The following is a 1,153,433-nucleotide window of genomic DNA, read 5'->3' on the forward strand; positions in this document are numbered from 1 at the left end:
CTCGACTCACAGCCAGCTTTCCGACTGCCATGCAGAAATTGCCAGTCTACGTGGATGGTGGAGAATTGGTGGTGTGTCGAGGAGTGGTGCTGTAACCTTGCGGAAGAAACGAACTAGTAAGTAGTTGAATTAGAGTGTGTGCTATGCACATAAAAACCCCTCCCCGAAGTAATGCCGTAAGGTAGTGCCGGGGAGGAATCAGGTTCTGGGCAAGAGCAGTGGTTTTTAGCGGGTCGGGTGATGGCAGCCCAAAACCCGTTCCCTGACACATTGGGGTTTTGTACATTTTCCCCGTCTCAGGGTTTTCTTGAAATTTTTTTACTGCTTTAAAAAAAAACATACGCACACACGCACAGAAATTTGCCAAATTCGATGAACTGAGTCGAATGGTATATGACAGACGGCCGTCCGGGCAACTGTTTGCGCTGGCTTGGGTAGCGGCAGAGTGCACACTGGTATTGTGACTGATGCCTTTGGTGGTTGAGAATAGACTGTGTTATGTGCGATCTGGAACGATGCGTACCATGAACGTTGCTGAGGTCTAACGAAGGAAATGGTTAATTGGGTCTCAAAAAATGTTAATCTTTGCTGCGATCTTTTTTTGGCTAGTCATGTGGCGTGGCGAATGTCAGTTCGTTAGACATTAAATTGGATGAGAAGATCGAACAGCCCGTCTTCATTTTTGATTTGTCACAAGTATTCGAAAAAAATCATCGTTGTACAGATAAACATCACATTAAAGAACGGAATCGATATCAACGATCATCTTTAGAGTAAACTGGTCTGCTTGGAAACCAAGTAACTAAATTAGTTATTTGCTTGCCCAAGAATACAAGTTATCTCTCATTTTTTTGGAGCTAGCGTTAATCATGAGCTAGTGTCTAATACGGATGAGATGAAGTCGAAATGCAATTCCATCCTTAGTAACAATTGAGGTTTTATGGTAGTTTCATAGTCACTGACAACACTTAGATTGCACTTGTAGTGTGCTATAAAACTTCAATTGTTACTAAACTAAATCGGGGATAACTAAAACGGAAGATTTGAAAAGTTGTTATACTGGAAATATTTAATTAGTTTGAATCAACTTAACGGTGATAGGAAAATTTATTCAGGATTTGTTGGAAAGTCCCCGAGTAAACGGAATATCATGACGAATAACGCTAAAACAATACTTATTGAAAAGGATGATGATGCAAATATAGAGATTTTCGATAAATATCAAGTAAAGTAAGATAAAATGATAATGTACGCGAATTTTTTATGTAAGTTAATGGAATAAGTAAAAATACCCAGAAATGTCAAACGAAACGTAAGGTTTTCCTGGTCGTTGTAAATAAACCAATTGAGAACAGTATTGCAGAATTAATTGATACCAAACATGCACAAAATTAGTAACCTTGTAAACGGTGAAGAAAAATATCCTGTAGAGTGAACAGCAGGAGATATCATTAAATTGGCATTTTACCGACATCTGCTTAACAGAAATTGAACGTACTGGGGATGAGTGATCGACATACTTTAAATACCTTCATTGACTTATTGAAAAGTCACAAAGAGGGCATTCTGATTCGAAATATGATAGTTATTGCTGATAAATGCAATGCCTAATTTATTCTGATAAGAAGGCTTCTGGATGATCTGTTTGACGTATTTAACAGGTTGCTTCAAGCGTAGAGAAATCGGTCACAAGAGTGTGGGTTGTGCGAATTAATAGACAAGTTTCAGATATAATGGAGCACATAGAACATCTGAATGCTCTTAGCATATTTATAAGCATTATAATAATTCTACCGTTAAGTTTCAAGCATCGGACCATATCGCTAAATTCCTGCTAACCACCCTTAAGTTATCCCACAGAGCTACAGTCACTCGTCACCCATAGAACATACATCGCGTGAACACTAGCGGAGAGCTTAGAGAGAGCGTGAGTTCTGCGCACAGCATCGCATCCGTGCTTCCCCTGCTTGAGCTTTCCGAGAAAAAAGTATGTTCACTTGCTTTGTCTCTCCCATCTAGCTTCAATTATGTTCGTTTCCGGAAGGGTACATTCACTTGCCAGGAACCTCCGACCGGTCCAGCAGAGCGTTCTGGAGCGTTGAAGCGTGCGGTTGCATCAGTTCCAGATTTTCCCAGCTCACTATCGCAGCTGATAGCGGTAAAACCAGATGCTGGGGGAGGCTGCACACATATACGAGAGCAATCGGTTTTTTACTTTACCCCCGAAGCTTTTCGGTCTACCGTTATCAACAGCTGAGAGTGTCTGGCAGGCAGTGTCGTGTTCGGAAATGGAGAAACATACATCCCTCGTGAAGTGCTCGCGCGGTGGTTTGTACCAGCTGGGACATTCAGCGTGGGAGAGATGTGCCAAAAGTGAGTGAGTGAGTCAGAGAGCGCGACATTGCATTGTGGCCACGGATTTCGTTTCAAAACTGTGCCAGAATGGGTTCGGCAGCAACACATTTGTCCGGGACGTTTTCGCTAGAGGGCGTCCGGGTAGCTGCTGCTTTGCGGAGGCGAGACCGAGTCCAGAAGTTGATTATAAATTTAGTCATCGGCCAGGTCTCGCCAGGACTGGACGCTTTATTGTGAACAGTCTGAGCTGCTCGGATCCCGGCGTTTGGTTGGTTGGTTGGTTAGTTGGCCAGAAGGATTGACCCCAAGTGTTGCATCAGTGCATCCTAGTGCTGCTGGCGCTTGATGATCCGGAAGTATTGAGCTTCGAACAAAAGTGTCGGGGGTACGAAAAAAAAACTATTAAACAATGTGATGTGAAGTGTTGTCTGCACATACACACACACCTGAGGTGAGGAGTGTGTCGGTAAAAAATAGTGTCGCACAGTGCTAGTGAAAATGTTCCTGATGATCTCGATGATTAGTACAACGGTAATCCCGGACATGAGCGTTTATCGTTGGAACCGAAAATTTATGGCCCACCGCGAGCCTCCCTAGCCAGTTCAGATCTCGATGGTCCCTGGGCATGAAAGGAGACCTGCTCTCTCGATGCCTCTCACGTTTTTTGTACACTAAACGGAATCGTTCCGCACTTGGACCGGGAAGGACATCACTGGCTCAAACTAACCGACAGAACAAGTGAGTGGGACGCATTTTCATTGAATTTCTTTCGAGAGAATTTACTACTTATTTCATTAGACCGTTGAAAGAATTTTTCGCTTAAACTTGGTATTCATTTCGATGCCACGCTTCGCCTGGGAAAAAGGAAAGAACCGAGTAAAGAACATGTATTAAGTTTCAACTTTTAATGGGCAGCCGCCGTACGCTAGTGGAATGGAAAAGTCACGCAAAAGTTTCCGCGGCAAGACATTCCACGTTCGTTTTACACTCTACTGAAAAACCGCGACAAAGTTCTGTCTTCGCGGTATGCCGAAGAGTGGGTAGTGGAAAATACTACCAGTTATGATAATGTTCACCTTCCCCCTTTTCCTGCACAGTCTAGTCTATTCCGTTGTTGGTTTGGATGAGTTGGCACATTTATATGGTGGGGGTAATGTGCACGGAAAGCGGATGGGGGCGTTTATTTGTGAGCTCCGGTCGGTGAGTAGTTGTGTCGGCGGGTTTTAATTGTGTTTTTGATCCGTTTTCGCTAAACTGGTTGATTAGAAAGCTGGGCATGAGAAGTGGGTGTCAGGAAATGATGTTAGGTTGTGTAAGTTTGTTGTTTTGAATCTAAAATTTCATAATATTATTGCTTTTTCTGCAAGATTAATAAAATGATATGTATATAAGTTTAGCATTCTTTTAGGTTAGGAAATTTGTAGAATTACTAATATCGTGACAACTTTCTGATATGAAAAGATTTAGCACAAGTTATTGATGTATTACCATTTTTTGTTTTATTGTTGTTTAGAGGAAAAATCCGTGGGAGTGGATTTTAGAATACTCCTTCTCTCGTAAGCACAAAACCTCTATCTTTTAGGTATCAACAGTTAACAAACAAATCACACGATACAATGATTAACAGTAACTGAAACAACTAAAACACCTAGTTTAAAATATGACGTGAGCATAGACATACACAATCTGATTTAACTCATCAAATAAATTGTAACAAGTAATGTTGTTTTAGTACGAGTTGAAATTTAAAACCCAGATGGCGATCAAGTCCCTAATTTGGCACAGCCCCAAAAGCAAGTGGTATTTCAATTGATTGTTTTATTAATTGAATTCAACCAGTTATAACGCTAATGTAATTGATAACCTAAAAATGCATTTGTTCTCTAGAAATAAAAAGGCAAAATTATAATTAAATAAGCGAACGTTATTGTTCCAAGTATATAGGAAAGCCCATATAACATGAGACATAGCGGTATATAGCGGCATTATACAGTAGACCTCTCCACATTTTGCAAAAGTTTTGAAATATACATGGGTCAGCTCAAATTTTTGTTTTAGGTGTGAATTTAAGAACTTTCGCCAAAAATGGCTTCATTTGGACTTGATTTAGAGGTGTCTCTAATCAAAAATCGTATTTTTGCAATGTTTCCATAGGAAAATCACATACAATCTGATTTAATAGGTCCTACACGCCCACATATCATCAAAGGTTGTTCCTTAGGCATATCTTAATATGTTTTAACAGGTGAACATAGCTCTAATCGTAATAGAAAATTTGTTAATTGGATTTTCATATGGAAAAGTTGATCAAAACTAAGGAAAATTAGAAGTATTTTTTCTTGGTTTAGGCATTCTTTTCTAAATCAAAATCCAGTTAACAAATTTTCTATTACGATTAGAGCTATATTCACCTGTTAAAACATGTTAAGATATGTCTAAGGAACAACCTTTGATGATATGTGGGCGTGTAGGACCTATTAAATCAGATTGTAAGTGATTTTCCTATGGAAACATTGCAAAAATACGATTTTTGATTAGAGACACCTCTAAATCAAGTCCAAATGAAGCCATTTTTGGCGAAAGTTCTTAAATTCACACCTAAAACAAAAATTTGAGCTGACCCATGTATATTTCAAAACTTTTTCAAAATGTGGAGAGGTCTATTATACAGGGTATTTGGTACATACTGAAGAATCTCTCAAAGGATCATATTTTGAGGAACAAATCGTTCTACACATTGGGGAATGTGGTCTGTTACCGGCGTTGGTCCGTTGTTGGCACCCCCACGTAGTTTTTGACAGAAAGCAGCCATGGTCATTCTGACAAATGTTATACGTATGTTATATTATTACGTTCTCTTTGCGCAGTTTGCCGCAGCAAACAGACTCCTATTTTCTGTTCTATAAGCAACATATTTTTTGAACAAGTGATAACCCACTCCAATGTTTTTTGATCATTTGTTTAGTGTTTTAAAGTAAAGTAAATCGATCAAAAATGAGTGCGGATTGAATATTTAAGAAGTTTATTGATTCTATTTTGTGATTCAATATTGAATGCCACCGAAATATTCGCAACAATTTATTTTTCTTCGGTTTACAAAAAGGTTATTAAAATCGGTTGTCAGCACCCCATTTCTCAGTAGAAAATGCTGAATTCAATATGGATCTTTCAGCAACGGGCTTAACGAGTGGATACCAGAGATCGACTTTGACACTATTTTGAAATCCAAGAAGGCGACATCCGGCTTAGCAAAAAATCGATATCTGACGCCATGTTGCAATCGAAAATGGCGATAACTCATCTATTTTAAAGTATCAACATTGGATGCTTTCAGATTTATCTTTTCATTGTTGATTAACGATGACAATCGATAAAATCAAAGTAGCTTTTTGGAGAGCTTAATGGTAAGTGTTCCATCAAATTTGTTCTATTATCACATCAATTTGTTTGAACACGATACACAAAATTGTCGCCGAGATACACGCTTGTTTAGAATTGGATAAACCAAGAAAACACTAGAAATTCGATTTGATGAGTTTATTGCAGAAATAGCAAGAGCTTCGATAAAGATTGATAAACAAAAAATGTATTTTTTCGATTCATAAGAAAAAAAATTAAAGCGTTTCCATTATACCGGCTTGAACCTTCGTTCGAACCGGTCACAAATCTTGATAGATTCTGGTTTACCCAGAGTTTTTCAACAGCAACAGTCTTTATCAGGGCTACCAATATTTTCGCTCGATCAGTCTTTCTCAAGACTACCTATATTTTTTCAATAATTAGTTTTTCTCAAAACTACCTGCTTTTTCTACTCAATAAGCCTTTTTCAAGACTAAAACATTTTTCAAGAACAGTTCAGCCTAAAGAAATATTTAATTCTTCCAACATGCCTGGGTCCTCCCAGAAAGGCCATGTGCCAAAAATTAAAGCTAAACTGAAAAGGGTATCTACTCCACCCGAAAATTCAATTGACTGCAGCAACTCATTCGATGTTTTATCCGAATGTGGAGCTGATGAAATTTCTAAATTTCCTCGCATTGCGCATAATGCCAATGAGAAGAAAACGCAATCACCTCCGCTTATAACAGTGATGATCTCCGACTTCAAAGCCTTTCGAACTGAGCTTTCGACGTTCCTTCCGGACGTAAAAGTCTCTTTTCAGATTGACCGAAGAGGAGAATGTCGAGTTACAGCGGAGGAATTGATTGGCCACCAACGACTACTCCAGCACCTTACGGAGAAGTTATATAAATTTTATTCATATGATTTCAAGACAGCTAGACCATTCAAGGCTGTCTTGAAAGGGCTACCGCAAGGTCAAAGTTTGGATGAAATATCCAACGAATTGAAAAATTTACTTGGATTTTGTCCTTGGCTTGGAATTCAAAATCTGACCCAGTGTCGTAGATGCCAAGGCTTTGGGCACGCTACAAAAAATTGTCATTTGGATTTCAAATGTATGATCTGTGGTGACAAATCGCACACGAAAGATACTTGTCCGGAGAAAAAAACCACAAAAAGTTTCAAATTCGCTAATTGTAGCAAAAATCAAAAATCGAATTTTTGGGGGTTGTCCTGTTCGAGAAAAAATTATAAATTCTCGTTCTAGACAAAAAAATCAACAAATTTAAAATGTACCTACTTCTTTAGGTACACTTCAAGAAAACACGTCCAAACGTGTTAATCCGATTCAAAATAGATTAACAACTTCTTCTACCTCCATCACACCATCCTACAATAGTGTGTCATCTTATGCTTCAGTGGCAGGTAACAAAGCCAAATTAACGGCTACCGTTACCACGGCTATAAACTCGTTTGCACCCAACGCTTCCTTTAGTCCAATGGATCTAGGTAGCGTAACGGAAGAAAAATTAAAATACCTGCAAGACTCTATGCTACCTATGATGATTGCTATGTTAAATTCTACCTCAATGTTTGAAGCTTTTCAAGCGGGGTGGGAATTTGCTAACAAAATAGTAATGAAATTAAAGTTTAACAATGACTTTAAATACTCACCTTAATTTATTAAATTGGAATGCTCATTTATTAAAAACGTGCGAAGACGAATTTTTTAACTTCTTGAGGATACATAATGTGCATATGGCCGTTGTGACTGAAACTTTTTTAAAACCAAATATTAAATTGAAGAGTAACTCTAATTTTGTTATTCATCGATTTGATCGAATTGTTGGATTCAGCGGAGGAATCACAATAGCGGTTAATCGCAGGATCAAACATTCCGTTACGCCGTCTCTTGACACCAAGGTGATCGAGAGTTTGGGTATCGAAGTTGAAACTGATCTTGGTATCATTTTTATTGCAGCCTATTTGACTTTTCAGTGCACTGGCAAGCAAATTAATTACTTGAAAGGAGACTTACAAAAACTTACAAGAAATTGGTCGAAATTCTTCAAAGTCGGTGATTTTAACGCGGAAATGCTAAAAGCAATTCCAACGGTAACCTACTTTTTAATGATTGCTCTGCTGGTTATTATTCAATTTTGTTCCCGAATGGTCCTACATGCTATTCGTCTGTAAGGAATCCATCAACAATTGATTTGGTTTTGACAGATCAAAGTCACCTTTGTAGCGAATTGATTACACATGCTGACTTTGATTCTGATCATCTTCCAGTAACTTTTTCACTTTCTCAAGAAGCTGTTTCCAATCCCATTAGGTCAGTGTTCAATTATCACAAAGCGAATTAGGAAAGGTACAAAATCTATATTGAGAATAATTTTAATCTTGACCTTGATTTACAAAATAAAGCTGACATTGATACGGCATTACAAAATTTAAGTATATCTATAGTTGATGCTAGAAATTTATCAGTACCAACAACACAGAAAAAAATTAATACCCCTATTATTGACGACGATCTTCAACTTCTGATTCGCTTGAAGAATGTTCGAAGACGTCAATATCAACGTTCTCGTGATCCTGCTATGAAATGTATCTATCAAGATCTACAAAAAGAAATTAAACATAGATTCACACTCTTAACAAATGAAAATTTCGCGAAGGAGGTTCAACAAATCAAGCCAAATTCTAAACCTTTCTGGAAACTTTCTAAGGTTCTTAAGAAACCTCAGAAACCAATTCCAGCTTTGAAGGAGGGTGTCCACATACTTCTTACATACGAAGAAAAAGCTCAAAAACTTGCACAGCAGTTTGAAAGCGTCCATAATTTTAATCTCAACGTTGTGAGTCCTATTGAAACCGAAGTCTTACAAAAATATGAAAACGTTTCAAATCAAGTATTGTCTCTAGACGATATTGTTGAAACAAACTATGAAGAGATCAAATCCATCATGAAAAAGTTAAAAAATATGAAACCTCCAGGTTACGATGGAATTTTCAACACTCTTCTTAAAAACCTTCCCGAAATCACCATGAGATACTTGGTCAAAATATTCAACAAATGTTTTGAATTAGCATACTTCCCTGAAAGAAAAATGCCAAGATTATTCCTATTTTGAAAAATGCCAAGATTATTCCTATTTTGAAGCCAGATAAAAACCCAGCAGAAGCATCTAGCTATCGACCAATTAGCTTACTCTCTTCTATTATTAAATTATTTGAAAAAATCATCCTAACTAGAATGATGTCACGTATCAATGAGAATTCTATTTTGCTTCCTGAGCAGTTTGGATTTCGTATTGGCCATTCAACTACTCATCAACTTGTGAGAGTACTTAACATCATAAAGGCAAATATCTCAGAGGGCTATTCCACTGGAGTTGCTCTTCTAGACATCGAAAAAGCTTTTGGCAGTGTTTGGCACAAAGGATTAATCCTTGCCAAAATGTGGGATTTCGATTTTCCAATTTACATAATAAAGATAATTAAAAATTATCTTACTAACCGTACCCTACAGGTTTCTTATCAGAATTGTAAATCTAATAAGCTACCCGTTAAAGCAGGCGTCCCTCAAGGATCAAGCGTCGCACCAATACTATATAATATTTTTACCTCTGACCATCCAAATCTACCTACAGGCTGTAAAAAGTCACTTTTCTGTGATGATACTAGCACAGACAAACAGACATAACACATTGAACAAAAATCCGATATTTCTATCGATCACATTTTTTAAACCATTCTTACTTGTCACTAGCGCTATCTATCGTGATTCCTGCTCAACTTCTTTGCTCACCTCATCGAAGATAGCGATGCTGGTTTCGTCACATTTGGCTGGTAAAAGCTTCTCGACGAAAGTTTGTTTGTCTAAAAGCTACGTACAGCTTTACTTCCGAAAATAAACTTAACGGTTGCTACACCAACGAATCGAAGGTTCAATTTAAATGTCCTCTTAGTTGAAGTTTTTTATTATCGCGTTGCATTCTCATCTGAAGCCAGCATTGTATGTGCAGGGGGAATCTCATTTTTATGCCCAATCTACCTAGAGCAAGATATTGCAGTTTTTATCCGCTTCGCATAGCTCAGAACTTACATTCCCGAAAAGCATAATTTCGCCTACAATATGAATTGTTCGAAATGATCAGGGGGTTATCCGAAACATTCTCAGTCTCTACTTAACCCTCCGGAGGTTGCGCAAATGGCTCACTGAACGAGCAGAGGTGTCCTAAGACGATTTCGCTGGATTTTCAGAGTGACGTGCACTCAGTGCACAAGCACGAGTGCCGAAAGGTTAACCAACATCTATTTGTAAAGTACCACAATCCGAAAGTAAACTTCAAACAAGGACTAATCAGCAAATAAGCAATAACACATGTGACTTTTTCTCTGTTTTTAGGGTAGGTTCCTGCAACATATACACATATATTTGACGGTAAACGTATTTGACAATATGACTATGCTATGATATAGGTTGGTTAGATAAATACAAATGCATGTTTATATAAATATAAATAGGTCTTTATTTATGTTTAAATTAAGTTATACAATAATAACCGAGGGAATACTAAATGTTAAACGTCTAATCCATCTTTATTCGGGCAAATTGATACGAATAGCTTTACGGTTTCTCTTTCTTGTCGTTAAAGTTCGTTTCGATCGTATTTTTTGTTTCAATTCAGTTTTGGCTTCCCTTAAAAAGCATTGTATTAGCGTGTTGAAAATTTTATCAACCAAGACATCGTAACATTGCTGACAGACGTACGCTTCATACTGATCGAAACTAAGATACTGCTTTAACCGTGTTTTCACATTCTGCCGATTTTGGTATAGGAACTTTTTAAACTTTTGCTTAAACACGGTGAATGCTTGGAATCTTATATTGTATAGTACGGTGCTCGGAAGCGTTGTTGCATTTTTTATCCTGCAGAAAATATACAGTGAGCTGTTCTTATCTACCTCGCTGGGTTTAATAGAGATGTGTTTGCGACATTTTTTGTGCTGAATCTTTGCAGCAGCAGCACCGATGATGTACATCAATCCGTTAAGTTCTCTTGGAGAATATTTCTTTGCGTTTGAATCCAATGGCTTGAACTTGTAATCAAAATGTTGTTGGACTGTTGACTCTAAATCATTTTCTTCAAGCAGTATATTCGAGTCGTCCTTTTCACAATTTGTCCCAGAAGTGTTGTCGGAAGATAGATCTTCGTTTGCAGAAATAGCTGCGTACTTGAAAGCGGCAGCGAACTGATAGGCATTAGGAGCATCATTTCGTCCGCATCGTCTTCTTATTTCAGAAAACAAATTTTCTACCACATCCTGACACAAAAAGTTAGTGCACAAGTACTCGAACCCGAACTCATGTTTCAGCTTGTTCCATAATCAACGAATAGCATGTTTCCGATGAAACCGTCGATTAAATTTGGTTTGCGTTGCTTCACAGTTAACGACTTGGCTTCTTTAGAGGCCTAAAATTCCATTATTTGATGAATCAGCCATGAAATTTTTATATGTAACATACCTGTTTAAGGTTGAAACATGAACTTTTGGTATAGTACATATCTTTCAGAACCTTCTCAGCATAGTCTAAGAAAGCCCAGTGACATGTTTCATCGGATATTGCAGCACGATAAGGCTGTAAATGAAATTGTTATTTTTTGCTGAACTATGCTTAAATATTTTTATTTTACCTTGGAGTTTTGGCCAATAGTTTTAGAGTTGAAAATATCGAATAGCATATCATGGAAGCTTGCAAATGATGCTGTTACAAGAGCCGATTTCGGAAGATTTCCCATTTGCGCATAAAACTCTATCCCTTTTGCTACAGATTCGCTCAAGGTTCTTGTTGCTTGAGCAACGTTCATTGCCGTAAAAGGCGTGAGTTTTATATATCTTTCCACAAGTTTTGGAACCATCCTCGGTGTAGAAACTCGATCTATTTCATACAATTTCGCTATATTGGTGAAAGATGCAATTTTGCCTTCGAAAACTGCGTTGTGTTTAAGAAGCATGTTTTTTGAATTTTTAATTAAATGTGGTGAGTCGAACATAACTGCTATATTGTATCCATTTACGTTCATTATTGGCTTCGTTCGTGTTACTCCTGCTTCCTTAGCCATCTTTACGTTTGTACTGCACTGATCCATGACCACTACTAATGGGTGTAGACCGTGAATATTGAGCGATTTTACGATCTTCTCAACAACAAGAAGCTGTCTGTCACTGCCCAGAGTATTATGCGCCAACAAAAAACCAATACCCTGTAACTTTAGACATTATTGCAAAAATGTATAATTTTTAACAAACCATTTACCTGCTTGAACCGTTTGCCTCGCTCTTTTCCGATTCTTGTTGTTGACCAACGGTTAGGCTCCAAAGTGCTAATCCCAGATATCATTATAGCTATGGCCTCAGTTGCAAGAATCAATGGATTGTTTTTTTCAATATTTTTCTTGACCCTGTCGCAGGGAAAACCAACAAATGTGTCAGTTTTGGCGTTGTACACCAATTCTGGCTTGATAGCCATGCCATCAAAAGAAACAACAGTTGCCTTTTCTTTTTTTGAGCATTTTTCTAATTTTGTCGCAATCCGACGCAAGATTTGCATGTTCAATCCAGGTTCTAGAGGAATGCTCGAGTTCCAACGATTGACGGTCATTTTGCAAGGTAGCTTCAATACTTCCGACCGTTGAATGTACCTAAATGCAGCAGGTCCTGCCAAATATGCTCCAATGGCAAATTTTTTGGTCTCCTGGTTATAACGGCGCCCTTTTGACTTCTTAGAAGTATTTTGAAGACTATTGTGCAGTACCTTATTCCTTTGAAGATGATCCAACAGTTTCGCATCTTTCCCTGTTTTCTTTTTCAAAAGAGTAACTTCCGTCTTCAACGCGTTAAGTTTCTTTTGTCTCGAACGCATGGACCTTAGACGCCACGCACATTTGCGTTTAGCTTCACGTACTTCTCTGTTCAGATGTTTTACTTTTGAACGTAATTTCGAACATTTGTTCTTTTCGGAAATGAAAAGCGACTTATAATATTCTGCAGTCACCTCTGCTGTTATGTCATCATAATGTCAAATTTCGCAATTAGTGTCGCATACCATAATGTATTTTGTGACTCACCTGTAACATATGCCTCTGTATTGAAATTATGCTCAGTTTCGACTAGGCGATAAACTTCTGCTGCAGATTGATCATCATTTGTTATAAAATCGATCTGGCTATCTGCCTCCGTGTTTAGCTCCACGTTATTGAACACATTAGCATCGTGTGGTTCATCTGCAGAAATTTCTGCGATCTCATCTAAACGCTCCATCTCATCCACGAAACAATATTTTGCAGTCGTTTTCTGCCCATGCATTGGAACTTCCAATGGATCGCCCTTAGAACCATCCTCCACGCTTCGTTCTAAATCCAAAACTTTCAAATAAATTTCGCTGCATATGGGCGAAGTAAAGATATTCGGAAGCACACCATCCCGTAATCTAAAATAGCAGGAGTTGATCACTGTTAATTTAATCTAACGAATCTAGCTTACCCTTGTCGAGGATGTGAAGGATTTTTGTACGCTAGCGACTGGAAGTGATCGGAACATAATAAACGATTTTTTACATATTCAATTGCTTCGAGATTGAACTGTTCCAACAGATCTTCCGAGCAACAAAGTTGCACCCAAAGCGCACAGCTGAAAACAAGTCTATTGTATTTTGGACCATTAGAAAAACTAAATATAAATTACATACATTTGTGGATTGCGTGGAAACCGGAAAAACGATTTTCCAATTGTTGCACCTTCTCTGTTTTGACACATCACAAACTCGCACCGGCGACCCATTTTTACAAAGTTATTTACCCGACTACTACGTGAAAGCTTATAAGAATGCGCCGTAGCGCCACCACACTAAGTGTGGCGTTCCTGCACACTAACATATTTTAAAAATTACTGTTTTCAACATGGGCGATGGTGAATTCTAGAGTGTTATGTCTGTTTGTCTGTGATACTAGCATCTCAGCCACTGGTAAGAGTCTTCGTATTATCTGAAGTCGACTGCAACGAAGCTTAAATATTTTCAATGATTACCTGAAAAAATGGAAAATTTCCACTAATGCGGCATAAACACAATTGATTGTGTTTCCGCAAAACCAAGAGCTTCTTCTCTTAAACCAAATAATAACCATATTATTAAATTTAATGGTTTGAATTTAACGTGGTCAGATCAAGTTAAATACTTGGGTTTGATTTACGATACAAAACTCACTTTTAAGGATCACATTGAAGGAATCCAAACAAAATGCAACAAATATATAAAATGTTTATACCCTCTTATAAACAGGAATTCTAGGCTCTGCCTAAAGAACAAACTATTAATTTATAAACAAATATTTAGATCGGCAATGCTATATGCAGTGCCAATCTGGGCAAGTTGTTGTGGTACTAGGAAGAAAACGCTTCAAAGGATTCAGAATAAAATTCTGAAAATGATTTTGAAGCGTCCTCCCTGGTTTAGCACAAACTCGCACAGACTCGCAAACATAGAAACATTAGAAATTATGACGAACAGTATTATAAGCAACTTCCGACAAAAATCGTTGCAATCTTCAATTGTAACGATTAGCTCTCTTTATAGTTTATAAGTTAGGTTATAAGATTTGTTTAACTCCTTATTCAGAAGACAAGTAGGTTTAAAACACCCTTTTGAAAAAAAAATACTTAACTGCGAAAGCATATTATAACTTAATAATAATTAACTGAATCATATAAACAATAGGGATGAAAGTCACCACTTGTGGCTGAACACCCAATATACTAAATTAGGAATGTAATGCAAACAAAACAATATAATCAAATAGAAAATAATATATATCGTCAAAAGTCGTTTCATTGTAGTATATTTACGATACTATATTTAAATGATTTCTTAGTCCCTCCAACGCGCTTCACTTATCAAATACTGGTTTCTGGGCTGCATACAGATAAATGCAGATTTTTTGATTAGCTCAATTCAGATTTTCGACAAAATAATCTGGCAGCACTACCATTGAGTGTCGGTTTTACCTGTAACTCCCCAGAAAATGATAAAAACGTGGCATCAATCATTATCTTTCGTTTTAGAGTGACGGTGTTTTCAGAAATTCAGAAACATTTTCACGAACACATCCCAACATTAAAACTTTCACCCGGTACCATTTATCATTTATTCCCGAAAACACCCGACGCGCGGGCGCCCGGAATAATGTAATACGGGAAAATCTGTCACACGTACCGCCAATTAATAATGAACGGAATTAATTTCGGAATTCGTGCAATCGGAAATTGATTTCATGAACTACTGCCCTTTTGCTGTTAAATTTCTCGCCTCGTTTTTATAGAGCAGCTCATTTCTAGCATTGTTGTCGTATGTCAACCTCCACCGCCAAGCACCCACCGCGAACTTCCAACAATGCCATTGCTGCCGATGGTTTTTTTTTTTATTTTTCTGCCAGGCGCCAGCAATAAATGCGGGTCCATCTTTTTTATTTCATAACTTTTGATACAGGTCGCGAGTTGGCCCGACTGACTGGAGTTGTCTCCGTTTTTTTTGTGTGCTTAAATTAATTTGTAATTTCGACATTTATGCCAAACTCAGTGCTCAATCCACACACATACACACATATACACACACAAAGCAGCGCAGTCCATTTAACCGAGCTCCAGCAGCTCCGATCCGATGTTGGCAGGGATTCGATCAACCGTAAGTCGAAACAGGAGGCATTATTTATGTTTGCTTTATCGGTGTATTGGACCGATTGGACTGTGGGTTTGGGGAGCGGGGTACGTGGGTAAGCGAGTCAACCGTAACTCAAATTGTTCACTCGAATATGTAAATTTTATTCCCAATATTGAATGGCGCACAAATTCGAATAGCAACAAAAAAAGAAGACGATAGATTCAGAAATGATGTTTTACCGTTCGTGATGAGCGGAAATTGTGACTCAGTAATGTTGCGTAAGTACATGATACATCATAAGGATTATGTCAGATTTCTGTAATAGTCAAGAAACAACGACGTTGATATTCTGATGGAACAGCTACGCAAAGATAGTCGGTTGCTTCGAAACAGGTAAATGCAGAATCAACGAAAACGTTCGATTTCTTCCTATGATTTGCTATTGTAAATACCCGAACAGCTTCTATCCGCCCAGCCAGTGGAATTGTAGTAATGCCATTCCATGATAAAGAAGATGTTTTGGCGTACTACAGTTTTATTATTCTGGTGTAGCCAATTCGAACTTCTGATAATCTTAATATGCCTCCTTGGGGTCAAAAGTTTAGTATTTGTCATTGGCGCGGGCTACAATGAGGGCCTTTGATTACATTGCCATGGTCACTGATGAATAGAACAAACATCAAAGGGTCTCTATGGCATCCCTGCAATATGTTGACTGAAAGATTATATTTTCCGAAAACGAAGACAAAGATAAACCGTCATTATCATCACAGTATCGCGATCGAACATTCGGGGTACGACAGGATTTGCCTGAACATTCAAATGGTTAGGAAGAAATATTTTTTGAAAAATCCCATAGATTAGTAACAAATTTAAATTGGTTTGAGCTGGAATTAGAACTAAGTCAAAATACTGTAAATTTTGTGCTTTTCAGATTTTTATAACCATACACTATTTTATGGTTATGTTTTTCTATAGAAAAGAATAAACTCTAAAACTTTTAATTTCAAAATCATTCAAAAAATTTCATTTCGTGGGCCATCACTAGAATTTTTCTTGCCGTAGTGCATTTACTAGTCATCCAAAGATCCGGTGTAACCAATAGCTGCCTGAGGCTAAACTTCTCTTCTTATAAGTATTGCTCTGTCGCATATAAAACTTCATGAAATAACAATTCATGTTCGTTCGATACAGTTTGATAAAACCTGGAAGATCATTTTGGTCAATTTAGTACGTCGCCAACGTCCCACAGTGGGACGGAATAAAAAAAGCCGGACATTAATATTTGCGACGAACCTATTAGTTATAGCAGTGCTTGTTAAAGATCGAAATCGATTGACTACTAAATCTAGTATTTATAATTTCTTGATAATTACGTTAATATTGTTTTTTTTTTGCGAAAACCCGTGATTTTTTAGTTAGCGTGTAAATTTTTTTATTTCGATTATAGAAGTTTTAAACTTGGGGAAATTTGCCCCTTTCTTCGGGCTAGAAATATCTCTTTAGAATTTTTTTTATTCCTATCTGGGGTTGGGAATCGAACCCAGGAGAGCTACGCACAAGGAAATTGATTTACCAACTACGCTATATCTTCTCCTCTGATGTGGGGCACCATTTTTTTTACTTTGACTGTTATAACAAAAAACGAAACGCACCAGGGTTTCCAAATTTCGAGAAACATTGTTGATTAAGCTTTCAATCAAACTCTGTAAATTTGGTTCAAATTGTTTGATAGAAAAAACATATTCTGAAAAAAATAGCATGAGAGTATAAATGTGGGACACACAATAATGCAAAAAGTTAAGCTACGTCATTCGACGTTTTTCTAAGTATCCCTTCAGACCGCCCTATGTATTATATATGTATCGAAATGGCATATTTTGTCGAACAAAAGTATAATCAGTTTATCGGCTACTACCTGCTACTCTGCAAACTGTAGCTCCTTAAATTTAGAGTAAAAAAAATCCAAAGAACGGTCAAAAACCTTAAAACGAAGAGATTGCGAGTTACAATGTTCCGCCGCAATTTTTTTTAAAGCATCTACAACTTTTGTGAACATTAGAAAACTGCAAAAAAAAGTTATAGCAAAAAACTATTTTAAGGGGGTATGTCGACATGTACATCTGTTTTACTTAATAACTTTTTTCACTTAAGAGATAAACATTTAGGATCTTCAACAAATTTTCTCAAAAAAGTTCCTCTACAAACATTTCATAGTCACCTTACTAATTAAATAGGAAATCAAAAAATTCAAATTAAGTCATATTTTTTCTGTTTCGGATTTTCCTATCAGTAGCTAACAGCTGGCTGGGCCGCTAGCTAGACACTACATCCAAAAAATGACACATCACTTATGTGTCATCACCTAATCATTAAGACCGTGGCACAAAATCGTGCGATCTATTAATTACGCCTAAATCGTTAGATTTGGGTCAATTATGTCTTCGGAGGAAATTGTGAACATTACAAGCCTTTTCTTATGGTGTTGTTATTTTGATGATTAATTTCCCTAAAAGTTAAATATGTATACAAACTTTCTTGCAAAATATGCACATTAAAATTATGTCTTGTAGAGCAAGCAACTTTGCTGAAGAGCAGCAAGCAACTTTGCTGAAGACACAAAGTCTTAATCTTTAAATTTTCAAATTCATTGCTAGTTGTTTGTAAATGAACCCTTTAAAACAAATTCACTACTATTACTTTTAAATATAATTCTGACAAGTTCGGTATGTTCTGTAAAAAGGTTTGAATTACCAAAATGGACAACTTTATATATTACAACAATGGCTTATCTCGTGTATGTTCTAAATTATTTTGCATTTTTTTGAAAAATAAGTTGTTTCAAATGGTGATTGGTTGTAAGCGCGGAAGCAGCTGAGTTTACGTTAATAGTGTTTTCGGACTACTCATTAAAAATTTCTAGAGCTGTCATTTGCAGCTAATGTTTTTGTGATTAATCCTCCTACAAGTGCTATTTTTTCAACATGTAAAAAATGAGCTAACGTCTTTGGAAGAGTTGTGGAGATTCATTAATATTTTTTTCTGAATACATGAAGTCTCTTCTTGTAATGCTTAAGAAGTTATAGCTCGTTATATTTGGATGGACCCCAGAAAATATTTTTTTTAAATATCTTTTCAATTATCATTCCTACGGGTTTCATGTATTCTACGAATTATTTAAATCGTCAAAATACACAATTTTTATTAACGCATAATTTTTCATATCTCGAGTACTTTCGAAGACATTGGACATTTTCTAAAAAAACAATAGTTTTTTCAAATCATTTATAACTTCACTGAAGTGAAAGACAAGTGAACGCTTTTGAGTTTTATAGTGTTGATGTAACATTTCTAATTGCAACTAGAGTTGGCTGCTCGTTTAAAAGTTATTTTTTTTAAAGCTTTCGCAAATTTTACCAAAAAATACCCAATAATTTCTAAGACGCAAGAGTCAAACCGATTATCGCTTCTAGAAAGATATGTATCTTGATAGGACGAATAACTTTCTCGAACATCCTGAAGCTTTATCTACGATATTTTAGGAGTTATACGTGAGGGATTCCATGAGAAACCGACCGACCGCAAAATATGACCATCGTCGATTCGAACGGTGTGGTTCGCTGTATGAATCTCCATGATATTCTCTGGCAATTGGAATATTTTGATACAAGAGTAACTTTTCAAAAGGGCGTAAACGTTTCTACGTGCATGAATTTCAAATTTTTTTTGTTCGATTACTGTATTTTATACAGCAGAACTATCTGAGAACAAGTTACAGGGAATGAATACTTCTGTCCGAAAAAAATATACACTGAAAAAAAAGTTGTGTCATTTTTCAAAAAAACTAAAATTTATGATAAAAATTTGAATTGCGAAAAAACCAAAATATATTTCAACCATAGGGTCTGTTGATTAAACTATATAGCTGAATCATATGTTGGTTGTTTTCATGTAACTTTAAAATGTTTTACAATATCGCCTTGATGTCAAAGAGAAAGTTGCAGGAAAGTTTACGGGCCTTTTGAAAAACCTATTATTGTTTATGGAGAAACGCGACTAACTTATGAAAAGGTCGTAATAAAGCAAAATAATTGTGTTGTTAAAACAAAAGTTAAAATATCTCGAGAACTACTACATTTTGGAAAATTTTTGTTAAGAGCATTTCGATTAAAATGGCGTTTAGAATCATATTCAAAAAGAAAATTGTATTTTTGACTGCAAATAGTAAGAATTATAAAAAAATGTCAAAAGTTGTTGTTAGGAAAACTTTTTTATTGAAAGCTTCTCCAGGATCCAAATACACTAAAAAAGTTGCTGTTACGTCTTTAAAACGATAAACATTAAATTTTTGACATTTTTTGATGCGGTAACGCGTATAACTTTTAAAAAGAGCATAATTACACGAATTAATTGTTTTTGAAGGAGCAAAATTTCAAATATCTCGAAAACTATCGCATTTTAAAAGATTTTTGTTAAATGCATTTTGATTTTAAATGGTGCTTAGAATTATATTCTGTAATAGAATTACAATTTTGTATGTCTATTAGTATGAAATTTAAAAACATGTACGAAGTTATTGTTAGGAAAACTTTTTTACCGATTTTTTGTCCATCATGCAATCACATTCAAAATGTTTCTTTTCTCTTTAGGTTTTTGGTAACAAAATTCAAAAAATTTAAAAAAATGGGTTTTTTCGCAATTTAAATTTTTATTATAAATTTTTGTTTTTTTGAAAAATGACACATTTTTTTAAGTGTATATTTTTTCAGACAGAAGTATTCATTCCCTGTAACTCGTTCTCAGATAGTTTTGCTGTATAAAATACAGTAATCGAACAAAAAAAAATTGAAATTCATGCACGTAGAAACGTTTACGCCCTTTTTAAAAGTTTGTCTTGAGTCAAAATAATCTTATTACCTGTGGAAAATATTTAGTCTTGCATGACGGTGAAACGTGTAAAGCTTCATTGGAATCTAAGATGGTCGGTCACGATTTTAAAGATTTTCGGACGGATCTTCATGGAATTCCTCATGTTGAAAAACAGTTTTTAAGGGGTCATTCACAAACAACGGTCAATAACTTTGTGTGTACTATAAATAAAGTTTTTTGGTCTTAAGTAAAGATATTCGCAAACACAAGTTCTTTAACATTTTTGAAGACTTCATCCTATTTTTCATAGATTGAGAAAATTTGCGGCAAATCTCACTTCAAGGGGAATTAATCATTATAACCATGTGGTGAAAATTAAGGTCTTGGATCTGCATAAAGCATCCTAGAAGACATCGTTGCTATAAGCTTTACTGTTTTTGCGTGAATAATTTTTCGAACGTTTTTTGCGAAAAAACACTGTGCGTGGGGGTTAATTAGGTCCCTTCGATTTGTCAGAAAATTGTAAGACTTTCTGGCTGTCGTACATATTTGTGGAACATTTATTCTAAAATCTTAATTTTGACAACTGAATCTACTTCTATGGTTTTTTTTAGAAAGGATATACGACGTGTTTCATTTTTTGCTATCCTCAAAACAAAAATTATTATTGGTAAAACCGTGATTAAAGTAACAAAGAAAAGTGAAAAAATAACAGTTAAGTACTTTGCAAAGCTCGAGGCTCCTATTTTATGGAATGATTTTGCTTAGGTGACAACAATATATTTCCGAGACGCTCACCACTTTTGTGCAAAGTACGCCCCCCTAATCCATCAACCACCATTCAGCGGCTTGCGGTTACGCACACGATTGCACACCACAGCAAAGAAAATACACGATGCACCATTCGACAGCTGTAACTAACCAGATTAACTTCTTGTAACGCAATTTTTTTGCTTCTTAGGGAGTTTTTCCAGTAAAAAAACATAATTCCATTGCAAAAAAAAAATAAAAAATTACGGTCTGAATAACTCTGTAGGGAGGTCCGAATTACCACATTGGAAAAACGAAGAGTTTTGTAAATAGTCGCCTAGCGTTGCCATGAAGTGGTGCAAATGATCTTTTATGGCACTCAAATATAGCTGAGGAATGAAACTAACATTTATGACCTTTAACCGATATATTCTTTCACATTCATCTACCTAAAAGGGCGATTTGCGTAGGTAGGTCCGAATAGCCTGGGGTTTCCCTATATGTTTTACTAACCAATAGAATAGGATTTTTTAATTTGTCGAGTTTTTCGAATTTTGGAGAAACCATGTGTCAGATGACAGCCAAGGGATACGAATTTTTTAATTTTCTGTTTCAGATGAAGTGCAAACGTTTGACCGTACATTTTTGAGAGGGGTGCATTCAAGGTCAAACAGAAGTCAAATAACATCGTATTCATGTTAAAAATTCAACAATAATCGATTGGAACCCAAAATCCCATCTTGTTCGCACTAATAGTTCTCCAGCAATCTATGTTCAAGAAATGTATAAAATAGTTATTTATTGAGGAGCTCCTTAAAAAACCGCGCTATGCGTACTCGTGGGGCAAGTTCTTACGTCCAAGTAGTGTGATCAGACATGAACGACCTATAGAGGACTGGAGTATGCATCTCAGACGACTGCTCGCTCATCTACGTGAAATCAATCCAAAGAGTTAATTGAACCACAAACTGTTACCAAATTTGCGGTAGGTAAAGGGCGAAAACGAAATTATTGCGATACCGAAAATGTCATGCCAATGTTCTTATGTTTTGAATGTTTTGAAGACTTCATCCTATTTTTCATAGATTGAGAAAATTTGCGGCAAATCTCACTTCAAGGGGAATTAATCATTATAACCATGTGGTGAAAATTAAGGTCTTGGATCTGCATAAAGCATCCTAGAAGACATCGTTGCTATAAGCTTTACTGTTTTTGCGTGAATAATTTTTCGAACGTTTTTTGCGAAAAAACACTGTGCGTGGGGGTTAATTAGGTCCCTTCGATTTGTCAGAAAATTGTAAGACTTTCTGGCTGTCGTACATATTTGTGGAACATTTATTCTAAAATCTTAATTTTGACAACTGAATCTACTTCTATGGTTTTTTTTAGAAAGGATATACGACGTGTTTCATTTTTTGCTATCCTCAAAACAAAAATTATTATTGGTAAAACCGTGATTAAAGTAACAAAGAAAAGTGAAAAAATAACAGTTAAGTACTTTGCAAAGCTCGAGGCTCCTATTTTATGGAATGATTTTGCTTAGGTGACAACAATATATTTCCGAGACGCTCACCACTTTTGTGCAAAGTACGCCCCCCTAATCCATCAACCACCATTCAGCGGCTTGCGGTTACGCACACGATTGCACACCACAGCAAAGAAAATACACGATGCACCATTCGACAGCTGTAACTAACCAGATTAACTTCTTGTAACGCAATTTTTTTGCTTCTTAGGGAGTTTTTCCAGTAAAAAAACATAATTCCATTGCAAAAAAAAAATAAAAAATTACGGTCTGAATAACTCTGTAGGGAGGTCCGAATTACCACATTGGAAAAACGAAGAGTTTTGTAAATAGTCGCCTAGCGTTGCCATGAAGTGGTGCAAATGATCTTTTATGGCACTCAAATATAGCTGAGGAATGAAACTAACATTTATGACCTTTAACCGATATATTCTTTCACATTCATCTACCTAAAAGGGCGATTTGCGTAGGTAGGTCCGAATAGCCTGGGGTTTCCCTATATGTTTTACTAACCAATAGAATAGGATTTTTTAATTTGTCGAGTTTTTCGAATTTTGGAGAAACCATGTGTCAGATGACAGCCAAGGGATACGAATTTTTTAATTTTCTGTTTCAGATGAAGTGCAAACGTTTGACCGTACATTTTTGAGAGGGGTGCATTCAAGGTCAAACAGAAGTCAAATAACATCGTATTCATGTTAAAAATTCAACAATAATCGATTGGAACCCAAAATCCCATCTTGTTCGCACTAATAGTTCTCCAGCAATCTATGTTCAAGAAATGTATAAAATAGTTATTTATTGAGGAGCTCCTTAAAAAACCGCGCTATGCGTACTCGTGGGGCAAGTTCTTACGTCCAAGTAGTGTGATCAGACATGAACGACCTATAGAGGACTGGAGTATGCATCTCAGACGACTGCTCGCTCATCTACGTGAAATCAATCCAAAGAGTTAATTGAACCACAAACTGTTACCAAATTTGCGGTAGGTAAAGGGCGAAAACGAAATTATTGCGATACCGAAAATGTCATGCCAATGTTCTTATAATGTTTAAAATCAAACCAAAATTTTAGGGTAGTTTTATACATATATTTACTTCAAAAATCAAAAGAAAAGATAATCGATGGAGCCTTGAGTGTAAAATTGAACGTATTTACGCTTGATTCCCTCCATCAAAGTCTTTACAGTGTCATCCGGTACCAGTTTCTCAGTTTTTTTTTTTCCATTTTCTCAACATGTCCTTCTCGTCTTTGACTGTCTTCTTGCTCTTCCGAAGTTCCCGCTTCATCATTGTCCAGTACTGCTCCACCGGGCGCAGCTCCGGACAGTTTGGCGGATTCATGTCCTTTGGAATAAAATGGACAGAATTGACCTCATACCACTCCAGGACACTTTTAGAATAGTGGCATGATGCCAAATCTGGCCAAAATAGCGGAGCTTCGTCGTGCTGCTGCAAGAACGGCAAAAGGCGCTTCTCGAGGCACTCAGATTTGTAGATCTCGCCATTTACTGTGTCCTTTGTCACGAAAGGCTCACTCCTCAGTCCGCAAGAGCAGATGGCCAGCCAAATGAGATATTTGGAGGCGAACTTCGACATTTTCTTTTTCTTAAATTTGTCGTCTACATAGATCTTGCTCTTGCCGGTGACAAACTCCAACCCCGGTATTTGCTTAAAATCGGCTTTTATATACGTTTCGTCGTCCATCACACAGCAGCCATATTTTGTCAACATCTTCTCGTAGAGCTTCCGTGCCCGAGTTTTGGCCGTCGATTGTTGCCGCTCATCGCGGTTTGGGAAGTTCTGTACCTTGTATGTATGTAGTCCAGCTCTCTTCTTTGCATTCTGGACGTAGCTCTGCGACATGCCGATCTTTTTAGCCAAATCACGGCTTGAAACGTTGGGATTTGCTTTAATCATCCGCTTCACCTTTCCCTCCGTCTTTTTGTTCTCCGGTCCCGGTTTTCTTCCAGCTCCTTTGCCGCGGTCCAACGTCAACCGCTTTTGGAACCGCTTCAACACTCTGGAGACGGTTGAATGTTCAACATTTTTCCCAAATGCCGGTGCGACAGGTCAGGAAATTTCAGGTGTTTGGAAAGAATATGTTCTCTCGACTCGCGTTGGTTCACCTCCATTTTGGTTGAATCGAAAAACACGACTTCGAGTTTGACAGCATGTAAACAATACACATTAATGAGAAAGTGTGCAAAATTTGGTTGATTTTTACCCAATGGTAAAAAAGTTATGCCCTGTTGAATGTGTCGCAATAATTTCGTGTTCGCCCTTTATTAAGAGCATGGTAACAACTGCTAAACCGCACCTACTACCTCAAAATCAACTTGTTCCCTATAGCTCATAGCCTTAATAAAATAAACAGTTCAGTGTTCAAGTTTTCTTACCCCTGAACAACTGAACTGAAACATTAGCGTAATTTCATTAAAAGAATCCTGAGTTAATCATAATCTTCAACAGAGATCCATCTTCAGGAGGATTATACCAGAACCTTGAAAAATCTTTCTTTAGAGTTGCGCTAAGGTTACCACCAAAATCGATAGCGTGGAAAGAACCCCTTCAGTCTGCTAGAAATATTATAGCAGAATTTTGAAAAAGATTCCACAAAAAACTTGAGATAGGTATCACCAAAATCCAGAGCAGAACTTTGAGTGGATTTACGCAGAAAATCAGATAAGTATTTCAATAGAATGTTGAAACAGATTCCGTTGCAATGCATAGAAGCATTCTATCAGAACCAGGGCCGTCGAGAGCCGCGCCGGGCCCCGGGGTTTGAAGTACTGACGGGCCCTACCATATATGACTTCTTATTTCAATATCGATTAGAGAAACTATACGGATGCAACCGTTTCAATTAAACTATTTGTTATGAAAACTGTTTATTTGACACGATTCAACGCGTTAGCTTAACAGAGTCGTCAGTATTTTAAACATGTAATAGATGGAAAAAATAAAAATTAATAAAGGAATATTTGTGTCTGGCCATTACAATGACTTGCGTCCGATTTACCATTCCAATTGGAAACCTTTTTTGTGGCATTGCCATACAGTCCATATCGGCATTGTTCATGCTCCATTGACGCACAATAATGCTGCCTAGAATCAGAGCTTAGAAAAATTGACATCCCTTCGTGAGCTTGAAAGAGAAACAAAATTCAATTCATGCCCGCCGCGATGAATCGAATGTTTGGTTTGTTTCCCTCGTCCTTTGCTTTTCGGTACAACGCATTCATGTTCGCATATGTTCGGTTTCAGGAGCAAACTGAATCTTGTTCCTATGCTAGCTCGTCGCTGTTGTGCTATCAAGCACCATTTAGCACATTTCGAGAAAAACGATTTTTAAAGTTTGAGATTGAATATCTTGAAACTTAGAAATTGCACAAACAATTCAAAGAAGGCAATTGATGCTTCTATCTATTCTGTATTAATCTCTCAAATATTACGAAGATCGGTTGACTATGTTGCGAGTTTTCACTATAAATGTGAACAAAAGTCACACTTACACGTGCCATAGGCGTGTATTGATGACAAAATTTGTAGGGTGTCATAATCGTGCATGGAAAATTTTCCATGGAAAAAAATCAGCAATTATTAACTTTTATTCATATCTTTGGCTTCATTTGGTCTATGAACAATCGATGAGATGCATTTTGAAGGAAATGAGTGAGGGAATCTAGGTTAGCTATTTTTGGTTACAGTGTTGCCAAATATGCTACATTTCCAGTTTAAAACTTAACTTGCATTTTTCTCACAATTCGTGCATTTTTGTTTTGAAAATGAGTATGCCATTGTATTTCTCAGATAGTTTTACATATAAAAACATCTTTTACATCAAGATAATTTGAGCCAATCCCTAGACACAGTCAATTGAAGTAAAAAATGAAAAATTTCTCAGCACGTGTCTCGCTATATCTCAGTAACCAAGCAGGTTGTCAAAATTCTGTAAACGCCACTTTGCACACTGCAGTGGCTCAAAACAGCGTTTTGAGGTACTTAATTCACTGGAGCCAAAACTGTCCATATTAGTGATTTCACATATCCTACTATGTTTGTGTGTGTAAAAAGCGCCATCTTTTGGTGATATTATCTTCTTAAAAAAATGATCATAGTAGGCTATAGAAAATTTAACTTTTGAACCGAAAGAGATAGCGCTTGGCTGTCTTCGACAAAGTTGTAGAGGAAAGTATTTTTATAAATTTTGCAGAAGACATGTTGTCTCTGTCATTCATAGTAATCGAGTTATGAGAAGTTCTCTATGGTGAACTCCTTCATTTCCTATTTTTACTCATAACTTTTTTATTTCTAATTTTTCGCATTAACAATGTTCTAAGGTATTTTTTATCATCATAAAACACATAACTTTTCCGAAGAGACCAGATAGCTGTGAATGCTGTGTAAAGACTTATAACTGATTTTGATTTAATTTTGGCCTGTTTTTGAACCCGTGTGACTTCACTATCGGCAAAAATTGTAATTATACTATCAATTATTCTAATAGGACTAGGTTTCACCTACAAAACAAAGGTAAAATTGTTTGTCCATAAGCACCCGTTCAAAAGATATACACTTTATGTCTGGCCTTCCTTTATGTCTGGCCTTCCTGAAGTCGCGTGCATGGCTCACTGAACGAGTAGGCGCTGGTGTTCAAAGACGCTTTCGCTTGATTTCCTGAGTGACGCGCACTCTGTGTACTAGTGCGTCTACCGGAAGGTTAACACTGATATTGAATGATTTTCCAATGGGTGCATTAACCGGCTGGATATTTTCAAATATTTCAGACTGTGGTGAAGGCAGCAATTTTATGCATAATCTTTTTTGCCCTGAAGCTAACTTTCATACGATAATCTGGACTGAGATGAAATTGTATGTCACCCATTGGAAATCGGTTTTGGAATCAGTTGTTACATTTGCGCTGACATTCAGAGAGAAAACATTCCGAATGCGATGACTGGGATCCAACAGCGAAATCTGCTGTTAAAAGACTGAGACAGAGAGTTGTGAGAGAAAGAATTTCAACTTTTGGTGGAAACTAATGGGTAGAATAAGTATCTAGTTAAATTCCCATATTTTCTGCATCAAATGTGTACACTGCAACTTCCATTTACGAACCAAGCCAAGGGTTCGTAAATTAAATTAGTTCGTTTTTTGGGATTTAGATCGTAAAAAAGTTCGCTTCACATTCTTATTAAAATTCGTTGGTTGACCAATATTATCGATAACCCTAACAATATGGGTATTTCCGGAACGGGCTTGACAAGTACATGATGAAAATGGATATTTGGTACCTTTTTGAAATCCAGGATGGAGACTTCCGATTGAACAATAATCTCGATAACCCTAACAATTTGGGAATTTTTGAAAAGGGCTTGACGAGTAGATGATAGAAACGGTAGCTTGGAGCTATTTCGAACAATATCTGTATAAACTATGAGGGTATTTTTAAGCGGATTTGATGAGTAGATGAGCGATGCCCTTTTGAAGGCCAATATAGCGTCTTCTGGTTGAGAAAAGTTTTCTATAATCATATCATTCGCATCACAAATCACTATACCTATATCGATTATATGATTATCTTATTTCGAAAACGTCAATATTTTAGGTTATAATGATGTCTTAACTGGAATTCGCCATCTTGATTTTCAAAATACATTGATTTTCGTCATCTACTCATCAATCCTATTCCGAGAATATCCAACTTTTATTAGTGACAGTTAGCTAGGAATATGATAAATTGTATACTACTTCATACTGCACACTTTGAAAAACACTTGCGATAAATGAAACCAGAATGGTTCAATTGCACTGTTAAATGAATCTGATTGGGTTACGTTCACCTACTTCAGAAAACCATTGGAACGTATTTGATTGTAATATATTTGCAGTGTCAACAGAAACAATAAACTTCAACAATTAAATTAAAATAAATTTAATTCGGTTAAAAATGCGGGCCCCCAAAACAGACCCGGGCCCCAGGGTAGTTGCCCCCCCTGACCCCCCCTCTTGTCGGTCCTGATCAGAACCGTGGGCAGAAGAAGAAAAATTCCATCAGAATACTGAGAAAGACTAAAAGAGAATCACGAGAAGCATTTTATTCGAAAAAAGAATATCATCGCATTCCTGAGTAGGATAATAATACTGTGTTGAATGTTATGGATATCCCAAGAGGGTACTTGACAGTGAAATCTGATAATGTATAGGTCGAATCAACTCGCAGTGTTATATTTTAATAAATTTTCTTGTTGGAGGGTCAGGGTATTGGGAAGTTGGAGGGAATTCGTTGCTCTATGTACTGGTTCATTCATTTTAAAAAAAAATTCTTTATTTTGTAAAGCCATAGCTTCTCCACTTCCTTTTAAGTGTAGTAAAACGTTTTTGAATCCCCGAAATAATACTTTAAGAGAAAAAAATAGAATAGACGCATCTGAGGATACTTAAAGTCCCTTCCCCCTAAAGAGTCTCCCCTACAATATGTAAAAATATAAATAAACATCAAATAAAATTTAACATCTGTCGGATTCCGTGCACGCAACTTGCTATTGAGTATGGAGACCTTCTTTCGCGACGGGGAAACACTTGTTTGCTCGCCCACTGCATTTCTTTCTTGTTGTCGTTGACGTCAATGTCCTCATATTGGTACTCACTATCAGATGTACTTCTTTGCCTCTTGTTGTGCATGTAAACCAGTTGTAATTTGGTAAAAGCTTCCACGCTGATGGATCTGGCTGTCGATTTTGGGATGCTGAACGCAAGTGTCATTATGGCTGTGTGTTTGATTAGTTTGCCCTTTGATGAATGAGTAAGCGATTCTTCTCAGCACCTTCCGCGCAATATTTTCCATGATGTGTCGTCTGCTTACAGTATTGGCATGTAAGAATCTGTCATTAATGGGTCCATGGCGTAGTTTATGTCGTTTTAACTCAGTGGATTTTGAATCGCAGTCATGTAGGAAAGAATAGGTATTTCAAAGTTGTCTCCTGTCCACCTTCCGGCCCCTTTATAAAATTATGACAGAAACTACAGTTAGCTCAAATAATAATTTTCACATCTCTTGAAAAATTGTTACCTTTCGCCCCCTTCGATTCAAATTTTTTCATTACCACTGTGAGCAAACAATTCATGAAATGTTGTAGCTTTATTAATTTCCAAAAGGCGCTACCAAAAATACACTTACCTTTCATGGAAGAAAAATCGATAAATTCAAACCGTAATAGTCCATGGTAAATTGGAAAAATACGTATTTTGAGATATTTTTCCAATTTCTGACCTACGCTGTGATTGGCACATTTTTGCAGCTTTTCTTATATATAAATCTCAGAAATCAAATGGGAGGTTTATGATGCATGTCAGCATACGCGAAATTGTTTGGGCATTTTCTTATCGATGTAATATTATAATTTGATCTCTCTATTCTGCAAAAATGTTGTGAATTCTAGCAGCTGTGCCAATCCTCGGGAACTAAACAGAAGTAGCTTAAATGACAAAACACAGAAAATATTGACAATGACAGTGCATTTGCGAAAACACATGCACATTCGACACCAGAAGCTTATCACAAGCTACCAACTGCTTTCGATGCCAGCCCCGAAAATCTCGCTCAACGGGTGCGATTAGATAAATTGGTTCCCAGATAAACACTCCACTCTTTCCCTCCATTGCAGTTCCCAGCTAGATAGTCAGTAAAAAATCAAAGTAAAAGCGTTTTACATTTGTATCGAATAAATTTGCGCCTTCGGGCTCCTGGGGCCTGAATGTGCCATTAATCTTCCCGACCCGGTTTGCAACTCGCTAGCTTTTATCCTCCCGATCTGCTCTCCAATTTGAGTATTTTTTTTGTTGCGAAACCGCAAAGCGAAAACGAAACAAGGAAAACTCCTCTCGAACACGTCCACCATGCTCACGATAAATTTTCTCCTACCGCTAACCCCTAACATCCCTAGCCGGAACGCCACAAGTGCTGAACCATTTTTCAAAATACGCACTTTATCAACATTATCTGCCACTTGTACCCCCACGCACCCCGTGTCAGACGAGTGATCCGGTCATTGTCCTTATAGTCCGTGAAAATATATTCACTGCTAGATTTGCCTGCTTTCCGCTCGTCACGCACGAACTTACTCTCCAACCGCCCATTTCACCGATCCGACGGAACCCTCGCCTAATCGCAATTTGTTTTATTGCCCGCCAACCAGCCAGGTTTTACCGGTGGTGGTTCGCGCGGATCCCCGAAGCTTTGACCGCCTTCTCGAAGCACAATTCTGCCTGGTCACGCTGGTGGCGGGCATAACATGAATAAAGCAATTCAGCCTCCTTTCAATCATGGTGCTGACATTCCCTCTCTATCTCTCTTGGGAAACTGCCAACCTAAAACGTTACTGGTGGTCGAGGGTAGAATAATTTCGTGAATTGAATTCCGACCACTCACTAGAAGACACGGGAGCGAAGGCGTTATCTACCGCTACCGATGAAGTGGAGGTTTATCTGAATCTAGCTAATGATTTGTGAACTTCTTGAAAGAAGCGATGCCGTCGGTTGCGGGGTATAGTGATCGATGAGATTAAGGAGCGTCGGGGTTTTTTTTCTCTTAGGTCGAATGGTCCAACCGACCGGAGGCGATGATTGTTTGGTTCGATTGTTGGTATAGGTTTGACAGTGTTAGGTGATTCATCAAACCTCCTGAGACAGTCGGTTTTAGCTTGATTGAACATCCTTTTCGGGTGCTTTTGGGTGCGGCCTAGTAGATTCATGTACTGATTTTATAATCACGTAGATACCGGAAACGAGCTTTGTTCGGTTTAAATCTTTGAACTTTTGGTCGAAATAATCAAAGCGGAATTGTGATGGATTCGAATTCATTGTCCTGTTCTGGCACTGTTGAACCACAATTTATTTAATTCATGGCAAACACCAAAATGGGACCCATTTCACAGCACTGGAGGTTATAATTTCTCTCAAAAGCTGGATGCCATCACAAGCACTTCCTGCCACATGATTGCGATAAAAGTTTACATTGTTTCCCAATTGTAGAAATATTAATATTGTTCTGCGAGGCTTGTATCGTTATCAAGTGCCAAAAATGTCCCTACTTTGTATCAGTGTGGGTGTGCTTTTGTAGTTTGTTATTATCGCACATTTCCCTCAATTGAAAATCATATGCAGCAGCGGACGGTGGACTGCACCCGAGTTACTTCCCGTGAATTGATAATAATTATCATTATCTGTTTAACAACGCCACTCATAATCATCACCGGGCACATTAAAACCATATACTGTAGCGTAGAGAAACTGACCGGACTCCCGAGCCATTGTTCGCTCACACTGTTTATAAATTTAATTAAAACAATTTCCAATTATTTATAGCATTCGGTGTTTGTTTTATTGTTTTTCGTCGCCGTGCACCCACCACCTCCTGGTGTTAGGGTAGAGGTGAGGTATTCATCGGAGCAATCAACTTTATCATTCAACCAATGAACAAAAAAGCCATAATCGGGCACGGCGGAGAGTGGAACTATGCTAGCACTACTCCGGGTCAGGTGAAGAGCTTATCAATTTGTTCCAGTTGTAGTGTTTTATTTTGGCAGGTGTTTTGGGTTGATGCAGTTAGAGCAAATTGTGGGTGGTCGTCGTCGCCAGGGTCGGCGTGAAAATATATGTATTGGGCCGGTAACTTTTTTGAATATTTTTCGGAACACTGCTTAATCAGGTGGTAATTTGCTCTACAAACCATATGCCAAATATGAGCTTTTTCCTATAGTTCTAATACACTCACAAGGGTTTAAAAGATTCTTTGGTGAAATATATGAAAAATCGAAAATAAAAAATCAAAATTCAATAAAAATTTCCACAGTTACTCTGCATACCTCAAAACTTCAAGAAGTGTAGCTTCTTTAATAATGAACAACTTTGTTGAAAGTTACATAATGATTTGAGGTTACCGGACAAAGTTATTTAACTTCGAAGATCAAAACATTTTTTTGTAAATGTCCTATTTTTAGTATGTGTGATAAAAAGAGGTAGCATACAACATTATATTAAAATATCATTTTATCACAAAGTCTGATCAATTTGCAGTTTTCTGCAATATTTATCCTTTAATCTTCAGATATTTTCATCTGTGGATTTTAGGATACATAAGATGATGCTGGCATTTTTTATTTAATTTATTGTTTCCATTGCCAAAATATTTCATATATTTTTACATAAAAACTAAACAAATCAGAAACATCCGAACAATTTGATATTTGAAATAGGGCTTCTGGAGCCAATTACCATTTGATTGAGTGGTCCGAAAATAGTCAAATTTTATGCCGGTCTAATATGTATGTTATTGTGATTTCGCATCATTGCAATATCTCTTCTTCCTTTACGCGAGTTCAACAGCAGAAAAAAATGAAATGGTTGTGTATAAGACAGGAAAATTCAACTAATTTTACAAGTGAGCAATACATTTCGCGAATAAATGTATGTGTCTATCAGAACTATCGACCAATTTCAGGACTTGACTCGTGAAATCATGGTTGTGTCTTATACACACTTTAATTTTTTAATTTTTTAACTGCTCAAATATACACGAAGTATTCCGAAAATATTATTGTTATAGATCTTTCTTTAGAAATTATTCCAGACATATTTGGTCGGAATGATGTTCAAGCTATATCGCGGAAAAAAATTGTTCCCAAAATCGTGAATAAAGTGACATGAATTCTGGAACAATCACGTTTTTACGTTACGAAAACTGGACCATGAATAAAAATCATGGCTTTTATAATTATGTTCAATTTCCCTTCAGTAACGTCCGCATAACGCTTTCATTAGTGGAAATATTTGCTTTTGTTTTGTGAACTTCAGTCATGGTTATTTCAAATTCGAACGCGAACTAGTTCACAACTTTATGAACATTATTCATAAATCCAAAAGTTGACTCATGATTTTTTTCATAGGTATAGGAACATTAGTTCACAAAATCAAAATATTCTGCCTATTTTTTCGAGAACTATTTCACGAAATTCGAAATTTTATTCAAGATTCCATTCAACTCTCGTGAACTAATTCATGATCCCTAATATATTATATCCGTGCTCGTGAAATGGTTCACAAAATCATCAAATATTATTCATGTATTCGTGAACAGGTTCATAATTCCTAATATATTAGTTACGATCCTATATCCGTGATCGTGAAATACTTCACGAAATCATGAAATATTCATATCTTCGTGAACCAGTTCATGACACCTAGTATAGTAGTCACAACTTACCATTCGTTTTCGTGAAATAGTTCACGGAATCATGAAATATTATTCAGGTATTCGTGAACTGGTTCATGAAAAAAGTTACTGGTCAAAAGTCCTGATTGTTAGTTTGAAAGCTCAGCTGCATTTTGGTGCCAAAAAAGGTTCATTTGCACCACTCAATGGCAGCGCTAGGCGACGATTTGCAAACCTCTACGTTTTTCAATCCTTTTACAATGTAGAGGTAATTCGGACCTCCCTACGGGGCAATTCAGACTGTCATTTTTCTTCAATTTTTTTACAATGGAATTATGCTTACCTAAAAAATATTAAAAGAGACAGTCCTTAAGAAGCAAAATAAAATAAATTGCTATACAAAAACTTAATCTGGTATGTCGCAGCTGTCGATTGGCGGCCCATGTATGTTCTTTGCAGTAGCGTGTGCAATGGTGTGCGCTGTTGCAAGCCGCTGAACGGTGGTTGACGAAATAGGGGGTACGCTCATATCGCACAACAGTGGTGAGCGTATCGAAAATATCTTCACCCAAACAAAAATCATTCCCTAAAACAGGAACCTCAAGCTTTCCAAAACAATTACCTTTTATTTTTTCACTTTCATTTGTTTCTTTAGTCACGGGTTTTCCATTATAATGATTTGTGTTTTGAGAATGGCAAAACAACGAAACACGTTTTATCTCCTTTCTACAAAGAACAAAGAATCAAATTCAGCTTTCAAAATTAATGTTTCAGAATAGCGGTCCAGGAATATGTACCATAGTCAAAAAGTCTTGCTATTTTCTGAGAAATCGAGGGTGTCCACCGTCTTAATAGCCCCAGGTCCCCCTATCCATTTGCGTGCTTGTGATATTTAGAAGATATCCCTAATCATTTACAATTTCATCCAACATTGTAACGAAATTTTTACGTGAGCTCTTTCATAAAATTTGTAGTATTATTCGTGGAATCATTTTTGTACCATGCACTTTTTCATGAAATACCCAGCTGCTAGCGACCAGTAATAGGTACGAGCTGTATATATAAAAAAAACTATTAGGACCTCAAACATCGTTATCCATTTGATAAGGTTCAGTGTGATGTCCGGACAGAAAACGAAAACTGAACCCCAAATAGTGTGCGTGATATAGTTCACAGAACCAGATATCGCGAATGAGTGTTATTTTAATGATCCAGTTCATATTGTAACGTTATTCCGAGTTCAAAAACCGTTAGTAGCCAAAAAATAATAGATCACGATCAGGTGAAGAGAATTTACGAATACCATGATCAAACTGCTGATATCATGAACATTAGTTACATTACTCTTTGAAAGTAAGCTCTAAAATAAAATATCATGATAACATGAACAGAAATTACGAAAACCGTGACTAAGATTCTGAAATCATGCAGATGAATTGCTCTATTTATGACTAAAATATCACGATAACATGAACAGAAGTTACAAAAATAGCGATTAAAATCCTGAAATCATGAACACAAATCACCCAATTCGTGACAAAAAGATTTAAAATCGTGACAAAGATCCTGAAATCATGAACACTCAAATTACGAGCATCGTGACTAACTTCAATCCCGCTTACGTAACAATAATTCACAAGAATCCCGAATAAACTCTTGAAATCATGATCAATGTTTGACTGTCGACTGTCAAATCACGAACAAGAATCACAACAAAAACTAAACATGTCCAGAGAACAACAACAGTAACCCAACCCAACATTCTAATGTAACGCCATGTATATATTCGGGGTGAACTGGTTTTTAGAAAACACAAATAGTTTCATGAATACGAGGTTTATTATTCATAATTTTAGGAACTTGGTCACGGTTTTCGTAAATCGTTCAGTTCACGAAATCGTGACCTTTTGTCAATGAATTTATGAACGGACTTTTTTCCGTGTACGCCCAAAAAACGATTTTGTGTCAGTGCTTTTTTGAGCTGTTATATTTGGTGGCTTCTCAAGTGAAATTTTTTTAACCTTTGTAAGTAATCTCATCTGCCTATAATTTTTATGAGCAGTAACTGAATTTCCCACATGGGAACCACCAGAGTCGCAGGAGTTAGTCTTTAATATTTTTGCGCAAGTCTTTAAACGGATTTCACCCTTATGATTCTTTACACACTTGCTGCACCGGGTCTTATTGCTGCAATGATCAATCCACACCCAGGTTTTTTAACGCGGTTTTTTTTGCGCGGTTTTTTACGAGATTTTTTTACGCGGATTTTTCAATTACCGCGATTTTTTTACGCGGATTTTCCAATTAACACGGTTTTTTTTACGCGGATTTTCCAAATAACGCGGTTTTTGCAAAAATATTCTAAGTCCTTTTGAATGCAAAAGACATGGACTTTTTTCTGAAAAAATTTTTCTAAGTCCTTTTAAATGCAAAGAACTTAGAAGAATTTTGGCAGTTTTTATTTTGCGCGGATTTCGCCATTAACACGGTTTGTGCAAAAAAATATTCTTTTGAATGCAAAAGACTTAGAAGATTTTCGGAAAGATGGAAGAGACGGGTCTGGAATATTCCTTATGGCCCGCACCCCAACAATATGGGTATTTTCGGAATGGTCTTGAAGAGTAGATTCCAGAAATTGATTTTTGACGCCATTTTGAAATCAAAGATGGCGACTTCCGGTTTTAGAGAAATTCGTTATAACCCAATCAATATGGGTATTTTCGGAATGGTCTTGAGAAGTAGATTCCAGAAATTGATTTTTGACGCCATTTTGGAAATCAAAGATAGCGACTTCCGGTTTAGCGAAATTTGCTATAACTCAATCAATATGGGTATTTTCGGAATGGTCTTGAAGAGTAGGTGCCAGAAATTGATTTTTGACGTAAATTTGAAATCAAAGATGGCGACTTCCGGTTTAGCGAAATTCGCTATAACCCAATCAATATGGGTATTTTCGGAATGGTCTTGAAGAGTAGATTCCAGAAATTGATTTTTGACGCCATTTTGAAATCAAAGATGGCGACTTCCAGTTTTAGCGAAATTCGCTATAACCCAATCAATATGGGTATTTTTGGAATGGAAGTCCTTTTGAATGCAAAAGACTTAGATTTTCGGAAAGATGGAATTTCGCTAAACCGGAAGTCGCCACCTTGGATTTCAAAATGGCGCCAAGCACAAATTTCTGGCACCATTCCAAAAATACCCATATTGATTGAGTTATAGCAAATTTCGCTAAACCGGAAGTCGCCATCTTAGATTTCAAAATGGCGTCAAAAATCAATTTCTGGAACCTACTCTTCAAGACCATTCCGAAAATACCCATATTGTTGGGGTGCGGGCCATAAGGAATCTTCCAGACCCGTCTTTTCCATCTTTCCGAAAATCTTCTAAGTCTTTTGCATTCAAGAGGACTTAAAATATTTTTTGCAAAAACCTTGTTAATAGCGAAATCCGCGCAAAAAAAAACTTCCAAAAATATTCTAAGTCTTTTGCTGAGTTTTTTTGCGCGGATTTTCGAATTAACGCGGTTTTTTTTACGCGGATTTTCCAATTAACGCGGTTTTTTTACGCGGATTTTCCAATTAACGCGGTTTTTTTACGCGGTTTTTTTACGTGGTACGTATCCCCCGCGTAAAAAAAAACCTGGGTGTACTTGTGTCCTTGTCCCTTATCGAAGTCGACCTCTCGGCCTTCCCGTTAAACGTTACACGACATAAGTTTTAAAGGACGTACAATTTTGTCCCGTCCTGTGCGATTGCTATTCAAATCTCTTTCGAGAAAGGGGTTAATTACCCCTTTACACCACGCATGATAAACTCGAATCGGTGACCACACCGTCGATTTCAACTGTTTAAACGGACATGTAAACGTGGTTATCCTTTATAAAAGACTAGACTTTCGAGATATGTGTAACGGCTGAATATTTCTGCGTCAGTTGTTTTGGAAATCTTTAGAATACGTAGCTAATTATCTTTAATCCGAAAGTGGATCCGATCAAGTTCAATGACAGAAAAGTTGGAGTTGTCGAAAATCTATGTTTTTGATATTTATTGCACCATAAGCTGGATATTTTCCAGAAAAAATTTATGCGCGATCCTTGAGCCGGGTGACAGTGAAAACTAATAGAATACGAAGAACATAAATTACGGGAGATATAAGAAGTTGAAAGCCGAGTTAGGAGATAGTAGAGCAAAAATGTGGTTGCCTATTATTACTTGATGTATGGCTGGATGCTACCGATTTTCTTTGTATTTGGATCAAAGATGTGAAAAACCCTTTATCAGCAACTGATTATTAACAGCATCAGTAAACGATCTATACATACAGTCTCCTGGAAAAATTCGCAGTTCGTCGCCTTCGTGAACTGATTTCATAAAGCCTTCCCCAAAAGGGATATTACAGACTTTTTTTTAGTAAATGTAAACTTTTTTTTAGAAAATGTAAATGTATATACGAATGGTTTTTTCGGCTTTGCCTTCTATGGTAGTCAGGGCCGCCGAGAGGGAGGGGGGAGATGTTTCCTCCGGCCCGGAGTTTTGAAGGGGACCGGGATTTTTAACAGAAACTAAAATTTTGGCCAATACTTTTCATCAAAAAAATCAATATCTTGTGTATGATGTAACTAGAATAGCAAAAATTATAAACTACTGCATATTTGATATCAAATATATATTTGTACCCACTCAGAAGATCAGAACAGGGCGGGCATAGCGTAGTTGGTCACCTGGGTTCGATTCCTAACTCCGCATATTGGAATGGAGAATTTTTTAAAGAAAATTTGCTAATCTGAATGAAGAAGCGAATGGCCCTAAGGTTAAAATATCTATTATCGAAAAAATAAGATTAAATATTAAACCGATTTTTTTCGATTTATTGAATTTCCCGTCTTCGCAACTGCTGAATTATTATTGCGCACTTCCCACCAACCTGGACTCCGCACTTTCAAAGTGCGAGTGATCAAACTGCTACTGAAAACTGCGAGCTGTCAAAACACATGTATTTTATGTAATAGAGATGGTACTTTCATAGACAGACCAGTCGATCTAACCAGTCTATGAGAAGAATTAAATAGAAGAATAGTAAGTGCGCAGTTCGGTTAGAATCCAGTTTTTAGTGCCACAATTATTAGAAAGAAAAATAATAAAATTCTCAACCTTTTATTTAGGATTGTCACACAGGTTTTTGAAGGTGAACTCCTGGTCTTTATTCAGGTAATTCGGATTTCGCCTGGAATAATCCAGTGGATTATTTTGCAATTTCTTCTTCATCAGGAACTCGTAATCGGATGAAAAATGAATTTTTAACATGTCGTTGAAGCATGTGATGTCGAGGATTTCTGTTCAATTCAATTCATTAGAATTGCTAGTACCTTAGAATTTCGATATCTCAAGAACTGCACTGCCGATTGGACCAATTTCAGGTTCATTGGAAAGAAATATGAATATGCTAAACTATAGATGTGAGAATTTTGTACAAAGCTTATTTACGTTTGTTCTGCATCAAAAAAACCCAATTGAAAAATTTAATATCATATCAGTAATTTATTCTTATACGTCTTCCAATTTTTGAGATGGTCTCCCATGGGTCACTTAACATGAATCTGACTCAAAATTTAGTGTGTGTGTGTGTGTGTGTGTGTGTGTGTGTGTGTGTTAACCATCCTAACTCCCACTAGCTGGTAGTGATTTACAGAAAAAAGATGTTTGCATGTATTTTAACATATCCATGCAAATAACTTGGTTCAAGGATTTCGGTAGGTGTTAGCTCAATTGACTTTCCGATGACCCATTTCGTGTACAGTGCCAGACATGTTCCGAGGCCATCGTTCCATCAACCAGCCCCGCCTTACTGTAATGTTTGTATCAAATGGATTATAACATTACAATAATACTTTCGATTCCTTACATGAGGTAAGAAATCGACGCGTATTTAGTGTATTTATTTGATTTTTGTATATATAAATTAGAATGTCTGTAGAAAAATATACCAGTTTTTCTATTTCCTTCCTCATCTCCTACTTACGCGAGTGACTGATACTTGCTTATCCATTTTTCGTCCCATTCCAAACCTCCAGATATCCTCAAAATCTCCAGCTTCTTTCTCACGCATCAAACAGCCCGAGCAATCCTTTCTCTTTCTCACGTTTGCAAGTACAGCGCAATTTATCAACAACAGTATGCATGCAGCAGATACAGAAGACTCCACTGGCCACGCACGCGGTCCTGAGGTTTGGAAAATGTCGGAAGAAAAAGAAAAACTGACCTGCAGGTTTCCGAATGTGGAACTAAGAAATTGGTGCGACACCTATCGGTCGATAGCTACGGGTGACGCGCTGATAATTTGGAATCGCCACTTTTTTCACCAAGTGACGCCGAAAAATTTTCACTTTTTGAGAAAGATTTATCACTGGGAAAAAAACACTTTTTTTGAGTTTTTGATCTCCACTATTATTATTTACGTTGTTAAAACACTTTTTTCTTCCCCGCATCGGGAATAGACGGCCCGTATTGTGGGGAGAGCACTTTTGACACTAATGCTGTGTGTCTTTGAATCACTTTACGTCGGGATGAAACTCCAAAAAAATCACTGAATTCCACTTCCGATTTACGAAAACTGTTCATCGAGTCATTCTTCGTATTTAAAAACACTTTTGTTTGATAATCCGTACCGAAAAACTACGATTTTGGACCGACTAACGAGGAGCTCCAAAACAGTCGACCGATCGCGGCTAAGGTCTTATTTTTCATTCTGAATCTGACTCAAAATTTAGTGTAGTTTTAAGCTCCACAGGGCTCATCTTGCGCATTTTTGCGCCAAAGTTGGTATTTCTATGCTTTTGAAAATACCCATACGGAGACACCCTGTAGCTCATAAATCTCCTTACAAATTGGTTGCCTAAACAACATCATATTACTGAAAAATAAGTGGTTTTTTACTAGTTTTGTCAACCATTTCTGCTATCCGATGTGATTGACTACTATGATTAACGTCTATATTAACCCGTAAACGACCAACGCCTTCAAACGGGTTTACATAAAAGTAGTCGAAAAAATGAAATATGGAAATTCAATACTGATAGTAGAAATGGATTCAGTGACCTGAAATTAGTTAAAACCCCAAGTTTTAGCCACATAAACCAATTTTTATAATTTTGTCGCAACTTTGTATGAACAGGTGCTACAGTGATTCATCACAAACATCATCCTCGGGTTGCAGACCCTAATCGATAAGCAGGGCCCCTCTCGGTGTTGGCCAATATATTTAAAAAGCGTCACCACAATTTGGGTTAAGATTTACTTTATTCCACAGGATCTTCATTTCAATGGATCAACGGATTACATGCTTCTCACAAAGATTCTCAAAATGCACTGAAGTGTGATGTTACGCCCCGTATTTGTTTACTGTAAAGCAGAACAATTATTCGCTCGGGTTATCCTTCACAGGGAAAGTGGCTGGTGTTTTTCGATTTTTTTGTGGATATTCAAGGATGTGAAGTAGTATCCCACTAAATCAACAAAAAACTCTTCACAAATGCGAAAAAATACACCTAAACAGCATTACACTCTGCGGTGAATGTGAAGAATATACAGGGTGCTTGGTTCATGATTGAGAATCTCTCGAGGGGTGATTTACTGCCATATTTGGCAAAAAAAAACGTTTTACGCATACCATAAAATCTTAACCGTTACAGAGTTATTGACCTTTTTGTGTAAAAAAAACTTATTTATCTTACAATACCTATAACTCGAAAGGTATACCTCGTATTTCAAATCTTTTAGTTCCATTGGAAAGGTGAGAAAATTTCTATTCAATGGTGTTCTCATGTCTTTCAGTTAATTAGATTTATTTTCCTTTTTTGCCTTTCTCAATAGAAAGGTATTGCAATTGCTCTGAAAACCGACTTTTTAACGGAGGCCCGGAGGGCCGAGTGACATATACCATTCGATTCAGTTCGCCGAGTTCGGCAAATGTCTGTGTGTGTATGTATGTGTGTGTGTATGTATGTGTGTGTGTATGTGCGTCTGTGTGTGTGTACGCGAACACAATCTCACTCACTTTTCTCAGAGATGGATGAACCGATTTTTACAAACTTAGTCCCAAATGAAAGGTGCAACGTTCCCATAGGCTGCTATTGAATTTCTAATGGATCCGACTTCCGGTTCCGGAATTACAGGGTGATGAGTACGATCACGCAGAAAACGTCGATTTTAAGAAATTCTGCAATGAATGTATAATGGTGAAAAATTTTCCAAAATGTGACCACAACTGCTTCGATTTGTAGTACTAGGTCATTAACAGCCATTCAAAGTCTCTTTGGTCACATTGGCCACCATCATCGGTTCCGGAAGCCCCGGCGGAAGTATCCAAATTCAGACTAACAGTCACATCGGTTTCTCGGAGGTGGCTAGACCGAATCAACCAAACTTAGTCTCAAATGAAAGATGTTGCGTCCCCGTAAATGGCTATTAAATTTTATCCCCAACCGACTTCCGGTTCCGGAGTTACGGGTTGTGGCGTGCGATCACATAGCAAATTGTGATTCAAACCGATACTCCGATGGAAGCAAAAAAGGTAAAAATTTCGCTAAAATGTCTCTCAAATAACTTAACTTTGCAGTTCTAGGTCACCGACGGCCAAACAAACTTTCGTTGACTACATTGACCACCATAGACGGTTCCGGAAGTGCCCGGGAAAAGCGGCCATCTTTCATAACTAGCAAACTCATATCAGTTTCACGAAAATGGTTGGGCCGATTTTCACAAACTTAGTCCCAAATGATAGCTATATTATCTCCACAGATGTCTGTAAAATTTCGCACGGATCACTTGTATGGTTCCGGAATTATAGACTGAACGGTCCGGTCACACATGAAATTCCCATATAAGCCGGAACTCAAAATTTTTTTCAAAGGGGGGACCCCATGAAATTTCAGAAATCGAATTCGTATTTTTGATGCCAAACATCTTTAAAATGCATGAAACGTCGAGATTTTATGTTATCTCGAAAAATTTTTTTTATAAAAATCGACTTTTTGGGACTTTGCCGATTTCGCACCTTTTTTCAGTTCAATATTACCGTGGCTGTTTTTTCTTTTTCAAAATTTTAAAACTCGAATAATGATTTATTTTCCTGTATATAGTTGTCATGTGATGTATGATAATAAAATGTAATATATGCATTTAAAAGTTTTTAATGAGTATAAACAACGCACACATTCTCGTGATTCATGATTGAGAAAGGCACAATTGCACCGCTAGGTGGATTAAAATAGGTTTTTGTTTGGTGTTTTTGTTAGTTTTCTCAAAATAATGAATTATGATTATCAGACTTCCCATGAACATGGAAAATTTTGCACCTGTGTACAAAATTTCGTGCACGCGTTCAACTTCAAACATGCTACATCTCGATGTACAAGTTCGCCTCGAACATCGAACTCAAGCGAACGATGTGCAAACTCTAGTTTAAACATCCGTGTACGTACACTGGGTGCGTACACGAGAACGATTCGCACATGGCAAAAAAAAATTCAGCGCTAGTGACGAGTGAGAAAGAGAAAACTGGTGCCACGAACAGATGTGTACGCACACCGTGTGCGTACATGGGGTTCAGTTGTGCAGGCGATCATGCGCACGTGTTTAGGTACGAAATAGTACGTTTGAGTTTGAGTACACGAAGTGTGGGTTTAATATGAGCACAGAACCAGGGCGAATATAGTATTCGATGTGCATATGGGAAGACTGATGATTATAGCGATAACTATTATCGATAAGTTAGGTGTGAGGACGATTCATAATTTGTTCTTCAACATAATATTCCTAACTCTTCCCGTTTCGTTGTAATTTCACTTCTAAACTTTTTCTGTAATCGACTTGCAAGTTTTTAAAAGACTCTAATCTACAAAATATACTTTACATCACTATTACCAGGGATTCACCGGAAAGTTGAGAAAATTTCCTTTCGATGTATGTACAGATATCTTTTAGTTAAGTGTACTTAATGACTTTTTACTCGTAACCCGAAATTAGCGTTTTTTGTAATTATACTAATTATTAATCAACTAAATTAATCGTCACTATTGTTCATTTGGTGCCCCTTAATATTCTCTACAACTTGTTATTTGACACACAGCATGACCTCCGCTAGCGAATGACGGATCTCAATAGTAGCATGTCTGTAATAATATACATACATGAAACTATTGAGAACCAGAGCTACAGGTCCAAAGCCCTGGTAAAGGAGGATGGTTGTGATGATCTGGGCCGCGGTCACCATGTAAAGCAAGATAGGTCATAACCCCAATTCCAAGGCGTGAAGCGACCCGTGCCGAGGGATGAGTGATCGAGGGGGTGAAAAAGATGCTCGATCGTTAACGGAGTCTGTGGGGTACCTGGGCAACCCCCACAGTAAGCGTTCTTTACCACGTTAATGCGGAGCTCTGGCGTGGCGGACATTTATTCTCGCGCTACTCGTGGGATCAAACATGGAGTCAACTAAAAACAAAAAACAAACAAACGGAGGTACCAAACCCCTTTGCTAGAGGTGGTTTGGCGAGGTCTCCCCCCCCCCCCCCCCTCGTGGGGAGAGTAGTGGAGCGACGAGTGCTGCTTCTGATAGCACCAGTGACCCCCCAGTAGTGGTAGGAAATAGCCCTACCAACGCGCTGGACGGGCCACTATCCGCGATGCGGAAAGTGGTGGAGCAGCTCGATTTAATAATCGAGTTCACTAGCGCAAAGCGAAACATAAGCAAGGAGTTAAAGCAGAGTCTCCTGGAGCTCCGGAAAACTGTTCGTGTCGCAAGACAGAAACAGCAGGCTTATGCCAAGAGGGTGGAATGTCGGGAGAAGTCCGACAGAGAAACCCAGACAGTGGCCTCCAAGAGGGAGGGAAGAGAGAAGGTCGATACAGGCACTCAGACAGTGGCCTTCACCTTCTATGGAGCAGCCACGTCGCTCAAAGCGGCGGCCGAGTTCCCCTCGAACGCGAAGCGCCCTAGGAAGTCGCCAGGCGAGGGTGCAAAAACCGACACCACACGGCGTGCAACCGTTAAGGCCAAACGCCGTCTGGCCGAGGTAAGCGAGGGCGAGAGTGACCTCGCTGAGCAGAGCGTTGGTACCAGCAACCCGACGCGACCGAGGTAGGGGGGCCCAAACCCCTGGACGATGGTCACCAGGAAGAAGCCGGCACCGACAACGGCGGTACCGCGGCCCGCGAAGAAGGCCAAGGACAGAGGCGAGTCCTTGTGGTTAAAAACCGACAAGGACAAATACGCCAACGTCCTAAAGTCGATGAAGGCGGACGAAAGCCTTTCGGCCCTTGGGCAAGATGTGCGTAGCGTGAGACGCACCAACACGGGAGAAATGCTTCTGGTGCTGAAGCGAGGCGCACAATCTAGTGCGGTATACAAGGCCTTGGCCCAAGAGGTCCTTGGTGAAGGCGCCCAAGTCAGGTCGCTAGGGGCGGAAATGACTCTCCAGTGCAAGCATCTGGACGAGTTCACGACCGCAGAAGATGTCGTCGCAGCCGTTAAGGAACAATGCGACGTCACAATCGAGCGGGCCTCAGTGCGATTTAGAGATGGACCCTCTGGCACCCAAGTAGCCTACCTCAGGCTATTGAAGACGGATGCCAAAAAGGTAACCGAGAAAGGGAAGCTGAAGATCGGCTGGTCGGTATGCCCTATTAGCATACCCCAGCCGCCTTCAGTGGATAGGTGCTATCGGTGCCTTGAGTCCGGCCACAAAGCCTACGAGTGCAAGAACATAGACAGGAGCAAACTTTGTCGTCGCTGCGGCGAGGAGGGGCATAAGGAGCGGGGCTGCACTAAGGCGTACAAGTGCCTTATCTGCACCGCTAAGAACCAAGCCCATAAACATGCTATGGGCGGACCTTCGTGTCCCTTCGGTGAGACAAATAAGAAGAAGCCGTGAACGTCACACAGCTAAATCTTAACCATTGTGCAGCAGCTGCTGTGGCAGTCGGTCTCGGAGTCGAGGACAGATGTCGCCCTCTTATCAGACCCGTACCGCATCTCTGCCGGCAACGGCAATTGGGTGTCGGACAGGTCTGGAATGGTGGCAATCTGTACAACGGGACGGTTCCCGGTTCAAGAGGTAATACACTCCTCCGCCGAGGGTGTTGCGATTGCCAAGATCAATGGTGTGTTCTATTGCAGCTGCTACGCTCCACCAAGGTGGCCAATAGAACAGTTCAACCAGATGATCGACAGGCTCTCGTCGGACCTAGTGGGCCGGAAACCAGTAGTCATAGCGGGAGACTTTAACGCTTGGGCAGTGAAGTGGGGTAGCCGCTGTACAAATAGCAGGGGTCAAGCGCTAATGGAGGCGCTTGCGAAACTCGATACTGTGCTAGCTAATAATGGCTCCGCTAGTACATTGCGTAGAAACGGGGTGGAGGCGTGGATTGACGTAACATTTGCCAGCCCGAGTCTGGCTCCAGGCATGGAATGGAGGGTAGATGAAGGTTACACCCATAGCGATCATTTAGCAATCCGCTTTAGGATCAATTATGGTGTGCAGCATCCGAGGGCGGGAGTTCCCTGTCAGGTACGCGGGTGGAAGTCCAATCACTTCGACAGCGAAGCTTTCACCGCAGCCCTTGGACTGGAGGCTAACACCGACAGTCTAAGCGGGGATGCGCTGGTAGCTGTTCTACCACGCGTGTGCGATGCCACTATGCCGAGAAAAACCCTGGCAAGAAACGGCAGATGCCCGGTATACTGGTGGAGTGCCGAGATTGCAGCTCTACGATCAGCCAAAAGACCAAAGGGGGCTCTTCACCCCCAGAACGGTCTCCGGACCGGTTGGCGACGATTATCGAAGTACTCTTCCCGTCTCGAGCCACAAGCCCTTGGCCACCTGCACTACGAGACAGTGCGGGCACGGCCGAAATGGTGGCTCCAGTGACGAATGAAGAACTACTCGCAGTGGCTAAATCCCTAGCAATGAACAAAGCTCCAGGGCCGGATGGAGTTCCAAACAACGCTCTCAAGGCAGCGATCATAGCGAACCCGCACATGTTCAGGCTAGCTATGCAGAGATGCCTTGACGAGTGCCGTTTCCCCGATAGATGGAAAAGGCAGAAATTGGTGCTGTTGCCGAAGCCCGGGAAGCCGCCAGGCGACCCATCGGCGTACAGACCAATCTATATATTGATAATTGGCGGAGTTATGGTTTTCCCCCGAAACCTTTTCTTTAGTTCAGGAGACTTGCGGTGATCACGATGGAAGTCCAACAGATCAACTAAAATCTCAAAACTCAAAAAAATCATCAGTGTTGGCATATTCCTCATACCTTAACGATTCGTTGAATAAATAAAATTAATGCAGAAAATCGGTTGAGTAGTTTTTCGGCAATTGTGATAACGGAAAAGTCATTTCTGAAAAAAAACAACATTTCGAGATAATCGAATACAAAATGTCAAGTCACCACTGCTCTTGGTAGACGAAGTGCGCTTCTAAGTGCTGTAACTTTCGATTTATTTCTCGGATCTCTATGGAAATTTGGGAAAACATTCTCAAGGAGTTGTACTTTCCGATAAAGTAATAAATAACTTTTCGATTTTCTTGAAAAATGAAAAGGTATGTAACCCCTTAACTACGTAAATAACTTTTCGATTTTCTTGAAAAATGAAAAGGTATGTAACCCCTTAACTACGAACTCACTATGATATGCTTGGTCACACAGATATTTGGAATGTTTGATAAAATTTTTCAGTGATTGCATGGGCTACAATAGAAAGGTACACTAAACCTGCAAAACAGTTTTATTATTCAATTCATCATTACAATTCGCTCCGATTCTTCCAAACAATGTATGTAATTTGGCAACAAATTACGTGCAGATTGGAAGATTTGAAACCAAAACATTTCCAACCAACTTCTGCAAATCGAAGCTACCATTTACCTCATCCAGGCACTCACCCAAATTGCCTGCTCTGGTTAGTCTGAATAATTCCAGCAGTGTATGATATGACATGCATTTGACGTTTGACCTGGGTTTAATCACGTTTGAGGTTTGCCCTACTCCACCGCATGCGACCTCTGCATACCTGAGTACCGGTTCGACGTATAATTGCTAATGCGGTTGTTGTGCATTTTTCCCTCGAAGGTACGGTAGCGTCCGGAGGGATAATTGATGTGGCTTTTGGGGGATGAAAATCAATTACCTCAAACCGTACACATCCTCCCCCGCCTGGCTAGTCCTTCTGTCATCACTCGGTCGGCGGGGTCAATCGACGAAGGTACGACGCGAATGACCGACCGGTTTCAATTTTGTCATTTTGGCTGGCTCGCTAACTAAAGCAAAGTTCTCACTAGCGTTACCCTGCCTCGCTGAGGGGGTAAATTCGAAGAAATCGAATTAAAAATTGAACTAGACAGCAGCAGCAGGCAACCCGCCAGCCAGCCAAAGTAATTAGAGACAAGAAGCCAGGCGTGCCTGCCAGCCAGCATCTCGTGTTGACTGGTAACAAAAAGGGTTGACAGTGAAAAAGGGGGAGAAAACGGTCGCAAAGTGGATCGTGCCGTGGCGAGACGATAGGAACCGCTACCTAAAAACCTACACCGTGCCGGCGAACCGAAACTCGGAATGAAAGATGAGAAAACTTTTCCTCACCAGTTGGGGTGGTTTGTGTTTCGGTAGACAAGGGAATGAGCGGGAGCGTAGGTAAGTTGAGCTGCAGTGGATAAAGTTAAAGTTGTCGACCAAAGTTTTGCGAGTGTTGCATTGGAGATGTTCTTTTGAATTGAATTTTCGAACTGCAGGTATCATTATTTACTTTTTCACATAGAAAGAGCAACACAAATTTGATTTACTTGACTGTTGCCGGCAACATGTCTTGGAGCATTCATGTTGTTATAAAGTTGAAACGACAAAGCGATCAGAGTAGGCACTAGCGTGACTGTGGATGGTGTCATGTTTCATTGCATTGGAAATAGAGCTCTTGAGAAGCGTGGGAGCTCTTATCTTTCGAGAGTCATGAATTATCCTGTCTGATTATGCATGCGATGCAATGACCATTGCATGCATCAATCTTTTAATCTCAGCCTTACTCAATCTTGAGAGAATTATTTAAGTCACCGACAGTCTGTCGGAGGTTACCTAATCTCCACTAAATCTCAGCTAGATTTTATGTCTCCGTATTTCACCCATTTCAACATCGGTATACGTTGGCTGAAATTCCACTACCCTCACGACATGGGGAAGACCAACCCACCGCTCGAGTTATTCCGTAGAACTCGTTATCCTCGCCGATGTCTTGGGGTAGCGCGATGACAAACGACACGCACATTGCCGGTACTGGTTCCACCCTTGAGCTAGCACCTAATGGAAGATCCGTGGCGAAACACGTTTTCGTAGTCAGTACCGTCCGCCACACCGGCGGCAGAACCGTACTTAGCTCATGAATTGTGCCACGCAAATGTCAAATCGGCAAGAAAGAGGAGGAGTACTAATCCACCAAGCGACAGGACGAAGGAAACATTTCGAGCATAAATATTGGAGAAACATGATCTAATTTTTCATTTACCTTTTTCCGGCACACTTCTCATCCGCCGAGTGCTGGCGAACAGCGCGTAACTCTGCATAGATAAAGGTTCTCTAGTGAGAGTTGCAGGGGTGGAAAATTACCGTTGGAGACTGTCGCTTTTGAACCAGGTATTAATTTGGAGGAATGCAAGAGGGGATGATGTTTCTGCCGGGAGCAAATCACAGCATCCGATGGGCGCGGGTGAGGAGCAATGTATGAAGTTCAGTATAGCGATGGTTTCTTGATGAACAGGAACCAAAAGAAAAAAGAAAAACAAACCTTGACAAAGATAAGGAAAAGTAAATTATGTTTGAAATTTATGTAAATTGTAATTTTCTTCTCTACCCGTATTTGAGAGGGTCCTTGCCAGGTTTTGAGAATAAAATCTCTGTTGGACCGGTGGAAATCAGATAAACGAGGGGTAATGATGTGCTTTGTTTACCCGGGGAGAACTTGTTTGTTGGCAGTAAATTTTGCTGGAAATAAGATGTATCCGATGTGTTTTTTTACTGCCTTGATATAAACCCTAATGTGAAAGTATGATCAAAACAAACTTACTCTTATTTTCACCTTCTGATCTCTGTCCCCTCCTTTTGAAGAGCTGTTGAAAAATCGATTTAAAATTCTTTAAAACTTGATTTAATATTTGTCACCTAATGCATCACCTTCTTACAATACTCGCTTCGCTTTCAGTCTCTGGCAATTACATGCGTGAATGGTACTAGGTTCTTTACTGACACAGTTAACCCCACTTTTCTTTGGCAGTTCACTAGTACTGCTTACGGGGACTTAAAAAAATTTCTTGGGTGACTAGATTCGCTCGAAGCAATAAGCAAAGAATTTTTCTAAATCGATGTAAACAGTACAAGCAAACTGTCAAAAATGAACACCCGAGTTCATTTGTAATGAAAAATAAGACCTTAGCCGCGATCGGTCGACTGTTTTGGAGCTCCTCGTTAGTCGGTCCAAAATCGTAGTTTTTCGGTACGGATTATCAAACAAAAGTGTTTTTAAATACGAAGAATGACTCGATGAACAGTTTTCGTAAATCGGAAGTGGAATTCAGTGATTTTTTTGGAGTTTCATCCCGACGTAAAGTGATTCAAAGACACACAGCATTAGTGTCAAAAGTGCTCTCCCCACAATACGGGCCGTCTATTCCCGATGCGGGGAAGAAAAAAGTGTTTTAACAACGTAAATAATAATAGTGGAGATCAAAAACTCAAAAAAAGTGTTTTTTTCCCAGTGATAAATCTTTCTCAAAAAGTGAAAATTTTTCGGCGTCACTTGGTGAAAAAAGTGGCGATTCCAAATTATCAGCGCGTCACCCGTAGCTATCGACCGATAGGTGTCGCACCAATTTCTTAGTTCCACATTCGGAAACCTGCAGGTCAGTTTTTCTTTTTCTTCCGACATTTTCCAAACCTCAGGACCGCGTGCGTGGCCAGTGGAGTCTTCTGTATCTGCTGCATGCATACTGTTGTTGATAAATTGCGCTGTACTTGCAAACGTGAGAAAGAGAAAGGATTGCTCGGGCTGTTTGATGCGTGAGAAAGAAGCTGGAGATTTTGAGGATATTTGGAGGTTTGGAATGGGACGAAAAATGGATAAGCAAGTATCAGTCACTCGCGTAAGTAGGAGATGAGGAAGGAAATAGAAAAACTGGTATATTTTTCTACAGACATTCTAATTTATATATACAAAAATCAAATAAATACACTAAATACGCGTCGATTTCTTACCTCATGTAAGGAATCGAAAGTATTATTGTAATGTTATAATCCATTTGATACAAACATTACAGTAAGGCGGGGCTGGTTGATGGAACGATGACCTCGGAACATGTCTGGCACTGTACACGAAATGGGTCATCGGAAAGTCAATTGAGCTAACACCTACCGAAATCCTTGAACCAAGTTATTTGCATGGATATGTTAAAATACATGCAAACATCTTTTTTCTGTAAATCACTACCAGCTAGTGGGAGTTAGGATGGTTAACACACACACACACACACACACCCGAGTTCATTTGTAACGTCAGCGTGAAGTATTCTATTAGGTTTTACACCAACGGACATAACACCGCAAAATGAGCTGGATGAATTTCGTTTGACAATTCTCGGTGGTTTGTTTATTATGTGAGTTCGAATGTAACAGATGAGCACTCTTTGCACTCGTACTCACGCAACTGACGAGGTAAATAAACCACCGAGTCAAACATGAATTCCATTCATCAAGAGTTCATTCGTGTCGTCATCTTGTAGAACTCAATAGTAAAAACAAAGAACAGTTATTTTGATTGAAGTAAGCGCGTGAACACTAGAGTCACTAGCTTATAAAACTATAAACCTGTATTGAAGGGCCCATATTATTGGCTCGAATCAAAACTCGTCGAAATGTCAATTGACGTTAGGTTCATCCGGAGTGTTCATTTGTGTTTACATTTTGCTAGCGCTGCCAATTTTATTTTGCTTCCACCACCCAATATGGCTGCGCCACATCGCTTTTGCACATGCTGTCCTTAAACTAGGAATAGCCCCTATGTTTGAGTAAACCGGGCAAACGAGTGGATCACAGGTTCGCTTGCTTCCGACGGCGGGTCGGTGGGAAATAAAAAAAATCTAACAACGCTCCAGCACCCCGTTGAAGCCTAACGATTTCGCCACCTGGGCGCCAGTTTGACGCTATGGAATGAACTTTGTTTATTTTCGACAAGTTTTGATTCGAACCAACAACATCCAGCCCTTCACATGGCCTTAGATTAATTCATTGTAATTTGCTTCGAGAGGATCAAGTCTTCCATAATTCAATAACCTAAATAAATTCTTTATTGCCACAGTTAACCCCACTTTTCTTGACAGTTCACTAGTACTGTTTATAAGGACTTAGAAAAAGTTTTGTGGGCGACTAGATTCACTCGAAGCAACTCGCAAAGAATTTGATAAGCTCCTGTAAACAGTACAAGCGAACTGACATAAATGAACCCTCAAGTTTATTTGTGACGTCGGCATATTAAATCTATTTTTTATATTGATTATAGAGGTTTTAACCATAGGGTCATTCGTCTCTTTGTCGGGTTAGAGAAATCTCTTTAGAAAAATCTCTAACCCTATATGCGGGGCTGGGAATCGAGCCCTGGTGAGCTCCATCCATCAAATCTAATTGCATTTCTATTCCATGATCATCCGAGTTTTTATTGTTAGAATAATAAATTATCCAAGTCTTTTAAATAAATATTCAAATTTCCACGCAGATAGCTCCCTCCCTTAGGTTAGTGAGTTTGACGGTACTGCAAACATTATCAAGCATGTTGAGTACATCAGTGCTAAAGTACCTCTGACAGATAATTGCTTTAACGCGGTTATTGCATGATGCTTCGATAGTGGTGCATCGACGAGAACGAGAGGGCTTATGGGCCTTTTTTATATTGTTATGTATGTGTTCGTCTGAGTATTTGCTGGGTCCGAAAATGGACGCAGAACTGGCATATATGATAGAATAGTGGGTAAATCCGGTGTTCAATTTGTATATTCGATTCTATCCATTCGGGAAGATCGGATTGGATAAATTAAGGTACAATTAATTTACCGGCGTACGTGAATCATCCATTCCCGATCAGCATATCATGATCGAATTCTAACAGAATTCAATTGTTTTTAAACATCGGTAAACATTATTTTCTGGAATTTGAACGAGTTATAGTAGTTTGATTGTATGCTACATATGTTCTTTTCTTTAACTCTATTGGTCTGTTTCTGTTTTAGCACCCAAATATGCTTTTCCACTGCTCATGTATACCAAAAATTATATCGGTCAGTTTATACACTTCTAGTTGATCTTTTCGGATTTGTTCTGTATTCGACATGTTATTATTCATTTTATCACTATATCTTAAATTAGAGTCACACCAATACTCACTAATGCAATTGATTGCATATTCTCTCATATACATTCACAACCTCTTCCATTCCAAACGTGCAAACGCTTGTGGCCTTCACGATAACACAAACTTGGTCACAAAAACGAACATGCAATTGCAATCATCTACACATACTCACGCCCGCGATCTCGCCAACATTTAAACTCCCCGATTATTAGGTGAACGTTGTAGCACCTATCAGTGCTGCGAAAATTCAAAATCAGCAAAACCTATTTCTGCTTGTATTTACCGAAACCAACATTCAGATTCACCGCCTCCCTCATTCATTAACTTTCCAACTGACTGAAATTTCATGCAGAATTGAATGCTTGAGTGCAGAGGGAACATAAATTCCTTCATCAACCAAATTCATTTGTTATTATGTGGACAGTTTGAAGGCAGAAGTTTGCATCTTCTTCATTTTAGAGCATAAGTTAACTGTGTAATCTATATCTGGTGCACTTTTGCTCAATAATCCCTCTCAGAGCTAGCATAGAAACTAAATTCTGTGTGGTTCTGAAACCGAACATATCCAAACCTGAATGCGCTGTGTTGGGAGAACGAATGATGAAAGAAACGAACCAAACATTTCATTCATCGCGCCGGAAATTGAATTTCGTTTTCTTTCAAGTTCATGCAGGGATGTCAATTTTTTGAGCACCTATAAATTCACAATCGCAATCCCAAGCTTTAACCCGCCGCTCGCACGACCATAAATCCGTCACGTCCGGTCATACCCGAGGGTCCGGTCATACCCTCGGTTATAGCAGCCCAAATCCATGCCTTCAGTTGAACCAATCAAAAAATGACGCTCATATTCGCTAGACGACACTTTCCATGCCGACATGACCGAAAAATAAGCATTAGATTTATGCATACGAAGAAACATACACGCTAGCGCAAGCGACAAAAACGTTAACATACAAACGCTCGAGCCCTTCGCGATCACCCACGTACAGCTTCACCCGCGAACTCGTAAACATAAAAACATCCCGGTGACTAAGTGAACAGTTTAGCCCTTATAAATTTACAAACGCGATCTCAAGAGTGAACCTACAAATGCCCGTGTTCGCGCGATCATGAATCATTTACGTCCGGAAATCCCGGCTCGGCCCCAGCAGCCTGGGTTCATGCATCCAGTTCGATCAATAAAAAATGACGCGCATCCACTAGGTAACACGTTTTATGCTGACATAATCGGGAACGTTAATGCTATAGAAGAACTAACTCTCTTCTTGCATTTGAGCAGTACACCGAAAATTAAATATCAGATTCATGGCCCGCGCGCGATCATCCGAGAGCACACGCGAATATGTGAATGGACCCACGGTTATAAAATTTAATTTATACATGCGAATTTACATACACGCTAGCCCACGCGATCGAACACGTTAACGCACAAACGCTCGAGCCCCTTGCGATGAAACACGCGATCGTGAAGTTCCTATGCCCGCTCATATCTGAACCGTACATTGAATATCACATTCAGAATCACGGTCTGCTACAATTGGCCTTAAGCAGTGTTTTAGTGAGTGACATTTCCCGTCTCGTCTGCTATTATTGTGAGTGATTTTGGCGGGGTACCCTTCAGAGACCCTAGTTATACAGCTTCAGTAGGACAACTCTCGAAAAAAAATATCCACACACTAATGCACCTCTGGAATCGAACGCTAAAACTCACACTTTTCACGCACACACCACCATAGTAGGACTTACGATTAGACTATTTATAAGTTGTACAATTGTCACATACAATAATTACAGGTATTTGTCTGGCAACCGGGGAAAGTACATCTCAAACGCAGAACATATCATTTCAATGATGGCATTGGATCTGCGTTGCCTGTATTCAAGGCACCATAGCATCGTCCCTCGCTAGCCCCCACCCTCAACCCTGACTGCTCAAAAAGAGATAAAAAAGAACAAAATCTGCCCAAATAGCTAGAAATAGATTTTCTGTTTCAGTTCGTGCTCTCAGAGCATGTCTTCTAACTAGGCTTCGTCGCGGTTGCGGTAACTACCGCAACCGCGCGGTATTTACCGCACCCGCACCGCAAAATCTGCGGTGCGGTGAGACACTTTTCCTCGCGGATGCGGTGCGGGAAATGAGCTTTTACCGCGCGGTATTACCGCAACTGCACTTAAAAAAAGTAATTGATAAAATATGCGGCTGCAAGTGAAATAAAACTTTTACTTTTACCATTTAAGAACGACGCAACTTATTACCTTACAATAGGGAAACATAATAAACATTTAATTGCTTTAATTTCCATGGACTTCACAATGATTTGAAAAGAAATCAGAATATAATCTGTATTCGACCTATCGCTACTTGATTTTTTAAAATCTATAAGCTGTGTCCACTATAATTTGGCATCATTATTTTTACCACATATTTTGAAAACTTTGAAATTGAGAAATGTAGAAATTTCCAAGCGAAGCTTTTCTAATACATAAAATGCACAATCCAATCATTGAAAAACAATTGAATTGTACTGTCAAATCCAATTTAAAAATGCAGCATTTTTCCCGTTTACTCTTGGCAATCGTGGAATTATGAATCGTTCGCGATGACATTTTCTCAACTGTGAATTTAAGACTTAAAAACAACCCAAATAATGTAATTATCATCATCAAACCAAATGAATTTGGAGGAACCAACAGTAAGGGAGACAAATGTTTGAAAAGCAAGGGGTCCAAATTAGGCTGAAAACCTTATCATTCGTTCTTCAACATCGATATTTCTATCTTTTTTCGTTTCTATGTAAATTCGCAATGAGTTTTTCTGCAGTCCGTTTTAAGACTCCTTCTGCATAACTTTTTCTTCGCATACGTCAATTGTTCGTCCATCTGTGAATATTTTCTACCAAATTAACAACTAATATTTTTCAGTTAGGAGTATTTTGTAATTTCATGAAATTAAAGCTTTCGAAGTTAGTGTAGGGTATTTCGATTTTTTTGTGTTTCTTAAAGCCTCCCTTCATATTGTGACAATTTTAAGGGAGCAATCTTAGTATTTGAATAAGAATACATCCATTTCTTGAAAAATACCAAGTAAGTGTTTTGAGGTATTTTATTCCTAAAATCCCCTATTTGTAATAACATTTCTGCTGTATGCTGTAAATCATACATCTTTTGCAGTTTTTCAAATGTCCTTCAACAACTCTGTACCGGTTGAGATGGGATGTATTCCTGTTATGTTATGTGTAGAACGATTTCTGATTATTAAATTAAAAGTTTTCCTATTAATTGCTGCGGAAGAACGTTTTTGTATGTATAATGATAAAATACAGCTACATTTCATAGGACTTCAGTGATATGCTAATATTTACCTGGTTTCGAAAGTATTTATCTCAAAATGTATGGCATTTTAATATTAAAACTTGTAAAGTTGACATTTTTAATAAATGTTACATTCTGAGGAGTCCGTCAAAGTTAATGTTCGTGTAAATAAGAATAATATTTTATTATAGATGGTTATACAACAAATGAATAATTTTTCAACACGCTTTTCAAAAATACCGAATTTTACCGCATTTACCGCATTACCGTGCGGTGCGGTGCGGTAAATGCAGTGCGGTTGCGGTAAGCGGAGCGGTTGCATTTTTTTTTGCGGTTGCGGTGCGGACTATCCATTTACCGCCCACATCCGCACCGCGAGGAACCCTACTTCTAACTCTAGATAGCTTCCTTATTCCACCAATGAACTGGGAACCGCCTTTACTTTGGCTCCAGTTTACTCCTATTTCTCCGCAGCATTCGGCCAAATTACCCTTCAAATAACTGTCGCAAAGTTGAATAGGATCGGATTAAGTGGTTCTTTTTTGAATTGGTTTTAGGTCACTAAACGAAAGTAAAATTTGGAGTCTACAGTATATTGTGATTGTCGTGTCCGGACGAACGGCTACCAAACTATCATGTTCAAAGTCAATCACACAACTGACGAACTTTTTCTTACTCCTTTGATTTTATCCTTCTCTCCAATACATTCTCTCCGCTCCGCCAATTTTATTTCATTATTCCTCTCTCTCTCCATCTCAGTCCCTACATCCTTCACTACCTCTACTCTATCACTGAATATTTCGCGCACGTGTATATGAATCAGAACAGAAATATATGAACAGAAATACATATATATAAGAAAATATTTGGTGCACTTGTATATATGTATGAATTAGGACCACCAGATTTTTTTTAATAAATAATGGCAACCCTGAATATAAACGAAAATTCCTCTCCACCAAATACACAGCAACTAAACAAGCACTCTAAAGAAATAAAAAGGGCGATGGCGACATCATATCATCTGCGTCGCTCGCACTGCTTTCGAAACAAACGAAACCATATCGACAAATATTCATTCTCGCAACACGACATATTTATGTCGGTGCAAAACCAAGCATCTTTGCGAAAAGAAAAGTCTATGGAGATTCTATTCTCTTGCTTCGTTCATATACCACGTCGCGTAAACAAACCATGCGAACGAACCTACACTCTCGCAACAAGGAGAGGCAACAGCGAATTCAACTCGCAGTTTCCTTCTAGAGCACGCATACATACAGTCGGTGCGAAACCCAGCAAACATCTTTGCAAAAAGGCGATAAAGATTATATTCTCTTGCATCAATCACATACGACGTCTGATAAACAAACCATGCCAACGAACCTACACTCTCGCAACCAGGAGAGGCAACATCGAATTCAACTCGCTGTTTCCACGCATACATACAGCCGGTGCGAAGCCCAGCAAACATCTTTGCCAAAAAGCGATAGAGATTCTATTCTCTTGCATCCCTCACATACCACGTCTGATAAGCAAACCATGCCAACGAACCTACACTCTCGCAACCAGGAGAGGCAACAGCGAGTTCAACTCGCAGTTTCCACGCATACATACAGCCGGTGCGAAACCCAGCAAACATCTTTGCCGAGAGAGGCGAGAGATTCTATTCTCTTGCTTCGTTCATATACCACGTCGCGTAAACAAACCATGCGAACGAACCTACACTCTCGCAACAAGGAGAGGCAACATCGAATTCAACTCGCAGTTTCCACGCATACATACAGCCGGTGCGAAGCCCAGCAAACATCTTTGCCAAAAAGCGATAGAGATTCTATTCTCTTGCATCCCTCACATACCACGTCTGATAAGCAAACCATGTCAACGAATCTACACTCTCGCAACAAGGAGAGGCAACAGCAAATTCAACTTGCAGTTTCAACGCATACATACAGCCGGTGCGAAACCCAGCAAACATCTTTGCCGAGAGAGGCGAGAGATTCTATTCTCTTGCTTCGTTCATATACCACGTCTCGTAAACAAACCATGCCAACGAACCTACACTCTCGCAACAAGAAGAGGCAGGCTTGTCTTCTAGGAAAAAATTCCACACGATGTACCCTCAATCTCGCATGAACACAACTGCACGTGGATTAGTTCATTTGTACCGTGCAAGCGCTTTTCCACTTTAACAACGCTTTAATTCCTACAGACTCTGTAAAAGGTTGAATAATATGTCGATCTGATGGGTAATTTATTCTAGTAATATACTAGTTTAACATTCCTTAACCCTCTTTGGGGTATTACACTTACATTTCTTGACCCTCTCGGGGGAACATTACTGATTGCCCTCTCGGAGGCATTAGTCTTAGAAAAGCCCTCTCGGGGGCAGTACTTCGAACACCCTCTCAGGGGAATGACGCAATAATTACCTTCTCGGAGGTTAAACTTTCAATGCCCTCTCGGAGGCCTATACTTGAGATACCCTCTCGGGGCAGTACTTCGGACGCCCTCTCAGGGGAATTACACAATAAATACCTTCTCGGAGGATAAACTTTTAATGCCCTCTCAAAGGCTTACACTTTGGGTATCCTCTTAGAAGGATTTTTCTATTCATAAACAGTTTAAGTAAGTTACTTACTTGTTTACCGAACTGCGCCATTGTCGTGTCCGGACGAACGGCTACCAAACTATCATGTTCAAAGTCAATCACACAACTGACGAACTTTTTCTTACTCCTTTGATTTTATCCTTCTCTCCAATACATTCTCTCCGCTCCGCCAATTTTATTTCATTATTCCTCTCTCTCTCCATCTCAGTCCCTACAGTGGACAACTCGAGGGATGGAAGCAACGAATTGCAAATTTATACCACGATTTTCAGTCTAATCGGTTGCAAATTGAATCGGCACTGGATGAGACCGGTGAATCAAAGACAGATGAAAAGGGGAGCAAGATTTCAGAGGAAGCTAATAGGGCGATTCGGCGAGCGTTTGAACAAGATTATGTTATGGTTTACAGTTTTCTCACCAATATGCTGTGTAAGTCTGAAGCGAAAGTACAGATGATGCTGCCATCCCCTTCTAGAGATAGCGTTAACGTCCCAGATCACTCCCTCTCTCGTATAAAACTACCAGAAGTTAGGCTTCCAACCTTTGATGGATCCATTTCAGAGTGGATAACATTTCGTGATACATTTAAATCTCTCATAGACTCTGTCGTGTCCGGACGAACGGCTACCAAACTAACATGTTCAAAGTCAATCACACAACTGACGAACTTTTTCTTACTCCTTTGATTTTATCCTTCTCTCCAATACATTCTCTCCGCTCCGCCAATTTTATTTCATTATTCCTCTCTCTCTCCATCTCAGTCCCTACAGTGATGAGTACAGGTATCAAGCAAAGCGGAATCAGCATAATGCAATCGATCCAAAGTTCGCAGAACTGTCGATCGTTTGTTTATGATGAGCGCAGCAAAAAATATCACGTGGGAACAACAGAGTATCGGCACGAGACCACTGTGAAGCAATGAAAATGAAAAAAGAATCACTTTTAGTATAATCATATCAATATGTACCTATATCAATAACAATGATACGTGCAATATAGTCGCACTAACATCGAACGGATAGCTTCCGTATTTCGTTCATGATGTGCATCTACTTACTACTTGCTAGATTACCTAAATCTTGCATTCCGCTAGAAACTTATCGCAGCACATCTTCCGATAACAGCAACATATCGGGGACACTAAAGCACAAGATAAAATAGCATTCCACTCGCACTGCGAATGAAAGATGGAAAAGGGTTTTTTCATACCAACGTAAATTTCAACGCTGATTTATTGCATCGCCAGATGCATTTTCTACAAATTTCACTTAAATTTTCTTCAGCAAAAAGTTCCGCTCGATAAATTTTGGCATCTTTCACAGCCGACGCCTACTCGGATTTCCAATTTATTTTTTACTGTTATTAGAGTTGTGAAAATGCAATTTCGTCGTGAGAAAAAGGCAAAGCTGGTAGATATTAAGTGAGAGAAGTAAGACACTAATCGCACAGCCGCTGAAAGTTCGGAAACTCCGTAATGCTCAATTCCAAAACCAAAAATTTTTCATTCTCATGTTCTTCATGTGTGCGTATCCCGCGCCCCGGTAGGTACGTAGGTGGTAGAAAGGTAAACTCCGACCTGTCCGCCTGATTAATGTATCAGGTTATGAGCCTGACAGTTGCTGGCATGGCGTGAAAAACAAAATTAACGAAAGCATGATGTTGTTCAATTAAAATGTAAATTGTCCAATTAATATTTTCATTTGATATATTAAAAATCACTTATCTGTTTGTAAATGCAAATTGATCACATGTGGTTCGTGTTTGTTGAGCAACCCCGGATGCGTGATGTATCCCCTTTTCAGCACAATGTCCTCCCCCGCTGGGGGGAAAGGAGGAGAATTGAAAATTTTATTCCACTTTCGAAAACTTTTAATTAAATCTTTTACAGCAAAACTTCGTAATTAATATGCGACGGTAGGGTCCGGGTATCAAAGTTTACCGCACTCGAACTGCAAATAGACCCCTCAATGCTGTAGAATATCGTGCTTTGTTTTTGCAATTTTTCCATAACACATCGAATTTATGAACCGGCTATGATTAAATAATCCTTTCATCGAAATATGCATCCAAAACAGTACCAATTAGGCGCAGAAATTGGTCCTCAAAACTCTCCCGCTTGTGGATGAGACACCGACTACAAACGGTACCATTCGAAAACAGAATACATTTAATTAACCGTTTCGTGAGCACCTCCTAGCCCCGGCCGGTACTCGTGACCCACTTGCTCGCGAACTGTTTTGTCCTGTGGTGGAGTGATCCCACTTTGAATGCACCCCCAATTATCACCGATGCAAAATTTATTAATTCATTCAATTCATAAAATTAGGCTGAACCTTCTCCCTCATTCTGTCACGCGAACGGTGCGCAGCAATGGGATGTCTCATTTTTTGGCCATCCGTCTGTCAGGCTGCAATTGCGATGTTGAGTAGGTTAAACGTGATTCAGCACGGACAGGGGTGGAGTTGATGTGGTACCACGTAAATTGAGTGATGCTTTCTGATGAGGTTTTGCCGATTTACATCTGTGGATGGCTGCCAAAACTGTGTGGCTTTTCTGCACCGGCGCTGATTTGTGCCAAATTTATTTAACCAAATGATATTGTTTGTTGTTTCGAGTCTGACTACTGACACAGTGGCCAAGACTGAACTGTGTATAAATTAATTTTGATTAGAGCTACCTGAAGTGGAGGACTATCGTAAAAACTTTGAATGTTTGTTTAGAAACCGGTAATTACAGCCGCTGATTACTATAATTAGTACTGATTATTATTGGCTTTAGTTTTGCTCGATGTTAATTAGATGATCGAGTTACAGTTGAATTGGATTCCTTTTGCTAAGGTAGACTGAATTAAATAACATATGTGTTTGAACAATGTTAATATTGACACATACGACGAAGTTGTTATTGAATGACCCAAGTCTTTTATTCCCTGGTTCCGTAATCAAGTTGTCGTATATTCGAGCTCCAACAAGAAAATTGAAGCACTATATCCTGCATAAGAAAAGCTTCTTCGTGTATTCTACCTTAAGCAGCTAAACGAAGTTCATCTTGTGAGTGGCTTTATTGTGCCACCGACGCCGGTAAAACATGATGATGAGTTATTTTCTACCATAGACCATGCGGTAGACGGGTGCAACGCCCAACTCCTACTTAGCAGAAGGCAAAGAATTCTTCACATTTCCTTTCGATCATGTCCATATCCTAGTTTTCCGTTCTAAGTTTATACCTGATTCGCTCTAGAATACCTATCCATCTTTCAATTTTATTGCTTTCGTTTCTCTTAGTCTCAAATTTGCCGAAAATAACCAACAAAATCGATACAGTAGAACCTTGCGCCAATTAAAACATAGTAACATATGATCTTTACCACAACGTTGTACTGAGTTGCCCACACATAAAAAATAATGTCAACATTCGGTTGGTATGAGAAAACGCACTGCACACAAAAAGACAACCTAAGGGAATTTACCTCAGTTCCACGATCTAGTTTTGGTACTCCGAAACCATACGAACTCATTTTTCAACCTAATTAAGCCGGCACGAAAAAAATTTTTTTTTTAGTGCTACTAATTAAGGAATCTTACACTGTTTAAAAAACTACCTTAAGTTTTATACCGCGCAACAACTAAGGGACCGTTCATATACCACGTAGACAAAAATTTCTCGGATTTTGACCCCCTCCGTGGACAAGTGTGGACAGTCTTTGTACCCCTACCCCCCTACCCATGATGTCCACGTGAACTTTTCTTCACTTTTTATCCGGTAATTGAATAAAAGAATTGAATTAAATTTCAGGAAATTATGGATTTTTCCCAATGTATTGGACTACTTTGATGCTGAAACATATATTTCATTTAAACTTTGTCCACAGAATTTAAGATTTTTTTTCATTTTTAGTCAACTACAACAATTCTGAACTTAAATATATGCCAATATATCGCACAAAACCAATTTAATTCAAACTAATCAATATATTTTTTCATTTTTTTACAGGTGAGTGAATTTCAAACCGACAATCGAAAAATAAGGTAGTGTACAACACACGGCCATAATAACATCAAAATTGCTAATGCTGTTTCTCTCTCTAAGGATCAATTATGATTAGATCAGATTTTTGCTTATCCAACTTTTACACTTTAATCATTTTAATCATTTAAATAATCTTCATCGTGTGCTACTGTTATCTACGTTTTAGTTATATAAGCTATTTTAGTTCTATCGTTTTCTTGTTTTTGGTTATGTATATTTTATATTTTATTTTTTATTGACTTCAACAACTTAGCGACGTATTTTTCTGTCCGATAATAGGGTTTTACATGCTATAATATGTAAAACTATATATTGTGACTCTTTTGATGTAAAACTCAGTTTAAATGACCTAGGAAAAGCCGAATAACTCACATTTTTGTATGTAAATTTATGTGAATTGGGCCGCTCCTTTCATGTACATCTAGAAAAACGTAAAGTTACAACCTCGCATTCAACTGCCGTGGAAGTAACACGTTGCCCATTATTTTCCTATTATTTTTGCGGTTCAGTATTAGTAAAAGTCGCCCTCCTACTACGAAACCATTATTTGTGTACAATTCTAGCTATAGTACCTGACTTGAGAAATGAGTAAATTGTACAAGAATATATGTTATATAGTATTTGGCATTCTATTAGGACGATCCTTGGGAAAAATTAACGACTGATAGAAATTACAAGAATTCGCCGCCCGATAGAAAATAAAACGGTATCGATTTATTAAAATTTAAGCAATGCTGCTCATAGTTGGCTAACTCATGTTGCTTATTTCGCCAATCATATTAATACAACAAGGAATAAATTTCCCAGATTCTCGGCGGCCGGCTGCCGAGAGCCGTTTTATATGACAATGCTGTCACCTCGGTTGGTTTATTATCATCAACGCAATTCGTCGAGTCAACAAAGATGGCATGTTACAAATTCGTTTATGGAATTTGGGTGACATTCAGTAATGTGATTGCTCGGAAACTAGTGGCAGCTATCCCGCTTAACACCCTTTTATAGATGGGACATTTTACTCCCTCCCTTCAATCCTCTGGTAAAAGCTCCTCCTTTCAGATCATCAAAATCGCCCAGTGGAGTGCTCTAGCCTATATCTTTCCTCCGTGCTTGAGTATCTCATTGCCTGTTGCTTTATTATTCTTCAACCGTCCTATCGTCTTATGATGATGATGATATAGGAACCCACCATCAATGCATGGAATACTCCGGTGGCTGAAGATATTTTTAACAGTAAGGTTAAAATTATGTTAACAACCGACCTTCACATTAACGCTGTAAGAAGGGCCAAAATGGAGCGGATCCATAAATAGAGTCATTTATGCGGAATCCGAAGGGACAGAGAATCTCCTTCCAACGAAAAAATCCAGACAGTTCCAACTCAATTTTCAATACTTGTTAAGGCACTACCTGATGGTTTGTGTGAGAAGGTCGCGTCAATCTTGTTACCACTTGTCAGATAAGCACTTTAATAGCAACAACACTTCATATTTTGTGACTAGAAGCTGGCGACCCACGACATCTAGTCCAAGTTGCAACTTGAATGATACCCTGATGCTCCCTCCCCACCCAATGTTATTTAATTTGTATATGAAATGTAATGCATGAAATTCTGCATATAATGCATATAATGAATGTTATGAATGTTATGAATGTAACAACCAAATTAGAATCCTATAATGATGAATGATGTATGTATGAATGAATGTAGGTAGCCATCATCCAACTTGAGTTTTGCTCTGGTTGCGGCTTCATGTATATACTTTAATTAATAAAAATTGGGAATTTGGCATAAAAATAATGTAACATAATATAATATAATATAATATAATATAATATAATATAATATAATATAATATAATATAATATAATATAATATAATATAATATAATATAATATAATATAATATAATATAATATAATATAATATAATATAATATAATATAATATAATATAATATAATATAATATAATATAATATAATATAATATAATATAATATAATATAATATAATATAATATAATATAATATAATATAATATAATATAATATAATATAATATAATATAATATAATATAATATAATATAATATAATATAATATGGTATAATATAATACAATATCGTCATAATACACGTATTGATCACCTCAAAATCGGCCGTGAGAAGGTCTCCGTAAGCGTTTCCGCACATGTCGGCTTGTAACCCATCGTTTTCATGAGCAATTCAACTTCCTGTAGAATTTTTGGAACTCGGTACAGATGCTCCATCACCTCGTTATCCCGATCTTTCTGTAAGCGATTTTGATTAACTTTCTTTAATTCAGGTGGATGTAACTGTTTGCATTTTTAAAACAAGTACTGCTACCCATAAATTGAAAACGTCCAAATTATTTGGTAATTTATTTCGTTTTGCTATAAAAATAAAATAAAGTTGTTGTAAATTTTTATTCGTTGTGTTCGGGGTAACTTTGATCAGTAAAATATTTGTGTCGAAATGAGAAATAACGCTCCAAATGTTGTGTAAATTGCATACCTGCAGGTGATTTCATGACCCGATATTGTGACACCTCGAGAGAGAACAAAATTGCCTAGAATGACACAGTTCACTTTCATCGAACTTTTTACGGAAAATAGTCGAAATTAAATATTGCCTGTTTTCGTCAATAGATAGACTTTCGTGTACATTTTGAAAGCTGAACAATAAATATTCACTCGTCAATCTCGATTATCTTTTGCACAATCCTACAGAGGGCGTTAAATATTGTTTTTGTTAGCCACTACAAGAACCAAACTATGGTAGATACGGTGTGAGCATATTTTCGTGTGACAAAATTATTCTGCTGTGAGTCTATTTGGGATGTAAAATTAGCAATAACAAGTTAGCAATAAACATTTCGGATTTTTTAAATAAATTTGGACAAAAATATTTACAGTTTCTAAAAAAGTGATCGGTTTAGTTGAAGTTGATTGATTTCATTAATATACAAGGAATTGTTTGAACAGATTGAAAGATGCATGAAAGTTGTATTATTTTGAAGTTGAATTTGTGTTCATAAAAAGTACATTATATGACGAAATAATAATTGCCGAGAAATGCTGAATATGTTCAGAATATGGGAATCATCTTATCGTACGTTGCTGAAAAAAGTCTCATTTGATCAAACTTACCCCGGTGATCAAAGATACCCCGTTTTACGGTACCAAATTTTGTCTATTTCCTCGTTCGTTCTCGCACGGTGCATACTCGCTCTTGCTTCATTCTTCTCTTCTACTAACTGTTGGCACACGCCGTCAAACCAGTCATTTCTTCCATTCGAAGATCTCGCCGCAGTCAATGCTACCTATAGCGGTTCGTATGTCGTTCAAGCCATTCCCAACAGTGGCCGCGCCTAGCTACTCTTCTGTTTGTAGTGCTGTGTTTAGCTTCTGCCAGGGGAGCCAACCTTCCAGATTTATTTAGATTCTTCAGTTGTACATACTTTTAGTACTCTTTCTTCATATACACTTCTCTAGCAACACTGTATGTTTCAATCTCGTATAGAACTGAGAACAGACATACAAGGTAGAACAAACTTTCCTGATAAACCTTCGTAAGCATTTAATTTGAAATACATTGAAATTCACCATCGCATACAGGTTCGCATGGATGGATCACCATTGTATCCAAGTTTGCACGCAACGCCGTTATAGCGTTTGCTGGCCGATCGTAGCGCTTGTTAGTGGCAAGCTGCTACTTCCTAGTGCCATTTCTAAACGACAGTTTTATTTCTTACATAGGGTGATGAGCCTATTTTCACCATACTAAGCAAGGTGCCTCACTAATTCGATAATTTCTTGCCTTACAATCAATAGAATGCGTAAAAATTGACATCAACCGCTTTGCTTCATTGTTAAGAACCAATATAATAACACAAATGCGTTGAAAACAGTAAAATTCTCGTGTTTGAGCACAATGAAAACTCGAATCGAGTGCCCCTATTGTTGCGCTACCATTTGACTCAATGCGTTGAACAAAGATGGCAGACACTGCCCTAACCAACGGCTTCAAATGGGTAGGGTGATAATAGAAACATGGCGCAAATAGGCTCATCACCCTATGTTAAAATCTTTACTTGTATGTCAGTTCTCATTGCTTATAGTCGCCATAACACGAAATAATGGTAGATTATTCAAAATATAAGAGATGAGTACTAGAGTGACAGGAAAAAATGACCCCCATCGGACCACCCCTGAGTCGATTCCTAGTCCCACCAGGAGTGTCTGCTCCAAATTTGAGCCAAATCGAACAAGTCTAGCTACCGGACCAACGTGCTTGAAGTTTGTATGGGATTTTTCGACAATTTACATGGAGAAAACCCTCTTGCTCACATTTTCGCCGCTAGGTGGCACTGTATACTTCAGATTATCACCAAAAGTGAAACTTAAGAAGATAATTTTATTATCTACAACTTTGTTGAAGACTGCAAAGCAATCCGACTCCTATAGGAAAAGTTATTAAACTTTTAACGAAGTGATGTCTGAGTCAGTTTTGCATGGGGCCGAGCAGTGCATGGTAATGTATCAGTACTAGGTTCTAACAAACTAAACATTTTTATGGAATAATGGTTAGATCTAGTTGAATAGTATGTTCGGAAGAATTGTAGTACATAATACGAGTTATGTTTTGGTTAGAAAATTGTAGTTCCACATCTGACCGCATAGATGGCGCCAACACTAACTTTTCAACGGAGAGAGAGAGACTTCGTTAAGAGTTTAATAACTTTTCCTATTGGAGTCGGATCGCTTTGCAGTCTTCAACAAAGTTGTAGACAATAGAATTATCTTCTTAAGTTTCACTTTTGGTGATAATCTGAAGTATACAGTGCCATCTAGCGGCGAAAATGTGAGCAAGAGGGTTTTCTCCATGTAAATTGTCGAAAAATCCCATACAAACTTCAAGCACGTTGGTCCGGTAGCTAGACTTATTCGATTTGCTTCAAATTTGGAGTAAGTACTCCTGGTGGGACTAGGAATCGACTCAGGGGTGGGCCGATTGTGTTTTCAAAAATTCATTATTTTTCTGGGTAGTCTAATGAGTACCGTAACCAATAAAACCACACTATAGTAAAACCAGAAAAGGACCGAAATAATCCGCCCCCATGTAGGTGAACTGGTGGGTGAAAGCGGCTAAACGAGAATGTTGAAGATCAGCCATCGCTGGAAGTTGCGGATTTGCTCGATCGTTTTTGCACCACTTGTACTCTCTCCGGATCGCATGGTAGGTGGCTTTCAAATGGGGAATACGGTAGCGTTGTAGAAATCTTTGATGATTGTGGAATTGTTTTGGTGATCGAAACGTTCGTGAATGTCGGCAATGATCAGCTGTTTGATGCGAAGGATACTAGAGAAAATAACGGGATCAACAAAATGGCTTTCGGCAAACGTACAGACTTTTGTTCGACCTCGGACACGAGCAACTCCATTCTCGTCTAAAAAGGCGCAATGGAACAGTGGATTCTTTTTAATCATTTTCGTTCAATCATCTCTCGCAGAGTGATTTGCGGCTAGCACGGTGATCTCATCGATATAGATTTCCGACTGTGGAACAAGTAGTCCTCCGCTTTAGCTAGCTCTTGTTGCAACAGCGGTCCAAAGACATGATGTTCTTGTCTCGTAGAGTGCTGCAGGTTGCCGACGTACCGGAAAACGAAAACCGTACTTCTCAGAAGAGTGGTCTATCTAGAGTATTCTTGCGGTTTTATAACAGGATCCATAATTCTGGAATGAAAAGGTAGATGTGGACTTGTCGGTTTCTCGAAGCTAGGAATCGGAAGCCATGCATGTTCGTTTTGTCCAGAACCAGCGACTGTCCGGCGATAGATTGGGAATACGTGTCCACTACGTCCCTTCAGCGGCAACGTTCTGCTTGGTCGGAATTCAACGCTACTCGCCAGCTTACGTCGACTTTAAAATCTCACTGACGAGAAACGGAACGAACGGGTTATATCGCCGGTGGTTGGATCACAGTCAGCATAGTACGTCCTTGGAATCTGTCCAGCAGTACCGCCTGCTAGCCGTGATGGACAGTGATGCCATTATCCTATCCGCCAATCGGACACTGAGTAAGGCCCCTTGCCGCCCGGACTTTGCAATGAACAGGAATATCAATGGCGCTACTCTCGCTTTAGCTCACGAAACCGAAGATAGACGACCGTCGCGATACCGTCTCACTCGTATCCACAAATGTGTACATTTCCACCTCTTAACGGTCGTTGACGTTCGGACATCTCGTTACTTACACAGATCGTACCTTCCGAAAAACGGTGAGCTACGTCAACCATTTCTCCAGCTGCTTGTCTTCTATAGGAGCATTCCAGCCCACTGATGTTCTCCATATTAAGAACCTTCAAAAACATCAACGGGTGCGTAATCAAACCCAATGGATCGTACACCATCATCAACGTGCGGAGAACTTCGTTTTTGGTCGGCCGCGACTGCCGGAGAGCAGATTTTCATCGTAACGGGAAGATATTTTGAGAGGGAATCGGTCTCTCGTCGCATTTCACCATATTTCGAGCACCTTTTTTGTAGTAGCTTCGTCATCGATGTTTAGGTTCTTCTCTTCAAGCGTTGTCTGTTTCAAGCTTCCATGACCGTAGCGGAGTTTGATCTATTGATTTTTGATTTCCTGTGTGAGCTTCACTGAGTTTTTCTCTGTATCAGTGCTAACGAGAATATCATCAACGTAGTGTTGCTTGATGATTGCATCGACCGCCTCTCTATAGTCCTGCTCGAATCATCTTGCGTTTAGGTTCTTAACGTGCTGTGCACTGCTCGGTGAATAGCATGCGCCGAATGTTATCACCTGAACTATATAAATACTGGGCTACGACTCGTTGGCACCTTTTTAGAAGAAGCGATGGCAATGTTTTCTTCGTCTCTCATCCGCACTTGGTGAAACATCTCCCTGATGTCCCTGCATACTGCCACTCGGAACTCACTGAAACGGATTAGCGCCGAAAACATTGATGTTAGTTGATCTGGAACTTTCAGGAGGACTGAGTGTAAAGAAACACCATAGATGGTTGCAACTGCGTTCCACACTAGGCGAAACTTCCTCGGTTTATTTGGGTTTACCACAACAAATATAGGTAGGGACCAAATACGCGCACGTTTTTCTCGAAGTTCTTCCGAAGTCAGATTTCTCACGTAACCCTTCTTGACATGTTCTCGGATCTTCTGCTTAAGAGCCTCGGCTAGTACTGAATCCTTGCTCAAACAGTTTTAGAGACATTTCCATCGATTGAAAGCCAGCACTTCACTGTTCGGAAGTCGAACGTGATCGTGGCTTCAGAGCAAACAAGATTCCAAATGGTTAAGTAGTAGACGGGATAGGGATTCTAAAAATGACATTGCCTATTCATCGTCCTAAGAGAGAGAGAAGCAGCTTGTTTGGTTTGATGGCTCCCATGCTATCCAGCGTGAAGTAAGATTTCATCGCTTTGTGAAGATCCTAATCATTCTTCAGCCTACACTAACATCTTCCCACACTGTGAAAGTTTACGTATTCGCCGGCCTCTCCGTTACCGGTACAATCGCAGTAATCGTCTATCCCAAGCGGCTATTGACGGCGATCGGTTTGTTTCGCCTACCTTCACGACTTTTGATTCCGTGTCCGAGATTGGCGTAAGCCAGGCCAATTAATCTTGGACTGATATCGCGGTAATCTTTGAGTGGTGATCCTTCCAGGTTAGTATACTTCTCCTGCAAACTGAAGACCAGTAACGTCTGCGGTCGTATCTGCAACGAAGAGACAATACCTCTAAGGACTACTAGTATCCGTTTTATTTATTTTTTGTGGGAGACGAACTTGTGCGACCAGTATTTAGATCTATTGTGGTAATTCGTTTTATTCGTCAATGGAATTGATTCATTAAGCTACGATGTACACGACCTTAACACATTTTAATGATTCACAAAAGAATTATTCACTAGAGATTTACATGCATTTCTACTAAATTTCCGGTGCCTCCCTCTGGAGCCACCAGTGGCCACTGCTATTGGTCATTATCACTAAAAGATATCTTCTGGCGTAGAGCGTAAATATATGAAAACTACCACGGCACTGAAACCCCACTGTCTTTCCTGTCTAATTTCGAAATATTAGATAACATTGAAAGTGAAGTTTCAAATGAAAATATTGAACGGTTCCCTTGACGGTTCCTGTTTAATTGTAAATTGTAATAAGGGTATGATTTTCAAACGCAAACTGTTCATCAACCCTCATTGTTTCGAACAAAGTTTAGTTCAAATTACACCGACGCATCGATATATGTTGAAATACATTTAAACTACCAAATGTAGCGCCACAGTTACAACAATGTCATTATAGTTTGCCTTCAAATTACAACTTGCAAAAAACAACTTTTTCTTATCCGCTCGACTACCGACGGCAACCGACTCGCCACGACGACGGCCCGGTGCGGTTTCCTCCAGTTAGCAGCGAGAATCTATTCACAAAGTAACAAATTATCGCCTCGGTGCAGCTTTTCCACTACAGGCACTCGTCTTTTTTCTCTCCTTAAATAGCCCACTTTTCCACCAGCTCGTACTTCATTCGACTGTTGGGTCTGATTCTAAATCGTTTCGCCCGAACCTGCCGGTTAGCTTCCGGACACAATGTGCCTTTAGGTTGGTGCGAAACGGCGAAGGAAACACGAACACTTGGGTTAAACATTGGTACGGACGAGTGAGCAAAAAGTGAAACTATCTCGCTAATTAGATTTATGCCACCAGAGCTTAATTACGACGAACTGGCGAAATGCAGCGACCGACCAAAGACCAGAGGGAAATCTCCTTTGTTTGCAGCTACCCCTTTTGCCGCCAGCTGAGTGAAGGTTGTTGCTAACTTTTTTAAGAATACCGAAGTTCTTGTATTTTCCCGCGCTGACTTTGTCCGTGAAAATATAATTCGACCGTTTTGTTTTTCTTCGCATCCGGATAGTTATAAGGACTTGAACGGAAAAAAAAACATTATGAGATATGGAATGATGGAATGCGCATTTTTTCCAAGGACCTCGAACGAAATCAGCGCCATAAACATCCGGGATACATGAACAGCTACACTGAATTGCATTCTCAGCATGTGTGTGGTTATAAATTCTCAAAATACTGGTTAATAAATAACCAGTGTCAGATATCCGGAAAATAACAACCCACGGTGAAGGTGTCAAACAACTACAAATAAATTAAAAAAAAACAACCTGAAATAAAACGCTAAATAATTTGACAAACTTTCCCTGTATGTATAATCAACCTCCCGTTTCCACCCGCTGTTGGTATATGTCCCGATCGAATGCTCACACAGCCTACCACGATTTGCACCGATTTCCCATCCCCCAGTTAGTAGTACTCAACTAACATGGAACATCGATTTCCGGTACCTCGTCGATGAATGGGAAAGGGAAAAAAAGTCTGCTCCCATCGTGTTTTTCACGTACATACCTGCCCATCCTCACCCTTCCCTACCGGACATTACCAAGTGGCAATCGGCCAATTTGCTCTATTTTGTTTCAATTTTCACCCCGTTCGCACCCGCGGCCGGCATTGAAAACATAGCTAGTCCGAATGCGAATTCGAATCAGTGCTACTAACTAACCTCTCGCTTCGGAGCGACCCACGTAGTTTGCGGGAAGAATATTTCATTTCCTTCTCTACTTTGCTTCATTTCCTTTCAGCATATTTTGTACCCCTACGCTTCCTTGTGTTTTTTTTTTCAACCGGATCTCTGTCTTATCCCGATGTGATTTACTGCGGTCAGTATTGGAGTTGGAAACTCACTTGCTTTTTTCATCTCACGCACTTTAATTGAAGCTTGGGTGGACCAAGAAGGGTGGACTTTCTCGAATTTCTGGTAACTTAAGCGGGGCTTCAAGTTTTTCAATATCGGCAGTACCACGAATTCTGATAAAATGGGGACCGAAATTATAGAAAAGGTTATTTTATTTCAGAGAAAAACTGGTGAGGGTATAATTTTATTTTGTTTGTTTATTGTACAGACTACATTTAGTATTACGGCTAAAAAACTGTTAACATAAATTAGTGTCATAAATACGCTCAAGAACTGAGAGCTTATTCTATCGGTTTCAATTTGTGTTCCATTCTGGAACACTCTAATCTGGGCAAAACCTCTAGAACGCAACTTTTACACTAACTAACTAACCGTAAAAATGCTGACACGAGACTTTACTAGTTGTTAGCACTGGTCTCGTCGGGTGAAAGCCAAGTCGAAACTTTTCCGAACAGCATCTGGCTTGGCTGGCGGCATACTTAAAAGAGTCCGATTCTGCACCAGTAGAGATTTTTAATTAAGCAGAGTGTTCTGTCAGCCGAAACTTTCTAGAAATCGAGATGGTAATCGATACGTCTACGATTGTTCATTCGCAGTTCTGCAGAATTTATGGAATTTCAACTTTGTAAGGTGGATTTCGTCAGCGTGAAATTGTTTTTTTCATCTTAACATTATTTTCACGAGCTCCGGTGTTTTAAATAACTTGCGTATCACGATTTTTGAACTCGTAACACAACAAACAGAATAATTTACATGTAATAATTGAAAACGGTTTCGGTTGTTTGTTGAACCAATAATCTCAACGATTTCCGTTTAGTGTAAAATAAGGTCGCTGCTTGTCCCTTTAAATACTCATGATTTATGCTGCCTTGCTGGGTATAAAAATAATTATTAGTGCAGTTGCCGGTAGTATTTTAACTATTTTTATTAGTCTTAATTTGAAATTTGGCTTATACATTTTACGTATTGCTACCATTAGATGTGGCAGCTGTAAAACCAGAACTAGTACAACTTAGTTTGCAGCCGATTGTAGTATACTCGATGAGTGGACGGGTCGATAAGAACGAAAATAACAGTTACCGAGACCAACTGTTCTTCATTCATTTCGCTAAGATAACCACTAGCATCGTCGCCTTAAAAGGTATTCGGGACTTGTTTAGCGTTATTATCTCATGGGAATCGTATCGACCCCAATATTGTGAAGTGACCTAGTGCATGAGTTGCCTGGGATACGGACATGGCACGAAAAACTGGCATATGAATGCGCGGTGTGACAAATGCGCCGAGAGTCATGCTGCCGAATTTTGTGGTCTAGGCGATAACGTTGAATTGACATGTGCCAACTGCGGTGAAAACCACCGTGCATCCATCAAATGAGCGGATTTTATCATTATTCGGAAAAAAGCGACGATGACCAGTCGCGCAGTCGTCGAAACGCTCCAATCTTTAACGCATTTCCCAGCAGACAACCCTGACGAGTAGTCCCGAACTTGGAACTGCTCCCTCTCAATAACCAACAAGTCACCAAGACACAGATCCGTTCTTCAGCGCAGCCCCGCCTCACCGCTGTAGCTGCCTCCTGTCGTTTGCCAGTACGGTGTCTGGTAACCATGAAAACGAATCTCCGTACACAGCGGAAGAGCTCGTCACGCTGGTGTCCCAGGTCATTACCATTCTACGTAAATGTAGAACAAGGAATGAACAGATACTAACTGCCGTTTTCTTTATAAATAAATATGGGCCTTGAATACATAAACATCATCAATTGGGACGCTTGTTCACTGAGAAACAAGCACTTTGAACTTGTGGATTTTCTCAATGCCAAGGACATCGACATAGTGCATATCACTGAAAAGCATCTAAGGACAGCAGTAAACTTTTAGGACTTGACAAAAGCAATTCTTGAGTAGGAGGTGTGGCTGTTGCTGCGAGGCGCCACATCACATGCCATATGTTGCCAAACATGCAACCTAAGGTCATCGCAGCAATCGGAGCCGACAGTTGACCTACTGTCCCAAATAAACTAGCATCCAGGGCGTGCATCGATACATCGGTTCTATTACAAAACGACTAGGCTAGGCTAACACGACGTCACGCAAAATCCGTCATCACTTGACAACCTCTATACTCGGCTCGAGATGTAGGTCTATCGTTGAAGATTTCGAGACCGGTCAATACAATATCCTCGGCCCAAAATACCTTACAAGAAAAACGAGAGCCATAGAGAATTCTCTGGACGTTGTTGCTCGAGACAGGGTGGTTCCCGTCCTGCAAAATAAATCCAAATTTATAACACCACGAAAAAACTTATCCGTCTCCGGAATATTTATCGGATACAATATTGCGACCTGGATAAATTTTTAAAGTACAGCTCTCTATCTATGGTTATCCAGGCGAGAATTCTGGACCTTCATAACAGGGAAATCGGACTTCTGTGCCTCCGATGGTCTCGTCTAGCGATGCAGAAGATTGGTCTCTTCTGATAATACCTGCCAACAAAGCTAATGCGCTGGGGAAACAGTTGGCGTGCTCTCATTATTTGGAGCTTGCTATAACTTTATTTTTTTTTGTTTGGCGAAACTTTGCCACTGCGACCACTATTCCGGTTCCGGTTACCTTTTGTGGGTGCCCCTGTTTGCTCTACATGTTACAAATAGCCCTAATCCAAAGTAGATGAAAGCGAATTGTTTGTTTGTCCACAAGTGTCGTCCCAATCGAGTAGTACATTATTAATGTAGCTGAGGATGCGTTTGGGACAGGTATGCCATACCTCGTGAGGCGTTGTCATAAGATGCATTCCGAAGTATCGCTCCATTCGAAGAAATAGTACTGCATAATGACAGAGAATATGTTTCGAGCTCTCGGGCTCGTAGTTCAAGAATCTACAAATGTTATCTTGAATGTAAGTCTTTTCTTAGATCCGTTAGTTTTTGGGCTCTCGTGTCTGCACATGAATGTATGAATGTCTTAGCTTGTCGGGCGCCTTCTACGTTTTGCCAGTCGTTTAGTATTTGGTCTCTTGCCCAAGCCGAAAGTCCTAGTTTGATGGCACAGGTTGATATGACTAGAAAGGGCTCTGGTCCAACAAACATGTTTGATGAAACACGCCTGGCTAATTCATCGGCCACTTCGTTACCATCGATTTCTCGGTGGCCAGGTACCCAGAATATCATGATTTTATTCCGAGTTGCTAGTTGCTGTAAAGATGTGATGCACTCCCAAACTAGTTTGGACTCACATTTCGACGACCTTAATACCAACAGTATTGCTTGGCTGTCCGAGAAGATTGCGATTTTCGCATGTCTGCAGTTTCGTTTCCTACAGGTGTATGTATATTGCATATATCTCTACCAGGAAAACTGTAGGCCCCTCTTTCCCACCAATATCGCTTCTTTAATTCTTGGTCCGTAAACTCCCGAGCCAGTCAGCTCACCCATTTTGGAACCATTCGATCTGTATCTGACGATCCACTATGTGGACTTCATATAAGATATCGAAGTTCGGTTTAGCCTCCATTTTATCTTGAACTGTAGTCAAGACAGGGTTTAGTTTAAGTTCCTTTATTATACTCAGCTGACCATTTAAATCCCCATCAAATAGTGGTTTACCCTTTAGCACTCTCAGAGAGCCAAGTCTCGCCTCCCTCATAACATGTTTGTGCAATGAAGGTAGATGAAGCATGGCTTCCATAGCTGTAGTGGGTGTTGATTTCATAGCGCATGTGATTGAGAGGCAGGTTAGCCTCTGAACTTTAAACTCTGAACTCTGAACGCCCGAACTAAAGGCGGTCTTTTGCTTAGCTTTGGGCCACCACGCAATGGAGGAATAAGGTTATCGTGGTCCAGCGATGATCGTGTAGGACCAGTAAGCCAACCTCGATTTGAGCCCCCAAGTTTTGCGAGTTCCAATTCAGTTTTTTGTCTAAGATAACACCTAGGTGTTTCGCTAATTGTAATTCCATTAAGAGTTGGGGGAACCAACTTCAGTTTATTCCTATTGGACAACGGTACAATGACCGATTTGCAGGGTTCCCGTGGACCCCCTCTTTGAAACACCATGTCATGATGAAGTTCTGGGCTAAATGAATCCGATCGCTTACTACAGGTTTATGTTTTCCCCTAACAATTAGAACAATGTCATCTGCACATCCAGCAATCTCGAAACCCATTTCACTCCGATCGTTGAGAAGATCGTCCACCAGAGCAGGGCTGATAGCACACCTTTCTGGGGACAACCTCTATTGGCTGTTATAGTTGCTTTCGTGTCTCCTAACGTTGCTGTGATCTCTCGACTCTTGAGCATTGTTAAAATCCAGTCCCCTATGGACTACTATTCTATTTGCCAGGGCCATGTGTATTGATATGTAGGACGTAAAATGAATAGCACCCGCGACGTCAAGAAAAGCGCAAATTACTATTTCCTTGAAAACGGGGGTTTTCTTAATAAGTGTCATTAGGGTATGTAAAGCTGTTTCCGTAGATTTGTCCTTTTGGTATGCAAACTGGTACTTGTTACGCGGAACTTTCGATAAGTGCTCCGTTCGAATATAGTGATCCAGCAGTTCTTGTATCAGTTTCAGAAGTGTTGATGTCAAACCAATAGGTCTGAAGGCTTTGGGTGGTGTCAAGTATTTTTTACTTGTTTTTGGAATAAATATTGCCCTAATTTCTCTGCAGCTTATAGGTGGGAGCTCAACCATAAGACTGGATCTCAAGCTGTTTAGTTGTTCCGGAAAAATTATGTAGAATTATTGAAAGAATGTTATCAGCGTCGGGTCACTTGTAGGGTTCGAAGTTGTTGATAGCCCATTTAATTAGAGATGGTGTGAAAATCTGGCAGGCTAGTTTCTGTGATGCCTCACAAGTCCTCTTAGGATAGACTCCATCCTAACCTGTATAATTCTCGTCTTCCACAACCGACCCAGGAAAGTGGATGTTCATTAGAACATCCAATGTTTCTCTATTACCAATTGTGAGAGAATCATCGTCTTTTTCACGTGCCCTAGGCCATTTGTGTGATAAGGCTTTTTAAAGGCGAACTGTCTCTGGAAAGTTTCCGCTGTTTTCACAAAACTCGCGCATAGTTTTTTTGTCTTTCTCAACTCAGCGTTGTATTTGGTAAGAGCGGTCCTGTAGCTTGACCAGTTACCAGTACCAGTTACCAGTACTTTATTGAACAGGCGCCCAGCTTCCTTCCTAAGTGTTGCTAGATTTTCGTTCCACCAAGGAACATCACGACATGCAGACCTCGTTACAAGAGGGCAACTGGCATTGTAAGTGGTTATGATGTTTTGTAGGTCGTTTGCTGCATTATCCAGATCTGCCGGAGATTGGATCCTACACTCCATTCTTTTCGACTGTTCCAGGTGTGAGCGGAATACATACCAATTATTTGTCCTTATTTCCCTGTGAGGTTATTGGCTTCTATGGCGAACATTACAGGTCTGTGATCCGACAGACTAATTTCGTCAGAAACGTATCAATTCTTTATCTTTTCTGTTGTTCAACCTTCCGGCAGTTTCGGCTAGTGCGCTGAGTGCACGCTGCTCTAAAAATCTAGCGAAATCGTCTTAGGGTACTGCTCGTTCAGTAAGCCATAAGCGCGATTTCCGGAGGGTTAATACTTCACTGCTAACTGCGTTCATGATTGGGTCATTAAGCTATATATATAGTTTTCCGTTCCATTCGATAAATTTTAGGTCCAATATACAAAATATAACATCATTTCAAAAAAAAATCGTTGTAATACGTAAAAACGATTTTTTTGTTTTTTAAAATAAATCTTATGTAAACTTGGTAACCATACATAGGAAAACTGTGGTTGTTTACATCTGGACTATTAAGACAACACCCGAAATGAAAAAAAACTATATGCATTGGATGGTGTTTATGTCAAATAAAAATAACCCTGCGGGAAAACCGGAAAGCATGTAAATTTCTTCTGACAGGGCATCATTTGTCATGAAATTCGATATGTCAAATGCTTCTGATAGTGTCAAATCCAGACTGTCAACATATTAATTTATTTTAAATTTTTATATTATTTTCACGTTTCCGGAGTTGGAAAAAAACATTGTTGCAATCACAAAAATCGATGTATGTAACAAGAACAGATTTTTTTCTCATTTAATGACCCAATTGTAGCACTGGTAACTGACATACAAGTCAATGTGTGTAAGAAAAATAACTGTCATTTTCAAATAACAACAGCAAGCAGCAACTTGTCGCTTGTCGGCGCTACGATCGTCCAGTAGACATCCAGTAAATAGTATACGGGCCTTGCATACAAAGTTGGATACAATTGATGTTCACTATGCGAAGTTGTGTGCGATGGTGATTTGTAAAGTATTTTCATTCGAATGTTTACACAGCTTTTCCGGGAAAATTTGTTCTAGCTTATATCTTGAGCGTTTTTTCAAAACGTCATATCTGCAATGAGTTACTCTCTTTGTTTACTTTCTCATCTGTTAATAATTCGGTCATTTTAACATTTATCCCTCAACTCTTTGCATAATATGCTAGTTAAAACCACCGTCTTTCGATCTGTACTGTAAAATAAGTGAAAAGTGTTATAGTGACGCCGTAAAAATCCAAAGAGAGAGTAAACAAAGAGAGTAACTCATTGCAGATATGACGTTTTGAAAAAACGCTCAAGATATGTCTGTTCTCTGTAATTGTTACATACATTGACATCATTTGATGAAAGCTATTCTAGGTAGTTACTCATCTGTGGTACTTATATCCATGCTACCCCATATTGTGTGATGTGCATTGGCAACACATCCAATGATAAAGGGCTTGTTTATGCTTCTGCAGTACTTTATGGGCGCATCGACTTCAGAAGGTGGCACTACGCCAGGGAAGTAGGTATATGCGATCACAATCTCCTGCTTTTCCCTAGCCGTTGGTGCCACCACTGTTATTGCAACGATGTCTCGTTGAATGAATTCTGCCATTGGAGAGAATTTTATTGCTCTGTTTATCAAAACTTCAGCTCTTGGAGTTGGCTGATCGTTACAGTATACTATCTTGTGAGCTGAGGAATTTAGGCTAAACTTTTGTGCTTTGCCCACGGCTCCTGTAGAAGAGCGATGTCTAGTCGCTCTTTGGTGATCCTCCGGGCAAGGACGCTTGTGGCACCTTTTCCATGGTGAGGGTTCATTTCACTGCAGTAAATGCTGGTCATTTTTGTGGCGTTTCTTTACCATCGATTTTTGGACCAATACTTCGTCCTCTTTATTGTACTGACGACTAGTTACAGGCTGTGTGTTGCGCGACGTTCCAGTGGCCTTTTTTGGCCCAGTATTTGATTCGGCTCTTGCCGTTTGCGCATCTTTGCCTATAGGGGTTTTTTGATCTTCTTCTTGCGTATCAGTTCGCGAGCCGCATACGGTAGGGTGATTTTGCGAATTGAGTTCTACAAGATGACGACACGAATGAACTCATGGTGAATAAAGTTCATGTTTGACAATTCTCGGTGGTTTGTTTACCTGGCCAGTTGCGTGAGTGCGAGTGCAACGGGTGCTCATGTATTACATTCGAACTCACGTAACTTTCATGTAAACAAACCACCGAGAATTGTCAATCAAAGTTCATCCGGCTCATTTTGTGGGGTTACGTCGGTTGGTGTAAAACCAAATAGCTCGTGAGGCTGCCATCGATGCACTCGTTACCGTTGCTGCAGGCTTGCTATGATCAGAAGTCCGTCGTGAGATATTCTGCGTTGCGTCACCCACAAGAGCTTTTACAGTCCATGCTTGCCTAGAACTTCCACGTTCGGCGAAGACCGAGCACTCTTCAACTGGTGTATTTTAGCCTTTCCGAATACGTAGTTCAGCTGGGTGTGTTGGGAGATTATCAGTTTCACTGAAGCCTCATCTACCGCCAACAGGAGCTCTACCATTTTGAAGATTGCACTTCTCTTCGCCACCCTCCAGCGTTCTGTGCAGAAATTGTCGTATAGGCTTCCATCGCAGCTGTGGCATCCTGCAGCCACTTAGCTGTGTCTTTGTCTACACACTCTGGATGCTGCACAGTTTTTAGTGTCTGATTAGGATCCCGCCCTTGATCTTTTTCGGTAGCGGTTCCTTCCTGTACCTACTGTTGTTCGGCCACTCCGTGTCCGTCGAACGCTACTATCGCTTGGATGGTGCCTTCTCTATTAGGATTTTTTTCAACTCTAGTGCTTCAGCGGGTTTGTGGCCGTGTCTCAGCAGCTACCCATAGTGTTTCTTCGCCGCCTCGTTTAATTGACGAATCCCTCCTGTTCCTCTTGTTTTATTCTTGGAGCCCTTCGACCCACCGGTTGCTCCGTCGGACTGGTCTGTGTCCCCCTTAGTCACTATCCGATCCTCGTCTCTATCTGGAAAGATAAGAATTGACGAAGTGTATGGCACAACCTCCAATCCTTCTCCTCCTCCATCTCCATCGCCGCAATCTCCGCCAAACTCATGTTTACAGTAATCTTAGTGATTTCCGTTTTGTTCCCATGAATAGCTAGGGAAAGAAAATCAACTCTGTCAGAGCCCCGCTTGACAGGATAAGCGCAAAAATACTGTGAGGTGCGCCCTGGTAACCCACAAGCTCCGTGCGCGGCTTGGTATTTGCCAACACTTCGGATCTCAGTCTCAGTTTTACGTAGGGTTGGAGTTCGATGTGTTGATGCCCCTCCGCCAGTCTTCCTTTGGCACGGGTCGCGTCACACCCTGAATCGGAGTATAAATTTTACGGTTCGGGTTTTGAGGCCTGTCCGTTGGCACCCTCTTTTTTCGATGCTACAGCAGAACGCTGATAGCACCCAACCGACACCGGTGAGATAGGAAATCTCACCATTTAACGGCACAGCTGTTGTTAGTCTTACGACATGGGGAACAGAAACCCAGTGGGTCAATTCTTTGCTAAAATACTGCGAGAGATTTCAGCCACCTTCGCATATCACACGGCTGAAAAGTGCCATTTTTGAGGTGTGGCTGCGATTGATCAATCTGACAGTTGGGTTCCAGACGAGTCGAAAGTTAATGCAGATGAACTGACTACTTTTGTCAAATCATCCCGAAACATGAAGGCCCACCGTTTCGACAAAACTTTTAACATCGAACTAAAGTATTTGAGCCCCAGCTGATTTGCTTTCATAGCTAAAATATTCATCCTGTGCTGGGATCTTTACTTCTCTTCATTGTGGAAGTTAGCAAAAGTTCTCCTAGTCAATGTGAAAGCAGAGAAAGATCCTTCTGTTTCCAAAAGCTACCGACGCATCAGCTCGCTCTCTAGCCTCTCCAAGCTGTTTGAGATATTAATCCAAAGTCGAATACTTTCTTTCGCTAGTGGACATGATGTTTTTCTCGAGAAACAGGAAGATCAACCATCCATCAACTCACTTGAGTTACCAACATTACCCAGCGGAACAAGTCGATATCCAAGACGACAGCAATGAAGATCTTGGATATCGAAAAAGCTTTCGACAATGTGTGGCATGACGACTTGGTGTTTAACCCTTTCATGCCCAACTTTTGTCTAGTACATGTAGGATTTCAAAACTATTTTTTCTTGAAAACGGTGGGGTCAAGAAACACGAAAATCCAAGATAGGTGCTTCCCTCGCAGTTCTAGAAGATGCTCAATTTTTACCTTCCAATGCTCAATACAATTCTCCTAGAATATATACAATAGTCCAATTACGTGGAAAACGTAGCCAAAGACACTCTAAATTAATAAGTTTTTTCAGTTTTCAATAATATTGCAACATAACGAAGATATACGAAAAATTCATTTTTCGTCGTCAACGTAAACTGTCCCTGGCAGCACTGCTTCATTGGAATCCAATCAGACTATCTGCATTAACTTCAGTTCAAGAGCTGATTCTTGTAACTGTTAGTACTCAAATGAAAGTCAATAGTCACATTTATTAGCCTTACTTATTTTTGTGAACAAATCTTGCCTCAAGCAAAAGTTATAGCTGTTTAAAAACGTTGTTGTCCACAAACAATATGGGCATGAATGGGTTAAGCTGCACAGATGAAATTTCCCGATGTATCTGATCAAGATCATCAGAAATTATCATTCAGATAGGACTGTACCGCATATTTCACGGACTGGAAAATTGTTATAAATGCGGCAAAAACTCATTGGAAGACAAAATCTCACAGCTATTTGAAATAGAATTATAACAACAGTTTGGAACATTCCTAGTCAATCAAGTTGCTACCATACCGTTCTACTACTTTAAAAATCTAAACATAAAGTCAATCGATTCGGAATCGTTCCGCACCCATCTAAATCGCTGCCCCCGGGCCGACCAATCGATTGCGTTCCGCCCAGTCAATCCTCCGCCGAACATTCGCAAACTGACAAATTGCCCGTAATTTATTCATCCACTGAATTGGAATGAATAATAAAGAATACTGTTTTCAGCTCCCAGTGAAGAAAATTCACTTTCGAACCGTGCGCCTGTTGCCGGCACCACGCCGCATCGCAACGCGTTTCGGCTGCCAGCCAAACGGCTCCATCGAGTACCTATTCCCCTCTCAGGGCGCCCAAGACGGTGCACGAAAATGAATAGCAAAGCGACTCGCTCGCTGCCTTTGTTCTACAGTCTACATATCGCTTTCCAACGGCTGATCAATTTCCAAATCAGCAGTGGCGGTAAAGAAAGAGGAAAAGCAAATTTTGGGTTGGCAATTTAAGTGAAAGAAGCAAAAAAAAAAAAAACTTACAACAATAAAACCAAGCCTCCCTCCGAAAATTTCACATTCAGAAAGGAACATTCTAAAGCGCTTCGATGGAGTCGGGTTTCTTTTGTTTTTTTTTCGTTATTTGAGGTTATGCTATCAAGCTGGCAAAGGCAAAACCCTAGCAGAGTTGAATCACAATGCGGGCTCGATGAGAAGGTTTGTTATCCGTTATGGGTACTAACCGTAGTTCGGGGAACGGGTAAAATGGGAAATTCTCCTGGATCGGATTTCCAATGGTTTCCAGCAGCGTAGTGATGAAGTGAGGCCAGATTTTCCGGAGCTCATTCCGGGGCAAACGTAGTAGAAGTAGAGCAACTTTTTGATGAATGTGTTTAAATATTTAGCAGGGTTGGTGCTTTGCTGTGCCACACGAATGGAAAATAAATAATACATTGCCGGGGGAATGGGAGCCATTTTGGGATGATATATTTCGAACCAATTGAGGAAAGATTTGGAAGTAATTTCGCACAGAAGTTTGCAGTGTCGTAAGAAAACAACAATATAATTGAAGGAACAGGAGTTTTCTACGAGTTCGAATGCTGGGTTTTATTACTTTGTTTATGGGTTTTGTACTGCGTCCGATTGGTGAGCCTAAATTTCGATAGTAGGAATGGGTTGTAAAAATAGTGTTATATCAGCAAACTTACAAACAAGAGAATTTTGCAACGATTTCGTAGGGCGGAGCACCGCAGAACCAGACTATTTTCAATTGTATTAAAATGAATCTCTTGAATCCTTTAATGCTGATTCAAATCCGAACAATGTACAGTTTTCGTAATATTCTAAAAAGATTGTTCACAACTATAGTTAATATCATACGAATCAGTCGATTTTCTTTTTATTGAGCCTGAGGATTACATGGTCTCGTTAGTTGTCGTGTCCGTCCATACTGTCATCGGTGCTGCTGTCGATGAGATCACGTTTAATTGTTTTTGTTTGCTTCTTCGGTTTTCGGGCTACGATCGTGGAACCAGCAGGATGGCCTACTTTCTCGTTGACGATACTGATTGACGGTAGAAATGCACTGAGTATAGTTGAGCAACAGTTTGTGTTGTATCTGAAGATGTTTAGATCTGTCGCGCTTAGTTTTACATAATAAGAATTTTTGAATAAAAAAGGAAACGTTAAGGTACTAGAAAGGTAATTACGAGCAATTGGAAAAAAACAAAGAAAATCGGTTGAGTAGTTTTTCTACAACCGTGATCACGAAAAAAAACAATTTTGGAAAAACATCCTTTCGAGATAATCGAGTTTAAAATTTCCAGTTACCACTGTTCTTGGTAGACGAGACAGGCTTCGAAGCACTGTGACACTCGATCTACTGCTCGGATCTCTATGAAAATTTGAGAAATAAGGAATTGTACTTTCAGATAAAAGATTCTTTTCGATTTTTTTTTAAATTTTAAAATCGTAAACTATTTTTTACAAGTGTTTTATTTACCATTTAACTATTCAAGTAACTAAAGGTACCTTAGTAGGTTTTAGAATGACTTTCACATCATTATTCTACTAATTTTATGTTGGGCCAGCAGAACAAATGATTTCCTTGAAAAAAAATTGCAAACTATGCAAAACTTCTCAGACGAAAATTTTTTTTGGTTGAGACCAACATTTTTTTTGTACATAAGGACACAATACCTAACTTAAAAGTTTGGTTTTGCGGATTCTCTTCGTCAGTTATTAACACCAACTTAATGCTAGTTAGATAAAGGTTTTTTAATTCAATTCGTTTATTTGATAAGGCACGTTTGCGTTAGCTTAAAGGTGCCATTTTTCCATCGTTTTACATTTTGAATTTCTTAACACCATTTATTTATTTATTTATTAACAGATTAAGGCCGAAAAGGCCTGTGTCGTATACAAAAGATTCCTCCATTCCACTCGGTCCATGGCCGCGCGTCGCCAGCCACGCAGTCTGCGAAGGGTCCGCAAATCGTCTTCCACCTGGTCGATCCATCGTGCTCGCTGCGCGCCACGTGTTCTTGTACCGGTCGGATTGCAATTGAGAACCGTTTTCACCGGGCTATTGTCCGACATTCTGGCTACATGCCCGGCCCACCGTAGTCGTCCGATTTTCGCGGTATGACAGATGGGCGGCTCCCCCAACAGCTGATGCAACTCATGGTTCATTCGCCGTCTCCATGTGCCGTCTTCCATCTGCACTCCACCGTAGATGGTACGCAGAACTTTCCGTTCGAAGACACCAAGTGCGCGTTGGTCCTCCACGAGCATGGTCCAGGTCTCGTGCCCGAAGAGAACTACCGGTCTAATCAGCGTCTTGTAGATGGTCAACTTCGTACGACGGCGAACTCTGTTCGACCGAAGTGTCTTGCGGAGGCCAAAGTAAGCACGATTTCCTGCCACGATGCGTCTACGAATCTCTCTGCTGGTATCATTGTCGGCGGTCACCAGTGAGCCCAAGTACACGAACTCTTCAACCACCTCGATTTCGTCGCCACCGATGCAAACTCGAAGCGGGCGGTTCTCATTCTCTTCTCGTGAACCTCTTTCTATCATGTACTTTGTCTTCGACGTGTTGATGGTAAGTCCGACGCGCTTGGCTTCTCTTTTCAGTCTGATGTAGGCTTCCTCCATCTTCTCAAAGTTTCGTGCAATAATATCAACGTCATCGGCGAAGCCAAGTAGCTGAACGGACTTTGTGAAAATCGTACCACTCGTGTCGATCCCTGCTCTTCTTATTACACCTTCCAGCGCGATGTTGAATAACAGACACGAGAGACCATCACCTTGCCGTAACCCTCTGCGTGATTCGAAGGGACTCGAGAGCGTCCCTGAGACACGTACTACGCACATCACCCGATCCATCGTCGCCTTCACTAATCGCGTCAGTTTGTCCGGGAATCCGTACTCGTGCATAATCTGCCATAGCTGATCTCGATCGATAGTGTCGTATGCGGCTTTTAAGTCGATGAACAAATGATGTGTGGGCACATTGTACTCGCGGCATTTCTGCAGTACTTGACGAAGAGCGAACACCTGGTCCGTGGTAGATCGTTCGCTCATGAAACCCGCCTGGTACTGCCCCACGAACTCTCTTGCAATTGGTGATAGTCGACGGCATAGTATTTGGGAGAGTACCTTGTAGGCGACGTTCATCAGGGTGATTGCTCGGTAATTACAGCAATCCAGCTTGTCGCCCTTTTTGTAGATAGGACACACGACACCTTCCATCCACTCCTCCGGTAAAATCTCCTCCTCCCAAATCTTGGTAATCACCCAGTGCAGCGCTTTAGCCACTAGAAGGTTACATATTTCAATATTAATTTATTTCTATATAATGAAACTAAAACAAAACTTTACAGCTACATATTAGGGTGGCACGAGGATGTATGAAAAAAATTGAATACCGCAGAATCAAGTTAGAAAAATTCGTAATTCCTCAACGAACTCCTACGCCAAATCTGAATCAAATCTGTTGGAGCATGTTTTAGCACAAATGATTCTAAGTTTGTATGGAGTTTACTATGAGAAAATAATACATTTTCATTAAATTCATAAATATGCCGCCTGGGGCCCCTGAAAAATATATTGTATGCTACATTCTATAGATTTAGACAAGTAGAACAACTTCTTCTAAAGACAGTTCATAGCTATGACAACTGGTTCATGAGTTATTGCAAAATTAAACTTTTGATGCCCTGAAAGTTATGAAAATAGTGCTGCCTCTGGCTACCCGGCGAGCTGAACCTTCAATCAAGTGAACCTTGACGTATTTGTTGTAGTCACCAGTTATACCGTTGGTGTTAAGCAGAAATATAGTCCAGATGGTATCATCCGAAACATGTGATCTAAAGGACTTGGGATCGAATTGTATCAGAATTATTTTGATGTATTTTTTTGCGTACAATAATATACGTTGAGCAAATTAAAATTAAAACGAGACTGAAGCGGGAAAGGTTCCCGTTAGTTTGAAGCTCAAGTGATGTTCACCACATCCCTGGGGTGCTGAAAATGGAACTGCTATAGAGTTCTCCCGTAAATTGAAGGTAGGTTAATTGAGTAAACCGAGCAGTATCTGTCACTATACGCCAGCAAGAGTGTCTCCGGCCATGAAGCACTATTTGATTTTAACCAAAACTTTTGAACGAATCATCCAGGGGTTAAGATTGGAGTAGCACCGTGAATATAACGTTAGAACATAAGTTTACTAAAATAAAATAACACGTCAGAAATAATGGTTACGATCTCCCTTGTTACTTTATTTGAAAATAATAATTCTACATAATAACGTTCCCGCTTCACAGGCAGCAAAAAAAATTAAAACATTAAGAACCGAACTCATGTCCTTCAGATTGTCTATTTATGACGCTCGCATCTGAACTATAAAACCACCTATGTTGATAGCTGCCTAATTCTGTTTATGGCTACCAGATCACGGTTAACTTGATTGAAGTATCAGCCAGAGTATCAAGATAAATTCAATTTCCACCAATGATGTAGACACTTACGCATTGTATAAAGAATAACATTTGAACCAGAACTCGCAGCCTATTACACTCTTCGGGGAAGTTGCACATGGTACTCGTATCTAGCGGAATTAACATAGCATATATTTTTAGAATACATAGGAATGTGCCTACGAAGTATTAAATAATGTGGATCGTTTATCCATGTTAAATCACATACAAACTTTAAACCATTTGTGCTAAAATATAGTGCAACCTATCAAATCAACATTTTGCATGGTTGAATGAGGTCGTATAGCGAATAGTTTTAGATCGGTTCTACTGAATTCTAAAATTTGTGCCACCCTACTACATATACAAGAGGGGATAATATAATATTCGTAAGATTAGGGGGACGGGTCATTTTGTGTGTCCTTTTTTTTATTTCGATTATAGAGGTTTTAACCTTAAGGTCATTCGCCTCTTCGGGTTAGAAAAATCTCTTATGAAAATTTCTAACCCTATGTGCGGGGTCGAGGTTCGAACCCAGGTGCGCTGCGTACAAGACGATTTACCAACTACGCTACGCCTACCCCCTTTGTGTGTTCTTTGTATAGCAATGCACTTCATGATTTTTAGAAGGGAGATTGTTGGAGCAATTAACTATTAACTAAGCAGAACATTTTCAAGCATATTGACTGGAAATAGTTAGAGGAAGTGGTTCAATTTTATTAAGATTAGGGGGGATTAATTAGGGCTATTTTTAAGTATTGGTACTGTTAGGCATTTCTTAACGAGAATCATCAACTCAACTAAATCTAGAAGATAGGGGGCACATAAGTTTTGGGAAGATATTCAATAATAGGAGGGGGGAGTGAAGTCCTACATCTGTGTATCAGAGACATAGGAGAGAGGGTGGACAAGGCTGGCAGAGAGGGGGGGGGGGTTAGATATAAACTTTCAGTTTCCGGCATCCGGAATCAACGACAAGGTTTACAGATGCGGATGGATGCATCAAGTATTGGGATGCCGGGCGGTCTTCCTCGAGCCGGCAGGGGTTCCTCCAGACGACTTCGTAGTACGGCTCAGATACGGATCGGCAACACACCGCGTTGCGCGTGTGATGTTGTACTGTAGGCCTCGTGTTGTTAGGTCATTCGACAGATGTTTTGTCTCGTCTTGGAGTCGCATAAAACCATCGTTGGAGTACGGTAGGCGGAAGAGGGCACTTCTGGGAATGATACAAATGAGATATTACGGGGGCAGTTAAATCTGGATACTGATGGTTTTTACAAAGGTGTATAAAAGGGACATATAGACGAGATCGCGGCTTGCCAGTACATCTCGAAGTATGCCAGTTATGGAAATAACAGTCAAATTCATTCGAAAAGGTGGCCGCGTCACTTATGAGGAGGCAAAGAGCTTAAGACCGATCAGTCTGACCTCCTTCCTTCTCAAATCAGTGGAACGTTTAATCGACCACTACATTCGGGATGGTAGCTTGGGCGAGCACCCGCTGCATGCAATGCAACATGCATATCAGCGGGGGAAGTCTATTACCACCCTGTTACACAATGTTGTCTACAACGTTGATAAAGCTTTTTCACAAAAGCAATCAAGTTTAGGAGTTTTTCTCGATATTGAAGGTGCTTTTGACAACGTGTCTTTCGAATCCATTTTGGAAGCAGCACGAGATCATGGAGTACCTCCATATATCACGAATTGGACACACGCAACGCTTAGCAACCGACATCTGTGCTCATCGTTAAGACAAGTAGAGATGAGGAAACTGAGTGTCTGCGGATGTCCTCAAGGTGGTGTAACTAGCCACACAAGACTGTGGCCCCAAATGGTTACTTGGGATGAATATACACTTGCTCCCAGTGACCTTACACTCACATGTAGTTTTCCTTTTAAAACTTTCAATGTGAGAATTCCTCTTCGTGAGGAATGGCGGTCTGGCTGGATGGAGCGACAACTTGAATAATACGTAGTTTGTTATACGGACGGTTCTTTGTTGGGGAGCCGAGCCGGTGCTGGTGTCTATTGTCATGGGATGAGATTAAACCAATCTTATTCGCTTGGTAGATACTGTACCGTATTCCAAGCAGAAATCTTTGCGATTCTGTGTGGCGTACAATCCGCACTTCAACAGGGAATTTGCGGTAAAAGAATCTATTTTTGCTCTGACAGTCAGGCTGCCCTGAAAGCACTTAGTTCGGCAGATTCGAGTTCGAAATTAGTAATCGCATGTCGAACTCAAATCGAAGAACTTAGCATTTCAAATGCTATCTACCTTCTATTGGTACCCGGTCATTCCGGTTTTTACTGGAAATGAATGGGCGGACGAATTAGCTAGAGCTAGCTCTGCGACTGATTTCGTTGGTCCAGAACCAGTTCTAACACCGTCAATAAGTTAGATAAAGCACAAGATTCGCTCTTGGGCTGCATTCGAACATGCCAAACATTGGCGTAGCTTGCAAACTTGCGTTCAAACAAAGGCTTTTCTGCCGGATGTGAGTCCGAAAATGTCAAGAAATTTGTTGCATTTTTCCAAGCACAACTGCAGTATTTTGGTCAGGGCACTGACTGGACATTGCAAACTCAATTATCACATGGCTACTATTCAGCGCGCTGAGTATTATTCATGTGATTTTTGTGAATCCGATTACGGAACATCATATCATTTGATATGCAATTGCCCTGTATTAATGCAATTGCGCATCCGGTTTTTTGGTTCTCCATACATAGATGAACCTATGTACAGAGAGCTGAAATTTAAGGATATGCTTTTGTTCCTAACCCAGTGTGGTAAAGAGCTATAGTTTTTTAAGCCGTATTTGAATGACAATATCTCTTCGGGGGTGTTGTCGTTCTGTTATCTCAATATCCCCTCGGGGGTGTTGATATATCCGCTCACTGTTTGGGTAGAGGTTCTAAATCCCTCCGGGGGTTGGAAGTTTTATTCCTGCTGTTGTAACACCTGCAGATCGTTCAGCATCACTCCGGGGGTGCAGAATGCTCTGTTTTAATTGTTCTGTGTCGTTGTTTTCCTTACCCCTAACCTTACCACTTCCCCAATCCTTCCCATCAGGAAAATGATGAAAATACGATTCTTGGCAAGGCACAAATCTCCGATCAATATGGGGAACGTGCCATTTGAGCCAGACGCTACTGATTCCTGATTCCTCCAGACGACTTCGTAGTACGGCTCAGATACGGATCGGCAACACACCGCGTTGCGCGTGTGATGTTGTACTGTAGGCCTCGTGTTGTTAGGTCATTCGACAGATGTTTTGTCTCGTTCTTGGAGTCGCATAAAACCATCGTTGGAGTACGGTAGGCAGTAGAGGGCACTTCTGGAAATGATACAAATGAGATATTACGGGGGCAGTTAGATCTGGATACTGATGGTTTTTAAAAAGGTGTATAAAAGGGACATATAGACGAGATCGCGGCTTGCCAGTACATCTCGAACCGGAAAATTGGATGATCTTCCTCGGGCCCGAAGGAAATCGAATAGTTGTGATCTGGCAGAACAGTACTCAGCGCATGCCCAGACAATATGTTCGATCTCGTGATAACCGTTGCCACAAGCGCAGATACCGCTATCCGCGAGCCCAATACGTCGGAGATGAGCATCCAGTGTGTAGTGAAAGTGATTAGATATGAGCCGAGACATCACGCGAATGAAATCCATCCCCCTGAACCAAGATTTCGTCAATACCTTAGGGATTATCGAATGTAGCCACCTTCCCAGTTCACCATTGCTCCATAAAGTTTGCCAACTTTCGATGGTTCTCTGATAAGTAATACTGAAAAATTCGCTGAGGCTAATTGGTCTTTCATATATGTCACCTTGTAAAGCGCCCGCCTTAGCTAAAGAGTCCGCTTCTTCATTACCTGGAATGGAGCAATGTGAGGGAACCCAAACTATGGTAATCTTGTACGATCTTACAGACAAAGCACGTAGGCACTCCCAGATTTTCCCCAGAAAATATGGAATGTGCTTTCTAGGTTTCATTGAACGGAGAGCCTCGATTAAGCTGAGGCTATCCGAGACAATAAAGTAATGATCGGTGGGCAAAGTATCAATGAGCCCAAGGGTATACTGAATAGCAGCAAGTTCTGCGACGTAAACTGAAGCAGGATCATTGAGTTTGAATAAAGGTGAGGTTTTGATTGAATATACCGAAGCCAGTGGAGCCGTCGAGGCTTGACGCGTCGGTGTAAAACATCTTGTTGCAGTCGAATTCTCGAAATTTACTATGAAAGATGCTTGCGGATGTATGTGATCCGGGATTCCACGAATCTTGTCCTTCATGGAAGTGTCGAAGAATACAGTTGAATCAGAAGCATGGGGGAGATTGACATAATATGAAGAAGGATTGATATTTTGTGCCATGTAATCGAAGTACAAGGACATAAATCGGGTTTGAGAATTGAGCTCGACAAGCCTTTCGAGATTTGCAATTACTAACGGGTTCAAGATATCGCATCGGATGAGCAATCGATATGAGAGGTCCCAAAATCGATTTTTCAGCGGAAGGACGCCCGCCAGCACTTCTAAACTCATCGTATGTGTCGAGTGCATGCAACCCAAAGCAATACGCAAATAACAATATTGGATTCGCTCTAGTTTGATGAAATGTATGTTCGCAGCGGAGCGGAAACAGAAACTCCCGTACTCCATCACCGACAATATTGTTGTTTGGTACAGCCTGATCAGGTCTCCTGGGTGGGCACCCCACCATGTTCCGGTTATTGTACGGAGAAAGTTGATCCTTTGTTGGCACTTCTGTTTCAGATACCTAATGTGACATCCCCAGGTACCTTTAGAGTCGAACCAGACCCCGAGATATTTGAAAGTTGAAACCTGAGCAATAGTTTGACTCATTAATTGAAGCTGTAGTTGCGCTGGTTCACGCTTCCTTGAAAATACGACTAGCTCAGTTTTCTCCGTGGAGAACTCGATACCCAGCTGGAGGGCTCAAACAGACAAATTGTCCAAGGTATCTTGCAATGGTCCTTGCAGATCGACGGCTTTGGGATCTGTAATAGAGACCACATCGTCATCTGCAAGCTGCCTTAGCGTGCAGGAATTGACAAGACATTCATCAATGTCATTCACGTAAAAGTTATAGAGAAGGGGGCTTAGCTTAGACCTGGGGAAGACCCATGTAGCTAATTCGTGATGTCGATAAATCACCATGCGAAAAATTTATATGATTTTAAGACAGAAAGTTTAGCAAAAAGTTGTTTAGAGTCGGTGAAAGACCATGCTGGTGCAGCTTCTCAGAAAGAATTTTGATAGAAACTGAATCAAAAGCCCGCTTTATATCTAGGAAAACTGATGCCATCTGCTCTTTGCTAGCATAAGCCAGTTTGAGTGTGGTCGGAGGCTGGTTTTCCTGGTTTTTGAATGGCAATGACCTTCACTTGCCTCCAACCATGAGGGACAATATTACCCTCAAGAAACCTATTAAATAAATTCAACAAGCGTCTCTTGGCAGAGTCTGGCAGATTCTTTAACAAGTTAAATTTGACTCTGTCTGGCCCTGGGGCTTTGTTGTTACATGACAAGAGAGCAAGTGAGAACTCCACCATCGATAACGGTGTTTCGTTCGCATTATCGTGAGGGGACGCGGCGCGGTAGATCCTCTGTGCCGGGGCGGAATCCGGACAAACCTTCTTGGCAAAATCGAGTATCGAACGGTTTGAATATTCCACGCTCTCGTTAGTACTGTTTCGGTTTCGTAAGCGCCGGGCCGTACTCCAAAGAGTGCTCATCGATGTTTCTCTCGTTAGTCCGTCGACAAACCGGCGCCAGTAGCTACGTTTTTTGGCTTTCATCAAATTCTTCGTGCGCGTTTCCGCCATCGCATACTGTCGGTAGCTAGCTGGCAGCCCGTCGTCCCGGAAGGTTTTATACGTAGCGGCCTTCTCCGCGTACACGTCTGAGCACTCTTTGTCCCACCATGGATTGGGAGGACGCCCGCGTGAGTTCGCGTCTGGTACGCGTTTAGTCTGAGCTTGAATCGCGGTATCGAGAACCAAGCCAGCCAGGAACCCGTACTCTTCCTCCGGAGGAAGCTCTTGAGTACACTCGATTTTGTCGGATATCGCGGACGCGTAGCTCTTCCAATCAATATTTCGTGTGAGGTCATACGAAACATTGATTGTATTCGGTGACCCTGAACCGTTAGCAATATTAATTACGATTGGCAGATGGTCGCTGCCGTGGGGATCAGAGACTACCTTCCATATGCAATCTAACCGCAGCGATGTCGAGCAGAGGGACAGATCTAAGGCGCTCGGTCGCGCTGGAGGGGCAGGAAGCCGTGTCATTTCACTCGTATTCAAAATAGTCATATTGAAGTTGTCGCAAAGCTCATGAAGTAGGGTAGAGCGATTATCGTTATGATGGCAACCCCATGCCGTACCGTGGGAGTTGAAGTCACCTAAAACTAGCCTCGGTACGGGGAGAAGTTCCGCAATATCGCAAAGCCGTCGGTGGCTAACTGAGGCTCTAGGGGAGATGTAGGTGGAAGCAATGCAAAGGTCTTTGCCTTTAATTCTGGTTTGGCAAGCGACAACTTCAATACTTGGTGTCGAGGGGAGGTCAATTCGATTGAAAGAATAGCACTTTTTGATCCCCAAGAGTACTCCTCCGTAAGTCTTCTCGATCCAAGTGAATGATATTAAAATCGTGGAAGTGTAGATTTATTTCTGAAGTGAGCCATGCCTCGCATAGGGCAAATGCATCGCATTTCAAATTATTTAGTAAAATTTTAAACGAATGGATTTTCGGGATAATGCTTCTGCAATTCCACTGTAGAACAGTGATTAAATCCTTGACCTCGTTCGATGAATTAGGCATCGAAGGATACAATCGCTGAAAGGAGGGGCCATTTCGCAGTGAACTGCATCAAAAATGTTTTTACTGCGGGGAGAAAGCTTATCAAGATGCTTTTAAGGGGTCGGAAATATTTAACGCTGTAAGAATACGGTCCACAATGTCAAAGAAATATATTAAGCCAGCGCTGTTTTCTTTCTCTGGCTGAGATATGGGAACACTTGGGGTTTTTGATGTTCCTGGAAGTGCTGGGAACTCCTTTTCTGAGCTCAGGTTACTGAGACCGGGAGCGACTTGCTTCGGTTTTGTACCAGTACTTTCTTGAGTAGTTATTTTAGGGGGGCCCATGAAGAGACACCTTCTGGCCTTTACGACGAAGCTTGGGGGAGGAAATGTTCCTCCTTTTTCTATTACTTCTAGGCACAGCAGAATATGTTCCCTCCTGGAGTTCATCACAGTCGCCTTCGTCAGTAGACAAGTTGGCAAAGATGTTCGTAGAGACAGGTGGCGTAGCTATCTTAAGCATTTCTACAAAAGATCGCTTAGAGCGTCCCTGAAGGGAACGCTTAAGATTCTCCTCGCGCTGTTTGTACACAGGACATGAAGAAAGATCATGTGGGTTTCCCCCACAGTAGAGACACTTTTCGACATCTCTTCCACAGGAATCATCCGCATGATTCCCACCGCATTTCCCACAACGGGCTTTATTGCTACAATGGGAGGCTGTGTGTCCCAATTGTTTGCAATTAGTACAGTTCATGACCCGCGGCACAAAGAGGCGAACAGGTAGACGAACCTTGTCAAAAAGGAGGTAATTAGGCAGGGCAGAGCCGGCGAAGGTCACCCGATAAGAGTCTGAGTTGACGTATGTTTTCTTCCCGTCAGCTGCGACTGATGCTGAATGCAAACGTTTGCATTCCAGTATCTTCACTGGCTTAAGCATGGGGTCTTTGAAATAGCCAGTCCCATATTTTAGCAGGTCCTCGCAATTCAGACTCGAATCGGAAACGACCCCACTGACTTCAACCCTGCTAGCTGGAATATACACCCTGTACTCCCTCGTAAAGGGCTCGTATCCAGCAATATCGTTTGCCTGAGTTGAACTGTTAACCACCACCCGAAGCTTATCAGGCCGAATTTTCGATATTTCTGTCACGGCCGAATACCTATCCGTCAGAACTCGAGAAATCTGCAACAGATTCAAACACTTTTTTTCTTTGGTCCGAAAGAAGATCACAAATGGCCCGGTGGCCGAGCTCGGATATACCTTGAGCCGGGAAGCCGATTTTTTTCGACGTCCATCTCACCTTGAGATGAACCGCCGTCAGGGGAAGTCATTTTTGCACGGGCCTATTGCCCAGTGCACGTTATTAAGACAACCAAGAAGGGGAAACGAAAACTAATATTTAACTTGCGTATGTAACGGTATCCAGACGGCTTATTAGCACTGAGAACTGACATACAAGTAAAGTTTTCAACTTGTGTAAGGAATAAAACTCTCGCTTTGAAATGACAACAGCAAGTAGCAACTTGCCACTAGCCGGCGCTTCGATCGGCCAGCAATCGCTATACGGGTCTTGTGTGCAAACTTGGATACAATGGTGACTCACGCATGCGAACCTGTATGCGATAGTGATTTTTAACGTATTTTCATTTAAATGTTTACACAGGTTTTTCGGGAAAGTTTGTTCCAGCTTACATGTCTGTTCTCTGTGTTATTAGCAGAACACTGCCTCACTTGTCACTGACCGGCTAACGATACTCAGAAACAGAAACACAAAAGAAGGGAAAAAATACTCGACTAGGCGTAGAGTGTGCGAAATAACCTTGAATGCGGATTAGCACTATTTGTCGCTATAGAGTGTACGGACCGACAACAAAAGACTTCTATCTCGACTGAGTGCTCGATAACGAATGAGCATTTTGGTTTTGTTGGAATTTTGTCGGCTGATGAATATTCGGCAAAATTTGGTTGGCTTTCGGTAAAGCAACTTTAATATGCTTTGTTTCCAGTCATTGTCAAGTGGTTGTTATAGAATTAACGAAGCATTTTTGTAACTTATTTTGTTATTTGTCATATTGTCTGGATATGTCTGGACAAATTCTCTGAAATCTGGATCAGACAAAAATAAATCTGTATGTCTGGACGACACAAAAAAACTGGAAGAATGCAGATAAATCTGGACGGTTGGCACTCCTGGTCGTGACAGCAAAAGGAAAACAAACCCCAATCAGGGATGCCACACGTTTTGGTGAAAGGTCTATAGCAGATAATTTGAAATATATAAAAATCTGTAAATGGTTAAACAAATCCAAGCGCAATTCTGAAGGAATGGCGATAACAATTTATACTTATTGTTTCAAGTAATTTTCACATGCAGTACTCCTTGATTTTGCCCGATCTCTTCGTGAACCACTTTTTCAACATAAAAAACACTAATGGTTTGAACTTTAGAGTACTAGTTTTTATACTTTTCAACGTGACCATTAGCGAGAAAACACTGGCAAACTATAATTTGAATGTCTTCGTCTAAATCAGGATCATTTTGTCAGCTGCCTATTTTCTGCAAACTTTTCAAAAGAATCTCCGCGAAACCAGATATTCATAAAAATAGTCATTTGTCAATCAATGTTTTCGATCACATCCTATAATCGGAATTTTGAATTGTCTGTATTGTAAGTGAATGAGCAAAAATGGTTTTACCCAGCTTTCTCCTTCCATGGAAGCAATATAGCACAGGGCGTCTAATTGGTTCGTTATTCGAACCTTGATCCTATTTCGCTATGTTTTCTCAGAAAGTCGTAACATCTGTGCTCTCTGCACCATATTCGTGACATTTTGTTCGCTTTGTGAACACAAGTAGTGATACTTTTTTGGATTAGTCACCTAGCTGGTTGTCAGGTTGCTATCGAAGAGAGTGATGAGACGAAATCGAAACGTAATTGATGATTTACTGAATTATAGGTTCAAAAATTATTTTAACCCAACGTGCTCCCTAGGGACAAACTTATTGTGCTTCTTGAACAACGCTACTAATTGGTATTTCCTACGATAAGGGCAAAAACTTACACTTAACTTCGAATAGAAAATGTATTCAATTGACCTACTTTAGAAATTTTGGCTTCACTAACCACAACGCTTCTATATTTGTCTCCGGATGTATTGTGTGCCCTGTATTTACAGGACAATTCATAAATTATGAAAGTTTCCTCATTCTACAGCTGCACAGTTATTTGACTTATTACTTAATCAGCTCCGCCTAGAAGTATCATAACCAGTCCATTAAATATGCATTTTGTCCGAACAAAACCGATCTATCAACCAGATCAGTTCCATAATAATTAAGTGCGGTGATGCATTCATAAATAATTTCAGCTACGAGCTACTCTACTCGGCACTATATGTACAGACACCGAAAGTTTCTTCGCTATACAACTGTTAGTTTTTCGGCTAGCTGTATCCACTGAATTCCATCAGAACGGAGCAGACAGAACCGACGTTCGAATGCCGAATATCAGTCAGTGTCAACGGCTGACACAGGCAGCCGAAAATTCTGCAATAAACTCAAAACCGGCAGCGTGAATAATTCATGAGAAGCTCCGGCTCGGTACCCGGTAGGGTATAGTTGAAAACGGATGCACTACACTAAACATAGTACAAGCTCCTTCCCACTTGCTTGATTGTCCCTATTTCTTGCAAAATAGTCACTCAGCAGCTATCATTTCTCACCTTGACTTCCTTTTGTCGGGGAATGTATTCGGATTGTGACTTATGTACTTAACGGAATATCAACGAAATAGTATACCTAAGTCAGCTTTTGTTGGAAGTTAAGAAACATTAAACCGACCAATAAAACCGTATGCCACTTTTAATGCACCAGCAGATGAACGCATCGCAATTGAGCTTTAAAAGTAATCGTTAACGTCAGCCCTAAAATAACTAATAGCAAAACGTCAAAATCGATTGGCCATAGCGGATAGGCCACGGACCGGTGCCAGCGCGATGCCAGAAAGTGGAATAACGGCTCCGAGGCATCGTTAATCTCGCTGCCAGCAGACATTACCCTCAGCAGAAGCAGGAGCAGGCACCGGCACTAGTCGGAAGTGTCGAGATTATAATTGAATTAACATAATCGAAAAGCTGTCGAAAGCACTAAAAACGGCTGTTTGCTATCGTTTGGTAGAAAACGTTTCCTGGCAGGGCAGTTAAAAATTGAATATCGACGGGATTCACCGAAAAGGCCCATGGCCGCCGAATTTGATTGACAGGAAGGTAGCACCGGGTGGGTGGTGTGGGGGCAATCGAGAGGTAGACAGCGGATTATATCCGATGGACGCAGAAAGGGGCGTTCAAATATACGTGCATTGCGACTGATAAGCGGACTTTCAGGCTGCTGGTGAATAGGAAATCAAACAAAAGCAATCGGGAGTAGGCTGGCTGTTGATGGAGACGAGTAGCTAAATGTTCCGTTGGTTGGACTAAAATTGCACTAGTGTTCGAATCCATCGACAGTTTACAGGATTTGTGTCATCCGATGAGGAGATCAGCATGGCTCGTCAGCCGGCAATCCGCGGATTATTGATTGCCTCAATTTTTTTTGATCAAAAATCAACAAAAACATTTTCTCTCATTTCACATGAATGATTACATTTGAATAAACGAATCGCAGAAGTTTAAACTTTGTTACATACACCATTTGCGCTCAATACTGTTTGGTCAAATCGAATTATAAAAGGGTGGTTATGAACCATTCGTATCGCTCAGTCGTATCAAGCCAGAAACTATTTAGTTTTGTTTGGTATTATTAAAAAATAAATGTCAATTTTGGTTAAATAACAGAACACCAATCATTCAACACGTCATGTTTTTAGTATGATATCTTTTGCAATGCTCGAACTCGTCAAAAATTGGACCATTCCAATCAATCAAACGCTGCTACACTGATAATATAAATTCTTAAACATAATGAAATCGATCATAAAATGCACGAATTAATTCGTCGTTTTCTGCAACGAAGTATTTTCGTGCATTCTAAATAGTAGGTTTCGTTCATTTCATGAACACGAATGGCCGCTTGGTGAACGAAATCATTCTTAAATTTTACACCTTTAATGTATACTGCACGAATGTTATCGTTGATAACGACATTATTTTTCGTGAATGAAACGAAATGTTTTGTTTATTTTAATAAACGTGTGTGTATATTACGAACGATTTCGTTGGTCGCACGAATTAATTTCGTTTATCTTAGAGAAGTGTTCGTATTTATTATCCTCTTATTGTTTTCAGTTGATCTTTTGGGATCGATGCTTGACAACATAGATTTTTTTTATTTAAAATAATCGATGTGGCCAAATCGATTTTATTGTGGTACGAAGACATGGCCGCATGATGAGCAAAAGTTTTCGTAAATTTTACTTATTTAGTTTACATTGCACGAATGTAATCGTTGATAACGACATTATTTTTCGAGAACGAAACGAAATGTTTCGTGTATTTCAATAAATGTTTATGTATATGATGAACGATTTCGTTGGTCGCACGATTTCATTTCGTTCATCTTAGGAAAGTTTTCGTATTCATTAGCATATTATTTTTTCAATCGATATTTTAGGGTCGATGTTTGACAACAACGATTTTTCAACTAACTAAAAGGATCGATCTGGCAAAATCGATTTTAATTCAACTTGCTTGCTTCTATTGATGACTAAAAGATTGTGGTGTGAAGTAATGGTCGCTTGATGAACGAAAGTTTTCGTAAATATTACATATTTAGTGTACATTACATGAATGTTATTGTTTAAAAAGGCAATATTATTCGGGAATGAAAGGAAATGTTACGTTTATTTTAATAAACGGTTGTGTAAATTACAAACGATTTTGTTGGTTGCACGAATTCTTTTTGTACATCTTAGAAAAGTTTTCGTATTATTAGCCTCTTATTGTTTTCAGTCGATCATTTGGGATCGATGTTTGACTACATCGACTTTTTTTATTAAAAAAATAGATGTGACCAAATCGATTTTACTGTGGTACGAAGAAATGGCCGCTTGATGAACGAAAATTTTGGTGAATTTTACTTATTTAGTTTACATTACACGAATGTAATCGTTGATAACGGCATTATTTTTCGTGAACGAAACGAAATGTTTCGTGTATTTTAATAATCGTTTATGTATATTACAAAAGGTTTCGTTTGTCGCATTCGATCTTTTAGGATCAATGTTTGACAGCACCGATTTTTTATTAATTAATGAGATCCATCTGGCAAATTCGATTCTATTTTAACTTGCTCGGCACGAATGTTATCGTTGATCACGACATTATTTTTCGTGAATGAAATGAAATCATTCGTTTATTTCAATAAATGTTTATGTATATTACGAACGACTTCGTTGGTCGCACGAATTCATTTCGTTCATCTTAGAAAAAATTTCGTATTTATTATCTTCTTATTTTTTCATTCGATCTTTGGGATCGATGTTTGACAACACTGATTTTTTTTAGTTAAAAAAACAGATCTGGCAAAACCGATTTTATTGTGATATGAAGAAATGGTCGCTTAATGAACGAAAGTTTTCGTGAATTTTACTTATTTAGTGTACAATGCACGAATGTTGTCGTTGAAAACGACATTAATTTTCGTGAATGAAACGAAATGTTTTGTTTATTTTAATAAACGTCTATGTATATTACGAACAATCTCGTTGGTCGCACAAATTCATTTCGTTCATCTAAGAGAAGTTTTCGTATTTAATAGCATATTCTTTTAATTTGCTCCGGCAGAGAAAAACTCAAAATTATTCATGCAAAACCATCGAGCGATGGCTCAACTGAATCCGTACTGCTCCGAATTCTGGATCTACTAGAAGTGGAAAAGGTTTTGAAAATCTTCCTGAAACCGGCGGACACGGATACGGCTACTAAATAGTCAGACCGAGACCGTCGTGAACATCAACAATTATCTGACGTATAGCAACAATGACTCCATATTGAAGCTCTGTTGACGTTGATGGTTCGACGAATGGTGCTCGTAAATATTATAAAGATATTCGTATATAGCAGCGAACAATTCGTTTGCCGAACGAATCTGTTTCGTAATAAGCCAACGAAAGTCGTTTCGTGGTTTTCACGAAAAACTCGTAATAAAAAATAAATGTGTTTCAATAGAACTACGAACGATTCATGATATGTACGAAAAATTCGAATATTTTATGAAAATTATCTGTACGAAACTAATGCATAGCGATTTACGAATATATTCTACCAGTGTATGGTCAACATTTTAAGGGGTGCGTCTGGTGCCAAGTGCTCAAACCGACAGTAATTTTGTTTTGCGATTTAAAAGGCAAGGATGGCAATGGATCTTTTCTGTAATGTTAAGATCTATTTATACATTAATTGTGTACGAAAAAACCCGTTTTAATCCTTCTAGTGGTGCAATTGTGCCTTTCTCATTCATCCAAACTACGATTCCATGGCTGGTTATGTTTAATATAATGGTGGAAATGTCTATTAAATATTCAGTGCGATTTACACATACGTACAATGAATCGACAGCTACGAACTTGAGTCGCTATATGTCGACGCTGAAACACTTGAAACCAGCGGCGAATCCAGGAGGCGGGATCGGGGATTTGGACCCCGCCAAAAAATTTCAACTTGTTAAGAAATTTTAAATTAGTTTCTCAACTCAAAATCATTTCAAACCAAATTTTGCCCTAATTTTTCAGACCAACTAGGAAAATTTATTCCAGAGGAATTAGAAGATTTTATTCGCGTAGAGGGGTACTTGATGAGGGAAGGGCGGTTCAGGGAAGGGTGGTGAGTGATGCGGGGGGCCACACCTATCCCCCTAACTACGACCCTGTTAAAATACAGAAAACCTATGTAAGCCAAAAAAAATTAATTAGTAAGCCGGGATTAAGTTGACGATGTTCAGAGTGATTGCATAACCTTTCTATAGGAGAAAGGCAAAAAATATGTTCAGTCACGCAGAGCCACACATGCGAGCGTTCCATGAATAGATGTCCAACCATTTTCACGCCGAGGAGCTCCGCGGCGAACACGATAACTCTTGATAAAATTATCTGACACAGGAAATTCAATCGGATTTGTAAATCTTAGACTTGCAGTTCCTCGATGAACTAAAAAAAATAGAGAAAAGTTTGAGTTTCGGAAAATTGCGTCATGAAGACCGAAAAATCTCATATTTTACTGTAAAATTCGCTCACTTTCCTTCAAAATAATGGGGAGAAATTTTTTTTTTCAGTTCACCGGCAGGCTACACATATCGATTCTCATAAAAAAATCAAGTCAATTCTTTGATTAGTTTTTGAGTAATCGTGTTCGCCAATTTGAAAAACGCTGTTTCGAGAAAAACGCTATTAGAGGGTGTCAAATTGCCTAACGGAAAAACGCTGCAAAAAATAACCCATTGGGTATTTTCCCGTGAAAATTTGGGTAGAAGTAGTTTAGAGTGTATTGTTTACACTGCACAGTGGTCCAGATCGCTAATTTAGGAGGAATTTTTACTTTCTGACAAACCTGTATAATTTAGCCGTATCATGTCTTAGGATGAATTTGTGTACTTTAGAAGATGCTTCTTTTTATTGGAATAGTTATTAGGGTGGTTCTAATTTATCTAAAATACGAAAATAAACTTTTTACTGATGAAAGATAGAGCTCCACAGTCTTCCACAAAGTTGTAAAGTAACTTATTTTGAATAAATTTGTTGAACATATTAAAGCTCTATCTCTTTTAGTTTTTGTTATACAAGAAATTTAAAAAAAAAGATTAGGGTGTTCCTGAAAAAACGTTTTTTTAGTATAACTTTCGTATCTTTTACTTTTTGTTAACACAACCTTTGAACAGCTTATTGAAAACTTCAAGCCGAGTATTTTTCTCCAAGACACCGAAGGTCTAACTTTTTTCTTTAAAAAGTTATGGACACTTTTCGTTAAAAAAATAGCCTATTTCAAGGCTCAATATCGCTGATGCGGGCACCTAAAATTGAATTCTGTTTCCACCACATGAAAGACCATACTTATTAGTATATTTGAGCAAAAATTGGCGAATACGATATTTTTTTAAAATTTGCAATTTAGATTTAAAGTTTGTAGTTTTGCAGGTTCAACGCATTAAAGCATTTACACACATATCGTTGTATTATAAAAAAGCCACTTTCAAATATCATTCTCTCATCGCAGCAAGCTTTGCATAAGTGAAACGACTGTCAAAAAAGGTTTCTGATTTTATTCGTTTTAAATAAAACTAGTAAATATGGATATTAGTCGAAGAGAGTTGGCGAATTTGCTTATTGCTGGTAAAAAGACAGATGAACTGCTTAAGTTCATTACAAGTAGTAATCCAAATGTAAAATTGAGACTTGTTAATGTTCGAAAGAAATTTTATATTTTGTTAAAACAACCTTTGAACAGCTTTTAGAAAACTTCAATCCACGTTTTTTCATAACTCTGAAAGTCTAACTTTATACTTTTAAAAGTTATGGAAACTTTTCGCTCATAAATAGCCCTTTTTCAAATGTCATTATCTCTGATTGGGGCAAATAAAAGTAAGTTCGGATTGAACCATAGAAAAGAACATACTTTTAAGTATATTTGAGCAAAAATTGGAAAATATTATTTTTTTAAGCATGTAATTTTAAATTTACTAACCAAAGTTTTAAATTTTATCGCATAGCGACATAAAAGAAATTGCCTAAAGCCTTTGTATTTCCTTTTCTGTTTTGCTTACATATCAACAATACAGAATGTGTTCATTAAAAATAATTTGGCTATGACAACAATTTATGATTCATATAAGGAGAATTTATTCAATGCCAATTAATTCAAAAGTAGATGCATTGCATTTTCAGGTATATCCAGCGGTGCTCGTTGAATTCGACGTTTACATTTAAGAGAAATTATAGGATCTGATGAAACAAGAAGTCTCTTGAAAACGTCATCAAGATTGACGAGTCGATCGAATTTGCGTGCGTGGAATTCTCGGAATCTGCGAATACTTTTATTCCTGGTTTCTTGAACTTCTTCACTGCACATACCTACTGGCAGCATGTTATGTTGAATAATGCTTCCTCCATGGACCAGGAGTTTATGCACGGTTGGTGAGAGAGCGTACCAACCATACAGGCGTACATAAAGCAATCGTGTATCTTCGGCGTAACTCCGGTAAGCATCCGCGTTAATTCCCAATTTGCTGTTGATGATTGTTAATAGCACATACATACGTTCTAGCAACATTTCGTCCAACCCGGTTTCTTCTGCAACGACATCTCGGTTTCTGAAAAATTTTCGAGCTGTGTTACCATCGTTAGAATTTCCGCCACCTGGCAAAGGTTCGCTAATACGAAGACCTAAACGGTCACGTAACGCTTGTCGAATTTTTATTTGTCGTTCCTTAAGCTCGCTGGTATTTTTGCCTACGCGCCAACGCGGTTTTGCTAGAGCTAAACGGTAAGCAATATTCAATAGTAACTCCATTGCTCGTATTAATGCATGTAAAGGTGAAAAAACATATAAACTATCCGGTGGATCGCTGGCTTCCAGTAAAGGATCATTCAATCGCTTTCCGGAGCGTTTGCATATATAACACGCTTGAGACGGTGTGCCTGTTACGTCATTCACTACCTTCGTATCAACCATGGAAAATATGAAGCTTGAACTAATCGGAATCTTGCGCATATTAACATTTACTATAGTCGGGACTAATTCATCGATTTGCTTGTTCATCGCGGCAACTTCATCCTTTGTTAGTTCAGGATTTTCCTTCTTGAAAATTAATTTTACTGGTCGGCACAGGGATACTGAAGATGGAAAATCATTATTCCAAAGAATGCAATCTCTTGACTCATCTTTCCGGCGACTAACTACACGTAAAGGTACTATAGATAGAGCAAATATATGCGAATCGTTATACTCGAATAGTTCTCCATTTTCATCTTCGTCAACGCACATTTGCTTGTATCTATGTTCAAGTGGAAAAGAGACTGTCAGTCAAAGTTTAGAAGAAAAATAATGTTGCCTACCGGGAATGGTTGCTGCTTCCATCGCAGCCCCACTTAAAGATAACAAACGTATTATCCTCAGGATGCAGTGGTAGAACTCCAATATTCAGAAACGAGATGAGTCGTTCCACGGTATGGTTAACAAGAGCTTGAAGGGGAACATACGCACAAGAAGGCTGAACAGAAATTCCTGAAAAAAATTGTTGATTCAGGGACGAATCTTTGAGAATAGTACATACCGATCGGATAGCATAGTTTCTTTTCTTCTACTATTTTATTATACGCGGGATAAATGTCCAAACCCTTCTGCATAACTGAGCTGCGTATGTTTTGGTACTGCGCCTTAGAAAAATCATTTTCACAAATAAATCTAAGTGCCTCCTCCGCAGTAAACGCTTCTGCAATCGGGACAGCCATAGATCCTAAATTCTCTACGGTAGATCTGACGGGACTTTTCGACAATCGTTCGATTTGTCTGCCAACTAAACGGAAACCAGTAGAATTAGCGTTGACGGCTGACGCTAAACCAAGTTCTTCCGTGGAATACTTATCGCGCAACTTTCCTAATCTTTTTATTTTGGCTCTGCGACATATTTCGGAAAATGGTTTCCTCTTTCGGCCTTTACCTTTACCTTCGACTTCGAATCTTAGCTTTCCTTCAAGCCACACAAAATTTTCCAGCTCAAACCGAATTTGCGTGCGCTTACTCCGAATCCACAACCTTCTAAATTCCAACATGAAGATTTTTATTTTCTTCCGAACACTAACAAGTCTCAATTTTACATTTGGATTACTACTTGTAATGAACTTAAGCAGTTCATCTGTCTTTTTACCAGCAATAAGCAAATTCGCCAACTCTCTTCGACTAATATCCATATTTACTAGTTTTATTTAAAACGAATAAAATCAGAAACCTTTTTTGACAGTCGTTTCACTTATGCAAAGCTTGCTGCGATGAGAGAATGATATTTGAAAGTGGCTTTTTTCATAATACAACGATATGTGTGTAAATGCTTTAATGCGTTGAACCTGCAAAACTACAAACTTTAAATCTAAATTGCAAATTTTAAAAAAATATCGTATTCGCCAATTTTTGCTCAAATATACTAATAAGTATGGTCTTTCATGTGGTGGAAACAGAATTCAATTTTAGGTGCCCGCATCAGCGATATTGAGCCTTGAAATAGGCTATTTTTTTAACGAAAAGTGTCCATAACTTTTTAAAGAAAAAAGTTAGACCTTCGGTGTCTTGGAGAAAAATACTCGGCTTGAAGTTTTCAATAAGCTGTTCAAAGGTTGTGTTAACAAAAAGTAAAAGATACGAAAGTTATACTAAAAAAACGTTTTTTTCAGGAACACCCTAATCTTTTTTTTTAAATTTCTTGTATAACAAAAACTAAAAGAGATAGAGCTTTAATATGTTCAACAAATTTATTCAAAATAAGTTACTTTACAACTTTGTGGAAGACTGTGGAGCTCTATCTTTCATCAGTAAAAAGTTTATTTTCGTATTTTAGATAAATTAGAACCACCCTAATAACTATTCCAATAAAAAGAAGCATCTTCTAAAGTACACAAATTCATCCTAAGACATGATACGGCTAAATTATACAGGTTTGTCAGAAAGTAAAAATTCCTCCTAAATTAGCGATCTGGACCACTGTGCACTGTATTTTTATTGCTGTCAGTTTTTCGAAAACTTTAGCCGATAGATTGAAATCTGCGTATATTATAGCAAATACGCGCCAGGAATGCATAGTTGTTTAAAACAAAAGAAGTTAAGTGTGGACATCGAAATTGCGGGAGACTAGAGGCTCAATTCTAACAATTAAGCGGGTAAAAAAGAAGACGATTCTTTTTGCCCACTGCACCAGACGTCCTCCCTCAATAGGAATTGTTTTCAAAAAATCTAGCATCTATCTAGCACATTCTGCCGAGTAATAGTAAAGATTTCGCGGTGCAATTCATTTTTTTTTAAATTTTTTCTGGTTTCGAAAAACGCCACGATGAATAATCCTGCTCAAAATGAGACGTCTTCTTATATCAGTTTTTCGGACTTTGGCAACATACCCTGCTTATTTTATGGCCACATGCAAATATATGTACGATTGTTCACAACCATGCATTTTTGACAGACAGAAATAACAAAATTGTAATAGTATGTCATTTTTGTAGCAAATCGTGTACTAAATGAAGTCTCGTTAGTACTTGAATTACTAAAAAAAATAATAACAATTATCAGCCGGGGATAAGGGTTTGACGGGATTTTAATATACTCATCCGATCTAGTAACGCCAAAAACGAACATGAGGAGCACATTGTATTGGGATTGAGGCAAAGTCCCAAGCTGGTTTTTTATGCTGGACTGTAGTTTTAGTGATTTACTCTGAAGGGGATGCTTCTAAAGCCATGCTAACGAGAAACATCTTTCCTGGCGCTGTTCATGCATATGATTTGCGAATAATTAGACAAATCACATCATCCATTCAAAAAATAGCTATTGTTCAGCAAGTTCATTTCGACAGTGAATCCTTTTCACCGAATTACTACGTATTGAACACTTTTGTTACGTTCTCATCAATTCGGTTGTTGCAAAATATCGAACTAATGCACAAATAGTAACTTGACATTTGATGCTACACCAGTCAACGCCGCTAGATATATACTAGTTATATGCCTTAAACCATCAGTTGAAACTAGTTTACACGAAACAACACCCAGCGACATAATACCTTGAAGAAGTAAACAGTTATGCTCCAATTTTACTTCTTTTCGGGACCAAATCTGTAGTTGCTGTAAACTGAAAAGAAACGTGAAGTCTAGTCGATAAATTTAATTTAAGATTGTTCAACTGCTCTTAAATAGGTCTTCATCAATTTTCACTGCAAAAGGCGCATATTTCTCGTTTGATTTGATGGCACATAAGTGCAGTTTGATGCAAAATTAAGGACATTTGAGATGACACACCGAGGTTACATCAGTTTTAGTGCTTTGCAAAAAAAATCGTAAATGAAGAATTTAGAAAACGTCACGCGATCAAGGTCGTAACAAAGGTTAGAATTGCATAAACATTTCCATCCCATGTTTTAAAATTTCTAATTAGTTTCGGGAAATAGAGAAAGTGATACAAAATTAATATTATTCAGTATATCCATAATACTATTTACAAACAACTTTTTTCATTGACTCTGGTACCATACGAAAAATCTTACTTGAAATGCTTCTCCTCCACTCAAGGAAGTCACTTAGGAGAACTGATCTTCGGTTCATCTACCAAAGTTTTCTGTCGGACGTGCTTACCGATGGTCCGTCCTAGTTTGTTAAAATGAAATGAGATAAATATAAGATGATTTGTTTCCGAGTCACCCATCTGCAAAGATTGAGAAGTATCTTTTGAGAATTTCATGATCCAGAACAGAGTTTATTCTTGACTTATGAGTACTTTTGTACAAAACAAGATTTTAATGTTATAGCAGAAAATTTGTTTTAACACTATTAATTTCATACTGAATCGAAGTTGAGTTGGTATTATGAGATTTTCTAATAACACTGTTATTTGTATGAGCTCTTCCCGATCAGAAGGGCATAACTGAATTATAACACCTGGAGTTATTTAATTAAAAAATATTTTGAAGCAGAGCCTGTTATAAATCCGGCTGGTTAGTTGTTAAAATAACAAAAAATAAAGCAAAAACCTGGCTAGTAATAACAAAATTGTAACAAAATTGATATGATTTTATCAAAGTTAAAACTAAATGAGATATTTTTTTCCAAAAGTATATACGTCCTCTGTAAGAGAACTGTATTAGATATAGTTATCTAATGACAGTGGCTTAGTAACAAACGATCAATTCAAAAATTGATGGTCTCACAATAGATTATGTTATAATATTGATAGTATAGAAAACTGTCTGCAATCCACTTTCAATTCAGTTATCTGAATAAAACTCCAGTTGTTATAAATATCAACCATAGTTATAATAGTGTTATTGTTTTATTATGCTCTTCTAATCGGGTTATTGCTGGGTACACATCTGTTTTTTTTCTTACTTTATAGATTGTGTTGCATCTAATAACTAAATGGCACAAAGGATTCAATCTTCAAAATTATATGTTCAATCTGCTATAGCTCGATTGCTATAATTATTCAAAGCAAAAGAATTGTAAGTTGTTTTACATTTTTTTTTGCTTTCATCCAGTGCGTAGGAAAAGAACTTTGGCTCTTATTCCTGCTTTAGAAAGTATATGTATGGTGTATAGTCCAATCACAAAATGCAATATAATAAAGAACCGTTCTTTATATTCCTACTGCAAGGCACGCGAGAATCACGAATTAGTAAACCTCAAGGGAATTTCCAAGCTCAGAAGACTCGATTATCTGTTAGCAAAGTGGAAGATAAATTGATAGAAAAAGTTTGGTGTATTCTGAAATAGGATATGGACTGTGTATAGTTTTATCTCAAAACAGAATGTTATAAAAACTGCTCACATTATACAAGTTAAGAATAACACTAAACCGACCAATGTATCACATATTACTGTAAGTCTCGTCAACAATAAAATCCAATTTGTGAATATATTAATAACGACTTAAAAATGTGTAGATCCAAATATTACCTGCAGAAATTCTATTGAAGGTCATAAATCTTTTTCAAAAAAAGAAAACACGTTTCCCCGAATCGCGGGATGTATTAAAAGTAATTTCCCGAGATTTGTGTATCCCAGAAAAATCAGAAATTCCGAGATTCCCAGGGAATAAATTTCCGGGTTGGAAGGTCTACTATACACTAAGAATCATTTGCGAAGTCTGTCAAAACAGAAGGTCAAATTCCACAATGAAATATAGTACTAAAACGTGGTAAACTGTGGAAAATATTCACCCCAAAATAGTTAATGTATCATTCTGCTCTTCCTAGCTTGTTTCGTTGTTCTTTCTACATTTTCTTTCTACATTTTGAACAAAGCCTGGACAAAAGACAAGTTGAAACGGTGCAAACTAAAGTGATTCCAGTAAATTTTTTTAGAACCGAATTCATTTTTGTTATTAAAAAGTCTTCAAAACCTACCTTAGTATTCTAAATTAGTATTAGTGTTAGTTATTCGATGCAACATATATTTTTTTCAAAGGAAAAAAATTGGATGAACCAATATGCACAACGCCTAACATAGCAAAGTTGAATTTGAATGTTTCGTGTTCTACTCGTTAGCAACTGACACCAACTTACATAACGTTTCATGCTAAATGACATACAAAACTGTAATTTTATTACAGAATATGTGTAGTTTTCAATCAAAATGCATTTAACAAAAATCTTGCAAAATGCTATAATTGTCGAGATATTTTGAATTTTGCTCCAATAAAAACAATTAATTCGTGTAATTATCCTCTTTTTATAAGTTATTCGCGTTTCGCCATCATAAAGTGCCGTTAACCTAATGTTTATCGTTTTAAAAAACGTAAAAGAATCCTTTTAAGCGTATTTAGATTATGGAGAAGCTTTCAATTAAAAAGTTTTCCTGACAACTACTTTTGACATATTTTTATAATTCATACTATTTGCAGTTCAAAATACAATTTACTGAATAGGATTTGAAAACGCCATTTCAAATCAAAATGCTCTTAAAAAAAATCTGAAATGTTGCAGTTCTCGAGATATTTTAAATTTTGCTGCTCGACCGGCCTATCGCGACAGCTGTGTATTTTCTGCTCTTCGTTTTCGCTGAATTATATACAAGAAGTGTACTGATTCCGTGGAAATAAAGTGATTAGATATAGTTGCCGCCTAAATCTAAAGCTGTGTTATACCAAAGTGCAAATTGAACAGTGGTTTTGCGATTAGTTTACGAATTATTTCGATAAATTTCAAGTGCCGAGGTGCCATTGTTCATTGGATACAGCGTCTAATTGTTATTACTCTGAGCAGTGAAGGATGATGTGCAAAAAATGTGATACGGTGATCGACTGCAAAATGGATCTATTCACTATGTGCGAAGGAAGCTGCAGTGGACGGTTTCACGCCAAATGCGTAGGATTAAACGAAACCAATATCAAAACTCTAATTGCTTCACTTTTGGGTCCAACGGAGTCGGAATCACCATCGTCATGCATGGAAAAGGACATATTGTACATGAAAACCAAAATCGATGAAATTCAGAATAGCATATCTCAACTAAACCCTCTGGCGAAAGTCTGCGATCGTCACTCAACTCCAGTTTCTTCTGTTAAAAGTCAAAACAAATCGAGCGATACTAGTCGAATTATTCCAACTATTATGCCGCGTAGTTTGGAGACAGATGTCGAGTTCTCTTTATACCTGTCTAATATTGAACCACATGTAAGCGAAGCAGAAGTTAGCACTTTAGTATCGAAATGCCTTAGACTTAGTACGAGCGACGCAATGGAGGTGAGGAAACTTGTGCCTGCTTCGAAATCATGCGACACCATTGAATATGCTTCGTTCAGAGTATGTCTTAATAGTAAATGGAAACCTCTTGCACTGCAAACAACTACTTGGCCACATAACATCCGATATCGTGAATTTACAAAGAAGTATAATACAACATGGAGACCTGGACGTTAGAACTCACAATGTAGCTGAATTTAGTATGTGTGTTTAGAATGTGAATAATGTTAAATACCCGAGCAAAGTCCAACATCAAAATTACAGCAAGTAGACAACATATTTTGATATCAAGCATCAAATTGAAATCTTATTTTGATATCAGTTTAAACTTTTTCAGATATGACATCATATTTTGATCTTATTTTGATGTGCTTACATTTTTAGAAAAAATGTTTCTATTTCTTTGACAAACATCAAATTGATTACATATTTTGTTATCAATGAAATATTTCACCATCTCAATGAGTTTTCAATTTGCTTTCACTGATAGCATGAATAGTTTTCTGTTTGATGTCATAGTGTAATTTTCTGCTTTCGATTTTGATCTTTTAACCGTTAAAACGACCAAAATGTTTAGTTCTCAATTTGTTATCAGACTCTGCTCGGGTAGGTCTGTCGATATTGTAATGTCTATTTATCATTCGTTTGTCATGCTATGTAAAGATTGTAAATTTCTGTTTTATTTAAACTGTAAAGGTCTGTTGAATGTAAATAAATTAATTGATGTAACTAGTGTTTAAGAAACCACCATTGGGGCCTAGAAGCCTGTTAGTGTAAATACATACAAAAATATTGTTTAACAACACTCTTATTTTGTTTCATTATGACGTGGTAATATGACAGAGACTTAGTTAGTGTTGGGTAATCTTTGCGTGACATAATTTATGAATGTTCCACAATACCACTTTTAAACTCATTGTTTGCGGTCTACTTTACATTGTCGACAACACTCCCGACAGCCGGCTGTTCGGAGTTCAAGTTGTTTTCGATGAAACAATATTCGATAGACGATTACCCAGAGTTTAAACGCCTAGAACATTTACGTATCCTTCAGTCAATAAACTATTCAAACATCTTATGCACGAAAGTATATTCTCAGTCGCATCGCTTGCTTGAAGCGAATCCTGACTAACAACCCACCCACTACCCAATCCGTGGTACTTATGGGAGTGTCACTGAGTCGGGGCCTTCCGTTAAGTAAGTACCACATCAACACTTCCTTTCTCATCCCAAGTTACGGTAAAGATGGTCGTGGCCCGCAATGGTGGCTCTCAGGCGAAATTCTCGCTTGGACTGGATCAATTGTTATTCCCAAACAATGCTCCTCAAGCAGTCTGGCTGGAAATGAGAGTCATCAGTCTGCAATCTACGAAGTATACCGTGCTTACGCAACGCAACGCAACGCAACGCAACTCTTATTTTGTTTCATTATGACCTTTTCATAAGTTATTCGCGTTGCTCTATCAACCACGGTGTGTTTGGTAGAACAAGTTTACCCGAAAAAATCGGCATCTCAAAAACTGCTGTATGTGATAGAATGGATTTTACTCTTTCATTTTCAATTAAAAGTGTCGGGGGATGCAAAACAACTTTTTATTTTGATGTTTGAAAAGTTATGTTTTGCAATGAAACTGTTTCACATTTCTGCCAATGGGTATTGCTATATTCAAATATTACTAAAAGTGAGAACTTCAGAGTATTTTTAACTATGTAAAAAAACTGTAAATCGATCTAAAATCTCCAGGGGAAAGTTATTGAAATTTTGTCAAAGTTTTAGATTTGCACGGGGCTTACTGGTTAATAATCCGGTTTCAAAAATATTTTCATTTGTGGAAAATGGTTTGCTTTAATTGAAATGTGTGTTCAGAGGAATCTGAGTGCCGGCAAAGTCCAACCTTAAAGCGGAAAAAATATAATATCAGATTCCACCCGTTCTTGCGCACCAATGATATCTTATGACCAAGGAGGTATATAGAAGCGTAGATAAAATTTGTATGAAATTGGTACTCGTTTCAAAGATAATGTGTACTGTAGTGAAATGAACAGTATTTTCTGTCAAATATAAATTTGTTCCTTCTTTTTCATTTCTTCCCTCGTTCTGGAGGATGGCTGACATAAACTTGAAACAACCTCCTTTTCCATTAACATCTTGTAAAATACATTTGGCTCAAATTTAAACCACTATATTTGAACAAACTCGATTGGGTATTTAGTCATTTGGGAAACCTGACTGACCGTTTCAAAATAAATATAAAAATGGGTAATGGATGGATTAAAATATAATAAATAAATATAAAATATAATGTAAGTTTTGGAAAAATTTAAGGATTTTTGTTCAACGAACGATATACCTACAAGGCTTTTCTTGTACTCCAATCACACTTTGGCTTTAAAAGGAAGAAATATCACATAACCTAGAAGAAAGGTGTCAAAGCCTACTGTCATGATTCTCTTTGAGAACAAATTCCGGAATCGCTATACGCTTAACAGAAATCGCAATAATCAATGAAAAATAAAACTTTGTTGCTGTTACGGTCTCCAGGTTCTGGACAGAGATTCTAGTGGAGGGTAAGGGCAGTCGTAAGGAGACCCAGCTTACTTCCTGCTCGAAAATACCTGGCAGATTTTATTCAAGCTTTGATAGTAGAAAAAATTTGCGTTCAATTTCTGCAACTAGTTGAAACCAACCAAAAAATATTTTTTTTGAGTTCTCAAAGACCCCCTCTCTTATATTGTGACAAATGTCAAAGTAAGCTCAGATGCCAAATTTCACATCATTTGGACAATTCTGGACCCCCGCCCACTTCGCTTGAAATTTTTGAAATTGGTGCTATGGGAAAATGTGGAGGAAAAATATATTAAATGCTATAACTTTTGAAGTAGCAATCAGAAAATTACAATTTATACCTCTTTTTAAAGAAAATAACCTTAGCATTAGAATGAAAATATTTCTGTTCCTAGAAAAATACGGGATTGTGGGGTAATGGGTCATTTTGGCCCCAAAATCTCCCATTTTTTAAATTTTTCTGCTCCGTTGTGCAAACCATACACATTTTACCGTTTTTCTAATGTGAAAAAATCTCAGAAATCGAATGAAACCTTTTAGACCTTTGTCCGAATACGATAAGTTGGGGATATAGGGCCTTTTGTCATTTATATTAAATTTTATCATTTTCTCGTGCATATATCTCTATTATTCTACATTCAATTTTAATAAATTGTACCTTGTTGAACGTGGAAAATTCTTAGAAATACAACAAAAATAGATTCGTTTGCGTTAAAATTCAGAAACAACAAGTTTTTTGACATTAACTCTACAAACCACATTTTATTCGTTAAATGTCCTAATACCTCAACTTCACCTATTTTTCCAGGTATCAAACTTTTCTCATGTGATTCCTAAGCGCATTTTTCACTAGAAATAGTAAATTAAATAAGAATTTTTTTGTTAAATGGAGTTAATATGTGCAATTTTATGATAAAAATGTGAAATCGAGACTATATGTTAGATAATTTGATGTTTCTGAACTTTACCGGTAACGAATCTATTTTTATTTTATTCCTAAAGATTTTACACGTTGAACAAGGTACAATTTATGAAAATTGAATGAAGAATAATAGAGATATATGCACGAGAAAATGATAAAATTTAATATAAATGACTAAAGGCCCTATAACCCCAACTTCTCGTTATCGGACAAAGGTTTAAAAGGTTCCGTTCGATTTCTGATTTTTTCACATTAGAAAAACTGCAAAATATGTATGGTTTGCACAATGGAGCAGAAAAATTAAAAAAATAGAGGAGGTCGGGGTCAAAATGACCCAGTACCCCACTTTTCCGTATTTTTATAGAAACAGGAATATCTTCATTCCAATACTACGGTTATTTCCTTTAAAAAGAGGTATAAATTGTAATTTTCTGATTGCTACTTCAAAAGTTATAGCATTTAATATATTTTTCCTCCACATTTTCCCATAGCACCAATTTCAAAAATTTCAAGCAAAGTGGGCGGTGGTCTAGAATTGTCCAAATGATGTGAAATTTGGCATCTGAGCTTACTTTGACATTTGTCACAATATGAGAGGGGGGGCCTTTGAGAATTCAAAAAAAATTTCTTTTTTTAAGATATAAGGTTTTATGGTCACCGCAACATATTTATTTCGTGGCTTTCCGGTATCCGGGTGTTGGTCATTGATTAAAAATTTCTGCATTTTGAATGTTACATCATGGTTCCATTTATCAAAAGCGGCAGATTGGTTGTTAGTTGAGAAGATTCCTTACTCGTTATTATGTAGGATATTGTAGTTTAAAACAGAAAGTAAGTCGCTGTCAAAAGTCCAGGCGTAAAACCATGGTGAGCATCACCAAGGTCCCAGTCACCAAATTTTCTGGCAGAGACTGCTCTGCTAGATTTCTGTAAATCTTGGTTTGGCAGCCCTGTCAGATTTCTGCGCGAATTCTGTCGGGTTAGTTGAACTAGGGCGAACTCGGTTTCGCTGGCGTTTTCTGGCAAATTTTAACAGGAACCGAGTAAAACTTTGGCATAACTTGAAAATAAACCGTGCAAAGATCCTGGCAATTCCTACCTGGAAGAATTTAGCATGAATCGAGCAAAAAATCTGACAAAGATGTGACAGGAAGCGTACAGAAATCTTGGCCGTACATTTCTGGCTGGATTCTGGATAAAAGTGAGCAGCATCGGTTGATTTAACCGCTTCTGTCAGAAACGGTTGTTGCATTTGAGCGAACTCTTTGCCAGAATTCTTGCAAAAATCGTGCAAATTGCTGACAGAAACTGCCAGAATCAATTTCGCTTTGCTCAACTTTTGCTAACTTTCTGCTTGCCACGGTGAATGGGATATTGCTGTCAGTGAGCCTTACAAGATTCTATAATGACCAGCTTGAAAAACTTCGAGACAGCGAAGAAGTAATTCAATAGTTCTTGACGTCTCGCATAATGCTCTTTTTATGGACTGGAAACATGTTCGCGGATTTCTACTGGACTGGAACCATGTTCTCTTACGATAGAAATATGTTACTGGCAAGAAATGCTTATACCCGGTAAAGTTCAGCCCGAAATGAACTGGAATTCTGGCTGGTTTCAGTTCGTATTCCGGCTCCAGTGACACAACCGATTCTAACTAGAATCGGTTGTGTCACTGGAGCCGGTGTACGCACTGGAACCAGCCAGAATTCCAGTTCATTTCCGGTTGAGCTTAACTGGGTAAGATGGGAATAAGCGGTGTCACCAAACCGTCAATGTGATGTTTTGAAAGTTGTAAACGAAAGCCGCCGAGTTGGAAGGCGATTTAAACCAAGAAGAAGCTCAGGTAGTTATCGTTTCATCAACATCGATAGCGCTCAAAGTTTGGCCCATGACCCGGACCGTCTTGATTTGTTTACGTAGCGAACAGAATGAATTTAGTGAAGTTTTTTTGCCTTGGAAGAGAAAAGCCAGGACAAATCAAGCATTTCCCTTGATATCTCAGGACACCAGGACAGTCTGTTAAAAACCAGGACATGTCCTGGGAAACCAGAACGTCCGGTCACCCTAGGTAGGCACTATGTTGCAAGCTAGCTTTATGTTTCGACTTATCCACTACTTTGTAACAATTTTAGTCTGATACTCGTTCATGAAAGTATTTTTGAGATCTGGAAAATGGCTATGAGGTTTTTCATGTAGAACCTTTTAATGTCAACAGCTCTGGAATGTCCCAATTCGTTTAGCATCTCGTCGATATGGCGCGACACTGTATACCTGCTACTTTCGTCGTGACAAACGAGTTATCTGGCAGCGCTATTCACAAAATTCCTGTCCGTTACTGAACGAACGGTTTTCTATACTCTGTTCTAGCTCCCAACACTTTTAGAGCAAAACAATGGCCACATTATAATGCACAACCACTGATTCTGTATATTTACAGCTTATGGTGTAACTACCCGTAACAACCCAACCCAGCCATAAATTATAAAGTGCTGGAAGATTTTCTCCAATATCATACGATCCTGCTGCTAGCATTTTCCAGAATAGACCGAAACCAAACTGCCAATCAATTCCATCTAGAGTGTTATACTGTCGAAGCTGGATGTAATGCACCAAGTTGATGTTCGTCAATGGATGCGAGCCAGTCATCTTGTCAAATATTAAGTATCAATGTAGCAAAGTATATCGCATGTTGAAGAATTTAAATCAAAATAATACGGTATACGGTCTGTTATTGAAAACTAGTTTGCTTAAAGCATATTTTTCCAATTCGTCAAGTTCGTCGATTGGTAATATATGGATCATATAGCCTTTGACAATATTCCTGAAATTGGAGCGACTTTTCTACTTTTCTTGTTCGTAAGAAAAAAGAGAAATCTGTTCAACTGTAACGAAAGCATAAACAAATCCTACCTTAAACGAATACATTTCGATGCCTACGAGTGTACCTTCCAATTGATGTGCGAAATACTGCGTGTAACGACCTCCAATTATTCTTCGAAATATTAAACGTTGACTCTACGTAATTGTGGTCTTCTACAAAGTACACAGTAATTTCGCCTCCTGATCTATTTAGATATCAGATAAAATCAGCCATCATAATGCCCCTACTTTTTCATCCTCTACTGGCAAGCAGAACAAAATGTAGAACGACTCACAGAATGCCGAAATAATAACTCTAGCTCGGAAAATCCTGCCCATTGCGGAAAATGAGAAACGACTAAACATCCCACGCATTAATCAAAATAAACGTGTTCCAGTTTTCTTATTTTGCCTTCACTCACTGGCCCACCTACTCCCGCTCATACCCACAAACTGAACTCGTGAAACCATGATTCTTGATCTAGTAACTCCAGGCCCGAAATTTTCCCCTTACAACTGACTGTACTGGACGAGGATGGTCAGAACAAGATAAACGAAAGCAAACATTTGCCGCACCACGCCCCTCCACACAACGCAAATTACGGCGGCCACGCGCGCCGCCGACCATCTTCGGAAACATTTTCATATTTCGCCTCCCATAATGGGCAGCAATTCATTAAAAACTTTTGCTCGTCGTTTGCATAAGTTCTGAAAATTTCACCATTTCACTCATCGTGTTGTACTTTTCTAATTTCTCTTTGCAGGTAAGAGAATGAGAGCGAGGAGGAAAAAAATCTGATCGCTTAATTTGCGCTCGTGCGCTTCGCCCGGTCCGATAAGCATACGAGTCACGTTTCGGTGTCGGAGACGAGTTCCGCGAACTAGAAAAAAAAACTTTGTCGATGGGAATGGGATGGATTTTTTTTGTCGGTGAAATTTGCCTCGCTCTCGCGCTGGATTGTCGTTAAAATTCAAAAATAAAGGTAAGTACCCAGGATGAGCGTGATGGGAATTGTACTCCGTGTTGGCTATTTAGGATTTCTAGATTGGACTACGATTTATCACTTGATGTTTATAGTTGTAACCGGCCTAGTTGGGAGGCTTGTGAATTACGATGGAGATGCGGCTCAGTGATTAGCTACTGCCAGGCAATCCTTCTGAGTGCTCCGGTAGGATATCTAATTAGATGCTCGGAATGGGTTGTCGGTTGCTTTTCTATAGTACACCGGTCGGAACAGAACCATTTTTCATTGTATCTGTTATCGCTGCTGCCTCAATCTTCAACAACCAACTGAATGTTTAATATTGTGTAATCTTATCTGCGTGAGTAATGAAAGTTACTGCAAGGAATAGTAAGTAGGGTGGAAAGATACTACACAATAATCATTGAATCCTTAATGGGACGATAACAAAATTACGTTCTCACTGAGTGGTGCTGAAAAGCATGAGCAGATAATTACTACAATCATATGACTATGAGATAAACGCATTATCTCAATTCAATCTAGTGCTTTTTCTGTCATATATCGCTGGATAACTACAATATTTAGTTTTAGATGTTACCGTATGCGTGATACGGTTTGAACCATTGGGCAGTGAAAAAATTAAAAAGTAAATCATATCTTTCCGAGTATGAGTCAATGTTTTTCTGAGGTTTGCAGTACTTGGGCCTTCATGACGCGCCATTCTTAATATTCCGGTGCTGGATGGTGGACAAATATTCTTCATATATAACGGCAGGATGTTCCCGCAATTAATTTTACGGTGTTGCACAGAGCCCCATCATATTGAAATATCACATTCGGCTTTCACATTGATATTTAATCCACGGGAGGACACATTTACTTAAACTGCATAGCCACCAAACAAAACACCATAACACTAGCGGGAAGCTTAGTCAAGTACACATTTTCGTCCTTGTTGGTCGGTTTTTTACCGGAAGAGAACTAACGTAACGGTCGGATCAGGGCACGAGATCAACTGTAAACATGCTCTCGGTGGGTCACATTCGTAGCTACCGGATGCACGTTTTTTCCGTGCCTTCAACTAAACCCCGCAATCACTGTTTGAAAGCTTCCATACCATAGTCTCTGATCCCATGTTCCTGCGCCGTTTTTCTCGTGGAACGCACTGGATTAGCCTAAATCTCTCTTTTGATGGCAACGATAACTCTCCAAACCCGAGCTGACCTCGGACGACCTGTGGACACCTTCGCGGAGGACAAATTTCTTTTCTCGTTGTAAAATTTTTCTTACGATTCACCGGAACACTTTTTGTGACATTTGCCAGCGGCGCAAATCACGAAAACACCCAGGTTTTTTTTACCCGGGGATACGTACCGCGTAAAAACGAGTAGGTGCCAGAAATAAATAAATCTGCACCTTCCCCGCAAGGTTTTCCATGAAAATTGATTTTTGGCGCCTTTTTCAAATCCCAAATGGCGGCTTCCGGTTTCGCGAGATTCTCTACAACTCAATCAACATGAGTATTTTCGGAATGGTTTTGACGAGTAGCAGACAAACGTCGATGTTTGCCGTCATTTTAAAATTCTAGATGGCGACTTCCGGTTTACCGAAATTCTCGCATGAAAAAATTGGGCAATCATCTAAATCACCCTCAAATATAAGATCTAATCATAAACCAGCAAAATGCAAATTTTTTTATGTGTTCATCCAGGAAAGTGCGGTGAGAATGGAAGACAGAGAAGAAAGAGACGCATGTGGTGTGAGTTGGGGGTTTGAATTTATTCAAATTAAACATATTGCTTAAATTTAAGTAAATTCAACTGTTTCATTAAAACTATTTGTACTACAACTTCAACTTCCAAAAATACCAATATTGATTGGGTTATAGCGAATTTCGCGAAAACGGAAATCGCCATCTTGGATTTAAAAATGGCGTCAAAAATCAATTTTTGGAATCTACTCGTTAAGATCATTACAAAAGCACTCATATTGACTGGGTTATAGTGAATGTGGCTAACTCGGAAGTCGCCATGTTGGAATTCACAATGGCGTCAAACATCGATCTTTGTCTACTACTCGTCAAGACCATTCCGAAAATTCCCATATTGATTGGGTTATAGCGAATTTCGCTAAACCCGAAGTCGGCACCGTGGATTTCAAAATGGCGCCAAGCATAAATTTCTGGCACTAATCTTCAAGACCATTCCGACAATACCCATATTGCATGGGTCGTAGGAAATTTCCGCTAAACCGGATGTCGCCATCTTGAATTTCAAAATGGCGTCAAACATAAATTTCTAGCACCTACTTGTCAATACCATTCCGAAAATACCCATATTGATTGGGTTATAGCGAATTTCGCTAAACCGGAAGTCGCCATTTTTTATTTCAAAATGGCGTCAAAAATCAATTTCTAGTACCTACTCTTCAAGACCATTCCGAAAATACCCACATTGATTGGGTTATAGCGAATTTCGCTAAACCGGAAGTCGCCATCTTTGATTTGAAAATGGCGTCAAAAATCAATTTCTGGCACCTACTCTTCAAAACCATTCCGAAAATACCCATATTGATTGGGTTGTAGCGAATTTCACTAAACCGTAAGTAGCCATCTTTGATCTCGAAATGGCGTCAAAAATCAATTTCTGGAACCAACTCTTCAAGACCATTCCGAAAATACCCATATTGTTGGGGTGCGGGCCATAAGCAATCTTCCAGACCCATCCCTTCCATCTTTTCGAAAATTTTCTAAGTCTTTTGCATTCAAAAGGACTTAGAATATTTTTTGCAAAAACCGTGTTAATTGCGAAATCCGCGCAAAATAAAAACTGCCAAAATTCTTCTTAGTTCTTTGCATTTAAAAGGACTTAGAAATTTTTTCAGAAAAAAGTTTTGCATTCAAAAGGACTTGCATATTGCAATATTTTTGCAAAAACCGCGTTAATTGGAAAATCCGCGTAAAAAACCGCGTTAATTGGAAAATCCGTGTAAAAAAAACCTCGTAAAAACACCGCGTAAAAACCGCGTAAAAAACCTGAATGTACCGTCACCGGGGGCTACTTTACGTCAAAATTTGAGAAGGATATTTGCGCTTGTCGTTAAAATGTTCCAAGACGAAAATTAGGCAGTAATTAAAGTTCAGCTTTTGTTGGAAAACAACAAAATTTGAACCTCAAGCTCAAATATCGTACTCCAATTCTGTCGTGAAGTAGCCCCAGTGGTATAAAGCAGCCTCCAATAACGGTATGCTGTCTCTGCATCAAGACCCAACTGCCAAGCTAAGAAAATTGTTTTCTTTTGTTCATAGCCTTTGTATCTTAAAAATATTATTTTTTTTTAAATTTGGAGCTGTCAGACCCCCTTAAGAGGAACTTAAAGTAAATAATCAGAAAAAAGTTGTGAGGCTGTATCTAAGGACCAAAAAAGAATATTTTAAGTTTATTAAAAAGACAGAAAAATATATGTCTCGATTTTATCAATGTCCCTGTTTTATCAGCTCAAAATTCGCCAAGGGGCTGATAAAAAGGGTTTTCACTGCATAAAAATTTTAGATTACCGATATCATGAATTTTAAAGAAATTTGACATCGTAATAACAAATTTAGTTAGTTAGTCATTTTTGATCTAGGCTGGCAAATCCAAGAAATTTTTAGTAAGTTTTGCATCATTTTGATATCATGGTGGTACCAGTTTTCATGAAAAAATTTCTGTGTTGCCGCACTCTTCAACCCGTAACTCCGGAACCGGAACTCCGATCGACAAAAAATTAATAGCATCCGATGGGAAGATTGTGCCTTTCAATTGAGACTGAGTTTGTGCAAATCGGTCAAGCTATCTCTCAGGAACAGTGGTGAAATTTTTGCCACCTACACCAATACATACACATACACACACAACACACGCACACTTGCGCCGTGGCAACGATAGATGTGAAGAACGGTTTCAACAGTACTAGGCGGGGGGAGGGGACCATCGCTGTAGCGCTGCACAGAATGCGCGTTCCGGGCTATCTATGTGAGGTTCTGAATAGTTACTTCCAGAACCGAGTACTGGTCTACGAAACGAACACGGGACAGAAGTCGATTAGGGTCACGATGGGAGCACCTCAGGGCTCCATACTCGGCCCAACGCTCTGGAATATAATGTACAACGGAGTGTTAACACTGGAACTGCCCAGGGGAGTTGAGATCGTCGGCTTTGCAGATGATGTTGTCCTGACGATAACTGGCGAGACTCTTGAGGAGGTGGAGATGTTGACGGCAGAGACAATAGCCATCGTAGAAACCTGGTCGGCTGACGTCAAGTTGCAGCTGGCTGACCACAAGACCGAGGTAGTGCTGGTCAGCAACTGTAAAAAAAATCCAGCATATCGAGATCCGTGTCGGGGGACAATCCATCACATCGATGCGTGCGCTGAAGCACCTGGGTGTGACGGTCGACGATCGGTTAAATTACAACAGCTATGTCGACTATGTATGTGAGAAGGCTGCGAGGATAACTAACGCATTGGCAAGGACCATGCCGAATCACGGGGGAGCAAGAGGCAGCACGAGACGTCTGCTGGCGGGTGTCTCATCCTCAATACTGAGGTATGGCGTTCCGGCCTGGGCTGCTGCACTGAACTCAAAACGGAACAACACTGAACACTGCTGTGGAAGCGGCGAAGGGATCAACAAAGTAGTGCCATTGGCTAGAACGCCGCCGGAAAATCACAAATCGGTCCATCACCGGGGACCAGTTGAGTAGTATGCAATGTAGCACCGGATTCGGGTCGTCAGGCTTCACCGGAATCGCCAGACGGACCTCGACACCTACCGGGTAGCTCGTGAGTAGGTTAGATCTACCGCCGAGGAGTAGACTGAGTAGACCGCGTCGAATAGCTAGAAGTGGGTCGTTGGGGCGCCAGTGAACCGGATGCTACACTCCACCCGGAATTGCTGGACGGACCTCAGCATCTACTGGCTGGCACGTTGAGTAGGCTAGGGCCACCGCTGGGGGCTAGACCGAGTAGACGAAGCAGGGAGCTCAATGGCTCACAGAAACGTACATCGGTATCGGGAGCAATCTACCGCCGGCAAATTCACGGTAGAGTAGATTCGCCGCCGTGGGCTACCCAATAGAATCGGGACAAAAAGGGGAGCTAATTGGCTTACGAAACAAAAACCGGTAACGAAAGAAATTCCGTTGTCGGAAAAGTCTCAGTCGGAGTAGGATAATATCTGAGTTGATCTCGAGCTAAAGGAAATCAGTACCTAACCGGCTCACGGGAACGAGAGCTAATGCCGACGTAATAGATGGAGACAAGAAGTAAGAGAAGAATCAAGAGTTAAATCAAAGCTCATAGGTTGAGCCATTCCATGAACCAAGTGAGGCTCCGAGATAGAGCAGAAGAAAGAGGTGCGACGAAAGCGCAACGATCCCCCCCACGAAGTAATACCTTGACGGAGTTCCGTGGTGGAAGAAGGGCGTGAAAAGTAAGGCTTGTTTTTAGTGGTTGGGCACGAACGTAAATCGTGAATTCAACACAGTTCCAATACACTACAGGCCAGACTTTTGAAGCTTTTTAAACCTTACATCGGAGCACCATCAAACTGAAATCACCAAACTGACCTCGGCACCTGGCTGATTGGGTTAGTTTCAGGATAACTTCTCTCGCTGTGGAATTCTTCGTCGGAGTAAGCTAGGTCCATCGTCGGGGACTAGACCGAGTAGTTCGCGAACAAGTCGGGAGCTGAATGGCTCATCGATGAAGTGACAGGAATGGAAACCAAAGGCTTTAAAGGAGTTTCGGTGCTAAATGGCACCGGATAACGTGCCAACGGGTTCAAGAAGTTGGGGCACTGAATGACACAATGGAGCCTAAAGGTTCAGTAAACTAGACAATCTGGAGTTTGCCGCCCAGATTGTCCGCGTAGGAGAAGAGTACTAATTCGCGACCCACAGCTAGCTTTCACAAATTGCTTCTTAGTGTGGATGGTCGAAAGCTGGTAGTGTGTCAAGGAGTGATTCTCTAACCCTACTGATGGACTAACTATTAAGTAGTTAGATTAGATTGGGTATCCAACCGGTGGGATCTTTGGTCATATGATAACGGAAAAGGGGGAATCGGGTGAACGTAGCTTCCTACATCGAGGGGCGGCTTATCACTACAACCAAACTATGGACCTAGGAACAATAAAAATTCTGGTCATGCGATTGCCCAATGAGGGCACCCCAACTACTGTTGCTCTTAGTTTGGGGCACAATGCGAACGACCAGAGACTGAAGGTGAGACAACGGTCTTCCAGGAGGAACGAGTCCCAAGAGCTAGCGCTACGAATAGACGGAGAGAGCAGCTATGGACAACACACAGTAAGAAGCGCTGTACATGTGATGAATGCTGCGATTAGCAAACGCCAACCGCTCACACTCGCGGGAACACAGAGGTGTAGAATCATGTGGACGACGGATATGAACAAATTCGTGATCCACGCCTACCATCTTTGCACAGCGCGGACGACATCAAATGCTAGAGATGGACAATGAGGTGTACCCAGAGTTCGCCGGACGACGAATCAGAACGCGATAAACGCAAAGCTTAGAGTAATCATCAGCAACAATATGCTCGCCCCAGCGGAAATCGATCTAATTCAGAAGGAATTGTAGAGAGAGCTGAGTAGAAGGAACAATAGAGAGAGAGAGAGAGAGAGATGTCGAAGCGAATCGCAGTAAGTTTGAGCGCGAACCTGTAGCGCTAGTGAAGGCATCTACAAGTGAAGTCAGTAGCGTAGCCAGGGGGGATTTTGGGGGTTAAACCAAACCAAACCAAAATTAAAAGGATTGAAAAAAATTTATTGGAGGTGACCAGTTTAATTTAAAAAAAATTAATGTTTAATATTTAAACAATTATATCCGAAGTTCATTATCTGATCATTGCATTGAGAACTTAATATTTTAAACACCATGGGGACCTTTGCTAAATTGTGGGATTGGAAACTTGTAACTGATCTCTTAGTGAGGATCTTATAGTTGACATATCATGTCAATATCAAATAAAATAGTCTCGAAAAACTTGGTGTCTTCAGTAAAGCTTTATTAAGAGGTTTATTACAAATAACATGTCTAAAGACACGAATGCTCCATATATTTAGGGTATCGAGGTATATTAGGCTATTTGCGAAAGTGAACCTTCAATACAAGTTATTCTGATATTACTGTATATCGTGTATATTATCTACTGTACAATTTATTCTGCTGTTAATAAACTGTAAAATAAACATTTTGTCCAAGCCATGTGTTTCTGAACCTTACAGTAATATTGAAGAAAACTGGATTTAAGAATAATGTCGTAAATATTGTTTTATATCTCGAAATTGAGTTTTCATAAATTCAATAAAAATGTTTTTAATGAAAAAAATACAACTTTGCTGAAGACATCAAGTCTCTTACTACTTTTTTGAAGACTTGATGATTCGACTCCTCAGGTCTCCTTCGTCTTGATCGACCTATCCTCTATGTAGCTGTCGGATTAGTTTCTAGAACAATTTTTACCGAGTTGTTCACCATTCTGACGACATGCCCATCCCACCGTAGCCGCTTAAATTTCGCTGAGCTAACAATGGGTGGTTCTTCAAACTACTCTTGCAATTCGTTATCCATACGCCGTCTCCACATTCCGTCTTTCATTTCATCGTAGATTGTTCTCAACACGTTCCAATCGAAAACACTAGGAGCGCGTTGGTTGACCGTAGAGGACAACCGGTCCAATGAGTGATTTGTAGAAGGTTAACGTCATGTGGTGTCGTACATTCTTCGATTGAAGGGTTTTTCAAAGCCCAAAGTAACAACGTTCACCTGCTACAATAATTTTCCAAATTACTCTGTTTGTGTTATTATTGACGGTTATTAGTGGGCCCAGATACATGAACTCATCAACCAGCTCTATTTTCTTAACAAACCTGCTTGGTAACGGTGATTAGCGGCGATAAAGAATTTGGGAGAACACCTTCAGCAATGTGATTGCTCGGTAACTAGTTGCCGCAATCCTGCTTAACATCTTTTTTATAGATGGGACATACTAGTTCCTCATTACATCCTCCGGTAAAATCTGTTTCTCCCAGATCTTCATAACTACCCAGTGGAGTGCTCTAACCAACGCCTCTCTTCCGTGTTTCAGCAGATCACATGGCTGTTGATCATTGCCAGCGGCTTTATCAGTCCTCAACTGTCCGATCTCCTCAAGAATCTTAAGTAGATCCGGTGCTGGGAATCTGTCGTCGGCTGTGCATGTCCCTAGGCTGATTCTTGCGATACTTTCGTCGTCTACTGCTATTTCGATGTTCGTCATAATATACTTATCGATCAGCTCACACTCGGTCGCGAGAAGGTCTCCATAAGTATCTCTTCATATATTGGCCTGTGGCACATAGCCTTTGCTCGAGCAATTAATCTATTCGTAGAATTTTCGTAACTCTGTACAGATGCTCCATCTTCCTGTAGGCGATTCCGAATCTATATTCGCACTGTGGAAGGTGCGAACATTTGTGATGTTGGAGAAGAAATTTCCGTTCATTAGAACGTGGATTTGGTTCTCGGTTTGTTAATCAGATAATCTCAAGGATGTCGCTGATGAGGAGCTTCACATTCCGCCGTGGACTCGACATGCGCGTAAAATGCATCTTTCTCGTTCTTGGGTCTCGCTTCGTGAGGGCAGTGTACGTTTAGGATGCTGTAGTTGCAGAAATGATCTTTGATCCACACATCCTTTGGCTGATGGTCTGCTATATTATTACGCGTTGGCGCATCTTGCCCAGAACTGCAAAGCTGAATCCCAACTCGTTTGTTGTGCCGTAGAATATAATCGCTCGATACCCACTTTTCCACAAATTCTGTGCCGCCAAGCAAAGTTTCTATAATGCTACGGCTTTGAAGTTGCAAGTTTCCAGCTAATCGTGTAAAATTCGTTTGAACCCAGAGAAGCAAAGTGGCTTGCAGTTCGATGTGCCAAGCTTCCAATCGTAGTCCATTTTTTGTTACGTGGGCTTTGACCGCTTGTTCTGATCCGCTTATTCTTCCGATTTCTTCGTAAGGTGAATTTTTCTGGCCGGCTTGTTGGTTTTGACCCAACCTCCTGTCTCGTCTAAGAACAGCCATGGTGGATGTCATATACAGTTCTGTCTTTGGTAAGGTTATAGCGCCCATGCCTACACGTACCTTCTCACTCGCTTCTACAGTAGACGACGGTAGTACCCAGTCGATGCCAGCCTACAGATTAAATGTCATCAATAGACGCACAAGGAAGCGTGAGATAGGAGCTTGTGAACCCTAAGAAACATTCATCATTTGACGACAGACCTTCGAAGTGTATGGTTTCGAAATGATGTGAAGTTGACCGTAACAAAAGTTATGGAACACATATTCCACTTTGAAAGTGTGTATTGTTTGATTTTATAACATTTTATAAAAGAAAGTTATCTATACAGGTCGGACTCGATTATCCGGGGATTTGAAAAAAATCTCACCCCGGATAATCGAATCACCCGGATAATCGAATCAAACTTTTTTTTGCGTAATTTCATGAATTTAAGCTTCATTCGTGGAGAAATTGGAAATAAAATGACCAGGGCAAATTTTCCTATTATGGTAAATATAAATGTACCTACTTTGGCCCTAGTCGATTTTTCAGACTTTCAGGGTGTGATTTGTATTTTCAGTTGGTTTTCATTTATTATTCATATTGGTAACGAGTTAACGATATGTATCAGTTGTTTATAGCTATTTGTACAAGAATTCTAAGATAAACTTTTTAATAAGGTGTGTCTTTTGCAATACAAGTCAAACTCGATTACCCAGGGCTTAGATTTTCCGAGGTAACTGATTCGATTACTCGAATACCAGAAAAAATAAAGTTAGTAAGTAAACTGGAGGTCGTCTGTTTCTTGGCTCCAGTTTAATTTACGTGGAGTGTCACATATCATAGCTAACATGTCTAGTCATTCTAATTAGAAGAGTGCGTGTTGCGCACCCACAAAGAGATCCTTGTCCTTGTCCTTGTAGCATCATTTAGTTGACCAATACTGGATTGTCAGGTAATAACTACGCATGTAGTCTTCGCAAACTGTCCCACTAATACTTGTCACTAGCGAAGGACTACCAGATTCCTGGGCGCCTCAGCGAGAAATACTGCTGGCGCCCTCTTTACTTAGCGTATCATCTTTGTTTGAGCTACCCAAGAATTGAAATCACCTCCAGTGACGGCCGGGTCTCTTTTCAGAATCTCGTTAACCATTTCTTGACCAACTTTTTTCTACCGCGTATAGGATCCCAAAACTATTTTTCCTTAAAACTGTTGGCGTCAAGAAACACGAAAAACCTGGTTTAAGAATGATAGGTGCTTCTTTTGCAGCTGCTCAATATTTACCTTCCGATCTAGTCCAATTGCATGAAAAAGGTTATTGAGGGCAATCTAAATTAGAAAGTTTTAGCAGTTTTCAATAATATTCCCAGGCTAAGAAAATATTCCAAAATTTCATTTTCGCCATTAACAAAAACTATCCCTAACAGCACTGCTTCAGCGGAACCCAATCAGATTAATTGAAATAACTTCTGTTCTAATGCTGATATTTATAACATTTAGTGCTCAAATGAAAGATCTTAGTTGCCGTTATTAGCCTTACTTGACGTTGTGTAAACCAAAAGTTATAGTCATATAGAAACATGGTTGTTCATCAACCAGAAGGGCACGAACGGGTAATAGATGCTATTGGAATTCTGAGCAGGAATCACTTATTGAAGGGGATAATGGGATAAGAGCAATATTGTTTGTGTCAAAGTCCACTGGAACTCAAAGCAGGATATTCATCAGAACATTACACCGGATTCCAATGATAATAGGACCATAATTCTGTCAGTATTTGGAATAAAGCATAATCTTCAGCAGAGTTCTATCTTGAGAAATATTCCACTAGACATTTAAGAAGCTTTTCTCTAGAATCCTGCATCAAAATTCAGAGAAAAAACCGTAGAAATACGGATAAATATTGAATCGAAGTTCTGAAATAGATTCCATTGGGATGCTAAGAAAACTTCGATCAGAATTTTCAAAAGTATCCAAACAGAATCCTGAAAAGCATGTCATCATTATCCCAAGAGATAGCCAGAAACCGACCGAGCAATGTAGGTATAATGACGTTTTATGTGGCCTACAGTAACCGGTGTATTACGAGAAAAATGTACTTTTAGTGTAAAATTAAAAAGTTGCATATTTGGCAATATTGGCATTAAAAACTTCATTTTTTTGGAATTCCTAAACAAATCTTTAAAAAAAATATCTCGCTAATTGATTCTAGTGCAAACAGTACCAGAGACATAATCCAAAGAAAAACATTTTTTAAACAATTTGTTAAAATTAACTGTTATGTGTCCAACAAAAAACACCTATAACAGGCCAACGAGGGTACCCGGGTACCCACAAATTAAAATGCTCATAACTATGGCTTCCTTTAACCGATTTTGACACTTTTATATGTTTTGGATTCAGGAACTCGTCCACTTTTGTAACATTGAACCGGACGAATGGATCTGGTTCTTGGTAATCCGGATTTTCCGGAGTAATGTTCCAGTACTAGGGTATGACTTGTAAATTTAAATAGTGCCCAAGCAAAATGAGTATCAAAACTCTTCAAATTGTTTCGGAAATCTATTATTTATTGTTACGGGACCCTATGGTAGTTTGAAAAATTGAATTGGAATGGAATGGCCATTCACGGCCCTACGGGAGCCTGCTCAGAAATGTTCGTTCCGTAGTGAAATCACCAAATGGTTCCAATACCACGAGATACAGCCTATTGATGCTATGCCAAGAATTTTGATACCCATATTGCTAGTATTCCATTGAAATTCAGAAATAGTATCCAAGCACTAGAACATGCTTCCGGAAATCCGGATTCCCGAGAACCGGTTGAAATAACCCGATTCATTTTTACCAAGTCTAAAAGTGGATGAGTTCTTGAATCCAAAACACCCAAAATCATCAAAATCGGTTGGAAATTACCTTAGTTATTGGCATTTCAGTTTTGGGGGTACCCGGGTATCAACGACGGCCTGTGACATAGTAAAAAATTCAGGAGCCCCTCCTCACTCCCTTCTTACTACATCAAAAACATTATTACCCCAAAAGCTTAACTTAGTGAAGTTCTAAGATGCCACAAAATTTCAATTTCCAGCTACGGATAAAACATCGGAATTTCCATATTTGTAACCTTAAAAGGTATCCGGGTACCGCGTCGGACACATAACGGTTAAGAGTGTTCCCATGGATTTAGGGGCTTTTTAAACGACACAACAATTTAGGTTATTATATATTGGCTCTAAATGAACAATTTCTTCAAAACTGGTTCCAATCCATGAAGGTCGATTCCAAGTTTTGTTTTTTTAGGTCCCTTTGCTATAAGCTATTTTTGAGGTAGGTTAAAATTTGAGAGGAGGTTAACCCTAGACCCCCAAATTGCCCGAAAAAATGTTCTATTGACTGCAATGATCGAATTAGTACTATAATAAGACATTATAGTTGAAATTTAATTTTTTTCAAAACACCCGGATAATCGAATCATTTTCCCCGGATAATCGAATCACGGTTAATCGAATCCCCGGATAATCGAATCCCCGGATAATCGAGTCCGACCTGTAAAGATATGGAAGGCATTCTTCATTGTTTTTTTCTCATTTGTAGAATGGAATGGTAACTGCTCAACTGTTTTTGTTTTTGAACTTTAAATATGTTATCCAATTTTCAGTATATTGAAGCAATTTCGATAATCAATCGAGTCTCGTCAAACCCGCCCCCCCCCCCACCACCAAACCAAATTTCTGGCTACACTACTGAGTGAAATCCCATATTTGCCAGAAGACCTACCTCTTGATCGGCAGCTACTACGTGATTTGGTCTTCAATATGGACGAAGCGGTTGCGAAGTATCGCGACATGGACCCAATGTCACGTCCCCGGATCCCGAAATTGCAGTATTCTTTTAAGTTGATCTGCGCACTTCAGGTAATGAACGTCCTTCCAATGCACCTAGATGTGTGCAGAACCTGGAAGTATTCTGTACTGCAGTGGAGTCCGTTTGATGTTTAGGATATCGACTTACACCTAGAGGCGACCCACTCCAACTTCACAGGGAAAGGCAGTGCAGATTAGAGAGGCGGATCACGAACAAATGTGCCGCCATTCGAAGGCTGATCGCCTACAGAGACGGCAATCACCTGCGATCACCTACTGAGCTTCGCATGCTCGGAGGTCACCAGTCTACGGAAAAACTCGACACGCTAGTACAACAATTGAGTGTCTTATCAAAAAGACTAAGGCCAATACCCTGACTCTGCGAAGCGACAGCAACACATTTGGATGTTCCGTGATAACGAGCGAGCAGTCTATGGAATCAGAGAACAGTAGCGTCAGGTTCAAATGACATGTTCCCCATGTTGAAAAGAGATTTGTGCCGTGCCGTGATTTGTCTTTTCATCATTTCCTGGTGGAAAGGACTGGGGAAGTGATAAGGTTAGGGATAAGGAAAGTAACGACACAGAGAACATAAACAATACGGAGGTATTCTTCACTTCCAAGGGAATAAAAAACCCTTCTCGATAAGCCGATTTATAAACACCTCGAGATCATATTAAGATAATAGAACGACAACACCCCCGAAGAGACCTTGTCAATTGTATAAGGCTTAAACTATAGCTCTTTACCAAATTGGGTTAGGAACAATAACATATCCTTGAGTTTCAGCTTTCTCAACATAGGTTCATCTACATATGGAGAACCAAAAATTCGGAATCGCAATTTTATTAAAGCAGGGATATGAAGTTCCGTAAACGGATTCACAAAGATCACACGAATAATACTCAGCATGCTGAGTAGTAGTCATGCGATAATTGAATTTGCAATGTCCAGTCAGAAGTGGAAAATTGCAGCAATTTTTTTGACATTTTCGGACTCATATCCGGCATAAAAGTTTCTGTTTGAACGCAAGTTTGCAAGCTACGCCGCTACAAGCTGGCTTGTTCAGATGCAGCCCAAGAGCGAATCTTGTTCTTTATTCATCTTATCGACAGTGCTAGAACTGGTTCTGAACCAATGAAGTCAGTCGCAGCCCCTCTCTAGACAATTCGTCCGGCCATTCATTTCTAGTAATACCGGAATGACCGGGTACCCATAGAAGGTAAGTAGAAGTTCTTTCAGTGCAGTCTGACTGTCAGAGCAAAATCTTTCACCGCTAATTCCCTGTTGAAGTGCCGATTGGAAATATTTCAGTTAGTTTAGCCCGAATCTGTTTAAGTGTATAATACAACTCCTCCCTCCCACACACTCAACCGTACACCCATTGCATCAGCTATTTGTATCTGTGAGATTGGGTTAATGCTTTTGTATCTTTTATCTGAACATACCAATTGAGTAAAACAAGAAACTACGAAGTTATTTCAATTTGAAATCTGACTACCAAAGGTATACCGGCAGTGTTGTTAAAAGAAGTAATTTTTGCAACTTAATTCGAACCATCGAACTTTGAACAGTTATAACTGAGCTCAGAGACATTCTAGCACCATACTTACTTTGGAAAATTTCCAAATCCTGAATTATACTTCTGTTTAATGTGTTGTTTATTGGAATAAAAACTGTAGGTTCTAGAATGTTTAAAAATCAGTTTTCCCATGCAAATTCCCATGCAAATTTTAAAAGCAATGCGCTACCCCGGGTTAGAACCAATCCATCCCAAATTTTGCAGTTATTTAGGACCCTAAAAAACCAAAAATAATTGTGCTGAAAAAGCGGTATTTTTACCCCACCCTAAATTCTCTATTCCTATACATCTACTACATAATTTATTTTCCCAATCCGGAAATACTCATATTGCTGAGGTTATAAAGAATTTATCTAAACATGGTGACATCCCATGTTGGTTTCCAAAATGGCTTCCGACCTCGATTTTCGTCATGTACAGATCCACCCCATTCCGAAAATACTCAACTTTTATCAATAGTAATTAGCTAAGAATATGTTAAGTTGTGTACAACTTCAAATGGTACTGCACTCCCGTTCTACGCCCAGTTGTTCCAAAATTGATAATTGAAAATTATAGTTTCATAAATTGAAAAACTTAAGCATTTTCTTATATTTCCATTCCAATATTGTTGAAAGATTTGTGACATGTAATGGTTTGTAAACTTATATGCGTTTTGATGCTTCAATTGAGTGCATTGATTTTCAATTAAATTTTCGATTCAGGCCAGGTATAATTACATTTGTGTTGATTTACAGGTCGTTTAAATTTTATAATATTTTTTGGTGAATTACCATGAGCATAATGAGAATAAGGCGTTACAAGAAAATAGTATTTATTTTGAAGATAATGGGATGCTCCCATCGAAAAGTTGATTAGTCATGCAAAACAAACATATTGTGATTGAAGTTCGAATCAAAAAGCCATCTATAAATCCACAAACAAAGTAGTCATACTCGTTCCCGCTAAATAATTAATTGGATGTGATATAAACGATTCCTGACTAATAGGTGTGTTACATATTAACATGAGTAATTATTTAGCATTCAGCAACAGGAGCCCCTAACGTTTATTCGAACATAGGCATTAAATATTCAGTGGAATAAAAGTAAATTGTTTTTGATAACAAAAAAGTTAAAAAGTGCTACGCGTACAAATTCCATTAGGTGCGTTGATACAATATTTATTAATGGATAGGATTGTCATAGATCATTGACAACAAAAAATTAAAATACCGAAATTGCATATCGCTTAATACCTCGGCGCGGTAAAACACTCTTTGGAAATCATTTAGGTTGGAGGAAATTTTATTCGCACATTAAAGAAAACGGTGCTCACAAACGAACCGACACATTAATTGCACTCCGGCTACGCAATCGAAAACAGCCAGTTTTCCGAGACGCCAAGTAACCGAACAGGCTGCAAGCACAATCAGCCAAAGACGGAATGAAAATTTGAAAAATAATTGCCAAATAATGAATGAAAAATGATATCCTACTATTAGCGAGAATACCGCCCACCACTCCTCATTCAAGAGATCTTAGCGTAAGCGCTATCAGTTGAATAACATTTTCCCACATTTCATCCAACCCAAACAAAAACTCCGATGTATCTATTTATAACAAAACCTCGGCTGATGTCTCACTCCACCGCCACCGAAGGAAAAACCATTGCACCCACAAGTCAGCAGACAATTTCACCACTCGACGTTTCACATCGAAAGCTTTCTGCCTCCTTCAGTTGGTGCGTTGATTGTTTGGCTCGAATTTCGTTGGCTGCCCGTGAAGAGACACCCTTCCCTCCATCCATCTATCCACCCATCCCTCCATCCATTCCTGCTCGGTCCGATCCGGCTGGTAGCTATAATAGCTTTCTGAGACAAATGAGAAAATGAGCGGCACCCATTTTCGGCCGGAACATTCGGAAAACCGCCACCCCTGGAAAGCAATTCTTTTAATAAAATTAGTAATGCGATATTAAAAACCTGTAATTTAATATTCGTTCCGTTCGTCTTGGGCGGAATGAATTGCTCTTCTCCATTCGGTCGGATGTCAGGGTGGAGGTAGTGACGCAATTACTGGGTTTTTTTTTCATATCAGTTACCGAAATCTCTGGCTGAAGGTTGAATGAAGGGTTTTGGTGTTTTTTTACGGAGGCGGTGTTTTTTGCACTCAGATTCACCGCAAGTAATTCCATTCCCAGGAAAGGAGGGTTATTTTTTATTTTTAGAAAATTCAATTGAGTTTGATTTCAGCTGGGTTTGAAGTGGAAAATGAGTTCATTATAAACGGAGCAAATAATTGGGAAACATTATGATGTTGAGTCACCAGAGAACGGAATTCTAAATCTACTCATGCTGGTTCAGGTTTGATTGGAACATCAACAAAAAACCATGCGTATACTTTATTTAAAAAAAACAAGCTGCTGCGGCCAAATGAGTTTAAGCTAAAACTCTTTTATTTCTAGTTCAGTTTAACACTCAACCTCATCAAGATAGGTTGATTTTATAGTTACAAATTTCCAAGAATTTCACTGTAACGATGGATATCCTGGATCGACCTCAAAATGCGAAATCCTCTAATGATAGTGAACCCAACCAATTATAAACCACTCATTAGCGGTGGATGGTGCGGTAGATCTGCATCAATTGTCGATTAACCATCAGACATGTGACAAGATGAAACTCAGCATCCTTATTTCATCCTAAGAACGCCTGTCATTCACAATGTTGCAATAAATTTCCTGCTAATAGTTGCAACATCCTATCCTCCCAACGGTTAATCACCAAAGCAAACCAGCTTTAGAGCCGCTATTAGAATTAATCATTCAATCCGCAAAGTCCGAAGGCGTTGTCTTAATTAACTAAAAACAATTTATCGCTTCCTTATTACCATACAGATTGAGCTGAAAACCAAACCACGAGCTGCACTGCGGCGAATCAACGCTCAGCGAACTCTCAACGTTCTTGGAATGCGGGCGTAGTTTCAAATCGCTGCCAACCTACTCTAGGATGCAGCTGTACAATTGTAATTAAAACAACATTCATCAATTTGATAAATACCATCACTTTGCACAGTGCACAATTCCGAAAACCGCAGAGAGAAACAGTGCGCCTCTCCGTTCCCGTGCGGGGTTCCGTTTTCCTTAATGAGCAGGATAGCCAATGTTGCAACCAATTTTACCCGATCAGCTCCCCCTCCCTTCCACACGTCTCGCGGGCTACCGAACTACGAACAATAACGGCAAACAATACGGAACCAATTAAAGCAATTTCAATCAGCTAAATTAGTCGTAAACTTTGTATTTAATTACTTTATTCCCTAACCGGATGATGCGAAGCTGTGGGTGTTTGTGTGTGTGTTTGTGTATACGAAGGGGAAGAATACGAAGGATACTTCGACTGCGGGTCATTGCTGACCAAACCACCAGAACAAACTATCCGATGAAACAACTCGGGTCATTGAAGGAGAGCTCATCCTTTTTCAATCCCGATCGATCGGCTATAAATTATATCGCCCCAAAATTGAATTGATCACCCACCCAGCCCATCGTCTCGTCGATTATTCACGTGAAAAAGTGCCGTTCTCTTTCTCTCACAGCAGATATGTATAAACACTTTTCCTCAAATATTCAACCCGTAAGCGGGCGGATCAATAAATTTCGGATCATTATTCCCCGGGACACTGCTGTCATCCTTCCACCAGATATCGTAAAATGCTATGAAATTGACCAGAACATCCCCCATCGATAGTCCCAGCGTCCGACCCCAACCCCAACCCCGGACGGGTAGATCCCTCCGGCAGTGCTCTAATACAATTAAAATCAATCAAAATCCATTCGTGGTCGTAAATTTATTATTAGCTCTTCCGATCCGGCTCTATCCGGATCGGGGTCGATTTCTCTGGACCGATAACCTCAGTGGAGCCAGGCCAGCCGACATCCACTAACAATGTGTTGTTTACCGATGGACGGTAAGTGGCGCCGAAGAGAACTGGACACAGGATAAAGAGTACACTTTTAATTAGCAGCCAATATGTTGCCCGCGACGGAAGAGAGATAATAAAATATGCCCCAATTATGGCAGTTTAATATTTTTAGAACCGTGATTGCTTGAAGCCCGAATGAATGGTGACGAATTTTTTTTAACAAATATGATGATATATTCACGCGCGATACCGGACCGTGCTGAAATTAAAACTGAAGAAAAAACCTATTTTAATTCACCTAGTGGTGCAATTGTGCCTTTCTCATTTATCCAAACGATGATCTGGTTACGTTCAATATAACATACTGGAAATGGCTATTGCATTCTCTTATTACACTTGGTAAGTATATATAAGTGCACGTCTTCCACGAACCTGATGAGCATCATGTCAACGCTGACACACTTGAAACGAACACAAATATGAAATTTAATTAGCTAAATCAGCGTGAGTACACAGAGTGCGCGCCACTCAGAAAATCGAGCAAAAACGTATTTGAACACCAGCGCCTACTCGTTCAGTGAGCCATTCACGCGACTTCAGGAGGGCCACACAAAATGTTTTTAACAATGTATAACCTCTGAACGGGTACTTATGCACAAACAATTTTACCTTCGATTTGTAGGTGATATGCAGTCCTATCAGAATAATTGATAGTACAATTACAATTTTAACGATAGGGAAGTTACACGGGTTCAAAAAAAGTTGTGTGTTTTGTAATGATAAAAAATACCTTTGAACATAGTCGCGAAAAATCAAAAACAAAACAGTTATAAGTAAAAATAAGAATTGAAGGAGTGAGTGACAGAGACAACTTGTCTTTTGCAAAATTTATAAAAATACTCTCCTCAAAGATGGCCAAGCACTATCTCTTTCGGTTCAAAAGTTAAAGTTTCTGTAGCCTACTACGATCAATTTAAAAATGATGGGTGGGAAATGTCTACGACATAACTGAAGTGAAGTAGAATATACTTACACTGTTAATTCGAATGCTGCAATTTTTACTATCTTCTGCATTGTTGCAAATCAGTTATTTCGGTATTTCTTGTAGAAATCCAAATATAATGGTACCCGTACATTATTACTGGAAATATATCGCATGTTTGCATTACATTCACATAAATCAGTTGCGATGCGTGGCTAATTTCAATCGTTAGGCTTGCTACAAAGTTTCAACCCGCTAAGTTATTTTAGAGTGGTTAGTACTATCTATACTATAATTATCACGTATGATAATAACCGACAGCAAATGTAGTACCGTAAACCGGGGTGGCATTGATCACTTTTCGAAGTAATCATTGCATATTTTTAGACGCAACACATTTTTTTCAAGTTTAATATTTTTAAACCATGTATAGACGAATCGAGAACAAGATTGGATGGTTTTACCTAAAATTGTCCGCTTACAGTTATTTTCCAAAAATGATTTCAAGTTTAAGTCCGTTTTCGTATTCCGGGGTGACTTTGATAATCTGCATGTTCACCCACATTAAGTTATTGATGTCAATGTTTTTCTTTCAAATGTTTGCTTAAACTAATTCTGGAAAGATACTCATTGTTCAATAGATGTTCATTGGTATTATACAAAGTATTTCAATGTACTGTAAACTTCGAGTAACCAAAATTCGTATAATTTGTGTCCAACTAGAATAAAAGATTCTGAAAACCTTTAAAACTACTAAAATTGTTTTGTTTCAGTGTTTTATCAATGTACAAAAAGTTTTATCCATTTTGACACGTTTGAATATTGAACAAGAACAAAATGTTGCGAATTTTAGCTTAAAATAATTTGAAATAATTGCCAACTAGTTTCACAAAAAATGTATTAAAAATAAACAAACTCCTAAAACTATATTTAGCAAATCCCTATCTAAAGGAAAATAAAAACTCGTTTGTAATTTATTACTCTTGCTCAAATCTAAGATTTATTTGTTTTATAAAAAAAAGATACGTTACGAAGCTTCGTAAAAATCAGGTAAAGTCTTTCGAGTGATCAAAGTCACCCCGATGATCAAAGTTACCCCGGTTTACGGTACCAGGGCATTACTTTCAATAAAGCATTTAACTTTGAGTCGCAAAATTCACAAACATAATAAAAAGAACATTGAGTCATTAAGCCAAACATAAAATAAACCCGTCTTAACGTGGATGCACAAATCCCGTCATACATGCATCTATTATACAATTAATCTGGTTTTACGGATCGTTAGAAAACTATGTTTATACTATCATATACAATGATACGTCAAACAATTCGTATCGTTTCATAAGCAGAAGCTTATTTTTTTTTTATATTTCGTTTATTTGTCACGGCTCATAGCGGTAGCTTAACGGAGCCGTGGATCTTTTATATGTTTACAAATGTAAAAATAAAAATATAAACAAATATTATCATAATACTGGATCTCGTGCGCGCAACTTTTTATTGCGAGCGGAGACCTTCTTTCGCGGGGTTTGCTGGCAATCTGCATCTGGGGGGTCATTTAATTCTTTTTTGTTTCCAACGTCCAGGTCGAAACCGGCTTGGTGTCCGCGATCAGATGTTTTTCCCTGTTTCTTGCACTTATTGCTGACCAGCGTGAATCCGTCACTGTTAACAATATCAATCCTTGCCAATGTTGCTTACAGTTGATTTTGCGGTACTGGATGCTTCTTTTGTGGTTGTCATTATGGTCTGTGCAACTGCTGCCACAAATTTGGCCACCGTTTGTGGTTCAGGCATTGGTATTGAAAACTCTGTTTTGGGTTGGTTTGCCGTACATGAGTTGGCAATCGGTTGAGATGCGTCTTCCTCTGCATCTTCCGCGCAAGGTTGTCCATGATGAGCTGTCTGATTACAACACTTGCACGTAGGAGTTTGCCCCTCATGGGTGCGTAGCGTAGTTTACATAATTGTAGTTTCGTGAGTTTTGAGTTTTATTGTCAAGTAGGAGGGTATAGGCCTTTCAACCCGCATCCTCACTACAAAAATTCTGTTAGGAGTACCCGGGAAGAAGTTTCTCCAAGTATCAGGTGTAACGGATTCTACTTCTCTGTATTGCGACATGCATTTTGCAATTGGCTCAGGAGGGGTACGAGGCGATAGGTCATATAACCTTACATCTATATAATCATTCTAAATATATACGGGTATCTTAATTCCATCGTTGTCACTTTCAACCACGTGTTTTAAGTTGTTCTTCCAAACGAAGCGCTCGGCTTGTGCTAACGTGTTGAATGATATTAACACTGCACTGCGAAGATGATGATACTGAAGGTACAACACTTCCGTAAGTCTAAGTTGCATTTTTACCTTCAAAAGGTATTCCACTTCACTAAAACTCAGTCGTTTTAAACAAAATTTTAAGTCAACGACCGCAGCGTTGGGTCGGAGTAGAGCTTTTTCGTCAACTTTACTCATGATGACAAGAATAGTCCGATGTTTCCTTTGTTCTCGAGACAATGCACACTAGATCGAGAGGCCTGTTGTTCACTTGGCTCGATTGTACGTCTGACTGCGGCAGAAGTAGAAAGTAGACTGAGAAGCTTATAATATCAGCATCCAATAACCCAGCATCATTTCCTTCACACAACCTAGGAAGTCGATGCGATTTTTTCAAAATCGATCTTTTTGTCTCGACAAATCGATTTTTTGCATCCGATCTTCTCTGCCCGTTTGTTAATCTGCCACAACTATTTGTACCACATTGAATCAAATCGTCAATCGCACCCGCACTATAGGGCCCCTTACACGAGGCGCTAGTAATGTCACTACTGAGCAATAATGTCACTTTTAATGATCGTGTAAGATGAGTAATGACGGATTTCCCATACAATTTCAGTAATGCCATTACTATAAGTTATTATAGTAATGACGCTTTTATTGGTCGTGTAAGGGCCCCTTATCGCTTGCAGGCGAAAAACGAACCAAAAAGCGTACTCCGATTTATACTCCACTGTTTTGATATATCTTTTAAAATGCGCACACTGAGATGTCGTATTTATATACTACTGCCCTCCCCTCAGTCCCAGAAGCGATTTGTTTGCCTCCCAATTCGCCGGGTGAAAGGTTCGTTTGCCTTCCAATCTTATCGTCAAAGCGGCACAATACCCACCCATCTGGATAAACTACGATTCACACGATACATCAGACTTCCGTCACCGGTACGGAACGTCAAGATTAGTTACATGCAGTTAAAATTCTTCACATTCTAATTTGTTTTCTTCACGAAATAATTCGGCACGGTTTCATTTTTAACGGGAGTAGAAAGGTCAATGCATGAAACTGGCGCGTCTGTGCATCGTTGGAATGATTACTGGCGGCAGTCATGGGATACGCATACGAGTTTGATCTAACATACAACGTTTGCTTACTACGAGTACGAGGTCAGAAAGCAAACTGACGATTTTTTCATGCGTACTGCTTTTATATGTGTGTCACGTTTCATTGGATGACACAGTGGCAGTCCTAGCAACGCTCGCTGCTTGGTAGAATTGTACGGGCCAATCATGAAGTAGATAACTATGGCTTTCACAAAATCCATTATTTCCATTATTTCTAGTAATTTACATACTACGGAATTAGACACAAAATTGTTGCATATATTTCCAATGAGATAGCTCAAAAATCTTATTTTTTCATTCAGTGCAACGGCAGCTATTCACGTTCAAAAACTCGGGTAAAATTCCGGCCGACATATTTGAATCGGGGCCCCTATAGTGAAACGCTCATATTCAAAAGAAGGAAAAATTTCTTCGAAGTAATTATTGAAGTAATAGTAGTAAGTATTAAGTACAATGTTATTAAATGCTCAGCTCTTCGTTCTTATCGCATCTCTTATAATCTGAATAGTACCCAGTTGGCCATCTGTAAGAATATTTGCAAATCCAGAGCTAGGATTCTGCCACTAAGAATTTTTCCTGGTTAGCGCTCGAACAGGCACTGAAGTGGAACAGTTTCAGTTGTCTTCCTAGTTTTGCTGTGACCGTGAACATGAGCCGAATTAACATATTCGGCTAAATGACTCACTCGAATAATTGGTTTTCGGTAAAATAATCTGAGAAATGAGAAAGTGCAACTAAAACGGCGATACTTCCAAAAATCTTTATAATACAGTTAACTCTCTCTATGTCGATATTGAAGGGAGAGATCGAGATATAGAACAGAATGGTATTTTTGCCTTTCTCAATAGAAAGGTATTGCAATTGCTCTGAAAACCGACTTTTTAACGGAGGGCCGGGTGACGTATACCATTCGATTCAGTTCGGCAAATGTCTGTGTGTGTATGTGCGTCTGTGTATGTACGCGAACACAATCTCACTCACTTTTCTCAGAGATGGCTAAACCGATTTTCACAAACTTAGTCCCAAATTAAAGGTGCAACGTTCCCATAGGCTGCTATTGAATTTCTAATGGATCCGACTTCCGGCTTCGGAATTACAGAGTGATGAGTACGATCACGTAGAAAATATCGATTTTAATAAATTCTGCAATGAATGTATAATGGTGAAAATTTTTCCAAAATGTGACCACAACTGCTTCGATTTGTAGTACTAGGTCACTAACAGCCATTCAAAGTCTTTTTTGCAACATTGGCCACCATCATTGGTTCCGGAAGCCCCGGCGGAAGTATCTAAATTCAGAATAACAGTCACCTCGGTTTCTTGGAGATGGCTAGACCGAATCAACCAAACTTAGTCTCAAATGAAAGACGTTGCTTCCCCGTAAATGGCTATTAAATTTTATCCCGAACCGACTTCCGGTTCCGGAGTTACGGGTTGTGGCGAGCGATCACATAGCGAATTGTGATTCAAACCGATACTCCGATGAAAGCAAAAAAGGTAAAAATTTCGCTAAAATGTCCCTCAAACAACTTAAATTTGCAGTTCTAGGTCACCGACGGCCAAACAAAATTTCGTTGACTACATTGACCACCATGGACGGTTCCGGAAGTGCCCGGGAAAAGCGGCCATCTTTCAAAACTAGCAAACTCATATCAGTTTCTCGGAAATGGTTTGGCCGATTTTCACAAACTTAGTCCCAAATGATAGCAATTTTATCCCCACAGATGTCTGTAAAATTTCGCATGGATCGCTTATATGGTTCCGGAAATATAGACTGAACCGTCCGGTCACATATGAAATTCCCATATAAGCCGGAACTCAAAATTTTTTTTCAAATGAAATTTCAGAAATCGAATTTGTATTTTTGATGCCAAACATCTTTAAAATGCATGAAACGTCGAGATTTTATTTTTTTATTTATTTATTTTTTATAAAAATCGATTTTTTGAGACTTTGCCGATTTCGCACCAAGGTTATGCAATCGCTCCAAACATCGACTTTTTAACCGAGGCCCTGAGGGCCGATTCACATATAGCATTCGACTCAGTTCGTCGAGATCGGAAAATGTCTGTGTGTGTATGTGTGTATGTGGAAAAAAATGTCACCTCTGTTTCTCAGAGATGGCTGAACCGATTTGCACAAAAATAGTCTCAAATGAAAGGTACAACCTTCCCATCGGCTCCTATTGAATTTTTTGTTGATCGAAATTCCGATTCCGGAGTTTCGGGTTGAAGAGTGTGGTCACACAGCAAATTCCCATATAAACTGGTACCACCATGATATCCAAATGATGCAATACATATTAATATATATGCAACATTACTTGTATTTGCGGGTCTCGATTAATAATGACCAATTGTGGTAGTTTTGACCACATTGGCCATCTATGATGGTTCTTGATGCCCTCGGGGAACTTGCCAAATTCCTAAGTTAATATCCCGTCTATTTCTCAACGAATTCTGGATCCATTTGAACAAACTTGATTTCAAATGAAAGAAATGACACTGCCATTATCTGCTATTGAATTTTATTCCGATCTGACTATAGGTTCCGGAGCTATAGGTTGATTAATGCGGTCACACAGGAATTTCCCATATAAACCGTTACAATCGTAATATCTGAGAGATTCAAAATCTACTGAAATGGACAAAAAATAACTCTGATTTATAGATCTAGATCACTGATGGCCAATTAAAGATTCTTTGACGTTATTGTCCACTATCGACAATTCCGGAAGTCCCGGGTCTCGGGTGTATTCCAGAATTAAAATCATATCGGTTATTCGGTGATGACTGAACCTATTTTCACAAACCAAGTATCAAATGGAAGGTATATAATGCGGCTGGTTACACCTCCGATAAACCCTTCCCCCCACCATTCTTTCAAAGTCTTGTTGGCCACATTGCCCACCGTAAAATGTTCCAAATGTATCGGGAAAAATGTCCATCGTTCAAAATTACCAAACTCAAATTAGTTTCTCGGAAATGGTCGGGCCGATTTTTAACGAAATTAGTCTCAAATGAAAGGGATATTATCCCCATAGATTGTCATGAAATTTCCTAGGAATCGGGTTTATGGTTCCAGAAATATAGACTGAATCGTTCGGTCACGTATGAAATTCCCAAATAAGCCGGAACAATTTTTGCCTTTCTCCTATAGAAAGGTTATGCAATCACTCTAAACATCGTCACCTTAATCCCAGCCCGGAGGACCGTCTGTCATATACCGTTCGACTCATTCGACTGTGTGTGTATGTATGTATGTATGTATGTATGTATGTATGTATGTATGTATGTATGTATGTATGTATGTGACCAAAATGCACATCGGTTTCTCGGAGATGACTGAACCGATTTCATCAAACTTAGTTTCAAATGAAAGGTACAACGTTCCTATAGGCTGCTGTTGAATTTCATTAAATTCTGAGTTCCGGTTCCGGAGTTACGGGTTTAAGAGTACGGACACACAGAAAATTCACATTTTTGTTTTTCTCCTATAGAAAGGTCATGCAATCACTCTGAACATCGTCAACTTAATCCCGGCCAATTTTTTTTTTGACTTGCATAGGTTTTCTGTATTTTAACAGGGTCGTAGTTAGGGGGATACGGAGAGGCCTTCCCCCCCACATCACTCACCACCCTTCCCTAAACCGCCCTTCCCTCATCAAGTACCCCTCCACGCGAATAAAATGTTCTAATTCATCTAGAATAAATTTTCCTAGTGGGTCTGAAAAACCAGTGCAAAATTTGGTTTGAAATGATTTTGAGTTGAGAAACTAATTTAGAATTTCTTAACCTTTCAGCGTCGACATATAGCGACTCAAGTTCGTAGCTGTCGATTCATTGTACGTATGTGTAAATCGCACTTAATATTTAATAGACATTTCCACCATTATATTAAACATAACCAGCCATGGAATCGTAATTTGGAAAAATGAGAAAGCCACAATTGCACCGCTAGGTGGATTAACACAGGTTTTTCAGGACATCTTTACCTTCAGGACATCATACTGCATGCCGGGAAATAAGGATAGAAGCTCTTCTTAGGGGGTAATAATAGAAGACGGCGTAAAATGTGGTTCTGAAAGAAACATTTGTCCTGCATTTTTATGCATACGCTGGCACAGCCAATAAATGTGCAACATTGGAGTCGAAATGGTTTTGGCCATGAAAATTCCATTTTAGTACTGTAGTGTCGGAATTGATTATATATTTTCAATTTCAATTCCCCTGAATGTGAGAAGTAACCTGTGGTTTGCTTATTTTTGTATGCAGATGCAATTTTTTTGACAATATTGGGTAGAAAAAAGATTTTTTGCTGAAGACACTTGACGATTTGATTGTTCCCGAAATATTTCAAAAAGGGATTCATCCTAATCTCGAAAAATAAATATAGTTGCATATTTTGTTAAACTCGTTTACGCGGATGATGGAAATGTTAGTTTTGGGAGCTGTACGCAAAAATGATCTTAAAGAATCATTCCCATAATGTATGAAAATTCGTGGACATCTCAGAGTGCTTTGTATAAGTTTGGTAATATTTTCACTAAATGAACGAAGCTTTCATTTCAGCACAAAATATTTTCTATTTCGTAGTTATTAGGGTGAAGATCTAATTTTAGTCCTATTATGAAGGGGAGGGGATGCAAAATTTCAATAATTACATTATTGATTGCATTAGAGCGGGTTTAACCTTTAAGTTCTATTGAGGGGGGTCCAGCTGATGCAGCATAACTAGGAATCATTCACTGCCTAAGCTCGATCCCCATCAACAGAAGACAAAAGTTAAGCCCGTAAGGTATTCAACCTGTTCTAATGGCTCTGCCACTTCTAGTTTTTCGATCTTTATACTTTACATTCTTGCTCTCACTTGAGTACTATGGCTCTAAATTTTCACAATTTTCCCTACCCAGTAATATCTAGCTAAAATGTAAAAAAGAAAATGTGACTACATATAGTCGAAATAAAAAAAAGAAAAAAGAAAAAAAGGTAACAAGAGAGTTAAAGGGGTCGTGCCAATATTTCAGTGTTTTCCAAAACCAATTGCAATTGTAAGTGTTAAAAATTATCAAAAGTTTTGTTAGCTCCAGGCCATTACAGAGTTTCATTTTTCTCAACAATAGTTAAGTTATTAATAAAGGATTAAAAAAAATCCGTTTGCATTTGCTATGATCGTTACGTTTGAGGTTCAGGTTCAGCTATGCACTCTTAATCTTCTACTGGCGTCAAAACAATATGAATTAAAACGCTTCGAGCTTAACGTTTCTCGCGATTAATGAACAATGATAATTACTAATAAATAAATTATGTTGAGCAGCATATGCCGCCCCCAAATTTTGCAGCTTGGGGCAACTGCCCCCTTCTCCTCTCCCTTAGTGCCGCCACTGACTCTACCTCTACTAATCATATATCAATACACAATTGGCAGATGATTAACGGACTAAACGACCCAATCATAAATTTTCATTCTATTATATATCTACTTTGTGATGTCCCTACAGAAAAAAAGATCACATCGACATTGAAAGAGAAAATTGCAGGCAAATCTCAAGCTAGGTACATCGAGATCGGGAGATATTGAGATAGAGAAAATATCGAGATACGGAGGATTTTTCTCAAGCACTCTGAAGGGTTTTTTCGGCATTTAATTAGCAAGGGACTGGAAGGTGAAGTATATTTTTCAATATTTAGAGCCATAGTACTCAAGGGAGAGCAAGGTGTTGAAAGGAGAAAGTTTAGAAAAGCGTGGAAGGATCATATATGCAAGCTTAGAGCTCACCGGCGACTTAACCCTTTGTCTGCTACCGTAGTGGTCAGGGTCTTTTGGCATTAGAAATGCGAATCACCTGAGTCTACGGCATGTCCGAACAAGCGTAAAGTAACTTGTTACTTCATGCTGTCGGAACCGACAAAAAGTTAAGTCACGGTAAACTTCCACACTAAGCATTTGCGACGTTGAAACTCATTGAATGAGCCAGTTTTGTTTGTTCCCTCACCAATTGCCTGCCTGAGTGATTTTATTTTATCGACTATTGTGACTGTCTCAGCGTGTGTGACAATATGGTCACATGTGTTGCTGATTTGCACGGTGTCGGCAGCTTTCACCCAACGCTGCAACGATGAATCCCCATCACGGTAAGTTCTATTTTTACCATTTTTTTTTGTTAACCATTTTTGTTAACGACCTATTGAGTTAATTTGTCAACAGTTTTTTCGGCATTTAATTAGCAAGGGACTGGAAGGTGAAGTATATTTTTCAATATTTAGAGCCATAGTACTCAAGGGAGAGCAAGGTGTTGAAAGGAGAAAGTTTAGAAAAGCGTGGAAGGATCATATATGCAAGCTTAGAGCTCACCGGCGTGGTGGTGATTCGCATTTCTAATGCCAAAAGACCCTGACCACTACGGTAGCAGACAAAGGGTTAAGTCGCCGGTGAGCTCTAAGCTTGCATATATGATCCTTCCACGCTTTTCTAAACTTTCTCCTTTCAACACCTTGCTCTCCCTTGAGTACTATGGCTCTAAATATTGAAAAATATACTTCACCTTCCAGTCCCTTGCTAATTAAATGCCGAAAAAACTGTTCACTCTGAAGGGACTTCGAAATAATCGAGATAGAGAATATCGAAATAGAGAAAGTTAACTGTAGTTAAGGTTTTAGCTGCTTGTAATGAATATCTCAGAAAATTTGACAAGCTAAATATTTTGACGTAGGACTACGTCTTTGTTTTTGATATGGGGGTGCACTTTGCAAATTCTACAAAAATGGTATGTAACGAAAAGTGGTCCAATTTTAAACGCATATAATTCAGCCACCTTACGATAAATTTTCAATTTCTTTTGCAACGAAATACTTCCAAGAATAGATTCCATTAGATAAACCCAAAGATTTTTTATATCATGACATTAAAACTTTCAATAATGCGCAACCTAGTCAAAATATCGCACATTTACACACAGAAGATAGCGCTTCCCAAGTCCGGCACGACAGATTTGTGTACCTAGCGCGCTACGCTTCTACGAATGACGTCATCATCGACTATTTAAAGAACGGATTTGGCCGGACAAGCTCAGCTGCCTGTTGAACGGCAGGCGGAGTAGATCGCTGCAATGGGTGATTTCACAGCCAGTGTGGTTGAGTTAGAAGTCCGTTACGCTAGCTGTGGAGGAACGCTACCCAGCTCCGTTTAACACGCGACTGAGCTTGTCCGTTCATACACTATGCTTTCTTTTAGGTTGTGCTCGTTTCCAGCATACATTTATGTACAATCTCGAACACAATTATTCGTACATTCGCACTCCGTTTACCAACACGGTTAACATGGTGTCGTGGTAAATGTTGTCTCTTTCTCTCTACCCATCATCATCAGCGTTGACTCATTTTGCTTTGTGCGCTTGGGTTCAACGTTAGCAGTGTTACCATATTCATAGATTTTTCTGTAACGTCACAGATTTTTTTCACAATTTTTGATCACAGATGGCAGATTTTTAGCATTTTGATGAAAATTGAACGGAACCTTGAATTGTTTAGAAGCTGATCGAATGCTGGTTCCATCTTGAACATATACAATTGTGTTCTTTATGTCCTCTTTACTTCGTTTTGGCGTTTTGGCATGAAATTACTCACCATTTCCATGTCTAATTTACATTATAGTAGTGAGTCACAATGCCCCCCATCGGGCCTATCGTGCCCCCAAGCGCATATTTCATGTTGATTTTTTCAACAAGAAAATATCGAAAAACAAACATGAAACTTGTATTCAGCATTAATGTTTACATAAGTTTTTTCATTTGACATTTTTTACATCTGTACTGAGGACAAAAGATAACGAGTTTTCGCAGAAAAACACACGAAAACATAAACGACGCCGTAACTAATACAGCTGATCCACAGTAATAGCCGGAATGACAGTTGTTGATGATTTGCTCTACCGTGTATCTAATTCACGCAACATGAGTGACATCTGCATTAACATTGCAAAGATAATGCCCTATACCTATTGTACCCCATACCTATTTCACCCTATTCTACTCTACCTACACAACCTTTTAAAAAAGACCAAGAAGATTCTTTAAACAATAGCGAGAAATTTTTTATTGGTGTGCAATTTTTGCATTACAAAACAGCGACTGTTTAAAAGCAAAACCAGATCAGTTCAATCTCCTCTAATTACAGTACACACTCAAATACACATCGATAATTACCGGCGCCTAATGAACAAATGAGAGTGGACGATAATTACGCGAGAGGTGATATTTTTATCACTAATGAAGTTAGTGCAACACCAACCAATACAAATGGGAAAAAATGGCGCCTGATAAGTGTTCAGCTCCACTTCACTGATCATATCTCTGGGAAAAAAATGGAGTGGTTTAATTCAAGGCGCCCGCGGGAAGCAAATAAAAAGCAATAATTAAGGTACACGTACCGTCGATTAATTTCGTTCACTGCAAAACGCGGATCGACATTACTTTTTAACGATGCAGGAAAATTATTTAAATTTAATGATGTGTAGTTCCAAGCGATAACTTTTTTTCAACCCGTTGAACAAAAAAGTCAACCCCCTGTTGGACTAGAGAGTTTGCTTACTCCTAGTTTTGTTTATCGATTTCATGTAAATTCATTTAATCGCTACATGTGGGGCACCCCTTGGGAATCGTCCGCTTTTCATGCTCATCCACACATTCGACAGTGTGAATGGAATGAACAGCAAAGCGCTTTAACCTTACTTTTACGATGTGTTACATCGACGCTGCTTCGATGGGGGGGGGGGATGGTACAAACAAAGACCAACAGCGCCGGCCACTCGGTCTGTCGGTCGGTTGGTCGGTCGGTCGGTTAGTCGATATCGATTCCAGCAGCAACACGCGTTTTCCCCCCTTCTCGCCATTTGCTTGCTCGAACGACATCGCCGATTGTCCTTTTCCGCTGACGGTAGTATTGAAAGATATTTTTTATCTACTTTTATGGCTCTTTGTTCCGATGCTGGGTGCGTAGGGACGAACTTTACGACTTTATGACTTGCGGCAAAGAAGTGCCGATCGTCCCTGGGGGGTCATGCTTGTCGCGCATCGTGGTAGTGGAACCCCACCGCTGCCGTTCTTAGGAGGGACAAAGAACTCGGAGGTATTTTTTCCTCGTGGTACTGGAAAACGACTTGCCTTCATCTGATAAACCGAAATGGCAAACTTATCAATTTGATAGCAACTTTGCACATAAATCAAACTTCATTGAAAGGGTGCCCGTGAAACGCCAAATCTCATCATATCGGTGCGGTGAGAGAGGGAACCTTCTTCAATTACCGCTATTTTACGAAACACAACACTTCACAAACCCGAAACAGGACACCAGTAATGAGTCGTTTCGTGTCCCAAGAGTAGGATTTTTTGTCATGTCATCATCAGAGGGTGAACTGTCGAGATTACAAAGCAATACGCCGGCTCGAAAGTGCTTAGACATGAAGCATCCCTCCGATTTCGAGGTGTTCCGTCATGGTTCAATTCCGCGGTTCGTTCTCCGCAGACAGTAGCGATGGTAATTGATTGTGTCAGGTTTTTACCCGTGGCAGAGTTTTTCTTTTTTTTTTTTGTTTAATGATGACGTCCGGGGGATGGAGCCGTCGATGTAATTTGAGACAGCTTTCCATTAAATCTAAATAATTTCCAATTTGATGGGAAAAGACACAATATTGGTATAGCCACAAAGTTTGCATCGGATAATGGGAGAGATGGGTTTTTGTTTGTTGTACGAGGTGAGCTTTAATTTATTAATTGATTAGGAATTATAAGATATATGTATTGTTGCGAAAACCATTGTAGATAGTTTTTAGGACTAGTGATATAGTTTAGTAGTTTCTTTTTTAATAGTTTATATATAAATAGTCAATTAAAGCTAGGAAAACACTGAAATGACACAAATAGAGATCATCAACGTCAGTTACAGTCTCGGTCTGCCAAAACATTAAGACTTTTTACCCCAGTAGCATGATTCGAACCTGCAACCTTTGGGACTCCGGCCCAATGCACAAACCCTTACCTCTGGGTCAGGCATTGCATTTATCGCTCATATGAGTAAATGCGCCCGGATAGTTTGCTACTGCGACAATAAAAACTCACATTTTCACACGAAAAATTATTGGCACTCGCACAACTTCTCCGGATGAATACAACGTGTTATTTCTCCGGATAAATAAAACAGCCGGAGAATCAGTGAATGAGTTTATCACGGTATCCTTTTTGCGTTCCCTACTTTGCTGTCGTTATTCCAAAACACGATAAAACAAGTCTATCATACTTCTTTGCCGCTTTTCTTTGTAATTAAGTGTATTTTTTGAAGTTTTTATTGATTTCCACGAAATTAAAAGTTTATCACCTTTCTCCGGTGAGAAGGAAAAAGTCAAATAAATTTTATCCGGAAAATCATTCTAACGCTATTTGTTGAGATGGAGAATTTTGCGACTCATCTTATCTCGGAAAAGTTGGACATCGGATAAGCTACTTCTCGCGTGAGTGAGAGAGAACTACAATCCCTGTTCTGGGTTATGACCACGTCCCAGGAAGAACACATGATTGTTGCATTGGCGGCAGTGATCGTACCTTGCCTCTAAAGTAAGATCACACACAACCATAGCTGCCACCAGGACCGCCGATAGGGGAGGGAAGACGGGGTGTTTCCCCATGAGCCCAGAGTTGTGGGGGGAGGAGAAGGGCGGACTTTGAACAGAAGGAATGATGCTGACATATATCTTTCAATAACAATTTATTTGAAAATTCAATTAGAGTTCCAATGTTGGTACAATTTAATTTCATCCAATTTCTATGAAAAAGTTAATCGTACATTACATTATAAAGGTTATACAGCATGAAAGACTAATCAAAAGAAAACTTTGAAACTTAGAACTCAAAAACGATTTTAACACACAGTGGGAGAAAAGACTAGATCTTTTTTTGCAAATTGTGTGTTAAAAAACTGGAATTTGTTTTCTATTTCATACTTTACAACAATTATCTCAAGAATTTTGACCAACTATTTAAAAAAATAAGTTAGTTAAAGTCGAAAGTTCTAGTCTCTCGAAATTGATATTGATTCGTATTTTACTAATTAATTCGAAAACAAAAGAATCCATTAGAAAGAAGAAGAAAACTCAGCAACCTACTTTAAGAATGGTCGATTGATCAAATACGATTTGTGAAACTAATTCTGATTTACTCCATAAATCATGAAAGCACATAAAAATCCACGAAGAAAACGATCCACAGTAATTTTTCGTATTCACTTGAATTTTTTTATTTAAATACGAGAATCCGAAAGTTTTTGCCATCTTTAAGAATCTTTCTCAATTTAAATGAATTTTTCAACTCTTTTCTCTTATTTTATATTTACTTATTTGTTTCTTTTTCCATTTCATCCAGTTTTTGTATTCTTGTATATCGCGCCCCATATTTTTCTTTTTGTATTTTTACCATTTTTTGTCTTTTTTTTTAAATTTGTTCTATTTTTTGAATTTGTCCCATTTTTTCAATTCTTTTCATCTTTTCACTTTTTTTTCCGTTTTTGCATTTTATCTATCGCTTTATACGTTTCTTTTGTATTCGTTTGTTTAATTGATTTCATTAAATTTAATTAATTTAACTAAACTTTTATTTTCTATTATTTCTTTGTATTTTTTCATTTCTTCCAATAAACTTATTATAGTATTTCTGTATTCTTGTTTTTTCCATATTTTCATTTTAGGTTTTTCTCATCTGCTTTATTTTTTTCTATTTCTTTGGTTTTAATTTTTTTTCGCGTTGTGAAATTTTCTGTTCTCCATTCATCAGTTTTGAAATGTATGCTTTTCTTTTGCAGGGATTTTTTCAGTATTCACCCATTCTTGTTTATTGGTATGTTCCATTACCTTTAGTATTTTATTATTTTACCCATTTAAGAAATTTTGAATTCCATGTTTTCTATTTTGTTAAATTTTTCATGTGAATATTTTTTCTATTATTTTATTTTGATTTGTTTTGCGTTTTTTGCATGTTTTCGGTTTTCCTTTTAATCATTTTTTTCCGATTTTCCTTTATAAAGATTTATTTATATTTCAAACCATTTATTATTTAAATTTTCTTTTGTCCTTCTTCATGATAATATTCCTGTTTTTTCATTTCTTCTAGGATTTTTATTTTTACTCATTTAAACCATTTTGATTTTACATGTTTTCTATGATTTCACTATTGTCTGTTTTTGGACTATTTCCACTTGTCTCTGTTTTCTATTTTTTCTTCAATCTATTCCCATTTATTTTCATTTTTAATGCTCCTATTTTTTTTGTTTTTCATAGTTTTTTCATTCTATTCTTGAACTACATTTCTTCTGTTTTGAAACATTTTTAACATTTTCTTATTTTCTTGCTTTCTATTAATTTAAGGTGGTACTAATTTTTATCTTTCAAACATTTTGTATAATTGTTATTTTTACCATTTCGTTTATGTTTATATTTATTTATTATTGTCTTGGTTTCATATTTTTGCTGCATTATTTTTCTTACTTTTTCCATTTTTAATGTTTTCCATGTTAATGATGTTTTAGTTTTAATTTCATTATTTACCCGTTTTGCACTATTTTATCAATTTTGAAATACTTTTCTACTTCTTCGATGTTTATCTAATTTTCTTTTTCATTTCTTTTGTTCAATTTGATTGTTTTAATTATACAATCGGTTTTATTTTGCTATTTCTACATGCAATTTTTTTATTTTTCCGTTGTCTTAATATTGTTCTTTCTCTGTTGTTTCTCCGATTTTGATCGTTTTTTTTTCTTTTTTTATATTGGCAGGTTTTGACTAATTGGATATTTTTATTCTTTTTGCATAGTAATTGTTATTATTTATTGGGGTTTTAACCTGGCAGTCATTCACCCGTTTTTTTCCATTATTTTAATGTCATTTTGTAGCCTTCTTTCCTTTGTCTCATTTTATCTATTTATTCGTTTTTCCTCGTTTGCTTCTTTATGTTATTTGTCTCTCTTTAAATTCCATTGCATGTTCTTTTTGTTTTTATTTAAATTTATAACATTTTCATTTTTCTACTATTTTTGCAATTTGAGCAAAGTTTTAATAATGAGTTCTTCAAGAGTATTGTACCAAATTATGAAGGAAGAACTCGCGAAAATCACCTGAATCAGTTTTCCCTGAAACCAAAAAAGTCAGTAACACTACCGAGCCAACGAGAAGTTGTATTTTCAAAGACTGGTAATGTTGTAGTGCACCGATTTAGCCGATGTGTTATTTTTTTAACAAATTCTAGCTGGAACCAGACAAAGATTCGAAAAAATCCATGTAAGAGTGACTTCTGGATAAATATGAAAATATTGATAAATCGACTACTTTCAAAGCCACTCAAAATTTCGTAGAGATATTTAAAAGGTTTTACGATCTAAATTTGGCCGGCTTAAACTTAACGCATTTCTTTGCACGATAATTAACAAATTCGAAAAGCTCTCATTAGCATTCGTGCAGAAAGATGATTTTTTTTTATTTGACATTTGCTCTTGGACAGTTTCGTCCAAGTAAGAAAAGGAACACCGGAAATTTTGCTCGCATATTGCCTGAATTCGAGTTACTTGCACGCCAAGTTAGTGTAACTCTTAAAAGTGACCAAATCAACTATCACCAGCGTAATTGCAATCGGGAGGAACAGTGGCTGATATATTCAAGCATATGAAACTGTCGAAGTTCACACAGAAATATCTGCTTCGGCAGGCTTTCTGTACCTGTGGTTTGAAATGCGACAATCTCATTGCGACCGAGCCCGTCAACAAGTAAATTTATGTGAAAAAGTGCTTGAAAAAACGTCTGCTACCTTTCATGAAGCAACACAATTATTCCACGCTATTTTGGCCGGATAATGAATACTGCCATTACGAAAAAAGGTCATATAGTGGTACAACACCTTCAAGGTTCTGGTGGCGCCCAAAGACAAGAAGCCTCTCAACACACTAGAACACGGCCCTATCGAGGAATAGTGTTCGAGACGGGAAGAGTACTTCGATAATCGTCGCCAGCCGGTCCGGAGACCGTTCTGGGGGTGAAGGGTGGTCTTGGGCATCACGATCCTGTAGGCGTCACTCCACGAATTGGCGTTGGCACTCTCACACAGGTTGTCGAAACACGAAGGTCCGCCCATAGCATGATTACGGGCTTGTTTCTTAGCGATGCAGATAAGGCACTTGTGCGTCTTAGTGTAACCCCGCTCCTTATGCCCCTCCTCGAAGCAGCGACGACATAGTTTGCTCCTGTCTATGCCCTTACATTCGTAGGATTTATGGCCGGACTCAAGGCACCGATAGCACCTATCCACTGAAGGCGGCTGGGATATGCTAATTGGGCATACCGACCAACCGATCTTCAGTTTACCTTTCACGGTACCTTTCACCTTCAGTAGCCTGAGGTAGGCTGCTTGGGTGCCGGAGGATCCCCCTCATTTCCGCTCCTAACGACCTGACCTGGGCGCCTTCACCCAGGACCTCTTGGGCCAAGGCCTTATACACCGCACTAGATTGTGCGCCTCGCTTCAGCACCAGAAGCATTTCTTCTGTGTTGGTGCGTCTTACGCTGCGCACGTCTTGGCCGAGGGCCGAGAGGCTTTCGGCCGCCCTCATCGACTTTAGGACGTCGGCGTATTTGTCCTTGTCGGTTTTTGACCACAAGGCCTCACCTCTGTCCTTGGCCTTCTTCGCGGGCCGCGGTACATCCGGTGTCGGTGCCGGCTTCCTCTTGGTAACCAGCGTCCAGGGGTTTACACCCCCTGCCCCGGTTGCACCGAGTTGCTGGTACCTTCTCTCTGCCCAGCGGGGGCATTCTCGCCCCGGTTTACCTCGACCAAACGGCGTTTGGCCGTGACGGTTACACGCCGTGTGGTGTTGGTTTTTTCACCCTCGCCTGGTGACCTCCTAGGGCGCTTAGCGTTCGACGCCGTCTTGCGCTTGCCCTTGCCTTTGCCCTTCGAGGAGAACTCAGCCGCCGCTTCGAGCGATATGGCTGCTCCATAGAAGGGGAAGGGGAGGGCCCCTGTCTGGGTACCTATATCACCCTTCTCTCTTCCCTCCCTCTTGGAGGCCACTGTCTGGGTTCCTCTGTCGGACTTCTCCCGACATTCCACCCTCTTGGCGTAAGCCAAGCATTAGCAGGTTCTGTTTCAGCTCCTTGCTAATATTTTGTTTCGCGCTAGTGAACTCGATTATTGCTTCGAGCTGCTCCACCACTTTGCGCATCGCGGATAGTGGCCCGTCCAGCGCGTTGGTAGGGCTATTTTCTACCACTGCTGGGTGGTCACTGGTGCTATCGGATGCAACACTCGTCGCTCCACTACTCTCCCCACGAGGGGGGGGGGGAGACCTCGCCAAACCACCTCTAGCAAAGGGGTTCGGCACCTCCGTTTGTTTATTGTTTTTATTTTTATTCACTTCATTCATGTTGATACCCACGAGTTGCGTGAGAAAGAAAGGTCCGCCACGCCAGAGCTCCGCAGTAACGTGGTAAGGGACGCTTACTGTGGGGGTTGCCCAGGTACCCCACAGGCTCCGTTAACGATCGAGCATCTTTTTCACCCCCTCGATCACTCATCCCTCGGCACGGGTCGCTTCACGCCTTGGAATTAGGGTTATGACCTATCTTGCTTTACGTGGTGACCGCAGCCCCGATCATCACAACCATCCTCCTTCACCAGAGCTTTGGACCTGTAGCTCTGGTTCTCAATAGTTCCAGGTACGTATATTATTACAGACATGCTACTATTGATATCCGTCTTTCGCTAGCGTGAGTAAACTGTGTGTGGTGAACAAAATGGACGAGGTGGCTATACAGAGTTTGATGGCAGTAATTAATAGACGCTCAACCGAAAGCAAATATTTTGTTTTTATGCAATATTTTTCTGTATTTTTTGCTATTTGAGCTTATGAAAAAAAAATTATCATTGTTGTTTGACAAAATTTTGGTCATAGACGACGCCGGTGGTAGAGGGGTAAGCGTGACCGCCGCTCAGTTCAGTGAGTCTTACTTCAATCCCAACCGAAGTCGTTGGGATGTTCTGAGGTGAAAACTCTTTGTCACGTCTTTATTTACAAGGGAAGTAGAGTCGTTGATCCCGGTGTAGATGAACCGATATCTGGTTTTTGGTCTCTGGTGTCGGTGATAGGCACACAGTGCGGACAGAGACCGACGGAACATAAACGAAAAAAAAATTGACCGTACCACCCTTTGAAATGAAAAAAGTCATTAAAATTAACAGCACTAAATGTATTCTCCATGAAATACATAATAGCTGATAATTATTTTGTCCAACAGATTTCAAGCTTAATAGTTTCTGTGTTCTAAAAATCTACAATGATGGAGGAGGCCCTTATGCTGGACCCCCCGTGTCCGTAATTTCTCTCTACAGCCCTGGCCGCCACCCAATACATATTTAATTTCTCCGCTAGATACCAAGGCGTTCGCCTTTTTGTGCATTTAAGCGAGGTTAAAATGAGGAAACTACTTACACCTCGTTTTAGGACGTAAGAAATGTGGTACTGAAGACTGCCAAGTATTAATCCGAAATGGATAACACAGTCTATAGGAAGGATAGTTGACCCTCGGAACTGATATTTAGATTTCGTGTTTTTCTTTGTTCATTAACAAAGGTTTTCTGAAAAGCAATTACATAACTTGGACTCTAGTTGTGGTTTTTTAAACATATTAAACTTAAATTATTAGCTTAAATTTTCTTCTTCCCTTGTAGAAAATCTGCACCTTTTGAGACACTCAATTTGAAGTGGTCGATATGTTTGAAGAGAACAGATCCGGTGAATCAATTTATTTCAATACAATCACTGTAAACTCGTTTGGGAAGACCAATTATTTCAGTTCACACGTAGGGAGCTGGAACTGTTTTCTTTCGATTATAATCCGTTTGGTTGAGGCCCAACCATACCATGCCATAAACGCAACCCTCCTTAAATATGCAGATGAAACCATCTTTGCCACACTTTCAGCAATATTTTATGCTGGGGCCTGTTGAATATTTACTCACCACCACAGAACACAGAGACTCCAGGCACTGTGGCGGAGAAAGAATCTATTGCTAGCAAACACGCACTGTGTGTTGTGGACTTGGGACAAAACATGCGTGTCTGGGTGGCAACGAGAGTAAACACAGTTTTCCTGGCACCGAGCAACAACTTGAAAACCTGCATTCCGAACGACGGAACTTGGTAGTTTATGCTACTACTGCTGCTGCTACTGGTGGTGGTTGTTGTTGAGCTGGGATTGCACCAGCAAATTTATAGCCGAATGTAATTGATTTTATTTTCCTGTGGGGGTTGCTCCTAGTGGCAAGAAAGGATAATTTCCGGTTGGTTTGTATACGGAGTTATGGCACTCGGCCTTTTGTTTTGTCTTGGCATCAGGCTAAGCAATGTGTTCCGGTGACCTGATATAGCAGAAGGGGGAAAATTAAACCAAGCCATTGTTTTAAAGTTTTACGAAATGTGTCTAAAAATGATTTCTCACTTTCTCTATTTGCAGGTACGTACGAAGAGTTCAGATTGTTTCGCATGCCTGTTCAAGTAAGTGTTGACGGTTGATACTAATTGCAATGATAAAAATTCCAAACATGTACTGAATATGTGCCATGAATCATGCTAGAAGGAATCCATTTCACTCGAGCGAGATATAACGCACGTCCTTTGCACAATCTTTTTTTATTGCCGCTAGGAAGCAGGAAAAATGAGTGTTGATATTAGAAAGCACACACGCGCCAACAACACTCTTGTGATGCCCCGAAAAAGTTCCTTCCCTAATTCGCAATAAGCGGAACAGCTATCTATAAATTATATTACACTCCACACTGCGGCACCTCATTTTGCCCTTCGAGGAGCAAATCCCTGCTTTATTATAATGAAACGTTTATCGCTCATTTCCGAGATCCTCGACGTTTGAGCATGGTGGTAATATTATGTTTAGCACCCGCTTCCCTTCTCATCCTGTCTCGCCGTCGTCACTCGACGACCATGGACAACTGTATTAACAAGAGGAAGAAGAGACCGCTTTCCTTCCAGCCATATGAAGCGGCCGAACTAGCGAACCGTTTGTCATCTCACTCAAGCACGCACCCACCCGAATTACATTAACAAGGGCTCAAGGGGGAAAATCAGAGAGGCCGGAATTAATTATTATCTCCGGCTGTTTTCGGGACTAAATTCGAGTAATCCGGCGGTGCCAGACACACACTCACACCTTGGCTTGGATACATGACGTTTGACTTAACGTGCCTCGTGCGGATTTAGAGTGGAGTTATCTCTTCGTTAAGTTTTATTTATACATGGGCACTGTCCGAAGCACAGAATTGAAATTTTGGATATATTGATGGACAACGAAATTACTCTAAATGTAACTTTTTTTTTTCAATTTTCAATTACAATTAACTAAATTAAGTAAGCATGTATAGGAAACTGAATACGAAATTCCGAGAATTCATTGTATAGCCAGGTTTTGCTATCCCTTCCCCAAAGTTGAAGAATGCTATAAATAATTACTATGATTACGAAATGTCGGATTGCATAAATATATTTCAGATGTAATTTATCTTGAATCCTTTGTAAAATAGTTTACATCAGAATTTTGTTCTCCGTGATGTTTGATTCATGCACATCGTAAGCATTTATAATGTTTAGTATTCAGTCATGGGATATCACATCTCTTCCCAACTAACAAATTTGCTTCGTTAGCTGGATTGAAAATTTTCAAAAACTAGACGAAGGAGAAAAGCCTTCGGATCGGTTGAACGGCCTGTAAGAAGTGTAATAACTATTGAGGCATAACAATTCTCAATCCCGCTAGTAAGGTATTCCCTCCTGTTTAGCAGACACCCGTTGGCTGAATCCTTTGTCGGCAAATACCAAAGCAGATTTCGATGTTTATCCTACGGAAAATTTCGGATGAATTCTGGAAAAAAAATCTTACGAACTCACCATCTGCTTGTAGATTTCAAGGCAGAGTACGATTCAGTGATGCGAAACGAACGGTGGTACATAATGATTGAATTTTTTACGCCAAAACAGAATAAGCTGATTTGTATGACGCAGGATACGTCGAAATCAAGTGTCCAAATAGTCGAAGAGACATCCGACTCGTTTGTGACATTAGATGGATTGATGCAGCGCAATGCACTCTTATCAATCGCTCGAAGAAGCTTTACGAAGATCTGATGTGCACCACCATCACGAAAAAGTCATGAGGATTATAAAGGAGCCTTCTTTGGAACACAGCCAGAATGCGGAATCGTAACGTTACTAATGAAAGCGAAGAATACTTGAAACGTTGAATTTTTAATTATACCCGGAAAGTTTGTTCAGCTTCCGCCCCCACGCAGAAAGCTATTCGCAAATCTCTCACAATTAACGATCAAATCGATTCTTTTTTGGCAATGATGGAATTTTCAACTGCACTCCACTCGTGCAACAATAATTAATTAAATTCAACTTAGTGACGATACTACCTTACCTTGCAAAAATACGCTTGTTGAATTTAGGTTTCGTGAGCAGATTATTGTCCCGCGTAACTGGAGACAAGTGAAAGTTAACGCCATTCCCAAATTTCTGGAGGAACAAACAGCCGCCGATCATAATTCGTATCGCCCGATTACAATGCTATCCTGCATCAGGTAATCAGGTTGGAGGAAATTATCTTACGACGTTTCGACAATGGGATTGAGACAAACTATTTTGCTATCAGATACCCAGTTTGGTTTTTCGATAAGTAAGGGAACCACTGCCACCAATATTTAAATCGGAGTGCAAGAATACACTCCCATACTAACACTCACACTGTCGGCTAGTACTCCATGGGGACACTAACGTTTATTCCTGGTCTTGTAATACCAGATCATATCAAATAGTTTATTTTTGGTGCATCTGTGTACAAAATCACTGAGTCTGGACAGAAAATATAGCAACCGTGTTCCCAGGTTGACCGTTCAGTGTCAGCAATTTTATAAGTAGTTCCAAAGTACGGCATCGCATGCATTCTAAGTTGACGAAATCATTGAGTGTGGCCCAATCAACTGTCACCAACGTAATAAAGTATTCGAAAACTATTTATCGATAGCCAGGAAAACTGGAACAAGTGGAAATCGAAAGCCGAAAGCAACAAAAATGCAAAAAGTGCGGCCAGCTGCTTCGAGTGGAAACCCAACCTATCCGTTCGAGATATCGCAAGCAAGCCGGAAGTGTCGTCTACAAATATGCATCGAGCAGGACTGTCGCTTTTAAAGAGGCTGGTGACTCCAAATCGTAACGATGAGCCAAACAAGTCGACCAGAGAACGAACGCGGAAGCTGTACATTTAGACAACTGACGACGTTTAATTGCGTGGGACACGTTAGCGAAACCTACGTCAAGGGTAGACGTTAACAGTTTCCTGTACAATAATTTTATACGTGGACTGGAAGAAAAAAACTGGCAGAGATTTTCAACCACATAAAGTTGTCGAAGTTCGCAAAGAAATATCTCGTGTGGCAAGTGATATGTTCCTGCGGCTTGAAGAGCGACAGTTACATCGCAACCGGAACCAGCTACCAGGAAATGTATTTGCAGGAGGGCCTGGAAAAACGTCCGTTTCCCTTCCTCAAACAACACAATTGTTGTTTCATGTCTTTTTGCCGGAGTTGGGATCTTGCTAATACCGAGAAAAGGCCACGGAGTGGTATGCCACAAACAATGCTCAGATGGTTCCTAAGCACATGAACCCTCCCAGCATGCAAGGGCTCCGCTCAATGGAACAGTGTTAAGCAAACATCAAACGAAACCTCAAGAAGATTTGATGCTCACGCAAAAAAAATTTCTCACGAGGATTACAACATCATCTGCAAATCCAATCACTTCGTACCATTCATTTTAGTTAATGCATTCAATAGTTCGTCTACAGCCAATGACCATAGTAAGGGTGATAGAACTCCGCCTTGAGGGCATCCCTTATTGCACATTGATAAGCACTGATATGATTCAATTCATAGTGTAAATAACAAACCCAGTATTTCAATCACAAATTACAAAACTATAATGAATATACATGTTCTTCCAAAGTAGGACACATCCCCTTACAGAAGATGCCTATCATTTTTCTGCTGCTGTTCCGCCAGAAGATTACCAGCCAGGACCACTGTAAATTTATTATCAGAACGTGAGAGGACTACGGACAACAATTAAAAACAGCTGTCAGTCACTGTGGCAGATGTTAATCATGATTTTATTAGCTGAATGATCTAATCAACTACTTTAACTATTTGGTACAAGATACACGGTTTGCCGCAATGATTGCGATCCGGCTAATGCTGAAAAAACAGGGCGGTGGTGTACTCATCGCCGTCTCGAATCAACTGTCGTCTAAAAATGTAACAGATATAAGCCGCAGACTCAAACAACTTTGGATACATATCCTTTCTAACAACATACATATCTGTGTGGGTGTGGTGTATATTCCGCCTAATTGCGCTGATGTCATAGATATAATCCAGAAGCACATAGAAGCATGTAACTCATGGAATTGCAAAATTTATTGATCCTAACATGGTGTATCTACTATTTAGAGATTATCACTAAAATGGGCTTCTTTGGAAGATCGCCAATTTCAGCCATGATCCTTCTGACTCAAGCTTATCGAGATCGAGTATTGCTTTACTGAGCGGCATGGCGTTACGGAACATGCAAAACAAATGTACACGGTAACTAACTCTCGAAACCGCCCCTTAGACTTTCTGTTCGTGAGTTAGAAAGCTTCAATAAATTGCACTAAATCTGAAGCGCTCGAGCCACTAACTACAATGTTATGTGTTTCGACTATGCAGTCTGCGGTTTGGAACGGACCGAAACGTCGGATAAAGACAAAATAGTGTTTTTGTAAACCGCAGACTGCATAGCCGAATCACATAACCTTATAGTTATTAGAGTCGACCCCCATCCAAAACCACTAACTACAACCGACTCATGCCATCCACCTCTTCTAGTAATACAATTTTGTAATCAGTTTGGTGGCGCCTATATATAAAAAGATCAACATTGTTTTTTCTCTGGTAGATCAACAACTACCAACTTAACCTAAGTCACTTCGCATTGCATCAAAAATATTGACGAAGGATCATAGATAGACACTGTACATACGGACCTTAAGCCAGCATTCGACCGGTTAGATCAGTAGATCTTTACTACTGCCAAAGATTCAACGATTGGGCGCATTGCTTTCTTTCACAAGATGGCTTACGTTATATCATGTAGATCGGTATCTGGGAAACAACGAATAAAGTTTTAAGAGTGCTCATCGCTGTTTCTCTCGTTAACCCGTCAACGAACCGGCGCTAATAACTGCGTTTTTTGGCTTTCATTAAACTCTTCATTCGCCTTTCTAGCGATGCGTACTGCTGATAGCTAGCGGGTAACCCGTCTTCCCGGAAGGCTTTATGTGCATCAAGGAAGCAACGTAGAAGCTTTTCGCTGTTTTTTTACAATGGAGAAAGCATTTACGCACTGACCCAGTACACGAGCTTAGTAGTTGCCAAGCTACAGTACACGGAAGTGTACTGGAGTGTCGGGCTCGACCAGGACTAAACTACCTGACAGGTAATACCGACTAAACTCCATTGGGCTCCGTTATCTGATGGCAGTACTTAATGTACTCACCCACTCTCGCTCACGCACGCACACATCCAGTGTGAGGCTTACTTGGTTGCTCGCTCTGTCACACCCTGACGCTCGCTCTGACACTCCATGTGAAGCTTACTTGGGTTCTCACCTTTTACATACCGTGTGAGGCTGCCTTGTGTGCTCACCTCTAACATGCCACGTGAGACTGACTTGGACGCTCATCTTACACTCCTCTGCCACGCTACGATGTATCAATAGCGATAGGTACCAACATTCTACGCTACAACCCTCCCATCTCGGCATGGGCCTTGTGTCCTTACACACGTCTCTTCAATCATTCTTCTGCCATGCTTCGGTGTGACTACCGCGATTGCCTCCCGCAGCGCCACACTTGCCTCAGCATGAGCAGACCAGTCGAGACCGCGTTTCACTTCTCCACCGCTTGACACATCCTCTGGATAAGGGTATCAGGGGTTGTGTCCCGGCCGCAGACGTATAACATTGCTCTTCTTTCGACGTCGAAACGAGGACATACGAACAGTATGTGCTCCGCAGTTTCGTCAACACCTGGGCAGTCAGGGCAGACGGGGGCCTCCGCGTGCCAAAACCTGTGGAGGTATTGTCGCAAGCAGCCATGGCCTGACCGGAATTGTGTCAGATGGAAGTGAATTTTCCCACGGGGTCTACCCACCCAACACGATATGTTAGGTATCAGCCGGTGGGTCCACCTACCTTTCGAGGAGTTATCCCACTCGCGGTGGCATCTGGCGACCGAAGCCACCCTGGTACGCTCGCGGACTCCTTTAGTGCCACGCAGCTCAAAACACTCCTCGTCTTCCCGGATGACCAGCCCGATTGGCATCATGCTCGCTATCAAGCAGGATGCATTGTGTGATACCGTGCGGTAGGCAGATATCGCTCTGAGACACATCAAGCGGAAGGTGCTCTCCAGTTTCCGAAGGTAATTGGTTGCTCTCGCCCAGGACAGGCTGCCGTACCTGAGGATAGATACGGAAACGCCTGCCAGTAGCCTGCGTCTACTGGCGCACACCTTAGAGCTGTGGGGCATCATCCTCGATAATGCCGTAACAGCCGTCGAAGCCCTCTTGCACGTATAGTCGACATGGCTGCCGAAGGCCAGCTTGTCATCTATGATGACCCCAAGAAACTTCAGACTCCGCTTTGAAGTGATCACGACTACTCCCACTAGAATAGCTGCATGTTGTACCGACTTGCGGTTGTTGACGATAACCACCTCCGTCTTATGTTGAGCGAGCTCCAGGCGCCTTGCACTCATCCATTCCGCTACAGTGCTGATCGCGTGTGTTGTAGTCCTGATCGCGTGTGTTGAAGTCAGTTCTACCTCGAGAATTGACTCCCCGTAGACCTCTAAGGTTACATCATCGGCGAAGCCGAAGATCTTGACACCAGGAACGAACTTTAGTCTCAGAACGTACATCCTGATTCCTGATTCCGTCATACATAAGGTTCCATAATACCGGGCCCAGAATTGAGCCTTGCGGGACTCCTGCGTTAATAGGAATGCTTCTCTGACCGGCATCGGTCTCGTATAGTAGTATACGGTTCTGGAAGTAGCTTTGCAAGATCCGATACAGACCCACTGGCAGGCTAAGCCGGCGTAACGAGAGCGCGATGGCATCCCAGCTTGCGCTGTTGAATGCGTTCTTCACATCAAGTGTCACAGTATAGAATACCTCGCCTTTTCCGTTGGATCGCTATCTCGGCGGTCTTTACCACTGAGTTGACAGCGTCCACCGTGGACTTACCCTTTCGTAAACCAAACTGATTGCTTGACAGGCCGTCCGTACCTTCTGAGTACGTTAGCCTGTAGAGGATGATTCAAGCAGTTTGCCCGTCGTGTCGATCAGGCAAATTGGTCTGCACGCCGATGAGTCGCCCGGCTCGGCCTTCGGCAACGGTACCAACTTCTGCCTTTTGCATCTATCGGGAAAACGGCACTCGCCAAGGCATCTCTGCATAGCAAGCCTGAACATGATTGCTGCCTTGAGAGCGCTGTTTGGAACTCCATCAGGCCCTGGAGCTTTATTCGTTGCTAGGGAATTAGCCACGGCGAGTAACTCTTCATTCGTCACCGGAGCCACCATTTCGGATGCACTTACAATGCCTTGCGGCGGAGGATGCCAGGGACTTGTGGCTCGAGACGGGAAGAGTACTTCGATAATCCTCGCCAACCGGTCCGGTGGCCGTTCGGGGGGTGAAGAGCCCCCTTTGGTCTTAGCCATCATGATCCTGTAGGCGTACCCCACGGATGCTCGTTGGCACCCTCGCACCGGTTGTCTAAACACGCTCTCTTGCTGTTCTTAATGGCCTTATTGAGGGCCAATTTCGCAATTCGAAACACTTCACGGTGGTCCGCTCTTACCTCCGGGCGGGTTCGTTGCGTTCTACGTCTAGCTTTGAGGGAGGCTGATCGTCCACCAATATACCATTTCTTGGCAGCGTTTTCGTCGACATGGTGGCGTCGCTTACACTGTCGGTGTTGGCCTCCAGTTCCAGGGCCGCGGTGAAAACTTCGCTGTCGACGTGATTGGTCTTCCACCCACGTACCTGGCAGGGATCACCCGCCCTCGGATGCTGCACACCATAGTTGATCCTAAAGCGTATTGCTGGGTGATCACTATGAGTGTAGCCCTCGTCTACCCTCTAGTCCATGTCTATAACCAGACCCGGGCTGACAAACGTTACGCTATTCGCTGTTCTTCAATGACGTTTGCTATGTGATCTCGCCTTGTCTTTTACTTATATATGCCGACCGACGACCTGTTTCTCATTGTACGGTCCACAGCAGTATCTGTTGATCTGCAGCGACCCCTACATAATTTCTGTAATTTATTTTACACGCTGAAAAATTCCAATAGCCTGGAGCTACACTGTTTCTGGGGATTCGGTCGAGAGAGTGTCATTCGTCAAGGTCTCTGACGTTCTTCTAGACTCTCATTTGTTCACTACTCTCATATGATATCAAAGGCGAATAGAAGCCTCGGCTTCATTATGACACTAGCTAAGAGTTCACTGTTCCATATTATTTGCGAGCTCTATATTTTTCACTTATTCGGTCTATCCTTGAGCCTTCAGAATCTATACGGTGTAATTAAACGAGCATTTGGACTGACAGAATTGAAGCAGTGTAAGTAAGATTCCTTTCCTTTGCCTATAAGCTGTTATCCGTGACGCAACCCGATTGATCTGCTATCAGACATTGATCGTTGCCGTCTGCTGGATATGGAAGCTCTGGCCAAAAGATGACATACGACGTTTTGGAAGGAAAACTACTGACAGGCCAAATAGATACCCCAGATTTTTTCTCACAAATTATTATTAACATTCCCCTTAGGAGCCTAGGCACATTTTGAGACACGATTTCCAGCGTACCGAATATAGACAGAACCCAGAAGTGCGATTTATAATATTTTTAATAACTTTTATGATTTTTTTGACTTCTCTGTATCGGGTGATTTTTTCAAAAATAGAAGATTGACCTAGTTTATAATATTTAAATTTTAATATGTTCTGTAATGTTGTAATGTTGTGCAATGTGATATTTAAGACTGCTGAAACATTATTTTATGTATAACTAAGATTATTGTGTACACAGCAAAAAAATATGAAAATTAACTTCAGCGTATTTTCTGATATCGCAGAAAAACTATTCGTGTAATAATGTTTCACGAATAAATTTCCGCTATATATCATGCACATAAAATGACCCTTGAAAATCATACAAATCTGTATGTTCCTATGGAAATTTACATTATTCTGCTCAAGACCTGCGCGCTATTCATACAACTTTCAGGTAAAATATCTTATTTTTACACGATTTTATACGAAACGGTGTTGAGCAGAGAGATAAACTAACTGCGTCATACACATACATGCACGAGCCGCAATTCAATGCGCTTGGATCGTCCACGCTCAAGCGAAGCTTATTTACGCCACTTTGCAGTCATGTTGTTATGTGTCGCTTTAGGCTAGTCCATAAGGGGGTGTCTCTGGTGAGTCAAAGATTGTCGGTTCAAGTCTTGGTATTATTTAACGGATTTTTTTTGATGTCGGTATTGTCACCAATACATACGTAAGTTATTTATAGTACGATTTGTGGCCAATGTAAACCTAATCACTCGCATAATTTTACACTATTGGTCGCGTTCCCTTTATGTGCAGTAAGTTAGCATAATTTTACGTGAATTTTTTTATCTGTGTAGTTCTAAATTTGTAAACGTTTGTGAAGCTGGTTTGAAAAAATGGTTGGGTTTTTACGCACATTTGACGTATTCTGTAAAAGTCCATCTTCAAATGGGCTTTGTCCCTCCAAATAACACCAGACCGATTCACGTCACATGAAAAAAATCAAATAAATAAACTTCGGGCTCGCAGAGGGTAATAATTGTGCTTGAGATGAGGGATACCACGATATTGAGTATGTTATTTGGTCGTGCACAAGTCCAAGAAACACTAGTCGTGCAGCTTGTAACCAAGGGCGGCGAAGCACTTTACGCCCGAGTGGGTAGAAAGCATAGGGTGAGGGGTCCATTAGTAAGGAATTTTTCCCATTTCGCAATGCACACGCTTACATTACATTCACATTAAATCTCGTTCGTTTATGCAAATGGAACTGTGGTACATCGATGTTTTCAAATCTGTGTAGTGCGAGATATATGCGTTGCACATCTAATTTTTTTGAAATGGTTTAAAGTTTCGAGTGGGTAATTACCCACTCGGCTATTTTCGAGTGAGTAGTACTACCCATACTACCCACGCTTTCCGCCGGCCCTGCTTGTAACTGAACTAACGGTGTTGTATCTGCCAACATTTAATTATGTTCATCTTCTCATCCTAGACTAATCATAGACCGAAAAGGTTTTTCTAAAATTTCAGTTTTTTTTTTTTTTAAATTCAGTCAACAGCAGAAAAGAATGCATTGAAAAAAAGAAACTGTCGTAAAAAGTTTTTGAAAATTCCGTGTCATATAAACGTATGCAAAAAAAACTTTGTCAAAGACCTTTAGTAGCTTAAAAAGCTACTAATTTGGTTTTTCACAGATTACATCTGCGGTCCAATGTGCAGTAGCTTCCCGTATACAGGTTAAATATTCTTTCTGACAGCGGTAAGTATTTCATTCATGTAGCAAGTATCATATTCTAAACAACTTTTCTTTTCATCGGCTGCAAATAAGGGTTTAATTAAAACGTTTTTAGGAAATTGAACAGAGGAAATCTGGTCTGGTGTAGTATATACTGCAAACTGGCCACTAAGTTTTTAGTTATAAATGCGTTCTATAGAGTATACCTCTGGCCAAAAGATGACATACGACGTTTTGGAAGGAAAACTACTGACAGGCCAAATAGATACCCCAGATTTTTTCTCACAAATTATTATTAACATTCCCCTTAGGAGCCTAGGCACATTTTGAGACACGATTTCCAGCGTACCGAATATAGACAGAACCCAGAAGTGCGATTTATAATATTTTTAATAACTTTTATGATTTTTTTGACTTCTCTGTATCGGGTGATTTTTTCAAAAATAGAAGATTGACCTAGTTTATAATATTTAAATTTTAATATGTTCTGTAATGTTGTAATGTTGTGCAATGTGATATTTAAGACTGCTGAAACATTATTTTATGTGTAACTAAGATTATTGTGTACACAGCAAAAAAATATGAAAATTAACTTCAGCGTATTTTCTGATATCGCAGAAAAACTATTCGTGTAATAATGTTTCACGAATAAATTTCCGCTATATATCATGCACATAAAATGACCCTTGAAAATCATACAAATCTGTATGTTCCTATGGAAATTTACATTATTCTGCTCAAGACCTGCGCGCTATTCATACAACTTTCAGGTAAAATATCTTATTTTTACACGATTTTATACGAAACGGTGTTGAGCAGAGAGATAAACTAACTGCGTCATACACATACATGCACGAGCCGCAATTCAATGCGCTTGGATCGTCCACGCTCAAGCGAAGCTTATTTACGCCACTTTGCAGTCATGTTGTTATGTGTCGCTTTAGGCTAGTCCATAAGGGGGTGTCTCTGGTGAGTCAAAGATTGTCGGTTCAAGTCTTGGTATTATTTAACGGATTTTTTTTGATGTCGGTATTGTCACCAATACATACGTAAGTTATTTATAGTACGATTTGTGGCCAATGTAAACCTAATCACTCGCATAATTTTACACTATTGGTCGCGTTCCCTTTATGTGCAGTAAGTTAGCATAATTTTACGTGAATTTTTTTATCTGTGTAGTTCTGAATTTGTAAACGTTTGTGAAGCTGGTTTGAAAAAATGGTTGGGTTTTTACGCACATTTGACGTATTCTGTAAAAGTCCATCTTCAAATGGGCTTTGTCCCTCCAAATAACACCAGACCGATTCACGTCACATGAAAAAAATCAAATAAATAAACTTCGGGCTCGCAGAGGGTAATAATTGTGCTTGAGATGAGGGATACCACGATATTGAGTATGTTATTTGGTCGTGCACAAGTCCAAGAAACACTAGTCGTGCAGCTTGTAACCAAGGGCGGCGAAGCACTTTACGCCCGAGTGGGTAGAAAGCATAGGGTGAGGGGTCCATTAGTAAGGAATTTTTCCCATTTCGCAATGCACACGCTTACATTACATTCACATTAAATCTCGTTCGTTTATGCAAATGGAACTGTGGTACATCGATGTTTTCAAATCTGTGTAGTGCGAGATATATGCGTTGCACATCTAATTTTTTTGAAATGGTTTAAAGTTTCGAGTGGGTAATTACCCACTCGGCTATTTTCGAGTGAGTAGTACTACCCATACTACCCACGCTTTCCGCCGGCCCTGCTTGTAACTGAACTAACGGTGTTGTATCTGCCAACATTTAATTATGTTCATCTTCTCATCCTAGACTAATCATAGACCGAAAAGGTTTTTCTAAAATTTCAGTTTTTTTTTTTTTTAAATTCAGTCAACAGCAGAAAAGAATGCATTGAAAAAAAGAAACTGTCGTAAAAAGTTTTTGAAAATTCCGTGTCATATAAACGTATGCAAAAAAAACTTTGTCAAAGACCTTTAGTAGCTTAAAAAGCTACTAATTTGGTTTTTCACAGATTACATCTGCGGTCCAATGTGCAGTAGCTTCCCGTATACAGGTTAAATATTCTTTCTGACAGCGGTAAGTATTTCATTCATGTAGCAAGTATCATATTCTAAACAACTTTTCTTTTCATCGGCTGCAAATAAGGGTTTAATTAAAACGTTTTTAGGAAATTGAACAGAGGAAATCTGGTCTGGTGTAGTATATACTGCAAACTGGCCACTAAGTTTTTAGTTATAAATGCGTTCTATAGAGTATACCTAGCGGTTCGAACTCCTTAGCTAAAGTTGGTGAATAAACACAGAAACAGGCAGCAAACTGCTGAAAGTGATGATGTAGCTCTCGTTTATTCTCCACCGGAATGAAGCCGAATTGGAAAAGTAAATCTCAGAGAATCCAACTGGTTTGCATTCTTTTTGCCACTGTTGAATATTTGTATTAGGCTGTAGAAACTGTGACGTACTCTATCGATCTGGGGGGTTAAGAGTAGCTTTAAATAATAGTGAACTTTCAATTCTGAGGTATAAATATTGTCGTTTCTTTTAGCAAATAAAATCCAAAACAATGAGGCTTTTGTGTATGGAAGTCTGTTTTGTAAATTAATATTACAGATTTATAATTCGATTCGAGAAATTCCCGCAAAAACTTAAATGAATCTTTTACGTTGTTTTTGAGAATCAACTAATCAACGTTTTCGATCTTCAACATTTTGCTTTTCTTTCTCGAATCCCATTATGCACAGATACTAACGTCGATGAGGGCCTCAATTGCCAAGACGGCTCGAAACCGCTACTTAAATTGCTTTTAACCTAATCAAATCTAGCATCGTCCAACAACATGTTTCGGTTCTAGTTTTCCGTACACTTTGAAGTGGAAAGCGCTCCTAGACGAAACACGTTCCCAAGTTTTCGAAAGCCAACTAAAAGTGTCAATTAGTGACACCACCGAGGGAGCCCAACATTCGGCAGCAGCACAAAGAACACGAACTTCCGTCGTCGGCCCTGGCGAAGCATTCAAGCGATACAGGCGCAGTAGTGACACCTCTCTAAATGAAGATAAATAACACAATTATAGTTGGGTCGTGTTTTTCAGTGCCTGGCCGCTGCCGCCACCGAGTTAGTCGGGCTTGTTTGGGTTTGGAGTGCCACTTCTTCTGGAATAACTATGGAACAAGAAACCCGGAGAGTAAAGGAAACATCCTGTTCGTGTTTACACGCGACTATAATGAGCTCATGGTCTATTCTGTCCTGCTGCCACCATCAAAATCCTCGCTTCCTTGGCTCTCTGTTAGTCCATAAAGGGCCACAGTGTTTCTTCATCCATCTTCCAGTGCCTTTGAGTTTGTTGCGATGATGGGGTTTTTCAACCTCCACCACGGAGCCGGAGTTGGTTGAGAGTAAAATATTCTTGGCACAGCGCGCACGTACACCGTTCGCCCTTTTTCGGGACTCGGATAACATATACCAGCAGCAGTTTTCTTCGACTCCTTGGCTCTATCTGGTAGCTACGTAGGTAGGGCATAGGGCATCCAACTGATGCCGGAAGCCTCAAGATCAAGAGCAGATGAAAGAAAAGTCTTGACAACGGTGAAGTATGTGCTTTGCCGAAACATTTATGACCCGAGTGAACGAGAGCTAATATGGGAAAACTTATGAAAAAGGTAGAACTTTTCAAGTATTTGGAAAGTGAACTGTCCAAATTTCCCATTTATAGGTGTACGGGATGTGAAGTTTTCGGCCGATTTGAAATTGATAAACTTCGCTTTCGTCACATAACTACAAATCATTTTCAGAAACTGATTTAATAACAATTCTCAAAATCCTTAAATCAAATGACCTTTTCACTTCATGTATGGGACGCCGGCATTTTTACCAACAAGTCGATGAGAGGTAACACAAAAACGAACAAGATTTTTATTGGTTGCAAGATACTGTTCTAAACTTTCCCACCAATGTTACCGCGTGCAGCTTCTTTGGAAAATACATGGATTTATAGATACTTATAGATCTATTGTTAATAAATAAGGAACATTTTATGTACAACTCCAGCTAACATGTAAATGGAAGGGGGCGGTTGACATTTTTTCCTACAAAATGTATCTTATTCACGATTTAAGATTTGAATCTAGAATCATTTTTAAAGATGCAAATAATGGGGTGCCCTGTAAAAATATCTGAAGCTAAAAAGGTATGAGATTTTAAACGGGCATAGAAGATTGCTTTTCCCTTAAAAAAATTGTTTTAATCTACCTAGTGGTGCAATTGTGCCTTTCTTGTTTCTCCAAACTGTGATTCCATGGCTGGTTATGTTCAATATAATTGTGGAAATGTCTATTTCATTCTTAGTACGCTTTGCACTTATAGGTACACAATGACTCGCCAGACACGAACTTGATGAGGCACGTACATAACAACATGCCGCCGAAAAAAGATCCGCCATTTATAACTAATTTATTCCATGCCGAACGGATTCTCAACAACGGATGAAAGCGTAAACAACTTGCATACACGCGACCCCGCATGGATCAACATGTCTGTTGCAGATTTTGTCTGATTATCAAACGATAATGACTGGAAGCGCGCAAGCAAGCGTGGTAAAAATGTGTTTAGCTTACACTTTGGATTCAGAGCGATGGAATATACATATTTTTTATTTATTTATATTTTTCTTGAAGTATACAGTTTATGGAAGAAATTCAATGAAATTTGAAAAAAAATTAAGGAATACGAAGAAATTGATATTTTTTGCACATTCAGCCAATATCTATGAACTCAATGCAATGGCATATTTTCAAAAACTTAAAAAAATTCTCCGTGAATTGTAGCCTGCATTAGTTTGATTTGAATTCAAAGTTATAGGCTGAATAAATGTTTACCATGCTTACTTATCGTTTAATGATGCGATAAAATCTGCAACAGACATGTTGGTACTAGCGGAGTCGCGGATACGCAAGCTTTTTACGTCTTCAATCGGTTGTTCAAAATTCGTGCGCGGCGATGTTCGGCATGAAATAACTTAGTTACAAAGGGCGTGCGGCATGTTGTTAGAAACTAATAGTAGTATATGGGTCATTCCGCGCGAAGTGATCATGCAGCGTATATCGAACTTCACAGATTTGAACCAGTTTCGGAGGAATTGTTCATCTAAGGCCAACATATAAAGCGCACAACGACAAAATACCAACTAAGTTCACATATATTTTATTGTGAAGTAGAGTAGAGTGGGGTCAAGTAGGTGAGTTTTTTTGGCAAGCTCGTGCGATGGTAGTTTTGCACTGATTTTAACAAAGAAGCATTCGTTGGAAAGGTCCAGCAACGTTTTGGCAATAATGATTTTATGCCAGGCTAAATATTTTTCAAGCTAAATTCAATAAGGCAAAGGTACTATTCTTTCGATGTTTTTGAAATGTAAGGGTACGATACACAGAAAAAAATATTTTGTGATTTAAAGTTTATTTTCATGCACATATTTGGAGCATGAATATAAATGTAAAATTAAGTTCCACCACAAACACACACGACTTGTCGTGCTTTCTTCAACGAATTTTATTATAATTTTACACGTGGATTGAAAATTACAGTTTCTTTAAACGGAAAACCAATGCGCTTCTTATGTATTTTTACTCGAAAACTGCTGTAAAATGAATGACATGTAATATTACACGAATGAAAGTGTAAAATTGTATGCTGTTTGGTGCTCCAATTGATTTTAACGTAATTTTCAATGAAATTTTCGATTCAATCGTTGTATGTTTACATTCGTATTGATTTACATGTCGTTTAAATTTAATTATTTTTTGGTGTGTAGGTCACGACGTTAAATAAAACAATGTACACGCCTAGAAATTAATAACACAAATAATACATGTAACCCAAAGATAATACCCTGTACCTATTGTATCCCCATACACATTTGACTCCATTCTACTCTAAATGGGAAATGATGAAAAACTAGGTTTTCAGTTTACCTCTAGCAGATTGGGGTCGGTTTTTACGATCATTTCAAGATTTTCGCATATTGGCTTTGTTAAAACTTAGTTTGTAACAAAATAACCGAAATTTGCATCAAATTAGAGAAATTGTGCATTGTTTTCCATTGTTTACTGCTACTGCTGTTTGTTGATGACATTTCAAGCGATTTTGACGTTGTCAAAGTGACCCCCATTGCTCGGTGGTGAAACGATGTTGCCTGTTAAGATTTTTGACAGCTCATTTACAACCACAGATGCAAACTCAGGTCAAAGAAAATTGGTTTGTTTTCATCACGAAATACCTAACCATGACAGTCTACTTTCTACTTCTGCCGCAGTCAGACGTACAATCGAGTCAAGTGAACAACAGGTCTCTCGATCTAGTGTGCATTGTCTCGAGAACAAAGGAAACATCGGATTATTCTTGTCATCATGAGTAAAGTTGACGAAAAAGCTACTCTACTCCGACCCAACGCTGCGGTCGTTGACTTTAAATTTTGTTTAAAGCGACCGAGTTTTAGTGAAGTGGAATACCTTCTGAAGGAAAAAATGCAACTTAGACTTACGGAAGTGTTGTACCTTCAGTATCATCATCTTCGCAGTGCAGTGTTAATATCATTCAACACGTTAGCACAAGCCGAGCGTTTCGTTTTGAAGAACAACTTAAAACACGTGGTTGAAAGTGACAACGTTGGAATTAAGATTCCCGTATATATTGAGAATGATTATATAGATGTAAGGTTATATGACCTATCACCTCGTACCCCTCCTGAGACAATTGCAAAATGCATGACGCAATACGGAGAAGTAGAATCCGTTACACCTGATACTTGGAGAAACTTCTTCCCGGGTACTCCTAACGGCGTTTTTGTAGTGAGGATGCGGGTTGAAAGGCCTATACCCTCCTACTTAACAATAAAACTCAAAACTCACGGAACTACAATTATGCAAACTACGCTATGCACCCATGAGGGGCAAACTCCTACGTGCAAGTATTGTAATCAGACAGCTCATCATGGACAACCTTGCGCGGAAGATGCAGAGGAAGACGCATCTCAACCGACTGCCAACTAATCTATGGCAAACCAACCCAAAACAGAGTTTTCAATACCAATACCTGAACCACAAATGGTGGCTAAATTTGTGGCAGCAGTTGCACAGACCATAATGACAACCACAAAAGATGCATCCAGCACCCCAAAAGCAACTGTAAGCAACATCGGCAACGAATATAGTAACAATGACGACGGATTTACACTGATCAACAATAAGTGCAAGAAGCAGGGGAGAACATTTGATCCCGGACACCAAGCCAGCTTTGACCGGGACGTGAAAAACAAGAGAGAATTTAATGACCCCCTGACGCTGTTTGCCAACAGACCTCGCGAAAGAAGGTCTCCGCTCGCAATAAAAAGTTGCGCACGCGAGATCCAATAATACTACAATAATTCTAGTTTGGATTTTTATTTTACATGTATTGTAAACATATAAAAGATCCACGGTTCCGTTAAGCTACCGCTATGAGCCGTGTCAAATAAACGAAGTAAAAAAAAATACCTAACCTCAACCGATTTTTGCAGTGCAAAATATTTTGTTTTCATCACGAAACACTTCAGCGCCTTTTCTTTTTCAACGGGAATTGAAAGGTCAATTGTCAAACTCTGTATGTAAAGAAAGAGACGCCAGTTGCCTAATCTAATCTGTTAGCAGGGTTACCATATTCACAGATTTTTTTTCACAATTTTTGATCACAGATTTTTTTTACAGATGGCAGATTTTTGGCATTTTGATGAAAATTTCACTGATTTTTGGAAATATTGTGATTTTTCATAGATTTTTCAGAAATTTATCACAGATTTTCACAGATTTTTTTCCTGTTTCAGTTATTACAGATGGTAAAAAGATATTTTTGACCGGAACACAGATTTCAATGTGGCATCCCTGGTTGTTAGCGGTTGCATGCGTAACCTGCATGATAGCAATCTGTGCTTTCGTTGCGCAAAGATGAAAACTTTCTTAGCAACAAATTTACGCGGATCGATGGAAATCACAATGAAAGTTTATTATTTACGTTCGATCAATTCATTGATTCGTTTCCACTTCACGTGATTCAGTTCCACTCAGTCTATCCTATTTTGATTCTGCTAATAGGTACATACTTCAAAGCCTATTGATGAATGAATACACTGCCACTCGAGAAACCGTTGCAAAAACGCATCTAAGTCCATATATACAATTGTTTTTGACGTTTCTTGTCTATTTATAGTTTCGAGATATGATTAAGACCATTGCATATGCTACATTTGTATGCGTACTTTAGGAAAGTTACAATAATGTCAAAATATAACTAGAAAGCTTGGTCTATACATGAAATGTGATTATATTGTCTAAAATTTGATATTTCTTCACCGGTCCGGGTTTTTTACCACAAATAAACAAAACGCGTTTACAATTTTTAAAAGCTGGTCTTGTGCTATAAAGATTTAGTTCTAGATATTAGTTCGGTCACGGTTTTCTGTCTCCTGTCTTCAGATCTTCTCAAATAAGTTTAATCGGATTCGATCACCTACTATAAATGAAATGATCTGATAACCAAGAAGGTTTGGTTCAATATGTAACACTCGATGTTGACTGGTTGTGCTTAAACTATACGTAAGAAATATATATGATTTATTATTGCTCTAAATGTATTGAGAAAATAAATATTTTACATTAAGTAGTATAGCCCTACATCTACAGTTCGTGCAACCCCATAGCACAGTGGGACGAGCCCGGACTTAAGTCCATATATGAATGTTAAGCGATATTCTCGCTAGTATTTTTCTCCTATCAGCTGAGCTATCAGAGATATTTTTGAGAGATTTTAAGTGATTTGAACGTAAAATGAATTTTCGAAAGTTTTTTAGGGGAAGAATTCAAGTGTTTTTTGCATAATTTGATCATAGGAACTACATCCGGTTATTTTCGTTTTTCAAAGAAATGGTTGATTTTATGCATTGCATTACTTCATTAAAATTATCCGTGTGATAGAATTACATCGTAAAATCGCCAAAAATAAGTCACTAGTTGGTTTAGTTAGTGTTTAGATAACTGTTTGTCTTGATTTTTTATTGAATTCGAACTTATAATGCGATAACAACAACGACGCCCGTGAATGCCCGCGATCACACTATTCTCATTCGAAAGCTTCCAATTTTATCTTTAAAATGAGTATATTCTAGTTTTGCGAAAACTTGCGATAAGCAGTCAAAATTTAAAAAAACTGTGAATGGAGACGCATGGTTATTACTGATATTAAATTTGAATAATCACTTTATAGCTAGATTAATTAAACGAATACATGCACAACTTTCAAACAGCATTGAGAGCATGATCTACAAGGGTTTTACTAGTGATCAAAACTAAGGAGACGAGTGGGAAGTATGTTTTTATATGGTAGAGGTATTAAGAATGTTTGCAAATCAGTAAATATTTTCAACCATCTGAAATAGGTTATAAAATGTTTCTGGAACTCTATCTTGCTAACTTGCGCAATTAGAGTGAACACAGTTGAGTTCTAGTCATTTGGCTATTTTAATCCGAATTTGCATAGCACTGATATATTTAAAGGGTATGCGATATTATCCAAATAAAATAAGCCACTCTAATAAGTAGTAAAGTTAATTTCTATTTTTATAATCAAAATAGAAATTTTTAAACCTTCACAACAAAATATTTGTTTCGAGCCACCCTCACGTATAATGATTTTTTTACATGTGTTAATATCAAAAACGAATTAGGACACGAAAATTAATATACACAAATTTCAAGAACGATTTGGAAAAAAATATTTTTTAAGGCACCCTAATGAATAGTAAACGCTTGTTTTAGAAACGTTTTAATATCAAAAACGAATTCAGCGTACCAAAATTACATAGAAACGTCCTATTTGAACCAATACGGCAAAGTTTGGACTTTAGTCCACCTTTTGTTCTAAGTCGTGCCACTGTACATAGGGCTGCCCCTTGCAGTTTTTAACCCTCCGGCACTCGCGCGAATGGCTCCCCGAATGAGCAGCCGCTGGTGCTAAAAGAAGACTTCGCTAGATTTTGTGAAAGCGAGTGCCGAAGGGTTAATTGAAAAATCGAATAGTTGGCAGCACTGCCGCTGAAAACTAAGATTTTGTCTAGATTCCTTGAACAATTACCTTCAAAAAACATCCTGCAGTTTGATTCTAGAGTAAATAGAACCGAAAATATAATCAACAGAAAGTCAAGGGTTTTGGTAATTTGTCAAAACGGTGGGCCCGAGGGGAAGTTAAATTGACACAAAAGTTTGGCTTTTTGGCTTCTTGGAACACATTTATACTTATTCTAAAGATTTTGATGCACTGCAATTTCTGTATTGCTCACTGTACTGTACGAGTAAAACCGATGTGAGGACTTTCGTGCGATTTGCTCTGAGAAATCTACCGTGGATCAACAGTATCCGTTTGCAGCCGTATAATAATAGATGCATGCTGAGATGCTTGATTTACCAACGCTGGAGTTTTGTTGTACTTTCATGCAAATATTGTTGGGCTTTCTTATCTGGTCCTAAGTTCATTATAAAAGATTCCTAACACTTTATTACTAAGTTGACAAATTATCTACCGAAAATGGTATCAAAATAAATATATTTAATATGGTTCAATAAAGTTCGCAAAAAGATTTTTTTATTTAGGAGTTCTCAAGGATTATTTTTAAACAGAATACCCTTCGTCTCCATCGAAAGATGTGTTTTTTAACGTTAATTATGCAATTCTTTGTCGCAAAGACGTGCATAAAAATCTCATATACAAATGGGTATTGTACTCTAAAATTGTACAATCCCACCCATCCTTACATTATTTTACTATTTATAGTATTGTTGAGAAAGAGATCGTATTACACCCACCGCTACGATCCCCGAGTTTGAACGCACCCGAATGAAGTAGGTATCCCATTTCATTCAGCAGAACTCGCTGCCACGTATTTAATTTATACTAATCTTAATTGACTTGCGTAATTCAGCTTCCATCATCCCTGTCCGTACGTGTCGGAACGGGGAAATGTAATCGAGTAGCGGTGTAAGTGGGGAACGCTGCGATCTAATTATGACTGTGTGCCAGAGTGCTGCCAAGTAAGTGCTTACGAAGTGAAATTACTGGAGCTACACTGAATTTTATATGCCCTTCGTGCGTTGCCAGTTGGTTCGGTTTTTGTTCCTAGCACAGCAGCACCACCAGCAGGATGAGTTGCCTTGATCCGCTCATCGTTTCTCCGTTCCGGCTGTATTCTTCTTGGAATGACCGCCCGGCCGGAAGACCGTCTCCCGCCGCACCAAGAAGAGCAGATGTTTATGTGGTCAAAGGCAAGGGCGCGGTAAAATAATGTGGTGAATAATTTAGGCATAGCTCTTTCATGGAAAATTTATTCCTATTCGTACCATAGGAACAGTTCGTTGGGTTCGCGTAATCCCGGTCAATGTTTGGAAACAACAACAAATATGCCTTATACTGAAAGTAATGGAGACGAATGGTATTCTACTCCAACTCGAAAGTTAGAAAAGAACAACAATGAGGTCGGCAAAAGAAATCCTCGATGAGGGAAATTTTCGAGGGCTCGAATGTTTATTAAAGCTATTATAACAGAAGTCGGAAGCGAATTTTCAATTGGATTCCAAATAATCCGTGCTATTTTTCGTCGACTAAATGGAATTGGCAAATGGGAGTAATGGTTTCATCATTTGCAAACGTAGAGAAATTATAAATTAATAGAATGTTTTCACACGGCTGGTAGGAATTTCGGTCCGCTTCAATTAAAGTGCTCACTGGAGCGCTTTATGAAATTAAATTGGAAAATGTTACTTTGTCAGCAGTACCAGTGGTTGTTGCTGTTGGCTGGGTGGAATGTGAATAGCAAATGGCAACTTTTTGGCGATGAAGCCGGCTTGAATCGAGCTTTCTACACCGGAATAGACAGAGAAATGGCAAACAACTCATCTGATGGGAAAGTGATAAACAGTGGATAGGGAATGATTAATGAGTTCTATTTCTTTCGTCATCTAATGATGAAAGAGGCACAATTCTAGGAATGTTTTGGTATGATTGCTGATGGCTTAATTCATCATTTTAACCGGTTAACTGGTCCCAGAACTATCAGTTTTTACATGTCCCAAGACGAATTAACACAGGGTGTGTCTTTGGAATGGCTTGTTTGTCTAGTGTTCGAAACCATTTCAAGAGTTCAAGTCTCAAATAGTAATTTCCTTATACTGGCAGAAGACAAAGTCACTTGTACACTTGAATTATGTTGCGTTTCCACTACCGACCCCCATTAAAATCAGAAAAACAGGAATGTTTTGAAAAGCTTCCGTAAACGTTAGAGAATATGAGCGATTGAATGTCGTTGTTAGCAATGCATAGGGGGGTTAGTCTGATTCTTATCTTCTTACATATATCGGCCTTCACTAACATGGAACATGCACATTTGTTCAATATTAATCTATAATAATTATTAATTATTAATAATTGTACTATTATTATGGAATTGCTGTCCGATGCACATGTTTCTCAAAGAACGAAAAATAGTATTTTTTTTAAATTATAGAAAATATGTCGATTCTACGACGAAATCCTTGGAGTGAAAATTGACAACAAGTTTGGATGCAAATTGTAGTAACTAAAAATGAATATGACAAAAATACGAAAACAAGTGAAATTCACTAAAATTCATAGTTTTATTTAAATTGTTGGACCGAGGATTTGTCCAAAGTCCATTATTATGATGAATTATTTTGATTACGAGTCTATTTAAATGCATGCGTTATACTTGCTCAGAACATGCTCGCACTGCTTCCTGATATAGTTTTGAGCAACCACGTTTTGTTGTCATGATTGCTTACATTTTACGACTGACAACCTTCTCAAAAAACCATATTCGCCAAGCTGGAGTGTACGCCAAAGTGAGATTTTTAGCCAAATCACGGCCGGAGATTCCAGTATTCTTTTGCACTACTCTACTGATTTCCGCTCGTAGAATCCAGTCATATATTCCACCTCTAGATTAGTTTTGCTTTGCATGATCAAACGTTTTAGTTTCCCGGTAACGTAACGATGGTAACCATGGTATTCGTAATCGAAATTTGGAACCTTTGGCGATCACTTCTGTTGACCTCGTTGGTTTTCAATATGAACGACCTAAATTATTTACGTCTTTTGCGTTCCACTTTTGATAAATTTTGAAAATGTTTATGCATCTCGATGAAATTTTCACCACTAAATACACAATTCTTCCTGTTCAAAACGCAGTATTGTGCGACTCGCTACGACAACCGGAAGTGCAGCAGTAATTAAAAGTACGAGTCTAAATTTCAAACTGAAAATCTTATAATCCGTCTTCATCTCCACTTAAACAAAGATTACTCAAAAACGGCAAGAATTCTATAATGTTCCAAATGGAGAATCGTTCAAGGAACACAAATTGCCTTGAAACATAGTGGACATACGTGGACAAAAAAAGTATTTCAATAGTGTAGCAAAAATGTGTGCTGAAACCGTCTGCTACAAAATCGTGAAAGTTATTGACATTTTCTATAAACAAACAAAATAATATCTTTTGACATCGATAGATATAATTAGTATGTGCTTTAATTATATTCAGCATAAATTCCCATGATTCCATATTCAAAACCGGCAATTTTATCAATATCCAGCTTCATTTTAATAATACTGATATTTCGAGCCCTCGATAAAAAATATGAGCAAAATGCGATGGTTTAAACTGTTTGGATATGTCAACACTTCAAATATGGAAATTTTGAAGCGTTGCACATAAAATAGCATTCGGCAGCACCATCTGAAGGACAATATATGTACTAGAACCCAAAATACCACCATGCAATTTTCGACTTTTGGCCAGGTTTTTAGGCAAATCCGCCACTGTGCGCCGTGATGCAACATAGTCCTCACACATTTCGCAGCAAGAGAGGAATTGTAACTTATCTAACCCTATGTTATTTATTCACAAACATGCAATAAAATTTATTTAATCTATCGGCATTAAGGGCAACATTCATAAATAACAAAAAGAATAAAATTTACACGAAAACATGACCCAGCGCACAGTGTTTTAAAATGTCGTTTTTGTGCTTGAAATTAATAGTCTCTAAACCGTTAACTTTAGGAGTATAGTTTATTCGGAGAAATTCTTGCCTTTATGATTGCGCATCTACAAGAATATTTTATTCAGTGATTAATTCACCTATATGCGATATACGAAATTTATTTCCTGAACTAATATAGAAACATTGTCTTCGGTAAAGTTGTAAAAAACATGACAACAACAAAAAAATTCTGGAGGCACCATATATCTAATTTTAACAGTTTTTAACAGAATTATAGAACATGTTATATGGAAGATCCTTAAAATTGGCCTTTTCATGACAACTTTTTTAGCCATTCTTCTACGTTCTTGGAATCTTCCACAAAGTTGTTTGCAGTGTTCAATCACATATTTTTTCGGACCAAAGTAACTTCCTATCTGTTGTATTTGAAGACATATTTCAAATTTTGTGATATTTTTAGGGTAACTTCCACCATAAACAACCCGTTAAGAAGCAAAAAGGAGCAAACAACATCATACGTTGCTGAAAGTACTTCTACTTTACTTTCATATATTGGTTGACTTGTTTGTCTACCCGATTCTCCCACAAGTGTTATGTTCAAAATAAAATGCCATGAATTTTGTTTTTCCGCGGAAGCCAACAACCGGCACATACCATCATCAGTCACGGCTAACTGATTCCATCAATTCTTCTTCCGATCAATGTCGCTGGTGGCTGTCCTCTTCAGTAGGGCATTGCCAAAAAAATACTCATTTTTGAATTCTCAAAGTCCTCTCAATTCATATTGTGACAAATGTCAAAGTAAGCTCAGAGGATCAATTTGGACCCCCACCTACTTAACATTGTACTATGGGAAAATATGGAGGAAAAATATGTTAAATTCTACTTTTGAGAAGCACTCGCAAAATTACATTTCATATCTTTTTGTAAAGGAAATATCATAGTATTTGCATAGTGAAATTTTCGTTTCTCGTAAAATGCCTGAAGGTGAGGTAATGGGTCATTTTGTCTCAAGTCCCCTATTTCTGTTTTTTTTCTACTCTGTGCTGCACATCATACATGTTTTGCACTTTTCCTAATATGAAAAAATCATAAAAATCAAACGGAACCTTTGCAACTTTCGTCCGGATACCAGAAGTTGGGGTTATAGGGCATTTTAACATTCGTGTTCAATTTGATCATTTTCTCGTGCATATATCTCTATTATTTTCTAATCAATTTCTATAAAATTTACCTTGTTACACGTGTAAAATTTTCCGGAACAAAATCAAAATATATTCGCTACCGGTAAAATTTAGAAATATCAGATTTTTTGGCATTCAGTCTTGAAACCACATTTTGACCTTGAGCTTGAGCTTGTGCGAGCACCCCTGGCTGCTACTCCGTTATCGATCGGGACTAGCTGAAGTTGCAAAGGGAATCAATCAGTAGATAATTGTGCTTGGGAGTAGCGAAACATCTTTCAATGTGCTACTCCTGGTAATCCTAAAGTGTTTTTGATCAATACTGGCGTCGGCCGGGCCTGAACGTAGATCGCGGAAGGAAAGGGAAGGAATGGTTAGTCCGATACTTGCGCACTCCACACTCCACAAGTATCAGAGGAGGAGGATATTTTTGTTAGTAAGAGTATAGAAGTTGGATCTACTTCTTCTTTATCGACGTCAGAGAGGCGATTCCACTACCGGGACTAGATATCGATCCACCAATTTCATGGACCGGGGACCAACGGCTTTACTTCCCTTCCAAAGGAAGACGTGACCACAGATTTTTTCACCTCAGAAAAATCTCAACGACCTCGGCTGGAATTGAACCCAGGCCAACTGGAATGAGTGGCGGTCATGCTTACCATTCAGCCACCGGCGCCGTCATTCAGTCTTAAAACAACATTTTTTTTATTAAATGCCTCAGTATCCCAACTTCTCGCATTTTTCCCAGAAATGAACCTGTTCTCATGTGATTCCACATTAAAAGTAGCAAATTAAATAACAATTTATTGTTACATGGAGTTAAAATGTGCAATTTAATGATAAATATTTGAAATCAAATGTTTCTAAATTTTACAGGTAAATTTCACAAAAGTGTGCCAATAAATAGCTTAAAATTATGCAATTAGTAGGTTTTCAGAACGATTTTTCTGTTTTCGATTAAAAAACCAGAAAAATCAAAGAAGGGGGCATTTTGCCCTCGATGGAGGAGAGATATCAATTTAGCAAAAAGTGAATTATTTAGTAGATTTGTCATATATAGTGCGACAGAATAACAAACCACGGTAAAAATAGAACGGAAATGCACTGATATAATAATAAAACAGCATTTATAAAAACTGAAAATCCTTCTTGCACGAACCACAATAATTACATGAGAAGAGCACGTTATTGTTTTTTTTTGTTTATTTCACGAGCTGCCATTGACGTACATTTATTAAACTTTGACAGTGTATGTTTACGGACTTCCGACTGGTGTTCCTCTTTCTAGAAATTTTCAGCAGTTTTTGATATAAACAAGAGGTGCATTTTGCCCCATCTTCCTCTATTTGTTTCCCACGACGCACTTTGCGAATAAAAGGCCGAGGAATGCGGCCTAACGGTTAACACACGCACAAAAGAAGATAAAAGTCCAAAACCTCGAAGAGGCAGAGAATGCGCAAGATAACCTTGAACGCGGAGCACTATTCTTTGTCGCACGGACTGGAAACAAAACACTTGTATCACTCGAAAACGAATGGTAGCGACCTTGTGGAAATAGGCCTACTGTGACCAGGCAAACATCGTTTTCTGACAGTTCGCCCTAGAAATGATAAAGTTACCAACGACACCCCTGAATCGATTCCTAGTCCCACAAGGAGTAATTGCTCCAAAGTTGAAGCAAATCGGACAAGTCTAGCTACCGGACCAACGTGCCTGATGTTTGTAGAAAACCCACCAGCTCGCATTTTCGCGGCTATGTAGCACTGTATGCATTGTATTATCACTGTAAGTGAAAATAAGAAAAATAATTTAATTGTCTACAGCTTTGTCGAAGACTACTAGTCAATCCGGCTTTGCTAGAAGAAGTTATTAAACTTTTAGCGAAGTGATGTCTGAGTCAATTTTGCATGGGGCCTAGCAGTGTATGGTTGTATATCAGGACTCAATTCCCACGAACTACACATTTTTGTAAAATAATGGTTAGATTTAGCTCAATAGTTTGTTGAGAAGAATTGTAGTACATAATACGAGTTATGTTTTGGTTAGAAAATTTTAGTTCCACCTGCGATTGCAAAGATGGCGTCAACACTAACTTTTCCACGGAGAGAGATAGAAATTAGGTGTCTTCCACAAAGTTGTAGAACAGGCATTTTGCAATAATTCTTCCAAACATCTCTTCTATGTGAAGTTATTGCTGGCGCCCTCTATGCGGCCACAGATGGAACTAAAATTTTCTAACGCTACTCTGAGTACGGCCATAAAGCTGACACATTCACGAAATCCCCATGCTGTCCAATTTTCACCGAAGAACACAAGCGTGCACAATGTTTTTGAAACTTCCGAAAGGGCATTAACAGGCATAATGCCAATGCTGCGAGAACTCATGCTGATCAAATGCAAGTAGATCATACTTCATGGAGCTCTTGACCACAGCACCAAGCAACTAACACGACACCGTGAAACCAGTTTCGCGGTTCGTCCAATAGGACCTTTGATCAAACGTCAAATCAACCACAGAAATCATGAAATTGTATCCCCGACGATCCTTCCTGGTACCAGATCCGGAGATGGCAGAGACGTCATCGGAGAATGAAACTCGGTTAGAACAACAAGGTAGCGACGATGGTGAGCTCATCTGTTCAGGTAAATATCCCTAGTAACAATTGTGGTTTTATGATAGTTTTATAGCCACTGATAAAACTTAGATTGCACTTGTAGCGTACTATAAAACTTCAATTGTTACTTGGGATGTGCCCTCCCGAAGCTACTCAAGGTACTGCGCACCTTAAACTACCGAAGCTTGAATGTTGACAACGAAATCTGAAAGTAGTGACTACGATCGGTTCCAGCCAGACAAAAGTAGTCTAAAACAATTAGAGTAACGTTGTTGTTTAGACAGGTAAATACAATGAAAGTATATGTTCTTCCGAAGTAGGACATATGGATGCTGTCCTCGCTGAAAACCCGTCGGTGGACAGCCCAACCATCGCCGCTCGTCGTTCCATCGCATAACCATTAGGACATCACTTGCAGGAACATATCTACTATCAGAACGTGAGAGGACTGTGTACAAAAATTGACAAGTTGTTCATTGTTCTGACCGAAACGTAGTTAAATGATCAAATCAATTCACTCCAGTTATTCGGCTCACGGTACAGGCCCGTAGCCAGAATTTTGTTTAGGGAGGGGCTTAAAACTTGTTGCATAAATGTGTTAATTCTGGTGACTTCAGATAGTCACTTGAAACTGAATGTAATTTTGAAAATTTCTTAGTGAAAACAGTTCCAAAACTAAGGCAATAGACAATATGTTGTCTGATACAAGAAATGGTATAGCACATCGACGAATTCTTGCTTTTGAATTTGGTTTTTATTATTAATTTATAAGCTACCATTTTCACCGTTGGAATTTGCAAACGTGGTCTGGTGGTTGCCCCAATCATACAACTTGAAGCCAACGAAGTGAGGCTGTCCAGCGCAGATTCATACGATATGCGTTACGTTAATTGCCTTGGAACGATCCGCTGAAACTGAACCATGTGAAGATCGTTGTCGATTATTAGGACTACACATTTTAGAAGAACGTAGACCCGCGTCGTAAACTACCTTCGTTTCTAAGCTTCTTATTGCTGAATATGATGTTCCCGATCTTCTATCACAAATTAACCTCTACTCACCAACCCGTGTCCCCACTGCTGCACTCTGAAATGCCAACACTAACTACGCTGTCAACAACTGATATTAGAAATGACCCGTCGCTTCAACGATTATAACGACATCTTCGACTTCGTCAATAGTTTAGCGCATGCCACTTTAGGTGATTTTTTCGATTTGTAGTATAGTTCAGTTAGACTAAATTATTTAAATATAAATACAAATACAAGAGAATGTTGAAATTCGCTCCAAATCTTCTGATTAGGCAGGCGATTTGTAGATGCGCAGAAACGGTTCAACTTCTATTCAACTTAAATTTATAATAATTTATATCATTAGACAGGCTTATTTTTCTAGGCAATTCTTCTACTAGATCCTTGAAACTATGGCAAAATACAGACCAGTAATTTTATTTGTTGACATGTAAAGGGTGTACAAAAAATACTATTGATTTCTCTACAAAGCATAAAAAGAACTACTTTTACAAAGCATAAAAAGAACTAATTTACTTAGATTAAGCGAATATTATATTTGAGCACACGAAGCTTACAGGATTCATTTCGGAATTCATGGATTTTTGGACAATACAAAAGAGATGTTTCAATGAATTAATTAACTAAACTAGCCGGAATTTTATCTACTATAGTACTGTTCACTAATCGAAAGGAAATACCCTGATTACTGTTATCTTGCAATTTACGTAAATTTTGTTAAATGTAACCAGAGTTTAAAAAAATTGACATTTCTGCGTGAACTTGAAAGAGAACCGAAATTCAATTCCAGCCCGCCTCGAAGAATGAAATGTTTGGTTCGTTTCCCTCGTCATTCATTCTCCCGACATAGCACATTCGGGTTTGCATATGTTCGGTTTCAGAAGCAAACTGAATTTTGTTTCTATGCGAGCTCTGAAAGGATTATTGAACGAAAATGCACTAGATATAAATTACGCAGCTCACTAATGCTCGAACTTTCCACATAATAACAAACAGTTGGTGAAGGAATTTATATTTCCTCTGCACTCAAACATTCGATTCTGCTAGACATTTCAGTCAGTTGGAAAGTTAATGAATGACCGAGGCGTTGAATCTGAATGTCAGTTTCGATAAGCAGATATAGTTAACTGATTTTAAAATTTCGAAGCGCTGAATGTAATATTGATGACACCACTAGAATTACTCGAAACTATAAACATGGGTGAGCTAAATAATTTTAGCATCACACTTGCCTGCGACAAATCAAAGAAAACACATCGCACTTGCTTCTCCTGTGCCGAAGCGACTTTGTTTCAGTTTTATATGTTTTTAAATTATTGTAATTTATCCCATTTCTGTAAATCTTTTGCAAAATTTTTTGTCAGCGGCAGTTTTCGTGATGCGAAGATGCTTGCAGTTACACTTTCAAAGTCAATTCAAACAATAATTGGTTCGTTTTTAATTGGCTCAAGTTTTTTTACAATCATCATCAAGATTGTTTTACCAAAATTTAGGAAACAATTTCAATCAACGTTGTTCCACCTAACGTTGAATGTTGTGCGGATAACGAACACGTAATGTGTTTTCGAAAATGCCGTTTTATTCAAACCGAATTGAGAGGATCAGAGCGAAATTCCGAAAGCACACGTTCTGAGTGCCTAGAAAAGATAGAAGAGGTGCTCTTGAGGCTTCTTAGATTAGCTGATTCTTTTTTCATCCTCCGTGATTTTTGATCATCTCCCATTTTAGTCCAAAATGAATAAAAAACAGATCGTGAGACTGCTATATACTGAAGACATAAAATCGAAATTATTGAACTAATACATTCAACCAGTCACAACATTTTAGTCGCAACAGTGTTGCGAACTCGCATGAACGGAACGAATTCCTCGCATGAAAGTGAAATTAAGTGCCAATGAAAATTATGATGCGATAAAATGACGCGAAAGCAAAAACTGTCGCCTCGGCTATATCGTTCTCAGTAAATTGAAATATTGCCTAGTACGCTTGAATGTGATGTCTTGTATTTATACTAAGAGTACTGAGTGCACAGACCTAATACAGTAATTCAAATTGGGTACAATTCAAAAACCTGTCATTTAAATTTAAAATAGAGTTCCCAATATCGAGTATTACATCTGAATTTTGTTAAACGGGACAATCATTTGCGATGATGCGTTCACTTTAAGAGAGTTTTAGTACTCAGTCGTCTATTAAACTTCTTCTACTATTTTTTAAATAATTCATAAGTGAACTCGGTTCAATGCTTTAGCCAATCGAAACAGTGGTTCTGTTATCTAGTAATATCTATTTCCAACAATAAAAATAATAAAATGAGTTTTACTGGTTCTCCAACAGATCTCACGCAAGCTCTTAACCATTGCAAGTAGAAACCTATTTACGAAGCAGGGAAATATTTTTTCCTCACCAGCAGCGTATAGGGGGTCGTTCATATCTATCTCGTTATTGAACACTTCCGTGTCATAATCGTGGTTGCTGCCTTTATGTTCGCAAACATGCTTGCTTGTTGCCTTTATGATTGTGAATTTCCTCAATGATTGTGCTGGCTGTAGATGTTGAGATATTGACGCAACTTTTGCCGTTGTCAATATTACCTAAACATGTGCCACATATTTGGTAATTGTTTGTGATCAGCGGTAAATAAATTTTAATGTGGCGTTTTTTCACAGAGCTAGAACGTACCTAGTTTGCCTTTGATATGTGCAAAGAATACTATGTGTAATTATACTATCGCATTATGTTTTGTACTGCATTTCTCCCATATGTGATATGCAAGTAAGTGGTATCCGATCTTGTAACCGAACATTGATTCTCTCACCGTCCATTTATATGAAGATCTTAATTACTGCATTGTCACATACAACCATTAAAATTTAATGGCTTTAAATCATTCAAAATCAATGATTTCGCCTAATCCAATTTGTTGAACGCTATGAGCGCAAAATACTCAATAAAGGTGGCTATCGTAAGTATAGCATCCATTTTCACCTTCAGAAAATGTTCCTCATCATAAATACTCGGTCTTATGCGAATCACCACTAATCACAGTATTTGTCCGGTGCACCACTTCTTGCTTCTGCGACTCACTCATTTCGATAGATTACTAGGGCATAGTATAGTAGAAGTTGCCTTTGTTCTTCAGACAAGGAACACAATATAAAAGTAACTTTATTTGTCGTTCGCTTCACACCAGCTGGGACAGAAGCATAAACCACACTGAATTTCGTGACCATTGATTTTGGTTGTTGGAAACAGCAATCTTCTAACTTTGTCTCAAACCAAACGAGCTAAAGCCGCTGATAATAATATTTTTGAAATTTATTTTCAAAACATTGGGGGGGGGGGGGCTTTAGCCCTCTAGCTCCCCTCTAGCTACGTGAATGTCATGGTACATGGTTTACCGTAACCATCGCGATCCAGACAATGCAGGGAGTAAACGTGCTGGTGGTTTGCTTATCACAGTGTCCAACCAGCTCTGGTGCAAATATTAAACTGGATTTACAGGATAGTTTAATCATAGCTTCATCCGTAGATGTTTTGGGCCAAGATAGCGGAGCTTGAGCTTTGCACGTCAAACCTATTTTCAATTTTCAAATAACCGTTAAGCAGTGTAGTAGTGGCCCAAGATAGATCGATATACCACACACCGTACTGTCGGATAGTGACATTTTGACGATAAACAATAGACTTTAGTAAGTTCACGATGTAAACCCAATCTGTCCTTATGTTGTCTTCATGTTTTTAGGTATTTATGTTAATGTTCCTCTCCAATAAAATTGTAATTTCCCTTGAAAAAGGCCACCACCAAAGGCCGAAACGTCGGGTAGTAAGAAACCCTTGTTTTGATTATCCAGACTGAGACAGCCGACTTCGTTCTTCCAGCACCATATACCAGTCGTAATCTACATAACCTTTAATCATTTATTTATTAATTAATTAAAATTAATTATTTAATTTATTTTTTTATTTATTTATTTATTTATTTATTTATTTATTTATTTATTTATTTATTTATTTATTTATTTATTTATTTATTTATTTATTTATTTATTTATTTATTTATTCATTTATTTATTTATTTATTTATTTATTGGATCAGGGAAAAGCCCATTTGAGCTGAACACACATTAGCTTTTTCTCGAGTTGACGCAAAACCTCCTCATCTTTTCATACCAATAGATCTAACTTAATCCAAATGATACATACTATTTCTTAAAGCTACACAAATAACACGCTTAAAATTGACGATCTGACTACATTAAACAATATTAAGGTACATTTATGAGGTTATGGGTCAAGTTTTAAAAATATCACTGCACAGTGGTCCGAATCCACAATTTAGGAAGACAAAAATGTTTGTAACAATACCTTAAATTTTAGAGCTACGATGTCTTCAGCGCTAATAATCAGTATGTAGATGGTATCAGGGTGGCTCTTATTGTTAGGGTGTTTCAAAAATTATTTTCTGAATGTGGGGAGATAGACTATTACAGTCTTCAGCATTATTGTAGAGAAACTTATGCCAAGCAACTTTGCCGAAGACGTCATAGTTTTGAGATACACTCAAAAGGTTTTCATTTTATAGCTATTGTAATTGAGCAACTTAGGGTGTACCTAACAAAAACTGTTTTTTTTGTCGTAACGTTTTTATTTTTTATTTCTCGTAAACGGTGTCTTCAGACAACTTTTAAAGCTGATTAAGACAATTTTTTTCGCAATAGAAGCTTTCAGATATCGCTTCCAGAACCGAAGTTATGAGCTGTATTAAATAAAATATGGGTCCTTTAAAAATATTTATATCTAAAATTGGGGCAAACGAAAAAAAAAATTCTTCTTGCATTTTAAAGAGAATAATTTCAGGCATGTTTAGAAAAAAAATGGCAAAGGTGATATTTCTAAAAAAAATTAAATTGAGTTTGAAAATTATAATTTTACTACTGAAAATGCCCCGTGTAGAGTCAAAATTTCTCAAACAGGCCACCCGAATTAGGTGATATCGCAATTTCGATAGAGGATCCAATTTTTTTGTAGTAAGTGGCATTGTAAAACCAAATCTAGATGGCTACTGCAAAAAAAATTGTTGGCCATAATATCACAGACTAACAGACATAACACTATGAGGAAATTCCTTACAAAAAGTTTCGATCCGCGAATTTTACTAGAACACTAGCGCCACGGTCTGAACCACTCATTTGCAAAAGGGTTATCCCTCAGTAGTGGTCTATCCCCCGTATACTTGCGCATATATCAGTGGTGCCATAACTTCAAATGCGGCCACAGTCCCAAGTAAAAATATATTTAAAATGACCGTTAAAGCGGTCGTGCTATTTTATTCATGAGTTTGCTATTGGATTTTTCTGTCGGGATTTACGTTCATGATTTCAGGATCATTGTCGCACATTTCGTAATTTCTATTCACGTTATCGTAATATTTTAGTCATGAGTAGAGCGATTCATGTTCATGATCTCAGGATCCTACTCACGATTTTTGATATTTTTATCACGAGTAATGCGATTTATGATCATGATTTCAGAAACTTTGCCATGATTTTCGCGATTTCTATTTACGTTGTCGTGAAATTTTAGTCACGAGTAGAGATTTATGTTTATTTATGTTCTTGATTTCAGGATCTTAGTTACGATTTTTGACGTTTTTGTCACGAATAGTGTGGTTTACGTTCATGATTTCAAGATCTTAGTCACGATTTTTGTAATTTCTTTTCACGTTATCCTGATATTTTATTATAGAGCTTACTTTTCAATTTGATAGGTGACAAGACATCACACTGAACCTTATCAAATGAATAACGTTGTTCGAGGCCCTAATAGTTTTCTTATATCTACTGCTCGTATCTACTACTGGCCGCTAGAAGCTGATCATTTCATGAAAAAGTGCATGGAACAAAAATGATTCCACGAATATAACCCCAAATTTCATTACCATTCATTTCATTACCATGTTGCATGAAATTGAAAAGGATAAGGAATATATTTTAAATATTACAAGCACACCAAATATATCGTAAATCATATACTATGAATCATGAACTAGTTCACGAATCCATGAATAATATTTCATAATTTTGTGAACTGTTTGACAAGCACGAATTGTCAAACGTATACTAGAAATCATGAACCAATTCACGAATACATGAACAATATTTCATGATTTTGTAAACTATTTCACAAGCATCAATGGATAATGGATCGTGACTAGTACATTAGGAATCATGAATTAGTTCACGAATACATGATCAATATTTGTTGATTTTGTGAACTATTTCACGAGCATGAATGGAAAGTCGTGACTTTTGTACTAGGATCCATGAACCAGTACCTGAAAAATATTTCATAATTTTGTGAACTATTTCACGAGTACGGATATTGGATCGTGACTAGTATATTAGGAATCATGAATTAGTTCACGAGGATTGAAGGGATTCATGAATAAAATTCCGAGTTTCGTGAACTAGTTCACGAGAAAATATCCAGAATGTTTTGGTTTTGTGAACTAATGTTCCTAAATCTATGAACAACATCATGAGTTAACTTTTGGTTTTATGAATAATATTCATAAAGTTGTGAACTAGTTCGCGTACGGAAAATCGATTTGGTAGTGACATGGCGACAACCGTGACTGAAGTTCACAAAACAGAAACAAATGTGTCCACTAATAAAAGCGTTATGCGGGCGTTACTGAAGGGAAATTGAACATAATTATAAAACACATGATTTTTGTTCATGGCCCTGTTTTCGTAACGTAAAAATGTGATTGTTCCAGAATTCATGGCACTTTATTCACGATTTTGGGAAGATTTTTTTCCGTGTAGGACAGTCAATATTGTCCAAAAGCAAGTCGGTTATAAATATAGCTTTTGAAACATTTCGCCGAGCACTAAGCAGTTCAAGACCAATTAGGTTACAACGGTGCTCGTAACTAAGTAGATTTATATATTATATTAATTAATCAGAAAGGGTTAAGAGACTATGTCAAGATACTATAGAAGAATATTCGAACAGCTTTTGTATAAAAAAAGAAAAAAAAATATCCCCATTTTGTCAGCCAAAAATTCACCAAGGGGCTAATAAAAACGGGTCTTTACTGTATAACAACTTAAAACCAGCGTTCCTACTATTTTTGAGGCTTGAATCTCCGCGTAATTTTATTGGGATTGGCCCCAGGAGTGCTAAATAGTCCTGCTTTAATAAGTTCATAATATGATACGCATATACATACACAAAGAATTTTTTTTGTTTACTATCACAAATCATAACTTTTGCCAAGTAGCAGAAATAACAACCCAAAGTTATCGAGAATCGTAGAGAAGACCTCAGCCGTATTGTTCTGATTTGAAAACCTTTCAATTATAATCATTTAGCAAAATAAAGAGACAACTTGACTCGTCTGCCAGTAGACACTGCTCTGCCTGGAATTGGGTGAAGATCAATTTAATCAATCAATGCGGAGAATAGCTAAACAAATGGCCGGTCTTCCAATACCGAACTGTTTGGCTCTGACACATACACCACTCTTCCTCCTCCATATAACAAACCGATATTGAACATCACGTCAGTCACGTCGGACCGAAACCGAACAGTTATGTGCCCAACGCGAACCCCCATTCATCATTGATCATTGGCAATATAGCAATCCTTCTGCTTTCATTTTGTCTCGACATACATAGATTTTCCCTCATTGCAATGGCCAGGTTATCATCGGAGACAAGCAGCCCAGTCTGACTCGGTGTCGTTTTGCGAAAAACGAGAGATAACAGTAATCAATTAGACCCGAATGAATGATGGAAAGTTATTCGATATCTCAATTTCTGACTGTCCACCGTGTAGATTTTTGAGATTTTTTTTACTAACTAACCAAACGACCCAGCTGAGCTTACATCTAGCTGCGATAGAAGAAAACTGATCATCAACAATTAAGCCGATTTTTCACTTCTTTGACTTGGCTTTAATCCGAAGCCCGCTGCACGTAAATCAGGACTTGCCACTGACCCGGTGCGCCCCGGATGAGATGCAAAAAAAAGAAAAAGCAATCCAAATTTATGACGGAAAAAGAGCGATCGGTTTGACGGTGTGTCAAACCAGGGATCTGTTCGAAAAAATAAGCTTCTCGCTTCAAGTTTCCACACTCTTGGACCGAAGAAACACATCGCTGAACGGATTGAAGGTTGATTGAGTGCAAGTATTGTTTACTCGCAGGCAAGTCACAAATCGTCTGTCCCCCATCCCATTCCTAGCATGTTGTATGAAAATGATGCGACGTGGCAAATCGGGAACAGCAGCAAGAGGCAAAGGCCGTGAAGTTGACTTAGATGGACGAGCAGAGTAAAGTCAAACAAACCCTTTGCATTGGTGGGAACTCGCTCGTTAGGGGGCAAGGGGTTGGTTTCGGGCGATTGATGGTTGGAGTTTTTTTTCGCACCCGTGATAGTATCTCAAACAAGGTTTACTCTATCCCGGGGCTTTTGATGATTTAGAAAGACGGGTTACGATTGGAAGCACATATATGAGCGAAGCGTTGGGAAGGAACGCTATTACGATGCGCGTATGTACTCTAATCTGCTTCGAACGAAGGCCTGAGTAAATAATTACCCAGTCGCGGCGGCTGTTTTTCGGTATGGGATTTCATATTAGGACAGCTCAGTGGAATAAGAAAAAATGAATATGTGGTTTTTTGTACAGCAATAACGGTTCTATTTTACCAGAGCTCATGACTGAAATGCATCGTATAATTCAAAATAAATTTTTGATTGCGTCTCAATATTTAGAAAGCAAATCTTTCTCTTTTTCGCAAAATGCTGAGAGTAAAGCCATGTCAAGTGATCCTCGAAATTTTCGCAAAATCACCGATCTTCATGAGGTATAATTTATTGTATAGGGATTATGGTGATTAGCTTTTGGTATAAATATTTCGTTACAATTCCTTTTTTTCTTTAAGATATTAACCCTTAAACTTTATTGCATGATAAAATTGAAAATTTTGTATCTCAAAAACTACTGAAGATAATTCAATGAATTTTTGCACACTTATGGAATGATATTTGCACTATCTTATAAAAATGTTTTTGGTTTATAATTGTGTAAATAACGGCACTTTGCATCTATTTAAAGTTTTCAGTTGTATTTCTTCTTGTGTTCTTCACGCTAAAAATTTTTAGAACTTATGTCAAATTATGCGAAAATCTTTTACCTTCAATAATCTGTATTTATAATTTTTCATTTTTGTTCCTATCGAGAGTTATAGAGGATTTTGTAACTGTGCGCTGTTTCAACGCATGGCTCATTTTGAAGCAACCCGCAAGAACGTACCTATTGGCAATGCCGCACGTCGCAAAGTCCTAATGCGCATCGCTTTGAAGGAGCGTATCTCATGTTCAAAAATGGCATCTCTGAGATTAAAGCAAAAAGACAAGCTTTTCTTTATGGATAATTGAAAGTGAATTTTTTCTGAGTAATTTGCATGCTCTTTAGCGTTATTATATTGTTCAAGAGTTATTTAATTTTCTGTCACTCAATACCTCGGACAAGTGCGCTCGGTTATTGCCAGCCGATGAGCAAAGTTGAGCAGTGGGCATGTTTTAATCTGCGTTAGCATATTTTTCACAAATTGACATACTTCACCACGTTTTATTTTCACTTGGTTCTGTCTAAGAGGTAGATTGTGAATCTTTTCTTAAATCCACATAGCGCCTTTTCAGTCATGCGTCATCGGGTCGTGCGTTAAATTACGCGCTCATTTAATTTGCATCAGTGCGAGTGAGAAAACGTTTTGACGTTTGTTTTTGTTTCGATCGCACTTGGGTGTTTCCCATATAGAGAGAACTAGACGAAATGCTATATTATCTCAAGATATACAATATTTGCTCAAAAAAACATTCGATTGATTTATGTTATAAATATGCGTCGATCACACGAATGATGTATTCCGTTAAAAAAAATTCATAAATATGTTCGTCGTATCTTGTTTTTATGGCATCCATGTGGAGTGATAAATTTAAAAATTATATTGGTCAACACATGTGTAGCATATGTCGTAATGGGCGCAAAAAATGCAACGAAAATAAATATGGACATGAACAAAACACAATTTTCCTTAAATTTTCGATTTTACATCCAATGTTTATAGTAATGGGTTCCTCTATAACGCGTTTAAAATATAGGAAAATTTACGCGTTTAATTTTTCTTCTTATAGTGTTTGCCAAAGTAATGGAACTGGAATATTCGATGACTCAACAGGTACATGCGGAAAACTGTAACGAGGATTTTGAAATAAATATCGTTGATGAATAATTGAAATTCGACAAAAATAAATAATATCGTACCAGAACTTGGAGAACCACCAATCAACAGAATTAACAGAAGCAATAGTGATAAAAAATCCCAACATCGATGCGATTGAACAACAGATTTTACGTAAACTTTTTTCAAAAGACACATCGTTGTTCACTCGGTGAAAATAAAAACGTGAAATAAAATGCTGTTGGCATAAGATTTTCCACTTTCATATAGTAATGTTGTAGACTAAAAAAGAATTTGGATATAACGTAGATGTATTTTGACTAACAAAAGTGTTTTTAAAGATGTTAATCGTTAGTAGCGTTAAATTATAATAATAAAAAATATATTTAACAACTATAATTTTCGTTGCACTTCAGTCAAAAAAATTTAACGCATCTCAAAATATCCGGAAAAAAATTACCTTAGATAATTCGTATTGAAAAGTTTGCCCTTTTGCGCTAATCGCGAGGTATTGTTTTCTTTTAGTCATGCGATGCGCACTTCCTACACGATGCGCTTTCTGACGTAGTGACGTGCGACGTTGCCAATATGAACGTTCTCGCGGGCTGCATCAAAGTGGGCCGTGCGTTGAAACAGCGCACTGTTACAAAATCCTCCATAACTCTCGATAGGAACAAAAATGAAAAATTATAAATACAGATTATTGAAGGTGAAAGATTGCCGCATAACTTAACATACGTTTTGAAAATTTTTAGCGTGAAGAACACAAGAAAAAATACAATTGAAAATTTTAAATAGATGCAAAGTACCGTTATTCACGCAATTATAAAGTAAAAATATTTTTATAAGATAGTGCAAATATCATGCCATAAGTGTGCAAAAATTCATTAAATTATCTTCAGTAGTTTTTGAGATATAAAATTTTCAATTTTATCATGCAATAAAGTTTAAGGGTTAATATCTTAAAGAAAAAACCTGTTTTAATCCACCTAGAGGTGCAATTGTGCCTTTCTTATTTCTCCAAACTATGATTTAATAGCTGGTTCGTACAATATAACATTATGGAAATGTCTTTCATTCTTATTACACTTGGTAAGTATATATAAGAGCACCTTTTTGCATTCATCGCGGTATCGGTTTGAATCGGAGTTTTCTATGTGATCGCACTCCACAACCCGTAACTCCGGAGCCGGAAGACGGATGGAGATGGAATTAAATATCAGTTTCCAGGGACGCAACACCTTTCATTTGAGACTAAGTTGACCAAATCGGTCTAGCCATTTTCGAGAAACCAATATAACCGTTATTCTGAATTTGGATGCTTCCGGATCCGTCGATGATGGCCAGTGTGGCCAAAGAGACTTTGAATGACTGTTGGTGACCTAGATCTACAAATTCAACAGTTGTGTTAACATTTTGGAAAAAAATTCACCTTCTTACATTCATCGCAGAATTAGTTAAAATAGGGATTTGCTGCGTGATCGTACGTATCACCCTGTAATTCAGGAACCAGAACTCGGATCCACACAAAATTCAACATACTCTTCAACTCGTAATCCGGAACAAGATGTCGGTTGAAAATGAAATTCAATAGCAAACTATGGGAATATTATACCTTTCATTTGAATCTTAGTTTGAAAAAATCGGTTCCACCATCTCCGAGTAACCGATGTGGACATTTTGTTAACAAATCCGCACATACACACACATACATACATACATACATACATACATACATACATACATACATACATACATACATACATACATACATACATACATACATACATACATACATATATCGGATAGAAAGTCGGTTTTTGGAGCAATTGCATAATCTTTCTACATGAGAAAGACAAAAGAATAATATTTAATTAGCTTAATCAGCATGAGTTCAATGTTATCTTCATGTGATTATATTTTGAAATGTTGGTGGAATTGGTTTGAAAGTGGAGGGAATGGGGGGTTAATAGAGTGGGAGTGGAGGATGCGTCAGAAATCCTTCATCTTATTTCGGTATACGGGGTGGATGAAGGAAATGCGGCGTGAGGGTGGTCCAAGGGGAGGGGAGTGATGAAGGAAGGAGGTGTAAGGGCGAGGCGGTGGGGGGAGGCGGTGCGGCGACGGAATACTCAACTGCATATTTTGCCTTCCATTTGAGACTTGGTTTGAGAAAATCGGTTCAGTCATCACCGATGAACCGATGTGACTTTAATTGTGGAATATGCCCGGAATTCCGGACTTCCGGAATCGTCGATAGTGGACAATATATTCAAAGAATGTTTGATTGGCAATCAGTGATCTAGATCTACGATTAGAAGTAATTTGGTGACCATTTCAATAGTTTTTAGCCTCTGAGGTATTACGATTGTACCGATTTATATGGGAAATTCCAGTGTATCCTTACTAACACCCCTGTAACTCCGGAAGCAAGAGTCAGAACCGAATGAAATTCAGCAGCAGTCAATGGCATTACTGTATCTTTCATTTGAAATTAAGTTCGTAAAAATCGGTAGAGAATTCGTTGTGGAATGGGTGTGATATTAGCTTAGGAACTTGGCGGGTTCCCCGAGGGCGTCATGAACCGTCATAGGTGGCCAATGTGGTCAAAGCTGCTTTGATTGAACATAAGTGATCCAGACCCGCAAACTAGAGTAATGTTACATCAATTTTAATATGTTTTACATCATTTGAACATTATGGTGGTACCAGTTTATATGGGAATTTGCTGTGTGACAGCACTCTTCAACCCGTAACTCCGGAACCGGAAGTCGGATCAACCAAAAATTCAATAGCAGCTTATGGGAGCGTTATACCTTTCAGATGAAACTAAGTATGCGAAAATCGGTTCAGCCATCTCTGAGAAAATTGTGTGAGTTTAAATGACACACACATACACACACACATACATACACACACAGACATTTGCCGATCTCGACGAACTGAATCGAATCGTGTATGATACTCGGCCCTCCGGGCCTCGGTTAAAAAGTCGATTTTTACAGTGATTGCATAGCCTTTCTTTGTATGAGAAAGGCAAAAAGGAATTGTAACGAAATATTAATACCAAAAGCTATTCACCATAATCCCTATACAATAAAATATACCTTAAGAAGATCGGTGATTTTGTGAAAAAATCGAGGATCACTTGACATGGCTTTACTCTGAACTAATTTGCAGAACAGAATTTACCATTTATAATTGGTTTCGAACATTTTGAAGCATTTCTAGAGATACAATTTTATATAAATTATTTCGCTGCTTACCATAGTCCTGTTCATTCTTGAACAAGATTTGCGAAGAGTTAAAAAGTCGACATAAGACGAATTTAAACTATTAGTAACTGAATTGAATGAACTGAAACACAAATTCCTTTGACTTATACAGTGTTGCATCATTATTCACTCGGAAAATCATTATCTTTGAATTCAACAATGCATGACTTTATCCGATGACAATTTACATGATCACACATCTCGTGTTCGCCAAAGAAAAAAACCGCACGGTCTCCGGTCTCCCATCAGTGCCCCAAATTGTGATCCATCGCTGGATGCTTCCATCGTAAATCATTTCGATAATACTATCTGCATCAGGAACTTCCTCCTATTTCCCAGCACAGGAATGTAGCACATGCCGACTCCAGATAGAAGCCATCGTAGATTTACCACGCTCCTGTTACAACTAGATAGTGAAAGCGGCTAAAAAGCTCACCAAGGAAGTCACCCATGGAAGCTCGAATTACATCACATTCACGCCTCCAGTGAGTGTTGCCTGCTGGCACCCTGGTACAGAAAGTTGCAATGTTATGCGGCGGTTCCTGGTAAGATGGACCGAAAAAGTGAAACAAAAGACACCCAGGAAACAAGGGAAAAGCACCAAACACACACAGAATGAATATGTAAACAAGAGCAATTATTCACAAGTGTTTCGCGTCGGCCTCGTTGACGACTACGTCGTCGTCGTCGTCGTCGTAGCAGCCATCGTGCCGAAGTGAGTTGGAAAGCAGAACGATGTTGGAGACACTTGGTCCCATCCACCATTCAACTCCTTGTTGGTCTTTGCTGCTCTGTTACACTTTCCCACCTTTTCCTCACACCAGCCAGCACAGCATCCAAACATCTTTCACCGCTCGTGCCCTTGTTAATATCTTACTTTTATCGTGATTTTCATTGTTCCATTTGGTTGCTTTGTGTGACTGCTTGCATTGTAGGCTTCGTCGGTACCTACTTACGCTCTGCTACGTTACTTTGTAGGAAGTGATGGATGGTTTGATAGTGGTGGTGCTGGTACTGGTGCTGGTGCTGGTGGTGGTACAAGTACAAGAGAATGGAGACTAATTCTTTCTGTCGCAACCACCGCACAAAGTTAGTCATTGATGTTTTTCGAGTGAAAAACTTTTCAAAGAACGTGACCACACAATGGCTGGTGGGATAATTTTGACTGTTTGGTCGGAACACGGTTTGTTACGGTTAATTGGGCTCATTTTGTGGTTTATTAATTGTTACTAAACGCCCGACGTCTTCTAAAAAGAAGTTTGTTTTTATAATATCTAACACATTGCTGAACATATTTTTAAATTTAAATAAATTCAAACATTGATTTAAGGGGTTGCTCGAAAAAAATAAGGCTCAATCTGTATATCAGAGATGCTTTTAAACACCAACTTTTTTGAAGACATCAACAGGACCCAATGCACTATGCTATCTTTCTCTCTAAGAAGAATAGTCCACATCACCTCATTTTCTTGCGGGCTTCGCATTTGACTAAGTGTTTGCTCATGAATGCTCTTTTATGTATCCGTAATGTGAGCTACCATCAATCCGGCGCTAGCTTAATGCTGACACTAAGTTAGTGTCGGATTCTGATGAGATGAAGTCATAGTGCGGATTCCGTAACTAATTAAGAACATTATGGTTTTCTCGTAAAAAATAAAAATACGAATTTTCACATTATAACCATTGCACAGTGATCCAGAATGTAAATTGAGAAAGAATAAAGCATACTGTCGCACATGCATCAGCTGTCTATAAATTGGCTGAATGATAGTTCGGAGCTGAGACGAGATCTGGACTCTATACTCTGGTCTTACTATTTTGGGTTAGGGGCTCTGAACTGGGGGCTCTGGGCTCTGGATTATGTGCTGAGGATTTTAGATTCAGTATTTTGGGATAAGAACTCTAGACTCTGGTTTCTGGTCTCTGGGCTCTAGACTCTAGGTTTTGGACTTTGGGCTCTGGCATCTGAGCTCTGAACTCTGGGCTCTGAACTCTGCGATCTGGACTCTGAAATCTGCACTCGGAACTCTGGATTCTGGACTCTGAGCTCTGTCTTTGGAACTCTGTGTTCTGATCGCTGCTCTATGGAGTCTGGACTCTGCATTCTCGGCACTGAACTCTGGATTCTGGACTCTAGACTCGTCTCAGTATTTTGGGTTAAGGACTCGCGACTCTGGATTCTGGTCTCTCTTTTCGGGGCTATGGACTCTGGGCTATGAAATCTGGAGTCTGGGTTTTCTCCTCAGGATTCTGGGTTCTGGTCTCTGGGCTATGGACCCTGAATAAAAATACACTGAAAAAAATCAGTTTGGACAAGGAAAAGTTTTTGTCCGTGAAAGTGCCCAACTTGAACTTTTGACGGTAGGTAGGGAAATTTCATCCAAATCAAAGATGGGTTTTTTTGTAAACCGACTTTAAATTTTTAAAATCTTTTTCCTTTTTCAAAAGTAAATTAACAATTCGGGGAGACTTGACCAAGAGAATTTTAAAATATCAGAACAAAAAATAATGGCATTATCATTTTTCCCATATTGATATTGTTGAGGTCCTTAATACTAGTTTAAAAATATAAAACGATTGTATTTCATGAGCTTTAAGTTTTTTACTGCATTTCATTTTTGGGATTAACTGTACTGATTACATTACAGATGCACGTGTCACGAAATCAGCCATATAACTGATACTTTGTTGACTATACTTAAAAGACGTATAGTGGTATTTAAGGTGGGATTTTTTTTGTGACGTTATTAACATTCACAGCAGATACCAAAGAATAGTAAATATCATAAATTTTGAAACTATTTTCGGCTTATTGCCACTTGATCAGGTCTCCCCATAAAATCTTGGTCAAGTCTCCCCAACATTAGTTCTTGCGTTCAATGTCGTGCTAATTTTATAAATAACTATTCCAATATTCCGATGTAGAATAATTTCACTACTTCATATGGATTAACATGGTGTATGAGTTACTTAAAAAAATAATTACTAGATATGTCCATTAGACTGGCCACGAGTTGTTAGACAAAAATTCAATATAGCCATATCAACGAGCGCCGGGCTGAAAAAGTTTCCTTTTAACCTAACAAGAACACCTGTAAAATTTGAGACCGATCCATGTAAGGGGCCATGTATAAATGGCGTAGCATATTGGGGGGGGGGGGGGGGGGGGGGTAGGAAGGGTATACCAAATTTGTGACGAAATGTGACGAGGGGGAGGGTAGCAGTTGTACGACGTAGCATTAAGTTTAAAACCCATTGTTAAAAGAAAACAATTTAATGATCCTCCATCTCCAAGTGAAACAAATTTAAATTCAAACAAGTTACTTTTGATGCGGTTTTTTCATGAGTTAAGTTTTACGATGCGCGGAATTACAAGTTCGCGAAAATATAAAAAGATTTTGTATGCGGATTTAACTTGCTACATTAGTTAGCTAATGTTGCTAACTAGTAGACATAGTTTGCAAGCTGAGTTAATTTTTCACGTCGGATTCAATCAAACAAAATTCAGTAATTTAGATGAACGTATGCTTCTTAGAATCATTGGAAGATGCAGGATTGTGAACTGAGAGAACTTCTCTTCATGCTCCCCTTGACATATAAAATTCAAAACAAAACTATCAACACTATAGTTGTCATGAAATGGGCTTATTTTGCAAGCAATTTGCTGTTATAATGAAAATGTTGATAAAAGTCGTCAAACGTATTGAAAGGACATGCATTTAAAATAATTGAAAAACATATGTAATTTTTTTCCGCTTTGAATGGGACGTTGGGGAGGGGGTAGGTAAATCTTACGTTATTTACGAGGGGAAGGTTTGAATTTTTTGACGAAATGCTACGAGGGTAAAGGGAGGAGTCAAAAAACGCCGAAAACAAGCCACTTTTTTATATATTTCTATTATAGAGGGTTTAACCATAAGGTCTTTCGCCTCTTCGGGTTAGAAAAAACTCTTATGAAAAATTTCTAACCTTATGTGCGGGGTTGGAACTCGTACCCAGGTGCGCTGCGTACAAGGCAATCGATTTACCAACTACGCTACGCTCACCCCTAAAAGCTACGTCATTTGTGTACGGCCCTTAAAATTAATGGACCCGAAAATGAATTGAGGTGAACCAAAGGCAATTTTATTGAAATTGTGCATTTTTCGCTCTTTTCCTTAAATAAATTATTTTAAAACCGTTAATATTAATATCAAATTGCATATATAATGCTTTTATTGATGCGAGAAACAAATTATAAAATTTCAATTTCGCTAGGAGTCGATCATTTCTAACCAGGGGGTGGCAATCCTATGTTGATGTACAGACGTGGACAGTAGTCAACATATGGTGGGCTCAGCCGCTTCTAGGCCCATGCCCCCCATGCTCTTGCATTGGGTTGTTTTAATTTTAAACAAAGGGAGATGTAGGCTTGAATCGAGGACGAATGACCGACCAGGTTGAATCCCCAATAAATATATAATACAATGTTGGCTTAAAAAAATGGCCACCTAGCAGAAGGCTGTTCCTAACTTAATTGCGTGAAGTGGGTTACAAAGATTGGAAACAGGCACGTAGCCAGAGGGGGGGCTAGGGGGCTAAAGCCCCCCCCGAAATTTTTCAAAAATAAATTTAAAAAACCGGTGACTTTTAACAAAACTTGTTGCTTATTTGGTTTGAACAAATTATTGAGAAAAAGTTAAAGAAGGCTATTTCTAACCACCGAAGGCAATGGTCACGAAATTCAGTGTGCTTTATGCTTTTGCTCGAGCCAGTGCGAAGCGAACAACAAAAAAGTAACTTTTATATTGTGTGCCTTGTCTGAAGAATACAAGAGACTGTTACTTTAATTGTAGCTGTAATAATCTGTCGAGATTAGTGATTAGCAGAAGCAAGAATTGGTGCTCCAGCCAAATGCGGTGATTATAAAATTATTGATCATTCGCATCCTGAAGGTGTAAATAGAGATTAGACTTTCGGAAACCGGCTCTATCCAGTTCTACCATGGCAGGCATTTAGCGCTCAACAAATTAGTGCAGACGAAACCATTCATTTCGCACAACTTAAAGCACAAGGTTGTGTGTGACAATGCTATAATTAAGATCCTTCTGTATATGGACTATGAGAAAATGAATGTTCCGCTACAAGATCGGATACCGCTTACTCGCAGATTAATGTCACATTTGGGAGAAATGGAATCTATTTGGAAGGGCAATTATTGAGGGCGAAAAGCAAGGAAGATATTCGCGAACATAAAGGCAGCAACTACGATGATGACACGGAAATGTACAATAGCGAGATAGAAATGAACTACTCCCCCCCAAGACATAGTTGGTGAGGAAAAAAATATTTCCTTGCCTCGTAAACAGGTTTCCACGTGCAATGGCTAAGCGTTTGCGCGAGATCTGTAGGACAACCACATAAACTCGTTATATTATTTTTATTGTTTACATAAGGAAATATATAAAAGACCCACGACCCAGTTTGTTATTTTTAAATGATAAGTTTTTGAATTGCACACAATTTTGAATTTCTGTATTAGGTCAGTGCACACTATACACTCTGTTCTCTGTACACTACTCTGCGCTACACAAAAAGTATTTCAATTTATCTGAGAACGATTGAGCCGAGAATAGAATTTTCATTTCGCGTCATTTTAACGCAATACCATTTTTATTAACGCTTCATTTCATTGTTACGAGTAATTCGTTCCGTACTAATACACTGTTAATCCGTAAATCCGTGATATCTTCGACAAACGTGCAAAAAAAATTCTTTTAAAAGTGGACCGGGCAAAAAGTGGTAAAATAATAGGCAATCACGAAGAGGGACTAAAATGTTGGGACTGATTGAATCTATAAGTCAATAAGTTGGGATAACAGTTTCGATTTCATGTCTTAAGTATGTGACAGTCTTTCGTTCCGTTTTTGCTCGTCATGGAATAAAATGAGAGAGATAATCTTAAATAAGAGAGCAAAGAGAGGAAAAAATCAACCAATCTAAATCGACTCAAGAGCACTCTTCTATCTTTACTATACACTCAACACGAGTTCTTTCCGAATTGCGCTCTGATCTTCTCATTTCGTCTTCGTTGCGTTAGGTGCAACAACTTTAATTGAAACTTTTTCCCAAATAGTGATAAAACAAACATGTAATCAGACAAACATTACAACTTTCTTCAAGAAATCATACATCTCTTCCAATCTTGATGATGATTGAAAAAAATCAAGAGCTAATTATTTTTATTCACAAACAAACCTATTACTAAACAGATTAGTGTTCATATTTGTTTAATGAATTGGCAAAGAGTTTTGCAAAAGTTTTACAGGAAACGGATGATTTGCTGTAATTTAAAACAGTCAACTCTAAAAGAAAGCCTCGGCAAATTAGGTGCAAGTGCGATGTGTTCTCTTCCATGTGTCGGAAGCAAGTGATGCTGAAATTATTATCTATGTTTATAGTCTCTAGTTATTTTGGTGGTGTCATCAATGTTATATTTACCAAATTTTATGTAAATTAGAAGCATTGAGTAATCAGTGCTAAGTAATTTTCTTTCGATTTGTGAATAGATTCTGAGCAGTTTCGCTCAGTAGATTAAATTCTGGGTAGTTTCCATTAGTAGATTAAATCATTGAAATATATATTTGACATTGTCCAAAACCCCACGAATTCCGAAATAAAACCTTCAAATAAATAAATAAAACCAAAATGTTCAAATATAATATTTACTTAATCTAGGTAATGTTCTCAAGTTACAACGGTTTTGCAAGATTGTCAAAAGTCAATAGAGCTAAGGCATTCTTGCTTTGTAGTGAAATCAGTAGTTTTTGCACTCACTTTACATTTTGATTTTTACTATAGTTTTAGGGATCTAGGAAAATCAGTCTACGATATTTTTAATTCATAAGTACAATGATATAAAAAGTACCTAAAAAGAATCAACTTAAATAGATAAAAAGATAGTTATTCTGAGTTGCCTGATAATGTTGTCGAAGATAGTCTTTAACCCATTACCTATGAGAGTCAAATGAAAAAAACATGTGTGTTTTTTCAGGATTGTTTTGATTACGACATGATCAGTATCATTTAAATTGAAAATTTCATAAAGTCGAGTTAACGCAAACTTCGGATGAAGTCAAAGAGCTAGTAATAGTAGAAAGAAACCTGATCATGAAAATAGGAGTTGAACCTATTTTCTGCATCTACAAATCGCCTGCCTTATCAGAAGATTTGAAGCAAATTTCGACATTCACTTTGTTCGGACATTCTTTGCAACGGTAAACTTTGATTTCACACTGATATATTCCTATTCATGGGGACAACCTTGACGTTGGTTTCGTTCTTCTGATTAGCAAATGCGTGTAAAGTTTCATGAGACGGGTTTTTGGATATTTTTCTACTCATTCCAATTTAGCGTCTTCTACAAATTGTAAAGGTGTATCGAATGTGTAGCATTTTCAAGCAGCGTAGCATGCAGCGTAGCATTTTCAAGCAGCCCTTAATACTTTGAGCTCTTGACTATTCATTTTTGTAACTAGAGAAATTTCTAACTTGTAAATCAAAAATAATCAAATTTAATTCGTCGATGCACTATAGCCTTTCTTGTAACAGGCAACATATTATTAGAGTTTTTAGTGTCTATTGTCTTATTTTTGGAATTGTTTTCACTAAGAACTTTTCATAATTACGTTCAGTTTCCAGTGATTGTTTCAAGTCATCAGAATTAATACATTTATGCAATAATTTTTAAGCCCCTCCCGAAACAAAATCCTGGCTACGGGCCTGATTGGAAATCCTTTAAACTCCTTCTCTAGGACGAACTATCAACTGAATTTGATATATCGATATACATCCTATTCTTGCAGCAAATTCCAAGCTGAAAGCATATAGTTCCCCGGGCCTCGATGGCGTTCCCTCGGAAACAAATCGAACATTGAAAATTATCGGGGAATCTCGTGTTTAAGTTCCGTATCAAAACACTTCGAGCTGGTTGTTTTAGACCCTATTTTCCTTCACTGGAAACACTACATCGCAGACGAACAACACGGTTTTATGCCTAAACGATCGACAACGACCAACTTATTCTCGTTCACATCATATGCACTCGATGGATTCGCTAACGGATTGCAAACCGATTGCATGGATCTATTTGCGGCCTTCGACAAAATCAAACCATGGTTTTAAGCCCGAATAACTCGGTATTCACGGACGACTCCTGTGCTGGTTTCGTTCCTACCTCGAAGGAAGGCACCTCCAAGTCATCATTAAGGACTGTCTATCTGCACCATTTTTCGCTGCATCTGGCATCCCACAAGGAAGCCATCTCTGTCCAGTAATATTCCTACTCTACTTTAATGACGTCAATATCACATTACAAGGACCCCGCCTTTCTTTCGCCGATGACATTAAAATATTTCGACAAATACGGGATAAAACCGATGCCGAGTTTCTTCAGGGTGAATTGGAGAGCTTTAGTACGTGGTGTGATCTAAACAGAATGGTTTTAAGCCCGAATAAATGCTCCATCGCTACGTTTACGCGGAAACGCCATCCGACTCAGTTTAACTACAATTTCTTCGACTCAAGCATTCCAAGACACTCTCATGTCAAGGATCTTGGAGTCATTATGGATTCGGCACTAAAGTTCAAACGTTATACTTCGTACATCGTAGATAAGGCATTAAGACAATTCGGGTTCATCTTCCGGAAAGCGAAAAATTTTAGAGACGTATACTGTTTAAAATCACTTTTTTTCCTATTTTATTAACGACTTGGAGTGAGTCAATTCTCCTTTTCCTCTATTGCGCGTTGGATCGCTCAACACTAGAATATTGTTCTGTTGATTGGAATCCGCACTACCAGAAGGGCGGTAACAGAATCGAAGCCTTCCAACGCCGGTTCATACGCTTTGTACTCCAACATCTTCCTCGGCAAAACAGATTTCAGCCACCGACCTCCGAAAGCCGGTTAATACAACTCGATACGCTAGGTATCCGGAGGGTTAGCTCTCGATCCCTGTTCGTCTGGGGCTTACTGTCTCCCAGGGCGGGTTGCCCTACAATCCTCGGCCGCCTGGTTCTTCAAGCTCGCGTTCGATCTCTACGTAATCACTTTCCTTCTGTGGTTACCAGAGCGCTGTCACCGGACTCCAGCGTTTTTGACAGTGTGGCGACGGTCTTTGACTTCAACCGGATGAGGAATTCAATTGCAGCTAAAATATTATCTATTCTGGAATGCAATTAGTTTAAGCAACCACCATTAGGGCCAAGGGTTGGCGAAGATACAAAAAATAAAAATAGATAACAATAAACATATCCCTTTGTTGAAATTAAAACAATCCAAGGCAAGACCATTCCTAGTAACAATTAAGGCTTTATGGTAGTTTTATACTCCTGATAAAACTTAGATTACACTTGTAGCGTGCTACTTCAATTGTTACTTGGGATGGGCATAGAAGTGGCTGAGCGACTACTCGTCGCTGTTGTGCTATCTTATGACAAACGCCATTTTGGGGTAAACTGAGTTAGATATGCCACATTACTAGTCTAACGAATCTCTACAAGATGGCGTTTCCAGAACTTTGAAATTTTTCTTGGTTACTGAAATATAGCGAGAAAAGTGATTATAAATTGTGAGTTTTTTGCTTCACATCATTATATCTTGGGATTGGCTCAAGTTATAATAAAATTTTAGTTGCTTTTATGTGTAAAAATGTCGTAGGAGCACAATGGCATAATAATGTTCAAAAGAAAATGTACATGTATTGGGAGAAAAACGCAGTTTTAGCTTTAAACTGGAAATATTGCCTATTTCGCAACACTGAAACTAAAAATAACTATTTTTTCTAGATTCCCTGACTCATTTCCTTCAAAATGCATCTAACCGATTGTTTATAGACCAAATGAAGCCAAAGATATGAATAAAAGTTTATAATTGGTGATTTTTTTCTTTGGAAAATTTTGCATGCACGATTATGACACGTCATACAAATTTTTTCATCAATACTACCTATGACACATGTGAGAGCGACTTTTGTTTATATTTTTAGTGAAAACTCGCAACATATTCAACCGATCTTCGTAATATTTGAGAGATTAGTACAGAATAGATAGAAGCATCAATTGTCTTCTCTGAATTGTTTCTACCATTTATAAGTTTCATGATATTCAATCTCAAACTTTAAAAATCGTTTTTCTCGAAATGTACAAAATGGCGCTTATCATAAGATAGCACAACAGCGACGTACTGTCAACCTCTGTACATCAATATAGGGATGCCATGTTAAATGATCGAACCCGCGCGAAATTTAAATTTCGTAATTTTTTTCTCGCATCAATAAAAATATGATATATGCAATTTCATATTAATTTTAGTAGTTTTAGAATAGTGTATATAAGGAAAAAAGCGAAATTTCAAAAAATTACCTATCCATCCATGATACTATCTATTTTCGGGTCTATTAATTTTTCTTGGATCGGCTTCAAATTTTACGGGTAGTTTTTATAGGTTAAAAGGAAACTTTTTCAGCCCAGCGCTCTTCGAGATCAAGAGTTTTTGCAAAATTGGACAGGCTAATGTCCATATAAAGTTTGATAAAAAATTACATCATTTAACACAAATTCATGAATTACGGAATATTTTCTATGAGGAAAGGATTTTTCGCTCCGAACTTTAAAAATTAGCTGATGGGATCGAAACAAATATAAAAATATAAAAATATTAAAAAAAAAATTAAGGACCAACATGCCAGAACCATAATAACCAAAAATCAGCAAATTCGAATAAATAAATGGCTTATAATATTTGATTCCCATACTCACTGGACTTCCCAGGAAAAAAACGAATTTTCGAAAAATAAATCGCCTCATGCTTGATTCGATTCGTAGCTCCACCAGGAGTTTCTGCTCCAAATTTGAAGCAAATCGAACATATCTAGCTACTGGACCAACGTGTCTAAAGTTTGTGTTTACTTGAAGAAACCCCACTAGCTCGCATTTTCACCGCTAGGTGTCATTGTATACATCAGTTTATCACTAGTGTAAAAACATAAAAGATAATTTTATTGCCTACAAAATCTAGTTTGGAAAGCAATTTAAGGATGAGGCAAAAAAGTGTATCTTTCAACACCTCTGGCACTATTATAGGCAAATCTATAAATAAGGAGCGACTCATGCCTTTTTCGATATCCCATCAAAATTTTCGTTTGATTTGATAGAATCCCACTATGCTTAATTTACGCACTTAAAAATATTTACATCTCGCAAGATGTAACATAAAAGAAGCGTCACAATTAACTTGAACTTACGTTCAAGAACAAGTAAAAATATGTGTGGCTCACAATGTTCCAGTTTCTTCAGCAGAGTTTTATATCAAAAGAAACACAATTTTTTTACATGCCGAAGCATGTAAAGTTCTATTAGGAAATATACAAAAACGTCGAAATACTATTAATTTAATATGTAATTTTCAGTTTTCCTAAGTATGTTTGGCCTGTACGAGGCTAATAGGTTTTCTTTCGTACGAAAAGAAGTAAATCCTTCAAATTCCACGTGCACTAGCGATTTGTGAGAACCAAAAGAATATTTCCAACTAAACTTGAACTAAAGAAAATATGCTTCAATCGGGATAAACAGGTAGGGATGATTTGATGGGCAGGATCAAGAAGACTGTTGCGACGACTGACATTGCAAAAGAATTATTGAAATTTTAACTCTCGATATTATTTTCTTACAATTTTTGTGTGATTAATTTATTTCGAATTCAAGTTTCATTAGTCAGCACGCAAAAATTTGCTTCTAATATCATTTTAAAAAAAACGGGTATATTTTTCCCTATTTGTGTAAAAGTGAGTGAGAACAACGATGTTTGAGATAGTTTTTTTGTGAAAAAGTTTATAGTCTACATGTAAACGAAAATTAAGAGTTTTGCTCTACTTTTTTTAAAAACATTGAACAAACAGTTATAGAAATAACTTGATTATTTTTCTATATTTACAGGTAAGAAGAACATCATGCACAATATATTTCGACAATTGGTAAGCAATTTGTCTTTTGATTATTTTTAAGTAAAAGTTGTAATGAACACCATTTGTTTTCTACCAATCGTACAAATTACATCGTGACTCAAACCAAGCCTAGAGACGCCAACTGACATTCGCATAGAAAATTAAACGCAATTTCAATCAATTTCCGCCAATAATCGCGATTAATTCCTCGAACGGAAATGTGACACATTCGATCGGACGGACGGATGAACGGGGCTGCGCTCGAACAACCATTTCACTACTGTGCTGGTGGACTTTCCGGTGAACCATCAGCCATTGATGAGCCGGGACAGCGATTCATTATTATCAGGCACCGGGTAAAGTCTCATTATGCAATCGATGTCTCCCCCAAACCCCGCCTTACCAGCCCCAAAACGGCTAATAGTGATCGAATATTAATATGACAATAAATGTCTGATCGCATCGTAAACCGCTCCGAAAACCATCACACCGCACACTCGGAGGAACGGAAAAGTGCCAGACCGTGGAACGGCAATCAAATTCCGCGGTTCCGCCCGGTTTGGTTGCTCAGATGTGGCTTTCCGTACCTACCTACCAACCTACCTGTATCTACGAAAAATTGAAAACCAATCATCAAGGATTACCGCTCATATGAGCAGTGATGCAAACAGAAAACAATGCCAGAGGCTCATTCAGCAGCAGCTCTGCCGGGGGGGTGGAAGCAATCCTGATGTTAATATCCATCCATCAGTAAATTGGACGATAAAATATTTATGAACAATACGGTTGAATTTGGACGCATGTACCGTGCACGTGAATGTTGAAATATCAAGTTCATTTGGCTACCGGATGCAATTGTTTCATTTGTGTCATAGGATTTGTTGGCGTTATCAGCGGAGGGAAAAAACAACTTTTATGAGTTGATTTGACTCAAAAACAGTTTGTTTTTGTGGTTCAGCAGCAACGCAGCTGTTCGCGGTAGACCTTCGGAATTCGATAAAATATTCAGCAGGAATATGCTCAGAGTGAATATATCCAGATTGGCTCAATCAGCGTGATCGGCGGCGACTAAGTATATTATAGTAAATATACCACGTGTATTTCCTAACATACAGTGAATACCAACTATGATTATGGATAGAGAGCAGTGTTTTTATTTAGTTTGTTGCGGGTTATTTCTGTAAACTATTCGTCACTAGAAAATTAATCATTCTATGGAAAATGCACATACTGTAAAATTTCTCCTTTGTGGCTTATCTTTACCGAAACTAATAGCGTTTTCGATTTTAGTTTTAACTAAATCGGTTAAAGCAAAAAAGAGATAAACTGATTTGACCCAAGTTTCAATGTGTTTAAAACAGACTACACTGGTGCAGTGGATTGTCACAAACGGAAAAACACATCTCGTCGCTGTTGTGCTATCTTATGACAAGCACCATTTAGCTCATTTCGAGAAAAACGATTTTTAAAGTTTGAGATTGAATATCTTGAATCTTATAAATGGAATAAACAATCCAAAGAAGACAATTGTTGCTTTTATCTATTCTGTATTTGTCGGGGACCAGCCTAGCCTTCTTCAATAGCTCAAATGGTGTTGCTAGGCTCCCGACATCGATTAGGGTTGAAAAGATCCAAACGGGCAGAATGGCATGTGTTTTGCGACGACCTTATGTTGTTCCATATTATCGGAATCGACGTTTGGAGGTAAAAGGCCTCCAGTAAAACAAACACACGTGATATACACAATATATAACGGAATACACTATATATTTTAACTTTAACTATATTTTAACTTAACTAAACTACATACAAATAAGAAAAGACATATTAAAACTGAGATGCGCATGCAAGCATCTTGACCGTCCTCCTTTGTGATCTGGACCGGACTGGCTAGTCGCTTTAGCCTCTCGGGGTAGTACACCGACAAAAATTCTCGCTATCAGCGTGGTACCGATCGGAAAGAGAGCAATGATCGATACACTCTTATCACTGACCGACGCCAAACGATCGTGTTTCCCGCCAAATGGGATCGTTGATACCAACACAAGGGGGTTGGTTACTCGACGTGTGAGTGCGGTTCCAGGGATGTAGTCCTACTCCCAAACAGTATTAATATCTCAAATATTTCGAAGATCGGTTGACTATGTTGTGAGTTTTTACTATGAATGTAAACAAAAGTCGCACTCACACGTGTCATAGGTGTGTATTGATGACAAAATTTGTATGTCATAATCATGGAATGCATGGAAAATTTTCCATAGAAAATAAACAACAATTATTAACTTTTATTCATATCATTGGCTTCATTTGGTCTACAAACAAACAGTGAGATGCATTTTGAAGGAAATGAGTCAGGGAATCTAGAAAAAATATTTATTTTTGGTTACAGTGTTGCCAAATATGCCATATTTCCAGTTTAAAACTAAAATTGCATTTTTCTCACGATTCGAGCATTTTTGTTTTGAAAATGATTATGTCATTGTTTTTCTCAGATAGTTTTACATATAAAAACATCTTATACATCAAGATAATTTTAGCCAATCCTCAGACACAGTCATTTGAAGCAAAAGATTAAAAATTTCTCAGAACGTTTCTCGTTATATCACAGTAACCAAGCAGAATGTCAAAATTCTGTAAACGCCACTTTGTAGAGATTTTTTAGACAAGTAATGTGGAATATCTAACTCAATTTACCCCAAAATGGCGTTTGTCATAAGATAGCACAACAGCGACGATATGTTCAGATATCAGATCCGAGTTAAACCACCAGACGCCTCCATCAAATACATAATAGACGTGGACGCAGGGTGGATCACTCCTAACCGAAGCACACTTCCAAACTGGCTACGTCCCAACGATCATAAATTATCTATGAACGAGAACAATTGCTTTATGCGCGTCGACTGAGTGCTCATCGACCGAAATCACATTTTTAACTGAAAGAGGCACCGGAACAGAGCTTGACGACTATGGAGGAACGGGGGTGGATTTACAGTGTACGTTGCTAACACAATTGTACACACAAAAACAACTAGTCTCAAATGTGCTCAGGGCGCGCAGAGGGTGGAACAACGATACATAGATTTCTAGGCACCTTCGTCGTGGTTGGGAAATATGTTTATGGTACCCGCAAGCGTGGGTAGAACCGGCTTGTTGTGCGGAGTTGTAGTTGTTGATTTTTCTATGGAGAATTCTTATCAATATAGAGAATTCAAAATTTAGAAATAGATGTGTGAGTTTCTGAGCGTTTTTAACATCTGTTTTACTAAATGAAATGCCGTATCGATTTTGTTGGCTATTTTCGGCAAATTTGAGAGTAAGAGAAACGAAAGCAATGACATTGAAAGACGGATAGGTATTCTAGAGCGAATCAGTTATAAACTTAGAACGGAAAACTAGGACTAGGCAGGCTCATATGGACATGGTCGAAAGGAAATGTGAAGAATTCTTTGCCTTCTGCTAAGTAGGAGTTGGGCGTTGCACCCAAGTCTATCGCATGGTCTATGGTAGAACATAACTCATCATCATGTTTTACCGCCGACGCCTTTCGATCATGTCCATATGAGCCTGCCTAGTCCTAGTTTTCCGTTCTTAGTTTATAACTGATTCGCTCTAGAATACCTATCCGTATTTCAACGTCATTGCTTTCGTTTCTCTTACTCTCAAATTTTCCGAAAATAGCCAACAAAATCGATACAGTAGAACCTTGCAGCAGTTAAAACATAGTAACATATAAATGGAATGCCTTATGTTATACACTATTTAGTAGAAAACAGTTAAAACGACTCGTTGGTAACGAAGTGCTCACGGCATTCGCACGGCATTCACATCATTATCTACATTTAGGGGACTACCTAAAACTTTTAGATTATTAAATCTGAACTTCAGAACGTTGAGAACTCAGTACACTGCATGGTTTTCGAAGAGTTAAGAAAGAAGCAATGACCTTCTTAAATTCTTTTTGAAAGATAATATCAGGAATTGGAATATGTTATTTGAAAATTTGTGCCAGAAGCAGCACTATACAATATAGAATTAATTGCGCCTTTACATGACCCATTAGACTAGTTCAAGGTTGTATGGAAAAAAGTTTGTACAAAATTAGTATGGCAAAACGTACTTTTTTTCATCTCCACTCGTACAAATTGCCATATCACTCAAATTGAACTCAAATTAACAACTTTGCCGAAAACTGTAACTTGCTAGGATATTTTATAAATCTATCTTTGTATATATAAAAGTCACTGTTTGTATGTATATGATTTATGGACTCCCAAACGGCTTAACCGATTGCCGTCATAATTTATTCATAGTAGGCATTTGTTCTGGAGCGTGTTTATGTGCTATTGGTTGGAAATTATCTGCCCGCCAGATGGCGCTTCGGAACAAATTGTGTTTTCCTCCTATATCGTTGAAAGTCGCAGCAACGCGCGATGGGTGTTAGCTAGTATTTTATAAAATAACAACTTTAAGATAAAAGGGTCAAATTAATCGCAAACATTGAAAAATTCTGTACCATCAACACCTACGTTTCAATACTTACTATCTATGAACCTGTCGTTCCAAAAACTAGTAAAAAGCTCATTCAAGAGCTTCAACGTCGCAAAAGTGTGGAAGTTTTCCGTGACTCAACTCCGATAGCATGAAGTACAAAGTTACCTTGCGCTCATCCGGACATGTCGCAGATTCTGGTGATTCGCATTTCAAATGCCAAAATATCCTGACTCCTGTGATCTTCCTTCAACCACTTTCTTCCTTCAACCACTTGCTCTCTTTCTAAACTTTCTTCCTTCAACCCTTGCTCTCTCTTGAGTACAATGGCTCTTAATATTAAAAAATATACTTCACTTTCCAGTTCCTGCTAATTAAATGCCGTCACTAAATTTAAAAATTGACCCAGGGAGTCATTATTGAAAATGGGAAAAAAGAAACCTGTTCTTCGCGCAATCTTACTCTTCGGAATAATTTTCTGAATTCCATAAAGATAGTAGAGAAATTAAAAAACCGATTTAATTCACCCAACAGTGAGATCGTGCTATTCCGATACTACACACCTAGAAAAAATCATTTAAATTTACGTCTCCTGACCATGACATATACGAGCATCAAAAATGACTGAGTTTTACATTTGATTTTAATTTTACATGACGTTGAATTACGTAAATCGCGTAATTTTACTCCACATATAGCGTTTATCCTGAATGGCAGGAAGTGTAATTTTATGTCATTGGGAATGTAAAGTATATTTTTCATGTAAAATTCAACGGAACACGGTAATGTTCCCTCAATTCGTGAATTACGGTTTGTTAAATTGTGTCATGATTGCAATTACGTCAACGATAAAATTCATATTTTTTGGTGTGTATGTTATTGCACTTACTCAATCAATTGTAAAGGTCTGGTTTTACAAGTCTCATAAATAAGCTGTTTATTTATCGAAAACTAATTGGAAAACATTCCTAGTATGAGTAGAAGCATTGTATTAACCATGGAATGCATAATGGTCCGTTTGGAATCAAAGTGGAAGTGAAAATGCGACAATGTTGCCATTAAAATAATCTTCCAAATAAATTTAAAAAAAAAACCTGTGGTCATCCACCTAGTGGAGTAATTGTGCCTTTATCATTTATCTACACCATGATTCTATGGCTGGTTATGTTCAATTGTGAAATGCCTATTACATTCGAAAACCTATATACAATGGCTCGCCATCCACAAACTTGATGAGCTGTCGACACTGAAACACTTGAAACAATTAGTGAATTTAGGGTGGGTGTGTGGGAGAGATGATAAACCCACAATCCAGAGCCGCCAACCCCAGCTTTTTGTGGAATGTCTAATTGGTGAAGGCGATGAGAATTAGAGAGTTATGGGTCTATAGAAGGAGGGGCGGGGTGGTAGTCTGAGGATAATGTGCCACACACCCCCGTTAAGATCCAGAATTCCTATTTAAGTCAAAAATATTCGCTTGGATTAGGTTTTCAGGGTTGTGTGGTACAGGCTGAGATACAGTGTAACGTATGATGGATACGAAATGACAACTCTGTACGCGTGCACTCATCCAGGAATGCGAGCTCAACACGCTCATCGTTGCAACCGCCAATACAACATCCTCTTTCGGCTTCCATCCTTCAAACAGATAAGACGTGTGAATGCATAGTTTGCTAGGTGGTCCATTTTCCGGTTCCGATTGGAGAATGCACAAGAGTAATAGCAAACCTTTCTATATAAGAGGCAAAAAGTAAATATTGTGATGGTACAGATATATGGGAAATTTTTATGTGACCGCACTAACCAACCTGTAACTCCGGAACCGGAAGTTAGATCGGGATAAAATTCAATAGCAGCCAATTGAAGCGTTGCTTCAATCATTTCAAGTTGGTGGAACCCAGTCTGTTCTGAGGAATAGGAGTGAAATTAATTCTGAACATTGGCAAGTTCTGCGGGTCATCAAGACTGTCCTAGATGGCCAATGTGATCAAAGCGAATACGAGCCTGCAAAACTATGTAATTTACCACCCATTTTATAAAGCTCTGCATCATCTAGACATCATGGCGGTACCAGTTTTTATGAGGATTTACTGTACGGCCGCACTTCTCAACTCCAGAACCGGATGGCGGATCAGAATTAAATTCAATAGCAACCTCCTTTCATTTGAGACTAAGTTTGAAACAATCGGTTCGGTCATCTCCGAGTAACCATATTTGCTAAACTCGACGAAGTGAGTCAAATGGTATAATAGTTTCAGCCCTCCAGGCCTCTGTTAAATGGTCGATTTTTAGAGTGTTTGTGTCTAACCATTCTATAGGAGAAAGGCAAAAACGGTTTAAATGGGAATTTCACTTGCGATCGGATATTTTTACTTATAACTCCGGACCCAATGATTCATTCAAATGAATTTGTATAGCAATCAATGTAAATACTACACCCTTTATTTGAATTTTGTAAGGGTATGTAGCTATATTTTTATAAAATACTTGTTGTACGTCTAGCGTAGTATAATGTCCAATTTGCAAAATCCACTTGAGAACATAAAAAATAACGCAAAACGCGTTTTTTTTCAAAGAGGTTTGCTGTGACTACGATTCCAGTCCAACAGCTCAACTGAAAGCATAAAACCAAAAAAAATTATAAGTATATGTACCTGTAGTGTCCTTGCACGATTGATTAAAAAAATCCTTCTTTTTGGAAACGGGGACGACTTTTCCAAAAAAAACACTATTTTCACCTGAAAAAAATTATTTAAAAATCATAACAATATTATGAAAATTTTGACGACAAAATGGAATCGTTCAAGGACACGGCAGTTAAATTACGAACAAGCTAAAACAAAAAAGTTTTGAGATCGGTTGAAAACTGTTTTGGCAATCGTAGTCACCGCAAAGACGTTTTCAGGAAAACACGATTTCGAGATAATCGCGTTTAAAGTTTCAAGTATAAGCCACGCCTCCGTAAGGGAGTAAGATGAAAAACGCTATAACTTTGCGTCTACTGCTCCGATCTGAAAATTTGAGATAAGATTCTTGAGAACCTGAACTTTGCGACAGAAGAATAAAAAAAACAATTTTTTGGCCAACCTCAACATATGTAACCCCTTAAGGTTGTGGGAATCGAGTCAGCAATAGATGAGAAACACGTGGGAATCTAATTTCGAGATTTGCTCATTTCCTCGGATCTTCTGGAATCAGTTCTCAATATGGTCAAGGAGACTTTGATTTACAATTAGTGGTCAATCAATTCAGAACTCATTTCAATTAGTTTTGCATCATTTAGATTTAATTATTAAATCGGTTTGTATGGGAATTTCGCATGTGACTGGAACCCGTAACACAGGAACCAGAGCTCCTATTCCAATAAAAATTTTATAGCAGTCAATAGGGATGCTGCAGCTTTCATTTTCAACTAAGGTTGAGAAAATCGAGTCAAACTTGTATAAGATAGAGATGTGAATTCAATTCAGGAACTTAGCCACTTTCCCGAAGCTTCCCGTTTCGCCCAAGGTGTCCAAAGTGGTAAATGCGGGTTTGACTGAACATCAGTGAGCTGAAACTGTAAATCCAAGCAAGTTAGAATACATTTTATGAAGTTTTGCCACTTTTTAGATACCTTGCTGATCCCGATTTATATGGGAATTTCATGCTAAAGGTCGACCGCATGGGTGTATGGCGAGGTGAACTTCTTTTTTGTCCGGATACGGATGCTTCTGGAATTACCTGCATTGGTTTGGACATGCATCATCGCCCCTTTTCCCGGAGTGCGTGTTCCGGAGCAAGAGACACCGGGACACGTGGTCTTCGAATGCCCTAGGTTCGAAGAAGTTTGAAGGGGTATGTCTGGTGTGACAGTTGACAATATCGTCGAAAAGATGTGCCACGACAAGCATATCTGGGATGCTGTCAACAGAGTGGTTACGAGTATACTCGCCGAGCTGCAGAGAACGTGGGAAAGGAATCAACAAAGTAGCGCCATTGGCTAGAAATCCGCCGTGAAACCACAAATCGGGTTTCGGGAGAAATTGCACCGCCGGGGACCAGTTGAGTAGTACGCGACGCATCACTGGGTTTGGATCGCCAGGGCGCCAGTGAACCAGACATCAGGGTTCACCGGAGTCACCAGATCGACCTTGAATCCCTATCGGGTAGCTCGTCAGTAGACTAGATCCACAATGGGGGATTAGAGCAAGTAAACCGCGTCGAATAGCTAGCAATGGGTCGCTGGGATGCCAGTGAACCGGAAGTTATGCTCCAGCCGGAATCGGTGGACAGACCTCAGCACCTAATGACTGGCCCGTTGAGTAGGCTAGGTCCACCGCCGGGGACTAGACCGAGTAGATCGGGACGAAGCGAGGAGCTACATGGCTCACAGAAACGAACATCTGTATAGGGAAAAATCTACCGCCAGGGAATTCACAGTAGGGTAGATTTACCGTCGTGGACTATCCGACTATATCGCATCGAAAATGGGAGCTAATTGGCTCACGTAACAGACATCGGCATCGAGAGAAATTCCTCTATCATGGAACTCTCAGTCGGAGTAGGGTAGTTCGCCGCCGGATAATTTTCGAGTAGATCTCGATAAAGCTGGTAGCTAAATAGATCAAGGAAGTGGGCATCGGTATCGGGAGAAATTCTTCCGTGGGGAGTCTCAGTCGGAGCCGAGTAAGAATACTCTCGGGAACTATCTGAATGGATCGTGATAAGACTGGTTGCTGAATTATTCGCGGAAACAGCAACTAAATGGCTCATGGAATCAGTATCTAAACGGCTCTCTGGGACGAGAGCTAAATGGCGACGTAATAGAGACAAGAAGGAATAGAAGAGTCGAGAGTTAAATCAGTGCTCAAAAGTAGAGCCACTTCATGGAACCCACTCCACTTCATGGAGACTCCCTCCGAGATAGAGCAGGAGAAAGAGGTGCGACGAAAGCACAACCAGGCCCTCTTCCTCCACGAAGTAATACTTTGATGTCGTTCCGTGCGGAAGAAGGGCGAAATAAATAAGAAGTGTTTGTAGTGGTTGGACACGAAAGTGAGTCATGAGTCCCACACAGTTCCAATAACTATACTACAGACCAGGCTTTCGAATTTTTAAAACCGTTCTGTTAAAAAAATAACACACACAGATATTAGCAGATTTCGACGATCTCAGTCGAATGGTATAAGAGACTCAGCCCTGCGGGCCCCGGTTAATAATCGATTTTCAGGGTGATTGCATAGCCTTTCTATAGGAGAAAGGCAAAACAATGCACAGACCAATCATTCTAACGTAAACTTTAAATACTTATGCTAATACAAGAAATCATTTCTGATCGAGATTCGAACAAGTGACGTTCTATTTACACATCTCGTATCTATCATCAGCCAATGGCAATTGATTGGGCTAATGCAATAAAACAGTAATGAATGATATCAGCATGTTTCAATCTCACTGTTAGGTGAATTCCATCGTTTTCTGACTTCCCAACTAAGTTCATGTGATTCCGAAAATCATTTTGTAAACCTCTTTCAAAGACAACAAATCTTTGCGATAAACACATTCTGAGATATTTGGGATTTAAATGTAGGAGTTGGCCGACGGCTATGTACAGTGTTGACAGAATTATTATTTTCGGCAATAAATTTTATCCATGCATCGCAAAATTGTAATAACAATTTTATTAAAAATCCTAGCTAGTTTCATTTTTTGGTAAAGTTGTTGACCACATTCTGGAAAACCTTTTTATAAGGTTGATTCTTCAAATCGAGTGTAAAAAGGTACATTTTCCTATACAAATTTCCATACAAACTTTAAACGCATTTCGCACATCCGTCCACGACCACAAAAATGAACTCAAAAGGTTTGTGCTTGAAAATAACATATGTCGAGCCACTCCAATGACCCATCTAGTAGCGAATCCGTACAAAGCAAACATGAACGCGTCGTACCAACCGATGCTAAGCTAAAATCGTAGATTCCAAGTTAGTTAAGTAAGCGACGAACTCTAATAGATATTTGTTATGTTACTATGTTTTAATTGCCGCAAGGTTCTACTGTATCGATTTTGTTGGCTATTTTTGGCAAATTTGAGACTAAGAGAAACGAAAGCAATGAAATTGAAAGACGGATAGGTATTCTAGAGCTGAATAGATATTGAAAATTTTCCTCGTGGGCATTGATGAATTCAAGTTCCTATTGCTAACAAGCCCGTGCATCAGGTTATCAATATATCGTATTTCCCTTCAATGGTCGGGTCCATAGAACCCATCAAAACTCTTTGTTTCAGCATAGTGGATTCTAAATCGAAAACAACTCTCTTGACACGACTCAAGAAACATACATGAACCAACTGAATCAATTACCTCACTCTTCGAGGAGTGAAAACAAAAATTCGTTCTAAATGAATAAAATAGTTCCGCCTGTCAAGAAGTGACTTCTTACCTTCCGGTCGCGTTTTTTTTCGTCAACTCGACGTTCTCCGATGCAGCGTAGTGAAATACTAATGAACCTTCCGCGAGAGGCACGTTCGCGACTTGCAGAGCTGATTCGCTGCACCGGGTTACCACCATGTTCGCAGACAATCCTCATCGGCTCGCGCAAGAAACTGTCATCTCACCAAAATGTCCCGGAGCGGTCGGACGGATTGGCAAATTAAAATTTAATCAATTCCCAAAGCTAGACGGCGCCCTGCCGTACGGTTCATCCTAACCGGTATAAGGTGTTGAAGGACCGATCCTCTTGCGGGTTTGCCAGACAGTGCTAAGTGGGAAAATTTGTAACCTTGACTAGTTAATGAAAAATGAACGTTAATTAATTAGCATTTACACGGAAAAGTGCATGTACCTTCTGCCCTACGACTGCTAATAGTTCGTCTGAAAATTATCTTCTCCTCCCTTCAGTCGCTAGTCCTTGTCAGATGGAAAAACTAATGCATCCTTTAGCAGCATGAAACCGTATGCCTCCTGTACTGCGTCGCCTTAATCATTTAGCATGAGCAGTAGTTTTTTCCTTTCTGTCTCTCTTTCTCGAAAGCCTGTCATTCTTGGCATCTTGTCAGCCCGAAGTCTCGGCTGCTGAAGTGAGTGCAAAGCGACATCATTAAAGCTTCCCGTTGAAGTGGGTCCCGGGCCGCACTTGTCTAACCGGCAATTCCCCCCAGGGCGGTGCGGGACGTGACAAGATTGGTGCGGGAGAAAAAAAAATCTGAAGATGAAGACAAGGACAGGCACTTATCGTCATGTTCAATTATAAATTTAATTTTAAGAGACTCTCGAGCTACGACTTTTTAGCTCGGGTGTTATTCATTTTCCGAGCGAATTGGTCTTTGGCGGATGGTGTTTTTTTGCTGTTGAGTGCAGCGATGCGAAACAATTATTATGTTATGAATTCGGGAATTGTTGCCAATTTTTGGTATCTCTGTATGTCTCTTAACAGTAATGCGCCCTCTTGAAGGGCGCGGCTGCGAGATAGTGGTGCAAAAATTTTTAACGATCGGAACCAGAAAACTTCTAATACCCACTATCATCTAGACATGGAATGCCGAATGGTCGAAAGAGTCAACTATTTGAATGGGTCATTAGACCGTATCACAGTGGCACGACGAGTGACAAAACCCCAAAAATCAATGTCTTGAAATTCTTTTGTAAATATTTATTTTATTTTTCTATCTTTTATTAGTATGAATAAAGGTATCTCCAAAGTTTACTATGATCGGATGAAAAATGAATTTTTAACATGTCGTTGAAGCAAGTGATGTCGAGGATTTCTGTTCAATTCAATTCATTAGAATTTTTAGTACCTTAGAGTTTCAAATGGCGATATCTCAAGAACTACACAGCCGACTGGAGCAATTTTAAGTTCATTGAAAAGAAGAATGAATATGCTAAACTATAGATGGGAGATTTTAGTGCAAAACTGATTTACGTTTGCTCTGCATCAAAAAAATCCAATTAAAAAGTTTCATATCGTATCAGTAATTTATCTTAATACGTCTTCCAATTTTTGAGATGGTCTCCCATGGGTCACTTATCATGAATCTGACTCAAAATTTTGGTGTAGTTTCAAAATATATAGGCCTCATCTTGCGCATTTTTGCGCCGAAGTTGGTATATCTATGTTTTTGAAAATACCCACATGAAGACGCCCTGTAGCTCATAAATCTCCTTACAAGTTAATTACCTAAACATCATTATATAACTGAAAAAATAGTGATTTTTACTAGTTTTGTCAACCATTTCTGCTATCCGATGAGATTGGCTACTATGATTAATGTTTATATTAACCCTTTAACGACCAACGCATTCAAATGGGTTTATATGAAAGTAGTCGAAAAAATTAAATACGGAATATCAAAACTGATAGCAGAAATGGATTCAGCGACCCAAACCCCAAGTTTTAGCCTCATAGACCAATTTTTATAATTTTGTAACAACTTTGTATGAACAGGTGCCACTGTGCGTATGCGCTTCAGCCGCAAAGGTCATTTAGCCGAATGTCATTTCAGCGAAGCTCAAATGTCAAAATGGAATTTGGCTGAATATGACATTTACAATAAAACATGCACGACATGAACTAAGTATCTGAAATTTCTAGTATGATATGCTTAAATTTATTTCGTCTGCTGAGTTTATAATGCTTGCTTCTCGGTAGATTTTTATTTGTTGGACCATTGCGACCAGTATTTAGATCTATTGTGGAGATTCTTGGTAGAAACCCATTGACATATTCAACAGGGCCTCGGCGGGCCCAAATAATAAACAATGGCTTTTAAAATAATATTCTCGGCAAGAAGCAACTCCGAAAGTCGGGTGCTCGGCGATCTACGGAAGCTGTTATTCAATGTCAGTTTCTTTCTCCGAACCGCCTAGATAAACCGTGTAGTGTCGGCAGTGGTTGTTGCAATCGGTTAAGAATAACACTACTATTACTACCGGAACAGGTAGTCGTCGGACCACCTGTTCCGGTAGTAATAACCCATCAAACAGGAAATTTATTCCTAAAGGCGAACACTCGAGCTATGAAAAAGCCAAGAGTTTTAGGCCAATCAGCTTAAGTTCTTTTCTTCTAAAAGCTTTGGAACGAATAATCGATCATCACATTAGGAACGTTAGCGTTAGTTAAGTGAATATCCACTGCACAAAATGCAACATTCATATCAGTGTATGAAATCCACGGTCACTCTCTTTTACGATGTTGTCTACATTGAAAAGAGCTTCTCGCTCAAGGAATCTAGCTTAGGTGTATTCCTAGATATTGAGAGTACTTTTGACAATATGTCCTTCCAGTTTATTCTGGAAGCGACGCGCGGTTATAATGTATCTGCATGTATCTCGGGTTGGATAAACGCAATACTTAGTAAGCGCATTCTTTGCTCATCACCGGGACAGGCAGAGATAAGAAAATTGAGTATTTACGGCTGTCTGTCGGGTTTGCTATGGAACCTGGTGACTGACGGTTTGTTGAGGAAGCTCAATTATCAAATATTAATCTGAATCTTGCATCGGAACAATCTTTAACTTAATGTAACAGGTATTAATAGATGTCGAATAGTTGTGTCAACAAGTAAAATTATCAGTAAATCCATAGCAAAATTACTGGTTCTTTTCAAGAAGAAGCTAATAACAATCGCGGTACTCCTTTTGCAGTTCTTTGATTCTGAGCTACTGTGTGCGGATTATGTCAAGTACGTTGGAGTTATGTTCGATTCCAACATAAACTTAATTGCTCACATTGAGTTCAGGATCCAAAGAGCGTACATGTCCTTCGGGCAGTGTGACGAGCTTTTGGAAAGGCCTTCAAACCTAAATACATCTATTGGATTTACGACAATTTTACGTCCAATACTGTCATGCGGATTGTGTGGTGGCACAGAGAAGAGGTGATAACGGTCCAAGCAACACTAAACCAAAGAAAGGCGCTCATGGCGTTGATTACTGCCCTTTTAAATATTAAACCATTACACATACAGTTCAAATATTATGTGCAATGCACATTGTACATACAGGCTGCAGGTTATTGGTTTTTAGAACAGTAAACCATGTTGATCTTGCTACCAGTCATACACGACTGTGGTCACAAATGGTTACATGGGGTGAAGAATTTCTTGCTCCCAGCGATATTATACTAACATGAAGTTACAGGACGGAGTGAAGATTCCCTCTCGAGAGAAGTGGTTGTCTGGCTATATGGAAAGACACAAAAAACGCCAGTGGCCTGCTACACTAACGGTTCTTTAATGGAGGGACGTGCTGGTGCGGGTGTCTACTGTCTTGAAATGAGATTGGAACAGTCTCACTCGATAGGTAGATACTGTACTGTATTCAAAGCATAATTCTTCGTGATTATGTGCGGGGTACAATCGATCCTTCAACAGAGTTTGTCCGGCAAAGCAATAAACTTCTGCTTCGGTAGTCAGGCTGCAATTAAGGCCCTTACCTTAGACAAATTACGGCCCAAGCTAATGTTTGCGTGCCAATCTCAAATAGAAGAACTGAGCATTGACAATAAGATCAACCTAGTTTGGGTTCCCGGAAATTCTGATATCACTAGTAATGATTGGTCCGATGAATTGGGTAGAGTAGGTGCAGATATTGACTTTGTTGGTGTTGAGCCTGCTGTGCCAATATCAACAAGTTGGGAAAAAGAAATGATCCGGTCTTGGGCTTCAACTGATATCGATTTCGTGTTTTCCGCTATCCTTACATAGACAAAGCTTGTTTGGGCGACTGAAACTTAGTAACATACTAGAGTTTTTAATCCAGTGATAATTTCAAAAGCAGAATTTAATTCGCAACTATCTGTTCCTCTGCAAAAAGGTCCTCCAAAATATTTACAATGTATACGATCATCGGTACATAACGTACAGATTAAGTATAAATAACGTATTTATAGAGTGATGAAAGTTTATAATGACTAACTTTTCCCTAGATTTAGTAGTACGATACTCAAAAAGTTCTAAAATTTCGTTAAATTTGCTGCAACACCTGTCTACCGGAATATTCTGGCAGTATACTCTATGGTGCCTAGGTATGTACAGAAGCGGACGGTGCGTTATAATAAGAGAAGAAATAAACAAATTAGTCTCTAAATGTATACGGGACAGTCAAGTTTGCTCGACAACATATCGAAAATGAACGTTATTTGCAAAAAAATACGACAAGACTCAAATGTTGGTAAATTTTGCAGCGAACATTTAAAGACGTTGATCTGCATTCCATTCAGCGAGCACCACTTCTCAAAATTGACTATATCATCATGGAGCTTAGCTGAATCGAGTCCCGAAGAAATTGAACAAAAGATTCATCAGGGTAGAGTAAGTTGCCAGACTTGATGCGGATGCAGAGATCGTTGATGAATAAGAAAACGATAAGTGGCCCTAGGGGACTTCCTTGACGGACAGCGGTTCGCGTTTCAAATACGCTTGAGCGTGTGGTGCTAATTCCAACAAAAGCGGAAGAAAGGTGGGATGTAGCCCTCTGATTTCCCACGGAGGAAATCCTACTCGCTGCAGTTTCATGACAACAATGTTGTTCGGCACCTTGTCGAAGAAATTAGCGAAATTTGACCTGACCTTGCTGACACTTCTCGACAGATGAAACTAGAAAACGTCATCAAGTTTGAAGCGGTTGTCCAGAACTTTGGGCAGACAATTCTGAAGCAAGATCTCTCTGTAGTTTTCAACACTATGAGCATTTCCGTCCTTATGGATAAGCATTATAGCACCTTCTTCTCATACACTTAGGAAAGCATTTTCCGAGATCAAACGTTGGAAAATGATATTAAACGCTGAACAAAGCTCAAAACATTGCAATCGGGGGCTAATATTATAAGTAGGCGATGTTTCAAGGTAGTCATTAGACCCGCAACATTTTTGAACTTTTTTCGGAACACTGCTATATCAAGCTTTAATTAGCTCTACAAACCATGTGCCAAATATGAGCTTTATTCTTTAGCATTAGTTCACTTACAAGAGTTTAAAAGTTTCTATGCAGCCAACTTTATCAAACGAGTCACACAAATCTCAACCAACACTCCTATGAATCAACAAAAACACATTATTTTCCAGCACCTGCACCAAAACAACTACCCGAGCAAACGTAAAGTCCATAATACCCCCATGCTCATGGGGCTTGACATGGGTGTTTGAAATGGGTTCAACCCATTAAAATACCATCACCATGGTCCGGCAGATCCCATATAAAATACCATATGTTGGTGTATTTATGGGTTATTGAGACCATTTTATGGTGTCTTGATGGTTGTTAATTTTGGCACGGACCATGTTTAAGGTCTTTTCAAGGGGCTATGTGGTGTTTGAACCCATGAGTATTTGCTCGGGTATCCATCGGCTCTCATAAACCGTCTACTAAACCGCACAGCCAAACCAAAACAATCCACCAGCACAATCGCTTGCCATGATTCACAGCACGAAAATCCTGATATGCACTTAAACACAACCGGGCAACAAAGCACACCCACCAGATCCAACATAGCACAACCCAGCATCGTTTACCGATCCATACCATACATCACGCAACTCAGTCCAGCAATAGCGAGGATCCTCAAAGAAGATTACCCATTTGTAAAAATAGCCCCGAAATCAGTTCTAACAACAAAAAGCTTGCTTCCATCGACCAAAGATTCCGTTCCTCCCCTGCAGCAGTCCCGTGTCATATACAGCATCCCATGCACCGCATGTCCAATGGTGTATATTGGTATGACTAGAAATCAACTGAAAATCCGACTGAATGGACACAAGTCAAATATAACTAAACACTCAAAAATCCCAACAGCAACCACAAATACATACTAACATTGGAAAGCCTCGGGAAACAACAGCTCTCATCGATCTTATCGTATAGTACCAACACAGCTTTGATTTAACCAAAACCACAATCTTAGATCGGAGCTACCGCACCAGTGCTCTACCTATACTGGAGATGTGCCATATAAACAACACTGCAAACACAGTAAATCATCGCACAGATGTAATTCAAAAACCTCGAGAGCGGAGAGAAAACAACATCTGTCATCTCACAACTCCCCATCAAATGTACTCACCCAATCAAGTTCACTTAGCTCACAATATTTTGTCTCACAATCATCCAACATTTACCCACCATCTTGCAAAGAATAGTTGAGTAGTCCACAGTGGTGCAAAAGTGTGATGTACAAGCTAAATTTTGTTACCCACCAGTAAGTTTGAATTTCAAATTGATAAATCCCCTTTTATCCCACTGATACTTACACCGTTACTTAGCACCTATGTATATGAAGAACAGAACATAGACCATCCGATCGTTGATAAACGACACATTGACGAAGAACGATATACTATAGTGAGTTTAGCATAAAATATTATACATAACAGTACACAAATATACCAATTACAGTTATCCTTGAAAAAGGCCAAAACCGTGGCCGAAACGTTGGGCAGTACAAAACAGCCGTTCTTATATTATAGACCGAAAAAGCCGAACATCCGTAAAAATATTTAACATTATATTACAAAGTCGGATTAATTTGCAGTCTTCTGCAATGTTGATCATTTCATCTTCAGCTATTCATCTGAGGATTTTAAGATATATAAGAAGATGCTGGCATTTTTTACCGGATTTATTGTTTCCCTTACCGATATTTTATATATTTTTACATACAAAAACTAATACTAATAATAAACATAACAAAACAAAAATTCTTGGATGTTCAGGTGTACAGGTGTATTCCTAATAATACTGAACAAGTGACAATGTCGTCGATCAATGAAACTGATCAAAACATTTTATAATAATGTCGAAAGAATATGTAAAAACCAATTTAAAATGATATTGATACTTCGACTCGTGTATTGACTCTGGGGACTGCGAGAAAATATTCCGGAAAATCCGTAAAACTGGTTAATTCATGAACCCAGTCCAGGAACACCGAAGCTTTTCCGAAAACATTTGTTGAAGCGGCATTAGCATAAATAACACATAATAACCTTTCGAAAGATCTCCGGATTCCGCTGAACTGTTCAATTCATAAAGATGGTCCAAGAATTCGGTGCTTGTTTCGAAAGTATTTCTTGAGTTCTCATTTGAATAAATTCTTGCTTCTGACCCCGACATAGATTTTTGGGTTCAGAGTGACCTGCTGGAAGATCTTGAACATCCGCGGTCAATTCATAAGCCTTGTTTGTTGCATAAAAACTTTCTGGAACATCACCCAATTGGCAAATTCAGCGAATGTTCTAGATCCTTCGGAAGGCTTTTCAACCACCAATAGTGTCTACATGCCGGTAGTAACCATGAATTTATGCCAATGCTGCTTTTTTACGCAAAAAACTTCTAGGGTTTGGTTGGCGAATTGATCATTACTACGGATGTTACGGATATTCCAGAAGATTTTCACGCAGCCCCCAGAGTCAATATTTAAGCCAAAAGGGTACGAATAACATTTAAGATGGGATTATATATATGCTTTAAACATTACAGTAATGTTTCGATTATATCACGGTCGGTCTGTATTTTAGCGTGATGTATTTGAAGCGTGATGTATTCAAAACAAAACAAAAAATTACATTCAAGCATTAACCCATGTATTTCTATAAACAAAAGTAATAAAAAGGTAAAGTTAGTCAAAAAGAATAAATCATAGTAGAGTAATGAGCCTATTTTTGCCATGGTTCTATTATCACACTACCCATTTGAAGCCGTTGGTTAGAGCAGCGTCTGCCATCTTTGTTCAACGCGTTGGGTCAAACGATACGGCATAAGCGGATAATTTTTCCTCATACAGCTTCACTTTACCGTTTCATAAAGTTGTTGAGCCTCCCAAAGCTAAACTTGAACGAATCTGGCACGTTAAGGTTTTGGACAAATATCATGACTATGAAAATCAGTGCGACTACGATTCAGTTGTTTCAACATCCATAGAAATAGTCCCATTTCCAATTGGGTCATTAAGCTATATATAGTTTTCCGTTTCATTCGATAAATTTTAGGTCCAATTTTCATAAAATAACACTATTTCAAAAAAAAATTCGTTGTGGTACGTAAAAACGATTTTTTTGTTTTTTAAAATAAATCTTATGTAAACATAGACAACCATACATAGGAAAACTTCGGTTGATTACATCTGGCCTATCAAGACAACACCCAAAATTAAAAAACCATATACATTGAGTGGAGTTTATGTCAAATTGATGTAACCCTGCGGGAAAATCGGAAAAACATGTATTCATTTTTTCTGACAGGGCACTTGTCGTGAAATTCGATATGTCTAATGCTTCTGATAGTGTCAAATCAAGACTGTCAACATATTTCTATATTTAAATTTAAATATTATTTTCACGTTTCCTGAGTTGGAAAAAAATATTGTGGTATTCACGAAAATCAGCTTTATCGGTGTAGTAATAAAAAAAAGATTTTTTTCTCATTTAATGACCCAATTGTTGATGTTGTCCTTTCAAAAGAAAAGGCATATCTCGGAATACCTACCACATCGTGCGTATTTTGGTTTTCTCATTATTTTGGTAGATTTTCCTGCGGATAACTAACAATCAACCGAATAAAAAAGAAGTCGATTTGTTTACCCAATACACCAGACGGCCCCTCAAGGACACGGCAAATAGGAATTTAAAATTTGGAATTTGGTAAAACATGATTTCAAGCTATTTTACGTTTAAAGTTTCGCGCCACGCCCTCAGTTCATGTAAAGGGACAAGATGAACAGCGCTATAACTCTACTGCTTAGACCTTAGACCTTAGAAAAATTCAGATACTTTCTTAAGAATCTATACTTTAAGATAAAAAAATAAAAAGCTCGACTTTTGGACCGACCCCATCGTATATAAACAGTATTGATATAAACTCATAGTGATATAATCGAAACATTACTGTATTATAAAATGTCGATCAATTTAATTCATTGACCACAATGTCTCTTGTTCAGTATCATTAAAAATACTATTGAACCCCGGAATCGGCTTCAGAACTGTATGCCTGAATATCCAAGAATGGTTGCGCCATGTGCAAAAGTCTATAAATCCTCTCGTTTCTGTTTTGTTTGTGTTTATAATTAGTAATGGATCTATTATTAATGATGACGGATTTGCGTATATCTCTGAGAGCCAAAAAATGATCCGATTCACCTCTGGTTGTCGTTACCCATCCGGATCAAAATCGATCACATTCACCAGAAACTGAAAATTGAAACGCTAACAAACAATTTGGTTACAGATACATGCAGATTTTGTTTTAAAAAAATTCCTTTAAAAGTTGGTTTTGAAATCCTGGTCAATAAGATCCGTTAACAAACTTTTCGTTACAAAAAGTTAACACCCAAGGAAGGTTCAATCATTTGCCTGGAAACAATTAATTCTCATGCTAAAATTTACAAAATTTCGTCTGCTTCAAAATTGGGTAAATTCCGCTGCCCGCCGAATTCAAATTCAACTGAACTGCACCAGCACCACCGGCGGGTTTATTCTGCTCCATACGCCGCGGCACCACAAATCGAAATAGGTACATAGACCCCGAAAACACATACCTACCTCTCCAACGATTCAATGATTTCGCTGTTATTGAATATTTTATGTTCCCGTTCCCGGTAATCCCGGCCAAGGCAGCGCGCGCTCGGGTAGAATATTTTAGCGGGCAACAACCGAAAGCCGAAGCCGTAAAGCGAAGAAATAATAATAGGACAGCCAGCATTGCCCCATGAATAATGCGGTTCCAAGGGCTCCCTCGTTGTTCAGTCCGTGTGAGTGTGCCAATGCAAAACCGCACCAGTCAGCAGCAAAACCGGAGCGCACCTGCTCGAATCTCCAGCCAGGATCAAGAGCGAGGAGCCAATAATGATGGTCTCACACAACAGAAACCGGGTAGCTTTTATCATTTGTGTAGTAACTAGATGGTTGAGGGGGCGGGGGGATATCAGGGAGGTAGGGAGGCAGGCAACCAATGCTATTCGAAGCCATTCAAAACTAACCTGGTATTGTTCTGGGCGAATTGGATTCAAAAGGTAAGAGCGTCGGGGAAAATCACAATGAATGTGTTTGACTTCGAGCGCTCCATTCATTGCACAGTAGGAAAAAAGTAAACAAAACGAAATATATTCGATAAATGACAGTGGCTGAGTAGGCTGTGGGAAAATGCAGTTACTCTACTCTCAAAGGACAAATCTATTGAAAACGCGGGATTTCACAGTCTATTTGAGGATCATTATCAGCGAACATAATTTATGATAAGAACAATTATAGCTCGTCTAAACTCCCTCATAAGCCCAGAAGTCTTTTATTTTTCATTTTATTACATTTAATAATAGGTGTATTTTAAATCCCATGTGAAAATTATTTATTTACCACCAAACTTCAGCGTCAAATCATGTCAATACCTAAATTCATAAAACTATTCTACTCTTGAATTTTCGCTTTTGGATTTCCAGTGAAGGTATGTATAATTTTTGTCAAACATTTTTTTTCCATTTTTCACGAAGGATCTCTCGTTTTAAGCCTTGTTAATCCCAGTTCTGTATCCACTTTACCCACAGTGCACTTGGTAGATGGCTTGAAATATGGCATTTTAGCTAGTATTCGTACCCTGAAACGGAGAGACAATCAGCTTTTGTCATTATCGTCAAAAAGTTACTCACAGCTATAATGGGAAATCATGATGTTGTGCCTGTTTGATTCGTACGTCAGCGGTTTCGTCATCGAAATAGGTAAAGCTTGCTTCAGTTAAAATCCACACAAACTAATCATTTCGAAGCCTCTAGTGATTGATTCTGGAGCAGTTTGACAGCAGTTGCTTTGGCAAGAATTCGTCAGTTCTGTGACCTTTTCACGATACACGCAGTTCAAAAAAAATGAATTTGGATCCACCGCTGAAAATCATGAATGGGCATATTCAAAAGTCGTGAGATAGTTGAAATTTGCAAAATCAGGAGGCGAGCATAGCGTAGTTGGCAAATCGATTGCTCTGTATGCAGCTCACCTGGGTTCGATCCCCAACCCCGCACATAGGATTAGAGATTTTTCTAACTTGAAAAAAGAGGCGAGGTTAAAGTCTTCATAATCAAAAAGAGTTCTTTGAACGTCAGCGGCTGCTCATTTCACGCGAGTGCCGGGCCGGAGCGTTATGGACTACAAGGCACTTGAAAACATATTTCGGACAGTTTCAGGGATCAAACGTTTATCTAGTAAACGGCTAAAGACGATGTTTCCGGTAAGTCCCAGTTATTGTACGATGATAAATTTAGAATATTAATCTTAATCTGGCAAGGAATTTGCAGGTTCATGCAAAAAACTCAGATTTTTATTGCAAACGTGACTGTAGATACGATAATGTATTTCTTCTATCAAGTCACATGAGAAATCTATGAAGTTCTGATCAAATTTGATTAGCTGACACTAGTACAGGCAGCACTGCAGGGGTTCCACGATGAGTGGATTTTGTAGAAAAAATATTAATCCACCGAGTTGCCCTCAATTCCGCCCAATCCAAAAAGTATTTTCAAGAGGAAGCGTGGGGATTTAGAAGGAAGGTGAGATATTTCATCAATCACCCACCAATTTTTTATACATTTTACAATTATTGCCCTCATCAAATACCTTTTTTAAGCTTTATGTCTTCATATCTGGCATAAGCAATACCATAATGAAAAGACTGCTTACGAATATTGTTTAGTCTGTTAGAAAATCCACTTATATTTCCCGTATGTCTAGAACCCAAATAAAAAATCAAACAATGACCTCAACCTATAAATTTAAGATACGAACGGATGCCATATTAAACTTATATACCACGATTCTCTTCCAGTTTCAATCACATTAAACTTTGCTCAAGTATGTCAGCTATTAAAGTACATCTAACTTCAAACTTTAACCCCTTAACCATCGCTGAACCCTTTTCATACCAGTCAAATGGCCAGCAGCAATAACCTTCCTCATCATCCATTCCCCGTCGCACATGATGCACTCCGTTTCGAAAAGTACAGTTACTTTTTAAAGCCACAAAGCGCTCTCATCTGGAGTAGTTTTCACCACGATCCTTTCATTTTTCCGAGTTATCTATATTTCTATGTGTTTTTTTTTCTGCTGACGCTTTATTGCCTGGCTTATTCGTAGAATCAAGTCAGCACCGTTCGCCACCCGCTGCTGCACTACAGCTACCCGGGCGTTCTATTCTACGAGGCAACCAACGTCAGCATCACACGGTAGGTGAACGGGGGGCGGGTTCTGCTGCACCACAGCAGGATAGCAATGGAGGCATGCGATTTGTTTGCTTTTGGCAAACCGTCGTCGGCGTCAGCGTCGGCGTCGTGGTCGTTCCATCATTCACCGCTCTCCAGCCATGCTCGCACTGGCAGTCTGTGGCAGCTTCAGTGGCTGGCTTTCGGCCTGGGCTGCTGGGTCGGATCGGGACGTGGGAGAGCTTATCGCACAGCACCATTTACTACTACGCCGCACTGTCTCGAGTGAGTGTGAATGAGTGAGGCAGACTCATTTGCGGCTGCTGCAGTCAGCCGGTTCGGGTTATTCACACATTTCTATAGTACGTACAGAAAAAAAGTGAGACCCGCCACAGCCTTGAGCTAAATACACTCGGTCAATATTTGTGCAAATTCTCATATCGTCAGCTGGTTGCTTCAGAGGAAGAAGGAGGAAGCTTCAGAAACTGAAATTATTTTTCCGATCATTCACCTCAATAACCGGCAATAATATGCGGGTCGTGTTTGGCTGAAAGCGGCTCTGTTGCATACATATTTCTACTGATAGGGGGATCAATCGTTGGGCAGAATAGCTTTATCAAATCGTTTTGATTGAAAATGAATCTCAATATATACAGTCAATATTCGATATAGAACATTTCCTGGGAGGAAATGCCATGTCCCCGAGAATTTTGCCACAGTGCCGATGCTCATGAAATATGAGTGAATGGGAGTAGGCTAAACAATCGGACGCGAAAATATCTTTTCGAATGACTTAAATTTTCAAAAACGCTCAAATTTTGTATTCTCATCGCGCAGAGCTGGCCAAAGTGGAAGAAAATGCTCCGATAGTCAGGCTGCAATCAAGGCCCTTTGCTCAGACAAATCACGGTCCAAGCTAGTGATCGCGTGCCGAACCCAAATCGAAGAACTAAGCATTGTCAACAGTGCGGTAAAAAATCAATTTCAAATGAAAATTAATAATGAAAATGAGAAACCGATTTCTTTACAATCAATGTGCCCCAGAAAAGTCATTTGACTTTTGCCTTCGTCTTCAACTGAACTGCTTGGAGTTCATTGTCGATTGAGAAACAGTTTCATGTAGTTTGCATTCATTCATCTGCTTGGTATCAATTGAAAACAAGCCTGTCACCAGTGAACCATGCACCACGGTCAAATCGACATAGATTTTTCATTAGGGCTTAAATCGCAAATGTAAACAAACTGCGTTTTCGCTATTACGACATTATGCAACAAAAATACTACAAGATTGAGGTGAAAATTAGTTAAAATGGTTTTTAGTTCGATGTATAATTAAAGAAAACAAAACGGCGAAACATGCATTTTCTTCGAGATTTCGACTTAGGCCCTTCTTCTCATATGGAATATAAAGGCCAAACTTACATTTTTAGACAAGCGGGCGTACGGTTATTATTCACAAATAAAAGAATAAACGGCGATTCTGTTATATAAATGATAAGCAATATCTACTATGATCATGTCTACTCGATAGTTGTTGCACATAAACATTCGAATATTTCGATATTTTCATGAAATTTGAAGAAAAGATTCACGCGCCCTTTCTTTTACATTGGGTTTCTATGTGCCCATTTGCTGAGCCCTATTAAAAGGTATACTGTCAAGCTCGCCCATGTACCCAGCCCTACCCAGCAAGACAGAGTCAGTTTAGCCCATTTACCGCGCCCTTCTGAAAATTATGTACACGGTTTAGCCCTTCCGCAAATGGTGGTTGCTGAAGGGCGAAATCACGACTGGGATGCAAATTGGGCGTAAGCATTTTTTTAGTTTCTACCCACTAAAAGCACATAGGAATTAAATTCTTTGTTATATTGTCATAAGGTTTAACGAAAAATGCTTCCGGAAAAACACGGTCATAAAGTAATTTATACCTACAATAAAAACTACATTTAGAAAACCTTCGCCGAATATTGAAACTGATTTTTCTCCATTTGAGTACATTGCGACTTAGGCCCTAATGAAAGATCTGTGTCGAAATGAGCATAAATGAATACATTCAAACATGGCCACCAGCAGGGATGCCACATTGAAATATTTGTTTCAGTGATAAATCGGTTTACCTGTTGTGATTCCCAGTTGCGATGCCCAGAACAGAAAAAAATCAAAAATCGCTGTGGAATATTCAACACTGCTATGAAATATCGGAATATTTATAAAAATCTGTAAAATTGTGTACAATTTTAATGAAAATGCCAGAAAAATTTCATTTGTGACATAGAAGCTGTGATTAAAAATGATAAAATAAATCTTTGATGTTATAGCAATATCTGTAAAAGTGGCAACCCTGGCGTGAAGGTTATGAAATGTAAATATAAACAAACGTCAAAAACATTCGCAGCATAAAATAATTTTCTTTCGTCGGCCTTGTTAGTTGAACTGGTATGTACTTACGATAAATTCATACTAAACGAATCAAAAACATTTACGATCGTTTTTACATTTCTTATAAAAGAAATGTATAGAATTCGCTCAAACTTTCAAGATTTTTTCCGAGGCCCGGAGGGCCGAGTCTTATATACCAATCGACTCAGCTCGACGATTTGGGACAATGTCTGTGTGTGTGTGTGTGTCTGTGTGTGTGTGTGTATGTAACGGACAAATTCTCATTCGTGTTTCTCAGCAATGGCTGAACCGATCTTAACCAAACCAATTTTAAATGAAAGAACTAAAAAACAGTATGAACGCTATTAATTTGTTTTTGATTCTGATGTTTAGTTTTCAAGATATGAATGTTTGAATGCGTAAAAATGGCGTTTTTTGCAGTTTTTTTGAATTATCTCCCGAAATTGACAATATAGATTAACAATTCATATGTTTTTAGACAGCTTTAACGAATATCTTTCGAACAAGCTATAGATTGTTGAAATCGGACTATTATCAAAAGAGATATTTAACATTAAATTCGGACGAAAGATTTTTATCATTTCCCATTGCCAGAAATATGACCAAAAACATGTAATCTATTATTAACGCCAAAACGGCTTATTTTAGGTCAATAGTATCTTCGGAGAATTCAATGGAGGCAATATGACCTTTCTTTTGGTATTGTGCTTTTGCTGATTAATCCCCCTATGAGTGAGATATTTTCACAAATTTTCTTGGAAGTGATTATATCGAAATGATGCCTTCAGCAAATTTGTAGCTCTTACTTTTGCGAATAACTTTACTGAAGACTTCAAATATCTATTTTGAATACTTTAAAAGTTATGGCTTGTTGTTTGTGGATTACTCTTTGTCGCCTATTTATTGTTCAATATAGTAATAATCCATTGAAATAAGCCAAACATTATTATTTTTCTATCTACAACCGCTAGAAATAATCACCAAACACTTCCAAGTTGTCTGGAAGGAACTTGATAACTTATCAGTACAAAAATGTTCATTTGTGCGAACCTTCTGACTGCATTTTTTCTAACTTATAACCATCGGATCGATCTGAAACATATCGGAAAATGAAAAGCGAAATAAATAACTCCAAGCAACGGCGTAGCCAAGAGAAGGTTTTGGGGTTTAACACCATACAACCACCACCCCCCCACCAGACCCAAAAAAAATATTGGATTGAAGTTGAAAATTTATTGATGCAGACTGATTTAATTCAATATTACAATAACAATTATTTGATCCGTACATTGATAACCTGTTGTTGTAAACATCATGAGGACTTTTGATAAATTGTCGGAATGGGGTCCTGATATGTAACTGATCTATTGGTCTTGATTTCACAGTTGTCTAATTGCATCAATATCAAAATCCTGCCTGGAAACATTCCAATAGAAAATTCCAGAGTTCTGTAATCAATCATAATCCTCAGATTTATTTTCAAATTGAGCTCGTTTTTGTAGAAATGTACTGTAATAAGGGTCTTTAGTTAATAGGAAGCGAAGTTAAAATTGATTTAATGTCTATGAAACATAGAACTGCTCACAAAAAAATGCATAACTTTCAACATTTGCTAAAAATGTTTTTGCTTTTCTCATTCACTCTAAAATTCGACAGTCTAATCCCGACCCGGAGGGCCGAGTGTCATACGCCAATCGACTGAGTTCGTCGAGATCGGAAAATGTCTGTGTGTATGTATGTGTGTGTATGTGTATATGTGGAAAAAAATGTAACCTTTGTTAATCAGAGATGGCTGGATCGATTTGCACAAATGAAATGAAAAATTTCAAAATCAAATTTGTATTTTTGATGCCAAATGACTTTAAAATGCATGAAACATTGAGATGTTTGACAAAAATTGACTTTTTTGGACTTTGGTACATTTTTGCCTTTCTAATATAGAAAGGTTATGCAATCACTCTAAAAATCCTCAATCATACCGGCCCGGAGGGAGTATGCAGTGAGGGGTTGCTACTTTAAAATTAAAACTAGTTTAAAATTTCTTAACATGTTGAAAATTTTCGGCAGGACCTGGACCTCCCGGATCTTTCTCCATGATCCGCCGCTGGTTTCAAGCGATGTTTCAGTATCACATAGTATCACATAGTATCTCAAGATCGTGGCTGTCGATCCATTGTATGTATGTGCAAATCGTACTAAACATGTAATATTCATTTCCACCATTGTATTGAACATAACCAGCCATGGAATCGTAGTCTGGACAAATGAGACAAGCACAATTGCACCACTAGGTGGATTAAAACAGGTTTTTATTTTGGGAATGCGTCGAGTTGAGACGAAAACGTAATATGATTAATAACGAGGATAACACTTTCCGAATGTAGAGAGAAATTTATGAAAAACGACGATTTCCATTCGACTCTAGCAGGTTCTGATCGATTTTGATGAGCATTTGATTTTTATTGTATGACCAATTATATGTATAGGTCAAATGTCTAAAAACAGTAATTTAAGGTCAAGATAGCATCATTTTGAAACCGCCAATTTCGGAGGTTTAGTATCTTCAATGAGTTTTACAAACGTTAAACAGCGCATCATTTGATAAAATAATTTTGACGGTATATCGTCCAAGAAGTATTTATGGTGAATTTTCTCAAGTTAATATTCATGATTATAATAAAGTCTCAACAAATTCGCTAAAGACAACACGAACTCTGTTACTATTTTCTGAAAAATTAATTCTGCATAATTTTAAAACTTCAAAAATTACGGTTTCGGAATTATGCGGTTTGGACAGTATGATCGATTTTCACCAAACCGAATTTCCGGCAAGCAAGTAGAAACAAAGTCGTTCTACACTCGTTCACAAGAAACTTCTTCGAATGCTGAATATCTATTATAATACATTGAAACCCCGATTTTATCAGCCAAATATGAACATATGTTTGATGGGCTCTAGCAGACGAACAAGACTGAATTCGAGTAAATCCTTTCTTGCGCATGTTTTCCTTATCATGAAGATGGAAATATGTAAAAATAAAAAGTTCATCATAATCAGAAATAGTTATCAGACTACATCAAGGGACGGGAAGAATATTTTAACAGCTTCAGTTTATTAAAAAGAAAAAAAATTGCCCGATTTAGTCAATGTCCCCATTTTGTCCGCCTAAAATACACCATGAGATAGATAAAAATGGGTCTTTATTGTATGTATTATTCTTTATTGTATGTATTATTTCACATTAATAGGTACATTTCATTTTTGGGGATTTTTTTATTGCATCGAACTACAACAATTTTTAGGTAGCTTTCAAGGGGTTATTAGTTACTTCTTCCAAAATTTGGCGAACTTATTCCAATTCGTATACCATTTAATTGGTATACTTAAGGGTTTATATGTTGCAGATAGAGAAAATACTGAAACTTTCAGCTTTTTTCCTACACAATATTACGTAAGCTTATTAAACAATTTTTCCTAATAAGTTTGTGAAAATTAAAAACTATTTGAAATTTTTTAATAGTTTAATTTTTTATTTAACCGTGATTTTTTAATAAATAATGACCATCGCTTCACAACGTAGTCTATTTTTCATGGCTTGCGGTGAGCACGATCTCTCGAATTGCTGAACTGAAAATTATGGAAGAGAAATTAATTTTTAGTATTCTTTACAGATTTAACTCGCCGCACAGATAGCTCTGATTTAGACCCGCTGGTGCCCTAAGACGATTTCGCTAGGTTTTCAGAGCACTGTGCACCCAGTGCATTAACGCAAGTGACGGAAGGTTATCGAAAAGTTTCGTGAAAATGAAAATTCCAGTAATGATGATGATTTTCCCAAACGGTTCGTTTTCGAGAGGTTTTTATTTGTTCTTTGGCATTAGGATTAGCGATAATAATTCAAATCAAGGATACTACTGGGAAGTCACCTTTAGAAAAAGTCGAACTCGAAGTAAAATTTGGAACTATGCACGCATGCACTTCAGAGATAGCGTGATATCAGGATCTGCGATTCCATTTCAACGCTTTTTTGTGAAAAGGGCGATACTTACAAATATAAACATAAGGCTTTTTTTCATACATGCGAATGAGGGCTTTGAAACGCAACAAATTAACCTAAAAATTTGGATTCTACGATTTTGCTTTCTTAAACTACAGCAAAAAATACAACGGGCGAAACTGTATTTTTGTTTGTTTATTTAAAGTTTCGCCCTCCACGCTCCATGCAAACAATCAGGGCGATACTTTTTTTGCTAGCAGTTTAGAGGCGAAACTGTTTTTTCGTATTTTTTAGGATTATCAAGCTGATACCAGCTGTAAATAGTAACAATGATTGCCATTGAAAAAACCCGGACGAAATCGGTGGTGTAAAACTGTAGTTATTGTAAAAAACGTAAGGGCGATACTTCAATGCTGATAGGTGGGACCGAAAAAGTAAACAATCGCCAAAGGGGCGATACTATAATTTTGTCAATTTCAATAGCAAAAACCCATTTTAATTTAATAATTTCAAATACTTTATGAAGTTTTGGGTTTCGATCACTGAATCATGCAATCTAGAATATAAAACACAATAGTTCTTAAATAGGAAATAAAACCTAGTCTGGAAATATTCACTGTTGATTTTCTTTGAATGGTGTCACTGCTAGTAGTTTTCAAGAAAAAGCGTTGATTTCTTAGTTCTCAGTCGCGTTGGAAATTTGAGTAAAGTATAAACTTCAAATCGATTAAAAAAAAATCGATTTTTTTGGCTCAGTACAATATATAACCCCTTTAGGAAAATTCAGTTTTCCCACAACAATTTAGATATTTTATTAACAGAGCATTAACAATAGTTCGTTGGTATGTCTATTTAATGGGCCATTTTTCGCTTTCCCATTTATTTGGTTTGAGATTTCTAGCACTGATGTTGTCCTATGCTGATTTGAGCGATTCTCTGAGTCCTGCCACTATCCCATGTAGTATGTGTTATCAAAAACATCGCGAAGCATTAAGTTCTAAATGTTCTCAAACGATATAATATCCGAAGAGAGTGATAAGAGTTATAAGAAATGTCTCATCACACTGTTAGGTGGATTAAAAGCGTTTTTATTTTGTTTTGTATAGCGTCTAGAGAATGGACTCTTCTCGTCGTAGCCATTTACTGCGGGAAAAACAGTCAGTTCAACTTATATTCTGAACTCGAGTGGCGATTTCAGAATGACTTTTTCCTCTGCTACGAGCGCATTAGAAGATGCGTGGAGCACCTACCTGCATCGTCAATGGCCAGTTAATTAAGATATCAGGTATGTATTCATCGTACCGTAGTGAGAGCGGAGCCATAAACTCGGTGAGAAAAACACCTTCGATCAGTTGGTTAGCATTGTGCCTATCGAAAAGAATATTGTTATTCTCTGCGAAACGTTGTTTTTGGTGCGCCGCACTTTTGTAATCTCAAGTGAAACAACATCGGATTCATTTTAGTTTTTTTTTAGTTGGTTATTTCCTGCTCAATAAAAACGAGTCATTTGTTGCATTGGTGGTGTGATGACGGATTTATATTTTCGCTCTACGTTCAGCGCTCGCTCGTTCAGAACAATAACATTGAAGAGATGTTGTTGGTGGCTCTGAAGATCTTTCCACGTGATGTCAAAATTTTAATTGTAGAAGCAGTGGAAAATATATATTTAAATTTGGTTGATTGCTATTTGATTTATGAATTGCAGATCTCCTTCTTAAGTACAAAACAATCACCCACGAAGTCTATTTTTATTATGATGGCTAAATGAATTATCTGCTACAGAATGTTGATGGAGCTTGACCTGCGAATCTTTTTCTGAGTGCAGAATACTACGGTGTAACCAATGTCGTTTGGCTATAATCACAAGCATAATCATGTAGGGTAGACGAACCCATATTTATCTCATTAGTCAGAATGTCACACTATTTCGAATGTAACTCGGCTTACAGTGATTGGATTGCGTTTAAATAGGTATCAGCATGCTTGCTTCGTTCTTAAGAAGCAGTAACATAAAAATTCTGGTTTTGAAAATGTAAAATACTCGCGTTTGAGCGAAGTGAAAAGTCAAGTACAACGCACCCCCATTCATCCTACCATTTGACCTAATGCGTTGAATAGAGAGAGAGCAGACAATGCTCCAACTAATGTATTCAAATGGGTGGGATGAAAATAGGAGCTAACATGAATTAGGGCACAGTAACCCTACTTGTGCAAATGTAATATGTGAAATGAAAGACTAACCTTTTCTAAGTAGCAAACCAATTGAGCACTAGATGACGAGAAATCAGGTCTTTGCAACTATTGTTTGAAAATAGAAACTTGAATTGAAGTGTGGTTTAAAAATAAATTTACAAAATTAGCGTTGGGTTATTATTTATTATCACATTACATATAAAGTACATTCTTACCAAATTTAGAGCAGAAGCAAAATTTTTAGTTAACGAATGATGTGCTTGATAGTTCAGGAAGTGCATCGTTCCAGTTATACAACTTAGGCATAACTTGTTCATAAACATCCCTGTTTAGTTTAATCAGGAGAATATTTTCCAGGGTATCATCACCTAGTGTAAATCGATGGGGCGAAAGAACGAGTGCTAATGCACTGAATGCTCTTTCAACCATTGACTGGGTAGCTGGCACAGACATTACCACAGCGGCAACAGCAGACAGTTCAAAGTGACTAGTCTTACGTTTAACCCAGTGGTCCCAAACGTTGTATGACGTAGGTTGGCGTTCTTCTAATTCGACTGTTTTGACCTGCTGTTGAAATGTGGAATTCGAACTGCTTGGAGCACCCAGAGTACCACCAAACATTTCAGTGATGAAATCATCTTTTTCGTCAATTTTATCACTCGTGTTGGACAGAACAGTAGATTCATTGTTGTTCTCTGCATTCAATTGTTTTATTCGTTCCCATGTTCGAACAATGAATCGCTGTAAATTACAAAATTTAACAATCAACACTGACGTCAGATCAGTTACATCATATAGTGTTTAGTATGTATGTACAATACCTACCTGTATCTGTTCCTTTTCTTCGGCGGCGAATAATGTTGAGTTTATGTACGAAAACCGAGGATCCATATATAAAGCCATTTTAAAGGCCATTGAACATTTAAGATTCGTGAGTCGTCTTGTTAATGAGGTTACCAGATCTAGGGTATACGGATTGTTTTCCACCTTCCGCACCTCGCGTATGGTCATCAACCACTCCATGTAGAAATCGTTGAGAGACATGTGAGCGTCTTGTAGGTTTTTAGTGCATATGAATACCGGTTTGAAAGCTTCAGTATATTGGTTGATGAACTTCCAACTGGATGAAATATCTGTATGAAAACATGAATCTTCTACAGAAATAAAATAGGTACTGTTTATGTTACCGGTGTAAAAAATCATTTGTTTATTACAGCGCGCGGAAAATTTCTGAAGCGTATTATTGTAATATTTCATAATTAATCTCACGTGATAGTATCATTCCGGCATGATTTTAAAGCAATTATAAATTATAGCATTATCAAATTAAACTTACCGAGCTCGGGGAACTCCTGCTCCAACTGAATGAAGAAATTTTTTTGTTCATTAAAACTTGTTAGCATTTTAAAAATTCCGCCCCAACGAGTTTGACACCATACGGGAGGGTATGTTGCTTTGTGGTAATCAAAGTTTGTTTTGTATTTTACATTTTTACATCGTTTGGCAATCTACGTTACTTGTTTTACCATAGGATGACTTTTATCAATGACATCGAGAATCGCCAGCTGTAATGTGTGAACAGCGCATCTGATAAGATTCAAATTATCACGTTCCTGATCGTGAAACTCATTTGAAATTTTGTCGGCCGCGTCCTCGGCAATTTTGTTAGTGAATTCTTCGTCATCTTCAGGCAACATCGTTATCATTGACTTTTCAAACTCATCTTTCAGATGTCTTACGCAGGCGAGCATGTTCGCACCATTGTCGACGGTGACGGCAAATATCTGGTTCAATTTGATGCAGTATCGAGTCAATAGCTCAAGTACTTTTGATTTTAGGAAGCTAGCAGTTTGACGATCTTTAATTTCAATCATGCCTTCAAAAAACTTCGCTACAATCACCGAGAAATAATGTTAATTTAGTGAAACTCACCTAAAGTCCTTGTAACGATCTTGTCTCCAATAGCAAATTGCACTCCAATCCCGAGGACATGATGATTCAACCGAGATGCGGAATCGATCATTAGACTTAGCAATTTTGTTTTCATTTCGATGGACATGGCTGGTCGCATTTGAGCGGCTGCTTTCTCCACATGCCCCGTAACATTACGCCGATTCAATGTTATCCCAACAGCTGCGGACAACGTGTCTAACAACTGCCTCAAACCTTCCCATTGGAAACAAGACAGTGGGAGATGATGGTAAGCAACGAGTTTTACTGCCGAGTCAACTAATAGCTGTTTATCGATCGCCACGGATTTCTTTGCAATATTCCGAGGTTTTTTCGTTTGAGTTGATTTATCACTCATCAAACCATGTTCTACCGCTAGATTTGAGTGCCTTGATCGAAAATGCCGAATGAAGTTTCCGACATCCAACTTAGACTGATTGTACGTACAGTCATTTCCATCAATCCGACAAAAAGCCCGTTCACCATCTTTTCGGATAAATTGAATTGCTTTTTCGGAAAAAATTTTAGCATCCACATTTTTCCTTTTTCCACTGTTCATTTTTAAACGAAAATTTCGATTGAGTCGTTTACCTGATCAAACGGGAAACTGATATTCTCAATTGACAATGTCAAATTGCGAAGTGCGCGTTAATAGCATATCAAATGAAACCTAATTCATTCCAATGAATGACACTGTGAGAGCGAAGCATAACACAAATGAATGAAATATTTCAATCTGCCAAATCAGCTAAGAGGCCGATAAATGTTGAATGAATACTGTGGTTGCCATGGCAAATTGAATTATTTTGTTTGCTCAATTTCAAACGAATGAATTGAAAATTTACTGCACTGATTGTCAACACTATCTACCTTGTCTGGGTGCCCGGACATTCCGATATTACTGGATATGAATAAGCTGACGAATTGGCCAGGGCAGGTTCAGCGATTAACTTCGTTGGTCCTGAGCCAGTGCTGCCAATTTCAACAAGTTGGATAAGGGAAAAAATACGGTGCTGAGCTTCGTCCGAGCAGCGCAATTATTGGAGAAATCTACAAACGTGTCGCCAAACTAAGGCGTTTCTAGAACAACCGTGCCCAGTGATTCCGAAAAATCTCCTACATTTTTCGAAGCTCCACAGCGGCATGCTGACCAGGGCTTTAACCGGCCACTGCAATCTTAATTATCACATGGCAATTATTCAGCGCGCTAAGTCTTTTTCATGTGATCTTTGTGAATCCGACTACGGAACCTCATATCATCTGATATGCAACTGTCCAGCGGTAGCGCAATTGCGATTTCGAGTTTTCGGCCGTCTTTATATAGACGAAACCATGTTTGGACGACTGAAGCTCAGAGACATACTAAAGTTTCTTATCCAATGTGGTAAAGAGCTTTAGGCTTACTCGCAGGCAAGTTGAACTACTTGTGAGTTTAACTTACCTATTGTTTATTTTTGGTTTTGTGCTGTTATTTTCCCACCCTTCCAATTCTACTACCCTCTCCTTGTCCTTTCCTTCCGCTCAGGAAATTATGAAAACACACGGCAAGGCACAAAACCCCGACTACATGCGGTGAACGTGCCATTTAAGCCAATATATTCTTATTCCTGAATAAAAGTACTCAATTTATTTTGTTCTATTGGGCTCTATTTCTATTGATGTACTATATAGAACCTAAATATATTTTGTAACCATATATTTTTGAGCATTCAATCCAGTTATATTGTGCTCACTACAAAACATCTAAAGAAGCATACTAACAAGTATTCACTAAGTTAGTTCAAATTTCAAAACTGTAATTTTATTACAGAATATAATTCAAAGTATCGTTTTTAATCAAAATGCATTTCACAAAAAAAACTTAAGTTAACTCGTGTGATTATGCCCTTTTTAAAAGTTATTTGTGCTACCCCATCATAAAATGTCAAAAATCTAATGTTTATCGTTTCATTTACAGTATATTTGGATAATGGAGAAGCCTTCAATAAAAATTGTTTTTGTATAGCTTTCAAATGATTAACAATATCGCCTTGATGTAAAAGAGAAAGTTACAGGAAATGTTATGGGCCTGTTGAAAAGCCTATTGTTTTTGATAGAGAAATGCGAATAACTTCTAAAATTGTCGTAATATAATAAAAGAATTGTGTTGTTAATACAAAATTTTAAATATCTCGAGAAATACTACATTTTAGAAAGATTTTGTTATTAGTATTTTGATTTAAAATTACGTTTAGAATCATACTCACAAATAAAATTGTATTTTTAACTGTAAATAGTATGAATTATAAAAATATGTCAAGAGCTTGTAAGTTGCGGTTAGCAGGGGTTTGTCCACTACTTGGGTTCTGATTGCCCGGCGAACCCTTCTTTTCAGGGCGGCCTAGGTACTCCTACCGAAATTTCGGATTTTCGTATAATACCAAACAAAAAAGAGACAAAACCAAATAAACTAAATTTACCGATTTTTATTCTCCTCTCCTCTGTGCTTCACTCTGCCGACAAAACTAATCAGCTACTTTTGGCGATGGCGGAAGGCAAAGGTTTATCCGACCGGCCGGGACTCTGACGGCCATGTTCTCCTTCTGGTACCCTTGGCTGCTGTCGCAGCGGTCCTTTATAATTAGCCAGGGAGGTGAGCAAGGCTCTTTTGTTGGAATCTCCCTAGCGATTGATCACCGGGTCCACTCACTCCCCGTTAATGGCCCAGGTAGATACCGCAATAATCTACCTCAGGTGGATCCGTTCTCCTACCTGCTTCGCCCTCCTTTGCGATTAACTGTGGAGGAGAGCTATGCTCGGTCGGCTGATCCTCCACAGTGAGGGCGTCGTGGTGTCACTGGGTCCTTTGTAATTAGCCGGGGAAGCGAGTTGCTCCTTTGCGTTTAGCTTCTGATATCCGGCGACCCAAGACCACAAACAAACGAGCACCCGAACCACGGGCCGGCACTTTCGACGGAAATCTACCGTCGCACACGCGCACGGAACGTTGGTTAAATTTCTGGACGTTCTTTCGTTGCCGTGGTCCATGACTTTCTCCCCTTTTTACGGTGATCGCCTTCTGCACGACCAAAACAAAACGACACACTGCCTCAATGCATAGCTGTCGTCTCCCTTGCAGCATAACCAGCAACCAATTCAACAGCAAGAGGAGAGCGGTGACCTGTCTAAGCCCTATGTTATTTATACAGATATATGAAACAAAACTTTTTTATTGAAAGCTTCTCCACGATACAAATATACTGAAAAAGTTTCTTTTACGTCTTATTTAAACATTACATTTTTGACATTTTATGATGGGGTAACGCGAATTAATTAAATTAAAATTATTAAAAAGGGCATAATCACACGAATTAACTGTTTTTGCTGGAACAAAACTCCAAATATCTCGAAAACTATCACATTTTGGAAGATTTTTATTAAATGCATTTTGATTTAAAATGATACTTAGAATTATATTCTGTAATTAAATTACAGATTTGTATGTCAATTAGTATGAAATATTAAAACTTGCTAGAAAAACTTTTTTACCGATAAGTTCTACATCATACAATCACATTCAAAATGTTTCTTTTCTCTTTAGATTTTTGTTGACAACATATAAAAAAATAGAAAAAATGGGTTTTTTGCAATTTAAATTTTTAACGCATTTTTTTTGTTTTTATGAAAAATGACACAACATTTTTTCCAGTGTATATTTTTTTCGTACAGAAATAGTCATTCCGTGTCACTCTTTCTCAGCAATTTTTGCTGTATAAAATACACTAATCGAACAAAAAAGTTTGAAATTAATGCACGTAGAAATATCTACGCCCTTTTAAAAATTGCTCTTTTATCAAAACATTGCAATTGTTAGAGAAAATCAAGGAGATTCATAAATCGAACTCAAGTTCAAAGTTTCGTTCGAATCGACGATGGTCATATTTTGTGGTCGGCCGATTTCGATTCCTGTGTCCCAAATAGCTGTTTGGTAACTTCATAAGAGTCGCGAGGTATGAAATGAGGCTTTCTTTGTACACAATAAGAGAAAGTTAAAATTTATGTTCATACATAATTCGACCATTAGCAGCAGTGATCCTATGAAGATCTTTGCTCAATAACTTTTTTTCGCAGGCTTAGAGACTTTGTTCCTCCCTATAAAAGTCGCAAAAATATAGTTTCACCGATCGAGCTTAGAATTTACACAGTAGTTTTAGGACCCAAATAGAATGATCGGAGCATTTTTTTCCATATAAACATGTCCCACTCTAATGGCCAATTTGCAAGTAAGTGTGCCAGACCATGTAGCCGAACTTCGATTTTCTCATTGAAAATATTTACATCTCGTAAGATGCACATAAAAGGAGCGTTAGAATTCACATGAATTTACATTCAAGAACATGTAAAAATGTGCTTTGTTCACAATTCTCAATCTCCATGCAACCGAGTTCTGCATCAAAAGAGACACAATATTTTATTTCACATGTCAAAATATGTAAAATTCCATTATTAAACAGCAAAATACGTCGCAATGTTGTTTACGTCAAATGTAATTTTCATTTTTTCACACGTCAAAAAAATCTGAAATTTATCGTTAACGTCATTCCAAACTTGCCAAAATCTAAAAAAACCTTAATTGACGAAATTACGAAATATAACCGTGTTGTGTTTAGTTTTACATAAAATATGTACTTTTCATGCGCAGTGCCATAAAATTACGCCCTTCAATATTTTAAACAAACGCCATATGTGGAGCAAAATTACGCGACTCGCAAAATTCAACACCATGTAAAACTAATATCAAACGTAAAACTATGTTATTTTTGATGGTCATATGTGTCGGGAGACGTAAATTTACACCATTTTTTCTATGTATATATATATATATATATATATATATATATATATATATATATATATATATATATATATATATATATATATATATATATATATATATATATATATATATATATATATATATATATATATATATATATATATATATATATATATATATATATATATATATATATATGGAAAATTTGATTTTAGCGTTGTCACACACAGCGTTTTTTCGCCTGGCCGCAATTAATGAAGGCAACTTTAGAAAGCCTTAGTTTCATTTCTAAGGGACCATTCATAAATTACGTTACGCTTTTGGGGGGGGAGGAGGGGGTTCGACAAGTTGTTACATATTGGACATAGGGGGAAGGGGGAGTAAGCTAGATCGTTACGCAATAAGTTTTCACCGAAGAAAAAAAATTTTTTCAAGGAATTTGTTACGTAATAGGGGAGGAGGGGATGAAGAAATTTGTGACAATTTGTTACATGGGGGAAGGGGGGTGTCAATTTTGAGCAATTTTTGCGTTACGTAATTTATGAATGGTCCCTAACTTCAGCAAGTGTTCCACATCACAAATGCTCGGTATTATGCAGAACGACCGGAAGTCAATAGCTACAGTGTTTAGCTGAAGTACCACTTTCTTTCCTTTGTATTTCAGACAATGCACACAAGAGGTTGAAAGTAGACTGTTTACCAAGAACATCGACAAGTTTGCACCTGTGTACAAAATTTTGTGCACGCGTTCAACCTCAAACTTTCTTTGCCTTTGTGTAAAGGTTCGCCTCGAACAGCGAACCCAAGCGAACGATGTGCAAACTTAGGTTTAAACACCGTGTACGTACACCGTGTGCGTACACAAGAACGGCACACACAAAACAGAATGAGTCAACACTAGTGATGATGAGTGATAGAAAGAGAAAATTAGTTTCAAGAACCTGTGTGTACGAACACCGCGTACGTACATGGGGTTCGGTTGTGCAGACGAACATGTGTACATTCTTTGTTACGCATTAGCGCGTTCGAGTTTGCACACAAAGTGTGGGTTTAAGATGAGCACAGAAATAGAGAGAACATGGTGTTCGATGTTCATTTGGGAAGTCTGCTGTTTATAACTTTAGCTGAAACTGCCAATCGGTCACATTTCATTTGGAAAAGTTATCAAACTTCTAACGAAATGATTTTTGAGCCAGTTTTGCACGGAGTCTATCAATGCATGGTGATGTATCGGTACCCGCCTCTCACGAACTGTTTATTTTTGCGAATTAAAAGTTGGTTAGGTGAGCAGTAATTTTGTCAGTTATTTTCCATTTGCCCATAAACAAAATTATATGAATAAATTCTATATAAATAATCTAAGGGATGGATGGGGGAGTGCCGCACCCAACTGCATATTATACTTTCCATTTGTGCGTGAGTTAGTAAAAATGGGTTCAGTCATTACCGAAGTGACATTAGCTCTGGAATATGCCCGGAGCCCGGGACTTCCGGAATTACCGATAGTGGACAATAGAGTGACAGAAAAAAAATGACCACCATCGGCCCACCCCTGAGTCGATTCTTAGTCCCACCAGGAGTGTCTGCTCCAAATTTGAGCCAAATCGAACAAGTCTAGCTACCGGACCAACGTGCTTGAAGTTTGTATGGGATTTTTCGACAATTTACATGGAGAAAACCCTCTTGCTCACATTTTCGCCGCTAGGTGGCACTGTATACATCAGATTATCACCAAAAGTGAAACTTAAGAAGATAATTTTATCATCTACAACTTTGTTGAAGCCTGCAAAGCGATCCGACTCCAATAGGAAAAGTTATTAAACTTTTAACGAAGTGATGTCTGAGTCAGTTTTGCATGGGGCCTGGCAGTGCATGGTAGTGTATCAGTACTAGGTTCTAACAGACAAAACATTTTTATGGAATAATTGTTAGATTTAGCTGAATAGTATGTTCGGAAGAATTGTAGTACATAATACGAGTTATGTTTTGGTTAGAAAATTGTAGTTCCACATCTGACCGCATAGATGGCGCCAACACTAACTTTTTAACGAAGAGAGATAGAAATTAGGTGTCTTCTACAAAGTTGTAGAACAAGAATATTGCAGTAATTCTTCCAAACATCTCGATATTCTATCTCTCTTCGTTAAAAAGTTAGTGTTGGCGCCATCTATGCGGTCACAGATTGAACTAAAATTTTCTAACCAAAACATAACTCGTATTATGTACTGCAATTCTTCCGAACATACTATTCAGCTAAATCTAACCATTAATCCACAAAAATGTTTAGTTTGTTAGAACCTAGTACTGATACACTATCATGCACTGCTGGGCCCCATGCAAAACTGACTCAGACATCACTTCGTTAAAAGTTTAATAACTTTTCCTATTGGAGTCGGATCGCTTTGTAGTCTTCAACAAAGTTGTAGATAATAAAATTATCTTCTCAAATTTTACTTTTGGTGATAATCTGATGTATACAGTGCCACCTAGCGGCGAAAATATGAGCAAGAGGGTTTTCTCCATGTAAATTGTCGAAAAATCCCATACAAACTTGCGGCACGTTGGTCCAGTAGCTAGACTTGTCCGATTTGCTTCAAATTTGGAGCAAGTACTCCTGGTGGGACTAGGAATCGACTGAGGGGTGGGCCGATTGAGTTTTCAAAAATTCATTATTTTTCTGGGCAGTCTAGTGGACAATATATTTCAAGAATCTTTGATTCGCCATTAGTGATCTAGACCTGCGAATCGAAATAATTTGATGTTCAATTCAATAGAGTTTTAACCCATGAGGTAATACGATGGTCCCGGTTAAAATGAGAAATTCGTATGTGACTGCATAAACCAACTTGTAACTCCGGAACCAAAACTCAGAACTAGATGAAGTTCAATAGCCGTCAATGGGAGTGTGAAATCGTTCATTTGAAATCAAGTTTTTAAAAATCGGTTGAGAGTTTGCTGGGAAGTAGGTATGACATTAGCTCAGGAACTTGACGAGTTCCCTAGAACATCAAGAACCTTTATAGGAGATCAATGTGGTCAAAGCTACTTTGATTGGTCATAAGTGATCTACACGCGCAAATCCAAGTAATATTGAACCCATTTGAGTATGTATTACATCATTCGCACAACATAGTGTTACCAGTTTATATGACAGTGTGTGTGACCACATTCTTCAACCCGTAGCCCCTGACCCGGAGGTCAGATCAACTAAAAATACAATAGCAGCTTATGGAAGAGTTATATCGTTCATTTCAAGTTTGTGCAAGTCGGTTAGGCCATCCCTGAGAAGATTGAGTGACACACATATACATACACAAACATTTTGCAATCTTTGAGCTTAATCGAATGGTAGATGACATTCGGTCCTTCGGGTCTTTGTTGGAAAGTAGAGTTTTGGAGTGATTGCATAACTTTTCTTTATATGAGAAAAGCAAGAAGGGGCGATGAGTCCTACAATTTAAATTTTTTCAAACATTTCAACATTTTAGATATCACGAAATCTCGATGTTTCATGCATTTTAAAGACATTTGGCATCAAAAATACGATTTCGATTTTTGAAGTTTCATGGGACCCCAGCTTCGAAAAAAAAATTTGTTTAGTTCCGGCTAATATGGGAATTATGTATTTGTTTCCGGAACTATATAACAGATCCTTACGAAATTTTACAGCACTCTGTGGGGAGACCTTTATACCTTTCATTTACACTAAGCTTGTGAAAATCTGCCAAACCATTTTCGAGAAACTGAGATGTAAAATCGGTAAAGAATTCGTTGAGAAATAGATGGGACATCAACTTAGGAGTTTGGCAAGCTCTCCTGGGGCATCAAAACCCGTCATATGCGGCCAATGTGGTCAAAGCTACTTCGAGGGGTCATAAGTGAGGTAGACCCGGTACCAGATTATATGGGAACTTTCTGTGTGACTGCACTCTTCAACCCGTAACTCCGGAGCCGGAAGTCCTATCAATAAAAAAATCAATGGCAATCGATGGGAAGATTGTACATTCATTTGAGACAAAGTTTGCGAAATCGGTCCATCTCTGAGAAACAGAGGGGACATTTTTTGCCACCTACACACATACGCACACACATGCATACATACACCCAGACATTTTCCGTTCACTTCAAACTAAGATAAATGGTATATGAGACTCGTCCCACTGGGCCTCGGTTAAACAGTCGGTGTTCGCAGCGATTGTTTAACCTTAACCCTTAAAGTTAAAAGTCTAGAAATTCAAAAATATGATAAAATTAATGAAACAAATGCACCTGATAAAATTAATGTAATTTCCTTAATAAATAAAAAACATAAAACGATTAAAATTAATGATATTAAGAAAATAAATAAAATGAACTAAATAAACAGAGCGAGGAAAATCAATGAAATGGCTGAAAAGACTAAAACGAATATATTTTTTAATCTAATTTGAGCAACTTAGCGGAATATGATAAAGTTTACATTGAGCAAACCCAAGTAACAAATTTAGTTTTATGGTAGAGTGCACCATATTATCAAAATTAGCTCCATAAAACCGAACATAAAACCGAACATAAAACCGAACACAAAACCGAACATAAAACCAATTACTCTACAACACTGCTTCAAGACAATCATAAACCCCTTTTAAGACGAAAAAGGCCCATTCTTAAGGTGGTTCTCAAGAGTATTTTCCAAGGTTTTCTTAAAACTATTAGGTCTTATCAATACATTCTTATAGTGGTGTTCAAGAGCTGCTTAAAACTAAAGACTACCATAAATCTTGATAGTTTTATGATATTCATCAAGAACACTTCTAGTGCGCTATGAAACTGCTTCATTAGATAGAGAGGTTGGTGTATAGATGAAAAGAATAAGCTTGGGAAATAATATATCCATATGATATTCCATTACCAAAATGGATACAAAAAAATTTATAGTATAAGTGGCCAGCTTTTTAAGCTCAGTTTTTGCCAGTTTTCCGATAATATGCAGTATAAAAGTGCGAAAAATTCAACGCGCCGTCAAACAATCTCTAAAACATTGATTTTTATAGGAAATATTAAATCGATTCGAAAATTCAATAGTATGTGTAATTGTTCATAATTGTCATATTTTGGATTAAACGCGTGCATAAACATTTTTCTAGTTCAGAAATGCATTTCAATCAGTGAGAATCAGTTCAGTATATGAAACAAAAGTTTATTTTGATTATTTTGATTCTTATGCAAATGGCTACCATTTCGAAGCGTTCAAAAATATTCTCGACCCCATTACTTGTCATTGCATTTAACTGAAACCGCCATAAGATCTTATTAAAACTAATTATTCTTGCTCAAGAGTTATAGGAGTTTTTAAAGATCGTGATAAATTCATTTTTATTTATGATACACTTGAAGAAGAGCTGTTGGACTTGAATAAAACTAATAGGAATTTTTCAAGACAGAAAGGTTAGATGGAAGATCGCCATAAATCCAGTCTATTTAACATTGAAAATGTCAAGATTGAAATTAAAATGCCTATGATTAATTATTATGGTAATTACAATTCCATCTAAAAGTTGTTGATTTATTTCAACAACGCATGTTAAATAGAGCTATATGAACAACTAACAACATCTCGCTATATGTGCAGTACCTACAGATTTGCAAAGTTAAATGAATAATTAAAGAGTTTGCTGTTTATACATGATTGAGGTACATGTCACGTGTTCTCCGTTGGGATACGTCACATATCCCGTCAGTCGTTACAGTTTGTTTGTTATAGAACGCTCTTATGCAAGAGTATTTCCACTTCGTTTAAAGATTTAAGGAGGTTTTATAGTAGCATTCTTAAGATACATTATGCTTCAACAAGAATGCCATGAAGCTATATATTGGTTTTAAGGAGGTTGGAAAGCGATGTCTTAAGAAGGGGCTCAAGATTCTCTTAAAACTGCTCATAAGACTAATTACTCTTACGAAAAATGTAGTTTTATGGATATTTCTTCAAGAGTTCTTGAAGCACTCTTAAACCCCGTGAAGCATATAAAACTAAATGCCCTTTCCAAAAGCAATGTTAAAACTAGATTCACTATTTAATGCCTTGATAAAACTACCATAAAAGCTAATTAAAATCAATTAGCATTTGGATTGCTACTTGGGAACCGACGGAATACTAGAAACTCGTTTCCTAGAGCATATCGCAGAAATCACAAAAATTCGAATGAGTCTATACTATATCATTTCAAATCTAAGATAGCACAACACGCTTTTGTCTTCAGAAGACCACATACTGCTGATGAAATCTAAATTAAACGTTGCAATTTCCTGACGAGGGGAGATTCCTGCGATTCCTTCTCTTTTCTAGACTTTTGATCTGACTGACTGGAAACTTTTGAAAAAAATTTAAATATATTACACTGTCCAATAAAAAATATTTAAGAAAATCGATTTTAAATTTGTAAAATTTTGTATACCAATGATGGTTTCAAATCCTTAAATGATTTCCTGGTCTTCATTATAAATCTGAAAATTGCTCAGGTCAGTAGAAACATTTTGCTCTGGATTTTTAGTTGTTTTTATTAGCGAACACCATGGTAAACTTACAAGTTGTATCGTTGTAACGATTTCCACGGTAGAAAACATACCACAGCATGATTTCCAACAATAAAATATAATAACACACCACAAGCCTGTTTATTTTTTTTCACATTGACTGACAGGCTATGACATAATCAGTGATTTTCCAACTCGGCCGGTTACTTGTAATCCATCACACTTTGGAAGCTCGTTATTTGCCCAACAATGATGTATGGCCATTGTTCAAATCCTCATATATTTCTGTCTCAGCTCTAGAGTTGATTACTTCTCTACCTGGCGAACCGAGAGATCCTTTTGCGCCCGTCAGTCTCCATACGGTATTAAATTAAATTTTCAGGCTATCCCATTTCCCCTTCCTTCCGCAAACATTCTCATATTTGACGAATTGCTGCCACTTTGCGCGTCCTTCCGTCATTATTTTCCAACCGTCCGTTCCATACGCCCCAACCTGCATCACCCCTACGGAAAAAAGAAACTATGACAGCGAATGCGAGCCCAACCGGACCGACCAACCGACCGAACCATGGATGGGAATAGTCTTCCTTTGTTATTGTATCCATTATAATTCCTGTGGTGACCGAAAACTGCCTGTGGAACAAGGAAAAACCGCAACTCTTGCTGAGGCTACCACATTCAGTCCGAGCGGCGAAATGTTTGTGTAACCGGGAAGGGAAGGCATAGTCGTCCTCGTCGTTTTCATCATCATCATCATCGTCATCCCGGTGCGCGAAACTAGTCAGCGCGGAAATAGCAAAGCAAGGGTAGTAGAGGCCACTTGAACCAATTTCCTGTATATTTTGCGGGCGATCGGTCTTCCCCCTGCGCAGTGGGGTTGGCACTCGACAAACTCTTGGCTTCTTGGAACGTCTTGTTAGACACATATATACAATGGTGTTTTTCCTGAGAAAGAAGAACTCTTCAGAAAATATGAAACCGAAAAAAAGGAATCCCATCACGCGCTGGACAAATGGGAAAGGACAATCTTTTCAAGTGCTGTTTCAGTGGAGCAAAGTTTTTGGTGGCGAGAAAGAGCGGATGGGGGTCGCGGTGTTTGTGGATATCCAACTTGAACCGCATATGCGGAACATTCTCGTCGGTTATAGTTGGCCTTCGGTTTCATATGTGTATCCTTATGGATTTCTTGAATGTCACTCATGTGTTGTGCCGAGTTGGGGAAAAAAAGGAATATTAAGGCCAAAGAAGGAATGAATTATGTACACATAGAAACAACCAAGCAACCCTTCGTTTGTAAGCCCAGATGTTTGCTTTGGAGCGGACGATGAAACACATGGATCAACCACAACTACGCTGATGGCCAAGATACCGACTAGCTGCTATATAAATATAGGACCGTTCGGGTGGGTGAGTTGGCCCGTTCTCTAGTGTCATTCGCCTTTGCAACCATAAGTGTAGTGAAACAAGGACATCTGCGAATAACGATGGATGGCTGTAGAGAGAACGCAGGCAGCAATGGAAGTTTGGTCTTCGGTTCGGAATCCTCTCGTTATTCCCGTTCGTTCCTGTAATAATAAACTTCTTCTTTTCGCCGAGTCCATTTGTGGTGAAGCTTTTGCATCGTCCCTTTTCTGGCTGTGGTCTCGTTTGCTGGTTTTACCATAACATGTTGGTTTCCACTCTCGGTGGCTATGTGAGGTTTCCTGTGTGTCTTGTGCCACGGTTGCAGGAAAAGGAGTGATGCAAAAAAAGAACCTCACCCAGTCAACGCTGGACCGGAAACCAACTGTGTTTGTCTCGTGTTCGGAACGAATGAGCTTGTGAACAACGCCGTGAAGTGACATGTCGAAAGTGGGCTAGAACCCCGGTGCAGATAAAGCAAAACCTATTGGACCAACTAGGTATGCATACAAATACTGCACATTGATCTAATTTTCGGTTCGGTCACTTTGACCGTGCTCCGTGGAAAGTTGGTGAGGGGAGTCGAATTGCAACTGAGGCAATGTGGTTAAGCGTGTGTTTATTGGTTGATGGTTGACTGTTGATTGCGTTCTGGTTGTTTGGACGGTGTACGGAAATAGGAACTTGCAAGAAATTTGATGTTTTTTTTATTAGACATATAAAATGATAATTACGATTTAATCTTGCATGCAGGATAGAACAAATTGTTTGGCTCAATTTTGTTTGCTTGAAAACATTTCACTCTCTCTTTTTGCACAACAACTGATTCGCAGGAAAAATCACAATTTATCGATGGTTTCGATAAAAAAAGCTTTTATCCCTCCTAATAGTGTGATGAGATATTTATTATAACTTATCACTCTCTTCGGCTACTACATCGAGTGAGAACGTTTAGAACATGATGTGGGCAGTGTCTTATATAGCAATCGATTCAGCTCGACGATTTGGGACAATGTCCCAGAACACGGACAGCAGTAAGATCATACTACCGATTTTGTCCATCGATGTCAGAGTGAGGGACTCGGAACAGAGAAGATAGCTCTGAACCCTACTCCTCTAACCGCCATCAAAAGTGCCACATTTACTAGATTTCCCGGATTCCATTTGAAATGACTATTTCGTGAGGAGGAGCGCTTCGCTTGAGTTCAAGTCACCGCCATAATAGTACTACTGTTGCGCACTCCTATGCTTCGGTATGATATTGTACATGCGCTTCTCTCTGCGTTAACCAGTTGCTTGCCGTGGTCGATACAGCGATACCGGTTGGAGGGTGGCTTCCGGTTCACTCGTACTCCAACGACCCTATAATGGTGGTTTGTCGAGTTCGGTGCTACTCAGCGTAGTCTCCGATGGTGGAGCTGGTCTACCTCGGCGGAGAGTTCCGTCAAATGGTGGGATAACAAAATTCTCACAAGTTTCCTATCTCATGCCTTCACGCGAGTCTAAGTCTATTGATGACATTTGGCCCTTAGACCGGCGACGACTAGGTGCTATCAGCCTTCTGCCGATAGTATTTAGCAGAATGAGAGGGTGCGAACAGATCTAATCGAGAAAACATTGCCGTAAAAATGATGTTGAACGGAAATTAGCCCCAATACGACTTATCTACCTAGTATCGATGATCACGGGTCAGTACGTATTGAAAATTCGCCGCGTCTGTTTTTATGAACCTAATTTCAAGCTCCGTTATTGCTAACAAGCCCGTGCATCAGGTTAACCATCCTATATATTTCCTTCAGTGTTCGTTATTATCGCTCGTATACTTGTATTCCAAAAACAATCCGATATGGAAAATAAGAAATACTTTCCATGATTTATAACATCTCGCACTATCTTTGCCTGTATAATGTGTTATCACTCGGTAATTTTCAAGCCAATAAATATATCGTAGAGAAGAAGTAACAAATTCCGTCTAAATAGGGGAGACCGGGGCAAGTTTGCGGTGTTTTCAGTTTTCAATTTTTACCGCTATGATGTAGGTAGATCTTGCAAAATAGAACACACGGCATAGTCTCCATTTTTAGAAATAAAAATATGTGACGCGGAAAACCCGCCAACTTACCCCAGCCCGGGGTAAGTTGGCGGTATGTGATGATACGCCAAAAACTAACCAATCAAATGGAGATTCAATTACTTCAAGGGTCCTTTTGGAAAATGCTGAATGTCTTTTCGAGAAAACTGTATATTAACCGACATTTGCTATTATATTTCAGTTTCAATACCCCGGCATTTTGACTTTGACGTGTACTCCCGATTCAAAAGCAAATTTTCGAAGTTATTCATGCAATTGGCCAGAATAAATGTCTCCTACATTGGCGAGATACACAAGAAAAAGGTTTTCTAACTTTGGAGTGAATTCCAGAAATAAAAATTTTTGATGACTTTTTTGCACTGTAAATAGTACCGCCAACTTGCCCCGCATGCAGCACCGCCAACTTACCCCAACCGCATATTTTATTAAAAACTATTTAAAAAATAACTTTTGTTTGTGGATAGAAGTAATATCTATACGGATACTGAAAGCTCTTTTCATGCGCTATCGAAAAATATAATCATTCAGGAAATGAATTGAAAATCACCCTAAATAACGCAAAGTATTTAAAATTTAGAAAATTTACTTGGTATGCTCGAAAACATAATATCACCCACAACTTCCACCAAACAAATCGTTTTGCAACAAAAACACATTGGATAACGGGTTTCGCATAACTTGAGGTACACAAGAAGATGCAGCGCTATATGTCTAATACAAACAGAGAAAAAGGGATTCCGCCAACTTACCCCAACCGCCAACTAGCCCCGGGCTCCCCTACTGTTTCCATAAATAGGGATCCGGCCCATTACCCAGATAAGATTAGCTTACCTAGGCAATTCTCCCACGGTCGGCTGTGTGGAGTTCAAATTGCTTTTGTTTAGGGACCATAGGATACTCTCGGTAGCCGGCTGCCCAGAGTTTAAAAAGAACCAAAAACTAAACAAGACCTTTTTTTCGAGTCATCGTGCACTCGAAGACTAACTAAACAACTACCAAATAAAATATGCTTTTCAGGTCGCATCGCTTGCTTGGAGCGAATCCTAGGCCTGATACCCTTCCAAACTTCCAACTCCGCGACACCTATGGAAGAGTCCGATGAATCGTCGTCCTTCCGTTAAGTGAGTTGAGCATCAACACTTCCTGTCTACCTTATCCTTTATCCTTCCCCGTGAACGATGAAGATGGGGCGACCGCCAATGATGGCTATCATGCTGATGAGGTTTTAATGTGGGTCGGATTGATATGAATTCCTACTTACCATTTCCTAAGCAACTTTTATTAGATAATCAGCAGTCAACCATGATGAAGTCAGTGTGCAATCCGCCAAAATCATCGTCACAACGCAACGCAACGAAAAAAAATCGGTCCGAAAAGTAAAAAAAAATACGGCAATAAGAAAAATTGGCATATTCAAATAATTGGCGTTTCATCGGCCACTAGCGACTACCAGGTGTCGCCCCAAAATTCTTCGCCCGAAAAATAGGTGGCAAACCAGCCGGTCGGTGCTCAGCTATTTTCTTCCGCGTCCTTTGTCACCTATTTTAATTGGGTGTTTCATCGACTGTGCTATCTTTGAAAATGAGCCGCCTTGGATATTCAACTTTTTTTTACTTTCTTATTTTGTTGCAAATGAGTAGAGGTTTTGATTCTTTTATATTCGGGATTGCAGATATTTTGTCGCATGTAAATCTTGGGTGTTCGTTGGTGTTATGGCACTGTAAGGGAACACGTATCCGTCGGTCGGCCAACTTTTCTTTGGACTGAGCAAACTAATTTCTATGTTTGTTTAGGGTTTGTTTTACCAACGGGGGAAGTGATCCACAGAGCATTCAATGTGCATAGGGAAAACACATGGCCTTATTTGAGTGGAATCATGACTTCAATCATGTATAAGATTTGAGAATTTACAATTCGCGAGAGGGATCGGGGACCGGTTGGCAACTACCTTCAGTTATGTCAGCACGAAGAATGAGTGTTTTGCTGTCATGTTCATTGGTTAGCTTTCAATTCTATGTCATGCCTCCACGCGAGTCTAGGTCTATTGATGACATTTGGTCCTCAGACCGGCGACGACTGGGTGCTGTCGGCTTTCTGCCGATAGTGGCAGAATAAGATGGTGCGAACGGATCTAGCCGAGAAGACAATACCGTAAAAATGAATAGTTGTTCGGAGGTTGGTTCCAATGGGACTTTGATTTGACTGGTATCGATGAACGCGGGTCAATACGTACTGAAAATTCGCCGCGTCTGTTTTAATGCATCAGGCTAACGAGCCTTTGTATTTCCCTTCAATGTTCGATATAATCGTTCGTGTACGTGTATTTCACAAACAATCCGATATGGAAAATGGGAAATACTTTCGTTGATTTATAACATCTCGAGCTATCATAACTCTTTGTCTGTATAACGTGTTATCACTCGGTAGTATGCAAAATATATCATAGAGAAGGAGTGGCGAAATTAATCTAAATAATGTCGCAATAAATAGTGATCCGGCCCATTGCGTAGATAATGTTAGCTTTTCTAGACAATACTCCCAAGGTCGACTGTGTGGAGTTGAAATTGCTTTTGTTTAGAAAACATAGGACACTCTCGGTAGCTGGCTCCCCAGAATTTAAAAAGAACCAAAAACTAAACAAGGTCCTTATCGAGTGATCTTATCCTCGAAACATAATGAAGTCAGTGTGCATTCGCCAAAATCATCTTCACAACGCAACGCAACAACGGAAATCAGTTTGCATTCCTGTTTTCACACTTCTTAATAAAGTTTAATATTAATAAAAGCCCCTCTTACTACGAAACCATACATGTGCAATTCCAGCTATCTACAAGAATAGTCCCAGCCAACATTTTGATTCACTTTAATACGTTGCAATTTGATTAACTGTACTCTTCAACGATATGAATTGATTGTATAAAATGCACAGATCTCTTCTATGTGAACAAAAGTGGAGGCCATATACGTACAAAAAATCGGTATAGTAGAACTATGTGATTTACGACGAATTATGATCTCATCAGAAGCATTATACAATCATCTAGCTTATCATTTTGAGTTTATATATGATCAACTTTACAATCTCACATGAAGGTTTATGCAGCTTAAGGTCCCCAATGTGGCAACAAGAAGTATTTTTTTTAAATAATATGAAAATAAAAAATCAGGATGAAATTTCCGTAATTCTGTTATAAAACACAATTACGCTCACACTGGTAGATATGTTTTTCATGGGTGAGGTTGGAGTTACTGGAACATCGATTATTAAAATTACCTGCTACGATTTACTTCCAGTTTCGAACCTGAGATCTTCGTATTTACAGCATCGCCGCTATGTAGTCGTCTATTTATACACTGTCAAGCACGATTATATTTGGTTATTTTTATCGCTTTGTGATTACGATCTAAAATACCATAATCCAACCTAAATATGGCACTCCAATGATACCTTCTATACCTGTCAAATCATAACCTACATTCTATACTCAAACCATTTTTATTGCTCAAATATTGAACTAGTCTGGCAGAGAATTTGCGCAGTGCTATAAGGAGGTGACTATTTACTTGAACGATTTTGCAGTTTAATCCAATTGCAAATTAATTTCTATACAATGTTTCAAAATTGTCTTTATTATTCCGCATGTACGATTTTGTTTTAAGTTGTAGTGGACTAATAAATGACTTCAAGTTAACATTGTATTTCGATCACAGATTTGCATTTTATGTGAACTTTTTACAACAAAACATAATTTTTGCTTGCACTATTTGTAATTTTGATTTAGTCTGTCATTATTTGTAATTTATTGTAAACTTTTATATACGATTGCTGGTTTGCTGGGGTACTCGACACAAGAAAAAATAAAGACGACAGGCAAATACCTTCTGTATAAGATTCCGCATTTTATTCAAGCGATTGCTGGGTAAAATCAGCACCAATACGATAGAAACCACGAAAAAATTCGTCGTGTGATTGAATATTTAAAAAAAATATAAGCAGTGCTCCTTATAACCGGCTATCCGGACTTCAAGTTGCTTATTTTGCTAATCGTATTAATACAATAAATGATAAATTTCCCAAATTCTCGGCAGCCAGCTGCCCAGAGCAATTATTATATGATAACGCTATTGGCATACTTACTAACAACTCTCCCCTCTCCCGTGATACATGTGGAGATGCAAAGGATTCCTCGGTTTCTAATAGCAACATATATATGACTAACATTCCTCCTTTTCCCAAAAGATCTGCATTTGAACGTGGCCGGCGTCGGTATTGATCAGCATGCAGGGATCAATATAGATTGTACAATGTGGCTCATCACGTTATTCCCAAGCATGTTGTTCCAATGAACATTTTTCAACCTAATTTGATTCTGGTCAATAACGGAGTAGCAACTACGGGCAATATCTTATGCTCACCCGTAGTGGGAAAAAATATACAAGACCAAAAACTCAGGGAACGGATTTTGGCAGTCAACCGTGTAACAGTTGTACATTCCTAGTATATTAAGATTGTAAATATTTTGAATTGAATATATAATAACTTATACATTCAATTCATTAACAAGCCTATAATTTACACCCACACAATCCGACAAATAAAGCACCAAGTATCAGACATAGAATCCACATTTCAATTACTTCAATCAAAGCTAATTCTTTCATCCGCCAAAATTTAGGCAATGTGTCCTATCTTCGATAAGTCCAACCGTTTCTGTATCCGAAGATCACACTCGTTTCTTTCAACCCCGAGTGAGATTGCGAGAATACTAATTCCAAGAAGAATCCTTGCACCAGAAGTTGAGGGAAAGGGAAAGCTAGACCGCTTGCTTACGCCAGAGCAAACTAGATGGTTGAATGATCTGAGATCCCGAGTAATCCCGAAGAATTCTCAGAAAATGACGTACTTCCGGGTACTTTGAGACTCCCTTTCTTAATCTGAGGAAATCAGGCTCTAATCACTTTGTCCCAAACCGTTCAGCAGAGTGGAAGTGCCGCGATTAGTTTCCCGCGTGTATACCCTAGTTAGGTAAAGCCCGTGACGTGGCTGGTATTTCAGTGAGTTATAAATTTCTATTTCTCTTACTAGCTAGGAAGTGTGCGTTGTCCGTTGAAAGCGAAATAGTGCGAACCGATTCTGTGTGCGAATCGATAGAAGGTAAAATGTGCTTAAAATTCTGACCACACACGTGGCTAATAACCCTTTCGACCGCCAGGCTTCTTTTACTTCAAACAGGATCATTCGGTTCAGATCGCACGCCAATACGTTCATCGCCCGCTTGCCGTATTTCGCATCACTCTGCAACCGTCAGGACAAATTTACCCGGCGCACGTTTTTGTCGGAAGGGAGCCGATACGCCAACACATCGCTCCATCGGAAGTTCCCAAATCTTCCGGTGATCATCTGAAGTGCCGGTTCGAATCATCCCTTTTCGGCCGGTAATCGAAGCAATCGTCAACCAGTAACAGCTGGTCAGATTCGGCCGAGACGATAGCAGTTCATCTGATCGTCTCGTTGCCCCCGCGCACAACAGCAGCAGGATCATCATCATCGTCTTCATTCAACAGTAGCTGATTCGGTGAGTCCGTTCGAATTATCACTAGTCGTGAAGTGGCGTCCAGAGAAGACGACCCTTAGAGAATTTTGAGACCGTCCTCCGGTCAGTTTTCTGAGCCCCCGCTTTCAGACGGGCCACGCTCATGACGTGATCAAAGATCCATGTGCACATGTGACGGCGTTCTCGATAGCACCCCCGAGACGCACATGTTATAAAAAACACCCGGGTGTACAAGCAATAGCCGCATCTCGCTTGCCGCTCCGGACCCCTTAGCCTGTTGGGTCGAAATTAAAAAAAGCACACAGAACAGATAGAGAGAAGAAAAACGCACACAATAGAGAGTTAGGCCTGTAGATAGACAATGTACAATTAGAATAAAGCATGCTTACCGTAACCACATAAAAACCAAACTAGAATTGATAATACATCGTCCCGAAAATTGAATTATGTTTGTTTTTGAATAAATGTTTCGTGTTAGTGTAATTGAAACAGAATTTTTAGTTTGCTGAAATGTTTCCCACGTCACCCCGATTATGTTTCGTTCGCTTTTTCTCTGCCGCGTGGTAGATTTGAATTAGGTAGATTCTCTTCCACGTTGATAGCGCGATCTGGTGGCAAACATTAACCCTGCCAGTGATGATAAGCTTTTTGGCTACGGGGAGTTTCGACTGTGGGTTTTAGAATGTGAGCTTTGGTTCTTGGAGAGTTTAGCCGTCTAGGGTATTTGGACCTGTTCTGGGGTTTAGCTTGTGTGCCTAGCTGAACCGATCTGGATTCTTTCAAAGAAAGGATTCTTTTCTTGACTAGCATTCTTGCAGTCTCATCCGGGCATCTCAACTTGGCGGTAGTCTCCGAAAGGAGTGGCGCTAAAACTACGCGCTTCCAAAAGATCGGTCAGCGACGGCTACATTTTGGCGCCCAACTACAAGTACGAACCTAGATTTTTTAGGAATATGTGAACTATTTTTGGACAAACTCTCGATCACATACTTAATTAATTTCTTTTGGCCAGACCATAGATGAACACAAAATTTCAGGATTTCAGTTTGGCAGACCCTTTTAGCGCCCTGCGTTTTTCAAATTATTTAAGTGCTATTCTCAATTATGGTTCTATTTCGGCCAACAAATGTTGTTCGGTATTTCTGATATAACGCAATTCAGCATTCTAGTGTAAAACTTCAAACACGAACAACAATAATGTGGACTCTTCAGCTATGAGGTCTTGTTTGGATAGTTAATTATAGGTGTTTTCGGATATTTTTACTGTAGGAAGTACTGCGTTTCAACTTGGAAAGTTGAACCCATGCTTATTTAGAATAACAAATTTTTCTGGAGGAAATTTTTCGGATATTGTTGGTGAAATTGCGAATGTTTTTGTGGAAATATATATATTATTCTTTTGAATCAACTAGATTCATAATATTACAGAGTTTTCAATATTACGAAAATTCATATTAAAATAAAAAAAATCACTTATTTATTTATTGTCTTTATTTATTTATTTATTTATTACAATAATCTGCTATCATATATTCATTTGATCGTGTCGCTTATCTTCTATAAGTTATATTATTAAAATTTTCAAAACTCTGTGAAAATGAGTTCGAGATTCCCATACGCGTCGCACTTACTAAACGATGAAGTAGATTATGAGCTTAGATTAAGGAACTACGTCGAGGATCTGGGAAATGATCTAGATTCAAAGCAACGATTACTACGGAGACTATTTCATAAGGATGCCAAGGAAAACCGTAATTATCGCTCAATGTATTCTATTGAGCAGGAGTTTGATTTGATTTCGTCACGAGTGAACGCTATTGCGGGAGCTCTCGGGAAAGACCCGGATGCAAGGCTCGTTTCGCGGCTCAAGCACTATTACTTGAGAGTGGAACGGAGCGTAGGAACGGATGATAGGGCATCACAGATGAGAGCATCTTTACTACAAGCTATAGGGGGTTTACTAAGTTCGCATTTACCCGAGGGTCCTTTATCAACAGCAGATCAGATAGAAGGACTAGAGTCCTCCGAGAAAAGCGAATCAGAAGTAACAACTCCTGTTATACCCACAAAGAAGACGCCACAAATTCAACAAACGACAGAAATGAACCAAACGGGGGTGGGAACACCACCCACAAACGAAACGCCGCTCCGTAAAATCATTAGCGAAGGTCTGGGTGCGATCCAGAAAGCATTGGACAAAGAAGTTCAAAAAAGCGTAGATGAGGGTCTAACTAAGGAAGAACTTAAACGACGTGTTAAAGAATTAGAACAGCAGGTACTGGAAATGAGAACTATGTTTGAACGGCTAACAGAAACGAACTCAAATGTGCAACGCCAAGGCCGTGCGGAACCATTGGGAGTTAGTTATTTAGGGGAAGTGAAGGCAAACGATCAGTATCAGAATCGACAACCAACCGATACTCAGCAACAACTGTTTCAGGCTCCCCGTTGGAATGGTGCGAACCATCAGAATCAGTTTACGCATGCCCAGCAAAGTCAGCAACAAGAGGCTGCCGCTTTTCCACTATCATGCGATGTTCCCAGTTGGAAAAACCAACGAGGGCCTGCAAATTTTGGAGGACCAATGGGATTGCTAACAGCACCACCAACAGGAAGTGGCACAGTTTGGAATCCGCAACGAAACTTCAATAGTCGACTGCGTAGACAGCCTACTGAGTCTGTTCAACCAAGTGAGGAGAGCAGCGTTGACGAGGACCACTCCAGTTTTAGACAACCTCCGGTTCGGGATCGCCGTCGGCGAGATGATCGGATCCAATATGACCGACGAATCGAGAAATGGAACATTTTCTTTTCAGGTGATTCGAGATCCACGACGCTGGAAGACTTTATGTACAAGGTCAAAGTTCTTGCCAGTATGAATGGAATACCACAGGACAACCTACTAAGCCATATTCATCTCCTTTTGCGAGGTGAAGCTGCGAATTGGTTTTTCACCTATTATGAGGCTGATTGGAATTGGGTGCTGTTTGAAACCAGCATTCGTTACCGATTTGGAAATCCGAACCAGGATCAAGGTAACCGCCAAAGGATCTATGAGCGTAAACAACAGAAAGGAGAAACCTTTATTGCTTTCGTTACGGAAGTGGAAAGGCTGAACAAGCTCTTAACGAAACCTTTATCCAACCGTAGGAAATTCGAAATTGTCTGGGAGAACATGCGACAGCATTACCGCTCAAAGCTAGCTTGCTTCACGATTTCGAACCTCGAGGAGTTGACACAGGTGAATTACAGGATTGATGCAAGCGATCCCTCGTTACACCCGATCGGACCGAGACAATCGGTGAACCAAATTGAGATTGAATCACAGGGAGAAGAATCGGAAGAAGAAGTGAACGCTCTGGGTAGAAGACAGGTCCGGGATCAACGACCACCGAGGAATCACGACACAGCGATTCAAGGAACTCGGACTGAGGTTCATCAGGAAACAGTAAGACTTCCACTATGCTGGAACTGTCGAAACCATGGACACTTTTGGAGAGAGTGTAAGGAATCGAAGACAACATTTTGCTACGTGTGCGGTAATCCTGGAAAAATATCGTCGAATTGCGACAGTCACCCTAGAAAACCTACAACCTCCAACTCGGGAAACTGAGTTCAGGGTGCAGAGATGGGAAGCCCAGCACTCGCGATGAACCAAAAATTCCCAATCAACCATTTGTAGATCCTTTCCAAAACCTACTAGAAATTAGAATACAGACCAACCATTGCCCACATGTTAAAGTTGCTATTTTCGACACAGTCGTTGAAGCTCTGTTGGACTCCGGGGCAAGCGTCAGCGTAATAAATTCTAGCCAGCTGATTGAACGTTACGGACTGAAAATACTTGCCTCTCCAGTGCGCATTTGTACCGCCGACCATACTCAGTACTCGTGTGTTGGTTATGCGAACATTCCCATGACATTTCGTAACGTCACAAAAGTTATTTCTGTCGTTATAGTTCCAGAAATTACCAGAAATCTAATTTTAGGGATTGATTTCTGGAAGGCCTTTGGCATAAAACCAATGGTACAAGGAGCAGCAGGATTGGAGGAAGTAGCAGAAATCTCCTTGCAGCCGCAGTGTAATGCACATCAAGACATTTTCCATTTCTTCGTTAAACCGATTGATTCGCTTCCGTTAATCGAGCAGGCGAACCCAGACGACACGTTAGATATTCCTGGTTTGGAATTGCCTGAACCATCTAAAGCAACGCCTGAAACCATAGAAACAGAACACGAGCTCACGAGTGAAGAGAGACAGAAACTAACTGAAGTAATTCGTACGTTCCCCTGCACCACTGATAACCATTTGGGAAGAACTACATTGATTCAGCACGAAATAATTCTCCGTGAAGATGCGAAACCAAGACGACAGCCAGTTTATCGGTGTTCACCATCAATTCAAGCAGAGATGGACCGTGAGATAGAGCGCTACAAGAAAATCGACGCAATTGAGGAATGCTCAAGCGAATGGGCCAACCCTCTAGTTCCAGTTCGCAAGTCGAACGGAAAACTTAGAGTGTGTTTGGATTCTCGTCGAATAAACGCTCTGACAAAGAAGGATTCCTATCCAATGAGAGACATGAAGGGAATCTTTCATCGCCTTGAAAGTGCTAAATACTTTTCGGTGATCGACCTGAAGGATGCATACTTCCAAATTCCTCTGAAGGAGGAATGTCGTGACTTCACTGCCTTCAGGACATCTAAGGGACTATTTAGATTCAAGGTGTGTCCTTTTGGTCTCACTAACGCTCCGTTCACAATGTGCAGGCTCATGGATAAAGTAATTGGTTTCGACTTGGAGCCCAACGTGTTTGTCTATTTAGACGACATTGTGGTGGCAACAAAAACCTTGGCAGAACATTTTAGGCTTTTACGAATCGTGGCTGAACGGTTGAGGAATGCTAATTTGACTATCTCGCTAGACAAGTCGCGTTTCTGTAGAAAGCAGGTTAGCTATCTAGGTTATCTTCTAACCAACGAAGGGGTAGCAATTGATAACACGCGAATCGAGCCGATTTTGAACTACTGTAGGCCAAAATGCGTGAAAGATGTTCGACGCTTACTCGGTTTGGCAGGCTTCTACCAGAGGTTTATTGGAAATTACAGCAGAATAGTTGCGCCAATCTCGGACCTTCTAAAAAAAGGACAGAAAAAGTTCCAGTGGACCGAGGCAGCCGAAGAAGGGTTTCAAGAGCTTAAAGCCGCACTGGTGTCAGCCCCAATACTTGCCAATCCCAACTTCGACCTCCCCTTTTGCATTGAATCAGACGCATCAGATAACGCAGTAGGAGCTGCCTTGATCCAGAAAATCGATGGAGAACCACGTATAATCGCATATTTTAGTCGAAAGCTCAGCAGCACGCAAAGAAGGTACGCCAGTGTTGAAAAGGAGTGCCTCGGTGTATTATTGGCCATCGAGCATTTTCGCCACTTTGTTGAAGGGACCAAATTCAAGGTGGTTACAGACGCGCGAAGTCTACTTTGGCTTTTCACAATAGGAGTCGACTCTGGTAATTCGAAACTTTTGAGGTGGGCATTGAAAATACAGTCGTATGACATAGAGCTCGAATATCGCAAAGGGAAACAGAACACAACAGCAGACTGCCTTTCGCGTTCAATCGAAGCCATCACGGCGGCGCCAATTGACCCAGAGTACCAGGATTTGATCCAGCAAGTTAACAGCGACCCTCAGAGCTACACAGACTTCAGAGTGGTAGACGGTCAGGTCTACAAATTGGTAAAGAAACAGGATAAGATCGAAGACGCCAGGTTTTGTTGGAAACGTTACCCAGCAAGAGGAGAAAGAGAAAACATTATTAGGTTGGTTCATGACAAAGCACATTTAGGGTTCGAGAAGACACTGACAGCAGTGAGGGAACGATTCTTTTGGCCTCTAATGAGTTCGGAAATCAAACGATTCTGCCAAAAATGCATTGTTTGTCAGACAAGCAAAGCGACGAATGTTAACACTACGGCTCCTCTGAAGGTTCAAAAGAAGATTGCTGAATATCCTTGGCAATTCCTCACAATGGATTATGTTGGTCCATTGCCGGTATCAGGAAAAGGTCGGAATACGTGCTTACTCGTCATTACGGACGTTTTCAGCAAATTTGTGTTGATCCAACCTTTCAGACAAGCCACAGCAGATTCCCTCGTACCATTCGTTGAAAATATGGTGTTTCAACTGTTTGGTGTACCCGAAATCGTCCTCACAGACAACGGAACCCAATTTGTCTCAAAGCTGTTCCAGGACCTGCTAGCAAAATTCAACGTTACACACTGGAAAACCCCCAGTTACCACCCCCAGATAAACGATTCGGAACGCGTGAATCGAGTGTTGACCACTGCCATTCGCGCAACGATCAAGAAAGACCATAAAGAATGGGCAAATAACATTCAGACCATCGCTAATGCTATTCGGAATTCGGTACATGAAGCCACGAAACATACGCCCTATTTCGTAATGTTTGGTAGAAATATGGTGTCGGATGGACGCGAGTATCGTTATCTGCGTGATACGGAAGCAGGAGACGGGAATTTGAACATTGGGGACAGGGACAAGTTGTACTCTGAAATTCGCCATAATCTGAAAAAAGCATTCGAAAAGCACTCTAAATACTACAACTTGCGGTCAAATGCGAACACCCCCAGATATGCGGTAGGGGAAAGGGTTCTAAAGCGAAACACTGAGTTGTCGGACAGGGGAAAAGGCTACTGTGCGAAACTTGCCCCTAAATACGTTCCTGTATTGGTAAAGCGTGTCATAGGAGATCATTGTTACGAAGTTGAGGATGAAAAAGGAAAGCGACTTGGGGTTTTCAATTGTAAATACCTCAAGAAACTTCGTCCGTGACTTCCAGCAATGAAAGAAAAAAAAATTCGAGCTATGTAACTTCTTAGTAAGGAACCAAACATCTAAGGATGCACAAAAACCAACTTTGGTTGTGGACATTTCTCCTCGCACATCGAGTCGAGTGCTTCGGAATCCAGCTATGAATACTCTTTGAGTGGACAACGCAGCATAGCTGCACACAAATCTATCCAGCCATTCTTAAGGTGCTCCTCAGCACGCTGAGTTGAGCCGTCCCACAATAACAATTAATACTACTGGTGACGTGCCTTAAGAATGTGTTTTGGTGTAGCATTACATGAGTCCGAACGTTAAGAACGTAAGACAAATTTATGTATGCTAATCTCCGTTTGACAGCTATGAACCTCAAGCTCATGTTGAGTGACCATGGATTGAAATTTCTTCGAAATCCTGACGAGGTAACGACCTTAGATAAGACGACGAACTGTAGACGTAGTGTACAATTAGGTTAAGATACCCTACCTAATCTTAATTGATTCGAATGTTAGTTACATGCTTATTTTAGGTTAATAGTAATACTTCTGTGCAATCTTCCATGCAAGCATTGCTGACGTCATAGATTTTTCTTATGCTTCCAATCCAGTTTTCATTTCGTCGCGTTAATCCTCTAATAACTTCAGTTCATCCTTTCTAGCAACTTTTAGGTCAAATTTCAGCATCAATTTTTATTTCGTCGCATTTTTCCTCCGTACAATAGCTTCAGTTCATCTTTTCCAATAATTTTAGGTCAAATTTCAGCATCAATTTTGGGTAGTATTTAGTAGTTCCAGTAATCAGTAGTTGCTTTTCTTAATTTGTCCGACAGCTCAGTAAATTCAATCATGCTCTCAGTCTGTAAATTACAATAGGTATTCCACATCCAATTGTTTTGTCTATGCAACTTTTCTGCACCTGATATCCAAATCCCACGACGCAGCTTCTGAAAAGAAAAACACAAAGCACTCAATCGTTTGGGGAGAATTTCAATAAAAAAAATACTCCCCCCGTAAATCTGCATCTGGTATCACCGTTTAGCACCAAACGACAGGAAATCCTCCGAAGAAACAGCATTTTCGCGACCGACAAAACTTTACGGACACGTTGACCACTCGTTTCCGATTTTCGTTTGACAGCTCAACCCACTGCGATTGCACAGGCGGCGGTTTGACTCTTTCGGCAAGTTTAGTGTGAAGTTTTCAAAGCTTGGGTTTAGTTAGAAATATTTCGGAAATATTTCGGTTGCTTGTTGAATTTCTAGTGATCATTGTGAAAATGGTGTAGAAATTCATTAAAGCCTTTTTATGTTTTTTTAAATACATTTTGTGAAAGAGATGGACGATTTTCCTAGAGTATAGCTCTGGGGTGAGCCAAATCTTCGCAAAATAGATCGTTGCGGTAAATTCAGAGGAGAATTCTGTGCTCAACGGAATGATTGAGGTTGTTTTCAAATCTGAATGAGCCTGTTTTTGGGAAAGTAATATAGAAGTTTCGGTTGTATTTTCATCGAATTCGAAAGGAATTCGAGAGAAAGTATATTTTATTCGGGAATGTTGGGAAAGTTTAGTAGTTGGGAAAGAGTCACGCAAATCTGTCAAACGACAAGGTGGGTTGAACTGTTCAAACTTCCGAAATTCATCTGTAATTTTAAAAAACAAATATCCGTTATATTTTTGTTAAGGGTTTTCGAATAATTTAATAGAAGTATTGGAACGTTTGTTGAAGACCAGAGTCTCACGACGTTGAAGGTCAGTAACAGACATTCTCTGTAATGGAACGTGATCTGAAAATAGAGGTGGAGTTAACTCTCGAAGTTGACGATGAACACATATGACTCCAAATAGTTCAATACACTTAATTAAGTTATATTTATTATCCTTAAGTTTCTAGAAATATTTGTCCATAATTTATTTTCGTAATATTTTTTCCCTTACGAAAATTTAGTTGAATCAATCCAACTAAATTTTCGTAACTTGAGCATGGAGTGATGTAACAGTTGTACATTCCTAGTATATTAAGATTGTAAATATTTTGAATTGAATATATAATAACTTATACATTCAATTCATTAACAAGCCTATAATTTACACCCACACAATCCGACAAATAAAGCACCAAGTATCAGACATAGAATCCACATTTCAATTACTTCAATCAAAGCTAATTCTTTCATCCGCCAAAATTTAGGCAATGTGTCCTATCTTCGATAAGTCCAACCGTTTCTGTATCCGAAGATCACACTCGTTTCTTTCAACCCCGAGTGAGATTGCGAGAATACTAATTCCAAGAAGAATCCTTGCACCAGAAGTTGAGGGAAAGGGAAAGCTAGACCGCTTGCTTACGCCAGAGCAAACTAGATGGTTGAATGATCTGAGATCCCGAGTAATCCCGAAGAATTCTCAGAAAATGACGTACTTCCGGGTACTTCGAGACTCCCTTTCTTAATCTGAGGAAATCAGGCTCTAATCACTTTGTCCCAAACCGTTCAGCAGAGTGGAAGTGCCGCGATTAGTTTCCCGCGTGTATACCCTAGTTAGGTAAAGCCCGTGACGTGGCTGGTATTTCAGTGAGTTATAAATTTCTATTTCTCTTACTAGCTAGGAAGTGTGCGTTGTCCGTTGAAAGCGAAATAGTGCGAACCGATTCTGTGTGCGAATCGATAGAAGGTAAAATGTGCTTAAAATTCTGACCACACACGTGGCTAATAACCCTTTCGACCGCCAGGCTTCTTTTACTTCAAACAGGATCATTCGGTTCAGATCGCACGCCAATACGTTCATCGCCCGCTTGCCGTATTTCGCATCACTCTGCAACCGTCAGGACAAATTTACCCGGCGCACGTTTTTGTCGGAAGGGAGCCGATACGCCAACACATCGCTCCATCGGAAGTTCCCAAATCTTCCGGTGATCATCTGAAGTGCCGGTTCGAATCATCCCTTTTCGGCCGGTAATCGAAGCAATCGTCAACCAGTAACAGCTGGTCAGATTCGGCCGAGACGATAGCAGTTCATCTGATCGTCTCGTTGCCCCCGCGCACAACAGCAGCAGGATCATCATCATCGTCTTCATTCAACAGTAGCTGATTCGGTGAGTCCGTTCGAATTATCACTAGTCGTGAAGTGGCGTCCAGAGAAGACGACCCTTAGAGAATTTTGAGACCGTCCTCCGGTCAGTTTTCTGAGCCCCCGCTTTCAGACGGGCCACGCTCATGACGTGATCAAAGATCCATGTGCACATGTGACGGCGTTCTCGATAGCACCCCCGAGACGCACATGTTATAAAAAACACCCGGGTGTACAAGCAATAGCCGCATCTCGCTTGCCGCTCCGGACCCCTTAGCCTGTTGGGTCGAAATTAAAAAAAGCACACAGAACAGATAGAGAGAAGAAAAACGCACACAATAGAGAGTTAGGCCTGTAGATAGACAATGTACAATTAGAATAAAGCATGCTTACCGTAACCACATAAAAACCAAACTAGAATTGATAATACATCGTCCCGAAAATTGAATTATGTTTGTTTTTGAATAAATGTTTCGTGTTAGTGTAATTGAAACAGAATTTTTAGTTTGCTGAAATGTTTCCCACGTCACCCCGATTATGTTTCGTTCGCTTTTTCTCTGCCGCGTGGTAGATTTGAATTAGGTAGATTCTCTTCCACGTTGATAGCGCGATCTGGTGGCAAACATTAACCCTGCCAGTGATGATAAGCTTTTTGGCTACGGGGAGTTTCGACTGTGGGTTTTAGAATGTGAGCTTTGGTTCTTGGAGAGTTTAGCCGTCTAGGGTATTTGGACCTGTTCTGGGGTTTAGCTTGTGTGCCTAGCTGAACCGATCTGGATTCTTTCAAAGAAAGGATTCTTTTCTTGACTAGCATTCTTGCAGTCTCATCCGGGCATCTCAACTTGGCGGTAGTCTCCGAAAGGAGTGGCGCTAAAACTACGCGCTTCCAAAAGATCGGTCAGCGACGGCTACAACCGACCTGCTAAAACAGCTACTTTTGCACGGAATCTGATTCCTCCTCGGCACTGGCTTACGGCATTACTTTGAAAAGGGGTTTTTGGGTGCATAGCACACACTTTTATCCAACTACTTAGTAGTTAGTCCTTTCAGTAAGGTCACAGCATCCCTCCTCGACCCACTATCACTATTCTATTGACCCACGTCGATAGGTTTGGGATGAGCCAGTAGGTCCACCTTCCTTTTTCTGTACTGTACCATTCCTGCTACCACCTCACCATCGAATCGATTCTCGCCATCTTTCTTGCGTTTCTGGTGTTTCCCCGATTGTAGTACTTGATACCCTCCGCCAGGATCAAGCAAATGGGGATCATTTCTACGATAACCAACACTACCTCCAACGATATTGTTCTGTGCGGACTAGCGACACGTACGGCCATCAGTCGGAGCGTCCCATTCAGCTTTTCGTGGTTCTGCTTGTTTTTCATTGCCGCACACTATCAGGAATCAAGAATCAGAATATATTGGCTTAAATGGCACGTTCCCCGTATGAAGTCGGGGATTTGTGCCTTGCTGTGTGTTTTCATCATTTCCTGAGCGGAAGAAAAGGACAAGGAGGTGTGGGGAAGTAGAATTGGACGCGTGGGAAAAATAACAGCACAAAAACAAAAATAAACAACAGGTAAGTTAAACTCACAAGTAGTTCAACATGCCTGCGAATAAGCCTAAAGCTCTTTACCACATTGGATGAGAAACTTTAGTATGTCCGTGAGTTTCAGTCATTCAAACATGGTTTCGTCTATATAAGGACGGCTGAAACCTCGAAATCGCAATTGCGGACAGTTGCATATCAGATGATATGAGGTTCCGTAGTCGGATTCACAAAGATCACATGAAAAAGACTCAGCTCGCTAAATAGTTGCCATGTGATAATTGAGTTTGCAGTGGCCGGTGGCAGCCCTGGTCAGCATGCCGCAGTAGAGCTTCGAAAAATGTAGGAGATTTTTCGAAATCACTGGGCACGGTTGTTCTAGAAACGCCTTTGTTTGGAAACACGTTTGCGGTGCTTGGACAAACCCCAGCACCGTATTTTTTCCCTTATCCAACTTGTCGAAATTGGCAGCGCGGATTCAGGACCAACGAAGTCAATCGCTGAACCTGCCCTGGCCAATTTGTCAGCCCATTCATTTCCAGTAATATCAGTATGTCTGGGCACCCAGACAAGGTAGATAGTGTTGACAATGCTTAGTTCTTCGATTTGGGTTCGGCACGCGATCACTAGCTTGGACCGGGATTTGTCTGAGCTAAGGGCTTTGATTGCAGCCTGACTATCGGAGCAGAAGTTAATGCATGCATGAACCCCATACCGCAGTATCGATGACGAAACACTAGATAGCAGACGTCTCGTGCTACTTCTCGAACCGCCGACGTTTGATATTGCGTTCATTGCCTTCGCCGACTTTTCCCGGTCGTCGATTTTCACTCCCAATTCCTTCAGTGCATGCTTAGAAGCAATCGCGTGCCCTCTAACGTCAATTTGCATCCGCTGAACTGCTGCTGACCAACAACACATCCGTCTTGTAGTGAGCTATCTGCATCTTGACCCTGTTCATCCTGCTCTCGATCGCGTCTATCGCCTCCGTCGCCGACACCATCACTTCTTCAAGTGTCTCACCCATACCATTACTACGTCGTTACGTTACGTCGTCTGCGAAACTCACGATTTTAAATTTTCTGGCAGCCGCAATGTGTCAGCACCCCATTATATATCCCGTTTCACTGAATTGGACCGAGAATGGAGCCGTGACGAACGCCCGCTGTGATTTGCATTGACTCCTGTCCTTCGTTCGTCTCGTTTAGCAGCACCATGCTCTGGAAATACATCTTCAGGATCTCGTGTAGATAGTCGGAGAAACTCATTCTGTGTAGCGCTGCGGCGATGGCTTTCCAGCTGGTGCTGTTAAATCCATTCTTCACATCTACCGTGACCACAGCGCAGTATCGATCTCTTCTTCACTTCTGTCTAGATGCCTTCTTGGCACTCTCGAGCACCGTCCGAATAGCCTTCACTTGCGGAATCCGAATGCATCTTGAACAATCCGCACTCGCCCTCTGTGCATTTCGTCAGCCTGTTTAGAATGATGGAGTTTTTCGAATGTATCCAGCAAACACATAGGCCTATACGAGGCCGAAACGGCCGCTGGCTTCCCTAGCTTTGGCAGCAACACCATCTTTTGTACCTTTCACGTGTCCTGAACATATCCGGTTACGTCAGGATCGCAGATTTCAGCACCACGTTTGGTATTCCATTCGGACCGGGGGCTTTCTTTGATTTTCAGGAATCAGGAATCAGAATATATTGGCTCAAATGGCACGTTCCCCGTACATAGTCGGGGATTTGTGCCTTGCCGTGTGTTTTCATCATTTCCTGAGCGGAAGGAAAGGACAAGGAGGTGTGGGGAAGTAGACTTGGAAGGGTGGGAAAAACAGCACAAAACAAAAAATAAACAACAGGTAAATTAAACTCACAAGTAGTTCAACTTGCCTGCGAATAAGCCTAAAGCTCTTTACCACATTGGATAAGAAACTTTAGTATGTCTCTGAGTTTCAGTCGACCAAACATGGTTTCGTCTATATAAGGACGGCTGAAGACTCGTAATCGCAATTGCGCTAGCGCTGGGCAGTTGCATATCAGATGATATGAAGTTCCGTAGTCGGATTCACAAAGATCACATGAAAAAGACTCAGCGCGCTGAATAGTTGCCATGTGATAATTGAGTTTGCAGTGGCCGGTTAAAGCCCTGGTCAGCATGCCGCAGTGGAGCTTCGAAAAATGTAAGAGATTTTTCGAAACCACTGGGCATGGTTGTTCTAGAAACGCCTTTGTTTGGCGACACGTTTGTAGATTTCTCCAATAATTGCGGTGCTCGGACGAAGCCCAGGACCGTATTTTTTCCCTTATCCAACTTGTCGAAATTGGCAGCGCGGGCTCAGGACCAATGAAGTCAATCGCTGAACCTGCCCTGGCCAATTCGTCAGCCCATTCATTTCCAGTAATACCGCAATGTCCGGGCACCCAGACAAGGTAAATAGTGTTGACAATGCTTAGTTCTTCGATTTGGGTTCGGCACGCGATCACTAGCTTGGACCGGGATTTGTCTGAGCTAAGGGCCTTGATTGCAGCCTGACTATCGGAGCAGAAGTTTATAACTCTGCCGGACAAACTCAGTTGAAGGGCCGATTGCACCCCGCACATAATCGCAAAGATTTCTGCTTGGAATACAGTACAGTATCTACCTAGTGAGTGAGATTGTTCCAGTCTCATTTCACGACAGTAGACACCAGCACCAGCACGTCCCTCCATCAGAGAACCGTCAGTGTAACAAACCACTTGCGTTTGTTGTTGTCTTTCCATAAAGCCAGACAACCACTCCTCTCGAGAGGGAATCTTAACATGGAATGTCCTGTAAGGAAAACTACAAGTGAGTGTAATATCGCTGGGAGCAAGAATATCTTCACCCCATGTAACCATTTGTGACCACAATCGTGTATGACTGGTAGCAAGATCAACATGATTACTGTTCCAAAGCCCAGTAACCTGCAGTCTGTATGCACATGATAGTGCTTCTTGTTTTAAGTGTATGTGTAATGGTTTGATATTTAGAAGTGCCTCAAGAGCAGCAGTCGGAGTCGTGGTGAAAGCACCAGTCAACGCCATGAGCGCCATTCTTTGCAGATGGTTTAGCTTTGACTGGACTGTCACCACCTCTCCCCTCTGCCACCACACAAGGCATCCGTATGACAGTATTGGACGTACAATTGTCGTGTAAATCCAATAGATGTATTTAGGTTTGAGACCCCAGGTCTTTCCAAAAGTTCGTCTGCACTGCCCGAAGGCCATGCACGCTTTCTTGACTCTGAACTCAATGTGAGCAGACCAATTCAGTTTGGAATCCAATATGACTCCAACGTATTTGACTTGATCTGCACACAGCAGCTCAGAATCAAAGAACTGCAAGGGACGAACCCCGGTTGTTATTCGCTTCTTCGTGAAAAGAACCATTGAAGTTTTGCTTGGGTTAACTGATAGTTTAACTTGTCGACACCACTGTTCGACAGCTCTTAATGCCTGTTGCATCAAGTCAAAGATTGTTCCGATGCAAAATCCAGTAATTAGTATTTGGTAATCGTCAGCAAACCCGTAGGTTGGAAATCCAAGCTCATTGAGTTTCTTCAACAAGCCGTCAGCTACTAAGTTCCATAACAAAGGTGACAGAACGCCGCCCTGAGGACAACCGCAAATACTCAACTTCCGTATCTCAGCCTGTCGCAGTGACGAGCAAAGTATGCGGTTACTAAGCATTGCGTTTATCCAACCTGAGATACATGCAGGTATCCCATGACCGCGCGTCGCTTCCAGAATAGACTGGAAGGACACATTGTCAAAAGCACCCTCAATATCTAGGAATACACCCAAGCTAGATTGCTTGAGCGAGAAGGCTTTCTCAATGTTGTAAACAACATCGTGAAGCAGAGTGATCGTGGATTTCCCACACTGATATGCATGTTGCATTTTGTGCAGAGGATATTCAACTAAACTAACGTTCCTGATGTGATGATCGATTATCCGTTCCAAAGCTTTCAGAAGAAAAGAACTTAAGCTGATAGGCCTAAAACTCTTGGCTTCTTCATAGCTTGAGCGCCCCCCTTTGGGAATAAATCTAACAGTTATTTCTCGCCATGCTTTCGGGATATACCCGGTAGCAAGACTGGAAAGCAAAATCTTTTTCAAGACATGTTTAAGAATATCAAATCCCTTTTGCAGTAGCACGGGAAGTATCCCATCTTTTCCGGGTGATTTGTATGGAGCAAAGCTGTCAACTGCCCACTTGACCGATTCAGTGGAAACCAATGTGCGTGCTAGCGCCCACGAGTCCGAATCACCAGAATGAGATCTGTGAACATTGATCAACTCCGGATCGATACAACCTGGAAAGTGTGTGTCGAAGAGACAATTAAGAACATCTTTTTCGTCTGTCACATAAACACCATCTCTGGTTTTCAAGGAGTTCATCTGAAAATCATTCGATTTGGAGAGAATTTTATTTAATCTGCTAGCCTCGTTCAGACTAGAGACATTAGTGCATAGGCTTTGCCAGCCAGCCCGTTCTGCAGATCTAAGACATTTCTTATATGCACTACGAGCTGACCTGAAAGCCCTGGAGTCATCACGCTGACGCCGGTTCCAAGCTCTTCTCATAACTTTCTTCATTCTATCAAGCTCAGCCCTCCACCAAGGGGTTCCCCTAGTCGATTTAACAGTACGAAGTGGACAAGCTTCTTCGTAGGATGCTAATATGAATGAGTTTGTCGTATCCACGACGTCATCTAAGTCGTCTAGTTGACTAATTTTCGGAAAATATCCATGAAATTTAGTCGCTAAGTTTTCCAAAAAGAGGTCCCAGTTTGTAGACTTAGGATTACGATATGTCACCACATTGAAGGTGACATCAAAATGCTCGAAAAATATATATTTATGATCGGATAGAGACGGTTCAGTTTCATTTGGAACCTGCCAATTTCCCAGTTCATGCAAAATTCTATCAGAGCAAAGTGTTATGTCTAACACCTCCTCCCTCCCAGACCTCGCAAAAGTTGGTCGGTTTCCCACATTCAGAATATGGAGATTTGTACTACTTATGTACTCCATCAGTTCAGAGCCTCTCAGATTGATGTCTGAGCTGCCCCAAATGATGTGATGAGCATTCGCATCACTGCCGATAATGAGCGGAAGCCCATTTCTGCTACAATATGATACAACGCTTTTGAAATCATCAGAAGGAGATGATTCGTTATGCGGTAGGTATGCTGAACAGTATATATATTTCTTGTCTACGTTTCCGACAGTCAATGTAACTGTGACAACACAGATATCGCGAGTTGTGAGCTCCGATATGAGACACGCGTCAATAGCCTTTTTTGCAAGAATGCAAGCACGAGGCATTTCACGTGGGTTAGTCATGCCTGTCTTGTTGTAAGCAATGAAGGCAGTGTTAAGTAACTTTCCAAAATAGAAGTTTCCTTTATGGAAATACGGTTCTTGAACCAATGCTATGGAAGCTTTACCTTCCTGCATGAGTCGAGATAAATTCATAGTTGCTGTACGTTTATGTTGGAGATTGACTTGTGCTATTCTAACCATTGTTGATTAGAGAACTGTACATTTCATCTCCAACACAAATTGCACAACAACTAGAGGACACCAAGCGAGTTGGGATGTTAACGCATTTAGCGAGCCATATCAGGTTTAAATGGGACATGATCATTTGATTCCCACGATTTGCGAAGAAAATAATGGTCCACTGTGTCAGAGATTCGCATAACACAGCAAGGGCAAAACCCAAAATGCTCCGTGCGCGACTGGCATATTTTAGACCCTCCAATCATTAAGTCCTCGGCACGGAACTACACCTTGACTTAGGGTCTCCTACTTTCAGTCGCCTCCTACGACATGGCAGCAGGACTCCAGTGGCTCAATTCTAGGCCGGATACCACACGGCCTCTGGGCAGGTTCATCTGTACACATCGAAATTTGATAATCGAGACTCAACAAAACTTCACCGAACTACCATCAGCCGAGAGTCTCTGCAAACCCCCAGCCAACAAAAATTCGGCAAAATTAAGTGGATCATCGGTGAAAAAAATCGGAGTGTAGAGTGAACGTTCCGCTGCGTAATGCAGCGTACTGGGGAGTTCGCCCGAATAGCCTTCACTTGCGGAATCCGAATGCATCTTGAACAATCCGCACTCGCCCTCTGTGCATTTCGTCAGCCTGTTTAGAATGATGGAGTTTTTCGAATGTATCCAGCAAACACATAGGCCTATACGAGGCCGAAACGGCCGCTGGCTTCCCTAGCTTTGGCAGCAACACCATCTTTTGTACCTTTCACGTGTCCTGAACATATCCGGTTACGTCAGGATCGCAGATTTCAGCACCACGTTTGGTATTCCATTCGGACCGGGGGCTTTCTTTGATTTTAGTCACTTCGATAATTCTGCGAGCATTTAGTCACTTTTCGATCGTCCGCGTTTGCCCCGTCTTCTTCGCCGTATGGTATCGGTGAAGAGGTAGTCGACTCGCGCTTCGGTAAGAGACCCTTAATGATTAGATTCAGCTTAGCCGGGCACATTTCGGTTGGTGTCGACGGTTTCTTCATTTTCGCCATCACGACTCGGTACGCGTCCTCCAAAACAATGTCAAATATAGTTTCTGTCGTAGACTGCCGAGGGATTCCATGAGAAACCGGCCGACCGCAAAATATGACCATCGTCGATTCGAACGAAACTTTGCAGGTGTGTTCGCTGTATGAATCTCCATGATATTCTCTGGCAATTGGAATATTTTGATACAAGTGTAATTTTTCAAAAGGGCGTAAACGTTTCTACGTGTATGAATTTCAAATTTTTTTTGTTCGATTACTGTATTTTATACAGCAAAACTATCTGAGAGCAAGTTACAAAGAAGCAACCAAAATATATTTCAACCATAGGGTCTGTTGATTAAACTATATAGCTGAATCATATGTTGGTTGTTTTCATGTAACTTTAAAATGTTTCACAATATCGCCTTGATGTCTGAGAGAAAGTTGCAGGAAAGTTTACGGGCCTTTTGAAAAACTTATTATTGTTGATGGAGAAATGCGACTAACTTATGAAAAGGTCGTAATAAAACAAAATAATTGCGTTGTTAAAACAAAAGTTAAAATATCTCGAGAACTACTACATTTTAGAAAATTTTTGTTAAGAGCATTTCAATTTAAAATGGCGTTTAGAATCATATTCAAAAAGAAAATTGAATTTTTGACTGCAAATAGTAAGAATTATAAAAAATGCGAAAAGTTGTTGTAAGGAAAACTTTTTTATTGAAAGCTTCTCCAGGATCCAAATACACTAAAAAAGTTGCTTTTACGTCTTTAAAACGATAAACATTAAATTTTTGACATTTTTGATGGGGTAACGCGAATAACTTTTAAAAAGAGCATAATTACAGTAATTAATTGTTTTTGAAGGAGCAAAATTTCAAATATCTCGAAAACTATCGCATTTTGAAATATTTTTGTTAAATGCATTTTGATTTTAAATGGTGCTTAGAATTATATTCTGTAATAGAATCACAATTTTGTATGTCTATTAGTATGAAATTTAAAAACATGTACGAAGTTATTGTTAGAAAAACTTTTTTACCGATTTTTTCTCTATCATGCAAAAAATTTAAAAAAATGGGTTTTTTCGCAATTTAAATTTTTATCATAAATTTTTGTTTTTTTGAAAAATGACATTTTTTTCAGTGTATATTTTTTCAGACAGAAGTATTCATTCCCTGTAACTCGTTCTCAGATAGTTTTGCTGTATAAAATACAGTAATGGAACAAAAAAAATTTGAAATTCATACACGTAGAAACGTTTACGCCCTTTTGAAAAGTTGCTCTTGAGTCAAAATAATCTTATTACCTGTGGAAAATATTTAGTCTTGCATGACGGTGAAACGTGTAAAGTTTCATTGGAATCTAAGATTGGAAGATAAAGATTTTCGGACGGATTTTCGTGGAATTCCTCTGCCACAACAGTTGCTGTGCGGTGTCACAGTGATTCAGATTTATTTGGATTATCTCCATTACTGCTGGCCTGCAGTCGCCTTCTTGTAGGCAGGACACTTGAAGCAAACCGTCTGATGATCATTTCCGTCCTCTGGAGTGCAAAGCATGCAATTCGGCTTCTACGTGCAGTCTCTCGCAAGATGACCCGCCTCCCCGCATTTCTAGTACATCCTGCATCTATCAGGGCCTTTGCATGCCCCTGCCAAATGTCCAATAGCCAAACACATGAATCATTTCTTCGCTTGTTTATTCACTCGTGGGGCAGTTCTCAATGGGCGTCTCTACCATCCGACCGTAACTTTTCCTAACTCTAGCGGCTTGGCGGCAGCGGTTACCGGTAGACGAATCATCGCTGTCTGAATTTTTCCGTATCCCTTCTTTAACCGGATCGTCATGTGCACCTCGCCCACTTTGCACTGTAACTTTAGCTCTGGAAATTCTCAGCTCGTCTACAGTCGTGCTTAAGGCTTTAACTTCTGCCTCTTCACCCAGTAATTTGGTCATAATTACCTACATAGTCGAGTTGTTAATCGTGGGATTCTCCTTCAACTCGAAGAACCTTTTTAAGTATGCCTGATTCTCACCAAGTCGTCACCCAAAGTCCTCAGTTCTGGATCCTCTCTGGACTGCTTGAGAAGCGCTGCATACTGTTATCTTAAGAGAAAAAAGGCTCGCTAACCCACTAACAAAAGCGAACAGTGCCTGAGGTAAGATGAGAAATGTGCAGACTTACCGCTCAGCCGCCGTGGTTCTTCATCCGTCCCTTGGGTGCAGAAGTTCAGGCGTTCGACCAGGGCACAAGATTATCCGCCACCTCCCGCACGTGGCAATTTTGCTGATTTTTCTGCTTGTCACACTCGAGCCGAGAGCAATTCTTGGGAGGCAGCCCAGACGTTGTCTCGTTCCACAGCAGCACAGACCACCAAAATTTTCTGATGACTTCTCCGATGTCGTCCCGTTGAACTCGTCTCTCGATTACACCATAAAACGGAGCGGTCACCTTGAAATTGGGTAAACAAAAACTGGTTTCTCCCGAGATTCGCTCCCCTTCGCCTTTTCTGGCACTAATTTCACACAAACACAATATCGTTATTTTAATTAAACCATGGAGAACACAGCACCGTCCTCGCGCACACGCTCCTCTTCGATACACCGACACTGGCGACTAGCTTCACGTGGTGTGCCGTCCGCACTCCACCGGTTCAGAAAATTTATGAACATGCGGTTTTCTTTTCTGACAGCTCCAGTGCTGCCGTTATCCCGACAACCAGGGTGGCCAGATAGAATTCCTTAATATCGGTAGGGTCACTAAAAGTTTATCGGTAGTTATCGGTAGGCCGGGTTGTTGTAGTAGTAGGTTGTCAAAACGTAGTGTTGACATAGAATTGTAAAATACTGAAAACACAGATCTCAGACCAAACCCAACTCAAAAATGAATGTTGAGTAGGATGTTTCAAAAATCAATAAAAATCGGTAGTTTTCGGTAGGTATAAGAAAATATCGGTAGTTTTTCCTTGGCCGTCTGTGAATCGGTAGTGAAGACCAAAATCGGTAGGACTACCGATAAATCGATAAGTCTGGTCACCCTGCCGACAACCCATCGCGTGTGGGGTGCATTCACGCGCGTGCTACACACTCCCGTCTAACACCTGATTATTGCACTTATAATTACCCTTTACCCACTTTAAACGTAACAATACATTTTCGCGTCATTAGCTTTGACTAGCACGGCTTCTCCATTTTATCGCATTCTGGGGAGCACGAGAGGTTTCTCTTTCCGTTATCAAGCCAATGTAAGATGCAGTATGCTATATTTCTCCTTAGTGAAGAACAATTTAGGAAAATTATTTTTCTCCATTCAGGGTTTCTTTCCGTTATGCTTTTCTCACTCCACTTTATTCTGCTCACGAGTTTTCCGCAGTGCTCTCGGAGCCTTATTTGATCCATGATAAGGCTCGACCTTTGAGCCATTTAGTTCTTCTCTTGCTTTACGTCTCCATCTGTTACGTCACCATTTAGCTCTTGTCACAGTGAGCCATTTAGCTGCTGCTTTCATGACCCATTTAGCTCCTGTTTCCGTGAATCATTCAACTCCCAGTCTTATCACGATCTATTCGAAAAGTCTCCGGCGATGACCACCCCGCAGATACAAGTGGAACTTCAGAGCAGTGGCGGATCCACGGGGCGAGTTGAGAAATTTTATATTAGTTTCAAACCCAAAATCATTCCAAACCAAACTTGACCAAAAAACCTGAAATAAACTTATTACGAATTACGAATTATACAATGTTCATTTTAAAATCGAAATTTCAGACCCCTCCCGAATTTTTTTTCTGGATCCACCCCTATTTCAGAAGTTGTGGAGAAGATGTATACAAACTCGATCACTAGATTAAAGCTAACAGTTAGAATAAGCGGAACCCGCTGATCTTCTCGTGGAGTAGGCTAGATCCGCCGCCAGGGACTAGCTTCAATAGCCCGCCTCGATGCACCAGTCGCGGCTCGTCGTGGCACCAATCCACCGGGTCGTCACCAGGAGTAACCGAATCGACCTGGGTACCATACCGGGAAGCCAGTGAGTAGGGCAGATCCACCGCCGGGTACTAGATCGAGTAGCTCGCGTGTGTCGATAGCGGATACTGGCCGCTCTGGGAAGTACTGTATCAGGAGAAATTCTGCCACTGGAGAACTCTCAGTCTAAGTAAGGTATATGTACCTCCACTCGGAACTGACTGACTAAGTACGCTGAGGATCAAAAAGGCCTAATTTATGAAGATAATGATTGACTACCATAGGAAAATCTGGAGTAAACTTGCTCCTATCTTGAACGTTTTGATGTATCTAGCGAAGTTCCGAGATATCTGTGGAAAATTGATGAGCAAAAGAAAGAGTGACGAAAAAGCTTTACCAGCCTCGCTACTTTGATACAGTGCTACGAGGAAAATTCAAAAACAAGAAGTGTTGAACAAGAGGTGTTTTAGTTGTTGTGCACGAAGGTGAGTTCCACGCCGTCCTTCGATAAGATAGACATGAACACAGCACAGTTAACTCGTATGCACTTATCCAATAAGTCACGAAGCAATTGCTTTTGAAGTTGCCATTAATACTTGAACAGTTGTCACAAACTCGGCTACTCAGCAGGCACGTAGCCAGAGGGGGGGCTAGGGGGCTAAAGCCCCCCCCGAAATTTTTCAAAAATAAATTTAAAAAACCGGTGACTTTTAACAAAACTTGTTGCTTATTTGGTTTGAACAAATTATTGAGAAAAAGTTAAAGAAGGCTATTTCTAACCACCGAAGGCAATGGTCACGAAATTCAGTGTGCTTTATGCTTTTGCTCGAGCCAAGCGAACAACAAAAAAGTAACTTTTATATTGTGTGCCTTGTCTGAAGAATACAAGAGACTGTTACTTTAATTGTAGCTGTAATAATCTGTCGAGATTAGTGATTAGCAGAAGCAAGAATTGGTGCTCCAGCCAAATGCGGTGATTATAAAATTATTGATCATTCGCATCCTGAAGGTGTAAATAGAGATTAGACTTTCGGAAACCGGCTCTATCCAGTTCTACCATGGCAGGCATTTAGCGCTCAACAAATTAGTGCAGACGAAACCATTCATTTCGCACAACTTAAAGCACAAGGTTGTGTGTGACAATGCTATAATTAAGATCCTTCTGTATATGGACTATGAGAAAGTGAATGTTCCGCTACAAGATCGGATACCGCTTACTCGCAGATTAATGTCACATTTGGGAGAAATGGAATCTATTTGGAAGGGCAATTATTGAGGGCGAAAAGCAAGGAAGATATTCGCGAACATAAAGGCAGCAACTACGATGATGACACGGAAATGTACAATAGCGAGATAGAAATGAACTACTCCCCCCAAGACATAGTTGGTGAGGAAAAAAATATTTCCTCGCCTCGTAAACAGGTTTTCACGTGCAATGGCTAAGCGCTTGCGCGAGATCTGTAGGATAACCACATAAACTCGTTATATTATTTTTATTGTTTACATAAGGAAATATATAAAAGACCCACGACCCAGTTTGTTATTTTTAAATGATAAGTTTTTGAATTGCACACAATTTTGAATTTCTGTATTAGGTCAGTGCACACTGTACACTCTGTTCTCTGTACACTACTCTGCGCTACACAAAAAGTATTTCAATTTATCTGAGAACGATTGAGCCGAGAATAAAATTTTCATTTCGCGTCATTTTAACGCAATACCATTTTTATTAACGCTTCATTTCATTGTTACGAGTAATTCGTTCCGTACTAATACACTGTTAATCCGTAAATCCGTGATATCTTCGACAAACGTGCAAAAAAAATACTTTTAAAAGTGGACCGGGCAAAAAGTGGTAAAATAATAGGCAATCACGAAGAGGGTCTAAAATGTTGGGACTGATTGAATCTATAAGTCAATAAGTTGGGATAACAGTTTCGATTTCATGTCTTAAGTATGTGACAGTCTTTCGTTCCGTTTTTGCTCGTCATGGAATAAAATGAGAGAGATAATCTTAAATAAGAGAGCAAAGAGAGGAAAAAATCAACCAATCTAAATCGACTCAAGATCACTCTTCTATCTTTACTATACACTCAACACGAGTTCTTTCCGAATTGCGCTCTGATCTTCTCATTTCGTCTTCGTTGCGTTAGGTGCAACAACTTTAATTGAAACTTTTTCCCAAATAGTGATAAAACAAACATGTAATCAGACAAACATTACAACTTTCTTCAAGAAATCATACATCTCTTCCAATCTTGATGATGATTGAAAAAAATCAAGAGCTAATTATTTTTATTCACAAACAAACCTATTACTAAACAGATTAGTGTTCATATTTGTTTAATGAATTGGCAAAGAGTTTTGCAAAAGTTTTACAGGAAACGGATAATTTGCTGTAATTTAAAACAGACAACTCTAAAAGAAAGCCTCGGCAAATTAGGTGCAAGTGCGATGTGTTCTCTTCCATGTGTCGGAAGCAAGTGATGCTGAAATTATTATCTATGTTTATAGTCTCTAGTTATTTTGGTGGTGTCATCAATGTTATATTTACCAAATTTTATGTAAATTAGAAGCATTGAGTAATCAGTGCTAAGTAATTTTCTTTCGATTTGTGAATAGATTCTGAGCAGTTTCGCTCAGTAGATTAAATTCTGGGTAGTTTCCATTAGTAGATTAAATCATTGAAATATATATTTGACATTGTCCAAAACCCCACGAATTCCGAAATAAAACCTTCAAATAAATAAATAAAACCAAAATGTTCAAATATAATATTTACTTAATCTAGGTAATCTTCTCAAGTTACAACGGTTTTGCAAGATTGTCAAAAGTCAATAGAGCTAAGGCATTCTTGCTTTGTAGTGAAATCAGTAGTTTTTGCACTCACTTTACATTTTGACTTTTACTATAGTTTTAGGGATCTAGGAAAATCAGTCTACGATATTTTTAATTCATAAGTACAATGATATAAAAAGTACCTAAAAAGAATCAACTTAAATAGATAAAAAGATAGTTATTCTGAGTTGCCTGATAATGTTGTTGAAGATAGTCTTTAACCCATTACCTATGAGAGTCAAATGAAAAAAACATGTGTTTTTTCAGGATTGTTTTGATTACGACATGATCAGTATCATTTAAATTGAAAATTTCATAAAGTCGAGTTAACGCAAACTTCGGATGAAGTCAAAGAGCTAGTAATAGTAGAAAGAAACCTGATCATGAAAATAGGAGTTGAACCTATTTTCTGCATCTACAAATCGCCTGCCTTATCAGAAGATTTGAAGCAAATTTCGACATTCACTTTGTTCGAACATTCTTTGCAACGGTAAACTTTGATTTCACACTGATATATTCCTATTCATGGGGACAACCTTGACGTTGGTTTCGTTCTTCTGATTAGCAAATGCGTGTAAAGTTTCATGAGACGGGTTTTTGGATATTTTTCTACTCATTCCAATTTAGCGTCTTCTACAAATTGTAAAGGTGTATCGAATGTGTAGCATTTTCAAGCAGCGTAGCATGCAGCGTAGCATTTTCAAGCAGCCCTTAATACTTTGAGCTCTTGACTATTCATTTTTGTAACTAGAGAAATTTCTAACTTGTAAATCAAAAATAATCAAATTTAATTCGTCGATGCACTATAGCCTTTCTTGTAACAGGCAACATATTATTAGAGTTTTTAGTGTCTATTGTCTTATTTTTGGAATTGTTTTCACTAAGAACTTTTCATAATTACGTTCAGTTTCCAGTGATTGTTTCAAGTCATCAGAATTAATACATTTATGCAATAATTTTTAAGCCCCTCCCGAAACAAAATCCTGGCTACGGGCCTGCTACTCAGCTAGCGTTCTCAGATCAAAACACTATTTTAATTAGCTGGAAAGTAATTCCTCATCAATTCATTCCACTTCCTCTGGCAACTTTGCAAGTTAGTGATGCTAGATCCACCCTAGATTTCCAATCGTCCATATAAATGAAGAACACGATTTCAGCGCTGTCACCAACATAATTACGTGTTCTAAGTTGTAATGAAAAATGAATCTTTCCGCCTAAGCCGATTTATTGAACGTTATCAGCCCTGAATGTATGACATTGTCGAACTGGATAAAAGTGAAATTCGTAAACAAAAGTCCTTTTCCAGCTTCAGCAAATTGTCCACAATACGAATGTTCGGTCCATGCATAAAGCCTGGAAGTCAATAGCTACTGTATTTAGCCGGAGTACCAGTTCTGACGTACACGACTCACTCATTTTGTTAGATCACCACGGCAAGAATAAAAGTAATGGGTTTCGTTGATCTTCAGACAATGCACACAAAATAAATATTTTGCTTTTGTTGCAAATTCTGGTTTAGTAGAAGACGATGGATGTTATTTGTTTTCATCTCGATAAGAAAATCATGAAAAGTTACTTGTTTTGCGCAGTTCATTAGCGTTGCTTATGCGTAAGGAGTGCCTTGACAAGAGTTACAAAAGATGAGATAGGACAAATTTAACAAAATACTTCCCATGCGATATCCGTTGTTCTAACTATATCAGTTTCAAGTTGAAATGCCAAGTACATTTACGTTGAAGTGCAACGAATAGTACTCAGGGCTGAATTGTACAACAACACCTTTGTTGTCCTTCTGCAAAGGATAAAATTGCACCGACCGTACCTGTATGTGTGGTGTGTTGAAAAACTACCAGTTCCACATCAGAAAAGCTTATATGCTACCGTCAGATCCGATCCCAAGTGAAAGCACTCATTTCCTGAAGGATTCCGGGTTGCAATCGCACCCATAATCTCCGGGCCATTTCTCAAGCAGCTTTCAGCATTTTCCTCTTCATAAATTGGTCTGCTCTTGGACCACGCTCACACAAGCACCCAAACACACAAATCTGCGGCAGAATTTGTGTGAGATCAAAACCCCCAGCCCCCTGCCCGTTTCCCGAGAACACTCGCATAATCTGACACAGATGTATTCGAATTTAATCCACGTAAAATGACTTCCGCATTCGCACACACACACAGTCCTAAGCATTCGGTCGGTTGGTGGATCTTCGTAGTGAGAAGATTCTTTTTGCTCGACCAAGCAGCACCCAAGGAATAAAGCATGTGCCATGTAGCTCGTTTTAAGAAAATTGGATTCGGTCAACGAGCTTCCCAATAATGGGATGCCAACAGAATGAAACGGAATGCACCCACGGTAGGCGAGCTTGGTCCGAAGGGTGGAATAAAGTTCATCTGTCCTGGAACCATTTACCCGCTTGCGACCCAGATAAATTCCTCTCGTGCGCGTGAGGTACTCGCTCTGGATTCTGGTTCGGTCTGATTGCAGCTTTAGATTGTTTGTGCTGAATGAGTGGATTTTAAGCCCCTTCAGGAAACGTATCATATACTGCTTTCAGTTACCCAAACTCAGCTAATTTAAATAACAGTTTTATTTAATTCGCCAGCCGTGATGGACTCATTTGAATAAAAAATGCTAATAATTCATCGTCTGGCTGCGTTGGAAAATATGCTGCAGTCTGTGATACATCTGTCTGCGTTGGTGGTTTCCACTCCCAACTATCTGCTTTCATTTGTTCGGATTCACGTAATTTCATGACTGAATGCCAATCGCATCAATTGATTGATTGTTTATAATTGTTGTTTGTGATGGACTTATGCAATCAGTGTGATTGCTACAATCGATCTTCTTCCCTCACCTAAACAGCTACCTCCAATTTCTCGGATTAAAAATATTCCAATCATCATAATCGAAATTCAATCGACAATTACTAGTGTTGTGTTATGTTGAGCTATAATAAATAAATGAGAATAATTTATCTTAATTCCGAGCGTATTTTGTTCCGATTTAGCACTCTGTATGTTGAATATGCCTACCAGCACACACGCCTAGGTTAAACGAAAACCGATTTCAATCTCAATCCATCCTGGACGGTATCATTTTCGGTCCGGATGAGGAAACAGAACCAATGTCCACTTTGGAAAGTTCTTTTACCATCGTTACGAACGGCAGTATCCGGGTCGATGTCCAAACGGATCGAGATGATGGTTCTCTTTTTCTTCTCATTGATATCCAGTCATGCATAAATTCATAACCAGTCCGTTATTATCATTGTTTGCTACATCCGGATATCTTTCCGTTCGCCTCGAGGAGAAGCGATTGACAAACCCGATTGAATTTTCGGTTATTTCAGATAGTGGCGTTTACAGCCAGAATGCCCCGAATTTCTGGGTCGCTTCTTTTCCAGTAAGGTTTAGGTTGCCTGTCGGTGAGAAGTTTGTCAAGATAGCACCTATTATTTTGTTTGAAAAGTGTACGCAAACCAAACAACGTGGGGTTACCAGCTAAGATCAAAAGGTGGTATTATCGCTTTATTACATCAGTAAAAATGAATGAAAACTTTTAAGATATGGCTTATCAATAGCAGCAACCCTGGGTGCTACACAGGGTGGTGCACTTGGTCCACTTGTGTTTCTGCTGTACACAAACGGTAATGCACAGATGTTATTTACGTAGAGCAGAAGTAATCTGGTTGTGATAAGAACGAAATGAATGGTATGTGGTAGAGGTTTACAGATAAGTCAATGCAGAGTGAGACGACATCTACATAGAAACATCGAACTATTCAAACATCTCTTTTGTGCCACTAAGATTTAAAAGAATGTTCAGTTGAATAAAAAAAGATATATTAATCTAAATTTTTATATTAATTTCAGCCTATATTTTCCAAATACAATATAAAATTTGGATCTAATTTACCTGTCTTTACGAGAATGTAAAATTAAAAAACTTATTTTGTTATCAACATTTTTTTTACATCCTGCTCTGACAGTAGGAACAGTTTTCTGTATAATTTCAAAGAATTTGTTCTTATAACCGTTAAAATGTCTAAAATGGTAACAACCTGAGTAATCATTACCTGTAACATCACAACATCAAATTTAGTTTACAATTTGATATCAGCCTTTGCTCGGGAAGCCTCTACTCTGACACCGGTCAACATTTTGGTCGGCTTCGGATGACTACGAACTATGAACAGCGTGACACTTTTCTTGTGTGCTTATGATTTGAACCAACCCCGGGTGGGATTCCGGTCAAACCCATAGCCTCAGCAGCCATTTGACGTTCGAATGATTGATTGTCGTCATCGTCGTCGGATTCTTGCTGGGCCATAGTTAATCAGCCTTTGCATCTGCATTGGATTCTGTTCCAAATTTCCCAAACGCATCCAAACGACTGCAATCTGGTACGGGGTACGCCGTTTTGATTTGATAGCTCTTTGTCCGGGACTAACGTCAATGAACGTCCCCGAGAATCGGCTGCTTGCAAGAAACTGCATCCAAATGAAATTGATTGAAACTCAATTCTCCCGTCGACGTCGGTGGTGGTCGCATTTCGTCACTTTCTGATTCCGATAGCATCATGATTGATGTTACCAACTGCAACCAGAACCCTGCAGCCGTCGTTGAATCGACTGTGCGCCAAATCGAATGGAATCGATTCGTAGGTGAGGCGACGAAAACTTACCGTAAGTCCACAGAGTTTTCACAGCCCAATCATCACACGGCTATCGGTTGGAAGCGGTTCGCATATTTGTGCGTGGGGTCACCCGGAACGCGTCTGCAACCGTCAATTGCAGCATCTACCGAGTGGGGGATATTTGCGGTTGCAATGTACGTTAGAGGATATGAAATTTTGGAATAATCAAACATTCGATGGTGAGGTCGTTCTTAGTGGTTGATCACAGTGCACAGTGGTCCAGAATGTAAATTTATCAGGAATTCTGACTTTTTCTTAAAAAACTTAACCTTACAATATATTTGGGGAAGTTTATGTAGTTTGCAAGGCTCTTCTTTTTGCTTGAATAGAAGTTAGGGATGTTCTAATTTTAACAAGATCTTTAATTGATCTTTATAACGGTTCAAGATAGAGCTTTACTGTCTTCAATGAAGTTGTAGAACAATATATTTTAGTCAAACTTGAGGAATTCCACGAAGATCCGTCCGAATATCTCTAAAATTGTGATCGACCATCTTAGATTCCGATCACACTTTGCAGGTTTAACCGGCATGGAAGACTAAACATTTTCCACAATCAATAAGATTATTTTGACTCAAGCGTAATTTTTTAAAAGGGCGTAGTCGTTTCTACGTGCAATAATTTCGATTACGCCATTTTATACAGTAAAACTTTCTGAGAACGAGTTACAGGTAATGAACACTTCTGCATGAAAAAAATATACACTGAAAAATTTTTTGTGTCATTTCTCACAAAAACAAAGATTTATGCTAAAAATTCAAATCGCAAAAAAACATTTTTTCTATTTTTTTATATTCTGTCAACAGAAATCTAAAGAGAAAAGAAACATTTTAAATGTGATTTCATGATGGAGAAATTATCAGCAAAAAACCTTTCCTAACAATAACTTTATACATGTTTTTAAACTTCATACTAATTGACATACAAAACTGCACTTTTTTTTACAGAATATAATTCTAAGTATCATTTTAAATCAAAATGAATTAAACAAATATCTTCCAAAATGCGATAGTTTTCGAGATATTTGGATTTTGCTCCAACAAAAAAAATAATTCATGTAATTACATCCTTTTTAAAAGTTATTCGCGTTATCCCATCATAAATTGTCAAAAATCCAATGTTTATCGTTTTAAAGGCATAAAAGAAACTTTTTCAGTGCATTTGTATCATGGTGAAGCTTTTAATAAAACAGTTTTCCTAACAACAACTTTTAATATTTTTTTATAATTCATACTATTTGCAGTCAAAAGTAGAATTTTATTTTTGAATATGATTCTAAACGCCATTTTAAATCAAAATGCTCATAACAAAAATTTTCTGAAATGTGGTAGTTCTCAGGATATTTAAAATTTTGTTTTAACGACACAATTATTTTGTTTTATTACGACCATTTCAGAAGTTATTTGCGTTTCTCCATCAACAACAATTAGTTTTTCGTAAGGCCCATAATATTTCCTATAACTTTCCCATTGACATCAAGACGATATTGTAGGCCATTTGAAAGCTACATGAAAACGACCAAAATATAATTCAACTATATAGTTTATATCATAAGGTTGAATAATATTTTGATTGTTCCTGTATAGCTTTTAAACGGTTTACAATATCGCTTTAATATCAATGGGAAAGTCACAGGAGATATTATGAGCCTTACGAAAAACGAATTGTTGTTGATCAAGAAACACGAATAACATCTGAAAAGATCGTATTAAAACAAAATAATTGTATTCTTAAAACTAAATTTAAAATATCTCGAGAATTACTACATTTCAGAAAATTTTTGTTATGAGCATTTTGATTTAAAATGGCGTTTAGAATCATATTCAAAAATAAATTTATACTTTTGACTGCAATTAGTATGAATTAAAAAAAAATTGTAAAAGGTAATTGGGAAAACTTTTTTATTAAAAGCTTCTCCATGATCCAAATACAGTTTTGAATGTCAATTAGTATGAAATTTAAAAATATGTATAAGGTTATTGTTAGAAAATCGTTTTGCTGATAATTTCTCCATCATGAGATTACATTCAAAATATTTCTTTTCTCTTTAGGTTTTTGTTGACAAAATATAAAAAATTGGAAAAAATGGGTTTTTTGCAATTTGAATTTTTAGCATAAAGTTTTGTTTTTAAGAAAAATGACACAACAGTTTTTTCAGTGCATATTTTTTTCGTGCAGAAGTATTCACTTCCTGTAAATCGTTCTCAGATAGTTTTACTGTATAAAATAGTGTAATCGAACAAAAGAAATTGAAATTATTGCACGTAGAAACGTATACGCCCTTTTGAAGAATTGCCCTTGTATCAGAATATTGCAATTGCCAGAGAAAATCATGGAGATTCATAAACCGAACACAAATGTAAAGTTTCGTTCGAATCGACGATGGTCATATTTTGTGGTCGGCCGGTTTCTCATGGACTCCCTCACTTGGTGAAAACACTCAAGCTTAATCTTTAAAACTTTCCTTTGCACAAGAAATCCAAATATAAGCTTTAGGGTGTTTCTTAAAAACGGGTTTATTTATATAACTTTTGTAGTTTCTATTTTACGCTACAGTTACTTATGGATAACTTTAAGATTATTTTAATGCACAATATTTGTACACAAACTATTTTCACTTCAAAGTTAAAGGAACTACATAAATTTTTTCAAATGTTTTTTTTTATCTTAGCTTAAGGCACTTATAAATATTCAAATGTTATTATCTTTGTTTAAGGCAACAGTAAATCCAAAGGATCAAAGAAGTGACATTAACCTTCTAAGCCGAGTCAATCCCAACGATTTATCATATCCCCTTTAAACTGAAACGGTCGGTACGGTTGTCCTCGTTTCTTCCTCCTTCGAGATTCAAAAAGATTCGCTAGTTTGATTATTCATTAAATGAATAATTTAATTACTGTATAATTTTGAATCATCTTTAAAACAAACTCTGCACAGTAGGCCTGGCCGTTTTAATATTTGCGACATATTACATATAATATGCTTCATATGTTAATATTGACAATAAAAACGCTAAAGTGTAACTGCAGTGTTTTCCAGGATGCTTTTCAATACTGGCTGTGTAAGGGTTAGAATAGAATAGAATAGAATAGAATAGAATAGAATAGAACAGTAAATATTGTTTCTGTCCTATAAAACATCATACTTTGTAGTTAGCATCATAAAAAATGGTAAATGCGATTTATTTTATATCTTGCAATAATTACTCAAAAAAAGTATATTTTTAGTAGAAAGTGTATATAACTTTCTAACGAAAGAAGCTAAAGGTTCGACATATTGTGACAAACTGGTCTCCATCAAAACATTTGAAATTATTTCCAGACTCGACAAAAAAAACATATATTCCTTATTTTGACGTGAGTCTTGTTTTTACCTTTTTTTTCAAGGTTTTTTGGAACGTGTCCAATAGAGAATAGATAGAAAGAATGAACTGGAAACGGTGACAATTCACCTTTTATTGGACACAGTGGGAAAAGATATGTGCTCAAGTAGGAATCTCCCAGTCTCTAGTTGGGTGCGTTAACAACTCCGCCATTGAGGAAGAGTGATCATGTATCACAGATTCCCAACAGTAATCGTGATCCCCGCCACAGTCTCAATACCTACAGTGGACCGTTCTACCCCCAATGTCTCTCATAAGCGAATCGTCAGCTCCTCGATGGCGGAGTGGTTAACGCACCCAACTAGAGACTGGGAGATCGCAGATTCGATTCCTGCTTGAGTACATATCTATTCCCACTGTGTACAATAAAAGGTGAATTGTCACCGTTTCCGGTTCATTCTTGCTGTCTATTCCGCGTTGGACACGTTACGAAAAATCTTGAAAAAAGGTAAAAACAAGACTCACGTCAAAACAAGGAATATATGTTTTATTTTTTGTTTTGTCGAGTCTGGAAATAATTTCAAATGTTTTGAAGGAGACCAGTTTGTCTCAATATAACCTTGAAAAATAAAAACTGCAGTAGTTATATAAATAAAACCATTTTTTAAGAGACACCCTAACTTTCTTGGTAAATGCCTTGTATAATGATAAGTACAAGATTTACAGTTCCAGAGTCTTCAACAAAAATTTTCTAACGTTTCGATACTGAGGTTTAAAAAAAAATGCTGAGACATTTTCCCAGTATTTAAATGCGAATAGCTTCCGTTGTACTGAACGAAACCGCGATATTTTTACACAATACGGAAATACATGCACGTGTTTTGTATTCGATTTCACAATATGATAAAGAAGCATAAACGGATTTTTAGAAAACGAACAGAAAAATCCAAAATTTGCAAGCCTGTTTTAGGAAGAGCTGTCAAAAGGATTCATCTAAGCATTCCATTACATACGGGAAGGTTATTTATACAGGTCCCGCGCGTTCGTTTTATATCAGCCGTCGCTCTCATGCCAAACGATCAACACGTTGACTTTATTGTCCGGACGGTAAAATGAGTTGGTAGATAGATTTTCGGCAACGTTGGTATTTGAACACATTCACGCACCTAAACGACTCAATTAATACGGCTAGTTTACAAATAGAGGTGATGCGTGTCCGTTTCAACCATTCGTTGCTCGCATGTTAAACGAGTATCATCTTGGCTATATCATATGGACGGTACAATCGTTCGTGTACATGCTATGTTTCAAATCGCATGATCAATTGTACACACAACAAGGAAACAGTTTTTGCAAGTTTTACACGATCTAACTGTGTGCGAGTTAATGCCACCACTACCGAAAAATCATAGCGTTTACTATATAAAATCTTTAAGGTGCATGATACGTGGAGATTTGATGCAAACTCGAATAAAAATTGGCGAAAATTCACTTTTTGGATTTTTGCCTTTCTTATATAGAAAGGTTATACAATCACTCTAAAAAGCGTCTACCTAATCCCGGCCAAATTTTTTTTGACTGTCATAAGATTGTTGGATTTTAACAGGGGAGTAGTTGAGCGTATACGGAGAGGGGTTACCCCTCCACCGTCTACTGTTCACACCCCTCACTTTAAAATCCCCATATATCACTCCTAAGACCACCACTCTATCCAGCCCTCATACCTCCTCCACTCTCATCCTTATCGTCTTTAAACCACCAGGGGCGGCGAAACACTTTACGCCCGAGTTGGTAGAAAGCATAGGGTGAGGGGTCCATTTATAAGGATTTTTTCTCTTTTCGCAATGCATACGCTTACATTACATTCACATTAAATCACGTTCGTTTATGCAAGTGGAATTGTGGTACATCGATGTTTTCAAATGTGTGTAGCGCGAGATACATGCGTTGCACATCTAAATTTTTTGAAATGGTCTAAAATTTCGAGTGGGTAATTACCCACTCGGTTATTTTCGAGTGGGTAGTACTACCCATACTACCCACGCTTTCCGCCGGCCCTGTAAACCACCACTGTACCACAAAGCATTCCAAATTAAGCTGCGGAGTCGTTCGTTCGTGGGATTTTGGCCCTCCTCACACACCCGCCCCCGCATGACAAAATTAGTTAGCAAGCAGATAATATTGAACTAATGGTGATTAGGCTAATTAAGTTTTTTTTGTTTCAAGTGTTTCACCGTCGACACGTAGCTCATCAAGTTCGTGGTTCGCAAGCCATTGTATATAAGTGCTAAGTGTACTAAGAATGTAATGGACATTTCCACAATTATGTTGAACATAACCAGCCACCGAGCCATAGTTTAGAGACATGAGTAAGGCACAATTGCACCGCTAGGTGGTTTAATTCAGGTTATAACATAAAAGTTTGGAATAAAATATTTAAAAAACTTTTATTTTGACTTTTTTTAAAGTTGATGCAATGCACAGCAACATTACTATTTTCATATAGTTTAAGGCTGAAGTCATACAAATAGTTGCGCTCAACTACGTTTGTCATAATATTGTCCTATTTAATATAGTCATCATCACTAGAAAGCGATATTCCTGGATATATAATGAAAATGATTGCAAAGCACCTTAAAATATCACCAGTTCGCATCCATGCAAAAATTCTTTAACAATTTTTGACATACTCCTAATTCTGCCACATTATGTAGTAAGCTTATAGGTATGTTTAAAAAAAAATATAGCAAAATAAAAAATCGAAGAAAAAAAGATGGGTGGGTAATGTCAGAGACATAACCGGAGTGAAGTAGAATACATTTTAGTTTGTTAATACGAATGCTACAATTTTGACTATCTTCTTATAGATTGTATTAAAACCAGCTATTTCATTATTTCTAATGGAAATACCGAAATATGGTACACGTACATCGAAACCTAAAATATTCGAACATATTTATCCTCATATGGTAACCCTGAAAAGAGCATTTAATGAGAGTGAAACAATTCATTTGGCAACAGCAGAGAATCGGATATACTTGTACCGTTATTTCGCTATTTCCATTAGAAACACCGAAATAACTTATTTTAATAAAACCTTTCTGAAATTAGTAAAAATTGCAGCATTCGTATTAATAGCATTACATTTTAATGTATGCTACTTCATTTCGGTAATGTCGTTGATATTATTTTCCCATCTTTTTGTAAGGAAACGACGATATAATCACAACAAACGGTCCTTATTAGGACCACAAAATCGTTCTCAGAAGAATTACAAATGAAATTTCCATTTCGTGCTTTGGAAAATAACTTCCCTTTTATCGGGTTAGTTATTTTCTATAATATATAAACTGACCAATTGGAAGGAAGCAATAAAATACCTACAAAAATTTGAACCAGAAAAAAAACATTGACGGAAAAACGCTTCGATCGTTTCTAAGTGTTTGGCAATTTAAGTTGCCGATTTGTTTACCAACGTCAATTATATGACAAGTGGACTTGCTGAAACCGACTTAAATTCTTCCTGACTATATTTGCGGCTTGGTTCATGAAATTAGCGGTAATTAATCAGGAACGAGCATTAGTCAGATGATTTGAAATCGGTTTTTTTCGTGTGTGTGTGTGTGTGTGTGTGTGTGTGTGTGTGTATGCTATCTTACATCCATCAGAAAATAAAATGATGGCTTCTGCTAGTAGCACGTTTCAACACAATCTGATTCATCCACCAGTCGTGTACAGCTCACAAATATTTCTCGGTATTGTACAGCCATCCGTTCGCGCCAAGCAACCAAATACGAATGTTGATAGAAACAAATCTGTAGCGGACCTATATTTAAAACTTTTCATCATTTAAGTGTTCGGTTGGTGCACCATATTGACGGCTTACCGCTTGAGCAAATAGTAGATCGTTAATCCTCATTCCTTATCGGTTTATCAGTCCTTGTTAGGTAACTTCTACCGGTTGCGTCTCCGGCGAATCGTCATTTAGAGGTAAGCTCCCACACGTGAAGTACCGGCCACTTAAAACTTTCCGCTGCACTAACCTTGCTTCACTTGGCAAAAAACTGCCTCTTCTGCGGTCTGCCTTTGTTTGTCTAAAACCGTTGCTACTTGCTCACGTCAAATCGGATTTTCTTCAACCACGGGTGGTGTGAGTATGTGTGGCGATGACAGCTGCTGCTATCTGATTGATGCAGGGTTGCTTCGTTGTTGGCATCGTGGCGACATCTGCCTCTCATTTTGCGAGTATTTCATTTGTTTCATTACTGTATCTTGGGGCTTATTTTTTATTACGTTACTAAACAATTGCGTACAATGTAGTAACAATTGTCAAAACTTTAACTTATTCTCCCCAGGCAGCAGCTTGAATGGGTGTTCTTTATAGTTTAAAACAGTGCTGTGCAATCTCACGATGGTCTTTGAATTGTGACGGTAAATATGAAGTGACCGTATCACCACAAAAATGACCGTTATTTCATTTCCATTTTCCTCGGATAGTGTTTCAGTTAACTATCTCTCACAGAACCCGTGAGAGAGAACGCTTTGAAATGATAGACAGCTTGAGTACCATTTATTTTGTATTGGTATAGTAAACGAAATATTGTCAGTGTATTGTATTCAGGCCAGTGGCGTAGCCAAGGGGGGGTTTTGGGGGTAAAAACCCCCTCCAAACCAAAATATTTGAATTGAAGACAAAAAAAGTTTGATGCTGACTAGTTTATTTAAATATTCAAAAAATTATTTTGGAAGTTTATTATCTGTTCATTATATTGAGAACCTAATGTTTTAAACGTTATGGGGACTTTTTGTAAATTGTGAGAATGGGATCTTATAACTAATATTTTAGTGAGGATCCTATAAATATCATGTAAATATCAAGCAAAATAGCTTAACGAAAACGCCTACATAGAAACTGATGAAAAATGGCGTTTTACGCTTGTCTCTAACAGGTCAGAATCGGTTTTTATATGCATTTGATTTTTTTGGGTTATCACTTATATAAAGTGCCAGTAGCTTAGATTCGCTATTTATGGTGTACATTTGGATATCGAATTGAATGGCGCCAAGATTCCATAATTTGGAAACCATAAGCTTTCGGTGGTGTAGTATTTAGTAGCACAATTTTGTGATTAATTTTTCCAGTTGGATTCATTACTAACTCCAATCAAACTTATTTCGAGACAAAGTGTCTTCAGCAAAGTTTTCAAGAATATTATTGCAAATAGCTTGGTTGAAGATATGAATGCAACCAGTATTTGTGCATTATAGGCCATATTGCACTACGAATTCCCCTACTAACGGTTATAGGCGGTAACAAAGAATTTGGGAGAACACCTTGTAGATGACGTTTACTATCCTGGTATGCAAAAGTGGCTTCAATGCAACTTTGGTCAAATTTAACTTTTTCATATTTTTAAGTTCACTACGAAAATTCGCATCTTTTAGTGCAAACGACTTCAAATAAAAATAAAAAATAACCTGTTGAAATGCGAAAAACAAAGTGGCCAAAGCATGCTTTTACCCGCACCATGCAAGATTTGAAAATTGATTTCCTGAAAAATATACTCGATGGCATTTACGTCACCTTTGCATACAACGGCAGTTCAGGAATGTGATTAACCGGTAATTAGACGCAAAAATCCCGCTTAACACCATTTTTATAGATGGGACATACTACTCCCTACATCCTATACTTTGGTAAAATCTCCTCCTTCCAGATCTTCTAAAGCACCCAGTAGAATGCTCTAGTCAATTCCTCTACTCTGTGTTTGAGTAGCTCACATGACAGTTGATCATTGCCAGCGGTTCAACCGTCCTATTTTTCATGAATCTTAGGTAGATCCGGAATCTGTTGTCGACTGTGCGCGTCTCCAAGCTGATTCTTGCAATATTCTTGTTGTCTACGGCTTCGCTACTTAGGTGTTCGTCATAATATACTTATCAATCGTGATAATTTGTGCACATTATTTATAAGGTGTACCCACTATCCTGTGCGATAACCGGTTTTTACAATGCCCCCGGCCTATCAGGATGTTTATGTCACCGATGACGAGCTTAACATTCCGCCATAAAATGCACCTTTCTTGGCTTCGTGAGGTCAGTGCACATTGATAATGCTCTAGTTGAAGAAATGGCCTTTGATCCACACTACACACATCCTTTCGCTAATCACGCGTTGGTGCATTTTGCTCAGCTCTTGTGACGTCGCTCGATCCCCGCATGTCCACACCTTCTGCCCCGTCTAGCAAAGCTCCTCCACTGCTACGGTTTCGAAGTTGCGAGTTTTCAGCTCATCCTTTTCTCCTTGATTGTTAGTAAAGTGGTGTTTTTGGGCCACTCGTTGAACTTGACCTAACCTGTCTCGTAGTCCGCCACCCAACATAACCGACACCTGCGACAGGACAGGTGTTTAGTTCTTCCTACGGTAGGGTTATGGCGCCCATGCCCGCTCACACCATCCCATTTCGCTATTACTGCAGAACACGATAGTACCCAGTCGATCGCGGCCTACAGATTAAATGTCATCAATAGACCCGCCAACATTTTTGAAAAATCTATGATTTTTGTCAAAACCCCCTCCAAACCAAATTTCTGGCTACGCCACTGATTCAGGCAGCATGCGGTGCTTTGTTGATTTTTTCTCCACCCTTCTGTTTCTTTTATGTATAGCTATTTATATGAAACCGCCTGTTTGTTAATTCTAGCTCGTTGTTTATAATAAGATGACCGACATAACCGTATTTATATTGTTAATAAAATGAAGGTCAGCATCCCTTCCTCTCAATAATAATTCCAATGAGAGAGAGTTTCAGAAGAGAACCGTCTAACTGTTGCCAATTCATTGGAATGAGAACCGTAACTCAATAAGCATCGCTTACTGTTTTAACTGCTAACCGTTTCATTCTCTTTTGTCTAGCAGGTTTGCCATGAGTACCGTGATGCAGCTCAGCACTGAGTTTAAAACTCATGCCACGTCATGTCTTAAGCGTTACGTGTTGTACTTGGTTTTAGTATTTTGCTACATAGCATATTGTAACAAATGAGAACAGAAGAGTAAGCTGTAACGTGACTATCATATTTTTACTGAATACTATATAGTCTTCTTTACTGAAAGAAGTCGATAGTTTTGAATTCATTCGCGAATTATATTGCGAGCTCTTGAAGAAGCTACATTTTTAATGTCACCTTGGTCGTGTCCTGTACACAACCCGCTAATTTTTGATAAATTGTCAATCAAAATTTGATTAAAATAGTTTAGCTCATCTTTGGGTTTCTAATATTTGGCCGACCTTAACCCTTCTTTGGTAGAGGTCAACCATACATTAGGATGGATGTACTTTTTGCGCCGTTCCATTAACTATTACTTTTATTTTAGCACAAAATTTTACCAAAAGAATAATGCAAGTATTTCTCTAACTAATTTGATGAACTAGTGCATAAACAATAAAGCATACAAATAATAACATACTTGTGAACAATTTTGCCAAAAACATTGTAAAAATACTGATTTTGCGACGAGCGTGGATAAACTTGTTTTACATGTAAAACTTAATTACAAAATATGATGTATTTATGTACAATACTTGCGATAAGTAAACATAGAAAAAATCAACCAAAATTGTAGATATCTTCCCTGAAAGCAAAGCAGAGGAGAATTTTAGACTACCGCCTATGTAAGGGTTAAACCACAAAATACTCTCACTACTAAACTTTCACACTATGCCGCCAACCGGTGAACATCACCACTGCAGTGCACTGAAATGTTAGAAACGGCATTTAAAACAAAATGCTCCCAACTGCTGGACCGTTCTCGACAACATTGTTGTCCTAAGCATCTTCAACCTTTATACATACACACCTTCACAATATCTTCATGCATACATGCACCTGGTGATGCGACTATCAAAAGGGAGTCACTTATTCCGACCGTCACAGCAGCAAAGCACCACGGATGGGCAACCCGGAACGGTGTTAAATGACGTTGGCGTGCCAGTCGCGTCGTAGAAATTCACCGAAGAGTCGACAGCTCTTCTCCAACTCTCGCTCGCTCTCTCTTGGGCCAGCAGCTTTGACTTTCAGTAGAAGAGCCGTTCGTACCTACAAGTGTAGGCTCCCCAGTTGGATGGTCCTCGAGGCGAACTGCTGATTGCGGAGGCCAAGAACTGCCTCCAGCCCCCTAGCATCGTCGTCCTTGTCGTTGGCGTGGGAGTGGGATTCATGCACTCGTATTTTGTCACAACTCTGCTATAGCGAATATAAATTTTAAATCTGAAATTAATTGAAGTGGCTGCTGCTGCTGGTGCTTTCGAGGTCCTCTACGAACAAGGGCCCAAAATGCGACAGGATGTGCCAGCTGACGATGACGACGACGACTACTGGGGCGACAGTGTCTTTCGACGTTCCAAATTCTCATTGGAGCTGTTGGAGGGTTCAGAATCCTCCAAATGGGAAGACAAAAGCGGCAGCTGTTGAGGCATGCCGAACATGTGGTACACAGCTGAAATGAAAATCAATCAATTTTGCTTATGCTTTTGAATGGGAGGCGTACGTTTATTTTGCTCGGTTTTCGACAACTTTAGCAAATTTATAGCGTTAAGAAAGTTTGCAATATGTTCTGTTAATAATTTTTTGAATAAAGCTACGTTGTTTTACACAGTCTAAATGGTTATTTTTGTTTCTACTCTCTTCCAGGTAAGATCCGCATTGATTACTCTATGAACGTATTCAAATATATGCACATAACGAGACGGGATATCGGCAGAGGTACAGAACAGTAGAAGGTAATTTCCAGTCTTTTTCCATCCAAAGAGCCGCTGATTCTCGCATCAAATCCAGTTGGTGTTTTTAATACTTGCATACATACAAACATATATACATTCCTTTGCAAATAGATACACCACACGGGTATGTAGTCCTGTACTTTCGTGATATGTTCTCACTTTTGCATACCGCATTATACCGGTATATGCTAATGTTACATGATTGGACTGATCCCGACGAGAGCACCCGAAATATTGCATGTACTTTGATCTGCCACCAAATGCGTTTGTGATTTGAAAAGCTTTTCGTCGTTCCGTTTCCGGCGTGGCTCCTTGTACGCCTTCTCATTCCCGACGGATTCCATTCCCTTTGGATGGCGGATTTGGAAAATCCGGTGTTTTGTGTCGATATACCCAGTCCCCGGATAATAGGAACACGTTGATATTAGAAAACATAAGAAAGGTAAAAGGGAATGAACGACAATTACATGAGTGGATACGTGTTCCTCTGCCTGATTGTTGTCGTAACGTGAAATGGTGTCTTTTGTCGGCGAAATAACCTTTTATATTCAAAATGTTTATTGTTGAATCAATATGTTGAAATACGTGTTATAAAAGTTAATAAACAAATCACAAAAAGTTGCATTACAAAAAACTAAACTATTTAAACTTTTGTGGATATTTTTTTGGAAAGTTCACTGACAATAATATTACCACTGACACGGGGTATCATCAACAAATATTTGGGTAATCGCGATTTTAGCGTGTATCTGAGAAACTACGCAACTTTTCAAATAAGACCGGACAGAAAATACACCAAGGTATTCATTGTTTTATTTCAGTTCGCTGTTTCTCTCAATACTTTATTGCAATTTACAAAATTCAAAACAACTAGTTATGAGAAAATCGTGTAATAATTATGTGTGTTATGACATCGTTCTAGAAAAACAAACCACATGATTTATAATAGATTTTTGCAGTCCAACTCGATGGAAAGGAAAGTAGGAAGCAACAAGCAGCGATCATTGACGGAAAACGAGAATCAAGCAATGCTTCTGCACAAAGCTTGCAGCTCAATCTGACTTCTCGAACTATTCGGGGTCGTCGTTGAGAAGTAAAATCCAGTGCTTGTCAACCAGCAAAGAAATGACTAATATCCTCAAAATAACGGAAAACTCGTTTGGATTTTGCCAGATGATTCAAATGTGGGATAAATTCTGGCTTTTATTAAACTATATTTTAAATACAATGATAGATTGTTATGGAAGCTAAATATAGCCTTGGTGCATTTTTTATGTCCGATGCTACACACATCCTACGCCGCACATACAACCATGCGACTCCAGTAAGTTGCTGGCAATACACACGCTTGGTTGTTTGTGTACGAATAAGAAACCAGAACAGGCATTTGAATGCGAAATTTGTGTAGTTACAATAACTAACATTTTGCTACAAATTTAGCCGACTAGTAATGTTGCTCCATCATGAGCAGATTGTTAAACTGCCTTCCAAATTTGCGATCGACGACGCATATCAAATCTTTTGTTCTGGTACGTAGCCAAGGAAAAAGGGAGCTCCCTCCGTCCGAAAAATTTCAGAAAAAAGTACTAAAACATGTATCTCGGTGACTCATAACATACTTGTGTTTCGTAAAGTTTATATAAATTCTAGTCTAGTCTAGTTTACATATACACAGCCAATACATGTAGGGATCCTGGAACATTCCAGACGTTCGCCATTTCTTGATATTATTAATGTTTGTGGTACATATGGTATGTGACACAATTATTAAAGCGGCCAGGCCAACTGAGCAGCGTACAAAATGAAGATGATTCAAAATTGCACGGTGATTAAATTATTCATGTAATGTAGAATTTAATCAACGAACCATTTTGAACCTTGAATAAGGAAGAAACGTGGACAACTGTACCGACCGTTTCAATTTGATGGGGGTTTGATAAATCGTTGGAAGTGACTTGGCTAAGAGGGCTAATGTCACTCCTTTGGTTCCTGGGATGGGACAGAGGTATTTAGCCCTTCCCTGGCTAATGAACCTAGATTGTAGCTCCTCTACTCGCTTGTTTCGTAAAGTTTATACAAAATGATGAAAAACTGTCGAAGAAGAAATTTAACAGTAAAACTGTTCAAAAGTGAACATAGACGAAATGTGTCGCTATAGCCAGGGTTGCCAAAATTAAATCTGTATTTTTGTCCTAAAAAATCTTTTCATCTACACACCTAGAAAAAATAGTGTAAATTTACGTCTCCTGACCATGACATATACGAGCATCAAAAATGACTTAGTTTTACGATTGATTTTAATTTTACATGACGTTTAATTTCGTAAATCATGTAATTTTACTCCACATACAGCGTTTGTTCTGAATGGTAGGAAGTGTAATTTTATGTCATTGCGCATGTAAAGTATATGTTTCATGTAAAATTAAATGGAACACGATAATGTTCTGTCATTTCGTAAATTACGGTTTGTTGAATTGTGTCATGTTTGCAATTACGTCAACGATAAAATTCAGATTTTTTTTGGTGTGTATATTTACTCTTCGAAAAATCTGTGTCGATATCTGTATCGAATCAGTTGAGTCGTTTAACCTTTTGCTGGATTATCTATCGAAGATATTAATTCCTGTGGTTTAAATCAGTCAAGAAAGGACCTGTTTACATTTTCATTAAAAAAAACACTACAAGTAGTTCTGATATTTTACATCCAGAAACTTGAACTTTATCGATGTGCACAATGGAAAAAAAATCTTCTTCATTTAATGACTTCTGTTGATATATAATGTTATAAACATTAAGTCGACCAATGTAGCAGTCGAATTCTCCGAAGTCAACAAAGTCACAGAGCATTACAATTAACGTTTCTGGAAGTGGACTTCAGCCAGGCGTTTACTGAGTGCTAACCTGAGTGTATTACAAACCTTTACCTTTAAGAGTGCGCGACCAATCTCAAAAGTGACGATTTATTTTAATATATAGTGCTAAGCTTAGAGAGACAGAGAGGAAGTATTAATGAAACTGAAAAAAATATTTCTAAAAATAGTTTTTGTAACATCATTTCTCAAAAATGTGTATATCTGTACGTACATACACGGAAAAATCTGTATATCTGTACATACAAATTCTTGGTCTAAAAATGGCTGAAAAATCTGTATAAATACAGATTATTCTGTATTTTTGGTAACTCTGATAGAGACAGTGGAATGATGACTGTCGACCTTACGATAATAATGTGTTCTTCTTGGGACAATATCATAGCGCAGGAATAGCATAAGGGTTTGTGGATTGGACCGGAGTCACAGGGATTGCATGTTCGAATCCTGCCTCTGATTTTTTTCACATAATTGCATTCGTTTAACTCCATATTTCGATATGTTTTTCCCGTTGGATATCATCAAAAAGTGAATGTGTCGTTACATACCTTTTCACGAGAAAAATGTCAAGAAAGATTGAATTTACGTAAAGGCATAAAGCAATGATTGAATTACATCAAAGTTATAGTATTTTGGTAGCACATTTGTCAGTGAAAAAAACAAATATTAGTCTATAAAAATATATTGATGGTTGGCGGAGTCATGACTTTTTCCCCAAAACCCTTTTTTATTTAGAAGGCTTGCGGTGATCACGATCGAAGACCAATAGATCAACTAAAATCGCAAAACTCGAAGAATTCCATTCGCTTAGGAGTATTTCTCGTACTTTAGCGATTAGTTGAATAAATAATATTTTTTTCCTGCATTCCGTTTTTCTTAAAAAAATGCTACTTTAAGCTCAAAAAATTGTATTAAAAAATTCTTATCAATAAAACAAAAATTTATGCATGAAAAAGGAATCGTTAAGGAACGAGAAAAGTTAATTACGATCAATCGAAAAAAAATGAAAAAAATCGGTTGAGTGCTTTTTCGGCAATCGTGATCACAGACAAACTAAAATTGTGACTTCAAGAAGCATCGCACAGTGGGAAAAAATGGACCCAAAACGCGACTTTTTTGAAAAGGCTGGATGTCGTTTACCAAGGAAGGTTTTTCTTATCTAAAAAGGTCTGAAAAATTGATTGCTACCGCACGGTACGCTATCATGCCCGTTTTGCCCCAATTCCCCTTTTCGTTTGAGTTTATGTTCAAAACTAAATATATAACTCGGAATAAAGTTGAAAATGGCTGACAAAAATTAGTATCTATTATGTAAAAAAGTTCAGAGAATCGATTGAAGATAATTAGAATTATCTCACGAAACGTATACACCCATTTTACCCCAATTCTCCGCAAAACTAAAGTTTTAAGTGAATCCTGGCTTTATATTTCGGTAAAAGGCTGCGGCTGATCAAAAGTGATGATTCTTATGTATAAAAATCCAGGTTATCGTTTGAATATAGTTAGACTGGTCGCCCGAAACGTATGTACCGTTTTACCCCAATTCCTGCCATAACTCAAGTATAATGTTAAACTTGGCTCTACATTTCAGAAAGAGGCTGAATGCGGTTGATCAAAAGTAGTATTTCTTATGCGAAAAATTCTGGGGAATCGCTCGAAACATGTGTACCCGTTTTACCCCAAATCTTCCCATATCTCAAATGGAAAGTTAAACCTGGCTGTGCTTCTCGAAAAGAGGCTGAAGGTGGCTGATGAAAAATAGTAATTCTTATGTAGAAAAATCTGGGGAATCGGTTGAAGATAGTTGGAATGACCGCACGAAACGTTTGTATCCGTTTTACCCCAATTATTCACATAACACAAGTGCGGTGATACACCTTACTCAATATTTCAGAAAGAAGCAGAAAGCGGTTAATCAAAAGTAATTTTTTTATGCCAAATAATCCAAGAAATCGATTGAAGATAGTTCGAATGACCGGACAAAACACGTGCATCCGTTTTACCCCAAATTCTTCCCATTACTCAAGTGTGAAGTTAAACCAGGCTGTACTTCTCGGAAAGAGGTTGAATGCGGCTGATGAAAAGTAGTAATTCTTATGTACAAAATTCAGGGGAATCGATTGGTGATAGTTAGAATAACCGCACGAAACGTGTATATCCGTTTTACCCCAATTCTTCCCATTACTCAAGCGTGCACTTAAACGTAGGTGTGCTTCTCCGAATGAAGCTGAGTGCAGCTGATAAAACGTAGCAATTCCTAAGTAAAAACTTCCGGGAAATCGACTGAAGATAGTTATAATGACCGTGCGAACCGTGTATACCCGTTTTACCCCAATTCTGCACATAATGTATTGTGAAGTTACACCTTACTTATCATTTAAGCAAGAGGCTGAAAGTGGCTCACCAAAGTAGTTTCTCTTATGTAAAACAGTTCAGGGAATCTATTGAAAATACTTGAAATGACTACACGAAACGTGTTTACCCGTTTTACCCTAATTCTTTCCCTTATACAAGTGTTAAATTATACTTACCCAATATTTCAGAAAGAGGCTGAAAGCGGCTGATAAAAAGTAATTTTTTTATGTTTTATGGGAACAATTGAATGTAGCTAGAATGTCCGCACGAAACATGTGTACCCGTTTTACCCTAAGTTCCTCTCATAAGGCCAGGTACAGCCAGGATTAACTTCACATTTGAGCTATGGGAGAACTTTGGGGTAAAACGGGTACATATATTTTGTCCAGTCATTCGAACTATCTTTAATCGATTCCCTGAACTATATAACATAAAAAGTTACTTTTAATCAGCCGCTTTCAGCCTGTTTCTGAAATGATCAGTACGACATGACTTCACACATACATTATGTGAATAATTGGGGTAAAACCAGCCCCCTGTCAAGGACGACGTCTCTGTAAAGCCAGCATCACTGCCATGAAAATCAAAACATTAATTTTGAATTGAATGATTATAAGCTGTAATTAGTTACTAAATGTTGTTTTTCCGAATAATATGGTGTTAAATCATCCCACAAGATGCAAAACGTCGTGTGGAATGCTTGAATATTGTGTATAGTGCCGAACAAAATTCTTTGTTTGGGGCTTTATAGCTATAACGCCCCATATATGTAGGTCGCTGTCAAACTCCATATGATAGTATAGGGTTGACAGGGGGCTGGGTAAAACAGATACAAACGTTTCGTGCGATCAATCCGGATTTGGCTACATTAGAATTACTACTTTTCATCAGCCGTATTCAACCTCCTTCCGAGAAGTACAGACAGGTTTAACTTCACACTTAAGTTGTGGGAAGAATTTGGGGTAAAACAGATACACGTGTTGTGTCCGGTCATTCGAACTATCTTCAATATATTTCCTGGATTATTTGGCATAAAAAAATTACTTTTGATAACCCACTTTCTGCTTGTTTCTGAAATATTGAGTAAGGTGTATCACCACATTTGTGTTATGTGAATAATTGTGGTAAAACGGACACAAATGTATTCTGCGGTCATTCCAACTATCTTCAATCGATTCTCCAGAATTTTTTGCATAAGAAATACTACTGTTGATCAACCGCATTCAGCCTTTTTCTGAAATGTAGAGCCAGGTTTAACTTTATACTTAAGTTATGGGAGGAATTGGGGTAAAACGGGTACATACGTTTCAGGTGATAAGTCTAACTATATTCGAACGATAACCTGGATTTTTTTTACATAATAATCATTACTTTTGATCAGCCGTATATAGCCTTTTACCGAAATAGAAAACCATGATTAACTCCAAACTTTAGTTTTGCGGAGAATTGGGGTAAAATGGGTGTATACGTTTCGTGAGATTATTCTAGTTATCTTCAATCGAATCTCTGGACTTTTTTACATAAGAAATATTATTTTTGTCAGCCGTTTTTAACTTTCTTCTGAGTTATATATTCAGTTTTGAACATAAACTCAAACGAAAAGGGGAATTGGGGCGAAACGGGCATGATAGCGCACTTTACGGTCATTTTAAACACGTGCAATAGATTCCCCAGGCATTTTCACATAAGAAGTATGCATTTTTAATAACGACACTTAGCCTTCTATCAAGCTATTGAGTAAAGTCGCGTTTTCGATAAATTTTTTCCCACTGTGCATCGCTCGTAAGACCAAATGAAATCAAAAACTCTCGATCATTTGTATTTTAAATTGCAAGTCCATTGAAACTAGAGAACTGTAACTAGCCGGGCCTCTGAGACCCCTTGCCTTCTGGAGGGTTGAAATTTCAAGTTACCACTGCTCTTGGTAGATGTAGCGCGCTTCGAAGCGCTGTCTATTTCTTGGCTCTTCATAAAAATTTGGAAAAATACTCTCAAGGAGTTGTACTTTCAGATAAAGTAATAAAAATTTCAATTTTTTTGAAAAATAAAAAGTTATGTAACCCCTTAAACCGATTGCTGTTAAATCACATATTAGGTATCTATCAAATTTTGATTCCAATTTTAACTTGTAGGTGTTGCTTATTGCGAATGGAAGTGTTCCTAACGTTGAATTGATGTTCATGGAAATGTACACACAACACGATGAAACAATAGAGAGACATCAAAAGGCAGTTCAGGAGTGCGACTAAAATGTTGCTGCTGATTGCATCTTTAACCCAGTTAATTCTGGTTCGCAAGCAATTGCGTTCAGGAAAAAATCAAGGAGTATATGAAAATAACTTACTCTCCATCAGCCTCAATTCGAACCATTCCCCGAATCTGTTCTTCCAAACTTTTATCTTTTGGACGGGGCTAGCCTATCTGTTCTTCTTTCTGTGCCGCAAGGCATGAACGGCCGTCGTTGCACACAATTGGGCCTACAGCGACTTATTGAAACATGTCATGCTAAGGAAAATGCGGAGATAATCATGAAAAGTTGTCCTACTGTGGAGAGACTCCGCATGATCTCTCGACATATCCTGCATATAAATAATGTGGGGACAAAATGAAACATTATTTTAAAGAACGCTCCAATAAGAAATGCAAAAAAACGCTACGCCACCGACAACGACTAATTTCTACGTTTCCTTGTACACTAATGAGCGAGAGTCTGACCATCCCATTGTGGGAACATCTTCTACTGTGTCTATAAATTTCCGAAAGAGGCAAATCAGTTTTCTCTTCTAAGCTTCCTCGTATAGGCCTGAGAGTGTCTCTTAAAGGGTGTTGTTACAAAACTGAAGGTAGTGGTTCCTTCTCTCGGTAATCTTACACTCAGCCAAAAAATACAGTGAATTTCATAAGTATTTCGTATATTTTTTAGCCACAAGCAGGACGTATGTAAATCATAAGACTATCTTATGAAGCAGCATTTATTTCGTCAAATCGGTTTACTATGATTTAATTTTCCATAACGCATCTTCGATTTTTTATAAGACAAAATTATATATGTCTCTTATTTTTATGTAAATCATAAGATGCTCGTATGAAACTCAAGCGAGTAACGTATGCAATACCCAATAAAGTCTTATTTTTTCATAATCATCTTATGAAAACATAGTTTTGTTATCTTTCTATACATCATAAGATAATTCTTATGAATTTCGCTGTATGATTTGGCTGGGTGTAGAAATCAGCAGGAATTTCCACATGGGACATCAAAAACCCCAAGTGTCCCTATATTTCAGTTCCTGCATTTTCCCCCAGGTTTTAAACAATGCATTTTCACTACGATTAAAGGTCAGACAAAACGAGTACCTGAAGCGAACAATCGTGAACAGTCTCCTACTTCGTGGTGGACAGAGATTGCTTAGAATTGTACGCGAAAGGGACTTTTGAACGTCGAATCGCCTGATTTTTTCCCAATATACGCATCGATACAAATGCAAATGAAAAACTTGACGATAGCTGAAAAACGCAATTATTGGCATCAGTTCGTCGACGGATTAACGGACGGATCATCAGAGAAACAATGTTTCGCTTGGTGGTTAGGGCCTACGTTTTGTATTCGATTCATTCTGTGATTGGAATACACGAAACGTTCGTCATATGATGACAGCTATGTTTCGCTTTTATGCTAATTATTATGACAGTAGTGGTGAGTGCAATCATAAAAGATGCTGTGCTGCCAACATTCTACCCACGAAACTGATGGTTTTATATTTCCTATCAACGACCATGCTCACATCGTTACAGTTACGGGAGGCCTTTCGTTTGATAGAGCATGGAAATCGCTCTTTGTATTTCCTGGAGTAAACATGGGGGTTTTTGAGTACAGCGGACGCTCAAAAATTGGCAAATTTCGTGGAGCGATGGTAGTTCAGGAATCCCAAAGGTTACAACAAACCTTGGTCCAAGAGAATGGCTGAGTGTCATGATTTAATTCGGGTGATATCTCGGGTCATGTACAATCATTATACGTAGAATGCCTATCTCTGGCGTAATGGGGTCGTGGAGAGCGGTCTCTGCACTTGTGGTTCTAGTACCAGATCTCCGTCAAACGAATCCCTTCGGCCTCGTTCCAGTCCATTCCGAGATGCTATTCCGAATTATTTATTGATACTTTTTGCATGTACATACCAGGCAACTAGCAGTTGGGAAATTGGATTCTGAGATGATTATGACTTTCACTGGTTTAGTTTTCGATAAAAATACACTGAAAAATTCAGCTTGGACAAGGAAAAGTTTGTTTCAGATAACTTTTTTTTTTGAAAGTGCCCAACTTGAATTTTTGACGGTAGGTAGGGAACATAATTACCGATCTTGGAACAAAATTTTATCCAAATCGAAGATGGGGTTTTTTGTAAATCGACTTTAAATTTTTAAATTCATTTTTTTTTTCAGTGTAGGAGTCGATGAAGATTTTTTTCAGTATTTTTATTAATAAAGTTGACTAATTTTGTGAAAATCATTTTTTCGAAGGATTTATCATTTTTAGACAATAGCCATTTGAAAAAAATATAAAGTAAAATAAAGGTTAAAAAATTGTTGTGTCTTTTCAAAACACAGTGTAGATCATTTTTGGAAAAACAAAACATGAAAAGTGGCATTTAGTGACAAAGTTCTCATGTACAGAAAGTTTCAGTGAAATCTGAGTGGGTGCTGCCAACTCTGAATACGATTTAGCGCGAAATTCGTCAATAGTGCCAATACAACAGATAAGACCAAAGCGGAATAGAACTGCTTCACTACATCCTCAAATCGTCTGCCCGACCATATTTTTTTGACATTCTCTTCCTTCGAACCTACTTTGGGTTGTTAAACTTGACCCAACGCTGAAATATTTTTGTCTTGAGGGTTGGAGGAACGATGCAACATGATTTAATGAGCAACAGCGGGTGGAGTTCTCTGAAGCAGGTTTTTGCTATGACATTTTTATATGCTTATTCCGATATGGTGTCTTCTATACCTTGAAAATATTTATTCAGGGATTATTATATTCGGTTGATCTTCGAGTTTTTTTGAAATCTTGAATGTTAATTGTTTTAACTCTTCCAGTATCGATTATATTTGTTTTGAAAGAGTTTACACCTTTCAAACTTTTCTTCATATTTCAGTGACTATCTCAAGTCAACAGAATTAGTTTGTTTATTCAATTTTCAAACCCCTCCCGAAACAAAATCCTGGCTACGGGAGTTTCTGTCAGTAAAACATTTCTGCACTATTGGTCCTTGACGGATCTCCTGGAAGGCTTAACGAAGCGCCATCGTTTGCTACGAAAGTCACGTGCAGTGCCACAAACTTCGGCAATCCTGTATACATGGGATGACGAATCAGAGCGTGTACCTTCGCGTTGTTAGGGTGTCTCTTCTATTCCAGCTTCTCATAGTTGTACCGGAATGTCCTATAAGAGCCACCGATTCGCTAATGGCGAATACCAAAGACAGCCAGCTCGAATATATCGTGCGAGACGATATTGGCTTATCATGCTTGTAAATCGGTACCCGAAACAATGTTTTTGCTACAAAAATATTTTCCCTCCGTGGTACCCGGGACGGGACTGATTCATTCGTCGATGCTTATCGCCGCCGCAGCTGACAACGTTCACGAAACCGACGCAAAGCTCCCTCTTCCCACACTTTCTCTGCCAGAGGGTTTCAGGAAACTTGACTCGGTTCCGGTGATATGAAAGCCAAGTCACTGGATGTTGGCAGTGGAATTTCTGGTATTTTAAGAAGCGGCGTGCACGGAACATGTCGGTGAGTGGAATTCGGCGAGAATGTGAATTGTTGAGCCAACTGTCTATCTAGTCGGAGCTCGTGGCATCATTTGCCGGGCGGAAGAGGAAAGCACTGTCGCACGTGATGCCACCTGGATGAGGCACAAAAGATAAAATCACCTTCCAGCTTGGTACGACACAGAATTACTTATTCATAGATAATCTTTTCGCAGAATTTTACGAATATGTATGAAGCGGGTTCAATAACGACGGAAAATGGGTCACGTGTCAGTTAAGCGTGTATGCGAGAGTTTCTACACGTGCGGTGGGTTTGGTTAACGGAGGTGTATACAAGACATTCAGTGTGACAATTGGTGTAAAGATAACAGATATAGTTGTTTAGTATAGAAATTTGATTTTTCATTCGCAACAACAGTCAGAATTGACTTCCAGCGAAAAATATAGCAGTGAATTTTGATCATATTTTAGGGCAATGGAAAACAGCTACTGTAAAACTCTATCGCATAGCTGCTACATTGTTACCAGATTCCACCCGAACACCACCAACCCGGACTAGTAAAAAAGTTTTCTGCGGTCATTCGCATTTGAGGACGTTTTCCCACCTGGTAGGCATCGCCGGGAAATGCACAATGTTCCCTTGTCCTAGCTATGCCATGCTGTAGCCGCCAGTGCTTTTCATTTAGAATGCACCCGAAATAACCACTTTCAGTCCGTGATGCGCGGTTTCACATTTCAATACCTGGTCGCCGTTTTGTTTATTTTGTTTGGTTCCGGATGTGCGCCCACACATATGTACCAACGTACAAACACACAAACGCACATATCTGCTTGAAATATCCAGTGGGTGTGATGCAACATCACTAGTTAGCGGTCCGCGGTTAGAGCAAATCGAACCGCGAGGATCGGCATCAACGTGCATAATCGTCGATTTTGGCATTCCGTAACACAGGCGTCCTCGCAACGCGCATCCCGTGACATAGACAACTTCAACTAAATGTATGCTGGCAGGAAATGGCGCCGGTGCATCCGGAATTTGCTTGCTAACTAGATCAATGAAGTCGGAATTTCCACATAAAAACACACATACACACATATTAACATACTTTTTAGGCATGCTCCAGTAATGTGACATTATTGCGCTGGCTGGTGATCCAAAATTTTCCGCGCAGATTCCATCGCGATGAGCACTACCGCATCTGTGCCGGTAAACGTGCACTGCTTTTTGAATATTGCCCAGGCGATTATTGCACCGTTTATCGAGTAATTATTAAGGATTATCACGGAACAATTCGCACTGTGAAGACTACACTCCCTTTGTCGACAGGCTGTTGCTGTCGGTCGACTGAATGGGTTGTGGTAGGGCCAAGTGTACCATAATACTTCGACGTTTAATCCACTCTCGTGTGAAATACATTTTCACAATATCAATTTCAAATAACACGTAGCTACCCAGGGAACACATGTAGCTACACGTGATTAGCGTATCCGATGCGATTGAGCCTGCTTTGATTTATGGGTAATTTCATATTGCTGCAAATTTTAGTGATTGAGGAAATTGTGGAATATGAAGTTGGACTTTAGATAGGTACCGATTAGAGTGAAGACCCGTTTTTATCAGCCCCTTAATGATAAACCCCTTAATGACGAAATCGGGACATGTATTTTCCTTTCTTTTTAAGAAACGGTAGCTCTTAAAATATACTTCTTTAGCCCCTAGATATAGCCTCGTAACACTTTCTGATTATCTAGTTTAAATTTCCCTTAAGTCTAACAGCGCAAAATTAATTCGCATATTTCGAATCTCTAAAATAAGAAAAATATGCTCAAAAAAGGATTTACTCGAATTCAGCTTGGTTTGTCTGTTAGAGCCCATAGAACTACCAACTATCAATTTCAATATGAGGTTGACAAAATAAGGTCAAACAGCTGATAAAATCGAGGGTAGACAAAATCGGGTCTTCGACTTTGGTAGTTTACTGGGAAAAATCGACATAAAGGGTGAACACGAATTAATTACAATACAGTAAATGTTTTACCAAATGCCTTGAATTTATTAATTTAAAAAAACAAAACTTATAATGCTTTTTTACATGTAGTAGAAACATGTCATTCTTTACGTTTTCCTTTTTTTTCTGATTCTCAATTCATTATGACACAAAAGATGTTGATTGGAGTTTAGGGCAATTCAGTGGGTTCATGTTATTGGGTGGAAACAAAACACATTTACCTAGCCTCACATGACTCCAACACGCTTTTGAAGAAAAGCTAATAAACTAAATCCGATGGCGTGGAGCAAAATTTACTTCGTTTTCCACAAGTTCAGATTTTTTGCCAACATAAGATATTTCGATACGAATTATGACAGCACTTCGAAATTTCTCTTTCGGTGTAAAAACTCCTATTCTGGTATTTGTTGGAAGTCACACAGAGCTGTAGAGAGACAGCACGGGTCCGGAGAGAATGGCTCCAGTATAAGGGCCCCTCCATCATTGTAGATTTTTCGAACGCAGACACAGTTAAGCTCGAAATCTATTGGAGAAAATAGTTCTCTGCTATTATGTATATGGAATAGAAACTTTTGTGGAGAACAAGAATACACTTGGTGCTGTGATTTCAAATATTTCTTTACATTTCATTCATTTGGTGCTTCGCTCAAATTTTTTTTCGTTTATTTTCCGTCAGTTTCTGTCCGCACTGAGTGCCTATCACTGATGCCAGAAAGTCGGATCTACTTCCTTTGCGAAGGAAGAGGTGAAGGAAGAGGTGAGCAACAGTTTTTACCTCAGAAAATCTCAACGGCCTCGGCTGGGATTGAATCCAAACGCACTGGGCTGAGTGTTGTTCACGCTTACCACTCAACCACCGGCACCGCATGGTCAAAATTTGGTAAAATGAGTATGATTATTTTTTTTAAAGCCAATTTTATCATTAGTTCCAGGCATTGTAATTCTCTCTCACTCACGCGAGAAGAGGCTTATCCGATGTCCAACTTTTCCGAGATAAGATGAGTCGCAAAATTCTCCGTTTCCACAAATAGCGTGAGAATACATTTTCCGGATAAAGATTATTTGATTTTTTCCTTCTCGCCGAAGAAGGTGATAATATTTTAATTTCGTGGAAATCAATGAAAGCCTCAAAACATACACTTAATTTCAAAGAAAAGCGGCAAAGAAGTACGACAGACTTGTTTTTTCGTGTTTTGGAATAGCGACAGCAAGGCAGTGACCGCAAAAAGGATACCATGATAAACTTATTCGCTCATTCTCCGGTGGTTTTATTTATCCGGAGAAATAACGCGTTGTATTTATCCGGAGAAGTTGTGTGAGTGCCAATAACTTTTCGTGTGAAAATGTGAGTTTTTATTGTCGCAATAGCAAATTTTCCGGACACATTTATGTACTCATATGAGCGATAAATACAATGCCTGTTAGTTCAATTAGTATAAAATAGAAAAAAATATTCAGCTAAGCTTTCAGTTGAGCATCTTTAAACTACTGTCATCAAATTGTTCGTCACAGCCAGTTTACTCGAATCAGTTCTTCTTCAGGTTCCGCTTGACGATGGACCAACATACCTCGATTGGGCCGTGCTCCAGTGTGTTGGGAGGGTTTTTATTCTTGGGCGCCATCTGAACGTAGTTGGCGTCATACCACTACATATCCTTTCTCCGTAATGGCAGGATTCAAAATCTGGCCAAAATAGCATTGAACAATCGTGAATCAACAAGTTAGCAGATGTTTTTCATGCACTCTTTTGTGTAAATTTTTCAATTGATGGTCTCAGTCGCAATAAAAATGTCATTTTTCAAACCACAGGTATAGAAAGCCTGCCAAACTAGATATTTTTCGCGCGAACATCAACAGCTCCATATTTTTGAAAATATCGATCGGTTTCACCTTGAATTCGTCACATTCGGCCAAGTCTGTGCGCTACAACATTGCCGGCCTCTGAAAATACAACATCTCATTTGTTCGATAGTGTAGCAGACTTTTTTCAGGGAAAACTGACTCAGGTAATTTTTGCATGGCCTTCATTTATATATTTGGTACAATATTATTAAAAACTCATAATTAAAACCTGTAGAGGGTGGCCTACATCTAATGGCTCCCACGGAGAACTCTGTAGAAGATAGAAATTCTCTCTTGAAAACTTGAGTAGCTGTAGTTTAGAGTGTATTGTTTATCGCTGTCAATTTTTCGAAAATTGAAAAAATGGCATCATCGGAAAAGCAAAGTTTGCGCAAGCACCTAGAAAATCCTCAAATCTCTCATCGGGATATCGTAAAACAACTCGGAATCGTGCAGTCAACGGTGAGTCGTATGATTAAACGTTAATATTAAACTCTGAGCATCGAACTGAAGAAGAAATGTGGTCGGAATGGATGTTCTATTAGTGATCAGGACAACAAACGTCTAGTGAAAGCGTTTATGCGAAATCCCAATACTTCGATCACGGATGATTCGCCAAAAAGTGAATCTGTCCAAGTCTTTCGTTCAGAGACCCCAGGACCGGGAGAGACGTCATACGTATAAAGTTCAGAAGGCTCCGAATCGCGAAGAACGGTAAAATACGGTGGGAAAGTGACGAGCTCGAAAACTGTACACTCAGATGCAGACGAAACCTCACTGTCTCGTAATGGATGATGAGACTTACGTCAAGACATCCAGCACAAGTTTGATGTCCCGGAGGAAGTAAGGAAACAGAAACTTTCAGATTTTGCCAATAAATACTTGATTTGGCAAACGATCTGCTCATGTAGCTAACGGAGCGCGCCGTTCGTGACTACCGGGATTGCAAGCGGAGAGATCTACCTCAATGAGTGTCTACAGAAGCGACTGCTTCCTCTGTTGAAGCAACACGGGAGCCCTACGATCTTCTTACCGTATCTAGCTATGTGCCACTATTCAAATGTAGTCCTGGAGTGGTACAAAGCCAACAGGGTCACTTTCGTACCCAATGACATGAACTAAGGCCCATCGAAAAATACTGAGCAATTATGAAGCAGGCACTACGAATCCCTAGGAGGTCAAATAGGAGGAAGACATGAAGAAAAGATGGGTTTCCGTGCAGAAGAAGCTGCAGCCAGAAGTTGTACAGAACCAAATGAGTGGAGTTAAGTGTAAGGTGTTGAATTTGAATGAAACAAACATGCCAAAAGCTTACTAATGGATTTTATTTTATTGTGTGAAAGTTTGAAAGAAATCGGTCAACTAGGTAATTTTCTACAGCGTTTATTTTTTCAATGATGCAATTTGATGTGGGAACCCCTTACAAATTTTGAAAATAGTAGCAAAATGCAAATGTAGCAAATTTAAAAAAAAAACAGAAAGAACATGCAATAGAGGTATAATTTAAAGTGAGAAAATAAAAATAAGGCATAAACGAGGAAAATCTAAAATATAGCTAAAATTGAATAAAATGAGAGAGCTGAAAAAATTACATTTAAAATAATGGAAAAAGATCAATAAGATGCAAATAGTCAAAAACCTACTAATATTAAAAAATTCAAGGCGGAGAGACAGCAGAAAATCGCCAAAATTAAGAAGATGGAAAAATTAAAAATTGAAGGCATGAAAAATTTTGAAGAAATATTAAACAATCAAATTAAACGAAGAAAATGAAAAAGGACATTATTCAAAAATTGAAGAAATAGAGAAGTATTGCAAAAAACGGGTAATGAAAAGTCGGGTAAAGGCGAAAACGAAAAATAAAATATCATAAACATGGAAACAGGAATAATGGCTAAAGGAAGAAAATTAATTCAACAAAAGAAATTTAAAACAAAGCTATAAAAAGTAAACAGATGCCGAAATGAACAAAATGTATACACTGAGTTATACGTAGACATAACAATACATACAAAATTGGAAACAAAATAAAAAAGAAACTTATGAAACCAGGAAAAATATTTAAAATAGTAGAAACGAAAAACAAGAATAAAAATAAAATTACTAGGGAAAATGAAAAACTGGCAAATTATTTGTCTAACTAGCTAATTTAGAATTGAATAAGTTCAATGGAATAATAGAAATATAAATAAATGGGAACAATTAGAGAGGATAGATTGGAGAGAAAAGATATAGAAAACAGGATCAAGTGGAAAAGACCCAAGAGCAGACAAAAGTGAAATCATAGCAAATATATCAAATCAAACTGGTTTAGAAGAAATTGAAACAATAGAAATGTTATAATAAATAAAAATAGGAGAAATTTAAAAAGCGTCATGGGGTTCAATAATAAATAAATCTATTTAAAGTAAAAGTGGAAGAAAGTTAAAATTTGATGAGAAGAAAAACAGAAAACATGTACACACTGCGGGATCAAAATAAAATAATGGGAAAAATGTTCGAATGAAAAAATGAACAAAATAGAAAACATTAAAATCGAGATTATTTAAATGTGTAAAAAGAAAATGCTTAAGTTAATGGAACACTAAAGTAGAGATAAATATGGGAATATAGAAAATATCCATGCAAAAGAAAAACATAAATTTTTAAAGCTAATAAATAAAGAACATAAAAATTCACAACACAAAAAAATATGACGAAAGAAGAAGAAAAAACCTGTTTTAATCCACCTATCGGTGCAATTGTGCCTTTCTCAATCATGAACACGAGAATTTTTTAGTTGCTTATATTTATTAAAAGCTTTCAAATGTATACATTACAATTTTATTATACATGACTTGACAACTAAAAAGAAAAACCAGCCACGGTAATATTGAATTTAAAAAAAGGAGCGAAGTCCCAAAAAGTCTCTTTTCATAAAAAAATTTTTTTCGTGGTGACATAAAATCTCGACGCTTCATGCATTTTAAAGATGTTTGGCATCAAAAATATGAATTCGATTTCTGAAATTTCATGGGGTCCCTCCCCCTTTGAAAAAAAAAATTAGAGACCCGGCTTACATGGGAATTTCATATGTGACCGAACGGTTTAGTCTATATTTCCGGAAACATATAAGCGATCCGTACGAAATTTTATAGACATCTATGGAGATATTATAGCTATCACTTGGGACTAAGTTTGTGAAAATCGGCCCAACCATTTCCGGGAAACTGATGTGAGTTCGTTAATTTTGAAAGATGGCGGTTTTTCCCGGGCACTTCCGGAATCATCTATGGTGGTCAATGTAATCAACGTTTGATTGGCAGTCGGTGACCTAGAACAGCAAATTTAAGTTGTTTGAGAGACATTTTAGCTAAATTTTTACCTTTTTTGCTTTCATCAGAGTATCAGTTTGAATCGCAATTTGCTATGTGATCGCACGCCACAACCGGTAACTCCAGAACCGAAAGTCGGATCGGGATGAAATTAAATAGCCATTTACGGGGGCGCAACACCTTTCACTTGAGACTAAATTTGGTTGAATCGGTCTAGCCATCTCCGAGAAACCGATGTGACTGTTATTCTGAAATTGAATACTTCCGCCGGGGCTTCCAGAACCGATGATGGTGGCCAATGTGACCAAAGAAACTTTGAATGGATATTAGTGACCTAATACTACAAATAGAAGCAGTTGTGGTCATATTTTGGAAAAATTTTCACCTTTATAATTCATTGCAGAATTTATTAAAATCGACATTTTCTGCGTGTTCGTACTCATCACCCTGTAATTCCGGAACCGGAGATCGGATCTATTAGAAATTCAATAGCAGCCTATCGGAACGTTGCACCTTTCATTTGAGACTAAGTTTGTCAAAATCGATTCAGACATCTCTGAGAAAAATGAGTGACATTTTTGGTCACATACACACACAGACGCACATACACACATACATACATACACACATACATACCCACGCACAGACATTTGCCGAATTCGACGAACTGAATCAAATGGTATATGTCACTCCGCCCTCGGGCCTCCGTTAAAATATCGGTATTCAGAACAATTGCAATAACTATTGAGAAAGGCAAAAATGTTTTTGAAAGAAACTGAGGGAAGCTTAAAATGAAAAATATGGAAAAAAGGCGGCTAGAGAAAGTATTAAAATATGTTAGTTGAACAATATGAAAAAATATAAAAAATAATAGAAAATAGTTTAGTGAAATAAATTTAAAGAAATCAATTCAACAAACAGATGAAAAAGAAACAAATAAAACGATAGATAAAATTAAAAAAATTAAAAAATAGAAGATGAAACAAATTGAAAAAAATGGGAAAGACATAAAAAATCAGAGAAATTAAAAAAAAGAAGCGAAATCTAAAAAAAAGCAACGGAACATATTGAGCAAAATATATAAAAATGTAAAATAAGAATAAATGGAGAAAATAGAAAGGATAAAATAACCTGTATGCAATAGAAAAAGAAACAAAATAATCCAATATGAAACAAAAGAAAAATAGCAAAAACATTGGAAACAATACATACCCCAGATTATATGAAGAACTAGTGTCAACCTGTCGCGCGTTGCTGCGACTTTCAAAGAAATAAGAGTAAAACGCAATTTGTTTCGAAGCGCCATCTGGCGGGCAGATAATCCACAACCAATAGCATAGAAACACGCTCCAGAATAAATGTCTACTACGTATAATTTTTTACGGCAATCGGTTAAGCCGTTTGGAAGTCCGTAAATCATATACATACAAATATTGACTTTTATACATATAAGATAGATAGGCAGATATAGAGTATCTCCGACGAAATTGCAAAAAATGGAAACATTTATTTTAATTGAGAAAGTTAGATAAAGATGAAAAAACATTCCGGCTCTCATATTTAAATAATATTTTCCCAGAGAGCACTTTCTTCGTGGATTTTCATGTTCTTTCTTGATTTGTGGATTTATTCAGAATTCGTTTCTCGAGTCCTATTTGACCAATTGCACCTTCTAAAGAAAGGTTGCTGAGATATCTTCTTCCTTCCAACAGATTTTTTGTGATTCATTTAGCGGTTACGACATATTAAAATAAGTAGAAATAGAAATAATATCGTCCTGAAAAGAAAAGTAATTGTAATTGGACTCTTTTTGAACCGTATAGCTAAAGCAAAAAATAAACTACTGTTTTTAGAAACCCTTTCACAGGTTGCATTGCTTCGAATTAGTTAGTAAAATACAAATTAAAATCAATTTTTCGAGGACCTGACACTCAATAACACTTAGGAAGTTTTTAAATATTCGGTCAAAATCCGTGCAAAAGAAAATCAATTTCAGTCTTTCAATACACAATTTACAATAAAAAATGATGTTATGTATTTTTGCCCACTGTACGTTAAAATCGTTTTGGAGTTGGAAGTTTCATTTTTTTTCTTTTAATAACTCTTTCCTGCAATATAAGCTTTATTATATTAAATTATTACGATATAAATTGGACCATTGGTAAACTGGTTGTACTGGTCTTTGCCTTTAAGACACCAGGCGCGATTGTAGTTAATTAAATATTTGTTCCTATCAGGTCCATATGTATTGGTTTTGTAGCCATTTGTGGTGTGGCATAAGATAACGGTGTGCTGTTTATGGTTATAGTAGGTGGATGTATCTTGGCTGCAAGGTTTTCCGTGGCGCAACGCCTTTTTGCAGAATTTGCACATAGGAATCTGCCCTGGGTGTATGACCTGTGTTGTCTGATTAAGCGTCCCATTTTCGGTTGATCTGCAAAAAGCAGTTACGTATGAAAACATTTGTTTGTTCGGATGCATTCTCACCAGACGAACAATGCTAGGAGCACCCAAAAAAATGTTCCTTGCAGTTTTAATGGTTATTAAATTTAATTTTCCGGATCTTGACATAATTTATTAAAGCACATGCACGGAGATAAATCATGTAAGCGCTCCTCTCTAGAGCAGTTGTCCATATATAACCGGGGATGCTGTACAAAAAGTAGCCACATTTGTTGGTGTGCTGTATGTTGTTTCGCAAAATCAAGGGCGGATCCAGATATTCTTTTCGAACTGGTCTGAAATTTCAATTTTGAAACGAGCATTGTACAAATGTCATTCAAAATGGGTGCGCGACGTTTGGCATAAATACGTTACGTTAGGCATACATATGTTAGGCATAAGTATATTAGGAAAAATGGACGTTATGCATAATGGACGTTAGGCATAAAGGACGATTGGCATAATATACGTTAGGCATGATAGACGCTTGGCATAATTCACAAAAGTAAAAAAAATAATCGCAAGGCTTTCGCTTTTATAGAGATTTCAACCTTACGCTTGGTTTTTCGGGTTAGAAAAAAGAGACTCCAAACTCAAAAATAGCACACGAGATATTTATTCCTAGCAAGTGTAGAGTTTTACTCTATTTTTTCCGTGAACGAAATGAAAAAAGTATTCATTCATTTAAGTGAACAGATTTGGTACAAGCACATTTCAAGCTTCTTAGATGTATTACCAATACAGTTGACACCAAATATTTAAAAAAGCAAAATAATGAACAAACATAAAGTTTTGGCACCAATGGAAACTTGCAGTGTTATGTACAGCATCAGCATTAGGGTACTGATTTTATGTTTGTGATGAATGGCGTACATTTTTCGTTTCGGTTACTCGTCACAGTACACGAAAAAACTTTCCCTTGTAGCAGACAGTTTCCGTAGTTCTATTCTTGATGGCCTCGAGAATATAATCATTGACCTTCATAATATGAGAAATAATCAATATAGAAGCAGCAATATTCGTATATTCGTTGAATGAATAATAAAATGCATCATTCTTTCGTTCATGAGCTGTTCTTCAAGGTTATATATTTTCTTCTTGGACAATTACACCATGCATGCATTTAGGATCTAATCTAAATTAACCCTTTTATTCCAAAATTGTTTCTAGCGTTCATGGGTTTAAAAAAAAGGAAAAACCCGTTTTGAAAACTCGTGCTCAATATTTATCTTCCGATGCTCAATACAATTCTTCTAAAAAAATTTCAATAGTGAGAGTTTTTTGTGTACTGTGACGAATTACCGAAACAAAATAGGCTACGGAAAGATAGTCGAAGACGGTCCAAATTGATGCGTTTTAGCAGTTTTCAATAACAATGAGGAATAACGAAGATATATCAAAATTCCATTTATCAAAGCTAACTGAAAATATCTCTTGTAGCACTGCTCTAGCTTAGTTCTATCAAGCTAATAGTAATAACTTCAGTTCTAGAGGCTTTTAGTGCTGAAATGAAAGGTAATTGTCCCAGTCTTACACAGAAAAAAATATTTTGTGATTTTAAATTTATTATCATGCACATATTTGGAGCAAGAATATAGTTGTAAAATTAAGTTCCACCAAAAATCCATACGACTTGTTGTGCTTTCTCCAACGAATTTTATTATAATTCTATACGTGGATTGAAAATTACAGCTTCTTCAAACGGAAAACCAATGCACTTCAATGTATTTTTTACACGATTATTTCTGTAAAATGAATGACATGTAATACGAATGAAAGTGTAAAATTGTATGCTTTTTGATGCTCCTATTGAGTGCATTGATTTTAACGTAATTTTCAATCAAAGTTTTGATTCAATCTTTGTATGTTTACATTTGTTTTGATTTACATGTCGTTTAAATTTCATTATTTTTTTGTGTGTACTTATTTTTGTGAGTAAATTCTGCCTAAATCAAAAGTTATAGCTGTTTAAAAACGTTGTTGTTTATAAACAACATGGGCATGAATGGGTTAATGTGCGTCATTTATACCCTAATATAGATGAAACTGTTTTTAAACAAGATTATTTAGCTTATTTTAGTCGTGTGCAATTTTTCGATTGTTCGCCAAGACATTAGCGAAAACTGAGCCTCCGCATGCCAAGCATTCGTTATGCATCTATTAGTGAATATTTCTTGAAGTATATACAATAGAATAAAATGTTGATCGAATTTGATCAGCCTCCAGAGTAATTCTACCACATCAAAAATTTCAAACATTTGTGCTATTACGACCCGAAATCAACGCCAAAAGTGATTTCTTTACAATTATACTTCAATATCATAATTTATGCCTAACGTCCATTATGCCTAACGTATATTATGCCTAATGTCCATTATGCTTAACGTCTTTATGCCTAACATACGTATGCCTAACGTATTTATGCCTAATGGGGTACACCTATTCAAAAGAACCTGTATTAAGGAGTTATATATGTTGAGATGCGGGAAAAAAGGGAAAAGTTTGAATTTTTATAAAGGTATGTAGCCAGATTTTCAAGAAATACTTGTTATACGTTTAGCGTTGTACAATTTCCAATTTGCAAAATCTACTTAAGAAAATAAAAAATATTAATAATTGTCGAAGCTATAGCAATTTACGCAAAACGCGTTTTTTTAAAGAGGTTTGCCGTGACTACGATTCCAGTCCAACAGCTTAACAGAAACCATCAAACTAAAAATAATTCATTAGTATATGTACCTGTGGTATCCTTGAACGATCGATTAAAAAAATTCTTCTTCTTTTTGGAAACGGGTACGATTTTTCCAAAAAAACAACTATTTGCACCTGAAAAAAATTATTAAAAAATACATAACAATAATATGAAAATTTGACGAAAAAATGAAATCGTTCAAGGAAACAGCAGTTAAATTACGAACAAGTAAAAAAAAAGTTTTGAGATCGGTTGAAAACTTTTCCGGCAATCGTAGTCACCGCAAATACGCTTTTGGGAAACATGATTTCGAGATAATCGCGTTTAAAGTTTCAAGTATAAGCAAACACCTCCATAAGGGAGCAAGATGAAAAACGCTATAACTTTGCGTCCACTGCTCCGATCTCTATAAAAATTTGAGGTAACATTCTTAAGAACCTGAGCTTTAGAAGAATAAAGAAATTCCGATGTTTTGGTCGACCTCAACATATATAACCTCTTAATAAAAATCAGTAAAAATTTTGGTGTGAACTGATTTTGAGGTTGAAACTATTTAAAAATTGAAACTAATTTAAAATTTCCCATTAAATTGAAAAAAATTCGGGAATGTCCGGACCCCCAGGAACCTCCCCCTGAATCCGTATCAGCGCGAAACGAATGGTTATGCTAGGTTAGTTTTCGATATGGTGCATCTGTAGGGTGTTGACTGCTGCCAGGTTGAGCACAATCTTCACTTCACTAGTTTTTAGTTTTTTGTCGTATATCTATAGCAGAACGATGTTTAGCTTCTACTTTTAGTGAGATGAGAAGGTAGACTGGCTTCAATTAACCGTTAATTAAAATGAATACTTTTTGTCTTTTTGTATTTGTTTCGCACGCAAAAGTATTTTTTCCGCTATAATGCAGTTTTGAGATAAAACGGTGATTGTCAAAGTTGCTTGTGATATCTATAAGAACCCAATTGTTATGTGCGAAATAAGCTAAATTCAGTCACCAGTGCCAACAATCTATTGCCCTCTTTACTCGCAGTTGTTTTATTTGCATCTGATTCTTTATTACTGCGTTCAGGAATGCCATTATGCCATATTTATCTGACACAGCCAGAGTTTTTCGCAGCTTTCAGACAAAAAGACAAACCTCTCATTCTGCCAGACTTTTGAATTATAGAAGTATTTGCACACACACTATGGAAATTTGGGGCACATTTTACCAAAATTAACAAAAATCGATTGATAATATTCGATGACTTTGAGATCGCTGTGAAGCGACAGATTTTGCCAGACATTTTTAGTTGATCTGTCAGATATTTTTTTTAAAAATAGTGGCAACCCTGACTGCGTTCTGTGTCTGTATTGTTGTCAGTTCGTACACATACTCACGGCGTAACAAAACCGACACCTACGTTTGATGTATCAAATTGTATTTCCAAAAAAAAACCTGCATAAAATCCACGATAAAAAATTTTTCTCGGTTTTTCTTGAGTTCAATATGAATTAAGCTGTCAGCCAGAGACAAATAGAGAGGATGAACTTGCGAGTTTCCCATGACGCAAGAGGTACTAAATCATATTATATAAGAGAGTGCCTCGAAATGTCAAACGCGTTGGTAATTAAGAAAGTTTCGCCTTTCCTTTACGTTTGTTGTTTCAACGTAAGACTTACATCTTTCTTTACTATACTGCAGTGGTTTTCAATCTTTTTCGCTCCATGTACCCCTTTCCGAATATTGATCCTTATCATGGGCCCCTTTGGTGAAAATTACTAACCACCCTGTCAGAAAAGAAACAAATATTTTCAATTGAATGAACGCCACAGTATTTCAATTTGAACTCTGTTCCTGTACTCTCTCAGGCAGCATTTTTATTCTTGACTCACTGAACCAATATGTAAAGGTTTCCTACAGGAATGTTGAAATAACGAGTTAAAATGTACCCCGCATAATTCACCTCCTACAGTAGTCTAATTCACCCCTGGGGTTGAATTCAGCCCCGGTTGAAAACCACTGCCATACTAGGTATCAGTTCTATATTTTTAAATCAGAAGCGTTACATTACATATATGGTTCATCTCGTCGAGACAAAGGTTCTATTCTTTCCATGAGCAAATAAGATTTAAATTTAAAAAGTTCCGACCCCCTACCGTAGCACAAATATTTACTGTTATTCACCCTACGATATCCCTAACCGGCTTTGTACTATCTGCCTTAGTAAATTCTTCGAAAGGAAAAGGAACAATAATTTTATTTGGAAGCAGTTAAAAGTTCTATTGGATACTTTAAGACCATTTGAGAAGTAAAACTGTCGGTTATATCCGGCGAGATAAAAATATTAATGAGTTGCATATCAGCATATTTATGTTTTTATGATATTAGATCCATTATTTAAATCACTTCGGACAGACTAGTTGGGAAACTTGTTCAAGTGAAACTTCTACAGAACACTTTGTTTTTTTTTAGCTGAGACGTGATTCTATCTCTCAGAACTGTAAGTAATTTCAGAAGCAGGCCAAGTGGCAACAAATGAACCTTCCATCCACATTATCAAACCGAAGCCAGACTCCCTCGGGTCGATGATTTCCTCATTCGACGGCATGTTACCTGCATATTAACATCGAAAAGCCATACAACAGAAGTAGTATCTGCTTGGGAGAAGCAGCAGCAGCAGCAGGACCAAATAGAAACTAATACCGGCACCTTGCTGTTGGAAGTTATCTGGTCTTTCCGCCAGCAGCAGCCTTCGCAATTATTATAATAACAATAGTAATCATAATCATTAGGACCGAACCAGCAGGGGGTTCCATTTCATCTTGGTGCGCCTGGGCTGGTTTCGACGTGTACGGCGACCCAGTCGTTGGTGGAGCGACGCCAGTTACGAGATCAGGTAGCGTAGCCGCGACCGAACTTTGGGAAGTACCTACCCACTGTTGTTGGCGAAATGTGGTTTCTACGTTAACGATGCCCCGCCACCCATACGAGCTGGAGGAGGTGGTGGTAAAGGTTAGACTAATAAATGAATGTAACTTTGTAATGCTTGTACCACTGATAGCACGGTATTGTGAGTCGAAATGGCACAAAGGATCCGGTGGTACAAATGGGGATTTGGAACAGTCGGTCGCTGCAAATTTTGATTTTGATTGCGTCGAATGGAAATGAACAAAGTGAGAGGAGTTGCTTTCAGAGGATATGGAGTTGCTATAAACGTTTCGATTATATGTCGTTGTGTTGCTATTAAGTAGCTATTGTGTTCGTGTATTAGATTTGAGATTTTACTCAGAAAAAAACAAACAAGCAGTCTTTCGGAGGGAATTTGTGATGGGTTTCCCAATTCGAATAACAGATTAACTCCAAAAATTTAAGCTGGGGGCTTCAAATTGCGCCATTTATTGAAATCATAGCTCACCGGCTGCACTAGAGTGACAAGAAAAAAATGACCCCTATCGGCCCACCCCTGAGTCGATTCCTAGTCCGACCAGGAGTATTTGCTCCAAATTTTAAGTCAATCGGACAAGTCTAGCTACCAGACCAACGTGCCTGAAGTTTTGATGGGATTTTTCGACAATTTACATGGAGAAAACCCACTAGCTCGCATTTTCGCCGCTAGGTGGCACTATATGCATCGTATTATCACTGTAAGTGAAAATAAGAAAGATAATTTAATTGTTTACAACTTTGTCGAAGACTGCTAATCAATCCGGCTTTGCTGAAAGAAGTTATTAAACTGTTAACGAAGTGATGTCTGAGTCAGTTTTGTATGGGGCCTAGCAATGCATGGTTATGTATCAGTACTCGATTCTCACAAACTGAACGATTTCGTGAAATAATGGTTGGGGTTAGCTCAATAGCATGCTCAAAAGAGTTATAGTAAATATTACAAGTGATGTTTTGGTTAGAACATTTTAGTTCCAGATGTTACCTCATAGAGGGCGCCAACACTAACTTTTCAACGGAAAGAGATAGAAATTAGGTGTCTTCAACAAAGTTGTAGAATAGGCTTTTGCAGTAATTCTTCCGAACATCTCAATATTTAATCTTTTTTCTATCAATAGTTAGTGTTGGCGCCCTCTACGCGGTCACAGGTGGAACTAAAATGTTCTAATTAAAAGATAACTTGTATCATGTATTACAATTCCTCTGAACATACTATTCAGCTAAATCTAACCATTATTTCACAAAAATGTATAGTTCGTGGAAATCGAGTACTAATACGACATCATGCACTGCTACGCCCTATGCAAAACTGACTCACACATGAAGGCACAAATCCCCGACTATGTACGGGGAACGTGCCATTTGAGCCAATATATTCTGATTCCTGATTCACTTCGTTAAAAGTTTATTAACTTCTTTCAACAAAACCGGATTGACTGGCAGTCTTCGACAAAGTTGTAGACAATTAAATTATTTTTCTTATTTTCACTTACAGTGATAATACGATGCATTTAGTGCCACCTAGCAGCGAAAATGTGAGCTAGTGGGTTTTCTCCATGTAAATTGTCGAAAAATCCCATACAAACTCCAGGAACGTTGGTCCGGTAGCTAGACTTGTCCGATTGACTTCAAATTTGGAGCAAATACTCCTGGTGGGACTAGGAATCGACTCAGGGGTGGGCCGATTGAGTTTTCCAAAATTCATTATTTTTCTGGGCAGTCTAGGCTGCACGCATTCTATTCATAATAATAGCAGCAGGTGATCAATAATTCAACCGAAGAGGTTTCTTGTTATGAACGATAGAGTTGATCGAGTTCAATTTTTTTCACGCCCGACCGCGACCTGATCTTGATTTAGTTTAAAATCAGATCTCGGAAATTTTTAAATTGAAAATCTTGAAGCAGGGAGCTTCAAAATTAGGGAACCTGAACTTGAACCAAACCTGAAAATTCACAAAACTCGACCCGAATTTTTTTGATATGGTGAAGCCGTAAAATTTCTTTTATCCAATTCTGTCCTTAGGGAGTGTAGGATATCGCATTCACCATTTGTTTCTGTTATGACATTGAAATATGAAGAAGAAACATTCCAAACTATGCAGTTCTATGATTCTAACTGCTACCTCGGTTATAAATATTTCACAACTAATCAGGAGATGAACTTAATTCATTCCATTCATTTCCTCGCTACTAGTTCAGCTGATGTCAATCATCTTCATCAATCTGAGAGAATTTTGCTTGTTTTCCACCAGTTTTGCATTAATGTAAAACACCATTAGATGAGCGAACTTTTCCATGTGATGCACTCAACAGATGGCCCATAAAATACGCTCCATTCGAAATAGGATTAGACGATGAGCGGGCCAACGGATGGACGGATAGACGGGGAACTTAACGAACAAACGAGCGAACGAACAAAAGCAATAACCTATACCATATTCCATCCTAGTACATCCTTGATGTCCCAGCTCAGCTCAAGTCAAAGCAAAAGTGCGAGTGGTGTCCTCCGTTCGCTGATGTTGGAAGGTATAATAATTTATGCAGTTTAACTCTGCCGGAAACTAATGCTAGTCATTGCTGTTGGATGTCGCGTGTAGTTACTCCAAAGCCACCAACGAATGCGTTGTGCTGAGCGATGGAAGATGGCCCCTGGGATCGGGGAATAATATTGTTGCCGTAATAACAATTTTCCCGGCGATAGCATCGGTTTTCAGTTTAAACTTGTTGCATTACGATGCTTGAAATGTTTGAATCACAGATGTGGATACTGTTATGAACATTCCTAATAAATTAAATCAAAACAAAAAAAAACTATAACTGAGCATCACATATCCAGGCTTCGAAGTCAATGTTTCGAAGGCAATTATGCAATTACACGCGACACATATGTTAACCATTAATTGCTTCAGCCTTTTTCCACCCAGCCTCCTCCCTTGGAGATTCAGCACCATACCCTGAACAACACATGTATTAGCACTATTATATCGTACCAAAATTAGTAATAAAACCGACCCTGCATAAAAGAAGGAAACGTTTACGTTCTTTGATCGAATCAGATGGTTTGCAAAGTTTCAAAGTAGTGTTTTAGAATCCTGTTGACTCTGTAGAGTTACGGTTGAAAGCTAGCGTTTCCAGTACCGACTTTTTCTGGCTAGAATCGGTACCTCAGTACTGAATCTCTTAGTATGGGTAATTCTATTTTTTAAAGCATCCTTATGCTTCCTTGGTATAAGTCGACCATACTTTTTGAACTTTCCTAGAACTTTTGCTATATTATCCTTTCGAAGTACAGACGACTCGACCATTTCGTTACGATTTTATTCCATTTTGACGACGGTCAATTTTGTAATTTCCATTACTCAAAAAGTAGACATTATTTGTAATTTCGAGCAAAAATCTGAGCCAAAAAATAGTCTCTAGGCTACGGTGATGAGCTTTAGGGCGCATATTCTCGATTGGCGGAGTAGAGTGGCAGACCCGAGCGAGTACTGATTCTTCGATCTTTGAATTTCATGATATTAATGGATATTAACATACCAGTTTCGAACGAGAGAGTGACATATTAGCTCAGCTGATCGGAGATTCATTTGATCTTGGACACGGTGTTCTATTCATGAGGTCAGCAGATCAATGGACTGACATCTATAGAAAATAATCAGACTTTAGATGGGTGTTTTTGCTTTTCTCATATAGAAAGGATATATAATCGCTCTGAAAACTGACTTTTCAACCGACCATTCGACGCAGTTTTTTGAAATTGCAAAATGTCTGTGTGTGTCCTTTTTACGCGGTGGCAAATCCTTCAGTAATTAGACTATACTACCGATTTCGTCCATCGTGGGCCAGAGTGAGAGACTCTGAACAGAAAAGATAACTCTGAACCCAACCCCTACCCTAACCTGCACCAAGAAGTCCGACATTTGCCTGATCTCCCGGAATCGATTTGAAATGACTATTTCGGGAGGAGGCTGTGCTCATGCACTTCGCTTAATTCCAGGTCTAGCAGATCGTGCTAGTTCGCTGGTCTCATAACCGCCATATCAGTCCTGCACGACATATTTTACATGCGCTCCTCTCTGCGTTCATCAGGTGGATTCCGCAGTCGATCCAGCGATTCCGGTTGGAGGGTGGCTTCCGGTTCACTGGTGCTCACGACCCTATACTGGTGGTTTGTCGCGTTTGGTGCTACTCGGTTTTGTCCCCGACAGTGGAGCTAGCCTACCTCGGCGGAGAGTTCCCCGACGAAAACCGTTGACGGACGCGATATTCTTGCTTCGATGCAATCCGGCAGAGTACCGAGGTCTGTCCAGCGATTCCGGGGGGAGTATTACATCCGGTTTACTGATACTCCGACGATTCAAGCCGGCGTTTCTTTACGGACTACTCGAAATAGTACCTGACAATCTTTCCTACTAGCTTTTACCCGACAATGTATATTGCAGACAATTATGTCCCACCGGTGTTTGTACGAACTTTTATCATCACACACAGTGACGCTGTTTTGTCTGCAAACAACGCGATCTCATACATGCTATGCCCTGGTACACATTTAACCTGTTCGCGAGCATGTGCGTGAATTTCGCATCGAGCTTATCCCACAGCAAATGATTGACAAGAGCAGCTCAGACTCTGTTGCCTGAAGTGACCAAGATTAGGCAAAAAATCGAAGAGCTCTACGAATTCGTAAAAAGCAGGGGCTACGTGCATCATATCAGGAATCTAGTGATTAGTATCAAATCCGCCGTAGCAGCAACCTAATGCGAACAGATTGCTTTACTGGAGAGAGCTGAAAATGCCGAAAAGCCACCGAAAACCACGGATATAGCGAAAGCAGAAACCTATAAGACGCCGAAGGATGACCGGTATTCCCGTTATGTGATTAGAGTAAGTTAAACACCAGGAGAGGAGGATGAACCGAAGAAGCCCAAGAAGGTCAGGGAAGGACAGCGAAACAGCCGAAAGATGGGAAGTGGATGGCAAACCGTAGTTGAGAAGAGGAAAAAACAGAAAGAAAAGGATAAAAAGAAGAAAAACAAGACCTTTGGCTGCGCCAGGAGAGGCATGGGGGGATGCTCTACTCGTCAAAGCAAACATATGCTGCGATCATCAAAAATGTGAGAGAGAGAGAAAATTTTAACAAGCCTCGGAACCTAACCGACCACCATCAAGATAACGGTTTCGAGAGCTTTCGACGTCGGGAAATTCTCGATCCAAGTAGGCTAGGCCCACCGCCGGGGACTAATTCTAGTAGATCGCGAAGTAGCACCAGCGAATGGTCGCAGGGGCGCCTGTGACCGCAAGACCGATCTCGGCATCTGTCCGGATAGTACCGGTTTCCGAAGATCTTCCACTGACTATGATACTATTCCGAGTATTCCGTACCGAAACGCCGTCTTGAATTGTTGGAGCATCCGGAGGCAATCCTCCACTCGGAATCGCTGAACAGACCTCGGTACTCTGCCGGATTGCATAGAAGCATAGCAAGAAAACCGCGTTAGTCAACGCCGTGTAGCATCGAACGTGACAAACCGGAATCGCTGGATCGACCACTACATCCAGCTGGTCAACGCAGAAAGGAGCATATGGTCAAGGCTCCGAAAATGGCAACCACAGGCGAAATTATTTTTTATCAAATTTTGTGTCAAACTGTTTGTTTTCCGTATGTATATAACCTCTAATATTAAAAATATGAATGGTGATCCCAGAAAAAAAATTCATGTCTGTTATTTATGAAAGTTTGTTGATGCTACTTGCATGACCTGAAAATGACTAAAAGACCGTAAGGAGATAAAAAGGTAAACAATATTCATATTTTCAACTTTTTGCTTGCAACCACATTTTTCCATCATAGTCTAATTTAAGTTTGATGATATTGCTTGAAAAATTTTGATGAATGTGGATTATCGCTTATTTTCAGTTGTGAAGTAATGGAAACCTAATAACTTGTAACGTGACAGATCAAAAATTCAAAAAAGTATTGTGGACCACACCAACAGCATGCATACAATGTCTATCCTGCATTTTTTCTTATTACTTTGAGTCTACTTTTTGAAATTGTATTGTGAAAACGTTAAAGTTTTATTCATTTCTGAGAAAAAAACAGTTGATCTTATGTAACGTGACAGATTTTTTTTCCGCTGTAAAGCAATTCTATCAAGTTTGATTCAATTGCATCAATATTGGTAACCATCTTTGATTCTGATGAAACCTTTTACGTTTCATGTATAAAAGGAGACTAAGCATTTTTCAATATTAAACAAAAAAAATTATTCAAGAGTAATATTCAAAAAGGGCGTATGAGATCTTGAATGCGCTACTTTCAATATATATTTTTCGAAAATCGCCATTTGTGCAGCAAAACTATGTGATAGCGAGTTCTAGGGAATTAATTGTTCTGTGTGAATATTTTTGGTAAATTTTTTTAAAAAAACGCTTTTAATCCACCTAACAGTGTGATGAGACATTTCTTATAACTCTTATCACTCTCTTCGGATATTTTATCGTTTGAGAACATTTAGAACATGATGTTTCGCGATGTTTTTGATAACACATACTACATGGGATAGTGGCAGGACTCAGAGAATCGCTCAAATCAGCATAGGACAACATCAGTGCTAGAAATCTCAAACCAAATCCTGATGGGAAAGCGAAAAAATGGCCCATAAAATAGACATACCAACGAATTATTGTTAATGCTCTGTTAATAAAATATCTAAATTGTGGTGGGAAAACTGAATTTTCCTAAAGGACACCATTCAAAGAAAATCAACAGTGAATATTTCCAGACTTTTATTTCCTATTTAAAAACTATTGTGTTTTTTATATCCTAGATTGCATGATTCAGTGATCGAAACCCAAAACTTCATAAAGTATTTGAAATTATTAAATTAAAATTTGTTTTTGCTATTGAAATTTACAAAATGATAGTATCGCCCCTTTGGCGATTGTTTACCTTTTCGGTCCCACCTATCAGCATTGAAGTATCGTTCTTACGTTTTTTACAATAACTACCGTTCTACACCACCGATTTCGCCCGGGTTTTTTTCAATAGCGATCATTGTTACTATTTACAGCTGGTATCAGCTTGATAATTCTAAAAAATACGAAAATGACAGTTTCGCTTCTAAACTGCTAGCAAAAAAGTATCGCCCTGTTTGTTTGCATGAAGCGTGGAGGGCGAAACTTTAAATAAACAAACAAAAATACAGTTTCGCCCGTTGTATTTTTTGCTGTAGTTTAAGAAAGCAATATCGTAGAATCCAAATTTTTAGGTTAATTGGTTGCGTTTCAAAGCCCTCATTCGCATGTATGAAAAAAGCCTTATGTTTACATTTGTAAGTATCGCCCTTTTCACAAAAAAAGGGTTGAAATGAAATCGCAGCTCCGGATATCACGCTATCTTTGAAGTGCATGCGTGCATAGTTCCAAATTTTACTTCGACATCGACTTTTTCTAAAGGTGACTTTCCAGTAGTATCCTTGATTTGAATTATTATCGCTAATCCTAATGCCAAAGAACAAATAAAAACAAACAAATGTTGTAGCTCGATTCAATAAGAAATCCCCAAAAATGAAATGTACCTATTAATGTGAAACACAGTGAATAATACATACAATAAAGATCCATTTTTATCAGTCTCATGGTGTATTTTAGGCTGACAAAATGGGGACATTGACTAAATCGGGCAATTTTTTTTTTCTTTATAATAAACTGAAGCTGTTAAAATACTGTTGAAATATTCTTGATGTAGTCTGATAACTATTTCTGATTATGATGAACTTTTTATTTTTGCATATTTCCATCTTCATGATGAAAACATGCTCAAGAAAGGATTTACTCGAATTCAGTCTTGTTCGTCTGCTAGAGCCCATCAAACATATGTTCATATTTGGCTGATAAAATCAGGGTTTCAATGTATTATAATAGATATTCAGCATTCGAAGAAGTTTCTTGTGAACGAGTGTAGAACGACTTTGTTTCTACTTACTTGAAGTCAGCAGCGTAGCCAGAAATTCGGTTTGGTGGGGGTTTGGTGAAAATCGATCATACTGTCCAAACGGCATAATTCCGAAACCGTAATTCTTGAACTTTTAAAATTATGCAGAATTAATTTTTCAGAAATAGTAACAGAGTTCGTGTCTAGCGAATTTGTTGAGACTTTATTGTAGTCATGAATATTAACCTGAGAAAAATCACCATAAATACTTCTTGGACGATATACCGTCAAAATTATTTTATCAAATGATGCGCTGTTTAACGTTTGTAAAACTCATCGAAGATACTAAACCTCCGAAGTTGGCGGTTTCAAAATGATGCTATCTTGACCTTAAATTACTGATTTTAAACATTTGACCTATACATATAATTGGTCATACAACAAAAATCAAATACTCATCAAAATCGATCAGAACCTGCTAGTATCGAATGGAAATCGTCATTTTTCATAAATTTCTCTCTACATTCGTAAAGTGTTATCCTCGTTATTAATCATATTACGTTTTCGTCTCAACTCGACGCATTCCCAAAAAAAATCTGTCTTAGTCCACCTAGTGGTGCAATTGTGCTTGTCTCATTTGTCCAGACTACGATTCCATGGCTGGTTATGTTCAGTACAATGGTGGAAATGAATATTACATGTTCAGTACGATTTGCACATACATACAATGGATCGACAACCACGATCTTGAGATAATATGTGATACTGAAACATCGCTTGAAACCAGCGGCGGATCATGGAGAAAGATCCGGGAGGTCCAGGTCCTGCCGAAAATTTTCAACTTGTTAAGAAATTTTAAACTAGTTTTAATTTTAAAGTAGCAACCCCTCACTGCATACTCCCTCCGGGCCGGTATGATTGACGATTTTTAGAGTGATTGCATAACCTTTCTATATGAGAAAGACAAAAATGTACCAAAGTCCAAAAAAGTCAATTTTTGTCAAACATCTCAATGTTTCATGCATTTTAAAGTCATTTGGTATCAAAAATACAAATTTGATTTTGAAAATTTTTCATTTCAGTTTATATGGGAATTTGCTGTGTGATTGCACTTTTCAACTCGTAACTCCGGAACCGGAAGTCCAATCAATAAATCAATAGCAGCCGATGGGAAGGTTGTACCTTTCATTTGAGACTAACTTTGTGCAAATCGGTCCAGCCATCTCTGAGAAACAGAGGTCACATTTTTTCCACATACACACATACATACACACACAGACATTTTCCGATCTCGACGAACTCAGTCGATTGGCATATGACACTCGGCCCTCCGGGTCGGGATTGGATTGACGAATTTTAGAGTGAATGAGAAAGGCAAGAACATTTTTAGCAAATGTTGAAAGTTATGCATTTTTTTGGTGAGCAGTTCTATGTTTCATAGACATTAAATCAATTTTAACTTCTCTTCCAATTAAATAAAGACCGTTATTGCATTACATCTCTACAAAAACGAGATCAATTTGAAAATAAATCTGAGGACTATGATTGATTACAGAACTCTGTAATTTTCTATTGGAATGTTTTCAGGCAGGAATTTGATATTGATGCTATTAGACAACTGTGAAATCAAGACCAATAGATCAGTTACATATCAGGACCCCATTCCGACAATTTATCAAAAGTCCTCATGATGTTTACAACAACAGGTTATCAATCTACGGATCAGATAATTGTTATTGTAATATTGAATTAAATCAGTCTGCATCAATAAATTTTCAACTTCAATCCAATTTTTTTTTGGGTGTGGTGGGGGGGGGGGGGTGGGGTTGGTGGCGTTGTATGGTGTTAAACCCCAAAAACTTCTCTTGGCTACGCCGTTGCTTGGAGTTATTTATTTCGCTTTTCATTTTCCGATATGTTTCAGATCGATCCGATGGTCATTAGAAAAATTGCAGTCAGAAGGTTCGCACAAATGAACATTTTTGCACTGATAAGTTATCAAGTTCCTTCCAGACAACTTGGAAGTGTTCGGTGATTATTCCTAGCGGTTGTAGATAGAAAAATGAAATACAAAATTCGATTTGTCGAAATAATGTTTGGCTTATTTCAATGGATTATTTCTATATTGAACAATAAATAGGCGACAAAGAGTAATCAACAAACAACAAGCCATAACTTTTAAAGTATTCAAAATAGATATTTGAAGTCTTCAGTAAAGTTATTTGCAAAAGTAAGAGCTACAAATTTGTAGAAGGCATCATTTCGATATAATCACTTCCAAGAAAATTTGTAAAAATATCTCACTCATAGGGGGATTAATCAGCAAAAGCACAATACCAAAAGAAAGGGCATATTTCCTCCATTAAATTCTCCGAAGATACTATTGACCTAAAATAAGCCGTTTTGGCGTTAATAATAGATTACATGTTTTTGGTCATATTTCTGGCAATGGGAAATGATAAAAATCTTTCGTCCGCATTTAATGTTAAATATCTCTTTTGATAATAGTCCGATTTCAACAATCTATAGCTTGTTCGAAAGGTATTCGTTAAAGCTGTCTAAAAACATATAAATTGTTAATCTATATTGTCAATTTCGGCAGATAATTCAAAAAAACTGCAAAAAACGCCATTTTTACGCATTCAAACATTCATATCTTGGAAACTAAACATCAGAATCAAAAACAAATTAATAGCGTTCATACTATTTTTTAGTTCTTTCATTTAAAATTGGTTTGGATAAGATCGGTTCAGCCATTGCTGAGAAACACGAATGAGAATTTGTCCGTTACATACACACACACACAGACACACACACACACACACACACACACACACACAGACATTGTCCCAAATCGTCGAGCTGAGTCGATTGGTATATAAGACTCGGCCCTCCGGGTCTCGGAAAAAATCTTGAAAGTTTGAGCGAATTCTATACATTTCTTTTATAAGAAATGTAAAAAAGCAAAAAAATGTTAAAAATACATATATATATATATATATATATATATATATATATATATATATATATATATATATATATATATATATATATATATATATATATATATATATATATATATATATATATATATATATATATATATATATATATATATATATATATATATATATATATATATATATATATATATATATGTATATATATATATATATATATATATATATATATATATATATATATATATATATATATATATATATATATATATATATATATATATATATATATATATATATATATATATATATATATACATATATATATATTGTTAAAAAAATGAAACTATAATTGCACTATTAGGAAGTTATTAGTAAGAAAACATTTTTAACTTCACGTATTCTTCAAAATTTCTTAGTATTTGCCAGTCATAAATATAATTTTCTTATGCAATATTAATACTAAATATTGGGTGGGCGTAGCGTAGTTGCTAAATCGATTGCCTTGTACGCAGCGCACCTGGGTTCGAGTCCCGACCCCGCATATAGGGTTAGAAATTTTTCATAAGAGATTTTTCTAACCCGAAGAGGCGAATAACCTTAAGGTTAAAACCTCTATAATCGAAATAAAAAAAAAACTAAATATAATTTAGAAGCAAAATGCTCTTAGGAAATTTTTTTTCAGCAAAAATATCTAGTAGTGAAAATATGCCCTTTTAATAAATTACTCACAAATACCAAACGCAAAAAACAAAACACATTTAAAATTTAATTGCAAATAAAAAACTTTAAAATATAATTGCATCGTAGAGAAAATAACAATAAAAAGTTTTAACATATTTCAATATTTCTTTTAATTTTGAATTTTTATTTAATTTTTTTCTTTAAATAATTTAGTTATAGAATGTATTTCAAAATGGGTTTTCAATTCAAAATGCTCACGAAAAATTATCCTTCAAAATGCAGATGTTTTCAAGTTATTTTGGATTTTTTTCGATATAATATGTTACTGTGTGAAATTACGACCTTTTCAAAAGTTTTTCACGTTTGTTCATCAAAACCAATATGTTTTTTCAAAATAAACATGAAATTTCTCGTTAATACTCAGTTCCTAGATTAAGGATGATTTGTGTACGATTATCTTGATATCCTTGCTTCAATGAAAATGCAGAACTGTAACGTGACAGATTCTGGTTGTAACGTGACAGATCATTGAGAATACTCCATAAAATCGAAAACAAAGTTTTTCTTCAGGAAATCTATATTTCAAACTCTTCCTTGCTTTCTAAGCTTCAACTTAAAACTGTTTCAATGCAAATTTGGGGGCCAACGGAACAGGCTTTTTCTATTTAGTCGAGCAACCTCCAAACTAACTGCGAATATTGTGTAACGTGACAGACGTATCAAAATGACAATAAAGCGAAAACGGTTCAGAAGAAAACTTTCTGTAGAAAAAATGTGCGGTTTAGTGACCTTAATAATGTGCAGTTGTGATAGAATATGGTTTTATTGTTTTTGCTGACTTATCTTCTGAAATATGCGCAAAAATGTAACGTGACAAACAGAAGCCTTGACCAGATGAGAACAGGAAAAAAAAGAAAGAAAAGGAAAAAAGAAGACCTTCAGCCGCGCCAGGAGTGGCATAGGAGAGCTTCTCTAGTCGTCAAAGTAAACATACGGTGCGATCCTCAAAAGGGTGAGAGAGAATCCCAAGCTGAAAGAGATAGGAGAGAACGTGGTAAGAAGCAAGTTCACTAAGAAAGGTAAGATGCTGTTCGAGCTGAAGAAGGATCCATTGTTCAAGGGCTGGACCTATCGGGAGCTCGTGGTAGAAGCGAACGTGAGTGCTTTACTTCAAGACGTGGTGGTCGAGTACAAGAATCTGGACGAGATAACAACGGAAAACAAAGTGAGGAGCGCACTAACAGAACAATGTAACCTGGAGAAAGAGTAGATGTCAATCAGGTTGAGGAAGACGTATAGTGGCAATTCAACGCATAGAGCCAATCAGTTTATGACGACCGGTAAGATCAAAGTCGGATGGTCGGTGTACTTGATACGATTGGTCTTTAGAGCCACCAAACAAACGGAGAGGTGTTTCAGATGTCTGGGTTTCAGTCATTAGGCTAGAAACGGTAGAAGCCCGGACAGATCTGATCTGAGCAGAAAATGTGAGGAGAAGAGACACATTGCAAGAGACTGCACAAAGCAACAGGAGTGCATACTCTGCACATAGAAGGGCGGAAAGGACCACATGACGGTCAGCATCTGAGGCTGTTAGAGAAGAGTGTAGGGTAACATTCAGGGCGGCCAGGGCCGCTTTTAAACGCAAGGTAGTGCTTAGTAAGTTCACCTGGTTTAAGAAACTGTGCAAAGATGTAGAAGCTAACCCCTGGGACAATGCTTACCATGTCGTGATGACCAAGATCAATTGTCCAACGACATCAGCTGAAATGTGCGCTGACAAACTGAAAATTATCGTTGGGGACTTTTCCCGAAGTACGACCCAACCGCATGACTGCCTTCGCCGTACGTTGATGCAGACGGTGGAAATGCTGGTGACAATAGATGTTTCAGACCGGATGGTATCTCCAACGTGGCACTGAAGATTGCGATCCTGGCCTTTTCGACATGTTCAGGATTTTACAGAAATATCTGAACGAAGGCTACTTCCCGGATAGTGGAAGATCCAGAAGTTGGTGTTGCTGTCAACATCAAGGTAGCCACCAGGAGATCCAGCATCATATCGGCCTATATGCCAGCTGGTTGCTCTTGGTAAACTTCTGGAAAGGGCCATCCTCAACAGGCTGAAGAACTACGCTGAAATGGATAACGGACTATCGCAGGGGCAGTTCGGATTCCGGAAAGTGAACTCGACAGTAAACGCCATTCGCACAGTCATCGCGAGCGCAGAGAAAGCATCGAAGCAAAAGACTGGCGTGGTTACGCCCGACATGAAGAACGCGTTCAACAGCGCTGGCTGGGTGGCTTTAGCCGTAGTGCTACACAGAATGCGGGTTCATAACTATTTGTGCAAGGTTCTGAAAAGTTAATTTTAGAACCGAGTATTGATCTACGAGACGAATATGGGACAGAGGTCGATTAGGGTTACGGCAGAAGTACCTCAGGGCTCGGCCTACCGCTATGAAATAGAATGTACGACGGAGTGTTAATACTGCAGCGGCGAGACCTTCGAAGAAGTGGAGATATTGACGACAGATACAACAGGCAACGCGGAAACCTGGATGGCGGATGTCAAGATACAGCTGGGTCACCACAAGACGGAAGTAGTGCTGGTCAGTAACCGAAAAAATATCCTGCGTATCGTGATGAGCGTCGGCTGACACTCAATTCCATCGATGTGTGCGCTGAAGCACCTGCGTGTGATGGTCGAAGATCGGTTAAATTACAACAACCAAGTCGACTTTGTATGCTAGATGGCTGCGAGGACATCTAACGTATTGGTAAAGATCATGCCGAAGTTAGGTATGGCGTACCGGCTGCTGCGCTGAACTCACAGCGGAACCGGACGACGGTGACAAGCATGTTTCGCCTCATGACTGTTCGTGTCGCGAGTGCGTACAGAACGATTTCATCTGAGGAGGTATGCGTAATTGCCGGAATTGTCCCTATCTGCATCATTCTGACTGAGGCAGGGCCGGCGGATAGCGTGGGTAGTATGGGTAGTACTACCCACTCGAAAATAATCGAGATGGGAAATACCCACTCGAAAGTTTGGAACAAACTAAAACCTGAAAATAACCGCATATTTGCGCATAAATTGCATGCGTCTGAAATTCTCGATGCACAATAATTTCAATTTTTTATTGAGATATAAATGTCTTTTGGCTTACAATTTAAACTTCTTGAAAATAGGAAATAATTAGGATTTAAAATTTAAACTTTTTAGTAATACTAAGGGAAATATATTTTAACACACAATATGTTATTTTTTAGCACGAACTATAATTGAAACAACAAGAAACTCTATAAGGCTTATTATATGGAAGACAAAAGATATACACAAGAGGAATTGATTTCAACATCAGAGTAGAAGAGACTGTATCAGGGAAGTGAATGGAGCCCGGACATCAATGTTAGGGAGAAGAAGAAATTAAACTTGCAGATTTTTTGGCAAGCGCAAGAATACTACAGGACATCATGAACCGGATCGCCAACTGCCCTCCTTGGATCCACTGGGAGCTCTGTAGCTGATAGCTTATCAACTAAATAAGAAGAGATAACTAAATTTGGCTATCTATCGCGTTAAAAAATCTGTATATTGAAGACATATACGTAGATCGAGGATAGCTATCACATCTTGGACTGGAAAGAGGCCGAAGGAATTTGTTTAACGGAGATCTGGCGCTAGGGCACTAGGCGCACGACCAGACAACATGTTTAATGTTGCGATACTCGTCATCATAAGCGCACACACCACTCTCCGCGACTCCACTACACAGGAGATGCTCATCCAATGCATAATGATTGGACATGACCCGAGATATCATCCGAATGAAGTCACGAGCCTTATCCATCTCCTTGAACCAAGACTTGTTTGTGTCTTTAGAATTCCTAACCGTTAATTGTTCCACGAAATTTCGAGCGTCCTCTGACATAACTGACTGACAAACTCGTTGAAGCTACGTGATCTCTCATGAATATCAACTTCTAATGCTTAACTGTACGTCTTTTCTCATTACCATTCTAGTCTAAGTGTCCGCCTTCTCATCATTATTTATCAGATAAATAACTAAGAAATACCCATGTTTCCCCATAAAATGCAAGGAGTGCATTCCATGCTCCATCGAATGTACAGCATCCTTGGAACTCTAACAAAGTGGACATGGTTGTTGATGGATAAATATAAAACCGTCAGTTTTGTGGGGAGAATATATGCAGCAGAGCCTCTTTTATGATCACCCTCACCACTACTGTCATAATAATTTGCATAGAAGCGATGCATAGCTGTCATCATCTAACGAACGCTACACTGCTTAGCGCGAGCATCTTTGCTGTCAGATAAATTTGTGTGTTCAAAGAGCATTACGTTCAAATAAAATATTATCCTTTAATCGCAAAACATCAATTGTTTGAGTGTAGATCTATATGGAATGCTGTTGTCGCCGAAAAAGGATTCTTGGTTTCGTGCATTCCGATCAACGGTTGAATAGAATACACAACGTAGGACCTTGCCACCAGATGAAACACTATTTCTCTTGTTAATCCTTTGACAAACCGGTGTCAATAACCGCGTTTTCAGCATTCATTAAGTTTTTCATTTGCGTTTCTAACGTTGCGTATATTCGGAAAAAATCAGACGATCCGACATTCAAAAAGTCCTTATAAGACCTTTTCACGTACAATTCTGAGCGCGAAGTGAGAGACCGTCTACTGCTGTTAGCACCGGATCTCGTTTCGTCTGACCTTTAATCTCAGTGTCGATAATCAAGCCAGTTAAAACCTTGTATGCTTCCACTGGAGGATTTTTTTTGTTTTTATTCGATTGTTTGTTAGTGGACGCGTTGCTGTTCCAATCACTAATTGAGGTCGAATGCAATGATAAATTTAAGTAGTCATGATCATATTGAAATTATCGCGAATATCTTGCAGTAAGATAGATCGGCCATCAACGTGAAGACAACCTATGACATACCGTGGGAGTTGAAGCCGTCTTGAACCAACTGAGGTGAACAATGTCTGCTTTTGATTCGGACTTGGCAACCGACAACTTCAATATCTGGTAACTCAGCCCTGGCAAATAATGGTAAAATTGTGGAAGATCTACGTCAGAAGTTAACCAAATGTTTCGTGTTAATCCTAGGAAAATCATGGGAGTGAAATATAGGGGCAATTGGGTTTTTTGATGTCCCATGAAGAAATTCCTGTTAGTTTCTAAGATTTCCGAGACGAGGAGCCACTTACTTTGGTACTAGCACCCATCAAAGGACATTCTCAGGCCTGTATGCGGCAGCTTAGGAGAGCAAATGATTTTTCTTTTTTTGAAAATTTATAGGCACATTAGAACATGTTCCTTCAGTGGGATTGTCAGACTCTCGCTCTGTAGGGGAGAAGGGAGCGTATAAATTAGTCGTGGTTTTTATGTTCCTACATTGGGTAACTGTACGGACCAATTGTTCATAATGACGGCATACCCTGAGGCACAACAAGGTAGACAGGTAGACGAGCCCCGTTCAAAAGAACAAAGTTTAAAAGAGTAGATCCGGCAAAAGTACTTGACATGAGACTGATTGAAAATATGTTCTTATACTTCTCGATTTATGCTGAACGCATTTACTTGCAAACCAGAATTTTCACTGACTGAAGCAAAGGGTTCTGGAAGGTTGCAACGCCATATTTCACAATTAAGACCCCTAGCGGAGAGTTCACCATCAATCTCTACTTCGCACGTGGGTACGTAGACAAGATACTTGTTCGTATACGGTCGAGAGTTGATTGGTTAGTTTACACGATATATCGATGATGTTAAATGGGCTATATTCGGTCTGGAAGTAGACCTTTAGGGTCCTGTTGTATTAGATGAATATAATTTATATCGAAAAGGAGATTTATCCACATTATTTTGCCATCGGATAAATATTCAAAACGACCACCATTGAACCAGAGAAGTTGTCTCTTGTTGGAAATACCTTCCTATTAGTCAACACTAACATGCGGCTTTCAGTACCCGCGAAAGAAGGTTTTGTTGGAGGAAATAGAAAATTAATGCAACGGAATTCAAAAGAATACAGTAATTGGGACTTAGCTGTGGAACATTTGTAGTTTTAATAATCAACAAACACCTTTTCACTCAGCCGTCGGTCACACAGCCCGTAAACAAAGAATAGTACCAAATAGCCACCAGGTATTATTCGGAAATGTTTACTTTTACTAACATACACCATGTCTGAACTTTCGTCACTACGAGCAGGAATCACTCCAAATATTATTACCCACTCGGGAAAAAAGTGTTTCACCGGCCCTGGACTGAGGACGTGGAATTCTACCAGATGAGCAGCTAGAAAGCCGCGGTGAAACCCCAAAATGGGGTTTCGGGAGAAATTCCATCGCCGGGGAACTCTTCGCTGGTGTAAGTTAGGTCCGTCGGGGATCAGTTGAGTAGTAGCGCACCAGATTCGGGTCGTCGGTGCGCCAGCAAACCGGAAGCTACGCTCAATCCAGAACCGCTGGAAAGACCTCAGTTGGCCCGTTGAGCAGGGCGAGGACTAGATCGAGTAGATCGAATGAAGCGGGACGAACTCTTTTAATGTACTAACCTCGTTGAGAGTTGAGACATTTGTGGAAAGGTTTTTTCCGTCACTTCACTCAGAGGATCTAAGTGCATTTCAGTAAGTTTTGTGAGCCGGCTTAAATGTCTCCAATTTGCGGCCGCGATTCCAATCTCTTCTGCAAACCTTTTTAAGTCTAGTAAGTTTGACATTCCACCAAGGGGTTCCTCGAGAAGTACACATAACTCGAAGCTGTTAAACTTCTTGGTATGCTGCTGCTATGACTGAGTTTGTTTTGTCCACGATCTCATCTAAGTCACTTGGACATTCAATCGTTGGAAAATTCCCATGAAACCAAGTCGCTAAGCTCTCTTCGTAGAGCCAGTTTATCAACTCATGTGTAATACTGTCAGTACAGATGGTTAAATCTAACATCTCTTTCCAGCCTGACCGTGTAAATGTTGGACGAGTCCTACATTTAGATTACACAGATTTGTATTGCTTAAGTATTCCATCAATTCAGTGGCTCTCATATTGATATCTAACCTGCTCCACGGGCCTCTATGCCAGAGATTCTCTTGACTCAGCAAGGCTAAGACTGTTAATAATCCGTGTGCGAGCAAACATAGCAAGCATATTTGCAAACAAAAAATAATTAAAATAAATATAATTTAATTAATTAAATTAAGTCTATAAGATTTGCTCAAATATTTTTTGACCTATATTTCCGACTGATTTCCAATGATAAAAAAAGAATTAGATTTTGAAAGTCTGACCAAGTTCGTACCCGAACCTGTTTGCTCCGATTCTCCAATCATCGCACTACTACACTGTCTTTCCTGATGCACCAACAACGCTAGCTCCCAGAACAGGCGTCACAACGTTCAGCACTAATTTGAAAACGTCATTTGAAACATTATGACACTTTATGCCTGCATCTAAACTTACCCGAACACTATCCATAAAGGCGAACGAGGCCAACTAGACAGGTGACGCCGGCTGTTTGGATGTGTTGGGCTCCAATATACCGCCCCCCCAACAATGGTCCGAGGCACTTTCTGTTCTGGCCTATACCCATAAATGAATGGGATATTAATACGACAATCAAACTAGGATTTAATATGTGAAATGGATGCCACACCGCACACCAATGGTGCCGCACATTCATAGCCTACTCTGATGGTGCCAGGCCAGACAGACAGTTCCATTTATCCCCAACTAGTAGCAGAGTGCGGAGCGGTGTACGACAATGATGGTGAAAATGTGACAACTAAAATGTTGGGACGAACCCATCCACTCCCTTTCCATGTGAAAGGGATAATAGCAATAGTTGAAACAGAACCACCGCCTTCTCGTTGCTCGTCGTAAGCCTTTAAAGAGCTCCGTTCAAACTCGGAATCGGTTCCACGTACCGGAACAGGGTTGTACCTAGCTGAAGGGGCAATCGTATTCAACACCTGCTTCTATCTGGGCCCAGCACTGGCTGGCGCAGTTTAACACTGAGCCTTGGGAAACAATTTGTCATTCGATGCTTAGGGGGCACATTTCACACGCACAGTCCCAGCGGGAATTATCTCCCTTTGATTCTCCGCTTGACGGCGGATGAAGCACCACTGGGAAAAGTAACCCCACTTGCTGGCAACATCGGAACAGAACAGGAAAACAAAACTTTCTCAATTATTTGACTCGGAACAGGATAACGCTGCACAGTGGTGCACCCAGGAGGGCGTTGGAGTTTGGCGCTATTCGATAATCCCCACATGAGATGATTTTGGCATTGATGAATAAAAGTTATTGACGATGGTAGGAGCTTTCCTCAAGGCCCCCACTTTTTAATGACTTTGACTATGCCAATGCCCGGGGATGTTGTTACATCCAAATGGCACGCGAACGATCCGTCCCTGTGAGGTGGGGTTGTTTGCAGATAAATTAATCAACCTAATTTGTATACCTGGCTCTGCGAAGGGATTGTCGGGGAGGGAGAAGGTGACTGAGCATATGTACAGCGGAGATATTTATTCGCAACGACTTAATGGAAACTGAATGGTGAATATGGCGTTTACATTCCAAGTAAGTGAGACACTGTAAATACATCGTAATGAAGCGTGACGTGACTGGATTGCGACACGAGTTTCCAGGTAATATATGAGTGCTATCATCCTCCAACCGGATCGGATCGGTTGAACTAGGTCGAGCAGGGGATAAGGGGCTTTAGTTTGGAGCTCAATATCCAGAAAGATCTTCAATCGCGGATAAACGTTGAACATAATCAACTGGATTGAGTTTTCTGGTAGCAATTTTTCTTCTGGTTGCTGTCGTGATCAAGTGCAATGCTAGGGGGTTAGTCGGCAAAATTGTGTTGCACCAGTTGAACCTAAACTGATCTTAGGACGGCGAATAGAACCGAATCGAAAATGTGCTGCTTTTTATTTTATTTCCAGTTAGCGTGGAGAAAATAGCAGCGAGCCAGACAGACAGGACGATTCTTTCTTCCATGGCTTATGTGCCGGGTTGCCGGGACACATATAAATCGAAATTTATGCTGATTTATATATAATTTTAGCATTTTCTTGATTGCGTTAGACATCCATTTGTCGCTTCGGGTTGGGTGAGGGTGAAATGCGAGCTTTTCTCACGGAGAAAGATCCTTTTGATCTTGTTTGCTGCAGAAATTGACACCGTACAAGGCAAACTCCACTTGCGAACATGTCCTGGCTTTTGACTCTAGCACGGTAATGCTTTTGTCGCTTTGCTGCTGTGACTTTTTGCCAACCATCAAGTGATAGGGGACGGTCCAAGCGGCCACGTGGACTCTTGATTCTAGCTACATGGGATGGGTTACAAAATTGAACGATGGCAGCTACGTGACCGGGATGTTTTACAAGCAATTTTCATTTGTATGAGATGCTGGTGCCGCGGAGAAAATTTCGGAAAGTTTTTAGGATTTCACGACTGCATTATTCGGTATGGTAATTTGCGCTCAACTTATGTTTAAGTACGGTAAAAATAAAATAACCCTGTTAATTGCTGGAATATTTTGTTATTCTGATATACAAAAACAACACGCCTTTCCTGAAAGCTAGTGAAAATATATTAATAACCATCTATCACAGATTGTCGAAATTCATTTACTCAGTTCGGTATCTTTTTTTGTGCTAAAGCTTGAATACTAATATATGATTTGCTTTCGCAGTCAAGTGATTGGAGCATTAGTGATTGGTATTCAGAGCAGACAGAGAACGACAGACAAGAAATCAAAAAAGAAAATAGTAGGTAGACGAAAACGTCAATCGGAGATGTTCAATCTGCTTTCTATTTCTGCCAGAGTCAGAGCTACAACTGAGTAAAGTAATCGACAAACAACAATCGCTCGATATAGTGTGCGTTGACTGCAGAAAAAGGGAACCGTTACCGTTCATTTTTTGCAGTGATGAATGATGTCTAGCAAAAAGATGGGTGGACAATGTCCGAGATATCACCGAAATGGAGTACAAAACATGTTGGATTGCTAATTTTACTGAAGCATTTTAGTGTGCTTCTGATTGGTTAGTATTTTTTGATATTAATGCTTAATGCTTGTTTTGCCAAAAGTGCCTTTGCCGTGATCGCGATTACGAAAAATCTATTCTTATATTCCTTATTTTTCAAAACGGTTGTATTTAATTCACCTAGTATGTTTAATTTTGTAGTGAGTTAGAAACAATCGTTTTACAGCACTACTTGAAGGTTAAAATCGAAAACATTGGAGCAACGATTCAATAGACAGCACATGCTAACGAATGGCTGATTATAGCCGTAATTAGTTCTGGCGCGAGGGATTCTTAAAAATGAGTAAAAACTAAGAATACGAAGATGTATGTCAAAATCCACATGTTCTGGAATCGATTCTTGAATGACGCAGATCAGCAATGAAAACTGTCATAGCAACATATCGACGAACAGACAGTAAGTCAAGGTCGATAAGTTGACAACGGCTTGGTAACACGGTAGGTTTAGCGGGTTCTTCCATGGTAGATTACGAAAAGCAAAGTGAGCAAACTTGCGGCGACCAAGCCACTACTGCATATTAGCTTTTTATCGGGAATCAAACCCAAGTATTTAATTTGATCTGGCCACGTTTAATTCAAACCCTTTTTGCCTTTCTCATTTAGAAAGGTTATGCAATTGCTCCAAAAACCGACTTTCTAACCGAGGCCCTGAGGGCAGAATGTCATATACCATTCGACTCAATTCGTCGAGATCGGAAAATATCTGCGTGTGCATGTATGTGTGTATGTATGTGTGTGTATGTGCAGACATGTCAACAAAATGTTCACATCAGTTTCTCGGAGATGGCTGAACAGATTTTCACAGTCCTAGCCGCAAATGAAAAGAACAACGTTCCCATCGCCTGCTATTGAATTTTTTTTTGATCCGACATTTGGTTCCGGAGATACGAGTTGAAGAGTACGGTTACATAGAAAATCGTGTTATAATTTGTCCATATCAGTTTCTCGGCATTTTCTGAACCAATTATCACAAACTTAGTCTTAAATGAAAGGTACGACGTTTTCATCGGCTGCTATTGAATTTTGTGTGGGTTTGACTTCTAGTTCCGGAATTACAGGATGATAAGTACGATCACGCAGAAAATCCCGATTTCAACGGATACTGCGATGAATGTATAAAGGTGATTTTTTTTCAAAAATGCTACCACAACTGCCTAGATTTATAGTTCTAGGTCACTAACAGTCATTCAATGTCTCTTTGGCCACATTGGTCACCATCGCCGGGTCCGGCGGCCCAAGCGAAGGTATTCAAACTCAGAATAATAATTACATCGGTTTCTCGGAGATGGCTAGACCGTTTCGACCAAACAAATGAAAGATTTTACTACCCCGTAAACTGCTATTAAATTTAATTCTGCTCCGACTTACGGTTCCGGTGTTGCGGGTTGTGGCAAGCGGTCACATAGAAAATTCCGATTCAAAATGATACCTCGATGAAGGCAAAAAGGTAAAAGTTTCGCCAAAATGAATATATCTTTGTGTCAAACAACTTGCATTAGAGGTTCTAGGTCACTGACGGCCAACCGAAGTCTCGTCGACTGCATTGACCATCATAGACAGTTCCCGAAGTGCCCCGGGAGAATCGCTACCTATGAAAATTAACAAACTTACATCAGTTTATCGGGGATGGTTGGGACGATCTTCACAAACTTAATCCCAAATGAAAGGTATATAATCGCCATAGATGTCTGTAAAATTTCATACGGTTCGGTTATATGGTTCCGGAAATATAGACAGAACCTTCCGGTCACATATGAAATTCCCACATAAGCCGGAACATTTTTTTCCTTTAGGGGACCACATGAAATTTCAGAAATCGAATTTGTACTTTCGATGCCAAATATCTCCAAAATGCATGAAACGGCTAGATTTTATGTTAAGTCGAAAAAATTTACGGCTGCTATTGAATTTTATTTTGATCTGAATCCGTTTCCGGAGTTACGGCTTTAACCCTCAAAAAGGCAAGGGATCTCAGAGGCCCGGCTAGTTACTGTTCTCTAGTTTCAATGAACTTGTAATTTGAAATACAAATGATCGAATGTTTTCGGGGCTGCGATTCTCTCACTGATAAAAGGACAAAAAAGAGGCTTACGATTTCGTTGGGTCTTAGGAGTGATGCTTCTTGAAGTCACAATTATAAGTGTGCGACCATACATATGAACTGGTACCACTATAACAGTCTAAATCACTAATGACACCCCAAAGTCGCTTTGACATTGGCCACACACCGAGAATTAATCGTGTAAATTTACATCTCCTGACCCTGACATATACAAGCTTCAAGAATGACTTACTTTTAAGTTTGAGTTTTATTTTACATGACGTTGAATTTCGAAAATCACGAAATTTCACTCCATATATTGCGTTTGATCTGAATGGCAGTAAGCGTAATTTTATGTAATTGCGCATGTAATGTATATGTTTTATGTAAAATTAAAAGAAGCACAGTTATATGTCATCATTTCGTGAATTACGGCTTGTTAAATTCTATCATGCTTGTAATTACGTCAACGAAAAAAATTATATTTTTTGGTGTGCACCTACGACGGTTCTTGAGTTCATAGAAGGAGCTGAATAGGAAAATTTAAAAATCAAATTAATATTTTTGATGCCAAATGTCTTTAAAATGCATGAAATGTCGAAATTTGATGAAATCTCGAAGAAAAAATTGACAAAGATTGACTTTTTTGTATTTTGGCAAATTTTTGCCTTTGCCTTTCTCATATAGAAAGATTATGCAATCACTCTGAAAATCGTCAACCCAATTTTCTTTCGACTGACCTAGGATTTATGGATTTTACAGGAGCATAGCTAGGGAAGTAAGGAGGACATCACGTCCGTAGCTGGCGAGCGTATGTAGGAGCAAAGTGTATTAAGAATGTAATAGACATTTCCACAATTATATTGAACATAATCGGTCATGGAGTTATAGTTTGAGGAAATGAGAAAGGCACAGTTACACCGCTAGGTGGATTAAAACAGGTTTCTTCGAATAATATGGGTATTATTTGGTTTAAGAGTAGAAGCTCTCGGCTTATGGGGAAACACAATCAATAGCATCTTTACTGCGTTAGTGGAAATTTTCCATTTATTTAGGTAATCCTAGAAATTATACAAGCTTCGTTGCAGTCAATTGCAAATAAGTTTCAGGCTATTACCTAAAGCAGAGATGCTGCTATCATCACAGATGAGTGACTTTTTACAAACTTTTTTATTATATCGGATTAGAGCGACGCTAGACCTTTGAGGTTCGTGATGCTTTAACCCTTTATAAGGCCCAGAGTTTGGGGTTAATAGTGAATGTTACATTAATAGAAATACGGTTCTTGCACCTAGTTTAGAATATATTTACATCTATTTGACAATAAAAGCTGTTTTGAAAATATACTACTACCGCCCGCTAGAAAACGTTAGTCTTCGTAATGTTTGGTGTATTTCCATCGAAATTGGCGCAAATATAAAGACAAATCGAGCTGGATCAGCAATTCAGAAAAAAGTAAGGTGGGTTACTGGTTATTACCTGATTAACAGTAAATAACCCCTACATTCTGAGGATAAGTTGAAAAATGAGGCCACAGATTATATACGTTCATTCATTCATTTTTTTTCTTTGCATTTTCACCACTCATAAACCAATTTTTTCGGATTAAAAACAGTTGTTTTAACAAATTTACATCACCAATTTATATGGTCTAGAATATTTTTTCGAGCTAATTTTATTGTCCAGAAGGATATCGCCATATTTTTTTCAAAAAATCTGACCTTTTCACTGTATCTCAATAAAAAGTGATAAAAATGGTTGCCAGACTCCTAACAAGTAGATTTCATAAGAATGGATCACTTCTCACTTCATATTCCTGCGTTATGAACGAAACAAAAAGGGTGCAATATAGTCGTCCGGCCAGAAGACGTACTTCCCATCCGCATGATGCTTCTTTAAGAACGACAGAAGAATTTCCTCAAGACTCTCCCCTTGGTAGATTTTATTCTTTATTTATTTATTTATTTATTTTCCAACTGACTTTGTAGTCTTATTGAAATTTCCTTATAACTAATTGGTAACATAACCTTGAACATTATACAACGATTATAACGTATTAGCATGTACAATACACATTTAAACAATAGATAGCTTCAATCATAACAAGAATTCACTTGTTGATTGATGGACAGGCCGCTCGGCTTTAACTTATATTTTACATCGGAGGGTGTGGCTAACTTATCGTCGGAATAGTAGCTGTCATTTTCTGGAATGTGGGTCTTCGATAGCAGAAAGTAACTTTCCTCGTCCAACCTTTCGTTTTCGTTCCGAAAATGGTCTACCGTAAACTTTTTTCCACGATGACCATGCGTTTCGTAAAACCATTAAACACGCTCGCGGAGTGCTTGCTGTTTCGACGCCATCTTCTATTGAACTGACAGCACCCGAGTGAAAAGAAACGCTCTTTACTTTAATTACAGAGAGGTATTGAAATCATTCTCATTTTTATTGAACACCCGTTATACTGCTACAGATGCAAATACCTTTAGCAGGAAAAATAATCTCAAAAGCGCCTTATTTCGGAAGCACAATAAATATATGAACACGAGTAGCGTCCGTCGCTGGCGGAACAAACTATCACATTGCCCGAATACATGATATCGTACACTGTACACTAGAGTGACAAGAAAAAAATGCCCCCTATCGGCCCACCCCTGGCTCGATTTCTCTTTCCACCAGGAGTACTTGCTCCAAATTTGAAGGAAATCGACAAGTCTAGCTAACGGACCAACGTTCCTGAAGTTTGTATGGGATTTTGCGACAATTTACATGGAGAAAAACCACTAGTTCACATTTTCACCGCCAAGCGGCACTGTATGCATCGTATCATCACTGTAAGTGAAAGTAAAAAAGATAATTTAATTGTCTATAACTTTGTCGAAGACTGCTAGTCAATCCGGCTTTGTTAAAAGAAGTTATTAAACTTTTAACGAAGTGATGTCTGAGTCAGTTTTGCATGGGGCCTAATAGTGCATGATTGTGTATTAGTACCTACTCGATTCCCGCGAACTAAATATTTTTGTGAAATAACGGTTAAATTTAGCTCAATAGTATGTTCAGAAGAATTATAGTAAATAATACGAGTCATGTTTCGGTTAGAACATTTTAGTTCCACATGTTACCGCACAGAGGGCGCCGACAGTAACTTTTCAACGGAGAGAGATAGAAATTAGGTGTCTACCACAAAGTTGTAGAATGGGTATTTTGCAGTAATTCTTCCGAATATGACGATGTTCTATCTCTCTTCTATGAAACATTAGTGCTGGCGCCCTCTATGCGGTCACAGATTGAACTAAAATTTTCCAACCAAACAGTGATTCGTATTATTTACTATAATTCTTCTAAACATACTATTGAGCTAAACCTATCCGTTATTTCAGAAAAAAATTTGGTTCGTAGGAATAGAGTACTGATACAAAACCATGCACTGCTAGGCCCCATGCAAAACTGACTCAGACATCACTTCGTTAAAAGTTCAATAACTTATTTTAACAAAGCCGGATTGACTAGCAGTCTTCGGCAAAGTTATAGACAATGAAATTATCCACATGCAACACAGCGGTGAAAATGCAGTGAAAAAAAATTTCCATGTAAATTGTCGAAGAATCCCATACAAACTTTGGGAGTGTTGGTCCGGTACCTGGACTTGTCCGATTTGCTTTAAATTTAAAGAAAGTACTCCTGGTGGGACTAGAAATTGACTTAGGGGTGGGCCGATTGAGTTTTTAAAAATTCATTTTGTTCTGGGCAGTCGACTGTACACGGTGCAATCAATTTTACTTATATATTGATAGCCCGTATATGACATTTTTTCCACGAGAAGCATTTTCACGTCAAAATCAGGCAAGGCTTACTCTTCATCTCTCCGGTCCACAATTTTCATTTGGCTAATTTTTCTCATCATTTGATTTGTCTTTATTCCATTTACTTTACTGTTTCACATTCATCATCATATTCTACATTTTTTCATTTGTCTATTCGATCCATTTATTCCAATTGTTTCTATTGATCTTTTCCATGCATACAAGTTTTCTTATTTTTTTTATAATTCATCTCAATTTTGTCTCCTTATTGCACTCTGTCGTAATTTTTAATAATTGATTTCTGAATTTTTCTTTTCCATTTTTCCGTCTTTTTGCTTATTTACTTTTATTTTATTTCATTTATTTTTTCAATTACTCTGCTATTTTTTTCAAAATATTTTCTATTTCTTCATTTCTTCCATTCAACCTCCATTGGAATTTTTTTTACGTTCGTCATTTTCTATGTTTTTCGTTTCGCTTTTTTTAGTTTGTTTTTCTTGTCATATTCTTTTAAAATATTCTGTTATTTTAATGTTCAAATTTCTAAAGGTTCTTTTGTTTTTTCCAATTTTTGTTTCAGTCTCTTAACTTATTTTGCTTTCTATTTCAAAAGTTTTTAACATATTTGAATTATTCAACTATTCTCCCATTTTGGTTACTATTTTTCCATTTTCTTCTTTTCAGTTTTTTTGAACTATACTATTTCGAATTTTCTCCACTTTTTTCATGTTTTACATTTGTTTACTTGATTCTTTTTTATTTTGTTCATTCGCAAACATCCAAATTTCTCCACATTTTCATTATAGATCTCTCTAGAAAAATCTCTGACTTTATGCGTAGAGTTGAAATCTAACCCAGGCGAGCTGCGTACAATGTAATCGATTTACAAACTACATTATGATCGCTCCTGAACGTTTTATTATTCTCGATTTATTGAAATTACATCCTTTGGTTTAATATCAATCTTTATATTTTTTGTGTTTTTCCTTCATGTTTATTTATTTATTTATTTATTTATTTAAATTATTCAATGAACTTAAGACCTATGCCTTTTATGTTCTAGTTATAAATGATAGGAAGAAGCGTTTCTAAAAATATTATTAATAACCAAAAATTTAAATTAAATGAAAAATTAACATTTACACACAATTTAGACACAATTTAGATGCTCCATATATTCCCTTTTGAACCTTTGAAAAGTTTTTATTCTGTAATGCACTAGGTAACAAATTCCAAAACGTTTATTGTTCTGTTAATTTAATTTTCATTTTTTATATTTTTAAATTGTTTAATATTGTTCTGTTCTACTTTTACATCCCTCAATCATTTAATGCTTAATAGCGGATGAATACTGATCGTTTACGTATCCAATGTACACTATTGCTTCATTAAAAGTAATGTTGCATTTGCTGAACTTGATCACGAATTTTAAGCCGGGATTTCTGAATACGAAACATTCTCATTTTCAAAAAATCACTTGTCCGCAAAAATCATCAACAATGTAGAAACAAAACAGGTCTGTCATTAAATGTTACCAAAAGTTTCAGCTTCCCTCTTGGGGAAAAATTGAATTCTGTCCACTTTTTCGCTTTTGAATCTATACTTCTTTGCACTACCCGGCTTCCAATTATTATACTTGTGATTTAAAGCCAGTATCCAAATGTCATGCGTCATGCGTAAAATTGCCCAAGTCGAGGACTAAATACACCTCAAACATCATGACGACTAGGAAAATCGCACTATTACTGCTTTCACTGATTTCTGTTGAAAATTCATAATTTCATGAAAGGCAAAGAATTATTCCAAATTCCCAATGCAAACACGTGCGTTGATTTTTTTCCACTGAGAATGGCGAGGTTAGATGACGTTGCATAACTTTTTTTCCGAACAATAAGTCAGTAATGGATAATGCATAGGAAAAAACCTGTTTTAATCCATCTAGTGGTGCAATTGCGCCTTTCTCATTTGTCCAAACTACGATTCCATAGCTGGTTATGTTCAGTACAATGGTGGAAATGTATATTACATATTCAGTACGATTTGTACATAGTACATACAATGGATCGACTGCCACGATTTTGAGAGACTATGTGTCGACACTGAAACATCGCTTGAAACCAACGGCGAAACTCCTACCTAAGCCAATACAAGCCAAAAAAATTAGGTTGACGATTTTTAGAGCGATTGCATAACCTTTCTATATGAAAAAGGCAAAAATGTGCCAAAGTCAAAAAAGTCAATTTTCGTCAAAAAAATTTTTTTCGAGATTACATCAAATCTCAACGCTTCATGCATTTTAAAGTCATTTGGCATCAAAAATACAAATTCGATTTTGAAATTTTCCCTTATTCCCCCTTGATAATTTTTCATTTCAGTTTATATGGGAATTTGCTGTGTGGTCGCACTCTTCAACCCATAATTCCGGAACCAGAAGTCCAATCAACAAAAAATTTAATAGCAGCCGATGTGATGAGGTTGCATCTTTTATTTGAGACTAAGTTTGTGCAAATCGGTCCAGCCGTCTCTGAGAAACAGAGATATCATTTTTTCCACATACACACATACGCACACACATACATACACACACAGACATTTTACGATCTCGACGAACTGAGTCGAATGGCATATGATATTCGGCCCTCCGGGCCGGGATTAGGTTAACGATTTTTAGAGCGATTGCATAACCTTTCTATATGAGAAAGGCAAAAACAAAATTCAGTTAAAAATATTCCAGGTTTCAGCAAATTATTTGTAAAACTACCGAAAGTCACTGAAAAATGAAAACTTTATCTCAATTATTTTAAGCAATTGCTGATATCCGTAAAAAATATAATTTCACTGTGTTACTATGTTTTAATTGCCGCAAGGTTCTACTGTATCGATTTTGTTGGCTATTTTCGGCAAATTTGAGACTAAGAGAAACGAAAGCAATGAAATTGAAAGACGGATAGGTATTCTAGAGCGAATTAGTTATAAACTTAGAACGGAAAACTAGAACTAGGCAGGCTCATATGGGCATGATCGAAAGGAAAATGTGAAGAATTTTTTGCCTTCTGCATAGTAGGAGTTGGGCGTTCCACCCAAGTCTACCGCATGGTCTATGGTAGAACATAACTCATCATCATGTTTTACCGCCGACGCCAATACAAATACAAATATACATTATTTCTACGGTTTAGTTCAGATTTGATTTGTTTTCTAGACATGGAAAGGTCAATTATTACACAATTTTCATTAGAATGACGCATCATTCTATTGATGGGGCTATTTTTAGCATAGTTTGTCCTAAAAGATTGTTCTTGGAATAAATTGCGAGTTCTTAGTTGTCGGCAAGGTACATAAAATTTTATTTGCGAAAGTAATGATGCGGATTGTACACGTTGAGAAATAATGTCGTTGATAAAGTAAAGCATGGCAAATTCGCGGCGTTCTTTGAGTGTTTGTATGTTAATGAGCATGCAACGTGCTTTATACGATGGAAGAGGAAATGTCGTCCAGTTTAGTTTACGAAGCGCGTACAAAATAAATTGTTTTTGGACTGATTCGATGCGTTCTTCGTACAGGACAGTGTATGGGTTTCATACTATGCTGCAATATTCCAAAATTGGCCTGACATATGTATTGTATAATGATTTTATTGTGTAAGGGTCTTCAAAATTGTAGGTGAAACGTTTAATAAAGCCCAGCATACTATTTGCTTTATTTATTATTGTATTATAATGTTCAACAAATGTGAGCTTGGAGTCTAAGATTACGCCTAAATCTCGTACAATTTTGCATTTTTCTACAAGTTGGTTGCCTAAGTGTATGTCTATGGGAACATTTGAAATTTTTCTGCTGAAGGTTATTAAGTTGCATTTCTTTACATTAAGTTGGAGTAGACTTTTGCTACACCACGTGTGGAATATATTTATTTCGTTTTGGAATATTTCTGTGTCTTTGACATTTCTTATTTCCATGAAAAGTTTTATGTCATCTGCATATATAAGCACTTTAAGATGTTTGAGTAATGTCATTAACGTACAAAATAAAAAGAAGAGGACCTAAGTGGGAACCCTGGGGTACGCCAGAGGTGACAGAAATTGGTTCCGAGAGTATATTCTGAAAGCGAACCGTTTGTTGACGTTTCGTTAAATATGATTCGAGTCATTTCAATAGTTTATTTTCTATGCCATATTTTTGTAGTTTGAAGAGTAATAAAGGTATGTCAATACGGTCGAATGCTTTACTAAAGTCTGTGTAGAATGTTTCCACATGGTTGCCATTGTCCATTGCATTTACAGTAAATGTTACAAATTCTAAAAGGTTTGATGTTGTTGAGCGGCCTTTATAAAAGCCATGCTGCTTGCTTGTTATTTGATTTTTGATTTGCTGAAATATTTTGTCATTTACTATTTTTTCGAATAATTTTGGAATGCGTGATATAATGGCAATCCCACGATGGTTTCGGATGTCCGATTTAGCGCCTGATTTCAAAATTGGCACTAAAAAGGATGATTTCCATATTTCTGGGAATGTTCCATTTTTCAGTGACATGTTGAAAATATGTAGTAGTGGTAGAGTGAATTCTTCTGCTAGATTTTTTAAAAATATTGGTGCTATTCCGTCCGATCCAGGTCCTTTTGATGCGTCCAAGTTTTTTAGTGCAGTGTCATTTGAAAATTCAGGTATAAATGAAAAGTAGTCACGGTCGCGGTCTGTATCGGAATATGAAGTATAGACTTCTTGAAAGAATTTTCCAAATAAATTGCAAATTTCAGTATTGTTATTTCCTACATGTCCGTCAAAATGCATTTGGGATGGAAAGTTGCTACTTTTCAATTTCATTTTCACGTAATTGATGAAATTCTTTGGATTGGTCTTGATTTCAGTCTCGATTTTACGATTATATTCTTCATGTGCAGTGTTAATGGCTATGTCTAGTTGGGAGCAAATATCCAGATAGTTTTGCCGATTTGTAATGCTATGTTCTTTCTTGTAAATTTTATGTGCCTTTTGCTTTCTATTTTTTAAATTTGTCAGATGTTGGTTGAACCATACAGGCTGCTGGCCGCCATGAGTTCTTCTTCTTCTTTTTACTGGTACTGTTCCAGAGATTAAATTCGTTACAATTAAATAGAATTTAGTCACTGCTTCGTTGACATTTCCTTCTATACTCAATACAGTTTGCCAATTTATTCTACATAGTCTACGTTTGACTTCTTCGAAGTCAGTTTTATGGTATTCCGGCACTTCCTCATAATCCAAGTCGTTCGGTGAAGAGTTTTGATGAATAAAAATTGAATATTCGATTGCTGTGTGAAATACTTCATTTTTCCATAATGGAGTTAAAGATGCATTAACACAGTCTTCAGTGCAGTTCGTGAATAAGAGGTCTAAATATGAATTTTGTTTATTTTTTACATGGTTGATTTGGTGCAGGCCAAATTCATGTTTCATTTTCGCCTACGACAGGGAGTAAGATAGATTCGTTTTCAATGTCTACGATGAAGTTGGTGTTGCGTTGATTAAAGTCGCCATAAATATGCAGTTTTACTTCAGGTTCCATGTTTGACATGATAGATTCTACAGTTTGAAAAAATAGTTCAAATGATTTTTTGTGAGCATTTTCAGGTGGAAAGTACACAGAGGAGAATATGTGCACTTCTCCTGATATTACTGCTTTTGCCCATATATGTTCAAATTCTATATGTTTAATGGTTTCTATTTCTTCTGAAGGAAAGTCTGCGTTTATGGCTATAATGAATCCCCCTCCAGACTTTTTATTTCAAAGAGACAAATTACGGTCATGCCGAAATACATTAAATTGATTTCCAAAAATTTCTTCGCTTCTTACGCTTTCATCCCAGCTACTTTCTGTTCCAAGAATTATATTAAAAGAAGATGAAATTAGTTTTTGTTGGATTTCTTTCATTTTGGCTGGGCTTTTCATTCGATTAAAATTTTGGCAATAGACCAAAATTTCAGTCGAATTCTGTTGTGGATGCGAAGAAGTTTTTGGAATATTTAAATTACTTACAGTTATATTTTCTTCCTCTATAGAGGGCGTCGTTACTTCCGAAAATTCGACGTTCCAAATTTATGCGTAGCTTCGCGGAGTTGTTGAAGGCGCCTGGTTCTTTCGCTTGATAAAAATTTTCCATAAGAGTCAAGGTCTGCTGCTGCTTCGTCTGGGTTTAGCCCATATTCCTGATAGACTTCGATGAAAATGCGCAGGAGATGGTCAGGAGTGGTCGGTAGTCCTTCGGATGCGAGCGTCATTTTGATGCTGGTCGGCGTCACAAATAGATGGGTGTTGGTCCTTCATATATGCCAGGTATAGGCGTACAATGTTCATTATTTTTGATTCGCGAAGTCTGGCCTTTAAAAAGCGACCGTCGCCATTCGTTGATTGTGACGTGAGGCGTACGATTGGAGGGTGCAAGGGGTCCAGTTCAAATTGGCTGTCTGTGTTCGAATGTTGAGATGTGGTTGCCAATGTGTTTAAACTATTTTCGCCGCTGGTAGGTGTCACTTGCAACTGCAGAAAAAATGCCAACACCCAAGCTCTAATATCATCCAACATATTTACGATAGTTGTAAGCTTATAAAACCACCGAAATCCAGTAGATTCCAACAACTCGAGAGATATCCAAAAGATTCGACCGAAGCTGGTTCCTGTTTGAATTTTCATTTTTCATTTTTCAGCCTAAAGCTGTATATTTGTAAAATCAATTCACGTTTGAATGTAATGAATGGAGCATCTGTACAAGAGTCTGTAGGGGAGACCGGGGCTGGTTGGCGGTGTTTTCAGTTTTCAATTTTTACCGCTTTGATGTAGGTAGATCTTGCAAAATAGAACACGCGGCATGAAAGAGCAGACTGTTGGCAACATCTCTGATTTTTTTTAAAAGTGTTTGATGCATTGTCTCCTTTTTTAGAGACAAAAATATGTGACGCGGAAAACCTTCCAACTTACCCCGGCCCCGGGGTAAGTTGGCGGTATGTGAGGATATGCCAAAAACTAAGCAATCAAATGAAGATTCAATTACCTCAAGGGTCCTTTTGGAATTATATTTCAGTTTCAATACCCCGGCATTTTGACTTTGACGCTTACTCCCTATTCAATAGCAAATTTTCGAAATTTTGCGTACAATTGGCCGGAATAAATGTCTCCTACATTGGCAAGATACACAAGAAAAAGATTTTCTTACTTTGGAGTGAATTCCAGAAATAAAATTTTTTGATGACTTTTTTGCACTGTAAATAGTACCGCCAACTTGCCCCAACCGCATATTATATTAAAAACTATTTAAAAAATAACTTTTGTTTGTGGATAGATGTAATATCTATACGGATATTGAAAGCTCTTTTCACGCGCTATCGAAAAATATAATCATTCGGGAAATAGATTGAAAATAACCCTAAATACCGCAAAGTATTTAAAATTTAGAAAATTTACTTGGTATGCTCGAAAACACAATATCGCCCACAATTTCAACAAAACAAAATGTTTTGCAACAAAAACACATCGGATAATATGTTTCACATTACTTGAGGTACACAACGAGAGGCAACGCTTTATGTTTAGTAGAAACGGAGAAAAGGGGCTTCCGCCAACTTACTCCAACCGCCAACTAGCCCCGGGCTCCCCTACATCAAGACCAGTATACAAAGAAAGCAATTTCTTAGAGCTGTGAACTAGTTGGTGGATTGTTGATTGCGGAACCAATCATTAGATTTGAATTCCCAGTCTAATTGCCGTCACAATATTACCTGCTCATCTTATTGCGCGTTCGATTGAAACCAGAGTTGTTAATGAGATGAATTCAACGTGGTTCTAAAGATAACGATAGAATTGACGCAGAAATATTCAACCGTGATGATATCCCGAAAGTTCGCCAAAATTGGGTCAGAATTGAGTTCACCTGTCTAAAGCAAGCAAAGGACATCATTGGCGACAAGTCTTTTATAAAGGGCTACCCCACGATTACATATCCGTTCACATTGTCGAGATCGACGGTGTGGTTACCGATTAAATGTGGTCTTACGTGGGGTTAAGGGGTTAGTTGTTCTATGGTTTCCAGTGAGTGAAGATTCCGAATGAAAATCGCACATGTTGGACAAAATTGTATGCCTCCTCAAACTTGGCTAGACCCTTGTTGGGATTTCTGTGTATAATTAAGTATTCTTCGAAAAAGTTCGTCTGCCTGTTCATACCGCGCGTCATGTTTTGCACTAAATAAATCATAAGGATGAATTTCTTTGAAAGGCGCTCTAAGCACTCTTACAGAAATATCGATATCAGACTGAAGTGATATCACCCGAAAAACCTTGAAATCTTTAGCATACGTCAGTTTAGAAGACTTAAGTAGCTTGCAACGGTCGTTGATCAATAACACGAGTCTATATGGGCCCAAATGATTATCTTGTGGCACACACGAGGATATGTCGAAAGATGTGGATATCATATCTCCAAGCCAAACAAAAGTACTTCAACCTGTCAGGTAACCCAAGATCCACGGCATCAGCCAGTCCGGCAGCCCGATACGTTTTAATTTTTCGGCAGCGAGGCAATGAGGAAGTTTGTCAAAGACTTTCGATTATTCATCTTAAATAGCTTCCGTCTGTAGAAGCTTATCGATCTTCTCAACTAAAGTTGGAATGTAGCACAAACGTAGTTGGAACGCTGTTAAACATGTTGTTTCTCTGCAATAATATGGTGTACCACATTATAAATAGTTTCATGCAATATGCTTTCGAATATTTTTGGTAAATAGCTCAGGATCGATATTCCTCCGTCAATTAACATCGTGAATATTACCGTTTTCTTGGGTCAGAGTTGTTACAGCGATTTTCCAGGCTCTCAGAGAGACGAAAGAAAATGAGAGGTAAGCCGCACAATTTTTCATGAAAAACGGGGAAAGTCGGGCCGGTTCTGCGCCTTTCGTAATATCGATGGCCGATTCTTTCTCATTTACGTGTTCCAGGCTGAAAACTAAGCGAAGTATGTTAAGATTATAGTGCAGCAATCCGTCCAAGTATGGTTCTGACAAAGGTAAAACGCTTCGAAAGAATAACTAGATCACTTCGAGAGTGTTTGTGGCAGATTCCCCTCTAAAACGGATATTCTGCGGAATACCTTTGATGTTTTTACAACTATTGATGAAATTCAAATGTTTGGGCGTCATTTTTTATGTTGTCTTCGATGCGTCGTACATAATCGCAGAAACACGCACATGCAAAAAGTTGTATTGGCACTCTAAGTCATGAGCTTCTGCTTTGTTAAAGAGTCAAAAAATCTTTTCCTTGTTTTCTTTAGACGGCTTCGCATATCTTTCGGTTCAAAATTCCACCAAGGATGATTTAATTTGAATCCCCAGCTACGCTTTTTAACATGAACAATGCGTTGCATGTGCGTGGGGAATACGCATTGTCTTGTCTGAGTGAAATGATATCTGTTGAATAAGGACAAGCATTAAAACTAGTTAATGTTTTCGTGCAAATTGAGAATGGATAGCCACTCCTAGGTCCCATTTGTCGATTCTCTGCATAATTTCGCGTATTCTGGTCAATTACCGAGTAGCAACTACAAATTGTACGATCATCATTTTTAAGAGAGTTACGCAATTCACCACGACAAATTGCTATGCTCTCTTGGCTCAGGAAGAATGTGACTCTGACGATCTCCATATGGAGACATCTTCCCATATTTCCAAATCTATAGGCAAATGAAGTTCCTTGTGAAGGCTAATTTTTTTCTCTTGGGAGGCTACCGAATATAACAAATCGAGGAAGCGCTGACATAAAGCCGAAGCAAACAGTTTCTGGTATTGGAAATTTAAGGTAAAACAAGCTTCCTGTGTTTCTGTGCTTCCAGGAAGACCAGAAATCCGCTATTTTTGGTAACGAATCAATCAAGCCAATTTACACGATTGCGATTAATGGCTTGACATCCTACCTACTGACATCAAAAATTAAAACCTAAATGCAGTAACATCGATTGACAGTTTCGTGAGAGTATCTATGCACAATTTAAAACGCATCCCGGCAGAATCCGCCTAATGTACTTTCGTTGTTAAAATCCCACCAGTCAATTACTGCACACCACCCTCGCAGATGCAGTGGAAAATACCGGTGGAATCACTTACTTAGCTCAGAATCGTGCTAGCGAATCCTCGCATGTCAACTAATTCAAGCAATCGAGAATCGTGTGAAAGAGAGAAACACTGTCAATAAGTAATGCGTTTGAGTTACGTGCAATTTATCAGACAGAAATCTTCGCATCAGATGGCTAATTATAATAAATTGTCAGTCAAATTAGATTGAAGCGAATCGTTGGAAATATGTTTTTGTCACCCGACTAAACATCCTCAGGTCTGCTGATCAAAGCTTAAAACTCAATTTCGCTGAACGGTAATATGATTGATGATGTTAATGTATAATAATTAAATTATATTGCCAAGCTGAAATCGCGCACCACCGACTTTAATTACGTTCGCCGGTAATTTTTCGCCAGCGGCCAGGGTGCTGACAGCGCCAGACAAAGCGCCTCCCTGTAAGACCGTTTTATGTGCTATTATATCAAGGGGGCTGAGTAGAAGGCACATTTAAAGGATTTAAAAGTAGTACTGAATTCGGAAGTTCACTGTTAGGTAAATTTTATTGCAGCTATTTGTGGCCTTGGAGAACTTAACCACTACGACCATTTATGATCTACTGTGGTAAACGACCGTTGATGACTCTGAACGGGTACTGTCAAATATTTGATCTGAATAAATTGCATCTGCTAGAGACTGTTCGTTTGAAATTTTTCCCAAAATAATCGTTTCTTCTTTTGTTCCCACTCGATTTCTCAAACATTCAGATCCATTTGAGCGCCAACCACCCGAAAGACCGTCCGGAAAACCAGTGCTGTGAGAGATCTGGAAAAAGTCATTAAGATAACCACGAGCTGAGCGTTTTTAGTGAATTTTAGCAGACGATCCTTACGAATTAAAATAGAACCTAAACTAGATAAATTACAAACAAAAATCATCCTACAAAAGCTACCATGCGCGTCCATTGAACATTTTGAGTACAAGAGCCAGAACACCCAACCACAACATAATTCCAACTGAGCTGCTCTTTTTGTCTCATCCCGAAAGCCACAACAATGAACTACATACTGCAAACGTCAATGGTCATACTTCCCCCGCAGTGAGATTTAGTTTAGCAATTTTGTCACGTGTGCCACTGCCACTGAGGGAGTGATTGCGGATTGAATGAGTTCGGCCCGGATACTATGTATGTATGCATGTGTCACCAGCAGCTTAACTAGGAAACCTAGAACAGAGAGAATCAACTAGAATAGAAGTAATCATGCTGCTCCATGTCACCAATTCGCCAGTTCCCCCTCCCCCAGTTCGGTTCGACGGGATTGGAAAATGATTGCATACGTGATCGAGTGCAAAATCGTATGCAAATTCGGTGGAAAGTTGATTTGGGAAGCGATTGATGTGAGGATGGAATGAACTCTCTGGATGAGGGAACCGACCGACTCGAATGTTAGTTTGTAGGGTAATTCGATCCATTCCATGCAAACTTTGTCTGTTTTTTGAGTTTCGTCGGTCATGGAGCCACTGGGAAGGCGACGTTTGGCAATCAAGGTTGGCTATGTTTTCGATGTGGGTTATAACAATATAATCGTTTATGGAATTGTGTAGTGAAGGGTCCCAGTGAGTTTACGACAGGAAAGGCTCAAATCCAAGATTTCTCAAGCTAAAAATATCGGAATATAGAGCGAGAGATGCTGCCCGGATAGAAATCAGCTAATCAGCCCGAATGCTAATCAGCAATAATTCTACAAGTTCTGTCACAAAACAGTTGATGGAATGGTTATTTGGACAGTAGATTCACGAAAAAAAAATTCAATTAATTTCATTACACACAAAAAATGGCACAAAAATTAACATTAAATATAACTGTTTCTAATAACAAATGCATTTTTTTTTATTTTTAATTATGGAGGTTTTAACCTTAGTCATTCGCCTCTTTTATGGGTTAAAGAAATCTCATTAAAAAAATCTCTAACCCTATGTGCGGGATTGCGAATTGAGCCCAGTTGAAAACAAGACAATCGTTTTACCAACTACGCTATGTCCGCCCGAATAGAAATGTGCAGTAACAAAACTATTATTTTTACTGTGACAGTACAATAATTTTACAATAATTTACAGTAAATTCTAATCCTATACTACAACACAAAAACAATAAACTTTAACGTTTCTACAGTAAATTTCAATGTAAAATGGAATTTTACAGTGAAAGAGCTGGGTGGTTATGTATCTTAACATTAAAAAGGGGACAGGTGTAGCGTAGTTGGTCTTGTACGCAACTCATCTGGGTTCGATTCCCAATCCCGCAAGTAGGGTTTGAGATTTTCACAAAAAGAAATTTCTCTAACCCGAAAAGAGGCGAATGACCTTTAAAACCTCTATAATAAAAAAAACCTTAAAAAATCGATTATTTTCCATACATTTTTTTTCTCTGAAACAGTAAAATGTAATGTGATACACATTACATTTTACTGTTTCAGAGAAAAAAAATGTATGGAAAATAATCGATTTTTTAAGGTTTTTTCCTGAACAGTGAAATTTATTGTTACAAGACATATTTTTGTAAATCTATTGCGAAAACTTTGCGTCGAACAATGCTGAACAAGTAATAACTCTACCATCTATTGTTTTATGGATGTCTATAGGGTAAATGCTATTATAAAATTCCATCCAAGCGTCCCCTGCAACAAATGTAAGAAAAACACCATAACCATAACCATATTTTGTACAGTAAAAATCCTCCTAGTCACAATAATTTAGTTACTAAAAATTTCTATTCGCACATCCTCTTTGGACAGTTTTTAATTGCACCATTGTTTTGTTGGACCATTATTCAACTAAAAATCATCTGAATATCAAAATCTTATGTCAAATTCACTTTGACATACAAACTGACAACAGATGAACATTACAAAGCATTTACACTACTAACATTTCTTTTGGGAAGTTTTTGACAACTTTCATTCGTTCCAAATAGTAAATCAAATTGGTTAGTTGGACAGAGGAAGAGGCGAATCCAGAAATAAATCGGAGGGGGTCTGAAATTTCGTTTTTGAAATAAAAAATGCGTGATTGCCGCATTTAAAGAAAATCGGTTAACAATTTAGTTTGAAATAATTTGGAGTTTGAAACGAATTTAAAATTGAAACTAATTTAAAATTTCTCAACATGTTGAAAATTTCCTGGGAGGATGAACCCCCAGAACCCTCTCCCTGAAACCGCCTCTGGACAGAGGTCGTGGTTCAACTAGCGACTCATGACCGTAGATACTGCAAGCAAATCCTACCGACTACCTTCATTAGCTACAACTAAATCACAAACAACCGTGACTGTTGACTAAAATAGAGTACCCGAACAAACAATTTTCTTCGAAATATTTTTAGCGGATACTTGTCTTCGGCAAAGTTGTAGAATATTATGTTTTGAATAACTTTACCGAAGATAGCACAAACATCAGATCAAATTTTCGTGGCGAAATTGTTGTGTTTTTAAATATGACCTAGAACAGTTTTAAATATAACCTCAAAGTCAGTTTCTAACCTTCGAGCCTTAATTGATTAAATTAATATGTTCTGCAAACTTGCAAGCATTACAAAAATACAACTTTTTGTTAAAGGAACCAATACTGTAAAATCCATGTTTGGACTTCTAAAACTATCTTCCATATAAATTTGCACTATTTTCATCAAAGATTTCTGTTTTAAGAGGTACTTTTTGGCAGCCAAACATTCTAAGGCTCAGCTATTCTGATACGCTATTATTCCAAGAATAAATTAAATATTACATAGAAACAGTGTATAGTGGGACTTTGGGTTATTGTTTGGGTGATAATTCGTTTAATACATTAAATGTTTTTATATTATTTTTAGTTTACATACATTATTAGCTATTAACAACATGTTATATTTTACGAGAATCTACCAGTATGTAGAACATATTGAATTGCTCAATTACGGTTACGATATAAAAAAAGGTAAAAATTGATAGATTTTGAATTTAAACTGCCAAAGAATACGATTTCTTCTCTGAAAAATCTCCGGTATGTACATGGTATTTTTCAACAAAAGTGTTCGAAATTTTATATTCTAAAACTTTGCTAAAGACCTCAATTATCTAAAAAATAGAAATTGTAGAAATATATTGTGAATTCTTTTTCAAGGACACCTAAGTTCTATGACGTTATCTAAGGCCTCAAATTGTCCCACTTTTATGAACTTGTAAATCTAACCTTATTGGTTTAACTAAAGTAGAACCAGTGCACCAAAAAAGTCAAACTTAGTTTAAATTTTTGAAGTCTTCAACAAAGTTATCAATTATTGTATTTTGAACAATTTTGTTGAAAATACCGTATACACACTGTAGTTTTATTTCTTTAGCCGAAATCGTTGTTCTTTGATAGTTCAACCTCAAAATTGGTATTTTTAAATGTTTTATGTTATAAATTATTGTACATAAATGGTCGCCCCTCCCCAATATTGAGTGGTTTGACGGTATTGCAAACATCATCAAGCATATTTCGGCATCAGTGCTACAGTGATCAGTGCATCAGTGCTACAAACCTCAAACAAACAATTGCTTTAAGTTGGTTATTGCATTACGCCTCGATAGTGGTGCATCGAGGAAACCGAGAGGGATTATGCGCCATTTTTAAGTTTTATATTTTTTCATGCACCTGCGCACACTAACGCTCAACCACTAGTCTATGCGCGGTTGCGTGGCTGACTGGCGCGTCAACGTGGATTAACTTTTCCTGAATGCTGTGTTTGCAAATATTGTTCCACAGTTTGATGGCAGTATTCGTGGACGGGGCTCACAGTGGGGCCATTGTGTGTCTAATTGGTCGACTTTGTCATCGTGAATAGGCTAATTAAATTAAGTTAATAATAAAATAATTTAATAAATGCATAAGTAAAAACCTATTAGTTGTCATTTTGTAATAAATGAAGTTTTTAGAACTAGTGTTCAATTTTGTGCTAGTCGTGTATGTATTCGTCTGAATATTTGTGATAGTTGGGTCAGATAATGGATGCAGAACTGGCGTATATGATAGAATATAAGCAAATACTTCCGGTGTTCAATTTGTGCATTCGATTCTATTCATTCGGGAAGGTCGGATTGGATAAATTAAGATATAATGAATTTACCGACGCACGTGAATAATCCATTCCCGACCAACATAGCATGATGAAAGTGTAACACAATGCAATTGTCGTTTATGGTAAATAAACAATATTGGCTGCATTTAGACGAGTTTGTAGTTTGATTGCATGTTACATATGCTACTCCATTAGTCTGTTTCTTTAGTACATCTATTAGTTTGCTTCTCCATTACTCATGTATACCAGAATAGTACCGGTCAATTTATACAGTTCTACTCAAGCTCTTCGCCTTTTTTTTCTTTATTCGGCATTTTATGATTCCTTTATTAGTATATCTCTGCTACACTCTATCTATAATCATATAGATATGAACGTACAAACGCTGGAGGCCTTCGCGATAACACAAATCTGGTCACAAACGCGACCATGCAATTGTAATCATCTACGCATACTTACGCCCACGATTTCGCCAATATAAAAACACCCCGGTAGTTAAGCAAACGTAGCACCTCTAAACTTCCAAACGCGGTCTGAAGCATTAATCCACCACTCGCGTGATCATGAAACGGTCACGTCCGGAAGTCTAACCCCGGTCCTAGCAGTATAGACTAATGCCTTCAGTTGACCCATTAAAAAAAGTGACGGTCATATTCACTAGACAACACGTTCTATGGTGACATGACCTGGAACTTTAGTGGTATGGGGAAACCGACTCTCTTCTACCATCTGTACCTTACACTAAAAATCAAGCATCAGATTCACGGTCCGCGCGCGATGAATATGCGATACATGATTATAAATTCGAAATTATACACGCGTAATCACATACAAGTTAACATACAAATGCTAGATCCTACGCGACCATCCACGGCACCTACACTCGTGATCTCGCAAACATAACATCGACCCGGTGATAAGATGAACGTCTCAGCGCTTATAAATTTTCAAACGCGGTCTCAAGCGTGGACCTAAAAACTCCCGAACTCGCACGACTATGACTTCCGGAAGTTTCTATCCTTGGTATCAGCAGACTAGGTCCATGCTTTCAATTGAACCAACTAAAAAAAGAAAGCATTCATATCCACTGGACAACACGTTCCATAGCGACATGACCGGGACCTCTAGTGGTATGGGGTAACTCACTCCCTGTCAACATGTGAATTGTACTACACCGAAAACTTAATATAAGAATGAAGGTCCACGTAACCATCCAAGAACGCACACAAATATATGAATGGCCACACGGTTACAAAATCCAGTTTTGTACACGCGAAGTCACATGCACACGAGCACACGTGACAAACAGGTTAACATACGAACGCTTAAGCCCTTCGCGATCAACAACGCACATCTAAGTACACGCATAAGACAACGCACAACAACGTACATCTAATCTAGTATCTAAGTTGGACATAAATGGTCGCCTAAATGATGGGTTTCATAATGTCCTAATTTAATGTAATATTTAATTCATTTTTTTGGAATCATAGAGAATTGGAATAGCCAAAGTTTGGCTGTCAAAAAGTGTCTATACAAACAGAAATCTTTGATGAAAATAGTGCAAATTTATGTGGAAAATAGTGTTAGAAGCCAAAACATTGATTTTACAGTATTGGATCCTTCAACAAAAAGTTGTATTCGAGTGATACCTGCAAGTTTGTTGAAGATATTAAATTAATCAATTAAGGTTTAAACATGCAAAAAAAAATTAGGTTATATTTACAAAAAACAACAATGTCACCTCAGAAAATTATGCCTGATGTCTGTGGAATCTTCAACAAAGTTACTCAAAACAACTCTACAACTTTGCCGAAGACATGTACTTTCTAAAAAAATTCTGAAACTATTTTAGTCTAAGCGAAAATGTTTTAATTACAAAGTTGCATAATAATATGGTGATACTAGTTGCATAATAATATGAATATTCTACGAAAAAAATGTTGGCTCTAAAATGATATCCATGGCCTCAAATGAGTTTGGCACCATCTTTTTGCCTTTCTCAATAGAAAGGTATTGCAATTGCTCTGAAAACCGACTTTTTAACAGAGGCCCGGAGGGCCGTGTGACATATACCATTCGATTCAGTTCGTCGAGTTCGGCAAATGTCAGTGTGTGTATGTATGTGTGTGTGTATGTATGTGTGTGTGTATGTGCGTCTGTGTGTGTGTACGCGAACACAATCTCACTCACTTTTCTCAGAGATGGATGAACTGATTTTTACAAACTTAGTCCCAAATGAAAGGTGCAACGTTCCCATAGGCTGCTATTGAATTTCTAATGGATCCGACTTCCGGTTCCGGAATTACAGGGTGATGAGTACGATCACGCAGAAAACGTCGATTTTAAGAAATTCTGCAATGAATGTATAATGGTGAAAATTTTTCCAAAATGTGACCACAACTGCTTCGATTTGTAGTACTAGGTCATTAACAGCCATTCAAAGTCTCTTTGGTCACATTGGCCACCATCATCGGTTCCGGAAGCCCCGGCGGAAGTATCCAAATTCAGAGTAACAGTCACATCGGTTTCTCGGAGATGGCTAGACCGATTCGACTAAACTTGACCTCAAATGAAAGGTATTGCGTCCCCGTAAGTGGCTATTAAATTGTATCCCCAACCGACTTCCGGTTCCGGAGTTACGGGTTGTGGCGTGCGATCACATAGCAAATTGTGATTCAAACCGATACCCCGATGGAAGCAAAAAAGGTAAAAATTTCGCTCAAATGTCTCTCAAATAACTTAACTTTGCAGTTCTAGGTCACCGACGGCCAAACAAACTTTCGTTGACTACATTGACCACCATAGACGGTTCCAGAAGTGCCCGGGAAAAGCGGCCATCTTTCATAACTAGCAAACTCATATCAGTTTCTCGAAAATGGTTGGGCCGATTTTCACAAACTTAGTCCCAAATGATAGCTATATTATCCCCACAGATGTCTGTAAAATTTCGTACGGATCGCTTGTATGGTTCCGGAAATATAGACTGAACGGTCCGGTCACACATGAAATTCCCATATAAGCCGGAACTCAAAATTTTTTTTCAAAGGGGGGACCCCATGAAATTTCAGAAATCGAATTCGTATTTTTGATGCCAAACATCTTTAAAATGCATGAAACGTCGAGATTTTATGTTATCTCGAAAAATTTTTTTTTTATAAAAATCGACTTTTTGGGACTGCGGATTTCGCACCTTTTTGCCTTTCTCAATAGAAAGGTATTGCAATTGCTCTGAAAACCGACTTTTTAACGGAGGCCCGGAGGGCCGTGTGACATATACCATTCGATTCAGTTCGTCGAGTTCGGCAAATGTCTGTGTGTGTATGTATGTGTGTGTGTGTATGTATGTGTGTGTGTATGTGCGTCTGTGTGTGTGTGTACGCGAACACAATCTCACTCACTTTTCTCAGAGATGGATGAACCGATTTTTACAAACTTAGTCCCAAATGAAAGGTGCAACGTTCCCATAGGCTGCTATTGAATTTCTAATGGATCCGACTTCCGGTTCCGGAATTACAGGGTGATGAGTACGATCACGCAGAAAACGTCGATTTTAAGAAATTCTGCAATGAATGTATAATGGTGAAAATTTTTCCAAAATGTGACCACAACTGCTTCGATTTGTAGTACTAGGTCATTAACAGCCATTCAAAGTCTCTTTGGTCACATTGGCCACCATCATCGGTTCCGGAAGCCCCGGCGGAAGTATCCAAATTCAGACTAACAATCACATCGGTTTCTCGGAGATGGCTAGACCGAATCAACCAAACTTAGTTTCAAATGAAAGATGTTGCGTCCCCGTAAATGGCTATTAAATTTTATCCCCAACCGACTTCCGGTTCCGGAGTTACGGGTTGTGGCGTGCGATCACATAGCAAATTGTGATTCAAACCGATACTCCGATGGAAGCAAAAAAGGTAAAAATTTCGCTAAAATGTCTCTCAAATAACTTAACTTTGCAGTTCTAGGTCACCGACGGCCAAACAAACTTTCGTTGACTACATTGACCACCATAGACGGTTCCGGAAGTGCCCGGGAAAAGCGGCCATCTTTCAAAATTTACGAACTCACATCAGTTTCCCGAAATGGTTGGGCCGATTTTCACAAACTTAGTCCCAAATGATAGCTATAACATCCCCATAGATGTATATAAAATTTCGCACGGATCGCTTATATGGGTCCGGAAATATAGACTAAATCGTTCGGTCACATATGAAATTCCCATATAAGTCGGAACTCTAATTTTTTTCAAAAAATTTCAGAAATCGAATTCGTATTTTTGATGCCAAACATCTTTAAAATGCATGAAACGTCGAGAGTTTATGTTATCTCGAAAAAAATTTATTTATGAAAATCGACTTTTTGGGACTTTGCCGATTTCGCACCTTTTTGCCTTTCTCAATAGAAAGGTATTGCAATTGCTCTGAAAACCGACTTTTTAACGGAGGCCCGGAGGGCCGAGTGACATATACCATTCGATTCAGTTCGTCGAGTTCGGCAAATGTCTGTGTGTGTGTATGTATGTGTGTATGTATGTATGTGTGTGTGTATGTGTGTGTATGTGACCAAAAATGTCACTCATTTTTCTCAGAGATGGCTGAACCGATTTTGACAAACTTAGTCTCAAATGAAAGGTGCAACGTTCCCATAGGCTGCTATTGAATTTCTAATGGATCCGACTTCCGGTTCCGGAATTACAGGGTGATAAGTACGAACACGCAGAAAATGTCGATTTTAATAAATTCTGCAATGAATGTATAAAGGTGAAAATTTTTCCAAAATATGACCACAACTGCTTCGATTTGTAGTATTAGGTCACTAACATCCATTCAAAGTCTATTTGGCCACATTGGCCACCATCCTCGGTTCCGGAAGCCCCGGCGGAAGTATCTAAATTCAGAATAACAGTCACATCGGTTTCTCGGAGATGGCTAGACCGATTCGACTAAACTTGGCCTCAAATGAAAGGTATTGCGTCCCCGTAAATGGCTATTCAATTTCATCCCGATCCGACTTCCGGTTCCGGAGTTACAGGTTGTGGCGTGCGATCACATAGCAAATTGTGATTCAAACCGATACTCCGATGAAAGCAAAAAAGGTAAAAATTTCGCTAAAATGTCTCTCAAACAACTTAAATTTGCTGTTCTAGGTCACCGACGGCCAACCAAACTTTCGTTGACTACATTGACCACCATAGACGGTTCCGGAAGTGCCCGGGAAAAGCGGCCATCTTTCAAAATTTACGAACTCACATCAGTTTCCCGGAAATGGTTGGACCGATTTTCACAAACTTAGTCCCAAATGATAGCTATATTATCCCCACAGATGTATGTAAAATTTCGCACGGATCGCTTGTATGGTTCCGGAAATATAGACTAAATCGTCCGGTCACATATGAAATTCCCATATAAGCCGGAACTCAAAAATTTTTTTCAAGGGGGGGACCCCATGAAATTTCAGAAATCGAATTCGTATTTTTGATGCCAAACATCTTTAAAATGCATGAAACGTCGAGATTTTATGTTATCTCGAAAATTTTTTTTTTTATAAAAATCGACTTTTTGGGACTTTGCCGATTTTGCACCTTTTTTCAGATCAATATTACCGTGGCTGTTTTTTCTTTTTCAAAATTTTAGAACTCGAATAATGATTTATTTTCCTGTATATAGTTGTCATGTGATGTATAATAATAAAATGTAATATATGCATTTAAAAGTTTTTAATGAATATAAACAACGCACACATTCTCGTGATTCATGATTGAGAAAGGCACAATTGCACCGCTAGGTGGATTAAAATAGGTTTTTTGGATTGGTCCCACTGTGCGTCCGAGTTCTGCAATTATTTGAGGAAACTACAAACATGTCACCAAACAAAGGCGTTTTGTAGAACAACCGTACCGTGTGGTTTCGAAAAATCTACTACATTTTTGGATTCTCCACTACGGCATGCTGGCTTTAACCGCCCACTATAAACTCAATTATCACATGCCAACTATTAAGCGCGCTGAGTCATTTTTATGTGATCTTTGTGAACAAAAGTACGGAACCAGTTTACAAAAATCGTGACAAAGCTCTTAAAACCATGAATGATGAATATTTGCATTCATGAAATTATTTGTCAATCCACAAAACTTGTTTACTCAAAAAAAAATACATGACGTTTTATCGAATGTTGTAATTTTTTCCTATATATGTTTAGTTATTTTACGGTCATAGTTAATAATTAGGGATACAAAGTAAAGTAAATACACTCTCGAGAAGATATTGGGATAACAGAACCACAACACCCCCGAAAAGATATTGTTATGGAAATACGGCTTAAACTATAGCTCTTTAGTACACTGAAATAGGAACTATAGCATTTCCTCGAGTTTCAGCTTTCTGTAGATAGGATCATATACGACGGCGCCGGTAGTTGAGTGCTAAGCCTGACCGCCATCCAACCCAGTTGGTCTGGATTCAATCCCAGCCCAGCTAAGGTCGTTGAGATTTTCCTGAGGTGAAAAAACTTGTGGTCAATTTCTTCTTTCGGAAGGGAAGTAAAGCTGTTGGTTGTCCGGGTCCATGAGTTGATGGGTCGATATATAGTTACTAACAAATATCCACCTCCTGTGATACTTATGGAGTGCGCAGTAGTACATATACGGCTTCTAGCAACAGCAAGTATCGGACTAACATTTCATCCCTTTACTTCTACGTTCGGGCCTACCGGCGCCGGTATTGATCAGTAAACACTTTAGGATTACCAGGAGTTGCACATTGATAGATGTTTCGCTACTCCCAAGCATAATTATCTACTGATTCCTTGTGCAACTTAAGCTGGTCCAGATCGCTAACGGAGTAGCAGCCAGCTCAAGCTCTGTGCATAGGATCATCTTTGAATGGAGGACCGAAAATCTGGATACGCAATTGCTGCCAGGCAATTACATATCAAATGATATGAAGTTCCGAAATCGGATTCACAAAGATCACACGAATAATACTCAGCACGCTAAATAGTAACCATGTAATAATTGAATTTGCAATGTCCAGTCAGTGCCATGACTAGAATACTGCAAATTTTGGTTGGAAAAATGCAGCAAAGTCTTTGACATTTCCTGGCTCACATCCGACAGAAAAGTCTTCATTTGAATGCACGTTTGCAAGCTACGCCAATGGTTGGCATGTTCGGATGCAACTTCGACTTGAGTTCAACATGCGATTACTAATTTCGATATCGAATTTGCCGAACTAAGTTCTTTCAGGGCAACCTAACAATCAGAGCAAAACTCGATTCTTCCACCGTCCCTGTTGATGTGCCATACAGAGACGCGAATATTTCTGCTTGGAATACAGCACAGTATCTAACAAGCGAATGAGATTAATTTAATCTCATTTCACGACAATAGCACCGGCTCGGCTCTCCAACAAAGAACCGTCAGTATAACAAACTACGTTTTCTTCATGTTGTCGCTCCTTCCAGCCAGACAGCCATTTATTGCGAGGGGGAATCCTCACATTGAATGTTTTAAATGGAAATGTGAGTGTAATTCACAAGGAGCAAATGTATACTCATCCCAAGTAACCATTTGGGGCCACAGTATTGTGTGGGTAGTTGCATGATCTATTGAGTTAGTGTTCCAGAGCCCAGCATCCTTAAGACGAAATGCACAAGAAAGTGTGTCTTGTGGAAGACATATAGCGACTTTATGTTCAAGAGTGTCTCTAGAGTAGCAATACCAGTCACCACTATCAAGACCATCCTGTGAAGATGATTTAACTTTGATTGGATTGGCATGACTTCTCCCTTTTATCACCAAACAAGGCACCCATACGCCAGTATTGGTCTAACAATTGTTGTGTAGATCCACTGAATGTACTTGAGTTTGAGTTGCCAAGATTGGCCGAAGGCCATGTGCAAGATTTCTGATTCTGAAATCGACGTGAGCTGTTCAATTAAGTGTGAGTCATGAATAACCCCAACGTACTTAGCTTGATCTGTGACAAAAATTTCATAGTCCAAGAACTGCAACGGACGAGCTCTGTTTGTAATCTTTCGTTGCATGAAAAGAACCATTGTTACTTACTTTGGATTAACTGATTGTGCAACATTAAGACACCATTGCTCAATAACACCTAACTATTGTTGCATCAAATCAAAACGTGTTAATACAAGTACGGGTGATCATTATACGTTGATTAACGGCATAATAATTTGTCGGAAATCTAAGCTCGGTAAGATTCTTCAACAAGCCATCAGCCACAAAGTTCCACCGCATTGGTAACAGTACACCACCCTGAGGGCATCCGCAGACACTCAGTTTCCTTATCTCTATTTGTTTTAACAATGTCGGTTGCTAAGCATTGCGTGTATCCAATTCGTGATATGTGAAGATACTAAGTGGCCTCGTGCTGCTTCCACAATTGATTCGAAAAACACGTTGTCAAATGTACCTTTAATATCAAAAAAACTAAACTTGATCGCTTTTGCGAAAAAGCTTTTTCAATGTTGTAGACATCAATGTGTAAAAGGGTAGACTTGCATGCAGTGGATGCTCGCCCAAGCTAACATCCCGAATGTAGTGGTCGTTTAAATGTTCCACTGATTGAAGAAGGAAGGCGGTCAGACTGATAGGTCTGATGCTCTTTACCGTAAGTGACGCGGCCACCTTTTGAGAATGAATTTTACAGTTGTTTTCCGCCACGCTAATGGAATGTAACCTGTTGCAAGACTACAAATAAAAACTTCTTTCAAAATATGCCTGAAGTGTTCATATCATCTTTGAAGTAGAGCTGGAATGATTCCATATTTTTCCGGAGATTTATGCGAAACAAAACTATCAATCGCCCATTTGATCGATTCGGTTGTCACAATTCTACGATTAAATGCCCAAGAAACACCTTAAAACGACTCAGAAGCAGTCGTCAGTGATGGATCCGTACAGCTTGGAAGGTGTATGTGTCAAAAATATAGCTGAGTACTACATCTTCGTCAGATGGGTATACCATTAGCAGTTCCAATCAAACTGACATGAAATTCTTTTGATTTCGAAAGTAACTTATTTAATCTACTAATCTCGTTAAGACTTGAGACATTTGGGAAGAGGCTTTTCCAACCACTTCGCTCAGAGGAAGGGCATTTCTGTATTCTCTGCGAGCCCACTTAAATGCCTCCGACCCGTCCCTACGCTTGCGATACCAAGCTCTTCGTCATAACTTTTTAAACCAAACAAGTTCAGTATTCCACCAAAAGGTTCCTCTAGAAGCACACTTAACTCCAAGTGGACAAGCTTCTTAGTATGCTGCTACTCTGAATGAGTTTGACTTATCCACGACCTCAGTCACTTCAATCGTCCCAAAATTCCCCAGAAACCTAATCATCAAGCCCTCTTTCCAGAGGTCCAACTTCGTAGATTTGTGATTATGATATACGACGATATCTAGCGAGACGATTAAATGATCAAAGACGATGTAGTTATGATCAGATAATGACGGTTCGAGTTCGTTGGATAGCCAGTTTGTCAACTCGTGCGTAACACCGTCAGAGCGGAGAGTTACATCTAACACCTCTTCTCTGCCAGCAAATGTTGAGCGATTCCCTACATTAAGCATATGTCAATTTATGTTACTTAAGTATTCCATTAATTTGGTACCTCTCAAGTTGACATTTGAACTGCTCCAAATTATGTAGTAGGCGTTTGGTTATGTGAAGAAATCCATTTCTGCCACAGTATGATACAATCCTTTTGAAATCGTCAGAAGGTGGATGCTTTTTATAACGAATATAACGAACGATAGACGTATTTCCGTTATATTGGCACAAATTTCGCGAGATGTGAGGTCGGATATAAGTCATGCGTCAAAAGCACTATTTGTAAGTATACATGCACGAGGCACTTCACGTGGATCTGCTATGCCATTTTTGTTGAAAGCTACGAAGACGGGGTTAAGTAGCTCACCAACATAAAAGTTTCTTTTATACAAATACGGTTTTGAACCAAAGGTAGGGAAGCTTTTCGCTCCTTCATACGGCGGGATGGATTCATAGTTGCTGTATGTTTATGCTGAAGAATATTTTGTGCAAATCTAACCATACTCTATCACACCACTACATATTTCAGCATCGGAACTTGTTGTACAGCAACTAGAGAGTTATTAGAAACATGACCATCATTTGAATCCCACGATTTGCGAAGAAACAAACGTCCACTGTGGCAGAGATGCGCGTAACACAGCAAGGGTAAGACCCACGACACTCCGTCTACGACTGGCATATTTTAGTCTTGCCAGACATTCAGTCCTCGGCTGTGAAACTTTGACTTGAGGACTCCTACGACATGGGAGCGGGAACCCAGTGGATCAATTCTTGGCTGAGATACTTCAACCCGCAGGATATCACATAACCTGCAGGCTGGTTTTGTGAGGAGAAAGATAATAGACTGTTATCAACCTCCTAGTGGACTATAGCCACACAAATTGCTTTTCGACTTCGTCTCGTCAGAATCCGACACCAACTTAGTTCTCAGAATAATCTAGCGACGGATTCTCCTTAGTGGAGCAAAATTGGTTTTATATAAGAAATATAAGTTAATGATTCTTGTAATTTCTTTTACCGTTAGTGGTATATGTTACTTTAAGGCTAATTCTAGTATCTTTACCCGAAGTAACATGACAATATGAACTGGATCATGAAAATGTCACCGAGTAGCGGTGTCTCATGGTTTTGGGAACTATTTTATTAAAATGAATTATGACTCTGTGATGCATTTTAGCGCTCGATTTAGGATTTGTTTTTTTTTCGGATATTATCTTGAACCTTATCAAATGAATAGCGACGCTCGAGATCCGAAGAAGTTTCTTATATCTGGTGCTCGAGCCTGATCGCTAACAGTGGAGCATTGCTATATTATATTTGATGGACCAGTTCACGGAATAGAAATGGGATTCTTCTATTGATAGACAGAAGACACCTTAACTATTTCAATACATCACAAACTGTGAATTTGGGAAACTTTTTACTCTTACGGGTAGCTAGTTCGGAATACTAATTAGCCAGAATTCGTGAAACAGATGTCGTTATAAAATTTATTCGTTTTATAAACTCCGCCTTGTCAATCTATAAGCTTTAAATGTTATCGAATGAATCTTTTCTCTTTAAAAATTTATAAAGTCTTCTCTATATCCAATATATCAAAGAAATTAAGTACGTTATGGAAACCCTAGATGACTGATATCAATGGTGCCCTTCCAACAGAGACTCCATCACTGCTATGATCCCATTCACGCCCAAACACTTATACTTCTACGCAAAAACTCGTTTAATTCTTCTGGCATCCTCCTTCGGGAGAAAATAATGACTCGGAAAAGGTGCAAATAACACAAACAGCAAACAACAAAGTATAAACTTTCAACTCACCATTCCTCCCACGCAATCTTGCCGGTAGTATCTACCTACCTAAAAAGCAAAGCTCCACGCCAAACCCTGCACCACAATTGGCATTTGCATCGCAAATGCACGAGCAACGAACCGGCAAAGGACTCTTCTAGACTAGACGGTACATTCGATTCAACTCTCGAATTTAATTATTCAGCTCTGTCCGAGATCATCACTCAACACCCACACTCACCGCTCGCCTAGCATCGAACTGGCGAACCTTGCTTCCCGTCAGGACCTTTGCACACTTTCTGAAAGTGAAGAGATTCGAAGTTTTGCATATGAAAAAAAAGAACTTGGCTAGGACGGAGAAAAGAGTGCCGATGGTTTTAGAGTGGAAGATACGCGCAAAATAGTTTTATTCATTCCGTTCAGAATTTTCATTGTGAAATAGCCTTAGTGGGAAAAAAGCGTCATTCAACGATTTATCTTTCTGTGACCGACTGAACTTTGATTCGATACTTTTTTCAACCTTACTTTAGTTTTGTGCGGATTGCATATTTCAATTCGTTTGGATGTGTCTGTTGAGCTTGGTGATTGCGCAATTAAAATGGTGAATTGGAATCACTTTAGTAATCCAAAGCACACATACAGTTACTCGTGTAAAACAAGAATGGGCCTGCAATACTTGTAATACTTTTTCGTTGACAACTTCGCTATGAACATCCCAAAATTTCAACCTAATCGGCAAAGCCAACCTCACGTACCATGCAAATAATTACTTCCTGCCGTCGCTCTTGTAGGGAGCATTTTCCAACAGTTCTCCCAAAAGCCGACCATGATTTTATAATAAATCCCAGCTAATTTACCCACCCCTCCACAAGAGTGAATTTAATCAACCCACACATTCACACACGCACACAACAGCTCGCTAATCAGCATGTTTCATGCTTGTTTGGATGCCAATTAGCTTTCCGCGGGAGCCCAAGGCTGTCAATACTCATCACCACTTGTCGGTTTCCCGGTGGAAGTAAGGGGCTGCTGCGATTACAGTCAGTCCGTTCATCCGGTTCGTAGTGCGGCGCTAGATATATTTTATTTGACAGCATTATTGCTTTCCGATCCTCTCTAAGCCAGATCATCACTGTTGTAATCCACTACTCGGTGCACAGATTATTCAAAGTGCACTACCGGATCGCCTGTGCGTTCCAATTAGTTTGAAACACGCATTTTGATTGAAATTACATTCGCTAGTAGCGGGCTTGTGTGTGTGTGCCGGCGTACAAATGAGGGAGTAGTTTAATTTGAATATGTTACCAATCGGTCTAGATAAAAACAAAAACAAGTGAGGAGAAATGTGATTTGGTATTTTGATACGAGATTGAGTATATGTGTGGGTAGAATAGAAATTAGTTCTATTTCCTGGACAAAAAATAGAATAATTTAGATGAAAGGCTGCAACAATTAAAATCCAAGCACTATAAAGCAGGTCTTGTGTGACATTTTCACAGCAATTTAAGACATTGTATCATACTAATCCGGACTACCAAATAACGGATTACCACGAAAAAATCATAATTCTAGTTCCTAACGGTTCAAGGTCACTGAATACAATTAATGTTTCGTATGAACTCATACGCAATATTGATTGGAATTGGATTCATGCTTAAACCACACGCGTATCAGACGCGAACACTCACGGACGGTCTCCAACCCCGTGGAGAGGCAAAGAGTACTCAAACTCGCATGCGGAGAAGGCCTGTGCACACGAAGATTAAATAATTCCTGAAGGTTGGAACAGCTTCAAGAAGTACGCGACGTTAGAAAAGACAATGAATAGCTTGGTGAAAGTAAAATAACGCGGTTGTTGGCGCCAGTTCGTCAATAAGTTATTGAGAGAAATATCGGTCAGCAATCTTTGGGCACGTAATAATCTTTGGATATTTTATTTCGTCAAGCAAGACTGCCCAGAACCCGGTTTTAATTTAATACTTTTTGTCCTTTTTGCCCAAAACTTGTCGAAAAAGCGCATGCATTTTTCGCACGGTGACCCAACAACATCAAGATTTAGCTACATGGGTCTTCCTCACGGCTCATGTCTATGTCCTTTCCAATACTATTTTTACGTTAATGGCATAGATGAATGTCTTTTCAGTCTGTTAATCGGTCAAGTTATATCTCAGGCTTTGATGTTTAAATATCTCGGACTCTAGTTCGACTCTTAAGGTACTTTCTCCGTCAGGCATTGCATTTATCGCTCATATGAGCAAATGCGTCCGGATAAATTGCTACTGCGACAATAAAAACTCACATTTTCACATGAAAAGGTATTGGCACAACTTCTCTGGATAAATACAACGTGTTATTTCTCCAGATAAATAAAACCGCCAGAGAATGAGCGAATGAGTTTATCACGGTATCCTTTTTGTGCTCGCTGCCTTGCTGTCGCTATTCCAAAACCCCAAAAAAAACAAGTCTGTCGTACTTCTTTGCCGCTTTTCTTTGAAATTAAGTGTATATTTTGACGCTTTCATTGATTTCCACTAAATTAAAATATTATCACCTTCTCGACTCATCTCGGAAAAGTTGGACATCGGATAGTAGGTGCGTGCCCACGCAGAAGACCTGATCATGTTGTCCCAAACTACGATATTGTCGGTGATGTAGTACGAGTGTTTGTGCTTTCGCTCTGCTGGGAATATACAATTCGAGAAAATTTATTACCGTTGTTTACGTATTGCCCTGGGTTGCATACAGTAGATCCGTACAATGGATCTTGAAGTGCTGGCGATCGTTCTTCCGCTATGAAATCCATCATATCGATTGCTCACTCGATGCTAGCTTAATTCTCAGACCCGATTTATGTTTTTGTACTTCGACTACATGACACATAACATCAATTATTCTTAGTAAAACCTTGGATGCTTTTGATTCAGTTGTATTCTTGAAAAATAATACCAGTTTAGCTTAGTTTGGGTACCTTCGTATTGCTCCAATCCGGGAAACGACATCAACAAAAAACGATTTTTTTCTTTATTTCTCATGAGAGGAATTGGCAAACTTCTTAGAGCAGCGGTTCTCAACCTTTTTTGTCCCGCGGACCCCTTTGTAAACACCCACAGTTGTTGCGGACCCCCACGGCTTAACATCCATTTTGTGTACTATCAAAATATTATTTTCAGTCTGTTACAAAAAAGCTCCTTCCGGGATAAATAATCATCTTCGCGGACCCATGGCAACTACTTCAGAACCCCCTCCCCCCGCGGGCAACAGATTGAAGATCGCTTTGTTTAAGCAATGGGGAACTTTAATTCTAGCTATGCTCCACTATTCGAAACCTTGGTTTAGGAGGATGGATTGATATTCACTATACGTTGGAAGCGCTTCTTCGGTGGATTGGTCGTGCGGAGAGTGATCTCTGCGTTTGTGGTAATAGTTATCACGACTTCGAGACTATTGTCTGGGCGTGCCAGTAATGCATCCCAGTAAGATTACCCAAAGTACCGGTTTGGGATTTAATGGAAAGCCGCGATCTCCCCTATGCATCCGTCATATACGCCATTTTTAAAATCGATCAACATTTTAACTTGCCTCAATAAAGTAGGCTTGCTCTCGTTTTAGAAACCCCTGTGCACACCAGAGTGTTACTACGTGTTTGATTAGATCCTCGCCACTAAGCCGAAGTAACAAAATTTACTGTAGGGTAAATTGGGGACATATGCCGCACATTTCTAAAAATCGATCCTGCATAAAAGTAAACCATTCAATATTCTAAAATACTGTGAAATGGTTTTTGTCATGAAAAAAAATTCATCAATTTTTCACGAACATTTCAAAAAAATGGTCATTGCGGAAGAGACGCCGCACCGTGGTCACAAACTGAAAAATGACGAATAAAAGTATTTTTTAGTTCTGGTTGATCTTTTTGTGATTAGATGTCCGGCTGAGTTTCTTGAAGTTTGATTATATCTAAAAATTGGCTAGCACCTACACTTTTCTTAAGGGGGTACTACCATTTCTAGAAACATTTTTTTATTCGACATTTCAAAAATATTTCTTTCTTCGCAACCTTGTGTAACGCTTAAGTTTGAGTAACTTAATTAAGGGTACTATTTATCTATATGTTTGTCCGAGCGATATATATCTATGTGTTAGTAGGGTTTCTTAAAAGAAGTTTTTGTCTGTTTCTCTCAGCAATAAATTTATATAAATTAGGTTAGTTCTTGAAAGATTCATTTTGAAAAAAAAACATTAATTCCTTGAAATTTTCGTTTTTATCCCAATATTGACATTACCACAAACCAATGCATTCACGAAAATCAGTGCCTGAAACTTTAAAGAATAAACCGAAGTAACTAATGCTTAGATAAATATCGCCCGTTTAAATATATAGATAAATAGACTCATAATTACTGTGTTAGGTCCGTTAGTTTGTGGATATACCTTATTAAGAACCTGTACCTAACGCAAATGTTCATTTAATGACATTCCGATGTAAAAAAAATACTTTTAGCTATGGTTCCTTCGTCATCATATGCGGCATGTCACCCGCAATTTTGATGCCGTATCTATCCCAATTGTAGGGGAGAGATGCCACACGACGACATTTCCCTCTGAAATTATGGATGACTGTACTCATGATCAGAATGCCTGCTAAAAGAGCCCAGCTATTCAACCGATACATGATTTACCAAAAAAAATCGAGAAATTTAAAAAGAAAACGGAATTTTAATGAGATGCTGAAAGAATGACTGGAACGCTGAGAATGAAGATACGGTGAAAATTCACGTTTTTATTGGATACACTAAAAAAAGATATACCCTCAAGCAGGAATCGAACCTGCGATCTCCTAGTCTCTAGTTGGGTTTGTTAACCACTCCGCCATCGAGAAACTGTGATGACATCATCACAAATTCACAACAGTACCAATACCTACGAATGGATCCATTGACCCCCAATGTCTCCTATAGGCAAATCGTCTCCCCCCCCCCCTCTCCTCGATCGACCAAATCTCTCTCGTTATCTATTTTAGGATCCAGTGGATCGCGTTCAGTACTTAGATATTATTATCACTGTTTGCGTCCCATTAGCTAGCTCAGACACCGTCAGATGGATAAAGCTAAGGTTAAATAACAAATTCGACTCATCCACGGATGCTTTGCTCGCAAATTGCAATAAACCGTGATTTGAGATCATGTTGCATCAATATATGAACTTATACTAATAAAATTTCAAACAGAAAAATGGTTAAAATGGTTTTGAAAAAGAGGCCCAAAATCATCATTTCAAAAGTGGTATGGGAAAGATGGACACCTGGGGTGGGTAAGATGAACATGCAGCGTAGGTAAAGAATAAGGGCAGAGTGAGACGCTTCTCGACCAATAAATTTTGTTTTCTGTCAGTACATCACAATGTTGTGACATCAAAAAAATAGCCCAAGGGTATGCAATTTGACGGTATTCTGCTTTGTATTGGCGTAAGAAATATGTCCATCTTTCCCTACCCTACTGTGTCCGCCATACCCAACATGACACAAATTTAAAAAAAGTTCTGCATTCGGATTGATTATGTAAAGTATCTGTATTTTCGCCAATCAATTGTTAAATACCCAGTACCTCATGTCCACTTAGAAATATTTACCGAGATCAACGATTTTCAGGTTATAATCGTTAATTTCTACTATAAAAAAATGTTTATTACCACACTGTCGAAAAAAAAATTGTTTTGCTCGTATATCTTATATTTCTCATACTTGATTATTGCAGTATCTTTCAGAAGCATTTAAAACCTCCTGGAAATGTTACCGTATCATTACATTTTTATTTAATTTTGCAGTTTGTGAGAAACACAAAGTGTCCATCTTACCCACCGTGTCCGTGTTAGCCGACATTCCCCTATTGAAATTGGTAGATGGTAGCGGCAATATATGTAATTTACATATATTCTTTGTTTTTGACATAAGTCCTTTTTGTCATGTTATATTTTAGAAATGTGTCCACTGGTAAAGGGAGGGATCGGTGACGATTTGCTTATAGGAGACACTGGGGGTCGATGGGTCTATTAGTATGTATTGGGGCTGCAGCGGTGATCATGATACTGATTGAAATTTGTGATGACGTCATCACAGTTCCTCAATGGAGGAGTGGTGAACGAATCAAAGTAGAGGCTGGGAGATCGCAGGTTCGATTCCTGCTAGAGGACATATCTTTTTCAGTGTGTCCAATAAAAAGGTGAATTTTCATCGTATCTTCATTCTCATCGTATTCTTTCCGTTGGACACCGTTGGACACGTATATTTGGAACGCCTGAAAACTCTGGAGCGCACAAAACATATCACCTTACAGTTCTTGAAGTGAATCTGCATGTCATTCTGCAAATACTACGCTTCAATATTGACTATATGGTCGGTGTTAAGTCAGACCGAACTAAGTGACATTGTACTGATTTCGACAAAAACGAGTTCAAAGTTTGAATCGCAGGACCCTTATCGTTATAATTCGAAATTTAATAAATTTAAATTGAGTCCTGAAGCAATCGAACGAAAGATTTTCAGACAATCAGCATAGCGTAGTATCCAGACTTCGTGAAAGTTTAGTAGTTCCAGGTGGCTTCCTTGAGGAACGTTAGCGTTATAAATATGTTTTAACGTGTGGTGCTAATTCTAACAAGAATGAAACTCTTACTTTACCGTATAGTAAGACTGCAGCAATCTGTTTACCCAAGGAGGAAAGCATCATCGTTGCAGTATCATAACAGCAATGTTTTGGGGCACCTTATCGAATGCTTTCGCAAAATAAAAATATATTACCTTTACTCAGTCGAAAGCAAGCATAAATCGGCATTCACGAAATGTCACTGTTTAGGGGCATAATTCCATGAAATACAGTTTATCGTGAACTTAGAATTGTTTATCATAAACATCGATGTAAGTTCAGCTTTAGCACTATAAACGTCATTTCCAGAAAAAATATAAATAAAGACCTTTAGTCCTCTTATATAATTGTGCAAAAAGTACCTAATGTTTGATAATTTTTTTTGAAGCAGTAAAATGACTTGGATATGTGCGCTATTCTGCAAAATGTTTACCAAGGTTTCATCCATAAAAGAAAAATTTTCGAGCGTAAGGTGTCAAAAATGGCGGCTCCAGCAAAACGTGTTTTGAAAACCGACCTCATCGGCGGGCACGATACAGGTCGCCATTCGTCGTCTAAAAGCAGCAAACCAAAATGATCTTGAATATTACAATCCGTAGAGGCGCCCAACCTAAAAAACTTGAAAAAATATATAGAAACAAAATGGCGGCCACTTGAAAATAAAGTATCGTTTTTTCGCATGATTTTTCCACTTTGGCCGGCTATAAAAAATCGTGAATGATCAAAATATTGTGATTTTGTAAGTTACAGCGCCCCAGAATGTTGTCTTCTTTTGAGCGGGCAAACCCCGAAGTTGATTGGTTGAATGGTTCAAATTCGAGGATTCCCGCAGATTCGAAAAATCTTGTTCCGAAAAAGCCGCCATTTTGGACGCCATTTTTGACACCTTGCACTCGAAAATTTTTATTTTATATATGAAACCTTAATAAACATTTTGCGGAATAGCGCACATGTCCAAGTCATTTTACTGCTACAAAAAAAAATTATTAAACGTTACGTACTTTTAGCCACAACTATTTAAGAGGATCCCCTTAAACAAAAATCCGCGTGAACTATAGGTGGAAACAAAGGCTAGAATCTTTGTATAAAAATTTTCATATATAATTCGGTATAACCATAAAATAAATCACAAACAATGGTCTTCATTGGAACGGCTACTACACAAATCATCTTATTTGAATTACCTATATGTTGTACTCTAGGAAGTATCTTAGGATAACTGATCTTTGGTTTATGACCCCGGAAACACCAAAAAATATAATTGAAAATTAGAATTGAAAAAAATCTCTTCGCGATTGCATTATTGAGAATAGAATTTATTCTTGTTTTATGATTATTTTTCAAAACGAAAGATTAGATTTCAGTGTCATAGTAGAGAACTTTTTTGCATCACTAATTTCACAATGTTTTATAGTTGAGTGGGTATTAAATTATTTTGTTTTATTTATATAATTTAAAAAAAGTCTGATGAAATCTGAGTTATGACTTGGACCATTTTTCAACCACTGATGACTCGGAAACTCTTAGTTGTACGAAAAAATTTATTAATAATAAAAAGTACGTTTTCGAATGAGCTCATTAATAAAAATCTGATATAGTTTTTTTGTTATTTATGTTATGAATTCTGCAAATGTTAGAAACATATTGAAAAAACAAGCTTGGACTAATAAGTTTTTTATTCTATAAAACATTTATAATTATATTGAGACCCTCATTACTTTACGAAATATTTCAATTAAAGCTGGCCCATAACACAGCATTTAATGCAAAATTGCCCTTTTTAATGTTATAATTGTAATATCTCGCAAAACATTTTGAGATCCACTGCAAAATATTTACACAATATTTTTAACATGATTTTTATTATTTGAAGAAAAAATAAGCAAAAAAATTGATCCAACTTTTAAAAACCATTCTCAATTTTTGCTCATGCGAAAATGCAACTTTTTAAATTTAATATTTTTCCATGCATCAAATACTTTCCGAGCTACCAGCGATTGAAAATGTTCAATTTTTCTAACTTCAAAAGTTGAAAGCTCGTACCTTGAAGTATATATTATATTCAGCCATAACAAAAATACCCGTCAAATATTTTTAGCTAAAGAATGTAAGAAAATTTTTTGGAATGAGCTAAAATTTTATTTGTAAATCTGACGTCGATTGGCCCATACGGTGCATAAAAGATGTCTAAACTATTTTTCGTGAATAAAACGAAATGATGCGTTTTTTTATCAATTGTTTTATATAGTATAAATATTTTTGGAAAGGCTATATTTATTTTTCGTACATAAAAGGAAAAAAAAATCGTAGGAAGTGGCAGCACTGGCAAATCGCCCGGACGTGTTGTTAACGTTCAATGTTTTTCAAAGTTTTGCAATGATAAAACGATATTCAGCAGGAAAATGGATTCAATCGTTTAATAGGTAGTTTTTTACTGTTGAGTTACGTGTTAGTGGGTTGAAATATCGCGAGAAAAATATGATTTTGCATAGAAATTTGTCGTCACAACTTTGCTATTGAAGTATGTGAAGAAAAATGCGAAAAAAACGCTCGTTAGTTCTGCTTAGCGCCTGCAGCGCCGCTTGGACCTGAGTAGCTGATGCAACAATTTCACGGATGGAGGGGAATTCTTCATGAATTTATTTATTCAGTGCTGAGGAGATCGTTTCATGTCATTTTTCAATGCTTGTCTATCTTCATAAATATTTTCCGTTTTTGTAAATACGTGCCAGAATCAAAAATATTTTTCATCCTGGAAGTGCGAATATATTGCAAATATCCAATTGGTCGGTGTTAAGTCAGACCGGACTAAGTCGCAAAACATAAAAAATGAGAAAATGATAGCACTGGATAAAGCATTTCGTCAGCTACATCCGACTTTTGTCAGATTTTAAATATGTAACAATAAACAAGAATTATGGTGAAAAAATATTTCCAATTATAATGTAAAGGATGCAGCGATTCAAACTTTAAACTCGATTTTCTCGAAATCAAGATTTTGTCACTTAGTCCGGTCTGACTTAATACCGACCAATTGATACATGGATGTATTCGCGCGGGACTTATTGTATATGAAGACGGCCTCAGAATGTACGTGTAGGAACAGGCATTCTTGAAATGGGTCGTTGGATGTACAGTAGAGCTATCGCCTTTCATTTCCAGCGCTAAACTTGTGTGTATCTATCGGTAAAAACAAATATATCATTACGTAGATGCAGAGAAGTTTCTTACATAAAAGGAAAAAAATCGTATTTCTATATTACATCGGATCTTTTTGGATCGATGCTTGACAACATCGATTTTATTTCAAAGTGCTGACCCCTATTGTGTACTAGAAAAAAATGTTATATACGCGAAACTTATCCATATATATTTCGATAACAATCAACTAAAAACTAAATATATTAAAACAATTCCTATATTTTAACAAAGTTGGTTTTATGAAACTTATTTGTAGCAGAATTAAAAATATTTTTTCTAAGTGTATGCTCTCATTTGACAGTTTGCGCTCGAACAGGTAGTCGAAATCTAGTACCGCAATCTAACAAACTTGAACGTTTTTTTACTTTATTTTTATTTACGTGACTTTATAACAAGCTCGAACGCTTGGTCGAATGCGATGCGTAATGCCGCAATTCAATCGAAACGACTTCAAAACGTTTCGAATCGAGATGCGGAATGCCACCCCTGGTGTAGTGGGCAATAAATCCATTTAATTCGCCTTATTGGTAGTATAAAACCTCTAGAAAAGTATCGCGTAATCTCGGTCGCCATGCTGACATCCTTTTGCTTTAAACAGCCATGTGTTCCTCGGGCGTACTTCGTTGGTTGGAAGCGGGTTGATGAAAATCGTTGATTATTCGAAAATGCTTAAGTTTCATGTATGTTTGATAAATTATACAAAGTCCAGAAACAAAATTAGTCTAATAGATGCATTTTATAATTTCTTTTAAAATATAGAGGAACCGGGGCTATTCGGACCTACTTAAGCAAATCGCCCTTTTAGGTTGATAGATGTGAAAAAAATTAGCGGTCAAAGGTCCTAATTGTTAGTTTAAAACCTCAGCTAAGGTTACCAATAAATGACAGCGCTAGGCGACGATTTTCAAACGTCTGCGATTTTCCATCCTTTTACAATGTAACGGTAATTCGGACCTCCCTACGGGGCAATTCAAACCGTCATTTTTTAAAAAGAAATTACAATGGAATTATGTTTACCTTTGAAATATTTATAAGAGACTCCTTAAGAAGCAAAAAAAAAATTAATTACTTTACAAAAACTTGATCTGGTAAGACACAGCTGCCGATTGGTATTTTCTTTGCTGTGGCGTCTGCAATGGTGTGCGCAGCCGCAAGCCGCTGAACGTTAGTTGACGGAATGGGGGGTCCGAATAGCCCTGTGCACTCATTTCGTACAAAAATGGTGAGCGTCTCGAAAATATCTGTGTTTTCACCCAAACAAAAATCATTCCATAAAATAGGAACCTCAAACTTTCTAAAACACTTACTTTTAATTTTTTCACTTTTGCTTTAATCACGGTTTTACCAAAATAATGATTTTTGTTTTGAGGATGGCAAAAAAATGAAACACATTGTATTTACTTTCTACAAAGAACAAAGAATCAAATTCAACCCTCAAAATTAATGTTTCAGAATAGCGGTTCCACGAATATATACGATAGTCGGAAAGTCTTGCTATTTTCTGAGAAATCGAAGGGGTCCGAATTACCCCCACTGTCTTACTAGCCCCGGGTCCCCCTATCAATTTAATCAAAGTATGAAAATACAAAGTGCACTTTTAAAGTGGAATAAAAGTTCAAAAACTTATCTCTACGGTAACGTTTCGCTGCAATTCCGTCACAATAGGATACTAGAATACCAGAAGGTCCGCGCTATCTTGAATTAACTTTGGAATATTTCCTTGTCACTGTCTCTGTTGACAAACCAACTAAAACAAATCGGTTGGATTTTTCTAACTAAACGGATTCCACCATTAAACTAACGAGCCAAAACCTTCTGTAAAAGCTCCGATTTCATAACAACCCACGGTCGGTTCCCGCTACATGCTTGTGTAATGCGAGAGCTTTTCTGTTCTATTATTCCAGCTCCGATGCGAACGAATTCAACGAACTACATATCCACACAGCCATGCATGGAAGCCTTTCTTCACGGTCTCATCCCAGCACACAGCTTCTCCGCTTGTCTGTCTGAGGGTGGTGGTAAAAAGCATTTGCATTTCTATGTTATCCAATTTGACTCTGATATATCTGGTTCTCGCTTAGCGAACTAACACATTTGGACCCTTGCTCCATCGCGCCGCTTCCCATTTTCCTGGAACATATTACCGTGTGTAGTGTGGGGGTCAAACAAACATGCAACACAACACATCTCCTTCGCTAGACACACACTCTTGGTTAGGTACACGAAAAACCACTGATAAATGAAGCCGTTGGCAGACGAGGAATGAGATTGTATCATGTCCTGAAGTACGGAACGATGAAAGATTTTTTTTGCTTTGCATAAACATAATTGAAACGATTTGGCTTCCGTTCCCTTAGTTAAGGGCCAGCGTGGGGGCTATGTTTTTTTTCGTGAAATACTGTACTGAACGCGGCGATAATCTGTCACCATGAATTATAAATATTAATGCTATTAGTGACAAGCGGGAAATTAAAACAATTGCGACATCAAATGATTTTACTGCTTTTAATGATTTGGAGTCTAGGTCGGAATGTTTTCGAGGGTTTAACAAATTGTAGTTTCTCTGTAATTTCTTTTGCGACGTAGACCGGTTAGGAAGAGTGTGACAAATTATAAACTTGACCGTGTAATGCGAATCGGTTATTTGAGTTGCCTAAAATCTGAAGATTACACAAAAATACGCAACAGGTTTTTGTTTTCCCCTCCAAAATCTTTTATTCAGATTCTTATAAGGAGACAACCAACCAATGTCTGATTAAATTCTTTGTCGATTATTCCATTTTTCCCTATCAGTCCCCAGTTGCGTAGCGGAATAGCTTCAATTTCATTGTTTTACAATTCTTACTGAACCTCCTTATTGCAATAGGAAGATAGTACATAATTTAAGCATAATGCAGTCGGTGAGATACTAACCAATTTTCTTCTTCTATTTCTTTCCACTTACAGGTAAGGCAATCAATACAATCGGTTCTCAGTAGCAAGCCTAACGGACCGTCCTGAAAGCACGGAACGACACTGCAATCGTGATTTGCTTCAGGCTGTGAAATGAACTTTTTTTTCTTGGTAAGCACCACACGCTTTCAGTACACAAATCGATCCCGCAGGAATCGAAACCGCCAGGAAAAACAATCAGACCGGAACGGGCCACTCTACGGAAGGGCGCGAGGCGGAAAAACAACCACAGACCACTGCTGAGCTGGCTGATGCTAGCCGTCAGTCGATGGCTTTCGTTTTGCCCGAAACGGAAATCAATACCTCGGGTGCACTTGAGTGGATCTATCGGGAGGGGTACTTTGCCGTGCAGAAGCATTTCGGATTGGTTGGGAAATTGGAAATTTTGTACCGTTTTGGTTCGCATTTCGGGCGCGTGAGAAAGTATTGTTTAATATGAGTTAAAAATAAGTAAACGAGTATTGTTTATTTTTAACAATCAGGTTAATTTACTATTTTTCTGTCAATTTTATTCGCAATCAAAAAATGTGCCGCTTTTTGCAAATGGTAATTTACAGATTCTAATTAAAAAAATTATTGTCTTGGTGACATGAATTCCGGACGAATTTAAAGGTACAATATTGAGACACTGACCAAATCAATTTTTTTTCTTTCTTCATAACGAAAATCAAAAGATGTTAAAATATTCTTCTATACTAACCTAATCCAAAATATGATTCGTATTTTTTTTCTAGAGGCCGTCCAGCGCAAACATTAAAATTATTCAAATTTTAAATTCGCACATTGTTCATCTATCAGATGAGAAAAACGATTTCAAACAGAAATTCACACGAATTTATCTAAATTTATCATTTATAGGCAATCTAGCGAGCCTCTACTATGTTATTTGTATTGAGTTGCTAGTGTAGTGGAATTAGTTGTACAAATTACAGACAAAGGGAAATTGAGTTCTTTTCACTCAACTGTAGCGTTTCGTCGAATAAAGGGCGAACACGAAATTATTGCGACACATTCAACAGGGCATAACTTTTTTACCATTGGGTAAAAATCAACCAAATTTTGCACACTTTCTCATTGATGTGTATTGTTTACATGCTGTTAAACTCGAAGTCGTGTTTTTCGATTCAACGAAAATGGAGGTGAACCAACGCGAGTCGAGAGAACAAATTCTTTCCAAACACCTGGAATTTCCTGACCTGTCGCACCGGCATTTGGGAAAAATGTTGAACATTCACCATTCAACCGTCTCCAGAGTGTTGAAGCAGTTCCAGGAGCGGTTGACGTTGGACCACGGCAAAGGAGCTGGAAGAAAACCGGGACCAGAAAACAAAAAGACGGAGGGAAAGGTGAAGCGGATGATTAAAGCAAATCCCAACGTCTCAAGCCGTGATTTGGCTAAAAAGATCGGCATGTCGCAGAGCAGAATGCAAAGAAGAGAGATGGACTACATACATACAAGGAACAGAACTTCCCAAACCGCGATGAGCGGCAACAATCGACGGCCAGAACTCGGGCACGGAAGCTCTACGAGAAGATGCTGACAAAATATGGCTGCTGTGTGATGGACGACGAAACGTATATAAAAGCCGATTTTAAGTAAATTCCGGGGTTGGAGTTTTTCACCGGCAAGAGCAAGTTCTATGTGGACGACAAATTTAAGAAGAAGAAAATGTCGAAGTTCGCCACCAAATATCTCATTTGGCAGGCCATCTGCTCTTGCGGACAGAGGAGTGAGCCTTTCGTGACAAAGGGCGCAGTAAATGGCGAGATCTACAAATCTGAGTGCCTCGAGAAGCGCCTTTTGCCGTGCTTGCAGCAGCAGGACGAAGCTCCGCTATTTTGGCCAGATTTAGCATCATGCCACTATTCTAAAAGTTTCCTGGAGTGGTATGAGGCCAATTCGGTCCATTTTGTTCCAAAGGACATGAATCCGTCATACTGTCGGAGCCGCGCCCGGTGGAGCAGTACTGGGCAATGATGAAGCGGGAACTTCGGAAGAGCAAGAAGACAGTCAAAGACGAGAAGGACATGTTAAGAAAAACTGAGAAACAGGTACCGGATGACACTGTAAAGACTTTGATGGAGGGCATCAAGCGAAAATGCGTTCAATTTTACACTCAAGGCTCCATCGATTAACTTTTCTTTTGATTTTTGAAGTAAATATATGTATAAAACTACCCTAAAATTTTGGTTTGATTTTAAACATTATAAGAAAATTGGCATGACATTTTCGGTGTCGCAATAATTTCGTGATCGCCCTTTAGGGTAAATTTAAGAAAATTTCATTGAACCCACATGATCTCCCGGCATGTCCCGCGAACAAATAACGCGAGGAGAATCTTAAGCGTTCCCTTCGTTACGTTCTAAGCGATCTTTTGCAGAAATGCTTAAGATGGCTACGCCACCGGCCTCTACGAACAACTTGTCTACTTGTCTACTGACGAAGGCGACTGTGATGAACCCCTGGATTAATCATCTTCTGCTGTGCCTAGAAGCAATAGAAAAAGGGGGAACATTTCCTCTCCCAAGCTTTGTCGTAAACGCCAGAAGGTGTCTCGTCGTGCCCCCCCCCCTAAAATAACTACTCAAGAAAGTACTGGTGCAAAACCGAAGCAAATCGCTCCCGGTCTCAGAAACCTGAGCTCAGAAAAGGAGTTCCCAGCACTTCTAAGAACATCAAAACCCCCAAGTGTTCCCATATCTCCACAAGAGAAATAAACCAGCGCTGGGTTAATAAATTTCACTGACCCTATTTTTACAGTACTAAATATTTCTGACCCCTCTAAAAGCATCTTGATAAGCTTTCTCTCCGCAGTAAAAACATTCTTGATGCAGTTCACTGCGAAATGGCCCCTCCTTTTAGCGTTTGTATCCTTCGATGGCTAATTCATCGAACGAGTTCACGGATTTAATCATTGTTCTACAGTGGAGTTGCAGAAGCATTATTCCGAAAATCGATTCCTTTAAAATCTTACTGAATAACTTGAAATGCGAGAAATGGCTTACTCCGGAAATAGACCTACACTTCCACGATTTTAATATTATTCGCTTGGATCGAGAAGACTCTTACGGAGGAGTATTTTTGGGGATCAAAAAGTGCTATTCTTTCATCGAATCGAATCGACCTCCCCTTGACACCAGGCATTGAAATTGTCACTTGCTAAACCAGAATTACAGGTAAAGACCTTTGCATTTCTTCCACCTATATCCCCCTAGAGCCTCAGTTCGCCACCACTGGCTTGGCGATATTGCGGTACTCCTCCCCGCACCGAGGCTAGTTTTAGGCGACTTCAACTCCAACGGTACGGCATGGCATGCATTCATGACGATAACAGATCTACCTTACTCCACGAGTTTTGCGACAATTTCCATTTTGAATACGGTGCCCCTCCAACGCGTTCGAACGCTTTAGTCCTGTCCCTCTGCTCGACATCGCTGCAGTTAGATTGCATGTGAAAGGTAGTCTCTGATTCCCACGGCAACGATCATCTGCCAATCGTAATTAATATTGCTAACGGTTCAGGGCCACCGAATACAATCAATGTTTCGTATGACCTCACACGAAATATTGATTGGAAGAGCTACGCGTCCGCGATATCCGACAAAATCGGGTCCACTCAAGAGCTTCCTTCGGAGGAAGAGTACGGGTTCCTGGCTGGCGTGATTCTCGATACCGTGATTCAAGCTTAGACTAAACGTATAAGACCTTCCGGGACCATGGGCTGCCAGTTAGCTACCGACAGTACACGATGGCGTAAACGCGAATGAAGAGTTTGATAAAAGCCAAAAAACTGGCTACTGGCGCCGGTTCGTCGACGGATAAACGAGAAAAACATCGATGAGCACTCTTTGGAGTACGGCCCGGCGCTTACGAAACCGAAACAATACTAACTGAGGCGTGGAATATTCAAACCGTTGGATATTCAATTTTGTCAAGAAGGTTTGTCCGGATTCCGGCCCGACACAGGAGATCTAATGCGCCGCGTACCCTCACGATAACGTGAACGAAACACCGTTTTCGATGGTGTAGTTCTCACTTGCTCTCTTGTCATGTAACAATAAAGCCACTGAACCGGACAGAATCAAATTTAACTTGTTAAAAAATCTGTCAGACTCTGCCAAGAGACGCTTGTTGAATTTATTGAATATGTTTCTTGAGGGTAATATTGTTCCTCATGGCTGGAGGCAAGCGCAGCTCATCGTCATCTAAAAAAACAGGAAAACCAGCCTCCGACCACAACTCGTATCGACCGATTGCAATGCTGTCCTGTATCCGAAAGTTGTTCAAGAAAATGATTTAGTTTAACCTCGACGATTGGGTTGAAGGCACAAACGACTGTCTTGCGTTGCTCTCAACAGAAATTCAAATAGCTTATGTTAGCAAAGAGCAGATGGCATAGGTTTTTCTAGATATAAAGGTGGTTTTTGATTCAGTTTCTATCAAAATTCTTTCTGAGAAGCTGCACCAGCATAGTCTTTTACCGACTCTAAACAACTTTTTGATAAACTTGCTGTCTGAAAAACACATGCATTTTTCGCATGGTGGTTTATCGACATCACGAATTTGCTGCATGGGTCTTCCCCAGGGGTCATATCTAAGCCTTTTTCTTTATAACTTTTACATGAATGACATTAACGAATGTCTTGTCAGTTCCTACACGCTAAGCCAGCTTTCAGGTAACGGTGTGGTCTCTATTACAGGACCCAAAGCCGACGACCTGCAAGGACCATTGCAAGATACCTTGGACAATTTGTCTGCTTGGGTTCTCCAGATGGGTATCGCGTTCTCCACGGAGAAAACTGAGCTAGTCGAATTATCCCAACCGTGTCAATCTGTCCTTGCTTCTGATTCTACTGTATTCTTCGACACTTCCATGAGGGACAAGATTCGTGGAATCCCGGATCTTTGTCTGTAAGATCGTATAAGATTAACTTAGTTTGGGTTCCCTCGCATTGCTCCATTCCAGGTAATGAAGAAGCGGACTCTTAAGCTAAGGCGGGCGCTTTAGAAGGTGACCAATTTGCTTCAGCAAATTTTTGAGTATTACTCATCAGAGAACCCTCGAAAGTTGGCAAGCTTCATGGAGCAATTGTGAACTAGGAAAGTGGCTGCATTCGATAATCCCTAAGGCATCGACGAAACCTTGGTTCAAGGGGATGGATGTGGGTCGGGATTTCATTCGTGTGATGTCTCGGCTCATGTTCAATTACTTCACGTTGGACGCTCATCTCCAATGTATTGAGCTCGTGGATAGCGGTATCTACACTTGTGGCAACGGTTATCATGATATCGAACGTATTGTCTGTGCATGCGTCGAGTACTGTTCTGGCAGATCTGAACTGTTTGATTTCCTTCGGGCCCGAGGAAGATCACTCAATGTTCCGGGTCGAGATGTACTGGCATGCCGCGATCTCTTCTCTATGTGCCTCGTATACACCTTCCTAAAATCAATCAATACTCAGATTTAACTGAAGCTATTATTTTTCTCATCGTTCTCAGAAGTGCCCTCTTTCGTCTACCGTACCCCAGCGATGGTTTGATGCGACTCTGTACGATCATTTCACTATTTCATAAGGAATAACATTGTACATGGATGCTATAAAGAAAATATTTACTTTAGGATATATGTCCATACAAAATGAAAAAATACATCATTCAACGCGTTTCATGAATTACGGAATATTTTCTATGGGCCTGTCCTCATTTGTTTCACTCCAAACTTTTAAAATTACCTGATAAACCAAGTATAAAAATATTAACTATAAAAAAGTATAAAAATATTACCTTACAAAACAAGTATTTAAAAGGTCCGCTGCAAACCAATGATGGCACCGTTAACTCCATAGCTGGTCCGGCGAAGAGGTAATCGGAGGAATAAATTATTGCGAAGGGCGCGAGGGCGAACGTTCATATTTATCGCACTAAGAAGCTCGAGTCAGTCAATTCGATCTTGCAAAATATACGAAATCGTCATAGCACGGATTAGATCCCGCCGCACTTGCAATGTATCGAATCCAATAAGCAAACCCCGGCTTTCGTAACTTGGCAGCTGGTGAGGGTGGCTCCAAGGCAATCGACGAAGGACAAACCGAACAAATCTGCGCTGTACTGTCTCAATTCGGTGGACACCGTTGAGATAATGAGGGTTCCACACAACTGAACAATATTCCAGAGTTGATCGAACGAGTGAGCAGTAGAGAGATTTCAAGCAGTAAATATCTGAAAAGTGCTTAGATATTCTCATTTTGAACCCCAAACAGCGTGATGCTTTTACGACAATATAGCTGATATGTTGTTTAAGCGTCAGTTGTTCATCGAGAAAAACTCCAAGATCTTTGACACAATTCGCTCTGTCAATCGTGGATTCAGCTAGACAGTATTCGAATCGAATTGACGTTTTTTCCTCGAGAACGTAAAGACCGTACATTTCTTAGGGTTTAGGGTCATTCGGTTGATCTCGCACCATTCCGCAAAGGTTACCAGTTGGCGTTGAAGGAACGCTGCATCATCAGTATTCCGGATTCTATGGTATAACTTGAGGTCGTCGGCGAAAGACAACCGTGGTTCTTCTAAACAAAAGTTGACGTCGTTGAAATACAGAAGAAAAATCAATGGACCGAGATGGCTGCCTTGCGGAATACCAGATGAAGCGAAGAACTCTTCGGATAATCACTTTTTTTTATAATTATTAAATTTATTTAGGCCCAAATGCGGTAGCTCAACGAGGCCGATTGTTCGTTTTTTACAATAAATAAAAAAACTATGTTAAGTTTTTTGTCTCGTTCATACGCAGCTTTCTGCTGCGTGTTGAGATCCTTTTTCTAGGGTGCGAAATATTGCCAGTGTTGTCCACTGCCATTTGAGGTTCGATCCGTTTGTCTTCTTTTGCGTTGTCGTTCATGTCCATGTCCTCATCCGTACTACTTTCCTGCTGCTCGCGGTCAGATGTTCCAGTTTGTGTCTTACTCTTATCGGTCGTCATTGTATGTTCGTATTTTTCGGCATTCGTTTCGTTGTTGTTGTTGCTGGTTGTTGGTGCTTGATCCGAAGATGTTGGTTTTGCAGCTGTTAGTGGTTTAGCGTAAGATGGTTCTGGGCTGATTTCAGTTGGATTGGTTAATTTTTCCTTAATAGTTTCTACGCAAGGTTTTCCGAGGTGCAGCTTCTTCGTGCAGAACTGGCACGTAGGAATTTGCCCTGGGTACGTGACTAGTGATGTTTGATAAATGAGAACATCGTCACTTCCTAACGCTGTGACGGTTATGTATGAGGGAATTGGCTTTGTCACACGCATTCTCACCGCACGAACACCGTTAGGGATGCCTGGGAAAAAATTCCTCCATGTATCGTGTGTAACGGAGTCTACTTCTCCGTATTTTTGCAAGCATTTTTTAATCACGCTGTCAGGGGTACGCGTAGCTAAATCATGGACACGAACTTCTACAGCGCCGTTCTCGATGTATACGGGAATGCTATATTTAACATTGCCGCATTCGGCGGTGTGCTGCATGTTGTTTCGCGAGGCGAATGACTCAGCTTGGTTAATGTTGTTGAACGAAATCAGCACGCAATGTTTGATATGATGCATTTGTAGGGTTTTCACTTCAGCCAGATTGAGTTTCATCTGCACTTTTAATAACTGTTCCACTTCCCGAATGGCTGGTCTTACGGGGTATTTCGAAAAATCAACAGCAACACAGTTCGGCCGTATCTGGGTTGCTTTTTGCTGGGCACCGTCACTCATCACTAAATCGCACAGTAGGTATAGGCCATTGTTATATGGACTGCTTGTGTGATAGGCACCGATTGATTTTTAGGTAGAATTGACCGTTTCACTTGCGCGGGACGATTTTTTGCTTCTGCTCAGGGCGAGATGTGAAGACAAATTGAGATAATCACTTATCTTGACTGCTAGACGACAATCACTGAGATACGATTGCATCCAACGAAGAATATTAGTACCGAAGCCAAGTCTATCCAACTTTGCCACTGCAATAGCGCGATTGATCTTGTCGGAAGCAGCTGAAAGGTCCGTGTAGATAACGTCAGTTTGAAGGCTGTCCGACATGGGATCTGTCACATATGCTGTGAACGACAGAAAATTCGTAGATGTTTAACGCTTCGGCATAAATCTATGCTGAGTCTCGGAGATATACTGTTTGCAGTGGCTGGAGATGGGTTCCAACACAACCATTTCAAACAGCTTAGGAACTGCGCTTAGCGTTGTAATACCACGGTAGTTGTCAACTACCTTTTTATCACCTTTTTTGTGAACTGCAAACATGAAGGAGGATTTCCAGAGTTCTAGAAATATTCCGGTTGTTAGCGACAATTGAAACAGATGACAAAGAGGTTCAATTAGACCTGCAGAGCATTTTTTTAGAATAATAGTTGGTATACCATCTGGGCCTGCCGAGGTTGATGCTTACGTTTTGCCAATCGCCAGTTGTACCATATTATTGTCGATATTGATAGAGTTCAAAGACTGGTATGATTGAGGTACATTGAGAGCCGCGCGTGAAACCTGGGTCGGTGTCAGTTTCTCGTTGGAGAAAAAACTCGCGAACTTTGCAGAGAATAGTTGGCAAATCTCCAGTAATCTAGAGCTTATACGTCCTCCATAGTTCATCGTTGAAGGCAACGCGGATTCCTTCATTTGTTCGTTTACATGCTTCCAGAATGTTTTAGGTTCGGACTTCAACTTACGTTGCACGTTTCGCAAGTAATCGCATGGCAACGCTTCGATGTCTTTTTATAGACTTGGTTAACATGAACGTAGTGTTGTCGCAGCACGTAGCCCCCAAACTTGGAGTACTTCTCCAGGCTCTTTTAATCGCTTTTAACCGTTTCAGCTCGGCAGTGTGCCACGCTGGTTGCTTAGATTGAAGGCCACTTCTTTTGGGTACATAGCGGTCGATAGCATAGCTCATAACATTGGAGAAGGTCTGCACTGCAACGTTGACATCATTATTGTCGAGAATTTCAGTCCAGTGGATATTCGACAGGAAGTCAATAATCCTATTATAGTCGGCTTTTCGAAAATTATAGCTGACGGTGTCAGAAGCATTGCGGTCATGCTTCACTCGAATCGCTTCAAGCACTATATGCAGGGGAGGGTGGTGTCTAACAATCTTTACCAAGGGGAACGGTGCTGCGGTCATTTTTGGCGCGTAGTCAGATTTGCACGAAAAACAGAGATCAAGGATTCTGTTGTTCTCGTTCACCACATTATTCGTTTGGCGCAGCAGATTTAGACTGTAGCAGTCAAGCAAACTGGTGATACCAGCATGAAAAGATGACAGTTCGGGATCAGCGAACATAAATCCGTCAGAAGCAGAGCGCCATTTTAATCCGGAGAAATTGAAATCACCAACAATCAGGATCTCATCAACCGGGCTTGCTTGAGCGGAAATCCGTTCCAGTGACTCAGTATGTGAATCAATCAATGTCGAATCGCGAGTGCGGTCCGGTGGAAGATAAACCACGCAAAGAAAAAGTGCGTAGCCAGCCAGTTTGATTCGCAACCACACCTGCTCGACACAGAACCCCAAAGTATCCTCAATCAGCTGCGCTTTCAATCGACGATGGATAGACACAAGTACCCCGCCGCCGGTAGCCTTGAAACTGTTGCGTGAGCTGCGATCAGTACGGAAAACGTCGTAGTTGGCACCAAATGCTTGCACTGACAGAATGCTATCGCTAAGCCACGTCTCTGTGAGGGCGACTATGTCGAAGCATTCATCCGAACTTGCTACCAAATAATCGTCGATTCCTGAATTCATACCGCCGGCATTCAGGTAATATATTTGCAGGTTTGAATGCCGCGGTTGACTGGAAGCGAGGAGCTGATCAATGCTTGCATTAACAAAATCAGGTTCGTACTTGCCGTTGGTATCGATTTGGAAGACCCCTTCACCACTCCTGCACACAGGACCGGGACGTCTGGCGAACACTGGCTGCAATGGCTCGACTGTGGCAGGGGGATCAAGGGCTTCCATGGTGCTAGCTGCAGTGCGTCTCAGGGTGCGATAAGTCATACCAGTATAGCATAGAGTGCTTAGTCCTTCTGAAGTCAAGAAGTTGGACAGACGAGTTTATCCGGGATAGCTTGGCGCTACTGTCCACTACCAGATGGATTCTTTTCCGTAGCAATCCTGATGATTGGTCGTCGAATTTTTGAATTGGTGGCAAATTCACGAAAGTAGATGTTCTCCGGCCAAATGTCTTTGGACAGAGCCTTATCCCTGTATGATTGCTAACGCCAACTTTGAAAGTAATGAAGCTCAGAGATGAGAGATCTTTGTCCTTCGGTATGCTCGATTGTAGATTCTCCCCCAGACAATCTTTCATAAGGGTAGAAATTTCATCATCGAATGCTGACAAGTATACTCATAACCACTCCTCAGGTGGTGAAATTGTTTTTATTGTTTCAAACGCAGCTTTGGATCCACGAACATTAGGAATTTTTGTTTTGAGCGAATCATCTTCGCGTTTGCGCTTAGGCGTGTTTGAAACTGGATTATATTTAGCAATTCGTGTCCAAGGCGTTATAGTTGGGGATAGCGGTTTTGAGTGAACTTTAACCGAGAGCTTTGACGACATCTTTCAAATCAGCTATGTCATTCTTTATAGATTTCAGGGAACTGTCCTCAGGCACTATGTCGCAACAACGGGAAGCCATTCTACGGAAATTATCATTTGAGAATAAGTCAGCACAGCCGTTGCACATCCAGAATAGATTCCGTGGGTGGGTTCCCAGGACGTCACGAACATAATAATCCATCTTGACGCATATCATGTGGAACGAATTTCCGCAGTATCCACGACATGTGGTTCGATCAGAATCATTAACCACTTTCGAGCAGTTGTTGCAAGCCATGCTTTTGATGTAGAAATAACGCCTAGCGGGTATGCAATATGCACAGGAAAACGCTAACGGGTAACGTGCGTTAATGGAAGCGAACTTGCACGCAACGTGCGACAACTCAACTACCCACCAGCAGATGTCGCTTTTGGCAAAAAAAATCAGCGTAACGTCTGCGCAGTGATAATGTCAAGTGAAAACAAAAATCACAAACAAAAACTATCATTTTCACGAATCAACACAACCAGATATAATCGTGCCTGACGGCGCCGATGGTTGGGTGGTAAGCGTGACAGCCACCCACCCCAGTTGGTCTGGGTTCAATCCCAGTCGAGGTCGTTGAGATTTTTCAGAGGTGAGAAAAATCTGAGGTCACGCCTTCCTTCGGAAGGGAAGTAAAGCCGTTGGTCCCCGGTCCATGAGTTGATGGGTCGACATCCAATCCAGACAGTGGGAGTTGTCACCTCTCTGGCGTGTCGGTGTTTGGCCTCGTAGCGGAAATAGGCCGACGGAAAATAAACAGAATTGGAAGAAGAAGAAGAAGAATATAATCGTGCCTGAAGTCACGAAATTTCAATGCACTCGTACGACCGAATAACGCGATAAACAGATAAAACAAGAATAAAAAGAATCGCGAGTGTAAAACACTAAAAATTTCAAAAGAAAACTATCAGCTCTACTGACTACAGGAATGTAGCAAACAGTGATGCCAAATGTTCCCCTACTCTAAGAAAAAGCGACAAATAACAGATCCGCTATTACATTCTACTGTGTTCCTGATCATGTGGGCATCACCGGAAACGCAGGAGTCAACGCTGAAGAAAAATTGCAATGAATTTAATATAAGTTGAAAAATGCGTACAATACACGAAAAGTTTTATACAATACCCACAGCTGAAGCTATCTCTTAGCAAAATATGATTCAAATACAGGTCCAATACATGACTCAGAAAAGTGGTGACAATTCAAAATATCTATTTTACTTTCTTCAATTGAAAATCTCATTCTATATAACACACCTGGCACTGTTCTGCTCAGACATAGCAATGGATAATTGTCAGTAACATGGTAAACGGTCTTGGGTGCAATGAAAATGTCACAATTTTGAAGCCACAGGTACAGCTAGCCTGCCAAACCAGATATTTCTAAGCGAGCGGTGACAGTTACTCTGACTTGAAAATATCTGCTGCCTTTCCCATTCTGTTTGCCGTATACAACTCCTGTCCAGGAAACTGTAAGGAATCTTACCTTGACCTAAGTTTCGATATCCATAACAGCGAGTATGCACGTATACACTTACACAATCAGGGTTGTAATAACAAAGGTGTTTTCATTCAATCCTGCTAAAGATTACTGGGAAGCTCTGATATCAAAGTATGAAATATCGACGACCGTTCAATGAAACTCCTACAAAACAAACGCAAAATTTTGATAAGTGCTTAAACTAAAAGCATTTAAACTGAATGTAAAATCCTATATCCTTCGTTTATCTTATTTTTCCTTGTGTAATCATATTGGTAAAATTGAAGAACAATAATCTCTTGGGGTGAATATATTTTCCCTTCTTAATTCAAAAGGATGCATAAAGTCTATCTTAAATATATTTTTTTTAAAGGCTATGTTTCAACTGATGATACCTGGAGTTGTTTGTATATCGGAATGTGTCCCTTTTCACCTAAACCTCGTTCCACAGCACCCGGCTATGTTGCGCACTCAGCATGATTAAACCCCAATCCGGCTACCATCAGCCATCCAGCCATAATGGGAATCAATTCCCAACTGTCACATCACTGCCACTTTCCATCACGAATATATGACACCCGGAGACAGTTAATTTGTCAAGCTGGCCTCGACACTGTCGACTAATGGTCACAAACTAAATTGATACTGTCACTGTACCCACAACGGTTTCATCCCAATCATTCTTCGAAGGGCAAATGCGAGATGAAAACAACAACAACAATGACAAACATTCCTTTGCTCTTTAATATGGCCTACTCCACATCAAAAAACCGCTGCTGGAATTTGTAAGACCACAGCTAGCTAGCACAACATTTCTCTAATAGAGTCGAAAATCATGACCGACAGCCTCGTCAGCGTCGTCATCGCAGTTAGCATTGCTTTGGACAAAGCTGTCAACCCCACCCCAACTGCCTTCCAGAAGCCAACATACACACTCGGTAGTCAACCACCCACTATCGCCGCCTCGATAAGATCAAAACCGCCTACTTCTGCAAGACAGGACGAATCAATGCCTACCGTACGGAAGAGTGGGCAACCAACGACCGTATCGTAAACTAAGGCGTATCGATAAAGCTCCACTCGTTCTTCCAGACCACCATTCGTGCCGCGTGTGTGTGTGTGTGTGTTTGTGTAGTACATATTTAGCAAATCTTGTCGACGTTGCGTTCGCCCCAAAGGTCCTATGATCGTTTATAGGTCGATGACTAGACGATAGGTAGATACTAAATGATTCTCACCGTCATACCGCTTCAGGATCATGGCAGGATAAATGGAAAGCACAAACCCAACATCGACACCATCGGCGACGACGGCGGCGACCTTCACACAGGGATAGAGAAACCCAGCGAAGCGAGGAAAATTTGGTGCGCTAAATTTGAATAATCTGCTAATGCTGGGAAAATCGCAGGAAATTGAAGACGGCGAGTGAGCAGTCGTGGCGCGGTCTGAGCTTTTATGTATGTGCTGGTTAATAGGACCGGATGATGGGTTGCTGGGGGGTGACGATATTTTCCTCAATATACATCCGGATGAAGCAAAACCATTTCGTCTCTCGGTTTGCTTGGTTGTTCGGTGGTTTATTTTTAGATTTCTTTCGAAGCCGAGCAACGCGCAGCGGTTGTCAGTTTTCATTAGGACAAACTGCCACCAGGACAGGTGGATTTTTATCGCGTTTGAGACTGGTGACGGATATTACGACAACGGAATGGTGAAAGTGGGGTTGTGTTTTGCGAAAATTGATTTTGATGGATCTATTTTCGATACAAAACTTTTCGAGAGATCCAGAAAAATCAGATGCTTTTGGTATTCGATTATAATCTTTACTAAAATAAGTATCAGTCAATCTTAAAGAGAAATGGAAACTTTGGGGATAAAGTTGCTTTTTATTGATAAAAGATTTCAAACTTATACTGATAGGTACATCAGCTAGAACAGTAAATTAATCAATTATTTTAACCCACGAGCGTATCTCTAAAGATGCAAAATTCGAGCGTGATTTTTTAAATAACAGCGGTTCTCAACCTTGTTTGCTCCGCGGACCCCTGCGAAATCACCTTGGGTCATCGCCGACCCTTCGAAATTATCCTGGGCAGTCGCGGACTCCTTCAAAGTTACCCCGGGCCGTTGCGGACCCCCACAGCTTAACATCGATTTATATGCTGTCAATATATTATTTTCAGTCTGATACGATAAAAAACTTGTAGTTTCAATATCCGTCCGGAAAAGATTTTTCTCTTCGCGGACCCCCAGCAACAACTTCACGGCCCCGTAGGGGTCCGCGGAACCCAGGTTGAGAATCGCTGTTCTAGAAGATACGGACTGGATTTAAGAAAACTTTCTGTCTTATCTTGAAACGTCTAGCAAAGTTGCTAACCCCCAAAAATACTCAAAAATAATTATGAAATCATTAACCATCTAAATTTGCTATTGGAATTGTATTTTAGAATATGGAAAACTTTGGTACAGTTATTATTATGCCAAAAAATATATTTTACAAAAACACTGTTTAGAACTTTCTAGATTGCATTATATGTTATAATGGTTTACAAATATTTTGCTAAAATTCCGCAACACCAATATCCCAATCACTTAACCGTACAAATTTATTAATCTGGGAGCCAATTATTATTAAAATCGTTAACATAGATTTTGTTGCCTTTATTCCGTACAAAAGAATCGAACTAATCAACGTTAAACGGGCACTTTACTCTGAATTAAATGAGTTAATTCCCCAATCTCCCCAAACTCAGCACAATAACGCCCCGAAGCAGTGAATCGATTTCCTTCTGCGGACCTAGTTCAAATAGGTGCAGAAAATTGTTATATTTCCTTCTAGTTCTATTATTTAGACGTCAACCGTTTACAGCTTCATTGGCAGTAAACCAGGCTCTACGGGCGCGTATCGACAAGAGCCGAGCAAAATTAAAAACTCCCACAGCAGCGCCAGCTAGGCTTTCCACTACCCCCCACACGCACACACCCTCGATAACGGCGATTCCCTGCGGTAGACCACAGTGAGCCGATTACGATAAAACCAATTCCGTGTAATGCCGATGATAATGACGACTACAATGTGCCAATACGTTCGGAATTGCTATACTCTGTGCTCGCTCGTCCCTCCGTCCGCTCGACTTCGATGTTCATTCGAGTGCGGGTCTGGCTGCTGCTGCTGCTGAGAGATTAGCTACATTTCTCCGGAAAACTGCTGCCTTTGTTATACGGCGTCGTTATAGAACGAGGAACGTCCGTCGGTGCCTGATGAAGAATCCGATTGTAGTCCGAAGGGAGTCTCGGAGTGGAGAAATGTCTAATTAAAATGAAACTTTCCTGTGGTCCGATGCGATGGGTGGGTGAACGGACGGTTCGATGGTAGATGGTCGGGATCGATACGGGCAGATTAGAGGCAGTCTTGGACGTTTTATATGATGATCGGATCCGATCTGGGTAGCGTTTAATTATTATTCCGAGGGGAGGTGGAGTTTTTTGTATCTTATTATCTTTGAAATAGGGTTCCAGTATCGTGGGAATTTCCATGATAAGGCTTGATAATGAAGGTTTTCTTGGTAAAGGCTTTAGCCTAATTCAATTAGTAAATTTTGTTTGAATTTAACAAGGTTATAACGGTGCGCGACGGCATAAGTGCGTTGCACAGTGGCGGATTTCCCCAAAAACCTGAACAAAAGTCGAAAATGGTTTTGATTGATCTGCAAAGGTGCATTCCACGGTTTTTTGGGGCGCAGATTACGATTTTGATGACAGATTTTTAAAATTCAAAATGGCGCATGCAAAATGGCCGACATTTGAATTTAAATATAAGTAAATTTTCACGAATGAAGATTTAATGGTTCCAGTGTATGCCAATAACGTTTATAATGTATCGAATTTTAAATAGTGTGTAGCTAAATAATAGAATTTGTTGATTTGCACGCATTAAGAGGTTTGGTTGTCTAGATAATGTAGCTATTATGAGAATTGATGATATTAGTCATTTTAAACTATGTATTTTGAAATATTATGCAACATAGTTACAAAACTTATAAACCCTCTGTACTATTATTTTTCAACTGCTGATGCACATATTTCTCAAAGAACTAAAAATAGTATTTTTCTAATATACAGAAAATAAGCCGATTCTGCGACGAAATGCATGGAGTGAAAATTGACAACAAGTTAGCAAGCAAATTGCAGTAACTAAAAATAAATATGAAAAAAATACGAAAATAGGTGAAATTCACTAAGATTGGTAGTTTTATTTAAATTAAATTTGACCGAGGATTTGCCCAAAGTACATTATTATACGATGAAACGTCCATTTAAATTCATTCGTTATACTTGGTCAGAGCATGCTAGCACTGCTTCCTGTTTTAGTTTTGAGCAACCACGTTTTGTTGTCATGCTTGCTGACATGCTACGACTGTCAACCTTCTCACAAACAAATTCGACAAACTGGAGTGTACGCCAAAGTGAGCTCTTTGGCCAAATCACGACCGGAGATCCCAGTATTCTTTTGCACTACTCTACTTTTTTCGATTGTAGTATCCAATCATATATTCCACCTCTAGATTGATTTTGTTTTGCATGATCAAAGGTCATAGTTCCCAGATAACGTTTAATCATGGTATTTATAATCGATTTTTGATATTTGGAACCTTTGGCGATTACTTCTGTTGACCTCGTTGGATTTCAATACGAACGACCAAAATTATTTACGTCTTTTGCGTTCTACTTTTGTTAACTTTTGAACATGTTTATGAATCTCGATGAAATTTTCACCACTAAATACACAACACTTCCTGTTCAAAATTCAGTATTGTTCGACTCGATATGACGACCGGAGGGGCAGCAGTAATTAAAAGTACGAGTCCAAATTTTAAACTGAAAATCTTATAATTCATCTCCCTCTCCACTTAATCATAAACGGGCAAATTCGGGCAAGAATTCTATTATGTTCCAAATAGAGAATCATTCAAGGAACACAAGTTGTCTTGAAAAATAGTGGACATACGTGGACAATAAAAAGTATTTCAATAATTTAGCAAAAATTTCTGTTGAAACCGTCTGCTACAAACGCGTGAAAGTTATTGACATTTTCTATAGACAAACAAAATAATATGTTTTGGAATTAATACCTATAAATAAAGTACATACCGTCAGCATAAATTTCCATTATTACACATTTGAAACCGACACTTTTATCAAAATCTAGCTACACTTGAATAATACTGATATTTCGGGCGCTCGATGAAAAATATGAGCAAAACGCGATGGTTTAAATTGTTTGGATGTGTCAACACCTCAAATATGGAATTTTTGGAGTGTTTCCCTTAAAACAGCACGCGGCTGCACCATCTGAAGGACAATATATGTACTAGACCCTAAAGTACTACCATGCAATTTGCGACTTTTGGCCAGGTTTTTAGCCAAATCCGCCACTGTGCGTTGTGCATAATATATTAAACATAATGGACGATAAGCATTACGTACGTTAGGCATAATGGACGATATGCATAATCTTCAAAAAATAAACATATTAGTATAACTTTTTTCGTTGTGAAATGTTTAACCTGAGACTTGTTTTTTTGGTTGGGACCAGGGATGCGAACGGTACCTGTAAACTACATTTTTCCGGTATATTCACATTTGCACAAGCCGTACAGCCCGCTACAGCGACGCATCACTACTGCTCTTGCCAGAACGGTAGCCAAACCGAGTTTACATTTTTCCGTACAGCAGTAAAATACATTTTTGTTTTGCTGCTGTACTCCGAATGCTCGGTGAGAGTGTGGCGTAGTAAAGTTTTTTCTCTCGCATTGTACACTTTTCTCTGCATAGTTAAAGGGAGAACCCGCACACGAAATCGTTGATGCCGGACGTGGTGTAAATGAACCACATTCATTGTCGTCGTTTGGGATTAAAAATATTGAATAAATTAAAAATATTAAAAAGTGTATAATAAGGAAAGAGAAGCTGTACCGCTTGCGTCTGGCGACTGTACTGAGGGCAGTTTTTTTGTCATGTTACTGCTTTGCTTACAGGCGCCGTACAGCGCTGGGCGTCCTGCATTAGCGAGCGACAGCAGCGTCGTATGAGAAAAGAGAATGTAGATAGAAAAATTACAGCCATAGAAATGGTAGGCATTTTGCATCCTTGATTAGGACAATCTATGCTATTATGATGCATCATCCTCTCGTAAAGTCTTAACGAGAGACTACAAAATAAAAAAAAAACTATGATAGTTATTTAATGCTTGCATGCTTAGTTTTTTTTATTTCACCCTCTTATGGCACAGGTAGTAAGGTTGTCGTACCGGTATTACCGATACCGAAAATCCCGAAAATACCAATCCATTTTTATTACCGAAATAGTGGTATTGAATAACGATTAGTACCGGTATTTACGGTACCATGCAAAAGTTTTGATGCAAAACACTAGCCTTTTTCTGTAGTAACGGGTGTTCAATAAAAATGAAAATGATTTCAATACCTTTTTGTAATTAAAGAGCGTAAATTTTTTTCTCTCCAAGAGAATTGCTCTCTAGACTCCTTAGAAATGGGTGAAAAGTTTCTTTTCGCTCGCGTGCTGTCAGTTCAATCGAAGATGGCGTCGAAACAGCAAGCACTCCGCGTATGGTTTTACGAAACGCATGGTCATCATGGAAAAAAGTTCACTAATAAAGTCATGGGTGCGTTTCGACTTCGTCTCGTCAGAAACAGACACTAACTTATTGTCGGAATAGATTAGCGCCGGCTTGACGCTAAATCCCTAAAACTAAAACACACTTTGTATATCAAACGAACGATTGGTCAAACGTGATGTCCCGTCCGAGCAGAAGTTCTGTTTATGCCGATAAGACACAGTGAAGCCGAAACTTGTCTTAGCACTATGATATATTTAAAAAAATTCTTCATTTTGGATACGGGAAAAAAATCATTATTTTCACCTGAAAATAAAAATTATTAAAAAAAATCATAACAATAACTTGAAAATTTTGTCAAAAAAATGGAATCGTTCAAGGAAGTTACATTACGAAAGTTTGGAGATCGGTTGAAAACTTTTCCGGCAATCGTCGTCACGGCAAAGGCGCTCTTGGGAAACATGATTTCGAGATAATGGCGTTTAAAGTTTCAAGTATAAGCAACACCTCCATAAGGGAGCAAGACGAAAAACGCTATAACTTTGCGTCCACTGTTCCGATCTCTATAAAAATTTGAGGTAACATTCTTAAGCTTTTCGAAAGAAGAATAATTTTTATTTCGATTTTTTGGCAGACCTCAACATATATAACCCCTTAATAACCATTCTGATCTATGCTTCAAATCATACATTTTTTGCAGATTTTCTAATGTGAAAAAATCTCAGAAATCAAACGTTTGTCAGAATACGAGAAGTTCTAGGGCATTTTGTCATTCATATCAAATTTAATCATTCTGTATTATTCTTCAATCAAATTTTATTAAAAGTACCTTATTGAACGTAGAAAATTCTCGAGAACGAAATGTAATGAGATTCGTTACCGGTAAAGTTCAGAAGCATTAGATTTTTTGACATTAAGTTAGAAACCAATTTTTATTATTCAAATGTCTCAATACCCCAACTTTCCGTATTTTTCCTGAAATGAAGTGTTTACCATGTGATTCCTGAACATTTTTCACACTTAAAATAGTAAAATAAATAAAAAATTATCGCGAAACGGGACCGTTTTGTACTATGTAAATATTAAAGATGGAATCGAGACTAAATGACAAAAAAAAAATCAAATGTTTTCTGAATTTTACCGGCAACAAATCTATTTTCAGTTTTTTCCTGAGAATTTGCCGTTCGTGACGATTTGAAGCCTTATGCACTTTGTACGTATGTAGTCTCTCCCGATCCTTGGCTCGCTGAACGAAAGACTCGTACAGATTCAACTTTTTGGCTCCATCCCTGACCGAAGCATTGGGATTCCACTCAAACGCTTTCACTACACGCTTGTTATCCTGAACACTAATAGAACATCCATTCTGACCGCATTTCTCCTTCCATTCGATGCTCAGAGTTTGATAGTGACGTTTAATCACACGACTCACCGTTGACTGCACGATTCCGAGTTGTTTTCCGACGTCGGTAAAAATACAGTGTAAACAATACACTCTTAACTTTCAAGAGAAAATACCCAATGGGTTATTTTCTACGGCCTTTTTTCCGTGATACAGTTTGATGTGGAACACCCTTTACCTGGGAACTAATTTCTCAGCGAATTCTCTGAATTCCGCACAATTAATTCGAATTATGACATGAATCCTTTAATGGCCACTTTGCAAGTGTAAGTGCTGCCAGATTTTTTTTCCATTGTCATTATACATGGGATTCTTGATTTTACCATTGCCACACGCAACCACGTGTTTTAAGCTATGTTAAGAATTGCTCTAAAGAGAACTTACTCCTCAAATACATTTTTAAATTCATAGAACATATTCTCAGATGATGAATCAAGGTTTAAGAATGCAGTCCTGTTCGTTGTCGGTTGGTTAACCGAAATACCTGTAGTGATCGCTTAGTCACATACATTTCTTTCTCTCGGTAATTGTGAATATATTTCTCATATTAAATTTAATTTAGACCTAGCGTAATTTTTGTACACCCATGAATATCTATTTTATAGTTTTAACGCATATGATAATGAATTTCAAAGATGAATTTTTTTCCATTTGTTGCTGTTAGAGACCTACCACATGTAGTAGTAGAAACAATGACAATTCACCCGATACATAACTCCTCGCCCTTCCGAACTTAATCCGAGCGGTTTTTCTTGTAGTTGACACATGGTAACCTGGTTCTCATAAATACAAAATGTAGGGTGAGCAGTAGGAGTACCATGAACCAGAATAACGAAGAAAGGGATAGAGCAGACCAATCGGACTTGCACCACGCTAACTGCTTCAAATATACCTGGAAATGGTTCCTCTATGTTTCAATTGTAACGAAATTTTATCTCCAAGAGTATAATAATTTGGCAACTGTTTAAATTTGATTGTGTCATCCCCTATATAAGAGAAGATTCGAGATTCATTTGAACGGTTTTGAGATCAATGTTGCGTTTTTCCAAATGGTTCGATGAATGACGATCACTGCGTTATCTAGCGTTCTGAATAAGATTAGTACCATCAAATGGGGTATGAGACTTTATAGTGTAAGTACGATGTTACTTTACATGTTGGAAGTGCGGTCAACTTTCAAATGTTTACAGAGTGTAGCATATAAACGGACATTTCAAACACATCTGGTCGGTATTAAGTCAGACCGGACTAAGTCGCAAAACATCAAAAAATGAGATAATAATAACACTGGATAAAGAATTTCTTCAACTACATTCGACGTTTGCCAGATTTTAAATATGTAACCATAAACAAGAATTATGGCAAAAAATAATTTCCAATTATAACGTAAAGGATGCTGCGATTCAAACTTTAAACCCGTTTTTCTCGAAATCAATATTTTGTCATTTAGTTCGGTCTGACTAAACACCGATCATATAGGGTTGTGATTGAGCGAATAAGGTCAAGCATTTAGCTATTTTGACATTAGTGGATAATAATGATAAGGAAAGAAGAAGGCTGTTGAAAATCAATAGCTTTGAACGTGTTAAAGACTATGTATATTGCGCAAAAGGCCCATTTTTTATGTCAAAGATCGATTTTTTAGACCCAAATTGAGATGTAATTGATTCAAAATAGTCAAACTTTTCTTTTATCAATCAACAGTTTTGAAAATTTTCAATACATGAAAATAAGTCTGATGGTCGAAATAGGGTATTTGAAAACAAGCTTATTCAGATACAAAGTGGAAAGAAAGATAGTAGTATTGACCTCCCAATGGACTCCAGAAACATTCTAAATTATCTGTTTCAGAATTATTTCTGTTGTCTAGATTTTGTCGATAAAGTGAGCCAATATAGTTACTTATCATTCAATATTGACGTTTTCTTTAGATAATATATCAATCTTAATAATATCCTCTTCGATCTACATTGATTGCTACATACTCGCAACAATATCCTTATGAAGGAACCATCTAGCTATCCACTTCAATGATCAAACCATGTAACAGAAAAACCCAACACTTTACTCTTTAAGACATCAAATAGCTCATTAGATCCCGACAAATTGATTTGCAGCCACTTGGTGCGACAAATGATGCCCTCGAGCACTTCTTCCTCCTTTCATTCGTATATAGAGTACAGCTGCATGACCGAAACTGCCGCCGGCCAATTGCTTATCCCATTTACCTACAATCCAATATGTAGGTCTAGGCAACAAATGCATCCTTCCTAGCGTGTGGGTGAGACAACGTGTGGCGCGTGACTTCGAACCTAAACGATGAGCAACCGAACGTTCATTATTCATCCTGCACTACCGGATTGGTTTGATCCTACCGTCAGCGTCACCGCCGTCCACCGAACGGCTCAATGGAAATTGGTTGCCTATATTGCCGACTGTCAGAGCTATTCAATGCAATGACCCAAGTGGAACCGGTATGCATAATCACACACTGTCCTCCGGTTGCTGGAGAATATGTTCCAAACGGGGAACCTAGCATCCTCTTACGCCGTCCCATTTCGTCACGATGGACCATGATAATATTCAGTAGGATGTTGTGTCGGCGTAAGTGCAACGACTGAAATCGGGTTGAACACATTATCCCATATACCTACTGACTGAGGCGTGCAAAGCAATCCACTTTCATGCTCGTTCGTGTCCGATGCTAATGCTTATATTATAATTTATCTCTAGATTTCAATTTGTACCATTCGTTGATCCTTTCAACGTACATATGTGCGACACTTTTGTTTCCTCTGTTGTAAGAGGTTGGAGGTTATTGGGTAGAATGCGCTATTGTTGCGAATTTCAAAAAAATATTTGCGAAAATACCGTACAGTGTCCCATTTTTATATTTTTATATTTAATAGACTTCAGAAATTATAGATAAAGCAATATATGGAAGTAGTACGTAATACATTAATGCAATATAATTTTCCAGTGCGGATCTTTTCTTATTTCATGAAATGATCATTTTTGTACGCAATTAAAGTTTTTGTATTTGGGCTTTGCAGTTCGATTGTAATAATTATCTATATGTGGCAAGCTAAGATTGCTTAACACGCTTGACATTTGTAAAGTTTATATGTGAAAATTATACTTTTCTGCAAACATGCTACTAACTATACTATGCTCTTTATGCACCAAATTGAAACTCCAGTGGCGAACATATTTTCCCAAAGGAAAGTGGATAAACCAATTTGCACATGAGGACACAAGATCTAACTTAGAAAACACCAACACCAACTTGCTGCCAGTTGGACACTAAATCCAAACCGTTCACACAACACGTGTGAACGCTTAAAGCAACTTGCTGGTACCGAGTGACATCTTGGTTATCTAAGCACATAAGCTCTGGGTATTGACGAATTGTCTTTTAGTATGAGAGTTGGTGTCAGTTACTGACGAGTGAAATACGAAACATTCAAATCCAACTTTTCTAAGTTAGATCTTGTGCCCTCATGCGCAAATTGGTCGGAAAGTCGATAAATATCTGAAATCTTATTGTCTTGATTGATTTGTATGATTATATGTTACCCATTATACAGTAAAATAAAAGAAAGGAGCAGGTTGAGCTTTAACTAGTCTATCCATCTCTGATTTGATAACTTCTACGACTATACCATATTCACCCTACAAGATCCAGCAAATCGAGCCCCAAGCTATGAATAAATATTGGATAACATTTACCATTTTCGGAATAATGCCATAATGGTTTGAGTTGGGCCATAACAAGCATTTCAAAATTTCTATTGATTAAACAATTCCACGATAGCAAGTATGTTAGAATTAAAACGATTCACCATGTGACAAGTGCCATCCATTCTCGGGTTAGCATCCGTAATCAGACCGGATCTAGATCTAAAACGACGAATTGTTTCCAAATAAACATTCTCTCTAGGTCGAAACAATCCTTTCCCAAACATCTACGGATGGAACGAGCGGAATGTTTCCTTCACACATTGTACCTCCACCGATGGACGGGTAGGGTAGCAAGCGTAAAGCTCCGCTCAGCTCCAGTCCCGTCCGATCCGTGCCCATTCGGTTGGTGTGGATTTTTGTGGAAGACAACGTACGATTTAGATTGCTATCGGAGATTTGTAACTGTTTGTTTCTGCTCAGCTGTTCGTTCCCCATTGCCACCGGGAATGTGGGTGGGGTGATTCCGAAATGAAATTCTTTTCCCCCATAGTGCTTTGGTTTTGGGTTGCCGCAATCGTTTTTCGAGCGGTGATTCGTATTTTGCAATTAAGTTTGTATTTTTACGTTGTCCTATTCCTCAACAAATAACCAAGCATCTCCATTGGAAATCCTTGCAACTCCTTGCCTAGCGTCTCCATCGAAACTGCAACCAGTAGAACGTCAAGATTCCGATCATCGCAGAAAGATTTCCTTCCATTCCACAAACCGAACTGCAACCTATTATACCTTCGGGAGGATAAGTTTTTCCCTGCTCACTTATGCTGCAAACGTGACAAGTGTTATTCGATGTAACTTTCGCCGCTTCCGGTTAGAGTATTTCAATTACATCCGATGCAAACGTCGTCATCACCAATCACGTCCGCACGTTCACCGGTCTCCAAACATGGGAAAACACTTTCCATCCTTCCCCGCTTCTGCCTCACCTTTAGGAAGTATATATGACTTTCTCTACACTCTTCGGTGGCTGCTTCTTCTTTTCCGATTTATTCGCCGATCCACCCCACAGCTCTTTGTCACGGTTGGAATTTTTTTAAGCACCGTATTTTCCCATGCCTCCGGGACAAAAATCTTCCGCTTTGCTCTGCTGAAAGTTAAATAGAAAGCAAAGTTTTTCACCGGTGTCGTCTTCGGGAGCCGGTGTTCGATGCCTTGTTTGTTTGGATGTTTCGTTCGGTTTTTCCCCCGCCGAACAAGAGGCCAACTTTTTTTGCCCTCTCCAAATTTCGGACAAACTAGTTTCGAGTACTGCCGGCGGAGAAACATCCTTTTGCTCTGTGCTGCGAAGAAAAAGTGCCCGGAGTGACACCGGAATGAAATGTCGGCACTTCCGGGTGATCGCGGGAGCGGAAATGTTGTTTACTGCTGAACCGTAAATGGGAATTCGTTTCGCCGCAATCTACAAATGTGAGTGGGCTGAACAGATGAAGTGATTAAAGGGATGGAACGGCGCGCCGGCAGCTGATTGTCGAGGAAAGATATAAATGCTATTGCGAGATTGTCATTGTCATTTTGGCTAGTGTTTTCTTTTTATTTCTCAAAATGATTGATAAGTGTTTGGAAAAGAAATGATAGCAATCACATTCACAAAAATCAATTATCATCGAATGGCTCCAATCTCACCTTTCGGAAGTTGACCTTGGACCATTTTATTTTTCTATGTAACGAATGAAAACAGTAACTGTAATCCATAGACGGCATATTATAGTTTCGAGAACTATTTCACGAACTCTGTAATGTGTTTTTTGCGTTTCGACTTCGTCTCATCAGTATCCGACACTAACTTAGTGACTGGACTAAACAAGCGCCGGATTGACGTTAGCTCCCAAAAAACGAAAACAGTATTTGAGCACACCCCTAGTCCTGCGTGATGTCCCACAAGAAAGAGAGTTCTGAGTAAGCTGATGAGAATTAATGAAATCGGAACTTGGAAACATCACGCAGGCCTAGAGGTTTGCGCAAAAACACAAATAGTGTTTTCGTTTTTTTGGAGCTAATGTCAATCCGGCGCAAGTTTAATCCGGTCACCAAGTTAGTGTCGGATTCTGATGAGACGAAATCTAAACGCTAATTTCACAACTAAATTAGTTATAGGTTTTGCGCTCTTCAAACGATTTTCTCCTTAATGAAAAAAAAAGATTTTTTACCTCATTTTTTCTACAGTAAGAAGCGATATAGCACAGAAACTTTTATGTAGTTTCGCATCTTTTAGATAACATGCTTATTTCGATTTATATGGAAAGTAATAGAAATTAAACAGCAGCCTATGGGTACGTTGCACAGTGTTTCAAAACGCCGCTCACGATCAAGATTCAATAACTCCTGAGCCATTGTTTTTGGAGATTGAAACTTTCTAGATATAATGAGGTGCATCTCTTGATATAATGAATTTAGTGATTAAAATTCCTCTAAAAGTGAGATAAAAAACTTTTTTCCACATACAATTTAAATAGAAGCTCGCGGTCTTCTGCAAACTTCTAGAAAATATTGTTATGAAGAACTTTGACGAAGATACTAAATCTCTACATAGCAACGGTAACAAAATGTGTAGGGTCACTTGCGATAGACCCCTTAAAAAGTCTTTCTAATATAACTTTTTACGATTATTTTTTATATTAAAAGGTGTTCTACAAATTTGTTAAGACATTCTACATACATTTTTGATAAAGATAATGAATCTGTAGCTCTTTAAACAAAACAGCTATTGTCAATTTTCGAATATTTTAGGTGAAGTTACAGCTTAAGGGGTTATATACAAAGTTGTGCTGAAAAGTGAGCTAAGGTCGTGATTTGTTTAAAGCGCTTTATGCATTTTTTTTGAAAAAGAAAAAGACAGCTTGTTGGTAGTGCTATCGAAGTTCGAAAAAACAAGTTGAATTAAAAAAAATATTGAAGGTTGGCGGAATTATGGCCCATCCTCCATAGCCAGTTTTTTGGCAGAGGTTTGCGGTGAAAGCTCTCCAGCCCGAACCCCTCAACTGAAATCAAAAAAGTAAAAAGATTATTGAAGAAAAATGTATTGTGGTGTACTTGTTTCCCAATACAATTTTTTTTTTCCTGCAAAAAAAACATGTTAACCAAAAAATTGAGTTTTGTGGTGTTCAAAATTTTAAACAAAAATTCCTGGCTCAACATTTTTTGGATGAAAAAGGACCCGTTCAAGTACACGAGAATGTAAATACAAACAATTCAAAAAAAAATATGAAAATCGGATGAATAGTTTTTGCGATATCACGTTCACCGCAACGGTACTTTTCAAACAACTTAGTTCCGAGATAATTGCGTTTAAAGTTAAACTTCATTATCGGAAGAACCAGCGCGCTGCGAACGGCTGTAGTTTGAAATCTAGTGGTCCGATCTGGATGAAATTTCGGACAGATATTTACGAAAGTGTGTGAATATTTAATAAATTTTTTTTGGACTTTTGACTTTCTTAATCACAATAATTCGCAGTCAGCGATGTGCAATTGCTGCTCACATACATGTACGCACACACAGGCATTTACTGAACTTGACGAACCGAGTCGACTAGTATAAGAGACTCAGCCCTCCAGGACTCAGTTAAAAGAGACGATTTCTAAAGTGATTGCCAGAGTTACAAGTAGCATATTTCCCAGAAGAATTTTTTTTCGAGATTGCATCAAATCTCGACATTTTATGCATTTCAAAGACATAAAAATTAGGAATTCTAATTCTGAAGCTTTATGTGGTCCAACCTTTGAAAACAAATTTTTGTTCATATTTATGTGAGAATTTAATATGTAACCGGACGATTCAGTCTATATTTCTGGAACCATATAACCGATTCGTACGAAATTTTATGGCAATCTAAGGGTATAATATTCCTTTCATTTGAGACTGATTTTGTGAAAATTGCCTAAACCATCTCCGATAAACTGCTGTGAGGTCGGGCATTTTGAAAAAATGGCTATATTTTCCCAGGGCTACCGGAACCTTTTATGATGGTCAATAAAACTTCCAATTGTGGTGGAGATGGGGTTCCGAGGAGGTACAACCAACAGTATTTTATACCTTCCAGATAATTAGTTTGTGAAAATCGGTTCAGTCAACACCGAATAACCGATGTAATTTTAATTCTGGAATACACCAGAGGCCCGGGATATCAGAATTTGTCGATACAATAACTTCAAAGAATCTTTCTTGGCCATCAGTTATCTAGATCTGCTAATCGAAGTAATTTGACATCAATTTCAAAAGATTTCTAACCTCTGAGGTATTACGATTGTAACGGTAAATATGGGAAATTCCAGTGTGACCGTACTAACCAACCTATAACTCCGGAACCAAATGTCATATTTAACCAAAATTCAATAACAGCTAACGGAAGTGAAACGAAGTTTAAAAAAATCGGTAAAGAATTTGCTGAGAAATCGATGGGACATAAACTTAGAAATTTGGCATGTTCCCCGAGGACATCAAGAACTGTCATAAGCGGCCAATGTGGTCAAAGCAACTTGGAGTGGACATTAGTGATCTAGACCCGCAAATCGATGTAATGTGGCATACATTTTAATATCTATTGCATCATTTGGCCATCATGCTTGTACCAGTTTCTATAGAAATTTGCTGTTTGACCGCAATCTTGAATTCGTAACTCCGGAACCGGAAATCCGATCAATAAAAAAAATCGATAACAGCAGATGGGAAGGTACATTTCCTTTGAAAGTTTGTGTAAATCTGTCCAACCATCTCTGAGAAACAGCGGTGATATTATTTGCTACATACACACACAAGCTTTTTTAGGGGCAGCAAGGACAGGAGTTCAGGGGCTTAAAGACCCCCCCCACACCTACTGCGAGTTGGGAAGTCTTGCTAGGATATGGTGGGGTAGGGCAATGTTGGGCTCTGCTAAACATCTATAGAAAGGCATATAAATCCGTCGAAGCGAATCGCTACCGTTTTCACTAAGATTTTATTCAAGACTTTAACATAAAGCACCCTCACCCAACTGGAGTACCATTAAGATCAATACTAGTAAGATCCTAGTTACGGCATACTGGCGGCAGAACACGGATGCCAATAAAGATTTCATCGAAATGTATCCACGGACCGACAGTCACGCCATTCCACAACCCTAGTAAGGATGGGTGGCACTTCCCCGAAACGGCGAGTGGGCTAATGGTACTGGCTACCCTCCGTCTCAATAAAACTTTGGTAGATGTCCAAGTATGTTCGAAACCCGGCACCTTAGCCGGTGGAAGTAGGGCCAGTTGAAGGTTCTTGAGTAGAGCCGATCTGGCTCTGAATGCGGTGTACCATGAAGGACCGCGCCAACCCTCGCATGCGACCTGCTCGCAAAGGTTACTATGGGAGGCGGCTCTTTAATACGAGCGTAGATAGCCGCTTGGAGTTTGGTCCCAAAAAGCATGGAAGAAGACAAAAACAACAAAAACCAATGTAGCAAGTGTGGTGAACCCGTTCGGCAAAGATGGGCTTGCGAGGTCGCCAACTTAACAAAACGACCAAGTCAACAGTACATACAGCCGGAACAACAGCAGAGCGAGGTCAAAAAAGGAAGCCACGCCAGAGAACGAGCCGCGAAAAATAATAGGGCACCAAGGAAAGCTAGGGTTTCAGGTGCGCACGCCGAAATCAAGCATCACCCAAGAATATCAGCAGTCTGGGTTGCTTAAAGGGACGAAGCGGAGGCAAAAACTCGAAGAGCACTGCAAATTTGTAAAAAGCAAAGGCAACGTGCACGGACAGATCAGGGATCTAGTGAATAGCATCAAATCTACCATAACAGTAGCCGAATGCGAACAGATGGCATTACTTGAGAGAACTGAAAGCGCCCAAAAGACACTGAAGACCACGGAGGTAGCGAAAGATGAAGCCTATGAGATGCCGAAGGGTAACCAGTATTCTCATTCTGTGAAAAGAGTAAGGGAAACACCATGAGAGGAAGAGGAACTGAACAATCTCAAGAAGATCGGCGAAGGACAGTGATCCATCAATTAGATAGTGGATGGCGATCCGTAGAAAACGTAGAAGATAGGAGGAAAAACAGGAAGCAAAGGACGAAAAGAAGAATAAAGACCTTCGGCCGCGCCAGGAGAGGCATAAGGGAGAAGCAAACGACGGCGTGACGTACGCAGCGATCCTCAAAAGGGTGAGAGAGAATTCCAAGCTGAAAGAGCTAGGGGAAAATGTAGTAAGAACCAGGCACACTCAGAACGGTGAGATGCTGTTCGAGCTGAGGAAGGATCCATTGATCGCGAACTCGACCTATCGGAAACTCCTGGTAGAAGCGGTAGGAGGAGAAGCGAATGATTCAAGAAGCTGTGTTCGAGTGCAACAATCTGGACGAATGTGGACAGATGTCAATCAGGTTAAGAAATACTGTACTATAATGGCAGACCGACAGCAGCGATGCGCTTGTCGCCTTCAGCAACCAACCCGCTCATGTCGACCGGTGAGATCAAAGTCGTATGGTCGGTTTGCTCGTTACGATTTATCCCTATAATCACTAAACAAACGGAGAAGTGTTTCGGGTGCCTGGGTTTCTGTAGAAGCCCGAACAGATCTGATCTGTGCAGAAAATGTGAGGAAAAGAGTAACTTTACTAGAAACTGCACAAAGCAATTGAAGTGCATGCTCTGCATGAAGGAGGGCGGAAAGGACCACATGACGGGAAGCTTCTTATGCCCAGAGTACAAAAAGGCGAAGGCAGGCCAATGATGATGGATATAACCTAGCTTAAACTCAATCATTGCTACATTACACAGCAACTGTTGTAGCAGTCAACTACAGAAACGAAGTGCAAAGTTGCAATTATTGCAGATCCGTATCGTGTTCGATAACGGTAACTGAGTGGTGGATAGTGCAGGGATGGATGCAATCCAAGTGATGGGCAGTTTCCCTATCCAAGTGGCGGTGGATAACACACACAACCGGGATCAACGGCGTATACGTCTGTAACTGTTATGCTTCCCTACGATGGACACCAGAGCTGAACAATCGAATGTTTGACGAACTAACCGACTTGTTAGTCGGACGTACGTCAGTTGCTTTAACGCTTGGAGAACATGCCGTAACGTGGAGTGGGGTAGCAATCTAATCAACGCAAGAGGTTACAGCCTGTTGAAAGCCCTGGCGAAGCTGGATGTAAGGCTGTGAAAAGAGAGTTCGACTAGTACATTCCGTAAGGACAGCCGGGAATCCATCATCGACGTAACATTCTGCAGTGCGTCGTTGATGGGTAACATCAAATGGCGACCATCAAGGACCTTTTCGTGGAAGCACTTCGTGCTGACAGCCTTCCTCCAATTTCGAATGCCGATAAGCTTTCGAAAATGGAGCCGAGGAACTGCTGGCGTCCGGCGTACTGATGGAACGAAAGGCTCAGCATCTTCCGTGCTGTCTGCCTAAAAACCAAAAGACGCGTTCAGAGAGCAAGATCTGACGCAGTCAGAGAAGAGTGTAAGTTGACATGCCGACAGGCTAGGGCCGCTTTTAAACGCGAGATAGTGCTTAGAAGGTCCACCTGCCACAAAGAACTATGCAGAGAAGGTGACGGTAGTCCCTGGTACAACACTTACCGTGTCGTGATGGCCGAGATCAAGGGTCCAACGACGCTATCTCAGATGTGCACTGATAAACTGTAAATTATCGTGGAGGTACTTTTCCCGAAACATGACCCAACCGCATGGCCGCCTACGCCCTACGCTGGAAATGCTGGTGACAGTAGAGTCCCTAACGACGAGCTGCTTATATTGACGAAAGGACTGAATGCGAAGAAATCTCCCGCGCCGGACGGTATTCTCAACGTGGCACTGAATACCGTGATTTTGGCGTTCCCGGACATGTTCACAATAGTTCTACAGCGATGCCTGGACGAAGGCTACTTCCTGGATAGATGGAAGATCCAGAAGCTATTGTTGCTGCCAAAACTAGGGAAGCAACCAGGAGATCGTATCGGCCTATATACCTGTTGGATTCTCTTGGTAAACTTCTGGAAAGGGTTATTCTCAACAGATGAATTGGGTTAAAAGTCAGAATGGACTATCGCAGAGGCAGCTCGGATTTCGGAACGGGATCTCGACGGTGGACGCCATCCGCACAGTCACCGCGAGCGCGTAGTGCGCATCGAAGCAAAAGAAAAGGTGTAATCGCTACTGCGCCATGGTGCCGATCGATATGAAGAACGTGTTCAACAGCGCCAGATGAATGGCAATCGCTTTAGCGCAAACAGAATACGAGTCGCGGACTATTTGTGCAAGGTTCTGAAAAGTTACTTCCAAAACTGAGGGCTGGTCTACGAAACAAACATGGGGAAGAGTTCGATTAAGCTCACGGCGGGAGTACCACAGGGCTCCATACTCGACCCATCGCTCTGGAGTATAATGTACAACGGAGTGTTAACACCGGAACTGTTCAACGGTGTCGAGATCGTCGGCTTGCAGATCATGTTTTCCTGACGATAACTGGTGAGACCCATGAGGAGGTGGAGATATTGATGGAAGAGACGAAACCGGAAACCTGGATGGATGATGCCAAGTTGCAGTTGGCTCACCACAAGACGGAGTGCTAGTCAGTAACCGTAGAAAAATCCAGCGTGTCGTGATCAGCGTCGGCGGATACTCAATTCCATTGATGCGAGCTCTGAAGCACAATAGTCGACGATCGGTTAAATTACAACAGCCATATTGAATATGTATGTGAGAAGGACACGAGGACAATCAACGCATTGGTAAGGATTATGCCGAACATTGGAGGAGAAAGATGCAGCATGAGACGTCTCCTGGCAAGTGTTTCACCCTCAATACTGAGATATGGCGCACCGGCCTGGGCTGCTGCGCAGATCGCAACGCGGAACCGGACGAGGTTGACAAGCACGTTTCGCCCAATGGCTGTTCGTGTCGCGAGTTCGTACAGAACGATATCGTCGCATGCAGCATGCGTAGTTGCTGGGATGCTCCCCATCTGCATCACTCTGGCTGAGGATGTGGGATGCTACCAGCAGAGAAAGAAATACACGAAATGCAAGGAGACTGGTCAGAGCAGACTCGTTGGTTAAGTGGCAGCAAGAACGTGACAACGAAGAGAAAGGAAGGCGGACCTACCGACTCTTTCCAGATGTGTCGGCTTCGATGCATAGGAAACGTGGAGATGTCCATTTGAAGCAGTTTTTGTCCGGGCACGGATGCTTCCAGAAGTAACTGCATCGGTTTGGATATGGTTCGTCACCATTTTTCCGGAGTGTATGAACGTGCAAGATACACCGGAACGTGTGGTCTTCGAATGCGATGGGTTCGAAGGGGTATGACTAGTGATGTATCCCGACGAGCATTTGTGGGATGCTGTCAACAGAGTAGAGACGAGTAAACTCTCCGAGCTGGAAGCTGCCCTTAAAACATAAATCGGATCTCTGGAGAAATTCCACCGCCGGGGACCCGTTGAGTAGTGCGCGTGGCACAGGGTTCGGGGGAGGCGGGGCACCAGCGAACCGGACGTCAAGCTTCACTGGAATCGTGATGCACCACCGGTAGAGTAGATCGCGTCCTATAGCTGTCGTTGGTAGTAGGGGTGCCTATGAACCTGAAGCTATGCTCCACCCGGAATCACTGGACAGACCTCAGCACCTGCTGGCTGGCGCGTTGAGTAGGCTAGATCCGCCCCTAGAACTAGATTGAGTAGATCGTGACGAAGCGGGAAGCTAAATGGTTTACGGAAACGAACATTGAATCCTTGAAAAAGGAAAAAAAGACTCACGTCCAAAGAAGGAATATATAAATTCCTGGATTTGTCGTTAGCATCTGCCGATAGACTTTGAGGGCAGACATCAACATGCCCCTCCAAAGCTCTATTCACTGCCAAAGTTTGGCGGCGACTGACTTAGCTAAGGGGGCAAACAGTGATAATTAATATCTCAAGCCTGAGCGCAGTCCACTGGACCTAAAAATAGACAACGAGAGAGATTTGGCCCGATCAATGAGAGAGAGAGGTGACATTGGGGGTCGTTGGGTCAATTAGGAGGAATTGGAGGCTGAGGCGGTGATCACGATGCTGTTGGGAATATGTGATGGCATCATCCCAGTTCCTCGATGGCGGAGTGGTTGACGCACCCAACTAGAGACTAGGAGATCGCAGGTTCGATTCCTGCTTGGGGACATATCTTTTCTCGGTGTTTCCAATAAAGGTTAATTTTCGCCGTTTCTTCATTCTCACCGTTCCGGTTTTTTCTATTTCTGCCTGTTTTCCAGTGGACACGTTCATAAAAAACATTAATGAAGTTTCGTGGGGAAGAAGAGCGAAATAAGAGTAAGTAGTGTTTTTAGTGGTTAGGCGCGAAAGTGAGTCGTGAGTCCCACAGGGTCTCGGTTAAATGCTTGAAGCGAAACCTTTCTATATCAAAAAGTTAAAACAATTGCGACTTACTAACACTCGAACATCTTCATCCTGGCAGCTATTTTAAACCGTTTTTATTTCCGATTGGCTAGAACTTAAAACAAGTTTTAAATACTACCCCTTTCCTTGACTCCCAGAGTCTCCGGGCGACCGGAACTCTTTTGATGGATACTATTGCAAACAGGCGAGCCTGTGTGTACCAATAATGTTACCCGTACAGCCTACATCAGTCATTTCGGCAACATTAACAGACCCAATGAGGCGGCAAGTGGGCGAAAAATGCGCAAAAAAAACTTTAGCAGTAACTTCAAGCACAGTGTATCGTTGCGTCAATTCGTTGAAAATTTTTTTTTCGCATCCCCGCCGTCAACAGTGTCGGAGGAACATTGCAGCGGGGACTGTTCAACAAAGCGACGCTTGTACCAACAGATCCTTGTAAACAAAGCTCAGCGAAAATTGAAAAACTTTCTCCAGTATATTTTCACGTTGCTGCAGCTTCCTTTTCACGGGTCACGGCAAAACCAAAAAAGTATTTTGAAGATGTTTCCCTTCGCATTCGTGGTTCAGAACCAGATGGCCAGAATCATCTTTTATATGCTTCCCTGCGGTAGACAGGAAACGATGGCCGAGACTGGATAATAATGCTGATGATGATGAGACACAATTTCCGTCCTTTATAGTGTCTCTCCATCCCATATTTTTCCTTTGGCCAAGGTTTGGGGGTGCATTTTGTCACTTTGGTTTCAAGACAAGACCAGTGAAAATAGTGGAAAGTTGCAAAAAATCGCCGCAGCGAATCTCCTAGAAAGATTGGTCCTCCCTGTTACTTGGCCTGTACAACAAACCTCTTCACACTACGGCCATTAGACATGCATAGGGGATCCTTTGAGCCAATGTGAACAAGCGGAGAAAGAGCTTTCTTACGTGTAGCATACGTTGCATATCTTGCAGGCGTGTGTATCTCTAGCTAGTTGTCAGCCAGAGGCAGCAACAGAACATATCCCGCGTGCACGGTATGCATTATGCACTTTCATCCAACCCCGTTTCTCGTGACAACTCAATTTCCCTCCTCGACCCCAGTCCAAGCACGGTGAATGAACATTTTTTTCCACCGTAACTGTCGCAGAATGTCGTCGTTGTCATCGTCGTCTTCAGTGTTGTCGTCCTCGCCGGGAAGGAAAAGGAGCTTGAAACCGCACCGACACATGCTGTATCCAACTTTAAAGTGACACCTCCTTCGCTCTCGTGTACAGATACCGCTTGAAAATGTGTCCAAGTGATAGTTGCCGCCCTATGCCATGCTTCACAATTCCCGCAGCAGTAATGCTCCCCCTTTTAGGTTAGGGCACTGAAGCGAAAGCAAAATCTCATCTCCGGATAACCCCAGCTGATGCTGGTACTGCTGCTGCCGTTGATGAGGGGGAATATCTTAGCCTATTTCACAAAATGGGATGCAATCCTTTTTCGCCAAGTTGACAGTAAGTTCCTGGCCGCTTGTGATTATGGTGATACAGCTATGAAAATGCAATGAGCGCGAGGGAGAAAAGATAAATGTTTTGCATTTGATTGCAGCGAAAAAGGTGATTCTGATGTTGTTACAAGCAGATCATTATTTAGCGAGCGAAAATAAAGGGCAGACTATGCTTCGTAAAACTCCTTTAATTAGAATAGAATGTTAAAGTTGGCTGTAAACTTCAAGCGTAAAATACGGAGTCAATTAAAAAACTCATCAACATAACAACCGGACCAAAAGATAAGCGGTTTCATGAAAAGTATTTTAGCCGACTTTTAATGTTGAATGTTACGTTATACGAATTTTCCTGAGAATGAATTACTTGTTTTTAACTGATTTTTACCTTGTTTATTCTAGTCATTTTCAGCCCTTTTAAGCGACTTTCACGTCTAACGTCCTCAGTCTGTTTTGATGTTCTAATATAATTGAAAGGGTATTACGAAGCATCATTTGCCATTTCGACATTTATTTTCTCTCAATTTTAATCTTGATTGAAGGAAGAAACCGTGTTAACCTTTGGAAAACTCTTTTATGTCACGATTTTGTTTAAATGGAATGCTGAGATCAACCTCATCACAGTTTCAATTCTCTTAAACACTAACTCCAGCGCAATTCTCCATTCGTATCACACAAATAAACGCACATTCGTATGCTTCTAATGAAGTCCCCAATGTAGCGTTTTCCAAACAAGCACCTACACCGGGAAGCATAATCGAAATGGGACGCTGATAGTGGCAGCTACAATGCCAAAAATGCAATTCCGCAAATCTGGATCAGCGAGAAATTACAACGACGTGAATGAACTTCCAAGAAGCTTTCTTTTTTTTCACAGTCCGAGAAACGGAGGAAAATGTCACATAATGGAGAGCTAAGAAAAATCGTACCAGCTGAGAAGACAGAAACAGAAGTGTCGCAGCAAGGCTTCCACTGTGCTAAGCTACAAAAATATGTCCAAAACGTACGGTATCGGATTACCGACAAATGTCATACCGTCGTTCGTCCTTCGTCCGATGTTCGGTTGTTATTTTTGGCAGCTGATGGAAGATATGAATATGTGCATTTATTTACCCGGCAGCGTTGGGGGATTTGGTTTTATGATAACTTTTATGCTGCATTGGAGCGTTTCCGGTTCGAGAAAGAGAAAGAGATAGAGTGAAAGAGAGAAATGATTGTAAGTTCATAATGCATACTGTGCACGCGGGATATTTTCTGTAGCTCCATCTGACTGTCAAATAACTACAAAAATAATATGCATTTTAATGAACTAACTGGAAGAAATTGGAATCATTGATCATTGGAAGACGTTTTGGCTTTATCAAAAATGAGAATTATTTCAAAGAGTAACAGAAAATAAAATTGTTCTCATCGCGAGATAGACGTACCACTACATTAGTTATAGAATTTGCGTTTCGACATCGTCTCATCAGAATCCAACACTAACTTAGTGACAGGACTAAGCTAGCGCCGGATTGGCACTGCAATACATGTTTAGATTAGAATGGTCCAAACAAAAGTTGCCTCAATCAAATTTTGAGAATATTAGCAAAAACAAGAAATTAAAGCTGTTCATCAGCCTAAAATTCACCAATGGGCTGATAAAAACGGTTTTTCACCGTACATCTGGCAACGTTTTGGCAGTAATGATTAAATATTTTTTAAGCTAAATCCAGTAAGGAGAATATACTTTTTTCGATGCTTTTAAAATTTGGGGGTACAATAGGTCACCATATTCGAGGTTAACGGATGTTCAATAAAAATGAGAATTTTTTCAGTCATGTAATTACAAAACAAACAAAAATCAGCGGATTCAATATTTTTTATTAAAAACATAATGTTTATTCTTCAAAAAACGTCAATGAATATTGGAGAAGGGGCCCTGGTCATCCGTACGGTGCAACTTAGTCGCGATGCTCTCACAAGAGCGCTGGACGGCACTGACCGGATACGATTCCGGATCCTGGTGGTCGACTGCTTCATATCCTTGGCCCGCCAATTATTTTTGAGCACTAGGGCACTGAGGGAGCTGAAAAAAATCGTCCCATTTAGGCACTGGGGCAAGTTGGTCAGGTTCCTTTCTTTCAACACGTACGGTATTTTTTTCTGCTCAAGATACTCCCGCGTCTTTTCGGCGAAATGGGAAGACGACTTATCCGGCCAGAAGACGTACTTCTCAAGACATTTTTTCACACACTTGTTGATTGATGGCCAGACCGCTCGGCTTGAACAACGGCTTTGAAATCCCTCTGTCAGATATGGTGATGTACAGCATAAACTTTTTTTATGGTATTGAAATCATTTTTTATTGAACACTCGTTAAATAAAACATGAACATTTAAAACTGCATACGAAGAAACATGTGCAACGCTGAAAATAACAAAATGAAGACTACTGCGCTCATTTGCTTCCGACAAGAACGATCGAGGATGGACCAGATATTTGAGCAACGATCCGTTATTTATCAACGAAGGAGGCTGATCACCAACACGTGTATTCCTACAACGCGTACGATTCCGTGAAACAAAACAAATCACGGTAGATAGCTAGAAAGGGAGTATTTGTTATCTATTTCCACAATTGAATTGTGATGATGAGCTTTACGCTGTATTTTCCACATTATTGCAATATTTTTTACTGATCTGCATCTACTCATTTTTGTAATTTTGCGGAATCATTAATTATTCGATAGTTTTATATTAGGTGCAAAGCTATTGTTCGCAATAAATAGAGCGAACGAGAGAGCAATCTATAACATTCTCGATGCAATTCATCCCGTGGCATTTTGTTAAATACACGCGCTCACACAGATATGCGCGCTTACGAGCAAGGTACGCGCTAGAACATTCTCGATGCTATTCGTTCCTTAGCATTTCATTGTATACGCACACACACACACTTTCATTACCCTCTGGCTAGCAACGACAAGCTTTCCGATATTACGCAATTATAAAAGTAGCTGCGCCAGCAGCAAATTGTCAAACAAACAAATTCCGTTACATCCGGTAAATTATTACCAAATTTATACTGCAAACGAGAAACACAAAAACAAGAAGATATGTACAATATGGATACGGACAAGAAGCTGAAGAGAAAACTTTATACCACTTACCACAAATTACACGAACTACAAGAAAACTTGATCAATTGGTTACACAATTGGATCTCCTCGTACCTTACCAACCGCAGTCCATTTGTGAGACTTGGAACAATACTTTCAGACCCTTTCGACATCACATCGGGTGTACCTCAAGGCAGTCACCTTGGACCTCTCCTCTTCGTGCTCTTTGTGAATGACATTTGCAACGAATTGACATCGTGTAATGTGATGTACGCAGACGATCTGGAAATTCATCGAATCATAACAACTCTGGTAAATTGTTGTGCACTTCAGATTGACATCGATAGGATCATGGCATGGTGTGATAGAAACGGAATGACTATAATTATTCAGAAATGTAACTACATAATCACATTCACACGAATACTCACACCAATTACGTTTGAGTATGCAGTGAGGGCTGCTCCAGTAGAACGAATTTCTTCAAGGACCTTGGTGTTATACCTGACCGTAAGCTACGTTTCATCGAACATTTCAACGCAGTAACTGCTAACGCCCTTGCAGTACTAGGGCCCATCAAACGAAACACCCGAGATTTCAACGACGTCTATTGTCTGAAGGCACTGGTCATCAGTCTAGTATGCAGTGTTCTAGAATATGGAGCTATCCTTTGATCCCCGTATCACACTGTGCACATTAATCGTATAGAACGTGTGTAAAAGAGCTATGCACTTCGACGGCTTCCCTTGCGTAATCGATTTGAACTACTATCATATGAACATCTCTGTGTTCTCATCAACCTGCCCAAGCTACGAAACAGGAGAGTTTTTCTGCAGCGACTTTTTATTTTCGATCTTCTCGCAGACAACATTAACTGCCCCGTGCTTCTTGCAAAGCTGAACTTCAACGTTCCTGGCAGATCGTTGCGAAGAATATATTTCTTTCGGCGCTCTTCTCATCGAACGCAGTGCGGCCAGAATAACCCATCGGATGTTTGCTGCCAGCTCTTCAATAGCGTTTTTCACCTTTATGACTTAAATATAAGTTGAGAAATGTTTAAATTCAAAATAGGTTTAAGTTAGCATAGTAGTTTAGTCTGTACGAAAATTGTTGATTTGAAGACAATGTATATAATAATAAAAACAAATTTAAAGAAATAAAGTAAAATTTATTGGTAAAAGAAAATTCGTCAGTCGTGTTTTAAACCTTGGGAAATGAGCAACAAAGGCAGCGAAAGCACCAATCCTACGACCCATCAGTCTTCCATCACCGGCAAACCACATCAACGGTACATCATAATTTGTTACATGTACATAGTTTCAATAGTGATGTTGTCCTACAACAACAATGACAGGAAATGTCTTGTCGTACGGAAAGTGTGAATGTGCGCAGGAGAGATGCATTCAATTTATCTTGAAGAAACATTGACGTAATGTTGACGCTCCGTTCCGTTTACGAAAGCTAACGTATCGTGTGAACCGAGTTGAATGGAACATTGCATGATAGCGTCATATAAAAGGGATACCAAATTAGCCTCTGGTACTGCGATGGAATCAAATTACATAAACATGTTTATGTAATGCTTCAATGTTCTGTCAGATGACTATTAGTGTTCGTCAGACTAATCTCCGAAAACCAACATCATATAACAAAATCTTGTATACAACTCCGTTCCGGTATCCCTGACAATTCCAATAAGAACTGCAAGCTTGACGGCAAATACATGCAACAAACTTTCTGATATAGTGTGTCCGCTCATGTATCACTCTTCCACTTTACCACCTTCACATCACCAGACGATCGGAACTCACACAGACAATTCGATCGTATTGTATATCGCAGAGACAAAACACATCGGTTCCACACCTTCTAGAGTGTTAGCAGAACATAGTTATTGATGTGCACCGGGGCAGTTCTACTTACTGGCTCTGCACTCATGAGCAGACATGCAAATAAAAACTATCTTGTTCCATTGCAACTTCCGCTCAAATGTAAAGAACCAGTGCACCACTGCGCCGGCGCATGGCCATCGAAAATTGCATTAGTTTTCTGTACTTCTGCTAAAAAGAATATAATATGTTTTCAGACATAGTTTGGAACTTTCTCACCTGAGTATTCCTGTTGATTGTGTGGTGTAATCAACGATGCTGTTCACATCCTACCCTGCAATACACTGTCTGCTTCGTTGTTGTGCAAATTAGGGAAAATTCTTTCGTTTAGGAATGTTTCACTCTTGTTTGTTATTACACTTATAATGTACGTTCAACCACGAAACAACATTATTATTCACTTTCAACATGCTCTTAACAATTCTTCGGTCACACCACTGAACAGCGCCATATGATCTGTAGGTAAAGCACACGCGCTGCACCAATCATACAACAGTTTCATTCCGCTTCCCGACACAAAATATTTTACACGCTGTTCGTCGCCATCTTGGCACGCCGTTTGCCAAAATGTTAATTCGTCCTTTGTCCTCTTATTTCACTACACGGTTACTGCACTTCACCGTAATCCCATCCGCGAACACTTGCACCATCGGGAGAACTCAGTATCAATTCACAACTTTTTATAATACGCGGAAATAAAATCAATTTTCGGAACTGCCACACGTCTATTTTCTCCCCACTTGATAATCTCCAGCTAATTTCATATGGCAATGTCACTCTGCCATTTTTCAACCGATTTTGACGATAGATACGTCGTTAGATGCGAAATGCTTTCTCTAGATTCCATATTTCTATTGAAATAGGTATAGTATACCTGGTATACTTCCTAAAAAGAATGTTATTTAATTATTAAAATTTTCATGAAAAAATCGCAAAATAATAGTTGTTTTCATATTGTTGCCCAAAAACTGCATAGAATTTTCAACAAAGGAAAATAACATAGCATACCGTTAGAAAGGCCATTTCCTCTCCTTTCAAAATCGGCTGAAAAAAGACAGCGTAGAAAATTTTTTAGTGTTAAAAGTCCCGATAAATAGTTTTTTTGCGATAAATCATTTGGAGGGTATACTTCAAATCAATTGACTTCATTCAGGTAATAAAATGAGGAAGTAGCAAATGATGTAAAAACTCATGAAACCACAGAAGGAAATGCTGAAAAAAAAAATTTCAAACCTGCCTCTGGCTTTGTACTAGCGTATGACTTCTTCGGTGTCATCGTCGTCGCCAGAGTGTGGAATTGAAGTTGTGCATTCCGGCTTACGTGGTTTCTTAGCTGTGCGACAATCACGTTTGCCTTTCGGCGCATTTCCTTTGGATTCCTTCCAACTTCAACAACACCTTAAATTATTATATTGTTAACTTACGCGAAATATCTGACGCGTTTTTATTCGTGACAAGAGCTTCCTTTTCACACGAACACGTAATGTTTTGAACGGAAGCTTGAATTACTACAGACTGATCGAATACTGGCGTCATCTTGAACAGATGCAATTGTGTTCTTCGTGTCCTCTTCACTTCGTTTTGGCGTATTTCGCATGAAATTACGCACAATTTTCCTGTCAAAAAAATTCAAATTTCCTTTATAGTGGTGACCTATAGTGTCCCTAAGCATATGTTTCAAAATAAAATAAAAATTTGGAAATTCAAAATAAAACAAAATTGGAAAACCCAATAGAAAACTTATGTTCAGCATTAATTTTCACATAGGAAAACCTCATTTGACATTTTTTGACGTTGATTAAATGTACTGTACTGAGGACGAAAGCCACTGCATTTTCGCAGAATAACACGCGAAAACATACACAACACCGATAGTCATCAACGATAGATAATGCCCTATCAGTGTTACCACAAGTACAAAAGTATAGATTTTTCGATTTTTATTGGTACAGATTCTGGACGGTACAGATTACAGAATTTTATGAAAAAGTACAGAATGGTACAGATTTCCGAAGCTAAAACTGTAAAACGATATGTACTTTGAAATTTTTGTATCACAAACAGTTAAGTAATGTTGAGAAAGTGTGCACAGAATTTACAAAAGAGCTCAGTGCCTCAGCTTAGTTAGCATAAACGAAGAAATACAAGAAAAGAATATACTTTAGGCAACTAGTTAAACTTTTTTGTTGGTACAGACTTCGGTTCAGATTTTCTCAAAAAATAGTACGGATGGAAAGGATTTTTTCACTCAGGGTACAGAATAAAATGTGGCAACACTGTGCCCTATACCTATTTTACCCTCATACTTTTTTGACCCCATTCTACTCGAACCAACGAACGCTGATGCGCGTCACTATACACCACGTCTCTGCAGCGCGCACGAGAAACATACGGAAAGATCCGTACAATGCATAAAGCTAACATCTCTTTGGGGCTAGGAAGAAATTCAAAAATACAAATTTTATTATAACGAGGTGGTCTTAAGATAAACTCCGTAGAAGAGATAGGAGTATTAATTTGAACTAGTTTGATTTTATAATGTCCTTGTGCGGAAATATTAAGAGACGGAATATCAAAACATATTCCTTCTCGTCGTGCCGAGATTGGCGCGATAATATATAAATGTTATGCCCTTAGCATCACCATGCGCCAACATCAGATTGAGCTATCTTTTACTATCGTACTACCTTGAATTAATTTTGCCCACTGGCGCTACCGTGCGTCCGAATTTTGCATTTTTCAAATAAGAAAAGGAAGTATTTTTTGGTATTCTTCAATTTGGTAGAACATCAAACTGCTCTATTGCTTACCGTTGGATAAATAAGAGTATACCCTACGAATTACCTGACTCACTACCGCCATCATGCAAGGACATCCTGAAACTTTCAAATGAAAGCAAAAAGTCCATTTATTCCTCTACAACTTTGTGAAACATCATAACATTCTATATTTTGTCGTTTCAGAGATGTACGAATTTTTCTAATTTTACCCTACCCTTACTCGTTACAGTTTTAAATGATAATACCGTAAACCGGAGTGACTTTGATCATCGGGGTGACTTTGATCACTCGACACTTTTTTCGTAGATAGCTTATTAAACCAGAATAGTCTACCGAATCATTTTAATTTGAAATGATTTTTACTCTAAACTTATAAAATACTGATTTGTTATACTTTTTGAGTATATTGTTCGGATTTTGTGTACAAAAACTACAAAAAACCGAAATTTGATTTTACCTGGTTTTGTGAAGCTTCGTAAAGTGTCTATTTTTTATAAAACAAATAAATCTCAGATTTGAGCAAGAGTAATAAATTACAAGCGAATTTTTATTTTCCTATAGATTGGGATATGTTAAATTTAGTTTTAAGAGTTTGTTTATTTTTAATACATTTTTTGTGAAACTAGTTGGCAATTATTTCAAACTATTTTAAGTTAAAATTCGCAACATTTTTTTTATTGTTCAATATTCCAACGTGTTGAAATAGATGAAACTTTTTGTACATTGAAAAAACACTGAAACAAAACAATTTTAGTAGTTTTAAAAGTTTTCAGAATCTTTTATTCTAGTTGGACACAAATTATACGAATTTTTATTACTCGAATTTTACAGTACATTGAAATACTTTGTATAATACTAATTAACATCTATTTAACAATGAGTATCCTTCCAGAATTAGTTTAAACAAAGATTTGAATGAAAAATATTGACATCAATAACTTAATGTGGGTGATTCAGGTTATCAAAGTCACCCCGGAACACGAAAACGGACTTCAACTTGAAATCATTTTTGAAAAAATAGCTGTAAACGGACAATTTAAGGTAAAACCATCCAATCTTGTTCTCCATACATTAGTACATGGTTTAAAAATATTAAACTTGAAAAAAATGTGTTGCGTCTGAAAATATGTAATGAATACTTCGAAAAATGATCAATGTCACCCCGGTTTACGGTACTTCTTTAACGGTTGATTGGATTGTCTTGCAGTCTTCGACAAACTTGTTCAGTATATCTTCAAAAGCCTTCCTAGGTCCTAGGTAACGGATGTATATAGTGTCAATTTTTTTTGAACTGTGAGTGTTTCCCCATACAGTTTGGCCAAAAATCTCATGGAAATATTAAACTCTTTGGGAGAGGGGTTAGAGTTAACCGGGGATATAACAGGAGAGATTTTTTTATATAAATCATTGTCATCGCACGAGCAATTCAACTGTTTAAATTTGCCAAATCACAGAAAGCCATTATTCGTCCAACAATTCAGTTCAAAGAATTCTCGACGCTTCAAGCATTTTAAAGACATTGGCCATCAAAAATACAAATCCAATTTCTGAAAATTCATTAAACTCGCACCAAATTGAGTGGACATTATTTAACACAAACTGTATCTAATGGTGTATGACAATTGGTCCTTCGCATCTCAATTGAAATGATGAGTTTAAGAACGATTGCAAAGTCACCGCTCATAAGGTAGAAAAATGATGTCACAAACACGTTGTCGTTGTGCTTCTTTTCCTACATTGTATTCCATTTATTGGGCATAATGTTCCTGTGCATCGTATTGTAGCGATATTTTAAACAATTACTCAAAAATGTGACCTTTTCGGATGCTACTACAACACAGCGAACACCCGTGGCTATCCGCTGTTGCAAACTCATCCATCCAGGATTCAACTGATTTCTGTCCCCAGCTGACTGCCACATCACTGCCGCACATCTGGTCATGTCCCAAAATGTAGCGAAAGAAACGAAAAAAAAACTATCCATAACTTTCGGTCCAATCAAAAACAAAATAAAAACTCGTCCTCAATGCGTCACCGGAGTGTGCTGTGTGTTTTTGTTATGGAGTGGAGAAAAAAAATAAAATTTAATTTTCCACCTCGTTAAGTCAGCAGTAGAAATTCATTTTCCATCAGTACACAATAGAACATAGCGTGGCAGCTTCGTACTCTATCCCGAACCAAACAAAAATATCGCTCGAAAGGAAATCCAGAACAAAACATACTACATCCTGGCCTTTCCCTGTGCCAAAAAATTCCCGCTATGAACGCAGCAGCAACGAGCAGGAAAAATATGGGGAGCGAACATACTTGCAATTACAGCTCCCCGCCATCGCACCTTCGCGTCGCCGAGCCCACCCCCAGCCACAAAATGCAGCCCAAGAAGCGAAGGACCCGCTTAGCCATGCATCGAATATGTTTATGCTCGTACAAACACACACACCCGAACCCATCGGAATAAAAATAAAAACTTAAAACTCGCGAAAAACGAAAATACACGCCGTTGGGCAAAAGGATTTTTTTTTAACAATTTGCTCATGCGGGTGGCGCGATATGGGGAAGAATTTCAATTCTGTTTTGTCTCACTGCGCGCGCCACTCCCACCGCATCGACTGCAACGATGACGATATGACATCCGGACCGTGCACTGCACTGCCCTGCAGGTGAGGTGAGGGAGGGAAATTCAAAACATTTTTCACACCATTGACAAGTTTACACTGCTGCTGTTTTGGCGTGACATGCGACGGGATGAAGTGGAATAAATTGGAAAGTTTGCGACGTTTGTGATGACAAACAATGGACCTGTTTGGGTTTGCTGGTATTATTGTTGGTGTGCATATGCAGCATTGAAAATAACATTTTCAGCGGGAAGTTTGCGCAACGCTAATTGCCGAGGGGTTGAAGGTTAATTTACGCTTATAAGTAAGAGTCAGACGCTTTTCCGAATTTGAAAGCAAAAAAATAGTTTGAACTCGGGATGCGTTTGAAATTACATTAAATTAATTAGTTCTGAACATTCAAGCACATACACTACCGAACCCATTGTTTTGTTTGGAGTTTTCTATAACTACAAATTTCCTACCCGATCGTTTGTTTTATTTGATTTGTTCATTTGACACGGCTGCGTTAGCTTCACGGAATTGCAGATCTTTTATACAGGGTGTTTGGTTCATGGTTAAGAATCTCTCGGGGGGTGATAGACTGCCATATTTGGAGAAAAAAATTGTTCTACACACACCATCAAATCTCAACCGTTACAGAGTTATTGAACTTTTTGTGTAAAAAACTTATTTGTCTTGAAATACCTCTAACTTTAAAAGTATACTTTGTATTTTAAATGTTTCAGTTCCATTCGAAAGGTGAGAAAATTTCCTATTGAATGGTGTTCTCATATCTTTTAGTTAATTAGTTTTAATTACCTTTTAGCTGTAATGTAGTTAAAAATTAGTGTTTTTGAGGAGGTTTTCGCTAAATTTCTCGAAATAATGAAGTATGATTATAGCAATATCCATTATCCAAAAGTTGGGTTTTAGGACGATTCATAATTTATTCTTGGACGTCATATTTCTATCTCTTCTCATTTATTTGTAATTTCATTACTATACTTTTCCTGTAACCGACTTGCAAGTGCTTAAAAGACTGATCTAAAAAATATGCTTTATATCGTTATTTACAAGATTTCATTGGAAAGCTGAGAAAATGTCCTATCAGTGTATGCACAAATATCTTTTAGTTAGGTGTACCAAATGATTTTTTACTAACGAAATAACTCAAAATTTGTGTTCTTTGGAGAGTTTTTTAGTTATTCTAATTATTAATCAACAAAATTTATCGTTACTATTGTTCATTTGATGCCCCTTAATGTTCTCTATAACTTTTTATTAGACACTTTGTCTATATCTCTTTTCATTTTGTTGCTATTTAATAGTTAACACAGCATTAAATGTAGTGGGTTCGAAATCGTTATTTTTGCATATGAAACGATGTGATAAAAACGATTTTGCGTCGAAACAAAAAGAAATAATTGAATGGAGTCAAAGAAAGAACTGTAGAACTTGCTGAGATGCATTATTTCCATGATAATAATGGTGATGTTTATTATTTACTATTTAAAAAAAATTAACGAAAATGCTAATAATAGCACTAACTTTAAACTAATTTACTTTTAAAAGAATACTAAATTCACTTAACTGAAAGGTATTAATACATTTTTCACTGTAAAATTTTCCTGGCTTTCGAATAAAAAGAAGAAAAAAAAAGTACAATAAGTGCCATAATTTTTCAATTAAAGCTGGTACTAGTGAAAAAGGGATAAAAATATCCAAGTTGAATAACCCAAAATCATGAAAATAAGAAAAGGTAAGTGTATCATGTCAAAGAACGAACTAAGCAGCTCATCAAGACTAACAATTTGAATTATTAAAATGATGAGGTTAACTATTAGAATTTTCAAGAAATGAACGAAAAATCGTTTAAAATTGTTTAATTTTCAATAAATTACTTTGAAAAGGCTACTTAAACTCATTAGCTGAAACATGTGAGGGAATCACTCAATGCGAAATTTTCTCACCTTTCGAATGGAACTAAAACATTTAAAATACAAAGTATACTTTTAAAGTTAGAGGTATTTTAAGGCAAATAAGTTTTTTACACAAAAAGTTCAATAACTCTGTAACGGTTGGGATTTGATGATATGTGTAGATATCTTTTTCTCCAAATACGGCAGTCTATCACCCCCCGAGAGATTCTTTACCATGAACCAAACACCCTGTATATTTACAATAGGAAAAAAGAAACGATTAATAGGCTTTTCGATCCCGTAAGCCATTTAGTAGGAAATTTTCTCTTAAATACATCCATGTCATCAGCGATGTAACAAAACCGAATGTTTTCGTTTGCTTTTAGTAATTGTGCACTATCATTGTATATTTGTTTTCTTAGTCATATGCTTTTCAGCTGGTGATGCTGGCTGTTGGTTTGGAGGTACCAGACACAATATTCGCTCAAAGTGCACTGAGAAAAATCGGAAAATCGTTTCAAAATTCAATAACTCGTAGAACAAATTCGATAAAATGATGTAATAAATATTGGAATGTTATTACAGTGGAATCTTCATGTACCAACCAAACGTTATTTGAGGTTTAGTACAAAAAAATGAAAACTTCACATTCTTATTTCAATTCGTTTCGTCAAAGAAGGGCAAAACATTTTTGGAACGGGTTTGGAAGGTAGATAATAGAAATGGATGTTTAGTGCCATTTTGATCTCAAGGATGGTGACTTCCGGTAGAACAATATTTTCGATAACAATAACTATATGGGTATTTTTGGAATGAGCTTGACTAGTAGATTATGACAATGGATATTTGGAATCCTTTTAATAGCCAAAATGTCGGCTTCTGGTTGAGCAATATTCTTGATAACCATAGCAATATAAATACTTTTGGAACGGGCTTGATGAGTAGATCATGGAAAACGATTTACCCATTTGGAAACCAAGACGGCGACTTCCGGTCTAGCGAAATTCTCTATAACCGCAACCATAATGGTATTTTTGAAATTGACTTGACAAGTAGATGATGTAAGTCGATGGGCGACGTCATTTTGAAGGCCCATATAACGACATCCGGTTGGGCAAAATTTTCTATAACCATAGCATCACTATGCCTATCCTTATACTTTTACCATATGATTTTCCCATTCCGGAAATACTCATACTGTTGAAGTTAAAAAGGATTTATCTCAATCGATGCTTCCGGCATCGATTTCCGTCATCTACTTGTTAATCCTAATCTGAAAATACGGCCATTATTGAGGTTGCAGAGATTTTATCTAGACCGGAAGTCGCTATTATGGTTTTTCGAAATTGCTCCCGACATCGATTTCCATCATCTACTCGTAAACCCTATTTCGAAAAAAAAACCATATTGATAATGTTATAGAGAATTAATCTAAACCGGAAGTCACCAACTTGGAATCCAAAATGGCTTCTGTAATATACTCATCAACCCCATTCCGAAAATAATCAACTTTTGTTAGTAATAATTAGCTAAGAATATGTAAAATTGCACACAACTTCATACGGTACTCAAACTTTGTTTATGTACCTGGTTCGTACAACAAGAGTTCGTTATTTCGAATTCAGGTCGTAAAAAAATTACGTAGATTTAATAATAGGTAAAAGGGGGGTTTCAATGTACTTTAATTATTAATTCATTACTTTATTATGTGAGTTCGGTGTAATCTTTCGTACAATAGCGGTTAGGGTAATGGGGTATGGGGATCTGATAAAAGTGAATAAAAAACGCTGTAAAAAATTATGTATTCATTTGTAATAAGCCAAACAAACAAATTGTCACTATCATCTATATCAATAATATATAAAAAATTAAAATTTTATTCAGCGAACGACAGTTTCTCAAAACATCCAATTGGGATCGTTACTACCAGATAACTATCTTTATACTATTCTATTTAATAGTAATAAAGACTTTAAATACTTCTTAATTTTAAAACTGAATACAATGAATAAAATTCTTATTTGAACTGTCCATCAAAGCATCGACCTCAACGCAAACTTTGTTTAATTCCAGATAGTTGAACAATATGAATCAGATCTCATTGGATTCATCAGACTTTTGCTAATAAATATCCATTTTATTCGGTTCGATTTCTTCGGTGATCATTGGAATTGTTAGATTTAATTTATTTTATTTATTTATTTAGGCTTTAACTTTGGGGGCCATACGTCTGTTTGTAAAAGAAAATACATTTCATAAATTTTTACAATTCATGAGATATCAAAAAAAAGTACGCGATACCGGTACGCGAAGGCGAATATCCGTAAGCTCATTATCCATATACACGAGGATCTTGGTTCTGACGTTTTCGTATTCGATGCCATGTTGCATGTTGTTCTTTGCTAGTACTGCATGCCTCGTATGATGTAGCTGTATGTGTATACTTTCGGTAAGCACAAGTTCCAAACAATAACACAAATTTTCTGTTTACGAAAGCAGCATGTCGCACGACCCAACCACAAACCTTTTCGAAATTTGGCTAGTGTTTCAGTTTATTTGCTCTCTAATTTTTAATTTGGTCTAATTCTCCCATTTTTGTGTGTCTGTTTACTACGTTGTTTTCCACATTTTTTTATGCACCATCCATTTTTCTGTTTTACCTTTCATACCTATACTTCTATTATTAACATAATTTTTTTAATTTTATTCTTTCGTTCACTTTTACATTATTAGCCGAAATTTCCCTTCCTTTTCACAAATTTCATTTGGTCGTCTCAATACATTATCCCATTATTCTGTATTTTTGACAGTGGCACATTTTTCTATTCACCATTATGTATATTTTTTGTTTTTCTTATGTTTTTATTTCGATGTTCTTATCATATTCTTTAAAAATATTCAGTCATTTTATTTTTTCCATTTTTTATGTTTCATTTCCATTTTTTCTTTTGTTTTGTTATTTCTTTCATTCGTCTATGAACTTATTTTACTTTCCATTTGACAAGTTTTTTTTATATTTCTTACTTATTTAGTAATTATTAATCCATTTTTTTCAATTCTCTTCCATTTTTGCTACTTTTTTTTCTCTATTTCCTTCTTTTCTTTTTTTCCGAACTATACTATTTTGAAATTTCTCTACTTTTTCACGTTTTCCATTTATCTATTTAATCAATTATCATGTATTATTTTAATCCAAATTTCTCCATATTTCGTCTCTCTTTTACTGCAATTTGCCATATTTTTCTATTTTCGTTCGCCTTAGTTTTGCATTTTCCCTCACGCATTCCATTTTTTTTAATTTGTCATATTGTTTAGTTTTTTAATCTTTCATATTGTTCTTTATTTTCATTGATTTTTATCTATATCTCTAACTTCATACATTTCTAATCTATCTCACTATATACAATTGTTTGTTCCAGTTTCTTCTTTTTTACCATTTTTGGTTTTGTTTCGATAAGAGAGGTGTTATTTTTAGAGTAATTCGTCTCTCGGTTCGGGTTGGGAAGATCTCTTTACAAAAATTACTAACCCTATGTACAGAGTTGCAATCTTACTCAGATGAGCTGCGAATAAGGTAATCAATTTACAATTTACGTTTTGCTCACTACAAATCATTTTTATTATCCTTTAATTAAAGTTTTTATTGATAATCATTGCTTTCATATCAATCTATGTCTACTTTTATGTGTTTTGTCTTTCTTTTTTATTGTTTTTTTCTAACGTTTGCCGTTATTTGTTATTTTTAAATTGTTCATTTCAAATAGTTTTTTCTAATTTCATATTTTTTTTTATTTTTTTATTGTTATGGTTTTCTCTATTAGTTATTTTAGTATATCATGTTTTGCCGGTTTTTCTATTGTATTATTTTGTTGTTGTTTTTCCCTTTTTTAATTCGAACCATTCGCTTCTTTTTTAGGATTAGAACAATCTCTTTGGAAAAATTTCAAACCTTAAGTGCGGGTTTGGAAATCGAGCCTAGGAGAACTGCGTACAAAGTAATCGATTTACCAACTACGCTATACCCGCCCCTATTCAATTGTTTCAATGTTTCCGATCTTCCATTGTTTCAAGCTTAGATAAGGCTTTCTACCATGTTTTTGGCTGATTTTTTTTACTTTTTTCACTTTAATTAATATTTTTTCCATTTTTTCACTCACTTTTATTTTTTCAAACTCTGCCCTCCAAAGTTTTGATTTTGCTCAAAGAAGCTATTGTAGATTGCTTTTGTAAAAAGAAAACCGAGAAACAACTAGGCACTTCACGAAAATTACCAATTTAGCTCACAAAAATTCTCAACACCACCGTTTTTTTACTTACTACTTACTTAATTTAATTGATACGGCTCTTAGCGGCAGCTTAACGGAGCTGTTGATTTTTCATGTGTTTACAATATGTGAAAAATAAAATCAAATATTATTGATTATCCGTTGGATCTCGTGCGCGAAACTTTTTATTGCGAGTGGAAACTGGAAACCTTCTTTCGCGGCTCGCCTGCTGCGTCATGGAGACCATTTAATTCCCTTCTATTCTTCACATCAAGGTCATCATCGTTAAAAGTGTCTTGGAGCTAGCAATCAGTTGTTCTTTCCTGCTTAACTTTTTAATCATTCTAGTTATAGAGCTATACAACTTTCAGCGAAGTTGTAGAACGACAAATTCTGGAAAAGTTTGCTGAAGACATGTAAGCTCTATCCGTCATATTATTTTACATAAAATATAAAATCGAAAGTTTGGGTGTTTCTTAGTGATTCTTAGAAAAAAACGGTTTTATTCAAATAACTTTTGCGGTATTGATTTAAACTGAAATAGTCTTCTGACAACTTTAAGATTGCTTTGGCGAATAATTCCTTTCATGGCACCACACATGTGGCTATTTTCGTTGAAAAGTTTTAAGCACTTTTTCGCCAAAAATGGGACTTTTTAGCATAAAAATAACACTCATTGGGCCAAACAAAAGATAACTCTTCTTCAACTATAAAAATGGTTATGATTGGATCTATTATTGAGCGAAATATATCGAATACGATAGTTTTTAAAATTTCATAAAATTATTTTAAAAAAAATCTTTTTTTGATATATTAAGTGCTTGTCTTTTGAACGATAGAAGCTAGAGTTTTGGTGTGTTAGAAGAAAATGTTCGTCTTCAAAAACTCTGAAAAACATCTGAAGAATAGATTGGAAAAAAATGAAAACTGAAAAAGTTATATTAAAAATTTGGTTTTTCATGATTTGACCCTTTGTAATATGTTTAAATTACTTTCACTGCGGGCAATATAACAAATATAGTTTTCGTTTTCATGATAAAATATTACACTTTACAAGGCTTCTCTATTATTTTGAATAGTGGGTAGAGTGGTTCCAAATTTTTTTTTTTTTTTTGGATAAGAAAATTAACTTTTTAATGGTTCAAGATACAGTTTCGCTGTCTTCCAGAAAATTGAAGAAATTTATTTTTAAAAACTTTGTCAAAGACACTGAAATTCTATGTAGTGTACTTTTCATTTTGTAAGAAATTTACTAAAAAAATCATAGTGTTTCTTAAAAAATGGTTTTCTTTGTATAACTTTAGCAGTTTTGATTTTTCATTTAGGTCGCTTTAGAATCACTTTCAGACATTTTGAAGGAGAACAGTTTGTCTTAATATACCGAACCTCTAGCTTCTCTCGCTAGAAAGTTATGTATACCTTTTACTAAAAATTAACTAAGCATTGGAAGGTATAAAAATATCGTATTTGTCATTTTTGGTGGTTCATACTACAAAGCATTCTATTTCATATGACATCAACGGTATTCAATGTTAAGTGCCCTAATCGAAGATGATGCTATTTGAAAAAGTTATATTTTTAAAATAAAAATTCTCATAACATTGAAAGGAAAAAATGTTTGGTAGTTGTTGTTTTAAGGCAAATTATGCGCCCAAAATAATCTTTAAGTTGTCCAAAGGTACTTCAGTTTAAAATAAAAACTATAAAAATTATAGGTATACAACCGTTTTTAAGTAACACCCTAAAGCATACATTTGGATTTCTCGTGCAATGGAAAGTATAAAAGCTAGAGCTTACATGTCTGCAACAAATTTATCTAAAATGTGCTGCTCTATAACTTCATCGAAGACAGTAAAGCTCTATCTCGAGTCGTAAAAAGTTCAATTTTAGAAAAACCCTAGTATCTGTTTAAACAAAAAGAAGGGCCTTGCAAAGTACAACAACTTTGCCAAACATATTGTAAGGCTAAGTCATTTAATTTTAGCAAAAAGTTAAAATTCTGGCTAAATTCACATTCTGGATCACTGTGCAACGTTGTCACTTTGACCCACGTGTTCTAAGTTGTTCTGCAAAACGAACGTTCGGCTTTGTTTAACGTGTTGAATCATATCAACACTGAATTGCGGAGATGAAGATACTGAACACAAGCGACTTCCGTAAGGCCAAGCTCCATTTTCCCCTTACTTTACAAAAACTCGATCGAATAAGACAAATATTAACGTTGACAATATTTCCTTTATTCTCCTTGGTATTCACTTCTCTCGATTGTTCATTTTTGGCCACAAAACGCACCTTTTAATAGAAAGACGCTGAAAATTTAATGCAAACCGACACAAAATTGTAAAATTATAAAATAAAAAATAAAATTCTACGTCGCTGGAGAAAACAATTTTTAATATAGTGGAAAAGTTTAGAACGACCAAAAATCATTCGCTCGAGTTCCATCTCCGGTCAACTCAAAAAGTGGTTTCGAGAAAAATGCGGTTAAAGTTTTCAGTTCACTCAGGGTATACATTGGAGGCGTTGCGGCAGATTTTAAAATTTTTAGACTTGTATCCCTAAAGCACATTTTAGGTTGATAAAAACATTTCGATTTTGTTCAGTCTACGGTGGTATAACGCCTTAAATTCGATTCAAAAATAATTGCATGACTGCATCGCATCGAACGAATCTGTCAGGTGTTAATATTCAGCAACTCTGACCCTGGTGAAATTTTAAACCACTGAATAAAGAATTCATCGCGTAAAAATACTGTTTCTCGATAGGGGCTGCCACAGTAATTAAAAAGATGCGGCAAAATTCTGAAGAGAGCAGACCTTTAGACACTGCTTCGTGGTTTTTGACCTAGAGGCATTATACCGGATCAGGCAAGGACAAAGAATTATTATCCTAGCTTTCAATAAAGACTGAAATTGCTTATGCAGGCTTTCCATCTGGTTGATGCACTTATTCCCTACGCCTGTGGTGATAAAAGTCCGGCTTCACCTGCACAAAGTACTTTTTAAACTAACTTGGCCAGAACTGTTCAGCTGTGGTATTCCTGGCAACTGCGGATACAATCATATTTCTTTTATACAATTTAAAAGCAAACTTGTACAGACTAATGCTATAAGCAATTTTCATGATAACACAACATTATAGAAGAGACATTTTATCAAATAACCACATTTCAGTGTTTGCTTTTTGCCGTCAAAATGTGTTCAAAACTATTCACTTTGCAAGACTTCGGTCTTAAACATTATTCTTTTCACTTTGCACTTTGCAAGACTTCGGTCTTAAACATTATTCTTTTAGTTTTAGACACATCCTGATAACATTGCTATTTTCCGAGCTATTGTTCGAGATTCCTCTCGAATAGCACGATTCGCAAATCTATTAATAAAGCTAAAATTAATTGGATATTCAGGATAAATTTTCGCACGTCTAAATTTCTGCATCAAAAAACGCAGGAGATTTAAATGAAAACTCTTCGAATCACAGCTAATAACCTACCGATCGAAGTGCACCAACAACCCCATGCCCATGCCTCCGACAACGCACCTTCATATATTTGCATGATATTCCCAGCATCAGTTTATTGGATCCTGCTGCTTGAATAGTCTGCGAACTGAAGCGATAACCAATCTAGCAGTAAATCCATTCAGCTGCACTGTATAAACTCGACGGAATGGAATGGATGAGTGACTGGCAGCCAAGGGTAAATCGATTCTACATTCGCAGCATCGTTCACTATACGTGTTTTAACACTTAATCCGTACCACATTGGAATACGCTACACACACACACAAATTCAAATAATTTTAAACGAACCCTGCTTTCATACCCGCCATGGAGTGGGAAAACCAGTGAAAGTGATCTGACAAGGGCATAAATCTCCGAATCACATTGAAGACTTACCGAATGAGCCAATTACTTTTGATGACAGTAATATCTACCAGCTATGCATACCATTTACCTATTATTTTAAGAGTATTTTAATCTTCAGAAAAGCAGTTGGATAATTCTCGTGCTATTTGGTTATTTCATCTCGGGATAATCTTGGTACTCTTCCAATATTTGAATTGATCTAAACAGGACATATGACACAAGTGTCATATGTCCTGTTTAGATCAATTCCATCGTACCAAGCACAATTCAACCAACTTGAGAACGGGTCTAAAAGTTCAAAACAATATTTTCAATATAACTGGTTTGTTGTTCAAACTTTCTAACCTAATTAAATCGAACAGAATATTGTTCCTGGCGTGAAGCCTTCCGCAAAGCATCAACTTTCAACCTGCGTAAATGTAGGGCCGGCGGATGTTAGCGTTTAAAATTGCATTACCCTAGCAAAACTCGAATCGGTTCAGGGCTTCCCCGCCCTTTTTGGAGCCTCTCGCTCCATCTTTCTCTCTCTCGCTGTGACAATTTAACCCTTCCTGTCGATATCTATCGACCGTGCGAGAAGCTTCAAAAGGCTGTAAAATATAATTTTCTTTCCGGACCGGGTCGCACTCGTCCCATGGTTGGCCGAAAATTGAACTCAAATTAGGCGGGTATCCATTTGCCGATTATAGGGGTTTTCTACCGGATCGCAAATATCGGATTTGGTTCGCACTCACATGCTGGGTTGAAATTCGATCCGTGAGATAAATGGTGCTTTAACATGCACCAGCTCTCAAATGTTGGTGTCGGTTTTCCGATAATGTCAACCTTTTAGTGAAAATTCGTCGGTAAAAAATCTACTCGAACTGCGTATGATGCACATATTTTGTCCTACACGAAAAAGGATTGGGGAGGTGAAGGGTCAGCTAACCTAATTGGACCCTTTTCGATGGGGATGAAAAACGGCTTACAGCTCAAATAAAACCAGTTTGTTTGGAAGCGACCCTTCCATATAGGCTGCTAGTTGCCCGAATCGAAATGCTGTTTCACCCATAGGAATGATGGATCAGTTTTTGGTAGCGTCGGCGGCAGCTAATCGCACGAGTGCAGATGAGTTCACTCGATTCCGAATTGTAGCGTATAAAGCTGAAAATTGTGTACCGAAGCTTTACGAACCTAATCGAAGCGTGCCGGTGCACTTTAAAGGGCAAACCTTGTGAGAGATTTCAATGCTTAGTCCTATGTCCAAATATAATAAAGTAACTGTATCGAATGGCAGAAATTCTTGAAAATAATATAATAGCACAAATCTTGTACATGTATGTACGTTTTGGGTCTTGGACGATTATTATCAGAATTAGAATGCAGAATTGTAATTCTTCATTCTGAAATTTTGAAATAGGGAATCATTACTCAGAGAATTTACTGCCCAAAAAGTATAATACTATGTTTACACTACAGAATTATAACACGTTATAATAATTAGCGACAAGAAAAATGTCATCAAGATAGCGTTAAAACACGTTTTAACTCGTAGTGTGAACGTAGTATAAGAGTCCAATATTGAAAAACAGCAAGCCGAGAAACTCTATTTATGGGGCAACCATGTTTTGGTATGTTTTTGATAGTTTACAGTTGGACGCTTGCAGTAACTTTTATTTTGGCCTATCATAACATTAAGCCTACATAACCTTTGATGATGTTAGCGAATAAAGATACTCATTAATAAATCTATCATTTATCTTCAATGAATTTGGGCATAGCACATGATGCTGCAATTTCGTGAAAACCAAGAGTTTACAGTTACAGTGATGGATGGTATATTTTTCGAAAAGCTATGATTACGTAAAATCAAACTAAATTAGAAAGTAACATAATACAGTAAAGCAATAACAAATTTGCTCAAAATGCAAGTATCTTTGGAGCAATAACAATGTTTGCCAACAGGAGTATTAAAAAAAATTTAACTTGAGAACTATTGCCTAGTTTAGTTTGACTATACCTACACCTACTTCAAAATTTGGAAGCATAAAATTGAGAATGATTTTAATACCTTTCTTTAATTAAAGTAAAGAGCGTAATTTTTGTCTCTCCTAGAGACTTGTTCTCTGGACTCCCTAGAAATGGGTGGCATGTTTCTTTTCGCTCCGGTGCTGTCAGTTCGATCGAAGATGGCTTCGAAACAGCAAGCACTTTGCGAGCGTGTTGTACGGTTTTACGAAACGCATGGTCATCGTGGAAAAAAGTTTACGGTAACTTCCATCCGCGAGCGGTGGGTGGCAAGTCTAGTTTACACTTGTATAACGATGGAGCTATTCAAACAAGGTTGCTATGATTAATAATAAAATCCACTTGCTTAGTAGTCATGCTGCTTCTTTAGTTAATAACTTTTCTCGACGAATTTTCATAAACTTACTATGTTCCCTGTATGTGTTCAGTAGGAGAATACCTTTGGAAATAAATAGAGTTCTGATTAATTGATTGGTGAGGTGATTTTTTAAGAATTTATTTTCAATGTTAACCGATTTTCCATACAAACTTCCATATAAACTTTGAAATTTTTGGAGGGTCCGTAGACACAACCGACCAGTACCAAAATTTGCACAATTACTAAGGACCATAAAAGGAATCAGTAGAGCCTGGTGGAGCTAAAAATCAAAAATTATAGAAGATTCCTGATTATTTTTCTGACTGATTGGCTCAAGCATTGTGTATTTCGGTTATGTACAATGAAAGTTTCAAAACGCGACCTTCGTTTTTTTCCGAAATTTTGAAATGGGGCTTCTATTTTTTTCTATTCTTTTCTATTCGGTATAGTACAGCCATCCGTTTGCGCCAAGCAACCAAATACGAATGTTGATAAAAAACAAATCTGTAGCGGGCCTATATTTAAAACTTTTCATCATTTAAGCGTTCGGTTGGTGCACCGTATTGACGGCTCTAGCCGAGATGAGCTGAAAATTTTCACCATTTTCGGTAGTTTTTGAAAGATTTTTTAAAACACAGTCTTTTCGGTAATAATGCATGTTATACATACTCCAAATTGTAATTCTATATTGCGGAACATATTTTCGATAAAATTGCTTTAAACCTCAAATCATTCTATTAATTAGGATGGAAGTTATTAACGTTCGAAATCTGACGCGACTGTCAAAGCCGATATTTTGAAACGGGCCCCCATATTGAAACGTTAGAAGTATTCTACTTCAAAAGTATAAATGAAATCGTTTTTGAGGGGGCAGTCTAGAGCTTAATTTTTATTTTCTTGTGGAATGGAAAAATAGACGGACGGTCTATCCGGTTTGCATGTCTCCAGCAAATCTGTCCAAGATACGATGTTCTACAACTTCATTGAAAGCAGTCAAGCTCTATTTCGAGGCCTTGCACAGCACAACAAATTTTCTGAGCATTATATGTAAGTTATTTAGTTTTAATAAAACTTTAAAATTCCTGCTGTCTACATCCCAGCTCGTAACGTGGAAGTAAATGGCATGATATCCAAGGCGGGTCTTACTTGTGCAGATTTGCTAAAAGTTGACTAGGTCGATTAAACAAACCCTCAAGTGCAGGCACGAAAGTACTTTATTGCAAGTAATTGAACTCGTAACATAATAAAGGACGTCAGAAAAATAATACGTCAAGTAGAACTCACCTGCAGGCAGATGGGTCATACGGCCAACCAATGTAGCATTCAACCGTAGTGTGAAAAAGTATTTACTGTGGGAAGAGTCTTCATGAACTAACATCATGTCCTGCGTGCAAACAACTATCTTGAGTGTGCTGGGACCACATATTACTCTTCGGAAAGTAGAAGGAAAATGAGTGAAAATTCCGGGGTTTTCCGTTTTTATTTAGAAAGACAGAATAGGTTTCTATGCATAAAAATATTGAATTATCAATTACTGAAATAGCAATCCCGTGGGATTAAAAATGAAGCAAAATAAAGAAAGTAATAAGTGGCTATTTATAGAATACATTTGAGTATTGAATTCAATGGTGTAATGAGATTTTAGGAAAAAATCGCTTTCTCAAACCAGTCTTCCCAAATGAACATCGAACACCATGTTCGCTCTAGTTCTGTGCTCATCCTACACCATCATTTCGTGTGCAAACTCGAACGCGCTAATGCGTACCAAAACACGAGCACATGTTCGTCTGCACAAGCGAACCTTATGTACGTACGCGGTGTTCGTACACACAGGGTTCTTGATACTAGTTTTCTCTTTCTCTCATCCATCATCACAAGCATTGATTCATTCTGTTTTGTGTGTGTGTGCGTTTCTCATGTACGCACACGGTGTACATACACGGTGTTTAAACCTAAGTTTGCACATCGTTCGCTTGGGTTCAGTGTTCGATGCGAACCTGTAAACAAAGGCAAAGCATGTTTGAGGTTGAACGCGTGCACGAAATTTTGTACACGGGTGCAAATTTGTCGATGTTCATGGGAAGACTATCTCAAACTTTTTGCGTCAAAAATACTGAAGTCCAAAAAAGTTTTTTACGGTCGAAATCAAATAATTTTGAACCCGTCAACTTTGAAACTTTAGCATCTCAGAAAAAGATTTTTAAAACATAATGTAACGCATATTTTAAAACAATAATAATGGTGATTAATCCACCTAATACTTTGCAATTGTAGATCAGAATTTATCTTTCCAAAAACATTATTTAGAGACTTTATGTCTTCAGAAAAGTTGTCGAAAATGTATCCTCCGGAGGAAGATTATAAATATTTGACTGGCTTGGTGGGCGTAGTTGGTAAATCGATTGCCTTGTACGCAGCGCACCTGGGTTCGAGTCCCGACCCCGCACATAAGGTTAGAAATTTTTCATAAGAGATTTTTATAACCCGCCTTGGAGAATGACCTTAAGGCTAAAACCTCTATAATCGAAATAAAAAAAAGAAAAAAAAACCTACGAACTATCTCCTACCTCATGGTGCCGAAAAGTTTAAACAAACAATCATCGCACATAGGGATGGAGGGATACCAGACAACGGTGCTGACTGCAAATACCCGTCAATAGAATCGAAAATGAAGAGCTTGATAAAAACCAAAAAAAGCGATTATTTAAGGAGCACAGTGACTTCAAACCCATAAAAGACGGTCATTAGTATTTACTGACTTTCGATTAGGTTTTCGTGCTTAGATGTCTTCAGCATAGTTTCATGCAACTTGATATATCGGTTATCCTCTTTTATATGAATTAAAGAAGTAATTTCATTTTAGGAAATCTTTTTCTTTATTCAACAATGAAAAATATTTTTTTCTTCTGCCTTGTATAAAAGTTAACTTGGAGTAACTTTGCCGAATATATACCTATGTATTTTTACGACCTATACTGCCGCTATACGCACAACTTTCCTTTGTGCTATGGGATTCCCTATACAAATGCGACAATTATGCGTAGAGTGGCAGTCCATACAACTATGTGTTGGTAGAGGCACATCAAAACCAGCTTTTTATCGTTTTATTCTTTCGAAATGCTATCACTGCGCGTCGATCCATTGACGTGTTAACAGATGGGTTGAATATTCAAACCCAAAATTATTTGATTTCGCCAAAAAGGTTTGTCCGAATTCTACTTCGAGTTCTCACTTGCTCTATTATCATGTAACAATAATGCCTCAGGATCAGACAGAATCAAATTCAACATATTGAAAAATCTGCCAGACTCTTCCAACAGACGCTTTTTGAATTTGTTTTTAAGTTACTTGAGAGTAATATTATGCCACACTTTTGGAAAAAAATGAATAATCACAATCCAAAAACCACGAAAACCAACCTCCGATCACAACTCGTATCGAACGATGCTGTAACAAATAACGACGTTGTCGATGATGAAGTATGGGTGTTTTTGCTTTCGATGAGCTGTAGGATCGTGATTTCCGGCGGTTTAAACTTTTCGGACTCGCACAAGGGCAACTCGTGGAGGCACAATAAAAAACGGGACGTTCAATTAGGAAAAATTAATTTTATTTGTGTAATAACTACTACTTAACCTACGATGTGATATTCAAACGGATTGTAGTACTAGAGCCGTCAGTGCTGTCTGCTTTTGGACTAACTTCAACCAACGAAAACAATGAGAACTGTCACATACATTTCATCAAATTCAAGAGAATTTAATATCATTGTTTTCTTATTGCCCTGGGTTGCATCCAGCCGACTCATGCGATGAGTCTAGAAGTGCTGGCACTAAAAAATCGCTTTTGGGATATCTCATTTCGATTGCCCTTCCGATATGATATCTTGAACCAGTTAGCAATTGGTAATTACGTGAGGCTTATCGAGCTTAATTTTCTAATTTATGTTTTTGTACTTCGACCACATGCTTCGTATAATTCCAACCATATCTATTTCCTTGATAGTTCTGATACAGCTATATTCTTCGACACATTCCAAACCAACAACAATCAGGCACGTAGCCAGAGGGGGGGCTAGGGGGCTAAAGCCCCCCCCGAAAATTTTCAAAAATAAATTTAAGAAACAACATGTTTTTCGGTGACTCTTAAAAAAATTGTATCTTGTTTGGTTTCAACAAATTAATGCGAGAATTGTGAGGAAGATTGCTATTTCGAACCACCGAAGACAGCGGTCAGGATATCTACTCAGTATGCTGAGTGTGATAAAACAGTTCCCTTCATATTGTGTGACTCGTCGGAAGACAAACGAAACTGTTACTTTAATTCTTGCTGTGGGGATCTGTCGAATGATTGAGTCGCAGAAGCAAGAAGTAGTGCTCCAGCCAAATACGATCTTATGCGAAAAGACCTGAAGTCAATAGCCTCCGTATTTGGCTGGAGCAACATTAATGATGTGAAATATTTGCTGAAGGTGATTATGGTGGTTATGCTTACGAACATCGCCTTTAACGAGTTTAACCATGTCAGGCGTTCAGTGCTGATGCCATTTAACAAATTAGCCCAGGCGAAACCAGTCATTTTGCATAACAATTTGTAACATGTGGTTGATCCTCATATATATGGACGATGAGAAAATCAATGCTCGGCTACAAGATCTGATACCACTTACTTGCACCGTGGCTATTAAAAGATTCCTGTCACATTTGGAAAAAATGGTATTCATTATAAAGGACACATCTAGGAAGTATATTAAATGGTGTTTTTGTGGTGAAAATCTAGGTGAACAGACATATTTCCATATGACATATGAATGCGATAGTATTATTTTACACATTATATCTTTGCATATACATAGTCTCCAAAACCATTTCCTGAAAAACAAACATTTGCCAAATTTTGGCTGCTGTTCGGATAATATTGACGGCAAAAACTGCGTCTAGTATCTCAAAATCAACGGTCGGCACCATCATTGAGGAAGTCGACACTCGTGACCCGTCAGAAATTCGCGAACATGGACATGGCAGTAACCACTATGATGATAAGGAAGTGTACGAGATAGAAATGAACACCACCGCGACACTGTTGGTTAGGAAAAATATTTCTCAGCCTAGTAAATAGTTCTCCACATGCAATCGCTAGTTGTTCGCACGAGATCTGTAGGACAACCATTTACGTTTTATCACTTTCATTGTTCACATCATGGAAATATATTGAAGACACAAGGCTTCATTTAGCTAATGCATTGAACCGAATAAAATAAACAAAATATATAATAAAATTGCAGAAGTTTTATAGAAAAGTGAGCTCAAAAACTGTCCCAAAATGAGAACTTTATCGCTAGTGGTTGTGTCTAACAAAACTCAGATATTATGTTATATATTAGCCAGAATAAAGTTAGTTAAAGCATAAGCAGATTGAATTTCTGTAATAGGTTAGTGCACTGTACGCTTAGTAGAAACATCAGGCATCTCACTCAAGCGTGCTAGACAAAAACATTTCCGTTAGTTGATGACAATATAGTCGAGAAGACAGTTTTTGTTTTCGCGTCATTTTAATGCAATAGTATTTCTGTTGACACTCAATTTCATGTTATGCGGAGAATGCGGTCCGTATTTAAACATTATTAGTCCGCAAAGTAGTGATATTTTAAACAATCGAACAATAAGCAAGAAAAATGCCAAAAAATAAACAAGCCAAAAAGTGGTAAAACAGCGGTTTTTCTGAGGTGTTCATCAACCCAAGAATTGTATATCGTCGTATATTACTAATGTTGTTCACATACAGAAACGTACATAGTAGCGGTAGGACTATCTGTTGTGATTTTATCCTTACTTTTCAACGGATGTCAATAGATGCTAAACCACATATTAGTCAATCAATCATAATAAACTTAATGTTGTAAGCAGCAGCATTTCTGTCTCTTTCGATGGTTTCCAATTAATGTCCATGTAAGTCTAAAAACGACGTGACGATACAGTGAACAAACATCAGTAGCCTATCACGGAGAGCGACTAAAATGTTGTAACTAGTTGAGTCTACAGTCAATAAATTGGGATTAATGTTTCGATTTCATGTTTTCGTTTTATTTGTGTTCGTTATGGAATAAAATGAGAGAGATGAGCAGAGATCACGAAGAAAAAGAGAGAAAAAATAATAAATAAATTGAAATCGACCCAAGAGCAGCTGTTCTATATTTTCTGGGCACTCAACTACAGAACAACAGAAATCATCAAAGAAAGTTGGCCTTACACCTACGTTACTCTTCGACAGAGGTGAAGTAAGTGCGATGTATACCCGTCCATATGTCGGAATAAAGAGATGCTGAAATTATTGAGCTTGTTCATATTTATAATATTTCTTTTTTTTTCAATCTAAAATTTTATTTGAAACGGCTCAATGCGTTAGCACAACTGATCCGTGGGTCTTTTAATTTTTTTTACAATAAGTAAAAATAAAAAAATTCTAAGAATGTCGGTCTGCCAGATCTTGTTGACGCAGTTTGCTGCTGCGTGTTGAGATCTTTTTCCTTGGCGGTGAGGCCGCTTGGTGGTCATTCAGTCTGCCTTCTCTCGCGTTATCGTTCCCGTCCATGTCGTCGTCGGTACTGCTTTCTTCCTGTTCACGATCAGAGGTTCTTATTTGTTTCTTGTTCTTATGGGTCGCTGTTGTATATCCGTCTTCATCGGTATTTGCTTCTTTACTGGCGATGCTAGTTGTTGGTTTGGGAGCGGTTGTCGTGGTCGTTGTACCTGCATTATTGGGTAATTGGATCGTTGTTTTAGGTTTATCTGAAGGTATCGGTGGCTGCTTGTTAGAGTTGGCTGTAGTAGATGAGTTTTGACTAGTTGCTTCGGCGCATGTTTTTCCGTAGTAGGCTGTATAGTTACAGAATTGGCATGTTGGGGTCTGCCCGGGATATGTAATTAGCGTTGTTTGCTTATAGGTCACGCCATCCTTCGGTGATTTGCATTCGATAGTCATGTAAGAAGGTATTGGTTTAGTCACTCGCATTCTCACAATACGAACGCCATTGGGAATGCCGGAGAAAAAATTTCTCCAGGTGTCATTCGTAATAGATTCTACTTCTCCATATTGCGACATGATTTGTTTGATGAAATCCTCCTTCGTGCGCGGGGCCAAATCATGGATACGCACGTCCACCATGTCGTTTTCTATATGCACGGGGATCTTGATTCTGGTGTTATTAAATTCGACCTCGTGTTGCATGTTGTTCTTTGCAATAAAGTTTTCGGCCTGTGCTAAGCTTCTAAACGTGATCAAAACACAGTTGTTACGTGATGTAGCTGAATGTAGGTAACTTCAGCGAGATTAAGCTCCATTTTCACTTTAACTAATTGTTCCACTTCCTTAACTGTTCGTGTTATCCCGTAGCACAGGCACTTTTGCGTCATTTGGCAAACTCATTTTACTCCGCAGCCGGGGGCAACGATACAATTTGTATGTGCACTGATATAGAACAATAGCTAGCTTGATTCACTGGTGCCTGTAGCCTGCTATAGCGTAGCAATTTTTTTTGCTTCTGCTTTTTGCGACATCAGAAGGTAGACCTTCTAGTTCTTTTGGTAATACATTTAACAAATTTCACGTACCGTCAAGTCCCCAGTTACCGTGCGTTTAGGTGGATTTGACGTGACTTCAAATCCTGTTTTTTCATCAAAATGAAAACCGCCCTCATAGTCACCGTAAAAATACCTATCTAAATACGTCACAATTTAGAAATAATATAAAACTATTACCAACAAAACGAGAATAAGTAGTTGAGGACATTTGTTTGGCACCAGTGCACGTTATATGATCAACTTACGGTGTATTTAAAATTTTGATTCAACTTTAGTTGGAATGTTTCAATAAAACGATGAAACGAAAGGATTTGGGATCTGGATCTCTCCGATGGATTTAGGGAGCTAGTTCTTTAAATTTCGTGATTTTGAAACTGCACGGTGAACGACACATGCACGGCGACTGGCGATTTGAAGGAAAATTAGAAGATATTAGTAATCAGTGTTTTCATTCGATTTGTAGACAATTTTCTTTAATCAATTAAAATGTGGGCAGTTTCCTTCAGTTGATTTAATCATTTAAATTTATATTTTGATCCTATTGATTACCAAAAATCCTTCCTAACTGGGGTTCTAATCTACCCGACCAAGGCTAGTCTTGAAAATAGTTTCATTTAAATAGAATATATCAAAAAATTGTGTTAGCATGATGCCTTGGAACTGGTAATACTCGCAGAACACCAGACAAAGAAAATAGAAGTTGAACCGTCTCTGCGCATCTACAAATCGCTTGCTAAATCAGAAGATTTTGTACGAATTTCGACATTCTCTTCGTTCGAACATTTTATGGATATTTTTCTACTCATTTCGGTTTAGCATCTTCTACGCCTTTTAAAGGTGTAGCTTGGAACACCTAGTGTTTTCCAGTACCGTCAAGCATTGTCATATTCGGTTAGCGCATAAATACTGTGAACTCTAGAATATACTTTGTTGTAACGAGAGTAAGTACTATAACCTTTCTTGTGACAACATATTTTTAGGATTGTCTTTGATTTGGAATTGATTTCATTATGAACTTTTCAAAATTTAATTTAGTTTCTAGTGACTATATCAATTTGTCAGAATTAAAAGCTTTATGCAAATTTTTTTAAGCCCCTCCCGAAACAAAATCCTGGCTACGGGCCTGACAACAATTATTAATCATACTAATAAAACCATTTTATTTTATTTTACTTTCAGGTAAGGAGCTAAAAACCTATTATGATTACTGGCTTGCATCATGATAGTAAGTAAGATTGTTGACCCTACTTTGCCTTAGCATTCACGAGACGCATAACTGGAGCTGACAATGGTATGCAGGATAAGGGAAAACAATCCACTGCAAATCAAAGCGAACATCTCAGTATACATCCCTAAAAAAAATTTAATTTACGCGCAATTTAGATCCCTGACATATTCTTAGGCCAAAGGACATAAATACTTTTATTTTAGAGTAGCGTCGAATTTTACAAAACAGAAGCTTTACTCCATTTCTTATACTTTGCGCACGCCTGCATACGCCAGAGGATCAATATTATTCCGCATCGCACTGAAGGAATAAGCTTGACTTAGATTTGGATCATTAAACGAAATTCACTACTCCTAGACCACATAAACTCAACAAACACCGAGAATCCCCTTGAGCAACGCACCAATAAAATATTACGCATCTCATTAGCATCAATTTTGATTCATTATTGATATTACGATTACGATTTTTTTTCAAATCTCCTGCCCCGATGATTGCCAAATACAACGTATTCCCCTCGGTACAAACCACAAATGCTCCCCGCGCCTGTTTTTATATCTGCGATCTTGTCAGAGAAACGCGTCCCATTCTCAAACATGGAAAAGCTGAACCGAGCATAGAGCTTCATTAAAAGCGGTCTTAGGTACCATTTCGTTCGAAATTTATTTCAACCTTAGCAAATCGTCCTCCCCCATAAGAACTCAATTGAACGTTTCAAATGTTTGCGAGCCTCCCACCCTTCGAATCGACAAGGAACATTTATTTCGGGAAACGTTCGATTTTTTTTTAATACGTGTTGATAGCTCGTGGGTGTGCTATATAGGGCAGTGAGCCTATTTTCATTCTATCCCTCAAACTCCAGTATTTCATAAATTTCAGACAATTTTAGTGATTATACTATTTTTTGGGAACGAAAAATTGATGGTGATACTAATGAATACTTTTCATCGAATAAAGGTCGAGTATTTAACGAACCCTCCCTAATGCGTCAAAAATAGGCTCACTACCTCGTGCGTCAGGAAAGATTTTCAATAAATAAATTAAAATAAATTGAGTTCACACGTTACGGAGGAAATGTAGGTATGAAAAGTGTAATATATTCAGTATCTACTAGGTATGCCGGTACGGTGTGTAATATGATGTGAAAGAAAAAGGATGTTACCGACGACGAACAGATTTAAAGTTAACGATTTCAGCTAGGGGACTGAAGAGTGAACGATGCGGCACATAAATCTAGGGGATGCGTTGGTGTGGAATCTCATGCTGTACGCATCATAACGAGGGAAACCGAGAAGTAAATTCGCTTACCTGATTACGTTGGTTGGTTGCGAGGAAACTGGTAGAGATGCCTGCATTATAGTTGATTGGAATGTGAACTTATTATCGTTGCTGAATTTGTGCTTGGAATTTGATAGTAAATTATGTTATCAGGTGTGTAACAAAACTCCATCATGTGGCTAAGCAGCTATTTTAAAACTAGTTAACATGGCATAAAATCGTGAATGGGAACGAAAATGCTCAACAATTCATAAAAAATATATTTAGTTGGCCTTTTGAATTACAGAACATAGCGGTGGTGCCACCAGTATGTAATTATTCTAACAACCATACCGCTTAATATTACAACAGCCCCTCGCCAAAAGTTAACGTTACTAAAAGGGATGAATTCATAACGTTGTATGTGAAAACTGTATATTATGTATCTCGAGTACCTTATTATTAAGTTGTTCAAAAAACCAAAGTATCCGGAAGGAAAATGCTTGGTTCAAAATTGAAATATGATGCTAGAGTGCATCTGATGTTGAGCATTCTTGAATTGTTTTACTTTGTGTCGTCAGTAAAGAGTCAGTCGTCAGCGTACCTTGCGGGTAGAACCGCAAGCAACGAATACACATGGAAAAATAATTGCTCCCAAATTCGCGAAAAATGTTCCACAAAATCTGGAAAAAATCGCATAAAAACGCCGTTACGAAAAAAGTGCAGATAACAAAAATTATGTTTTACACTGTTCTTCCGTTTTATTTCCGTAACGCCTGCATAAATCTTTTATTTGTGGAAATATCTGTTTTTGTGAACGTCAATCACGATTTCCGCTATGTGGTTGCCAAATCGATTTCTGTTCGTGAACTCGTGATTTTAGCAATAAATTTAAAAATATTGTTCACGATTCGACTATACGACACGGTTCATGATTTACTACATCTTGATCATGATCTGGTAGTCGTGGTTGCGAATTTGTTCACAAAATCAAAGTAGTCCTGATATTTTCTCGTGAACTATTGCACGAAACTCGGACTATTATTCTTGGATAAATTCAAGTCTCGTGAACTAGTTCATGATTATTAGTATATTAGTCATCATTCGTGTGCGTGGAATAGTTCACAAAATCATGAAATACCTTTCCATTTTCATTATTTAGTTAATTAAATGTGCGATTTTATATATGATTTTAATATGATCACGTGAACAATTTCATGGAACAAGAGTATTATGCATAGCTTCGTGAACCGATTTCATGATTTTTAGTAAATTGGCAACAACTCATCATTCTTGCTTTTGAAATAATTTACAAATTTCAAACTGGTTCTTATTTCATAGTATATTATTCGCGATCTATCTTAAATGCTTGTGAAATTCAGATAAATATCGTTATTCATTTGATAAGGTCTAATGTGATACCTGGAAAATGACGAAAGCTTCACTGAGCTACAACTACATAAAAGATTTTCATTACGGTCATAAATTTTGTTCGTAAAATGAATCGCAAAATGATTAGATGCCGTCGATAGATTTCACTTTTACGATCCAGTTCATATCGTCACATTACTCCGCCTCAAACCTCCGATAGTAAGCAAGAGCATCATATGTCACAATAATGTGAAGAGAAATAACGAAAACATGATAGCACCGTTGATATGCTTTATTTATTTGAACATTTATTTATTAGTTTATTTATTAATTTATTTATTAATTAATCAAGAAATCAATACAGGGGAACCTGGGGCTATTCGGACCTACCTAAGCCCGCCCTTTTAGGTTGCTAGATGTGAAAAAATTTACCGGTCAAAGGTCCTAATTGTGAATTTGAAACCTCAGCTACATTTTGGTGCCTTCATCCGCACAACTCCATGGCAGTGCTGGGCGACGATTTGCAAAACTCTACGTTTGTCCATCCCTCAATTACTTTTAACAATGGAACTATGTTTACCTATGAAATATTTATTACAGAAACTCCGTAGCAAGCAAAAAATAAATAAATTACATTACAAAAACTACAACTGCTGTGGCGTGTGCAATGGTGTGCACAGCCGCAAGCCGCTGAACGGTATTTGATGGAATAGGGGGTCCGAAAAGCCCCATGCGCTCTTTTCGCACAAAAGTGGTGAGCATCCTAAAAATATCTGTTTTCACACAAACAAAAATCTTTCCTTTAAATAGCCTCAAGCTTTCCACTTACCAATACTTACCTTTGATTTTATTTGTTGCTTTAATCTCGGTTTTGCCCTTATGATTTTTGTTTTGAGGATGGCAAAAAAATTAAACACGTTGTATCTCCTTTCTACAAAAACAAAGAATTAAATTCAGCTCTCAAAATGAATGTATAATGTATCATTGTATAGCGGGTCCACGAATATGTACGACAGCCAGAAAGTCTTGCGATTTTCTGAGAAATTAAGGGGGTTCGAATTACCCTCATTGTTCTATTTTTGCCAATTTTTTTAACCATTTTTGTTAACAACCCATTGAGTCAATTTGTCAACTGTTGTTACGGCATTTAATTAGCAAGGGACTGGAAGGTGAAGTATATTTTTCAGGTGATTCGCATTTCTAATGCCAAAAGATCTTGACTCCTACGGTAGCAGACAAAAGGTTAAGTCGCCGGTAAACTCTAAGCTTTCACATATGACCCTTCCACGGTTTTCTAAAACTGTCTCCCTTCAACTCATTGCTCTCCTTTCAGTACTATGGTTTAATATTGAAAAATATACTTCAACTTCCAGTCCCTTGCTAATTAAATGCCGTAACAAACGATGACCCATTGTCCTAAGTCAAGCAGGTGCGTCATCATCCCCCACTACATCTTGTATTCGCTGGTAACTTAGGAGTGAATTTTGAAGACGTCTCAAGCTCTATCGTCTACGATTTTAAAAACGCTGACTACGACAGCATCGTTAGCACGCTGTTTTATATAAACTGGGACGAAAATATTAACAATGACGACGCGAACGAAGCAGCGATGACGTTTTCTAGTATTCTTAACTACCTTATCGACCGCCATGTACCAAAACGAACAATTAGTACCGATGCACACCCTCCCTGGCAATCAACCGTCCTAAGACGTTTAAAATCTGCCAAACGAGCTGCATTTAAAAAATTCTCGAAGCATAAGACACTTGCATTACGAAATCACTACTTTCAACTCAACCACGAATACAAACAACAAAGCAGACGCGCCTTTTTTAGACACCAGCGAAACGTCGAGCGTCAACTGAAATCCAAGCCCAAGTCGTTCTGCAAGTATGTTAACGAGCAGCGAAAGGAATCCGGTTTGCCATCTTGTATGTCGTTTAATGGAGTTTTAGGCACCGACACTAAGGAAATTTGCCAACTGTTCTCCGACAAATTTTCAAGCGTTTTTTCCAACGAGCGCTTGCCACCACAACAAGTCGCTGCCGCCGCTAATTTAACTCCTTCTCTAGGACGAACCATCAACCGAATTTGTGTCGATAATGCTGCCATTCTTGCAGCAAATTCCAAACTGAAAGCATCTTGTTCCCCAGGTCCAGATGGTGTTCCCTCGATTTTTGTCAAAAAGTGCATCAGCGGGCTTCTTGAACCACTTCGGCGAGTCTTCGAGCTATCACTCACTACTGGTACATTCCCTTCCTGCTGGAAAGCAGCGCACATGTTTCCAGTTCATAAAAAAGGAAACAAATCGAACATTGACAATTATCGGGGAATCTCGTGCTTAAGTGCTGTATCAAAACTGTTCGAGCTGGTTGTGTTAGATCCTATTTTCTTTCACTGCAAACACTACATTGCAGATGACCAACACGGTTTCATGCCTAAACGATCGACAACGACAAACCTGCTCTCGTTCACAACATATGTAATGGATGGATTCGCTGACGGATTGCAAACCGATGCTATTTATATGGATCTATCTGCGGCCTTCGACAAAATCAACCATGATATCGCAATAGCGAAGCTGGACAAACTCGGCATTCATGGACAACTTCTGCGCTGGTTTCGTTCCTACCTCTATGGAAGGCAACTCCAAATCAGCATTAAGGACTGTCTATCTACACCATTCTTCGCTACATCCGACATACCACAAGGAAGCCATCTCGGTCCAGTAATATTCCTCCTCTACTTTAATGACGTCAATTTCACATTACAAGGACCCCGCCTTTCTTTCGCCGACGACATGAAAATTTTTCAACAAATACGGGATAAAACCGATGCCGAGCTTCTTCAGAGGGATCTGGACAGCTTTAGCACGTGGTGTGATCAAAACAGAATGGTTTTAAACCCGAGCAAATGCTCAATCGTTACGTTCACGCGGAAACGCCAACCGACTCAGTTTAACTACCATTTCTTCGGCTCGAGCATTCCAAGACACTCTCACATCAAAGATCTCGGAGTCATCATGGATTCGGCATTAACATTCAAACCACATACGTCATACATCGTGGATAAGGCATCACGACAGCTTGGGTTCATCTTCCGAATAGCGAAAAACTTCAGGGACGTATATTGTCTTAAATCGCTTTACTGCGCGTTGGTCCGCTCAACGTTAGAATATTGTTCAGCTGTTTGGAATCCGTACTACCAGAACGGGATTGACAGAATCGAGGCTGTCCAACGCAGGTTCATACGCTTCGCCCTTCGTCATCTCCCATGGCGCAACAGATTTCAGCTGCCGAGCTATGAAAACCGTTGCCAGCTTATACACCTCGATACACTCAGCATTCGGAGGGACTGCTCTCGAGCCCTGTTCGTCTCGGACTTACTCTCTGCTAGAGTGGATTGCCCTACAATCCTCGGACGTCTGGATCTTCAAGCCCGCGTTCGAGCTCTACGTAATAACTCCCTTCTGCGAGTTCCGTTCAGGAGAACCAACTATGGTTGCCAGAGCGCTGTAACCGGACTCCAACGAATTTTTAACAGTGTGGCGACGGCCTTTGACTTCAACCGGACGCGGAATGCTATAAAAGCGAAAATGTTGTCAATTTTAAAATGTAATTAGTTTAAGCAACCACCATTGGGGCCAAGGGGCTTGTTGGTGAAGGTAATAAACATAAACATAATAGCCCCGGGTCCCCCTATGCTGCCGTTCTACGCATACCTGTCCCATTTACATAGGGAATCCTATAGAACATGGGACAACTAAGCTTATAATGACGGTATATATTTATGAATTAGTTTAATTATTTATTTATTTATTTATTTATTTATTTATTTATTTATTTATTTATTTATTTATTTATTTATTTATTTATTTATTTATTTATTTATTTATTTATTTATTTATTTATTTATTTATTTATTTATTTATTTATTTATTTATTTATTTATTTATTTATTTATTTATTTATTTATTTATTTATTTATTTATTCATTTATTCATTTATTTATTTTCCGTTGATTGCCGTAGTATATTCTCAGGATGGTTCTAGTGGTGTAGTAAAATGAATCATCGACACTGTTGTGTTTTATATCGAGCATATTTCCGGAAAAAGTACCGTTATTAGCTTTAAAACTATGTGAAGAAGACTCAAAAAATCTGCCCAAAATACAATCGAAAAACAGTTCAAATTTTGGCTTCCATATTTTGACAACTGAGGGATTCCATCAGAAACCGGCCGACGCGCAAAATATGACCGTCATCGATTCGAACGAAACTTTGCAGTTGTGTTCGAGTTATGAATCTCCATGATTTTCTCCGCCAATTTCAATATTTTGGCACAAGAGCAATTTTTCCAAAGGGCTTAACGTTTCTACGTATATTAATTTCATTTTTTTTTGTTCTACTGCTGTATTTTAATCAGTAAAACTATCTGAGAACGAGCTACAGGGAATGAATCCTACTCATTTTTCACAAAAACAAAAATTTATGTTAAAAGTTTAAATTGCAAGAAAATCATTATTTTTTCATTTTTTTTAATTTTGTCAACCAAAACCTAAAGAGAAAAGGAACATTTTGAATGTGATTGCATGATGGAAAACTTATCGGTAAAAAAGTTTTCTAACCATAACTTTATATTTTTGTTTAATTTCATGCTAATTGGCATACAAAACAGTAAGTTTATTGCAGATTTTTGTTCTTAGTATCATTTGAAATCAAAATGCGTATAATAGAAATCTTCCAAAAATGCGATACTTGTCGAGATATTTGGAATTTTACTCCAACAAAAACAGTTTACTCGTGTGATTATGCCCTTTTTAGTATTATTTACGTTATCCCATTATAAAATGTCCACAATCAAATGACTGGCTGGCGTGCAAAAGGGGTTAACCCACATTTTGCATGTTTACAGGTAATGGAAAAAAATCCGCATATCCAAATTAGCATTACTTTTATTGTAAATATACACGTTTTTATTAGTAGTTCATTGACTCATGTTGTCTAGATAAAATAAGATCATTACATGTACTACTTTTCAATTCACGAGCATTTTCGTAATTCGAGTAGGTAACCCAGAGGGTACCTAGCGTCCAAAGGGCAATGTCGTATATACAGGTATGGCGAAGAGGGCACTTTGGTATTCGTAAGATGAATCTTAAATGAGTGGTGTGAGTGATCATAGAATAAATCGACTTGCTTTCGTCATACCGTTCGTTCCGCTGCTTTTGAATCGTGTGAACGCTATTGAATACTTTACGGTGACGTCACAAATGAACTGAGTGTTCATTTTTGACAGTTCGCTTGTTAATATACGTCGATGATTCATTCCTTTGTACTGTTTACATGGACTTAGAAAAATTCTTTACGATATGCTTCGAGCAAATCTAGTCGCCCACAATTTTTTCTAAGTCCATGTAAACAGTACAAGCGAACTGTCAAGAAAAGTGAGGTAAACTGTTTCCGTAAAGAACCGAATGAGGTGGCCCCGATGTGCTTCTGGATTGTTTACATATTTTTGGTTGCAAATACTAGCAAACCGTGTGTTCTGCCACACCTATATATACCTCATTGTCCAAAAGGGGCTAACCTACAATTCACACGTACTTTCCTTATCTTTCGTTTTAGAGTTATGGGGCCCTATTCTCACAGTCACGTCACCTAGTGACTAGAGCAAAATTTTCTTCTAGTCACTAAGTGACGTGACTGTGAGAATAGGGCCCATGGGGTCTTTGGCAAAGTTGTTGTGTGATATCTTTATTTGATCATTTCATATTAGTTCGGAATTAAGTCACTAAGACGGCGCTGTTACCAACTTTTTAAAGGAACGAGATAGAAAGATAAGATGGTGTCTACGGTAAAGTTGTATGTCAAGTAACTGTCAATATATCTTCTGAAGATACCAACTTTGTAGGTCCTATAAGTTTTTAAATATGGCGCATTTTTGAAAACACAATTTGTAAGTAAATGTTTTAACTAAAACCTTCTCTATCTTGAAACACACAAGACCTACAAAGTTTACATCTTCAGAAGATATGTTTAAAATGATAGAACCTACAACTTTCTTAAAGATACCACATTTCTATCTAGCTTTATTAAAACATAACAGCGCCGTCCTAGCGACTGAATTCCGAACTAAAATGAAATGATCAAATAAAGCGCCAAGTGCCATACTGCTGTACATTCTCGAAGACACCCAACTCTTTAACGAAAGATAGTAATTGATTCCACGTTTTCTAACTTTCCGACCACACGGTAGTTTTTCGAAAAAATACATTTGTGCATGCATATTAAATAGAAAATAACCATACGTAGCAAGTCTGTGAGCGGCCCTCACCTTCAAGAACGACTGTGTAGGCCGAAATGTCAAAGTACAATGCAATCCAACTAAAACAGTATTATATCTAGTTCACCGATATGTGAGCTACAACATAAAATTTACTGATTGCGACTCGATAGACTACTTTTTCCTTAAACCTCAGAAAACGAACGAGAAAACTCGAATTGCCATAAGACTCAATGTGGGGTTAGCCCCTTTTCGACGCCAGCTAATACTGGGGTTACCTCTATGGTCAACTTTGACTGCTAATAGCAAAAAAATCTAAAAATTATTTTCAAATTTCTTAAATGGCAGTACACGTGGATTATCAAAAAAATGCAAAGGTGTCGATTTCGAAAAAATATGGGTTAGCCCCTTTTGGACGCCAGCCATTCAAGTGTATATCATTTTAAAGACGTAAAAAACGTTTGCAGTGCATTTGGATCAGACTTCCCATGAACATCGACAAGTTCGTACCCGTGTGAAACATTTCTTGCGCGCGTTCAACCTCAAACATGCTTCATCTCAATGAACAGGTTCGCCCCGAACATCGAGCCCAAACGAACGATGTACAAACGCTAGCTCAAACATCCGTGCACGTACACCGGGTGCATACACGAGAACGATTCACACAGGGCAGAAAGAGTCAACACTAGTGATGATTAGAGTGAGAAAGAGAAGACCGTGCCACGAACTTATGCGTACGCACACCGTGTACGTACATGGGGTTCGGTTGTTCACATGTTTTGGTACGAAATAGCGTGTTTGAGTTCGTACCCGAATTGTAGGGTTAATATGAACATAGAACCGGAGCGAACATTGTGTTCATTTGGAAAGTATGATTCACACGATTTGCCAAACGCCATTTTAAATCAAAATAATCATAACAAAAATTTTCTGAAATGCGGTAGTTCTCGAGATATTTTAAATTTCGTTTTAACAACACAATTGTTTTGTTTTATTGTGCCCTTTTCATAAGTTATTCTCATTTCTCCATCAACAACAATAGGTAATACTTGAATAATATTCTGATTGTTTGATGCTTTGAATTGTTTTCTGTAATAAAATTACAGTTTTTATGTCAATTAGTATGGAATTTAAAAACATGTATAAAGTTATTGTTAGAAAAAAAATTCTACTCTGCCTGTCGATTTTTAAACGATAAACAAAAAAAATATTACGATAACGCAGAGAGCTATTACGATAATCGTGACTAAGCGCTTGAAATCATGGATTACATTACTTCTCGCGAAAGTCCAAGAGTGAATTCATAAATAAAATATTTCTGTAACACGTAGAGAAATTAGGAAAATCGTGACTTAGGTCCCGAAATCATGAACATGGATCACATTACTCGGTCAGAAAAATCCGGTAGTATAATCTTGAATGAAATAACACGATAACGTACAGAAAAATAGCGAAAATTGTTAATAACCTTCTGAAACCACGCATATCGCATAATTCTAGGCTCTTTTGATCGATATAGTTAATAAAAACATTTTTTTTAGCGTGAACTAGCTCTGTGGAAATACTGATAATTTCATGAATATGAATATTAGGTTCGGGAGCTTGATCATGGTTTTAGTGAACGGTTGATTTACAAAAACATGATTTTTTTAATGAGCTTTATTTTTCGTGCAGAAAGAATATTCCTCACTTATTTTTATGACTTCACAAAATTTTAATGAAGTCTTTCATGTCTTTCATATTAAGAGTTCTCTCAGAGAAAAGTAGCATCGGACTTTTTACTTTTAAAGTGAACATTCTAATATGTTATTGTTTTTAGGGTCATTTTTTATCTGTTTTGAAACTTTTGTTATATGAGCTCAGAATGTTTTAAATGCGATATAACCAGTGGCGGATCCACGGTTAGGTTCCTGGGGGCCCGAAACTTTTCCGTAAATATGCAACTTGTTGATTTTAAATTAGTTTAAATTTTATATTAGTTTCGAACTCAAAATCTTTTCAAACCAAATTGGATACTGATTTTTATTAAATGATGTATTTACGTATTACATATTGTACAGTGTTCATTTAAAAATCTAAATTTCGAATCCCTCCCGATTTTTTTTCTGGATCCGCCCCTGGATATAACTATAAATGTTAAGACTGAAGAGTGCTTATTGAAGTGTTGGCGGTTGACGCAAGAGCTGCCAGCTTGGCCCGAACTGTGAAACAACGGTAGCTTGGTATTTCACTCAATAATTCGCAATAAATCCTCACAAGACAAACTACACACTCACAAGGTTGGAAAGCGTACTAACTGGCATCGCCAGGCAGGCTATTCCAGGGAGGTTATGATGAAACGCACGTCTCAATTTCAGCTCGTAGAGAGAAACAGAGGAAAACCATCATTAGCATCATGATGAAATTCGCCGACGAGTCAACAGAATAACAAGCAGGTTCTCGGCTCTATCGTTTTGCACCCGGCATTAGTCCGACAGGCTAAGTGTATCCATCTATCCCATCTATGTGCAGTGCATTAAGCCGTTCTTGTAGTTCTCTATAGAAAGCACTTCCACTTCCTCCGACAGGAACTCACAATCTGGTTAGATCGGGACAACAAATAGGCATCACACTCGGCTTAGTGAGTGTGATGTATTAGTAAGTGTTACAAGTTGTTGTCTTGACTATATATATACACTTCCCATTCCTTCATGCGAAGAGAATTCATTGGTAAACCGAGAAAATCGCGTACGGAGTTTCCAGTTCGTTTACATACATATTAAACTATCTTAGCTAGTTTATTACTGTAATCTGATGCTTGTTTCAATCTACCTCGGCATCCATCAGTAACATGACTATCATCTCAATGTTCGATCCATCATCCTGCGGTACGTGTCACCATTAAAGAAACATCCCTACGAGAGAAAAATAAATTCTCCCTCACCCAGCCAACTCATTCATCGTTCCCAAGCACGGACGCGTGATAAATTCACATAAACTTATGAACTAATTCTTCAATAAACATTAGTGTATTTATCTATTTATTGTGCACCTTCCATTCGGCAGGCTGCCAGCAACCGTGTACGCGTACACAAGGGGAACCGAACGAATGCTACCAAACGAACTAAATAGTTCGGCTGCGTTTGCCAATTCAGCGGAGGCTCTTCTCTACAAACAGCAATATAAATCATTTCGGCACAACACGTCCCACTTTTTCCGCTTTCATTTATCCTCCTTCCGGATCCGCCACTCGATCCTACCATGCTGCCCAACCATACGGGTCGTCTAGACGTGGCCCAGCCGTGGCAGTCACAGGCACGACACAGGTAGGTACGAACCAGCCGGTTGATGAAGTTGATTTTCCCTTAGTAGCGTTTGCATTGCAGCCCGATACAGGGCTAAGCTTCGGAGGTGCGATGCAAAACACTCCTTTCTTTCATCTATAATTGCATGTTTTGTTTGCTCATCGTCGACAAGTTGTTTGTGGATACAAACAGGTTGCTTGGCCATTCCACGATATCCTGATCCGTACCAAATGGGGTAGGACCTGTCATGTCCCCACACCCCATATACCGGGTCGAGGCTCTGCGCAAAAAGCCACTGTTAATTGCCCAACTTGTCTTCTTCGGGTGCGTTCTGATCCAGGTCGCCGTCGGTGTAGTGCTAACGCCGGTATTACGGAATGTCCTCGGGCTCTGATGCTCGAATAAACACGAGGGACATTACCGTGCTCAACAGGTTATACGACGGGGTTCGCCTGCAAAGGCTTTCATGTTGTGAAATGAAGGCATACTTACCTACTGGTAGAGTTGAGCTTTTTTGTGTGTTCGTCCGGATTAGTGAAGGATGCAGGTACAGAAGGGCTTTGCTCGAGAAAATGAGAACCGAATGGGTGTTTCATGTTTCGTTTGTGGATGTACCGAGCGTAGAAGAGTCAATACTTAATTACATTTGAATAAGATCTCTTTTGGTTACATTCAATGATAATCCAGCACTCAATATGTTTGCAACCATTATGTATATACAGAAGCATTCCTGAAACGAATGGCTAACATCGTGTTCAGTATATTCGGATACACTTCCTTGGACTTTTGCTACAGGTGCACTTGGCGTATGTCTTTATATGTGGTAATAACAGTTTCACCACAGAGACCAGACGTGCATCTCGCTACTGTCGCCATTTTGTTTAGTGCATGAGTTTAACTAAATTGACAGCTGACCATAGGGATTGCAAAAAACTCAACATAAAAATAGCTCTAGTTGGGATAGGCCGAGGTGGTGGCGCTGGTGTTAAACGGGTGTAACCCATTAGGCATAAATACGTTAGGCATAATGAACGTTAGGCATAAAATACGTCATGGCACGTGTCGAAAATTGGGAGTCTTCTATAATGACGCAAACTACACGGTGCCACAAAATAAAAAAAATTGAATGTACGTTTAAATTGGTCAGTCAAAGTTGTAGATCTGGTCAAATACAACACTAAATCACGATTGATCAATTTAATATACCCTCAAAATCTCGATTTATAGCAAAAAAAAAACATTTTCAGGATTTTCAGGGCGAACAAATTTTATCCTCAGTCATTTTCAACCGATTTTGAATTCCCTAAGTGTTTTAGAAAGAAGAAGAAATGATCTTTTCAACAGTATGCTATGTTAAGTTCTTTTGTTAAAAGTACTAGGCGGTTTTGGGACAACAATATGAAAGTAACCATTATTTTATTATGTTTTCGTTAAAAATATGAAAATTTCTCAGCAGTTTCATTAAGAAGCTTCTTTGTTTAAATAAATTAGGGATATTAAATTCCGCATCTAACGACATATTTATGATCAAAATCGGTTGAAAAATGACAGAGTTATTAATATTTTTCCAAATTAGAAACTTGCTCGCATGAACTTATAAGGAGACGGTCTCATGTAACATTTTCAAAAAATAATTTTTTTTTTGCTCCGATTACGTATACATTCAAAAGTATGTGTTTTGGTGTTTTTTGAGCTTGTAATTGGAAAAAATAACGGATGATATAATTATCGAAACCTATAGTGCGAGACAATACCTTACCAACACTTTAAAAGTTCATGCGTTCAAATTACTAATTTAGAAAAAGAAACTCTGCTATTTTTCAACAGATTTTGATGACAAATAGATCGTTGGATGCGAAAATGTTCTCTGTAAATTTTTATTAAAACAAAGACGCTTCTTTAGAAGAATGTTGAGCTATTTTCATAAATTTCATTAAAAATTGCAAAATTATGGTAGGTTTCAGGGTATACAAAAATTTTCAAACATTGTTTTTGTAGTAAGTACAAAACCACTGTAGCACCGTGTTATCAGTTCTTCTAGAATGTTTGAAAATGTTTGTTAGTGATAAATTAAACGAATATGAAGAAAATAGTACAAACACGCGAACTCTAGTGAAATTTTATAAAAATCACTATAGCTTTGTTACTCACCTACAGAGAGTGAACAGATAGAAATCAAGGTGAATCCAGATTTGTGTACTCTCTACCCCATTCTTTTAACTAAAACTTCTTCCCTTGATAAACGTGGAAATACAGAGATATACACAGTCTCCATAATAGCGTTTATTACACTAACATTCCTTTCCTTCCCCCATGACTGTAAGGATCTGGCCGGCGCCGTTATTGGTATTTCAAATTATAGAACTGTCGAAACATACACATTGAGAATGGATGAGTACTCCCAGGCCCCATTCATTGATTCTCTGTGCAATTTCGATTGTTCGGTTCAATCACGGAGTAGCAACTACGAATTGTGCGGTCATTATGCTCGTATTTTAAAACTAGTTCTATTACTAACTATTAACTATTATTAAAAAGACGATTTACACCGTTTTAGGAGCACTGACAAATTGTCCAAAAAGCCGTGGATGTTCCTGAAAAAAAATCGATTGGTGTACCATAATCTTTATTGGAAATACGGTACGGTATCAACAACGCGCATTGAGGAATTAAATACAGTGTTTTTTGGTATTTTTCGCGATATTCGATATAAAAAACCGTCAAAAGTTTTGAATAAATAAAAAAAATACTTGCGATTTGGTGGTGTATAGAACAGTGCGTATCAACAATTTTCTAGTCTAGTACCAGTGCCGTTTTGGAACATAATGGTGTAGTTTGTGCGACAGCGGTTGGCACTGTTGGGCTGGACCTTCCTCAGGTCAGTTCTAAAAGCGTTAATCATCTCGCAGATACTGCTGTCCTTAACATTTTTACAGGTTTGACTGGTAACGTAAATCATATCCATGCTTCGCCTCCTTCTCTGACTTCATCCGGAGAAGGTACACCGAGAGACCTGTATCGAGACGGTACAATCACCACCACATCTTCAGCTAATAAACAACAAACAACGAGAACTACGCAGTCTCCCCAGTTCCAGTCGCTGTCGGTAGTTATGGAAATTATCGTGTAGTAAAAAACCAAAACGAACCGAGATTGATAGCGTTACAAGAAACAAAGCTGGTGTACCTTTCGAGCGTCTGGAGATCGGTGGCCATATTCAAGCAATCGCTGTTCGAATACAACTATGTCTCTCCCAATACTCAACAATGCCAAGAGCCGCTGACTGACTTCTTTGACCAGCTCCCATGTCCGTTGAGAATGATGGATATATCGTTCACGTATAAAATAAACAATAGAGGCCCTGAATGAGAGCCTTGTGGAACTCCAGAGGTGACTTCAATTGGATTAGATTGCTTTCCTTTTATTTTTATTTAATTATATGCTGACGGTCGGAGAGATATGATTCTAACCATGTAAGTAGCCCAGGCTCAATTCCGATCTTTATCAATTTATAAAGTAACGTTGGGATGTCAATGCGATCAAATGCTTAACTAAAGCCTGTATAAAATACCTCCACGTAGTTTCCATTATCCATTGCAATCAGTGAATAGTTAATAAATTCTAGTAAGTTTGTTGAGGTAGAACGACCTTTGAAGCAGACATGCTGGAGGTTACTTATTCTGTTTTTAATTTGAAAAAATATTTTTTCGATAATGATTGATTCGAAATGTTTCGCAATACATGAGATCATGGTTATCCCACGATAATTACGTACGTCAGATTTTTTGCCAGATTTATATACCTTTTGATGCATCTAAATGGTTTAGAGCATTGAAAATGTCTTCCACTATGACATGATTGGCACTAATATCCATAGGAAAATCTGGAAGTAAAGCGAAATAATCACGATCGCGGTCTTGTTTAGAAAAAGTCGTATATATTTCTTGGAAAAATGTTGCAAATTTCTTCAGAGCTATCAAGTACGTTGTCATCCAAGTACATTGTTGATGGGAAATTGTCTGATTTTAATTTAGTTTTGACGTAGTTGAAAAAAATATTTGGACATGAATTTGATCTGTTCCGTTTTTTTTAGGCTAGTAGCAATAGTGATTTATAATTTATAATTAATTAATTAATATCAACAGACACAGTGTGGGCCTAATGATAATTTCTTAATCTATTTAAAAAGTCAAATTGTAATCTGCTACGTGGAATGTGAAGATCGAACTCGGATGACACTCTGTTGAAGGTCCGCTGCAAACCAATAATGGCACCGTTTACTCCATAGTTAGTCCGGCGAAGAGGTAATCGGAGGAATAAATTATTGCGAAGGGCGCGAGGGCGAACGTTCATGTTTATCGCACTGAGAAGCTCGGGGCAGTCAATTCGATCTTGCAAAATATGCGAAATCGTCATAGCACGGAATAGATCCCGCCGCACTTGCAATGTAACGAGTCCAATAAGCAAACCCCGGATTTCATAACTTGGCAGCTGGTGAGGGTTGCTCCAATTCAATCGACGAAGGGCAAACCGAACAAATCTGGATGGACACCGTTGAGATAATGAGGGTTCCACACAACTGAACAATATTCCAGAGTTGATCGAACGAGTGAGCAGTAGAGAGATTTCAAGCAGTAAATATCTGAAAAGTGCTTAGATATTCTCATTATGAACCCCAAACAGCGTGATGCCTTTGCGACAATTTTTGAGTTATAATCCGCAAGTGCAGAATCTATGGCCATATTTAGTTTATCGCAAATTACGAAATATTTTTCCAAGTGCGCATTATTTTGGTTTTTCTTATATAGCTTATGGGCTTTTTGCTTCCTATTTTTCAAGCTCTTAATTTGTCTATTATACCAAACGGGATGCTTCGAGTTGCCGTGTTGTCTATTTTCCTTAATAGGCACCTCTTCATGAATTATCTTGAAAATAATTTTGTAAAATACGTCCAGGGCGGTTACAATATTTCCTTCATTCCGAGGCTATTTTGCCAGACGACATTACTTAGAATCCGACTTATATTGTCATAGTTTGCTTTATGGTATTCAAGGACTTCCTCAAAGTCATAATCGCTGTTTTTTTGAATTTCATGGATGAACAAGGAAAATTCAATAGCAGTATGAAATGCTTAATTTTTCCACAAAAGAGGCAAAGATTCAGATACACAGAAGTCTTCCTGAATGTTTATAAATAAAAGGTTAAGATAGCAATTCTGTCTTTTTTACGTGATTTATCGAAATCGAAAATGTACCGCAATATTTCATTTTCCCCCACGTTCTTCCGATAACTTAAGTGGGCTTCCGTTTTACCCCAGTTACTATTACTTAAGGTTGAAGTTAAGCTTTACTCTACATTTTGGGAAAAAGCTGAGTGCGGCTTATCTAAAGTAATATTTGTTATCTACGAAAAACTGAGAAATGTGCACAAAGTGGTGAAACCCGTTTTACCCCAATACGTCCCATATTTGGTGTGTTCAGTTAAAAGAAAGAAAAGGCTGTACGCGGCTGATCAAAAATAATGTATTTTACGTAAAAAATCAAATAATCGATTACAGATAGCTAGACTGGTTGTTCGGAAGTGGGAAAGCGTTTTACCCTCATTCTCCTCATAACTGGCGGTTGCAGTTGAACAAACTCATGTAACTCATTGAAAATAGTATTTATTGTGTACAAAAGTTCAAGGAATAAATTACCGATAGTTGGAATGACTCCACGAAACAAGCATTCACATTTAATCTCAAATCCAAGCCTAGTAGCTTGTGCAATGGAAAGAATGACAGTAAAATTTGTTCACATAATTCGTGCGATCAAAGTGGTTTTATGCAATCGATATGAATTTTTTTTACATAAGCAATATTACTTCTAATCTGTCGCATTCAGCCTCTTTCCGAAAAGTACAGCCAGGCTTAACTTCATACTTGAGTTATGAGTAGACTTAGGTTAAAACGTGTTTCGTGCGGTCACTACAAATATCTTCCATTGATTCCCATGACTATTTAACAGAAAAAAATTCTTTTGATCCGGCACCTCCAGCTCTTTGCCTAAAATGGTGAGTAATGTAAAATACCACACTTTTATTATGGCAACAATGACAAAAATGGGAACACACGCAGTCATTCTACGTTCGTTCAGACGATTCCCTGGACTATTTCACGTAAGAGCAGTTTTTTGATAAACCGCTTTCAGCCTCTCTTGAAATATTCAATCTGCACAACTTCACACATTTATTATGGGAAGAATTGGGGTCAAACGGGCACATACGTTTCGTGCGATCCTTCTAACTATATTAAAACTTTTAATAGGCCGCTTTTATTTTTTTACCGAACTATAGAGCCAGAATTACCTTCAAACTTATGTTGTGCAAAGAATTGTGGTAAAATGAATATACACATTTCGTGAGATTAATATTACTACCTTCGATCGTTTCTTTGGACATTTTTACATAAAAATACTAACTTTGATCCACCGTATTCAACTTTCTTCCGAGTTATATATTCAGTCTTTCTTATAAACTCAAACAGAAAGGGGAATTGAGGCAAAGCGAGTATGATACCGTAAATGTCAGTAATAAATTTTTCAGACCGACCTACAAAAAACACCATTTTTCGGTGAACTTTATCCAGCCTATTCATAAAAGTCGCGTTATCACAAAATTATGAACAAGAATTATAAAAAAAAAACTAAACATGTCCAAGGAAGAAACACTGTAAGCTACACATTCAAATGTAACCCCAGGTATATTTTTGATGTAATATATTTTTGAAAACGAAAATGGGTTCATGAATACGAGTATTTTTATTTCCAATTTAAGGAACTTGGTCACAATTTTCGTAAACGGTTCAGTTCACGAAATCGTTATTTTTTCAAGAATGTTTGTCCATGTAAATGAGAAAGAAAAGATCCCTGGGTGCGGCAGCTTTGATCACAGATGAGAGCGGGGATATGTTGATAAATCGTACAGGAGGGACTGACAGGTGGAAGGAGTATTATAAGTTGTTATTGTACGGACAAACGAGCGAAATAGACTCAAATAAAATAAGAATTGAAGATGATGGATAAGCTATTAACCTATCCACGCTAGATAAAGTGGGAAAAGCTCTACAAGAACTGAAAAATTGAATGTCCGTTTGGAAGAATGGAATTTGACCAACAACGTATTAGAGATTTCTGTCTCTTTTCTAAGTAGAAAACAAACGTTTAAAAAATCATTCACAATTTCTTTCCTTCCTAAAAAGCAATGAATCGACCTATTGTTATCGTAATACGGGTTTGACAATATATTTTAAACGAATTTCATGGTCCAGATGGTATCTATTCAAATTCCCTTAAACCAGAAAAATTTAACCAATCTAGCCAACCCTTTCAAAAATTTACCAAGGTTCATCTCACTACATACAATCCCATTACGAAGATAAACTTTCAACGAAAATTCCGTGGGAGCAGAGCTGAAAAACAAAAAGAAATTTAATACGGAGCAGCAAAAAAACAAAAGAAAAATCCAATTAAAGGTCTTACTTTACCCTTTCTGCTCCCCATCATCAGAATTCCGCATCGCAACGCACGTGAACTTAACGAGTTCCATCACGTGCAGCATTCAGCCACTTCACCACCATCGTATCGTTCATCGTAATCCAGTGGCTCCGTACTATCGAACCACTACCTTACCTGCTCTCGGTACTGCCCGAGGCTCTACAACTTCCTGAAAGTTTCAATCCTGTTCCCTTTCGCTCTGATTTATTGCATATCGTTTCGCTCACTTTGTCCGTCTCGATTCCGATCCCCCTTCCCCTCCCTCTGCCAGAACATGTCTGTCTATCTGGTTGAACTTTCCGGTCGAAGGCAAGCAACAGCCAGTGATACGCTCATCACTGAATCATGTTCTAAAACATGAGCTCATCTCTCCTCGAAGCCATGGCCACCTTGAACCGGTTCACCTGAAGCCGCACCACGGCATCGGCATCCGATGGCAACTGGTTCTAGACCGGATATTGCGAGAAGACAAAGTTTTTCAGCCTTGAGGTCAAACGAATTTCAAGTGGCGTGTGATGTTCGAGGGAAGGTGGTCGAGTAACGAGCTCAATCTAGCAGTGTACCGATCCAATAGAACTGGAAAAGGCGGGACACGGTCGAAAAAAATTGATACTGTGGCAAATATTATTGTACATTTCATAATTGCCAAACGGGTTTGTCTAGTTAGCTTAGTTTTGGTTAACCACGCGTCCCCATTAATTTTCGGATTCAACGGAACCGCATGGCCTCGCATGATTCAGTGGTGCTCCCCTTCAGGACTAACAAAGAGCTTCGAATAAAATTGTCGAACAATGCACCGAGACATAACATTCATACGATGCAACGAAACATTAGAAAACTAATGAAAACATTTAAAACAGTTGCCATTTCGGTCCAGCAGGGCGCTCCAGCCCGAGATCGCGATGTGCTACCACTAGTTCCGGAGATTACCACTCGCAGGGGTCAGTCGAAATTGACTTTTGAGTAACACCGACTGTCTAAACTGTCTCTGTCCGTGCTCGACCACTGCACTGTTCGATGCTAGCTGAGCACGAGATAACACTAAACAATATCACGTCCCTCTTGGCACTTTCTGTGCCTCACTCAGACCAGCAAAGCGAAGCGAGAAGCTGTTGGCTGGTCGGACGGACAGTGGCACCCGGTGTTTGGCAAAATTTCTGCTGTTGAACGTCACTTAATTGAATTGAGTTATGAAGTGAAGTTCACAGGCACAGACACAGCACCTAGGCACTGCTTGCTCTGACACCCGATGCGATGTTTTGTCGGAGGAAATATTAAATTTCGAAAATTAACAGGACATGCCGGGATCACTGGAAAACATAGGCAAATGTGTGCATGTGGAGCTGACGCGTGCTGGTAATTAGTTCACATGACCGGAGAGTGAGGCAGAGAGAGAGAGAGAAAGAGTCTGCTCGGTCGTTTGCCAGCACACGGAAAGATGCTGTCACAATTTGTGACACATGGAACGTGTAGGAGGGAGAGGCCAAAAGTAACTTTATATCAATATTAAAAAATAATAACCAACGAGTACAAAATGGAAATCGTAGCATGGTGTAACCATTTTTAAAGAACAATTGCGCCATTCAGAAAAATTGATCTGTTAAGCGTGAACCTATACTAAAATCACTTGCTTTCATGAAAAGTGAAAGTGCATTCTACTTCACTACGGTTATGTCTCTGATATTACCAATCCATCTTTTTAACTTACTTATCTTCATCCAGCAGAAAAATAAGACAATATATTGCTTTTAATTTTTACTGCAGATATATTTACTTTAACATAATGTTTACATACACTTTCCTCGACTAACATTCTGTTTTTTTTCTCTTTGCAGGTAAGATCAATAGTCCTTTACGTGCTAGTCTACAGTATGCTTATAAATGCTGCCACAAATGCGAAGACCCGAAACGAAAAGACATTCATGGCCAATTGGGTAATTTTCAACTTCACCATTGCCCTTAACAATCTCAGCACAAAATATCGCGTGCACATATCGAAACAACGCCGCGACGAACGGAAAATAAACACAACTAATAGCATCATCATGTTTCGTACTCAGGAAGCAGCAACGCCACCGTCATCGTGTTATCAAGGGCGATGAAAATAAATTGCCGGGAATATTTCTTATTCCCTACTTCAAGCGGAATGCTTTGGTTTCTATAGCAGCGGCGAAGTCACTGCATCTGTATTCTGTGTAAAAAAAATACGTATACAAAATATCGATAAGTCTCCTCTGCTGAAAGACACAAAGGTTTTCAGTTTCGAAAACCTTTCTTCCTCCACACCAGTGCGGAGGGCAAATCTTTTCAACGTGTCGAGAATTTTGTCTTTAACGAGCGTATTTTACGGCCTGTGTGTGCCGTAACATATTTCCAATAAGGCATAAAAACCACTTAGTATCCACGGTGCTTCTACAATAAAAGCTCCACTAATGCTGTCGGCGGGGGATTCAAGGAGAACTGCTAGCTTCCTGCCGGTGGTGGGGCGAGGCCTGCCGCTGAGATATTTTCCGTGATATAATTTGGTGGCAAAAATCATTATTAGATGACTCGTTCGCTGAAAGTGTCTTTCTGTTTGGTTTGGTAGCACCGGTTACACCGTTACCGGAAATCGGTAAAACCCCCCAAATAACCAATACCGAAATAACGGTTTTAAAAGCATATATGTAAGCCGATATTTGCTGTATTTTATTTAAATAAGAAATGTTTTATTGTTTTACTTGCTAATGTTTTAAAATTAGGTCCCATTTACAGTAAGCTCGCCTGTTTTGGAAAACTTTGGAGTTGATAAAAGCAATGGAATACAGCTCGATATAACTATCCAAAAAGTCTTCATGTGACATATTCCTGAAATAAGTAAATCTGCAAGACAAAATCTACCAATCCCATATTCCCAAATACTTCATTTTGTATTCATTCTTTTCCACTCTACTATGCAAATCTATACAGCTATCATAGAGCTCCGCCAATAGTTTCTTCAGGTTGAATCAAGAAAATCGCTGTAATAAATATAAATATTTGCAAAGTCCTGTCAGTGCCCTGACTAGAATACTGCAGTTGTGCTTGGAAAAATACTACAAATTCTTGGACATTTTCCGACTCACATCCACAGAAAAGTCTTTGTTTGAACGCAAGTTTACAAGCTACGCCAATGGTTGGCATGTTCGGATGCAACCCAAGAGCGAATTTTGTGCTTTGTTCAACTTATCGACAGTGGTAGAACTGGTTCTGGACCAACGAAGTCAGTTGCAGCACCAACTCTAGCTAATTCGTCCGCTCATTCATTTCCAGTAATACATTGAAAACCCGTTTTTATCAGCCCCCAATTTTGTCAGCTTTTCGACCCGATTTCGTTAGCCAGTCAGGATTATGAGGCTATGTCCACGGATTGGTGTTATATATTTGAACAGCTTCGGTTTAGTAGAGAAAATCACTGAAATTGTTTTGTCATTGTTCAAATTTTGTCAACCAAAAATACACCAAAGAGGCTGATAAAAACGGGTCTTCGCTGTACTGGAATAACCAGGTACCCGTAGAAGGTAGATAACATTTGAAAGGCTAAAGGTCTTCGATTTGAGTTCGACATGCGATTACTAATTTCGATCTCGAATCTGCCGATCTAAGTGCTTTCAGGGCAGCCTGACTGTCAGAGCAAAAATAAATTCTTTTACCGCCAATTCCCTGTTCAAGTACTGATTTAAAAAAAAATCTGCTTGGAATGCGGTACAGTATCTACCAAGGGAATGAAATTGGTTTAATCTCATTTCAATACAATAGACATCAGCACCGGCTCGGCCCTCCAACAAAGAATCGTCAGTATAACAAACTACGTATTCTTCAAGTTGTCGCTCCATCCATCCAGAAGCCATTCCTCGCAAAGGGGAATTCTCACATTGAAAGTACACTACATGTGAGTGTAAGGTCACTGGGAGCAAGTGTATATTCATCCCAAGTAACTATTTGGGGCCACAGTCTTGTGTGGCTAGTTGAACGATCTATTGGATTACTGTTCCAGAAAAGGCGCAATATATGTCGCCGAAACGTCGGATATAAAGTACATAAACCGTGTTTGACATTTTCTCCAGACTGAAAGCCGATATATAACCTCAAACTCTACCAACAGTCGAAAATCTTCCAAAAGATACCAGTAACCTTAAGACGGTATGCGCAAAAAAGTGCTTCCGGGTTCAGAAACACATATAGTGGTTTTATGTTCAAGAGTGCATCTAGAGCACCAGTAGGTGTTGTCGAAAACGCACAAGTAATCGCCATCAAGACCATCCTCTGAAGATGGTTTAACTTTCATTGGCTAGTTATGACTTTTTTCTTCAGCCACCAAACAAGGCACCCGTATTCTAGTATTGGTCTAACAATCGTTGTGTAGTTACCCTGAATATACTTGCGTTTGAGTCCCCAAGTCCAATTAAGTTTTGAGTGAAAAATAACCCAAACGTACTAAACTTCCAAAGAAGGTCTACGGTCTGCATCTGGCCTGGCACGTTACACGAAACGATCGCTGAAGGAGATGGAGTATTTCAAGATCCCAATCATCACTGACAATGTAAGCGCGCTATCCGATATTACCAACGAGGACGAGGAATATTCAAACCGCTGGATAATTAATTTCACAAAAATGGTCTGCCCAGAGTTTGCTCCGTAATAGAAAACCTATAGACTCACGCCCTCCCGCAATACTGCGATCGAAAAATCGATTTCGTTGGTAGAGTTTTTACTTGCCCAATAACGCCCACGGCCAGACAGAATCAAATCCAACTTACCTGACTCAACGGAAAAATGTCCACAGCTAGTGGCAAGTGAGGGTTATCCCCATTTCAAAACCAAGACAGCCTGCCTCTAATCACAATAATTCATATCGGCCGATTGAATGCTGTGCTGTATCTGGAAGTTGTTCGAGGAAAAGATATTACACTGTCACGACAATTTCTAACCACTCCTCCCTAGATGTTACGCACAAACTGGGAGTGTCGTCTAAATCGTGCATCAAGCTAATAAAAATAAGACGGGTTGTCGATTTATAAGAGGGCAGGAACTCTAAATACCGGCAATTAAAAAGGCCCAATACAATCCCGTATGCTGTTTACTACGATGTTGATGAAGTTTGATTGTTCAGTAATGGACGATGAAACCTACAGCAAGGCAAACTTCGAAGGGCTTTCTAGACAGGGATTAGTAGGCGGAGTTCTAAATTTTAATTTTTGATCTTTTTGATTTAGGGAGGGTGTTAGTAAATTGAACATGATGCGTATTTGGTTAGCATTTCGGAATTTTATCAAAGTGTTTGATAAATTATCTAGAAGTTTATAGATATAAATATGGACGACCAAGAGTAAAAAATACAAGGCCAGAACATGACTCGTAAAATCCGTATATCCGTATTCAAGATTGTAAGTCGGTTAAAAATATGTTTTCTTCCGATTTTCATACTGAAGGTTTTTTTTAAACAACTGTTATATCGAAGAGCTCCAGTCCGATTTCTAAGCTTGAAGTTTATATACAATTTTACATTACAAAATTTTTGAAGTGAATTTTACGAAATATGTTCTGTTTTCGCGACCGCGAAAACCGCCAAATTATACCGGCTCCGGACAAGTCTGTAGTGGGTATGCGATAAGTTTGGCAGTGCGATAATGAAGCATGAAATACAAATAAAATTGCTACCGGAAAATATCCTTTTATAACGTGTTGGATCTCTGTTACATAAACGTGCAAAACAATTATCCCTAGGCTTTTTTCCCGACAGAATACTTCAGCAATATGACTTCGACGCGTATTCCATTCAAAACTCTTTAGGAGTAAGTTCCAAGTAAATGCCCTTAATGGACAATGGAGTATTGACCAGATACTGAAAAAAGACTATCTTACTTTGGATTCAATTTCAGAAATAAAAATAAATGTTGTCTATTTTTGCACAGTGATAATAATTTTTGAAAAACCCACTTTAGTTTGAGGTATGGATAATGAAAGCTCTTTATCGAAAAATTATTGACATGGATAATGAAAGCTCTTTATCGAAAAATATAGCCTTTGATGAAATAAATAATGTTTGAAATTAAGAAAGTTCACTTATTATAATTGAAAACCCAATATCACTTCAATGACTTCTATAAAACATAATGTAATGCAACATAAACGCATTGGAGAGTGTGTTTCAAGTTACTTGAACTACACCACGAGAAACTCCGCCATATGTCTAATACATACGAAGAAAAAAGGATTTCGTCAACTTACCTATAATGTCAATTAGACTTGGGCTTTTATAAACTGTTTGGTTAGTTTAATATAACAAATACGAAATAAGCCTCTTTAAAATAAATGTAGAAAGGGAAATAACCTTGCCCTCAGCTCCGATAAATTTTATTCATGGGTAAAGTAAAATTTATTCGATTGAATACATATTTTGCAATACCGTCGAGATGGTAAGCTGCAGCTTCTTTTATTTTTTTGTTAAACGTGCACACACACGATATACATACACATTACACACCGCACAAAGATCGACGGAGGCAAAGTTCTCCATCGAGTGAATAATGGCTCCACGCGCTGCTCGTTCCGCCTTAAGCTGATTCCTGCGAAAATGGCGTAGCGTAACTACTACGTACACCAAATACTGGTGAGTCGCAGCAATCGACAGGAAGTCCCTATCCCTTGGTGCTGCAACACTGACTGCTTTCGGATCGTCACAACGATATGATCCTTTCCCTCTCGACCGTGGCTTTCGGGAACCGAAAATGTTCCACTTACAAACGTTGCTCTTTTTTTGTTCAATATGTTTTCACGTACGCTGGTTTTTTTTTTGTTCAGCCTAACCGTTCGCAAAGATAGCAAAGCGCTGACTTCTTCCGAGACGATGTCAACGGCGACGACGATGCACAATAGAACTGAGCAACGCAAATATTGTTGAATTTTCTACCTCTTTCGGAGTTGCCCCAGTCCCGAACGGAAGAATCGTTCATCTTCTCGAAACCCACACATTCGGAGAGGCACTTGTTGTTGCAAACAGAGAAACGATATTGAAAGTGGGATGGTTTTTTGTGCAGTGCTGTTGTTAAAGAATAAAGACGATATTCTGAGGACTGCAGCTACGTTTAATATGTCTTCCATCATCGCAGTATAGCTGAAATGATAGAAACCTGTTGAAAGCCATCTAGCTTCAACCGGACGAGATGAATTATTCAAGAGGCATAAAGTTAACAACGATTTCATTACACTTGCATCCAACAGTCGAGATCATCAACAAATAGAACTCATTCAAAATCATAAACCAAACTCTTCAGCTGACTAGCAGCGGCCATGAAACGACGTCGTAAAAGTGGTTCCCATAACATTGGACGTTCGAAAAATTAATTCACCCTCCAGAGGGCGCCAATTGCTGGTACTGGTAGGGACTAAGAAAACGGGGACATCATCAGAGAGAAGCACATAAAAAGTCCCATAAAAACAAGATGATTTCGAAACAATCAAAACTTTTGGGCCGAATCGCGCCGAACTTATTATTGTCGCTCGTTACTGTCAAGCACCTTTTTTTCTCTTTCACTGAGGCTGCTGCCACAATGAAAATCCGAATCAGACACACACCCACTCTATTTAGTAGCGATGTCCTATCTATTTCCCTTATCACAGGTGGTAGCTCATTTAGTGTTGTGACGAACAATACGGAATTGAAGCATCGCTATAACAGATAACGAGGCATTGTTGTGAGTTTAAACCGAAGCTGTGTCGAATCGGAAAATAGCACCCTCCTGATTAAAGTGAGAGGTTGGTATAAATGGAAAGCCCAGCATAAACATGGGTTATTAGCAATGTTGGGCAAATCTATACATGTAACATAGCAGGTCTATTCAAATATTGCAAACTAAGTAACAAACGCTTTTTTGTCTAAATTTGCTAACAATTTAGATCGTGATTTTGTGCTGCCTTTATTGAGAATTTAATGATAGGCTTCCCGTAATGCGTAGCATTTTTTAAGGGGGTCCTCTACTCTCATGGCCTGAAATTGAGCTGTTTTATGGGTGCAAAGTATCTACTGAATAGATTTTGGGTTTTAATGTTTTGTTTTGAAGTTTTGACTTTTAAATTTTAATTTTGAAGACCAGAAAAAACATTGGCGAAACATCATTGATTATATTAAGTTCTCCATGTGATCGATATTTGAAAAGTGATTTTAAAACATTCAGTGGAGTGCGCTAACTTTTACAACAACTGTAGAGTAGAGTGGGGTCAAGTAGGTCAGTTTTCTTTGGCGAGCTCGTGCAATGGTAATTTTGTGCTGATTCTGACAAACATGCACTCATTAGGACGGTTATAGATCTGGCAACGTTTTGGCAATAATGATTTTATGCCTGGCCAAACATTTTTCAAGCTAAATCTAATAAGGCAAAGGTACCTTTTTCGATGTTTCTAAAATTTGGGGGTACGATAGGTCACTATATTCGAGGTTTAATAAAACAATTTAACCCTGTGCGACGCGTTTTTGCCTTTCTCATATAAAGAAAGGCTATGCAATCACTGTAAAAATCGACTTTTTAACCGAGGCCCGGAGGGCCGAGTATCATACACCATTCGATTCAGTTCGTCGAGGTCGGCAAATGTCTGTGTGTGTATGTATGTGTGTATGTGTGTGTGTCATTTTAACTCACACAATTTTCTCAGAGATGGCTGAACCGATTTTCGCAAATTTAGTTTCATCTGAAAGGTATAACGCTCCCATAAGCTGCTATTGTATTTTTAGTTGATCCGACTTCCGGTTCCGGAGTTACGGGTTGAAGAGTGCGGTCACACAGCAAATTCCCATATAAACTGGTACCACCATGATGTTAAAATTATGTAAAACATATTAAAATTGATGTAACATTACTCTAATTTGCGGGTCTGGATCACCAATGATCAATTAAAGCAGCTTTGACCACATTGGCCACCTATGACGGTTCATGACGCCCCCGGGGAACCCGCCAAGTTCCTAAGCTAATATCACACCCATTCCCCAACGAATTCTCTACCGATTTTTACAAACTTGATTTCAAATGAAAGATACAGTAATATCATTGACTGCTGCTGAATTTCATTCGGTTCTGACTCTTGCTTCCGGAGTTACAGGGGTGTTAGTAAGGATACACTGGAATTTCCCAAATAAATCGGTACAATCGTAATATCTCAGAGGCTAAAAACTATTGAAATGGTCACCAAATTACTTCTAATCGCAGATCTAGATCATTGATTGCCAATCAAACATTCTTTGCATATATTGTCCACTATCGACGATTCCGGAAGTCCGGAATTCCGGGCATATTCCCCAATTAAAGTCACATCGGTTCTTCGGTGATGACTGAACCGATTTTCTCAAACCAAATCTCAAATGGAAGGCAAAATATGCAGTTGAGTATTGCGTCGCCGCCCCTTACCACCCCCCCCCCCGCCTTGCCCTTACACCTCCCGCCTTCATCACTCCCCTTCCCTTGGGCCACCCTCACGCCCGCATTTCCTTCATCCACCCCGTATACCGAAATAAGATGAAGGATTTCTGACGCATCCTCCACTCCCACTCTACTAACCCTCCATTCCCTCCACTTTCAAACCCATTCCACCAACATTTCAAAATATAATTACATGAAGATAACATTGAACTCATGCTGATTAAGCTAATTAAATATTATTCTTTTGCCTTTCTCATATAGAAAGGTTATGCAATTGCTCCAAAAACCGACTTTCTAACCGAGGCCCGGATGGCCGACTCATATAACATTCGACTCAGTTCGCCGAGATCGCAAAATATCTGTGTGTATGTATGTATGTATGTATGTATGTATGTATGTATGTATGTATGTATGTATGTATGTATGTATGTATGTATGTATGTATGTATGTATGTATGTATGTATGTGTGTGTATGTGCGGATTTGGTAAGAAAATGTCCACGTCGGTTTCTCGGAGATGGCTGAATCGATTTTTACAACCTAAGATTCAAATGAAAGATATAATATTCCCATAGGTTGCTATTGAATTTCATTTTCAACCAACATCTTGTTCCGGATTGCGAGTTGAAGAGTATGGTTACAAAACAAAATTTGTTGATTTGTCCACATCGGTTTCTCGGAATTTTCTGAACCGATTTTGACAAACTTGATTTTAAATGAAAGGTCCATCAGCTGCTGTTGAATTTTGTGTGGATCCGAGTTCTGGTTCCTGAATTACAGGGTGAAACGTACGATCACGCAGCAAATCCCGATTCTAACGAATTCTGCGATGAATGTAAAATGGAGAATTTTTTTCCAAAATGTAAACACAACTGTTGAATTTGTAGATCTAGGTCACCAACAGTCATTCAAAGTCTCTTTGGCCACACTGGCCACCATCGACGGATCCGGAAGCATCCAAATTCAGAATAACGGTTATATTGGTTTCTCGAAAATGGCTAGACCGACTTGATCAACTTAGTCTCAAATGAAAGGTGTTGCGTCCCCGGAAACTGATATTAAATTCCATCTCCATCCGACTTCCGGCTCCGGAGTTACGGGTTGTGGAGTGCGATCACATAGAAAACTCCGATTCAAACCGATACCGTGATGAATGCAAAAAGGTGCTCTTATATATACTTACCAAGTGTAATAAGAATGAAAGACATTTCCATAATGTTATATTGTACGAACCAGCTATTAAATCATAGTTTGGAGAAATGAGAAAGGCACAATTGCACCTCTAGGTGGATTAAAACAGGTTTTTTTTCATTGTTAATACTGGTATTTTTAGCTGTACATATGGTTCGAGGTCGCTGATTCTGATTCTGACGTCAAAAATGTCAAATTCAAAATGACGGACCCAATATGGCGACTGTGCTTGGCTAAATTTCATTTTTTTATATTAGCCTAAAACGTCCTACAAGGCGTTTTCGAGGTCGTTGAATCTGATTCTGACGTCGAAAATATAAAATTCAACATGGCGTATCCAATCTGGCAACTGTGCTTGGCTAAATTTCATGTTTTTTTTATATTGGCGTCAAACGTCTTACAAGGTGGTTTTCGATGTCGCTGATTTTTATTCCGATGTTAGGATTGTTAAATTCAAAATGGCGGATCTAGGATGGCGACTAGGTCTGGGTTAATTTTTTTAGATTGACCTATAATGCAATAATTTCGATAAAAATGATTGCCATTTTGTAGGCGCCATTTTGAATTTTGAAACTTTGTTATCAGAATCGTAATCAGCGACCTCAAAAACAATATAATCTATTTTTATGCTAATGGAGAAGTTATCCATGTCTCTCAGAATCTTTTATAGACCACCATAATAATAAGCTTCTTTTTTGTTACTTTTGATATTTTTTTTGCCTACAAAAAACTCTGCAAAAAATCTATTATTTAGTTCAATGTTTGAGATACTTGCAAAGAAAATTTTAGAACTTTAGGGCTTTTAGTTCAGACACAGCCGAATATTGTTAAAAAACGATATTTTCGATTTTTTTAAATTGTTTATAGCTAATCAGTAATTAACAAATTAACATATTTTTTGTGCTAGTTGTACTCCTTACCTCCCTAAGAAGTGACTAAAAGACAGAATTCGTATTTATATGTAAACGCTAACTAGAAATTCAATAAAAACTTAGGAAAAGTAGGTGGGACGTATACGTCCCACTGCGTCGCGAAGGTTTAAATGCGTAAAAAATCAGTGGCTCAACTTTCATTTGAAACGTATGAATACAGCAGATTATTTAGAAATAATAACACAAACAATAAATCAAAACCGTTGACGTCGTTCAAGTAAAAAATGAGGAAATGATGTGGAAAATCATGAAACCGCAGAAGGAAATGTGAAAAAACATGCTTTTTCGCCAGCTGTATCTGGCTTTCTACTTACTAATGACTTCATTGGTGTCCTCGTCGTCGCCAGAGTGTAGAATTGAAGTTGTGCATTCCGGCTCACGTGGTTGCTTAGCTGTGAGACGATTACGTTTGGCACCATCTTACACAGATAAAATTGCGTTCTTTTAGTCTTCTTCGCTTCGTTTTGATGTTATGCGCACATTTTTTCTGGCAAAATAATTCAAATTTATATTATATTAGTGATCTATAATGCTCCTAAATGGTAAAACCAATAAAAAAAAACTGGTGTTCAGTATTAATATTAACGTAAGAAAAAACTCACTTAACTAAATGCACTAATGTCTCTAGTCGTAATGAGGCTAGCAGGTTGAATAAAATTCTCTAAAAATCGATAGACTTTCAGATAAACTCCTTAAAAACCAGAGATGGTGTTTATGTGACGGAGTTCTGGCCCGTGCGCAAGGGGAGGGTTTTGGAAGTTCAAACCCCTTCCATGAGGGTTTCGAATCCCTTTCAAAATTAATCAATTTCCTGTTCAGGAAAAAATATACTGCGACCCGTTTTGACACATAAAATATCATCGCTCTAGAAACAAGTCGTTGAAGGTACCTTGCGAGGGGGTCTGGAAAGGGATGTATGTCAAGTTGGTTGGCTCTTTGGAAATTTCTGGAGTTTCGATATTAGCAAAAGTTGCGAATAGGCCAGTTACACAGCAAAGGGCGGTAAGCAGGTTATTAACGGGCGCTAAGGAGGATAAACACGAAGTCGGAGAAAATCTGAATATCGTTGTCTGAAGAACTTTCATCGCCGTTCATCATTCCGTCGGAGTGGTTGTCAGCTAAATGGTTTACGAAAATGATATCGGGAGAAATACCGCCGCCGAGGGACTCTCAGCACCAGCTAGCAGATAAATAGAAACGAGTAGCGCCAAGAACAATAAGAAACCGCGCAAAGGTTATTGTAAAGAGATGTCAATAATTATGGTCGACACCTCCGGATCGGTTTGTGTCTTAACAGGTGAGGATATTTGCAGCAGACCTCAGCAGGTCATATATACCGCAAAGGTTGGACAACAGGCAAAAAATAGCAGCAATGGAAAAACATGAACGATTAACATAAAATAAAAAGAGAAAGATCACAATCGTTACGACAGTAGCATCTAACAGTTGACCTGCATGGGTGAGAATTACGAAATACAAGAGGTTTGGGTTTAGTTGGAAGGCTTGACTATAAACCAATCCGACACTACCACGAGCCAAAAGACAGCGATGTTTGTTGAATATTCGTTCTCGATTACCTACATTTACTCCATCTATTGAGCTGACTCGATTGATACACAGGCCATGGAAAAAATCATAATTTTTTGAGTATTTCTATACCTTTTTTAAAAGAAACGTAAAAAAAATCAAAACCCTCCCCTTAGGAATTTTCAGCACACGGGCCTGTGACGGACGAAAAATATGTTCTTAATTGTTCACAGATCTCATTCTGGTATTTCGGACTCGTGGGCGTTTTCACGCGCATTGGTTACCACTAAATCGGTCAAATGAGCTTTTTTGAAGCTTTGTTCCATACAAATCCACTGGAAAAGATGGAATCTTTTTCGTGCTACTGCAAAAGGAATATGATATTCTCAAACATAAACTGTGCCCTTCTAGTCTATTCTGAAAGCGATGCGCAGCCATGGGGTATCTACACGTATCTCGGGTTGGAAAAACGCAATGCTTAGTAACCGCATTCTTTGCTCGTCACTATGACAGGTAGATATATGAAAGTTTAGTATCTGCGGTTGTCCTCAGGGTGGCGTTCTGCCACCTTTGTTATGAAATCTGGTTGCCGATGGCTTGTTGGAGAAACTTAAGGACCAACCCACGGGTTTGCTGATACTTACCAAATACTAATTACTGGACTTGCATCGGAACAATCTTTGACCTTATGCAACAAGCATTAGGAGCAGTCGAGCACTGGTGTCGACAAGTTGAATTATCAGTTAACCCATACCAAACTTCAATGGTTCTTTTCACGAAGAATCGAATCGAACAACCGGAGTTTGTCCCTTGCAGTTCTTTGATTGTGAGCTACTGTGGTGTCAAACACGTTAGAGTTATATTGGATTCCAAGCTGTATTGGTCTACTCACATTGAGTTCACAAAACGCAAGCGGTCTGTTACTCTGACGGTTATCCGCTGGAGTAACGTGCTGGTGTTGGTGTCTACTGTCGTGAAATGAGATTGGAACAATCTCACTCGCCAGGTCGATACTATACTGCATTCCAAGCAGAAATCTTTGTGATTATGTGCGGGGTACAATCGGCTCTTCAAAAGAGTTTGTCTGGCAAGGTTATGAACTTCTGTTCCTATGGCGAGGCTGCATTCAAGGCTCTTAGCTCAGACAAATCACAGTCCAAGCTAGTGATCGTGTACCGAACCTAAATCGAAGAACCAAGCATTATCAACACGATCTATCTTGTCTAGATGCCCGGAAATTCCAGTATTACTGGAAATGAATGGACTGACAAATTGGCAAGGGCAGGTGCAGCGATTAACTTCGTTGCTCTTGAGCTCGCCCTACCAATTTCGACAAGTTGTATAAAATATGGAAAAAAATCGGTCCTGGGCTTCATCCGAGCACCGCAATTATTGGAGATTTCTACAAACGTGCACCATTATTTGGCGTTTCTAGAACAACCGTGCCCAGTGATTTCAAAACATCTCCTACATTTTTCGAAACTCCACTGACCAGGGCTTTAACCGGCCACTACAATCTCAATTATTACATGGAAACTATTCAGCGCGCAGAGTCACTTTCATGTGATCTTTGTGAATCCTACTACGGAACCTCATATCATCTGATATGCAACTGCCCAGGAGTAGCGCAATTGCGATTTCGAGTTTATGGCCATTAGACCTCTCCACACTTTGAAAAAGTTTTGAAATATACATGGGTCAGCTCAATTTTTTGTTTTGGGAGTGAATTTAAGAACTTTCGCCAAAAATGGCCTCATTTGGACATGATTTAGAGGTGCCTCCAATCAAAAATCGTGTTTTTGCTATGTTTCCATAGTAACATCACTTACACTCTGATTTAATAGGCCCTACATGCCCACATATCATCAAAGGTTGTTCCTTACACATATCTTAAGGTTCAAGTTACCTTTTTTAAGCATGTGTTAGAATTGAACGCTTGGTAGTGTGCGTAGGAAAATTTGTGTTCAGCTTTGCCATCGGATTATCCATTTAAACCTTTTTAAAACTCAAAAAGAAGAATATCAGTCGATTTATTAGATCATCACGATTCAATTCATGCAAAATACCTGCTGGAAAAACCATCGGCTTAGCTAAATGGTGCTTTTGAAAAAGTGGCTGTGGTTTTTTCATTGCGCAGTTGTGTTGCGTACCCCAGCTCGGTGTGGTAGTGTGATAAAATATCACAGCCACTTTTTCAAAAGCACCATCCAGCTAAGCCGATGGTTTTTCCAGCAGGTATTTTGCATGAATTGAATCCTGATGATCTAATAAATCGACTGATATTCTTCTTTTAGAGTTTTGAAAAGGTTTAAATGGATAATCTGGTGGCAAAGCTGAACACAATTTTTCTTACGCATACTACCAAGCCTTGAGGTAACTTGAGCCTTAACATGTTTTAACAGGTGAACATAGCTCTAATCGCAATAGAAAATTTGTTAACTGTTTTGCCTTTCTCATATAAAGAAAGGCTATGCAATCACTGTAAAAATCGACTTTTTAACCGAGGCCCGGAGGGCCGAGTGTCATACACCATTCGATTCAGTTCGTCGAGATCGGCAAATGTCTGTGTGTGTATGTATGTGTGTGTGTATGTGTGTGTGTGTCATTTAAACTCACACAATTTTCTCAGAGATGGCTGAACCGATTTTCGTAAACTTAGTTTCATCTGAAAGGTATAACGCTCCCATAAGCTGCTATTGTATTTTTAGTTGATCCGACTTCCGGTTCCGGAGTTACGGGTTGAAGAGTGCGGTCACACAGCAAATTCCCATATAAACTGGTACCACCATGATGTTAAAATGATGTAAAACATATTAAAATTGATGTAACATTACTCTAGTTTGCGGGTCTGGATCACTAATGATCAATTAAAGCAGCTTTGACCACATTGGCCACCTATGACGGTTCATGACGCCCCCGGGGAACCCGCCAAGTTCCTAAGCTAATATCACACTCATTCCCCAACGAATTCTCTACCGATTTTTACAAACTTGATTTTAAATGAAAGATACAGTAATACCGTTGACTGCTGCTGAATTTCATTCGGTTCTGACCCTTGCTTCCGGAGTTACAGGGGTGTTAGTAAGGATACATTGGAATTTCCCATATAAATCTGTACAATCGTAATACCTCAGAGGCTAAAAACTATTGAAATGGTCACCAAATAACTTCTAATCGCAGATCTAGATCACTGATTGCCAATCAAACATTCTTTGAATATATTGTCCACTATCGACGATTCCGGAAGTCCGGAATTCCGGGCATATTCCACAATTAAAGTCACATCGGTTCTTCGGTGATGACTGAACCGATTTTCTCAAACCAAGTCTCAAATGGAAGGCAAAATATGCAGTTGAGTATTGCGTCGCCGCCCCTCACCCCGCCTTGCCCTTACACCTTCCTCCTTCATCACTCCCCTCCCCTTGGACCACCCTCACGCCCGCATTTCCTTCATCCACCCCGTATACCGAAATAAGATGAACGATTTCTGACGCATCCTCCACTCCCATTCTACTAACCCCCCATTCCCTCCACTTTCAAACCCATTCCACCAACATTTCAAAATGTAATCACATGAATATAACATTGAACTTATGCTGATTAAGCTAATTAAATATTATTCTTTTGCCATTCTCATATAGAAAGTTATGCAATTGCTCCAAAAACCGACTTTTTAACCGAGGCCCGGAGGGCCGAGTCTCATATAACATTCGACTCAGTTCGCCGAAATCGCAAAATATCTGTGTGTATGTATGTGTGTATGTATGTGTGTATGTATGTATGTATGTATGTATGTATGTATGTATGTGTGTGTATGTGCGGATTTGTTAACAAAATGTCCACATCGGTTTCTCGGAGATGGCTGAACCGATTTTGACAAACTAAGATTCAAATGAAAGGTATAATATTCCCATAGGTTGCTACTGAATTTCATTTTCAACCGACATCTTGTTCCGGATTACGAGTTGAAGAGTATGGTTACAAAACAAAATTTGTTGATTTGTCCACATCAGTTTCTCGGAATTTTCTGAACCGATTTTGACAAACTTGATTTTAAATGAAAGGTCCATCAGCTACTGTTGAATTTTGTGTGGATCCGAGTTCTGGTTCCTGAATTACAGGGTGACACGTACGATCACGCAGCAAATCCTGATTCTGCGATGAATGTAAAAAGGTGAAATTTTTTCCAAAATGTAAACACAAGTGTTGAATTTGTAGATCTAGGTCACCAACAGTCATTCAAAGTCTCTTTGGCCACACTGGCCACTGACCACACACCATCGACGGATCCGGAAGCATCCAAATTCAGAATAACGGTTATATTGGTTTCTCGAAAATGGCAGAACCGATTTGATCAACTTAGTCTCAAATGAAAGGTGTTGCGTCCCCGGAAACTGATATTAAATTCCATCTCCATCCGACTTCCGGCTCCGGTGTTACGGGTTGTGGAGTGCGATCACATAGAAAACTCCGATTCAAACCGATACCGCGATGAATGCAAAAAGGTGCTCTTATATATACTTACCAAGTGTAATAAGAATGAAAGACATTTTCATAATGTTATATTGTACGAACCAGCTATTAAATCATAGTTTGTAGAAATGAGAAAGGCACAATTGCACCTCTAGGTGGATTAAAACAGGTTTTTTTTATATAGAGAAGAATACCAAAACCAAGAAAAAATACTACTAATTTCTAAACAACTTCGCTGAAGACGCAAACATTCGAGGTAGTCAGGTGGTCAAAGTCAAGTTAAAAAGAACCATGAATTCCAATGTACACAGAGGCTACACCGTGGTAGAATTCCAAATCAAACAGCTTGCTAGCCACACCAACTTGGTTTCATAATTGACTTCGCTGAAGATACCGATTGTCTATTGATAATCCAAAAGTCATTATATCTTTTATCATATTATATCATATGTATGTACATTGTCGAATAATATATTATTATTTCACATATACATTAGCGCCACTTGTTGAAGGAGTACCGAGTTAAAATGGTTGTCATGTACATGGGCATTACCTTTTGAACGATTTTTCCAAAGATACGGATCTTCTAGGACGTTAGGAAAACGAGATGAAACAAGTTGAAGTGCACAAATTCATATGTACACTAGCGCCACGTAGCGATAGACTTCCAAACTAATATTGTCAGGCGCCAAGCCACTGTGGCCCCAAGAACAACTTTACTGAAGAGAGCAAAGATGTAGATAATCAGGATTTCGAAATACAGCATCTTGCATTCACCCTTTCTTAGGTGAAGCTACACGGAAAAAAAATCCCTTCATATATTCATGAACAAAAGGTCACGATTTCGTGAATTAAACGGTTTACGAAAACCGTGACCAAGTTCTTGAAATTATGAATAATAAACCTCGTATTCATGAAACTATTTGTGTTTTCAAAACACTAGTTCGCCCCGAATATATACATGGCGTTACATTAGAATGTTTGGTTGGGTTACTGTTATTGTTCCCTGGACATATTTAGTTTTTGTTGTGATTCTTGTTCATGATTTGGGAATAAACAACCGAAAGTTAAACATTGTTCATGTATCAAGAGCTTATTCGCGATTCTTGTAATTTCTCATCACGTTACCGTGCTATTTTATTCATGAGTTTTCTCTCGGATTTTTCTGCCAGACTAGCGGGATTAATGTTCATGATTTCAGGATCTTAGGATTTTAGTCATGAGAAGAGTGATTCATGTTCATGATTTCAGGATCTAAGTCACAGTTTCAGATTTATTTGTCTCGAGTTATGTGATTTGTGTTCATGATTTCAGTATCTTAGTCACGAGTTTCGTAATTTCTGTTCCTGTTATCGTGATATTTTATTTCAGAGCTTACTTTCAAAGAGTAATGTAACTAATGATCATGATATCAGCAGTTTTATCATGGTATTTGTAAATTCTCTTCGCCTTATCTTGATCTGTTATTTTTTTTTTTTGCCATAGGCTTTTTTTTACTAGGAATAACGTGACAATATGAACTGAATCATAAAAATGTGACTGATTCATGATATCTTGTTCAGTGAAGTATATCACGCATACTATCTGGGGTTTTCAGCGCAGTTTTCGTTTTCTGTCCGGACATCACAATGAACCTTATCAAATGAATAACAAACATACGTCTCCCAACCTTTGAACGGAACGGATCGTTATATTTCACAGTGGTGTTCGTTGTGTAAATTTCAGTGATTGAAGGTCATCCTTTGTTCGTTCGTTAGCTGCCATTCTGCTGGTGCCGGCAGTAAATCCAGTACATTGTTTTCGCTGGTGCGGAACAATCGGCGTTGTTTGCAGATAAGTTTTGCTTTATTTTTTTTCCTCGTTTGCTTTCTTTCCTTTTCCCTACTTTTACTCTACCTTGTAATCAAATAATAAGACACATTCCCGTTTATATAACGCTCTGCCCTCGTGCTTAAATGGCCGAGGGCGAAATACCATCTGATGTAATCATGGAAGTCCCTGATCCCCCTAATACTCGCATTGCTCCCCGTATAAAGCAGTACCCAGAAGGTTCCTCTGGGCCATGGGTGGTATATTTTCGGACCGGAGAGAAACCGGTTAATATATTAAAACTTTCTCGAGATCTGACTGCTAATTACCCGGCCGTAACTCAGATAACACGTGTTCGGGCAAACAAGATACGTGTTCTAGTGAATGATCTCGGCCAGGCAAACGCGATTGCTTGCTGTGAGCGCTTTACGCGGGAATTTAAAGCATACGTGCCTTGTGTGGCCTGTGAAATCGATGGGGTAGTGTCCGAACCGGGCCTGAAATGCGAAGAACTGTTGGAGCACGGGGTTGGCTGCTTTAAGGACCCCTCTCTTGAACAGATTAAGATCTTAGAATGCAAACAATTGTATACCGCAAACACCGAGGGAGGTAAGACTACCTACTCTCTATCAGGCTCGCTTCGGGTGACATTCGCCGGGTCCTCTCTTCCCAACTACATCCTCCTTGACAGGGTTCGCCTACCAGTTCGCCTGTTTGTACCGCGGGTCATGAGCTGCAGCAATTGCAAGCAGTTGGGCCACACAGCCACATATTGTGGAAATAAGAAACGATGCGGCAAATGCGAAGGAGAGCATGAGGATGACTCTTGCGACAAAGAAACTGAAAAGTGTATTTGCTGCGGGGGCCCTTCACATGCTCTTAAATCATGTCCTGCGTACAAGCAGCGCGGGGATAAAATTAAGCGCTCCCTTAAGGAACGCTCAAGGCGTTCTTATGCAGAAATGCTAAAGAATGCTTCGCCATCTGTCCTGTCTGAAAATCCCTATGCTGGTTTGGCTAACGTTGAGCAAGAATCTGACGACCCACGAGAGGGAACATCTTTGGTTAACCCAGGGGAATCCAGGAAGAGGAGAAATCCAGCCTCCCCTACATTGCCTCGTAAGGGTGCCAAGGTGTCGTCCACTCAGAGTGCGCCATCTACAATCAATAAATCCAACGGAAGTGATGCACAAAAGCCGAAGCAATTTGCTCCAGGACTTGGAAATATTAATTCTAACAAGGAGTACCCACCACTTCCAGGGACATCCAAAACCCCAAGTGTCCCCTTTTTTCAAACAGATACTCAGTCCAGTAGCGGACTAATGAAATTTTCTGACATAGTGGACTTAATTTTCACAGCTTTCAATGTTACTGATCCTCTTAAAAGCCTTCTGATACGTTTTCTCCCTATAGTGCAAACATTTTTGAAGCAGTTGACTACTAAATGGCCCCTCCTTGCAGCGATCGTATCCTTCGATGGCTAAGTCATCGAACGAGGTCACCGATTCGATCACTGTTCTACAGTGGAACAGCAGAAGTATCCTCCCGAAAATCGATTCCTTTAAATTTTTACTAAATAGTTTAAAATGTGATGCTTTCGCATTATGTGAAACTTGGTTAACTTCCGATATGAATCTCAACTTCCACGACTTTAATATAATTCGTCTGGATCGAGAAAACCCCTATGGAGGAGTACTTTTGGGGATCAAAAAGTGCTATTCTTTCAACCGAATTAACCTCCCTTCGACACCAGGCATTGAAATTGTCGCTTGTCAAGTTTTAATCAAAGGTAAAGACCTTTGCATTGCTTCCATCTACATTCCTCCTAGAGCCTCGGTAGGGCACCGAACGCTTTGTAATATCACGGAATCCTTACCGGCACCGCGGCTAGTTCTGGGAGACTTTAACTCGCACGGTACGGTATGGGGCTGTCTTCATGATGATAATAGATCAACATTAATCCAAGATCTTTGCGATAATTTCAACATGACCATCTTAAACACGGGAGAAATGACGCGGATTCCTACACCACCAGCACGCGCAAGCGCGTTGGATTTGTCGCTTTGCTCGACATCGCTACAGTTAGATTGCATATGGAAGGTGATCCCTGATCCCCACGGTAGCGATCATTTGCCTATCGTGATTTCAATTGCTAACGGTTCAAGACCATCGGAAACAATCAATGTCTCATATGACCTCACACGGAACATTGATTGGAAGAGTTACGCGACCGCGATATCCGTTAAAATCGAATGCACTCAAGAACTTCCTCCGGAGGAAGAGTACAGGTTTTTGGCTGGCTTGATTCTCGACAGTGCGAATCAAGCTCAGACTAAACCAGTACCCAGCACGAATACCCATGGACGGTCTCCCACCCTGTGGTGGGATAAAGAGTGCTCAGAGCTGTACGCGGAAAAGTCCACTGCATATAAGGCCTTCCGGGAAGACGGGTTACCCGCTAGCTATCAACAGTACGAGTCGTTAGAAAGGCGAATGAAGAGTCTAATGAAAGCCAAAAAACGCAGTTATTGGCGCCGGTTCGTCGACGGGTTAACGAGAGAAACAGCGATGAGCACTCTTTGGGGTACGGCTCGACGTATGCGTAACCGTAATAGTACCAACGAGAACGTGGAATATTCAAACCGTTGGATATTCGCTTTCGCCAAGAAGATCTGTCCGGACTCTGTCCCGGTACAGAAAACGTGCCGCGCCGCGTCTCCTCACGATACCGCGAACGAAACACCGTTTTCGATGGTGGAGTTCTCACTTGCTCTCTTATCGTGCAACAATAACGCCCCAGGGTTAGACAGAATCAAATTCAACTTGCTGAAGAATCTGCCTGACACTGCAAAAAGGCGCTTGTTGAATTTATTTAACAAGTTTCTTGAGGGTAACATTGTCCCTTATGAATGGAGGCAAGTGAAGGTCATCGCCATCCAAAAACCAGGAAAATCAGCCTCCGACCACAACTCGTATCGGCCGATTGCAATGCTGTCCTGTATTCGGAAGTTATTCGAGAAAATGATCTTGTTTCGCCTCGACAATTGGGTTGAAGCAAATGGCTTACTGTCAGATACACAATTTGGCTTCCGCAAAGGCAAAGGGACGAACGATTGCCTTGCGTTGCTTTCTACAGAAATCCAAATGGCCTATGCTAACAAAGAGCAGATGGCATCAGTCTTCTTGGATATTAAGGGGGCTTTTGACTCAGTTTCTATCAACATTCTGTCAGAGAAGCTGCACCAGCATGGTCTTTCGCCAATTTTAAATAACTTTTTGCTAAACCTGTTGTCTGAAAAGCACATGCACTTTTCGCATGGCGATTTAACAACATCGCGATTTAGCTACATGGGTCTTCCCCAGGGCTCATGTCTAAGTCCCCTGCTCTACAATTTCTACGTGAATGACATTGACGATTGTCTTGCCAATTCATGCACGCTAAGGCAACTTGCAGACGACGGGGTGGTCTCTGTTACAGGGCCCAAAGCTGCCGACTTGCAAGGACCATTACAAAATACCTTGGACAATTTGTCTGCTTGGGCTCTTCAGCTGGGTATTGAGTTCTCCACGGAGAAAACTGAGTTGGTTGTTTTTTCTAGGAAGCGTGAGCCGGCGCAACTCCAGCTTCTATTAATGGGTGCAACGATCAACCAGGTTTTCACATTTAAATATCTCGGGGTCTGGTTCGACTCTAAAGGTACCTGGGGATGTCACATTAGGTATCTGAAACAGAAATGCCAACAAAGGATCAATTTTCTCCGAACAATAACTGGAACATGGTGGGGTGCTCACCCAGGAGACCTGATCAGGTTGTACCAAACAACGATATTGTCGGTGATGGAGTACGGGTGTTTCTGTTTCCGCTCCGCTGCGAACATACACTTCATCAAACTGGAGAGAATCCAGTATCGTTGCTTGCGCATTGCCTTGGGTTGCATGCACTCGACCCATACGATGAGTCTCGAAGTGCTGGCGGGCGTTCTTCCGCTAAAAAATCGATTTTGGGAACTCTCATATCGATTGCTCATCCGATGCGACATTCTGAACCCGTTGGTAATTCAAAATTTCGAGAGGCTCGTCGAGCTTAATTATCAAACCCGTTTTATGTCCTTGTACTTCGACTACATGGCACAGAGCATCAATCCTTCTTCGTACAATCCCAATCGTGTCCGTTTCCTAGATACTTTTGATTCTACTGTATTCTTCGACACATCCATGAAGGAAGAGATTCGTGGAATCCCGGACCATATACGCCCGCAGGTGATCCCCAATATATTTTATAATAAATTCCGAGAAGTCGACTGCGACAAAATGTTTTACACTGACGGATCAAATCTCGATGGGTCCACTGGCTTCGGTATCTTCAACAATACTATCACCGCTTCATTCAAGCTCAATGATCCCGCTTCAGTTTACGTCGCAGAGTTAGCTGCAATTCAGTACACCCTTGGGATCATCGACACTCTGCCTACAGATCACTACTTCATCGTTTCAGACAGCCTCAGCTCTATCGAGGCTCTTCGTGCGGTGAAGGCTAAAAAGCAACTCCCGTATTTTCTGGGGATGATACAGGAGTCCTTGTGTACGTTATCTGAAAAATCTTATCAGATAACCTTTGTTTGGGTCCCCTCTCATTGTTCTATCCCGGGCAATGAAAAGGCCGACTCATTAGCAAAGGTGGGCGCATTAAATGGTGACATATACGAAAGACCAATCTGCTTCAACGAATTTTTTAGTATTTGTCATCAGAGGACGCTCAACAGTTGGCAAACCTCGTGGAGCAATGGGGAACTTGGACGATGGCTACATTCGATTATCCCAAAGGTATCAACGAAGCCTTGGTTCGGGGGGATGGATGTGGGTCGGGATTTTATTCGCGTAATGTCCCGACTTATGTCCAATCACTACACCATGGATGCGCATTTGCGGCGTATTGGGCTTGCGGAGAGTAGTCTGTGCGCTTGTGACGAGGGCTATCACGACATCGAACACGTTGTCTGGGTATGCGCCGGGTATTGTGACGCCAGGTCTCAGTTAAAGGAATCCCTTCGGGCCCAAGGTAGACCACCCAATGTACCAGTCCGAGATATGCTGGCAACTCGTGATTTCCCCTATATGTCCCTTATTTATACCTTCATAAAAACGATAAATATCCCAATTTAGCCCCTCTCTTTTATTTCTCGTTTTTAGAGTTTCCTCCTGCCTTGTGGAACCGATCAGCTCCAGAGTGCCACTATGTAACCGCCGTCGCCCTTACCACTACGCCTGCATAGAAGGAAACTGAAGCGAGAGCGACTCGAGGTCCGATGACTTTTGAAGGATTCCCCGCGGGTCCGAAGAATACCATCCGCCAATCCGGTACTCGACGACTTACTAGACTGAGGCGCAAATTTGTTTCGCTGATCCCCCTTCCCCCCCCCCCCCCCCCCCCGTTCGAGCGAAAGTTGCAAGTTTTGCTCTTCTTTCCCTGTCTCTCCCCTGTCCTTGATACAACTGCTGCTACACTGATGCGGAAATAAGCCACCGTCTGAATATCTTGACCAAGCATAAGTTTTAGTTAAAAAATTCAAATTAGTATTCTGTATTCCTAGTTTTAAGATAGCTATAATTTTTACTCTTTATTGAAACTCTTGTCCTCCATCTTGTAAATAGAATTGAATCTCTAGTTTTAAGATTTCTGTGAAGTTTCTCATAAATATTTGTTCCTCCTTTTGTGTACTAAACTATATTGTTAGTTTTAAGATAACCGTAAAATATTTCGTAAAATACTATTACTCCCTCTCTTGTATATCAAAGTGAATCCCTTGTTTTAAATTTTTTCATAAAAAAATCTTTTGGCCCTCTCTTGTATATTGAATCTTATTTCTAGTCTTAAGATAGCTGTAAACTCTTTTTTTTCCTTTGTAAACAAAATATTTCAACATTGTAACCTCCTAGTTTTAAGATATCCAAAATGTAAAAACACAAGCATTTGGCACCGCCAAGCTAACGCATTTGTGCCTATCAAATAAAAAAAAAAAAAAAATGAATAACAATGTTCGAGGTCCTAATAGTATTTTTATATCTACTGCTCGTGCCTATTACTGGTCGCAAGCACTTGGGCATTTAATGAAAAAGTGCAAGGAACCAAAATGATTCCACGAATAATATTCCAAATTTTGTGAAAGAGTTGTAAATGATTAGGGATATCTTGTAAATATCACTAACAAAATAGATTTTTAATCATGCACTAGGAATCATGAATCATTTCACGAAAACATGAATAATATATATTTTATGATTTCGTGAACTTTTTCACGAAAACGAATGGTAAAATGTGACTATTATACTCGGTATCATGAACTCATTCACGAATACATGAATAATACTTCATGATTTCATGAACTATTTCACGAGCGCGGATATTCGTGACTAATATATTAGGAATCATGAAGCAGTTCACGAGTGAATTAATAATATTTCATGATTTTGTGAACCATTTCACGAGCACGGATATTGGATCGTGATTAATATGCTACGAATCATGAACCAGTTCAGAAATACATGAATATTATTTCATGATTTTGAGAACTATTTAACAAGCACGGATTGGATAGTGGCTAATATATTAGAGATCATGGATTAGTTCACGGGTATTGAATGGATTCATGGATAAAAGTCCGAAATAGTTCACGAGAAAATAACACTAGTTCACATTTGTGAAAGTTCACAAATAAATAATGATTTTGTGAACTAATGTTCCTATATCTATGAAAAACACCATGAGTCAACCTTTGGTTTTATGCATAATGTTCATAAAGTTGTGAACTAGTTCGCGTACTGAAAATCTAATTAGAAATAACTTGGCGGAAACCGTGACTGAAGTTCACAAAACAAAAACAAATATTTCCACTAATAAAAGCGTTCTGCGGGCGCTCCTGAAGAGAAATTGAACATAATTATAAAACACGTGATTGTGGTTCAGTTTTTTATAAAAACGTGATCGTTCCAAAATTCATGGTACCTTTACGATTTTGGGAACATTTTTTTTCATGTTAACTTTTCGGGGGTGTTGCAATATTCAATAAGGGTGTTGCAACACTCATTGAATTCCAAACTTATGACGGGTAGTGTATAATCGTTATTTGCTAAATATCCAAAAACAAGGCTAACTTACGAAATAATCACAATTATTCAATATTTCGAAAGTACATACTTTTGAAAATATCTGTGCGAAATTTCATCCAGATCGGAGCACCAGATTTCAAACTACAGCCGTTCGCAGCGCGCAGGTTCTTCCGCGAAACACAAAACTTTAAACGCAATTATCTCGGAACTAAGTTTTTTAAAAAGTACCGTTGTGGTAAACGTGATATTTCAAAAACTTTTCAGATCTTCAGATTTTTTTTGAATTGTTTGTATTTATATTCTCGTGTACTTGAACGGATCTTTATTCATTCAAAAACTTTCAATTCTTCGCAATAATTTCTTGTTTAAAATTTTGAACGCCAAAAACCTCAATTTTTTGGTTAACATGTTTTTTTGTAGGAAAAAAATTCTATTGGGAAACCGATCCGTTCAAGTACACCACAATACATTTTTCTTCAATAATCTTTTTATTTTTTTGATTTCTGTTGTGCGGTTCGGCTTGGAGAGCGTTCACTGCAAACCTCCGCCAAAAAAACACGCTTCGGAGGATAGGCCATAACTCCATTAACCTTGAATATTTTTTTAATTCAACCTGTTTTTTCGAGCTTCGATAGTACGGCTAACAAACTGTCTTTCGCTTTTCAAATAAAATTTGCATAAAGCACTTTGAAAAAATCACAAACTTAGCTCACTTTTTCGCCATAACTTTGTATATAACCTTAAATAACCGACCTAAAGAAGTTTACAAGCAGTAGTCGAAATTCTGGTACCTGTTATTTAATAGTGAAGAGCAAGTGCATTTCACTACAATAATTCATAGTGGAATTAATTGGTAGAAAACTTGTGTCAAGTGTTTACGAAATAGGATTGTATTTATAAACCTCGCAGAATACTACCTTGTTGGAGTTATTAAACAGACGTTCCACTATCGGAGTATTATCGATGAAGAAATAATTGCACACAAATTGATCGCTGTTACATACACTGGTATGAGTAAGCTCCTTATTAAATAATAATAATCTACCAGCCATGCCATGCCACACACTCCGTCTCATTAGCAGCTTCGCTCGAAAAAGTTTTTCTCGTTATCATTTTCACGAAGAGGGGATTATTTTTTTTCTGCTTCTGCACTGAGTCGCCCTCATCGATTATTACACAATACCACACACATCTACGACTGCTGGACTGTTCGTTGTGCAAGTCCAGATCGCAAACCTCCTGCCCTCCATGCGGAGTTCAACGTTAAAGCTCGCTAGAAGCAGAGCACAGAAAAAAAAACGATCAACGGATGTGCGATAACAAACGGCGATGTATTTTTAATTGAAAAATGTGTTTGCTGAGTCACACAGCACGATGCCGGTTCCCAGAAAGCCACGTGACGTCCCGGACGCTGGACAGCCTGGTTGAGGTAACGGAATTAATCCCAATACAATCACGGGACCAACCACCGGCAGAGGAATTCAATCCCTCGGAAAGAGGATTAAATCGTTTTATTCCACCTCCTGCTGTTTCAACCAACCAGCCTCGACCAGCCACATCCCCGGGGGAAAGCCTTTTGCTGCAAATGAAAATCGATCATTGCCGACTGACATGTAAACGATCGGTTTTCAGCGATGATACCAGCAGAGCGAAACTGCACAAAATGCTTTCAAGGGATTACATTTCTTCAACGGTAGCAACTGATTCTGGTACTGAAATAGTGTGCTGGCAACCACACGGCAGTCAGAGACATCTTAGAAGAAAAAGCCGAGGTGGGAAAGGCCAAAGCCCATTCCACCCAAACGCAGTTAGTCTGATTCCCGCCGAAGGAAATCAATTTCCGTCATTGAACCCATTGTCAATATTGTCCTTTATACTTTTGCTTGCAGCTGGTGTTGCGACTTGCTCACGAACAAAGCTTAATTCATTTCATTCGCTTTGTCGTCGCCGGAACCCCGGAGATAATTGCCAATCATCCGAAACTCAAACCAATACTGCCATCTGATCAGCTCGTTCGAATGTTAGCTAGATGGGGGAGAATGTGAAAATCTTGCTGCTAATTTGGAATTCATCGTCGGATGGTGTTTTTTTGTTCGGCTCGCTCCCGTTTTCGAGGTAAATCGAAGGAAGTTAGCTGGTCCGCAAAAAATAAGGACCGCTGCACTGTTGAGAATATGTTTCTGTTTCTGCGTCCAAAACGAGGTCTCTGTAGAGAATGGTAATTCCCAAACGCAAATTGCCCCTTCTTTGGACTTCTATCTGTACACTTTTTTGTACATGGTGAAGCTGGGAATAACAGGTGTCTGTCGTGCAAGCGTAGACCGTGCCGCTCGCCAGATAGAAGTCGTTAAAAAGTCGTCGCTTCTTGAATAAATATAGATTGCAAGTGCACTTGTACGATTCCCTCTGTTTGCGATTCTGTCACTCGTGAACGAGATTGTTTGTTTGGCTGTTTTCCTTCCAAATGGAATCTTGAGCTCGATTACCCCGCAAGTGATGCAGTTTAGGTTCATATAAATACAGTGAGATGCGCATCAAATGCAAACTGCCATGCGTTCTCACCTGTAGCCACACACATGGAGAGACCTGTTTTTTTTCGAACGCTAAATCATACTCTATCAAACTAATCGACAGAAAATCTCTTAATGAAACCGCAAATTGACACGCTTGGTCCTCGTTGGAGTCCAGCCCAGGGTTCGAACCCAAAACTGTAATCAATCAAAGTCGCATCGCTAGTAATCATTCTTGTCATCATCAAACTGACAATCCCCTTTACTAACGAGACCCAGGCTATCGGTTGACACATTCAGTTTCTAACGAGAGGGCAACCGATGTGAGACGGTCAACAAGGGAAATTTCGAGCCACCGGTTTCTTTTTTATCCTCAATCTTCACCCCGGATTCCAGGGAAAATTCCAACGAGCCAGGTTAGGGGTTAAAAGGTAGCTTTTTGTTTACAGTGATGAAGGTTGTTGGCCAGAAGACGAACTTCCGAGAAGGTAGTTGATCGATTGTTTCGGTTGGTTGAATGAGTACATAAACCACTGCTAGAACAGCAGGATTAGGAGAAGATGATTAGCTGTTACGTCAACAGCCGTGGATAATCAGGCTTTGAGCTCTATGCTTTCACCGTTCAACCGGTAAAAGAAATGTCATCTTGCCAGAGAAAGATGATGAAAAAAAACTCTAGAATCACGAAAACGTGCTGCGATAATCAATATAGCATGGATAAACTTTTTGGCTGTATATCTTTTCGATATATTTCCGATCCCAATTGCTCCACAACGAACAATTTGTTGGTATTTTTCCTACCTTTGCAAGAAGTTCAAATCTGCTGTAATCTTAAGTACAAAGTTTACTCTCCGATGGTGAGAAACTGATATAATAAAATCCGATTCATGCACAAACCACACTTTGAGATCCACAGAATAAAAATAAATAAATAAATAAAAACAACATCCCAATATAAACCGCCGACACCGCGACTCTACAGCAGCTTACCGCGTAAAAGCAAACACCCGGAAAATGTGCGACACAAGTTTTCCCCCCCAAGAATCGCAGCAAAGTAGTACCGAGACGCAAAAGTCCGACACACGAGAGACGAGAAAAAATAATAATCTCATAAATCAACATCAGAAAAATTCCCAAGATTATTTTCACTTTTTTGGACTGTTGCATTCTCGTACTTCTCCTTCCCCCCGTGGATGGTTGAGGGGGCCATCCATTCGCATGTCCACAGCAAGTCAGACAACCGGGAACGGAAATGTTCTCATGCCTGAAGGCACCACCAAGCTGTCGTCGTTGCTGTCGGTCGGTCGGTCGCATTTCGCCACCATACCGAGCGGGAGAGTCGAAGAATGAACCGACTAACGAACAGCTGCTAGGTGCCCGAGGATTTTTCTTTGTGCAACGGAAACTCGACGAAAGTTTTTTTTTTTCTTTTGCCCGACCGTCGCATCGGTCGTCCAGTTTCCACTCAAGACCCTGTTGATTGCCCACTCCACCTGGTCAGCGGTAGTGCAACCGAGCGGAAAATTGCTTGCGGCGAAAATCACTGTAAACTAATAAACGATGGGCTTCGATGCTGCGATGGATACTCTACAGTGAAAAAAAACTGGTTGTAGGTCTTCTAAACGTGCAAAATATTTGTGAAAAATGATAGATGAAAAATTGTAGCGGGATGTTCAATGCGAATAATTCTGATTGGTAACACACTAGAGAAAAAAAAAAACAGTATTGATCGATAGTCGGATAATAATGAAGCCATATATTAAAACCAGTGAGCGAATCGTATTTTTCAACTGTGCATTGCTCTACGACGGAAACGAAGGGGAAAATAGCACAACGAGTGTAAGTGCCGGATCACAGAGTAGGCCGCAGTTAATGTTGAAAGGAGAGAAAAATTGTTTTCCAAACTACCGCCATTCAACCAGTCAGTGTCTAAGCGGATAAAAGAAGTTTTTGTTGAAGCAATCGTCGGTGGTTTAGGGGGTAATATAGGTACCACCGAACTTGATAACACCCAGAGTTTCTTTAATTTTATTGGATTAGACAGAGTATCTTTTAGAACGTTTTACATTTCTTATAAAAGAAATGCATAGAATTCGCTCAAACTTTCATGATTTGTTCCGAGGCCCGGAGGGCCAATCTTATATACCAATCGACTCAGCTCGACGATTTGGGACAATGCATGTGCGTGAGTGTGTCTGTGTGTGTATGGAACGGGCAAACTCTCTCAGCAAGTGCTGAGCCGATCTTATCCAAACCAATTTCAAATGAAAGACGTAACACCTAGGCAGAACGCTATTAATTTGTTTTGAATGTGGGATTGTGTAAAGATAGGGTTTTTTGCAGGTTAGATTAGGTCAATAGTACCTTCGAAGAATGTGTCGGATGTAATGTGCTCTTTATTTTGATATTGTGATTTCACAGATAAAACCCCCTACAAGTGAGATATTTTATTACCTTTCTTTTAAGTGATTATATTGACATGATGTCTCCAGTAAATTTATCGATCTTTCTTCTGCAAACAATTTTGCTGAAGACACCAAATGTCTATCTTGTGTGCTTTAAAAGTTATAGCATGTTATTTATTGTTCAATATAGTAATAATCCGTTGTAATATACCAACCGAATATTATTTCCTCATCTGGATGATATCTCGAAAAAAAAGGAACGAAATAAATGACTCGCAATGGGTGGAAGCTCGTCCACAAAAAACTTCTTCGAATACTGTCTACTTGAGGATCATTTTTGAGGATATCTTTTTTCTATTTCTTCGAACTACACCCAATTATTGGTAAAGGGCGAACACGAAATTATTGCGACACCGAAAATGTCATGCCAATTTTCTTATAATGTTTAAAATCAAACCAAAATTTTAGGGTAGTTTTATACATATATTTACTTCAAAAATCAAAAGAAAAGATAATCGATGGAGCTTTGAGTGTAAAATTGAACGCATTTTCGCTTGATGCCGTCCATCAACGTCTTTACAGTGTCATCCGGTACAAGTTTCTCAGTTTTTTTTTTTCCATTTTCGTAACATGTCCTTCTCGTCTTTGACTGTCTTCTTGCTCTTCCGAAGTTCCCGCTTCATCATTGCCCAGTACTGCTCCACCGGGCGCAGCTCCGGACAGTTTGGCGGATTCATGTCCTTTGGAACAAAATGGACAGAATTGGCCTCATACCACTCCAGGACACTTTTAGAATAGTGGCATGATGCCAAATCTTGCCAAAATAGCGAAGCTTCGTCGTGCTGCTGCAAGAACGGCAAAAGGCGCTTCTCGAGGCACTCAGATTTGTAGATCTCGCCATTTACTGTGCCCTTTGTCACGAAAGGCTCACTACTCAGTCCGCAAGAGCAGATGGCCTGCCAAATGAGATATTTGGAGGCGAACTTCGACATCTTCTTCTTAAATTTGTCGTCCACATAGAACTTGCTCTTGCTGGTGAAAAACTCCAACCCCGGAATTTGCTTAAAATCGGCTTTTATATACGTTTCGTCGTCCATCACACAGCAGCCATATTTTGTCAGCATCTTCTCGTAGAGCTTCCGTGCCCGAGTTTTAGCCGTCGATTGTTGCCGCTCATCGCGGTTTGGGAAGCTCTGTACCTTGTATGTATGCAGTCCAGCTCTCTTCTTTGCATTCTGGACGTAGCTCTGCGACATGCCGATCTTTTTAGCCAAATCACGGCTTGAGACGTTGGGATTTGCTTTAATCATCCGCTTCACCTTTCCCTCCGTCTTTTTGTTATCTGGTCCCGGTTTTCTTCTAGCTCCTTTGCCGTGGTCCAACGTCAACCGCTCCTGGAACCTCTTCAACACTCTGGAGACGGTTGAATGGTGAATGTTCAACATTTTTCCCAACTGCCGGTGCGACAGGTCCACTTTGTATTTGACTTTTGTGCATTATTGCCTACAGGATATTTCTGATTGTTAAAGTGATTGCATAAAAAATGTAAGTGGATTTAAATTCTTTGAATAAAGTCCTGCAAAGTGTGTAGATGAATTTGGTTCAACCTTTTTCATAACTTTTTTTAATTGCACCGTAATGAAAAATGACGCGGTGGGGCAAATCCGACCTCTAAATAGTGGGGTAAATCCGACCGCTTTTTTACTAAGAAAATGTTTATTTATCAAATTGAAATATATTTTTATTGTTATTTTATATCATTTTTATGAAAAATGGTTCATAATTACAAACGAAAGACACAAAAACGTGATGATTATAGTATTCGTCAAGCAATTGCTCGGATGCAAATGGGAATAACATTACGTGCTACTGCTCGTGATTTTAGCATTCCAAGATTGACATTGAACTCCATTTTCTTCATGTTACAATTCAATAACACAGCATTCATTGATTCATCATTGAAAAACTATAAAATTTAGGTAATATCTGCACTAAATCAACCAAAAACATAGGGAGTCGGGTTTACCCCACCATTTTTGAAAACAGCAAAAATGGACATTTTCGTAAAACGCTTGTATCTCAAAATAATCCCAAGATCCGAATAAAATGCTATATATAGAAAGTTACCCAGGAGTCTTACCTTTAATTTGGTATATAAAACGACTTGATCCGATGTAAAATGAGCATTTTACAGCCAAAACCATTTGCTAGGTCGGATTTACCCCACCTTACCCTAAACGTACCTAAAAATCGAAATAAAATATTAGAAAAGGATAATGAAAAGGTATGAATTCGAACGATTCTTACCTGTGATATTATCGTTCCTATCACTATCGTTGAATCGGAAAACGTTTATTTAGCGGGGGCAATGAAGGCTCACTCCACGTTCGGAACGTTAAAAAAATTCCTTCTTGCCTCTAACCAGACATAAGTTGACATTTGTGCATATGTAGGAAAGAGTTCAAGGCCAGCTACCACATGTCCGCTGTAGATTTAACCTATATTTAAAGTAAAGGTTTCTCATTGTTTTCTCTGGAAAAATCCCACGTCGAAACCTGTAAAATATAGGGGAAAGGTAGATTGTATGAAAATTTAATTAATGAATACCTTCAACTCTCCTGGTTTATAGATGATTCCGGAGAATCTGGACAATATCCGATGAAGCCCATTAAATTTCACTCGGCGGTACACTTATCGCACTTGACATTACACATTTGACATTTTGTTACCCACTGTACCGGTTTTAACACGCTTGACGTTTAGGTTGTCAATGAACAGCAGGGTTGTGCTGTGATGCTGTCAGTTTCTATGCGATGTATTTTCTTGTGATGTTTCTAGAGGTTATCGGGTAGATTACGTTTCCGATGTGCATGTTTAGGCCAGATAAGGTACATCTGATGACATTTCGTTTAGCCATTGTATCAACGAGTGAGTGATGGTGGTGATTTTAGAGAATAAATTAGCCTCAATTTCAGTCGGTTGTGGATACCGATATTGTTTCTAAATGTATTCCTAATTACGTTAATATCATTGCACCAACTGATTGATTGGTGATGATTAAGTATTGAGTCAAGTTTTAGCGCACGTGAATCATCGGACATAGTTATCCGATGTGGCGTTGACTTATCTCAGTTTACATTCTACCATTGCACCACTGGAGTTATTGGTAATGGTAACGTCAGGGTTAATGGATTATTCAGAGTACGTAGTACATCAGACATAGCCTTCCAATGATGTAACTGAATATTTTCAGGGTTTGAGATTCCAACCATTGGTTTATTGTAGGAAACCACTCCATTATTATGATGGTTGAATATTTTTCTTTCGCAAGTCTTAGAATCTTAGTGAAGTTATTTCTGAGTACGAAAGTATAAGGTGAAATTAAAATTCAAAGTGTGATTGAACGTAGCGATGCACTATTTTTTTAATTTTCTTTAGTTTTGTTTGGTTGGTTCTGACTGAAGTTGGTCGTTGCGTCCGGTGTTCTAAGTTTAAATTGTTTTTGCGTACAAAAGGTATTTTTTTATTATAATTATTTAAATTACGAGTACCGTAAACCGGGGTGACTTTGATCATCGGGGTGACTTTGATCACTCAAAGCTTTTTTCGTAGATCGCTTATTAAACCAGAATATTCTACCGAATCGTTTTAATTTGAAATGATTTTTACTCTAAACCTATAAAATACTAATTTTTTATACTTTTTGAGTATATTGTTTGGTTTTTGGGCACAAAAACTACAAAAAACCGAAATTTGACTTTAGTTTAGTTATATGAAGCTTCGTAAAGTGTCTATTTTTTTATAAAACAAATAAATCTCAAATTTGAGCAAGAGTAATAAATCATATGCGAGTTTTTATTTTCTTTTAGAGTGGGGTGTGCCAAATTTACTTTGAAGAGTTTGTTTATTTTAAATACATTTTTTGTGAAACTAGTTGGCAATTATTTCAAATTATTTTAAGCTAAAATTCGCAACATTTTTTATTGTTCAATCTTCTAACGTGTTAAAATGGTTTAAACTTTTTGTACATTGATAAAGCACTGAAATTAAACAATTTTAGCAGTTTTAAAGGTTTTCAGAATCTTTTATTCTAGTTGGACACAAATTATTCGAATTCTGGTTACTCAAATTTACAGTACATTGAAATTCTTTGTATAATGTCAATTAAAGTCTGTTTAACAATGAGTATCTTTCCAGAATTAGTTTAAACAAACATTTGAATGAAAATATTGACATCAATAAATTAATGTGGTTGCAGGTTATCAAAGTCACCACGGAATACGAAAACGGACTTCAACTTGAAATCATTTTTGGAAAATAACTGTAAGCGGACAATTTTAGGTAAAACCATCCAATCTTGTTCTCCATTCGTCAGTACATGGTTTAAAAAAAATAAACTTGAAAAAAATGTGTTGCGTCTAAAAATATGTAATGATTACTTCGAAAAGTGTTCAATGTCACCCCGGTTTATGGCACTAATGCGAGTTTGCGTTGGACAGAAACTGGAAATATCTGGACAGACCGGAGTCGTCCATTCTTCTTTCGGAGAAGGATCTCCACCGCTCGTGTGCTACAACATCAAGGCCCGCCGTTACGGTAGCCAAACGGAGGGGTGGTAAGTTCGTTTTACTCCGTTACGAAATTTTCACTGCGGTCACCAATTTCCACAATTTCCTTGCATCTTACGGGTCGAAGTCCGAGAGCCGACCCTCGTCTCGTACGTAACCAAAGGCGTATCGAGGCGCCGAGTCCAAAATAGGGGTTTCATTCCGTTTTAAGGTGGTCCGCAGCGGAAAGTACACGAAGGTCATCCAGAACACGTTGGTTCCTATGGAAAACTTTCCCGGGTATCGCACGAATTTTCGTAGCGCAAGCTCTTGTGAAACGAAATCGAAAGCTTCCGTCCAGCCACGCTACCCTCCGCAACTTCAATTTCGTCCATACGCGCACGAGCCCCTCTTCGCAATTTTGCCATCGCTCCGACGCCACCTGAGTAGCCGCCATCATCGTCAACATTACCGTCGCTCATTAGTAAAGCCAGCTTCGCCCGTCGCCAGCAGAGAAAACCCTGTGCACAGGTAGGTGGAAACATTTTTCAGGGCCATGATCATCTTCCTTCCACCCGAGTGAACTGTCCAAATCGAATGAGCTCGAAATGTAATTATTAAATTTGAATTCCGTTACGTTAATGATATTTAGTTCCGTTACCTTTTGAATAAAGCAGTTCCTAAATTCAATCACACGTTTGCTTTCCGTTAGATAATCGAAATCAGTCAGTCAGTGGTGATAAATTTCATTGTGGCGAGTAGGTTTTATAGCGCAAGATTTCCTTGAGACAGTTTGCACAAGCAATCAATAGTCATTCGAGTCGTCCCCAGAGAAGGTCTCAAATTTAGTTGGGCAAGCAAAAAACAACCGGTACCAATAGTCTCTCGATTCCGAGAGTGGCGCTTAAGTCACCGAGTGTACAGAGATCGTATTGGACGCGTAGCGCTAGCGGTTACAAAATACGGCGAACCGTCTCTCATTCGTTCATTTGTTTGGGTGGTTTATGTTAAAATAGTGTCCTAAATTAATAGGTTCAATGAGAGCTGGACTACTTTAGGAGACAAAACAGAAACTTTCTTTCGTGATTTTTGGATGGGAATGAAAAGTTGTAGCGATTTGAAAATGTTTGTATATGTATGACACATTTTTAAGCCAGTATAAAAATTTTCCTAGACGAACTTCACAACATGGCGAAGTCAAGAACTATTTCGTTACTGTAATACCAAATAGGTGGGAAAAGTGCAGTTGGTAATTCAGGTTGAAATTAATGAAACAACAAAGATTTGATTTTTGTGTAACTTTTTCCTGTGGTTTTCTAAAAAATATGTGTTTTTGGTAAGAATTTTTGTATTAAAAAAAATATTTAATTTATGGTATCGATAGACATGCCCATCCTTACCGTGACAACCGGTTGTCACGGTAAACATGTCTATCTATTCCAGGACACATGCTAGTGAACTCGGGTGATCCGTAGTTATGCTGCCTAAGCTCGACCCTCATTAGCAGAAGACAAAAATTAAGCCCGTACGATATTCGGCCTGTTCTACTAACCCTGCCACTTCTAGTTTTCCGATCTGTTTACTTCACATCCTTGCTCTCACTTGAGTACTATGGCTCTAATTTTCATAACTTTCCCTACCCAGCAATCTCTAGCTAATTGAATGTCGTTAAAATGACTAACATAGTCGAAATAAAAAAGGAAAAAAGATTCAGGAATATCATTCGCATAAATTCGTACTTCTGACTGGGATATGGTTCCTATTCGTATCGTTCCGGAAGATCCGGAACTGGCTCTGGAAGTTTATGGTTTCCTCGAAAGTTTTTTTTGGAATTATTATTGCTAAGAAATTGTATTTGCGACCGAAACAATATGTGCCCTATATGTGAACTGGCCAATTCTACGCCGGATCAACCGAAAGGTTAATGGGTCTCTGTCCCATTCGCAAGTACGAATTTATGCGAATGATATACCCTTATATGTTTTCGAAAATATCTCAGAGCTCTAGGACAAGGTTCATTGATTGACAAGTTCCGCCGATGTTCCAGATCTTCCGGAAAGTCATTATGGGGCCAATTTTTCAGTTGTAACTGCGAATGTTTGCCAATGCAACAGATATTTTCGAAAAAAAACTTGAGAGCTCTAGAACTAGTTTAATGAATTGACCAATTATACGTATGTTCTGGATCTTCCGGATGATTTTCCCGTAGAATACAGGGACAATAATTGATTCACAGTGTTAATATCATTTTAGACGAGATTTTATATAAACTTGCAAGCTTATCAAGATCAGTTTCATTGATTGACCACATTGTCACTTGTTCAACAAGTGACAACGTTTTTAAACAGCTATAACTTTTGATTGAGGCGAGATTTGCTCACAAAAACAAGTAAGGCTCATTAATGTGATAATTGCCTTTAATTTGAGTATTAACAGCTACAAGAATCAGCTCTAGAACTGAAGTTATTGCAATTAGTCTGATTGGATTCCGATGGAGCAGGAACAGTTTACGTTGACGACGGAAAATGTTTTTTTCATATTTTTTCGTTATGGTGCAATATTATTGAAAACTGTTAAAACTTATTAATTTAGACTGTCGTTGGCTACGTTTCCCACGTAATTGAACTATTGTAATTATTCTAGGAGAATTGTATTGAGCATTAGAAGGTAAAAATTGACCAGCTTCTAGCACTGCCATGGGAGCACCCATCTTTATGAAAATAGGCATTTCGTGTTTCTTGACCACACCGTTTTCAAGGAAAAATAGTTTTGAAACCCTACATGCACTAGAAAAAAGTTGGGCATGAAAGGGTTAAAACAATCGAGGAATGTACGATTTTTCATAGACGGCGGAGCTAGAATATCACCGTGATATCTGTGATTTTATTTGACCAACGGTCTTAAATCTAATGAAAATAACGTTCGAGTCAGTATTTTTAGTAGCCGTATCACAATTTTTGAACTCGATTTAATTTTTTTAGAAATATTCCCATAGCATTTTTTTCAAGACATGGCTGAAAGTATTTTCTTTGTAATTCAAGAAGAAGAAATTGAATTCGTTTGCCACAGTTTTAGATAAAAATTTTCTTGAAGGGCTTATTTTTTAATTAGTATTGCTCATAACTTCGGTTCTGAAATTGCTATTTAAATTCTTCTATTATGATAAAACTAGCCTCAACGAACTTTAAAAGTTATCTGAAGCCACCGTGTACGAGTAAATGAAAAAAGTTAGCGCAAAAAACACACCGTAAGTTGCTCAATTAAAATAGCTATATTATAAAAATATTTGGAAACAACTATGACTTCTCCGCAAAGTTTTTCTTCAATGTTGCTGAAGACTGTTATATTTTATTTCCCGACGTGCAGAAAATAATTATTGGAACACATTAACAATAAGAGCCACCCTAATGCCATGTACATCTGGAGATGGCCTATTCGATACCAATTGTTTGTACTGACGACATCGTACTTTTAAAACAAGCACGTAGCCAGAGGGGGAGAAGGGCGGTGGGGCTAAAGCCCCTCCCGAAATTTTTCAAAAATAAATTTTAAAAACCGGCGACTTTTAACAAAATTTGTTGCTCATTTGGTTTGAACAAATTATTGAGAAAACGAAGGCTATTTCTAACCACCGAAGGCAATGGTCACGAAATTCAGTGTGCTTTATGCTTTTGCTCGAGCCAGTGCGAAGCGAACGACAAAAACAGTAACTTTTATATTCTGTGCCTTGTCTGAAGAATACAAGAAACTGTTACTTTAATTGTAACTGTAGTAATCTGTCGAGATTAGTGAGTAGCAGAAGCAAGAATTGGTGCCCCAGCCAAATACGGTGATTATAAAATTATTGATGATTCGCATAGGACAGAGCATTCATAATGTGGAACATTTCCTGAAGGTGTAAATGGAGATTAGACTCTAGGAAGCCGCCTTTATCGAGTTCTACCATTGCAGGCATTTAGCGCTCAACAAATTAGCCCAGACGAAACCATTCATTTCGCGCAACTTGAAGCACAAGGTTGTGTGTGACAATGCTATGATTTACATCCTCCTGTATATAGACGATGAGAAAATGTTCCGCTACAAGATCGGATACCTCTTACTCGCAGATTAATGTCACATTTGGGAGAAATGGAATCTATTTGAAAGGGCAATTAAATAAAGGCAGCAACTACGATGATGACACGGAAATGTACAATAGCGAGATAGAAATGAACAACTCTCCCCCAAGACAAAGTTGATGAGCTAAAAAATATTTCCTCGCCTCGTAAACAGGTTTCCACGTGCAATGGCTAAGCGCTTGCGCGAGATCTGTAGGACAACCATTTTGACTCGTTATATTATTTTTATTAATGATTATTAAATTTATTTAGGCCCAAATGCGGTAACACGACAAGGCCGATTGTTCGTTTTTTTACAATAAATTTAAAAAAAAAACAACTAAGTCAAGTTTTTTGTCTCGTTCAGACACAGCTTTCTGCTGCGTGTTGAGATCCTTTTTCTAGGGGGCGAAATATTGCCAGTGTTGTCCACTGCAATTTGAGGTTCGATCCGTTTGTCTTCTTTCGCGTTGTCGTTCATGTCCATATCCTTATCGGTAGTACTTTCCTGCTGCTCGCGGTCAGATGTTCCAGTTTGTGTCTTACTCTTATCGGTCGTTATTGTATGTTCGTATTTTTCGGCATTCGTTTCGTTGTTGTTGTTGCTGGTTGTTGGTGCTTGATCCGGAGATGTTGATTTTACAGCTGTTAGTGGTTTAGCGTAAGATGGTTCTGGGCTGATTTCAGTTGGATTGGTTAAGTTTCCCTTAACAGTTTCTACGCAAGGTTTTCCGAGGTGCAGCTTCTTCGTGCAGAACTGGCACGTAGGAATTTGCCCTGGGTACGTGACTAGTGATGTCTGTTGGATGAGTGCATCGTCCCTTCCTAACACTGTGAAGCTTAAGTATGAGGGAATTGGCTTAGTCACACGCATTCTCACCACACGACCACCGTTAGGGATGCCCGGGAAAAAAATCCTCCATGTATCATGTGTAACTATTTCTCCGTATTTTTACAAGCATTTTTAATCGCGTTTATTTCTCCGTATTTTTACAAGCATTTTTTAATCGCACCGTCAGGGGTACGCGTAGCCAAATCATGGACCCGAACTTCTACAGCGCCGTTCTCGATGTATACGTGAATGCTAGATTTAACATTGCCGCATTCGGCGGTGTGCTGCATGTTGTTTCGCGAGGTGAATGAATGTTTGATATGATGCATTTGTAGGGTTTTCACTTCAGTCAGATTGAGTTCCATCTGCACTTTTAATAACTGTTCCACTTCCCGAATGGCTGGTCTTACGGGGCATTTTGAAAAATCAACAGCAACACAGTTCGGCCGCATCTGGGTTGCTTTTTGCTGGGCACCGTCACTCATCACTATATCGCACAGTAGGTATAGGCTATTGTTATATGGACTGCTTGTGTGATAGGCACCGATTGATTTTTAGGCAGAATTGACTGTTTCACTTGCGCGGGACGATTTTTTGCTTCTGCTCAGGGCGAGATGTGAAGACAAACTCATATTATTTTTATTGTTTACACAAGGAAATATATAAAAGAGCCACGACTCCGTTTGTTATTTTTAAATGATAAGTTTTTGAATTGCACACAATTTTGAATTTCTGTATTAGGTCAGTGCACACTGTACACTCTGTTCTCTGTACTGTGCTACACAAAAAGTATATCAATTTGTCTGAGAACGATTGAGCCGAGAAGAGAATTTTTGTTTCGCGTCATTTTAACGCAATACCATTTTTATTGACGCTTCATTTCATTGTTACGAGGAATTCGTTCCGTACATACACTGTTAATCCGTAAATCCGTGATATCTGCAAGAAACGTGTAAAAGAAAATTCTTTTAAAAGTGTACCGGGCAAAAAAACAATAGGCAATCACGAAGACGGACTAAAATGTTGGGACTGATTGAATCTGTAAGCCAATAATTTGGGATAAGTGTTTCGATTTCATGTCTTCAGTATGTGACAGTCTTTCGTTCCGTTTTTGCTCGTCATGGAATAAAATGAGAGAGAAAATCTTAAATAAGAGAGAAAAGAAAGGAAAAAATAAACCAATCGAAATCGACTCAAGATCACTCTTCTATCTTTATTATACACTCAACACGAGTTCTTTCCGAATTGCGCTCTGATCTTCTCATCATTCTCATCTTCGTTGCGTTAGGTGCAACAACTTTAATTGAAACTTTTTCCCAAATAGTGGTAAAACAAACATATAATCAGACAAATAGTACAATTTTCTTCAAGAAATCATACATCTCTTCCAATCTTGGTGATGATTGAAAAAAATCAATAGTTAATTATTTTTATTCATAAACAAACCTATTACTGAACAGATTAGTGTTCACACATTTGTTTAATGAATTGACAAAAAGTTTTGCAACAGTTCCACAGGAAACGGATAATTTGCTGTAATTTAAAAATAGACAACTCTAAAAGAAAACCTCTTCGGCAAATTAGATGCAAGTGCGATGTGTTCTCTTCCATGTGTCGGAAGCAAGTGATGCTGAAATTATTATCTATGTTTATAGTTTCTAGTTATTTTGGTGGTGTCATCAATGTTATATTTACCAAATTTTACGTAAATTAGAAGCATTGACTAATCAGTGCTAAGTAATTTTCTTTCGATTAGTGAATAAGTTTTGAGCAGTTTCGCTCAGTAGATTAAATTCTGGGTAGTTTCCATTAGTAGATTAAATCATTGAAATATATATTTGAAATTGTCCAAAAACCCACGAATTCCGAAATAAAACCTTCAAATGTTCAAATATAATATTTACTTAATCTAGGTAATCTTCTCAAGTTACAACGTTTTTGCAAGATTGTTAAAAGTCAATAGAGCTAAGCCATTCTTGCTTTGTGGTGAAATCAGTAGTTTTTTGCACTCACTTTACATTTTGACTTTTACTATAGTTTCAGGGATCTAGGAAAATTAATCTACGATATTTTTAATTCGTAAGAACAATGAAATAAAAAGTATCTAAAAAGAATCTACTTAAATATATAAAAAGATAGTATTCTGAGTTGCCTGATAATTTTGTCGAAGATAGTCTTTAACCCATTCCCTATGAGAGTCAAATGAAAAAACATGTGTTTTTCTCAGGATTGTTATGATTACGACATGGTCAGTATCATTTAAATTGAAAATTTCATAAAGTCGAGTTAACGCAAACTTCGGATGAAGTCACAGAACTAGTAATAGTAGCAAGACGCCTGATCATGAAAATAGGAGTTGAACCTATTTTTGCATCTACAAATCGCCTGCCTTATCATAAGATTTGAAGCAAATTTCGACATTCACTTTGTTGCAACGGTAAACTTTGATTTCACACTGATATATTCCTATCAATGGGGACAATCTTGACGTTGGTTTCGTTCTCCTGATTAGCAAATGCGTGTAAAGATTCGTGAGACGGGTTTTTGGATATTTTTTACTCATTCCAATTTAGCGTCTTCTACAAATTGTAAAGGTGTAGCGAATGTGTAGCATTTTCAAGCAACGTAGCATGCAGCGTAGCATTTTCAAGCAGCCCTAAATACTTTGAACTCTTGAATATTCATTTTTGTAACTAGAGAAATTGCTAACTTGTAAATTAAAAATAATCAAATTTAATTTGTCGATGCACTTAGTTTTGGAATTGTTTTCACTAAGAACTTTTCATAATTACGTTCAGTTTCCAGTGATTATTTCACGTCATCAGAAATAATACATTCATGCAATAATTTTTAAGCCCCTCCCGAAACAAAATCCTGGCTACGGGCCTGCTTTAAAATATAAGCTTTAACTACAAGCAATTTTGTCTTCCTAAATTGTGGATTCGAGCTACTGTGCAATGATATCACAAAATTTTTTTTTTTGCGATATGCTAAACCTCTGCAATTTTGTTTAAGTATTTTTGCTTTCCGTTTTTCGATGGTTTTATGGGAAAAAATAATTCACATTTAGAAATATCTATTCGGCTGATTTTTCAACACTGTGATCAGCATAGAAAATGTGTTTTTAACTTACGTTAATATGTCGCCGGTACTGTGCTATCTTATACTGAGTGAGATATGTCACATTTCTTGTCTGAGAAAACTTTACAAAGAAACAGAATTTTCAATTTCCGCTTGATTATTGAGATATAGCGAGAATCGTGACAAGAAATTGTGAGTTTTTTGCTCCCAACCACTGTATCTTGCGATTGGCTCAAGTTATATCGAAGTTTTAGATGCTTTTATGTTTAAAAATGCTTGAGAAACACAATGACATAATAGTTTTCAAAATAAAAATACATGTATTGCGAGAAAAATGCAGTTTTACTTATAAGTTGTAAATATTGCATTTTGGCAACACTGTTACAAAATATTACTATTTATTCTAAATTCGTTGACCATTTCTCATCAAAATTATTTCATCTTTTCCAGACCAAATTAAGCCGAAGATATAAATAAAAGTTAATAATTTGATGCATTATTTGTATGGAAAACTGTCCATGCACGATTATGACACGCCATACATATCTTTTCATCAATACACACTTATGACAAGTGTGAGTGCGGCTTGTGTTTACATTTTTAGCAAAAACTCTCAATATAGTCAACCGATCTTCGTAATATTTAAGTGATTAATACAGAATGGATTGAAGCATCAATTGTCTACTCTGAGTTTTTTCTACCATTTATAAGTTTCAAGATATTTAACCTCAAACTTTAAAAAAAAATTCTCGGAATGTCAAACGGCGCTTATCATAAGATAGCACAACAGTAACGATGTGTGACTAGGAAAACATCTAACAAGAACCATAAACCTATTAGCCAAAGCAAACCAATTTGGCCGTTGTGTGCCAACAATAAGATGATGAGATGTATAACAATAGCGCAAAACAGTCCAGAAAAAGCTGGGTAGACGGTTTTGCACGTCTTAGAAGCACGCTCTATCGTATCAACCAACGCCGCAGAGTTTGAACTAGAAATATTTAGGAAACAGAAAGCGATCCGTTATGGTGTGGAGTTCTGGATGAGAAAACAGTTTCAACAATCTTCGGCATGGGATCCGTCGGGAGTTTCGATGAAACATTTGCGTTCCTTCGCACCAACTCAAATCGTTACGGGATACGGGGCAGTTCGCTATTTTTATTACCTGATGCATTTTCCCGGTGCGCTAGCAGTCGTAAAATCACGGAGCGCACACTTTTAACGAGCTGTAGCACCTTTGGGAGTGACGGCAAGGATTTTTTTTTGCCGGATCCAGTGGTTCTTAGCGATACCCGTGCCTTACAAATAGCTACATTGTATTCGTTTAGCAGCAGTTCATTGTATGGTTTTCCTTCCGCTCATAAAAGTGAATCGAGTGACGCGAAGAGTTTCCTTCAATTTTACAGCTCCGTCGCTGCTGCTGCTTCTTCTGCCAGTCGACGTCTTGTCCGCAGAAGTATGATTTAGTTGGACCGGTTTAGTACCGCCTAGTGCATTCGGATTTTTATTAGCTTTGACTTTTATTCACTCCGATTCCGAATGCGCTCGAGGAGGTAGAAAACTAAAACGTTTTCCGAAGAGAAAGAGTATTGGACTTTTGGCACAGAACCACATCGATCCAATACAGTGAGCAGTCTAAAAATACGCCTCGCATCCCACTCATCGATATTCGAAAATCAACACAATGTTGATACTCCTGTAATCGAATTGCTGTGGAAAATTGATTCAGATAGTATCGTTTAAAAGATGCAGATCAGAGGAAAACAGAAAGACGGGCTCACACAGCTCATCAAGCCACTTGAATCCTTTTTGTTTCAACACAACAAAGCAATTCGCGGTGTCGATTTCCCAGAACAAATTGATTTATCGACCGGCGGTACTTGAGATTGAATCTTCCACTTCTGGCTCAGCATCAGCAGCAGTTGTAGCATCTTCCTTGCCTCCCGGCAACGGGAAAAGGACCAAAGCTGTATTGAACAGCCAGCCGAATCCAGGCGGGCGAGACAGTGTACGTAAAAGTGTAATTTTCCTTTGTTGCCTGCCGGGATAAGGCGAAGGAGATGTTCTCCGTCTCGATTGTAAAAGTATACTCGATCCAGTTAGTTTGGTAAGCGAGCTGGAAAACTTTTCAAGTGAGTGACTGATCTTTAGGAAAAATGAAACTCGCTGCTGCTGCTGGCTGGCGGCTCATGGCCGGGCAGCTTTAGTAAAGTTCGATCGGTTCTTTCCCAACCGGATCCAGCGAACGAAGGGTAGTCGGGAGTAAAGGAAAGGAGGAATAAAAGTTTTCTCGTTCTTTTGTTAGAGCGAACAATGACAAGAATCTGAAGCTGGTGATTGGCTTGAGGTGCGGGAGCCGGGCGGTAACTTGCGTTGCAGTATATTTTGTTCTAGATTATTAGCTTGTTCTTGGGTCGGGAAGGGCACTACACGGCGAGAAAGGTATGTTTGATGCTTCTTGCTTACAGAAGGGAATGGGAAATGGTCCTGTAGCTAGTTGCTTACTTTCTTTCTAGTGCTCACCAGCTAGAGTAGCACGGAACATCGGTATCAGTTTAAGGTAAATAAGTCCAGTCGGTTCTTTGATGAAGTACACTCAGCTTTTTTCTATATCCGGTTTTCTTGATTTCTATGCCTAGGTTTCCGTTCCGATAAACATGAAGTTTTCAAGTCGGTAATTGCCATTGCAGTAATTCCAGCTAGATTGATCAAAATATGGTTGAAATCGTGTTCGACTATCTTAGATTTAGATAAAACCGTGTATTTTTCATCTGTATAGCCTCCCCATACATTTTCCATAGACAAGCAGATGTCGCATGTCGCAAAAAATATGTGTTACGACAACTACTTTTCCAATTTCATCTTTTTTGGTGTAAAGAGCCTAATGAGAAAAGGTGTATTTTATATGTAATCGTATCAATGACAAGCTATCAAAAATAAACAACATATTTCTAAAATTCGTGCTATTTGCCAAACAAAAATTTTATGAAATATGGCTCTACACAGCGCCGGCGGATCACATGGGTAGTATGGGTAGCACTACCCACTTGAAAATAATCGATTGGGTAATTACCCACTCAAATCTTTGGAACATACTAAAATCTGATATTAGCCACTTATGCGTCTCTTTATTAGTCTTATACTCCAACAGGCATACCAAAGCCCCAATGGTGTTGGCCAATAAACTTATTACTAACATTCAAGTCATATACACAAATAGTGGTCATACACTAATTCACAAAAACGGTAAAAAAGTCAAATGTGGTTAAAAGATTGATTAAAAAGTCTAGAAAATCGCTGACGCAGAGTTTGTCTAGACACGTTGAAATCTAAAGCTGAAGCAACCTGGTTGAAAATCCTTTGTAGACCTGTGATGGTTCCATGAATACTATAATTAGTGCGTCTGAACGGTAATCGAAGCATAATGTTGTTGCCTAATGTTCGTGGTGCGACGTTTATATTAATTTGTTCTAATATAGCTGGGGCATCTATATGACCTTGCAAAGTGTCGACGATGAACAAAGCTCTTCGAACATAAAGGGGTTCCAGTTGAATCAGCTAACACCGGTTTTCATAGCTAAGTAATCGGACAGGATCTCTCCACGGCAATCTACGGAGCGCGAAACGTAAAAAGCGACGCTGTACGCTTTCAATTCTCTCAACGCCGTTATTGTAGTTTGGGCTCCATACTTCAAGGCAATATTCTAGGATTGATCGGGATAAAGCGCAGTACAACGATTTGAGACAATAAACATCTGTAAAATTTTTGGCTATCCTGAAGAAGCATCCTAGCGCTCGAGACGCTTTACCGACTGCACAGGAGACGTGTTGTTTGAACGTAAGTTGAGAATCCAGAATCACTCCCAGGTCCTTCACGTGACTGACGCGTTCGATTTCGGTTTCTAGAAGACGGTACTTAAAATAGATCGAATCCTTTTTCCGTGAAAACGATATTACCGAGCACTTCTTCGGGTTTACATACATGCGGTTCATGGTACACCAGTCAGCAAAGGCTTAAAGCTGCTCTTGGAGAAATCTGCAATCTTCAATTGTACGAATTATGCGAAAAATCTTGAGATCATCCGCGAAGGACAATCGGGGAGTCTTCGGAATTAGATGTACATCATTGAAGTATATCAGAAACATCAACGGTCCCAAGTGGCTTCCTTGAGGTATTCCTGACGTAGAAGTGAATATAGAGCCCTGGCAATCTCCTATGACAACCGCTATCTCTCGGTCTGTGAGGTAAGATTGAAACCACTGCAAAACACTACCATTTATTCCAAATCTCTCCATTTTTGCTATTGTGATATCGTGGTTTAGCTTATCGAAAGCGGCAGCTAAGTCGGTGTAAACGACATCAGTTTGAGCGCGACGTTCCATACTCTCTGTTATGTAGGATATTAAGCATAACAGGTTAGTGCAGTTGACCGCCCGGACTTGAAGCCATGTTGATCGTCACTTACGTACTGCTTACAGTGAGCCTGAAGAGGTTCCATAATCACCAGCTCGAACAACTTCGAGACAGCACTCAATAAAGTTATCCCACGGTAATTATTGACGTCTCGCTTATTGCCTTTTTTATGAACTGGGAACATGTTCGCTGATTTCCAGCAAGATGGAAAAATACCACTAGTAATAGATGCTCTAAAGATCTGAAGAAGCGGAGCAGCCAAAACTTCGATGTGCCTTTTCAGTATCGCTAAGGGGAGCCCGTCGGGTCCCGGATTGAAAGATGACTTTGATCGATGACGATCAATTTATTGGTTTTACAATTTAAATTTCTTGAATATAGAGGATAATAGTTAGGATTTATTTGAAATTTCGTTTTTTTTATTAATACTGAGGAGAATAGATTTTCACACATCTTTATCTTAAAACAAAGAATTCGGATCAATATGCAAATTTATTTTAGACAAAAGGATGCAGTTGGAAATAATTTTGAAGATGTGCTATATGTAATGTAAATTGACATAACAAAGAGAAGCACTATTGGGTTTTTTTAAAAGGAAGGCAAAAGACAGATACAAGAAGGATTGAATCTAACATCAGAGTAGCAGAGCCCGTAGCAGGGAAAGTTAAGTGAGGGCAGACAACAATAACAGAGAAAAGAAGAAAATAAACTTGCAGCTTTTTGGCAAACGAAAGATTACTGTCAGGATATCAGGAACCGGATCGCCGACTGCACAGAAAGAAGTATTTTGTAATTTTAAATTTATTTTCATGCACATATTTGAAGCATGAAATTAAATGTAAAATTAAGTTCCACCACAAATACACATAACTTGTCGTGCTTTCTTCAACGAATTTTATTTTAATTTTACACATTGATTGAAGATTACAGTTTCATTAAACGGGATACAAATGCACTTCAATGTATTTTTAATTCAATATTGCTGTAAAATAAATGACATGTAATATTACAGGAATGAAAGTGTAAAATCATATGCTTTTTTATGCTCCCGTTGAGTACATCGAATTTAACTTAATTTTCAATCAAATTTTTGATTCAAGCTTTGTATGTTTACATTCGTATTAATTTACATGTCGTTTAAATTTCATTATTTTTTGGTGTGTGGTTCTAATTAGATCCGCTGCGAGGTGCTTTCGGCCAATTTTCCAGGTAGCTGTTAGCATATCAACCAAAAGAGAAAAGATAACTAAATTTCAATATTTATCGTGTTTAAAAATATTTACATGAGAGACATATAGGGGAGATCGAGGATATCCAGCACATCTAGGACTTAAACGAGGTCGAAAGGAATTATTTAGCGAAGATCTAGCGCCATAATACTAAGCGCACGACCCGACAGCATGTTTAATGTCGCGATAACCGTCACCACAAACGCAGAGCAGTGATATGGGCACTGCCGTATTCAGCATGATGCTCATCTTTGCTGTCAGATAATTTCGTGTATTTAAAAACAATCATTACTTTTATTTACAGTATTATTTTTTCATCGCGTTCATTGTTTGAATGAGGATGAAATGCTGCTGCCAACGAGAAAGGATTCTTGGTTCCGTGTATTCCGATAAAAGGTTGAATCGAATACACAACATAGGGTCTAGTGACCAGACGAAACAATGTTTCACTCGTTTTTCCGTCGACGAAACCGTGCCAATATCCGCGTTTGTTAGTTTTTGTAATGCTTCTCATTTGCGTTTCTAACACACGTTCGGAAATATTCTGGCGATCCAACGTTCAAAAAGTTTTTATATAATTTGCGTAAAATTCTGAGCAAGTTCTGTCCCACCACGGAGTGGAAGACTACCTCGGATATAGCGGATGTGTAGCTCTTTCAAAAAATGGGTTTACTCAAATTGTAGCGAGGTCGAGTACAATTATAAATCTAACACGCACTGGTGGAGTAGGGATTCCTATCATTGCTACCATACTCAAGATGGTTATATTAAAATTGTCGCAAATATCATTCAGTTTGCAAGATTTTCTTATTTCTAATATCATACTTCTAAGGTCTCCGAGTATAGCTAAGTCACTTACTTTGGTTTTGTAACAGCACTTCCTCGAGTTATTATATTTAAAGGCCCATCAAGGGACATCCTCAGGCCTTTACGAAGAAGCTTAAAAGAGGAAATAATTCTCCTTTTTTGAAAATTTATAGGTTCATTAGAATATGTTCCCTCAATCGGATAGTCAGTTTTTAGTGAAGAACGGAGCGTAGCATTTCTTCTCTGAGCGTTCCTTAAAATAATGCTTCAGTTTTTCCCCGCATAATTGGTCTTCGAGATATTTCGAGAGATCATGCGGAGTCTCCCTACAGTAGGAAGACTTTTCGGCATCCCCATTGCAAGAATCATTTTCATGATTCTCTCCGTATTTTCCACACCGTGCATTGTTTCTACGATGGGTGACTATATGACCTAATTGATGGTAACGACGGCAGTTCATGTCCTGCGGCACAAAAAGGTGAACAGGAACACAAGCACAGTTCAAAAAACAACGCTTGAAACAGCAGATCCGGCGAAAGGCCCGAAATGGCTGATGATAAATAAGTTGTTTGCTCATATTCTTCGATTTTTGCTGAAAGCAATTGCTTGCAATCCACCATTCTGTCTGAAGCAAAGGGATCTTGAATGAGTAAATCCCATACTTCAGCAGATCTTCGCAATCAAAGTCCACTTCGGAGATAACACCATTAATCTCTACTTCCCGGGCGGGTACAAAGACAAGCTACTTATTCGCAAAAGCTCACCGCGCGCAAACATATTTGTCCGTTCATGTTGATCACATTGTATTGTTTAGTTAGATCACTCGATACATCAATGATTTTAAATGGCGTTTATTTGGTCCGGAAATAAACAATCCAGGGAACGGTCGTATTAGATGCACACCTAGAAATAATAATGTAAATTTACGTCTCCTGACCCTGACATATACGAGCATCAAAAATAACTTAGTTTTACGTTTGATTTTAATTTTACATGACGTTTAATTTCGTAAATCATGTAATTTTACTCCACATACAGCGTTTGTTCTGAATGGTAGGAAGCGTAATTTTATGTCATTGCGCATGTAAAGTATATGTTTCATGTTAAATTAAATGGAACACGGTAATGTTCCGTCATTTCGTAAATTACGGTTTGTTGATTTGTGTCATGTTTACAATTACGTCAACGATAAAATTCAGATTTTTTTGGTGTGTGGATATAATTTGTATCGAAAAAAGTCTTATCAGCATTATTGCTGCAATCCGGTGATATATCCAAATCGACCTTCATTGACTTACTTACTTACTTTTATTCCTGCGCACCCCTGGTGGTGCAAAGGGCCGTTGTGACAGATCGCCATCCTGGGCGATTGCCCGCCATCGCCTTGACCTGTTGCCAGGTCAAACTTTCGTCGACTTCTTTTATTTCCTTGGTGAGGCTGCGCCGCCATGAGCCTCTGGGTCTGCCTCTGCTGCGATGTCCTGCTGGATTCCAGTCTAACGCTTGCTTGCAGATTTCGTTTCCGCCCTGCGCAGAGTGTGGCCGACCCACCTCCACTTTCGTTCCCGAAGTTTTGTCGCTATCGGCTTCTGAGCATTTCAGCATTAGAGATCCAGTTGTAAGGCCACCACGCACGAATTATGTACCGGAGGCATCTATTGATGAAAACCTGCAGCCGTTGCGTGTTCTCCACTGCTACGCACCAGGTTTCACTGGCATATAGTAGTACAGATTTCACGTTCGAGTTGAATATTCGGGTTTTAGTGCGTCGACTAATCTGATTGTTTTCCAGATATTTCTTAAACTCGCAAAAGCAGCTCTTAGCTTCTTGATCCGTGCTCCAATGTCGATCTTGGTGCCTCCATCAGACGCCATTTAGCTACCAAGATATTGGAAGCTTTCGACATTCTCCACTGCTTACCAAGTTACCGTAAAGCTGGAAGGGTTGACCGTGTTTATATCCAACGATTTGGTCTTGTTGACGTTGATTTTGAGACCTGCCGCTGAGGAGCGATTGGCAAGATCATCAAGCTTACTCCGCATGTCAGAGCGCCGTTGTGCTGGCAGAGCAACGTCATCAGCCAATTCGAAGTCATTCAGATGCTCCATAGTAATAGGTTGCCACAGCAACCCACGATTTGGTTCACGGTCAATCGCTCCTACCGGGATCTCGTCGATTACGATGAGGAACAGTAGCGGTGATAGAATACATCCTTGCCGAACTCCAGCCACGACCCGGATAGGGTCAGACAAGACACCATCGTGCAATATTCTGCACGAAAATGCCTCGATCCAGAACCGGATACAGGAGAAGATTGACGCAACTCTCCGACGGCAGCTGGGGGTCCGTGCTGGACGATCCTGTGCGGGCCATATTGTCACGCTCCGTATCATCCTGGAGCAAGTCAATGAATTCCAAGAGTCTCTCTACTTAGTGTTCATCGAGTACGAAAAAGCTTTCGACCGTCTCAATCACGAAAATATGTGGGGAGCCCTGAGACGCAAAGGAGTCCCTGAGAAAATCATCGGTCTAATTGAAGTACAGTCAGTATCTTGAGAAGTTTTTAAGATACAAGCGTTTTACGAAAAAGATCATTTTGGCTGTTTTCAAAAATAGTGGGGTAAACCCGATCGCCTATGGTTTTGGTTGATTTTGTACAGATATTACCCAAATTTAAAGGCTTTTCAAGGATAAATCAATGAGTGTTATGTTATTGAATGGCAAGAAAATGAAATTCAATGTCAATCTTGGAATGTCAAAATCACAAGCAGTAGCACGTAAATATATTCTCATTTGCATCGGAGCAATTGCTCAACGAATACTAAATAAACGAATAAAAAATAATAAAAACACATTACCATTCTGCTAAAAATAATAAAAATGCATTTCAAGTTGATAAATAAACATTTTCTTACCAAAAAAGCGGTCTAATTAGGGGTGGGCGTAGCGTAGCGTTGCGCACATAGGGTTAGAAATTGTTCACCATTATGATTATTTTCGAGGCTCTACACGACAACACTGACATTACTTTGCATAGTGCTTCCGATTTTCGATAACGGGAAGGGGTCGGGTTTACCCACACGATCGGATTTTCCCCACCTTACCCTATTGTTTGGCCGAGTATCTGTGGTTTAGCATTGTAAGGCTGTTTTTCCAGTGTGTGATTTAGTAGATGTGAGAGGATGTTTTGGTGCATGATTTACCGTAGTGTGCCGTTTGTCTGCAGGTTTCTTTAAATGTAGGTGATACCTTGAGCAAATTTGCATTTGAAGGTCAAGTAAGATAGAGCAACTGCAATATAACCTCACGAACCCCATTGAGAATGCCGTGGGAAAAGTTTTCCCAGGTGTCGTTCGTAACGGATTCTACTTCTCCGTATTTCGATGTGAATTTTTTTAATGCGCTCGAAGCTGGTGCGCGGTCCCAAATCATGTAGGCGAATTTGAGCAAAATCTTTGGCAATATGAATTTAATACTGTCATATTGGAGGTCGTGATGCATGATATTCACAATACAGAAAAATTCTGCATCGGATAGCATATTGAACGTTAACACAACCACATTTTTTTGTATGAAGGAGTTGAAGGTATCTCACTATCGTAAGATCGAGGTCCATTTTCACCTTTAGCAACCGTTCAATCTTGCACGCATCCTCGATCTTGGGTAAGGTTAATCACGACAGTATTTTCCCTTAGTGGGCACAGCATGTTTTTTTTGTCCATTCGTCTCGCTCACCGAGGCTTTTGTTATTGGCATATAGAAGTGTCGAAGTGACGCGGGTAAAATTTGTTAGTTTGCTTTGCTGTAAACGAACGGTGTATTTTAGCTTCTGGACTGTGCGAGGTTAGGGTCTAGACTGTGCCATTCATAAGTTCGTCACGATTCTTTGAAATGAACAATATTTTGTTCAAAATGAACATATCATTTTCCATAACTTACCTTTTGACACCAAAAAATTATAAATGTAGAAATTTAAATTATAAATCATTATTATATAGGGCGACGGGCTAGTAAAACCACAGGACAGTCGAAAAGGGGAATTCTCCGTTACCTCACGCTCAAAGATACCAGGCGGAATACTGTCCTGGTTGTCTGCAGACATAAAAATGTATAGGATTCCGGCAGCTCTGTCAGAATGTTTTTGATCAAAATTTGATCTTTTATACACATGTGGTTCTTTCAACATTTCAAGCTATTGTTGGATCAATCTGCAATTCTCAATTGAGATCAGATAAGAAGAAATATTTTGTGATCATCTGCGCAGGGTCGGTAGGGATTCTTCAGCATTAAATACACGTCATTGAAGTAGAACAGAAACATATACTGTCCCAAGTAGCTTCCCTGCATTATTCCTGACGTAAAAGTAAATATGTCCCGATTTTGTCGAAATCCCATTTTGTCAGCCGAAATTAAACCATAAAGGCTGATAAAAACAACTCTTCACTGTAACTGATTTTCAAAATTCTTGCTTTCACGTAAAGGTATTTTAACTAAAAACTGGTTCTCAGAAAATCTTTCTCGTCGATCGAACATTTCGTGCATTGAAAACCACTTTCCGGTTTAATTGAAATTCATCACCGATGTTTTTAAACTCTACAAGACTCCTGCTGGCAGAAAAGCTCTTAACAAATTAAAGTTCGTAAAAAAAAATTATGATTTGGAAAGGAATATGTTCATGTGGCATGAAAATCAGCGTTTTTGGAACCCATGAGAATATAAAAAAGTATATAAAGGGGAGTGTCTCAACAAACGTATTTTACCACTCGTTTAATCTAGAGATGTTTAAATTACGTTTTGGCCACATCCAGCTAGCTGCAATTACATCAAGGACGCATCCACCCTAGTTTCTAGAAACCTAGGTACATGCCTTTATACGTATCATTCTAAAAAAAGAAAGCAAACTCATTTACATAAGACCCAGTTTAAGAGCGCTATTACTAGGTACTCTAGTAATATGGGAAAACTTACACTCAACTAGCATCTGAATCATATACTCAAAATAAAAATCAGAATCGCGATCGGCATGAAAATTGAAAACTCAAAGTGAATACGCAAAGTGCCATTCAGTTATACAAACGAATTTACATTTTAACGACATTCAATTAGCTATAGATTGCTGGGTAGGGAAAGTTATGAAAATTAGAGCCATAGTACTCAAGTGAGAGCAAGGATGTGAAGTAAACAGAGCGGAAAACTAGAAGTGGCAGGGTCATTAGAACAGGCTTAATATCGTACGGGCTTAACTTTTGTCTTCTGCTAATGAGGGTCGAGCTTAGGCAGCATAACTGCGAATCACCCGAGTTCACTAGCATGTGCCTTGGTATAGACAGACAAGTCCATCTTTACCGTGACAACCTTGCTCTCACTTGAGTACTATGGCTTTAATTTTCATAACTTTCCCTACCCAGTAATCTCTAGCTAATCGAATGTCGTTAAAATGTAAAAAAAAGAAAATGTGACTAACATACTCGAAATAAAAAAGGAAAAAAAGACAAACGAATTTATACACGCGAAATTACACATGCTTTAACATGAACAATATACCAACGCTCATGCGATCGAACACATTGCGATACAATGGTTCGAGTCCTGCGCAATAACACAAACATGGTCACAAACGCAAACATACAATCGCGATCAGCCACGGGACCCCACCCCTATAATTTCACTAACATGAAGACTAGACTGCCTAAAAAAAAGATTTTTTAAACTCAATCTGCTCATACCTGATTCGATTTGTAGTTCCACCAGGAGTATTTGCTCCAAATTTGAACCAAATCGGAAGTTTAAAGGGACGATCCATAAATGACGTAGCATTTTTTGAGTGATTTTTAACACCCCCCTCCCCCATCGTAGCATTTCGTCACAAACCTCTAAATACCCCCCTGGTAATTACGTAGCTTGACGGTAATTCTCCCCCCACCCTTGTCCCCGTAAAATTAAAAAAAATATAAAGAACGATGTCAGTTATTCCCCTTTAAAAAAGCTACGTAGCATGACATGACCCCCTACCACCCGTCGTCACACTTCATCACAAAATACAATACTCCCCCCTCCCCCATATAATGCTACGTCATTTATGGATGATCCCAAATGGGATTTTTCGAAAATTTACATGGAGCAACCCATTGGTTTATAACTTATAGTGAAAATGTAAACTTCGTCAAAGATTGCAAATCAATCCAACTTCCTTGGGTTATTAAACTTTTAATGATGTGATGTCTGAGTCAATTTGATATTAGTCGTATCACTGCACATTTCCAAACTCGTCTGCAATTGTAGTGAGTGATTCTGACAGGGCGCCCTTCCGAGTTGCATTTGGACCACTCTAAAAAAGAAGGTGCTCAAAATTTAAAGTTTTTTTGGTCGAGCTTTAATAGTGCAAACTAGAAAATATCTAGAAAGAGAACTGTGGAGAGAAAAGCAGTATTTTTGGTAACGTATGTCCCGGCATTCTATAGCAACACCTCCATTGCTATAAGAATAGGATAAGGAAGGTTGTTCGATTGTATTCATTTTCGACAGCTAAACCCGAATTCAAGTGAATCTCCGCACTTCGCTTTATAGAGTTTTTCTAGAGCAAACCACTCGATTAAATGAAATCATTGTCTGTATGTAAACTAGGGCATTGAAAAAAAAAACTTTTTTTTGAATTCTCAAAGACCCCCCCTCTTATATTGTGACAGATGTCAAAGTAAGCTCAGATGCCAAATTTCACATCATTTGGACAATTTTAGACCCCCGCCCACTTCGCTTGAAATTTTTTGAAATAGGTGCTATGGGAAAATATGAAGGAAAAATACATTAAATGCTATAACTTTTGAAGTAGCAATCAGAAAATTACAATTTATACCTCTTTTGAAAGGAAATAATCTAAGTATTTGAATGAAGACATACTTGTTTCTCGAAAAATACGGGAAAGTGGGGTACTGGGTCTTTTTGGCCCCAAAATACCCTATTTTTAATGATTTTTCTGCTCCGTGATGCAAATCATACATATTTTGTAGTTTTTCTAATGTGAAAAAATCTCAGAAATCGAACGAAACCCTTTTGATCTTAGTTCGAATACGAGAAGTTGGGGTTATATGGCTTTTTGTCAGTTAAATTTTATCATTTTCTCATGCATATATCTCTATTATTCTTCAATCAATTTTCATAAAATGTAACTTATTGAACGTGTGATATTCTGAGGAATAAAACAAAAATAAAAACGTTAAAGGTAAAATTCAGAAACATCAAACTTTTTGATATTTACTCTACAAATCTTATTTTTTCATTATTTGTCATAATACCTCAACTTCCCCTATTTTTCCAGGAATGAAACTTTTCTCATGTGATCCCTAAGCATATTTTACACTAAAAAAAGTAAATTAAATAAGAATTTTGTTGTTAAATGGAATTAATATGTGCGATTTTATGATAAAAATGTGAAATCGACACTATATGTCAGATAATTTGATGTTCCTGAATTTTACCGGTAACAAGTCTATTTTTGCTATAATCCTAAGGATTTTCCACGTTCAACAAGGTATAGTTTATGAAAATTGAGTGAAGAATAATAGAGATATATTCACGAGAAAATGATGAAGTTTAATATGAATGTCAAAAGGCCATTTAACCCCAACTTCTCGTATTCGGACTAAGGTCAAAAGGGTTCCGTTCGATTTCTGAGATTTTTTTACATTAGAAAAACTACAAAATATGTATGATTTGCATCACGGAAAAGAAAAATCATTAAAAATAGGGGATTTTGGGGCCAAAATGACCCAGTACCCCACTTTCCCGTATTTTTCTAGAAACAAGTATATCTCCATTCAAATACTAAGATTATTTCCTTCCAAAAGAGGTACAAATTGTAATTTTCTGATTGCTACTTCAAAAGTTATAGCATTTAATGTATTTTTCCTCCATATTTTCCCATAGTACCAATTTCAAAAAATTTCAAGCGAAGTGGGCGGGGGTCTAAAATTGTCCAAATGATGTGAAATTTGGCATCTGAGCTTACTTTGACATTTGTCACAATATGAGAGGGGGGCCTTTGAGAATTCAAAAAAAAAGTTTTTTGCAATGCCCTAATGTAAACATATGCATTTGTTAATTTGAAATCTCAGGCGTCACGGAACCGATCTTAACTCAACTAGTTAAAACTAACAAAGACAAAAGATTGTCACAACTTTAGTTCTCTAGATCGCTGATATCTTTCAACAATGATTTTATACGAGTTTCGCAGGCCAACAATAGTCTTGGATTGCACTTGAAAACTAGTTGACGCTATAAAATGCAAAATGATTCACTTCAACCCCCTATTGAGTGTGCACTCAAGCATGTTAATATGTTGAATATTCATTGCCTGCTTGACACGAAGGCCTACTAATTGTGCAAGCCAAAGATACCCTATACACTTCCAGTCACAGTAACAGGGAAACTTCTCCCAGTAGCGTGCCAGTCAGCTACATTCATTGCCGCGGTCCGCATTCAGTACCGGCGAAGACCGCTTTCAGCGTGCTTGCAGAAGAAGTTATCCGATTTCGCCCAGCAGAGCAACCGGCGTTCGATAAGAGCTTGCTACTCAAGAATCCACTCGACAATCTTCTTATCAGCTGCTTTTTGTTGCCTCTACCCTCAGTCCACCGATGCTTCCGGTATCTGAAGATATCTATTTGCTATTGTTCTTAGGCAGGTATTTCGCATCGTTACCGCAGGACCGAAACTATGCGAGCGTCTGGCAAACAAAGCCACAATCCCAGTAAGACTCCCTCCTTCCATCTAAATATGCAATTGCTTGATGAAAGAAGCCCCGCCCGGTCTCAAAATACGGAATCCGGACGATGTGGCACCAAGATGCCTCCGACGTCCGCTCTCATCATTTTGAATTGATCCTTTTGTCTGCACTGCAAAGACTGAAAATATCGAGGGTGCCAGACAAGCTGCCTGTTGTGTGGACAAATCTGCTCTAGAAAACTCACCCAGAGCACAACAAAAGTTTTCCCGCAGTGAATTGACCTCGGACAACTGAATCTGATGGGAAAAAACTCGCCTCGGCTATTACTCTGCATTCCTGAACAGCTTCAAGTCATTTCACATTTGTTTGAGTTTTGGCTTTTTCGCTAGAAAATTTATCTTTTTCAAAATGGATGCAGATGCAGCTGGTTCGCAATTCTTTGATTGCAATGGAATTGTATCAAAGAAGAAGTTGTAGAAGATTGATAATAATAAATTAATTAAGAAAATTTTTGCAAATTTCAATTTCTCTACTAGACGAATTAAAATAAAAAAAATTATTGGAAAATTTTAGTCAATGAAAAAAATTAAACTTTTAACGAAAAAAAACCTTCCGGAAGTGAAAAGTTTCATAAATTGCCAAAATTTAGAGTATTTAAAGAGGCATTTCTTTTTTCTTCACATTGATCTGAATGATTTTAGAATGCTTTTTAAATACGACAAATTGATACTAAGTGATTTATTTTAAAAAGCTATCCAGACTTTAGACCGGTTGAAGTATCGTGTCTCTTATTTCAAAGGGTTAAATTTGGTCATAGGCTGATTTTACAGTGAATTGCTATATATTCAAACCAAACATTACTAACCTAGACTAGAGTGTTCTACATATTGGTATCATAGAGAGACACTTCATCCAATTAAAGAATATTATTTGATTTTGAAACATGTTTCACAGCCCATACTTTGAAGGACTGCTCGATCCCATCCTGATTATAATTAAACGATAACAATGTGTACCACCTGCTGATATGAAGATTTGGTTTGATATTACTTTTTACGAAAAAGTGTACACAGATAACCAGAGCTAGGTGCCCTACCTGTACAACCTGTACAAAGATTCAGGTGATTAGGATTGTGACAATGTGACAAAACTCTTCCTGCCATTTTTAATAAATACTTATTATTCAACCATCTCTATCAAAAATCATATACAGTTAGCCTTTTCTCTGCCAAATTTGCCTGAATTGCTGACAGACAGTGGCAGTTTGATCCGCAAATCAAACAACGAAACTTGCCTCGTATGAACAGAAATTCCACTAAACGCCACAACCGAGGGCTGCATTAGATAAACATAAACAGTAACTAATAAAACGAAGGTAGGAGGTCTATTCAAACACATCTAGTACCTACTACGCGAAAACCAGTACAAACTATGCGATGCGAGGAGCGCAACGGATTAAAACCGTATGATGTTTGCTTTAAAATTAACGCCCTACCCGCTATTCTCTGACAGTGCCCAACTCAGAGAAGAAGCGTGGAACGCGATGCAGAAAGGGGAAGCGTTGTAGGTGTTGGAACGTGATAATGTTCATACAAAAGTGCACGCAAAGCACACAAACTTCTACAACCCTACAACGATGTGTGCCTGCTCAGTTTAGCCTAATTCAAAAATTGTTTCAATAGTTGAACTATGCACCCACCGATCTAACTTTCATCGCTTGCTTAGTTATCCGTGTTCTATAGGCACTCATTGGTAAAATAGCTGTTGCAGGGATAGATATATTGTACAGCAGCACTGTTCGGATAACTGAAATTCGAATATTAGCTTTTCGTGGATTCCAATTTTTATTTAAATGAACAATTTTCAATTTTGACTCATTCCCTTCAACATTGACGATGCAAATTGAACAAAACTTTTAAACTTTCGTTTAAAATATATGAACACTGAACAGGTTATGTATTCAAGATAACATGGTGCAACATAGTTTCAATCACCGGCGGCTCCACACAAGGGCACGTGTCCCCTTATTCAGTCAGAAGGTATTTTCGTTTGTACTTCACTCTAATAAAGTTGTGTGATTCCGTGGTTAAACGGTAATCGTTTGGAAGTGAACTGGAGTCTTATTAGTATCGTAATACGCTCTATCAACAGATGTCTATAATAGCATTGTTACTCCCCAGTTCTCGTTACAGTTTCTCTATCTATAACGAGAACTGAGATTTTCTCGGCGCGCACGAGGAATTTCGCTTGACCATTCCTGAGCGGTAGGAATTGCATTTATCACTCATATTAAATATTCGTCCGCTCACGAGCGGAGAAAAATTGGGAATGAAAATGATCGACAGCAGAACAACCAACCTACTGTGATCATATTAAAACGCCCCTGTCGTCCCGATGAAAAAGAAACGCCTTAAATTACCTTTAATTTCGCGCCGCCATAAATTCCAGCAACACTGCGAGCAGTAGCAAAAAAACGAAGCGCAAAAATAGCCAAAAAACCGCAGTGTGAGGTACCATTCTAAAAGATACAGTCGAAGTATGAGGAGTTCCCGAATAGAAATGTACAGTAACAAAACCATGATTTTCACTGTGACAGTACAGTAATTTTACAATAATTTACAGTAAGTTTTAGTGTTATGCTACAATACAAAAACAATAAACTTTAACGTTTTTACAGTAAATTTCAATGTAAAATACACTTTTACAGTGAAAAAGGGGGGTGGTTATGTATCTTAACATTAAAAAAATCATTTTTTTCTCCATACATTGTTTTCTCGAAAACAGTAAAATTTAATTTGAATGCACTGTATCAGTTTTTTGCTGAACAGTGAAATTTATTGTTACACGAAATTTTATTGTAAATCTACTGTGAGAGCTTGGCATCAAACAATATTGAAACAGTAATAACTATAATATTTATTGTTTTATAATTGTTTGTAGGGTAAATGCTATTGTATAATTCTATCCGGGTTACTATTATTATTTAAATAATTAAAGTTGTGATAATTAGTGACTAACCAACATTTATTTTCGTCACTAAACTTATCCGAAGCTATTGTGCTGTGCCTTTCAGGGCTAATTAAATTACTGTCCACCACAGAAAATCAGTTTGGGACTCTGCATGGTCCCCTACCGAATAAATGAGTCCTAATTCGCGTCATCGAAGGTACGGTGTCGCCATCTACAAAAGTTGTGCCTGTGGGTGATGCAAATGTAAACAAATGGTGTTAATTTTTCGTCAGTTTTCAAATGGACCATTTTCATATTTTTAAGAATATTGAGATAAGTAAATAAATGAAAGGGGTTAAATAGACTTCCGCTAAACCTTTCTACTAAACCACCAAACCTTTGTTGAAGCTTTTTCGCAGAAAATATGGAATAAGTATTTCACGTTTTAGCATAGGTTTTCCTCTTGGTTAATTGCAAATTTTATAAACTGGTCGAATTTCACTGAAAGTATAACTATTAAAGACACTCTGGGCTCTGAACAGAAGTATGAAAATTCTGAATCGACCGAATTTTGACCGGCGTGTATTGCTCCTGATGACAAGTGGAAACATCTGACCAGCCAAAAACTACCTAGATAGCGTCCAAATGCTCAAAACCCACCCGTGTTTTTACATTTCTTATAAAAGAAATGTATAGAATTCGCTCAAACTTACAAGATTTTTTCCGAGGCCCGGAGGGCCGAGTCTTATATACCAATCGACTCAGCTCGACGATTTGGGACAATGTCTGTGTGTGTGTGTGTGTGTGTCTGTGTGTGTGTGTGTATGTAACGGACAAATTCTCATTCGTGTTTCTCAGCAATGGCTAAACCGATCTTATCCAAACCAATTTTAAATGAAAGAACTAAAAAACAGTATGAACGCTATTAATTTGTTTTTGATTCTGATGTTTAGTTTCCAAGATATGAATGTTTGAATGCGTAAAAATGGCGTTTTTTGCAGTTTTTTTAAATTGTCTGCCGAAATTGACATTATAGATTAACAATTTATATGTTTTTAGACAACTTTAACAAATACCTTTCGAACAAGCTATAGATTGTTGAAATCGGACTATTATCAAAAGAGATATTTAACATTAAAGGCGGACGAAAGATTTTTATCATTTCCCATTGCCAGAAATATGACCAAAAACATGTAATCTATTATTAACGCCAAAACGGCTTATTTTAGGTCAATAGTATCTTCGGAGAATTTAATGGCGGCAATATGCCCTTTCTTTTGGTATTGTGCTTTTGCTGATTAATCTCCCTATGAGTGAGATATTTTCACAAATTTTCTTGGAAGTGATTATATCGAAATGATGTCTTCAGCAAATTTGTAGCTCTTACTTTTGCGAATAACTTTACTAAAGACTTTAAATATCTATTTTGAATACTTTAAAAGTTATGGCTTGTTGTTTGTTGATTACTCTTTCTCGCCTATTTATTGTTCAATATAGTAATAATCCATTGAAATAAGCTAAACATTATTTCGATAAAACGAATTTTGTATTTCATTTTACTATCTACAACCGCTAGAAATAATCACCGAACACTTCCAAGTTATCTGGAAGGAACTTGATAATTTATCAGTGCAAAAATGTTCATTTTTGCGAACCTTCTGACTGCAATTTTTCTAACTTATAACCATCGGATCGATCTGAAACATATCGGAAAATGGAAAGCGAAATAAATAACTCCAAGCAACGGCGTAGCCAAGAGAAGGTTTTGGGGTTTAACACCATACAACCCCCCCACCAAACCAAAAAAATAAATTGGATTGAAGTTGAAAATTTATTGATGCAGACTGATTTAATTCAATATTACAATAACAATTATCTGATCCGTAGATTGATAACCTGTTGTTGTAAACATCATGAGGACTTTTGATAAATTGTCGGAATGGGGTCCTTCCTGATATGTAACTGATCTATTGGTCTTGATTTCACAGTTGTCTAATAGCATCAATATCAAATTCCTGCCTGAAAACATTCCAATAGAAAATTCCAGAGTTCTGTAATCAATAATAATCCTCAGATTTCTTTTCAAATTGAGCTCGCTTTTGTAGAGATGTACTGTAATAAGGGTCTTTATTTAATAGGAAGTGAAGTTGAAATTGATTTAATGTCTATGAAACATAGACAAAAAAATGCATAACTTTCAAAATTTGCTAAAAATGTTTTTGCCTTTCTCATTCACTCTAAAATTCGTCAATCCAATCGCGACCGGGAGGGCCGAGTGTCATATGCCAATCGACTCAGTTCGTCGAGTTCGGAAAATGTCTGTGTGTGTATGTATGTGTGTGTATGTGGAAAAAATGTGAACATACCGGCCCGGAGCGAGTATGCAGTGAGGGGTTGCTACTTTAAAATTAAAACTAGTTTAAAATTTCTTAACAAGTTGAAAGTTTTATGCAGGACCCGGATCTTTCTAAATGATCCGCCGCTGGTTTCAAGCGATGTTTCAGTATCACATAGTATCTCAAGATCGTGGCTGTCGATCCATTGTTCGTATGTGAAAATTGTACTGAACATGTAATATTCATTTCCACCATTGTATTGAACATAACCAGCCATGGAATCGTAGTCTGGATAAATGAGAAAAGCACAATTGCACCATTAGGTGGATTAAAACGGGTTTTTATTTTGGAAATGCGCCAAGTTGAGACGAAAACGTAATATGATTAATAACGAGGATAACACTTTCCGAATGTAGAGAGAAATTTATGAAAAATGACGATTTACATTCGACTCTAGCAGGTCCTGATCGATTTTGATGAGAATTTTATTTTTGTTGTATGACCAATTATATGTATAGGCTAAATGTTTTTTTTTTGACTCAGTACAATATACATAACCCCTTTAGGAAAATTCAGTTTTCCCACCACAATGCATTGATTGAGGAATTTAGATGTTTTATTAACAGAGCATTAGCAATAATTCGTTTGTATGTCTATATAATGGGTCATTTTTTCGCTTTCCCATTGATTTGGTTTGAGATTTCTAGCACTGATGTTGTCCTATGCTGATTTAAGCGATTCTCTGAGTCTTGCCACTATCCCATGTAGTATGTGTTATCAAAAACATCGCGAAGCATCAAGTTCTAAATGTTCTCAAACGATATAATATCCGAAGAGAGTGATAAGAGTTATAAGAAATGTCTCATCACACTGTTAGGTGGATTAAAAGCGTTTTTTTTTCAAGCAAACTGTAGGCAAGTATATAGTCCTAAAATCTTATTCGCCATTACTATGATATCCTCTCCGTGGTTGAAGATATCCGTCTGTGTGGTAAAAAACAGCAGATAACCTGCACATCAGTATATTTTTCATTGTGTTCCATATACATTGATAGCTCCTGGTGGTATAAATATGGCCAACAAAAAATACACATTTCTCCATAACAAACTAATTGTATTGAGAGAAAATTTTACCATAAGTTGGATACATATTGCTTTTCAATCTGCAAATAAAATTTTGAGAGAAAATGTGAATTTTCCATACTTTTTATCATTTTGAAAACTTGTTTGTTTTTTGCTTTACAAAAATGCGTCATGTTGAGGACGCAAAACAAAACATGTTCTACGACATTGTTTACTCGTTTTTTTCACCAAATTAGCTCGTTTGATGATTTTTATTTTTATTTGTTCTAACAATTTCATATATTTATGAAAAAAACCGTTGAAAACGGCACGTTTAAAATTATTCATTTTCCATCATCCATTTAGATAACCTGAATAGTGGTCGCAGTGGCAAAGTTTCCCCTAACAAAAAAAATCATCCATTTGTTTACATGAACTTCACGCCCACAAGCTGTCAAACTCAGCTACGTAGTCGCGAATAATGAGCCACTGCACAGTGGGCAAAAAGCGACCCCCAGAGGCACTTAATTAGTCGCCGCGGGATTCCTATCATAATTTATATATGAAAAGTTGCGGAATTTGATAAGAAATCAAACGCACCTAGTTTGGTCCACTGCACGCATCTTTGGCCAGAGCTAGGGGGGTTTGAGTACCCGGAGAACTCCCGGTATTAGGCAAAAAGTGATTTCCAGAGGCACTAAATTAGTTGCCGCGGGATTTCTATAATAATTTATATATGAAAAGTTGCGGAATTTGATAAGAAATCAAATGCAACTGGTTTGGTCCACTGCACGCATCTGTGGCCAGAGTCACGGGGGTTTGAGTACCCGGAGTATTCCGGTATTAGACAAAAAGTGATTCCCAGAGGCACTCAATTAGTCGCCGCGGGATTCCTATCATAATTTATATATGAAAAGTTGCGTAATTTGATAAGAAATCAAACGCACCTAGTTTGGTCCACTGCACGCATCTTTGGCCAGAGCTAGGGGGGTTTGAGTACCCGGAGAACTCCCGGTATTAGGCAAAAAGTGATTTCCAGAGGCACTAAATTAGTTGCCGCGGAATTTCTATAATAATTTATATATGAAAAGTTGCGGAATTTGATAAGAAATCAAATGCAACTGGTTTGGTCCACTGCACGCATCTGTGGCCAGAGTCACGGGGGTTTGAGTACCCGGAGTATTCCGGTATTAGACAAAAAGTGATTCCCAGAGGCACTTAACTGATCGCCGCAGGTTTCCTATCGTAATTTATATATGAAAAGTTGCTGAATTTGATAAGAAATCAAACGCACCTAGTTTGGTCCACTGCACGCATCTGTGGCCAGAGTCACGGGGGTTTGAGTACCCGGAGTATTCCGGTATTAGACAAAAAGTGATTCCCAGAGGCACTTAACTGATCGCCGCAGGTTTCCTATCGTAATTTATATATGAAAAGTTGCGGAATTTGATAAGAAATCCAACGCACCTAGTTTGGTCCACTGCACGCATCTGTGGCCAGAGTAACGGGGGTTTGAGTACCCGGAGTATTCCGGTATTAGACAAAAAGTGATTCCCAGAGGCACTCAATTAGTCGCCGCGGGATTCCTATCATAATTTATATATGAAAAGTTGCGGAATTTGATAAGAAATCAAACGCACCTAGTTTGGTCCACTGCACGCATCTGTGGCCAGAGTCACGGGGGTTTGAGTACCCGGAGTATTCCGGTATTAGACAAAATGTGATTCCCAGAGGCACTTAACTGATCGCCGCAGGTTTCCTATCGTAATTTATATATGAAAAGTTGCGGAATTTGATAAGAAATGAAACGCAACTGGTTTGGTCCACTGCACTCATCTGTGGCCAGAGTCACGGGGGTTTGAGTACCCGGAGTATTCCGGTATTAGACAAAAAGTGATTCCCAGAGGCACTTAACTGATCGCCGCAGGTTTCCTATCGTAATTTATATATGAAAAGTTGCTGAATTTGATAAGAAATCAAACGCACCTAGTTTGGTCCACTGCACGCATCTGTGGCCAGAGTCACGGGGGTTTGAGTACCCGGAGTATTCCGGTATTAGACAAAAAGTGATTCCCAGAGGCACTCAATTAGTCGCCGCGGGATTCCTATCATAATTTATATATGAAAAGTTGCGGAATTTGATAAGAAATCAAACGCACCTAGTTTGGTCCACTGCACGCATCTGTGGCTAGAGTCACGGGGGTTTGAGTACCCGGAGTATTCCGGTATTAGACAAAAAGTTTTTCCCAGAGGCACTTAGCTGATCGCCGCAGGTTTCCTATCGTAATTTATATATGAAAAGTTGCGGAATTTGATAAGAAATCAAACGCAACTGGTTTGTTCTACTGCTTGCATCTGTGGCCAGAGTCACGGGGGTTTGAGTACCCGGAGTATTCCGGTGTTAGACAAAATGTGATTCCCAGAGGCACTTAATTAGTCACCGCGATATTCCTATCATAATTTATACATGAAAAGTTGCGGAATTTGACAAAAAATCAAACGCAACTGGTTTGGTCCACTGCACGCATCTGCGACCAGAGTCACGGGGATTTTTGTAATCAGAGTATTCCGGTATTAGACCAAAAGTGATTCCTAGAGGCACTCAATTAGTCGCCGCGGGATTTCTATCATAATTTATATATGAAAAGTTGCGGAATTTGATAAGAAATCAAACGCAATTGGTTCGGTTCATTGCACGCATCTGTGGCCAAAGTCACGAGTGTTTGAGTACCCGGAGTATTCCGGTATTAGACAAAATGTGATTCCCAGAGGCACTCAATTTGTCGCCGTGGGATTTATATCATGATTTATATATGAAAAGTTGCGGAATTTGATAAGAAATCTAACGCAACTGGCAGGCCCGTAGCCAGGATTTTGTTTCGGGAGGGGCTTAAAAAAATTTACATAAAGCTTTTAATTCTGACAATTTGATATAGTCACTAGAAACTAAATTAAATTTTGAAAAGTTCATAATGAAATCAATTCCAAATCAAAGACAATCCTAAAAATATGTTCATTGTCACAAGAAAGGTTATAGTACTTACTCTCGTTACAACAAAGTATATTCTAGTGTTCACAGTATTTATGCGCTAACCGAATATGACAATGCTTGACGGTGCTGGAAAACACTAGGTGTTCCAAGCTACACCTTTAAAAGGCGTAGAAGATGCTAAACCGAAATGAGTAGAAAAATATCCATAAAATGTTCGAACGAAGAGAATGTCGAAATTCGTACAAAATCTTCTGATTTAGCAAGCGATTTGTAGATGCGCGGAGACGGTTCAACTTCTATTTTCTTTGTCTGGTGTTCTGCGAGTATTACCAGTTCCAAGGCATCATGCTAACACAATTTTTTGATATATTCTATTTAAATGAAACTATTTTCAAGACTAGCCTTGGTCGGGTAGATTAGAACCCCAGTTAGGAAGGATTTTTGGTAATCAATAGGATCAAAATATAAATTTAAATGATTAAATCAACTGAAGGAAACTGCCCACAATTTAATTGATTAAAGAAAATTGTCTACAAATCAAATGAAAACACTGATTACTAATATCTTCTAATTTTCCTTCAAATCGCCAGTCGCCGTGCATGTGTCGTTCACCGTGCAGTTTCAAAATCACGAAATTTAAAGAACTAGCTCCCTAAATCCATCGGAGAGATCCAGATCCCAAATCCTTTCGTTTCATCGTTTTATTGAAACATTCCAACTAAAGTTGAATCAAAATTTTAAATACACCGTAAGTTGATCATATAACGTGCACTGGTGCCAAACAAATGTCCTCAACTACTTATTCTCGTTTTGTTGGTAATAGTTTTATATTATTTCTAAATTGTGACGTATTTAGATAGGTATTTTTACGGTGACTATGAGGGCGGTTTTCATTTTGATAAAAAAAAACAGGATTTGAAGTCACGTCAAATCCACCTAAACGCACGGTAACTGGGGACTTGACGGTACGTGAAATTTGTTAAATGTATTACCAAAAGAACTAGAAGGTCTACCTTCTGATGTCGCAAAAAGCAGAAGCAAAAAAAATTGCTACGCTATAGCAGGCTACAGGCACCAGTGAATCAAGCTAGCTATTGTTCTATATCAGTGCACATACAAATTGTATCGTTGCCCCCGGCTGCGGAGTAAAATGAGTTTGCCAAATGAAGCAAAAGTGCCTGTGCTACGGGATAACACGAACAGTTAAGGAAGTGGAACAATTAGTTAAAGTGAAAATGGAGCTTAATCTCGCTGAAGTTACCTACATTCAGCTACATCACGTAAAAACTGTGTTTTGATCACGTTTAGAAGCTTGGCACAGGCCGAAAACTTTATTGCAAAGGACAACATGCAACACGAGGTCGAATTTAATAACACCAGAATCAAGATCCCCGTGCATATGGAAAACGACATGGTGGACGTGCGTATCCATGATTTGGCCCCGCGCACGAAGGAGGATTTCATCAAACAAATCATGTCGCAATATGGGGAAGTAGAATCTATTACGAATGACACCTGGAGAAATTTTTTCTCCGGCATTCCCAATGGCGTTCGTATTGTGAGAATGCGAGTGACTAAACCAATACCTTCTTACATGACTATCGAATGCAAATCACCGAAGGATGGCGTGACCTATAAGCAAACAACGCTAATTACATATCCCGGGCAGACCCCAACATGCCAATTCTGTAACTATACAGCCTACTACGGAAAAACATGCGCCGAAGCAACTAGTCAAAACTCATCTACTACAGCCAACTCTAACAAGCAGCCACCGATACCTTCAGATAAACCTAAAACAACGATCCAATTACCCAATAATGCAGGTACAACGACCATGACAACCGCTCCCAAACCAACAACTAGCATCGCCAATAAAGAAGCAAATACCGATGAAGACGGATATACAACAGCGACCCATAAGAACAAGAAACAAATAAGAACCTCTGATCGTGAACAGGAAGAAAGCAGTACCGATGACGACATGGACGGGAACGATAACGCGAGAGAAGGCAGACTGAATGACCACCAAGCGGCCTCACCGCCAAGGAAAAAGATCTCAACACGCAGCAGCAAACTGCGTCAACAAGATCTGGCAGACCGACATTCTTAGATTTTTTTTATTTTTACTTATTGTAAAAAAAATTAAAAGACCCACGGATCAGTTGTGCTAACGCATTGAGCCGTTTCAAATAAAATTTTAGATTGAAAAAAAAAGAAATATTATAAATATGAACAAGCTCAATAATTTCAGCATCCCTTTATTCCGACATATGGACGGGTATACATCGCACTTACTTCACCTCTGTCGAAGAGTAACGTAGGTGTAAGGCCAACTTTCTTTGATGATTTCTGTTGTTCTGTAGTTGAGTGCCCAGAAAATATAGAACAGCTGCTCTTGGGTCGATTTCAATTTATTTATTATTTTCTCTCTCTTTTTCTTCGTGATCTCTGCTCATCTCTCTCATTTTATTCCATAACGAACACAAATAAAACGAAAACATGAAATCGAAACATTAATCCCAATTTATTGACTGTAGACTCAACTAGTTACAACATTTTAGTCGCTCTCCGTGATAGGCTACTGATGTTTGTTCACTGTATCGTCACGTCGTTTTAGACTTACATGGACATTAATTGGAAACCATCGAAAGAGACAGAAATGCTGCTGCTTACAACATTAAGTTTATTATGATTGATTGACTAATATGTGGTTTAGCATCTATTGACATCCGTTGAAAAGTAAGGATAAAATCACAACAGATAGTCCTACCGCTACTATGTACGTTTCTGTATGTGAACAACATTAGTAATATACGACGGTATACAATTCTTGGGTTGATGAACACCTCAGAAAAACCGCTGTTTTACCACTTTTTGGCTTGTTTATTTTTTGGCATTTTTCTTGCTTATTGTTCGATTGTTTAAAATATCACTACTTTGCGGACTAATAATGTTTAAATACGGACCGCATTCTCCGCATAAAATGAAATTGAGTGTCAACAGAAATACTATTGCATTAAAATGACGCGAAAACAAAAACTGTCTTCTCGACTATATTGTCATCAACTAACGGAAATGTTTTTGTCTAGCACGCTTGAGTGAGATGCCTGATGTTTCTACTAAGCGTACAGTGCACTAACCTATTACAGAAATTCAATCTGCTTATGCTTTAACTAACTTTATTCTGGCTAATATATAACATAATATCTGAGTTTTGTTAGACACAACCACTAGCTATAAAGTTCTCATTTTGGGACAGTTTTTGAGCTCACTTTTCTATAAAACTTCTGCAATTTTATTATATATTTCGTTTATTTTATTCGGTTCAATGCATTAGCTACATGAAGCCTTGTGTCTTCAATATATTTCCATGATGTGAACAATGAAAGTGATAAAACGTAAATGGTTGTCCTACAGATCTCGTGCGAACAACTAGCGATTGCATGTGGAGAACTATTTACTAGGCTGAGAAATATTTTTCCTAACCAACAGTGTCGCGGTGGTGTTCATTTCTATCTCGTACACTTCCTTATCATCATAGTGGTTACTGCCATGTCCATGTTCGCGAATTTCTGACGGGTCACGAGTGTCGACTTCCTCAATGATGGTGCCGACCGTTGATTTTGAGATACTAGACGCAGTTTTTGCCGTCAATATTATCCGAACAGCAGCCAAAATTTGGCAAATGTTTGTTTTTCAGGAAATGGTTTTGGAGACTATGTATATGCAAAGATATAATGTGTAAAATAATACTATCGCATTCAGTTTTTACGTGCAGGGTCAGGTTGGAGGAAATATGTCTGTTCACCTAGATTTTCACCACAAAAACACCATTTAATATACTTCCTAGATGTGTCCTTTATAATGAATACCATTTTTTCCAAATGTGACAGGAATCTTTTAATAGCCACGGTGCAAGTAAGTGGTATCAGATCTTGTAGCCGAGCATTGATTTTCTCATCGTCCATATATATGAAGATCAACCACATGTTACAAGTTGTTATGCAAAATGACTGGTTTCGCCTGGGCTAATTTGTTAAATGGCATCAGCACTGAACGCCTGACATGGTTAAACTCGTTAAAGGCGATGTTCGTAAGCATAACCTCCATAATCACCTTCAGCAAATATTTCACATCATTAATGTTGCTCCAGCCAAATACGGAGGCTACTGACTTCAGGTCTTTTCGCATAAGATCGATCTTATGCGAAAAGACCTGAAGTCAATAGCCTCCGTATTTGGCTGGAGCACTACTTCTTGCTTCTGCGACTCAATCATTCGACAGATCCCCACAGCAAGAATTAAAGTAACAGTTTCGTTTGTCTTCCGACGAGTCACACAATATGAAGGGAACTGTTTTATCACACTCAGCATACTGAGTAGATATCCTGACCGCTGTCTTCGGTGGTTCGAAATAGCAATCTTCCTCACAATTCTCGCATTAATTTGTTGAAACCAAACAAGATACAATTTTTTTAAGAGTCACCGAAAAACATGTTGTTTCTTAAATTTATTTTTGAAAATTTTCGGGGGGGCTTTAGCCCCCTAGCCCCCCCTCTGGCTACGTGCCTGGCAACTGGTTTGGTCCACTGCACACATCTGTGGCCAGAGTCACGGGAATTTTAGTATCCGAAGAATTTCTGGTATTAGAGTAAAGTAGTAAAACTGCCAAAATATACGACTTTGTTCGTTTTTATTTCAGCTTCTAGGTGTTAACAATCTTGGTGAAAAACAATCTAAATTTTGAGTAATTTAATTTCTTTTCCGATAGTACCGTAACCCGGGGTGACATTGATCACTTTTCGAAGTAATCATTACATATACATTTTTTCAAGTTTAATATTTTTAAACCATGTACTTATGTACGAAGTACATGATTGGATGGTTTCACCTGAAATTCTCTGCTTACTACTATTTTTTCAAAAAACCTTAAAATTTGAAGTCCGTTTTCATATTCCGGGGTGGCTTTGATAACCTGTATATTCACCCACATTAAGTTCTTGATGTCAATGTTTTTCATTCAAATGTTTGTTTAAACTAATTTTAAATCGATACCCATTGTTAAATAGATGTTAATTGGCATTGTATACAGCATTTCACTATACTGTAAAATTCAAATGACCAAAATTCGTGTAAATCGGGTCTAACTAGAATAAAAGTATCTAAAAACTTATTTAACTGCTAAATTTGTTTTATTTCAGCGGTTTATCAATTAACAAAGATTTTCATCCATTTTAACATATTGGAGTATTGCACATAAAAAAATTTGAGAATTTTAGCTTGAAATAATTTGAAATAGTTGCTAACTAGTTTTACAAAACATTTTTCTAAAATTAAGCAAGCTCTCAAAAATCGATTTGGCACATCCGATACCAAAGAAAAATAAAAACTCGTTTGGAATTTACTATTCTAGCTAAAATCTAAGATTTATTTGTTGTATAAAAAATAGATGCTTTTAGAAGCTTCGTCAAAATAAGATAAAGTAAAAGTTAAGATTTTTGCATACTTTGTACTAATAAATCGAATAATGTACTCAAAAAGTATAATAAATCACTACTTTATAGTAAAACTCATTACAAATTTGAATGATTAGGTAGACTATTCTAGCTAAATATGTAATCTACGAAAAAAGTTTCGAGTGATCAAAATCACCCCGACGATCAATGTCACGTTATTATAATTACCGAAGCATGATGTCTATAATATAATATGGCTTCATTTTCAGAAAAAAAATAGCCAAAAAATTTTTTCTGAGACACCTTTATGTGTAAAAACCTTACTACTGCCCTCATGGAAAATAGCAGCGAAAAAATACTTTTTATTGAATTCTATCGGAAAAGAAATCAACTTACTCCAAATTTAGTTCATTCCTCACGAAGATACCCAAATACACTACACTCTCCTATTACCACACTCCCCTAAATTCCATAAATAACATCCCCAAAACTAAAATGAAAACGAATAAAGTCGAATATTTTGGCAGTTTTACTACTTTACCCTAATACCAGGAATTCTTCAGATACTAAAACCCCTTTGACTCTGGTCACAGATGCGTGCAGTGGATCAGTTGCGTTAGATTTCTTATCAAATTCCGCAACTTTTCATATATAAATTATGATAGGAATCCCGCGGCAACTAATTGAGTGCCTCTGGGAATCACTTTTTGTCTAATACCGGAATACTCCGGGTACTCAAACACTCGTAACTTTGGCCACAGATGCGTGCAGTGGACCAAACCAGTTGCGTTTGATTTCTTATCAAATTCCGCAACTTTTCATATATAAATTACGTTAGGAAACCAGCGGCGATCAGTTAAGTGCCTATGGGAATCATTTTTGTCTAATACCGGAATACTCCGGGTACTCAAACCCCCGTGACTCTGGCCACAGATGCGTGCAGTGGACCAAACCAGTTGCATTTGATTTCTTATCAAATTCCGCAACTTTTCATATATAAATTATGATAGAAATCCTGCGGCGACTAATTGAGTGCCTCTGGAAATCACTTTTTGCCTAACACCGGGAGTTCTCCGGTTACTCAAACCCCCCTAGCTCTGGCCACAGATGCGTGCAGTGGACCAAGCCAGTTGCGTTTGATTTCTTATCAAATTCCGCAACTTTTCATGTATAAATTATGATACGAAACCTGCGGCGATCAGTTAAGTGCCTATGGGAATCATTTTTGTCTAATACCGGAATACTCCGGGTACTCAAACCCCCGTGACTCTGGCCACAGATGCGTGCAGTGGACCAAACCAGTTGCATTTGATTTCTTATTAAATTCCGCAACTTTTCATATATAAATTCGTATAGAAATCCCGCGGCAACTAATTTAGTGCCTCTGGAAATCACTTTTTGCCTAATACCGGGAGTTCTCCGGCTACTCAAACCCCCCTAGCTCTGGCCAAAGATGCGTGCAGTGGACCAAACTAGGTGCGTTTGATTTCTTATCAAATTCCGCAACTTTTCATATATAAATTATGATAGGAATCCCGCGGCGACTAATTGAGTGCCTCTGGGAATCACTTTTTGTCTAATACCGGAATACTCTGGGTACTCAAACCCCCGCGACTCTGGCCACAGATGCGTGCAGTGGACCAAACCAGTTGCATTTGATTTCTTATCAAATTCCGCAACTTTTCACATATAAATTATAATAGGAATCCGGCGGCGACTGATTGAGTGCCTCTGGGAATCACTTTTTGTCTAATACCGGAATACTCCGGGTACTCAAACACTCGTAACTGTGGCCACAGACGCGTGCAGTGGACCAAGCCAGTTGCGTTTGATTTCTTATCAAATTCCGCAACTTTTCATATATAAATTATGATACGAAACCTGCGGCGATCAGTTAAGTGCCTGTGAGAATCATTTTTCTCTAATATCGGAATACTCCGGGTACTCAAACCCCCGTGACTCTGGCCACAGATGCGTGCAGTGGACCAAACCAGTTGCATTTGATTTCTTATCAAATTCCGCAACTTTTCATATATAAATTATTATAGAAATCCCGCGGCAACTAATTTAGTGCCTCTGGAAATCACTTTTTGCCTAATACCGGGAGTTCTCCGGGTACTCAAACCCCCCTAGCTCTGGCCACAGATGCGTGCAGTGGACCAAACTAGGTGCGTTTGATTTCTTATCAAATTCCGCAACTTTTCATATATAAATTATGATAGGAATCCCGCGGCGACTAATTAAGTGCCTCTGGGGGTCGCTTTTTGCCCACAGTGCACTGTGACAAGAAAAACTCACACGTTTACACGAATAGTTATTAGCACTCACACAGCTTCCCCGGATGAATACCTACTCCTGCTTGGATGCTATAGCACCCGGATGGATACCTTCGCTGGAAGGATACTTCAAGTGAGAACTAGGGTTCGCAGTACCGACCCTTTTTGGCGAGAACCGGTATTACGGTACTGAAACCCTCAGTACCGGTAGTACCGGTAAAGTACCGGTACTCGAATATTTTTTTTAAATATTCGAAATAAGCATCAAAGTGAAATTGAATGCTCAAATTGATGACCTTATTCTCAGATGATTGATTTGTGCTGATCAAAAAAGTATGTTTATTGTTTTTAATTGATTCGGAATTGCATGACTCATTTCAACAGAAAATATTTTTCGTATTCGGCACCTTCTTTTATTTCGAAATCTAGGCCACTTTGAAATCAATAACTGCTAAGCGGTGCGACTTTTGTCGACTTCAACAGATGGTAAATGTAAGAAACACTATTAACAACAGTAAATCAAAGCGAGAATGGCAGTAAATCCGAGCAGGTTATTAGCAGTTCCTCTCTTGATTTTCTGTAAATTGGTTTCGACCTGCATACCAAGGCTTCTTGCTTTCCTGTAAACTATGGAGTTTTGCTGAATTTCTCGATCACCAATAATTACAAATCGCTCCATTTGGAGTAGTTAACCAATTCTAAAATTGTTAGCTACTAAATCACTGTTCGTTATTTTATAAATAAAGGTTAAAGAGCAAACCAAAGACATGACTTAGACCATAGTCTTATTACGCGCCACCCAGTGAATAATGAAACCTATCAGAATGTCGCTAATGAAAAATTCTAATACAACGGGAACTAGTAATGTTTAGCTTATAGAAGGTAATTAGTATAATTAAAAGTCATCTTGCAGACCGATATTTTGAAACAGGTCCCCCTAGAGAGTCCACATATTTTTCATAAAAAAATTGTATGGTACCGAAAATACCGGTACTGGCTTTTGTTCAGTACCGGTATTACGGTACCAACAATGGGTCGGAATTCCCGGGATTTTCGGTACCGGTATTACCACCAACATCAATTCGCGGACTCATCATATCCAACACCAATTCGCGGACTCATCATATCCAAAGGTTTTTTTTTAATTGACCATGAGTGATGCATTTTTTCCCCGCGACTAAGATGTGCAATAGTTCGACTATTAGTCGCATATTGCGCTGCCGTCACACAAGGGCTAAATATTGCTGCTTTAAACATTAGCGTGATCGAGCAACTTCAACCATTCAACAGGCTCTATCTGTAACATCGTTACAAGTTTAGTTGACTTCCATTAAAATAAAATTCACATTCTCCGGTGAAAGGAAAATTAGAGGTGGGTAATATCCGGGACATAACCACGGCCTTGACGTAGGACCATTCGGTGGCGTATCATAATATTAACCCTAGAACGGTTTTGCATTCGTCAGGCCCGTAGCCAGAATTTTGTTTCGGGAGGGGCTTAAAGATTATTGCATAAATATGTTAATCCTGATGACTTGAGATACAAACTGAATGTAATTTTGAAAAGTGCTCAGTGAAAACAGTTCCAAAACTAAGGCAATAGACACTAAAAATAGTAAAAATATGTTATCTATTACAAGCCATCGACGAATTATTGATTTTGTTTTTGATAATTTACAAGTTACAATATTGACTAGGTATCCAAATGAAAATTCAAGAATTCAAAGCATGTAAGGGCTAAAAAATTATGCAGTCCCTGATGATGCTCGAAAATGCATATTGCATATGTGCAACACATAAGCATATGTGTAGTCTACATTTTCAAGCTGTATACGATGCTAAATTTGAATGAGTAAAACCCGTCTCATTGAACTTTACACGCATTTGCTAATCAAATAGTGTTCCACCGTGATGGAGGACGTAACCCATGTCAAGGTTATCTCCACGGATAGGAATCAGGCATTGTAATTCTCTCTCACTCACGCGAGAAGAAGCTTATCCGATGTCCGATTTTTCCGAGATAAGATGAGTCGCAAAATTCTCCGTCTCCCCAAATACTGTGAGAATATTTTTTTTTTTGATTTTTTTCTTCTTACCGGAGAAGATGATAATATTTTAATTTCGTGGAAATCAATGAAAGCGTCAAAATATACACTTAATTTCAAATGAAAGCGTCAAAGAAGTACGACAGACTTGTTTTTTCGTGTTTTGAAATAGCGACAGCAAGGCAGCGAGCGCAAAAGGAATACCGTGATAATCTCATTCGCTCATTCTCCAGCGGTTTTATTTATCCGGAGAAATAACACGTTGTATTTATCCGGAGAAGTTGTGTGAGTGCCAAAAACTTTTCGCGTGAAAATGTGAGTTTTTATTGTCGCAGTAGCAAATTATTCGGACGCATTTACTCATATGAGCGATAAATGCAATGCCTGATAGGAATATATCAGCCTGATATCCAAGTTAACCGCTATTTGAACGAAGAAAATGTCCAAATTTTCTATAAATCTTCTAATCAGGTAGGCAATTTGTAGATGTGGAAAAACGGTTCAAATTCTATTTTTTGATCAGAACAGAATTTCGGGATTCATGAATTTTTGGGTAACAGATGATATACATTTAAATGAATTATTTTACTAATAGAAATTACCCAGAATTCAATCTACTACAGAAAACTAGCCAGAAATTGTTCACTAATCGAAAGGAAATCAATTCGCACCGATTACTGATATATTCTAATTTACATACAAATTGTTAAATATAACATCGACGACACCACCAAAATAAACAATAAATATGGGTGAGCTAAATGATTTCAGTATCACTTGCTTCCGACACATAAAAGAGAATATATCGCACTTACTTCTATTTTGCTGAGAAGACTTTCTTTGAAACTTCTCTCTTTTTCAATTACTGTAATTTTTTCGATTGTTGTGAAACTTTTGCAAAACTTTTGACAGCGGCTGTTTATGGACGAACAAAAACAGACCGAGAGACGGTGAAATACTGAAGACATGAAATCGAAACATTAATCACGATTTATTGACTTATAGATTCAACCAGTCACAACAGCGTTTTTGTACGGAACGAATTATTGAGAGTTAAATTAAGCGTCACTAAAAATGATATTGCGTTAAAATGACTCGAAAACAAAAACTGTCTATCGATCTCAGCAAACTGAAACATTGTTTACCTATTACGCTTGACTATGACACCTAGTATTTATATTAAGAGTACACGGACCTAATACAGAAATTCAAATTTTGTGCATTTTAAAAACTTATCATTTAAACTTTTTCGTGGCAATATCTAGTATTACATTTGAGTTTTGTTAAACGCGACAATCACTTGCGATGAAGTGTTTATTTTTGGAGAATTTTGGTGCACAGTTTCCTATAAAACTTCTACTTTTTTATTATGTAATTCGTTATTGACTTCAGGTTCAATGCTTTATCCAAACGGAGCCGTGGCTCTTTTATCTATTTCTATCTATTTCCATCAATAAATATAATAAAACGAGTTTTAATGGTTGTCCGATCTCGCATAACGCTTAGCTATTTCACGTTGCAGCTGTTGCTAATTGCATATTTTCCCTATTTTATTCTCCAACTGCGTATTGGGGGTCGTTCATTTCTATCTCGCTATTGTGCACTTCCGTGTCATCATTGTAGTTGCTGCCTTAACTTTCGCGAACGTTTCATTTCTTCCTTTCTTATTGCCTTTACGACTATGAACTTCCTCATTGTGATGGCTGTAGATTTTGAGGTACCTGACGCAGCTTTTACCGCTGCACAGTGTTTTAAAACGTCGTTTTCGTACTCAAAATAAATAGCGTCTAAACCGTTGACATTAGAAGTATAGTTTGTTCGAAGAAGTTGTTGTTCTTATGATTGCGCATCCACAGGAGTATACTGTTCAGTGATTAATTCACCTATAAGTGATATACGAAATTTATTTTCTGAACTAATTGAGATAGGGACTTTGTGTCTTCAGCAAAGTTGTAGCAAATATTACTACAAAAGAAATTGCTGAAGACACCATATATATAGCTTTAACGGTTTACAAGTTATGGAACATATTATATGAAAGACCCCTTAAAATTAGTTTTTTCATGATAACTTTTTTAGACATTCTCCTATCTTCTTGGAAAAGTTGTTTGCGGTATCAAAGCACATATTTTTGCCGAACATAGTTACTTCCTATCTGTTGAATTTAAAAAGATATTCCAAATTTTACGGAAAAATATTCTAGAAGACTTGCAATGTATAAATTGAGCAGCTTGTAGCACTGCGAAAAAAGCACATATCTTAATCAAAACTAATTTTTCGTATTTCATGACCATAACAATTCTAAGAAAAAATAGTTTTGAAACCCTATATATGGTACGAAAAAGTTGGTCAAGAAAGTGTTTACAACTGTAATGTAATAGGTATAGTTCCAGCCATACATAGCCTTACTTATATTATGTGATCAAATCTTGCCTACTTCAAAATCTACAGTCTTTTGAAAGCGTTGTTGTTTATAAACAACATGGGCATGGAAGGGTTCAAATAATGGCAAAATTTCATTATGCGGCCAAAACTCAATTTTTCGATCCTGTAAAGCAAATCTTAAAAAGTTGGATAGATTTTGATTCATAAGCCATACTGCCTAACTGCGAAAATATCGCAAATTTAGTAGGAATAAAGCTCAATTTTCGATAATCAACGCACTCGTAGTCAAATAAGCTGTGATTTCAGTCGTATCCGTAAAACCGTGGTAACTACGTAAACAGAAAGCTTCAAGAGAATTAAAAACTGTGAAATTTTCCGCATAATATAAACGGATTTCCATTTCATCAAATAGAAACAAATTTCAAACAGTTTACCGCAACTAATTCCGATCTCTTTTCTCTACTTTTTTTGTTTTCCAGGTAAGAGTCTTCCGAAGTTTTTCACCGTCAAAAACTTCCACCGCTTTTCAGCAAGTGGCACAATACAAACAATCCCCAAGTAGTACCCGGTATAACCTGGACCGTAGGAATCTCGACAGACTACCAGAGCGCCCGTGAGTGCAAGTAAGAACTCAACCACCACCACCACCACAGCACAATCGAGCAGCCCATTTTATCGCGTTCAACCACTTGATAACTTCATAATCACCGCGAAAGTATTCCTCATTAAATCCAACGTCCCCGCGACACGCCATTCCACAACCCCGGATCGTTGGTGGCATTTACGAGCACTGTGTACCAAGATCTTCATAATAATTAAAAGTTAAATCCTTTTCAATATTTCAACACTCCACACCACAGAGCTGATGAAGCACACCCAAGCGGGTGCGCATAATCCCCGAGAACCGCAAAGTCAAAAGTCAAGCGATGGGTATAGCGCTGTACGTAATCACGCGAAGAAAGTTTTCCAGCCAGTCGGTTGGTGGTACCCGAGCAAAGTCAAACATCAAAATTAAGGCAATTTGAAATCATGTTTTAATGTCAACATAAAATTGAATAATTAATTCGATTTCAGTTGGTGGCATATGAAAAATTTAATGTAATTTTGTTTTAATTTTCTTAGAGAAGTATTTGTTTTGCTATCAACAAGAAGTTTCTACATCTTATTGAATTTTCTATTTTCTCAATGCTAGCAGTAATAGTTTTTTTATTTTTATGGCAGTTTTGCACTCTTTAATAATTTTCAACCGATAAAACGAAGATAACTTTAGCAATTATTATCAATAATATTACCACAACTAACTAAATTCTCAGTTTGGTATCAGAGTCTGCTCGGGTATACACTCGACGCGTCACCGTCGAGCTGAGCGAAATCGCTGATATACGAGCAACCTGCCCGATTATTACGGGAACTTATCTCGGCGGAAGAAAAGTTTGTCGGAATGAGAAATGCGTAGGCATTTCATCCACGTAATCATCGGTTCGAGGGCAAAGGTGCTGATATAATGATGGTAGTAACTGCACATTACCATACACAACAATTAATGAAAATAATTGAGGCCTGGCTGCAAAAATGTTGTACTTAAACACTCAGAATAGAAAAGCAGAAATTTATGAAAATCGTCAAAAAATCCTATACGAATTTCAGACACGTTTGTCCGGTAACTAGACTTGTGCGATCGTCTTTAAAATTGGAGCAAGCAATCCTGGGTTTAGAAAGCGACCCACCGGTGGGCCGACGGTGGTTTTTTTTGCCTGCCACATGTACTCTAATGATACCCAACAAGGTAATACAATTTTTCTCCAACTGTAACGTAACAGGAATAAAATGGCTTCCAAAGAGATTGATGGTGTTTGTAACTTGAATATCTTTTTACATTTCTTATATTTTAATGATTTTAATTATAAAACTGAACTTTGGTTTTCTTCAGTCTGTATACATGCTGAAGAATTGTTCTATATGTCTCAATCAAATAAGCTGAATAAATTCTCCAAATCCAGATATTTAAGGGTGACAAACGATATATGATTACAGGTATACATCCAATGTCAACTAGAGCTAAATAAAGCTACTGTTAAAACGTTTACAAAACCACGAAATGTTTGTTAGGACTTTAATGTACATGTTCCGTGATATTTAGGATTAAAAAGTAGGTGTTGGTGGTATATTTGCAGTGTTGTCAGAAAAAAAATCATGCAATTAATTTGACCCTTCTATCTGGAAATTGTAATAACACAAAAAACAATCCTAGCAAGGTATGCTGTTGTGCTTTGCAAGATCCCTCGCAATATTTGAAATTGAACTTTTTAACGGTTCGAGATATAGATTGACTGCCTTCGATGAGGTTGTAGAACAGCACATTTTGGACAAATTTTCTGCAGACACGCAAGCTCTAGCTTTATACTTTCCATTGCACGAGAAATGATAATGTATGCTTTAGGGTGTTCCTTAAAATGCGGTATTATTTCTATAACTTTTGTAGTTTTTATTTTACACAAAAATACTCTTTAGACAATTTGAAGATTATTTTACGGCGCATAATTTTCTTTAAAACACGAACCACTAAACTTTTTTTCTTTTCAAAGTTTTGAGAATTTTGATATAAAAATATATTTTTTTTTCATTAGCATTATCTTCGATTAGGGCACTTAAAATTAAATACCGGTGCTGTCATATGAAATAGCATACTTTATAGTATAAATCACCAAAAATGGCAAATACGATATTTTTTTTATATCGTGCAATATTTACTGAACAAATTTTTTATTTTTAATAAAAAGTATATATATAACTTTCTAACGAGAGAAGCTAGAGGTTCGGTATATTGAAAAAATGGTCTCCTTGAAAATATGTGAAAGTATTTCTAAAATCATACTATGTTGCGTTTCGGCTTCGCCTCATCAGAAACCGACACTAACGTATTGTCGGAATAGATTAGCGCCGGCTTGACGCAAATCCCTTAAAACTAAAACACACTATGTGTTTCAATCAAACGACTGATCAAACGTGATGTCCCGTTAGAGCAGAAGTTCTGTTTATGCCGATGAGACACAAGTGACGCCGAAACTTGTCTTGGCTTAGCAGGCTTATGCGAAAGCACTATGCTATATTTCACCCTAAGGAGGAAAATTTGGTAAAAACCAAAATTTCTCACTAGGGTGAAAATTTGTTGGTATAAACCAGTCTTTGTACAGGAGGGCACAAATCCTTATTTCATACTATGTTGCGTTTCGGCTTCGCCTCATCAGAAACCGACACTAACGTATTGTCGGAATAGATTAGTGCCGGCTTGACGCAAATCCCTTAAAACTAAAACACACTATGTGTTTCAATCAAACGACTGATCAAACGTGATGTCCCGTTAGAGCAGAAGTTCTGTTTATGCCGATGAGACACAAGTGAAGCCGAAACTTGTCTTGGCTTAGCAGGCCTATGCGAAAGCACTATGCTATATTTCACCCTAAGGAGGAAAATTTGGTAAAAACCAAAATTTCTCACTAGGGTGAAAATTTGTTGGTATAAACCAGTCTTTGTACAGCCGGCGCTAATCTATTCCGACAATACGTTAGTGTCGGTTTCTGATGAGGCGAAGCCGAAACGCAACATAGTATGAAATAAGGATTTGTGCCCTCCTGTACAAAGACTGGTTTATACCAACAAATTTTCACCCTAGTGAGAAATTTTGGTTTTTACCAAATTTTCCTCCTTAGGGTGAAATATAGCATAGTGCTTTCGCATAGGCCTGCTAAGCCAAGACAAGTTTCGGCTTCACTTGTGTCTCATCGGCATAAACAGAACTTCTGCTCTAACGGGACATCACGTTTGATCAGTCGTTTGATTGAAACACATAGTGTGTTTTAGTTTTAAGGGATTTGCGTCAAGCCGGCGCTAATCTATTCCGACAATACGTTAGTGTCGGTTTCTGATGAGGCGAAGCCGAAACGCAACATAGTATGAAATAAGGATTTGTGCCCTCCTGTACAAAGACTGGTTTATACCAACAAATTTTCACCCTAGTGAGAAATTTTGGTTTTTACCAAATTTTCCTCCTTAGGGTGAAATATAGCATAGTGCTTTCGCATAGGCCTGCTAAGCCAAGACAAGTTTCGGCTTCACTTGTGTCTCATCGGCATAAACAGAACTTCTGCTCTAACGGGACATCACGTTTGATCAGTCGTTTGATTGAAACACATAGTGTGTTTTAGTTTTAAGGGATTTGCGTCAAGCCGGCGCTAATCTATTCCGACAATACGTTAGTGTCGGTTTCTGATGAGGCGAAGCCGAAACGCAACATAGTATGAAATAAGGATTTGTGCCCTCCTGTACAAAGACTGGTTTATACCAACAAATTTTCACCCTAGTGAGAAATTTTGGTTTTTACCAAATTTTCCTCCTTAGGGTGAAATATAGCATAGTGATTTCTAAAATGATCTTAATGAAAAATCAAAACTGCAATTTTTTGTAAAATCAAAAGTACACGACATAGAATTCCAGTGTCTTCGACAAAGTTATTCATAATTTTATTTTTTGTTCAATTTACTAGAAGACAGCGAAACTTGAGCCAATAAAAAGTTAATTTTCTGTTTTAAAATAATTCAGGGTTATTCCCACTATTTAGAATAAAATAACCGAATTGTAATGTGAAATATATCATCCTGAAAATGAAACTATATTTGTTATATCGTCCTCCGTGAAAGTAATTTCTAACCATGTTACAAAGGGTCAAGCCATGAAAAACTTTTCCTTGCCCAAGCTGAATTTTTTTCTGTATATTTTTATCGAAAACTAAACCAATGAAAGTCATAATTATCTTAGAATCCAATAAAACTCGCTTTGTGAGAAGATATTGTCTAATTTAGCAACTAAATATAATTTTATTAATCAAGAATTCCATTGAAAATAGTTTATGTCGTTAAACAAATATTCCCTTATTACTTCTTTATTTTCTTATTTGGTTCAGAAGAAGGATCAGAGAAAAAATATCCACCACAGCGTTATGTATTGAATTTTACATAATTATTTATTTATTTTTATATATAACATATTTTTGGTTCATCTTCTGAATTAGAATACCATTTTCGCCTCTACTTTGCCACCTTTTCCTGCACAAAACTGTGGAATTTCTGAGCGCCAGATATTGTTTTGGCGTTATTATACAGTTCTTCGAGTTCTTCTAACATTTTGTTTTACTGCTCAGTGGATATGTAGCAGGAAATTAATTTTGTGATATTTTATCAGTTTGTTCGACTTCTCAGTTATATAACTCTCGAGAAGTTGTTGTGGTATTTCCATAGTCACGAGCAAGACTGGCTCTTTTTGCCAGTCGCTTCAGAGTGCCACCAATAGCATCGCAGGGTCCTTTTCTATGGGATGATGCAAAAAAATGCCATTCTGTGCTTAATTCATACTTTGTCTGGAATCTACACAAGCTTGCGAAGTTTTTCTTATTTTTGTATTGTGCTGCGGCTCCATCAGATATAAAACAAATTTTAGAAAAGCTTGTCAATTGTATCTCAAAAATTTATCATTTTTAAGAGGAACAACTTAACTGCAGTCTTCCAGTCTTCCAGTCTTTCAATCTTCCAGTCTTCCAGACTTCGAGTCTTCATTCAAGTTTGTTATGAATATATACCAAATTCGTTACTGATACTTTTTACATGTATCAGGCAACTATCAGTTGGAAAATTGGATTCTGAGGTGATTATGACCTTCATTGGTTTAGTTTTCAATAAAAAATACACTAAAAGAAATTCAGTTTGAAAAGGAAAAGTTTTTTTTTTTAATAAAGTGCCCAACTTGAATTTTTGACGGTAGGTAGGCATCATAATTACCCATCTTGAAGCAAAATTTCATCCAAATCAAAGAAAGGTTTTTTTTCTAAGTCGACTTCAATGAAAAAATTTTTCAACATTTTTATTAAAAAATTAGACTAATTTTGTGATTTGACTCCTACAACATTTTTTGTAGGATTTGTCAGTTTTAGACTATAGCCATTTGAAAAAATGGTAAAAAAAAGTTTGACCCTTTTCAAAAGACAATCTAGATCATTTTTGGAAAAACAAAGTATGCAAAGTGGCTTTTTGTGACAAAGTTCTCATGTACAGAAAGTTTCATTAAAATCTAAGGGGGGGCTGCCAACATTTATTCGAGTTGGCGCGAAATTCGTTAAGTACTTAATATATCAAAAAGAGATTTTTTGAAATCAATTCTATGAAATTTAAAAAAGTATCGCGCGCGACATTTTTTGCTCAGTTATAATTTTAATCATAACCTTATTTATAGTTGAAAATAGTTATTTGCCCCAATGAGCGATATTGTTATTCCAAAGAATCCGACTTTTGGCGAAAAAGTGCTCATAACTTTTCAGCGAAAATAGTTAGATATGTGGTGCCGTGAAACAAATTGTTCGCCTTAAAACAATCTTAAAGTTGTCTGAAGACTACTTCAGTTTTACATGAATACCGCAAAAACTATTTGAATAAAACGGGTTTTCAAAGAAATGCTAAGACACCCTAACCTTCGATTAAAAATTTGTTGTAAAATTAAAATTATGGCAGATAAAGCTTACATGTCTTTAGCAAACTTTTCCAAAATTTGTCGTTCTACGATGCTGACCTTCAGCGGCTCTAGAATGATTAAAAAGTTAATTTTGTGATCTTGGTAAAATTAGAACCACCCCAACTGTTGTTCTAACAAAAACTAGGGGCTCACAAACTATGAAAACTTCTCCAGTCTTAATAAGGCTATGTTGTTCCATTCGTTATCGAGCACTCAGTCGAGATAGAAGTCTTTTGTCATCGGTCCGTACACTCTATAGCGACAAATAGTGTTAATCCGCGTTCAAGGTTATTTGCACACTCTACGCCTAGTTGAGGTTTCAGTATTTTTCCCTTCTTTTGTGTTTCTGTTTCTGTACCGTTAGCCGGTCAGTGAAGTGAAGCAGTGTTCTTCTAGTAAGCCGTCTGGATACCGTTACCTACACAAGCTAAGTATTAGTTTTCGTTTCCCCTTCTTGGTTGTCTTAATAACGTGCACTGGGCAATAGGCCCGTGCAAAAATGACTTCCCCTGACGGCGGTTCGTCTCAAGGTGAGATGGACGTCGAAACAAAATCGGCTCCCCGGCTCAAAGTATATCCGAGCTCGGCCACCGGGCCATTTGTGATCTTCTTTCGGACCAAAGAAAAAAAGTGTTTGAATCTGTTGCAGATTTCTCGCGTTCTGACAGACCGGTATTCGGCCGTGACAGAAATATCGAAAATTCGCCCTGATAAGCTTCGGGTGGTTGTTAACAGTTCAACTCAGGCACATGATATTGCTGGCTACGAGCCCTTTACGAGAGAGTACAGGGTGTATATTCCAGCTAGAAGGGTTGAAGTCAGTGGGGTCGTTTCCGATTCGAGTCTGAATTGCGAGGACCTGCTAAAATATGGGACTGGCTGTTTCAAAGACCCCATGCTTAAGCCAGTGAAGATACTGGAATGCAAACGTTTGCATTCAGCATCAGTCGCAGCTGACGGGAAGAAAACATACGTCAACTCAGACTCTTATCGGGTGACCTTCGCCGGCTCTGCCCTGCCTAATTACCTCCTCTTTGACAAGGTTCGTCTACCTGTTCGCCTCTTTGTGCCGCGGGTCATGAACTGTACTAATTGCAAACAATTGGGACACACAGCCTCCCATTGTAGCAATAAAGCCCGCTGTGGGAAATGCGGTGGGAATCATGCGGATGATTCCTGTGGTAGAGATGTCGAAAAGTGTCTCTACTGTGGGGGAAACCCACATGATCTCCCTTCATGTCCCGCGTACAAACAGCGCGAGGAAAATCTTAAGCGTTCCCTTCAGGGACGCTCTAAGCGATCTTTTGCAGAAATGCTTAAGATAGCTACGCCACCTGTCTCTACGAACATCTTTACCAGCTTGTCTACTGACGAAGGCGACTGTGATGAACCCCAGGAGGGAACATCTTCTGCTGTGCCTAGAAGTAGTAGAAAAAGGAAGAACATTTCCTCTTCCAAGCTTCGTCGTAAAGGCCAGAAGGTGTCTCTTCATGGTCCCCCTAAAATGACTACTCAAGGAAGTACTGTTGTAAAACCGAAGCAAGTCGCTCCCGGTCTCAGTAACCTGAGCTCAGAAAAGGAGTTCCCAGCACTTCCAGGAACATCAAAAACCCCAAGTGTTCCCATATCTCAGCCAGAGAAAGAAAACAGTGCTGGCTTAATAAATTTCTCTGACATTGTGGACCGTATTCTTACAGCGTTGAACATTTCTGACCCCTTTAAAAGTATCTTGATAAGCTTTCTCCCCGCAGTAAAAACATTCTTGATGCAGTTCACTGCGAAATGGCCCCTCCTTTCAGCGATTGTATCCTTCGATGGCTAATTCATCGAACGAGGTCAAGGATTTAATCACTGTTCTACAGTGGAATTGCAGAAGTATTATCCCGAAAATCGATTCGTTTAAAATCTTACTAAATAATTTGAAATGCGATGCATTTGCCCTATGCGAGACATGGCTCACTTCAGAAATAACCCTACACTTTCACGATTTTAATATTATTCGCTTGGATCGAGAAGACTCTTACGGAGGAGTACTTTTGGGGATCAAAAAGTGCTATTCTTTCAATCGGATCGACCTCCCCTCGACACCAGGCATTGAAGTTGTCGCTTGCCAAACAGAATTAAAGGCAAAGACCTTTGCATTGCTTCCACCTACATCCCCCCTAGAGCCTCAGTTAGCCACCGACGGCTTTGCGATATTGCGGAACTCCTCCCCGCACCGAGGCTAGTTTTAGGTGACTTCAACTCCCACGGCACGGCATGGGGTTGCCTTCATGACGATAATCGATCTACCCTACTCCATGAGCTTTGCGACAACTTCAATATGACCATTTTGAATACGGGTGAAATGACACGGATTCCTACCCCTCCAGCGCGTCCGAGCGCCTTAGACCTGTCCCTCTGCTCGACATCGCTGCGGTTAGATTGCATGTGGAAGGTAGTCTCTGATCCCCACGGCAGCGACCATCTGCCAATCGTAATTAATATTGCTAACGGTTCAGGGCCACCGAATACAATCAATGTTTCGTATGACCTCACACGAAATATTGATTGGAAGAGCTACGCGTCCGCGATATCCGAAAAAGTAGAATCGACACAAGAGCTTCCTCCGGAGGAAGAGTACGGGTTCCTGGCTGGCTTGATTCTCGATACCGCGATTCAAGCTCAGACTAAACGCGTACCAGACGCGAATTCACGCGGGCGTCCTCCCAATCCATGGTGGGACAAAGAGTGCTCAGACGTGTACGCGGAGAAGGCCGCTGCGTATAAGACCTTCCGGGACGACGGGCTGCCAGCTAGCTACCGACAGTACGCGATGGCGGAAACGCGCATGAAGAGTTTGATAAAAGCCAAAAAACGTAGCTACTGGCGCCGGTTCGTCGACGGACTAACGAGAGAAACATCGATGAGCACTCTTTGGAGTACGGCCCGGCGCTTACGAAACCGAAACAGTACCAATGAGAGCGTGGAATATTCTAACCGTTGGATATTCGATTTTGCCAAGAAGGTTTGTCCGGATTCCGCCCCGGCACAGAAGATCTACCGTGCCGCGTCCCCTCACAATAACGCGAACGAAACACCGTTTTCGATGGTGGAGTTCTCACTTGCTCTCTTATCATGTAACAATAAAACCCCAGGGCCAGACAGAATCAAATTTAACTTGTTAAAGAATCTGCCAGACTCTGCCAAGAGACGCTTGTTGAATTTATTTAATAAGTTTCTTGAGGGTAATATTGTCCCTCATGACTGGAGGCAAGTGAAGGTCATCGCCATTCAAAAACCAGGAAAACCAGCCTCCGACCACAACTCGTATCGACCGATAGCAATGCTGTCCTGTATCCGAAAGTTGTTCGAGAAAATGATCTTGTTTCGCCTCGATAATTGGGTTGAAGCAAATGGCTTACTGTCAGATACACAATTTGGTTTCCGCAAAGGCAAAGGGACGAACGATTGTCTTGCGTTGCTCTCAACAGAAATTCAAATGGCTTATGCTAGCAAAGAGCAGATGGCATCAGTTTTCCTAGATATAAAGGGGGCTTTTGATTCAGTTTCTATCAAAATTCTTTCTGAGAAGCTGCACCAGCATGGTCTTTCACCGACTCTAAACAACTTTTTGCTAAACTTGCTGTCTGAAAAACATATGCATTTTTCGCATGGTGATTTATCGACATCACGAATTAGCTACATGGGTCTTCCCCAGAGCTCATGTCTAAGCCCCCTACCCTATAACTTTTACGTGAATGACATTAACGAATGTCTTGTCAATTCCTGCACGCTAAGGCAGCTTGCAGATGACGGTGTGCTCTCTATTACAGGTCCCAAAGCCGTCGATCTGCAAGGACCATTGCAAGATACCTTGGACAATTTGTCTGCTTGGGCCCTCCAGCTAGGTATCGAGTTCTCCACGGAGAAAACTGAGCTAGTCGTATTTTCAAGGAAGCGTGAACCAGCGCAACTACAGCTTCAATTAATGGGTCAAACTATTGCTCAGGTTTCAACTTTCAAAGATCTCGGGGTCTGGTTCGACTCTAAAGGAACCTGGGGATGTCACATTAGGTATCTGAAACAGAAGTGCCAGCAAAGGATCAACTTTCTCCGTACAATAACCGGAACATGGTGGGGTGCCCACCCAGGAGACCTGATTAGGCTGTACCAAACAACGATATTGTCGGTGATGGAGTACGGGAGTTTCTGTTTCCGCTCCGCTGCGAACATACATTTCATCAAACTAGAGCGAATCCAATATTGTTGTTTGCGTATTGCTTTGGGTTGCATGCACTCGACACATACGATGAGTTTAGAAGTGCTGGCGGGCGTCCTTCCGCTGAAAAATCGATTTTGGGAACTCTCATATCGATTGCTCATCCGATGCGATATCTTGAACCCGTTAGTAATTGCAAATTTCGAAAGGCTTGTCGAGCTCAATTCTCAAACCCGATTTATGTCCTTGTACTTCGATTACATGGCACAAAATATCAATCCTTCTTCATACTATCCCAACCGTGTCAATCTCTTTCATGCTTCTGATTCAACTGTATTCTTCGACACATCCATGAAAGACGAGATTCGTGGAATCCCGGATCACATACGTCCGCAAGTGATCCCAAGCATCTTTCATAGTAAATTTCGAGAAGTCGACTGCAACAAGATGTTTTACACCGACGGGTCAAGCCTCGACGGCTCCACTGGCTTCGGTATTTTCAATCAAAACCTCACCGCCTCATTCAAACTCAATAATTCTGCTTCAGTTTACGTCGCAGAACTTGCTGCTATTCAGTATACCCTTGGGATCATTGATACTTTGCCCACCGATCATTACTTTATTGTCTCGGATAGCCTCAGCTCAATCGAGGCTCTCCGTTCAATGAAACCTAGAAAACACATTCCATATTTTCTGGGGAAAATCTGGGAGCGCCTGCGTGCTTTGTCTGTAAGATCGTACAAGATTACCTTAGTTTGGGTTCCCTCGCATTGCTCCATTCCAGGTAATGAAGAAGCGGACTCTTTAGCTAAGGCGGGCGCTTTGCAAGGTGACATATATGAAAGACCAATTAGCTTCAGCGAATTTTTCAGTATTACTCATCAGAGAACCCTCGAAAGTTGGCAAACATCATGGAGCAATGGTGAACTGGGAAGGTGGCTACATTCGATAATCCCTAAGGTATCGACGAAACCTTGGTTCAGAGGGATGGATGTGGGTCGGGATTTCATTCGCGTGATGTCTCGGCTCATGTCCAATCACTACACGCTGGACGCACATCTCCGGCGTATTGGGCTCGTGGATAGCGGTATCTGCGCTTGTGGCAACGGTTATCACGAAATCGAACATGTTGTCTGGGCATGCGCCGAGTACTGTTCTGCCAGATCTCAACTATTCGATTCCCTTCGGGCCCGAGGAAGATCACCCAATGTCCCGGTTCGAGATGTACTAGCAAGCCGCGATATTCTCTACATGTCCCTTATATACACGTTTCTCAAAACCATCAATATCCAAATTTAAATGCACCTATCTTTTCTCTTATTATTCCCAGAAGTGCCCTCTTCCGCCTACCGTACCCCAACGATGGTTTGATAAGATTCCAAGACGAGACAAAACATCTGTCGAATGAACCAACAACACGAGATCTACAGTACAACATCACACACGCAGCGCGGTGTGTTCCCGATCCGTATCTGAGCCGTACTACGAAATCGTCTGGAGGAACCCCTGCCGGCTCGAGGAAAACCGCCCGGCGTCCCAATACTTGATACATCCGTTCGAATCTGTAATCCTGGTCGTTGATTCCTGATGCCGGAAACTGAAAGTTTATATCCCCCCCCCGTTCAGCCTTGTCCGCTCTCCCTCCCATGTCTCTGATACACAGATGTATGACTTCACCCCCTTCTCCCCTTGAATATATTCCCAAAACTTAAGTGCTTAGTTTTAGTTGATGAATATTTAATCTCGTTAAGAAATGCCCAACAGTACCACTACTTTAAAATAGCCCTAATTAATTCCCCTTAATCTTGAACCACTCTTTCTAATTATTTCTAGTTAATAAGCTTGTAAAATGTTCCGCTTAGTTAATAATTAATTTCTCCTACAATCTCCCTTCTAAAAATCATAAAGTGAATTACTATACAAAGAACACACAAAATGACCCGTCCCCCAAATCTTACGAATATTATATTATACCCTCTTTTATATGTATAAGTTAGCTGTAAAGTTTTTTTTTTAGTTTCATTATATAAAACAAAATAATATTGAAATGTGTAATCCCCTAGTTTTAAGAAATTCAAAATGTAAAACAATGAAAAAATGGCACCTTTAAGCTAACGCATACGTGCCTTATCAAATAAACAAATTGAAAAAAAAGGCTATGTTGTTTAGTTTCAGTAAAATCTCAAAATTCCTGCTAAATTTTCATTCTGGGCCACTGCATTGGTGAAAGGGCACCAGTTCACGAAGCAAAACTGCACACATAGAAAATATCGTGTAATTTTACGTCTCCTGACCCACATGACATCCTGACATACATGAGCATCAGGAATGATATAGATTTACGCTTGATTTTAATTTCACATGACGATAAAATTTATAAATCAAGCAATTTTGCTCCACAATGAGGTTGGTTTTAAATGTTTATAGTTAGTTTGTGTTAAACATTTTTAATGACACTGCCCATGAAAGTGCATGTTTTGTGCAAAATGAAATGTAATGTGGTAAAATTGTTTATTGTTTTAAAATTCATGACAATTTATTCACGAATTAGGCATCAAAATGTTTTCCGTGTACGGTATAGAACTCAACTCGTTAATGTAGTGGAAATTCCGTGAAATAAGAGGAATAGATAGAACATAAAAACTCATCTATGAAACCATCGAATCCTTTGGTGACACTTATAAAATTGAAATACACGATCATATCAAAGAACTATTGCATTTATTGATAGCAATTGTTATAGGTTTAGAAGGGTTCGTGTACTGGTAATAACAAAACGGTCACTAAGTCAGTGTCGGATTCTGATGAGACGAAGTCTAAACGCAAATGCCATAACTAATTGGGTTATAAATTTTGTGCTCTTCATGCGCAAAGATGGGTTTGAACAATTTTCTCGTTAATGGAGAAAAGATAGCTTTTGCCAAAATTCTCTCCACAGAGGAGAAATACAGCATAGTACATCTTAAATTGGCTTGCTAAGCCAAACCACATGTTTCTATTTCATTAGTTCTCATCAGCTCAACCCATTATGTCCCAGCGCATGAAATTTCATACGCAAATACATCCATGTTTCAATTCGTAATTTCTGTAGAATTTCGCCATATAACAGCTTTATTATTACATTAATATGAAGATTACATCTCGAATTTCTTTGTGTGTGAAGACAGCTCGATTTTTGTGATTTTAAATGTATGTGGATCGTGTATAGTTGAGGCAAATGGCGGCTGAAAAGTAAGCAACATATTTCATGTGATTTAATTGTTGTAATTAGTGCTAATCATTCCTCCTAGTGACAAAACATTACTAGAGATGCGAAAAAAGCGTTGTCTATCGCCACATCCGAAGAAATATGTGAAACAATATAAAATTTATTGTTTACATTCGTTGTTCGATGTAGATTTCATGGGGTCTATCACCACAGAAACAAACAACTATGCATTGCAAAAAGGAGGTACAAGATTCCATGTGACCTTAACAGAAATGTATAAATTTCTAGGAATTTTGCACGCATCCGGTTACGTTAAAGTTCCTAGTAAACGAACCTATTAGGAACTGAAAGAAGATACCTACAACATGCTGATTGCTAATGCAATGACGAGAAATAAATTCGATCTAATTTTGAAATATCTTCATTTTAACGACAATATGCGCAACGATGGGTCTGACAAATTGTACAAAATTATACCTTTGATCGAACATATGAACAGCAAATTCTGGGAAATGGGCGATCCATTAGAAACAGATTTTTCAATCAACGAGGCAATGGAACCATACTATGGCAGGAACTCTATGAAGCAGTTCATTCGAGGAAAACCGATTTGTTTCGGCTACAAATTTTGGTGTTTATGTACTCATGATGGTTATCTCATCAAGTTCATACTATATCAAGGTAAACAATTTTGATAAATGTTCCTTGAATATGATCAAATGTTTCATTGATATACTTTATAGGTAAAACTGATCGCATGCCTGGAGAACCTCCTTTAGGATCAAAAGTGATTAGCGATTTGAGTGAAGGCTTTATTTGTGAAGGAAATTTTATATATATATATATATATATATATATATATATATATATATATATATATATATATATATATATATATATATATATATATATATATATATATATATATATATATATATATATATATATATATATATATATATATATATATATATATCGACAACTTTTTCACCAACTTGACTTTGCTTGAAAATTTTGCAAAAAAGAACATTAACATTATTAGAACCATTCGCAATAATCGGATTGGACCCTTTAAAAAGCAGATCAGAGGATCTTACGATATTGTGCGCGATAGCAATACAAACATCACAATTGTTCGCTGGCACGATAATAATGTTGTGAATATAACTACAAACGTAAAAGATGACTCCATTGTCCTGCGTGGTGGTACATGTAATAGATACATAAGAACTGAGAAGAAGAAAGGTGCAATATCTCAACCTCATCTTTGTAAAATGTACAACAAAAGCATGGGTGGAGTTGATCTCTTCGATGCGCCCAACGAGGACTTTACCTACACACCTAGAAAAAATAGTGTAAATTTACGTCTCCTGACCCTGACATATACGAGCATCAAAAATGGCTTAGTTTTACATTTGATTTTAATTTTACATGACGTTTAATTTCGTAAATCATGTAATTTTACTCCACATACAGCGTTTGTTCTGAATGGTAGGAAGTGTAATTTTATGTCATTGCGCATGTAAAGTATATGTTTCATGTAAAATTGAATGGAACACGGTAATGTTCCGTCATTTCGTAAATTACGGTTTGTTGAATTGTGTCATGCTTGCAATTACGTCAACGATAAAATTCAGATTTTTTTGGTGTGTATCTTCCGTGCGTAACAAAAAATTGTATTGGCCTCATTTCCTCTTTATGCTTAATGGTGGTGTCGTAGATCTTTGGTACATCTACAGAAAGACTTACGAGAAAGCACTTGATGATGATACTTCTGGGTGAAAGAGTCAGGGGAGGGAGGGTCGACAAAGATGGCAGTGAAGAAAGTTATTATCTTTCAGTTTCAGGCATCGGGTGATCAATGGCATAGTTTGCTGACTCGGGTGGCCTTCATCAGGATGAATTATGTACTGGGACGCCAGGTGTTTCGTAGTAGTACGACTCAGATGCAGATCGGAAAGAGTTGGAGTTGCGCGTATGGTTTGTACGTAGGTCCCATGTTTGTTGACTCATTCAACAGAGATGTTTGGTGTAGCCTTGGAGTCGTTCATTTGCTTGTCTGCATCCCTCAGAATGCTTCTACCGGTACCACTGCAAGTGACATTGAAACATGTATTTGATTATTTGATTTTTGTTCTGTAATAAATAGTTAAAACATATATTTGAACATCTGAATAATTTTTTTGTGCAATAAATAGTTATCTAAAACAATTCATGATTTTGATGATTAAATTAATTTCCACGTTTTGAGGGAAAGGTTGTTTGATATATCGAACCTATCATAAAACGAAACGCCATTAGAGATGAGCGGAAGGTTAAAATTATTCGAAAAAGATTATATATTTATTTATTTATTATTTATTTATTTATTTATTTATTTATTTATTTACTTATTTATTTATTTATTTATTTATTTATTTATTTATTTATTCATTTATTTATTTAATTGCAGGCTTTAACCAACTTAGTTATTCGCCTATAAAGCTGATATATGAATACTCTATCAAGGTTGAAGATATTGTTCGATGTTATCCTAAACACAACTATAACGGCCTTATTTTATCTATAATGGTTTTTTGATAGCCTATCAGCCCAGCGTATGAAATTTCGTACGTTAGTTTTCTTCGCAATAAAACATTCCAAAGCGGATATTTTTTCCCAAGCTTATTTAGGAATAATATGGCTCACGAAGTATTGTATAAATAACTAAAAGTTTTAACATGGCTGGGTTACAATGGGTTACAATGAGCTTCTTTTCTTGCGGGACATCACGGACATAAGGATTTGCTCAGGAAAACAAATTGTGTCTCCGTTTTTTAAGCTAGCGTTAATCCAGCACTAGCCTTGTCATGTCCCTAAGTTAGTGTCGGATTCTGCTAAGACAAAGTCGAAACGCAAATTCCATAACTAATTTAGTTTTCATGTTTCTCTTTGTAAATATGATCTGCATCCCGCAGTTGTCATTCTTCGTTGTATCAATGCTTTGGCTGGACCGCTGAGTTTAATTTTTAATCGTTCGTTTGAGCAAGTTAAATTCCCGCGCATTTGGAAGCAATCGCTCATATGCCCCATATTCAAGAATGGCGATCGACGGAATGTTGCGAACTATCGTGGAATTACTAGTCTCTCAGCCTCCTCGAAGCTATTTGAGGTTATTGTGAGTGGTGCTGTTTTAGACTGCGCGAAGAGCTACATATCGTTTGATCAGCACGGATTCATGCCAGGGAGATCAGTGACGACAAATTTGTTGAGTTTCACGTCCAAGTGTGTCGCTAGCATGGAGAAAAAAGCGCAGATGGACGTCATTTACACTGATTTGAAAGCAGCATTCGACAAAATTGATCATAGAATACTTTTATGCAAGCTGTCTCGTCTCGGCATTTCTTCACAATTGGTGTCTTGGTTAGATTCATATCTTTCCGGAAGATTTCTGCGAGTAAAATTAGATAACTGCACATCGTCACAATTTTCCAACAAGTCTGGTGTTCCACAAGGGAGTAACTTGGGACCTCTGCTGTTCGTACTATATTTCAACGACATCGCATTGCTGCTGGGAGCCGGCTGCAAACTAGTTTATGCTGACGACTTGAAGTTGTTCCTTGTTGTTCGTTCTGTAGAAGACTGTTGGCGCCTACAAGGTTTACTACAACTTTTCGTAGACTGGTGTGGCAGAAATAAGCTTGTCATTAACGTGGCGAAATGTCAATGTGATTACATTCCATCGTATTTTATGCCCGGTACAGTTCGATTATAGGATTAACGGTACAATTCTGACAAGAGTTGAGCAGGTGTGTGATTTAGGAGTGCAATTGGACGCGATTACCGCATGCACTCGGACATTCACCGCAGTGGAAGAGTTTTTTGAGTTTAATGAGATGTCCAGTCGCTTCATCAATAAGATTAGCCGCTCTACTGTGCTTTGATGTTTTTATTTGATGTGATATTGTTTTAGTTTAGTTTATCAGATGTATTGTTATTTATAACTATTTATAACTCTATCTGTCCATTTAGACTGCAAAGTCCGATGGATATAATTATATTAAATAAATAAAAAATAAATGTAACAGTGTTTTCAGGCTGCTCAATTTTTGCAATATTAGTACTATTCATCTCTATTTGGTAACTTAAGAACAGATGAAATTTGTAACCTTCGGGATTGACTGATGCTTAAAAGCAAACACATAAGCTTACAAAATGAAATAAAATCTTGAGTGATAGCCAAAATAGACCATTATTTTCAGTATCAACATTTACTTGAAACAGTGAATTGTGTTTAGCCCTGCCAAGTGAACTGCACCAAAAAAATCATCAAAATGCTCTTCTAAAGCAAAATTAATCAATTCATGTGCATTATCGTCACTGAATAATCTGTGCAGTGCCACTCCAACCGGGGTTCACACTTAATTCTAGATTGCACAACACAAAACGTTATAACCTAACACAAATGAGCACGGAAATGTCTCCTGTGGGGCATATTTCAGAAACCGTGCTTCGTTCCTAGCACGTTGCGACCGACAATCTACATAATGTTTTTTTTGCCACCCGGTGGAAGCAGAAACATTCTCAACTTCACACACCCGCAACCGGTTGTCTATGATGGCGGTGGAATAAGAGGTCCAGTGCAGTGAGTAAAAACGGAAGCAAGAGCTGCGAGAAAACGATCTATCATTTCTCGAAAGTGGCCACCGTTCCTAGCAACCGAAAATAAGCTAAACTTTTTCAATTTATTAACACTTGAGTTTCTAGCCGCCAGGGCCGAAATTGCACCGGTATTTTTTTATTGAGGAATATCGTACATTATCCTTATATTTTAATGTATTATTATATTTATGGTTTTATTTCTTTGGTGTCGCACAATCTGCTATACCGAACAATATTCGTTTTTTATAAGCCATAAACCAGCTGGGGGACAATAAATACAATAGACTAAAATATTAAATAAAATTTATCTGCTCTCCGACAATAAATAGTGTCACTCTCCCAACGGTGTTTCAGATAATCTCTCCGTTATTTATAATTAAAGCCGGAAACAAAACTTAACCCCCTAATTTAATTATAATCAGTCAGTTTCCACCATCCTCTCCGGCACCGACGACGATCGGAAAAATTCATTAATATTTGTTTAACTCTGCGACGACTCAATCTCCGCTTGCGCTCGTGGCGCGTCCCAACTCCTCGAATATCTCCCACCGTCCGGCTGTCCGTCGGTTACTCACTCAACCTGGGTGTGATGCTTATTTGAATCATCACAACCTCCTTGAGTGAGCGACCGGCTTGCAGAAACCCAGCTGCTACGTAGTGAAACACGCGCGCAGTGTCCAGCGGAAAATCCAGGATAACTTCGTTAGAAGGAGGCCCCCCTTTGGTAAGCATGAATCACAAACCGTTCCCAGATGAAGGTGTCCGATAGCGTATGCTGGAACGAGATCGTTAACTGTCACCTCGCTCTCGCTATCAGAAGTCATTCAGTCAGACGACGAATCAGAGCACGAGTCTCGCTTACCTAGGTACGTAGCAGCAGAAAGCGAAACGGTTGACCGTAGAAATATTCAGCATCATTTCGTGTAATTAACTTTTCAGCTTACCAACGCTGATGTTGCGTGGGCGGGAACCGAGTTGTTGGGTGATGGAGGGAGACAGGGGAATCACGGTTGTGAAGTGAAAAACGTAAATGTCTATTTCCGGTGTTTGCAAACGGTAAACGGTGAACGGTGGCGATTATTCAGTGACGGAGGAATAGATGGGTTCACTGATTGATTTCGTTGGACTTCTGTTGCATTCGATCCGGACCATCGGATGAGTATCGGTACAGGTAGGAAATGCGTATCCTAGTTTGGATTCGAAGGATAAAAGCTAGCACACAAAGCTACACATGGACCCAGGTGAATCGAGAAAATTGCCATCTGAGAAAAAAGAACCGTGATCCCTGAACTCAGGTGCAAGAGCAACGCCTAACATGTTGTCCATTGATTTAAATATCCGTAACTTTGACAAACTTCAACACATTTGGATACAAATTTGAAAACTTCATTCACAATACATTTTTTAAGCCAGACAGATAGGTTCAATTTTATGTTTTAATAACTTACGTATAAAAGGGTTTCTTGAACAAATTATTGATGTTTATATTACCCAGAATATTTCTCCCGAAAATGATCGCTTTGAAAAATTGATTAAAAAACACTGAAACACATTCATTGTACGGTTCTAATCTTGGATGATCCGTTCATCAATAACACAGAGCAATCATTTTCAGCGCATAAATGAGGATTCGACCAAACTGGTACATCCAACATTAAGAATAAATGCCAAGTTAAACAGTTAAACAATGTTCATGATTCCAGGAGCTTATTCACGGATTTTACAATTTCCCATCACGTTACCGTGATAAGTTTGCTGTCGGATTTTTATTTCAGAGGAGCATGTTTTATGTTTATGATTTTAGCGTCTTAGTCGCAATTTTCGTAATTTCTATTCACGTCGTCGTGATATTTCAGTCATGAATAGAGTAATTCATTTTCATGATTTCAGGATCATAATCACGTGTAATTTGATTTAAGTTATTATTCGCGATTTCCGTAATTTCCATACACGTGATCGTGATATTTTTATGACGAGTAGAGTAACTTATGTTCATGATTCCAGGATCTTTGTCACGACTTTCGTGATTTATATGTATGTTATGGTGATATTTTATTCATGAGCTTACTATCGAATTTGGCACGTCGAGTGATGTGAATCATGTTCATGATATCAGCAATCTTATCATGTTATTCGAAATTTTATCTTGTTCTGTGCTCAGCGCAGTTTTAGTTTTCTGTTGAGACATCATACTGAACCATATCAAATGAATATCGATATTCGAGGTCCAAGTAGTTTTTTTTATATCTATTGTCCGTATCTATTGCTGGTCGCAAGCAGCTGAACATATATGGCATTTCATGAAATATTGCATGGAATATAAATGATTCCACGAATAATACTCAAAATTTTGTGAAATAATTCACGTCAAAATTTCATGATCATGTTACATGAAAATGATTAGGGATAACTTCTAAATATCACAAGCACTCAAAATAAATCATAAATTATGTACTAGACATCATGAACCAGTTCATGAATAATATTTTATGAACACGAGCACGAATGGGAAGTCGTGACCATTTTACCACTATCACAGACCAGTTCATGTATACAAGAATACTACACAAGTACGGTAGGAATCATGAACTAGTTCACGTATGCATGAATAATATTTTACGATTTCGTGAACTACTTCACGAGCACGAATGGTGAGTCGTGACTATTGTACTAGGAATAATGAGTCAGTTCACGTAAGCATGAATAATAATTTAGTCGTGATTATTAGAGTAGAGTTGAGTCAAGTAACCCGAATAGAAATGTACAGTAACAAAACCTTGATTTTCACTGTGACAGTACAGTATTTTTACAATAATTTACAGTAAGTTTTAGTGTTATGCTACAATACAAAAACAATAAACTTTAACGTTTTTATAGTAAATTTCAATGTAAAATAGACTTTTACAGTGAAAAAGGGGAGTGGTTATGTATCTTAACATTAAAAAAATCAGTTTTTCTCCATACATTTTTTTCTCGAAAACAGTAAAATTTAATGTGAATGCACTGTATCAGTTTTTTGCTGAACAGTGAAATTTATTGTTACATGAAATTTTATTGTGAGAACTTGGCATCGAACAATGTTGAAACAGTAATAACTATAATATTTATTATTTTATGATTGTTTGTAGGGTAAATGCTATTGTAAAATTCTATCCGGGAAGCCAAGCAGTCGCTGGAAATGTTATACATCTGGCAACGTTTTGGCAATACTGATTTTAGGCATGGCTAAATCATTTTCAAGCTAAATTGAATAAGGCGAAGGTACTTTTTCATTGTTTTTTTTTAACTGGGGGTATGATAGGTCACTATATTCTAGGTTAAATAAAACAATGTACACGCCTAGAAAATCAGCTGTTCAAGAGTGCGAATTCTGCAGATTATTTAACAATTAATAACACAAATGATAAATACTCTTCATTGACGTCATTGAGGTAAGAAAATTAGAAAGTGGCAAATGATGCGAAAAATCATGAAACCGTGGAAGGACATATTGAAAAAAAACATGTTTTTCAGCACCTGCGTCTAGTTTGGTACTGTGCAAATGATTTCTTCGGTGTCCTCGTCGTCACCAGAGTGTGGAATTGAAGTTGTGCATGTCGGCTAACGTGATTGCTTAGCTGTATGATGATCACGTTTGCGCTTCGAAGCATTTTTTTAAATTCTTTTCCTTCTCTTTTTGGATTATCTACTTCAACGACACTTTAAATTATTATATTGTTAACTCGCGCGGAATATCTGACGCGCATTCATTGATTCAAATACCTATTGTACCCCCAAACCATACCCCATTTGACCACTTTCTGCTCTATATTAGGGATCATGAACCAGTTCACAAATACATGAAAAATATTTGAAAATTTTAAGAACTGTTCCACGAGCATGGATGTTTTATCTTAACTAATATATTAGGAATCATGAATTATTTCACGAGAATTGAATTGAAGTGAATAAAGTGAATAAATAGTTCACGTGGAAATATCTAGACCGTTTCTAAATCTATGAATAAAATCACCAGTCAACCTTTGGCTTTATGAATAATGTTCATGAAGTGGAGAACTAGTTCATGGACAGAAAATCGATTTGGTAATAACATGACGGAAACCATGACTGAAGTTCACAAAACAAATACAATTTTTTCACTAATAAAAATGTTATGCAGGCGTTACCGAAAGGAAATTGAACATAATTATAAAACATAATTATAAAACATATGATTTTTGTTCACGGTTCTATTTTCGCAACAAAAAACGTGATTGTTCCAGAATTTACTGCACTTTATTCACGATTTTAGGAACAATTTTTTCCATGTACAGGAGTGCAAACGTTTGCATTCAGCATCAGGCGCAGCAGCGGAAAGAGGAGATATGTCAACTTAGACCTTCAAAGGATCTGCCCTACCTAACTACCTCCTCTTTGACAATTTTCATCAAGCTCTTCACCATTTTGCGCTGCGGGTCATAAACTGTACTAATTCCAAACAATCGGGACACATAGCCCCCCATTGTAACAATAAGTTTCGTTGTGAAATACGCGGTGGGAATCATGTGGATGGTTCCTGTGGAAGAAATGTTGAATGTTCCGACATGTCCCCCGTACAAACAGCGCGAGTTGAAACTTATGCGTTCCCTTCAGGGACGCTTCCTATATCCCAGACAGAAAAAGAAACCAGCGGTGATGTTGTAGACAACGTTGTGTAACAGTGTGGCAGTAGGCTTCCCTCGCTGATATGCATGTTGTATTGCATGCAGCGGGTACTTGCCCAAGCTAACATCACGAATATAGTGATCGATTAAACGTTCCACTGATTTGAAAAGGAAGGAGGTCAGACTGATCGATCTAAAGCTGTTTGTCTTCTCAGAAGCAACGGAATGAATTCCCGCCACGCTGATGGGATGTATCTTCTTGAAAGACTACAAGTAAGAACTTTTTTAAAAATACGCTTGAAGTGTTCATATCTCCTATGAAGTAGAATTTGAATTCCATCTTTTCCCGGAGGCTTGTACGAAGCATAACTTTCAATCGCCAATTTGATCAAAATTCTACAAGCAGATGCCCAAGAACCAGAACTAACAGAAAAGAACTCAGCCGTACAGCCCGGAAAGTGTCAAATAGACAGTTGAATACTACATTTTCGTCAGACGAGTAATCACCATTGGCAGTTCTAGTCAAACTGACCTGAAAGTATTTCAATTTTGAAAGTATCCTATTGAATCCACTAGTCTCGTTGAGACTGGAATCATTTGTGCAGAGGCTTTTCCAAAAACTTCGCTCACAGGATCGAAGATCGTTTCTATATGCTTAGCAAGTTAATTTAAATACCGCCGACACGTCCATGCGTCAGCACACTTCTTCATAACTTGTTGAGTCGAACAAATTCGGTATTACACCAAGAGGTTTCTCTAGAAGTACACATAACTCGACGCGCACAAGCCTCTTGGTATGCTGCTACTATGAGTGAGTTTGATTTGTCTACGCCGATCTACTACGATCGTCGGAAAATACCCGTGAAACCTAGTCGCCAAACCCTTTTCGTAGTGGCCACAGTTCGTAGGTTTGTGATTAGAATATACGACAATATCTAGTGAGACGTTCATATAATCAAAGACGATGTAGTTATGATCAGATAACGATGGTTCGACCTCGTTGAATACGAGTCAGTTTACCAACTCATGCGTAATACCGTCAGAGCAGAGAGTTATATCTAACACCTCTTCTCTGGCAGCTCGTGCGAATATTGAGCGATTTCCTACATTAAGTATATGCAGATTTTTACTACTTAATTAGTCAATCAATTCGGTGCCCCTCAAGTTGATATCTGAGCCACCCCAAATTATGTGGTGGGCATTTGCTTATGAGAGGAAATCCATGTGTGCCACAGTATGATACAACCCTTTTGATGTCATCGGAAGGTCGTAGTTTATTATGCGAAAAATGTGACAATCAATAGACGCATTTCCTGTTTATGTTATGAACAGTTATATTGACCTTGATAGTACAAAAAACGCGCGTTGTGAGGTCGGATATAATAAATGTGTCAATAGCACTAAAGGGCGAACACGAAATTATTGCGACACCGAAAATGTCATGCCAATTTTCTTATAATGTTTAAAATCAAACCAAAATTTTAGGGTAGTTTTATACATATATTTACTTCAAAAATCAAAAAAAAAGTTAATCGATGGAACCTTGAGTGTAAAATTGAACGCATTTTCACTTGATGCCCTCCATCAAAGTCTTTACAGTGTCATCCGGTACCAGTTTCTCAGTTTTTTTTCCATTTTCTTAACATGTCCTTCTCGTCTTTGACTGTCTTCTTGCTCTTCCGAAGTTCCCGCTTCATCATTGCCCAGCACTGCTCCACCGGGCGCAGCTCCGGACAGTTTGGCGGATTCATGTCCTTTGGAACAAAATGGACAGAATTGGCCTCATACCACTCCAGGACACTTTTAGAATAGTGGCATGATGCCAAATCTGGCCAAAATAGCGGAGCTTCGTCGTGCTGTTGCAAGAACGGCAAAAGGCGCTTCTTGAGGCACTCAGATTTGTAGATCTCGCCATTTACTGTGCCCTGTGTCACGAAAGGCTCACTCCTCAGTCCGCAAGAGCAGATGGCCTACCAAATGAGATATTTGGAGACGAACTTCGACATTTTCTTCTTCTTAAATTTGTCGTCCACATAGAACTTGCTCTTGCCGGTAAAAAACTCCAACCCCGGAATTTGCTTAAAATCGGCTTTTATATACGTTTCGTCGTCCATCACACAGCAGTCATATTTTGTCAGCATCTCCTCGTAGAGCTTCCGTGCCCGAGCTTTAGCCGTTGATTGTTGCAGCTCATCGCGGTTTGGGACGTTCTGTACCTTGTATGTATGTAGTTCAGCTCTCTTCTTTGCCTTCTGGACGTAGCTCTGCGACATGCCGATCTTTTTAGCCAAATCACGGCTTGAGACGTTGGGATTTGCTTTAATTATCCGCTTCACCTTTCCCTCCGTCTTTTTGTTTTCCGGTCCCGGTTTTCTTCCAGATCCTTTGCCGTGGTCCAACGTCAACCGGAACCGCCTCAACACTCTGGAGACGGTTGAATGGTGAATGTTCAACATTTTTCCCAACTGCCGGTGCGACAGGTCAGGAAATTCCAGGTGTTTAGAAAGAATGTGTTCTCTCGACTCGCGTTGGTTCACCTCCATTTTCGTTGAATCGAAAAACACGACTTCGAGTTTGACAGCATTTAAACAATACATATCAATGAGAAAGTGTGCAAAATTTGGTTGATTTTTACCCAATGGTAAAAAAGTTATGCCCTGTTGAATGTGTCGCAATAATTTCGTGTTCGCCCTTTATTCGCAATTATACATGCACGAGGCACTTCACGTGGATGTGTTATACCGTTCTTGTTGAAAGCTTAGAAGACGGGGTTAAGTAGCTTTCCAACATAGAAGTTTCCTTCATGAAAATACATTTGTTGAACCAAAGTAATGCAAGTTTTTCATTCCTGCCCGAAGCGGTTAGATTCATAGTCACAATACTACATATTTCCCCATCAGCACTTATTGTACAGCATCTAGAAAATACCAAATACGATGGCTATAGCGAACCCCGAAATGGGGATCAGGAACATGACCATCATTTGAATCCTACGATTTGTGAAAAAAAACCAAACGTCCACTGTGTCAGATTCGCTTAACACACTCCGTATGCGACTGACATATTTTAGTCCTGCCAGCCGCTCAGTTCTTGTCACGGAGAAACAACTTGACTTGAGGACTCCTGTCTCCTCTTACGACATGGAAGCAAAACCCAATGAATTAGTGGTTGAGATACTTCAATTCACCGGATACCATATGGCTTCTGGGCTGGTTTTGTCTGGAGAAAGATAATAGACTGTTATCAACTTCCTAGTGAACCACAGTCATACACACAGAAAAAAAATATTGGTAAAAGTAAGAGTGTTCCGCTCTTAGCAAAAAAACAACCAACGTCTACTGTCAGGTTGAAAGTAAAACTTTTAAATTAATCAAGAATAATAATCAAAATAAAAGATTTCCTTTTAAGCTACTGAAGAATGGTATTCAAAATAAAAGTTTTATTTTCAAACTAAGAGTATGCGTTGGTTGTTTTTTGCTAAGATTGAAAAACTCTTATTTTTACCAACATTTTTTCTGTGTGTAACTGTACTTCGAGAGATTTCAGCCGCCGATAGTACACGGTATGCAAAGATAAGATGTAGTATTGTTTTTTACTTAATAGAAAAATTATATTCGTAAGTTTAGTTCGCTAAAGTTGAAATAAAATTGTTTGACAATAGGACTTACTCAAATTTGTCCAGAGCACCTTCAGAATGCTCAATAATACCACCACAAGGCTCGCTATTATTGTTTGAAATATTACCCGAGAGACTGCCAACTAGAAACATCCTAAACTCTTACTTCTTCTGCAATGCAATTGCTATATATAATTGTAACAAAACACTGCTAGAAGTATCATCAACCACCATAACTATTTTTCAGTTTGCACATCCTTTCAAAATGACGTTCCGCAACATGCATCATAGTAATTTTAATAACATTAAACATCCATCCATTTTCTTCTGCATCAGTATCAGCACAAAAACGAAGAAAAAGAACCGTAGAATGAGCTGGTAGCCATAGTAACGCGATCCAGTACTCTCACTAACCGCTCCTTTGGTAATATACAGTGCTGACAAGACACCGTCGTCGCAGCAAGTGAACCATCACAAACCATCAAGACAAGTCAGTTAAAAAGCAGACTACAATGTTGTAGTCATGCATCACCTTAACTCACTTCCGAAGATGGCATCTCCGAGTTTACTCGGATCCTAGAGTGTTTTGTTGCCTCATTGGAGCCATCATCGCTCCCGTACTAGGATCCGAGTACAGACAAGCCAGCTTGGAGCTCGTAGGTATCTTCGATACAGTCACGGAGCGGCAAAATAAGTCGTTCGCACGAAAAAAAAAACCTCATGAAACACCAAGAGCCGGTGCTAACAAAATTATAAATTACATTTCGTAAAAACGCCAGGCACAGATTTTGATTGCATTTCTCCGCACACGGCATGCGCTGTTTTATAGCTTGTCGAGTTCAAGGGAGCCGATGCGGGCTACGTACCTACTAGCTAGTAAACATTAGTGAACCACCTTACGGCCCCCTTCTCATTCGAGTCGGCGAACAGGCACACAGGAAGCAGACAAGGTTGCAAAAATCGCACTTGATAGATGATGCATCATCTCCCGGTTTCCACCATCTTCACTATTCGGCTTCAAATATATCCTGAACATACTGCTGGCGACTGTATCTATATCGACTATATCTCTATTAGAGAGGTAAGCAACTGTATTAAAATGTAATTTTGTTCTCCGTTAACCTTTCATCAACGGTTCTAATTTCCTCCACTGCTACTGATGCTAGTGTAGTTATAGGGTTGTTTTTAAAGAATACTTTTGTACTTGTGAAGATTTATTGTACTTTTTTCGAGCTCTGCAAAGTAATTCTGGAATGCAAGGTTTTCGTCAAAAATTAATTCACTCATTTTACATGATTAGTCCACCGCACAGTAGTACCGGGCTGGACAAAACCTTAACTTTTAATTTTCGATTTTCATACCTTTTAATTTTTTTGCTAAATGAAGCTCATTTCGGTATATTTTTGAGCAAATCGATAGAAAAACAAAAGTGCTAAATTTTTTTAAAGTGAACATTTAGAGTATCATCACTTTAACGGTAAAAGAGTGTAAAAGGATTGCATCTAGTACATCTGACGAAGAGTTTTAGCTAGTTTACGAAAACCATAGTGTTATCTTTCGGCGTTTTGCGCCAAAGTTCGAAATTTGATAGTTTTCAAAATTAGCTTTTTAGTGGAGACGCACGGTATTTTTTGATTTTGTGAAGTTTTTCATTATTATTTCTTTTTCTGTAAATCGCTTGTACATTCATGTTTTTTTGCGATTTCCATGATAGAAATATACGTATACCTAATCCGTTTGGCAACAAAGGCTTGCGTTTCTACATTTTATCTGTTATCGGTATCATTTTATCTGTGGTTCAAGTAAATAGTAAATGCTAAAGAAAACTAAATTATTTTCAGTTAATCAAATTTTAATAAATCGGTGCCACCCTGGCTAAATCGCAACTAAGAGCTACTCTAAGTAATGAAACTGCTTTTGTTCACAACAAAGTATATGTGTTGAAAAGTTTATTAAATTCACTTCTCTCAACTTTTCAAATTAATTATTTTAATCAAAATAGAGTTCTGCGCACCAAAATTACCCTTAGATTATATTTTCAGACATTTTGAACCCTCTCATGAGATTTTGGCCACCTTTTGTATGGAGTGGATCCACTGTGCAACGTGTCTTTCGAATCCATTTTGGAAGCAGCACGAGGTCATGGAGTACCTTCATATATCACGAACTGAAAACACGCAATGATTAGCAACCGGCATCTGTGCTCATCGTTAGGACAAGTCGAGATAAGGAAACTGAGTGTCTGCGGATGTCCTCAAGGTGTTGTACTGTCACCACCAAGGTGCGGAAAACTCGCTCACCGCCATGAGCGTACATGAATTTGTTTCCTTATACATCGTCGGGGGTTTACGCTCTCGTTAAAAAGATACAGACCCACTCAACTCGTTCCGCATCACACCGTATGCGATTACGAAGAGAGAGAGAATCGGAAATCGCAAAATTTTTTAACGCGTTCCGCATTGCCGATGCAGTGAGGTAATGAGTTCCATCGAACATATTCGGCAGCGAACATGTTCGTTCGGAAAAATGATCCAAATCTTCGTGCGCAATCCTGAAACTAAACGATTGAAATATATGGCTGGCCTGAAAATATCGGCAGGAGTCAGTGTCCGCCTGGACACAGCACGGAGTGGCAGTTTCTGCTGTGTAGGTTCAACTCGCAGTCATTTCCTTTCTGCGTGTTAATTCTATCATGCGCATGTTATGGCTCGAGTTGAACTCTACCATTGTATGTACAAATGCCGTACTTACGATGTAGACAAGATGTATGGTAATGTACATTGGTTTAGATTTGTTTGGATTTAGTTTAATTTTCAATGTTCAGGCGCGTTCGGCTCCTTCCATGCGCTGCATTCGAGAGGAAACTTAGATTTGTCTTCTTTTCTATGCCAATAAATAATCTCGAAAGTTGTGCGTTTTATAGCGTATCATTGCGCGAATATAGCTCACTACTTCCGTGCATTTGCATAAGATTGACAAAATATCGATTGTCGCAGATCAATTTTCTTGTTTTTAACTGTAATGATAATATCTTTTGCTTCAATCATATGATTATCCACGTTTAGGTGATTTTGGCTTGAGACGAAGCTGGCCCAGGTTATAACTCAAATTGATGTCAAAATAAATTAAGTGATAACAGTTTCGGTTGAAACCTGACTCAGTTTCGAGATCAAACAAAAACGCATTCGTGCTAGGGCATACGAGTCCGGCGCATAAAGTTCATACCTTTTTGTGTGCATGAAATTAGGTGTGAATAAACAGATAGAAAGGGAATCATATGTATCAACTAATAACAATATAATAAAATATAATAGATAAATCGAAATTTTAAAAACAGTTTACCAAGCGAAATTTTCACTGAAATGCTGTTAAGTTTATTAAGTTTTTTGGAACTAATAATTGGAATGTGGATTGAGTGATATTTAGTAACAAGGATCACCGTTCTGGCGGAGTAACTATTGGTGTTTGTTTCAGGCATGATTTGTTCACAAAAATAGATAAGGCTAGTAACTAGGACTATAAGCATTCATGTATGCGCTTACAGTTGTATTATCTATAGCATTGCAGTTATTGATATTAATCTGAAAGGATTCCGCTGGAGCAGTGCTGCCAGGGACATTTTCAGTTAGCAGTGAAAATAATATTTGTATAGATATTTTCGTTATATTGCATTATCATTGAAAACTGATAAAAACACATAAATGTAAACAATCTTTGTCTATCTTTCCTATGCTATGGGCTATTGAACAATTGGGCAGGTCATAGCACTCTGATAGAAGCATCACTCTTGATAATCAGAGGTTTTTAGTGCTTCTTGATACAAACAAACCAAAAAAAAAAGTTTAGCATAAAAGGTTTCGAGTGATCAGTATGAATGAATTTGTTTATAGACATCATTCAAAACTGGGGATAGAAAACGTGTGCAACTTTCGTAGCCATATATTTTTCCAATCATGATAACTGGCCAACAACATTTCGATCCGCCTCAAATTGTTTAAAATCACAGTATTTTCAAATCGATTGGAATTTCTGAATCGGACAAGATCAATTGAGTTTGAATCTAATATTAATAGTAGACCCCATGTTATATAATACTTTCAGAGAAAATTGGTTAAATCTCACGGTATAAAGATACTTTCCTAAGATTCAAATTTGAAAAATGTTACATGGTTAATTTTACGAAGATGCGAATTTTAATCCAGGTCGCAATTCTATGATTGTGAATATTGTGTGAATTATATTAGAATTTAAACTAAACTGTTCTCATTAGGTTCAGATCCAAAAAAAATGTGAAAAGCCTTCAGACAGCACAGAAAAGCTATTAGGAAAACTTGGAGTCTCAAACCGAATTACATCTTTGAGTTTATATAAAAATTGTATGTTTAATAATGTTCTTGTGTGGTGTCAGATGGAAGAAGTGATGACAATCCTGTAAAAGCTTAGCTATCTGCTGAGAATGGTGTTCATTGCGATAACTGGGGCACTTACGATACAGAACTGCGTAGAACTGAAGAACATATAAATACTATCAATTTGGACAGTCTTCGGCTATATTTTCCAAGCAACTGGATTTTTGCAAAGATTCTAGGGGAATTCTATTGTGCTTCGGAAAGTAAACATTGAGTAGTAGCTTATTACTGAAAGAGAAGCACATACCACAGAGAACAGACGTGCATCTTTAGCGTTCAACTTGTGTAAAAATCACTAACGTTGTCGAAGCTAATTGAGATATCTCCACCCGGTGCGTTACTGTCGTCATGTTTTTAGTGACCAAGTTCGATAGATTGAAAATCGAATTGTAATGCCTGAAGATATTTAGGTTTAAAGAAAACCATTTTTGTTGTAAAAATCACTTTCATCTGTCCAAACAAAAGGTTCTTTTGAAAATTTTCTCCAGAAATAGTCTTATTATCCAGTGTAGCGTATTCCTCTGTATTTGACTCCTAAAGTGCACAGACTCTGGGTCTTACTATAAAAATTGATTCCGTCAGACACTAGTTACACTGTTACCAGTTATATTATACATAAATAATACATTTCTATGCATTGTAATCAATAAATATAACACGTGTAGCATAAAATATAGTTAACCCTTAAATGCATAACGCTGTTTTAAAACAATATTACGTAAAACATCTCAAGATTATCACAGTAATGTATTGAAACTAGGAAACAATTTTCACATTTAAAAAAAAAATTTGCACCTTTGAGGGTAATATGACTCCCATGTTTGGAAATAAAGTAAAATGTGATATCAATTGATACAAAAAATATCTATTGCACATTTTTAAAAGACCTATTATGTACAACAATAATGTTGCCAAAAACGGAACCCATTTGTTGCCAAAATCTTAGTGTACCGAAAAGGGAGCATGCAAAAATCGGAACGTGCCAAAAACGGAATCTTACTGTACTATCATTGAACAGCCTCCAAGAAACATAAAAAAACACATATCGTCAATACTTCCTCCATTCCATTACACGTTGAAAAACCTTGTCAATACGCTTCAGTATTGACAAAACAACTGAACGTGTAAGGACCGCTAATACGGAACACAAACAAGATCAAACATTCTTTACTAGTATATATGATGATTAACAGCAGAAATAACAAAAAGCGCCACAAAAAGCATAAGCAATCAAAACATCGAGAAAACAATATTTAGAACAGATCCATTCTTGACCGCTCATCATTCCGAATTAGATCCACATGACATCACTGTGAACAGCCTAGTGAAAGAAACCGATTCCACGCACCCCGGCTTGGCCACAAAGTCAATTTACTGTACTATCATACTAAAAATTATGCAAAACATCAAACTGTTTTGAAAACAAAAACTCCAAAGTCTGTTAATGATTAGCGGCTCTTACGCGTTCAATAATCCATTGTGGTATAACAAAGTTGGATTGATGATGTGCATCAAAAATATTGAACGCGTAAAGTCCGCTATTCATTTATACCTATGTGGAATATGAATGATATACAAAGGGACAATCTGCTCAGTGTTACGAAATTTCAAAATCAGTTACCTATTTCTGCTTGCGTTTACCGAAACCGCCATTCAGATTCATTGCCTCCCTCATTCATTCACTTTCCAGCTGACTGAAATTTCATGCAGAATCGAATGCTTGAGTGCAGAGGAAATATAAATTCATTCACCAACCAAAGCATTCATTTGTTATTATGTGGACAGTTTCAAGGCAGAAGTTAGCATCTTCTACATTTTCGAGCATAAGGGAACTGCGTAATCTATATTTGGTGCACTTTTGATCAATAATCCCTCTCAGAGCTAGAATAGAAATAAAATTCACTTTGCTTCTGAAACCGAACATGTCCGTACCTGAAAGCGCTGCATCGGCCGAACGAATGACGATTGAAACGAACCAAAAATTTCATTCATCGCTGCGGCCGTGAATTGAATTTTGTTTTCTTTCAAGTTCAGGTAACGATGTCAATTTTTTTAAGCTCTGAATCTGCTCGCTTAGCAAATTACAACCACGCACATGCACTCGACTGACACTACACCACACCGCGACAGCGTCAATGCAAACAATCGCAAGCACCGCTCCCGTTCGCATGCGGTGGGAATTGAATCGATTTTCGATTTAGGCGAACATAGATCGCGATCCAAATGTTTGAAGAAGAATCGCATAGGGCTCTTGCTACACACACAGTCAAAGCATCTGTTGGGCACACATTGCATGTTTACGTTCCATGCAGCAAGTTAAAAGTTCGAGCAAAATGATATTCTTCTCAACAATAAATCCACCCAGTTCCATAATAATACTCTGTGATTATATGGCAATAAATACAAAGGATTATTTGAAGATTTTTACATATAAACTCGCGTTTAGAACGTGTGTAATTGATGGTTGCAAAAAGGACAAACGTGAAGAGGAAGTATGGTTTCGCTTTTCGCTTGCGTTTAATTGTCCAGAACTGCTCGGTTCAATCGTAGGGAAATGTACAATACTAAATGTACTGAAGTAGACCGACTTGGTATCAAACCAAATTTTCCAAACCCAAGCATGTAAACGTAAGAAACATTTGGTTTGCTCCTGTGGAATCTACTGACACTCACTTCAGATATCATATTTTTTCACCTATAAAAACAAAACTTTAATTTTTTCAAATTACATTTTTCAAATATGCATTGAAATAGCATAAAATTTCACCCTATTATTTATGATAAGAAAGCCAAATTCAACATGTTTAAAACTTGTATCAGGGGGTGGGAGTACGGGTAAAGAGTTTCAGTATGAAAAAAACACTTTTTTTGCGATTTTTTTAGAAATTTAACTGAAGCGAATCGAGCAAAACTTTTGAAAAATTATCTCGAAGACTCAACGTAGGGGTTAGGTATTTTTTACATAGAATGTATATGCAAAGATTGAAATAAATCGGTTCAGTAGTCTTTAAATGGCAGTTAACACTTCAAGTCGTGTTTCTTCAAAGACGTTCTACGAAAAGCTTCACCTCCGACTCGCTTGTTGATATTTTTGCATAGAAAAATTACAGCATGAAATGAAATATTATAATGTATAAGTTTTGATTAATTCGCTTCACTCAAATTTCTAAAAAATCGCAAAAAATGTTTTCTTTATACCGAAACCCTTACCCCGCCCCCCCCTTGAGTCGTATAGGCCTTAAAAACTTTCAAGTCTAGAAGCTTTTTTGTATGCATAAACTCTCGATGCACAAAATATTTCACAAATTTGAAATAAAAACCATTTTTTCTGCAAAAATCTTTTGGAATGCTCGTTGTTTCCATGGGTATGAAGCATAGCATTGGCAATGCTTTACTTATTTTGTCCGCGTGTCCGGTTTAAACGATAGAAAACATTATGTCACGCAATGAATATTTAATTGTGATTCCTATAATACATTACATTTTCTCATATTTGCTCTTAAAATTGTGAATTAAATATTTAAAATAAATCAATCTATCCGCTCCATATACATTATATGCAACTGTCATTTTTGCCTGCCCAACGGCTCACCAATACATATGCGCTCTGCAAGCACCCTATTGCCGAATGGATCCGATCATCATTGTTCGGATACAATTCCGAACATGTATCGGAAAGAACCTAAATCGCAGCGATCCAAGGTGAGCGTAAGAGAGAAAAAATACGAACATGTGAGATACCATATTCACTTGGCTCTGGCCGATCGGGCGCTCAACAGATGCACACTCATAAACAAGAAAAACAGAATAAAGCATCGGAGGTAGGTGAGTGCGCATGAGCCTTGAGTGAGCGTAAAACGATGCGATTCTTCCTATCCTTGGTCACCACTTTTATGAAACTTTGTCACCGATGGCTTGTTGAGGAAACTTAATTAGCTTTAGTTTCCGACATAAAATTTCACCGATGGTTGTCATATAATGATCACCGGTATTTTCATCAACACAATTTTGAATCGATACAGCAAGCCTTATAGCTTGTTGAGCAATGGCGTCTTCATGTTGGACTCTCAGTTAATACAAATAGAGCATCAATAGTGCTTTTTACACAAAGAAAGGTTTGCAACGGGAGCTCGTCCGTTGCAGTTCTTTGACTATGAAATTATTGTTGCAGATCTAGTTCTCAACTCAAAACTGAATTGGATAACTCACATCGATTTCAGAATCAAGAAAGCTTGCATGGCCATTGGCTTTGGCAAATCTTGAGGACTCAAACCCAAATACATTCAGTGGATCTACACAAAAAAATTGGACCAATACTGGCATACGGCAGGAGGGAGAAGTTATGACAACCAATTAAAGTTAAATAATTCTCAGAGGATGATCTTGATGGGGCGATGACTGGTGCGTTCTCAACAACACCTACTACTGCTCTAGAGGCACTCTTGAGCAAAATCCACTATAGGTGTTTCTGAACCAAGAAGTACTTTCTTGTGCTCTGGAACAGTAACCCAATAGATAGTATACTTATAGCTATAGCACACAAGAATGTGAAGAATAAAATGTAAGATACTTTACTGATTGTCTTCTAAAATATGTTTGCTAATCTGTTAACAAAGTTTGACATCTATTGAAGTAAAATAACCTTGACGTTAACAAGTTCATGAAATGTGAAAACCATACTGTTAGAAATATTTAAGGCATAAGAAACTACACACTTAGTTTTGAAAACCATCTTAAATATATGACGGAATACGCGAAGTATTTTGGTTTAGACATCAATCAAATGGTAAAAGCACCCTACTTTATCATTTTCCTTGGCCAAGGCACTCTTCATCCTCAAACAACGTCATGCAACTATGAAGGTCAGATTACCACGTATTTCGTCTATCAGGTTACTATTACATTACGCAAATGCTATTAACCCCTTCATGTCCATGTTGTTTATAAACAAAACCGTTTTTAAACAACTATAACTTTTGGATTAAACAAGATTGGCTAATAAAACAAGTGAGGCAAATAAATATGATAATTACCTTTCTTTTGACCACTAACAGTTACAAAGTTACAGAACTGAAGTTATTGCAATTAATCTGATTGGATTCCAACGGAGCAGTGCTGCCAGGGAGTTTACAATGAAACATGAAGTTTAATTCAGTTGGCGATCTTGCGTATGGCGGAGTCACTTGCTAATATTTTTTTTCGTATCAACTCAGATCACCTCGCGTGTTATACCTGCTGGTGGGATCTACAACCATGTTTTCCTTCTTATATTTAGATGATTTTTCGTATACAAAATTAATCGATGGCCTTCTTGGCTCTAATTTGGAAAAGTCTTAGAGTTACACGAAGAACCATTCTATTAAACATCTTTTTTCATCTGTTCAATGATAGGGGCTCTTTAGTTCAATAATGCCCTTGGTCCCCGAATGCTCTTAAGACGACCCTGGATTCTGTGTAGAGTAAACTCAATTATCACAGGGCTACTATTTAGTGTGGTGAGCATTATACGTGTGATCTTTGTGAACCCGATTACGGAACTTTATATCATTTGATATGTAGCTGCCCTGCAGTAGTGCCATTACATATCCGGAGTTTTGATTCTCCATACATAGATGCACCTATGTACAGGAAGCTGAAACTCAAGCATATGCTATTGTTCCTAACCCAGTGAGGCAAAGAGCTATAGAGTTTATTTCATGGACTTGTTGACTTTTCTCGGTGAAAATGAAAACTCCAAATGTTCCCATTACCACACGTAACGTTTCGGCTTGCTGCTCTTCAGCCATCGTCGGACGCCTACAAACATTTATTTAGCATTAACGTTAACATCAATTTGTTCACAAAAAATTACAAAGCTAGCATTCACAAATTAAACACAATTTACAATTAACTCACATAAACTTATATCACGCATCTCCATTCACTCTCCAACGCTAGGCGGGCGATCACTCTTCGACTGTCTGCGTTCCTCGCTATTCCAACACTGTCGAAGCTTGGTGACCAGACCGTCGTATGTTGTGCAGAACGTTCTCTTTGTAGGTTCACCATTTTTTCCTCGCCGAGAATTTTGATGTGAAACATCTCTGCAGTTAGTCTGCTCTCCTGGTTTTCGATTCTTTCCAGTATCCGGGTGTTGGCGAAATCGAAGATGTGTTCTTCTTGCAAAGTGTGTTGGGCTAAACCAGTTCTCGCATCTTTTTTCTTCGTGTCGTTCTTGTGCTCCGCTACTCTCGTTTCTAGCCTTCTCCCCGTTTGTCCTACATACGTTTTGCCATCGCCTGTTCCACACGGAATCGAATACACCACGTTCTTCTGTTTCCCTGGTGGGATCGGGTCTTTCAGTTTGGAGAAAATTCTGTTCTTTATTTTATCTTTTGACTTGAAAGCAAGTTTTGTGTCGTGTTTTCTCAGAATTTTCTCTAGTTTTTCACTGAGTACCGGGACGTATGGCACAGCTACATATGCCATTTCAGCAGTCGCATCTTTATTCTGCTGTAGGCCATTATAGTGTCTATGGACCCGATCTTTCAGAATTTTGCGAACAAACCAGTAGGGGTAATGGTTTATTCGCAATATCTTTTTGGCTGTTTCGATTGCCGCTGGTCGGTTTTTACAGTCGGAGAGCTTAACTGCTCGATCTACGAGTGCAATTGCCGTGTTACATTTATGCGAATAGGGACTCTGAATTGAAATCCAGATATCTACCATCCGCTTGTTTGGGTAGCCAAACTGATGCGATCATGGTTTCTGGTTAGCATCATGTCGAGAAATCTCAATTTCCCGTTGTCCTCCTCTTCAATGGTGAACTGGAGTTTACTGTGGAAATTATTGATCGAGTCTAAGATTTCTTGAATGTGCTCCCTTTTGCCCACACAGAAGCAATAGTCTACGTACCGACGGTACATCATTAGAGGTATTTGTTTTCTCTCTAATGATACTATGCACTTCTGTTTCAATCGCTCCATCACCACATTCGCAATGACTGAAGAGAGTGGAGAGCCCATAGGGACGCCGAAAGTTTGTGCATATATTACACCCCGATGTACGAAAAACGTCGATTCCAATAGAAGCTTAACCGCCTCCATGAAACTGTGTTGATCGATGCTTGTGTGTTTCTCCACCTCCTCCCATCTCTCGTTCAAGCAGTCCAGAGCAAAATCAACCGGCACGTTCGTGTACAACGACGTCACATCCAGAGAGAAAAGAACTACATCTTCGGTGATCTGTGTTCCTGTTATTTGATCAGCGAACTCAAAACTATTTTTAATGTGGTACTCAGTTTTTCCTACTATATTTCCAATCACTCCAGATAGGAATTGGGCCACATTGTACGTTGCTGATCCAATCGTCGAAACCACCGGGCGGAGAGGTCTGTCCTGTTTGTGTGTTTTTGGCAAACCAGAGACTCTTGGTGGATTACAACTGGATATTTTTATCTTCCGTCGATGTACTTGCTATCGCGCCACCCATCCACCAATACACCGATTTTCTTCAGGACTTTCGATGTGGGGTCAGATTTCAGTTGTTTGTACGTGCTTTCATCACTCAGAAGGTCCTCCATTTTCTGTTCGTACTCCTCAGATGCAATGATGACGGTTTTGTTTCCCTTGTCCGCTTTGGTGATAACCAGATTGGGGTTTTCTGCCAAGAATTTCTTACTTTTGCATATGTCCTTGCTTATCCATTCATTTTCGCAGTGTCTAGGTTGTTTTTTGAAATTCATGTAATTTATCATGGCAGTGGAAATCTCTGTTCTGATTTCATCTGCGTTTTCTTTACGTTTCACCGTTTTTTCCAATTCCGAAATCATTTCAACATAGGGGATGTGGTTGTTATTCTGAACATTGAAATTCGGACCCAGTTTCAACGTTCTCTCCAGAAAATCCGGGATTTGTGTATTGGTGGTGTTTTCTGGCTGAAGAGCAGTAAGCCGAAACGTTACGTGTGGTAATGGGAAAATTTGGAGTTTTCATTTTCACCGAGAAAAGTCAACAAGTCCATGAAATAAATATGTTGCGGTGACCATAAAATCTTATATTCATCAGCTATAGAGTTTGGTGGGAAGTTCTGAGAACCATGTCGGTTACAGAGAAAATACAGTCGTATTTTTGCAGCATCGACGACCGATCTTTGGAATTTTTAGCGAAAAAAGATCCGCGCAATTTAAACTCGAATTGGAAAAGACCTCGTCACATTCAACCCGATTAGATGGGACGTATACTCGACAACAAAGCTATTCTTCGACAAATTGAACTGCAATATGAAACAGCCCAGAGCAACTCAACCAAGTTCAATGCAACCTGCGAAATAATCCCTCGATATTCTGGAAGATTATAAATAGCAGAAGACGCTCTGGGGGTATTCGACATAATTTTTTTTTCAACGAGACAAATGCTCACAGTACGCAGCAGAGTCGGTAGATTTTTTTTGCAAATCACTTCCGAGATGTATTTATCAGCCCTCCTGTCTACTCATCGTAAGACTACCTTGAAACATTGCCAACCCAAAATATCAGCCTCTCCCGCTCTAACGTAAAGGATTCTGATGTTTTGAAAGCGTTGTCAAGCGTTGATTCGTTGAAAGGCCCAGGTCCGGATTGCTTGTCCCATTTTTTCATAAAACATTGTACCCGAGCGCTTTCTGTACCAGGTAGCATTAGTTTCAAGCGTTCGCTCACGGAAAATGCTTTCCCAAGTGCATGGAAAGAAGCTGCTATAGTTTCTATCAATAAGGCAGGAAATACTCATTATATTGAAAACTATAGAGGGATCTTGCTTCTGAAATGTCTGGCCAAAGTTCTGGAAAAGTTTACAATGCGATGTACGATGTACGAACGTCAGAAAGGATTTCTAAAGAAACGCTCGACCAATTCGAACTAGACTTGACGTACACAAGTTTTCTAGTTCCAGGCGTCGAGAAGCGTCAGCAAGACGATGCAATATATTTTGATTTTGCTAAAGCATTCGACAACGTGGCGCACAACATTGCGGTTATGAAACTATGGATTTCCTCCGTGGGTAACCAGATGGCTACAATCTTACCTTTTCTTATCTTACCTTACGTTACCTTTCTGAACGATCCGCTTTTGTTAGGTACCACATTTTCAAGCGTAGATGAAACGCCAACCGGTGTCCCTCAAGCCAGTCACCTAGGGCCACTTATGCAATACTATAACGGCATCCAACCGGTTTACTAGAAAAGAAACACTACTGCTTCACTGCTCTGCTGTCCGAATAACGGTAAACGCGCACAAACACAAAAGCAGGGAAAATGCTGAAACCTCGAGGAGGCGGAGAACTGGTATTATTCTTTATAACGTTACACTGCACGGACTGGAAAGATCGACCTATCAGTCCGAGAATCACCAAACGAATGAGCTAAATCAACTTTAACTATCAACGTAGCGAAATGAATATAAGAATATAATTTTTCTATTAAAAAAGTATCAATACTACACCATTGACGAAACCCTGATCTTTTATTTCAAAAACCTGCACAATCTTACTGACACTAAGAAAGAACAAATACTGATCGAGACTCAGGCATATGAAGACTGGTTCATGGCACTGTGATCATAATGCACAAATACAAAATGAAAACCAGAAATCATACATACGCTCTAACAGTCTAAATAGTCATAACTTGTTGTTTTCGCTGTCGATGATAATCCCTGTAAGCTATTGATGCAGTACTGAACCAAGTGTCAAATATCAAGTAAAACGTCTGTATCAAACCGCTGCCGGCAGCACTTGAATCATGCATCTCCATACAGCCAGTGTTCTCATTTTAGCATAGAAAATGGTCCACTTTGCCATACACCCTCCGGGTGGAAAAGTGTTTGCAAGCTTGTAAGATAATTTGCTTGCACACTTTCTTTTATCGGCACTCAGTTTGCCTGCGAGCGCATGAACGGCACACACCGGCGCTGAACTAGTGAACAACTATCCTTCCAATAACGACTAGTTGTGGAATATTGTGTTGCTAGAGTAGTGGCAAGACAGAAACGAGACACAGAAGCAGTTTGGAATTTCAAGTTTCTGGAAAGTTTAGCTCAGCAGCACAAAGCAATCCCACAAGCTCAGGAAGCAAGCAAACAAGAGTGCAAAAGGGTAATCATAGCTGGGATTAAAAAGGTATTATTAACACGTTTACCTACCAGTGGATGTTGTTTTCCCAAGTCCACAATCTCCTTCTTCCTCAACGGCCTTCCTGTTGGTAGTTGATATGGTTTAAACGTAAAAGAGGATTTGCTTTCTGCCCGAATGGAAAAGACTTTGGTTTACAACCGGAAGAACGGTAAATAACTAGACTGTTATAAAGAGCTCGATATCAAAAATATTTCTTTGAAATTCAGACCCTTTACGAAGAGAGATGGCCGACAAACAGTGAAGTGAGCATGAAACCGATTGGAAGTCCTGATCCATAGGGTGTTACGGACAAAGTCATTCAGGTACATATTGATCCGTGTCAGAAAAGGGTAAACGTTCACATCATTCTGAGGAAATTGTGCGTTTCTGGAAGTTGATTGTTTCCATTACCCACATATAAGAGGATTCCATGTTTGGATAGGAGCACGTGGTATAATAGCAGAGCTGGCAGTACCCCATGAGCTGTATTTAACAGGAATGATAGAGCGTCATATGCAAAAAAAATCCAAGGAGGTATATGGAAATCACAATTTGTTACGTCATAAATTTTCAGAAAACAAACGAAGGATCAATAGTATTACCACAGAGAACAGACATATAAGCTAGAACAAACCTTCCCGAAAAACCTGTGTAAACATTTAAATGAAAATGCGTTGAAAATCACCATCGCATACAGGTTCGCATGCGTGAGTCACCATTATATCCAAGTTTGCACACAAGTCCCGTATAGTGATTGCTGGCCGATCGAAGCGCCGGCCAGTGGCAAGTTGCTACTTGCTGTTGTCATTTTAAAGCGACAGTTTAATTTCTTACACAAGTTGAAAACTTTACTTGTATGTCAGTTCTCAGTGGTATTACCTCAACTCTATAGAATATAGCTCATTTGGGCAATACGGAATTAAAACGACAAACAATGTGTTCGAAAGCGACCAGTTTATACTAGTTTCAATGTTGGGACAATCTGCTGAACAAGTCTCGATTGGAGTAGAACTAATAATTCTTACAAATATGTGTTTATTAATCAGTATGCTTGAATGGGTGAGATGATCATGATTTGATATAATTATTAGGAGGATGTGATTGAATATAGTTTTTGCACGCTCTACAATTCTATTTCATCAAGGACAAAAATTACTTTCGCGTACCACTTTTGTTTCAATAGCAAACTTTTTTATTCTTGGCTCTCTCTTTCTCCATGCTCATCTCATATTTTATTTATCGTGTTCAGCAAAACAAAAATAAGCTTCCTTATCTCATATCCCTAGCTACTTTCACGAGAATGGCGGGCGTAAGCCGATTGTACTTTTATTATTCTCCCGATACAGGTTTTACCAGTTGAAATGTTTGTAGACGTTATGTTAAATTTGGCAAAAAATGATACTTCTTTTGAATGGGAAGCTTAAGTTGAACGATGATTCACATGTAAGCCATAAAATAAATTGACTGTTCCTGCTTTAAAATATATACGTGAAATTTATAAAAATAAAATAGTAACCAGTTAAAGATTTAAAAAAAGACGCCTTGTAATCCATCAAAGGTTTAAATATGAAATCGTATTAAGCACACATCGTGCGGGATTAGCCTTGCAACATAGTCGCGGTATATGGCACAGCATATCAATAATTCTGACCTCCGGAACAGCCAAAACTCACACAAAAGCGGCATCAAATAATCTTTTCCAATATCCTATCGGTTTAACTGTCCGCAAACATTGTCTCGCCACCAGAACCGGGTGAACCGTACCCATTACGACCGATGGTACGATCATAAATTGGTACCCGGGACCAATAAAACGACACCACCGGAAATAATAAACGACGAAATTGTTTCTCTTCTTAGTAATTTCCCAGCGAATTCAGATCCTTCAAGCGCCTCCAAAGCTGCCAGCAACTTCTGCCCTCGCGACCGCGACGATGCCATTTAATTAAAACACCCAAAGTCGTATCGTAGCCTTCACCCTTACTCCCCCCCCCCTCCCCATGCTGCATGCAGTTAGAACTACCGGATGGTGCAACCTTGTGGTCGGCAGCGAACTCGAAACAACAAACCCGCCCGGAAGCTAAAATATCACTTTGTAGCACAAGTTCTTCGCGTTTAGCTTCGGCGAAGGCAATGCATTGGTGGTGAGGACTATGATGATGATGATGATGATGATAATGATGATGACGACGACGGTTCCAGGAATTTTGAAATCCATTCTGAGTCACAGCAATACCACAAACCAAAGTGGGACGAAAGCGATCAAACTTAAATTAGCACAAATTATGTCTGCTAAATTAATTAATTATCTAAATTAAGTGTCTCATTAAAAGTCGTCCATGGATTATTGCTGACAGACAGACAGAAAGACAGTCAATTGGAATAGCATTTTGTCTAGAAAGTATCAAATTTTCCAGAGGCGTTTTGACTACTAGTGGAGATAATCGTTTTTCACTACATTGTTGAACAAGTTTTTTCGTTATATTCGATTAAAACCAATTCCCCATTTATACGACGTCTCTGAGTTCGAGTTTCATCCATTGTTCATTTAAGAACAAGTCAAAGTACAAGTGGACAGTGGCCTGAAAAAAAAAATCGAACTTTTGTAATTGTCCTTTTCAAACCCATAAAATGCATAATCCTGTCCGTCTTTGAAATTATCAGATCATTAAAAACCATTAAATTCAAAATCAACTTGAAAATGTATCACAACTACCAATTCCACTTAGCAATAGTGGAATTCATGAAACGTTTTCAAAAACATTTTTACCGTGGTGAATTTTCAATGATCTGAAGCAAATAAAGATAAACTAACGATGATGAGACATTAAAAACAATCCAAAGAATTCGGAGGATCTTTGCAGTAAAGAAAAAAAATTGTAGCGGATTAAATCAGATTGGTTACCCTAACTAATTCTAACTTTTTTCTCTCTCTTTATTCCAGGTGAGTTGATATCCTATCAACAATTATTGCTTCAAACGTAAGGTAATCAATACTTGTCAATACAACTGAAATGTTATAACAGGATACAAAATTATATCCTTAATCACTTGGATAAACGAGTTGGAATATTACCCCACATTCAATTCTTTCAAAATTCTTCCATTTACTTGTGTAACAGAATTCTGACAGAGAGTCCCTCATATATTATTAAACAAGCCCTAGAAAAAATTGGAATCGAGACGGTTCAATAAGTTGACCCAGAGAAACACAAAAATTGCCATTTTGAAAAAAATTGAATAACTTTAGCAATTTTCATCGGATTTAAACTAACAAGTGCTTATTTTCATTGGATATTAGCAGACTTTAATTTCCCATAAAAATATAATTTCTGGGAATGCTTTATCTTGCCGAAAATATTGACTACACGCTCATTTTTGTTCAAAAAACGACGAAAAATTAAGAAAAAGTTCAATTGATTCGTAAATAACGTCAGAACCAGTAGTCGTACTAAAACAAAATGTTCTAACGATCGAAAGTGCATTCAATTACCTTAAATTCAACATAATAATATTTCATATCGATGCACTACAACCGAAGATATTTGGATTTTACTGAACGTACTTTGAATTTTTAAGGTAAAATTCATTTTTTCACTGTAACTCTAAAACTGTTTTACTATAAATTTTTTGGATCACATTTTCGGATTCAGCACACGATTTTAAATTGAAAATGACCACTAGCTTATTTAGTTCAGAAATGCTGTAAACTAGTGTAATCCAACTCCCAGGACGGCCAAATCCAATGAGGTGGATTCCACATAGGTGTGGCAAAGCTATTGATCTCTGGATGTATTTCTGTAACTTTATTAAATAATAAATATCGACTTTCAGATACTTTCTTCAATTTTCTTTTTAATACTTTTTTCGATTTTTCGTTTAAATTAAAATTTTAGGTGCACCTTTTAGATACAGCACATTGGGCCAAATTAACCTCATTCTTTTCGTATTTATATTACACCTTCTAAAAAGTTTGCTCCATCATCACATGATAATGATGTCAGATATATCTAACTATTTAACTAATTTGTATTTACATAATTGAAAATGAAAATTTTGCTCAGAACTCCGAAAAATAAACTAATTGGCTGGAAAGTCTAAACTTTTTAGACCATAGTCATCACACTAGAGCGTTTAAAACACAGCAGCATTACTAATGCAGGCAAACAATCGACGACAAACTCAAACAATCACTCGTCCCCTAGTAGCAACAGGAACGCACCAACATACATACATTTACGAAGATAAGTCAATTAACTTCCTACACAGACACCATTGGGGGGTGATTTCCATTTCTATTTGCCTATCTATTTCCGGGTGTAAACGAGTGACGAGAGCCAAGTTAAACAGAGTTGTAACGAAAACTGCATACAACACGAACCTGTTACGCTCGGAACATTTCCATACATTGCTGCCTGCCGCCCCATCTAGCGGACGAAATTTGTAGCCTCTCCCACTTTGCTTGTTATACCGTCAGTAGGTACCTAGGTAGTATACCACCAAGCGAGACTTTTCCTTCCATTCAGAGCGTAGGGAGTGAATTTCGGTGCGAAATTTAATCACGCCGGTGTAGTCTGTTTCAAAGTCGGCGATCAAAAAATTAGCCGCCATAAATCCCACCCAAACCCAGCAGCTAATACAGTCCGCTGAACAGTCTTGATATGTGTAATCTTCCACTGTAGCACCGGATACATCCAGGACTAACTTTCATTTCCACGAGCTTTTGTACAGGACCTTTCTGGATTAACAGTTTCAGCGACACTAGCCGAAGGCTGCATCGTTAGCCCGACTTTACGGTATAGTCTGGTAGATTGTCGCTTCTGCCACATGACGTACTGGACGGGATAGTATGATAGTAGGAAAAAGTGATATGAGACTATAGGAGAAGTACCTATGTATTTAAATTTGTAGATTTTAATTACATTCATTCATGACATGACACATGCTTTCGAATGATTCAGTTGGATATTTCAGCAGCTGGAATTGAGTACCATTTCGATGAGAGTAGATCTCTGATACGATTATAGTAGGTTTTGTTTGTTTGCTTTAATTAACAACCTTTTAGTCCTGTACATGTCGAACAGAGGATACTAATAACTCTTTGCTTATGATTTCAAGGTACATATTCCATTTATTTCCGTTTATGCACGACTCCTTTATGCTTCAATTTGAAATTGGTCAGCGTTGTTTTTTGAATTAGAAGCTTCGCAAAATGTATGATTCAAGTACCCTCCAGCCACACAAGTCATTACAAATAAGTCCTTCAAGACAATATTATCGGATGTATGCTCTACTCATGACTAATAACGTATATAGGGTAAAAAGGTATAATACGCCCCATCGGGGCAAAACGCCCCACTTCAATTTCTAGGACCCCAGAATTATTTGAAACGTAAAAATGACTGATAACAGTATAATTTCATGAAATCAACACACTAAGTTAGTTTGACATTTTTAGAATTCTGCAAAACAACAATATACACAAAAGTTTCAAAAGAACCATTTCAATGTAAGTTCCTACTATTTTTCTATAAGCATTTCAACAATTGGGAGGAGTCGGATTTGGTAGAACTATTTCGAGCAACTTATTAGAATATATAAATTCCTATCTAAGTCTTTGAAATGGTTTGAAACTATGTGTGCGTGTTGAATTATTCATTATTCACAACAGCTCATCACTGGACAGAACGCCACATTAAGATCTGGATGGTATGCCCCATTATTAGAATAACCACAAAGTAACTATGGAGCCAATTAAAAGCTTTAAATAACAGAAATACTGTTTTTCTATAGGTAAAATTAGGATTTCATACAATGTATGACCTTTTTTAGCACGATAAAAATTTCAATAACTAGGGCATATAACCCTATTGGTGTGGGGGCATACTCACCGATTGCTGTGGGGCATACCATTCTTTTTTGACGGGGCTATTGCACTGTAACTGGGGGCATTTCGCCCTGGGTGAGTGAAGAAACTAGAATTTGAGCACCTTTAAAAAATGTGTAATAATATTTTTATTTATACGCTTTTAATCAAAAAATAAAAATGAACTCCTACTGTGTTGCGTTTCGGCTTCGCCTCACCAGAAACCACCACTAACTTATTGTCGGAATAGATTAGCGCCGGCTTGACGCAAATCCCTTAAAAAGCAAAAATGAACTATTTTCTAATTAATATATCAATAGTTGCTGCGGATATCATAGTGCCCAACGTCGAAATGTAGCTATTTTTGCTTAAGGGCATGTCAGACCCTTCTAATCTAGGCATATAAAACAGTTTCACATCGATACATGTTGGACACAGCTTTTCAAATATTGGTCCTCTCTTCTACAAATATGGATTGGACACCTTACACTTTAGTCGTAGAAATTTTTCAAAAATTAATTTAAGACAAAACATATTTTTCAGTGACTCCTAACAAACGAGCATATTGTTTGGTTTGAACAAATTGATAAGAAAATGTTGAGGAAGATTGCTATTTAGAATCACCTAAGACACCGGTCGCGATACCTACTCAGTATGCTGAGTGTTAGAAGAAGTTCATTTCATATATGTGTGACTCGTCGGAGGGACAAAAGAAACTGTTACTTTCGTTCTTGCTGTGGTGATCTGTCGAGATGAGTGAGTCGCAGAAGCAAGAAGTAGTGCTGCAGCCAAATACGGAGGTTATTAATTTCCGCCCTTACGCATAAGATGCATAAGGCAAGGGTTCGCAGTACCGACCCTTTTTGGCGAGAACCGGTACTACGGTACCGGTAGTACCGGTAAAGTACCGGTACTCGAATATTTTTTTAAAAATTCGAAAAAAAAACTTCAAAATTAAATTGAATGCTCAAACTGATGACCTTATTCTCAGATGATTGATTTATGCTGATCAAGAAAACGTGTTTATTGTTTGTAAATGCTTCGGAATGGCATAACTCATTTCACAGAAGATATTTTTCGTATGCGGCACCTTCTTTTATTTCGAAATCTAGGCCACTTTGAAATCAATAACTGCTAAGCGGTGCGACTTTCGTCGACTTCAACAGATGGTAAATGTAAGAAACCCTATTAACAACAGTAAATCAAAGCGAGAATGGCAGTAAATCCGAGCAGGTAGCTCGCATTTCCTCTCTTGCTTTTCTGTAAATTGGTTTTGACATTTATGTCATTTGCTTGCTATTCTCTAATGCATACCAAGGCTCTTTGCTTTCCTGTAAACTATGGAGTTTTGTCGAATTTTCCGATCCCCAATAATTACAAATCGCCCCATTTGAAACAGTTCACCAGGTTTGAAATTGTTAGCTACTACATCGCTGTTCGATCTTTTATAGATAAAGGTTTAAGAGCAAACGAAATACATACATGACTTAGATCATAGTCTTATTACGCGTCACCCAGTGAATAATGGAAACCAATCAGATTGTCGGCAATAAAAAAATCGTAGCAAATTTTTACGTCTCTTACGCTAGATGTGAATATTTTGTAATTTAGTACAAGATCGTTAAAATTTAATTTCGACCAAATCGCGCAGAAATTTAAATATACCAGCCAGTACAACGGGAGCTAGTAATGTTTAGTTTCTAGAATTATTATGATGATGGCCCCACCTCATTCCCCCACAAAGGTGTTAGCTCAACGATTTATCCAGAAGGTAATTAATATAATTAAAAGTCATCTCGCAGACCGATATTATGAAACGGATCCCCCTAAGGAGTCCACATATTTTTAATAAAAAATTGTATGGTACCGAAAATCCCGGTACTGGCTTTAGTTCAGTACCGGTATTACGGTACCAAAAATGGGTCGGTATTCCCGGGATTTTCGGTACGGGTATTACCGGTACCACAACCCTATAAGGCATTCGTGATGTAAAACATTTGCTGAAGGTGAAAATGGAGGTTATGTAGTTATCGAGTTATACCATGTCAGACATTCAGTGCTGATAGCGTTCAACAAATTATCCCAGGTGAAACCAATCAAATTCATATATCCACGAATTATATACACTCGTACACTACTTACCTCGCTGATATGTAGAAACGTACACAGTACGCGTAGGACTAACTGTCGGGATTATATCTTAACTTTCCTTTGGATATTAATTGATGCTAAACCACATATTAATCGTAATAAACTTAATGTTGCAATTAGCAGCAGCATTTTAGTCGCTTTCAATGGTTTCCAATTAATGTATATGTACACTACCAGTCAAAAGTTTAAGTTCACCCTACAATGTTGATATAATATTCAAAAATCTATGGTTTGGACCCATTTCTCTACCATAGACACATTAAATATGTAGTTTTTTTCACTTTCCAATATTGAGAGGATAATCTTCGAATTAGGTCAATTTGAGTAGATTTTTTTTCGACAGATACGATTTTAAATATAAAAATCTATCTACTTACCTTTTAATAAAGAAAAATATAAGAAAACAATTTGGAATATAATTTTTGGAGTGAGCTCTCGCAGCACTGAGATGTTCCACGTTACCTGTCATAACAAGTTTGTTTGTGATGTACGCGTCACCCAAAAGCGTCAAACCCGCTCCTACACTTTGACCAGTAGCGTGTAGCAACATAATATAGTCAAGACGAACGTGCTGGACAAAGTCTACTGAGAAACCCACCCAATTATGCAAAAATTCAAAAAAAAGCAAGTGAACTTAAAAATTTTGACTGGTAGTGTAAGTTTGAAAACAGTATGACGATACAGTGAACAGACATCAGTAGGCTATCACGGAGAGCGACTAAAATGTTGTAACTGGTTGAATCTATGATTCAATAAGTTGGGATTATTGTTTCGATTTGATGTTTTCAGTATGTGAAAAAAGAATCAAGCCATTAAAAATGATTCAAGAGCACTCCTTCAACACTCAACTCGACAGCTTTCGGAATTGCACTTTGATCCTCTCGTCCGTCTTCGTTATTCGTAGGGCTTTGATGCCTTAAGTGTAAGAGCTTTAATTGAAACTGTTTCTTAAATTACCACAACCTATAATCGAACAGACGTTTCAACTTTGTTCAAGTAGTCGAACATCTTGCAATCTCTGTGGTAATAGTGGAAAAAAATTAGAGCGAATTACTTTTATTCAAAAAACAACCCAATCACTAAGCAGATTAGTGTCAATATATTTGTTTAACAAAGTCATAGAAAGTTTAACCGAAATCATCATAAAAAGTTGGCCTTACACCTTACTTACTCTTCTGGAAAGAGGAAGTAAGTGCGATGTACTCCCTTCCATTTGCCGTAAGCAAAAGATGCTGAAATTATTCAGCTTATTCATATTTGTAACTGCTAGTTATTTTGATGGTGTCAATGATGCATTATGCAAATTTCACGCAAAATAAGAAGATAGTAGGTATCAGCGTAAAGTGATTTTATTTTGATTTATGGACAATTTTCTTGAATAAATTAAATTCTGGGCAGTTTTCTTTAGTTGATTAAATAATTGAAATATATTTACATCATATTGATCACCAACCATCTTTACTGGCCGAGATGCTGATTTGCCAGGCCCGGGCCAGCCTTCAAAATAGTTTCATTTAAATACAATATATCAAAACATTGCGTTAGCATGATGCTATAGAACTAATAGCGACAAGACGCCAGATCGAAAAAAAGAAGTCGCTCCTGCGCATCTACAAATCGCCTGCTATATCAAAAGCTTTAGTGCAAGTTTCGTTGTTCTCTTCGTGCGAGCATTCTACTCATTTCGATTAAGCTTCTTCTACACCTCGCAAACGTGTAGCTTAGAATAACTGCAGCTCCGTCAAGGATTGTCATATTCGGTTAGCATATAAAAACTCTGAACTCTGGAATATCCGTTGTTGCAACGAGAGTAAATTGTAACTTGTAAATAAATAATCAAAGTCAAATTCAACATCAAAATTCTATCTATTTACTATAGCCTTTCTTATTACAAAGAACATGTTTTTTGGGATTTTTAGTTTCTATTGTCCTATATTTGGAATTTTTTTCGTAGGAAACTTCTCAAAATTTCAGTAGATCTGGTAATGTGTCTATTATGGCCATGAAACCAATTCTGGTCCTATTTCGTACTTCTTGATTTCGAACCAATCATATGAGATAAGGAAAGTCATAGCCCTTTCTGATTTTTTAGCTTAAATTAAGAAGTAATATACAAAGTTGTGACGAAAAATTGAGCTAAGTTCGTGATGTTTTTAAAGAGTTTTATGCAAATTTTATTTGAAAAAGCGAAAGACAGTTCGTTGGTAGTACTATCGAATTTGGAAAAAATAAGTTGAATTAAAAAAAATATTCAAGGTTGGCGGAGTTATGGCCTATCCCTCGAAGCGTGTTGTTTTGGCAGAGGTTTGCGGTGAACGCTCTCCAAGCCGAACTGAAATCAAAAAACTTGTTTTAATCCACCTAGAGCTGCAATTGTGCCTTTCTCATTTCTACAAACTATGATTTGATAGCTGGTTCGTTCAATATAACATTATGGAAATATCTTTCATTATTATTACACTTGGTACGTATATATAAGAGCACCTTTTTGCATTCATCGCGGTATCGGTTTGAATCAGAGTTTTCTATGTGATCGCACTCCACAACCCGTAACTCCGGAGCCGGAAGTCGGATGGAGATGGAATTTAATATCAGTTTCCGGGGACGCAACACCTTTCATTTGAGACTAAGTTGATCAAATCGATCTAGCCATTTTCGAGAAACCAATATAACCGTTATTCTGAATTTGGATGCTTCCGGATCCGTCGATGGTGGCCAGTGTGGCCAAAGAGTCTTTGAATGACTGTTGGTGACCTAGATCTACAAATTCAACAGTTGTGTTTACATTTTGGAAAAAATTCACCTTTTTACATTCATCGCAGAATTCGTTAGAATCGGGATTTGCTGCGTGATCGTACGTATCACACTGTAATTCAGGAACCAGAACTCGGATCCACACAAAATTCAACAGCAGCTTATGGACCTTTCATTTAAAATCAAGTTTGTCAAAATCGGTTCAGAAAATTCCGAGAAACCGATGTGGACATTTTGTTAACAAATCCACATACATACATACATACATACATACATACATACATACATACATACATACATACATACATACATACATACATACATACATACATACATACATACATACATACATACATACATACATACATACATACATACACACATACATACACACAGAATGTTATATGAGACTCGGCCCTCCGGGCCTCGGTTAGAAATTCGGTTTTTGGAGCAATTGCATAACCTTTCTATATGAGAAAGGCAAAAGAATAATATTTACTTAGCTTAATCAGCATGAGTTCAATGTTATCTTCATGTGATTATATTTTGAAATGTTGGTGGAATGGGTTTGAAAGTGGAGGGAATGGGGGGTTAGTAGAGTGGGAGTGGAGGATGCGTCAGAAATCCTTCATCTTATTTCGGTATACGGAGTGGATGAAGGAAATGCGGGCGCACAGTGGCGGGTCTTCAAACAAAAGTCGGACAAAACCTCAAATGTTACCTAATTTGGCTGAAAATCACAATTTAAGCTAATTTTGAGGTGCTGAGCTCATTTTTGGTGTCAAAAGTCGAAAAATATTAAATGCATTTTTCCATACAGTGTCATTGAACCTTTCTTATAACTATGATCCCGTTTTCATGATAGATTTTCCGTTACTGTTCACCAATGACAGCAATATCATAAAAAATGAAGAACACTAATTTAAACCCATTGTATAACATGTTGGTTTACTGTAGATTGTTTAACTACTTTACACAAAACACCATGCACCTCCATATCAGCAACAAAGCTTCAAAATCTCCTTAAACCTTCTTGCGCACCTAGGCGCAGAACGAGACCATGATATTCGAAAAGTAGAGGTTATTTCCCATAGAATGTATTCTATGTGACCGTTCCGAAATGATTCCGAAATTTGTACAGAATACATTAGTGTAAAAAGTATTTGTGATCTGACCACCACAAACATATTTGAACTAAAAAGTCATAGTTCCAAGCAAATTTACCAAACTTATTTTATTCACTAATCAAGTTCTTTCGTTCCTCTACACAATGAAACTAGTTGTGCTAAAATCGGACCAAAATCAAAAGAGCAACATGCATTTGAAGTGAACAGAGCAATGGTGGTTTCGGAAATGAAAATCATTAAAAAATCTGGACTTTGCTACGTTTACACTCATGTTAAAAATTGTGTTCTTATCCAATGATCATAAAATTTTAAATATACGTCATTCAATACATGAGAAATTCAGGAAAAATATAAAATATCAATATTTTAGAAATAAATTTTTGAGGTTTTGGCCAGCCTCCAGCCACTGTGGGGCGTGAGGGTGGTCCAAGGGGAGGAAAGTGATGAAGGAGGGAGGTGTAAGGGCAAGGCGAGGGGGAGGAGCGGCGACGCAATACTCAACTGCATATTTTGCCTTGGTTTGAGAAAATCGGTTCAGTCATCACCGAAGAACCGATGTAACTTTAATTGTGGAATATGCCCGGAATTCCGAACTTCCGGAAACGTCGATAGTGGACAATATATTCAAAGAATGTTTGATTGGCAATCAGTGATCTAGATCTGCGATTAGAAGTAATTTGGTAACCATTTCAATAGTTTTTAGCCTCTGAGGTATTACGATTGTACCGATTTATATGGGAAATTCCAGTGTATCCTTACTAACACCCCTGTAACTCCGGAAGCAAGAGTCAGAACCGAATGAAATTCAGCAGCAGTCAATGGTATTACTGTATCTTTCATTTGAAATCAAGTTTGTAAAAATCGGTAGAGAATTCGTTGGGGAATGGGTTTGATATTAGCGGCGGGTTCCCCGGGGGCGTCATGAACCGTCATAGATGGCCAATGTGGTCAAAGCTGCTTTAATTGATCATTAGTAATCCAGACCCGCGAACTAGAGTAATACTACGTTCACACTACGAGTTAAAACGTGTTTTAACGCTATCTTGATGACATTTTTCTTGTTGCTAATTATTATAACGTGTTTTAACTCTGTAGTGTGAACATAGTATAATGTTACATCAATATTAATATGTTTACATCATTTGAACATCATGGTGGTACCAGTTTATATGGGAACTTGCTGTGTGACTGCACTCTTCAACCCGTAACTCCGGAACCGGAAGTCGGATCAACTAAAAATTCAATAGCAGCTTATGGGAGCGTTATACCTTTCAGATGAAACTAAGTTTGCGAAAATCGGTTCAGCCATCTCTGAGAAAATTGTGTGAGTTAAAATGACACACACATATACACATACACATACACATACCTACACACACAGACATTTGCCGATCTCGACGAACTGAATTGAATGGTGTATGACACTCGGCCCTCCGGGCCTCGGTTAAAAAGTCGATTTTTGCAGTGATTATATAGCCTTTCTTTATATGACAAAGGCAAAAATAAAAAGATTGTTGAAGAAAAATGTATTGTGGTCTACTTGAATGGATCGATTTCCCAATAAAAAATTTGTTTCTTACAAAAAAATACGTAGACCAAAAAATTGAGTTTTTTGTGTTCAAAATTTTAATCAAAAATCCATTGCAAAGAATCGAAAAAAATTGATGAAAAAGGAACCGTTCAAGTACACGAGAATATAAGTACAAACAATTAAAAAAAACTTTATAAAAATCGGAAGAATGGTTTTTGAGATATCGCATTTTGTGTTACCTTCATTCGCAGAAGAACCTACGCACTGCACACGACTGTAGTTTGAAATCTGGTGCTCTGATCTTGATGAAATTTCGCACAGATATTTTCAAAAAATACATAAATCCTTAAGGGGGTCTGACAGCGCAAAATTTCAAAAAAAATTAAATTTATTATTTTTGCATATTTCGGATCTCTAAGATAAGAAAAAGAGGTTCAAGAAAAGATTTACTCGAAATCAACTTGGTTCGTTTTGCTAGAGCCCATCAAACTTCCAACGAACAAGTTTCATATGAGGCTGACAAAAACGAGTCAAAAAGCTGATAAAATCGGGGGTAGGCAAAATCGTGGGCTGATAAAATCGGGTGCTGATAAAATCGGGTCTTCACTATACGACTAACTCGCCCCATTCACATAGTGAACGGAAACAGGACACAACAGCAACAGAATATATCAAGCATTGCACTGATACATACCTTTATTTCAGCAGGAGAGTGATTTCCATTTCAGATGAATTCACTATAACAGCACTGGTTAAACGCTAGGATAGACCTAGTGGTATTGTAGGTAATTCAGAAATATGGTGGCACACATTATCGCCATGTTTTGCTCTGAAAACCTACCACAATAAAACAAACTTAGAACTGAAATTATTACATTTAGTCTGATTGGCTTCGACTAGAGCAGTGCTGTCAGCTATATGATTTATCCTGAAATATTTTTAAAACAGATGAAACGTTCTAATTTGGTATGCATACGTTAAGCATAATGGATGTTAGACATAATGGACGATTGGCATAATGGACGTTACACACAAATTATCATATGCTATGATTAATAATAAAATCCACTTGTTTTGAAGTCATGCTACTTCTTTAGTTAATAACTTTTCTCATCGAATTTTCATAAACATACAATGTTACCCGAATGTGTTCAGTAGAAGAATACCTTTAGAAATAAATAGTGTTCTGTTTAATTGATTGATGAGGTGATTTTTTAAGAATTTATTTTCAATGTTAACCGATTTTCCATACAAACTTAGGAATTTTTGGAGGGTCCCTAGGCACAACCGATCGGTATCAAAATTTGCACAAATTATAAGGGCCATAAAGGGAATCAGTAGAGCCTGGTGGAGCTAAATATCAATAATTGACCCAGTCTACTGCACAACCTACAAATGATATATAAAATTAAATTTTTGACTTTGGCAATAGGCAACAATTTCAGCATATTTTTGATTTTGTCTCACATTAGGTCACGCTGAATCTATTGTGTATCGTTTCAACTCTTGCACAACATTTTCACGCTCACTCTTCCGAATACCAGTTGAATTATAGGCAAAATGGCACCAGTATGCCGTCGCAAAGGAAGCATCTTGGTTTTAATTGAAAATTAACAAAATTATTACGCTCGTTTGTCAATGTTTCTCAGTACGTACGATGCGATCTAACCGGTTCGTGGGGAATTGGATATTTGCTCCGGCTGCATGGGGTGTAGGGACTTAGTTTTTCAATTTATTATAATTAAAGTGGGAGGAAATGAAATTTTCGTGATCGTAAATGTGCGTCTTAAGTTGTAATGAACTATTTGTTACAAAATATATCAATTTGTCTGAACTTCACTTCAACCATAGAAACTACAATGTCCAAAAACGCAAAGCAAGCGAAAAATGGTGAAAAACCCAAACAAACTCCTATTCCAATAATGTTTGTCGCATGTTGTTTTTAGAATTAGAAGAGTGCATGTATTTGTACAAAATAGCGCACTGAAATTTGATTTATATCTTTTTAACTATATAAGAATGAAAAGTCTGAAAAATTTTGCAAAAGCAGTTCAAAATAGGTTGTTAAATTCTGTCAAGTTTCGTACTAGTTCATACGTACTTTCTACCATTTCATATAAAGAGCAAATCAACCGTGAACAAATTTGTTTTAAGAACCATGAAAAGTTCTGCACCAAATGTTTTAAAAGTGCAGCAGGCACCACGCCGGCAACTTTCGGAAACCACCAAGTAATATCTGGACAGGTCTTTGTCAAGCTCAAGTTTGTTATTCCAGAGCACGTTCGAAAGAAGAAAATGCCAAAGTTAGCAAAGGAATTCCTGATCTGCCAGGGTGGACAAGCGAAAGTTAATTTGATAGTGCTAGAAATAATTTATAGAAGGAAAAATAAATAAGTATAAAATCCCTCTAACAAAAAATAGATTAAAAGTAAAGAACCTCCAAATAATAAAATCCTAGTTAAAACACCACCCTCATACGCCGCTCGACAATTGACATTCAGCCATCATACAGCCCATTCGGTGAACTGATCCTTTCGGCCAAATCGCAGTCGACCAAATAACATTCGGCCAACCGGTATTCGGCTAAATATCATTAAACTAAATGAACGGAAAAGTACTCGAACATCGTAATCTGTTTGGTTATTGATGACTGCCATTTACATACTACACAGGTCCCATACCCTGCTGAATCATTATTGGTTATTAATGTCACTTTGTGGTTGTACATATGCGGTTTTCCCCCAAAACTTCAACACCAGGTACTGCTCGCTGGATTATTTTCCCAAAATACAATATATGTTCAATTAATTTGATTCGTTATCAAGCTGGTGAACCAGATGAAACCGCTCTAGCGGGTGTTACGATCAAATATTAGTTTTGAAGATGTATATGTGTAGCATCATTTTGACATTTGTTCTTCTGTTGTGAAAATGGAAACGGAGCAAAATTTTGCTCACCCATCGCCAAAATCCGTACTTTTTGCACTATCGCTAAGTTGCCGAAATTATTGAATGTGTTAACTGTCCCTAACGTAATAAAGGTGATCGAAAAAGGTTTGCCTCGTCTGGCAGGCCAGCTGTCTGTTCCTGTAGTTTGAAGAGCGACATTTACATCGCAACCGGGACCATCAACTAGGAAATTTATGTACAGGAGGTCCTAGAGAAACGTCTGCTACACAATTGTTCCATTCCATTTTGGCCAGATTTGACACCTTGTCATGACAGAAAAAAGTTAGGGTAGTATGCCACAAACAACGTCCAGGTGGTGCCTCTACGGTGAGGAAAGTTACCAAGAATACTGTGCAAAACTTAATGAAAGGATTCGAACAAAAGGCCCGGATATTCGCATTCATGAAAAAGGAAGCTTGAGTGAATATTTTTTCTTTATTCTCTATGAATAAAACTTGAAAGACACATAATTTGATTTTTTTAATGAACCGTTAAGTTGTTTGACCATTTTTTAGTAGTAACACCCTTTAGTAAGACAAAGCAAAACTACAGTAATTGTGTAGCTAAACTAGATCCTGCTTTCTAATTGCTATTTCCCTCGACACTTTCTTCAGAGACCGCTGGTGAAATTATTGCCAATTTTTCATCGTGGTGATGATTTCTTATGGGGTTCCGGGCAGTTTTCCCGTTGATTTCCCTTAAGAGTCGAAGGATTCGCTTCCTTGTATTTTTCTCGGGATCAGATACGACCCTGCCCAGACAGATGACGGGAGGATGGGAGCAATAAAATTTGTTCATTTCGCACTCAGTCCGTCGAGCACATGTATGATGATGGGAAATATTCTCGGTTCACTTAAATTTATTTGAATACTCCTCTCGCCATGAAACGGGACTGGGCGGCGTATGGACGCTTTCTGTATGAATTCTATGCGCTCTTTACGCTTTTTATAGTTGAGATGACAATCATAAAACGAAGGAGACGAGGCATCCCCCGTTGAGAGCATATTTTACTGCGAGCATTAACATTATTACAATAAATTGCTTCCAAATGTGTTTCGTCATTCTCCTGCAAGCTCACTAGGGGGTTATCGGCTATCGTAAAAAGGGAAAATGAACGACATTGTTCCAAATGAAAACCGCAAGTTGATGAGTTCTAATATTTTATGGCTTGGGGCGATTACGCGTTCGTGCACTTGTTGGGTGCAAGGATGAGCTTAATATTCGAAAGATTTAATAATTTCTGAAGAGATCGGACATACTGTCCTAGTGTATACATATGCGCTTTATCCACTGCACATCCTTACTGTACGATAGCTTCAAGATAGCGATTTCTGACTTCAGAAAATAGTCAAGTACAGAAGAAAATCTAATCTAATGTTTTTGGTGGATCTAGTTTATTACTCAGGATCTAAGCTAGTCATTTAAAAATATACATTCCTCCGCGTTTTAGGAAAAGTTTTAAAGGCACTATTGATATACAGACGATAACTTCGAGCCTTTCGCCAAACTCTAAAACATCAAAGCTGTTTTTACAAACGTACGACTGCTTGGAATTGGCACGCAGTCGCTTGTAGTTTTTGGTAGTTTCTCGATGAAAATATGTCATTATGTGTAAGCAATTTATCACTAATTGTCACATTACGATACCGGGTTTTAGTATGGGCCGAAAAGCGTTCTACTTTCCTGTGAAACCAGGTTCCTGGAAAACCCCATGTTTTACCAATCCCATCAAAAACCCTCATAATATACTCCAGTGCGATAGTTTTGCATAATCATGAAGCTCCCAGAATGTGACCAGTTCGACCAAAACGGCACGACGGTAAATGGAAGGAGTCCACTTGGCGTGTTTGTCTTCTAGGTGCATTAAAATTAAGTCGTCCCAATAGTTGGCTCTTTTCAATGTTCTCCTCCAGTAGGGGAACATGGGGAGACCTGACCAGGTTTTCAGCTAAACCTGCATAACTCTCTAAAAAAGCCTTCAATCCCTCAAAAGTCATTGAGATATAATGTGCAATATTATTGTGCGTGTTCATTATTTTTTTGCAGAATTTTTAATATAATTTTTCAAAAGTTATAAAAGTTAAAGACTTGACCAAGGCTTGGGGAGACTTGACCAAGAGAATTTTGAAAAATCATAACAAAAAATAATGACATAAAACATACTATAATTTTTTTTTCATATTGTCGAGATCCTTAGGAAGCAGTAAAAATATGGAAGGGTTGCATTTCATAAATTTTGATTTTCTTTAAATGTATTTCTTTTTGAGGATTAACTGTACTGCAAACATTGCATGTTCACAGGTCCCGAAATCAGTCATATTACTACTTACTTTGTTTACTAATGCTAAAATATATAGACTTATGTTTGAGGTGAGATTTTTTTTGGGGCGTGATTAACATTAACAGTAGATACCAAAGCATAATAAATATCAGGAATTTTGCATCATTCTTCAGCTTATTGCCACTTGGTCAAGTCTCCCCATAAAATCTTGGTCAAGTCTCCCCAACATTAGTTATTGCGTTCAATGTCATGCAAATTCTAGAAATAATTATTCCAATGCTCCAATTTATGTAAAATCATTTCACTGCTTCATAAGTAATAAGATGATATATTAGTACTTTAATAGTAATTAGTAGTCGAGTAGATATGTTTATACAAAGTTTGATAAAAAATTACATCATTTAATGCAAATTTATAAATCATGGAATATTTTCTGTAAGGAAAGGATTTTTCATTCCCAACTTTCAAAATTACCTTAAGGGACCGTAACAAGCATAAAAATATTTTTGAGAAAATTTTAAGAACCGAGTAGAGGACATCATAGCCAAAAATAGAATTTTGCGCTTGGTCAAGTCTCCCCATGTTCCCCTATGCCGAAAAAAGGATTCACTGATGTTTGATCCTCCTATCAGCGCTCAGAAAGCGTAGGCAGGTGAATTAATGCGCAACGTTGCACATACTGTGGCAAACGAAGTGGGTCGGTCCAAGGTAAAAAGCGAAGAGCATACCTTATGAAGCATTTCTGCACCTACTCAATGCTATTAACGTGGACACCGTGACAAGGAGCCTAAACAGGAACGGCATAATCCAAGATGCTGCATGCAAAGAACAATAAAGCGAGAAAGTTAACTTGCTCCAAAATCTTTGACGACGAAGTTGCGGTGTACGTTGGCTGACGACATTTTATAGTTGAACATGTTCGGCGGTAGGATCCGAATGAATGTAATCACGCTGCATTTGCCTATATTAACCTCCATTCCGTTGATGGTGCCTCAAGTTAACAAAGTGTTAATGTCCAGCTGAAGTAATTTACAATCCTCCGAAGATTTTATCAGTCGGTAAAATTTCAAATCATCAACAAACATAGATTTCGGATATTTCAAAACCGTGCCAAGATCATTTATAAACACAATGAAGAGCAATGGGCCAAGATAGCTGCCCTGTGGCCCTGTGGATATTCCAATATTCAATATTCTCAACAATATCTCCAGCACACGGACATTTTCGGAAAATGGGTCTGAAAATTAGAAAAAATTTGTGATCATTTCGAAAAAAGGTCGCTTGACCTGAACCGCAAATATCAATGGGGCAAAATGTAAGGAGGAATTGAGCTAATGAATAAAAATAATTTTATAATGATACGCATTTTGATTTAGATGGATTTCAATTATGATTCATCATAAATTTAATATAGAATGGATTAATAACTATCAGGGCCTCCGAGAGGGGAGGGGGCGGTGTGTTTCCCCCGGGCCTTGAGTTGTAGAGGGGGCCAAGTTTTAAACAGAAGGAATGATTCTTACAAATATTATTTCAATAGCAATTCAATAGCAATTTTGCAGTTAGAGTTTCAATATTAGTATGATTTAATTAGGATAGCTTGCCTAAGCCATGTGGGCATGTAAGGCCTATCAAATCAGAGTGTAAGTGATCTTCCCATGGAAACATAGCAAAAACACGATTTTTGATTGGAGACACCTCTAAATCATGTCCAAATTAAGCCATTTTTGACGAAAGTTCTTAAATTCACACCTAGAACAAAAATTTGAGCTGACCCATGTATATTTCAAAACTTTTTCAAAATGTGGAGAGGTCTAATATATAACCCCTTAACCAAGTTCCTGAAATTATGGACAATAAACCTCGTATTCAAAACTAGGTCGCACAAAAATGTTTATGGCGTTACATTACATTGTTTGGTTGGATTACTGTTGTTGTTCCCAGGATGTGTTTAGTTTTTGATATGATGCTTGTTCATAATTTGGGGATACACTGGTTTGTATAAAAGATAGAAATTTAAACAATGTTCATGATTTCAGGAGCTTTGTCGAGATTGTTGTAATCTGTCATCACATTAGCTTTATAGTTTATTCAGACTATCTGATTTTTCTGGCAGAGTAGCAAGTTTTATGTTCATGATTTTAGTCATGATAATAGTAATTCTTATTGACGTTTTTGTGGTATTTTGTTCGCGAGTCTCGTGATTTTTTGGCAAAGTAGTGTGACTTATATTATTAGGTTTCCGCAATTTCGAGTCACAAGTAGAGTTATTGGTATTCATGATTTCAGGATCATAGTCACGATTTTCGTAATTTATATGCCCCTTATCGTGATATTTTATTCTTGAGCTCACTTTCGAATTTCGCACAATGTGACTCTTGTTAATGTTTAATTACTATCAGATTATTCACTCGGAGTAACGTAAGTTTAGAATAAGTTCACTGACATTTTATGCAGCATCCAAACATATATAGACCATGAACTTATTGAAGTTAAGCCGCACGCCTTGACACCGCAGACTAACTCCGCCGCTATCAAGCAAATCATGTCAAAATCCGGAGAAATGAATACCACTAAGAAAGATATTTGGAGGAACTGCATCTCGGGTCTACGCAACGGCGTACGTGTAGTGCGTCCGACAAAACGGCGTGCGTCCGACAAAACCTATACCCTCATACCTGACCATCCAATGCAAATGTGACATATAGCCAGCGAACATTAGTCACGTATCCAGGACAGATTCGTATGTCCAAATTCTGTGATCAGCCTCAACACCACCAAAAACCTTGCGCAGATGCTAAACCACAACCGGTTGCAAAACTAGCGACTGCGGGTCGGGTAGTGAAAAACACTAAATCAATAATGATCGCATCCAGTACCAATAAACTAACTGCTTTAAACAAAAGCGCAGGAACAACCACTGCAAACAAGTGATAAAACTTGATAACACACAAGTACACTAGCGCCACGTGGTAACAGCGTGTTGAACCAACATGACTATCATCCTCATGACCATTTCATTTTGAGCAACTTTGGTGAAGACACGATCTTTGCAGGCCGTTAGGTAAACGTTAGGTAGGTAAAGCACGTTTCTACGTTGCGAAACCAGGACCATGAACAAAAATCATGTGTTTTATAGGTATGATCCATTTCCCTTCGGTAACGCCCACACGGAAAAAAATAGTTCATAAATTCATGGACAAAAAATCACGAATTCATGAACTGAACGGTTTGCGAAAGTCGTAACCAAGTTCCTGAAATTATGAACAATAATCCTCGTATTCATGAAACTATGTGTGATTTCATAAAACTAGTTCGCACAAAAATGTATATGGCGTTACATTACATTGTTTGGTTGGATTACTATTGTTGTTCCCAGGACGTGTTTAGTTTTTGATATGATTTTTGTTAATAATTTGAGGATACACTGATTTGTATAAAAAAATAGAAATTTAAACAATGTTCATGATTTCAGGAGCATTGTAGAGATTTTTGTAATCTGTCATCACGTTATCGTTATATTTTATTCAGACTATCAGATTTTTCTGGCAGAGTAGCAAGAATTTAGATTTGTTCATGGTTTGAGTCACGATATTAGTAATTCTAGTTACGGTTTTGTAATATTTCAACTTTCGTGATTTAAGCAAAATAGTGTGACTTATGTTCATGATTTCAGGATCTCGGTCACGATTTCCGCAATTTCGAGTCACAAGTAGAGTGATTTGTGTTCATAATTTCAGGATCATAGCCACGATTTTTGGTATTTTAAATCACATCATTTTTGTTCATTTTGCTGTTTCCGTGTCCCAAAAACGTGATTGTTCCAAGATTCATGGCACTTTATTCACGATTTTGGGAGTATTTTTCCATGCATACAAAGCTTTTAATAGTGGAAATATTTTTTTGTTTGTTTTGTGAACTTCAGTGACGGTTTTCACCGCATCATTATCGAATCGATTTTCTGTAGGTAAACATTATGTTGAGTCCAGTAGTGAGACGTGAACTGATTCATGATTTTTTACATCTTGAACATGATCTGGTCTTCGTGGATGTGGATTAGTTCACAAAATCAAAACATCATCTCATGAATTATTTCACGAAACCCGGAATATTATTCATAGATGCTTTTAATCATTGTGAACTATTTCATGATTCCTAACACATTAGTCACGATACAATATCTGTGCTAGTGGTCATCATCTCACAGTCATAAAATATTATTCATGTATACGTGAACTGATTCATGATTTTTAGCGAATTAAGAATAACTCACCATGCATGCTCTTGAAATAGTTCATGTGTTCGTGAACTGGTTCATGATTCGTAGTACATGGTTCACGATCTATCTTGAGTGCTTGTGATACTTAGAAGACATTTGTAATCATTTTCAATTTCATGCAAATCTGCACATGATCTTAAAATTTTCACGTAAACTATTTCACAAAATTTGGGGTTTTCCATGAAATATCGTATAGTCATATCCTGCTTCCAGCGAGTAGTTATAGGTACGAGCAGCAGATGTAAGAAATCTATTAGGACCTCGAACATCGTTATTAATTTGATAAGGTTCATTGTGTTGTCCGAACAGAAAACACCACGCGAGAGCCATGATCTTAAAATTTTCAAATCTTCACAAATTGTGTTTGTTATATAGTTCACAAAACAAGATACCATGAATCAATCACGCTTTTATGAACCAACTCCAACTCCGAGTGAGAAATCCGATAGTAATTGAACATGAATATATCACATTACTCCCCGTGCTAAATTCAAAAGTGAGCTCCAGAATAAAATATCGCAATAAGTGCATACGTAAATTGTGATTAAGATCCTAAAATCATGAACACAACTTGTGACTAAAATTTCACGATAACATGAATAGAAATTACAAAAATCGTGACCAAGATCCTGAAATCATGAACATAAGTCACACCACACTGCCGAAAAATTCTACACAAAACTCGAGAATAAAATATTACACAAACGTGTATATAAATTACGAATATCGTGACTGAGGCTCTAAAAACATGAACATAAATCGTGCTACTCTGCCAGAGAAATCTGATTGTAAACTCATGAATAAAATATAACGATAACGTGATGAGAGATCACGAAAATCGCGACAAGCTTCTGAAATCATAAACATTGTTTTGATGTCGGTTCTTTTATTTATATGTGCAGGGAACAAGCACAGTAACCCAACCAAACATTGAAATGTACATTTTTTCGCGATCTAGTTTTTGAAAACACACACAGTCTCATGAATACGAGGTTTACTATCCATCATTTCAGGAACTTGGTTACGACCTTCGTAAATCGTTCAGTTCACGAAATCGTGATTTTTTGTTCATGAATTTATGGACGCATTTGCAGAAAATAAAATTTACGAGAGTGAAGCTCTTTGACTTTGACTGGATGCTAAACTTTTCGAGGTGTTGCATTATACAATGTGGAATCGCTTCAATAAGTATTACAATACGTAATACTTGTTGAAGCGATTTTGACGGATAGTGTATGTTAACTAGCGATATGCAATGCAAGAGTTCAGAATCAAACACTGCTACACAATGAGGTATTTTTTTTTTTTTTTACAATGGAGAAGACCTTTATGTCCTAGCCCAGTACACGTGCTAACGGTAGGGTCCAATCTACCACACGGGGTGCACTGGGGGCGTGTCGGACTCGAATGGTGACCAGCCATTAATACCGACTAAACTCCATTGGGCTCCGCCATCATTCCTCCCAGGAACTACCTCTCGGTATTACTTCTGGGGGGATGGCTGTACTATATGTACTCATTCACTCTCACTCACGCGATCATACATCCTGTATGAGGCTTACTTGGGTGCTCTCTCAATCACACTTTGATTCACTCTCAAACACTCCCACATGAGGCTGACTTTTGTGCTCACCTTTTACGTTCCATGCGAGGCTGACTTGTGTGCTCACCTTACTCATTCCTTGCTAGGCTTACTTTTGTGCTCGCCCTACCCATCCATGTGAGGCTGACTTGGGTGCTCACCCTATCACCTGATTCACTCTCAATCGTGCCACTCTATTGTACCTTTGTCACTCCCTCTGGCATCCCATGTGGGACATTTTTCTTAGGCCCCACTTCTGACATACCATGCGAGGCTGACTTTTGTGCTCACCTTTTTCATTCCTTGCTAGGCTGACTTTTGTGCTAGCCTCTACCAACCTGTGAGGCTGACTTTTATGCTCACCCTTAACATGCAGTGTGAGACTGACTTGGATGCTCACCCTTTCACTCCTCTGCCACGCCATGAGGCATCGATAGCTTAGTTCCAACATACTACGCTACGACCCTCCCGTCTTGGCATGAGGCAGTCCACTTATACGCCTATACACTCACTCTTCTGTCTTGCTTCGGGGTGGCTGGGTTTACCCCTTACGCGGTTGCCATTCGCTGCGCCAACCTACCTCGGCATGAACAGACCATTCACTCTCTTATTTTGCGCTTGGCCTTTTTCGCTCCAACTAACCAATCACTAGTTAGCCGTGCCCGCCGTCTGTTGCTCGGTTCGCCAGATTACCTGTAGCCTACTGGCAATCTGGATGGTAGCAGCCGAGACTGCGTTCCACTTTTCCACCGTTTGACACATCCGCTGAATAAGGGTATCCGGGGTTGTGTCCCAGCCACAGACGTCAAGCATTGCTCTTCTTTCGACGTCGAACCGATGACATACGAACAGTATGTGCTCGGCAGTTTCATCTACACCTGGGCAGTCCGGGCAGACTGGGACCTCCGCGTGTCCGAACCTGTGGAGGTACTGACGGAAACAGCCATGGCCTGACAGGAATTGTGTCAGGTGGAAGTGAACTTCCCCATGGGGTCTTCCCACCCAGCTCGATATGCTAGGTATCAGCCGGTGGGTCCACCTATCTTTCGAGGAGTTGTCCCACTCGCGCTGCCATCTGGCGACCGAGGTCACCCTGGTGCGCTCGCGGGCTCCCCTATTTCCACGTAGCTCAAAGCACTCCTCATCTTCCCGAATGACCAGCCCGACTGGCATCATGCTCGCTATCACGCAGGATGCATCGTGTGATACCGTGCGGTAGGCAGATATCACTCTGAGGCACATCACGCGGTAGGTGCTCTCCAGTTTCTGTAGGTAACTGGTTACCCTCAGTGCTCTTGACCATGACGGGCCGCCGTACCTGAGGATAGATACGGCAACGCCTGCCAGTAACCTACGTCTACTGGCGCACACCTTTGAGCTGTTGGACACCATTCTCGATAGTGCCGCAACAGCAGTCGACGCTCTCTTGCACGTATAGTCGACATGGCTGCCGAAGGTCAGCTTGTCGTCTATAATGACTCCGAGAGACTTCAGACTTCGCTGTGAAGTGATCGTGACTTCTCCCACATGGATAACTGCATGTTGTGCCGACTTGCGGTTGTTGACGATAACTACCTCCGTCTTATGATGAGCGAGCTCCAGGCCTCTCGCGCTCATCCATTCCTCCACCGTGCTAATCGCGTGTTCTGCGGTTAGTTCTACCTCAGGAATTGACTCCCCGTAGACCTCCAAGGTTACGTCGTCGGCAAAGCCGACGATCTTGACCCCAGGAGGGAACTTCAGTCTCAGAACCCCGTCATACATGAGGTTCCATAGCACCGGGCCTAGGATCGAACCCTGAGGGACTCCGGCGGTAATCGGAACCCTTTTCTGACCGGCATCGGTCTCGTATAGCAGTACGCGGTTTTGGAAGTAACTTTCCAGGATCCGGTACAGACCCACCGGTAGGCTAAGCCGGTGTAACGAGAGCGCGATGGCATCCCAGCTTGCGCTGTTGAATGCATTCTTCACGTCAAGTGTCACTAACGCACAGTATCGAATACCTCGCCTTTTTCGTTGGATCGCTATCTCGGCAGTATTTATCACTGAGTTGAGAGCGTCCACCGTGGACTTACCCTTCCGAAAGCCAAACTGGTTGCTTGACAGACCGTCCGTACCTTCCGCGTACGGGGTGAGCCTGTTGAGGATGATCCTCTCAAGCAGTTTGCCAGTCGTGTCTATCAGACAGATTGGTCTGTACGCCGATGGGTCGCCTGGCGGCTTCCCGGGCTTCGGCAACAGCACCAGTTTCTGCCTTTTCCATCTATCGGGGAAACGGCACTCGTCAAGGCATCTCTGCATAGCTAGCCTGAACATGTTCGGGTTCGCTATGATCGCTGCCTTGAGAGCGTTGTTCGGGACTCCATCCGGCCCTGGAGCTTTGTTCATTGCTAGGGATTTAGCCACTGCGAGTAGTTCTTCGTTCGTCACTGGAGCCACCATTTCGACCGTGCCCGCACTGTCTCGTAGTGCAGGTGGCCAGGGGCTTGTGGCTCGAGACGGGAAGAGTACTTCGATAATCGTTGCCAACCGGTCCGGAGACCGTTCTGGGGGTGAGGAGCCCCCTTTGGTCTTGGCCATCACAATCCGGTAGGCGTCACCCCACGGATTCGCGTTGGCACTCTCACACAGGTTGTCGAAACACGCTCTCTTGCTGCTTTTAATAGCCTTGTTAAGGGCTAATTTCGCAGCTCGAAACACTTCACGGCGGTTCTCTCTTGCATCCTCGGTGCGAGCTCTTTGCATCCTACGTCTAGCTCTGAGACAGGCTGACCGTAGAGCTGCAATCTCGACACTCCACCAGTATACCGGGCATCTACCGTTTCTTGGCAGTGTTTTTCTCGGCATAGTGGCGTCGCACGCGCGTGATAGAACAGCTACCAGCGCATCCCCGCTTAGACTGTCGGTGTTGGCCTCCAGTCCCAGGGCCGCGGTGAAAGCTTCGCTGTCGAAGTGATTGGACTTCCACCCGCGTACCTGACAGGGATCTCCCGCCCTCGGATGCTGCACACCATAGTTGATCTTAAAGCGGATTGCTAGATGATCGCTATGGGTGTAGCCTTCGTCTACCCTCCATTCCATGCCTGGAGCCAGACTCGGGCTGGCAAAGGTCAAATCAATCCACGCCTCCACTCCGTTTCTACAGAATGTACTAGCGGAGCCATCATTAGCTAGCACAGTATCGAGTTTCGCAAACGCTTCCATTAGCGCTTGACCCCTGCTATTTGTACAGCGGCTGCCCCACTCCACTGCCCAAGCGTTGAAGTCTCCCGCTATTACTACCGGTTTCCGGCCCACGAGGTCCGACGAGAGCCTGTCGATCATCTGGTAGAACTGTTCTATTGGCCACCTTGGTGGGGCGTAGCAGCTGCAATAGAACACACCATTGATCTTGGCAATCGCCACACCCTCGGCGGAGGGGTGTATTACCTCTTGAACCGGGAACCTTCCCGTTGTACAGATTGCCACCATTCCAGACCCGTCCGACACCCAATTGCCGTTGCCGGCAGGGATGCTGTACGGGTTTGATAAGAGGGCGACATCTGTCCTCGACTCCGAGACCGACTGCCACAGCAGCTGCTGGGCTGCTGCACAATGGTTAAGATTTAGCTGTGTGACTCTCACGGCTTCTTCTTATTTAACTCGCCGAAGGGACACGAAGGTCCGCCCATAGCATGTTTATGGGCTTGCTTCTTAGCGGTGCAGATAAGGCACTTATATGCCTTAGTGCACCCCCGCTCTTTATGCCCCTCCTCGCCGCATCGACGACATAGCTTGCTCCTGTCTAGGCCTTTGCATTCGTAAGCTTTATGGCCGGATTCTAGGCACCGATAGCACCTGTCCACTGAAGGCGGCTGGGGTATACTAATAGGGCATACCGACCAGCCGATCTTCAGCTTCCCTTTCTCGGTTACCTTTTTGGCATCCGCATTCAGTAGCCTGAGGTAGGCTACCTGGGTGCCAGAGGGTCCGTCCCTCAATCGCACAGAGGCCCGCTCGATTGTGACGCCGCATTGCTCCTTGACGGCTGCGACGACGTCTTCTGCGGTCGCGAACTCGTCCAAGTGCTTGCACTGGAGAGTTGTTTCCGCACCTAGCGACCTGATTTGGGCGCCCTCACCAAGGACCTCTTGGGCCAAGGCCTTATATACTGCACTTGATTGTGCGCCTCGCTTCAGCACCAGGAGCATCTCTCCCGTATTGGTGCGTCTTACGCTACGCACATCCTGCCCAAGGGCCGAGAGACTTTCGGCCGCCTTCATCGATTTAAGGACATCGGCGTATTTGTCCTTGTCGGTTTTTAACCACAAGGCTTCGCCTCTGTCCTTGGCCTTCCTCGCAGGCCGCGGTACCTCCGGTTTCGGTGCCGGCTTTTTCTTGGTAACCAGCGTCCAGGGGTTTGAGCCCCCCTGCCCCGATCGTGTCGGGTTGCTGGTACCATCGCTCTCCACAGCGAGGTCACTCTCGCCCTCGCTTACCTCACCCAGGCGGCGTTTGACCTTGACGGTTGCACGCCGAGTGGTGTCGGTTTTGGCACCCTCTCCTGGCGACTTCCTAGGGCGCTTCGCATTCGATGCCGTCTTGCGATTGCCCTTTCCTTTTCCCTTCGAGGGGAACTCGGTCGTCGCTCCGATCGACGTGGCTGCTCCGTAGAAGGTAGAGGCCACTGTCTGTGAACCTCTATTGACCTTCTCTCTTTCCTCCCTATTGGAGGCCACTGTCTGGGTTTCTCTGTCGGGCCTCTCCCGACATTCCACCCTCTCAACATATGCCTGCTGTTCCTGTCTTGCGACACGAACAGCTTTCCGGAGCTCCAGAAGGCTCAACTTCAACTCCTTGGCTATGTTCTGCTTTGCGCTAGCGAAGTCGATTATAGCATCGAGTTGCTTCGCTACTTTGCGCATCGCAGCTATTGGCCCCTCCGATGCATTGGTAGGGGTATTGCCTACCACTGCGGGGGGGTCACTGGTGCTTTCGGGTGCAGCACTCATCGCTCCACTACTCTCCCCACGGGGGGGAGACCTCGCCAAACCACCTCTTGCGAAGGGGTTTGGCACCTCCGTCTGTTTATTTTTATTTTTATTTGCCTCCATGTATAGTCCCACGAGTAGCGCGAGAAATATATGTCCGCCACGCCAGAGCTCCGCATTAGCGTGGTAAGGGACGCTTACTGTGGGGGTTGCCCAAGTACCCCACAGGCTCCGTTAACGATCGAGCATCTTTTTCACCCCCTCGATCACTCATCCCTCGGCACGGGTCGCTTCACGCCTTGGAATTGGGGTTATGCCCTACCTTGCTTTACGTGGTGATCTCGGCCCGGATCATCACAACCATCCTCCTTTACCAGGGCTTTGGACCTGTAGCTCTGGATCTCAATAGTTCCATGTACGTATGTTATTACAGACATGCTACTATTGGGATCCGTCATTCGCTAGCGGAGTTACACAATGAGGTATAGAAAACTTCAAGCGTACACTAGCGTCATGTAGTGACATAACACCAAACTAAAATTGGCTTAAAAACAACTTTCCTGAAGAAAACAAACATGTAGATAATCAGGATTTCGAGATACAGCCTCAGGAAACCCTTTCCTAGGTGATGCTAAATGCAACATTCAATATGGGTGTTGCAATACTTATTGAAGCGGTTCCAAACTTATGACGGGTAGTGTATATAAACACTCAATATAATTTGAATTGATATAAATTGGAGTTGATGCAATTTTCGATTTTCGGCCACATGCCTCTACATAGTGTAGCGCTATGAAAAAATAATCCTTGCACTACTCTCCCAATTGAACCCTGCAGTAAACCCGGAAGCCCATCGCTCTTAATTCGTTCTGAAATTGATTAATGACCGATTACGGAAAATTTCTTCATTCACTGCATTCGCATGACAAACATAGGAAGTACTTTTCGCGTACAGGAAACCCCATTTCACTTTCCACAACCGGCAAAGCAGTAGCTGTACCGAAAGCGCCGAATGCAGTGCCGTAGTTAAACTCCTCTACAATCCGAAAAATTCAAAACAATCGACTTGTAAAATTTCTATAGGCATTTGGAAAAAGCCTAACTTTCAGATTCCATACCTTGAAAGCAATTATTTATTGTGGTTTAAGCATTGAAACCGTGATTGAATTTGTTGCTTAAGTGAAACTTTGTGGAACTAGATATAGTTAAATCAATTATACTGAAGCAGACCTCCCGAATATCTTACCTCTCCCGCATGGTGTTCGGCAAACCTGGAATGAGTTCCAGCAGAGCAATCTCACAGAAAGTTAAATGCTTAATATTGCCTCTTTCGTGGCCCGTTTCTTGTGTCTTCTTCAGGGTCCATTTTTATTTGGAAACAACAAAAATAAAAATACAACCAATATGTCGAAACTATGCAAAAATAATAAGTGAATCAGTGATATATCAGATTTAGAATTTTAGCAGCTACTTTGAACTGTGCTAATTCTTGTATTCATCGATCGCATTAGTACGTAAATAATTTAAACTTTTCCTTTACAAGAAACCTTTCATTTTATTTAGTTATCACTTTGCCAAAAATAGTTAACAAAATCTATCGATCATTAAAAGTTTTAGCTTCTTGACTATACCACTGGATAAACGGTACGCTAGGTTTTACATTCGAGCACACAACGCGCCTTCCCACCACCACCAGCCGCAGGTCGGTGCAATTTGAAGCGTTTTATCCATTATCCCGATACTACTTGTGAAAACTCCCATTGCATGTCAAGACTGGCAGCACAAATGTGCTTACACCTCCGAACTAACACGATGGCTCACGTAAATATGCAGCGAACCCCTTTCCACTTGTAATATAAGCGCGTTAAATGTTGAAAATGTAGCCTTATTAATGACGGGAACATGAAAGGGCGGAATTTTCCCCATTTAGTCCATAGGGCGGAGCGGAATAAACGTCACTCCACCAGTGCTGTTGGTGCATAAGATAAGTGCAGAAAATCACGTGTTTGTGCTTGTAAAAGAAGGGAAAAACAATCATTTGAGAAGGGTTTCAATCTATAAAAGTCAGAAATAATTTATCTTTTCTCTTGCTTTGGTGAAATGACAGTAATGAATCTTGATCCAAAGTTCCTATCATTTGTATCCTCAGTCCTACGGAGAAGAACTAAAATTGGATTAAAACTGTGCTATCCGTGAAATAACTTTCTTTACCTTATGTCAAAAATCTTTACTGAATATTCATTGAACATTCTTGTTAGCCAACCCTTGTCCGAACTGAAAAGCAAACTTGTCGGCACGTGCCAATAAAATGCAAAAATCCTTCCTGGAAATAAGCACCTGTGCCACACAGTCAAAGTAGAAAAGTGAATTGCTTACTTCGCATTTGTCCTGTCACCTCTGGATGCTTTAAGTATCCCGGATCTTTCCATTATTGTGAAAACATCTTTTCCTAAAGCCTTCTCCTCACAGACTATACAGGGGTCAAATCAAACTTTGTCAAGCACTTCTGTTTGACATAGGACAAATATTGTAAGAAATTAGACCGAATCGAACTTAGCGTCATTATCAATCAAGATTTCAGCAGAATGGTATAACCTGAGGCTGCAACTTGGAACGACGCGCGACGCGCGTGCGAACCTTTCCAGGTGATTTGATTATTTTCGGAAATGCGGTCGAAAAGCCATGTGTTGTTTTTAGTTTTTCCTATGCACTTGATATTAACCGCTTACTGTCCAACATTTTTTTCATCCTTAGCACAAATTGAGCTCTCCGGTCGGAAAATATAGAAAGTGTAATTAATAAAAAAAAATGTTCATTTTATAACAATCGACTTCTCGAAATTTATTGCAAAGCATATTTGGGATCGCTTGCGGGCGTATATGACCCGGAATTCCACGGATCTACTACAGTTAAAACAGAAGTATCTAAGAAACGGGCATGGATGGGATTATACGCAGAAGGAATAATGTTCTGTGCCAGACGAACATGTCAAATAGACATCTTTCGAACTCAAAAAACTGAATCGGAGGTTAGGCAGTCGATTTCCAGACTGATTGCCTAATTTTTTTACATGAGAAAGACAAACTTAGTCTGTTTGTCCTAATATTCAAATTAAAATTTCAACAAATCCATCTCGCACAAGTCACCTTAAAATGCATTCTTAACTAATTACAAAAGTGTATCAATCCAAAAATATAGCAATATACCTATATCATAAACCCGCGAATAATAGCCACCATTCAGTGCTGAAGCCATAGTAATCTTTTATGTAAATCACATCAAGTTGTAGTATTAATGGGTCAATAACCACAACAACCAGGACTATTGCTCCTCTGTTTGATACCAGTTTCTCCGCCTCTGTGGGCCTCGCTTATTTATTTATTCAGTACGTTGTTTGATTTCCAGCTCGAAACTAAATTGATTCATACCGATTTTTATTGGCACCAATAAACAAGTAAATAGGTAAGGTAATTTACCTATTCCCACCATTTAAGGTAAGACATCACGCAATTTTGTTAACTACTTGACCTATACAATCCAATACCATCCAATACCAGATACAATCGATGAACTAGGAAAAAAAGACTTTCAAATATGCAATATTCGAAATTAAGCGAAAAATTCCAATCATCCTAAATCACTTGAATGAATGCGTGGAAGAGTGATAGCAGACGCAATAAGAAAATTGCTAAAATAGGCCCAGTACTCCATCTGTGTTTGGATTCGTCACAAAACGAAACGATCCTGCATCAGATTCGATGCTGAATCATTGTTTATATTGTAGCAGTGCGAATTGACGACGCCAATTTCGTTCCGAGATTACAATTTGGGTTGATGCAGAACCATTTTGGGAATCGGGGACCACCGTGTAGGTCATATAATTTGATTGCAGAAGGGCGATTAAATTGCAAAACCGCGTTTTGATGACACGATACGTACAATTTTGTTACGCAGTGTGAATGGTTTGCTATTACCTACAGTTTTTATCATACCCTCAATTCTTCTTTCGCGGAAAGTACTGATAGATGTTTTTGATTATCGATAGTCGTAAACTGAATGGTGCATACTATAGAATGTACAGTAAACATAGATCTACGAAAATGAATTCGTTGCATCTAAATATTATCGAAGACTGCATATCAAGAAGACTGGTAACTCTGTACAGAATCGGGAGACAGTAACAGCAACGCCACTTGCGGGTAAAGGTGGTACTTCCCATAGTGATGCACTCACATATATACACTGTTACATTAAGCTTCCTACCTTCCTCCAATAGAGGCGCTGTAAGCTCTGTCGCTTCTCGTTTGTATGGGGGAAGGAAACAGATATCAGTCTTCTTATTATGTAGTCTTCGATATTATGCTATATTTCTCCTTAGTGGAGATAAATTTTGGGTAAAAACTATGTTTTCTCCACTAATGAGAAAATTGTTTAAAACCACATTTGCGCATTGAGGACTCAAAACCTATAACTAAATTAGTTATGAAATTCGCGTTTCGATTTCGTCTCATCAGAAACATTTCCGTTTTTTTGAGCTCGCGTCATTTCATCTTAATTGAAATAATTTTTCTGTTATGACCATTTAATAATTAAAATAATTTTTCTGTTATGAAATTTAATTGCAATGGCAATTTTTTTAGCTGCATTTTTTTTTTTTCATTTTGAGTGTCGCACAGAGGAGTAATTGGGGTCGAATCCTGGCCAAAATAATTTGCTGCTGCAATTGTTGTTATTATGCCTTAATATGAACTAAAAATAGACAATTACTAGTTTTTGGAACAATTTGGCATCTACCCACCTACCAGTGCAGAGGCCAATTTTCTATATCCTTTCAAATACTAGTAATTTCTAGGTGATCTTTGTGAATAGATTTGTTTTTCTAGTTGCATAAACATTTGATCAGTGAGAAAGGGAGAAGAAAAGGGACGCCTGTGCATATTTTCATAGAGATACATTTTGGCAAACATAATATTTAGCCCTACAGGATTTCGGTGTACCTCAAATTAGTCAAAATTTCAATATTTTCAAATCGCTTGGGATTGGTGGATCGGACAAGATCGGAAGAGTTCGAATATTTTTTGCATAGCTGAAATCTTGTTTTGTAATACTGCTTCAGCAACTTTGCCGGATCTAGCCGTATAATGTAACTTTTTTATCATTCAAATTTGGACTAAAATGGTTAAAAAAAGTATTTTTTAAAGTTGGTGCAATACACAACAAGTTTACTTTTTTAGTCCGTTTTAAGCTGAAGTTAAACAAACGGTTGTGTTGAACTACGTTTGTAATAATATTGTCTTATTTAATACAGTCATCATCACTAGAAAAACTCTAGAAAGAGAACTGCGGAGACTCCATTTTGAATCGATTGGATTCGCGTTTAGCTGTCAAAAAAGGGATCCAATCGAACATTGCCTATCCTTATAACATTGAACGTGTTTTCATACAATGCCGCGACATACGTTGCCAAAAATACTGTTTTTCTCTCCGCAGTTCTCTTACTAGAGTTTTTCTAATCATCACTAGAAAGCGATTTTGCTGAATATATAACGAAAACGATTAAAATATCACCATTGGGCATACATGCAAAAATTCTTTAACAATTTTTTATATACTCCTAATTTTGCCACGTTATACAGTTCTTAGGTATGTAAAAAAAATATAACGAAACAAAAAAATGGAAAAAAAAATATTTTGGTTTTTGGCCAAGAATTTGTTCTAGTTACTCCTCTGTGTGTCTTACATGAGATACCGCAAGTTACCGCCAGCCAATTTGTCTTATGGGGGTTTCGATTGATTGACACCGGTGTAGTGGAATGCACTGAAACTGCACCGTTTTTGCACTTTCTAGCAGAAGTGCAGAAAACTGGGTATGTTCCATTGACATTTCTGCTAGAAAGTGCAAAACCAGTGCAATCCACTACACCGGTGTCAATCAATCGAAAATCCCATTAGTAAGTTGCTACCGTGGTGGCGTTAGGCTTTCTGCCACCCGCGGAAAAACGTTAAATTCGCCGCCCACTTACATATTTTGTCAGCATTCGATCCCAGCACGACGGATGATGAAGTTTCTACCCCTGTGAAAGATTGTCTGGGGGAGAATCTGCAACCGAGAATAGTTCGTCTAGTTCCTAAGGACAAGGATCTCTCTCATCTTTGAGCTTCATTACTTTCAAAGTTATCGTTAGCAAATCATACAGGGATAAGGCTCTGTCCAAAGACTCTTGGCCGGACATCTACTTCCGTGAATTTGTGACCAATTCAAAAATCCAACGACCTATCATTAGGATTGCGGCGGAGAAGAATCCATCTGGTGGTGGACAGTAGCGCCAAGCTGTTCCGGATAAACTCATCTGTCTAACTTCTTGTACCTCGGCGAGCGATTTAGGTCTACCTGGCGAATCGGCGACTTCTTCTGTGTCAGGTAAAGCCAAGAAGGGTATATGTCCTTCCGAAGCAATACAAGATGCTGCACGCCCTCAACATAAATTTCACTTACAGTCTGCTGATGAACACAACTCTACCGCCGCTGTGAATCTTCAATGTCAAAAACAAAATTTGGATCCCATCGTAACGAGCACGTCTCTTCATAGCACATTCGGGTCTACAACGATCACAGAAGGACTAAGCACTCTATGCTATGCTGGTATGACTCATCGCACCCTGGGACGAACTGCAGCTAGCACTATGGAAGCCCTTGATCCCCCTGCCACAGTCGAGCCATTGCAGCCAGCGTTCACCAGTCGTCCCGGTCCTGTGTGCAGGAGTGGTGAAGGGGTCTTCCAAATCGATACCAACGGCAAGTACGAACCTGATTTTGTTAATGCAAGCATTGATCAGCTCCTCGCTTCCAGTCAATCGCGGCATTCAAACCTACAAATATATTACCAGAATGCCGGTGGTATGAATTCAGTAATCGAAGATTATTTGGTAGCAAGTTCGGATGAATGCTTCGACATAATCGCCCTCACAGAGACGTGGCTTAGCGATAGCACTCTGTCAGTGCAAGCATTTGGTGTCAACTACGATGTTTTCCGAACTGATCGCAGCTCACGCAACAGTCTCAAGGCTACCGGCGGCGGGGTACTTGTGGCTATCCATCGTCGATTGAAAGCGCAACTGATTGACGATACTTTGGGGGTCTGTGTCGAGCAGGTGTGGGTGCGAATCAAACTGGCTCGACATTGATTGATTCACATACTGAGTCACTGGAACGGATTTCCGCTCAAGCAAGCCCGGTTGATGAGATCCTGATTGTTAGTGATTTCAATTTCTCCGGATTAAAATGGCGCTCTGCTTCTGACGGATTTATGTTCGCTGATCCCGAACTGTCATCTTTTCATGCTGGTATCACCAGTTTGCTTGACTGCTACAGTCTAAATCTGCTGCGCCAAACGAATAATGTGGTGAACGAGAACAACAGAATCCTTGATCTCTGTTTTTCGAGCAAATCTGACTACGCGCCAAAAGTTACCGCAGCACCGTTCCCCCTGGTAAAGACTGTTAGACACCACCCTCCCCTGCATATATTGCTTGAAGCGATTCGAGTGAAGCATGACTGCAATGCTTCTGACACCGTCAGCTATAATTTTAGAAAAGCCAAATATAATAGCATTATTGACTTCCTGTCGAATATCCACTGGACTGAAATTCTCGACAATGATGATGTCAACGTTGCAGTGCAGACCTTCTCCAATGTTATGAGCTATGCTATCGATCGCTATGTACCCAAAAGAAGTGGCCTTCAATCTAAGCACCCAGCGTGGCACACTACCGAGCTGAGACGGTTAAAAGCGACTAAAAGAGCCGCTCTGAAGAAGTACTCCAAATTTGGGGGCTACATGCTGCGACAACACTACGTTCATGTTAACCAAGTCTATAAAAAGACATCGAAGCGTTGCCATGCCGATTACTTGCGAAACGTGCAACGTAAGTTGAAGTCCGAACCTAAAACATTCTGGAAGCATGTAAACGAGCAAAGAAAGGAATCCGGGTTGCCTTCAACGATGAGCTATGGAGGACGTATGAGCTCTAGTTTACAGGAGATCTGCCAACTATTCTCTGAAAAGTTCGCAAGTGTTTTCTCCAACGAGAAACTGACACCGACCCAGGCTTCACGCGCGGCTCTCAATATACCTCAATCATACCAGTCTTTGAACTCTATCAATATCGACAATAATATGGTACAACTGGCGATTAGCAGAATGAAGGCTTCAACCTCGGCAGGCCCAGATGGTATACCAACTATTATTCTAAAAAAATGCTCTGCCGGTCTAATTGAACCTCTTTGTCATCTGTTTCAATTGTCGCTAACAACCGGAGTATTTCCCGAACACTGGAAATTCTCCTTCATGTTTCCAGTTCACAAAAAAGGTGATAAAAAGGTAGTTGACAACTACCGTGGTATTACAACGCTAAGCGCAGTTCCTAAGCTGTTTAAAATGGCTGTGTTGGAACCCATCTCCAGCCACTGCAAACAGTATATCTCCGAGACTCAGCATGGATTTATGCCGAAACGTTCAACATCTACGAATCTTCTGTCGTTCACAACATATGTTACAGATGCTATGTCGGACGGCCTTCAAACTGACGTTATGTACCCGGATCTTTCAGCTGCTTTTGACAAGATAAATCACGCTATTGCAGTGGCAAAATTGGATAGACTTGGCTTTGGTACTAATATTCTCCGTTGGATGCAATCGTATCTCAGTGATCGTCGTCTAGCAGTCAAGATAGGATCCGAAGAGTTCTTTGCTTCATCTGGTATTCCGCAAGGCAGCCACCTCGGTCCATTGATTTTTCTTCTGTATTTCAACGACGTTAACTTTTGTTTAGAAGGACCACGGTTGTCTTTCGCCGACGACCTCAAGTTATACCATAGAATCCGAAATACTGATGATGCAGCTTTCCTTCAACGCCAACTGGTAACCTTTGCGGAATGGTGCGAGATCAACCGAATGACCCTAAACCCCAATAAATGTACGGTCATTACGTTCTCGAGGAAAAAAACGCCAATTCGATGCGATTACTGTCTAGCTGAATCCACAATTGACAGAGCGAATTGCGTCAAAGATCTCGGAGTTTTTCTCGATGAACAACTGACGTTTAAACAGCATATCAGCTATATTGTCGCAAAGGCATCACGCTGTTTGGGGTTCATAATGAGAATATCTAAGCACTTTTCAGATATTTACTACTTGAAATCTCTCTACTGCTCACTCGTTCGATCAACTCTGGAATATTGTTCAGTTGTGTGGAACCCTCATTATCTCAACGGTGTCCATCGAATAGAGACAGTACAGCGCAGATTTGTTCGGTTTGCCCTTCGTCGATTGCCTTGGAGCAACCCTCACCAGCTGCCAAGTTATGAAAGCCGGGGTTTGCTTATTGGACTCGATACATTGCAAGTGCGACGGGATCTATTCCGTGCTATGACGATTTCGGATATTTTGCAAGATCGAATTGACTGCCCCGAGCTTCTCAGTGCGATAAACATGAACGTTCGCCCTCGCGCCCTTCGCAATAATTTATTCCTCCGATTACCTCTTCGCCGGACTAACTATGGAGTAAACGGTGCCATCATTGGTTTGCAGCGGACCTTCAACAGAGTGTCATCCGAGTTCGATCTTCACATTCCACGCAGCAGATTACAATTCAACTTTTTAAATAGATTAAGAAATTATCATTAGGACCACACTGTGTCTGTTGATATTAATTAATTATAAATAACCAAACTATCTCATCAATGCAGTTTTCCACGTATGTTGATAAAAATTGTTACAAACAAAATACTTTTAAATTTAGTTTTTTTCCACTGTATATATTCTTGTTACGAAAACTAATTCAAAAAAAGAGATATGCTCAAAACATTACTTGACGTTAAGATTTTTGAAACTTGGTTGCGTCGACATGAATTTCATTTTTTGGAAGATTTCTCACAAACAATTTACAATCTTGCGGAATGGAACCCCTTTTCTGTCATTTTGAAACATAAATTGCACCTAGCCGATGTATTGGAGTTGTTATTAAACTTTCAATAAAGTTATTAATATATAGGACAAAAGCCAAATTAAAGTGATGGAATTTCGTTTGTGTTTTTATCAATTTGGAATTAACAGAATGAACAGAATTGAATTCAGGATTTCAATCACTTTTAATCTGTAAAAATGCATTCGGATTTCGGAAGGTATGTTCCTATTCTGTGATATTATTTGTGAATTTCTATGGAATACTGGCATTATCGATCTCAAAATTCGTGGAATGGACTCACATGACTGCACCTTATGATTATAGGAACATTTCTCGATAAACATATGATTACGGCCTAAAAGCCAACTGTCAAAATCCACTTTGAATGGAAATTCCGGACAAACCGTTACACGCCAATCACAGATGTTGATAGTAAATGAAAGAGAAAAGTTTTCTCTTTCATAAACTGTTGTGAACTGTGTTCCGACTAGTAACGGTTTGTCTAGAATTTCCATTCAAAGTAGATTTTGACAGTTGGCTTTTAGGCCGTAATCATATGTTTGTCGAGATTTGATGAATTGATCCCGCAATACTCTTTCCGGAGCAGATACCCGCAAGGCAGTGAGTGACAGTTCCGAGGTCAAATCGTCATATGATCCCGTAACGATAATAAACAACCTTCTCTGAGACAATTGCAAGAATTTTGATACCAATAGAATTTTTTGGTGTCCGGCCATTAGGCCGAAGGACTTTAGACCGAAGGTATCTAGGCAGCAGGATATTTGGCCGAATGGTCATTAAGCCGAATGGTCATTAGGCCGAATGGTCGTTAGACCGAATGGTCGTTAGGCCGAATGGTCGTTAGGCCGAATGGTTATTAGGCCGAATGGTCATTAAACCGAATGGTCATTAGGCCGAATGGTCATTAGACCGAATGGTCATTAGGCCGAATTGTCATTAGGCCGAATCGTCATTAGGCCGAATGAACATTTGGCCGAATGATCATTGGGTCGAATGGACTTTAGGTCGGATGCTTAATAGAGAGAAGGGAAAGGGAACCGAAACTTATCCCGTACAGCTTTCGGGGCTTCTCGGTATGAGCTAAATTTTCGTATCTCGATTGAACGAATCTCGTATTTTTTTCATTGTCTGGATATCATGAATATTTTTTTTCATTTGAGGTCCGAGCACACGGATTGAAGCGGTGTGGGGTAGCCACGTTAGGTGCTATTATAATTTATTTTTTACATTGCTTCGGCAACAATGTCCGGCCATTGGGCAGAAGGATGTTAAACACATCAAATCTGTTTGTAATCAAAATAAGCTGTTCTATGACAATTTGATCCATCATTATAAAGTCTTGTGAAACGTAAACAATCTAATTTTCTTCTTTCATATTTCTTCTCTACCATTTTGTCTCAACCTCTTCCACTATCTCTTGCTTTTCTATTTTGTTCTACATTCTCTCTTAAAATCTCTAATTATTTCCCTAACTCAAATAATTTAAATAATTGATGTTTTTTTTTATTTTAATATGAGATGTTCTTTCAAATTCTATCCTGTGCATTTCACCAGTCAAATTACGGAAGTTGACCTAGATGACAATTAACATACATAAAACATAGAATACAACTTTTACTAAAGTTCATTCTCTTTATTTCGATTATGGTAATTAAAGCGGATAACTTATTCTAGAAGTTGTCATTTTACATGCCACTATGTTGCCAATATTTCACCAGAAACACGCATATTCATTTATTTTTTTATTTATTTACTTTTTGAACTTTCTACCGCATGCAGCAAAGCCTGTGTGATGCGGATTTGCCGCATAACCGAGGCCAAGGATCCGAAGCATCATAAAGCTGTTGAGGAACCGCCGGACGAGGTGGCCGCCGACCTGCCGTCGGAAGCGGCGGCCCCTCCCAAGCGAAACTGGGCCATATGGGCTATTAATTAGTTTAAGTCCGACGGAGCGGTAGCGATGTCGGACAGCACCCGGTTCGAAGCGATGTGGCGTAGCCACATTAGGCGTCTATTTTATTTTTTATTCCATGCAGTCAATAAATCAGTAGCGAGAAATGGGGTGTAAATATGCTAAACGTTATAATTATAAGTTTTAAAAAAATCTAAATAAACCACTCTTCATTGAAAACTGATCGTTCTTTGCCGTTCCAACCACTTCATCTCTCTTTGGTTTATTCGTTCTAATGGCTATTCAGCCTTTTGCATTTGGATGAATGACCATTCGGCATAATGACCATTCGGCCTAATGGCCATTCGGCCTAATAACCATTTGGCCTAATGACAATTCGACCTAATGACCATTCGGCCTAATGCCCTTTGGCTTAATGGTCTTCGGCCTATTGACTTAGCATCGAATTTTATTAGTATCAACAAATTGTTTCCCAGTACTGAAATATCCCTTCGGAAATCCGGATTAGCGGGAACCAGATGCATCCGTCGGGTTCAATTTCACAAATTCTAAAAGTGTTCTAAAGCAGGTAAAATTTGCCAAAGTTATGAACTTTTAAATTTGAGGGTACCCGGCTACCCTGTCGGACTTTCTTCTTGGGCACACAACGGTTAATCTGTGGGCTATAGTCACCTTCTGTAGCGAAATGAGAAGCCTCCGACCAGATAGGAGGTTTGTGCAGGTCTAACAATCCACTCAGAAACACAGTTTTGTGTACAGATCGGATCAATTAAGTCATGCGACGAAAAAAGAGTGTTATTGGAAATTTTAAGTCGCTCGGCTTCTAGTGGATCGACCGAATTTTGCACGACGAGCTGCATACTGGCAACTTCGAGGTCGTGGCAGTGCAGGAACTTTATAATACTAGAATATGTGTAATGAGAAGCAAAAGCCCGGTTCATCAACTACAATATCATAAACGTTCACTGCCCACACAAAGCGAGACCAACGAACGAGCAAGATTCATTTTAGGCGGAGCTGGAGCGTTTCTATGACAGCTGCTCACGATGGGATGTTAAGCTGATTTACGGCGACATGAACGCCCAAATAGGTCAGCAGGCAATGTACAAACCGGTGAACGAACCGGACAGTCTGCACTCCGTTACGAACGACAACGGCCAACGATGCGCGATCTTCACAGCCTTCCGAGAAATGTTAGTACAACACTCATCGAACATAGACGTTGAGGCTTAACATCTAGCAGATATGATAGTGCTGCGGATATACGCGCAGCAGCTGGAGGTGGCACTACTAACGGAAGAATAGGTCGTCGTGGCTACTCTTGAGGATGGCAGGAGCAACTTCTGAAGCACCACAGATAGCACTACTGAGTTGAATAGAAGAATACGGCATAGGTGAGAATGGTGCAGCACTGTATGAGGGTGAACGAGAAAGGATACAGACAAGCGTGGATCAGAAAAAGCGATAGATCATGATATTGACGCGATAGAGCTGCACAACAGACAAGTTCTACACGACGGCGAATCGTTCTCGCGAAGGCTATGTGCCATAAATCGATATGTTTGAAATGATCGGTAGATGGAAACAGTATTATGACGAACATCTAAATGGCTAATCAGTTGACGAGGATAGAAGTGCGCGAATCAACCCGTCAACTCGCGCAGCCGACGACAGATTCCCAACACCGGATCTAGTTGAGGTCCAGAAGAAGTTCGTATGGTTAAATAATAATAAAGATCAACTGTCATGTAACCTGTTTTAACACGGAGGGCGGTAATTGGCCTAAGCACTCCACTGGGTGATTTGGAAAACTTGGAAGAGAATGATTAATTAATCAAGTAAATAAAGAAATAATTAATTAATATCATACGATCGCGTACTTGGGAATATGTACTAGTTGGAATTTTTGCTGTGAGCAAAAATCCAACTAGTACAGTTGAAAATACTCATATGGCGTGGTGTTACAATAAATTGTAATGAAAAGTTCGCCGGTTCAAGATCTTGGATTTAAAAATTGCAGCACACATCAATTATTGAGCTCTTCGCACCAAGAAGAATGTGAGAAAACCCCACTATCTTGGATTAAGGTCCACCATGTTGCATCTTTGTGTATAGCAATGTTAGACTTCTAATCATCTTCCCATAACAAAAATATTAAATTTTCGTCATAAAAAAGACTACCGTTGGGGATGGTGGTGAACACCGTCAAGACCCGATAAGCTTTCTATTCTATTCTATTTTATTCTATTCTAAGCCTTACACAGCCATTATTGAAAAGCATCCTGCAAAACAGTGCAGTTATTCTGAAGTGTTTTTCTTGTCCATATTAATAGTTGAAGCATATTTTCATATGTCGCAAATACTAAAACGGTCAGGGCTACTGTGAATAGTTGGGTTAGAAGATGTTTCAAAATTACACGGAAATTAAATTATTCATTCAATAAACTATTTAATTAACGAATTAAACGAATGAATCTTAAAGGAGGAAGAAACAAGAACAACCGCAACGACAGTTTCAGTTTAGAGGGGATATAATAAATCGCTGAGAGTGACTTGGCTAAAAAAATTAATGTCACTTCTTTGGTGCTTTGGGATGGGACAGAGGTGGGGTGTAAATACTGTCCCTCAATACCTGATAAACTATAAATTTTAAAAATGTGGTAGCTACTCTTAAAAGTGTTACTATGTTTTAATTCCCGCAAGGTTGTATTGTATCGATTTTGTTGGCTATTTTCGTCAAATTTAAGACTAAGAGAAACGAAAGCAATGGAATTGAAAGACGGATAGATATTCTAGAGTGAATCAGTTATCAGACTAGGCAGGCTCATAAGGACATGATCGAAAGAAAATATGAAGAATTCTTTGCCTTCTGCTAAGCAGGAGTTGGACGTTGCACCCAAGTCTACCGCATGGTCATTGTAAGAACATAACTCATCATCATGTTTTACCGCCGACGCCGGCGTCGGTTTGAATTCATCTTCGCCATCTTGGTTTTTGTATGACAGCGAACTTGTGATGGCTCCTTACCAAACGAGGGTGATAGGATCGTCCACGATCATCCGAAGAAGACGTCTCTTTAAACCTTATGATATCCTAGCACAAAAAACTTGTGAACGTTGCGTCAGACATTTGCCATTTAACACATTTTTTAGTTCGTTCACGAAACAGCGTTGCCTTTTCTTACCGATGCACTGTTCTTCCTATTTTCAGTTTGGTGAACCAATCGATGGTCGAACTGGACGCCGGACAGGTCAGGCGAGTTCTGCACGAAGCATTGGATCTGTGGTCTCAGAATGCAAATCTTACCTTCCGCGAGGTATACAGCAGTGAAGCAGATATCCAGGTTCTATTTGCGCGTCAGTTTCATGGAGATGGTTACAGGTTTGATGGACCGGGTAAAATTCTTGCTCACGCCTTCTACCCAGGAACCGGCATCGGCGGCGATGCCCATTTTGACGAGGAAGAAACCTGGCTCCTCAATGAGCCACTTGGAAGCGATGGTAAATTATCGGAATTTTATGTATGCAACAAGAAATATCAATCACTTATTTCCAACAGGTACCCGTCTTTTTGACGTCGCCGTTCACGAGTTCGGCCACTCGCTAGGGTTGGGTCATTCATCCGTGAAAGAAGCGATCATGTTCCCTTGGCACCACGTTTCCTACCGTGGCAAAGACTCCATTCCGGAAGACGATCGATTGGGAATTCAAGGCATCTACGGTCCGAAGAAAAAGACTTACGGTCGCAATCCTGAGCGAAACACTCCTTCAACCACTACTACCACGACCACGACAACCCCTATTCCTCCTCGTCGACCATCCACCAAACGGTACTATCTCCGAAAAGACCACAATGGGCACCCATGGGAAGATCTACCCGAAAACAATCCGGTGCATCCGTGGAAAACTACTACTACAAGCACTACCACCGAGATACCTCGGCGTCGCGTTTACTATCCGGACAAACCACGTGGTGTGGGAACGGATTACCCAACCCGTCGAATCCATCACGAGGAACGACCTTATCCCAGAGAACCAGATACAGAAACACCACGACACGTTACAACACCCACCAAAGTCCACCACCACCATCATCATCACCATCACGGAACGCATCATCCGATCACACGACCACCGCTACCGCGGATTCCGAATCCATGCGATACAAGCTATGATGCCATCACACTGATCCGCAACGAGCTCTTCATTTTCAAGGATCGATACTTATGGCGAATCTTCGAGAATGATGTTCAAAATCGACCTCCGATCGAAATCGATCGAATGTTCTTCGGACTGCCGCGTGACTTCACGAGAATCGACAGTGTGTACGAGAATAAACACCAGAAGATTGTGTTCTTCATAGGTAATGCAAATTGTTTCAAGTCTGTGCGGAATGTTCAAGGTTTGTTTTTTTGTCTCTCCCATTAACAGGAAAGCAATACTACGTGTTCAATTCACAACATCTGGAACCGGGATATCCGAAACCGTTGACACATCTAGGACTTCCGGAAAGCATAGATCGAATCGATGCATCACTCGTCTGGAGCTACAACAACCGAACATATCTGTACAGTGGTCGTCTTTACTGGAGGTAAGTTCGCTTCATGGTCTCGATCGGAAATTGCATGAAGTTTAAAGTATTCTTTTTTGGATCTTCTGTTATATCAACAAACACTAACAAAAACAGTACTAAATCGAAAACTTTTTTGTAGATTCGATGAAGACGCAAACCACGTCGAGCTGGACTACCCGCGGGACATGTCGATGTGGAAGGGCGTCGGGTACAACATCGATTCGGCATTCCAGAACCGCGACGGCAAAACGTACTTCTTCAAGGGCAAAGGCTACTGGCGGTTCAACGATCTGCGCATGAGCGTCGATCATGCCGAACCACACCCGTCTGCCCACGAGTGGATGAAGTGTCAGCGGTTACCGAAACAGCGGGAACCAATGGTTGACATTACTACCGAAGATCAGCAGCAAGTCAGTGGAACAACCATCACTGCCAGGTGGACTGCGGGAAGGACCACCCTACTGCTGCTGCTGCTAGTTTTAGTTAGCTTGAATCGAACGCGTCTATAGACACTTATTAGTTACAAATTTCAATTATACCACGTCGGATTGATCGGAACGGATTCCATTAGTTCAGAGGGCGAGATTATCCCATGGACAGCTTGCAGTAAGTCACTGCCCACAGGTGCTTATTTAATATCGCATCAAGTTTGTGCAATACCGGATGAAGATTTGATTCAAAACATAATTTTTCAAGCAAGCTTCCAGTCTGTGGGGAAATCTTAACACCAATGACACCTATTTAGAATATATTCCAACACTTTATTAGCTTTACATTTATTTGTGTAAAAACATTTCATCTTAAGCGATTGTAAAAAACACTAAGTTAATACACGTACCACATAATAGGTTTTAATGTAGACAAAATAATCGAAACTATCAACTGACACGATTATATTGAACTACGACAATGGGAATTGAACAGTTATGTTCGCTGTGATATGCGATTAAGAATTAAGTATCATAATTTATGTCACGATCAGGTTTTTGCCCTCTTCAACAAAAGTAGGGGAAAGTGCGTTGGTTTGGACACCGTAGAAAAGATGGACACTTGATGCATCGTAAAATTCAATAAAAATAAAATCAAAACATTTCAAGTTTTCAAATGCTTTTCTCAAAATAAGTAAATAAATTGTGTTCGATACCACTTTAGTGAATATAAATTTGGACAGTAGCTATTAAAGATTAAAACGTGAAAATCGTTGATCTCAGGAAGTCTTTCTAGATTGGCATGATGTACTGGTTGTTCAAAACTTCACTCTTGGAAACAGAAATAATATTTAATCACTCAGGATTTAGGAACATTTTTCAAATGCGGTATGAATAGTGTTAGGCCAAACGGATGTAGTAGCATAGGAAAAGGACAGTTTTTATGCGAAGAAAATGCCATTATATTTGCATAATTTAAGACTATATCTCTTTATCACAACCAATCTCTACCGATAGTGTGAGAACATTTATATCCTATGATAGCACTCCACTCGCCAGGGGATTTCTGTGGAATTAAACAACAGTGTGAAAATTGTCACCCTAATAGCATGAAAATCGAAAACAAAGTGGAATGGACATATTTTATTATGTTTATAATGAACGCCAGCAAGGCAGCGAGCACAAAAGAGATACAGTGATAAACTCATTCTACAGCGTCTTAATTTATTTGAAGAGATTGCGCATTTTATTTTCCCGGAGAACTTATTTGAGTGTTAATAGCCTTTCATGACAAAATGTTATTTTTATTTTTGAAGAGGTGAATTATCTGGTCTACTTTCCTCATATGAGTGTTAAATGCAATACCTGATCACAACATAGAATGTCTCGAAAGAGATAACTCTCTCTTGAACTGAGACTATTTTTTACCGATTTCCTGGCCATTTTCCGGTAAAGATTGAGAAAATCGATGGAAACCACGTTTTGTTTTATCAGTACATTGAAAGATTATAACCTCAAATCACGACTAGTGTGCATTTTCCAAGCAAAGTCATAATGGACCATTAGAATCTGTAATCTATCCTTAAAGTGTCCGTCTTCATCTGCTCTCCCCTAAACACTGAATTAAATATCTTCGAATATTTGAGAGGAATGTAGCATCATGACGACAATGTGCATTACTTAGATTATACTACTTATAGTACTTTCTCCGACGATAAATAAATAAATGAACATTATGAAATAAGGTAGTATACGAATTTGCTTCTCATTTTTAATGCGATGGCAATCCTTTTGTGGATGTTTTCTGTTATAGAATCATTGAACAGAAACTATTATCTCTCTGAGATTGCTTGTGTGTTGGGCAGATTCCGGCAGCAGAGTAAATATCATTACCTTGTTATTATTCTTTATTTGTCCACTTAAAATCACTGAGTCAACTATTCGTGTAAGTACGCCTTAGCTTGTCACATGGATAACAAATACAAAGGAAAACAACGAAAAGATGGAAGATAACGATATTCAACGAAATCATTTTAATAATCGTCTTCTCACCCGGTATTTATATGCCTGATTTCATCCAATTAGCGTCACTACTAACACAGAGCTATAGGGGAGATCGGGGCTAGATGGCGGTATGTTCAGTTTTCATGCTTTAACGCTTTGATTTAGGTTGGTCTTGCAAAAAAGAAAATGTTGCATAAAAGTGCAGGCTGTTGGGAACATCCCTGAATTATCTCAGTGTTTGCTGCATTGTCTTTTTATAAACAAAAATGTGTGACGCGAAAAACCCACCAACTTACCCCGGCCCCGGGGTAAGTTGATGACATCATACGTCTCCCAACCTTTGAACGGAACGGATCGTTATACTTCACAGTGGTGTTCGGTGTGTAAGTTTCAGTGAGTGAAGGTCATCCTTTGTTAGTTCGTTAGCTGCCGGTGCCGGTAGTAAATCCAGTACATTGTTTTCGCTGGTGCGGAACAATCGACGTTGTTTGCAGATAAGTTTTGTTTGATTTTGTTTCCTCGTTTGCTTTCTTTCCTTTTCCCTTCTTTTACTCAACCTTGTAATCAAATAATAAGACACATTCCCGTTTATATAACGCTCTGCCCTCGTGCTTAAATGGCCGAGGGCGAAATACCATCTGATGTAATCATGGAAGTCCCTGATCCCCCTAATACTCGCATTGCTTCCCGTATAAAGCAGTACCCAGAAGGTTCCTCTGGGCCATGGGTGGTATATTTTCGGACCGGAGAGAAACCGGTTAATATATTAAAACTTTCTCGAGATCTGACTGCTAATTACCCGGCCGTAACTCAGATAACATGTGTTCGGGCAAACAAGATACGTGTTCTAGTGAATGATCTCGGCCAGGCAAATGCGATTGCTTGCTATGAGCGCTTTACGCAGGAATTTACGGCGTACGTGCCTGCTATGGCCGTAGAAATCAGAAATCGATGGGGTAGTGTCCGAACCGGGCCTGAAATGCGAAGAACTGTTGGAGCACGGGGTTGGCACTTCAACAGATTAAGATCTTGGAATGCAAACAATTGTATACCGCAAACACTGAGGGACGTAAGACTACCTACTCTCTATCAGGCTCGCTTCGGGTGACATTCGTCCTCTCGGGTCCTCTCTTCCCAACTACATCCTCCTTGACAAGGTTCGCCTACCAGTTCGCCTATTTGTACCGCGGGTCATGAGCTGCAGCAATTGCAAGCAGTTGGGCCACACAGCCACATATTGTGGAAATAAGAAACGATGCGGCAAATGCGAAGGAGAGCATGAGGATGACTCTTGCGACAAAGAAACTGAAAAGTGTATTTACTGCGGGGGCCCTTCACATGCTCTTAAATCATGCCCTGCGTACAAGCAGCGCAGGGATAAAATTAAGCGCTCCTGAACGCTCGAGGCGTTCTTCTGCAGAAATACTTCGCCATCTGTCCTGTCCGAAAATCCCTATGCTGGTTTGGCTAACGTTGAGCAAGAATCTGACGACCCACGAGAGGGAACATCTTTTGTTAACCCAGGGGAATCCAGGAAGAGGAGAAATCCAGCCTCCCCTACATTGCCTCGTAAGGGTGCCAAGATGTCGTCCACTCAGAGTGCGCCAACTACAATCAATAAATCCAACGGAAGTGATGCGCAAAAGCCGAAGCAATTTGCTCCAGGACTTGGAAATATTAATTCTAACAAGGAGTACCCACCACTTCCAGGGACACCAAAAACCCCAAGTGTCCCCTTTTTTCAAACAGATACTCAGTCCAGTAGCGGACTAATGAAATTTTCTGACATAGTGGACTTAATTTTCACAGCTTTCAATGTTACTGATCCTCTTAAAAGCCTTCTGATACGTTTTCTCCCTATAGTGCAAACATTTTTGAAGCAGTTGACTACTAAATGGCCCCTCCTTGCAGCGATCGTATCCTTCGATGGCTAAGTCATCGAACGAGGTCACCGATTCGATCACTGTTCTACAGTGGAACAGCAGAAGTATCCTCCCGAAAATCGATTCCTTTAAATTTTTACTAAATAGTTTAAAATGTGATGCTTTCGCATTATGTGAAACTTGGTTAACTTCCGATATAAATCTCAACTTCCACGACTTTAATATAATTCGTCTGGATCGAGAAAACCCCTATGGAGGAGTACTTTTGGGGATCAAAAAGTGCTATTCTTTCAACCGAATTAACCTCCCTTCGACACCAGGCATTGAAATTGTCGCTTGTCAAGTTCTAATCAAAGGCAAAGACCTTTGCATTGCTTCCATCTACATTCTTCCTAGAGCCTCGGTAGGGCACCGAACGCTTTGTAATATCACGGAATCCTTACCGGCACCGCGGCTAGTTCTAGGGGACTTTAACTCGCACGGTACGGTATGGGGTTGTCTTCACGATGATAATAGATCAACATTAATCCAAGATCTTTGTGACAATTTCAACATGACCATCTTAAACACGGGAGAAATGACGCGGATTCCTACACCACCAGCACGCGCGAGCGCGTTGGATTTATCACTATGCTCGACATCGCTACAGTTAGATTGCATGTGGAAGGTGATCCCTGATCCCCACGGTAGCGATCATTTGCCTATCGCAATTTTAATTGCTAACGGTTCAAGACCATCGGAAACAATCAATGTCTCGTATGACCTCACACGGAACATTGATTGGAAGAGTTACGCGACCGCGATATCCATTAAAATCGAATCCACCCAAGAGCTTCCTCCGGAGGAAGAGTACAGGTTTTTGGCTAGCTTGATTCTCGACAGTGCGAATCAAGCTCAGACTAAACCAGTACCCAGCGCAAATACCCATGGACGGTCTCCCACCTTGTGGTGGGATAAAGAGTGCTCAGAGCTGTACGCGGAGAAGTCCACTGCATACAAGGCCTTCCGGGAAGACGGGTTACCCGCTAGCTATCAGCAGTACGCGTCGCTAGAAAGGCGAATGAAGAGTTTAATGAAAGCCAAAAAACGCAGTTATTGGCGCCGGTTCGTCGACGGGTTAACGAGACAAACAGCGATGAGCACTCTTTGGGGTACGGCTCGACGTATGCGTAACCGAAACAGTACCAATGAGAACGTGGAATATTCGCTTTCGCCAAGAAGATCTGTCCGGACTCTGTCTTGTTTCAGAAAACGTACGGCGCCGCGTCTCCTCACGATGCCGCGAACGAAACACCGTTTTCGATTGTGGAGTTCTCACTTGCTCTCTTATCATGCAACAATAACGCCCCAAAGTTAGACAGAATCAAATTCACCTTGCTGAAGAATCTGCCTGACACTGCAAAAAGGCGCTTGTTGAATTTATTTAACAAGTTTCTTGAGGGTAACATTGTCCCTCATGACTGGAGGCAAGTGAAGGTCATCGCCATTCAAAAACCAGAAAAACCAGCCTCCGACCACAACTCGTATCGACCGATTGCAATGTTGTCCAAGTTGTTCGAGAAAATGATCTTGTTTCGCCTCGACAATTGGATTGAAGCAAATGGCTTACTGTCAGATACACAATTTGGCTTTCGCAAAGGCAAAGGGACGAACGATTGCCTTGCGTTGCTTTCTACAGAAATCCAAATGGCCTATGCTAACAAAGAGCAGATGGCATCAGTCTTCTTGGATATTAAGGGGGCTTTTGACTCAGTTTCTATCAACATTCTGTCAGAGAATCTGCACCAGCATGGTCTTTCACCAATTTTAAATAACTTTTTGCTAAACCTGTTGTCTGAAAAGCACATGCACTTTTCGCATGGCGATTTAACAACATCGCGATTTAGCTACATGGGTCTTCCCCAGGGCTCATGTCTAAGTCCCCTGCTCTACAATTTTTACGTGAATGACATTGACGATTGTCTTGCCAATTCATGCACGCTAGGGCAACTTGCAGACGACGAGGTGGTCTCTGTTACAGGGCCCAAAGCTGCCGACTTGCAAAGACCATTACAAGATACCTTGGACAATTTGTCTGCTTGGGCTCTTCAACTGGGTATCGAGTTCTCCACGGAGAAAACTGAGTTGGTGGTTTATTCTAGGAAGTACGAGCCGGCGCAACTCCAGCTTCTATTAATGGGTGAAACGATCAATCAGGTCTTCACATTTAAATATCTCGGGGTCTGGTTCGACTCTAAAGGTACCTGGGGATGTCACATTAGGTATCTGAAACAGAAATGCCAACAAAGGATCAATTTTCTCCGGACAATAACTGGAACATGGTGGGGTGCCCACCCAGGAGACCTAATCAGGCTGTACCAAACAACGATATTGTCGGTAATGGAGTACGGGTGTTTCTGTTTCCGCTCCGCTGCGAACATACACTTCATCAAACTGGAGATATTCCAGTATCGTTGCTTGCGCATTGCCTTGGGTTGCATGCACTCGACCCATACGATGAGTCTCGAAGTGCTGGCGGGCGTTCTTCCGCTAAAAAATCGATTTTGGGAATTCTCATATCGATTGCTCATCCGATGCGACATTCTGAACCCGTTGGTGATTCAAAATTTTGAGAGGCTCGTCGAGCTTAATTCTCAAACCCGTTTTATGTCCTTGTACTTTGACTACATGGCACAGAGCATCAATCCTTCTTCGTACAATCCCAACCGTGTCTGTTTCCTAGATACTTCTGATTCTACTGTATTCTTCGACACATCCATGAAGGAAGAGATTCGTGGAATCCCGGACCATATACGCCCGCAAGTGATCCCCAATATATTTTATAATAAATTCCGAGAAGTCGACTGCGATGTTCTACACTGACGGATCAAATCTCGATGGGTCCACTGGCTTCGGTATCTTCAGTAATACTATCACCGCTTCATTCAAGCTCAATGATCCTGCTTCAGTTTACGTCGCAGAGTTAGCTGCAATTCAGTACACCCTTGGGATCATCGACACTCTGCCCACGGATCACTACTTCATCGTTTCGGACAGCCTCAGCTCCATCGAGGCTCTTCGTGCGGTGAAGCCTAAAAAGCAATTCCCGTATTTTCTGGGAATTAGATACAGGAGTCCTTGTGTACGTTATCTGAAAAATCTTATCAGATTACCTTTGTTTGGGTCCCCTCTCATTGTTCTATCGCGGGCAATGAAAAGGCCGACTCATTAGCAAAGGTGACATATACGAAAGACCAATCTGCTTCAACGAATTTTTTAGTATTTGTCGTCAGAGGACGCTCAACAATTGGCAAACCTCGTGGAGCAAAGGGGAACTTGGACGATGGCTACATTCGACTATCCCAAAGGTATCAACGAAGCCTTGGTTCAGGGGGATAGATGTGGGTCGGGATTTTATTCGTGTAATGTCCCGACTCATGTCCAATCACTACACCATGGATGCGCATTTGCGGCGTATTGGACTTGCGGAAAGTAGTCTGTGCGCTTGTGACGAGAGCTATCACGACATCGAGCACGTTGTCTGGGTATGCGCCGGGTATTATGACGCCAGGTCTCAGTTAAAGGATTCCCTTCGGGCCCAAGGTAGACCACCCAATGTGCCAGTCCGAGATATGCTGGCAATTCGTGATTTCCCCTATATGTCCCTTATTTATACTTTCATAAAAACAATAAATATCCCAATTTAGCCCCTTTCTTTTTATTTCTCGTTTTTAAAGTTTCCTCCTGCCTTGTGGAACCGATCAGCTTCAGTGCCACTATGTAACCGCCGTCGCCCTTACCACTACGCCTGCATAGAAGGAAACTGAACCGAGAGCGACTCAAGGTCAGATGACTTTTGAAGGATTCCCCGCGGGTCCGAAGAATACCATCCGCCAATCCGGTACTCGACGACTTACTAGACTAAGGCGCAAATTTGTTTCGCTGATACCCCCCCCCCCCCTCCCGTTTGAGTGAAAGTTGCAAGTTTTGCTCTTCTTTCCCTGTCACCATACGCCTTCTCTCCCCTGTCCTTGATACAACTGCTGCTACACTGATGTGGAAATAATGCACCCTCTGAATATCTTGACCAAGCATAAGTTTTCGTTAAAAAAATCAAATTAGTATTCTGTATTCCTAGTTTTAAGATACCTATAGTTTTTACTGTTTATTGAAACTCTTGTCCTCCATCCTGTAAATAGAATTGTATCCCTAGTTTTAAGATATCTGTAAAATTTCTCATAAATATTTGTTCCCCCTTTTGTGTACTAAACTATATTGTTAGTTTTAAGATAACTGTAAAATATTTCGTAAAATACTATTACTCCCCCTCTTGTATATCAAACTGAATCCCTTGTTTTGAAATTTTTCATAAAAAAATCTTTTGGCTTTCTCTTGTATATTGAATCTTATTTCTAGTCTTAAGATAGCTGTAAACTTTCTTTTCTTTTGTAAAAAAAATATTTCAACGTTGTAACTTCCTAGTTTTAAGATATCCAAAATGTAAAAACAAAAGAATTTGGCACCGCCAAGCTAACGCATTTGTGCCTATCAAATAAACGAAATGAATAAAAAAAAATAACCCCTTCGTTGAGTTTTTCAGACAATCTTTTAATTAAGAGGGTTTTTAATCATAAAAAGTCGGAATGTTTCGAGAAAACTAGAAATTTTTATTTAACCCATTATAACCCAGGGGTTTCAAAAAGTGTGCCAAATGCAGCGATATCTTCAATTCCACCCAAAAATATATCAAAGATTATGGGAAAAACAAAATCACCGCTTAAAATGGTTTTGAGAATGAAAATATCTCGTGCCAAACATTTCGTACGCTTAAATAAAAACAACAAATTTTAAGTTGTTTGACATATTTCTTCGGATTTTCTGATAGACAACACTTCTTTTACACCTGTAGGAACGTTTTGTCACGTAATGGGATTATTAGCACGAATTCCAACAATAAAATTCAATTAAATGTATTGCTTACTTTTCAGCCGCCATTTGCCCCAACTACACGGTTCAAAAATGTAAACAAAATTATGAAAAATGGCAGTTGTCTTGTTTCACAACGAAATATGAGGTGTAATGATCCGATTAGTGCAATAATAAAACAATTAGATGCCAAAATTCTGCAGTAAATACGCGTTAAACGATGGATAGTTCTGCGTATGAAATTTCATGCGCTAGAATATTATGGGTTAAAATGCGTAAAAAACCCTTAATTGAAAATTTATCTCAAAAACTCAACGTAAGGGTTAGGTTTTTTTTACATAGGATGTGATGCAAAGTTTGAAAGAAATCGGTTTAGTAGTTTTTGAATGGCAGGTTACACCGCAAAAAATGCTTCTTCCAAAGACGTTCTACAAAAAGCTTCGTCACCAAGTCGTTTGTCGATATTTTTGCCTAGAAAAATTACGGAATGTTGTTGAAATGATACACTATAATTTACAAAGATTTTCATCAATTTCACGCAAAGTTTTAAAAAATCGCCAAAAATGTGTTTTTTTTCGCTGAAAGTAATACAGTAATACAAAATATACAAAACGTTTGAAAGCTTACACGACTTTTCTTTCGAAAATTTAGAAAAAGGCCTCAAATATTGAAATATAAGTAGTTAATCGCGACAAAAAAGCGTAAACACATTACATAGTGCTTTCATCTCTTTCCCTAGGTTTCTGATTTTTCCTGGGCCTGAAGATTCCACTCGTGCCTCGACCATAACAACAAACATCTTTTAAATAGTTTATCGGATTTTTGGGGAATTAGCACAGAGAACAGACATCCACGATCGAACAAATATATTAATAAATCGTGTGTAAACATTTGAATTAATATACGATAAAACACAACCAACTTATCCCAACTATCCGTCAAATCCATTCCGGAGCTGGTTCGAAATCCTGAATGGATTCAGTATGGAATCTGACTCAAAGAAAACCGATTCCGACTTAATGGGTTGATGCATTTGAGCTGGAATTCATACTGAATGCACTCAGAAGCAGGCATGCACGAGAACGGTGCTGCTCCGCGTCCTATTGCTGTGCACTGACTCATAATGTGTCAGTGTTAAATTCATTGAGCTAGTGCTTGTGCTGGTTTCCGATGAGCTAGAGTTAGCAAGTAGCACGAGCACCGATGAGCGAGAGCCCTCGCTAGCACGGTGATAGCTAGCACGCTGCACGGAGCTATAGCTCAGCTATAGTAAAGCAGAATAAAAAAAACAACGCGTTAGTGTGAGTAATGATGCCTGCATCGTTTTTTCAGCAACCTGTCGCACATTCACCAACGCATATTTCTTGCTTTGTCCTATTCTTTCGTTCCAAAGCTTACACTACTGCACCGTTCTAGCTCATCGGACAAGCTTACCGTGCCAGCTCATTGAGTTAACTCGTGCTAGCTCACTGAGCTAGCTCACCGCGTTGTGCTAGCTCTTCGAATCGCACAGTTCGAGCACGAAGGTTACCTAGCACGAGCGGTGTCTGTGCTTATTGCTTTTAGTTCGTTCAAAGCGGCCGCTCAGTTCGTGTTAAGCTCTCGTGCTGTGCTTCATGCATCCCTGCTCAGAAGTCCGAACCGGTTCCGGAATGGTATGACTGGGTAGAGGTATAACCACTGCCATGACGACAGTAGCGCACCTGGTGAAGATATCTCAACTATCTTCGGAAACGTTTGGGATTTTTACACAACTTGAATCCTGAAGATTAACGTCTGCTCTCTGTGGAATTAGTACAAAAAGTCAGGTAAGAGATGCATAATACTAACTAACAAAAATGACAACATCTAATGACAACCACAATCCATTTAAAACATTTAATAGCGTAATGTGCCTATTAGGGAGTGATCCACACTATTTCATTAATTATTAATTTCCTTAATGGGTTTCATCCCTTTTTGTTAGAAAAATGTCAAAAAAAGTTTGAATTTACGTAAAGGCAAAGTCATGATATCATTACATAAAAATTATAGTATTTTGGTAGTACATTTTTCAGTGAAATAAACAACCGTAAGTTTGTAAAATATATTAATAATTGACGGAGTTATGACTTTTTCCTCGGAACCCTTTTTGCCTTTCTCATGTAAAGAAAGGCTATGCAATCACTGTAAAAATCGACTTTTTAACCGAGGCCCGGAGGGCCGAGTGTCATACACCATTCGATTCAGTTCGTCGAGATCGGCAAATGTCTGTGTGTGTATGTGTGTGTGTGTGTGTGTATGTGTGTGTGTGTGTCATTTAAACTCACACAATTTTCTCAGAGATGGCTGAACCGATTTTCGCAAACTTAGTTTCATCTGAAAGGTATAACGCTCCCATAAGCTGCTATTGAATTTTTAGTTGATCCGACTTCCGGTTCCGGAGTTACGGGTTGAAGAGTGCGGTCACACAGCAAATTCCCATATAAACTGGTACCACCATGATGTTCAAATGATGTAAAACATATTAAAATTGATGTAACATTACTCTAGTTTGCGGGTCTGGATCACTAATGATCAATCAAAGTAGCTTTGACCACATTGGCCACCTATGACGGTTCATGACGCCCCCGGGGAACCCGCCAAGTTCCTAAGCTAATATCACACCCATTCCCCAACGAATTTTCTACCGGTTTTTACAAACTTGATTTCAAATGAAAGATACAGTAATGCCATCGACTGCTGCTGAATTTCATTCGGTTCTGACTCTTGCTTCCGGAGTTACAGGGGTGTTAGTAAGGATACACTGGAATTTCCCATATAAATCGGTACAATCGTAATACCTCAGAGGCTAAAAACTATTGAAATGGTCACCAAATTACTTCTAATCGCAGATTTAGATCACTGATTGCCAATCAAACATTCTTTGAATATATTGTCCACTATCGACGATTCCGGAAGTCCGGAATTCCGGGCATATTCCACAATTAAAGTCAAATCGGTTCTTCGGTGATGACTGAACCGATTTTCTCAAACCAAGTCTCAAATGGAAGGCAAAATATGTAGTTGAGTATTGCGTCGCCGCCCCCCCCCCCCCCGTCTTGCCCTTACACCTCCCTCCTTCATCACTCCCCTCCCCTTGGACCACCCTCACGCCCGCATTTCCTTCATCCATCCCGTATACCGAAATAAGATGAAGGATTTCTGACGCATCCTCCACTCCCACTCTACTAACCCCCCATTCCCTACACGTTCAAACCCATTCCACCAACCTTTCCAAATTATAATCACATGAAGATAACATTGAACTCATGCTTATTAAGCTAATTAAATATTATTCTTTTGCCTTTCTCATATAGAAAGGTTATGCAATTGCTTCAAAAACCGATTTTCTAACCGAGGCCCGGAGGGCCGAGTCTCATATAACATTCGACTCAGTTCGCCGAGATCGCAAAATATCTGTGTGTATGTATGTGTGTATGTATATGTGTATGTATGTATGTATGTATGTATGTATGTATGTATGTATGTATGTATGTATGTATGTATGTATGTATGTATGTATGTATGTATGTATGTATGTATGTATGTATGTATGTATGTATGTATGTATGTATGTATGTATGTATGTATGTATGTATGTATGTATGTATGTATGTATGTATGTATGTATGTATGTATGTATGTATGTATGTATGTATGTATGTATGTATGTATGTATGTATGTATGTATGTATGTATGTATGTATGTATGTATGTATGTATGTATGTATGTATGTATGTATGTATGTATGTATGTATGTATGTATGTATGTATGTATGTATGTATGTATGTATGTATGTATGTATGTATGTATGTATGTATGTATGTATGTATGTATGTATGTATGTATGTATGTATGTATGTATGTATGTATGTATGTATGTATGTATGTATGTATGTATGTATGTATGTATGTATGTATGTATGTATGTATGTATGTATGTATGTATGTATGTATGTATGTATGTATGTATGTATGTATGTATGTATGTATGTATGTATGTATGTATGTATGTATGTATGTATGTATGTATGTATGTATGTATGTATGTATGTATGTATGTATGTATGTATGTATGTATGTATGTATGTATGTATGTATGTATGTATGTATGTATGTATGTATGTATGTATGTATGTATGTATGTATGTATGTATGTATGTATGTATGTATGTATGTATGTATGTATGTATGTATGTATGTATGTATGTATGTATGTAATGTATGTAATGTATGTATGTATGTATGTATGTATGTATGTGTGTATGTGCGGATTTGTTAACAAAATGTCCACATCGGTTTCTTGGAGATGGCTGAACCGATTTTTACAAACTAAGATTCAAATGAAAGGTATAATATTCCCATAGGTTGCTATTGAATTTCATTTTCAACCGACTTCTTGTTCCGGATTACGAGTTGAAGAGTATGGTTACAAAACAAAATTTTTTGATTTGTCCACATCGGTTTCTCGGAATTTTCTGAACCGATTTTGACAAACTTGATTTTAAATGAAAGGTCCATCAGCTGCTGTTGAATTTTGTGTGGATCCGAGTTCTGGTTCCTGAATTACAGGGTGATACGTACGATCACGCAGCAAATCCCGATTCTAACGAATTCTGCGATGAATTGGTGAGGTGATTTTTTTTCCAAAATATGAACAGAACTGTTGAATTTGTAGATCTAGGTCACCAACAGTCATTCAAAGTCTCTTTGGCCACACTGTCCACCATCGACGGATCCGGAAGCATCCAAATTCATAATAACGGTTATATTGGTTTTTCGAAAATGGCTAGAACGATTTGATCAACTTAGTCTCAAATGACAGGTGTTGTGTCCTTGGAAACTGATATTAAATTTTATCTCCATCCGCTTCCAGCTCCGGAGTTACGGGTTGTGGAGTGCGATCACATAGAAAACTCCGATTCAAACCGATACCTCGATAAATGCAAAAAGGTGCTCTTATATATACTTACCAAGTGTAATAAGAATGAAAGACATTTCCATAATGTTATATTGTACGAACCAGTTATTAAATCATAGTTTGGAGAAATGAGAAAGGCACAATTGCACCTATAGGTGGATTAAAACAGGTTTTTATTAAGGAGGTTTGCGGCGATCACGATTGAAGACTAATAAATCAACTAAAATCCTAAAACTCAGAAAATTCCATTAGTATAGGAGAATTCCTCGTACCTTAACGATTAGTTGAATAAATAATATTCTTTTCCTGCACTCAACATTTTTCCTAAAAAATCACTGTTTTAAGCCCAAAAAATTACACTACAAAATTCTCATCTACAAAACAAAAATGTATGCGCAAAAAAGGAATCGCTAATGTACAAAAAAAAATAATTACGATCAATTGAAAAAAATTGAAGAATATCGGTTGAGTGGTTTTTCGACAATCGTGATCACGGAAAAAACCATTTTTGGTCATTTCGAGATAATAGAGTTAAAAATTTCAAGTTACCGCTGCTCTTGGTAGACGAAGTGCGCTTGAAAGCGCTATAACTTTCGATCCATTTCTCGGATCTCTATAAAAATTTGGGAAAATATTATCAAGGAATTGTACTTTTAGGTAAAGTATTAAAAAAATCGATTTTTTTCAAAATAAAAAGGTATGTAATCCCTTAATCCAGTGTTTTTGCTTTGTTGGCTTCATAATAGTGAAATGGTCTTCTGTTTGAGGGCCGTGAAAACTCGAATCGAGTGCCTCAATGATCGCACTACCATTTGAGCCAAAGCGTTAAGCAAAGTTGGCAAAGTTGGCAGAATATTTTCATTGACAGTCGATGCTGGATATGGGTGGGCACTTGTCGGCTACTCGGATGCTGATTAGGCCGGCGATCATGCTACTAGGAAGTCTACGACCGGATATATTTTCTTCTTCGGAGGTGGACCCGTGGCTTGGATCAGTCACCGGCAGTCGTGTGTAAGTGTGTCCTCTATGGAGACTAAATATAACGCGCTGAGTGAATCATGCCAGGAGCTCATTTAGCTACGGAGATTGCTGGAGGATCTTGGAGAAATACAACCTGGACAACCAAAGCTGTCTCAGTTTTATGCAAGTAGAGCACACGAGTAAGCGTTCGAAGCACATCGATACAAAACAGCACTTCATCAAGGACTTGGTGTAATAAAGCTTGCGTATTGTCCGTCGATGGTAACGAAGCCGTTAGGTGCAATAAGGTTTCAACAACTGTTGGAACATATCGGTCTATCGAAATAGGATGGCACGGTGCTCATTGAGGAAGAGTGTTGGAAGGAACAATGACCACCTCTCACAAGATACATCTTGGTTCAACCATCCAGTATCTTACCCCCCGCATCAACTTTTCAGTTGCTTAATATCAACATCAGCGAACAACACACAGAATAAATGCAGCTTTTATATTCTTTTCATTACTGAACTGTACTTATCAGAGTAAACACGCGATTCTAAAACTAACTCGTTTCTTTTGATTTATCGTGCGGTATTTTATCCATTGGCGTTCCTTTTTCTTTCGATTCCGGTATTGCTTCCTGTCGGTACGGTCGTTGCCCACATTAATGCTCTTTCTTTTGATTCGCGGATTCATGGATCTCTTGTCTTCGTTGTTCATCGTTGCCGGCGGACTTACCCTTGGCCGCGGTCATCCTTCCATTCATGTTGTACTACAATACAAAAGCTTTGATGTGACGTTTTGATTGTATACCATGTAAGGATGGTTTTCTTGAGGATTGATCTTGGAGTTTTCGGATTGAAAAGAAAAAAATTGAACTAGCATTAAAAGTAAAAAGATAATCACTATACGATTGTTGCAGAACTTGCCGAGAAGCTAAACATAACATAGCCGAATGTTACCGCCTAAAAGAAGGTTTGGTTAGACAGTTTTCCGGGTATTTCTGCAGGTACAGCCGATCGTCGGTCATCTTATACGGCTGGGTGTACATTCGACATAAGTTGGCCGTCGTTTTGCACTCACCAGGTAGCGGTTTCTGGGTCATTTTGCAGTACTCACTAACCGACGATGGTGAATGCTCGGCCCCGCCCAGTGCAGTGTACGATGGTGGCTGAACACGGTGACCGAGCCGCGTGATGTTGTTCCGTTCAGAAGGAATAGAAGTAAAATTCGTTGTACTATATGACTGTGTGGTGCTTGTGCTGTTGTTTGCAGTGGGAAGGTTTGTACATTGTCATGAGAACATGTGTGCTTATGGTGATGAGCAAGATGCCATTAGTTTGGCCAAAACTGGCCGCGAAAACCGTGAAAACAGAACAAAAGAGAGACGAAGGTAAGTAGAAACCAATTATGAAGACCTATCAAGTACATTGAGCATAATGGAACGGATGACTTTGGTAGCAGTGCATATACCTCAACCTTTAAGCATGTTAGAGTTGTGATTAGCAACAGTCTGGTACGATGACATCACAACTAATTAAGCTGAAATATAATTGCAAGAAGCATTTTATAAGGTGATTTAAAAAACAAACCCAACCATTAAATACACTCAAGTTTTTTTTTACGCGGTTTTTTTTTGCGCGGTATTTTTTTACGCGGTTTTTTTTTACGCGGATTTTGAAATTTACGCGGTTTTCATTTACGCGGATTTTGAAATTTACGCGGTTTTCATTTACGCGGTTTTTGAAATTTACGCGGTTTTCATTCACGCGGTTTTTGAAATTTACGCGGTTTTCATTTACGCGGATTTTGGAATTTACGCGGTACCCATCAATGAGGTTCCCTTTATCGCGGATTCTTAAATTTGAGTGGTCTTCATTTACGCGGATTTTGAAATTTACGCGGTTTTCATTTACGCGGATTTTGAAATTTACGCGGTTTTCATTTACGCGGATTTTGAAATTTACGCGGTTTTCATTTACGCGGATTTTGAAATTTACGCGGTTTTCATTTACGCGGATTTTGAAATTTACGCGGTTTTCATTTACGCGGTTTTCATTTACGCGGCTCGTATCCCCCGCGTAAAAAAAAACCTGAGTGTATTTCTAAGGAAATGGTCTTTTCGGATACAGAAAAAACCAGCCACCAACCAAACTAGAGATCCCAAATTCATGTATATTAATTACAAGAAACAATTCAGTTATAACACAGACAAACGCATAAGCTAACAGACAAAAAACTAAAAAAATGGAGGATAGTTGGCTTTCTTCTTACTCACCGCATCATTCCTATTGATTGAAGGAGTCATCAACGGAGACGGCTCCTGGTGAATAATCGGTGAATCCTGGCCACACACACCCACTCTGTTGATCGATGAAAATTCTGGAGCTTTCTGATCAGAGCTTATGCCAGCCGTTTGTGCTCTCGGTACATTGGCTGGAGCGGAAGATTTCCGCAGAGGAGGATGTCCCGAGGCTTGTCTGTTTCCTCCATTGTTATTAGCATTAACAGAAGTTCCGACAGACGAACTTCGATTTAAATTGGCATGCATTTTACCTTTTTGAGGAAAAACAAACGGAGTTGGCTTAGATTTCATAGGTCTACTGTTACTTTCCGAAACCCGGCGCTCACGGCCAACTGGCTCCACATCCTTAACAATCTTCTTCAATATGAATCGGAACGGAATCGAGCCTCCATGCAGAAAATTTTTGACCGTTTTAAAAGAAACTACAACGCACCTTTCGTCTTCGATACGCTGTTTCAAATCATCGCAATCGGCCACACACTGTTCCGTAAACTTGATACGATGGATTTCATTTTCATCGTGGCATTTGATCTCGAATTCATAATAGTACTGTTGTGCCTCCTCCCGACGACCGAAATAAATGATCATAAAATAAACCATCTTGGTTGTGGCGTTTGAGAAAAAGTACAGTAAAAATTGCTTACTGAAAGCATCCACAAGTTTAATGCTGCCCATTGATTTGGCCTCCGAAAAAGGGATTTCCGATTCCTGAAAGTAACTGAATGGATTACCCAGGACAGGGTGACCCTTGAGAAGATGATTTTCAATTTCATGCTGCAAGCCAGTCCAGTTACATCTAAAAGTGAAAAATACTTTTATTAACATTAACCGGAACTAGAGTTATTTTTTGGGCCAATAGTGTGTTGGAATATGTGATGTGATAATTTTTCATTTTGCACAATGACAATTTCAAAACATTCTGAAATAATCAATTTAAAAAATATACTGCGACATTCTCGTTTCAACGAGTCATATAAAACCATATGTACATTAAACTTGTGAAAACTACACTTACTTGAGAACGTTGAGCATGGATGCAATGCAACGGTAGGGGCGATATTTGCACTCCTCCTGATGACGACGCATATCAGTAGCACTGAAAGTCCAAGTGCAACCAGCTTTGCTGTATAGACATTCTGTTTTTGTGTTTTTCAACATCTGTTCGATGGGATTGCTTTTTTTCTTGTCGAAATATTCAGAACACTGTAATGAGATATTACCTCTAATTATTCATTCGCTCGGAAACAATACAGCACAAAAAATAATTATTTAAAAAAACTGGAAACTGCGACAAACAAAAAATCACGCTGAGCATTCCACTCGAACAAATTATGCGGACCTGAAGAAACGACTCGACATTTCAGAGTCGGCAGTAGGGCACACAGGACCCCCAGTCAAGTGATTTAAACAATTCACTTGTAGTTAAAAACACACATCTACTAGTTGTGAGAATGGATCGTGTCAGACGACAGACACATGCCTTCAGAAATATTCAATTTTGATAAAAGAGCTGTTGCTAGGTTCCAATATATCAATAGATCACCCATTAGCTGAAGAATGACTATTTTCAAACAGATGTCAGATGTTTCCATCATTCCGTTCAGATCAAACTATATGAATATTTCCTATTTATTAGACCAGCGATTCTCAACCTTTTTCGTACCACGGACCTCTTAGAAATCACCCTGTATTGCTGAGGACCCCAACGGAGCTGTCAACATTAACATTAAAGAAACGAAAACGAAAACTGTAGACTGTTCAGTAGGCAACCGATTTAGCACCGCCGAGGAGCTTTGCCCTATACTCATTTCCAAATCATCGATACGATGTGATATTCTTTAACCCCTTCATGCCCATGTTGTTTTTGAACAGTTATAACTTTTGATTGAGACAATATTTGTTCACAAAAACACGTAAGGTTAATAAATGTGACTATTATCTTTTATTTAAGTATTAACAGTTATAAGGATCAGCTCTAGAACTGAAGTTATTGCAATTAGTCTGATTGGATTCCGATGAACCAGTGCTGCCAGTGACACTTCACGTTGGCGATGGAAAATGAATTTTTATATATCTTTGTTATGTTGCAATATTATTGAAAATTGATAGAACTTATCAACTTAGACTCTTTGGTTATGTTTTCCACGCAATTTGACTATTGTAAATATTCTAGGAGAATCGTATGGACCATTCGAAGGTAAAAGTTGAGCAGCTTCTAGCACTGCATGGCAAGCACCTGTCTTTATGAAAAAAAGCTTTTCGTGTTTCTTGACCCCACCATTCTCAAGAAAAAATGGTTTGAAACCTTAAATGCACTAGCAAAAACTTGGGCATGAAAAGGTTAAGAAATATGAAATAAGAAGAAATCTGCAGATCAGATGATCTTATGCAAGAAGATAGTCAACAGTTCATTTTATGTACCAGATGTCAAGTTCCATTCGTAGATATATCTATTATATGATATGATAACCAGAAGAAGAGATAAGCAATTCCTCCATTACATGTGTTCAGTTTCTACCAAAACAAAGGTTTTTGTTATTTTTATTAATTAGTGAACAATTAGGCGGTCTCAACAACCTATTTCTGCGACCTATGTGCATAAACTGCACACTAAACTTTTCACCGTTGTACTTGTCGGTATGTGCAGTGCTCAGGGCCGTCGAGAGCGGCGGCGGGCCCCAAGGCTAGTGTTACTGACGGGCCCTTCTCAACTTACTTATTTGAATCTTGATTAGAGGACTTGTATATATTCATTCATATATCAAACTATGTTGCTGTTGCTAAAATTGCTATGGTTACGAGTTTTTCAATTAGCGGGTTCCCGGGTACTCTTTTGCCCTGTTAAAAATGTACACAATGGTTAACAACCTTATTAGAGGTATATGGAGATAATCCGTGTATTCGCACCACGTTTGTGTCATCGCCTTTATATATACAGAGGTACTGACTTCATGTTGCCACATTCAATGATATATTTAATTTTGCGCAATAAACGCTTCTACTTGATTATTAGTCTGAAAAATAATCAGTGCACTATGTCCAACTATGAAATTGTAAGGTATAGACATTGATCATCTTTACCTCCATTTGCAAATTTGCTATTTTTAACTTCTCCAACAGGTGATTTTAAGGGACACCTCGAAAAGTAAACAGGAATACAGTTTGACCACAGTACGGCCATTTTCCGCTTTGATCGTCATTTATTTTTATTCACGTTCGACACAGTAGGTTGAAGTAGGGGAGACTGGGGCTAGTTGGCGGGGTTTTTTGGTTTCAATTTTTATCGCCGATTTTTTGAAAGTGTTTGATGCATTGTCTCCATTTTTAGAGACAAAAATATGTGACGCGGAAAACCCGCTAACTTACCCCGGCCCCGGGGTAAGTTGGCGGTATGTGGGTATACGCCAAAAACTAAGCAATCAAATGGAGATTCAATTACTTCAAGGGTCCTTTTGGAACGTGCTGAATGTCTTTTCGAGAAAACTGTATATTAACCGACATTTGCTATTATATTTCAGTTTCAATACCCCGGAATTTTGACTTTGACGCGCACTCCCTATACAAAAGAAAATTTTCAAAAATTTTTATGCGATTGGCCGGAATAAATGTCTCCTACATTGGCGAGATACACAAGAAAAAGATTTTCTTACTTTGGAGTGAATTCCAGAAATAAAAATATTTCATGATTTTATTGCACTGTAAATAGTACCGCCAACTTATCCCACGTGCAGCACCGCCAACTTGCCTCAACCGCATATTTTATTAAAAATTATTTAAAAAAATACTTTTGTTTGTGGATAGATGTAATATCTATACGGATGCTCTTTTCACGCGCTATCGAAAAATATAATCATTCGGGAAATAGATTTAAAATCACTCTAAATAACGCAAAGCATTTAAAATTTAGAACATTTACGTGGTATACTCGAAAACACAATATCACCCACAACTTCCACCAAACAAATCGTTTTGCAACAAAAACACATTGGATAACGGGTTTTACCTAACTTGAGGTACACAAGAAGAGCCAGCGCTCTATGTCTAATTGAAACAGAGAAAAAGGGATTCCGCCAACTTACCTCAACCGCCAACTAGCCCCGGGCTCCCCTACGATATTTTGCTTCTGTGGTTTAGACAAAATGATGCACGGGTAGATTTATCTGTTGGAGCAGTTTTTAGCTTTTGTTGTTAGCAAGAATAAGGTAGCAAATTCAGCTCGTAATTCTCGTTTAACCCTACAACGGTTTCGTAACTTTTTCTATACGTAAACGGTTTTGTGGGGTACATTCGTACCCCAGCATTAAAACCGCTCTAATATGCCTAGTTTTTATTGAATTTATAATTAAATTAGATAGTTTTATTCAAAAATAAGCCAATCAAAGCAGCCTTTTCAAAAATAATCGTGCTTTGCAAATTTTTTATGCACATTTTCATTTTTATACAATTTGTCCTAAAAATACGTCAACATCCCTTTTTAACCTTAATATTGCTATAATTTCGGAAGCTTCTAACCGATTTTTACTATCTATACGGCGTTGTAAATATTATTAAATTGCCTTTTGAAAAAATAGTAAATAATTCAAAAACCGACCAAAAAGTGCATTTATTCCGATGCTTGTTTGAACACCAAATACAAATACAATACAAATAGTAAATATACAGCAATATGCAGTAACGAAGTTAAAATAGGCGATGAAGGAACAGACCAGTGCATTGTACGTTCCAGAACTTGGGCTACAGAAGATGAGGAATTGAGTGGTGCGCAGTACATATTATATACAAATCATATTTTGACATCAAAACCAAAAAATACGATTACGATCCAAGCGCCTTTTCTAGTTACTTTGCTATAGTAGCATTATTAAATCAAATAACAGATTTAATTGTTCAGCAGTGTTGAAGCCTATACAATTTCACGCAAGTTACTATGTATCGATACTTTGCTTATAAAAAAGATATAATAAATTTTCCGAATTATATACACATGATAAAACACTAACGTAAACGGTTTTGTGGGGTACATTTGTACCCCAGACAAATTTTAAGCAGGCACTGTTAGGTTATTTAAGTGAAACAAATAGGTTGCACCAGCTTTAATGGAAGTTTAATAATCAAATTGATTTATGATAAAGTTTGCTTGCAGTTAAAATAAACCGTAACGGAATAACAGGGATTGCAAATAGCTCTGGGGTACAAATGTACCCCACAAAACCGTTGTAGGATTAAAAATATAGAACAACCGAGGAAATTTTCTAATCATAGCTTTTATGAAGGTTTTTTTGGAAAGGAATGTGACGTTTTAATGTAGAAGTCGGTTTTAATACGCTGTTGGAATATGCAGTAATAGACAAAAAATGACACAGAACGCAGTAATAAGGAATTAAACGCAAATAAAACAACTGCGAGTACAGCGGGCAAACGACTGCTAGTACTGGTGACTGAATTGAACTGATTTGATTTCCTTATTTGGCACATAGCAATTGGCTTCTTATGGATATCACAAACATCTCTAGCGACGCCCAAAATTAGTGTTCCATCTTAACACAAAGCATTTTTGGCGAAAAATTATTTTAAAGTGCTATAAAAATACAAATATACAAATAAAAATTTATTTCAATTACCGGTTAATTAAGGTCAGTCTACCTACTCATCCCTCCCGGAGTCCAAGCTAAAATCGCTCCGCCATAGATCCCCGGCAAAAACTAGCCCCACTGTGGATAAATTGTGTTGCTATTGTTTTTTTTGGAAATGTTCTTTGAGACCAGCTATTCGAGAAGTGAAACAATTACTAAAAGTGAAAAAGGTGCTCAATGTGGCAGGAGCTAATATCCTACAATTGCACCATATAAAACATTAATTACAGTCATTCGTTACGCGAAACAACATACAACACGCCAACGAATGCGGCAACGTTAACTAAAGCATCCCCGTATATATAGACAACGGCTCTAAACAAGTGCGCTTACACGATTTATCTCTGCCCACTCCTGACATGGCGATAAAAAAGTTTATATCAAGGTACGGAGAAATGGATTTAATAACATAGAGGAACATTTTCCAGGGTAATTCTAATCCTTTTCCTGTGGTGAGAATGCTTGTGAACAAACTAATTCCTTTTTACAAAACCATTTTATGCATATTAACCGAACATGGAACATCTCATCAGACAACACCGGTTATGCACCCAGGGCAGATTCCTATGCGCAAATTCTCCAAAAAACACTGCACCACCTAAAACATTGTACAGAAGTAGCTAAGAAAAGTCCGCCTACCGCTAACAGCACATCGTTATCTTATGCCAAACCACAAAAAGCTTCAAAACCAAGATTTGTGGATCTTACAGAAACAAATATTCACTCAATAAAATACTCCCAGTGTCTGCAATCCAACAACCGGTACCACCAGTAAAGAAACGAACGCAGAAGAGGACGGATACGTCCGTGTGCTTGCATTTCTGTTTGGCGCTGTTCTCTACGAAAATACATTGAATTGGCTTCTGAACGTTTTGTAAAGTATTCTGCCAATTCAAACAAAAAACTCGGTTTTGTTGACCTAGTACATAAAGTAGACAACTCCTCTAAGAACGTTTATTTTAACAAATGTTAAATATATCGTCGGTTGTCACGGTAAAGATGGACACGTCTATCGATACCAGGACACATGTTAGTGAACTCGGGTGATTCGTAGTTATACTGCCTAAGCTCGACCCTCATTAACAGAAGACAAAGATTAAGCCCGTGCGATATTAAGCCTGTTCTAATGACCCTGCCACTTCTAGTTTTCCTATCTGTTTACTTCACATCCTTGCTCTCACTTGAGTACTATGGCTCTAATTTTCATAAATTTCCCTACCCAGTAATCTCTAGCTAATTGAATGTCGTTAAAATGTAAAAAAGAAAATGTGACTAACATAGTCGAAATAAAAAAGAAATAAAGTTAAATATAAAATAAAGCTCTGGTATCCACAATTTCGAATTCTCAAGTTATTAGATTAAAATGTCTTTCAAATTTTTCTCCGCTTTCATCATATGACAATTTAATAGGGTGAATAATTACAAAGAAATTACAATTCTTATTTTTCTTGCTCTTCTATGAATACCAGACGTTTTCACCCATCTTCCGGATAAAAATTCGGGCCCCCAAACGCGACCCGGGCCCCAGGGCAATTGCCCCGGCTGACCCCCCCTCTCATCGGGCCTGGCAGTGCTTTATGGTCGCATTTATGACCGCGCCACCCGGATTCCCATGAGCATTATGGCGGCTCAGACACTGTGTATCCATGTTTCTCAGAAATACATTGCTCCATACATACATACAAACATCCGCGCGTACAGAACGATATCGTTAGAGGCGTTATACGTTATGGACGGGATGATTCCCATCTATATCACTCTGGCTGAGGACGTAGAATACTACTAGCGAAGGAATACATGAAATGCAAGGGGACTAGAAAGAGAGGACTCGTTGTCTAAGTGGCAGCAAGAGTGGGACAACGGGGAGAAAGGATGGGTGCATGGAGGTGTACTGCCATGTTACACAGTTTCTGCTTCCGGAAGTACTTGCATCGGCTTGAACAAGCTTCGTCACCCCTTTACCCGGAGTGTGTGAACGTGTAAGAGACGCCGGAACACGTGACAGTCGACAAAACAGCCTAAGAGATGTGTCACGATGGGTATATCTGGGATGCGGTCAACAGAGTAGTGACGAGTATACTCTCCGAGCTGCAGAGAAAGTGGCGAAGAGACCAACAAATCAGTGACACGGACTTGAATGCCGCCAGGAAATAACAAACTGGTGAACAGTTGGGTAGAGCGCGACGCAGCTCCAGGTTCAAATCATCGGGATGCCAGCGAACCGGACACCAAGCTCCACCGGAACCGTCGGACCGACCTTGACACCATACCGGGTAGCTAGCTAGTAGACTAGATCCGACGCCGCGTCGAACTACCAACACCGAGTCATTGAGGTACCAGTGAACCGCAAGCTACGCTCCACCCGGAATCGCTGGACGGACCTCGGCACCTAGTAACTGGCGTTTAGTACGCTAGGTCCACCGCCGAGGACTAGACTAAGTAGCTCGGGATGAAGTGGGGAGCTAAATAGCTCACGAAAGCAAGCACCGGCATCGGAATAAATCCACCGCCGAGGAATTCATAGTAGGGTGGATTTTAATTAGCTTGGAGCTAATTAATTCACGAAACATACATCAATACCAGAAGAAACTCTTAGTCGGAGTAGGCACTTTCACAGCCGGACAATATCCGAGTAGATTCGATAAAGCGAGGAGCTAATGCGGGTATCGGTGTCGGGAGAAATTATGGCATTACACGCGATCGCAATCCTTCTTGTTAGATCAGCCGCATCAACGTTCTCGGTCCCGCTGTCCGACCGAAGTGTCTCAACGAAGAGATCTTTGTTGAAGACTTTCGTTTTCCACTTTCACTTACCAGTCGTTCTTCTCCGAGCTGCAGCAGGGTTACCGAAATGTACAAACGGAACCTTCATTGCACAATCGTACGTCTAACTTCTCTAGAGCTTCCTGCAGGATAAATCCTCTTGTGTTGGTTACTCCACTTCCACTGTCTAGCTCCAGTTTCCGTAAGCCATTTAGTTTCCAGCTTTGTCGCGATCTACTCCGATAGTCTCCGGCGATAAACTCACCTTAATCCGACTGAGAGTTCCCCGGCAGCGGAATTTCTCGCTAAACTGATACCCATCTCCTTGAGTATTTTGCTCCCAGAATGTATCGAGAGCTACTCGGATATTTTCCAACGGTGAAATTACCCTACTCCAATTTTCACTACAGGGAGATATTCCCAGAAGATAACTTTTGCTAAAGAGACTCAGAAAATTCCATTTAAAATATTACGCACATTTTTGTAGAATGCACAATTTATGAAATTTCAATGAAATTTGGGGGGGGGGTGGTCCTCCCCCCGCTACTACGCCACTAGTGTAATCGCACTTGAGACTACGTTCATAAATTCGTAGGTGTTAAAACGTTCACAGGGGCGTTTAATGTTTGCGGGATCGCGGCCATGGACGTTGTACGATTTCATGTTGTTCAAATCTAGGAGCGTGTGAGATCCCCGTTATCATTATATTATCCGCTCGTGGAGCCCAGAAACTCCGCGTGTATATGAGTTTTGTTTTCTTTGAGACACAGACTGAAGGCTGCTAGAACCCAATGTAGGGACTTCCGGAACGGAACGATTCAAGAGCGCTTGAGAATGGGCGAAGGTATAATCGCACTTGATCGCGTTTAGTAATTCGTAAGTGCTAACATATTGCCGTGATCACCGGAGCATTTTTATGTATGCGAGCATATATGCGCACGAATGATCGCGATTGCATGCCTAGATACGTGACCAGATTCATATTATCTGTCCCGGCCTCCTCGATCTACTAAAGTGAGATCGATATGAAGACTTACAATTATGTTCAATAGAATATGAATAACTATTTTCCTGGCTGACGCATTAGAGGAATATTTACGATTAAACTAGTATTAAAGATTGATACCTGATGCACTAAATTTATTCAAACTAATATCGTGCATGAAATTGAAATTAAAATAACAATTTTTTATCCCTTTATGAGCAGCTAGGGCCGAGGGTAGCGGCTAACGGGTTTCATGCATCCTTGACCTGACGGACGAAGCTATTGTGCCTTGAACACAGGTAACGAAGATCCAACGTCCCCGGTTGCCAGACAAATATCTGTAATTATTTAGCGTTCGAGTCCAGGGATTCATATCTGTCCGGGTTGACGTGGGTGCTCACTAATTGCGTAATGGTGTAATCGCGAAGGGCTCGAGCATTTGTATGTTACCGTGTATATAATTTCGCGCGCATAAATTCGAATTTATAATCGTGTGGATATTCGCATATTTGCGTGCATTCTTGAATGACCGGGCGCGGACCGTGAATCTGCTGCTTATTTTTTAGTACATGGTAGAGATGCTAGAAGTGAGTTACTCGCCCCAAATCACTAGAGCTCCCGGTCATGTCGCCATGAAACGTGTCGTCTAGTGAATATAAGCGTCATTTTTTGATTGGTCTAACTGAAGATATGAGGCTAGACTACATGGACCGAGGGTAGGGACTTCCGGACGTGACCGATTCATGACCGCGCGAGCGGTGGGTTAATGCTTGAGACCGCATTGGCAAATTTATAGGTTCTACAACGTTCGCTTAGTTACCGGGGTGTTTTAATGTTGGCGAGATTGCGGACGTAAGCATGCGTAGATGATTGCAATTTCATGTTCGCATTTGTGACTAGGTTTGTGTTATCATGAAGGCCACGAGCGTTTGTACGTTCGGAATGGGAGATTGTGAGTGTATATGAGAGAATATTCAATCAATTGTGTTAGTGAGTGTTAGTATAAAACTAATTTTGGATATAGTAATAGAAGGACTCATAACATGCCGAATAAAGAAAAAAGATGCTAGATTAATTAAAAGTGTATAAACTGACCGATATTATGTTTCGTATACACCTGTAATTGAAAAGCACACTAACAGAAGTACAACAAAAACCGACTAATGGAGTAGAAAAAAAGAACACATGTAACATGTGTTCATACTACTTTAACTCGTCTAAATGCCAAAAAACGATGTTTATCCACCATTAACGACAATTGCATTATGTTAGGATGTCATCATGCTGTGCTGACCGAGAATGAATAATTGACGTGCATCGGTAAATTAATTGTACCTTAATTTATCCAATCCAATCTTCCCTAATGAATCGAATAGAATGCACGAATTGAAGTCCGATAAAAAGTGACCAACAAATCCTAGAAAAGGTTACTCTCTAATCTATCAAGCAATAGTCAGTTCCAAGGTGCTTAGAGTTCTAAGGTGATTTGTCTTTGGCAGTAACTAGGTGAGGAGAGGTAAGCGTACCGCAAGCTGCGGGGAAGAATAATAACAGCGAACAACTTTGTTTGCATACCGAAATCCAAGCAAACATGCATGGAGATGTAGTAAACAATGTTGTTAGCTGTCGTTTCCAGCACCAACATGGCCGATCAGTGATTTCAAGGATCGTATCACCTGGGAATAAAAGCTCCTTGACCAGTTCTGCACCCATTCCCTGACCCAGCTGTCAGGCTCAGATGAACACATACACAGATATACATACGACTAGCAGATAACAATTATACAACATTACTGAAAACTGTCTAATAGGTTTCTACTTCTACATTTCTTTAATTAATTGGCCTGTGCACGTTGACGAAATCGACCAATAATTCGACACACAACGACCCCATTTGCGAGCCGTCCTCACAAACACTTGCATTAAGGCTCAAGTTACCTCAAGGCTTGGTAGTATGCGTAAGAAAAATTGTGTTCAGCTTTGCCACCAGATTATCCATTTAAACCTTTTCAAAACTCTAAAAGAAGAATATCAGTCGATTTATTAGATCATCACGATTCAATTCATGCAAAATACCTGCTGGAAAAACCATCGGCTTAGCTGGATGGTGCTTTTGAAAAAGTGGCTGTGATTTTTTATCACACTACCACACCGAGCTGGGGTACGCACCACAACTGCGCAATGAAAAAACCACAGCCACTTTTTCAAAAGCACCGTTTAGCTAAGCCGATGGTTTTTCCAGCAGGTATTTTGCATGAATTGAATCGTGATGATCTAATAAATCAACTGATATTCTTCTTTTAGAGTTTTAAAAAGGTTTAAATGGATAATCCGGTGGCAAAGCTGAACACAAATTTTCCTACCCACACTACCAAGCGTTCAATTCTAACACATGCTTAAAAAAGGTAACTTGAACCTTAAGCCGTTGAACAATGTTTGCAAACACAGCCCACAAAAGATCATTCCACGTCGATCCGCCAGTCGGCCTCGCCAGTGTGCACAGGCTGTCGGTTGATCGTTAGTTTGGGCTGGTGCAGAGTATGAAAAAACACAAAATATAAAAAAGCCTATAAGCCCTCTTGGTCTCCTCGATGCACCACTATCGAGGCATAATGCAATATCCATCTTAAAGCAGTTGTCTGCCAGAAGTTCTTTAAAACTGATGCACAAATATGCTTGATGATGTTTGCAATACCGTCAAACCCGTCCACCTAGGGGAGGGAATTAAAATTAAACTAACAAGTTGATCCTATAATCTGCGTGTTTTACCTATGGGACACAACATTGTGGCAGCAAATCCGCTCAATGCGACGTAAATTTGCGTCGTTTCTTTGATTTTTAAACGATTACGGGAATATCAGCATGTCAAGCGAGGCAGAGTTCACAAACATCCTCGAGTAGGATGAACTGCACAGAAAAGCGCTTCTGGAACAGCTTGTCAAATTGATGGATAATGATTTGCCTTACAATCCTCACCACGGAGTTGTTTTGATAAACGGTACGGGCGATGCCAGTGTTTACTGAGTGCGGCACTACCTCGTAAGATAAGAGCCGCGTGAAAATGTTTCTCCGAAAATTGAATTCGTTGGATCCCTATGTCAATTTTATTTTACAGGAAACTCCACTACAAGTTTTGTTTGCGGACATAGTGACAACGCTGGACGGAGATGTTTGGACATCCGATGTTTGTATTTTTCCGATCATTTCAGTATTTACAAACACAAACGACACTATCACATATCCCAGTGCGGCGAACAAATCATGTGGAGATTTTAGCGTAAACATGTTCAAAGTAAAGCTTGATATTCCTCGCCGGATAGCATTCTGATGCCGTTTTTGCTAGACTCCGAAACTGAATCAGGTTCCAACTCCAACACATTTCCACAGCATTTAGGGTTAGAACCAAACTCATGGCATTTTCGTTTTTGATGGTGCACTACACCGGTGTAGTCGGTGCTACACTCATCCAAACTTGGGTGTAATCATTCTATCTCTTTTTTAGCACTACAGCGTTGTAGCACCAGGCAAAAAAGAAAATGGTATCAGTTTCGTTTCAAGCAAATTCCAAATGAGATAACATATATAGATTTGGACGAGATAGCTCGTCAAAATGAAAAACTGTAGCGAATCCAATGGCAATAAAAAAATTGTTATGGTGTCAGCAAATGAATAATCTCCAACACAAATCATATATGTTATTGAAAACCCAAAAGCTGCAACAATCGGAAATTGAATCGGACACCCAACGGGATGCCGGAAAAGAAAATACAGAATGCAGCTCAAACTCCCAGACGATCGTATCGTGCTGGCAGTGCATTTCGTTGCTCACTGCTCGTACACCACTTACCCCTGCCTCACACTAGTTGCGGAAAAGTGCAGCATAAATAATGCTACTGTGAAAGTTTCACTGCAAGTGCAGAGATCCAACGGGAAGAAGAATTTTCAGAATAAGAAGGAATCAAAACGAAATATTCAGAGGAAACGTGACTATGCGATCAACACAACACACGTGTGATCCAAAGGCGCAAATACGCCGAAGTCAGTATAGTCTAGTTAACATATACACAGCCAATACATGAAGGGATCCGGGAAAATTGTAGACGTTCGCCTACAATTTTTCTTGTCAATATTATTGTTTGTGGTACATATGATATGTGACACAATTATTAAAGCGGCCAGGCCAACTGTGCAGCGTACAAAGTGAAGATGATTCAAAATTATACGGCAATTACATTATTCATTTAATGAAGAATTTAATCAACGAACTATTTCAAATCTTGAATAAGGAAGAAACGTGGACAACCGTACCGACCGTTTCAATCTGATGGGGATTTGATAAATCGTAGGGAGTGACTTAGCTAAGAGAGTTAATGTTACTCCTTTGGTCCTAGGTTCCTGGGATAGGATAGGACAGAAGTATTTAGCCCTGTCCTGGCTGATGAGCCTAGGTTATACAAAGGCGCAAATACGCCGAAATTCGTATGAACGGGTTTCGGATTGAACTGCAAATCGGTTGCGAATCGGATTATACAATTATTGCGGAAGAATCGTTACCACACCTAGGTGATCTAAAGAAACGCTCGCCGAAACTTTAAGTTTCACATTGAGACAAATAACAAAATCGTTGGTGTATTACGTGACACCATTGAAAAGATTGAGCATGCTCGGAATCGAATCGTTGAATACCTTTGATCTCAGTCAAAATTTCTAAAACGGGCCATCCAAATTAGGTGATAACGGAATTTCGACGGAAGAACCGATTTTTTTGATATTTAAAATATTGATATTTGATAATATTTTATTTTTTTGGCCCGTTTATTTTTAAAAAATTACTACGAGCGACCTAATTGACCGATTTTAGCGAACTAACCAGCAATAAAACTGTCGTAAGACACAGATTTTTCTTGATTTTTTTACGATCCAAGAAGTTACTTTTTAAACAATTTTTTATAAAAATATAAAATAAGAAAGTATTCTGCGCCTCTTCTTTATTCGAAAACATATCACATACTACTTTTAGTACCTAACAACAATCCGCCGTGAAAAAAATGGCCCACCATTTGTAACTAAGTTCTTCCACGCCGAATTTCGCCGCGTACGGAATACGAACAACGGTTTGAAGGCATAAACAGCTTGTTTTATCATTTATTAAGCCTATAACTTTGAATTTAATTGATTTATTTAATTTGAATTTAATGATATGTGCATATTTATGCATCAATCGGATGTAAATAATGCAGGCTACAATTTATGGAAGAAAGTTTTTAAAAATTCATTGAAAATATACAAAAAGATCATAGTAATATGAATAAATTAATTTTTTTTGCTCAATTGGCCAATATTTTTTCAATTTAACGCAATGACACACTTTCAACGAAATTCATAAAATTTTCTTCCATAAATTGTATCCTGCATTAATTGCAATCGATTGATGTATAAATATATCACCGCATTAAACTCAAAGTTATAGGCTGAGTAAAGGTTTTCCACGCTTGCTGGCCGCGCTTTCATTTATTATATGTATAGCGCATTGCGCACATAACAAGTGCGACTGAAAGTGCGGAAACGCCAATAGAACTGCGCTTTAACATTGAATCGTCTTGGTGTCTATTACGCACTTATGTATTATCCAACGAGGAATAAGTGCGCCTCATACATGAAAACGATTCAATGTAAAAGCGCACTTTTATAAGAAAAATCGCACTTTCATGGAGTCCAGTTTTAAATGCCACGAATAATACTATGATGCGACAAAACCTGCAACAAACATGTTAGTGAATGCAAAGTCGCCGCCATGCAAGCTGTTTACACCTTTATAAATAGCTGGCCATTTTTGTTCTCTTCGGCATTTTTTTAATTCATTTCGTTTATTTGATAGGCACAAATGCGTTAGCTTGGTGGTGCCAAATTTAATATTGTCTAATTCTATATTCAATGAACTGAACTAATGATTTATTTGATTAATTCGATTTATATTGATCTTCTGCATCATTTGATGACTATTTTTCATTTTTTTTGCTTTATTTTTTTAGTTTCACTTATTTTATTGATTTTCTTTAATTTATTCGGTTGATTTGAGGTTTTATTACTGCAGAACCCGAAACTGTGTTTATCTCACCTCTAGTGATACGTGTAAGAAATGTCTCATTTCATTGCAAGGCGGATAAAATCGTGTTTATTTTTCATGAATACTCAAAAATAGCTTAAATAAACTTCAATGCAATAGAAATAAGCAATGTTAATTTAATGAAATTGTGAAAATTGCAGTATTTTCAAGTGACTTGTGCCAGTGGATCAGTTTGGAATTTGAAAGCAAGAAACAGCTTAAATTTCCTGTTTTCGCTTATATTTTCAAATTCGGCTAAGCCACTATCGCACAAATTTTTTTAGACCACTCTACTGCCCTACACAACGTAACTGCGACATATATTTTTCCTTAACCTGATATAAAGCTTATGCTAACAGGTTGTTGTTGCAAATAAACATACAAAACGCAAATACAAATACATAATTGATTGTTACTGTATTTTACTTCTGTTGTAATCAGGGGTGCCAACCTTCCAGATTTATCTGGATTCATCAAGATTTTCAAGCCTCGTCCAGACATAAAGATTTATGTTTGTCTGATCCAGATTTCAGGGAATTTGTCCAGATTTATCCAGACAATTTGAAAAATATCAAAATAAGTTTCATTAACCACTTTTTGAGAAAGCTGGAAACACAACATACCATCGTTTTTTGCAGTCCAAGATTCTGGAAACTCTGAGATTCAAATTTAATCAATGTGATCTATGCTGAAAATCAAGCATTGGACATTTCCAGATTAGCAGCGCAATCACCAAATTTTTAGTAAGCCGATATATTTACTAATATACAAACATGTTTCATTAGTAAAACGTAACAAATATAGCCAATCGGTGAAGAATACACCTTTTCCCAAAGAATTTGGGTCATCCAGACAATTCCACTTTTTAAAAAAATATTACAGATTTTTTGGAAAAACACTTGGCATCCCTGGCTTCAGGATTGTTTACATATTTTTGGTTGCCAATACTAGCAAACCGTGTGATCTGCCACACCTATATATACCTCATTGTACCATTGTATTAAACGTACCTCCAATTCTCCCTTTTCATCACACTACTTATCTCGTTCTTCTAATGTCGTTTTTGCTTGAAGCGAAACTGAGTCAGTTTCTAACCCCAACTGCTGTCAAAATATAGGGTGATGAGCCTATTTTGGCACCATTATGGAGAGGGTCGCACTATTTTTTGAACAACTTAAAAAGAAGCCATATTACCTATAACCTTTTTCAGAATAAAGTATCAGTGCACTGTTTCTTAAACATCTGTATAATGCTTATTTGGCAGAATTGTCTCAATTTTCAGTACAAATGAAAATAAATGTTCTATTCTGTGCATCTATTCCCACCTGAACGTTCCAATTATCGCATCATGTGTGTGCCGATTTCCACCTCATAGAAAAACAATCTAGTTGAAACGCAATGCCTCATATTTCATTTGCGTCGATTCTAACTAGGTATCCAGATCATGGACGCCAACGCGTGATTTCTAAAACGAATTATTCTGCTTTTTTCAGCCGATCAAAACAAACGTAAACATTACGCACACGAAAGAAACTCATCAGCTGTTAATAGAAGAGCGCCCAGAACTGCGCATGCAGGAAATAACCATGCGAAAGTTAACAACTGGAATATAAAGTTCACATCACACATTACTTCCTCCCGATCCAAATTGTATGTGCAGATGAAAATAAAATATCTGCAATCAACAATTAGTTGAATAACTTGAAATAATTGATTACTTATACCTGAAATTGCATAACATTATGTTTTCAAGTTCATGTTTTGGTTTGGCCGCACTGGTGATTCTTTTCTGTATGATGGATGCAAAAAGTTGGTTTTGATTGTGGTAGTGTATCAGCAAAACATGCCAATAATAGGAACCCCCGTATTTAGTTTTATCCTATTATAACACTAGGCCTATTCTAGTGTTTGACGAGTGCTTTTAAAGTGAAATAATCGTAAAAAGGTTCTCCAGCTAAAATAAAGGTATGTATCAGTGCAATATTTAATATATTTGTGCCGGAATAACGAGATATGAGGCGGTAAATGCTGGCTCGAAAGTGTTTATTTTGCTAAGCGCCGTTGCGTTCTGTTTCGGTTCACTACGCGAGTGAGGCGGATCAGCAGATATTTCAATAAGGTGATTTTGTTTTAATTAAAAGTTGGATTTAGTGGATAGTTCTGAATACGTATGTGCACAACAAATAAAGAATATAACTTGAGCTTTTTTTGCACACCTGTTTTAGCCAAATCGATATTGTCATTATCTCATATGCTTGGTTCGAAACCAAGGGATACGAAATAGGGTCACAATAGGCTCTACTGCCATAATAGGCACATCACCCTATGAACTGATAGCAGTTGGGGTTAGAGCCTGACTCTGTTTCGGGTTCAAGCGAAAACGCCATAAGATTCCACCAATACCATCATCCGATTAAACAGTACAACTCGGAGGATCGCATTGTATGTTGCATGGAGATGTTTATTTGATCATCGATGGTATATTTCTTTCTGCCTCTCTGCTGAAAATTTTATGCATTAGACATATCCGGTCGATCCACTCATTGTATGCTTACTACTTCTAGTCTAGAAGTATATGCTAAAAAATGCATAAAAATCACAGCAGAATAAAGGAGACAGAAATAGAAAGTATGCACACTGATAAATAAAAATATGCAGAGTGAACATACTTTCTATTCCCGCCTCTTTTATTCAACTGTGATTTTTGTATATTTTCTAGCATTCAATGAATGGATAGACCGAATATGTCCAATGCATAAAAGTTACAGCAGAAGAAACGAGAAGCAGATATAAAAATATGCTATCGATACATAAATAAAGTTCTGCGTGCAGGCTCTGCAAATCTTCGTTTCTCAGTTCTGGGTTTACTTAAGGGCCGTTCATAAATTACGTAAGCTCCCAACCGCAGGGCATATGACCAAATGTTACATTTTAAGAAATATGGGAGACTGGGAGAAAGCTAGAACGTGACGTAACATGCTATTACTGAGAAAAGAATAAAACGCTTATACGTTACGTATTCGGGGAAGAGGGGTTAGATTCGAGCGAGTTGCTCTAATGGTCATAAAATCCATATAAAAGTGAGTTTTGAGCAAACCTAGAGCGACTCGAATCCAATAATGAAATCAGCGTTAGGTTTGCAAAAGCGCAATAATAAACATTCATAACATAACGATAATATTCGGGTGAAAGTTCGGTTAAAGCCCTTAATAAACAAATTACAATAACGATAATAAACATTCATAACATTTACATTTTGGGCACAAGCACATTTTCAATATTTAGAAAATACGATCAAGTTCCACGAATAGAATGCAGTCCCAAAATAAGCACAAGCACGTCAAATTAAAAATGAAGCAAATAATTTTTAAAGCAGTAATCGAAACAATAATGAACGGAGTTCTTGGCGACAAGTCTGTCACGCTAAACAAAAACAGTCATGCTAAAACACATAAAGCAAATAAAGTAGGCCTTGTTCTAATTAATTTTGCCTTCCCAAACTCAAGTTGCCATAACAGCGTGGGATTTACTTGCCACTATTTTTCGAGTTTCTTTGCTCCACAACACATTTTATCATTCATGATTCATTCATTCACTTAACAGATTGCAGTTTATAACAGCGTGCTCACAGAGTTTATCACTAAATTGAAAATCAAAACAAACCATGAACTGTAGATTCACTTGCTGGCTTATCACTTTACATGCTATATACACTCACCTGACATAGACGAACATTCAACCGGTCAACGCAGGATTTGCATCCAAGATGCTTACCGCTGCATTCATACACCTCCTCCTCGGGAAATTTGTGGCACAGAACGCATTTGAGCTTTTCGAGATCCATCACTACATCCGAATAAAACTGCCTGTTCCTGGAAATTACGCACACTCAAATGATAACGTCCTTCCAAATTACGCCTGCGCTTACCGAACCGCAATGCTCGAGTTTGAAAACGATAATGAAGAGCCTTCGCTTTCTATTCAGATTTGAATTGTTTTTGTTTCTTTCTCTCTAGTCAGCAATTTGCATCGCACCCCCTTACCCACACGTATACTGTTTAGCGCTGTTTAGCTCACCCTAAACGAGCAGAAATATTGACAACATCAATTATTTATCATTATATTGATGGTGTAAGGTGATATTCTAGCTGTAGATTTCAAATGGGATAGACGTATTGAAGCAGTTTTGTCAGTATTTTATTAATAATATTCTGGTCCCGCCGCATATGATGCGTTGAAAATGATCTTGAGGGGCTAGCTGATGGAAAGAGAAATAACAATGAATGGAGAGCATTCATAAACCACGTGTGATGCGAGATTTGAAGTAATGCATACATTGAACCCATAAAACAGGGTATTTACGACAGTACTTTGATATAAACTGACCATCAAAGGGTGATGTGGCTAATGTTACCACACAGAAACAAATATTTTGTAATTTTAAATTTATTTTCATGCACATATTTGGAAGATGAATATAAATGTAAAATGAAGTTCCACCACAAATACACACAATTTGTCGTGCTTTCTTCCACGAATTTCATTATAATTTTACACGTTGATTGAAAATTACAGCTTCATTAAATAGGATACAAATGCTCTTTAATGTATTTTTAATCCAATATTGCTGTAAAATAAATGACATGTAATATAAGAGGAACGGAAGTGTAAAATCATATGCTTTTTGATGCTCCCATTGAGTGCATCGAATTCAACTTAATTCTCAACGAAAAGTTTTAATTCAGCCTTTGTATATTTACATTCGTATTGATGTACATGTCGCTAAATTTCATTATTTTTTGGTGTGCATATTTACGAAAACAGTGTAACTCAATAAATCGATCGCTTTTACCAAAGAGAATAGGGAAAGAGACGAATAGTGTGAAGCCAAAAATACCTTATTGAGCAGACCAATCGTGCAATGTAAATAAACATTACTCATGCCTGAGTTGGAGGAGATAAGTATTGTACATCTATTAAAAAAGAAATTTCAATTTTCGTCAGAATTTGGTTCAATCGTGATTGTGAGGTGCATTCTAGAATATATGTATGAGTAAAAACAAGCTTTAGAATTATTTCATCTCTTTGTTTCGAAATGCGCATCGTTTGATAAACAAATCCAACGATCGACATACGGTTTGTTTTCAAAATATAATAGGAGTCATGTAAAGTGCTGCCTGTGGAAGCGGTTGCCAAAATTCTAGTGTTGAAATCATCATAAAGGGAGTGTTGCCGTTTTGACTGATTTTCACTCTTCGTCTCTTTCACTATTCTCTTTGGCTTTTACCAGAGAGAATTTACGTTCAGCATAAATCATAGAGAATCATTGTAGAGTTATCGAACACCGCCGTATTAATCGAAAGAGTAAAACAAAGTAAACAAGGAGATGCTCTTATTTTCTGTTAGGGTAAACAGGTCTAATACGTCACCTCTGTTTCTCAGAGATGGCTGGACTGATTTGCACAAATTTAGTCTCAAATTAAAGGTACAACCTTCCCATCGGCTGCTATTAAATTTGTTGATTGGACTTTTAGTTCCGGAATTAAGGGTTGATAATTACCAAACTAACTTAGCTTTAAAGATCCATGAAGCATGTACGCTAGGGTGACCATAAAACGACCATTTTTGAAATCACTAATCTACACCTCCTAGCGTCGTTCCAAATCAGGAAAAAATAACACTGTCCAAATTTGAGCGAAATCGGTTAACCCTAACCCCTCCCCCAAAGAGCTTAAAGTTTGTATGGGATTTTTGGCCAAAATGTATGGGGAAACACTCGCAGTTCACAAAATCGCCGCTAGATGTCGCTGTAAATGGCCGATCACTGACCTAGGAAGGAGTTAAGCTTTTGAAGATATGCTGAACAAGTTTGTCGAAGACTGCAAGACAATCCAACCAACCGTTAAAGAGTTATTAACGTTTAAATTTGGATACTGCTGCTTAACATTCGCAAAGGGCGTACTCCGCTTATCTCATGTATGTGAACCACGAGTGAAGGTGGGACAAAGTTAGGAAAAACTCATATAACTCTGAAACGGTAAGAGATAGAAAGTTATGATGTTCCACAAAGTTGTAGAGGAATAAAAGGACTTTTTGGTTTCACTAGAAAGTTTCAGGATTTCTCCGCAAGGTGGCGGTAGTGAGCCAAGCAATTTAAAGGGAATAATCCTATCTGTACAACGGTAAGAGATGGAGCATTTGGATGTTCTACAAAGTTGTAGAGCAGCAAAAAATATTTTCTTTTCTCATTTGAAAAATGCAGAATTCTATCACATGGTGGCGCCAGTGATCAAAATTAATTCAAGGTAATACTCCTATCCATACAATGGTAAGAGCTAGTGCAATCTGATATTCTGCGAAGTTATACAGTATTTCAAAGGCTTTGTTATTAAAATTGTGTTTTTGTTATTAAAATTGGAATAAGGACGCATATATACTGTGTGTATGAAGCTTAAGGGGTCATACCTTTTTGCCTTTCTCAATAGAAAGGTATTGCAATTGCTCTGAAAACCGACTTTTTAACGGAGGCCCGGAGGGCCGAGTGACATATACCATTCGATTCAGTTCGTCGAGTTCGGCAAATGTCTGTGTGTTTATGTGTGTGTGTATGTATGTATGTGTGTGTATTAGACTGCCCAGAAAAATAATGAATTTTTGAAAACTCAATCGGCCCACCCCTGAGTCGATTCCTAGTCCCATCAGGAGTACTTGCTCCAAATTTGAAGCAAATCGGACAAGTCTAGCTACCGGACCAACGTGCTTGCAGTTTGTATGGGATTTTTCGACAATTTACATGGAGAAAACCCTCTTGCTCACATTTTCGCCGCTAGATGGCACTGTATACATCAGATTATCACCAAAAGTGAAACTTAAGAAGAAAATTCTATTGTCTACAACTTTGTTGAAGACTGCAAAGCGATGCGACTCGAATAAAAAAAGTTATTAAACTTTTAACGAAGTGATGTCTGAGTCTGTTTTGCATGGGGCCTAGCAGTGCATGATAGTGTATCAGTACTAGGTTTTAACAAACTAAACATTTTTGTGGATTAATGGTTCGATTTAGCTGAATAGTATGTTCGGAAGAATTGCAGTACATAATACGAGTTATGTTTTGGTTAGAAAATTTTAAAAGCCTAAAACAGCGATTTATTAGGAAAAACGTTCACGAATGCAGGAAAAATGTTGAAATGTAGTCTCCGGTTATTCAACTAGGTCGACTAATAGAAACCGATTAAAATTACAATTATTTTGTTCAATATGTGTGGTTCGGTGCGGTAACCAATCACGAACTGGTTTTAGTTGGGTGCACAGTGGCTCAAAACAGCGTTTAGAGGTACTTAATTCATTGGAGTTAAAACTGTTCATATTAGCGATTTTACATATTCAACAATGTTTGTGTGTATAAAAAGCGCCATCTTTTGGCAACATCGTTGTTTTAAAAAATTGATCGTAGTAGGCTATAAAAAAATTAACTTCTGAACCGAAAGAGATAGCGCTTGGCCGTCTTCGACAAAGTTGTAGAGGAGAGTATTTTCATAAATTTTGCAGAAGGCATGTTGTCTCTGTCACTCACAGTTATTGAGTTATAAGATATTTTCTATGATGAAGTCCTACAATTCTTATTTTTACTTATAACTTTTTTGTTTCTGACTTTTCGCGACCAATAGAATAATTCCTACTCGTTCAGTGAGCCATACGCGCGACTTCAAGAGGTCCAGAGGTACAGCTTTCAACAGGGTATAACTTCTGAACGGGTGATTATGGACAAACGGTTTTGCCTTCGTTTTGTAGGTGAAATCCAGTCCTATTAGAATAATTGATAGTATAATTACAGTGTTTGCCGATAGGCAAGCTACACGGGTTCGAAAACAGGTTAAAATAAAATCAAAATCAGCCATAAGTCTTTACACAGCATTCACAGCTATTTTGTTTCTTCGTAAAAGTTGTGTGTTTTGTAATGATTAAAAATACCTTCGAACATTATTAACGCGAAAAATCAGAAACAAAAAAGTTATAAGTAAAAATAAGAATTGTATGAATTCATCTTAGAAAATATCTTATAACTCAATGGGGTGTTGTAAAATCTGTTTTTTTTTCGACTCGGTGCATGAAGTTAGCAGTAAAGATTCACGAACTGGTTACGGGCGGGAGTTTAAAATCCGGTTTTTCGTCGTGCATGCTACTCTCTATCAGAAATGAAAATAATTTCCTCTGCTAGTAGTAGGTAACGACACAAATTGATTCATCCACCAGCCGTGTACAGTTCGCAAATATTTTTTCCCGGTATTGTACAGCCCTTGGGTAACCCTGTACGCTCTAAACAGCTCTACACAAAAAATTGAAATAAAACTGTAGCGGACCTACATTTAAAATTTCTCATCATTTCAGTGTCCGGTTGGTGCATCATATTGAAGGCTCTGACCGAGATGAGCTGAAACTTTTCCCCATTTCCAAGTAGTTTTTTTCGAAAGATTTTTCAAAACAGGTTTTCGTTATTAATGCATGTCATACATACCTCAAAATTTTATACAACATTGTTGAACTTATTTTCGACAAATTCCGAAAATTGATTAATTCCGTGCACTATGATATGAAAAGATATGTGCGTTCCGAACCTTACACGACTTTCATCCCGAAATTTTGAAAAGGGCCCGTATATTGAATGATAAGTCGTTAGCCACGACAAAAACGGAACAGCACTTCATAGTATAATGGGTTCCGCCGCGGTACAATTTTCGAAAAAGTACACTTTTATTGGCTTACTTTGGGGTCCTAGAAAAAATGTCACTGTTGAGTTACTTAGTTATTTGGAATGGACAGGGCTCCAGAATGTAAATTTAGCAGGAATTTTATCTTTTTGCTAAAATTAAATGATTTAGCCTTACAATATGTTTGGCAAAGTTGTTGTATTTTACAAGCCCTTTATGTTGCTTTAAACAGAAGATAGGGTGGTTCTAACGTTAGCAATATTTAAAATGAAACTTTTGAATGGGTCGAGATAGAGCTTGACTATTATCGATGAAGTTGCAGAACAACACATTTTAGCCAAATTTACTGAAGACACGCAAGCTCTAGCTTTTATACTTTCCATTGCCCGTCAAATCCAAATGTAAGCTGTAAGGTGTTCCTTAAAAACGGTTTTATTTCTATAAATAGTTTTCATTTTTTTTTTTTCGTTTGAAAGGTATGAGAACTTTTTTATAAAAAAAATATAACTTTTTCATATAGCATTATCTTTGATTAGGATACTTAACATTAAATACCGTTGTTGTCATATGATATAGCATGCTTTGTAGCATAGATCGCGGAAAATGGCAAATACGATATTTTTTTACGTCTTGCAATATTTACTCATAAAAGAGTTTATTTTTAGTAAAAAGTATATATAACTTTCTAACGAGAGATGCTAGAGGTTCGGTACATTGAGACAAAATGCTCTCCTTCAAAATATCTGAAAGTTTTTCTTACGTGATACTTATGAAAAATTAAAACTGCAAAAGTTATATAAAGAAAACCATTTGTTAAGAAACATCCTATTTTTTTGGTAAATTTCTTGTAAAATGGAAAATACACGACATAGAATTCCAGTGTCTTCGACCAAGTTTTTTAAAATTTTATTTTCTACGAAGCTCTATCTCGAACCATTTAAAAGTTAATTTTAAGATTTTAAAAGATTAGAACCACCCACATTAAACCGCTAGGTTCTATTATTCAAAAGATATAAGAACTTATAATATCAAAAATAGAATTTTTGTAATCAACTTTACGAACTTTTAGAAAATAACGTATTCGTTATTTTTTGCTCAATTATAACTCTAGTAATGACCTTAGTTATACTTGAAAAAGAATTATTATTTGTTTGTCCCAATGAGTGATATTGTTATTGTTGGCGAAAAAGTGCTCATAACTTATCAGCAAAAATAGTTAGATATAATAGTTGCCATGAAACAGATATAAATAGTTGCCATGAAACAAGTTATTTTCCTTAAAACAATCTTAAAGTTGTCTGTAGACTACTTCACTTTTATATCAATACCGCAAAAGTTATTTGACTAAAACAGTTATACTGTTAAACACTAAGAAACACCCTAACCTTCAATTTTAAAATAAAAGTATAAGTTGTAAAATGAAAAGTATGATAGGTAGAGCTCACATGTCTTCAACAAACTTTTCCAAGATTTGTCGTTCTACAACTTCGTTGAAGGTTATTTGGCTCTAGCTGGAATAATTAAAAAGTTATTTTTTGATCTTGGTACAATTACCCTATCTGTTTTTTAACAAAAAGAAGAAACCCACATACTACGAAAACTTCTCCAAAGACTTATTAAGGCTAAGTTGTTTAGATTTAGAAAAATCTCAAAATTCCTGCTAAATTTACATTCTGGACCACTGTGGAACGGTAATCCTTATTTCTATGACCTCACATGGACTACAATTCCAAAGTATTGATTTGAATTGTTCAGCTTGGAAGTTTTGTGTGGTATCAGCTACGACGAAAAATTGACCATCGGGTCTTCAAATGGGCGTAGTATCCTTTGCCTAGTACCAAAATATCAGTCCTGTACTCGTATAACCAATATCATTTGAATTGGGTTCGCAGCACATGGCACGTCTTGAGGCGACCAACGAGCACCGACGACAACAACATACACTGTATTCCTCCGGCGATAGCGAGCAACATGCGCGATGAACCGCATAAAATATCCAGCTGTCGAGACGATCCACCCATTCTTGAAGATCTGCAAAAGCAAAATTCAAATATCTGGTGATGTGGTGATCTGGTGGGCAGGTAGCGCAATTGGCATGCACGCTTTGCTTATTTGCAAAAAAGGGGGATGCTGAATATAATAGAAGCACAGTGCGAATTGGATTGTAGCCTACTTAGGTATTTATCCCAGGCTGGCAATATTCTAGCACAATATAGTACTTAAGCCCTGTAGTCCGCGTAAGAAAACAGAATATATTTCGAGCAGCCTATTTCTAAGTTATAAGTGAGGCCAGATTTGATGAAAAAGTCACTAATTGGCATTCGAATGACCCTAGTAGTTCTCACCTATCACCAAATTATCAGCCCTGTAATCGTGCAACCAATGCCAGTCTAACTGGATTCACAGCGCATTGTGTACGCTTCTTCTGCGAGAGGTAATAAACGAGCACTGACGCGCGGCACTATACACGACATCTCTGAGACAAGAGCGCTCTTAAAGTTAGTCAACAGTTAGTTAAAAAAATTAAAAATGTTATATAAAAGAATGCAACAGGAGAAATATAAAGGTGACGAAGAAATTTAAGAATATACGTTTTATCATAGCATGATAGTCTTAAGAAAACTTTGTAACATGTTATGTATAATAAAAGAATCTCTGCACAAGAAATAGGAGTAAAAATTCGAAAAAATTAGAAAACATTCAAAAGGTGTACTGAAATATATTCATACTCTATGCTGTTTGCACCACTAAGCGGCCTAAATTCTATTTTTACAACGAGACACGAAAGTCTTTGAAATACGATATAGCTTCGCATAACATCAGATTGCACTATCTCTTGCCATTGTATGGATAGGAGTATTACCTTAATTAATTTTGATCACTGGCGCCACCATGTGGTAGAATTCTGCATTATTCAAATGAGAAAAGAAAATATTATTTTTGCTGCTCTACAACTTTGTAGAACATCCAAATGCTCCATCTCTTACCGTTATACAGATAGGGATATTCCCATTAACTTGCTTGGCTCACTACCGCCACCTTGCGGAGAAATTCTGAAACTTTCCAGTGAAATCAAAAAGTCCTTTTATTCCTCTACAACTTTGTAGAACTCATAGCTTTCTATCTCTCATCGTTTCATAGATATATGAGTTTTTCCTAACTTTGTCCATCCTTCACTCGTGGTTCACATACATGAGATAAGCGGAGTACGCCCCTTGCGAATGTTAAGCAGCAGTATCCAACTTTAAACGTTAATAACTCTTTAACGGTTGGTTGGATTGTCTTGCAGTCTTCGACAAACTTGTTCAGCATATCTTCAAAAGCTTAACTCCTTCCTAGGTCAGTGATCGGCCGTTTACAGCGACATCTAGCGGCGATTTTGTGAACTGCGAGTGTTTCCCCATACATTTTGGCCAAAAATCCCATACAAACTTTAAGCTCTTTGGGGGAGGGGTTAGGGTTAACCGATTTCGCTCAAATTTGGACAGTGTCATTTTGTCATGATTTGGAACGACGCTAGGGGGTGTAGGTTGCGAAAAAAAAATTTCATATAAATCATTGTCACCCTAATGTACGCGTTATATCAGCTTTATATACGCATATAGAGCAAGCAATAATGCTATATGTCGGCTGTGCAGTTATGCATTATTGATGCTAATATAGAGCTTTATTGCATTGTTAATGCTGTAATGGAGTTTCAATGCAACATTAGTGCAAATGTATAGCCAATATAGTGCAATGGCTTAATGCTTATGGTTACTTGGGATGTGGTATTGTTTTTAAGAAAGTATTGTTATGCAATTCATAAAAATTACTAAATATTTTAAAGATAAAAATTATATCCTCAAACCAAGTTTGTTACAATACCATCATGTTAAGAAACGCTAAAGAGAAAATAGCTTGGTTTGATGGGGGAACAAAATTCAGTATAAGAGTAACGAATACCAAATGATGCAAACAATTAATTTTGTATATAAGATTTTATGATCAACGCAACATTCATTTCGTGGACTTGTTCATTTTTCTCGGATTCTCATATTCATTGCTTCACTTTCCAAGCCCTGCTGAATAGAGTAAAGTGTCTATTTTCACCATTCTAAGGTGGGTGCCGGCCTACAATCAATGCGAGCAATGCGTTCTAATAAGCATCAATAGCTTTGCTTCGTTGTTAAGAACCAAGATAATAACAGAAGTGCGCTGAAAACTGTGAAATTCTCGTGTTTGAGCGCAACACAAACTCTAATCGAGTGCCCCTATTGTTGCGCTAATATTTGACTAGCAAAGATGGCAGACAAAGATGGCAGACGCTGCTCTAATCAACGGTTTCAAATGGGTAGGGTGATAATAGATACATGGCGAAAATAGGCTCATAACCCTATATGCTTTGTTTACTAAATACAGGAGACGGTTTATCAAAGGCATCCGTGACGTAAATCATTGAATGATTGATTAGTTAAAACCTCTCCGATAGCCTTAACGAATTGTGAACGGAATTTGCAAATTCTTATATGAGAGTATAACTATAGCAATCCAGATAGCACACACAAAAAACAATATATCTCAATACGTAAGAATCGTGGTTCACTTTGGGTAATTTAATCACTTGGATGATGTTTCAACTGAAATTTATCGAACTGATCGATGAGCTAGCTTTATCACTTTTCCCGGTGCTACCTGCCGTTTCGAACGAATGTTCAACCATAACTGATTATTGCAATAGCAAATGTGTGCCCCCATTATGATGTGTAGGGCCGATCTTATCGCTGTCTGCAGATTTGTCAGATTTCGGCAAAGTATTATCTTATCGGAAATATACAACTATAGGCGAACTACAGGCATCTACGTATTTATATGCTGGTAGGGTAAAATGCATATTACGGTCTTTTTAGGAAGGATACAATTGATAAAATGCGTATATTGGCATCAGCATATTTACTGTGTTCCTTAAAAAAAAAAAACAATATAATAATAATAATGGCCTGAGAATGATGAAATACTTCTGATTGAGCGCAACGAAAACTCGATTCGAGTGCCTCAATCATCACCCTACCGTTGCACAGTGGTTTAAAACGCGAAAAACGTGATCATTTTGAATAACTTCGAAATGGTTCGTTAAAGCGATATACAACCTTCGGAAGAATTTGTGACAATGGAACGCCCCTTCTTTCTAAATAAAAAAAATGTTGATTGATCCTCCTATAAGTGAGATGCAAAATTTATTTCTCGTACAATTAAAGATAGCGAGTTGAAGTATTCAGCAAAGTTGTAGTAAATTCATTTATAAGAAACTTTACCGAAGGTAGAAATGTCCTATCTTTAATGGTTTTTTAGGTATCGAGCATTATTTGAGAAAAGACCGGAAAAATCATTTTTTTCATCATAACTTTTTTTCAAGATTTTTTAGAAGGCCACAATGTTCTACAGAACTGTCACAATTAATGAAATACATAATTTTTGTGAACATAGTAATAAATTATGTTGAACCGTTTTTGAGATATTCACGTTTTTTGTTCGAAATACGGCCTACTTTTCTCTCAAATAACTCATGAACGGGCAAAAACGGGCAGACCACTCAGTATGGGTTTGAAAGCAATACAAAAATGCTATAAGCATCTGAACAAATCCTTTGTATCCGGTTGTATCCAGGGCTCTGGTAGCTAGAGTCGAAAAAGATGTTTTTCTAGTCTAAAATCATGGTATGAAACATATTCGGTGAAGCTGAAGAGATAAAGTGGTAGTGTCTTCGCAAAAGTTTTAGAGAATACTCTTACAAGAAATATTGCCGAAGACATCGGCTTTCTATCTCTACTGGTTGTTTAGATAAGGTGCACCATTTATGGAAACCCTACAAAAATGGTTTCATTTGGTAATCTTGCATGCTTTGATTACTTGTGTCGCATTATCGCTGTCTAGTGTTGTGTCAGATTTTGTGTGCAGAAAAACAGTTTTGTTGGCTTAATTTGAATTTGCAGTTTTAATCAAGTGTGACGTGAAACAATTGCGATTCGTGTTGTGTTACGGCAGCGTACATTACTGAACTTTGCAAAAGTCATGTCATCGGTTACAGGTATGCATAAATGTAGATAATATGTGAATTTTTCAATATATTATCCCGTGAACTGTCAGTGACATGCATATAAATATACTCAAATGTGTTTTTCATTTTGCTTATAAGTATAAAATATATGATAACAACTTAACCATACCATGATACTGCTGCTATATTCAACATTACTAAAAATGCCACTTCATCTAGGTGGAATTGAATACCGCAAACAAATCAAAACGACAATTCGACCCAGATGCATTGTTCATGTTGGATTTAAGTGACTCTGACGAAGATTCTGATGCGGATGAGTGTAATAGCGATTGTGAATAGTAAACGAATTACTATACGAATATTTCTTTTTCATTTATATACCAATGCAAATTCAACCGTCAATTCGTTCTTCGCAAACACGAACAATCAATCCTATATTGATGGTCCAAGTCTTGGTACTACATTTCATTGTGGAACTTGACCTTCTCTGTCGACACACTTTGAAGTCAATGTCAGGGTTTATGTGCCGCCTACTTATACTAAAAATCCTTTCTCATTAGGGCTTGACCATACGACTACTAGCTTATAAACCAGCGTATTACCCGTACTACCACCGAACAATTCACTTTATCCAAAACCCAGTAAAGATAGAAAGCCGATGTCTTCGGCAATGTTTCTTGTAAGAGTATTCTCCAAAACTTTTCTGAAGACACTACCACTTTATCTCTTCAGCTTCACCGAATATGTTTCATACCATGATTTTAGACTAGAAAAACATCTTTTTCGACTCTAGCTACCAGAGCCCTGGATACAACCGGATACAAAGGATTTGTTCAGATGCTTATAGCATTTTTGTATTACTTTCAAACCCATACTGAGTGGTCTGCCCGTTTTTGCCCGTTCATGAGTTATTTGAGAGCAAAGTAGGCCGTATTTCGAACAAAAAACGTGAATATCTCAAAAACGGTTCAACATAATTTATTACTTTGTTCACAAAAATTATGTATTTCATTAATTGTGACAGTTCTGTAGAACATTGTGGCCTTCTAAAAAATCTTGAAAAAAAGTTATGATGAAAAAAATTATTTTTCCGGTCTTTTCTCAAATAATGCCGATACCTTAAAAACCTTTAAATATAGGACATTTCCACCTTCGGTAAAGTTTCTTATAAATGAAATTACTACAACTTGGCTGAATACTTCAATCGCTATCTTTAATTATACGAGAAATAAATTTTGCATCTCACTTATAGGAGGATTAATCAACAATTTTTTTATTTAGAAAGAAGGGGCGTTCCATTGTCACAAATTCTTCCGAAGGTTGTATATCACTTTAACGAACCATTTCGAAGTTATTCAAAACGATCACGTTTTTCGCGTTTTAAACCACTGTGCGTTGGACCCAATGCTTTTGACAAACAAAGCAGATGCAGCTCTAATCAAATGAACGAAAATGGGCTCATTACCCTATGTTGTTTTAACAGAAATGCATACACTTCATCGATGAATCATTAACCCAAGCCTTATCGGCTACAGGTACGGGTAGTTATACCAAGACCAAGGTATCGCCAAAAAGACACAAAAACGTATTATCTCCGAATGATTTATCCAGGGTATAACCGAATTTAATATGTATCATAGTTGTAGTTAACGCAACAAAATAACTAAAGGCGAAACTATTCAGGGCCACCTACTCAAGTCACTCGTCTTTATCGCATCACGAAGATATCGTCGTTACAAGCCATAATTAGTGTTGGCTACCAGCATTAAAATAACTGATAACGGAGAGCAGCGTTGCAGCGGGTATACAACATCAACAGCTTTGCTTCGTTGTTAAAAACCAATCTAATAACACAAATGGGAACGATGAAATGATCCTTTTTGAGCGCAATGAAAACTCGAATCGAGTGCCACAATAGATGTCCTACCATTTGACCAAAGGCGTTGTACAAAAATGGTAGACGATGCTCTAACCAATGGGTTCATATGGGTAGGGTGATAATAGAAACATGGTCTAAATAGGCTTATTACCCTATTACCTCACAAGCTGCTACACTTGGAGATACATACAGATCAACGCATGTTTGTCTTAAACGTCAATGCACAGTGGTCCAGAATGTCAAATTAGCAGGAATTTTAACTTTTTGCTAAAATTTAATGACTTAGCCTAAAGAGACTAGAATAGCAAAGAGACGCTATCTTAATTCAGTGAAAACAATTAAACTAGCAACCAGGCTACAGGTTACAAGCAACACTGAAAATGTGCAAGGCACACAAAACTTTGTTGTTATTCCGTTTGTTTCTTCTAGCCAATATAAAAATCTGATGCGACTTCTGGTCTGCCGAGTTTCTCGACCAGCTAAAGCATAGTGATATCCGCAGGAATGGCATTTTGCAGCAGCAAAACCATGTTAGGTCAAATTTAATTGTTTGCATCATTTGGTATTCGTTACCCTCACACTGAATTTCGTCCTCCCATCAAACCAAGCGATTTTCTCTTTAGCGTTTCTAACACGGTGGTATTGGTTTGAGGATATAATTTTAATCTTTAAAATATTTAGTAATTTTAATGAATTGAATAACAATACTTCCTTAAAAACAATGCCACATAATGCTAAAAATTTACGATTGACAACTCTCTTGTTTGTTTGGAATGACATTGACAGTTAAATTGGAATTCCAAACGGAACATGGCGTCTCTTTGTTATTCTAGTCTCTTTAACTTGGCCTTACAATATGTTTGGCAAAGTTATTGTACTTTGCAAGGCCCTTCTTTTTGTTTAAACAGAGGCTGTGGTGATTATAACTTTAGTAATATTTAAAATTGATTTTTTTAACGGTTCGAGATAGAGCTTTACTGTATTCGATGAAGTTGTAGAGCAACACATTTTATACAAATTTGCTGAAGACATGCAAACTCTAACTTTTATACTGTCCATTGCACGAGAAATCCAAATGTAAGCTTTAGAGGATTTTTTTAAAAAACGGTTTATTTCTATACTTTTGTAGGTTTTTTTACGCTAAAGTACCCTTTGGACAACTTGAAGATTATTTTAGAGCACATAATTTTCTTTAAAACACCAACCACTAAACTCTTTTCGTTTCAAAGATACGAGAACTTTTATATAAAAAATATAACTCTTTCAAATAGTATTATCTTCGATTAGGACACTTAACATTGAATACCGTTGCTACCATATGAAATAGCATGCTTTGTAGTATAGATCACCAAAAAATACGATATTTTTTATGTCTTGCAATATTTACTCAATAAATAGCTTATTTTTAGTAAAAAGTATATATAACTTTCTAACGAGAGAAGCTACAGGTTCGGTACAGTAAGACAAATTGTTCTCCTTCAAAATATCTGAAAGTATCTCTAAAGCGATCTTAATGAAAAATCAAAACTGCAAAAGTTATACAAAGAAAACCATTTTTTAAAAACACTAATTTTATTTTTTATTGTGTCCACCGTGAAAGTAATTTTTACATATTACAAAGTCAATTCATGAAAAACCAATGTTTAATATAACTTTTTTGGTTTTCGTTTTTTTCAACCTACCCTTCTGATGTTTTTCTTCTAACACCTCAAAACTCTAGCTTCTATCGTTCAAAAGATATAAGCACTTAATATATCAAAAATAGATTATTTAAACTCAATTTTATGAAATTTCAAAAAATATCGTTTTCGCCACTTTTTGTTCAATTATAACTCTACTAATTGAACTCTAGTCGCGACACTCCGGTAATGTCACAGACGTTACCCACTCAACTGTTTTCATTTGGTTGCACTTCCTTCTTATTAAATTTATATATATATATATATATATATATATATATATATATATATATATATATATATATATATATATATATATATATATATATATATATATATATATATATATATATATATATATATATATATATATATATATATATATATATATATATATATATATATATATATATATATATATATATATATATATATATATATATATATATATATATATATATATATATATATATATATATATATATATATATATCTTATTAATTTTGTTCATTTCACTAATTTTATTAGTTTGGTATAATTTACACCTTTCATCCGAGGTTTTATTCGAGCAGGACTAGAAACTGTACTCACTCCATGTCAAGTTGGGTGTATACTTCGCATGAGTTCTGTGAACTAATGAATAAGCAAACAGTGATATGTATAAGAAATCACTCTAAATATTGTAATACGCTACGTTGTGCTAAATAAGATAACTGTTTTGTTTATTAAAAATGAAGTAACCGATTATCGAAATAAAAATTTATCTAACAAAATCTACAGTAGTCAGTCACCTTTTATCACATTACGTAGATAGCGTCGTAACAACCGACAGTATTGCTGTTGGCTACCAGTTTTATTACTGATAACAAAGAAGCGTACCTACGGGCTTTTGCTACGAACTTATCTTAGCCGGTACATTACATTTGTTATTTTTTCGTGTATCAAACAACAGTTTCTTTTCGAGGTCCACTGCAAGAACGACTTAACTCGAAGAACCTCGTTTCGAGTTATAAGAAAAAATCTAAATCATAAATTTCGGCATCTCTATAAGCTCAGGATATGACTTTTCATTTGCGACTAAAGCTAAAATGCTCTGTTTGAAGTTTTTTGCATGAAAACAAAGGCTTTACAACAGAACTTTTGGTATTATGTGTCACATCGGACATTCAAAAAGACTAATATTAAAAATCCTCGTAAGGCGGTCTCATGAATTACTCGTCGTATGTTTAAACTCCAGACAGAAAGGATTTGTATCTAGTGGTCAGTAGGATCGTAGCACTGCACTCGTACTGTACACTAAGAATTGGCAGCGAAGCCTGTCGAAACGCAAATTCCGCAAAAGAACGTAGTACCAAGGCTTTGATTTTTTTGCTTTTTTATTTAGATTATAGAGGTTTTAAACTTAACGTCTCTTCGGGTTAGAACAATCTGTTATGAAAATTTTCTAACCTTATGTGCGGGGTCGGGACTCGAACCCAGGTGCGCTGCGTACGAGGCAATCGATTTATCAACTACGCTACGCCCACCCTGCTTTGATTTTGAAATACTGACGTGATATTTTATCGTGCACAACATTACCAAAAACTAAAAAACTGATAAACGAGGTTATGTCGGAGTTAGTTTCTCAAGGAGTAGTTTATGTAGTTTAAAGAGTAGTTTCTGGGCTTTAATCACAGAGAAACTGTCCCGAAAATGTTGTGCAAACATTTAAAAAAAATACGGTGGAAATTAACATCGCATACAGGTTCGCATGCACGAATCACCAGCGATTGCTGACCGTTCGTAGCAAGTGGCATTACGCAACGACAGTTTTTTTGTAACACACATTGAAAACTTAACAAAATCGGATCGAATACGATCTCTTTTTTATTGGAGTCTGCAAAGCACTCTGGCTGTGCTAGATAAAGATGGCATAATGGAAATCTTGCCTATATATAATAGGGCAAAGACCTAATTTTGGCCCCTATTCTATTAATTATGCAGCCTACTATCGATGAAATGCGCATAAGTAGGCATCAGTATCCTTGCTTCGTTACAAAGAACCAATATCTTTTTTTTCGAGAGTTGTCCTACTGGAGCTGTAGAGCTAGGTTCTCGGAAGGGCTCCCCGTCAGAATCACATACTACAATTTGCAGACGAGACAGGCAATGTCGCCCAATAAAACACTGCATTAGGCCAATTGTAGCGGGCCGTGATTCTGAATGTGATATTCATTGTACGGTTCAGGTATGTCCGGACGTAGGGACTCGCGATCACATGTATCATCGCGAAGGGTTCGAGCATTTGTACGTTAACGTGTTCGATCGCGTGTGCGTTTGTATGTCGCGTGTGCGTTTGTATGTCGCGTGTGCTAACGTGTATGTAACCTCGCGTATATAAAATCTATTTTATAACCGTGTGCATTTCGCATATTCGCGTGTGTTCTTTGGATAATCGTGCGCGGACCGTGAATCTAATACTTTATATTTGGTGTACGGCTCAGATGCTAAATGAAAGTGAGATCTTCCATATCACGAGTTCCCGGCGATGTCGCCGTAGAGCGCGTGGTCTAGTGGATATGAGCTTTATTTTTTTGATTGGTCCAACTGAATGTATGGACCTAAATTACTAGAATGAAGGCTAAAGATTTCCGGACGTGACCGATTCATGATGGCGCGCGTTTGCGGATTCGCGTTCGTAACTTCGTAAGTACTAAAACGTTCACATAATTACCGGAGTGTTATCAAGTTTGCGCGATAGCGGGCATAGGTGTGCGTAGATGATCGCGAAGGGCTTAAGCGTGCGTATGTTGACGTGTTTATCGCGTGTGCTCGCGTGTATGTGACTTCGCGTGTATAAATTCTATTTTGAAACCCTGCGGCCATTCATATATTCGCGGACCGTCATTCTGATATTTAGTTTGGTGTACGGATAACATTCTGACAGGGAGTGAGTTATCCCATATCACTAGAGTTCCCGGTCATGTCACCATGGAACGTTTTGTCTAGTGGATATGGGAGCCATTTTTTTTTAATTCTTCAATTTTATTTATTTTTTTTTTAAATTAACATGGACCTAGACTGTTGGTATCGAGGATAGAGACTTCCGGACGATTCCGATTCATGATGGCGCGAACGCGGGAGTTTGTAGATTAACGCTTGAGATCGCGTTGGTAAGTTTATGAGCGCTGAGACGTTAACCTTATCACCGGGGTATAATCATGCTTGCGAGTTGGTGGGCGTAGGTTGTTTAGAAAATCGCGAGGGGTTCTAACGTTTGTACGCTAACGTGATTTTCTAACATATTTGCGTGTGTTGTGTGTTCTTGAATGGTCGCGCGAACCGTGAGTCTGATATTAAATTTTCGGTGTGCGGCCAGAATTCTGGCAGAGAGTGGGATCCCTTATATCGATAAGCTTCCCGGTTATGTCGCCATGAGACGTGCCGCCGAATAGGTATGAGCGTATTTGCCCAATTGGTCCAGCTGAAGGCATAGACCCAGGCTTCTGGGATCAAGGGTAGACCTCCGGACGTGACCGATTCGTAATCGCGCGCGCGAGGGCATTTTTGTAGGTTCCCGCTTGAGACCGCGTTTGAGAATGTGTAAGTGTTAAGATGTTGGCTATCACCATCTTTGCTGACCCAGCTGAAGGCGAGAGTAGAATGGCAGTATAGGATTCGAAAAGAAGAGATAAAAGACAATATATGAGAGACGCAATAAATAAAACAGGTACAAGATACAGCTAAAGTTATGATCATAACATGAAAGACATACATTAGTACTTCAAACACTACTAATACTTGAATACCCAACCACCACACATAGCACATCCTTTCTCAATTATCTATTTGTTACTAGTTGATTGTTGTTTATGAACGGGTGAATAGAAGAAAGATAAAGAACAGAAAAAAGGCTCCTATCAGCCCTCCCGGCCTCCTCGATACACCACTATCGAGGCGTATTGTAATCAACATCTTGAAGCGGGCTTCTTATATAAATAAAATCTTGCGTCATAATGATTGGTGGATTATTGACATAAGAACTAATTAACCTCTAGTAGTAGCACTTGGTGCAAATAGAAACCAAAAAGAGCGAAGGATCCTTATATTTAGATAACTCTATTTAGTCTATTGTGGCTTGATGATGTTTACAATACCGTCAATCCTCCTGCGAGAGGGATAAAGAAATAGATATTAATAGATAATAGAATAGATAATAGATAAAACAGAAATAGATATTACATGCATCTAATCTACTTTTAGGTGTTTGGTGATGTGGTTCACGTGGATTGGATTTCTTCAAAAACTACGTGTTTCAGTTTATTAAGTTGATCTAGTTGAGCATTAACTAGTGGCTGAACGGTATGTTTAAGAGAAGGTTCCATCCATAATAGATTGTCATCTCTGTTTCTGAAAACAGCGAATCCAATTCGTTATAAACGAGTGTTACTCGCCATCTTCACGAGCCAGAGCGACAGAGCGATTTAAGAGATAAAAACACCCACCTTCAGTCTGATCATCTCTTATAGATGACAGTCCATCGATCCGAATCGAATGACTCGATCACTATGCTCAAGATCAAATGAGTCCCCGAACAACCGAACCAGCATGTTCCCCCATTTTAAAGTAGAAACATCCATATCAGCCGCCCGCCAAAACACTCGATCGAATTATTATTAGTCATGAGATTCAGAGGTCAATGAACCAGCACTCGCTCGGATCTCCCACTCTTATCGACCAAGCAAGAGTACGCGCCCATTAGGCTCATCACCCAAGCCCAGGGAGTATCCTTGCTTCGTTACAAAGAACCAATATCATAACAAAAATGTCCTGAGAATGATGAAATACTTCTGTTTGAGCGCAACGAAAACTCGAATTGAATGCTCCAATTACCGCACTACCATTGTAGCCAATGCGTTGAACAAAGATGCCAGACGCTGCTCTAACTAACGGTTTCAAATGGGTAGGACGATAATAGAAACAGGGCGAAAATAGACACCGCACCCTAGATCTGCATGTGTTAGAAAATACAACAGACTTCCAAAAATTAATATATGAGTGCAAACTTGGGTACAATGATTATTCACATATGCGCATGGTGATTTTTTAACGCATTTGCTTTCGAATCTTTGTCTGTTTCCTATCATTAGACATTTGAGATCGGTTGGAGGTTTTTTACAAAATTGTAACCAAAAAAATTGTCCGTCAGATTAGAAATTAACAAAAAACGTATTTTCAAAATAACATTCTTAAGCTTGACATTTTCGATTACCCATTAAGCGATATAATAACAGCCAATAGTCTCATCTGTTTTTAATCGGGTCGTGCTAGCATCTGTTCATACTATGATTAAAATCTTTAACGATAAGTCGTATTTCTACTTCTGGAAACAAAAAACTTTCGAAAAACAATTTTTTTACCATATCATTAATATATTCAGCTGGTCAATTGTACTTATAGATCAAATAAATAAATTCTTTACATAATTATAAAACACACATAAAAAACTCATTCGTACTGTAAACTCATCTATCTTGCTATCGTCCAGCGATCGCTTTACCAGCATGTCTCTTCCTTGCACCCGTTAGTTTTGCAATGTACCAATCCTTGTGGACGCACTTGTCGTAGTATGTGGCCCAAAGGCGAAATTTCATGAGAAGGTATAACTTATCGTTAGTTTTATCCAAAAATCCTTTCATTGCCTGGAAGTTACCGAACTCCAGGACCGTATTGTTCTCGCCCAACTTCAGATCCATACGTCTGGCCAACGGTTCTACCGAAGCCCCTTTCACTGGATAACAGGTTACCTTTACATCGTGTACATCGTACCCATCAACCACCAACAGCGATAGCTTGATTACATCGTTTCCATTATCATCCTGTTCCTGGTTGCCCATCAACTGCACTGAGTATCCTTCGATAGATTTCTTCTCCGAAAAAATCTTCCTGTTGAGTGTAATTTCTTTCGAAAAGTTGCGCAGGAAAAATTTCAGTTCAATCATCGGGGGCGTTATCGGACTAGAATAGGAAACAAATCTATTATTTCAGGACAGTTCTCAATTTGGTAATAATATTTCATGAGTAATCTTCGTTGTTGTTAATCGGATTTCTAAGACGAATTGATTGTTCTAACATATATTATAAGGGGGGGGGGGTCTGGTGTAGTGTAGTTCGCTTAATTGTTAGTATTGAACCTCTAGAGTAGTCTCCCGCAAGGCCACGCTGAATGTCTTTTTTTTAACTGATTTTAATATATCGGTAACTTAAATAGCGTTTTTCTCGAAACCGCGTTTTTCAAATTGGCGAACACGATAACTCAAAAAATAATCAACGAATTGACTTGATTTTGTCGTGACTAACGACTTATACCATGTTCACACTCCAGAGTTAAAACATGTTATAATAATTAGCAACAAGAAAAATGTCATCAAGATAGCGTTAAAACACGTTTTAACTCGTAGTGAGAACGTAGTATTATATCATGTTCACACTACAGAGTTAAAACACGTTATAATAATTAGCAACAAGGTAAATGCCATCAAGATAGCGTTAAAACACGTTTTAACTCGTAGTGTGAACGTATTACCTTTCAATATAGAGGCCTCTTTTCAAAAATCCGGAAAAAAATATGTAAGGTTTTAAACGCTTAAATCATTTGTTGTACTGAATGGAATTAATCAATTTCTTCTGCATTTTGTCGAAAATATGTGTAGCAATATTGTACTAAATTTTGGAATATATACGACATTCATCATCAGCGGAAAAATAGTTTTTTGAAAAATATTTCGAAAACGACTCGGAAAAAGTGAAAATCTTCAGCCTATCCCGGACAGAGCCGTCAATATGGTGCACCAACGGAACTATAAAATGACAAAACGTTTTAAATATAGGTCCGCACAGATTTCTTTTCTATTATCATTCGTATTTGACAGCTTCAAGCGAACAGAGGGCTGCACAATACCGTGAAAGAAACATTTGTGAGCTGCACACGCTTGGTTTGTGTCGTTACGTGCTACTATCAGAGGCATCATTTTCATTTCCTGTTGATGGAAGGTAAGCATACATACGAAAAACCGATTCTAATGGGATTTTCGATTGATTGACACAGGTGTAGTGGAGTGCACTGGTTTTACACCGTTTTTGCACTTTCTAGCAGAAGTGCAGAAAACTGGGTATGTTCCATTGACACTTCTGCTAGAAAGTGAAAACCAGTGTACTCCACTACACACCGGTGCACATCAATCGAAAATCCTATAATCCTCATCCCACCGACGCTCATTCGTGATTGGTTCCCGCTAATTTAATCTCCGTGAATTAATTTGAATAGTTCCATGCTAGTAACCAGGACCAATTCTAACAAAAATCTCCCACCCGGAGAATATTTTCTTTGGCCAGCAAATTAGCCATTTATCAGCGCTACCAAACCACTCCAAAGAATTAAATTTGAAAATCTTTTCGTTCGCCATCTATTATTTTTATATCCAGTGGGTGAAAAGAAGCATACATATGGAAAAAAAACCGATTTTAAAACTCCCTACCAAAGCTCGTTCCTGATTGGTTCCCACTAATTACATCTCCCACGCAGTAAACATTTTCTTTGGAAAACTAATTAGCCCTTATCAGCACTATCAAACTGCCTATCAAGAATTAAATTTAAAAATCTTTTCATCCCCCAACTAGTATTTTTATTTCCGACGGTTCGAAATTAGCATGCATAAATGGAAAACCCCCATTTTCAATCATCTGACAGAAGCTCATTCTTTATTGGTTCCCGCTAATTACATGCACCGAGCTTCAAATCATGAAGTTTTTGTTCGGACCTCCTCTTCTTTATCGACCAAAGCAAAACGGATTTCATTCGATGGCCTGCCCATTTGGCTTCGAACGCAAACTGAACCGATCACAAACACATTATTGGTAAGGGGTAGTGTGCGAGGGACGCGAGTGTTGATTTTCTTTCCTTTCAATAGCCAGCCCCTTTGGTATCGAACGTAAACTGAACCGAGTACACAACCGGGGGTCGTGTGCGAGTGCAAGCATCATTCGTGTGTTACACTCGTAGTGGAAATATACGCTTGTCCGTTCGCGATATAGAAGGAAAAATGTAGAAAAAGAAAAAATTTCGCTTGGTTCGTTGCCGGTCTCCAGTTTCCTGTCTATCGTTTGCTAAGAGTCACTACGCCCAGCGTGTCGGTGTCGGAGCACTCGAGAGATGCACCGAATATTCGGTCGATCGAATATTCGGGCCGAATACCAGCCGATTTTGATTTAAGCCGAATATACGGTACGCCGAATAACAAAAACCACTTTCGGCCGAATATGATAAGTAATGGTCTAATATTCATGAAATATTTAAAAGAAACAAAATAAAAGAAAATACATAGGTATATACAAAATCCTAGAGATGGACCGAATATTCGGTCGACCGAATATTCGGGCCAAATACCAGCCGATTTTACCTTCAGCCGAATATACGGTACGCCGAATAATTAAACATTAAATATTCGGTATTCGACTGAAAGCCGAATAGTACTATTCGGTGCATCTGTACTCGTCTACATGGCAGCAGTGAATATTTGCCATCGTATCGGAGCTGACAGGAAATGCTACCCGTGATAAAAAGATCAAAAGAAGGCCTGCGCAACTAAAATCAAACCTTCTTTCCGAAACAAAGTAAAAAAAACCTGTTTTAATCCACCTAGTGGTGCAATTGTGCTTTTCTCATTTGTCCAAACTATGATCCCATGGCTCATTATGTTCAATACAAAAATGGAAATGTATATTACATATTCAGTACGATTTGCACATACATACAATGGATCGACAACCACGATTTTGAGATACTATGTATCGACACTGAAACATCACTTGAAACCAGCGGCGAATCAAGGAGGAAGATCCGGGGAGTCCGGACCCTGCCGCAAATTTTTAACTTTATCGATTTTGTTGGATATTTTCGGCAAATTTGAGACTGTGAGAAACGAAAGCAATGAAATTGAAAGACGGATAGGTGTTCTAGAGCGAATCAGTTATAAACTTAGAACGGAAAACTAGGACTAGGCAGGCTCATATGGACATGATCGAAAGGAAATGTGAAGAATTCTTTGCCCTCTGCTAAGTAGGAGTTGGGCGTTGCACCCAAGTCTACCACATGGTCTACGGTAGAACATAACTCATTATCATTTTTTACCGCCGGCGTCGGCGGTAAAACATGATGATCTTCCGAATAGATGCTCCCTCCGTCGCCGTCAACTGATTTGAACGACAGCCAAACATGAATTAAGTAGGGAGTTGGTGTGCCATTTCCATATACATAAATTATTGTTTGAACTTTGAAGTTCGAACTGAAAAAGAAAGCCAAAGCAAATAACAAAGAGGCGCCAAGGGCGCCAGAAAACCACGCTACGGCTCTGGATGTAATACATATTAAAATGGGTGCAACATTGTGGGTCTAGATCACTAATGATCAATCAAAGTCAGGCCCGTGCGCAAGGGTGGGTTTTTGGGGGTTCAAACCATGAGGATTTTGAATTACTTTCAAAAATTTATTAACTTCCTGTTCAGGAAAAAATATACTTCAAAACGTTTTGACAAATAAAACGTCATTTGAGTTCGGTCACTCTAGAACCAAGTCAATGAAGAAACCAAGGATGAAACTTTGCGAGGGTGGCTGGAAAGGGATGTATGTCAAGTTGGACGGCTTCTCTGAAGGATCAGTTCACGTTTCGATAAGCTTCCATATTAGCAACAGAAGTGAGTAGAAAGCAGATGTCGGTCAGCGGGCTAGCAACGGCTGCTAAATAGGAAAAACACGAAGTGGGAGAAAATCGGAACATCGTTGTCTAGAGTAATTTTACCGCCGATGATTATTCCGTTGGAGTGGCAGCGAAATAGATCGCGAAAATGGGCATCGGTATAGGGTGAAATACCGCTACCGAGACGTTCTCAGCACCAGATAGGAAATAAATAGAAAAGACTAGAACCAAGAAGGATAAGAAGCCGCCGAAGGTGGTTTTAAACAGATGTAAAACCTTATGGTCGACACCTCCGAATCGGTTTACGTGTCAACAGGTGACGATATTTGCAGCAGACTTGAGCAGGTCAGATATATAGCGAAGGTTGAACAGCAAGTAAGGAAAGTAGCTATGGATAAAACATGACGATTAACGAAACTACTAATGCAGTACTCAACGGTTGCCCCGGATGGATGAGGATTGCGAGATACAAGAGCTTTAGGTTTAGTCGGATGGCTTAACAACTACTACAAACCAATCCGATTCCACCACGAGCCAGCAGGCAGCGCACAGTGGTCGGAAATGCCAAAAACGTGAACTTAATTCACTAGAGGCCAAACCATCGAATATATTCACAGGGTGTCTTTGGAGGAATTGTTCGTATGCATATTCCCCACAATCTGGTAAAAATTAAAGTGGGACATGGCTTACTATGATTGAACTAAAAAAATTAACTTTTCATACTGATGAGATAGGAAGTTGGTGTCTTCGACAAAGTTTTAGAAATACTCATAATGAAGAATTTTGTTGAACAACTTGAACTTGTAGGACTTAAGGTTATCGATTTATAAAGGGTTTTATAAGGCAACCCTTAAACTTAGTTTTTAAATATAACTTTTTTCACTATGACTTTTCGGGCAAACGATGTTTCAAACATGTCAATTTTGAGGTATTAAAACCACAAAATATTGTTGAAGACTGCATGTAAAAATTAAATTATTGTTGAAGACCGCATGTAAAAATATTGTTGAAGACTGCATGCAAAAATTTTACCTGAAATTGGAGGCGCGGCGCACACCTCTCGTAAAAATACTCATTCGTTTTAGAGGTATTGAAAATTTTTATTTTTTTTTTACACCAACTTCAACTGCGTATAAGAGAGAAATGTGCAAACCAAAATGGACGAGCAGGTACTATTTTCAATGTCCAGACTACGCATAATAAAGGTAAGAAGTTTTGATGCGTGGCACTCTAGAACCTTATGAATAGGGTAAGCTCACTTTGTAATATTTTTTTTTACTTTTTCCATATAAAAATCAACAACAAAAATTTCGATTCTCGTAAAGTTTTGTAATTAATGGTAAAAACTGTTAAAATCTTCAATAACTTTGAAACCAAAGAGTATTTTTACTTACAGTCTTCAACAATATTATGTGGTTTTAATGCTTCAACATTTGCTTGGAACATGGTTTGCACGAAAAGCCACAATGGAAAAACTTTATTAAAAAACTAAATTAAAACGTGTTGTTCATTATGAGCATTTCTAAAACTTTGTAGAAGACACCAACTTTCTACTTCGTCAGCATAAAAAGTTAATTTTTTTAGTTCGATCGTAGTAAGCCATGCCTAATTTTAATTTTTATTAGGTTGTGGGGAATAGTATTACGAACAATTCATCCAAAGATACCCTGTGAATATATTCGATGGTTTGGCCTCTAGTGAATTAAGTTCACGTTTTTGGGGTTTCCGATCACTATGCAGCGGTGTCTTTTGATGACTCCTTCTCGATAACAAATATTTACCCAATTTGTTGAGCTGAGTCGTTTGGTTCACAAGACTAGGTCCAGGCCTCTGAAAAAATCTTGAAAGTTTGCGGGTTTCTGTACGTTTCTTTTAAAATAAACGTTAAAAAATCAACCTCCCCCCCCCCCTTGAGAATTTTTTACGTACGTGCCTGATCATTGTAATTTGATGCCCCCGGGGAACTCGCGAAATTCCTAAGCAGATATCAGAGATCAGAATTCTTGACCAATTTTTACAAACTTGATTTCAAATGAAAGATACGGTAATCCCATTGACTGCTATTGAATTTCATTCGGTTTTGACTTTTGGTTGCGAAGTTACAGGTTGGTTAGTAAGGTAACACTAGAATTTCCCATATAAACCGTTACAATCGTAATACCACAGAGGTTAAACATCTTTTCAAATATAACCAAATTACTTTGATTCGCAGGTCTAGATCACTGATTGCTAATCAAACATATTCCACAATTGAAGTCACATCGGTTCTTCACTGATAACTGAATAGAATATTACAAACCAAGTCTCAACTGAAAGGTATAATATGCAATTGGGTGTTGCATCGCCCCGCCCCACCCCTTGCCAATAAACATTCTTCATTTATCAAATGTTAAAAACGTAGATGTCATTATATTACATTTATAAATTTTACGGCTAGGCGGGTATGTAAGGATAGAATAACTGAGGGAATTGTTAGTCTGTAAACACGAGAAAGTAAAATCAATGTTTAGTACTAAAAACTCACTCGATAAAATTGGTCGCTGGTAGTTTCAGCACAGGCAATGGTTCTTTGTTCATTTTTTTAATAATATCAGCCACCTGAAACGTTTCCATCACAACTTCGGGGCTACAATTATAAAAAGGCAATCCCTAGTTAATATATAGCTAATGCGAACATATACCGAGCAATACCTGGTAACTTCATTGGCTAATTCAGACACCTTTTGTATCACACCCTCTACTTCGCTTCGTTGCTGTTTCGTGACGATTTTGACCGGTTCTACATGCTGTCGGAATCGTTCGTGCATTTCTTCTCGTAGTTTATCGACGATCCGTTCTGTGGCATAATTAATTTCTTCCACAATGTGCTCATTAGCATCCATCATATCGCATTCATTAGTTTCAATCTGTTCACCCGCTTTCTGTAAAGCCTTCAATCTACCGGTCAGAAACAAATCCTTTTTTTCGATTCTCGCTCTAAACGTTTCACGGGCATTGTCCAGATCAAGTATTTTCTCGTTATGGCTCCGGTGCGGATCACTGCAGAGGCATTTAATGCACAGACACCCTTTACACGATTCGCAAAATAACAGCAATTCTTTCCCATGTTCCACACAAATCGCAGCAGTTTTGGTGACTAAATGGATCAATTCTACGAGGTTATCTTTCAATCCTTCAATCATTTCGTCAACGTCTTGGTAAATACGACAACGAACAAAATTTTTGGGCTCCACCTGTGCCTGGCAGCAGGGACACCGCTTCGTCTTCGCCCCGATCGAGCGACTGGTTAACCACTGATCCATGCATTTCCCGCAGAACAGCTTCGAACAGTGCGGACAGTGGATCGGGTGATCAACGGCTATCACGCCATGGCAGATAGCACAGATGAACAGCTGCTCCACGTTGCTGCGCTTATTAAACCATTCTTTAGCTAGACACAGACGCTCCTCTATACTTGAACTATGCTGTTCTGAGGTCATGTTATTTGAATAGCCTGCAAGTACAGATGAAAATTTGGTTTATTGTACGTATCAGTGGTACTTACGGTATTTTTACGCTTTAGTGCAACAAACAAGATCACTTATGCACACCTTTCGTGTCTTTGTTTCGCTTTTATCAGTTAAAAGATCATCACAGAAACAAAGGATTTGAGTTACTAGCTCAAAGGATTCCTCATTGTCACAACCATAAAGACTTCGATCGCTTCGATCTCGCTTTGGAGGATTAATTGAGTGACCACTTCGTACACTGGATCAAAATTCATGTGCAAAATCAAGTATTCGCTGAACGCTTTTGCAAGTGATTACATTTCAGTAACGGTTCATTCAACAATTTGTCAATATCCCAAAACTTCTCAGAATATTCGTTTTATAAAATAAACATTTCAGAGTATTCGTTTTATATAGAGGGTAACGATAGGCAGCACCACATGGTTACAGAACTCAGATTAGACAGTGACAATATCGTGAACCAGGGAGGCAGACGAAATTTTTGCCAGGAAAATCGTGAGGGTATATCTTTAGTCGGTAATCAAATGAGGCAACATCTAGACATATATCACTTGTGGTGATTTTGAAATAACTAAACTAAATACATTTTACCCATCAATATCAGCGTTGCAGATGGTACGAAAAATAAGTTCGGTTTGTTTGTGTACAACAGGCAACAGTAGACGTTAAATGAACTCATGAGTTCGCGATGAACAAGTGTTTGACGATCTCGCTTACAGAGTGGGATAGATCATGTATATTGTAGTTGGTGTGATAGCAAAGATGCTATTTTTGCTAGGAGTTCAAATGGGCGCCGAGCTCCGCCTCTGGACGAATTTTACGCAATATTTACCTCACCATTTCACCCATTCATGTCCTGCTCTCGAATTTTATCGAAGAACTGTTCTATGATATAATTTAGTGCCTTCTGTACGGCCTTCAACCTACCGATGAGTAACAAATTATCTTGCTCCGTTCCACACATTTCACGTGCATCGTCCAGATCTAATATTTCTCCATTATGGTCCCGGTGACGATCACTGAAGACACATTTAATACACATACACTGTTTGCATAATCCACAAAATAATAGCAATTCTTTTCCATGTTCCGCGCATATCGTAACGATTTTACTGACCAACCGAATCAATTCTGCAACGTTATCTCTCAATCCTTCGATCATTTCGTCAACATCTTGGTAAACGCGGCAACAGACAAACTTTTTTGGCTCCAAATGTTTCTGGCAGCAGAGAGATCGCTTAGCAAAGCGACTCGTCAACCACTGATCGAAGCATTCCCCGCAGTACAGCTTTGAACATTGTGGACAATGGGTCGGATGATCGTCGAACGATCCGTGGCAGATAGCACAGGTAAACAGCGCATCCACGTTGATGCACTTGTTGATCCAATCTTTAACCAGAAACAGGCGATCCTCCATACTTGAATTATGATGCTGCTCCGATGCCATGTTATTTGAACACTTCGATTGTCTGCACATGCAAATGAACAGTTAATTTCTTCATTTACAAATTTAAAAACGCTTTCGTGCCACTAATAAAATCACATTTGAATGATTTACAAATTCACCTTATGCTCACCGTACTGGGTTTCACTTTAATTTATGCCATTTATAGTAAGATCACAACATGAACAATGGATTTGAGTTACCACCACAAAAGTACTCATTGGATCATTTCGATCCCGCTTTGGATTTGAGTTACCATCACTTTGGATCACTTCGATCCCGCTATGGAGGCTTTTATAACTACCTAGCTCATACACTGGATCAAAACACATGCACGAAATTAAGTCATCGTTTTGTCTCTGTATTCAATTTATACACATACACCTTAACTTTTTAAACAAGGTTTAACGCACCGGTAAACCTGGTTTAAAAGTTAAGCATGGGTGAAGGAACCGGTTCTTGATTTGAAGCTTGAGCTTTTTCGACCACCCCTGTTTGCTACTCTCTTATTGATCGGAACTAGCTGAAATTGCACTGAGAATCAATGGATAATGCCTGGGAGTCACAACTCGACCTTCAATGTGCAACTCGTGGTGCTCCCAAGTTGTTTATTGATCAATACCCAAACAAAGATCGAAGCAGAAAAGGGGAGGAATGTTAGTCCGACACCTGCTCTTGCTAGAGGCCGTATGTACTATAGTACACTCCAGAAGAGGGAGATTGTTAGTGAGGATAGGGATTCGAAATTGTGGTGGAGTTTGCGCACGCTTCAAGATTTTATTAGTCTTTGAGTATCCGCCTACCAGGAGACTAATTAAGTACCTAAACTATGTTTTATTAATCTCGTAACGGCGAATAGGCAGAAAGAAGCTCAATCCCAATTTTTGTTTTCGGAAGAGCAATAAGCACTAAAAGCGGCTCAAAATAAGCACTGTAAAACTTACTTTCTATGCCAGACATACTAGCAATTTCGCGCAAGTGCACTTTATTATTAACCTAAATATAAGAGAGAAAACCAAGAGATTTATCACGAATAAACCAGAAATAATTCACTAATTAAGCAAAAAAATATTAGAATGTTTAAATGATGAAAACATGGGAGGATGAACTTAACCTGGACGGACCTCAAGATTTTACATTTAGTGAATCACTGACATATAGTCACCTTTTCTGATTCGCTATTACCAATTGTGTACCAACTTTTTAGGTTTCTTCTGGCAGTTGTATAATAGCCGTAAAGGATGAACTCTGATTCTACACTAAGTGACAGCATATATTAATATACCGGCTCTCACAGGCCAAGGTATAACTTTCAAAGCTTTAGTTTAAAAACCGTGTTTAAAAAAAAGTTAATGTTCATGCAGGAAATTTATTAAATTGGCCTAAGATGAAGCTGTCGAAATTTTGTGTGGCAAGTGATCTGTAGATGTGTTAAAATCAGTGCTGGGAAAATCACCAAAAATCAAAAATCATCAGTGATAATTATCACTGCTGATCATGCAGTGCTATGATCACAACCATAAAAAATCGCTAGTGATTTTCTCTGAAGCGATAATGTGCTAGCAAAAAATCATTGCAACAAAATCACCGCCTGTGATCACGGCCTGATTATGATTTTTTTTGATCAGGATTATGAAGTTGAGAAAATCAGGTACGATAGAAAAGATGCAAAATCGGGGTTGATGGTATTGTACATGATTATTGTAAGAAACTCCTTATGATGATGATTTGGCCAAATGATTATGGGAGTGAGAGCGATCCAGCACACATGTAGGGATGCAAAATAATCCAAATGCTAACGATTTCAGCTTTTCGGGAATGTGTTTTATATTGAAGGACAAGTTGTTGGTAGTTGAACATCAATAGTTTTGGACATTTTCAATGCACAGGGGGGTCCGCCGATGTGTCAAAATGGAATTTTTTCAACTTTTCGGGAAAGTGTTTTATATTGAAGGAGAAGTTGTTGGTAGTTGAAAATCAATAGTTTTGGACATTTTCAATGCCCAGGGGGGTCCGCCGATGTGTCAAAATGGAATTTTTCTTCAACTTTTCGGGAAAGTGTTTTATATTGAAGAACAAGTTGTTGGTAGTTGAAAATCAATAGTTTTGGATTGTGTCAAAATGGAATTTTTCAAACTTTTCGGGAAAGTGTTTTATATTGATGGACAAGTTGTTGGTAGTTGAAAATCAATACTTTTGGACAATTTCAATGCACAGGGGGGTCCGCCGATGTGTCAAAATTGATTTTTTTTGGAAAATTGTTTTGTTTATTTCTTTTTTTTATAAATATGACAAAATCGTGAAAAGCTGACAAAATTGGGGATAAACAAAATCGGGGGCCGATAAAGATCTTTTCTTTGTGTACAATAATCTAAGGCTAAAGATTGCGTTATCCATTTTTTTATTTTTCGAGCAATTCAAAATTGTTCAAGTTGTTACTTAGAAAAGTTAATAAAGTTATTTTATCAGCTCCCGATTTTGTCTACCCAGATTTTATCAGCTTTTTAACCCGTTTTTGTCAGCCTCATATTAACATATATTTGATAAGCTCTAGCAGACGGACCAAGTCCAATTCGTGCAAATCCTTTCTTGAGCATATTTTCCGTGCCTTAGTTTTTTTTTAATTTTGTGCTGGAAGACCTCCTTAAGTAAAATTTATACAAAATCAGAAAAAGTTATAAGCCTATGTTTAGGGAATATAGAAGAATACATTAACAGCTTCGGTTCATAATAGTAAATTAAGTGTTTATTATAGTAAATTAAGAGTAAAAACGAAATTAAGTTTGTTTTGCTATTGTTAGGATTATATTGATTTGTAGACAGAGCTGCGCTAAATAAATTTAAGTGTTGGATACGTTGTACATAAAAACGTATTGACTCCAAAAATACGTCTGTTGAACTTTTTTTTCATAACTAGTTCGTCGGGATAATGACGGATATCAATATGTTTGTAATTATCTTTGTTTTTGGAACGAGTTTGACGAGTGGGTTTTGAAATACCGTCATCGGTGATTACTTTACGCCAAAAATAGAACGTTTTGTACATTACACTCAAGAACTATGATCACGCAACTTCAAATTTGAAACTGTTCGATGTTTTACACATGGCACAAGTACCTCCAGTCATTGAAAAGAACTTTTGGAAAATCAAGATTGAACGTGAAATCGAAAGAGCTAAAATTGGCGTTAAGTCACCACCACAAGGGGGTATGTGTGAAAGCAAATGAATGTAGTACTCGTAAAAATAAAAGGATGTGTTCAAAAACTGCGTACCACGCATCCAATAACCTTGTTTTGGAGAGTCGATAAGTCATACAATGAAAAAAAAAAAGCAAGCCGAGAAAAAAAGCTCTACATCATATACTTGATATTGAGCCTTAAGAATTAGACCACCTTGTTTTAGTATTTTTCTAAAAGTAGTTTTAATTGTGTTACGGAGTGCAAAGGCTTTTCCAACAGAAACGTTTTAATGGTCAAGTCAGTTCGGGAAATATTTTTTAGAGGCGCTAATTTTTACCTACAATCGGCGACGGCGGGGCGCACGCCTCTAATATTTTTTCTTTCTTTTTAATAAATCGAAGCTATTAAAATATTCTTCTATCGTCCCTAGACATAGCCTTGTAATCCTTTCGGATTATTTCGTAAAAATTTCCCTTAAGGGGGTCTTCCAGCGCAAAATTTAAAATAAATGATTTTTTGGTTTTTGCTAATTTTGCATCTCTAAGACAAGAATAATATGCTCCAGAAAGGATTTACTATTTTGCCAATTATAGAACCTCGTCCTTCACATAGTGAAAAAATCATCTTTTTAAAAACAAATCTACTTTGAAAATTTGTTCGAGGTCTGTCTCCTTTGCTTAAACATTTATCAAAAGCCCCTACTGTTTAATATTTGTAATACATTGACAGACCCCAAGCTCATTTAAAATGTCAACAATTGATTTTTACCTGCCAACAACTTGCCCTTCACTATAAAACACTCCCAAAAAGTTGAAATCATTCCCAATTAGATACTTCGACAGAGCCTCCTGTATATTGAAAATGTCCAAAACTATTGTTTTTAACAGCCCTCAACTTGCCCTTTAATATAAAACACTCCCAAAAAGTTGAAATCATTCCCAATTAGATACTTCGACAGAGCCTCCTGTATATTGAAAATGTCCAAAACTATCAAAACTATTGTTTTTAACAGCCCTCAACTAGCCCTTTAATATAAAACACTCCCAAAAAGTTGAAAAAAATTCCATTTTGATGCATCGCCGCCCCCCCCCCCCCCTGAGCATTGAAAATGTCCAAAACTATTGATTTTCAACAGCCCTCAACTTGCCTTTCAATATAACACACTTTCCCAAAAAGTTGAAAAAAAATCCATTTTGACACATCGGCGGACCCCCCCCCCCATTGAAAATGTCCAAAACTATTGATTTTCAACAGCCCTCAACTTGCCCTTCAATATAAAACACTTTTCCAAAAAGTTGAAAAAAAATCCATTTTGACACATCGGCGGACCTCCCCTCTGCATTGAAAATGTCCAAAACTATTGATTTTCAACAGCCCTCAACTTGCCTTTCAATATAAAACACTTTCTCAAAAAGTTGAAAAAAATCCATTTTGACACATCGGCGGACTCCCCTGTGCATTGAAAATGTCCAAAACTATTGATTTTCAACAGCCCTCAACCTGCCTTGCAATATAAAACACTTTCCCAAAAAGTTTAAAAAAATTCCATTTTGATGCATCGGCGGACCCCCCTGTGCATTGAAAATGTTCAAAACTATTGATTTTCAACAGCCCTCAACTTGCCTTTCAATATAAAACACTTTCCCGAAAAGTTGAAAAAAATTCCATTTTGATGCATCGGCGGACCCCCTGTGCATTGAAAATGTTCAAAACTATTGATTTTCACCAGCCCTCAACTTGCCTCTCAATATAAAACACTTTCCCAAAAAGTTGAAAAAAATTCCATTTTGATGCATCGGCGCATTGTGCATTGTGCATTGAAAATGTCCAAAACTATTGATTTTCAATAGCCCTCAACTTGCCTTTCAATATAAAACACTTTCCCAAAAAGTTGAAAAAAATTTCAGCTTGGCTCATTGACACCCCTAACATATCCATAATGTTCGAAAATAGATAATGATCATTGATCCAAGAATTAAATCAAATCGCAATCATGGCTGATAATGCTCACTTGTGATTTTTTCCAAATTGCTCGCTGCAGATAGAATCATGCCGTGATCACCCTCTCAATTATCAAATTCAACCACAGATCAAAATCACCACTGATAGAGGGCAAGAAAAAATCGGTAGTGATTTTTGTGAGATGATCTTTTGATAGTTAAGAGAGTGATCACGGCATGATTTTATCGGCAGTGAGAATTTTCGAAAAAATCATAAGCGATAATTATCAGCCATGATTGCGGTTTGATTTTTTTGATTATGATTTTCCCAGCACTGGTTAAAATAAGCCATTTTTTCATTAAATCTAGAACCATCTGCCGACAAATCTACTTTGACGAAAAGTGACTTCTAAAGGTCTCATGAAGGTCTGACTACTTTTGCTTTCCTAAACAGTTTTCCGTATAGTACATTTTTGGTGTAGATCCGGTCTGATCGGTATTTCTGCCCTAAGCCAAAAATGCGTGCCCCCCTCAACCCAAATTTTAAACTAGGACGAATTAGCGCATGGGCGCCATTTAAACACCTTTTTCAATATAAAGAATGTCATTTGGTATTATTTGGTATCATTATTATTATCATTGGTTCTTTCATTCTTACCTTTCCGTTTCCTTAATTTACCTTTACGCTAATATTTACCGCCTATTTTTTATCATCATTCCTTGTTCTTTTGAGAGTATGGATGCTATTTTAGATTTCACCTTCTTTTTCTGTAAGGTACGAATGGATTAGCACATTTGATATTACCTTAATCCCCGGTTATGTCAGCGTTCTCTGCCTGTCATGGGTCAGTTGGTACTTTCCCTTCGTTCTTTCTTCTTTCTTAGTCCTTTTTTGTTAGTAAGCTCATTGTGTCCACGATTCCATGGGTTATTTTTTCTTATCCTTTGTACTCTACCCTTTTTTTGTTTGTTTCAGTGCATTCAGGAGTCTCCGGTGTTAGTGCACTTGTATATTTCTTTTCCTTTGTTTTTGCTTATATTCATGTGTGCATAGGGTGAAGTGTCTATTTTCACCATACTAAGGAGGGCGCATCACTGATTCATTAATTACTCGGCCTACAAACAATGGAATGCGTACAAATTGGCATCAACAGCTTTGCTTCGTTTTTAAGTACCAAGAAAATATCATACATGCGCTGAAAACAGTGAAATTCTCGTGTTTGTGCGCAACGAAAACACGAATCGAGTACCTCTATTATTGCGCTACCATTTGACTCAATGCGTCAAACAGAGATGGCAGACACTGCTCTAACCAACGGCTTCAAATGGGTAGCGTAATAATAGAAACATAGCGATAATGGGCTCATCACCCTATATGAATGTGTTTCTTAGTTTCATTAAATGTTTCCGAATCTCCCAGGATAAGAGATATCAGCAGATCTTTCTTACTTAGCCTTCCGGTGGGTGCGTTGAATTGTGCGACATTAACAAGCAGTAAATATTAGATATTTTTAGAGCTTATTTCTCAGCATTGTGGAATCGAAGAATCGAATGTTGCTTGAGGTGTCAGTATTATGTCTACATATGGTTGTAGATTCTCGATCAGCGATATACTGAGAGCTATCATCTTTTGTTCACTCTTGATAATCCTATGCATGAGTTTTTGCACATCATTAAGCTTTAGTAAATCTTGTCCGCTTCTCCAGAGAAGAAAAAAAAATAACTAAAACGATACAGAAAGGAAAAAGGTGAGTGTTACGAATAAATAAATTTATGTTGGCCACTCAGAATGGTTCAACGGACATGAAACAGGAACATGGTTAGTCATATTTTGTGATAAATACACTGCGTTAAAATATATTATATTATAGTTTAGTGACCCAAATTGTTGGCGAATTGTAACTATGTAAAATGAACCGATTTTAATGACGTACATGTTTCCATTTCTAAGTCTTCAATTGATCCCTGACAGTAATTGCAATCGGCTCAGACTCTTTTGTGCCTCATGCATTCACTGACTCACAATCGAATTGTGCCTCGCCCAACCTTACACAACGCGCTAATTCCCCTTACTGAGCAAAAGAGCAGGGACTACTTTTGCTTTCCTAAACGGTGGGAAAAAATTCAACATTCTTGAACTTCACTCTGTCAGAAAATGTAGGACCATCGGAAGCTAAAACTTCATAAAATCGCACTCCTGATCCTTTCTTCAAAATCGTCCAGTGCAGCACACTGCATCACTCTTCCGAGTTTGAACCGCTCATATGGTAGTCGGTCTTTGCCAGTATAGCTCTTCTCCCATCCATTCTTCCCCTAGGTCGCCGATAGATCAAAAGCCTTTGTCGTTGTGCTTATTATATTTATTACGCCTACTAAATATGTCGTTTGCAATTTGGCATTTAACCCAATTATGGAAACGTTTCTGATAGGGAAAGTAGAGATACCAACTTGTCATTAACATTTCGCAGTGAATTTCTTCACATTCATTTGGGATATCTTTTATACTTTTTCTTCGCTTTATTTGTACTGCAAACTTTGGAAATAATTATTGAAGTGTTAATAAGAAGCAATACTCCCGAAGGTCGGCTGTTCGGAGTTCAAATTGCTCGTTTCGAATTATCAGAAATTGGTCGTGAGCGACTTTGTACATATTGCTAAGATCATCATTCTAGTCACTACGTTAAAACTTAATTGGTCTGCTCACAATCAGTTAAGAGACAAGATAACGTGCATGATCTTTGGATCAGTAATCATACAGATCCTGCTACCAGTCATACAAAACTGTGGTCGCAAATGGTTACATGGGGTGATGAAATTCTTGCTCCCAGCTACATTATATTCATACTCACATGTCGTTTTCCCTACAGGACATTCCATGTGAAAATTCCCTCTCGAGAGAAGTGATTGCCTTTCTTTATGGAGTGTAACAGTAAGTGCAAGTCACGTGTTACATTGTTAAAATGAGATTGGAACATTCTCATTCGCTAGATAGATACTATACCGTATTTCAAGCAGTAATTTTCCCGATTATACGCGGCTTTAAAAAGCTCTTCAACAGAGCTTCACCGGCAAAGTTAAAATTTTCTGATCCTTTATTCTGGTATTACTAGCAATGAATGCGTCGACGAGTTGGCCAGAGAAGGCACAGAAATTTACTTCCAATCCTACTTCCTCCCTGCTCCTTCTTTCTATTTGATCAGGAGAATGATGAGGTGACACAGCATTGTGCCGATTACATAGAGGAATGTGGCATTTGAAACAATATTTCTGATTTTTGACAAACCTCTGGTGGTTTAAATCCACTTTAAAGTCTGTCGAAATAGAAGATCTATCTCCACAATAGAATATTGATGTTTTGTGTTCTTGCAGTTCTTACGAAAGGAAGTGTCATCTTTGCTTCTTTTCAACGATAAACTTTAGAAATAACAATATTAAAAATTTCATGATCATAATTTATTTTCAAATACAATATTTTTGCTTTGCTTTTTACCTTTTTTTATCTCTCAAATGAAATGTCATCGTAGATTGTTCTGTTTAAAGTACTACTCATCATTCAGTAAAAATTATTATTAATCATTTCGTATAGTCGTTCTCGCATTCTCGCTTCTCTCACATTTTTAATTTCTGCATCCCATGTCTATTTTAATCGTTCTTTTCCCTCATTTCGTGTTTTAAATTTGGGTTTTCGTGTCATGATGACGCGTAGCTGTTGTCTAGTAGACTTTCTACGCGGCACAACTTCTGTTCATCAAGAATTTTATTTCATAAACCTCATCTTCAGAGCGGGATAGTAAGCTTGACATTTAAAATAAGAAATCAATTTTCAGAATTTTTTCCAGGGGAGGTTACTGATGAGCGAATTTGTTTTATATTTAACATATCTGCAGATCTATTTTTTTATTTTCAAAAAACCACTTGAAAGTTCCGATCGCACTGAAACGAAATGTTTTATCCGCTATGAAAGGTCTATTGTACATCCTACTCTGTGCATCACTCCCGTGCAACACTAAACCAATTTTCCCTACGTATAATTTATTATTTTGTTGAAAATGATATCTAGCATAAGCACGCATTCGAAATACTCATTTTAAGTCAATCATTATGTCAATGCATCAGAAGGATTTATTAAATCAATTTGATTACTTGAAACGATTGTAATAGCGTTTTCGTTTTTATCTGCGGCTACACCAGTATAATGCAAGAAAAGAGACTGATTACACCGAAGTTTGAACGAGTGTAGCACCGACTACACCAGTGTAGTGCAGTCAAAAACGAAAATGCCATAAACCTGGTCATCTGCTCCACTTTCGGTTGACTTGCGTTGAATTTATAAGCTTATTTGTTGTTTAATCACACACTCATGCTGCATTCACATCTAGTAAAGTTGAGACCTATACCATAGTTATATCGTGTGGGAGTGATTAAATTTATTCGTTTATAGTCCCATTGCTGCAGGTGTAATGCGAAGAAAAATCTGTTCTGTTCAACAATGGAAATCGCAAAAAGGCAGACAACAAAGATCATTTTACTACTTGCTTCATATTTAATGTTAGTACATATGATTGAGATACTCGCTAGAATGCATCGCACTGGCGAACAAACTATAAATGAATAAAGAAACGAGAACTAGATGACGGCATACAGAAAAGTGAATAAACCAATCAATACACGAGGGCAAGAATTGAAAATGAAAAAAAAACTAAAAAAGAATCACTTCTATATCATACGTAAACTGGCATATACTTCAGTCGAATACGCCGGCTCGGATTTACCTTTTAATCATGGAGACAACGCCCGATTTATCGAAAAACAAAGGCAAAAATCAAGATAAATACCTTCGTTTCCCATTCGGATGCAGCCAGATGACAAGAATGACCCCGAAAAATTGAATGTTATAATCACTTTTGCTAATGAAATTGTTGTTATTGGTTCAGTTTCTTTCTCCGATGTGTATGTGTGCCCGTGTGTTAGTGTTTAAAACAACTCCTTAAAATATGTGTGAGTTTGAGTGTGTTCTGGAGAGAGCACACTTCACGGTAAAGAGTAACGCACATAGGGTATTTCTACGTCGTTACCCTCGTCATCATTACAGCAAATTTCGAAAACAAGTGCACGAATATGAGGCTCGATGCTCTTTTTTGAAACACGCCGCACCACTTCCGACATGGTTAGGCTCAGTCGTTCCGCCTTCTTGTCCTTGGCCATAAAGAATGCATAGAGCATGCAGACGCCCTGAGACAGCATCGTGATCTGCAGCTTGTGTTCTCGCTCGAAGTAATCCAGGAACTCCTTCAACGTGAGCTCACCTTGAACTTCGAAGCGATCCCAGAGGGTCCAGTCCTTGTCGTAGTAGGTTTGCTTCTTCGCTGCAATCGGTTCCGAGAAAGTGAAAAATGGCAACGCCAAATTCATAAAACCGTTCTTGAAGCGTTCCAACGTGTTGAAGCTGCGTATAGACAAAAATAAAAGATTTTATTTAATCTGATCCTGATCCAAACGAACGTCAATTACCCTTGAGCAAGCTTGTACAGTTCGAGAGAAACGCAACCTGCCACGAGAGACGTCGTGGTGGCAATCGCCGGTATAATCTTGCCCGCGATCAACTTAGACTTGTGCCGATCTGCGGGCGGAATTTTGTAATTGGCCGCACGCAGATTGGATGCCGCGACAATGAAATCCATATGCAGATTATTGTCGTCGTCCTTCTCGAACTCGAGCGGCGTAATGGTGAAATCAAGGCGACCCAGCGAAGCCAACTCCTTTTGCAGACGTGTTATACGGTCCTGGTCGAGCTCCTCGCCGGAGGCTCCGTTTGCTTCGGCCTGCATGGCTGCATCGGTGATTGCAATTTTAACACCCGATCTGGGAGTGAAAACGGGAACCTAAAAATATGATATAATTGTGGATTAGAACAGTAGGGGGCTTTTCGATTTGTGTGGTAACGTTCGAAGGTTTATTCTCTCAATCACTGAAATATGTGGTCTCGCTCTAGCATGAAGAAATGCGAAAAGGATGGAGAGGACAAACTGAATTGGATCACTGAAACAAGCGATCACTACGTGCAGTGGAAAACTGCGTGCAGGTTTAGTTAAGAAACAGGAGTGAGCAATGTTTAAGTCATAACTTTATTGCTTGCATACGAAATAACAATTAGAGTTTCCATTCCGAGAATTGCTTTCGCGGGAATCGCGAGTTTTTGGCATTTCTCGGAATTCCCGAATCCTGCGAATTAATTTTTTTCTGGGATTCGAGAATAGTCTTTTGTTCTTCAAAAAAAAACTCGCAGTAAATCGGCAAATATTTAAAGTGGGTAGCAATTACTTCCGTTATTGCTAACAAGCCCCCGCATCAGGTTAACGATCCTTTGTATTTCCTTTCAATGTTCGATATTACCGTTCGTATACGTGTATTTCACAAGCAATCCGATATAGAAAATAGGAAATGCTTTCCTTGATTTATAACATCTCGAGCTATCATATCTCTTTGTACAACGTGTTATCAGTCGGTAGTTTTCAACCCAATAAATATATCGTAGAGAAGGAATAGCGAAATTTGTCTAAATATTGTCGCAATAAATAGTGATCCGGCCCATTATGCAGATAAGATTAACTAACTAAACTACTACCTAATAAACTATGTTTTACAGGTCGCATCACTTGCTAGGAACGAATCCTAGACCTTATATCCTTCCAAACCACCATCTTCCCGACACCTACGGAAGAGTCTGATGAATCGTCTACCTTCCGTTAAGTAGGTGGAGCTTTAACACTTTCCCTTTATCCTTCCCAGTGAGCGATGGAGATGGAGGCGGCTGGCAATGATGGTTATCATGCTGTTGGGGTTTTAATATGGGTCGGATTGGTATGAATTCCTGCTTCCTAAGCAACTATTGCTATAAGATAATCAGCAGTCAAACATGAAGTCAGTGTGCAATCCGCCAAAATCATCGTCACAACGCAACGCAAATATTTAAAATGGGTAGTAATTACCAATAATAGTTTGTCAACTGATTCGCAGATCAAGGAGCTTTGTATGTTTGAAATCAAAGACAATTTTTTTTTAAATATTTTTTTTAGGTATATAGGCCAAGTTTTAGCCAAATCATCACTAAAATGTATCCATGATTTCATGTTGAAATGAATGAGGTTGAGGACAATTTTATTATTATACCGTTTTCGGTGTCCACGATATCTCTGCAGCAGATGAACGAATTGATCTATTTTTTAGCTCTTTCCTGTTCAATAGCCAGATCGCCAAAGTGTTTGGCAAACAAACAAAAGTTACAGAAATGGCATGGATTTCCTCAAAAAACTAATTTTAGTTTAAATAATTGCGATGTTTGATGGGGAGCATGTCGTTTGGCATAAGTTCGTTTGGCATAAGTTCATTTGGCATAGGTTCATTTGATATAATGTTCATTTGGCATAACAGTAGGTGACACATACGTTCGTTTGGCATAATGTTCATTTGGCATAATGGTCATTTGGCATAATGGTCATTTGGCATAATGGTCGTTTGGCATAATGATCATTTGGCATAATGGTCGTTTGGCATAATTTAAAAAATACATTGAATTTTCTGTTACTAGTCATTGCCGCCTAATGTGGCTACGCCTCATCGCTTGAAACCCGGTGCTGTCCGACATCGCTCCGCTCGGTCGGACTTGAATTAGTTGATAGCCCCTATATTTGAGTAATCCGGGCAAACGAGTGGATCACAGGTTTGCTCGGGAGGGGCCGCCGACCAGGCATGGGAAAATTCATTCACTCGCGCGACTGTTGCTGACTGTGGATCACCAAGTAACCACAATTTTGTGCTCACTAAATAACGATGAACAACGCACCAAGGGAGAAAAGTAAAAGCTTCACAGTAGGTCACTAGATAAGCAAACTGCGAATAAACAGTGAAACTTAAAATTTTTAAGAGCAGCGTTGATTGTTCGCTCGTGAATGTTTATCACGTAGCTTCGCGAAGCTCATAAAGGTTTCTTGATGCATGAATAAAACATACCCCATATTTTTTCACAGGATTTTTTGCTGACAGAGTGCGTTATGGGTAGTTTTGTGGTACACTACAAGTAATTTGATCTACTAAAGTTTTTTTGCGGTCATTTTTTCAGCGGTGCATTGTTGCAAATTTTGAAAAACGTTGATTATCGGCTAGTTTTAAAACGGTAGATGGTTTTCCAAGCATTAATTATTTTGTACGAATATGAAAATGAAATAAAACTATATAATGAAAATCCTATGCAAATCGCGAACCGCTCGAGAAGAGCTTCGCGAACGAAGCTATCCGCGTTGGGGAAGGATAGAATAAAGACGCAACTGATGTGCTCCTTCGTTGGTTGTTATAGTTTTGGCACGCGTGTGTCCGTCGCTACAGGTTGCTAGGTATCATTTTCGATGCTAACAGAATACATCACAACTGAAGAAAGCTTGCTTATGAAGTGCGAACGAACAGTTCACGATGCGATTTTTCCCATGCTTGCCGCCGACGCACTATCGGAATCCAGCAAATCCCGCTTCGGATCCTTGGTCTCAGTTATGCGACGATGCCAAGAGTTAATTGGTATATAGGTTCAAATAACTACTCATATTTGAAAGAAGAATCAACCCTTATGTTGAAATAAACCGGACAAACGAGTAAATCAACACTTTGCTAGCGAACTTATTAAACATGCAAATTAAAAGAGCTGCTCATGTTTGAAAGAAGGAGTCAACCCCTAATTTTGAGTAAAACGGACAAAAGAGTTTATCACCAGTTTACTTCGAGGGCCATTTGTTATACAAATTAAAAGAACAGCTCATGACTGAAAAAAGGAATCAACCCTTATGTTTCTGGCAAATATACACATATATATTTGCCAGAAACAATGATTGATTCCTTCTCATAAGCAGTTCTTTGAATGTGTATACCAAATAGCGCTCGCAAGTAAACTGGTGATCCACTCGTTTGCTCAAACTTAGGGGTTGATTCCTTCTTTCAAACATGAGCAGTTCTTTGAATCTATATACCATATAGCCCTTGGAAATATCGCATAACCTAATCCAAGGGGGCGAGGTGGTCATCGACCCGCCGTCAGAAGCGGCGACCCCTCACCGGCAAACCTACGACCCACTCGTTTTCCCAGGTTACTCAAACATAGGGGCTATCAATTAGTTTAAATACCATACTTAAAGCGACGTGGCGTAGCCACATTAGGCGTCAATATTAAATATAACATAGATTTCAATGTATATTTCAAATTATGCCAAACGACCATTATGCCAAATGACCATTATGCCAAACGACCATTATGCCAAATGACCATTATGCCAAATGAACATTATGCCAAATGAACTTATGCCAAATGAACTTATGCCAATGGAACTTATGCCAAACGATGTGCTCCCGTTTGATGATGATGATGTAGTGAACTCACGATCAGTGTAAGGGCTATGCCAGTAGCTACAGGAGCTTTTAAGGTTGGACAGAGAAAGGGAAAAATTCGCAAACGAAAAAAGCAGTTTTTTCCACACCGTATGTCAGATCTTCATAAAAATCAATCAGCAGTACTGTAACAACAAAAGATCTGACATACGGTGTGGAAAAAAACTTCTTTTTTCGTTTGCGAATTTTGCGCATTCTCTATCCAACCTTTAACGGCAAGGCCAATAAAACAATTGAGATGTTTGAGTGTAAAAAAGTAGCATTTTCATTCAAATCAAATATTTGTTGTTAGCTTTTTTTGGCCTGAAAAAAAACAAGCGCAATAAAAACAAGGACAGCTTCATTATTTAAACACAAAAAAAGAAAATAGCAAACATAATTTTATTCACAAACGCTTGTAAATATATTCAATTCTAAACTGGTTTGAATGAGACTTGAACACTATACTTTCTAAACATCACAAAAAATCCCTGAATAAAACCAAGTTTAAATTAAATTACTCTAGTCGACACTTTCAAACTTTATGACATGCCAAAAACGATCACTTGCGGTCAAGCACCCGGGTTTTGAAATCCCCGATTCAGGGAGTTTTTAGAGTGACAAGGTTTCATTGCGTTTCGGACGGCGCCGGTGATTGAGTGGTAAGCGTAACCAGGACCACCACTCATTCCAGTTGGTGTGGGTTCAATCCCAGCCGAGGTCGTTGAGATTTTTCTATGGTGAACAAAATCTGTGGTCACCTCAGCTTATAAAAAAGGTTTGTCCCTAAACATTTGCTCTATACAACGACGCCACATATAGTACTACAAATCTGAGGCCCCTGAGAAATTATTTTCGGCAATTGTTCGTCTTTGAACCCAGTTAAAATAAAAACCTTAAGGCTTAGGCACGTTCAGACAGCCAAAGGCAACATCAAATATATGGCGGGCAAACACAATAAACTACCCTTCATAGACTCGGAGGAATACAAGACCCTTACTAATCCCATACTGGTAAAAGGTAACCTTATGGCAATCGGTATAGACAAGTAGACATTCTTGACTAGAATGAAAAAACCGTGACCAACATTAAGACATAAGAAAAACGTTAAACATAGACCAGTAGACATTGTTGAGCACAATAACAAAACCGCGACCGACTCAAAAAACATCGACACATAGGAAAATGTCAAAAAGACATAACGGTTATTCCTTTTCAGATTATGGCTGCTGGAAACGAGGATCTAAGCGGACATTCTCATACACGACGTAGGAAAGAAAACCGTTAATAATTATTCCTATAGGCAAAACTAGAGTTACATTAAAACCACCATATTAATCTAAACCTAATGGCGGACACCATCTAAAACATAGACAAAAACAAAATGATGCAGACTAAAATCTCATGTCAAGCAATTTAAGCTCAATGATAAAAGTCAAATCGAGAAAATTTCTTTCCATGTTCAACAAATTAAGACTCTCTAGACAAAAATATAGGAAAGCTTAGGACGCGGACGGAAACATATATCCGGCAGCCCGAACACGGATGATTTAAAAATTATAAATAATGCAAGGAAGTCTCTCATAGAGTAGAACAACAAAGAAATCAGCATTAATAGTGCATTAGAAATCAGATTACAGAATGTTACAGATACAATAAATTATCTCATTATCTCTCAAAACAACGTTCAGAACAAAACAGTTGAGGGATTTGACTCAGTTAATTTGATATTCAACTTAGGGTAGTTCACCAATTAGAGAAAATAAAAGAAGCGATTAACGTAATATTCCCAGCAAGCGCATCGTTTCATCAGACGAGATAACCATGGCCCAGGAATACCTCAGGATCAGCGGTATTGCAATGAGCTCGCTCGACAACATATTGGATATTTCCATCGCCTATGTGCTGTGTGTAATGAAGAAATCATCTACACACTTAAACTTTTACGAGTCAAAAGAATGTAGAGTATCAGTTAGCTATATACCGGCCATTAAAGCATAAGAGTCCCATGTCGAAAACAACAATCCTTATATCCTTGTTCAAGATCTACATTTTCATTGAGCATTATGGCTAGATCAACCATGTTTTGGTATTCTTTTTCGATATTTTCTAAACAAACCTGGTAGTCTTATTTCTTGGATTGTGAATACAATCCAACAGATAACTCCTTTTCGACAAAAATCCATATGGGACTCTAGCCAATAGCCATCGTCTCCATCTTACGGCAAAATTGTACCTGGAAGGATCAAATCACTTACTGACCAACACTCTCTGAACAAGGCATAGAAACAATTCACAAATTGAACCTAAAAAATGACTACCCTCTAAACATGACTACCAAAAATGTTCATTGGAAACTACATCTGTACGGCTGGCTCTTTTTTGGAACATCAACGATGATTTTCGCGATCCTAGCAGCATTCTCTACTTGGACCGTTCTGTTCTTCGTATCGAGAAAATTGATAGTTCGAACAGTTCAACAATAACAGACGCCCCAGATGACAACCGAAATTAACCCGTCAGGCTGCCGAAGTTCATCCCACAATAAGGATTTAGGAAGCTGAGCACAGTTTTTTAGTAGAAACGGGATCGTTAGGAAATCGGTGGGTTGGTAGGTTAGCACATTGTTATACATGATATTTGGGTATCCAAAAGTGGTACATAGTACCACTCTGTTATTAAGTAATACATATATTTTTTCCAACTGGTTAAATTCACGGGAAATAACTTTTTGTGGGTAATAAACAGTCGGTGGTAAAATGTACCATTGTGCCCCATGGGTAGGAACTATGAAACACGACGTCGTCTACAGTGAAATATTCTATTTGTAAATTCTGTTCTTTTGTTTTGACGAAGAATTATCCTAACGCTTCGAATTAAAGTTATATTAAGGCGAAAATCACTTGCTTGCGAAAGAAATCACTATATCATCGCGTAACATAGGACTACCTTATATGCATATTAGCTGCAATCATGAAAGTAGCGACATTTTCTACAAAACTTGTCCAAATTTACCAATTTTGAACTATATGAGTAGTATTTACTGTGGAAAATCGGAACCCATTCACATTTTGAGACAGACCACAAAAACAAGAAATTTCCACTGTTCCCCATACGTCATCGTTTCACAGTTACCCAATGGGTCTATTCACGAAAATTGTGAAATTACACAGAACCATGACAAGTTACCAAAAAACTTTGTTCGCGGCCAATGTTGAGCATAAAATTTGCTATAAATAACAATGGACTAAATATTTATTCAATGGATGATAACTCATAAAGATGGAATAATATTTTTCATTGCAAATTTACTCTGGCTATAACAAATCAAACAAATATTCATTAAATGAGATGCAGAGATCTCTCTCAAAATACTGCAACACGTGTAAAGAATTAGAAATTGTGAAATATGAGGTAATGAGACGATTCTGACCATGCATTATTATTTATTGCGAATGTTTCATAGTTCCTGCACTGTTACCCTCTCTCCCCTACATTTTATCTTTTTTGAATGGGTATATCTCTAAATGCAGTTTATTTAATTTTTGATAAACTTATGTTCATTTTGACTCCAGATTATCGAATCATCCGGATAATCGAATGAATAGAATTGTTTTCGCGTGAAATACATTTGAACAACACAACCTAGGGTATATGCGTCAATTAGTTATGGAATTTGCGTATGGACTTTGTATTGACACCATGTGTGTTTCTGAGAAAACCCATAGTCCTGTGCGATGTCTTGCAAGAAAAGGAGTTCTGATTAAACTGGTGAGAATTAATGAAACAGAAGCTTGCTTTGGTTTAGCAAGACAATGCTATATACACTATACAATATTTCTCTTTAGTTCAACCAAACAATATGCATAATGCTATATTTATCCTTAGCGTCCATCCGTGCTAACACCACAAATCACACCACACCACCTAGTGCTTAAAGCACTATTTAGACTCTCGGTGAAAATGAACGTGAACATGTGTTGAACACCTTCCATTGTTCACGGTGGACGACGTCGTGAACAGTTTCATCAGCGAACAACGTTTTCACGCTCAACTGGCAATTTACGGTTTGTCAGAATGCAATTTGGTATTCAAAGGTTAACGTTCACCGTGAACAATGATGACACTTATATTCACCACTCCGCATCAATTCCGTCCATCGGCCCGTTTACACTCCTGGTGAACAAGTGAAATATCCACTGCGAACATATTTCACCGTGGAATATTTAAAATGATCGGAGAATACGAATATTATTGCATTGGTTCAATTATATCGAATAATTGTGCATGGATTCGCTAAGTATATTAATGAACTATCGTTTAGTTCCATTTTCATCAGTTTCTACGCAACCATAAGTGAGATATTGAAAAAAAAAACAATTTGGTGCGCATCAAGTTCACGTTCATTTTCACCGAGGGTGTAAATAGGCCTTTAGTGGGTGTACCCCATATGGCATAATAGACGTTTGGCATAACGGGTTTGGCATAAAGACGTTTGGCATAATGCTTATTGAGAGGTAGGGACATTTGGCATAACGGACGTTTGGCATAATGGACATTTGGCATAATACCTATTGGGGGGTAAAGGGACATTTGGCATAATGGACATTTGGCATAAAAGGGGCATAATATTTTTGGGGAGTGAATCCAAAATTATCAACTTTTGTCATATATACGATGTTTTATTTCGTAATTTGGAATCAACTCAAAAAAATTTTTTCATTTTGCATGAATTACGCAATCTATAAGTATTTAGATGGATCATCGCAAAAAACGACTAAATATAGGCACATTTACACACATTATTCTTAATGGGTTAAAAGGGTCCTTTGGATTACGTGGTGTAAATTCAGCAAGTAAGACTTGAGTTTTTTGATAACTTGAATAAAGAGTAACATGTATAAGCCGTGTGGTGTCCGGCGGGCTGAAATCTTTTTGCACTATTTCAACCAAGAATAGAACCTCTGGGAACTGCTCCCATGTCGTAAGAGGCGACTAACAACATGCTAGGAGTTCCTAGGCCGAGGTTTTGTTCCGTACCGAAGACTTAATCTGGGCGGACCTTAAGGTTTTCCATATTACCCTCTTTCCAGTCTGTATTTAGTGAATCACTGACATATACCTTTTCTGATTCGCCTTTCTTGATTGTGTACCAACGTTTTAAGTTTCTTCTGGCGGTTGTATATTAGCCGTAAATGACGAAATCTAATTCTACACTAAGTAACAGAATATATTAATATACCGGCACTTCCACGCCAAGGTTTAACTTCCAAAGCTTTGGCTTAAAAACCGTTTTTAAAAAATGGAAACTTTCATGCAGGAAATTTATTGAATTGGCCTAAGATGGAGCTGTCGAATTTCACAAAAAGCTTTTTATGTTGCAAGTGATCTGTAGTTGTGTTAAATTAGGTATTTTTCTATTATATTTGGAACCGTCTACCGACAAATCTACATTTACGAATACCTCCAAAAGTGACTTCTTGAGGTCTCATGAAGGCCTGACACTAGCTTTATGATACTTTTGCTTTTCTAAACAGTAATAAAAATCTCAACATTCAAGAACTTCACTTTGTCAGAAAATGTAGGGCCATCGGAAGCTAAAACTTCGTAAAATCGCACTCCTGGTCCTTTTTTCAGTGCAGTACTCTACGTCACTCGTTCAAATTTGCACCGCTCTTATGGTAGTCGGTATTTGCTAGTATTACTGTTCTCCCATCCATTCTGGTAGTCAAACGGTGGGATAGCAAAATTCTTACAAGTTTCCTATCTCATGCCTCCACGCGATTCTAAGTCTATTGATGACATTTGGTCCTTAGACCGCAGAATGAGAGGGTGCGAACAGAATGAGAGGGTGCGAACAGATCTAGTCGAGAAAACATTGCCGTAAAGGTGAATAGTTGATCGGAAGTTAGCCCCAATACGACTAATCTGACTAGTATCTATGAACACGGCTCAATACGTATTGAGAATTCGCCGCGTCTGTTTTTATGAACCTAATTTAAAGCTCCGTTATTGCTAACAAGCCCGTGCATCAGATTAACAATCCTTTATATTTCCCTTCAGTGTTCGGTATTATCGCTCGTATACTTGTATTCCACAAACAATCCGATATGGAAAATAAGAAATACTTTCCTTGATTTATAACATCTCGCGCTATTTTTGCCAGTATAATATGCTGTCACTTGGTAGTTTTCAAGCCAATAAATATATCGTAGAGAAGAAGTAGCGAGTTCTGTCCAAATACTGTTGCAATAAATAGTGATCCGGCCCATTACGCAGATAAGATTAGCTTTTCCAGGCAATACTCCCACGATCGGCTGTGTGGAGTTCAAATTGTTTTTGTTTAGGGAACATAGTATACTCTCGGTAGCCGGCTGCCCAGAGTTTAAAAATAACCAAAAACTAAACAAGATCATCTCTTTTTCGAGTGATCGTGCACTCGAAGACTAACTAAACAACTACCTAATAAAATATGCTTTACAGGTCGCATCGTTTGCTTGGAGCGAATCCTAGACCTGATACCCTTCCAAACCACCAACTCCGCGACACCTATGGAAGAGTCTGATGAATCGTCGTCCTTCCGTTAAGTAGGTGGAGCATCAACACTTCCTGTCTACCTTATCCTTTATCCTTCCCCGTGAACGATGGAGATGGGGGCGGCCGGCAATGATGGCTATCATGCTGTTGAGGTTTTAATATGGGTCGGATTGGTATGAATTCCTACTTACCACTTCCTAAGCAACTCTTATTAGATAATCAGCAGTCAAACATGATGAAGTCAGTGTGCAATCCGCCAAAATCATCGTCACAACGCAACGCAACGCAACTTGAATAAAGAGTAACATGTACGGCAGAATACAGATGTATAATTGTGTTATTTGTAAAGAAGGCTGCATCGCTATGCTTTTCATATAATACTTAATTACTATTATGCACAGAATTGTGATGCACCCTACTTTACATTATATATGGAGCATTCCACATAAAATTTACCACCCCAAATTTTGTTTACCATTTTTTTCGATTTGGCTGTCTAAAATATTTGACACGTATTTTTTTCTTTCAAATAGTAGTAATTTGCTTTAATTTTGTTTAAATACTTTTATTTAATCGCCAATACTGCAATAACTGAAGAAGATATTAAAAATTGTTGAAAACATGAAATGTGTGCTTTTCTCAGTTTTCGAATGAAGTTTATTAAAAATAATCATGCTGCTTATTTAATGTAAACTATTGAAAAGTTGGATGACTTTTTTTTCTCTTAAAATATTTTTCTTAACGCCTTCAACATTTTGGAAAGAACATTTGAGTATTTTCGGCGTTATGAATTTTTCAGTCGAACCCTGCACGCGCGAAGCATACCACCACACACACTCTTCGCTAACACGCGGGTTTGGCTGCAACAGTTTCTACACGTCAGCGCGTGCGAAGCGCATGGAAGAACCTTTCGTGCGCGCAATATGTATACTATTCTGTGCATATTAATAAATAATTAGTATATGAAAAGTATAGTGATTCGCCCTTCTTTACAAAGAACGCAATTATACTTCTGTATTCTACTGTAGTACTGTACAATGTACAGGTTACATGTTACTCATTATTCAAGCTACCGAATTACGGAAATTTCACTTGCTAAATTTACATCACGTAATCCAAAGGACCCTTTTAACCTATTAAAAATTTGTTCAAATGTGCCTATCTCTAATCATTTTTTCTTTGCGATCCATCTCACTACTTACAGGTTGCGTGATTCATATAATATGAAAAATATTTATTTTCTGTTAATAACAAAACAAGTAACAAAAAAAACATCATTTATATGACGAAAATTGATTATGATAATTTTGGATTCACTCCCCAATAAGTATTATACCAAATGTCCATTATGCCAAATGTCCATTTACCCCCCAATAGGTATTATGCCAAATGTCCATTATGCCAAACGTCCGTTATGCCAAATGCCCTACCTCTCCATAAGCATTATGCCAAATGTCCATTATTCCAAACGTCTTTATGCCAAACCCGTTATGCCAAACGTCCATTATGCCATATGGGGTACACCCGCCTTTAGTTGAATACCTACTTAAGAAGATACGGGAAACCCACGTAATCTCCATAGGTATTGCGGATGTTAGATTTTGTTAGCATGGAAGGAGGTGGTGTGTGGTTGTGGGATGATTTACATACGTATTTGATGTAATTATTTGATTTTAACATATAGATATGTTATGTTGGGTGGATCTTACCAAATGGTTTCGTTTCAACACAAGGTTAACACAAAATGGTCTTAGGTATTTCATCCGGGGCTAAGAGACATAACACTCGAAAACAATGCGTCGCCCGCTTTGACGGTCATTTCAAATATATTTGTAGATGGGACTATGGCCGCATTTGCAATGATGGCACCACTGATATATGCACAAGCATGCGGGAGATAGGATACTAGACAGGGATTCCATGAGAAACCAGCCGACCGCAAAATATGACCATCGTCGATTCGAACGAAACTTTGCAGGTGTGTTCGCTGTATGAATCTCCATGATATTATCTGGCAATTGGAATATTTTGATACGAGAGTAATTTTTCAAAAGGGCGTAAACGTTTCTACGTGTATGAATTTCAAAATTTCAACTTTATCTTTGACATCAAGGCGATATTGTAAACCATTTGAAAGTTACATGAAAGCAACCAAAATATATTTCAACCATAGGGTCTGTTGATTAAACTATATAGCTGAATCATATGTTGGTTGTTTTCATGTAACTTTAAAATGTTTCACAATATCGCCTTGATGTCAAAGAGAAAGTGGCAAGAAAGTTTACGGGCCTTTTGAAAAACCTATTATTGTTGATGGAGAAACGCGACTAACTTATGAAAAGGTCGTAATAAAACAAAATAATTTAAAATGGCGTTTAGAATCATATTCAAAACGAAAATTGTATTTTTGACTGCAAATAGTAAGAATTATAAAAAAAATGTCAAACGTTATTGTTAGGAAAACTTTTTTATTGAAAGCTTCTCCAGGATCCAAATACACTAAAAAAGTTGCTTTTACGTCTTTAAAACGATAAACATTAAATTTTTGACATTTTTTGACGGGGTAACGCAAATAACTTTTAAAAAGAGCATAATTATACCAATTAATTGTTTGTGAAGGAGCAAAATTTCAAATATCTCGTAAGCTATCGCATTTTGGAAGATTTTTGTTAAATGCATTTTGATTATAAATGGTGCTTAGAATTATATTCTGTAATAGAATTACAATTTTGTATGTCTATTAGTATCAAATTTAAAAACATGCACGAAGTTATTGTTAGGAAAACTTTTTTACCGATTTTTTCTCCATCATGCAATCACATTCAAAATGTTTCTTTTCTCTTTAGGTTTTTGGTAACAAAATACAAATTTTTTTTAAAAATGGGTTTTTTCGCAATTTAAATTTTTATCATAAATTTTTGTTTTTTTTGAAAAATGACAACATTTTTTTCAGTGTATATTTTTTTCAGACAGAAGTATTCATTCCCTGTAACTCGTTCTCAGATAGTTTTGCTGTATAAAATACAGTAATCGAACAAAAAAAATTTGAAATTCATGCACGTAAAAACGTTTACGCCCTTTTGAAAACTTGCTCTTGAGTCAAAATAATCTTATTACCTGTGAAAAATATTTAGTCTTGCATGACTGTGAAATGTGTAACGTTTCATTGGAATCTCAGATGGTCGGTCACGATTTTAAAGATTTTCGGACGGATCTTCGTGGAATTCCTCTAGAGAAAAATAAGTTTCCAAGCCTGAGTGGTAACCCACCAGCAAATGAGTGTTTTGTACCATGTATAAAAGGTGCAGAGCTAGTGTTAGGGGAAAATGTCGGACTGATAATTTTTGAAGCTATTTCCGCATAGTGTTATGTCTGTTAGTGTGATACATAGTAGGTCATTTGACACAATAGCCATTCGGCTTAATGGCCATTTGACATAAAATGTACAAGATATTGAATGCTATTAACGTCATTTGTCATAAAAGTTGGCCGTTTGGCATAACGTATGAAAATACTCGCACAATTTTTTATGGCGTTCTGATTCACTGCAGTACGATTCTAAGGACTGCTCATGTTTGCAAGAAGGAATCAACTAATATTTCTGTCAGATTGATTACATAGAAGACTAAAGTAAGCTTGGAATTCCATTTACGATCCCTAAAATTTTCTAACCAAACTACTCTTTATAAAATATGAAATTTAATTCATGGTATATTGTGTCTTGTTTTCAAAATGTTTGTTATTTGATGCTTTACATTCGTTTGCGATCCAAATTCTAAAGAAGGGAAAATCTCAAGAATTCATATTCAAAGGAAAAAAATCATTACAATATAATTAAAAGTTAAAAGCAAATTACAACACATGCATAAATTCAATTTTATAATCTTGTGGCCATATTCACGCATATTTTATAATCTTGTGGCCATTCGCTTATTGAACCGAGAATTTGATGCTTATTTTTTAGTGTATGGTACAGATGCTAGAAGAGAGCTAGTTTCCCCATATCACTAGAGTTCCCGGTCGTATGGCCATGGAACTAGTAAATATATCTAGTAGATATGAGCGTCATTTTTTTTTGATAGGACCAATCGAATGTTGGCTGCTAAGACCGAGGGTAGAGACATCCGGACGTGACAGATACAGGATGCCTACAAATGGGCACGTAGATACCGCAGTCCTTCATAAAAGACCGGTGGTCAGCAATGTCACTCACATATCCCAGACAGGACCAGAGTTACAAATATTCGAATTCATCGAATGAAAAATGATCGTATTCAGCCGCATTCATTTTCAATATTCATTCACGCAACTGAAAACGTCAAACGAACAAACTACCCACTCATTTAGAGCAGGTTTTCATTCGTCTTTGGTTATTGCACGAAGAAAAACATGCAGCAACGAGGCCTTGGGACAATGTAAGCGGTGAAAGTTATTATTTTACATACTTTACCAATGTTTGAGAACATTTACCTAGATAATTAGTGAATTGAATATTACTGTACGATATCCAACTGAATGAATAATATAAATTTATGAATGAATATTTTTTCTATTCATCACGAGTCGCATCAGGTTCTTACAAAACGCACATTGTAATGTTCTGTCAATGCTCCACATTTTCGGCCATCAACGACCCGCTTATCCAGTCTGTGTCAATAGAACACTACACGACCCCAGCTGCATTGTGTACTGTCTCTTTCGGTTATTGCGGTATCATCCTTAAACTCTCTAATGTTCAGCAGGTACCGAAAGCCATTAATTTGAACTAGCATATTATATAAAGAGTAAAAGCGGCTGAGTTATTAAAGACAAAGTGAACAAAGAGAGGCTGTCATTTGAACTTAGGACCTTTTGACATGTTCGTGCAGAATTTTTCAAATTTTCCGAGGTACTGGTTATACCGTCTCACAGACCAACCTCAAACTTCCACCCACTTTTTGATTCTGTTAGAAGTCGCACGAGAACACCTAGTTTAAAAAAAATCCAGTAGGTGGATACTGTTATGAATTTCAACAGAATCCTAGCAATATGGATGTCAACATTCTTAGAATTGATTCAGAAAACTGTTTATTACCTTTATAAGACTATCTGATAATTGGATCCCGGGACTATTTAAATGCTTCATTGATCCACTACTTCATTCGGTTTGTAAAAATTTGTTTCTAGCCACACACAAAAACGTCGTCTCAGTAGCTAGTCGTAGTCTATTTTGATAATTGATCAGCTAGCGGAGCCAACCAAAGTCTTCATCGGTACTCAAAGAACAGGAGCTTCCTACGTGCAAACACTGCATTACCTATGAAATCTGAACTCTGGGCACGAGAAGAACTGAATTCCTACTTTTTAATATACATCAATACGGTTGTGCCCTTAGGATTACCCTCCCATGTTTATGTTTATAGAAAAAAACCAACGGTTTGGTAAACGCAATGCATTGAGTCATATAGTAAACGCACAGTGCCTTCCCTCGTGCATTTGACTTACAGACAAACGAACCACAACAAAATCGCTGATATGCCTACCTGGCATCAACAGTAATTAATATAAATGAACGTTCTTATGATAAATTAAAGAAGTCAATGAGGTTAATTTTTTATCCTTCATAGAAGAAAATCTGTTGCTGGGAGTGTGCACGTTTACCCTTATTTTTTCCAGTTTCATAAGCAAATATAAATTTAGTTTGAAATCTTTCCCATTTAGAATTCCTGAAAAAAATCCAAGACGTGTTAAATTTCCAGATTTTCCGGGAATCAAAAACCCTAGTAGAAATACACAAAAACCGGTTGTTTGAAGTTTAATTTGCTTAGGTTAGAAAACAGCTTGCACTCGGGAGCCGATTTATATTCCGAGGCTAACTAAACAAATGCGATTGTAGTTTGTTCTGCAAGTTGGTTATTACCAAAACTATCGTTAAAATGTAATGGCAATTAATACCTCACAGCGTTTACTATTCCTACTTCAATAATAGACAACGGATTGGCGGATTACTCCGTGTCCCATGGAAAAGTAGGATACATCTGTTCTTTTCGAACAAGGACTACACCATCTAAACAAAACCTGCTTACTTACCTGAACCTTTTTCACCAGCTCGGCAATTGCGGAACGGTCGCGCAGCTGGGGGATGCCGTAGACTTCCGCGCGCAAATTAGCCGTCGCGAAAACGTAGTCCAGATGCACCGGGTTCTGCACATCGAACGTTATAGCTGCCGGACAACGTTTCGGCCCGGACCAGAACGATTGCCCAGTCGTTGTTTGTTGATCGGGTGGGAAGTTAAACAACAACTGTCGAATCTGATTGGAATACTGTTCTTCAAAATGGATGCGAGCCCATTTTACGCAATCCTCGATGCTCTTCGGTCTCTCATCGATAAGGGCAGTCTACAATAAAGCAAACATTTATAAAAAGTTTGCGCGAATGCGAATATGATCGCACCAACCTTAACGGATTCCAGTGCCTCCAATGGCTGTACGCCTGGCAGCTTAAGCGTTCGTTCGATGAAAGTCGGGTCGGATATATACTGAGCAGCATTCGCAGCCGACTGCTTGAAGATTCCCTCGAACATATCCCTAGACCACTGCAGTGTGTGTTCAATTGCGTTTGGGAAATTCTTAAGCGTACAGATTGGAATCGATTTTTCCGGCGGATCCTGAGATGAACTGTACGATTCTGTGAGGAATGGTACAACTACCTACAAATACAAATAAACATTAAGGAATGCTGCGTAAGCTTTGGAAATATGTAAATGTGCTATACAAAGACGCTCTCATGCTTCGATTAGACAGAAAGACTCGTCCATAATATAGATTTTCTGTCCCTGCCAAAATAGTAGATAATGGCACTGTTAATTGTCCTATATCCCATGGATAGGCAGGTTGTAAAGAAACGACAAACACAGAAAGTACCAACCTGAATATTCCCCATCGTACCGAGTGTTCCCGACTCTAGCAGTGGTTTTCTATAGTAAATACAACGACGATCCATGTAAATACGTGCGTCGATATTGTCTAAAGCGTTGGCCACTCCGTCCAATCGCTCGAAGAAAGTGTCGTCATAGACTTGCTCCGTCTCGACACCGACTCGGTTCTCGTGAGAGATCACGTTGATGTCCCCGTTCATACGCTTAACAGCCTGAGCAGCAACACGAGATTTAGGTTGCTGAACATCATGCGGCCGAAACAGAAACTGCCGATTAAGATTACTTTTTTCGATAAGGTCCATATCGGTGACGATAATTTCTCCCTCATTGCTTGACCCAACGCCAATCATTGCAAAGTTTTTCAACAACTCGCACCCGATCGCACCGGCTCCAACAATAAAGTACTTAAGCTTGCTCAAAACGTCCTGGAACTTACGTCCAAAAACGGCAATCTGAGCGTCATATCTCGATCCAACAGGCTGACACTCTTCCTCGGCCAATTCGGCTTCCGGTAGGCATTCTAAAGCATCATAACAGAAGTACTGAAAGAGAGGTGAAAATTTTCCAGTGCATGCCTTCATAACTTCCTGTGCGGTTATGCCGCCAATTGTTCCGTTCATCGGACAGAGATCACCAGCGCAAACTTTAGCAAATTTAGATAACATCCCCTCATTTATCTCTTCCAGCTTAAGCTCCTTGGCGCGTTCTTTGCACAGCTCAACAAACTCAACAGCATCTTCACCGTTCCAGGGACGTGGAAGTCGTCCGTTCTTCTCCTGGTATCGCCCAAGAACAGTAAATGCTAGTTGGGTATTCTGCGGATGGTCCCACTTGGAGAAATCGGGACAGACAAATTCCGGGGCGTTTTCCGCTTCGGCAAGCGACTTAAATGTCATCTGTTTCGGCATCTTGACCTGAGTGACGATTCCACCGCGTACATAGCTGCTCATTTGTGAAGTATCTCCGATGCTAAAAGTATACGGTCCCAAAACCTTGATCTTGATGGGATCGCATCCATTCAGTTCGACCATACCTTCAACCTAGACAAAGCAGAAAAGTAAAGAGCTAGTGTTAATTTTATCAATAAAACATAGTGTGCAGTAAATAATAATGCAAGCAAACCAATGATGAAATGATGTTTTCACGACGATTGGCTAGATGGGTATCGTGACTCGAGAATGGAGGCGGAACATTATTGATTTTATTTATGTCAGAAAAGGAGGCCAATGCTGTACTAACTACTGCATTGTTTTTCGTTAGATTGTCAATACTTCATTTTTTATTCTTTAACATGTTTGATTAATTGAGTTAAATTTCTATTAGGATGTATTGATTAGGCCTGGCCTTTGGTCCTTTGAATTTTGACGTTTTTGGTTGTATGAAGTAAAGTAACGGTTATAATAAATAACACTTATAATAAATAACAGTAATTTTAAAATCCCATCATTCTATAAATTTTGATTACTCTAAAAGACAAAACTTTTGTAAGGTGTCCTTTGGTTCAGTTAGAGCAATACAATTAATCTTGTTATTGTTTACTCAAATGACCAAATAACATCGTTTTTTACTTGTACGAAAAATCATCACTCATTATTCAATTTTTCCTCATGACGTCACAACTTGCTGTGTAGAAAATCATGTTCCACCTCACCAGAGCTCGCGCAAATCAGCTTTTTTCTTTTCCTCTTTCATCACACCAACCATCGCTACCGTCATCACCGTAATTAGCATGAGTCACAAAGTGGAAAAAATGCGTATTTTCGGGGGAAAAACACTCACCTCGGTGAAGGTAACGTAATCCCCGTCTTCGAAACCGTGACGGTTCTCGTCCAAACATGTTACAATACTGTCCACATCGCTGGTAATGCTAGCTACCATGGCCGAACCCGGATTGGCTCCAGTTGCATCATACACGGTGAAATTGGTTCCCATGTCACAGAAAATTTGCGCAAAAAGACCCCGGGTATCCGCCGTGATGAGGGCAATGTTGTGGCGATGGGTTATCTCCGCAATCCGATGTTGTTCCACGGGGGGTGTCAAAGTGAGCACCACAACCCGAAATTTGCGGAGAAACTCTTCGGTGAGCTCTCCTGTGTAGGCGGTGGTAGGCACATAGTTATTCAACTCGGACAACTGGCGGCAGCTGACCTCGGCCCGGTTGTTTCCAACATCAGCCTCCGTGAGATAGAACTGCGATGACAGATCCGCCAGCGAACAAAGCGCTTTGTCATGCAAAGTGACAGACTTCACACCACCAAGGATAACATTTTTAGCTATTTCCACACCCAAACCGCCGAGTCCGGAGATTAGCACATCGGAGCGGGCCATCCGACGCATCGCGTCATGCCCAAGGACGTAGAGCTGTCGCGAGTAGAGTCCCTCATCAATTTCCTGACCAGCAATACCTTCGAACGGTGTTGATCCATTGTTGTTTGCCGTCGCCATTACAACTGCTACTGAATCTTCTTCTAGTTGGCGTTGTTGTTGCTGCTGCTGTCCGGCTACTACTGCTGCTGCTGTTGCTGCAGTGGAGGAAGTCGACAACGACGACGACGACGAAGACGTGGGCGATGAAGGCAGTTTCCGCTTTTTGGCGGCTGGGGGATCGACGGCGGAACTGTCACAAAATTCACCACTAGACATTAAGCCGTGCTAAGGGAACCGGTGCGCCTCCGTGACGAGACACTAAAGCACCCGCCAGATGAAACAAATATCGCAAAATATAACACGAAACTGCGCTTCGAAAAATCCCTAAATGCCGTCACGAACTGTAGCAAATTGCACTGCAAAAACGCAAAATGTATGCCCCGGCTTGCAACAAGACCTCTAGCACGAAGCGACTGGCTTTTGTTCGATTGTTTGACTGCCAAGCTCAGGTCGAAATCGCGATGTCGACCGCGATGAAACTGCGAGAAAAATCCACTGAACTGGAATATGACAGCTTGAGAGCAGATTCAAGAAAATTTCCTCGCCTCAAGCAACAATACAGGGTTACCAGTAGAGCATCATTACAAAATTCCCACACCAATTTTACAGTAAACGGCAAGTTACGGCGGATAGCATAGAACAAAGTTTCAATAACTTACCGATCGCCAGAATCAAGTTTAACCCGCCCAGCCGCCTTTCGTTTACTGGGTTTGTTTGGGACAGCCCGGTCAAAAAAATGCGGACGAACATCCCAGTCAAAAAAATGCGGACGAACATCCCAGTCAAAAAGGGCAAGCTGCTGGCTAACGGGGGTTATTTGCTAACCCGGATGAGCTAATTGCCCTTCAATTTGCCAGCAAATTGCTGGCAATAAGGGGGCTATTTCGAATGCAACATTTGGGCGATTTGTCGCCGTTATTTTATTTGCCGCTCTACCCGCCATTAAATCGCCACCAAATCGCCCAGGGAACGCGCCATTTAATCGCCCTTAATTGCCTAATATGAAAATTACAAATAACACTTATTTTCGGATTCATTATCTACTCACATAAACATCAGTATACTAGGTAATCACTATCAAACTATAAGAAGAATCAATAGTGAAATTGGTATTGCTCACCAAAACTTACCACAATCTGACGTTCATTAAGACTTTAGGTCCAAGATCTTGTTCTACTATACTTACACACGATTCCACAATCACCCACATTCATTGGCTAAATGAAGTGCACTAGACAAACAAAATACAAGCGAGAACACGCCAATTGTTTAAAAAACAATTTTAAGCATAAGCCAAACATGAACCGCTGTGTTTGAAAAACGCAAAAAACAACCAAACCCATTTCAGCCGCTAGGAAATTTGTCTAAGTATTGAAATTGCCTTTAAACACTAATGCAGTTTTCTCAACGTCGTTGGTTTCCTGATTGAAAGCAATCCCATTTACTTTTGCCGTCTTTGTTTATTATTTTCCACCAGATTGTAATGTAGTATTTGTGTCATGAGGCGTGTACGTACATGAGCCGTAGAAAAGTCTACACGCCAAAATAAATCAACCTACAGAATAAGTTCTTTTAACTTAAATTTAGGTATATTTGAGTTGTGCGTTGCTTTCGCACTTATCAGTGTTGTCAAAAACAAAACGAGAGATTCGACTCAGTGGAGGTCTTCCGTGCTGTAAGGTACTTTTGAGTTGTTTGGGGTATACTCAAAATTAGGTAAACTCAACTTAAATCGAAGTAAATTAAACTCAAGGTTGAGTTATGTTTTTTGCCGTAGTTAAATGGAAACTACCTTCAACACGGTTTACCTAATTTTACCTTCCTGCACGATACCCCGAGATTGAGTTAAAAGAACTTAATTTTAGGTAGTTTTTCGGTGGCGTGTATGCTGTACCATACAGGAGCGGATCCAGAAAAAAAAATTCGGAGGGGGTCCGAAATTTTGATTTTGAAATGTTCACTGTACAATACGTAATATGTAATACCCTCATTTAATTAAAATCAATTTTGGTGGTCAAATCTTGTTTGGAATGTTTTTGAATTTAGAATAAATTTGAAATAGAAAATATTTTAAATTTTTTTTTTTTCGTTGGTGTATGCCCTGTCAAAAAAAAAGGCGAACGAACATGGTCAGGCGATTTAAAAAGTTTGACTCAACTCGCCTGTGCTAATTGCCCCTAGGAACAAATGCAATTTGCGAATACGATTTAAAGGCAATTTCAATACTTAGACAAATTTTCTGGCGGCTGAAATGGACTTGGTTGTTTTTTGCGTTTTTCAAACATGGCGGTTCATGTTTGGCTTAAGTTTAAAATTGTTTTTTTTTTAAACAATTGGCGTGTTCCCGCTTGTATTTTGTTTGTTTAGTGCACTTAATTTAGCCAACGAATGTGGGAAATTATGGAATAGTGTGTAAGTATAGTGGAATCAGAATATATTGGCTCAAATGGCACGTTCCCCGTACATAGTCGGGGATTTGTGCCTTGCCGTGTGTTTTCATCATTTCCTGAGCGGAAGGAAAGGACAAGGACGTGTGAGGAAGTAGAATTGGAAGGGTGGGAAAAATAACAGCACAAAACAAAAATAAGCAACAGGTAAGTTAAAATCACAAGTAGTTCAACTTGCCTGCGAATAAGCTTAAAGCTCTTTACCACATTGGATAAGAAACTTTAGTATGTCTCTGAGTTTCAGTCGACCAAACATGGTTTCGTCTATATAAGACGGCTGAAGACTCGAAATCGCAATTGCGCTACCGCTGGACAGTTGCATATCAGATGATATGAGGTTCCGTAGTCAGATTCACAAAGATCACATGAAAAAGACTCAGCGCGCTGAATAGTTGCCATGTGATAATTGAGTTTGCAGTGGCCGGTTAAAGCCCTGGTCAGCATGCCGCAGTGGAGCTTCGAAAAATGTAAGAGATTTTTCGAAACCACTGGGCATGGTTGTTCTAGAAACGCCTTTGTTTGGCGACACGTTTGTAGATTTCTCCAATAATTGCGGTGCTCGGACGAAGCCCAGGACCGTATTTTTTCCCGTATCCAACTTGTCGAAATTGGCAGCGCGGGCTCAGGACCAACGAAGTCAATCGCTGAACCTGCCCTGGCCAATTCGTCAGCCCATTCATTTCCAGTAATACCGCAATGTCCGGGCACCCAGACAAGGTAGATAGTGTTGACAATGCTTAGTTCTTCGATTTGGGTTCGGCACGCGATCACTAGCTTGGACCGGGATTTGTCTGAGCTAAGGGCCTTGATTGCAGCCTGACTATCGGAGCAGAAATTTATAACTCTGCCGGACAAACTCAGTTGAAGGGCCGATTGCACCCCGCACATAATCGCAAAGATTTCTGCTTGGAATACAGTACAGTATCTACCTAGTGAGTGAGATTGTTCCAATCTCATTTCACGACAGTAGACACCAGCACCGGCACGTCCCTCCATCAGAGAACCGTCAGTGTAACAGACTACTTGCGTTTGTTGTTGTCTTTCCATAAAGCCAGACAACCACTCCTCTCGAGAGGGAATCTTCACATGGAATGTCCTGTAAGGAAAACTACAAGTGAGTGTAATGTCGCTGGGAGCAAGAATATCTTCACCCCATGTAACCATTTGTGTCCACAATCGTGTATGACTGGTAGCAAGATCAACATGATTACTGTTCCAAAGCCCAGTAACCTACAGTCTGTATGCACATGATAGTGCTTCTTGTTTTAAGTGTATGTGTAATGGTTTGATATTTAAAAGTGCCTCAAGAGCAGCAGTCGGAGTCGTGGTGAAAGCACCAGTCAACGCCATGAGCGCCATTCTTTGCAGATGGTTTAGCTTTGACTGGACTGTCACCACCTCTCCCCTCTGCCACCACACAAGGCATCCGTATGACAGTATTGGACGTACAATTGTCGTGTAAATCCAATAGATGTATTTAGGTTTGAGACCCCAGGTCTTTCCAAAAGTTCGTCTGCACTGCCCGAAAGCCATGCACGCTTTCTTGACTCTGAACTCAATGTGAGCAGACCAATTCAGTTTGGAATCCAATATGACTCCAACGTATTTGACTTGATCCGCACACAGTAGCTCAGAATCAAAGAACTGCAAGGGACGAACTCCGGTTGTTATTCGCTTCTTCGTGAAAAGAACCATTGAAGTTTTGCTTGGGTTAACTGATAGTTTAACCTGTCGACACCACTGTTCGACGGCTCTTAATGCCTGTTGCATTAAGTCAAAGATTGTTCCGAAGCAAAATCCAGTAATTAGTATTTGGTAATCGTCAGCAAACCCGTAGGTTGGAAATCCAAGCTCATTGAGTTTCTTCAACAAGCCGTCAGCTACTAAGTTCCATAACAAAGGTGACAAAACGCCGCCCTGACGACAACCGCAAATACTCAACTTCCGTATCTCAGCCTGTCGCAGTGACGAGCAAAGTATGCGGTTACTAAGCATTGCGTTTATCCAACCTGAGATACATGCAGATATCCCATGACCGCACGTCGCTTCCAGAATAGACTGGAAGGACACATTGTCAAAAGCACCCTCAATATCTAGGAATACACCCAAGCTAGATTGCTTGAGCGAGAAGGCTTTCTCAATGTTGTAAACAACATCGTGAAGCAGAGTGATCGTGGATTTCCCACACTGATATGCATGTTGCATTTTGTGCAGTGGATATTTAACTAAACTAACGTTCCTGATGTGATGATCGATTATCCGTTCCAAAGCTTTCAGAAGAAAAGAACTTAAGCTGATAGGCCTAAAACTCTTGGCTTCTTCATAGCTTGAGCGCCCCCCTTTGGGAATAAATCTAACAGTTATTTCTCGCCATGCTTTCGGGATATACCCGGTAGCAAGACTGGAAAGCAAAATCTTTTTCAAGACATGTTTAAGAATATCAAATCCCTTTTGCAGTAGCACGGGAAGTATTCCATCCTTTCCGGGTGATTTGTATGGAGCAAAGCTGTCAACTGCCCACTTGACCGATTCAGTGGAGACCAATGTGCGTGCTAACGCCCACGAGTCCGAATCACCAGAATGAGATCTGTGAACATTGTTCAACTCCGGATCGATACAACCTGGAAAGTGTGTGTCGAAGAGACAATTAAGAACATCTTTTTCGTCCGTCACATAAACACCATCTCTGGTTTTTAAGGAGTTCATCTGAAAATCATTCGATTTGGAGAGAATTTTATTTAATCTGCTAGCCTCGTTCAGACTAGAGACATTAGTGCATAGGCTTTGCCAGCCAGCCCGTTCTGCAGATCTAAGACATTTCTTATATGCACTACGAGCTGACCTGAAAGCCCTGGAGTCATCACGCTGACGCCGGTTCCAAGCTCTTCTCATAACTTTCTTCATTCTATCAAGCTCAGCCCTCCACCAAGGGGTTCCCCTAGTCGATTTAACAGTACGAAGTGGACAAGCTTCTTCGTAGGATGCTAATATGAATGAGTTTGTCGTATCCACGACGTCATCTAAGTCGTCTAGTTGACTAATTGTTGGAAAATATCCATGAAATTTAGTAGCTAAGTTTTCCAAAAAGAGGTCCCAGTTTGTAGACTTAGGATTACGATATGTCACCACATTGAAGGTGACATCAAAATGCTCGAAAAATATATATTTATGATCGGATAGAGACGGTTCAGTTTCATTTGGAACCTGCCAATTTCCCAGTTCATGCAAAATTCTATCAGAGCAAAGTGTTATGTCTAACACCTCCTCCCTCCCAGACCTCGCAAAAGTTGGTCGGTTTCCCACATTCAGAATATTGAGATTTGTACTACTTATGTACTCCATCAGTTCAGAGCCTCTCAGATTGATGTCCGAGCTGCCCCAAATGATGTGATGAGCATTCGCATCACTGCCGATAATGAGCGGAAGCCCATTTCTGCTACAATATGATACAACGCTTTTGAAATCATCAGAAGGAGATGATTCGTTATGCGGTAGGTATGCTGAACAATATATATATTTTTTGTCTACGTTTCCGACAGTCAGTGTAACTGTGACAACACAGATATCGCGAGTTGTGAGCTCCGATATGAGACACGCGTCAATAGCCTTATTTGCAAGAATGCAAGCACGAGGCATTTCACGTGGGTTAGTCATGCCTGTCTTGTTGTAAGCAATGAAGGCAGTGTTAAGTAACTTTCCAAAATAGAAGTTTCCTTTATAGAAATACGGTTCTTGAACCAATGCTATGGAAGCTTTACCTTCCTGCATTAGTCGAGATAAATTCATAGTTGCTGTACGTTTATGTTGGAGATTGATTTGTGCTATTCTAACCATTGTTGATTAGAGAACTGTACATTTCATCTCCAACACAAATTGCACAACAACTAGAGGACACCAAGCGAGTTGGGATGTTAACGCATATAGCGAGCCATATCAGGTTTAAATGGGACATGATCATTTAATTCCCACGATTTGCGAAGAAAATAATGGTCCACTGTGTCAGAGATTCGCATAACACAGTAAGGGCAAAACCCAAAATGCTCCGTGCGCGACTGGCATATTTTAGACCCTCCAGTCATTAAGTCCTCAGCACGGAACTACACCTTGACTTAGGGTCTCCTACTTTTAGTCGCCTCCTACGACATGGGAGCAGGACTCCAGTGGCTCAATTCTAGGCCGGATACCACACGGCCTCTGGGCAGGTTCATCTGTACACATCGATATTTGATAATCGAAACTCAACAAAACTTCACCGAACTACAATCAGCTGAGAGTCTAAGCAAACCCCCAGCCAACAAAAATTCGGCAAAATTAAGTAGATCATCGGTGAAAAAAAATCGGTGTGTAGAGTGAACGTTCCGCTGCGTAATGCAGCATACTGGGGAGTTCGCCCAACTCTTCCCAGGCTCCGTTCGCCATTGAGAATGTTTTAAACCCCCTCAACAATTTTACCCATGGCACGGGTCGCATGACACTATTCCCTGTTTGGTAGATTTTTACCACTGAAACAGGTAGTCCGTAGTGTAATGCTTAGCCGGTTGAAGCAACCACTACCGACACTACACGGCTTATCTAGGCTGTTCGGTGAAAGAAGCTGACATTGAAGAACAGCTTCCATATTTAGACGGGCAAACAGCCGCAGAAGGAAGAAAGGATAACGGGTGGAGAGGGATTTGGGATTTGGGCTAAGCACTTATTTAAAGGCGGCGCTGGCTGCTTTAGGGCATGTGGTATTTAGGCCTAGAACGTATAGGGCCCACTACCTCGTCCTACCACACCTGCAGTCAGCCCCCGCTGCTGGTTCGGGTCGCGAATCACAACTAGTTGCTATCGCGATTAAGCATTATCCACCACCTATGACCCGCCCGGTTGCTTGCAGCTCAGCTTCCCACGTAGCGTTCCTCCACCACCACGGGGCCCGGTATTTTGTTTGTTTAGTGCACTTAATTTAGCCAACGAATGTGGGAAATTGTGGAATCGTGTGTAAGTATAGTGGAACAAGATCTCTGACCTAAATTCTAAATGAAAGTCAGACTGTGGTAAGTTTTGGTGTGCAATACGAATTTCACCATCGATTCTTCCTATAGTCTGGTGGTGATTACCTAGTGTACTGATAAATTTATCTGAGTAGATAGTGAATCCGAAAATAATTATTATTTTTAATTTTCATATCAGGCAATTAAGGGCGATTAAATGGCGCGTTCCGTGGGCGATTTGGGGGCGATTAAGGGCGGGTAGAGCGGCAAAAAAATGACGGCGGCAAATCGCCCAAATGTTGCATTTTAAATAGCCCCCTAATTGACAGCAATTTGCTGGCAAATTGTAGGGCAATTAGCGCATCCGAGTTGGCAAATAGCCCCCCGTTAGCCAGCAACTTTCCCTTTTTGACTGGGTGGTCAGGCGTTTAAATAGTTTGACGTTTGACTCAACTCTCCTGTGCTAATTGCCCCCTGTAACAAATGCAATTTGCGAATGCGATTTAAAGGCAATTTCAACACTTAGACAAATTTTCTGGCGGCTGAAATTGACCTAGTTGTTTTTTGTGTTTTTCAAACATGGCGGTTCATGTTTGGCTTAAGCTAAAAATTGTTTTTTAACAATTGGCATGTTCTCGCCTGTATTTTGGTTGTCTAGTGCACTTAATTTAGCCAACGAATGTGGGAAATTGTGGAATCGTGTGTAAGTATAGTGGAACAAGATCTCTGACCTAAAGTCTTAATGAAAGTCAGATTGTGGTAAGTTTTTGTGTGCAATACCAATTGCACCATTGATTCTTCCTATAGTTTGGTAGTGATTTCCTAGTATACTGATAAGTTTATGTTAGTAGATAATGAATTGGGTCATTAAATGAGAAAAAAAAAAATTTATTACATGCATCGATAAACCAGATCTTCGTGATTGCAACAATGTTTTTTTCCAACTCAAGAAAATAATGAAAATAAAATTTAAATTTAAAATAAAGAAATATGTTTACAGTCTAGATTTGACACTATCAGAAGCATTTGACATATCGAATTTCACGACAAATGATGCCCTGTCAGAAAAAAATAATGCATGTTTTCCCGGTTTTCTCGCAGGGTTATCTTTATTTGACATAAACACCATCCAATGCATATAGTTTTTTCCATTTTGGGTGTTGTCTTGATAGGCCAGATGTAAGCAACCGCAGTTTTCCTATATGTATGGTTGCCTAGTTTACATAAGATTTATTTTAAAAAACAAAAAAAAATCGTTTTTACGTATTACAACGAATTTTTTTGTGAAATAATTTTATATTATGTATATTGGACCTAAAATTTATCGAATGGAATGGAAAACTATATATAGTTTAATGACCCAATTCGAAAATAAGTATTATTTGTAATTTTCATATTAGGCGATTAAATGGTGCGTTCCGTGGGCGATTTTTGTAGCGATTTAAGGGCGAGTGGGGCTGCAAAAAAATGACGGCGGCGAATCGCCCAAATGTTGCACTTGAAATAGCCCCCTAATTGCCAGAAATTTGCTGGCAACTTGAAGGGCAATTAGTGCATCCGAGTTGGCAAATAGCCCCCCGTTAGCCAGCAACTTGTCCTATTTGACTGGGAGGAGATCCGCCAACTGGCATCTATTTCCAAGGGAAAAAACGAAAAAAAAAACCCATACAAAGTGTCTGAAAATGATTATTGAATGTAATGCAAATAGTTGTTGTTGTTGTTTTATTTACGTCACTGAACACCGTAATACAAGTCATTCGTGACGGAAATGCAAAAAGTAATTTACTGCATCAACATGAATATTACATATCTTATGAAAGACATGTGCATTAGGGGCCGTTCATATACCACGAGGCCAAACAACTCTTTATTTTTGACCCTCTCCTCACCCTCCGTGGACAAGCGTTTACAATTCCTGTATCCCTACCCCCAAAAGAGATTATAACTACTAGAGAGAGCAAAGCGCTACTGTCTCCATGTATTCACGGACTAAAACATGGGGTCTCGCTCTAGAATGTTGTATCCCATTACTTTGACATATGTGTACCCGGGGCAATAGGTGTAAAACTAATGGGCCTGGCATATGTGAGAGCGAGATGATAAATTTTCAGTGTTAGCAGCGATATGCGACCTCTAGTAGTTATAATCTCTTTTCTACCCCCTCTCCGCGATGTTAACGTGGACCTTCCAAAACTTTGTTAGGATGATTTCATAAATAAAAATAGAATCTCTGAGAAATTTCGATGAAAATGTCTGATTTCAGAACAATATTATGATCGTAATATTAGATTTAAGTTTCAAAGGTTCATCATAATAATACGAAGTTGATAACAATAGATTAACAGATTATTGAGTTGGCTCGTAATTTTACCAAGCTCCCGAATCCAAAAATAGTGCGATGATAGTTGCCATTGATGTTTTAAATTTACATGAATGCCACACTACTATGCATTTACAAGCACTTTGGCAATTTAAAAATCTTGAAGAAAATTGAGAGTAATCTAACGCTTACATCAATGACGATACACACTTGTTTCACTTTCATATGTAAGACAAAAATGAAATGCGGTTAGGGCGAATGACCCATCGAGGTTAAAGCCCCAATAAACAATAATAATAATAATAATAATAATAATAATAATAATAATAATAATAATAATAATAATAATAATAATAATAATAATAATAATAATAATAATAATAATAATAATAATAATAATAATAATAATAATAATAATAATAATAATAATAATAACAATAATAATAATAATAATAATAATAAAACGTAATGCAAAGTCCACGTGGACATTTATCATACATCTACCCCCCTACCAGTGAACAAGCGTGGACTTTCTCGTGACCCTTACCCACCCCTAAATTATCCACGTGGCATATGAATGGCCCCTTAAACGTTAATTTCTGATATTTTCATGTTTGAATAAAGATTTCTGGCACTCGAAGATTCAGGTTTGATTCAATCAATACTATTGCTTGAAATTACCAACAAATTCATTTGTTAGCTTTTCAATAGTTTCAACTAATATTTCGTTTGATACAACAAAATCATAATAAATTTAACTGAACAATCAAGCTCAAAGAAACAAAAAAAAATCTTTAGTGATAACCCAATGAGAGAACAACTCAATTTTAGTTGAAACCAAACATAGATTCTGTTGCTTTTCAACCAAAGGGATCATTTTGATCTAACAAGTTTTATTTTATTTCAACAATGCTTCTGTTTAAAATGCAAACAGAAGTATTTGTTGGACTAAACCAAATACATGCTTTCGAGAAACGCTCATTTCAGTTTGAAACAATCTTTCGTCAAGTTTTAACTTCAGCTAAACGCTTTGTTGTTTCAAAAAGGCCTGATGCTTCTGGGTGTACTTTTTGTGGAACATTTGAACTCGCTATTTATTTGGGAGTTTGGTTTTGCCTTTCTCAATAGAAAGGTATTGCAATTGCTCTGAAAACCGACTTTTTAACGGAGGGCCGAGTGACATATACCATTCGATTCAGTCCGTCGAGTTCCGCAAATGTGTGTGCCTGTGTATGTATGTGTGTATGTATGTGTGTGTGTGTATGTATGTGCGTCTGTGTGTGTATGTGACCAAAAATGTCACTCATTTTTCTCAGAGATGGCGGAACAGATTTTGACAAACTTAGTCTCAAATGAAAGGTACAACGCTCCCATAGGCTGCTATTGAATTTCTAATGGATCCGACTTCCGGTCCCGGAATTACGGGATGATGAGTACGATCACGCAAAAAATGTCCATTTTAATAAATTCTGCAATGAATGTATAAAGGTGAAAATTTTCCCAAAATGTGACCACAACTGCTTCGATTTGTAGTATTAGGTCACTAACAGCCATTCAAAGGCTCTTTAGCCACATTGGCCACCATCATCAATTCTGGAAGCCCAGGCGGAAGTATCAAAATTCAGAATAACATTCACATCGGTTTCTCGGAGATGGCTAGACCGATTCAACCAAGTTTAGTCTCGAATGAAAGGCGTTGCGCCCCCGTAAATGGTTATTTAATTTCATACCGATCCGACTTCCGGTTCCGGAGTTACGGGTTGTGGCGTGCTATCACATAGAAAATTCCGATACAAACCGATACTTCGATGAAAGCAAAAAAGCTACAAATTTTACTAAAATGTCTCAAACAACTTAAATTTGCAGTTCTAGGTCACCGACGGCCAACCAAACTTTCGTTGACTACATTGACCACCATAAACGGTTCCGAAAGCGCCCGGGAAAAGCGACCATCTTTCAAAATTAACAAACTCATATCAGTTTCCCGGAAATGGTTGGGCCGATTTTTACAAACCTAGTCCCAAGTAGGGTTGCCACCCCTCTGGGTTTGACCCGGAGACTCCGGTTTTCTGGAGCGATCTCCGGGCCTCCGGGTTTTACATAAATTTCTCCGGGTTTGGTAGGAAGAAGCATAGTCAGACTAACAGACATAACACTATGAGGGAATTTCCTCAAAAAACATCAATCCGACAATTTTCCCGAAACACTAGCTCCATCTTTTATTCCCGGTCCCAAACACTCATTTACTGGTGGGTTATCCCTCAGGTTTGGGAGCAATTTTTCACTAGTGATCAATCCCCCATATGGTTGCTCATATGTCAGCGGCGCCATAATTTCAAATGTGATCACAGTCCCAACTACAAATATATTTAAAATGACCGCTAAACCTGGCGAAGCTTTGTTTTTAAGTGTTATGTCTGTTAGTCTGTGGCATAGTATCAATTTTATTGGAATTAATGCACCAAGGTATGGCAGTCTTCTAATCCAACTGACTAGGCCAACATCAAACGAGTTCTTCCGGTGTTGTTGCTACTTCTGTAACGACCCTTGTGTGTTGGGTAGGGAGGGTCGCCCCTGTTTTTTCCCTTCTGTTGCGACCTCTGCTAATGAATAACCGATACCACATAGTGCTTCCCATGTGATGCCGCAGCCCTGCCTCCTTTGCTCTCCTTTTCCTGTTAGTTGTATAGGAGAGCGATGCTCATGCGACTTATCCTCCACAGTGCGAGCAGCTGGTGCTTTTATATATATATATATATATATATATATATATATATATATATATATATATATATATATATATATATATATATATATATATATATATATATATATATATATATATATATATATATATATATATATATATATATATATATATATATATATATATATATATATATATATATATATATATATATATATATATATATATATATATATATATATATTCTTAACATTCAGGCGGGGAAGTGAAATACTACACCAGATTAAACCGATAAAACCGTTCTCAAACGTGAAAAATTTACAGTTTTACTTTAACGTAGTTATAAAAAGCGATTAAAGTGCTCTAAAATACCGAGCAATCGCTTTGATTCTCGACGAAAAAGACCTACTCGAGCACGTGAAAGAAGGAGATCAGCCGGAGGAGCTGGACGATGAGTGGAAGCGGAATGATAAGAGGACAAAGGGTCTGATCATACGGTGCACCCACGACAATCTTCTGCACATGACTCGCGACAGGGCCACGGCTTTCGACGTGTGGAATGTTCTGATAAGTACGTTTAATCGGTCGAGTGTAGAAAAACGTATATTGCTGGCAACGGAGCTAAATAACCTCCAACTTCGAGAAGACGAAACTCTGCAATCTTTCTTCATGCGTTTCGACAAAATCAACTGCGCGATGTTGGGAAACAGTACGATTGTTGACAGGGCCGGCGGAAAGCGTGGGTAGTATGGATAGTACTACCCACTCGAAAATAACCGAGTGGGTAATTACCCACTCGAAATATTCAACCACTTCAAAAAATTTAGATGCGCATGTATCTCGCACTACACACATTTGAAAATATCGATGTACAACAATTCCATTTGCATAAACGAACGTGATTTAATGTGAATGTAATGTAAGCGTGTGCATTGCGAAAAGGGAAAAAGTCCTTACTAATGGACCCCTCACCCTATGCTTTCTACCAACTCGGGCGCAAAGTGTTTCGCCGCCCCTGATTGTTGATGCTAATGCCAGAGCAATATCGACCTGTGATAGCTGCATTGCAAACCATGGACGAAGCAGGGGCGACATTATGGAACCATTTCGAATCGACTTTTTCATACAAGCTTGCATACAATAAACCTTTCGTTTCGAGATGCGCAATGCCATCCCAGATTTATCCTTGACGAAGGCAAAATCGATCTTGTTGGAAGAGGAACATCGAATGAATGGCAAGGCAACCGAAGTGATTTTTCCGGAAGCGTTTTCATCAGCAATGAGTTTGCAGTGGCGAAACCAAAAACAGACAAAGCAAAAACGGAAGTGCTACATTTGTGGATCTGAAGAGCATTTACAGGCAGCTTGTCCGAAAAGTAGAAAGGACAACGCGGACGGCAGAGCGTCTGTCGTTAAGAATCAACAGCGAGCATTTGCTATGACAGTTTGTGATCGCTGTTATCCACAGGTAAATGAGACGTGGTTTGGAGCATTTGGTAAATGACTTGTTGCTGTCGGGCGTCGCTAACTTGAAGTCTTTTCAAATTGCCATCGCTATGGATGGTGTTAAAATGTTTGGTACTATGGGTGGTCATATATCAAGGAACATCATAGCGGATGGAGAGGAGGATATAAAGGTGATCTTACACGACGTGATATACGTTTCGGAATGCAGAGACAATCTGACCGGTCGGTTCCGACAGCATGAAGTAAAAAGTTACTTTACGCTTGTCCGGACATGCCTTAGACTCAGGTGATTCGCATTTCTAATGCCAAAAGACCCTGACTCCTACGGTAGCAGACAAAAGGTTAAGTCGCCCGTGAGCTCTAAGCTTGCATATATGATCCTTCCACGCTTTTCTAAACTTTCTCCCTTCAACTCCTTGCTCTCCCTTGAGTACTATGGCTCTAAATATTGAAAAATATACTTCACCTTCCAGTCCCTTACTAATTAAATGCCGTAACAACTGTTGATAATACGATATATCTGCGAATACTGCAATAGCTCTTGAATGTTTTTTGTCAGATGCCCCGGAGTCGTATAAATTCGAGATAGAGGAGATTAATTCCAGTGGATGCAAGCTGTCAGGTCCGAGATGGAAGCGCTAGAGCAAAATGGAAAATGGACGGTGATGAAAAACCCGAGAAATGTGAAAATCATTAGTTCAAATAGAATCTTCAAACGCAAGGATCTAGGCGGTGGATACTCACACCAATTCAAAGATCGATTGGTGGCGCGTGGTTTTCTCCAGAAGCATGGAATAGATTTCGACGAATTCTATGCACCGGTAGCTCGTCGTCCTACAATACGTTTTGTGCTATCCCTTGGTGTGCGAAACGGCTATCATTTTCGACATCTTGACGTTAAAACTACCTTTCTTAATGAAATTCTCAAGGACGGCGTCTATGAAACCTCCGGATGGTATGATGGTAAAACCTGGATATGTTTTAAAATTACTTCACTCCTTGTACGGTTTGAAGCAGAGTTCGAAATGTTGGAACGATCGATTCCATGGGATCATTACTGTCATGGGATTCCGGCAGTCAACAGCGGATGTTTAGCTGTACTATAGACATTGTGGAAATACTGTTGTTTTCTTGGTAATTTACGTAGACGATATGTTGATGTGCGGTGATAGTACGGAGGTACTCGATGAGATTCGTGACAGTCTTGCTGGAGAGTACCAGATGACAGATCTTGGTGTACCACGAATTTTGGCCAAATTCGGAATGAGTGGATGCAATACCTTTGCTACACCAACAGAACTTAAAACTGGTGCCTGGTGCGGAAGCAGACAAAGTCGGTGAACCTTACCGTGAACTCATAGGTAGTCTAATGTACCTTATGTCAGGCACACGACGGGATGTATGCTTTGCATTCACATATTTAGCGCGGTTTCAGGAGAACCCAACATTGGTACATTGGCAGTGTCTAAAGAGAGTTTTGCGTTATTTGAGTGGGACAATCAACGTTGGACTGGTTTATCGTAAGCATGACGGTGATTCTGCTCTCAGTTCGTAGATGCTGATTGGGCCAACGATCTGGCGGATCGGAAGTCAACGACTGGCTTCCTTATTAAGGTGTACGACAACGTTGTACAGTGGCGTAGCCGCAAACAAGCTATTGTGGCCCTCTCCAGCTGTGAAGCTGAATACGTAGCAGCTTGCGATGCTGCAAAAGAAATTTTGTGGCTTCTAAAAGCCATGAATGACTTCAACCTTCAAGTACGACTATCGATGACAATACTTGAAGGTAGTTCTGGTTGCATCAGTATCTCGAAGAACACTGAGACACGGGGACAAGGTCCTAAAACTGCAAAAGATTTCTTTCCAAAACCAGGTAGAAGATACTCTAACTAAACCTCTAGGCAAGATACTGTTTTTACGTCATCGAACAGGATTGGGATTAATTGACTTGAGAGGAGATGTAGGTGATGTAATGCCGAGATAGGTATAGCAAGTCAATATACCTTATAAATAATAACAAAACTTTTAGAGTGTAAAAATCGAGCCAAGTTTTCTACCCCACCTTTTTGCCTTTCTCCTATAGAAAGGCTATGCAATCACTCTGAAAACCGATTTTCTAACCGAGGCCCGGAGGGCTGAGTCTCTTATACCATTCGACTCAGTGCGTCGAGTTAGGCTAATGTCTGTGCGTATGTGTATGTGCGTGTGTATGTATGTATGTGACCAAAAAATAAGCACATCGGTTACTCAGCAATGGCTGAACCAATTTGTTCACAAAATCAATCTCAAATGAAAGCTAGAATATTCCTATTGAATGCTATTAAATTTCCTTTGAATCGTAGTTCTGGTTCTTGTGTTAAGTGTTGAAGTATGCGGCCACATGCGAAATTTCCATATAAACCGGTAATCAATGTATGTATAAATGATGCAAAAATAATTAAAATTAGTTACAAATTGTTTGAAATTGTTGTCCGACACTCTTATACCATTCGACTCACTTCGTTGAGTTCGGAAAACGTAAGTATTCGTATCTGTGTATTAGAGCATTGCAATTTTTTTTTTAATTCTCAAAGGCCCCCCCTCTCATATTGTGACAAATGTCAAAGTAAGCTCAGATGCCAAATTTCACATCCTTTGATCAAATCTGAAGTAGCAATCAGAAAAAAGAATTTTCCACGTTCAATAAGGTACAATTTATTAAAATTGAATGAAAAATAATAGAGATATATGCACGAGAAAATGATAAAATTTAATATAAATGACAAAAGGCCCTATAACCCCAACTTCTCGTATTCGGACAAAGATCTAAAAGGTTCCGTTCGATTTCTGAGATTTTTTCGCATTAGAAAAACTGCAAAATATGTATGGTTTGCACAACGGAGCAGAAAAAATAAAAAATAGGGGATTTTGGGGTCAAAATGACCCAGTACCCCTCTTTCCCGCATTTTTATAGAAATAGGAATATCTCCATTCCAATACTAAGGTTATTTCCTTTAAAAAGAGGTATAAATTGTATTTTTCTGATTGCTACTTCAAAAGTTATAGCATTTAACCCATTATAACCCAGCTATGTTAAAACTTTTGGTAATTTATAAAATACTTCGTGAGCTCTCATATTATGCTGAATTAAGTATGGGAAAAATAAAATAACCACTTTGGACCGTTTCGTTGCGAAAAAAACTAACGTATGAAATTTCATACGCTGGGCTGATAGGGTATCAAAAAATCATTACAGAGAAAATTCGGCTAAAATCTTTATACTCAGCATAAAATCGAATAATATCTTCAACCTTGCGAGATAATTCATTTAGCAGCTTTTTTGAATGATTTTAACACTACTCTCCTCTCTCGTGCCGTTTCGTCTCATGATTGGTTCGTTGCATCAAACCATCTTTCCCTCAAACTTAGTATTTATTTTAAGAAAAAGAACATTTTCTTACGAGAATTTACATAAAAAATATTCCGGGTAAAACCAGGTATGATTTGCTACGTATTAAGCATTTGTTAGCCTTAAATGTACTGATTCAACTTTAAAATCAGCGAGAAAATTGTAAATCTCCTCCTAATCCTAAAGAGGAAATAATTTTGCCTTGGGAAAAAAGATATCGGTTCAGCCTAGCGTATGAAATTTCATACGTTGAACTACCAGCAGAATGTTTGCAATTGTTTCACCAATTTCTTCCATTTTTTCGCACTGAGCCACATCTTTCACATCTCTTATGGCCATTCGTTCACAATCCGAAACAAGAACTAGTGATTTAGAAGAGAAAATTAATAATATGTATTGTTCACATTTTGGTTTGAATTTTATCCAACTTTGACATTCGAAAACACAATGGAATTTAATAAAAAATGATTATTGAGCATACACATTATAAACTATAGGGTATTAGTTAACATTCACAGAAGACCAGAAGTTTGAAAACGGCTTTATTGTATAACAAGTATGATCCAGAAATGTGTTGTTTTTGCGTATGAAATTTCATACGCTAGGACATAATGGGTTAATATATTTTTCCTCCACATTTTCGCATAGAACCAATTTCAAAAATTTCAAACGAAGTGGGCGGGGGTCTAGAATTGTTCAAATGATGTGAAATTTGGCATCTGAGCTTACTTTGACATTTGTCACAATATGAGAGGGGGGGCCTTTGAGAATTCAAAAAAAAATTTTTTTTTGCAATGCCCTACTGTGTATGTCTGTGTGTGACCTATAATTGAGCATCGGTTACTCGGAGATGACCGAACCGATTTTCTCAAAACAAGTCTCAAATGGAAGGTATAATATGCAGTTTGGTGTAGTATCGCCCTCCACTTACCCTAACACCTCCACCTTTCATCAAGCCTCCCCCTGGCTACCCTGTCACCCGCATTAGGGAATTGCAAAAAGCACTCATTTTTGAAATCTCAAAGGCCTCCTATTATGACAAATAACAAAGTAAACTCAGATGCTAAATTTGAAAAAATGTTCCCAAACCTGAGGGGTAACCCAGCAGTAAATGAGTGTTTGGGACTGTGAATAAAAGGTGGAGCTAGTGTTCTGGGAAAATTATCGGATCGATGTTTTTTGAGGGAATTCCCTCATAGTGTTATGTCTGTTAGTCTGTGGTCTAAGCGAAAAAAGTGTTGTCCCATATTTATAAGTTCACCTTACTGTTTTGCCTTTCTCATAAAGAAAGGTTATGCAATCACTCTGAACATCGTCAACCTAATCCCGGTCTATCTCCCATCACACACCATCCTTCCCTCAACCCACCCACAAAAACAAATAGTTCCACTAAAATAAGCGTCACGCGGGCGTTACTGAAGGGAAATTGAACATAATTATGTTCATGGTCCTGTTTCCATAACGTAAAAACGTGATTTTTCCAGGATTCATGGCACTTTATTCACGATTTTGGAAACAATTTTTTTTTCGTGTAGTGTGGATTAATGAGAAAGGCACAATTGCATCGCTGGGTGGATTAAAACAGGTTTTTGTTCATCTCATTGAACATGTGTAAAATAAATTAACGTGAAGTATTCAGAATTACAGTATTTTTCTGCGTTTTTAATGGAAATACGCCGTCGGATGGTTGGTCCCAACATCAATTTGTTAAATAAACTAAAATATAATTTAATTATATTTAATAACAAAATAGAATCTAACAGGTTTTAGTATTTAAGGGGTTACTCCATTTTAGATTAGGAAAAAATAGGCATATTTCGGGAATTTTTCTTGGCGTAATAAAGAGGTGAATTGAGATCTTGTAAAATGGAGCTTATAATACAAATTGTGAAGCAAAAAAAAGTTTCCAAGTAATTTTGTCACAATATTTTGTCAAGCTATCTACAGTAGCCGTCCTAATTCAGGATATGCATACAGAAACTTTGCGATATTAGTTGTATGAAACTATTATAACCCAGGGTTTTTAAAGCGGACCAAATGAAGTGATATCACAGACATAACACTCTAAATTTCACCATCGCTCATGTTGAAAACAAGGTTTTTTTTAAATATATTAGTGTGCAGGAACTCCACAGGCAGTGCTGTGGCGCCACTGTTCGCAATATAATGTTAGCTCATAGTAGTCGGGGTGTGAAGTTGCGCGTGTTTATTTTCTGTCAAAATAGAAAGAAGCAAAATTCAGCTGTGCGCTGCTGGTACATCTTTGATAGTTGCTGGACTTTCAATTGTGTTCTAATAACTTATAGTGAATTATATCTTAAATACTCTAAGCAACGGCAAGTTCAAAATCACGGAGTCATACAAATCACTAACTCATGCTGTCGCAAATCGCAAAATGAAATGCTTCCAAGCGTGTTCTTTGCCTTTTATGTGACGACTTTTCATTGCTAGGATCTAATTTTGAGCATGTACCAAAAGCTGGTGCTAGAGACAGACAAGTGAAAGATCTAACATATGGGGCGCGCACAATTATATTTTTTCGCATACTTGGAACTGAAACCTTCGATTTCATTGCCTAATGTGCTGCAGATGAATCCGTAATCAATATTCTTCAGTATTTGAAACAGAGATCAAAACTATATTGATACTAAGGACGTGCTGTTGGAAGATTCAGGATAAGTGGAGGAAACTTTTTTCCGAAGACGAAAAACACCTCAAGTTGCGCAGTGTTCCCGACAGGTCGATCACTTGAAAAATGAAAAGAGAAAATCCTTCGTTTTTGATTTCACAAAAATAATTGCTTTTATTTATACATGTATATTAGGGTGGGACAAAAAATAGATTCCACCTCCGAGCAACTTTTTGGGTACCATTTGGCTCCTAGAACATCTGTGCAAATTCTTAGCTTGATCCCTGAAACTATATTTTTGCGCCCACTGTTTCAAGTTTACATGGGAAACTTAACTTTCACAAAATAATTCCTCCAGGAGTCATCCATTGCTTCCTAAAAATAAACCGTTATGTGGGTTATGTACGAAATTTAACAAAGAAACTAAGTCTCGAAAACTACGAAACGATCTGATGCTTGAGAAAAAAGTTATTAAGCAGAAACCAAATGATGCTCTGATGATTGATAAAATATTTATTTTTTCTAACACCACTGTTGTTGGTTATCCAATTATATGCAATTTTGTGTTGATCTTCTCTTAATGTGTCTAAATCCTTTATCTATACTGTTTGGCCACTTCGCAAGAGTTTTGAGAGGTAAATTGAGTCTTCTTTTGTACATAATAAGAGAAAATTAAAGATTTTGTATATAATTCGACCGCCAGCAGCAGTGATGCTATGAAAAGTAAACTTTTCATTATGAAGATTAAGACATCAATTGGTTTTTGCTTAATAACTTTTTCCACAAGTATCAGATCGTTTCGTGGTCTTCTAGACTTTGTTTCCTTGACAAATTTCCTATAAAAATCAGACATCTATTTTGGACTTTTGGAAGAATTTATTTGCAAAAGACGTTTTCCCCATACGAAATCCCATGTAAACTTTAAACCGTGGGCGCAAAAATATAGTTTCACCGATCGAACTAAAAATTTGCAAAGTTGTTCTGGGAGCTAAAAGGAACCCAAAAAGTTACTCTGAGCGAAATTTTATTTTTTTCATATATTGCTAATGTATCTTCATTTAACTATTATGACCGGGATAATGCTTTTCGCAATATCTGTCTATTCTGAGACGGAAGACGGAGGATGCCAGAAGCAGATTGATGGCACTAAAATGAGATCATATCAATGCAATGCTGCGTGGTAAATGAGAAAACTTTAGAGAATAAGGTTAACTAAATTTACTACATAGTAAAGAAGTCGATTCGATGGCTTATTGCTAGAAAAATATTTCAACAGTTAACTCTGGTTTTATAACTAATGATCATGTTGTTATGACTAGCACTTGTGTTAGCCGCATTTAACGAAACTAAACATCAATCTGTCACAGGTGACAAGCATCACTGCCTTCGATGAGGTGAATACAAAAATTTAGCAGGGACGATGACAGATGGCACTAGTGGCATTCAAGTATGATTTTTTTTTTCAAATCTGATCGATGGAATTCCTGAATAAATCTTCTAAGTTTTATGTCTGTTTGTCTTTGGTGATATCTTTACTGCCTATGACCGCATATCAGTCCCATAAAGATAAGAAATCCTATAGTAAATGGGTCAAATTTGCGATCATGGGCAGCTCAATTCCATCCAAAAATGCATAAAATATGGGAAACACAAAAACACTGTTTAAAATGGCTTTGATAATAAAAATTTGCCATGTATAACAATTTTTACGCTCAAATAAAAACAACAAAGTTGACGTTGTTTCCCATATTTCTTTAGATTTTCTGATAGACAACACTTCTTTTACACGTGTGGTAACGTTTTGTCACATAATGACATTATTAGCACTGATTCCAACAAAACAAATTCAACAAAATATGTTGCTTACTTTTCAGCCTCCGTTTGCTCCAACTATACAGGGTTCAAAAATATAAGAAAACAGTCGACATCAGTCTTATCTCACAACGAGATATGAGGTGAAATGCACCCATTAGTGTAATAATAAAGCAGTTAAAGGTATGAGGGTGTATCCGAAAATGCCAACCATTAACATTTTCAAACTAGCGTCTAAACAAAAACTTTTTTGTTTATTAAGGCTTTCGCCTCAAACAAAACAAAAAACTTCGTTCGCCTGAAACAAAAAAATCTTCCGGATGTGAACCTAAAAATATCGAAGAATTAATTTGCCCAAGAACAATGCACTATGGTCCCAAAGCTGTATTTAGGAAGACAAAACTGTTTGCGCCAAAACCGTTGGTTTTAGATATATAGTATCTTCGGCAAACTTTGTTAGTACTTTCTTGCCGATTTTTTTATATTAGTTGAATTAGGGTGGTCCTTGTGGTTAGAGTGTTCAAAGTATCAACTTCTTAGATATGTAAAATTCAGCTACATAATGTTCTACAAAGTTATAAATCAATCAAATTTAAGCAACTTTCAAGCAAATTCAAGAAACTATTCGGCTATCTCTAATGGTTCATGTGCTATAATTTTTGCAATATTTAAGGTGGGGTGGCTCTTTAACAATTGGTTTTCTATTAATATCTTTTTATGTGTTAATTTCTCGCTAATACTATGTCTAGAGGTTTTTAGAACATTTGTAAATACACATTTTTGCCGAAGCAATGAAGTTTCTATCTCTTTTATTTGCATAGTTACAGGCGATTTTCAAAACAATAATGGTTTTTTTCAAAGCTATATATCTTCCAACATTGCAAATGGATTTTCATTCTTTTAATTTTATTTGAAAGATCGAAACTTTTATAGTTTTTGATGAAAAAACTGCGGGAGCGTTATTTCTGTAAAATAAATAATTAATTTTTCAAAATAGTGTATTTTTCAATAAAAATCGTTCATAACTTTTCAAATAGATGAGATAATAACTTTGATACTACAGCAAAAATCTTCGCCATGCAAAGTTCTAAAAGTGCTGCAAACAAAGTATTTACGATAAATCAATGTATGAAGTGACAAATGAAAAATAGTGATTTTAAGAGGTCACGTTTTCATCGCTCAATCTCTTATGGTAAAATCAACTGAGAAATAGTCAATGTGTGTTATAATGAAAATCTATTGAATATGTGACACTGTTTGAAAACACAACATTTTACCGTACAACTACATGTTAGCGTGAATTCACAATAGTGTTAATAACGTACTATAGTAAACTCCAAATAAAAGTTATCTATTACGGGGCCAATAAAGCAAGTACCGTCATCATGCATTATGTAGATGCTAGGGAATTATGCTTCATGAGTTATTTTACCAGTTCGCGGTTAGCGATTTTTAGACCTCTTACTTTTATTTATTTTTTTTTTTTTGAAGTAACGAAAAATTGAGAATCTTTCTTTAACTTACCCACAGCCGTCATTATAGTCGATAATTAATTTATACTTTCAAACATTGCATAAATGTTGGAAAAGCATACAATAATTTCCGCTGCTATGAATAACAAACTCGTTTCAAGATTTTATTTTAAGATAACAAGACGTGAACTAAAACATTTTCTTTCTAACACTCGTTTTGAGCACTAGTCCAAACCAAAAAGGATTTACTTAAGTGAGCATAGATGACTTTTGTTGGCCGATTTAGAATTAACGATAGTTTGCAGCTAACACTACTGTAAATCCACTGTACTATTTTTGATTGTTCTTTCAAAAACGTTTACAAATCCAATAGAATTGCCATGACATTCGGTATTATCACACTCAATGACTATTTCTCAGTTGATTTTACCATAAGAGATTGAACGTTGAAAACGTGACCCCTTAAAATCACTTTTTCACATTTGTCACTTCATACATTGATTTATCGTAAATAGTTTATTTGCAGCACTTTTAGAACTTTGTATGGCAAATATTTTTGCTGAAGTAACAAAGTTATTATCTCGTCAATTTGAAAAGTTATGAACGATTTTTGTTGAAAAATACACCATTTTTAAAAATTAATTATTTATTTTACAGAAATAACGCTCCCGCAGTTTTTTCACCAAGAACTACAAAAGTTTCGATCTTTCAAATGAAATTAAAAGATTGAAAATCCATTTGCAATGTTGGAAGATATATAGCTTTAAGAAAAACCATTTTTGTTTTGAAAATCGCCTGTAACTATGCAAACAAAAGAGATAGAAACTTCATTGCTTCGGCAAAAATGTGTATTTACAAATGTTCTAAAAACCTCTAGAACAAAGTATTAGCGATAAATTAACACATAAAAAGATATTAATGGAAATCCAATTTTTAAAGAGCCACTCCACCTTAAATATTGCAAAAATTATAGCACATGAACCATTAGAGATAGCCGCATAGTTTCTTAAGAAAAGTTGCTTAAATTTGATTGATTTATAACTTTGTAGAACATTATGTAGCTGAATTTTACATATCTAAGAAGTTGATACTTTGAACACCCTAACCACAAGGACCACCCTAATTCAACTAATATAAAAAAATCGGTAACAAAGTTTGCCGAAGATACTATATATCTAAAACCAACGGTTTTGGCGCAAATAGTTTTGTCTTCCTAAATACAGCTTTGGGACCATAGTGCAATGGCAGCATTCCTATTAGGGCAATTGCAATCTCAATTATAACATGGCTAGTATTCAGTGTGCTGAGTATTATTCATGCGATTTTCGAGAATCTTCCCTCCCTCTCCTCTTCTTTATGGATGAACGTAGACTTTTACTAGATCCCTTATTACCCCTCATTAGTTTACGTGGCCCCAAAGCGGATACTTTCTAATCTTAATGGTATTTTCGTTTATGACATTGCACTACACCGGTGTAATAGGTGCTAAACACACTCATTAAAACTTGGGTGTAATCAGCCCATCTCTATTTTACACTAAAACCGGTATAGCACTGTGTAAAAATGAAAACGCTGTTAGTTTTGATTAGTTATTTATACTAGTTTATTAAGTTTTATTCATGTATTTGACACTCAAATAATTTCAATGTAAAACAGACATTCATATCTGATGCAACTCGAGTTGATTTGGATAATGTGATTTGAACAATACAATACAACAATAACGAATACTTCGGTTTATATGCATATTTGCCTTTATAGTGTGACCAATTAATTATATAACATACATCACTTGGTTTCAATTATCTAGCAATAAAACTATCATTTTTGTGCACTTATCCCTGTTCAGTTTCTATCACTGTACACGTTGCGTTCATCCTGATCGTTCATTCGTTCCTTAGCTGATCATGCTGCAAAAAAAGAAAATGAATTATGTTCATAAACTTTTGTAGAAATGGCATTAACGAATGCAAGCAGCAGGAACATGTTGCTAATTTATTTCCATGCAGAATTGCCAATATAGAATATGTTGTCAAGCTATCTACAATAGCAATACCAACTCAGGACAGACAGACAGAAATCTTGCGAGTTTAAGCACTGAAACTATCAACGGTCATATGATATGTACATTTACATTGAATTTGCAAATTTGATCTTAACCCATTCGGAACCATTTTCAATAGCTTTGCTTTTCTTTGGTTCAGAGAGGATTAACCGTATTGCTTTTGTATATCGTTTTAAATGGACTATATTAAAATGTATGTACGAATTAGTTGTCTACGCGAGCAAGCGTTCTACGATTGAATAAATTTCAACGATTCAAACCGTTCAAATGAGTGTCTTCGGCTGCATTGAGTGACACAAGGCTACCAAAGATGTTTCGTTTCATCGCCGGTAAACCTTCGTCTGTTGAACGGCTTTTGGTCAGAAAATTGTCATGTCTCCGCGACAGCAATGTCGATGATCTAATCGTATTGGTACTAGTGTGACTGCTCGGTCTCCTGGAGGTAAGCGACCAGGATGACCCGACACCATCACCGGATGAGTAAGGATACAAATGAGATTTTAAGCTAAAAGAAATTCGCGTTTGATGAGATTCGAAAAAAACTGTGAGATGATAATGTTGGACTAACATAATGTATGCAAAAACTACTAATTTATATTTTGGAAAATAAAACACCTGAGACTAAACTACGCTCTTACTTCACCTATATAGAGAATTTATAGTCTTAATTGTCCGCAATCAAGATTTTGCATACAACCAACTTCATGAAATACACTTCCATAGTTCTACTAACTTACTCGATAATCCGGCTTTGAGGCATTCTTGTTTGTGACTGATCCGAATGTCTACTGTCCGCAGATCCCTTCCGAGAATTAAGCTTAATATTTTGCGTTCGATTATTTTCCCAGGAATTGTGCCGTCTGAGATTGTTTGCAATTGATGTAATACTGAAATATATTATCCTAGAGATATACAATATTTCCCTTGTCACCGTTGATAGTGACTAACCTGTCTCCGATTCTTCGCTTATCCAATTCTTTCTGCAACAGCTCCGGAATTTTATTCTCATTGGCTGATACTCGTCCGTCCAATGAATCGTTTTTAGTCTTCGTGAAACTGCCTGTACTATCACTGCTGATACTCAGAGCTGTCGGCCAAACATTGGAAATGTCTTCTCCACTTGCCGATAGGTTTAGCATTTCCGCTGAAAAGGTAGGTCGAGCTGGAATAATCGGTGACCGGCAGCAAACCCTAGAACTCAAACCAATGATATGTTTTGCGAAGAACAAACAAACCTACTACTTACGAATTCACATCCTCCAGTTTCTTTAACAGTCTTTCATTTTCTCGACAAACCACTTCCTGATCACGCATGATCATGTCCCGAGTGCTGTATAGCTCAGAGTTCTCCTGCCTCAGTGCTTGGTTCTCCAGCATGTACACCTTAACCAGTTCCTTAAGCTCATTCCCTTCCATATCGGTAAGTCTTTCCAGGTCCACCTTTGGTGGCGTTCTCGGACCTGGTCTGCGTTCGAAGAAATCCAACTGACTGTTGATCTCACTGGATTCCGACTGCAGATTGAGCGAGGTGCGGAGATGTTCATTCTCCACTTGTAGAGCACCAATTTCTCGTTTGAGACTGAGGATTAGCGCTTCACGGGGATCCATCACAATAATTGGTTTGGTGCGAATTTTCTTTGCCCGGGCCGCATAACGAAGCGTATTCAAAGTTTCGGTGATATTCGAACGGGCGGGTGAGATGCAAGCAATCTGGAAAGATATAATGAATAAACTGTGCAACGAGAAGAGTTTTTTCGTCTAGATATTTGAAAGATGTCCAATCCCCAGATGTGGGGGAAAACACTTCGAAACAGTGAAGCAAACGAAAGTAATTATGTGAAAAAAATCCACCAAGAGGCAGAATTCAAAGCTGCAACCCTTGGGACTCCGGCCACATGATGATTTTTCTCACTTATGTAGAAAGAAATCAAGACACGTTTCTGCCATACTTCAAAGAGGTATTTCCAGAAAATTCAAAAGTTTTAAACATGGATCGAAAACATAACTAGCTACAACTTACCATCAACGTAACCCCATTTCCAGCCAAACTGTCAGCCAAAAGTTTAGTCAGCTTACTGTCTCGGTAAGGAATATGGCCACTTCGTTTTTTCGAATCGCTTAAAGATGCTATGCAGTAACCTGCGAATCATTGAGTATTGAACCCACACCCATTGAGACATTAAGTAACCCAATCTTACCCAGAACCATTAGGCTCTTGTTGATGTTGTTTGCTTCCTCTAACGTTTTGCCTTCGCTGTGAGTCTTTTTAGTCATTTCACTGCCAGCCAAATCGACAAAGTTGATTTTACCCTGTTTCGATATAAACACTCCACCTTCGGCTTGCTGTTCCGAGGTTATGTGTACCGTTAGGATAGTGTGACTACGTGAAGAGTAATCATTCATCGAATGACACCCCACGGAACGATTCCGCATACCTACACCGGGAAAACCAAATAGTTAACCACACAGCACCAGCAAGTGAAATCAATTTAAATCTCTGATGAATAATTTATGGAAGCAATTCATTTGCTTGCTCTTTGTATGGAAACAAAACGTACCTTCTTCCAACACCGCCAACAGGTCATCCAGCTCTTCACAGTCTACGGTAAATAGATTTTCCACAAAAAATCCGCGTGATTTTTTCGACCACCGAACGGCTAGTGGCTTCCGAGCGGTTCCAGGGTTAAGTAGATCAATCACCTGTAGGCCATATTAGACATATGAGAATTTCACAACATTTATCCTTTTATCTGTATCAATTAGTCGGTGGACGCAGTCGAACGCTGCATTCGCCATGAAATATTTAATTCCAATCAATTTGTGTGTCTAATGCATTGCATTTTAACGTTGCCTTATTCGACCACGCCTCTTAAATTGGATTGGCTGCTACTCCACGTTATTCCCGTGTCAGTGTTGGATTGATTCTCAATTTTTAATCGAATTAATCCGCATTGGCTACCTTTCACTAGCACGTCAAGCACGCAAATCATATATAATTTGTTTGGTTGACCTTCAGCATTGTCTTCGATTGTTTGACCTGCAGTCATAGACATGCTAATAGCTTCCGGAAAATTATAAGCCTAGCGTATTTTTATTGAACATGGCACAGTTTCTGGAACATGACGCAGATACTCAATCATGTGCAACAAATATAATTGGTCTACCAATAATCTTAAAAATTCATAAACACGTCCCCGCTCATTTACCTTTTCGTTGTAGATTTCCAAGAATGAAGCTTTTAGCACAAAATTGGTGTCCTTCCGTTCCTGCAACAATTTGAACAGATACAGGAAAGATCGAAAGACCAACCCGTGGCTTCCATGTTGCGGATCAGGTTTTCCGTAAAACTAGAACAATGTCAAATATTGATTAGTAGGCACATTGCAAAAATGTAAAAGTTTTCTAGGTGAGAAACGAACCAACTCTGGTGGACCGGTTAGCGTATGGGTCTTTCCTGATCCAGTTTGGCCGTAACAAAACGCCGTACAACTGAAACCCTCGATTGCCATTTCGATTAGCCGTTTTATCCCGGAGTACTGCAGCACATCGTCTTGTGTGGAGCCCGGCTCGAAGACTACATTGTATGAGAAGAGCTTGGGTTTCTGGCCCCCACTTCCGGGCACGGCGGGGATACCATCACACTATGAAAAGTAATCCTTTTAATTGTACGCTCTAAAACATTCACTAATTGCTTGTACATTACCAAAATTTGACCGTTTCCAGGAAACTGTACCACCATGTCGTCCGCGTTGCGTGTCTCCTTCACATTCAGTGGTCGGACGCGCACCACGACATTTATGTTATCTTCGGGCGTTCCCGGAACTGAGCTGCCGCTTCCATTCGAAGACTGTGTGATATTGTCCAGATTGTCGATACTGCCGCGACTGTGGAAAGTAATTGATTTTTATTAATTTTACCCATATGCGATTTCGGCATCCGACAGCTTAGAATTTCTAAAACTTTTCATCATAAGTTCCCGTCAATTTGTTTTAGTCTGTTATTGTCCACTAGACTGCCCAGAAAAATAATGAATTCTTGAAAACTACATCGGCCTACGCTGAATCGATTCCTAGTCCCACCAGGAGTACTTGCTTGAAACAAATCGGACAAGTCCAACTATCGGACCATCGTGCATGAAGTTTGCGATGGATTTTTCGACAATTTTCTTAGAAAAAATCCACTAGCCGCATATAATTTAATTGCCTATAACTTTATCGAAGACTGCAAGTCAATCCGGTTTTGCTTTAAGAAGTTATTAAACATTTAACGAAGTGATTTTTGAGCCAGTTTTGCGTGAGACCTAGCAGCGCATGGTTGTGCATCAGTACTCGATTCCCACGAACAATACATTATTGTGAAATAATGGTTAAGTTTAGCTGGTTCGTGTTCAAAAGAATTTTAGTAAAAATACGTGTCATATTTCGGTTAGAAAATTTTAATTCCATCGGTGACAGTATAAAGAGCGCTAACACTAACTTTTCAAAGAGGAATTACTACAAAATATATATTCTACGACTTTATAGAAGATACCTATTTTCTATTTATCTTCGTTGAAAAGTTAGTGTTGGTGCTCTCTACGCGGTAACAAGTGGAACTTTTTACGAAAAACTCTTTATAAAAATATAAGTATTTCAATAGAACTAAAACTGATTTATGATATGTATGAAAAAATCGTGTGTTTTACGAAAATTGTCTGCACGAAACTAATTCTTGGTGATTTAAGAAATATATTCCCTCAGTGCAAGAAGCTTGCTCGGATTCAAACATGGCGGACCAATCTATCATAGTTTGACAGTAGCGGCCGCTTCATTTCAAAACAATTGTTATTTTAAAAGTGTCTAACTGGAGCCAATTTGATGTTGGTTTGAGCTTATCTAACTAACATTAAGTTGGTGTTAATTACTGACGAGGAAAATCCGAAACACTAAAAAATCAAGCTTTAATGTTAGGTATTGTGTCCTTATGCGCAAAAAAATGTTTTTGGTCTTATCCAAAAAAAACTCTCATTTGGGAAATGTTGCATAATCGGTCGTCGTCTTTCGTCGGTGGTATAGCTGCAATAAGAACAATGGTTACCAGAAGGACGTAATGATCCGTATTCATATCCAGATACAAGAACTTGTTGTCATTCAAGGAGCTTAGAATTGGATTCAGAACTGCAAATTAACAGTCGCATTGAGGCTGATCTCCGAAAAATCGTTTACCATTTTTATGAAAAACGGCCGAAAACATTGAGTGAGAGTCGTTTGGTTGATTTATTGCTCTTTACACAATCGCGGACTGTTTGTTTTTGAGAGAGTCAACACCGATGATTGTTCAAGGCCCACATCACACGGTACATTGTCATTGATTGACGACTTGTCGTGGGATAATACCATATGCGTGCGCATTTGTTTATTGCGTATTGAGTGCTGTACTGCGGTTAATGTATGACTACAGTCAATAGTAAACATCAGGTAAACAGTAATCAATGTCACTATGTTGTTGATAGTTATTTTTCTGATTCGATCGATTTTGTTGAAGTTTTTGAACCGAACTTCACTCTACAGCTATAGTAGTGAGTAGACACAGACCACCAGATAATAATTGTCGCTATAGTTGGATCACAACTACATACTTTTTAGTATTTATTATGCTTATCACAGAAGATTAGTACGCGTAGGAAAAGAAGTAAAAAAAGGAAACGGAAAAATATCAAATTTATTTCGTTCGGGCAAGTTTGAGCAAACGATTTGACTGTTATTCTTAATTCAACCTAGACATTTCCCTATGTTGAGCCTCAAAACCTTAACAACTGAATTCCAATTATATTTTCCATAAAAGCGGAGTCAAACAGATTTCAAAAGAAGCTATTTGGATATCTGGTACATTTTCTTTTTATGTAATTTTCTTCGATCTTATTTTATTGCATATAAGAACTAGTCATCATTATATTATTTTCAAATTTATTCAGTTTGTTCTATGTAATTTTAATTGCTCGTTGATAAGATGGCATTGTAAGGGGGCGTGTATCCACCGATTGATACAAATCCAACTGACATATCTTTGAACTGAGCAAACTAGTTTCTTTCTTTGTTAAGTGTTTATTTGACCAACTAGGAAACTAATTCACAGGAAATATGCATGATGTTGTCTGAGTGGAATGATGGTTGGTTAATTACAAAAGATAATTAACAATTAATAATTCGCAAAAAAATCGGAAATCAGTTGCCAATTTGCGGCATTCATATTAGCACAAAGAACAAATGACGTATTTATTGGTATGCTTGTAGTCTATTAAGTCATGTTCAATATATTATTCACAATCACGAGGAGAAACTTGAAAACGAAAAAGTGAAAGACATGCGCTCGAAGAATTCGCACTAAGATTCATTTTGATGAACCACTTTTTTTACTTTGCGCGAACGATACATTATCTCGTAAAACAGGTGCTCAAATGCCTTGTTATCCCGATCTTTCTGCAGTATTTGTCGGAAGGCCGAGTTTAGTATATTTCGCGCTTTTCTGTATCGATTCCTGTGCACGCTCGTACGGTGCTGCAGCATCATCGCCTTTGCTGCATTCTGCTCCTCAACAAACTGTAAAACCAGCCATCTCTTCGATTCGAAGAGCTCATACCTAGTACGGCCTCGCAGTGCTACCTATGACGGTGCGTATGTTGCTCCAGCCATCGACGTGCAGGATTCGGTCGAACCCGAGAAAGCCAAGCGACTTGCAGTTCCATGTTCCAAGGATCCAATCGTAGTCCTTTTTTCGTTGCCTGGGTCTTTAGGGCTATACACAAATGATGTAGCTTGTTTCGGCGATCCCTCCCGCCTCGTAGCATTTTGTCATAAAATTCTAGCCTCCCCCTTGTAAATAACGTATCATTGTCTCGATTCATATTTCTGTCTTGATTATTCGTAACGTTATATTAGCAGGCCTGTTAAGCCTGCACCTCTGTCACGTCGGAGGACTATGTTGTGAGGTTTCTTTGTTTTCGTCTCCCACGTAACAGATTCCAGCGACAGGAATTACGATATAATGTATTATATAAAGGAGTGGCTATGATGGCACTCTGGTATTCGTAAGATGAATCTGGAGATGACTTGCTTTGTTCATACCATACGTTCCGCTCCCATTGAATCGTGTGAACGCTATGACGTCGACCCGTTGTACTTCTGGATTGTTTACATATTTTTGGTTTCTAACGATAGCAAAGCGTATGATCTGCCACACCTATTTTTACCACATTGCGTAAGATAGGGTTAGAGTGCCTATGCTCGCTCGATTTTTCTTATTTCCTACTACTGCAAAAGGCATGAGATAGGAGCTTGTAAATATATAGTTGTTGATCTATCCAACATCGCCTTCAGTAAATCAATCTTTCATGACAATAGTTGGAAATATCCAGTCTTCAAGTAAAGGGTGTCCCACATCAAAATGTATCACAGAAAAAAATAACCCATTTAGTTTTTCTTTTGAAAATTTAGATAGAAGTAGTTTAGAGTGTATTGTTTACACTGTATTTTTATCGCGGTCAGTTTTTCAAAAACTTGGAAAAGATAGCGTCACCCGAAAAGTAACGTAGCGAATTGATTTTGCGCAAGCACCTGGAAAATCCTCAACTCTCATCAGGACATCAGAAAACAACTCGAAATCGTGCAGTCTGATTAAACGTGTGCGATTAAACATTACTACCAAACTGAGCATCGAACGGAAAAAGAAATGTGGTCAGAATGGATGCTCTATTAGTAATGCTTCTGTCAGGGATGTGACCAAAAAGTTGAATCTGTCCAAGTCTTTCGTTCATAGATCCAAGGACCGGGAGCAACTGCATACGTACAAAGGCTCCAAATCATGACGAACTGCAAAATACGGTGGCGAAGTCACGGGCTCGGGAACTGATGAAGCTCCATTGTCTCATCATGGATGATGAGACTTACATCAAGATGGCCATCCGGCAGCTTCCGCTGCTACTGTTCTTCATCGCCCAGCACAAAATTCAATAGCAACTAAACTAGAAATTCAATAACAGCTTATGGGAGCGTTATACCTTTGATTTGAAACAAAGTTTGTGAAAATCGGTTCGACAATCTCTGAGAAAATTGTGTGAGTTTAAATGACACACACATGCACACACACGCACATACCTACACACAGACATTTGCCGATCTCAACGAACTGAATCGAATAGTATATGACACTCGGCCCTGCGGGCCTCGGTTGAAAAGTGTTTGCATAGCTTTCCTTTATATGAGAAAGGCAAAACGAGGCATCAATTATTCTCGTTTCGTTATCATGTTATGGTGTCTTCGAAAAAGTTGCAGAATGTCACCTTTATTTGATTGCATCATACTAGTTCGGAATTCAGTGGCTAGGGCGACACTGTCAACATCATTTTTGATAAAAAAAAGATAGAAATATGGTGTCTTCGAGAAAGTTGTAGGTCATAATATTATAAATGTATCTTCTGAAAATGCAAACGTTATAGGTCCTATATATTTGGGGAAAGAGTGCTTTTTTGAAAATTTGATCTGCATGGTAACTTTTACTCAAAGCATTCTTGTTTTTATGTAATCATGTAGCATTATTCAGCACATTTCTCCACTAGATTCTGAAAAATAAATTGCAATGATATGAGAACAACTTAAATATAAAATCGTAAATGAAGGTAAGGAAGTACCAACGCCAGTTATTCACATATTGAAAACTGTTATTAACGAAAATGGCAATTGCATGGTCTGTTACCGAAATGAAAATTACATCGTATCGAAAAGTAATAAAAACTAATCCGTCGGATTTTGATTGTATTATTTGAGTAATCTTGTTGAATAAAAATATTTTCTCATTAACTTCACCAAGAGGACCCATTCCTACCCATTATTTTCAACTAAATATCGTCCGACTGGGAATAGATAGGGTGATGAGCCTATTTTCACCATACTAAGCAAGGTGCCTCACTAATTCGGTAATTTCTTGCCTTACAATCAATGGAATGCATAAAAATTGACAACGCTTTGCTTCGTTGTTAAGAACCAATATAATAACACAAATGCGTTGAAGACAGTAAAATTCTTGTGTTTGAGCACAATGGAAACTCGAATCGAGTGCCCCTATTGTTGCGCTACCATTTGACTCAATGCGTTGAACAAAGATGGCAGACACTGCTCTAACCAAAGGCTTCAAATGGGTAGGGTGATAATAGAAACATGGCGCAAATAGGCTCATCACCCTACCTACCATTTTTTTAAATAATCTTCGGTAACAGTAACAGTACCGCGCCAAAATATTGGCATCAAGCAGCAATGAAATGCCTTATTCGTTTGAGTACATCTACTGACCCCATTAACTTGTGTCTGTGATACTTATGATACATTGCTTCTATTATTTCCGTAGTTTTCACTCTAGGAATTAGATCCGTTGCGCCAGAGCACGATCTATACATTTGTGATATTTATAGTTTGTAAAGTCATTTTAATACATATATGTACAAAAGCTACAACAATGACGTGTAAACGACACAAGTAAAGGCTACAACCATAAAATCGATACCAATTATTGTAGATTCCAATATCATTATCATTTCAAGTTCCTCGTATGGGGGAAAGCAACCCGGATAATACATGCACAGTTCCCATAATATGCTTGGTACCTATATCACTCACAAAAAATATGAGAAATGTGTGTGATAATAATGTGCTATCATTAAGAAATCTGCGTAGGGATTTAACATTTCAAGGTTATATCGCCTGTAATATCCACATTTGGAAGGAATCTATATTAAGTATGATATTTTGATCAAACTAGTTCGTTAATTACTCGGACTGCAATCGATAGAATGTGTACACCTAAGCAAACTTCTTTGCATCAGTCTAAGAAACAATGTATCGTACCACCTCTTTGTACGCGATAGAAGTGAGTGCATAGAAAGGAAAATTACGAAGAAAAAGGTTGCTATGATTTTGTGAGAGTAGATAACTCCATTGGAGAAGAACAACTTTCTGGTTCTCGCATTAATGGCGTTTTTGCTTGACCCCTAAATTGAGTCAAGTTCTAACCCCAATCGCTATCAGTCCATACATTTTGACAGCGGTTGGGGTTAGACTTAGAACCTGACTCGGTTTCAAGCAAAAACGATATAAGTTTATGAGTAGACTAATGAAACACCAGACTTTTGTTTCTTCACGAATCGTACGATTCAAGTGGATGTCATGTCTCTTATATCAATTTCTGGGTTCGCTTTAGGTGATTATTAGCAAACGTGTTTGGTATATTCTAGTTGCTATTTTTAGTTCATTATAATTAATTAATTAATATCAACAGACACAGTGTGGTCCTAATGATAATTTCTTAATCTATTTAAAAAGTCAACATGTAATCTGCTACGTGGAATGTGAAGATCGAACTCGGATGACACTCTGTTGAAGGTCCGCTGCAAACCAATGATGGCACCGTTTACTCCATAGTTAGTCCGGCGAAGAGATAATCGGAGGAATAAATTATTGCGAAGGGCGCGAGGGCGAACATTCATATTTATCGCACTGAGAAGCTCAGGGCAGTCAATTCGATCTTGCAAAATATCCGAAATCGTCATAGCACGGAATAGATCCCGTCGCACTTGCAATGTATCGAGTCCAATAAGCAAACCCCGGCTTTCATAACTTGACAGCTGGTGAGGATTGCTCCAAGGCAATCGACGAAGGGCAAACCGAACAAATCTGCGCTGTACTGTCTCAATTCGATGGACACCGTTGAGATAATGAGGGTTCCACACAACTGAACAATATTCCAGAGTTGATCGAACGAGTGAGCAGTAGAGAGATTTCAAGCAGTAAATATCTGAAAAGTGCTTAGATATTCTCATTATGAACCCCAAACAGCGTGATGCCTTTGCGACAATATAGCTGATATGCTGTTTAAACGTCAGTTGTTCATCGAGAAAAACTCCGAGATCTTTGACGCAATTCGCTCTGTCAATTGTGGATTCAGCTAGACAGTAATCGAATCGAATTGGCGTTTTTTTCCTCGAGAACGTAATGACCGTACATTTCTTGGGGTTTAGGGTCATTCGGTTGATCTCGCACCATTCCGCAAAGGTTTCCAGTTGGCGTTGAAGGAAAGCTGCATCATCAGTATTCCGTATTCTATGGTATAACTTGAGGTCGTCGGCGAAAGACAACCGTGGTCCTTCTAAACAAAAGTTAATGTCGTTGAAATACAGAAGAAAAATCAATGGACCGAGATGGCTGCCTTGCGGAATACCAGATGAAGCAAAGAACTCTTCGGATACACAATCACCTATCTTGACTGCTAGACGACGATCACTGAGATACGATTGCATCCAACGGAGAATATTAGTACCAAAGCCAAGTCTATCCAATTTTGCCACTGCAATAGCGTGATTTATCTTGTCAAAAGCAGCTGAAAGATCCGTGTAGATAACATCAGTTTGAAGGCCGTCCGACATAGCATCTGTAACATATGTTGTGAACGACAGAAGATTCGTAGATGTTGAACGTTTCGGCATAAATCCATGCTGAGTCTCGGAGATATACTGTTTGCAGTGGCTGGAGATGGGTTCCAACACAGCCATTTCAAACAGCTTAGGAACTGCGCTTAGCGTTGTAATACCACGGTAATTGTCAACTACCTTTTTATCACCTTTTTTGTGAACTGGAAACATGAAGGAGGATTTCCAGAGTTCGGGAAATACTCCGGTTGATAGCGACAATTGAACCAGATGACAAAGAGGTTCAATTAGACCGGCAGAGCATTTTTTAGAATAATAGTTGGTATACCATCTGGGCCTGCCGAGGTTGAAGCCTTCATTTTGCTAATCGCCAGTTGTACCATATTATTGTCGATATTGATAGAGTTCAAAGACTGGTATGATTGAGGTACATTGAGAGCCGCGCGTGAAGCCTGGGTCGGTGTCAGTTTCTCGTTGGAGAAAACACTCGCGAACTTTTCAGAGAATAGTTGGCAGATCTCCTGTAAACTAGAGCTCATACGTCCTCCATAGCTCATCGTTGCTATACAATTACTGCTGCCGATGAAATGTATAGTGCTATAATCGACCATGCTTTGAGTAGCACAAATAAATCTCCTACATAATCGTAAAGCAACTATGAATATATCCCGCCTTGTGCTGGAACGAAAGCTTCCACAGGTTTGGTTCAAGAACCATATTTCCATAGAGGAAACTTATATGTTGGAAAACTACTTAACTTTGTCTTCGTATCTTTTAATAAAAATTGCATGACTAATCCACATGAAATGCTTCGTATATGTGTACTTGCGAAAAGTGCTATTGACGCATGTCTTATATCCAACTTCACCACTCGCGATAATTTTGCTCTCACAGTCCATATGACTGTTGATAACATATACAGGAAATACTTTTATTGTGCGGCATATTTGTCGCAAAACGAGTCACCTTCTGATGATTTAAAAAGGGTTGTATCATACTGTGGCAGAAATGGGTATCCACTTATTATTCCAAACACGCTTTGAACTATCTTTTGAATACATAAGAAGTATTCAGCACATACACCCAGGCTGGATAAATTGGGCAAGATATTTTCAAGTTAGATAACGAATCAAGGACACGTTCTGGTATGGTTAAGTTTTAAATTAATAATTTTGATTTCACCATAAAACTGAAAATTTTAAAACTAGAACTTTCTCTCCCTGGTGTTCTGCCAGTTTAAAATTCATGCAACGTCATGTCTTGAACGTTACTGGGCTCAAAATTATTGTTCCCCAGTTTATCCAGTCTGAGTATCTGTGTTGATAGATTGTTTTTCACAAAGTAGCTGATTGTAATCAATTAATGCCAAAAGATGTTTGATTGATTGACATAATATATTAGTTTAAAAGTAACGGCAGAGAGCATGGTGTTGCACTTAGTTTTAGAATGTTGTGATATAGCAACTTGCAACATATGGGAGCAAAAGAGCTGGCTATAGCGCGTTCTACTGAAGATTATATAGTATCTAGCCCGTCTCGAGTTCTGACAGATTTGAATCAATTCGCGAATTATGTTGAACGCTCTTAAAAGGAGATATATGTTGGATGTGGCCCAGGCACGTAGCCAGAGGGGGGGCTAGGGGGCTAAAGCCCCTCCCGAAATTTTTCAAAAATAAATTTAAAAAACCGGCGACTTTTGACAAAATTTGTTGCTCATTTGGTTTGAACAAATTATTGAGACAAAGTTGAAGGAGGCTATTTCTAACCACCGAAGGCAATGGTCATGAAATTCAGTGTGCTTTATGCTTTTGCTCGAGCCAGTGCGAAGCGAACGACAAAAACAGTAACTTTTATATTGTGTGCCTTGTCTGAAGAATACAAGAAACTATTACTTTAATTGTAGCTGTAGTAATCTTTCGAGATTAGTGAGTAACAGAAGCAAGAATTGGTGCTCCAGCCAAATACGGTGATTATAAAATTATTGATGATTCGCATAGGACAGAGCATTCATAATGTCGAATGTTTCCTGAAGGTGTAAATGGAGACTAGACTTTCGGAAGCCGCCTTTATCGAGTTCTACCATGGCAGGCATTTAGCACACTTAAAGCACAAGGTTATGTGTGACAATACTATGATTAAAATCCTCCTGTATATGGACGATGAGAAAATGAATGTTCCGCTACAAGATCAGATACCGCTTACTCGCAGATTAATGTCACATTTGGGAGAAATGGAATCTAATTGGAAAGGCAATTATTGAGGGCGAGAAGCAAGGAAGATATTCGCGAACATAAAGGCAGCAACTACGATGAAGACATGGAAATGTACAATAGCGAGATAGAAATGAACAACTCCCCCCCCCCCCCCAAGAGATATTTGGTGAGGAAAAAAATATTTCCTCGCCTCGTAAACAGGTTTCCACATGCAATGGCTAAGCGCTTACGCGAGATCTGTAGGACAACCATTTAAACTCGTTATATTATTTTTATTGTTTACATAAGGAAATATATAAAAGACGGGTCGTGGGTCTTTGTTATTTTTAAATGATAAGTTTTTGAATAGCACACAATTTTGAATTTCTGTATTAGGTTAGTGCACACTGTACACTCTGTTCTCTGTACTGTGCTACACAAAAAGTATTTCAATTTGTCTGAGAACGATTGAGCCGAGAAGAAAATTTTTGTTTCGCGTCATTTTAACGCAATACCATTTTTATTGACGCTTCATTTCATTGTTACGAGGAATTCGTTCCGCACTAATACACTGTTGATCCGTAAATCCGTGATATCTGCAACAAACGTGTAAAAGAAAATTCTTTTAAAAGTGGACCGGGCAAAAACAATAGGCAATCACGAAGAGGGACTAAAATGTTGTGACTGATTGAATCTATAAGCCAATAAGTTGGGATAAGAGTTTCGATTTCATGTCTTCAGTATGTGACAGTCTTTCGTTCCGTTTTTGCTCGTCATGGAATAAAATGAGAGAGATAATCTTAAATAAGAGAGAAAAGAGAGGAAAAAATCAACCAATCGAAATCGACTCAAGATCACTCTTCTATCTTTACTATACACTCAACACGAGTTCTTTCCGAATTGCGCTCTGATCTTCTCATTTCGTCTTCGTTGCGTTAGGTGCAACAACTTGAAACATTTTTCCCAAATAGTGGTAAAACAAACATGTAATCAGACAAACATTACAACTTTCTTCAAGAAATCATACATCATCTCTTCCAATCTTGATGATGATTGAAAAAAAATCAAGAGCTAATTATTTTTATTCATAAACCAACCTATTACCGATCAGATTAGTGTTCTCATATTTGTTTAATGAATTGACAAAAAGTTTTGCAAAAGTTTCACAGGAAACGGATAATTTGCTGTAATTTAAAAACAGACAACTCTAAAAGAAAGCCTCTTCGGCAAATTAGATGCAAGGGCGATGTGTTCTCTTCCATGTGTCGGAAGCAAGTGATGCTGAAATTATTATCTATGTTTATAGTTTCTAGTTATTTTGATGGTGTCATCAATGTTATATTTACCAAATTTTACGTAAATTAGAAGCATTGACTAATCATTGCTAAGTAATTTTCTTTCGATTAGTGAATAAATTCTGAGCAGTTTCGCTCAGTAGATTAAATTCTGGGTAGTTTGCATTAGTAGATTGAATCATTGAAATATATATTTGACATTGTCCAAAAACCCACGAATTCCGAAATAAAACCTTCAAATGCTCAAATAAATAATTTTTACTTAATCTAGGTAATCTTCTCAAGTTACACCGGCTTTGCAAGATTGTTAAAAGTCAATAGAGCTAAGGTATTCTTGCTTTGTAGTGAAATCAGTAGTTTTTTGTACTCATTTTACATTTTGACTTTTACTATAGTTTCAGGGATCTAGGAAAATCAGTCTACGATATTTTTAATTCGTAAGTGCAATGATATAAAAAGTACCTAAAAAGAATCTACTTAAATAGATAAAAAGATAGTTATTCTAAGTTGCCTGATAATATTGTCGAAGATAGTCTTTGACCCATTCCCCATGAGAGTCAACTGAAAAAACATGTGTTTTTCTCAGGATTGTTTTGATTACGACATGATCAATATCATTTAAAATTTCATAAAGTCGAGTTAACGCAAACTTCGGATAAAGTCACAGAACTAGTAATAGTAGAAAGACGCCTGATCATGAAAATAGGAGTTGAACCTATTTTCTGCATCTACAAATCGCCTGCCTTATTAGACGATTAGAAGCAAATTTCTACATTGGTTTCGTTCTCCTGATTAGCAAATGCGTGTAAAGTTTCGTGAGACGGGGTTTTGGATATTTTTTACTCATTCCAATTTGGCGTCTTCTACAAATTGTAAAGGTGTAGCGAATGTGTAGCATTTTCAAGCAGCGTAGCATGCAGCGTAGCATTTTCAAGCAGCCCTAAATACTTTGAACTCTTGAATATTCATTTTTGTAACTAGAGAAATTTCTAACTTGTAAATTAAAAATAATCAAATTGAATTCGTCGATGCACTAAAGCCTTTCTTGTAACAGGCAACATATTATTAGGGTTTTTAGTGTCTATTGTCTTAGTTTTGGAATTGTTTTCACTAAGAACTTTTCATAATTACGTTCAGTTTCCAGTGATTATTTCAAGTCATCAGAATTAATACATTTATGCAATAATTTTTAAGCCCCTCCCGAAACAAAATCCTGGCTACGGGCCTGAATTGTGGCCGTAGCCGTTTAATGTACACAACCCTTTTTTTGTTACTAATTTCCAATCCAAAATTTCTATGATTTTACAACAAGATTACAAATCGGCAACCTTTAAAATCGCAGAAATTCAAAGGAGTCACGAAAGTGTGCATGGACCTTCCTTCAATTCCCCTTATACGCTACTCTTTCATGCCCTGTTTAGCAGATAACGGCCATTCACAGAATATTTTGTCAGCGATTACCGCAGCGGGTTACGGTTTACGAGAAGACAAACAACGGATCATTATCCGAAAACAATATTGTTTGCGGATATTCATTAAGACCAACCAAAGTCAGAAGATAAATAAATAAATAGATAAATAAATAAATAATCCGATTGATTTATTTACGTCACGATACAACGCACAAAGAAAAGAATGCATAATCACCTGCTTCAGGGCCTCGTGGATGGCGTCGTTATAATTGACTTTGATCATAGATCAGTCGAAGATGATTAAATATAAATTCTACCAAGCACCATTCTGCGATCAATACTCAGTTGAAGAATAGAAAATGGAAAATGGCATTGAAGCATAAACTACGAGCAGGGATGTAATGCACCTCAGAGCAAATAAAGAGAAGAATAAAAAACGCTCTCTGCACGTTTAGTGCGAACCACCGCTCTTATAATAAACCTCTTCACTCCGATGAGTGTGGCTCCCATACGTGCATTCTACTTCATGGCTGTACACCTCAAAGAGTGTAAATAAAGAGGCTCTTTAGTGTGAATCTTGGTACCACGCGCACGGAAGCAGATAAGGCAACGAATAACATTTGAAAAATGTTCTTTCGATCAATCTTTATCTGAATTGTAGTTTGATTCGCCTTCCTACCTGCTTGCCAGTGAGAAGAGGCACAAAAAAGTGGCTCTTTAAAGTTACTCTTTGCGTGAAATTGTATAGCTCTTGGTACACAGATCTTTCACTTTTTCGTTTTCAAGTTTCTCTTTGTGTGGTCGTTCTGCACATCGCAGTGTTTTTGTGCTGCTCTATTTTTCATCGGTGTATTTCGCTCTTTGTGCACATTGTGTGAGCAAATAGCAAGCCTGACCACGAGCTGTACGGATTATACAAGCATGTTGACGTCAGAAGACTGATGGAAAATAGCAGCTTCTAGGCACGTAGAGCCCAGAAAAGATATTAAAGATATTCACTAGAGTCAGCAATTCCACCTAGTGGTGCAATTGTACCTTTCTCATTTGTTCAATCTATGATTCCATGGCTGGTTATGTTCAATATAATGGTGGAAATGTCTATTACATATTCAGTACGATTGCATCGCTATCCACGAACTTAAGTGCTATTTGTCGACGTTGAAGCATTTGAAACCAGCGGCGGATGCAGGAGGAGGGTCTGAGGGGTCCGAACCCTGCCGAAAATTTTCAACTTGTTAAGGAATTTTAAATTAATTTACTCAAAATCATTTCAAACCAAATTTTTCACTGGTTTTTATTAAATACGATTATTGTGTATTACGTAATGTGCTTGTAACAAAAATATATAATATTTAATTTGCTTAATCAGCATTAGCTCAATGTTGTCTTTTGGCTCATTTATATTATCATGCAGGTGTTTGTGTGAAGGGGATGAATAACCCACAACCGAACCACCCCACCCTATCTTGGTATGTTTACTGTGTGAAGGTGATGAGAGAGAGAGGCGGGTCTGAAGAGGGAGGATGAGGTATTCGTTTGAGAGGGATCTGTTGGGTGGCTTGATGACAGAGGGGCTTGATGGGGGATATGATGATGGGTACATTGATGGGGAGAGGGGAGTTTAGGAAAGCGTGGTGTAATGTAGGGGGTCAACCCCTCATTAGTTACGCCCCTGTTAAAATACAGAAAACCTGTCTTAGTCAAAAAAAATTAGGTCGGGATTAGGTTGACGTTTTTCAGAGTGATTGCATAACCTTTCTATATGAGAAAGGACAAAAATGTGCTAAAGTCCAAAAGATCAATCTACGTCAAAGTTTTTTTCGAGATTAAATCAAAACTCGACGCATTTTATAGACATTTGGCATCAAAAATGCAAATTCGATTTTGAAATTTTCATTTACTCCTTCTTTTGAGGTTTTTTTCAGCTCCTGCTTGTATGGAATCAAGAAGTGTCGTAGGTGGCCAATGTGGTCAAAGTGACTTTCGTTAGTCATTATTGATCTAGTCTGACAAATCAAAGTAATTTTGCACCCATTTTTGCATCATTTTGATATAATGGTGGTACCAGTTTATATGGGAATTAGCTGTGTGGCTGCACTCTTCAACCAGTAACTACGGGACCGGAAGTGCAATCAATGAAAAATTCATTAGCCGATGGGAACGTTGTACCTTTCATTTGAGACAAAGTTTGTGCACATCGGTCCAGCCATCTCTAGAAATAGAGGTGACATTTTTTTCCACATACACACATACATACATTCACACAGACATTTTCCGATCTCGACGAACTGAGTCGAATGGTATATGACACACGGCCCTCCTGGCCGGGTTTAGTTTAAAAATGTTCAGAATGATTGCATAACCTTTCTATATGAGAAAGACAAAAAATGTATTTTGCAAATAGTTTGATCAAATTACGCTAATTCAGGAAAAATACTAATTTCTCACAATGATTTTCTTATAGATTTTTTTTCCTTTCGAGTTCAGTTGGATTTTTTTCTATTGTTTTTTATTGTTATTGTTATTGAAATCAAGCGCTGATGCCATCAATGAGTGGTGTCCACGTGGATAATTCCAATACCCCCACATCCCTCGCCATGGACAAGCATGGACTTTTTCGTACCCTCTCTTAAACTGTCTACATGGTGTACGGATGGCACCTAAGTTAGATTACAAAAAACTAGTTTAAAATTTTAGGGATTAACTTATACAAAACACAACTTTTATTATTCGTAAAAACAACTCAATTCATCAAATAGGGAAGTATAACCATTGGTCCTGGTCCAAATGTTGAAGGGACGATATCTAGTGTCCAGATGGTGAAGTATCTATCTCTCTAGCATCGGTGATAGGCACTCAGTACGGACAGAAGCGAAAGAGGTCAAAGAAAAATAAAACGAAAAAAATAGTAAAATAACCTTTGGTATCGAAACTTCGATCAAAAATCTAACAGATAACGAAGACTTGACAAAACTGAAAGTATTTGGGAAATATAATAGAAAAGGGTACCCACGTCTACGAGGGAAAGGGAATGTGCAGTTTCCCAACAGAAAACACGCGAAGTGTAGCTTAATCATGAATAAACAACAAACGCTAAGATAAGTTTTTTCAATCTATTCCGTTGTAATCAATCACAAATCATTCAACTTTCCAAACTATAGGTAACATCTACATACACATATAGCGCAATGTTGCTTTTATAGCTCTATCTAACTATATTGGTTGGAATGTATAATTAATGTTGAGCTGGAATTGTGGATAACAATAACGATTAGGCCCTTTTCATTTGAAATATATTTTAAATGTCCATGATACAAGGACTAAGCTAAAAACGAGCTTCCAAAACAACCTACCTTGATAAACTAGTTCATAGAATAACACGATTTGTTCAAAATTTGACATTTATTAAAATCTACAAGAGTCATCTAAATAATTTTATATTCTGTTATGAAAATCGATGTTTTAGCAAGGCGACTTTTTCAAACTTCCATATTGTATATCACCGATAATCTGATCTTGGCATGAAAGTTTTTTTTTTCAATCCTAGTTGTAATTTTCCAAATGCAAATCAATTTGCCTAAATTTTGATATAGGAATTAATATAAAAGGAGGAGAATCCGAAACACTAAAACAAAAACCATACTTTATGTAAGGTCTTGTGTCCTTATGTACAAAAAAATTGGTATTGTCCAAAATTTTCCCATTTTGGAATTTGCATAATTCCAGGCGTTTAGTTCTTAAACCAAAGGGTAGTTTCGGTTCATATTCCTCGTCGGCAAACAGAACTTCAGTGCTTACTATCGAGACATAACTCAGTATAAGCCAGTTGTTTAGTGTTCTCGCTAGACGTGTGACTTTTTGGATTTTAGTGTCTAACTAGTGCTAATTTGGGTACTAGTTTAGATACATCGTCTAACTAGACATCCAGTTGGTGCTAGTTACTGACAAGGAGAATCCGAAACATTAAAACAAAAACCATACTTTATGTAAAGTCTTGTGTCCTTATGCACAAAAAATCTGACATTGTCCAAAATTTTCCCATTTGGGAATTTGCAATTAATATAAAAGATATATTTTACTCTAGTTGTCAGAAATAATAACTTTTTGCGTTAAATTTTACGCTTCAATCTAAAAATTGTAACATTTTTCAAATAAAAACCCTAACTGGTGATTGTTTTCAGCCTAACTTTAAACCGGTTTTAATGTGTTGATTTTTTTAGACGTAGGACTGCGTCTTTGTTTTCGATATGGGGGTGCATTTTGCAAATTCTGCAAAAATGGTATGTAACGAAAAGTGGTCCAATTTTAAACGCATATAATTCAGCCAACTTACGATACATTTTCAAATTTTTTGCGCATATCGCCCCGAAATACTTCTAAGAATAGATTCCAATAGATAAACCCAAAGATTTTTGATATCATGGCATAAAAAAAATTAAATAATGTACAACCTAGTCAAAATATCGCGCATTTACACACAGCGATAGCGCTTCCCAAGTCTAGCACGACAGATTTGTATACCTAGCGCGCTACTCTTCTAAGAATGACGTCATCATCGACTATTTAAAGAACGGATTTGGCCGGACAAGCTCAGTTGCCTCTTGAACGGAAGGCGGATCAGTTCACTGCGCTGTGTTTTTACAGCCAGTGTAGGTGAGTTAGAAGTCCGTTACACTGGCTGCGGGGGTACGCTATCCAGAGCCATCCAACATGCGACTGAGCTTGCCCATTCAAACACTATGCTTTCTTTTGTGTTATGCTCGCTTGTACATTCGAGCTTTATTTGCAAACACAGTTAACATAATGTCGTGGTACTAGTTGTCACTTTCGCTCTACCCATCATTATCAGCGTTGACTCATTTTGCTTAGTGCGCTTGGGTTCAGTGTTTGAGGCGAATGTGTTGGTAGGTAGGGTGAAGTGCCCATTTTCACCATACTAAGCAGGGTGCCTCATTAAATCATTGCATTTTGATGAAAATTTCACAGATTTTTCGGAAATTTATCATAGATTTTTTCCCTGTTTCAGTTATCACAGATGATAAAAACATATTTTTCAATATGTAACTTTCGATGTTGATTGGTTGTGCTTAAACTATACGTAGGAAATATACTTGATTTATTATTACTCTAAATATTTTACATTAAGTAGTATAGTCCTACGTCTAGAGTTCGTGCAATCCCATAGGGCTGTCCCTTGTAGTTTTTTCAATCAGAGTAAAATAGCGATCTGTATGACTGGAGGTTCAAAAATGGTTGATCTATGGTATACTAATTTCCGCGCAAACTTTTAACGTGATACGAAAGGTTAGAGCACAACGAATCGCCACCAAAATTTGCACAGTCATTTCGAGCGACGAAAAAGTACTGCGCTCGCTAATTTAATTATTTTTTTCCCATACATCCATGAGCAAATGCATAAATTGGCCTTTGGCGAGGTGTATGCATATAAGATAGAAAATGCTACATTTTCAATTGATTATACATAGGTTAAACTACAATACAGATCTCAGATTTAGTGTTTGTAGCAAATGTCTGATTCATTTTCCGGATATACCACGGAGCCTATTCGTGCTCATTCAGACTGTGACAAACAGTTCATATCCCACCTGCATTCGAAATTATAGCAAATTATTCACAGATTGCCATAAAAATCAATTGATTGGGAAAACAACGACCGCTGGCGCACGCCAATTTAAATAATCAAACATGCTTTCTTTTCAAGCCACCCCTCTTAGGTGAGAAATCCAGTCACAGCAATGGAAAAACATCCGCAATAAATTCTCCAGTCAGGTATGTATACCTGTACTTACACGAACAAAGGTCAACAACGCGCGTGACTGTCGTCATTCTTTCGCTGTTGTAATCGTCATCCTCGCGGGGTCAATATACGCAATAAGTGGAAAACGACACGGGGGACAAGTGGTTACTTGGTATCGAGCTGCTCGCTATTTAGCCTTATGTGAAACAATCTATGATGAATGAAAAGTAATTCTTCGCCGATACATGGTGGATGTGGATTCTGGTGAGCGACGTGGTAGAATAAATGAAAACTCAAACCTCGACGGTCACGCGTTTGTCATCTAGGACTTCTCGAAATCTAAGGGCTATACTAGAGTCAGGTGCGAGATTAGCGTATTTGTTTCGATACATTATATTGACTGCAAAGAAATTAATGGTATAAATAGATTCATTGCACCATTCCAGAAATTCTCATGAAAGATAAAAATTGACTGCGGAATCTGATAAGAATTGACACCGAAGCTATAGAACACAGTATATTTACACGTTGGTCATTTTCGTGATACATAGTCTATCCGAAAAAAAATATATAAAGCTTACCCATGAAACACGTCATAGATTTGAGAAAACTACCACTGGAAGGCAGTTGCTAGTCGCCTTTTGATTACCATAAAATAAACGTTTTGTGAGATTATTTAAGCAGATATAGATTATCGCCGGTAGCAGCGACCCGGCATAAATAAGCGCATAGCCGGACAATATGAATCTTTGGGAATATGTTTAAATAAGCTCATTTTTTATGAACTCAAAACTTAGTTCTTTTTTATATCTGATTACAGAACATTTGAAATGTAATGACAAGATTATTTAAGCTTTTGTTTTAATAAAAACTCCAATTGCACAAGGGATTTGAAAGTACTGCAATTTTCACAGTGTAAGTGATTTAACAATGTTTTATTTCTGCTCTCAACTCAAACGCTGAACGACCAATTATAATTGTGTATTGGTCTATGTTCGGGTCGGCACAATCGATTAGATTCAGCCAATTATAATCTCATTTAACCCGTCTGGTGTAAAGGGCTCAAACTGAAGGTTATTTTGGTTTACGATTTTGAATGCAAGGTAACAATGGATCTTATATCCCTCCGGAAGTCTCGCAAATGGCCCACTGAACGAGCAGCCGCTGGTGCGCTAAGACGATTTTGCTAGATTTTCAGAGCAGCGTGCACTCAGTGCACTAGCGCGACTTCCGGAAGGATTTGTAATGTTCAGATTTATTTATCCATTCATTGTGTACGAAAAACAAATATTTTCAGTCACGCAGAACCACACATATGTGCGAGCGTTCCAAGAGTAGACGTTCAACCATTTCAAAGATAACTCTCGATAAAATTGTCTGATACGGGAAATTCAATAAATTTTGTAAAGCTTAGACTTGTAGTTAGTCAATGAACTATAAAAAATAGAAAAAACTTCGAGTCTCGAAAAATGGCATCATTAAAACCGAAAAATCTCATACTTTACTGTAAAAATCGCTCACCTTTCTTCAAAATAACAGGGAGAAAAAAAATTGTATTCAGTTTTTTGTGGTTCATCGACAGGCTACACATATTATGCATTCTCATAAAAAAATCAAGTCAATTTGTTGATTAGTTTTTGTGCGCTAATTTGAAAAACGCGGTTTCGAAAAAAAAAACCCTATTAAAGAGTGTCCCACATCAAATTGCGTCACGGAAAAAACACTGTATTTTTATCTCTGTAAGTTCTTGAAAATTGTTGCCGATAGATTGAAATCTGTGTGTGTTAAAGCAAATAGGCGCCAAGAATGCATGGCTGTTTAAATCAAAAGAACTTCAGCGTGGCCACAGAGATTGCGGGAGACTATTCTAGAGGTTCAATACTAAAAATTAAGCGGTTAAAAAAGTAGTCGATGTTTTTGCCCGCTCCACCAGACGCCCCCCTTAAGGTTCAACTACAAAAATGAAAAAAAAACAGCTTTCTCACTACCCTGTACACAATCTTCATGAAAACAATCAATGTATTCGCTACCCATGATCGCATAGTTGTCCCGTTTTCTATGGGATTTCCTATCTTTGTGGGACTGATATGCGATCATGGGCAGTTCGGGCCATTTAATAATACTGATTGATTTTTAGGAAGATTTTCCCAACGTCGCAAAAAATTCTTTTTCATATTCAAAGATGATCGCTTTTTAAGGCTTTTTCAGTTGATCTTTATCAGAGGCACTCGGTTCGAAAAAAGATACATAACATTTTCTATTCGAAAATATGTATACGCAATCCGCCGACAAAAATACGGTGATTAATCGGTCTTATGATTTAATTACCTATTGATATACCGAACAAAACTAAGGGCACCATTTTTCATTGTGTTAAAATAAATTTTGCCACAAATTTTTATCAAAAATCGCACAGATCCAAACAAATTTTCCTTGTGGCTTCAAACCGGGTTTCATTGGTTTATTACTAGTTTTATCGTACGTCATGAATTCAGCTCATAATAACTTTCAGATAGCTGAGAATATGCTTATAAACCAATTGATTAGCTTATAAATAGATGCGCGAAGAAATTCATGTTAATGAAAAATTAAAGGGTTATGTATCACTGATAGAATATATTCGTAAATCGCTGCGAATTAGATTCGCACAGACAATTTTTTATAAAATATACGAATTTTTCGTACATATTATGAATCATTCGTAGTTCAATTGAAACTCTTATATTTTTTCTTGCGAGTTTTTCGTGAAAACCACGAAAGGACTTTCGTTGGCTTATTATGAAACGGCTTCATTAGGCAAACGAATTGTTCACGGCTATATACGAAAGTCTTCGTAATATTTACGAGCATCATTCGTCAAACCGTCAACGTCCAAAGAGAGGTAGAATATGGGTCAATAATTGTTGATCATCACGACGATCTCGGTCTGACTATTTAGTAACCGTATCCGTGTCCTCCGGTTTCAGGAAGATTTCCTGAACCTCTTTCGCTTCCAGTTGATCCATAATCCGGCGCAGTACGGATCCAGTTGAGCCATGCTCGTTGGTTTTGTATGAAGAAGTTGGAGTTTTTCTCTGCTGGAGCAATGTAAAAATAATATGCTATTAAATACGAAAACTCTTCTAAGATAAACGAAATGAGTTCGTGCGACACCACAAAATCGTTCGTAATATACACAACCGTTTATTAAAATAAACAAAACATTTCGTTTCATTCACGAAAAATAATGTCGTTATCAACGATAACATTCGTGCAGTGTATAAGTAAAATTTACGAAAACTTTCGTTCATCAAGCGGCCATTTCTTTACACCACAATCTTTCTAGTCCTCAATAATGAAGAGCAGGTTGAAATAAAATCGATGTTACCAGATCGATCCCTTTAATTAAAAAATCGGTGCTATTAAAAATCGATCCTAAAAGATCGAATGCGACCAACAAAATCGTTCGTAATATTCAAAACTGTCTATTAAAATAAACGAAACATTTCGTTTCATTCCCGAAAAATAACATCGTTTTCAACAATAACATTCGTGCAACGTACACTAAATATGTAAAATTTACGAAAACTTTCGTTCATCAAGCGGCCATTCTTGTTCATGAAATGAACGAAACCTACTATTTACAATGCACGTAAATACTTCGTTGCAGAAAACGACGAATGAATTCGTGTATTTCATGATCAATTTCATAATATTTACGAATTTATATTATCAGTGTACAGGACACGACCACGGTGACACTAAAAATGTAGCTTTTTCCAAGAGTTCAGTTCTTGAATAAATTTTAATGTAGAACTGAACTGCACTAGAACTTGTTCTTAGGTCGTTACTTGACTCGAATTTGTTTTCCCCAATCTACCGAACTTCGTGTATGTGCTCAATGCGATTTGTATACTGAAAACACAGTTCTAAACGTGTTTCAAATAAAGCAACAAAGTTAAAGTTCGAAACAAAACTGGTTGAGATCATAAATTAAAGTGCTCTGCTGGGGGTGTGATTGTTTCCGTTCCACTTTGAAACTCCTATATGAAATCCTACGCTGCTGAATATGCCCTAAGGAGTTTAATTGATATAAAATACTAATGCTTACAAACCTGTGATAACTAGGGTGGTCATATCTCACGAGTGATAACCCAGGACGTAAGGGGACCCATCTCACCGCCGACACAAACTCAACTTGACTGTACCTCCCACTCGAACGTTTGGCAGTTTTTCCCAAGTTTTCAATGGAGAAAAAAATTGCGTTGGTAAAACACACCGGGTCTTTCTTTCGTGAGAAGGGGATCACCGAACACTTCTTCGGGTTTACACACCTGCGGTTCTTGCTGCATCAACCAATAAAAATTGGAAGCTAACTTTGAAGAAATCTTCGATCTTCAACTGAGCGAATCAGACGAAATATCCTGAGATCTTCCACAAATGACAGTGTAGTTTTGAGCACTAAATATATATCATTGAAGTGTAGCAGGAACATAAACGATCTCAGATGCCTTCCTTGGGGTATATTTGACGTAGGAGTAAATAGTGGTGTCTAGCAATCTCTAGCTCTCGATCTGTCAGGTAGGTTCGAAAGAACACAAATTATCATTGATTCCAAATTTCTGCATTTTAGCATTATAACATGGTTCACTTTATCAAAGACGGTAGATAGGTTGTGATAAACAACATCAGCTTGACCGCGACGGTCCATACTCTCTGTTACGCGGGATATTGTAGAATGTTAAACATCTCTCTATTGCGCGCTGGTTCGCTCAACACTGGAATATTGTTCTGCTGTTTGGAACCCTTACTACCAGAACGGTGTCGACAGAATCGAGGCCGTTTCTTGGCAAAACAGATTTCAGCTGCCAAGCTACGAAAACCGTTGTCAGTTAATACAGCTCGATACTCTAAGCATCCGGAGGGACGGCTCTCGAGCCCTGTTCGTCTCGGACTTACTGTCAGCCAGGGTGGATTGCCCTACAATCCTCGGACGCCTCGATCTTCAAGCTCGCGTTCGAGCTCTGCGCAATAACTCTCTTCTGCGAGTCCCGTTCAGAACTAACTATGGGCGCCAGAGCGCTGTTACCGGACTCCAGCGTGTGTTTAACAGTGTGGCGACGGCGTTTGACTTCAATCTGACAAGGAATTCGATAAAAACTAAAATAATGCGTATTCTGAAATGTAATTAGTTTAAGTAACCACCATTGGGGCCAAGGGGTCTGTTGGTGACGGTACAACAAATAAACAAAAAATTGCTGCCGAACATGCAGACGTGAAGCCATGTTCGTCGCAACTGAGACATTGCTGGTAGTAAACCTGAAGGGGTTTCATGGTGACCTGCCTGAATAACTTCGAGACCGCACTCAATGAAGGCCACGATTGTTATTGATACCTCCCTAATTTTCCTTCCGTGGACTGGAAACATGTTTGCGTATTTCCAGCAAACAGGAAAAAAATACCGCTGGAATGAGATGCTCAAAAGATAACAATATGCGGAGTACCCAAATCGTCAATGTGATTTTTCAAAAATAGTGAAAAAAGCTCTGGTTATTATCGTTTCATCGACATCGATAGCCTCCAGAGTTGGCCCACGATCAGTTCGATTCGATCTTACAATCTCTATTTTCAAATTTTAAATATGTTTTATAACAAAACTTTAATAACTTGAAATAGTAATTTTGTGTCGATTGCCATATTCAAACTAAATGCAAATGGCCTCCTCTTGTTTTTTTTTTCAATTCCCAAAATCTTTCAAATTTAACATCTAAAACTGGAATTTTGCAAATATTTCACTTCAAGAGGCAGTGGCGGATCGAGGGGAAGGATCGTGGGGACCAGACTTCCTCCGATTTTTTATATACGTTGAGCAATTTTTCAATTAGTTTCAATTTTTTATTTGCTTCCATCTTAAAATCATTCCAAACCAAATTCTACCAACAAAATTGAGATTCATTAAATAAGGTTATTACGTATTCAATGTTAATTTTAAAATCCCCTCCCGAAATTATTTTCTGGATCCGCCTCTGTCAAGGGGATTAATTATTATAACTATAATCACCATAACTATATCAACATAAAGAAGGTCTTGGATCATCATAAAACATCCTAGAAGATATTTCTGTACGCTTTACCGTTTTCGCGAGAATAATTTTTCGCGCGTGTTTGGAGAAAAAAAACCACTGTGCGTCGTTGGAAAAATCTTCATGAAAATCAGTCAGTAACTCTCTACCAATCTCCCAAATATATAAATCGAAAAAAAATGAAAAAAATTCGCTACATTCTGACGGAACCCTATAGCACAGACTAACAGACATAACACTATGAGGGAATTCCCTAAAAAAACATCGATTCGACAATTTTCCCAGAACACTAGCTCCTCCTTTTATTCACAGTCCCAAACACTCATTTACTGGTGGGTTACCCCTCAGGTTTGGGAACAATTTTTCACTAGTGGTCTATCCCCCATATGCATGTTCATATGTCAGTGGCGCCATAATTTCAAATGTGGCCACAGTCCCAACTACAAATATTTTTAAAATGACCGTTACAGCAGGCGAAGCTTTGTTTTTGAGTGTTATGTCTGTTAGTCTGTGCCTATAGTTCAATATCCCTTACACCTAATTTGAATAGCTCACATGTAATGTCAAGGTCAAACGGAATGTCCCATGTATCCAGCAGTGATCCAGCTAGATATTCTCTACTGGTAGCGCAACACAACAAACCTTTGTTGTCTGTGTTTTCGGTCGACGGGGAACTTTGATGATGTGACTACTAGTCACTGACTAGCATGAATATAATAGGAAAGAATACAATATGTCTTTATTTATGTATATATACTCACTCATTTCCTCTGGAACGAACCAAAAATGGCTGATTTTTAACAAGCTGCTGCTGTCGTTGAAGATTCGAGGTAGAATTCCGCAATGGGCTGCGTCCACGGTATATTTTCCCATTATTCATTCTTTCTACACTGTTGGACCGGTTTTTTTTAGTATTCAAACTGTTGGACCGTTTCAGTCCAACATCCGAACCATCCGCTTTCAAAGTATTGTTCACTTTTTTGCCGTTAGGAAAGCTAGTGCTTCCTCGGAAATTCCGACCACGGGTAGAACCAGCATTTTCCCACTGATTATTCAGGCTGGATACTGATTTCGAGTTGCTAACTCCACTACGAAACGATCCACCTCGAAATGGCGGCGACTGACCACGTACCGATGGCGTTGGGCTCTTGCCTGTCGTCCTCGCTGCTGAGGAGGAGGTCCCTGGTGGTTTGTAAACCATCGTGAACAAACGAACGCGACGCAATTATCACCACAATGACTAAACACACAGAACAGCACACGAACTTGGATGGTAATAAAAAATACAAGCTGTCACGTGATTCGGAACAGTCTGCATAGGAAATTACTGTGAAAGGTACGGAGGGTAATGAAGCAGAAATTTTGATTGTTTGCATACACTACACATTCACCAAGTTGTACGAGCTTTATCACTTGACCCGGATGTTGTCCTTCGCGCAGAAAGGATAGTCAGCCAAAAGCATTTGTAACCGCCATGTGTCGTCCATTTATTTTACTGCACATTTACTCACTCACTTTTTCGAGGGCTCTGTTTACTGTTGGAGGTGTGTGTAAATATATGAGGTTTGATTGAGTAGCCGATTTTTCTCTGTAGCCCAATTAGGAAAGACGAAGCACGTGACATCTGAATATAGTGATGGAAAAATATGGTATGATCAATCATATGAGCAACTACAGTGGCGGATGAAAAAGGACAAGCACATGCTATATGTTAACTGATTAGCAATTTATTAGAACTGACCGGTACATCACCGAATGTGTTTTGATTAATGGCCTTTTGAATCAATTTATAAGATACATTAGGGTGAAATACTGTAATATAGAAAAAAGGGTTTTGGGGGCTAAAACCCTTTCCAAAACAAAATTTAAGGATAAAAAATATTAATGCCAACTAGTTTATTTATTTAAACGTAATATGATTAATACCGAGAATAACACTTCCGGAAAGTAGTAGGAACATTATAAAAAATAACGTTTTCTATTTGACTCTGGCAGGTCAGAATTCGTTTTTTTTCTGTATTATCAATTATATGATCAATTATACGATTTACATGAATAGTATACATAAATTACGTAACACTTTTAGGGGGTCGATGAAGCCTGACAAAATGAGACATGTTGTGACATATAGAGGAGGAACAAGCTAAAACGTTACCAAACATGTTTTACAGGAAGAAGTAAATATTTGGGAATTTGTTACGTACTAAGGGAGGGGGATAAAGCAATTTGTGACATTGGGGGGAGGGGGAATCAATTTTGGGCAATTTTTGCGCAACGTAAATTATGAATGGTACCGGGCATAGCGTAGTTGGTAAATCGATTGCCTTGTACGCAGCTCACCTGGGTTCGATTCCCAACCCTACACATACGGTTAGAGATTTTTCCAAAAGAAAATGCACTGTTCGAACTTTTCTTTCCACCTAGAGGCGACTAAGAATAAATAGCGACCATTGTGAGATTGAACATGCCCGTTGGTCGAGTTCGCGTGGGCTGTGGCTAGAACGTTATTATGGGCATCATCAAAATGCGCTGCATGTTGAAAGAGCGCGGCGCCTGACAAAACACTTCATATCTCTGGACAGGAAAAAAAGGACAAAAATATCTTTACAGATTATTGAAGGTGTGCGTTTTCCGTGCCATTTGACATATTTTTTTTAATTTTTATGGCGCCGACAACAGGAAAATATTCTAAATTGTTTATTAAACAAGTATGTAAAATACTGCTATTAAAACAAATGGTAATTAAAATATATAGATATTTACACTAGACTGCCCAGAAAAATAAGGAATTTTTGAAAACTCAATCGGCCCACCATTGAGTCGATCCCTAGTCCCACCAGGAGTACCTGCTCCAAATTTGAAGCAAATCGGACAATTCTAGCTACCGGACCAACGTGCCTGAAGTTTGTATGGGATTTTTCGACAATTTATTTGGAGAAAACCCACTAACTCGCATTTTCGCCACTAGGTGGCACTGTATGCATCGTATTATCACTATAAGTGAAAATAAAAAAGATAATTGCATTGTCTACAACTTTGTCGAAGACTGCTAGTCAATCCGGCTTTGTTGAAACATGTTATTAAACTTTTAGCGAAATAATGTCTGAGTCAGTTTTGCATGGGGCCTAGCAGTGCATGCTCGTGTATCAGTACTCTTTGCCCACGAACCACACATTTTTGTGAAATAATGATCTGAAGAAATGTAGTACATAATACGAGTTATGTTATGGTTAAGAAACCTATTTTAATCCACCTAGCGGTGCAATTGTGCCTTTCTCAATCATGAATCACGAGAATGTGCGCGTTGTTCATATTCATTAAAAACTTTTAAATGCATATATTACATTTTATTATTATACATCACATGACAACTATATACAGGAAAATAAATCATTATTCGAGTTCTAAAAAGAAAAAACAGCCACGGTAATATTGAACTGAAAAAAGGTGCGAAATCGGCAAAGTCCCAAAAAGTCGATTTTTATAAAAAAAAAATTTCGAGATAACATAAAATCTCGACGTTTCATGCATTTTAAAGATGTTTGGCATCAAAAATACGAATTCGATTTCTGAAATTTCATGGAGTCCCCCCTTTGAAAAAAAACTGAGTTCCGGCTTATATGGGAATTTCATATGTGACCGGACGATTTAGTCTATATTTCCGGACCCATATAAGCGATCCGTACGAAATTTTATAGACATCTGTGGGGATATTATAGCTATCATTTGGGACTAAGTTTGTGAAAATCGGCCCAACCATTTCCGGGAAACTGATGTGAGTTCGTAAATTTTGAAAGATGGCCGCTTTTCCCGGGCACTTCCGGAACCGTCTATGGTGGTCAATGTAGTCAACGAAAGTTTGGTTGGCCGTCGGTGACCTAGAACAGCAAATTTAAGTTGTTTGAGAGACATTTTAGCGAAATTTTTACCTTTTTTGCTTTCATCGGAGTATCGGTTTGAATCACAATTTGCTATGTGATCGCACGCCACAACCTGTAACTCCGGAACAGGAAGTCGGATCGGGATGAAATTAAATAGCCATTTACGGGGACGCAATACCTTTCATTTGAGGCCAAGTTTAGTCGAATCGGTCTAGCCATCTTCGAGAAACCGATGTGACTGTTATTCTGAATTTAGATACTTCCGCCGGGGCTTCCGGAACCGATGATGGTGGCCAATGTGGCCAAATAGACTTTGAATGGATGTTAGCGACCTAATACTACAAATCGCAGCAGTTGTGGTCATATTTTGGAAAAATTTTCACCTTTACTGTTTCTGTTTATACATTCATTGCAGAATTTATTAAAATCGACATTTTATGCGTGTTCGTACTCATCACCCTGTAATTCCGGAACCGGAAGTCGGATCCATTAGAAATTCAATAGCAGCCTATGGGAACGTTGCACCTTTCATTTGAGACTAAGTTTGTCAAAATCGGTTCAGCCATCTCTGAGAAAAATGAGTGACATTTTTGGTCACATACACACACACATACACACACATACATACATACACACATACATACACACACACAGACATTTGCCGAACTCGACGAACTGAATCGAACGGTATATGTCACTCGGCCCTCCGGGCCTCCGTTAAAAAGTCGGTTTTCAGAGCAATTGCAATACCTTTTTTATTGAGAAAGGCAAAAATTTAGTTCCATCTGTGGCATAGAGAGCGCCAACATTAACTTTTCATAGAGCAGAGATAAAATATCAAGATGTTCGGAAGAATTGTTGAAAAATGTCTGCTCTACAACTTTGTTGAAGACACCTAATTTCTATCTGTATCCATTGAAAAATTAGTGTTGGCGCCCTCTATGCGGTAAAAAGTGAAACTAAAATGTTCTAACCAAACCATGGCTCGTATTTTTTAATGTAATTCTTTTGAACATGATGTTGAGCTAAATCTAACCATTATTAAACAAAAATGTTTAGTTCATGCGAATCGAGTACAGGTACACAACCATGTACCGCTAGGCCCCATGCAAAACTGACTCAGACATTATTTCGCTAAAAGTTTAATAACTTGTTTCAACAAAGCCGGATTGACTAGCAGTCTTCTACAAAGTTGCAGACAATGAAATTGTCTGTCTTATTTTCACTTATAGTGATAATACGATGCATACAGTGCCACCTAGCGGTGAAACTGCGTGCTAGTGGTTTTCTCCATGTAAATTGTCGAAAAATCCCACACAAACTTCAGGCACGTTGGTGCGGTAGCTAAACTTGTCCGATTTGCTTCAAGGTTAGAACAAATACTCCTGGTGAGACTAGGAATCGTCTCAGAGGTGGGCCGATAGGGGTCATTTTTTTCTTGTCACTCTAATGTACACAGTGCGCCTGAAATCGATTTTTCTAACCAGAAAAAAGTGGCGAATAACCAACCCTATGGTTGAAACCACTATCATCAAAACAAAAAAAAATCCCGTGTTATATACATTGTCAGCATTTCCCGTCCTATTCCTAAGTCTATCCGAACGGAAGCTATAGTTTCGATGGCATGATACAATAATTATACCAGCAACATGATTGTAACTTATGATAACCTTTCAGAATGTCACTTGAACTGACGTGGTTGCTTTATGCATATTTCAATATTAACAATAATCTGCAGAATGACATTTCTATTTTGGTAAAATTAATTAAATTTGCTTATCTATTGGAACATATCAATAATAAGTAGAAAAATGTGCATTCAGCCATATGGTCATACCAAATGTTGAAGAAAGGCGCCCAAACTAGTTATCCTGAAAGGGACCCAAGGTGAGACCGTACTATTTATTCACAATACATGTCTGTGCATCCAAAACAAGCTGACTGGGCTGTACTACCAACGAAAACTAAATTTATAGACACGCTGAGCACAGTTGACCTCTTTACTAGTAAAAGAGAAAATGTGGCTTAGATTGGGCAAGGCAAACTTAATTAGTATGGTTTCATCACGCTAGATTATTAGCTCATCCAAGCGTTGTCACTGTAATGGCACGGAATGTGTTATGGCGTGCGGAAGATTGCTGTACTTTATGAAAAGTCGATAACAAAAAATGCTGCTCCATTCATTACCCTAGTCCGTATTGATTAACGTTTGTCCCTATCCGGCTCCAGCCGCATGAGGCACCCTATCCTGACACAACATATATTTCAGAATTTGCTGTAGAATATATCTAACTTTTTAATAAAAGGATCCGTTTCAAAATATCCGCAGAGGCAGAAGCGTGAGGTATTTAATGTTAATAACTGGTGCTTACTGAACGTAATGATATGATTTTTCCAGCTTTTGAAGCAAAATAGTTTCAACATTATTTTAGTTAGTTTCGAGGTGTGTATGACTAACTCGAACAACGTAAAAAATTGTTTTTCTATTAACTCATTAATTCTTATAGCCAGCACTGTATATGACTCAACCACAAACCATTTTTTTAATAAAATTCATAGTTCTCTATCTTTTGTATTTTTTGTATTTCCTATTCATTCAAGTTTATTCCATTTTTTTATTTCTTATTTTTCTATTTTGTCATTCTCATATATTTTCTATTGTGTCCATTGTTGGTATTTCACCCACCCATATTTTTAATTTTTGCATTCGTCTTCAAAAAATTGTTTATTTGCATTATTATCAGTACCATCTTTACGCATGGGCACACCGGACCCACGCCAGGGGCGCCGCGATGAGGATAAGTGCATAAAATCATACTGAATGTCTGCACTACTGGAGCCAGGAAAAGAGCGGCCCAATCTTTATTTGTTTCAAAAAATATTTCGATGGGCATGCATGGATTAATATTCTGATCACAAGCAGAATATTCTTCAACTGCCGTTTTTAGTTTCGGTTAAACCATATTAATGTCAAACGCAAAGATAAACTATGACTCACGGCGACATATAGTCGACCAACCAAAGAATCGTTATTCCTTACCCTGCAGTAAGAAACGAATGGCTTGAAAAAGAACCATCCTGATTCTAAATCATCAGAAGGGACTTGCCAACACAGTATTGATTGATGTCAAAGCCTTTTGATCGCGAAGTGAAATGTTTATTGGAATATAACTTTTCTGAAGTCGCATTATATCCAGTTTCATCACATCAGGAACGTAGCACACGTTAAATATGTTAAGAATAACTCTTTTGTAAGCCCCATAGTTTGAAACTAGAGATCAATACAAATTGATAGAAGGTTATCCATGAAATTATTTCACTACGTAGAAACCATAGCCAAAAATTAATTCGTTATCCAAATTAGGAAAAGGATTCAGTTTGTGATATGTAATATTTAAAAACAGTTTTGAATGGTAGTCATAAACTTTTACACAGTAGTGTTAATAACTTCTCTCCTACTTTCCTTATATTTTCAATTCATTTTTAGTAGCCTCTTCGTAATTGCATCTTTCGATTTACTGAAGTGCTGGGCATTTTGGCGTATTGCAGTATTTCGGCACAAAATTTATTTTGAAGATACTATAGAATTCTAGCACTGATTTTGCATAACGCACAGCGTCGAATCAGGCTAAAACACCGGAGAACCATAACCTTGTCTAAAAGAGGTAGTCGACATTAGTGATGGCACTCTTTGTGATATGTGCCCTTGTTCTGGTTATAATCCCGGTTGTGACATAAGTCTGACCTCGTTTGCCGCACCAGCAGATTGCTTGCCATAGCAAAAATCCTGACAAACATCGAATTATTGTTTGTATTTCTCAACGATATCAAATCTATCTCTGGCGGTAAATATCAATGACACTCGAAACTGTGGTGTTTGCCTGCCCCGAGTCGTTTCTAAGTTTGCGATGAGCAGGGCCGGCGGAAAGCGTGGGTAGTATGGGTAGTACTACCCACTCGAAATTTTGAACCATTTCAAAAAATTTAGATGTGCAACGCATGTATCTCGCACTACACACATTTAAAAACATCGATGTACCACAGTTCCATTTGCATAAACGAACGAGATTTAATGTGAATGTAATGTAAGCGTGTGCACTGCGAAATGGGAAAAATTCCTTACTAATGGACCCCTCACCCTATGCTTTCTACCCACTCGGGCGTAAAGTGTTTCGCCGCCCCTGGCGATGAGATCATTTAGAATTTATGGGATGCTGAATTTTCTAAAGTTTGCTTGGCAAAATTTTCTGATTATGTTGAATTATAGAAAGAAAACTCTCCAAATTTCTCAAAATTTACAAATATATTTCACCAAATTTACTAAATATGGACATTACACGTTGAACTGTAATTCAACTAAATATGGTTAATCTGCGTCGTTCTGAGAGACTTTGCAATATTTTCGTGGACACCATTAAGAGTGGGAAACCCCAAAATGCGGTTATAGTATGACCCCAAAAAAATTAAAATAAATTATTATGAATTTTTACTATATTTTGTCCGTATTTAATGTATCTAAAAGTCTTATACTTCAGCGGTAGATTTCTAAGCTAGTAATGTTTGCCCATCTATCAATGGAGATTGGCATCTATTGCATGTATCATATGTTGCAATATTAACGCAATAGGGTGGGACAAAAATTAGATTTCTGCTCCGAGCAACTGTTTGGGTTCCATTTGGATCCTAGAACAACTGTGTAAATACTTAGCTCGATCAGTGAAACTATATTTTTGCTCCCATGGTTTAAAGTTTACATGAGATTTCGTATGGGGAAATCGACTTTTACAAAAAAAATATCCAAGAGTCGCCCAGTAATTCCTAAAAATAGATCGATGTGAAATTTTTATAGGAAATTTATCCAGGAAACAAAGTCTCGAAGACCGCAAAATGATTTGACGATTGTGGAAAAAGTTATTAAGAGTATTGAGGGATAAATTGAAGCTTCTTTTGTACAAAATTGGAGAAAATTAAAAATTCTGTATATATATAATTCGACCGTCAGCAGCAGTGGTGCTATAAAAATTTAAATTTTCATCAATCTTCAGAGCATCAGTCGATTTTTGCTTAATAACTTTTTCCACAATCGTCAAATCGTTTTCCGGTCTTCGAGATTTTGTTTGCTTGATAAATTTCCTATGAAAATTTCACATCGATTTATTTATAAGAACTACTGGGCGACTCTTAGATGAATTATTTTGTAAAAGTCAATTTTTCCATACGAAATCCCATGTAAACTTTAAACCATGGGCGCAAAAATATAGTTTCACCGATCGAGTTTAGAATTTGAACAGTTATTCTAGGACCTAAATGGAGCCCAAAAAGTTACTCGGAGCGAAATTTTTTTTTCATGTAACGATGTCCCACTCTAATATACAGCCGAGCGCATTTTCCTAAGTGAAAATGACAGTTTCTCTTTGTTTACTTTCTCTTTCGCTGATAACTCGTCCGTTTATGCGTTTGTTCATTAACTCTTAGCATAATATGCTAGTCGAAATCACCGTTTTTCGATATATCCTGAAACAATATTAAAAAGTTTTATGCTGAAGCCATAATAACCGAAAGAGAAAATAAACAAAGAGAGGCTCTCATTTGCACTTAGGACCATTTGACATGTTTGTCGAGAATTATAAAGTCGTTTTTGTGTTTTCTGTTATTTTACACTTTTTTCATTTTTAATGATATTTTCAAAAATTTTATTTTTTTGCTGAGATTTTCCAGTTTTAAAAATTCATTGATTCATTCCTGTTTTTTTTTGAATTCCTGATTATCTTTACATTTTACAGTTTTTTCCCCACTCATATTTGTATTTCGCAATTTTCCTATTTTAAATTCTTTCAGTAATAAAGTCGTTTTTGTGTTTTCTGTCCTTTTACATTTTATTTTTTCATAATATTTTTATAATTTCGTTTTTTATGATTTTCCAGTTTTAAAAGTTCCTGCTATGACAATTTTTTATTTTTATTTTTGCTATATGTAATAATTATGGGAATTAGGATGCTGAAAAAATTATTACTATATTCTTTCAATTCCCTTATAAAAAACACCATTTCGACAACATTTTCCTGAATTTTCGTTGCAAAATATTGAAATTGACAGTGGATCTTCCACATCACATCTCATAAAATATCCTGGTTTTGCAAATGTAGGTATATTAAGTATTAGGTAACTCAGGGATCTTTTTCTAATTTTTCGGTTTCTAAATTTTTTATAATACTTGGATACAAAAATCAGTCCGCGTTAAAAAAAATCGGGTAGTTTGATATGGTAAAACAGATATAATAATGATGATAATTAGAGGCTCCTGGAAAATTGTGATGAGCGATATTGATCTAGTAGATTTTGATTTATGATGCACACCGTACTTTATTCAAGACGCCTTGGTGCACTCACTATTACTCATTCATTTTTGAAACAATTGCATTGAAATTTATTGTTCAAATATTGCATTATTATATGCAAATGGACTAAATAAAACTGTACTCGCTGTGTAGTCAAATAATGAAAACGGTTTTATTTCGATGTAATGTAAACTAAACTAAAAGCATAAACTAATAAAATCTAAATACATGGATAAAAATCTTGCGGTCATACGTAGACTCTAAAATATTGAAATTCGATGAAATACTCTACCGTGAATAATGCATTTAGTTAATAATTGCAGCACTCATACGATGTCCCAAGACGCAAGGTATAACATGCTAATGTCCTAATTATGCTCACACCACCAAATATTGAGTTCAATTTACGATCTCCCACAATAAAAGACAAACCACAAACAAATCATTTACGAAAGCTATACGATTGTGTATGCATCGAAAACTAGGAAAAAGAGTCAGAATAACCTAAATAATTACTTGCAAGCAATCGAACAGGAGGGGAACCGTTAGTAATATTTGGGCCACTCGGTCAAGTGGCTACAAGTTCTAGCACAACATACAATACAATTCAATAAAGCACTTCATAACTTTTTTCTTCGTGCAGGTTAACTACTTTACTCCTTAGTCGCTTCCGCATACGAGGCTTCTTCAGTTAAAAATTCATTCATCGCTCTAACGGATGTACCGTACTACACTTTCCACAACCTTGAGTAACAACTCTTTCGTAATACAATTATCTTCGTTTTTTGATAGTAAACACATATATTCAATTCAAATCACACCAGGAGACTGACAACACGCTTATACTGGTACAATTACTCCCGTACGAAGGATACCACGAGAACTACATATGTGCCCAAGAGGCGCGACGGCACCCGGCGGTAACAAAGGACAAGGACACGCAATGTCCAATGCTGGCACCATACAGTCATATAGTATCATACGGACGAGGAAAAGCTTTATCGAAGGAATGGACGGCTAATATTTAATTGCCTCCCTCGGCCGATTACTGACCGCTACCGATGGCCTACAAGCACACTTTTTACAAATCGTTTTAATAGATATCACTGACAGATTGCCCGTCGGACCAGGAAAGCACGTCCGGTCGTTCCAATGGTCAGCACTCCTTTGCGTCGTCCTGTTGGCTTGAGTGAACGTAAATACTTATTTGAATCCAGTCGAAAGGTGTACCGTTGGGAGGTGGTGGCGAATGGAACGTGAACATGCAAATGTCCTGAGCCGCGTGTAACATTCAGTATCAGTAGTACTGGCTGACTATATAGACGCCTTTTAACTAACGAACGCCGAGAAGGAAACATAAAAAAGGAACGCGTTGAACCTGCCGTAATTAAAAGGTCTGAGTTGCTTGATGATTTGGTGGGCTTTGTGTATGTTACGTATGTGTATGTCGTACTATGCTGCAAAAAAAGTTACTTTTGAATTTACAAAATGGACAAATAGACTCTACGCAAAATTTGAACTCGATCGGACATAATTAAGGGGTACCACAAAGCTAAAAATTGTCACCCGTGAGAAATCACCAAAGAGGGGCAGGACCCTTTGCAAATTCAGAAATTGAATTCATGTTTTGGTGCCAAATATGCCCTGAGAGGTAAGCTTTTAAAAAAATCAGAATGACACCAAGTTTGACTTTTTATGCACGTTTAAGTCATTTGGTATCATATATACGAATTTTGTTTTAAAATTTCGAAGAGGATTTTTCACTAATGAACATTTGTGAACATTGATCGCTTTGTGGAACCCCTTAACAATGTCCAATTGAGCTCAAATTTTGCATAAGGACTCCATGTTAAAGCTTTTCCAGTGCATCCGTTTTAAAATTTTAGGATGATAATTTTTATTGACCCCCTAGTGTGTATGTTCGTATATAAGTGTTCGGGAATGTGCATACTTGTGCATTTTTGTGTCTGTTGTGTATGCATGAGAAGATTGGTGTATAGGGTAAAGTGCCTATTTTCACCATACTAAGCAGGGTGCCTCACTAATTTATTAATTTCTCAGCCTACAATCAATGGAATGTGTGAAAATTGACATCAACAGCTTTGCTTCGTTGTTAAGAACCAATATAATAACACAAAAGCGCTGAAAACAGTGAAATTCTCGTGTTTGAGCTCAACGAAAACTCGAATCGAAAGCCCCAATTGTTGCGCTACCATTTGACTCAATGCGTTGAACAAAGATGGCAGACACTGCTCTAACCAACGGCTTCAAATGGGTAGGGTGATAATAGAAACATGGCGAAAATGGGCTCATCACCCTACCTGTTGATAAAACGTCTACCAGCTAAGTAATGAAAAAACAATTATAGTCAGTCAACAAACCACTGATATATGGCCTTTTTAAGTAAACATTCCAACTTTTATTCAAAATTTTTAATTTACACAACGTTAACCTTAACGTTAGGTATACAACCCTATTTTCATATTTGTTTTCATCGCAGCATATAAATAACACCTTTTGGGCATTATATTTGTGCAATTAAATGGGAAGGTTTGTCTTTAAAACAGCGACACCTATAAACGATTTAAATAGTCAATAGACAAACATGGCTTCATGCTTGAAATCTGGTAGAAAACTCATATATGACCGCATACCGCATTCAAATCGTTATAACTTTCGATTCCGTCAATGAAATATTTTCAAACTTGCATCAGATATGCTTGATTTCTATATCTTTCGAATGCCAAGTACCAAATAAAAACACAAATATTTTTTTGTTTATAAAGATAAGACCAAACCCGTGGGTGTTTGCTGGTAGCCTTATGAAACGTGTCATAAAACATCAAATCGCCATTTCTCTCGAATCTCTCGATGGATCATTTTGAAATTCACTGAGAAGATGCTTGGATACTGTATCTTTCGAATGCCGTATGCCAAATTTGTGGTCATTTTTTTTTAGTTAATAATGGTTTTAGACACACCGTGATAATATTCGAATGAAGTCAAATAATTTGCATTTAAATGGGATAAATGCCCGACTCTCTTCTTACGGTCAAGACCGCATAATTTCAATAGCATCAATTTCGAAAAAGTTTTGTAATGAAACAGCGGATCTTTGGAAATAATAATTTTAGTGATTAATTTTCCTAGATATAATTGTGTAGAATTAATTCTTCAAACAATAGTAAAAGACTTGATAAAGTTGTGGATAATACATTTAAAACAACTTTGTTGAAAATATGTATTAGGGTTACATGTATGTCGCATAACGAAAAATTTAAGAAATTTTTTAAATATAATTTTCTTTAATATAACTTTTTGTTGTAAGCTTCGGAGACTCATGCCTTGAATATTATGTTAATTTTATTGTTTATAAACAGCAAAGGAATATCAGATTAACTCATTTAAAAGGTTGTCTCTCATATGTATATCGATACCCTGAATACACGGAAGATTCATGTCTTCAACAAAGTTGTTTGAAAAATCGTTTTCGAAAACTTCGCTGAAGACAAAAAGTCTTGAACTAAATTTGCTTGAAGTTTTAGGGTTAACCGCCAAAATTATTTTATCAGAAGATGTGCTGTTTCCCGTTGTACAATTCTTCAAGAGTACTAAAATTCCAAAGTTGACAGTATCGAAATAATCTGTTCTTGACCGTAAAAGTTTCTCATAAGTTATTTTAATTTTATTCACTATTAAAGTTCACAACTTGAGAACGAACCATTGTAAACGATTTTTTTTGCACCATTTAATTCAGTACTCAAATATACCCAATTAATATCAACTAACTTTAAATAATTGATGATACTATAAAAATCAAATTCTCACAGAAAACGATTCTGACCTGCTAGAGACAAACGAAAAACGCCATGTTTCATTTTTTCCTTCTACTTTCCGAAACGTTGTTCTCGTCCTCAATCATATTGAGTTTTTGTCTCAACTCTACGCATTCTCAAAAAAATCAACATATTCAAACATCGCTTCCCATTCGAAAAAACTCTTCCTAACTCATATTTCGGAACATCTCTTTAAAAAGAGCTCACAATAATTCAAGTGAGTACTTTATTTGATATTGGAATGATTTTACAACTATGGCAACTCGGTTAAGAGATTAGTCACAAGGTCCCTTTCCCATAATTTTCTAAAAATCCCCATAATACTTAAAACAATAGGTTCTCAATGTAGTTATTATTCTTGTGCAATATTTTATTAAATTAGTCAGCAACGATTTTTTTTCAACACTATTTTTTTTGGGGGGGGGGGGGTAACATCCAACCTCCCCCCCGTGGCTACGCCACTGTTTATAGACACAGTTTGATGATGATGATGATGGATAGCTGAGTGAATTGGGGGAGGGGGGTGTATTATACACATAAACTGGTTCGGACTTGAATAACTGAAATATTGCTGAGTTGGTTAGCGGCATAATGTATCTTCTCTACCCTCAGTTAGATCAATGGTAGTAAAGCCGATAATGTTGTCGATGTTTAGGTCTTTTCAATGTAGTTTAATCACCTTGATGTGACTGAACGAAGCGAGGAACTAATTTCCGATTTCAACACTAAATCCACAAGAAACTCAATTCGCTTAGGTTGATTCGCTTCGGTTGATCGAACCGCATTGAAAAGATCATCCTTTCAAAACCTATAATATAAAACCTGTTTTAATCCACCTAGTGGTGCAATTGTGCCTTTTTCATTTATCAAAGCTATGATTTAATACCTGGTTACATTCAATATAACATTGTTAAAATATCTATTACATTCTTATTACACGTGGTAAGAATATATGAGTGCAAGACTGCAACGATCCTGATAAGCACCATGTCGACGCTGACACTCTTGAAACAAACAAATATATAATATTTCATTCGCTTAATCAGCGCGAGTTCAATGTTGTCTTCATGTTAACATAGCGAATCGAAGTAATTTGACCAGCGAATCGAAGTAATTTGATGTTAATTTCAATAGATTTTTAACCTATGAGGTGTTAAGATTGTTCCGGTTTATATGAGAAATTTCTATGTGACCGCAATAACCAAGCTGTAACTCCGGAACTAAAAGTCAGTACTGAATGAAATGCAAGAGCAGTCAATGGATGTATTACATCTTTCATTTGAAACCAAGTTTGTAAAAATCGATTCGGAACTCGTATGAAAAAGGGGTGTGACATACGCTTAAGAACAAGCAACTTTGGTTAGTCATTAGTCACTTAGACCCGCAGATCCAAATAATGTTGAACCTATTTGAATATGTATTATATCATTCGGACACCATGGTGTTACCAGTTTATAAAGGGATTTGCTATGTGACCGTACTCTTTAATCCATAACTCTGAAACTGGAAGTCGGTTCAACTAAAACTTCAATAGCAGCTCATGGGAGCGTTATACCGTTCATTTGAAACTAAGTTTGTGCAAATCGGTTCAGCCATCTCTGAGAACATTGAGTGACACTATTTAAACACACATACACACACATGCATACACATATAAGGTTGAAATTCCGACGGATTGCATAACCTTTCTATAAAAGAAATGCAAAAAGGTGCGTATTCACCAGCCTCAAAGTCTATTTTTCTCAAAATATTTTTTTCGGTTTAACATAAAAACTTGTTTCATGCATTTGAAAAAAAATCAAAAATACTAATTCGATTTCTGAAATTTCATGGGGCCCCCCAAGGAAATAAAAAAATTAGTTCCTGCTTAAATGAGAATTTCTTATGTAACCGGACGATTCATACTATATTCCTGTAACCATAAAACCAACCTGTACAAAACAATGTATACGAATTATATACCTTTCGTTTGGGACTAAGTTTGTGAAAATCGGCCCAACCATGTGATGTGAAAGTGATATGAGTTTTTTTTATTTTGAAACATAATGATTTTTCCGGGCACTTCCAGCACCGTCTATGGTGGTCAATGCGACCAACAAGAATTCGATGGGCCCTCAGTAACCTAGAACTGCAAATGCGAGATGTTTGACTTCTATTTTAGCAAAAAAATCTTTTTTGCATTCATCGCGGTATCGGTAGAGTTTTCTCTGTGACCACACTCTACAACCCATAACTCCGCAACAGTAGTTCGGATAAAAAACAATTTAAAAACGAATTTGACACGTAGAGTATTGTGACTCATGTTCATGATATCAGCAGATTTATCATGATATTCGTAATTTCGCCTTTTCGCGATATGTTATTTTTTCGGTTACTATCGAATTTTTTACTTGGAGTAACGTGACAATATTCACTGCATCGAAAAAGAATGACAGATTAGGGGTACCTTGCTCTGTGAACTATATCATGAACTACAAATCGTGTTCATGACTCTATCATATTTTTTTATGCTCAACGCAGTTTTCGTTTTCTGTCCAGACATATTACACAGACACTGAACCTTATCATATTAATATCAATGTCCTAATAGTTTTCTTATATCTACTGCTCATATCTATTGCCGTTCGCTAGCAGCTGGACATATATGACATTTCATGAAATAATGCATGGAACAAAATTGATTCCACGACTAATACTCCAAATTGTGTGAAATAGTTCACGAGAAAATTTCACGACCATGCTACATGAAAATGATTGGGGATATCTTTTAAATATCACAAGCATGCAAGATAAATCGTAAATCTTGTACTACGAATCATGAACCAATTCACGGATCTATGAATATTTTACTATTTAGTGAACTATTTCTCGAAGACGAATGGTAAGTTGTTACTATTATGCTAGGGATCATGAACCAGTTCACGAATACATTAATAATACTTTATAATTTCACGAGCGCGAATGGTAATTATTGTACTAGGAATCATGAAACAGTTCACGTTTACATGAATAATAGTTTACAATTTCGTGAATTATTTCACAAACACGAATGGTAAATCGTGACTATTGTACATGAATCAATTTACGAATACATGAATAATATTTTATGATTACGTGAACTATTTTACGAGCACGAATGCTGGGTTAACCAATCGATCTCAGATGGAACCAAAAAGATTTGTGCTGGCTTGACGCGGCCAAGTTTAGGTTTTTCCATACACCTGCGCTCACCCTAGTATTGGTCGTCGAACGGTGAGATAACATAGTTCTTACAAGTCTCCCATCTCATGCCTCCACGCGAGTCTAAGTTTATTGATGACATTTGGTCCTTAGACTGACGACGACTGGTTGCTATCAGCCTTTTGACATAGTAACAGAATGAGAGGGTGCGAATGAATTTGATGCGTGAAAACACTATTGTAAAAATGAATAGTTGATTGGAGATCTGAAAATGCACCTCGTATAAATTTATAGTTTCCCACGACGGTCGTTAATATCTCGCGAGTAAATCAGCCGATCAATGCAACTAAAAACCAGTTGAAAAGGTATTGGTGTGTCCTTTTCAAAAATATTTAATATGTGTGGATTACATGTATATTTTTAGAGAGATATGCGACCAAATTCGAAATAAAAAATAATAATATAAAAATTTGATGACAGTTTTACCACAGATAACATACATTTAGGCTAGAACAAAATTTCTTTAAAAACCTGTGTAAATTTTCAAATTGATAAACGATGGAAAACAAACTTTCACTTCACCATCTATGCAGGCACAAACATTTGCCAAACGTGTTTCAGAGTCTGATTTATTCGGAATTTCAGTAGCGGGTATTTACACACGTTTCGAATCGAGCTTAAACGTCTGTTATCAATGGTTATACTTAAAGCGGACCCTACACGAGCGGAAATATTGACAATAAACCAATTATTGATCAATATATTGATCGTGTAAGGACATTTTTAAAATATTGATTCTGTGGAAATCAAATGGGATTGACGTATTGAAGTAGTCTTGTCAATATTTTTATTGACAATATTCTTGTCTCGTGTAGGGTCCGCTTAATAGTAAAGCAAAAAGTAAAGAGATAGTCAATATTGTTTGTGACACTAAAAGCTGGATGCTAACCGCACCGCACACCTACTATTTTCCCATTAAATTCTTTTCATAGACTGATTAGTTCGGCTGGTCTGTCTATGAAAATACCATCTCTATCACATCTATGTTTTGACAGCTCGCTGTTTTCAGTAGCAGTTTGATCACTCGCACTTTGAAAGTGCGGAGTCCAGGGGTGACATTGCGCATCTCGAAACGAAAGGTTTATTATATGCAAGCTTGTATGGAAAAGTCGATTCGAAGTGGTTCCACAATGTAGCCCAAAGTTAGTGGGAAGTGCGCAATATTAGGTTGTCCACCGAAAAGTAAAAACGGCGCTGGGTAATTCTTGTTAAGAGTTTTTCATTTGCTTCAGCGATTTTCATATTTGGTACTAGCAGTAGTCTTCATGAAGTATGTTGACTATTAATAAGTATCTGCTAATCAAATTTTTGCAGAAAGCTTATAATCGATTATTTATTTTTCGAATATTTTGGAAATTAAATCTAAAATTAAACGACTATTTTCGTTAATCGAGCATAAAATACATCACTAGGTGTAGATACAACAAATAAATGAGATACATCACACAAATAAACAAATAAATGAGACAAAAACACAAAGGGCCTAAAATATGTTGGGGTCCAATTCAGCATGATTAACACCAAACAACGCAAACACGAGAAGAGCTAAAAGTTTACACCTTTATTTTCATGATCATGGACGTACGATGTTCCGTCATTCTATATCTTTTGATCTTTTCGTCATTATGGCATTGACATATAAACGTGTTAGTCGATAACTTTTGACAGTAGTATGTTTATTTATATTGGACCTTGAGACATTCGGCCGTAAAAAGCGGGTATCGCGCATTGATAGTTTTGTTCCGCTACGCGTTTTTTTAGTGTGAAATCGAAATGAATTTTACGTACGGTAGTCCAGCCAACAGCACGGCACCCTCCTTGGGTACAAACCCGGTTACAACCGCTAGTTCCGGATTCAACTTTGCCGGTACTCCGGCTACTACCGCTGCTACAACAACGGTAGCTCCCGCGGTGACTGCTGCTACCGCTCCTACGCTTTCCTTCGGAACGAGCCTTGCTCCAGCTACTCAAGCAACAGCGATAGCTTCAACGACTGCTAATCAACTTACTCTTGGCAGTTTTTCCATTGCAAAGCCGACGGAACAAACTCTACCAGCAGCAAATCTAACGACTACCACTCAAACAACTCAATCGTCTGCGGTTTCCGGTACACAGTTAAACTTCTGTCAACTGGAAGAGTTTATAAATAAGTGGACACTGGAGCTGGAAGAACAAGAGAAACTTTTCACAAATCAGGCTACGCAAGTAAATGCGTGGGACAAACTGTTGCTGGCAAATGGAGAAAAAATAGTTACACTCAACGAAGCAGTCGAAAAAGTTAAAGCTGAACAGGACGCAATGGAACAGGAACTTGAATTCATAACCGCACAGCATACTGAACTGGAAGAATGTATCATCCCGTTGGAAGAGGAATTGTCGAAAATCGTCCAGGTTGATATCGAGCGAGGTCAAACGTATTCCATGGCTGAAACATTGGACTCCCAGTTGAAACAAATGTCTGAAGACTTGAAGGAAGTAATCGAGCACCTGAATGAATCAAACAAGTATTCGGATCCCAGTGATCCTTTGGTGCAAATCGGCAAGATATTGAACGCGCACATGAATTCTTTACAGTGGATTGAATCCTCCACATCAGGTATCACAAATCGTTTGGAAGAAATTGGGAAGATGCACGATACTTTGCGAAAAGACAACGAACGTTCCTTCCGGTTGACATATTACGATAATTAAATAATTTTACTTAATGTGTTGAATAAATGTACTGCTCAAATATTCTTTTACTTATATACTTTAATGTCTAAGTATTGGTTGTGTAAAGCCGCATTTGCTTTTCGTGTTTGTCATGCCGCCGATATACTTAAAAATGACTAATATTTCTAAAAGCATCTTTGATTCAAATTTCAATAGTTGCTAGGGTAGAATAAAAATGAGATTCCTGCTCCGAGCTACTTTTTGGGTATCATTAGCGTCCTAGAACAATTTGACGTCAACATTTCATCTGAGAATAAATACAATGAGCTGATGCAAATTACGAGTTTTCGTTTTTTCAAGACTGGCACCCACCCGATTTACCGGTGTGTTTTGAAATAATTCGTTTCTTTTTTAACGAGAATAGAAAAGCTTATTGGCTGGTTGGGCCACACCTTCTGTCCAACTAACGAATTTGATTCGCTAGTTTGACCAAAAATGCATCTGCTAACATCTCTAATTATTGTCAGTTTGATTGTAAAAGTAAATCTGATACGAGATTTTAACAATGGTCCAACTACCGGAGGTCCAAATAAAAAGCGGTCCAGTTAAAAAGAGATCAACCAACGAATCACGACTGTATTTCGTGTGGAAAGCGACCATCCATAAATGACGTAGCATTTTTTGAGTGATTTTGAACAAAGAGAATAGGGAAAGAGACGAATAGTGTGAAGCCAAAAATACCTTATTGAGCAGACCAATCGTGCAATGTAAATAAACATTACTCATGCCTGAGTTGGAGGAGATAAGTATTGTACATCTATTAAAAAAGTAATTTCAATTTTCGTCAGAATTTGGTTCAATCGTGATTGTGAGGTGCATTCTAGAGTATATGTATGAGTAAAAACAAGCTTTAGAATTATTTCATCTCTTTGTTTCGAAATGCGCATCGTTTGATAAACAAATCCAACGATCGACATACGGTTTGTTTTCAAAATATAATAGGAGTCATTTAAAGTGCTGCCTGTGGAAGCGGTTGCCAAAATTCTAGTGCTGAAATCATCATAAAGGGAGTGTTGCTGTTTTGACTGATTTTCACTCTTCGTCTCTTTCCCTATTCTCTTTGATTTTGAACACCCCCTCCCCCATCGTAGCATTTCGTCACAAACCTCTAAATAACACCCCTGGTAATTACATAGCTTGACGGTAACCCTGCCCCCTTGTCCCTGTAAATTTTTTTAAAAAATCTTTTCTATTCCCCTTTAAAAAAGCTACGTAGCATGACATGACCCCCTACCTCCTGTCGTCACACATCATCACAATATACAAATCTCCCCCTCCCCCATATAATGCTACGTCATTTATGGATGATCCCAAAACAAAATATTTTGCGCTGTTAAAACTGGTTGGGGACCTTTCGTGTTTCGGTTATAGACGCATAATTTTGACAGTTCTATAAAATAAAACTGAAAATTTTATAAACTGGAACTTGCTGTCCCCAGCAGCAGTTTTAGCGGGTGTTCTATTCAGTTTAAAATTCATGTCCCGCCATGCTCTAGTTCTAGTTTCATAATTTTGACAGTTCTATAATATAAAACTGAAAATTTTAAATCTAGAACTGCTGTCCCCAGCAGCAGTTTTAGCGGATGTTCTATTCAGTTTAAAATTCATGTCTCGCCATGACTTCAGCGTTACTCCATTCAAATTTATTTTTCCCCAGTCTATCGGGTTTAAGTGTCTGTGCTGAACACTTTGCATGTATTTAAAACAAACTAAACGTTGTTTAAAAATCAGCAAACGTGTTTTAAAATCAGCAACAAATAGAACGGAGTTGTATAAGGGCATGTTCAGGAGCGTTTTATTTTGTATAGGAGTTTCAAAATAGAACTGGAACTGAAACATTCACATCGCCCCAGCAGAGCGTTTTGTTTTATAATTTCGAACAGTTTTGTTTTAAAATTTAAAACTGTTATACGACGGCGTCCTATTTGTTGCTGATTTTAAAACACATTTAGAACTGCGTTTTAAACATGAGAGTACTCAGCACAGACGCTTAGACCCGATAGACCGGGAAAAAGTAAATTTGAATGCAGCAACGCTAAAGGCATCGCGAGACATAAATTTTAAACTGAATGGAACACCCGCGAAAACTGCTGCTGGGGGCAGCAAGTTCCAGTTTTAAAAATTTCAGTTTTATATTATAGAACTGTCAAAATTATGAATCTAGGAATGAAACGCTCCTGAACATGCCCTAACAGTTTTAAATTTTGAAACAAAACTGTTCGAAATTATAAAACAAAACGCTCTGCTGGGGATGTGAATGTTTCAGTTCCAGTTCTACTTTGAAACACCTATACAAAATAAAACGCTCCTGAACATGCCCTAAGATTTCTGACAGCTGATTTACAACCACAGATGCAAGGTTTCGCCAAAGGATTTTGGTTTGTTTGCCTCACGAAATAATTAACCTCAACCGGTTTTTGCAGTGTAAAATGTTTTGTTATCCTCACGAAATAATTCGTTTCTTTTTTAACGGGAATAGAAAAGCTTATTGGCTGGTTGGGCCACACTTTCTGGCCAACTAACGAATTTGATTCGCTAATTTTGACCAAAAATGCATCTGCTAACATCTCTAATTATTGTCAGTTTGATTGTAAAAGTAAATCTGATATAAGATTTTAACAATGGCCCAACTAGCGGAGGTCCAAATAAAAAGCGGTCCAGTTAAAAAGTGATCACGAATGTATTTCGTGTGGAAAACAAAATATTTTGCACTGCTAAAACTGGTTGGGGACCTTTCGTGAGGAAAACAAGCCGAATTCCTTTGGTTTGACTTCGCATCTGTGGGTTCAATGACCTGTCAGAAATCTTAATACAATGCCATATTATTGCCACTGGGCCATGAAATTGCTTTCACACCATTAAATGATGTGAATGCAATTTCATGGCCCTGTGGCAATAATATGGCATTGTATTGTATAAATTTTATAAAATGTTACCACCTTCTATAAATAACATCGTGACTATCAAGCGTCTCTTTTTATTTCCCTTTTTTGTTTGACATTTTACCCTGTGCAGTCCGCTTCTTTTCACAGCGCTGCTTGCACAAAAAAGAGGCCTTCGCACCAAGTGCCACCGCTGGTTTAGTTGTCATCGCCCAAAGCTTAAAAAACGTAAAATAAGTTTGTTTTTCGTATTTCTTTACTTTTTTATCCAATGTTCGGTATTGCGAGTGTAACAACGTTGTGCTGAAAGTGAATTTCCGATCGTTACACATCGCACGATCGTAAAATATGATGGAAAGTCGGGGGCCAAAAACATCCGCCTGTACCACCATCATTACCAGCAGCAGTAATAGCAACAGCAACAATAATGCAACAAACATTAGATCAGGGGTAGCAGGAAGTGGGGAGTTTGGACGTATTGGAACTCCCGGAGGAATCGCTGTTCCTCAATCAGTGAGTGCATTATGCAGGATTTGCATGTTTGATTTCCGGTTGGACGGAGAAAAAATGCTGGAATCTCTTTCCCGGACGACGGTCGATTCGAGGACTTTGTACTCAATGTTGATGAGTATCTGCACACCGCTGGCTCAAGGGAATAATGACGGTATGCCGGACAAGATCTGTGGCGGGTGTAAAACAAAACTTGTACAGGCATATAAATTGTATGAGACGTGCTTGAAAAGTGATGAGAAAATTAAGAAACTGTTACAAACTCAACTGCCTGGAGGAATCCATGTAAAACAGGAAATCATTGAGGATGATGATGATGTGGAATTGGCCAATGTAGAACTTTACTGCGACGCTCAAGTAAAAAGGGAGGATTCATTCGGACATAATTACCAGTTTGAAGATCACTTGTACGAATCAGCTTTGTCGAACCTGAGAATTCAGTCCGTGCATAATGGGCCGGAAGTGCTCGTGCAGTTACAGGAACATAGTCTCCCACAGGAGGCGCCCCCAAAACCAACCTTTGAATGCGAAAAGTTTGTCAAAGTGACACCAAAAGGACACACATGCATGCTGTGTGGTAGAGACTTCAAGTATTTCAGTTATTATAAACAGCACGCACTGGCCCAACATGACCCAGAAAAACCACACAAGTGCGAGCAATGCAAATACACATTTAAAACCGAACAACGCCTGTTTCTACACATGAAAACCCACCTTGAAATGGAAACTCTTCCATTGGCAATCGAACATGCGGATATTCCGGAACCGGATACTGAGCAGGACCAAGAACACGAACAAGACCAGATGGAAGATATTATCAACGACGAGGACGCCACTGATGCAAATATATCCATTAATCCGGAATCAGGAGAGAAAGTTTACACATGTCTTATTTGCCAGAAGCAGTTATCAACGCTACCCCTGTATAACCGGCATCGCACAGTGCACACTGTCCGAGGTCGTCCATACGAGTGCGATATATGTCACTATCGTTTCGCAATGAAATTCAGTTACAATGCACACATGCTACGTCACGAACAAGGAAAAGATCCTGCCCAACCAGCAACATTTAAATGTACCGAATGTGACGAGAGTTTCCTAAGGCGGAAACTATTGAATATCCATGTGGCCACTGAGCACGAGAATATGCCAGCACCACTGAACAAAACAGCTCCTGCAGCGATTCTAACTAGTAATATATCGGATGGACGTCACGGTCATCCCTGTCCAATCTGCCCGGAGACGTTTAATCGGGAGTCTGTGCTAAACAATCACCTAAAAACGCATGAGCTCGAGGCTGCGCAACTCAAACACTCTGAGGTTTATTATGTATGCACTGTCTGCGGAATGGAATGCGAAACACGTCAAATTTTCGATAATCACATTAGAACCCATGGCGATGTTCAGTTTTTAAATAATGCTAACCAATCGGTAGACGCCGATGTCAGCGACGACGATCACGCACAGAATGGTGATGAATCAGTTGCTACCAGCACCAAATCGGACGGGAAAGCCGGGGCTAAGTGCGAGCTCTGTTCTAAAACATTCCCATACGCTTGTAACCTAAAGCAGCACAAAATCATTCATCACTCCGAATTGAAACCACACGAATGCTCCGTCTGTCATTACCGGTTTGAATACGAAGGCACACTGCTCCGACACGTGCAGAAACATTCCAAACAGGAAACTAGTGCACCACCGGTTGCTACTATTCCGACAGAGGACCTAATTGTTGCTCCTCCAGGAGCCTCCCTGATCTACAAGTGTAAGCTCTGTTCTGCACGCTTTCAAAAGCAGAAATCAATGCAATGGCATTTGAAAACACACCGGTCGATCGTTGCTAATGAGGGAGCGAGTGTACAAGAGTTGGAACAAAGTCTTAACCTACCAGCGCCAGCTCAACCAGTATTGAAACGTTCTTCATCGCCCTCAAGTACGAATGCGGCAGTTAAGGCGCTCCAATCCGCGGACACGGCTGCTTCACCTGCCGCTACATCGACGCCAGCTCGTTCGAAATCTCCTGGTGCACCAACACCCACTAGTGCCAAGTTGGAGCTGAAGGTACAACCGCAAACAGTTGACAAACCCGCTAGCAGCACACCGAAGATGTTCAAATGCAATTACTGTCCACAGGTAAGTTATGTGGAATAATCTACCGTATTCTGCATTGAGTCGGGTTGCTTCTTTCGAACGTATATGTTTCGAATACTCAAAAAGGATAGCAAAATAAAAAGGGTGTTCGATTCGAACCGAAACAAATTGCTTCGAATATTCGATCTGTTGTCTTGCAAGGGTTCGCAATGATCTGCTCTAACTCTTCCACCAATAAAGTTAGTTAAACATATAAGTTGGAGGTAGTTTCTTATGGACCCTTCTGATGATGATAATGATGGTCCCACCTCATACCCCCACAAAGGTTTGAGCTGAAAGATTTATCTAGAAGATAATTAATATTTTGTCTCAAGACAAAACAAATTTACAAAAAACGGACGGCAAATATGCATTGTAACTAGATACATTTCAAATATTCCACCAACAATCAGGGTCCATCAAAAAATTTCCATTCCGGGAATATATTCGATAGGATCGGGAATTGAACCCAATAGCTTCATTTCCGATAATACTCTGTAAGACTCCTCCCGCCTGAACAAGACATTGGTACTACCACCTGCTAAGTTAAGAAGTAACGAGCCGCAGTGCAGAGTCTAGTTGAGTTATATCATCGTCCAAATCAGATCCCTTTATTGAGAATTGCCTACCACTAACCCAAGGCAATTAAGGGATATTCCTATCCAGGAACATCTTAAATTGATCAAGAATTGAACCCTACATCTTGTTATGTCAAAAGCAGTCATAAAACCCCATACTCATCGAACTAACTCCGTTATTACCACTATCGCAGCAATAACCGACATAAAACCATTTAGCATAACAGACATTTGGTATAACGGTTATTTGGTATAATGGTCATTTGCCATGAATTTGAGAATTGAACACACTGAAGGTCATTGGGCACAACGAACATTTGACATAATTTATTTTATCATCAGAATATCGGTCCTTTGGCACTACGATCATTTGCAATAATTTCTAATTTTGCGTAAAGTGAGGGTCTTGTGGTCTAACGGACAATTAGCATAACTTTGAAAAGTGATCACACTGGAGGTCACCACACCGTATGTCAGATCTACATAAAAATCAATCAGCAGTACTGTAACAACATTCTACATACGCTGATTGATTTTTATGAAGATCTGACATACGGTGTGGAAAAAAAACTTTTTTCGTTTGCGAATTTTGCGCATTCTCTGTCCAACCTTAATACACACTAGAATAGGAATAATAACTGGCACTTGGCAGAATACATAGTTACAGGGAAATTAGTATTCGTGGACATTACGGTTATCAGCGCTCTATGTATTAGTTAATAGTCGATTGATTCTCTTCAGACCTAGGGAACCCGACAGGAGATCAGAAACAAAACAGAAGCGGAATTGATGCGAAGTTTTAACTGCATTATTGACAATTTAACACGCGATGTTAGGAGCTTGAAACATTGGACTAGACAAAATAGAGGACTTGACGTTACACCACGTGCCATCATACCTATACCACTTGTCTTGCACTGACATAAGTCAACATCTCAGCGAGCACACAAATTATGGGCCCCACTGATAGTTCAAATTGTTCCGCTCGTTTTACTCGAAGCTCGATTTTCTCTAGTCAGATACCGTACGGCATGACTAAATTTTTAGACATTTGTTAAAAAGCAAAAATATTCGAATGAAGAAATGTGTTTTTTTTTTTATTCATTTCGTTTATTTGATAGGCACAAATGCGTTAGCTTGGCGGTGCCAAATGCTTTTGTTTTTACATTTTGGATATCTTAAAACTAGGAGGTTACAATGTTGAAATATTTTTTTACAAAGGAAAAGAAAGTTTACAGCTATCTTAAGACTAGAAATAAGATTCAATATACAAAAGAGGACCAAAGAAATGTGTTGTTTTGGACATATCGGTGAATAACAAAAGTTTTACACTATGGTGCACCAACAAATTAAACGAACTCGACCAGCACAAAATTGTGTCGAATGAAATCGATTCTGTTTATTGTGGATCGACCCTAACGCGACCTTTTAGATGTTGGCTTTGAAATCATGACAACGTAGCAGAAACCTGAGTTACACACTTCGAAACAAACAGGCACAAAATTAGTCCTCCTCCCGAGGACCGTTGGTAATTCGTCCGATTTTGCAAATTTTGTCTTGAGGGACGAACCGAGATCCCCTAAGCTATAAACTGCAGTCCTATCAGCCCGAAAAAAATCTTTTTCAGTATTTAAATTTCAGTACCATACATTTTTTTAATATCCATGCAAAGTATACTAAACTCTCGCTGGGACATGATAGTAGTAATAAAAAAATATTTCAATTATTTCACCAACAGAATCTAGATTCGGAGGATGCTTACTTTCAGCATCTCAAAGGACATCGCGTGCGCCCGAATGCAACCGATCCTCTTCAATCGGAGAGTGATTCTCCGCCGTTGAAAAAGAAACGGGCCTGGATTCGTTCGGGCGATCATCACCGTTGCAACTTGTGTCTCAAGCAGTTCACGTTCCGCAGTCAACTTCAGCAGCACACTGCTTTGCATCACCAGCCAGGAAAACCATACGAATGCAATAAATGTCACTACAGTTTCGTACACAAACTCAATCTTAAAAGACACGAGCTGACACACTTGGAGGAGGAACGTTTAGCTAGTGAGGACGATCCATCCATTCAGCTTCTGGAGGATGAAGGTTTCAATGCGGAACTGGAAGAGGTTGACGAGCCGGTGCTGGAGGAGGCTTCTACGAACAAACCATCAGAGGACGGCAACGAACCTCTAGCAAACGAAGCAACTGGAGTATCAAAGAAGAACAAATGCGTTGTCTGCTCGACTGTGTTTCAACGGGAAAATGAACTAATCGAACATCTCAAAACTCACATAGAGCGAATCAAAGTGTCCAAACAAGAGACACAAACCGCAAAAAAAATTCTATCTGATGACAGTGATCGAAAGTGCAAACTATGTCTGAAGGTGTTTAAGTTCTCCTGCCAACTGAAGCAACATGTTCAAATGCATCACGCCAAAGACAAGCCTTTCGAGTGCAACATTTGCAAGTGAGATGAATTTTATTTTAGGTTCATTGATGAGTGTAAACTAATACTATTTTTTACAGATATCGATTTGAATTTAAGGGACATATGATTCGTCACAAGGCCATAAATCATGCCGAGGAGGTAGCCGCCGAAGAAGCAGAGATGGACGAACTTCCGGCAAAAATCACTACCCCGACGGTTAAATTAGACGGCTCCGAAGTTTATCAATGCCCGGTTTGTCCGTTAAATTTCGTTAAACAACGGTCCCTCACGTGGCATTTGAAAACTCACACTACTCGACGGTCAAGGCATGATGACGGCATAGCATCCACTTCATCCGGCGAGATAATGCAGTGTCGTTTCTGCTCCCGTACTTTCCGTGATGTATACGAACTAAAAGCACACATGGTTACTCACGTCGGCAGTGGAGCAGCGACGTCCGCTACCTTACCTGATGCAGAACATTCTTTATTCGGTTCCGGCTTGGATATGATGCTGCAAGACTTCCCGGACAGTATGGAGAATACCGCTACTGATCCACTATTTGACGAATCCAATCTGGAGTTGGTACTGGAAGATAACTTCGACAATGATGATCTCGCGTTCAACATGCCCTACCATGATACACCACCGCTTCCACCAGCCAAGCGAAGTCTTCCAAGTAATGAAAACTCAATTTATGACATGGCTGAACCCGGTGCGTCGACTACGACAGCCAAAAGCAAAATCATCTGTGAGTTATGCAAGAAAGATTTTCTCTACTTGTGCAATTTGAAGCAACACATGCAGCTTCACCACGCAAAGGAAAAACCCTTCGAGTGTAAAATTTGCTTCTACCGCTTTGAATACAGTGGCCATCTTGTGCGTCACATTCGACAGAACCATGACAAAAGCCTGGCTGAAGATGCAGCTGGCGAAGCAAGCGAGAAGAATTTTGTCTGTACCTTCTGTTCAGAACTTTTTGAGCAAAAATGTAGGTTAATTGAATGAAATATTCTAGTATGGAAATTTGAATCGAATTTTTCCAATTTGCAGCTCAGCTAAATACACATCTTCACATGTACCACAAAGGGGAGAAGCAGTTCAAATGCGACTCTTGTCCTGCCTCTTTTGCTTACAAAAAAGCGTACGATACTCACCGAGAAGAACATCACACTCACAAACGTTCAGGTAATGTTAGCTCCTATTGTTTGTAGTTTGCACCGTTATCAAATCAATCATTTTATTACTCTTCATCACAGATTCTTCTACCGCTACTACATCTGGTTCTTCTACTAGAGTTTCAAGTGGTGCTCCCACTAGTTTCTCCTGCAACTTCTGCAAGAAGACGTAAGTACTTTTTATATTTATTTGTCACAAACCTTGCCGTGATGATGGCTGATCGAACAGAGATCAATTCCAATATGATATTACTCTTGATTTGGGTATTCGCAGTAAATTTTTTGTTCCAATCCCGCCGAAGGGCGGATCGACTAGGCTTGATATGTTAAGTGATAATAGTAACCACACAAGGTAATGGAAAGTAGGAGAAAAGGGTATTTGATTCGGAGTCTAGCGTGACAGCTATGGAATGCTATCGATGATTTTTTTTAAGAACTGGTCTGTCAAAGCACTAGTGCTGATCAACATACTAATTCGGATGCACCTATCAAGCAACAGCCGAAAATAGTTGTATGAACCTTGCTGTAGTTATAACAATTTCACAATCTTTTTCAATAGCAATTATTCTAAGGTTAAACAGTGCATCATCAAATAAGGATGCTCGAAATCGCCTATGAGAGACGGATTGTGATATCAAGAATCTGAACATTGTTTTTAATGCAGTTTAAAAGCACTATCTCCCGACAAAACCAGCCTAAAGACCGTTTGGCATCCTGCGATTTGAAGTATCTCAGCCGAAAATTGATCCATTGAGCTCTTGTTCCCAAGTCGTGAAATGCAACTGAAAATAGGAGTCCTCAAGACAAAGTGATACAGTGGACGTTTGTTTCTTCGCAAATCGTGGGATTCAAATGGTGATCATGTCCCATTTTACCCATTTTGAGGCTAACTACAGGCGATTATAAGCCAACTTATTTGGTATCTTCTAGTTGCTGTACAATAAGTGCTGACGATGAAATGTATGTAGTACTGTGATCGAGTATGGTTAGAGTAGCACACATTAACCTTCAGCATAAATGTACAGCAACTATGAAGCTATCCCGCATTGTGCAGGAAGGAAAAGCTTCCATAGCTTTAGTTCAAGAACCGTATTTCCTTGAAGAAAACTTTTATGTTGGAAAGCTTCTAAATTCCGTCTTCGTAGCTTTAAAAAATGACGTGACAACTCCACGTGAAAAGCCTCGTGCATTTATACTTGCGAATAGTGTCAATGACGCATGTGTTATATCCGGCCTAACAAAGAGGGATTGGCGACTAGGTTTCATGGGTATCTTCCGTCGATTACATGCCCAAGTGAGTCATTACTCGCCTGACGAAGATGTGTTTAGTATTCAACTGTCTTTAGGCTATACGGTGCCGTCAATAATGACTGCCTCTGACTTCTTTACAGGTAGTTGTGATTTTTGGGGTTTAGCTCGTAGAACTGGAACAACCGAATAGATGATCAAATGGACGATTGAAAATTTTTCTCCGCATAAGTCTCCAAGAAAAGATGAAGCATTCCATTTCTACTTTAAAGAGGATTTGAGCACTTCAAGCATATTTTGAAAAAAAAAATTTACTTATAGTCTTGCAATAAGATACATTCCATAAGCGTGGCGGGAAATAAGGGTAAAAATCATTCAAATGTTGCAATATTGAGAAAGTTTTTTTGCAAAAGTAATCAATATTTTTTCTTGATATTGAAGGTGCTTTTTACAGACAAGCAGAGATAAGGAAACTGAGTATCTGCGGATGTCCTCAAGTCGGTGTGCTGTCACCACTTCTATGGAACCTTGTCGCTGATGGCTTGTTGAGGAAACAATGACCTTGGGTTTCCGACATATGGTCACAGAGAACAGACATATAAGCTAAAACAAACTTTCCCGAAAAACCTGTGTAAACATTTAAATGAAAATACGTTGAAACTCACCATCACATACAGGTTAGCATGCGTGAATCACCATTGTATCTAAGTTTACACACAAGTTCCGTATAGCGATTGCTTGCCGATCGAAGCGCCGACCAGTGACAAGTTGCTATTCGCTCTTGTCATTTCAAAGCGACAGTTTTATTTCTTACACAAGCTGAAAACTTTGCTTGTATCACTGAGAACTGACATAGAAAAGCTGTTCCAGCCGTCACTCATGCAGTTGCTCCATCCGGATTCCAGAGCATGCGACGAGAGTACGAGATGCGTGCATGTTTAAGGTTGAACCGGTCTTGGAAAAGTAGAAAATTTCCGAACTTCTACTCGCTGGAGATGCTTGGTTGGTTTACAGTTCGGATTAGATTGTCTTCAAAGTTTGGAGATTATGGGCCTTATTCCCACAGTCATATCACTCTGTGACTAGAAGATCATTTCCGAGTTTATGTGACTGTGAGAATAGGGATCGTTGAAAATAGTTTGCATGTTACTGCTGTTAATTTTAACTCAAAATGGTTTCAGATCGTCTAATTTAGCTTACCTTTTCAATGACCAGGTTTGATGTACCGACTATAAACACTCATAGTAATAGACCAGCGAAGGTACTTTTACGGCCAGATGGATCAACTATGATCTTAGCCTGTCATTCTGACACCCCAAAGGAAAAAAAAAAAAGAAGGTACTTTTATCGAGCCAAACGAACTGTCAAAATCCGGAGCCAAACGAGCATGACGTCATTCAATGCAAACAAGCAGAACAAGTATTGCGATTTTATTTAAAAAAATATATTTTGTTATTCACCGTAGGCTTCACTTTTCGTGTTCGTATTAGTATTTCACAAAGTTATTTAGAAAGATATTTATTGTGTTCAATATAACTACACAAAAAGCATTTTACTTATGCGCTTTTTCATCAACTTTGTGTTTCTGAAGAAATTGGATTTTTTTTCTTTCTTTTCTCAATTTCTTGTTGCTCGGTATCAAACATATAACTTCTCGTTTGATTCATATATTGAACCACTTGAAAAATTATTTTGATAAAAACAGATGATCGAATACAGTCGAGCACGTTCGAGCTTGCACATTTTTGGGTGATGCCAGTTTAACATGCTTGTTTTTCTAGTTGCCAGTTTTGCGGTTTTTACATCCGCGAGTCTATTACTATGAGTGTTTATAGTACCGACGCGTCACCTGTGTGGACATTATAAGCCCTTTATATTGTATTGTAATTTTAATGATTAATCTTTCCAAAAGTGAGGTATATTTACCAACCTCCTTGCAAGTACAAAAGTTAATATTACAATATAGTATTTCCATTAGAATTAGTTCACCTTGCATTAGCATCTATCTCATTATAACCCATTGTCCATTGCCCATTCATCCATGCAGATTTTCACTCTTCTCCGATTATTACACGGAGCGACCGTGCAGCAACGAATCAAAAGCATCAAAGTAGGCCCTGGCACAGTGTAAGCAATGATGATTGTTGTTTCATATGCTTCACCGGCATTTGAAAACATTATCCTAGATAATTAGTGAATTTAATAATATTCTTAATTAAATGAGCCGGATGAACTTCGTTTGACAATTCTCGGTTGTTTGTTTACATTGGCGATACGTGAGCGCGAATGTAACAAATGAGCACCCTTTGCACTCGAGCTTACGCAACTAACAAAGTAAACAAACCATCGAGAATTGTCAAACATGAACTTCATTCATCATGAGTTCATTCGTGTCGTCATCTTGTAGAACTCAATTCAACTGAATGAATAACATGGATATTCGAATGAATATTTTTTCTATTCACCGCGAGTCGCTTCTGTTTCATTTTCAGCCGTCAAAAAGGAGCTTCGATTATTTTTAACTATGATATTAATGGCGATTTCGCTTGAACCCGAAACTGAGTCAGGTTCTTACCCCAACCGCTGTCAGTGCATATATTTTGACAGCAGTTGGGGTTAGAAACTGACTCAGTTTCGCTTCAAACGAAAACCACATAAGAATCAGCTTATCAAATGTCTAGTTTAGGAAATTTTTAGCACTCCTACAGACGTCCTGAGAACCACATATCATTTTTTAATAACTTACCATTAACAATGTTAAGAGTTCCTCGCTCCTTATATTCTTTCGATTACTATGGTAGTTGAGTTCTCAAAATACATCGATGTGCATGATGTTAGCGCTATATTGGAGGAGATGACATTTTTTGGTCATGTATCTCAAAATGATGGTAATTAGCGAGGTGTCGCTCTAGTCCATAAATTACTCTGCCTACAACTTATGGAATGCCTTTAAATTGGTATCTATATCTTCGCTGAGACGACGCCGGTGGTTAAGGTTCAAGAGACCTTTTTTAATCATGTAAGCATTGAACGCTTGGTAGTACACAACTGCCACACAACTGCGTTATGAAAAAAAACAGCCACTTTTTCAAAAGAACCAATGCGCTTGGTCAATTGTTTTTCCACCAACTATTTTGCATAATTGAACCTTAATAATCTAATAAATCGACTGATGTTCTTCTTTTAGAGTTTTGAAAAGGTTTTATATCAATAAACTGGTGGCAAAGCTGAATATAATTTTTCCTACGCACACTACCAAGCGTTCAATTCTTACACAAGTTTAAAAAAGGTTTCTTGAGCCTTAAGCGGTAAGCGTGACAGTAGGTCTGGGTTCAATCCCAGCCCAGGTCATTGAAATTTTCTGAGGCGAAAAATCTATGGTCACATCTATCTTCAGAAGGGAAGTAAAGCCGTTTGTCCCGGTCTATGTGTTGATGAGCCGATATCTAGTGTCCAGATGGTGTATTCACTAAAATATCTAAAATATGTTTCTTTCCTAAGCACCAATATCCTATTTTTTATGTGCTATAATGACGGTCAATCCTATCTGGTTCGTATTTTTAAGCAGTCCTTATTCTAACAATAGTTGTGAAAGCCCACGTGACTACAACGCCTTGTAACGAATATTTGGTGCTTGTTGAAAAAAATATCTAACGCATTGGCATAGTAAGAAGGAGGCCCGGTGATCGCTCCCGAAAACCGGAGTCTCCGGGTCAAACCCGGAGGGGTGGCAACCCTAATTACAAAACAAGACGACGTTGATCGCCAAACCGACTCGTCAAAAAATGGATAATACAAAAAGTGGCACGAAAATACTCGTGGTTGGGCGCGACAAATGCACCTTTTGGGCCAATACTTTGAACAAAGACGGCAGACGCCTCTCTAATTAACGCCTTAAAACGAGTATTGTGATACATTGAAGACTCGATTTTGTCAACCAGCCAGGGTCATGAGACTATGTCTAGGGACTAATGAAGAATATTTTAACAGCGTCGGTTTAGTAAAAAGAAATAAACAAATATGTTTCGTCATTGTCCTTATTTTGTCAACCTAAAATACACCAAAAGGACTGACAGAAACGGGTCTTCGCTGTAATACGTAGGAACAGGGTGAAATTATATCTCAAATAATATCTAATTGAACAGAAGGGGAGAGTAGGGCTAGATGATTCACGGGGACAAATGGTGTACGGAATCTAATTGTATCACGTTCCAATTGTAATTTTTTTTTCAATATGGTATTTTCTATTGAAATTTTGGGTAAAATAAGTCCAATGTATGATTTTTCAATAATGTTTTAATGTACTTTGGTAAACAATCTTTGGACCGGTTTCAGTTTGAAACTAAAACAATGAACTTGGTGCATGTTCTGCATCGTTTATTTTAAACAGGTTTTTCAATGTGGAAGTAGAACTGAAACAATCACCGGTAAAGCGGGTTGTATTATAATTTTAAACAGTTTTGTTTTAATATTTAAATTGGTATGCACCACCGTTCTTTTTGTTGCTTAATTTAAAACCTGTTTATAACTGTGTTTTGAATACATAGAGTAGGAGAGATACTCAGACTGGATAAACCGGAGAAATATGATTTCAAGTCCAGTGACACTTAAGACATAGCATGGGGACAAGAAGTACTAGTTTTAAAAGTTTCAGTTTTATATTATAGAGCTATCAAAATTATGTATCTAGCACTGGACCACTCCCGAACGTGTCCTTAAATAGTTACTTGACTCGAAATTATTTTCCCCAATCTATCCAACCTGAGTGTATGTTCTGAATACTCTGTACATATTCAAAGCAGCTCGAAACGTATTTTAAATGAAGCAAAAAGAATAGCAGCGTATACCAGATATACAGTTCGAAACAAAACTGGTCAAAATAATAAATCAAAAATTTCTGCTGGGGATGTGATTGTTTCCGTTCCAATTCCCCTTTGAAGCTGCCATATAAAATACTACGCATCTGATCATGACCTTAGGAATTCGATCGATCGATATAAAATAATGCAAACCTGCGATCAAAATGAACCTGCTCTTTCTCTTGGACAGATGGCATTACTTTTGGATTGGATACCAAGAATCGTTATGGATTATCTAGAAACTTTTTGAAAACAACTCAAATGTGAAACTGCTCAAACATAACTCAGGCTCAACGCCTGGAAAAATCTCCAACTAACCCCCGCCTTTCGATAGACGCCAATCCAGTTGAGTTCGCCCATGCTTTAGACATAATCACAGAAGCATGTTGCCAGGTGCCTTAATGATAAAAAACTTATCACATATATCCCAAACATAAAACATGTATGGTAATAAGCGCATTGCCCTACGTACCTACAAACCGCCGATAACTTGAATTCACGCGTCGCACATACAAGCATGAAAATATTTTTTTTTTTCTAACACATACTCTCAAGCAACACACCTACGTCGCACCGTGCAGTATCCCTCTAAGAACGGTTGGTTTCAAAATTGTCCAATGAAGGACGTTCGTTGGACCAATTTGGACAACGTCCAAATAACCGTTCAACAAACGTCCATCGTTGGACCCGTGTTGAACGATTTTGAAACAATTTTTTGGACGTCTCAGTGGTATAGAACACAATCCAAAGCCACCCCACCCACCCACCTTGCAAATCATTCTGTGATATCGTGCTGGTACCCGAAAAATTAGTACACGGTTTAACTGTGTGCGATGGCATCGCTGCCAAAAATCTATAGCGTCTTCCGCTTATTCCCAGTTAAACTCATTTCGGAACCGGTTCGGATTTCTAAATGGAGTCATTATTCGACAAAGTTTTAGAAATGCTCATAGTGAAGAATTTTGTTGAAGAACTTGAGCTTGCAGGACTAAAGGTTATCGATTTATAAGGCGTTTTCTATGGCAACCTCCTTCAATCTAGTTTTTTAATACATTTTTTTTTCATTGTGACTTTTCGTGCAAACTGTGTTCAAAACAAATGTGTAGGTATCAAAACTACATCATATTGTTGAAGACTGTATGTAAAAATACTCATTCGTTTCAAAGTTATTAAAGATTTTTACATTTTTTTACCTCAACTTCAACTACGTATAAGAAAGAAAGGTGCACACCAAAATGCACGAACAGGCACTTTTTTCACTGTCTAAGCTATGCACAATAAAGCTAAGAAGGATTGGTGCGTGGCACTCTAAAATCCTATGAATAGGGTTAGCTTTCTTTATCATGTTTGTTTGTAAACAAACTTTTGTTTTGCTGATTCTTTTAATTTGTTTTAATTTCAACACAAAAAACATTTGAAATTGATTTTACCAAGGGTCAAATTCAATTTGGCAGCGGAATAATGAGCGAAATAAGTTTGTTTACAAAAATCTTTTAGCCCATTTGAAGAATTAATACTGATTTCGTGTTTGATTGAGCCACGCAGATGCTTCCAATTGGCGGCTCTACCTGAAGATATTCCCTTTTTTCGTGAACTTTTCAATTACACCGATTTTTATTGCACAGATGTTAAATTATTACCAATATTTAGATTATAGATATTTTAGATTTTAGAATAGTACCTAATCGAAGAGTCCAAAGACATTTTCAATGCCTAAGGTATGATAAATTAACTTTCTGGTAGTTCCTACACGAATAGCCGCTGGTGCTTAAAGACAATTCCGCATACAGTTTGAGATCGTAGGGCTCTAGCTCAAGGTTAGCCGGAAGGTTGGTGTAAAACAAGTCATTAAAAATTCCATGAGGTTGTGTACATTCGGCCAGTACGATTTCAACTGTAGTTCTCTAAAATTTAATAATTTTTTCGCACATCTTCAATAATAATATCGTGACTCTTTACAGATTCAGTTCAGCACAGAAGGTGGACAACCATGTATGTTTCCAGTAAATAAAGCCCCATTAATGAGATGCGCGCGACAGAGATTGATTATTTTAAATCACATAAGTTAATCGTTACATCTGAAGAATTAATTATCTGCATTAGGTAAAGTGCTTCTTTCCCTATGAAGTTAGCACTGTCATTTTTAGTAAAGGTAGTAAAGTACTTTGGAAATATAGAAGAAGTTTGACTGCGATAGACTCGTCAAATCAGCAAATTTAGTTGTTAGGCAAGAAAGCAGCAAAAGGAAATGAATAATGTTTAGGTTAAGAGCCATACTATTGTTTATGAAACACTATTCTAGAGAAGTGTAAGATATTTTAGTTTACTTATTTTTATGTTCGATAATATTCTCTATTTTGTGAATGTTAGCCGGCGATACGTCAACGTACTAAGCCCAATAATACGCAACTTCTTTTTAACTTCTTTGGATTAAACAAACAGAACGTTTTATGTTTTTAACAATCGCATTCGGCACACAGAGAGTATTATTTCAAAAAGAGTATCGGAATAAATTAGTAATGTATTGTACTTTTGGTATATTATTTATATTAGCGCTAAGTCTTGAATTAACCTGAGAATTTAAGACAGGCTGTCTAGCAAAATATTACTTTGTTCCCGACCATGTCTACGTTACAATCCGCATTATTTTTACTTGCGTTTACAATTGATTTATGTTACTGGTTCGATATGTGACTAGCGAATTTGAGAACATTTAAAATAAGAAACTATATTACTTTTAAAAACAATAACAATAGCATGTAACATTAACCGTTATAACTTGCACCTTGATATAAAAAATATGATCAATAAATAAACCTAATTATATTACGTATATAATTGAATCACTGTACGATCAACCCTGAATATTTATTTTACGAAAGAAATCAACATTCATATGGGTGTACTTTTTATCGTATGATTTAATGATCAATGAACACCAAAATGACCAATCATCCTTCATCCAGGAAAAAAGACTTCGATTTATTCTTAAGAATAAATCGAAGTCTTTTTTCATGGAAAGTTCGTATACTTTACGGCTCAATAGTATGGCAATCAACATTCAATGGAAAAATATGTCATATTAACGTGAAATTTGTTTGAATCTAAAGTTGAAACACTACATGAAATGGGTTTTAATGGATTTACATGTGAAATTCAAAGGAAAATAATTTGTTTTACTATTTAACATGAATACGGACATGAAAGTGGTTTAATTTCATATGGTTTTATTAAGTCGATTATTTCCAGTGTAAAATTACTCGATTAACCCATGCAGCAAAAACCGCGACAGGAGATATCGATCTGCAGCTGTCATCTGAACTGTCAAATCGCGCTGAACTCGACGAAACTTTCCTTTTTTTGGCGATACCCCGCTCAGCTCAGCAGCGTGTCTCTTCGTTTACACATCCCATCAGCGACAGTAGCAAGCAAACAAGAAAGGCAACCTGTTGCGTGTGTGACGCCGTGTCGTATTTTCCTTTATGCTTAATTTTTTTTGGTTGGATTCATTTTGCTGTTTTCTAATTTATTTTCCCGTAAAGCATTCAAATTTTATTGTTTGCGGTCGTAGTTTGTGATGATTTCTGTAACGAGTTTTGTCGACACAATTTTAAGTGATAGTTTCGGTATCGAATTCAAAAAAGACTGAAAACTAACCGAGTGGCTTTGTACAAGCAAATTCAACTAGCGCTAGATGAACGTAATGGCGACGAAGATGAAGGCATCGACAGCCGAGTTTCTATCCGGCGATGGAATCGACTTAAACCCACAGAAGAAGTCAACAAGTATTAGTAGTCAAGATCAGGATGATCTGGATCTACTTCTAAGTGAAATCACCGTTCAGTTTGATGACGAAGTACAAACACTGTACGTTGGCCCCGTGGAAATTGTTGATGACGATGACGAGGGCAATGGCGATGACTGCAATGGACCTACAAAGAATGTCAACAGAAGCGGTGCCACTGAATTAGTGGTTCAGAAAAGTGCGACGGAATGTGTACAAGCATCTGCGTCGATGCCCCAAACCGAGTCTGAAATCGTCACGAAAGAGGTCATTGGTATCGGTGATGACTGCAATGGGCTTACCAGTAGTGTCGACAAGAACGTAGTCCCTGAATCAGTTGCTCAGATCAATACGACTGAATACATTCAAGAATCCGCATCGGTGCCGCAGACTGAGGTCGATGATGTCACAAAAGCGGATGCTAGTGCCGAAGATAGCAATGAGGAACACTACAATAAACCTATTTGCGAGGTCACCAGCAACAGTACCCCTGAACCAGTGGCTCAGACGATTATGACAGAATGCATTCTAGAATCCGTACCGTTGCTCCCGACTGAGGACAATGACGTCACGAAAGAGGACGCCAACTTCGATCAGCCAGTTGCCACGGAAAAAACAAACCAAGAGTGTGTAGAAAACCAACAACAACAGCAGCAGCAGCTTCCCCCTCCAATGGAGGTTCAAGATGCTGTCGTGGGTGGAGAACCGGCGGTGGTGGATTCAGCAAACGACGACCGTCCCCATTTGACAGAAGCTGCTGTTGTTATTGATCCAAAAAATGGAGGAGCATCGCAGACGGTTCCCTGTGCAGGTACGAATTGTTTAATCAAATATTACTCTTATGCGTTTGTGTTGCTAATTTCGTCTGTGAATATTTCACAGATAGCAATCTTTACTAAAGTGCGTCGTTTTCATAAGATTTTTTCAAATTATTACATAAACATTAGGCTTGGTGCATTACTAAATTTTGATACGTTGAAAAATTATTCTATACGATGGGTTAGTAGTTTTCATTAAATTTCACGCAATGTTTCGATTGGTTTTTAATTTAGTGCAGCTTTGTTAAATTTGTATTTGTTTTTGCAACAGGCAACATCCTTTCAAATTTTAAATCTTTAGAGACTATCCATTTTTTTAAATTTCCTATAATCGAAATCAGCTCATGAAGCAATAAATAAGAAATAATCAACAAAGCCGCTTGTTCAATTTACCTGATCGTGTTTTTTACGGAAAGCGTTGCTGCTTGAGTGAGATTCAATTCAAGATGGAGTACCTTGGTACTTTTTTACGTTCCATCCTTCTTTCATGAGTTCGCCGTTTACTTCATTTGCCATCTGCCTCCCTGTGCCTGACATTGGTCTGTGTGGTAGACAAACAGAAACAGATTAAAACGACTTTTTCCCTTCTCGCTTGTCCACCAGCGCTTTGTGATGATTTGGTGAGGCTTGTATCAAGATACCGATTATTTCAGGTGCGTTTTGTGTCGTGTTTCGTATATTTGGCGTGGATAGGAATCGAACAATAGCACATGAATCGAAATGTTATTAACGTTGTTATATTTGATATTACTACTTTCGTATATGCGATTAACGCCTAACATACCATGCGACTCCTTTTTATGTGTACGTTGAGATGATTTGATTTTACAGGTAGCGTTGCATCTAGATGTAATGTACTGTGTGTTTAGTTCCATTACCGGATGTACCAATGAAATTGATAGAGCCTCATCGTTTACGTGCTACCGTTTCTGCTCATGTTCGTTTTCAGTTTGCTATTAGTATAGCGTGTTATGATGCTGCGGTTCATTTGGGACCATCCATAAATGACGTAGCATTATATGGGGGAGGGGGGAGTTTTGTATTTTGTGATGATGTGTGACGATAGGGGGGTAGGGTGTCATGTCATGCTACGTAGCTTTTTTAAAAGGGAATAAGGCCATTACAAATATTTAAAAAATTATGTCCGACTCCAATTTTTTTGAAGGGGGGGGGGGCAAAATAAAAATAAATATTTTTTTTTATAAAACAGCAATAAAAATTTATTTTAATTTAGTTTAAAAAAAACTAATTTAAGATGCCACATTCTTCTTCGGTCGTCCTCGTGGACGTTTTTTCAGAGCGATTGCAGATGGCGCGGCTGTGGTGTTTGTCTGAGCGGAACAATTGCTGCAAAGCATTAGTTTTCATAGCATTTAAGCTTGGTGTTTTGGAAAACATTCTAAAATGGTTCCAAAGGTGCTCCACAAATATAAAGTTTTTCGTCTATATATTTATCTATCTCTGCTGCAGCCGTTTTATCTATTGCGTATTTTGTATACAGCAGCCGTGGAAACTCACAATCTTTGCATACAACAATTTTTCTAGCCCTTGTGTATGACAATGGAAACGGAGGCTTTGGTTGCTCGGTAGTGCTTGAAGATTTGGAGTTTTGTTTGCTTGGTACATGGTCATCATTCGGTTCTGTTCCACGTACAACCGCAAAATCTTTGTATTTTCCCCATCCGGTTGCGGAGTAGGGAGCCACATCAAGGAATTAAAAATGTCATTCGATAGTCGTATAGATTTATGAAATCTGCAGGAATCGTCAGTGCACTTTTTGACTTCAAACGAGTACGTTGTGCAACGAATATGCTTGTCAAAAAACTCGCGGAAGTACTCGATGTTCAAAACTTGACTTTTGCTAACTTTGCTGCTTAGATCGATTTCCGGCCAAATACGAGAGATATGTTGTTTTAAGCATGTCATTTCGTGATCGTTTGCTGGTTCTCCAACGAAAACTCTCCTTTGTACGTCAGACTTTCTAATCGATGTGTAAGAACATCTAACGAATCCTTCAATCCATCGCGGGCTAACTTCCGATAGTCGACCTCAGGGTGCTTATCCTGTGCATTTCTCCATTGCTTTTTCGACAGCAACGAACGCACTTTTTGCTCGTAGGAACCCAAATGATTTCGCGCAAGTAAAACACCGATTAAAGCTATATTCGCGGTGCTCATGAATCGTTCTGCTGGATTAATGATTGAGAAATTTGGAGGCGTACGTACAGCACATAAGTGGTCCAAATCATGTTCCATAAATAGCGCAATGTAACTTAGAATCACTTGAATAGATGTCACGTTGTGATCCGGACCGCCATCTGTGCCTATAAACACAATGGGATTTTTTCGATCTTCTTCGTCAGCATACTTAACGAGTTCGGCTGCATGCCGAAAAGCAGTAGAAGTTTCGAAAATAGCATCTTTTAAGATGATTGTTGGCTTCCCTGCATACCACTCATTTGATAAAACTTTTGGAGGGGTGAGCTTAATCGAAACTCATGGAATAATATGTTGGGGCACGTTATCGTGGTCCATTGCATTCAACCCTCTCTCGTCCAGACCAGCCATAAGCACCGCACGTTGTCTTCGAGTAGCACTCACCGGAGCACCAGCGTACCCAACAGGAATGGAAGACTTGTCGTCTAGGAAATACATTAAAGCATTTTCGCTAAAAAGACCTATGAAATGTAACAAAAAGGTTTTTTATTTTTTACGCAGACTAAATTTTATAAATTTACCAGCCATCTTCTTCAAATATTGAAATTGTTTAGCACCATAGTAGTGATCCAGATGAAACTTATGAAGCATTCTTTTCTGAATTCCAAATTTGATGTCGAAGCGTCCATAGTAACGTTTTGCCACTTGTGAAGTGGAATTTCTTGGCGTGAATTGTAGCCGGAAGTAATGAAGTTTTTGTTCGAACCAGCAAACATTTCATCCATTTTCTTCTCACTGTTATCCATCAAGTCGCGCAAAGAAACACATAATGGCGAAATACAGCAGGTTGATCCACGCCTTCTTTCCTCAGCTACCGCGAAATCGTTGTTTGCTATTATTTGCTCAACAGCGTTCCAAAAATTCGAAAACTTGTCTTTCTTCGATGCATGTGCCTCCTCGTCGATCGTCAAAGCTTCAGACAGGTCATATCCCTCTTCCAGTAAGAACTGTATCCCAGTTTCGATTTCGCTTATATCTTCTTTCGTATACTCTTCACCATCTGAAAATGCCAAAATTTATAGATATTCATACTCACATTCTAAGAGAAAGTGTACCTATCGCGAATGAAACAACGTCGCTCTCTGTTTCAGGGGACCAATTAGCCGTTGCGCCGAACAATTCCAGTAGCCGTCTATTCTTGTCAAGTTTGACCCGCTCGTCGATATGCTTTTCAATGTCGGCAATTGTACACGCTAGCGCCGTTTCGTCGCGTTCTGTTCAAACCCTCCAGATGAATGTAGCGTTCGGTTTAAATGAACGATACAACTGAACAGCAAAACTGAAGTTCATTCCAGAAATGTAATTATATTTTGCTCGCCGCTCCGATGGCGCAAAAAAATAACATTCACAGCAGTGTAAACCGGGCAGGATAACAGCTCTTGCTCTAAGGTTTTATAGAGAACTTTCACAAGGCTTCCTCGTTTGGAATTTTGTTCGATAGTTTGAAGAGAACGGTTATTTCGACATGCGATTGCTGATACGGAATCTTCACGAAACAATTCGGCTCTGTTGAGATGGCGAATGTAGCCTGCAATCGAAGTTTTCAGGGAGCCTATTTCGTTTAGCACCATTTCCCATCCTTCTACATAATGAAATGATTGCGATTCAAGTTTGGTTAGCCTTTCAAAGTGCTCTACTAGCTCAGTATTTTTCATTTGTGGTATATTTTTTTTCTTTCTTATGAGTGCCATAATACGTGACACGGAATGTCTCCCGGTCCTCTGGTTTGAAATGCAAAATTTCAGGAAGCTTTGACACACCAGGGGCTGTTGCAAATTTTTCCCACTGTCCATCTAAATACCATAAGATGGAAACGACCGTCGACATGAACATTTCCATATCCCTTTTTTGAAAAACTCGAAACCCAATTTTGCGCTGTGCCATATAATCGATCAGACTATTATATATTCCATCACGTCCACTATTTCCGTGGCGTTTTTGAGGAAGCTGAACTAAAGATGCTTGGCTCATAAGTTGTTCAAATGCGTTTTGCTTCGAGTTGGAAGGAACTTGAATCTCGTCACTGAGTATGCATACTATTTTAGAGCACGATCCGATGGTGGAAACGGCATCTGATATACACGCAACGAATGAAACTTCAAACAAATCGTTCAATGCAAAAGATTTGCTGCCAATATAGTTTGGATACTTCGTAACTTTCAGATGGGTAGCAGCTCAAGATGTCCTTGATTAGATCGACGATTTTGCATCCCATCGGTGCCGAGACGATCGATTGTTTGACCAGTTTTCCTCCACGTTCGATTTTGACAGCCATCGGATTGCTTTGATCCTGAAAATTCATGTACTATTAGATATTATACATTGTTGTAAGTATACACTTACCATTTTGGTGATACGACTCACTGAAATGTTATTTAATACAATCAATTTTACCATAAAAAAACAATGACACATTAAAAATTTTAAGCGTTATTTCACGTGCTGTTGAATATGATTTTTTTAATCGATAGTCAATCAATATAAAAAAGGTTGGGCAGAATATATGGTTCACTGATGTTGGTCACAATGTAAAATTGTAAAGGGGGACACATTTGTAATTTTTTAGTTTGCCAATGTTTTTCTCACTCAATTGACCCATGGACCCGATAAATGTCTCGAAAAAAATACTTTTAGGATGTCTTATTTAATGTTACTTACATATGTTCAAACACGAATAAACCAACTAAAAAATATGACGATAGTTAAAATGTGATCCAGGGCATCATCGCTAGAATCAACAATATCACGAAAGAAAATACATACAAGACGTATAGGTGAAGTCATTTATCAATTTTTAACGTCAATGTTTTTGGCTTGCATGGTTGGATATGGTGATCGGGTCCGCGCAATGTAGAAACACGTTAAAAAATCTGACAAAAAATATCTTTACTCCCTGTATGCCGCACCGAAACACAAACCAAGACTACAGATAAATCAACCGATACGAAATACTGAAATACTGCGAAGGTTGTAAATAAAATGTCAGAAATCCTAATAGAAAAATGAACCCACCCTTACATTTTGTAACGAAACCCGGTCAAAAAAAAATGCGGACGAGCATGGTCAGGCGATTTAAACAGTTTGACGTTTGACTCAACTCGCCTGTGCTAATTGCCCCTAGGAACAAATGCAATTTGCGAATGCGATGTAAAGGCAATTTTAACACTTAAACACAGAGAACAGACGTCCATCTTCAGCATTCAACTTGTGTAAAATCTCTAACGGTTTCGAAGGTAGTTGGGATATCCAAGCTGTGCTACTGTCGTCATGTTTTTTTTTGTGGCTGAGTTCGACAGAATTGACAGCGGATATTACTCTACCCAGTCAAACTAGTCCGGAACCGGTTCGGAATTCCAGCTCAAATGCATCAACCGATAGAGTCGGAATCGGTTGTTTTCTTTGAGCAAAATTCCATACTAAATCCATTCAGGATTTGGAACCGGTTCCGGAATGGATTTGACGGATAGTAGGGATAGGTTGGTGTAGCGGCGCTAGTGTTTATCGTATATTAATTCAAATATCTGCACACGTTTTTTAAATATTTTTGTTCGATCATGGAGGTCTGTTCCCTGTGACTTAGACATATTTTATTACGGTTGAAATGGACTTGGTTGTTTTTTGAGGTTTTCAAACATGGTGGTTCATGTTTGGCTTAAGCTTTTTTTTAAACAATTGGCGTGTTTTCGCTTGTATTTTGTTTGTCTAGTGCACTTCATTTAGCCAACGAATGTGGAAAATGTGGAATCGTGTGTAAGTATAGTGGATCAAGATCTCTGACCTAGAGTCTTAATGAAAGTCAGATTGTGGTAAGTTTTGGTGTAATACCAATTTACCCCAGATATCAATCTGTATTTCTGTATCTGTATGAGGATAGGAGGAAAACTTACTTTCTGGCAAACAATGTATAATATAAATGAGTGAAGGTAATTTCCAAAACTGCCATGATAGTGTTCAATATCGAAAAGGAAGATTTTATGAAAATTTACTTGTTGATTTATTAAACGTGACCATTTTTTTTTTCTATTTCGGTGATTAAAAAAAAATTATTTGCCCCTCATATTTTTGAACGATTTTGAAGGGGGTGGTGACATATTTAAAAAAATAATGTAATGGCCTAACTAACATTGCTTTTCATTTTTTTTAATTTGCGTTGACAAGGAGTTACCGTCAAGCTACGTAATTACCAGGGGGTATTTAGAGGTTTGTGACGAAATGCTACGATGGGGGAGGGGGTGTTAAAAATCACTCAAAAAATGCTACGTCATTTATGGATGATCCCTTTGCAGAAAACAGTGAATTTGCAATTTTCATTTTCAAATGCCAACTTTCTGTTCAATCAAACCGAACCATGATTCAAATCCTCCCTTAATCATTCACTTTCAAGTTAGCTGGATTTTCATAACTAAACCGTACGACTTCATTTCAAACTGATACTTTTTCATCCTCCAACCAAAGTTGTCATCTGCTCTGTAGAGGCCAGTTTAGGTTAAATGTTGACATGTTTTGCGTTTTGAAGCATGAACAGTAAGAAATATGTTCAGAGTAGTTTTGCTTGAAAACATCGTCAATACCCTAGAAGAAAGATATTCACAGGGTCAATGAAATTGAAAATGAATGGAAAATGATTGAGCAACTCGACTGTTTGAATGAATGATGCTAACAAACAACTGCTAATTGAACATAGTAGGGCATGATTTGAGATTTTTTCCAACTTCAAGTTCAAAACAATCTGTTGAGAATTTGCTCCTATTTTGCCCAACAAATCGTATGATTTTAGTACAGTATACCTAATTAAAAGTTAAGTTTAAAAAAAGATCCTGCGACTTTCAATCGGCAATTCACGAAATAGGCAGAATGTAGGCAAACCCGATGTCGATGACTATGTGCATTGTTTCGCAAACAGTATTCTATAGTGCATTGTCTTCAGTTTTAAACAAACAGTTCTATATGTCTGACAGTTCTCAACTAACTTAGGATTAGGGTGACCATACATTCTGGTTTCCCAGGACATGCTCTGGTTTTTCACTCACTGTCCTAGTGTCCTGGGAAGTCAAAGAAAACGCTTGATTTGTCCTGTTTTTGTCTGTCCTGTAAGTCTAAAGTAGAGCCTTAGCTTTATTTTCTCTGCTTTAGATCGCAGTTATGACCGATCGCAACCATAGATGCAACTTAAACTCACCCTCAAATACGACAAATAAAACTTTATACACTCGAACCCCTCATTGTACCATCCGATGTCCTTTTTAATCTCTCAACTTTTTTCTCTTATGTGGAAATTAAAAAGATAAAGAACGAGGCGTTCATACACTGCCTGTAATCGTAAGTCAAGCCCATGTAAATAGGGAATCCCATAGAAGATGGGACTGACTTCCGATTATGGGCAGTACATAGCATGTGAATGACATGTACTGCCGTGATAAGCATAACAGACCCATATGTATAGGAAATCCATAGTAAATGGGACTCTTATGCGTATAACGGCAGTGTAATCCGTTTTCAAGGAAATTTCAAGAATACACACGAATACGCGAATGCTCACACGATTATAAAATCGACTTGATGCACTCGGAGTTACATACGTGCTAGCGCAAGCGACAAACACGTTAACATACAAACGCTCGAGCACCCGCGATCTCGCAAACATGAAAACATCCCAGTGACTAAGTGAACGGTTTAGCACTTATAAATTTACAAACGCGGTCACAACGGTGAACCTACAAACTCCCTACATACCCCTAGCAGCCTAGGTCTATGTCTTCAGTTCGACCAAAAATTACGCTCATCCTCTAGACAACACGTTCCATGCTGACATAACTGAAAACTCTTGTGATATGAAAGAACTCGCTCTCTTCTAGCATCTGAGCCATGCACCGAAAACTAAGTTCCAGATTCACGATCCAAGCGCGGTCATCCAAGAACACACGTAAATATGTGAATGGACTCACGGTTATAAAATCGAATTTATACATACGAAGTTACATACACGTTAGCACACGCAGCGTACAAACTCTTACGCGACGACACACAAACGCTCAAGCCCCTCGTAATGATACACGCGATCGTGAAGTTCTTATGTACGCGGATATCTGAAGCAACTTCTCCGATGAAACTATATGGTTATCTCTAATGGTTCATGTGTTATGATTTTTTAAATATTCAAGGCTCTTGAAAAATTGGTTTTCTATTAATATCTTTTTATGCGTTAATTTCTCACAAATAGAGGTTTTTAGGGGATTTCGAAGGAGTCCGCGATCACCCAAGGTGGGGTCCGTGGTTCAAACAAAGTTGAAAACTGCTGTTATACGCTATTAGGGTATAGATTTGCAGCAAATTTTCATTTGGTGGTAATAGGGCTGTAGATATTAAAGCCTATTCGAGTTCTAGTTTGTTGAACCCAAATTCTTCGAGAGGTTGGAGCGTGATTTCAGATTAATTTTAGAGTTCTCATCTTCTAGAACTGTCGGGTTCGTAATTTAAAAACTCTAAGACTCAGGTTGGATTCGAATTTTTATTCTTTGAATCCTCAGATTTTTCCTTTTTTCAATTATAAAATTCCCGGGTTCGATGACAAAAAACGAAATGCTATCATGTAAGATTACCAAATATCATAATATACTTGACTCCTACAAAACAAATCTTTTATGGCCAAATAGTTATATAACAAAGGATTAAATCGTTTTTTTGTATATATTTTCAGATGTGAATGAACCAATCGATAAAGACGTGCGTGAAACAAGCCCGGAAAAGAGCCCACTGGACACTATTAACAATTCGACTCGTGTAACGAGATCATCTAGCTCACCCGTCAAGCCAACGGCAGTAATCTCGCCAAGCACCAAAAGTAAATCTTTGAGTGAGCAACAGGAGCAGCAAAAGTTATCACCGGATCGTACTGGTAAACGGTTTAAGGTGAAATCTGAGCGTACCGCTGGCCCGACGGCAATCAAAGAAGAAATCAAGCAGCTTTCACCTGTGTTGCCACTCTCTGTAGACGAGGAAGCTTGTTTGGAATCTGAGGACACATCCGATGACGAGCAGCCTCTACAAAAAGAGGAGCAAACTTTTGGAAAGTTAGAGCACGAGGTTATTTTTGAAGCGGAACAACATCCACAAGAGGAATATGAAGAAACTCCGGAAGGAGAATTGATCGTACCAGATGTAGTACCGCCACAACAAGAAAATGAAGAGCGACTGCTAAACGAATATAACGCTCCTTATAGCAAAGAAACTTCGCCTGCTGGTAGCGACAGTGGCATTGAAAACGAGGGAACTGAACTGAATAAAGTTGTATTACCGGTGACTCGAAAAGACGAGTCCAACGCAGAACTTACAACCGACAACGTTGTAGAAAACATTCCAGAATCCACGGCAGAAGCAGAAAGTAGTGCACAGGTTGAACACGATAATACTCAAGAAAAGGTGACAGAAAATGAAATCAGTCCAATAAATGTGAAGAGTGGTATTCGAATAATTAAGTGCGCAAAATGTGTTATGTCATTTAAAAAAGATCTGTGGTACAAAAAGCATCTAATGAATTACCACGGTATCGATTTGAGTAATATTGCTCATTTTCTTTCGAATTTGCAAACTTTGGATGAAGGTATACAGGATGGGGATGGACAAGGTGTTGAGGGAGAATTTGAACAATTCCAGCTGACAGATGGTGTCCCCTGTTCAAACGATAAGACTGATGGTAATAATGAAGAACGAATGTGTAGCAGTCAGGAACTCGAAGAGCCAGCTGTCAAAAAACTTCGACGGAGCGTCCCTTCAACACCAAGTCCAGCAACCTTACAGATGTACCCGGAAGTGAAGTTGTCTACTAGCAACGGAAAAACAAAGACAGGACGCCGCCGTAAAGACAAATTGATTCCTAGAAACTCCGATGCGGATATGAGAATCAAACATGAATTCCACTCTGGTGCAGTACAGACGGAGGAATCCGTTAGTGTTACGTCCCATTCGTCGCAGATGGATAATGTATACGTTGTAACATATCTGGAACAGGCAGCTTTTATGGCAGGTGGTGGTAGTACTAGTTTACCGGGTGCAAATAAGGAAAACTCCAAATCGTCTCAATTGTTGGATCCTTTGGCTACGGATGATGATTTCACTCCGTTCGAGCGAGCAAAACTTATCGAAACTGGTACGGAGGAAAAACGAATCTATGCGTGCAGTATCTGTGGTATTGAGTTCGAGCAACGGATGACAGCTCAGGATCATGTCAACTACGACCATAAGGATGTAAAACGACGCAGTTGTCCTCACTGCGGTCGTACATTTACACAGACTGGTGATCTGACGCGACACGTCCGAATTCATACCGGTATCCGACCATTCAAATGTCCTGTAGATGACTGCAAGTACGCGTTCATTTCGTCTGGCGATTTGCACAAACATGTCCGCCGACACAATCAATTGCTTAATCCGATTCCGAAGCCGCACGTGTGCGCATCCTGCGGTAAAGACTTTGAACGAGGTTATGACCTCAAGAGGCACAGCTCCATGCATGCCAAGGATGATCCAAATTACCAGGGTTTCAACTGTGAACTCTGTGGCAAAACATTTGCTCGAAAAGATCAATATCGTGCTCACACATATCGCCACATTGGCTACAAGCCGCACAAATGCACGCAATGTTCCAAGAGCTTTTCCGATGCAAGCAATTACGCAAAACACCTAAAAGTTCACACAATGGATGGAATGTCACTGCTCTGTCATTTTTGCGAAAAGCCTTTCAAAAACAAAATGGCCATCTCGAAGCACGTATTTCATTGCAAATACAAAGCAGTAAAACGTGAAATTGTGAAGCAAGAATCGCCGTTGTAACAACCCAATCTCAAACGAGCTATTTGTGTTAAGTACTCAACATACGGTTTAGCCGAGAACCATAAAAACAGATGCAGCAGCAATAGCATTGTAAGTGTATTTCTCTTTTACAAGAGATTGATTCCCAGACACCCCCGCCCAATTAGTTTTAGGAGGCAAAAGAGCTGACTACTTAATAATTTCTAGCTACCTACCATACCCATTATTAGTCGGTAAGTATGGGAAACTCCAAGTTTTCCGTCATTCAATTGCTCTTTATTTCTAGAATCTAGCCTTTTGCTAAGTAATAAGTTAAATTGTATAGTGTATGTACAGCTTCTTGGTTCGTTTAGGTTTTTCACCTCAGAGCCAAGAGTGCGCAATATTTTTTTTTGTTTTCAAATAAACGGCATATTTATTAACTACTAATACGAAGAAAAAAACAAATAATATGAAATGATCAGCAATACAAATGCGAGTAAACAAGTGGATATTGACCGTAGCTGTGGAACATTGTTACGAGGGAGGGGTTTTCTAGTGGTAGCGGACTTTTACTATATGCGCACGATTTTGTGTAAGTTGAACTCGCTTTCCAATAAGTTTAATTATTAGTGATTTACGATTGAATAAATATTAACGTTAATGGTCTAATATTAACATTCCTTTGTCATTTTATTCAGTTGAGAAATTTCGCTTATGGTGATAACGTACAGGACAGATAATCCAAATGCAACACATATTTTATCAGCTTCACCGTGTAATACGATTGAATATAAATCTAAAAAGTAAGTTGCAAAACAACGGAAAGCTACCACAAAATATGTTACATGATACTTACGGATGCAAATCATAAATACAATTTGTAATAAAATATGAACATCAAACGTGAGTTTTAGTCGGATTGAAATTCCTTTGCGGAGCTAAGATTAAATGTTCCCAGGTCACTTAATCATGCTCTTACTACGAAAATGGACTGATATTTTTTTTACATCGTGCGCTGTCATCAAAGGTTCAGTTAGTTTCGGACCACGGTAGTGATTTTTTAGGTTTGTCAAACCGAATTTCTTTTTCGGATAGTTGGACCTGTGAAAATGCATCTTCAGGTAGTGTATTGCCCACGACACGCGAAACAAGCATTTAAAAGGTATAAAGTGTCAGCTTGTGGTTTCGTTTATGAATAGGCTGGATAACCTTTCCAGGAACTTTCGGTTCTCCGGCTAACCGCAATTCATAAAAACACCGATCTGTTCTCACTATGGAGAAAAAGTCGAACGAGCGTTGCATTTTCAGTTGGGTACTGCACTTCATATGAAACTACTTGGAAACTCGCAAGGCTGCAGTGTTCCTTCACTGAGGACTTATACGATGCGTTGTGCCAATGCACTGTATTCGTAAAGCGGTAATTTATTTTGATATCTGCAGACGCTGCATGTATCGTTTGTAATCTTTATAAGATGATATTCACTCAAACTGTACGGTGAGTAATAGAGTGACAAGAAAAAAAAATGACCTCTATCGGCCCACCCCCGGTGTCGATTCCTAGTCCCACCAGGAGTACTTGCTCCAAATTTGAAGCAAATCGGACAAGTCTAGCTACCGGACCAACGTGCTCGAAGTTTGTATGGGATTTTTCGACAATTTACATGGAGAAAACCCACTGGCGTGCATTTTCGCCGCTAGGTGGCACTGTATACATCGCATTATCACGAAAGATAATTTAATTGTCTACAACTTTGTCGAAGACTGCTAATCAATCCGGCTTTGCTAAAAAAAGTTATTAAACTTTTAACGAAGTGATGTCTAAGTCAGTTTTGCATGGGGCCTAGCAGTGCATGGTTGTGTATCGGTACTCGATTCCCACCAACTATTAATTTTTGTGAGCTAATGGTTAGATTTAGCTGAATAGTATGTTCAGAAGAATTGTAGTATGTGATACGAGTTATGTTTTCCAGACTGCGGGTGAAACGGACATATGGTGGGGGTAAGACGGACATGTCGCCGAAAGGATGATCACAATACAAAAATTAAAATATACTGTTTCTAACGGATGTTTTGGATAGTTTGTGGTTCTTTTTAATATATATGTTCAATTCGAGGTGAAAAATAACGTTTTGGTGTTCGATTCAAAGTTGAAGCAAATGATGTATTTTCTAATATCATATTTTTTTTCGTTGTCATAAAGAGGGCCATACAATCAGTTCCAATAATCAATCACAATCATTTATATAAAACTGGAAAGTTACATATTAAATACGCAATTGGTAACATCAGTTCCTCAAGTACACACAGCCAGAAAATGGGACCTGCACAAAGTCGTCACCTTTTCCAGGTCCTAGGAATTCCGTATTCAGCCTCGGTCACATTAACGTACATCTTGCGGTCTACTACATGTGAGACTTCAGCTAACAGGATGGTTCTCCACGTTTGGCTGCTAGAATTTCGTTTCTACACGCGAGACATTCATATAAGAATGAATCAATAGAATCAATCAAGACTGACCGTCATGCCCCACCAGTACACATATTTTTTAAACGCTTGCACTTATTTACTCGTATATGAACATACCTGTTATTTCCCACGAAGATGTCATTTAAGAGTTACATTATCGAAATAAAAGAAAAAATCCGCGAAAAAAATGATTTTTTCCTTGATAAACCTTAAAATCAGAGACGTAAAAATTACATCCGCTCGAAGATGCACTACTGATTATCAATGTTTGCTTAAATTTTTCGCGTTTAGCAATATTCAAGGCCTACTGAGTGCTTCATAATTCAAGGATATCCATAAAAAGAGGGTACTCATATAAAGCAATTGAACTTTATATGTTATGTGCCTAAAATAACCATGTGTCCGTATTACCCCACCTGTCCGTCTTACCCACAGTTCCCCTAGTAAGGGGAAGAGAGTTCGAAAGCATAGTTATAAACAAGAGCGTTTTATGCTATAGGATTATTTCTTGGTATGGATATTTCCAAGTAGGTAGTCCTTACACACATCATTGCAACTTTCAGTGTCATTTTATTTCGTAAGAGAAGTGTTCTACATTCTGCTAATAAGGTTCATTCATTTATGAGTGACACACACTTCTTAGTAAAACTAGCTGGTTGAGTTTGATTTTTCGAGACTCAGATCATCAACGATCTACCGGGGTATACAGAAGATTATTGTCTCACTGTGATGAAGTTCTTCCATGACAAACCAAGAGAACACTAGAAATTCGGTTTGATGAGCTTTTTATAGAAATAGCAAAAGTTTCGATAGAATCTGTTAAGAAAAAAATCATTTTTTTTAATTTTTGATCAGACTTATCTATCTATATATATAAAAGTCAATGTTTGTATGAATATGATTTATGGACTTCCAAACGGCTGAACCGATTACCGTAAAAATGTATACGTAGTAGGCATTTGTTATAGAGCGTGTTTGTGTGCTGTTGGTTGGGAATTATCTGCCCGCCAGATGGCGCTTCAGAACAAATTGTTTTTTACTCCTACTTCGTTGAAAGTCGCAGCAGCGCGCGATGGGTATTAGCTAGTAAGAAATAAACACAATAAAAGTTCTGTGTATTACTATAGTGTGCTAATAGTGTAATTAAAGTGTCACAAAAGACGCCAGCCTTTTGTAATGGATCGCAAATAATCACAACCATGTTAACAGAGTCTCAGTTTTACCCTAACCAAGGGGTGTCGGTTTTACCCCAACAGCGAACATTTTTTCTTAACCTTCTTTAGGTGTAACTTTTTGTAACAAATAAGGTGTTAGCGGGTCATATTGACCCCGATTTCGAGCTCAGTTTTAAGACACATTTTCAACCAAATCTATATGAACTGGTACTTAAATTGTTTGTTAGAGTTTAAATTTTCAGTTTCTGGTAAATATTACCATTTTTGACCTGGTTGATCAGTAGTAAGCGATGCCGAATGAGATCATGTTTGGCATCCATAGATGTATGACCAGTTATACGGATGTTCCAGAGTTTTTGGAATCGTAACCCGGGACATCCAAGATCGGTCGTATCATATCCAAATTTAATATATGGGGCATTCCACGCAAAATTTGCCACAAAAAAATTTTTTGCCCGGATAATTTTTTTTCTCGGCTTAGTAGTCGAAAATATTCGACACATATTTTTTTATTTCAACATTGTAGGCGAGACTTTCGAGATTTTTTGTGTTTAATTTCACCATTTGAAAAAAACCTACTTTTTTCAATCGCTCGTACTGTTAAAACTAAAGAAGATACCAAAAAGTTCCCAAGACATGAAATGTGCGCCTTTTTCACAGCTTTCGGATTAAGTATATTAATACTTACTCAACGTATTGGTTTTATGAAAAATATTGAAAAGTTTAAAACAAATCTATTTTTTTTCAAACTTGGACATGATTTTTTGTCTTTTTTTTATTGTATAAAATAGGAAAATCATTTTTCTTGATGCCATAAAAATTTGGGAGTGGGCAATTAAATACTTACGGAGATATGAATTTTTCAATAGCGCCTTCGCGCGAAAAACGTACCGCCACGTGCTTCGCTCGTACTGAGACTTGGGTGTATGAAGTTTTACCCACCAGCGCGTTGTGTAAAACACACTTGCGATTAACTTTACTATTTATTGCATTTAGATGTATGTTTCATTTCAGATTTATTTTGTCTTAATCATTCAAAAGTGTTGCCGGAAGAAAAGATTTTCAGTTTTAATTTGAAGTTCACGTTCGTCTCAACATAGTGAAATGATTGTGGTCCAGGTATGGCATTTTTCGAAACAATTCTGTGGATTTTTCTCTGCTCTTGCATAAGAATAAATTGGTTCGATTGGCACGTTTCCTATGTTATTCTGAGATTTGAACTTGAAACATTGCGTGACAAAGCAGCTTTCCTTGCCACATCGTACGACTTAGTTGCGGTCCACATTTGATCATCATTGATCATTTGTAAACTGGCTCGACAAATAATGGCTTCGTCGCAAGCACCTTTTCCATGGGCTTTCGTGCGAAAATGTCACTGTGTGGGGTGAATGCAGTCAGATTTGTGGTGAAAATGAAATTAGTACAACATTTGACATTTTTAAAATGTTGACGAACACCATCAGAAAAATAAATGCAAACATTCAAGGTTTTCAAAAAGAATGGAGTTAAGAGTACGACGTAGAAACGATAGGTAACTAAACTGAAAACAAGATTGAAAAAGCGCCAGAAACTTGAAAAGCATTCGTTCAAAATTTTTCCAGAACTGCAAGAATCTCTCTTCAGCAATCATTTATCGCCAGAATACAAATATCATATTTTAATCATTTTAAAAATTATCTCATGCAAAGATATTCCCAATTGTTTTATATTATAAAATCAACTACAACATTGAGTATAAAACAATAATAATCTAAAACAAACATAACGCATTAGCTGTGTATGTTTTCCTTTAGGGGGGCGTCTGATGTAAAGTGCTTAAACCGAAAGTGATTTTGGTTTACGATTTTGAAGGTAAGGCAACAATGGACCGCTTTTGTAATTTTAAGGTTTATTTATACATTCATTATGTACGAGAAAAAATTGCACACACAGAACCACACAAGCGTTCCAAGAGTAGACGTCTAACCATTTCCACGTCGAGGAGCGCCACGGCGAATATGATAACTCTTGATAAAATTGACTGAAGCAGGAAATTCAATAAGATTTTTAAAATTTGGACTATTATTTACTCGATTAACAAAAAAAAACAAAAATGGTTTGAATTTTGGAATATGGAATAGCCTTATAAAATCCGAAAAATCTGATATTTTTATGTAAAATTAATTCATTTTTCTTAAAAATAATGAGAGAATTTTTTTTATTCAGTTTTCCGTGGTTGACTGGCTACACATATTATGCATCTTCATAAAAAAATCAAGTCAATCCGTTGAATAATTATTATTGTTTATTTTTATTTATTTCTAATAAATAATGAAGTCAATTGCAAGTGTGTTTTACACAACGCGGTAGTGTGTAAAATCTCATATAGTCAAACCTGAGTACGAGCGAAGTGCGTGGCGGTACGTTTTTCGCGCGCAAGGCGCTATTGAAAAATTCATATCTCCGTAAGTATTTAATTGCCCACTCCCAAATTTTTATGGCATCAAAAAAAAATGATTTTCCCATTTCATCCAATAAAAAAAAGAAAAAAAATTATGTCCAAATTTGAAAAAAATCGATATGCTTAAAACTTTTCAGTATTTTCCATGAAACTAATACGTTGAGTAAGTATTAATATACTTCATCCGAAAGCTATGAAAAAGGCGCACATTTCATGTTTTGGGCACTTTTTGGTACCTTCTTTACTTTTTTTTACAGTACGAGCGATTGAAAAAAGTAGGTTTTTTTTCAAATGGTGAAATTAAACACAAAAAATCTCGAAAGTCTCGCCTACTATGTTGAAATAAAAAAATACGGGTCGAATATTTTTGACTACTAAACCGAGAAAAAAAATTATCTGGGCGAAATTTTTTTTTTGTGGTAAATTTTGCGTAGAATGCCCCATATACATTCTCATTTTAGTTTTGTTTGTGTAATTAGTATTCTTTCACTAAACTTGCGATTTATGATGATTGTTCTGCACACATCTATGGATGCCAAACATGACCTCATTCGGCACCGATTCCCACAGACCAACCCGGTCAAAAACGGTAATATTTACCAAAAACTGAAAATTTAAACTCTAACTACACCTTATTCGCAACTTTTTTTGTACAGCCCTTCAGGAATGAGCTAAACTTTTGAACTCTATTGAAAATCGTTGCTCTCCATGAAAGAGGAAAAGTGAAGTACCGTCAAACGGGGTAACTTGCAACAGCGGGGTAACTTGCAACACTTCAACATGTTTCTGTTCAGATTAATTTAACAACGGTAATAATAGTGTTTGCAATTTAGCATTATAGCTGTCAAAAGCCAGCATATGTTAAAAGATAATCATGTACTACCAGTCATTATTTTCGGTTTCTTTAGCGCGACAGGGTAATCTTCTGTATTTCGAGATATTTCAATAGAAAAACAAACTGAAATGTCGTGCTTTGGTCCACTTCAATGATAAGAGCATTTCATTTGTATCTCTTACGTACAGATTGAGTATACAACAACAAACGTTACTGTTTGATACATGTTTGTTTACCCTCTCAAATATATGCAAGATAACGATTTAACTATATTAAATACCCATGTGGGGTAACATGCAACAGTATTTTGTCTTATTACTATTATGACTCTAGCCATCTGGCTGATTGAGCGTTTCAAATAATAGTCTGTATAGCATTTTGAATCAAATTTTAAAGGTATAACCTACAACTAGAATATGAAAATGCTCCTTAAATACAGAACAGTACCAGGAAGTCGTCTTTACGTGAACTTGCTTCTCTAGCAATACTAGAAAATGCTCAATTTCTATCTTCTTATACTCAACTCAGGAGCAGGGTTGCCAAAATTAAATCTGTATTTTTGTTCTAAAAAATCTTTTCATCTGTATTTACTCTTCGAAAAATCTGTGTCGATATCTGTATCGAATCTGTTGAGTCGTTTAACCTTTTGCTGGATAATCTATCGAAGATATTAATTCTTGTGGTTTAAATCAGTCAATCAAGGGCAGTTTACATTTTCATAAAAAACACTACAAGTCGTTCTGATATTTTACATCCAGAAACTTGAACTTTAGCAATGTGCACAAAGGAAAAATAATTTTCTTCTTCATTTAATGACTTTTGTTGACATATAATGTTATATACATTAAGTCGACCAATGCAGCTATCGAATTCTCGGAAAAATTGAGAATTAACAAAGACACAGAGCATTACAATTACGGCCAATTTCTTCACTGGATGAAAACCAGTTTTCAGGTTGCTGGTGACCAATTTTCCGAAAACCGTTTCATTCAAGTGAAGAAATTGGCCGTTAACGTTTCTGGAAGTAGACTTCAGCCACCCGGTCAGCGTGGCAAGCAGAAAGTTAGCAAAAGTTGAGCAAAGCGAAATTGATGCTGGAAGAGTTTCTGCGAGCACTTTGCGCGTTTTGTGCGAGAATTCTGGCAACGAATTCGCTCAAATGCAACAACCGTTTCTGACAGAAGCGGTTAAACCAACCGATGCTGCTCACTTTTATCCAGAATCTAGCCAGAAATGTACGGCCAAGATCTCTGCACGCTTCCTGCAACATCTTTGTCAGATGTTTTGCTCGATTCGTGCTAAATTCTACCAGGTAGGAATTGCCAGGATCTTTGCACAGTTTATGTCCGAGTTATGCCAGGGTTTAGCTTGGTTCCTGTCAAAATTTGCCAGAAAATGCGAGCGAAACCGAGTTCGCCCTAGCTCAACTAACCCGACAAGATACGCGCAGAAATATGACAGGGCTGCCAAACCAAGACTTACAGAAATCTAGCAGAGCGGTCTCTGCCAGAAAATTTGCTCACTGGGCAGGCGTTTGCTGGGTGCTAACCTGAGTGTATTACAAACTTTTGTCTTCAGAGTGAGCGACCAATCTTAAAAGTAAAGATATATTTTAATATAGAGGGCTAAGCTGAGAGAGACAGAGAGGAAGTATTACTGAAAAAATTATGTCCAAAAACAGTATTTGTAACATCATTTCTCAAAAATCTGTGTATCTGTACATACACGGAAAAATCTGTATATCTGTACATACAGATTCTTGGTCTGAAAATGGCTGAAAAATCTGTATAAATACAGATTATTCTGTATTTTTGGCAACCCTGCTCAGGAGCGGAAAAAAATGAAATATTCAATGTACAATACGTAATATCTAATACCCCTCTTTTTAAATTCAATTTTGGAATCTGGTTTGGAATGATTTGGAATTTAGAATGAATTTAAAATAGAAACTATTTTAAAATTTCTCAATGAGATAAAAAAATTTCGGGAAGGTCCGGACCCCCAGAACCCTTCCCCTGGATCCACCACTGACTCAACTGGATTGTTCTAGCATTTATAATAGTCCGATTGCATGGAAAAGATAGTCGTTGACAGTGTAAATTAATAGGTTATCTGTTATCAATAATATCTGAAGACAACAAAGATGTAGTATAATTTAGTTCTCGCCGTTCACTGATAGTTTCACAGCACTGTTCCAGTGGAATCTAATCACGTTAATTGCGATAGAACTGAAGTTATAGTTCTATGGATAATACTTGTTACTTACTAGTTCTGAAATGAAGGGTTAAAACCCTGTTAGCTAGCCTTTCCTACGAATTTCTTGAATAAATCGAATGTTCCCGCTGTTCAAAAACGTTGTTGATTATAAACAACATGGGCATCCAAATTATAGTACATTTGGTCGCTGTTCTTTGTAAATAACATGGGTATCCAAATTATCGTACATTTGGTCAATGTACTAAAGGTAAACAAAAATATACGGCAATAGACTTCAATGAAGTTCATGTGTTGCAAGTTACCCCATATGCGGGCTTACTTGCAACAGGCATATTTTTTGGCCATCGTGAAAACAGGGAATGATGCTTTGATTTGTAAAATACCATTTAGTAGTCTTTATACTCCCATTAGCGCTTGTACATATTGAAAATTATTCTAATGTTACAGCATTTTTAGTTATACCGCTTTGAAGTTGAACAGTGTTGCAAGTAACCCCGTTTGACGGTAATTCTACACTTCTAGGTGCAAAACTTAAAAAGTTATCGCATTTTGAAAGTTCATTTGAGGTCATATCGACCCCAAAACCTAAAGAAGGTTAAATTGCATTTATACGTTCACTAAGATAAAATATAGTTTTCCCCCAAAAATGCTTTATTTAAGTAATCAATCGTAATTTATTTAAGTAATCAATCGACGAATACTGCTTCGCGTTGTCATATACATCACGAACCATCATACTCGAAACATTTTCAATCGGGATAACGTCCGGAAAAAGGGATATTTGAATGACATCCGATGTGACAACGCGAAGCAGTATTCGTCAGTTGTAAAGTTCAAGAAAGGTATCAAATCACTTTAGAACAAGCTCAGAGCAAGAAATATAGAAAATCGTAATGATTAAATGCCGAAGCGAATGAAACTTGTGTAGGATATAAGCGAGTAGAAACGATAAAATATTAACTTATCGATTTTAGATGAGCAAGCCTTGATTGTTTTGACAGATAACCAAGCTCCAGATTTTGGAAGGAAGTTGACGAGAACGCGAATTGTGTTTCAACAGCTCCGGTCACAACAATGGCGCAAGAAACGCTCCCGAGTAAGAATGTTATTGCCCTGAACAAAAGAGCGGACAAGCCTGAACAATTTGTCGCGTGTTTTTTAGAGAAATTTGCATCGAGCGGCAATGCTATGTGAAATTCAGTAAAATGACGGTTGTTTCACAGATGCTTCCTCTGTGCGGGAATAATTTGGCCGTGAGTGGCTTATCAAAACTGATTCCTTTGTGTGGGAATGATTTGGCCGGGCCTCGAGTGGTCAAAAATCATTCGGAAATTAAGCGAAATTAGGATTGGGTTCCTCCGAGTGGGAATTTTGCAAACATGTGAGTGTGTATGAGTGATTTCAATATTTCCCTTGAGCGGAAATGCATCGGAGCAAAGAAATTGATAGATTGAATTGGCAATGCCTCGCCGTATGACGAGAATGTCATGGGTCGTTGCCATGGGTTCATTTTCTCACGTACGCGGTGTGCGAAAGAGTGCACTCGCTCTCTTCTTGTTTTGCAAAGGTGCTTGCTCTTGAGCTTCTGCACCGTACATAAGGTGTCGTGTTTTAGAAGCGAGATTAAATTGGTGTTAACCTTAATATCACGAGAATTCCTGTTCGTTGCTGTTGAAGATGGACCAGTAAAAGAAAAATAAATGTTCAACATTTATACAACGACCTATAACGATATATACGATTTATACCTTCTAATAAAGGTTTTTAAGTGCATCGGAAATTTAGGCCAGTGTGGAACTGATCTGTGGTTGTGGCATTTATATTTGGTTGGTAAAATAGGGGATTCTTTCATATTTGACAAACACAGGTCAAATTAAAATAAAATGAGAAATGAGTTTACAACACGATGCACGAACGAACGCAGTTGCTTCTTTACAGATTGATACTGCAAGAGAGAGATAGAAAACCAAACTATGCTGAGTGAGCATCGGTAATAAGTTGCCGAAATGGAATGAGGATCTCGTTTGATGGTATGACGGATTGAGGGTTGGTGGCCCGATCAAACAAGACTAAAGAGTTGTGAATAATGTGTGAAGGATAAAAAGTAAAGTGTAAAGACCAGAGAGTAAAGAGTGAAAAGCAAAGAGTAAAGAATAAAAGGTAAGGGCCAGAGAGTAAAGAGTGAAGAGTATAGAATAAAGAGTAAACTCTATGAAGTAAAGAGTAAAAACCAACTAAGAGTGAAGAGTAAAGCAAAATCTCGCAAGTGTAGAGTAATGTGATAAAAAGTAAAGTGTAAAAAATAAAGAGTAGAATGTAAATTGAAAAGATTAAATAATGAAGTGTACAGAGTAATATGTAGAATAGAGCGAAGTATAAAGAGGTAAGTGTAAAAAGTGACGAGTAGATAATAAAGAGTGAAGAGTAAATATGGGTAACGAGTAAAGATGCGTGAAGAGTAGTGACTAAAAAGTTAAATTATAAAAAGTGAAGAGTAAACAGAAATTGATAAGGAATAGAGCTATGAGTAAAGTGTAAATGGTAAAGAGTTAAGAGTAAAGGAAAGAGAGTATAGAGCGTAGAGTTAAGTTTAAATGATAAAGAGTAAAGACTAAAAAGCAAAAAGTAAAGGATGAAACGAACTATAATGGGATGAAGATCTCATATGATGCTATGACGAATTAATGGATGGTCGTACGATGAAGCAAGAGTAAAGAAATATTTGTGAACAGAAGTGTTTTGAATAATGTGCAAATGATAAAGAGTAAATGAACAAGGATAAATAGTAAATAGTAAAACGCAAAGAGTGAAGAGCAAAAAATTTAAAAAAATAAAAAGTAAGACTAAAGAGTACAGACTAAATACCAAAAAGCAAGGAGCAAAAAAGTAACGAGTAAAGAGCAAAAAATAATGACTAAAAAAAGCAGAAGAGAAAAAACGAAGAGTAAAGAGTGAACAAAGTAGAACAAAGAGTAACGAGTAAAGAGTGAAGCGTAGAGTAAAGAAAACGCAATGTTAATAATGTAAGGAATAAAGCGTAGAGTGAGGCTTAAAGTTTAAAGAGTAAATGATAAAGAGTAAAATAAAGGGTAAATATTAAAAACTAAAAGTGAACAGTATATATTAATGAAGAGAAAAGAGAATACAATAAGCATTGAAACGTTAATAATTATGTTCAAATAATACTAAAACCTTAAGAGCGCAAAACCTGTACTATAAAATGAAAAGAAAAAACCTGTTTTAATCCACCTAGAGGTGCAATTGTGCCTTTCTCATTTCTCCAAACTATGATTTAATAGCTGGTTCGTACAATATAACTTTATGGAAATGTCTTTCATTCTAATTACACTTGGTAAGTATATATAAGAGCACCTTTTTGCATTCATCGCGGTATCGGTTTGAATCGGAGTTTTCTATGTGATCGACCTCCACAACCCGTAACTCCGGTGCTGGAAGTCGGATGGAGATGGAATTTAATATCAGTTTCTGGGGACGCAACACCTTTCATTTGAGACTAAGTTGAGCAAATCTAGCCATTTTCGAGAAACCAATATAACCGTTATTCTGACTTTGGATGCTTCCGGATCCGTCGATGGTGGCCAGTGTGGCCAAAGAGACTTTGAATGACTGTTGGGGACCTAGATCTACAAATTCAACAGTTGTGTTTACATTTTGGAAAAAAAATCACCTTTTTACATTCATCGCAGAATTCGTTAGAATCGGGATTTGCTGCGTGATCGTACGTATCACCCTGTAATTCAGGAACCAGAACTCGGATCCACACAAAATTCAACAGCAGCTGATGGACCTTTCATTTAAAATTAAGTTTGTCAAAATCGGTTCAGAAAATTCCGAGAAACCGATTTGGAAAAATCAACAAATTTTGTTTTGTAACCATACTCTTCAACTCGTAATTCGGAACAAGATGTCGGTTGAAAATGAAATTCAATAGCAACCTATGGGAATATTATACCTTTCATTTGAATCTTAGTTTGTAAAAATCGGTTCAGCCATCTCCGAGTAACCGATGTGGACATTTTGTTAACAAATCCGCACATACACACACATACATACACACATACACATACACACATACATACATACATACACACATACATACACACAGATATTTTGCGATCTCGGCGAACTGAGTCGAATGTTATATGAGACTCGGCCCTCCGGGCCTCGGTTAGAAAGTCGGTTTTTGGAGCAATTGCATAACCTTTCTATATAAGAAAGGCAAAAGAATAATATTTAATTAGCTTAATCAGCATGAGTTCAATGTTATCTTCATGTGATTATATTTTGAAATGTTGGTGGAATGGGTTTAAAAGTGGAGGGAATGGGGGGTTAGTAGAGTGGGAGTGGAGGATGCGTCAGAAATCCTTCATCTTATTTTGGTATACGGGGTGGATGAAGGAAATGCGGGCGTGAGGGTGATCCAAGAAGAGGGGAGTGATGAAGGAGGGAGGTGTAAGGGCAAGGTGGGGAGGGGGAGGGGCGGAAGGGGCGGCTACGCAATACTCAACTGCATATTTTGCCTTCCATTTGAGACTTGGTTTGAGAAAATCGGTTCAGTCGTCACCGATGAACCGATGTGACTTTAATTGTGGAATATGCCCGGAATTCCGGAATCGTCGATAGTGGACAATATATTCAAAGAATGTTTGATTGGCAATCAGTGATCTAGATCTACGATTAGAAGTAATTTGGTGACCATTTCAATAGTTTTTAGCCTCTGAGGTATTACGATTGCACCGATTTATATGGGAAATTCCAGTGTATCCTTACTAACACCCCTGTAACTCCGGAAGCAAGAGTCAGAACCGAATGAAATTCAGCAGCAGTCAATGGCATTACTGTATCTTTCATTTGAAATTAAGTTCGTAAAAATCGGTAGAGAATTCGTTGTGGAATGGGTGTGATATTAGCTTAGGAACTTGGCGGGTTCCCCGGGGGCGTCATGAACCGTCATAGGTGGCCAATGTGGTCAAAGCTGCTTTGATTGATCATTAGTGATCCAGACCCGTAAACTAGAGTAATGTTACATCAATTTTAATATGTTTTACATCATTTGAACATTATGGTGGTACCAGTTTATATGGGAATTTGCTGTGTGACCGCACTCTTCAACCCGTAACTCCGGAACCGCAAGTCGGATCAACTAAAAATTCAATAGCAGCTTATGGGAGCGTTATACCTTTCAGATGAAACTAAGTTTGCGAAAATCGGTTCAGCCATCTCTGAGAAAATTGTGTGAGTTTAAATGACACACACACATACACACACACATACACATACACACACATACATACACACACATACATACACACACATACATACACACACATACATACACACACACAGACATTTGCCGATCTCGACGAACTGAATCGAATGGTGTATGATACTCGGCCCTCCGGGCCTCGGTTAAATAGTCTATTTTTACAGTGATTGCATAGCCTTTCTTTATATGAGAAAGGCAAAAATTTCGTGATAACATAAAATCTCGACGTTTCATGCATTTTAAAGATGTTTGGCATCAAAAATACGAATTCGATTTTTGAAATTTCATGGGGTCCCCCCTTTGAAAAAAATTTTGAGTTCCGGCTTATATGGGAATTTCATGTGTGACCGGACCGTTCAGTCTATATTTCCGGAACCATACAAGCGATCCGTGCGAAATTTTACAGACATCTGTGGGGATAATAGAGCTATCATTTGGGACTAAGTTTGTGAAAATCGGCCCAACCATTTCCGAGAAACTGATATGAGTTTGCTAGTTATGAAAGATGGCCGCTTTTCCTGGGCACTTCCGGAACCGTCTATGGTGGTCAATGTAGTCAACGAAAGTTTGTTTGGCCGTCGGTGACCTAGAACTGCAAAGTTAAGTTATTTGAGAGACATTTTAGCGAAATTTTTACCTTTTTTGCTTCCATCGGGGTATCGGTTTGAATCACAATTTGCTATGTGATCGCACGCCACAACCCGTAACTCCGGAACCGGAAGTCGGTTGGGGATAAAATTTAATAGCCATTTACGGGGACGCAACATCTTTCATTTGAGACTAAGTTTGGTTGATTCGGTCTAGCCACCTCCGAGAAACCGATGTGACTGTTAGTCTGAATTTGGATACTTCCGCCGGGGCTTCCGGAACCGATGATGGTGGCCAATGTGACCAAAGAGACTTTGAATGGCTGTTAATGACCTAGTACTACAAATCGAAGCAGTTGTGGTCACATTTTGGAAAATTTTTCACCATTATACATTCATTGCAGAATTTCTTAAAATCGACGTTTTCTGCGTGATCGTACTCATCACCCTGTAATTCCGGAACCGGAAGTCGGATCCATTAGAAATTCAATAGCAGCCTATGGGAACGTTGCACCTTTCATTTGGGACTAAGTTTGTAAAAATCGGTTCATCCATCTCTGAGAAAAGTGAGTGAGATTGTGTTCGCGTACACACACACAGACGCACATACACACATACATACACACACACATACATATACACACACAGACATTTGCCGAACTCGACGAACTGAATCGAATGGTATATGTCACTCGGCCCTCCGGGCCTCCGTTAAAAAGTCGGTTTTCAGAGCAATTGCAATACCTTTCTATTGAGAAAGGCAAAACATTCAAATCAATTAGCGAACATCAAATGTATCGTGTATATATGTCGGATTTTTTCACACTATTAAAATTTGAGTCACTGTCACACAAAAACGTTATTAAACAGATGTTGCATCCTTAATTCACATTCACAAAAGGAGTTGAAGAGGAGCAAGATATAAGATATAAGCGAGTAGAAATGAAAAAAATATTAACTTATCGATTTTAGATGAGCAAGCCTTGATTGTTGTGACAGATAACCAAGCTCCAGATTTTAGAAGGAAGTTGACGAGAACGGATGCAAATTGTATTTCAAAGCTCGGGTCACGAAAACTTGTACTGAAAAATGAAAGGAACTCGATTGACTGATAAATGTAGTGTTGATTATTACCGGATATTTACTTGAATAAAACATTTTTTGGGAAAAACTATATTTCTTAGTGAACGTATAAATGCAGGAACAAATTTTTTCACTTAAACTTCGGAACGAACAAAACGCACCATTGCTTCCAAATTTTGAAAAACATCGTAAATTGGGCTTTAAAATAAACTTAGAAAATTTGGTTCAGTAAGCTTGAATGAAAAAAGTTATTCTCAGGGTTATTCACCCTGAATGCAACTAAGAATTTCTAAGAGTTTACATTGTCAATTCTTCGAAAATATTTTTGATTTCGATTATAACTTAATACTATGTTCACACTTCAGAGTTAAAACATGTTATAATAATTAGCAACAAGAAAAATGTCATCGAGATAGCGTTAAAACACGTTTTAACTCGTAGTGTGAACGTAGTATAAAGCGTCTGAGATTTTGTTTTTTTATACATATATAGTAAATTGCATTTAGCTTTTAATTATTTTTTTTGAGGTTTTTTTTTCTTTTTTTAATATGAACTATTCGTGAGATTTTTTCTTCTTTTGAACTTAAGCAGCAAACAAAAGTAAGGCGCCGAAAGAACAAACATTTGGAAAGCAAGATACCAATACCGTTGACGATACTAAAGTGTGTCCCATATTTATACGGTGAACGTATAAATGTGGGACACACTGTAGTATCTTCAATGGTATTGGTATCTTGCATCCCAAATGTTTGTTCTTTCGGCGCCTTACTTTTGTTTGCTGCTTTAATTCAAAAGAAGAAAAAATCTCACGAATAGTTCATATTTAAAAAAGAAAAAAACTCAAAAAAATAATTAAAAGCTAAATGCAATTATGTATAAAAGAAAACAAAATCTCAGACGCTTTAAGTTATAATCGTATACGTTATAATAAGTATAAGTTATAATCGTATAATCAAAAATATTTTCGAAGAATTGACAATGTAAACTCTTAGAAATTTTTAGTTGCATTTAAAATCAATGAACTTCAAACAAATTTTCATGTTTAAAGGAAAATGAAATACTAAAGTAAATGTTGGCTGCATAATAGGTCTTCTCAAAAGGTTCAATGTGTCATGGCAGTACTGTCCATGATCGCGTATTTGACCTGTTTTCTATGGGATTTCCTATTTCCTATCTTTATGGGACTGATTTGTGATCATGGGCAGTGTAGTTTTATTGAATTTGCGGAATTTTGGAATAGTTCATTTCGGGCAATGGTATTTCGGGAAAATGCATCCCAGAAAATTGCCGATTTCGTAACCTATTATTTCGGTTATTGACCTACAGGTCTATACCTGAGTAATAAGGATTAATTTCCATTATTCCAAATGGCTTTATATCATAAGGCTTTAAACCAAATGATCATTATGCCAAATGAGCATAATGCCAAATGGCAATCTATCTTCAGTTTTGTTTTAGTCGATTATGCTAGATGACCTTTATGCCAAATGGCTTTATGTCAAACGACCACTTGACTTTCGCTATGGTTATGCCAAGTGGCTTTATGCCAAACGAATTGATGCAAAATGACGTTATACCTAATGACTTTTCCCCCTGAAAATCAAATATATTGTATGAAGTTTCGGATATATATTGTGTCATGGGACACCATAAATAAGGCATATCTGTTTAAGAATTATATTCATTACGAGCTATATTTATGTCGCTTGTTTTATCGATAAATATTGTGAGTCAGGTGTAAAAATAAATGAAACCGATTTGTAAAACTAACCTATTAAATATGTATAAGCCTAGATCGATTTAGCCTACGAATACAAAAAACAACAACAATGTACCAAAAATTTATATCTCCGTAGGAACGCTGAACTAACTTAACAGCACCGTTAGCGCATCGAGAAATTTCGTACAGTCCGAGTGTCGAATTTGGATGACGGAGGTTTCGAAAAAATCTTGCGAAATGATAGCCCCACTTTTAAGGGCCGCTTGCTCGAACGCTTTGCCGAAAAAGTTTTTGCTATCCTCGCACACGGGTGGTGTTCCGACCAGCAGAGAGAAGCCTCGACTCAGATCAATTGGTGCCACCGCTATCAACGGCAACTCCCGGGCCCGTCGATTCCGGGAAATGGCTACGTGACCTCGCAGCAGGAATCGTGCCAGCATGATGAGACCGTACGGGCAGGTGAAAAACGGAATTTCCTCTTGCAAAATAAAGTAGAGAAAAGGACCAGCCGAATATATAGCGTGCATTTCCAGTGAACTTTGAACCTGTTTAAAAATAGCAGATACAAGCGTTTTGCAAATTTCAATGCCATCGTCTAGGATTTGCTTGTTGTTCCGGGATAACGCATCCATCGATTGGAGAAAGCAGGTTTCCGGTGATCGATCTTTTTTAACCGACTCGAGAATGGCCAACATCGAGTAGACATAGTCTGCTGCGGAGTACTTGTTTCGGTACCCGTACTGCAATATAAACGATCCATACACAATATCGGGCAGGTTGTATTTTTCCGAAAAATTTTCCATTTTATCATAGAATTCCTTTCGTAGGACCAGATCCATCGCGTTGAAGGTTTGTTTTGCGTGTACCAAAGGAAGTCCCATGTCCACTAACAACTCATGCATGACTTTCTCGCCCTTGTAGGTCCAAAGTTTCATCTTACAGGCTGGATATATGGAAAATTTCAAAGAATCTAAAACGCTCCAATGTCTGTATAGGACTAAATGTAGATCGTTTTCAAAATTGATTTTCACTGAAGTCTGTATTGTCTGGTCACTAGCTTTGTTAGTCAACCGTGAAACGTGTGATTGAACGCGGTCCGTTGCTAATGTGTACGTGGAGCTTTCTATTTTGCCCAAGAGCAACTGTTCGGTCAATCCTACGATTGCCCACCACAAAAGATCAATTGAATCCTTGGAAAGACGCCACGCTAGTTCAAAAATTAGTAATGCTGAACTATTACCATAATAGCTGAACTGAGTGTATTCAAACATGAGTTTAATCCGCTTATCTTCCCACTCACGACGCTGTCGTCGCTTCAGTAATTGTTGTTCAATTTGTTGAATCCGGTTTTGTTCTCGACTTCGACCTTCGCCATCATCGTCACTATTATCTACGTCCTCTTCCTCAACATCCTCTTCCTCCGACTCTGAGTCCTGAAAGATGGCATCGAACTCCGGGATGCTTTCTTCAGGATTTACTTCACCAAGAATTCGAACCTGGAAGTAACAAAGTGTGCTAATTTAAGATGGCCATCCTTTCTACTTTATCATGTTCTAGTAGTTTGGATTGTGAGTGGAATAATTTCGTCTTACCTGCTCATCACTATAGACATTGCAAACATGATACGGACGATGGGAGTCACAAATGTAGAATATCACGTCTCTTTGCGGTTGAAGAACTTCCACGATATCAACACAGCCACCGCAATTGATCAGCAGCACAAACTTGACATCGTCTTTGTTCTCAGCGTACGCTCGAACGACACCACTCATTCCCATGATCGGGACAATCGAATACAGCATGTTATCATATTTGAACAAGGCCTGAAGAATCTTGCTAGCACAAATGGCATCGATGTCATAATTTACAATCACTAGAATTCGTTTGCCGATCAACCGCTGGTAGAAATCGGTCCTCAGGTCATCCACAAACATCCTCGCGTTGATCAGCTGAGCTTCTGAGCAAGAAAACTTAATTACCCAAGCATGTATACTGAATACTATTGTTCCACAAGAACATAAAAATTGTCACAAATAATACACACACAAATAAATACAAATCACTGACTTCACCAGCATGGTTGATAAGATAAATATTATTGAAATTGCACAAAATCCGACACTTGACTGTTCAAAATTGACAAAAATGTTTATAATATTCACGATTTAGCTACGCAAATTTTAAAAATACGTTCAAAGTTCGTTTGCGCGCTTTATTTCTGAAGTGTGAAACGTCAAACCTAGGACGTTTTGAGTCTGATTGTCGAGGAACAAGGGATAAGTCCGATAACCAGGTGTTACAGTTATATGGAGCAAAACATGCTGTGCTACCCCAATAAACAAAAAGGCGGGTGGGCGGTTTAAACTGCACGCAAAAATAAAACAAATCAAAGAATAAGTTCTTTTAACTTACTTTTGAGTTATGCGTCGCTTTGGAACTTATTAGTGTTGTCAAAAACAAAACGAGATATTCGTCTCAGTCGGGGTCTTCCGTGCAGTAAGGTACTTTTAAGTTGTTTGGGGTATAGAGTACTCTGTAATTGTATTAGTGTGCCCAATGATTTGTTTTCCTCCACCTGTCACAGTAGGAGGAAAACAAATCGAAAATGGCTTTTCGGTCGGATTATTTTCATGGTGTAATCTGACCAACCGGTATTGTACGGAATAAGTTTAACAGTGACATAGAGCATTTCAACGCGATTATAAATACTTTAGGCGAGCTATTTCAAATGTTTAAATTGGATGACATTTCTACATATGACAGCTGGAGGAAAATAAACCGCCAATTAGTGTGTGTGTGTGTGTGTGAAATAATTTGCATTAATTTGCACCCTATACTCAAAATTAGGTAAATTCAACTTAAATTTAAGTAAATTGAATTCATCCAAATACAAATTACATTACATATTTCTAGCCAAACATGTCAAATGGTCCTAAGTGCAAATGACAGTTTCTCCATGTTAACTTTCTCTTTCGCTAATAACTCGACAGTTTATACTTTGTTACTAAACTCTTAGCAGAATAAGCTAGTCAAAATCAGAGTTTTTCGATATATCCTGAAACAATATTGAAAAGTTTTAAGATGACGCCGTAATAATCGAAAGAAAAAGTAAACAAAGAGAGGCTCTCTTGCACTTAGGACCATTTGACATGTTTCTCGAGATTTGTATTTGACTCAAGGTTGAGTTAATTTTTGCCGTAGTTACATGGAAACAACCTTCAACACGATTTACTTAATTTTACCTTCCTGCACGATACTCCGAAATTGAGTCAAAAGTACACTCAAAATAATTATCACTTACCAATCACATGCGAAAACATATAAATATTTTCCATAACACTTTTCACATAAATATTACATGTTTCGCACATAGAAAACTTTATTGTCAATCTAATTAAAACCAGTGTCGACTGCATGTATATATTAAGTGAGGTTCATTTCTCTTCCATATGAATTTCACATAATTTCTAGATTAAATTCATATACTTTTTATGTGATTTTCATGTGATGATAAGCTGCATTTAAAATAGCATTCAAATGCTTATCCTGTGTTTAAAAAGCGTGGAAGACGGTGAATAAATACATAGACGTGGAATTTTATTGTAATGCATCTTATATTTACATGTTCTGTTTATAATTAATAGCATTTGCATAACTATCAGCAGCTAAAATAGTTTCTCTTATTATGCTTCCTTTGTGTTGAGAAAATCAGCAAACTTCGTCGTAGTTTTTTTGGTTCCTTCAATGCTAACAGTTTTTTTCCGTTTCCGCATTCTGAAATATAATTTCATTTTATTTTTATTGCTCATTTTGTACATAATTGATTGAATTTACCTTTAAATACCTTCAGAAAAGTGTTTGAGTATCTCCGATCGTAATTCCTTTGCCTTGTGCTGTTACTATACGAGAAACCATATTGAAACTGTCAACTTTTTTCACATCGTATATTCACATAATGTTCATGTTCTTTACACATAACACTTAGGTATGTGACAATCACATAGAATGTATGTATAGTATAGTTGAAAGTCATTGGTGTAGTATTTGAAATTCATCAATGTAGGTATGAATGTTAATAGTTACACATGAATTTAACGTGATCGATCATTTTTAATATTTACGTGCTTTTTCACTTAAAATGTATGATTTTTTGGCTCAGTGTACTTTAATTTTAGGTAGTTTTTCGTTTGCGTGTAGATGCTGGCGATCGGTAGGCTATTGAAACTTTGTTCTAGGCTACCCGCCGTAACTTGCCGCTCACTGTAAAAGTAGTGTGGGACATAGCGGTGCTTTCCGAGCCACAGCTTGTTTACATGGTTGTTAGGATTTTTCACCCATTATCAAGATCAATATACCCATTGACATTGCCTCATCGAGTAGTTGTGAAATAGATAAAAAGTACTCATTGTTAGAAACAAAAAATACTTATTTTTTCGACAGCTCGAATAACTTCCGGAAATGGGCAATTTGAATACATAAAATGGGTAAAGTTTTTTTTACCGTGTAGAGCATTTCAACAGCATTACAAATACTTTAGGTAGCTTCCATTTAAATTCGGCAAAAATCATAACTCAACCTTGAGTTTAATTTATTTAAATTTGAGTTGAATTTACCTAACTTTGAGTATACCCAAACGACTCATAAGTACCTTACTGCACGGAAGACCTCGACTGAGTCGAATCTCTCGTTTTGTTTTTGACAACACTAATAAGTACGAAAACGACGAACAATTCAAAAGTACCTAAATTTAAGTTAAAAGAACTTATTCTGTGGGTTGTTTTATTTTTGCGTGTAAATTGGCTGACAGTTTCGTGTACGACAGCTGGAGGAAAACAAACCGCCAATTAGTGTGTGTGTGTGTGTGTGTGTGTGTGTGAAATGATTTGCATAGAACTCAATGGCTTATTTACGCTATACTATATGAAAATACGGTAAAATTTACTTTATTTAATACCTTATTGCATAACCGCCGTTCATGCTACAGACTAACGGTGAAATGTGTACGGTACGCATCTACGCGTAAAAGAGGCGTAAGATTATTATAGACGTTTACCTTATCAATAAGTTAAAGCATGTAAACTTGAACATGTTCAGAAAAATTGTGGTTGGAATATCTGGAGGTGTGGATAGCGCCGTTACGGCATATTTATTAAAAAACAAAGGTGAGAGATCCTTACAAAATGAAACGAGTTGTGTCTAATTTGTACCATCTACCAGGCTATGATATTCACGGAGCATTCATGAAGAACTGGGATCTAATAGACGAATCCGGCTACTGCTCCGGCGAACAGGATTGGCTGGACGCTCAAAAGCTTTGCCGTCAACTGGACATCCCCTTACAACAGGTAAACTTCGTCAAAGAATACTGGCTTGGAGTGTTTGGGTAAAAGTTCTTGTTTCACTCTCTAGTATTGCAAATCATATATGCGATCCAAATTATAGGAGCTTCTTGGCGGACTACAACACCGGCATCACACCCAATCCGGACATTCTGTGCAACAGGCACATAAAATTCAACCTGTTTTTCAAATATGCTCGTGAAAAGATGGGGGCGGATGCGATAGCCACCGGTCACTATGCTAAAACTAATTTCGGGCCATACCTCGAAAACTACAATGATGCATCCCATGTTCATTTACTAACCGGCGTCGATGAAATCAAAGATCAAACGTTTTTCCTTTCGCAAATCAGTTTGGATGCATTGCGTTACACCATGTTCCCAATCGGTGGTATGACGAAGACAGCGGTCAAGCGCCTAGCAGCTGACGTGGGATTGGGTTGGTTTGCCAAAAAGAAGGAAAGCATGGGGATCTGTTTCGTCGGTAAGCGAAGCTTCCAGGACTTCATAGCGGAGTATATTGAATCAAAACCGGGCGACTTTGTAGATTTCAATACGGGTAAAGTAGTTGGTAGACACAAAGGCATCCACCACTGGACTGTCGGTCAAAAAGCAAAAATCGGGGGTTGTTTGAGGCCTTACTATATTTTCCAAAAGGACGTACGCAATAACATTATTTATTTGGCGTCAGGAATAGACAACCCGCTTCTTATAACCGATATGATATACCTGGAAAACCCCGTATGGATTAATAAGCCGATAGAGCTAGATCATGATATTTGGAGGTGTCAGTTTAGGTTTCAACACACAAAACCATTGGTTCCTTGTAGCATTATCACAACTGACGGTCGAGGAGAAAAACTTTTCGTTGAGTTGGACGTACCGCTCACGGCAATCACCCCCGGTCAGTACGCTGTATTTTACAAAGACGATGAATGTTTTGGAAGTGCAAGAATAGTTAAACCAGGACCATCAATGATTTACAGCCAGAGTTAGCGAAAAGGTTATTCACCTCAAGATTGTAAATAAACGTATTACAATTTGTTGTTGTGTTTGGTTTGTTTAAATGCTTTAATCATAACGGTAATTCGCATGAATAATTTGAGATAGGGTAAACAGAGAATCTAGCAAATCATAAGTAAGATCTGTCACATAAAATTGTGATCCGTTTATCATATATATCTTAAATATATATTCGTATATCATATAAGTGAACCGAAAAATCACTTAAAATTTATCTGAAAACAATTATTTTCCATGCAGCTTTTCACGTAACTTCTATATGCAAATCACAAACTTTCGAGACATGGTTTTGATTACATTCATTGGAACAATCACATACATTTTATATGAATTACCATTTAGAGCTATTGGTTTTAGGTAATACATTGTAAGTGAAATTCTTATGAGAATAATTGATTGTGATGATAGAATTCATGTGATATTACAATATTTTTCGATGCTATTCTTTTAGTTTTATGGAACAAAGTTCTGCTTTATTGGTACAACAAACATGGAACAAAACTTAAATTGTCTATTTAACATAACTGTATCCCAAAAATCAATCCGTGTGCTTATTACGTCAGCATGGAAAGAATGCTTTTTGGATGAACAAGTTACAGGCTTGAAGAATAGTCCACTTCTGTAAATATGAATCCATTTGAGTACATTTTATTATTAAACGACAAACTTATATTCTGTTTGTTCGAGGTATTTCTCCAAGTAACTAAGTCGATTAGCAATTGATCACAAATATGCACAATATTTTTTTTATCCCTTTATGGGCAGCTAGGGCCGAGGGTGGTGGCTAGCGGGTTTCATACATCCTTGACCTGACGGACAAAGCTATGGTGCCTTGAACACAGGCAACGCAGATCCAAGGCCATCATTGAAATGATAAGTTCTGCGTTTGAGATGTACTTCCCCCGGTTGCCAGACGAATACCTGTAATTATTACTTGTTGCTTTGTATGTATGAATCTAATGTTCAGTCCTGGGTGGTGTATGCGTGGAAGGTGTGGTTTTTAGCGTTTGAGTCCAGGAGTGCATATCTGTCTGGGTTAGCGTGGGCGTTTACTAACTGTGTAATAGTGTGATCGCTAAAGGCTCGAGCATTTGAATGCCAGCGTGTCTCCAACTTTGCGTGCATAAATCCGATTTTAGATTCGTGTGGCCATTCGCACATTCACGTGTATTCTCGAACGATCGCGCGCGGACATTTTCAGTGTATGGTAGAGGAACGTGTTGTCTGGTGAATATGAGCATCATTCCCGATCGGTCCAAGTGAAGGCATGGGTCTAGGCTGATCGAGAGTAGAGAATTCCGAACGTAGCTGGTCTATGATCGCGCGAGTGGTGGGTTAATGCTTGAGACCGCGGTTGTAAAGTTATAGGTGCTGAAAAGTTCACTTAAGTAAAGGGGTGTTTTAATGTTGGCGAAATTGCGAGCGTAGGTGTGTGTGGATGATTGAAATTGTAATGTAAGTTCGCGTTTTTGACCAGGTTTGTGTTATCACGAAAGTTAGGGGCGTTTGCGCGTTTTGGATGTGAGTGTATATGGGAGAATACGCAACTGACTGTGCTAGTGAGTATCAGTATGAACCCAACTCAAGATACAGTAATAAAAGGAAAAATAACATGCCGAATGTTTCTTTTTAGGTCACTAACCGTGCATTGAAGAATGCCCAAAAACTCTGAACTAGGCCCCGTCGAGTCCAGTCTGTCCGTCTCGTCCTGTCGTGTCTGGGGTTACTAGGTTACACGCATTCACCACATGAGACTAGCTTATGTCAGTTTACTTGTGCACTGGTTTCGTAGAATCGAGGCGATCATCGAAATGATAGATCCTACGAGTGAATGCACTTGGTCCAGTCACCTGTCAAGCATTTGTGTATTTGTGTGTGTTAAGATATGTGTGGAGCCTGTAAATAATATTTTAATACGAATAATATTTTATACTTCAAAACAAGAAATGTGTAATATACTACTTGCAGTTTGTTGATCATTCCTACTTATCTGATTCCATCGAGTATGAGAATACATCTCCATTGTTCTAAAACCTGGCGACGTCCGATGGCAGAGAAGAATCATTGTTGGCAGCAATGTTGCTCTTCTTGGATGTATGAGCTCGAAAAGGTCATCACAAGAATATAACGCATGAGACCGAAAATAAATTAAAAAAAAAATAAAGAGAAGAGTTAGTATTATTATTGAGTATTAATAATATGCCGATTTTTTTCGAGAGTTGTCCTACTGGAACTGTAGAGCTAATTAATTCAATTAAGGCATGGACCTAGACTTCTGAAATCGAGGATAGACTTCCGGACGCGAACGATTCATGAATGCGCGAGTGCGGGGACTGTAGGTTCACGCTTGAGACTGCGTTTGAGTGATTACAAGTGCTGAGACGTTCATATTATCACCGGGATGTTATAATGTCTGGAAGAGCGCGAGTATAGGTTGCGTGGATGGTCGCGAAGGGCTCAAGCATTTTTATATTTGTTTGTCGCGTGTATGTGACTTTGTGTGTTTACATTCGATTTTTATGTAGTTTAGTGGATATGAGCATTATATTTTTGATTGGTCCACCTGAAGGCATTGGACTTATGCTACTAGGTCCGAGAATAGGTGATTCCGGACGAAACCGACTCATGATCGCTCGAGCACGGGCATTTGGAGGTTCACTCTCGAGACCGGGATTGTTAATTTATAAGTGCTAAACCATTCACTTAGTCACCCGGGTGTTATACTTTTTACGAGATCGTGGGAATGGTCGTGTGTGGATGATCGCGAAGGACTCGAGCGTTTGTATGTGGACGTTTTTGTCGCGTATGCTAGTAACTTCACGTAGACACATTATTTTTATAAACGTGTGGCCATTCGCATGTTCACGTATTCTTCAGCGATCGCACGTGGACGTCTTGTCTAGTTTTTATTTCTATTGGTCAAACTAAAGGCATGAATTTGGGCTGCTATGATCAAGGGCGGATACTTCCGGACGTGACCGATTCATGATTGCGCGAGTTTAGGTTCTTAGGTTCGTATTTGTGACCAGGTTTGTGTTATCGCGTAGGCCACGTTTGTACGTTTGGAATGAGGTGCCTGCAGAGAGAATTGGGCCCTTAACCCACATTGTATATTATTTGACCATGGCAGTGGATAATAAAGGTCGCCAAGTTAAGTACTAAAATTGATCACAATGTAGCTTAACTAAAAAGAAAATAATCGTATCCCAAGTTTAAGTGATATAATCACTGTAATACTGCTTTGGTGGAAAAGCCCCCGGACCACATCAAGGTACAGTATCATGCCAAGGGGATCACAAATATGCACAATATTGAAATTTAAATTTTTCATATCTGCAAAACATACATCCTTGATCAGGTAACACTAATAACCTTCATTCACATACAATGTATCGTATTGACAATTGATTATTATGGTTATACGACTTTCCCCCAAAAACCATTCCCCAGAAACTAAAACACCGAAGTTTTTCCCCAGAAAGAACCATTCTCCAGAATAACATTCCGTCGAAAGTACCACTTACCAGAAAACCTTTTCCCAGAAAGTATTTTTGCCCAGAAAACCGTTACCCAGAATGAACAAATACCCAGAAGTTTGTTATGTTTGCACATAATGGTTAAGATAATGTGCATATTGAATTAAATTATAAAATTAAATTATGGTTCATTGAGGTAATTATGATAAGCGTGCACGGCATACCCGACAGAAGAAGGTGTGCAAGTAAAACACTCGCTTGACAAAAACAAATTTGTCTGGCAACAAAAACCGGACGTAGGCTAAAACGTCAAAAAGGTGGAAAAAAGGAAAAAAAAACGTGGAGAAAAGTCAGTAGAGAGGTTAGCGTTCAATCGAAAAGAAGGCAGGTACGAGCAAACGGAGGCTGATCCTGCGGACGGAAAAAAAGGAGGACCGTCGTGCTATCAGCAGTCACCGGGAACACATGCGATACCGTTAACACCGAAGATACCACTCTCGCATCCGTACCATCATAGGCAGGAGATAAGTAAAACATCCCCATCGTCACGAGGCGTGAGTATAAAATAGTGCCGCAAGGGTCAGCGCCGGCAGTAAATATAAGAGCAAACCACGCTGCCGTGCGGATGCTAGGTCCCAACGAGTTCGCCGGTAAAATCAAGAGAAAGACGGCAACAACTATTCGGGAGCATCCAATAATCATCCCTCGGCGACATCGGCCCGGTCCCGAGAGGAAAGTCCGTGCAGTCCGGCTCTTCCCAGGTCGGCAATACTCGTAGTGGCAACAATCACCACGACATTTCGGTTCGATCGCAACAGCCAGAGTCCGGTGCGGCTGGCCAAATCCTGAGGAGAACCGGTTTGGTCCACCGAGTACGTGATCAAGTTTCCGAACAAGGCGATCGAAACCTGCACAGCGGATCCGGATCTGCAAAGAAGACAGTATTACAGACCTCAATTGTTCAGACTGCCCGGGAAAGCAACCACAGCGCGGGTGGAAAACGGTGGGGAAACAACCGCCACTACAAATGCAACGGCAAAGCAGCAGATTCATTTGCGGCAACGGAGCGGTTATTGTGAAATTTCTCGGATCGAATATGTTGTGTCGGCGAACCATCTAGTCGCGGAAGAGCGCTGTGTATTTGTGAGGAATGACTAATTCGCTTAGGATAAATAAACCAGTGACGGTGTTCTGGAATAGGCAGCTCTCAAGCAATTCCCGGGGTCACATGATGACGGCCAACATCATTAAGGTGAGTGCACCTCTTTTTACCTCCTTCTAAGAACCATATGTGTTTTGGGGCAATTTTGGGAAACGATTTGGGTAAAGTCAACTTTAATTTTACATTGGCGCCCAACTAAAAACCCCACATTTAAGATACATTACCGTTAGTATTGAGTTTTGATTATATTCTTGTGATAGTTTTAGTGTAGATTTCACTCGAATTTTTTAAGCCTGCAATTCGATTTGTGAAACCGATCTTAGATAATGGATTACACACACTTAATCGATGAAGAGATTGAGTATGAATTGGCTTTGAGACATGTGGTTAACTTAGGACCAAAGACTCATCGCACGAAAGTGCAACTTTTGCATAAGGCAATCCGAGAGGATGCAGCACGGAATGTGACACGGGATAGCGCAGAGCACGCTATAAGCCCCACAGTAAACATGGAAAGGTGTCAAATCCAGATTTACGAATTACATAAGCAGGTTAGTGTTGCTCTCAGAGACGTCAATATTGAAATGCTCGCACAGCTTCGATCGCGTATCGCACATTATCGATTCCGGTTAGCAATCTTGAAACCTCCGGATGGGTTCGCGGAAGCGCACAGTTCACTTCAGACGTTGGTTAAAGTAATGGAATGTGATGTGAACAGTGTACTAAATAGAGCAGTTACCCGAGTGGTAGACGGAAGTGGTGGAGGAAGAGAACAGTTAGGCGTACCGATGGGCAGAAACAAGGCCACAAGTGCTAGCGATAGCAGGCAACACACCTCGTTACCTCCAACCAGCTCACCACTTTCAGCAGGACACGGCAGCGATTTGGCGTGGCCGGATTTCACCGGAGCACGTTTCGATGGGAGCTCGCACTACACCCCATTCCAATCCGGAAATCTAGCAAACAACAGCAACAGGAGAGGAGCAACGAGCGAAGTTCAAGAGCAGTCGCATCTGAACAACATCGACACAGCGGAAGTCATTTGGCCACCACCACCAATAACACAGCAGGAGGCTGAACAGGCGCGCAACCCAAACAGACACAATCGATGTCGCAACGCATGGGAAGAATTCGACGGACTTCGAGATGATTTATTACGTCATCTACTGCGACGGGAATCGAGACCAGCACAAGATCGTAGTGAAGACAGGCGAATGCTGAAGGCAGTGCATAACTGGCCGTTCAAGTTCAGGGGGGAGAAAGACACCACATCGCTGAATGTTTTTCTGGATAGGGTGGAAACATTCGCCAGATCGGAAGGAATGAACGATGACACGCTGCTGGCATCAATCAAGCATTTGTTGCAGGAGGACGCGCTTGATTGGTATGCTCGAGCTATGACGCAGCACAGATTGAACTCGTGGGAGGCATTCAAGCAGGAGATTCGCAAGGAGTTTTTACCCAGCGGGTACGCGCAGATATTGCGGCTGGAGGCATGCTTTCGGTTCCAAGGGCTCAATGAGTCATTCGCCAAATACTATCGGGACATCTCAGCTCTATTTCGTTTTGTAGAACCACCAATGCAGGAAGAGGAAAAGTTTTTCATTGTCAAGAAAAACATGAACGCGGATTACGCGGCGATCGTCACGGCAGCAAGACCAAGGACACTGCAGGAGATGGTCGAGGTTTGCATCAGCTATGACGAAACTAGATTGCTTTTAAGCAGGCAACGGCGTCTTCCCATACCGCACGGTGCATTGTTAGAACCAAACTTTGCAACGCCAACGGTCACACCGAAGCCGACACACACCTCACAATATCAACCACGATTCAGTCGAGTTCATGCGGTAGAAATGGAGAACCTGTCAGGAGAGAATGGTACAATGGAGTGTCCATACCCGAGCTACGAGGCCACTCAGTCGCAGGATGCTGAAGATCCGTGGCAACTGAAAATAGATCAGCTAATGGAGCAGGTCAGTGAAATGAAATTGCAATTATCAGCAAGAGGACAAAGACCAACCTTTCCACCGTCGCAAAAAACAAACCCATCGGAACAGCATCGGCGGTACATGCAACCACAACAAGGTCAAACACGACACGGACAGCTTCAGTCGCATGCACTGCAACAGCAGCAGCCACATCATGTGCCTTTCACACTGCCAGCGGCACACGAACCGAGACGCGAGGAGCGCTCACTGCAAGCACAGGGCGAAAGCACCGCTGATCACCGGCGTTTAGTGTTAACTTGCTGGAACTGTGACGAGGAAGGACATCGGTTCATGGACTGTCCAAAACCACAGGCGATATTATTCTGTTACAGATGTGGGCGGAAAGGATATTCACTGCGCAGCTGTTTCTCTTGCAGAACGGATGCGGGAAACGGAACAGCGGAGAACAGACAATAGAGGGAAATGATTTTCCGCAGCAATTCGAGAATCCCTCAACCATTCCAGAATTTCAAAACATCAACTCCATTATCATCAATTCTGGACATGACAACCGGCCACACGCAGTAATCAGTGTGATGGGAAGGAAAATAACGGCACTGCTCGACAGCGGCGCGAATTGCTCGATTCTAGGAGGAAAATATGCAAAGTTGGTCGAAGACCTATCGTTGCGGATAGGCTCTGTCGAAGGTGGTATCAAAACAGCGGATGGCACGCGGCACAGGATCAGCAGTTTCACCCGACTGCCCGTAGTATACAACAATCGAAATGACACAATTCCGGCGCTTCTAGTACCCACCATTCCAGACTGTGTGATCCTAGGAATGACCTTCTGGGAAAAATTCGGTGTAAGGGCGATTTGTTGTACAATGGAAACCGAAGTACAGGACACTGAGCTGAAAGAAGACGAGTCCATGAAAAAGCTGAACATCGAGCAACAACAACAACTTCAACGTACGATTGATATGTTTCCAAAGGCGAAAGACGGAAAAATAGGCAGGATGTTGGACAAGCAGCACCACGCAAGCAACGCTACTATCCAATGTCCCCGTACGTACTGGAGGAGGTAAACCGAGAAATCGACAGAATGATCTCGTTGGACGTAATCGAAGATGCACTGTATTCACCGTGGAATAACCCTCTAGTGGCGGTGAAAAAGAAAACGGGACAACATCGCGTCTGCTTGGATGCGAGACACTTGAACTCCGTGATGGTGAATGAAGGCTATCCGATACCTCAGATTTCCTCGATTCTAAATAATCTCGGCGGCTGCAATTACATCTCGTCGATAGATTTGAAGGATGCGTTTTGGCAATTACCGCTACATCCGGATTCGAGACCGCTGACGGCGTTTACAGTTCCTTCGAGAGGACACTTCCAATTTAAGGTTGTCCCATTTGGACTGTGTACGGCCAGTCAAGCCCTAGCACGGTTGATGACGCGACTGTTTGCAGATATGGAACCTGAAGTATTCCACTACCTGGATGACATCATCATTTGTTCCAGGACTTTCGAGGAACATATAAAGACGCTCGAGGAGGTAGCCAAACGGTTACGGCATGCAAACTTGACAATATCAACGGAAAAATCGAAGTTTTGCCGGCGTGAAATCAAATACCTCGGCTACATCCTAAATGAAGACGGTTGGAAAGTGGATGAGGACAAAATCGAAAGCATCGTTAAGTTCCCTTCTCCATCGACTAGAAAGGAAGTGCAAAGATTCCTTGGTCTTTGCAATTGGTACCGGCGATTCATCGTGGACTTCTCTAGAATCGCAGCTCCAATCACGGAACTAACGAAAACGAAATGTAAATTCTGTTGGAATTCACAGGCTGAACAAGCTTTCCTGAAACTCAAAGCAGCGTTGGTGTCGGCACCGGTATTGGCAATGCCAGATTACACGAAACCGTTTTCGATTGCTTGCGACGCCAGCGATGTGGCAATAGGCGCAGTACTGACGCAGGAGATAGATGGGGAAGAGCATCCAATTTGCTATTTCTCTCAAAAGCTGTCTTCATCCGAAAGGAAATACTCCGTGACAGAGCGGGAATGTTTGGCCGTAATCCGCGCGATCGAAAAGTTCCGTGGATACGTTGAAGGCATACGGTTTACGGTGTACTGTGATCACGCAGCGTTGAGTTACTTAAGGTCGATGAAAAACCCGACGGCGCTAATGAGTAGATGGCTATTAAGATTGAACGCGTATGACTTTGAGATCAAATACCGGAAGGGAAGCATTAACGTTGTACCGGATGCGTTGTCGAGGATCGCATGGTATTCGCGACGGAAGAAATCAAAGATGGCTGGTATAAGAGCCTACAAGAACGTGTTGCAAAGAACGGTGATAACTTCCCGGACTTTCGATTGACAGGAAACGAGCTGTACAAGAACTGTCTTTGCAAGGATGAAATGGGAAACACGACACACAGATGGAAGAAGGTTGTTCCAAGCGAGGAACGGATCGAGGTCATAAAGCGGTTCCATGATTCCCCGACAGCCGCACACCTTGGTTTCCACAAAACTTGGCAGAAGATACAATCTCATTTCTATTGGCCAAAAATGCAGCTGGAAATCAGCAAGTACATTCGAGATTGCGGCGCGTGCAAGGCCAGTAAAGCACCGAACACACAGATGATGCCAACAATGGGAAAGCTGAAGCCGGCTAGAATGCCATGGGAACTGGTTTCGATGGACTTCGTAGGTCCGCTGCCCAGATCGAAGCGAGGCAACACAGTGATGTTGGTTATCGTGGACTGGATTACGAAATATGTCATCGTGCACCCAATGCGCAGCGCAGATTCGGTGAAAATGACGGAATTCCTGGAGAAGGAAGTATTTTTGAAATTCTCACGCCCGCGGATAGTACTCTCCGACAACGGGAGGCAATTCGAGTCAATGGCATTTAAATCGTTGCTGTCACGACACAACATCGCCCACATGAAAACGGCGTTCTACTGTCCAATGGTCAACAACACGGAAAGGGTCAACAGAGTCCTAGTAACATGTATTCGTTCCCTGTTAAATGGAGATCACCGAGAATGGGACGAGCAGCTCCCAGCAATCACTGCGGCCATCAACAGTGCTAAACATGAGGCGACCGGCGTAAGTCCGCACGCTGCAAATTTCGGCAGAGACCTGATTCTCCACACGGATCTGTACAAACAACAAGAACTAAACAGTCACGATGACCCGAAGGTGGCACAGGACATGCGGTTATCAAAGATCAGGCGAATTCAGCAGTTCGTTGTACAACGCATACAAAACAACCACGAAAAGGCGAAGCAGCGTTACAACTTCCGTAAGCGAACAGTATCATTCAAGGTGGGGGACCTGGTGTGGCGAAGAACATTCGGCCTGTCCTCAAAGGCGGACCACGTCAACCAAAAACTGGATCCGAAGTTCACACCGGCCATCATAAAGGAAACCCTCGGAGCCAACCTATATTTGCTGGAGGATGTGCCAACAGGAAGAAAGGGCAGATACCATGCGAAGGACATCAAGGCAGATTAGAGAAAAAATACTCAGCTATGTCGGCGGGTTTCAGCCTGCTAACCATGAGCAATGTGCTCCAAAAATACCGTTAGCCGATCGGGACAAATCGTGCCCTGTCATGGTGTGGTGAGCAATAACTTCTTTCAAACTACCTCCCCACCATGGCACACCAGCCAGCGTCAAATGGATTCGAGGAGCTGTCTAGGAAGGCCCATGACAACTCTCAGTCGCAGTAAGGAGCGGTCGTGACGTGAAGGACGGTACAGAACTTCCACCAACGAGAAGCAGAAGCCTTCAGCAGGCACGCCGTTAGCGATTCGGAAGAAAACACACGTCGAGAAGCAGAAGCCTCCAGCAGGCACGCCGTTAGCGATTCGGGAGAAAACACACGTCGAGAAGCAGAAACCTCCAGCAGGCACGCCGTTAGCGAATCGAGAGAAAACGCACGTCGAGAAGCAGAAGCCTTCAGCAGGCACGCCGTTAGCGATTCGGGAGAAAACACACGTCGAGAAGCAGAAGCCTTCAGCAGGCACGCCGTTAGCGATTCGAGAGAAAACGCATTTCGAGAAAGCAGAAGCCCACAGCAGGCGCGCCATTTCGGAACGAGAGAAATCGACCAGCGAGCACGCGAGCGCAACAGGAAGGAAAGCAGGCAACCGCAAACTAGAGACGGAACTTTCGGAGCGAGTCTCGGGAAAACCTTGAGCCGTTGCACAGGGGTGCAGGTCGACGAAGGCGGACCCCTCTGGACTCCGCAGACATAGCAAAAGTCAATCTCATAGGTAAGCTGCTTCATGGTGACACATCAAACCAAGTTATAGACCTCAGTCACTGGCGCAAGCGCGCGAGCATATTTCGGAGCGAGCAAAACCATGCAGCGGATGGAGCAGGGCAAACCAGGACAACAATTGAGCACAGCAGACCGTGGCGAAGCGGAATCACCAACGGACACACACCGCTCATAGCGGGGATTTCGAGCATGACGAAGCCAAGCACCATACCCTCCTCACAACCTGTCAACTCCTGCTGCCCACAAAACGTTCGAGCGTTTGCCGTTCTCGATACGGGAGAAATCGAAGTACGAGTGTTTACGACACGCAAGCCTCCGCGGGTCAGCCGTTTGTCAGAGCGAGAGAAACTGATACAGTTCACGAATCAAAACGCTGACGGAACGAATAAATTCGGATAAGTTAACCAGCTATGAGCAACACCAGCTACGACAAAATAAAAAAGCCACTCAATACAATACGCTTCGCGGAATCAAAATAACCATTTCCTGGATTGGTGTCAAACTGTGGTCAGATCCAGTGCTAACAAGATCCATAAGATCGGAGGGAACTCAATTGTGGCAGGGGCCGTCATGAAAATCAAAAGAAACGCGATTCTGGGCGCGGTAAAACCCTTGCTACGGACTCATGGCGGTTTAGGAATTAAATACCCCTTTTCCTGCGCAATTATAATCCCCACACTAAGAATACTATCACTGTTAATTGTAACTTCTCGTAATTTAATTATAATCCTACTAGTTTAGTGTTAAAATTAGTAATGATTATTTGCCTGTTGAGCCGAAGTGGGGGAGGTACAGAGAAGCATGAATAAAAACTCAGTCGGAGACAATTTTACCAAAGATTTGTTGGTGTTGGTGATCGCAAATTTTACCAGAACTCGCTGGTGTGTGATTGGATTAGTTTAGATGAGATGAAGATTTAGCAAGCGTAGAGGTTTGCAGTTTAGGATTTGCGTTATATTTGTACTTGTTGAACCTGTTGTTCGTGCAAGTCTCCTGAGCGATTCACCGTCTCTGACCGACTTTTTGTAAGGAAAAGTTTTAGAATTTTTCATGCATCACTAGCTAGGATGCATGAAAAATTCATCCGCTTCGGTAATGTTATGTTATGTTTGCACATAATGGTTAAGATAATGTGCATATTGAATTAAATTATAAAATTAAATTATGGTTCATTGAGGTAATTATGATAAGCGTGCACGGCATACCCGACAGAAGAAGGTGTGCAAGTAAAACACTCGCTTGACAAAAACAAATTTGTCTGGCAACAAAAACCGGACGTAGGCTAAAACGTCAAAAAGGTGGAAAAAAGGAAAAAAAAACGTGGAGAAAAGTCAGTAGAGAGGTTAGCGTTCAATCGAAAAGAAGGCAGGTACGAGCAAACGGAGGCTGATCCTGCGGACGGAAAAAAAGGAGGACCGTCGTGCTATCAGCAGTCACCGGGAACACATGCGATACCGTTAACACCGAAGATACCACTCTCGCATCCGTACCATCATAGGCAGGAGATAAGTAAAACATCCCCATCGTCACGAGGCGTGAGTATAAAATAGTGCCGCAAGGGTCAGCGCCGGCAGTAAATATAAGAGCAAACCACGCTGCCGTGCGGATGCTAGGTCCCAACGAGTTCGCCGGTAAAATCAAGAGAAAGACGGCAACAACTATTCGGGAGCATCCAATAATCATCCCTCGGCGACATCGGCCCGGTCCCGAGAGGAAAGTCCGTGCAGTCCGGCTCTTCCCAGGTCGGCAATACTCGTAGTGGCAACAATCACCACGACATTTCGGTTCGATCGCAACAGCCAGAGTCCGGTGCGGCTGGCCAAATCCTGAGGAGAACCGGTTTGGTCCACCGAGTACGTGATCAAGTTTCCGAACAAGGCGATCGAAACCTGCACAGCGGATCCGGATCTGCAAAGAAGACAGTATTACAGACCTCAATTGTTCAGACTGCCCGGGAAAGCAACCACAGCGCGGGTGGAAAACGGTGGGGAAACAACCGCCACTACCAATGCAACGGCAAAGCAGCAGATTCATTTGCGGCAACGGAGCGGTTATTGTGAAATTTCTCGGATCGAATATGTTGTGTCGGCGAACCATCTAGTCGCGGAAGAGCGCTGTGTATTTGTGAGGAATGACTAATTCGCTTAGGATAAATAAACCAGTGACGGTGTTCTGGAATAGGCAGCTCTCAAGCAATTCCCGGGGTCACATGATGACGGCCAACATCATTAAGGTGAGTGCACCTCTTTTTACCTCCTTCTAAGAACCATATGTGTTTTGGGGCAATTTTGGGAAACGATTTGGGTAAAGTCAACTTTAATTTTACAAGTTCATACCCCAGAAAAAACATTTCCCAGAAATTGAGATATTTAAACTGAAGATGACTAATTTATTAGTATCAATATTCAGGTTTGGTTTTGTAACATAAGAGCTATTGATTTTATATGGGGAAATCAATTATTTTGCATTTACGTTAATAAAGATCGCTATTTCACTCAATATGAAAAACCAGGTTTATAAAACGATCATTCAAACCTTGGTTAACAACTTTGTCGAAACTGGTAACTAGCTACGACTTTCAAAAAATAGTTATAACGATTTTAAAACTTATGGTTCAATCCAAATGCAGACATTAATTATTTCTTCCAACACTGAGTACACCACGACACCGATACTTTAAACTTGAACAAATGAGAATATATTCATCGCAGAGACCTGGTACCTTTGAATGAAATGTTCAGAATGAATTGCTGAATAACACAGACGTAGTCAGAAAATGAAAAGAAGAGGGAGGGGGGAGGCTTGTGTACTCCCCAGTTCCCTTTTTAGATAGTTTAGTATAACATAAGGAGCACATCTTCAACGCAGGTTTGTACCGTCGAATTAAAAATTAATCTCACGTGTTTGAGTGCTACTATTTAAGGGCTCTACTGTTATCTCATTTAAAATGGTACAACGGTTTATAAGTTTTACATATTTTAAAACCCTATTTCTTAGCCGTTCGGAATTGTTTTTTTTTTTTAAGTTTTCGTTTGAGAATCTAGGAACGAAACCAGGATAGTTACTTCAAACAAGCGTTTTTTGATTAAATTGAGCTAGGTTCACGCAAAACAGAGGTGATCTTGGTGGACCAGCAATATACTTCAGGTTAGAACCCAACGCGATTTCCAGACCTGAGTTAGTTTTTGCATCAAGCAAAAATAACATAAATTTGTAGGTGTAAATCCTAAATATTGTAAATGTTTTTTCCTACAACACAGATTGTAGTATGATTCATATTTGGGTCTCTCAAAATATTAAGAAAGTTCAGTCGTTGACTTTTACAAGGACGTAATGATTCTTTGTCTTATACAAAACAATCTAAAAAGGGACTGGGGAGTACACAAGACCCCCCCCCGCTTCTTTTCATTTTCTGACTACGTCTATTTTATTCAGCAATTCATTCTGAACATTTCATTCAAAGATACACACAGAAAAAAAATATTGGTAAAAATAAAAGCTTTTCACTCTTAGCAAAAAACAACCAACGCATACTCTTAGTTTGACAATAAAATTATTATTGAGATTACTATTCTTCATTAAATTAAAAGGAAAACTTTTATTTTGATTATTATTTTTCATTAATTTAAAAGTTTTACTTTCAACCCAATAGTAGGCGTTGGTTGTTTTTTGCTAAGAGCGGAACACTTTTACTTTTACCAATTTTTTTTCTGTGTACCAAGTCTCTGCGATGAATATATTCTCATTTATCTAAGTTTTTAATGTCGATGTCGGTGGTGCACCGGCAGTGTTGGAAAAACTAATCAATTTCTGCATTTGGATTTTACCATAAGTTTTAAAATCGTTATAACTATTTTTTGAAAACTCGTAGCTTGTTACGGTCTTCGACAAAGTTGTTAACTAAGGTTTGAACTATAGTTTTATGTAGCTGGTTTTTCATTATCAGTGAAATAGGGATCTTTATTAATTAAAATGCAAAATAATTGATTTCCCCATATAAAATCCCATGCAAACTTTGAACGCAATGCGCAAACCCGGGAAGCAACCAACCGCTACCAAATTTTGCACAGGCATTTGGGACCACAAAAGAAACTCAAAAAATGCTGTGCCCGTTAGTTTAAATCATTTTGAAGTTTTCCCATACAACCGCGAGCCACTCTACTGTACTTGTGCGCAGTGTTTTCTAACCCTTCGCTTCCCCAAAACCTATTTTTTTCGATGTAACCGAAGTACGGGGCCATTTGTTCCGAAGCTGAAGCACCAACAATACCCAAGCCTTCAGGCACAACTTGAGGCTTTAAAAAGTCAAAAAAAGGCTTGCCTGAAAGACATCTGCATTTGCACGCTTTTCAAAAAAAAATCAAAATAAACCCCTTTTTTTGGATCCGTTTCCACCAATTTTTCGTTATGTGGAAAAAGCAACCATATTGCACAGAATCGGGAAAAATCCTTGCTATAGCGTTTATCTCAGCGTTTTAAATATCTGTCAATACAATCGACGGATTAATTATAAATATTGTTGTCAGCTGCTATGGTTTTCGTCAGTTTTAGAGCTTTTTGTAGGTGGATTCTGATTTATCTGGAAGGAGCATGTGTACTAAGGACATGAACATTCATTCAATGCTCAATGTTCCGATTGACCCGTGGATGGCAATTTATGATGGTAGATGAATCAATAAGGGCATGACCTGTGAACTCGTATGCCCGGTTTATTCGAACATAGGAGTTGACTCCTTCTTTTAAACATGAGCAGCTCTTTGAATATGTATGCCAAATAGCCCTCGGAATGAAATTTGTTATCCACTAGTCTGACTGTTTTACTCAAACATAGGGGTTGATTCCTTCTTTCCAGCACACTATGGAGTAGCTGGAGCAAAAGGTTTTCATGTAACTTTAAAATGTTTCACAATATCGCCTTGATATCAAAGAGAAAGTTGCACGAAAGTTTACGGGCCTTTTGAGAAACCTATTATTGTGGATGGAGAAACGCGACTAACTTATGAAAAGGTCGTAATAAAACAAAATAATTGTGCTGTTAAAACAAAAGTTAAAATATCTCGAGAACTACTACATTTTAGAAAATTTTTGTTAAGAGCATTTCGATTTAAAATGGTGTTTAGAATCATATTCAAAAAGAAAATTGTATTTTTGACTGCAAATAGTAAGAATTATAAAAAAATGTCAAAAGTTGTTGTTAGGAAATTTTTTTTATTGAAATCTTTTCCAGGATCCAAATACACTAAAAAAGTTGCTTTCACGTTTTTAAAACGATAAACATTAAATTTTTGACATTTTTTGATGGGGTAACGCGAATAACTTTTAAAAAGAGCATAATTACACGAATTAATTGTTTTTGAAGGAGCAAAATTTCAAATATCTCGCATTTTGGAATATTTTTGTTGAATGCATTTTGATTTTAAATGGTGCTTAGAATTATATTCTGTAATAGAATTACAATTTTGTATGTCTATTAGCACAGAAAACAGACGTCCATCTTCAGCATTCAACTTGTGTAAAATCTCTAACGGTTTCGAAGGTAGTTTGGATATCTAAACCAGGTGCGCTACTGTCGTCATGTTTTTTTGTGGCTGAGTTCGACAGAATTGACAGCGGTTATTCCTCTACCCAGTCAAACTAGTCCGGAACCGATTCGGACTTCTAGCATGAATTCCAGCTCAAATGCATGAACCGATAGTCGGAATCGGTTGTTTTCTTTGAGCTAGATTCCATACTGAATCCATCCAGGATTTCGAACCGGTTCCGGAATCGATTTGACGGATAGTTGGGATAGGTTGGTGTGGCGGCGCTAGTGTTTATCGTATTTTAATTAAAATGTTTACACACGTTTTTTAAATATTTTTGTTCGATCATGGATGTCTGTTCTCTGTGCTATTAGTATGAAATTTAAAAACATGGACGAAGTTATTGTTAGGAAAACTTTTTTTTACCGATTTTGTCTCCATCATGCAATCACATTCAAAATGTTTCTTTTCTCTTTAGGTTTTTGGTAACAAAATATAAAAAAATTAAAAAAATGGGTTTTTTCGCAATTTAAATTTTTATCATAAATTTTTGTTTTTTTGAAAAATGACAAAAAAATTTTCAGTGTATATTTTTTTCAGACAGAAGTATTCATTCCCTGTAACTCGTTCTCAGATAGTTTTGCTGTATAAAATACAGTAATCGAACGAAAAAATTTGAAATTCATGCGCGTAGAAACGTTTACGCCCTTTTGAAAAGTTGCTCTTGAGTCAAAATAATCTTATTACCTGTGGAAAATATTTAGTCTTGCATGACGGTGAAACGTGTAAAGTTTCATTGGAATCTAAGATGGTCGGTCACGATTTTAAAGATTTTCGGACGGATCTTCGTGGAATTCCTCTGAAGCCAATTGTCCTCCATGACACATACCCAGGGAGCTAGAGGTTTTGAACGTCGAAAGTAGCATTCTGCCCCACTGCGCGCCGCATGTTTATGAGATTCGCTGTCACGTTCAATTATCAATGCCGCCCCCATAAATAAAACGAATTTGCATTCCATATTTTTCTTATTCAAGTTGATCATTTGATTTTTTTACAGAGCATAGTACTAATACTATTATACTACTAATTTACACACTAAGCGACGAATTTGCTGTAACGGTGGGCAGTAAAATTCAGTGTCTGATAATTGATCAACTTTTTACCGTTGTCTAGTATTTTCTCAATTGGATACATTTACATGAGAATCAATCAGCTACAGATTGATTTAAGGATTTAGCTAACAGTTACACTTCTTCAATTTTAAAAATGTTCAATTTTCGAACATTTATTCTCTGCAGAACCGTTGGTTCAATTGAGAGATCTTCAAAAATCGATCATCCTTGATAAGGAAAAAAACAGTTTTTATACCTGCGGTAGACTGTATCTTTACAAAAATCAATACACAGAAACCTAGCAATGTTCTGAATACACTGATTATATTCCATGAAGTTTTGCCAGGCGGTAGAGAAAAAAATGGTTTTAAAGATGGACGATTGTCTGTACATTTCTCAATTTACCTAAAATCAAGCGTCCAAGAAGTCACGTTAAAGGTTTTCGAAAAATTGTCAATAAAATATCAAAAACCCGAATTTTACTACCCATGGGAGATAATGACGACTGATCAGAATGTACATCGACTTATAACAACAAGAAAGATATGATTTTTGATTTTGCGTTTTGGTTAATGAAGAAGTTTCCAATTACCTATTTGGTACATACTCGAAGGATTTGTCGATTCAGCGATGTAGGTCTGATTCCAAATGAAGTTACCTTGTTTGTTTATTGAAAAAAAGCTTGACTCGCGTAGACGATTTGAAACAGCTTTTATTTTTAAGTTACTGTATATAATAACCGCGATCCTAATTGTACAATTTTTTAACGGAGAAATCAAACCAGCCGTTTGTGAGTGTATTCAAATAGGAACAATTTTCTATGTATATTTTGCGATTCATGCATTGGATGGATTTAGCTATTAATTTATATGCAACTGAGGGGTTTAACGATAAAAATAAAAGATGCTCGTCACAGCACAGTGTAAACACTTTCTCTTACTAAAATTAAATACTTAAGATGGGGTCACCTTCTTGCCTATGGTAGTTTTCAAAGCGGAAAATTTATCACACTAGGGCGAAACCTTTACAGGCTCTTCCTCCGGGCTGAAGAACAGTGCACTCACAGCGAACAACAGGAAAACAACTCCACCGATGAGAGTGACTAAAATTGAAGATAGTTAAAGCTTATTGAACATGTAACAAGCGTAAATCGATTCAACTGACCTGTTCTGACGGAAATTTTCTGCGCTATCATTCGACCACCAATGACGGCCAGTCCGGTGCAGATCGCGTGGCCAATAACACCGCCTAGGATGACACCGTACACGTTTTCGCGGGCACTCAAAATGATTGTGGTCAGCTGGGACCGGTCGCCCCACTCGGCCAGGAACGTCATCGTAAATGCCTGCATGAAGATTCGTAGCAGAAGATTGATCGCCGTTTGCTGCTTATTTTTACGTATCACGCCCGTTTCTGCATCCTGGATCAACGTGGCGGAAGTTTCCTTTTCCAGCTGTTTCGTTTTCGTATAGGATGGAAGGATAGGATGAAATTCAAGACATTATTATGTGATGTACTATGCAGAACCGCACTTGTTACAGGAAGCGAAACTGAATTGAAAGCAAAAAGCAACAAAAATGCAACATTGTTTGCATGAAGAAACATTGAAAAGCGTAAACAAAATGTTTAAATAGGTTGATAACAAGTGAGTAATTTAATTTTGCTTGTCTAACTATTTTATGCTAGAAGTGCATGATATAAGACCATATCCGCCAATAACTCAGGTCGCCATAAAAGGTTCCTCTTAAATTTAAATGTTTTTAAACACATATAATAAGCAAATTTATTAGTATATACGAAGAAGTTAGAGATCATTCATAGACTAAATCGATTAGATTTAAGTGCATCTTAAATCCGCTTGCTATATTTTTCTGAAAATATACCTATCAAATAGCACAACCCTCGCTACGACTAAAATTAGCTCGTTTTTAAGGCCTTCGATATTAAAGCTTGCGGCCACCATCACCACCGACACCATTGAGGACGGTTTGAATGCCTACCTGTACCATAAACATTTCAATCATTTAGGGTTATTCATTTTTTTCTAATAAGAAACATCATATGTACGGAGGAATACGAATCGATCCAAGATCGGCAATTGTATGCTTGTATCCAATATGGTATGGTGGATATTTCGCATAATGCACATTTTACAAAAAGTTTACTTAGATGCACGAACATTTAGCAAAATGGAAGCACAGAGAACAGACATCCATGATCGAACAAAAATATTTAAAAAACGTGTGTAAACATTTGAATTAATATACGATAAACACTAGCGCCGCCACACCAACCTGTCCCAACTATCCGTCAAATCCATTCCGGAACCGGTTCGAAATCCTGCATGGATTCAGTATGGAATCTTGCTCAAAAAAAACAACCGATTCCGACTCTATCGGTTGATGCATTTGAGCTGGAATTCATGCTGGAAGTCCGAACCGGTTCCGGACTAGTTTGACTGGGTAAAGGAATAACCGCTGTCAATTCTGTCGAACTCAGCCACAAAAAACATGACGACAGCAGCGCACCTGGTTTGGATATCCCAACTACCTTCGAAACCGTTAGAGATTTTACACATGTGGCATAATATCAGCTGCGTTCCACACAAATTTGGTTCTAGCAAGCGTCAAAATTGACAACAAAAAGAGTTAAACAGAATGCTTTGTCACTAAAGCGTCAGGCCCAATTTGAATAGTTTCAAAGTTGTGATAACGTGCGGGAAACCTTTGCGGGGCTTTGACACTCCGTCAACCTGTGACCCTTAAATAAACGACCGATACTAAAGTCGCATGGACAGAACTTGCTTCGTAAAACCCGCTTCAAATATATTAGAATGCAAAAATCGGGAAAAAAAGCATTAAATCGGACTGAGATCCTTCAACATGAGCTTAAGGTTGCACAGAGAATGCGCAAAATTCGCAAACGAAAAAAGCAGTTTTTTCCATACCGTATGTCAAATCTTCATAAAAATCAATCAGCGTGTGTAGAATGTTGTTACAGTACTGCTGATTGATTTTTATGAAGACCTGACATACGGTGTGGAAAAAAACTGCTTTTTTCGTTTGCGAATTTTGCACATTCTCTGTGCAACCCAGGTATCTGCTACGCCGCCATGATTTCAAAGCTAACATCTAAAACGTCACATTAAGGTCGATCCACAATGAACAGAATCGATTTCATTCGACACAACTTTGTGAAAGTCGAGTTCGTTTGATTTATTGATGCATCATGGTATAAAGTTTTTGTTATTCACCGACATGTCCAAAACAACACTTTTCATCAATTAGCGGTCCTATATTTTCGTTTTTTAACAAAAAACTAAAGATTGAGTCATGCCGTACCATGGCTGACAAGTGAAGATCGAGCTTCGAGCAAAACGAGCAGAACAATTTGAACTGTCAGTGGGGCCCATAATTTTTGTGCCCGCTGAGATGTTGACTTATGTCAGTTCAATACAAATGGGATAGAGGTGCCATGTACGTGGTGCAACCTTAAAAAGTTGTCAAGACAAGACTAAGACAAGACCTAAGAGAAGAGACGACAACAGGCTTCTTGCTCTTCTTAATTTTCTCGACTTGGCCCTGCCGTAAATCTGAAGACAACAAGCGTTCATCATTGCCAGATTCCCTTTGAATGCTTTTTACAATTGCCGAAAGTAATTGTACCTAAAAGATCGCACCTATACCAAGAATTTTCAATGCTAGCTGCATTTAAAAATTAAATTAAATATTTATTCATGTCTCTCTTAACAATACACGTAACTATATCGTCATTCAGGTCTTTTATTCAATTTGCACGAAATGTTGTATGAAAAATAACCCGAATAGATTCAGCAACACTGTTTTCCATCTCGATTGTAAATATAATGAACGCTCATGACTGGCAAAATGACCAATCAGAAGCTGGTTCAATATTGAGGTTAGGACTGGATCAAATTAGCTACGCGATTGTCTTCTCTTCTCTTAAGCGGACCCTACACGAGCAGAAATATTGTCAATAAACCAATTATTGATCAATATATTGATCGTGTAATGTCGTTTTGAAAATATTGATCCTGTAGAATTCAAATGGGATTGACGTATTGATGCTGTCTTGTCAATATTTTTATTGACAATATTCTGGTCTCGTGTAGGGTCCGCTTTAGGACAAGACGAGAAAACTGGCTTCTTATTTTTGGTTTTCTTGCTTTTTTGAACCCTGCTGAATAATTGATGACAGTTGACTGTATGCGGATAGAGATGTTGGCAGTGCAGCCAATTTCTTTTTCATATTTATATAGGGTGTTAAGTCAGACCGGACTAAGTGACAAAATATTGATTTCGAGAAAAACGAGTTTAAAGTTTGAATCGTAGCATCCTTTACATTATAATTGAAAATTAATTTTTGTCATAATTCTTGATTATTGTTACATATTCCAAATCTGGCAAATGTCGAATGTAGCTGACGAAATTTCTTATCCAGTGACATCATTATCTCATTTTTTGATGTTTTGCGACTTAGTTCGCTCTGACTTAACACCGACCATATGTTGCTATAATACACAATGTCCGTTTCATTACCAAACATTTCGCCATATCAAACACAACATATTTCTAGCAAATCTGGCCAGCATAACATTTTGGACCGCACGAACAAAACTAACATTCATAAATCTATTCGACTCACCCTTCCGCCATCTTGCCATGTGAACGACTCGTTACAGAAGTCTGCAGACTACAGACTTTTTATTTAAGGAGTTCAAAGCAGAAGTTTGTATGTCTTTTAGTTTTTCCTCAAAAAATTTTCAAATAGTGCTTTTCGCCGATTCCAGGTGAAGTTCCCCGTAATAGATTTGCATGTCGTTTTCGATTGAGAACTTAGACACTTACCCAGGTTAGTTGCTTCAAACAAACATTTTAATAGAACTGAGATGGGTTCTTGCAAAACATCGGTGGTGTGAGCGAAACCGAAATATATTTCAGGTTGGAACCCAACTAGGTTTTCAGTTCAGTGGCACATAACCTAGGTTTGAAACTGGCTTCATACAAACGGTTTGACAGCAGTTAGGTCCGAAACTGAGTTAGTTTCTGCCTCAAGCAAAAACGCAAATAAAAACGCAGAATCATTGGATAATGACTCGACATCTATATATTTTGTTTTCTTTTTATACATAGGTCAGTGACATTCTAATCATACACGAGAATAGTAAATTTGAATATTGCAAATACGCTAACAGGCTAACGTCACAAATACACATATAAATACAAATGACAGGTATTCGATCGGAAGTAAAATAATATATGAATGGTAAACAAATGATTAATATGTCGAGTCTAGATTCAAATATTCAGCGTTATATAATATATTAAATATTTACGATACAGAATTGATGAATTCAAATTATTTTATTAGGCAACTTGCATTGCTCATGATGCCAACACTGCGAAATGGGCCCTGTGATAACGAAAACAGTATCCCATTAGTCAAATTCGAAGACGTCATTTGGGCTCCACGCTGGCTCCAGAAATCGCTTACTAGTTGTCTTGTCTTGTCTTAGGTCAATTAGAAGTCGGCTAATCGGCTAATTAGAAGTCGGCTATCCGACGGAGCAGTGCTGCCAGGGACAGTTTATGTTGATGACGGAAAATGAATTTTTCATATATCTTCGTTATGTTGCAATATTATTAAAAACTGATAAATCTTATCAATTTAGACTGTCTTCTGCTACGTTTTCCACGTAATTAGACTATTGTAAATATTCTTGGAGAATTGTATTGAGCATTGTAAGGTAAAAATTGAGGCGCTTCTAACACTGCGAGGGAAGCATCTATCTTTATGGAAAAAGGCTTTTCGTGTTTGAAATCCTACCTGAACTAGAACAAAGTTGGGCATGAAAGGGTTAAAGAATCCATGATGTATAATGTTTTAAGGCTTTCTGAAGTATTTCACGAATACGAATGAGTGATATATTGAGAATCACGAACCAGTTCACGAATCCATGAATAATATTTTATGATTTTGTGTACTATTTCATAAGAACAAATAGTGAGTTGTAACAATACTACTAGGAATCGTGAACCGAGTTCACGAAACCATAAATAATATTTTGAATTTCTTGAAATTATTCACGTGGCAGCGTATTTTATGACTTTGTGAACTATTGCACGATCACGAATGGCGAATAGTGGCGAATATATTATGTATCATGAACCAGTTTACGAGGCATGAATAGATTAATGAATAATATTTCGAGTTTCGTGAAATAGTTCACGAGAAAATATCGAGATCATTTAAATTTTGTGAACTAAACCAGATGAAGATGTAATAAATCATGAATTAGTTCACCTCGTACAGTCGGACTATAAACAATGTTCTTAAAGTTATGAATAATATCACGAGTCAACATTTGGTTTATGAATAACACGGTACAACAGTGATTTTGTACTTTTCAAGTGATCTAGTATAGGTTTAGATCTCTTCAAATGCAACACAAAACACTGCATTTTTATTTTGTAGCAATGTGTAATTTTCATAAACTTGTGGACTAGTTCATGGACAGAAAATTAATTTGGTAACGACGTAACGGAAACCGTGACTGAAGTTCACAAAGAAAAACAAATATCTCCACTAGTACACGCGTTAGGGACTGTTCATAAACCACGTAGACTGAAATTTGAGAATTTTTACCCCCCCCCCTTGTAGACCTTAGTAGACTCTTACCAAACCTCCCCCCCCCCACGCCGGAAGTCTACGTAGACTTTTAATTTTTTTCGCGGGAATTGTGAAATTAGCAAGAAACCAAATATTATATATGTATTAACAATATAGTCCATTCCTGTAAATCCTATATGAATCATAAAAGACATTTATGTAACGCCATCTGTAGACGAAAAAGGATTTTAATCTCATAAAACTATCATTCTGCGATTAGCGTGTGCCGTAGAATGAAATGTCAAACGCATCCACGAAGTAGAAGTGAAAGGTGGGCAAAATTGCTCATGCGTTGGTATTTTTTCTGAAATATTAAGTATACTGCTGGACTCGCGCAACGTAAGAATCAATAGTATCGTTACAGTTGAAACCTGGAAAATCCAATTAGCGTAAATCGTTTTTTCACTTGTTTAGTGCTAATCCATGATGTCGGAAGCATAGGCAAAATAACAGTTTGAGCTCAGTGTTTACCGTGCTGTATATTTAAGGAGTTTATCAGTGTAATTTGTATTTGCGTCATCTGCATATTAGGGTTTGTTCTTTAAACTACACAAAAAATATAAAGAAATTTAAACGACATGTAAATCAATACTATTCGTACAAATACAAAGATTGAATCAAAAATTTGATTGAAAATTACGTTAAAATCAATTGGAGCATCAAACAGCATACAATTTTACACTTTCATTCGTGTAATATTACATGTCATTCATTTTACAGCCGTATTCGAGTAAAAATACATTGAAGTGCATTGGTTTTCCGTTTAAAGTAACTATAATTTCAATCCACGTGTAAAATTATAATAAAATTCGTTGAAGAAAGCACGACAAGTGTATTTGTGTTGGAACTTAATTTTACATTCATATTCCAAATATGTGCATGAAAATAAACGTAAAATTACAAAATATTTTTTTCTGTGTAGCACAATCTCCAGCTGTGTTAAATAATGTTACAAGTACACGTAAGCAAATGGTCAGATTTTCAGCATTTTCGTCAGCAAAGATTTTTTGTTTCCTTATTCCTGTGTCTCTCAATGAGCTGATCAGACTACGCAATTATCGTTATGTCATGTGTGTACTATAATACATTCATCAGAACGATGTCATATAGATTTCTCCTACTGGAGAGAAAATAAATTCAAAAGTTTTTTTTCCCTAATTGAGAAATGCTGCCACCTCTACTATAATGTATTGTAATGTACTGAGAGCTGTCATTACGTGCGGCAAAATTTACAGTGTCTTTTAAGAAATGTAGAAGTGAACTATATTGTTATTTTATAATATTTGAAGAAACACATTATAATGTTCAATTAAAAATTAGCGTTCAGATTTATTTCAAGCTTTTTAAATATTAAAAAAAGGTTTTTCACATTGATTTTTTGTCTATGATTGATCAAATCAATTAATACCAATTCAAGGTGCTTTCCAACGTTTGTGTAGGGGAATACTTCTTTTCAAGGTTAGTCACTCAAATATATGTAAAAAGATATATTGCTATAACTAGCTTAAATTTTGGCTGAAGTGCGACCTACACCAACAATACAGAATTGCTAAACACTTTTTGAGCCTTACTGGTGCATTAAAAATTGTTAAATTATAAGAAACAATTACAAAATAATACTGTCGATGTGTACTATCATCTAGACTAAAATAATAAACCAAACATGCACACAAATTTCACTTCTCGTGAACAAATTTCAATATTTCTAAGATAATAAGATAATCTAAATTGCCTTATTTGATGAAGCGAACGAAGCTATTTAAATCTTCCCAAAAATATTTATTTTTCTTATGTAATTAATAGCCTCTTAGGTGATACCTAAGAGTATTATAGCAAATATCAAAGTTTAACTCCGAATATTTTCTCAGATAAATATAGTAGAACCAGTTTGCACGGAGTTGCATAGGGATAAGACGTAAAATTTAAAGGGTGTTTAAAGATTTTGAAATCAGTGTAAATGATTGCAAGAGAAACTGATTAACTCGAGTAAACACTTTGTTGTAGAAGTTTAACTATACTACTGCTTTAACCACCGAAATCAATAAACAAAAAATAAAAAAATTAATTCATTTATTGTTAAAAATCGGGTGTTTTTTTGTTACAATGCTTAACTTTGACCATTTTTTAACGTTTTTATGGTTTATGCATTTAATGGTCTGCTAACAAGTGGTGTCTCAGATGATTTCACAGTCAAAATCTTCCGTGGAGAGGAATTTTGGGCGATCGTCTTTAGAACTGTCGTTTTTTTGTTATTCCTAGATCAAAACTATATCAGAATTTACGCAAGAAACAACAACGTGTGAGGTTGTCCAAAAAATCGTGGGTTCTGGGCTGAGCTTAACGAGTAGTTACCTCAATAGTGTACTATCTTTGAAGTGTCTGCATAAATACACCTAGCTGAATAGACCGATATTTTGAATATAACTCTCTTTAAATCCCATTTATAATTAGTAATACGAGAATAACAAAAAATAAAATTCTACGTAGACTTTTTCAAAGAAAACACTCCCCCTTCCCCCTCGTAGACAAACATAGACTTTTGCCAGACCCCCCGTCCCCCTTATGAGTCTACGTGGTTTATGAACGGCCCCTTATGCGAGTGTTAAGGAAGGAAAATTTAAATACAATTATAAAACACAGGCGATCTCGTGTTCATCACTGACTCCAAAATTCGGAATGGATGGATACGTAGGCAACCCAGTTAACCAGGTGTCGTATAAGGATGCCCAATAAAAATCGTATAAGGATGCGATTTTTATCGGAATCATATAATGGTGCACCGTATGTATACGCATTATACAAAATTTATCTTTACTAGTGCGTTGTGAAGACTCCTTTACGATTCTCGTATATGAGTGCAAACTAAGTTATATAATGTATAAAGAGGATCGTTTTAGTGCAGTAATATGACACAATTACTACTACACAAATATCGGTAATGGCCAAATTAATAAAAGTATTGTGCGCCAAGAATCGTAAAGTAAAAGGTGATGGGGCCAACTTCGAACGAATTGCTGGTTTGGTACCGACTTCAATTCAATCCCCAAGATAAAATATCAGATTTGTAAAGTTTTCAAAAAAATATAAATCGATACTTCGTAAAAGATGGGGTATTAGTTATATGTTGACATTGACTTGACTTCGTTCCCATACCTGCATGGTTGCATCATGCCATAAATAGGAACTTAGAACTATGGAAATATGGATAAGAATTTTAGGTAATAGTTAAAATTATGAGTTTTTGTAATTCTCGTTGAAAAAACCGGCGTTCGAAAGGATGTGTCTCATTCTTAACTATTATTTTATATTGAGATTTTCCGAAATTTCCGAATATAATCGTGTGTCTCATTCTTAGCTTTTTTTTATATTTACATTTACCCAAAGTTCCGAATATAATAGTATATCGTACTGTTTTGAGTCGTAAGTGTGTATGATAGGTGTCTGTTTCTTGCCACATGGAATCAGACTAAGTACCGACCACAGTCGCATTTATGTACAGTTTATATCGTATATTGAAACCCAATTCTATCTCAATGTAGATATATTGCCTCCACTTTTGTCTGTATATAGCATATTTGCGCATTGTATACGACTTAGTTGCACTGAATATTTACATGTATAACTCTGTTAAAATTTCGGTATAACTACAAAATTGTTTGCTGGGAAGTCGATCGAGTCATCACTAGCAGAGACGGTCGTATCTGGTAGGCGATGATTCGCATACCTGGCGTAATGTACAAGATATCAGTAGTTAAGCTTATGTGCAACAGCAAATATTCCGCAGATAATGATTCAGGAGCGGTTTTTCGAGGCGGGGAAGTATTAAAACCACTGGGAAGCAATAGTTCTGGCTTACCTGGATGTGATCAACCTTGCATCAGTTAACCGTTGATTTGTGAAGAAAAGGAAAACGAAAAAGAACGTTCTCTGTGCCAACCGCCGACGCCAGAGAGGCGATTTTACATCTGAAGCATAGATATCGAATCTTTAACACATAAATCACGACTATACTTCTCCTCCATAAGAGAAAGTGACCAATGAATGCGTCCCTTAGACCAGTGATTTTCAACCTGGGGTCCGCGGACCCCTAGGGGGCCGTATAGTCGTTTCTGGGGGCCCACGAAGAAAAATATATTTTCCGAGTGCAGCTTGAAATTCCAAGCCTTGTTTCCTAATAAACTGAAATTAGCATATTGATAGCATACAAGATCGATGTTTATCCGTGGGGGTCCGCAGCAACCCAACTTCTAATGGATCGCTGGTACGAAAAAGGTTGAGAACCGCTGCCTTAGACAATCGGAAAAAGCCTCGGCTGGAATTGAACCCAGACTAGAGTTATTAGGCCTAGTCTTCTTGCTTACTTGCTACCATTCGAATTATATTCTGTTCATAATAAGACATACATGATTCCTTCACCCTAATCTCCACGCAGGCGGTGTTTTCCATTATGAGTTCAGTGACAACATTCATGGTTAAATATAAATCTAAATATCTGTCACACTGTGACAAGCATGGTTACATATCCTAGATAAGAACAGCTGTATGTACTATTAATAGCCACGGTGAAGGCAATGTATAATGAGCACGTGCAGTAGAAAAATGACGAAAGCAGAACGATGCTCTGCCGTACACAGGCGTTTAGGAGTAATGGCGTCTGTCTAGTAACAACAGGAATCGTGACATGTCAAATAACAAAATGTGATAAATGAAACACTGTGAATGAGGCGGTGGTAGAAAACAAATGAACACACAAAGTTGAAACAAAAAGCAGAAATTTAACAAAAAGGCAATGCAAATGATGTGTTAGAAAACACATGAGTCTACATCTAGTTCGTAGATTTTGCTAACCCGTTTGCTTTGGCCAATGGAACCGATCGAACCGGACGTGACTATGTCGCTCCCATCGGCCAATCCGTTTGACACAGAACCGTTGATGGTGGCGCCTGTACCGATTCCACCGTTGGCCACGACTCCGGACCGTGTCCGTTGGCGTTGCTCATTCTGCTCGAACACCGTTACGGCAAGACTTTTGGACGAGCCATGCTTATTCCTATTAATATTATTTATGCTATCACTGAGATGATGACTAGCGAGATGGTGATTCGATGCTTGCAACTGGGATGACGATGCGGACATGCGAATCGGCTGTGGCAGATCATGGTGATTCGAGACGAGCGAATGGATCGATCCGTTCAGTGTGCTTCCGCTGGTACGGTCGGGTGCGGTCAGTGCTTTACTAGTACTGTCGTGTTCGTTCAGAGGGACCAGCTCAACGGTCTCCTTGCGGCTACTGTTCATCGAGCGCATCAACTGAGGTGGGCACGCAAAATTAGCAGGGGAAGGCAGGTCCAGGAAGGAAGAACAGGAAAGATACAGTTTAGTTTGATTTTGTAGAGAATACTGGTACTGCGAGGGGAAAGGATTTGGGGTTTCGAGATATAGAAGAATAATTCAAGACGATGGTAGGAAGATAGCGTTAGTAGTAAAGCATAGTAGTTGACGAACGTCTACATTCAGTAGGGTTTTTTTAATATATGCATGGAAAAATAGGTTCGTATTTTTTTACAAATCGACCCATACTGAAAATATAAAAAAAAATTACCTTAAGGGGCTAAGTCGGAGAAGCATGAAACGACAAACGGTTTTAAATTGCGTTTTGGTTAATTCTTTCTATTTGGGATATCTTTCTACATAAAGAAAGCTGTTTTTAATCCCGATAAAACACGTAATCCAAAAGCAGTGTAGGTTAGCTTGGAATTTGTTTATTCTCATTAAATGTGTGCAAACAATTTAACATTTCTCATATGAATGGTCAAGCTCACTTATTTTGAAGCCGTACTTAAATTATTTTTGTTGGCGAATCCGAATCCAATAATTTAAAGTTTTGAGAACCCAAACTCACGTTTGGTAGTTTAAGAAAATACGTAAAAAAATGTTCTCTGTGGTTTGAAAAACCAAACGAAATTATTTATTTATTAACTACCGTCATCGGGGGTTACTTTACATAAAAAAATAAAAACTTTTTGTATATTACACTCAAAAACTACGATCGCGCAACTTCAAATTTGAAACTATTTAATGTTTTACATGTGGCAGAAGTACCTCGAAAGACAGTGAAAAGAACTTTTGGAAAATTAAGATTGAACATGAGATATAAATAACCAAAAATTGGCATAAAGTCACCAAGGGGGGCTACTTTTCGCCAAAGTTTTTTTTTCAAAAACATGTTAACTTATTGATTTATTGCTAAGGATTATGCTCGTTATTTATATGTGAATGCAAATGAATGTGCTCGTAGAAATAAAAGGATATGTTCAAAAACTGCGTAACGCGCGCTCAGGAATTTTGCTTCAAGGAGAATATTGACAGTTGGCCGTAATCATATGTTTGTCGAGCATTAGACAACCTTGTTATAGTAATTTTCTAAAAGTAGTTTTAATAGTATTTTGGAGTGCAATGGCATTTACGACGAAAATTCGAATAAGACTGTTATATTCAATGGGCAGGACAGTTCATCCATCTTTGATGAGATATCCGTTTCCAATATACAAAGGAGCTTTTTGTGTTTAGCAAGGTTTTAGCCATAAGATTATTTGCCTACACTGTAGAACTATTCGCCGCTGCCATTTCTGCATTCCACAACGAATTGCTTCAATACACATAGTTTAAATACTTCTAGAAACGTTAGCGTTTTTATATTTTTGCATTACTCAACTTGCAAATTATGGATTACAGTATTTTTCAAAACTGTCAAACTAGTACGCTAATAAAAATCTAGTTTGAATTAGAATCAAACCCCAAAATAAGAGTAAATTTTAGATCAAATGTACAGATTGTGTAATGGAGGAACGGATTGTGTAATAGAATCCGAGGAAGAAGACAGTGATGTATCAGATTCAGAAAGTTCGACAGACGATGCCGAACTCGAAGAAGTTTCAGTTTTAAAGCGTGGCTTCAAACCATCAGAACGTTCGACGCCGAACAGGGAGAGCAACCAGATCACCTGTAGCCTGACTCGTAACCAACTAGCAGCTCGTAATGTGATCCCTAAGGAACTTCCAGTTTTCACAGGGGACCCTGAGGAATGGCCGATGTTTTTCTCGACCTTCGAGATTACGACAGAGATGTACGGTTTTCGAGGTGAAGAGAACATGATACGTCTTAGAAACTGCTTAAAGGGTAACGCAGTCGCAGCCGTTAGGAGTTTCCTGCCGCACTCCTCGACTGTGCGCAAAGCAATAGATGCACTCAAACTACGATTTGGTAAACCACACTGCATTATAAACTGTTTGAAGGAAAATATCATATGCATGCCCCCTTGAAACCAGATTCAATTGACAAGCTCATTGATTTTACGTTGGCTGTCCAGAACTTATATGCGACTATTGAAGCGTGTGGCCGAAATCATCAACTGCTACGCGTTCCTAGATGACGGTTCTGAGCTGACACTCATGGATCAAGACATAGCTGATGAACTGGGTCTTGCTGGAGTTCGTCGTCCACTTTGCCTAAAGTGGACCGGAGGCACGCAACGATATGAAGCCAACTCTTGTAGTGCAAATCTTCAAATCTCGGAGAAGAATGGACTACGGTTCAATCTTGACGACGTACGCACTGTTAAATAACTCCAGTTGCCGCAACAGTCTCTGGATGTAAAGCAACTTCAAGATGAACATTCCTACCTTCGAGGAATACCAGTAGAAACGAACCATAATGTTCACCCACGGATTCTCATCGGAGTAAAATACGCTCGCGTGTCTCTCGTACGCAAAAGCCGTGAAGGAAATTCTACCGAACCAATCGCTATTAAAACAAACATTGCTTGGATCATTTACGGTGGGTCCTTCCCGAACACATCCACTAACATAGTGCAGTATACTAACCACGTTTACTCTAGCAATCTTGAACACGATGATAATCTGAACAGGATTGCGAAGAAATATCTGTTCTTAGATAACCTTGGAGTTACTAAGTCCGTAAATCATCTGAGATCTAGAGACGATGAGCGAGCTTTGACCCTTATTCGAGCGCAAACACAATTCGACGGAGAACATTTTGAAACGGGTTTGCTTCGGCGTGAAGGAAATACACTCAGGTTTTTTTACGCGGGGGATACAGGGGAATGAAAACTGCGTAAAAGAAAACCGCGTAAATGAAAACCGCGTAAATTTCAAAATCCGCGTAAATGAAAACCGCGTAAATTTCAAAATCCATGTAAATGAAAACCGCGTAAATTTCAAAATCTGTGTAAATGAAAACCGCGTAAATTTCAAAATCCGCGTAAATGAAAACCGTGTAAATTTCAAAATCCGCGTAAATGACGGCCGCGTAAATTTAAGAATCCGCGTTAATGGGAATCTCGTTAATGGATACCGCGTAAATTTCAAAATCCGCGCAAATGAAAACCGCGTAAATTTCAAAAACCGCGTAAATGCAAACCGCGTAAATTTCAAAATCCGCGCAAAAACGCATAAAAACCCTGAGTGTATACGACTACCAGATAGCAAACCAATGGCACTACGATTCTGGAATCTTGTGAAACGGATGAGCAGAGATCAAGAAAACATTGAACGATATGATTGCTGATTATCTCACAAAGGGCTATGTACGTAAATTGACACCTGAAGATATTGAAACATAAATTTGGTCGGATCTGGTATCTTCTGGTATTTCCTGTCACGAACCCCAACAAACCTTAAAAAGTGAGGATTGTTAGGGATACTTACATCCGTTCTAAATAAATTCCGAGAACGCCGATATATTATTTGCGGTGATATACGTGAAATGTTTCTCCAAGTGCAAATTCGTCAGAAAGACCAGCAATGTCGAAGATTTTTGTGGTGGGCAAACAAAAACGAAAAGGAACCAAGCGTGTTTGTCATGCAGGTAACCAATGTAGTATACACAGGTATGGCGAAGAGGGCTCTTTGGTATTCGTAAGATGAATCTTACATGAGTGGTGTGAGTGATCACAGAATAAATCGACCGCTCCCATTGAATCGTGTGAACGCTATGACGTCGACCCGATGTGCTTCTGGATTGTTTACATATTTTTGGTTGCCAGTACTAGCAAACCGTTTGTTCTGCCACACCTATATATACCTCATTGGCAGGTAACGACATTTGGAGCGTGCTGTTACTCAAGTACTGCTCATTTCATTAAAAACCTAAATGCCAAACGTTTTGTCGAGGACTATGTTGCAGCCGTTGATGCAATCGTCAACAGTACCTACGTAGACGATATGTTATGTAGCGTCGACACTGAAGAGGAGGTGATCAGACTGGCTCAAGCTGTCTCACACGTACAAGACCAAGGAGGGTTTGAAATCAGAAATTGATTATCTAATTCTCCGCGTGTTTTGAATGCCCTGAGAAATGGGCTGGCTGTAGAAAAGTGCATGGATTTAGTGTCGGAGCTGGCCACAGAGAAGGTTCTTGGCATGTGGTGGTGCATAGCATCCGATTGTTTTACATTCAGGATTAGTTGGTCGCGGCTTGAAAAGAGTCTGCTAGATGGAAGTTGACATCCCACGAAGCTAGAAGTATTACGAACATTTATGTCCATTTACGATCCACTGGGACTCATTGCAAATTATTTTACGATCCTGAAAGTGTTGCTGCAGGAGATTTGGCGAACAGGCGTAAACTGGGACAATGCTATTACATCACCATGCTACGCCAAATGGCAGACATGGCTGAAACTTTTGCCGCATGTGGAGAACCTGAGCATTCCACGATGCTACAAACCTAAAATGGTAGATGATATTCAGCTACATACCTTCATAGACGCCAGTGAAAATGGTACGGCCGCCGTAGTTTACCTTCGCTTCGTGTTTTCTGGTCTGATTCCCGAAATGTTATCTCCTGGTTGCAATCTGATCGCCGCAAATATAGCCAATATGCGACAGCACGCAAATATAACCAATATGCGACAGCCCGTTCGTACTGGCAAAAGAATTTTCAAGCTGGAAACGCCTTATTCGTGTTACGGTGTATACATTATGGTTAGTAAATAATACCAGATGCGACAGGTTGACGCGTACGTTTAGTATCATTTCTAGTGCAGAGTTGCAACTAGCTGCAGAACATAATTTTCGGTACGCACAACAAAAAGCATATACTTCGGAGATTTCGATCATCATAACTCTGGAAAACGAGCAACAAGTTTCAAAGAAAAAAATAGCGAGGAATAGTTCAATATATGGACTGAATGCTTTCTTGGACGAAAAAAAGGTGTTAAGGATGAAGGGAAGGGCCGGAACGTGTCAGTATTTGGATGCGGATTCCAATTATATTACCATGGATGCACCCGGTTACTCGACTTCTTGTGACAGAAAGTATCGTAAAGTATCACCATCAAAATATAGAGACAGTTATAAATGAAGTCAAGCAATACTACATACCATACCTACCCAGACTTCGAAGACTGTATCGAAATATTCGATCTAATTGTCAACAATGTAAAATACGTGACGCTATCCCTCGCCCACCGGCGATGGCTGATCTTCCACCATGCAGTATATGCTAGGCCATTCACACACACCGGTGTTGACTATTTCGGTCCGATCGAAGTGTCTGTGGGGCGCCGAATTGAGAAGCGTTGGGGTGCTCAAGACATGCCTTACAATTAGGGCAGTACATTTGGAAGTGGTTTGCTCTCTCAATACGAGTTCATGTGTGATGGCATTAAGAAATTTTGCCGCACGTCGGGGAACCCCCACAAATTTCTATAGCGATCGAGGAACCAATTTTATTGGCGCAGATCGAGAGCTTAAAGAGGCACTCCATTCTATTGATCAATCAAGCTTGGCAGAAGAATTTGTAACCCCACAAACCGCATGGCATTTCAATCCACCGGCGGCTCCCCATATGGGGGGGAGGGGGAGTTGAGAACGATTGATTCAATCGGTGAAACGAAACCTTTCGACGCTCAAAATGTCACGGCGACCAACGGATGAAGAGCTAATGCGCTGATAGAAATCGAAGGAACGATGAATGCTCGTCCATTGACGCATGTACCTGTGGATAGCGGATAAGCTCCAGCACCCCCAATCATTTTTTGCTGGGATCATCCAACGGCTCAAAACCATTAACGTTACTGAACGACAGTTCGATCGCTTCACGTCGAGGTTGGCAAATTTCGCAGGTGACAGCCAATCAATTCTGGAAACGATGGCTTCGAGACTATTTGCCTGAAATCACGAGACGTTCGAAGTGGTTCGAGCAAATTAAGCCGATTGAAGTAGGAGACATCGTTTTGATAGTTGATCCTGATCAACCGCGTAATTGCTGGCCGAAGGTTCGGGTCATTGGGACCGTGGATAATGAAGGACAGGTGCGTAGAGCAACCGTGCAGACAGAACGAGGCGTGTATGAGCGCACCTTTCACGTTTGTCATATAAAAAAGGGTGAAGAAATCATAGCAGGAAAGAAGAGAAGAAGAATTCTTAAAGGCTAGCGAAACGCGTGTGAATTACAGCTAAATTTATTTGGATTATTACAAAACTATTGGTAGGACTACTTACACTAAATTATTTCTAAATTACATCTAAGATTTACCTCTACACTTGTCTGCAGTATTAAGGTAGTACGCAACTGAAAATAACTTAAAATCTATGCTTTAACCTAACTTATCTCAGGAGTTGAGCGGGTTTGATAAACTGGTCGGACTGAATTATTAAAAACTATTTCTTATCAGTCTAAATAACGGTAAGCGAAATCTAATGTACTTCCCTACTTCCCTACTTAAATTCTATTAATTATATACAGTTCCAAGATATAAAGCAACAAAAGGCACAAGACGTCCATCTGGACAGGAATAGTTGAAAATCACTAAACGTAAGTCTGGCCGTTGATTAAGGTTAGGACTAATGATATTATAAATTTATGTTCTCATATACTGCCGCTCTACGCGTAATTGTCTTATGTGTATAGGGAATCCCATAGAACATGGGACAGTTATGCGTATAGCGGCAGTATAGGAATTTAAAATCTTCCCACATTGGAAATAAACGGAAACATTGCAATTCTGGAAACGAGCATAATAATTCGTCTGAGAAATAACAAGAATTGAGTAAAGCTTTGCGTAAAGCAGCCCAATTTTTAGAATAAAATGGACATATAGTCACCAATTACCAAATAATCAAAAAGAAGGGCAAAACGTCCGATCACAAATAATTGCATTACATTGCCAGCTTAGTTTTACGTAATCTATATTCTCTTATCGAATCATTTGATTAGTATATCACATTTTTACAAGAGAATTTTATAGCGTTTTCGTTTTTTCTTGGCACTACACCGGAGTAGTGCAAAGAAAGAGATAGACTGATTACACCCAAGTTTGAATGAGTGCAGCACCGACTACACCGGTGTAGTGCACTGTCAAAAACGAAAATGCCATAAGTTTTAATGTTTTGGCGTGTATTTTATGTTTCAGTTTCATCGCCTACTACATTATGCAAGCATTCTCTTAAACCTATATCCAATTTTTGTATTCGTTTGAACCAGCGAATAATACTATGTTTTGCTTTTGTCAAAATATAACGTTAAATTTATACTAGAAGCTCAAGTAGCATTCTTTACTTTTACCCCCATGACGTGAAGTAACCCCCGATTACGGTACACAATTATATACGAATGCTTAGCATTACTGTCGTGTGGTATCCGGCGGTTGGAATCTCTCGAAGTATTTCAGCAAAGAATTGGCCCACTAGGTTTCTCTTCACATGTCGTAACAACAGGTGTGGCTGTGGTTCACTAGGAGGTTGATAATAGTCTATTATCTTTCTACGGACAAAACCAATCTAGAGGTAGTGTGGCATCCTGTGGGTTGAAGTATCTAAGTCAATAATTGAAGTATCTAAGTCAATAATAATTAATCCATTGGGTTCCTGCTCTCATGTCGTAAGAGGTGACTGAAAACAGGAGTCCTCAAGTCAAGGTGTTTCGCACACGGAGTGTTGCAGGTGTTACTGTGTTAAGCGAATCTCTGACACAGTGGAAATTTGTTTCTTCGCAAATCGTGGATTCAAACGATGGTCATGTCCCCAATACCCATTTCGGGGTTCGCTATAGTCACGGTCAATATGACTGTTGATAACATAAACAAGAAATACGTCTATTGTTCCGCATAATGAACCATCTGGCAAACTGGCTCGTATCCAACAAGCTCGAACCGTGGTTATCTGACCATAATTACTTCGTCTTGGATCATTTAAACATCTCGCTAGATATCGGCACATATCGTAATCCCAAATCTACGAACTGGGACCTATACGAGAAGGCTTGGCGACTAGGTTTCATGGGTATCTTCCGACGATTAAATCTCTAAGTGTTTTGGATGTAGTCGCGGATAAAACAAACTCACTCATAGTATAATGCCATAAGACTTGTCCGCATCGAGTTATGCGTGCTTCCAGAGGAACCACTTGGTGAAATACCAAACTTGTTAAACGTAAAATGTTGTGTAGAAGAGCTTAGAATCGCAGACTCACTTTCCAAATCGAAAGATTTTCATATTAGTTCGATTACAACTGCTAATAGTGATTGTTTGTCTGATGAATATGTAGTACTCAACTATCTTTTTCACACACTTTCCAGGCTGTACAGAGCCACCACTGACGATTTCCCCTGAGTTCTTTTCAGGTAGTTCAAATTATTGCGCATTTGTTTGTAAAATTATGACAACCGAATCAATCAAATGGGCGATTGAACGTTTTGCTCCGTATAAGGTTCCGGAAAAAATGGAATCATTCCACCTCTACTTTTAAGTGGATATGAACACTTGAAGCATATTAAAAAAAAGGTCCTACGAGTAGTCTTGGAACAGGATACATTCCATTAGGGTGGTGGGAAATAATTGTAAAATTCATTCCCGTGGGTTCAATCGACCACTACATTCGGGATACTAGCTTGGGCGAGTACCCGCTGCATGCAATGCAACATGCAGACAGCGGGAGAAGTCTACTATCACCCTGTTAACACAATGTTGTCTACAACATTGAAAAAGCTTCTTCGCAAAAACAATTTGTCTTGATATTGAAGGTGCTTTCGACGTGTCTTTCGAATCAGTTTTGGAAGCAGCACGAGGTCATGGAGTGCCTTCATATATCACGAACTGGATACACGCAGTGCTTAGCAGCCGACATCTATGCTCATCGTTATCGTTAAGACAAATAGAGATAAAGAAACTGAGTGTATGTGGGGGTAAATTAAAGAATACTACTTGAGTTTCTAGTTAAAATTTAAAGTTATATTAAAATATAAATATAAAAAATATAATATTGGAATAAAAACAAAAATAATAATAAATAATAATTGGATATAGGTTTAAGAGAATGCTTGCTACGTTCGTCGATGAAACTGAAAAATAAAATACACGCCAAAAACATTACAATTTAAGTTCTCTTGGAAAAGTGTGATTCTCAACGTGGTGTACTGTGTGATCGGTATTACTGGAAATGAACGGACGGACGAATTGTCTAAAACGGGCGCTGCGACTGACTTCGTTGGTCCAGAACCAGTTCTACCGCTGTCGATAAGTTCGATAAAGCACAAGATTCGCTCTTGGACTGCCTCCGAACATGCCAACCATTGGCGTAACTTGCAAACTTGCGTTCAAACAAAGACTTCTCTTCCAGATGTGAGTCCAAAAATGTCAAAAAATTGTTGCATTTGTCCAACCCAACATCTGCCTGTATTGTAATCAAAACAACCCAATGCAAGAGCATGGGCGACATGCGCCTAGAAGCGGCTAGGCTCATCATATGTTGACTACTGTCAACGTCTGCCCTTTGGGAGAGGTATGCCACCCCCTGGTAAAACTCTGTACGACACAAAAACAGAATCGGTAAAATGTGATTAAGTGTGTGAAAGATTAAAAGAAACGGTTTTCCTGTTGAAAGTTAAAATGCTAGTGAACAATCCAACAGCGTTTTGTTCGCAATATTGAAGTTGAAGCCATTGGATTCAAAAGCGAAGAACTGAACAAATTGATGAACATTTCTAACGCTGCTGATGCAGATTTGGTACAAAAATTGTCGTAAACATATCTCAATTGAAAGTGCAACTATGCTTCCGAGCACTGTATTGCAGAACATAAGGTTACAAGCATTCACTATATTTAATCAAGGATTCTAGAAGTTTTTATATCAACAGCGACAAAACCTAAAAATATGTTTGAAATAATATCTTAGTTTCGATCAGTTTTATAAGTATCTACGAGAAAACTTACGAATTATTGGTTTATTAAATTATCAATAATGCTCCTTAAATAATCTGAAGTATAATAAAATCCGCAAATGACTAACATTATAGAAACCTACAATTTAATAAATACCTTTAATTCGTGAAGCCTAAAGCTGACTTATTTGAGAATATGTTTAAGACAACTTTTCGATCATCGCAAAAAATCTCAAATTATACGCTCTGCAATATCAGTTTTGAATTATGTGAGGAAGGCTCCAACATCTTCCTCCAGAATTCGAACTATGTGTTGGTTCTAGGCGGCAATACAACCCAATAATGAAAAGCTCTTGCGATGTGAATAATTATGAATTAAGCCTTCGGTTTGATGATATGTTGTTGCTGTACCAAGGTCTGCCGATAGGTACATTTTAGGAAGTTGAGCTGGTATTTTACATAAGTGTCTTGTTGTGATAGCTACCTCACGTACAAGTAGCTTTCAAACAATTAAAACATTCGTTGAGAAGCTTCCTATGATCTAGTTGTCAAAGACGACCTCGTCGCAATCTTGGATAAGGTGGGTAAAAAGTTGTGCAGGAATGATAATAGATAGCGCTAGTAGTAAGCAGCTGAAATGAATTGGAATATGGATAGAAATCGCGGAGTATTACTCAGTGTTATGTCTGTTGTTTAGTTTAAGTAAAATGTCAAAATTCCTGCTACATTTGGGTTCTGGACTATTGTGCATACGGTGTTAAAAATATGATAGTCATTGTTTACATGCAGTTCAACTCGCTGAAAATATAAATCAATAGAAATAAAACTTCTGTATCCTTGCCACTTTTTTTAAAAAATGCGAATGACAAACACATGACCTTATTGAACTGGCGGATGTAAGTGGCAAATACTCTTATCAAATATTGGAAGCTAATTGTCCAACGTATAAGAATGTTATGTTCATTTTGATGAACTATTGTATTGCCAGAGACCGCTGAAAACCATTGTCGCCAATGCAATTATTGGAACCATTTTAAATGTTTTAAACATTCTACTATGCCCGATAAGAGACAAATTTGCTCCTCGTCATATCATTAAAGTATAACTTAATTCCCGTTGAACCATGCCTTGGTTTATTACAGTGATTTTAACAAAAACTACTGCTTGAATGTTCAAATATTTGTATAAAAACGCGAAACAAAAACATTTCGGAAAATTGCCTAAGGCACTGTTTGTGGCAATTCAGATTTCATGCGTAATAGCTTTAGACTATAATTTGAGGGTAAAAAGAAGGTTTGTATTGCACTCTTGATTATAATTTTTTTTTGATTTTTAAATGACAAAAATAAGAACGGAATAGGGTTAAGTAGCCTTCTTCCAAAACATACCTAACATTTATTATTCCTTGCTTAGTTCCCTGCATCTAACCTGGTGAAGCAAAAATCGAAGTGCCAATTTGTTGGTCGCGATTTCAGTCCGCACAGAATAATGTTATCAGATAGCTTGCGCGAAATAAAACAATCGTTTAAGATAAAGAAACCCCATTTTAGCCCGTTGCCAGGTCGAGTCGATTGTTTCGTCAAGTTTATCATTGAAAATAAATCATCCCCGCAAGCAACTGTGTGTGTATACATATATAGTTAAAGTTAACACGGCCACAAATGCGATATCGTTCATTCACAGTACCGCATCACGTAGATTGATTAGGTAAAGCCGACTCTCCGTCCAATAGGGGATAACTACCGGTATCACGATCGAGGGCGATTCACGTTGACGCACCGTTTGATAGGAATGCGCATGATGAGTGTTCGATAAACGAAATAAAACTTTACAACGTTGAATACGTAGAGGCACACAAGATAAAAACTGAAGAGGTTCTAGATTATCAGGAAAATAGAAATGTTATGAGTCATAGGTAGAATATTAAGAACACATAAAGCTAAAAAAATATTAAAATCCAGAAAACGTGAAGGTATCAGCAAATCAGAAAAAAGGTTAGTAACAAACAGAATCGTAGGGGTTTATCTGAATTTATATAAAAGAGAAACAAGCAGTATAAAATGTAACAGCGGTAGAGTGCGATTGACCTACCTCATCTTCGCGCTTTCTGAGATCCGATTGCACCTCTTCTAGCTCTTCGGCTGCTTCTGTTGCGGACATATAATAGCCCTCCTTGAGCATTTTCAAACCGAACAAGGCAAATAGTGCCGTCGAAATGTAGTACGTATAAACCCGTGGGATGATTGTAGCGGCCATTCCAAATACAGCCGACAGGACCGTCATAAGCGCTAGCGCTGCTATCGCTCCGGTAAACACGGTTAGTCGGGGATGACGCATAGCCATAATGGCAGCTATGAAGAACGTTTTGTCACCCAACTCTGAAACGATGATCACAGAGAAGGACGCGACAAACGCGTGTACGAAGCCCACATCCGAGCTGAAGAAACCACCATTCTTCTTCTCGGTAGGGCTACCACTGCTTTCCACATCCGGTTTCTGTAAACAATAAAGACAACACAAGAGATGAGTTTTTGAACGTAATAGTTTAAATGTAATTAATCAATCGGACATAAATCTTAATGGGATAACTTTACCCGACCCATCTTGTCCCATTTTATTATATTTATGTACTTTGTAGCTACGATCAATTTTATGACCTTACATTCAACACGGGAAGTACCTGTTGAGTAAAGCGCAAATGTCTAACAAACCCGCAAAAGGCCGATTAACATTATCAAGCCCTTTTTAGAGTCTCTTCCCGTAGTCGGTAACTCCAACGTTTACAGTTTCTTCAGATTATTTCGAAAAAAAAACACCCGTCACCTTGTAACTACTCTCACTTGTACCACACGCTAAACAAAGCCATGCACCTCATGAAGGGCAACGGAATGTCCTTTAGAACATAGTTTATGCATAATGATACATACAACTACTTACATTAACTTCCGTCGCCATTGAGATGTCTTCTTCGGGCATCTTGTTCGCGCCTACCCCTGCCGTGTCAAGCAAGCAGAGGATCATCATGTAGAACATACATATGTACGAGCAATTGATCATCATCCGGACAATGTTCCGGAGCAAAAATTTGTTCATAATGCTTTTTCCAGACATTCTGGCTAGACTATCACCACTAATATATACAGCTAAAACCACAGGCAACACCACGTTCACCGTGATGAATCGGATGAATTAATCCTTTCGGCCACTTGTCCCCGGAACAACGATGCTCTGAAAATGTTTTGTCCGAATTCTATTCAGCTTTATTCTGGTCTGAACGCATACGTTTTATGTTTAAGGAGTAATTAGTAACTTTCACTAAACAGATACAGTTTTGTTTACGCAGCAATTTTTTCCAAATACTAGCTTGCAGAAAATATAGACTGATTTCCTTCAACACTAGCAGAAAATTGACCAGCAGCGGGCGGAGCGATTACAATTTTATAAAACAGACACGATTACACGGCTCCCGATGACAGCAAGCGTTCTGACCAGAGATGCCAAATACTTTTTTCAAATGTTACATTAGTAATTTTAAAAGTCTGAGAAGAACAAAAAAGTCAGGAAAACTATTCATTGATGATGTGTTATATTAAATAAAAATAGTGCACTTATAGCCCAAGATAAGTAGAGAGAAATGGCGGATGTACGTCATTTCCCGCAATACCATTCCCCGGAATACCACTTCCCGGAAAACTATTTCCCGGAATGTAAGTCTGCGAATTTGCAGACATGTCTGCAAATCTGGCATCTTTGGTTATGACGTTTAAAGCAACCCTGTCAAAAAAATGCGGACGAACATAGACAGGCGATTTAAAAAGTTTGACGTTTGACTTAACTCGCCTGTGCTAATTGCCCCTAGGAACAAATGCAATTTGCGAATGCGATTTAAAGGCAATTTCAATACATAGACAAATTTTCTGGCGGCTGAAATGGACTTGGTTGTTTTTCGCGTTTTTCCGACATGGCGGTCATGTTTGGCTTAAGCAAATACAAATTAAATACGCCAAGGTCCCATACAAAAGCGTGATCATTTTTTGGCTCATCGATCAAACCAAATACGCTACCCAATTCATCTGATTCGTTTTGATAGATTAGAATGGCCGCAAAATAATGAAACTGGCAACTCTATCTGATCAAAGCATGCCGTTTTAAAGTTTGTTTATAAAGCTACGAAACATATTTGTATTTGGCTTAAGCTTAAAATTGTTTTTTTTTAACAATTAGCGTGTCTTCGCTTGTATTTTGTTTGTTTAGTGCACCTCATTAAACCCACGAATGTAGGAAATTGTGGAATCGTGTGGAAGTATAGCAGAACATAATCTTTGACCTAAAATCTTAATGAACGTCAGATTGTGGTAAGTTTTGGTGTGCAATACCGATTTCACCATTGATTCTTCCTATAGTTTGGTGGTGATGTATACTGACAAGTTTAGGTGAGTAGATAATGAATCCAAAAATAAGTATTATTTGTAATTTTCATATTAGGCAACTAAGGGCGATTAAATGGCGCGTTCCCTGGGCGACTTGGGGGCAATTTAAGGGCGGGTAGAGCGGCTAAAAAATGACGGTGGCAAATCGCCCAAATGTTGCATTTGAAATAGCCCCCAAATTGTCAGCAAATTGCTGGCAAATTGTAGGACAATTAGCGCATCCGAGTTGGCAAATAGCCCCCCGTTAGCCAGCAACTTGCCCTTTTTGACTGGGAATAAGAAAGGTGGAAAATTTTGTCAAATTTGAGTATTTATTGAATACTTTACGCTGACGTCACAAATGAACTGAGTGTTCATTTTTGACAGTTTGCTTGTACTGTTTACATGGACTTTACGATTTGCTTCGAGCGAATCTAGTCGTCCACAAATTTTTCTAAGTCCATGTAAACAGTACAAGCGAACTGCCAAGAAAAGTGAGGTTAACTGTGTTAGTAAAGAACCTAATAGCGGAGCCTACACGAAACATAAATCCCGGTCAAAAAAAATGCGGACGAACATGGTCAGGCGATTTAAACAGTTTGACGTTTAACTCAACTCGCCTGTGCTAATTGCCCCTAGGAACAAATGCAATTTGCGAATACGACTTAAAGGCAATTTCAACATTTAGACAATTTTTTTTGCGCATTTCAAACATGGCGGTTCATGCTTGGCTTAAGCTTAAAATAGTTTTTTAAACGATTGGCTTGTTCTCGCTTGTATTTTGTTTGTCTAGTGCACTTCAACGAATGTGGGAAATTGTGGAATCGTGTGTAAATATAGTGGAACAAAATATCTGACCTAAACTCTTAATAAAAGTCAGATTGTGGTAAGTTTTGGTGTGCAATGCCAATTTCACCATTGATTCTTCCTATAGTTTGGTGGTGATTATCTAGTGTAGTGATAAGTTTATGTGAGTACATAATGAATCCGAAAAAAAGTAATGTTTGTAATTTTCATATTAGGAAATTAGGGGCGATTTAATGGCGCGTTGCCTGGGCGATTTAAGGGCGGGTAGAGTTAAATTGAAGGGCAAATCGCGCATCCGAGTTGGCAAATAGCCCCCCGTTTGCCAGCAACTTGCCCTTTTTGACTGGGATATTGTCAATAAATATATTGACAAGACTGCTTCAATCCATCAATCCCATTTAAATTCTACAGAATCAAGATTTTCAAGACGACCTTACACCATCAATATTATGATCAAAATATGATTTATCGTCAATATTTCTGCTCGTGTAGGGTCCGCTTATCAGGTACCCACACGGTAAAATAAAACAATCTCCGGAATCGAGATGTACAGGTGCCTACATTTTTTCCTATGTGAGCATAGACTGTCACTTTTTTCGAGCAAACAAGAAGAAATGAAAGAGAAAACAAAAGCACGTGGTCAAAAGATATTGTAACTACGCATGTCGCTGTTACCACTGAAAATTTATCATCTCGCTCCTACATATGATAGACCCATTAGTTTGACACATAATGCCCCGGGTACACACATGTCAAAGTAATGGAATACAATATGCTAGAGCGAGACCCCATGTTTCAGTCAGTGAATACATGGAGACAGTAGCGCTTTGCTCCCTCTAGTAGTTATAATCTCTTTTACGTGGTCCCATACTTCATTCTGTTTGGTTAGTGATGTAAACATTTGCGCTTTTGCGATCCCGGACATTATACTTATTTTCACCACGTGCTCACAAGCTTCGTTTCGATTGGTCAGTTTCAGGGTTGCTAATCGATAATTAATCGTCATCGTCGATAACGTTAACCACCCGTCAACGTCATCGGAAACTCCGCTAACGATAATGTATCGTCGGATTCATCGTCATCGTCGATAATTCATCGGTGGTTATCGCGATACATTTTGCGTTACTTTCCCGTTTATTGGAGTTGAAGTTGATACGGTTAACTTTCAATTGTTTAGAAATAAATAACTATTAAAGGACATGTTGTTGGCAGTTGAAAATCAATAGTATTGGACATTTTCTATGCACAGGGGGGTTCGACGATGTGTCAAAATGGAATTTTTTGTTAACTTTTCGAGAGTGTTTTATATTGAAGGGAAAGTTATTAGCAGTTGACAATCAATAGTTTTGGACATTTTCAATACACAGGGGGTTCGACGATGTGTCAAAATGGATTTTTTTTCAACTTTTAGGGAAAGTTTATTATATTGAAGAAGTTATTAATAAGTGAAAATCAATAGTTTTGGACATGTACCGTCGGTGCGTCAAAATAGAATTTTTTTCAACTTTTCGCGAACTTTTTATATTGAAGGGCAGGTTGTTGGCAGTTGAAAATCGATAGTTTTGGATATTTTCAATTCACAGGAGAATCTCCACCAGTGCACAGTGTTTTCAAAATGGCAAAAAGGTGAAAGAAGTTCTTTGAACCACGAAAAACATTTTTAGCTATAGTGTCTTCAGCAAAGTTTATTTATATTTTTTTGCATTTAAAAAGTATTAGTTAGGTGATTAATCCCTTTAAAACTGAGAAGCAAGTTTTTGTTTGGTCATTTAAATGAAAATAAAAAAAAAAACTTTTTTTGGCAAAGTTTGTGAGAATATTAATTGATTTCGCTGAAGAGACTATGTGTCTATCTGTCGATTTAATTATACGTTTGTGAAGATTTCTTTGATATACCCAACAAAATTGCTTATTTAAAAATACTTTTCCTGGTAATTTTGTAGAATTTCAAAATGTTCCAAGATTTCGTTCAACTTAAGAAAATACAGAATTTTTGTAATGTTAGTTTATTTGTATCTCTTACAACTTAGAAGTTATCGAATGATTTAGTGTCCAAAAAGCAATGATTTGGTATGGAAGCCACAAATTTCACCAAGACGAATCTGTAAAACAAACACTATATATACTGCAAAATATACAAAAATAATACTACTGTACTGTAAGACCTCCTAAGGGAAATTTTTACTAAATAATAAGAACGGGTTATGAGGCTTTGTCGAGGGACTAAAGAAGATTATTTTTACCACTGCGGTTTATTAAAAAGAAAGGAAAAATTATATTACTCTTGGTGTTTGCGTTTCGACATCGTCTCTTCAGAACCAGAAAAAATATGTGCCGATTTTGTCAATGTCAATTCACCAAGGGGCTGAAAAAAACGGGTCTTCACTGTATTCAAAAACGACTAAAACTCTATTATGAGGTCGTTCATAAATTACACTACATATTTGAGGGTAAAAGAAGGAAGCATGAAGCATCTTGTTACATAGTGGAGAGAAGAAACGGAGGAGGGGGCTAAAAGCATCCCAACTAGAAAAAAATATACATCGGAAATATGTATATTCTCCTTTTTAAAATTCAAAATCTTCTAGTTTAAATTAAAATTATAATAAAATCTGTTAATCACCACACCACTTAAACGTATAGTATAATTTGTGAATGGCCTAATAATAGTGGTTTAGTAGTTTTTTCAATATATGTCTTTGCGTGATAAAAATTACTAATTACACAATAGCTCAAAATTTGTTTTCATCGTCAAAACAATTTTGATCACCTTTTTGCCGCACTGTGCACCTGGGACTCTTCTGTGCACCAACTTACTCGAAAAATTAAAAACAAAATCCAATTTGACACATCGTCGGACCCTTCTGCGTATTTAAAATGTCCAAAATTATTGATTTTCAACTGCCAACAACTTTCCCTTCAGTATAATACACTTTCCCGAAAAGTTGAAAAAAAATCTCTTTGACGCATCGTCGGACTCCGCTGTGCATAGAAAATGTCCAAAACTATTGATTTTCAACTGCCAATAACATGTCCTTCAACAGGTATTTATTTCTAAACAACTGAAAGTTAACCGCATCAACTTCAACTCCAATAAACGGGAAAGTAACGCAAAATGTATCACGATAACCGATGAACCGACGATGACGATGAATACGACGATACAATTATCGACGATGACGATGAAGGCGACGATACATTATCGTTAACGGAGTTTTCGATGACGATACATTATCGTTAACGAGTAACGCCGATAAATTATCGCGAAAAATGTATCGTATTAACAACCCTGGTCAGTTTGTTGATTATGTGCTTCGCGGTCCTGGGCGCCATGATTAACTTCACTAGCAACAAACCAACACACTCAAACATGGCGAATGTGAAAACCTATACTATAATGCATCTCGCTCCGGAATAAGCTTTCGCACTTATTAGTGTTGTCAAAAACAAAACGAGAGATTCGACTCAGTCGAGGTCTTCCGTGGAGGAAGGTACTTTGGAGTTGTTTGGGGTATACTCAAAATTAGGTAATTTTCTAATTTCACCTTCCTCCACGATACCCCGAGATTGACTCAAAAGAACTCAATTTTAGGTAGTTTTTCGTTTGCGTGCAGTCACCGTGGCAAGCAGAAAGTTAGCAAAAGTTGAACAAAGCGAAATTCGATCATGAACCGACCAAAGGGCCGAAGACGCAATGATATCGAATCGAGAAAAACAGCTTAGAAAATTCGCTTCAAAAAATTAAATCGTATTTTAACAGTGTTTGCATACTGCGCTTTCAAATGTATTGAAACACTTCAAAACAATACTAGTTTTCGGAAGTATTACGAAAATATTTTATATAATAACGTTTTCGTAGATAAAATTGAAAAAAATATATTTCGCCGAGTGTTGTTATGAAATGTTGATTAGGCCATTTTTGAGTCGCCCTCTTATTTTGAACATTCACAATTTCGCCCTGCAGTGTCGCCAGAAAACAAAAACCAAATATGGGTTTCGCCGTGCTCGCCGGAGGGGAAAATTTGTTATTCTTCCCGGGCGTATCAAGCAGTTGGTTTTTGTTTAGGGCGACTCTGTTTACGGGCTTTGTAAACAATGATGCTGTCAATTTCGCCCGTACACACTACCTTAGAAATGCAGAGGCGTAATCCGCCTGGTGACTTGTTTACAGTCGAAAGTCGGTTTCGCCGTTTTGTTTTTTTATTGATTTTCATGAAGTGTGAATCATTTATAAATGAGTTTTTATATTTATTATGAAATATTTTTACTGCTCTTTAAGATATTACTCAAATCTCCGTTTGTGTACATTTGTTATATAGGCCCATTTGTCGGTTCACGATCGAATTGATTCTGTCAGCGTTTCTGCCAGTATTTTGCGCGATTTGTGTGAGAATTCTGGCAAATAATTCGCTTAAATGCAACAACAATGTTTATTTGATGACGAAATGAGGCAAACTTCAACTCGAGCATTTCGATAGAGGGCCGCCTTGGGGAGGTATGATTATTCCAGCATTTGTTGTGCTTTTCTTGCACTTTAATTTAATTACCAAGTGGTTTGCCCATTTAAAAGTTATCGGTATTGGAAAAAGAGCAATTTTCAATAAAAAAAACGTGAATATCTCTACCCATACAAGCGATAGCAAGATTCCGTCTTCGACAAATTAATGCAGCTTAACAGTCCAAACAATGTTCTAGAACATTTATATAATGGAAAAAATCTAGAAGGCAAAAAAATCGCTCAAATGCAACAACCGTTTCTGACAGAAGCGGTTAAACTAACCGATACTGCTCACTTTTAGCCAGAATCCAGCCAGGAATGTACGGCCAAGATTTCTGTACGCTTCCTGCAACATCTTTGCCAGACGTTTGGCTCGATTCGTGCTAAATTCTACCAGGTAGGAGTTGCCAGAATCTTTCCACGGTTTATTTCCGAGTTATGCCGGCTGGATGTTGTTGGCTCGAATCAAAACTTGTCGAATGTAAAAGTTCATTTCATATCGTTAACCTGGCGCCCAGGTAGTGAAATCGTTAGAATTCAACGCGATCATGAACCGACCAAAGGGCCGAAGACGCAATGATATCGAATCGAGAAAAATAGCTTTGAAAATTCGCTTCAGAAAATTTAATCGTATTTTAACAGTGTTTGCATACTGCGCTTTCAAATGTATTGAAACACTTCAAAACAATACTAGTTTTCGGAAGCATTACTAAAATATTTTATATAAAAACGTTTTCGTTGAAAAAATTGAAAAAAATATATTTCGCCGAGTGTTGTTATGAAATCAGGGTTGCCAAAAATACAGAATAATCTGTATTTATACAGATTTTTCAGCCATTTTCAGACCAAGAATCTGTATGTACAGATATACAGATGTTTCCGTGCATGTACAGATACACAGATTTTTGAGAAATGATGTTACAAATACTGTTTTTGGACATAATTTTTTCAGTTTCAGTAATACCACAGATAACAGACGTTTAGGCTAGAACAAAATTTCTTCAAAAACCTGTGTAAACTTTCAAATTGATATACGTTGAAAATCCGTGTTTCACTATTGCCATCTGCGCAACTGTTTGCTACACGTGTTCGACAGCTGCACTCTAACTGCATTGTAGTGATCACTGCGCCATCTGCAAACGTTTGCCAAACATGTTTCAGATGTCTGATTTATTCGGAATTTCAGCAGCGGGTATTTACACACGATTCAAATCGAGCCTAAACGTCTGTTATCTGTGGTAATACTTCCTCTCTGTCTCTCTCAGCTTAGCCCTCTATATTAAAATATATCTTTACTTTTAAGATTGGTGGCTCACTCTGAAGACAAAAGTTTGTAATACACTCAGGTTAGCACCCAGCAAACGCCTGCCCAGTGAGCAAATTTTCTGGCAGAGACCGCTCTGCTAGATGTCTGTAAGTCTTGGTTTGGCAGCCCTGTCATATTTCTGCGCGTATCTTGTCGGGTTAGTTGAGCTAGGGCGAACTCGGTTTCGCTCGCATTTTCTGGCAAATTTTGACAGGAACCAAGCTAAACCCTGGCATAACTCGGACATAAACTGTGCAAAGATTCTGGCAATTCCTACCTGGTAGAATTTAGCACGAATCGAGCAAAACATCTGACAAAGATGTTGCAGGAAGCGTGCAGAGATCTTGGCCGTACATTTCTGGCTAGATTCTGGATAAAAGTGAGCAGCATCGGTTGGTTTAACCGCTTCTGTCAGAAACGGTTGTTGCATTTGAGCGAATTCGTTGCCAGAATTCTCGCACAAAACGCGCAAAGTGCTCGCAGAAACTCTTCCAGCATCAATTTCGCTTTGCTCAACTTTTGCTAACTTTCTGCTTGCCACGCTGACCGGGTGGCTGAAGTCTACTTCCAGAAACGTTAACGGCCAATTTCTTCACTTGAATGAAACGGTTTTCGGAAAATTGGTCACCAGCAACCTGAAAACTGAATTTTCATCCAGTGAAGAAATTGGCCGTAATTGTAATGCTCTGTGTCTTTGTTAACTCTCAATTTTTCCGAGAATTCGATAGCTGCATTGGTCGACTTAATGTATATAACATTATATGTCAACAAAAGTCATTAAATGAAGAAGAAAATTATTTTTCCTTTGTGCACATTGCTAAAGTTCAAGTTTCTGGATGTAAAATATCAGAACGACTTGTAGTGTTTTTTATGAAAATGTAAACTGCCCTTGCTTGACTGATTTAAACCACAAGAATTAATATCTTCGATAGATTATCCAGCAAAAGGTTAAACGACTCAACAGATTCGATACAGATATCGACACAGATTTTTCGAAGAGTAAATACAGATGAAAAGATTTTTTAGGACAAAAATACAGATTTAATTTTGGCAACCCTGAGTCATCGCTGAGTTAGGATTTAGATTAGAATGAAGTTATATTAAACGAACGTGTATATTTATTTTTGAATCTGATAGAATTTTTTTGTTAACTCGATCGTGAACCGACAAATGGGCCTATATAACAAATGTACACAAACGGAGATTTGAGTAATATCTTAAAGAGGAGTAAAAATACTTCATAATAAATATAAAAACTCATTTATAAATGATTCACACTTCATGAAAATCAATAAAAAACAAAACGGCGGAACCGACTTTCGACTGTAAACAAGCCGCCAGGCGGATTACGCCTCTGCATTTCTAAGGTAGTGTGTACGGGCGAAATTGACAGCATCATTGTTTACAAAGCCCGTAACAGTGTCGCCCTAAACAAAAACCAACTGCTTGATACGCCCGGGAAGAATAACAAATTTTCCCCTCCGGCGAGCACGGCGAAACCCACATTTGGTTTTTGTTTTCTGGCGACACTGCAGGGCGAAATTGTGAGTGGTCAAAATAAGAGGGCGACTCAAAAATGGCCTAATCAACATTTCATAACAACACTCGGCGAAATATATTTTTTTCAATTTTATCAACGAAAACGTTAATATATAAAATATTTTCGTAATGCTTCCGAAAACTAGTATTGTTTTGAAGTGTTTCAATACATTTGAAAGCGCAGTATGCAAACACTGTTAAAATACGATTTAATTTTTTGAAGCAAATTTTCAAAGCTATTTTTCTCGATTCGATATCATTGCGTCTTCGGCCCTTTGGTCGATTCATGATCGAACTTTTGTGTACTGTTGATTATTATTTTTTATTGAAGAGTGCCAGACTATTGTCACTGTGTAATTTAAACAATCTAGTTCAGTAAATTTGAAAACTATAATATGGGTAGCAGTGATTCTGGCAGTGGTTCTGACGAAAAGTATCACCGCAAAAAACTCAAGAAAAAATCTAAAAAACATAAAAAGGACAAGAAACACAAGAAAAGTAAGTCACGTAAAAAGCGCGAACGCCACAGTACTAGCAGTAGCATCAACAGCGATGCGGAACAAGATCAATGGGTTGAGAAAGTTCTACCGAAACAATCCGCCGAACAGACATTAAAACGCGATGACTGGATGAATTCTATGCTCATTCCAACATACAGCAAAGAGGTAAAGGGCGAGGAAAAGAAAACAACTGCGGTCCAATACGATCCTAAAACGAGCGTACGGGAACTAAATCCACACTGGCAAAACGGAGGAAGTGGGTTGCCTAGTTTCAGAAAGCCTATGGAAGATGACGATAGTTGTCGTGTGTTGAATACAGTTAAATACACCGACGTTGGGAAGAATACTAAGAGTGAAGGTTGGAGAAAATCTAAAGATGAGTGGGCTTTAGGAGATCGAAAAGAAACGTCCAAGGTACAAGGTGAACAAGCAACAACGTCTACGCAAGAGGACGGAATGTTTCTGAGTGATCAGCAATTGAACGACTTAGGCGCCAAAATTGTTAAAGCAGAAATCATGAGCAACACGCAATTGGCAAACGTCCTAAGAGTGAAGCTAGATGCAGCAAAGTTGCATAGAAACCAGCTCAAAGATTCTAGCAGACTAGCGAAAGAGAGTGATAAGCGGAGAGAAGCTCCTGCAGATGAAGAACTCTGCTTCACTGTTACTAGTTCACACGATATCCCTTCCAAACATAGTAAAAAAAGACGAACAAATCCTCACAATTTTCCTCCGGATAATCTGACCGATAAATTTTGCTCGGAGCGTCAAGAAAATACTGCAATGGATGCACAGTTCTTTAAAGTTTCTGCGAAGCTGGATCGGGAAGGAAGTAATCTGGAGAACATATTCGACCATAGCCGCGCTAGCACTTCCTCGTCAGGACGTTTGAACGAAGAACAAATCGTGCGTGATATGAATAAACTATCGAAAGCTCAAGCAGACTGCGAACGCTGCATTAACTCTTCGCAGTTTTTGCACGATAATGTAATTTCGATGGGTAAAAACATATATCTTGCAGTTCCAAATTGGAAAGGACTTCAGCCAAAGCACTGTCTCATTGTTCCTGTTTCGCATTACCCAGCCCTCACACATATGGATGAAGATGTATATCAAGAATTAGTGGATACATGTAAAACACTTAAACGAATGTTCACCGCGCACGAACAAGAAGTAATTTTTTTCGAGTCCGTTCGTTACATTAACAGAAACCCTCACGCTTACGTACAATGCGTTCCGGCTAATAACTACGAAATGGCTCCATTCTATTTCAAAAAAGCGATCCTCGAATCAGAAACGGAGTGGGCGATGAATAAGAAACTTCACAATATCCAAGGTCTTGAGATCAGGCGGACGATTCCCAAGGGATTGCCATACTTTTGGGTCAATTTTAATTTGGATAAGGGGTTTGCCCACGTGATTGAGGATCAGGAAAGTTTTCCGGTCACGTTTGCGTCAGTAAGTAATGTAACAACGTCTGAAAATTAAGATCTAATCTTTTTTCCTTCTTCCATAAACAGGAAACTATTGCTGGTATTTTGGGGTTAGATACACGAATTTGGCGTAAGCCAGGCCGGGAATATCACCCCAAGCAGCGAGTAGAGGAGTTTCAACGCTGGTGGAAAGAGTTTGATAATTTGACAAAAGAAAAACATTGTAAATAATCTTGTTTTTGTATTTTCGAATGACTGGTCTTATAAAAGGTCCATTTCATGTTTAATGATGCAATTACTGATTCGAACATCCCTAGTTCGATTCGCCATAACAAAACACCTCGAAAGTAGTTTCTTAAGTTTAAGAACTGATATATATATATATATATATATATATATATATATATATATATATATATATATATATATATATATATATATATATATATATATATATATATATATATATATATATATATATATATATATATATATATATATATATATATATATATATATATATATATATATATATATATATATATATATATATATATATATATATATATATATATATATATATATATATATATATATATATATATATATATATATATATATATATATATATATATATATATATATATATATATATATATATATATATATATATATATATATATATATATATATATATATATATATATATATATATATATATATATATATATATATATATATATATATATATATATTAGAGTGGGACATGGTTATATAAAAAAATAAAATCTATCGGTGAAACTATATTTTATATAGATTGGTCAGTCCTAGGTTGGGAACCGGCAACTTTGTGATATTACGGAACTCCTCCCAGCATCGAGGATACTTCAATTTTTATGGTGCAGGTTATCTTCTCGATGATAATTGATCTAGCTTACTCTACGATCTTTGCAATAACTTTAAAAAGGCAGACTATTTTACTGGCAATGGCCACATCTCCGTTCCCCTTGTTCCTACGAAACTGAGAAAACGAGCGGAAGAAGTTTGTAATATTTTTCGCTATTTTTGTTGAAATTTGAAGTCTTTGTCTTGTTTGTTGTTTATTCTGGACTAAGAGGACCAGAGCTGTAGCGTGACCTCAGTTTTGCGCCGTTTTGGTGTTAACTTTGTGTTAGGATTACGCTCATATGGACATGGCCTAGTTTTCCGTTCTAAGTTTATAACTGATTCGCTCTAGAATACCTATCCGTCTTTCAATTTCATTGCTTTCGTTTCTCTTATACTATGTTCACACTGCAGAGTTAAAACACGTTATAATCATTAGCAACGAGAAAATGTCATCAAGATAGCGTTAAAACATGTTTAACTCGTAGTGTGCACTTAGTATTACACAGTCGTTATTCGATGGTTGGACACTTTTTAACTGGACCGAATTTTAATTGGACCTCCCCTAGTTGGACTATTTTCCAACTAAAAAGCATCTGAACGCCAAAATCTTATGTCAAATTTACTTTGACAATCAATCTGACAATATTTAGAGATGTGAACAGATGCATTTACACTGCCAACATCTCTTTTGGAGAGTTTTTGACATTTGTCTGACGGTCCAACTAGCGAATCAATTCGTTAGTTGCACAAGGCTGTGGCCCAACCATCGAATCACGACTGTACTACCACAGAAAACAGACGTCCATCTTCAGCATTCAACTTGTGTAAAATCTCTAACGATTTCGAAGGTAGTTGGGTTATCCAAGCCAGGTGCGCTACTGTCGTTATGTTTTACGTTCACACTACACTGCCAATTATTAAAACATGTTTTAACTCTGTAGTGTGAACATAGTCTCAAATTGGCCGAAAATGGCCAAAAAATCGATACAGTAAAGTCTTAGCAGTAAACGTTTTGTTGTTTCAAAAAAGCCTGATTCTTCTGCGTAAATAATTAAAAGAGAATATAGGAAGAGATACAAAAAAGTTTTTAGCAAGCACGTTCGCAGATAGCACTTCATATGACTCTAATGATATATAGAAACAGAAACAAGGTGTTTTCTACAAAGTTGTAAACCCGACATTTTTAGTGCTCCCTCGGTACTTCCAAAATAGTCGGGTCTGATAAACATCGTTTACGACATTTTGAAAACTGTCTCTAGTATTTAAGACACGCATCGGCAAAACTGGCAACCTTCACTCATTGAACAACTTCATGGGAACTCAAACGCGACACGGCATCAAGAAGAAGGCAGCTAAAAACGTAAAAGCCAAAACTGCCACAGTCGCGAAAGGGTGTCTCGGTGTCACCAGTGCTTGTTTTGTTGAAATTTCCACCTCAAAGTGCGATCGGAATTGTGCGGAAATCTCGTAAAAGTTTAGAACAGTGATCAACGATTCGAAAAGTGTTGGATTACATTGGGTGGAAATGTGATTCAAAGCTGAAAATCAAAATTACTTCGACGACAGCCAGCCTGAGCTGAAGATTTTCCTCCCTTTTTCTGCTCTCTCTGTGTATACGTGTGTTGACAAGTGTTTGACAACTTCTTACGGAGTGATTGTAGTTGTGCATATTTGGGAAAAAGTGGAAACGAATAGTAAACGCCAAAAGTAAAAAACAACAAAGAGTGATCTAAAAAATTGTCATCATGCGTGGCTAATCCACTTAGTTCGCAAAGTAATAAGGCAATAACGGAGAAAAAAGATTCAATACACAGTGCCGATGAAGTTTTATAGTTACTGCACAATAATCAAACATTTTATAACGTAATTAGCTTGGGAAAACGTTTATGCTGTGTATGTTGTGACAATGTTTTCCAAAAAGAAGAAAAAGCCACAGATTTCATTTCCCAGTAACTTCGAACATCGTGTTCACACGGGTTTCGATAAGCGAGAAGGACGGTATGTCGGTCTTCCTCTGCAGTGGGCTTCCATCGTGGGAAATAACCAGATTCTAAAATCTACAAACCGACCTCTGCCTTTGATCGACCCTTCTGAAATAACACCAACGGAGATTCTCGACCTTAAAACCATAGTTCGGCCCCATCAGAATCCCAATTCTAGTGCAACATCTACAACCAGCAGTGAACCTGGCAAATTGGTTTTGCCAAAAACATCAAGTGTGGCTAGATCCAACTCCTTGCGCAGCTCTAGCCCACCGAGGGTTCGTCGTGGAGACCTTCGTTCGAGTACCAATGTCCCTCCTTCAGTTCCGGAAGAACCAAGTCACATCGGTGGCGGTCAATCTCCCTTTCCTTCGGTTAATAACAATTTTCCACCGCTACCCGCGAAACATTTTCCCGGAAATCCGTTCCATCCACACCAACAGCAACAGCCTTCCACATTCCCAGATAATCAGGCCAACTTTAACAATCCCAATAACTTCGATCCACAACACAATCCGCACGCACATCAACATCCTCACCAGCTACCCTACAATCACCACCACCAGCAACAGCAGCAGCAGCATCATCAACAACAGCAACAGCATCAAATGGGAGCTCATCATCATCATTTGAATGGGAATGTCGTCGGTCAGCAGCAGCAGTCGAATTTGACCGGCAACAATGGCACTAACGGAAATCACACTTCCAATCCTGTCAATGTGGTAACCGATAGCGGTGTGCTGTATAACAACAGGTGAGTGGAAACAAAGACTTGCGATTTTCCGGAGACACCACAGCAGGGTGTAGGGTTTTGGAAAGTTATTGGAAGATTGATATTGGCACACGTCAACCAAACCAGAGTTCAGAAAAAATAATATCCACGGGTGAGCTTGGAAGAGAAACATAATTCGAATTCGTGTGAAAGATTCTGTTTCAGTTTTTTGTAGCGTTCTTCATTCGTGCGGGGAGTGTAATCATTCAGTTATTTCCGGTTCGAATTTAGCTTCAGTTGTAAACTAAATTTCGTTTCAATGCCAACTCTGATTGGGATTATCGAGCAAAATTGCACAAGATATATGGCGTTTTTCATTGAAAAACCCGGGGGTGGTGGATTGCACTGGTATTGCATTTTCTAGTAGAAGAGCAGGCAACTAGACGTGTTTCATTCCCACTTCTGCTAGAAAGTGCAAAACCAGTGCAATCTACTGCCCCGGTGTTTTTCAATGGAAAACTACAATAGATTACGCAGTTCACATAATATGCTCTAACATGTAAAAGATGCAACCTTTTGCCCTTAATTTGTCCACATATAGCAAATGAATGCTTTGCTTGGTTGGTGAATGAATTTTAATTTCCTCTGAACTGAAGATATTCGATTCTGCAGGAAAACTTCATCCAGCTTGAAAGTAGGATGAGGAAGGCGTTTGAAACTGATTGCCGGTTTCGGTAAATGCCCACAGAAGTAAGCAACTGGGTTTTCGATTTCGTTTTACTGAACACATCAGGTTGTGATGGGCTGACGATTTTTTTTTAAGAAATCGTCAGGATATTTGATAACTTATACAAATTAATTCAACGACAACAGTATGTGCATGTGGCTGTGTAAGTTTAAGTGTAGTAAGAAATTTAAAATCCTTCTGCAGGCTTCATTCCTAAACGAAAAAAATGTAACACTCATTTAGTTGCACAATGTGAGAATTTCGTTTGTATACCATTCTTCAGAATTCCACCTCCCCCCAGAATGTACCATTTCCCAGAATTACCATCCCCTTAAATGCCCCATTTCCCAGAAAGCCATTTTCCAGAATGTCCCATTTCCATAAGTTCAAAGGAGAGGGCGTTTAGCATAGTGGACGTTAGGCATACTTTTAAGACGTGATCATACTGAAAGTGATTTGGCATATCAGATATTTGGCATATTTGTATCATGAGCTGTTCTTTCGAAATATTGCTGATGCAGCTAAAAATTGCTATAGTGCACTTATGCCTTTTGCATTTTGAAATATTTCTGTTAAATGCATTTTGATTTGAAATGATACTTAGAATAATATTCTGTAATAAAATTACACTACATTACTACAAATTACATTTCAACTAGTATGAAAATAAAAACATTTATAAAATTATTATTAGAAAAACTTTTCTACCGATAAGTTCTCCATTATGCAACTACATTCAGAAAGGTTTTTTTTCTCTTTAGCTTTTTGTTGACAAAATATAAAAAAAAAATAAAAATGCAGTTTAAATGTTACACATAAATTTTTGTTTTTGTGAAAAATAATACAACATGGTTTTCAGTGTATATATTTTGGGACTAAATTATCAATTCCCTGTATGTATTTATCAGACAGTTTTGTCGTATAAAGTACGGTAACCGGACAATTTTTTTTCGAAAATGCTCCAACTAGAAACTTCTATGCAGTTTGGAAAATTGCTCTTGAGTCAAAATAATCTTATTAACTGTGGAAAATGTTTTATTTTGGTTTATGTCGCTAATCTCAATTTCAACTGTACCGTCCGTACTAGCGCAGTGTCTGTTTCCTCGAATTTAATCACCATTTGATTGTCTTAACTTTTAATTGCTACCTTGTACCACGTAAACCAAGTCTCCTACTCTTAATGGTCTCGACTCACCAAACCACTTTGTCCTCTGGTTCAGCAACATACTTCTTGACCCAATGTACCCACAAATTCCTGGCCAGCTGCTGCGAACGCGTCTCGAAGTGCCACTGCCGGATGAGGTGGAGGAAGACTCATGCTAGGCTGATTTGGGGAAAGTCCCCGCAAAAAAAGGTTTGGAGTGAGTGCCTCCGCTTCGTCAGGCTGTTGAGACACGTACTTTAGTGGACGAGAGTTTATAATGTCTTCCGCTTCAACCTCTACTGCCTGCAGAAATTTGTCTGTCAACCGTCTCCCATCTTCAAGCGCCACGAATGCCTCCTCAACCAACCGAACGAGACGCTCCTATACTCCTCCCATGTGAGGAAGGGGGAATTGAGTGTCCACTTCGTTTTTGCGCTAGTCAGCCGATCCGCACAATCTTGCCCTATTTATCGGACAACTCTCGCCAGTTCTTTACTGGCCGCTAGGAAGATCTTGCCATTGTAGAACAGAAACTCCATCGGCCAACCTCGCCGACTAATGAACCGGTGAATCGCAATCAAGCACGACTGAATAGTCAGTCCGTGAGCCACCTCCAGGTGCACTGCGCGGGTTATCCAGCGGACGAACAATGCAACCCATCTCTTCTCTGTTCGGCGTCCTACAGTAGCATCAAATGGGCCCAAATAATCCACATCTGTGTAACTAAAAGTGCGAAGATTCGGTGTTAGCCGCTGCACTTACATCTTACGCAAGACGACGACACCTTCCGCACTACTGCGTCAATCTGCGGAATGTAGAACAGCTGCCTCAGCTCGTTCTTCACCGCCTGTCGATATCCGTGACCGCTCTTCTCGTGGTAGTGCTGAACAATCAGCTTCGTGATTCTATGCTGATGTGTCAAGATCGTTGGAAAACGGAGATCAAATGATAGCAGCCCTGTGTTCTTAGCTCTGTCTCCATTCGAATCAGCCCGTTTTCATCAATCAGCGGAGTAAGTTTGTAGAGTGAGCAGGACTTCTCGATCGCCAGCCATTGGCTCACCGGCCGATCCTTATTCCTGACCAGTACCTTCAACTCATCGATGAAACACTCCGCCTGTGCCATCTTCATCAGCCACAATTCTTTCCGTCGGGCGTTTTTCCTCTTAGAAAACTTTGCTGTACTCTGCTTTCCATTCGGTCGCAAAACGGAACTCATATTCAACCGAGTCCCAAACGACGCCTAGCACACGCTCGTTTCTTTGGTGTTCGTTTCCCTGTTGAAATGCACTGCGGAATCAACACTTCTTTCTTCCATCTGTTCGAGAAATCTTGCAGAGTTCGACACACAGTTTCTGATCCGAAATCCTCCACACGAATGGATGTACTTCATCTCGGTGGCTCGCTTCTTCGATAGTATCCACGCTGTGGTAGTAGTCATACACTTAATGACGCTTCAGGATGGCTTCTATTGCTTCAGGGTACTTCTCCGCGAAATCTGTTGCATTTAAATTCTTCCCGAATTGAGCTGAGCAGGGCGAACACATGGAACCACAGGTGGCAACGTCCATAACGTACACCTGCGGAACATCTTCACAGTTCGCTCGAAACAAAAACCGTTGCGCTTGCTTCTCCTCAGGTCTGATCCGGATCTGATGGTACATTTCTTGAATGTCACCACCAAATGCTACTGGCCGCTCCCGCAAATTGCAGATTACTCTGGGAAGTGGAACTAGAATATCCGGACCTTTGTGTAACTCTGAGTTAAGAGAGACTCCGTTCATTGATGCTGCAGCATCCCAAACCAGGCGCACCTTACCCGGCTTCTTCGGGTTCACCACGACATTCAGCGGTAGATTCCACGCAGGGGTTTGTGGAGTACCCTTCAATTTAGCATCACTCGCCTTGTGTGCGCTTCACTCGCCTTATGCAGCTTTTCCGAAAAGATTTCGAAGATCCCTGATCACACCCGGAATAGAATCCGGCAGCACTAGCCGACTCCTGACCGCCTCAAGTGCGTCACCCTGGAGAAGCCCTGCAAATACTTCAAATTCTCGAGGTTTGAGAACCCGCAGGCTGCAGTCGTGTACTCGAAGCTGCTGATAAGCAACGGCCAAACTTCTGCTTCTCCTTTAAACTTGGGAAGGTTCTGAGAGACCGCTTTGCAAGCAGCTAACTGATCTCTTGTGAAACGACCAACGACCCGTTTCCTTGTCCGCACATTTGAAGACTATTGCGACTGCATCTAATCGACGGCAGTTCCGAAACTTCACCGTCACTCACATATTCGTCACTTCGCTCGAATTGGCCGACTTCGACAACGATCGACTTATCTAACGGCGCCTGATTGTCGACCATCTTCGGACAGGCGAGTTTAAGCTGTTTCCGAATAGCATCCCGCTTCTTCGAGAATTCACGCTCTGCGGCCAATTGGCAGTCAAGCATTTTCTGCTCATGCTCTAACTGCCGTTGCTCCATTTCACGATGCGCTTGCAGCTCCTGCTCGCGCATCTCCCACTCTAGCTTCATCCGCTTCTTGTTCCAAGCCTGCTGCTTAGCAAGACGCTGCTGCCGCAACTCGATCTGTACTGCAAAGGCCATCTCCATTGTTAGCTGTTCCTCTTCCAACTGCTGCTCAGTCAGGTCTAAGACGGAACCAGCTCCACAATCGGACCCTGCATCACTATTCGGGGCGGACTTCTTCTCACGCTTCTTAGCCGTAGTCTCTGAATGTTTAAGACGCCGAGCGGAGAGCATCGCGGACAATGCCAAGTAACGTTCGCCACCTCTTGGTTGACACCTGCGCACGAGAAATGGGCCCAGTACTGACATTCTGCGCATTGGACCCAATCGATGTCACCAAATTCCGCTAGCTTGCAGTAGACACTTTTCGTGCTTCGAGGGAGAAGAAGCCATCCTGCACACTATCCGAGAAACAATTTTTGATTTTGTTCCGACGGCAGACGAAAACAAGATTTTTAAAAGTCCGCCTTTTTTACTATGTAGATCAAACTAAACGATCACATTTTATTATACTGTACATTATTAATTCTTTGCTTTACTTACAATTGTTTGTTCTCTCCACTTTGTTACTTTCACTTTTCCTTCCTCTATCGCTGTCAATACAATCGGTCTAGAAATTGGTATACATATTTTCATCTTAGCTGTTCTAAAATTGGTTTCGCTTACTTTAGTATATGTCGCTATTCTTAATTTCAACTGTTCCGTTCGTACTAGCCCAGTGCTTGTCTCCGCGTATCTAATCGCAAATTGATTGTCTTATAGCCGTAAGCACAAAGCCGTACTAACTGTTTTTAAACCGGACTAACTTTTAACCCGGCCTAAAATATTTGGTAAGCTTTAATCAAACGATGCTGTCATTTATATGGCTGCGTTCTGATTTGCGTTACACGTCAACGTTAAAAAACAACAAATTCAAGTTAAAGAAAATGAGTAAATTCATTCCGATATTTTCTTGCAGTAAAATAGCTTTTCTTCGTCAAATATCTCGTTCCATATGGTTTGAGAACAATTTTATCAACTTGTTGCCGATATGTTTCTGAACATAGAACTTTAACGTGTTGGATAGTTGAAAGTTGGCCGATGATGTGCAGTACTTTGTAGTGACATAATATGCACAAAAAAAATAAATTGATATACATATGCATGTTTTTATTCAGTTTGAATAGACGCTCGTCGAATTAGAGGTGGCTAAACATCTGTGATTGGCGAGTAACGGTTTGTCCGGAATTCCCTTTCAAAGAGAATTTTGACAGTTGGCTTTTAAGCCGGAATTATATGTTTGTCGAGATTTCATACTTTGATTAAAAAATTGGTTAAAATATTTCAATTTGAATTTAAAATGAACTGTGAGTGTCATTCTAATTGAACCTATCGACGTGGAGGAGAACAATTATTTTCGTTTCAAGTGAATTTTCACAAATTTGGAACAAAGATCAAACAGAAAATTAAACTTTGACAGAATGATCATTTATATTCACGAGCTTAATATTTAATTTTTGTTTGCACTGTGGCAGACAGAATATAGATATATTTCTATAATGCATCAATGCAAATTGGAACGATTTATGCCAAAAATCGAAATAAATATATTGATCACCGTTGTGTTCACAATAAATTTCAAAACATTGTGTATTCAGAAGTTTTATGTGATTTTATTCTTATTGGAACATTGCACATATTTGAATTCAATTATTTACTCTTAGCTTAGGGTATTGGTGGAGCTAATTTCTAAGCTGTTAACATTCTGATTCAATTTGCTAACAACCAGTATAAGTAAATTCATAAAATATTGCATTTTACGATCCATATCCAATTGTCATTTGTTTGGATCTATCCCCTAAAAACAAATAATTTTCTTCCGTTATTTACTTTCTTTGATGTGTGATACAATAGATATATGGGCAATCATTCGTGAAAATATGTTATCGATTTATATTAACGAATTAAATGGTCCCGCTTATTCTCTTAGCGATAAGCAAAAAGAAAAGAATCAAACAATTCTTATTGTAGTTCTGTTTCTAATTCACAAAAACAACTTTGATCTGAATTGATTGAACAGATCTCAATTTATCCAAACGTGCTCTACTGTAACCCTTTGATGTGCAATTGGAATCAAGCGTGTTGATAGAAGGAAAGAACGAGGAAATAAAAAATGCGGGTAGATAAACACGGTAAAAAACTTTATCCATTTTATGTATTCAAATTGCCCATTTTCGGAAGTTATTCGAGTTGTCAAAAAATGGGTATTTTATTGCTTATAACAATTGGTGCTTTTTATCCATTTCACAACTACTCGATGAGATAATGTCAATGGATATACTGATCTTAATAATGAGTCATAAAGAATTATTTTAAGCGAGTTAACCTGCAAACTAAGGTTCGTAGCGGAAGCTGCAAATTAGCGGCCTGCATCTGAGTACGTGGCGGAAACGGAACATTTCGGCAATGCTCATAAAAACGGCTGTTTAAACTACTGAGGATGTTGCAAATATGCGTTTGGCATTTTTAGAGCAGCCAAAAGATCCAGCCATTAAAAATATATCCAGTTGACGGTTTTATTTTGTTAAGTAGTTAAGGAGACAATAATGTGAAATGAATGTTATTTTATGTTTTTTTAATTCAGAAATAATTCTATTGACAGCATTTTTCAGTCTGGCGCGATTTTCATGAATGGATATTTTACGCGTTTTGTTGTAACAGTTCTACGAAAAATAAAGGGTAAAATATACCCAGGTTGACGTACAAGATCTGTATTCATTTATGGATACGTACTCTTTACCCACCTAATGGATTATTCCACTTTTATTGAAAATGCGTAGTTTTCTACGCATTAATTGGTATTTTATTTTATTAGTGTAGTTCGACAGTGCTTGTCTTTTCTACCTGATAAACTGGATTATTTATTGCCATCTTTATTGTGAGCAAAGAGAGCCATATTTATCCAGAAGAACGCCGAAGAGAGGATTGAAAATAACGAAATGTATGCAAGAGAAGCATGACAAATTTTTGCATAGTTTTGTCTTCTTCCGGTAACATGATGCTGCCATTTGCATTGCTGCGTTCTGATCAGCAATACACGGCTATGTTAAAATACTATACAATAAAGTTAATTTAAAATTAACTGTTTATGCCATTTAATAGTCTGATTATTTCGAGAATTTTTTTATTGCTCAATAAAATGGTGAATCGACATCTTGTTGAATGGGATTTATAACATAAGTATTTTATCAAATAAAATAATTTTTTCGAGCAATTTCATCACAAGATGGCGGCTCTGCAGCATTTTCACCTCATGCGCGTTTTATGGAAGGGGTCCACGGTCGGAAATCTATCCGTGATTTTTGACCTGGCGCCTAAAACTAAAGTTTTTCTGATTCCTTATGTCAATAGCGATGTACGTAGGATTTTTTTGATATTTTGATTTTAAGCGAAATGGCGCAGTTTTGAGTGAAAAAATGTAGATAATGTCATAAAAATCTACACAAAATCGTTAATCAATAAAAAGGTAAGCAATAAAAAATTTAATCCTGCGTACGTGACTAGAAAAACCAATTTTGAATATACTGTGGAAATTTCAAAGTGACCAAAAATCATTTGCTCGAGTTACATTTCCGGCCAGTGGTTTCGAGAAAAACGCGGTTAAAGTTTGCAGTACACATGGGTTATACATAAGAAGCGTTGCGGCAAAATTTAAAATTATATTTTTGAATTGTTTTCGTTCTCCATGTTTTGGGATATCTTTTTTTACATCCTAAAGCACATTTTAGACTAATAAATAAAAAATCGATTGTTTTAAAATTCTACAGTGGAGTAACCGCTTAAACAATTTATTTTTTAAGATCCATAATTGACTAAAACGTTATTTTGCTAATAATGGTGCATACTATCGAGAACGTCATAGAGTTGTATTGTTAGGCGCTAGCCACTCCAAGGGCTTGAAGAGTTTCTCTAACATTACACTTAGTAGTTTGTCAGTTCGGCCAAATCTGACTGTTCCAAAATAAATCAAATGCTTATAGAAAAAGAGTGGAAGCTTACATCTTTTGAAAAAGTTTGTATCAGTTGCTGTTCTGCAACCAATGGAAAATGCCATAAAAATTATTTATTTGCTTCAGATAATTATTCGTCCATGGAATGGAAATCTGAAATTTTAGCCTGGTGGGGCTTATTATAGCACCCTACCCAACTAGTCTACTAACCATGCATATAGAATTTGGCAGACCTACTTTGCTGAAAATGAAGTAATTCAAATTATCAGCACGATTATCCAATCATGCCTGAAATACCAAAAGTCCAGTAATTTTAATTAATAAAAATTATAATTAGTTACTTCCTATAGTCTGCCATCTGTCTGATAATGAATTGACAATTATAAATTTACAAATTGAACCTGATACTGGATGCAGATCAAATTTCTTGGACCAATCGTTCTGAATTTTGCACAATTCTTCTTCTTCACATCATTGCCCAGGCAACTACAAGAGCTTTTTGCAAACTGCTAAATATTATTATTTTACAATAACATGTTAATCGTTGTTTTAGCAATAATCGGACTTTGGTTTCAAAGTACTACGAAAAAATCGAAAATCGACCAAAAAATAAAAGCTCCCTTAATTACTTGTGAAATGCTGTGAAAAACAACAGAATCTTTGCATCGAAAAAAAAACTAAAGTGTCCAATTTTTTGCCGATAACACCTTATACAACCCTCCTTAAGTTCCGACACGATTTAAGCGATTTTTCCGTATTCAACTTTTTGCGTCATTTTGCCAAGTCATCGGTCTAGTCTCAACTTTCACAGCTCTTTCATACCCTGTGCATATCTGTTCTATCATAAAGAATTAAACGAAAATTTGTACTACAGCGGAAATGCAAATCGTTCAAGATATGCTAGAAAATTATAAATTATGAAACAATACAAGCAAGCTCCGATAACATTTAAATAACGATCAAAATGAGAATATTTGTAACAGTTTGTTTGCCTTCATATTTAAAAGTGTTACTTAGGCATGGCTTCATTTACAATTTTTTATTCAATCTTAGTTTTGAACTCTTTCAAAAGCAGTAAAAATATAAATAAACTTCCACTTGCTTATGGTGATCTGTGTAAGAAGATACAACTAGAAAAGGGAACAAGTTGTGATTATATATTCTTTTCCTCATGTAAAAATAACTAAAAAATTGTGAGCAAATTAAACTTCACTCATTTTGATAGCCATAGGTAAACTAACGATCGAAAACAATTTTCATCTCTGGATCCAATTATAAAATTTCGTTCGACAGTTTGTTTCAATATGATTCGACTTCTGCTAGCCTGGCATATAACTCTTCGATGTGGCGTTTTGAAATGAGCGTGTAGCACCTTCTAGATATAGGACGATAAAGAATATTTAAAAAAAATGCATTTAAAATTCGATTACACCTGTTTTTCGTACGGAATAAAACTTGCTTACTTGCCCTCATACGGTTTGTGCGCAACATGGGCCATAATATTGCACATAAAGGTCGAAAAGTTGATTCAAATTATTGAGATGTATGCAAGAGGAATATGGCGCCCCTTTACACTGTTTTCATTTGGCTTCAGGATGCAGCCATTTCTGCAATGACAGGTACTAACGTCTTAGGCCGGACTAAACTCAGGCCTAAAATCAAAGATAGTACCGTGTGGCGGTACCAACTAGATTCAAGCTTACCGCTATTAATTCATTATTTTATTTCAATTTTCGAACTTACATGTACCAAATCTTGTTCGCGTCCCTGTCCGGAAATCAATGTGCTTCTCGTTCGTCTTCCTGTACACCTCAAATTTGCTATCTGAATTCCTACTTTTCTACTTTTAACTATTTTAATCTACTTCACTTTCAAAATAATTTTTTTCCATTATGCTTTCCTTCTTATGCTGTTTGTTTACTTATGTTTCCTCTGACAGTTCCATCGCTCTACATTCGTGATGCACTTCGTCGTCTGTCAGCGTGACAGCTAATTTGTTGCATCGGTGCAACTGCCAGTAATGCCAGAACACTAGTCCTATGTCTAACTGTGTATGTGTTCATCTGAGTATTTGTGACAGTTGGGTCATGAATGCAGAACTGGCGTATATAGTAGAATAGTTGGTAATACTTCCGGTGTTCAATTTTTGCATTCGATTCTATTCATTTGGGAAGGATTGGATAAATTAAGATACAATTAATTTACCGACGCACATGAATCATCCATTTCCGGTCAGCATAACATGATGAAATTTTAGACGAGTTAAAGTGGTCTAATTGCATGTTACATGTCTTTTCCTATTCTACTTCATTAGTCTGTTTCTTTTGTACTTTTATTAGTTTGCTTTTCATGTATACCAAAATAGTATCGGTCAATTTATACACTTCTAATCAATCTCTTTGCTTCTTTTTCTGTATTTTGCATGTTATGATTCCTTTTATTATATCTTTATACTATACTCTATCTATACTATACTCATATAAGTACAAACGTACAAGCGTTAGTAGCCTTCGCGATAACACAAACCTGGTCACAAACGCGACCATGCAATTGCAATCATCTTTACATACTTACGCCCGCGATTTCGCCAACTTTAAACCTCTCCGGTAGTTAAGTGAACGTTGTAGCACCTATAAACGCACAAACGCGGTCTCAAGCATTAGCTCACTACTTGCGCGATCACGAAACAGTCACGTTCGGAAGTCTAACCTCGGTCCTAGTAGCATAGATCCATGCCTTTAGTTGGATAAAAAATGACGCTCATATTCACTAGATGAAACGTTCCATGGCCACATAACCGGGAACTCTAGTGATATGGGGAAACTGATTCTCTTCTACCATCTATATCTGTCTGTATATTATACACGTGGTGTCACATGTGACAAACCCGTCAACATACAAATGCTTGAGCCCTTCGCGACCGTCCACGGCACCTACACCTGCGATCTCGCAAACATGATGACATCCCGGTGATCAGGCCAACGTCTCAGCGCTTTTAAATTTTCTAATGCGGTCTCAAGCGTGAACCTAAAATTCCTCGCACTAGCAAGATCATGAATCGGTCATTTCCGGAAGTTTCTATCCTTGGTATCAGCAGACTACACCTTCAATTGGACTAATAAAAAGGAAAGCTCTCATATCCACTGGACAACACGTTGTCCGGTCATGGCTACATGACCGGAAACTCTAGTGATATAGGGTAACTCACTCCCTGTCAGAATGTGAATTGTACACCGAAAACTAAATATCAGAATGACGGTCCGCGTGACTATCCAAGAACGCACGCGAATATGCGAATGGCCACATGGTTACAAAATCCAATTTATACACGCAAAGTCACATTCACGCACACGCGACAAACACGTTAACATTAGAACGCTTAATCCCTTCGCGATTAACAACGCACCTACGGCAGCGATCGCGCAAGCTTGATAATATCCCGGCAATAAGGTGAATGTTTTAGTACTTTCAAAGTTTCAATCATATCTGAATATCAGTGAATATCACATGCAGGATCATGACCCGCCTGCAATTGGCCTTAAGCAGTGTTTTAGTGGGCGATATTGCCTGTCTCGTCTGCAATTGTAGTGAGTGATTCTGACGGGGAGTCCTTCCGAGAATCTAGCTCTACAGTTCCTGAAGGACAACTCTCGAAAGAAAAATTTTAATCATATTTTCTGAAATGATAATTTTATCTCGCCTTTTTTTGCGTGCTAACGATTCGATTTAACGGTAGTGGCTCTGACATAATTCACGGTCATCACGCTGAAAAGGCTTGGTCCGCTTTGTTAATAAGTGATATACGTTCACACCTCGTCATGCTGTCTACAAAGCTCAAGCGGTGCGAGAAGGTGATGTCTCTGCGATTAACAAACATTTAAGAGGTTGCATTTATAATAGGACCACACAACGGCAGTGCTTCTTCGGCTTTGAAGGCTGACAAAATTGTGACGGAAGACAACTTTGAATACAGTCCAACCGAGGATCTCTATATCTTCGTTTCTTCAACTAACATTTGTTCTGGAAGTGTGAAATTGAATGCTTCGCTACTAAGTTTTACTACCTAAACAATTCTATTTTCTTACTGTGTAAATTTAGACTAACTGAAACTTTTTGCCAATGTGATACAAAATTGGATGTAAAGTCATACTATGTTTCCGAACGCGTACTAACATCAGCGACTCCACAGACCCCAAAGTACGAAACCTTTTAAGACGAATCTAAACAATCGAAAACTGCATAAATAAAAAAAACTCCGTTTGATGTTGTTTGTTTCTCATATTAACAAAACATCAATATTTCGTAACCAGCAACTGGTTTGGACTATCGCAAGAGGCGATAGTCCGATGCCAAAGTAGCTTGCCAGCATCAAGGTCGGCGCAAACGATTTTATCAAAACAACTGCCAACAGCCCAAATAGTCGTCTCGTACCCGTCGTGGTTCCGCAGTGCGTTCGACTTCTTAAAGCAACACTCTTACTATCGAACTGATGATAGAAACAGAAAACAGGTTTTCGTTAAATTCTGCGCAAATTTTTTCAACGCGATAGAGATAGGCTGGTGTAGTATTATGCAGTGCCCTCGTCAAATATAATCACCATCCGCTACTACCTCGTAACAAGCTTTTACTACCGCCCCAGACACTCTCTTTCGCATTTTTTATTATTTGCAGATTGAGGCGGTATTTAGTTCGGGTCGGTTCATTTTGCCTAAATTTTATTGTTCTGAGGAAAGCAAAACATCGTTTTTACGAATATGTTAATTGCTTGGCCATGTTCGATACGTTTTATCAGCATTTTTACTAGAGGTACTTCCCTATGTTGGTGAAATAGGTACACATCGGTCTGTTTTGTTTTGCGACTGCACTCGAGCATTTTACGACCACCTCAACATACATAGAAACAGGTGATCTGTGAGAGAAGAAATTTCTTCGCTATGGCTGCAGAGCAGTGCACCAACCCGAAGCAAATGAAGGGACACACGGCAAAAGTGCATCAATGGCAGTGCATAGACCTAAAGCCAAAACAAAAAAATGGAAGCAAAGTAGGAAAAACTAGCAGATCGTGGCAAGGCATAAGCTGCTGTATACTGTAGCCAAGATTACAAGACGGGTGCGGCTGGCACTTCAAGAGTGACATAGAAATGGGAAAAGCACGACTTAAATATCGACTTCCTGTTTCCTTCATTTCTGCTGAGCTGCCGCATTACCTTAACTAGTATAGATTGCTGGTGTCCACTACTGCTTGTCGTGCGTACTGTTATCTAAGGGCCACTGGTCGTTTCAGATGAAACTTTGTCATCAACACTCTACTCTACATGACAATTCGAGATACAAGCCAGCTGATCGGATACGAGAAAAAAATGTTGTTGCATATTTATGCGATACTAAAAGTAGGTCGAATGAAACTCGCATATTTTCAATACAGGAAGCTGCTTGAATAAGAAAGTAGTGTTTCAATATCTATCGCTTTTCGGATTTGAAATTCCTTTAAAATTCTCACACAATCCTTCTTGCAGGTTCAGTCCTACACTGTTTATAAATGGATTTAAAATATAATCAAGCCTTTTTAGTATTATTTTAACCTTCACTTGGAGCATACACATTTTCAAGATTCTAGAAAACTTTTACACAATTAGACAACCGATGACATCGATTAGTCATACACTATGTCCCACATTAAAAGGCATGCACCACTTTTGAAGATATTTTTTTACTGTTGCATCCTACTGCACCAATTTTTTAAGCGAAATTTAGCAAAATTTGCCTTTATCACATAAAGAAAAAATATGCAATCACTAAAAATCAACTTCATAATCGCTCACATAAATTGAATTTTTAGTTTTGCCGACTTCCGGTTCCAGGGTTGCAGAGTAGAGAGTTTGCGATTGAGTGTTGCATCTTCCTTTGCTCCTACCTCCTCCTTCTTTTACACCTCTTTCTCCGTTCCATCCATCAGATCACCCTCACACCCACATTCCTTTCATCCCCCCGCATACTAAAATAAGTTAGGTGGTTTCCTATAGATCCTCCTCCACACACTAATAATCCCCGCACCATGTGCGTTTCAAAATATGTTAAGGGATTACATACCTTTTTGCGAGAAAAATTTCAAAAAAGTTTGAATTTACGTAAAGGCAGAAAGCAATACAATGATTTCATTACATCAAACTTATAGCATTTTGGTAGTACATTAGTGAAATAAACAAGCATAAGTTTACAAAAATATATTAATAATTGTTACAGGGGTGCGTTTCGGCTTCGCCTCATCAGAAACCGACACTAACTTTTTGTCGGAATAGATTAGCGCCGGCTTGACGCAAATCCCTTAAAACTAAAACACACTTTGTGTTTCAATCGAACGACTCATCAAACGTGATGTCCCGTCCGAGCAGAAGTTCTGTTTATGCCGATGAGACACACTGAAGCCGAAACTTGTCTTGGCTTAGCAGGCCTATGCGAAAACACTATGTTATATTTCACTCTACGGATGAAAATTGGGTAAACACCAAAATTTCTCACAAAGGCCGAAAATTTTTTTGGTAAAACCATTTGCCATTATTGTAATTTTCCTAAAGTACGCATACAAATGTAGCGAATGCAGTGGTCTCAATCATATATCGAAACTATAAATATACAAGAATCGAAAACAATTTTATATATGGACTTAGATGCGCTCTGGCAACGGTTTTAGAGTGGTAGTGTACAGGTCGGACTCGATTATCCGGGGATTCGATTATCCGTGATTCGATTATCCGGGGAAAATGATTCAATTATCCGGGTGTTTCTAAAAATTTCAAATTTCAACTAGAATGTCTGATTATAGTGCTAATTCGATCATTGCAGTCAACGAATCTTTTTTTCTGGGGTCTAGGGTTCCTCCTCACAAATTTTGGGCAACCTCAAAAATAGCTTATATATGGGTCATTCCGCACAAAGTGACCGAAAAACTAAAATTTGGGATCGACCTTCACGGATTGGAACTAATTTTGACGAAATTGTTCATCTATAGCCAATATATAATATCCTATATTATTGTGTCATTTTTAACCACCCCTCAGTCCACGGGAACACTCCTAATTTGAACCAGCTGTTTCAAAAAAATAATTGTTCTTCGAAATATATCTCTGGTACTGTTTGCACTAGAATCAATCAGAGAGATGATTTTTTAAGGATTTGTTCAATGAAACTGTAAAAAATGCTAGTTTTTATGGCAGTGTTGCCAAATATGCAACTTTTTAGTTTTAAAAGTACATTTTTTGTAATACACATATCGGTTACTGCAGGCCTTTTTTACACATAAATACTTACTGGTACTTACTCGGTCGGTTTCTGGCACTCTCTTGGGATAATGATGACACTCTTTTCAGGATTCTGTTTGGATACTTTTTAGGATTCTGATCGATGTTTTCTTAGCATTCCGATGGAATCTATTTAAAATGTCGATTGAATCCTTATCCGTATTTCTATGGTTTTTTCTCTGAATTTTGATGCAGGATTCTAGAGAAAAGCTTTTCAAAGTTCTGGTGCAATCCTGCTCAAAACATCAATCTGCTGAAGATTATGATTTTTTCAAGATGCTGATAGAAACATGTTCCTATTTTCAATTAAATACGATATAAATTTCTGATGAATATCCTGCTGTGAGTTCCAGTGGACTTTGACACAATATTGCTCTTCTTCCATTATCCCCTTCAACAATTGATTCCTGCTCAGAATTCCAATGGCATCTTTAACCGATTCATGCCAATGTTGTTGATAAATAACCACGTTTTTAAACGACTATAGCTTTTGGCTTACACAACGTATGTTTGCAACGACAAATAAGCGAATAGCTGGGACTAATATCTTTCATTCGAGCACTAACAGTTATAAATATTATGAGTGGAACAGAAGTTATTACAATTAATCTTATTGGGTTCCGTTGAAACAGTGCTGCCAGGGATAGTTTCTGTTAATGGTGAAAGTCAAATTTTGGAATATTTTCGTAGCCCAATATATGTAAATATTATTGGAAACTGATAGAGCTTTTTAATTTAGACTCCCTTCAACTACCTTTTGCATGAAATTGGACTTGATCGGAAGGTAAATATTGAGCAGCTTCTAGCGCTGCGAAAGAAGCACCTATCTTTAGTAAACCAGGTTTTTCGTGTTTCATGATACCAACAGTTCTAAGAAAAAATAGTTTTGGAACCCTATATGCGGTAGAAAAAAGTTGATCAAGAAATGGTTAACAAGATTCTGATAAGAGACCCGGAAGTCTCTGGAGGCGATTTCAATTCTTGGGTAGCTCATGCAAAAATGGATGTTAGGCTATGTAAAGAGGGCGCCAGCAGTACTTCTTGCTGAAGCCTCCGAGAACCCATCATCTGCGTAACCTTCTGTAGTTCTTCGCTGGTGAAAAACATGAGTGGGAGAGTTTCCGAAGACTGCATGCGTAGTGATCACCTGACAATCCGGTACGACATTGGTCAACTAAATGATGCTTCAAGAACAAGGATCTCTTTGTGGAGAAAACGTGCATTCTTCTAACTAGAATGAGAGTTATAAGAAACGTTAGCTGGGATATGTGACACCACCCCGCACACTAAATTGGTGCCGAGAAACAGACGACCCGCAGCTTACTTACTTGTTTTTTTTTAGTATACGAGTAATCGAATCATTTACCCCGGAAAATCGAAGCCCCGGTTAATCGAGTTAGACCAGTATTGCACGTTGTTAAACAGTTAGTTTTAGTATTCTTGCACAAATATCTATAAACAATAATACATGCCGTTAACTCGTTACCAATATAAATAATACATGAAAACCAACTAAAAATACAAATCACACCTTGAAATTCTGAAAAATCGTGTAGGGCCAAAATGGGTACATTTATATTTTCCATAATAGGAAAATTTCCCTGATCATTTTATTTCCAATTTCTTCGCAAATATAGCTTAAATTCATAAAATAACAGAAAAAAAGTTTGATTCGATTATCCAGGTGATTCGATTATCCGGGGTGAGATTTTTTTGAAATCCCCGGATAATCGAGTCCGACCTGTATTCAATATTCATTCATAAATGCGCTTTGTAGTATATACCTATTAGCAGAAATAGGGTAGGCTGAGTTGAAATGAGTCACGTGAAGTGGAAATGAAACAATGAATTGATCAAACGTAAATAACTTTTGTTGTGTTTTCCATCGATTCGCGTAAATTTGTTGCTAAAAAAGTTTTCGTTTTTGCGCAACGAAAGCACAGATTGCTATCATGCAGGTTACGCATGCAACCGCTAACAAACAGGGAGGCCACATTGAAATCTGTGTTTCGGTCAATAATATCTTTTTACCATCTGTGATAACTGAAACTGGGAAAAAGTTTGTGAAAATCTCTGATGTATTTCCAAAAAAATTGTGAAAAATCACAATATTTCCAAAAATCTGTCATCTGTCAAAAAGAATCTGTAATCAAAAATTATGAAAAAAGTCTGACATTACAGAAAAAACTGTGAATATTTTTCACGATACATCAGGCTTCCGTCAAACGGTACGGAACGTCAAGATTAGTTACATGTAGTCAAATGGAGGCATTCACACACAACATCAACGGCACGGAACGTTTTGACGTACGGCACTTGTGAACGGACACAAGGGAAACGTATATAATTTATCATGACGGGACGGGTACGTTCCATTGACGTTGACGAAAGCTGATGTATCGTCTGAATCGTCCTTAATTGTATTCGAGATTGTACATAAAAGTGTGCTGGAAACGAGTACAACACAAAACAAAGTGTTTGAACGAACAAACTCAGCCGCGCGTTGGACGGCACTGGGTAGCGTATCTCCACAGCCAGTGTAACGGACTTCTAACTCAGCTACACTGGCTGTGAAAACACACAGCGCAGTGATCTACTCCGCCTGCCGGTCAACAGGCAACTGAGCTTGTCCGGCCAAATTCTTTCTTTAAATAGTCGATGATGACGTCATTCATAGAAGCGTGGTGCGCTAGGTACAAAAATCTGTCGTGCCGGACTTGGGAAGCGCTATCTTCTGTGTGTAAATGCGCGATATTTTGAGTAGGTTGCACATTATTTAAATTTTTAATGCCATGAAATCAAAAATCTTTGGGTTTATCTATTGGAATCTATTCTTAGAAGTATTTCGGGGGGATATGGGTAATAAGTTAAAATTTATCCTGGGATGGCTGAATTATATGCGTTTACAATTGGACCACTTTTCGTTACATACCATTTTTGTAGAATTTGCAAAGTGCTCCCCCATATCGAAAACAAAGACGTAGTCCTACGTCAAAAGTGGGGAAAATATTCTCAAGCAGTTCTACTTTCAGATAAAGTATTAAAAAAATTCGAAACCCCTTAATGTGATGACAGCATTGAACTCATACTGGTTAAACTAATTAAATATTACATTTTTTAGCTTAAAATGTGTTAGTGCCAGCTTTTTCCCTCCCCAAGGTTGAGAGGTTTGAGGGTATTGCTAACTTCATCAAACAAATTGCGTGCATCAGTGCTAAAGAACCTCTGACACATAATTGCTTTAAGATGGTAGTGTTTGTGGGCATGGCTCGCAATGGGAGTCAACGTGTGTCGATTTATCGGTCGGCTTTGTGAACGTGCGCACGTGCAGTTGAACCCTGTTAGTTGTGTTGTGTTGTAATAATTGTAGTTTTTAGTACTAGTGTACAATTGTTATGTGCTAGTCGTATGTCTATCTGTGTATGTGTTCGTCTGAGTGTTTGTGAAAGATGGGTTAGGACATGGGTGCAGAACTGGCGTATATGATAGAATAGTGGGTAATACTTCTTAGAATTCGTTGGTAACTTTTTACCGGTGTTCAATTCGTGCATTCGATTCGATTCATTCGGGATTGGATAAAGAACGGTTAGTTGATCGATACACGTGAATTATCCATTCCTGGTCAGCATAGCATGAAAAACTTCTAACGGAATGTGATTGTCGGTAATGGTAAATAGGTATCATTTGCTGGCATTTAGACGATTTCAAGTAGCTTGATTACATGTTACATCTGTTATTTTCTTCTAATTCATTAGTCTGTTTTTTGTACTGCAAGTAGCTTGCTTTTCCGCTACTCATTTGTACCAAAAATAATATCGATCAACTTCGTTTCTACTTAATTTCTATCCTTTTTTCTTTATTCGGCACATGATTTTGTTCTTTTATTGCTCTATCTTAAATTAGATTCATACTTACACTCACTAACACAATAAATTGCATATTCTCTCATATGCACTCACAATCTCTTATTCCAAATGTACAAACGTGGCCTTCGCGATAACGCGAACCTGGTCAAAAACGCGAACACCCGCGAGCTTGCCAAAATTCAACCATCCCGGTAATTAAGTGAACGGGTTAGCACATATAATTTTACAAACGCAGTCTGAAGCATCAGCCTACCGCTCGCGCAGTCATGAATCGGTCACGTCCGGAAGTCTCTACCCTGGATCCTAGCAGCCCAAACTCATGCCTTCTATTGAATAAATAGAAGAAAAAAGCTAGGCAACACGCTTCATCTAAACCTTACACTAAAAATTTAGTATATTCACGGTTCGCGTGCGATCATTCAAGAACACTCGAACACGCTTATAAAAAAAATTATGTATACACTCGAAGTTACATACACGCTATCACACGCGACAAAAACGTCAACATACAAACGCTCCAGTCCTTCGCGGTCATCCACTCACACCAACGCCCGCGATCTCGCAAACTATATAACACCCCGGTAACAATGTAAACGTTTTCGCGCTTATAAATTCACAAACGCGGTCTCAGGAGTGAACTTGCAAACGCCCGTGTTCGCACGATCATAAATCGGTTACGTCCGGAAGTCCCTGTCTTTGGCCCTCCAATCACTATCTCGCAAACATGATAACTTTCTGGTGATAACCTACAAACTCCCGCGCTCGCGCGATCGTGAATCGGTCATTTTCGGAAGTCTTTATCCCCGATGCCAGCAGTCTGGGTCCATGCCTTCAATTAAACCAAATAAAAAAGAACACGTTCTATGGCGACATGATCGGGAACTCTAGTGATATAGAAGAATTCACTTTCTTCTAGCATCGGAACCGTACATCGAAAATTAAATATGGCATGGCGCCTATTATGGCAGTGGAGCCTATTGTGACCCTATTTCGCACCCTATTTCTTGGTTTTGAACCGAGCATATGGGATAATGACAATATTTATTTGGCTGAAGCAGATGTGCAAAAATAAGCTGAAGTTATATGCTTTATTTATTTAGAACTGTCCTGTAAATCCAACCTTTAATTAAAGAAAAATCACCTTCTTGAAATATCTGCTAATTCTGCTAATAGTGTACCGGGACAGTTCGCGACGGCGCTTAACTAAACTATGTGCTATGAGCCGGCAATTACAGCCTCATATCGAGTTATCCTGTCAGAAATTATGTTAAACAGTGCACAGATACATATCTTTTTTGGCAGGAGAATTCATTTCAAATAATTTCACTACAAAAACACTCGTTGAGCGCTAGGATAGGCATAGTGTTAAAATACGTGATTCAGAACACCGTATTTCTGCACATATTATTGCCATAGTTTTTCAGATATACTACCACAATCAAAAAAACCTTTTTGCATTTAGTACAGAGGAAGGAATTACCAGTGCGGCCAAACTAAAACATCAAATTGAAAATATATTGTAATCCAATTTCAGGTATAAATAATATAATATTTCAAGTTATTCAACTGATTCCTGATTGCAGAGATTTTATTTTCATCTAAACATAAAATTCGAGTCGGGACAATGCGATGTTTAATGTGGAACTAGTCCTCACCGGTTGTTGGACCCTGGGCTTGGGTGATGAGCCTGATGGGCGCGTACTCTTGCTTGGACGATAAGAGTGGGAGATCCGAGCGAGTGCTTAGGAATTGGTCACGTCCGGAAGTCTATCATTGATCCTAGAAACCCAGGTCCATGCCTTCAGCTGGACCAATTACGAAAATACGCTCATACCTATTAGACAACACGTCTGATGGCGATATGACCGGGAACCCTATCGATATAAGAGATCCCACTCTCTGCCAGAATTCTAACCGCGCACCGAAAATTTAATATCAGACTCACGGTTCGCGCGACCATTCAAGAACACACGTTACAAAATCACGTCAGCGTACAAACGTTAGAGCCTCTCGCGATTTTCCAAGCAACCTACGCCCACGAACTCGCTAACATGATTACACTCCGGTGATAAGGTGAAAATCTCAGCACTCATAAACTTACCAACACGATCTCAAGCGTCAATCTACAAACTCCCGCGCTCGCGCCATCATGAATCGGGATCGTTCGGAAGTCTCTATCCTCGGTACAAACAATCTAGGTCCTTGTTAATTAACAAAAAAATAATAAAATTGAAAAATAACCCATATCCACTAGATAAAACGTTCCTTGGCGACATGACCGGAAACTCTAGTGATATGGGGTAACTCTCTCCCTGCCAGAATGTGATCCGTACACCGAAAACTAAAGATCAGAATGACGGTCCGCGAATATATCCACTAGACCACACGTTCTACGGCGACATGATTGGGAACTCTAATGATTTAATGAACCCACTTTCTTCTGGAATCTGAATCGTGTACAAAAAATTAAGTATCAGATTCACGATCCGCGCGCGATCATTCTAGAACACACACGAATATGCGAAAGGCACACGGTTATGAAATATAATTTATACAGGCGAAGTTACGTACACGTTAGCACACGCGACATACAAACGCACACGCGATCGAGCACTTTAACGTACAAATGTTCGAGCCCTTCGCGATGATACACGCGATCGCGAGTCCGTACGCCCGCACATACCTGAACCGTCCAATGAATATCACATTCAGAATCACGGCCCGCTACAATTGGCCTAATGCAGTGTTTTAGTGGGCGACATTGCTGTCTTGTCTGCAAATTGTAGTATGTGATTCTGACTGGGAGCCCTTCCGAGAACCTAGCTCTACAGCTCCAGTAGGACAACTCTCAAAAAAAAAAAACTACCGGTTGTTGGACTTCGCTTGATTATTTCTTGCTCGTGCAATCCTGGGCGTTCTTCTTCCAACAGCTGATGAGGTTCGTTCATGTGCGTGATGTTTACGTTTGTTTTGATAGGCTGAAAAATGTAGAATGATACGTTTTACAATTCATGTGCTGGCGTCCATGATCTGGATACATAGCCGCAATCGACGCAAATGGGATATAAAGCATTGCGTTTCAACCAAATCGTTTTTCGTTGAGGTAAAAATTGGCACACCCAGGAGGTGATAAATAGATCGTTGAAGTGAGAACATTTCTTTTCATTTATGCTAAAAGTAGAAACATTTCTGACAAATAAGCATTATATCGAATAAGAGAGGATCGCCTGTACTTTATCTAATTCGTTCTGCCAACATTTAAACCATACAAGTAAATGTTTACTTTTGGGTTTTATAACATTTTCTCAATTTCCCATCTATGTTTTCCTAGTTTGGCGTTGTTACAGTCGACCACACGCAAACGTGCACCAGAAGGAGTCATTAGGGGTCGAAAAAATCGGTTTATTGATTTTGTATTATAAATAAAACGCACCATCTGGAAGACACATTTCCCTCAGTAGAAACCACTAGATAGTACATCGATTAAGTTATTACTATGACGATGTGCTTGTTGAATATAGCTCTTCATATGTTGCTCCTATTATGGAAAATTGCATTGCTGTTTGTCTCAAAAGTATTATTTAAATTATATATCTACAGTAAATGGCGTGAAATCTCTGCTACATGAACCAGTAGAATTTCACATGAATTTCTCTGTTTCCTTTAAACAAGAAAGTTAAATACTATTTCAAAGCAATCCAGTTAAACTAGATGTGTATGAAAATTTATTCAGCATCAAATGTTCCATAAAAACTTCTCTCCACCCTCGCTGCATTGACCTATTGGACGCGCGACATGGATGAATGAATTCAAAAAATCAATACGGGGAGTTCCCGGTCGTTTATAAACAGAAACTCTTACATTGGGTTGATCGTGCGAGAGGCGAAACAATTGCTATTTTAGGCTACTCTTTGCTCGGTTACTTCTTCGGTGATCATCATCACTGCTTCAGGTATCGAAATCAATTGACCGTAAGAGAATAGCCGCGAAGTACCTTTAAGTTTTTTTTGCACCCGCCTCCCGTATCTGACTAATGTTACGTACCGTCTCGTACTAGTGTTGGGTGAAATTCCAGGGAACAGGTTAAAATTAGGGCGGTCACTTTTTAAATGTTGTTTTCAATGGCAGCATATTGTCGCTGCTTTCCTGCCTACCATGAATACCTAATTGCCTTTTCAGTCGAATTCAGGTTTTGTATCGCTAGCACGTGACTTGAAATCGAAATATGACAAGGGTCTTGAATGGAATTAATTTGATTAACCAGTTTTTGAAATAACTATTGAAAATAGGCATATTTAACATAATTTGGATAAAATTACCATTAAAATGTAATAATTTTTTGATATTTTATGTTTCCAGATCACAAAAGTCATCTCCAACGGGATCCGAAGGTGTTCTGCGCTATCCGTCTCAATCATACCAAGGTCAATATCCGGGATCTGTTCAAGGACAACAGCAGCATGGCAGCGGTCCACCACCGTTGCACAGCAAACCCAACTTTAACAATTCTCCACTCGGACAGCCCACTGTGCCACCGTCTCAAACCAGCCACTTGCATCAGAATATGCATGGACAAATGTTGCCACAGACGGGTATGGCAGCACCACAACTCGACTTATCACCTGGAAATCCTGCCGCCCACCATCATCATCACCACCATCCCAACCAAATGGGTGGATCCGTCGGATCTGCTCATCAGCAGCAGCAATCGATCCCACCCCATCATCACCACCAACAGCAACAAGGTGGTCCAGGAGGTGCTGGTGTCATAAACGGACCGGTCGCATTCCCAAATCATCACCAGCCTAATGTACACCACAAGATGCCATCGCCTGCCTCCATCGCAGGTTCTTCCGTTGATCAGAATGTAAATAGTCTCAACAACAACAATCCCAGTACAAAGGCAAACTCGCGTGCATCCAGCTCCAGTGGTGGAAACGTTTCGGTGGCACACAGTACGACCTCTTCTGTTCAAGCCGGAAACGCCAGCCAACAGGGTGGAACAGGGTCCACGAAAACCGAACAGCGGTTAACCCACGAACAGGTACTTCGCATTTCGGTTGTGGACTTTACGGATAGTTGTTTGAAATGTCTTCCCGATGTCTTTTTTCAGTTTCGAGCGGCTCTGCAAATGGTCGTTTCTGCTGGGGATCCCCGGGAAAATCTGCAAAATTTTACCAAAATTGGTGAAGGATCGACGGGAACTGTTTGCATAGCGACGGATAAATCGACAGGTAAGTGGTAAAGGGTGAAGTTATCGCAACATAGTAAATTTACTATCAAACTCAATGTATTTATCAGATAAAAACTAAATTTGTAGGGCAGTTTTATACATGTATTTATTACATATGTTGGACTTATTATTGCGTGCTGGTTGGTGGAATTCGGAACATTTTTGCTTCACACTACCTATAAGAACTTGTACAGTCGTATCCGGATCTTTTTATCATTTTTATACCACTTTCTATACTGTCATTTGCATTCTCTCCTTGGCCATTCAGCATTTACGAACAGGTTCCGGTTAGACTGACCAGATCATTAGAGCGTCAACGCGGTACTTCAATTTCTTTTTATAAATGTATGGAGTGGGAGAAGAGTATGTTAAAATAATCAAAGAATATTTTCGTTGGCTGTAGATAACGGAACTTGTTTGTTTCGAACATATTTAATTGTATTGTGTGCTACACGCTGAAGTGCAACATTTTTGAAGATATTATTGCTGTTTTCTCCAAATTTTCTTTGCAATAAAATCTAATCTGAAACATTGCTTTCATTTTATCAATACATAATTTTGGTTTTTATTGTGATTTCTACTTTCTTTCTAATTCTGCTTTGATTATGGGTACTGAAATGTTATTAACTACAGAATGTTTCCAAATATCAACCCATCTTTCATCGTTTTAAGACCTATTTGTAGTTAATAAATTTGCGTACATATTCGAAGCATTATAGAAATACCCGCCCAGGACCCACTTAAAACAATCAACTTGGTCCAACTGAGTTTCAACGTTATTCAAATCCGTGGTGAGGCAAAGAGTGCTCAGACGTATACGCGGAGAAAACAGGCCTTCCGGAATTATGGGGTACTCACTAGTCATCAACACTACGCGAATGAAGTTTTTGATGAAGGCCAAAAAACGCGGCTACTGGCGCCGGTTCGTTGACGGATTAGCGAGAGAAACATCGATGAACACTCTTTGGGGCACGGTCCGATGTATGCGAAATCGAGACAGTACTAAAGAGAGCGTAAAATATTTAAAACGTTGGATATTCGATTTCGCCAAGAAAATTTGTCCAGATTTCACCGCAACGCAAATGACCTACCGCGCCGCGTCTTCTCCAGATACCACGAACGAAACACCTTTTTCGATGGTGGAACTCTCACTTGCTTTCTTATTGTGTAACAATAAACCCCAAGGGCCCGACAGAATCTAAGGCAACCCTAAATTCCTTAAATCATTCAATATGAGAATTTAGCCCCTCCCTTTTTCTTTTTCTCGTCATAAGTCGCCTGTACTGCTTTTATGGAGTCGACTCGAACCAGAGGGATACTACCTGTTTGTCTTCATCCTCATCAATGCGCTTATATAAACCAAATTTGGAGCCGAAACAACCTGAAGTTCTGACCCATTTGGAAGGATTTCCTGCGGATCCGACGAGGACCACCCGGCGTCCTGCTACGTGTTGTCTTGGCAATTCAAGGCTGTCATAAGCGTTGACAATTTGCCACAAACTGCAAGGTTGATGTTCTTCTCTTCTCTACCATCGTCGTTCACTTTCTCTCCCCTGTATCTTATATTTATGTTACACCGTTGCCGAAATCGATCCCAAACATCTGTTTTTTGTGCCCGCAATATCCGATTAATTGAAAACCTTTATATATTTTACGCCATCGATAATATATCCAAAATATTAACAAGCTTTGGGAACTCATTGGCCTTTTGGTGCCACATACAAACACTTTGCAATGTATTCTTTCTACCACAGGTCGCCAGGTAGCCGTGAAAAAGATGGACTTGCGAAAGCAACAACGACGTGAGCTGCTCTTCAACGAGGTGGTCATCATGCGGGACTACCATCACCCGAACATTGTAGAGACGTACAGTAGTTTTCTGGTAAACGACGAGCTTTGGGTTGTGATGGAATATCTCGAGGGTGGTGCGTTAACGGATATTGTGACCCATTCGCGCATGGACGAGGAACAGATCGCCACAGTTTGCAAGCAGTGCTTGAAGGCACTATCTTATCTACATTCCCAGGTAAATTTGATGCTTTGTGATTGGAGTGATCGTTTGTTTAACTGCATGACATTGTTTTTTTTTCATGTAATTTAAAGGGAGTAATACATCGGGACATCAAATCAGATTCGATTCTGTTGGCTTCTGACGGTCGAGTAAAATTGTCCGATTTCGGTTTCTGTGCGCAAGTGTCGCAGGAGTTGCCAAAGCGTAAATCATTGGTGGGAACTCCATATTGGATGTCTCCGGAGGTGATTTCCCGACTACCATATGGACCTGAAGTGGACATTTGGTCACTCGGTATCATGGTTATTGAGATGATCGATGGGGAACCGCCATTTTTCAATGAACCTCCACTGCAGGCAATGCGCAGAATTCGCGATATGCCTCCACCCAAATTAAAGAACTCACATAAGGTGTCAAGTCGGCTGCAGAATTTCCTTGATCGTATGTTGGTTAGGGACCCGGTTCAACGTGCTACCGCAGCCGAACTGTTGGCCCATCCATTCCTACGACAGGCTGGTCCTCCTTCGCTGCTGGTGCCATTAATGCGTGGAGCTAGACACAATAATTGCTAGACTTGATGCTAGGTTTCGTCGTATAGGAGTGGCTAACAAAAACAACGTTATGAAACGGAAAGTGACCTTACGATTGTAAATAGCGGATTACGTTTACTGAGTTTAGAAATTAGATCATATCCTTTTTAGCAAAAGTTGCTTTAACATCAAGATGCTCTATTCTATATAGAGGTACGTTTTATCTACAACGCCAATTTGGCGTTTATTTTACACCGCATCTGTTGTAGTGATTACCTTTTAGAACTAGATCCACTTTGTTTTATTACAAACGTTTCTTTAAGAAAATTACTGTGCACAGTGACAACTGTAAAAAGTTAGTTGAAATAATTGAAACGCCCTTTCTCTCCCTCATATTACAGGAACAAGAAAGTTTTCTAAAACTAGAAGACAAACTCGAAATAGAAGACAATCTTCGAAATCTCCAAAATAGTATCTACACTATAAACTTCAAGACACACTTCTACTATCTAGAAATGAAACATTCCAACAGTATTTTCTTTTACAAAAAGAGAGGCAATCGCCTCCAACGAACAATCGAATTTTGAATCGTATTTAAACTTTAAACGTAGGTTCAACGGGCAAACCTATATTTGCCATGTACTCGTTTTAGTTGCATGCATTATTTTGTTTTTAAAACATGAAAAGTAGTATGGTTGACTATATATATTTAATTAATTTCATCGGGTTTGATGGATTACATTTCAAAGTAAAAGACCTTAACCGCACGCTAACCGCCCGCAAACTACACTAATTATTTTCTCGAGTATTTATTTACTTTTGCCGCCTTTATTGGGTATGCATTAAATTTTATCCAACTTCTATTACAATCAACGAATGAACCCAAGCTACTATTCCTACCAAGCATGTACTATCAAACAGTAACAGTATGGACTGACGTGCGGAGATATTTAAAATGAAGTTAGAACATTAATGAGAAGAGTTTAAGTTTCTTACCATAGGAAACATATGCAGCGAATGAATTTATTTTACACAGCAGTTTTTTAATAGAAATATTACAGTTATTAACAGAAAGCGTATTTTACTATCATATGAGATACGTTAGACAGAGATGTTGAACGGTCACTATGCAGCTAAATTAAGCATACATTCAACTACTTAAGCTATTATAGATACAGGATGTTATTATTGTGTAAATCTCAAGATTTTAAATAAAGGTAACCATAGTGAAATATATTTTATTTGCTTAAGATGACAGCTTCCTCCTAATTGGCATTACCGGGTGGGCATGGACACTGTCCATTGGAACTTGAACTATATTTGTCCTTTGTGGAGAACAATTTTGGTAAAAACTATTTTTTCTCCATTAAGGAGAAAATTGTTTGAAATCATCTCTGCGCGTGAAGAACATAAAACCTATGGTTAAATTAGTTGTGGAATTTGCATTTCGACTTCGTCTCATTGGAATCCGACATTAACTTGACAGGATTAAGCGGAGACGGAGACACAACACAACTCGCGAACAGACTCTCGAGAGTAGGAGAACTGAATGCTAGCGATTTTGAAACTGATTCGTCGTCTGATTCCCAACGCGACATTTCTTCGGACGATGAAATGGTACATTCCGCTGATACAGATGATTCAGCTTACATATCTTGCACTAGCTTCAGCAATCAAATCAGTCTGAAAATTGACAATAATAAAGATAAGCAATACGAAGAAATATTCCCTCGAAGGTTCAGAAGAACTATTACAAAAATTACATTCGGAGTTCCTTTTGAATTATCGTTTTAGTGAGTGAAATAGGGATCTTTATTAACGTAAATGCAAAATAATTGATTTCCCCAGATGAAATTCCATACAAACTTTAAACGCAATGCGCAAACCCGGGAAGCAACCGACCGCTCCCAAACTTTGCACAGGCATTTGGGACAACAAAAGGAACTTAAAAGGTAATGTGCTGTAAATGTCATTTTCGAGCCAGTCTACTGAATATACTACATTGGTCCGCATGGACCAGCCCAGCCATTACCCAAACTATCCACCTGACCCGTACCAGGACTGACTGAACTATAACACATGGTTTCGAAGAAAAAAAAAATGTGATAAACACAAGGTGTCCATCTTATCCACAGTGTCCGTCCCAGGCTACCTTCCCCTACAGCTTTGCCAACTTGGAAACAACTCCACAAATAAAGTCGTTATGCAGTCATTAAAGGGGTAAAAACGTGACTGTTCCCGAATTCATGGCACGAATCGGGAAAAATTTCCGAACTCGCTGGTTACATGTGAATAATGCGCGTTCAAGGAGACTGGAGAATGGCGGCCTAAGATCAAGAAAGGCGAAAATCTAATATTATGTTCACACTACAGAGTTAAAACACGTTATAATAATTAGCAACAAGAAAAATGCCATCAAGATAGCGCTAAAACACGTTTTAATTCTTAGTGTGATACTACGTTCACACTACGAGTTAAAACGTATTTTAACGCTATCTTGATGACATTTTTCTTGTTGCTAATTATTATAACATGTTTTAACTCTGTAGTGTGAACATGGTATGAACGTAGTAAAAATACATTCGCGCAGCACCCGTATTGTTCGGTCATGATAATGATGACCGCAGAGCAGTGAAAGATATTGTATTTGATTGCGGTGATTAGGGTATGGATTTCACAAAAAGTTTAGCGGTGTATATTTTACCATATTTTTATTAGACCTTTTAATTTATCAATCATATTTCTTCTTACACTTTAAGATATAGACTTCTGTTTACCTCAACATGGTTTACATCACATATTTTCTTTTCCAAGAATTGCAATTTGTTACTTTTTGCTTCATACACGTCGATAGGTAGATATAGCATTTTACACTTTATAGTTGTTCACTGGTTCCATTAGGGTTTAATGCGACAACGTTCGCTGATGCAGTAAGGAGAACATAGTTTCGCGCTCCACTCTCGTACATCTACCGCGAGTGTTTTCGTCAGCGAACCGTTGTCACTGTCACTTTTTATTATCATGCGATATTCTGGTCTTTATATATGACATCCTGTCGCGTATAGCGAATCAAATCACACCACGACTTAAGATGGAAAATTATGTTTTCCCCATGGTTGTAAAAAGCAAATTAAGAAAAAAATCTCTATATTTGTTTGATAAAGGTAAAGATGGATACAATGCAAGGAAGAGTGGGGCGCATCTTTTCCAATGAATTTCCAAATGATTTCTTTCCTAAGAGTATGCACTTTATGTTTTGTTCGTTTAAACATATGTCATGTAGACACCAAAGCTAAAAAAAGCCTAAATCCTGAGCGATTTTTATCTGTTTCTCCAGTTAATTCAACCTAGAAACCACTATTCATTATTTTCTACTATCAAAATTCCAAAAACTATTTTTTTTTGTTTACGTAACTTATAGTTAACGCTATCAGCAGCATCTCCCAGATGCACTTGCAATCTTCCCTTGACTAGAATATCACGAGAAAGGACTAGTAATAATATAATCGGGACAGTTTTTCGAAGAAATATGAGGCACCACGATGGTCGTACCTCCGAGACAATCGGTAGCTGATGCCAATAAATACACACTAAAATTTAAAGTTGTGCTGTAACACAAAAAAAACACAACGGGATTTTGAGGCTACTGTGACTCAAATTTGAATTCATGCACCACTATGAGGAAAGTTATATGAATTTCGCAAGCGAAAATTAAGTTTTCGGAGTATTTTATTTATGCAGATTCTACTAGCAGCAAATTTGGAAAGCTACAATCATCAGCTTTGTACCACTGAACTTTTTTTTGTAAACAAAGCTATATGCACACAAACTCATATTTGTGCGATACACATATTTTGTTAAAAATTAACTGAAATTTATATAATTAATAAGCTGTGGTTATAGTGGGTGAATGGAGAACCTTGAGTCTAGTTATGTAAGGTATGCAAACTAGGCTCGATGGTACTATCCAAGTCAGTCACATGGGTATCACATACATTTGGCGCAACATCAGATGTTGCTTTAAGCTGTTCTCAACTCCTATTCGGCAGTTTTCACGCTGCCACCCGCGTTACGGCTTGGTAAGGCAAACCTGGTGTCGAAGGGGTCAATTGAGGTTATCTGACGTATTCTTGATGGTCACATCATCAGCGTTTCTGCGCTAGAATCGACAGACAGCCTTAGTTGATTATAAGATTAGGGACTAAATTTAATGTGGTAAATAATGTCTTTTTCGATTCGGATAGTTGATAATCGAGCTAGTAGAACTCCTTGAGCGTCTGACATACGAGTTCCGACGGAAATTGAGGATCCGATAAAGAGATCTTTTCTATGAGACGGCCGACCGACGCCGTCGAAATGCCGGAAGAGATGAGCAGCGGCAAGCGAGTTTAACAAGAGGGAATGAGACACTTACTACCATTTAAATAAAATATGTAAGTAGCACTAACAAAATTATTAATTTCAGGAACTGCATGAGATGGTGCTGGGCCTGTTGTCTTCGACTGGCATGTTCCATTCTCATTAGTTCGGAAGTCTTCTTGGCTGATTGGTAGATATGTGCTCCTACTTGCAAGTTGATCAATTCGCTTGTGTGGGGGACATGGCGATCCTACTAGTTGTCGACTCTCTTGACCGTGGGTATGAGGCTAGTTCATATAGTTAATTATTTAGGACTTGTTCTTATGATTATTAAACTCGACCAAGCACACCGGCTCTCAGAAATGATAAGCAATCTTTTCGGGTCGGTGTGATCTATTCGAGTCGAACCAGGCGGACATTCGGTTCGAGCAAATTTTATGGGGAATAGTGGATAAATATTTCTTATTTCCTTTATGGGCAGATACTCGTTTTGTGAAATCCGAAAATGCCTTCACTGGTCTAGCTACTCAGGATAATAATAGTAGAAAAAATGAGGGTTTGCCTGATCCATAGTGTAATGAATACGTATATTGACTAGAACAGGGGTAATCGAATTCTAAGATAGTGATGAAACAGTACAGTTGTAGGAAAAGTATTCGCGAGTAAGGACCAATACTGCTTGTATGTTTACCGTTTCAATTAATAGTCGATTGAACCGCTTTGGACCTAGGAGACAAAAAAGGAGATTAAGAAGAGACAGAAGCGGATTCAATGTGAAATTTGCCTATATGACGTTGGCCCCAAGGCGATGGTAGAATGATTTTCCATAGGATGACAGAGTAGATGACACGACGTTACACGCTCTAAACTTGTGCAAAATAGTATGTATGTATGAATGTAAGCCCGTAGGTATGCCTGTATGCATGGATGTGTATAGGAACAATGTATCCCTGAGCAACATGGAAGGACAGCCTCTGAGCCACCAAAACGCTCATGGGAAGCCAGGTGCGTGGTCATAGGTGTGACCATAAAGCACTGCACACACTGTCAAGTGCAACGGTGAGACGGTAAGTGTACAGTTAATGCACATAGGTTGCAGAAATAGGTTGTTGAGACAGCCCGATTGCACACTGATAAATAACAATAACAATTAGCTGTGGTTACAGCTTTAAATCGTTTTGGAATGCTGTCCACTAGATTTTGAGTGCTAAATGCACTTGAAATATTCTCCCATTTTTCTAAGGAGTAATTTCCAAAGTCATTCTCACTAGAAACCGGATGGAATTAGTAATATCCTCCATTCTCAAATAAAAGAACTATTTTCATGGAACTCTGTTTTTAAATTTATTAAAGGAGTATTCATATTTCAAATTATAATCTACCATTGCTTCAATGAACATTAGTTTTTTAGCACTCGTGGTAGATAAACAATACCCCATACCTTTATTCAAGCATCCCTGGGCGTAGTTGCTGCTATAAGGCTTTTTACGTTCTGTTCAACAACAACAATTCTCAATACCTCATCCAACCTTAACATTTCCTTCAACTCTGCGACCAGTGGGCGATATCTGGCAAATTTTCCACCTTAAGTATCTAACAGATTGAAGTCCAATGGAAAGGAGACGCCGATAATAGTGACTTGGCATCGTCTCTTGTCATATCTGGCCGGTTGTGGTGCAGGGATTGGTCCTATAGAACAGTGCCCACTGAGTATGACGCATTCCTTCTACACGCCTTTCCCAATCTTCTCTCAAAGTCTTCCAGATCAGTCTGGCTCCATTTGGTGACTAGTAGTCAACACGGGGACAGCAAACGTTTTGCTTGCTGTGACCTTGCGGTTAGGAAAGCTTTCAATACACAATGAAGAACTTATCTCGGAGCTAAAGCTTGATATCAGTGTGGCGAATCCCGAGGAGCTGCTGGAATCCGAGATACTTATACGATTCGTCACGAACCATGCCCCGACTCATTTCGCTTTCGTCCATCTTGTAGCTGCCAGTGTCGACCAATCGCCCTAATAATAGCTGAACAGATCGGCATTTATCTAAACCAGACTCCAGGCCGATGTCGCCACGAATCCTTTCGACTAGTTTGATGACAACACCCAGCCGTTCCGTCGAGTTAGCATTGATCTTAAGATCGTCTATGTAGAAGGTATGGGTCACCTCTTCCGGTAACCTTTCTCTATACCTTATCTGATAGCCATGTTCCATTTCGATTTAGTGCCCTGTTGAGGGGGTTCATCGCAAAACAAAACAAAAGCGAGTTAAAGGAATCGCCTTAGAATGCCCCCCTCAAGATGTGAGCTGCAGTGTTATTGTCCACCTCTCCATCGCCTGCTGTAGGAACCTCACGACTGCAGTCGACTGGAGGATCATGACTGCATCGTTGATGGCTTGATCTTTGAAAGTGATGATGGTGCTCAGGATCTTCTGCTGACTTGCTAGGTAATTGTTCTGTACTTTGATGGGTTGGGCGTTTTGCTGTTCTTGTGGAGGAGGACCACTGGTGATGATATCCGGCAATAAGCGTGCTTCGCGTAACGCCCTGTTAAAACATACAGCCATCGTGGAATGTACCACGGTCAGCTTCTTGTACCAAAAGTTTTGGACAACCTCTGGTCCTGGTGCCGCCAAATTCTTAAGGTACAGCATAACATCATTGGTTTCGATGGAAACAGCTGACATCTCATCGATTTCTTCGCCTGTCCGTCCCTCCTCGCGTCTTAGCCACGGTTACCCTTCACGATCTTATACGGGGCCTCCCAAATAATGGTTCAAAAGTTTATGACATCGCCGATATCTGGTAGACCTTCGCTGAAATCGGGCTTCTCGTCTCGTGACTGATTTGGTCATAGAACGCTCCGATTTTATTGTCCTCGCTTCACAGAATCAATGTAAAGGCTTAGCGTTTTTAATAAGACACTCAATTGCTGTACCACTGTGTCGAGTTTTTACGTCAGCTGGTGAACTCCCAGTATGCGAAGCTCAGTAGGTACAATGATCGTAGCCACATGACGACATAATTTCGCCGACCTGTACTTGATCAACCTTCCAATAGCAGCACGTTTGTTCGAGATCCTGCAGATCCAGCGCAGAATATTAGCGCATTTCTCCAAAATTCCACGTGACCATTCCCGATTGAAAGAAACGGCCGCGCTCCATAAAACACCGCGGTTAGTCCACCTGTCATAAGATCGCGATTTTGCATAACGAAGGGCTAAATGATAACACACGTTGTTCCAAAGAACAGCCCTGCGTTATGCAACGTTTTGTGCAGGTTGATTATACCAAGTGCAAGTGGTGCCAAATTCACTACGGTCAGTATAATTCAAAAGGTTCTTTTTAGATTACAGTTAAACAAATCAATCAAATTCTGGTTTAAAAACTGTCCTTGCATTTAAACCAAAATAGGAGGCTTATTACTACCGCTACATTACTTAATTTCAAGCGCGAATAGCAAATACAAGTGATAGTTACACAAAAAACTTACTGGCAACCTTACAGAGGCATTTAGGAAACAGCTGGTGCGGCGTGTGCGTTTCGATGAATGTCCCAATAGTTATGCAATCTTAAATTCCCATAAGGGAAAATTGGACTGAACCACTTTGTGCATTAAGGGCACAAAACCTAACTTAAATTAAGTTTTATTTTTTTGTGTTTTGTTAGGTTTTGTGCCCTTAATGCACAAAGTGGTTCAGTCCAATTTCCCCTCATGGAAAAATGAGATTGCATAATGCCAGGCGTTTGGCTCCCAAGCCAAAAGACAAGAGTTCGCTTTCTCGTCAGAAAACCTATGCTTCCCGGGACATAACTCGGGACAAGTCAGTTGCTTTGAACGTTCACATGTATCGTGCGAACTGTTTGGATTTTTTTGTGTCTAACTAGTGCTAATTTGGGTACTAGTTTAGATACATCGTCTAACTAGGCACCCAGATGGTGCTAGTTACTGACGAGATGAATTCGAAACACAAAAAATAAAACTTAACATAGTCTCAATAGTATTAGCTGCAGATCTTCCAGGTTCTGCACAAATTACAGGTGTATTGGAAGAACGTTACCGTTCATGACCTGAAGTTCGCCGGTCAACTTAATAGAATACTGCAGCTTCGGGATCTTAGGTGCAACATTGGTTCCATATAGAAGACCGAATCGCGTAGAAGCTGCCGATCAAGGGGTGAGTCTTCTGACAATGATTCACTTTTTCCGTTTTATTAATGGCTAAGAGTGGGTCGCTTTTTTATTTTCAATATTGTAACGAGCGAGACGATGAAGGAAGAAAGTTTAGAAAAGCGTGGAACAACATAAAAAGTTTAAATATATGTTAAATTTAATTTAACAAACTTTAATTGCTATGAATCTGAAGAAAACTGTGCTAATGAACACTTCTGCTGTCATAACATCTGTTTCTCTAAGCAAAACAAAGAATTAAAGTAATAACAGGTCATAAATTACAAACTGATACTTTTCAAGCTATTTTCCCAATTAGAAATCCTATTTCATGTGTAGAGTACGAAAATTTTTTTGGTGGTTCCACTACCATATTCATCGAATAATAGCGTTATCCGATAGCGCAATTACTTATATTACTTGTGAAACAATATTAATTAAATAACTAGAGGTGTACGAATTCGAATTTGAGTCATGTGTAAGTGCATATTTTTAAATTATCTTTGAACCTCAAACTATCATTCGATTGCCTCAGCTGCTTCGCGAAGAGATGGATCACAATTAGACGAGGTGGATTAAACTTTTGGTAAGTGATTTAGCGACGAAGAGTGCGAGTTGTTTACCTTTATCCTCCAGTAAACCATGGACCAAAACATACGAACACTTTGATTTTTTAGATATTCTCCCATAATATACCTAACCTACAAAAGTATAAACCGCTAATCACTTAAATTAACTTGCAATTAGCTATAAGCTGTTCATTTCTATTCATTCCATAACTAAACGTTCCAATTACAACTAGGAGGATAGTATCTTATTTAACCTACGTATGCGCTTCAAATACTTTTCGTTACGATTTCATTGGGATCACTTACATTTCACAGCGGCAACAGCAATTAATAAAACATCAAGAGTGTATAATAACCATCGAGTGGACCATTTCATTCACTGCCAAAAAGCTCACTTGCATTAGATCGACTCGTTAGCTTCGTAGTGTATAATCCTCGCACAGGTCCGACCGTTAGCATTTTTCGATGTAGTTTTGAATCACTGTCGAGGTCACTCACAGCAGTCCCTTCCGAAGCAAGGAGATCTTTGTTCTAGCTAAATCAATTGTCGATTTCGATGGGTGCATCATCAATAGTGTGCAGCCAATTGAAAATCAACATGTGCCGTTCGTACTTCGACAACGGTTTTCCCCGTTCGCTTTCAATGTCCAAAAACGTAAGATTTTTCTTCGCGTGAGACTTGCTGCTAGATGACGATTTTCTCGCTTGTACTGTTGCTGGGCTTATGGAGCTTGTTGCGATCGGGTTACTGTCAAGGTTGGCGGATTTACCCCCGATGGGTGATGCGGAAGCGTGAGTTGTTGGAACTATAAGTTCCGTCGGACCAGGGCTGCTGAAGTTGTTCGCTGCAAATGCTGCCGCTTCCAGTCGGTCTAAGTTGAACTCGCTCTGGGACAGTCTTTCGATTGCTCGATAGGTAGTGTACAACCGTCGTCGGATGTAGTTCTGGCGAATTTTTTTGTTCACCGAACTGATTAGATCGGAAACGGTAAAGCTGGGAGTTGGGGTAGTGTTGCAGATCGTTGGAACTTGGTTGGAAGATTGTCCACCGTGGGGTGAAGGCAGTTGTGATGTGGAAGCTAACTCGCCTACCGCAACCCAGGTCGAGTACGAGCGGGAGGTGTGATCAAGGCGGGGATGGTCGAACAAGTAACCAGCCTTTTGGAACGGGGTCAGTGCAAGTTCGGAGGTAGAAAGCCTCCCACCGAGATTGTGCTGGTCGGACGGTAACTGGTAAATGTCGGTAGTACTGAAGCTCTTGTGAATACCGAGCGCAGCTGAGAGGGTGGCACAGTTACGGATGAGATCGTTACTCTCGCTCCACTTCTCCGTTAGTGTAGATGACCTGAAATTTAAAAGTATCAGTGGAAACCACCACAATTGAGGCTGTGAACGAATAAAACAACAGCTCGCACATACCGATTTCGTTTGGCATCCTTTAGCAGAAGTTTGTCTTCCATCGTTTTTGTCAGCAGACTGCAGCTCGATCGATTTAAAACACTAGTCGCTTCGGATGCCATCGATGACACGGAAATGGAAATCAACGATAAATCCGTAGAAAAACTTTCGTGTGAAGGAGAGCGGAGTATGCGATTCGACACCGACAGGGCGGACGGGATTTGATTGGTGTTGCTGCTACTGCCAATGGATGTGCTGGTGGCTAAGGTTGTGCAATTCTTCGGTGACGTCATTTGAGCTGTGCAGGCGGTACTGGAATACAAAAAATAAAATCGGTTGAATACTCAACATTGAGTAAAGCTGTGCACTTTTTCAATTTTTGTTAGACATGTTTATATTCATTAGTATTGAGAAACGCATGAGTATATGAAAGAGCAAATACGATGATAGAGGAAAGACCACACCGCAAATGTTCAATGGTGTCTAAATTAATGGATACATGTGTCGTGAATTTAGATAGTTTGATGAGCGCTCTCCATCCTTGCGTTTCGCTTTCTTTCGTGTATCCAGGCTATATACCCAACAACATGCAAAGCATTTTGCTGCAATTTGTATCATGCAGCCTGTGTCAGATTGCAACAAAACCAAGAAAAAGTCATCACTGCACATATGGTACCTTTGCGTGCATCTTAGAGCAGAATTTGACATACCCAAGTTGACCAATAAGATCTGCTACTAAGATTGATAAAGTTACAAACTGATACGCAAAAACGAACGGTAGCTGACCTGCTACAGTCTAAAGGGTGAAATGATAAAAAATTGGACGCTCTAAAGTTGGCGTATTGTTTTTAATCATGCACTGACCAGTTCTCGCTAAAACCAGAATGAGCTCAATGATTGTTGGTAAAAAATTTCCAGATCTTGAAAAGATCAGAAAGATTTTTTCACGCAATATTTTAAGGTTTTTAGCAATCTTAACAGACGCTTGAGCCACCTCGGTGGCACGCCTGTCATCTATATGTATATACGTTTGTCTTAAAGCAACAAATTTTGGTTCTTTGGTTCGATTGCCTCTCAGAAAATGCGTTTAAGCTGTTGTTTTATATTGAATTTTGTAATTTGATTATATTATTTAGTTTACATAAATTAATACATTGAGTGTTCAGCCAGAAGTTGTGAATTTTCATCCCTGTTGCTTACATGATTCGATTAAATATTTTTAAGATATAATATGCTTTCACAGTTAAATGATTTTTGCAGTAGAAAGTTTTAAGACTATTTGTCATGTGAATAAAGGAGATAAACAAAGGTTAAAAACTACCTTATACACTACAAAGAGAGCTGATTGTTGCAAATGATGATTTATTTATTTATTTAGTTGTTTATTTATTTATTTATTTATTTATTTATTTATTTATTTATTCATTTATTCATTCATTTATTTATTTATTTATTTATAGACGTAAATCACTAACATCCTGTGATGGCCGCATTCGCTGTGTAGTTGAACTGACAAAGAGGCACACTTAAAAGATTATTGCAGCGCAACGCCCAAGATCTAGGTTGAACGTTTACTCTTTCGATCAAGGCGCTGACAACAGATCGGCGACAACTAGAGCTCTTGCTGTGTCTTTGCGATGCTGGAGGGTATCAAGTTAAATTAGCAGCAGCAGCTCTCAGTGCGAATCGTATAAACTTGCGTTGAATACCGTTCATATAGTGCGACCTCCAAATCTTCGAACAATACACGAGAGTTGACCGTGGAAACTAGTAGACTCTCTTTTCCTCGAAAAGAGAGTCGCAGGGCATTTTGCGGGACTTTGAACCATTTGATTATCGATACACCACATGCCAAAGACATCGAACTGTTCCTGCAGGATGTGAGCGTCTGCTAAAGTCTTGATACGGTTGAATATCTTGACGTCATCGGCGTACGACAAGCGTGGTTCACTGAGTCTGCAATTCACATTCTTGACGTAAAGTAGAATGATGAGCGGTCTGAGATGGCTTCCCTGTGGGATGCCAGACGTAGCTGCAAACATTTCAGAGTGGTCGAGGCCTATATTGATTCTGTCGAAAGTGGCGGACAGATCGGTGTAGATAGCCTCGGTTTGCAAGCCATCTTCAACCGCTCAGAGATGAAAGGAGTGAACGACAAATGCGTCGTAGTCGATCGGCTAGGCATGAATCCATGTTGATCCTCTAAGATAAATTGCTTGCAATAAAAGAACACCGGCTCCATTTCTATTCTATTCTATATTAACTCTTACACAGCCTGTATTGAAAAGCATCCTGGAGAACACTACAGTTACACTTTAGTGATTTTCTTGTCAACATTAATATTTGAAGCATATTATATGTAATATGTCACAAATATTTAAACGGCCAGGCCTACTGTGCAGAGTTTGATTCAAAGATGTTTCAAAATTATGCGGTAATTAAATTATTCATTTAATAAATAATCCAACTAACGAATCCTTTTGAATCTTGAAGGAGGAAGAAACGAAAACAACCGTACCGACCGTTTCAGTTTGAAGGGGATATGATAAATCGTTGCGAGTGACTTGCCTAAGAAGGTTAATGTCCCTCCTTTGGTCCTTTGATGTGGGACAGAGGTATTTACACCTTGTCCTGGCTCATTAAGCCGAGGTTAAAGCGCCTTTACTTGCTCTATGCAATATGTGTAAACCAAATATGAATTTATTGATGTTTTAATCGACTAATGTTTGACAAGAATAATTTTCGTCAATCTTTGAAATATTTTTTTTTATTTCGACTTTAGCCGCATGTAACTCTGAAAATATACATGTGATCGACACACACATTGCATATTTCTCACTGGATTTAGACCAACAAAAAAGACAAATGTTTTTCGAAAAAATCTCCAAAACACTTTCCTGCAAAAACAATGAACATTGCTTTCGTGCTCAGCAATCCAAAGTGAGCCTAGAAAACACTTCTTCTCGCAACTTATTTTTGTTTGTAAGCTACTGTAATTAGAACGAACTCACCGGTTAAGTAATGCTGGGTCTCACAATCCGATTTTATTTCCTATGTCGCCAACATGATCCCATTGTATCCATCGGAAGAAAATAGTCTTGGCAACCTATCGACCTTCAGACATGGCGTTCTTACTACTTTACAGTAGCAGCAGCCGCCTTTTGGAATGGTTTTGTTTAAGATCCCGACGAGTACCCAGCATCGTCGGAGACTCGCAGATCCTATAATGTTTTCATCCGATGGGATTTCACAGGAACGTCCTAAACGTTATCCACTCCAGTTCTCCATCTATCTTGATATACTCACGATTTCCGCGATGTAATTCGTAGTTAATGCTCGCTTCTTAGTCAAGCGGTTAATGCTAAAGATTCTTAACGCCAACATCGGGATTGTTTCGTGGACGAGTGAATGCGAGATGAAGTCACTATGTTGATTATGTAGAGAACGACATGGGCAAGGACAAGGACCCAACATAGATCCGCATTGTTGAATCAAAGCGGAGAATGTAGATTTGTTCCGACCATGTTCACAGTTCCGATGCTATCACTCCGAAGATCTTGGTATTTGACGTTGCCAAAATCCGGTGGGAACCATGGGAAGGCTTTGTCAGATTCAGTGCACTTTGCGTTGTTGAGATGAAACAGTTTTGGCTCTGCGTTGGAGGTTGGTCCGATTCCAAGGAGGTGGGTCTTCCCAAAATTAGTTCGATTGAGGCACGACTCGCTAGCTTCGAAATGATTTTTGTCAACAGTTAACACAGTTTCTAGTAGTACGCTTGCAACATTTTTGAACGATTACTTTCGGAAAAATATTGTCAGAAGCGAAAAATTTACACCTTCTCCGGCAAAGGTTTCTTCGATCTTTTCATAAAAGAACACCGCCTCCATCACAATTAATTCGAAAAGCTTCGATACAGCGCATTTCGCGATAATTGTATGCGTCGGACGTGCTTCACTAGCGTTGTGGGGGCGGTGTCAATTTGTGGTGCTACATCTCGGGCGCTGACGAAGCACAGATCTAAAGTGCAGCCGTTCTCATTTGTAATAGTGTTTATCTGCTGAAGTGTAGCCGTGCTGTAACTATCTAGTGTTAGCAGCCGGATGAAGCTGAGACTTATCCAAATCAGGATAAAGATATCAGCTGTGAGCTGGTCAGTGCAGTAAAATTTCATTTCATTCAATCGAAACTGAATGAACGCAGTCAATCAGTCGTCTACGGTAGCATTCATATTCATTTAACGCATCAGATGCTGTTGATCTGAAGCTCGGTTCATGGCTCTTCACTCACCGTCGCTTTCAAATGAGTCGCAATTCATAGTCAACCTCCTTCGTTTGATCCTCTCAAATGAATAGATCCGCTTTCAATTTACCCAGTGAGCACCAGTCAAATGAGATCCAGGTAAGCCTAAGACAAGAAGAGACAACTGGCTTCGTGTTTTTGGTTATCTTGCCTTTCTTGTGCCAGATGACAGATGAGTGTATGCAGCTATCGAGGTTGGCAGTGCAGCCAATTTCTTTGTCATATTTAGATATGTTGCTATAATACACATAATAATGACCGTTTTATTAACACACATTTCGCCAACATTTATCTGGTACTAATCAATCCAACATTTTTATCACATACTTCTTGTTTCTAGCAAATTTGGCCAGCATAACAGCCTATTCATCAGAATCAAATTTGCAACAAAAATATAATAGAGATGAACGTACTACCAAATACGTTTTTCATTGCAACCAGTTCCAACAAGCTGTTATTACTAGATTCATTATATTTTGACTGAAATCTGCGAATTTGCAATATGCTATAATTATTGTACGAAGCTGTCAAAGTCATTGCTAAAATCAAATATGTAATTCAGCAATTTTCTTTGCACCTCTACCAATATTTTCCTGTTCCGATGACATGGTGAAGGGGTAAAACACTTCCACACTGGTTCTATAGGAACACATTACGAGCACAGTCTACAGACACGAGAATAGTCGATGTTCTCTATCAGAAAAAATTCGAAAAGATTTTGCTCGACATGAATGCTATAAACAAGTCATATCGATGGTGGGTTTATTGAAGTAACCAAAAGTCGCCATATTGGATCGATTGCAAAATGTCCTCAATCATCAGTTTACGTCAACTACTGACCAGGACTACTTGTACTTGCAAAAGCGATGTAGACATATATTGATTATGGTTTCGCTTTAGTGGTTACCGAAAAACCGCCATCTTTGTTTTCATGATGATCTAAATTCATAAATTCCGGTGTTTTATGACTATTTTAAATGATACCCATATTGATAATTGTTTTCACTGTTTCTTGGTAACCAAAGGTCGTCATCTTGGATTTCAAATAGGCCTCACCTCTTTTTAAATGGTATCCATGTTGCCCTCATCTCTGATTTTAAAATGACTTTAACCATCGAGCTTGAACTTGAGCTTGACTTTATACGACCACCCCTGGCTGCCACTCCGTTATCGATCTGGACTAGCTGAAGTTGCACAGGGAATCAGAAGGTAATTATGCTTGGGATTAGGAAAACATCTTTCAATGTGCAACTCTTGGTAATCCTAAAGTGTTTATTGATCAAAACCGGCATCGGCCAGGCCCGAAAGTAGATCGCAGAAGGAACGTTCGTCCGGCCTACAGCAAGTGCTTTTGCTAGAGGCCGTATATACTACTGCGTACTCCACAAGTATCACGGGAGGAGGACATTTGTTAGTAACTAGATATCGACCCATCAACTAACGGACCGGAAACCAACGGCCTTACATCCCTTCCGAAGGAAGAATTTTCAGAAAAATCTCTACGATCTTGGCTGGGATTGAACCCAGACCAACTGGGATGGGTGGCTGTCACGCTTACCACTCAACCAACTGCGCCTTCGATTAAAATGACTTTAACCATCGATTTCCGTTATCTATCATCTTGGACCTTTAACGAGTTCGACCTTTTACTCTTAAGACAAGACAAGGCAACTAGTAATACGATTTCTGTATATTTCTGTATTTTGATAGTACGGCCATCTCTATATAAATTTTAGTGGCAAATTTGATTCTGATAAATAGGCTGTTATGCTGGCCAAATTTACTAGAAACATGTAGTATGTGATAAAAATGTTGGATTGATTAGTTCCATTTTGGAAAACTAAGAGTTAATAAAACGGTCATTATTATGTGCTATAATAAGCAATATATCTAAATATGACAAAGAAATTGGCTGCACTGCTAACCTCGCTAGCTGCATACAGTCATCTGTCAACAATCATTCAGCAGGATAAAAGAAAGGTGAGAAACTAAAAATACAGAGACAACTGCTCCAAGATTAGGAGAAAGAAAGGGTCGGTACATTTGTCATTTTTGAGTGAATTTGTTTAAACTTGTAAAATTAAGCATGCCCACCGGGCCGCTGGTAGTAAACATAATCATCCGGACGAGCATCCCGGTTCTTTGGCGCACGGTGAAAAGAGAGAAAAGGCCGGGTTTTACATTTTTATCTCGAAACTACTGATAAAAAATAATTATTACCAAATCAAAACAATACTCGAAAAAATGACAACCTCACTCATACAGAGAAAAAATGTTCCTACCTGTATCCGTCTTGAGTTGTCTCGTCTTATCATAGCCTTTACCCTATATGTATTTATTATCTTGGTCGGAGTTATTTTCATCTCAGTGAGTGTTTATTCATATTCATTTGTGAGTGGTTCATTGGAATGGTTCACTTCCATTAACTGAGACCATGCTAATGTGAGGTAGGTTTTCAATAGAAACTAAACAGGCAAAAACGTCAAATGACCAGAACCTGTTATTCAATTGACAGTGAACTCTGAGCGACTCAAACGAAGACGGCAGCAGAACTCAACTGATATAGTGGTGGTATGCTTACAGTGCAAGGCTCGCAGTTTCAATTGAAACGAATATTTTCGTTTGAAATTGATATTTTACCGCACTGGAGCTGGTAGCCATTATATGGCGGGTAGATTAAAATCGCCTAGGACAATAATTTCATCAACAGGTTACGTCGTCGTAACGATTGGGGGCAAGTGACTGCGAATGCACATCAATCAACGATGTTTCGCAACGACTTTTGTCAGAAATTGCAACGACTTTTGTCGGTAATTACTTATAATATGGTTTGTCATAATTTCTAATATTTCTATGTTCGAGTCTGTTCAATTCGTTTGTGCTATACCAAGGATAACGCTTCAAAATCATCTTCAGATTTTTGAACTAAACCCTTTGCGTTTTCTTACTTGTAGCACAACAACTTGCCCTAATTAGCATTGCATATCGCACTGCCGGTCTAAATATTTTCTTATAAATCAAACCCATCTATTCAACTTGATCTGACCACGTTAAATTCAAACCATGAAATTTGATAATATGGTAATTATTTGGTTTAATAAAGGAAGCTGTCGGCTTTTGTCGAAACGCAATTGTGTTTTTACCGCGTTAGTAGAAATTTTCCTTTTTTTTCAGGCAAATTCAAATAAAATAATATAAAATATTCAAGCTTCGTTGCAACCGACTGCCAATAACTTTCAGGCTCTTAGCTGAGGCAGAGATGCTAGTACCATCACAGAAAGATGTCTTTTTACAGTCTAAGGGTTGAATTGGAAGATCAGAAGTAAAACAATTATATAGGATTTGAGCGACCACCTCACCAGTCTATGCCCCTGTTCTTCTTCTTCTTCGCTTCTGTTTGGCTTGTTTGTGAAACAAAGCCCAAAATGGCACAGCATATAAAGCTATATTGCCAGTTAATTTTCGTTTATAGTCCAATGGACTTTACTTTTTGTGACTAACCGACGATAAACTCGCAGCGCCACAAAATTGGTCCACCACAGCACGAGTAATTCGCCCAATCAAGGTGAAAAAAGCGAATTATCTAGCACTCGGTGAAAACCAACATGTCGACACGTTGAAATTTTCACCGGAAGTGTATGCCCCTGTTAAAATACAGAAAATGTATCTTAGTATACAAAAAATTGTGCACCTCCCTGAGAAACAGATGTGTCATTTTTTTGCCACATACACAAACGCACACACAGATACATACACATAAAGATTTTTCCTATCTCGACAAACTTAGTTGAATGGTATATGACACTTTGTCCTGCGGGCCAAGATTAAATTGGTAATGTTCAGAGTGATTGCATAACCTTTCTATACGAGAAAGGCAGAAACGCTCGGAAGTTACAGATTTAATTCTTGACACCGAGATTCAAGCTCAGACTAAACCCGTACCAGATGCAAACTCCCACGGGCGTCCTTCCAACCCATGGTGGGACAAAGAGTGCTCAGACGTGTACGCGAAGGCCGCTGCGTATAAGACCTTCCGAAAAGACGGGCTACCCGTTAGCTATCGCGTTATTGGAAATGCAAATGAAGAGTTTGATGAAACCCAAGAAACGCTACTGGCGCCGGTTAGTTGACGGGCTAATGAGAGAAACATCGATGAGCACTCCTTGGGGGCACGGCCCGACGCTTACGAAACCGAAACAGTAGGGGAGAGTGGGTACACTTGATCCCACTTTTGTTTTTTTCTCATAACTTTTCAATGAAATAAAAATTTAAATTGCAAAATTCGCCATTTTGTAGTCAATTTGAATTGTAAGAGCTATGAATAATATGTAAATCCGAATACTATGCACTGTCAGTAATATGAACAATTTTGGAAATCATGTCAAAACCAGTCAAGGTGACTCGAAGCTTCTCTGTCGAAAAAGTTAACAAACACGAGACCTACAGCACAAACGTCACACGCAAGTCGGTATGTTGCCGATCCACGTCTGAGCCGTAGTACGAAATTGTTTAGCTTTAGAGGAACCCCTGCCGGCTTGAGGAGGACCACACTAATACAGACCGACTTCTAAATGGATTCCATTTTAAACGCAACAGTCGATAGAGGCAGAATCGGTTATTGCATTCGAAATTAATTTCGATAAGGGACGATCCAAACGTGGCATTTTTTGAGTGATTTTTAACACCCCCCTCCCCCATCGTAGCATTTCGTCACAAACCTCTAAATACCCCCCTGGTAATTTCGTAGCTTGACGGTAATTCTCCCCCCCCCTTGTCACCGGAAAATTAAAAAATAAAAAAAAACGATGTTTGTTATTCTCCTTTAATACAGCTACGTAGCATGACATGACCTCCTACCCCCCTGTCGTCACACATCATCACAAAATACAAAACTCCTCCCTCCCCCATATAATGCTATGTCATTTATGGATCATCCCTAAGGAAACAATCTGAATTTAAATCAAACTCCTGGCGACTTATATGTGGTTCATCATTCAATATGCATGAGACTTACCGAAAGACATTTAAAGATTTCATATGGGATCGTAGTGTTCATATTACATTTCCGTAGCCATATGTGTGATTCGTATAAACTTCACCAGATCAAAGCTTGCTACTAAACCTTCCATTTAAGACTAAGTTGGTGAAAATCGAATAAGCCGTTTTTCGAAGACTTCAATTCTGAAATATTCCAAGAATTAGGAACTTACGAAGATTAACGCTGGAATCAAAAGCTCTTTGACTGGTCATCAGTGATCAAGAAGGCTCTAGCAAAGCTAAATGCAGATCTTACAAACAATGGTTCCATCAGCACTTAGCGCAGGGAGAGCCAGGAAGCTATTATCGATGTCAATTTTTGTAGCCTTGGGGTGACAGGAAAGATGAACTGAAAAGTGTGTGAGGAGATACCCACAGCGACCATCACGCGATCTTGTATAGTATTTATAACAGGACACAGTTTGAATAACGTGGGAGACATATATAATCGAGTGAAGGTGGAAAACAGCGATCTTTCTCAAGGACGTGTCCGTCGAAGAACTTAAATTTGAGGACATCCTCTTCAACCTAAATGCGAACGAGTTAACGGCAGTACTAACAAGGGCGTGCATTGTGACCATACCGAGGAATGGTAAACCGAGAAACGGTAACCCGGTGCAATACGACGATTGCCAATCTATGTATAAGTTGCCTCCGAGCTTTGAGAAGAAGCCAGAGAGCTCATAGTGACACCGAAAGGGAGCAGCAAGGTGCAAGAACCGCTTTCAACAAAGCAGTCAAGCTGAGCAAGAAATCCTGTATTGATGAGCTTTGGCATAAAGCCAACGCGAATTCTCGAGGAGGCGCCTACAGAGTTGCCACGGCAAAGATAAAAGTCCCAGCTGCACCACCGAAAAGGTGCCTGGAGAAGATAAAGGTCATCATCGAAAGGTTTTTTCCCATAACATGCACCAATTTTCGCCGTACAGTGAGGAGGATGATTACGAAAAAGAATCTCGAATTACCGACAAACAACAGCTGATCGAGATGGAGAAAGCCATGAAAGTGAAGAAGGGCACAGGACCAGCACCAAAATTGGTTCTGAAGACAGCGATACAGGAGAACCCGGATCCCGATCAGAATCAAATAGCAAGATTATAACAGAACACTGTTTTTGTTACATATTGTGTTATAAATTAGGTCTCGTTAGTAGTTAAAATAACAGAAATTTATAACAAGTAACAATGCGAGATATAGTTTTGAAATATTTCAGTTATGTGTTTCTGATCGGTATATGTTCAGGATGATACGATAACTGGAAGCGACAGAAGCTGATGTTGTAGCTGATGCTGGGAAAACATGGAAATCTTTTAGCGTATAGGTTTTTTTTTATTATAGAGGTTTTAACCTTAAGGTCATTCGCCTCTTTTCGGGTTAGAGAATTCTCTTTTGTAAAAATCTCTAACCCTATGTTGGGGGTTGGGACCCGAACCCAGGTGAGCTTCGTACAAGGTAATCGATTTACCAACTATGCTATGCCCGTCCCTTCAGCGTATAAGTCAGTATGTCCCTTGTTACAATCGGAAAGAGATAGAGCAATCCTGCACAGGCTAACCAAGTACACTGAGTGTGAGTATGGCCTGTCATCGCCAACTACTGGTTGACCTGTTGAGTAAGATTTATGGATTATTCGAGTAGATTGCGACAAAAATGGGAGCTAAATGACTCACGCAACGGGCACCGGTATCGGGAGAAATTCTGCCACCGAGGAATAAATGTGGCTCATTGACATGGAAGCTAAATGGCTCGCGAAGACGGAAACTAAATGGCTCACAGACGCGGGAGCTAAATGGCTCACGGAAGTTCACCGCCGTGATTATCTGAATAGGTGTTCGGAGCTAAATAGCTCTAATGTATGCATCAGAAGCTGATGGAATACATGCGGAAAGTCGGAAGCTAAATAACTGAACGGATAAGAAATTTAATGGAATTAGCTATACTCCAAGTAAACTGCGAAAAAAATCGTGAGCAAAACAAAGGGCGAAACAAAATTAAGTGGGCGTCTGGTGTAAAGTGCTTATACTGTAAGTTATTTTGTTTTACGATATTGAAGGCAAGGCAACAATGGATCTTTTGTGCAATATAAAGATTTATTTATACATTCATTGTTTACGAAAATGTAATATTTTCAGTCATATACGAGCGTTCCAAGAGAAGACGTCCAACCTAGAAAAACTCTAGTAAGAGAACTGCGGAGAGAAAAACAGCATTTTTGGCAACGTATGCACCGGCATTGTATGGCAACACGTCCAATATTATAAGGATAGGCAATGTTCGATTGGATTCGTTTTTTGACAGCTAAACGCGAATCCAATCGATCCAAAATGGAGTCTCCGCAGTTCTCGAGTTTTTCTAGTCCAACCACTTCCACGTCGAAGTGCGCCGCGGCGAACACGACAACTCTTGATAAAATTGCCTGACACACGAAATTTAATATGATTTTTAAAGCTTAGACTTGTAGTTTCTCGATGAACCAAAACAAATAGAAAAAAGTTCGTGTTTCGGAAAATGACTTCATGAAAACCGAAAAATCTGATATTTTACTATAAAATTCGCTTACTTTACTTCAAAATAATAGGGAATTTGTTTTTATTTAGTTTTCTGTGATTCATCGACAGGCTACACATATTGTGCATTCTCATAAAAAATGAAGTCAATTCGTCGATTAATTTTTGAGTTACCATGTTCGCCAATTTAAAAAACGCGGTTTTGAGGAAAAAGCTGTTAAAGGGTGTCCCACATCAAATTGCAACACGGAAAAAAGCCTGTAGAAAATAACCCATATTCTCTTGAAAATTTGAGTGGAAGTAGTTTAGAGTGTATTGTTTACACTGTATTTTTTACCACCGCCAGTTTTTCGAAAACTGTTGCCGATACATTGAAATCTGCGTGTGGCACAGCAAATACACGCGAGAAATGCATGGCTGTTTAAAACAAAAGAAGTTCAGTGTGGCGACCGAGATTGGGGGAGACTATTCTAGAGGTTCAATACTAATAAAGAAGTCGAATTTTTTCCCCACTACACCAGACGGCCCCTTAAGTTTGTAAAATTTGTATACAAACATGCTTCTTAAACCTTAAGCCCCAGCGCTAGTATAATTTATACAACACTAAGTATTTCCGTATTATTCTGTTGCAACGACATTTCGTCGCTGTTGTGCTATCTTATGACAAGCGCCATTTAGCACATTTCGAGAAAAACGATTTTTAAAATCTTGAAACTTATAAATGGTAGAAACAATTCAGGGAAGACAATTGATGCTTATATTTATTCTGTATTAATCTCTTAAATATTATGAAGATCGGTTGACTATATTGAGCATTTTTGCTAAAAATGTAATCAAAAGTCGCACTCACATGTGTCTTAATTTGTATGACGTATCATAATTGTGTATGGAAAATTTTCTATACAAATAAAGCACCAATTTTTAACTTTTATTCATATCTTCGGCTTCATTTGGTCTAGAAACAATCGGTGAGATGCATTTTCAAGGAAACTGGTCAAGGAATCTAGAAAAATTGTAATTTTTGGATACAGTGTTGCCAAACATGCAATATTTTTTATTTGGCAGTTTAAAAGTAAAACTACATTTTTCTCGCAATACATGTATTTTTATTGTAGAAATTATTATGCCATTTTGTTCCTACGACATGTTTACACATAAAAACATCTAAAACTTCATTATATCTTGAGTCAATCCCAAGATATAATGATCTGAGGCAAAAAAACTCACAATTTATCATTACGTTTCTCGCTTTATTTCAGTAGCTAAGCAGAATTTAAAAATTCTGTAAACGCCACTTTGTAGAGATTTTTAAAACGAGTAATGTGGCATACCTCACTCAGTTTACCCAAAAATGGCGTTTGTCATAAGATAGCAAAACAGCGACGATTTATCAACGACAAAACATCTTGTATTCCTTAGATAACATATCCTGGGCAAGATATAACCATTTCTATACACAAACACATTTCAAGTGCAAACATTAAATCTTAATCTATTTCATAAAAAAAATAAAATCATGTAAAAGAAATAAGCGAAACGGAAAGTTCGACAAAAGAACATTCTGTTCGAAGTATCTCGTGATCTCGATCATGTACTGGGTAACTATCTTCGGAAAACTTGTTCGGAAGATCAAGAGATCAAGGGCTGGCATGTGGAAGACCTAATAGTTTTAAATTCTGCCTTTAGCTAGCGTCAGTGACCATATTATTTTTCAGCTTCCAGTATCTCACGATCGAATCAGCCTTCTCACGCTTTGATGCAGTCTTCTAGGGTAAAAAAAGAAAAGTAAGTACTGTTTTACTGGTTAGGCACGAAAGTAAGTTCCACCCAGTGTCAATGCACTACAGGCCAGGCTTTCGAAGCTTTTACACCTTACGATTAAAACACACACAGACATTTTTAGATTTCGACAAACTAAGTCCAATTGTCAGCACGTCGGGTCTCGATTAAAAAGTCGAATTTCATAGTGATTGGATAGCCTTCATTGCATGAGAAAAGTAAAAATGCACTGATAATTCTGTTTCATAAATCCGTACGACTATCAAATGAAGTTTTTAGTTCTCTGATGGGGCGACCTACTGCGTAACAGGATGGGGAAAGGGGCAAGGATTTTGAAGATGTGCATGGAACAGAGTCAAATGATTATTATGTACCAAGAAAGCAAATTTGTAAGTCTTCAAGCACAAGCGATAAACCAAACCTGCTTTTTCTACCACTCGACAAATTATGGTGAGCACAGAATGTACGATCGCCATGCTACTGTGTAGGAAATACGTAATAGAAAAAATGCCAATAATCAATAAATACATTGACTAAAACTATGCATTGAAGGAGCACATTTGGATTTATCCCACAATATCCGTACAGTATTATTTGTCCGGTTTTCATGCTTTTTGTATTCCATGTATTCCTCAAAAGTACTCTTTGAAGCGAACTTTCAAGTTTTAATTCAGAATTTGGAAGCAGAAGCTATTAGAAAAAGCACAGTTTGGAAATTTACTTAAAATGAAAAACTTGAGCATTTCTTATATAAACTGTTGATTGATTGCGTAATGTTTGCTTGAATTGCATAAGTAAAACAAACAACTCAGCCCCGCTATCTGAAATCGCCTTATGAAAACGTTCACAAGAAAAATTGAAGGCCGAGTCATTTGTTTTTATTTTAATAAAAAAATATTTATATTTTGTTTGCAAACCCCCCCCCCTCCTCCTCCTAAAAAAATATGCGATAGAACATAATTTTTTAAAAATATTTGTAGCGGCCTTCCTACTCATAACAATAGCTCTAATTGACTTCCCTAATCTTAATAACATTCTATTATCGTTACTTGTACCCCTAGCTTTATGATAGCTGTAAGATCCTTTTGGTTTCATTGTTACATATAAATATATTTCAATGTGCAATACCCTAGATTTCAGAAATTTCAAATGTAAAACAAAGATTTTGGCAGCTTCAAGCTAAAGTGAACGTGCCTTATCGAATACATAATCTGAAGAAAAAATCACACTGTCATTCAATTAAAATAATTTGTTTTTAATTAAACTGAAGAGCTCAAACCTTCCGTCAACAAATACTTTCAATATTTGTAACTTACCAACTACAGTTGTATAATCCGGAGCCAATAGCGTTCTTGGCCGAATGACAAGTCTGATTCAGATACCACCCGACAATCTACACCTTATCTTCTGCTCTAAAAATCCTGTCGTATCCTTATATGTATTTTCAACTTGGCAGCAGTCCAAAACAATAGCATTAAATACTGACACACGAAATGTGGTGAAAAACTAAAGCACTGCGACAATAAATTGTTATTATGACTGTTTTTTCTCTTTTCATTTGTCTGCGATGCGCCCGGAAGTATCTCGATACACACACAGGAGAGAGCTTTTGATGGTCCTCTTGGACGGTTCTATCCAAAAGATGAAAATAGTTCGTGCACGTGCTGTTTGAGCAATATAGATATATCGGAAAATCCTGCTGCACAATTGCGTTTCAGCCCTATATATAGGTAGGATTGATGTCTGCGTAAGCCAAAGCTTATTGGGTAATAATAGAGAAAATTCCAGACTGGTGGGTTGTGAAGTAGGGTTGGCGATGTCGCAGTGAAAATTTTCGTTTGAGTTAATTAACAGAAGAGGCACACGTAGATGTAAGCTTTGGCACTGATAAAGGTTTGTTGGCGATTAATCAGAATGACGATACAAAATTAACTTTACACTTTGGATTATTATTTTATCATAGGCACGAACTTTTTATGCTAACCGGTATGACTAATTTAGACATTGTTAGGCAACTGTGGGTATGGTAATTTTATCCTTCGAAGAGCATTACACTTATCAAACAACTGTATCCTAATAATAGATGAAAATATTCTTTCATCAATTTCCACTTATTCTACTTGATCACTCTATCTAAAATTGAAATATCCAAGGACTTGCACAATATACAGTCGTTCTTTTCGCACAAATTCACAAAATAATTTTGGGTATCTTGTTGCGCAAAAACGCCCACACCAATTTAATTTGAATTGAAAAACTTCGCATAAACACTGCACAGCTAAATCTTCCAGGAATAACAGAAACATCACACTTTTGTCTCGTATCTACTTTTCATGCCGATCGAAGGAAATTGAATTATTCCACCAATAATGGTTGTTTGCCTGCAGAGGAAAATTTTCCACGGGCCGACACAATTTTCCGATTGGATGCCGATATTATGCCATCCAGGATATTCCGCATAGTGGTTTGAACTTCTCTTGGTTGGATTTCCCTAAGCTCGATTCGATACCGCAAAATTTCTCTCGCTTTTCTCCACTCTTGTTCATTGCTAAAAATTTCTCTTCGCTCCCCAAACCGGCGGCCACGAACTTTTTAGCAGTATCCTTTTTCGAGGAAATCACCGAAAAGCAACAGCTGCCTATCAATATGGTCACATCTTCGATGTGCTAGTGGATAGGCTACCACCCCATGCTAAGGAATCCTGATGGAAATCTGTGGTACATGAGCGGAAAATGGTTTCAGTTGTGATATCCCTTTTGTTCTCACAAATTCTCACGTTTATTAGAGAGATCCTTTTCAATTGTGAGAAAGTTATTCAGTTCAGGGGGTGCGATGATATCATCTAGTTAAAGGCTACCTATCTGAAGGTTTCGAAGGATTCAACATTGAAGATATTGCAGCCTTTCGTGGGTAACCAATGATTAAGATTTGTGTTATTGGGATATGCTGACTTTGTATACACTCAGTTTTTTTTTACGCGGAGGACATAGGCCGCGTAAATATCAAAATCCGCGTAAATGAAGACCGCGTGAATTTAAGAATCAGCGTTGATGGATACCTCGTTAATGGATACCGCGTAAATTCAAAAATCCGCGTAAATAGAAACCGCATGAATTCAAAAATCTACGCAAAAAACCTCGTAAAAAATACCGCGTAAAAACCTGAGTGTACTGCTAACATTCCAATATAGGAGCCTCTTTTTAAATAGCTTCCGAAATTTTGAATGAGAATCACGGTGCAAAGTGGCGGATCTTCGAACATAACCCAAAATTTGGACTAATTTGGCTGTAAAGCATAAGTTAAGCTAATGTGGATGTGGTGAGTTAATTTTTTATGTCAAAAGTCATATAATAATAGATTCATTTTTCCATACAGTGTCATCGAACTTTTCTTATGATTATGATACCATTTTTATGATAGATTTTCCTTTACTGATCACATATATCAACAATATCATAAAAACGAGTTTAATCCACCTAACAGTGTGATGAGATATTTCTTATAACTCTAATCAATCTCTACGGATATTATATCGATTGCAAATTTATATTGTAAATGTTCTCACAACATGATATTTTGCGATGTTTTTATTAGCACATATTATATGGAACAGTCGCAGAACTCAGAGAAACGCTCAAATCAGCATGGAGCAACATCAATGCGAGAAATCTCAAAGGCCAAACCAAATCAACGGTAAAGCGAAAAAAATAGACGGATTACTAATGCTTTCACTATGCTATATTTCTCCTTAGTGGAGAACAATTTTGATAAAAAATATGGGTGGGTAATACTTACCCTTGTACCGTTATTTCGCTATTTCCATTAGAAATACCAAAAAAAATTATTTTAATGCAACCTTTCGGAAATTAGTAAAAATTGCAGTGTTCGTATTAACAACTTAAAATGTATGCTACTTCATTTCGGTAATGTCGTTGACATTACCTACTTTCTTTTTATCTTTCTAATCTAAAACAGAATAATTGTTTTAAGAACCTAATAATTGCATAATCTAAGACTAAAGCTACACTTTTGTGAAATCTCGACAAAAAACAAAATTACGTGTTAGTCCAACGAGCTTTCTGTCTCGTTGTTGTTGTGAATTATTAAATTGACTTTGAACATTTTTCAAAGCGTTATGATTGCGATTACAGGGGGAAATGTTGGTTGAATGATATTTATTAAATTCTCCCAATTAATGTTCTGTTGCTAAACTATGATCATATTTCCTTAGGAGGCGCGTTTTACCCCATGTTTTCATAAATAATAGTATGCTTAAACCTTAACCAAGCAGGTATCTTAGAGTGGAGTTTTCACAATAATGGAGCTTTTCACTTGTGTAGCCGCGATATTCGCAAACAAAATAAGTAAAATGCGCATTGCGTCATCTAGCCGCACATAAAATAAGCCGGGCTTAATGTGGATACAATTAATCTGTTTTACGGACCGTTATCAACAGAAAATTATAATATTAGCATCCAATAAGCCAACACCATCTCCTTTACACAACGAAACAAACAGTACGCACTACGGCTTGCCAGAGGAAACATACAGATAAATTCACCACGGCGCACTCTGGAACTCAGCGCCTGGCGACAGTCATGGTATCTATTACCTACCATCGATGAATATGAGCTGACATGAAACGCAGCAGCTGCTACGCTTACAACGTCAGAACACAAACTAACAAATTTTTCTTGTGTTCCCTTTTTATACGTGTCGCAGTTCATTCGATGAAAAAGAGGCAGTCCCAGTAACGCTTCCTTTTTGAGCGAATTGTACCGACCAATCAGGGATTAGATAATTGCTACTTTCATAAATTCCATTATTTCCGCTATTTTTAGTAATTGTACATACTACCGAATTGGAAACAAAATTGTTGTATATATTTCCAATCCGATAGCCTAATAATCTTATTTTTCCATTCAGTGCAACGGCAGATATTCACGTTTAAAAAAATCGGGTAAAATTCCGGCAGAAAATTTTGAAACGGGACCCCTATATTGAAACGTTAGAAGTATTCTACCTCAATTTTTTTCTCCAACACCAGCCCAACTGCATACTATATTCAGAACTTATGTAGTTGGGTTCCAGCAATGTTGCAGCTGAAATTGAGCATGTTCCTTCTACGATGACAAAACATTTCGCAACACTAAGAATCAACATGTTTCTTCGACACCAGTTGTAAAATGTATCGATGAGACACTGTAACTCACGGCAATCGGCTTCATTCCTTATGGAAAGAAATATTTTCAAGTCATCAAAAAGCAAAAAACAGTTTCCTCCACGTATTAGAACGAAGACCGCATCATTCTCGAACGATGAAAATAGTTACGGATCTAGTGTACTACCTTAAGAAACTCCGGTCTTATCAGAAAACGATTCAGATACGTTGTCACCAATTTGCCCGACCCCGCGGTGTAAAAGATAGGATCGCAGCCAGTGGCAGAATCTCGTGATACATTCTAGTTTATCAAGCTTTGCTAGCAGTATCTCGTGGTTAATTGTGTCGGAAGCGGCCTTAAGGTCTGTGTAGACCGTGTCCACCTAGAGTGTCTTTGATATTTTTTCTGTGAAGCTAACTAGATTCGTCTCAACCGATCTATCAGGGAAGAATCCGTGCTGACAAGTGCTAACAGCACCTAGTTGAATGGAATTGAATTTATTCGTCAATCAATTGTAGACTATAATACACAAACATTAATTGCTTATATACTATACTGTATGTACTATGTGCTATGATTTCGCAAAGAGTAATAAGCTATTCGACAGTTTTTGACTCGGCTCTCAGCGAAGTGATTCCCCGGTAGTTCTCAATGTTGCTTTTTCCGCCTTTCTTGTGTAGGGGAACTGTGGGTAAGACATTCCATACTGATTCCATAGGATTTCGAACCGGTTCCGGAATGGATTTTAGGGATAGTTGGGATAAGTTGGTATGGCGGCGCTAGTGTTTTATTATGTATATTAACTCAAATGTTTACACACGTTTTATTAAAATATTTGTTCGATCATGGATGTCCGTTCTCTGTGGCTAAAGCTTCTTCATATAGTGGTGAACTAATGATTCAAATGGATATTTCCAAAGCGGGATGATAGTTATCTAAAGGAACGATCACACTGGAAGTTACACTCACAGAACACTCACTCAAAGCATTCTCATTGTCGAAGACAAGCTGAAGAAAACGAGATTGATGGCTGGAAATCTTGCTTACTTGATTTAGTCCGTTAAAAGCCATCCCGTCCAGAAGTAAGCGGCTAATCCTGCCAGCCGTGTTTTCGAGGATAGTGGGTTAGGGTAAGCGTACCCACGTCCAGAAGAAACCCACATCAGTTCTGGTTGGTTGAAATCGCCAAGGACTATCATCACATCGTTTGCATCTGCCTGAGAAGAAGCGCGCTCTATAGAGTCTGAATGGAGCTGCGCAATAGAGCAATCAAGTCGTTTTTTCTGGAGGAATGTAAACAGCTCCAATAAAGTAGTTCTTCGTCTGCGTAGTAATCTTCGTCCAAACTGTTTCAATGCTTAATGAACTATCTACAGCAGTGTTTCTCAACCTTTTTCGTGTCACCCTGAGTTGCTGCGGACCCCCACGGATAAACATCGATCTTGTATGTTATCAATAGATTATATTCAGTATTTTAAGAAACAAGACTTGAAATCTCAATATGCACTCGGAAAAAATATTTTTTTTCGCCGACCCCCAGCAACGGCTTCACGGCCCCCTAGCGGTCCGCGGATCCCATGTTGACAATCACTGATCTATAGCAAATCAACAGGAGATAAACCGCGTAAGAATCTTCGAAGAGCTGCATCGATGTAATACGATCATCAAGCCAACTTTCTGTCAGAACGTAAATTTCGTGATCGCCATCAAGAGCAGCCAAGTACAAGTCGTCGATTTTCGTCCTTAGCCCTCTGACGTTTTTTTATAACAACCGCAAACCGTCGACGCAACGTGCCAAGCGTCCCGACCTTTTGCAAGGACGTGATGTACCAGATGGCATGCTAGAAACCAGAAGGTTTTCAGGAAGCGGATCGTCATTTAAAGCGAAATACTCGCCTGAGAAGGGAGTTCGGAAGACCCCCTCACGACTTCCGAACGCAGGGCCGTGACGACTGAGCTAGTCGCTGGCTGGTAGCACGATTGCGTCGGAGCGCTCGAGGGCTTCCGTTGTACGGTATAACAGACGTGCCGGTGATGGCAGCGCAGCGTGAATTTGTTTGTGCGGTTTCAGCGATGGCGGCGATATTAGTAGACAAACATATCAGAGACAGAGGAGAGAGTGAGGAGCTTTATGGTAGACTGTTATTCATACCGTCGGTACTAATGACAGCCGCAGATTACCACGACAACTCCAACTTTCCAGTACCAGTCAATATAGGCACAGCGGTAAAAGTGAAGTCGATCTCGCAATTAAGTTCTAGGCGGGACGGCAACACGCCGAGTTATGTAAATGTTACACGACCCGAGCTAGTTGACGTACTTCTGTTCACAGCGATTTAGCATTCGCTTCACTGTTAGGGATAATATTCTGCTCCATGTAGTCAAAGTACAAGGATGTAAAAAGCGGGTCTGAACATTGAAAAGCCTTTTGGGAATTTTCAATTAACAACACATATCTTCGGAAATTAATTAATAAAAAATTAAGTACATATCCTTCAGATTGGTCTACAGATCTTTATGTGGCTGTATCAAAGTAGTTCGGAACTAGGGCGCTAGGACGATACTTCACATTTTAGTAAGGAATGATAGAAAGATGGTTTTATACAACGCTATTCTGAGTAAATGGTAGAGAAGGCACAAGCAGAATAAGTATCGGGATGATCTGGGTGAAAGAATAAATGCGTGCGGATTGGTGGAAAGGCTTGATATGAATCCGAGTATAACAACTATCGAGACATAACGATCTTTAATTCCGACCGTGTTCAGTTCAGCAGACAACGCCCTTTGGTTGAATTCTTTGTCGGCAAATACCGATGCGGGTATAGAGAAGGATGATCGTCATGAAACAATTATTTACCCTGCGAGAAATTCTGGATACATTCCGGGACTAGGAGTATACATTGGAGTGCTCTCTTTGGTACGTTTTTGCTGGCTAGCGGTAGTGTGGATGCGATTGACGATTTGATTTGCACTGATTAGCGATGGGCATATCGAAAAATAAAATCGATTTTGAGACATCGATTTTTTATATAATAAAAATCGGTGCTGTCAAACATCGGACTGGGAAAGATCAAATGAAAAAAATCGATTTTTCGAGAGATAACGATCGATTGTAAGAAAATCGTATCTATTTCAATGGGAATTTTAAAAGAAAAATCGATTATACCAGATCGTTTTTTTAAGGCTGAGAAGATTGGATGCAAAAAATCGATGTTTCGAGACAAAACCTGTTTTAATCCACCTAGCGGTGCAATTGTGCCTTTCTCATTTCTCTAAACTATGGCACGGAGGCTTTTTATGTTCAACATAATTGTGGAAATGTCCATTACATTCTTAGTACACTTTGCACTTATACACAATGGCATGCCAGCCACGAACTTGATGAGCTACGTGTCGACGGTGAAACACTTGAAACAAAAAAATATCATACTTCATTAGCCTAATCAGCATTAGATCAATGTTATCTGCTTGCTAACTCATTTTGTCATGCGGGGGTGGGTATGTGAAGAGGGCGAAAGTCCCATGAACGAACGACTCCCCAGCTTAAATTGGTATGCTTTGTGATATAGTGGTGGTTTAAAGATGACGGGGTTGAAAGGGAGGGGTATGAGGGCTGGATGGGGTGGTGGTCTGAGGGGTGATTTAAGGAGATTTTTAAAGGAGGGGCGCGAACAGTAGAGGGGGGGGGGGTGTAACCCCTCTCCGTAAACCATCAACTACGCCTCTGTTAAAATCCAGAAACCCTAAACGAGTCGAAAAAAAAAAACGGGATTAGGTTGACGTTTTTCAGAGTGATTGCATAACCTTTCTATATGAGAAAGGCAAAAATGTGCCAAAATCCAAAAAAGTGAATCGTAGTCAAATTTTTTTTTCGAGTTTGCATCAAATCTCGACGTTTCATGCACCTTGAACACATTTAGCATCAAAAATAAAAATTCTATTTTTAATTTTTCCTATAGTTTATATGAGAAATTTCTGTGTGGCCGTACTCTGAAACCCGTAATTCCGGAAACAGAATTCCGATCGATCCAAAATTCAATAGCAGCCGATGGGAAGGTTGCACCTTTCATTTGAGACTAAGTTTGGGCAAATCGGTCCAGCCATCTCTGAGAAAAATGAGTGACATTATTTGACACATACGCACATACATACACACACACACACATACACACACACATACACACACACATACATACATACACACACATACAGACTTTTTCCGATCTCGACGAACTGAGTCGAATGGGATATGACACCCGGCCCTCCGGGCCGGGATTAGGTTGACGTTTTTCAGAGTGATTGCATAACCTTTCTATATGAGAAAGGCAAAAATGTGCCAAAATCCAAAAAAGTGAATCGTAGTCAAATTTTTTTTTCGAGTTTGCATCAAATCTCGACGTTTCATGCACCTTGAACACATTTAGCATCAAAAATAAAAATTCTATTTTTAATTTTTCCTATAGTTTATATGAGAAATTTCTGTGTGGCCGTACTCTGAAACCCGTAATTCCGGAAACAGAATTCCGATCGATCCAAAATTCAATAGCAGCCGATGGGAAGGTTGCACCTTTCATTTGAGACTAAGTTTGGGCAAATCGGTCCAGCCATCTCTGAGAAAAATGAGTGACATTATTTGACACATACGCATATACATACACACACACACATACACACACACATACACACACATACATACATACACACACACATACAGACTTTTTCCGATCTCGACGAACTGAGTCGAATGGGATATGACACCCGGCCCTCCGGGCCGGGATTAGGTTGACGTTTTTCAGAGTGATTGCATAACCTTTCTATATGAGAAAGGCAAAAAGATTGATTTTTAAAAAATCGCATCGACTTCGCCCATTTCTAGGTGGTTATACGTTGTGCGAAGGAGATGATGTTGGTTTATTGGATGCTGATATTATAAATTTCAGCTGATCAAATGATACGAATTGCTTTACGTATAATCGTATGTGCTGCTATGAACACAGTTTTCTAACGTTCCGTAGAACCAGATTAATTGTATAACAGGTGCACGTATGACGGGATTTGTACATCCACATTACGACGGGTTTATTTTATATTCGGCTTAATGATAATTGCAGAGTTATAGCAAATTTCACATTCATTTCAATAATCAAACATTCATTTCAATAATCAGGACCGATGAGTAATGTGGCGAGTATAGGGGCCCTATTCTCACAGTCACGTCACCCAGTGACTAGAACAAAATTTCCTTCTAGTCACTAAGTGACGTGACTGTGAGAATAGGGCCCTAGATAATAATACCCACTCGAAAATAACCTAGCGGTAGCGGGTTGAAACTTTGGAGCGAGCCTAACATTTGAAATTAGCCCTGCATCGCAAGTGATTTACGTGACTGTAATGTGATATAGTTCCAGTAATAATGTGCGAGAACCATTATATTTGGATTTCTACTATAAATACCGAAATAACTGATTTTAATGCAACCATGCAGAAGATAATAAAAATTGCAGCATTCGAATTAACAGTCTAAGTATATTCTACTTCACTTCGGTTATGTCCCAGACATTATCCACCCATTTTTTTCTTTGGGAAAAAATAAAACTCGCATACTCGTAACGTATTCTTAAAAAAAATCAGTAAAAACATGTAACGCTCTAGCTTATTTTTCTTTTCCCATTTGTCAAAACATGTAACACTTTGCCATACCCCTACCCCTTCCCCTAAAAGTGCTACGATATATCTAAACGCCAAATGCAACTGGCTGTTCCGATATGATGTCTCGGTTAGCCAAACACAGAAGCTCTGGATCGCTGACGAGTATAGGGAAACGAACTTTCTTTTGGCATGAGAGCCAAACACCTGCACTGATGAGTGCAACCCTAAACATTTAAATGCACTTCAGAGTTAGCTCGTGTGCCCTTATGCGCAAATTGGTAAGTCTATTTTTTTTATTTTAGATTGTATAGTTGCATGTTAGTTCGAAACATGAAATGCAGACGGAAAAAGTAAAGTATGCGTATGAAATGAACCACGAAATGCAATGCATATAAAACCAGCTGTTGCCGATAGCGAAAACTGGACGACTACCGTGGGTTGGCATGAGCAGAGGAATAGTGCGGATTCTTTCTACCTTGAGCGATTATCGAGGAACATTTAGACAATTACTTTGTATTACAAAGGATTTCACAGTTTCAGAATAAACGATATATAAACTCCTACACGAAGAAAACATTTGTTTGCTAATCATACCAACCGAAAGTGTGGAAAAACGATTTTATGCGAGAAAAGCATAAAATCAAGATTAACCAAATGTTTATTTTGTAATTACTTACCTGTATCACATTCTATTGAATCTAAGGATGCGGATCTCTGCGTACTTCGTTAAAATAATATGATTTACAAGATTTTTAGACACATGTTTAAATTTAGTATAAAATATCATCACTTTTTGTTAGTTTTGTTTTGACCTAATCCTGTTAGTATAATAGTTTGTTTATTGCTATAAACACAAACCAGTAGTAGAAGTTAAACAAGAAAATAGTTGCGTAAATATGGCTTAGTAACTAAATCCAAAAAGGGATTCCAGGATGATTCAAAATTAGCAGGAACAGGATCCTGCTGACTGTCCCCTGCTATTCAGGTCCAGACCATCGCCGTACTCATTGCGCTCCCAAAGGCCATCAGTTTCCATTATCTATAATTAAAAAAATAAATGAATAGTGATCACGATAAGAAGCAACCATTTCGTAAGCTACCTTTCTGACCACTTCCTCGAATGCGTCCCTAACCCCTTCGTTGGTTTTGGCGGACGTTTCAATAAACATTGTTCGGTGTTTTTTCGCAAATCTAAACCCCTCATCTCGACTGATTTCCCGATCAACAAAGTCGATTTTATTCCCAACTATCATTTTTGCCATATTGTTGCGAGTGCCGTAGATTTCGAGTTCATTCAGCCACGATTCCAGCTTTTGAAAAGTTTCCTTCTTTGTGACGTCATATACTAGGATTGCACCTTGAGCGTCTCTGTAAATTAGAAATCCTAATGAGCATCTGCTGGAAGCAATATTCATCGAGTACCTGTAGTAGCTAGGTGTTAGTGTTCGGAAGCGCTCTTGCCCCGCAGTGTCCCAAATGGCAAGCTTTACCTTAACGTTGTCTACATCGACTATTTTGGTTTTGAAGTCTACTCCAATGGTTAACGCCTGGTCTTTGTCAAAATCATCCTCTGTGAATCTGAACATAAGGCTGAAAAGTAAGATGTTTGCGCAATCAGCAGATGATTTTCATTTCCATACGCAATTATAGCGTAGTGATAAGCAGAAAAATCACGATTCAAATATTTTTTTCTTTATGGTGTATCACGGTTCGATTCGATCCGACTTTTTATTTTAACATCGGATTTTATATCCTAGTCTACACGGGACGTTGTCGAAAGGTTGTAGTGACCATTACAGTTCTATGGGTTTGTTTACCTGGATTTCCCAACTCCACTCTCTCCTATAATTAGAATTTTAAACGTAGCTAGAATGTTATCGTGCTGCATTTTGTGTTATAGCTTAGGTCTAAACAGCCAACAACTATGTACGTCGAAGTGTCACTAATAATTTAACTATGTATGAATATATTTAAACTGAAATTATCAACCTCTATCTGGATACTATTTACTGTTTTGCGCAAAGAACCTTTCTCTTTCATTCGATTTTGATTGTTCTTATGTTGATAAAAATAACAAATGATTCATCTAGTTCATTTATTGATTTGACATTTCATTGTAGTTCATGAAACCCGTGTCATGCGATCAATAAGGTGGTTACATTTTTATGTTTCGCAGTATTGAGAGATTCACTGAAACGTACACGCCGCCGCAACTCTTCCTAAATGCCACTGTAAGGTTGCCAAAAGTTTTTGGTGTAACTAGCACTTATATTTGCGCTTAAAATTAAGTAATTTAGCGGTAGTAATAAGCCTCCTATTTTGTTTTAAACGCAAGGACAGTTTTTAAAACAGAAATTGACTGATTATTTTAGCTCATGTAACCAATTTTATCAATTCTTTAACCTAAAAAGAACTTTTGAATTATACTGAACGTGGTTAATTTTGGCACCACTTGCACCTGGTATAATCAGCCAATCAACGTTGCATTAGGGTTTACACCAACCGACATAACCCTACTAAATGAGCCGGATGAACTTCGTTTGACAATTCTCGGTAGGTGGTTTACATTGGGACTTACGTGGGCTCGAATGTAACAGATGCCCAGTAAAGTTCAGCCGGAAATGAACTGGAATTCTGGCTGGTTCCAGTTCGTATTCCGGCTCCAGTGCAACAACCGATTCTAACTAGAATCGGTTGTGTCACTGGAGCCCGTGTACGAACTGGAACCAGCCAGAATTCCAGTTGATTTCCGGCTGAACTTTACTGGGTGAGCATCCGTTGCACTCGAACTCACGCAACTGACAAAGTAAACAAACCACCGAGTTTTGTCAAACATGAACTTCATTCATCATGAGTTTATTCGTGTCGTCATCTTGTGGAACTCAATAGCGCAGGGCTGTTTTTTGGAACAACATGTGCGCTTCGTTATGCAAATTCGCGATATTATGACAGATGGGCTAAGCGCGGTGTTTCACGGAGCGCGGCCGTTCCTTTCAATCGGGAAAGGCCGCGTGGAATTTTGGGGAAATGCGCTAATAAACGAAATGGTGACTAGCTAGGATAGGATCCGCCAGCTCTGTCCCCTGTTTTTGAACCAATTCTGAACCAGCTCGTGATTGGACGAAAGTGACATAGGCAAACCTTCGGCTTGGAAACTAAAAGTACTAAAGGGCTGCTTGGAAGTGTTGTCATATTGTGATATCAAACATAAAACGACGATTGTTAACTATGATGATTTTTTTGTTTTCTCGAGATACCGCTTTCTTTCTATAACATCCGTCTGTAATTATGAAGTGCAGGCATTATTTGGCAGACGAAATCAAACATATTATCCAGAACTGAAGTTCCCGAGAGATCCGGTAGCGCGGTTATCGTGGATTCTGTTCTGTGTGCGGAATAATGCGGAAATGCCTCTTTTCGAAATCAACAGACTGTGTAGCGTAAGTATGAAAATATTTTGAACTTCATGTAAAAATTGTCTGTTCCAGTACCGAGTAAATTGGAAGTACTGAGCAAACAGGGAGAAAGTTATCCCGGAAGTCGCTTCTTGTTCTTCCTTTGGTACTATCGATACAGTTGAATGTTACAGTTGTCAACTGAATCGATCATCGGTATAAATAGGAGCGTGTATTTTCTACTGCTGTTTTCTCCGAAACGATCACATGTAGTACTAGAAAAAACCTATACATTGCTCCAAAACAAAAATTAAACCTTGCAGAAAAGTAGTTTTAGAATATTTAAAATAAATCCGAATAGAGAAGATTATTCTTGTGACAGAGGTTGCTTGACTCAGAAAGCAGCTTACAAAAATGAAGAGGCATGAAGATATTTTTCGTAATGTCCAACAACGAATATATTATTTTGTTTTGCTGTATTCCGATGGAAAAAAACGTTATGATCGTTTAAATGCGGATATAAAGACTAAATCTTTGATTTTTCCAGAAGCATGAAATTGGTACATAATATAGAATATTTTAATCAGAACAAATATACGACCGAAACAAAACCAATATTTTGGCAACATTGGTCGAGTGGGGGTATGTCGTTTTCAATAGGGATTAGTAAAATATAAGAAGAAGCCAGCTGGCGGATCCTATCCTAGGTGACTAGGAAAGCTACAATAGATTGTAACTTCTAGAGGGAACAAAGCGCTGCTGTTTCCATGTATTCACGGACTCTGAAACATGGGGTCTCGCTGTAGCATCTTGTATCCCATTAGGGACCATTAATAAATTACGTAACGCGTTTTGGGGGAGGGGGGATGGGATACAACAAGTTGTGACATATGGGGGGAGGGGAGTAAGCTAGATCGTTACGTAACATGTTTTACTGAACAATTTTTTTAAAGAATTTGTTACGTAATAGGAGAGGGGGATAAATAAATTTGTGACAATTTGTTACATGGGGACTCAATGTTGGGCAATTTTCGCGTTACGTAATTTATGAATGGTCCCTTATGACATGTGTGTACTCGGGGCAATATGTGTCAAACTAATGGGCTTAGCATATGTAAGAGCGAGAAAATAAATCATCAGTGTTAACAGCGGCATGCGACCTCTTGTAGTTATAATCTTTTTTGAGAGGCTGTCGTCTCAACCATAGAAACAAGTTTGAATCAAATACGCAAAATAGTAACAACTGCCATTAGCGTTTCTTCGAAACAATTCGAATCAGGGAAAATTTCCCACCGAGATCTCCCCAAACTGTCAAATCAAAAACTCAGCAGCTTCTTAAAAATTCAAACAGTATCAAACTTGCAGTGAATTGCAAACCTTCAAAAATACTGTTTTCCCCGACGGAAACAATTTGTGTTAAATTGTTCCCGGCCGGATTTATGTGTGGAGAGTTTTAAAATCCCGTGATGTTTCCCGCGGTTGCGTTAACACTTCAGGAAAACTGTCATTTTTGTGTAGGCTCATTTCCCGTCACGGGATTTGAAATCCCGAGCTCCATTAAAAATACACAGGGACCCAAATTCCGTGACACGTTTTCGGAACAGTAAACTAACCTTAAAGCGAAGACTTCATATCTAGAAGACTGGCAACTCTGTCCAGAATCTGGAGACAGTAACAGCAACGCCCCTTGCGGGTAAAGGTGGTACTACCCATAGTGATGCAAACACACATATACACTTTTACATTAAGCTTCCTACCTTCATACGATAGAGGTGCTGCAACATCTGTCGCCTCTTGTTTGTATGGGGGAGGGAAAGAGATATCAGTCTTCTTAATATGTAGTCTTCGCTTAAAGGCTTGCAATTCGCTGCAAGTTTGATACTGTTTGTATTGTTAAGAAGTCGCAGAGTTTTTGGTTTGACAGTTTGTAGAGATCTCTGTGGGAAATTTTTCCTGATAAAATTTCGATGCAAATCCCGTGATCCATTTTCCGAACTGTAAACTACACGCAAAAATAAAACAACCTACAGAATAAGTTCTTTTAACTTAAATTTAGGTACTTTTGAGTTGTGCGTCGCTTTCGCACTTATTAGTGTTGTCAATAACAAAGCGAGAGATTCGACTCAGTCGAGGTCTTCCGCGCAGTAAGGTACTTTTGAGTTGTTTAGGCTATACTGAAAATTAGGTAAATTTACCTTAAAATTAAGTAAATCATACTCAAGGTTGAGTTATGATTTTTGCCGTAGTTAAATGGAAACTACCTTCAACACGGTTTACCCAATTTTACCTTCCTGCACGATACCACGAGATTGAGTCAAAAATACTAAATTTTAGGCAGTTTTTCGGTGGCGTGTAGTCTTTAGGTCTCTCCTGTCCAGTGTAACCCATTCCAGAACCGGTTCGGATTTCTGAATGGAGTCAGAATGGATTCCAACTCAAATGTAACAACCGATTCCGACTCAATCGGTTTCGGAATCGGTTGTTGCATTTTAGCTGGAATCCATGCTGACTCCCCGGATAGAATTTTACAAACTTATTTATTGTGTTCTACCAAACTGCATAAAAAGAATTTTACTTACGCTCTTTTTCATCAACTTTGTGTTTTCAAAGAAATTGTTTTTTTTTGCTTTTCTTTATTTCTTGTTGCTCAGTATCAAATGCATAAGTTCTCTTTTGATCCATATATTGAACCTCTTGAAAAATTATTTTAATACTACTAATTTTAATGGTACTGAAACAAACCTGTTACCCATATTTCATTGACGCACCCCTTGAGTAGTTTGTTTTGTGACGTAACGTAACCTACCCAGCAGAGCTACGCCGGTGTTCATTTCCCATTCATAAAACATTCTAGAAATGTCACACGAGGAAGCGAAAGAAACCGAATAGATCGTTCATTTGAAGTCGAACCGAGTACTCAGTTGGACGTGTGTTCTCATCGTGTCTCGTGTACCGAAAGTGTATGTGTGAATTCAGATCTGTCAAGCAAGAAACTAGTGGATTCTCCAAAAATATTGCATCATAAGTCCAAAAACGTGATCTTCCTAATTCGTGAGTTTTAACTCCACGGAATATCTTATAGTGCTGAGAATATGTTGAAAGCAGCTAAATTTTTATCCCGCACCCTAACGGAGAACCGTGGATTGTTGCAAAATGTAAGTTGGGTTGGACTTTCTAGTTCTTTCTCTGTCATAAGCCACTGTCAGGATGGTGCAAAACAGGCCGCAGGAACATGGAAGAAGTGCGTTAAGTGAGGTTAGAAAACCTCTTGTGTAATTACTTCGACCATCACCGAAAGGTCTGATGGAAGAGGAAAAAAAGGATTCTTCCATGCCACTGCAGGCGGCCCATGACCTTTGACTCTAGCCGGAAAATGACTAGCTTATCTTTCTGTTTTTCTATTACACAGGGCGGAATCCTCGGTAACAGCTTGCAGGCTCGATTCAAGTGAGTATATTACTTTGCTATCTGCGTGTGTTGGTCAGAGATAGGGTAATATCGCCAGATTCAATTGGTGACGAAACTTCCAATGCCTTGCATCCGAAGAGCCGGTACACGTAATGCATTCGTGAAACGCTTTTTTGATATAATATACCTAATAGTAGTTTATTCGTACAATTCTACCAGATTTTGATATTCGACTTTTCATATATGAAAAGTCGAATATCAAAATCTGGTAGAATTGTACGAATAAACTACTTAGGTAGCTGAAAAGTTATGTTAGAAGATTCATTGATCAAGAACCTGAATGAGCTTGAATGAAGACCTGAGATTTTCTTCTCGTCTAGAGATATTGCATCAGGCAGTAGCTAAAAATATTGATTGAGATTAATTCGATCTAAATGAACATAGAAAGTCAAAGCGTGATAATTAGTGTTTCTGTATACCTTTACAAAATGAGCATGTATGCCGATCTTTGATTATTGATGTTTTCGTTTTTGACATTGCACTATTACCGGTGTAATATTGACTAAACTATTTCGAACTTTGGAATAAATATTGTTAACTTTAGCTCCTTTACCAGTGAGGGCCTTTTTCAATGAGATAATTTTTTTTCCTAAAACGATGTATTTTGGCCTAAATAAAAGATTTTCTAGATTAAAGAGAAATTAAAGAAAAAAAGATTAAATCGTAATTTTTTACACTAAAGCTGTTTATACTAATGCTTGCGCTTCCGACGACGTATTTGCGGACAACCTGTCTAGTGGATCCTTAGCGGCTTTGTGACGCTATGAATCCGTGGACTCGACTTTGTGGTTAATCCGCATCACACTACATTCAACCTAAACATTACTTTCTCGTGCGCAATGCCACTCTTAGTAAGGACCACTTATTTTTTTTTAGCTAAAACTACTTTAAAGACTTTAACCCGGAGATCTTTCCTAATCTAGGGTAGACTTCAAGTGCAACATGAGTATGATTTCAGAGTGAACTTTTTATCAAAGCAATTTCTTTCATCATTTTTCATTACCTAGTGAGTTAAAAAGAAGCAGAAAATGTATACTTCTATCGTCCGTCAGTAACCCGCCAGAGTAACAAATCAGCACTGGAAAATTAATAATTTTACTCACAATCACCATAGTGTGTAATATATTGGCAAAGTATAATGCTCATCGCTCATCTGTGCTGATCATATATAGCTTTAAATTTTAAGGGCTGTCACGTTTGTTAACCCCTGCGAATCGTAATGAAACTAAAGGCAACAGCCACTCTCGCTGTGACTGATAACTCGAATGAACAACCACTCGAAAATGGGAGCGGGCCATTTGGCATAAAGTCATGTGGCATAAAATCATTTAGCATAACGGTTATTTGGCACAATGGTCTTTCGGCATAATTTTAAGAATTGATCACGCTGAAGGTCATTTGGTATAACGGATATTTGGCATAATTTATTTTATCAACAGTATAAATTGGCATAATTTCTAATTTTGCATAAAGTGAGGGACATTTGGCATATTTTTGCTTAATGATCTCACTGAAGATCAATTGACATAACAGACAAATTTGTAGTTTATCAACGAATAACCCATAAGATTAGAGCTGCAATAAGCAATAATCATAATGTGTTATTTTTCATTATCTGCTATTAATTATATTTCGAGTGAATACATTTTATAACTGATTTTGCTTTTCAAATATGAGCAGTTCTTTTGAGTTTCATTTTGAACATTCTTGTGTTTGTTCATTTTTGCAATCAAGGATTGTTGGTCTATGACATACGTTGTAGTATAGTGTAGATTTTACAGGTTTTTACTGATGTAGCGCACTAGAACTGTGATCCACCAGACGTATGTTTTGTTTTTGTTATCATTATTATGATCGCCAGTGATTTTTAACTTTTCATGTAGCGTTTCCATAATTAAAATTATCCTTATCCTTATTTATATCATGAGCTGTTCTTTCGAATTATGTACCGTTTAATCCAGACGATAGTTAACTTTCTCATTTCAGGCTGTCGCCAAGTTTTTTTTAAATGATGATTTTTTCTAAAGGCTTTTTTGACACGGCTCAATTCATTAGCACAACTGAGCCGTGGATCATGTTTTTACAATAAGTAAAAATGAAAAATATACTAAGAATGTCTGTCTGGCAGATCTTGTTGGCGCAGTTTGCTGCTGCGTGCTGAGATCCTTTTCCTTGGCGGTGAAGCAGCGTGGGGGTCATTCAGTCTGCCTTCTCTCGCGTTATCGTTCACGTCTGTGTCATCATCGGTACTGCTTTCTTTCTGTTTACGACCAGAGGTTCTTATTTGTTTCTTGTTCTTGCGGTACGCTGTCATAAATTTGCTTCTTTATTGGTGAAACCAGTTCTTAGTTTTAGAGCGGTTGTTTTTGGTTTATCTGTAATACTATGTTCACACTACAGAGTTAAAACACGTTATAATAATTAGCAACAAGAAAAATGTCATCAAGATAGCGTTAAAACACGTTTTAACTCGTAGTGTGAACGTAGTATAAGTGTCGGTGGCTGCTTGTTAAAATTGGCTGTAGTAGGTGAGTTTTAACTAGTTGCTTCGGTGCGTGAATTGACATCTTGAGGTCTGTCCGGGATATGGGATCAGCGTTGTTTGCTTACACGTTACGCCATGCTTCGGTGATTTGCATAATTTCGCCGATCGAGCTTATATTTTGCACAGTTGTTCTAAGACCCAAATGAGACCCAAAACGTTTCTCAGAGCAAAATTTCATACAACCGTGTCCCACTCTAATAATTATATCTGGGAAATTATTTTTTGGGTGTTGGTTCTCCATTTACGAACCAAACCGGGGGATCGTAAGTTGAATTGGTTCGTAAAAATGTGTTCGTTATTTACAACGCCGATTAAATGATCACCCACATTTGATACACAAAAAGCAGCTCTTTTGCGGGCATTTTGCATGACATTGGTCAGCATTTTGGGCTTAATCGCAGCAATTTCAGCTCGTATATTAGCTTTGAGTTCGTCAAGGTTCTTAAATTTGCGAGAATAAACTTTACTTTTCAAGTAACCCCTCAGAAAAAGTCTGGTACCGTTAAATGCGCAGAACGAGGAGGCCATTCCAAACCACCATTTTTTGAGACAACGCGTCCTGAGAATTTCCTCTGCAAGAACTTAGTTGTAGCTGCTGCAGTGTGGCAAGGTTGTTGAAATTGCTACTCAAAGAAATTCTTCATCAAATTACAAATTGTCTTGTTTGTAGGCGCCGAATGCCTGCACACAGAAAAAAAAATATTGGTAAAAGTAAGAGTGTTCCGCTTTTAGCAAAAAACAACTAACGCCAACTATTAGGTTGAAAGTAAAACTTTTAAATTAATCAAGAATAATAATCAAAGTAAAAGTTTTCCTTTTAAGCAAATGAAGAATAGTACTCAAAACAAAAGTTTTATTTTTAAACAAAGAGTATGCGTTGGTTGTTTTTTACTAAGAGTGAAAAACTTATTTTTACCAACATTTTTTTTCTGTGTGTGCCATATTTTTTACGATAAACGCGCACGGTTTTCACAATTGAACGATCGTTTTTAATGTACAGCCGATATACGATTTCAGCGCATTCTTTTGGTGTAAAACGTTTAATAGCTAAAATGGCACCAAATGACGTTTCAGAATTGTGTTTATCTTTAAAAATGGCGGAGTTTTTGAATGTTGAAATATGATACATCCAGATGGCGCACCCTGTATTTGTGATAGCTGGGTCAGGGAATGGATGCAGAATTGGAGTATATGGTAGAATAGTGGTTAATACTTTCGGTGTTCAATTTGTGCATTCGATTCTATTCATTCGGAACGGTCGGATTGGATAAATTAAGGTACAATTAATTTACCGACGCACGTGAATCATCCATTCCCAGTCAGCATAGCATGATGAATTTCTAACAGAATGCAATTGTCGTTAATGGTAAATTATTTAATGCATTTGGGCGAGTTAAAGTAGTTTGATTGCATGTTACATGTGTTCTTTTTTTCTACATTATGTCTATTTTTGCTGTACTTCTATTGGTTTGCTTTACTCTTGTATACCAAAATAGTTTCGGTCAATTTATACACTTCTAATCAATCTCTTTGCAGCTTCTTTCTTTACTTGGTATGTCATGATTCCTTTTATTACTATATCCTAAATTAGATTAATGCGAACACTCACTAACACAATCAATTGAATATTTGCTCATATACGTACAAAGGGACAAACGCTCGGGGCCTTCGCGATAACTCAAACCTGGTCACAAATGCGAACATGCAATGGCAATCATCATTTACCCACCGCTCGCACGATCATGAATCGGTCACGTCCGGAAGCTCTACACTCTCTTATAGCAGCATAGACTCATGCCGTCAGCTGGACCAATCAAAAAATTATGCTCATATACACTAGACAACACGTTTCATGACGACATGACCGGGAACTCTAGTGAAATGGGAGAACTCAATCTCTTCTAACATCTGAACTATACACTAAAAATTAAGTGTCAGATTCACGGTCCGTTAGCGGTCATTAAAAACACGTGAATATGCGAATGGTCACCCGGTTATGAAAAAATAATTTATACCCGCGAAGTTACATACGCTAGCACACGCGACAAACACGTTAACATACAAACGTTCAAACCTTATAAATTCACAAACGCGGTCTTAGGAGTGAACTTAGTAACGCCCGTGTTCGCGCGATTATGAATCGGTTACGTCCGAAAATCCCTATCCTCGCCCCTAGTAGCAAAATTACAAATGCCCGTGGCCCCCAAAAGATAGAATTTATACACGCGAAGTCATATAGACGCTACAAACACGTTGACATACAAAAGCTTGAGCCCTTCGCGATCAGCCACGCAACATACACTCGCGATCTCGCAAATATCATGATAACATCCCGGTGATAAGGTGAACGTCTCAGCACATAAAAGTCTCAAACGCGGTCTCAAGCGTGTACCTACAAAATCCCCCGCTCGTGCAATCATGAATAGGTCACATTCTCGGTACTAGCAGTCTAGGTCCATACCTTCAATTATACCTATTTAACCCATTATAACCCAGGGGTTTCAAAAAGTGAGCCAAATGCTGTGATATCTTCAATTCCACCAAAAATGTATTAAAGATTATGGGAAAAATAAAATCACCGCTTAAAATGGTTTTTTGAATGAAAATATCTCGTGCAAAAAATTTCGTACGCTTAAATAAAAACAACAAATCTTAAGTTGTTTGACATATTTCTTCGGATTTTCTGATAAACAACACTTCTTTTACACCTGTAGGAACGTTTTGTCGCATAATGGAATTATTAGCACGAATTCCAACAATAAAATTCAATTAAATGTATTGGTTACTTTTCAGCCGCCCTTTGCTCCAACTATACACGGTTCGAAAATGTAAACAAAATTATAAAAAATGGCAGTTGTCTTGTTTCACAATGAAATATGAGGTGTAATGATCCCATTAGTGCAATAATAAAGCAGTTAGATGCCAAAATTCTGCAGTAAATACGCGTTAAACGATGGATAGTTCTGCGTATGAAATTTCATACGCTAGGATATAATGGGTTAAAAAAGAAAGCTCTCATATCCATTGGACAACACGTTCCATGGCGACATGAGCGGGAACTCAAGTAATATGGGGTAACTCACTCCCTATAATAATCTGAACCGTGTGTGTGTTAACCATCCTATGTCCCACTAGCTGGTAGTGATTTACAGAAAAAAGATGTTTGCATTTAACTATATTCATGCAAATAACTTGGTTCATGGATTTAGGTAGGTGTTAGCTCAATTTACTTTCCGATTACCCTTTCCGTGTACAGCGAAATGGGTCGGTATTGTCATCCGTTGACGTGGTGGTGCATAAGACCGATAAAAAAGAGAATTAAAATTAAAATTAGAAAATTATTGAGAGTTTATTTAGTTATTGAGTGTTAATTTGATTTTCATTTATAGTAAGGCAGAGTAGTATAAACAAGTAATGTTAGATGGAGTTGGAACACAAATATAGATTATTTTTAGTATGCATGGATAATGTTATCATAATCTGAACCGTACATCGAAAACTAAGTATCAAATGGCGGTCGGCGTGACCATCCAAAGACGCGAATATGTGAATAGTCACGCGGTTACAAAATCGAAATTGTACACGCGAAGTTACATCCACGCGAGCACATGCGACATACAAACGCATAAGCCTATCGCGATCATCCACGTACACCTTCGCCTGCAATCGCGCAAACTTGTTAAACCCCGGTAATAAGGTGAACGTTTTAGTACTTACAAAGTTACAAACGCGAACCAACAAACGCCTGTGTTAGCGCGGTCATGTATCGGTCACGTCCGGAAATCTTTACCCTCCGTCCTAGCAGCTTAGGTCCATATATTCAGTTGGATAAATCAAAAATTAACGCTCATTTCCACTAGATAGTACCTTCCATGGTGACAAGACTAGGGACCCGAGTGATATGGAAGAACCCACTTTCTTCTAGAATCTGAACCGAACTATGTATCAAATTCACGGCCCGCGCGTGGTCATTCTAGAACACGCGAATGTGCGAAAGGCACACGGTTAAAGAATTTATAAACTCGAAGTTACATGCACGTTAGCACACCCGACATACCAACGCACACGTGATCGAACACGTTAGCGTACCAACGCTCTAGCCATTTGCGTTGATACATGCGATCGCCCGAAGTCCCTACGTCCCCACATATCTGAACCGTACAAAGAATATCACATTCAGAATCACGGTCCGCTGCAATTGGCCTCAAGCAGTGTTTCAGTGGATGAAAATTATCGTCTCGACTGCAAATTTAGTGAGTGATTCTGACGGGAAGTTCTGAGAACTTACCTTCCCGAGTAACCATAAGCACTAATTTCAAACTCTAAATTGACTATAAGTTGGCATTTCTATAGCTAACTAAACCTATATAAGTATCTAAAATGCTTCAATGCACCTAAAATGTGAGGCGGTAAGTCTAGCTCTATATCGACATACAGAACATAGACATTGTGCTGAAAAGCTTTTGAAGATAAATGCTATGAAGCTTTTATAGAAAATTCTAAGTGCTAATATAGAATCTTCTTATAGTGCTTTGAGACACCGAACAATAACAAATATACGTCTGCGTTCCAACAGTCACCTAAACTCGTATGCCTTCATGTAATAAACGGAAACTCAAAATCAAAACTAAACGATTCTTAAAAAAAATGCAATTGCAAATATACAACAGACGTTTGCATAATTTTAACCAAACATCATGGTAGGTTATGGATTAAACCAACTATACATGCAAATCTTCTCACAGATCAGTGAGCAAACGCGTATACCAAATTGAGGCAAAGGGCATCGGCAGCGGATCGAACCCAATCATCAATTGAAGCAGTCGGCACATCAAACGAAAGAAGAGAGGAAGGGTGGGGGGTGTACGTTACCGAAAGTTTATTTTCTCTTTTGCTGTATCGATAAAGAAGAGAAAAGTTATTTTTAAACACACAGTTCTATATTAACATTGCTGACAGCCATTGAGGTGCTTCTAAACTAGCTCTATTCTGGCACACTATTTCGCCTTTCCCAGCACTAAGTGAGTTTTAATGATCTCTATGAAACTATGAAGCCGTAAGGAATATGTTTTGTATGCGAATATATAACATATCTAAAGACAACAAATGATGCTTCGTGGTTACTTGGGTCTACAGCTCCAGTGGGGCAACTCTCAAAAAAAAAAATAATTGGGGGCGAGCATAGCGTAGTTGAGAGTAGACGCAGCTCAACTGGCACTTAGAGTTATAAGTTTTTCTAATCCGAAAAAATGACCCAAAGGTTAAAACACACATATGCACAGATTTTACTACCGATGTTCAGAGCGCAGAACATTAAGATACATTTAAACTTACCGAAACTAACTTTAGCCCTATTTTTTTTAGTTTGTAGCAGACACATCATGACTAATAACATAATACCGCTCCTTTCAGATCCGACACCGTCAAGGGTGCCGTTATCGGAATCGATCTGGGTACGACAAACTCCTGCGTCGCCGTGATGGAAGGCAAACAGGCCAAAGTTATCGAGAATGCCGAAGGTTCCCGCACCACCCCTTCGCATGTGGCCTTCACCAAGGACGGTGAACGGTTGGTTGGTATGCCAGCTAAACGGCAAGCTGTCACAAATTCGGCCAACACATTTTACGCAACCAAGCGTTTGATCGGTAGACGTTTCGACGATCCGGAGATCAAGAAGGACATGAAAAATCTGTCGTACAAGGTAGTGAAGGCTTCCAACGGAGATGCCTGGGTTCAGGCAACCGACGGTAAGGTCTATTCACCCAGCCAGATCGGAGCGTTCGTACTGGTAAAAATGAAGGAAACGGCTGAAGCTTATTTGAATACAAACGTTAAAAATGCCGTTGTTACGGTCCCAGCGTACTTCAACGACTCCCAGCGACAGGCAACTAAGGATGCTGGACAAATAGCTGGTTTGAATGTGCTTCGCGTCATCAACGAACCGACTGCTGCTGCTCTAGCGTATGGTATGGATAAAAGTGAAGACAAAATCATTGCCGTGTATGATCTTGGCGGTGGTACTTTTGATATTTCGATCCTGGAAATTCAAAAGGGTGTATTCGAGGTGAAGTCTACCAATGGTGATACTCTGCTAGGCGGTGAGGATTTTGATAACTACATTGTCAATTATCTGGTGGGAGAATTCAAAAAGGATCAAGGAATTGACATCACCAAGGATCCAATGGCTATGCAACGGTTGAAGGAAGCCGCCGAAAAGGCGAAATGCGAGCTTTCGTCATCTGTCCAAACCGATATCAATCTACCGTACATCACAATGGATGCTTCAGGACCGAAACATTTGAATCTGAAGTTTACTCGTGCTAAGTTGGAACAGTTGGTCGGCGAACTGATCAAGCGTACGATTGCCCCGTGTCAAAAAGCTTTGTCTGATGCAGAAGTTTCCAAATCGGACATTGGAGAAGTGTTGCTGGTCGGAGGTATGACCCGTATGCCGAAAGTTCAACAGACTGTGCAGGAAATCTTTGGTCGCACACCATCCCGAGCTGTGAACCCTGATGAGGCTGTCGCTGTTGGTGCAGCTGTTCAAGGTGGTGTTCTCGCAGGCGATGTCACCGATGTGCTGCTACTTGACGTCACTCCCCTGTCGCTTGGTATCGAAACGTTGGGCGGTGTGTTTACCCGCTTGATTACTCGTAACACCACAATTCCGACCAAGAAGTCACAGGTCTTTTCCACCGGTAAGGATATTGAGGGAGGAATTTTCGAACAAATGCACTTAAAGTTTATTCATTTTCAATTTTCAGCCGCCGATGGTCAAACTCAGGTCGAAATTAAAGTCCATCAGGGTGAACGTGAAATGGCCTCGGACAATAAAATGCTTGGCTCGTTCACATTGGTCGGAATTCCACCGGCGCCCCGTGGAGTACCACAGATTGAGGTAGTGTTTGACATCGATGCCAACGGTATTGTGCATGTTTCAGCCAGGGACAAGGGAACCGGAAAGGAACAGCAAAGTAAGTATAATTCTTGGGTAAATTTTGAATACCCCGTAACTTCATACTATAGGCGGTTGAGAGTAAATGTTATATGATTAGATTCTGCTTCATAAAAACACTCAATTTGCCATTTGCGCAAAGGAAGGATTTCTTTTGCCAAATGTGGTTTAATTTGATCACTTACAATTAATGAACAACTCAACAATCCGTTGTTGTTACAATCCAAAGTTAACAGTATATTATTTAAACGAATTTTGAGAATATACTTAATTCATTTTGGTAAACTACTGGCAAAAGCAACAATTTTGTTAGATAGCTATTTACTGTAAACTGATCGCACCTGTTTCTACCCATTTCTAGTTGTGATCCAATCTTCCGGTGGCCTGAGCAAAGACGAAATTGAAAACATGATTAAGAACGCCGAACAGTATGCCGCCACCGACAAGCAGAAGAAAGAGCGTATCGAAGCGGTCAATCAGGCCGAAGGCATAGTGCACGACACCGAATCGAAAATGGAAGAATTCAAAGATCAACTACCAAAAGAAGAGGTTAGTTTAATTTATTCGCTTGAAACATTTGCGGTGTGTTTTAATGGTCTGTTTTCTATAGTGCGACAAATTACGTGAAGAAATCACCAAGGTGCGGGAAATCTTGGCCAACAAGGACGAGGCAGATCCAGAGGAAATCCGAAAAACTGTCAGTGCTCTTCAGCAGTCCTCGCTGAAACTATTCGAAATGGCTTACAAAAAGGTTTGAACTGAGTCAGAAACCATCGAAAAAAAACATTGATTAACACTCTTTTGTTCGCAGATGGCTTCCGAGCGCGAAAGCAGCGGTAGCAGTGGTAGCAGTTCCGACAGCTCTAGCACCAGCAGCAGCAGTAGCGAAGAAGCAGAGAAGAAGGAGAACAAAAACTAAACTCGAGCAAACAACACAAAACAAAACATCCTGTAAAAATAGTTGTAGCTACTATAATAGAATTAGCTAAAATTGATCGAACATTACTGCGGAACAGCACGAACACACAATTTATTTAGTATCCTAGTTTTACCAGTTGATCGCAAGTATCTTGCTCATTTCTGAAGGATTTTGTTAAGTATGAAACATCAATACTATCGTGTAGCTACTGCAGTTAAGAGTTTGGAAATTGCGTGTAAGAATTTTGCAAATGTCAATTTCATTCCTGCAGGATCACGGGGATTTTGGATCATATTCACTATCAAGAATGTTTTTCTCTGGAATCTAATTCTTCGGACATTTTTTTACAATGTGCGAATGTCCAGATTTGGGAATGAATGAATTTCACTACTTGAGAGAATCTTTAAAAAATGTACTATCTATTTAACGAAACTAAAACATTCGCAAATCACAGTTATGTATCGTTTTGGTCCTATTTCCCAGCCTTTGCTTAAAGTGGTTAGAAGGAAAAGACATTTTGCAATAGAAAATGACGGTCTGGTAGGTAAGAGACATTATCGAATAATGCTGCTATTACGTTTCGCCTCTGAAAAACCAATGATTATGTAGTTGAACGAATTTACTCGTTTGAAAGGTGACTGGCATGGACCTTTGTGTAGATCACCATATTGCAATAAAGTAAGGTTATTCTGTGAACTGTAATGGCTTGGTTTCTATTTTCGTACCATATCCTACCCGTTTACGCTTTCCCTCTCCTAGGTTGACGGGTTTGACGGTATTGCAAACATCTTCAAGCATATTTGAGCAGACACCTGCTTTAGGATGGTTATTGCATTGCGCCTCGATAGTGGTGCATCGAGGAGACCGAGAGGGCTTATGGGGCTTTTTTATGTTTTGTGTTTTTTCATACTCTGCACCAGCCCAAACTAACAGTCAACTAAGAGCCTGTGCACACTGGCGTGGCCGATTGGTGGGTCGCCGTGATTGACTTTTTCTGTGGGCTGTGTTTGCAGACATTGTTCAACAGCTTAACGGCAGACTTTGTGAGCACGGCTCGCAGTGGAAGTCATTGTGTGTCGATTTATCGGTCGACCTCGGCAACGTGCACAGGCGCATTTAAAAAGATAACAGTAGAACCCTATTAGTTGTGTTGTGTTGTAATAATTGTAGTTTTTGGTACTAGTGTACAATTGTGTGCTAGCCGTGTGTCTAACTGTGTATGTGGGCGTCTGAGTATTTGTGACATGTGGACCAGGGAATGGATGCAGAACTGGCTTATATGATGGAATAGTGGGTGATCCTTCTTGGGATTCGTTGGTCACTTTTTACTGGTGTTCAATTCGTGCATTCGATTCGATTCATTCGGATTGGATAAATGAAGGTACGATTGATTTACCGATGCACGTCAATCATCCATTCCCGTATAGCATAGCATGAGAAACTTCAAACGATGTTAATTGTCGTTAATGGTAAATATATATCATTTTCTGGCATTTAGACGATTCCAAGTAGTTTTATTGCATGGTGCATGTGTTGTTCAATTAATATTCAATAACAGTACTAACTCTACTCTTTATTTTATTTTATTTATTTTCGATCTCATGCGTCATATTCCTCTGATGACTTCTCCGAGATAATTTAACATAAAAGGGTAACATTGCTGTCAACAATGACTATTCGCTGCCATCAGACGTCGCCAGGTTTTAGAAAAATTGAGATGTACTTTCATACTCAATTGAATCAGATAAGTAGGAACGAACAACAAACTGTAAGTAGCATATTACACATGTCTTATTTTAAAATCATGCATATTTGTATTAACATATTATTTACAGGTAACACACATATCTCAACATGCAACACTTCCCATACACACGTAAACATTCACACACGCAAATATACAAATGCTCGACAGGTGACTGGGCCAAGTGCATTCACTCGTAGGATCTATCATTTCGATGATCGCCTCGATTCTACGAAACCAGTACACAATTAAGCTGACATAAGCTAGTCTCGTCTGGTGAATGCGTGTAACCTGGAAGCCCCAGACACGACAGGACGAGACGGACAGATGACGGACTGGACTCGACGGGGCCTAGTTCAGAGTTTTAGGCATTCTTCAATGCACGGCTAGCGACCTCAAAAAAAAAAAGAATAAAAAATATCCTACCCGTTTACGCTTTCAAATGCCGTCCATGTGTTTTCGCTATTAGTTTTCAATAACTAATTAACAGCTCTCGAAGAGGGAACTTCTTGACGCTGGTCCCCGCCTGATACCAAATCCAAAACTCAACAACTGTTGGCTTTATGCAGCCTTAAGTACGATTCACACGATACACCAGGCTTCCGTCACCGGTACGTCAAGATTAGTTACATGCAGTCAAATGGAAGCATTCACACACAGCATCAACGGCGTGGAATGTGAACGGGCACAAGAGAAAAGTATTAAGCGCGACTCAGACGATACATCAGCTTCCGTCAACGTCAACGGAACGTCACCGCTCCGTCAGGATAAGTTAAATACTTTTCTCTTGCGCCCGTTCACACGTGCCGTACGTCAAAACGTTCCGTGCCGTTGATGTTGTGTGTGAATGCCTCAATTTAACTGCATGTAACTTATCCTGACGGAACGGTGACGTTCCGTTGACGTTGACGGAAGCTGATGTATCGTCTGAGTCGTCCTTTAAACTTATCCTGACGGAACGGTGATGTTCCGTTGACGTCGTCCTTTATTCTGCATTACGACGCATCATATTTTCGAACGAATGTGGTTCGATCGAAGCAGGCTCCCTTTTGGTTTTACTGTCGTTATTGAGAATGCAAATCATATTCGTCCGAAAAAACGATCCGTCGTTATGCAGAATAAGGTTGATGGATTGGAATTGGCGGTTACTTTTCATCATTTTCATGCTTCGATTTTAGTGGGTCAGTCTAGCTTATGCTAGGCTGCATTGAGGATCCATGTTAGCTACACTGATGTGAATTGATGGAATGGTATATTGAGAGAGAGAGAGAGAGAGAGAGAGAGAGAGAGAGAGAGAGAGAGAGAGAGAGAGAGAGAGGGAGAGAGAGGAAGTGAGAAAGAGAGATCACAAACAACAGCCGCTATAACTTTCTGGGACGTCATCATAGGGCTTATGCAGTGGATGGAATCCCAAGAGTTGCAGGTTCGAAACCTACCTCTGGGGGAATGTTTTTTCACAATTGCTTTCGTTTAACTCACCATTTCGATCCGTTTTCCCCGTTGGACACCACTAAAAATGTCTTGATATATGAGCAGTTACCGACATAAAAGTCATCAAAATCAGCACAATACAACAGTAGATATTTGAGATGAAGTGAAGATACATGTTTTTAAATTGCGAAAAATGGGTTTTTCGCAATATCGCAGAATCTGTTCCATACAAATTTTTAACTACATTTTCAATTTCAGCGAACCATTTTACTACGGAAAGTTGAAGTTTTTTAGCAATTTGACAAATCATAACCCAAAATAAACATACCATACCTCAAACCATTCCGATCATTAAACAATCAAAATACTATTCAACCATAGGGTCTTATGATTATACTAAATAGTCGATAATGTTTTGGTTGTTTTCGTATAGCTTTCAAATGGTTTACAATATCACCTTGATGTCAAGGAGAAAGTTACAGGAAATGTTATGGGCCTTTTGAAAAAGTTATTATTGTTGTTGGAGAAACGCGACTTCTTCTGAACTTCTGAAAAAGTCGTAATAAATCAAAAGAATTATGTTTTTAAAACAAAATTTGAAATATCTCGAGTACTACTACTTTTCAGAAAATTTTGATTATGAGCATTTTGATTTAAAATAGCGTTTAGAATCATATTCAAAGAGAAAATTGTATTTTTGACTGCAAATAGTAATAATTTTAAAAATATGTCAAAAGTTGTTGCTAGGATTTTTTTATTGAAAGCTTTTCCATGTTCCAAATACACTGAAAAGGGTTCTTTTACGTCTTTTAAACGATAAACATTAGATTTTTAACATTTTATAATTGGGTAACGCGAATAACTTTTAAAAAGAACAATCACACGAATTAACTGTTTTTGGTGGAACAAAATTCCAAACATCTCGAAAACTATCGCATTTTGGAAGATTTTTGTTAAACTCATTTTGATTTAAGATAAGAGAATTATATTCTGTAATAAAATTACAGCTTTATATGTCAATTAGCATGGAATTTAAAAACATGTATAAAGTTATTGTTAGAAAAACTTTTTTACCGATAAACTCTCCATCATACAATTACATTCAAACTATTTCTTTTCTCTTTAAGTTTTTGTTTCTAAAATATAAAAAATTAGAAAAAATGGTTTTTTGCAATTTAAATTTTAACACAAATTTTTGTTTTTGTGAAAAACATTTTTTTCAGTATATATCTGAAACTCCCCTCTAAGAACGGTTGGTTTCAAAATCGGCCAATGACGGACGTTCGTTGGACCAATTTGGACAACGTCCAAATAACCGTTCAACGAACGTCCATCGTTGGACCCATGTTGAACGATTTTGAAACAAATTTTTGGACGTCTCAGTGGGTCGTTCTCAGAAAGTTTTGCTGTATAAAATACAGTAATCGAACAAAAAAAAAATGAAATTATGGCACGTAGAAATGTTTACGCCCTTTTGAAAAATTGCTCAAAATATTGCAATTGTCAGAGAAAATAATGGAGATTCCTAAACCGAACACAACTTCAAAGTTTCGTTCGAATCGACGATGGTCATATTTTGTGGTCGGCCGGTTTGTCATGCACGCAGCGAAATTTCAAACGCTCAAACTAACAAAATACACTTTTGATTTAAATCGTCACTCTATTATTGATTCAGAACTCATTAATTGTTAAGTATACATTGCTTTATTGTTAAACTAACAATATTATTTTTACTTCAACCCAAGTTTATTTTATGTTGGTCTTGCATAGTAGCAAATCAACGTGTACTGTGTGTTTTTTGTGTGTATTCCTACCAAATGTAAAGTACTGACGCAAATTATACTCTGAGTAAGTGCCAATATTTAAAAAAATAAATATATTGAAAGTAACATTATCTTTCTAACTTCCAGAGCAACCTTGATATGGCGAAAATTATCTGGCAAAGGAACCTGTAAGATTTTGGAGCTTGTTATTATAAATAAAAATTAAACCATTAATTCTTTTTATGTTTTTATTTTTTCCTTTTTTATTTCGACTATGTTAGTCAAATTTTCTTTTTTACGTTTTAACGACATTCAATTAGCTAGAGATTACTGGGTAGGGAAAGTTATGAAACCTAGAGCCATAGTACTCAAGTGAGAGCAAGGATGTGAAGTAAACAGATCGGAAAGCTAGAAGTGGCAGGGTCATTAGAACAGGCTTAATATCATGCGGGCTTAATTTTTGCCTTCTGATAATGAGGGTCGAGCTTAGGCGGAATAACTACAAATCACCCGAGTTCACTATCATGTGTCCTGATGTTTTTATTTAAAAGAAACAAAACATTTCAATAGTTACTGTTAACTATATAATCTGTTACTTCAACAACAGAATATTGTTGAACTAATCATGTTCTCATCATTCGATCAATAACACAGTGTCAATCGTTTCAACAATTTCATTGTTGATTCAACCGATTATGTGATTTAAATCTAGAAACGTCAAAACCATAATTTATTGTAGAAATAACAATATTGTGGATTGAAGCAATTATTGAATATTATTAGCCCTGAGACAATAATAATTATTATTGAGCTTGAACCGGAATATTGTTATATCTACAATACATTTTTCTGCGTGTGGAATCCCTCAGTGGTTGCGAATTGCTTCAATCTGAATTAAGAGAGTGTTCATTTCTTCGTACGTCATGTAACTTTCAGAAAGCGATATGTAGAGATGATTCTTCATAGACTTCACATTAGACTCCCAAAGACCACAGTCTATAGAGAACAGTTGCGCAAAGAGTGAAGTCAAAAAAGCCTACCTATCGAGCACAATTGGAATCCATCTCTGATATTTCTGCTGCAAGGTTGGATTCTAATTTTGCTCGATAGGTAGATTTTTGGGCTTCACTTTCTGCACACTCTTTGCGTACATTTATACTAAGGCCTTCGCCAAATACCACCCTGATGCGGCGACTAGGGGGGTGGGTTTGGTTGAATCGCCATGAAATTCCTCGTAGTTTGCAAAACTCGTCGATTCGTCCTTGCAAAGCTTGTGAATTCAACAGTTGTCAGAGTTCAATCCAATCCTTACAAGCACCAGTAAAATTTGTTCCATTGTAGGAAAACATTTCTAAAACGTTGCCACGACGATCGACGAATCTGTGCAACGCAGCCAGAAATCCGTCTGTAGTTGTAAGGGAAGTCACTACTTCGTCGTTGTTGTGCTATCTTATGACAAGCGCCATTCAGCACATTTCGAGAAAAACGATTTTTAAAGTTTGAGATTGAATATGTTGACACTTATAAATGATGCAAACAATTCAAAGAAGACAATTGATGCTTCTATCTATTCTGTATTAATCTCTCAAATATTACGAAGATTAGTTGACTATGTTGCGAGTATTAACTAAAAATGTAAACAAAAGTCGCACTCACACGTGTCATAGGTGTGTATTGATGACAAAATTTGTATGGCGTGTCATAATCGTGCATGAAAAATTTTCCATAGAAAAAAGCATCATTTTTTACTTTCATTCATATTTTTGGCTTTATTGGGCCTATAAACAATCGCTGAGATGCATTTTAAAGGGAATCCAGAAAAAATAGTTATTTTTGGCTACAGTGTTGCCAAATATGCCATTTATCCAGTTTAAAACCAAAACTTCATTTATCTTCCAATTCATGTATTTTTGTTTTGAAAATTGTTATGCCATTGTGTTCCTCAGATAGTTTTACCACAGAGAACAGAGGTCCATCTTTAGCATTCAACTTGTGTAAAATCTCTAACGGATTCGAAGGTAGTTGGGATATCCAAACCAGGTGCGCTACTGTCGTCATGTTTTTTTGTAGCTGAGTTCGACAGAATTGACAGCGGTTATTCCTCTACCCAGTCAAACTAGTACGGAACCGGTTCGGACTTCCAGCATGAACTCCAGCTCAAATGCATCAACTGATAGAGTCGGAATCGGTTGTTTTATTTGAGCAAGATTCCTTACTGAATCCATTCAGGATTTCGAACCGGTTCCGGAATGGATTTGACGGATAGTTGGGATAGGTTGGTGTGGCGGCGCTAGTGTTTATCGTATATTAATTCAAATGTTTACGCACGTTTTTTAAATATTTTTGTTCGATCATGGATGTCTGTTCTCTGTGTTTTTACCCATAAACACATCTTATGCATCACGATATTTTGAGCCAATCCCCAGACACTGTTATCTGAAGCAAAAAATTGAAAATTTCTCAGCATATTTCTCGCTATATCTCAGTAATCAAGCAGAATGTCAAAATTCTGAAAACGCCGCTTTGTAGAATTTTTTTAGACGAGTAATGCATAGTTCTTTTCGCATTAACTGGCCAATACTTATGGCGGATAATGGCTAGTAAACCATTCAATCCAACATGTAAGTGTTCACGATGCAAAGCGTCTACTAACAATTCCGTAAAACGGTTTTTTCTGGTAGTATCGTCGTTTGCTTCTGGTCCTTCGGAAGGTCAGAGTGCCGGATTCGGCCTCCAACTCGTAAAACATTCTTATCGAGAATTGGAATAAGGTTTCGCAGCTTACCCTTTACTGGTTTGTTCTTCTGGATACAATGGATTTCATCTACGTATACAACACGTTGAACACAAATTACCATGATCCTTATAGCACAGACTAACAGACATAACACTCAAAAACAAAGCTTCGCCCGCTTTAACGGTCATTTTAAATATATTTGTAGTTGGGACTGTGGCCACATTTGAAATTATGGCGCCACTGACATATGAACAAGCATATGGGGGATAGACCACTAGTGAAAAATTGTTCCCAAACCTGAGGGGCGCAACCCACCAGTAAATGAGTGATTGGGACTGTGAATAAAAGGTGGAGCTAGTGTTCTGGGAAAATTGTCGGATCGATGTTTTTTGAGGGAATTCCCTCATAGTGTTATGTCTGTTAGTCTGTGCTTATAGCTTCTCTCATATCGTAACTGTCAAGTCGCTCGCAAGTGCGTCTTTCCATCCTTTTGCTTCTACAGTTGAAGATACATTTCGCTATTTAGCCGAAAACACATTGTAGTCGTCGAAAATTACTTGTCGCTAAAATTACATCATCTGCTCGATTCTTCGGTATAGCAATGGCTGCTGTCGAACAAGCTATTACCTGTGCGTCAGTAGACCCATAAGCGATAACAAATTTCTCGTCATACTCAGTGGTCTGCAGGAACGGTGTATCCTTCTACCCTAACATACTATCCAACAAATCCGTTGAAAATAACCCGCGTGACACCACATCTGCTGGATTCTGTTTTGTTGGAATATGGTGCCATGTGGACGTGGAGGTTAACATTTGAGTCTTCGCAACATGATTACGAATCAATATTGACGTGTCTTGTTTCGTTTTTTGTAGCCATGAAAGCACGATCATCGAATCTGACCACTCAAGCAACCAGAAGTTCAAATAATACTTAAAAAGCGCGCTTTAAAGTTCACATAAAGTTCTCGGCGAACTTTCAAGCCGCTTAAGCTTTAATGGAACTTGAAAGTTGCTTTAGCCGCAATTAGAATATAAAACCTATCGTAAAATTACTTAAAACGAGAAGCTTATGCAGCTCTCTTATACGAACTTTTGGTTGCTTGGGCACATCATTACTTGGCTGGCATCTACGGCCAAAGCTTCTCGAACTGCTTTCATTTGCCGAGCTAAAGGCAGTGCAGCGCATAGCTCCAGTCGTTGTGTTTCCTTTAATGGCGCTACTCTAGACTTACCACAGATAAGTTTCATTTCCGTAGTTGCATCATCCTTTACGCTTCGTCGATAAATATAACATCCATAGGCTATTGTGGATGCGTCTGCAAAGCCGTGTAGTTCGATCTTCACGGTGTCTTCGACTGTCACTTTGCTTTCTATCTTCGCATTGCTGATACCACACAGCTCTGATCGAAAGCGATTCCAACGTGCTAATAGTGTTGAAGGAATCGTTTCATCCCAATCGGTTTTCTCGACCCACAGTTGCTGCATAGTAAGCTTCGGGATAACAATTGTCGGTGCCAAAAGCCCTAAGGGATCGAACAGCTTCGCTCTTTCTGATAGCCCTTGTCGCTTAGTTGGCAGTTTTAGATCATGGTCGGATTCCAGTATAATCCGAGCGCTTATATTACTCCATTTAAATCGAAATTTTCAAATGATATCTGCTTCTCTCGAGCTTCCAGTGGAATTCCTTGAAGCAGTTCATCAACATTGGCCATTTGTGAAGCTCGAATTCTCCTTTAGCTAACAGTTTCACTAGATCTCCTTGCAATTTCTTCGCTTCGACCAATGTGTTTGCACCCGACAAAACATCGTCAATGTTGAAAAATTTCTTCAATTCAACACTAGCTAAAGGGTATTCCCTTACTTCGTCGTTAGCTAGCTGGATCATAGAGCGAGTAGCTAAATATGGTGCAGCTGCCGTACCGTAGGTCACCGTTTTCAATTCAAATTCACTCAACGGGTCAGACCTCTTCTTTCTCCACAAAATGCGTTGATAACAAGTGTGAACTTCATTCACAAGAATTTGTCCGTACATCAGCTGTGAAAGTGTATTTGAAGGTTCTAAAACGGAGTATGATGTCAAAAAGACTACTCTGCACTGTTGACCCAACCTTCATTACGTCATTCAAAGACAAACCAGTGTCGCACTTCGCCGATGCATCGGACACGACCCTCAGCTTTGTTGATGAACTGTCTGGCTTCGATACACACACACCTAGAAAAAATAGTGTGAATTTGCGTCTCCTGACCCTGACATATACGAGCATCATAAATGACTTAGTCTTACGTTTGATTCTAATTTTACATGACGTTTAATTTCGTAAATCATGTAATTTTACTCCACATACAGCATTTGTTCTGAATGGTAGGAAGTGTAATTTTATGTCATTGCGCATGTAAAGTATATGTTTCATGTAAAATTAAACGGAACACGGTAATGTTCCATAATTTCGTTAATTACGGTTCGTTGAATTGTGTCATGTTTGCAATTACGTCAACGATAAAATTCAGATTTTTTTGGTGTGCAGTGGTGGGGAAGATAGTCAGCAAAATCATCATTACGTTCGATTTTTACACAGTAGCCGAGGTCAATAAATTCTCCATACATTCGTTTCAAATCAGGACATTTATCCAGTCTTCTTTCCAATAGCTCGAATCTTCGTTCAACTTGTTTCCGGGATTCTCACAGATCAGTCAGGTTCGTTCGAAAAATATGTTTCTTATACATACTTGTTCATCAACGGCCCAGAAGCGCTTCACTAACTCAGAGAGGTCATCTTCCGGATCAACAGATGGCGTTACTTGACAGATCCGACCGGTTTGAACTGCATTTCTATTGAATTTTGACTGTGCCATATATTCAAATATGTATACCATACAAGTTGCATAAAAGCTGAAGATATATGATATTAAAATATAGAAATAATGATTCTAACTCCCAAATTATATTCGGGAAAAAGGCCCAAACTTCTAACTTATAACCTATGCTGAAAACGCTATAATTGAAGTTTTGATGGCAGTCGCAATTAAGAAAGTAGAGGTAGATAATTGCACGTTACTTTTTAGTACTCCGTAGTGAATAACTGAGTGAATATTATAATGAGATATGCATTGGAAAGAAAGTTGATCTAACTATATTTTTGCCATACAAAATTACTGTGTAGCATGAAATGGTATTGTGTTGTGCTGAAAATTCCATTAATTGCAGGAATAATTACCTTTTTGAACCACGTTTGTCAAGTTTGTTTTATTGCTTTCATCTACTTAACAATGACTTTAACACGACTGTAAGCATTACCAACAACACCCCTTAAATTCCAAATATTTTTAAACGATTCCGGTTGCAAGTTGTAGTTATCATCAACAGCTTTAGCCCAAATTTCCAGCTTCTGGCCTGGTTTAGCGGGTATTTTAGCCGTCCACAGGGACCACGACCAGTGCCTACCTCTGCCAGTACCCTTCTCGACGTTATCCAACTCAGCAACTGTCCAACTGTTTCCACCATCGACCGTTAGATCGACCCGAATAATTTCTTGGCCACCACCAGACCAAGCGTACCCTTTTACAGTAATGAATCCATTTTCTGATTTTACCTGTTCCCCATTCGCAGGACTGCAAATGGCGGATGTAACCGGCATGTTTTGGATGGCTGGTGCCGTCTCGAAATCAACCGTATCCCAATCGGTACTTGGGCTGAAAGACTTGTAGTCGTTTTTCTGCCAATGAGAATCCGACTCCACTTTGGAGACTACGATTCTGCCCAACCACTTGACGTTCCGAGCACCAACGACACCGGGTACGATGACTCTGACAGGATACCCGTGGTCTCGATTTAACGGTTGGTCATTCATTTCATATGCTAAAATCACATCACCACGAGGATCCATTGCTTTCGATAGAGGAATTGACGCTCCGTACGGCGTGTAAGTTGGATCGGTATCCAATCCTTCGAAGTGTACGTGACTGATCTCATCCGACTCAACACCCATTTCTCTCAACAGGTCTGCTAGTCGAACTCCGCTCCACTTAGCATTGCCAACGGCGGATGATCCCCATGGGAGACCTTTGATTGGGTTGATATCCATCATCTCCCCACGGCGGTTACCTCCACACATGATTGTGGCCGTTACTGTGTGTTTAGGAAACTTTTTTAAATCATCAAACTTTACAGTTTTATTTTTGCCATTCAGCTCGATCTCTACATTCAGTTCGTATTCTTTGATGTCAATCTCCGGCACCGGGAGGTGATTTCTCACGTAAAAGAACTCATTTGGCGTGAGGAAGCTATCGACCAACACCGAGGGCGGAGGTTCCGCATTAAATGGTTTTTGTGCGGTTGCCTTCAGGATAGGATGCCGCTTCGGTTCTGCTGCCCATGGATTGCCCTGATCTTTGGTGCTTACAACGTCCTCTTCCTTCAAATTGCCGATTCGGAAAGATTCCAGGAGATTGAGAATTTGCTCGGTGTTGTGCTGCTGGTAGATGTGCCAGAATGGATCGATTGCGCTACCTGTGAATAATGGAACGAAAATGGTTCATTATATTTCTTAACCCTATTAAAACTTTGTGTTTATCTAAACACAAAGTTTTAATAGTTATCTATCTTTATTTATCTAAGTTGTTTTGAGACAACTGGATCCAAACTGAAGATCCTGCCCAACTTCTAAAAGTCTAAGGGCCGTTTTCTTCACTCTCGCTTAGCGCTTAAGCCAGGTTTAAACGTACTGGTGAACCTGGTTTAAAATTTAAGCGAAGGTGAAGAAATTGGCCTCTAAGTGAATCGCTGCGTGATTAATATAAACCCTTATTATAATTGTAATAGTAGCTCTGAATATTTGGCGAAATTGCATTAAGCGAAACCTGCTCATTTAGTAGAATTGCATGTTGGCATTTCAACACATAAATACACATAGGGGACGCTGCATGCTCGAGGAGGGATGTTTTGCGTAAAAACTGTCAAATTGGTAGAAAATTTTGAAAAGTTTATGTAAGGTCAGCCATGGGACCAGTCCCCTTCAACCTTCACTATTTACTTTCGTTCCGTTCATTCATACCACGTGATCAATGTAATCAATTGAAAAGGCCACGAATTCGGTTTGGAAAATTATTTTCATTTACTATAAAGAGCAGTATATGTGAAAATAATAAAAAATTCTGAAATAATTATTTTTTGCTCCATAGATCACATTTTACCTTGACTATGGCCTTGACACGATCAAAAAACGAATCGCAAGCTACCCGAAGACTCGCTGGTTCTTTGGCCCACCCACGGACAATGGCTTTCATCATTGTCTTTATTTAATTCATATTATTCATTTATTTAATTTTATTAACGTTATTCATTTTTTCTCGTTCATACATTTTATTCAGTTTATTAGTTTTAATAATTATGTTTCATCTTCTTTCCAGCTTGTTAGTTTGAAACAATTCAAATTATTTTATCATTTTTATAGCTTTTCAAATATTGTCTTATTTTATTAGTTTGATATCTTTTGTTCATTTTTTGCTTTTTTCATTTGTAAAATGCATTTGTTTTATTGATTTTTTATAATTTATTCAGTTTATTCGAGATTTTCTTTTTGCAGGATTCGAAGATGTATGCATCCCACCTGAAGTTGAGTGCCTACTTCGAATGATTTCTGTAAATTAATTAATGTTTCAACAGTGATATGTGTAATGAATGTCTTATCTCACTGCTAAATGGATACACCCAAAACGCGAACCGCATGAATTACATGCGAATAAGCAAGATTCTAATGAGAATTTTGCATTGTAACTGGTATAATGCATATAAAGCGATATTGGTCCGGGACAAAAATGCATTAAGGCGATTACACCACAGAAACTTACACAAACCCACAGTTGAGAATGTATTAGTGAATTTAACGATATCGGAGCATTAGTATTAAAATGACTCCGCACTAATACACATGTAAAGGACATCTCCACTCGGATACATGTGTGCTCTGAAAATATGAATACACGCTCAAGGACCAGTTTCCATTTCGCCTTTCTACTGATCACACGCTGCATATTGGAGAGAACAGTTTATAGCGTTATCAAATTGGTGGGGTGTGGGTGATGATTTTGTTTTGATAATATGTTGAGCTTTCGGCGTTCTCTAAACCCTAAATTTACCAGCGATATGCGAGTTCTTGCCACTAGATAGGTTCATAAATAATGATTAATGATTATTTAAGCGCACTATACGCAGGAGAAAGTTACCTATATGGGAACATTGGGTTAACAAGTTAATTCAACATTAAATTTTGTCGGATAGAAGCCGTCCGCCAATCATTTCTGGCATTCCTCATATCAACAGTACTTTCAGGTGATATCATATCAGTATTTTGCAGTAAAAGTATCTAAATTTAAAGTATCGTAAACTATAAGGGCAGTGATGACATGGTTTTGCACTTTTGAGTAGCAGTGGCACTGGCAGTTAATTTCAGTTTATATTATTTCCCTAACATGCGAATCTAGCGCACATCATCGCCCTGGGCAACGATCATCGTAAATCAATCTGAGCACAAATCATTTTTTTCCACTCTTCTCTGAAGCACAGAATGAGAGAGCGATGATTTTACTGCAAAAACCATTCGCTATGGGAAAATAACAACGCGTATATCACACACTCTCGTGAACGTAAACTGTTCCCGCGTTTAGTGTGGTTGGAATTTAGTTGTTCGCAGACAAAAAAGCGTAACTGTGTATGAAGACAGAAGTTGTTACAAACACCACAGAGATATTCATGTATAGAATACACCACCTTTTTGGCAGACTCAGCAAGCAAAACCAACTAATACTTTTACATGCGGGCAGATAATATGGTAGCGTGTATTCTCTATCAATTTATTTCATCATGAATCAAGCGGTGTTGGTATAATGCAGTAGCTATGCTTGGTCTACAATGCGAAGAAAGCATGATTCTAATTCGGAATATGCACTAAAGGATGTAATGCCTTTTTTGCATTGGGAAATTGTTTTGGGTGTATAATTAAAGTTTTTTGCATTGAAATTGGTAGTGGGAACACTCTTTAAAAGATGACAAACCATACAGGTAAGTTCTTATAACAAATGGCGCTAAACAATATATAAACATGAATTTCAAACTTATTTAAGTTAAAACAACAAGCTGATTTTCTCTGAGAGGATCCGGTCGCATAGGATGCCCTTCTGGATTCGCCCCTGCCGTATGCACACACTCAGATTAGATTTCGCTATTCGATAATTCTTTTAAAGAAAAATTTCGGAAAACATCACAAAAATCTAAGATTTCGGTGAACATGATGTTTCGAAAAATTTTACCGAACAATCTTGTACACGGGTCATTCCACGTCAGATTTACAACCAAAATTTCAATTCCTTCCGAAAAAATTTCTAGCATTCTCCAGCTGAAAATAATTGATACGTATTTTTTGTTTTCACTGAATATTATATTTTTTCAAGTATTGTTTTTTGAACATTTGAAGTTGATAAAATTGAACATTTTTCAATCACTGATAGCTCGGAAACGATTCGATATATGAAAAAAAAAATTAAATAAGAAAAGTTGTGTTTTCAAATGAGGTCTCCGAAAAAATTTACAAAAAATTTTGTTTGTTATATAACTTATGAAATTTGCAATTATTTGAAACAAATTGATTTTTTAAAAGGTTGGGCCTATTTTTTACATATTATTTTCTTTAAATATTAAGAATCATGTTAAAAAAATTCTGTAAAAACTTGAGAGTGGATATGAAAATACTTTGCGAGATATTACAATTATAAACTTAAAACAAGGTTAGGGGTGACCGGGGCTGGTTGGCCGAGTACCTTTTATAAAAAGGCTATTATGCGCTGTAGCTACATCTATAGTAATTTTGGTGGGGTATTACCCAAGTAACAAATAAGCAGTATAACGTAGCCTAATATCTGCTTTAGATCCACATATAAAGCTGTCCTAAAAAGCCGTGAAGCCCTAAATACTTATTTAATGCTGATATTATGCCAGAAAAGGCGAAATATAGTGCTATTACTGTGCGCAGATTGACAGCTCGTTTCTGCAGTACTAATGCTATTATATAGCAAAAGCGTACAAATGTCAAATTTGAAAGACTTATGTTGGCACTACTAATGCTATTAAAAAGCTTCAGTTGGTTGTCATTGTCCGCCATGGTTTTAAAACCATTTCTTATGTTTCCTTTCGGTATGATGAGCAAAAAGGAAAAATTTTAAAATAAAATATTCTGTTTAAAACCGTAATTGACTCTGTTCTAAATGCATTGTAATGAATATCCTTAATGGGTTTTCGTTCTCACATGATATGAATGTTTACGAAAATTACCTTTAGTAAGTCTCGAACTGAGGTACCTTGCCTCGTCCTTCACGGTAGGTGCGCTGTGTTTGCTTCCTGGACTATATTGCATATGTTCGATTGAAATGAAATATGCCGAATATAATCTTCAAGAAGAGTTGCATAACAAATAAACCCATAGCATTACAATAGCATTATATCAGCTTTTTATATGCTCTATAATGGCATTAAATGCACTTGTAAAGCTAACATGCTTTAAAGATCCTTGAAGCATGTACGCGTTATATCAGCTTTATATACGCATATAGAGCAAGCTGTAATGCTATATGTCGGCTATGCAGTTATGCATTATTGATTCTAATAAAGAGCTTTATTGCGTTGTTAATGCTGTAATGGAGTTTCAATGCAACATTAGTGCAAATGTATAGCCAATATAGTGCAATGGCTTAATGCTTATGGTTACTTGGGTAGGTCGCTCATATACCGACGTAGTTTCAGGTAGTTTTGTATTGTCGTTTATACAGAAGCACATTTGTTCTTTTTCCGGCATTGAGGAGTATTTTTTTTGTTTTTATAAAGTAATATTTGGAACGCGAATCAATTTACATCCGATTTCCAAAAATGTAGTACCGCTGGAAAGGGTATTCCCCAACAAAATGGAATAACGGTTTCCAGTGTAACCTTACTTTTATTTTTGTAAATCGTGATTGTTATCGAAAACATGCGTTGGGGTAGGTTGGCCGAATTTTGTGCGGGGCTGGTTGGCCGAGTTGTTCAGCCTTTTGCGTAGAGCAACGTGCACTTTGATATACGTGAAATGCCAACCTAGGATATTTACCACAATAGATCTAAAAACTGGTCGCAGTGGTTCCTCTCCTACAAAAAATGCTAATATTGATGATAATAAGTAAAAATATACATTAGAAATAAGTAATAGCAATAATTTAAAATTGTCGACAAAAAGAAAGAAGAGATAAGTACCTACCATTAAAGATAGGAAATTATTTCTAAAAACAGATGATTCCAATATTGCCCTTTCAATCCTGAACTTTTTCCTTCTGAAGATTTCCTGGCAAGATTTGTAACAGATCAACCCAACCCCGAACAAATCTCGTCCATAAGCATAGAATCCGCTGCAGATGTAAGCCTGTTTGAAGACGTCAGACTATCCTCTAGACGAGTGCAAAAACTGATTCGAAGAAGGGCCAAGGTCGTAAACGCGGATCGACTCAAGAAAGAAACGTAAGCGTGCGCTGGCGGAAGGAAAGAAAACAGCTTTAGCTGTAAAAAAGGTCACTAAAGCTGCCGAAACTAAGGCTAAAATAATAAAAAAAAAACTAAAATGTAAAGAGTGGAGTTTTTTTGCACCTCAAAATGAATCGCAAAATGAAGTTTTCTCACTAATAAACGTTTTCCACTTATGCATTTGCTGTGTTTCACTTATTTTGCCCAACTCGGCCAACCTACCCCAGCCCTGGGGTTGGTTGGCCGATTTTTCTTTCCGCCTTTGATTGTTAATAAGTTTTTTTTCCTGATTTTATTTTATGAATGAAAATTTTTCCATATTTGTTCAAGGGTTGAATCTTCATGACAGCACAAACCGTTTATTAAAAAGTTTAACAAGAAAGAGCACAGAAATTCCGAAAGCAAAACTCGGCCAACCAGCCTCGGTCTCCCCTACACCAAACAATCAAAGATAGGCCTGTTATAATTGAAATATCTCGTAAAATATTTCGAGTTCCATTCTGAAATGTTCACATAATCTTCTCGATATAATTATAAATTATTTGAAAAATCTAAAAAGAAATTTTTTTTCTGCTCAACCTTAAAAAAAATAGTTGCTTCTAATATTTGCAGAATACATAAATTACATAACAAAACCAAATATTTCAAAAAAAAAATCCATTGAGGTCAAGCGAAAACGCAACTTTTATAGTTTAATGTTTTTTTCAACAAATCTAATAGATTCTGAGTTATCAGGGATTGAAAAATGTTCAATTTTATAAATTTATTTATTAAATTTAAAAAAATATTTTTAAGAGTTCTAAAATTCATAACTTGAAAAAAATATCAAATTCAGCCATGGCAAAAAAAAACAAAAATGTGTCAATTCTTTTTAAATAAAGAATGCAAAAAATTGGAGGGATTCAAAATTTTAGTTGTAAATCTGCCGTGGAATGACTCGCATTCTGCAAATTTAAGACTTTTTTGGTAGTATCCAAACGGTAGCAAATGTTTTTTAAAGTCGCCCAGAAACCAATTTTTTTGATAACATAAGTATAAATTTCAGAATGGAACTCAAAGTATGTTACGAGATATTTCAATTATAACAGGCCCTTTATAACATCACTGGGCGTTTAGTGTAAAGTTATTTGTTTTAAATTTATAATTGCAATATCTCGCAAAGTATTTTGATATACACTCCCAAATTTTTACACAAACTTTTGACACGATTCCTAATATTTAAAGAAAATAATAGGTAAAAAAATTTGATCCAACCTTTAAAAAAATCAATTTTTTTAAATTGCAAATTTCATAAGTTATATAACAAACAAAAAAAATAATTTTTTTTCGATAAGCTTACTTAAAACGCATCTTTTATTATTTAATATGTTTTTCCATATATCAAATCGTTTCCGAATTATCAGAGATTTAAAAATGTTCAATTATATCAACTTCAAAAGTTCAAAAACTAATAACTTTAAAAAAATATCATATTCAGCCAAAACAAAAAATATGTATCAATTATTTTCAGCTAAAGAATGCTAGAACAAATTTTGGAAGTAGTTGAAATTTTGGTTGTAAATCTGACGTGGAATGACCCATATTTCCAATCTTAGAAACTTCAGAATGATTTTGAATTGATTTTCTAAAAAAATGTAAACACGTCCTCATTTGACGCTATCGATCTTCTTTGACAGTGAATTTAGCCACATGGGTTAGCGTTTTTGCCAGTTATCCCAGCAAAAGGATAGGGATCAAGGTAGTTCAAGGTGTGGTCGTGATAATTCAATTTTATAACATAATTTTTATTTGTTATTCTGCGTACAAAAAAGCGAAAAAATAGTTCGATTACGTAATTTGAACGTCAGCTGCATCCGAAAAAATCGAAAACAGCATTTTGCTTAATGACCCAATTGAATTACCGAACTGATTACCGAATGTTCAGCTGTTGAAAGTTCGGTAAAAAACTACCGAATACTGCAATTTTTTTTAAATTTGATAGGTATATATAGACCCAGTAAATGCTTGAAAAGATCATTAACGTTTAACAGTACGAATTTAACGAAATAATAAATCATCCCCATATTTGTGTATAGTGCTTTTTGAAAGCTATTTTTCAGTGTTGAAATAATTATCTATATGGTCTATATGTATAAATCTATACGAATGCTCTCGTACCTGCGGCAAGCATCACCTTATCGCTGCCGGGATGCTTCGGCACAAAGGAGGTAATATCATATACGCCAATGCCGTACGTTACCCAAATGCCAGCCTGTGGCGAGTTGTGTTTGCTAATCTCATCCAACGTGTAAACCGGTAGGTCTTTACGCAAATCATTGTGTGCCTTGCTGATGTCCTGCGTTTGATTAGCCGCCGTTTTCAAAGATGTTGCTTCTTTGGTGTACACAACTGTAGCCTGATTTTCTACAAGGAAGCAAAATAAAATAACACCTTTAAGTCTTATTTCTTTCTAATAAACTCACTGAGTTTCTTTATTATCCAATAGGATAGCAGTGAGCCTCCAAGCAAGGTTGCCGTGGTTGCAAGTAAACTGTAACCGCTTTTGGAAGGTTCTTCGTCTCTGCCGGTTCCACAGGATTCACTGCTAGCTAATCTGATGATGACATTTGATCTACTACCGACGGCTAATATTCGCTTTGGGGCCAATTTTGATGGGAACCTGAAATTAAACCAGTGGTAAATTCTCGTGTTTTAGTGGATCAATAAACTAAGGAAACTAAATTGAGAAAAAATAGAATGAATAGATGACCTTATCAATTGTCTCTTTGGTGACTTCCTCAACTTAATAAAATTCATAGCAACTGAACTACTTGATGCATGTCATATGTATCTATTAGAATGCTGAAGAAAACGATTAATCCAACGAACTCGAACGGCGGAACTTTGCGACAATTGAAACATAGGAACATATAAAACCTTAAATTTTATGCTAGATTTTCTACAATGAGAATTACTGAATAACTGCCGAGACCCAAAAATCGATTTTTTTTAAATCTTCTATTCAAAAACACGTCTATAAAAATTCAAATTTAGTCCATCTTACAGGTTACAATTATTACAGTTGCTGTCCATCCGACCTCGAGCAGTCAAGCTATGAACACGCAAGTACCTTTTCATATCTAGTGCAAAAAAGAACCCAAATTTCCTTTTACAATCACCTAGCACAAGATGATAAAGTACTTGAAGATACTATTTATTAATCTTTCCCAACGTTGTACCTGGTTGCATAAAGCGCACTACGCGACAACATCTCTCCTTCTACGCCTCAGGGAACACACTGTCGCGATGGTACGAAATGTTTCGGTATGTATAAAGCTCAAAACAACGGGAAATCCACAATTACACCGATGTGGTGTTCTGAAGATATGTGCAAAAGAAAACAACAAAAATGACCTCGACACGGTTCACGACGATTTCCACAGCGAATTAGCACTGACAGACGCAAATAAGTAACCGGTTTTCGCTAAAATTTCGATAAAATGAAGTGTCACTATTCTACGCGAAATTCTACTCATTGGATGGTTAAAGTATTATTGCTTGGACACGATTGAGTAAAACGACCACAATGGTTGTCGACCAAATGGTTTTCTTTCTGATTAGCGCGATCACATTTTCGTTTGCCAGATAGTTCCTCACATTTCGTACTGATAACAGCTGTGCGTAACACATACGTCGTACACCTTCAGTGAGTAAACTGCTAGGCTTGTATGTATTTATTCCAAAAATGTTGTGGTAACGGGTGAGTCAGAAATACCTGGGCCAAACGAAAATACATTGTTAAAGGATACCTTTTTGAAAGTAAAAGGGTACCTTTCTTTTATAATATAGAAGTTTAACGTTTAGTAGTTATGTAAAAAAAGTTTAGTGCACCTTCCGCAAGTGTTCGTAAAACTCGCTTTACTGCCCCCATCATCCGGACGGCATTGAGATCCACTTTTTCTTCACATTCTTAATTTTAATTGTGCTGCTGAAGCAGTTTGCCAACCACTGAGACAGAATTGACCAAAACACTGCAATCGCTTGATATTACATTAGGTGGATTACAGTCTTTTCGAATAAATTCAACATTTTGGGTGCTCAACTAAACAATGGCATTTGTTGCATAATGGCATGAAACAAGATTAGGCCAGAAAATAATGTTGTCATTTTACTGATTTTTTGACAAAATCAAACATTTTTTAGTATATACCTCTGTAGAGACGGCTAAAGCCTTGCTTGTCACAATATACATATTTGAAACTCCACTGCCGACACTAATATATTTAAGTTTATTCCGCGTCGCTTAGCTTGTGCTACTTTTTCGGTGGGATTGGGGTGGGGGACACATCAAGTGGGATTGTATCTTGTACTCATGCTGCACAGAGCATTTTTACTGTATCCTTATAGCACAACCATTTCGGTTTTGAGATGCTGTCCAAGCATCTCGAGCACACGTATTCGGAGACAGCAGTGTTCGTTCACTTTTATCTTGAATAACTAATCACAAACTGCCAATTTTGAAAGTTGACAAAAGGGTAAAATATGGCTATTTGTTTCTCACTTGCATAAATGTGAAAGTAATTCAAATTTATTCCAGCTACTTCTGATTCGCCCGTTATACAAAGAGGTACACTGTAAATAATATACACTTTTTTCGAAGAGATTTGACGCATAAGATTTAAGTTTCAAGCCACACTGAGAATTAAAGAACTTTCCATTTCACATTTAAATAAATTACACTTCAAACCTAAGTGTGCCACCCCATAGCATGATCGACTGTCATCACATTTAAATTTTAAATGACAGCATATTAAATCATACACCATGATACTATGATGATGTTTTTAACAATTGTGTATAATGTTTTTGATAATTGTGCATAATATTGCACAATTTTTATAAGAGGAGATTCCACACATAAGATTTAACTTTCAAACCACATTAAAGTCTTAAAAAATTTCCTTTTGCCCTTAAAAATTTCCCCCTTAAAATTAAAGTGTCCTACGTGATGGCATGATCGACTTCCATCAAATTTAAATTTTAAGTGTCGACTTTTTAAATTATAAATGTCTTCCCATGAAACCCATGACAAATTCATATGTATTTGCATTTGCCCATGTTTTTGACAATTTCGGCACAGTAATTTAAGGAAATATAGCGGTGCAAAAACTTTCATTCAACTTAACAACTTTTATTCATTTTAATATGTGTAAGAATAATATATTAACGTACTTATTCGTTGTGTTTTTTAAATCACATTTTTTTGCACATGTCTTTTATAAGAAATGACACAATATTTGTGTTAATGCAAACTGGAATTCTGTATGAATTACATTTAATAACCATTTGTCAGACAATTAATTTGAATACGCCATGCATATGAAACTTAAGTGTGCCTTCTATTGGAATTGACGTGTTTTCAAAGATATACGGTGTTGGACACATAAGATTTAAGTCTCAAAGCCGTTTCGGCGAAATTAAGTGTTAAACACTTAAGTTCAATGTACAGATTATTTGCAGCGTAGTATATGGTCAAGCAGTGGCGTAGCCATGGGAGCCCTCCCTCACAACATAATATTTAGATTGAAAAAAAAATAATGCTGACTAATTAAATTAAATATGGTAGAATAAAAATTTTGGAAGTATATTGTCTGATCACTACATTCTATTGTTTTAGGCACCAAGAGGACTTTTGGAAAGTAGTGGGAATTGGATCTTATAACTGAAGGCTCAGCCGAGGTCCTATAGTTGTCAAATTATCATTAGTTCTTTTTGAAGGGTGGTTCCGAATATGGAAGTTTGATTAGGTTGATTGTCTATAAACACAAATTTCCCCACTGAAAAATCGGATAATTCTAAATTTTAGCTAAAATGTATTTTTTGAAAATGCGTCAATGTGATTAACAACGATATTAATATTTTAGAAAATAGAAGGAAAATTAAGAAAAAGTACTTTTTCCGTTTGGTCAGGATCGTTTTTTATGAGCATCAGATTTGTGTTGTATAATCAATTCTATAAATAGCCTTTAAGTAAGATTGTAAATAATTAAAAAATCAAAATTTGACTGTTCAATTGATTGGTGTAAAAAAAGTTGTATTCGAGGACTCGTTTTTGATTTGCTAGCTTTAATAGTGAAGAAAAATAAAATTACTACTCGAAAAAAATATTTACGGTCCCAATCACATTATTTCGAAACTGTCAACTTTAGATGTTTAGTATCTTTGAAGTATACTACAACGTAAAGCAGCACATCTTCTAATAAAATAATTTAGTAGGTTAATCCTCCTAGAAGTAATTATGAAGTATATATTCTTCAAACAAATTTAATTCGAAAGTTAATGTCTTCAGCAAAGTTTTCGAAAATGCTGTTTCAAACGACTTTATTTAATGGGGTGGGCAAAGCGTAGTTAGTAAATCGATTGCCTTGTACGCATCTCACCTAGATTCAATTTCCAATCCCCGCACATAATGTTAGAAATTTTTTCTAACCTGGAAGCCAAAAGATCCTAAGGTTAACGCATCTATAATCAAAATGAAAAAAAAACACTTTGTAAAAGACATTCCATAACTAATTTTGCAGAAGACATAAATACTACGTGTGTTCAGAGTACCGACTCGGTGTTAAGTCAGACCGGACTAAGTGACATTGTATTGATTTCGAGAAAAACGAGTTTCAAATTTGAACCGCAGCATCCTTTACATTATAATTTGAAATTAATTTTAGCTACAATTCTTGCTTATTGTAACATATTCCAAACCAGCTAAAAGCGAATGTTGCCCGAAGAAATTCTTTTTTATTTCGATTATAGAGGTTTTACCTTTAAGGTCATTCGCTTCTTCGGGTTAGAAAAATCTCTTAAGAAAAATCTCTAACCCTATGTGCGGGCTTGGGATCCGAACCCAGATGAACCGCGTCCAAGGCGATCGATTTACCAACTACGCTATGCTTGCCCCTAAGAAATTCTTTATCCAACGCTATGATTATCTCATTTTTTAAGGTTTTTCCTCTTAGTCCGATCTGACTTAACATCGAACATATGTGAAACAAAACTTTTAAAACAAGTCTAATGTTACTGTAATTGATAAATTACTTCTGCTGTGTATAAACAATAAAATTTACATTCTATTCAAGGTAGTCTCCAATAGTCTGGTTTTATTGAAAAAAACTGGCTTTCTTGAATATTGGTTTGTATCTCGATATATTGCATTTATGTGGCTTCATATTTCCTACAAAGTTTTTTAAAATGATATTATCAACAACTTAGCTGACCAAATCTCTTACTATTTTTGAAGAGTTACTTCTTCATAATAACTTTTAGGATTTTCATCGCTAAAATTATTATATCAAAATATGAGCTTTTTATGTTGGAAAGACTTCTTCGAAGTTTATGATTTCGAAATTATGTGATCTTGACCGCAAGAAATGTTTTTGAACATTTATTGCACTTTGAAATTGCTCTTTGTGTTTGCATTCTTTGACTTTATTGACATATTATTAAAAAAAAATATAAAAGGTATACTAATTTTGTTTCTGAACTTTCACTAATTTATCCAACTAAATTAAATTTTAGCGTTTTCGAAAAAACAACGATTTTCATCAAAACCTCCCTCAAACCAAGTTTCTGGTTACGCCACTGTAGTCAAGGCTTTCCAGCAGAGTTACAAATATTTAAATTCATTGAATGAAAATTGATAATATTCAGCCGCATTCATTTTAAATATTCAGTGACGCAACTGAAAACGTCAAACGAACAAACCGCTCATTCATCCATGCAGATTTTCGTTCGTCTCCGATTATTACACGAAGCGAACGTGCAGCAACGAATCAAATGCATCAAAGTAGGCCCTGGCGCAATGTTATTGATAATAATTTTTATTTTATATGCTTTATCGGGATTTGAAACCCTTTGCCTAGATAATTTTTTTTTCAATGCGTCAGCACAACTGAGCCGTGGATCTTTCGTGTTTTTACAAGATGTAAAAATAAAAAAATAACGTTGCAGCCAGTCCGTCGGGACTTGTAGACGCAGCTTGCTGCTGTGTGTTGAGATCCTCTTCTTTGGTGGTAAAACACTAGGTGCGCTGTCTGCCGGACCTTGGGGGTCATTCGGTTCGTCTTCCCTCGCGTTTTCGTGCTCGTCTATGTCGTCATCGGTACTGCATTCATAATGCTCACGGTCGGATGTTCTTATTTGTTGTTTACGGATCGCTGTTGTAAATCCTTCTTCGTCGGTATTTGATTCCTTATTGGTGGTGTTGGTTGTTGTTTTGGGTACATTTGGTGTTATCGTTGTTACTTCGATGTTGATAATGGCAGTTGGTTTAGCGGTACTGTGCCCGATCGTTGTTGAGCTGGTTTTGGGTACTTTTCCGGTCCGCAGAATATAATAGTTATAATAGGATAGTTTCGCTGCACAAATGGCGATTTTTGAACAACATTTTTTAAAGAAGTGCTTGTAAGATTTCATACGCCCTTTTAAAAAATACTCTTGAATAAAAATGCTTTTAATTCCTGTTGAAAATACTTACCCAGTCAAAAAGGGGCAAGTTGCTGGCTAACGGGGGGCTATTTGCCATCTAGAATGCGCTAATTGCACTTCAATATGCCAGCAAATTGCTGGCAATTAGGGGGCTATTTCAAATGCAACATTTGGGGGATTTGCCACCGTCATTTTTTGCCGCCCTACCCGCTCTTAAATCGCCACCAAATCGCCCATGGAACGCGCCATTTATTCGCCCTTAATTGCCTAATATGAAAATTACAAACAATGCATATTTTCGGATTCATTATCTACTCACATAAACTTATCAGTATACTAGGTAATCAACACCAAACTATAGGAAGAATCAATGGTGGAATTAGTATTGCACACCAAAGCTTACCACAATCTGACTTTCATTAAGACTTTAGGTCGGAGACCTTGTTCCACTATACTTACACACGATTCCACAATTTCCCACATTCGTTGGCTAAACTTCATGCACTAGACAAACAAAATACAACCGAGAACACGAAAATTGTTTAAAAAACAATTTTAGGCTTATGCCAAACATGAACCGCCACGTTTGAAAAAAATGCAAAAGCAACCAAGTCCATTTCAGGCGCTAGAAATTTTGTCTTAGTATTGAAATCGCATTCGCAAATTGCATTTGTTCCTAGGCGAGTTGAGTCAAACGCCAAAATGTTTAAATCGCCTGACCATTTTCGCCCGCATTTTTTTGACAGGGATATACCAAGTGTATAAGCTTAAATCCGCGGTTTGCTCATAGATGGCGTTACTGGGCATATTTAGCTACCATAGAAACGTCATACCTTTTTGTGCGAGTTCGACACCTGTTTACATTAATCATTGCATTGTGATTGCATATGACAACTTACATTTTATCTTGCGTAATCAGGGCTTTGTGTCACAAAAAGATCATATGCGGGAAGCTCTAATTTTATGCTTTAATTTGAAGAAATCGTCTGCCTAATCGCATCGAATGCTTGTGGAGGTCTATAGCGACAGTGCGTTATTGGAAAATAAAAAAAAATATAAAAAAATTTAAAAAAAATAAGGAAAATTTTAAAAAACGGAAGCTGTCAATGTTCACAGCTACCACCAATAACTAATCAAATTGCGCCGTACTTTGTGTGAAAAAGGCCAGGTTTTAAACAAAGACATGAGAAGCCCTCCTCGCACAAGTCAAAAATGGTCCAAAACTACTTTGAGACACTCCACTGGGAGGTGCCACCTCCCCCGCTAATTCACCTGACCCTGACCCCTTCCGATTATCATCTGTTTTCCTCGATGGGTCACGCGCCCGAAGAACAGTACTTCGATTCGTACAAAGTCACCTGAAAATGGCAAAGGTAAAAAAATGGCAGAGGTAAAAAAAATTACCGTGAGATGGGAAAAATGTATAGCTAGCGAGGGCAAATACTTTGAACAAATTACTTTTTTGCGTTCTATATAAAAAAAATCCAGTTTCTGACAATAAAAATCCGTTTTTTGACAAAAAAAAAACAGCAGATTTAAGCTTATACACCTGGTAGATTAAATGTAAAAGGTTTCATCTGAATCGAACACGATTTTTGGCGCCATTGTATCAATTTTGATGGGATTGATCTACAGTACAACATATCTGTCACGTTACATAAGTTGAACTATTTTTTCTTCATAACTAATGAATGTTGAAGTTTTTCACAAAATAGTGTCAAAAGGTAGACTCAAAATAGTAAAAAACTATATAGGTTAGACATTCTATGCAAGCTGTCGCTGTGGTCCAAAAAACTTTCGAATTTTCGATATGTCACATTACCAGTTAATTGTTTTCTATTCGCAACTAAAAACAAGCATTAATCCATTCGTATTCCAAACTTTCGAGCGATATTATCAAATTTAAATTGAACTACGACGGAAAAATGGGGTTTCAGGCAAAAAGCTGAAAATATAGATTTTATTCACCTCTCATCCCCATGAGGTCTTTCAGTCATCTTCAGGTCGTACAAGAAGTATCAACAAGTTTTTTATGGGCTCGTCATTTATATTGTTTGATATTAAAGGGTATAAAAATATGGGAAATATTAAATTTAGTGCAAAAACTAATATAAAAAATGTTCGTATATGGTTGCCATTTTCGGAGCCTTGGCCATATGTCAATTTAACAAATTATATGCTCAAAAATACGCATGTTAATCTCACCTGAAATATCACGTAGATGTGCGATTCTTGCATCAATTTATTTTTATGTGCTTAGTTTTAAACAAACGTCGTTATTATAATATTTATTCAGTACAAAGAATCATGCACAATACAATCGCGTACCATCTATATGATACTTTTATTCATAGTAAAACTGTATAAATTGTACGTGAAAATCCAATAACGATTATATATGTACACTAAGGTGGGGCATTGTTATATGGAAAAACGTAATCATAACCACATCAACCGACCGCGGCGCTTTTTGGTTCCATTTGAGGTCCCAAATAACTGTGCAAAATTGGGGTCGCTTGGTTTTGATCCGGCGTAGCGCATTGCGTTTGAAATTTGTATGGAAATTAGTAACGAAAACCTACCTTTATGCATTGTCAATTCCACAGACTACAATACTTCCTACAGTTCGCCAACAATCATATTGAAGTATAGTCCAGGATATGCTGAAAAACTTTGCCGAAGGATGTATGGTGTTGGAATGTCTCTAAAACAAGTTATAGCTGTTCAAAGTTCGATAGTTCGAATTAAATGCAAAAAATCTTTTTTTGCCAACACTGCCGGTTTACCAATTAGGTTTTACACCAACCGACATAACCCAACAAAATGAGCCGGATGAACTTCCTTTGACAATTCTCGGTGGTTTGTTTACTTGGGAGTTACGTGAGTTCAAATGAAACAGATGAGCATACGTTGCACTCGAACTCACGCAACTGACAGAGTAAACAAACCACCGAGAATTGTCAAACATGAACTTCATTCATCATGAGTTCATTTGTGTCGTCATCTTGTAGAACTTAATGGTATTCCATATAGCATACCAAAATAATATCATATATTTTAGATTTATCACATTGCAGTTACTGAACAAGTTTCATATGATCATAACTTCATGTTCGGTGATCAAAGATACCCCGTTTTACAGTATCGTGTTATCATCAAACGATACCAATATGAAGAGTCGAGTTCACGATTCGACATAGTAGTTTACAGCAAGCTCGCCGAAAACTGTACCCTGCTATGAGTATATAGAATGTGGCAAAATATCTGCAGTAGGTTCGGTACATGCCGTGGCAATTGAAGAATGAACCCTAAAAGACTTTCACAAATCGCTCTAGCCTTCCGTTCTTCAAAAGATCTCCCAATTATTGGATGTCTCAGATAATATACGCAAGTGTAAGATTTTGCAATAGTGAGGTTCTGAACGAAAGTAATAGTTACCAACACCGAGGAAGTTGTTTATAATTAGCCACGATTTCTTGGCAAAGCAGGAAAAGTTTCTCTTTATTTGTGGGAGAGTTTAAACAGCAAGCATAACTTGTCAGTGCACGTGAACTAATCTGATGTGATATATGCAAGCAAGCAATTAATCAAACGAAACGACTAAACCAGGAGGGTGTCACTCCTGCCATCCGCTATGGAGATATACAGACTTTGACAGTAGTCAACATATAGTGGGCCTAGCCACCTCTAGGCCCATGCCGCCCGTGCAATAGCATTAGGTTGTTTTGATTTTAACAAAGGCAGATGTTGGCTAGGATAAAATGGTTGCCTAGCAGGCGGCTGGACTAAACAGAAGCAGTGACATCGACTGAGGACAACTAACTACACTAAACAACCGTAGGGTAGTACGACTGGGACTTTTGATTAGTCTTCCAAATTTTTCAGGGAAAATACTTGCCACTCTGCATGGGCACATAGAAGTCGCTACTTAGATGACACATATTTGAAACTCCTACCGATGAAAATTTGAATTGTTCACCTGGCTATTTCAACCGAGAACTATACCACGATAAAAGCAGTGCAAAATTTCCTATGCTTACCACCCTAGGACCACATTATGCGCAATCAATTCAAGAGAAATAATAGCGATCACCATGATCTGAGAGCTCTCAAAATCGTCGTCTCCCACTTCGCAAGCATTCATTGAGCGTTTGCTGTGAAAACACTACTGGTATGCCGAACATCATACACATTAGAATATGTCCACACAGCAGCGATCGCGACATTCACTGCGATTTATTTTTGTTCTCGCGCTCTGACCGACACTACGAACGCACGGGCCTGTAATATCCGCGGCAGATTGGCAGAAAATTGTTACCTTATCACGAGATTACGCACGCGTGATCATAATCGATAACATCGATACACGATGGGTATCGAACAGTTGACCTACAGTGTAGCCTTTATAGCGTTGACCAGTGCGATCGCGGCAATTGCACGTCGTTTGAACAACAAATTATCCAAAGATGGTCTAGTGAAGGAGCTTATATTTGAGGCAATTGCCGCGGCAGAACTGTGCGGATGTTGCTTCGAGCTAATCATTGGTAACCAGCTGTGAACTCAGTTTGAATGGCAGGGCGGTGCATTAAACCTGTTTATTGTCTGAATTGTGATTTTCAGTGGCGGATAATTTTGGAGTAGCAACCTACGCGGTATTTCTGTTCACGCTGACGATTTGGTGGGGCATACAATGGGGGAATGCAACGGCTTGTCCGTATACCTACATGGAACAGGTAGTCCAAGGTTAGTATGTAGTTAAATTATGGTGATATTTTTTTGCAAAAACCATGACGAAAAAATGTGTCTTCGGAATGCGGAATCAGATTTTTGCCATCCATAGTAAATTTAAATATACTCAGCCGTCAGAGAATGTTTGTGAGACAGAGAGACTCGATCGAAAATAATCTTGAGCAGCGAGCGTGTCTACGATACCCTAACTTAGAAAACCATAGTTTTTGCCCAGCTCTTCGAAATCAAAACTTTCGCGGATATGTGAAGGTTCACTTATGCAATATATATTTTAAGCATTTTTACAATTTAGAATTCATCTTATGAATTTAGAAAATTCGGTAAATGCTTGAAACGACACGAGTTGGCTAGCGTTTCTGTGTTGGCGTGTTAGGTTGTAGATACTAAATATGCAGCTATTCTCACGTTTTGCCGGCACACTCGTTTACGTATAAGATGACATTTGCAAATAATTGGACATAACAACTCAATAAAGCACAAAGCATAGGGGAATTGTGAGTAAAATGAACAAAACAAAAATGGTGAAATCAACAGGCTACATATTCATGTCAATATTTGTTAAATTCAGAACAAACTTCACGGAAATTATCTAGTATTGAAACTATTACTTTTGATTAAATACTTTTTGCATAGGATACAAGATGAGGTGTTATTGGTTGGTGTACTCATCTCTTATATCTTGGATAATCTGCCATTAGTTCGTGTTATGCCGACTATAAGCACTGAGAACTGACATACAAGTAAAGTTTTCAATATGTGTAAGAAATAAAACTGTCTTTTTGAAATGCCACTAGGAAGTAGCAACTGGTAACTGGCCAGCGCTACAATCGACCAGCAAACGTTGCGTGCAAACTTGGATACTTTAATGTTTATGGTAAAAGGGTATAATACGCCCCACCGGGGTTAAATGTCCCTCTTCGATTCCCAGTTAGTTTGGTATTTGTAATATGTTGCAAAACAATAATATACACAAAAGTTTCAAAAGACATACTTTTATGTAAGCTTCCACTTTTTCCAATAGCATTACAACCAATTAGAAACAGTCGGATTCGATAGAACTATTTCAAGTAGCTTACTAGAATATTATAGTTACTATCTTAGTTTTTAGCTTGGCTTAAAACTATGTGTGTGTGTGTGTAGAATTATTCATATATTCACAACAGCTCATCACCGGCCAAAACGCCCCACCCATTGTTGTGGGGCAAACTCACCGATTGCTGTGGGGCATATCGTCGTCTTGTTGTGGGGCATATTACACTAAAATTTAGGCATCTTTGAAAAATGTTTAATAGTACTTGTATCAGGATGTTTTTAATAAAAAATGAAACGGGTACTAAGTTCTAACTAATAAAACAATAAATTAGAGTCGTTAGTGAGAAAATCATAGCGTCGAATGGTGAAATATAACTATTTTAAGGGGGGCGTATTAGACCTGTTTACCCTATGTTCTATGTGCTATAAGCGATTGAAACATGCACTGATGCTAGAGAAGTTTATATGAAGTAGGATTGCTAAAAGAAGGTTGTATAATTGGAATTATTGAACTTGAGTCTAAATCTTCATTCTATTGTAGGAATTTTATAATTTACATTCTACCACAGAATAAATTATTTCATTTGGATCCAGTCTCGTTGTCTCCGCAACAAGTATCCTTGAAAAACAGCTTAAATATTTTTTGAGCACGATTTGCCAATTTTTTCACCATTCTCACCGCATGGTCAGGAAACGCATTTCCAAATGTTATAAATCCACTTTCTAAGCCGTGCATGAGATATATTTTGCCAAGAAGGCATGCCCTCCCCTTTACCATCTGGCTGGAGCCCCCGATGACTAATATAACAATACAATATATAGTCCCTGGTCAAGCCATTAGGACCGTCTGGGGTGGGGTATCAACGGCCTCTTTTGCACAGGCGAGTTCGAGCGAAAGAGATGGAACTCTCAAGGTCAGCCGTATGGACACAAATTAACATTAAGGTCAAAGTGTTTCTCCGTGCCGAGGACTGAATGGCTGGCAGGACTAAAATATGCCAGTCGCGCACGGAGTATCGTGGGTCTTACCCTTGCTATGTTACGCGAATCTCTGGCACAGTGGACATTTGAAGGCGATTATAAGCCAACATGTTGGTATATTCTAGTTGCTTCCATCTATTTATTTATTTATAATTGATATCAACAGACACAGTGTGCTCCTAATGATAATTTCTTAATCTATTTAAAAAGTCAAATTGTAATCTGCTACGTGGAATGTGAAGATCGAACTCGGATGACACTCTGTTGAAGGTCCGCTGCAAACCAATGATGGAATTTACTCCATAGTTAGTCCGGCGAAGAGGTAATCGGAGGAATAAATTATTGCGAAGGGCGCGAGGGCGAACGTTCATATTTATCGCACTGATAAGCTCGGGGCAGTCCATTCGATCTTGCAAAATATCCGAAATCGTCATAGCACGGAATAGATCCCGTCGCACTTGCAATGTATCGAGTCCAATAAGCAAACCCCGGCTTTCATAACTTGGCAGCTGGTGAGGGTTGCTCCAAAGCAATCGACGACGGGCAAACCGAACAAATCTGCGCTGTACTGTCTCAATTCGATGGACACCGTTAAGATAATGAGGGTTCCACACAACTGAACAATATTCCAGAGTTGATCGAACGAGTGAGCAGTAGAGAGATTTCAAGCAGTAAATATCTGAAAGGTGCTTAGATATTCTCATTATGAACCCTCTAGCTGTGGATTCAGCTAGATCGAATCGAATTGGCGTTTTTTTCTTCGAGAACGTAATGACCGTACATTTCTTGGGGTTTAGGGTCATTCGGTTGATCTCGCACCATTCTCCAAAGGTTTCCAGTTGGCGTTGAAGGAAAGCTGCATCATCAGTATTCCGGATTCTATGGTATAACTTGAGGTCGTCGGCGAAAGACAACCGTGGTCCTTCTAAACAAAAGTTAACGTCGTTGAAATACAGAAGAAAAATCAATGGACCGAGATGGCTGCCTTGCGGAATACCAGATGAAGCAAAGAACTCTTCGGATACACAATCACCTATCTTGACTGCTAGACGACGATCACTGAGATACGATTGCATCCAACGGAGAATATTAGTACCAAAGCCAAGTCTATCCAATTTTGCCACTGCAATAGCGTGATTTATCTTATCAAAAGCAGCTGAAAGGTCCGTGTAGATAACGTCAGTTTGAAGGCCGTCCGACATGGCATCTGTAACATATGTTGTGAACGACAGAAGATTCGTAGATGTTGAACGTTTCGGCATAAATCCATGCTGAGTGGCTGGAGATGGGTTCCAACACAGCCATTGCAAACAACTTAGGCCGATGACATGCTTACGCGATTTGCGATGCGGTAGCGCTAAGCGAAGCGAATGCGTTTGACCTAGCTCTTTGGTGTGTGCATGTAGAACGCGTAATACTGTCATAGCAAAAGCGGGGCGAACGCGGCAAAACACTATGTAAAGTGCTCAGACGCGTCCGCAAACGCTTCGCTTTCCGCTTCAGCTTGTCATCGGCCTTAGGAACTGCGCTTAGCGTTGTAATACCACGGTAGTTGTCAACTACCTTTTTATCACCTTTTTTGTGAACTGGAAACATGAAGGAGGATTTCCAGAGTTCGGGAAACACTCCGGTTGTTAGCGACAATTGAAATAGATGACAAAGAGGTTCAATTAGACCGGCAGAGCTGTACAACAAAAACTGATGATGAAATGTGTAGTGCTGTGATCGAGTATGGTTAGAGTAGCACAAATTAATCTTCAGCATAAACGTACAGCAAGTATGAATCTATCCCGCCTTATGCAGGAAGGAATGTCTTCGTAGCTTTCAACTATAGTGCTATGCCTTATATCCGACGTCGCAACTCGCAATATTTGTGCTGTCGCGGTCAATACGACCGTTAATAACATAAACAAGAAATACGTTTGTTGTTCGACATATTTGTCGCATAATGAACCGTCACTCTCTGATGATTTCAATAAGGTTATATCGTACCGTGGCAGAAAAGGGCTTTTCCTAATACTCGGGGGTGATGAAAATGACCTCCACATCATTTGGCTCAGATATCAATTTGAGAGGCACCGAATTGATTTTCATCAATACTTAAGTATTACAAATCTGCACATAATTTGCACGAGCTGGCAGAGAAGAGATGCTAGATGTAGCTCTCTGCTCTGACGATATTACGCATGAGTTGGCAAACTAGCTCGTACCGAACAAGCTCGAACCGTCCGGATGGACGCTAAGGATAAATATAGCATTATGCATATTGTTTGGTTGAACTAAAGAGAAATATTGTATAGTGTATATAGCATTGTCTTGCTAAACCAAAGCAAGCTTCTGTTTCATTAATTCTCACCAGTTTAATCAGAACTCCTTTTCTTGCAAGACATCGCACAGGACTATGGGTTTTCTCAGAAACACACATGGTGTCAATACAAAGTCCATACGCAAATTCCATAACTAATTGACGCATATACCCTAGGTTGTGTTGTTCAAATGTATTTCACGCGAAAACAATTCTATTCATTCGATTATCCGGATGATTCGATAATCTGGAGTCAAAATGAACATAAGTTTATCAAAAATTAAATAAACTGCATTTAGAGATATACCCATTCAAAAAAGATAAAATGTAGGGGAGAGAGGGTAACAGTGCAGGAACTATGAAACATTCGCAATAAATAATAATGCATGGTCAGAATCGTCTCATTACCTCATATTTCACAATTTCTAATTCTTTACACGTGTTGCAGTATTTTGAGAGAGATCTCTGCATCTCATTTAATGAATATTTGTTTGATTTGTTATAGCCAGAGTAAATTTGCAATGAAAAATATTATTCCATCTTTATGAGTTATCATCCATTGAATAAATATTTAGTCCATTGTTATTTATAGCAAATTTTATGCTCAACATTGGCCGCGAACAAAGTTTTTTGGTAACTTGTCATGGTTCTGTGTAATTTCACAATTTTCGTGAATAGACCCATTGGGTAACTGTGAAACGATGACGTATGGGGAACAGTGGAAATTTCTTGTTTTTGTGGTCTGTCTCAAAATGTGAATGGGTTCCGATTTTCCACAGTAAATACTACTCATATAGTTCAAAATTGGTAAATTTGGACAAGTTTTGTAGAAAATGTCGCTACTTTCATGATTGCAGCTAATATGCATATAAGGTAGTCCTATGTTACGCGATGATATAGTGATTTCTTTCGCAAGCAAGTGATTTTCGCCTTAATATAACTTTAATTCGAAGCGTTAGGATAATTCTTCGTCAAAACAAAAGAACAGAATTTACAAATAGAATATTTCACTGTAGACGACGTCGTGTTTCATAGTTCCTACCCATGGGGCACAATGGTACATTTTACCACCGACTGTTTATTACCCACAAAAAGTTATTTCCCGTGAATTTAACCAGTTGGAAAAAATATATGTATTACTTAATAACAGAGTGGTACTATGTACCACTTTTGGATACCCAAATATCATGTATAATCATCAAATTTAAATCGCAGAAAAAATGAGTTTCACTCTTACCCCCTTTCCCCTATGGGTCGACCAGAAATATATACTTTTTTTAAAAGTTATATTTCATTTAAATTAAATATACACAGGGAAGGAACTTCATAGTTAAAGTGATAGGTTGATATTAGAGGGAAATCCGATCTCTGTCGATAGAATTATTTCTTCTTCCGCGTATTTCACTGCCACATATTCATTGAACCGAAAGCGATACCTATCGAGGATAGTTAGGACAAGCAATAAGTACATTCATTGTGGACAAAACTTGAACCTACTTGTTGTTGTTGTTGCATTCAGCGGTTTTTTATGGAGTGACACAATGTGACATAAGTCTGATGGGAGAATTTTTTGAAACCTTTGTATTATCGATCGAGTTAGAGTTTGTTCGCATTTATCTTTCTCTGTTTGATGATTTTATTCTAGTATGTCTTCAAATGTTTAATTATTTATGCTTCCAACTTGAACGATGCTAAACAAACTACGCACCTGTTTTTGTTTATATTCTGTTTAGCCGATCTCCATGGCTATCCTTCGTAGTTCTAATTACCTACCTACTAGTTCTACCGGTACCAATCCTACAGCTCGAAGAATATTATTTGTTTCCGGTTTGACAATTTCAACTTCAGGCAAATCTAATGATTCGTGGATGAGCTCGTGCTTTTGAAAATTCGCCTTGTATGTGAACATATAGTGACATTTTCTGCACTCGAATGGTTTTCCGTGCAGATGGTGTTGCGCTATGTGTTGACGCAACTGACTGCGGAACGTGAACTGCTTCTGGCATAGATGGCACCGGATCATTGGATCGTCAGATTCAGTTAAGAGTTCGTCTACTTTTCAGTGGTGTTATTTCATTATCCATTGGTATCGTGGTATCAACTTCACAGGATTCGCTCAGTTGTACTTGTACTACTTCGGAGATCATCAAAGTAAGACCGAAGAATATTTCAATATTAATTCGTCAAAAGGGCGAAAGTGTTTTTTGTAAACAAACTTGTTTCGCTCATTAGTCTGCTGCAGAGTGGAATTTCATGAAAAATATGCGTTAATGTAAATTTTTACACTTCGTAGAAGTAATTTCAATTGTTTTCTGCTTTGAAATTATAGTAAGTTAAGAGAAACCATCAAAATAAAAGTTTGTTTACAAATCTTATTCGCCCTTTTGCAAATTTAATATGGATTTAAATCACTTGCGCAGTTAGAATATTCTGAATACTGGACTTGTTCGTTGTTCACTGGATATTATTTGAAAGTTATGCATATATTTTCTTTATTGCCAGTGTAATCTAATTATACATTTTGTTTAGGTGAGGTTAGCTGCAAGGAAGCTGCTCTGAAAATTTGGGCTCAACTCATGGGAGGATGTTGCGTGTTCCGTTACGTCCAACTCTACTGGTGGTTGGAGTTGGCCGAAACCCACGAGGGGAGAGCGTTCGAGGATTGTGCTGCTGATCTGAAGGTATGATAATTGTACCATAAGAGTTCACAGGATAGTAATTAATCAGAGTTTTTTTTATTTTCAAGGTTAATCTATATTTGGGCGCCTTCATCGAAGGATTTGCCACCCTATGCTGTCGATTGGCTTCCAAAGTTATTTCCGAAAAGGATGCTAAATTTGGTGCTTTCATCGATTCATTCGTTGGTACAAGTTTGGTCGTTGCCGGTTGGTCACTATATCTGTAATGTGTAGCAAACAAATTTAACACCAGTTGTTTTTGCAGCTTTTAACTACTCGGGAGGATACTTCAACCCTGTTCTGGCTACTGCCCTGAAGTGGGGTTGTGCTGGTAACTCAGCCTTGGAACATATTATCGTGTACTGGATCGGATCGTGCGTCGGAGCTGTGTTATCTGTTCCGTTGTTCAAAACTTCGACTTTCCGTGATTTGTTCTTGACCGACAAGGTCAAGTCTGAATAATACAATTTCATAACTTCGCTTATAGTCTCGGTTAGGGTTGTGCAGTGCTCTAACCAAGATCTTATCCCTCTGATTCTAGTCACAACTGTCGAACTTTGAAAAGCAAGTGAACTCTTTTGTGTTATTTTATTTGATCCGATTTTAAGCGTTGCAATGTGTTATTCCGTCCCTAGGTTATATTTGTCGTTGATTATATAAACCATAGACTAATTACTGAATTTCTGGTATATTAATGTGAAATACCACGTACATATTAGCGCTCTACCTCGATACCACGAAAATTAATTTTATTTCTAAACACTCAAACCTAGACCCGCGCACGGAGGGGGGGGGGGTTCAAACCCCCCCCCCTCCCGCATGAGCGTTTTGAATTACTTTTAAAAATTTATTATCTTCCTGTCCAGGAAAAAAATATACTGCAAACCGTTTGGATACATAAAATGTCATTTGAGTTCGGTCACTCTAGAAACAAGTCAATGAAGAAACTAAGGACGAAACTTTGCGAAGGTGGCTGGAAAGGGATGTATCAGGCATGTCCAAACACGCCACGGCACCGCATGCTGCATTTTACCACCGCAACCGAGTGTATTGAAATGAGCACCCCAAGCCAGTGCTCGATGCGAAGCACCGATACACGATAAACGAAGCACCTGTGTCGGTGGCGGTGTTAAATTTTCGATCCGGTGCTTGGATGCTTCGGAAAACACTCGGGCCGGGTGCTTTAAAATTTCTGAAGCACCGGAGCCGAGCGCTTTCAACTTCGGATAACACCTCGGAAACTCTTTGACTTTGCACCCGTATCAAAGCGAGAATGTTTAGGCCCTCTAGCATATGCACAAAAAGAAAGAAAAAAAGATTTTTCGGTGCGACGGAATAAAAGAGAACAGCAAATATACTTCTATTATCACGGCAGTTTGATTTTTAGTTAGATATGTAATTATAAAATATCCAAACTCGATGCAAGTATAGATCGCGGATGGTGGATTTTTTTTTTAATTTTGCGTCTTGGAAATACTAGTCTACGAAAATTCTATTTCTTTATCTGCTTGCAAATGTATATCTAATTGAAAGCAAAAGATATGAACATTGCCATCGATAAACATCTTTTTATTTTTTTATGATCCCAATCTATACGGATAACGCACATATGGTGCTTAGCTCAATTTGAATCTATTCCTATTGCCGCCATTTGGGGCACACGTTTCGAATTTTCGATCAATCAATCACAAGTATTTCACAGTATTTGGATAATTTTTGTTATACGAAACTTTGTTACCAATTTTTAGACATTCTATCTATAGCTGGTCGTAATAATAAAGTATTGAGTCATTTCATGTCGCAAACTCTATTACAATATTTAGCTAAAATAGTGATGAACTGCCTCATAGTGCTTTTTAGGCTGACAAAATGGAGACACTGAAAAAATCTGTTTATCCGGTTACCAGGTTGTTTTGAAAAAAGAATTAATTTCAATTAGAATGTCAAATTACAGTACTAATTTTATCATTGCGGTCACTAAAACGTATTTTCAGAGGAGCTAATCACATATAAAATTGTGGCCCTTCGCTAAAACAAGGTCATGTATAAGGTGATCATATTTCGCAAATATTTCATATTCATTCCAAGCACCCCGTCCTGGTAAGTTAAAAGGGAGGGAGGCTTCGCTTTACTCTAATGGAACTGGAATTGTTCATATCATTTGTAGCAAGTTACCTACTGCAGAGAACTTCAATTTTCAAAATTACTTGAAACACGTTATCGTATGTAAAGGCGTTAGGGCACAATCAAGGTGCGCCCATACGATTTATTTCCGCTTTATACATCATTACCAGTGCCATTACAAAACTTTTAACACAGCATAATGCATAGAAATGAATTTTGGCCGGACTTCATTACTTTTCTGACACATCCAACGGCGTCCGTGTGTTGACGTGCCGTTTGGTTCGCTGTACTATAGACTTATAGAGCATTAATCTAGAAAAAATCTACGTTATCATAAATATCTCTAGCTAGTGTCCTAGTCCTTATCAGTTCTTCGATAGTTATACTATATAAGCTATATTCATTATTCCGCATGTAAACTCAATAAAACAAAGACAAATTTAGTTTACAAGGTGGTAAGTGATCAACCAAACCACATTCTGAAGTGATGCAGTTTGAAATCTGAATACTAGATTTTTGTCTTGCTATATTCTGCATTTTTAATAATTGAACCGATACCTTGTCCTTTTTATATCTATTCTGCTTTAAGGTATAAAAAAGCCAGCTTCAAATGGGTTTTTACAATTTGATCGGCAAAATTTAATTTCTGCATGCATTTTAGATACATAAAATTTTATTTGACTGTCTAAAGAGATTTAAATTCTTGCACAGTATAGTGGGTGTGTAGACTTACCAGTCATAGAGAGTATAACTGTACTGGAAACAGTGATCGATGTAAGGATATGCGATGATTTTTGCTGATACGGTCGGGCATCTATCATCGACATAACTTTTTATAGTCCGTCGGAGATGGCAAACATGAGTTGAAAAGTTTGTGAAAACTAAAAGCATACTGACCACCAGACTATCCAGTACAATATTGGTCAATGAAGTTATGCTTTGTGTAAGCACTACGCACAGGAAGAGACTCCTCTCACTTAAACGTCAAGAAGTTAGCTAAAGCATGTAACACCACAACACCAACGAAAAGCTCATGAATTTACTTTATTTTTTTAGTAGTTGAAAAATTAAATGACTTACACCAGAAAATCGAATAACAGACCAATGATTTCCCGGATAATGCGACCTGTAATGCATTAAATACACCTTAAGTTTGTTTGAGAATTCATGCACAAATAGCTATACAAAACTGAAATATATCATGAACCCGTTAACAATATATTATATAAATGAAAAGCAACTGAAAAGACAAATCACACCTTGGAATTTTAGAAATTGAATAGAGCCAAATTGATACATTCACATTTAACATATTTTATTTTAGATTCGATTACCCGGGGTAAGATTTTTTAAATCCCCGGATATTCGAATCTGATCTGTTTATTATTTGGAATAAATTTCCCTTTTTCCACAGCAAAACAAAAAAAATTATGTGTGCATACTTTGCATCTATAAGATGTTAACAACGTTCTTAAGAAATGATACTTGAAATTGGCTTGGTTCGTCAATAGACCATCGGTATAATTTGTGTTGGGTTTGTGTAAGTCATAGAAATTTAAACGCGTATGTAAATTATATGTTCCCACGCGAGTTGACTTTATTCGCTTGCGTCTTATCATATGATAAGTTGTCTCTTTTTACTTTTACTGTAAATTTTGACAAATGAACAGTATATTTGATTGAATTGATTAGAATGACAAAATAGGATTATTTGTATTGAACAAAAACCAAGATCTAAAAATTGCAATACAAACTAGTTGGACCCACTACCATTTGCCCGAAAGGTAGACTGAAAATATTGGTCCTAAAGTTTTTGTTTAATTCATACACGGTACTCATGAAGTCATTTGATGGTAGCTGAAGCTGCAACTTTAGAAATTTTACTAAAATACTACAATTTCATGTTTGATTTTACCTATGCGGAAACTAAAGAGAATTTCCACAGATTTTAAATATTGATCTTCCTATCTAGAGTTAAAAACGCTTTTAATTCACCTAACAGTGTGATGAGACATTTCTTATAACTCTTATCACTCTTCGGATATTATATCTTTTGAGAACATTTATAACTTGATGCTTCGCGATGTTTTTGATAACACATACTACATGGGATTGTGGCAAGACTCAGAGAATCGCTCAAATCAGCATAGGACAACATCAGTGCTAGAAATCTCAAACCAAATCAATGGGAAAGCGAAAAAATGGCCCATAAAATAGACATACCAACGAATTTTTGTTAATGCTCTGTTAATAAAATATCTAAATTGTGGTGGGAAAACTGAATTTTCCCAAAGGGGTTATATATTGTACTGAGCCAAAAAAATCGAAATTTTTTTTGAATCGATTTGAAGTTTATATTTTACTCAAATTTCCAATGCGACTGCGAACTAAGAAATCAACGCTTTTTCTTGAAAAGGGCGATACTAGCAGTAATACCATTCAAAGAAAATCAACAGTGAATATTTCCAGACTTGGTTTTATTTCCTATTTAAGAACTATTGTGTTTTTTACATCCTAGATTGCATGATTCAGTGATCGAAACCCAAAACTTCATAAAGTATTTAAAATTATTAAATTAAAATTTGTTTTTGCTATTGAAATTGACAAAATGATAGTATCGCCCCTTTGGCGATTGTTTACTTTTTCGGTCCCACCTATCAGCATTGAAGTATCGCCCTCACGTTTTTTTACAATAACTACCGTTTTACACCGCCGATTTCGTCCGGGTTTTTTCAATAGCGATCATTGTTACTATTTACAGCTGGTATCAGCTTGATAATCCAAAAAAAAGGAAAATAACAGTTTCGCCTCTAAACTGCTAGCAAAAAAAGTATCGCCCTGTTTGTTTGCATGGAGCGTGGAGGGCGAAACTTTAAATAAACAAACAAAAATACAGTTTCGCCCGTTGTATTTTTTGCTGTAGTTTAAGAAAGCAATATCGTAGAATCAAAATTTTTAGGTTAATTTGTTGCGTTTCAAATCCCTTATTCGCATGTATGAAAAAAGCCTTATGTTTACATTTGTAATTATCGCCCTTTTCACAAAAAAGCGTTGAAATGAAATCGCAGCTCCTGATATCACGCTATATCTGAAGTGCATGCGTGCATAGTTTCAAATTTTACTTCGACATCGACTTTTTCTAAAGGTGACTTCCCAGTCTCCCAGTATCCTTGATTTGAATTATTATCGCTAATCCGGGAGGTTAAATAAAAAATAAAACTATTAAAAAATTTCAAATAGTTTATAATTTTCACAAACATATTAGGAAAAATTGTTTAATAAGCTTTCGTAATATTGTGTATGAAAAAAGCTGAAAATTTCAGTATTTTCTCTATCTGCAACATATAAACCCTTAAGTATACCAATTAATTGGTATACGAATTGGAATAGGTTCGCCAAATTTTGGAAGAAATCTATAAAATAACCCCTTGAAAGCTACCTAAAAATTGTTGTAGTTCGATGCAATAAAAAATCCCCGAAAATGAAATGCAATAAAGACCCATTTTTATCAACCTCATGGTGTATTTTAGGCTGATAAAATGGGGACATTGACTAAATCGGGCAATTTTTTTCTTTATAATAAACTGAAACTGTTAAAATATTCTTCCCGTCCCTTGATGTAGTCTGATAATTATTTCTGATTATGATGAACTTTTTATTTTTGCATATTTCCATCTTCATGATAAGGAAAACATGCTCAAGAAAGAATTTACTCGAATTCAGTCTTATTCGTCTGCTAGAGCCCATCAAACATATGTTCATATTTGGATGATAAAATCGGGGTTTCAATGTATTATAATAGATATTCAGCATTCGAAGAAGTTTCTAGTGAACGAGTGTAGAACGACTTTGTTTCTACTTACTTGAAGTCAGCGGCGTAGCCAGAAATTCGGTTTAGTTGGAGTTTGGTGATAATCGATCATTCTGTCCAAACGGCATAATTCCGAAACCGTAATTTTTAAAGTTTTAAAATTATGCAGAATTAATTTTTCAGAAAATAGTAACAGAGTTCGTGTCTTTAGCGAATTTGTTGAGACCTGAGAAAATTCACCATAAATACTTCTTGGACGATATACCGTCAAAATAATTTTATCAAATGATGCGCTGTTTAACGTTTGTTAAACTCATCGAAGATACTAAACCTCCGAAATTGGCGGTTTCAAAATGATGTTATCTTGACCTTAAATTACTGTTTTTGACCTATACATATAATTGGTCATACAACAAAAATCAAATTCCCATCAAAATCGATCAGGACCTGCTAGAGTCGAATGGAAATCGTCATTTTTCATAAATTTCTCTCTACATTCGGAAAGTGTTATCCTCGTTATTAATCATATTACGTTTTCGTCCAACTCGACGCATTCCCAAAATAAAAACCTGTTTTAATCCACCTAGTGGTGCAATTGTGCTTGTCTCATTTGTCCAGACTACGATTACATGGCTGGTTATGTTCAATACAATGGTGGAAATGAATATTTCATGTTCAGTACGATTTGCACATACATACAATGGATCGACAGCCACGATCTTGAGATACCATGTGATACTGAAACATCGCTTGAAACCAGCGGCGGATCATGGAGAAAGATCCGGGAGGTCCAGGTCCTGCCGAAAATTTTCAACTTGTTAAGAAATTTTAAACTAGTTGTAATTTTAAAGTAGCAACCCCTCACTGCATACTCCCTCCGGGCTGGTATGATTGACGATTTTTAGAGTGATTGCATAACCTTTCTATATGAGAAAGGCAAAAATGTACCAAAGTCCAAACAAGTCAATTTTTGTCAAACATCTCAATGTTTCATGCATTTTAAAGTCATTTGGCATCAAAAATACAAATTTGATTTTGAATTTTTTTCATTTCAGTTTATATGGGAATTTGCTGTGTGATTGCACTCTTCAACTCGTAACTCCGGAACCGGAAGTCCAATCAATAAAAAATTCAATAGCATGGGAAGGTTGTACCTTTCATTTGAGACTAAGTTTGTGCAAATCGGTCCAGCCATCTCTGAGAAACAGAGGTCACATTTTTTCCACATACACACATACACACACATACATACACACACAGACATTTTCCGATCTCGACGATCTCAGTCGATTGGCATATGACACTCGGCCCTCCGGTTCGGGATTAGATTGACGAATTTTAGAGTGAATGAGAAAGGCAAAAACATTTTTAGCAAATGTTGAAAGTTATGCATTTTTTTGGTGAGCAGTTCTATGTTTCATAGACATTAAATCAATTTTAACTTCGCATCCTATTAAATAAAGACCCTTATTACAGTACATCTCTACAAAAAAGAGCTCAATTTGAAAATAAATCTGATAATTATGATTGATTACAGAACTCTGGAATTTTCTATTAGAATGTTTTCAGGCAGGACTATTAGACAACTGTGAAATCAAGACCAATATATCAGTTACATATCAGGACCCCATTCCGACAATTTATCAAAAGTCCTCATGATGTTTACAACAACAGGTTATCAATCTACGGATCAGATAATTGTTATTGTAATATTGAATTAAATCAGTCTGCATCAATAAATTTTCAACTTCAATCCAATTTTTTTTTTGGGTGGGGGGGGGGTTGTATGGTGTAAAACCCCAAAACCTTCTCTTGGCTACGCCGTTGCTTGGAGTTATTTACTTCGCTTTTCATTTTCCGATATGTTTCAGATCGATCCGATGGTCATAAGTTAGAAAAATTGCAGTCAGAAGGTTAGCACAAATGAACATTTTTGCACTGATAAGTTATCAAGTTCCTTCCAGACAACTTGGAAGTATTCGATGATTATTTCTAGCGGTTGTAGATAGAAAAATGAAACACGAAATTCGTTTTATCGAAATAATGTTTGGCTTATTTCAATGGATTATTACTATATTGAACAATAAATAGGCGAAAAAGAGTAATCCCCAAACAATAAGCCATAACTTTTAAAGTATTCAAAATAGATATTTGAAGTCTTCAGTAAAGTTATTCGCAAAAGTAAGAGCTACAAATTTGCTGAAGGCATCATTTCGATATAATCACTTCCACGAAAATTTGTGAAAATATCTCACTCATAGGGGGATTAATCAGCAAAAGCACAATACCAAAAGAAAGGGCATATTGCCTCCATTAAATTCTCCGAAGATACTATTGACCTAAAATAAGCCGTTTTGGCGTTAATAATAGATTACATGTTTTTGGTCATATTTCTGGCAATGGGAAATGATAAAAATCTTTCGTCCGCATTTAATATTAAATATCTCTTTTGATAATAGTCCGATTTCAAAAATCTATAGCTTGTTCGAAAGGTATTCGTTAAAGCTGTCTAAAATCATATAAATTGTTAATCTATATTGTCAATTTCGGCAGATAATTTAGAAAAACTGCAAAAAACGCCTTTTTACGCATTCAAACATTTATATCTTGGAAACTAAACATCAGAATCAAAAACAAATTAATAGCGTTCATACTGTTTTTTAGTTCTTTCATTCAAAATTGGTTTGGATAAGATCGGTTCAGCCATTGCTGAGAAACACGAATGAGAATTTGTCCGTTACATACACACACACACACAGACACACACACACACACAGACATTGTCCCAAATCGTCGAGCTGAGTCGATTGGTATATAAGACTCGGCCCTCCGGGCCTCGGAAAAAATCTTGAAAGTTTGAGCGAATTCTATACATTTCTTTTATAAGAAATGTAAAACTAAAATGTTTTCTCAATCAGTAACATATTCACTTTCCAGACTGATTTCTGGAAACATAATTTCTTTTTGAAGTTATGACTAAAGCTGAATACTTTACAGGATACTTAACGACCTTGACTTATACTACTTTTTCAGAAATCATATTTTTATTAATTTTATAATGACGGGACATTATTTTGAGCATTTCGAGACAAATGAAAAATACAACCGTCAAACTGGGAACTTGCAACACTTCTGACTTCCTCTGTTAATGTAAATTTAGCAACGGTAATAATAATTTTAACAATTTGGAGTCAAAAGTCTTAAAATTATGCAAAACATATGAGGTGTTGACCGAATAAAAATATTTAAAATCAACATTTTTTTCTATCACGCATTCCTATTTGCTTTTCAATTCAATTTAGGCGCATATGTATTTCCATACCTGAATAAAAAATTTCAAACTGAGCTATTTAGTACTAAGTAGCGGAAAACTTTGACACTTTATTCTTTCAATGATACTTTTAGTAATACAAATGTGGAGGTTACAATCCAATCGCTATTAATCGTTAAATAGTTAGTCTCAATATTATTTTTTTTTAGTTTTTAGAGGAGAATTTTCTCTTATTTTTAAAGAATACAAATGACCGGACGATATTTAAATTTCGAAGTGCAGAAGAATCTTTTTAATTTTGATATTGAATAAAGGTCAGTTATGGTCTTCAAACGTAATACTCGGACTGAGGTTGTTTGATGTAAGAGTTGGCTAAGATGTACAATTCGACTTCAGTACCAACGCCAATTTAAATCCATTCATTCATCTATTTATAATTCCTACATGCATACCTACTTAATCATTCCTTACTGTATAATGCATTACAGATTCTTCATAAAGTACCAAGCTCGTTCATGCATATGAACGCACAAATTGCTTTGAGCCACTTACCAAGCGACAGCAATAGCGCGGCGATAATCGCTACCGAAATATAAGCTGCCGTGTTTTACGAATTTAAAAACACTCGGTACGCTGCCTCCCGATGTCAGAAACACCTCGGTTGCGGTGCCTGCCGATGTGAGATGCACCTCGGTTACGGTGCCTACCGAAGTCAGAAACACCCGGGTCGGTGCTTTGCCGAAGCAACGAGCACGGTGGTTAAATATCATGCGCTGGCACCGACACCGGTGCCTTGGTATCGGCGACCGGTGTTTGCTGTTGAGCACCGGTACGGCGTGCCAACTTCAATCCTCTTGGTGGCGTATTTATTGGTAGAAGTGCCCACCGCGCAGCACCGTTCGGTGCTTTTGCCATGCCTGGGATGTATGCCAAGTTGGACGGCTTCTCTGAAGGATCGGTTAAAGTTTCGACAAGCTTCGATTTTGGCAAAAGTAGTGAGTAGACAGCAGATGCTGGTCAGCGGGCTAGCAACGGCAGTTATGGAGGAAAAACACGAAGTTAGAGAAAATCGGGATAACGTAGTCTAGAGATATTTTACCGACGATGATTATTCCGTTAGAGTGGCAGCGAAATGGATCGCGAAAATGGGTTGCCCCGGATGGCTGAGGATTACGATATACAAGAGGTTTAAGTTTAGTCGGATGGATTAACAACTACTACAAACCAATCCGAATCCACCACGAGCCAGCAGGCAACGCACAGTGGTCGGAAATGCCAAAAACGTCACTAGAGGCCAAACCATTGAATATATTCATAGGGTATCTTTGGAGGAATTGTTCGAATGAATATTCCTCACAATCTGATAAAAATTGAATTGAGACATGGCTTACTATACTGACGAGGTAGAAAGTTGGTGTCTTCGACAAAGTTTTAGGAATGCTCATAATGAAGAAATTTGTTGAACCACATGAGCTTGTAGGACTTAATGTTATCGATTTATTAAGCGTTTTCTAAGGCAAAACCCTTAAATTTAGCTTTTTAATATAGCTTTTTTCGCTTTGACTTTTCGTGCAAACGATGTTCCAGACAAATGTTGAGGTATTAAAACCACATAATATTGTTGAAGACTGCATGTAAAAATTAAATTATTGTTGAAGACTGCATGTAAAAATATTGTTGAACACTGCATATACAAATTTCACCTGAAATCGGCAGCGCGGCGCACACCTCTTGTAAAAAAACTCCTTCGTTTTAGAATTATTGAAGAATTTTAAATTTTTTACACCAAGTTCAACTGTTTTGGTGATCACGAATGAGCTCTGAAACAGAATAGTTTATCAAAAATTACGAAACGTGTGTATTGCAAACAAGAAAAACCTATTTTAATGCACCTAGCGGTGCAATTGTGCCTTTCTCAATCATGAATCACGAGAATATTCATTAAAAGCTTTTAAATGCATACATTACATTTTATTATTGTACATCACATGACAACTATATACAGGAAAATAAATCATTATTCGAGTTCAAAAAATTTGAAGAAGAAAAAACAGCCACGGTAATATTGAACTGAAAAAAGGTGCGAAATCGGCAAAGTCCCAAAAAGTCGATTTTTACAAAAAAAAATTTCGAGATAGCATAAAATCTCGACGTTTCATGCATTTTAAAGATGTTTTGCATCAAAAATACGAATTCGATTTCTGAAATTTCATGGGGTCCCCCCTTTGAAAAAAAAATTTGAGTTCCGGCTTATATGGGAATTTCATATGTGACCGGACGATTTAGTCTATATTTCGGGCTCCATATAAGCGATCTGTACGAAATTTTATAAACATCTGTGGGGATATTATAGCTATCATTTGGGACTAAGTTTGTGAAAATCGGCCCAATTATTTCCGGGAAACTGATGTGAGTTCGTCAATTTTGAAAGATGGCCGCTTTTCCCGGGCACTTCCGGAACCGTCTATGGTGGTCAATGTAGTGAACGAAAGTTTGGTTGGCCGTCGGTGACCTAGAACAGCAAATTTAAGTTGTTTGAGAGACATTTTAGCGAAATTTTTACCTTTTTTGCTTTCATCGGAGTATCGGTTTGAATCACAATTTGCTATGTGATCGCACGCCACAACCTATAACTCCGGAACCGGAAGTCGGATCGGGATGAAATTAAATAGCCATTTACGGGGACGCAATACTTTTCATTTGAGGCCAAGTTTAGTCGAATCGGTCTAGCCATCTCCGAGAAACCGATGTGACTGTTATTCTGAATTTAGATACTTCCGCCGGGGCTTCCTGAACCGATGATGGTGACCAATGTGGCCAAATAGACTTTGAATGGATGTTAGTGACCTAATACTACAAATCGAAGCAGTTGTGGTCATATTTTCGAAAAAATTTCACCTTTATGCATTCATTGCAGAATTTATTAAAATCGACATTTTCTGCGTGTTCGTACTCATCACCCTGTAATTCCGGAACCGGAAGTCGGATCCATTAGAAATTCAATAGCAGCCTATGGGAACGTTGCACCTTTCATTTGAGACTAAGTTTGTCAAAATCGGTTCGGCCATCTCTGAGAAAAATGAGTGACATTTTTGGTAACATACACACACACATACGCACATACACACACACATACATACATACACACACAGACATTTGCCGAACTCGACGAACTGAATCGAATGGTATATGTCACTCGGCTCTCCGGGCCTCCGTTAAAAAGTCGGTTTTCAGAGCAATTGCAATACCTTTCTATTGAGAAAGGCCAAAATTTCACCTTTTTACATTCATCGCAGAATTCGTTAGAATCGAGATTTACTGCGTGATCGTACGTATCACCCTGTAATTCAGGAACCAGAACTCGGATCCACACAAAATTCAACAGCAGCTGATGCAATACTCAGCTGCATATTTTGCCTTCCATTTGAGACTTGGTTTGAGAAAATCGGTTCAGTCATCACCGAAGAACCGATGTGACTTTATTTGTGTAATATGCCCGGAATTCCGGACTTCCGGAATCGTCGAGAGTGGACGATATATTCAAAGAATGTTTGATTGGCAATCAGTGATCTAGATCTGCGATTAGAAGTAATTTGGTGACCATTTCAAAAGTTTTTAGCCTCTGAGGTATTACGATTGTACCGATTTATATGGGAAATTCCAGTGTATCCTTACTAACACCCCTGTAACTCCGGAAGCAAGAGTCAGAACAGAATGAAATTCAGCAGCAGTCAATGGTATTACTGTATCTTTCATTTGAAATCAAGTTTGTAAAAATCGGTAGAGAATTCGTTGGGGAATGGGTGTGATATTAGCTTAGGAACTTGGCGGGTTCCCCGGGGGCGTCATGAACTGTCATAGGTGGCCAATGTGGTCAAAGCTGCTTTGATTGATCATTAGTGATCCAGACCCGCAAACTAGAGTAATGTTACATCAATTTTAATATGTTTTACATCATTTGAACATCATGGTGGTACCAATTTATATGGGAATTTGCTGTGTGACCGCACTCTTCAACCCGTAACTCCGGAACCGGAAGTCGGATCAACTAAAAATTCAATAGCAGCTTATGGGAGCGTTATACCTTTCATATGACACTAAGTGCGAAAATCAGTTCAGCCATCTCTGAGAAAATTGTGTGAGTTTAAATGACACACACACATACACACACAACCACACACACATACGTACACACACAGACATTTGCCGATCTCGACGAACTGAATCGAATGGTGTATGACACTCGGCCCTCCGGGCCTCCGTTAAAAAGTCGATTTTTACAGTGATTGCATAGCCTTTCTTTATATGAGAAAGGCAAAAACGTCATTCGAGCTTGGAATGGAAATTCCGAAGAACTGTAACAGCAAACGATGCGTCTAGTGAAGTGATGTGTGATTTTCCAATGCAATGTAATGGCTCGGCTAAGGATTTATTTTGCTTCTCACGCTGATGTCATGGTCATGTTCTACTGCAGAAAACTGTTACTCATGTCACAGGTAGTGAATGAGTCGGATTTGGATTTTATTAGTAGAGTTGGGATGACAGTAAAGCTTTGCTAGTACGCAGATGAGAAACAGTTCGAAGAAATATTAGGAACTGTGGCCGAACATGCCAAACATAAAGAGGTTACCTTTATGCCGAACCATTTTGATGTATGGTAGACCGTTCTTTCAAAAAGGTTTACATATCCAATAGAATTCTTGTGACTGTCGGCATTATCACACACATTGAATATTTTTCAGTTGGTTTTACCATAAAAGATTGAGCGATGAAAACGTGACCCCTAAAATCACTATTTTTCATTTGTCATTTCATAAATTGATTTATCGTAAATACTTTGTTTGCAGCACTTTTAGAATTTTGTATGGTGCATATTTTTGCTGAAGTAACAAAGTTATTATTTCGTCTATTTGAAAAATTATGAACGATTTTTGTTGAAAAATACACCATTTTTAAAAATTAAGTTTTTTTACAGAAATAGCGCTCCCGCAGTTTTTTTACTGAAAACTAAAAAAGTTCCGATCGTTCACATGAAATTAAAAGATTGAAAATCCATTTGTAATCTTGGAAGATATATAGCTTTGAAAAAAAAACATTTTTGTTTTGAAAATCGCCTGCAACTATGCAAGCAAAAGAGATAGAAACTTTATTGCTTCGGCAAAAATGTTCATTTATAAAAGTTCTAAAAGTAAGAACCACCCTAATTCAACTAATATAAAAAAATCGGAAAAAAGTTCTAGAAAGTTTACCGAACATACTATATATCTAAAACTAACGATTTGGGCACAAACAGTTTTGTCTTCCTAAATACAGCTTTGGGAACATAGTGCGTCGTTTGCTTTGACGACTAGAGCGTCTCCCGTATACATATGGAAGATTCTCTTTCTTCATTTTCTTCTTTTCTTCCGGATTCTTTACCGATTTTTACATATTTGATTTCAAATTGAAGATATGACACTTCCATTAACTGCTATTGAATTTTTTTCAGATCTGACTTTCGGTTCCGGAGTTATAGGTCGGTCACACAATAATTTCCTATATACATACATACATACGTTTCTTCAACACACTATCAAAGGATTACCAACACATTCACGTGCCTATGCTGGGTGCTGGGAGTTTTTATTTTCCGTCTACTTTTTATTCATTCCTCACCAACATCATCAAACGCAGTTTTGTGGCTGCTAATTGTACGAGTTTTAACGCTCTATTCGCATGTGCCAAGATAGAACAGTGGCTGTAGTCGGTGCTACGATGCGCAAGGTTGTGAGTTCAAATCTGGGTGTGCGTCCGATCGTGAAATCATCCAAGTGTTTATATACGACTTTTATCTACTCATAATAATCTGATAGCATGGTTGGATGGATTTGGGTATTGGTTAGTGATCTGCCCGTGTGGGACTCGTTTTTCAATCCTAGCTGTCTTTTTTATTTAACGCATATTGGTCACCAATACACATACATCGCTAATACATAGTCAAAATTCATTTTTTCTGATTCTTGCATTACATGCAAAGAAGCTTCTTGCAATTTTCGCACATTACCAGAAAGCTTGCAATTTTCGCTCGTATTTATTGTATTAATGTAACCGATTCTTACCGGGTACGTTTTGGGTGTATCGAACATAATTAGCCATGAGATCATAGTTTAGAGAAATGCGAAAGACACAATTGCAGCACTAGGTGGAATGAAACAGGTTTCGTTAATAATTTATTACTCTTTCGTTTGCTCATGGTTACTGCAAACGTGTTTAAACTACGTATTTATAAATTTTCTTTCGAGTTTGTTTGACTATGACCTTGGCCCTCCCGAAAAAAAGAAACCTTCATAAAGTTCATTATTATAGAAATAAAACTTCTTCAAACAGTTCTTATCACGATTCGCAACACAGCTCCAATAAAATAGTAACGGCAACAGTCATTTGCAATCACCATTATGATAGTTATTTAGCACTTTAAACACTGTGCAAATGAGGTATTGTTGTTACCAGCGGGAGACGTGACACCTTCAGGCACATGGATAGATCCACCAGAACCGTAAATATCTATGTTTCTTCACAATAGGTCTCTAGGGCAGAACTCCGCCGTGGCAATCACTGGTAACAGATAATGAGTTCAATGTATGATTGCCTGTCACCAAAGGTATAAAAACTTAATTTTAGCACACTTTTTGCCAGTTCTAATTCAATTTCAACACGTGCCATTATTTCAACCGTCTGCGAAGGAAATAACATGACAGTCTTCATCGTTATATCCATAATTATAGCAGTGATCTACGTTGAACATGGAAACTCCAAGCAGCTACTGATGAATATGGAAACGTTCGATACCGCATCCAATGAGATTGAGGAACGCAGCGGAGAAGCCATGCGTTCCAATCGAACCGTTGAACGGATTAATCTAACACTTCCAGGTAATAGATAGGATATGTTTATCTCTGAAGTGAATGACTTACGAAATGATCGCATTTCCAAGGTACCAAATGGTGTGGGCCGGGTAACACTGCTGATGACTATGACGATCTGGGAAAGCACGAGGAAGAGGACAAGTGCTGTCGCGATCATGATCACTGTGACAACATTCCTGCTGGAGAAACGATGCATGGGCTGAAAAATGATGACTATTTTACAAGGTATTAAATACATTATTAAAAATTACCCGCGTCAGCGATGATTTAGTATGGAACTCCGGTGCTATTCCAGACTCCACTGCAAATGCGACAGAGACTTCCAGCAGTGCCTGAAAGGTATAAATACTACCTTGGCGAATCGATTAGGTGGTTTTTATTTCGCTGTACGCGACAAATGTTACAAGAAACAGTACCCCATAGTTGATTGTGGAGAGAAAAAGAACATGTAAGGAGGAGCAGACTGTGTACAATTTATGATAAATTATCGCCTGTATTTCCAGGTTATTCCTACGACGATGCGTTCGGTATGTTCTTGACAGCTCAAAGGATCGTGAGTGGCAATGGTTTGATCTTCCATTCTACGATGACAACATGATGGTGGACTTATATTGAACGACAAGCGTTCAGAAAATTTAAAATAATTAAAATAACTTTATTTAAACATATGTATTTATAATGTGGAAAATGTATAGTATAAACTGCACTGAAAAAAATTGAAAAAATTTTTTACCCAAAACATAGTGAAAGAGACAGAGAAAACGGTACAAACAACAATCCTAATCCAGTTCCCTGCATCTGTTGTGGATACGCACTTGCTTGGTTCTTCTCACTCTAACGGCCGCTGCAACAGCATTTGTAGAGCAGCGGACGCAAAGGTGTATTATCTCACCCCACTTGTCTTCTCAATTGACGATGCTTCCGCAGGGAAGACAAAACCTCCAGAAAAAACGCTTTTTCTAGTTGTTACACAACGGGAATCCACTTTCTCTGGCATATTCCATAGTACAGTAGTACAACTAATGCAACAGGTAACACAACTATACTAATATAGCTGGCTGGTTTGACCCAACAACGGGTATTCAATAAAAATGAGAATGATTGCAATACCTTTCTGTAATTAAAGACCGTAATTTTTTTTCTAATCATAAACCAGCGAAATGCAAAATATTTTTATGTGTTCATCCAGAAGAGTGCAGTGAGAATGGAAGTGAGAGAAGAAAGAGACGTATGTGGTGTGAGTTGGGGGCTTGAATTGATTGAAATTTAACACATTGCTTAAATTCAAGTAAATTCAACTGTTTGATTAAAACTTCAACTTCCAAAAATACCCATATTGATTGGGTTATAGCGAATTTCGCTAAAGCGAATATCGCCATCTTGGATTTTAAAATAGCGTCAAAAATCAAATTTTGGAACCTATTCAGTAAGATCATTCCGAAAACACGCACCGGGTTATAGCTTATAGCGAATGTGGCTAACCCGGAAGTCGCCATCTTAGAATTCAAAATGGCGTCAAACACCGACCTTTGTCTCCCACTCTTCAAGACCATTCCGAAAATACCCATATTGATTGGGTTATAGCGAATTACGCTAAACCGGAAGTCGCCACCTTGGATTTTAAAATGGTGTCAAACATAAATTTCTGGCACCTACTCGTCAAGACCATTCCGACAATACCCATATTGCATAGGTTGTAGAGAATTTCCTCTAAACCGGAAGTCGCCATCTTGGATTTCAAAATGGCGTCAAAAATCAATGTATGGCACCTACTCTTCAAGACCATTCCGAAAATACCCATATTGATTGGATTATAGCGAATTTCACTAAACCAGAAGTCGCCACCTTGGATTTCAAAATGGCTTCAAAAATCAATTTCTAGCAGCTACTCTTCAAGACCATTCCGAAAATACTCATATTGATTAGGTTACAGCGAAATTTGCTAAACCGGAAGTCGCCATCTCGGATTTCAAAATGGCATCAAAAATCAATTTCTGGCACCTGCTCGTCAAGTCCATTCCGAAAATACCCATATTGATTGAGTTATAGTGATTTCACTAAACCGGAAGTCGCCATCTTGGATTTCAAAATGGCGTCAAAAATCAATTGCTGGCACCTACTCTTCAAGACCATTCCGAAAACACCCATATTGATTGGGTTATAGTGAATTTCACTAAACCGGAAGTCGCCATCTTGGATTTCAAAATAACGTCAAAAATCTATTTCTAGCAGCTGCTCGTCAAGTCCATTCCGAAAATACCCATATTATTGAGGTGCGGGCCATAAGGAGTCTTCCAGACCCGTCTCTTTCATCTTTCCGTAAATCTTCTAAGTCTTTTGCATTCAAAAGGACTTAGAATATTTTTGCAAAAACCGTATTAATGGCGAAATCCGTGCAAAAAAAAACTTCTTGCTGAGTTTTTTCTACGCGGACTTTCGAATTAACGCGGTTTTTTTACGCGGATTTTCCAATTACGGCGGTTTTTTACGCGGTACGTATCCCCCGCGTAAAAAAAACCTGGGTGTATTCAGCAAAGGTGAGACAGCACGCAAGAAAAAGCTGACTTAAAGATTAACGCAAAATAAAAAAGCAAGGGCACAATCTCTACTGAAATAGTACCTAACGATTGTCCCCGATAGATGAGGATTGTGAGAAACAAGAGGTTTAGGTTTACTTGGTAGGCTTAACCACTACAAACCAGTTACAACATACAAGCAGTGGCGGATCCAGGGGGAGGGTCCTGATGGTCCGGACCCGCCCGAAAATTTTCAGACCACCAATACTGATTTTCATTAAATGAGGCTTTCACGTATTGTACCATGCTCATTTTAAAATCTAAATTTCGAACCCCCTCCGAAATTGTGGATCCACCCTTGCCAACAAGATCGAAAGAATCAAGTTTTTTTTGCTTCTATCAATAGATAAATCGAAGAATATATCGCAACAACCTTTCATATGGCCGTTTTAAGATTCTAACAAACACTGTGTTGCGGCACAACGCTATTCTTGTACGGTCCCCAGCCTACAATTTCATTTTGGTGTGTCGCATTAGTTACAACCAACTTGCAAATTTGTGTGCATGTATAGCAGAAGCGAAATTTGCAATGCCGATATCCGCCATGGGCGGCAGATTGTTTCACTCGTCGTTTTCTTAGGAACTCCTGATGGCATTCTCTCGTCTTCATCGCCACAACGTAGGGACCTATCACTGGCGCGATCACACTGTTATTAGAAAACCGGATTAAACATTTCTATAGCACGTAAAATCATAAATTCATGCCAAAAATACATAATTTTTTTAGAAAGCAGCGTTGCGTTGCGTTGTGATGATGATTTTGGTGGATTGCACACTGACTTCATCATGTTTGACTACTGATTATCTAATAAGAGTTGCTTAGGGAGTGGTAAGTAGGAATTCATACCAATTCGACCCATAGTAAAACCTCAACAACATGATAGCCATCATTGCCGGCCGCCCCCATCTCCATCGTTCACGGGTAAGGATAAATGTTAAGATAGACGGGAAGTGTTGATGCTCCACCTACTTAACGGAAGGTAGACGACTCATCAGACTCTTCCATAGGTGTCGCGGAGTTGGTCGTTTAAAAGGGTATAAGGTCTAGGATTCGCTCCAAGCAAGCGATGCGACCTCTAAAGCATGGTTTATTAGGTAGTAGTTTAGTTGGATTTCAAGTAAACGATCACTCGAAAAAGAAAAGATCTTATTTAGTTCTTGGTTCTTTTTAAACTCTGGATAGCCGGCTACCGAGAGTATCCTGTTTTCTAAACAAAAGCAATTTAAGCTCCACGCAGCCGACCGTGGGAGTATGGCTTAGGAAAACTAATCTTATCTGCGTAATGGGCCAGTATTCAAAGAAAATTCGCTAATCTTTTCCTACGATATATTTATTGGGTTGACAACTACTGAGTGACACATTGACGAAACTCGAAATTAGATTCATGAAAACAGACGCCACGAATTTTCAATACGTATTGACATTTGATCATCAGCTGTCCAAAATAAACATTAATTGTACCGAAAGATTCACTCTGCAAGACGGATACACTAGCAGTTTCACGCGCGCGTCGTTTGTCCCCCTTCGCTGTCAGCATACGACCATAGATCCTAGACGATCTTAACTCGAAACGAAATTGAGACAGGCTCCAATCCGCCAACCTGTCGAAGTGAACGAATTGACAGCAGTTGGGGGTAGAACCCGACCCAGTCCCGAGTTTGAGCAAAAACGGCAAAAGGAGGCCTGTACCCCGGTTGGCACCGCGGGGAGACAAGGGATAGGAGTTCTGCATCAGAGGTGAATGGTAACATAGATTGGCCTCATGTTGCATGATAATACAGCAACCTACATATTTTTTGGTAAGCTGGGTAAAACAGATACGGAAATTCAAATGTTTATTGTTTCATTTATTTCAACCAGAATTACGAACTGCACTTTTTCCGCCAATTAGGTATTACAGTAACGAACCAGTCCTTGACTGCCATTTGATTAAGTTTTTCAAGGAAAATTTTTATTTTAGCTTTTCAAATGTGAAAACTTTTACATCCCTTTCCAAAAATCACGACAACAAATTTCTTCTTTGTCTCCTAAAGCAGTCCACCCCCTTAATTGTTCCTATTAAAGGGGGGGGGGGCGATGATGTGGGATAAGGGTTTCACTGAAAAAAATACTTTTTTGCGAACAAAACTTTTGTACACTATAATTCCCTTGATTTGATTTTCGCAATGATGTTGTCCCATGCTAATTTGATCGATGTAATATCCGAAGAGGAAGTTCTAAGAGTTGCAAGATATATCTCATCACACTGTTAGATGGATTAAAAGCGTTTTTTTTGTTTTAAAGAAATTTCTGGTTAGATACTGTAAGGGGGATTCTGGTAGGGCCTCTAAATATCCGGCTTATGCGCCAGATGACGAAGTCGTCTGCCAGGATTACAGATCAGTTTGCCCTGGCTAGCTTTAATTCCTAAACCTACCGCAGAATCCACCTCCAGTTCCACTCCAACTCCAACGCTCCCAATACCTATTCCTACCAGTCTTTACGAATATTCCCAAAAACTTTCCAAAATAATGAAATTCAAATTATCTTGCTTTTAAACAGTCTAGAGAAACTTTTTATTTAAACCCTTTTATTTTTGATTGCAAATTTCGTCTACTTTAATATCTTTTCAGAGTTTATTTTCCTGTTTCTTTCCTATCGCTATCCTACCTTGGTGACGTCATCTAACTTTGGTTTCTTAATTTCTCCCGAACTATGCGGGGCCTAATCTCTCTCTCGCTTCTTCCCCTACTTTACAATTTCCAATTCCCTACTCTCAACGCGCACTATGAAAGTTCGTATGTATGGTTGTGGTTGGTCGTACTTTTTTTTTTTTTTTTTTTTTTTACAATGGAGAAGACCTTTATGTCCTAGCCCAGTACACGTGCTAACGGTAGGGTCCAATCTACCACACGGGGTGCACTGGGGGCGTGTCGGACTCGAATGGTGACCAGCCATTAATACCGACTAAACTCCATTGGGCTCCGCCATCATTCCTCCCAGGAACTACCTCTCGGTATTACTTCTGGGGGGATGGCTGTACTAAATGTACTCATTCACTCTCACTCACGCGATCATACATCCTGTATGAGGCTTACTTGGGTGCTCTCTCAATCGCACTTTGATTCACTCTCAAACACTCCCACATGAGGCTGACTTTTGTGCTCACCTTTTACGTTCCATGCGAGGCTGACTTGTGTGCTCACCTTACTCATTCCTTGCTAGGCTTACTTTTGTGCTCGCCCTACCCATACATGTGAGGCTGACTTGGGTGCTCACCCTATCACCTGATTCACTCTCAATCGTGCCACTCTATTGTACCTTTGTCACTCCCTCTGGCATCCCATGTGGGACATTTTTCTTAGGCCCCACTTCTGACATACCATGCGAGGCTGACTTTTGTGCTCACCTTTTTCATTCCTTGCTTGCGACCAACCTGTGAGGCTGACTTTTATGCTCACCCTTAACATGCAGTGTGAGACTGACTTGGATGCTCACCCTTTCACTCCTCTGCCACGCCATGAGGCATCGATAGCTTAGTTCCAACATACTACGCTACGACCCTCCCGTCTTGGCATGAGGCAGTCCACTTATACGCCTATACACTCACTCTTCTGTCTTGCTTCGGGGTGGCTGGGTTTACCCCTTACGCGGTTGCCATTCGCTGCGCCAACCTACCTCGGCATGAACAGACCATTCACTCTCTTATTTTGCGCTTGGCCTTTTTCGCTCCAACTAACCAATCACTAGTTAGCCGTGCCCGCCGTCTGTTGCTCGGTTCGCCAGATTACCTGTAGCCTACTGGCAATCTGGATGGTAGCAGCCGAGACTGCGTTCCACTTCTCCACCGTTTGACACATCCGCTGGATAAGGGTATCCGGGGTTGTGTCCCAGCCACAGACGTCAAGCATTGCTCTTCTTTCGACGTCGAACCGATGACATACGAACAGTATGTGTTCGGCAGTTTCGTCTACACCTGGGCAGTCCGGGCAGACTGGGACCTCCTCGTGTCCGAACCTGTGGAGGTACTGACGGAAACAGCCATGGCCTGACAGGAATTGTGTCAGGTGGAAGTGAACTTCCCCATGGGGTCTTCCCACCCAGCTCGATATGCTAGGTATCAGCCGGTGGGTCCACCTACCTTTCGAGGAGTTGTCCCACTCACGCTGCCATCTGGCGACCGAGGTCACCCTGGTGCGCTCGCGGGCTCCCCTATTTCCACGTAGCTCAAAGCACTCCTCATCTTCCCGAATGACCAGCCCGACTGGCATCATGCTCGCTATCACGCAGGATGCATCGTGTGATACCGTGCGGTAGGCAGATATCACTCTGAGGCACATCACGCGGTAGGTGCTCTCCAATTTCTGTAGGTAACTGGTTACCCTCAGTGCTCTTGACCATGACGGGCCGCCGTACCTGAGGATAGATACGGCAACGCCTGCCAGTAACCTACGTCTACTGGCGCACACCTTTGAGCTGTTGGACATCATTCTCGATAGTGCCGCAACAGCAGTCGACGCTCTCTTGCACGTATAGTCGACATGGCTGCCGAAGGTCAGCTTGTCGTCTATAATGACTCCGAGAGACTTCAGACTTCGCTGTGAAGTGATCGCGACTTCTCCCACATGGATAACTGCATGTTGTGCCGACTTGCGGTTGTTGACGATAACTACCTCCGTCTTATGATGAGCGAGCTCCAGGCCTCTCGCGCTCATCCATTCCTCCACCGTGCTAATCGCGTGTTCTGCGGTTAGTTCTACCTCAGGAATTGACTCCCCGTAGACCTCCAAGGTTACGTCGTCGGCAAAGCCGACGATCTTGACCCCAGGAGGGAACTTCAGTCTCAGAACCCCGTCATACATGAGGTTCCATAGCACCGGGCCTAGGATCGAGCCCTGCGGGACTCCGGCGGTAATCGGAACCCTTTTCTGACCGGCATCGGTCTCGTATAGCAGTACGCGGTTTTGGAAGTAACTTTCCAGGATCCGGTACAGACCCACCGGTAGGCTAAGCCGGTGTAACGAGAGCGCGATGGCATCCCAGCTTGCGCTGTTGAATGCATTCTTCACGTCAAGTGTCACTAACGCACAGTATCGAATACCTCGCCTTTTTCGTTGGATCGCTATCTCGGCAGTATTTATCACTGAGTTGAGAGCGTCCACTGTGGACTTACCCTTCCGAAAGCCAAACTGGTTGCTTGACAGACCGTCCGTACCTTCCGCGTACGGGGTGAGCCTGTTGAGGATGATCCTCTCAAGCAGTTTGCCAGTCGTGTCTATCAGACAGATTGGTCTGTACGCCGATGGGTCGCCTGGCGGCTTCCCGGGCTTCGGCAACAGCACCAGTTTCTGCCTTTTCCATCTATCGGGGAAACGGCACTCGTCAAGGCATCTCTGCATAGCTAGCCTGAACATGTTCGGGTTCGCTATGATCGCTGCCTTGAGAGCGTTGTTCGGGACTCCATCCGGCCCTGGAGCTTTGTTCATTGCTAGGGATTTAGCCACTGCGAGTAGTTCTTCGTTCGTCACTGGAGCCACCATTTCGACCGTGCCCGCACTGTCTCGTAGTGCAGGTGGCCAGGGGCTTGTGGCTCGAGACGGGAAGAGTACTTCGATAATCGTTGCCAACCGGTCCGGAGACCGTTCTGGGGGTGAGGAGCCCCCTTTGGTCTTGGCCATCACAATCCGGTAGGCGTCACCCCACGGATTCGCGTTGGCACTCTCACACAGGTTGTCGAAACACGCTCTCTTGCTGCTTTTAATAGCCTTGTTAAGGGCTAATTTCGCAGCTCGAAACACTTCACGGCGGTTCTCTCTTGCATCCTCGGTGCGAGCTCTTTGCATCCTACGTCTAGCTCTGAGACAGGCTGACCGTAGAGCTGCAATCTCGGCACTCCACCAGTATACCGGGCATCTACCGTTTCTTGGCAGTGTTTTTCTCGGCATAGTGGCGTCGCACGCGCGGTCGTGGTTGGTCGTACTTACAGGCACTGGAACGGTTACCTGGTTCGCACTCGAGTGGTGAATAATCCAATGGTTTCGGCTCACCGTCGGGTGCTGATGGGTTCGCTGCCCACCGGCGATGCAGGTTCGATGCTACGAGGTGCGACGAGGCGTTCGTTGTAGGCCACCCGGTGGATGGGTGGTAAATTGCACCGTATCGATGCTCGACGGACGATGCTGTGTTCACTGTGGGCCACCATTGGGTGGTGGCAAAGCGTGCTGCTTCGGTTCGCCCACGGACGATTTGTACGGTGGTCGATGCGGGCCACCAATGGATAGTGGCGAAGCGTACTGCTTTGGTTTCACTGTTGCTGATGCTGCGGTTGGATGATTTCGAGCAGTGCGAAGCGGAACTGATACTGTTCGCTGCGGCGGGGTCGGCGTTTGATAGCCGGTGCACTGCGGGCGGTGATGGCGTGCACCAAGGGTTGCACACGTGGTCGCACGACGAAGGCGCGGTACAGGGTCGCTTCTGGGCTGTTAGCTGCGTGAGTAGCAGGCGAATCACTCTGGCGTTGGAGAAAATCTTTCCCTTTGAACACGACTCGCTTTCGTGGCAACCGGTAATGGCGGGTGGTGCCGCGAGGCCGAGATTTTTATTGCAGCCAACGCACTCCAGATGTGCCAATAGTAGCACGCAGCCACGAGGCGATTGTCACATCCGGGGGATTGCCAAGAATACCCGAGGTTACTGCACTCACCGAAAATAGCGAATGTATTCCACTGTCGCCCTGTTGGATGGAGCAGAGCCCGGTCGGTGTTGAGCGTCGACTTGCACTCCGGTGCTTGGTCGATCCTTAGACCAACACTAAATATATAGAAAGCCCAACAATGTCGGCCACCAACATGGAAGCTGTGGAACAACCAAATTAGCATACGAACTTTTGTCTTGTTTGATCATATTTACCTGACGCTAGTTCTATTTTTTCTACTCTAGCCTTTGTAATTATTCCTCAATTCACTCACTCTCGATCTATAGTAAATATTTCCTATAGCAAATGATCATTAATTATACTATTTTTTTCTGAACAGTTAAAATTACTCACAATTCAAATATAGTCTATTGTTTTAATCACTCACGACTTTTTTCTAATTCACCAAGAGAAGAAACTCTGTAAATCTTGGCTACTGGTAAAAGCCAACTTCAATTTATATTATGTTCATTACTACTGTCTAAATAATTAGTTTTCACTACACTGTTTTTAATGTTGTTCACTCGGCGGTTCGTAAGGGAAAGAGTCGATCGATCGTGAACTGCGATTTACAGACCTACATTTCTACTGGACTCAATTTCCCCTTGTACTGATTTCCGGTTTTATTATGTTTCCGGTTTCTTGAATTATTTTTACTACGTTATATTTTTTTCTAAAAAAATGGTTTCCGGTACAAAAGGTTGATATCAGTTTTCCCCCGTTTCTCCCACATTACCCTTATGCGAAAATTTATATTTGCGATTCGAGCACTGTCCTCCACGTTGCATACGTGTAGGCTAAATCTACTTAAAACTATTGCTTCTATGAAACGACTATGAACTCGTTTCAATACAACTACGTAACCTTCCAGTATATTCGATTAATGTTTTCTTATGCCATTTGCTTTCAGTTACGATGATGGGATCAAGTCTCCCCGGGGATAAAGTCTCCTCAGTCTCCCCTACTGCGTTCACACTGATGCAAGTCGAAAGCTGATGCAAGGCTCTGGCTGTTGCCTCATGGAGTAAAAAGCCAAGATGTGACTTTTAGAAAAGTTTCACATATTCACATATCGTTAATCCAAGCTTTACAATTAATAACCTTATTCAATACAATACAAGGATTATGCCTTTACAACATCAAATATGAAATATACCGATTTTCTTTTGAACTTTACCGACCGTTTAAATTCCGTTACATAGATCAACCTGTCTTTTTGCTAGTTTGATTAGAATTGGTTTCTAGCTCACAAACAATCATAATTCCTTTTTTACTGAACCAGAAAAATCTTGATTTCTGATAGGATAAAGTTAGTAACGGTGAAATTGATTGACCAAAAGAGGCCCACAGTTTATATATATTTATAACCTACATTTTATTTAGATGATTCTGAGTAAACGAAGGTCACGGCAAAAATAGTTTACATCCTACATAAACTGCCATAATAATCGAAGGCGAGCCACATGACAAAGTTATGCAAGACTGTGTCAAGGTTGATATAAGGTCAGTGTCCTACATTACCGGGGCGCTATAAGAACTCGACCTAGTACAACAAGACCAACATTACACCTATGAATATCTCGTTAATATCACAATCAAAGATAAAATAAGGCATTGGTAGGCGTAATAAGTTCGTCAATTCATGACACTCTCAAATGTTAATATATTTTACAATATTAATAATTATTTACCACGAAAATTATGGTACCCACATGTCGAGCCTTGCCATAATGCCCCAATGTCGACAACAACAACGAAGTTGCGCATGTTCGTCAGTCGGTACATTTTATGATAACAACTGTGAGTCAGAGCGGGCCGGGAAAATCCTGTCACTTCTTCTCGCTCGGAAAAAAAAACCTCAAAAGCTGAACAACCCCCATCGATCGAGCCATTTTCATTTCTGCTATCGTCAGTGCTGCCTCGCTATCAAACATCCCCTCATTCATAAGAAGAATACAAAGAAACCTATCAGTTATCTGTCGCCTAAGGTTTTTCCTGAAAGGGAATCTATTCCCTAGGCCGACCAGCGCAATAATAACGTTGTTTTGCCAGCCGTGCGGTTGAGTCGAGTTTTTTTTATAAAGTCGGAAAATTTAAGTTCGTTGGCACGAAATTTTAGCTCAAGTGAAAACGTGAAGCCATTCGCGAAAAATCGATAATAAAACAGAACCAACGGGAGGCCAAAATCGGGAGACGTCAGAAAGTTGGAGTACTCAGCAATAAGACGCAATTTTCCTATTATATAGGATAAACTAGACCAAATTTATCTAGGCAATACAATTAGTGTAGTTTTACAACTAGAATTGTTCGTTCAGCTCGCGTTAAGCAAAAGTAATCGGGATCGAATCGGTTCGGGCGTACCAGTCAGTGTGAATAAAACATGATGTTCCTTCTTCGGGCCGACGACTGAAGGGAAGGGAAAATCAATTTCCTCTTCAGTGAAAACCCAAAACGTTAGGGTATAATTCAATTAAAATAGATTAATTTTACAATCTCACGGTAATCGTTCACGCAAACGAGGTTGAAAGTTGCATACATTCGGGCGTCTGACGGATTGAAAAACGTGTACGACCAAAACGGCAAAGTTGGGTGCCAGCTGCAAGTTTTTAGCATCAGCCGTCACTCCACAGACAAATCCAATGAAACCAAGTTTTAAAAACGGAAAATTCGCAACATCAATCTATGAAAAATGTCTTTGCCAAAAGAGTGGAATCTCCAGGTGAGCGATCAGTTTTTTTTTGGTTTTTACTTCCCATATCATATCGTCAGGTGATTACGAAATAGGTTGCCAAAATTGCACATTTTCATTTGCACTAAACCGAGGCACTTTTATTAGTATTGGTGTGTCCGGCATTACGTTTACTGTCTGCAGTTAATTTCGCCATGCGACCGATATGCGCGTGATTTGTTCTGGGCAGAGGAGGTAAGCTTCTATCGAATGCGGAAAACGATTCCATGTATTTTCCGGATGTGACCCAGATACGCGTTCTTTTAAATCGAGTATACATTTTCGTGTTTGTTTTCTTATTTTCAGCTTTTTAGTGCCTCAAGGCAGCGGTTCTCAACCTTTTTCGTACCATGGACCCCTTAGAAAACTCTCTGGGTTGCTGCAGACCCCAGGTTGAGAATCACTGTCTCAAGGGATCATGCCTCCGCCAATCGCAGTTCAATTCCTAGAATTTGCTTTTTCAGGGTAATGATTCGTGTTTATTGAGTACATATTAATATATTCTAATAGTTTGGGTATATTTCATCATCAACAAATTATAACGAGGAATTGTTTTTTTGTTTTTCTCCAATTCATGGAGGAAATGGTTGAATATACCCACTGATAGAATATATTCGTAAATCGCTACGAATTAGATTCGTACAGACAATTTTCATAAAATATACGAATTTTTTCGTACATATGATGAATCATTCGTAGTTCAATTGAAACACTTTTATTTTTTATTAACAGTTTTTCGTGAAAACCATGAAACGACTTTCGTTGGCTTATTACGAAACGGCTTCATTGGGCAAACGAATTGTTCTCTGCAATATACGAAAGTCTTCGTAATATTTACGAGCATCATTCGTTAAACCGTCAACGAGGTAGAATATGGGTCAATAATTGTTGATCATCACGACGATCTCGGTCTGACTATTTAGTAACCGTATCCGTGTCCTCCGGTTTCAGGAAGATTTCCATAACCTCTTTCGCTTCCAGTTGATCCATAATCCGGAGCAGTACGGATCCAGTTGAGCCATCGCGAACTCGTTGGTTTTGTATGAAGAAGCTTGAGTTTTTCTCTGCTGGAGCAATGTAAAAATAATATGCTATTAAATACGAAAACTTTTCTAAGATGAACGAAATGAATTCGTGCGACTAACAAAATCGTTCGTAATATACACAACCGTTTATTAAAATAAACGAAACATTTCGTTCCATTCCATTTTCAAGTGGCCATTACTTTACACCACAATCTTTCTAGTCCTCAATAGAGATGAGCAGGTTCAAATAAAATCGATTTCGCCAGTTAAAAAAATTTAAAAAAAAATTGTTGTCATGGATCATTGTTGTGATCCTAAAAGAACGATTGAAAAAATATGGTAATAAATGCGAAAACTTTTCTAAGATAAACGAAATGAAATCGAACCAACAAAATCGTCCGTATTATACGCAACATTTATTAAAACAAACGAATCATTTCGTTTCATTTACCAAAATGATGTCGTTACCAACGACAACAATCGTGCAATGTACACTACATAAGTAGCATTTACGAAAACTTTCGTTCATCAAACGACCATTTCTTCATACCACAATAAAATCGATTTGGCCAGATCGATTTTTTTAAATTCAAAAAAATCGGTGTTGTCAAACATCGATCCCAAAAGATCGAATGACAAAAATAATATGCTATAAATACGAAAACTTTTCTATGATGAACAAAATGAATTCGTGAAACTAACGAAATCGGTCGTAATATACACAAACGTTTATTAAAACAAACAAAACATCTCGTTTCAGTCACGAAAAATAATGTCGATATCAATAATAACATTCGTGCAGTGTATACCAAATATGTAGAATTTACGAAAGCTTTCGTTCACCAAGCGGCCATTCTTGTTCATGAAATGAACGAAACCTACTATTTACAATGCAGGAAATACTTTGTTGCAGAAAACGACGAATGAATTCGTGTATTTCAGGTTCAATTTCATAATATCTACGAATTTATATTATCAGTGCCGCAATTCATAGTCATGGTTGGATGTTCATGTCTTGTCGCTGTTGCGTTGACAATGTAGAGCACGTTGAATGTTTATTATAACGGAACTGTACCTGAGACGGGCATCCCAATATCAGATAGCAAGTTCGTCTCATCCATTGATGCATTGCTCGCAAATTATACGCAAACCCTAATATAAGATCATATTCCATCAATATAATAACTTTTACTTACACTACCTTATAAAATTTTAAACAGAAAGATGTTAAAATGGTTGTGAAAAAGAGGCACAAAATCGTTATTTCAAAACTGGGATGGGAAAGACGGACACCCGGCATGGGTAAGTTGAACATGCGGCATTAAAAGATGAACATAGGACAAGGGCAGAGTGAAACGCTTCTCGAGTTGGTACATCACAATATTGCGATAATAAAAAAGTAGCCAAAGGCTATACAATTTAACGACATTCTGCTTTGTGCTCCCATAAGAAATATGTCTATCTTTCCGTATCCTACTGTGTCTGTCATACACCATATGATACTTAGTTTAAAAAATGTTCCTCAATTATGAACGACTTATTAAAATTTATGTTTATGTTTTTTTCACCAGTGAAGTGCTAAATAACCAGTACATCCTATCAAGCTATAAATATTAACAACTATAATGGTGAAAAAGGAGGAGTGCGTCTAAAATCCCTCATCTTATTTCGGTATGCGCGATGGATGAAGCGAATGCCAGTGTGATGGTGGCCCAACGGGGATGGTGCAACTCCTAACTATATATTATTCCTTCCATTTGAGAATTGATTTAAGATAAAATCAGCGTAGATGAAAAAAACGACGATTTTTTTTCTACTTTAAAATTAATTAGTAGAATAAATTATTAAAAACGATTACATAATGCTAATAGTTAATTTCGTAGTAAAACTACTGGTATTGTCACGAGTCACATTTTCACTGATAATGCGAAATGCTAACGGCAACGGTACACTAGGATACAAATGTACCCCACGCCAACTTTGACATCAGCTTCCACGAAGGCCAAAATCAAACTGGCATAACTATCTTTTCCTACTCTTACTATGAACACGAAATTGAATTATGGTTAGGGTCCCTGGTCGGTAAATGCCGAATTCTCGTTTTCATATGGCTCCAAAAATGGCGAGGGGTATATTTGTACCCCAGTGTAACGTTTTAGGCTTAAAATTAAGAACATCTATTCGGAGTGTCTCTTCATTTTCGTACCCATTGAATACATAATATGACATATTTGAATGAAAATTAGTTAGTTTTAAGTTGCGATTGACAGCCTATGTAAATGGCTAATGCTATAACGAAATAATTTTGTTGTGATGTTAGGACTACTAGACACATCGTTCTCTTACCTATGATTGGTCGCAAGCAGCTGGTCATAAGCAACTATGAAACAGTCCATGGAACAAAAATAAATCCAAATCCAAAGTTTCTTGAAATACTTCACATAAAAATTTCAAATAAATATATTAAATCATGCACAAAATTACATATTTCATAAACTAAATAATGAAAGTGTAAATGTATGTTTATGTTATGATATTTCACATTCCGAGTTTCACGAGATCATGAGAAAACATCAATACTGTTATAGTTTTGTGATCTAATTCAAAACCACGATCAATATGTAATAAATCATGAATCAGGCACTTCGTATAGTTGCACCGTAAACAATGTGGAATTATGAATATAATCACGAATCAACATTTGGTTTATGAGTAATATTGAAAAAGTTGTAAAGTTCACGAACAAAAAACAGTTTGGTAATAGCATAGCGGAAACCGTAAATGAAATTCACAAAAAAACAATAATCTCCACCAGCAAAAGCACTATACAAGCGGAACGAGAGGAAATTGGACACAATTATAAAACAACTGGTTTTTGTTCATAGTCCGGTTTTCGTTACGTTAAAATTAATCAGAATTAATGGCACTTCATTCAAAAATCTGCAGTGTCTTTAACATAAATACAACAGAAGAAAAGCGGGTATTCGGAATCTGAGAGAGGTAACCGAAAAACGTCATCTGGATTTTCAAAATGGGATCAATCACCAATTTCCGTCGTCTGCTGACCGCTTAAAAATAAAACTATTATTGATTATGCTTTTCACTGTTATGTGGTAACCGAAAGCCGCTATGGTATTGGCCATATTGAAAACGGCGTCTAAAATTAATTGCTGTTTTCTCCTGACCATCCCCTTTCAAATGATACCCATATTGATGATGGTTGTTCCTTTTTGTGGTAACCGAATCCGTAATATTAGTTTTCAAAATGGCGTCAATCACCCTCTTTACAGTGACACCATTATTGATGCAGGTTTTCACTGTTTTGTGGTACATAACCGGAAGCCGCCATCTTGGTTTTCAAAAATGCATCAATAATCATTTTAATTTTTTTTATTCTCACTACTCGCATTCAAGTGACATCCATTTTGATGATGGTTTTCACTATTTTGTGTTTACCGAAATTCGCTATCTTGGTTTTCAAAATAGCTTCAATGGTCCATTTCAGTCTTCTACTTATCGCCCCCTTTCAAATGACACCTATATCAGCCAGGGGGGTTTTGGGGGTTAACCCCCCCCCCCCCCCCAAACCAAAATAAATTGGATTGAGAATATTAATTGATACTGACGAATTTAATTAAATATTCCACAAAATATTTTTGGAAACATATTCTTCGATCACTATATTGAGAACCGTGTTTAAAGCGTCATGAGGACTTTTGCAAAATTGTGGGAAGGGGATCTTGTAACTTATGTCTTAGCCGAAATCCTATAGATGTCAAATTACTTCAATTTTAACTTTAAAATAACAGTCTGAATTATTATGAGCTCATTTTTGGAAAGATGCTCCAAAATATGAATTAAAAACAATTTTTCGAATAGGAAGCTTAGAAAAAAATAGGAGTTTAGACAAAAATACAATATGGTTAATAACAAAAATAATCTTTCGGAAACTTTTTGGAAGTTGATGATAACGCCATTTATTTACAGTTTGTCTCTAGCAGGTCAGCTTCGTTTTTTATGAGCATTTGATTTTTGATGGATTATAAACTATATGAATAGCCTCTAAGCAGGATTGGAATTAATATTTCAATATATGTCAAGTTAGTGGTTATTAATGGTGTATATTTGAGTGCTGAGTTGAATGGCGTACTAAAATTTCGTGTGCCAGGTACTAGGACTCGTTGTCAAGTTGTGAGCTTGAATAATAAAGAAAAGTAAAATCAATGCTTATGGATAAATTTTTAACGGTCACGATCACATTCATTTGAAACTGCCAAATTTCAATGTTAAGTAACATTGCGAATTTCAAAACGTAAAACTTTTCATCTTCTCATAAAATAATGTTGGCAGTTAATCCTCCTAGAAGTAATTATAGGGAATTTACTCTTCAAGCAAATTTGGGTCGAGACTTAATGTCTCCAGCAAAGTTTTCGAAAATGCTATTTAAAACAACTTTGTCGACTATTCATAGTATCGAAATATAGTATTAGAAAATCTTTACAGCAAGTTATTCTTATATTACTGTATTTGATAAATCTCTTCTGCGGTTAATAAACATAACATTGCATTCAAGGTATGAGTCTCCGAAGCTTACAAAAAAGATACATTTAAAAAAACTAGCTTTAAATTTTTTTCCGAATATCAAACGGACAAGGGGTTTGCCCAGACACACAAAGGGTGTTTCCGTTTGTTGGAGCAAGCATCAATTCGGCGCTAGCTTAGTCCTGTCACTAAGTTAGTGTCAGATTCTGATGAGATGAAGTCGAAACGCAAATTCCATAACAAATTTAGTTATAGGTTTTGTGTTCTCAACTCGCAATGATTGTTTTAAACATAATATAGCATGTTCATTTATATCTCGATATGCCGCACTCATTAAGCCTTCATATTTTGAACAAAATTGTTTAAAATGACATTATCAACAACTTTACTGAAGGCAGCAAGTCTCTTACTATCTTTGAAGAGTTAATTTTCCATAGTTACCTCTATGAGGATTAATCACTAAAATTATTACATCAGAGTATGCGCTGTTTTATATTGGAAAACTTCTAGAAGCCATCAAACCTTCAAAGACAAGTATTATTAAATTAGGTGATCTTGAATGCTGAAATTTTGTTCGAACATTTATCCCAATTTAAAGGATCGCAATCTTTGACTTCGTTGACATATTATAGAAGAAAATAATATATAGAGATTTGGAAACTGTTTTATGCTGATTCTTCTTGTTTTAAGACTGCAACGACATCTAATAGATACTTATGTTTCTGAATTTTAAATAATTTATCAAACTCATACTAAATTTTAGCAATTTTCGAAAAATTTACGATTTTCATCAAAATACACTCCAAACCAAATTTCTGGCTACGCCACTGACCCATATTGATGAGGGGTTTCACTGTTTTATCCCTTGTAACAATTGAGGTTTTAAGACACTGTTGGAGACCCTTTTAAAATTTTGATTACACTTGTAGTGTACTATAAAACTTTAAATGCTACTTGGAGTAGTAACCGAAAACCGCCATAATGATTTTCAAAATGGGATCAATCACCAATTTCCGTCGTCTGCTGATCAACCGCTTTAAAATGACACCATTATCGATTATGGTTTTCACTGTTTTAACAGAAAGCCGCCATCTTGGTTCTGAAGATGGCGTCAAAAATTAATTCATATTTTCTTCTGACCACCCCCTTTCAAATGATACCCATATCGATTATGGTTTTCACTGTTTTGTGGTTACCGGAAACCGCCATCGTAGTTTTCAAAATGGCGTCAATCATCAATTTCCGGCTTTTGCAGACCACCTGTCCCTTTTAAATGACACCCATACTGATGATGTATTTCACTGTTTTGTGGTTAAAGAAAACAGCCATCTTGTCCCCATTTTATTCCATCCAGAACCGGCACCGGAAAGGCCAATCCTAGGTTGAGGGAGCTGTAGCTGTTGACTTGAAGAGCTACGCATTTCGTATAATGATGATAATATGAGCTAGTACCCATTGTGGCAAGGAAACAACGAATAGCAATGGACAGTCTCTCTAGAATAAATTAGAATTCACATTATTGTCATATTCAGCCTGTCACTGTCTTAATGGCCAAAAGGGGAGACCCGTAAGCAGATACACTTACGCGCATTCGACGGGCATTATAAAGACTCACAATTCAATGACAAAATCCTATTTCAAGTTGTGAAGCAAGACATTACATATAGAGATTCCCCAATGGGTGGGGAGATGAGCCCGCCCATTTCCACGTATTTTTATAATGGGGAGCTAATATTCCCACTCTCCGCATCCAATACATTTCCAAGGGGGCTCAGGTGGTTCCTCCTCCTCTCCATGATGATGTAATTATTGTGACATTTAGTCATAGTTATTTAAATATATTACATATTGTGGGACTCGATTTAGCCTACCCCTTTACCATACTTACCTGTTCAATATCAGTAAAAATGCTTCTGTTATATCGATAAATGTGTATATGCTTGTATTTTATGTTGTATTGATAAATTAGTATATTTATGTTGTTATTTTCTCCATTATTTTAACCACCCATTATGATAATGCTTTCTACAATGTTTTGGTTGTTTTTTTGTTGTATACTAGCTATCAATAATTATTTGTTTATTTTCCAATGTTTATGATTTCCATAATCATCCCCTCCTGATGACTCTCCTTCTGAAATTTTGCTTTCATTCATTTTATATATTTCGTATGAATCTATGAGTCCAAAAAGCTGGAATTATCGACAATTAGCTACATACATTTTCTAAGGTTCTCCCGGAACAGTTTTCTGGTGGCCAAGATTGGTCCCATTCATATCCATTGTGAAGGATCAATGTAAAATATTAAATGTAAAACTGTCCTGCAAAATTAAAAAAAAATCTATTGACCTTTATGAAATGCTTCTTCCAAACTCGTTCGTCAACCCACTTGGATACCGAATATACTCTACGGAAATTCAGAATAATTCCGGAACCGGTCAATGGATTCGAAGGCTAATAGGAACACAGAAACTGGACTAAATTCCAAATCTTTAAAAAATGGTTCAATCCAAATCAGTCAAAAATTAACTAAATGAGATCAAAACCAAACATTTTAACATGGTGCTGTAAAAGTTGAAAAAAATATGACAAATATATTTGTGGGATGGATATATAACTGTGTTGGATCAGAAATAAAAACGCTTTTGATGATAAATATTGAAATTAGTTTTTGAGGTTTTACGTGCTTTGCATTATTGTGCAACGATAAGGCTATAACGTACTCCCATCGCTTCTCAGCTACCGCTGGCAAAGCAATTCGTCCGCTGGCTTTTATTTGCAACATTTCCAACTAATTCCGGGATCCTTTGTATTTCACAGGATTATATTACCCATTGGTCAGCTCACAGTAGCAATTTCCAACATCGTCTGGTGCCCGTATCAAGCAACGGGGAACCAAAGGATTGATTAATACGATATGCTGTACTTCAATTTAGTCCTTTAAACCTGCCACCAATAGAAGACCATTGTCGATTATTACATAGGCGGCTCCAAAAGGATGGTAAAGAGGGGGAGGGCCTCAAGGAAGCCACTAAAGATTACTCGTATTGCTTTTATTCATTAACGATATTGATTTTATAAGCTACAATGTACTAAATAACCACTTTTACACTTCATAATGATTTACAAAACCAAGTATTCACAATTAATTAATTAATTATACTTCAGAGTATAATAGATACGCCTCGCAATCTTCGAGTTTAAATACTGATAAAATAAAGTACCCATTAATGCGTAGAAAACTACTCATTTTCAATAAAAGTGGAATACCCAATTTAATGGGTAATGTCCTTGTACCCATTTTTAAGTACAGACCTTGTACGTCAACCTGAGTACGTTTTACCCATTATTTTTGGCAGAACAGTTACAACAAAATGCGCGAAAAATACCCATCCATGATAATCGCCCCAGAATACTGAAAACAGTTTTTCCCTAATTTAAAAAACATTATAAAACATACATTTCATACTACGTCCCTCATAAAAGTAAAGGAATCTCGATAGTGTAGAGCCACTGTTCTATTCTAAAGCCACAAAACTAAATAAAACTTGTCATTAGATAGATTTTTTTTGTTCGCTGGATCATCTAGAGCAGTCAAAATTGCATATTTGCAACATCCTCAGGAATTTACACTCCCGTTGTTTTCCTAGAATAGTCGAAATGTTCCGATTCCGTCACAGGTTCCGCTACGAGCTCACAATTCGCAGGTTCCGGTACCATAGTTCGCAGCTTAAAATTATTCTTAAAGGATTTTTCACCCATTATTAGGATCAATAGGGGGAGTGGGGATAGATGAACACTTTTTTGTTAATTGTTATATGTATTAGACCTTTTGCAATAAAATATTCTATATGCATGAATATGAAAGAACAAACATTGCTTTACTATATGCAATACCATTTGTAAACAAAAGTAATGTGTTACCAAAATTGTATGCATTTTTGTTAAGTATGTCAAATGGCTCAAGTATCCCCACGGGTGGGGAAACAGACACTTCCTACCTGCAGATGGAACATTATAAATATATTCAGCAAGAACTCAGGCTGATTTGATTCGTAGCCTCTTAAAGAAGCTTCTACACCGCTCAATCCGTATCTTATTTATAAACAATAAAAAGGTGAGCAGTCATATATGTCTCTTGTTGTCCAAAATTAGCTTCCAACTACGTTTCTCGTCCTTTTTAGGATTCTGACGTAACGACTTAAAGTAGGGTACGAGTTATTGTATATTTTACCTGCTCGACGTACTCTATGTCCCTTCTCAAGTTTATAAATTAGCGCAGACTTCATAGCTACACTCATAGTCAAGCCTGTTTTCGTTTAGCGTTTATAGTTGCACATTATTTTGACAATCCTTAACAAAAAAATACAAAAATCTGAACCTAAAAGTGGTTCATGTATCCCCGCAAAAAGTGGTTCATGTATCCCCACATGTCATAAGCAAATTTGAATTAATTTAAGCTGGCAGGAAATATTTACCTTTGCAAATTTTTCATATAAATAACAGATTTTGCACCTACTTACAATAACGAAAAACTTTGTGATGTTTAGTCTCACAGAAGGGACACTACAAACTTTTTCCAAAAAAACGCGACGCGTCAATTGAGACAACTTTTAATGTACAAAAACTTTGATTATCTGTAAAAGTGACAACAAACACTTGACGCTATCGTAAATGCGTGTGAGGTTAGTTTACCGACAGAACTACCAAAACCTAAGGGCAGATCACTCTAGGAATGTATAAAAAAATTTGCATCAAATTAGAAAAAATGCATTTAATTTCCATTTTTGCAGCAATTTTGCACTCCCTCGCAGAAAAGTGTTCAAAAAACGTCTTACGCCGATCCACTTTGTTCGACGTTTTGTGGAATGTAGGGCTAGTTTTTTTGTAGGGTTTTGACGTCTTACACGCAACTCAAAAGACATTGCACGCAACGCAAAATGTATTATGAATTTCTATTTTGATGGAAATAAATGCATTTAATTTCGCTGATTTTTAAAAATGCATCACAAGTGATTTGCCCCTAGACCAAAACGCATAAGGTTTGTACTAAAATTGGTAGAATGTGACGTAATATCTTTTGTGGTTCACCTATCCCCGTGGTTCATCTATCCCCACTCTCCCCTATATCCATTGGCGTTACCTCATCGAGTAACTGTGAAATTGATAAAAAGTACCGATTATTAGAAACAAAAAAGTACCAATTTTTTGACAGCTCGAATAATTCCCGAAAATGGGCAATTTGTCTTCATAAAATGGGTAAAGCTTTTTTACCGTGAACATATTCCAACCGATTGTGATGTTCCCGATCATCTAGCACAAATTAACCTCTACGTATCAACCTGTGTTCTTCGCCCTAGAATTTCGATGCAAACTGAAACCGCAACACAAACTACACTCCCTCTTTAGGTAAATTATATTTGTCAGATGGGGACATGTTTAATTATAAATACAAAGACAAGTTTGAACGATTTCTGCTATTTTCAATGATGTGATAATTCAAACAGATGAAAATTAAGAGAAATAATTAAAAAATTACATAACTATCCGGCAGTACTTTAATTTCAATGTGACATACTAATACCAGATGGCAGCGTTATACAGATATTCACTGTTATAGCAACACTGGTCTTAGTTTTCAGTGCAAATGATTATTTTCTTGCTTTGAGGATTATTGTTCTATATTTAAGTGTACACATGCAATTACCAGGCATAAATACTCTACAATGCCCGCGGGAAAAGAGTCCGAAGAAAATAGGTGAACTTGCTTCCTCTAATCTTCTGCAGCACATAACAATGCATTTTCTTATAGCGTTCAACAAAAGTTTCTTTTTTCCATCCATCAAAAGCGCGTCAGGCAGTCGTAGGTGCATTCGTACTGCATAAACAACAGTGGGGCAGCGCATATCGATTTCCCGTCACAGCACAGCACAAGATAGATAGCTGTTATTGTCGATGTAAGGGATCAGAGGGCGGTATGTTGAACTTGAAAATGTGCAACGACGAAATGGGCGACACTGTGGTGCTTGGTGTCTCGTGTGCCACCTCCTATCAGCTGAGCTGCAATAGCACATGACTATTAGCGTTAGTTGTGTATGCAACTGCATGAACCCGATGAAGAGTTTTCCAGCCATCCAATGCCATGGAACACAGCACCGTACTGAGTCAGCAAACAAGGATTGTTATTTTCTATGAATATTTGACTGAATAACCCCCATTTATTATGCTATAGATATGAATTCTTATTGCATGACTAAATTACCACAATTGGAACCGAATGGGGGAGACCCAATAGCTTCGGTTTATGCCATCGGTAGTCCTGACTCTAATTTACATAATTTCTCATCAAGAAATCCATTCAAAGTAATTTAAAGGCAACCGATCATGCAACCAGGAAAAGTTTCTTTGATGCGTCAATATAGCGCTTTTTGTTCTTCGTCTTACTGGCATCTAAAACGACGATTCTATTTTGTTTGGATTCACCAGCACCAGCGGTGGTTAAGTGACAGAGCGGTCCAAGTTAAACACGATAGAAATTTTTAAGTTTTGATTCGTTTTATTTAACATTTAAAAAAATCCTCGTCTTCGATTTTATATGTAATAACAATAAATCTACAATAAAATGTTGCTACCAAGTTTCATCTCTGTGGGCATAGTTACAATCAATTTCCGGCACTCGATTATCAAATTGCAACAGACACGCCATACCAACAGGACTTCATCGGACTTCTATCAGCTCCTCACCGAACCATAAATCAACATTTACGTACCTAATGGAATGTATCGTGACTGCACGAGATAGAAGCCTCGAAATTTCAATTTAATGAACTACGAATAAAAAGAGGTTTTGTTATCTAGATTTAACAAGAAAACAAATTTCTCATCACGAACAAACATTACGGAGACGTAAATTGTGTACACGTGCCAACATTTATCCGAAGCAATATTGATTCCACAATGACTTGATATCGCTTACAAGCATCTGGAATATTTCGTAACACACTTGATCGATCAAACTAGAATGGAAAGTTTTCGCGCATTATTTTTACAATCAAGCTACTCACAATAACCTCTTCGATTGTATTTTTATAATTATAGGGGAGCCCGGGGCTATTAACACCGTGGGGTAATTCAGACCTCGTCGATTTCTCAGAAAATCTTTCTGACTGTCATACACATTCGGGGAATCACTATTCTAAAACGTTATTTTTGACAGCTGAATCTCATTATTCAGTTTTTTAGAAAGTACTGGCAAGAATACAGTGCGCAACAATATTTTTCAGTTTGTTTAGACAATGCATACAATATTTTCACAGTTACAGTACCAGATGTTTTAGGCGAAAGGTAGACATTTACGGGAAGGATGGAATAGCAAAAATTATTTGGTATTAAAAGACATAGCTTTTCGGAAATGTTGAAAATTCATTTATAGTGCTATTTTGGCAAGAAAAAACTGCACAAAGCAAAATATTGACGGTTATTCAATGTATTTGTCTGCAGTCCAGACCAGAAAAAACATCACCTGGTTCTACCCATATTCTCGATCGCTGCTACTGTTTTCCAAAGAAATTGCTTTCATGAGTCCAAAGAGCCTTTTTCCAGAAAGCAATGGCTTTATCCGCGTGTTATTTCGCGGATTCCAGTTGTTTGATTCTATTTCTTTTTTTGATAAATGGCCGTCGGACTGCAAATTTGTTCCTAAGTCCTTCTTCCTGCAATCGTACACGAATGGTTCTTACAGATATGTTTAGAGACAAGTTTTCATTGATGGCACGGCTTGTTATTTTTGAATTTTTGCGAACTTCTCTCACGATGAGAGCGTCCTGTCTCGGTGTAGTCGAGCGGTTCCTCCCACGACTGGCCTAATCGGCCACACTGCCGCGTTGTTGAAACTTTTTCCATACATAACGAATAGCAGAAAGACTCACTCCGAACTTTTCTGCTATTTTCTATACGAGAGACCGTCCTCGCAATCTTTCACAATGAGATTTCGCACTTGCGAGACAATTTTCAGGTTTTCGTATTTGTTTGAAAAATTTTAGTCAACACTTTCAGTGCTCAATGCAATGACGATTTAAAAAGTATGACGTTTGTATTGGTTACATCCAGCGGAAAACCGATGGGTTAATTAATTTGTTGTTGTCTTTGTAAAATTGAAGTTTGTTTTCCAGAGTGTTTAATTTATTTTTGTTACCTTCCGATATATACTGTTTCAAAAATACAACGATTATAACTAATCGCTGAATGCTCAGGAATTCAGATATGTACAAAATATGTATTATTTTCTCCGAATAGGCATATATTATAAAAAGCAGCGTATTGAAAATATAACAATTTCCCTACTAATTTAAGACCTGTGCACTTTATTTTTGCCAGTACCGTAGGTCCGAATAGCCCAAGGTTCCCCTAACAAGATTATCCTTTGAATATAATTTAATAAAATATCTTGCAAATATGTAGACGCATTATAAATTTTTCCATCGCCTAAGCTTGGATTTTTACTCGAACACCATTCGCGAGAATTTTAGGTAATCTTAGCTTGATACATATAGATAATTAACATACAAGGCTCAGAAACTAAATCTTTGATGCAAAACTCGGTAAAAAATAGTTTAAAGTGATGACTATCGTTCCCCGGACTTTGTCGCAATGCGCCTAAGTTATCTTCTTGCAATTCTTAAATTCTTCCTAATTAATATAGATAAAAATAATAAAACAAGCCCAGTCAAACCCATCTCGAATATGAATCGGGATTCCGGCTGACTGTAGCCAAAATTTCAACTGAAATTAAGAAATCGATTACGAGTTGGGATCGGTTGTATCATTTAAGCCCGATTTCCAGTATAACTACTAACACATTATATAATGCACGAATTCATTCGTCGTTCTGAATAACGAAGCATTTTTTTGCATTGTAAATAGTTGGTTTCGTTCATTTCACACCCTAACCACAGAGAACAGATATCCATGATCGAACAAAAATATTTAAAAAAACGTGTGTAAACATTTGAATTAATATACGATAAACACTAGCGCCGCCACACCAACCTATCCCAACTATCCGTCAAATCCATTCCGGAACCGGTTCGAAATCCTGAATGGATTCAGTATGGAATCTTGCTCAAAGAAAACAACCGATTCCGACTCTATCGGTTGATGCATTTGAGCTGGAATTCATGCTGCAAGTCCGAACCGGTTCCGGACTAGTTTGACTGGGTAGAGGAATAACTGCTGTCAATTCTGTCGAACTCAGCCACAAAAAACATGACGACAGTAGCGCACCTGGTTTGGATATCCCAACTACCTTCGAAACCGTTAGAGATTTTACACAAGTTGAATGCTGAAGATGGACGTCTGTTCTCTGTGCTCTAACACATGGGGACTTGATGAACGAACATTTTCTCAAATTCAAATATTTAGTGTGGGTACATTGCACAAAATTTATCGTCGAAGAAGCAACTATTTTTCGTGAATGAAACGAAATGATTCGTTATTTTACAAAATGGTTGTGTATAGCACAAATATTTCGCACGATTTTATTTTGTTCATCGCACAAAATTTTCAAATATTTTTTCATAGATCTCCTAAGATCGATGTTCGAATCGATGTTTTATATGAAAGCGATCGATCTGGAAAAATCGATTTAATTTCAAAGTGCTCACCACTATTGAGTAATAGAAAGATTGTGATATTTTTGGTTTGTGACATTTACGTAAAATGTTTACGAAAATTAGATGCGCTCTCGTAGTAACTATTTTTTGTGCATAAATATTTTGGAGGTTCATTAGCAAAAACCGCGATTAGCGCAAAACAAATTTCTTGGGTCAAAAACCAATCTATTTCGTTAATAGCATTGCTATAAACATCTTTCGTAGTAAAAAGCATTAAAAAACGATTTTGCTAGATCGATATCTTTATTTGTAAAAAAATCGATGTTGTCAAACATAGATCCTAAAAGTTCGGATGAAAAAATGAATGAAATGAAATCGTTCGACTGACGACATATTCGTGCTATACATAAACATTTAATAAAATAAAGAAACATTTGGTTTCATTTACAAAAATGTAGTTTCGTCTTCGAAGATAAATTTCGCTCAATTTACGAAAAATTTCGTTCATCACGTCGCCATGGTATTAGGTCGTAAAATGGACAAACCTTACTATTTAAAATGCACAAAAATGCCCGTATCCGTGGGTGAACCTATTCGTCGCAGATTTACAAATAAATTCGTTTAACGATATGAATTTTGTGTGCATACTTATTTTGAGGATTTTTTGGGGAAAAAACGGTTCATATGACGAAAGATGTACGAGCACATTTGAAAGACTTTCGACTATACGTTTGATTAATGAAACAGATTCGTACTAAGCCAACGAAAGTCGTTCCTTGATTTTTAATGAAAGCCTCATTATAAAAATGAAAATTTTTCCATAGGACTACGAATGATTCATCATATGTACGAAAAAATGCCATATTTTACGAACGTTTTCTATACGACACCTATTTGTAAGGATTTTTATGAACGTGTCCACTGGAAAACAGACAGAGAAAGAATGACCGGAACGGTGAGAATGAAAAAACGGTGAAAATTCACCTATATTGGAAACGCTGGGAAAAGTTCTCAAGCAGGAATCGAACCTGCGATCTCCCAGTCTCTAGTTGGGTGCGTTTACCACTCCGCCATCGAAGAACTGTGATGATGCCATCACATATTCCCAACAGTATCGTGATCACCGCCGCAGCCATCGACCCCCAATGTCTCCCATAAGCAGATCGTCACCTCTCCCTCTCATCGATATTATCCAATTACTTACACACCTATAAAAATCGTGTAAATTTACATCTCCTGACCTTACATATACGAGCATCAAAAATGACTTAGTTTTACGTTTGATTTTAACTTTACATGACGCTGAGTTTCGTAAATCACATAATTTTACGTGACATATAGCGTTTGTTCTGAATGGCAATATTTGTAATTTTATGTCATTGACCATGCAAAGTATAACGGGAACTGGACCAATTCGGACCTAGTAGAACTGGAGTGTGTCAACCGATTCACAAATACATTTTTTTTTTCCTGAAATCCTGATCAATTGCGCACATTTTTTTCTAAGGCAGCATTTTCCAATCTTTTACGGTATTGTGTAGGGGAACATGGGGAGACTTGACCAAGCGCAAAATTCTATTTTTGGCTATGGCGTCTTCTATTCGATTCTTAATTTTTTTTCAAAAATATTCTTATACTTGTTTCGATCCCTTAAGGTAATTTTAAAAGTTTGGAATGAAAAATCCTTTCCTTGCAGAAAATTAATATTAATAAATTAATTAATAAATTTGCATTAAATGGTGTAATTTTTTATCAAACTTTTATGGACATATCTACTCGACTACTAATTACTATTAATGTACTAATATACCATCTTAATCCTTGTGAAGCAGTTAAATGATTTTACAGAAATTGGAACATTGGAATAGTTATTACTAGAATTTGCATGACATTGAACGCAATAACTAATGTTGGGGAGACTTGACCAAGATTTTATGGGGAGACTTGACCAAGTGGCAATTTAGCTGAAGAAAGATACAAAATTCCTGATATGTATTTATTATGCTTTGGTATCTACTGTTAATGTTAATCATGCCATAAAAAATCCCACCTAAACCTAAGTATTTATATTTTAGTATTAGTAAACAAAGTTATCAATAGTAGAACTGATTTCCTGACTGACGTGTGAACATGCAATGCAAGCAGTACAGTTAATCCCCAAAAAATGCATTAAAAAATTTATATAATGCATTAAAGAAATTTATCAAATGCAACCCTTTTATATTTTTTACTGCTACCTAGGGATCTCGACAATAAGGAAAAAAATAATTTACAGTATGTTTTATGTCATTATTTTTCGTTATGATTTTTCAAAATTCTCTTGGTCAAGTATCCCCACGTCTTGGTCAAGTCTCCCGCAGTGGGGAGACTTGACCAAAAAAAAAACGACAACAGAAAAACTTTTGTAACTTTTTAAAAATTAAATTAAAAATTCTGCAAAAAAAATCATGAAGACGCACAATAACATTATATCTCAATGACTTTTAAGGGATTGAAGGCTTTTTTAGAGATTTATGCAGTTTTAGCTGAAAACCTGATCAAGTCTCCCCATGTTCCCCTACAAACGGTTTTGTGCAAAAGTACATGAATGGCCGAATTACCCCTGTTTCAATTCGGACCATCCATTTCTTATCAATTTTTAGGGATAGAAATGAATTCCTATTTTGGCCTAAATTATTCCTATTTCATTTTCACTAAATTTCGTATTGTGATATAAAAAGTTTTCTTTGATAATTAAAACTTCGTGGTAAATCTATATATCGTCGCTGTTGTGCAAAATGACAAACGCCATTTTGGGGTAAACTGAGTTAGATATGCAACATTACTTGTCTGAAAAATCTCTACAAAGTGGCGTTTTCAGAATTTTGACATTCTGCTTGGGTACTAAGATATAGTAAGAAACGTACTGAGAAATTCTATGATTTTTGTTTAAAATGGCTGTGATTGGGGTTTGGCGCAAGCTATCTTGATGTATAGGATGTTTTTCTATGTAAAACTGTCTGAGAAACAGAATGGCATAATCATTTTCAAACCAAAAACACACGAATTGTGAAAAAGATGCAGTTTAAATTTACAACTGAAAACATAGCATATTTGGCAACACTGTAACCATAAATAACTATTTTTTCTAGATTCCCTGACTCATTTCCTCCAAAATGCATCTTACCGATTGTTCATAGACCAAATGAAGCCAAAGATATGAATAAAAGTTAATAATTGATCATTTTTTTCTATGGAAAATTTTCCATGCACGATTATGACACGCCATACAAATTTTGTCATCAATACACACCTATGACACGTGTGAGTGCGACTTTTGTTTACATTTTCAGTAACAACTCGCAACAGAGTCAACCGATCTTCGTAATATTTGAGAGATTAATACAGAATAGATAGAAGCATCAATTGTCTTCTATAAAGTGTTTCTATCATTTATAAGTTTGAAGATATTCAATTTCAAACTTTAAAAATCGTTTTTCTCGAAATGTGCTAAATGGCGCTTGCCATAAGATAGCACAACAGCGACGATATATAAAAGTCAATGTTTATATGTATATGATTTATGGACTTCCAAACGTCATAACCGATTGCCGTAAAAATTTATAAATAAGAGGCATTTGCTCTGGAGCGTGTTTGTGTGCTATTGGTTGGAGATTATCTTCCCGTCAGATGGTACTTCGGACCAAATTGTGTTTTCCTCATATTTCGTTGAAAGTCGCAGATACGCGCGATGGGTATTAGCCAGTATACAATAAAAAATAAGAGCTCAAACCAAATCACCTAAAACAGGTTATAAGCTATAGCGTTGAAATCAGTCAACCGATTTGCAAAAACTTATGTTTTCCTGAAAGCTCGACCGACTGCGCACACTTTCCTCTCAAACGGTTTTTCGTGATCGCGTATCAGATCGTATATACTGCAAAAGGTCCGAATTGGAGCAACCCATATTCTATTATTCACACACCGATTAAACAAAGACAGTTGATAGTCTCGTCCAAAACTAGATATTCAATAAAAGATATTATCCGGCAGATCCAAAATCACGATAATGCACTTGATTTAATTAACTGTTGTTGCCAAAAAATCTTGTTTTTCGGATTACATATTCGCCCCTAGCGCACACACATGGAAACCGAGAACCGCAAAATTTTGTGAAATAAAACAGAGCTACACGACAGCCATGAAAATGATATATACGCTTTTCATAATATTACCATAGCTGGCAAACAGCTGGGGATCCGAATTGGCCAGAGGTCCGAGTTGCGCCACTTCCCCCTATGTTTCAAGTAAAATTGAACGAAATACGGTAATGCTCCGTCATTTTGTGAATTACGGTTTGTTAAATTATGTCATGTTTGCAACTGCGTCAACGATAAAATTCATATATTTTTGTTGTGTATTATTATCTCAAATTTACACTAGCGCCACGTGTTGACAGAGATCCGAGTTAATATAATCGTCTAGCGCATGGGTATGACTTTTTGAATGATTTTTCTGAAGACACCTTCAGAGGGCGTTAGAGGTTTCGAACATTCTAAGCAAATTTTCAAAATTTAAAACATTTTGTGTTACTTAAGATGATTTTATATCTATTCCACGAATGAATATATTTTTCGGTAGTACGTGAATAAAGCTTTCAGTATCCGTATAAATGTTAAACCTATCCACAAGCAAAAGTTGTTTTTTAATCACTTTTTTTATAAAATATGCGGTTGAGGTACGTTGGCGGTGCTATTTGGCAATACTATTTGCAGTGCAAAAATTGTCATCGAATATTTTTATTTCTGGAATTCACTCCAAAGTAAGAGACATTTTTTCTTGTGTGTCTCGTCAATGCAGGAAACATTTACTTCGACCAATCGCCCGAAGAATCTCAAAAATTGGCTTTTGAATATGGAACAGCTATCGAAATCGAAATGCCGGGTAATAAGAGTTGCAAATGTCGGTTAATATACATTTTTATTAAAAAGACATCCGACATTGGGGCCCCGGAAGCAATTGAATTTCAATTAGATTGCTTATTTTCTGGCGTACAGCTAACACCTGATACATACCACCAACTTACCCCAGGGCCGGGGTAAGTTGGTAGGTTTTCCGCGTCACACATTTTTGTATATAAAAACACATACAATTCAACAAACGCTTTGAAAAAATCCAGAGATATTGCCAACAGTCCGCCCTTCGAGGCAACGTGTTCTATTTTGCTCGATCTACCTAAACCAAAACACTAAAAAAAATTAAAACTGAAAGCACCGCCAACTAACCCCGGTCTCCCCTACTAACGAGAGCAAATTTACATAAGGATTTCGAGATACAATAGAATGAATTTATCCTTTCCCAGGTGATGCTAAACTTTTCGGACAGTGTTGCAATACTTATTAAAGCGAATATAAACTTTTGACGGGTTGTGTAGACGGGGTGTCCCTGTTGTGTGGGTGGAAACCGAAGTTGAAAGCGCTAATCAATAACTATACGTCGGGATGGCGCTGGAAAATTTTCCATCAAAATAGAAAGTTTATTTCGGCCAACTCACTGTATATTAAAAAAGTACAAATTCATTTTCTGATGGAATCCTACACATGATTTTTAATAATGCAAAAACCAATTAAAGTTATCTTTAAAGGCTTCCCTCTACATTTAAAATATGTTCAATATTAAAACAAGGAATGAAATCAAGCACATTGCTTGATTTTTAGATGCCAAAGACAACTCCGCATTGAATATGCATTCAGCAGGCCCGGGATTGGCTAGTCCGAGATAATAACCAATACGGACAGTATACAGTATTACACGAGTGCTAATAGCAGAGTTAAAAATATTCAAATTCATTGAATGAAAATTGATCATATTCAGCCGCATTCATTTTCAATATTCAGTGACGCAGCTGAAAACGTCAAACAAACAAACCGCCCATTCATCCATGCAGATTTTCATTCGTCTCCGATTATTACACGAAGCGACCGTGCAGCAACGAATCAAACGCATCAAAGTAGACCTTGTCACAGTGTAAGCGATGATGATTGTTGTTTCATATGCTTTACAGGCATTTGAAAACATTTTCCTAGATTATTAGTGAAATGAATATATTGTACGATATTCAACTGAATGAATAGGATGGATATTTGAATGAATATTTTTCCTATTCACCGCGAGTCGCGTCAGGTTCATTTTCAGCCATCAAAAAAGAGCTTCGATTATTTTTAACTCTGGCTAATAGTACTCGCACGGAACCGAGTTCGGCCTAATCAGAAATCAGCATCGCTAGCAAAATATGTTTGCATAGATTTTTTTCTCGCTTTCAATATTCACTGATCATCTATACATATCCCCGCAGCTGAACCATTTGCGATATTAATTCAAAAAGGACACAAAAACCGTAAATCGCAAAAAACGCCACTAGACGCGAAATAGAATGACAGTCCAGAAAGCTCCGACGTCATCAGAAAGCAATGTGCGTATTATTCTAGAGCCTGATGGTTGCATAATGAATTCTGTGAATGATATTGAATACCCTCGAGCGCCTTCGACAAACTGGAGGCATTCTTTCATTTATTGCGAAAGTGATTTCTCGCCCCCGTCGAAGAAGTATATTACGTAATCCTCGTGGTTTATTGCATCGCAGCAGCAACAGACATCCCGCAAATGGAACCTAATTTGTCGGTGCATTGTTGACCATTTATTTTTAGTATGCACACCGTGGGTGGATGGTGGCACTGTCCCCCATGATGGTCCTTTACGCTAATAATCAACTGCAAAGTCTGTCGAAACAGAACATTAGAAAATATCAACTCAGACTTTTCGCTACCTTTTTCGAAGGATAAATAGGCGCCCAATGATTCTGTCGTTCTATCCTATCTTTTCCTTTTTCCACATTTACTAACTATGGATGCTGATGTTGCGTAGGAGGTCGGCATGATTTATTTTTATCTGTTTCGCTGTTTTGCTGAGGAACAGAAATTGAATCGATAGAGATTGGAAGATATCTTTTGAATTGCGGAAACGTGCCCGATTTCTATTTTCGGTAGCGGTGGCAAAAAGCCGAATCTGCCTCGATTGACAATGTAGTTTATTTGCACTTCTCAAGGGCATTTAAACGGTTTTAGGAACTGTTAAGTATATATTTGTGATTTTTTGTGTCTTTACTGGTATCAATAAATTGAACGGAGTTTGATTATATAAAAAAATATTGCTTTGTGGGTGTTTGACATCTTTTGAGGAACATTGAATTCAATTACCCTGCGTCTCCATCGAAACGATGGAAAGCAGGGACGCATGATTGTTTATCTTTACATTAGAATTGATAGTAGTTTTCATAATAATTAAATGATCCACTCCTCCAAAGCAAACATTTGGATTTGGTATAACGGGTTGTGGAATTATACGATGTGTTGCAACCAAGCGCTGTTATTTTCTGAAGGATTGACATTCATTATCGATCACTATTCACTATATCCGGTGTGCGTAGGCAATTATACATGTCATGAAATGTAACACGCGTATTATCAGGAGAAACTTACTAGGGGAGGAAGCACAGTATTATCTATTTGTTGTTATTTTTAGATTACCACAAAGATCTACACTATGCATGTAGGATAGGAATAGAAATTGAGTTATGAGTTAACCATGTGCATGAGAGTGGTGTAAAAAAGTTTTTTGTGCGATATTGCCCCACCATGGAATTTGGAAATATAAGAGAAAAGCATATTTAATTCATTTTTAATTAAATTTCTGGTCGGAAAATTGTGCACACGAACATGTTTCAGTGGTATTTCCACAGCTTCAGTGGTATTTCCACAGCTTCAGTGGTAAATTTGGACAAAACATATTGGAAAACGAAGTAAACCGTATTTAGTTGATTGATTGGTTGATTTAATTTATTTACGACGAATTTCGAGCCAACTCGAACAAATGTTGTGTACATGAAGACTTTGGTCACAAAAAGCCATTTTGCATATTTTGTTTCTGCAAAAATGATCTAGACTGTCTTTTGAAAAGGGCCAAACTTTTCTCCCATTTTTTTCAAATGGCTATTAGTCTAAAAATGACAAATCCTACAAAAAATGTTGTAGGAGTGGTTTTCACAAAATTAGTCAAATTTTCGAATAAAAATATTGAAAATTAATTTTCTGTTGCATATTCACTGAACAGCACAACAAAATGTCAGAAGAACTCTAAGAGCTGTATAATAACGCCAAAACAATACCTGGAACTCACAAATTCCACAGTTTTGTGCCTATTCCTGGGGGCAAGGTAGAGATGAAAAGATCTTCTAATTCAGAACCAAAAATATTTACCTTGTATAGAAATAATACAAAATAGTATGCATGAAGATAGTTTTAAGACAAATGTAAAATATAAAAATAAATAAATAATTATGTAAAATTCAATACATAATGTTGTGGTGGTTATTTTTTCTCTAATTCTACCTCAGCACCGTACCTTAACGATTAGTTGGATAAATAATAATTTTTTCCTGCATACGAGAACGTTTTCAGTAAAAAAATTGCTGTTTTAAGCTCTAAAAATTGTATTAAAAAATTCTTATGCATGAAACAAAAATTTATGAATAAAAAAGGAATTAATTACGATCATTTGAAAAAAACTTAAGAAAATTGATTGAGTAGTTTTTCGGTAATCGCGATCACGGAAAAACCATTTTTAGTAAAACGACATTTCGAGAAAATCGAGTTCAAATTTGAAATTACCACTGCTCTTGGTAGACGAAGCGCGCTTGGAAGCGCTGTAACTTTCGATCTATTTCTTGGATCTTTATAAAAATTTGGGAAACCATTCGCAAGGAGTTGTACTTTCAGATAAAGTAATAAAAAAATTTCGCTTTCATGAAAAATGAAAAAGTAATTAACCCCTTAATAAATGCTTAGTTGCTAAATTAAACAATATCTTCTCACAAACTGAGTTTTATTGGATTCTGAGAAGATTATGACTTTCATTGGTTTAGTTTTCGATAAAAATACACTTAAGAAAAAAAATCAGTTTGGACAAGGAAAAGTTTTTTTCAAATAACTTTTTTTCCTCAAAAGTGCCCAACTTGAATTTTTGACGGTAGGTAGGGAACAAAATTATCTATCTTGTAACAAAATTTCATCCAAATCAAAAATGGTTTTTTTTGTAAATCGACTTTAAATTTTTAAAATCGATCTTTTTCAGTGTAGGAGCCAATGAAGATTTCTTTCAATATTTTTAGACTATAGCCATTTGAAAAAAATTGGGAAAAAAAGTTTGGCCCTTTTCAAAAGACTGTCTAGATCATTTTTGGAAAAACAAAATATGAAGAAAAAAATTCAGTTTGGACAAGGAAAAAAAATTTCAAATAACTTTTTTTCCTTTAAAGGGCCCAACATGAATTTTTGACGGTTGGTAGGGACATAATTACCCATCTTGTAACAAAATTTCATCCAAATCAAAAATGTTTTTTTGTAAATCGACTTTAAATTTTTAAAATAGATTTTTTTCAGTGTAGGAGTCAATGAAGGATTTTTTTCAATATTTTTATTCGAAAATTTGACTAATTTTGTGAAAACCACTCCTACAACATTTTTTGTAGGATTTGTTATTTTTAGACTATAGCCATTTGAAAAAAAATGGGAAAAAAGTTTGGCCCTTTTCAAAAGACTGTCTAGATCATTTTTGGAAAAACAAAATATGAAGAAAAAAATTCAGTTTGGACAAGGAAAAAAAAATTTCAAATAACTTTTTTTCCTTTAAAGGGCCCAACATGAATTTTTGACGGTTGGTAGGGACATAATTACCTATCTTGTAACAAAATTTCATCCAAATCAAAAATGTTTTTTTGTAAATCGACTTTAAATTTTTAAAATAGATTTTTTTCAGTGTAGGAGTCAATGAAGGATTTTTTTCAATATTTTTATTCGAAAATTTGACTAATTTTGTGAAAACCACTCCTACAACATTTTTTGTAGGATTTGTTATTTTTAGACAAAAGCCATTTGAAAAAAATTGGCAAAAAGTTGAGGGTAAAAGGTTCAAAGACAGTCTAGATCATTTTTGCCATCTTTGCCCTCCCTACTTCCCCTGACTCTTATACACAGAAGTAACACCCCTTCCCCCTCCCCCCCAAATATCTTCACGAAGCATTTAGCTCTTCCTGTCTTTTCTAGTTTTAACTATTATATTATATGATCTCGTTGAAAATGCCCAACTCTACTACCACATAAAATAATTCTAATTAATGTCCCGAATATTTACAAAATTTAATCACGCCCTCTAATTATTTCTACTTTTAAGATAGTCGTAAAAATTTTCCCCTTTAGTTAAACATTATTTGCTCCAATAATCTCATTGCTAAAAATGTCAAACCATATTGCCATAAAAAATAAATGACCACCCTAATCTTACGAAAATTATATTACCCCCTTGTGTATATGTATAGCTATAAATCAACCCTAGTTTAATTTCAAAAATCAATATGTAATCCTCTAGTTTTAAGTAATTTAAAATGTAAAACAAAACAAAATTGGCACCTTTAAACTAACGCAAACCTGCCTTATCAAATAAACGAATTGAATAAATAGATCATGTTTGGAAAAACAAAATATGCAAAGTGGCTTTTTGTGAAAGTCTTCATGTACAGAAAGTTTCATTAAAATATGAGAGGGTGCTGCCAACATTTGTTCGAGTTGGCGCGAAATTCGTCTATAGCAGTGTAATTTAGTTAAAAAAATATTTATGGTTTTTTAAATTTTTGGAGAAAATAAAAAAATATTTCTCAATTGCTAGTTTGTAGTACTCATCTGTAGCTGCGAAACTATGTTGTTGACGATGCGTAAATAAAAGTTATTAGCAATAAAATCTAGACTCATAAAATGGCCATGTTGGACATTTTTGAGGGTTAAATGAAAAATCCGTAGCTTTCGTGAGCTGGCAATGTATTTTTCGGCTTGCTCATTACAAAAACAATCTACAATACCTTTCTTAAGCAAAACAAACATTTTGGCAGCAGAGGGTTAATATACAAGAAGGAATGGCGGAATTATAGTAAGTTAATTAGAACTATTTGTGTGAGTAGTTGTATAGTTTGGTATTTTTAACGAGATTGTATAGAATTTATTAGAATTAAAATTAGGAAAACACATCATGGATGGCAAATATGCTTCGGGGCCTAATTAAGGGGGTGGGGGATGAATTCCTACATTTGAGTATCAGAAACAAGGGAGAGAGATTGGACAATGATGACAGGGGAAAGAAAAATATCAACTTTCAGTTTGGGTATCAACAACATCGATTACAGACTCGCATGGCTTTCATCAGGAAGCATCAGCATGGGCACTTGGTGGCCCTTCTCGAGGAGTTCTCCCAAACGATTTGGTAGTATGGCTGAGCTGTGGATCGGCAGCACACCGATTTGTGCGTGTGATTTTCGAACTGTAGTCATCTTGTTACAGTCGGCTTCTCGAAATTTATTATAAAATAATAAAGATAAATCTAACATCCTATCCATGATGCATAACCGCATCACTCAATTCTGTTTGTTTTAACTCAAATTCAACTTTCACCAAATGGATTATAGAATTAACAGCAGAGTTAAAAATAATCGAAGCTCTTTTTTGACGGCTGAAAATGAACCTGATGTGACTCACGGTGAATAGAAAAAATATTCATTCAAATATCCATGTTATTCATTCAGTTGAATATCGTACAATATATTCATTTCATTAATTATCTAGGAAATTTTTTTCAAATGCCGGTAAAGCATATGAAACAACAATCATCATCGCTTACATTGCGCCAGGGCCTACTTTGATGCATTTGATTCGTTGCCGCATGGTCGCTTCGTGCAATAATCGGAGACGAATGAAAATCTGCATGGATGAATGGGCGGCTTGTTCGTTTAACATTTTCAGCTGCGTCACTGAATATTGAAAGTGAATGCGGCTGAATATGATCAATTTTCATTCAATGAATTTGAATATTTTTTACTCTAATTAACAGTCCGTAACTTTTGCAACCAGTTGGGAGCTAAATTAACAAAACAATGAATGGAAAAAACTGATTTTGCTCTTTAACTCGCACCAATTTTAACAATCGTATATCAGGGCCGAATACATATTGACTAATTGATTTTTTGAAATATAAATAAAAATTTAATTGTAATCAGATCGCGAGCGTTTCCCTGTATAAGCTGTAAGATAAACCTTTAAAGCTATTTTAGAAGCATATTATTAATATTTAAATTTTCTCTTCCCTTCTTCCAGGCATCGCAGGTCTGTATCGATAAACCTGTCCGACCTCAAAGTCTGTTATCGGACGATATTGAGATACAGCAGAAGTATGAGAACAAGTTCCTTCATGCCGTGTACCACCCGTCAATTCCTGACCACTGCCGGGCACCGCTTAACGCAGCTATGCTGGCCGAGTGCGACAACAGCGGATCCCTGTTCTCGATCCAGTCAGCACCGGTTGTGCCGACGGCCAACAGCACCGGAATCCCCGACCCAATGTTGGCCATTGACCCGATGGGACTGGATGCCATTCTGGACAGACAGCGAGATTCTCACCCAGGCACCGGCAGTTCCATCGGGCCGCTCGTCTTCCCTGGACACAGTGCCGGTCCCAAGGAGAATCTCAAAGATACCCTACTACGCCCTTCCTCTCTGGCATTTGATACTTATTTTCAAACAAATAAATCCCCACACGGTAAGCATTCTTGCTAAATTGGAAGAAATAGGCAACGGGAAACTATAAGATTTAGTTATGAACTAACAGATTTTTTTTGTTCATAGCTGAAGCGCAACTGTCTACAGAACTGGACGAAGACGACAACGAAAATCTATTGACTGTCTCAAGCCTAACCGCAAGGCCATTGATAGCAAAGTCTCGAGAGATCAGAAGCAAAAAGTAAGTATGAATTGCAATAAGGAAGAGAGACGATCTAGCGCATGTTGTCACTTGATGAAGTGACAGCACTTAGCGCTTCAAACTCAAACCTATAATGATATTCAACGAAATTTGGTTTGGATCATTACGGTGGTTCTAAAAACAACTGTTGTTGTTAGCGTAGCGTAACGTTTCAAGGATTTGTGCGGCCTCCGGCCATTTTGCTCAGCTTTAAATACTTAACCTCAAATGATTGCACAAATATTCAGTTCAAGATTTGTGGCTAAGGTTTACAAGACATGAGCAAGAGCCAATCTTTAACGAGCTTCGGTCGGATGTTTTGCTAATTCCTTTTTCGATGTTTATTGCAAATCGGTTTTTTAAATGTTTGGTGAAGGAATAAATAATCAAACCAATTATTCAGATTGCTATATGCTAGCTCTGACAAAGGCTATCGTCCGGTAAATAACGAGTTTCGCGGCTGCATAAAAATGTACCAATTGGTCTCTGCTATTAACACGGAACGAAACAGATAAAATTCAGCAGCAGTTTGCCAACCAGTTGCTGCTCCCAATTATTATCCTCTTAGTACCCGAACAGATGCTCCGTCCGTTAGTTTAGCTGTATATACACTCTTAGAAAAATGAAAATTACATTTCACGAAAACAACGTAGCGACGTATTTCTCCTGTCTGGTAATAGGATTTTACATGTTATGATATGTAAAATTAAATATTGTGACTCTTTTGATGTAAAACTCAGACTGAATGACCTAGGAAAAGCCAAACAACTCACAGTTTTAAATGTAATTAAATGTAAATTTATGTGAATTGGGACGCTCCTTTTATGTGCATCTGGCAAGACGTAAAGTTACAACTATTTTTTTGCTGTGTACTATTAATTTAATTTTCTGTGATTGCTCAATATAAATGGTACTGCCTGAAAAAGACTGGAAATTTAGGTTTTTCCACGACGCTATTGTATAATTTTCCAAAAATAAGTTTCTGCAATATTTATCAGAGTCACACATATTTCTATATTCTTGTAATTCAGTCCAGTACAACGAAAATTACTATCATGCGTCATGAAAAACGAATATTAGTGACTGTCCGTCAGACCCCGCGCACGGGTTACTATTACACGGGAATACCTATTTCCGTGGCGGTCAAACTATTGATTTTGAAATGAAAGTCGGAAGAATAGAAGATGCTTCATAAAACGCACTTTAGATAGAGTTAGTAAAAATCGTTGCGTTGCGTTGTGACGATGATTTTGGCGGGTTGCACACTGACTTCATCATGTGTGACTGCTGATTATCTAATAAGAGTCCATATTAAAACCTCAACAGCATGATAGCCATCATTTCCGGCCGCCCCCATCTCCATCGTTCACGGGGAAGGATAAAGGATAAGATAGACGGAAAGGTTTTGATACTCACCCTACTTAACGGAAGGTAAACGATTCATCAAGCTCTTCCGTAGGTGTCACGGAGTTGGTCGTTTGGAAGGGTATAAAGTCTAGGATTCGCTCCAAGCAAGCGATGCGACCTGTAAAGCATGGTTTATCAGGTAGTAGTTTAGTTGGATTTCGAATACACGATCACTTGAAAAAGAAAAGATCTTATTTAGTTTTGGCTCTTTTTAACTCTGGGTAGCCGGCTACCGAGAGTATCCCGTTTTCTACACAAAAGTAATTTGAACTCCACACAGCCGTGGGAGTATTGCCTAGGAAAGCTAATCTTATCTGCGTAATGGGCCGGATCACTATTTATTGCGACAGTATTAAAAAAAAAATCGCTATTCGTTTTCTACGATATATTTATTGGGTTGAAAACTACCGAGTAACACGCTGTACAGAAAGAGTTATGATAGCTCGAGATGTTATAAATCAAGCAAAGAGTTTCATATTTTCCAAATCGGATTGTTTGTGAAATACACGTATACGAACGATAATATCGAACATTGACGGAAATAAAAAGGATCGTTAACCTGATGCACGGGCTTGTTAGCATTAACGGAATTCGAAATTATATTCATAAGACGCCGCGAATTTTCAGTACGTATTGACCCTTGATCATCGACACTAGTCAGATTTAAGTCTTATTGGGGCTGATTTCCAATAAATATTTATTGAGAAAAAATATTAATCGAAGGTTGTATACAAACCAAACTTACAAAAGAAAATAAAGAAATAATTTTGAGCTGCCCAAAATAACCATTAACTGTACCGAAAGATTCACTCTGCAAGACGGATACACTAGCAGCTTCACACGCGCATCGTTTGTCCCCCTTCCCTGTCAGCATATGACCACAGATCCTAGATGATCTTCACTAATGCCACTCCCGCTCGAAACGAAGACAGGCTCCAATCCGTCATCCTGTCGAAGTGAACGAATTGAATTGGGGATAGAACCCGACCCAGTTCCGAGTTCAAGCAAAAACGCCAAAAGGAGGCCTGCACCCCGATTGGCACCGCGGGGATATAAGGGATAGGAGTTCTGATTTAAAAGTAAAAATCGAAAATAAACTTCAAGCATAAAAATCAAACCACTCTTCTATGTAAGAGTGATTAAAAAACCTCCAGTAAAAGACCGGAAAAATATATTCGGTTCTTACAAAATAGTCTTCTTTAACCAACTTTTAATCCGCGCGCGAATATTTTTAACCGGTTTTTATTCTGAAAGTTCATCACAGCCAAATTTTACACGGACACGTTCCTAAAAACCTTGAAAAAAGGAAAAAAAAACGACTCTTAACACCTCTTCTCTGCCAGATCATGCAAATGTTGGGCGATTTCCTACATTAAGTATATGTAGATTTGTGCTACTTAAGTGTTCCATCAATTTGGTGCCTCTTTAATTAATATCTGAGCTGCTCGTGATTGGCATTTGTATCACTGCCGACTGTGAGTGAAAATCTATTTCTACCGCAGTATGACACAACCCATTTGAAATGATCTGAAGCTGATGATTCATTATTTGGCAAATATGTCGAGCAAAAGACGTATTTCCTGTTTATGTTATCAACAGTCACATTGAAGGTGACAGCACAAATATGGCGAGTTGTGAGGTCGGATATAAGACATGTGTCCATAGCACTACTCGCAAGTATACATACATAGAACACGGAAAAAAATCCGTTCATAAATTCATGAACAAAAGGTCACGATTTCATGAACTGAACGATTTACGAAAACCGTGACCGGTAATTGTTCCGAATCGCGGCTTTTTTGAAAAGAGGGTTAATTTCTTTTGGAAATGGTTCTAAATGGCCTATTTTATAACAAGCAATGAAAAAAATTCGGGGGGAAAGCTTTAAAGTAGTTTAAACTCGAAAAATAAGTTGTTCCCACTTACCTTTCTAACAATGGCATTGCTCATGAGAAAGTGACGTTAAGGGTGAAGGTAGTGTGAAGCGGCTTTGCCGCATTGTCGAGTCCAAGGATTCGAAGCGGCGCAAAGCCGCTGAGAAACCGATGGACGAGGTGATTTTGATCTTACTATCGAAGGGTGCAATCAAACCTGTAATCCACTCGTTTGCCCGGTATACTCAAACATAGGGGCTATCCCTAGTTTAAGTCCGACTGAGCGGCAGCGAAGTCGGACAGCATGACAAAAAGCGATGTGGCGTAGCCACATTAGGCATTGACAATGTTTTATTTAGTAACAATAGGATAGTATTTATTTACAAAAAATAAAATGTTGTCAGTGCCGAATGTGGCTACGCCACATCGCTTCATTCAAACTAGGGATAGCCCCTATGTTTGAGTATACCGGGCAAACGAGTGGATTACAGGTTTGATTCACCCTTCGATAGCAAGATCAACAACACCTCGTCTGTCGGCTTCTCGGCGGCTTTGCGCTGCTTCGAATCTTTGGACTCGACAATGCGGCAAAGCCGCATCACACTACCTTCACCCTTAACGTCACTTTCTCATGAGCAATGCCATTGTTAGTAAGGTAAGTGGGAACAACTTATTTTTCCAGTTTAAACTACTTTAAAGCTTTCCCCCCGATTTTTTTTCATTGCTTGTTATAAAATAAGCCATTTAGAACCATTTCCAAAAGAAATTAACCCTCTTTTCGAAAAAGCCGCGATTCGGAACAATTACCCCGTGACCAAGTTCCTTAAATTATGAATAATAATTCGTGTATTCGTGAAACTATTTGTGTTTTCTAAAAATTAGTTCGCCCCGAATATACACATGGCGTTACATTAAAATGTTTGGTTGAGTTACTGTTGTTGTTCCCTGGACATGTTTAGTTTCTGTTGTGATTCTTGTTCATGATTTGGGAATACACAGTGGATAGTCAAACATGATTTCAAGAGCTTATTCGCGATTCTTGTGAATTCTCATGACGTTAGCAGGATTAAAGTTCATGATTTCAAGATCTTAGTCGTGATGCTCGTAACTTCTATTCACGTTATCATAATATGTTAGTTTTGAGTAGAGTGACACATGTTCATGATTTCAGGATCTTTGTCACGATTTTAAATATTTTGACGAAGTCGAAAAGCAAATTCCATAACTAATTCATAACTTATAGGTTTTGTGCTCCTTAACTAATTTAGCAACTAACCGTCTGTGATTTATAATGTATATTGATTTGAATTGTTGCGCTACATTTATGTTAAAAATGTGCTACCTATATATTTTTTTCTTTACAGTATACACTTAAATTAAACTCGATTTTTTATTTCAGAGAAAAGCTTCAACTGAGACGTAAGAAGGAAGTATGCACCGAAACGAGCAGCGAGGACGATGTGGATGGCCCACCAGACGGGGGCTATGGATGGATCATCGTTTTCGGCGCCTTCTCGGTACAGTTCTGGGTAGCCGGTCTGGTGAAATCGTACGGAGTGTTGTACGTAGAAATCATGGAAAGCTTCCCGAACTCGTCGGCTACCACAGCCTCGTGGATTCCAGCCATCTTGTCCGCTTTGTGTTTAGCTTTAGCTCCGGTGTCTAGTGCTCTGTGTCAACGCTTTTCCTGTCGCGTAGTCGTCATCATCGGTGGTGTCTTCTGTGGGCTCGGACTCACGTTGAGCTACTTTGCCACCAGCTTGTTTCATTTGTTGTTCACCTTTGGAATACTCACCGGGATCGGAGGCGGTTTGTCTACCACTCCCGGAATCGTCATCGTATCGCAGTATTTCGAGAAGCGACGAGCTCTCGCCAATGGAATCACTATCTCCGGAACAGCCGCTGGAAGTTTTATATTCCCAACAATGATTGAACGACTAATCTATTCCTTTGGATTTCATGGCACCCTGCTGATTTTAGGTAACAAGTTATCTGAATATCAACCCGAAACCTTTTTTTTTAACCTATCGTTTTTTCAGGAGGTTGTATGTTGCACGTTTGCGTATCTGGGGCACTCTACCGCCCAGTCGACGAATACGCTCAGAAGAAACCCACTCAATCCAGGGAAACAGTTTCCTTTTCCTCGAGGTTTGATTTCAAAGAAAATCTTGGACATCTCAGCTCGTCGGAGGATCATCTTAGCCGACGATGTCTGGAGGATTTATTTCTGGATGACGCCATTCGCGACAAAAACCGTAACAGTCTCAATATCGACAGCAAATTCGGTAAGTTTGAGAAGCTCCAAAGCACAACAATCACTCCGGACAGAGCCTGACAGATTTTGCGTGGTCCGAGGGTGATTGTTGCGTTTTTGTCATTCAATTTCCATATATTGTATAGGCGTAGGTGAAGGTCTCCCCTCAGCATTCTCAAACGTTAGGGTACAATTGGCTTTTTGTTGCAGCTATGAGGTCGCCGTCGCGTTCATCTGATGAACGTACTTTTTTCTCATTAGTTCGTTCTGTTCGTTACGTCGCATAGCTTAGCCAATAAGTAAACATTTTTGGGCTGTTCTCGCGTCCAATTAGGGCTAGTTTATTTTGCTATTTTCCGGTCTTAATATTCATAGGCGCATTTAAGCTTTTTATTGCATTTTTAGTTAGTTGTGATAGGTACTATGAAAAACCACGCTGCGCTAGACCCCCATCTGGATAGTTAAGTTCAGGTCACCCTTGGTGCAAATCTAGGTCAGATTTTCGGCCAAATTATGAAAAAATTCCAGCATATGCAGCTGCCATAGAGCATCTTTTATGTGTTAAGGGTTCTTGCTTTTTACCTAGAAAATAAATTGCTTATAATGTTTTTAGATTTTTTGCAGATCAGATATCTCAGCTGTTCGTAATGACAGTAATATGACACACGAATCGATAAACGATCTGCAGAATGTGCATCACGTTGCATACAGCTACCGGGTGATTCAAACCATGTGTGTAATTACAAAATTCCTGATCCGTATGTCCAGTATTTTGTTTGTTTTTAATCAGATATTTTTGATTTCTATAGTTTCTATTAAAACATATGTTCGTCAATTATTTGATCACATTATGACGCATAAACTAAAGACCTATAGATTATTGTAGTATGAATAGATTAGAAAAATGTGAAAAATATCTAACTTATACCTACATATATAGCTTTTAGGAATGTGTAGATCAGCCAGATATTACGAAATGAAAAGATAAGCTTTCATAGAGCCCATAAGGTATTGGTTGATTGCCCGGCAACACGGTAGGGAACACCGGGGAAAATAATTTCTAGATAGCTGAAAATATTTGATCTCGGGAAATATGTCTATGATGGCATGATGTACTAGTTATTTAACCCTTCAATGATGAAAAAGAAGATCTATATTGAATAACTCAGAATCAATTTTTTTTCTAAATTTGGCTTGTTGGGTCAAACGGGCACAGTAAGTTAGGGATACGTGGGCAGCTTTTTCATTCGAAAATGAGAATTTTGATTCAATCGTGGAGTGCTACATATGGTTTCGATTTTCTTTATCGTATGCTATCTAATCAACACGCAACATACAAAACATAGTTTTCAATATATGAAGATATCACAAGTGCCGAAAACAAGTGTTTGTTCGGGGCTTTATAACTATAACCCGCTTGGAAGAAAATCTGACAGCCAACAGAAATCCGTCAGTAATCCGGCAACTGTCAAAATTATCAAAATGGTGCTGCCAGAATTGAACTATTCTCCTGCCATTTATGCCGGTCAGATTCACCACCCTCTAAGAACGGTTGGTTTCAAAATCGTCCAAGAAGGACGTTCGTTGGACCAATTTGGACAACGTCCAAATAACCGTTCAATCACATAACAGTTTTAGCCTTCGCCTTGAAAGGTTGTGTTTGCTGATTGGTTGTAGCAACCAAGGCTGTGCAAGCCGTGAATAGGCTAGAAGTTTGTGTACCGTGTCAGTATTTGATGCCGTGTTGGTGCGGAGACAGGCAGGATTGTTTGTTGCGAGAGCGGTCGTTTGGTGGTGGTACCACGCGATAAGCGAGTGTTGGTGCGAAGGCAACGAAGTCTCAGGTAAGCGGCGCCCCACCTTGGTGGTAGTAGTGGTTGCGCTGCATACAACCGGCGCTTGCGACGGAGTGAGACAGAGCTGCATCTGGTTGGTGAAGCGGCTCGCTTCATCATCATTCATTCATCCGTATTAGTGCAGATACGGGATTTTGAGTATTTGTGTACCTAGCCACGCTGCGTAGTAGGGGAATACCTCTGGACCCACAGGTAAGCGGCGGCCCCACCTTGGTGGTGGTAGTGGTTACGCTGCATACAGTCGGCGCTAAGTGAGACAGAGCTTCTTGTTGGTGAAGCGTCTCGTTTCATCATCACTTATTCATCTGTGCTAGTGCAGAAACGGGCTTTTGTGTATTTGTGTACCTAGCCACGCTGCATAGTAAGGAAATACCCCTGGACCCACAGGTAAACAGCGGCTCCATCTTGGTAGTGGTGGTTGCGCTGTGTTCAACCCGAGCGTGACAGAGGGAGACAGCGAGAATCTGCAACTCTTCGAAGGACAGGTAGATTTTAATATAATTTTGCTAGTGTTAGTATTTAATTTACTTACTGTGTATGGTAGGCGAGATGGAGGATAGTGAGATGGAATCCTCCATTTCACAAGAGCAAAACTCTTCTGATCCCCCTCCCTCAACTCCCCTTAGAATAAAATTATACCCCCAAGGGTCTTCTGGACCTTGGCAGGTTTTCTTCAGGCGGAAAGGAAAGCCATTAAACCTTGTGCAAATTGCACGGGATCTGACTTCACGATTTTCTGCTGTAACAGAGATCGTGAAAGTAAATAAAGATAAACTTCGAGTTAGCATTGATAACATTAGACAAGCTAACGAGATAGTAGCATGCGAACTCTTCACGCGTGAATATAAAGTTTATATACTTTCGCGCGATATAGAATGCGATGGAGTCATCTCCGAACCCAGCCTCACTGCCGAGGATATACTTAAGCATGGTGTTGGTTGTTTCAAGAACACCCTGCTTAATAAAGTAAAAATACTCGATGTTAAGCAATTGTACTCAGTATCAATTGAAGAAGAGAAAAAAGTTTACCGACCATCCTATTCATTTCGTGTAACTTTCGCTGGGTCTGCTTTGCCTAGCCATGTTCTCATTAATAAAATTCGTCTCCCCGTTCGCCTTTTCATCCCTCGTGTGATGAATTGCCTCAATTGTAAACAGCTTGGCCACACAGCCACTTACTGTTCCAATAAGGTACGGTGTGGCAAATGTGGGGGGCCTCATCAAGAGGATACATGCAATAAAAACTTAGAAAAATGTTTACATTGCGGAGAAACTTCACACGAGCTCCTTGCATGTCCCATATATAAAATGCGGGAGGAGAAAATTAAACGATCCTTGAAGGAGAGATCTAAGCGCTCTTATGCAGAAATACTGAAAAATGCTACTCCTGAACCCACGGTCCCAGAAAACAGATACGCTATTCTATTGCCGAAAGAGTCTGACTCTGACGAAGCGTCCGAAGGTACATCATTTGTTTTACCTAGAGGATCCAGGAAAAGAAAACAATCCTCTTTTCCCAAACTGCCAAGCAAGGGCCTTAAAATTTCTCCTCCAACAAATAAATTGCGGCCAAAGCTAAAGAATTCCGATGCAATACCGAAGCCAGTCCCTCCCGGTTTTGGTAATGTACAATCCAAACAGAACACCATTACTGGAAATAATAAAACTTCAACTTCCTCCGAGCCTCAACCGGGGATAGGTTTATTGAAATTTTCTGAAATTGTTGATTGGATTTTCAAAGCATTCAATATTTCTGAACCACTAAAAAGTATACTTTCAGCGTTCCTCCCAACAATTAGAACATTTTTAGAGCAGCTGATTGCTCAATGGCCCATCCTTGCAGCGATTGTATCTTTCAATGGGTAATTCACCTCCTCCAATGAAAGATTCCATCACTGTTTTACAGTGGAATTGCAGAAGTATCATACCTAAAATTGACTCCTTAAAAATTTTGCTGCATAATTTGAAATGCGATGCTTTTGCTTTATGTGAAACATGGCTTACCTCAAACATTAATTTCAACTTGAATGATTTCAACATTATTCGCCTAGACCGAGACACCCCATATGGAGGAGTGCTTCTAGGAATTAAAAAGTGCTATCCTTTCTATAGAACTAACATCCCCTTGTTTGCGGGCATTGAGGCTGTAGCTGTCCAAACGAATCTTAAAGGCAAAGACATGTCTATCGCTTCTATATATATACCTCCCAAAGCTCAAATTGGACAACGTCAGATTTTTGAGGTAGTGGAATCCATGGCTGCTCCGCGGCTGATACTGGGAGACTTCAACTCGCACGGAGTATTGTGGGGTTCCCTCTTCAATGATAATCGATCCTCTTTGATATACAATGTTTGTGACGAGCTCAATATGACAGTTTTAAATACAGGCGAAGCAACACGCATTCCCAGACCACCCGCACGACCAAGTGCATTAGATCTATCTCTATGCTCGACATCACTTCGGTTAGATTGCACGTGGAAGGTTGTACCTGATCCTCACGGTAGCGATCATTTGCCAGTCGTTATTTCAATTAACAGTGAATTAGGCCTCACGAATTCAATCAATGTACCTTATGACTTGACACGAAATATTGATTGGAAAAAATACCAATCTTTAATTTCCACTTCTCTTGTTTCGACGGAAGAGCTACCACCTACCGAAGAATATGAATTTCTAGCGGGTTTGATTATTGAAGCAGCAGAACAAACCCAAACGAAATGCAATCCTGGCATGATAATGAACTGCCGGCCTCCTAATCCCTGGTGGGACAAAGAGTGCTCGGATGCATATGAAGCTAAACAAGTTGCTTACAAAGAAATTATGAAACGGAAAGGGTGTACACGTGCAAACTTTGAAAATTATTCGATTTTACAAAACAAATTTGACAGTCTCCGTCGTGCCAAAAAGTCTAGTTATTGGAGACGTTTCGTTGATGGCTTGTCAAGAGAAACATCAATGAGTACTCTTTGGAACACAGCCAGAAGAATGAGGAATCGAAACGTAACTAATGAAAGCGAAGATTTTTCGAATCGCTGGATATTTAATTTTGCCAAGAAAGTTTGTCCAGATTCTGCTCCTGCGCAGAAAATCATTCGCGATGCTCCCACAAGTAACGATTCCATAGATTCACCTTTGACAATGATGGAATTTTCAATTGCACTCCTCTCATGCAACAATAATGCTCCGGGTCCAGACAGAATTAAATTCAACTTGGTGAAAAATCTGCCTGACCTAGCAAAAAGACGCTTGTTGAATTTATTCAATAAGCTTCTTGAGCAGAACATAGTCCCGCACGACTGGAGACAAGTGAGAGTTATCGCCATTCCAAAACCGGGAAAACCAGCCTCTGACCATAACTCGTATCGACCGATTGCAATGCTATCCTGCATCAGGAAATTGTTGGAAAAAATTATCCTACGACGTCTCGACAATTGGGTTGAGGCGAACGGCTTGCTATCAGATACCCAGTTTGGTTTTCGGAGGGGAAAGGGAACGAATGATTGTCTGGCGCTACTTTCGTCAGAAATCCAACTAGCTTACGCAAAAAAAGAACAAATGGCGTCTGTGTTCTTAGACATAAAAGGAGCATTCGACTCTGTTTCCATTGATGTTCTCTCAGAGAAACTACATCAAGGTGGTCTTTCACCAATATTAAATAATTATTTATACAACTTATTGTCAGAAAAGCACATGCATTTTTCATATGGCGATTTGGCAACATTCAGAATAAGTTACATGGGTCTCCCACAAGGTTCTTGTTTAAGCCCCCTTCTCTACAATTTTTACGTGAATGACATTGATAATTGTATTGTCAGCCCATGCACTCTAAGGCAACTTGCAGATGATGGCGTGGTTTCTGTCACAGGACCAAAAGCCATAAATTTACAACAACCACTGCAAGATAGTTTGGATAATCTATCAAGTTGGGCTTTGAAGTTAGGCATCGATTTCTCTACGGAGAAAACAGAGTTGGTTGTTTTTTCAAGGAAGCGTGATCCAGCTCAGCTTCAGCTTCAGTTGGTTGGTAGAACGATAGCCCAAGTCATGACCTTTAAATATCTCGGAATTTGGTTCGATTCTAAAGGTACATGGGGAGGCCACATTAGGTATCTGATAAAGAAGTGCCAACAAAGGATAAATTTTCTCCGAACAATAACCGGATCTTGGTGGGGTGCTCATCCAAGTGACGTGATAAGATTGTATCAAACAACGATACTTTCAGTAATGGAATATGGGTGCTTCTGTTTCCGTTCAGCTGCAAACACTCACATTATTAAATTGGAACGCATACAGTATCGTTGTTTACGAATCGCCTTAGGTTCCATGCAATCGACACATACGATGAGTCTTGAAGTTCTAGCGGGAGTTCTTCCCTTAAAAGATCGATTCTGGGATCTCTCCTCTCGTTTACTTATACGATGTGAGGTTATGAATCCACTTGTAATTGAAAATTTCGAAAGACTTGTCGAGCTTCAATCCCAAACCAGATTCATGACAGTGTACTTCAATCACATGTCACAAGAAATAACGCCTTCTAGTTATGTTCTGACATGTGTTAATATATTAGATACTCCCGATTCCACTTTATTTTTCGACACGTCCATGCAAGAGGAAATTCGTGGAATCCCGGATCACCAGCGCTCTCTGGAGATCCCTAAAATATTCATAAGTAAATACCAACACATTGACTGCCATAAAATGTTCTACACTGATGGGTCACGATTCAATGAGGGCACTGGCTTCGGTATTTTCAACCATAACACCGCGATCTCTTTCAAGCTTGCAGAACCTGCCTCTGTTTACACAGCCGAACTAGCAGCAGTTCACCATAGTCTGGAAATCATTGATACTTTACTTCCGAGCCATTATTTCATCCTCACAGATAGCCTCAGCACAATTAAGGCACTACACTCATTAAAGCTTGATAATCACGCTCCGTTCTTTTTGAAGAAGATACGAGAATACTTAACCAAATTAACAAATAAATCTTATCAAATTACCTTAGTGTGGATTCCCGCTCATTGCTCCATACCGGGTAATGAGAGAGCGGATAATTTAGCCAAAATAGGGGCGCTGGACGGTGACATCTATGAAAGACCTATTGCCTTCAATGAATTATATAGCGCTTCTCGTCAGAGGACGCTTACTAGTTGGCAAACATCATGGGACAATGGAGATCTGGGACGGTGGTTGCACTCAATTATCCCTAAAGTATCAACGAAGGCATGGTTCAAAGGGTTGGATGTAAGTCGAAACTTCATTCGTGTGATGTCTAGACTCATGTCCAACCATTATACGTTGAATGCGCATCTCCGCCGTATTGGGATCGCAGAAGATAATCAATGTGCTTGCGGAGAGGGTTACGAAGACATTGAACATGTTGTTTGGTCTTGCATTGAATATCGTGAAGCCAGATCCCAATTAATAGACTCCTTACGAGCCAGAAGAAAACCACCCTATGTACCTGTTCGTGATATCCTCGCTTTACGAGATCTTACATACATGAGCCATATTTATCATTTCCTGAAATCAATAAATATTCAAATATAATTATCCCCACAATGTTTCTAGTTTTTTCCCTTGCTACCCACAAACAATTTAGATTTCTTCGCAGTTAGTTAAGTTAGATAAAACGATATAAATAAAGAAAAAAAAACAAAGATTACAGAAAAACTATCAATAGGTTTACAATGAAATTCAAGAAAATAGATTATAATTAAAAACATTCAAAATGATGATTATCCTCAGTGTTAGCATTAGAAAGTGATTTTTTTATAACGTGATAGTCTTAAGAACCTTTGTAACATGTTATGTAAAAAAAACCCCGGCGTAAAAAAGCTTTTGCAAATGCCGTGTCAAATAAACGTTTTATGAAAAAAAAAAAAAAAAAAAAAAAAAAAATAACCGTTCAACAAACGTCCATCGTTGGACCCGTGTTGAACGATTTTGAAACAATTTTTTGGACGTCTCAGTGGGCACAGTCACAAAATTTTCTGGCAGAGACCGTCCTGCCAGATTTCTGTCAGTCTTGGTTTAGCAGCCCTGTCAGTTTTCTGCGCGCATCCTGTCGGCTTAGCGGAACTAGGGCGAACTCGGTTTCGCGCGCGTTTTTGGGCAAATTCAAGCACGAGCACTTCACCATTTTCAGAGCATTTGTTTACATCTTGATAGAACGTAAATCAGGTTCTAGGATTCATGAACCAGTTAACGAACCCATTAATAATATTGCATGATTTTGTGAACTTTTTCACGAACAGGAATCGTTTGTCGTGACTATTGTACTAGACATGAAAAATATTTGATTATTTTGTGAACAATTTCACGAGTACGAATGGTCGTGACATCATCGGAATCATGAACCAGTTCACTGATATATGAATATTATATGATGATTTTGTGAACTATTTCAGGAGCATGGATATTGAAACGTGACTAAGATACTAGAAATCATGAATTAGCTCACGAGGATTGATTGGATTCACGAACAAAATTCTGAATTTCGTGAAATAGTTCACGATAAAATATCCATACTGCTTTGATTTTGTAAACTAATTTTCCTAAATCTATGAATAAAATCATGAGTCAACCTTTGGTTTTATGAATAATGTTCATAAAGTTGTGAACTAGTTCACGTACAGAAAATCGATTTTAAATCGTGTAAATCATTTAACATGGCGGGAACCGTGACTGAAGTTCACAAAATAAAAACATTTCCACCCATAAAAGCGTTATGCGGGCGTTACTGAAATAAATTTCAATAAACAAATATAAAACACATGATTTTTGTTCATAGTCCTGTTTTCGTAACGTAAAAACGTGATTGTTCCAGAATTCATGGCATTTTATCCACAATTTTAGCAACAATTTTTTCCGTGCATTTGAACTGGAATCCATACTAACCCAGTAAAGTTCAATCGGAAATGAGCCGGAATTCGAACTGGTTCCAGTTAGTATTCCTGATCCAGCCCAGCGAGCAAATTTTCTGGCAGAGACCGCACTGCTAGATTTCTGTAAGTCTTGGTTTGGCAGCCCTGTCGGATTTCTGCGCGTATCCTGTCGGGTTAGTTGAGCTAGGACGAACTCGGGTTCGCTCGCGTTTTCTGGCAAATTTTGACAGGAACCGAGCAAAACCCTGGCATAACTCGGACATAAACTGTGCAAAGATCCTGGCAATTCCTACCTGGTCGAATTTAGTACGAATCGAGCAAAACATCTGACAGAGATGTGGCAGAGGCGTGCAGAGATCTTGGCCGTACATTTCTGACTGGATTCTGGATAAAAGTCAGCAACATCGGTTGGTTTAACCACTTCTGTCAGAAACGGTTGTTGCATTTGAGCGAATTCGTTACCAGAATTCTCGCACAAATCGCGCAAAATGTTCGCAGAAACTCTGCCAGCATCAATTTCGCTTTGCTCAACTTTTGCTAACTTTCTGCTTGCCACGCTGACCGGGAGTGACACAACCAATTTTAGTTAGGATCGGTTATTTCACTGGAGCCGGAATGCTAACTGAAGCCAGCCGGAATTCCGGCTCATTTCCGGCTGAACTTTACAAGGGAAATTGCATCAGAATTCCGAACCGGTTCCAAAATGGGTTGAACCAGTGATTCTCAAACTTCTTCGTATCACAGACCCCCTCGAAATCACCCTAGGTTGCTGCGAACCCACACAAAGTTACTGCGAACGCATGAGGATATAGCTTGCTACTGCATGATGAGCACCCTGTTCTTCACGCTAATGCATTAGCTGTATTATCCACAACATAGAAGTCAACCCATTTACGTTCTCTTGCGTTATTGTTCACGTTCATATCCTAATCGGTACAGTTTTCAAGATGTTCAAAGATCTTATTTATTTCTTGGTCTTAAATCCGTGATTATCGGCATTCATTGTGCAGGTTGTTGGTTTGGAGAAACTAGACCAGTCAATATTATTTCGTTGTGGGTACAGGAAGTAAGTTTCGATATACAAAGTGCACCAGTAATTTATTGGCCAATTGATTGTGTTTTATCAACATCTGTTGAAAACTGTTTTTTGGTGTTGGTTGTAGTACGTTGATTTTATTAGCGATTTTGAAGCATTGTTTTCCGTAATGTACCTTCTGGTTACAAAACTAGCATGTAGGAATCTGACCAGGGTAGGTGCACAGTAGGGCATTGCAAAAAACCACTAATTCTTGAATTCTCGAAAGCCCCCTCTCATATTGTAATAAATATTAAAGTAAACTGAGATGCCAAATTTCACATTATTTGAATAATCCTCGACTCCGCCCACTTCGCTTGAAATTGGCGCTATTGGAAAATATAGTGGAAAAATATAATAAATGCTATAACTTTTGAAGTAGCACTCAGAAAATTACAATTCATACCTCTTTTAAAGAACCTTAGTATTTAAAGAAAATAACCTTAGTATTTGAACGGAAATATTTTTGTTTCTCGAAAAATACGAGAAAGTGAGGAAGTCCCCTATTTTAATATTTTTTCTGCTTCGTTACGCAAATCATACATACATTTTTCAGTTTTTATAACGTCAAAAATTTTCAGAAATCAAATGGAACCTTTTTGACTTTTATCCGAATAAGAGAAGTTGGGATTATAGGGCCTTTTGTCATTCATACTAAATTTTATCATTTTCTCGTGCATATATATTAAAACTATTAGGGCCTCGAACATCGATATTCATTTGATAGCGTTCAGCATGATGTCTGGACAGAAAACGAAAACTGCGCTGACCACTAAAAATACATTATAGAGTTGTCACAAATCGTGTTCGTAGTAAAGGATAAAAAAACTTTAAAATGTTGACTTTGTTAGAGACCGTACGTGTAACTATTATTAGTTGACCCTGCTTTATTATCATAGTAGCACTTGACTAGTGATGAAATGCTTGTTAATTTGATAAAAACTTTTCTTTTTGATTTATTTTCTACTTAACTCGTGTATGTTTTGTATTGATTGAATATTAAGACATAAACAGGGATTGTTCGCTAGTGAATAACAGATGCAGATAATGAAATATCTTATTTATTTATTTTTCTTTTAATACGTTTCTGCACATATTCCGATGCACAATAATAACACTTTAGTTATATTATTTCACTTGTAACCAACACATAAATCACATACCACATATATTAAATATATTCACTAGATCGAAAAGCAGACCTTGTGAATTTAATACTTTCCCCGTTTTATGCTATTAAATGGTATCAAATGGAAAGCCTTAAAACATCGTTCGCAAGATTTGCTATTCGATTTCGTGGATCACCTAATAGCTTGTCTCTAAATAACACAGGATTCTAAGCTTATAACAATGAGTTGATATTTTCGCGTTAAGAAACTTGATAACCGCGGACATTATTAGTAACGTTATTTATGCACAAAAATTCCGTGTAAAGGAACTACGCCTATGAACTTAAACGCGTGTTCCGGGTTAAGTGATTCCCTCATATGAGTAGACCTTTATAACTAAAAGTGCTCCGTGAACATTCCTTAAGCTTACCAATTACCTCGATTAAATGGTTGAAGATCTCTCAGTTTTTGCGATACAAGAAAACAGTAGGAATAAATCAAACAATCCGTGTTCTGACTCAAAAACCACAATCAGAATTTAACCAGAATCTTGAGAGCCAAACCGATGAACTGACGAATATTTTGTACCCGACTCTGTTACCCCCAACCCCACAATTCCAGTGAACGTAACGGAGAAAACGCTGCAGGAAAGCGAAGACGAACTGAAAGATATAATCTCGAATCCGATCTTTCTGAAACCCATGGCGTCGATCAGAAGCTGCAGCATACTGCACTCGGTCGAAGATCTTAGTACCGATTCTACCTGTGTATATAAGAACCGTGCCAGTGGGTACGATTCGCACCGTAACAGTAAACGCATCAAGCAACAGACTCTACCACCTAAGACGGAACAACAGCAACCACCGCAACTTCAAGGACTCCTAGGTCTGGGTAGTGACCCTGCAGATAAGCCACCATTGGAGTTGGACAACCCCGCCGTCATCGGCAACAGCAACATCACTTCCTCGCTATCGCAGAACAACAATCGTGGCTTGAGCAAGAGCATGGTCATACCGACGCCGGTTGGAGATTTGTCCAACATCTTCGATGATGATTATGCCGAATACCGCCGGGGGCTGGTCGAGAAAATAAGCCAGTAAGTAATGCTATCGTCATTCGGTTAAAGGTTAGGCTAATTGAGACTTTGGTTTTTCCCTTCTTCAGGTACCTGGATATATCACTACTACAAGACATCACGTTCATTCTTATGTGCCTATCGGTAACGCTTATGTCGGTCGGGTGTCCGTACATGCTGTATTACCTGCCGGCCTACGCTATCTCTGCCGGTAAGTTACTGACAACTATTTCTCTTACGCAAAACCAAAACATCTTTTGATGCTCTATAGTCAAAGATCAGGAATTAAATAATAATTTCAAATTGAGGGCTTCAGCTCTCATTCATAGAACAGACTTCATCCATACGATAAGATATCTAGTTCGAAGCCCGGAACAAAAAGTATAATATTACTTCTTTCCAAAGAACAACTCAGCTGCCAATATAAAAATGTTTAGTTAATGTGTTAAATATTGTACCTACATTACCGAACTCAATTAGATGTGTACCGCAAAGCAAAGATACTAAACAATGGAATGACGAACTTCGGAAGCTGTTCATGTATGTGCATCACACAACCATATCGTTTTTCAGTATGTGTTAACATCGGCTCTGTTCGCATATGACCTAATTCGGTCGATTTCTATGATTGTATTAGTACCAAGTCAAACCAGCTGGAATGATGGCTAGTTTTATATGGTATTTTGTCTAGTTCTGTCGGAATACATTTCGGTAGTGAATAGTACAATAACAATTTTAAAAATCGATACGTGAATCCAAACCGTGGGTCTTGCATCTCGTACATGACGGGAAGGACTGTTTATATTTTGTGCAGTCGCTACATTGCTGTTGACGTTCGGCTAGAAAAGAAATTTCAGCTCAAAAAGACTCGAAACACCCTACCACTATTTTAGGCTAGGGGCAGATCACTTGTGATGTATTTTCAAAAATCAGCGAAACTAAATGTATTTCTTTCATCAAAATAGAAATTCATAATGTATTTTGCGTTGTGTGTACGACGTCAAAACCTTACGGACGTTCGTTAACCCATTCATGCCCATGTTGTTTGTGGACAACAACGTTTTTAAACAGCTATAACTTTTGATTGAGGCAAGATTTGCTCACAAAAACAAGTAAGGCTCATTAATGTGATTATTGTCTTTAATTTGAGTATTAACAGTTACAAGGATCAGCTCTAGAACTGAAGATATTATAATTAGTCTGATTGGATTCCGATGGAGCTGCCAGGGACAGTTTACGTTGACGACGGAAAATGATTTATTCATATATCTTCGTTATGGTGCAATATTATTGAAAACTGATAAAACTTATCAATTTAGACTGTCGTTGGCTACGTTTTCCACGTAATTGGACTATTGTAATTATTCTAGGAGAATTGTATTGAGCATTAGAAGGTAAAAATTGACCAACTTCTAGCACTGCCATGGAAGCACCTATCTTTATGAAAATAGGCTTTTCATGTATCTTAACCCCACCGTTTTCAAGGAAAAATAGTTTTGAAACCCTACATGCACTAGAAAAAAGTTGGGCATGAAAGGGTTAAACAAACTTCTGCGAGGGAGTCCAAAGTTGATGCAAAAATTAAATGCATTTTTCTAATTTGTTGCAAATTTGTTATACATTCTTAGAGTGATCTGCCCCTAGATTTGAGGTCGGTTTTTGGTTTGACTGTATTTTAAAACTGCGTGTGTCGATCTGTAAATACTAGAAGTTTAATCCCGGAAATTTTATATTTCTCAGGTTTCCCACTCGTTGAATGTTAGAATAGGCCTAGTGTTACAATATGTGATTCAGAAATACGGTGGTAAACACAATCGCTGTTTTTTTCCGATACACTATTGCAATCAAAACAATCTTTCTATATCCAGCACACAGGAAAGAATCAACAGTGCGGCCAAACTAAAGCATAAATTTGAAAATACATTGTAATATAATTTCAGATATAGATAATTAATTATTTCAAGCTGTTCGCTGATAGCGGAGTTTTTAATTCAATCTGCATCTTTTATTTTAATGCTCTTGTGACATTGCAATGTTTGACTAGTCATTATCAGTTGCACCACATAGAACAGACATCCATGATCGAACAAAAATATTTAAAAAACGTGTGTAAACATTTGAATTAATATACGAAAAACACTAGCGCCGCCACACAAACCTATCCCAACTATCCGTCAAATCGATTCCGGAACCGGTTCGAAATGCTGGATGACTAGAATCGGTTGTGTCACTGGAGCCGGAATACGAACTGGGACCAGCCAGAATTCCGGTTCATTTCCGGCTGAGCTTAACTGGGTTCCTGCGAGTGCACTTTAGGAAGCTCTTCTTCCCAGTAAAGCTCAGCCGGAATTGAACTGGAATTCTGGCTGGTTCCAGCTCGTACACGGGCTCCAGTGACACAACCGGTTCTAACTAGAATCGGTTGTGTCACTGGAGCCGGAATACGAACTGGAACCAGCCAGAATTCCGGTTCATTTCCGGCTGAGCTTAACTGGGTTCTATCAGCTGCTGAGCTTCAGCGATGCCAGATGTGAAGACGTCATGATTTCTAGCAGAATTCTGGCTTAAATCAAAAACTGATTCAGAATCCTAGTCGACATTTTTTATGAAATGTGATATATTTGAAAAATATACCTGGTATCCCGGCTGAGCATCCTTCATGCGTGTGATGTTTATGTTTGTTTTGATCGAGTAAAAAAGTAGAATGATTCGTTTTGCTAGCGCCCTGGTTTCCCAGGACATCCTAGGGTCCTGGTTTTGCATAGTCTTCGCTTTTCACTACGCTCCAGATCGCAGTTACGACCGACCGCAACCATAACTGCAACGTAAACTCATCCTCCATCGGAACGCGACAAACAAATCTTAATACAGTCGAATCTCCCAATTGTACCTCCCGCTGTTTTTTTAATCTCAAGAGTGCCTCGTCAATATCGATGAAAAAGCGCTTCTTCTCGGCCTAAATCGCCTTTCAATCCGGGACCCAAAGAATTCCCTTTGGTACTTCTGAAATGACACATCGGCGTTTTGGTGCTTCTGCTTCTAGTTGAGTTCTCTTGCTAGTGGCTTTTTTTCGTCTTACTGGAAATCCATTCCATAAAAAGAAAAATATCAACTATCGTGGAACGTTTCTACCTAAAGTCTGCTGTCTATATCTCGCGTGTTTTTTGAAAAGGACCAATAAGCATACTGTCAAAATTCACTTTGAGAGGATCCCAAGCAACCAGAAGTTCGGATAATACTTAAAAAGCACACTTTAAAGTTCATACAAAGCTCCTAGCGAACTTTCAAGCTGCTTAAGCTATAATGGAACTTGAAAGCTGCTTTGCCGCTATTAGAACATAAAACGTATAGTAAAATTACTTAAAATGAGAAGCTTATGCAGCTCCCTTATACGAACTTTTGGTTGCTTGGGATGTACCGTGCCAGTATTATTCTGGTTGCAGTTGAAAATCGAAATATTGAACTTGCGCCTTTCGCTTTTTTCCCTATTTTCAGAGTGGGCAACTAATGCGCATCTTGTGTACATGTTAGAGAATTAACTTGCGCATCATCTACACCAGTTACGCTTTAGTTGCGTGCACTGAAAATAGGAGAAAAACCGAAAGGCGCAGGTTCACTATTTCGATTTTCAACTGAAACCAGAATATAAACAAGCAAAGCAACGATAACAAAATTCGTCCCAAGCCAGTGTGAACAATAAAGCACCGTTACTTTCATCGGTGCGATATCGAACATTCATTTCAAGATGTTTGAAACTCAACAGCAAAATACAACAGCAAATTTGCAAATGCAGTTCAGACTAACGGAAGTCGTCGTTATACAAGCCCACCACACTCGTTACTGATAACGATTAAAATTTTAGCCTTAACGGAAAGCTACGCTATGGAAGACAACCTGCAATACGTCGTTGAGCATGATAATGTTAGGACCAAGCTAACCGTTAATGTTGACAATAATAAGATTGATATGCGTCTGCACGATCTACACCTGGGTACTATTAATAAATTTATTACAACCATCATGTCGGAATACGTAAGATGGAATCCATTAAGTTCCCCTGAAACCTGGAGAAAATTTTTCTAGGTGTTTCCAACGGTGTTTGTTTCATGAGAATGCGAGTGACGGAACCTATTCCTTCATATCTGAACTTTCAATTCAAAGCAAAACGCGTGACCAAATCTCAAATCACGCTATGCACGTATGAAGGACGGACCCCTGCGTGCCCTACGTTGTTACATAAGAAGACACACTACCAGAAACCATGCACACAAACCTCTAACGAAGCAACAGCAAACCACTGGAGTTGCAGCTCAGGTACCAACGAATGCTGGAACAACAGAAGCTACGCATAGCGTGTTCGATCATTGTTATGCGCCTACTACTTCCCAATCAACTGCTAGCACCCCCGATAATAAAGTAAATAACAAAGAGCACGGATACGCGATCGTGACCCGTAGGCCCTAGAAAAACTCTAGAAAGAGAACTGCGGAGACTCCATTTTGGATCGATTGGATTCGCGTTTAGCTGTCAAAAAACGAATCCAATCGAACATTGCCTATCCTTATAACATTGGACGTGTTGCCATACAATGCCGGGGCATACGTTGCCAAAAATGCTGTTTTTCTCTCCGTAGTTCTCTTACTAGAGTTTTTCTAGCAGGCCCCACCAACAACTCAAACCAGGTAATCGTGAAAGCCCATACAACATTAACAGCGAGGATAGCATGAACGAAAACGATAAACCGAGAGAAAGTGGACTAAGTGATCTACAAACTACAAGAGGCAATGAAGTAAATTGATCTTTACGCAAAGTATACAAGATATACAATAAAATTCGACATTTTTTATTTCGATTATAGAAGTTTTAACCTTAAGGTCATTCGCCTCTTCGGGTTAGAAAAATCTCTTATGGAAATTTCTAACCCCATGTGCGGGGTCGGGGCTCGAACCCAGGTGCGCTGCGTACAAGACAATCGATTTACCAACTACGCTACGCCTACCCCCAATTCGATTTATTTATTTTTATTTACACATTGATAATATTAAAAGATCCACGGCCCAGGTAATGCATTGAGGCGTGTCAAATAAATGAAATAGCTAATAGACGATTCACGCCTGGACGGTGAACAGCGACTAAACGCCGAGTCTAGCATCTTACATAAAAAGGAGTATGGAATGTCGCGCTCAAATTAGTACTGCGAAATTTCAAAATCAGTTACTTATTTTTGCTTGTATTTACCGACACCAGAATTCAGATTCACCACCTCCCTCATTCATTAACTTTCCAACTGACTGAAACTTCATGCAGATTGGAATTGAGTGTTGAGGAAATATAAATTCCTTTACGAACCAAAGCAATTATTTGTTTTTATGTGGACAGTTTGAAGGCAGGCTGGCCTTCTACATTTTCGAGCGTAAATGAATTGCATAATCTATATCTGGTGCACTTTTGCTCAATAATCCCTCTCTTAGGTAGAATGGAAACAAAATTCAGTTTGCTTCTGAAACCGAACATGTCCGCACCTGAATACGCTGTGTCGGGAGAACAAATGACGAGGGAAACCATTTCATGTATCGCGACGGGCATGAATTGAATTTTGTTTTCTTTGAAGTTCACGCAGAGATGTCAATTTTTTCTGGCTCAAACTGATATTATCTACACCAAACTATCCGCCAGTTTTCATATAACAATCGATTAAACGGAGAAATTTTTGGTAACAACGGTAGGTTTTGTAGTTCTCAAATCGAGAGATAATAGTTGTCATTGGAGATTGCCAGGCATAGCGCATGTCGTGTTTTTAGTACTGAAAACTCCTCGCCGGTCCTATACAGATCATCTCAGCATGAAACGTTTGCTGATGGTGGTGTAGCAAGAACTGCCTTTGTGAATATCCAAAAAAGCTCATCCTCCCAGACTTCCAGAACTTCTTTACTGTCGAAGCTCTGCAAGCCAAACCCCAGAACTTTTTAACTGTCGAGAACATGCGGAAAACGCAATGTCGATTGAGCGTAGCGGGGGAAAGCAGTGCTCTTTCGACTGTCCTGGTTTTTTACTCGTCTGATATGGTCACCCTAGTTTTGCACATCATGCGATGACGTCCATGATCTGGATATCTAGACAGAAAATTTTCAATGGAAAAAGGCTATATAAGGCTTTACGTTTTAACTAGGTGAAATTTGGCACATCCAGGAGGCGATAAGTGTTGCGGTGAGAATAGATGCACATATATATATTGAAAATGGATTCTGCTAAATAAGTATTATCATAGAGAACAGACATATAAGCTAGAACAAACTTTTGTGAAAAACCTGTGTACACATTTAAATGAAAATACGTTGAAAATCATCATCGCACACAGGTTCGCATGCATGAATCACCATTCTATTCAAGTTTGCACACAATTCCCATATAGCGTATGATGGCCGATCGTAGCGCCGGCTAGTGGCAAGTTGCTACTTGCTGCTGGCATTTCAAAAAGACTGTTATTTCTTAAACACATTGAAAACTTTACTTGTATCACTGAGAACTGACATCCATTGCTTTCGTCGCACCTCTTTCGTTTGCTTATAAGTTTTCCGCAGCTTTTTCGTAGCCTCACTTTATTTATGAAATGACTCGACTTTTGAGCCATTTAGCTCATCTCTTGCTTTTCGTCTCTATCTATTACGTCGCTGATTAGTTCTCGTCTCTGTGAACCTTTTAGCTGCTAATTGCATCAGCCTTTTAGCTCCTGTTTCCGTGAGTCATTTAGCCACCAGCATTCTTACGATCTACTTGGATAGTCTCCGGCGATGAAGCTACCCTATTCCGATTAAGAATTCACCGGCGGCAGAAGTTCTCTCGGTACCGATGTATGTTTCGTGAGCCAATTAGCTCCCAGCCAAAATAGAATCCACCCTACTTTGTATTCTTCGTCGGAGGATTTCCCCCGATCCATATAATTGTTTTCGTTGGTCATTTAGCTCTCCGCTTCATCCCGATCTATTCGATCTAGTCCCCGGCGGTGGAGCGTAACTTCCGGTTCACTGGCATCCCAACGACCCGTCGCTGGCTGTTCGACAAGGTCTACTCAATCGAGTCCCCGACGGCGGATCTAGCCTACTCACGAGTTACCCGGTAGGGTGCCCAGGTCGGTTCGGTGATTCCGGTGGAGCCTGACGTCCTGATCGCCGGATGACCCGAACCCGGTGTTGCGTCGCGTGCTCCTCAACTGGTCCCCGGCGGTAGATCAAGTCTACTCCGACGGAGAGCTCGCCGCCGGGGGCCTTCTAGTCGGCTGCGCTGCTTTGTTGGTCCCTTTGCCACTTCCTCTGCAGCTCGGAGAGTATACTCGACACTACTCTGTTGACCGCATCCCATATATGCTCATAGCGGCCCATTTCTTCGACGATATTGTCGACTGTCACGCCTGATATGCCCCTCGAATTTCTTCGAACCTAGGGCATTCGATGACCACGTGTGCTGGCGTCTCTTACACGTTCTCATACTTCTGGCAAAGGGGTAACGTAACATGTTCAAACCGATGCAGGTGCTTTCGAAAGTATCCGCGCCCGGACAAAAACTGCGTCAAATGGAAGTTCACCTCGCCATGCTTCCAATGACAGGTCTCGTATTTGATTGGCATAACACGGACAGATAAACCGAGGGGCAAGCACTAGCAGGTTTGCGTGCGTCGTATTGAAGATACCAACGCATTTTGAATATAATTAAAGTAAGTAATGAAAGTATTTAAAATATTTATTTCCTTGGCCTGATATAAGGCGAATACGCTAACAGGCTATCGTCACAAATAAACATACAAATACAAATACAAGGTACTTAATGTAATTAATGTCGACGTGTACGTACTTAAAGTATTTAAAGTACATCTTGACGGTAGTTAAAATATTTTGTGTATTTAACCCATTCATGCCCATGTTGTTTGTGGGCAACAACGTTTTTAAACTTTTGATTGAAGTGAGATTTGCTCACAAAAACAAGTAAAGCTCATTAATGTGACTATTGCCTTTAATTTATTAACAGTTACAAGGATCAGCTCTAGAACTGAAGTTATTGCAATTAGTCTGATTGGATTCCGATGGAGCAGTGCTGCCAGGGACAATTTACGTTGACGACGGAAAATGATTTTTTCATATATCTTCGTTATGTTGGAATATTATTGAAAACTGATAAAACTTATCAATTTAGACTGTCGTTGGCTACGTTCTCCGCGTAATTGGACTATTGTAATTATTCTAGGAGAATTGTATTGAGCATAAGAAGGTAAAAATTGACCAGCTTCTATCACTGCCATGTAAGCATCTATCTTTATGGAAATAGGCTTTTCGTGTTTCTTGACCCAACCGTTTTCAAGGAAAAATAGTTTTGAAACCCTACATGTACTAGAAAAAATTTGGACATGAAAGGGTTAAAGTACGAAGGCGCTGTACTTAAAATCGGTTCAGTAAAGAAAGTACAGTTAATTTGACGCGTACTTTTTTAAATCTATGCGGTACTTAATGGATTTTATGATACTTAAAGTAACTAATTATGTAAGACTTTGACGCTGCGTGGTATTGAAGATTTAGTGTTTGCCCATCGAGATAAACAACAAACAAAAAAATGAGATGGCGAGTCTTTATATCGGAGATTCAGCGCCTTTAATCTTACTACTTGTCGGAATCACCTACTTACACTGGTTTTTACTAGATAAAACCACAGAGAACAGACATCCATGATCGAACAAAAATATTTAAAAAACGTGTGTAAACATTTGAATTAATATACGATAAACACTAGCGCCGCCACACCAACCTATCCCAATAATCCGTCAAATCCATTCCGGAATCGGTTCGAAATCCTGAATGGATTCAGTATGGAATCTTGCTCAAAGAAAACAACCGATTCCAACTCTATTAGTTGATGCATTTGAGTCGGAGTTCATGCTGGAAGTCCGAACCGTTTCCGGACTAGTTTGACTGGGAAGAGGAATAACCGCTATCAATTCTGTCGAACTCAGCCACAAAAAACATGACGACGGTAGCGCACCTGGTTTGGATATCCCAACTACCTTCGAAACCGTTAGAGACTTTACACAAGTTGAGTGCTGAAGATGGACGTCTGTTCTCTGTGACTCGGACATAAACTGTGCAAAGATCCTGGCAATTCCTACCTAGTAGAATTTAGCACGAATCGAGCAAAACATCTGACAAAGATGTGGCAGGAAGCGTACAGGGATCCTGGCCGTACTTTTCTGACTGGATTCTGGATAAAAGTGAGCAGCATCGTCTGGTTTAACCGCTTCTGTCAGAAACGGTTGTTGCATTTGAGAGAATTCGTTGCCAGAATTCTCGCACAAATCGCGCAAAATGCTCGCAGAAACTCTGCCAGCATCAATTTAGCTTTGCTCAACTTTTGCTAACATTCTGCTTGCCACGGTGATTGGGTTCTTTGCCAGAATTATCGCGCAAAATGCTCGCAGAAACTCTGCCCAGTGAGCAAGTTTTCTGACAGATACAGCTCTGCTAGGTTTCTGTAAGTCTAAGCGAACTCGGTTTCGCTCGCGTTTTCTGGAAAACTTTGACAGGAACTGAGCAAAACCCTGGCATAATTCGGATATAAACTGTGCAAAGATCCTCGCAATTCCTACCTGGTAGAATTTAGCACGAATCGAGCAAAATATCTGACAAAGATGTGGCAGGAAACGTGCAGAGATCTTGGCCGTACATTTCTGGCTGGATTCTGGATAAAAGTGAGCAGCATCCCACTGAGACGTCCAAAAAATTGTCGCAAAATCGTTCAACACGGGTCCAACGATGGACATCTGTTGAACGGTTATTTGGACGTTGTCCAAATTGGTCCAACAAACGTCCTTCATTGGACGATTTTGAAACCAACCGTTCTTAGAGGGATCGGTTGGTTTAACCGCTTCTGTCAGAAACGGTTGTTGCATTTGAGCGAATTCGTTGCCAGTATTCTCGCACAAATCGCGCAAAATGCTCGCACTTTGCCTTTTGCTAACTTCCCAGTCAGCGTGGCAAGCAGGAAGTTAGCAAAAGTTGAGCAAAGCGAAATTGATGCTGGCAGAGTTTCTGCGAGCATTTTGCGCGATTTGTGCGAGAATTCTGGCAACGGATTCGCTCAAATGCAACAACCGTTTCTGACAGAAGCGGTTAAACAAACCGATGCTGCTCACTTTTATCCAGAATCGAGCCAGAAATGTACGGCCAAGATCTCTGCACGCTTCCTGCCACATCTTTGTCAGATGTTTTGCTCGATTCGCGCTAAATTCTACCAGGTAGGAATTGCCAGGATCTTTGCACAGTTTATGTCCGTAATATGCCAGGGTTTAGCTCGGTTCCGCTTGCCACGCTGACCGGGTGCCAGCATCAATTTCACTTTGCTCAACTTTTGCTAACTTTCTGCTTGCCACGGTGACTGGGGTAGAGCTATAACCGCTGTCAATTCAGTCGAACTCAGCCAATAAAAAACATGACGACAGTAGCGCACCTGGTGGAAATAACTACCTTCGAAACCGTTGGGGATTTTTACACAAGTTACAATATAAATTTTGTTCGAGCTCAACCCAGTGAGCAAATTTTCTGGCAGAGACCGCTCTGCTAGATTTCTGTAAGTCTTGGTTTGGCAGCCCTGTCAGATTTCTGCGCGTATCCTGTCGGGTTAGTTGAGCTAGGGCGAACTTGGTTTCGCTCGTGTTTTCTGGCAAATTTTGACAGGAACCGAGCAAAACCCTGGCATAACTCGGACATAAACTGTGCAAAGATCCTGGCAATTCCTACCTGGTAGAATTTAGCACGAATCGAACAAAACGTCTGCAAAGATGTGGTAGGAAGCGTGCAGAGATCTTGACCGTACATTTCTGACTGGATTCTGGATAAAAGTGAGCAGCATCGGTTGGTTTCACCGCTTCTGTCAGAAACGGTTGTTGCATTTGAGCGAATTCGTTGCCAGAATTCTCGCACAAATCGCGCAAAATGCTCGCAGAAACTCTGCCAGCATCAATTTCGCTTTGCTCAACTTTTGCTAACTTTCTGCTTGCCACGCTGACCGGGAAGTGTCTTTTATCTGTGGTATTGCGCTTGCATTCAAGTGGCATTCCTTGCATACAAGCTGCACATCCATTTTATCCCAGAAAAATTCTGTCGAAATTGAATCGGAATTTCGGCTGTTTCCAGTTACGATTCTGGCTCCAGTGACACAACCGATTCCAGTTAGCACTTGAGCCGGAATACTAACTGGAACCAGCCGGAATTCCGGCTCATTTCTAGTTGAACTTTACTGGGATGGCTTGCCCGCATGCGCATGCGCGTGTCCGGTGTCTTGGCTAAATGTCATTCCGTCAAGTGACAGAAACCTCAATACAAAAATATGTAAAAAGAAGAAAAGAAAACCTCATGTCTGCAAAAAAACATTTTTTACCTTGTGTTGCCTATTATTTTAATTTGTGATTACAAGATTAGTAAATAATTTGCCAGAAAATATCGCCTGCTCTAATGAAACGAACATATCCGATGGTCGGATCCAGTACGGGTCCGGCTACCGAAAACGGCAATGGCACAGGATTACGACTCATTAATTTGCACCGGCAGGGGCTTCCAATTTTTCAAGTCCGAAAGTCTATTGTGGACGCAGTGAAACGACATCAGACGTTGATACTGCTTAGTGATACTGGATCCGGCAAGAGTACCCAGGTTCCACAGTTTTTATACGAAGCAAACATCAATCAGGGTAAGATGATTGCGATAACGCAACCCCGGCGTGTTGCAGCAATAACTGTAGCCATGAAAGTTGCCCAGGAAAAGGAGTGCCCGATCGGTGATGTTGTTGGTTACTCGGTTCGTTTTGAAGACGTCACATCCGAAAATACTCGAATTAAGTTTATGACGGATGGCACATTATTCCGGGAAGCTCTGTCGGATCAATTGCTGAAAAACTATAATGTGATTGTGTTGGATGAAGCACACGAAAGGACAATTGCCACCGATGTACTGTTCGGAATTGTTAAAAAAGCACAGCAGACTAGAAGGACGAAACTACTGGAACCACTGAAAGTGATAGTAATGTCTGCGACGATGGATGTGGATCATTTTTGTCAATATTTCAATCAATGTCCAACCTTGTACCTACGTGGCCGCACTTTTGTTGTAAAAGTTTTCCAATCGAAAGACAAGATTTGCTATCTGGAAGCATGTATAAAGACAATTTTTCAAATCCACGAAAACCGAGACTGCAACGGAGACATTTTGGTGTTTCTGACAGGCCAAGAGGAAATTGAAGCTACAGCAACACTGATACGAAGGCTTGCCAAATCATTGCACCAACGAGACGTTCCTAGGTTGATTGTCTATCCGCTGTTTGCTGCCATGCCCCAACAGAGCCAAATGAATGCTTTCTCCAAGACACCACCCGGAGCACGGAAAATTATTTTGGCCACAAACATCGCGGAAACGTCCATCACTATTCCGGGCATCAAATACGTCATCGACTGTGGAAAAGCAAAGATTCGCACGTATGATTCCATGACAGGAATCGATAGCCTCAAAGTAGCGTGGATATCTAAAGCTCAAGCTTGGCAACGAACTGGGCGTGCTGGCCGTATTGATGACGGCGAGTGTTACCGCACATACTCCAAGGAAGAGTTTGAAGCTATGGAAACTAATAGCAAACCGGAAATTTTGCGTTGCAACATCGCAGCCTCCACGCTCCAGTTGTTGGCGTTAGGAATCGATTGCAGAGACTTTGATTTTATTGACAAACCCCCAATAGATGCAATTGATAGCGCTCTGCAGGAACTTAAAGACCTAGGAGCTATTCTATCCGTCGAAACACCCGCACTAACTACTCTCGGTCGAAGAATGTCTAAATTTCCATTGGACCCAAAATACGCAAAAATAGTGCTAAGCGCATCCGAATTCGGTTGCCTTGATGAAATCCTCTCTATCGTAGCCATGCTGTCCGGTGAAAACATCTTCCTCAACAACAACCAAAAACGAGAGCAACAGCTGATGGCACATTCAAAGTTCCACGCAAAATGCGGGGATCACATGACCCTGCTAAACGTATTTAACGAGTTCCAAGCGAAAGATAAATCACGAAGATGGTGCTTTGACAATTTTCTTCTCGAGCGCAATCTTAGCCACTCAACTGCAGTCCGTCAACAGCTCAGTGATATTTGCCACACGCTAGGCCTCCAATCGAGCTCCAGCCAAAATGATCCGATTCCGATTGTAAAATGTCTCTTAACCGGACTGTACAACAACATCGCCGAGTTGCAGCGAGACAATTCCTATCTAACCATGGCCAACCGCACCCAATCCCGAATCCATCCGTCCAGTGTGCTTGCGGGGCGAGCACGGCCTGGCTATGTTCTCTTTACAGAACTGGTTGCAACAGGGAACAACTATCTACGAACCGTTAGCGAAATAGAGCCCGAATGGATCGGGGAGGTGGTACCGAATTGTGGCTTTCGGGATCGTATTATTTGCGGTCTAAATCGAGGCAGTAGTAGTAGTTATACTACAATTCATCGCAGCATTCGGTTGGCCTAAGGTAAATGCTTGCGATTTATGGGAGATGCATCGACATCTTTTAACATCTTTCGTTTTTTTTCTGTTTCAGTGGCCACAAAATCAGCTCCAATGCCAATCTGACGAAATTGACAAAATTCATTGAAAAGTACAATGGATACTTTATCCATTTTCCCTTTCATTACTTAAATTGATTTAATTTTCTATTGATTCACCTTTAATAAGAAAAAAGATGTCAATGAATAAACTATGGAAGCACAGATTTTTTTTGAGTTGGATATAAAATTCCAGAAATTTCTTTACTGTAGTACGTAGTACTTGTAGTCAGTTTCATGAAACATGGACCAAATATTCGATCATGGAAAACCCTACACCTAAACGACCATTTCAATAATCTTGATTTGAAAGCTGTACATTAATATGCCGTAGGAAAACAATTCCTGTAACCCAAATAAAATTAGCTCGGATCTGCAATTTTAGTTCGGCTCAGTAAGCGATTGGCTTTTTTAGTAAAGTTCAGGAATGTATACCGTTTAGATTTATCTGAATTCTTCAAAATTAAAAGCGTCGTCCTGACATACCGATTAATGCTTATCTAATCCAGATTTTAGATTATTTGTCCAGATTTAACCAGATAATTTGAAAAATAATTTAACCCTTAAATGCATGAAACTCATTTTTTATTGGTACTCATTTTTCGGTATGGATACAATATTTGCCTCTTGTTGAGGTTTTATATCACATAATTCGGTATGTTGCCAAATAGCATTTATGCATATAAGAGTTAGTGGAAAACGAGAAAAACTCTAGAAAGAGAGCTGCGGAGACTCCATTTTGGATCGATTGGATTCGCGTTTAGCTGTCAAAAAACGAATCCAATCGAACATTCCCACTGAGACGTCCAAAAAATGGTTTCAAAATCGTTCAACACGGGTCCAAGGATGGGCGTTTGTTGAACGGTTATTTGGACGTTGTCCAAATTGGTCCAACGAATGTCCTTCATTGGACGATTTTGAAACCAACCGTTCTTATAGGGTTGCCTATCCTCATAACATTGGACGTGTTGCCATACAATGCCGGGGCATACGTTGCCAAAAATGCTGTTTTTCTCTCCGCAGATCTCTTACTAGTTTTTCTAATATAAACAATCAAAATTCTCGACAAACATATGATTACGGCCTAAAAGCCAACTGTCAAAATCCACTTTGAATGGAAATTCCAGACCAACCGTTACTACCCGGTCAGCGTGGCAAGCAGAGAGTTAGCAAAAGTTGAGCAAAGCGAAATTGATGCTGGCAGAGTTTCTGCGAGCATTTTGCGCGATTTGTGCGAGAATTCTGGCCACGAATTCGCTCAAATGCAACAACCGTTTCTGACAGAAGCGGTTAAACCAACCGATGCTGCTCACTTTTATCCAGAATCGAGCCAGAAATATCCGACCAAGATCTCTGCACGCTTCCTGCCACATCTTTGTCAGATGTTTTGCTCGATTCGTGCTAAATTCTACTAGGTAGGAATTGCCAGGATCTTTGCACAGTTTATGTCCCAGTTATGCCAGGGTTTAGCTCGGTTCCTGTCAAAATTTGCCAGAAAACGCGAGCGAAAACGAGTTTACCCTAGCTCAAGTAACCTGACAGGATACGCGCAGAAATCTGACAGGGCTGCCAAACCAAGACTTACAGAAATCTAACAGAGCGGTCTCTGCCAGAAAATTTGCTCACTGGGTAGTCGAACACAGTTCACAACAGTTTATGAAAGAGAAAACTTTTCTCTTTCGTTTATTATCAACATCTGTGATTGGCGTGTAACGGTTTGTCCGGAATTTCCATTCAAAGTGGATTTTGACAGTTGGCTTTTAGGCCGTAATCATATGTTTGTCGAGAATTTGCTATTTAATAATATTTAATAACAGTTATTAAATATTATTAAATAGCAAATTCTCCAGTTACTGGTCTCGAATAATTGTATTGCGGGCACTGGCAGAGAACTTCCTGCCAAATTTCTGTCTGTCTTAGTTTAGCAGCCCCCGTTCGGACGTGCCTGGCAGGATTCCCCCCAGATAGCCGGCAGCGAAATAAAACCTCTGGCAGAATTTCTGGGGGTCTGGCTGGCAGAGCGCTGCCCAGCCGGCCGGCTTAAATGCAACAACCGTTTCTGGCAGAATTTTTCGCCTTACGGTTATTAACGGTTTTTTCTGCCGGATTTCTGCCAGGCACGCACCGGCAGGACCGGTTTTGTACCGCTTCAGGTTTTGCTTGTATTTTTTCTTAATTTTGTTTTAATTTTATGTAAATTTGTAATAAAAACATGTCTGGAGACATGAAATCCATATTACTTACCATGTTTGAAATCTTTGTTTCTTCCTATTTTTTCATCTGCCAAAACTATCCTTCTTGGAAAAATATTAATATGGCGAAAATGAAACAACGATAAACAAAACAGAACTGGTGAGGCGAATCTGCCTGCCATAACTGGAAGGAGTATAGCTGAATTCTGGCAGCGCCATTTTGATAATTTTGACAGCTGCCGGAATCCTGACGGATTTTTGCTGGCTGCCCGTTTTTCTTCCAAGCGGGCCTGTCTGCGCGCATCCCCAGTGAGCAAATTTTCTGGCAGAAAACGCGAGCGAAACCGAGTTCGCCCTAGCTCAACTAACCCGTCAGGACCCGCTCGGACGTGCCCAGCAGAATTCCCCCCAAATAGCCGGCAACGAAATAAAGTCTGGCAGAATTTCTGGGGGTCTGTCTGGCAGAGCGCTGCCCAGCCGGCCGGCTCAAATGCAACAATCGTTTCTGGCAGTATTTTTCGCCTTACGGTTATTAACGGTTTTTTCTGCCGGATTTCTGCCAGGCACGCACAGGCACGACCGGTTTTGTACCGCTTCAGGTTTTGCTTGTATTTTTTCTTAACTTTTTTTTAAATTTTATGTAAATTTATAATAAAAACATGTCTGGAGACATGAAATCCATATTACTTACCATGTTTGAAACCAAAATCATTGTTTCTTCCTATTTTTTCATCTGCCAAAACTATCCTTCTTGGAAAAATATAAATATGGCGAAAATGAAGCAACGATAAACAAAACAGAACCGGTGAGGCGAATCTGCCTGCCATAATTGGGAGGAGTATAGCTGAATTCTGGCAACGCCATTTTGATAATTTTGACAGCTGCCGGAATCCTGACGGATTTTTGCTGGCTGCCCGTTTTTCTTCCAGACAGGGCTGCCAAAACAAGACTTACAGAAATCTAGCCGAGCGGTCTCTGCCAGAAAATTTGCTCACTGGGTGACTGCTTCGATTCGGTCAGCGTGGCAAGCAGAAAATTAGCAAAAGCTGAGCAAAGCAAAATTGATGCTGGCAGAGTTTCTGCGAGCATTTTGCGCGATTTGTACGAGAACAACCGTTTCTGACAGAAGCGGTTAAACCAACCGATGCTGCTCACTTTTATGCAGAATTCAGCCACAAAAGTACGGCCAAGATCTCTGCACGCTTCCTGCCACATCTTTGTCAGATGTTTTGCTCGATTCGTGCTAAATTCTACCAGGTAGGAATTGCCAGGATCTTTGCACAGTTTATGTCCGAGTTATGCCAGGGTTTTGCTCGGTTCCTGTCAAAATTTGCCAGAAAACGCGAGCGAAACCGAGTTCGCCCTAGCTCAACGAACCGGACAGGATACGCGCAGAAATCTGACAGGGCTGCCAAACCAAGACTTACAGAAATCTAGCAGAGCGGTCTCTGCCACAAAATTTGTTCACTGGGCGTGGCAAGCAGAAAGTTAGTAAAAGTTTAGCAAAGCGAAATTGATTCTGACAGCGTTTCTGCCAGTATTTTGCGCGATTTGTGCGAGAATTCTTGCAAAGAATTCGCTCAAATGCAACAACCGTTTGTGAGAGAAGCGGTTAAATTAACCGATGCTGCTCACTTTTAGCCAGAATCCAGCCAGGAATGTACGGTCAAAATTTCTGTACGTTCCCTGCCACATCTTTGTCAGATATTTTGCTAGATTCGTGCTAAATTCCACCAGGTAGGAATTGCCAGGATCTTTGCACGAATTATTTCCGAGTTATGCCAGGGTTTTGCTCGATTCCTGTAAAAATTTGCCAGAAAACGCGAGCGAAACCGAGTTCGCCCTAGTTCAACTAACCTGACAGGATGCGTGCAAAAATCTGACAGGGCTGCCAAAACAAGACTTACCGGAATCTAGGAGAGAAGTCTCTGCCAGAAAATTTGATGACTGGGATGCATACGTGCATTCTACTCCATGGCTGCACACCTCAAATAGTATAGAAATAAAGAGGCTCTTTGTGAACATTCATAAATTACGTAACACTTCTAGGGAAGAGGGGGTCCGACAAATTGTGACATGTTGTTACATATACTCCCCCCATATGTAACAACATGTCACAATTTGTCGGACCCCCTCCTAGAACGTCACGTAATATGTTTTTACTGAAAGAAAAAAACATTTTTCTAAGAATTTGTTACGTAATAGGGGAGGGGAGGGGGTACAGAAATTTGTAACAATTTGTTACATGGGGGGAGGGGGGAGCCAATTTTGAGCAATTTTTGAGTTACGTAATTTATGAATGGTCTCTTTAGTGTGAATCTAGGTCCCACGCTCACGGAAGCAGGGAAGGCAACCGAACAACATTTTTAAAACCTTCCGATCAATCTTTATCTGAATTGTAGTTTGATTCGCCTTCCTACGTGCTTGCCAATGAGGGAAGGCACAAAAAAGTGGCTCTTCAAGGTGACTCTTTGCGCGAAATTGTGTAGCTCTTGGTGCACAGATCTTGCTCTTTTTAGTTTTCAAACTTCTCTTTGTGCGGTCGTTCTGCATATCGCAGTGTTTTTGCGCTGCTCTATTTTTCATCGGTGTATTTCGCACCTTGTGCACATTGTGTGAGCGAATAACAAACCTGCGTCTAAATAAAACTTTTCAAACGAACCATTACAAATGCATAGTCCAACAAGAGACATAGGAAATCGTTCGATTTAATCACTTCACCTGGGTTCGTAGGGTTAGAGATTTTTCTAACCCGAAAAGAGGCGAATGACCATAAGGTTAAAAACTCTATAATATTTTTTTTTAAAAAAGAGCTTCAATCACTATTTAACGTTCCGCGCATTTATTTTCCATTAAAGGTTATTCAAAGTCGGAGGCAGGGTATTTGGTAGCAGTCAGCGCAGCACTCGATTTGATTGGAAGATTAGCTCTGGGATGGCTCTCTGACCTAGATTTGTTCGACCGGAAAAAAGCTTATATCGTTTGGTGAGTAACATTTGCACACATATAGAACCACTTAACCAGTGAGCTTTTCCTGTCCGTAGTATACTGGGAGCTGGAACGGCAGTACTTACAATTGCCTCGACGAAAACGTGGATTGTGATCGTGTGCAGCGCCGGAAGCTACGGGCTATGCCTCGGAAGCTGGTACCTGCTGATGCCGGTACTACTGGCCGACCTATTCGGAACCGACCGAATCAGCTCCAGCTACGGACTGGTGCGGATGTTTCAAAGTGTTGGTGCAATCTCGGTGCCACCATTAGCAGGTTTAATTTTCGATTCGTTTCGGACCCTGCAAAACCGATTCGATCGAACCGTCTCTTTTCAGCACACGAACATATTTGTATCTTTTTTCTCTTTTCTTTCTCTTTCCGTTCAACTTCGGCACTAAAAACCGCGCCCGTTTCGTCTCGTCCGCTCGTCTTCCGCCTCCGCATTCGCCTCGTGACTTGTGCGCTGTTGTTGTGATTCTTCCCCCAACCAACCAAACTCGCTCAAATCTTCACCAAAATAACAAATACCTTACCGCCCCACATTTGTTCGACACGAATCCTCCTAAACAAATATCAAGGTCTGCTACGGGACTTGTCCGGTGGCTACGAGATCTGTTTCTACTGCATGGGTGTGTGCATGGTGCTCGGGAGTGTGCCGTTACTTGTGGTCATTGTCAAGGATGTGCTGGCACTCAGCGACAAAAAGTTGACCATGGATCGCGTGGCTTAGATGCGGGAGAGGGACGCCGAGGGATCACCGACAATATTACGTAAGCTATATTGGTGTGTCGGTATGTAAGTTGTGAGTGTTTTTCTTTTTCTAGTATTAATTTAGTATTGTACGAAGTAACAAAACATTTGATGATTTTATATGTAACTGCAACAGACGGTATTACAACCAAGTACGTGTAAGCGCGACTATCGCGCACCTGAAAGGGTAGCACTATCTCATAAGTGATAATTTTAAGAAATCGAGAAAATAAAGACTAGCGCAGATGCAAACCGAAAGCAGCACGATGGAATCGATGATGAAAGAACAACCCGTAAAGACTTAGCTTCTTTAAGATAAGAATATAATAAAATTATTATTGATATCCTTCGATTACCAACACATTTTGTTTGCCCTGATTCTCAGTAATTAGTTTTGAAGATGCCTCTCATCAGATTTCTAAACTTAGTGCTAGGACTTACCTAGCGCAGGATTGATGCTAGCTACAAAAACGGAGGCACAACTTGTATTGCTGGACAAACGCAAGACCAGAAATTTTGTTAAAGCTGTTGAGATCGGTGAAAAGGAAACATGGTTCGGCTTAGCAAGCCAATCCAATATGCACTATGATTCGCTGGTTGGACACTCTTTAACTGGATCACTTTTTAGTTGGACCTCCGCTAGTTGGCCCATTGTCCAACTAAAAAGCATCTGAATGTCAAAATCTCATGTCAAATTTACTTTGACAATCTATTGAACAATCTTTTGCACTACTAACGTCTTCATAGGAGAAATTTTGACATTTGTCAGTCGGTCCAACTAGCGAATCAAATTCGTTAGTTGGACAAAGGGTGTGGCCCAACCGGCGAATCACGACTGTATTCGCTGTCTTACGCTGGATGCCGGTAGCCAGATGACACGAGAGTGCAATCACATAGAACAGACGTCCATTTTCAGCAATCTCTAACGGTTTCGAAGGTAGTTGGGATATCCAAACCAGGTGCGCTACTGTCATCATGTTTTTTTGTGGCTGAGTTCGACTGACTTGACAGTGGTAGGTTTGTTCCAGTACACGGAAGTCACTCCCTGTTGCTCCGGAGCAAAAAATTCTTGCTCCTTTTCACTCCGATTTGCTACCAGAAGAAGAAAAAGAAAAGAAGATAATACAGGAACGATTTTCTCCCTGTTTGCTCCGGAGTACTTCCAGTTTCTCCTGGTACTGGAACAAACCTGGTTATTCCTCTACCCAGTCAAACTAATCCGGAACCGGTTCGAACTTCCAGTATGAATTCCAGCTCAAATGCATGAACCGATAGAGTCGGAATCGGTTGTTTTCTTTGAGCAAGATCCCAGTAAAGTTCAGCCGGAAATGAACTGGAATTCTGGCTGGTTCCAGTTCGTATTCCGGCTCCAGTGCAACAACCGATTCTAA

The 1,153,433-nt window shown here is 38.6% G+C and overlaps 21 protein-coding genes and 2 long non-coding RNA genes across 42 annotated transcripts; 13 read left to right on the top strand and 10 right to left on the bottom strand.

Annotated features, from left to right (window-relative positions):
• The first annotated feature begins 2,080 nt into the window (after window positions 1-2,080).
• Window positions 2,081-661,230, top strand: LOC131690688 (matrix metalloproteinase-2). Of its 3 annotated transcripts, none has more exons than XM_058976616.1 (6): window positions 2,081-3,093; window positions 119,524-119,742; window positions 657,693-657,982; window positions 658,041-658,844; window positions 658,913-659,072; window positions 659,194-661,230. In XM_058976616.1, the coding sequence occupies exons 3-6, from the start codon at window positions 657,709-657,711 to the stop codon at window positions 659,561-659,563; spliced, it is 1,608 nt and encodes a 535-aa protein (XP_058832599.1). In that variant the 5' UTR covers window positions 2,081-3,093; window positions 119,524-119,742; window positions 657,693-657,708; the 3' UTR covers window positions 659,564-661,230. The 3 variants fall into 3 exon arrangements, with proteins under 3 accessions (XP_058832599.1, XP_058832598.1, XP_058832601.1); XM_058976615.1 differs by lacking the exons at window positions 2,081-3,093; window positions 119,524-119,742 and adding exons at window positions 160,124-160,150; window positions 214,778-214,815; XM_058976618.1 differs by lacking the exons at window positions 2,081-3,093; window positions 119,524-119,742 and adding an exon at window positions 572,206-572,314.
• LOC131690689 (uncharacterized) lies at window positions 240,628-247,094 on the top strand. Its single transcript, XR_009305624.1, has 3 exons — window positions 240,628-240,870; window positions 245,939-246,117; window positions 246,307-247,094. It is a non-coding gene; the product is annotated as an uncharacterized LOC131690689 (long non-coding RNA).
• A 13,456-nt stretch (window positions 661,231-674,686) lies between the features above and the next one.
• Window positions 674,687-705,338, bottom strand: LOC131690839 (E3 ubiquitin-protein ligase sina-like). 5 transcript variants are annotated; one of them, XM_058976899.1, is made up of 6 exons: window positions 705,265-705,338; window positions 695,900-696,119; window positions 695,690-695,843; window positions 677,500-677,687; window positions 676,458-677,280; window positions 674,687-675,350 (listed from the first exon to the last, which is right to left on the bottom strand). In XM_058976899.1, exons 3-6 carry the CDS (start codon window positions 695,813-695,815, stop codon window positions 675,138-675,140), a joined length of 1,350 nt encoding a protein of 449 aa, XP_058832882.1. In that variant the 5' UTR covers window positions 695,816-695,843; window positions 695,900-696,119; window positions 705,265-705,338; the 3' UTR covers window positions 674,687-675,137. The 5 variants fall into 5 exon arrangements, with proteins under 5 accessions (XP_058832882.1, XP_058832881.1, XP_058832884.1 ...); XM_058976898.1 differs by having other exon boundaries at window positions 695,690-696,119; XM_058976901.1 differs by lacking the exon at window positions 695,900-696,119 and having other exon boundaries at window positions 705,283-705,298.
• A 10,335-nt stretch (window positions 705,339-715,673) lies between these two features.
• Window positions 715,674-725,219, bottom strand: LOC131692010 (E3 ubiquitin-protein ligase TRIM37-like). 3 transcript variants are annotated; one of them, XM_058978833.1, is made up of 5 exons: window positions 725,087-725,219; window positions 724,448-724,989; window positions 722,703-723,504; window positions 722,536-722,637; window positions 715,674-716,274 (listed from the first exon to the last, which is right to left on the bottom strand). In XM_058978833.1, exons 2-5 carry the CDS (start codon window positions 724,965-724,967, stop codon window positions 715,794-715,796), a joined length of 1,905 nt encoding a protein of 634 aa, XP_058834816.1. In that variant the 5' UTR covers window positions 724,968-724,989; window positions 725,087-725,219; the 3' UTR covers window positions 715,674-715,793. The 3 variants fall into 3 exon arrangements, with proteins under 3 accessions (XP_058834816.1, XP_058834817.1, XP_058834815.1); XM_058978834.1 differs by having other exon boundaries at window positions 725,098-725,163; XM_058978832.1 differs by having other exon boundaries at window positions 724,448-725,180.
• Window positions 725,220-733,522: 8,303 nt separating this feature from the next.
• LOC131694271 (ubiquitin-like modifier-activating enzyme 1) lies at window positions 733,523-755,827 on the bottom strand. Its single transcript, XM_058982846.1, has 6 exons — window positions 754,726-755,827; window positions 752,937-753,986; window positions 752,467-752,718; window positions 752,099-752,407; window positions 735,596-735,966; window positions 733,523-735,530 (listed from the first exon to the last, which is right to left on the bottom strand). Exons 1-6 carry the CDS (start codon window positions 755,587-755,589, stop codon window positions 735,116-735,118), a joined length of 3,261 nt encoding a protein of 1,086 aa, XP_058838829.1. The 5' UTR covers window positions 755,590-755,827; the 3' UTR covers window positions 733,523-735,115.
• Window positions 755,828-780,252: 24,425 nt separating this feature from the next.
• Window positions 780,253-820,206, bottom strand: LOC131689846 (kinesin-like protein KIF12). 10 transcript variants are annotated; one of them, XM_058975175.1, is made up of 14 exons: window positions 820,099-820,193; window positions 819,338-819,526; window positions 809,588-810,450; window positions 784,360-784,540; window positions 784,076-784,297; window positions 783,863-784,003; window positions 783,215-783,356; window positions 782,855-783,091; window positions 782,677-782,795; window positions 781,903-782,366; window positions 781,605-781,847; window positions 781,394-781,543; window positions 780,917-781,161; window positions 780,253-780,501 (listed from the first exon to the last, which is right to left on the bottom strand). In XM_058975175.1, the coding sequence occupies exons 3-14, from the start codon at window positions 810,025-810,027 to the stop codon at window positions 780,497-780,499; spliced, it is 2,589 nt and encodes an 862-aa protein (XP_058831158.1). In that variant the 5' UTR covers window positions 810,028-810,450; window positions 819,338-819,526; window positions 820,099-820,193; the 3' UTR covers window positions 780,253-780,496. The 10 variants fall into 10 exon arrangements, with proteins under 10 accessions (XP_058831158.1, XP_058831156.1, XP_058831159.1 ...); XM_058975173.1 differs by having other exon boundaries at window positions 819,645-820,193; XM_058975176.1 differs by lacking the exon at window positions 819,338-819,526 and having other exon boundaries at window positions 820,099-820,206.
• A 7,579-nt stretch (window positions 820,207-827,785) lies between these two features.
• LOC131692637 (nuclear pore glycoprotein p62) lies at window positions 827,786-828,854 on the top strand. The gene has a single exon (XM_058979792.1). It carries the CDS (start codon window positions 827,895-827,897, stop codon window positions 828,810-828,812), a length of 918 nt encoding a protein of 305 aa, XP_058835775.1. The 5' UTR covers window positions 827,786-827,894; the 3' UTR covers window positions 828,813-828,854.
• A 3,033-nt stretch (window positions 828,855-831,887) lies between these two features.
• Window positions 831,888-847,487, top strand: LOC131689154 (zinc finger protein Xfin-like). Its single transcript, XM_058974033.1, has 6 exons — window positions 831,888-834,358; window positions 836,672-837,390; window positions 837,450-838,342; window positions 838,405-838,539; window positions 838,611-838,698; window positions 846,598-847,487. Exons 1-6 carry the CDS (start codon window positions 832,064-832,066, stop codon window positions 846,641-846,643), a joined length of 4,176 nt encoding a protein of 1,391 aa, XP_058830016.1. The 5' UTR covers window positions 831,888-832,063; the 3' UTR covers window positions 846,644-847,487.
• A 551-nt stretch (window positions 847,488-848,038) lies between these two features.
• On the top strand, window positions 848,039-860,919 carry LOC131689546 (uncharacterized). The gene is made up of 2 exons (XM_058974734.1): window positions 848,039-849,231; window positions 858,152-860,919. Exons 1-2 carry the CDS (start codon window positions 848,331-848,333, stop codon window positions 860,281-860,283), a joined length of 3,033 nt encoding a protein of 1,010 aa, XP_058830717.1. The 5' UTR covers window positions 848,039-848,330; the 3' UTR covers window positions 860,284-860,919.
• A 17,100-nt stretch (window positions 860,920-878,019) lies between these two features.
• LOC131692416 (cell division control protein 45 homolog) lies at window positions 878,020-880,301 on the bottom strand. The gene is made up of 2 exons (XM_058979451.1): window positions 879,647-880,301; window positions 878,020-879,550 (listed from the first exon to the last, which is right to left on the bottom strand). Exons 1-2 carry the CDS (start codon window positions 879,986-879,988, stop codon window positions 878,201-878,203), a joined length of 1,692 nt encoding a protein of 563 aa, XP_058835434.1. The 5' UTR covers window positions 879,989-880,301; the 3' UTR covers window positions 878,020-878,200.
• A 1,348-nt stretch (window positions 880,302-881,649) lies between these two features.
• On the bottom strand, window positions 881,650-882,076 carry LOC131693913 (uncharacterized). The gene is made up of 2 exons (XR_009306361.1): window positions 881,889-882,076; window positions 881,650-881,828 (listed from the first exon to the last, which is right to left on the bottom strand). It is a non-coding gene; the product is annotated as an uncharacterized LOC131693913 (long non-coding RNA).
• An 851-nt stretch (window positions 882,077-882,927) lies between these two features.
• LOC131692364 (mitochondrial tRNA-specific 2-thiouridylase 1) lies at window positions 882,928-884,744 on the top strand. 2 transcript variants are annotated; one of them, XM_058979368.1, is made up of 4 exons: window positions 882,946-882,985; window positions 883,039-883,216; window positions 883,272-883,437; window positions 883,497-884,744. In XM_058979368.1, exons 2-4 carry the CDS (start codon window positions 883,141-883,143, stop codon window positions 884,386-884,388), a joined length of 1,134 nt encoding a protein of 377 aa, XP_058835351.1. In that variant the 5' UTR covers window positions 882,946-882,985; window positions 883,039-883,140; the 3' UTR covers window positions 884,389-884,744. The 2 variants fall into 2 exon arrangements, with proteins under 2 accessions (XP_058835350.1, XP_058835351.1); XM_058979367.1 differs by having other exon boundaries at window positions 882,928-883,216.
• A 17,433-nt stretch (window positions 884,745-902,177) lies between these two features.
• LOC131688699 (uncharacterized) lies at window positions 902,178-927,247 on the bottom strand. Its single transcript, XM_058973148.1, has 5 exons — window positions 926,723-927,247; window positions 925,877-926,281; window positions 913,454-913,915; window positions 903,080-903,368; window positions 902,178-903,017 (listed from the first exon to the last, which is right to left on the bottom strand). Exons 1-5 carry the CDS (start codon window positions 926,894-926,896, stop codon window positions 902,926-902,928), a joined length of 1,422 nt encoding a protein of 473 aa, XP_058829131.1. The 5' UTR covers window positions 926,897-927,247; the 3' UTR covers window positions 902,178-902,925.
• A 9,438-nt stretch (window positions 927,248-936,685) lies between these two features.
• Window positions 936,686-938,564, top strand: LOC131693206 (CWF19-like protein 2 homolog). Its single transcript, XM_058980855.1, has 2 exons — window positions 936,686-938,302; window positions 938,365-938,564. The coding sequence occupies exons 1-2, from the start codon at window positions 936,740-936,742 to the stop codon at window positions 938,506-938,508; spliced, it is 1,707 nt and encodes a 568-aa protein (XP_058836838.1). The 5' UTR covers window positions 936,686-936,739; the 3' UTR covers window positions 938,509-938,564.
• Window positions 938,565-940,511: 1,947 nt separating this feature from the next.
• Window positions 940,512-970,411, top strand: LOC131693205 (serine/threonine-protein kinase PAK mbt). The gene is made up of 5 exons (XM_058980854.1): window positions 940,512-941,901; window positions 965,765-966,449; window positions 966,519-966,639; window positions 968,393-968,664; window positions 968,742-970,411. The coding sequence occupies exons 1-5, from the start codon at window positions 941,072-941,074 to the stop codon at window positions 969,219-969,221; spliced, it is 2,388 nt and encodes a 795-aa protein (XP_058836837.1). The 5' UTR covers window positions 940,512-941,071; the 3' UTR covers window positions 969,222-970,411.
• A 6,789-nt stretch (window positions 970,412-977,200) lies between these two features.
• Window positions 977,201-995,789, bottom strand: LOC131693207 (uncharacterized). Its single transcript, XM_058980856.1, has 3 exons — window positions 994,613-995,789; window positions 979,696-979,986; window positions 977,201-979,621 (listed from the first exon to the last, which is right to left on the bottom strand). The coding sequence occupies exons 2-3, from the start codon at window positions 979,965-979,967 to the stop codon at window positions 978,817-978,819; spliced, it is 1,077 nt and encodes a 358-aa protein (XP_058836839.1). The 5' UTR covers window positions 979,968-979,986; window positions 994,613-995,789; the 3' UTR covers window positions 977,201-978,816.
• An 8,958-nt stretch (window positions 995,790-1,004,747) lies between these two features.
• On the bottom strand, window positions 1,004,748-1,006,177 carry LOC131688506 (ras-related protein Rab-18-like). The gene is made up of 4 exons (XM_058972798.1): window positions 1,005,925-1,006,177; window positions 1,005,530-1,005,697; window positions 1,005,208-1,005,475; window positions 1,004,748-1,005,146 (listed from the first exon to the last, which is right to left on the bottom strand). The coding sequence occupies exons 1-4, from the start codon at window positions 1,005,993-1,005,995 to the stop codon at window positions 1,005,051-1,005,053; spliced, it is 603 nt and encodes a 200-aa protein (XP_058828781.1). The 5' UTR covers window positions 1,005,996-1,006,177; the 3' UTR covers window positions 1,004,748-1,005,050.
• A 4,206-nt stretch (window positions 1,006,178-1,010,383) lies between these two features.
• On the top strand, window positions 1,010,384-1,022,091 carry LOC131688504 (heat shock 70 kDa protein cognate 5). Its single transcript, XM_058972797.1, has 7 exons — window positions 1,010,384-1,010,657; window positions 1,010,912-1,010,949; window positions 1,018,928-1,020,213; window positions 1,020,280-1,020,489; window positions 1,020,832-1,021,019; window positions 1,021,081-1,021,221; window positions 1,021,282-1,022,091. Exons 1-7 carry the CDS (start codon window positions 1,010,595-1,010,597, stop codon window positions 1,021,387-1,021,389), a joined length of 2,034 nt encoding a protein of 677 aa, XP_058828780.1. The 5' UTR covers window positions 1,010,384-1,010,594; the 3' UTR covers window positions 1,021,390-1,022,091.
• A 10,184-nt stretch (window positions 1,022,092-1,032,275) lies between these two features.
• On the bottom strand, window positions 1,032,276-1,042,286 carry LOC131690771 (sulfite oxidase, mitochondrial). 2 transcript variants are annotated; one of them, XM_058976768.1, is made up of 4 exons: window positions 1,041,821-1,042,286; window positions 1,041,065-1,041,261; window positions 1,040,760-1,041,005; window positions 1,032,276-1,033,571 (listed from the first exon to the last, which is right to left on the bottom strand). In XM_058976768.1, the coding sequence occupies exons 1-4, from the start codon at window positions 1,041,850-1,041,852 to the stop codon at window positions 1,032,322-1,032,324; spliced, it is 1,725 nt and encodes a 574-aa protein (XP_058832751.1). In that variant the 5' UTR covers window positions 1,041,853-1,042,286; the 3' UTR covers window positions 1,032,276-1,032,321. The 2 variants fall into 2 exon arrangements, with proteins under 2 accessions (XP_058832751.1, XP_058832753.1); XM_058976770.1 differs by lacking the exon at window positions 1,041,821-1,042,286 and adding an exon at window positions 1,041,646-1,041,712.
• Window positions 1,042,287-1,051,249: 8,963 nt separating this feature from the next.
• On the top strand, window positions 1,051,250-1,059,482 carry LOC131691229 (aquaporin-11). The gene is made up of 5 exons (XM_058977469.1): window positions 1,051,250-1,051,606; window positions 1,051,683-1,051,805; window positions 1,058,659-1,058,810; window positions 1,058,876-1,059,014; window positions 1,059,073-1,059,482. Exons 1-5 carry the CDS (start codon window positions 1,051,432-1,051,434, stop codon window positions 1,059,267-1,059,269), a joined length of 786 nt encoding a protein of 261 aa, XP_058833452.1. The 5' UTR covers window positions 1,051,250-1,051,431; the 3' UTR covers window positions 1,059,270-1,059,482.
• A 14,885-nt stretch (window positions 1,059,483-1,074,367) lies between these two features.
• Window positions 1,074,368-1,075,597, top strand: LOC131691177 (phospholipase A2-like). The gene is made up of 4 exons (XM_058977379.1): window positions 1,074,368-1,074,924; window positions 1,074,987-1,075,143; window positions 1,075,214-1,075,366; window positions 1,075,422-1,075,597. The coding sequence occupies exons 1-4, from the start codon at window positions 1,074,744-1,074,746 to the stop codon at window positions 1,075,531-1,075,533; spliced, it is 603 nt and encodes a 200-aa protein (XP_058833362.1). The 5' UTR covers window positions 1,074,368-1,074,743; the 3' UTR covers window positions 1,075,534-1,075,597.
• A 10,453-nt stretch (window positions 1,075,598-1,086,050) lies between these two features.
• On the top strand, window positions 1,086,051-1,152,300 carry LOC131691175 (uncharacterized). The gene is made up of 10 exons (XM_058977377.1): window positions 1,086,051-1,086,887; window positions 1,114,307-1,114,748; window positions 1,114,835-1,114,949; window positions 1,119,630-1,120,210; window positions 1,120,270-1,120,515; window positions 1,132,034-1,132,508; window positions 1,132,577-1,132,698; window positions 1,151,159-1,151,285; window positions 1,151,345-1,151,565; window positions 1,151,871-1,152,300. The coding sequence occupies exons 1-10, from the start codon at window positions 1,086,858-1,086,860 to the stop codon at window positions 1,152,020-1,152,022; spliced, it is 2,511 nt and encodes an 836-aa protein (XP_058833360.1). The 5' UTR covers window positions 1,086,051-1,086,857; the 3' UTR covers window positions 1,152,023-1,152,300.
• Window positions 1,142,504-1,151,152, top strand: LOC131691176 (ATP-dependent RNA helicase DHX33). Its single transcript, XM_058977378.1, has 2 exons — window positions 1,142,504-1,146,035; window positions 1,146,105-1,151,152. Exon 1 carries the CDS (start codon window positions 1,143,980-1,143,982, stop codon window positions 1,146,032-1,146,034), a length of 2,055 nt encoding a protein of 684 aa, XP_058833361.1. The 5' UTR covers window positions 1,142,504-1,143,979; the 3' UTR covers window position 1,146,035; window positions 1,146,105-1,151,152.
• Window positions 1,152,301-1,153,433: the final 1,133 nt, after the last annotated feature.

Source organism: Topomyia yanbarensis, chromosome 3 (genome assembly GCF_030247195.1).
Source record: "Topomyia yanbarensis strain Yona2022 chromosome 3, ASM3024719v1, whole genome shotgun sequence".
Taxonomy (NCBI): domain Eukaryota; kingdom Metazoa; phylum Arthropoda; class Insecta; order Diptera; family Culicidae; genus Topomyia; species Topomyia yanbarensis.

What these genes read in the sequence shown, in the direction of transcription:
- LOC131690688 (XM_058976615.1), top strand. An exon ending in TGAGCCACTTGGAAGCGATG is followed by an intron (nt 657,983 to 658,040) that starts GTAAATTATCGG and finishes TATTTCCAACAG; the next exon opens with GTACCCGTCTTTTTGACGTC. An exon ending in AGTGGTCGTCTTTACTGGAG is followed by an intron (nt 659,073 to 659,193) that starts GTAAGTTCGCTT and finishes ACTTTTTTGTAG; the next exon opens with ATTCGATGAAGACGCAAACC.
- LOC131690839 (XM_058976899.1), bottom strand. Translation starts at nt 695,815, where the DNA reads ATGGATCTCGAAAAGCTCAAATGCGTTCTGTGCCACAAATTTCCCGAG. An exon ending in TCCATGCTCAACGTTCTCAA is followed by an intron (nt 677,281 to 677,499) that starts GTAAGTGTAGTT and finishes TTTCACTTTTAG; the next exon opens with ATGTAACTGGACTGGCTTGC. An exon ending in CAATCAATAGGAATGATGCG is followed by an intron (nt 675,351 to 676,457) that starts GTGAGTAAGAAG and finishes CACCGTGTTCAG; the next exon opens with CCACCATCGTACACTGCACT.
- LOC131692010 (XM_058978832.1), bottom strand. Translation starts at nt 724,997, where the DNA reads ATGTGCAGACAATCGAAGTGTTCAAATAACATGGCATCGGAGCAGCAT. An exon ending in TTAGCCAATGAAGTTACCAG is followed by an intron (nt 722,638 to 722,702) that starts GTATTGCTCGGT and finishes TTATAATTGTAG; the next exon opens with CCCCGAAGTTGTGATGGAAA. An exon ending in CCAGCGACCAATTTTATCGA is followed by an intron (nt 716,275 to 722,535) that starts GTGAGTTTTTAG and finishes TTCCTATTCTAG; the next exon opens with TCCGATAACGCCCCCGATGA.
- LOC131694271 (XM_058982846.1), bottom strand. Translation starts at nt 755,589, where the DNA reads ATGTCTAGTGGTGAATTTTGTGACAGTTCCGCCGTCGATCCCCCAGCC. An exon ending in ATTACGTTACCTTCACCGAG is followed by an intron (nt 753,987 to 754,725) that starts GTGAGTGTTTTT and finishes TGCTTTGTCTAG; the next exon opens with GTTGAAGGTATGGTCGAACT. An exon ending in AGCTGGTGAAAAAGGTTCAG is followed by an intron (nt 735,967 to 752,098) that starts GTAAGTAAGCAG and finishes TCATATTTTTAG; the next exon opens with GTTCCCGTTTTCACTCCCAG.
- LOC131689846 (XM_058975176.1), bottom strand. Translation starts at nt 810,027, where the DNA reads ATGGTTTACAAACCACCAGGGACCTCCTCCTCAGCAGCGAGGACGACA. An exon ending in TGGAAATCTACAACGAAAAG is followed by an intron (nt 783,357 to 783,862) that starts GTAAATGAGCGG and finishes TATGGCCTACAG; the next exon opens with GTGATTGATCTACTTAACCC. An exon ending in AAACTGGAGGATGTGAATTC is followed by an intron (nt 781,848 to 781,902) that starts GTAAGTAGTAGG and finishes TTTGAGTTCTAG; the next exon opens with GGTTTGCTGCCGGTCACCGA.
- LOC131692637 (XM_058979792.1), top strand. Translation starts at nt 827,895, where the DNA reads ATGAATTTTACGTACGGTAGTCCAGCCAACAGCACGGCACCCTCCTTG.
- LOC131689154 (XM_058974033.1), top strand. Translation starts at nt 832,064, where the DNA reads ATGATGGAAAGTCGGGGGCCAAAAACATCCGCCTGTACCACCATCATT. An exon ending in AATGCAATTACTGTCCACAG is followed by an intron (nt 834,359 to 836,671) that starts GTAAGTTATGTG and finishes TTTCACCAACAG; the next exon opens with AATCTAGATTCGGAGGATGC. An exon ending in TCACACTCACAAACGTTCAG is followed by an intron (nt 838,540 to 838,610) that starts GTAATGTTAGCT and finishes TCTTCATCACAG; the next exon opens with ATTCTTCTACCGCTACTACA.
- LOC131689546 (XM_058974734.1), top strand. Translation starts at nt 848,331, where the DNA reads ATGAACGTAATGGCGACGAAGATGAAGGCATCGACAGCCGAGTTTCTA. An exon ending in GCAGACGGTTCCCTGTGCAG is followed by an intron (nt 849,232 to 858,151) that starts GTACGAATTGTT and finishes ATATATTTTCAG; the next exon opens with ATGTGAATGAACCAATCGAT.
- LOC131692416 (XM_058979451.1), bottom strand. Translation starts at nt 879,988, where the DNA reads ATGTTTGTGGATGACCTGAGGACCGATTTCTACCAGCGGTTGATCGGC. An exon ending in ATGTCTATAGTGATGAGCAG is followed by an intron (nt 879,551 to 879,646) that starts GTAAGACGAAAT and finishes TGTTACTTCCAG; the next exon opens with GTTCGAATTCTTGGTGAAGT.
- LOC131692364 (XM_058979367.1), top strand. Translation starts at nt 883,141, where the DNA reads ATGTTCAGAAAAATTGTGGTTGGAATATCTGGAGGTGTGGATAGCGCC. An exon ending in ATATTTATTAAAAAACAAAG is followed by an intron (nt 883,217 to 883,271) that starts GTGAGAGATCCT and finishes ACCATCTACCAG; the next exon opens with GCTATGATATTCACGGAGCA. An exon ending in TACTGGCTTGGAGTGTTTGG is followed by an intron (nt 883,438 to 883,496) that starts GTAAAAGTTCTT and finishes TCCAAATTATAG; the next exon opens with GAGCTTCTTGGCGGACTACA.
- LOC131688699 (XM_058973148.1), bottom strand. Translation starts at nt 926,896, where the DNA reads ATGTCTGGAAAAAGCATTATGAACAAATTTTTGCTCCGGAACATTGTC. An exon ending in TCAGAAAGCGCGAAGATGAG is followed by an intron (nt 913,916 to 925,876) that starts GTAGGTCAATCG and finishes TGCCCACCTCAG; the next exon opens with TTGATGCGCTCGATGAACAG. An exon ending in CCATTGGCCAAAGCAAACGG is followed by an intron (nt 903,369 to 913,453) that starts GTTAGCAAAATC and finishes AAAACGAAACAG; the next exon opens with CTGGAAAAGGAAACTTCCGC.
- LOC131693206 (XM_058980855.1), top strand. Translation starts at nt 936,740, where the DNA reads ATGGGTAGCAGTGATTCTGGCAGTGGTTCTGACGAAAAGTATCACCGC. An exon ending in TTCCGGTCACGTTTGCGTCA is followed by an intron (nt 938,303 to 938,364) that starts GTAAGTAATGTA and finishes TTCCATAAACAG; the next exon opens with GAAACTATTGCTGGTATTTT.
- LOC131693205 (XM_058980854.1), top strand. Translation starts at nt 941,072, where the DNA reads ATGTTTTCCAAAAAGAAGAAAAAGCCACAGATTTCATTTCCCAGTAAC. An exon ending in AGCGGTTAACCCACGAACAG is followed by an intron (nt 966,450 to 966,518) that starts GTACTTCGCATT and finishes GTCTTTTTTCAG; the next exon opens with TTTCGAGCGGCTCTGCAAAT. An exon ending in TATCTTATCTACATTCCCAG is followed by an intron (nt 968,665 to 968,741) that starts GTAAATTTGATG and finishes TGTAATTTAAAG; the next exon opens with GGAGTAATACATCGGGACAT.
- LOC131693207 (XM_058980856.1), bottom strand. Translation starts at nt 979,967, where the DNA reads ATGACGTCACCGAAGAATTGCACAACCTTAGCCACCAGCACATCCATT. An exon ending in AAGGATGCCAAACGAAATCG is followed by an intron (nt 979,622 to 979,695) that starts GTATGTGCGAGC and finishes TTTAAATTTCAG; the next exon opens with GTCATCTACACTAACGGAGA.
- LOC131688506 (XM_058972798.1), bottom strand. Translation starts at nt 1,005,995, where the DNA reads ATGCAGCACGATAACATTCTAGCTACGTTTAAAATTCTAATTATAGGA. An exon ending in AGTGGAGTTGGGAAATCCAG is followed by an intron (nt 1,005,698 to 1,005,924) that starts GTAAACAAACCC and finishes CTTACTTTTCAG; the next exon opens with CCTTATGTTCAGATTCACAG. An exon ending in TCGAGGAAGTGGTCAGAAAG is followed by an intron (nt 1,005,147 to 1,005,207) that starts GTAGCTTACGAA and finishes TTTTAATTATAG; the next exon opens with ATAATGGAAACTGATGGCCT.
- LOC131688504 (XM_058972797.1), top strand. Translation starts at nt 1,010,595, where the DNA reads ATGTTGAAAGCAGCTAAATTTTTATCCCGCACCCTAACGGAGAACCGT. An exon ending in ACCGTGGATTGTTGCAAAAT is followed by an intron (nt 1,010,658 to 1,010,911) that starts GTAAGTTGGGTT and finishes TCTATTACACAG; the next exon opens with GGCGGAATCCTCGGTAACAG. An exon ending in ATCAACTACCAAAAGAAGAG is followed by an intron (nt 1,021,020 to 1,021,080) that starts GTTAGTTTAATT and finishes TGTTTTCTATAG; the next exon opens with TGCGACAAATTACGTGAAGA.
- LOC131690771 (XM_058976768.1), bottom strand. Translation starts at nt 1,041,852, where the DNA reads ATGTTGTCGCGTAGTGCGCTTTATGCAACCAG. An exon ending in AGTGCGCTTTATGCAACCAG is followed by an intron (nt 1,041,262 to 1,041,820) that starts GTACAACGTTGG and finishes GTTTAATTTCAG; the next exon opens with GTTCCCATCAAAATTGGCCC. An exon ending in TAAGGTGATGCTTGCCGCAG is followed by an intron (nt 1,033,572 to 1,040,759) that starts GTACGAGAGCAT and finishes CATTATTCACAG; the next exon opens with GTAGCGCAATCGATCCATTC.
- LOC131691229 (XM_058977469.1), top strand. Translation starts at nt 1,051,432, where the DNA reads ATGGGTATCGAACAGTTGACCTACAGTGTAGCCTTTATAGCGTTGACC. An exon ending in ATTGTGCTGCTGATCTGAAG is followed by an intron (nt 1,058,811 to 1,058,875) that starts GTATGATAATTG and finishes TTTATTTTCAAG; the next exon opens with GTTAATCTATATTTGGGCGC. An exon ending in TACAAGTTTGGTCGTTGCCG is followed by an intron (nt 1,059,015 to 1,059,072) that starts GTTGGTCACTAT and finishes TTGTTTTTGCAG; the next exon opens with CTTTTAACTACTCGGGAGGA.
- LOC131691177 (XM_058977379.1), top strand. Translation starts at nt 1,074,744, where the DNA reads ATGACAGTCTTCATCGTTATATCCATAATTATAGCAGTGATCTACGTT. An exon ending in GATTAATCTAACACTTCCAG is followed by an intron (nt 1,074,925 to 1,074,986) that starts GTAATAGATAGG and finishes CGCATTTCCAAG; the next exon opens with GTACCAAATGGTGTGGGCCG. An exon ending in AATGATGACTATTTTACAAG is followed by an intron (nt 1,075,144 to 1,075,213) that starts GTATTAAATACA and finishes GTGCTATTCCAG; the next exon opens with ACTCCACTGCAAATGCGACA.
- LOC131691175 (XM_058977377.1), top strand. Translation starts at nt 1,086,858, where the DNA reads ATGTCTTTGCCAAAAGAGTGGAATCTCCAG. An exon ending in AACAAATAAATCCCCACACG is followed by an intron (nt 1,114,749 to 1,114,834) that starts GTAAGCATTCTT and finishes TTTTGTTCATAG; the next exon opens with CTGAAGCGCAACTGTCTACA. An exon ending in TGGCACCCTGCTGATTTTAG is followed by an intron (nt 1,120,211 to 1,120,269) that starts GTAACAAGTTAT and finishes TCGTTTTTTCAG; the next exon opens with GAGGTTGTATGTTGCACGTT.
- LOC131691176 (XM_058977378.1), top strand. Translation starts at nt 1,143,980, where the DNA reads ATGAAACGAACATATCCGATGGTCGGATCCAGTACGGGTCCGGCTACC.